Source organism: Maniola jurtina, chromosome 21 (genome assembly GCF_905333055.1).
Source record: "Maniola jurtina chromosome 21, ilManJurt1.1, whole genome shotgun sequence".
NCBI lineage: Eukaryota > Metazoa > Arthropoda > Insecta > Lepidoptera > Nymphalidae > Maniola > Maniola jurtina.
The window spans coordinates 2,097,153-3,152,672 of record NC_060049.1 but is presented as its reverse complement, the minus strand read 5'-3'; the positions used below and the strand labels follow the sequence as shown (position 1 = coordinate 3,152,672).

The 1,055,520-nt window shown below is 37.7% G+C and overlaps 34 protein-coding genes, 11 long non-coding RNA genes and 2 other non-coding genes across 77 annotated transcripts; 25 read left to right on the top strand and 22 right to left on the bottom strand.

Annotated features, from left to right (window-relative positions):
* Nucleotides 1-28,810: 28,810 nt before the first annotated feature.
* Nucleotides 28,811-158,187, top strand: LOC123876185 (ras association domain-containing protein 10). 3 transcript variants are annotated; one of them, XM_045922358.1, is made up of 7 exons: nucleotides 108,498-108,567; nucleotides 109,753-109,775; nucleotides 128,522-128,585; nucleotides 153,916-154,056; nucleotides 154,892-155,016; nucleotides 155,477-155,691; nucleotides 156,376-158,187. In XM_045922358.1, the coding sequence occupies exons 4-7, from the start codon at nucleotides 153,921-153,923 to the stop codon at nucleotides 157,169-157,171; spliced, it is 1,272 nt and encodes a 423-aa protein (XP_045778314.1). In that variant the 5' UTR covers nucleotides 108,498-108,567; nucleotides 109,753-109,775; nucleotides 128,522-128,585; nucleotides 153,916-153,920; the 3' UTR covers nucleotides 157,172-158,187. The 3 variants fall into 3 exon arrangements, with proteins under 3 accessions (XP_045778313.1, XP_045778314.1, XP_045778312.1); XM_045922357.1 differs by lacking the exons at nucleotides 108,498-108,567; nucleotides 109,753-109,775 and adding an exon at nucleotides 28,811-30,029; XM_045922356.1 differs by lacking the exons at nucleotides 108,498-108,567; nucleotides 109,753-109,775; nucleotides 128,522-128,585 and having other exon boundaries at nucleotides 153,875-154,056.
* LOC123876203 lies at nucleotides 46,462-50,803 on the bottom strand. Its single transcript, XR_006798284.1, has 3 exons — nucleotides 50,718-50,803; nucleotides 46,647-46,654; nucleotides 46,462-46,472 (listed from the first exon to the last, which is right to left on the bottom strand). It is a non-coding gene; the product is annotated as an uncharacterized LOC123876203 (long non-coding RNA).
* Nucleotides 158,188-159,301: 1,114 nt separating the features above from the next.
* LOC123876190 (proteasome subunit alpha type-1) lies at nucleotides 159,302-171,381 on the bottom strand. Its single transcript, XM_045922370.1, has 6 exons — nucleotides 171,250-171,381; nucleotides 169,439-169,689; nucleotides 168,461-168,620; nucleotides 167,243-167,452; nucleotides 166,617-166,793; nucleotides 159,302-160,057 (listed from the first exon to the last, which is right to left on the bottom strand). Exons 1-6 carry the CDS (start codon nucleotides 171,250-171,252, stop codon nucleotides 160,037-160,039), a joined length of 822 nt encoding a protein of 273 aa, XP_045778326.1. The 5' UTR covers nucleotides 171,253-171,381; the 3' UTR covers nucleotides 159,302-160,036.
* Nucleotides 161,076-161,147, top strand: Trnaw-cca. The gene has a single exon. It is a non-coding gene; the product is annotated as a tRNA-Trp (tRNA).
* On the top strand, nucleotides 162,697-165,203 carry LOC123876183 (alpha-N-acetylglucosaminidase). The gene has a single exon (XM_045922353.1). The coding sequence runs from the start codon at nucleotides 162,783-162,785 to the stop codon at nucleotides 165,144-165,146; it is 2,364 nt and encodes a 787-aa protein (XP_045778309.1). The 5' UTR covers nucleotides 162,697-162,782; the 3' UTR covers nucleotides 165,147-165,203.
* Nucleotides 171,382-185,830: 14,449 nt separating the features above from the next.
* On the top strand, nucleotides 185,831-206,263 carry LOC123876192 (FMRFamide-related peptides-like). The gene is made up of 3 exons (XM_045922372.1): nucleotides 185,831-185,895; nucleotides 203,794-203,939; nucleotides 204,754-206,263. The coding sequence occupies exons 2-3, from the start codon at nucleotides 203,809-203,811 to the stop codon at nucleotides 205,178-205,180; spliced, it is 558 nt and encodes a 185-aa protein (XP_045778328.1). The 5' UTR covers nucleotides 185,831-185,895; nucleotides 203,794-203,808; the 3' UTR covers nucleotides 205,181-206,263.
* Nucleotides 206,264-222,688: 16,425 nt separating this feature from the next.
* LOC123876085 (transient receptor potential protein) lies at nucleotides 222,689-275,029 on the top strand. Of its 2 annotated transcripts, XM_045922225.1 has the most exons (22): nucleotides 222,689-222,793; nucleotides 233,852-233,998; nucleotides 234,505-234,521; nucleotides 237,184-237,328; nucleotides 245,718-245,813; nucleotides 246,244-246,386; nucleotides 246,734-246,935; nucleotides 247,431-247,604; nucleotides 249,653-249,751; nucleotides 250,254-250,389; nucleotides 252,113-252,265; nucleotides 257,718-257,863; nucleotides 258,409-258,649; nucleotides 259,002-259,125; nucleotides 265,117-265,312; nucleotides 266,218-266,382; nucleotides 267,223-267,445; nucleotides 268,540-268,705; nucleotides 269,148-269,296; nucleotides 270,184-270,363; nucleotides 273,057-273,146; nucleotides 273,302-275,029. In XM_045922225.1, the coding sequence occupies exons 2-22, from the start codon at nucleotides 233,858-233,860 to the stop codon at nucleotides 273,769-273,771; spliced, it is 3,456 nt and encodes a 1,151-aa protein (XP_045778181.1). In that variant the 5' UTR covers nucleotides 222,689-222,793; nucleotides 233,852-233,857; the 3' UTR covers nucleotides 273,772-275,029. The 2 variants fall into 2 exon arrangements, with proteins under 2 accessions (XP_045778181.1, XP_045778179.1); XM_045922223.1 differs by lacking the exon at nucleotides 234,505-234,521 and having other exon boundaries at nucleotides 233,852-234,015.
* Nucleotides 237,642-245,761, bottom strand: LOC123876086. The gene is made up of 3 exons (XR_006798253.1): nucleotides 245,716-245,761; nucleotides 242,133-242,134; nucleotides 237,642-237,694 (listed from the first exon to the last, which is right to left on the bottom strand). It is a non-coding gene; the product is annotated as an uncharacterized LOC123876086 (long non-coding RNA).
* Nucleotides 275,030-275,762: 733 nt separating the features above from the next.
* On the bottom strand, nucleotides 275,763-302,879 carry LOC123876309 (transient-receptor-potential-like protein). Of its 2 annotated transcripts, XM_045922530.1 has the most exons (24): nucleotides 302,792-302,879; nucleotides 300,484-300,605; nucleotides 298,722-298,965; nucleotides 297,600-297,742; nucleotides 292,628-292,808; nucleotides 291,708-291,899; nucleotides 291,076-291,310; nucleotides 290,468-290,620; nucleotides 289,479-289,734; nucleotides 289,078-289,211; nucleotides 288,141-288,264; nucleotides 284,654-284,849; nucleotides 283,781-283,942; nucleotides 282,618-282,737; nucleotides 282,165-282,267; nucleotides 280,645-280,843; nucleotides 279,820-279,926; nucleotides 279,315-279,458; nucleotides 279,065-279,165; nucleotides 278,912-278,987; nucleotides 278,673-278,767; nucleotides 278,076-278,201; nucleotides 277,474-277,566; nucleotides 275,763-277,038 (listed from the first exon to the last, which is right to left on the bottom strand). In XM_045922530.1, the coding sequence occupies exons 1-24, from the start codon at nucleotides 302,816-302,818 to the stop codon at nucleotides 276,892-276,894; spliced, it is 3,480 nt and encodes a 1,159-aa protein (XP_045778486.1). In that variant the 5' UTR covers nucleotides 302,819-302,879; the 3' UTR covers nucleotides 275,763-276,891. The 2 variants fall into 2 exon arrangements, with proteins under 2 accessions (XP_045778486.1, XP_045778485.1); XM_045922529.1 differs by lacking the exon at nucleotides 282,165-282,267 and having other exon boundaries at nucleotides 282,515-282,737.
* LOC123876311 (tektin-1) lies at nucleotides 285,409-287,377 on the bottom strand. Its single transcript, XM_045922534.1, has one exon. It carries the CDS (start codon nucleotides 286,884-286,886, stop codon nucleotides 285,600-285,602), a length of 1,287 nt encoding a protein of 428 aa, XP_045778490.1. The 5' UTR covers nucleotides 286,887-287,377; the 3' UTR covers nucleotides 285,409-285,599.
* On the top strand, nucleotides 288,510-315,086 carry LOC123876318. Its single transcript, XR_006798319.1, has 3 exons — nucleotides 288,510-288,639; nucleotides 314,074-314,087; nucleotides 315,074-315,086. It is a non-coding gene; the product is annotated as an uncharacterized LOC123876318 (long non-coding RNA).
* On the bottom strand, nucleotides 312,738-324,212 carry LOC123876316 (probable protein phosphatase 2C T23F11.1). 2 transcript variants are annotated; one of them, XM_045922541.1, is made up of 8 exons: nucleotides 324,069-324,212; nucleotides 322,415-322,608; nucleotides 321,531-321,628; nucleotides 321,046-321,195; nucleotides 319,977-320,157; nucleotides 318,844-318,935; nucleotides 317,572-317,745; nucleotides 312,738-314,385 (listed from the first exon to the last, which is right to left on the bottom strand). In XM_045922541.1, the coding sequence occupies exons 1-8, from the start codon at nucleotides 324,092-324,094 to the stop codon at nucleotides 314,290-314,292; spliced, it is 1,011 nt and encodes a 336-aa protein (XP_045778497.1). In that variant the 5' UTR covers nucleotides 324,095-324,212; the 3' UTR covers nucleotides 312,738-314,289. The 2 variants fall into 2 exon arrangements, with proteins under 2 accessions (XP_045778497.1, XP_045778496.1); XM_045922540.1 differs by lacking the exons at nucleotides 312,738-314,385; nucleotides 317,572-317,745 and adding an exon at nucleotides 317,771-317,902.
* Nucleotides 324,213-328,013: 3,801 nt separating this feature from the next.
* On the top strand, nucleotides 328,014-344,080 carry LOC123876313 (tryptophan 2,3-dioxygenase). Its single transcript, XM_045922535.1, has 10 exons — nucleotides 328,014-328,176; nucleotides 334,091-334,260; nucleotides 334,937-335,070; nucleotides 337,610-337,732; nucleotides 338,575-338,666; nucleotides 339,515-339,659; nucleotides 340,529-340,650; nucleotides 341,346-341,473; nucleotides 342,170-342,263; nucleotides 343,223-344,080. Exons 1-10 carry the CDS (start codon nucleotides 328,160-328,162, stop codon nucleotides 343,458-343,460), a joined length of 1,263 nt encoding a protein of 420 aa, XP_045778491.1. The 5' UTR covers nucleotides 328,014-328,159; the 3' UTR covers nucleotides 343,461-344,080.
* Nucleotides 344,081-344,879: 799 nt separating this feature from the next.
* Nucleotides 344,880-354,788, bottom strand: LOC123876315 (galactose mutarotase-like). 2 transcript variants are annotated; one of them, XM_045922538.1, is made up of 6 exons: nucleotides 354,690-354,788; nucleotides 353,718-353,867; nucleotides 353,093-353,308; nucleotides 351,979-352,241; nucleotides 345,804-345,969; nucleotides 344,880-345,256 (listed from the first exon to the last, which is right to left on the bottom strand). In XM_045922538.1, the coding sequence occupies exons 2-6, from the start codon at nucleotides 353,844-353,846 to the stop codon at nucleotides 344,942-344,944; spliced, it is 1,089 nt and encodes a 362-aa protein (XP_045778494.1). In that variant the 5' UTR covers nucleotides 353,847-353,867; nucleotides 354,690-354,788; the 3' UTR covers nucleotides 344,880-344,941. The 2 variants fall into 2 exon arrangements, with proteins under 2 accessions (XP_045778494.1, XP_045778495.1); XM_045922539.1 differs by having other exon boundaries at nucleotides 353,718-353,851; nucleotides 354,693-354,779.
* A 3,971-nt stretch (nucleotides 354,789-358,759) lies between these two features.
* LOC123876314 (cathepsin O-like) lies at nucleotides 358,760-369,640 on the bottom strand. Of its 2 annotated transcripts, XM_045922537.1 has the most exons (7): nucleotides 369,370-369,640; nucleotides 368,329-368,675; nucleotides 362,063-362,195; nucleotides 360,959-361,152; nucleotides 360,443-360,562; nucleotides 359,825-359,897; nucleotides 358,760-359,448 (listed from the first exon to the last, which is right to left on the bottom strand). In XM_045922537.1, the coding sequence occupies exons 1-7, from the start codon at nucleotides 369,559-369,561 to the stop codon at nucleotides 359,332-359,334; spliced, it is 1,176 nt and encodes a 391-aa protein (XP_045778493.1). In that variant the 5' UTR covers nucleotides 369,562-369,640; the 3' UTR covers nucleotides 358,760-359,331. The 2 variants fall into 2 exon arrangements, with proteins under 2 accessions (XP_045778493.1, XP_045778492.1); XM_045922536.1 differs by having other exon boundaries at nucleotides 358,760-359,897.
* Nucleotides 369,641-370,565: 925 nt separating this feature from the next.
* Nucleotides 370,566-383,381, bottom strand: LOC123876310 (ecto-NOX disulfide-thiol exchanger 2-like). 3 transcript variants are annotated; one of them, XM_045922532.1, is made up of 12 exons: nucleotides 382,845-383,381; nucleotides 381,723-381,971; nucleotides 380,189-380,221; nucleotides 379,547-379,789; nucleotides 378,376-378,650; nucleotides 377,753-377,896; nucleotides 376,324-376,507; nucleotides 373,970-374,076; nucleotides 371,467-371,571; nucleotides 371,164-371,298; nucleotides 370,661-371,031; nucleotides 370,566-370,612 (listed from the first exon to the last, which is right to left on the bottom strand). In XM_045922532.1, the coding sequence occupies exons 1-11, from the start codon at nucleotides 383,158-383,160 to the stop codon at nucleotides 370,666-370,668; spliced, it is 2,157 nt and encodes a 718-aa protein (XP_045778488.1). In that variant the 5' UTR covers nucleotides 383,161-383,381; the 3' UTR covers nucleotides 370,566-370,612; nucleotides 370,661-370,665. The 3 variants fall into 3 exon arrangements, with proteins under 3 accessions (XP_045778488.1, XP_045778487.1, XP_045778489.1); XM_045922531.1 differs by lacking the exon at nucleotides 370,566-370,612 and having other exon boundaries at nucleotides 370,637-371,031; XM_045922533.1 differs by lacking the exons at nucleotides 370,566-370,612; nucleotides 380,189-380,221 and having other exon boundaries at nucleotides 370,637-371,031; nucleotides 382,845-383,380.
* Nucleotides 383,382-383,810: 429 nt separating this feature from the next.
* Nucleotides 383,811-388,556, top strand: LOC123876307 (RNA-binding protein 41-like). Of its 2 annotated transcripts, none has more exons than XM_045922528.1 (6): nucleotides 383,811-383,995; nucleotides 384,100-384,375; nucleotides 384,940-385,286; nucleotides 385,654-385,877; nucleotides 386,779-386,926; nucleotides 387,290-388,556. In XM_045922528.1, exons 1-6 carry the CDS (start codon nucleotides 383,991-383,993, stop codon nucleotides 387,406-387,408), a joined length of 1,119 nt encoding a protein of 372 aa, XP_045778484.1. In that variant the 5' UTR covers nucleotides 383,811-383,990; the 3' UTR covers nucleotides 387,409-388,556. The 2 variants fall into 2 exon arrangements, with proteins under 2 accessions (XP_045778484.1, XP_045778482.1); XM_045922526.1 differs by having other exon boundaries at nucleotides 384,940-385,295; nucleotides 385,660-385,877.
* Nucleotides 388,557-390,204: 1,648 nt separating this feature from the next.
* On the bottom strand, nucleotides 390,205-405,200 carry LOC123876306 (SWI/SNF-related matrix-associated actin-dependent regulator of chromatin subfamily E member 1). Of its 3 annotated transcripts, none has more exons than XM_045922524.1 (15): nucleotides 405,060-405,200; nucleotides 404,718-404,788; nucleotides 402,845-402,889; nucleotides 400,099-400,343; nucleotides 399,377-399,580; nucleotides 398,487-398,562; nucleotides 396,296-396,400; nucleotides 395,537-395,670; nucleotides 394,530-394,670; nucleotides 393,881-394,000; nucleotides 393,182-393,362; nucleotides 392,784-392,906; nucleotides 391,878-391,949; nucleotides 390,952-391,068; nucleotides 390,205-390,300 (listed from the first exon to the last, which is right to left on the bottom strand). In XM_045922524.1, the coding sequence occupies exons 2-15, from the start codon at nucleotides 404,782-404,784 to the stop codon at nucleotides 390,266-390,268; spliced, it is 1,665 nt and encodes a 554-aa protein (XP_045778480.1). In that variant the 5' UTR covers nucleotides 404,785-404,788; nucleotides 405,060-405,200; the 3' UTR covers nucleotides 390,205-390,265. The 3 variants fall into 3 exon arrangements, with proteins under 3 accessions (XP_045778480.1, XP_045778479.1, XP_045778481.1); XM_045922523.1 differs by lacking the exon at nucleotides 398,487-398,562 and adding an exon at nucleotides 397,110-397,191; XM_045922525.1 differs by lacking the exons at nucleotides 398,487-398,562; nucleotides 402,845-402,889 and adding an exon at nucleotides 397,110-397,191 and having other exon boundaries at nucleotides 400,099-400,226.
* Nucleotides 405,201-413,692: 8,492 nt separating this feature from the next.
* Nucleotides 413,693-414,647, top strand: LOC123876308. The gene is made up of 2 exons (XR_006798317.1): nucleotides 413,693-413,850; nucleotides 414,514-414,647. It is a non-coding gene; the product is annotated as an uncharacterized LOC123876308 (long non-coding RNA).
* Nucleotides 414,648-473,612: 58,965 nt separating this feature from the next.
* Nucleotides 473,613-496,713, top strand: LOC123876089. The gene is made up of 3 exons (XR_006798254.1): nucleotides 473,613-473,701; nucleotides 488,301-488,307; nucleotides 496,703-496,713. It is a non-coding gene; the product is annotated as an uncharacterized LOC123876089 (long non-coding RNA).
* A 22,136-nt stretch (nucleotides 496,714-518,849) lies between these two features.
* On the bottom strand, nucleotides 518,850-519,558 carry LOC123876499. Its single transcript, XM_045922797.1, has one exon. The coding sequence runs from the start codon at nucleotides 519,473-519,475 to the stop codon at nucleotides 519,188-519,190; it is 288 nt and encodes a 95-aa protein (XP_045778753.1). The 5' UTR covers nucleotides 519,476-519,558; the 3' UTR covers nucleotides 518,850-519,187.
* Nucleotides 519,559-529,362: 9,804 nt separating this feature from the next.
* LOC123876452 lies at nucleotides 529,363-541,687 on the top strand. The gene is made up of 3 exons (XR_006798361.1): nucleotides 529,363-529,372; nucleotides 534,537-534,543; nucleotides 541,608-541,687. It is a non-coding gene; the product is annotated as an uncharacterized LOC123876452 (long non-coding RNA).
* On the top strand, nucleotides 530,636-533,862 carry LOC123876453. The gene is made up of 3 exons (XR_006798362.1): nucleotides 530,636-530,697; nucleotides 531,155-531,156; nucleotides 533,852-533,862. It is a non-coding gene; the product is annotated as an uncharacterized LOC123876453 (long non-coding RNA).
* LOC123876451 (cilia- and flagella-associated protein 97-like) lies at nucleotides 538,043-542,029 on the bottom strand. Of its 3 annotated transcripts, XM_045922717.1 has the most exons (7): nucleotides 541,640-541,747; nucleotides 541,553-541,579; nucleotides 540,936-541,140; nucleotides 540,387-540,529; nucleotides 539,725-539,973; nucleotides 538,854-539,079; nucleotides 538,043-538,181 (listed from the first exon to the last, which is right to left on the bottom strand). In XM_045922717.1, exons 3-7 carry the CDS (start codon nucleotides 541,095-541,097, stop codon nucleotides 538,125-538,127), a joined length of 837 nt encoding a protein of 278 aa, XP_045778673.1. In that variant the 5' UTR covers nucleotides 541,098-541,140; nucleotides 541,553-541,579; nucleotides 541,640-541,747; the 3' UTR covers nucleotides 538,043-538,124. The 3 variants fall into 3 exon arrangements, with proteins under 3 accessions (XP_045778673.1, XP_045778672.1, XP_045778674.1); XM_045922716.1 differs by lacking the exons at nucleotides 541,553-541,579; nucleotides 541,640-541,747 and adding an exon at nucleotides 541,782-542,029; XM_045922718.1 differs by lacking the exon at nucleotides 541,553-541,579 and having other exon boundaries at nucleotides 541,631-541,755.
* Nucleotides 542,030-542,263: 234 nt separating this feature from the next.
* On the top strand, nucleotides 542,264-568,056 carry LOC123876448 (UHRF1-binding protein 1-like). 2 transcript variants are annotated; one of them, XM_045922706.1, is made up of 29 exons: nucleotides 542,264-542,450; nucleotides 544,156-544,357; nucleotides 546,358-546,468; nucleotides 547,226-547,303; nucleotides 547,772-547,876; nucleotides 548,545-548,671; nucleotides 549,073-549,233; nucleotides 549,727-549,877; nucleotides 550,561-550,687; nucleotides 551,795-551,900; nucleotides 552,423-552,537; nucleotides 553,129-553,220; nucleotides 553,612-553,747; nucleotides 554,376-554,551; nucleotides 555,013-555,127; nucleotides 555,536-555,670; nucleotides 556,092-556,261; nucleotides 556,640-556,815; nucleotides 557,058-557,194; nucleotides 557,604-557,744; nucleotides 558,164-558,335; nucleotides 558,445-558,559; nucleotides 559,197-559,331; nucleotides 561,517-561,528; nucleotides 564,480-564,614; nucleotides 565,006-565,149; nucleotides 565,459-565,760; nucleotides 566,263-566,374; nucleotides 566,999-568,056. In XM_045922706.1, exons 1-29 carry the CDS (start codon nucleotides 542,407-542,409, stop codon nucleotides 567,032-567,034), a joined length of 3,768 nt encoding a protein of 1,255 aa, XP_045778662.1. In that variant the 5' UTR covers nucleotides 542,264-542,406; the 3' UTR covers nucleotides 567,035-568,056. The 2 variants fall into 2 exon arrangements, with proteins under 2 accessions (XP_045778662.1, XP_045778663.1); XM_045922707.1 differs by lacking the exon at nucleotides 561,517-561,528.
* A 10,170-nt stretch (nucleotides 568,057-578,226) lies between these two features.
* LOC123876449 (protein kinase C and casein kinase substrate in neurons protein 1) lies at nucleotides 578,227-685,293 on the top strand. Of its 7 annotated transcripts, none has more exons than XM_045922711.1 (11): nucleotides 578,227-578,560; nucleotides 598,364-598,439; nucleotides 628,209-628,453; nucleotides 635,815-635,963; nucleotides 650,046-650,234; nucleotides 667,858-668,084; nucleotides 668,529-668,649; nucleotides 675,430-675,531; nucleotides 677,796-677,947; nucleotides 679,298-679,506; nucleotides 680,368-685,293. In XM_045922711.1, the coding sequence occupies exons 3-11, from the start codon at nucleotides 628,237-628,239 to the stop codon at nucleotides 680,478-680,480; spliced, it is 1,479 nt and encodes a 492-aa protein (XP_045778667.1). In that variant the 5' UTR covers nucleotides 578,227-578,560; nucleotides 598,364-598,439; nucleotides 628,209-628,236; the 3' UTR covers nucleotides 680,481-685,293. The 7 variants fall into 7 exon arrangements, with proteins under 7 accessions (XP_045778667.1, XP_045778668.1, XP_045778669.1 ...); XM_045922712.1 differs by lacking the exons at nucleotides 578,227-578,560; nucleotides 598,364-598,439 and adding exons at nucleotides 614,110-614,115; nucleotides 615,274-615,276; XM_045922709.1 differs by lacking the exons at nucleotides 578,227-578,560; nucleotides 598,364-598,439 and adding an exon at nucleotides 624,101-624,255 and having other exon boundaries at nucleotides 680,368-680,511; nucleotides 680,566-685,293.
* A 5,548-nt stretch (nucleotides 685,294-690,841) lies between these two features.
* Nucleotides 690,842-759,626, bottom strand: LOC123876509 (myotubularin-related protein 5). 2 transcript variants are annotated; one of them, XM_045922815.1, is made up of 40 exons: nucleotides 759,149-759,626; nucleotides 753,178-753,263; nucleotides 752,718-752,873; nucleotides 731,673-731,789; nucleotides 731,072-731,291; nucleotides 730,413-730,654; nucleotides 729,495-729,745; nucleotides 728,814-729,005; nucleotides 728,284-728,392; nucleotides 727,701-727,852; nucleotides 727,144-727,255; nucleotides 726,402-726,586; nucleotides 713,429-713,564; nucleotides 712,848-712,969; nucleotides 712,493-712,590; nucleotides 711,639-711,804; nucleotides 710,325-710,430; nucleotides 709,628-709,762; nucleotides 708,674-708,851; nucleotides 707,972-708,111; nucleotides 706,126-706,283; nucleotides 705,578-705,732; nucleotides 704,774-704,960; nucleotides 703,424-703,555; nucleotides 702,619-702,727; nucleotides 702,122-702,273; nucleotides 701,157-701,305; nucleotides 700,284-700,494; nucleotides 699,479-699,614; nucleotides 698,096-698,278; nucleotides 697,443-697,613; nucleotides 695,916-696,071; nucleotides 695,048-695,193; nucleotides 694,472-694,619; nucleotides 693,922-694,122; nucleotides 693,134-693,263; nucleotides 692,697-692,823; nucleotides 692,076-692,155; nucleotides 691,498-691,580; nucleotides 690,842-691,365 (listed from the first exon to the last, which is right to left on the bottom strand). In XM_045922815.1, exons 1-40 carry the CDS (start codon nucleotides 759,201-759,203, stop codon nucleotides 691,273-691,275), a joined length of 5,865 nt encoding a protein of 1,954 aa, XP_045778771.1. In that variant the 5' UTR covers nucleotides 759,204-759,626; the 3' UTR covers nucleotides 690,842-691,272. The 2 variants fall into 2 exon arrangements, with proteins under 2 accessions (XP_045778771.1, XP_045778772.1); XM_045922816.1 differs by having other exon boundaries at nucleotides 727,701-727,837.
* On the top strand, nucleotides 714,521-717,659 carry LOC123876511. Its single transcript, XM_045922818.1, has 4 exons — nucleotides 714,521-714,604; nucleotides 715,029-715,187; nucleotides 716,172-716,333; nucleotides 717,455-717,659. The coding sequence occupies exons 1-4, from the start codon at nucleotides 714,533-714,535 to the stop codon at nucleotides 717,629-717,631; spliced, it is 570 nt and encodes a 189-aa protein (XP_045778774.1). The 5' UTR covers nucleotides 714,521-714,532; the 3' UTR covers nucleotides 717,632-717,659.
* On the top strand, nucleotides 718,932-722,286 carry LOC123876513. The gene is made up of 4 exons (XM_045922820.1): nucleotides 718,932-719,129; nucleotides 720,046-720,204; nucleotides 720,816-720,974; nucleotides 721,670-722,286. The coding sequence occupies exons 1-4, from the start codon at nucleotides 719,061-719,063 to the stop codon at nucleotides 721,832-721,834; spliced, it is 552 nt and encodes a 183-aa protein (XP_045778776.1). The 5' UTR covers nucleotides 718,932-719,060; the 3' UTR covers nucleotides 721,835-722,286.
* On the top strand, nucleotides 723,698-725,872 carry LOC123876512. The gene is made up of 4 exons (XM_045922819.1): nucleotides 723,698-723,845; nucleotides 723,938-724,096; nucleotides 724,979-725,137; nucleotides 725,644-725,872. The coding sequence occupies exons 1-4, from the start codon at nucleotides 723,771-723,773 to the stop codon at nucleotides 725,803-725,805; spliced, it is 555 nt and encodes a 184-aa protein (XP_045778775.1). The 5' UTR covers nucleotides 723,698-723,770; the 3' UTR covers nucleotides 725,806-725,872.
* Nucleotides 759,627-761,508: 1,882 nt separating the features above from the next.
* On the top strand, nucleotides 761,509-765,748 carry LOC123876510 (putative Ras-related protein Rab-33). Its single transcript, XM_045922817.1, has 6 exons — nucleotides 761,509-761,948; nucleotides 762,615-762,734; nucleotides 763,471-763,620; nucleotides 764,421-764,534; nucleotides 765,245-765,320; nucleotides 765,595-765,748. The coding sequence occupies exons 1-6, from the start codon at nucleotides 761,751-761,753 to the stop codon at nucleotides 765,600-765,602; spliced, it is 666 nt and encodes a 221-aa protein (XP_045778773.1). The 5' UTR covers nucleotides 761,509-761,750; the 3' UTR covers nucleotides 765,603-765,748.
* A 4,043-nt stretch (nucleotides 765,749-769,791) lies between these two features.
* Nucleotides 769,792-769,863, top strand: Trnaw-cca. Its single transcript has one exon. It is a non-coding gene; the product is annotated as a tRNA-Trp (tRNA).
* A 5,650-nt stretch (nucleotides 769,864-775,513) lies between these two features.
* On the bottom strand, nucleotides 775,514-820,748 carry LOC123876464 (E3 ubiquitin-protein ligase UBR1). 4 transcript variants are annotated; one of them, XM_045922739.1, is made up of 37 exons: nucleotides 820,441-820,748; nucleotides 819,687-819,877; nucleotides 819,180-819,320; nucleotides 818,940-819,059; nucleotides 818,428-818,688; nucleotides 817,863-818,054; nucleotides 815,568-815,730; nucleotides 810,087-810,133; nucleotides 809,988-810,052; nucleotides 803,890-804,038; nucleotides 803,241-803,405; nucleotides 802,154-802,308; nucleotides 801,515-801,657; nucleotides 796,771-796,867; nucleotides 795,997-796,139; nucleotides 795,357-795,449; nucleotides 794,511-794,761; nucleotides 794,011-794,189; nucleotides 793,232-793,429; nucleotides 792,662-792,848; nucleotides 791,851-792,036; nucleotides 791,232-791,380; nucleotides 790,702-790,867; nucleotides 790,229-790,343; nucleotides 789,544-789,755; nucleotides 788,635-788,801; nucleotides 787,231-787,406; nucleotides 786,454-786,545; nucleotides 785,955-786,082; nucleotides 784,798-784,914; nucleotides 784,120-784,346; nucleotides 783,643-783,835; nucleotides 782,670-782,909; nucleotides 779,410-780,226; nucleotides 778,444-778,625; nucleotides 777,333-777,515; nucleotides 775,514-776,535 (listed from the first exon to the last, which is right to left on the bottom strand). In XM_045922739.1, the coding sequence occupies exons 1-37, from the start codon at nucleotides 820,670-820,672 to the stop codon at nucleotides 776,389-776,391; spliced, it is 6,669 nt and encodes a 2,222-aa protein (XP_045778695.1). In that variant the 5' UTR covers nucleotides 820,673-820,748; the 3' UTR covers nucleotides 775,514-776,388. The 4 variants fall into 4 exon arrangements, with proteins under 4 accessions (XP_045778695.1, XP_045778693.1, XP_045778694.1 ...); XM_045922737.1 differs by lacking the exons at nucleotides 815,568-815,730; nucleotides 817,863-818,054; nucleotides 818,428-818,688; ... (2 more) ...; nucleotides 819,687-819,877; nucleotides 820,441-820,748 and adding an exon at nucleotides 814,733-815,041 and having other exon boundaries at nucleotides 792,662-792,839; nucleotides 809,988-810,102; XM_045922736.1 differs by lacking the exons at nucleotides 815,568-815,730; nucleotides 817,863-818,054; nucleotides 818,428-818,688; ... (2 more) ...; nucleotides 819,687-819,877; nucleotides 820,441-820,748 and adding an exon at nucleotides 814,733-815,040 and having other exon boundaries at nucleotides 775,515-776,535; nucleotides 809,988-810,102.
* Nucleotides 791,822-803,766, top strand: LOC123876466. Its single transcript, XR_006798366.1, has 3 exons — nucleotides 791,822-791,833; nucleotides 801,076-801,080; nucleotides 803,643-803,766. It is a non-coding gene; the product is annotated as an uncharacterized LOC123876466 (long non-coding RNA).
* A 269-nt stretch (nucleotides 820,749-821,017) lies between the features above and the next one.
* On the top strand, nucleotides 821,018-831,117 carry LOC123876465 (RNA-binding protein 28). Its single transcript, XM_045922740.1, has 11 exons — nucleotides 821,018-821,532; nucleotides 821,690-821,818; nucleotides 822,119-822,388; nucleotides 822,894-823,058; nucleotides 823,484-823,676; nucleotides 824,215-824,392; nucleotides 825,184-825,346; nucleotides 825,645-825,750; nucleotides 829,698-829,862; nucleotides 830,135-830,234; nucleotides 830,510-831,117. Exons 1-11 carry the CDS (start codon nucleotides 821,265-821,267, stop codon nucleotides 831,083-831,085), a joined length of 2,313 nt encoding a protein of 770 aa, XP_045778696.1. The 5' UTR covers nucleotides 821,018-821,264; the 3' UTR covers nucleotides 831,086-831,117.
* A 1,089-nt stretch (nucleotides 831,118-832,206) lies between these two features.
* LOC123876353 lies at nucleotides 832,207-864,891 on the bottom strand. Its single transcript, XM_045922581.1, has 9 exons — nucleotides 864,715-864,891; nucleotides 838,947-839,020; nucleotides 837,126-837,265; nucleotides 836,557-836,722; nucleotides 835,548-835,672; nucleotides 834,598-834,735; nucleotides 834,086-834,263; nucleotides 832,856-833,060; nucleotides 832,207-832,486 (listed from the first exon to the last, which is right to left on the bottom strand). Exons 2-8 carry the CDS (start codon nucleotides 839,007-839,009, stop codon nucleotides 832,875-832,877), a joined length of 996 nt encoding a protein of 331 aa, XP_045778537.1. The 5' UTR covers nucleotides 839,010-839,020; nucleotides 864,715-864,891; the 3' UTR covers nucleotides 832,207-832,486; nucleotides 832,856-832,874.
* A 3,621-nt stretch (nucleotides 864,892-868,512) lies between these two features.
* On the bottom strand, nucleotides 868,513-887,646 carry LOC123876334. Of its 2 annotated transcripts, XM_045922560.1 has the most exons (8): nucleotides 887,293-887,646; nucleotides 886,481-886,564; nucleotides 881,963-882,102; nucleotides 879,814-879,979; nucleotides 878,649-878,779; nucleotides 878,018-878,155; nucleotides 875,978-876,155; nucleotides 868,513-868,760 (listed from the first exon to the last, which is right to left on the bottom strand). In XM_045922560.1, exons 2-8 carry the CDS (start codon nucleotides 886,541-886,543, stop codon nucleotides 868,620-868,622), a joined length of 957 nt encoding a protein of 318 aa, XP_045778516.1. In that variant the 5' UTR covers nucleotides 886,544-886,564; nucleotides 887,293-887,646; the 3' UTR covers nucleotides 868,513-868,619. The 2 variants fall into 2 exon arrangements, with proteins under 2 accessions (XP_045778516.1, XP_045778515.1); XM_045922559.1 differs by lacking the exons at nucleotides 875,978-876,155; nucleotides 878,018-878,155; nucleotides 878,649-878,779; ... (2 more) ...; nucleotides 886,481-886,564; nucleotides 887,293-887,646 and adding an exon at nucleotides 871,874-873,998.
* Nucleotides 887,647-888,335: 689 nt separating this feature from the next.
* Nucleotides 888,336-906,145, top strand: LOC123876339 (probable ATP-dependent RNA helicase Dbp45A). Its single transcript, XM_045922567.1, has 9 exons — nucleotides 888,336-888,512; nucleotides 888,737-888,930; nucleotides 889,588-889,799; nucleotides 891,748-891,883; nucleotides 899,422-899,591; nucleotides 900,484-900,711; nucleotides 901,279-901,406; nucleotides 901,814-901,967; nucleotides 905,806-906,145. The coding sequence occupies exons 1-9, from the start codon at nucleotides 888,437-888,439 to the stop codon at nucleotides 906,125-906,127; spliced, it is 1,620 nt and encodes a 539-aa protein (XP_045778523.1). The 5' UTR covers nucleotides 888,336-888,436; the 3' UTR covers nucleotides 906,128-906,145.
* Nucleotides 896,421-912,672, bottom strand: LOC123876368. The gene is made up of 3 exons (XR_006798329.1): nucleotides 912,659-912,672; nucleotides 911,700-911,703; nucleotides 896,421-896,618 (listed from the first exon to the last, which is right to left on the bottom strand). It is a non-coding gene; the product is annotated as an uncharacterized LOC123876368 (long non-coding RNA).
* Nucleotides 912,673-912,992: 320 nt separating this feature from the next.
* LOC123876358 (toll-interacting protein-like) lies at nucleotides 912,993-921,586 on the bottom strand. Its single transcript, XM_045922589.1, has 9 exons — nucleotides 921,372-921,586; nucleotides 920,687-920,800; nucleotides 919,443-919,518; nucleotides 918,622-918,733; nucleotides 916,676-916,790; nucleotides 916,320-916,406; nucleotides 914,967-915,146; nucleotides 914,019-914,160; nucleotides 912,993-913,485 (listed from the first exon to the last, which is right to left on the bottom strand). The coding sequence occupies exons 1-8, from the start codon at nucleotides 921,417-921,419 to the stop codon at nucleotides 914,050-914,052; spliced, it is 843 nt and encodes a 280-aa protein (XP_045778545.1). The 5' UTR covers nucleotides 921,420-921,586; the 3' UTR covers nucleotides 912,993-913,485; nucleotides 914,019-914,049.
* A 1,380-nt stretch (nucleotides 921,587-922,966) lies between these two features.
* Nucleotides 922,967-1,011,167, top strand: LOC123876332 (myotubularin-related protein 6). 4 transcript variants are annotated; one of them, XM_045922558.1, is made up of 20 exons: nucleotides 933,390-934,055; nucleotides 994,654-994,770; nucleotides 995,476-995,638; nucleotides 996,227-996,384; nucleotides 997,076-997,248; nucleotides 997,992-998,079; nucleotides 998,578-998,710; nucleotides 999,505-999,580; nucleotides 999,793-999,949; nucleotides 1,000,449-1,000,592; nucleotides 1,001,400-1,001,506; nucleotides 1,002,188-1,002,316; nucleotides 1,003,132-1,003,258; nucleotides 1,004,120-1,004,259; nucleotides 1,004,755-1,004,872; nucleotides 1,005,523-1,005,657; nucleotides 1,006,139-1,006,283; nucleotides 1,009,727-1,009,876; nucleotides 1,010,181-1,010,420; nucleotides 1,010,949-1,011,167. In XM_045922558.1, exons 1-20 carry the CDS (start codon nucleotides 933,939-933,941, stop codon nucleotides 1,011,140-1,011,142), a joined length of 2,811 nt encoding a protein of 936 aa, XP_045778514.1. In that variant the 5' UTR covers nucleotides 933,390-933,938; the 3' UTR covers nucleotides 1,011,143-1,011,167. The 4 variants fall into 4 exon arrangements, 1 of the variants encoding a protein (XP_045778514.1); XR_006798325.1 differs by lacking the exons at nucleotides 933,390-934,055; nucleotides 1,009,727-1,009,876; nucleotides 1,010,181-1,010,420; nucleotides 1,010,949-1,011,167 and adding exons at nucleotides 922,967-923,246; nucleotides 1,006,748-1,006,867; nucleotides 1,007,085-1,007,429 and having other exon boundaries at nucleotides 1,006,139-1,006,277; XR_006798324.1 differs by lacking the exons at nucleotides 1,009,727-1,009,876; nucleotides 1,010,181-1,010,420; nucleotides 1,010,949-1,011,167 and adding exons at nucleotides 1,006,748-1,006,867; nucleotides 1,007,085-1,007,429 and having other exon boundaries at nucleotides 933,410-934,055; nucleotides 1,006,139-1,006,277.
* On the bottom strand, nucleotides 939,119-940,628 carry LOC123876350 (MFS-type transporter clz9-like). The gene has a single exon (XM_045922578.1). The coding sequence runs from the start codon at nucleotides 940,550-940,552 to the stop codon at nucleotides 939,416-939,418; it is 1,137 nt and encodes a 378-aa protein (XP_045778534.1). The 5' UTR covers nucleotides 940,553-940,628; the 3' UTR covers nucleotides 939,119-939,415.
* Nucleotides 989,308-993,622, bottom strand: LOC123876329. The gene is made up of 2 exons (XM_045922555.1): nucleotides 991,338-993,622; nucleotides 989,308-989,671 (listed from the first exon to the last, which is right to left on the bottom strand). The coding sequence occupies exons 1-2, from the start codon at nucleotides 993,517-993,519 to the stop codon at nucleotides 989,427-989,429; spliced, it is 2,427 nt and encodes an 808-aa protein (XP_045778511.1). The 5' UTR covers nucleotides 993,520-993,622; the 3' UTR covers nucleotides 989,308-989,426.
* Nucleotides 1,011,168-1,025,817: 14,650 nt separating the features above from the next.
* LOC123876375 lies at nucleotides 1,025,818-1,036,242 on the top strand. The gene is made up of 4 exons (XR_006798335.1): nucleotides 1,025,818-1,025,828; nucleotides 1,027,085-1,027,088; nucleotides 1,032,795-1,032,806; nucleotides 1,036,040-1,036,242. It is a non-coding gene; the product is annotated as an uncharacterized LOC123876375 (long non-coding RNA).
* Nucleotides 1,032,162-1,052,655, bottom strand: LOC123876383. Its single transcript, XR_006798343.1, has 3 exons — nucleotides 1,052,598-1,052,655; nucleotides 1,047,113-1,047,118; nucleotides 1,032,162-1,032,172 (listed from the first exon to the last, which is right to left on the bottom strand). It is a non-coding gene; the product is annotated as an uncharacterized LOC123876383 (long non-coding RNA).
* Nucleotides 1,036,256-1,039,574, bottom strand: LOC123876359. The gene is made up of 7 exons (XM_045922590.1): nucleotides 1,039,384-1,039,574; nucleotides 1,038,934-1,039,017; nucleotides 1,038,709-1,038,861; nucleotides 1,038,367-1,038,509; nucleotides 1,038,051-1,038,128; nucleotides 1,037,908-1,037,980; nucleotides 1,036,256-1,037,553 (listed from the first exon to the last, which is right to left on the bottom strand). The coding sequence occupies exons 1-7, from the start codon at nucleotides 1,039,509-1,039,511 to the stop codon at nucleotides 1,037,454-1,037,456; spliced, it is 759 nt and encodes a 252-aa protein (XP_045778546.1). The 5' UTR covers nucleotides 1,039,512-1,039,574; the 3' UTR covers nucleotides 1,036,256-1,037,453.
* On the top strand, nucleotides 1,052,655-1,055,252 carry LOC123876365. Of its 2 annotated transcripts, XM_045922598.1 has the most exons (6): nucleotides 1,052,655-1,053,151; nucleotides 1,053,239-1,053,437; nucleotides 1,053,534-1,053,696; nucleotides 1,053,790-1,053,894; nucleotides 1,054,355-1,054,414; nucleotides 1,054,914-1,055,252. In XM_045922598.1, the coding sequence occupies exons 3-6, from the start codon at nucleotides 1,053,640-1,053,642 to the stop codon at nucleotides 1,054,956-1,054,958; spliced, it is 267 nt and encodes an 88-aa protein (XP_045778554.1). In that variant the 5' UTR covers nucleotides 1,052,655-1,053,151; nucleotides 1,053,239-1,053,437; nucleotides 1,053,534-1,053,639; the 3' UTR covers nucleotides 1,054,959-1,055,252. The 2 variants fall into 2 exon arrangements, with proteins under 2 accessions (XP_045778554.1, XP_045778553.1); XM_045922597.1 differs by lacking the exon at nucleotides 1,053,534-1,053,696.
* The last annotated feature ends 268 nt before the right edge of the window (nucleotides 1,055,253-1,055,520 follow it).

Here is a 1,055,520-nt window from a genome sequence, read left to right as displayed (position 1 = left end):
AGCAGGCGTGGGACTGCGCGCGGTTGCGCGAGTATCCGCACGAATGCACAATTGATTTTAGATATTATTTCAATGAGGACAATGTCGATAATATTTTCACTGTGAAAAATGCTCTGTGCTGCGCACCGCCATATGTGCGCCGGCCCTAAATCGGATGCTCAAGACCGGGCAAAGTGGCTAGCATAATAGAAAGCGGACCGCACCTAGGGTCAGAATACATAATTAGGCGGGAAAACCAGAGGTGGTAAGACAGAGATCTATAGAGCGCACTTTGACTTTGCTCAGACTTAAGGCACTGTTGAAACGAGACAGCGTTATACCGCTGGCATATATCTGTCTCGTTTTAACTGAAACTATACAGTAAAGTAATCTATAACTGAAAACTGAAACTTAAGTCTAAGTAAAGTCAAAGTGCGCCTATAGATTTCATGCTTAGTCAAAGAGGAAGACATAATCCTCGATTGTGATGGAATGGTTAGCTGAATAGTTTTCAAACTTATTATATTAGTTCAAACTAATTAGATTAGAGTCAATGATTAGAGTAGATTTATTCAAAAAACGTCAAATCATGATGCTATGATATGCAAAAAATTCAAAAATTGGTACTTATTAACTTAGACAAAGTCACTGGATTTCTGTGGACAAAGTATAAGTTTGTATAAGAAAAAGTGCCTGATACGAGCTAGTGATAAAAATAGGTCAAATTTTAATTTATCTTAAAAATACAGCATGCCTGAAACTGATTTTCGTAATTTTTAACCCCCGTCCCAAAAAGAGGGGTATTATAAGTTTGACGTGTGTATCTGTGTATCTGTCTGTGGCATCGTAGCTCCTAAAGTAATGAACCGATGTTAATTTAGGTTTTTTGTTTGAAAGGTGGCTTGATCGAGAATGTTCTTAGCTATAATCCAAGAAAATCGGTTCAGCCGTTTGAAAGTTATCAGCTCTTTTCTAGTTACTGTAACCTGCTCTTTTCGGGGGTGTTAAAATTTTTTAATTTACACTTGTTACAACTAATGCTATATGCATTAAATCATTAGCTCGCTGCTAATTTGGTATTACTATACAAAGACTGGAGGAGATCCATTGAAGCAGACCTTAAGAGTGACACTCTCGTGGAACCATGTCTAGGCAGCAACCAAAGATAGGGAGACATGGAAAACAACTGCTGCATCCCTAAGTTCCACGAAGGAATGAAAGGCCTCCATCATCACCAATTAATATCAAACTAACAGCGAGTTTATTTTGTTCTGCAATCAGCTCCCTATCTAACAGAAGCCCTCACACAAAACGCGCGTGATGTCAAGGTCTCCTTCAAGCACTGAGGACTTTTTACATAGGTTCCTATCCTACCTAATAGCTCGTTCACACAGGTTGCGTAAGGGTAGACGTAGCGCGTACCATTGCGTTGTAATGTATGGAACTGTATGAAACATGGCACACCGCTTGCGTAAAGCGTGGACGTATGCGTAACCCGGTGTGTTAGGGGTTTACGCGCGTCACTACGCACCTGTCACGTGTACGTGCTTGGTGCGAATCGGCCTTAACGCCATCTGTAAGCTCTTCATATGTACACAGTCGAAAACTCATTTCGTTTATAATGGAGCAATGAAAATTAATGAACGTACTTTACATAGAGCTGGCGTTTCTTTAAGGTGAATTCAGAGCAGTGGTTTTACTTAGCTAGTCTTTAGCCTAAGGCTGCGTTCACAATGACTATTCGAGATTTTTTAATAAGTGATTTCCACTATCCCGGGCACGCATCTTTAATTTTTCGGAGCTAGTAAGTATATCCTACGAGTATAAAAGGGTTCCTTTTTTCAAAAGTCTCCTCGATAGCTCAACGGTTGACGAGCGGTCTGAATTCCGAAAGGTCGGGCGGTGCAAACCCCACCCGTTGCACTATTGTCGTACCCACGCTTAGCATAAGCTTTACGCTTAGTTGGAGGGGAAAGGGGAATGTTAGTCATACTAAAATGGCTAACATTCTTTTAAAAAAAACTAAAAAATACATCCATATTTGAGTAATATACTTATGTAAATAAATATCAATCCAGTTCAACTGTATTTCCGTTGCCTATTTTTCAACAATATCTTCTAGGATGCCAGGTTGTACAAGTGTAAATTAAAAATTTATAACACCCCCGACAAGTGAAGGTTACAGTAACTAGAAAAGAGCTGATAACTTTCAAACGGCTGAACCGATTTTCTTGATAGCTAAGAACACTCTCGATCAAGCCACCTTTTAATCAAACAAAACTAAATTAAAATCGGTTCATTAGTTTAGGAGCTACGATGCCACAGACAGATACACACGTCAAACTTATAACACCCCTCTTTTTGGGTCGGAGGTTACAAAGTAGCCGACGTGTGTGTCCAGGCCTTTACACAATTTCTAATGCAGTAGCGGCGCGCTGCTCACGCGAAGGGTCAATCTCACAATCGCTGCTGTGTAATCTAAGCGAATACCGCTTACATTACACCCCCGCGCGGCCTACAGCCTTTACAACCCGACCGTAGAATAAGGGTGCGACTTTTCTAACTTTAGGATATACCAGCTATTACTAACGTATTTAGTCGATGTAAGGCCGACTAGTTTTGAACCCATCCGGAATGAAAATATCTCACGCAGTTCAAAGTGCGAGTCAGACTCGCGCACTGTGGGTTCCGTACTCGGGTATTTTTTCCAACATTATGCACGATAAATCAAAAAGTATAATACATAAAAATAAATAAAAATCTTTTTTCTTACAAGAATATTAGCCATGCTAACCATGACCCCCCTTTCCCCTCAAAGCTTGTGCCAGGAGTGGGTACGATAATAATGCAACGGATGGGGTTTGAACCGCTGACCTTTCGGAAGTCAGTCCGCTCCTCAACCGTTGAGCTATCGAGGCTCTAAATTCTCTCATTCATTGTGCAGCGCGAGCGTATTACCTATATTATGATTTATTAGTGAGCAAGTTTAATTTTTTTTTACAATGTGTAAGAAGCTTCTATCAGTTGTGCAACGAACTACGCGGTTTTTAGGATTTCGTACCTCAAAAGAAAAAACGGAACCCTTATATGATCGCTTTGTTGTCTGTCTGTTTCTCTGTCTGTCTGGCTGATGAAGTTGCGGGCATCATCTAATTAGTACAGAAATAGTACTTCGTCCATTCGTCTATGTCCGTTTCATCCTGGAAACGGACATAGACTACTTTTTATACCGGAAAAAAAGTTTACACAGGTTCTTTAAAACCATAAAATCATGAGAACGGACAAAAATATCTTTATTTATTATACCTATCCGTGCCGCAACCAATTGGATGTAACCAATTAGAAATATTCAGCGTGTCAAACAATTTACTTAGTAAATTAAAAACTCTGAGCGCTGTTGCACCCTTATTAATCGTATGTGTTTTAGCAATAAACTGGCTGTAGTTTAGTAGCAACACGCACAGGATATGCTTAAATATAACCTTAATACAGCTCAGATTATACCGAATAGCGGCTAGTTTTTAATTTTCATTCACGCCCAAAGATATTTAATTCTAAATTAGAATGGACATTATTTTTTATCTATAGAATAGAGGTAGAGTTAGCAATTAAAGAGGTAGAGTAAGCATTTAAAAAAATTTAAGCCTCAATAGCTCAACGGTTATAGGAGCGGACAGAAAACCGAAAGGTTGGAGGTTCAAACCCCACCCGTTGCACTATTGTCGTACCCAATCCTAGCACAAGCTTAACGCTTAGTTGGAGTGAAGGGGAATGTTAGTCATGATTAAAATGCCTAATATTCTTTAAAAAAAATAAAAAAATTAGCATACTTAGTTAAGGTAGGGTTACATACTCTAACACTAACCCCAAAAAAAACTCAAACATTTATTCTTAAAGTAGGTACCCATTTAACTGTAAATTTTTAAGCAGTGGTGACAATTTTTTGCGTCAACTTAAAACTAAACCTACGAGGGTTCTAAACGCGCCTCTGAGAAGAAGCCTAAACTGGCAACTACCTCACCTCTGATTTGCAGCCACTATTCTACTTATTAGTTAGAATGAACAATTACAACATAAATTCAAAAACATTCCAACAATTGAGATTGTGTCGACGAAACTTTAATACTAAATCTAGTTGAATCTAGAATAACAGATGATTCTAGATGAAAAATTATCATGCCAAAAGTCCTCTTTAACTTGCACTATAGCACAGAACGCTTATTAAGTAGTAGTTCCTTTCAGGTACAGAAGGATCACTTCGCAAAGGTTTTCAAATTAGTAGCGATTTTGTCACAGTGCATTTCAGCTTGCACGGCGTTGCACTTGCGATTCCCTTTCCATCGCGTAAACTCTTATCTCTAATAAACGTTTCTCTTTTTACCACCTAAACTCTTATGTCTTGTATCTCTCTCTTTCATCACACTAATCACACTAATATTGTAAAGGAGAAAGTTTGTATGTGTGTGTGTGTGTGTGTGTGTGTGTGTGTGTGTGTGTGTGTATGTTTGTTACTCCTTCACGCAAAAACTACTGGACGGATTGGGCTGAAATTTTAAATAGAGATAGATTATACCCTGGATTAGCACATAGGCTACTTTTTATCCCGGAAAATCAAAGAGTTCCCACGGGAATTTAAAAAAACCTACATCCACGCGAACGAAGTCGCGGGCATCAGCTAGTAAGAGATAAGAGATACGAGTGCCGTAGAAGGCCGTGGTGGAAGGAGTGTGTTGCACCTAGGTATAATTCTTTGATCTCGTGTCTCAGACAGGTGAGCCCGACCTGGATTAAATAATTTTGTCACATTGTCCTGTCTGTTACTAATAATTTAGCGTTTAATATCTTCGTTCACGTCTTCAGGAAGACGGGGTGAAAGTAATTGAAGTAATCTCGGTGAAAATCTACGTAAAAGGGGGTGAAAATCTTTGGTGAATTAATTCAATTTTAATGGAAGGAATAACGACCCACAGAAATGAATATTACAACATCTAGAGAGAGGTGGAGCGCAAAAGCCGTAGCATCATCCCCTTACATCTGAAAACTGTATCATGACAATATTTTGTCATGATACCTAACAATCCTATTTAAAGGCCTTCATGCCGTGGTCAAACAAGAAAAACCGTTTTAATAAAAACCGTTTCGTAACTACAAAATAATTACAATTTACCAATCCAGTGAATAAATTAAGATTAAGTATTATGCAAATTGAATAACGGTCTATCTACCACTCATTATGATAATAATAATTGGGGGGTTATAGTTAACTGATTATGCCGAATTTTACAATGTATGATAACTATTTTCTTTAAAGATACTATAATAAGTGCGTTGGGCAAAGAAATAGAAATAGAAAAGTTACTTAAAGTGCTTTTTTCATGAGAATCTGTTACTGTTTCGGAATGTCATCCTTGTCGAGAAGAACCAGACAACGGGTTTGCACAGTAATCAATCAGCTAAGAGTTAAAAAAAAATATTTTGATATTCTAGAATTTTTATTCGTCTACCTGTACCGAAAGAGCTTAGAACGTGGATTGTTCAAAGTTATTGCCCCAGCGGCAGTTTAAAAATACTTCCACGATAAAATTCTTTTCAAACCTTTCGCGTTAAAAATTTTACTACTTTCTCTATATTGCGGCGCAATTTTTCAAGGGGTGGAAAGGGGGTGGATAAGAAAATTCCTCAAAAGCCGGCAACGACGCCTTCGCGGTTCCTTTAAAGTCATTTTAGGTATCTATTTGACGTAGGTAGTAATATGTTTTATGCGAATTCTATGACTCTCCCACCGGGTTCGGAAAGCAAATTCTATCAAGAAGAGCAGGAAAAAAACTCAACAGGTACTTAGATACTCAAACTATAGCTCAAACTACTGGATAGATCGGGCTATTTGGCATGCAGATAGCTATTATGACGTAGACGTCCACTGAAAGGATTTTTGAAAACTCAACCCCTAAAAGGGTAAAATAGGGTTTGAAATTTGTGTAGTCCACGCGGACGAAATCGCAGTTATAAGCTAGTAATTACTTAACTATACTAACTTATACTCATGATACTTATACTATACTTACTTACTGTCTTATTCTTATACTATACTTACTTATTGACTTATACTTATGATAGCAGGAGCCGAAGCGGAGCACAGCCGTAAATATATTTCCTGAGCCACGAGCAAGTTCTAAAGCCAGGTTCTGGCCTGATTTATTCGAAACCTACTTTTGACCACCTACAATTTATTATACTTTGTGTATTTATCATTAATCATTGTTATAAGCGTGAATATTAGCCAATAGCGTCAGAATGTCAACCAAAAAAAGTATTGCGATTAGCGTATTGTTTGCATCAATATTTCGTAATACAGTTGGATGGTCTAAAGTTGTCTTCAAACTACGGAAATATTAATATATAAATATCGCTCACCCTACTTTTAAATGTCTCTGTTCACACTTAAAAGTAGGGTGAGCGATATTTATATATTATATTATATTATATTCCGTAGTTTGAAATCAACTTCACTCTAAAATGTGTGGTGTGGTGTTTGTTTGCACTGCAAACTGCAAACTACATCACATCACATCACACTTCACACTAATATTATAAAGGTGAAAGTTTGTATGTGTGTGTGTGTGTGTGTGTGTGTATGTTTGTTACTCCTTCACGCAAAAACTACTGGACGGATTTGGCTGAAATTTGGAATGGAGATAGATAATGTCCTGGATTAGCACATAGGCTACTTTTTATCCCGGAAAATCAAAGAGTTCCCACGGGATTTCAAAAAACCTAAATCCACGCGGGCGAAGTCGCGGGCATCGGCTAGTGACTAGATATATGATAGAGGTCCTACCAATTAGTACTTTCATGTAGTTCTTAAATTGAGCTTATGACTGTAAATATAATAGTCTACGAAATCTTGATTTTGATCTTGATTTTATTTAAAAAACCTATACAGTCATATGCCACTCTCATCTCTACTGACAATTTCGTCAATTTATAAAAGCTGAAGTTTCTCTGCGTATTATCCCCAACACAGGAAGGAACGTATCGCGACTGTGAAGTTTGGATCATGCTGGCTTTGGCAAATAACAGGTAGGTAAGAAACGTGTAAAAAATCTTACGTCAAAATGTAAAGTCTAATTTTTATATAATTTCCTCGGAACAGTATCGTGGCAACCCTCTGACAGACACCCTTAAAGTTTAACAAAAAGTTAAAGGTTAAGGGTATCTGGTAGTGAATTCTAGCCCTCGCGGGCTCTTATCCCATCACACTAAGATGCAAAAGGGTTTATCTGGAGCTGTATTTGGTAGATGCTTTTGACGATTCGAAAGAACTTGTAAAAGTCTAATTGAATAAAAACATTTTGAATTTGAATTTGAATTTGAATTTGAATCTGTATTTGTATGCAAAATCGCTACCTCTTATGCCTCCTGGTACAAATTTAAGTTGATAGCGTGTGTGGCCGCGATTTGGTACTTTTGTTTTACACCACGTTTAAGATGGAAAAGGGATTAGCTGGAGCTGCGTTTGTATGCAAAATCGCTACCTCTTATGCCTCGTGGCACAAGTCTGCGTGACTGCCTACCGTCACGCGCCGCTTGGGCCGGAAATGTCCGGGCGGGGGGTGGGGGGTGCAGTACCCACTATTGGTATTATGGAAATGCTGCATTACTGACCGACAGCCTGGCGGCCGGCGTTTACAACCTGGTAGACTTTACGGCCCTTATAAAATTTTTAACAATGCTAAATCGGTACACACGTTCCAGTTAAAATTTTACAGAACAGAATCCAGTTACTGCCCGTATATGCGAAGTTGTATTGATTTATTTGTTTGTTGATTTGTCCTTCAATCACGCCGCAACGGAGCAAAGGATTGACCTGATTTTTTACATGGATATAGTTGAAGATCTTGAGAGTGACATAGGCTATCTTTTATCCCAGAAAATCAGAGTTCCCACAAGTTTTTTGAAAATATAGGTACGCGGACTGATTCGCGGGCATCAACTCGTTTCCATCATCGCAGAATTTTTTTTTGGCAACGCATTGGTTCCTTATATTATGTCTTTGATGTTCTGGCACAGGCTTTTTTTTCTTAGTCAGATACAAGTTAGCCCTTGACTGCAATCTCACCTGGTGGTAAGTGACGATACTGTCTAAAATGGAAGCGGGATATTATTGAAGTAAGACCCGTGGCCTAACTGCGACAGATTATTAAGTAAGCTACGTTGACCCAAGTCGGTATTTGGCAAGTAACCGATTATGGACCTATCGTTTTATTATCCCATCATCATCACAAAAATCTGATAATAATCTTCAAACGTATCGTAAACGTTCAAAAGTTGAAATCGTATTTTAGGAGAGTCGTAATGATGTGGAAGGTTTTGGGGAAAGTTTAGGGGATTTATGACATCAATGTGGTTTACAGTAAAGGTGGAACGAAAGTGAGAATAATGGAAAATATCTAACGTTTTCCCCATAACCGACAATGGCCCAGTGTCACAATGCAGGCAGGTATGTCATTTAACTCATGCGTGGACGGGCTCTGAATACCGACCGCGCGACGCCTGTCGACTGTCGAGGTATGCCCCGAGTGACAGCGTAGTAGCTGAATGTTCTAATTTTGCCCCATAACTGACAATGGCCCAGTGTCACAATGCAGGCTGGTATGTCATTTAACTCATGCGTAGACGGGCTCTGAATACCGACCGCGCGACGCCTGTTGAGGTATGCCCCGAGTGATAGCGTAGTAGCTGAATGTTCTACGTTTCCCCCATAACCGACAAATGGCCCAGTGTCACAATGCAGGCAGGTATGTCATTTGACTCATACGTGGACGGGCCCATCGGACACGGCTGACAGCCGGGACTTATTTGTATCTGGCTGGATAGTACACGTGCACACTATCGGACGTACATTTGTTCACCTAGGTCCCTAAAACGTTTTTTATTTATTCAGATACAAGTTACCCCTTGACTGCAATTTCACCTGGTAGTAAGTGATAATGCAGTCTGATAGAAGCGGACTAACTTGGAAGGGACATGACAGTTTCATTAAACTCATACTCCTTTAGTTTCTATACGGATTCGTACCGGAACGCTAAATCGTTTGACGGCACAGCTTTGCCGGTAGGGTGGTAACTAGCCACGGCCGAAGCTAATCAGACCAAAACCGACCTAAGTCCAGCAGTGGACGTCTATCGATTTACGACGATAATGATGATATGACGATAATGGTGAACGACACATTCCTACACGTTTCTCTAATCATATTTCCGCTAGCACTCCGGGCACACTTACTCATGTATTCTATACATATAATAAGATTGTAGAAAAGTGGTGTCTGTACAACGGAAATATATAAAAAAAAAGTAGCAGGGGTTGTTATTATATCGATGCCGAACCCGAAATTGTAATTAATTTTTTTTTGTCTGTTTGTCTATTTGTCTGTGTGTTTGTGCATGCTAATATCAGAAACGACTTATTCGATTTAGATACGGTTTTCACTAATATATTGTAGTAAGCTTCACTTAACATTTAGTGTTTATTTCATGTCAATCGGTTCATAAATAAAAAAGTTATGTCAATTTAAAGAATCACGCTGCCCAAAAAGTCACTATTCCACGCGAACGAAGTCGCGGGCACAGCTAGTTTAGTAATAAGAAGCGGCGAACGCCACTAATTCTTATGCCAGACATTATACATAGCGCATGGTGATAGAGTTTTATCGGCGATTTCTTCTATTGTATGCATATAACATATTTAACATTGCCGCTTGTGAGAATTTTGTTTAATATCGCTTAGTTCACTAGGTGTCAAGTGTAGCTTTGGTTTGCAAAAACTATATGTTTAGTGTTTCAATGGCGCCGATGTTGTTGTCTTTCTCTAAACTAAAATTAAATCTTGTTGCTGTCTCCCTACATTACATTCAGAATATCTGCATCCTCCTCTTTTTAACATTGGTTAAACACCGGCCAAGTGCGAGTCGGACTCGCATACTAAGGGTTTCGTACCACATCATACATAGTTAACCTAATACTTTTATGTAGAGCATTGCAAGTTAATAACGGACAGCGCCACCTATATGTGATTTAGTAAATTAAATTTTTTGTGAATATATATTTTTTTTTTGTGATATAACCACAAATTCTCAGTTATCGGAGTTCTTCCTTAACTTGTGCTATAAGACCTACCTGCCTGCCAAATTTTATGATTCTAGGTCAACGGGAAGTACTCTATAGGTTTTCTTGACAGACACGACAGACAGACAACAAAATGATTCTATAAGGGTTCCGTTTTTCCTTTTGAGGTACGGTCCCCTAACTACAAAGATGTATAAAAATTACACCTATTACTTGTCTATGGTCCGAAGGGTCGAAGGAAATAGAGTATGAATAATTTTTCTTTGTTCTCAAAGCAGATTTAACTATTGTTGTTAGATAAGTGGATATGTACATGTATTGTTTTCTAAAACCGAATGTTGGCACATACCTACATGGCTTTGGAAATTCGTGTCAATCCTATGGTTCCTATGGAGTATAGTGTTACACCATGATATTTACCTTCTTCTTTAATTAGTGCCACACCAGCACAACACACTTCACTAATACACACTACTCAGGAATACAAAGTAAATGCTAAGTATACTGACTGTCTGACCGTTCTGTCAACGCACAGTTCAAACTACTGGATGGATCGGGCAGAAATTTGGCATGCAGATAGCTGTTATGACGTAGGTTCATACGCTGAGAAAGGATTTTTGGAAATTCCACCCCTTAGGAGGTAAAATAGGGGTTTGAAATTAGTGTAATCCACGCCAACTAAGTCGCGGGCTTAAGCTAGTCCATACTATAATATTTAAATACGAAAGTATGTCTGTCTGTCTGCTACCTTTTCACGACCCAACAGTTTAAGCGATTTTGACTTAATTTTGTACAGAGTTAGCTTATATCCCGGGGATGGACATAGGCTACTTTTTATCCCGGAAAATCAAAGAGTTCCCACGGGATTCCCAAAAACCCATCCGCTTAACCGATTTGTATGAAATTTGGTACCGAGGTAGCTTGCGTCCCTGTAATTGACATAGGCAACTTTTCATCCCGGAAAATCAAACAGTCCCCACGGAATCTTTAAAAACCTAAATCCACGCGGACGAAGTCGCGGGCATCCTCTAATTTTAAATAAAAGTATGGAGTATGGACCCATACTATTGTGATATCAACTAGAAAAGATTAATAACAAGGAAAAGCCAAAGTTTAATATTCTAATACAACTTCTTTTAGTACGTTTTGCCTGTAGCGCTCTTTGAACCGCCTGGCACAATAATGGTTCCAGTGTACGGAATTGTTCCCCGTGATTTGGCGAAATTATACAAAGATACGATACAGGGGCGCGTTGCAAATGCTTTTACATTTATAACTAGTGTATTCATATCATTGTTGGTGTTTAATTTATGATTATTGATGATAAGTTTTGGAATATTGGCTATTATTTTGATTAATTATTATGCTTTATAAGCAAAGTCAAATTAATTGTTGGACTCGCACTTAAAGGGTACCATAGTACAAGAAATAACACCTTTTAATTTTTCTAAGATATTATAGCAATAGGTACATATTCTTTGTGAAATCTCTACCGATTATGATTCACGAGATGCATCTGATAAACAGATGGACGGACGGAAGCTTAGATATGGTCCCGGAACCCTAAAAAACCGGCCAAGTGCTAGTCAGACTCGCGTACCGAGGGTTCCCTACTCGGGTATTGTTTCCTTTATTTTGCACGATAAATCAAAAATTATTATGCATAAAAATAAATAAAAGTCTGTGTTAGAATGTACAGGTGAATCCCTAAAAAAATCCCTTTCATATGATACACCACCCATATCCCTTTCATATGACCCACTTAGTATAGTTATCTTACTTTGAAAACTGAAAATAGTATCATTTGTTCATGAACACATTTTTTTTTAAATGTATCCACAAATTCACGGTTTTCGTGACTCTAGGTCAATGGGAAGTATCCTATAGGTTTATTGGACAGTTACGACAGACAGGCAGACAGAAAAAGTGGTTCTATAAGAGTTCCGTTCTTCCTATTGAGGTACGGAACCCTAAAAAGGAGAATTAAATCTAAAATGTTGGCCATACAGTTTCCATCGCGCGTTTTGTGTGTTTCAGGCTTTATGGTCTATTCCCAACCCTAGCAAGTGCAGACACGGGTGGATGCGGACAGCTGCGCGCGCACCTGTTACTGCGCGTGCGCAACCGTGTCCTGACGGGGGGTTAGCAGAATGGGAATACTTCATAGATGTATAGGTGGTCGAAATTACCCCACGGATGATAAAAAGTGACAGCTGAGCGAGATATCTACTCTTTAATGGACAAAGATAAAACGTTTAATAACAACAGTCATAGGTACGTAGGTAACTTAGGCTGAGGTCTATAGTCTTTGCTCAGACTTAAGACACTGTTAAAACGAGACATCGATAGGTATACCTCTGGCAGAAATTGCTGGCATTTCAATTTTTGTTTTTAATGATATAACCACAAACTCACGGTTTTCGGATTTATTCCTTTACTTGTGCTATAAGACGTACTAGCTGCCTTTCATGATTCTAGGTCAACGGAAAGTACCTACCATATAGGTTTTCTTAACAGACACGACGACGCGACGGACGGACGGACGGACGGACCGACAGACAGACAGACAGACAACAAAGTGATCCTATAAGGGTTCCGTTTTTCCTTTTGAGGTACGAAACCTTAAAAATTTACTTTAATATGGAAGTGGTATGTAGTAGAGCCGTTAAGCCGAAATAACAACTGAAATCATTACATGCTCTGTCGGTCCGTCTGTCCCCATCGGACCATGACTGCTGAGTGCTGCGGATGTTAGGATCTATGGCTTTATCAGATTCCTATCAGTTTTATGTTTTATTTAAACCATTATTCATTTTCTTTCTTTATACAAAAAATAAAAGTATTTCATTCAAGCTTCGCCCTCTTGTACAAGTCTTATGGAACTGTAGATTGAAAATCATCAATCATCATCATCATCATCAAACCATCGCCGGCTCACTACTGAGCACGGGTCTCCTCTCAGAATGAGAAGGGTTGGGCTATAATAGTGTACCACGCATGCTAAATGTGGATTGCCAGACTTCACGCACCTTTGAGAACATTATGGAGAACTCTGAGTCATGCAGGTTTCCTTCTGATGTTTTCCTTCACCGTCAAAGTAAGTGATACTTAATTGCTTGAAGTGATGATTTCAAAATATGGAATTACTAAGTGATGCCCGTAATTTCACCCACGTGGGTTTCTGAAAAATCTCGAACTATTTAATTTCCTGGGTTAAAAGTAGCATAATAATATGTCCGGCCGAAGGATGTAAGATAACTCTGTACCAAATTCCATCAAAATCGGTTAAGCTGTTGGCCGTGAAAAGCTAGCAGACAGCAGACCCACTTTCGCATTTATAATATTAGTAATAGTATGGATAGACACTGATTTGATGAGCTAATTCGTGCAAAGCAGGGTACCTTAGTTAGTATAACGTTAATATAATAAGTATAACGTTAGTTACACTTATTATATATACTTAAGACTATAGTGCGTTTCATCGAATAGTACCTATGGCGTTATGTTGGCTCCCCTGTCTGTTGGGTGGTCATTGGCACCATATTGGCATGAGAAGACGCAGATTTTGTCTATTTTCATTTGATTTTCATTTCATTCATTCAGGAAAATCAAATGAAAATAGACAAAATCTGCGTCTTCTTATGCAAATATGGTGCCAATGACTTGGACAGACAGGGGAGCCAACATAACGCCACAGGTACTATTCGATGAAACGCACTATAACTAAGGTACCCTACCTTAGTTAGTCTTAAGTAATAACGTTTACCTTAACTAGGTAATAAAGATTTATTGAGACGTTAAGCGTTAATATGAAGTTAACACATAAGCTATCCGTGCTAATGTAGTTTTAAATGCGCTTTCAAGATTATACGTCTATGAGGAAAATTGATAATGATGGTGTTCTACTGAGGAAAGCAGAAAGCTGACTTCTTTTTACTCAATTTTCACTTCGTTTATAAAAAATATCTGTTGAGATACTTTTCTACTTATCTTGTAATTCAATTCGTGTCCGATTTCTATAAAAAATAGGTTTATGTTTTAGTATACTTCGCAATCCATACTAATACCTACTTCATTATAAACTAGCTGATGCCCGCGACTTCGTTCGCGTGGATGTAGGTTTTTTGAATTCCCGTGGGAACTCTTTGATTTTCCGGGATAAAAAGTAGCCTATGTGCTAATCCAGGGTATAATCTATCTCCATTCTAAATTTCAGCCCAATCCGTCCAGTAGTTTTAGCGTGAAGGAGTAACAAACATACACACACATACACACACACACACACACACACACACACACACACACACACACACACACACACACACACACACACACACACACACACACACACACACACACACACACACACACACACACACACACACACACACACATACAAAGTTTCGCCTTTATAATCCCGTGGGAACTCTTTGATTTTCCGGGATAAAAAGTAGCCTATGTGCTAATCCAGAGTATAATCTATCTCCATTCTAAATTTCAGCCCAATCCGTCCAGTAGTTTTAGCGTGAAGGAGTAACAAACATACACACACACACACATACAAACTTTCTCCTTAATAATATTAGTGTGATGCAAAAGTTTGTCTTTCTGTCCGTCTGCTAACTTTTTTCAGTCCAGATTTCATATTTTTCCTTTCATTCAATTTATCAAGTTTCGTAGAGAGATTTCATCCTTATAATTGATCCTAACGATCGATGCAATAAAAGGACAAGTTGTAATTTTTACAGATTTTAGTCGGTTCGATTCCCGGGTGTGGCAAGCGAATTTTCGAAAATCTTTGAATGCAGTTTTCTTTCTATACAAAAATTAAGGAATGTTTTCTTTGAGTAAAATTTTCTATCTACAGTATCAAGAGTAGGTACTTTCCCTTCAGGTGGCATTACAAAATTCCACCCTGTAGGTATAGCTTAAGAGGGCTCTCTCCGTCACTCGCTTCATACAAACGTAGTTCCGATTTCATTTGAATATTAAGCAACCAAATTCCATGAAATTTTGCAGACATATTCTAGAAACTAATATCTATGTCTGTGGTTTTCCAGATTTCTGTTAAAATATTCGGTTTCAAAGTTATGCGGTCTTAAAAATTTACATACAAATCTTTGAGGCCCTGTAATTTTAAAACTACACATTTTTAGAAAAATCTAAAACACCACAAACACCGATATTAGTTTCTAGAATATGTCTGCAAAATTTCATGGACTTTGGTTGTTTAATATTCAAATGAAATTGGAACTACGATTGTATGAAGCGAGTGACGGAGAGAGCCCTGTTAACTACCCGTCATTATGGTAAAAATGAGTTATGGCTACATTTTCGTGAATTTTAATATAAATGACCAGTAGGCAAGATTATCTAAGCACAAAATCGCTCGCGTGGGCTTTTATTTAGGCTTTTCAAGAAAATATTTTTATCGCGTGCCGCAAAAGAGCCTAATAGCCGTAGTTATTGTACTTCTTATTTGGCTTAATAAGCTTTGAGTTAGTAATAGGTAGGTATACTTAATTGAATAGTTCTTACTACATTTTTTGATATTAAATTGAAATTACAATCAGGCAAAGGAAATTGAAATGAAATGTAAACAGATTGACTTGATTAAAATTATGCAAGTTTGACAAAACAAAATTCCAATCAAGGCAGAGATGGGTAAACTTCAAGCTAGGTAAGGTTTACTTACACAGGTCTGATAAGCTCACATTTACCTAGAGAGAACGCTTTTAAAAATTTAGTAATAAAATAAGTAAACTCGCAATATTTAACAAAACGCTTTCGAAATTTCAGAAAAAAAAATCGGCCAAGTGAGAGTCAGACTTACGCACCGAGGGTTCCGTACTTGGGAATTTTTATTTCATTAAACTTTGTATAAAGGAAACTCTAATAATGTAACATTTTGTAACCTAGTAATAATAAAAGATTACGAAAAAAAAAAACAATTGTAAGCCACATTTAAGTTTATTCGAAAAGTCTATCAAAACACCCGGCCCAACTTTTTATAGCCTGACGATCTTTAATTTTTTTTTTATTATACTTATATATTTTTTATTAAATAATTTACACTCAACGCGAGTACTGATTAGCATTTATTTTATTCACACGAATTACATAATCTATGATTAAGGCTATCCTTGCCAACGATCCCCCGTCGATTTCCTACGTATGATATTATTGTTCTTATCTCTATCTGCCCTGGTTCGTGCATTCTCGGTTCCTAGATCGGTACATTTGTGATAACCAAATTTCAAATTGCTGTGATTGGCTGAATTTACCATGTTCTTGCTGCGACAGTGAGTTTAAGCCACTAGCGGAACAATGTTAGCCGGTCAGAAATGATTGCAATTAGTCAACCTGTTTGACGTCCGTGTTCTGTTTTCGATTACAAAAAAGAAAAAATTGTTGTTGCAATCACCAATTTTAGCAAATAGTGAAAGAGAGTCGGCCAATCAGAGGTCACAACTACCGTCACACTTTCTGTCACACTATGGCAGTAGGAATACCGAGTAATGAAAACAATTTTTCATTCTGTCTAGGTCGAAGTAGGGTTGCCACCTGGCTCTTTTTGATTTACAGGCTACCACCATCAAAAATACGGGGTTTAGATTTGAAGAAATTTGAAAATTTGAAGTATTTGAAGAATATATATATAGGCGGTGTTTCTCTCTGAAATGCATGGAAAGCCTATTTAGATATTTCAGTTTATTTACAAGTTTTGTATTTTTTCTCTGTATGTTGCCGTATCTTGATTGGTGAACTGTGTTTGCAATGTGGTTTTAAATAAAAGATTTATTTATTTAAATAGCTTTTAAAAACTCTTAGTGTTGTAAAGCAAAATGTTATACATTTCATGCATACAATCTTCTCATTTCAACTTAAAATTACATTTAATTTGTAATTCCACCTTCACAGTATCAATACTATGGCCGTAGCCAGGAATCGATTGCGGGAGAGGTTTTATTAGGGCCGCAACTGAATCCTGTCATTAGGAAAAAAACATTCGCTCAACTTTATGGGCTAATTACCTGGTTAGTGGAATTTCGCCTTTCAATTTGACAGTGAGATAAAATACAACAATAAAAAAGCGCGAGCGCAGTGAGCGTAAGTGTTTTTGGTTCAATACAGAAAAAATTAAAATGAAAGGGAAACGAGTGTAGCCATAGCAAGATTTTATTTTTAAAGCTTCCTATCCATACTAATATTACGAATACGACAGTATATCTATTTGCCTATCTATTTGTTAACCTTTCACGGCCCATCTTCTTTACCAAAATTTTGGTACTTACTATTCAGAGGTAACTTGCATCCCAGACATTTTTTTAGGCGGCTTTTTAGCCCGGAAAATCCCCCACGGACTTTTTAAAAATCTAAATTCATTCAAACGAAATTGCGGGGTTTACACCAAGTAATAGAAATTCAAAGCGCGAGTGAAGTGAGCGCGAAATGTTTGATATATTTCCAAAAAAAAATTGGTAAGCAAATGTAAGAAATAGTGTAAGTATTATTTTAGGCTTAGGTTTTTGACGGCTTCCCAGGCGCAGTCGCCATTTCGAAATTTCTGGTCTGGTGGGAGGCTTCGGTCATGGCTAGTTATATGGTTAGTATGGCCCTAACGGCCAAGAAATTAGACTGCATCATCACTTACCACTAGAAAAGATTAAAGTCACGGGCTAACTTGTATAAAAAAAGGCTTACATCCTCAAACCAAGCCCCGCCGCCTTGGCTACGACCATGATCAATATCGAGTGGGTTTCGGCTACGCATTGCCGCAAAAGGAAAATATTCTTTCTACTGGACATAACGTCAGTGTTTGATTTCGCCAGCCAGCTCCTGCTGAATTTGTAAAAAACCGGCCAAGTGCGAGTCAGACCCACGCACCGAGGGTTCCGTATTCGGGTATTTTTTCCGCCATTTTACTCGAGAAATCAAAAACTGTTATGCATTAAAAAAATATGCATAAAAATAAATAAAAATCTGTTTTAGAATGAACAGGTAAAGCCCTTTCATATGATAACCCACTTGATATATATAGTTATCTTACTTTGAAAATTGAAAATACTAATATTTGTTCATGAACACATGACAGACGGATAGAAGGACAGATGGACAGACGGACAGACGGAAAGACTGATAGACTGACAGACAACGAAGTGATCCTATAAGAGTTCTTTTTTGCTTTTGAGTTACGGAACCCTAAAAATATTTAGTTTTATTTGCCCCGTATTTTATTTTCATAATTACCGGTTTCTCTATCCTGACATACGGGGTAACCAGTAAAATACGGGGCCTCTGGCAACCCTATTCGGAAAACACTGTCACATTCAAGTTAATGTCAAATATTTTGTTTTCAATTACAGAAAGCTGCATCAATCATTATTACAATATTTTCTTTGTTGTGATTGGCTGAATTTTTGAGTTTCAGCCAATAAACAGACTGTTTGCCAATTAAACGTCATAACAATATAAATGCCAGAAAGTTTAACCAAATAAAACAAACTTAATGAGAACCTAGTGAGAATGCAAACGGCACACAATTTATAATACATATTATGTTAGTCGTATATAATAGATATTATAGTAGTCGTTCACTTTGGTAATAGTCAGATTGTCATCAGTAAAATTGATATTGGTCGATGTATCGTAAATTATTGTTTCGGTGACAAATATTTTTATTATCTATTTATCTTTGAACAGAATGGAATAGAATGAAATGGAATGGAATACAATGATAAATTTTTATTCCTGTAAACTTTTAGGTAAACTTCAAAGTGTTTTTGGATGGTCAGAAAAATTTACCACTGGTTCGGAATGCCGTTCCTACGTTTTCTAGGGTTTCGTACCTCAAAATGAAAAACGGAACTCTTATAGGATCACTTTGTTGTCTATCTCTCTGTCTGTCGTGTGTGTCAAGAAAACCTCTAGGGTACTTCCCGTTGACTCAAAACCATGAAATTTGGCAGGTAACCTAACTGCGTAATTTTGGGTAGTTTTTTTAATCGATAAAGAAAGTTTGCGACATTGTTCAATAAAAAATTTGGATTCCAACTCCTCAATCCTGATGTTGCAGGGGACCTGACTACTAAAGCTAATGGGATTTAAAAAGTGTCGATTATTAATTGATATTGAAGGTATCTATACCAAGTAAACACTTTGTCGTTGACCTCAACCCTGATGCTGTAAGAAATTGCATTCCTAAATCCTGGTGATCCCTCGGGATTTGAAAAGGATAATCCGTTTAAATATTCTTACGTGATACAGAAACAAGTTGCATCCCGGGGACGGGCTATTACGGAGAGGCAACTTTTGTTCTGGGAAATGAAAGGATCGGGATTTTTAAAAACCTAAATCCACGCGAGCGAAGCTGCGGGCATTAGCTAGTTGTAAATATATTTAGAAGCTACTATAAGATAATAGATAAGGTACTTATTTCCTTATATTTTTATTGTATGGCAGCGCGCGGTTTTAAATTATAAATTGCACGTCCTGTCCTTTTCTGTAATACATTTTTTTCTCAATATCTACCGCTTTATCTCATAGCAAGAGTCCGTAAGACATAATACAGTGAAAATAGGCAAAATATACAATTTTTGCAGTTTCCACGTCAGTACCTGTCGAATTTTTCTAACAGTGTAAGCAGCAGAGCTGAGTTTACCATCAAGTGTTGATATGTGGGTGTTCCATAGAAGCTTTGCATCTAACATTATACCGAGAAACACGGGGTTCTCCTTTATTTTCAACATATGATTATTTATCAATGAATTTATGTCATTTAAGGTCCTGGTATTGGGCAGTGTGAATTCAACACACTTAGATTTCTTTGCATTTGGAAGTAAATTGTTAGCAATAAATCAGAGAGTGACCTGTGATATGGCATTACATATAGTATACATTGTCAAAAATTATAATATTAAAGCTGTGCGTATTGCGTGAGGAATAGGTTGCAAGAGAGTTGCAACTTGCAGGGTTTGATGCATGCGCTATTGCCAGCAAACATGAGACATATTTTTATCTACAGGCAACGTCTACGCATAACGGTAGGTAACGCATACGTCTAACGCAAGTTAAAATGTACCAGTGTATTTAGTTAGACCTATCGACAAGTTTGGAGTTGGGTGCAGTCTAAATGTGGCCCGTGTGTTTAGACTGTCAGTTTCTGTCAGTTTCACGTGTCGTCCCCCGCACTTCACCACCCCGCTTGCACAAATCGAGACAGCACGAAATTTTCAAGATTTCTGGGTGTAATTTCTGGTTTTCGTAGTTCCCACATAATTATAACAATATAAAATATATAATGATAATTTTTTTACTACATAATATTCATTAAATTTTCTAGGTCTGTGGTTTTTCCAAATTTCATTAAATTGCTTCGTTGTCTAGAAAAACGAGCACAAAGTTGGGCCTTTTTTTAAAGAAAAATACAAATCTTTGAGCCCCTGTAATTTTAAAACTACATATTTTTAGAAAAATCTAAAACACCACAGACACAGATATTAGTTTCTAGACTATGTCTGCAAAATTTCATGGACTTTGGTTGCTTAATATTCAAATGAAATGGGAACTACGATTGTATGGAGTAAGTGACGGAGAGAGCTCTGTTAAGCGACAATACTTTTATAATTAATGACCTTACATTACTATTCATCAGATGTGAACAGAAGTCTATCATATTTAAATATGTTATCTGCATCTATACATTTTGCATGTACCATTATCTATTAACCATATAAACGATTTTCAACCTTAAACATAACAAAATAGTCTTTAAAATTGGTTGATTTTGGAAAATATTAGTCAGTTTTTCACACTTCTGAACAAGTTTGTGATTAATAGACCGTCACCAGTTATAAAGTGGTCAAAAAGAGGTTTTATGCGTAATGCTGTAGTTAGTATTAATTAGCAACTAAATAAAAAGTGATATTTGAGAAGAGTAATTTACGTCCCCACAAACTGATTGGGACATAAATTTTAATCGTCTGGGATCAAGTTTTGATGTTTTTCTATTTATGAAGAATAGGTAAGATCTTTGAGCGATCCGTCTAGGAGTAGACATCGCACTAAAGCTAATCCTAGTGAATAATGCTTGACTATTAATAAGGCTTCTGGATAGAGCTGAGATAGCTGGAGTATTGAAGGCAGCGCCGTGGAGAACATGTATGTAGTGTAAGTATGTTTATTATTTGTTGCACAGAAGGACAGGTTCCAAAAAAAAAACTTAAAAAAAGAACCTAAGTTATTATTAAAAGTCAGTCAAAATATAATTGTAAACTATGTGTTTGTTTGTGATACTGCTATCGAGTAAATGCATTTTCTTTCTTTCTTTCTTTCTTGCGATCTAAGATTTAAGCTAGAGAAAGAGATAGAAGAAATCATTTTTTTTACATACAAATAGTATCGGAAACTAGTTCAGAGGAAGAAAATAATTATATGTATAACGATCTCATTCGATTATGGTCGGAACATCGGATGTTTCACAGAGATACCACACTATACAGGAAGTAGTTTTAGTTGAATTTGATTTTATTTATAACTAGTTGACCCGCCCGACTTCGCACGGAGAGTCTACTATACTGATCGCGATTGATTTGCTGTTACCCGTTGAGGAGTTGCGTCCTCTATTTCCGAAACTGTTCATCAAATCTTCACCAAACTTACATTACACTAATTTAATAGTACAAACTTTGTAAAGAAAAAATAATTGTGGAAATCGGTTCAAATTTGGCGGAGTTATGGAGTAAAATCGATAAAAAATTTGATCTCATATCCTGAAGAATTCTTAATTATTTTCGAGATGAAAACTACCCTATTTGACGATTCAAAAGCACTTGTAAAAGTTTATTTGAATAAAAATCTATTCTATTCTATTCTATTCTATATGTTAATCCGAAGTATCAGCTACCTCTGTACCAAATTTCATTTAAATCCGTTCAGTAGTTTTTGCGTGATGACGATGATTATGACCCAGTGGTCTGCCACTTTGGCAGAAGGGAACATAGCTTCTCTTTGTAAGAGGAGGGTTGGCGTTAAATCTGGACAAGTAGAAATATATTTACTAAGATAAAATTCGGAAGCGTAAAATAATTTATTTTTCACACTTGAGTGATAAAATATTTTTTAAGTATTTCAGGTGTGCGTTAAACCAATAATAATAAAGTAGGTATAATATTAAAATAAATAAGGAGAAAAAAACGCATTCCGCAGAAGAGATAAAAATACCATCAATCTTTTTCAATCTTGTTTGTTTTTGTGGTTAAATTATGCAGGATAATAAATTTGGCTAAGGTGCATAACAATAAAATCAAAACAAGTAAATAAAGTAAAATTAAGTGCTACAAGTATAAGTATACTAGAATGTTGACTTTGTTATTACACTAGCTGATGCCCGCGACTTCATTCCCATGGAAATAGATTTATAAAAATATACCGGGATTTTCCGATATAAAAAGTAGCCTATGTATTAATCCAGGGTGTGATCTATCCCTATTCCAGATTTCAGCCAAATCTGTCCAGTAGTTTTTGCGTGAAAGAGTAACAAACATCCATACATCCATATTCCATACATACAAACTTTCGCGAATTTACTCATAGAACGTGTCTACAGTCTACACCACACGCCTGAACGTGTCTACAACATTTCATTGACTTCGATTGATTCAATATAACACAGATATGTAATTTATTACAAGTATGCATTATCTCTGGTTCAAATCAGAACTAAACTACGTTTGTTTGGAGCACGCTACGAATAAACTCCTCTTGATTATAATACAGACCATATAAAATTTCTAACTAGTGTAGTTAATCAAAAAACCTCGCGCACCGAGGGTTCCGTCCTCGGGTATTTTTTCCGACATTTTGCACGATAAATCAAAAGCTATTATGCATAAAAATAAATAAAAATCTGTTTTAGAATGTACAGGTAGGTAGGTACGTGGTATAGTTATCTTACTTTGTAAGTTGAAAATACTAATTATTTATTTTTTCATGAACACATTTTAATTTTTTTGTGACGTAACCACAAGTTTTCATAATTTGTGACTTGTGCTACAACACCTAACTACCTGCCACATTTCATGATTCTAGGTCAACGTGAAGTATCCTATAGGTTTTCTTGACTGACACGATAGTCGGTCAGACAGACAGACAACAAAGTGATCCTACAAGGGTTCCTTTTTGAGGTACGGACCCCTAAAAACCGCATAGTTTGAGCAACTCTACTAAGAAAATCGGAAGTTGCTATGCGAGTCATCTTTCGAAATATAATTACTTTAACGAGTGGTAGATTTACTATCAACAGATTATATACAGGCCATTTAAAACAACTTGTTTACTAAACGTGTAATCAATAAAAACAGTTTTAATTACGACTCAATAATAACGAAACTATATCATTATGGTAATTATCATAATCACAATAAAGTCGACTGCCTAATTCCGGTAGCTCATTTAAGTATAAATATTTTTATATTTACTTATGGCCCAAGATCCCAGTGTCGCCAGACGTTACTTACTTTCTGAGAAACTAAATGTGTGGGATAGAGTAGTGTGTGTACCTTTTACCCGACTATGGCAAAGCCAAAAGGAAGGGTTATGATTTTAACAGTCTATGTAGGTTTGTATTTATGTGTGCTTCGCCGTAGCGCGTAAACTACAGAATCGATTTTGATGAATGAGGTGTCAATCGATTCGTTACTATGGTCCGGGTGACAAAGGTTACATTTTATAAGAAAAAATTGACCTGACGGATATTACACCGGAAAAATTGGGAGTCTCCAAAAATTTTTTTTCTATTGTATCGAATGGGATATCAAATGAAAAAAGAAAACAAAAAGCTGAGTTCATAAATATAAATATAGTAAAATGTACAAATATTACTTTCTCACATTTCTTAAAGACAGACTGTTGATTTTTTTCTTGTATGTTTTACAAAATATTGTTAATAATTAATATTCGATGCTGTCAGATACTTTTCGTCGGCGGTAATTTCCGCCAGACGCTTTACAGCTCGGAAAAAATACCATAGTTAATCTTACTTATAGTCTGAGTTGTAATTTTTATATTATGATACCTACTCAGGTATACTAATACTATATCAGGTAATATACATAAAAATTTGAACTCCGATATTAAAAAAAGTGAGTAATGTTTTTACGCATCTTAAGCAACTGGTATGTTTAGATTGACCCGAGGTACAAACTAGCAAATAGTAAACACTAACATTTCGTTCCTCAGAAAATAAGTAACGTCTGGTGGTAGTGGGTTCTTGGGCCATTTTTATACTTACTTATATCTAAGCTTTGAATCCGGTTTGACTTGACTATTAACCCGTGACTTTGAAGCGTTGTAGAAGTTTGTACTCATTTGCATAGATAAAACAAAAATCTTTTGTCATCTCGTTATTATGGTTGGGTTGCATAATGTCTCGCAGATACGATTAGGTACCATCAGGTAAAAAGAGCTCTGCTATTTTAGAACAAAAGTTTGTTGGCTAAATTAATTATTTAATATTTTTCCCTTTCTAACACGCAGCGATGTGAGTTTCCTCGCTCGTGCGCTCTTTAGCTCGGGTCGATGACCGCTCACGCGTGAAATTTACAAGGCATTAGAGGTCCCTCTGGTGCTGCAAATGTTCATGGGCGGCGGTAATCACTTAACATCAGGTGACTCGCCTGCTCTTTCGCTCGCTATTTTAATTAAAAAAACTTGGTATGTTTTTGACTTTTGATTAGTAATTTTTCACAGGCTACTTTAATTAAGATAGCAAATGCTAAACATGAAAAGGCTGTTCACGTAATTTTTCCCGTGCTATCTGTGAAATTTGCCATCACATCACACTAATATTATAAAGGCGAAAGTTTGTGTGTATGTGTGTATGTTTGTTACTCTTTCACCCAAAAACTACTAGACGGATTTGGCTAAAATTTAGAACGGTGATAGATTATATCCAGGTATAACATATAGGCTACTTTTTATCCTGGAAAATTAAAGAGTTCCTACAGGATTTTAAAAAGACCTATATCCACGCGAACGAATTCGCGGGCATCAGCTAGTTTCTAATAGACGCGTAGGCAGCCGTAATGTACCATAATAACAGGCGTCTAAACATCTGAGGTTAACGCACTGTTTGGGCCGTGTTACGTGAACGTAGGTATATAGATTATATCCAGGATTAACGTATAAGCCACTTTTTATCCTGGAAAATTAAAGAGTTCCTACAGGATTTGAAGAAAACCTATATCCACGCGAACGAATTTGCGGGCGTCAGCAAGTTTCTAATAGAAGCGTAGGCAGCCGTAATGTACCATAATAATAGGCGTCTAAACATCTGAGGTGAACGCACTGTTTGGGCCGTGTTACGTGAACGTAGGTATATCACGGATGACTCACACATCACGGAATACCTCTATTCCCACTAGGCACCTATTAAATTTTAACTATCCTTTGTTCTGTTCACGTATCTTTTTGTTTCTAGGAGAGTAATTTTTATTCCGATCTTCTTCTAAGTAGTAATATGTCATAGATATGTAATGTCACTAAACTAATAACTGCTTGTACAATTAATGCTTGTACAATACAATACGGAATTGTTTCAGAAATTAATGTTAGAAATATGCTTAAAGTTTTTTTTTTCATTCATTATAGGCATGCACTTGACCACAATCACACCTGATGGAAAGTGATTATGTGGTCTTAGATGGGACGCGTTTACCTAGAAGGTGCCTATTCACTCTTGTTTTAGAGATAAGTAGGTACCCGGATTGTAATTGGTAGGAAACGAAACACAGATCGCGGAAGAGTATTCCAAACCTTAGCCATGCGTATGGGATAAGGATGGAAACTCGCCAGACGTCTTGCGGTTCGGTGGTAAAATGGTGAAGGGGGCACAAGATTATTGAAAAGTTACTGTGCATAGAAAAAACCGGCTAAGTGTGAGTCAGACTCGCGCACCGAGGGTTCCGTACTCGGGTATTTTTCCGGCATTTTTCACGACAAATCAAAAACTATTATGCTTAATAATACATAAAAATCTGTTTTAGAATGTGCAGGTAAAGCCCTTTCATATGATACCCCACTTGGTAAACTATCTTACTTGATGTAACCACAAATTCACGGTTTTCGGTTTTTTTCCTTGTGCTGTTGGTTTGTCCTTCAATCATGGTGCACGATTAACGAGCAGGGATCGATGTAATTTTTTTTTTATTGATATAGTTAAGGACCTGGATAGTGACATAGGCTACTTTTATCCTGGAAAATAAATGAGTTCCCACGGGAATTTTAATAACTTAGAACCACGTGGACTAAATCGTAGGCATCAGCTGTTTTCATTTAATTAAAAAGGTACTTCCTAGAACCCTATAGGTAAGTTATTATACATGCAATTTTGTTGACAGTGTGAAACTTGGTATTAGAGCTATTATTTGATAACTTTTTACTGCGATCTAAATTAAAATCTAAACTGCAATAGGTACTTAAAGCCAAGCTTTTAAGCTAAGTTTTTAAAGCTAAGCTAAGCTTAAAGCTAAGCTAAGTTTTTATTAGTTTTCCTTACATTTCTTACGTTTTCAGGTAATTTAAATCCCATTTTCTAAAAGGAAATGAAGTCAATATTCTTGGTCAATAGTTGCGCCGGCATACTACTGAGACCTCCATGCAGAAGGGTTTTTAAGGCATAGTAGGTACATAGGCTGGAAAAGTGCAGATTGCCAGACTTTACATAGGTACCTTTTAAAAACATTATGAATAACTCTTGTGGCATGGCATGTAGGTTTCCTCAGACTCTTTTAGTCATGACAAAATAATGAGTTTGAAGTGAGTTACTCACAAATTAGTCGATACTCTGACTAATTTCTTAAACAGTACGCTTTCAAGTAAAGATTTTTACATAAACCTGTGGAGATGATACTGCCATTGGCGCTATTAGAATGCCATAAGCCTACTTTGTCGTATTAGTTTACAAATTGCGAAAAACCAAATTAAATTTGAATTTCGCGGGCAGACCCGTGCCCTGCACCTTATTACAACTATTATTTAAAATGACATTTAAATAAAAAATAGGTTAAGATTCGTTTTCTAACTAGGGATTAAGTTACAAAAAAGTCTAATTAAGAGTCATAACAAGTTTTTTTACTATGATAACTGGATAATAAGCCTTGCATACTAAAAATTATGAACGGTACAACATCCTTTTATAGACGATCTATTTACTTCTACATAGAAAATGTTCAAACTAAAATGGTATTTATCGCTATTGAATTAAGCATGAAAGTCTCGTGTATTTATTAACGCTTTTTCATGTAGTTAATGCCGTAGGTTGTTTATATGTATGCAATGAAGGAAGTGCGTTTAAAACAGGAAATTAGAGTATACGGTACGTGGGATTTTCGGATAATGATTTTAATGTGGATAAAGACGTGTCCATTAAGAGGGGTCTCTCCGTCACACGCTCCATACAAACGTAGTTCCAATTTCATTTGAATATTAAACAACCAAAGTCCATGAAATTTTGTAGACATATTTTAGAAACTAATATCTATGTTTGTGGTTTTCCAGATTTCTGTTAAAATATTCAATTTCAAAGTTACGCGGTCTTAAAAATTTACATACAAATCTTTAAGCCCCTGTAATTTTAAAACTACATATTTTTAGAAAAATCTAAAACACCACAGGCACAGATATTAGTTTCTAGAATATGTCTGCATTTCAAGGACTTTGGTTGCTTAGTATTCAAATGAAATTGGAACTACGATTGTATGGAGTAAGCGACGGAGAGAGCCCTGTTAATGATATGATTAGGAATCACTTGTACTACTGGCGGATGCCCATGACAGTAGCTGTGCGATCAGGTGTCGCTTTTTGCATAAAGTAACTGAAATGTGAGACAAAACATGCATACAGTAGGGTTCCGTATCGTATTTATGCTAGTAAAACCTGCTATCAATCATAAACAATTTACTACTTCTACAGTCATTATATTATGACATCTTACCGTAAAGAAAAAGAAGAATTAACACTTTAACTCTTTACCTATTGTCAGAGTGAACTAGAGTGAGGAAACTCTCGGTTTGATTCTGAATCGACGATATGTCAAATATTAGGCTATGGTGACGTAAAATCATTAACAAGTGTAAATAAAAAATTATTAGCACTCCTGAAAAGTGAAGGTTTTCAGTAACTAGGAAAGAGCTGATAACTTTCAAACGGCTGAACCGATTTTCTGGGATTATAGCTAAGAACACTCTCAATCAAGCCAGCTTTCAAATAAAAAACTAAATTAAAATCGGTTCATTAGTTTAGGAGCTACGATGCCACAGACAGATACACAGATACACACGTCAAACTTATAACACCCCTATTTTTGGATCGGGGGTTAAAAAATAGGGCTGCCTGGCTCAATAATGTACTAGACGCGATTTGTCGCTTGCCACTGACATCGGATCCTCAACGTTTCGAACTGTGCTAATTTGTACATTAGAAAGAAATTAATCCAACTATGAAAGCTTTTTCAAGTTTTAAAATTAATTTCGGAAATGGCTTCTTTATTTACAAATTCTGTCATGGTACCAAAAGTCACAATATTTGGGAAAAAAGCTTTTCCTGTTCAAACTTTATAGCTCTATCATGGTAATGCCATAATATTTGGGAAAGTTTAGGCTTTTTCAAGTTTAAGCTAGCTATAGCTCTATCATGGCTCTATCATTGTAGTGTCATAATAATTTGGCAAAGTTTTGACTTTTATGTTCAAACTATTATCATGGTTTAATCATACTTGGAAAAGTTTTTTTTTTAATGTTTGAACTCTATAGCTATATAATGATAAATGATATTATTTGGAAATTTTTTGGCTGTTCATGGCCAAACTCTATCATGATAGGCATATTTGGGAAAATTTTGGCGTTTTTATGTACAAACTCTAAAAGTTATATCCATGATAGAGTTTATATTTTGGTAATGGCTTTTTTATGTTTCAATGTAAGGAGAGCTTTATTTAAACAACTTAAAAGTTTTGTCCCCGTGTATGTCAATTAGCTTACGTTACGCCATATCGCTTATTGTTTGAAGTTAAACTTCAAACATAAGCTGTCGACACCATAGCTGCTACTATGGGTTAAGTCATTAACACACTCTACACTTTTGGCAGTAGCTTTTGACTTATCTATGTTACATATTATCTGCTATATAGGGTAAGTAACGCAGTTAATATGGTGTTTGTGTAGAGTTCAGAAATCCTATGTGGCATTGAGTTTGCTTTGATAATAATTATAATTTTATGGTTTCGAAAGCATTTTTAGATTTGCCATTACACAGTTTAAAACATAGTGTAAAAATGCATTTATTAACTTCAGGCTTTTTATTATACAATTATTGATGAATCAATTCAAAAGTTGCGTGAAAGCAACCGGCTGAGCTTTCAGTTGCCCACAAGATGGTATAATGTATTGTTAGATATTGTAGTTTTATATGATTTGAAAAGAGCAACTGCCGAGTTTCTTGCCAGCTCTTCTCAATGGAATCTGCATTCAGAACTGGTGAAAGAGTCACAGAAGTAGCATAAGCGATACTAGTGACACGTGAAGTAGATAAATTTTGAATTGATTGGAATATTTTTGACAGACCACGGCCCGAATATGCTCTTGGTACTCTTGGTACTTTCAAAATACCTAGGATTAAAAGCATCAAGTGTGTCAAAGCCTTAATAGCTATTGTTTTTTACTATGACAGGTGCGTAGTGCGCTCGCGCCAGTCGCTTTTAAAGTTGCGCGTGAGTCGGTCGTGCGTTCGTTTTTCAAGTGAAAATTAAGTACGTGAATCGGGAAATTGTGTCTGTGCATTTACACTGTGTCTATGGTTGTCTGTGGTTTGTGCTAGGATTTTGTGCGGGATTTTTTTTCTAACAGTTTTCCTATTGGATTATTTTTGGTAAGTTTATTTTGTTTTGTTTGGTGCTAGGAATTAGGATTGGCGATCATAATCTTCGTTGGTTTGGTTGTTTATTTCAAGGCCAAGGCTTTTTCATAACAAAGTAAAATTCTAAGGCTATGTTGGTGTAATTGTTCATGTTCACGTTATATTCAGAGGTATGTGTGTATGTAGTAATTTTCTATTGTTGAAATATGTAAGCAGTTTTTTTTGTTTGTGCCTGCCTACTTATGAGATATTTTAGAAGATTTGTCTTATTAGAATCACGTTAGAAAAGCAAATATACTATAGATTATATTTTTTAGCTAATACGTGAATATGTTTTATACGTAAATATTAAATATGTAAGTGTTTAGGATTTCCATAAAGTTTGTTAATGTTACCATTATTTATGTTGAATATTAATTTTTCAACCAAATGATTAATTGAAAATTTAATGATTTTAAGGTTTTAAAATTATACGGTCACCAAGATTTACCTATATCATACCAATCTTTGAGACGGAATAATTTTGAAAATACACATTTTTACGGAAATCTGAAAACTACAGACTACTATTTCTACAGATATTTCTATCTAAAACGCGTCTAGAAAATTTAATTGAATTATAATATTAGATATCTTATAATAAAACTATAACTGGACGATTTCTGGTCATTAAATATATTTTGAAAATTTTATTCGGAGGAAACATTTTTTTTGGCTTTTTTGTCTGTATGTGTGCGCATCACGCGAAAACTACCGAACGGATATGAATGTTTGGTACAGTAGTAGCTCAAACTCAGGGTTAACACATAGGGTAGTTTTTATCCCGAAAAAAATTAGGGATTCTTCGGGATACTGGATCAAGTTTTTTATTTACTCTATAACTCCGTCAAATCTGAACTGATTTAAATCATTCTTTCTATATTAGAAAGTGTGTATTATCAGGTAAATTTTGTTAGGAGTAAGAACCATGTTTTTGAAAATACAAAACGTTTAATTATAGCGAACAATCGCGTCAAAATCTAAGTCAATTCCTTAACAGGGCTCTCTCCGTCACTCGTTTCATACAATCGTAGTTTCAATTTTATACAACCGTGTCTGTGGTGTTTTAGATTTTTCTAAAAATATGTAGTTTTAAAATTACAGGGGCTCAAAGATTTATTTGTATGTAAATTTTTAAGACCGCTTAACTTTGAAATCGAATATTTTATCAGAAATCTGGAAAACCACAGACATAGATATTAGTTTCTAGAATATGTCTGGAAAATTTCATGGACTTTGGTTGCCTAATATTCAAATGAAATTGGAACTACGTTTGTATGAAACGAGTGACGGAGAGAGCCCTCTTAAAACATGAGTAGGTATTTTATAGTTTACGTATTTTGAAATTTGTAAAAAGGTGTAAAATAAACTGTTCAAATAAATTGTTTAAACGTTGTTTTGACACGCGATACATAAATTGCCTATTATTTTGTATAATAATTAAAAGACAATAACTTTGATGGAGTGAAAGTGATATAATAACGGACATTACGCTAACTCCGTAATAGGTATTATAATTTGATGATAGATATAGTGACTGACATAAATATCTGCGCTCTATGAAATGCCATGGGCTTGCGTAGAGCGGTGTAGAGTCTAGACAAGACTTTAGTTCTATAATTTTCCTTCAAAAAAACCGGCCAAGTGCGAGTCAGACTCGCACACCGAGAGTTCCGTACTCGGGTAATTTTCCGACATTTTGCGCGATAAATCAAAAACTATTATGTGTAAAAATAAATAAAAATCTGATTTAGAATGAACATGTAAATCCCTTTCATACGATACATCGTCATGGTAGATCACCTACCTACGTCTATGTCAAGAATTTAAAAACAATTGATTGCAAAGTTATATAAAGTAACTTAAGGTTAGCTCATTTTTTATAGTAATAAACTGAAGTAAAATTGTACCTGTATTCCCTTATTGTTACAGAAATACCAAACATCCACTTAAATCGTAATACCTATTAACAGGGCTCTCTCCGTCACTTACTCCATACAATCGTAGTTCCAATTTTATTTGAATATTCAACCTAAGTCAAAGCAAAAAACTAAACTAAAAGTCTAATAGTGCTAGTACCAGGTACTATGGTCAGCGGCCATATACGAGTATAATTTACACGACATACACCCACGACAGTTTGTCTTAAGACAGTCTTGTCGTGAGTCTGTCCCTCATAATAAATAGTGGTTACTTTACAAGTTACAAGAAACGCCGGAGGCATAACGACAGGTTTACTCACTATAGATAGCTAATCAGTGTCTAAGGAAAAACTTATATCTTCTGGATTCGAACTCGCACTTCCTGTCTTCAGTGTATATGCAGCCTTATCTGTATAAATATTATGCATATAAGTAGGTTGGTTATAATATACAGTGTTACATTTTATGATACTTTGTGATGTTAGTAGGAAAACGTTAAACGTGATAGGTGTCTTGCTGTTCTAATATGTAACTTTAATGGTCCATTAGTAAAAATAGCTTATGAATATTTCTTACTAACCCCCGACCCAAAAAGAGGGGTGTTATAAGTTTGACGTGTGTATCTATCTGTCTGTGGCATCGTAGCTCCTAAACTAATGAACCGATTTTAATTTAGTTTTTTGTTTGTTTGAAAGGTGGGTGATCGAGAGTGTTCTTAGCTATAATCCAAGAAAATCGGTTCAGCCGTTTGAAAGTTATTAGCTCTTTTCTAGTTACTTTAACCTTCACTTTTCGGGGGTGTTATAAATTTTTAAATTTATTTGGATATGTTGTTAAGTCCTTAGAGGGATACATATGATTTTTATTGATTGTTGAATATTATAACGTTTCATTGTATCCTAATGAATTCATAAAGGCCGAAAAAAATCACATCACACTAATATTATAAAGGCGAAAGTTTGTATGTGTGTGTGTGTGTATGTTTGTTACTCCTTCACGCAAAAAACTACTGGACGGATTTGGCTGAAATTCAGAATGGAGATAGATAATATCCTGGATTAGCACATAGGGTACTTTTTATCCCGGAAAACCAAAGAGTTCCCACGGGATTTTGAAAAACCTAAATCCACGCGGACGAAGTCGCGGGCGTCAGCTAGTATAAAATAAATTTAATCTCTATTTATTTCAGTGCGTAAAAAGCTTATTACGAAAAAATAAAGGAGGGTCCACCCTACCATCATTACCAATGTAAATGTACCTACCATTCTACTTGCCTAGCAAAACAATTAGTAGTAGGAATACATTCTTAAGAGGGCTCTCTCCGTCACTCGTTTCATACAATCGTAGTTCCAATTTCATTTGAATATTAAGCAACCAAAGTCCATGAAATGCAGATATATTCTAGAAACTAATGTCTATGTCTGTGGTTTTCCAGATTTCTGTTAAAATATTCGGTTTCAAAGTTACGCGGTCTTAAAAATTTTCATACAAATCTTTGAGCCCCTGTAATTTTAAAACTACATATTTTTAGCAAAATCTAAAACACCACAGACACAGATATTATTTTCTAGAATATGTCTGCAAAATTTCCTGGACTTTGGTTGCTTAATATTCAAATGAAATTGGAACTACGATTGTATGAAACGAGTGACGGAGAGAGCCCTGTTAAAGTACGTGCAATTTCCTAAAGGTGCCAATTAATTATGCATTATTTCTTTGTATCATTGATGAATATTTCTCGTTAATGCTGATTGCTTTATACATTTGTAGAGGCATATAAACTACCTAGCATTAATGCCATTGTGTATTTTTTATTCGAGGAGTTTTACATATTCACATTGCTTTTTTATTCGTTCTTCACCTCTCCTTCAATCTTCAAAACCAACCAACATTATATTAATTTACCTAAGCGGTACACCTTACGGGATGATGACCATTGGGTCTAGAAAATTGAAATCTTTCACGTAGACTCCAGCTACAAATGTAAATTAAAAATTTATAACACCTCCGACAAGTGAAGGTTACAGTAACTAGAAAAGAGCTGATAACTTCCAAACGGCTGAACCGATTTTCTTGGATTATAGCTAAGGACACTCGATCAAGCCACCTTTCAAACAAACAAAAAACTAAATTAAAATCGGTTCATTAGTTTAGGAGCTGCGATGCCACAGACAGATATACAGATACACACGTCAAACTTATAACACCCCTCTTTTTGAGTCGGGGGTTAAAAAGGAGATTTTTGTAAAACCTCAATTCAGATGGACGAAGTCAGGAGAAGTTTTAAAATCCCGTTTAAACTCTATGATTTTCTGGGAAAACAAATAGCTTATATCTATCCCCGGGATGCAAGTTATCCCAGTACCCGTCAAAATCGTTTAAACGGATGGGCCGTAAAACTAGCAAACAGACAGACACACTTTCGCATTTATATTATTAGTAGTGAGTATGGATATGGATTTAATTGGATCCAATTAAGTTTACAACAATACAAAATGAGAAAACACAACATAGTTTACGAGTGACAATAAATTAAACTTATTTACGATCCTAATCCGGTGGACTTTCCTCAATGGTTTTATTTTGTGTCATTGATGATCTCAAAGTCATGTACTTGAGTTGTTGGTATTTAAAAAACCGGCCAAGTGCGAGTCAGAACCGCTCACGACGAGTTCCGTACCATCGTAGGTAAAGAAATAACATTTTCTTTTTGTTTAATTTTCATGGCCTCCATTTTGATGTTTGTATTATTTGTTGTTATAGCGGCAAATGAAATACTAATTCTGTGAAAATTGAACCTCACCTCACTGGTTCACGAGATACAGCCCGCTGACAAACAGACGGACAGACAGACAGCGGAGGCTTAGTAACAGGGTCCAGAGGGCACTCTTTAAGTACGGAACCTTAAAAACATCGGACAAGTGCGAGTCGAACTCGCGTGGAGAGGGTACCGTACGTTGAACATGTAAATTTATGCGTACAACATTGAGAGATTGTATCATATTATTATTTTAAGACCATAGACTTATAAGTTTATCTGTAATTGATGAGTAAAGGAAGTATTTTTTTTATTTAATTTTAGGCTTAGTAGTTTCGTAGATAACGGGAGGTGGAGTGGGAAGTGGTCAATTTTTAGCTGTAAAACCAAAATTGTGTCATTTTCAAAAAAATAATCTGAGGTAAATTGAATTTTTAGACGAAGGGCAAATCTTTCGATATTTACCTACATCGAAATTTTTGTCCTTTTTGTATAAAGAAACAAGCAATTGGCGAACGAGAACGCATCTTGAATAACTTTACTTGAATCGTGATTTTTGGGATATTATAGTGACATTTGGGCAAAAACTCAGTAAATAAAACATTTTATATGGTATTAAGGAATTTATAACTTAAGCCATGTTGCATTCAAATATTGACATTTCAAACTTTTATGCTGCTATGCATTTTTATATTTGACGACACGATATTGGCACGACATTAACCAACTCTTTGTGTTTACGGGGCAGCAAAAGGTCTCTGGAAATCTGTACATACACACTCAACATTTGCAAAATGCAACGGCTGTGATACGACAATATGTACCTAATACTAAGGTAACTATGACTTCTAGAAGCCGGAAAATCACGCAACGCTACCGTCATAATTTTTTTCACAAGCTTGGGATATAATAAATAAAGATTGTTATAAACCCAAAGTCAGTTCTTGAAAATAGCAGTGCCCTGCTTTACTGGGATCGGTCGGTTATCACTGACAGGTATATTGTAGCCAATAGACCTGATATAGTGCTAGTTGACCGATCAGCGCGTCGAGCAATGATTGTTGATGTCACTATTCCACATGATGATAATCTAGTGAAAGCAGAAAAGGAAAAGGTATCGAAATACTTGGACCTGGCCCACGAGATTACCGCCATGTGTTGACTCAGCGATTATTGTACCGATAGTTGTATCAGTCCACGGTCTTATTGCGAACAGTTTCGACCAACATCTTAAGAAACTGACGCTTAACTGTTGGATCTAGGGTAAGATACAGAAGGCAGTGGTTCTTGAGACGGCACGCATTGTGAGGAGGTTCCTCACTCTGGAGCCCTGACCACTGGCGGCTTGGGTCCAACCCACCCCGCTGCTAGTGGGAGCCATTTTATCATATTTTTATTCAATGTTTTTTTTTTCCGGTACTTTAGTTTTTTGTTGTTTATGTTATTTTATTTCTCTTTTGTTTCTGTTATTTATTGATTTTGTTGTTGATGTTATTTTATTTTTTGTTCTTTCTGTGTTTATGTTATTTTTTCTGTTGTTTTTGTTATTTTATTGTTTGTTGTTTAAAAATAGGATAAAATGTGAATAATAAATAAATGAGAGAACAAAAATATTGGGTATGGAGTAAGTGCCGCTTTCTCCCTGTAAATACTCAAATATTTCTGACTTTATTTTTAGTAAGTATATCGTTTAGAAGTTAATGTATGTAGCTATGTAGTAATCGACATCGTATCGGTATCCGATCGTAAGCGCCTGATTATAAACATTTTATTGAAATTACATAAGTTGTTTTGTGTGAATCCATTGTGAGTCCTTTTGCATGTTCTTTTTCGGCATAATATTACAATCCAGAGTCAATTTCTCGAGATAAAAATCAAAATAAGCAACAAACTTGCAAATCGATTACTTCAACGTGACTTTAATATATGGATCTATACATAATTTGAACAAGAATATGGGCATTTTTAATATAATATTATGTAAATCATATTTAATCACACTAATAATATTATAAAGGAGAAAGTTTGTATGTGTGTGTGTGTGTGTGTGTGTGTGTGTGTGTGTGTGTGTGTGTGTGTTTGTTACTCCTTCACGCAAAAACTACTGGACGCATTGGGCTGAAATTTAGAATGGAGATAGATTATACCCTGGATTAGCACATAGGCTACTTTTTATCCCGGAAAATCAAAGAGTTCCCACGGGAATTTTAAAAAACCTACATCCACGCGAACGAAGTCGCAGGTATCAGCTAGTATTAAATAAGATTTAGATTTATGTATATATGAGTTTTAATTTCCAGATCATTTTATGTGTCATCAAGGTTGCCATTTAATCACACTTGCTCTTAAATTCGTGCATTTCATGGAAAATCAGAATTCAAAGGCAGGGAAGCCTTTTATATTTTTTTTAGTTAAAAGATCTAAGCGTAAAAAAGACAGTTCACAGGACTATGTAGAGATTAGTATCACATCACATTAATATTATAAAGGCGAAAGTCTGTGGGTATGTGTGTATGTGTATGTTTGTTATTCCTTTAGGCAAAAGCCAGAGGACGGATTAGGCTGAAATTCGGAACGGAGATAGGTAATACCCTGGATTTGCTAATCCTTACCTTAACCCCGGAAACTCATAAGAGTTCCCACGGGATTTCTAAAAAACTAAATCTACGTGGACGAAGTCGTGGGCGTCAGGTATTGGATCAATATAGATAAATTCCAAAATTGTTCCTAAAGAAAGTGGTGTATGCCAAATCTACTACATATGGGACTGTGAAGTGTTCAACGTTGTATAAAACATGTTGTTTCTACAGCACTCGTTTGTCATTATTATGTAGCCAACGTTAGTTCTCAGATTTAGGAGAATGGTTTGAATTATTTGCCCGAAGTGGTGCTTTGGTTTCACAGAAATAATATTATGCTTGCTAACTCTACATTAAGCTTAAGGGTAAATAAAAGTTCACAACTGTACATACAAAATTATTATATATAAATATAGAGCCTCGATAACTCAACGGTTGAGGCGCGGACTGAATTCCGAAAGGTCGGCAGTTCAAACCCCACTATTGTCGTACCCACTCCTGGCACAAGCTTTACGCTTAGTTGGAGGGGGAAGGGGAGTATTAGTCGTGATTAGCAGGGCTAATATTCTTTATTTAAAAAAATATCCAAGATTTTAGGATAATCGGCGTAGTAATTAGAACTGTTAAAAATTCATTTAATAATGTTTAGTCACCGAAAAATCAACTGAAGGAAAGGTTTCGTGAAGGAAATCTGCCAAATCGATTGCACACAGTAAAATTTTTTGACGATTGAACTAAGCTGTGCTGCCAAGCGATTTAGCGTTCCGGTACAATGCTGTGTAGAAACCAAAGGGGTATGAGTTTAATAAAAACTGCCAAGCCCCTTCCAGGTTATCCCGCTTCCATCTTAGACTGCATCATCACTTACCACCAGATGAGATTGCTGTATCTGAAAAAGTGCAAATTAAAAATTTATAACACCCCCGACAAGTGAAGGTTACAGTAACTAGAAAAGAGCTGATAACTTTCAAATGGCTGAAACGATTTCCTTGAATTAAAGCTAAGAGCACTCTCGATCAAGCCACCTTGCAAAAAAAAACTAAATTAAAATCGGTTCATTAGTTTAGGAGCTACAATGCCACAGACAGATGCACAGATACACACATCAAACTTATAACACCCCTCTTTTTGACTCGGGGGTAAATAAAATAGAAATACCTATACTAATAAAGCAGGTACAATAGATGACTGAACAACAAAATAAAAACGACATCAAAATCACCTTTTTCAATGTGTACTAAAAGTTATATTTTACTAGCCCCTCTCCTTAATTCTCTGCCTTTTACGAGTATATAAATATGTGTAATGTATTTAGATATATTCCCAGATTTATTAGAACTTATGTAGGAGTACTAAATAGTCGAAAATTATACCGTAGGCGAAAATTAGTCGGCGTAAAACATTATAGGTTATCTACGGGTATAATTGACACCGTGCCTAGCGTTAATCCTACGCGAGCAGCAACGCGTTGATGTCTTTTGAAGGGAGATACGATCTACTAAATCTTACTATCTTGATGACTTGTCCTGGGTTTGCGTGGTCCTAAGTTATAATAAGCATATATAACTATCGTCAAGAATTACTCTGTACATTTGTAAAAGGTCGAATAAAATACGTTCGGTACTTTTTACCCAAAATAAAATACCGGCCAAGTGCGAGTCAGACTCTCGCACCGAGGGTTCCGTACTCGGGTAATTTTTCCGACATTTGCACGATTAATCAAAAACTATTATACTTGAAAATAAATAAAAATCTGTTTTAGAATGTACAGGTAAATCCCTTTCATATGATACCCCACTTGGTATAGTTATCTTACTTTGAAAATACAACATACATACATTTTAATTTTTTTTTAATGATGTAACTACAAATTCGAGGTTTTCAGATTTTTTCCTGTACTTGTGCTATAAGACCTACCTATCTGCCAAATTTCATGATTCTAGGTCAACGGGAAGTACCCTGTAGGTTTTCATGACAGACACGACGGACGGACGGACGGACAGACAGACAGACAACAAAATGATGCTATAAGGGTTCCGTACCTCAACCCTTATAGGATCACTTTGTTGTCGGTCGGTCTGTCCGTCCGTCCGTGCGTCCGTCGTGTCTGTCAAGAAAACCTATGGGGTACCTACTTCCCGTTGTAAAAAGTTGTTCTAAAAAGGAGTCTAATGTTTTCAGGGTTCATGTAGGTGTAGTATTTTATTCCACATTATTAATAAAACATTTTTCCAAAAATTTCCAAAAATCTATTTCAAGAACAATTTTTTCAAACCCGAAGTGATGGATAAAAATATTTTTCATTGATTCGCCACGGGGCTAGTTGATTGCGAATTTGAACAATTGCAATAGCTTACTTATTTCACTGTAAATTATCTTGCTGTCACACTTATCTTGACTTTGATGAAAAATATAAAAATGATTACCTATAACAAGTGTAAATTAAAAATTTATAACACCCCCGACAAGTGAAGGTTACAGTAACTAGAAAAGACCTGATAACTTTCAAACGGCTGAACCGATTTTCTTGGACTATTCCGCGCCTACGATCCAAAGTATCTGAGTTTTCCAAAACACCATTTTCAAATAAATATAATTATGTATCAAGGCAACGTCCATCTTGACAGCTTGACATTTGTCAATTGACATAATATTAAGAACCTAACAATTATCTAACCTTCTTTTCTACAAGAAAACTAGAAAGAGCTGATAACTCTTAAACGGCTGAACCAATTTTTTTGTATTATAGCTAAGAACACTCTCGATCAAGCCACCTTCCAAACAAAAAAAAGTAAATTAAAATCGGTTCATTCGTTTAGGCGCTACGATGCCACAGACAGATACACAGATACACAGATACACAGATACACAGATACACAGATACACAGATACACAGATACACAGATACACAGACACACAGATACACACGTTAAACTTATAACACCCCTCTTTTTGGGTCGGGGGTTAAAAACAATGCTTGTTTATTTAACAAGATTAAAATAGTTTAGAAAATAGCGCAACTGAATAGTTAGTTTTAATTTGCACTTACTTAATAGAATAGAATAGAATAAAAATAAACTTTTACAAATGCTTTTGAATCGTCAAAATAATTTACCACTGGTACCAAGAAGAACCAGCAAGAAACTCGGCGGTTGCTCTTTTCAACTGTTCAATTTACAATAATATGCCATACTATACAAGTAATTGCAACCCCGCGCCTAAAAGGAACTTTTATAGATCTTTTCTTATAGCTTAGAGTGTCATGACTTGGTCGGTTTAAAACTACGAGTACTTACTCGCGAAATAACAAACGGTTACTTGAAATAACTATTCGTTGAACTTGAAATGTAGGTACGTGAATTCGACGCCACGAAAATAAAATTTTCGGTGAGACGCGAGTTTATTTGAGGTATCTAACCTAAGGTTCATAGTATCAAAGTGTAAGCGGGAGCGGTAGCGATTTTATGACAAACTAACTTAACCCGACTTTATTCGAATAGAATTATTTGTAAAAAGTAAAAGTAAATCTATAATATTCCTTACTAGAGAATGCCCGTGACTTCGTTCGTCCGCCTGGATTTAGGTTTTTAAAGATCCCTTGGGAATTGTTTGAAAAGTTGCCTATGTCAATAACAGGGACGCAAGCTACCTCGGTACCAAATTTCATACAAATCGGTTAAGTGGATGGGTTTTAGGAATCCCTTGGGAACTCTTTGATTTTCCGGGATAAAAAGTAGCCTATGTCCGTCCCCGGAATATAAGCTAACCTTGTACCAAACGTCAGAATCGGTTAAGCTGTTGGGCCGTGAAAAGGTACTCGCTTTCGCTTATACACTGTGTGCCATTTCTAAGCCACAAGTGTGAGTTATTCATAGCCGGTCGTGCTCAGTGGGAGTCGTGGTAGGCGCGTGCTCAGAATGGTAAGTGCTTGTCATTCAACGACGCAACGTGCTCTACGAAGCAAGCGGTCGCGTGCTTGCGACTGAGTTTATAATTTAAGCTATAAATCAGCACAATAGGCGTCAATCCTATATACAAAGGTGTTAAGATCTGAGACTAGCTCCTTTTCTTCACTATAATCTTTGAGGAGTTGACTGTTACGGTCATATAAATAAATTAATCAAACTTCCTATCAAAAGTTAACAGTGTTTCATAATAATAACTATGAAAACTGTATTTTTATATTAGGTAGGTATATTTACATTAAAACCCATTGGTCAGACGACATTACCAAGCTGGCGTGAAAGACTTAGAGGGGGCTCGCCCAGCACCGAGAGGAATGGCGTGCACGTGAGGAGGCCTATGTCCAACAATGGATTAACAAAGGCTAAGAAAGAAGAAGAAGATGTACATTAAAAAACTAAAGAGCCAGAAGTAAATAGTCATATATTTTAAATTTTCTTAGTTATACTGAATTTTCACCTATTTAAAACCTAACCAAAATTTTCTGTATCAAAATGTTTTTTTGTATTTGAATATTATTTAATAATTATTATCTATTTCATTTTGTCAAAGTTTAATTTATAAAAAAATTGTAATTAAATTAGTACCATGTCACACTCATCGATCGTACCTATTATAGCCGTAAAAAAACTCAAGTACAGTTAAGAGGGGTCTCTCTGCCACTCGTTCTATACAAACGTAGTTCGTCTCTCATTGGAATACTAACCAATCATACTCAATGGAATTTTGTAGAAACGTTTCGGGAACTAATATGTGGTTTTCCAGATTTCCGTTAAAATATTCGGTTTCAAAGTTACGCGGTCATAAAAATTCACATACAAATCTTTGAGCCCCTGTAATTTTAAACTACATATTTTTAGAAAACTCTAATACACCACAGGCCAGATATTAGTTTTTAGAATATGTCTGGAAAATTTCATAGACTTTGGTTGCTTGATATTTAAATGAAATTGGGACTACGATTGTATGGAGTAAGTGACGGAGAGAGCCCTGTTAACCTACTTTTGTAAAGCCATTTTTACTTATACCTTTTACCCTTTGTGACTAAGTTTATCAGGTATTCTAGTTAACAAAGAAATGTGGGAATGAAATAGTAAAGGGCGATAGGACAACGCACTAACATATTTAAATGGCTGTGCGGTTTTGTATTGACTTATAAGGTAGCAGCTGACCTCTGTAGACCTGTACGCAGGTGCTAGTTCTAGCAAAAAACCCGACAAGTGCGAGTCGAACTCGCGGGAGAGGGTTCCGTTCAATGAAAATGTAACTTTGTACAATATTATTCATGTTATTATAACATTTTCCATGTTATTATAAAACTATAAACTTTTGAAGCTTTTTGTGTAATTTACGAATAAAGAACTATTTTTTGAAATTTGAGGCTCAGTATTTATCTATTTTTTTTAATAATTTTTAAGACTCTTTATTTTCAAATTATAAGAAAAAACATAAATGAGACTCTCACAATAAGTCTTTTCATTTGATTTAATGGTAGGCACAGTGTGCAAATTTTTTTATAAATTTTCTAATTTGGCCCCAAAAGTGATACCAGTAGATTCAAAGCAAATTTTCTGTGACAGACGGTCAAACAGACAGACACACAAGTGATCCTATAAGTCTTCATTTTTTTTATTTAGACTTACGGAACCCTAAAAACATAAGTATCAAATACACTTGTCTAGTTTACTAGTTGTGTACTCATATCAGTTATTATTTGTTCGAAAAAAGTTGCTGTTGAATCAACCGTAAGTTTTTGAGTAAACACTTGTCTGTTCTACTCGTTGAAACAGATCGTATACAAGTGTAAATTAAAAATTTATAACACCCCCCACAAGTGAAGGTGACAGTAACTAGAAAAGAGCTGATAACTTTCAAACGGCTGAACCTATTTTCTTGGATTATAGCTAAGGACACTTTCGATCAAGCCACCTTTCAAACAAAAAGAACTAAATTGAAATCGGTGTATTAGTTTAGGAGCTACGATGCCACAGACAGATACATAGATCCACAGATACACATGTCAAACTTATAACACTCCTCTTTTTGGGTCGAGGGTTAATAATGATGTATATAGATGTACTTACATCATCAATTTTCGTGGACTTATAGAAAGAGAGCCAGTGCGTCCCAAACCCTCGTTATTGCATAAAAGCTGAAAGCTTCGCTGCGTATAACGATCAGCGATAGATATATAACACTCTAAACTAACTTACATAAACATTTTAGAGTATTCGCATCCTCTTCTTACTAATGTAATGTGTAAAGGACAGACACAGTTTTACAGTCTTTTTAATTTAGAGCTCCTGACTTTAGCTGCCAGTCACGAGCTTATTGTTTAAAGTAGCGTGCACTATTTAGAGTCGTTAAATGTTCATGTGCTGTCCTTTTTCAGCAATATTAAAAAGAAAAAGATGCAGATACTCTAAATTTAGTTGAGAGAACGACAACGGATTCAGCGCCAATACTAAGTATAATATTTATAACTTAAAATTTAAAAAACCTCTATAAAAAACTAGAAAAGAGCTGATAACTTTCAAACGGCTGAACCGATTTTCTTCGATTATAGAGAACACTCTCGATCAAGCCACCTTTCAAACAAAAAACCTAATTTAAAATCGGTCCATTCGTTTAGGAGCTAAGATGCCACATACAATTACACAGATACACACGTCAAACTTATAACACGCCTCTTTTTTGGGTCGGGGGTTAAAAATTAAATTAAATTTAGTCAGTCGACGAAGGAGTCCTTGTTGAGATACCTAGTTAATAAAATTCCCACAGTCACCATTGAGTCTAATTTTACTGGCCGGTAGTAGACACAAAGTTTCAAAATACATTATTCATCTGGACTACTTTTCTCTTATAAATAAATATTTGCTTCTAATAAAAACAGAGCCGCTTGTTTTCAAAGACATCTGGCAGTATAATTGGTTGTTACTTCTTACAAAGTAGATTTATTTTTTGTAGGTAACTATGGAATAAGCTTACCTATTTACATTACATACCTATTACTTTGTAACGTATGTAACGAACTAACGTATTACTATTTTATATAGGTAGGCACACTTATTCCACCAATACTAATACTCGTATAACTAGTACTAGCACCAATACTTATATATATCCTTATAATATATACATATATATGCTTTATACAAGTAACTAGAATCTAGATGCATAACTAGATTCGCGTACGTTTCGGTTCTTTAAAAATCCCTTGAGAACTCTGATTTTCCTGAATAAGAAGTATTAAAAAGGAAAAGTGTAAAATTTTCTTCTGTTATATAAATTACTTGATGAGGCCCGCCACTTCATCCGCCGTAGATTTAGGATTTTACAATCCTGTGGAGTTTCTTTGCTTTTCCAAGATAAAAAGTAGCCTGTGCCCTGCCCCGGGATGCAATCTATGTCTGTACTAAAGTTCGTCAAAATCGGTTAAACATTATGGCTTTAAGAAACCTATTTGATTTTCCGGGAGAAAAACTAGTCTATATCCGTCCCAGAGATGTGAGCTAACTCAAATTTTATCAAAATCTGTTAAAATGTTGGACTGTGAAAAGCTAACACGCAGACAGACATACATACATACATAGACATACATACAAACTTCCGCATTTGTAATATTAAGTATGGATTATTTATTATGGCTCATTCAAGAGTAAACAAGCGTCAGAGTTAGATCAATAATTTAAATCACACTAATATTATAAAGGCGAAAGTTTGTATGTGTGTGTGTGTGTGTGTGTGTATGTTTGTTACTCCTTCACGCAAAAACTACTGGACGGATTGGGCTGAAATTAAGAATGGAGATAGATTATACCCTGGATTAGCACATAGGCTACTTTTATCCCGGAAAATCAAAGAGTTCCCACGGGAATTTTAAAAACCTACATCCACGCGAACGAAGTCGCGGGCATCGGCTAGTAACATCTAAAGTCCATATTGTCAATTAGTTGATAAGATCGGATCAAGCCAGCTTAGCTGCAGTGGACTTTCACCTCGGCAAACAATCGTGATGCCTCTGAATCATCCCGCCCACTCTGGACTGTGTTGTTATGTGTTATACATCCGTGGATGACACGGACGGATTATACAGTCCACAAACGATTAATTACGTCACATTTTTACGGTTTTTGACAGCCCTTTTGAATGAATGAATGAATATACTTCTAACTTTTATTGTACACCACAAAATTAGTACAGAAATCACATACAAAGCACAACAAAATATAGGTAGGTACAATTTGGCGGCCTTATCGCTACTTTGCGATCTCTTCCAGGCAACCAAGCCTATTATTGTCATTACACTCTTACAACTCTTAGAAATAAATTAAATCAGTGGCACAATTTATGAAACGTTTTATAGGTATGCGTTTTTAAACGTTTTATAGGTATGCGTTTTTAGAAATTAAATATCACTTGCATTGACGTTGAATGTTAATCTGCTTATCCGCTGTTGACTGCTAATCCGCACTGGGTCGGCCGACTATGGAGCAATGAGACGGCTATGATGATGATCCCCAGAAAAACATACTGATAGTGTCAGGAACTACATAAGAATGAAATTTTCCATGTTAGTCATGCCAAAATAGTTAACTTAATTCTACGCTTATTGTTAAGGGACATTCTTAATTAATCACTTTTAACAGAGGTACTAAGTACTCGTAATGGACATGAAAATCATAAAATTTTACGCTTGTAATCGTTATTTACAAGTGTCTTATACACATTTTATGGATATTCAAGTTTATGGCACAGGAAATGCTGAGTGTGTCATGAACTACAATGGACATATACTAGGTACGCTGGAAGGTGTGTTCCATACCAAATGGCAATTTTTATGCCGATTCGAAGCGAGCGTCCTTCGTCTTCATGTTGACATGTCGCAGTGGCGGTTCCAAATATTAAATACTAGCGACCCGCCCCGGCTTCGCACGGGTGGACACTACCACGAAAAATCCTATCTATTTTCCGGGATAAAATATAGCCTATACGGATTCGGAAGAATCCCTTTAAGTAATGGTAAAATAAATTTTGAAATCGGTCCAGTAGTTTTTGAGCCTATTCAATACAAACATACAAAAATACAAAGGTTTCCTCTTTATAATATTAGTTAAATGCTACAAATGTACCTACTGCAAATATTCATGGGCGGTGGTAATCACTTAACATGAGGTGATCCGCCGCTCATTTGCTCGCTATTTTATATTTTTTAAATGTTAACACTATGTTGACAGATAGATAGAAGTCTTTATTGCACACAAAAACATGTAAACGAACAACACAGAACACAACACAACACAGAAGGAAGAAAACAGAAAAAACAATTGTGTGCAAAGGCGGCCTTATTGCTTATAGCAACCTCTACCAGGCAACCTTTGCTGAAAGGAGAAGCTAGTCATCGCTAACTGGTGAGACAGATGTCTCATCAGTCATGTAACATTTACTTCCCAGTATGCTCACATGACACTGCTGCTGACAGCGCCAAAATGTCTAATACCAAGCTGCTTTAAAACAGGTTGGCAATCGTAGGTCCAGCGTACTTGTCCGTGTACTAGTTAGTTGAGGTCAGTGGTGTCATGATATAAAAGTTGATTGGCATCCAATGACTACATAGTAGGTTATAGGTACATTATTCATGATTATTAAGTGGTCCATGAATCAAATAATAAAGTTTAAGAGCAGCGTGTAATCAAAGAGGTTGAAATTTCACCGACACCCGAAGCTATATGGATCGACCTGGTGAGCTTACATCATAAGAGAAAGAGGTTTGTTACCCGTACGACTGTTTTTTTAAATCATTTTTTTTTAATACTTACTAAAATTTTAAAAGGGTTTTTTCATAAATTGTACACATCACCCTCATATGAGCCAAATCCTTAACGATTTAGGTATACCCCATTACAGTTCGTATCTCCTTAGATAAAGGGTTGGCCAGAGCACAACAAAAAATGATTTCGCCTTATTTAACTAAGAAGTGTTTAAAATATCACCGTTCCTACTTGAAGATATTAATGAATATGATAATTCAATCGGCCACTTTGTTCATTTAGATTTACAAATTACTTAAACGCGTGTGGGCGGTTTATCTTAGTTTTGCACTAGATAATTAATTTTAAGGCTATGTTAATTAATATACCTAGTCATAAGGTAGTATGTTACAATAGTTATTCAAAATGCAATTCAAACAAAAACTGGTTTTATCTTAGTTTTTTTTTTAAGTTTTTTTTTATTCAGATACAGGTTAGCCCTGGACTGCAATCTCACCCGGTGGTAAGTGATGATGGAGTTTCTAATGGAAGCGGGCCAATCTGGAAGGGATATGGCAGCCTCCCATCAGCCCACCACCACGGCTTTGCCGGTAGGGTGATAACTAACCACGGCCAAAGCATTCCACCAGACCAGACCAGAAATTTAGAAATTGTAACATTCTCTACCTCTACCGGGAATCGAACCCGGGACCTCCCACTAATAAGATTACAGCGCTTACCACTGCGCCAGGGGAGGACGTCAAACCTTGCCTACCTTGCCTTAGCTTAGGAATAATGTACTGAAACCTAAGCTGCCAAGATTGTATGGCCAAATCAATCACGGCGACTTTAATTTAAATAAAAAAAACTAGCGTATGAATTTGTCTTAACTTTTCATAACTCAAAATTTAAAAAACCCCGACACAAAAACCTCTATAAGAAAACTAGAAAAGAGCTGATAACTTTCAAACGGCTGAACCGATTTTCTTCGATTATAGCTTAGATTGATCTCAATCAAGCCACCTTTCAAACATAAAAACTAAATTTTTTTTTTATTGAAAATATTACAATAAAACTTAAAGCTAGCCTTATCTAATTACTATTACAAATCATGCCCGCGTGGAATGGTGCCAAGAATACTGGCTGCATATCCGCGTTGGACAGCCAGGCTGATCCATTGCGCAAAAAATGAGCCAGCCCTTCTGTCACCCGATGAGGCTATTAAACGCGGTAAAACTAAATTAAAATCGTTTCATTTGTTTAGGAGCTACGATGCTACAGACAGATACACACGTCAAACTTATAACACCTATCTTTTTGGGTCGGGGGTTAAAAATACAATTGCATGAGCAGTTGTATTTTTCTGTTATATTAATCTGGTATTAAGTTGTTGTATTAATCTGGAGTTTTATAATATCTTCGGTTAACAAATAATATGTGAGATCGAGTGTGTAACAAACCAGATATCGTGTGTTAACAATAAATATCACGGCTGATATTCGGAATACCCACAGTCGCTCGCAGCGATCGTGAGATGGCCTGAAGGACCCGCGCCGTGTGTTTATGACCTTAGCTCGTAACGTTACTTGTAATTAAGAGTTTAAGCTAAAGAAAGTTTCGTGAAATATACGTTACTAGATGATACCCGCGACTCCGTCCGCGTGGTATTAGGTTTTTAAAAATCCTGTTTTTTAACCCCCGACCCAAAAAAGAGGGGTGTTATAAGTTTGACGTGTATATCTGTGTACCTGTCTGTGTATTTGTGTATCTGTCTGTGGCATCGTAGCTCCTAAACTGATGAACCGATTTTAATTTAGTTTTTTTTTTGTTTGAAAGGTGGCTTGATCAAGAGTGTTTTTAGCTATAATCCAAGAAAATCGGCTCAGCCGTTTGAAAGTTATCGGCTCTTTTATAGTTATTACGGTGACCTTCACTTGTCGGGGGTGTTATAAATTTTTAATTTACACTTGTTCTAAATTTTGTCTGTCTATTAGCTTTTAACGACCCATTAGTTTAACCGATTTAGATGAAATATATAGAACAACACATCCCGGGGATGGAATAGGCCACTTTTTATCCCGGCAAATCAAAGAGATCCCACGGGATTCTTAAAGGCCCATCCGTTTAACCGATTTATATGAAATTCGGTACAGAGGCAGCTTGCTTTCCGGAAACTTACATAGACAACTTTTTATTCCGGTAAATCATAGAGTTCCTATGGGAATTCTAATACTAAAATCCACGTGGATAAAGTAGCGGTCATTATCTATGGGTATATATTATTTCCTACACACATCAAACAAAATTTTCTCAAGAGCTGCTGACCTGATTTTTTCCGAAAAGTCCTCGAGAATAAATCTCGTCTAGTCCATTCATCTCAACGTTACGACATAGTCGGCATACTATGTCCGTACGGCCCACATAAGTCTACATTGACTCTCAATGTATGTTGAGGCCTCAATTACTTCACAATTCTGGAAAAACCTACTATAATTACTATTTCAAGTATTAAGGCGAATGACAGTAACTAGTAAGTACTCGTATAGTTGGCGGTTCAAGACTAATAAATACTTAGGCTGAGATCTATAGAACGTACTTTGACTTAGCTCAGACTTAAGACACAGTTTAAGCGAGACAGCGGTATACGACTGGCATAAATCTGTCTCGTTTGAACTGAAACTTAAGTCTAAGCAAAGTCAAAGTGCGCTCTATAGATTTCAACCTTAGTGAACTAGAGTGGGAAAACTCGGGTTTGATCCTGAATGGACATCTGTCAAATCATTAGGCTAGGGGTTACTTGAAATCAAAGAGACCTAGTCGTTTTATAGCCTATCTAGCGTCAAATGAAATAAGTAACCATGGATACATGATGATGGATGAATGATGGATGGAGTACAAAGTAGTAATTCTTGTACATTTAGGTAACATCTTACATTTTTTGGTTTAAGTGTAAGCGGGCTCTTAACAAAGTAGTTCTAAAATTGAAATGTAATCCGTTACTATTATAGAACGCTAAACCATAACTTTCGGAAGAGGACAAGGCGGCTTCAACGCAGTTTATAACTTTTTCAGCTGTCATCTAAATATAAGTATGTATTTAAAAGGAAAAGCTGACTGATACATATTCGCCTTAATAGAGTAAGTAATGTTTACTTAATATTTAATGAGCGAAGAATTTATGGTTTGCGTATATTTTTATTCATTTGCTTTCCATATAAGATTAATTTTATTCAGTAAATAATAATTATCGATTCGCATGTTATTTATTTTCCAATTTTATATGGTTTCTAACCAACTACATCTAATTTTATTTTTAAGTAAAGAATATTTTAGTAAAAGTAAAGCTGTTAATAATAATTTGAAAATGGCTCAAATGTTTTGTGAAAAATCTGAAATCTTTATAGAGTTCCGTACATAATTATTATGAACATCATATTATTTGGGTGTAAGAAATATTAATTACTAGAGGAAACCCGCGACTTCGTTCGCGTGGATCTAGATTTTTATAGATACTGTGGGAACTGTTTGTTTTTCTGGGATAAAAAGTTGCCTATTTCAATTACAGGGACGCAATATACCAATTTTCATACAAATCGGTTAAGTGGATGGGACTTTAGGAATCCAGTGGGAAATTTTCCGTGATAAAAAGTCGCCTATGTCCGTCCCCGGGATATAAGCTAGCCCTGTACCAAATTGCGTCAGAATAGGTTACAGTGTTGGGCCGTGAAAAGGTAGGTAGCATACAGACAGACAGATAGACAGACGGACGGACATTGTGTAGGTCAGTTGTAGGTATTGAGATGTATCTCAACAAACATCATTACTTTTCAGGGTTCCGTATCCGAAGGGTACTCACGGAACCCTATTACTAAGCCTTCGTTTTCAGGTAGACGTGTTCAAATCTGACTTGAACTTGACCAGTTTTAAGTAATTTTTATCCGATCTTTATAAAATTAGAAAAAGAGTTTCTTATTCAGAACCATTGTTATGGAAACAATTAAAAATAAGGGTCAAAAATACATTGACCTGTGAGTCATGCATTCATAAGTCATAACACGCACTGTATAATTTTATGTATAAAAAGTTAGGCCTTATTCCATTCTGTATAGAGTTCAAATTCAAAATATGTAATAAAAGAAACAGTATTGCATGTGCTTTATAGTTTTTAGGAATAATAAATCTTAGGATTAAGAAATAAAGTTCACATTCATTTGTAATTCAATTTTCATTGCCATCAACTCATATTGGACTTAAATGTTTTAAGAGTTCTTAATAGCTAAGAAATAAAGGTGATATTGCAATGATAAATAGAACTAAGGCTTATGACACAAACGTGTGAAAATACGTTTTCCATTCGAATAGTAAACTGTTATTGTTGGTCGCCCAATTAACAAGGATTTTGATGGTGTTTTGAATAATGGGTGTGGCCTATATAACAAGAAGTTGTGCGTGTTACTACAGATTTAGAGAAAATAAGGATTTTCAAAATGTCGTAGGCACGATTAGATTGTTACTTAAAGGATTTTTATGGCCATAAAGTAGCAATTACCACTAAAATGTAGTTGATAATTACATACTTACAGAACATAACTGTGTAAATACTTTATATCAGTACATTTAAAATCACAAAGTCCAACTTGACTACAAGAATGTACAAGTGTGTGTATCTGTATCTGTGTGTTTGTGTATCTGTCTGTGGCATGGTAGCTCCTAAACTATTGAACCGATTTTAATTTAGTTTTTTTTGTTTGAAAGGTGGCTTGATCGAGAGTGTTTTTTAGCTATAATTGAAGAAAAGCGGTTCAGCCGTTTGAAAGTTATCAGCTCTTTTCTAGTTATTGTAACCTTCACTTGTCGGGGGTGTTATAAATTTTTAATTTATACTTGTTGTTAGTACCGCATATGATTAACAATGTCATTTATGTACATGTAAACTCAAGCTACCCGTGCGAAGCCGGGGCGGGGCGCTAGTAACTACATAAAGAAGGAAGTATTTAAGTTACAAAACTATGTCGTTACATTAAACCAAACGGATCTTTATCCGACAATTGACAATTCTATAGAGTCAGTGAGATGTTAATATTATTATTTTTAGAGAAGCAAACGTCAATGGGGTGGTCTTTACATACAAAAACTAGATGTCGCCACATATCTGTATCAATTTTTCGAATTAAATGTCGAATACTTTTTGATAACATAGGGATATGATATAAGTCCTCTAATAGAGTAGTACAGAAAATATAGTTTCGTTTGTGATTAGTTGGTGACTGCAACGGTGTGTTGATACAGTGATATATCAGAATGACATACTTATTTACAGATTATTCTAGCTTATACTTAAACTAAGAAATATTATACTCTTTAAGTGGGGGTAACAGTTCAAGTGACATGGTCAGTTATTCAGGAAATAGTATGAAAAATGCGAAATTGACAATAACAATTGATTTTAAATCGTAAAACGTAATATAACATTTAGTCATCTTATGGTCACGTAGTAGAATTTTCCCCCATAGTGCCTCAAAATGGGTAACGCCCACTTAGTTTTTGTCTTTGTTATTTGTATGGGATTATGTAACAGAGAGAGTCCTATATTAACTTATCCCCGTGGATAGAGTATAACAAAACATAGAGGCTTCTAGTAAGTCTACATCTCCCTGGTCAGTGATATCTGGAATATTGATCTGTTACCTAGATTTAGCCATTCGAATGGGTTCGCAGTCACGAATCATATTTACATAAACAGACAGACGTGCACATAATTCGTATCAATCGATCATACCGTGAGCAGATTCTGTTAGGTATGCGATTATGGTCAAAGCAATGTGTTTTCACTATAATAATACGGCTGGGCACACATTGGTGGCTTTAGTAGCCGTAGAAAGCGAGTATTGTGAGGATGCGTTTAAAAAAAAAATAGCGAGTCAATGAGCTTCCGGGTCACTTGGTTTTAAGTGATTACCGCCGCTCATGAACATTTGCAACACCTGAGGAACCGCCAATGCTTTGCCAGCCTTTCAGGAATTTGTTGGTCGGCCCCTTAAATAACCCCATAATTTTGCTTCGGCGCGTCCATATATAGTTATAGAGCAAAAATCCTACTGCTGCCAGACTTTCATTATTTTCTGAGAAAATATTCATTATTTTCTGAGAAAATATTCATTATTTTCTGAGAAAATATTCATTATTTTCTGAGAAAATATTCATTATTTTCTGTCTTTCTGTCCGCTACTTTTTCACGGCCCCACAGTTTAACCGATTTAGATAAAAGATCCAGAAATTGACATAGGCAACATTTTATCCCAGAAAAGCAAAGAGTTCCCACGGGATTAAAAAAAACCTAAATCCACGTGGACGAAGTCGCGGGCATCATCTAGTAAAGAATATTTAAAACGATATTACCCATTTGTCATGGTCAGGCTAAGGTGTATGAATCTCCTACTCATAGCTACTTAAGTGGTACTCATGTACTCTTCAACGCACTAGCGGATAACATGTCGTCATCGTATGAAGGAAGTTGTTTTTTTTAAACTTAAGTGCTTATGAGTGTTAGCGTGGGCCATTAGATAGGCGCCACAGAACTCAAAATAAGATATTAGAAATGGTATCCCCGATCTGCTGTTATGCCGAGACAGCGTGTTAGTGTTGTGCTCAGTTAATAACACCCCTCTTTTTGGGTCGGGGGTTAAAAAAAGAGCATCGCGAACATAAAATTATCAATATCATCATAGACTGAGATCATCGATCAGGATCATTTGGAAATATTCAAACAATAAAATTTAAATCGACCTCAAAATATTTATATAATGTTCTTAAAATATTCAAATACATAAAGCACTCCATAAACTTTTATGTTGAGCCGTAAATATTGACCAATTGACTAACAATAAAATAATAGTTTCGACATATTAAGTATTAGGTAACTCAAAACTTTAAAAATCTATAAAGTTAAATGTTTTGTTTTTTGTAATAAAAAGATGCAAAAAAACCCGGCCAAGTGCGAGTCAGACTCGCGCACCGAGGGTTCCCAACACGGGTATTTTTTTTTCGTCATTTTGCACGATAAATCAAAAACTATTATGCATAAAAAATATAAATCTGTTGTAAAATGTACCTTGTAATTATTTTTTGTAATTCACCGTTTTCGGATTTTTTCCTTTACTTGTGCGATAAGACATACCTACCTGCCAAACATGATTCTAGGTCAACGGGAAGTACCCTATAGGTTTTCTTGACAGACACGACAGACGGACAGACAGCAACGTGATCCTATAAATGTTCTGTTTTTCCTTTGAGGTACGGTACCCTAAAAAAAATATTTTAATGCCTTTTCCTTTTTTAAAAACTTTGTTTTACTTTATCAAACTTGTTAACTATTAAAATAGTAAAGCTTTTTTTGAAGATTTTATTTCAATGAAAAAATAGGTTTTAACATTTGTGAACGTATTGTAATTGTAACGATTGTAACGGGCATGGTCCCCAAGTAGTATCGCTTTTTATTTACTAACTAGCGACCCGCCCCGGCTTCGCACGGATGGACACTACCACGAAAAATCCTATCTATTTTCCGGGATAAAATATAGCCTATACGGATTCGGAAGAATCCCTCTAAGTAATGGCAAAAGAAATTTTGAAATCGGTCCAGTAGTTTTTGAGCCTATTCAATACAAACATACAAAAATACAAAAATACAAAGGTTTCCTCTTTATAATATTAGTATAGACAATAATTCAATTTCAGAAGAGAAACTGTGTACATAAAACATGTATTCGAATCAATATAACATGGAAAGCTGACAAATTGATTGAATACCCTCTTTCACCTAACCAGTTAACATATGCCTATTCATTGATAGGTTTACGACTCTATTACCATAACAAATATAGAAAATACAATGGCTATTTACATCTACCATACTGGAGTTTCTCCGCGACTTTTCGTATCTAAAGACATAATAGAAATATTTTTATTCATTCACAAAGTAATCTAAATTATTTATCTAGTAGCTACCTACTCGTACCTCGGTGTTTATTCGTCAGCGAATCATGCATGACATGATTCCTAATTTATTCTGCAGAATATTTAAACACAAGTGTAAATTAAAAATTTATAACACCCCCGACAAGTGAAGATTACAGTAACAAGAAAAATGCTGATAACTTTCAAACGGCTGAACCGATTTTCTTGGATGATAGCTAAGAACACTCTCGATCAAGTCACCTTTCAAACAAAAAAAAAATTGGTTGTCTGTAAAGTCGGTTTACTGACGATAGTTGAACGTGACAACAAAGGCCGATTGTGCTTCTTTGTCGCTCGTTCCGCGCTCTCGCTTGCACTTCAAGCCTTACATGGAACGCCTCAGAGTGAGGTAACGCCGCATGAGTCATGTTTTTTCGTGCGTGCAGCCGGCTCTATCGAATTATAAGACGTTGTCACGTCAAAAACTAAATTAAAATCGGTTTGTTCATTTAGGCGCTACGATTCCACAGACAGATACACAGATACACACATCAAACTTATAACATCCCTCTTTTTGGGTCGGGGGTTAAATATGACTTCATAGTTTGACGTAAGATTTTGTATAACTCCGTTACCTACCTGTTATCTCCCAAAGCCAAAATGATCTTAATCTGAATAGTCGCTGATTGTTCCTCCTTGTTTTGGGGACAATACGCTTAGTAACTCAGCTTTCATAAAATAAAGAAGGTCTGGACCTCGCGGGCTCTTAGTCCAGTACAAAAAGTGGCAGTAAAATTAAAAATCACAAACGCAACATAAATGTCAAACAGACAGCTGGAGGTATAAAAATTAAAATCGTAAATAAATCATTGAATAATGAATTTAATTTAGCTTTTTATTACCTGGACAGATAAAACACATCCAAGAGTTTTATAAGTATTCAATTTTGATGGAGTAGGTATTTTATTATTTATTTTTTAAATATTATCTTATATCACGCACTAGGGATGCAGGAGTGTATCAGAGCTATAGCTGGAAAAGAGTAGCCAACTGTGAATTGGGCTCACACACGAAGGGTTCCGTACCGTCCTAAAATATTCAGGTTCAATGTCCTTAGTATATACGTACATACGAAAACTACCCAATTTTATAGCTACAAGTGTAAATTAAAAATTTATAACACCCCCGACGAGTGAAGGTTACAGTAACTAGAATAGAGCTGATAACTTTCAAACGGTTGAACCAATTTTCTTGGATTATAGCTGAGAACACTCTCGATCAAGCCTCCTTTCAAACAAAAAAAAAACTAAATTAAAATCGGTTCATTAGTTTAGGAGCTACGATGCCACAGATACACACGGCAAACTTATAACACCCCTCTTTTTGGGTCGGGGATAAAAACTGTAATAATTATAGTTTCTGAGAATCCATTAACTGTAAGCGAGTGGACGTCACAGTTAAAATAACTTTCCACGCACTTAACTGTTATGGTTTAATGAATTACACAAGTAAAGTATAGTGACAACTTAAAAGTTAAGTACTCCAAAGTAGCTGTATCTTTCTTTTATTGTTATCTTTCCTTAAAATAACTTTAAGAACTTAATGCACACTCCTTAATATATGTATATACGTAATTTCGAAAAATTCTGTGCGACTTGGTACTATCCAACACTAGCTTCTCCTTTCAGCAGAGGTTGCCTGGTAGAGATTGCTCTAGGCAATAAGGCCGCCTTTGCCACAATTGTTTTTTCTGTTTTCTTCCTTCTGTGTTGTTCGTTTACATGTTTTTGTGTGCAATAAAGACTATCTATCTATCTATGTCTACAGTGAATAAACATGTGCATGACTTGTGTTGAAATTTGTGTAGTCTACGCGAAAAAGTAGCGGGCATAAACGGGCATATTATGTATTCCATCGATAAAACTTAACCGATTTTGACGAAAGGAACAGAGAAAGCTTATTGTATAGAATCAGGCGTTACTTTGCGGAAGTCCATGATATACAAAGAATCAAAAGCTTAATTTGCTATAATCCGCTAAAAAAACTTTCCGCTTTTTAGCGGATTATTTTAGCAAATTAAGCTTCTGATCCTTTGTACAGAGATAGCTTACATTCAGGAAAATACATAATATGCTACTTTTTGTGCCTGGATAAATCAAAGTGATTCTTAAAAAAACTTAAATCCACGTGGACGTATTTGGTACAGATATACTCGTAGCTTGGAGACGGGCATAGGCTAAACACACATCAAAAAATTTTAAACCGGCAGGTTTCGAACCTACGCTACGTCTCCCCTGTGCATCGTCGCCTCGTGAAATGAACCGTGGCCTAGCTGGTCGTTAACGCTCCGGGCATGATACCCAGGGGAGATGCAGACGTTAAAACCCTGCCGGCTCCGAAAAATTTTGAAATTTTAAGAAATTTTCTTGGTAGGTAAAAACACTATCATACAATTATGAATCTACCTTGTGCCCTGTACTTTTATAAAACCATTAAAAAATATTGACAAATCCAGCTCTTGTTAGGGTTCCGTACCTCAAAAGGAAAAACGGAACCCTTATAGGATCACTTTGTTGTCTGTCTGTGCGTCCGTCCGTCTGTCGTGTCTCTCAAAAAAAACCTCTAGGGTACTTCCCGTTGACCTAGAATCATGAAAATTTTCAGGTAGGTACAGGAATAAATCCGAAAACCGTGAGTTTGTGGTTACATTAAAAAAAATGTTTCAATTTTCAAAGTAAGATAACTATACCAAGTGGGGTATCATCTAAAAGGGCTTTACCTGTATATTCTAAAATAGATTTTTATTTATTTTTATGCATAACAGTTTTCGATTTATCGTGCAAATTCGGAAAAATTACCCGAGTAGGTACGGAACCCTCGGAGCGCGAGTCAGACTCGCACTTGGCCGGTTTTATATCATTACCATCCTTACAATGTTGCCTGTAATATACCTGTAATAACGCGTTGAACGCATCTGTGCTGTGTCAAAGGTACCAGTTTTTGTGGTATCTCCGTTACCTAGACGACCTTGCGGTAAACGTCCTATACAATTACATGGTCATTTTTTAGGTGCACTTTATTGGTCATCAGCTTTTTGCATGCGGTTTCGCTTGTTTGGTATATAAACTGGAAAATACGCTGGAATGGACATAGACAAGTTCCAGTGCACTGGAAGGGATGTGCGGTGTGCTAAAGGTACAAAATGACAGCTACTTTTTGTGTTAATTAAAACTGCCCTACCGAGCATACCGGTAATTAAAATTGAGAGTTTTGCATCGAAAATTATTAAATAAAATAACAGAATATTGGTGCTCACATAACTAATTGTTAGGTCATTGTGTATTAGGTGTTTATATTGTGTACATATAGTATTATTACTAAGCGTGCTTTAAACCCAGATCATGCTATGCGACCCTCTAGGGTTATAATAGGAGTAAAATGCAGTGATTGAGGAAATAAGTTACAATTGTAAAATATTGTGATCCTAAATATGGATGCCTATTAAAATAAATAATAAATGGTCTTCGTGATAGGTACAGATGACAGATGTTTTGCGTTTCAAGTACGCTCACATGAGCTATGAGCACCAAAATGGCGAAACTGATTTTCGCTATTTTGGTGCTCATTTTGCTTTAAAAACAGGTTAGCAATCGCAGGTCCAGCGTTCTTGTAGAGGTCAGTGGGAAAATACGATTAAATAAATCTATAATATCATCGATGTAGGTAGCATTAGCAACGCATGATTTCGGATTTTGGGATTCCGTAATAAAACAAGGAACCCTTATACTTAGTTTTGAAAAATAACTACCGTTTATGGATCCACCACCATAATACCAAACCAATACCACCATATAACCAAATTAATAATTTTAGGCTTATTTCGTGTTTTAACAGCATAATAATCTATATACTAATAAATAAAATTGGAGTGTCTGTCTGTAATTTCGAAATAACTACCTCATATTAAGCTCATATGGTTATTTGAACGATACCAACACTGAATCACACGTTTTAAAAATTTTTGTCTGTCTGTCTGTCTGTGTCTGTCTGTCTGTCTGTCTGTTTGAAAAGGCTAATCTTCGGAACGGCTGGACCGATTTTGACGGGGTTTTCACAGACAAGTAGAGAATTGACCAGGGAGTAACATAGGCTACTTTTTTGACCGACTTTCAAAATGGGAGTTGTGTTTTTCTACCTATGTACACCGAAATCTCTGAGATTTCTGAACCGATTTGCGTCATTTCTTTTTTAATCGATAGAGGAACTTCGCGACATTGTTTCATAAAAAATTTGGAGTCCAACTCCTCAATCCTGATGCTGCAGGGGATCTGACCAATCCACGCGGGCGAAGCTGCGGGCATCAGCTAGTAAGATAAAAAGTGAATTTGAATTGTATATTATATTATTTACTTTGTTTATTCTGGTTAGTCAGATTATTCTACAAAATTTCTTCTAATTGTAGTTCTTACCGTAGGCCTTTAGTAGCCCTTGGTTGAATGAAAAATGATACATTCTAGCAGAAATTCCTACCAGACGATATCTTAGGTAAAGGCATGTAGGGTATCTTGTACCTGTTAAGAGTTATAACTTAGCATATTATTACACAAATTGAAATAAATGTAAACATACCCTTATCTTATAAAATAAAATTAATATTGAACCTGGAAAGTGTCGTTTACAAAATTACTGTCGTATTGGAATCCTAATGCAATGAAATAGCTTTTAATATTGCACAGTCTAGGCAATATAGTAGAACCTAGGCAATGGACGTGTTGCGTGGCCCATACAATTAGGTATGCTAATGCGATATTGATTTTACTAAATGTTCTAGAAATTCTAGCATCAAGTTGTAGTGGTTACGCCCGAATGAGAATAGAATTCCATAAACAGTTAAACATTTAATATAACAACTTGTTACAGGAATTTACAGGAAATTCAGTTGTGAAGCCGGATCCAAATTAAAATCTTTGAATCCCAAAAGATTTGATGAAATGTTTTGGAGCTGTAGGACATAATAAAGTCGTATAATATGCTAAAAGAAGATTTTACGAGACGTGTCACCGCGTTTAATAGCCTCATCGGGTGACAGAAGGGCTGGCTCATTTTTTGCGCAACGGATCAGCCTGGCTGTCCAACGCGGAAATGCAGCCAGTATTCTTGGCATCATTCCACGCGGGCATGATTTGTATAGTAATTAGATAAGGCTAGCTTTAAGTTTTATTGTAATATTTTCATTTAAAAAAAACCGATAATAAAAAAAAAGAAGATAGAACTTAACGAATTGATTTATGAAAAACTAGATGAAGCCCGCAACTTCGTCCGCGTAGATTTAGGTTTTTTAAAATCCCGTAAAAAATAATTGATTTTCTTGTATAAAAAGTAGCATAGGTAAGTAAAACTCCTATTCACTCTAGTTTTAAATTAGTAGGCACAGATGGAAAAAGAAAATCAAGTGTAAATTAAAAATTTATAACGCCCCCGACAAGTGAAGGTTACCGTAACTAGAAAAGAGCTGATAACTTTCAAACGGCTGAACCGATTTTCTTGGATTATAGCTATAGAACGCTCTCGATCAAGCCACCTTTCAAACAAAAAAAAAAAAAACTAATTTAAAATCGGTTCATTAGTTTAGGAGCTACGATGCCACAGACAGATACACAGATACACCGATACACAGATACACACGTCAAACTTATAACACCCCTCTTTTTTGGGTCGGAGTTAAAAAGGAAAAGCTGACTGACTGATCTATCAACGCACAGCTCAAACTATTGGACGGATCGGGCTGGGCATGCAGATAGCTATTATGACGTAGACATTCACTGAGAAAGGATTTTTGAAAATTCAACCCCTAAGGGGGTAACATAGGGGTTTCAAATTTGGGTTATCCACGCGGACGAAGTCGCGGGAATAAGCTAGTAATTTCATATAGTTACCGATGCTTTTATTAGTTCCGTTATCAACTTCAAAAGGTTATACTTTCCTGTTATTATTACTCAATAAGAAGTCCAATTGAAAACATCATACAAGTTTACCATCGTAACCAATGAGTGTGGCCATTCGATATCAATATTTACTGTAATGTTCTGCAATTGCGCGCGCATGGAGGTCCGACCGTCAGACTGGGCGATAAGGAAGCTGGCTCCTGTTTAATAAGGAGTCAAGTGTGAACCGCTACTTGAATTTAAGGTCTATTCCATGTAAAATTCAGATGATGTCAAATCTCCCCAGGGCAAAACGACTTATTCCGATTATTATCCACCCTAAAACAGTCACGCGTCACTCTAGGGAACGTATGTTTCCGGGTACCTGTTGTAGATATTTATACTATTTTCATCGTCATCCCAACCCATCGCCAACCCACTACTGAAAACGGCGCTCCTTTCAACAGCCACCCTAGGAAACATGTATCCTTTTGACCTCACGTTTTCGAGTACAGTGGGCCTGCGGTAATCGGACATATCCGTTTTGCAGGGCAGTGTCGAACTATCAAAATCGGATTAAAGAGTACTGCCTAGTACCCCTATAAGCCGAATTTTTTACAAAAGAGTACCTTGTAATCCGACAAATTACAGATCCAATGACAAGATTCTATTATGTTTAAATACAAACTCTGAAGTATAAATCCTACTTCATTATATATGTCAAATTTAGTAAATTCAATAATAATATACTTGTTGGATTACAGGGGATGACGGATTACCGGGGATCCACTATATGCACATTAGAGTGGTTGTTGAAAACAGAGCCGTTTTCAGTAGTGGGCCGGCGATGGGTTGGGATGACGATGATAATAATCATGTTATAGTAAATATACATACTTTTGTATGGAAATATACTAGGATGTTTTTCTGAGGATCTCTAAATAATTTCCTATAATTTTAATACAGTCTGTAGTGTCAGTAAACAGGGGCCTTTAAGAGGGGTGTCCTCCTCTTAAGTAAGTAATTTTATATTTACCGTAATTTTATTACGATTTCCTGCGGTCAAACTATTATAATTACGAGTATGATACTGTTAAGTATAACTGGCAATAGTAATTTAATGGCTATTTGCTATCAAGAGGCAAAATAACAGTCTTCAAGTAAATTATACCTACCTACTCAGTAACCATGGTCTGTTTAAGTCATAAATGTTTGAAAGTTTTCACACACACACACACACACACACTGATAGTTTTTTTCTGATTTTCTCCTTCCAAAAAAAGAACTTATCACCAAGATTATTCCCCCCCACACATTTTGTGAAAAATTCAATTAACTCTCTAGGTACCTGTTATGGTTTACGAGATAGGTACAGCTCGCTGAAAGACAGACGGACGCCTAAGGTCCTGTTGGCACGCTTCGGGTACGGAACCCTAAAACGGCATATCGCATCATGCACATTGTGCCATACTAATTAACCCCCGATCCAAAAAGAGGGCTGTTATAAATTTGACGTGTGTATCTGTGTATCTGTCTGTGGCATCGTAGCTCCTAAACTAATGAACCGATTTTAATTTAGTTTTTTTGTTTGAAAGGTGGCTTGATCGAGAGTGTTCTTAGCTATAATTCAAGAAAATCGGTTCAGCCGTTTGAAAGTTATCAGCTCTTTTCTAGTTACTGTAACCTACACTTGTCGGGGGTGTTATAAATTTTTGATTTACACTTGTTTATCTGTTTTGGTGGATTAGGTATAGCGAATTAATAAGCTTGTGGTTCCTTGTATAATAAAATTATGGTCCATGGACTTCCGCAAAGTAACGCTTGTTTGTATCCAATATTAGCATACAATATGTTAGTATGAATAAAAAATATGTGTAAATGATACCTAGTTATTACCTACTCTCCTCAAAGTAATATAATTTTAAATATATTAAGTATTTTATACTAGCTGATGCCCGCAACTTCGTTCCCGTGGATATAGGTTTTTAAAAATCCCGTGGGAACTCATTGATTTTCCGTGATAAAAATTAGCCTATGTGTTAATCCAGGATACCTTCCATTCCCAGCCAAATCCATCTAGTAGTTTTTGCGTGAAAGAGCAACAAACATCCATCCATCCATACATACAAATTTTCGCGTTTATAACATTAAGTAGGATTACAATATTTCTAGTATTCCACAGAAAACTGTTGAAATCAATATCGAAACACATTCAATGTAAACTTAGCGAGACCACACAATGATACCTACTGCGTTATCCAATTTACGTACATATCCAACGAGTAGGTATTAACAGGGCTCTCTCCGTCACTCGTTTCATACAATCGTAGTTCCAATTTCATTTGAATATTAAGCAACCAAAGTCCATGAAATTTTGCAGACATATTCTAGAAACTAATATCTGTGTCTGTGGTGTTTTAGATTTTTTTTAAAATATGTAGTTTTAAAATTACAGGGGCTCAAAGATTTGTATGAAAATTTTTAAGACCGCGTAACTTTGAAACCGAGTATTTTAACAGAAATCTGGAAAACCACAGACACAGATATTAGTTTCTAGAATAAGTCTGCAAAATTTTGGTTGACTTTGGTTGCTTAATATTTAAATGAAATTGGAACTACGATTGTATGAAACGAGTGACGGAGAGAGCCCTCTTAAGTTTACATAAATATACAATTGAATTTACGGGGCAATTTGCCAGCTTTATAAATATTTAGCATAATTTTGTATGAGACTTGCAGATTTGAGTCATGCGAGGAATATGATCAAAATGCAACACCAAACTTTTCGTTAGAAACCCAAACAATATATCTCTAAAGCTGCATTTACACCAATAGGTATGCTTTGGGTGTTCAGTGAAACTTTTTTTTTTAAAATTATATAGATTAGCTGCAATCAGACCTGCTAGCAAGTGATGATGCAGCCTAAGATGGAGCGCGCTTGCCTAGAAGTTGCTTATTCACTCTTGACTTGAAGGTACCCATATTATAGGTGGAAGGGAAAACTGACGCCGGAAGGGCGTTCCATATCCTAGCGGTTCGAATTAGGAAAGAGGAAGCAAATCGTTTCGTACGTGTTCGAGGAATTTCGACTATGTACGGATGCAGACCTTGACGATGCCTGGCAGTACGATGGTAGAAAGGTGAAGGAGGAACCAGGTCAAAGAGTTCTTGTACACACTCTCCGAAATATATACTGTACGTCTTACTTAAATATTCTCCATGCAAATTCGCATTCTTCTTCTCAGGGTGGTCTGTGTCTCAGACTTTAGGTATACCTATTGACCAAAAGTTATGATTTATCATTACCTAATGCCTCAGCCCAAACCGTCCAGTAGTTTGAGCTGTGCGTCAAATCAGTACTTATTAAAGATTTTTTAAATATTTTCTTTATTCAGATACAAAGTTAGCCCTTGACTGCAATCACACCTGGTGGTTAGAATGATGCAGTCCAAGATGGAAGTGGGTTAACCTGGAAGGGGTATGGAAGTTCTCATTAAACTCATACTCCTTTGGTACATGGCATCGTACTGGAACGCTAAATAGCTTGGTGGCACGACTTTGCCGCTTGGATTGTAACTTTTCCACTTCACTTACTCACTACAGACTTCACTCCACTTCCACTCCACAGTAACACTTCATCATCATCAACCGATAGATGCCCACTGCATGCCGGACATAGGTGTCTTATAGGGGCTTCCACACGTTCAAGAAGCCGCTTGATTAAGGCGGCGCAAAACCGTGGCGTGTGGAAGTCTTTCAGTTGACAATGATGATGATGATAATTTTTTTTTTAAAGAACATTAGCCATGCTAATCATAACTAATACTCCCCTTTCCCCTCCAATTAAGCGTAAAGCTTGTGCCAGGAGTGGGTACGACAATAGTGCAACGGGTGGGATTTGAAACGCCGACCTTTCGGAATTCAGTCCGCTCCTCAACCGTTGAGCTATCGAGGCTTTTAATGATGATGATCATTATTTTAAATCTGTTTTACGCTGCCGTTGGGTAACGTCTATGATGTTAATGAAATATAGCTACTAACAAGTGTAAACTAAAAATTTATAACACCCCCGACAAGTGAAGGTTACAGTAACTAGAAAAAAGCTGATAACTTTCAAACGGCTGAACCAATTTTCTTGGATGATAGCTAAGAACACTCTCGATCAAGCCACCTTTCAAACAAAAAAAAAACTAAATTAAAATCGGTTCATTTGTTTAGGCGCTACGATGCCACAGACAGATACACAGATACACACGTCAAACTTATAACACCCGTCTTTTTGTGTCGGGGGTTAAAAACAATTCGACATATTTAATAATATGGTATATATTATAATATTAGATAACATCGCGTGCGGATAACTACCCGCCTATTGTTTTATTCGTTAACAAGATCATAAAAGTACAGAAATGGTAACAATAACTAAATCCGTTAATAACGAATCTTGGCGCACACGATCACCGATCATTGATTCACAGAAGGACAGTCAAATTAAAATCAATCAATTAATCCATACTTTTAATATTATAAATGCAAAAGTGTGCCTGTTTGTTTGTCTGTCTGCTAGCTTTTCAGGGCCTAACAGTTAAGCCGATTTTGATGAAAGGTACATAATTAGTTTACATCCCGGGAACGAACATAGGCTACTTTTTATCCCGGAAAATCAAAGAGTTCCTACGGGATTCTTAAAGGCTCATCCGTTTAACCGATTTATATCGAGGTAGCTTGCGTCCCAAAAGTTGACATAGGCAATTTTTTAATCTCGGAAAAGCAGAATTCCCATGGAATCTTTATAAAACCTGTATCCACGTGGACGAAGTCTCGGGCTTCCACTCGTTAGTTAATTAAGTAAAGTGGTATGAAGTATGTACCCGTTATCTACATTATAATATGGGCTGATGAGGGCTGAAGCTAGTGATGATGATGATGATGAAGTTTCAGAAAATAATTAAATGTTTAGAAGGTTTAGAACTTTAAGAAGTTAAAATTGGTTGTACTGAATTTTTGACTTTAACTCAAGAAACTTTAGGTCCATTTTACTCTGACGTTTTGATGTTTCGATCTCGAATTCTATTCGTTGGGTCATTTGTTAAATCTCGTACTAAGTCCTCCGATCGTACACGATATGCACATTTTTACCGTACATAAAATCGATAGGTCACGCCAGCGCGGCGGCTGTGAGGGTAATAATTGTCGAAAATTAACGATTCGTTCCTTATAGAATCGAATCGGTAATTTAACGGAGGTCCAACGGTTACACGGAACTCTTTCGATTTAGATTTTTATCAGAGACCGAAATGATTGGTCGCTTGGTCTTAGCGCTTGTGGCGTGGAGACTGGAAAACCGGTCAAGTGCGAGTCGGGCCTCGCTGTTTTAGGGTTCCGTATATAATTATTATGAACGTCATATTTTGGGTGTATGAAATATTAATTTCCGAGCTAGAACATTGCAATAAACCGTGAAAGAAAAACCCAAAAATCAACGTTCTACACCAGATATAAAAATTGCAGGTTTGTAACTCATTTAGTCTACGAGCTAGAGACCTGTGACACGTGGACAGACACACAGACGGACAGACAGACAGTAGAGTGACATTAATAGGGCTCTGTTTTTACCCTTTGGGGATGGAACCCTAAAAAGGTACGAACCTTATTATTACCCACGATATATTACATCCTAACTATGAATAAGAGTGAATTTCTGGCATATTACTCTTAGTGAAAAGTTAACTAGCTCTTAGATACTGAAGTTATCTGGAATCATATTTTGCTATCTACCCTCATTTACTTTTTATGCAAGGATGCAAGAAGGTTGAAGATATAAATAAAAGTGAGTAATTGATGCAATTAAACAGTATGATTATGGTATCAAACGTCTACTTAGCTGAGTTTCAGCCTGTTATCTATAATAGATCTTAAGAGCTAGGCTTACTGAGATAAATCTAGACTGTATAATATCCACCTTTATGATACTCGTGTAATTTTTACATCCGTTATTAGTTCAAACAACTTTATTTTTAACCCCCGACCCAAAAAGAGGGGTGTTATAAGTTTGACGTGTGTATCTGTGTATCTGTCTATGACATCGTAGCTCCTAAACGAATGAACCGATTTTAATTCAGTTTTTTTGTTTGAAAGGTGATCGAGAGTGTTCTTAGCTATAATCCAAGAAAATCGGTCGGAAAAAGTTATCAACTCTTTTCTAGTAACTGTAACCTTCACTTGTCGGGGGTGTTATAAATTTTTAATTTACGCTTGTTAGCTTGATGGAAAGTTGGCGCCACTAAAAAATGGTCAGGTCCGTTTCAGCACATGCAAAAGGTAGGATTCCGTAGTCATAAATAATACACACGCTACATTTGCTTAGACAATTTATTAAAGTTTAAGGGTGTCTGGCAGGGGGTTGCCACGACACCAAGTGTCTGGCAAGGCATGATTTGATTTCTAATACTATTCTGAAGAAAATGTAAAAAAATTACACCTTATGCCTGTTATCTGCCAAAGCCACCATGATCCAAACTTCATAGTCGCGGATCGTTCTTTGTTGGGGACAATACGCAGATAAACTTTCAGCTTTTATAAAATAACGATGGTCTGGCCATCGCTGACTCTTAGCGCATTTAGTTTATTTTGTGTTAATTTGTTGAATTATGGCGATAATTGTTCAAGATCGACTGAGAGATTTCATCGAGAAATATGATTCTTTTGGAATTATGACAAAATAACCACACTGACACACCGTGATTAGTGTCTACATTTCACCCGTGCAAAGCCGGGGCGGGTCGCTAGCTATAAATAAATATTTAACGTGTCAACCAATACTAATCCGTTTTTACAAATTAATTTTATGTTTAACAGCTGCTCTCCCTATAACCGTTAGGGAGTGATAAAATGCTAAACATGGCGGACAGGTACGCTTCACGCACCGGCGCGCGCGCACGACGCGTGACGTCACTTCCGCCCCGCCCGCTTCCGGCGACGCGGACGCCATTGTGGAAAGGGAGAGTGCACATTATGTCAATTAATTAATTAACTATGAATTGATGTGACATTTGCAATGGACCGAATGGACGGTTTTGTTAAGTGGCCTTAAATATCACCTGAGGACACATCGCTGACTCATTACTGAGCACGGCTATCCTCTCAGAATGGGAAGAGTTTAATAGTTAATTAGGTAATTCAAAAGTAGACAACCATGTGCGATAGTACGGAACCCTTCTTGTGCGAGTCCGACTAGCACTTAACCAGTTTTTACCCGACTGCGGCAAAGCCAAAAGGAAAGGTTATGATTTTAGCAGTCTATGTATGTAGGTATGTGAGTATCTGTATGTGGGTATGTATGACGATGGCAGTCGGGTTTTAGTTTTCAACTTTATCTTGTTACATATTTAAGCACAAATTGAAAATGTTTATGATTCATAATTATATAGGTATGTAATTATAATTTGTATTAGTATAGGTATTTGTCCACAGCACACATGATATTAACTTTAACCCGAAATTACAACGACACCGATTCACTTAAACTGTAAGATAAAAACTGTGTGTAAAAAAATAAAAAAATAAACAATTCAACACACTTAAAAGGGTATTGTTCTCTTAAAATTCGTCGTTAGAATCTGAAGGCCGGTCGTATATGTAAAAAAACTGAATTGTACAACGTAATATGAGGCCTTTAAAATAACCAGCTACTTGTTTTTAAAAGAGATTTTATTCTTTAGAGGGATTTTTTTTTAAAGAATATTAGCCATGTTAAATGACTAATATTCCCCTTTCCTCTCCAACTAAGCGTCAGGCTTGTGCTAGGAGTAGGTACGACAATTATAGTGCAACGGGCGGGGTTTGAACCGTCGACCTTTCGGTTTTCAGAGTCTCCTTTGAGTCTTGAGCAAAAAAGTAGCTAATGTCCGTACCCCGGATGCAAGCTATCTCTTTGCCCGTCAAAAACGGTTTATCATAGGCTGTAAAAAGCTAGAAGACAGACAGACAGACATACTTTCGCATTTGTAATATTAGTATGGAGTATAGATTCTGTGGTAGGTACTAAACAATACAAACACATAAACACTAGATCTAGCTCTCTCTGACCTAAAGCCTAGAGGTTTATAATTGTTCACAGTTCGCGCCTAGGTACCGCAATAGCCCAAGGACTACGGACAATACTGAAATTATAGCCACGAGATGACTGTTAAGAAGATCTTATCTTGCTCTCAATAGGAATTAGAAACAGTTTAAATCGCCGTTATAAAGTTAAATTAGTATGCCTACTTATATATTAGTAGTATATATTGCTGATACTACATGATGCCCGTAACTTTGTCCTTATGGATTTACGTTTCAAACAATCTAGGTCAACGGGAAGTACCTTATAGGTTTCTTGACAGACACGACGGACGGACGGACAGACAGACAACAAAGTGATCCAATAAGGGTTCCGTTTTTCCTTTTGAGGTACGGAACCCCAAAAATCACCCTAAACTAAGATAAGGTTACATTTTCTCACATCTACTAATTATAAAAGTTCAAGTGCTTTGAATGGACAGTAGATCTATACCTGTGCAGAATATTATAGGTACCTACTTAATAGGTACTCTGCTTCAGGAAGGAATATGTTTCAAAAAATAAATGATTCTAATGCATAACAAATAGGGATCATTTTCCCTACAATAGTTTTCAAAGGTGTAATGATTTTCGCCTGATGTACTCGTACATTCAAGTACAATAGGTTTCTTTGAATCGTCTCTGTGGTTATTCAAATTAGTTTTCACTTCAGTGACCCGCTGGCTGAGGCAGGGGAAATAATGGCCATTAGGAACGCATGAAAAATCTATTTTATTTTTACTGACCACATAAAAGAATGATCCGCAACGAAGTATGATGAAGATGGCAATCGGGACACCCCGTGCACCCGCACACCCGTTTCTCGATAGCGCAGATGACGTGCGGGTGTGCGGGTTGTCCTCCCGCCTTAAACTCCGATTGCCATCTCAAGCTGTCGCGTACTATAGGTCCGTCTGAGAAGCTGCACAATATAATATTTTGAGATCTCAAAAGTACAATTTACTGCCTAGTCATAGATAGTTCCTAACTGAGTTGAGGAAATATGCAGAAAAACTTTCAGCTTACATAATATAACGAAGGACTGGCCCACACGGGCTCCTGCTCTATCAGACAATAGCCTCGAGAACTCGCAAGCATTTTTTCACATCGAAATCATCATTGTGGTTCTCTTACGGTTTTACAAGAAACAATTTTTACCGCAAAAGTGATTACGCGAAGGAAACGCCAGATGGCATGCAACAAATCTCATGGCCCCTGAAGCCATAATGTTCCCAATCAACCCATCCACTGAGCAGAACAGAGAGACATCCGGAGAACACCATCATTCTTATTACAACGGAATAAAAACTACAATCGCATATCAAAACACTCCTTTAATTTGAATATAACCTGTAGCACAGCCTGTAGTAACAATGTTGCTAGTCCTTATTACAAAGCTGTTAAAAACGACAATTATTATATAACAAAACACTTACGCCATTTTAAATTTGAATAGATATGTACAACTTTTACTGACAACGTACTTAAGACCTTAACACAATGCAATAAAATCCATAATTACACAACAAAACAGATACGTACAACATTTTACTATAACCTGATCATTTGCATAACTCTTATCACAAGGTAATAAAGTTTATATTAGACACAAACAGGTGAAAAAATTGTAAGTTTTATATCCTTACAATGATAATAATTATTGTGCTTCAAATTGTTCATAGAGCATATCAAAAAGGGAACGAAGAAGAGTAAAGACCTTACATCAAAGAGTATAATAATAGTACTACTTTACATTTTTTTATTCACATACAAGTTAGCCCTTGACTGCAATCTCACCTGGTGGCAAGCGATGATGCAGTCTAAGATATGGATGCGGGCTAACCTAAAAGCTACCTATGACAGTTTTTTATTAAGTCCAAAGTCCATACCTCTTTGGTTTCTACACGGCATCGTACCGGAACGCTAAATCGCTTGGCGGTAGGGTGGTAACACAGTAACTAGCCACGGCCGAAGCCTCCTACCAGACCAGGCCAGGAATTTAGAAATTATAAAATTCCAAGCCCCTGCCGGGAATCGCACCTGCGACCTCCCCTTAATAAGACCACGGCGCTAACCACTGAGTTACACAAGTGTAAATTAAAAATTTATAACACCCCCGACAAGTGAAGGTTACAGTAACTAGAAAAGAACTGATAACTTTCAAACGGCTGAACCGATTTTCTTGGATTACAGCTAAGAACACTCTCGATCAAGCCACCTTTCAAACAAAAAAACTAAATTAAAATCGGTTCATTAGTTTAGGCGCTACGGTGCCACAGACAGATACACAGATACACAGATACACACGTCAAACTTATAACACCCCTCTTTTTGGGTCGGGGGTTAAAAACAATCCGCCGATAAGCAATTTAAAAGAACTGGTCCAGTGCGCATCGGATTTTCACACGAAGGGATCCGCACCATCGTACCTACACGATAGAACACTATGTACCTACTTTTTATTTTCTTTAACTTGCATGGCCACTTTTTTGAAATTCACCATCTAGGTTTTTTATTATTTGTTGTTATAGCGGTAACAGAAACACACATTACATACACACTGAAAATTTCAATTCTCTGCCTATTACGGTTCACGAGATACAGTGCGCTAATAGACAGACAGACGTACGGATGGCCAGCGGATGCTCAGTAAATCCCTTTGGCACCCTACGGAACCTTAAAAAAGAAGTTATCATAACCAAACCCATAAGCGTAATAGACGATTACCAAGTCACACACTATACTTATCGTAGTTCACGGCGAGGTCATTGAACTCGGGCGGTGTTAACGATCCGTGAACAGAGTGTTAAGTGCCATCCAGGTTGCTTTTGGAAATCCCTGTCATGGGAACATGATGGTGGTTTGACATGCGAAATATTTGATATTAATTTCAATGCTTTATAAAAACCGGTCAAGTGCGAGTCGGATTATTTTAGGGTTCTGTACTTATATAATTATAACATAATATTTTGGGTGTACGAAATATTTCATTTCACTTTATCATTTTCATTATATCATTTTACACTTGTGAATATAAGTGATTTGTCTATCGTTTTCTTCCATAGACATATTTTAAGGAATTCGTTTGTCTTGCAAGTAGGTATATACTTGTATGCATACGAATTTCTAAGTATGAATAGGAGAAGTACTTTGTATATAATTGCGTGGGAACGTTTGTTGGTAAGTAAACTTCAATTCGAATAATAAGCGTGCAAAATTCCTTACGGTCCCAATGAATCTAGCGTGAATAAATGTTTTATCTTTATTACTAATTAAAATACTCACTGCATAGCGCATAGAAATCTGAATAATTTCTATGGGATAAGGGTGGTTGACCACTGGAGTGGATCGGAGTGGAGACGTGTTCAGTTGACCGATCAGAGCGTATGTTTTAACACGTTTTTATTAACTCGCTTTCTTGTCGGTTTGTTTGTTTTTCTGTATGGCACAAATATTGCAATGAATTTTAAAATGACTTTCTGATGAACTAGGGAAGCTTGTAAGCATAAGTTTTAATGTCACTATGTACATATCTTGTTATATTACTTTCACTACGATGGACGAATGGCATTCTTGCGAAAAAGTTGTATTGAATTTTGGTTAATTACGCTGGTTAAGCAACGTTGACCCAAGTCGGTAACTGGATGGGTGATTGACTTTGGATTGCAGGTTATCTGTTCATGTGTCTGCGATTTACTTCTTACTTACTTATCGTTAAAAATACAAACTACAATAATATCATTTTTTACTATTATTTATTTTTACTATAAATGTATATTCGATGTACCTACTACGGCAAGCAATAACAATAATAATTAAATTTATCTGCCTATGGATATTACAATAAAAAGTCACTTTTACTATTTAAAATCATCATGTTTCTCGCCAAGAACTATAATATTAAAAACTAGCTCATGCCCGCGACTTCGTTCGCGAGCATTTAGGTTTTTTAAAAACCCCAAGGGAACTCTTTGATTTCCCGGTATAAAAAGTTCTCTATATCAATTTCCGGAATTCAAGCTACCTCTGTACCAAATCCATACTAATAGTATAAATGCGAAAGTGTGTCTGTCTGTCTGTCTGCTACCTTTTCACGGCCCAACAGTTTAATCGATTCTGACGAAAGGTACATACATAGTTAGCTTATATCCCGGGGACGGACATATGCTACTTTTTATCCCGGAAAATCAAAGAGTTCCTACGGGATTCCTAAAGACCCATCCGCTCAACCGATTTGTATGAAAGGTACTGAGGTAGCTTGCGTCCATGTTATTGACATAGACAACTTTTAATCTCGGAAAACCAAACAGTTCCCACGAGATCTACAAAAACCTACATCCACGCGGACGAAGTCGCGGGCATCCTCTAGTTCCATATAAATTGGTTAAACGGATGGGCCTTTAAGAATCCCGTGGGAACTCTTTGGTTTTTCGGAATAAAAAGTAGCCTTCTCGTATGTCCGTCCCCAGGATGTAAGCTAACTCTGTACCTTTCATCAAAATCGATTAAACTGTTAGGCCGTGAAAAGCTAGCAAACAGACAGACTTTTGCATTTATAATATTAGTATGGAGTCAATAGTACGATGCCGTCTGTTCCATTATAATAATTGTTACGATAATTCCATTTATACGTTACGATACGACTACTAGCTCGAAGTTAATCCTTATTAGGCAGTAATTATATTTTCCGAGTTGGCAAATTTTTGGGAAAATTTAAACTTATATATCACTACCGATATTATAAATGTGTATGTTTGCGTGTGTGGTGGTTTGTACTTAGGTATTATGAGCAAAACAGAGCAACACGACGCGACGGCTCGGCCTGATTTTTGCATAGATATAGTGACATAAGCTAGCTTTTATATAAATCAAAGAGTTCCCCCGGGACTTTGAAAACCTCAATCCACGCGGACGAAGTCGCGCGCATCAGCTAGTAATAAAATACTTAACTATTTACAAAAAAAAATCTTTCTGAACTGATCATTCACAGGTAGTGCTTTCTTGGAGAATCACTACTGCCTCTCTGAATTGCCAGATTTAGCCGTTCGGCTTAAAAAGCACCAGCTCTTAGATCAACGACTGGATCAATTTCTGCATCGTTTCATAAATTAATACTTACAATTTAATAAATTAATATACGATATTTTTGTGATAGGTTATTTTACGTAAATTGTGTATTTCACACAACCACACTTACTCACAACCTTCAACGGGAAGCTGGAAGAAATCTCTGTTTAGAGATAAGCATTCCCAATATAAGCTTAATCACACTAATATTATAAAGGCAAAAGTTTGTGTGTGTTTGTGTGTGTATGTGTGTGTGTGTGTGTGTGTGTGTGTGTGTGTGTGTGTGTGTGTGTGTATGTTTGTTACTCCTTCACGCAAAAACCACTGGACGGATTTGGCTGAAATTCAGAATGGAGCTAGATAATATCCGGGATTAGCACATAGGCTACTTTTTATCCCGAAAAATCAAAGAGTTCCCACGGTATTTCGAAAAACCTAAATCCACGCGGACGAAGTCGCGGGCGTCAGCTAGTTTACTCGTATTATAACTTTGGCACTACAGTTTTGGTACATGAAATATATCTATACATTATTAAAAAAATGTCTATAATGTATATATATATATTGTATATATGTATATATTTATTAGTTGTGGATAAAAACCGATCGCATGTAAATATCGTAGGGCTAATAAAAGACTCGCGTAGCCACCAGCAAGGTCGTACGAAAATAATTAATAATTAACATAATTACCGCTTAATACCCCCCGAGCCGAGTGGACTGGTTAATGATGGCCAATCCATATCTCACTGAAAATTAAGAGGAACCAATAAGCGAAGAATTTAATTGGCACCTGCTAATAAAATAAAACAAAAAATAAAACCTCTTACGTATAAAACGATAACCAGAGGCATATTCGCCAAGAATAATCTCTAAAACTAAAGATTTAACAAGTGTAAATTAAAAATACATAACACCCCCGAGAAGTGAAGGTTACAGTAACTAGAAAAGAGCTGATAACTTTCAAACGGCTGAACCGATTTTCTTGGATTATAGCCAAGAACACTCTCGATCAAACCACCTTTCAAACAAAAAAACTAAATCAAAATCGGTTCATTAGTTTAGGAGCTACGATGCCACAGACAGATACACAGATACACACGTCAAACTTAAAACAGCCCTCTTTTTGGGTCGGGGGTAAAAAAAATCATCAATAGCATCATCATCAATCAATTGGTGGCTCACTTCTGCGCACGCGACTCCTCTCAGAATAAGAAGAGCTTAGGCTATAGTCCACCACGCTGGCCCAGTATGGATTGGTATTGACTTTTATTTTTACATCTGGAGGTGCTGGGGGGGGGGGGGGGGGGGTGTGCGCACATAGGCGCCAAGAGGCTCCCTCGGGCTTTTTGGTTATAGTTTTAGTTATAGAATTAGTTGTTAAGCTAGAAATAAGTACCTATTAACATAGTTTTAAGTGATTTGTCATACTAACACAATTATGGGTCTAATGGCCTGAAAGAAAAGTTAATTTATTTATTTTATTTATTCAGATACAAGTTAGCCCTTGACTGCAATCTCACCTGGTCTGATCTGACTAGTCACTAGAATGGAATTTGACCATCTAATCAGCAAACAAAAGTCTGTAGGTATGTTCCTAGTGAGTCTAAAAGGGAAGGTGAGAAATAGTTTTAGACTAAGGTTAAAAATAATCAGTGATTTAAAATTTTAAATTATCCATACGGCAGAAGAAGTCGCGAATATCATCTAGAATCTTATTAGTCATAGGCATGGTTTATTATAACAAAGTACAACTAATATAATATTAGTGTGCCATAACAACATGCCATGTTTGTGTCAATTAGTGTTGTTATGGATATCCATATCCGTAACCGAAACTATCGGATATTCGAAATAAAAAAATATCCGTAACCGTAACTGAATCCGTAATAAAAGTTTTGGATAGTTTCGGATAGGGCGGAGTCTAACTAAATACTACACTCGTACGAATTAACTGTGCACTCCGCTGGAATGCGACACCTTCATCAGTAGGATCAGCTCGTACTGTGGATGAATACGTTAACCTTGGCAGTCAGGAGTAGTCGATACTATTAACCATGTATGCGGTGTTCAATGTTGTACTAAGGGTACAGTTCACATTTTACAGTTCCTTAAAAAATTAATATCCGTAACCGAAACTATCGGATAATCCGAAATAATTTAATATCCATAACCGTAACCGAAACCGATATTATTTTTTACCAATATCCATATCCATATCCGGATCCGAAATTATATATCCATAACATCCCTAGTGTCAATAATCACGCAGTTATAATATATTACTAACTAGGTAACTACCTATGAGTCTGACTAATAAGGCAAAAAATAACAACATCAAAGTTCAATAGTACGCTAGAGAAAACCAGTTGTCCTTTTAAGTGGGAATCAAAATAGATATTACACAAAAACTCCAAACATCCAGACCGCTTTATTCTTGACCTCAAAAAATAAGGGCTTTTCCACATTTACGTCAAGACAGTCGCATAAAGTTCTTTAAATCCTGGACCTTTGTTTCACTATGGATGTCGCCTTCTTTTTCACTTCACTCGACTTCATAGACTTGACTTCAATCTTACTCGTACATGTTGGTAAGTGATGATGCGGTCTAAGATGGAAGTGGGCTAACCTGGAATGGGTATGGCAGTTTTCATTAAACCCACACCCCTTTGGTTTCTAGTCGGCATCATACCCGGAACGCTAAATCGCATGGCGGCACGGTTTTGCCGGTAGGATGGTAATTAGCCATTGCCGAAGTCTTCCACCAGACAATCTCGCTCATTCTCAAAATATTCGCTTCATTCCACTGGGCTTAGTATTAGTCCTTAGAGGTAGAATTCAAGCTATGAAACACTGCAGCCATTGATCTAATTACTTTAGAAGACAGGTCTCGAACAAAATGACATCGAATCGACTCAGCGCGCTATCTGCGCTGGCTCTTACAAATTCTTCCGAAGTCATAAAATTGTCTCGAGTGTGTACACAGCCTTATAATCGTTAATAGTAACGTAAGTAAGGCGCTAGACACATAAAAAAACTGGCCCTTAACATAAGGAGTAAGTGAACCCGTTACATGTATGTTTTTTAATTTGAACTTGTGGTCCAGTTTTGAACCACTTTTGAACAAGTTTGAAACGTAGCTTTCATGGGAATTAGGAGTTACAACTTGTTTATGATTTTTATTGTATCTACATACTATGTTTATTTAATAAATTCTATTTACTTGAACTTCATTTTTCATTTATACTTAAAAAAACTTGAATAATGCACTTAAGTAGGTACTTACTACATTTAAAAAAAAAAGTGAGGTACTGTTTCTAAAAATCCTGACACAGGTCCTCCATTTTTAACCGAAAGCTGAAATACTAATTTTCATGGATATAATATTATTTAAAAAATGAAGGAATTTCAAACACACTTTCAACCCCTATTGAAACTCACTTACGGGTAGAATTTCCTAAAATGTGGAACTTGTATTTCTTCATTTTTAACCCCCGACCCAAAAAGAGGGGTGTTATAAGTTTGACGCGTGTATCTGTGTATCTGTCTGCGGCATCGTAGCTCCTAAACTAATGAACCGATTTTAATTTAGTTTTTTTTTGTTTGAAAGGTGGCTTGATCGAGAGTGTTCTTAGCTATAATCCAAGAAAATCGGTTCAGCCGTTTGAAAGTTATTAGCTCTTTTCTAGTTACTGTAACCTTCACTTGTCGGGGGTGTTATAAATTCTTAATTTACACTTGTATTATAACATTTTCAATAAAAAACAAAAAATATTCTGACTTCGCAAAACTACGATGATCTAATTCGGGGACATAGGCACTCTAGGCAGTAAGCACCGTTTTTTCACGCGTTATCGCAAGTAATAATTTCACCGTGGGATTCTAGTTTGGTAGACGTCCGGTAAAAGTGACAACGAAAGTAAAAACTGTTCGTCATGACATGGAATAAATTCACACGAAATCTGTTGCGGGACTAAGTATTTTTTTATTTTGGAATAGCCGATGCCCGCGACTTGGCCCGCGTGGATTTAGGTTTTTAAAGATCCCGTGGGAACTGTTTGATTTTCCGGGATAAAAAGTAGCCTATGTGCTAATCCAGGATATTATCTATCTTCATTCCAAATTTCAGCCAAATCCGTTCAGTAGTTTTTGCGTGAAGAAGTAACAAACACACACACACACACACACACACACATACAAACTTTCGCCTTTATAATTAGTGTGATTGCATTAATTTGGATTTAAATAAAGCTTATATTTGTGGTACGAGATGCATTTAATAATTCAAAAGTAGTTGTGAAAGTTCCTATGGTTTTATTGGTCAATTTTCAATTTAGTTTTTGTTTTACTTTTTGACATTACTGAACATATTTAAACTTCAAACAGGAATTATATGTACTGAACATCTATATTTTTTTTTAAATCATAAAGTGCTGACGGCAGTGCTTCACTAACTTTACAATCTAGCCTAGCTAGAGATAATAAGCAATATTATATTAACCTAAACTTATAAAAGTACTTATATCTTAGAAACGAACTATTAACTTAATTTAGTTTATAGTTATTTCATTGAAAGTCACTTTGTTCTTGTGTTCTTTAAAATAAATGAAATATGTACTGAACTTAATAATATTCCAACTTTTAACAGGAATTATAGTGACTTATACACTTATAGACTTATCACGACTCTACCAATTGGCACTGCATCAAAAGCAATATGTGCTGTCATCACGCATCGCACAGACGCATCGCTACGCCTACGTGTATGGCCAGGCCTTTAACAGGGCTCCCTCCGTCACTCGTTTCCACTCGTTTCATACAATCGTAGTTCCAATTTCATTTGAATATTAAGCAACCAAAGTCCATGAAATTTTGCAGACATATTCTAGAAACTAATATCTGTGTCTGTGGTGTTTTAGATTTTTCTAAAAATATGTAGTTTTAAAATTACAGGAGCTCAAAGATTTGTATGAAATTTTCAAGACTGCGTAACTTTGAAACCGAATATTTTAACAGAAATCTGGAAAACCACAGACATAGATATTAGTTTCTAGAATATGTCTGCAAAATTTCATGGACTTAGGTTGCTTAATATTCAAATGAAATCGGAACTACGATTGTATGAAACGAGTGGAAACGAGTGACGGAGAGAGCCCTCTTAATCGTATAAATAATGTACGATTGTGACGCCTAATTAGCAAGGTGCGCACGCGCCGACAGAGCCCCCTACCATGAGAAAATCTAGCAAATCATAGATCAATAATTATGACTATAGAACACTATACATGCTTGAGCCATAACATCAGTGTGACATGCTGCATATAGTTTCTTATATCACAAACTAGCGACACACCGCGGCTTTGCACGAGTGCAATTTACTAATGAGGAGTATGAGAAGTGTCACTGGATTTTCCAAAAAAAATCTTGAATACAAACCTTAGCTTTAAAATTACGAACACAGTAAAAAAATTTGGTCAAATCGCTTGAGCCGTTCTCAAATAATGATAAATTACTTTTTGTTCCTTCTTTCTTCAAATGATGATCTATCATAGATAAGGCAATTGATTTTTATTTATATAGACGAATTGATCTTCATTTTAGACTGAACATGCGTTAGACGTTCTGCCGTGTTTTCATCGCGCATCGCTACGTCTACGCCCAGGCCTTTAATCGTATGATTGTGAGTGTGACGCCTAATTAGCAGACCGCGCACGCGCAGACGTCTGTCCGACGATCTGTCATCAGCCCTTACCATGAGAGAATTAACAGGGCTCTCTCCGTCACTCGTTTCCACTCGTTTCATACAATCGTAGTTCCAATTTCATTTGAATACTAAGCAACCAAAGTCCATGAAATTTTGCAGACATATTCTAGAAACTAATATCTGTGTCTGTGGTGTTTTAGATTTTTCTAAAAATATGTAGTTTTAAAATTACAGGGGCTCCAAGATTTGTATGAAAATTTATACGACCGCGTAACTTTGAAACCGAATATTTTAACAGAAATCTGGAAAACCACAGACATAGATATTAGTTTCTAGATTATGTCTGCAAAATTTCATGGACATAGGTTGCTTAATATTCAAATGAAATTGGAACTACGATTGTATGAAACGAGTGACGGAGAGAGCCCTCTTAACGATTTAGCATAATCGCAATGGCCTATCCCCAATAAGGCATAGATAATGATAAGAACTCTATACGCGGCGGGTAGTTTGATGTTCTTAGACTTCTTTTTACCTAAGGCCCCAAAGGAAAGTAGTTTTAACCCGTATGTATCTATGTCCGTTTAATAGGGTTCCTTATACCTGACCCAAGAACCTTTCGTCTAGTTCGTCTCTCCATCTGTCTGTCTGTCTGTCACAGCCATTTTAAAAATAAACTATAGGATCTATAAAGTTGAAAATCACAGTTATAGAAACCTATTACTCATTACTCATTTAAATTTGGAAAAAAACAGGTTTCTTTTAACACTGGTTTGGAATGCACTTCCTACCGAGAAGAATCAGCGAGAAATTCAGTGGTTTCTATTCTCTAATATTCAATTTACAAAGAAATACATTTTAACGGGCTTTTAAGAATCCTCCGACGAAGTTGCGAGAACCGAGTAGGTATTGTCTTATGGATTCGTGTATGAATTTCATTACCAAAAATAATTAAAGTTAGTACGGTAGTTAAAAAAGGAATGTAAAGTAAGTGGGCGCCAAGTATATCGGTCTACGTAATTTATCGCAAAAACTCGGCTGGGTTTAATCCTGTTGTTTTAATTAAGGTAAAATCGTTATAGTGCAAGTTTTTTCACGAAACCTACTCGTCCATAATAGGTCGGAGACTTATGAAAGTTTAAGCAAAGGACGTCTGTCGGGGGGACTTAATTATAGTTTTAAGATGTGTTATATTATTATTATCTCTTTTATTTATCGATTACAAGTTAGGCCTTGACTGCCTTTCATACTTGACACTCTCATCTTATCAGGTGAGATCTCACCTGATGGTGAGTGATGATGCGATCGGGGTGCCGGGGTGTCCCCCGCCTCATACCCCCGATTTCCTCCTCGACCTGGCGTACCATAGGTACATTTTAACCGGCGTAACAAAACGGTTAATTATTTATTGTCAAGCATGAACACCACTGGCCTTGCGATACGAATTCGGCAAACACAATGCACAAATTACGGTAGGTAAATACGTACCAGTATACAATCGGACGGACGGACGGTGGGAATAAGGCCTCATTTGTCATAGACAACACAATGGCCATTCAGCCCGCTGCCATATGAATATTCAATACCTACATCGCATTGCTTGTTTGGCTTTAGATTGTGTATGTAGGTACCTTAATCGCTCTCTCTGGTCTCTGGTCATGCTGGATTGAAACTTTTTTGTAGCAAGAAAAACAGGCCAAGTGCGAGTCAGACTCGCGCACCGAGCGTTCCGTACTCGAATATTTTTTCGACATTTTGCACGATAAATCAAAAACTATTATGCATAAAAATAAATAAGACTCTGTTTTTAACCCCCGACCCAAAAAGAGGGGTGTTATAAGTTTGACGTGTGTATCTGTGTGTCTGTGTATCTGTGTATCTGTGTATCTGTCTGTGGCATCGTAGCGCCTAAACGAATGAACCGATTTTAATTTACTTTTTTTTGTTTGAAAGGTGGCTTGATCGAGAGTGTTCTTAGCCTATAATCCAAAAAAATTGGTTCAGCCGTTTAAAAGTTATCAGCTATTTTCTAGTTTTCTTGTAGAAAAGAAGGTTAGATAGTTAGGTTCATAATATTCAAGTGTCAATTGACAAATGTCAAGCTGTCAAGATGGACGTTGCCTAGATATACATAATTATTTATTTGAAAATGATTTGTCGGGGGTGTTGAAATTTTTTAATTTACACTTGTAGAATGTACAGGTAGAGCCCTTTCATATTATACCCCACTTGATATAGTTATCTTAATTCGAAAATCGATACTAATTATTTATTCATGAACACATTTTAATTTTTTATTGTAATGTAACCATTAATTCACGGTTTTCGGATTATTCTTTTACTTGTGCTATAAGAGCTACCTACCTGCCAAATTCCATGATTCTAGGTCAACGGGAAGTACCCTAAAAGTTTTCTTGATAGACATAACAGACTGACACACAGACAGAACACAAAGTGATCCTATAAGGGTTCCGTTGTTCCTTTTGATGTACGGAACCCTAAAAGCCTGAAATATATACCATCAAAAATATAAAAATCAAGCATTTGTGGAAAATTCTAAACTGGTTCAACAGTCGATATTAGGTAGGTAACCTTTCGCGTGATCATTGAAAAAAATCACTATCGATGAAGTTTTTTTACGTTTTTATCGTTTAACATGAACGTAACTTAACCAGAGATTTTTATTTTTTCCCTTTCATAAAAGCAGCTGTCTGCTACCGATCGATGAGTACCGTTATATTTAACAAAGGGTTAACTTTTGTGACTTTTTTGATTGAAAAAATAAAGGCGATTTAGGTCTCTTACACACAGTTTGCGTCTTTTTATAAGCTTTTTACTACTTTGACTTTAATTGGAACTATCCGATTAACTTGAAATTTTGGAGACTCGTGCTCGTGTGGTTTGGATGACAATACTTACATCTAACATGTTAAATTTCACTGCATCGCACTGGTTTGACATGTCCTTTCCCACCGCGAAAAACCAGCAAGAAACTCAGCGGATGCTCTCTTCAAAAATTATATTTACAATGATATTGTATTTTCTCAAGCCTAGGTGATAAAGCTCTACCAGTAAAGAGTAAATACAAGTTCGTGAACTTTAACCGACCAAATATACAGGCGTTGTCTAGTAAAAAATAAAGAAAATAGCTACAAAAAATATTTTATCACATCTCTCGCCCAACCTAGAAATGTTCGAAAACGTGCTGAATTCTCCCACGCTTCGCCCTCTTTGACATTGTAGTGTGAAATGGTCTAATTGTGGTGACAAATACTCTTACTACTAATATATCTACTAAATGGTTGCGATTTCTAAGGGACTGACTAGGAGTATTCGCTTGTAATGTCAGATACGAACATGCTTCGTTACATCAGTTAAGTGGGCTCTCTCCGTCACTCGTTTCATACAAACGTAGTTCAAATTTCATTTAAATACTAAGCAACCAAAATCCATGAAATTTTGCAGACATATTCTAGAAACTAATATCTATTTCTGTGGTTTTCCAGATTTCTGTTAAAATATTCGGTTTCAAAGTTACGCGGTCTTAAAAATTTACATACAAATCTTTGAGCCCCTGTAATTTTAAAACTACATATTTTTAGAAAAATCTAAAACACCACAGACACAGAAATTAGTTTCTAGAATATGTCTGCAAAATTTCATGGACTTTGGTTGCTTAATATTCAAATGAAATTGAAACTACGATTGAATGAAACGAGTGACGGAGAGAGCCCTGTTAACAGATGCCTATGAGATGAATCATGTGACTTTAAAAAGTCGTGGGCATTGTTTGTACATCTATACCTATAAATAAATCTTTAAATGGCTGTCTGAGATTTCGAAACTTTTTTTTACTAGATGAGGCCTGCGACTTCGATCGCGTGGATTTAGGTTTTTCAAAATCCCAAAGGAACTCTTTGATTTTCCGGGATAAAAAGTAGCCTATGTGTTACTCCGGGGTATAATCTATCTACACTCAGAATTTCAGCCAAATCCGTCCAGTAGTTTTTGCGTGAAGGAGTAACAAACATACACACATGCAAACATACATACACACAAACTTTCGCCTTTATATTATTGGTGTGATTAGGTTTAGAAACTTTAGATGATGTCTTGGATGAGGATTTTCAAGTGCGGATTGGCAGACTTCGTACACCTAGAATATAATGAAAAAAAAAAAAAAAATGCCCCTCAGGCAGTCAGGTTTCGTCAATATTAGATTTAGATTAGCCGATGCCTGCGACTTCGCCCACGTGGATTTAGGTTTTTTGAAATCCCGTGGGAACTCTTTGATTTTCCGGGATAAAAAGTAGCCTATGTGCTAATCCAGAGTATAATCTATCTCCATTCTAAATTTCAGCCCAATCCGTCCAGTAGTTTTTGCGTGAAGGAGTAACAAACATACACACACACACACACACACACACACACACACACACACACACACATACAAACTTTCGCCTTTATAATATTAGTGTGATTATTCATTAATTACAAAATTGTATGTACAATGATGGGTCTTTTAATTATAAAAGTCAAATTACAATCGGCCAGCAGTGGCGCGCAATTTTTCACTATTATAGTTATTTAAATACAAGGAAAAATTAAAAAGTAAATTATTTATATCAAAGAAAATACATTCATGTGGTCTTTCGCCATCAAAGAAAAGCTAGAGAATGCCCGAGATTGATCCTTGAACCCCAGACTAAGAGGCCGACGTTTTAACCACTGGGCTATTCAGGCTTACTTTTAAGAATCATGATATCTTCTTGTAAATATAAATTATATCAATAACCGTAACAAAAATAGAAACTATAATACCAAATAACCAATCACTCAATAATTTGAATTACTTCACGCTCCACATTATATAAATGTAACAACTGTGTTATTTTATAGTATTTTGTAGTGTTACATCACGGTGTAAAGAAAGTTACGATTTGATAGAAATTCGCTCACATAACACCTTGCCTACTTCGAAAATTACTCACTTCAATTAAAACTGTAATGGCATGCCTATCTATTCAACTTCTCATGAATTGTTGGTTTTTGTGATTAGCTGATGCCCGCAGCTTCGTCCACGTGGATTAAAGTTTTGAAAAATCCCGTGGGCACTCAGCTTTTGTAGGATGAAAAGTTGTCTATGTCAATTTCCGGGACACAAGCTATCTCTGTACCCGTATAAATTGGTTAAACAGATGAGGTTATAAGAATCCTATAGAAGAAAATTTGGAAACACGAATAATTATTTATTACAAGCTGATGCCCACGAATTCGTTCACATGGATTTTTTTTTAGTATAGGTTCTTTTAAATCCCGTAGGAACTCTTTAATTTTCCGGGATAAAAAGTAGCCTATGTGTTAATCCAGGGTATAATCTATCTTCATTCTAAATTTCAGCCAAATCCGTGCGGTAGTTTTTGCGTAAAAGAGTAACAAACATACACACATACACACAAACTTTCGCCTTTATAGTATTACGTGTGAAGTGTGATTTAATAAGCGTTAGATTACAACTTTGAATTAGTTTTAAATTAATTAAATGGTAGGTAATTTGACACCTATTGTGTTTATTTTACTATAAATTATTCACACCCTACTTAGTTTTGAGATAACTGTTGTTTACTAAGCATTGTAAATCAGAGTCTATAATTATTTTATCTAGAATGGCACTGTTAATTGTAATTACAGTTAAATGTTTAATTGTTTAATTTTATACAGCTTTAATCGATTTGTTTTATCGATCAGATATCTGGGCCATGGCTACATCATTCACTGTTATTGTTTTTCATTTTATTGTTTTGATGATAATTTTCATAGTGCGTTTTATTAATTAATATTATAACTCAACAGCAGGCGAACCGTGGCATTGCGGTCAGGGCGTTCGGGCGTGAACCCAGAAAACACAGGTTCGAATCCTGCTGGTCCCGCAATTTTTGACATGTATTTAAAAATTGTTTAAAAAAAAAGAATATTAGCCTTGCTAATCATGACTAATACTCCCCTTTCCCCTCCAATTAAGAGTAAAGCTTGTGCCAGGAGTGGGTACGACAATAGTGCAACGGGTGGGGTTTGAACCGTCGACCTTTCGGAATTCAGTCCGCTCTTCAACCATTGAGCTATCGAGGCTCTAGAAATATCACTCGTTTTCACGGTGAAGGAAACCATAGTGAGGAAACCTGTAAGTATATCTGAGAGTACTTGATTACGTTCACAAAGGTGTGTGAAGTCTGCCAATCCGCACTTAGCCAGTGTGGCAGACTATGCCAACTCTTCCAAACTGAAAGAACACCTGTGCTCAGTAGTGAGCCAGCGACGGGTTGATGATGATGACGATGGTATACCTACAATACGGGTCAGTATAACGCTCATGTTCAGTATAACGCTCATGTTCAGTATAACGCTCATGTTCAGTATAACGCTCATGTTCAGTATAACGCTCATGTTCGGTATAACGCTCATGTTCAGTATAACGCTCATGTTCGGTATAACGCTCATGTTCAGTATAACGCTCATGTTCAGTATAACGCTCATGTTCGGTATAACGCTCATGTTCAGTATAACGCTCATGTTCAGTATAACGCTCATGTTCGGTATAACGCTCATGTTCAGTATAACGCTCATGTTCAGTATAACGCTCATGTTCGGTATAACGCTCATGTTCGGTATAACGCTCATGTTCGGTATAACGCTCATGTTCGGTATAACGCTCATGTTCGGTATAACGCTCATGTTCAATATAACGCTCATGTTCGGTATAACGCTCATGTTCAGTATAACGCTCATGTTCGGTATAACGCTCATGTTCGGTATAACGCTCATGTTCGGTATAACGCTCATGTTCGGTATAACGCTCATGTTCGGTATAACGCTCATGTTCGGTATAACGCTCATGTTCGGTATAACGCTCATGTTCAGTATAACGCTCATGTTCGGTATAACGCTCATGTTCAGTATAACGCTCATGTTCAGTATAATGCTCATGTTCAGTATAACGCTGTTACGTTATGCGTTATGTATTTATTTCCAAGCCTTTAGTACTAGTGCTGATTGTTTGTATAAAGGTTGTCGCCTCGGATATCGATCGAGCGACCCTTGGCATTTTGATAACAAACCCCTTAAATTTTAAGTGAAACACTTATTTTGTATTGATGACTCTAAATACAACTGTAATTATTGTGGGTTGAAGTGTGAAATCTGAAACGTTAACACTAAATTAGACAAATTAACGTAAACAAAAACGTAAACAAGGGTAAATTAAAAATTTATAACACCCCCTACAAGTAGTTACAGTAACTAGAAAAGAGCTGATAACTTTCAAACGGCTGAACCGATTTTCTTGGATTATAGCTAAGAATACTCTCGATCAAGCCACCTTTCAAACAAAAAACTAAATTAAAATCGGTTCATTAGTTTAGGAGCTACGATGCCACAGACAGATATACAGATACACAGACACACAGATACACAGATACACATGTCAAACTTATAACACCCCTCTTCAGTGTACATTCTAAAACAGATTTTTATTTATTTTTATCCATAATAGTTTTTGATATATCTAACGTGCGAAATGTCGGAAAAATTCCCATGTACGGAGCCCTCGTTGCGTGAGTCTGACTCGCACTTGGCTGGTTTTTAATTATAGTTATCGATGCAAAAAACCACATCAATCTGTTGTGGCGTGATTACAAGACAAATCATCTAAAAAAAAAACAAAATGTTTTTATTCAATTAAACTTTTACAAGTGCTTTTGAATCGTCAAAATAATCTACCACTGGTTCGGAATGCCGTTCCTACCGAGAACAACCAGCAAGAAACTCGGCGATTGCTCTTTTCAAGTACATATTCAATTTACAATAATATGCCATACTGTATACAAGCAATTGCAGCGCCGTGGATCATACAAAAACATTGATAATATTAGTATGGGGGCTTTAGTAAATTGCATTTTATTCACAACTAGCCGATGTCCGAGACTTCGCCTGCGTGGATTTAGGTTTTTCGGAATCCCGTGGGAACTCTTGATTTTCCGGGATAAAAAGTAGCCTATGTGCTAATCCAGGATATTATCTATCTTCATTCCAAATTTCAGCCAAATCCGTCCAGTAGTTTTTGCGTGAAGGAGTAACAAACATACACACACACACATACAAACTTTCGTCTTTATAATATTAGTGTGATACGCTGTAAGGTTGTCTTACACCATGCTTACACCATAGCGTCATTGTACCGCAACAGTATTGTATCGTCACACGCGCCGCTGCCTCCGTGTCGGCGCATCTTGCGCATCTCCGCTCTTTCTACATACGGCCACTAAAGTTGATTTAATAATATTCTTGTATGTAAAAACTATATGATCCAGCGGCGGCGAGGATTTGGGTTTTTAAAAATGCCATAAAAACTCTGAATTTAGACTGCATTTCAACCTAGAAATGCAGCCTAAATCGGACTCTTAGATGCAAGCTATCTGTACCAAATAGACTAAACTAGACGTTCAACGGAGGTTATCGTTGCGTCGAAATAGGTGGCCAAAAAAGCGAGATTGCCAGCTCAGATATACCTAAAATGAAAGATAGATGCTGCTCGATTCCAAATTTTTCAAGAATGAACTTGTTGATCTGAAGTTCATGCAAAAACACTCACAACATTCTTTTCCAAAACTAAATACAGAACAGAAAATCACACAATACTTAATCAAGTACATACTTAGCATCCTACAAAAAGGTTCACGCCGCAAAAACGTATGAATAAATACAGCGAGTCTTGTTACGAGAGAACGACAATCTTAGCCCACTAAAACTAAGTGTAGTTTGAAGTACATACAACATTCGATATGCACCGCTAACACTCAAGAAATACATAACACCAACACCACATAAATCTTCTAGAGCAATTTACACACAAGCTTAACTCCGAATATGTATACTCCACAATGCACAAGTGCAAAATTTTTGCTTACTTGGCGATTGGAGTCTACATCCCCTGAGGATGTTCCGGTGTCGGAGCATAATTCACTTTACAATGATACCTATAACTTATAAGTAAGTTTCATTGAGTCTTAGCAGCTCAGCGTTGGTCAGACCCGTGTGTGCGTAGTTTCGCAAAGTTGTCACGCAGAATCGTCAAGTGGGGCGGCGGTGTTTCCGCCCATTGTAACGCGTAAAGAAAGTAAAATTGCACTTACACTACGTAATAGGTACTTGTACATCCCGTGTGGAGTTGGCTGCTCTCCCATCGGGCGCGTCCCCGGTTGGCGGATAGGGGATCTCCCTCACCAGACTTGTCTGGCGGGTACTGGGGAAATAAAATACTCAGCGCGGACCAAAAGCAAGCACAACAAATCCAGGCAGCGTCTGTACTCGGAGCGAGCGGCTGTCTGGTCAGCGTCTGTCCCACATTGGGCGGCTGTTTTTCCGGAAGATGTTAGTAGGAGAGAGAAGGAAGGGAGATAATTGAACATGCAAGCACAACAAAAAAAGATACTACCCCAGGCGGGTTCCGGCGCTGATACTAGTGCCGGGGAATCCCGCCCCCTGACGGTCTCAGCCGACAGGGGCTGCCCCTCGTATTCTGGGGAGGGCAACGTTTTGCTTAAGTGGGATAAACCATTTGCAAGGTCTGGCCTGCTACAACGCACGCCACCTAAAACAACAACGACACAGGCACGGACATGGACTGATACAGAACAAACGGAAACGGAGGACGGAATGTCTACAGGAGATGAAGGGGCACAACGCAGGCGACCACCCTATGTAAGCCCCCTGACATTTTTCTCACCCATGGCAAGCACGCCAAAGAATAGAGATGGGAAAAGAAAAAAGTCACCAAAGAGTAATAAGGAGACAGAAAGTCTAGAGGAGAAGGAAGACCGACTTTTGGGTGAACTACTCGGTAACATAGTAGCTGTAAACTCACTTGTGGATAGACAAGGGCCATACAAGAATACAGCCAATGAGATAAAGACGAAACTGCGAGAATTGCAAAAGCTGTGTGGACGGGTCATGGATATCAGAAGAATGAGAGTAGAAGAAAAAGGCGAAGAGACGGAGAACACCCCAAAAAGGGCAAAGAGACTTGCAGTTGTGGTAGAAGATAAAGGTACAAATACATCAACCGGAGGCGAGATGGATGGATTAGAATGGGATGATGATTTGGGTACGGAAACTGATTGGAAGGAAGTACAATCGAAAGGTAAACGACGACGTCAAAAAGAGAGAAAGAGGAACAAAGGAATAGGAAGATACCCTGTGGAGACCAATCGGGTGCAGGACAAGGAAATAGAGAAGAAGACCGAGAAAGATGTACCGACAAAGACAGGAAGGAATCGGGAAGAAGAAAAGACCCCAAATCAGACAGCTAAGAAGAAAGGAAAAAATAAGCTGAGGAAAAAGCCAACTGGTAGAAAACAGTTCGCAAAGCCCGAAGCACTGCTAGTTGAGGTAAAAGATCGTGACTATGCCAGCGTACTTAAAGAGGTAAAGTCGGGACTAGCAAGTGAAGAAGTAGTATTCTCAAAAGTAAGAAAGACCAGAAAGGGCGATATACTCCTTGAGCTAGAGAAAGGCCAAGATGGAAGCGCCTTGCAAATCAAAGAGAAAGTAGGGGAACTGTGCCCAAATTTAACGCTTAGAGCGTTAAAGGAGTCTGCCGACGTTATAATTAAGGGACTGGATGTCACAGTGGAAAAAGAAGAAGTGGAAGAGTCACTAAAACAAAAGGTGAAGGAGTTCCACATTAAGAGTTTTTGGGAGAACCGATACGGTAGTAAGACAGCCCTAGTCGAGCTCCCGAAGGAGGAAGCTCAAAAACTTGCAGAACAGAAAAAGATAAAGATAGGTTGGATGAGGGTCCCAATCAGGCTCTCAGTAGAAAGGAAAAGATGCTACAGGTGTCTTGAATACGGGCATATTTCAATGGGGTGCCCAGGCCAGGACCGAAGCAGAAAGTGTTACAACTGTGGCAACGAGGGACATAAGGCCATAGACTGTGAGAGGGAAACAGCATGCGCTATCTGTCTGGATAAAGGCCAGAGTAACACAAGACATCGAATGGGCTCTAAAAGTTGCCCGTCTTGGAAAGAAAAGGTGCCTGGCGGAAAGATCAAAGAGCCAAAAAACGGGGTCTAGGAGCAGGAAATGGTGCAATAGGCTCGCAGATAAAGGTCCTGCAAATAAACCTGGACAGAACGCGAGCTGCCCATGACCTGCTCGAAGTGACGGCAAAAGAATATAACATAGACGTAGCTATCGTGGCGGAGCCAAACAGAAAAATAGCGCAAGCCCGAGAGTGGGTAACTGACCGGAGAGGTGATGCAACTATAGTGGTGTACAATAAACAGACCCAAGTAAAGGAAGTGGCTCGGGGAGATGGTTTCATTGCAGTAAAACTCTCAGGGCTCACTTTATATAGTTGCTACTTCTCACCAAATTCAAACTTGGAGGAATTTGAGCATGATTTAAATGAGCTATTCGAAAGTATTGTGTCACAACGTGGTGATATTCTAGTAGCCGGAGATTTTAACGCGGCGTCAAGAGTCTGGTCAAGCAAGGCTGAAAATGCTAGAGGACGCCATATTATGGAAATGCTTGCTAGCGTAGATATGGTAACGGTAAACGTGGGGGTTGCCCCGACATTTCAACGAGGTGCAAAGAATTCCACGCCAGACATAACATTTGCTAGTTCAGGCCTGGCGCAGAGAATAACCGAATGGCAGGTCCTAGACGAGGATAGCCTTAGTGGTCATCGATACATAAAATTCCACATATCCCGGGATGAATGGAAACCGCCAAAGCAGCAGCGGGTAGGATGGAGACTGGATAAGTTAGACCAGAAAATACTGGAGACCGTCTTGAAGGAAAAGGAGATCAGCACACCTGAGGAGCTAGTGATGGCAACCACAAAAGCTTGTGATAGAGCAATGCCAAAAAAGGGGCTACCTAGGAAAACACCTGTTTACTGGTGGAATGCAGCGATAAAGCAAAAGAGAGATCAATGCACAAGACGCCGCAGAATATACACCCGTGAAAGACGGAAAAAGGGTAAGGAAGATTCAAAGGAGGATGAGACTAACGCAGAAAGTATTCAACAAATGAAAGAAGAGTATAAGGCAGCGAAAATAGCTCTCCAACTTGCCATTACCAAGTCAAAGGCCGAGAAGTGGAAAGTGCTCTGCGACGAGGTAGACCAGGATACCTGGGGACTAGGGTACAGAATCGTCACGAAAAAACTGCGACAAACCCCACCTCACTTGGACACGGACCTCATTAAATCTGTGGTCAGAGTCTTATTCCCATCTCACGCAAACTTCGGCCGGATTATGGCAGATGCCTCCGAAATGGCGGAATTAACAGAAGAAGAGATAAGAAAGGCAGCAGAAGGGCTTAAGCCAAAAAAGGCCCCAGGACCTGATCTTTTGTGTCCAGAGATCGTTAAATTAGCTGTGCAGATGATACCCGAGAAAATCAAAAGTGTGATGCAAATGTCCTTTGCCTCAGGAACATTTCCGGCAGCCTGGAAGATAGCGAGTCTGGTCTTACTTAGGAAGGCCAAAAAACCAGCAGATGACCCAACAGGATACAGACCAGTCTGCCTGCTCGCCTGTTATGGCAAACTGATGGAAAGACTGCTTCTCAACAGGATTGAAAAACTACTGCCAGACCACGGCGGCCTCTCCGACCATCAATATGGCTTTAGACAGGGTCGGTCCACGCTCATGGCTGTAAGGAGAGTAACGGAAACCGCCATGAAGGCAAGGCAAGGCACAAAGAAAACCAGAAAGCTATGTGCGCTGATCTGCCTTGACGTGAGAAACGCTTTCAATTCAGCTTCGTGGAGGGAGATCCTTTTAGAGATACGGATGAGAGGTTTCCCAGGCTACATTCAAAACCTGCTTAGTAGCTACCTGGAGAACCGATACATTGAAGTGAAGGATAGTAAGGGTTTGGAGGAGAGGATCCAAGTTAGTAGCGGAGTTCCACAAGGATCCATACTTGGCCCAACACTGTGGAACATTCTATATGATGGCGTTTTCCAAATAACGCAGGAAGAAGGCACAGAACTGGTGGGGTTCGCTGATGATTTGGCTCTGTTAGTCGTGGCCAAAACTGAAGCTACCCTCATGACACGGGCAAACACAGCACTTGACCGAATAAACACCTGGATGAAAGGAAGGCAGCTCTCCCTAGCGCCGGAAAAAACTGAAGCGATAGTGTTTAGTGGAAGGCGAAGGCTAAATCCCATTAATTTTTTGATCCAAGGTGCTAGAGTGACACCAAAAGAGCACATTAAATATTTGGGAATATGGCTGGATAAGAGTCTTAGCTACAAAAAACATATAGAAGAGGTAGCTAATAAAGCCCAGAAGCTGACAGAGGCACTATATAGACTTATGCCTACAAAAGGAGGGCCTAGAGCGAGCAAAAGGAGGGTGTTGGCATCTGTGGCCCACTCCATAATTCTCTACGGGGCACCAATATTCAGGGAAGCTATGAAGGTGGAACTGTACAAGAAGAAATTGGAAGGTGTCCAAAGACGACTGGCTATGGGTATTTGTGGAGCATATCGAACAGTCTCCACTGAAGCCGTGCTGGTGATAGCTGGGCTTATCCCTATAGCGAAACTGGTAAGCGAACGCGCTAAGCTGTTCGATAGCAAGGAGCAAACACTTATAGAAGTGCGAGAGGACACCTTGAAGGAGTGGGCAAACGAATGGTCGGGAGCAGGAAAAGGGAGCTGGACCAGAGAACTCATCACCGACTTGAAAAAATGGCACACTAGGAAGCATGGGGAAGTAGACCGCTGGCTGACACAAGCGCTCAGCGGTCACGGGGTGTTTAACACCTACCTCTTCGCAATTGGGAAAGCACCGAGCGAAGGCTGCTACTTTTGCGGAGAGGAAGACACCCCGAGACACGCAATATTCGAATGCCCAGGTAGTGCCGACCTAAGGGCAAAAGCGCTTCGATCGACCGACGCGGAGGACGTGAATGCCGGAAATCTTATGGCGCGCATGCTGTCGAACGAAGACGCCTGGCTTAGATATAGCCAAATGCTGAGGGCTACCATGATGCGAAGGGAGGAGAAAGAAAAAGAAGAAAAGAAGAAGATAGAGATCTAGGAGGTCAGCATGATGTAATGCCACGCAGTTCCGTGCTCACCTTGGCAGACATGGGGAGGTTATTTTAGTCCGTGCAAGTCGGACACACCCTGCCAGCAGGCAGATGTCCGTAGGGATTTTTTCCTCCCCCGAAGAAAAAAAAAAAAAAAAAAAAGGTACTTGTACATCCTACGTGCACAAACTGTAGATCAAGGTACCGGGTTTAAGTCCCGGATTAGGTCAAAAAACTAATCTTTTTCATCATCATCAGCCTGTGGATGTCCACTGTTGGACATAGGCCTTCCCTAAAGAGCACTGCCACATCCGGTCCTCAGCCTTCCTCATCCAGCCACTTTCCGCCAGCCGCTTTAATCGGTCAATCGTGCTGGAGGGCGTTCCACACTACGCTTGCTTATACGCGGTCTCCACTCCAGGACTCTCCGGCTCCAACGGCCATCGACTCTACGACTGGCATGGCTTGTCCACTTCAGCTTGCTAATAGATTGGGCTATGTTTTTTTACATTGCCCAAAAAGAAAGTGTAAGAATTCAAGGTTGATGTATGTGAGTTTCCACTCCAACTTCCACTCCGTCTATGTGCGCTGCCCCTTATAGTCTAATTCAACCGCCTAAGCATTCAATCAGTATTGAATTACATAGACACGAATTGTAACCGATTGTAACCGTGGATTAGTTCTGGATTATATTTCCAGCAATTTATTTGATTGTAACTTAATGCATTAGGCACCTATTTATATAGTAACTAATGTTTAGGGTTACTGCTACTAAAAAAGGTGGCGACAATTTAGTTATTAAGATTTCGGTCTCTTCTTCGAAGGGTTTGATTCCGGGCACGCCCTCTTGCCGGAAAATTAAAAAAGCGGAGCTCAAAGATTTGTATGTGAATTTTTAAGACCGCGTAACTTTGAAACTACATATTTTTAGAAAAATCTAAAACACTACAGGCACAGATATTAGTTTCTAGAATATGTCTACAAAATTTCATGGACTTTGGTTGCTTAATATTCAAATGAAATTGGAACTACGATTGTATGGAATAAGTGACGGAGAGAGCCCTGTTAACGGTGAAGAAATGTACCTAATTATGTTACTTGGATCATGATCAACTGTTTCCATTTTTTGTAAATTTTTGGGCTGCAGCCAGTTCTCTGTGCCTTTTAAATAAAATAAAATAAAAATTTGATATTCATACCGAATAAACTTTTAGTATTCGCAAAATAAATGGAAGCGTCAAGAAGGTGAAAAACTTATAATAAATAATAGAAACTAGGTGGGTATTATCTACTATACAATATTTCATTAAACCAAAATCAATAAGAATCTGTGTTATAAGTATAGGATACCTAACCGTAAAAGTAATACAAAGTAATTTAGAATTTCAAGGAAACTAAACATTGCGTTTTATTACTATGTGAAAATGTATTAGGAAACGTATTAGCATACATTGCGTTGCGTCATAAAGATTGAAAACATGACAGCACTGAGGGTGCTTCCACGCTCATCTGAATCGGAAACGCTTTAATTCATTTTTCTATATGTAAAGCAGGAATACGCTTGAGTCTTGCTTGTGGTTTCATTATTTTATGAGGTTCTGTTAAGAATATAATATGTTTTTTTTATTAATAATCGCAAATAATAATGAATACGATATGCTATGACAAAAACTCGATATTCTAATTCATTAGTGTGAAAAATTTTGTGTCGATTTTTATAGTCTAAATATATAAAAAGAAAAGTTCTTTTATTCGTACTTTACTCATGGACTGGGTGATCAAGGCCCAGTGCAAACCCTTGGACCTAGAAAGCTGAAAATTTTCCTAGAAATATCTAGGAAAAACAATAGTTTTCATAATGTAGACATAAAAAGGACGGATCTTTTGAATTCTCGCGGGAGCAAAACCGTGAAAACTATCACTAGTCAAGGGACTTTATACTTATAAAAGCATGGCTTTCCTCCAATTAATTCTGTGCCAAGCACGGAATAAAGACGCAGATAGCCTGGTAAAAGTTGCACCTACGTATAAGTGTAGATGCACCCTGAAGATTTATGAATACTTTGTTGTTCATACTTGTTTACAATTTTCTATTTCGCTTTGAAAACTTTACAGCTATTATTATCATTACAGAATTAATATTATTTAGCTATGCAGTAGAATACCTAATGTTTTCTAAAGACTTTTTATATTAGGTACATCGTCAATTAAATAATGAAACTAGATGTCGCCACATCAACAAGAGCAACAAACAACAATAATACCATAATTTCGATCAATTTGAACAATTGCGATTCATAATAATTCAATTCAATTCAATTCATTTATTTAACGGATAACAAGATCCATTTTTGTGTTAGTAACAATAAAAACTTAAAAACTATGTTAGTACTTAAACACTAAGTAATAATATAATCACACCTCACACCTCTCATGCTAGTATATAAACAGAGAGCCAATGAGCGCCAGACCTTCGTTATTTTATAAAAGCTGAAATTCATAACTTAAATTAACCTTTAAACTTTAGAGGTCCTCTGGCAGAGGGTTTCCACGACACATATGATGTATTTCTAATACTATTCCTGAAAAAACATAAAAAAATAAGAATTTATATTTTGACGTAAGAGTTTTTACACCTTTGTTACCTGTTATCTCCCAAAGCCACGAACGATCCAAACTTCATAGTCGCTGATCGCTCCTCCTTGTTTTGGGGACACTACGCAGAGAAACTTTCAGCTTTTATAAAATAACGAAGGTCTGACACTCGCTGGCTCTTAGTCCATAGCCCTCATGATATCAATCAGTCGTTTGCAGTTATCAATAAACTGATTGACCTCACCTATTATATATAAGTAAAATAATATATATATAAGTAAAATAATAGAATAACATTGTTATTTCGTCGAATTCTTAGGTTATTATTTATATAAGTGTAAATGTAGTATAAGTGTACTTATTAAGTGTTTATATTAAATTTAATTTATTAATATTAAATAATAACTAAGCGTGCCTAAAAAACCATAGTCATGTTGTGCGACCATATAGGATTACAATAAGGTCAAAATGTATCAATTTAAGAATTAAGTTAAAGTAATTATTGTAATCTGTTTTGGTTGACAATAAATAAATAAATATTGATATTCTGAAATCATTTTAATGGACTTCAGTTATTTAAAATACAATTTGCATAGTTAGGTAAATAGACATCGATATTTCAAGTATTTTAATAAACAAATTATCTTCATCGATAAATGCAAATAACTATTATTATTTGAGGTATGTATTATCTTACAATCGTGACTTAAAGCGGATTGACTACTTCATGCGAAGCGTAGCTAACAATATATCTGGGTAATATTATGAAAGTTTGCATGTTTGTTAATTACTCCTTCACGCCACAATGACAGAATCGATTTGACGAATCTGCATAGATAGCTTATATCCTGGCTACTTTTTATTCCCAAGAATCTGAAAATTCCTACGGGACTTCTAATAACCTAAATCCACGCAGCCGAAGTCGCTGACATCATATACTTAACTTTTTTTATTTAATTGGTTTCTTGCTTTATTCTTCTCAGTAGGAAGGACACTACGATAAATTCATTGACTATAAGAGTAAAGAAATTATGCTTACAAACTATGCCGACGTACTAAAACCTCTGTACGGGAGCTGTGGCTGTGTGCTCGACCGTAGCAATAGGGAAATTTCCCAACCGAGCGGTGTTGAGCTCGGTGGCGCCAGCTGGGCCAACGGTTGTGCGTCGAAACTCCTATATATAGTGCAATCTGGTAAACGCTCTGTCATTGCGATTGAAAGTTGCGTGTTCTATTTTGAGTTTTTCAATTAGGCTACTCGTGCTGCCATCTAGTGTTTCGAGCGTTGTTGATTTATTGAGTTTTAGAAGCGACATCTTCTTGCGAATGTGGCAACCGCTACACCTCTGTAAATTCATACGTACAGTTGTGTCAATTTCAAAAATCTATTGCCTGTATATTAACATACTAAATATAATATGAAAAAGTGTAATATCAACTGTATGATTGTATACATTTTAGATTTTTTATACATATTATATCCGCGCAGACAAAGTCGCAGGCATCGTCTAGTCTGTAAATAATAATTACCATTAAGAACAGTGTTTAAGTACCACATCCGATTTTTATCGCTTAGCATAACAAGTGGTGCATTATCTTTATAGATGTTTTAGTTTTTGCCCGCAAGTAATTTATGGTGAACTTTATCGATATAAATCCTCGGGAACCAAGTTTTGCAACGGTTACGTTAACTGGCGATGGATTTTAATCCAACTATGTTTATATAAGATGCCAATTAAAATCTTACTAGGCCAATAAAGCATTGATATTTGACGACTAAATATATTTCAAGTTTATTTCACTATCAATTTTACTATTACAAGTTTAACCATGAACATTTCAATTTATAAGATTTATAAATTGTAAGTCTTATCTATCGTACCTACCTATACCTCTCGTACCTATCTTACACGTAAGTAAGTAATATCTTTAACGGTGAAGGAAAATATCGTGAGGAAATCTGCATAACTGAGAGTAATGTTCACAAAGGTGTGTGAAGTCTGCCAGCGTGGTGGACTTTGGCCGAACCTTTCTCATACTAAGAGGAGACTCGAGCTAGCGAAGAATTGATCATGATGATGATGTTGAAAAAGTTTTGATTTTCAAGTCTTTTTTTTTGATCCCGTAGGAACTGTTTGATTTTCTGGGATTATAAGTTGCCTAATTCGATTACAGGGATGCAAGCTACTTTGGTACCTTTCATACAAATTGGTTAAGTGGATGGGTCTTTAGGAATCCCGCGGGAACTCTTTGATTTTCCGGGATAAAAAGTAGCCTATGTCCGTCCCCGGGATATAAGATAACCCTGTACCAAATGTCAGAATCGGTTACACTGTTGGGCCGTGAAAAGGTAGCAGACAGACAGACAGACACACACACACTTTCGCATTTGTAATATTAGTATGGATTATTAGGATTATGATTAGGATGAAGGAAGGCACACGCTGGCTCCCTCTCTATACTGTTTATACCAACGTTCTTGTACAGAGTCGGGGGCGACTACGAGTTTCAATACAATCAGGTACAGTAGGCACACTAATAAGTAATAACTTAACACCTTTATGACAAATTCATTAACGGACAGACAGTCCCAATGAATACATTTATAAATTTCACGCCAGCAAATTATGTTGGGCAAATATGAATTACGAATCCGTAATTATTTATTTACTAATAGCTTATGCCCGCGACTTCGTCCACGTGGCCTACACAATTTTCAAACCCCTATTTTACCCCCTTAGTGGCTTTATTTGAATGTTAACCCTAAAAACGTGGGACGACCTCCTGCCCGCTGGACCGATGACCTGAAGAAGGTGACGGGGAGCGGGTGCATGAGGAAGGCGGAGGACGGTGTTTGGTGGCGCGCTCTTGGAAAGGCCTATGTCCAGCCGTGGACGCATACAGGCTGATGGATGGATGGATGAACGCTAAAAACAAATTGAGAAAATTAGGTTTTTAATGAAAACTGCGTGAAACAGCCTTCAATTTATTCATTCATTCAAAGTTTTTAGTAGGTAGAGATATGCCACTGAGATCGTCCAGAGATGACGATTAGAATAGAATAGAAATAGGTATTTTTTTCTTTTAAATCTCCTCGTCTTTTTCTTCCTTTCGTTCTTCTGAATCGTCAAATGCATCTACCACTTATTTGAAAGTCTTTCTTACCGAGAAGAACCAGCACAAGTGTAAATTAAAAATTTATAACACCCCCGACAAGTGAAGGTTACAGTAACTAGAAAAGAGCTGATAACTTTCAAACGGCTGAACTGATTTTCTTGGATTATAGCTAAGAACACTTTCGATTAAGCCACTTTTCCAACACAAAAAAAACTAAATTAAATCGGTTCATTAGTTTAGGAGCTACAGACAGATACACAGATACACACGTCAAACTTATAACACCCCTCTTTTTGGGTCGTGGGCTAAAAATATTCGTCAGTTGCTCTTTTCATAGATTTGATTTACAAAGTAAATTGCAATCCAGCGCATTGTTGGAGCGAGCTGCAAGCCAGATCTGCGCTCTTTTATCATTTGCATAATATCTAACGTTCTTTAATAAATAATTTTGCCACTGTATAATACCTAGTCTTATTTAAAACACTATAGATAAGGCAATTTAAAGCACATTTATTAACCCAGATCCGGCGTATAAAGACCTTAACAAACGAGACAGATCATTATGCAAACTGTGAGTAGCTCCACTAGTTATTGCTCGCGATTTTGTTTGAAATAGCAAGTCGCAATTTAAAAAAAAACATGACTAGCCTGCCAAAAACGAAGAAAAAAAAACACATTTGAAAATAGCGCAATACAGCCGCCAGATACAATGTTTTCCAAAAAATTTATGACCAGCTCCACTCGGGATGGATGTAAGGATTCTAACAATATACTTACTTGCCCTATAAATCCAAATCTGTTAAGGGATTAAAAAGTTGTGGTTGAATAAATAAATAAAGTCCCATTCATACCTATACCAGGGATATTATTGAGCTCCATAACCGTTTAAGAGCGATTACGCACTGATCCGATCCAAATCCGTGAAAATAATGTCTCTCCGTCATCCGTGACAATATCTCGGATGTGCCTCGGATTTAAATCGGACGAATGACGTACATATATCAAAGATGTCCACTCAATAGCTTGGGTATAGATCAGAGATCGGATTAGTGCGGCAATATCCGAGTTCGTTCCGAGTTTTTTATAATATCCGTATTTTCACGAACTCAGATCGCATGGGTGCGTAATCGCTGTTACGGATAATTTTTTTATTAACCCACCGACCCAAAAAGAGGGGTGTTATAAGTGTGACGCGTGTATCTGTGTATCTGTCTGTGGCATGGTAGCTCCTAAACTGATGAACCGATTTTAATTTAGTTTTTTTTTGTTTGAAAGGTGGCTTGATTGAGAGTTCTTAGCTATAATAGCATCAGGTGGCAGGGCCTCACACCAAAGTCTGTAAATAATGTTCTGTTCAGATAATAAAGATTTTGTTATTATTATAATCCAAGAAAATCGCTTCAGCCGTTTGAAAGTTATCAGCTCTTTTCTAGTTACTGTAACCTTCACTTGTCGGCAGTGTTATTAATTTATAATATACACTTGTTTAACTATTTTTATTTCACTTTTACAATTCCTTAAATACTTTAATATCCGTAACCGAAACCATCCGAAATAATTTAAACCGTTAATTAACAAACAAAAGTAGGTAGGTGCATGATCAGCAATGGACATACAAAAAACACTCTCGTATTCATATTAAGTCCAACAAGGATATAGGTTTATTGAAATCGAAAACCTGCCTTTTATCACCTCGTTTGTAATTGAGTGGTGCAAATTAATTTCGACAGCTTACATTTGTATTAAACTCTCGTTAATGTTTAGTTATGTTATTCTAAGTTCTAATGCAAGACTTTATTCATAAACCGTATTGTAACAAATAGATTAGATAAAACTAATATCCTATATCTTTAATTTTAATATACATAAAAAGGCAAAACTGACTGACTGACTGATCTAACATTACACAGCTCAAACTCGGGCTGAAATTTGGTATGTAGATTGATGTAGATATAGGGGTTGAAAATCCTACCCCTAAGGAGTAAAATAGGGGTTTGAAATTTGTGTGGTCCACGGAGTCGCAGGCATAAGCTAGTATTATGTAAAAGGCGATCATCCATCTTAGCCACATCTCACCATCATCATTATCATCATCCGATAGACATCCATTGCAGGACATAAGTAGGTCGTTTATAGAGACTGCCACACGTCACGATCCTGCGCCGCCTGAATGCAGCGGCTCCCTGTAATTTATTTGATGTCGTTCGTCTACCTAATGATGGTCTTCCAACGCTGGGCTTTCCTGTGTGAGGTCTCTAGTATAGCACCTTGGGACCCCAGTGTCTATCGGTATTTACCCGACTGCGGCAAAGCCAAAAGGGAGGGTTATGATTTTAGCAGTCTATGTAGGTATGTATGTACAGTACAACCAAATTAATAATGCGCATAGAAATGTTCGTCACTGTTCGGCAACGGTCGTATGATACACATGATATTGACTCCTATTTGTTTATAACAAGGTGCAAAATGCAAGTGCATTGTTTAGGGCTCTTACGATTCAATGATTCGGGTGTTTCTGGGAATACGACGAATTTTGCACCTTGTTATAAACAAATAGGAGTCAATATCATGTGTATCATACGACGGTTGCCGAACAGTGACGAAGATTTCTATGCGCATTATTAATTTGGTTGTACTGTATGTATGTATGAGTGTATGTTTGTATCCAGATTCTGTGTGTTCCACCGTAGTGCCTAAACTACTAGGCCGATTTTGATGAATGAAGTGTCAATCGATTCGTCGTAAAAGTCCGGGTGACATAGACTACACTTTATACGAAAAAAATTAACCTATCGGATGTTACATGAAAAAAGTGGGGGTATCCAAATATTTTTTTTGCTATTGTATCGAGTGGGGTGTCAAATGAAAGAGGAAAAAATTCTGAGTTCATAAATATAAATGTACTAATACATTAAAATATACCAAGCGACAGAAAAACAATTTTACCATAATTTCAGCGTTTAGTAAGACGATCGCAATCGGGTTTTAGTTTTCAACTTTATCTTGTTCAAACTATGTGCCCTACCCATTGTCACATCAGCTTCGCAACCCGTTGAGCTATGTCGGTTACTCTGGTTCCCCTACAGATCTCCTCATTTCTGATATGCTCATGTAGAGAAACTCCAAGCATACCTCTTTCCATCGCCCGCTGAGTGACAGAGCTTTCTTATCAGGCCCGTAGTTAGGTTCTAATGAATAGTGTCACATAAAAATATTCAGCTAAGTAACCGAACGACCTTGTTCTGTGAATTCAGATGTACATTAAAATTCATTAAACTTCATTAACATAAAGTTAGAAAAGTTAGACATAAACACTATAAACTAGATATGAGATAGTAGTACCTAGTAAAACACTTGCTATAAAAGGTAAGATCTTTTTAAGGAGTTGTCATTCAAATATTCATGAGTCCAAATTCGTATTAGGCTCAAACTTGTTAAACCGCCTAAGGTCCAAATAAGAGTGGACTCGAAAAACCTTATCTGTTGCTAAAAACTTTTAAGAAATCGGACGTCTATCGGTTGATAAGATGATAATGATAAAGTTTTATCTCCACTCCACTCATCTCCGCTTCGGTGGAAACTCCCAGTCTTGCCAATTATACTGAAGAGGGGTCTCTCCGTCACTCGCTCCATACAAACGTAGTTCCAATTTTATTTGAATATTCAAAGCCCATGAAATTTTGCAGACATATTCTAGAAACTAATATTTATGCCTGTGGTTTTCCAGATTTCTGTTAAAATATCCGGTTTCAAAGTTACGCGGTCTTAAAAATTCGCATACAAATCTTTGAGCTCCTGTAATTTTGAAACTACTTATTATTTTTAGAAAAATCTAAAACACCACAGGCACAGATATTATTAGTTTCTAGAATATGTCTGCAAAATTTCAAGGACTTTGGTTGCTTAATATTCAAATGAAATTGGAACTACGATTGTATGGAGTAAGTGACGGAGAGAGTCCTGTTAAACAGTTTTATTTACTTCAACACTAATTAACTTATCGGATAAGAACTTCACCGTCTAGATTTTGCGTGTTTCTGCTAGGATTTCTGATCTGAGCAGTAATTTATTTGCATAATAATTATAGATTTATCTCGCCATTAGCATTTCAAGTACTAATTTTTATTGCTAAATAATGTAAATAAGGGAAGTAATTTGATAAGGAATAAATTGGGTAATTAAGATCTAAGTAAGTATCTCTTCATGGCCTATAATACCTAGATACCTGTGGAAGATAAGTACATCTTCTTCAAAGCGTACTTTTTCTGACTAAATGTCTGAACAAGTGTAAATCAAAAATTTATAACACCCCCGACAAGTGAAGGTAACAGTAATTAGAAAAGAGCTGATAACTTTCAAACGGCTGAACCGATTTTCTTGGATTATAGCTAAGAACACTCTCGATCAAGCCACCTTTCAAACGAAAAAACTAAATTAAAATCGGTTCATTAGTTTAGGAGCAACGATGCCACAGTCAGATACACAGATACACACGTCAAACTTATAACGCACCTCTTTTTGGGTCGGGGGTTAAAAATCACTAAGATGAAGGGTTTGTTTATTCTAAACTCTTAAAAACAACTATGATGTAGGTAAGTGTTATACTTAGGTAGGTAGCCTAGATGCAGGACCTAAGTTTATATTGTGTAAGGATTTAATTGGAATATTTTATTATTAGGAGCATTGCAAGCATTTACATATTGAATATGTAAATTGAATATGTACTTGAAAAGAGCAACCGCCGAGTTTCTTGTTGGTTCTTCTCGGTAGGAACGGCATTCCGAACCAGTGGTAGATTATTTTGACGATTAAAAAGCACTTGTAAAAGTTTAATTGAATAAAAACATTTTAAATTTTAATTGCACATTCTATGAACTAAACAAAAAGAATGTAAGACCTCTTTTACTGAGCAATTTTAAATACCTACTTACTAAATATTTATTGAACATAACATTTCAATTTCAACAAGTAAAAATATCCGTTAAGTACTTCTTAAAATAACCATGCTATAGGTTTTATAAAAATAATGAAATTCGTTGAATTCTTTATTTTAAGTTTCGTAGATATACAGAATTCAAAATCTGTTTTAATAGAAATGGTAAGTAACTGCTCTTCTTTGATATTTTAATTTTAGAAACAAATCGTACTAATAACTTATATAATGAATGTGATAGTGTGTTTGTTTGTCCTTCAATTACGCCATAACGGAGCAACGGAACTACGTGTTTTTGCATAGATAATAAATATAGAGCTAATAAATATAGAGAATAATAAAGATATAGCTAAAGAAGAAATAGTTACCAACGTGACAATTTTTTAGCATCCAATGCAATGTAAATTAAACTATCACGCAATGTAAAATTCTCTTTTTTACACTGATGCTTCAATAGGTATGCTTTAATTATTATTATTGATGATGATATTATTAAGCTAGATGCTTAGTCATCTGTGCGGTGACAAGTCTCGGTCCTATACTACTTCTATTCTATTTTTGAATTCTATGGTTTTCATGTCACAAGCAAAGGTAGCGCCGACACATAAATTAACAATTTGTATTAATCGACAGTTTAGTGTGTTCATTCCCCTATTTTATAACTTGGATAAAGTTTTTTCATCTCAGTGTGTTCCTAATGTATCGATTTGTAATCAGTGAAGTAGATACGTGATATGGGTTTTAAAAGGATCATGTTTCATACCTAAATAGCTTTTTCAAGCGTTACAATTTCTCAAAATGCTCTCGGTTTGAGTAGGTACGTTAAGAGGGCTCTCTCCGTCACTCGTTTCATACAATCGTAGTTCCAATTTCATTTGAATATTAAGCAACCAAAGTCCATGAAATTTTGCAGACATATTCTAGAAACTAATATCTATGTCTGTGGTTTTCCAGATTTCTGTTAAAATATTCGGTTTCAAAGTTACGCGGTCTTAAAAATTTTCATACAAATCTCTGAGCTCCTGTAATTTTAAAACTACATATTTTTAGAAAAATCTGAAACACCATAGACACAGATATTAGTTTCTAGAATATGTCTGCAAAATTTCATGGACTTTGGTAGCTTAATATTCAAATGAAATTGGAACTACGATTGTATGAAACGAGTGACGGAGAGAGCCCTGTTAACATTATGTCAGTCAGTCAGTTTCTCGTTTTATATTGAAGTTACTTACTTATTTTCTATATGATGCTTTGACGCGTGGATTTAGGTTTTTAATATCTCGTAAAAAATCTTCATTATACACATAATATAAGCTATCTCCATTTGAAATTCTAACCTTATCGTGTATCGTGAAGGTGTAACAAATATCCAGACTTTAACATAGATTTTTATTAAAAAAATTGTAGAACATTATTTTTTAAAATAAAATAAATATAAAATTTATAAAAAAAATAATGTTCTACAATTTTTTTAAGCTCACCTGGTGGTAAGTGATGATGCAGTCTAAGATGGAAGCGGACTAACCTGGAAGGGGCTGGCAGTTTTTATTAAACCCGCACCCTTTGGTTCCTCCACGGCATCATACCGGAACGCTAAATCGCTTGGCAGCACGACTTTGGTAACTAGCCACGACCGAAGCCTCCCACCAGACCAGACCAGTGATTTGGAAATTATAAAATGCCAAACCCTGCCGGGAACAGAACCCGGGACCTCCCACTAATAAGACCACAGCGCTTACCTCTGCGCCAGGGAGGTTATAAAAATTATATTATTCACGACTACAGATAATGTTAGAATCACACTATCACACTAATATTATAAAGGCGAAAGTTTGTATGTGTGTGTGTGTGTGTGTGTGTGTGTGTGTGTGTGTGTGTGTGTGTGTGTGTGTGTGTGTGTGTGTGTGTGTGTGTGTGTGTGTGTGTGTGTGTGTGTGTGTGTGTGTGTGTGTGTGTGTGTGTATGTTTGTTACTCCTTCACGCAAAAACTACTGGACGGATTTGGTTGAAATTTGGAATGGAGATAGATAATATCCTGGATTAGCACATAGGCTACTTTTTATCCCGGAAAACCAAAGAGTTCCCACGGGATTTCAAAAAACCTAAATCCACGCGGGCGAAGTCGCGGGCATCATCTAGTGTTAGAATAATCTATTTTATGTACAAAATAGGTTCATAGTAGAAAACAGAGAACAGAAATCGTGATTCGCAACTTTGTCACTGCAATTTGAACGGTAAAAGGCGCAGTGCGACAATCGCATAAGTATATCACTATAATAATATATACTATGTGGGTCTATAGGTCTGTGTGTAAGTGGAGTGGCTCATAATAAAATGTTTAACACGAAATATTGCTGGTTTAAAGCCGATTCACACCAAGCACGTACACGTGACAAGCGCGTATTGATGCGCGTGAATCCGTAGACATAACTGCACGCATTACGTCTACGCGAACGTTTACGCCACGCAAGCGGTGTGCCACGTCTTATAACAGTTCCATATATTACAACGCAATGGTACGCGTTACGTCTTCGTTTATGCAACGCATACGCGGCCTGTGTGGCCGGCGCTTTACGCGTCTACGGCCGTGTGTTTTTTTTCTCCAATATAAGTTAGTCCTTGATTGCGATCTCACTGAGTGACTATGCAGACTACGATGCAAGCGGGGTAACTTAGAAGAGGTATGGTAGTTTCATTAAACCCATACCCCTGATTGGTTAATGTTTATAGCTCGTTCACACAGGCTTCGTAAGCGTTGCGTAAGCGTAGACGTAGCGCGTGCCATTGCGTTGTAATGTATGGAACTGTATGAGACATGGCACACCGCTTGCATAAAGTGTCGACGTATCCTACGCGCGTCACTACGCACGTGTCACGTATACGCAATTTGTGTGAATCGGCCTTTTGGTTGCAATCTACGTCTAACCGGTGTTGGTTTTAGAAGCCACCATGATCCAAACTTCATAGACACTGATTGTTCCTCCCGCTCCTGTAGGGGACAATGCGCAGAGAAACTTTCAGCTTTTATAAAATAACGAAGGTTTGGCACGCGCTGGCTCGTAGACCATTATCTATTCAAAGAATTTCGCTCAAAAACAGCGCTTCCAAACGACACCAGTAAAATATCGATTGGAATCGCACTTGAAAAGTGATCAAGCCCAAATCTACTCAACCATTCTGTATGGTGCATAATAAATACTAATTCGCATTTGGAATTACCACCACCCCCATCATGGCTGTACGCATTCCGTTCTAGATTTAAAAGCCTATTACGACGAACACTACCTTTTTAGGATCTACTCCTATAGATAATTCAGATAACAGCCAAACATCCATTGCTGGAGTATGGGTTTAATGAAAACTGCCATGCCCCTTCCAGGTTAGCCCGCTTCCATCTTAGACTGTATCATCACTTACCACCAGGTGAGATTATAGTCAAGGGCTAACTTTGCGTCGTTGAAAAAGTAGCCTATAGTTACTCCTTGTTACGCCTCTACTTATCTGTGAAAGATCCTGTAAATTCTTAAAGAGATTTTCATTTATTTTTATGCATAATAGTTTTTGAATTCGTGCAAAATGTCGAAAAATTACCGAGTACGGAACTCTCGGTGCGCGAGTCTGACTCACACTTGACTGCTTTTTTAAGGTTACCACACAAGTACACTATCGATTAGGATCGTTCTTGAAAAGCGATCAGGACGAAATCCAATCAATCATTCTGTGTGGTGCATAATTAATAGTTCGCCTTTGGAATCACCACCACCCCACGGCAATTTGTCTACCGCCACGAATAGGCGGCCTTATCAGTGTATCATGGAAATAGGGGTACGAAATAATCAATATTTTGCTACCCCACCCTGCAACGCATGCGTGGTGGTACCAGTTTCGTGGTGGTGGTATTATGACGTGGGATCGTGGACACCATTTTGGAAAACCACGCTCCATTCTAACGCAAAAGGTTGAAGAAGTAGCACCATTTAAGATGGTCACCATACAGCCTGATAGGACATGGGATTTCCACCCACCATGTAAGTTACCACCTTGAACTGGTTTAGATAATTTATCGAAAATTCTAGATGGTCCTTGTTTTCAAATAAGGTTAGGTTTCACTAGCTATTACATTTGATAGAGCATAGAATAGTAGCCACTGTGTTTCACTAATTTTTAAAACGCTTAAAAAGTGCTAGATAATTCTATAATGTAAAAACATAATGTAAGGTTTATAACTATTACGCTAATCATCTTTAAAAGAATTCTCAACTATCAAAATTAGTGTTAAATTAAGGTTGGGTTTCATTAGCCAAGCTCTTTTGCAATTTTAAAAATACCTACTTATTTTAAAATAAGGTTAGGTTTAACTAGCAATATCTTCCAATATTAAAATAAATCGTGCGTGCTAGAGTGTTAAAAATGTAGTACATTTCGTAGTCGGTATCTCAGTAATGCTGTAATTAGGACCATGTTCCTATGTGAATTAAGAATGTGGTTTACGCGTAAAAGCTCTATATTTGGAACGGTTTCTTTTTTAACTAAAACTTTTTCATTACATTTTCGCAATACATAATTGTACTAAAAATCTATCGAATCTATAGCGTTCGAGATATTTGTAGCAGACCAAGTTGATTAATAAAATAAAAATTCCATTATTACTTGAAATAATATTATAACTTAATCTAAAATATCTGTACTGAGTTTTTTTGGATTGACGGCGCGTAATTTAAAGATACCTACTAGCACAGATGCTAGACTTCATTTCACATCTCCAATTTAATATGTTATTATGCGGGTTATAAGTGCTTTAATTTGGCGAGAATAAAAACATTTCTTTAATCATTTATTTCAACGGAGCAATAGTTTGACTTGATTATTGCATGAATATAGTCAAAGATCTGAGTAACACAGGTAACTTTTTATACTGGACAATTAAAGACATCCCGCGGGTTTTCGAAAAAACTAAATTAAGTAACTAAAACAATAAAACAAGTTTCTGTAACTTTTTATTGCATGAAAGGCTTGGTTGCCTATAACTGCTCGAAATTCCATTTGGCTTTAATATTTTTTGAATATGAAAGATGGCTATGAAAGATAGATAGAAGGTACAGATTCAATAAGTATTCGATATATAAATAAACTTTTGAGAACGGACCAATAAATTCTATGAAAACTTGTTTAATTACTTAGTTTCTTTACTAATTATTTATGTAATTTTGCAGAAACAGCACAACTGAGGGGACTGGTAAGACACGTTTCAAGATTTTGAGCACAAACGCTTATTTTACATACAATGCTGTAAATAATTAAAGTAAATACATAGTTAAGTGTAAAAGTATACCGTGGACGTGTACCAACATTTCTATGTACACAAGTATTGAATAAACATGCTTCGCAAACACACATTATTTGTTTAATGCCTCACCTATCCATATTATGTTAGGCTGCAATCCCATTAGCGCGATCGTCTTGCACACATAGTTAAGGTGCGTTTCCACTAGCCTCAATAAATCAACGGTTTAATGAGCGTACTGAATTCTGAAAGGTCGGTCGGTTCAAACTCCACCCGTTGCACTATTGTCTTACCTACGTCTAGCATTAACTTTATGCTTACTTTGAGGGAATATTAGTCATGATTAACGTGCTATTATTCTTTAAAAAGAAAAAACTAAAACGGAACTGAAAGGAGACGTGTTCAATCGGATTAATGTTAGATGACGTGATAATTGTATTAAGAGTTACGACATGTCTCAGTTATCTGATTGGTTGAAAATATATGCCTCCGCTCATCTCCGCTTTTTTTTCTGTGGAAACACAGTAAGAGTTGAAACAATTTTCATTGGGTGTTTTGGTCTCCGGTGGCTTGTCTCTTCTTAAACTAGGGACTTGACATTATTTCAAATGACAGAGAAGGATATTTCCTTAAAAACTTCTTCTTCTTACTTCCAGTTATAAATTTAATACAGAATATTTTTAACTATTTAGCTTGTTAAAGTGACATTTGTTAAGCACTTGGTTCAAATAGTTTACTATATACACTATACGCACCTAGTGTGTAACTAGGGGTCGCTAACTCGTGCAATTTAATTAACTTCCGCCCCACCTTTGTTTTGGCTCTGCCTTTGCCCAACGGGATCATAACGAGTGGTGCGCAATTAATTAAAATTCTATTTACGACACGAGTCACCTAAATAGTAAAAACGTGTTAAAAATAGGAATTAATATTCTTTAATTTTACTAAGATGAATGCTTTTTAGGACAAAAAATTTATTTTTGTGTATTATCTCAACTTATCACCGCCCCACTTACAAGTCTGGGTCTCCTCTCCGAAAAAGAAAGGCTTAGCATATTATGATTCCCCACGCTGCTGGTGAAATGGAATGGCTGATTTCACATGGGTACCTATACCTGTGAAAACATTATAAAAATTCACAGACATGAAGTTTCCTCACGATGTTTCCCTTCACCAGTAAGCATATTGTGATATTTATGACTTAAGTAATTCATTATTTACTTATTTTTATAATATACTTATTTAGGACTAAATCCAAAACAAGAATAAGGTTCGATATAGGTACTTAATATTAAGGCCCACTTGCGCTAGGTAACTTAAACTGATTTTGTTATTTTTTAATGCAGTTTCTTTTTAACAACCGCATTACTAAGTAAGTAAATCAACTTAACTGTCTTTGTGCAAGAGGACTTTAGTGAAAAATAACCAATATTCTTTGCTCTAATATTAATTGTCAAATGTCAACTAGATTCCGAAAAATAAGCATAAATCTTATTAAAGGAACCGTACCTTAATGCGCAAAGCTATCCCTGTTCTTTTGCTGTAAGATGATATTATATGCATACGAGTAAAGTGATGCTTTAATAATAATATTTCGGTAGTTTTTCGTTAGCAAAGCTCCCTATTAGTAAACAGTAATCATTATAATCCATCCATACTATCCATACTAATATTATAAATGCGAAAGTGTGTCTATCTGTCTGTCTGCTACGTTTTCACGGCCCAACCGCTGAACCGATTGTATTGAAATTTGGTACAGACATGGGCTACATCCCGTGGAAGGACATAGGCTACTTTTTATCCCGGAAAATCAAAGAGTTCCTGCGGGATTTAAAAAACCGAAATCCAGGCGGGCGAAGCCGCGGGCATCCTCTAGTATTATTATATAAAGACTAACAATTAAGTTTTGTTTATACCGTAGAAAAATTTAAGTCAATAGGCGGCTTTATATTAACCCCCGACCCAAAAAGAGGGGTGTTATAAGCTTGACGTGTGTATCTGTGCATCTGTCTGTGGCGTCGTAGCTCCTAAACGAATGAACCGATGTTAATTTAGTTTTTTTTTTTGTTTGAAAGGTGACTTGATCGAGAGTGTTCTTAGGCTATAATCCAAGAAAATCGGTTCAGCCGATGAAAGCTATCAGCTCTTTTCTAGTTTTCTTATAGAGGTTTTTGTGTCAGGGGTTTTGAATTTTGAGTTATCATATAAATAATTAGCCTTCTATGAAAGCATTTTAAAAGTAAGCGTTCAAGAACCTTCTACACATTGACTCGACACTCAGCTAGTGTATTCAAGTATTTACTACCTCAAAAAACATGATTACAGGAACTTATTAAAGTGAACAATATTTTTATTTTTACCCACTAATATTAATTAGGTATATAAATAATAACATTTTTGTAATTAAAATAAGCTCATATTTAATTCAGTTAAATTATAATTACTTACCATTTAAGTATACCTATCACTCGTAATTAATGCAAGACATTGTTATTAGCTTTTTATTTACTCGTGCATGATTATGACGTCATAACGATAAACATGTAAAATTTTACATCTTTATCGTTATGACGTCATAACATATTTCACGTATAATATACGTGAAATATTTGATGTCTGTTACATTTCCTACATCATCTATATTTACATAATATTATGAAATATTATAGTGTTTTTTTTTGTATTAATAAAATATTACAATAAAACTTAAAAATAGCCTTATCTAATTACATTAACATTTAACTACGAATATAATATCTTCATCCGCATGAATTCAGGTCTTTAAAAATCCAATGATATCTTTTTGATTTTCCTGAAAAAAAAAAAAGTAGTCTGTATCCATTTCCAGGATTTTATCTATCTGTACCAAATGGATGATGCCCGCGATTTAATCCACTTGAATTCAGGGTTTTGTAAATCCCGGGGCAAATCTTTTTTTCCGGGATAAAAGTAGTCGTCCCCGGGATGCAAGCTCTGTAATTTTCATCAAAACTTTTAACAGATGGGACGTGAAAACCTAGCAAATAGATACAGAGACACGAAGACGGACTGACTGGCAGACAGACGGACAGACAGGCAGACACGCTTTCGCATTTATAATATCACTAAGATTTAAAATTTTAGTTAGATTAGGTTTATGGTATATGTATTTCTACCCAGCACCTATACCATTCCCCTTGATGCATTGGATTTGGTGGATATAGTCGTAATTGGCACTGGAAGACTCAATGACGCCCAAGTGCTGGTTAATTCTAAATAAGGTTGTTTTTATTTCCTCCTTACCATAAGCATCATAGTTCCCCCTAACAATTTTTTACTAAAGAACCGCGAGGTATCGTAAAGATCTGCGCTCCAATAGCGGGTGTTATCAGAACGCTAGCAAAAAAGAAGATAATATGATATGATACTACAAAAAAACTCAAAAAGTTCGCGATTGCAAAGAAAATATGATGCTAGAGGTCAACGAACGTTGCGTAGATGGATGGGTCGGGATACATTGCGGGTTTGAAAAATACTAAATAACTAGAAGTACAAGTACCTACCTATAAGACAAATGTAAAAGTAAAAGGCTACATTTTTGCTAGTTTTCTAATTACATACAGTATAATCGAATTGCTACTTAATAGTACCTAAGTTATATATTTTCCTTAAACCTATTCAGTCTTCAAGATGTTATCTATGATTTTATCGACGCTATCAGGTTTCTTGACTTTGATCTCCACAGATGTCCATTGATAAAATATTAAATTATACAAATCGATCTATAAACTAAATCAAATACAGCTTAATATTCCTAAAAAGTGAAATAGCGATGTTTATTTTTGATATTACCCATAAATTATAGATTATGTTTCTAAAACGGTATTAAATAGTGCCAATTTATGTGATAATGGGTCGAAAATGGGTATCTAGTGATATTTTTATACCGCATCATCAAGCTATCGCTCGCCCTCAAAGGCCCACACAACATACTTCTTAGAATGAAGAGTTTAGGGCAAAGTCCACCACGCTGGCAAGTATGGGCAGACTTTACACACATTTGAGATCACTATGGAGAACTTTCAGGCATGCATGTTTTTTTTTCACCGTTAAAGCAAGTGATCACACTAATATTACGAGTATAAAGGAGAAAGTTTGTATGTGTGTGTGTGTGTATGTTTGTTACTCCTTCACGTAAAAACTACTGGACGGATTTGGCTGAAATTTAGAATGGAGATAGATTATACCCTGGATTAGCACATAGGCTACTTTTTATCCCGGAAAATCAAAGAGTTCCCACGGGAATTTCAAAAAACCTACATCCACGTGAACGAAGTCGCGGGCATCAGCTAGTATTAAATAATACAGTAAGTTATGTAGGTACGTTTTAAGCTTAATTGCTTAAAACGTATCTACATAACTCATTCTAGACATACAAATTATGGTTTAAATTTTATTCAATCTTCTAAAACCATGAACAATGGTGGAATTAACCATCAACAATTAATTAGGCAAATCTACAACCTTGTTGCTTGGCAACTAAACTTATCGGTCGGTCATCTTGATTTTTGCATAATAAATTGTAATATATGCAAATTATCACCTTTTACGAGAGTCCACGTGCGCGAATCATAATAAATCAGTGTCATGTAAGCTACTTTATTAACCCCCGACCAAAAAGAGGGGTGTTATATGTTTGACGTGTGTATCTGTGTATCTGTGTATCTGTCTGTGGCATTGTAACTCCTAAACTAATGAACCGATTTTAATTTAGTTTTTTTTGTTCGAAAGGTAGCTTGATCGAGAGTGTTCTTAGCTATAATTCAAGAAAATCGGTTCAGCCGTTTGAAAGTTATCAGCTCTTTTCTAGTTACTGTAACCTTCACTTGTCGGGGGTGTTATAAATTTTTAATTTACACTTGTACTGACGGCTAAAAGTAGGTATGAAGTATATGAATTTTCTTCCAGTAAAAGTTTTTAATACCTACTGCCTACTGATGCTTGTTTTAGGGTTTCATCACAAAATCAAAATATTTTTTACTAGCTGACGCCCGCGACTTCGCTCGCGTGGATTTAGGTTTTTCGAAATCCCGTGGGAACTCTTTGATTTTCCGGGATAAAAAGTAGCATATGTGCTAATCCAGGATATTATCTATCTCCATTCTGAATTTCAGCTAAATTCGTGGTCTTGCGTGAAGCAGTGGTGGCGTGGTGTCCGTGTGGTTATTTTGTCATTATTTCAAAAGAATAAGACAGCATTTTTGATGAAAGCTCCCAGTTGGCTTGATTTCTTCCGACATCTAAAACGATTATCGTTATATTTCAACTTTCTATCTATTCATGAAAACCGCATCAAAATCCGTTGCGTAACGATCCAAAAAGAGGGGTGTTATAACTTTGACGTGTGTATCTGTGTATCTGTCTGTGGCATCGTAGCTTCTAAACGAATGAACCGATTTTAATTTAGTTTTTTTTTGTTTGAAAGGTGGCTTGATCGAGAGTGTTCCTAGCTATAATCCAAGAAAATCGGTTCAGCCGTTTGAAAGTTATCAGCTCTTTTCTAGTTACTGTAACCTTCAGTTGTCGGGGGTGTTATAAATTTTTAATTTATACTTGTATACTATGTACTCGTAGAGATGTCTTCCCGGCCGAATTTCGACCATGGCGGCCAACCTCCATAAAGATTAGCGAACTGCACGGGATATTATTTATTATTATATATGCGGCGGGAAGAAAGTCATATCACTAGAAGAATGTTAAATAGGTATACATGTGGGAAAAAAAGAAAAGAGGACGACCAAAGAAAAGATAGATGGATTGCGTGAAAGAGGATATGCGTATAAAAGGGATAGATGATACGTTGACGGATGACAGAAGGGAATGGAAGAAGAAGACATGTTGCGCCGACTCCACGTAGCGTGGGATACGGTCAGGTAGAAGTGCACAAATGTATATTTTTTTAAAAGAATATTAGCCATGTCAATGATGACTAACATTCCCCTTTCCCCTCCAACTAAGCTTAAAGCTTGTGCTAGGAGTGGGTACGACAGTAGTGCAACAGGTGGGGTTTGAACCGCCGACCTTTCGGAATTCAGTCCGCTCCTCAACCGCTATCGAGGCTCTAAGGTAATGGCATGGCACTAAGGTATGCGCAAACAGTTAAGGTATACTCTCTATTCCCTCACCCTCATAGCCCGTTGGGACGAAAATCTGACACGACAGGAGAGAGCTTTCAGCTCACATACTTGGAGCTCAATTTTTGATACTGTATGCGGTGTAGCCCGAAAGTTTTCTGATAGACAAATTCTTAAAATATGCGGCCGTCTTATATTAACGGCCATTTTGTTACGGTTAACGAGCTCTCGATCTAATACCCGTGACAACTACGGTGTTAATAACTACTGTGTTCGTGGGCAATTAATTACTTCATAATTTACATCTTACATCTTACGCTTAGTGGTCACCATCGTACAATATTTTTTATATATTCGGTTACAAGTTCGCCCTTGACTGGGATCTCACTTGATAGTAAGCGATAAAGCAGTCTAAAATGATAGCGGGGTAACTTGGCAGGGGTATGGCAGTTTTACCCCATAGCGGGTTCTAGACGGCATCGTACCGGAATGCTAAAGGTGCCCACGCACTCGAACTGAACTGCAGCTGAACTGCGCGTCGCAGCAGCGCCTCGCACGATATTCTCTCCAGCCGCGACGCGCGTACCGCGTAGCGCGTCACTGCCGCGCGTCGCAGCTGGAGAGAATATCGGCACCTTAAATCGTTTGGCGGCACGTTTATATTTTTAGGTACCTTAAAAATAAAAATAAAATACCTATTGCAGAAATCCTTATAAATTAGACCTAGACCTTAATATCATTGCTTTTTTAAACATAATTGTCACCAAGAGTAAATATCAAGCAATAAAAGCAATAAATCAATAAAATAAAAAAAATACATCGAATAAATCATACCTGTGTATTTGTAATCATGCCTACTAAGTATACCTATGTAGTATGTACCTACTACAGACCTCAAAACAAAGTTGTTATAATTAGTTACAAATGGCGACAGCGATAAATCGTTCAGATCGTACCGATAACAGTTAACAAATTAAAACACCTCCGTAGATCATTGGTAACATCGACCATGACACACATGCATTAAGTATAAATAATTACTGAGTACAAGCGCCGTCACAATTACCTAATAAGGAAAACTATAATTATTTTTTTACACAAGTAGGTACAAAAAGTAAAACCCTAGAAAGGAGATCGCAAACAAAGTTAAACTTTAAATTGCTACGGGTATAGAGTGGAGTTGTGAGGAGTGCCTACTAAACGTGACTCGCAGGTCGTCGTTCATTGTCCCTGATGATGACGCGGACGAGGACTCGGATTCTGGGCACACCCTGCATTCAAAATCCGTCATCGACACACGAAAGCTGGTCCAGGATATCAGTCGAGAACTCAAAAAAACATTCCGTGAAGAAATTTCTCAATTGGAGACATCCTTAGAGTTTCTACATGATCAGCTCAATAATATGGAACAATCGATGAAAGCTCAAGATACTAAAATTAAAACCCTCGAGAACAAAAATCAAGACTTAGTTAACAAAAACAAACACCTGGAGCTTCGCGTTGCGGTTCTGGAACAAGGCGCGAGGCAGAACGAGCAAAATGCGCTGTCAGCATCACTTGAAATCGCCGGTTTGCCTGACTTTCCTCCCGTGGAACTCGACAACGTAATCACCGCGGTAGCATCTAAATTAAACGTAGACAAGGGCGTAATACAGTCGACCAAATGTTTGTCTAGTGGCAAGGATAAACCATGCACCATCCTACTAGAACTCAAGACAAAAAATGCTCGAAACGAATGGATTACAGCTAGTAAGGAAAAAAGTATCTCTGTCGCGCAGGTGCTGCCTAATGTTGTTAAAGAAAAGGCTGACGATCGTGTGTTTGTGAGAGAAGCGTTAACAAAACACGTTAAAACCCTACTTTTTAATGCTAAACTAAAACTGCGCAACTCTTTTCAATTTGTATGGTGCAAAGACGGGAAGGTTTGTGCTAGGAAAAGTAACAATAGTAAAATCTTTTATATTCGTTGTCTTCAAGACATTGATCTAGTCTTAAGGGAAACTGCAATTTAATTTTTAAGCGTACCTACCCAACGTCTCTTATTATAACTATATATACCTATATATACTTATATTATTTATATTTTGTCGATAAATTATGTCTAAAGTTAATGAAATTTTTGATTGTAAATCTATTAATTATTTTTTTCGAAATATACCCAGCCATAGTAAACTCAACTTTACATGCCTACATATCAATATAAGATCCCTTATTAAAAATTTTACAAAACTGTTGCAAGTAATCCACAGCTGTAGTTTTCCATTGGATGTTATAATAGTCACGGAAGCTGGAATTTCTGACAATATCGTTCACTTATATAATATAACTGGCTATAACATGTACCCAAGACTGCGAATAAATAAGAAAGGGGGCGGTATTATTGTTTATACCAACAACTCAATAAAATTCACACCCGTCCTGTATAAAAGTAACACATTTGAAAACCTTACAGGGATTCTTAAACTCCAAGGTCATGAAGACACAGTCCTGTGTGCAGTTTATAGGCCACCGTGTACAAACAAAATTATATTTGTAAAGGAATTAAGTAAGTATGTCTCACATTTCGATCACAAAAGCAATATTCTTCTTATCGGCGACACCAATTTCGACCTAAAAAACATATCATCATACACAGATTCATATCTGGACACACTGAGCGAGGCCGGTTTAATGTGCGGAATCACGACATACACTAGAATAGAACCGAGACTTAATCGAGTAACAAAATCATGTATAGACCACATTTTTGCGCGATTCCCCACATCACAACCGTACTCCGCTGCGCTGGACATCGTACTGGCGGACCATCGCGCTATTGTGTTCGCGTGCGCAAGCGACGCCGTGCCTACTCCTAGCAATGTACAGGTTGTTTCGAAAACGTACGTTGACCACGAGGTTTTATTTAATGAACTAAATAAAGTTGACTGGGCGCAAACTAATACAATGAATTGTCCTAATGAAATTCTTAAATTTATTACTGATTCTCATGCGAAAGCTTGTGTCACGGCTAGTAAAAATTGCACCCATAAACAACGGAAACAACAATTAAGGGCTCCGTGGATCGACTGTAACGTAATAAATCTTTGTGATAGAAGGGATAAACTGTTCAGCTTGTGGAAAAAGAATCCTAATGATGACAAACTAAGGTTAGACTATATTAAATCGCGTAATAAAGCTAACAAAGTACTAGATGACCGGCGGAATTCATATTACCTTAAACGTATAAATACCAGCTTTAACAACTCTAAAAATATCTATAAAATAATAAATGAGATGATGGGTCGTGTATCGTTATCTATAGATGATTCAATTTTAAAAGCCTTCGAAGCACAAGGGTTGTCCTGTAAGGCCATTGCTGACGGCTTTGCAAGCGAATTCGACATGGCTGTCAAGTCTATAATTCCAACCTGCACCAACAAGCTTCTGGATCCTTATTTATATAGAAAGTCCCTAAACTCCTCCATGTTGTTTCAGAAAGCGACAAGCACTAAAATTTCTAAGATTATTAAAAACTTAAATGTAAACAAAGCACCAGGGGCGGACGGCATCAAGGTCAGCCATATGAAAACGGTTAGTGACAAGATTTCTTTGGCCATAGCAATTCTTATTAACAGCAGTGTCAAAAGCGGCTTTTACCCAGACAGTCTAAAAAAAGGATGTGTGCGACCAGTTTTTAAAAAAGGGAAACGCAACGACTTTTCTAATTATCGACCGATCACGCTACTGTCGTCGGTAGATAAAATTGTGGAAAAATTTATCTGCGAACAAATTCACGCGTTTTATAAGAATAATGAAGTCATTTACCACAATCAATATGGGTTTCAGCAGGGAAAGGGAACAATAAATCTTCTTTCAAAATTCAGTGACCAAGTAAATGAACACCTTAACCAAAAAAAGCACGTCCTTGCACTGTTTATTGATTTTTCACGCGCTTTCGACACTCTGAACCATAATCTTCTGCAAAGTAAATTAGAAACATGCGGCGTTCGAGGTCCATTGCTCGCTTGGTGCGCAGATTATCTCCGTAATCGTACATTCAATGTACGGATTGGTAACGCCTACAGCGACACCCGTGTGGCTAGTGAAGGCACGGCACAGGGCTCCGTCCTCGGCCCGTTGCACTTTTTGTCGTATGTAAATGACATGAGAAACTGTATCCAGCATTGTTCATGCTACCAATTCGCGGATGATACTTGCATCCTTTTCGCTGACCGGGATCCTGATAAGATCTGTGATGCATTGCAGACGGACTTCAACACCCTGACCATGTGGTGTCACGATGCGGGTTTAGTTCTTAATGTAAAAAAAACCAAATTGATTCACATCAGATCAGCCTATCTAAAATATCTCCCCTTTAAAAAAATTATAGCTCACGATCATGTCTGTCTACACAGTGATAATCTGAACTGTTGTAATTGCCCTTCGATTGAGCTAGTCGACCGATATACCTATCTCGGTCTCACCATTGACTGTAAATTCAACTGGGGTTTGCACATAGATTATGTATGTAACAAACTAAGGCAATTTCTCGCTAATATAATTATTTTGAATCGACGGATTCCATTTAAAACCAAATTAATGCTATATAACTCGTTTGCTCTAACCTACGTGCAATATGGTCTCAGTAGCTACGGTCGAACTTATAAAACTTACCTCAATAATATATATAAGTTACAGTTAAGAATTTTAAAAACTATTGTCTCTAGTTCCATTAAATCGAAATACGACGGCAATGAACTAGGGCTATTTAAACACTGTAAAACATTACCCGTTCAGGAACAGTTTAAATGCTCATTGTTAAAGGAGGAGTTCTTCAACGAGAAGATACTCCGAAAAATAGAACATCCTGTACAGACGCGAGTGATGACGGCTAACCGCCTGCACACTACGCGCGCTAACAATACTTACGGCGAGCGAACCACCGCGTACTTGGTTCCGCGATTCATAAATGAACTACCTCCAACGCTGATTAAAAAAATAGATATTAAAAACATTAAGTATAAATTAAAAGAATATTTCTTAGCAAAGCTAGATGGCTGAGTCTTTTATGTCTATTAGATTATATTATAATTATTTATATTAGTGCTAATCCTATTGACCTAATAAACCTTAAATTTAATAAACCTACCCACGATACAATGTGTTACATACTTACATGATTCTTCGCGTTATATACCTACTGTAGATTATTTCTTCAATTAGTTAATAGGTACCTACCTTCGTTGCAGCTAGGCACCGAGGACAAACCTCTGTGGTTTTTTCGGTGTGTTTAGTTTAAGCTTTTATTTGAATGTATTTTGTTTTGATAATAAATAAATAAAAAAATAAAAAAAAATACTTACAAGTGTAAATTAAAAATTTATAACACCCCCGACAAGTGAAGGTTACAGTAACTAGAAAAGAGCTGATAACTTCCAAACGACTGAACCGATTTTCTTGGATTATAACTAAGAACACTCTCGATCAAGCCACCTTTCAAAGAAAAAAAAACTAAATTAAAATCGGTTCATTAGTTTAGGAGCTACGATGCCACAGACAGATACACAGAGACACAGATACCTACACACGTCAAACTTATAACACCCTCTTTTTGGGTTAGGGGTTAAAAAAGAGGTCATTTATAGTGCGCTTCAAAATTCAAACTAACGTAGGCTCTCATTTCAATCAAACTCAAAGAAATTTGGTAAATATGTTCAAAAAATAATAATATCTGTCTGTGATTTGCCTGATTTCCGTTAAAATAGGTAGGTACTTTGTTTTTAATACACGTGGGCTCATTGCTCAAGGGTTTATATAAATTATATGTACCTACTGCTATTTCATTTTTATTTAAATGCATATAAGCTTATCAAACTATTAAATAAATCATTTGGCTACATTATAATTAAGATGCATAATAATTAATCATATAAGCGTGATTAGTATTAACACATATTTTGGAATCGGAATAACTCTAGTACAAAAGACATCAACGAGTAGGTACCTACAACATAAAAATTACGATCCATTAGTTTTCGTTTTGTTACTTAGTATTTTGATTATTTATCAATTTATCAATGCCGTATAAACTTACTTATCTGTTACTAGAGGAAGCCCGCGACTTCGTCCGCCTGGTTTTAAGTTTTTGAAGATCCCGTGGGAACTGTTTGATTTTCCGGGATAAATAATAGATATGTACGCCCCGGGGATATAAGCTAACCCTGTACCTTTCGTCAGAATCGGTTAACCTGCTGGGCCGTGAAAAGGTAGCAAACAGACAGACAGAAACACTTTCGCATTTATAATGTTAGTATGGATTACTTCGTAATTAGAATATGTGACCTCTTACTTAATATCGTCGAGATTTTGAGCTTTTGAAGAAAATTCGTGTGTTTCGTAGGTTCTAGGTACCTATATTTCGTTTGTTTTTTATACGATTTTTAGAAATTATATCAGTTCACGCTGGTGAACGCAGACGCACCGAAGTTAGTCTTTAATCCATATCCATACTAATATTATAAATGCGTCTGTCTGCTAGGTTTTCACGGCCCAACTGTTTAACCGATTTTGATGAAATTTCGTACATCGAGGTACGAGGTAATTCGTACGAGGTTGTTTACATCCCGGGGAAGGACATCGGCTACTTTTTATCCCGGAAAATCAAGGAGCTCCCACGGGATTTAAAAAAAAAAACAAATCAACGTGGGCAAAGTCGCGGGCATCATCTCGTGAATCTATACGTTTACTGATAGATCTTTGCGCAATCGATATCAATCGACAACATAATCGTTAAAATCGAGTCGCGTGCCGACATCGATTTGACCGGCAATCGCCATATTGCCGTAATCAAGGCTAATTAGTTTAAATACGGCAAAAAATACTGCGTATCGCGGCGGCATAGCTAGCTGAACGTTGCTGGAGGCGATGTTTACTACGTATCTAGTAGGCTCTACACCTACAGAATAAAGTACAGTCAGCAACAAAATGTTATCAACTGATGGATTCCCACAGTTGGACACAGCGCTTTTGCAGTGTTATTAGAATTCCGTACCTCAAAAGGAAAAAAGAAAGTTCCTTTTTTCCTTTTGAGGTACGGAATTCTAAATTGTCTGTCTGTCTGACTGTCGTCTGTGTCAAGAAACCTATAGGGTACTTCCCGTTGACCTAGAATCATGAAATTTGGCAGGTAGATAGGTCTTATAGCACAAGTACAGGAATAAATCTGAAAACCGCGAATTTGTGGTTACATCATTAAAAAAAATGTGTTTCAATTTTCAAAGTAAGATAACTATACCAAGTGGGGGATCATATCAAAGAACTTTAGGTAAACATTCTAAAACAGACTTTTATGTATTTTTATGTATGATAGTTTTTGATTTATCGTGCAAAATGTTGGAAAAAATACTCGAGTACTGAACCCTCAGTGCGCGAGTCTGACTTGCACTTGGCCGGTTTTTTGATTTATCGTGCAAAATGTGGAAAAAATACCCGAGTACGGAATCCTCGGTGCGCGAGTCTGACTCGCACTTGGCACATTAAAAAAACTTTTTCCTTTTATATATTTAGAAGATCTATCTTACTAAATTTTTTGTAGTCGGTACCGACAGTTTAAACTAGTATTTAGGTTACGTTATGTCCTAACCAAATGCTTTTCTGACGATACCATAACAGACACCACTCATTCAAATTTATATCCCAAAGTATCCATTAAGATATCTGTTTGAGGTAAATATTGCCATTTGCCGCTTTTATGTGGCGAAATTAATATTTTCTTACCTTTTTTGCGTAACAAAATTATAAGTGCCAGTTACATCTTTAATTTTGTACGCAACTTTTATGTGACCAATGGTACCTGTCTTTAAACTTACTGTTCAGGAAAATCTTCTACCTGTCTCTGCATAATATATCTCTATTCTCTACCTAAAGATACTCTTTAAAACAAAGTCGCTTCTTCAAAGTCTGTCCGTCTGTACGCTTAGATCTTTTAAACTACGCGACGGTTATTAATGGAGTTTTCATCAATAGAGAATGATTTAAGAGAAAGGTTTAGATGTACGTTAGTTTAATATTGTTTGGTGTTAGTTTGTTGAAATATGACGATAGTTATTGGTCAAGATGTCGGAACTGAAGAAATTAAGCCGACGCGACAAAAAGAGGGGTGTTATAAGTTTGACGTGTGTATCTGTGTATCTGTCTGTGGCATCGTAGCTCCAATTATTATAATATTAATTTAGTTTCTTTTTTGTTTGAAAGGTGGCTTGATCGAGAGTGTTCTTAGCTATAATCCAAGAAAATCGGTTCAGCCGTTTGAAAGTTATCAGCTCTTTTCTAGTTACTGTAACTTTCACTTGTCGGGGGTGTTATAAATTAATTTACACTTGTTACTACCTATAATATAACTACATAATCATATCATATACCTACCCATAAAGATATCCCAGCTACTGTTAGTTGACCGTCGCGTTCTCTAGAACGATTGTTACGTTATTATAAGGTGCGGGTCCTCTTCGTTTGCTCGGAATGGCCGAGCGGGGGATACGGCCCTCGAGGGATGGCCTCCTTACCCGGGTGAGACGCAGCACAACTTTGTGCCCTGGTGATATTTTTAAGCCGCAATTTCAACGGCTAGGGCCTACCAATCTTGGCTTATAGCTCTAGGGGACATTTTTTTCTCTCTCGTCTGGTTTTACAAAGATTAGCCAATGTGAAGTTTGTAGTTATTTGTCACAAGTTAGGGAAACTAAACAATTATGGACCCCGTCTGTGCCGGCGCTCGCCGACACACGCACGGCACCCCCTTGGAACGCTTTCCAGTCAGTTTTAACAAAAAAAAACACTCCAAAAAGGCAGTGCACGCACCAACACAGACGAAGGCCTAGGGGACTTGTTATATGTCCGTTTGTTCTCCACGCTGAGGGCGTGACCATCGCGTTCTCTACAATGCTAGTTTCGTTATTAATTTGTATAAATAATAAAGTTTCCTTTGCCCTTACCAGGTGGCGCTGTAAACTATAACGTTTCAGTAGAATTCGCTTGGTTCTGATGTACAAAAGGACCCTTTATTAGTATATTACTTTTGTGCCTAGATTTTGCACATGTTTGTGCGTTGTTCCTCTTTTTTATATATACATAAAATTTTTGAAAACCTCGCAAGAGGTATAGTATAGTAGCAAAAGTTTAGTCAACAAAAGTCACAGTATCTTTCTCGGAGAAATGCATTAGGGGTGCGTTTGCCCGGCGCATTAAGAGGGGTCTCTCCGTCACTCGCTCCATACAAACGTAGTTCCAATTTCATTTGAATATTAAGCAACCAAAGTCCATGAAATTTTGCAGACATATTCTAGAAACTAATATCTATGCCTGTGGTTTTCCAGATTTCTGTTAAAATATTCGATTTTAACGTTACGCGGTCTTAAAAATTTGCATACAAATCTTTGAGCCCCTGTAATTTTAAAACTACATATTTTTAGAAAAATCTAAAACACCACAGGCACAGATAAAGATATGACTTTCTGGAGTTAGGTTTTTCACTCCTATGCATGATAATTTATTACTGTTAGTTCTATCTTATATTGTCAGTACTGGGCAGTATAAGATTTTACTTCTCACCAACAAAATAAAACAAAAATACAGTGATTAGACTTTATTTACCAACTATTTTCTTTTTAATCAATATAATTCTTATATTATATTTACATAGATTCTTAACAACGTTCGACATTCGATAGTCGAAACAAAATTACGTGAAATGGACCTAAAGATTCTTGATTTCAAGTCAAAAACTCAGTTCCATTGAATTTAATTTCGCAACGATTCCGCTTGGAGCGCTGGCTGTAAAGGTGTGCACAAACTTGATCATGAAAACAAAGCAGTTAAAGGCTATAATGTAACTTAAAAGGCTATAATGTGTTGGTGAGAAATAAAATCGTGTACTGAGGATACAGTTCGCGGTAGCATGGTCGTAATATATGTAGATGTGTGTAGGCCTACGTCTTTCAGCGACAAGTTACTTGTTTACCTGTCAACGGTAGTTAATGTTTATATTCCACCTTTAGTTTTTTTTTTCCTTAGTTTGTTGGTATCGTACAAGGAATAAAAAGTATTCGCAGTTAACTGGTTTGTACTAAGACAAAATACTCTTTGTACGATAGAAAAAGTATTCGCAGTTAACTGGTTGCGTAGCGCTGGTTTCATTGGCGGCCGAAGCGATAAATGGTAACGTAGCACTGGTTTCGTAGACGGCCGAAGTGATAAATGGTAACGTAGCACTGGTTTCGTAGACGGCGGAAGCGATAGATGGTTACGTAGCACTGGTTTCGTAGACGGCCGAAGTGATAAATGGTAACGTAGCACTGGTTTCGTAGACGGCCGAAGTGATAAATGGTAACGTAGCACTGGTTTCGTAGACGGCCGAAGTGATAAATGGTAACGTAGCACTGGTTTCGTAGACGGCGGAAGCGATAGATGGTTACGTAGCACTGGTTTCGTAGACGGCCGAAGTGATAAATGGTAACGTAGCACTGGTTTCGTAGACGGCCGAAGTGATAAATGGTAACGTAGCACTGGTTTCGTAGACGGCCGAAGTGATAAATGGTAACGTAGCACTGGTTTCGTAGACGGCGGAAGCGATAGATGGTTACGTAGCACTGGTTTCGTAGACGGCCGAAGTGATAAATGGTAACGTAGCACTGGTTTCGTAGACGGCCGAAGTGATAAATGGTAACGTAGCACTGGTTTCGTAGACGGCCGAAGTGATAAATGGTAACGTAGCACTGGTTTCGTAGACGGCCGAAGTGATAAATGGTAACGTAGCACTGGTTTCGTAGACGGCGGAAGCGATAGATGGTTACGTAGCACTGGTTTCGTAGACGGCGGAAGCGATAGATGGTTACGTAGCACTGGTTTCGTAGACGGCCGAAGTGATAAATGGTAACGTAGCACTGGTTTCGTAGACGGCCGAAGTGATAAATGGTAACGTAGCACTGGTTTCGTAGACGGCGGAAGCGATAGATGGTTACGTAGCACTGGTTTCGTAGACGGCCGAAGTGATAAATGGTAACGTAGCACTGGTTTCGTAGACGGCCGAAGTGATAAATGGTAACGTAGCACTGGTTTCGTAGACGGCCGAAGTGATAAATGGTAACGTAGCACTGGTTTCGTAGACGGCGGAAGCGATAGATGGTTACGTAGCAATGGTTTCGTAGGCGGCTGAAGCGATAAATGGTCACGTAGCACTGGTTTCGTAGGCGGCCGAAGCGTATGGAGAACTCTCAGGCATGCAGGTTTCCTCAAGATGTTTTCCTTCACCGTTGAAGTATATAATATTTAACTGTTTCAAACGCCCGGATTCGAACCTCCTACTAAACTACAAGGTTATATTACCGCTCAATGTAGGTAGGTATATTCAGGTAGGTATACTTACCTGAATATTATAGTACATGACCATCATAAAAGTAAGTTATTGAATAACCCTCATTTTTTAGGGCTCCGTAGGATAAATAAAATAAATAAATATGTAAAAGTTTATTAGCTAAGCAAAATCACAATAAGGAATAAAAATACAATAGGTGTTAAAACTACAAAATATAGGATCCTACTCAACCCGTTGCACTATTGTCGCACCTACTCCTAATACAGCTTTGCGCTTAGTTGGAGGGGTGGGGGGCTTTTAAAAAAACTTAATGGAAGTTGAAAACATATCGGCTATGCATAATCTTCTGCAGACATAATATGCGAAAGTGGAGGCGTCATCCAAGCGTACTGATGTTGCACCGCTGCTGCTGACAAAACCGCGCCGCCAAACTATTTATCGTACCGGTACGATACTGGGTAGAAACCAAAGTAGTATTGGTTTAATGAAAACTACCCTACCCCTTCCGGGTTAGCCCGCTTCCATCTTAGACTGCATCATCACTTACCACCAGGTGAGTTTGGAGTTAAAGGCTAACTTGTATCAGATTTTTTTTTAAACAACTAAAAGGAATAGGGCCTTGTTTCTAAAATTACATAGCAAATCAATATTAACGAACTAAGTATTAGAGCTAGAAAATGTCAAGAGTTGCTACAATGTCCGTTCACCTGTCTTGAAAGAAGAAATATCTATTGCGACGGCCAATTATTCCTTATGTCAAAGATTCTAATATATCGCCCGGTATTTATATATATTTAATGAGACCGGAATGCATAATGTACTTATTATCTAACAAACGACTCGGCTGGGCATTGACAGAGTTCACTATTATTCCTATGAGAGCCGTTTCAAGCTCTCCCACCCGACCCTAAAAGAGGGGTGTTATAAGTTTGACGTGTGTATCTGTGTATCTGTCTGTGGCATCGTAGCTCCTAAACTAATGAGCCGCTTTTAATTTAGTTTTTTCTTTGCTTGAAAGGTGGCTTAATCGAGAGTGTTCTTAGCTATAATCCAAGAAAATCGGTTCAGCCGTTTGAAAGTTATCAGCTCTTTTCTAGTTACTGTAACCTTCACTTGTTGGGGGTGTTATAAATTTTTAATTTACACTTGTTATTTAGGTTGCTAGACTTATATTTACAATTTACATTGTACCTACTGAAACTCTCAATGCCTAAAAAATTTTTCTTTGTTCACAGTTCTTTTCTCGACGAGTAAACCGATGGAAATGTCAACTTGACGGACCTAGGATTATAAAGAAAGGTCAGTGTTTTATATTGTTTATAGGACGCAAGTAATATTGATTCGAGTAATCCTCATAGCTTCAATAGCTCGATAGCCTCGATAGATATAATCAAGCCTCGATAGCTGAACGGTTGAGGAGCGGACTGAATTCCGAAAGGTCGGAGTCAAACCCTACCCGTTACACTATTGTCGTACCCACTCCTGGCACAAGCTTTACGCTTAATTGGAGGGGAAAGGGGAGTATTAGTCAGATAAGCATGGCTAAAGTATTCTTTAAAAAAAAATATCAAACTCTTAAAAATGTAGAGAGGCCATGTGTATTCTCGAGACATCAAGATTTACCTACCTATTATCCCGGAAAATCAAAGATTTCTCATGAGATTTTTTAAACACTTAAATCCACGCGATCAAAGTTATGGGCATCATCTAGATTCTAGTGCATAGATAGATGTCTCAAGTTTATTCTAGCTCAAAGATTTGTTTAAAAATCATTGGTGTTATAAAAATGTTTCTTCAGTTAATTACAACCACAGATAAGGTTCTGCACTTTAATCAAATTCGACTGCCAATTATTATACAAGATAATATTATATGTGATGATTATGTTAATTAAATTTAAATCCTTTTTAAAACTAAAGCTACGTGGGTTCTAAACGCGCCCATGTCTGAGAAGATAGTCTGATATTCGCAAAACTAGTCCACCGCGATTCAGTCCACGCTCGCTAGAGAACTGCAAGAGTCCATCTTGCGGCTTTTGCGGTCAAGTGCGTGTCCTTAAAAACTAACTACCGTGGAAACATGATATGTATAAAAGGGGATGAATGAAGAATGCCAATTAAGCGAATAGTTGGAACAATTATCCGCTAATTATATAATTTTGCGGTGGTCTCTTACAAATTGCATGCGGTACTCTCGCTTTGAGCAAAACCTGATGCTTTATACTTAAGTTTGTACATGTTATGTATTTATTTTTAACTTATTTACTTTTATGCTAATAAAAGTAAACAAATGTTCGTTATGTTGCTGTACATTGTTAAGTAGGTATAAAGAAATGGTAAAATACGCACCGTGTTTGTTATCAAAAATGAAAACTTAATAATTACCTAAAATATCCGTGAAAACTTGGTCAGCGAGGATTTAGGTTTTCGAAAATCCCGTAGAAAATGCGTAGAAACTTTTTGTTTTTCCGGGACAAAAAGTAGCCTATGTCCATCCCCGAAGTTATTTCTGTAACTACTGAATAGATAGAACCCAGATAGACAGACAGTAAGACAGAAGATACACAGACAGAAAGACAAACAGACAAACTTTCGCATAACTTTTAGTATGGATATAGATTAAGAAATTTTTTAATATTTCAATTTTGATGTAGGTTTTTGAAGATCCCGTGGGAACTGTTTGGTTTTCCGGGATAAGAAGTTGTACCTATATGTTAATAACATGGACGCAAGCTACCTCGGTACCAAATTTCATATAAATTGGTTGAGCGGATGGATCTTTCGGAATACCGTGAGAACTCTTTGATTTTCCGGAATAAAAAGCCTATGTCCGTCCCCGGGATATAAGCTAACACGGTACACTCGGAAAAATAATTCGCTTGGCAGAGCATACTAATGCGCGCGTATGTATAACACACAAAGATACGACCCGATGCTATCCGATAATAGATACACTCACACTTACTACACTCACTCACACTTCTAGATAACCTTACCAGTCGTATAGGGTTGCAAATTTCACATTCGTCAACATAGTTCTGATGGCCGAGTGGTAATAGTGTTGAAGTTCTTAAATATGGCGTGAGTTCTAATCCTAGTGGGGGATTGCTTTTTTATTTTTGCAATTATTTATTTTGTCTTCTTTATACAGTCAAAATTATCATACTTTCAAACAATATAATTATAAGCAAGAAAAAACAAAAATAATAACACTTTTCTATTTTAGAAGTTATTTATTTGTCTTTTGTGCAGTTCATAAATTATTATAATAAGCAAGAAATAAATAAGACGCTTGTCAAAAAATTAACACATCAAGTTAACAGAAGGTATACAAAAGAGGAAAAAAAACTGACATACTTTATCTACTCCTATTACTCCTATAGTAATTTAAAACCAATATCGATGTGAAGTATGCTAAAAGTCGGTCAAGTATGAACGTAATGTTTTATTTACGTTTTGGGTTACTTTTAGGTTTGTGAGATGAATCAACATGTTAATTACTTAGTTAGAAATCAAAATCAATTATAACTTCTAACTGCAATAACAATAACATCACTCACAAATAGAATTAAATTAATAAATAATAAATAAATAAATAAATCTTTATTATCTTAGCAGAACATTATTTACAGACTTTGGTGTGAGGCCCTGCCTCCTGATGAAGTGAAAACTGTGTTTCAGGAGGCAGTGTCTTCCCATAAATAGTGTGTTAATTACCTATACTTTATTTAATAATGTATAAAGGTAGGCCACCCTCGTAAGCTATTACTTTTTGTAATCGACTCGTCATGTTAGTAACCATATTCCAGCAAGTCTATGCTGCCCCACAGAGACTCCCAGGTTGAAGTTACCACTTTATTCAAAGTATAATATATCGTTTACCTGTTGTTCTATTATTATAGTATTTTACGTCCATCCTTGTCCGACTCAAAAGATTTTTCATTTTTAATAATAACAACATAATTACATCAGTCAAAGTTTATATATTTCATTGCAAAATGAAAGTCTATGGTCCTGGTGCAAACCATTCGTAATATTTTCTTCGTAATGTATTCCGGCCGCACGCAAATGCTTCCGCACAGTTTGTAGAACTACATTGTGCTTGGTCGCTGTCAACCAAATTTTTAAAAAGGAATCCACGCTATGCATTGCAACGATTTCTTGGTGGTGATGTGACTCCATCTTATAAGCTGATGGTTTGGGCCCAGGTCAACAATTGTCTACATGCCCCGTTTCTCCGTAGTGACAGACCCACAAGCGCACGGTATTCATCTGTAAATGATTATATCCTGGATTAATACATAGGTTACTTTTTATCCCGGAAAATTAATGAGTTCCACGGGATTTTTAATAACCTATATACACGGGAATGAAGTCGCGGGCATCAACTAGTATTTAGTATATTGGTTACATTGTTATATTATAATGCGTCTGATTAAAAGTATTAAATGGACTAAAAACATTACGCTAACATTTAGAAAATACTAAATGCACATAAGTAAAACCATAAACATAATTTCAATACGAGTAGGTTATATTTGTTTACTTACCGATATCATCGATTTCGGTTATCGAAATATTCCGCTCAAATAACAATCTCTGCTTTTTAAACAAAGATAAATAAATGTTCCATGGTGGTGAGAAGTTCAGTAGTTATTCAGTGTGAAAAATAACACAATACACCATAAATGAATTCACTACTAGGATCTATTAATCCGCGTGCTCAAGTTCTATTTGACAATAATTTATAAAATAGGTAGGGTAGATTTAAAAAATGGGACATCAACTTGATATTGCCATTCTGTAATCTATAGGTATACCTACACCGCATAATTTATCGTTTTGTGGGTTCGAAACATTTCAGTGATGAATAGACCTTAACTGTCTTGTTTTAAAGCTTAAATTCGTCCACATATCTACAGCCAGCACTGCAAGTGAAAACTGCTAATTAAAGTCGTGAATTTTAGACGTTATCTCAAGGTGGTTTAAGGCCATTTTACTCTGACATAATTGTGCTTCGACGATCGGATTCTATCAGCGTGGGTAAGCGGCAATACTACCTAGTGCCTGCTGTGGGGAAATCAGCGAAATATGTAATTTGTAATTATTGCAAGTAGGTATGGTGAAAAGAGACCGACAATTCATTAAAGAGAGATAGGTGTAAAATAATAAGTAAACGAGTTATGCACACACATAATGCTTCGTTGTGTTGCCTGCTTACCGATTTGTTTTGCTTTGTGTACCGTCAGAAGCGGTTAAACTGTTGGGCCGTGAAAAAGTAGCAGACAGACAGACAGACACACTTTCGTATTTATAATATTAGTATTGATTAGTATGGATTTGAAAGGAGCAATAGCGAGATCCGTGCTAGTTTTTCTCGGTGGGAAGTTTATTCCAAGCCAGTTAGTGATAGATTCTTTTGACGATTAAAAATCATCTGTGAAAGTTAATTTGAATAAAAATCTTTCGTTTTCTATTTCTCTTTCTACTAAAAATAGGTAAAAGGGATAATAAGGGATAAATAATCTTAAATGGTAAATATTTTATAGTAGGTACAAATAGATCGTACGATCAATTACATACAGTTTTAAATAAGTTACCAGAGATAAGGTTAATTGTATTCCAATTAACGATTAAGTGTTGCAAGAGAACATCACTTCGAATCCGAACAAAAACCGAACATTCTTGATACCTTAACCTACAATCTATAAAATAAACATCAATTACCATGAAAAACTCTTTAGTTTATGACAAGCTATTTTAAAACTTATAACAGGGGTATAAGATACAAATTAGAGTAATATACACGACGTGTGCAGTTTGTACGTTGCAACATCCTAGAAAGGATTTGCGTTCCAGGCGACCTGGTGTTTTCATATTAACTGGATTCTCAAATGGGGGAAAAAATTATATTGAGGTCACTAAAATGTATTTAGGTATAGTTTCACGTTGCCAGTAAGTTTTTCGGTCATAATTTTTTTTATGTTTTATTTTTATTATTCAAAATTACAATAATACTGATTTTACAGACAATTTCACATTGTTGTACTTACGCACCGAGCAACCTACCAATCGTCACCGTTAATATCAAAATAAGTTAGTTAGTTTTTGTAAGTTCCTTATATCACACACTAATACATACATGCATAATATTTTGAGTACTTAAAATGGAAAAAGCTTACGATAGTTTAAACATAAAATACATAGGTACATACATATTATAATAATATAACTCAAAATTTCAAAAACTTCCGACACAGAAACTTCTAAAATTAAATTAAAATCGGTTCATTCGTTTAGGAGCTACGATGCCACAGATACAGATACACAGATACACACGTCAAACTTATAACACCCCTCTTTTTGGGTCGGGGGTTAAAAATGAAGCAATTAGAGCTACTAAGTCGTCTATGACAAGTCAGAATACTATTTTACTAAGAATTTTCATATACTGAATAATATACTTCTTATACCGAATACACTTTCACATACTTTTAAATTTTTTCGTGATTCCCATGATCCACAACAACGCGACTTATGTCATTGTAGACAAAGCCGTTTTTTTAAAGAATATTAGCCATGCTAATCATGACTAATACTCCCCTTTCCTCTCCAATTAAGCGTAAAGCTTGTGCCAGGAGTGGGTACGACAATAGTGCTACGGGTGGGGTTTGAACCGCCGACCTGTCGGAATTCAGTTCGCTCCTCAACCTCAACCATTGAGTTATCGAGGCTCTAAAGGTATTTGAATACATACTGTTAATTTTGTTTGTGTCTGTGATTTCCATAGTACAGTGCCCATTTACCTTTAGTTGCTTAGAAAGCACATAATCCCTAAAAACTAGAAATCCTAGGATAGACTTTAGAACCCCCGAAGCCAACGCTATCACTTTAAGTTATATTTATCCGTGGTTCTAGTTAAAGTACTTAGTATTTTATTCACGTCCATTAAGTATGAAAGCTACCTCGCACGTGAAGTAATTATGAGTAGGTAGATTGTTCCCCAATTACCCGTAACTCCACCCTGTTATAGGATAACTATCGCCTTGACCTTTCAATCGAAACCGCTACATGTACCACCTTACTGTCGGAATCTAGAACAGTTGTTGTATTGAAATAATGACTTTTTCAATATTTATGCTCTAAAAGTGGCTCTTATTTCATCGTTGTTAAAACTTTAAATGGACTGTTGTATACTCCAGCCTTCAAAAATTGTAGTTTTCCTTGTAACCATTCCTTGTAACGCAATTTTTAGGGGCACTTTGTACAATTTTCAGGGGCACTATACCTACACAATTTTTAGGGCCACTCTACTCCACAATTCCTATCTAGTAAAGGACAACTATCACCTCGACTTTTCAATTGAAATCGCTATATTACGTGGTACCAACTTACTGTCGGTAATAATTGTTGCAATGAAATCATGACCTTTTCAAATCCTTTGTTCAAAAAATAGCATACTCGAGCCTCAAAAATTGTAGTTCCCTATGTAGGGGCACTTTACACAATCTTTAGGGGCACTGTACACAATTCTTAGGGGTATTCACCACAGTTTTTAGGGGCAATTATCACAGTTGTTAGGGGCACTCAATACAAGCTAATAGGGACTCGATACATTTTGTAGAACCTATCTAAAAAATATTTTGTGAGGCACTCTACACAACATTTAAGCGGCATTCTACATCATTTTCTGGGACATTTCTCTGAATTTAACGACTAAATCTATTTCGAAATTAACATGTGAGTGCTATAGTCTTTTTGCAGTTATTAAAACACCCCATATTCACCCTAACATGTTAATATACAGACGGTTTCAGCAGAAATTTCGTGGAAAACGAATCGATAGCCGCCACACGCGACCTGCAATGCCGTATACGCTATCAGAAAAAACTAAATAATACAAAACAGCCAGACAACATTACGGTACCTAATACTGGGTAGTCACGAAACGCTGATAAAAACTACACAGCCTGGATTTACATGAGATTATTTTTATTATCCACTAGCTCATGCCCGCGACTTCGTTCTTCTCTTTTTGATCGTAGCTGCGTAGTGAAGAGCTGCATCTCTTTCTTTTCAATATTGCTAAAAAAGGACGGAAAATAATTTTTAAATTTAAAGACTAAATAGTGCACTGTAAAAATTTAAACAATAGGCTAACAACTGGCACTTAAAGTCACGAGGTTTGAGAGTGCTTAATTAAGTGTTCTGTCTTTTTCTTATTACATTGGCAAGAAAAAGATGCGAATACTTTAAAACTTAGTTGCGATCAGTATCAGTAGGTACAGTCAAGACCGTAAGTCGTTTAGCACCTTAATCATTACATTCGCGTGGCACGGTTATGCACATGAGTTAGGTGTGTGTGACGTGTCTATAGAAAAACGTCATAAGTGCGACAGGTTTTTGATGCAACAGTTTCGCGGAATCGCTACTCGAATTCTGAGGCGGACCGTACCTTTGAGTTTTGATGCAGGGTTTATGCACCTTTTGACATCTACAAATGTGCTTCAAAGAATGCAGCCCGTTACCATGGTTGCTTAAGCTTAATTTCTTAACATAATTAAGTATGTCATAGTAACTTTCCCAGAGTTATAATGACTGGGGTGATTAGGATCGCTTTATTTAATTAATATGGAGGGGTGATGGTTGTGGGAAAAATAAACGGTTTGTGGTCACATTATTAGGCATAATATGTATTACAGAGCCTCTATAGCTCAACGGTTGAGGAGCGGACTGAATTCCGAAAGGTCGGCGGTTCAAACCCTACCCGTTGCATTATTGTCATACCCACTCCTGGCACAAGCTTTACGCTTAATTGGAGGGGAAAGGGAAGTATTACTATTAGTCACGATTATCATGGCTAGTATTCTGTCTTAAAAAAAAAAAACACAATCAGAAAAGTTCTCATTTTTTGAAGAGAAAGCTTTTGCAAGGAGATAATGAAAAGGTAATTTCTCTCGTTGAAAATAAAATTTCTCAGATAATCAATAAAAAAACTAAAAAAATGTAAACTATTAGGAATATAAAGTCCGGACTCTGCTGTCTTATCAACGCTTAGTTCAAACCTTTGGACCTAAAAAGCTGAGATTTTTGCACAATAATTCCCTTTGTAATATAGATAAGGAATCAGGCCGGATTTGTCAAAATTCCCATGGAATAGGTAATAAACAGGATTTATATTTTTCCCGAGCCAAGTCGCGGGCAGTCTCTGGTACACTATAAATAAACGTGATTTTAAAAAGTCTTTTAAATTAACCTGCACACAAAATCGCGGCCATTGTTTAATTTGTGAAATAAAAAAATATACAAACTCTTTTCATACAAAAAAGCTACTAAAACGCGGATCGCGTGCTAAAAATCACGGAAATCATATTATACATAAAAGTGTCCACCTTCCCGGTTGGATAGGTTAACACCCCTTTCCCCCTAGGTGTGTTGGGTGACCCATATCTGGCCCATTTGACCCCGGAAACTGTTTGGGTCATTCTATACTTGTCACTCTATGATCGAAGTTTTTTAAAGTAAGGTACTCGTATAAAGTGTATTTCGACTTATTTTTAACTGGCTTAGGCCCGTGACTTCATCCGTTTACACAAATTTCAAACCCCTATTTACCCCCTTAGGGCTTGAATTTTCAAAAATCCTTTCTTAACGGATGTCTTGGTCATAATAGTTATCTGCCTGCCAAATTTCAGCCAGATCCGTCCAGTAGTTTGAGTTGTGAGTTGATGAATTAGTCAGTCAGTCAGTCAACTTTTCCTTTTATATTACATTTAGATAATAATTTATGCGTTTCTAATTGGATTTTTCCAGGATGCATTCTTATATTTAAATTCTTAAATTTTCGGGGTTACTTAATTTTTATTAAAAGCGTCCACCTTCCCTGTCGGATAGATCCTTTGGGTGTGTCGGGTGATCCATATTATCTGACCCTATTTGATCCCCGGAAACTATTTGGGCCATTCTATACTTGTCGCACTATGGTCCAACGTTTTTAGGGTTCCGTAGTAAACAAGAATCCCTTATAGTTTCACCATATCCAATCTGTCTGTCCGTCCATCCGCGGCTTACTTCAGAGACTATTAGTACTATAGAAAGTTACAATTTTGCGTGGGCGTATACATATCTATTAATTATATCTATTATTGCGTGGTTAATAGATATATATGTATGTGATGTAGATATGTACAGAGATAACTAGCATCCCCGAAATTGACATAGTTTTACGTAAAACTGTGGTATCATGTATTAGACTTGTTCTATAGTTGCGATAGGTTAACATTCCCTACGTCCTTTACGTTGAAGGCAGCGTGTCAGGTGACATCCGAACTGGGCCATTTGATCCCTCGCCACCCTTTGTTATATCACAACACCGGAAATTATTTAGGTCAGTCTATTTTTGCCTGGCTTTGATCGAAAGCTTAGATACTCTTTATAACATACGCTTTTAGATTTGATATGTAGGTAAATATCTATTAGAAGGGCTCTTTCATTCAAAAATCATGTTTTTTAAAGCTGTCAAAATTAGTAAAATTGTAGGTGTAAGTAACAAGGTGAAGTTAAACAGTACTACAAGTGTAAATTAAACACCCCCGACAAGTGAAGGTTACAGTTACTAGAAAAGAGCTGATAACTTTCAAACGGCTGAACCGATTTTCTTGGTTTATAGCTAAGAACAGTCTCGATCAAGCCACCTTTCAAACAAAAAGAAACTAAATTAAAATCGGTTCATTAGTTTAGGAGCTACGATGTCACAGACAGATACACAGATACACACGTCAAACTTATAACACCCCTCTTTTTGGGTCGGGGGTTAAAAACCCGGCTACTAAGCACTACCCGCGAACTTCCGATAGATAGCGATAGATATAGTAAAATTGTGTTTCTGTCTCTCAGTATATTTTAACATTGTACTGTATTTATTTGTTTATGAACTCAGAATTTTTCCTCTTTCATTTGGTATCCCACTCGATACAATAGCAATAAGAAATTTTTGGAGACCCTCACTTTTTTGGATATAACATCCGTGAAGTCAATTTTTTCGTATAATATGTAACCTATGTCACCCGGACCATAATAAAAAATCGATTGACACCTCATTCATCAAAATCGATTCAGTAGTTTAGACGTTACAGTGGAACACTCATAAATACATACATACATACATACATAGTCTGCTAAAATCATAACCCTTCCTTCTAGCGTTGCAGTAGTCGGTGCCGTGGTAATAGCATGGCAGTTGGCACCCTTTGAGTAAGTATGGACCCTTAAAAAAGCTAGCTAAAACTCTACTGTCCAAACTTATCCAAACATGTCTGTCATGGACATTGGACATGCATTAACGGATTACTTTAACAAAACAGTTGTCATAGCAACCGAGGCAACAACACAATTACCAACACTCTAGTATCATTGAAATATTATATACTTAATGATTTATAGCAATAAGGTTGTTTTTACATGTCAGTTGTTTGGTTTAGCTGTGTCATGATTATAAGAATTTCAAAATGTGAGTCCATTAGGAAAACATGTCGATAATCACTATTTTCAATGACATTGTTGGTATTAGAATGTCACTGTCGATGTTTACATGAATAATTAATTATTCCAGTTTTTATAAGTTTGTGTATAAAAAATTGCTGCATTAGTTACAATGTTTATCTAAGTATACCGACCTATATTATTTACTAGCTGTGCCCGCGACTTCGTTCGCGTGGAATAGCTCTCAGCGCGCTTTATATAGCCACGGACGCTCAGGCGCGAAGCGTGTAGTACGTACTCTGTACGTTAAAATGTTCGCCGTGATTCTTTAAATTGACATAACTTTTTTATTTATGAACCGATTGACATGAAATAAACACTAAATGTTAAGTGAAGCTTACTACAATATATTAGTGAAAACCGTATCTAAATCGAATAAGCCGTTTCTGATATTAGCGTGCACAAACACACAGACAAACAGACAAACAGACAAAAAAAAATTAATTACAATTTCGGGTTCGGCATCGATATAATAACAACCCCTGCTACTTTTTTTTTATATATTTCTATTGTACAGACACCACTTTTCTACAATTTTATTATATGTATGTATAGATTTAAGTTGTTAAGTAAACTGTAATAATGTAAAAAATAAAATATGAAATGTTTAATTTAAATAGTTAGATGATTAAAATATTATATTGTTGAAATAGATTAAACTTAATACCTAGTTATAAGAAGGTTATAAGTAGGTATTTTTACGTTTCGTAGAGTGAGAATTTTAAAGTTCCGAATCGTTGGTGAAATGAAATGAAGTCTCTTCAATTAGAGTTTGTGCCTGTCTGCTTGAATGAGAAAAAAATTGTCCTATGTTTCTTAATATGCAGATATCTCAGACCAAAAACAATAATAGATGAAGCTATCATAAAAACCTCGCGAGTAAAAATTAGTTTATAGCAATTCTGTGGAAAGCATTCGTCAGATATATTTGAAATCGGCTAATACAAGTAGGTACGTCCTTAATTGTCTCTTTTTCTATATTCAGATACAAGTTAGCCTTTGTCTGCAATCTCACCTGGTGGTAAGTGATGATGCAGTCTAAGATGGAAGCGGGCTAACCTGGAAGGGTTATGGCGGTTTTCATTAAACCCATACTCCTTTGATTTCTATACGGCATCGTACTGGAACGCGTAATCTTTCGGCGACACGGCGGTGGTAACTAGCCAAGGCCGAAGCCTTCTATCAGACCATCATTAATCTGGGAATCAGGTTGTAAAAAACAGTTAAAGCTGTAACGGAAGTTTGCGGTTAACCATTTTGTGTACCTACCTAATGACTGCAAAAAATATAAACGCTAAATTATGACCGCTAATTTTTTTTTTTTCGCCAGTGTGAAAGACTGGACTTTTACGGGCATTATGCGTTGCGGTGATTTTTTGCCGGTGATTCTAGAGCAATCTTTTGTTATTTTTAGCCTTTTCTGAGGTTAAAAAAGATTTCAAGCTTTTTAGAGACTACCAATTTGCACTTGACTAACAACTTTAACACAGTTTTAACTAGTTCGTCAAACAGGCGCACAATGTCATTTATGTTTTTATACTTATTATTGTTATTTAAGATGCTATTTTTGTTGAGCCCAATAAATTTATCCTTTTTTTTTTGTAGAAAACTTTATTGCACACACAAACATTAGAAGAAACTATACTAGATGGTGCAAAGGCGGCCTTATTGATACAGGCAACCTACTGGTTCGAAGAAGAAGAAATGGAGAAGAATCTAGAAGAGAATAAAGGCCGCTATGGGTCTTGGCACTGGGAGAATTCACAGGAGTTAAACAATTACCCGTGAATTTCCTGATGCCTTAGCCCACTGTGGCCTCCATCTACACAGAAAAAGAATAAGAAGAAATAATTTAACGACAAAGAATAATGAAGAATCGGGAGATGAAGATTAATTTTTGAAGAAAATCGAACGCATTTGTTATTTTTACTTGTTTTGCATTTCGAACACAATTTCATGGATGATTCCATGCATAGACAAGGAGGGGGGGGGGGGGGGGGAGGTTTGGAAGTCCAAACCCTCCACCCCCATTTTTATAATGTTTACATAATACACTAAGTATACGTACTTACTACTTTTTTGGAAATCCCTTGAGGACTCTTTAATTTTAACGTGCATTTTTAACCACTATCGACTTGTTCCATAATAATAGTTATTCACGGGAACACTATCAAGTTAATTTTTTTTTTAATGTATTAGACTGCGGAGTAAATAAACCTTTTTTTTTTTAAACAAAGAATATTAGCTATGGTAAATGACTAATATTCCCCTTTCCTCTCCAACTAAGCGTCAGGCTTGTGCTAGGAGTAGGTACGACAATAGTGCAACGGGCGGGGTTTGAACCGTCGACCTTTCGGTTTTCAGTCCACTCCTTTACCGGTTGAGCTATTGAGGCTCTTATTACCATTTACATACATATTTACTTAATTATAAGGAATTCCACGCCCATGAGTATCATTCACGTAAGCTCCATAATAGACGAAAGCTTCCCGGCTCATTGTTTTATCTTAAATGCTGGAAGAAGATTATTCCCAACAAGGGCGGTACAAGTTTAGGGAGAAGTGCGGATGTCTATAGAACAGTAACAAGTTTCAAGATTCAAGATTTTCTATTTGCATAAACAATGAGATGTTATTACATATTGTGCAGTAGAAATATTTTACCTTACATTATCAGGCATGCAAAATTAGTACAAAGTACAATTCATTAAAATTCAAAAATTCATCTATTGTGTAGAAGCACTTTTTTAAATTTAAAGCTTTAGTTTCTGAATAAATAAAATAGTCGCGATAAAGACGGATGAATAATCGAGCAGACCATTATGGGTAGTAGTCCTACAGAATCCAAAAAATAATAATAATTAATAATATTGAAAGCTTTAGTTTTTAAATAAAAAAACCCAAGCATAAACCAAACATAATTCAAATATGTTCCAAACATAACCTAAACAACCCAAACATAGCCCAAACATAACCCAAACATAGCCCAAACATAACCCAAACAACCCAAACGTAGCAATATCTTACAGCACTTTATACACTTAGCTTTATGCATTTCAGCGAGAAACTACTTGTTTACATTTTAAGTCACATAAGGAATAAGTGTAAATTAAAAATTTATAACACCCCCGACAAGTGAAGGTTACAGTAACTAGAAAAGAGCTGATAACTTTCAAACGGCTGAACCGATTTTCTTGAATTATGGCTAAGAACACTCTCGATCAAGCCACCTTTCAAACAAAAAAAAACTAAATTAAAATCGGTTCATTAGTTTCGGAGCTACGATGCCACAGACAGATACACAGATACACCGATACACAGATACACACGTCAAACTTATAACACCCCTCTTTCTGGGTCGGGGGTTAAAAATAGTTGATAATATCACTGCACAATTAGTTATTCGCTAATCGCTTATAACTTAAAACTATAAGCTATTAACATGACAGTTATCCGTAGTTACAAACAATCGACCTCTGTAATCCATTTGTAATGTGCGATGATATTACAATACCGTTTTCGTCTTATAAAGGCATTCATTGTACTTTCTTTATGTAATGGAGCTTAACAGGGCTTTCTCCGTCACTTAGTCCATACAATCGTAGTCCCAATTTCATTTGAATATCAATCAACCAAAGTACATGAAACGTCGCGTAACTTTGAAACCGAATATTTTAACGGAAATCTGGAAAACCACAGGCTTAGATATTAGTTCCCGGAGCGTTTCTACCAATTTCCATTGAGTATGATTGGTTAGTATTCCAATGAGAGACGAACTACGTTTGTATGGGGCGAGTGACGGAGAGACCCCTCTTAATAAGATTATTACCATATACATAGCTGCATTGCGACTCCCCGTCTTACAGTTCTACCTGAAAGAGCTTTAGTGATAAGGTCTGCTTTTGTTAGGGTTCCGTACCTCAAAAGGAAAAACAGAACCCTTATGGGATCACTTTATTGTCTGTCTGTCAGTCTGTCTGTCCGTCCGTCCGTCGGTCGTTTCTGTTAAGAAAACCTATAGGGTACTTCCCGTTGACCTAGAATGAAAGGCAGGTAGGTAGGTCTTATAGTACAAGTAAAGGAATTAATCCGAAAACCGTGAATTTGTGGTTACATCACAGAAAAAAATGTGTTTCAATTTTCAAAGTAAGATAACTATACCAAGTGGGGTATCATAATATGAAACAACTTTACCTGTATATTCTAAAACTTTAATTATTTTTATGCATTATAGTTTTTGATTTATAGAGCAAAATGTAGGAAAAATACTCGAGTACGGAACCCTCAGTGCGCGAGTCTGACTCCCACTTGGCCGGTTTTTTTTAAGTGTATATTCTTACTCTTTGTACTATTGTTAACAATAAAAAGGGTGACAACAGGACCTATTATTATTAAGCCTCCGCTGTCCATCCGTACCAAATACAAACCGATGGTTAAAAGTGCATCACTTACCATCAGGAGAGATCATAGTCAAATACACCTGTCACCTTAACAAAAACAATTGCAACGATCAATGCATGACTTTCAAACAAACAAAATGTCATTAACCCTTTGAATACATAAGTTTTTGTCATCGAGTGTGTATGGGAGTCAAGAACAATGGATGGCACTGTAAAAACGGTACTTTACACTTGATGATAAGTGACGAACAACACGTTTCTAAATTGTAATATAATTCGTAGTTTGAATGTGAAATTGTTTCTTGTGCCAGAAATGTAATCGTGATTATGATTCGTTCACATAGAAATATTTAAATATTTAAGTACTCTTTTCTTAGATAACAGAACCATAGGTATTTTTAGTTATAGGTAATATGTATCCAAGGGATAGGCTTTAGGCTTTCAATAGGTAGGTATGTATGAACAAAAACCAGAAAACAATAATCCATCTAAGTACTTGCTAGCATTGCTATCCATACTAAGTACTAACATTACAAATGCCAAAGTCTATCTGTCTGTCACCTTTTCGGAGGCCATCTGTTTAACCGATTTTGACGTTTTTTTTTCAAAGAATATTAGCCATGATGCTAATCATGACTAATACTCCCCTTTCCAAATAAAGCTTGTGCCAAGAGTGGGTACGACAATAGTGCAACGGGTGGGTTTGAACCGCCGACCTTTCGGAATACAGGCCGCTCCACAACCGTTGAGCTATCGAGGTTACGTTTGGTACATAGATATAGCTTGCATGAAGGATATTACTTTCTACTAAAATCGAACTTACTCTTACTAAAATCGAAGTGCTTTCACAAGATATTTAAAAACCTAAAGCCACGCGGACGAAGTCGCGGTTATCATCTAGTATCTGCATGAAGCTAAGTTTAAGTTATTATCAAGACTCCACTCCGTAGGTATGCGTTGAACTTTACGCTCCAAAAGAGTAACTCAACATTTTTCAACTTCAACTTGTTAATTAAATAACCCCATTCACTATTTTTTAGGACGAAGTGAAGGTTAAGTATCGATAAAAAATATCGATAACACACTAAAATTGATTGCTTCATACAAACGATAATTTTAGGTTCTCGTCTCGGATGGAATCGATCGTTCTCGGAAAACAATTAAGCTGGTAATTTGGCCCGTGCCATAACAATATGCACAAAAATGTATAATTTGATCGACACCAATTTATTTCTTGGAATTTATACCTAACCACCTAGTTCCCATTTAAACACGAATTTTATAGTCCAGAACGCTGACAGGAAAAAAAAAGATTCCGACGAATTGAGAACCTCCTCCTTTTTTCAAAGTCGGTTAAAAAGACATATCAACGTGTTTATAAATAAACTATTTTTTTTATACAATGCCTTGAGGATTAAAATCTTTAAAATTGGAAGTAGGTTAGTTAGTAGCTTTGTGTTGTGTTGAAACAAACAAAATGATCTAAAGTTTAAAATGGTTCAGTTTTTTATTCGGGATATTTTTTTTTTTAAATAATATTAGCCATGTTAAATGATTAATATTCCCCTTTCCTCTCCAACTAAGCGTCAGGCTTGTGCTAGGAGTAGGTACGACAATGATGCAACGGGCGGGGTTTGAACCGTCGACCTTTCGGTTTTCAGTCCACTCCTTTACCGGTTGAGCTATTGAGGCTTTTTGACACCAATGTTATAATCTTTATTTATATGTTTAGGTACATTATTCTCATAATTTTAATATGTTCTTATGAAGTATCGGGCAAAATTGGTGTTAATATATAACAATTAAGTAAGTACTTCAATACATTTCTGTTGTTAAAATAAAATAAAATCCTCGAGCGTCTTACTAGAAAAGTGGTATTTCTTTTGACGTACGTATAAGTATTGTATTTACTAATAGCCGGATGTGAGCTGGCAAATGTATAAAGATTAAAAAACTATACAAGTGGTAAAAAAGTATGTAACCTTTGTTTACAAACTATTTTATTTCGTGCGAGTAACACATAGCTTCCCTCTTTGGCGAGCTAAATTTCCTTACTTTAACCTATTACAGATTTGGCAAATCTATTTAACGTTACATAAGTTATAGATTTCTTCATAGCGGTCCGTATAGAGTATCATATGAAAGGGCTTTACCTGTACATTCTAAAACAGATTTTAATTTATTTTATAAATGTCGGAAATAATACCTAACCCTCAGTGCGCGAGTCTGACTCGCACTTGGCCGGTTTTTTTAATGATCATGATCATGTTATGTATGACATGCTACAAATTAAAAGAAAATGTGTCAAAATAAATAGGTAAATATCTCAGTGTCAAGTAGATAGACTTGAAGTATTATTAAAGCCTCAATAGCTCAACGGTTATAGGAGCGGACTGAAATCTGAAAGGTTAGCGGTTCAAACCCCACCCGTTGCTCTATTGTCGTACCCACTCCTAGCACAAGCTTTACGCTTAGTTGGCGGGGAAAGGGGAATGTTAGTCATGATTCAAATGGCTAATATTCTTTTATAAAAAATAAAAAAAGTTGGTTTTGACTAATATTTCAAACGTCAATCTTAACTAATTAATTCACAGTTGTGTGGGTAGAAGTAGGTTCGTTTTGGTCAAGAAGGTTAAATTCGTACCTCTAAGTATTGATTATATTTGTATCTAAATTAATTGAGGTTCCTTTGTATAGCCTACGGGACTTATCCATATTAGGTACCTAATACGCGACTTATAAATCAGTTTTAGGAGACGTTTGATACGCCTTTTATCTTATTATGTCTGATACGCTATTCTACTTACCTACTGGAGATTTTTTGAACTTATTACCAGTATTTCGTTACAATTTTTTCCTTTTATCTTTCCGTTTTTGTTGATATAAAACTTTAACTGTTTGTTACTTAAGGTACGGCCATATTCATCATCATCATCGTCTCTATCATAACTTATCTTCCGTCCTCTACAGTCACTCTGCCCTAAGTACAGGTTTCCTCTCGGAATGAGAAGGGCTTAGGTTATAGTCCATCTCGCTGGCCAAGCGCGGATTCAGACATTATGGAGTACCTACTTTTAGGCATGCACTTGACATAAGATACATGAAATTTTAGGTTTCCTCACGATGTTTTCCTTCACCAATAAAGGAAGTGATATTGAAATAAAGTAGATAAGTTTGCAAAAATACTTTATTTCTAATCTTGACAACACATTATTACCTACGATAACAATGTGTTATTTTCTCACATGTTGATAATGAATTTTTTTAGAGGGAAGCAAGGTAGTTTTACATAATTATAGAAACTGCAAGTTATATTGGGAGCGACTGCAAAGGGTGCGAAAGGATACTACAATTCCTTATCCTAATTTTATTGCTAAAAATTTACAACTTGTGAACTAATTTGTGAACTTTTACATAAAATTATCCTAATTGCTCCGCCTGGCAGGGTCACCAGCAAAGGTTGGGACAAGGCGTCAGAAATAAGCAAATGAGCCGAGAATTGGTTAAGGCCTGCTTTATTCATAGGAACACATTAGAATACGTCATGTATGTGTGCTTATAGATTATTATATAGATATTACTTGTAAGGTTAGTGTTATATAGATATTACTTGTATGGTTAGGTGGTCACACTGTACACGTCGATTTGTGGCGGAGGCTTCTATAGCTAATTGTGATGTTTCCGTAGTCAGTAGGTACTCGGTGCCAGCGAATTATGTCGCATCAGGTGTCAGTTTTTGCGGCGACTACTGTGGAAACGCTAAGCAGGCACGTCTAACATTGCGGCCTGACTATGCCTGCATAGCATGCAGGTAAAAAATAATAATAATATGACCAGGAGAAACTCGGCTTCCTCGTAGTTGATTTGGACAAAATCATTTCCTTGTTATTCATTAGGCGCTTGTTCGATAGTATATTGTTGTTCATTTTGTGTAGCAGTGAGTCACGGGTAATTTCGCACGTCCTTGCGTGCTGGCAGTCGGCGAGTCGGCTCGTTGCCTATAATTAGGCTCCGAGCAAGGGCTACTGATAATTCACCTGTTAGGATATATGCTAGTGAAGCGACAGTGCGTTATATCGATGTTTTTTAATATGGTACACCTAAGTACGTCGTAGAACCGATAGCCGATGGGGCTGACGTGTTCTGGAGTGGAGACCGCGTACCGGTAAGCGTAGTGTGGGACGACCTCCAGCCCGCTGGACCGACGACCTGAAGAAGGTGGCGGGAAGCGGGTGGCGGGGAGCGGGTGGATGAGGAAGGCGGAGGAAAGTCCTATGTGCTGCAGTGGACGCATACAGGCTCATGGAATGGAACACCTAAGTAATTGATATGAAATTCAAAGACCTAAAAACTAACATTCTCAGGCACATTACCTACTAGCCTATACTTTTAAAGTATAGGCTCTAATGATCTTTATGGCATTCAGATCGTCGAACCAAAAGATCGCAAAATTATCGATATATTCTACTAGCCCAACACTATAGCTACCGTATAGCAATCTCCGTTGCATGAACACTTCATAATAGGCCCAATTGGACAGCTACCAATTTGTATCCTAACTACAGTATTCCATAGAATATGTATACCTAGTGTTATTGCGTATTGTACCTAAATTTTAGATATAAACTGCTTTGTTGGTAGAAAATACTTTAAAATATTCTGACTTTGTGGCGTTTTGATGGCCAAACCAAAAAATCGCAAAATTATCGATTTACTTTACTGCCCCAACACTATAGCTACCGTATAGCAATCTCCGTTGCATGAACACTTCATAATAGGTCCAACTGGACAGCCACCAATTTGTATCCTAACTATAGTGCGCCACACACCTGGTCTGATTGTAGCTACGCCAGTTTTTAATTTTACTTTTTAATTTTTGTATGGATTTTCTTAAGTGGTTTTACATTGTTTCAAGCTTGGATACCTAGTTTGCCTCTGACTTTGTATCTTAAATAATGATTATTGTCTTAGATTATACTCTATAATTATTTATTGTACAACAAATATATTATATTGCTAATTGCGATGCCTTGGCAGGGCCTCATGTATACTTAGCTTTGAGTGGTTACCATCAATTGACTAATATGTACAATGTACGTGACAGAAAATAAATAAATGAAATGGAATGAAATGACATGCATGGGGTCTATGATGATGATGCATGGGAAATATGAAAAATAGTTCTTAGAATTAATAATCTTAGATAGCAATCTAGTATGCTATCGGTATAGATGGTTACTCAGGCAAACAAAAAGACTTATATTGAGTTCTTCTACTTAGTTCTTCCCGAAGGGTGCCAACTAGGCCTTATTACTAAGCCTCCACTGTAAGTGCGAGCTATATACCTACTTATTTCGTGAACCGTAATAGAGAGAGAGTTGAAATTTCCACAGAATGTCGCTATAGCAACAAACAATTAAAAAAAATCTAAACGGCCGGCATGTAAATTTTATGTACAAATCAAAAAGTGACGACAAATTATTAACAAGTGTGAATCAAAAATTTATAACACCCCCGACAAGTGAAGGTTACAGTAACTAGAAAAGAGCTGATAACTTTCAAACCGCTAAACTGATTTTGTTGAATTATAGCTAAGAACACTCTCGATCAAGCCACCTTTCAAACAAAAAAAACTAAATTAAAATCGGTTCATTAGTTTAAGAGCTACGGTGCCACAGACAGATACACAGATACACACGTCAAACTTATAACACCCCTCTTTTTAGGTCGGGGGTTAAAAAGTGTTACTTCTCTACGATGGTAGGGATTAGGGAAGCCTTCGTGTCCGACTCACACTTGACCGTTTTTTTTCATGTACCTACCTATTATGACACTTTGTACTGCGGTTTCTGGTTCGAAATAATTTAGCCGATGTAAATAAATGTATGGAGAGAACAGCATGACTATAATGAGATAATTGATCGTTAATTCTAACCCCTCACTTCCAAATTCCAAATTTTTCCAAAATTCCATTTGAGCAAATCCGGAGCGGATCAGCTAGTACTTAATATGTATGTAACGTTTTCCCTGGCGCAGTGGTAAGCGCTGTGGTCTTATTAGTGCGAGGTCCCGGGTTCGATTCCCGGCAGGGGTTTGGAATTTTATAATTTCTGGTCTGGTCTGGTGGGAGGCTTCGGCCGTTGCTACTCACCACCCTACTGGCAAAGCCGTACCGTCAAGCGATTTAGCGTTCTGGTACGATACCGTGTAGAAACCAAAGTAGTAAGGTTTTAATCGTAGACTGCATCATCACTTCCCACCAGGTGAGATTGCAGACAAGGGCTAACTTGTATCTGAATAAAAAAGACTTAATAAGTACCTACGTTCCTAACAGTATCTAAATAAGTGAGTACCTTACACATATTTCAAAGTATTCTCACAGGATGCAATACCTATTTAGTTACGTGGCCACCGTGGAACGTTTATCTGCACCATTTAGCGGTAAACGAGGCAAATTAGAAAACACCATGTCTCTACAACCTCGTCCTTAGTATGAGATCTACAAAGTACCAACTCGATGCCCGACTCGATAGATCGCCGAGCCCGAAAAATTATTGGTGATCAATCACTAACTTAGGCGAAAATGCTTAGGGTGAAATCTACAGAGCGCATTTTGACTTTGCTTAGACCACGCTTAGACTTAAGACAGAGTTAAAACGTGACAGAGTATATCTCTCACATAAATCTGTCTCATTTTAACTCAGTCTTAAGTCCGAGCAAAGTCAAAGTGCACTCTATAAATCTCAGCCTTAGTCTACAACACCGTTGCAATGTTGCCTGCCTATCGCTTTTCTATGGGATATATTTTGAAGAGTGTGCTCAGGAACTCCACAATCTTGTTCCTCCTTCACCGTGCCCGTAGAACAGCGAGAAATCTTGAGGCATTTTTTTTTTGCGGCACAAAGCGTTTATGCTGTTTCTGATATAAACCGCTAAGGTCTGGAACACATCTGGAACGCCCTTTCGGCGTCCGTGTTTCCTGTCACGTAGGCATAACTTAGGTAGTATAACCTTCAACGCAAGAGTGAATAGACATCTTCTAAACAAGCGCGCTCTAACTAAAGGCTCGATGACACTGGGCTAATTTACGAGCTGCTAGTCGGCGAGTTTAAAAGCTAGCGAGTGAGCGAGTAAGCGAGTGTCGATGACACACAAAACATTCCACTCGCTCAGTAGCCAACTAGCTAGCGTGTTGACATTTTAGCTTTAACTGCCAAAACGCAGATGCTCGCAACTAGTTTACTAGCAGTGATGATGACACGTGGCTAGTTAACTAGCTTACAGGCCAACACGCCAGCGAATGGCGAGTAAATTAGCCCGGCTTTCTATTTTTCAAGCAGCGTTTTTACAATCTGACAATCAAAAGCAGATTGTGAAAAAGCTCGATGACACGTGGCGAGTTTACAAGTTACAAGGCAGCGAGTTCGCTAGCAGCTTGTAAACTCGCCCCGTGTCATCGAGGCTTAAGACATCATTGCTTTCTTTAAAATGATTGTCGTCAAGCACAAGCCTATCATGCTATAAAAAAAAAAGATTTTATATATTACGCGTTGATAGAGTTCGAGCGTCGAACTACCAGCATTAGATAAAATAAAATATACCTTAACTGCATTGTTTTAAAGTTCAAGTTCATCTATAAATTAGGTACAGCAAGCGCTCCAAGCGGAAACGTAGTTAAATTAAAATCAGTAGTAAGTATTTTATTGACGCTATTATGTTTCGGTCTCGAGATCTATCATCGTTGGCGTAAAATCTTATACTAAGCACACTGTATTTCATTTAAATGTATTTTATAAATTAATAGGTACGTTCAACAGAGTTTGTATTTCCTTGGGATTTCCAGTTTTCATGTTGGAAGCAAGTTGTTAGTTGATACCTACCTAGCATATTAGCTTACGGCCACTGCATTATTATAACAAGTGAAAACCTGTCATTATGTGATTTATAGAAAGGAGTTATGACCCTTATAGGATACTGAGTAGCGAGGGCGTTATTGCTAATTTGAAAGCATTTTCATTTGGCGTAACTAATTACAATTATTTATTTTTCCCTGTGATTTTCAAAGGCTGATTCGAAAGTGATTTTTCAATGTTCGCACTTACAATCGTTTGCTACATTGATTTAACTAGGAATAGGTACTACCTACCTAATTATTTGATCATAATTTTATTATCGCGCTGATATTGTACGGAAAGTGAATTTTCGCACTTATGGTAAGTTGCCTCTCTCCTGTCCGGGTCGGTTGGTACTTGGTTCGCGTCAAGAGAAATTTGGGAATTCATAATTTCTAATTTGTCTTTGATCTGGTCTGATCCTACCGGCAAAGCAATGTCGCCACGCGATTTAGCCTTCCGGTACGATAGTCGATGCTGCGATGAAACCAATAAGAGGTCTACTCCAGAGGAATACTCCAATGGGCCTTACCTTATCTACACCAATTTGCATCTAGACACTTCTGTGAAAACTATAAAAAAACTGTTTAGACAGCAGCTACCTACCTGCCTACTAAACTTTTCTTTCCCTAAATTGCTTAGAAAACTCTTGCAATCCAAACTTCCACGTAAACCTAAAAACCAGGCTAAACTAAAATTGCACTAACTAAACTACCGAACTCGGGGCGTGCCTCAAATGTCAGAAGGGTGAACGGGGGGTGTAAAGGTCCCCCCAGGGGGTGCAGAGGGTGACGGAAATGCCTAATGGCGCCGAGTCACGAATCCAGCACTCAAATTACTTAGGCGCCTATGTTAATGGCTGGCGGCGGATTTATAACAAACGGTTTATTTTACTCGCCTTATCGCTCCACTGTGATAAAAGGGTGGAGTTTTCTTTGTAGTCGTCAAGTCGATATTAATCGATGGGCCTATATAGAAATTTTTAAGCATCTACCAAACCTGTGCGATCAAATCGACTGCGACCTATGATTTTTCGATATCTCTAGTTTTTATTTTTATTTTGTTTGTCTAATTATTTTTAAAATATGTGTAAAAAACAAAATATATTCTGACATTAAGCACTACCTAACAGACAAGCATATTTTGAGTTGTTAATAATAATTGATATGTTTTTTATGGTTTTTATAATGTTGACATTTTTTGATCTTGTTTCGATTTTGTTTTGATGTTTTTTGATTTTAGTCTTGACTTTATTTGTATTTAATTTAATTGAATTTAAGATAATATTCAAACACCAGTTATAGTGGTAAAATGTATAAGGCTCATCAGACATTATTCCAACATATTGTACCTACATTTTATTGAATAAATCATTGAATTTGAATTGAATTTGAAGCGGGAACGTCAGCCGCGCGGCGGTCACCTCTCCAAGGACATAGGCTACTTTTGGTTATAGAAATCAAAGAGTTGGACCACACAAAATTCCAAAAATAAACTACATGTATGTATGCCATGTAGTTATGTATGTTTAGCCTTCAATTTCTAAGAAACTAGATAGGTAGGTATAGTGCGCGACAAGTTGAGATGGCAACCAGGGTGGGGACCGGACGGCGTGGGTGAGCGTGGGTGACGTGTGGGTGTGCGGGACGTCCCCCCGCCTCATACTCCGATTGTCATCTCGCTTGTCGCATACTATCTGAAAGGGACTGTACTCTGTATACTGCGTGACAGGTTGAGATGGCAATCGGGGTGGGGACGCCCCGCACACCCGCACGGCGCACAGTCTCCGCACTTACCTGGTGCAGGATAGCGCGGGTGTGCGGGGCGTCCCCCCGCCTCATACCCCGATTGCTATCTCGACCTGTCGCGTACTATACATGGTTCTTAGTTATAGCTGCATTATTTAGAAAGTTCCCAGCTTTATCGTATGGTAATCGCCACCCCGTGCCAGGCTCAGCCCCTACTTATGCAACTTATGTTGTTACGCGGTTGCCATGGTAATATTTGCGGGTAGTTACAAACATTACTGGGTAGAAATAGTGATTTAGGTATAGGAAATTGATTTTTAGGTTCTACGTTTTAGAAATGGATAGGTATTACGTAATACCTACATAATAGCTACACCTGAGTACTGAGTTGTATTCTCGTTTGAGTCTGTTCTTTATTTATTATTCAAGTCTTCTTAAGACTGACATAGCGATGTCAAAAGAAATAAAGCCGAAGCAAGTTCCAATACGGGCCTCTAGCTCACCGGGATGTTAGTTTAAAATCGATTTCAAAAGTATCGAACAGACAAACAAACAAACTGACAAGAGAACGAGTTAAGAGACTGCAACTCAGCCGTGCTCTACTCTGTAAGGGCCGGCGCACATAATGGCGGAGCGCAGCGCAGAGCATTTTTCACAGTCAAAATATTATCGACATTGTCCTCATTGAAATAATATTATCTAAAATCAATTGTGCATCCGTGCGGATACTCGCGCGTCCGCGCGCAGTGCCTCGCGTGCTCGCGCATTCTCTGGTAGAAATTCGCATGTGTCACGCGATTAGAAAACTTCGCGGACATGCTCTGCGCTGCGCTCCGCGATATGTGCGCCGGCCCTAAGTGTGCAATGCGTCTTATATCTAGACTCTAAAGCTGCGTCGTGTTTGACGAATAAAATTACTGTGACTAATATCGGCATGTGGAAGATTATATTTTCGGTTAAGATGTTGATGAATTTAAAGTTTTTAAACACAGACTAGGAACAAGTTATAAGTCTACTGGTATCTTAAAACTTGCCTTTCCATGATTCCAGGTGTCATGGAAGCGTCATCGTCAGACTACAGCGACGAGGAGGTGGGCGTGATAGCGCGAGGCCAGAAGCTGTGGGTCCGCGGTGTTCGACCTCACACTACCTGCGCTGACATCGTACGAGCTCTGCAGGACGCTCCAGAAGGTAAAGGTCTATCCTATTGCAGCATCCACAGAAGTAAAAATTTTCGTGTTGCGTGGTGAAGGTTTATCGAGTCTACTCAACTCTAGTCCTTGTTTTCTACCAAGTATAACTTAAAAAACCGGCCAAGCGCGAGTCAGACTCGCGCACTGAGGGTTCCGTACTCGGGTATTTTTTCCAACATTTTGCACGATAAATCAAAAACTATTAACTATGCATATAAAAATAAATAAAAATCTGTTTTAGAATGTACAAGTGCCCTTTCATATGATACCCCACTTGGTATAGTTACCTTACTTTGAAAATTGAAACACTTTTTTTTTTTTTAAATGATGTAACCACAAATTCACGGTTTTCAGGTTTATTCCTGTATTTGTGCTATAAGACATACCTACTTGCCAAATTTCATGATTCTAGGACAACGGGAAGTACCCTGTAGGTTTCTTGACAGACACGACGGACATACAGACAGACAGACAACAAAGTGATCCTATAAGGGTTCCGTTATCTCTTTTAAGGGTACGAAACCCTAAAAAAAAATTCAATTTTCAAAATAAGATAAGTATACCAAGTGGGGTATCATATGAAAGGGCTTTACCTGTATATTCTAAAACCGATAATTTATTTTTATGCACATTAGTTTTTAATTTATGATTTTGAAAATGTTGGAAAAAATACCCGAGTACGGAACCCTCGGTGCGCGAGTCTGACTCGCACTTGGTCGGTTTTTAGTAGTTGATAGGCATCATTTTCTTTCACTATGACTACGAGTACCTACCTATTTGTTATTACTTACCTATATTTACCAACTTAAGGCATTTTAAAAATGTTCTTCCAGCCGGTGAAGCCAGCGACCCCGGTGAATGGGTGCTGGCAGAGAGGTGGCGAGGAGTGGAACGACCACTACCCCCCGACGCGCCGGTCTTGCACGTTCTAGCTGCTTGGGGAGACGCTAGGCACGAGGTATGACTAGATGTGCAACATTTTATGCAACACATTATCTCTAACTGGAGGATGCCCGTGACTTCGTCCGCGTGGATTTAGGTTTTAGGAATCCCGTGGGAAATCTTTGATTTTCCGGGATAAAAAGTAGCCTATGTCCGTCCCCGGGATATAAGCTAACCCTGTACCAAATTTCGTCAGAATCGGTTAAACTGTTGGGCCGTGAAAAGGTAGCAGACAGACAGACAGACACACTTTCGCATTTATATCATTAGTCTGGATATTCACAAAAATTATACCTAACTCAAGTCTATATGGAGAATAAATACCAATCTTTATTTGAAGTTCAGGATTCCTTGGTTGTCCCAATAAAGTCAGCATAATCACTAAGTAGCCATACACAAGTAGAATTCGGCTGACCAATTTCGCCAATCTGGTCCGTAACTTCCTTTATTTTCTAAGTTTTTTTCTATATGTACAGGTCCGATTGTCTCTTCGCCGACTATCCAGCGGCGGAGAAGACGATTCAGGTCGAGACAGCGATGGGGGCAGCCGAGCAAGATCGAGAAGAAGAAGAAAGGGAGTCAGAGTAGCCACCCCGCCTCCTAGGTCCAAGAGTGAGGACCCTGCAGCCAGACTGGTCTCTGTTATACAGCATCAGACCAGAACTATACACCAACAGCTTGACAAACTTAGGTAACTATCCCAAACATAATATCATACTGTAAGCTATTGATGCTGTCAATAGAAAAAAGATAAAAATTGCGCAGCGAAGCACTTATCCCTTTAAGAAATTTTTACCAGCAACCTTTTGGCATTAGGAGAGGTTGCAAAGCAAGCAATAGGTACAAAAAAATATTTCTAAATCGGTCCAGGGGTCTTATTTATTTATTTATTTACTATAGTACCGCCCACAGAGTTACACATTTAGATTAAATACATGTTGTTCCTTAAATTCTAGGGCTCTTATGCAACTCCACTTACGGGCAGTCACAGCATGCATTAACATAAGCATAAGCCGTACAGTAAAATATAAAATATAATATAATAGCTAACCTAAGGACTATGAAAAAATACCTAAGTTATAAATAAAAGAATATAATTTTAGAAGGTAATGTCCTTGTCCAAAAATTCCTTATATGTACTACATATGGGTCTTCGAGTAATCAGGGAACATACATAAAAAATATTTAAAAAAAAAGATTCCGACGAATTGAGAACCTCCTCCTTTTTTGGACGTCGGTTAAAAATATCATTAAAAAGAAATCACTCGATATTTGATGAAAAAAATCGCTTTTATTAATTCACCTATGTTGATCTCTTACCTATTTCATGGCTTAAAAAGCTTCTCAATCGTTTAACAATAAAATTTGTCTTCAGGGATCAGGAAAAACTAATCGACCAGCTAGAAGACCAGACGCACAAGAGTAGAATGGAAAAACATGGAACAAACTATCTCCTCGAATCCTATCTTCGGGACTTGGGAAGAAGTAGCGAACTGAACGACAGCCAAGCGGGAAACAGCGACAGCGGAGTCGGAGTAGGTAGTGGTACCCCACCACGACGGCACACGAAACATAAATCCAGAAGAGAAAGACATCTTATGAGAGAACACTACTTCACTAAAGAATTAACAGACATCTGCCAAGTTAACTCGGAAAGACTGATGCAAACTTCAAACGACACAGATTCTGATGCGTCAGCTGATGAACTATCCAAAATTAGAGAAGAAATTGAGCTATTAGAAAAACTAGCGATCATCAACAAAAGATTACACAGAGAAGAAGAATTAGTTGTCAGACTAACTGCCAAAGTAAAAAGGTACACCGACGAAAACAAAGCGAATAGTTGCGAAAACGTCTCCCAAGTGTCCATGCTCATAGACAAAATAGAAGAAGAGTTAGGAAACACAGCGAAAGAGATGCAAGAAAACGCAACCGAATTAGAAACTGCTGACAGAGAAATAGAATTTAGAATGAAGTTATTGGACGAATTAACCTTAGAAATAGAGAAAGAGGAGTTACAGAACACGATTTTAGAAAGGCAATTGAATGAAGCGTCCAGTCGACAGCCGATAATACTTCAAGAAAGCTACATACCTGTTCTAGACCAAACGAATAACCAACCAGTTTTTAGTTACAGCGGGAACGGGTATGTTTTAGATACCCTTGTATGACATAAGTTACAATTTGAACCCTGAATTTGTCCCAAAGATTGCTTGAAATTACCATAGTTAGCTTCCAATGAATGTATGATTGAGTGATGTCCTTCCAAAATGAAATGGTCCCAAAATTTACTATAGCGTATTTTTAAGTGAGACGGGTATCGATTTGGACGTACTAATACTAAAAAATGATGATAAATCAGTTTTACGTACAATCTCTAATTTGACAGATCTGAAAGTAACGCTATCCTTTTCCGAAGAAAACATTGGGAAAGGGATAGCACTATTTTTAGACCAGTTAATAGCATTATGTATTCAGATAAGTGAATATCATGTGAGTAAAGGTCCTGTAGGGAAACATCGCAAGGAAACTTGTATGAAAGTTCTTCATATGTAGGTGTGAAGTCTGCCAATCCGCACTTGCCCAGCGTACTGGACTATGGCCTAACCCTTTCTCTGAGAGGAGACAGTGATGAATATAGCCTTTATTTTTAAACTTTCATTAGTTTATCCAAATCGATACCACTATCAAATGGTGCTAAGTTGTGTAATATTAATTAATTAGATACAATAATGTATGCAATTTGTTAATAGATTTAGTTATTAGAAAAGATATTTATATATCATATCAGATACCAAAAAATGTACAACAAAAACCACCAATCACAACATGTATATAAATTAGTTAGCACTAGTCAAATTGATGATCTTTATTATATTATACTTCATGACAATAAATAAATATAATTGTTAATTTAAAATATAACGCGATTCATTATTGAAATTAAAGAAAAAAAAACGTATTTTATTCTTAAGAGAAGTGTCCCTAGCGCATTCCCCAGCTTTTTTCATACACAAGTAACTTTGTTCCCATTTGAATTCAACCAATCATTCAAATTATGTAGACACGTTTTAAATTATCTAAACTATATTAGGTAGTCTATTAAAAACGAATCATTTTTGGAATTTTTTCACACAAACGTCAAAAAATAGCCCCTAAGGCCTCATTCGCACGAGAGCTTTTATAACGACCGTTAAAAAAGCGTTCAAATTCACACGTCAACGCTTTTTTAACGCGAATTTTAATTTTCAGCGCAACGCCGGGTTTTAACGTAAAGCTTTTTTAACAGGGCTCTCTCCGTCACTCGTTTCATACAATCGTAGTTCCAATTTCATTTGAATATTAAGCAACCAAAGTCCATGAAATTTTGCAGACATATTCTAGAAACTAATATCTGTGTCTGTGGTGTTTTAGATTTTTCTCAAAAATATGTAGTTTTAAAATTACAGGGGCTCAAAGATTTGTATGAAATTTTTTAAGACCGCGTAACTTTGAAACCGAATATTTTAACAGAAATCTGGAAAACCACAGACATAGACATTAGTTTCTAAAATATGTCTGCAAAATTTCATGGACTTTGGTTGCTTAGTATTCAAATGAAATTGTATGAAACGAGTGACGGAGAGAGCCCTCTTAACGCGCGTGCGGGCTTAGCTCCAATTGCATGACAGGCGGTTAAAGTTAGTTAGGGTTGAACTTTGACTGTCAATAAAAGAAAAATAGGTGCACTTTGGTTGCACAAGTCAGGTTTTGTCAACATTGGGCCAACTTTTCAAAAAAAAATGAGAACTTTAATAATAGTAAAGGTATGAATTCGTGCAACCATGGTTTTTTATTATCGTTCAAAGTAACGGCATAAACGCAGCATCATTTTCACCGCCTATCTTGTAACTGACCTTAGGTATTCAGATTAAACTTGAACGATTTTGAAACTGTAACTGCCTAATTTGCAACTGGCCCTTAATATTTAAGATTCCCTTATAGCTCGTTCACACAAGCTGCGTAAGTGTAGACGTAGCGCGTACCATTGCGTTGTTATGTATCGAACTGTATGAAACATGGCACATCGCTTGCGTAAAGCGGCGACGTATGCGTAACCCGGTGTGTTTGGGGTTTACGCGCGTCACTATGCACGTGTCACGTGTACGAAATTAGTGTGAATCGGTCTAACAATTAATGAGTTTTCCGTATCAGCAATGTCATCTCATTAGAATAATAAGAAATGTATAAAATTGTTATTTCTAATATTTTTTGATTATTATTACTGTATTAGGTGTACATAAGAAATAAATATACAACGATTTTAAATACATGAAGTGTTTTATTTGATAATTGATAAAGATATAGAGTAGAGAGTGAGAACAAAAAATATGATAATATTAATACCTTTTATTAAATATGCCTTGGCCAGTGCTTAGAATGGGTTCATTGCTATTTTTGTATCAACAACTAGCGACCCGCCCCGGCTTCATGCTGGTAGCTTGAGAATAAATATTCCACTATACATTGTTTTGGTGTAACTCAAAATGATTAATAGCTCGTTCACACAGGCTGCGTAAGCGTAGACGTAGCGCGTGCCATTGCGTTGTAATGTATGGAACTGTATGAAACATGTAGTCATTGGATCTAGGATGTAGTCTCTAAAACTACTCCAATTTCAAAAATTCTTTCACTCGTTGATAGCTACGTTATCTTTGAGTAATATAAATTATATAGGTACAGTCAGCATTAAAACTAGCTATGCCGGGTGCCAGTACAAGAGACTATGGGCGGATGCAAACCTAGCTTTGTTGCTGACTGTACCTTTCGCGGATAATATCGCAGGCAAAAGTTAGTCATTTACATAGCAAAGTTTACCAACCTAAACACTGGCCAAGGCACACCTTTAAGAAGATAAGAAAAGGAGGGTAGATTGAGATACGCAAAACGTACACACACGCTGTCAACACACACATCGGTCTGTGTCGTCCGTGTCTTCGGTTGTTCTTCTGTGTTCTTGTGTGCTCTCTGTACGTTTTCCTGCAAGCGATCTGTGTCTACTCTGTGTCCATCGCAACCTGCAACGAGAATAAAATAGAATTGTGAAATATTGAACTTAATTTTTTTTTATTCAGATACAAGTTAGCCCTTGACTGCAACCTCACCTGGTGGTAAGTGATGACGCAGTCTAAGGTTGAAGCAGGCTAACTTGGAAGGTTGATATGGCAATTGAGGTATGAGGCAGGGGGACTCCGCGCACACCCGCAGCGGGTTAGCACGGGGGCTGTGCACGTGTGCGGGGCATCCCCACCCCGGTTGCCATCTCTACCTGTCGCGGACTATGCTTGGTAGGATATGTGGTTATCACACTATCACACTTCACACTAATATTATAAAGGCGAAAGTTTGTGTGTGTGTGGGTGTGTGTGTGTATGTTTGTTACTCCTTCACGCAAAAACTACTGGACGGATTGGGCTGTTTAGAATGGAGATACATTATACCCTGGATTAGCACATAGGCTACTTTTTATCCCGGAAAATCAAAGAGTTCCCACGGGATTTTTGAAAAACCTACATCCACGCGAACGAAGTCGCGGGCATCAGCTAGTAAATAATAATCTTTAACAGGGCTCTCTCCGTCACTCGTTTCATACAATCGTAGTTCCAATTTCATTTGAATATTAAGCAACCAAAGTCCATGAAATTTTGCAGACATATTCTAGAAACTAATATCTATGTCTGTGGTTTTCCAGATTTCTGTTAAAATATTCGGTTTCAAAGTTACGCGGTCGTATAAATTTTCATACAAATCTTTGAGCCCTGTAATTTTAAAACTACATATTTTTAGAAAAATCTAAAACACCACAGACACAGATATTAGTTTTTAGAATATGTCTGCAAAATTTCATGGACTTTGGTTGCTTAATATTCAAATGAAATTGGAACTACGATTGTATGAAACGAGTGACGGAGAGAGCCCTTTTAAGACCAATGTAAATAATATGCATGTACCATATTCTAGCAAATCGAATATCAATGTCAACAAGTTATAGCGCGAACTTTTAGACTGGTGAACATTTTCGGCACGCCATACATCGACTCCGTGGCGCAACGGTAGCGCGTCTGACTCCAGATCAGAAGGTTGCGTGTTCAAATCACGTCGGGGTCAAAAGTTTTTTCTTTTTTTTTTTGACAAAAAATAATTCAGTATCAATTATTTTATTTTAGGTGGCACATAGTGACAAAATCATCCGATTAAAAATACATATTCGAATATTAATTAGGTATTAAAAAAAATTAAACAAGGGCGTCATCATAATATAGCAAAAATATAAACAAATAGTAATATAAAATAGAGTCGGTCTGTTTGAAAGCTCTAATCTCAAAAATCGGTCAAGTGTCGGACTCGCACACTAAACACTTCATGACCATCGTAAGTACAGCAAATAACTTTTTTTTTTAGTATACATGGCGGCCATTTTGAAACTTTTATTATATACTGTTATAGCGGCAATAGAACTACGTATTCTGTGAAAATTTCAACTCTCTACTTATTACAGTTCACGAGATACATTCCGCTTCCAGACGGACTGACACGGGCAGCGGAGGTTTAGTAATAGAGTCGGAGATCCGGGTACAGAACCCTAAAAACATTCCTGCGATACATTTATGCATTACTAGCCGATGCCCGCGACTTCACCCGCGTGGATTTAGGTTTTTCGAAATCCCGTAGGAACTCCTTGATTTTCCGGGATAAAAAGTAGCCTATGTGCTAATCCAGGATATTATCTATCGCCATTCCAAATTTCAGCCAAATCCGTCAAGTAGTTTTTGCGTGAAGGAGTAACAAACATACACACACAAACTTTCGCCTTTATAATATTAGTGTGATAGTGTGAAGTGTGATTAAAAATAATATCCTTGTCAAGTTACTGAATTGGTAACAATGATTAGTATTTACATCGTAAAAACTAGGTAACCTGATAAATAGTGATGACTAAGTCAATAAAATGCAAGCTTAGTACCTACATCACAATACTCTACTTAGCTCGTTCTCGGTATAAATTCAATACACTGCACTTAGCACTAGCATTAAATAGGGCTGCCAATAAGAATTGAACAGAATTAGAAATATATACTATACTATATATACGGACGAAGTCGCGGGCATCCTCTAGTATAATATATATACTATATATATTATACTATATATATTATACTATATATATGTAGTATATATATACTATATATACTAGAGGACCTCTAGTATATATACTATATATACTAGAGGATGCCCGCGACTTTGTCCGCGTGGATTTAGGTTTTTAAAGATCCCGTGGGAACTGTTTTATTTTCCGGGATAAAAAGTTGTCAATTACAGGGACTCAAGCTACCTCGGTACCAAATTTCATACAAATCGGTTAAGCGGATGGGTATTTGGGAATCCCGTGGAAACTCTTTGATTTTCCGGGATAAAAAATAGCCTATGACCTTCCCCGGGATATAAGCTAACCCTGTACCAAATTTCGTCTGAATCGGTTAAACTGTTGGCAAGGTGCGCTTCTTTGTTCGTTTTTCTTTCAGTCACGCCGCAACGCGCAAAACGGATCAAAACAGATCGACGTGACTTTTTTGCATAGATATAGTTAAATATACATGAATATATAAGTAAATATGAAAGTGGCAACCCTAATTAACTATCTTTTATCGAGAGGTCAACGGTCAACATGATATTGTGAAGAATCCAAGTCTCATTGGTACGTTAACTAGCAAAGGGATATAACATTTACGTATACCATTTACGATGAAGATATTGATCATCGCTTTGTTGCTATACAATGTATTTGCTAGCACGATATCACTTAACCTCGAGTATTTGGATCCGGTTAAACTACAAACGAAGACATCACCTACAATTCAGGAAAATGCCGCTTCTAATATTATCAGCAAGTACATAAACTCAGTGAAAGTCGTTATCAACCCGGTAATGTTTCACGACAACAAAGATGTGTTCTCCCTACGCACTGTCGACGGGACTTTACAAATACGAGCGAGCAGCGGAGTCGCAGCGGTGTGGGGTTTTAACTACTACCTCAAGAAATATTGCAAGAGCCAAATCGCCTGGCAAGTTCAAAGGGTTAGTATCCCAGACCCGTTGCCCGAAGTGGACGAAACTGTGATAGCTAACGACAGGTTTCGATACTACCAAAACGTTTGCACGGCGTCTTATAGTTTCGTTTGGTGGAACGAACGTAAATGGACGGAACATGTCGAATGGATGGCTTTAAATGGCATTAATTTAGCCTTAGCTCCAGTTGCTCAAGAAGCCGCATGGGAGAAAATTTACACCCGCTTAGGAATGACGAAAGATGAAATCAACGACCACTTTACTGGCCCAGCGTTCCTCGCTTGGTTACGAATGGGTAACTTCCACGGTTGGGGAGGACCTCTGCACAAAGCGTGGCACGATCAGCAAAAGAAGAACCAGGATGCAGTCGTCGATTTGATGTTCCAACTCGGTATGGTACCAATATTCCCCGCGTTCAATGGTCACGTACCTAAAGCATTCGAGAGAATCTTCCCGAACACAACTTTTCACCAAGTCGAAACGTGGAATAGATTTAATAGCGACTACTGTTGCAACTTATTCGCCGATCCTAAAGAGCCGTTATTCAAAACGATTGGAACAATGTTCATGAGAGAGATCACAAGCGAAACTGGTACCAGTCACATCTATACAGCTGATCCATTCAATGAGATTAAAGTCCAAGCGTGGTCGACATCCTTGGTGCAGGAGACTGCGAAATCAATATATTCCACTTTAACAGAAGTCGACCACAACGCTGTGTGGCTTATACAAAACTGGATGTTCGTTCACAATCCTCTCCTGTGGCCACTTAACAGAGTTCAGACGTTCATTACATCCGTACCCAACGGACGCATGTTAGTATTAGATTTACAATCTGAACAATGGCCCCAATATGATTTGTATGAAATGTATTACGGGCAACCCTTTATTTGGTGCATGCTGCATAATTTTGGCGGCACGTTAGGTATGTTTGGAAGCATGCAAACTATAAACAAGGACGTGTACGAGGTACGAACGAAGGTGAACAGTACGATGATCGGTACAGGTCTAACGCCTGAGGGAATCAATCAAAACTATGTAGTTTACGATTTAATGTTGGAATCTGCGTGGCGTCGTCGCCCCGTTGAGGATTTAAACGCATGGGTGAGCGATTACGCAGAAAGACGGTATGGTTGCAACGCTACAGCTCGCGCTTGGAGGTATCTACTGAAAAGTGTGTACAATTTCGAAGGTCTAAACAGAATAAGGGGCAAATACGTCGTAACACGTAGACCGAGTTTCAAAATACGTCCTTGGGCTTGGTACAATGGCAGTGACCTTTTCAAAGCGTTGAGAACTCTCGTATTTGTCGAGGACAACGAATGTGATTCTCCTGGTTTCCAGCACGATCTGGTAGACGTGACGAGGCAAGCGTTGCAATACAGAGCCGAGCAATTGTACATGAACTTATTAAGCGATCGTTCATCAAACAGTTTGATATTCAACTTTTCTATAAACCGTTTCCTGGATGTAATGAGGGATATGGAGAATATATTGGGAACGAACAACGATTTTACGATAAATTACTGGCTGGACAATATAAGAAAAATGCTGGGGTCGCGCTCGGAAGAATCGTACTTGTACGAAATGAATGCACGCAACCAGATAACGCTGTGGGGACCGAATGGAGAAATTACAGATTACGCGTGCAAGCAATGGGCGGAAGTTTTCCATTACTACTACATACCAAGATGGTCGATGTTCCTTAATTTGGCTTTGGACGCGAAAAACAGGAACGAAACGTTCGACGAGAAGAATGCCCAACGCGTTGTGAGATCTTCCGTCGAGGAAAGGTTCCAGACGTTGGAAATTAATAAACTGCCCCGAAACGACACAAGAACTTTGGCGATCCTACTATACGAGAAATGGGCATACGTATCGGGTTTGGAAGATTTACCCGAAAGGATTATAAGACGTAAATCTGTATCTACTACAACGACTTCAGCAGATATTGATTTTTACTATACAGACACAGATAATGAAGATGATGAAGATTCCACTCCATCGGTTGTATCTTTGCTTTATACAACAACAACTTAAATTGTATCCATTTACTTAATAATATGATTATTCTTTAATTAAACCCATTTCAGAATTGCTAACATTATTTTATTGACTAGAATATAAACAAACTTTTGTATAGATAGTAAAGGTATTGTATGCGACAGGTTGAGATGGCAATCGGGGTATGAGGCGGGGGGAGCTCACCCGCAAGCCCCGCAGCGGGTTAGCGCGGGGCTATGCGGATATGCATGACGTCCTCACCCTGGTCCCTGGTTGCCATCTCACATTAGTCATCATCATCTTCTTTAAACCTTATTCCTATTGGTTACCTGAGGTTGGGAGTCCCTTTCGTCCCCTACGTCCTGGGCCGGGCCGGCGTCCCCCGTGGTACTGGTCCCGCCTCCGCGTCTCTCTTCACCCTCAACCAGAGCGAGGTAGCGGTTTAACTCTGCTTATTTACACATTATTCTATGGTTACCTGAGGTTGGGCTGAGGTTGTCCCTTTAGTCCCCCGCGTCAGCAGCCGGGCCGGCGTCCCCCGTGGTACTGGTCCCGCCTCCGCGTCTCTCTTCACCCTCAACCAGAGCGAGGTAGCGGTTTAACTCTGCTTATTTACACATTATTCTATGGTTACCTGAGGTTGGGCTGAGGTTGTCCCTTTAGTCCCCCGCGTCAGCAGCCGGGCCGGCGTCCCCCGTGGTACTGGTCCCGCCTCCGCGTCTCTCTTCACCCTCAACCAGAGCGAGGTAGCGGTTTAACTCTGCTTATTTACACATTATTCTATGGTTACCTGAGGTTGGGCTGAGGTTGTCCCTTTAGTCCCCCGCGTCAGCAGCCGGGCCGGCGTCCCCCGTGGTACTGGTCCCGCCTCCGCGTCTCTCTTCACCCTCAACCAGAGCGAGGTAGCGGTTTAACTCTGCTTATTTACACATTATTCTATGGTTACCTGAGGTTGGGCTGAGGTTGTCCCTTTAGTCCCCCGCGTCAGCAGCCGGGCCGGCGTCCCCCGTGGTACTGGTCCCGCCTCCGCGTCTCTCTTCACCCTCAACCAGAGCGAGGTAGCGGTTTAACTCTGCTTATTTACACATTATTCTATGGTTACCTGAGGTTGGGCTGAGGTTGTCCCTTTAGTCCCCCGCGTCAGCAGCCGGGCCGGCGTCCCCCGTGGTACTGGTCCCGCCTCCGCGTCTCTCTTCACACTCAACCAGAGCAAGGTGACGGGTTAACAGTGTTTACAATCATTACTCTATGGTTACCTGAGGTTGGGGGTCTCTTTCATCCCCCGCGTCAGGGGCCGGGGCGGCATCCCCAGTGGCACTAGCGCCACCCCCGCGTCTCTCTTCACCCTCAACCAGAGCGAGATGTCGGGTTAACTCTACTTACAATCATTACTCTATGATTGCCGGCATCCCCTGTGGCACTAGCGCCACCCCCGCGTCTCTCTTCACCCTCAACCAGAGCGAGGTGACGGGTTAACTCTACTTACAATCATTACTCTATGGTTACCTGAGGTTGGGGGTCTCTTTCGTCCCCCGCGTCAGGGGCCGGGCCGGCATCCCCCGTGGCACTAGCGCCACCCCCGCGTCTCTCTTCACCCTCAACCAGAGCGAGGTAACGGGTTAACTCTGCTTCTTCACATATACGCAATGGCGTTTTTGGACCGACGATTGAGATTGAAACATTCTGTAATAGAAATACACACGATTTTTTTCTAATTTATACTGTGTAGACTAGGATTGGTACTGTTTTAAAATAAGTGTTTTAAACATGTTTTTTGTTAAAGAAAACAGTTTTAAACTGTTTTGGTTGACAATAGATCTCTGATGAAGGAGGTACGAGATGGAGACTAAGTTTTTTGTTAATTTAACTTATTTCAAATAGTCAGCCTATTTCTTTCTTTCTTCTCTCTGGACTGGTTTCCGCACTTAAACGTGTCCGTCTGTTGTATGTGCGTTGCCCCTCCCCGCCGAAGTCTTCACTCCAGCCATCCAAGCTCTTTCCGCTCCAGAAGCCGAGTAGACCGCCCAGGTTGCCGAGGGCATCATAGAGTGAGGTTAGGGATCCCAAATGGCCTTTTCGTTGTTTTGCAACTACTGGCCGTACTATTATGAGAGCAAATAAATGTTCCTAACCTTAGTATTCAGATCAACTTCATTAGGCAACGTATCTCTCAGCGCTCTCAGCCCGTGCGCCACCAGATCGTTCAACTCGCAATCCGCAAAGATGGTCAAATGTTTCTCTAAGTACGTGCGGGCGGATTGGGAGCGAGCGCCGATCGCCATCGCTCGGCAGTCAAAGAAGTTAGCTGAAGGGCACGTTTGGTAGATGTGGGGGCCTTGGTCCTGAAATATTGTGGTTTTTTTTTATTAATTCGTTTTTAGGTTCTGTACCTCAAAGGGAAAAACCGGTCAAGTGCGAATCGGGCCTCGCTTTTTAGGGTTCCGTACATAGTTATTATGAACATCATATTTTGGGTGTATGAAATATTATTTGTTTTCCAAGCTAGAATCACATCAGACTAATATTATAAAGGCGAAAGTTTGTATGTGTGTGTGTGTGTGTGTATGTTTGTTACTCCTTCACGCAAAAACCACTGGACGGATTTGGCTGAAATTCGGAATGGAGATAGATAATATCCTGGATTAGCACATAGGCTAATTTTTATCCCGGAAAATCAAAGAGTTCCCACAGGATTTCGAAAAACCTAAATCCACACAGACGAAGTCGCGGGCGTCAGCTAGTATCACAATAAACCATGAAAGAAAACCCCAACATTATTCGTTTGTTTTGCTCAGAGCTTACAAGCTATTTATTAAATTGTTGTTTTCAATATAATATGTTGTTTGAATACAGTATATGGTACATAATATATTGAAGTTATATTCCTAACTAGTTTAGTTTTTGAGATAGCCCCTGCCACAAAAATTATCTAAAACTGACAACTTCCATGGTCCCCATTTTCTGTTTTTTTTTTTTTTTTTAATATAACAAATAATAAAAATATATTCTCATACTCTACACATTCAGCTCTAAATAAGGATATCCCACATGCTAGGGTAAGGAAAAGAACATTTTTTCTGGTTCCCTTTTCAAGTATGGGAGCAAAATAATTTAGTTGAATTTCTAAATCAACATTTGGTTTGGGACAACGTTCTACACCAAATACCAAAATTTCAGGTCTGTAACTCATTTAGTCTACGAGCTAGAGACCTGTGACATATGGACAGACGGACAGACAGACAAACAACAGAATGATACTAATAGGGCTCGGTTTTTACCTTTTGGGTACAGAACCCAAAAAGTGCCTAAAATGCTATAACTGTAAAATGAGAAAAAATAGTTAAACTCACATCATACCCAGCTACCAACAGGCCAACGCCCAATGGTCGCTTATCATACCTCTGCGTGCATATCTGCATCTTATTGCCAACCATGCCGATAAGCCGACCCACTGGCATAGGAGCATCGTGAGCATATCGGTAGTTCAGACATTCAGTGCGCATGTAACGGCTGGAAAAACAGAAAAACTTTTTTAATCAAGTTAGTGTCAGTGTAGTACAGCCTCGTACATATTTTTTACCCGAATGCGGCAAAGACAAAAGGAAGGGTTATAATTTTAGCAGTCTAAGTATGTATGTTTGTATCCAGATTGTGTGTTCCACCGTAGTGCCTAAACTACTGGGCCGATTTTGATGAATGAGGTGTCAATTGAATCGTCATTAAGGTATGCGGTTACATAGGCCACATTTTATATGAAAAAAATTACCTAATATGCTACATCAAAAAAGTGGGGGTCACCGATGATGATGATGATGGTAATGAATATTTTAGCGTTTATTAGAACAATCAGTTTTAGTTTTCAACTTTATCTTGTTTAATTTTTGTTTCAAACTAGACAACTTATCTTGAACTACGAGAACTACAGATTATAAAATGGCATAAAGTGAATACGTCAAAATATTGAGACAGGAAATGTCGCCTGTGAGCCATGTTCAGCAGTGGACCATTAGTTTTTTTTTTTTTTTTTTCATATCTCTTCCATCTGCAATCAGTCAGTGGACTATGAACAGATTTGAGGACCAAATGCATTTGGTGGACCATTAGTTGACAATGATAATGATGATACATAGAAATTATTTATCACATAGGTAATTTACTTATATCCACATTGCAAGAGTTTTATTAATGGAAAAAAATATACTTTTTAAACTTGCCAAAGCATACTTTTATAGCTGTACAAAGCCTAGTCTTACTGGATATACTTTAAATACAATATGATAACTGTCAATTTTTTATGTTTGCTTACTAAAATCCAAGCCAATAAGTACCTCAACATCCGAGCATCAGCTGTCAATCCAGATATAGAGATGCTAATATGCTCATCAATAGGTATAATCTTCTTCTGGTACGCAGACAGCTCACTTACAGCTCTTTTCAGGGCTATTAGCACAGCAAACTGCTTGTTTTTCAAGCCAACAGTCGCTGAGCCGAGTTTGACAGCTTCCATGGCATATTCCACTTGGTGGAGACGACCCTGGGGACTCCATACTGTGACGTCACTGTCATATTGATTACGGAACTGAAAGTGACAAATGAAATTTTGTTTTAATGAAGTTTTTATAGCAAGATAATTCTGACTTTATCTTAGCACATGGTAGGTCTACTACTGATGACAGCTCTCCTTTCAGAATGAGAAGGATTTAGGGGACTTTGTCTGTGTTGACGTTTGCTGATGCGCGTGCTTTGCCTTTTTAGGAGTGGTTTTTTTTTTGTTATAAGTGGCCGGGTTTTGTGTTTTACTGGTGTTTTTGGTGGTGGAACTGACTGGGAAGCGCTCTAAAGGGGTGCCGCGCGTGTGTCGGTGAGCGCCGGCACAGACGAAGTCCATACTTATATAGTTTCCCTAATTTGTAAATAACTACAAACTTAACATAAGTTTGTAGTTAAACTAAGTTAAGTTAGGCTAATCTTTGTAAAGTCAGACGAGAGAAATAAAAGGATTTAGGCCATAGCTATTCACCTTGCTGGCTAACTGCATATTGGCAGACTCCACATACTTCTGAGAACATTGTGGAGAACTGTTATAAGTGTTTTTACTGACTAAACCTACTCATTTTTGCCAAAAATGTCATCCAAACAGGTAGGGTTGTAACTTGTAACTCACATTGATAGTCATCAAAGCACTCAATGTGTCTCAGAGACTGGTAAGTACAGATAGAGCTATTTCATTAAATCTATACATATAATAAAATTGTAGAAAAGTGGTGTCTGTACAATGGAAATATATAAAAAAAATTAGCAGGGGTTGTTATTATATCGATGCTGAACCCGAAATTGTAATTAATTATTTTTTTGTCTGTTTGTGCACGCTAATATCAGAAACGGCTTATTCAATTTAGATACGGTTTTCACTAATATATTGTAGTAAGCTTCACTTAACATTTAGTGTTTATTTCATGTCAATCGATTCATAAATAAAAAAGTTATGTCAATTTAAAGAATCACGGCGAACATTTTTAACGTACATGCTGCCCGAAAAGTCACTATTCCACGCGAACGAAGTCGCGAGCACAGCTAGTTAGGTATATAAGTGAAAAGTGCAAGGACTTTGTCTGTGTTGGTGTTAGGTGGTGGGCGTGCTCTGCCTTTTTGGAGTGTTTTTTTTTTTTTTGTTAAAACTGACTGGAAAGCGCTCTAAGGGGGTGCCGTGCGTATGTCAACGAGCGCGCGCCGGCACAGACGGGGCCCATACTTGTATAGTTTAACTAACTTGTTACAAATAACTACAAACTTGACATTGGCTAATCTTTGTAAAGCCAGATGAGAGAAAAAAAAAAATAAAGAAAGGTGCAAGTACTTCTAAAATGATTTAGTATTGGTTGTTTTTAACTAATAAGCAATTTGGAGGTTATATACAAAATAAACAATGTATACTGACTAAAGTGTAAAGTAATGATTCTATTTTAAAAAAATATAATTATATATATTTTCTTATCAATTCACAAGAAACATAGCCGAATATCAAGTTGTTTTTCTCAAAATATTAATATTTATGTGATGCATAAAGTGACAATGCATATTTTGACATTAAGTTGAAAACAATAAGAAATCCAAGTTTCTATGTAATAAATTAACTTACCATGGTTATTTTAGGATTCAAATAAGTAATTAATACTTATAATATTTTGTAAAATTGTCCAAATTTCAACAAACGCTAAATGCAAAACCCGCAAAACGATGACTCTTTAAAATGTCAACTTGACAGTTGACACTTGACAGTGCTTACCTATTTGACAGCTGACACGACCAAATGACACTCAATTGCAGACTAAAAATCTTCACTAAGGGTAAGACTACACAAAATCCGGATCGACTCTGGTGACCGGATAGTGTTCTGGCCATCGAGCGGATTCTGTACCACCAATGTTCAATACCTACTTGAAAAACAATAATATTTCTCTCTTCGTTTTGTTTGTTTGTCTAATTGCAGCCAAGCGCTGGTTTATAAAAACAGACAGACAGACAACAAAGTGATCCTATAAGGGTTCCGTTTTTCCTTTTGAGGTACGGAACCCTAAAAAGAAGATAAGTAACTACTTAGCTAATTAGGTATAGCGAGTAGCCCAAAATAATGTAGTACTTTTACTTTAATATTATAAACGCGAAAGTGTGTCTGTCTGTCTGCTAACTTTTTACGGCCCATATTCTGCTTAGTAACCTTCACAACAAGTGAAGATTACAGTGACAAGAAAAGAGCTGAAACTTTCAAACGGCTGAACCGATTTTTTTGGATTATAGCTAAGAACACTCTCGATCAAATCACTTTTCAAACAAAAAAAAATTAAATTAAAATCGATTCATTAGTTTAGGAGGTACGATGCCACAGACAGATACACAGATACACACGTCAAACTTATAACACCCCTCTTTTGGGTCGGGGGATAAAAATAGCTTACATCTCGAAAACAAATAAGAGGCTACTTTTTCTCTCGGAAGGTAAATCAAAGAGGTCTCAAGGGATTTTTAAATAATCGAAACATACACAGACAAAGCCGCGGACATTACCTAGATTTAAATAATTATAAAAACTTACCCGTACCTACCCAATTGTACTAACACAATTCAACTGTACCCTGTACTGTACTGTTTCAATTTTACAAAAGTTTAAAAAATCGATTAAAATTATTCTCTTGGCAAAAGCATATTATACAATCCAAGATTATAGGTAAAAATGATAAAAAAGCATGGATTTGACTCGCTCCAGCAATGCGCGGGGCTGCAATTGCAGTATGGAATATTATTGTAAATTGAACAATTGAAAAGAGCAACCGCCGAGTTTCTTGCTGGTTCGTCTCGGTAGAAACGGCATTCCGAACCAGTGGTAAATTGACGATTCAAAAGCACTTGTAAAAGTCTAGTTGAATAAAAAATCTATTCTATTCTATTGTAATGAATCTGGACCATTCCTAACAATGGCATGCCTTATGTATGACGACCTGATCCCAACAGGATCCTGAAAGATGGTATTGTTACGTGATTCCGTATTGTTAGAGACTATTCTAGTGGTATGCAAGTCACGCAATCGTCTAGGTAGGTTGTGTTTGTACAGGTATAAATACCTCTGCAACTTGCAGGTATTATTAGATGTGTTACATTGATTGTATATTCTACTAGCCGATGCCCGCGACTTCGCCCGCGTGGATTTAGGTTTTTCGAAATCCCGTGGGAACTCTTTGATTTTCCGGGATAAAAAGTAGCCTATGTGCTAATCCAGGATATAATCTATTGCCATTCTAAATTTCAGCCCAATCCGTCCAGTAGTTTATGCGTGAGAGGGTAACAAACATACACACACACACACACACACACATACAAACTTTCGCTTTTATAATATTAGTGTGATAGTGTGCGACAGGTCGAGATGGCAATCGGGGTGAGGGCGCCCCGCACACCTCTGCCGTCATAAGATGAAAGGCCGTAATTCACATTTTTGTCAAAATTATGTTAATTATAGGTTTGTTATCAGCAAAGAATTCTCTAACTTTTGATCTAGTACACAAGGCTCAAAGTCGTTTGTATCAAAAGATACTTAATATAGTTAAAAGGCCGTAATTTAGGTATTGAGACCTAGATTTTTAGTATGAAAGGCCATTTTAAAATAAGCCTTTTTTCATGTATTTATTTGCATACTTAAAAAGGCGCAATTTTAAAATTAGGCCTTTTTACATTTACTGCACAGCCTCCGCACCTACCAGTTGCGGGATAGCTCGTGACGTACGGGTGTGCGGGGCGTCCCACGCCTCGTACCCCGATTGCCATCTCGAGCTATCGCGTGCTATACCTACTTGTACTAGATGCTGGCTATTTGTGGTTACCCTACTCTACTTTTTTCTTCAATTCAATTCAATTCAATAATCTTTATTGCGAATTTGGGTTAGTTTACAGATCTTAAAACTATTATTGTTAGGTGCTGCCAAAAGGTGCTTCTTCCCTACTCTACATCGATTACCTCACTCGTCTAGACATCCTCCCTGGCGCAGTGGCAAACGCTGTGGTCTTATTAGTGGGAGGTCCCGAGTTCGATTCCCGGCAGAGGTTTGGGATTTTATAATTTCTGGTCTGATCTGGTCTGGTGGGAGGCTTCGGCCGTGGCTAGTTACCACCCTATCGGCCTTGCTGCCAGGCGATTTAGCGTTCCGGTACGATGCCGGATGGTCCAAAAGGAGTATGGGTTTAATGAAAAACTGCCATACCCTATCCAAGATTCAAGCTCTGGATGCCCCAAAACGTTTGTTAAAATTGTTGCAGGACAAAAATAACAAAAAAATTATATCAAACACTGAAGCAACAACTATGTAACTAGTTACTTATTGTGTTTTAATTGAAAACAAACAAAATTAATGAAGTTTCAATATTAATTAATATCTAACCATATTGTACTTTACTAGGATTTTAATTCTGAAATGAAAACGTTGGTAGGTATTTGTCATGTCGTCCTCATTATCAACCGATCGCCGGCTCACTACTGAGTACGAGTTTCGTCTCAGAAAGAAAAGGGGTTGCTGAAAGTCCACCACGCTGGCCAGTAGCGAATTGGCAGACTTCACAAACCTTTGAGAACATCAAGGAGAATTAATCTCATAATGGCACTCAGAGGTTTCCTTCGCATTTCCACCCACAAAACCTCTCATTCTCAAATAGATATATATATACCTATCTACCAACCTAATTGTTCAATTTTGTCCGTTGGCAATAGATTAACCATGATAAATCTATGAAATTGTAATGAAACGAGCTGGTTGACCTACAAACATAGCCACAAATTAGTTCACATATTAGTCCCATGTTTTACCTACCGAAAATATTTATGTAAGTATTCTATTTAAGTTATGTAAATACTTATATGAGTAATAGAATATTGTATGAATCCATTTTGGTATCTTCTAGTCTAGAAATGTTAGTATATTCAGCACTATCTTTCACTGGTGTCGTAAAACCCTGTACATAATAACGTGAAATATTAATATACTTATAAACTTGTTGTAATGTAAGTCCAGAAGAATTTGGCCCCAGTCCAGGAACGTAGTTTGACATGAATGAAACTCCCACGCCTTTGAATCAGCATAAAACCTTTCACATTAACCAGCAAGAAACGCAACGATCAGTATCACATCGGCAATAATTGATTAATCTTCTTATAATATATTTTGGTCTGTCTGTTTGTTCCCTAAACGTTCGCGCATTGTTCTTCCGTTTGAGCTGAACCTTTGTACAGTTGTTGTTGGCACATTTTACCATCAACGGGCAATAAGTGGCGCGCGAGACACATTGCAACGTATGCATACCGGGCATTAGCTAGTAGGTAAATAATAATTAATACCGTTCAATATCACGGTTTTTTACTCAGATACAGGCTAGCCCTTGACTGTAATCTCATCTGGTGGTAAGTGATGGTAGTCTAAAATGGAAGCGGGCTAACCTGGAAGGGGTATGGCAGTTTTTATACTCCTTTGGTTTCTACACGACATCTACGTGGCTGCACGGCTGAGCCGGTAGGATGGTAACTAGCCACGGCCGACGCCTCCCACCAGGTAAAAACTTCATGAAAACTATGTACCTAAGTAATTAGTTGGGATCATAATCGTATTCGTAGGTCGTAGGTAGGAAAGTAATTTTATTGTGTGATTATAAAAAATGTAGAGCGCACTGCGCTCTCCAAAAGTAGTTAAATATCCACCCGTGGACGCATACAGGCTATTTATTGGATAGATGACTAGATGCACTGAAAAAAGTATATGTAATAAAATAAAATAAATTTTATTATAGTAGATAATTACATTTAATTTAATAATTACTATACCTACTCCTAGATATACTAAATATAATTAAGAACATTAAAATGAATTTAATTAAACTATACTTTTCGTAATTTTACCAGCGAAAATTAATTCTTTTTTAAACTATCAAACTTCACAGAGAGCTAACTTTTACAACCCGTGTAAAGTTTATCAAAGCGTCAACCTCAAACCGGAGAACTTTAATAACATGAAAATAATTATTATAACTGGACTTTATTTGAAATAGCCTTCGCCAAAAGAAGCTCTTTTGAATCGTAAATGCATAGTTGATGCAATTGGCCAACGAATAGATAAATTTAAATTTAAAAACCCCCGGCACAAAAACCTCTATAAGAAAACTAGAAAAGAGTTGATAATTTTCAAACGGCTGAACCGATTTTCTTCAATTATAGCTAAGAACACTCTCGATCAAGCCACCTTTCAAACAAAAAACCTAAATTAAAATCAGTCCATTAGTTTAGGAGCTACGATGCCACAGACAGATACACACGTCAAACTTATATAACACCCCTCTCTTTGGGTCGGGGGTTAAAAAAGCGCAACATTTTATGTTTGTCTGAAAAGGCTTTATACCTATATACCGATTTTTCATATAGATGTATGGACCACCAATCAAAAGGAGTGCGTCACTTCGTCACTTCAAGAAATACTCTAAAGTATTAGATTTTAAGAAAAATATGCACCTTCAATAGATACCTATAAATGTGTTTCGATGATAAACAATAGTACGGAACCCTCGGTGCGCGAGTCTGACCACTTGGCCAGTTTTTCTATTAGTCTATTAAACATTTTTAAATCCTTCCGGCATCAGTTTTACCCTCCACCTCCTTACCTTACCTTAAGTAAAGATTAAAATAATAGGCGCTTTTTAGACAAGCACGCTCCGCTCAATCTTTTATGCTGCATCATCACTTGCCACCAGATATGACTGCGCTAGTCTATAAAAAAAAACTGCGACTTTTCATGTTTTCATGCCAACATTTTACTTATCCTGGGTCCGTATACGGTGAACTTTTGCTTCTTTTTCTTGACCTATTTTAATTTCTGGAACGCATTTATATTAATTTTACAGAATCCACTTAGGGACACGTAGCTAAATGTTTTATATTGTTATGTTAAAAGTTTTAAGCTACAGTTTTTTGAGTAGGTAGTACTAAATATTATTTTAAGTATTAGGTACACTTAAAGAATTAATTGTTTTCATTTCGTTTTTGGTAATTTATTTTGTACTTTTCTTTCCACAATGCATGCCAAGTAAGTTCAGAAGTTAAGAACACATAATTTAAAGCTCTCTTTTTGTTAATGTTTCACCTAAAATTATTTAAAAAAAAGTGCCAGCAAGTAGCAACGGGACCCTATCACTAAGCCTCCGCTGTCCATCCGTCCGTCTGTTCGTCCGTCATTCTGTCCGTCTGTCCGTCTGTCCGTCCGTCTGTCCGTCCATCCGTTCGTCTGTTGACTGTTGGGCCGTCCGTCCGTCAGCGAGCTGTACTCATGGACCGTAATAGGTAGAGAGTTGAAGATCAAATTCAAAATATTTTTATTCAATTAGACTTTTACAAGTTCTTTTGAATCGTCAAAAGCATCTACCACTGGTTCGGAATGCCTTTCCTACCGAGCAGAACCAGCAAGAAACTCGGCGGTTGCTCTTTTCAAAGATTTCAAGGTAGGTAGGTACCTACCTACACCGAATCTTCAGTTTTTCCTCAATTGTAACCAATTTATTTTGGACTCAATAAAATTGACGTAACAATTCAATTTTCAAAATTTCAATTAAGGTACCTACCGTACCTACACTAACTTTGCTTGTACCTTAGCAAGTAATAACCCTTGTAACTACTAACTTGGACGGTAATAGTTCGTCATTCTACCTAACTAAGAGCACCTATAGCTATTAATAGTAGGTCAAACTGAAACAACGCAAACTTGAAGAACTTATTAGTATCTCCTGACTCCTCATTTTGATTTCTTTATCAGTAGATTAACTCTTCGGCCTAGAAAAGATTGAACACGTTTAAGTTTAAAGAAGGAAGAGAAAATTATCTTTTAGATAAATCTCTGCTAAGTATTATAAATTTAATCTACAAGGATAGGTACCTAAAAAGACTGACTGACTGACATAGGTATTAACGTAAATACAGCACAAATTGCTGTCTAGAAACTTGAGATATAATGTGTGTATCTACTTACTTCTAGGTTTCCTTTATATCGTAGACCCCCACTAAGAAAATATTTTCAAAAATTTCAACCGAAAGGTTGCAGCTGGTTATAATACTATTAATATTATGAAGGCCAAAGTGTGCTTGTTTGTTGGTTTGTCCTTCAATTACGGCGCAACGGAGCAACGGATCGACGTGATTTTTTGGCATGGATTTACTCCTAGTTAAAGACTTGAAGTTTAAAAACCTAAATATACTCGGACGAATTAGTGGGTATTATCCAGTCTATACTCTATACTAGTATTATAAAGAAGTTGTAAGTTATTTGTAGGAAGTAATCTCTACAACTACTGAACCGATTTTGAAAATTCTTTCACCAGCAGAAAAGTACAATTCCCTGGATATATTTTATTTTCAAAGAAATTAGAGATCCCTGCCAAAATTGTCATAAGCTACCCGTGCGCAGCTGGGGCGGGTCGCTTGTCTATTCTAAAATTGTATTAGTTTTCTATTATTTAAGTTTTAACATGCTATGCGTTATAGACAGACAGACAAAGATGAGGCCCCTGATTCGATTACAGGACCAGGCCAAAAATACGCAGAGACAGTAATTTTTGACAAGAAATTTTTAGACAGTGAGAGCGCCTCGGGCCTCCGGGACTAAGTAAAGCCGTCAGTACTGTACCTGATCTCACTCCGGTCGTGTCGGATTGCCGTACCACCCAAGCAAGACCTTCACGTATGGTGCATCTGTGTTTGCGCACAAACTTGTGCACTATATTATTATCTCTTGAGTTGACTACTCTTCGTTGAGATTGGGTACTGTCACCAAAATTCGTGCGGAGGAGCATAACCTTTTAACATTTTAGTAGTATAAGCTAACAATAGAAGCCTTTCCTATCTAATCTCATCCATCTGGAACTGATTCTCTACCCTCTTGTCTTTACCTACAGACTACACAGATAAAAAACATGATGGCGATTGCTTAGAATCTTTTGTAACAAAACCCTTTAGCCTATTTATGTAAATCTGCTTATTAACTTCGATGAGAATTTTGATTAGATATACCTTCATTCCAAACATCAAACGAATCGCTAGTATACAAGTGCCAAAACAAATCCATACAATAGATCTATTTCCAACAGTGGAAGTCCATCAACAGACCTCCAAGTGGAACTGTGGTTTTATTACTGGAAGATCCCGGGATCGATTCTTGGCAGGGGAAATTCGGAATTTATCATTTCTAAATTTTCTGTGGTTTACTCTGGTTGAAGGCTTTGGCCGTGCATTACATGTTATATGCCCTCCTCACGATGTTTCAAGAATACATGCAAGTAGGTATATAATTCCATGCCATTCCATCAGCTTGTATGCGCCCACTGCTGGACATGGGACTCTCTAAGAGCGCGCCACCTAACCTGGTCCTCCACCTTCCTCATCCACCCGCTCCCCGCCACCTTATCCAGGTCATCAGTCCAGTGGGCAGGAGGTCGTCCCACACTGCGCTTACTAGTACGCGGTCTCCACTTAAAACACGTCTGCCCCATCGGCCGTCGGTTCTGCGACAGACATGACCTGCCCATTGCCACTTCAGCTTGCTAATCCTTTGAGCTATGTCGGTCGCTTTTGTTCTTCTACGAATTTCCTCGTTCTGGTACGTATAATACATAGAAATAACTATATTATCTATACTAATAAATAAAATTGGAGTGTCTGTCTGTAATTTCGAAATAACTACCTCATATTAAGCTCATATGGTTATTTGAACGATACCAACACTGAATCACACGTTTTTAAAATTTTTGTCTGTCTGTCTGTCACCGTTCATGTACACCGAAATCTCCGAGATTTCTGAACCGATTTGCGTCATTTCTTTTTTAAACGTAGAGGAACTTCGCGACATTGTTTCATAAGAAATTTGGAGTCTAACTCCTCAATCCTGATGCTGCAGGGGATCTGACCAATCCACGCGGGCGAAGCTGCGGGCATCAGCTAGTATTAAAATAATACTAATCATAAAGCCGTCAGCTAACCATAGCGGGCACAGAAAGCAATTTCCTTATTATAATATCTATAGTAGGTACGATACCTATGCAAATCTGAATGCATATGCAATGACAAAGGCATAATGCCGTCTATTAAAATGTCCCTTGAAACAACGTCACGACTGCCGAAGGCTGATTCACATTATTCTAATGACTAGAAACAGAAATATAAAGAGATTTTATTCAAAGAAACTTTACAATCGCTTTCGAATTGCTAAAAATACTAAAAAACCTCGACTTTTTCAAAACAATACTGGTAGGAAAAATAGAGGTACGCTCTAGATTCTCGACCCGCATAAAAATTGTTTATATTTTATCATGTCATGTTTTTATTGCTTACAACTATTAACATATAGTGAGATGTAAATCAAAAATCAAACGGGGGCCAACTCTGCCAGCGCTGGTAAGCAAGTGAGCTGTCACCAGAGACTGTCTCAATAAAAACCTGCCTTTAATCTTGAAAGCCTAGTGGCGTTTTAGTTTTACGATGAAAGTTCTAGTGCGATTATACGATTTTTATCTAGACCAGGGCCAGTGGAGATAGAATAAAAAAAATAATGAATATCACAATCATTTAATCAAAATAGGTACTATTGTACACCTTTTGTTTGTCCGATTTTTTAGATTTGAAAGATCGCTTGATTGCTCGAGCACTTTTTACCCGACTACGATAAAGCCAAAAGGAAGGGTTATGATTTTAGCAATCTATAATATATAATAATATTTATTTATTTAAGATAAAATATTTACAGTTTGCGAATTTCTTGCTGGTTCTTCTCCAGTGAACCAACAACCAAAGTAAGTGGAACCAGTGGTAAATTATTTTGACGATTCAAAAGCACTTGTAAAATTTTATTTGAATAACAAAATATTCTTTTCTATTCTATTCTATTCAATAATTCAAGTGTAAGTCGAAATTATGTATATAAGTATGTATATATGTATATTTGTATTTTATGTATGTTTCACCCTAGCGTCTAAACTACGGAGCCGATTTTCATGAATGAGGATGAGCATAACAGTTACGAAAGTAACAGGAACGGAAATAAATGTTTTGAAAAAAAAAACTCTTTCATGTACTTAGCCTGTAATGTTTTCCTTTATATTTTTTCTGTTAGTTGAAGTCTTTTACTGCAAGTTAATTTCCTAACTTCCCCTTATTTTTGTCAAAGCATAAAGCTGTGGATAACTTAATTATACAAAACTGAGTAAAAGCACTTCCCGAGTAAAAACGACTTTCCTAATCAACCCGCTCTGGGTTTTTAAAAGAAAATTTAAAATTTAGCAAATGCAATATAAGGGGTTGCTGGAAATACATTCCACTTCCAAAAATACATCGAAAGTAAAGGTTTCTGTGATTTCGAAAAGTTTTTTACTTCTATTTGTAAAGGATGTGTTCATCCTGTACAAAAGCGCTTCCTTTGCGCTGCTGAAGGAGTACCCTCGCTGTGACATATTTGCTGACAAATGGGCTGACCTCATAGGATCCTGCACTTTTGCGAGAATTTGTAGTTTACATATAAGATTATTGAAACAAATTTATTTTTAAATGTGTAATTTAATTAGTGTAATTAGACTGAAATGTCCGTTCTAATTAAATAATTAAATAAATAAATGATCCTTGGTGCATATTCAAAACAAGAGCGCCTACGATTTGAGATGAAATACGTGTTAAAAGAATTGTACTATAGCCTTTTTTAACCCCCAGCCCCGACCCAAAAAGTGGGGTGTTATTAGTTTGACGTGTGTATCTGTGTATCTGTTATGGCATCGTAGCTCTTAAACTAATGAACCGATTTTAATTTAATTTTTTTGTTTGAAAGGTGGCTTGATCGGGAGTGTTCTTAGCTATAATCCAAGAAAATCGATTCAGCCGTTTGAAAGTTATCAGCTCTTTTCTAGTCACTGTAACCTTCACTTGTCGGGGGTGTTATAAATTTTTAATTTACACTTGTTTATTATTAAGTTCTAGATAAATAAAAGGAGTAAACGATTAACTGACTGACATAAATTAATATAAAGCTTCAAACTGTTGGGTCAAGAAACTTGTGTTGTAGATTCTCTTTGCAATGCAGAAAGGAGCTTGACAAATTCCGACGGAATAAAAAAATAATTAAATCCATTTGGACGAAGTCACGGAAAATGCTTAAGTACCTTTATCACTATCCATATTATAAATGCGGAAGTGTTTGTTTGTTGGTTTGTTGATTTGTCCTTCAATCGCGTCGCAACGGATCAACGGATCGACGTAATTTTTTGCATGGGTATGGGTACTTTTTACCAATGTTCCTATGGGATTTTTAAAAACAAAAATCTACGCGAACCAAGTCGCGGGCATCCTGAGGTGCTACGAAGCTACGATGCGTAGACTCGTAGATATTCGTAGAGAGGTACTACAGCTGGCTACGGTGAACACAAAATACACATTTTACTGAAGAAAATTTCTCTTAAGCACACCATGTACTTCGAATCATCGCTAAATCAACTATCATTTTGTATGATTTTTTTTTACAGAAGAATATCTTTATTTAATCCAATAATTAATAATAAATAATTTGTATGATTTACTTTTTCCAGAGAGAGATTAGAGCGTTAAATGCAGGTTAAATGAAACATCCGTAAAATCTTGTAGTTACGAGTATTTGCACATTGAAATGACGTGACTTGCTAGAGCTAGCTTCTAAAGATTGTTTTGGTAATAAACCACTGTACGATAGTTATGACAATTTCTAATGCTCAACAAGTGTAAATTAAAAATTTATAACACCCCCGACGATCCAAAGTATTTGTGTTTTCCAAAACATCATTTTGAAATAAATAATTATGTATCTAGGCAACGTCCATCTTGACAGCTTGACATTTGTCTATTGACATAATATTATGAACCTAACGGTTATCTAACCTTCTTTTCTACAAGAAAACTAGAAAAGAGCTGATAACTCTTAAACGGCTGAACCAATTTTTTTAGATTATAGCTAAGAACACTCTCGATCAAGCCACCTTTCAAACAAAAAAAACTAAATTAAAATCGGTTCATTCGTTTAGGCGCTACGATGCCACAGACAGATACACAGATACACAGACACACAGATACACAGATACACACGTCAAACTTATAACACCCCTCTTTTTGGGTCGGGGGTTAAAAAATACATCGTAAACGATATTTCGCGATATCTCTGCCTAAAGGTCAAGTGAAGTATGGAAGACATCCACCTACTCACACTTAATGAATATAGTAGTTTATTTTTCTTCTATTTTAATATAAATAAATTGAATATTATACGAATAAACTTTGTATCTGCTAAACTAATAAACTGAAACTTATTGAAGGGTTTCAAGAAACGATGAGATTGACATAGTTTGTAGATATTCTCAGTATTTCTATGAATAACTACTTAATTAGACGAATATTTAACGCTAGTAATAAGCTTGTACTAGACAAGCTTATTATTTTTAAGAGTTCCGTGCCTCAAAAGGAAAAACGGAACCCTTATACGATCACTTTGTTGCCTGTATGTCTGTCTGTCCGTCGTGTCTGTCAAGAAACCTATTGGTTACTTCCCGTTGACCTAGAATCATGAAAGGTAGGTAGGTAGGTCTTATAGCACAAGTACAGGAATCATTAAAAAAAAAAAATTAAAATGTGTTTCAATTTTCAAAATAAGATAATTATACCAAGTGGGGTATAATATGAAAGGGCTTTACCTGTATATCCTAAAACAGATTTTTGTTTATTTTGGTGTGTAACAGTTTTTGATTTATCGTGCAAAATGTTAGAAAAATACCTGAGTACGGAACCCTCAGTGCGCGAGTCTGATTCGCACTTGGCCGGTTTTTTTTCTAAATAGTATAATGCGTATATTATATACCGCCGAGTTTTCTTGCTGGTTCTTCTCGGTAGGTAAGTCATTCCGAACAATGCGGAGTGGTAGATGCATTTGACGATTCAAAAGTACTTTTCAAAGTCCCGTTGTGATAATGATCCGGGCAATTGTGTCGAAATGTCGACAAATAAAACCAACAAAATAATCGTGGAATGTACCCGTTATTATACATTAGAATATGTCGTAAAATACGCTTTAAATCTATTAAGAACTAGAGGATGCCCGCGACTTCGTCCGCGTGGATCTAGATTTTTATAGATCCCGTGGGAACTCTTTGATTTCCGGGATAAAAAGTAGCCTATGTCTGTCCCCGGGATATAAGCTAACCCTGTACCAAATTTCGTCAGAATCGGTAACACTGTTGGGCCGTGAAAAGGTAGCAGACAGGCAGACAGACAGACAAACAGACAGACAGACAGACAGACTGACAGACAGACACACTTTCGCATTTATAATATTATTATGGAGTATAGATTAAGTTTAAAAATTGTAAAAGCTTATTTGGATAAAAAATATTTATTATATAACTAAGCGTGCCTTAAAAACCATGGTCATGTTGTGCGACCATATAAGATTACAATAAGGTCAAAATGTAGTAATTTAAGAATTAGGTTAAAATCTATTGTAATCTGTTTTGGATGTCAATAAATAAATAAATAAATAAATTCTATGTTCTATTCTATAAATTCATTTAATGTTAGTTTGGTAACTATTTAACATGTGTGATATGGCTCACTGGGTCTGGTTATATGAGATTTTGCATGTAGGCTTTCTCTATAACCCACAACTAAGAATAGATTTTCAGAAATTTCATCCGAGTGAAGACTTAGCCGGGTAGATAGTAAAGCCAAAATACATGCCTATGTTTTTTATCATCATCAACATGCTAAAGCCATCACCGGCCATAATCATCAGCCAGAATTTCCTAAATCGGTTCAGTAGTACCAGAGATTACTTCCTACAAACAAACTTACTTTTGGAAACCTCTTTTTAATATTAGTATAGACAAATAATAATGTGAAAATATGTATATTATTGATTTTCACTGATAATATTTAAATAGAGCTAATGAATTAAATTTGAAACTGTGGTTTTTAATGAATGATTTAACCGCATATCCAATTTTATGAAGCACAATAACACTTTATTTATAAATGGTTTGTTTATATTAGAGTGATCGTTTCATTATGGGTTGTGTCCTTGCAGGCCGCACATTATAATACCTACTACATACAAAGCTGATGCCTAGCAACTTCATTTGCATGGATTTTTGAAAAATCCCGTGGAAACTCTTTGATTTTCCAGGATAAACACACACGCACACACGCACACACACTCACACACACGCACACACACACACATGCACACACACACACACAGACACACACACACACACACACACACACACTAATTGGCGATATTTAACTTTAAATGAAAATTAGAATAATTTCGCTGTAGATTTTCATGTAATAAATAAAATAAGATAAAAAATAAAAATAAAAAAGTATGTCATTTTTCAGATCTTTTAATACATTATACCCATGCAAAAAATCACGTCGTTCCATTCCTCCGTTATGACATGACTGAAGAACAAACCAACAAACCAAGAAACAAACACACTTTCACATATTATATAATAAAGGGGTAGTGATTGTTGTCTCAATTAGTCGTAACAATATGGTTTTTTTAACTACACACTAAACTACATACTCTGTGAAAATTGTAACTCTCTGCCTATTGTGGTTCATGAGATACAACCCGCTGACAGATCGACAGATGGATAGATGGACAGGCAGCGGAGGCTTATAGTACTAGGGTCCTGTTGGCACCTATAAATTGGTACCTTAGACACACTTAAACTAAAACAGCTTACATAATGTATTTGTATTAAAATCGTTAAAGTCGTTAAAGAAATAGAACTTTTTGCGAAAAATTATAAGACTAATAAAACTGTTAGTGTTCATTATGTGGCCACTGATTCGTAGGTGAAATGTCAGGAGTTGCCTATTAAAACGTTTCTACTGTAGTCATAAATAAATGAAGCCTTATTTATTGTGACCTAACGAACAGTTATTATTCCGAGCTCCAATGCTCAATTAAAACAAATATATAACTCGAAACTACAGTTTCAACGCAAATTACAGTTTGTTACACAAAACTAGCACTATCCCCCTATTTTTCACCATAAATCGTGGAGATCATATACTGTAACGGTACACCGACCCACGCTGCATGACGTCACACCATGGAGACCACATAAAAGCCTCCGTTCTCCGTTGAAGCCTTCAAAAACGTAGTGTGCTTTGACCGTTAAGGACTGCGCAAGTGCCAAACGGGTACGTACGAATGAAACTTTTTTAAATTATGATTGATAACGGAATAAAAGCTTAATTATTTATAAAGTTTAAAAAAAATTAAAATAAATAATTGAAAATATTACAATTAATATCCGTGATTTACAAAAACTTTTTTATGAATTGTGAATTGTTATAAAGTTAAAGCGCAGGTAAGCAGTTTTATTTAAATTAGGTAAAAGTGGAAAAAACGTTGCTATGAATTACAATTTTATTGAGGTACCAACTTCAATAACTTAACGTAAATAATAACGGTATTAACTATTAAAGCTACAAATAAGTGTTAATTTTGGAGAAATTGAAAAGTTTAAAATTATATTTTATTATTTTCTATTTTATTCTTAAGTAGATGTTACCGCGATTTCATCCGAGTCGATTGAGGTTTTAAAAATCTATGAGAACCCTTAGATTTTCCGGGATAAATATTTCAAAACAGTAAACTTATTTACTTTAGAATATCAATTTTACGTGTTTATGTTATGTGTTAGAAAAATATTTTATTTGAAACATTTTTTTATTCAATAAACATAGTTTTATATTCAATAAACATTTCCTTCAGTAAAAAAGTTTGTAGCAATTAATTTAACTTTTATTGATAAGTATATAATTAAGTTTATAAACACTTCCTAGCGCAGTGGTATCTAACCGCTGTAGTCTTATTGATGGGAGGTCCAGGGTTCAATTTCCGGCAGTGGTTTGGAATTTTATAATTTCTAAGCCTGGTTTAATGGGAGGCTTCGGTCATGGCTAGTTACTACTCTACTGGCAAAGCCTACCGCCAAGCGATTTAGCGTTCCGGTACGATGCCGTGTACAACAAAAATATGGCTTTAATAAAAACTGCCATACCCTTTCCAGGTTAGCCCGCTTCCATCCTAGATTGCACCATCACTTACCACCAGGTGAGATTGCAGTCAAGAGCTAAAAAAAGGCTTTCCGTATCAGCTGTCTTTAGCTTTTTTGTTCCTATATCCGCTCATAACTAATCAACGCCTCAACCGATTTTGATAAATAATACAGCATTAGATTTATCTTAATAGCGCGAGTGTCATAGCTGAAAGACATGCAGTGAAAACCACAGTCGGTGTTTTGAAAAAAAAAAAACAATGATTTATTACTTACCGGATTAATTTTCATAAGTTTATTGACCTTCAGATATATGACTAATATGATAATATAATATCTAGAACAACGCTGGCGTCAAAACAACTACCTACGAACCCAATTTTGTTTTCATATATATAACCACCTAAATATCCTGGCAATAAGCCAATTGTGAAAATCATATAAGTCTGTTTTCAACATACCTACTGAGTACCTAAATTAAGTAACTAAGTATAATTAATTTCTGTACATCGATTTTAATTAAACAAAACAAATGTTAATTGAATCATATTTGTGTAGCTATTTCTAACAACTTTGTTTACGTAATTTTTAGCCTACAGTGAAAGAATTTTTCAGATTCGTATCATTAGTTTCGTAGATTACCCGCCAAATCCAAACTAACAAACTTATCACCTCATTATTAGTATAGATATAAGTGATCGTGTTACATTTTCTGTATTGCTAAAATCTTACAAATAAAATTACTATAGGTAGGTGCCCTTATTAGTTAGTTGAAATAAAAAAATGGTCTATTGAAATCCATCAATATTTAAGTTATAACATTTAAGCACAAGATTTTGAATTTCAACGAACTACCTACCGGCAAAGCCGTACCTCCAAGCAATTATGCGTTCCAGTACGACGCTGTGTAGAAACCAAAGGGGAGTGGGTTTAATAAAAATAATTAAATTGGATTTTTAATTCAATATTTGTTTTTGGGTCAACGTTCTACATACACCAAATAACTTTGATAACAGTTTGTAACTCATTTCGTTTAAGAGCTAGAGACCTGTGACACGCGGACAGACAGACGGACGGACAGACAGACAGCAGAGTGGCATTAATAGGGTTCCGTTTTAACCCTTTGGGTACAGAACCCTAAAAATTGCCATAGCCTTTCCAAGATAGCCCGCTTCCATCTTAGACTGCATCATCACTTGCCACCAGGTGAGATTGCAGTCAAGGGCTTGTACTTGTATCTGAATTTAAAAAGAAACTGTTCCTATACCCTATTTAACCGTTTCCCTAAGAATAGTTTTAATTCAAGCCTCTCGAAAATAATTATGCAAATCGAACTACTCTGGGGAAAAGCCTTTAATTAAGTAAAGCGTACGGCCGGTACAATAGAAATAAAAATACCGAAATAGGTACCTATTTTTAACGAAACATTGCTTTAAAAAGTCGGTAGGAACTAGAAAGTGCTTAAGTCAATGAATTTTTTTTAATTCCATTGCGCTAACAGTCATCAGCCAGAAATGCAGCCAGTATTTTTGGCATCATTCTACTCGGGCATGATTTGCATAGTAAATCTGCCCACCGATTGTGTAAGAAAAAGGTATACATCGCAATCGTTATCGACAGTGAATTTGATTTGGTTGATTAGCTTTTTTCACAGTCATTCAAGGGGCAGAAATTGTTAGCGATTACGATAATCATGAATGCGTTTTTCTTACACAATTGAGGGGCATATTAGGCTAGTAGACTAGCTATAAGTTTTGTCACATGTTCAAATTCATTATCTTCATCATTATCAAGCTACGTCCACAGTTGGTCCTAGGTCTCTTATAGGCTACATCCATACGCGGTCTTGCGCCGCCGCGCCGCCTGAATCCAGCGGCTCCCTGCGACTCGTTTGATATCGTCAGTCCACCTAATATGGATGTTCAAACTAACCTGATTTTTTTAATAGTAATTAAATAATATTTTTAACCGATAATCCGTACTGTCTGTCCGTCTATTACCTTTTTTACCGATATGGAGAAGGACATATAATATTATTATGCTAATTATAAACTATTTATCCCGGAAAATCAAAGAATTCCCACGGCATTAATTTTAAAGAACCATTCGTTTAATCGATTGTGACATGATAAATACTGAGATAGCATGCATCTCGGGCATAGACTACTTACCTTGTTACACATATTGTCAGGGTATTGTTAAAAATTGATCAGAATTTTTTAAATTAAAGTTAAGGAATGATAGGAGAATATTAATTTATTTATTGAAGGTAGTTTAATTAAGTTGATATTGAATCAATATATTTAACGATGAATATTATCATATTCTGGGTAAAGTTTCACAATTATTACAAATTATTATCACTGCAATTTATACGTAGAAAGGTTTCTACGGAAAATTGCAGTGATAATTTTATACGGTAGCGCAAAACTAATGTAGTACTAAGCAAATTACGTTGTAATCTGCATTTTGAGTGAGTCAGTAAAATTCAAAGGTAAAAGTCTGTTTACATATTAAGTTTTCCTATCACATTTTATCATAATGATATATTAGTAGGTAAATATGATATTTTGGAGTTAAAAACGATTTAGTAATATTAAATACTTCAATGATGAAAAGTGTTTGAATGGATTAAATTTCACATTAATTAGAGATGACAGCTACTAGTATGAATAGAGGACATAACATTTACCTTTTCTTCTTTGTCTCAGACTTAACGGGTTAATCCCATTATTTGAGGTCGACTCTCCTTGTTCTAAGGAGCTACCTATAGTATGATCTATTTTATGCTGTCAAAGGAAGTTTGGAAGGTGGTTTCTTTAATGAGCTCAGTCTAGTGTAAGATTTTTGAGAATAAAAACTGTCTATTGGATTTTTATCGTTAGTCTTTTTTGTCCTAAATGCTTTAAACTATTTTTTTCTCTCTCGTCTGGCTTTACAAAGATTAGCCAATGTCAAGTTTGTAGTTATTTGTAACAAGTTAGGGAAACTATACAAGTATGGACCCCGTCTGTGCCGGCGCTCGCCGACACACGCACGGCACCCCCTTAGTGCGCTTTCCAGTCAGTTTTAACAAAAAAAAAACACTCCAAAAAGGCAGAGCACGCCCGCCAGCTAACACCAATACAGACGAAGTCCTTTAAACTATAACTATTAGTAGTTAATTTCTCTTCAGGTATTTCTTCGAATTTTTTCGAATGTCTAGCCTACGCCTGCAACTTCGTCCGCGTGGACTACACAAATACAAACCCCTATTTTACCCCCTTAGGGGTTAAATTTTCAAAAATCTTTCCTTAGCAGATGTCTAACTCATAATAGCTATCAGCATACCAAATTTCAGCTGGATCGGTCCAGTAGTTTGAGTTGTGCGTTGAAAGATCAGTTACTCCCCTGTGCTTTTATATATTTAGGTTTTACTGGGTTTATAATAATATAATAAATCTTATAAAATATAAACTGGCTGACTACTCAAACTGACCTTATGAATTGAACAAACTAAGTTTTGACCTTTTGAAGGTACCAAGAAATTATTCTATTGTCCACTAACATGAAACCAAAAAGCTCTTATGTTTTACGAGAAATTAATAATTAATTAGCAGAACCCAACGCCTTTTGTATTAAACACAAGTTAATTATAATCGTAGGCTAAGAAAAGGGCATTTCGATTAATTATCTCAATTATCTCCTTACAATATTTCAACAATAAGAAAACTTTCGTGAATTATTCTCCACTACAGTATATAAACCGTGATAGCTTAGTGGTTGTGACGTCCGCCTCTTACTTAGGAGGTCGGTGGTTCGATCCCGGGCACCTCTAACGCACCTCTAATTTTTCGGATTTATCTTTTGTATCGGAAAAAATCTACATTGTAAAAAAATATTTCTGGAGATTTCCTCTAAAAAGCCCTAGAAAGTGAGGAAAAAAAATTAGTTACGTAAATCTTTACTTTATTTTATTAATTTATAATTTCTAAATTTCTGGTCTGGTCTGGCAGGAGGCTTCGGCCGTGGCTAGTTACCACCCTGCCGACAAAGCCGTGTCGCCAAGCGATTATGCGTTCTGGAACGATGCCGTGTAGAAACCAAAGGGGCATGTGTTTAATAAAAACTACCATACCCCTCAGGTTAGCCCACTGCCATCTTAGACTGCATCATCATTCATCACTTACCACCAGGTGAGATTGCAGTCAAGGGCTAACTTGTATCTGTATTTAAAAAAAAGTTTGGTAGAACAGTAGATATACAGACAGACAACGAAGTGATCCTGTAAGGGTTCCTTTTCTCCTTTTGAGATACGGAAGTCTAAATATCCTATTTTTCAATAGGCATACCTAGCACAACTTTAAAGATTAATCGAGTGAAATGAATGGAGCTTCGTTTAAGCTTATTTAAGTGATAGGTATATAAATGTTTGATGTCGTAAACAGTATTAAAGGGGCAGCAACTTTGCAAGTTTTAGACAGTGTTTTGTCAAATTTTATTAACTTTTCTGGAATCTAAATATACTCCAAGGTTCTTGACTCTTGACACCACCTACCAAAACCAACCAGTTCAAATCAAATCAATCAAAAGTGGATTGAACCTTCCGTTCAATCAACTTTTTGACGACTATTTCTGGCGTATTGTTGCCAAATACTTATGTGGGAGCATTTCCTGGTCCAAAAAATAATATTTTCTTTTTTAGCTCATATTATAATTATTATGAAATAGCCCCCTCATTCTGTTTAAATTTAGTCTATCTCAGAAATGATCAATGATTTCCGGCCTATTTCCTCATTAATTCATCAATGAAGAACTAAACACATCCAGTTATTTCAAAATGAAATTTATGCAAAGTGGGTAGGTATAGCTTCCTACACAATGCGTTTAGAATGTTTTTAGTTGAATTTAATAACGGTAATGGTGATAATTTTGTTCAGCAACACGTCATAGAGAGAGAGCCAGCGCGTGCCAGACCTTCGTTATTTTATAAAGCTGCAAGTTCCCTGCGTATTGTCCCCAACACCGGGAGGAACTAATCAAATCATAATCATAATCCAACCTTCATAGTCGCTGAACGTTCTTTCCTGTGTTAAAGAAAATACGCAGAGAAACTTTCAGCTTTTATGAAAGAACAAAGGTCTGCCACCTGTTGGCTCTTAGGTCGAAATCTATAGAGTGCACTTTGACTTTGCTTAGACTTAAGTTTCAGTTAAAACGAGACAGATTTATGCCAGCGGTATAACACTATCTCGTTTTAACAGAGTCTTAAGTCTGAGCAAAGTCAAAGTGCGCTCTATAGATCTCAGCCTTAGTCTATCATGGTTTGTGAAGGTATTTCTATTCATCATGATCAACCCATTTCCGCCCCACTACTGAGTATGGATCTCTTCTCAGAATGAGAAGGGTTTAGGCCATAGTCCACCACGCTGGCCCAATGCGGATTGGCAGACTTCACACACCTTTGAGAACATGGAGAACTCTCAGGCATGCAGGTTTCCTCACGATGTTTTCCTTCACCGTTAAAGCAAGTGATATTTAATTGCTTAAAACGCACATAACTGAAAAGTTAGTGGTGCGTGCCCGGGATCGAACCCCCGACCTCCGATTAGTAGGCGGACGTACTAACCACTAGGCTATCACAGCTTATTTGGCTATTTCTATTAGGTTCTAGTAATGGAATGCTGAAGAAGGTGTTTACAAAACACCTCTGTCTGCTTCTAACTCAGATCTATTATGATAAGTCGATTCCCATGTGGTCGTACACACTCCAGTTGCAATCACACATTCGGTAACCTCTTACGTCAGATCTAAGCTCAATTGAAACTAACCGCAGTGAATTGAAACCACTACACAGTACAGGTTCCTACTCTGAAAATCTTCAATCCAAATTGCTCTTCATTGTTTGAACTCTACGAGGTCTGACTAGCGATTAGGATAAAGGATTTTGATCTCATTTTTGACGTGACAACGTCTTATAATTCGATAGAGCCGGCTGCACGCACGAAAAAACATGACTCATGCGGCGTTACCTCGCTCTGAGGCGTTCCATGTAAGCGAGAGCGCGGAACGAGCGACAAAGAAATACAATCGGTCTTTTTTGTCACGTTCAACTATCGTCAGTAAACCGACTTTACAGACAACCAATTTTTTTGATAAATTTGATAAGAGTCAAAGTAGAGGCAATCCTAGAGCGAATAATAATTAATTATACTTATTTAATTCTTCGTCCGCGTGGCGCGCTATACAAATTTCAACTCCGTATTTTTACCTCCTTAGGGATTGAATTTTCAAAAATCCTTTCGTAGCGCATGTCTACGTTACTCTTCTTCTTCCAGCCCTTATCCCATGCTACGTGGGGTCGGCACAACATGTCTTCCTCTTCCACTCTCTTCTGTCATCCATCAACTTATCATCTACCCCTTTTATACGCATATCCTCTTTCACGCAATCCATCCACCTTTTCTTTGGTCGTCCTCTTCTCTTTTCTCCATCTACATGCATATTTAACATTCTTCTAGTGATATGACTCTCTTCCCTCCGCATTACATGCCCATACCATGCCAGCCTATTACTCCTCATTTTTTCTACCACTGGTGCTACTTTTAAACTTCCCCTTATATATTCATTCCTTATCATATCCATTCTTGTCACACCACACATCCATCTCAACATTCGCATTTCGGTCGCATGTACTCGTCTTTCATCCTTCCCTTTTACCGCCCAACATTCTGAACCATACAATGTGACAGGTCTAACGACAGTTTTGTAAATTTTCCCCTTAAGTTTAAGGGGCATTTTCGGGTCGCATATAACACCTGAGACCTGTCGCCATTTCATCCATCCCGCATTCATTCTATTGTTCACGTCTCGATCAATGCTACCGTCACTTTGGAAGAGCGAACCGAGGTACCGGAAATTGGAGCAGACAGGTAGAGTTACGCCATCCAAAGAGATATCAGAGAAACTGGAGGGGCCACCGAAGTCACAGAACAGATGTTCTGTCTTCGTTCGGCTGATCCTCAGGCCAACACTCTCCAATTTCTCTTGCCATCTACGCAGTCTGCTCTGGACGTCGGCCGCATCTTCTCCGACAAGCGCAATGTCGTCGGCAAACAGCATGCACCAGGGCGCTTGTTCCTGTATGTTTGACGTCAGAGCATCCATTACCAGGACAAACAAATAAGGACTTAAAGCCGATCCCTGATGCAAGCCTACTTCCACATTGACCTTGTCCGTAACGCCAGCTTCTGATTTGACCCTTGTACTCGCTCGTCTATACATCGCTTTCACAAGCCTCACATACTTCTCAGGCAATCTCTTCACTTTCATAGCCCACCACAAAACTTCGCGAGGAACTCTGTCATATGCCTTTTCAAGGTCGATAAATACCATGTGCAGGTTTCTATGTGCATTCTTGTATTTCTCGCAGAGTTGACGGAGTGCGAATATTGCATCTGTGGTACCTCGACCTGGCATAAACCCGAACTGGTTTTGGGTAACCTCAGTCTCCTCTCTCATTCTTCTTTCTATCACTTTTTCCCAAATCTTCATACTATGTGACATGAGCTTTATTCCTCGGTAGCTGTTACAGTCTTGTACATCACCCTTGTTTTTGTAAATGGGCACCAGCAAACTGTTGCACCACTCTTCTGGGATCTCCTCCTCGTGTAACATCTTATTGAAGAACAAAGCCAGCCAGCTCCATCCATCTCCTTTTAGACACTTCCATACCTCAGCTGGTATACTATCTGGCCCTGTCGCTCTACCATTTTTCATACTTAATACTGCCATTCTTACTTCATCTATACTCACCTGTTTCACCACACCCAAGTTAGTTGGTACATTAGCTAGCTCTCCACTCCACTCATTCTCTTCATTCATTAACTTCCTGAAATATTCTCTCCAACGGTCTTTTATGTCATCGTCATTCGTTAAAACTTTCTTTTCGTTATCTTTTATGCATTTAATGTGGGAAATATCCCTTTCATTCTTTTCTCTTGCTCTTGCTAGTCGGTATAGGTCTTTTTGGCCTTGGGGGCTTTCAAGAGACCTATACAATTTTTCTTGTGTCTTTCCCCTTGCGATAGCGACAGCTCTTTTAGCTTTCTTTTTACACTCCATATATAGTTCCTTTTTATTCTGCTTCACAATCACGTCACTATCACTCACACCTTTCCACTTTTTAAAGGCATCCTTTTTTTCTTTCAGAACTTTTTGTACGTCCTCACTCCACCACCACGTGTCTTTATCTATCTGTCTTTTATTTTTCGTCTCACCAAAAACATCCCTTGCAACTCTCCTCATACATGAAGCCATTTCATTCCAGCACTCATTCACTGATTTCTTTTGAAAATCACCATCCATCTCGATCATTTTATCTACCACTTGTCTCTGAAACTCTTTCGCACATTCCTCTTTTTCTATCATGTACCATTTTATTTTAGGGAGAGTTTTAGGCTTGGGCTTAGCGGTTTTAAACTTTACGTTTATTTCCACTAGCAAAAGTCTGTGTTGGGATGCCAATGGTTCACCCGGTATGACTTTACAGTCTTTTACTGCGTTAATATTTTTCCTACTAATTAGGAAATAATCTATTTGTGATCTGTGTTTGCCACTTTGATAGGTAATTAAATGCTGGTCTCGTTTCTCAAAAAATGTATTTACTATGGCCATGTCAAAGGCAGATGCCGATTGCAGTAATGTTTCTCCCTCCCGGTTACGAGTCCCAAAACTCCAGCTCCCATGCACTCTTTCAAAACTTTCATTCGATTTTCCTACGTGACTGTTAAAATCACCTCCTATATATATTTCTTCGCTTTTGGGGACACCCATCATAACAGCATCAAAATCCTTCCAAAACTTCTCTTTCATATCATCATCACATCCTACCTGCGGCGCATACACACTCATTATGTTTGCAACTACGCTTTGTATAACTAGCTTAACAACTACGTTACAATAGCTAAAATTTCAGCCCGATCCGTCCAGTAGTTTGAGCAGTGCGTTGATAGATCTGTCAGTCAGTCAGCTTTTCCTTTTATATATTTAGATTAACATAACATTTTGGCTAATAATACAAGTGTAAATGCCACAGACAGATACACACGTCAAACTTATAACACCCCTCTTTTTGGGTGGGGGTTAAAAACGGTTAAATGAGGAATTATCACTTGATCCCATCGCGGCTCTAAATCAGGATTTAAATGACTTCATACAACTGAATACATTTTGCTATCACAAAGGATGTCACAAACCATTGTACCCCACCGGATGCTTCCGATGTCTGTCAGAAATAGCTATTTCTAATGTTATTCTAGACATGACGTGACCTGTTGCTTGCGGTGCTACACGCTTTGTTATAATAAAGCACAATAGGTACTTAAGAGGGCTCTCTCCGTCACTCGTTTCATACAATCGTAGTTCCAATTTCATTTGAGTATCAAGCAACCAAAGTCCATGAAATTTTGCAGACATATTCTAGAAACTAATATCTATGTCTGTGGTTTTCCAGATTTCTGTTAAAATATTCGGTTTCAAAGTTACGCGGTCTTAAAAATTTTCATACAAATCCTTGAGCCATATCCTTGATACATATTTTTAGAAAAATCTAAAACACCACAGACACAGATATTAGTTTCTAGAATATGTCTGCAAAATTTCATGGACTTTGGTTGCTTAATATTCAAATGAAATTGGAACTACGATTGTATGAAACGAGTGGAAACTCGTTTCCACTCGTTTCATACAACTCCGTCACTCGTCTCTCCGTCACTCGTGACGGAGAGAGCCCTGTTAAGCGTCTATAGACACGCCAACAAGGCAACTAAGTAGTTCTAACCAAGATATCTCTCTAGTCTATACATGACTTGGTGCTTGCGGTGCTCTTCGCTTTGTTAGTGGTTATAGTATAGTATAGTATAGTAAAGTAAGTTGTTAAGCGTCTGTAGATAAGCCAACAAACTGACTTATAACCTATGTATCTCTTTAGTGTAGACGTGAACTTTGGACCTCAATAGCTCAACGGTTATAGGAGCGGACTGAAATCCGAAAGGTTGGCGGTTCAAACCCCACCCTTTGCACTATTGTCGTACCCACTCCTAGCACAAGCTTAAGGCTTAGTTGAAGGGGAAAGGGGAATGTTAGTCATGATTAAAATGACCAATATTCTAAAAAAAAAAAGAAAGAAAAGAACTATTGCTTGCGGTGCTATACGCTATGTTAGTGGTTATAATAAAGCATAGTAGGTTGTAAAGTATCTATACACATGCCAATAAGATGCCAATAAGTCAACTTGTAACTTACACTGGAATTCATAGTCAAGATAGCTTCTTTAGGGGCCAATTAGATGACATCCATACTAATATTATAAATGCGAAAGTGTGTCTGTCTATCTGTCTGTCTGTTTGTCTGCTACCTTTTCACGGCCCAATAGTATAACCGATTCTGACGAAAGGTACAGGATTAGCTTATATCCCGGGGACGGACATAGGCTACTTTTTATCTCGGAAAATCAAAGAATTCCCGCGGGATTCCTAAAGATTTTTATGAAGTTTGGTACCGACGTAGCTTGCGTCCCTGTAATCGAAATAGGCAACTTTTTATGTCGGAAAATCAAACAGTTCCCACGGGATCTATAAAAAAAAGTCGCGGGCATCATATTATTCTATGTTATGCAATGCATTAAGACGACAAAAAAAAATGCAAAAAAAACGAAAAATGTTTTGATCTATTTCACACCGCTTCGCTGCCTTCTCCATATCGTGCGATTAGTCGAACATGTCAACTTCAAAGTCGGCATGTATATAAAAGTTTTAATGTTGTCATCCGATGCGTTATCCGGCCCCGCATCTAGTGTTGTTATTTGCTAGTTGACATGCTTACGTATTTACTTACTGAAGTGATAGTTATTTTAACGATTCTTTAAAATAACTTTGACGTAGGCAACGTACTAATACGTTTCAACATCTATACATTGCCAACCCACTATAATAATAAGAAGGATCTACGATCCACCACGCTGGTCAAGTTTGGATTGGCAGATTTCACACATTATTAAGAACTTTATGAAGGATTCTTAGGCACGCAGGTTTCCTCAAGATATTTCCTTCACGATTAGAGCAATTAATATTTAATTGCTAAAACGTACGTAAATCCAAAAAAGTTAGAGGTGCAACAATAATTTAGTTAAAAATAAAATATTAAGTAGGTACCTTCTTTATAATAAAATCAATACTTACAAGTGTAAATTAAAAATTCATAACACCCCCGACGAGTGAAGGTTACAGTAACTTGAAAAGAGCTGATAACTTTCAAACGGCTGAACCGATTTTCTTGGATTACAGCTAAGAACACTCTCGATCAAGCCACCTTTCAAACAAAAAAACTAAATTAAAATTGGTTCATTAGTTTAGGAGCTACGATGCCACAGAAAGATACACAGATACACACGTCAAACTTATGACACCCCTCTTTTTGGGTCGGGGGTTAAAAAGAACGAAATCAGCATTTCCCTATAAAAAGGTCTGATTTTTTTAAATCGAAATTCATTTCGCTCAATGAGCAAGCTCACCCTTCTCTGAATACATTGCAATTAAGCCCATGTTAAGAACACATCAAAGTGTAGGTATTATTTCGTAAATCCAAGCTTTATAGGAGTATTTTGCTGACGATGAATGTTTTTGTATTCATAAATGCTTATGACCCAAAAATAGGGGTGTTATAAGTTTGACGTGTGTGTCTGTGAATCTGTGTATCTTTGTATCTGTCTGTGGCATCGTAGCTCCTAAACTAATGAACCGATTTTAATTTCGTTTTTTGTTTGAAAGGTGGTTTGATCGAGTGTGTTCTTAGCTATAATCCAAGAAAATCGGTTCAGCCGTTTGAAAGTTATCAGCTCTTTTCTAGTTACTGTAACCTTCACTTGTCGGGGGTGTTATAAATTTTTAATTTACACCTGTTACCATTGATTTTGGAAGCGCCAAGGTGTTCTCTGGTTTTTACAGTAACGTATTAGGAACTGTGTCATCTAAATTTCATGTCAGCTAAATTTTACGTTTATCTGGAACACGCTACGAATAAGTCTCTTAAAAACCAGCCGAGTTATACAATACTTACTTAGTTGTAGTCTATGTGCTGTTACATTATAGACGACAATTAGGTCATACGATACAATAATATCCTGTTGTATGCACTTATTCCGTTTCCGTTAGTTTTCATCGTAAAATCATAGCCTTTAAGCCGTAAAGTTTTTATAGTTCCTAGTTGACTCGTCAGATAAAGTTTTCTGGTTTATGAATATGAAAACTAGTGCATTAATTTATTTTATTTTATTTTTTATTTTTATTTTTTATTTTTGTTTTCGGATCAACAAACGGTAGCACGCAGTGCTTGGAAAAAAACAGTAGTAATATAAATACAGTAATACTATGCCTGATTAATTAATATTCAAATGAGAATCAAACTACGTTTGTATGGAGCTAGTAACGGATAGACCACCGTTAATGTACAATCATAATATAATGCAAACATGGGAGCATCGAAGTGGCTTTGTGATTTCTAACTGCTCCGGGAAATTACGGAGATCATTTTGTGGGAATACAGACTACAGTAATAATATTTTGTTTCTATTTCTAAAATAAAATTCCATTATTATTTTACTTAGAATTTTATCATTTTTGTATGATATCAGACTTTCTCCGTCTCTAATTTCTATTTTTTCTAAAAAATGGGCTACATAATAATATTATTATAACTTGTTGGTACCTAAGTAGAGTTTTAGTGATTCCAAGTGTAAAACTAATATTATTATCCAGTAGGTATTAACATTTGTATTACATTATCACTATTGTCGTACCCACCCCTAGCACAAGCTTTACGCTTAGTTGGAGGGGAAAGGGGAGTATTAGTCATGATTAGCATAGCTAATATTCTTTAAAAAAAAATGTGTTCTTTATTGAGTTCTACATAAGTACCTCTAACTTTTCGGAGCTATGTGTGATTTAAGCAATTAAATATCACATGCCTTATCGATGAAGAGAAACATCGTGAAGAAACCCGTATGATGTTCTCTTTACCTAATATTCTTAAAGGTGTGTGAAATCTGCCAATCCGCACTTGGCCAGCGTGGCAGACTATGGCCTAGACCCTTCTCATTCTTAGAAGAGACCCATGCTCAGTAGTGAAACGGCGATGGGTCGATCATGATAATGATGAAATAACTGTGACACATCTTAGACCAACGGACAGGCAAACAGACGGACGGGACGAAATTATATGGGTTCCTTAAGTGTTTTACTACGAGACGTTTAACTACTAGGTTATGACAGCTACAAGTGTAAATTAAAAATTTATAACACCGCCGACAAGTGAAGGTTACAGTAACTAGAAAAGAGCTGATAACTTTCAAACGGCTGAACCGATTTACTTTGATTATAGCTAAGAACACTCGATCAAGCCACCTTTCAAACAAAAGAAACTAAATTAAAATCGGTTCATTAGTTTAGGAGCTACGATGACACAGACAGATACACAGATACACACGTCAAACTTATAACATCCCTTTTTTGGGTCGGGGGTTAAAAAAGGCTACATTGAATCTCATTTATATGCTGAAAGTTAACGGAATATATAGATCGTCGTCGCGTCGGCTCCACAGTGTCTGTGGTGGCGACCTTCTGTTGTTGAAGTTTATAGTTAGAGAGAACATTTTGGTTAGTTAAGCAATATGGAAGGTAATTCAATTGTTGTTCGAATAGTTTTTATTGTTATCTACTCGTACATGCTCGGGTCACATTAAAGTTAACGCCAATGCCCAACAACGCCATAATTATCTTTTTTTTTAGGGTTCCGTACATCAAAAGGAAAAACGGAACCCTTATAGGATCACTTTGTTGTCTGTCTGTCTGTTCGTCCGTCCATCCGTCGTGTCTGTCAAGAAAACCTATAGGGTACTTCCCCTTAACCTAGAATCATGTTTGACAGGTAGATAGGTCTTATATAGCACAAGTAAAGGAATAAATCCGAAAATCGTGAATTTGTGGTTACATCATTTAAAAAAAATTAAAATGTGTTTCAATTTTCAAAGTAAGATAACTATACCAAGTGGGGTATCATATGAAAGGGCTTTACCTGCATATTCTTAAACAGATTTTTACTGACAAACAAATATGCAACATATTTTTTTATCAATTTAATTTTGCTGTATTTACATTAAATGGGACATCTAATTTCGATTGGTTTTGGTCTAGCGATCAACCTAGTCAAAACCTACCATTTTAGGACAATTTTTATTTATGGAACTCGCCGAGGAAAAAACTTAGCGGTTCTACAATCTGCTAACTAGTGTAACAAGTGTAAATTAAAAATTTATAACACCCACGACAAATGAAGGTTAAAGTAACTAGAAAAGAGCGGATAACTTTTAAACAGCTGAACCGATTTTCTTGGATTATAGCTAAGAACTCTCTCGATCAAGCCACCTTTCAAACAAAAAAACTAAATTAAAATCGGTTCGTTAGTTTAGGAGCTACGATGCCACAGGCAGATACACAGATACACACGTCAAACGTCGGGGCTTAAAAACGTATCAAGTGTCCGAATCCAATCAAAAAAGTTATCTGGGTACCCGAGTAAAAGCTAACGACAAAGTTTAATCCGTCATTATCGATGTCTATTGTACAAACTTGCCGACTACTAAACGAAGTTGCTCTTATTTTGTAAACCGTTTAAAGTCATTTTAGAACTTGACCGTCCGTCGGCGCCAAAGCGGCTGCCGAGATGACCTTTTCACTACTGACCTTTACAATATTCAGGAAACGTTTTGGTTAGCTCAGTTTTATGAAACTTAACATAGGGGCATTTCACGTCAAGCGGACAGCCAAAAAAAAGTGAGGTCGTGGATTTTGTTTATACTCTGGTCAGTTATACTTCTAGTAGACGTGGATATATACACACAATGTTTTTTTCGTATGATGCTTTATTGCTGAGTTATGAGCTTTTAAAAATTTACTAAGAATGAAGTCCGTTATTTTTGGATGCTTATTATTTATAACAATTCATTTGTAAAAAAAAGTAAAAAGCATTGTTTATTATAGTTAAAAAGTTGAAATTTTTATTTTTTTTATCGAATTCTAAATTTAAATTTTTTAACGTATAGTAAACCGGAAGTGAACATTTCAAATCGATATTTGAGTAACTTGGCCAAAATAAAAATAATTTTTTTTTACCGTGAATTAAAGCTTACATGTACTTATTCTTCACCAAAAAAAATTGTAACGTGGAGTCTAATAGTTTAGGACTTAGAGTGGTTTTATTAATTGAGATTGAAACAGTATTAATTAAAATGGAGTGTTTTATTTTGTAACTAGCTGATGCCCGCGACTTCGTCCGCGTGGATTTAGATTTTTAAAAATCCCGTGGGAACTCTGACTTGCCATGATAAAAAGTAGCCTATGTTACTCTGCGTCCTTTCAAGTATCTTTATGCTAAAAATCAAGTTGATTGGTTGCTTAGTCAGGGCGAACAAATCTTGTGGGAACTTTTGATTTCCCAGGACAAAAGTGGTCTATCCGTAATAGCCCATCCCCGGGATACAACGTGTTTCTCTACCACGTAAAAACATTTAAACGGATGATCCTTTAAAAATCCCGAGGGATCACCAGGATTTAGGAATGCAATTCCTTACAGCATCAGGGTTGAGGAGTTGGGTCCTCGAGGTCAAAGCCAAAGTGTTTACCTGTTATAGATACCTTCCATATCAATTTATAACCGACAGTTTCCAAATCCCACCAGCTTTAGTGATGGGGCCCCTGCAGCATCTGGATTGAGGAGTTGAAATCCAAATTTTTTATGGAACAATGTCGCAAAGTTCCTTTATCGATTAAAAAAAATTACGCAAATCGGTTCAGAAATCTCGGAGATATCAATGTACATAGGTAGAAAAACACAACTCCTCCATTGTTGAAAGTCGGTTAAAAAGTAGCCTATGTTACTCCCTGGCCAATCCTCTACTTGTCTGTGAAAATCCCGTCAGAATGGGTTCAGCCGTTCCGAAGATTAGCCCGTTCAAACAGACAGACGATCAAACAGACAAAAATTTTAAAAACGTGTGATTCAGTTATGGTATCGTTTAAATAACCATATGAGCTTAATATGTGGTAGTTATTTCGAAATTACAGACAGACACTCCAATTTTATTTATTAGTAGGTATAGATTACATTTTATTTAAAAAATCTTTTATTTTTGTATATTTCATGTTAGAATGAATGAATAAATTATTCATAGCGTAGTATTTTAGCATGTTAGTGCATAAACCCGACTGCTTAGAAAGTGCTCATAGTTATATCTATGTATTCTATATGCTCTAAGTCCTAAACTATTAGACTCCACGTTACAATTTTTTTTGGTGAAAAATAAGTACATGTAAGCTTTAATTCACGGTAAAAAAAAATTATTTTTATTTTGGCCAAGTTACTCAAATATCGATTTGAAATGTTCACTTCCGGTTTACTATACGTTAAAAAATTTAAATTAAGAATTCGATAAAAAAAATAAAAATTTCAACTTTTTAAGTATAATAAACAATGCTTTTTAATTTTTTTCACAAATGAATTGTTACAAATAATAAGCATCCAAAAATAACGGACTTCATTCTTAGTAAATTTTTAAAAGCTCATAACTCAGCAATAATGCATCATAGGAAAAAAACATTGTGTGTATATATCCACGTCTACTAGAAGTATAACTGACCAGAGTATAAACAAAATCCACGACCTCACTTTTTTTTGGCTGTCCGCTTGACGTGAAATGCCCTGTGTCATCTTACATAGACTTGTAAAATCGCAAACTCTGTAATATACAACCTGTTAAGTTAAACATAGTACCTACTGCGTTTATATGTAAACAAATAAATAAAATAATAAATAAACAAAAATATTTTACTTTCTACGCTTTAGCCCTATTAATACTAATTTGTACAGCAGTCTTGCTTTTTCGGATACCGGGAAGGCGAGAATGCTGTTCGAACACATAATTTAAATGAATTTTCTCTTCCAGGATCTTCTAGCAGTCATGAGGAACAACAGAAGCCTGATTGCGGTGGTCTTCCTCTGCGTCGTCGCAAGTGTTATACCCAACCCGGTCAGGCGTTCCCCAGACCTTGAAGCGAGACGTAGAAGTTCCATAGACAGAAGTATGATAAGGTACATATCATGTGGATAAAAGCTGCCTTGTTAGTCTAGAACTTTCATCATCATCATCAGCCGATAGATGTCCAAAGCTGGACATAGGTCTCTTGTAGGACAAGCCGCCTCAATCCAGCGGCTCCCTGCGTCTCAGTTGATGTCGTTTGTCCACCTAGTAGTGAGTCTTCCGACGCTGCGCTTTCCGATGCAAGGCAACCATTCTAGGGCCTTAGTTGGGACCTATCTATCTCGGGTCTATCGGTTTTTCAAACTATATGCCCTGCCTATTGCCCATCGATGTATACTATTGCCACTTCTTGTTAAGTCATGTTGGTTACGCTGGTTCTCCCACGGATCTCCTTATTTCTGACTAGAGGATGACGGCTTAGCCCGCGTGGATTTCGGTTTTTTGAATCCCATAGGAACTCGTCAATTTTCCGGGATAAAAAGTAGCTGTATCCTTCCCCGGGATGTATCTCAAGTCTGTTCCAAACATTAAAATCGGTTCAATGTTTGGGCCGTGAAAACGTAGCAGACAGACAGACAGACAGACACACTTTTGCATTTATAATATTAGTAAGGAGGATTTGATCACGTAAAGAAACTCCAAGCACAGCTCTCTCCATCGCCCACTGAGTAACTCTGAGCTTTCTTATGAGACCCATTAGCTCGTGATCATGTCTCGGATCCATGGATGGATTTGAGTAGATTTCATTTTGATACACGGACAGAGAAAGTCGCACCATAAGGGTTCCATTATTACCAATTTTGATACCGAACCCTAAAAACATGTTTTTACAGAATTAAATAGCATCCTTTCAATCGTCCTTAGGTTCGGAAGATCTTATCCACCAGAGCCATCTGCAGCTGACCTTCGAGAGGTAATCCAACGCCCAACACGCAAAGGCAACAGCTTCCTCCGCTTTGGAAGATCCCAACCCATGGCTTTCACTACCGACGATCTCATCTCCCTTCTACGAAGCTACGAAGATGAGTATGACAACCCAACTTCAAAAAGAGTGTCAAATTTTGTGAGATTAGGCAGGGATCCTAAATTCATCAGACTTGGAAGATCCACGGAAGAAGATAAGCTTGGATATGAACAGAGTTCCGATTTAGTACTGAGTGGTTATCCCCAAAGAAAACATAGAGCAAGAGATCACTTCATAAGACTCGGTAGAGATAGCGAGGAATTAAATAGTGAAGAAGAAGTTTCAGAAGAGAGGAAGAAAAGGTCGACTGATTGTCATGATTGCTAAGTCTTAGTATCCGATTGAAAGCATATGTTGAAAATGGTTTTAGTGCCAAGATTTTAGTGCCATATTTATTAAATTAGATACAAGTTAGTTTAGTTCTTGTAGCATTTTAAAGAACTGTTCCTGTTTATTTCTTTTCGTAGGTTTAATTATTTATTCTGCATTTTAATACGGTGGTAGTGTTGATATGTTATAAGCAGACTTGCTGTTATTTTAAATATGTAAAAAAAAAGTTTTAAATATGTTTTCCATGCATATTCTGTTTTTAAAAAACAGTTTTTATCCAATCCTGGCAATCCTGGTTATAAAAGATACAAGTAGGCCTATGTAAACTTTTTTTTAATTTCTGGGAAATTTCGGTATCGATATGCATGAGTTGTTTGTTTGTATGATTGGTGAAGCGATATTACTTTAATTTGATCTCATATTAAGAGGAGTTTTTCCGGAGTGCGCTCCATACAAACTTAGTTTGGTTCTCATTTAAATTTTAAATCAAATTAAATTGAATTTTGTAGTCATGTTCTAGATACTAATTATATCTGCGTAGGTGTGTGTTTTGCCAGATTTATTAAAAAATGTGTAAGTAATTTTAAAGTTACAAGAAAAGGTTTCAAACTAAACTACTTTTGTATGGATAGTGCTGGGGAGCGCGCTAGGGAAACTTCTCTTAAGGGACAATTTATGCTACGCCGTGCATGATCCGAGCCGTGCCACGGCTGGTAAACTGTTCATATTTGTGCTCCGACGGGGCACTGTATAGTTGTGAATTAGTCTAAACAAAACTATACTTGACTGAAGACAAAGACTATGCCCCGTCTAAGTAAAGGCTCATGCACGTTCTAACATAAATCCACTTTAAGGTTGTTGTTTTTTTAAATATAATTTTATTTATAATCGTTCTTATCAATCTCAATTAATTTTGATGCTGTTTTAATTTGTTAACTAGGTTTAATTTTTAATTTTAATCTCAAAAATTGTTAATTCTTTTTTCTTTCTGATGAATAGAGCTGCATTCCAAAGAGTATAATAATAATTAATTAAATTTAAATAATGTTGTATCCATAAATGTTTATATTATATACGATAAAATATTATGTAATAATATTATAAGACGTTTTTAAATAAATTTTTAATTAATAAAAAGTTGATGTTTCTTGATATCTATTTAAAAATAGAATTAAAGCAAAATACGCTTCAATATTTAATATTGTATCACTTTTTCCTATATATTTTAATATGTTCAAAATATATAACATTTTTAACTGAAAAAATCGGAGAGTAAGACTTGAATTAAATTCTGGAATAAAAAAATTATAAATAGATCAATTTTTCGAAAACTTGATGATTAATTACATCAAATTGCTTATCATCGTCAATTAATTTGTCAATCTCGTTGAATTTTTGAAAACATTTTATAAAAAAAAAACAAAGTTAGAAACTAAATCGTTTACTTACATAAAATATTACAGATTTTCGAGTACGGAAGTTTAAATCATCAATGTATTCATTAATTTTTATGGTAGTATTTTTACTTTTTACCTATATTTACTTCAAGAAATATCTAAATTAATATATTTTTTAATGTATTTAAAAATTATTTATCAATGTATCCGATTTTGTAAGGCTGGGCTGTGAAATCGAATACATACAATTACATTATACACAATATTTTACGTAAGTACAACTGATTATCATCATCATTTTGTAGGGACTTCCACACGCCATCCATGGTCTTGCGGCGCCTAAATTCAGCGGCTCCCTGCGACTCGTTTGATTCCATCTGACCACCTAGTAGGAGGTCATTCCTACGCTTTCCGGTGTGACGTCAGCATTTTAGGACCTTGGGGTCCAAATGTCCATCGGTTTTTGTAACTATATAGCTGCAACAGTAAAAGTAGATTTAAGTAAAATACCTATTTAAATAACCAGTGTTAAAAATCGATGTCATATTATATTGAAATAATAAATTGTTATAAAAATGGTGTAAAAATATATATTTTCCCGGTTGATTTTTTTCTGGAAATAAACTCGTGTTACATCAATATTTTAAACTGTTTTATTAATTGTTGTTTTCTAAACCATATCCACTGAGCACTCGATTTCCATTGTAGGTTCGAATCCTACCTTTTTCTTGGGATGTTTTTCTCCTTTTCAAAATATTCTTTATATAAATACTATCTATAAATATTATAAAGAGGCGAAATTGGTAAGTCTGTTTGTAGGAAGTAACCCCTGGAACTACTGAACCGATTTTAAAAATTCTGTCACCCGTAGAAAATTTAGAAATTCTAAATTTGCCCTACCGGGAGTCAAACCAGGGACCTCCCACTAATAAGACCACAGCGCTTACCACTGCGCCAGGGAGGCCGTCAAGTAGGAGAAGGTAGAGTATAGCTTTGGTGGAAATCGACACATAGTTTCGTATAGCTTTTATATCACTTACCGCTTACCTCGTACATTTCTAGTAACAAGATAAAGTTGAAAACTAAAAACCGACTGCGATCGTCTCAATAGACGCTGAAATATTATAGTAAAATTGTTTTTCTGTCGCTTGGTATATTTTAATGTTTTAGTACATTTTATTAACCCCCGACCCAAAAAGAGGGGTGTTATAAGTTTGACGTGTGTATCTGTGTATCTGTCTGTGGCATCGTAGCTCCTAAACTAATGAACCGATTTTAATTTAGTCTTGTTTTGTTTGAAAGGTGGCTTAATCGGGAGTGTTCTTAGCTATACTCCAAGAAAATCGGTTCAGCCGTTTGAAAGTTATCAGCTCTTTTCTAGTTACTATAACCTTCACTTGTCGGGGGTGTTATAAATTTTTAATTTACACTTGTATTAATATGAACTCAGAATTATCTCTTCTTTCATTTGAAATCCCACTCGATACAACAGCAAAAAATTTTGGGAGACACCCACTTTTTTTGATGTACATCTGTTAGGTCAATTTTTTCGTATAAAATGTAGCCTTTGTCACCCGGACCTTTACCCGGTCACATCTCTCACCAAAATCGGCCCAGTAGTTTAGGCGCTACGGTGGAACACACAGAATCTAGATACAAACATACATACTTACACACATAAATACATACATAGGTACATACATAGGTACATACATACATAGACTGCTAAAATCATAACCCTTTTGGCTTTGCCGCAGTCGGGTAAAAAGGCAGCCTTAGAAAGCACATTGCTCAACCATAGAATATTTATTGGTACCAACTTAGCCCCTAATTCTTCCGCAAGGGGCGTAAATTAATATCTAATTGCCGAGTAAGTTGACGCTTATGGCGGAAAGCGGCTTGAAGTGACCAATTAATTAGTCTTTGTGAATCTGTAAGCGCTTCCCTAGAAGCAACGTTAGATCTTGTTGGCGGTTATATTGGTATTTATGGCTATGATAACCCATTTTTGCTCTTAAGTAGTAGATCATTTTTTATTATATGGTTTTAAGGCTTAAGAGGAGTTTATTCGTAGTGCGTTCTACACATACATACTTAGGCTCTTCTTTGAATACTAACCAATCAAACTCAATAAAATTATACAGGGTGTAACCAGAACGCTAACAAAAACTTGGCATTATTATTATTCCAATGCCAATAAACATTTGCCTTATCTTTTAGTTTTAGTGATTTATTATTTTTCAAACCCGCATTGTAGGTATATAGTGTGCGAAACTCGGGCAATGCCCCACCTATGACGCGGCATTGACTTCGAGTAACCTATTTACGGAACGGTTGAACTGTAGCGTCAGTCGGATGTTTTATTTGTAACTAGCCGATGCCCGCGACTTCGCCCGCGTGGATTCAGGTTTTTCGAATTCCCGTGGGAACTCTCTGATTTTCCGGGATAAAAAGTAGCCTATGTGCTATTCCAGGATATTATCTATCTCCATTCCAAATTTCAGCCAAATCCGTCCAGTAGTTTTTGCGTGAAGGAGTAACAAACATACACACACACACACACACACACACACACACACACAGACACACACACACATACAAACTTTCGCCTTTATAATATTAGTGTGATATATAGTGAACTTAAAAAAAATTTTATTCGTAGTTTTTTTTACCAAACCTGTCGCTTACCAATGGTAAGCGACAGGTCGAGGTGGCAATTGGGGTATGACACGCACACCCGCACGTCACCTGCGCTGTCCCGCACTGGATTAGCGCGTTGGCTGTGCGGGGAGTCCCCACCCCGATTTCGCGACCTGTCGCGAACTATAAACACATTCTAAGAACTTATGTATAATATATCTGTGGTTTGCCAGATCTCCGTGAAAACAATTCGTTTTAAATTACATGGGCTCAAGGATTTACAATCAATAGAAAACTTAAACTGACCCCTAAACTAGCAAAGTCAGTACATATCTTTAAGTAAACATAATAATTCAGTAACGTATAGAGTTTTCATATAATTACTTTACGGATATTTTTAAGTTTTTTTTTTTTATTCACTATAGGTAAGCGCTTGACCACAATCACACCTGATGGAAAGTGATGATGTGGTCTAAGATGGGACGCTACCTTTATATAAAAAGAACGTAACAAGTTAAAAATATTACATGCTGAATTTTGTGACTAAATTGTGTGTGTGTTCGTGATACAAATAAAACAAAGCAGTTTGTAGACGGAAAATGAAGAAAATACACATTTTATCAAGTTAACTTATGATCTTAGCCAGTCTGTGTAGGATTACAGATATTTATCTAGTGGGATGTCGCCGCGTCATCTTTTACTTCACTGCAGCTTTATGCTGAGTTATGAACTTCTATTTATTTTCTTTATTTGCTTAGTCAGTGTATACACATGCTTAACTCTACGGTAATATGTAATTATATCCCATATACTTACAGTCCAGTCCACCTTTGTTACTTCAAATAATTATTTTGCAGAAATATTACAAGTGTACTTAAATTAAAAATTTATAACACCCCCGACAAGTGAAGGTTACAGTAACTAGAAAAGAGCTGATAACTTTCAAACGGCTGAACCGATTTTCTTGGATTATAGCTAAGAACACTCTCGATCAAGCTACCTCTCAAACAAAAAAAACTAAATTAAAATCGGTTCATTACTTTAGAAGCTACGATGCCACAGACAGATACACAGATATACACGTCAAACTTATAACACCCCTCTTTTTGGGTCGGGGGTTAAAAACGCATGAAAGTAGAAGCGATAGCGCTCTTCAGAAGTGAACCAAATAACCTAGTTTTAAACCTTTACTTTAGGTATATATTTGACATACCTACTACTTTTTCACATATTATGTATTATAATTGATTAGTCTATTTTAATTGTTTTGAAAAATATTGTACTCATTTTTAATGATGTCAAAAATTTTACTATATACAATCGGCGAAGCTATACAGTGTTGCATTAGCAAAATAAACACACTTGCCATGCACTCTCAATAGATCCTACCTACGAGCATTGTTAGTTTTTTTTTCTCTCTCGTCTGGCTTTACAAAGATTAGCCAATGTCAAGTTTGTAGTTATTTGTAACAAGTTAGGGAAACCATACAAGTATGGATCCCGTCTGTGCCGGCGCCTGCCGATACACGCACGGCACCCCCCTAGAGCGCTTACCAGTCAGTTTTAACAAAAAAAACACTCCAAAAAGGCAGAGCACGCCCGCCAGCTAACACCAACACATACGAAGTCCGCATTGTTAGTTGCATAATAAACCTGATTTCTCAGATAATAATTATGTTTTATGTTTACCGCTGACTGAAATTAGTTTGCTACGTCGCGGTCGGTTTGCTACGAATTCGTAGCTAACTAATTCAGGTATTTCGTAGAACCCTTTACAGATCCAACTCCTTTATTATTATTCGCACTTCTAGCCTTCGAAATTCAATCTACAATCCAGTTTTGACTTGCTTTATATACACACAAATACTACTACACAAGTTTCAACCCCCTATTTTACCCCCCCCAGAGGTTGAATACCTATCTGCATGCATTTCAGCCCGATCCAAATATAATAATTCTTACTAGGTAACTATAGTGCTTAGATTTTTTTGCTCACAACTAACATTTGGTTCCAAAGTTACAAAGAAAACGCCAGCAATGCTTGCGTTCAGAAATAGGTGTTGTTAATAATATACAAACATCTAAATAATTTATAACATTTAAAATATGATTTTTAGTAAAAAAAAATATGGGTATAAATAGATAATAATAAATAAATAATGTATTGAAATATGATAAAACATGTAACGCTTCGTTACGTTATATTTTGCATCGTCATGTTAATTGTAAATTGAATACTTTTTTATTTTAATTACAAGAAACGCCGAGTTTCTTGCTGGTTCTTCTCGGTAGGAACGGCATTCCGAACCAGTGGTAGATTATTTTGTCGATTCAAAAGCTCTTGTAAAAGTTTAATTGAATAAAAATATTTTGAATTTGAATTTGAATTTTCTACATTATTATTATAAGTTTTTTTGATCGGTATTCCTATTTTTACCCTCAGATTTCAACACTAGTCTCTCAAATAGCGTCAGAATTATACCTTATTTACGTATTCAATTCATACACAGGTCATTTTCCATTTAAGTGGGCACTCGTATTTAGTTATCATGTTTTGATACGTCAGCATTTCATTCAGTCGATCAATCTCTCCAACCCACTATTTGTCACACTACGGGTCAATTCACAGAATCCGATTGATGGCTCTTTCATACCGTAAGGGTCCTTTTAGACGTGCCACAACCACACCATGGCAGCAAAGTCGTCACGTCGTCTATGAAAACGCGTAATTAAATGGTCATCAGCAAACTCATATCCCTTACTAGCCAATGCCCGCGACTTCGCCCGCGTGGATTTAGGTGTTTCGAAATCCCGTGGGAACTCTTTGATTTTCTGGGATAAAAAGTAGCCTATGTACTAATCCAGGATATTATCTATCTTCATTCCAAATTTCAGCCAAATCCGCTTAGTAGTTTTTGCGTGAAGGAGTAACAAACATACACACACACACATACACACAAACTTTCGCCTTTGTAATATTATATAGTGCGATGTGTCTAGTTAGCCCGCTTCCAATTACGCTAGGACCCATGGAGCGTACTTTGACTTATTTTTTTAGTGTTAAAATCAGTCCTTAACCTGAGCAAAGTCAAAGCTTTATACTGTACTAGCTGATACCCGCGACTTCGTTCGCGTGGATGTAGGTTTTTTAAAATTCCCGTGGGAACTCTTTGATTTCCGGGATAAAAAGTAGCCTATGTGCTAATCCAGGGTATAATCTATCTCCATTCCAAATTTCAGCCCAATCCGTCCAGTAGTTTTTGCGAGAAGGAGTAACAAACATACACACACACACACACACACACACACACACACACACACACACACACATACAAACTTTCTCCTTTATAATATTAGTGTGATTATCAAAACATACATCCAGGTAAGATATTAAAGTTAAGCTCTATTAGTACAGAAAAGTATAGTAAAAGTATCTATACTAATATGGAAAAGTTTTATTTTCAGTATGAGATTCTACATCTCAGCAAGATTGATTCCCTTGTCGCAATACAATAACGTCAGAGTAAAATTCACCTAAAAGTCCTTGATTTAAAATCAAATATTCAGGAAGTACCACCGATTTTAATTTCGCAAAGTTTTCACGTGGAGTGCTTGTTATAAATGTAGTCGGAATTGAAATTTAAAACAAGGTGGTAACGTTCTATTTCTTTAAGTTCTATGTCTGGTGGGAGGCTTCGGCCGTGGCTAGTTACCACTATACAGGCAAAGCCATGCCCCCAAGTGATTTAGCGTTGTACGATGCCGTGTAGAAACCAAAGGGGTATGGGTTTAGTAAAAACTGCCATACCCCTTCCAGGTTTGCCCGCTGCCATTTTAGACTGTATCATCACTTACCAACAGGTGAGATTGAAGTCAAAGACTAACTTGTATCTGAATAAAAAAAATCATCTTAACACTGAAAATGTTTCGACGCTCGAATTCTATCAGCGTTGGTGAGATGTAAAGTCTACTGGTGACATTTCTGTCAATGTGATAGGTATGATTCTGATGTGGTCTGTATGAATAGACACTTAGAAATATAAACCTTTTGTACTCGTAACGTAAATAACACCTACATTGTGGGCGGTAGCATGTTGTGTTGCAACTATTCCCGTACATAAATAGGACGTGGGTTCAATTCAATAACAATTAAAACAAATTTTGTTCTACCTTCAATGATAGTAGGTCTAGGTACGTAACTGTTTTTCGTCAGTTGCAGAATGCGATTTATTGTGATATATTTTAATTTAATAAATATTTTAATAATAAATATTTTAATTTTTAGGGTTCCGTAACCGAAGGATGCCAACGGGACTCTGTAACTAAGCCTCCACTTCTGTGCGACCGTCATCATCTGTCTGCCTGTGAGCGGAAATTCAAAATGACCGCTTTGAAAATTGAAAAAATTAAAAAGTATTATTTCTTGTACGGAACCTTTCGTGATTGAGTCCGGCTCACACTTGACCGATTTTTTTGTTAATACAGTCATGACGCCGTCTAGTCTGAAACGTGCTCTAATAAAGATCTTACCCATTAGTCAAAATATATCGATATGGATGTAAATAAATGGAGTGATTCATGACTAATGAATTGGTCTATTTTGTATGAAAACGATAAATTAGTGAAGCAATATGAATTGTATATAGATACCTCCTACTCATTGAGCGTAGACTGAAACTTTTGCTTGCTTGACCTACTTGCAAAGGTCTTTTAATGTATCTACTATACTCTGCCCATGGAGAGAATTTAGTATAGGGCTCTCTCTGTTATATAATCCCATACAAATGACAAAGACAAAAAGCTCAGTAGGCGTTGACCATTTTGAGACACCAACCAATCACAAGTGGCTGGATGAGGAAGGCTGAGGACCGGGTATGGTAGCACTCTATAGGGAAGGCCTTTGTCCAACAGTGGACGTCCACAGGCTGATGATGGTGATGATGATGATGAACCAATCACAAACAAAATTACGTTTTCGAATCTTTCCGAATCAATCGAATGTTTTGTTGAAAACGTATTGTCTCTAAATAGAATGGTATAGAAAACATAAGTTCGTTTGTGATTGGTTGGCCACTCAAAATAGTTAACGCCCACTGAGTTTTTGTCTCTACCATTTGTATGGGATGGCGTAACAGAGAGAGCTCTATATTAACTTCTCTCCGTGGATAGAGTAATGCCGTCGACTAACCGCTGAAATTGATTGTCAATCTATCTGTAATCAGTGATATTGAAACTATTGATCTATCCGGATTGGTAATAACAAAAAATAACCCTTGCCACGACAAAAGGCATATTTGATAACTTGTAATCAGCGAACCGAAAGTAATGCCTTTATATTCCCTAATATCGGGTTAAAAACATAATACAATACCAATAACCAAGATAATATCCGAAAACCGTAATATTACATTCTCGCTTCGCTAAACTTTGAATGTTAGGACCGAATTACAAGATGGAAATATATTTCACTAGAAACTAAAATAGTAAAAGTAGCTTGTTACACTAAAAATATACATAGTTTAAGTAGGTTGTTTATTAAATAATATGGGTTTAGAATAATATGAATTAGATGCTATCGAGTATTCTAATCGAAGATTAGGATAAAATAAAAACATTTAACATGTGTAAATTAAGTAACGACAAGCGAAGGTTACAGTAACTATAAAAGAGCTGATAACTTTCAAACGGCTGAACTGATTTCCTTGAATTATAGCTAGGAACACTCCCGATTAAGCCACCTTTCACACAAAAAAAAACTAGATTAAAATCGGTTCAATAGTTTAGGAGCTATTGAATTGGAATAAATTAGAATTGGCTAATAAACTGAATCGGTTCAGCCGTTTGAAAGTCATCAGCTATTTTCTAGTTACTGTAACCTTTATTTGTCAGGGGTGTTATAAATTTTTAATTTACACTTGCTCCAACACGGATGAAACCGCAGGCAAAATCTAGTATGGCATCAATTTTATGAAATTCAAAACTTTTACCTACTTACAATAAATACAATGTGTGCTCGATATCACCCCTTCTCAACTCGACTGGCACGCGTGTTCTTTGCACAAACAAAACCAAATGTTATTCCAATTTGCCAAGCTCCGATATCAAGGCGGACGGTCACGTTTGAAAATATTGTGCTTGGATCTCGTATATGGTTTCAAAATTTATCGATATCCATCAATGAAAAAAATTCAGCGTAACTTGTTTTGTTACGCAAACCTATGCGGATCACATATTTTTAACCCCCAACCCAAAAAGAGGGGTAAACTAATGAACCGATTTTAATTTAGTTTTTTTTTTGTTTGAAAGGGGGCTTGATCAAGAGTGTTCTTAGCTATAATACAAGAAAATCGGTTCAGCCGTTTAAAAGTTATCAACTCTTTTCTAGTTACTGTAACCTTCACTTGTCGGGGGTGTTATAAATTTTTAATTTACACTTGTTTAGGCAAAAATGTTATGAGAAGGATAGATTTATTTACTGCTGTCTAATCAAAATGAGACAGCAATTAAATAATGCATGTTGATTGCGAATCAAATTAATCACATCACAAATAAATAATTAATCACAAAATTAAAATTTTCATGAACAAATAATCAGTATTTTCAATTTTCAAAGTAAGAATACTAAGTATACCAAGTGGGGTATCATATGAAAGGGTTTTACCTGTACATTCTAAAACCGGTTTATTTTTATTTTTGTGCATAATGATTTTTGATTTATCGTGCAAAATATCGGAAAAAATACCCGAATACGGAACCCTCAGTGTGCGAGTCTGACTCGCACTTGGCCGGATTTTTTTTATAATTCCAAGACGTGTTAGTGTTCATTAACAAATCGGGGGGGGGGGGTGTTGAATATGAAGAAGATAGCCACTGCTTGTATGTTTCAAAGTAGTTTTTCCTCCAGTAAAGTACGGAACCCTTGGTGCACGAGTCTAACTCTCACTTGCCTAGTTTTTCTTAAATAAGTAGGTCTACTAAAGTCCACGGCGCAAAAAAACCTTTTAACAAAGTTAAGGGGTATTGTATAACAGGTTCATCGTATTACCAACATCATTGCAGTTATTTACTTAAGCCGTAAGGTAAGCTAATTAGAAGTGCAATGTCTCTCAAAGTGTAGGAGATTATCTCTTTTTAACCCCCAACCCAAAAAGAGGGGTGTTATAAGTTTCACGTGTGTATCTGTGTATCTGTCTGTGGCATCGTAGCTCCTAAACTAATGAACCGATTTTAATTTAGTTTTTTTTGTTTGTTTGAAAGGTGGCTTGATCGAGAGTGTTCCTAGCTATAATCCAAGAAAATCGGTTCAGCCGTTTGAAAGTTATCAGCTCTTCTCTAGTTATTACTGTAACCTTCACTTATGGGAGGTGTTATAAATTTTTAATTTACACTTGTTCTCTGTGTAGTAATCCTCATTACTGACGGTCATGACTCCTTCCTTAACACAAACACTCACTTATCTAACAGCATCTTTTTTTATCTCTTACTAGCTTTTTCCTACCACTTTGTTCGCGTGAACTATACAAATTTCAATCCCCTATTTTAACCCCTTAGGAGCTGAATTTTCAAAAATCCTCTCTTAGCGGATGTCTACGTCATAACAGCTATCTGCATGCCAAATTTCAGCCCGATGCGTCCAGTAGTTTGAGCTGTGCGTTGATGGATCAGTCAGTCAGTCAGTCAGCTTTTCTTTATATATATAAACAAACTAGCAATGAACTATTAACTTGGGACCGGAGACATAACTTTGGGGAGCTTTTAACATACTGAATTTTTAACAACACATTTTTACATACGAGTATCAACTTGTGAACTATATTTTAAAACTTTATCTATCTAACAACTATAACAACTAAACTTTACGAGAAACTTGACGCGTCCCGTACAACTAACAAAATCAATGTACTAGCTATAACGCAGGTAAATGGATCACCGAGTTTTAAGACCAAGGGTTTACTGCGAATTTCACTTGAAATCAACATAAATTTAAAAAGATTGAAGTCCATCGATCGGCTTGTCAATCCAGTGGATTGTGATTACTAGTGCGTACTTATATTTCAAACTTATCATTCGTGTTGAACAACAAATTGAGTATTATTAAAAACTGAAAAAAACTTTTAGAACCACTGTGCAATATCATTCTCATATAAACCATCCCATACTATGTCCACGATAATTACTCCAAAAACAACACTCTCACTATCTGCACTACAATTATAAAGAATTTATAAAAAGTTATAGTGAGTTTGTTAGTTTGGATGTAGGAGATAATCTCCAAAACTACTAGACAGAGAACCCGCGAGGGCAGACTTTCGTTATTTTATAAAAGCTGAAAGTTTCTCTGCGTATTGTCCCCAACACAGGGAGGACAGATCAATGACTAAGAAGTTTGGATCAAGGTGGCTTTGGGAGATAACAGGCAGGTAACAATAAGGTAAAAAAATCTTGAGTCAAAGTGTTAAGTGTAATTTTTTAAATATTTTTATATAATTTTTTTTATAAAATATAATTTTATATAATTTTTTTTTTTTATTATTTTTTAATATATAATCACATCATGCATTGCTAGATTGTCATGCGCTGCCAGACGCCCAAAGTTTAATAAATTGCTTAAGTTTAAGGGTGCCTGGCAGGAGGTTGCCAAACTGGATAAGCGAGAAACCGGTGAGGCAGCCAGTGATTGGATGGGTGATGAAACATTGAACACCAAACACCCAACACATCCACACCCTCTGCTCCTGGGGCTATGCCCTATGGGTGAGACTACTGCGCCCTCTGCTCGCGACACTCAGAGGGGCGCACGGACAACACCCTCTCCCTGCCAGGTCAATTAGCCATGGCTAACAATATCCCATGAAAGGAAACTGTTAATTATGTTACCAGGGTAATATGTGCTGCTGTTACCCGCAACACACAGGCACACGGGGAGGTTACCTGGCTGGTACCCCAACGTAAATCCAACAAGAACTCTTTGACCTGGTTCCTCCTTCACCTTTCTACCATCGTACTACCAAGCATCGTCAAGGTCTGCATCCGTACATAGTCGAAATTCCTCGAACACGTACGAAACGATTTGCTTCCTCTTTCCTAATTCAAACCGCTAGGATATGGAAGACCCTTCCGGCATCAGTTTTCCCTCCCACTTATAAATATACCTTCAAGTCAAGAGTGAATAGGCAACTTCTAGGCAAGCGCGCTCCATCTTAGGCTGCATCATCACTTGCTGGCGGTCTGATTGCAGCCAAGCGCTAGTCTATACAATTAAAAAAAAAAAAACACCTACGCCAAGTCACGGGAAAGACAAAAGTTGTTCAAAACGCTCCTAATAATGTAAGAGTGTATTTCTTGCAGTCCCACGTAGTTTGGTTTGAAGTTTGTATTACTGCGCAGTTGTCGCAATAACAAATATAAGTAGTTAAATAATAAATCAGTCTAAAACTAGAAAGCATTGTTCCATCACATAGTGGTTTACGTTGTTTTATTTTACTTTGAACCTATAACCTTTCCCTTAGAAATAAACACATAATTCGAAGCCCAGTGGACGAAAATAACGCTTATTCTGTTTACACAAGCAAAGAGTGGTTCTAAAGCAGCCACTGCAGGGTATATTTTTTTAAATTCAGATACAAGTTAGCCCTCGACTGCAATTTTTACCTAGTGGAAATGAGGAGTATTCTGCTGAAAGAGAGAGAAAGAGACAAAAACTGCTAGGAAAACAACACCATGTACTTATAGTGAAAAATAAAGCCTGCCATTAAAAAACTCGTAGCACCTTCGTAGCACATTCGTAGCATATCTGTAGCACCTTAATAGCTACGCTGGAGCTACCAAAAATCAGTTGGTAATTAATGATTATACAACAGACAGCACAAAAAGGTATCGCTTTTATTAAGTTATTTGGTTAGTTGGTTAATTAATACAAGCCGCGATTAACCTACATACATTTGTACTGATGCCTTGAAATTTTACTATACAAGGTGAGGAGATAATGTCTGTTACATCCCGGGAAGCTGAGATTAGGACCGATGTGTAGATGTGCCAAAAAAACCGGCCAAGTGCGAGTTAGACTCGAGCACCAAGGGTCCCGTAAAATGTCGCAAAAAATACCCAAGTATTTTTTCGATATTTTGCACGATAGATCAAAAACTATTTAATGCATTAAAAAAACTGTTTTAGACTGTACATGTAAAGCTCTTTCGTATAATACCCCGTTTGATAAAGTAATCTTACTTTGAAAATTGAAAATACTATTATTAGTTCATGAACAAATTTTGATATTTTTTGTGATGTGACCACAAATTCAGGTTTTCGAATTATTTCCTTTACTTGTGCTATAAGACCTACCTACCTGCCGAATTTCATGATTCTAGATCAGCGGGAAGTACTCTATAGGCTTTCATGACAAACACGACAGACACGACAGACGGACAGAAAAAATCCTATAAGGGTTCCTTTTTTTATTTCTGAGGTACGAAATCCTAAAAATAATGACTCTCGTAGCATGATACCCGTGGGACATTAAGTAATAGTATGAGGACTTAAAGAGTGAGAATGGTATTAAAAAACTTAAAAATTTAATCAAAACTCCAATGTAACAACCCTGCAAACAGCTGATCGTGGATAAAACTGGTAAAAAACTCGAAGATCCATTCGAACGTTTTTAAAGTAGCAGAAACAACAGAAGAATATAATTATGGCACTATCTATGTACTGATGTATAACAACGTATAGTATAGTAAACAAGTGTAAATTAAAAATTTATAACACCCCCGACAAGTGAAGGTAACAGTAACTAGAAAAGAGCTGATAACTTTCAAACGGTTAAACCGATTTTCTTGGATATAGCTAAGAACACCCTCGATCAAGCCACCTTTCAAACAAAAAAAAATTAAAATCGGTTCATTAGGTTAGGAGCTACGATGCCATAGACAGATACACAGATACACACGTCAAACTTAAAACATCCCTCTTTTTGGGTCGGGGGTTAAAAACGATGTTTTTCATTCAAATAAACTTTAACAAATAGTACTTTTGAATCGTCAAATGCGTATACCTGCCATTAGTTCGAAACACCTTTCCTACTGAGAAATACCAGTAAGACACTCAACGGTTGCCGTTTTCAAAGATTCAATCCGTACTATATAATATTATAAATGCGAAAGTGTGTCGGTCCGTCTGTCTGTCTGCTACCTTTTCACGGCCCAACAGTTTAACCGATTCTGACGAAATTTGGTACACGGTTAGCTTATATCCCGGGGACGGACATAGGCTACTTTTTGTCTCGAAAACTCAAAGAGTTCCTACGGGATTCCCAAAATCTCAACCGCTTAAGCGATTTTTATGAAATTTGGTACCGAGGTAGCTTACGTCCCTGACATAGGCAACTTTTTATCCCAGAAAATCAAACAGTTCCCACGGGATCTTTAAAAACCTAAATCCACGCGGACGAAGTCGCGGGCATCTTTTAGTTTGCAATATATCAACGGTAGTATAAGTTATAAATGCGGACAAGGCCGCCTGCAAAGACCCATTGAACTTGAACCAAACTAGTTCCTAATCCAATATACTGCAGACCGCGGCTCGACTAATCATGCTTACTGATTTATTTCAATGTTGCTTTTCAATTTGTTGCCAGGCAAAAGTATTCTCCTAAATTATCTAGTTTTTAAGAACTTTGTAGTTGTGCATCCTTTTAAATAAATCAATTCAACGTTTATCTTCAATATTCAAAGCATCTATACCGCATATGCGCACTTTTTTACTATTGTTAGGGTTCCCTACCTCAAAAGGAAAAACGGAACCCTTATAAGATCACTTTGTCTGTCTGTCTGTCTGTCCGACTGTTCGTCTGTCGTTTGCGTCATAAAATAGGGTACTTCCCGTTGACCTAGAATCATGAAATTTGGCAGGTAGGTAGATCTTATAGCACAAATAAAGGGAAAAAATCTGAAAACCGTCCATTTGTAGTAACGTCATAAAAAAATTGAAATGTTTTCATGAACAAAATTAAACAATTAGTACTTTCAATTTTCAAAATTAGATATCTATACCAAATGGAGTATCATATAAGAAGGCTTTACCTGTACATTCTAAAACAGATTTTTATATATTTTTATGTATAATAGTTTTTGATTTATTGGGCAAAATGTCGGAAAAAATACCTGAGTGCGGAACCCTCGGTGTGCGAGTCCGATTCGCACTTGGGCAGCTTTTCTTATCTAAACGTGCCCGTCCACTTAAACTTTTTTAAAAGAAATTTAAACATAACTTCACATTTTCGAGGCATATTTGGAATCATTTCAATCCACAAATAAAATTAACTAATATTTTATGTAGGCATCAAAATATATATTACGAAATAAAGAGAAATGGCCAATTTCGATAAAATTTTCACGGAACAGTGTTTATTTATCTGGACAAGGTACCGATAGTTGGAAATAAAACATATCGACATAGTAAAAAGCGGTGGACTTACATTAATAGCATTAGCGTGGCTTGCGCATTAGTGACGTGAAATATTTATATCGATAAAAATATTTAACTTCACGCAAATTAATATATTTACTTGTACAATGTACATACAAACATTTAATTTCCAAAATCAAAAATGAGAATTTTGTCAATTATCATTTTTGTTTCTAGGACCTTAAACTAAAGACTTGTACCTATCTCTGGAAAATTTAATGATCTTCTGACAATCCTATCCTTAAACTAGAGACTACTTCAATTAAAACAGCAGAATTTTAAAAAGTCTTATAGAAGTATTTCATGTAATCTGGGGAGACGAAAGAATGTAGAGTGTACAAAAGGTCCAGAGTTTGTTCCAATGTACTTATGAGCATTTCTTAATAGACAAAGAAGATTCCTAGACATCAGATGGCCATAAAAGCTGCAAAGCAACTTTTTGAAATTATCTTTTAATTTTTGATAATGTTATTTGCAGTTATTAAGACTAGGAATATTAAAAATTGGAAGAGAGACTTCCACAGCGTTGGGGTATCTGATACCTCAGAATTTAGATGCTCGCAATAGAGGTTCGTGTCTGACGGGCCTGACGTTTCAACACAAGCTGTGTGGCCTATTACACTGCGGTGCAAGACGATATTACCTACACTATGTACCTATATACACCTCGAATAAACATTTTTCTATTAATTTATTCTATTCTAAAAATTAAGTATATAGGAGAAAGATATAGAGCCAAAGGAAAAATTTGTAGCACTTATTTTTCCTTCACTTATTATCTCATTTTTGATACACAAAATAAACTTAAACTGATTTTCCATTTTATTCTATTCAAAATAAAAATTACGTACATAAAGAAAAAATGAAAAAATTGTACCTAGTACTTATTTTTTAGTCTCATTTTTGATACAAATGAGATATCGATATGTTAAAATCCACATCACTAGAGCGAACCCACTTTGAAAATTCGATTAACGTATCACTTAGCATATTGTCCAGTGTCCCGTAGGACAAGTCGCGGTGCGCCGGTTTTGCTCGCATTTTGTGATATCAGTGAACTATACGCCAAATATACGAGAGTGTACCTAACATGCATGAGGATTAGTGATAGGTAAGTTAGTTTTATATCATAAGTTAGTGTTAACTTTATAAGTCAAGATCTTAGTTGTATATTTTCAGTTAGTTTTTGGAGTTATTTGAGTTTTAAAAAGATTAAATATCACTTGATTTAATGGTAAAGGAAAACATCGCGAGGAAACCTGTATGTCCGAGATTTCTCCTTATTGTTCTCAAAGATGTGTGAAGTCTGCCAATCTGCACTGAGCACGCGTGGCAGAACATTATTCTGAAAGGAGATCCGTACTTAGTAGTGACCCAGCGATGCGTTGATCCTGATGATGATGATGATTCCCTATGGTTCACGGAATGGGTAAGGCAATTATGCCTTACCCACTCCGTGAACCATAGAGAAACTATAGATTTCACACACATACTCTACAATAACATCAATAAAAGTATGATGGCAAAATATTTTAGACTCGTCTAGAATTGACTTATGGTTTTTAACCCCCGACCCAAAAAGAGGGGTGTTATAAGTTTGACGTGTGTATCTGCGTATCTGTCTGTGGCATCGTAGCTCCTTAACGGATGAACCGATTTTAATTTAGTTTTATTGTTTGAAAGGTGGCTTGATCGAGAGTGTTCTTAGCTATAATTGAAGAAATCGGTTGAGCCGTTTGAAAATTATCAGCTCTTTTCTAGTTTTCTTATAGAGGTTTTTGTGTCAGGGGTTTTTTAAATTTTGAGTTATTGAGGCTGATGTTATGACATAATAAGGTATAAGGTATATCTTCAGTAGGTATTTATTTCGATGTACCAGAATGTTTTCACCATAGTTGTCGTAATTGATCCAACCGGAAATCGAACTGGGGATGCTCTTCACTTCACACCAGTCAAAATTGTTAGAAAATGTATAGTCAGGCACAATAACAATAGTAGAATACAGCCGTAGGGAATTGTTTAGGTTCGACGCATACCAACAGAGTGGAGAGGAGGCGAGGCACAGCATCTCTTTTGTTTATTACTTAAATTGAACCTTATTTTGTTTGATATTTTATTTGAAATCGTATACTACGGAAACAAAACATAAAGTAGCGCGCATATGCGCATAGGGATGCGCCACGCGCCAAAGTAAAAGTCAAAATCTGTTATAACAACATTGAAACAATAAGCTACCAAACAAGAAAAAAAGGACAACATTGAAAGGACTACGATTATTAAGTTGCAAAAGTCGCTAAGTAGTGTAATAACCAGTGTTAAGTCTTTGCACTACAAATAGCCGGGATTTATATTTTGGTTGGTTTTAACCAAAATGACAATATAAATGACGTCGCTTCAAACGACTTTGACTGTAAAGCTTAGTTGAGTTATTACCAGATAAGTTAAATGTAAAAAACCTTTTTTAAAGTCAAACTTTTTTGATTATACCTACTAAAATGGATTGAAACTTTTCATCAAAAATTATATAGAACATCATCTTACCATATGACATTGTAGAGAGTTTCATTGCTCACCTCCCCCTTTCATCATTAAACATTAAATAAGACCGTAATTGCTACTACAAACCACATAATTTGTGCAAAATTTCTACTCAATCAAAGAATTGGAAGAAGCCGAAAAATCAATTTTGACGAGGAATGGCAACAAATCTTCTACAAATAAACTAACCTGATAAAAAGCTTGTAAAAAAACATCGCGCCTCAGCTCCACTCTACGCGACAGGTGTGTGTTGCTCCTAAATACAGTATTACACCTAAATAATTAACAAATTAACAAAAAACGGGTCGATCGGAATTCGGATCATGGACGGTTTATCGCAGTTGGTGAGTAAGCGGTTCAGGTTAATCCATTGTACGCCAGACATTTATTATGACCCTAGATGCCCAATCTCTACTAATCTATACTTATAATAAATAAAATTGGAATGTCTGTCTGTAATTCTGAAATAAGTATCTCACGTTATTTGAACTGTACGATGACTAAATCACTTGTTTAAAAATTTTTTGGCTGTCTGTCTGTTTGAATGGGCTAATCTTCCGAACGGCTGAGCCTATTTTGACGGGAATTTCACAGACAAGTAGAAGATTAACTAAGGAGTAACATAGGTTACTATTTTTAACCGATTTTCAAACAGGAGGAGTTGTGTTTTTCTACTTATACACACCGAAATCTCCGAGGTTTTTGAACCGATTTGCGTAATTTTTTATTCGATATTAAACTTTGCGACCTTGTCCCATAAAAAATTTGGATTTCGACTCCTCAATCCTGATTATGCAGGGGGACCTGATCATCAAAACTAATGGGACTTAGAAACTGTCAGTTATAATTTGATATCGGAGGTGCCTACCAAGTAAAGACTTTATCGTATAACTCGAGGACCCAGCTCCTGAATCCTGATGCTGTAAGGAATTCCCAAATTAGTCGCGGATGAATTCAAGGGTATCAGCTAGTAACATGTATCTATACTACTACTTTTTTTAATAAATAAAATTGGAGTGTCTGTCTGTAATTTCAAAATAACTACCACATATTAAGGTCATATGGTTATTTGAACGATACCATGACTAAATCACAAGTTTTTAAAATTTTTGTCTGTCTGTCTGTCTGTTTGAAAAGGCTAATCTTCGGAACAGCTGAACCGATTTTAACGGGATTTTCACATACAAGTAGAGGATTGACCTGGGTGTAACATAGGCTACTTTTTTAACCGACTTTCCAAAAGGGAGTTGTGTTTTTCTACCTATGTACACCGAAGTCTCCGAAATTTCTGAACCGATTTGCGTCATTTCTTTTTTAATCGATAGAGGAACTTTGCGACATTGTTTCATACAAAATTTGGATTCCAACTCCTCAATCCTGATGCTGCAGGGGATCTGACCAATCCACGCGGGCGAAGCTGCGGGCATCAGCTAGTATTATTATATATTTTTACCCAGCTGCATGAGTCAAATCATCAAATTAATCGTGGTATGCACCCGTTAACTACAATATACCGTCCTCTAAACTCCAAACCAATGCAAAAATGTTGTTCTCGACGTTGAATCTGTTTTGTTGTGGATAAAAACGTGAAAGTAGGTACCGGCGCTCACCTTGAGGGGCAATCCCATTACGTGGCGAGTAAATAGCTTACAGAAATCGTATGACATATAGCCAAGTTCTCGTAAATCTCTGACATACATATTCATACAAACACAAGATCTGCTTTTTCTATGATTCTTCAACGATTACGCCGTTCGTCGAAAAATTCAATCATCATACCAACTTGCTCAGGCACTGCGCCGCTGGGGCGCGCTCTCCACATCCTTCCCTTCCTAGCCGGAAAAATAAATATTTTTGCTGCTAGAGTGAGCTTATTAATATACCAAGATGGGTTATTTGTTATAAGTACATAATACATATTATTCTAAAGTTTGTAATAATTGTTTGGTAGGTATAAGATAGATTAGAGTACACTATCGCATTAGGACTACCTGTAAGGGCAGTGCACATTATGGTACAAGTGTAAATTAAAAATTTATAACACCCCCAACGTGTGACGTTTTCCCCCCAAGTGAAGGTTACAGTAACTAGAAAAGAGCTGATAACTTTCAAACGGCTGAACCGTTTTTCTTGGATTATAGCTAAGAACACTCTCGATGAAGCCACCTTTCAAACAAAAACAAACTAAATTAAAATCGATTCATTAGTTTAGGAGCTACGATGCCGCAGACAGATATACAGATACTACACAGATACACACGTCAAACTTATGATACCCCTCTTTTTGGGTCGGGGGTTAAAAATAAATAAATAAACAAATCATTTTTTCTCAACCCATCGCCGGCCCACGAGCCTCCTCTCAGAAGGAATAGCATAAACATGTATTTAAACTAGACCAGCGAGACTAATTGCCCGCGACTTCATCCGCGTGGGTTTTATTTTTTTTAAAATCTCCAGGGAACTCTGATTTTCCGGGACAAAAGTAGCCTGTGTGCGTCCCAGGGATGCAAGCTATCTCTGTAGATACCATATTTTGTCAAAATCTTTTAAACGGATGTGCACTGAAAAGGCCGTGAAAAGCTAACAGACAGCACTTTATTACTAGTTATGCATTTAGTTTAACATCAAATCTATGTTTCCATGCCAAATTAGTTTTCCTCACATATCCGGCGGTAACCGCTGTTTAAATTATGAGACAAGTGTAAATTAAAAATTTATAACACCCTCGACAAGTGAAGGTTACAGTAATAACTAGAAAAGAGCTGATAACTTTCAAACGGCTGAACCGATTTTCCTGGATTATAGCTAAGAACACTCTCGATTAAGCCACCTTTCAAACAAAAAAAACTAAATTAAAATCGGTTCATTAGTTTAGGCGCTACGGTGCCACAGACAGATACACAGATACACAGCTACACAGACATACAGATACACAGATACACACGTCAAACTTATAGCACCCCTCTTTTTGGGTCGGGGGTTAAAAAGTGATAGAGTATAGGCATATAGATGACATATAGACATGACCTCCTCAAATCAGCAGAGCGGGGCTATTACAGGTAGCCGTGAATGAAATAGTTGCTATATCAATCGCTATTGTTGTAATTGGTTGAATAATTCTAACTGTGCATTTACACTCAAATTAAGTGCGTGCGTGCACACGCGCGTTTGTGTGTGTGTGTGTGTGTTTGTGTGTGACGACGCATAAAGAATCAAGATATGTCATTCCGAACAAAATTAGTACTTATTTTGCCTTATTTGCAGAGTAGTTACGATTTTTGTAGCAAAGATTAAAATGAAATGAATGATTAATTAATTTTTGGAGCATCGCTTTTTAAACGTGAAATGTTGAAAGTCATTCCGTCTCGAATAATATGGCGATGGCCGCTTTGATCCGGACGCGTCGACGAGAGCTTGCTTACATTGTAAAAACAACGAGTCTCGTTCGATATAAGGTTACAGTCGAAATTACAGCGGGTAACTCAGAAAGCAGTCTCTCTTTTTCTTTTTGTTCCTGTTATTTTAACCCCCGACCCAAAAAGAGAGGTGTTATAAGTTTGACGTGTGTATCTGTGTATCTGTCTGTGGCATCGTAACTCCTAAACAAATGAATGTTTTTTTTTTGTTTGAAAGGTGGCTTAATCGAGAGTGTTCTTAGCTATAATCCAAGAAAATCGGTTCAGCCGATTAAAAGTTATCAGTTCTTTTCTAGTTACTGTAACCGTCACTTGTCGGGGGTGTTATGAATTTTTATTTTACTCTTGTTTACTTCCTGCTCCTGGTTTTTAAGCAGTTGTTCTAGGCAGACTACAATTTAAGGCTTTTCGAGGAAAAGCTTTTATTGGCTTCCACAAGTAGTTAATGATAAACAAATAAAGACTGATACACATTCCCTTCTAGGATAGTAGTTAGTATTGGCAAATATTATTGCAACAACACAGAATTTAACTATGGAAATCAACAAAAAAATAGAACAGAAGCATTGTGCTGGGTGCAAAGGCGGCTTTATCACTAAGAAGATAGCGCGGGCGTATGAATCTAGTAGTACTCAATACATTTTTCGAGAATTGGAAGATACCTCCGTACCAATTTGTACATATATTTATACAGCCAGCGCTCCAAGCGGAAACGTTGCGAAATTAAAATCAATGGTACTGAATTTTTATCTTTATAGCAATGACCTTTAGGTACAATTTACTTTGACATTATTGTGAGTACTGAGTAAATATTGAGATGATGGGATCTGGGCTGTCAAGCTAAATCGCTTCATCTTATGAACCCGCTATCACTGTGGCTTTAGTTGTAAACTGCTCACGCCAATAGAAAATTTATGACCCGAGTTTTACTGTATCTTTTACGATAAATTACAACTGTAAGTACTCTCGATTAAAATATAGGGGCATACTTCTGAATAGATAAGTACTTCACAATGAAATGGACATAATATACACCTACAAGTACGCTGGAAAAGGTGTGCCATAAAAATGACTTTTTGTTGTATAGAAATGCGTTATTTTTATGCTTATCGAAGCGGCTTATAAAATTGGTCAAGTGCGAGTCAGACTCGCACATGAAGAGTTCCGTATGATCGTACAAGAAATAACAATATTTTTTTTAATTTACAGGGTGGTCATTTTGAAATGTTAAGGTATTATTTGTTAACCCCCGACCCATAGAGAGGGGTGTTATAAGTTTGACGTGTGTATCTGTGTATCTGTCTGTGGCATCGTAGCTCCTGAACTAATGAACCGGTTTTAATTTAGTTTTTTTTTTTGTTTGAAAGCTGGTGGCTTGATCCGAGAGTGTTCTTAACTATAATCCAAGAAAATCGGTTCAGCCGTTTGAAAGTTATCAGCTCTTTTCTAGTTACTGTACCTTCACTTTTCGGGGGTGTTATAATTTTTTAATTTACACTTGTTGTTATAGCGGCAATAGAAATACACATTCTATGACAATTTCAGCTCTTACTATTACGGTTCACGAGATACAGCCGGCTGACAGGCAAACGCATGGATGGACGGACGGATGGACGGACGGACAGCGTAGTCTTAGACTGGGATCCCGTTGGCACCCTTCGAAAGTGACTATGGCAGCCATAATGGCAGCGCTGTGGCACAGAAGCCATGAAATTGACGTAAAAAGCAATTTAGAATTGCAATCTTTCCAAAATAGATCACCAATCCGTCACTACACTGCACTAAAATTAGTTGTGCGCGGGAGTCGAATCGCGCCGGTTCGACAGTTCATCATTAATTTATCGATCAAAATATCGAACAGCTATAAAATCGCTGAAGTGTCTTTTACTCGATTACGTGTTTGTTTATAAACGTCATCGCCGAAATTAATAACTTTGTTTATTATCAGTATTTTATGATATCACTAGATTTGTTTAGTGAAATGGTCTAATTGAGTTGTCATTTTTGACCATGTCCCTGAGGGATATGATTATTCCATTCCGTCGCTTCTATGGAATGAAAATAACGTTGTGTACCATGATATTAGGACCCTGATTTATTAGTCGTATCTAGTTGAATTGTAAACAATCAGAGTAATTAATATCTTTGATCTCCAGTCATCATCAAAAGTATAAATTCTAGTAGAAGATTAGAGTCTTCCTACATTATTTCTGTTTACCTGGGATTACCTTTTTCCCATGACTTCGTTCGCGTAATTTATAGCCTACTAGGAGATGCCCGCGGCTTCGCCCGCGTGGATTTCGATTTTTTTAAATCCCGTAGGAACTCTTTGATTTTCCGGGATAAAAAGTAGCCTATGTCCTTCCCTAGGATGTATACCAAGTCTGTACCAAATTTCACTAAAATCGGTTCAGCGGTTGGGCCGTGAAAACGTAGTAGACAGACAGAGAGACAGACACAATTTCGCATTTATAATATTAGTATGGAAGTATGGATAGCACTCAAAGATAATGTAACTGTCTATCAGAGAAAGAGTTTTCAGAATCGGATCAGTAGTGCTGGAGATTACTCCCTACATCCAAACTTACAAACCTTACTTCTTTGTAATATTAATGTAGGTTACTGTGTAGACCTACCCTAAATACTTCACCAATAGCAGAGTGAACTGTGCCGATAGTAAAAGTGTTCTTTGAACTTTGAAGGCACCGTGACCTTAACCGTGACACACCAAGTGCCAAGTGTACACACCTTTGTAAAAATGTGTACCCTAACTGTCTTAAGGACCCATATTGAAAATTTTTGGAAGCTCATAATTTGAAAGCCATAATACTGTAACTTTCTATCTATCAATCAATCTGTCTGTTTGCGTCCACTGCTGGACATAGGCCTTCCCGAGAGCGCGCAACCACACACGATCCTCCGCCTTCCTCATCCACCCACTTCCCGCTATCCTCTTGAAGTCCTCATTCCAGCGGGTTGGAGGTCGTCCCACACTGCGCTTGCTGATACGCGGTCTCCACTCCAGAACATGTCTGCCACAGCGACCGTCAGTTCTGCGGCAGACGTGGCCTGCCCACTGCCACTTCAGCTGGCTAATTCTTTTAGCTATTTTCGTCACTCTGGTTCTCCTACGGATTTCCTCATTACGGATTTTGTCTCTCAGAGAGATCCCCAATATAACCCGCTCCATAGCACGCTGAGCGACTTTCAACTTGTGGACAAGGCCAACTGTCAGTGTCCACTTACCTAACTGTAACTTTAACATTACATTTGGATATTATTTACTTTTTGGGTCTTTAATAGAAAGTCCTAAAGTAGAAAACGAATGAATACAATTTTTCTATAGAAAAGAAATTTAAAAACCTGCTCCAAATATTACTTAGAATTTTAGCGGAAACATTATTTTCTTTATTGTGGGTAGTTACTATTTACAAAATATCATTATTTCGTTTATTTTTTGATAACACAGTTTATTTTTAAAAACGATATAATTAATTTGATTCTTTGATTGCCGTTGCTTCTAACTAAATTCTTTTGAGGATTCAAAAGCACTTGTGATTATGAAAGTTTTTTTCAAGAAAAATATATTTTAACTTGCTTTAATGCCATTTGTTTCTCAGTAGCGAACAAATCTTGTTTTTACATTTCTGATATAAATCTAATTATTTTACGAAAACTATAATACAGTTTGAGAAAACACTACTGTATGATATTTGAAGAAAAATAATTTTGAAAGTTTAAAAATAATCTAAAAGAAGCATTCTCAAGCATAAAGTTTGTAACTTAGTTAAATTAACATGTTGTACAAATCATATTATTATGTACTTAAATTATTATATTATACTGTAAAATAATTATATTTAGATGTATAGTAAGGGAAGTTTTGTTCTTTTTGGAAAATTAACCATTTTAAAACCTAAATCAGTTTGGTTATGGCCCCTTAACTTGACGAAATTGAAAGGTAAAGACACTTACCTACCTCCGGGCACACTTACATACTGAAACCGAAGTAGCCTTTTAGATAACAACCGAAACTCACGTTAAAGTGCTTTGTGAAAGATGTTTTCAATCGAACTTGCATGTGCGATAGATTAAAATACCTAATGTGTTGAGAATTTGTGAATATTTTGAAGCATAAAGATGAAGAAACAGAAAAGAAATAAACGACCACGGATCCGATTTGACCCAGAAAATGCGGTAATTTATTTTTTATTTTTTTACCCCCGACCCAAAAACAGGGGTGTTATAAGTTTGACGTGTGTGTCAAACTTATAACACCCCTCACTGACACTGTGGCACTGTGACACTGTGTGTGACACTGTGGCATCGTAGATCCGATTTCAATTTAGTTTTTTTTTTTGTTTGAAGGGTGGCATGATCCGAAAGTGTTCTTAGCTATAATCCAAGAAAATCGGTTCAGCCGTTTGAAAGTTATCAACTAACGTGCTTAAGCCCTTGATTTGATTGCGATCTCATAATTATAATAGAGAGAGAGCCAGTGCGTGCCAGACCTTCGCTATTTTATAAAAGCTGAAAGATTCTCTGAGTATTGTTCCCAGCACAGGGAGGAACGATCAACTACAAATTTTGGATCATGGTGGCTCATTAATTTTATAGTATCACTAAATTCTATAAACCAGAAGTGATAATGAGTGGATATGCACACGCCTTTGTTTAATATACCTACGGAATCCAGTGGATGATATCACATTATCACAGTATCGCATAATATTATAAAGGGGAAAGTTTGTGAGTGCGTGTGTGTGTGTGTGTGTGTGTATGTGTATAATTGTTACTCCTTCACGCAAAAACTACTAGACGGATTTGGCTGAAATTTGGAATAGAGATAGATAATATCCTGGATTAGCACATAAGCTACTTTTTATTCCGGAAAATCAAAGACTTCGGACGGGATTTCGAAAAACGTAAAACCACGTGGGTGAAGTCGCAGGCATCGGCTAGTCTTATAATATACCTAGGGGCTAGGACCTAGGTGTATACTGTATATGCTTCTTACTATCAAATCAATTAATCTCATCATAAAAAGACGGTTCACGCGTGCTGACATGAAAGCAGCTATTTTATTTTACGAGAGCAAGAGATATGCGCGCGTACGTGCCGTGAGAACAAATCCGACAAATCTGAACTTATCATCACGTTAGATAGTAATCCGATCTGATTTATGGGTTCTTCTTGGCTCATCTTGTGTCAAGGGCATGTAGACTTGTTGGTTCGTCTAAGGATTTTTTTTTTTGACTTCAAAAAGGAAAAATACTTAGGGGTCTTCTTCGACGTAATAAAACTATTTAAATAGGTACATGGGCAAAATTCTAAATAACCTATTGAAATACTCGTAAGTTATTTATTTGCAAATCATCCTGTATCATGTAAATGAGCCACGCTTTACATAAATTATATTATATACAACACATGTATTTTTGTTAGAAAAACTATAAATAAAACAATCCACACAGATTTTCATTTTCACATTTTCAAAAATTAAAACTAAAACTCGTCGAGCCAGTTACCTTGTCCTACCCAAAACCAGAACAAATTATGGCAGAAAAACCCTTACCTATGAAGGAGCTAAACTTTACAATAAAATACCGGCACAGATAAAAAATGTACACTCATTCAATGCATTTAAAACTGAATTAGCTGCTCACATTATGAGTAATTCAAGTTACTTCGATAAATGCATTGAATGAGTACTATTTATTTATGCAATAAAATGGCGAATAGTGTATACTTAGAGTTAAGTTCTCATGTGAATGACTTTTCTTTGTCTTTATGAGAATAAATATCTTTAAATCTAAACTTAAATTATAATAAATAATCTATGGTGCTTCAGTTTAACCGCACTCAGTTGGTTAATATGACCACGCATTTTGTATGCGATTTAATGAAGGACGTTCTGTAATTATAATAACTGTTTTAATGTCCTTTGTGCTTTTTAAGAAATTAAATATCACTTGCTTTAACGGTGAAGGAAACCTGCATGCCTGACATTTCCCCATAATGTTCTCAAATGTGTGTGAAATCTACCAATCTGCACTTGGTCAGCGTGGTGGATTGTGGCCTAATCCCATACAATTCTGAGAGAAAATCCATGCTTAGTAATGAGCTAGCGATGGGATGCTTCATCATCAGTTACAACCAATTGAAGTTGTACTCATGTGAGCTGAATTTATTGACGTTAAAATATATCTTTCCAGAACAAAATGAACAGCGGGTCGAGAGAAGAGCTCCTGGGTAGCACCCAGGAGGCAATCCGCAACAGCCAAAACGACCTGCGCAGCTTCGCTGAGAGACCGCTCACCAAGGAGGAGAAGTCATACCTCCTAAATGCTGACAGGGGAGACTATGCCACTGTTCAGAGGTAAGCTTTATTACAAACTGAAGGTTTAGAGAGGAACTCTTGAGCTGTACCTAAGAAGCGATGCTCAGCAGCCAAAACAACCTGCGCAGCTTTGCTGAGAGACCACTCACCAAGGAAGAGAAGTAATTCCTCCTTAATAAGCCTAACAGAAGAGAGAAGAGACCATGCAATTCAGAGGTGAGGCTTACTACAAACTGAAGGTTTAGAGAGGAATTCATTAGCAGTACCTAAGAGGCGATGCTACGCAGCCAAAACAACCTGCGTAGCTTCATCGATAGAACGCTTACCAAGGAGGAGAGTCATACCTCCTAAACGACAGGGGATACTGAGCTACTGTTCAAAGGTGAGACTTATCACAAACTGCAGGTATATCACAGTACCTAGAAGATAATGCGCAACAGCCAACATGATCTCCTCCTTAACGAGAGACCGCTCATTAAAGAGGAGAAGTAATTCCACCTTAATAACCCTAACAGAAGAGACAAGGATTATGCTACTGTTCAGAGATGAGTCTTACTAACAGCGGGTAAAGAAAGGAGCTTGGCAGTAAGCAACTCCTAACATAATATGTGCAGATTTGCCGAAACACCACTCACCAATAAATAGTAATACCTTCTAAATGTTGAGAAGAGAGACCATGCCATTGTTCAGAGTTAAGTTTAAAAGTTGTTAGTTGTTTGTCGCATGTTGTTGATCTCAGGTAAAGCAACTTTTATTAACTTAATATCCTACCTATGGAAAGAAATTAAATGAAATCCCAACTTTTAATTTCAATAATCAGATAAAAGTAAAATTAGATTTGTTCGAAATAAGCAAAACTAATCTATCCCAGAAACCTTTTATATCAATCCGTCGGTTGACAAGTTCTATAATTCGGCGGTTGTTGTCGCTAAGTCGGGAATCAGTACAAGAGCGAATAATCCAGTTTACCTACCTGTACTTTATTTGTCTCGTGTCATTGTTTTGAGGTTTTTTTTTTCTATTTTATAATACGTACAAGGTATTCGATGTGTCTTACATAGAATACCTTGTACCTACTATATATTCCATTCGTAAATCGCGGTTCAACGACATATTTTAATGTATATAGGTATACCATTGATATATACTTGTAGACCTTACAATGCCTAATTGCTTGGTGGCTGGCTTTTCCTGCATGTTTATCAGTGGGAGGGCGGGCGGTGCATGTCGCATGCTGCATGTTGCACCATACAAATCGTATTACAGCAAATTAAGCTTTCGGTTCCTTGTATGTCATGAACTTCCGCAAAATTACTACTTCTATACTACATCCATAGAGAAAGAAGACAAGCGGCAAAATCTATAGTTTGATTAGGTTAGATTAGACGGCCGGACACTTAGGTTCTATTAGGTAAAATAACCTTAATATCACACTAATATTATAAAGGCGAAAGTTTGTGTGTGTGTGTGTGTGTGTGTGTGTGTGTGTGTGTGTGTGTGTGTGTGTGTGTATGTTTGTTACTCCTTCACGCAAAAACCACTGGACGGATTTGGCTGAAATTTGGAATGGAGATAGATAATATCCTGGATTAGCACATAGGCTACTTTTTATCCCGGAAAATCAAAGAGTTCCCACGGGATTTCGAAAAAACTAAATCCACGCGGGCGAAGTCGCGGGCATCGGCTAGTAAATAATAATCTATAACGATAATAGCCCAGTGAACTGCAGAGTACCTTCAAAACGCAACTTTTCATTTATGAAAACTTAAATATACGCTTTTACGAATGTGTCGTCCACGCCTCAAAATAAAACAGAATAATAATAACTAAACCCACTAGTATGGGATTAAAAAACTATTTTCAACTTTAAAACATAGCTCTGAATAGGCCTTTGAATGGCATTTTCATTACTCATGAAGCCTTTGTGCTAAAAAAATGGTAAATGCATGTTTTGTTACTTAATGCAATAGGTATCTACCACCTACCAGTATTATTACTATAATATAACGTATACAAAAGTTAGACTTTTCTGTAAATATGTATGTATGTTGAACAGAATGTTCAAAGCTGAAAGTATAGTACTTACCTTACTTCTTTGATGTACAAGTACATAATGTTTTAATCATAGATAGAGGACCAATAGAGTATGACTTACCTACTCTCTCCTTAAACATCCTATCCTTTACATGTGTTTTTGTGTGCAATAAAGTGTTTTTATCTATCTATCTATCTCTTTTATTCCATAGTAAAGAAGCACTAAGCAGCCCGGCTAGCATGGGCAGTAGATAAAAATTACATCCCCCGATTATATCCACTGATGTCATAGAAATCAGTGGATATAATCGGGGATATAATTTTTATCTACTGCGCATGCTAGCCGGGCAGGTACATATGTAAAAATATTATACAGACAGATAGACAATAAAGTTATCCTATTAGGGTTCCCCTTTTCTCTGGAGATACGGAATCGTAAAAAATCACTTATGAAATAACTAGGTAGCTTATGCCCGCAACTTAGCCCGCGTGGACCATACAATTTTCAAAACCCTATTTTACCCCTCTAGGGATAGAATTTCTAAAAAGTTCTTTCTTAGCAGATATCTACGTCATAATAGTCTGCATGCCAAATTTCATCCCAATCCATTCTGTGGTTTAAGCTGTGCGTTGATGGATCAGTCAGTCAGTCAGTCAGTCAGCTTTTTATTTTATATAATACTAGCTGATGCCCGCAGCTTCGCCCGCGTGGATTGGTCAGATCCCCTGCAGCATCAGGATTGAGGAGTTGGACTCCAAATTTTTTATGTACATAGGTAGAAAAACACAACTCCCTTTTTGAAAGTCGGTTAAAAAAGTAGCCTATGTTACTCCCTGGTCAATTCTCGACTTGTCTGTGAAAATCCCGTCAAAATCGGTTCAGCAGTTCCCAAGATTAGCCTTTTCAAACAGACAGACAGACAGACAGACAAAAATTTTAAAAACGTGTGATTCAGTTATAGTATCGTTCAAATAACCATATGACCTTAATATGCGGTAGTTATTTCGAAATTACAGACAGACACTCCAATTTTATTTATTAGGTATAGATTTAGATAATCCTCAACTAGCATTCAACTATTGAACAGTAGTACCACGAGATTTGGCGCGCACTTGAACAATTTTTTTATTATTAAATTAAATACTGAACTAAAACATTTTTTTATCAATTAGGTTAATACAGACGTATGGCGACAAACCGGACGTGCTCGACATAAACTGCGTGGACCCCCTGAACAGATCGGCACTCATCGCTGCAATCGAGAACGAGAATATCGAGCTGATCAAGCTATTCCTCAACTCCGGGATCAAAGTCAAGGTATGAAAGGCTGAAAGCTTCATATTAGTTAGAGGGAATATGTAACTCATAGATTTGCACGTTGCACAAAAGGGGTTAAGGTCACCCGACATAAACTGCGTAGACCTCTTAAACAGATCGGCTCTCATCGCTATCATTGAGAACGAGAATATCGAGTTCATCAAGCTATTTCTCAACTCCGAGATCAAAGTTGAGGTATGAAAGTAGAGGGAATGGGTAAGTTCACAGATTTCCACGTTGCACATAAGAGGTTAAGGTCACTTGACATAAACTGCTGGACCCTCTGAATAGATCGGCGTTCATAGCTACCACTGAAAATTAGAATATCGAGCTGATCAAGCTATTCCTCAACTCCGAGATCAAAGTCTGAAAGTATGAAAGACTGAAAGCTCCATATTAGTTAGAGGGAATATGTAACTCACAGATTTGCACGTTGCACCAAAGAGGTTAAAAGGTCACTAAATTGCTGGACCCCCTAAATAGATCGGTGCTCATCGTTGCATTCCTATCGAATATCCATATCCATACTATCCATACTAATATTATAGATGCGAAAGTGTGCCAGTCTGTCTGTCTGCTACCTTTTCACGGCCCAATAGTTTAACCGATTCTGACGGTTTCTGACTGAATTTGGTACAGAGTTAGCTTATATCTCGGGTACAGACATAGGCCACTTTTTATCTCGGAAAATCAATCACGGGATCTCCAAAAACTAGACTTGCAACGAATAGTATATTCGGCCGTATACCGAATACCGAATATTCGGCGAGGCCCCTGACCGAATAGCCGAATATTAGGCAAAAGTATTCGGCCGGATTTTAGCGCCAAAAACTTGTACAGACGTGATTGCGCGATTGTTTCGCGCTCCTTTGTTTTGTTCTAATGTACTCATCGCTCTGAAGTTGGGATGGTCTACGAGAAAAAAAGAAGTAAACTACTTCCTAAAAATGCAGAAAAGTTAGTCTTTCTGCACCATAACCTTCCCCTTCTAAATTTTGATTATGAAAATAATTCAAATGCATAGAAAAATTCTTAACTTGTTTAATACAGAAAATGATTAAATTATGTACCTGTTTTATGTACCAATGACTACTTAATAAATGATTATAAAAGAAATGAGAACCTTACCCTTCTAAATTTTGATTACCACAATAATTCAAATACATAGAATCCTCCATTTTTCCAATTCAGAAGATGATTATGTACCTGTGTTATGCACCAATGACTTAAATGATTATAACAGAAATGAAAATATGAATTTATACGATCGATTTTAATTTTTCACTAGCCGATGCCCGCGACTTCGCCCGCGTGGATTTTGGTTTTTCGAAATCCCGTGGGAACTCTTTGATTTTCCGGGATAAAAAGTAGCCTATGTGCTAATCCAGGATATTATCTATCTCCATTCCAAATTTCAGCCAAATCCGTCTAGTAGTTTTTGCGTGAAGGAGTAACAAACATACACACACACACACACACACACACACACACACACACATACAAACTTTCGCCTTTATAATATTAGTGTGATTTTACCAATTATTTCTCTACGACAAAATATATTATTTAAGTATTCGGTATTCGGCCGAATAATATGTAGATATTCGGTATTCGGCCGAATATAATAAAAGCAGCCGAATATGCCGAATACCGAATAGTAACCGAATATTCGTTGCAAGTCTACCAAAAACCCATCCGCTTAACCGATTCGTATGAAAGGTACTGAGGTAGCTTGCGTCCATGTTATTGACATAGACAATTTTTTATCCCGGAAAACCAAACAGTTCCCACGGGATATTCAAAAACCTACATCCACGCGGACGAAATCGCGGGCATCTTCTAGTTATTTATAAATTGGACCAACTATGTAGCTATCAGTTTGTCTAAGTCTGCGAGGTTGGTAAAGAATTTTCATAAAACTATAAACTATGATTCCCGAACAAAAGAAAAAAGTACCAACATTTTACCAAAAACATATCGCGATCCTCGGGGAAATCACTACTACAATAGTTTGCATCGATACCCCCCGTACTCGTATATTTTCATAACCGCCGTCTTAAGAATCCCTTGCAAATCTCAAAAGACAATAAATATGATTTTCGTTTGATAAAAATGGGTATTCCATTTGCGTAAAGAGTTTGGCTTTTTCGCTTTTATATTTTGCTCTACCGACAAATATGTTGGTACCTTATATTCCTTACAACTACGTACCTCTTCAAATAATTGAGATAAACGTCTTAGAACCCAAATTATTTTGCCGCACCAATCCATTTTTTAACCCCCGACCCAAGAAGAGGGTTGTTATATTATCTAAGTTTCACGTGTGTACCTATCTGTGTATCAGTCTGTGGCATCGTAGCTCCTAAACTAATGAACCGATTTTAATTTAGTTTTTTTGTTTGAAAGATGGCTTGATCGAGAGTGTTCTTAGCTATAATCCAAGAAAATCGGTTCAGCCGTTTGAAAGTTATCAACTCTTTTCTAGTTATTGTAACCTTCACTTGACGGGGGTGTTATAAATTTTTAATTTACACTTGTTCTTATGCTAAGTAGATGATGTCCGCGTGGATTTAGGTTTTTATAAATCCGGTGTAACTCTTTGATTTCTGGGATAAATAGTAGCCTATATCTTTCCACGGGATACAAACTATCTCTCGATCCGTCAAAATCCAGATTCATTTGGAATAAGCTTGTATAGTTTTCCGTAAGAAAATTATCTTCTATTCTATGAATATAAACTGAGTTAATAAGTTTTCCGTTAAAGAAAGAATCTTGTTGCAACTTGCAATCACCAATCAATATTACTTAATTCACTTAGCAAGTGCATGTTTGGCATTTCCTATGGGGACAACATACAAAAGAGTCCAAAGTAAGTAGGTAACTACCTACTTAATCAATATTTTTGACGTGCACGTCATTTAAGGGTACACTTCTTACGCGCTTCTCCATGCAAACGTATTACGCCTATTAACAGGGCTCTCACCGTCACTCGTTTCATAAAATCGTAGTTCCAATTTCATTTAAATATTAAGCAACCAAAGTCCATGAAATGCAGACATATTCTAGAAACTAATATCTGTGTCTGTGGTGTTTTAGATTTTTCTAAAAATATGTAGTTTTAAAATTACAGGGGCTCAAAGATTTGTATGAAAATTTTTAAGACCGCGTAACTTTGAAACCGAATATTTTAACAGAAATCTGGAAAACCACAGACATATTAGTTTCTAGAATATGTCTGCATTTCATGGACTTTGGTTGCTTAATATTCAAATGAAAGAACTATGATTGTATGAAACGAGTGACGGAGAGAGCCCTCTTAATATATTCTTTGTTGTTCTAGATCTATAATTAAGCTATATATCGATTTAGCTCTACATTATCTATGCTTTAAAGCGATTAATATAGTTAAATTTATTGACCTTTGAAAAATCTCTATTTTAGGGCAAATTACAAGGCAAATTCGTGCGTCGATTTAGCTCTACATTATCTATGCCTTAAAGCAATTAATATAGTTAAATTGATTGGCCCTCGAAAAGTCTCTATTTTAGGGCAAATCACGAGGCAAATTGGTGCGTAAATAAACTATATACAAAACTAGAAAATTGAAAAATTAACAACTTCATGTCACGCTTTACTTTATAATAATTTCAAATGTCTTTAGTTTATGTAAAAAAAATGATTTCTTTTGCCGAAAATAGGCGGATTTTTTCCGACTTAAGTCGCAATTGCTATCATCATTAGTATATACAGCTCCGATGGCCAACGATCTCAGTGAGTTAGGACACGTTAGAGTCATGATAACTTTGACATAAAAATAAAAGTATGGAAATTTTTATAATTTTAATTCGTCACTATACTTCAGCATTGTATGTATCAGATCAAAGTAGCATGGGTACGTGTCGTCTTTATATACTAACTACCAAACAACCTGTATATGTAGGTACTTTACATGTGACCTGTACGCCCGCCCAGGAAATCTCAATCTTACCTACTCGTTAAAAATATTTAATAAATTCCTGATTCTGGAACAACTTCCTCAGTATATTGTAACAAAAAATATTTAAAAATCCAAGGTAGAAAATATCCCCACGATATAAATAACCCAATGTCCTAATTCTCAGCTTTAGCTTTGATATAGTAAACACGAGTGCCGCTCGAGGCATCGATGTATAATAATTTGATAGTGAACACTAAATTAGGGAAGTTTCACATAAACAGTGAATGACATTCACGAAATCTATCCATACGAATAAATAAATAAATACGAGTGTGTCTGTCTGCTAGCTTTTCACGGCCTAACAGTTTAACCGATTTTGATGGTCCGTGAGGATTTTTGGAAATTCCACCCCTAAAGAGGTTATATGGGATAAAAAAAATTATGGAACAGGGAATGAAAATTTGTATGAAAGACCGTCATTTTTCAAGTCAAATGAAAATTGGTATTTAAGCGTTCGGACAAAAATGACAAAGTATTGACAAATTTTTTTGGAAATTGTACCCCGCCCCTTCTTACTGATTTTAAAAATCATCTACTGCTATGCGAAAGTACATTTGATTTTTGTCCCAACGGAGCGACTCAACATAATTTTTGCACGAATATTAGTTAAATACTTGAAGTACCATGGGCTAATTTTTATCCCGAAAGACCAAAGAATTTCCATGAAATTTTCAAAGCAAATTGTGAGGTCTATTTATGCAAACATGTGAAAATTAAAAATTTATAACACCCCCGATAAGTGAAGGTTACAATAATAACTAGAAAAGAGCTGATAACTTTCAAACGGCTGAACACTCTCGATCAAACCACTTTTCAAACAAAAAAAACTAAATTAAAATCGGTTCATTCGTTTAGGAACTAGTTCCGATGCCACAGACAGATACACAGATACACACGTCAAACTTATAACACCCCTCTTTTCGGATCGGGGGTTAAAAATCAAGTGTTGCGGCATGATTTGAAGACAAACCAACAATAAATACACTTCCGTATTATTAATATAGGTAGTTAGCTTTTTTTTAAATTCCATGTTATATGAAAAGTTCTTCAGCAGGTGTATGCTGCAAATACAAGTAAAAGGTTTTATTAGGGCCTGAAGCTGGGTTTAATTAGGTTATATCTAGTAGCAGCTTCTCACTGAATTCCCTTAGTGCATAAACTGTAAAATATATATGTGCATTTAATATCACAAACATTTCCCGTGAATATAAATATTTGACGATTCAAAAGCACTTGTAAAAGTTTAGATGAATAAATATATATTCTAAATTCTAAATATAATATAATATATTCTAAATAAATATAATATTCTAAATAGAATAGAATAGAATAGATTCTAGATTAGAATAGATTATATTCTATTCTATTCTATTCTAAACTAGCGACCCGCCCCGGCTTCGCACGGGTGGACATTTATTTTTTTCTATTTTCCGGGATAAAATATAGCCTATACGGATTCGTAAGAATCCCTCTAAGTATTGGTAAAAGAAATTTTGAAATCGGTCCAGTAGTTTTTGAGCCTATTCAATACAAACATACAAAAATACAAAGGTTTCCTCTTTATAATATTAGTATAGATAGAATTTAAAAATATACTTCGGTATAAAATTAATATGGTTTGGAATACTTTTCCTGCCAAGAACCAGCAAGAAACTCGGTGGCTGCTCTTTTCAAAGATTTGATATAGTTAGGGCTTTCCTGAGGCGGAGCGTAGGAGTCGCAAGCTTATTACGGTTTCTAGTTTACGTATTACCAATCACAATCACTATCATCACTACCATTACACCCACGACATAGGATTACCTAGTGTAGGCACCATCGGTCAAGGAAAAATTTGACAAAGTTTTTAAAAAAAAAAAGATTATTACCCATGCTAATCATGACTAATATTCCCCTTTCCCCTCCATATGGCCTCAATAGCCCAACCGGTAAAGGAGACGACTGAAAACCGAAAGGTCGACGGTTCGAACCCCGCCCGTTGCACTATTGTCGTACCTACTCCTAGCACAAGCCTGACGCTTAGTTGGAGAGGAAAGGGGAATATTAGTCATTTAACATGGCTAATATTCTTTTTAAAAAAAAAACCTTTCGGAATTCAGTCCGCTCCTCAACCGTTGAGCTATCAGGCTTTGAGGAAAGTTGTTTCTTGGTTATTAAATATTATTTCATTTTCATTTTTATCATGGTTAATCACCAATTTGTAACTGAGAATACGCATTGTGATAGAATGTTATGTATTTTTTCTTGGCTGGATACAAAACTGCGATGCTCATAGCCCACCGACTGATCACATGATAGGGCACAAAAAAAAAGTAGGAATTGCAAGGATCCGAAGCATATCAATTTTGAAGAACGGTTATACAAGATTGAAACCCGCGTTATTGCAACATAAATCCTTCGTTCGTACAACTTCTATCAATTTATTCAAATTTCCCTGAAGCCGTCGCGAAATTGATGCAAAGAGAGTTATCTGTGTGATGAATTCATCACCGTAAACTATTATTTGTTCCTGAAAGTTTCTAAGGTAAGTTGAGTAATTAAACTCGGGCACTTACGCCGGAATTCATAGTCATAGGGGGTTTAGGGGACCATTCATAGTACGACATGTATTGTGTGATATTCAACTTTAATGCGTTGCATAAAGGTTGAATATGGCACATATCATCTAAATGTAAATCTAAATATAGTACAAGTGTAAATTAAAAATTTATAACACCCCCGACGAGTGAAGCTTACAGTAACTAGAAAAGACCGAAAAGACCGATAACTTTCAAACGGCTGAAGCGGCTGAACTGATTTTCTTGGACTATTCCGCGCCTACTATCTGAGTTTCTGAGTTTTCCAAAACATCATTTTGAAATAAATAATTATGTATTTAGGCAACGTCCATCTTGACAGCTTGACATTTGTCAATTGACATCATATTATGAACCTAACGGTTATCTAATCTTCTTTTCTACAAGAAAACTAGAAAAGAGCTGATAACTCTTAAACGGCTGAACCAATTTTTTTGGATTATAGCTAAGAACACTCTCGATCAAGCCACCTTTCAAACAAAAAAAAACTAAATTAAAATCGGTTCATTCGTTTAGGCGCTACGATGCCACAGACAGATACACAGATACACAGATACACAGACACACAGATACACAGATACACACGTCAAACTTATAACACCCCTCTTTTTGGGTCGGGGGTTAAAAATATCATCTTTAGAGCCTCGATAGCTCAACGGTTGAGGAGCGAACTGAATTCCGAAGGTCGCCGGTTCAAATTCCACCCGTTGCATATAAAACGAAGTCGCATTCCGCCGTCTGTCCCTCTGTACGCTTAGATCTTTTAAACCACGCAAGTTTTTTATCCCGGAAATTTAAAGAGAATCCCACGGGATTAAAAAACCTAAATCCACGCGGTCAAAGTCGCGAGTATCATCTAGTAATATTAATAAACTAGCTGATGCCCGCAGCTTCACCCGCGTGGATTGGTCAGATCCCCTGCAGCATCAGGATTGAGGAGTTGGACTCCAAATTTTTTATGAAACAATGTCGCAATGTTCCTCTATCGATTAAAAAAGAAATCACGCAAATCAGTTCAGAAATCTCGGAGGTTTCGGTGTACATAGGTAGAAAAACACAACTCCCTTTTTGAAAGTCGGTTAAAAAAGTAGCCTATGTTACTCCCTGGTCAATTCTCTACTTGTCTGTGAAAATCCCGTCAAAATTGGTTCAGCCGTTCCCAAGATTAGCCTTTTCAAACAGACAGACAGACAGACAGACAAAAATTTTAAAAACGTGTGATTCAGTTATGGTATCGTTCAAATAACCATATGACCTTAATATGCGGTAGTTATTTCGAAATTACAGACAGACACTCCAATTTTATTTATTAGTATAGATTATAAATTAGTATGGATGAGTCTGCACCTCAAAAATAGCTTTTGGTAATTAATTTTGCGCATCCATGGGGAGCCACTTAATAAAGCGTTTTAATTTAAGGGTTGCTGTTAAAATTAATTTATGAGAAGTTTTATTACACTTCATTAATTTTATGTATCCTCATAATTTTGGTCATTAAATTTACCATCCAGGTTTAAATTGGTTATTTCATTTAAATCGATGGTTTATGTACCTACCTACTAATTAGTTTTTCTTAAAATAAAATTTCTGCCGAATTGAGAACCTCCGCCGAAGTCAAACTCCCGGTTCCGAAACCGACATTAACTGTTGTTTATTTCATAGGCCTCTTGTCTTGTCTTATTTTGGCAGCAGCTATTAGGTTTCTTGCCGGTTCTGATCAATAGAAACTGAATTGCGAATCGCGGTGGTAGAGTCAATAGTATGTAGGTAGGTACTTAGTTATATTGATAGGTCTGACGCTGCAACATGTTCACAGGATGCATTGCTGCACGCCATCAAGGAAGAGTACGTGGAGGCGGTGGAACTGCTTCTGCAGTGGGAAGAGGAGCACCATGTCCCCGGCGAGCCTTATGTAAGACATCTTTTCTGGTGTAAAGACAACCAAGATAAGAACGAGACAATACCAAGAAAAGACCAGGGCATGCCCAAGACAAGACCAAGACAAGACAAAAACAAGACCAAGACAAGACTAAGACAAGACTGAGTCAAGACTAAGACAAGATCAAGTCAAGAATAAGGCAAGACCTGGACACGATCAAGATAATACCAAACAAGACCTTGACATAACCAAAACAACACCAAGACAAGATTATGACACAACCAAGAAAAGAAAAAGACAAGACCAAGAGTCTTGTCTTGGTCGTGCTATCGTCGGCTTATGTCGTCACCAAAATAAGTCCAAGTTATGAACTAATTTTTTTAAGTTTCAATTCTTTCGAAAAATGTTTGTTTTTGCTATTGCGTGTTTCATTGTCCAGCTATAGTGATTTCTTCTCCACCAGAGCTGGGAGTGCATAGACCAATCAGCGGCGACCTTCACAGCAGACATCACGCCCCTAATCTTAGCGGCGCACGTGAACCACTACGAAATCCTCAAACTGCTGCTGGATCGCGGCGCCACCCTGCCAGTGCCCCACGACGTCAAGTAGGTACATACACTGTACCATTTTATCACCATCATAATCACAGATATTAGCAAGACTACAGACTATTAGCAAGCTGAAGTAGCTGTGGGCAGGCCATGCCTGTCGTAGAGGCGATGGTCGTTGGAGCCGGAAAGTCCTTGAGTGGAGGCAAGCGTAGTGTGGGACGCCCTCCAGCACGATGGAACGACGATATAAAGCGGCTGGCGGGAAGTGGCTGGATAAGGAAGGCTCAGGACCGGGTGTGGTGGCGCTCTATAGGGAAGGCTTATGTCCAACAGTGGACTTCCACAGGCTGGTGATGATGATGATCTTCTTCTTACATCTTACATATTTGTTCTACCTCCAGGTGCGGCTGCGATGAATGTGTGAAGTCATCAACCGAGGACTCCCTCCGTCACTCCCAGGCTCGTATCAACGCGTACCGTGCCTTAAGCTCTCCCTCCCTCATCGCCCTATCATCAGCCGATCCGTTACTTACTGCGTTTGAACTGTCCTGGGAATTGGGCAGACTCAGTCGAATGGAAACGGAATTTAGAACGGAATACAAGGTAATCATAACTTAACATAACAAGTGTAAATTAAAAATTTATAACACCCCTGACAAGTGAAGGTTACATACAGTAACAAGAAAAGAGCTGATAACTTTCAAACGGCTGAACCGATTTTCTTCAATTATAACTAAGAACACTCTCCGATCAAGCCACTTTTCAAACAAAAAAAAAACTAAATTAAAATCGGTTCATTCGTTTAGGAGCTACAATGCACAGTTACACACGTCAAACTTATAACACCCCTCTTTTTGGATCGGGGGTTAAAAATAAACCCGACTGCGCAAAACCTAATTAAAATTCTGTTCTAAGAAGTGTCACAGGTGGGGGCATGTTTTTCAATCTGTAGTTTTATAAGTAGGTACATATACTAAGCACGACAACTTATAAATCCCTTGCCGTGTCATCTCGCCCCATCAATGTGCGTTGACCCTAATTTTTTCATGTGTTATTGACCTTGAAATCTGTTTGATAAATGTCATTCTATTTTACCAGAGCTTAAGACAGCAAGTCCAAGAGTTCGCCACTGCACTTTTGGACCACACGAGAACTTCGCAAGAACTGGAGATTATGCTGAACTACAACCCTTGGGACTTTGACAGCTGGGAGCCTGGAGAGAGACAGACTTTGGGAAGGTTAAAGTTGGCAATCAAGTATAAGCAGAAAATGGTATGAAGTTGTTTTATTCCATCACAAAATTAGCTATAGTCTGCGATCTCTTTTTTTATTGTTCAGATACTATGCTATTCAGATAATATTTCATTGAAAAATACATCTTATCGAACGTTAACTTACCGAATCATGTTCTGAAATACCCGGCCGATCAGAAATTTCGAAATTAAATTACAAACCCTGCCGAGCATCGAACCGGAACCCCCCACTAATAAGACCACAGCGCTAACCACTGCGCCAGAGAGGCAGTAAAGATCTTGTAGTGATGATGCGGTCTAAGATGGATGTGAGCTTACTTGGAAGGGGTCATCATTATAATCATTTAGACAGCTATTAAGCAAGAATCTCCTTTCAAAATGAGAAGTTTTAGACCATAATCTACAACGTTGTCCAAGTGTGGATTAGCAGACTTCACACGTCCTTTGAGATCATTATTTAGAACTCTCAGGCAAGGCACGCAAGTTTCCTCAGGATGTTTTCCTTCATCGTTTAGAGCTAGTGATATTTAACTGATTAATACACACCATAACCTTTTTCTATGCACATGCAAACTGTGGAATTAATTCCCATCGGCGGTGTTCCCACTAGATTACAACATAGGGTCATTAAAGTGGCGGACCAACAAATTCCTGAACCCCCGGCAACGCATTGGCGGTTCCTCTGGTGCTGCTGGTTCATGGGCGGCGGTAATCACTTAACATCAAGTGACCCGTCTGCTCACTTGCTCACTAATTTTTAATTTTAAAAACCCTGAAAATTAGAGGTACGTGCCCGGTATCAAAGGATGGACTCCAACAAACAGGAGACCGATGGCTAGAAAGGGGTATGGCAGTTTAGTTAACTCCGAAACCCTGGTTGGTATATAGGTATAGGTAGGTATAGCTACGTGGCATCGATAGTACCGGAGCCCTAAATCGCTTGGCAGCACATCTTTGTTGAAATGGTGGTAGCTAGCCTCAGCCGAAGCCGCTTACTCGTTGGAAACTATAATTATAATATGCGACCTACAACTTAGACCACTGAGAAAAATTCGTGAAGTTTTCTATGCACAATTTTAAAAGCAAAGATACATTTTGTTAATGCATCCAGCCTTGAATGGTACATTCTCATAATTTTCATTTTTCCTTAGTGCTTTCCCGGCATCAACGATGTAAGCTGAACGTTAAGAGAATATAAGTACTTCAGAAAACTACTATACTTTTTTATTTACCTTTAAGTTTTCACTAGGTGATGCTCGACATGCTTTGCAATTTTCATTTGTTGCCGGCCCACTACTGAGTCTCCGTTCAAAATGAAAAGAGCTTATGTCACAGTCCACCATGTTGGCCAAGTGCGGATTGGCAGACTTTATACCTTGAAAACTCATGTACCAAATGTGCAGGTTTCCTCACGATATTTTCCTTTACCGTCAAACCAAATGATTTTTAATCCTAATGAATAAGGCATCCTTCCTTCTATTTAGGAGATGCAGGGTTCTATCCCAGGCATGCACTTCATCTTTTAGGAGATACTTATGTGCTTTGAAATTCTTCTTTCATTTTGTTTTTAACCCCCGCCCCAAAAGAGGGGTGTTATAAGTTTGACGTGTGTATCTGTGTATCTGTCTGTGGCATCGTAAATAAACCGATTTTAATTTCGTTTTTTTTTGTTTGAAAGGTGGCTTGACCGAGAGTGTTCTTAGCTATAATCCAAGAAAATCGGTTCAGGCGTTTGAAAGTTATCAGCTCTTTTCTAGTTACAGTAACCTTCACTTGTCGGGGGTGTTATAAATTTTATATTTACACTTGTTTGTAATTTATTTGAACGATTCGCGCGTCATAAATAATACGTTGATGTCACTTTAATGACCCCGTGACTTTACAATGTCACTAAAACCAGACCGATAAATTGTAAGAAATGAAGTCAATTGACAATCTACCGTTTCATTATAATATCACTAGTGAGATTGAAATATCACGACTTTGACAATATAACTGCGATATATACAAACCGTAGCTAGAAGGCACAGACAAACATTATTTTTTATATTTTTTATTTTGTTTCAGTTTGTAGCGCATCCGAATGTACAACAGTTATTAGGATCAATTTGGTATGAAGGGTTACCAGGATTCAAGAGAAAAAACATCGTTGGACAGTGTGTACAGGTAAAAAAATTACTAGCTTCAATTTTATCCTAGTAAAAAGATGCCTGCAGTTTTCTTTGCAATATTTTCTGGTTTTAATTATGTTTCTAAACCACCTCATGGACTAAGAGCCCGTGAGGGCTAGACCCTCGTTATTTTATAAAAGCTGAAAGTTTCTCTGCGAACAGGTCAAGTGTCAGTTGGACTCGCGCATAAGGGTTGCCTAACTACCATCGTACATACCTTGTATTTTTTAATTTGCATGGTGGCCATTTTGTAAGTCGCCATTTTAGTTTTCATTATTTGATTTATTATTTATTGTTATAGCTGTGAAAATTTCAACTTTTTACCTAAGGGTTCATGAGATACCCCTCGAGATAGACGGGCGGACATCTTAGGCTTTGTAATTAGGGTCCTGTTGGCAATCTTGGGTAGAGAACTCTAAGCATTAGGTAGAAATTTATTTCACAGGGTTCCCTGTAGTTTGTTTATTTTTTCCACGTTTTTTTTTGTTTTGTTCCAGGTCGCGAAACTAGGTGCTATGTTCCCCATATACTGCAGCATATACATGCTGGCCCCGGAGTCGGAATACGGTCAATACATGAAGAAGCCATTCGTCAAATTCATCTGCCACAGTTCCTCTTATATGATGTTTTTAAGTATGTTAATAGTCTTTTATTACTTCACTAGATCATGCCCGCGACTTTGAAAATGGAATTGGTCTATAAGAAACCCGTGGGAATTGTTTGATTTTCCGGGATAAAAAGTAGCCGTCCGTCCCCGGCATGTAAGCTAACTCTATACCAAATTTCATCAAAATCGGTTAAACTGTTGGACCGTGAAATGCAGGCAGATAGACAGACAGCCACACTTTCGCATTTATAATTCTAAAAGTATTATCTGTTGTCTAGGTAATTGGTTAAGTTAAAATAGTTGAGTGAAAACTCATAATATGAAGAAAAAAATATTTCATAGCCTACCTAATAAAAAAAATTGTATATACAATAGCAGGACCTACACAGTATCTACCTATATAAATTTTGGTCCTTTAAATAGTCCATTAAAGATGTGACGTTTCCTAATCCTAACCATTCCTGCGCACGCGCCGCGCGGCAGAGGTGCCCTCCTGCTTCAAGCGGCTGCACGGGACAACTCGTCTAAGACGCAGTGGTGGCGGGTAACATTGTCCGTCAGTATTGTGTCATGCTTTGAATTATTTATTTAAAAAAAATGTAACGCCTTCACAACGTTACAAAGAAAAATTTTGAAAAAGAACTCCGAATACATAATAGTACCTGCCACAGTTTTACGATGTATCGTAATATTGTGATAGTACAGTGGAAAGAGCTAGAAAATATTAATGACTAGCCGATGCCCGCGACTTCGCCCGCGTGGATTTAGGTTTTTCGAAATCCCGTGGGAACCCTTTGATTTTCCGGGATAAAAAGTAGCCTATGTGCTAATCCAGAATATTATCTATCTCCATTCCAAGATTATAGTGTGAAGTGTGATTGTTTAGATAAAGCCCATGCGGATTTAGTTTTTTTAATCCCGTGAGGATACTTTGATTTTTTCGAGATAAAAAGTAGCTCAGGTCACTCTCCAAGTTTTTTACAATACCCATGCAAAGAATCACGTCAATCTTATGACGAATAACCATTGGGGCCAGTATTATATTATTAATATTATTAGAGAGCTTTTAACAAAATCTTTCTTTAATGGTGACTGATACCAAAATTACCTTCAAAAGAAAATAAAAATGGACCAGACATCGAGTTATTGTTTTGCGGAACCGAACAGCTCGTAACTTTTGTTGAATCACCGATATATCTTTACAATCAAGTCGATTTCTCAATTTTTACACATTTCTGCGGGAACCACTTTATTACGATGATAAAGCACGTTTGTTTCCGTAGCACTAACTTGTGTATTTCCAAAAGAACTTAAAAAAATATCAGCTTGACCTGAATTTTACGCGGGCGAAGACGAAAGCAAAAGGCTTTCTTCTTTATAGACAAGAATACTTTTTATATCTCTTTTGGTTTTCCGAATTTTCCACTATACATTGCCACTTTGTATCTATGTAAAAAAACATATCGATCTCTTGCTCCGTTGCGGCGTGATTGAAGGTTAAACCAACAAACAAACACACTTACACATGTATAATAAACAAAGCTGAAGCTCGCAATTTCCTCCGTGTGATTTTTTTTGCCATAGTAGCATGCATCTTGCCTGAGTAACCGGAGTCTCCTCCGATTTTCATTTTACAAATTTCAACCGTACGCTAAAACAAATAAGACTGAGTTTAAATTGTTATCAAAAAGACTCCACTTGGACTATCCTTCGGCCCTTTGATGTATTAAATATGTTTTTTATCAACAGTGCTACTGTCTTTGGCGTCCCAAAGAGCGGAATATCTAGTCCTGGAATGGTCTGGCATATCCTGGCTTCAGGAGCTGGTGGAGTTCTGGAAGAGCCGAGAGAGAGGCGCGTTGCCAGGGATAATCGAGTTTGGCGTTATACTCTTCGTAGCAAGTAAATTTGAGTTTTTTGGCATGTATAGTCCATACAAAATGACTTCTCACGCGCTATTTTAACTCTATGGATCAACTGTCATGTCAAAAATAAAATTCACCTTTGTAATAGGGACTAAAATCGTCCTTTCGACATGATTTTTGACACAACGTGCATTACGCATACGCATTAAATACATTTTTTAAAAGAGTATGAATACATGAAACAAATTTAAAAAATTAAATTAAGTAAATTAAAATTGATACATAATATCATACCGGACTCATTTGGTCTTGTGACCTAGACCGGAATTTACATTACGAAGTTAGTGATACGAAATTAGTTTCACGACATTAATTTCACTATCAATTGCACGTGTAAACGTCTAATTTCGTAATACATGCATCACGAAATTAGACGTTGACACGTGCAATTGATAGTTTCATGACGGTCGCGAGCTGCGATCGTAAGGTACAGTGCAGTCCGTGTTCCGTAATTTTAATTCAAGTAATGTAATCAAAAGTTAAGTTTTGCAAGTTTACTATGTATAGTTTTGTAACTGAACTGTTACTTGTTTAAATGGTGGTATTTTCACCCAGATCCATCGCGTAAGTGCTAGTTAATATACAAAAACATTAACTCACTCAGTCGTGAATTCAAGTTGAATTGCAGTTAACAATAAGCAACAGCTGATTGAGTGCGCGCAGCGGTCATTGACCTCCCGACAGCGGCCGTCTCAACAATCGCTTCAAGCGCTGCATAAAGCCAGTCGTCGTTAGACGCCGAATAATTTTTTTTTTTTTTTCGGCTAATTTGATTACGCTCAAAATGGATTGTGCAGCTTGTTGCAAGCTTATAGTTCCCGAAGAAGCGTTTCTACAATGCATGATTAACACTTGTAAGAAATCATACCACGAACTCTGTACAGGTATTTTAGAATTGGCCTCTGTGACTGCTGATACATGGACCTGTCCCGAATGTGCATGTATGGCGAAGAGAGGCGGTGATAACAGCCTGACGCCCGCAGGCTCCAGTAGACAGCGCTGTTCTGCCGCTAACAATATTACCTACAGGAAAAAGGCGACTGTTCTAGCTTCTAACGCGGACGAGCAAGAAATACAAAATACTGAAGACCTTCGTCTAGAAATTAAACAACTGCGCGAAGAGATTTTTGGCTTAAAAAACCAACTTAGTCAGGCCATGACTCTGCTGACATCATACCACGCAAAGTGCGATAGTTACTTTTCGCGCCTTGATACTGTCACGGCAGTTATCGACAGTTGCGATCAGTCGAAAATGTACAACATAGCAAGCAGCAAAGACGAACAGAGTCAACCTGTGATAGGTGAGACTGTCAATATACAGAACGTGGCTTCGCAACCCGCCGTGCTACCCTCGCCAATCGATAATCTCGTGCCGAATCCGCGCGAACTTCGAAGCTATCGGCAAGCCGCTGGGCAGCGCCACTCGCGACCCTCTGGGTCTATAACTGGGTCGTCGATGTTAAACAGTGTACCACAGCCACCGGCTTCTACAACCCAGGAGGAGGGGTCTGAATCTTTAGGACAATGGGTAGAAGTCCGCAGGAAAAAGCCCCGAAAGCCTAGCATGATTTGTGGCACCGCGAGCTCATCTGCGACATTCTTAAAAGCAGTAGAACCCCGGAAATACCTGCACCTCTGGAACATGGAGTCGGGTGCAGAAGATATATTGAAATACCTACAGCAACTTTGTTCTGCGAATACCTGCACCGTGGAAGAGTTAGTACCTAAAGGTAATTACAAGTCATTTAAAATCGGAGTTCCAGTGGCTGATTACGATAAATGCCTTTCGGAAGATGTCTGGCCGATCAATGCAAGGATCAAGACCTGGATTAATTTTCGTAAATCCTCAGGTAACTCGGGCAACCCGGAGGCCAGGCGTCAGCCCTTTCGCAACCCAAACGAACAGCTGCATGGATAATTCAAAAAGCCATTCTGCTTTTAACATCTTGTACCAAAATGTTCGTGGCCTTAAAACAAAAACAAAAACTTGGACCATGAATCTTTTGTCGCAAGCATGTGACATGGTAGCTGTTACGGAGTCATTTCTCGATAATACCGTTGAAGATGCAGAAATAGCCAGTGGCAGCTGGAGTGTATTGCGCCGCGACAGAGGCTCGCCGTGCGGTGGCGTCCTGATCGTAGCTCGTTCCGGTATACTTATGCAACGACGACGTGAGTTGGAAACCGACAACGGTGAAGATCTATGGATTTCTTGTAACATACAGGGTCGGTCTATGTTTATATGTGTGGTCTACATAAAACCCAGTGCCTCCGACGAAGACTACATGAACTTGTTCTGCAAAATAGAAAGCTTTATTCTTGAATTAAAAGGACTAGTGGTAATCTTGGGAGATTTAAACTTAAACAGTGCGTCCTCAAACATAATTCGTTATTACTCATATTTTGTATCACTCTGTGGTTTGTCCGAAAGAAATAACATTGTAAACTCTCACGGGAGTATTCTAGATGTAGTACTTGTCCAGGAGCGTGTTGAAGCGATAGTCTCTGATACGGAGGGAATGGTTCGGCCTGATTTATATCATCCTCCTCTTAACATCAGAATTAATACTCGTGCAGCCAAGCACTCTGAACGATTGGAGCCTAGCAACATAAACTCCTCTAGAGACTGGAATTTTCGAAAATGTGACCACGACCAACTCGTAACGCTAATGTCTTCAGTTTCTTGGGAAGATCTTTTAGCCACAATGGATGTACAGTCAGCCACAACTTGTTTCTATAATATCATGTATGATGTTTTTGACTCATGTATCCCTAAAAAGAGTAGGAAAAAAGTAGGGTTAAACGCTATCCAGTTTGGTTTACAAGCGATATAATACGAGAAACAGAATTGAAATTAAAATTGCATACTAAATGGATTAAGACTAAATGTGTTGAGACTTATATTAGGTTTTCAGAAATTAGGTCCAATTTGAAGGCTCGTATTCCAAAAGCGTTTGACGATTATATTAGGAGGGCCGAAAGTAACATTAAAACCAATCCTGTATATTTCTGGGACTTCATCAGTAGCCTTCGGTCTAAAGGGGGATTTGAACCTAACGTTACATATAATGGTAGTATGCACACAGGAGTAGATGCGGCTGAAGCCTTTGCGAATTTCTTTGCAAACGTGTTTCTGTCTGAGGTGCCAAAGTTGAGTGTAGTTGAGGCATGTCTTAATGACGGTAAGCTAAATAGTACTGTCTGCCATATCCAAAAGTTTACAGTAACCGACATAAAATATGGCATTGATAAACTGAAGCTAAATTGCTCAACTGGACCAGATAACTTACCAGCAGATGTTTTGAAAATGTGTCGAAAATATCTTTGTCTCCCTCTTTGTCATATACTTAATTTGATCTTAAAAACAGGACAATATCCTTCTCAATGGAAGCTGACCCGAGTTACACCAATACCTAAAAAAACCGGTACGACGTCCGTCCAGGAATTTCGTCCTATAGCTATTCTCTCAACGCCGGCCAAGGTATTCGAAAGAATCGTGCATAGAATGATAAGCCGGCAAATTGGTAATTTACTTCGTGACGAACAGCATGGTTTTAGGGCCAAGAAGTCTGTCAACTCCAACCTATTAACAGCTGCTGAGTACATATCGTCCTGCTTAGATAGAGGGCATCAAGCAGATGCCCTTTATTTTGATTACCGTAAAGCTTTTGATAGGGTAAATAACGATATTCTTCTTAGCAAACTCAGTGCTAATGGTTTATCTCCTCAGCTTCTACACGTGATTTCTGACTATCTCCGTGATCGTCAGCAATTCGTTTGCTATGGCATATATGAGTCTAAACCTTATCATACGCGATCCGGTGTAAGCCAAGGCTCTATTTTAGGACCCCTATTCTTCCTAATTATGATAAACGATCTTCCAGAATGTATAAAATATGCAAAATGTCTATTATATGCTGATGACCTAAAACTTATATTAGAAATAACTTCTGCCGAAGATTGCCTCAAGTTGCAACGCGATCTAACAGCTGTTTGTAACTGGAGTAAAACGAACAAAATGGAATTCAACCGTGACAAATGTTCAGTCATGACTTTTGGTAAAGTTCGGTATCCCTTGATACATGAATATAAAATGGATGGAATTCCCATTCCCAGAGTACAAAATGTGAAAGACTTAGGCGTAACTTTTGATACCAAATTAACCTTCCGAGACCATATCAATACAGTGGCAGCTGACTCATTTCGAAGATTAGGATTTGTATTGCGTAACTCTCGGGAGTTCCATAGCCCTTTAGTAATAAGGTTACTATATTATGCCTTAGTCCGAAGCAAACTCGAAACAAGTACCTGTGTCTGGCATCCGTACGAGAAAAAATACGGACTTATGTTAGAAAAAGTGCAAAAGGCCTTCCTAAGATACTTGTATAAGCGTTGCTATGGATATTACCCCTTCCTATATCCAACCAAATTTCTTTTAGGTTGCTTGGGTTTTAACTCCTTGGAGGTCAGACGGACTAGCGACCAACTAAAAATCATGTGCCGAATTTTGCGAGGGGATGTCGACGCTCCAGACCTTCATGACCAACTCTGTCGTATACGAGTACCTAAATTAAATAATAATCTTCGTCCACGAAAGAATAAACTTTTCGTGGTACCAGTTCATCGTACTGTTGCTCGATCTATGGCACCGATACCGCGTTCATTGGCTTCCTTCAACGCGCTCTCGGATATAAATGATCAATGGGATCCATTCAATGACGGGTGGACATCGTTGGTTCAGGAGTTACTGAGGTACGCGGAGAGCATTGAATGAACAGGATCATTCAGTGCTCTCAGCGTACATACATTCAAAATTTAAAATCTTTTATTGTAACATATTTTGTTCTAGCTTTACCTTTTATTTTATTTTTTCTCTTTTTGTATTTGTGTAATAATCATCTAGTTCGTGTAAGTGGCACTGCCGTTCAATTAGATGTAAAATAAAATAAATAAATAAATAAATAAATAGTGAAATTAATGTCGTGAAACTTTTCGTGCCTCTTATTTCGTAATGTAAATTCCGCTTAATATGTACAAGGTGTTAGATCGGAGTGTGAGGCGGGAAGACGTACTGCACTCCCGCATGTCACCCGCGCTATCCCTCACCGGGTAAGAGCGGGGGCTACGCAGGTGTGCGGGGCGTCGCCACTCCGATTGCCATCTCGACCTGTCGCGTGCTGTACTCCTAACTAGAAACTATCTTGAAGTACTACTATACTATAGACTAGTGGCGTGCAGATCATAGAAGCATAAAAGCACTGCTAACCCTAGGTGTAATAGCTCAGTGCTGATTTTCAATATGAGTTGCTATTTACTTCACACAGTAAGTTCCTACCTTTTGATTGCCTACCCTGTCTCCAAATCCTGTGCACGCTACTGCTATAGACTCATACTGAACTATCACAACTTAAAATGCATTAACTTTCCAGGTTTAGTCTGGGGTGAAATAAGATCCCTATGGGAAAACGGTATCCTGGAGTATGCGAGTGACTTGTGGAACATAGTGGACTTTATCACCAACGTGTTTTTCATAGGCTGGATAAGTTTGCGGTTCTCTTCCTGGTATATCGTGCAGGTAATATTATACTACTCTCTAGACTGGAAATAAAGCAATTGTCAGCCGAGTAATATTACAAGAATGAGGCGAAGCCGAATCCTTTTAAATACACTCCCGTAAAAAAATTTAAAAGGACCAGGTGGCAGCCGAGTCCTTCTAAACTAAACGAGGTCGTTAATTGCTATTTCGGCCCAGACTTTTATAGTTCTTTAATTAAGACAAGACTGACAAACAGACAGACACACTTTCGCATTTATAATATTAGTATGGATTTAGTATAGAGTAAGTAGCTTAGGTCCCAAAAATTGGTATAGACAACTTTTCATCCCGGAAAAGCGAAGAGTTCCCATGGGATTTTCAAAAACCCTAAAATCCACGCGGAAAAAATCGCAGCCATCATCTAGTACTTACTTAATTCTTCTCTTTTATCACACAATTGAAATATTGTATTTGCATTGTGTTAGAGATCCACGCGATTGATCCCGAACCGCCAACGTCTTGGCCACTAATTAGGCTATCACCACTGGATCTAGCATTAATTACCAATTATTTTTTCTGTGCAGAGGGACTTCCACAGCGGCAAGGATCCATGGTACCCACGGGAACGCTGGGACTCATTCGACCCGATGTTGCTCTCGGAAGGCGCCTTCGCAGCCGGCATGATCTTCTCCTTCCTCAAGCTGGTGCACATATTCTCCATCAACCCCTACTTGGGGCCGCTGCAGGTGTCCTTGGGCAGAATGATCATCGATATCATCAAGTTCTTCTTCGTTTACATGTTGGTGCTTTTTGCCTTTGCATGCGGTAAGTTTTTCATTTCATAACACTGCCATACCTTCTAGGTGAGGTTGACAACCTCCCTGAAGTTGTGATAATGAAAAGAATATAAATTTAACCGGCTGAGTTTTTGTGTGGGCTCTTGTCCTGGGTGCGTTTGGAACTTCGTTGCTTTAGTTTTAAGTTTACGTAATTAATTATATTATCACCATTAATGTCATTTTACAAATCTAACAATTCTGACCTTTACCATTGGCCTTTACCATTTATCTTCGCCTTGTGCCTCGAAGAGCTTTAGACCCTACGATTCTGGGTTTAATTTCAAAGTTTATGAACCCCTGAAATTATAAGTCCTTTCAAATTATGGTTTGTTCTCAAGGTCTCAACCAGTTGCTGTGGTATTATGCTGAGTTAGAGAAGAATAAATGCTACCATCTTCCGAGTGGTGCACCAGATTTCGACAACCAAGAGCGAGCATGCAGTATATGGAGACGCTACGCAAAGTAAGCTAAAATTATTTATGCTTTTAGTTTCTGGTTAAAAGCGGTGAGGTGGTGATACCACCTCACCGCACATACATCTTTACGCAAGATGGCGCACCGAAGTAAACATTGATCGAGAGCGGATTTTTCAAAAAAAAGTAAAATATTATAATTTATATAAAAAAATACGCGGAAACTATTCATATTACTATAAATCAACAGTGTGAGTGTTATCTAAAGAAACTAATAAGTGATTATTGAGATATCACTAAAAAAGTGACGTAAATTTTGACGGTGAAAAACGAATACATAATACATAATTTCTTGACGGAAGTGATTTAAAAACATTAAATTCATATCGCTTGTGATAATATATGTAAATGATATACGACATATTACCTGTTAAAGTTATAAAGTGTGGAAATAAAATAACATATTATAAAGTGACCGTTAGATGTCAATAAAGCTATACAAGCTATACATCTACAAGAGATGGCGCTATTGTACTATTGATCATAATAGTTTCGTCAGTACTGAAGTAAATAAATCGTACTCAGATCGAAATTTTCTCGTAAAAGAAGTGACCTGCATTGAATATTGAAATATCGCCAGTAAATTTTAATATAAGATACATAATATTATTATCCCTGATACATATACTAGTGCTAACTGGTGTGAACACGAAGTAGTTCAGGAATTCTGCAAGAGATGGCAATGCCGTACCTTTGATCTGAATGACTTTTTGTTTTTGTTTGTTTTGAATATATTTTGTAATTTTATTCTGTTCAACCATGGATGAGATAAATAACGTTACTATGAGACCAAAAAAACTTTTTAAGTCACGATCATGTGAATCTTTAGACAGCGAAACTACTAATACATCTTACTGTTCACTCCTGTCTGATTATGGACATAAAAGTCTGGATCTATCGACTATGGAATCAAACAAAATACAAGAAATGACGGAAAAAGTTATTAACTTATCATCATTGCTAGAAAGTACGCAAACTGAACTAGAAACTGTAATTTTGGAAAACGGGGACTTAAAAAAACAAATTTCTGACTTATGTCTACAAGTAAACTGCCTAAAATCATTATGTAAGAGTCCAATTTCCCCGCAACTAAAAACTCCTCTTAGCGGTAAGAAGCATAAGAAGGTGAAATCTTGTACTCAGCACTCATCAAATAAAAAATCTAGCTTTATGGAGAGGGAAGCACAAGCAGAGAGTTACCAATCTAATGCATGTGAGAATATACAGTTGCAAAACCCGTTAGAAACCCCAAATATTAACAAAATTGAGCCAACTATTCAACAGGAGAACTATAATGTACCCTCCAAAAAAACTGCATATATTGTGGGTGGCAGTCAATGCATAGGTATGTCGGAGGCACTCAGGAAAATTAGAGTGAATAACACCTATGAACAAATTCAAATCAATTCATTTATCAAGCCAGGTGCGAGCACTGAAGAAATCATAAAAACATTGAATCTTTTTCCAGTTACACAGGAGGATAAAATAATCTTATGTGTCGGGCAACATGATTCTAACCCTATAAAAATAATGACGGAGTTGTCTGCTTTTCTCAAATCTGCTCAATTTAAGTGTCCTATTATAATTCTAAGTGTATATAGTAATATTTATTTAAACGAGTGGAAATTGAATAACATGTTGAAAATAGTATGTAGAAATTCTGACAAAAATTGTTATTTTGTGGATTACAACGAACAGTTTCAGAATAATGTATATCAATTATGTAAAAAAGTCAGTTCTGTTCTTGATCAGATCTACTATGACTCAAAATACTTAAGTTTCATGAAACAATCCCCACATACGATTAAACAAAAAAAAATTAATGGCAATAATAACTATGAAACGCAGTCAAAACGGGAGTTAGGCCCTAAAATTGGCACAATACCATATTACTTCCCCATAGTTAAAAAAAATACTGTGAGCAATGATGCCAAAATAAATAAACCTAAAATTCAACACAAACATATTTTTTCCACTCCTTCAAGTTCAAAGCTCACTGCAGGTAATGGTAAAAATTTTTTTCGAGACTAAAAAAAACAAATACTTTAGAGTTTTTCATCAAAATATTGCAAGTATTTGTAGCAAAAAAAATGCTCTAGAAGTTGCGATTACTCAATTACGGGAAGATAGTAAACAACCTGATATAATTTGTTTGAGCGAAACTTTTGTTGAGGTAGGAAGCGAATTAAACATAAGTATAAGTGAATACAACCTAGCGTCTATATATTGTAGAGCAAAAAAACAAAAACGTGGCGGTGTCTGCATTTTGACAAAAAAAGGCATACATTTTAAGCCATTAAACATATTGAAAGATTATGTTTCGGATGGAATTTTTGAATGTTGCGGTATCGATCTCCCTAGCTATAACGTGACTATTATTTGTTTGTACAGAACACCTAACTCTAATGTCTTCTCATTCTTAGACATTCTAGATAATGCCTTGCATACTTTAGTAACAAAAATTAAGAACAAGAAAATAATTCTTACAGGTGACCTGAACATAAATATCTTAAATAATAATAAGGATACGAGTCGCTTACTCGACATAACAAAAAATTATAATCTAACAGTCCACATAGACAAACCTACGCGAAAAAATACATGTATCGATAACATAATAAGCAATTTACCTAATGCCTTTGGTGAACTATTACATTTAGGGCTATCTGATCACGACACAGCACAGATGCTTACTGTACCAGTAAATAATAAAGAAAACTCTATAAAACATTACTTTTTATATAAAAGGGATTACAGTAAGGACAACATTGAAAAATTCCGCAAATATTTGCAAAGCATATCCTTTTCAGAAGTATATAGCAACGATAACTTTAACGCGGGTTTTGATGACTTCTATAGTATGTTTACATTACTATATTATTTATGTTTCCCAGTGATGCGAATAAAAATATCAAATGAATCATCTGGTCCAAAATGGATAACCAAAGGACTTAAAATTAGCTGCAAAACAAAAAGGATATTACAGAACAAATATTACAAAAATAAAACCAAGACTACTAGGGACGGTTACTCACATTACTCACAAATGTTAAGACGATGTTTTAGATTGGCTGAAAAAAATAATAACTATAAACATATAACAAATGCTAAAAATAAGTGTAAAGCATCATGGGACATCATTGCAGAGTGTGCCAATAAAAATATAACCAAAGATCACATCAAAGAAATAACTATTAACGGGCAAAATATAACTAATCCACGCGACATGGCTCAAATCTTCAATACTTACTATATAAACCTTACGAACAAGGAAAATCCGAAATGTAACAATACCAACAAAAAAAGTATACTCAGCACCATATTTCTAAAGCCTTATGCGGTGAAAGAAGTTGAACAAATCATAGCGTCACTAAACAATACTAATGCCGTAGGGCCAGATGACATAAAAACAAAAATACTGAAATATTGCAAAAAAGAACTAGCACCAATACTTACACACCTAATAAATCAATCATTTTATCAAGGGACTTTTCCAAATTTGTTAAAACTATCTATTGTTAAACCACTGTATAAAAAAGGTGATAGAGACCAAATATGCAACTATCGCCCCATAGCACTGGTGTCAGTTATGTCTAAAATATTTGAAAAAGCCATGTACAAACGCGTAACAGAGTTTGCAAATAAATTAGAAATTTTTAGAACAGAACAATACGGCTTTCAATCTAAAAAATCGACAACTCAAGCATGCTTTAACTTAGTTGACCAAATAATTAAAAATATAGACGCAAAGAAACTTACAGTTGCCATTTTTATTGACATGACTAAGGCTTTCGATTTCGTCTCACACAAAATCCTATTACACAAACTTGATAATTTTGGAATAAGAGGGCCAGCATTAAAATGGATTGAATCATTCTTAACAGACAGGAAACAATGTGTTGAAATTGAAAATATAAATGAAAATAATGAATTAGTTAATATTAAATCGACTTTCGAAACTAATAAATACGGAGTACCACAAGGTACGGTACTAGGGCCTTTACTCTTCCTGTTTTATATTAACGATTTACCTGACATTACCAATCATAATATGACACTTTTCGCTGACGATATATCTATAATTTTGACATGCAATAATAATGACATTTGTACATTTGAATCTGACATTAACAATACTATAAAATTAATAATAGAATGGTTAGAAAGCAATAATTTACATATCAATATTAATAAAACAAACTTCATTCAATTTAGGAATTATAATAAAAAACGTGCTAATCTTAATATTAACTACAAAGGGGAAAAGATCAATGAAGTAGAAGAATGTAAATTTCTAGGTATACAAATTGACCAACATTGCTCTTGGAAAAGCCATGTCAGTAACATATGTAATAGATTAAACAGATTCGTGTATGTACTACGCAGATTAAGTCTTACAGCTAGTATTCAAACAGCTCTTACAGCGTACCATGGATATGTTTCTTCTGTACTCCGCTATGGACTTGTTATTTGGGGAAATTCACCAAACGTTAATAAGGTATTCATTGTCCAAAAAAAATGCCTTAGAGCAATTCTAAGCATGGCACCCTACGATTCATGCAAGCCGGTATTTTTAAAGCTCAAAGTATTGCCGCTGCCATGCTTGTACATTTTAGAAATTTCAAAATTTGTCAAATTGAACAAACATATTTTCAAGACCATGTGCGAAACAACTCAAACTCGATCTTTAAGATATCCTAATAAACTAATTCTTACAAGAGCACCAAAGACAATATTATTTAACAAAAACTGCTACGCCATGGCAGTTAAAATCTTTAATAAATTACCATCACACATAAAATCACTTCCAATAAAACAATTTACGCAAAAGTTGAAGAAATGGCTGCAAGGAAAAAATTTCTATTCTTTAGAAGAATATTTCCAGCATGATAAAAAACAATTTTGATCTGATTGACATCTTTACAACATTTTATTTGTTAATGAGTTCATAACATTGATCCATGTTCATGACTGACTTTTTCATTTTTTTTCATCAGACATTTTAATTATTTGACACTATCTTCATTATATGTTTACTTATTTGTTTTAATTGTAATATCTGATCTGATTTGTTTTATTTTTTTGTTAAAATCTAGATCAATTTGTATCCAAATGTATCTAATAATAAATTAATGCATGTCATATAAACTGCATGAAATAATGAAATAATGATTATATTCTTCACTTCATTTATAAATTATCATTCAAAATATTTGTACGCCGCTACGGCTAATGTGTTTGAACTATGTAATAATTACCAACATCTTGTAACACACATTATGCAAATAAAGGATTATTATTATTATTATTATTATTATTATTATTATTATTATACCCTAGGGGCCTAGTGGTTGGCCAGGAGGCCCTCCGACTAGGAAGTTGAGGGGTCCAGGCTTCACTGCCGGGCATGCACCTATAACTTTTTGGAGTTATAATGTGCGTTTCAGCAATTAAATATCACTTGCTTTAGCGGTAAATGCTAAAACATCGTGAGGAAACTTGGATGCCTGAGAATTCTCAATAATCTTCTCTAAGATGTGTGAGTCGGTTAATCCGCACTTGGCTAATGTTGTAGACTATACAACCTTACCCTAACTACCTTCTAACCCTTCTCGTGGACTTCGTCTGTATTGGTGTTAGCTGGCGGGCGTGCTCTACCTTTTTGGAGTGTTTTTTTTTTTTGTTAAAACTGACTGAAAAGCGCTCTAAGGGGGTGCCGTGCGTATGTCGGCATAGACGGGGTCCATATTTGTATAGTTTAACTAACTTGTTACAAATAACTACAAACTTGACATTGGCTAATCTTTGTAAAGCCAGACGAGAGAGAAAAAAAAACCCTTCTCGTTCCGAGAGGACACCAGTGTTCAATAGTAAGCCGATGATGCGTTGATGATGATGATTCTGGTAAGCTGAAATAGTAAGAACATAAATAAGAAACAAATTGCCACTACCTGGAATAATCAATTTTTCTTTTCCACAGTTTATTCGAAACATCTCAGTCTCTCTTCTGGGCGTCCTTCGGCCTCGTTGATCTGACTTGCTTCGAGCTGCAAGGCATCAAGAGCTTCACCAGATTCTGGGCGCTGTTGACCTTCGGATCGTATTCCGTGATCAATATCATTGTGCTCCTAAACATGCTTATCGCTATGATGTCCAATTCCTATCAAATTATTTCGGTAAGTAGCAATGGAGATCACACTAATATTATAAAAAGAAAGTTTATATGTGTGTCTATGTTTGTTACTCTTTCACGCAAAAACTACTGAATGGATTTGGCTAATCTTTGGAATGGAGATAGATAATATCCTGAATTAGCACATAGGCTACTTTTATCCCGGAAAATGAAAGAGTTCCCACGGGATTTCAAAAAACCTAAATCCACGCGGACGAAGTCGCGGCCATCTGCTAGTAAAATATAATTTTAGAACCTAAAATAACATGTCCTTTATATCTTTACGACGAAATTTATGATTTAGTCTATATTTATGTATCGACTGAATGTAATAAACTTGATAAAACTGAAAAAAATTGTCTGTAAACTACAGTCCCAAATAAGTTGATAAACTGATGTAATTAATATAATCAAGATCATCTTGGTAATGTCAGCCATTTTATTCGAACTTCGATGCAACTCAAAAGACAAACTTTCAGAAGCCTTCTCGGAGAAATCCGTAAGTGACGCGATTTTCACGAAGTCTTAGGTTGAAATTAAAGATCGAAGACTTAAGACACTGTTAAAACGAGACAGATATAGCTAGCGGTATAGCGCTGTCTCGCTGTCTGAGCAAAGGCAAAGTGCGCTTTATAGATTTCAGCCTTAGAATTATTGCTGGAGTTAGGTTTTTCACTCGTATCATGCTCATGATTTTACTGTCAACTCGCGACAACAAGGCCAATGGACCCGCGTTTACGCCTCGCCGCGTATGCGCCTCTTATGCATTTCAACTAGAAGCTTACCTTTTAAGCGAGTTTACATTTTGTTCAAGATAAGGAATAACGGACTAAGCATATTATTATCAAGTTATATATCTGCTACTTGAAATATTCCAGGAATCATTGCAATATCATTTTTATCTTGCAGGAAAGATCAGACATGGAATGGAAATTTGCCCGCAGTAATCTCTGGATGTCGTATTTCGAAGATGGTGACACCGTTCCTCCACCCTTCAACATCGTTCCTACTCCCAAACAGATCAACGGCATCATAGCACGCGTATTCAACAATAAATCGAGGGGTTCCATTATTGTAATTACTTATTATCCCATTACTATCATCTGAAATTCGTAAAATTAGACTATTTTTAAAGAAAAACTTCATAATATTTTTAAAAATGTATACCTAAATATTTTTCTTTCGTGTGCAATTTTACAAAAGAAATCATAACGTTACTAGTAAAGCTTTAAACGATGATTTCAAGGTCTATCAAAATTCTACGGACACTTACGAACCGATATTGCTTGACTGCAATCATATCTGCTGGCAAGTGATGATACAGCCTAGGATGGAGCTTGCTTTCCTAAAAGATGCCTATTCACTTCAAGGTACCCATATGAAAAATGGAGGGGAAACTTGAAGCCGAAGGGATGTTCCATATCCTAGCGGTTCGAATTAGAAACGAGGAAGCAAATCGCTTCATACATGTCCGTGGAATTTCGACTACCTACGTACGGGAACAGAGTACAGACCATGTATAAAACGTATAAAATTCATAATCCATACTTCTATACTTTATAATTATAAATGCGAAAGTATGTCTGTCTGTCTGTCTGCTACCTTTTCACGGTCCAACAGTTAAACCGATTTTGATGAAATTTGGTACAGAGTTAGCTTTAGCTGACATCCCAAGGAAGGACATAGGCTACTTTTTATGCCGGAAAATCAAGGAGTTCCCACGGGATTCTTAAAAGCCCATCTGTTTAACCGATTTATGTGAAATTTGGTACAGAGGTAGCTTGCATTCCGGAAATTGACATTAGCAACTTTTTATCCTGAAAAATCAAAGAGTTCCCACAGGATTAAAAAAAAAAAAGTAAATCAGACGAAGTCGCGGGCATCATTTTGTATATATATTTATTAATCCTTTAGAACAAGTCACGTGAGAAGGCAAGGACAAACCATGAAGCAGTAATGCGGATACTTGTCCGAAGATATGTGACAGCTGAACAAAGAGCCAGAGATGAGGTTGGAGTCTCCGAAGACGATGTCATGGAGATAAGACAAGACATATCAACACTGCGATTCGAACTTATTGATATACTGAGTTCTAATGGAATGAAGACACCTAGGATTAATCTTCAGGATACCACAAGTAATTTCATTTTGGTTTTTTAGGCTTCCGTACCTCAAAATGAAAAAACGGAACCCTTATAGGATCACTTTGTTATCTGTCTGTCCGTCCGTCCGTCGTGTCTGTCAAGAAAACCGATAGGGTGCTTCCCGATGACCTAGAATCGTGAAAATTGGCAGGTAGGTAGGCCTTAGAGCACAAGTAAAGGAATAAATGCGAAAACCGTAAATTTATGGTTATATCATTAAAAAAAAATGTTTTTCAATTTTCAAAGTAAGATAACTATACTAAGAGGGATATCATGTTATGAAAGGGCTAGTTTTTGATTTATCGTACAAAAGGTCAAAAAAAAATACCCGGGTACGGAACCCTCGGTGCGCGAGTCTAACTCGCACTTGGCCGGTTTTCTATTCGAACCTACGGAACCCTAAAAATGGAGAAGGTTCTTCATTTTTTATTCTTCGCAATGAAATATCGAAGATGCTCTTAATCCACGGGATTCTATTATTATGTTTGTGATTGAACAAAATTCGTCAAAACACCAATTTGTACGGCAAACTATTTTAAATATCGTTTCAGTCCTGTTAATTTTCTTCTCTAGTGAGCAATTAATTGTTCATGCAAAAATTACATTCAATGCTCTGATTTGATATCTCATATTTTTGTGATATGATTGGTAAAAGCATAGAAACGAATATACTATAATATTTTTATTAAAGTAAACTTTTACAAGTACTTTTGAACCATCAATTGTATCCATCACTGTTTCGGAATGCCTTGCCTACCGAACAGCAAGAAACTCGGCAGATGCTCTTTGTGAAGATTCGATTTACAATAATATTATGTCATGTAGGTGATCTAGATATAAAAGTAAACGCAGTCCCATACCTATTTTAATTACACCAACACACATGTGTGACAGATATTAATCGGTCCTACTAAAAATTTACTATTTTAACATAAAATAAAATCGGCCAAGTGCAAATCAGACTTGCACACGAAGGGTTCCGTACCGTCACAAAGAAACTGACAATCTTTATTTTTTTAATTTTTATGGCGGCCATTTGAGAAACGGCGGAGAAATAAAACTTTACTTACGAGACCTTTTCTTACAGTTGCTGGCAAAAAGGGTAAAGTGATGGAGAGAAGAATTCTGAAGGACTTCCAAATCGGTATCGTTGAAGGTATTATCAAGGACGTCATATCCAAAGACAGTAAACCCAAGGATGTATTCAGTCAGATCGCTAAAGCCATTGGCGGAAGAGGAAGTGAAAGTGAAAAGTAAGTAACTGAATCTAAGAACTTTTGCTGCAGGAAATTTTGTTTTTCTGTTATAGAAAACTGATTTTTAAAATGGAGAAGGACCTTTATTTTGAATTTTTAATGAAATATCTAAAGTTGCTGATAATTATGAAAACGATAATCTGAAGTACTTCAGAGTTGAAACGATCCAACAGCAAAGCAGTAAATTGAATATTCTTGTAATTTTACTGCATGAGACGTTAGAACTTCACTGACGCTATGTCCGTTATAGACTTGGAAGCTATCTAACCGATATGCCCAAAATCGGTTTCATTAGAAAGGCAATAATGCGAAGATGATTTTTTTACATACTTTAGTATACAGTATAGTATATAGCATTTAGTATACAGTTTAGTATACAAATTTAGTATACTATTTACACACAAATTAGGATTTAATAGTATCTCCTTATTGTCTATAGGAAAAAAGATTGGAACGCCCAAGTGCGCAGGAGTACAATCCGCCGTGACCCCATTGGTTCAACGACAGAGGCAAAGCACAGGCAATCCCTTCGCGCTCACATTCTGGACAATGTTGCTGGTCGCACCATCGATCCACAGAAACTATTACGTAAGTTTTTTTGTGTATCACATCACACTAATATTTTAAAGGCGAAAGTTTGTATGTGTGTGTGTGTGTGTGTGTGTGTGTGTGTGTGTGTGTGTGTGTGTGTTTGTGTGTGTGTGTATGTTTGTTACTCCTTCACGCAAAAACTACTGAACGGATTTGGCTGAAATTCGGAATGGAGATAGATAATATCCTGGATTAGCACATAGGCTACTTTTTATCCCGAAAAACCTAAGAGTTCCCACGGGATTTCGAAAAACCCAAATCCACGCGGACGAAGTAGCATATCATAAAATACATACTAGCATAGTACTTTACTAATATTACGATTTAACCTACGAATTTTAATAAGTAATGTTATATTAATTTAAACTTATTTACATTAGCTTTTATCTAAGAATCGGTCCATACCTATTGACTTATAGTTTGCAGTTAAGTTCCAGTTTTTATTAAAAGACACTTTGTTCTTGTGTCTTAGAACTATACTACCCTTGCTCAAAATGACTAGTTTTAATTCTTCGTACCAGATCTGCATTGTTAAAGAGCTGGATTGCTTCAACGTTTACAATGATAATGGAGCCTATGTTTCTGGAATTCAGCTTGTTTTCTGTTAATGTGTCTAAAATGTCCATTTGAAGAGTACGATGAATAATTATTATTATTGCACATCTTCGTTTCAGAAGGTTCAATGGAATTGATGTTATTGATAATAATAATCAAACTGCTTACCTTATTGTTTTGATAGCCATTTTTTTTTGTCTAGAATACTCCCCGAACTTGCCTTTTTTTGTTTAGAATAAAACCCGAACTTGTCTTTTTTTGTTTAGAATAAAACCCGAACTTGTCTTTTTTTGTTTAGAATAAAACCCGAACTTGTCTTTTTTGTTTAGAATACAACCCGAACCTGTCTGCGGTTACTCCAACAACAAGGGTGGCTTACGCCAAGTTCATGAGGAGCAAGATAAAATCTGATTTCACAACACAGGATGAACCAGCAGAAAATGTAGTTGTGGAACCCCCAGCGGTGCCTGCCTTCATGAAGGATGCTATAATGGCTAAGGCACTTAAAAGTAAGACGCCTCAAAACATAGATCTTCTTTTAATTTTACTTCTTTATTTCTAGTAACCATTCAACGGCAGAGATCGCTCCAAGCGATAAGGCCGCCAAATTGTACTGCTTACTATTTTTGGTGTGTAATGTTTTATTTACACCTAAAAACATAGATCTTCTTTTAATTTTACTTCTTTATTTCTAATAACCATTCAACGGCAGAGATCGCTTCAAGCGATAAGGCCACCAAATTGTACTGCTTACTATTTTTGCTGTGTAATGTTTTATTTTTAAGTTTCTTTTTATATGATGGTGTTATACAATAAAATATATTTTTCAATTTTAACGGCTCAACCGATTTTGATGAACGTCATTAGATTCGTCTTGATGACGCGACCATAGACTTACGATTTTTTCGCTACGTACATTCGTAAGTCTATGGACGCGACTGTCACTGGGTAGGTACATAAAATTGGCGGATTTTGTGCAATGTAATGTGAAAAATATACAGTGCAAACCGCACTTGGAGATTATTTGAAAACTTTTTTTACTTGTTTAATCAGGTGTACACTGATTTCCATAACGCTTATTTTTTTTATAACTTTTGATTTTATGATTTCTCAACGTTGCTCCATGACGATAATGTTTAAGCAGGTATTGTACGTACGCTGAAAGAATATCAAAACGGCAACAATTATCACACTAATATTATAAAGGCGAAAGTTTGTTTGTGTATGTGTGTGTGTATGTTTGTTACTCCTTCATGCAAAAACCACTGGACGGATTTGGCTGAAATTCAGAATGGAGATAGATAATATCCTGGATTAACACATAGGCTACTTTTTATCCCGGAAAATCAAAGAGTTCCCACGGGATTTCAAAAAACCTAAATTCACACGGGCAAAGTCGCGGGCATCGGCTAGTCATTAATACCGCCTTAGTTAGAAACCAGCAGGTATTTATTCGATACATACATTATTCCCATACAAATATTTTATGCATATCTAGGATAGAATAGAATAGATTTTTATTCAACTAAACTTGTACAAGTGCTTTTGAATCGTCAAATAATTTACCACTGGTTCGGAATGCCGTTCCTACCGAGAAGAACCAGCAAGAAACTCGGCTAGGTGGAGCATTATCCATTTCAATTAAGTTGCAAATAGCAAATACACTTTTCCTATGCTTGCAAGAGTAGTTTCAATTTACTGAGAAAATACTGCATATTTACATAAATTTAGAACTTCGACATTCCTTCATTTTGATAATATTTAAATATATTTTCTATTTTTAACCCCCGACCCAAAAAAAGGGGTGTTACAAGTTTGAAGTGTGTATCTGTGTATCTGTCTGTGGCATCGTAGCTCCTAAACTAACGAACCGATTTTAATTTAGTTTTTTTTTGTTTGAAAGGTGGCTTGATCGAAAGTGTTCTAAGAACATTTTCGAAGGCGCGGAATAATCCAAGAAAATCGGTTCAGCCGTTTGAAAGTTATCAGCTCTTTTCAAGTGACTGTAACCTTCACTTGTCGGGGGTGTTATAAATTTTTAATTTACAATTTTCTTTCCTTTCACTGCCTCGTAATTGGTCTCGCAGTAAATATTCCGAATGCAGATGAGAGGTTTTAGAGATTCGATTCCCTTCTTTATACTTATGTAATCTTATTCCTCATTGCTGAAGGTCGTGATTCCTTTCCATTAATCAAAGTGGCAAGAGTTCTCTTAGGATAATAATAATAATCAATATCCAAATCCTTCCGCATATCTGCTCTTGCCAAAAAATAGGTATTAGGTGATTTGTTAAGAAAATTCTCGATGCTAGTCAGGGGTTAGAAAGTTGGCGGTGTATTTTATCCCTGTGTCTTATGTCCCAACGTACAACGGCATTCACAATGCCGTTTGGCGTTAGACGATTTTAAAACCGATTCAATTGACATTAGACATTAACCGTTCAAGTGTGGCCACTCAGTTGAACGCTTTGATTATCGCGATAATTATGGCGTTATTGGGTATTGACGTTAACTTTAATCTAACCGCAATATTAGAGCACGTAAAATCCGCGTCGGTTCTGCTCCTGATCTCTCTCCGGTTGTATCGGATTGCTGTTCCATCGGACTATGAGAGTAAGGGAATAGAAAGCGCACTTGTGTTTGTGCATATAGTATCTCCCGCAATGTGGCCGGCAAATTAAACTACTTTTAATTTTTTATGTTTATTTCATTGGTTGTATGCGTTTCTCTTCAGGTGTTCCGTGTTGTTATTTCATTCATTCATCACAAAGTTACTAGATCGTTAGCGTAGCAACCTTCAGCGGAATCCATAATAATATTGCTACTTACTGACTTAAATTGGATTGAGCGAACATATTATTACTTGTGCAGCCGAGTTCAGTAATAAAAGACGCGCATTTATGACAAGTTTCCCTAACGCGCTGCCCAGCGCACTCCATAGAAGATTAACATATAAAACTTTGAGCCTATGTAACTTTGAAACTACACATTTTTATAGAAATATGGCAAATCACAGACATATAGATATTTCTACAAAACGTCATTGAATTTCAATTGGATGTATTCAAATGAAAACATAATTACATTTGTATGGAGTGCGCTACAAATGAACTCCTCTCACGCGTATCATACCAACTTTGAATACGAGGTTATATGAAAATGCGCATAATCTGAAAACGCTAAAATTTTGCAATACTTTCAGTTCGTGCGAGAACACCAATACCGGAGAAACAAGAAGAAGAAGGTGGACAAGCAAAAGAAATCAAAGTAGAAGCAGACATTGAAAACAAAGGTTTAAAAAGACTTAATAAACTAAGCCCAAAAGCTGTATATTTTTTAATAGTTTAAATCTAGTTTATCTAGAATTCATGTATCTTTTATGTTTTATAGAAATTATTAAAAATAATCTACTAAATTTTTAAGTAATGTATATTTATTTTATTTCAGGTAAAGGTTCTGACGAAGACACTAAAAAAACTAAACCTGTAAAACCAGAAAAATCTGATTCCAAGACACCAGGTCCAGGACCAGCCGACAAATCAGAGCCGAAAGCCGAAACAAAAGACCACGTCATTCAAATAGATGAACCTGAATCACCATCAAAGAGTTTATACATGACTAAAGAAGAAGACGAAAACTTGCAAAAGCCAATGTCACCCACACCAAGCGGAACACCTTCAGAGCAAATTTTATCAGCCGCGACCTTAGAAAGTGATCAACAAAAGGCAAAGTCTGAAACCCCATCTGTAACAATCACAGTTCCTGAAGATGAACCAGAAAAACCAAAACCTCCCAAGGAACCTAAATCCAAACCTTCTTCCAGTGCGCCTCCTCCTGCTCCACCACCTAAACCGGGCATAGTTACTGATAAAGGAAAATCAAAGGTTACCGGTAAAATTGTTTCAGGATGGCTCTAAGTAAGAAATTGTTGGAAAAGTTATTAGAAACAAGTATTTTAAGATAGTTTCGAATTAAATTAGTGCCTTAATGACATTTTTATAGGGACGACCATGCCATGTTAAATAATATCTTGATTCAAACACATTTTCGTAGGTATCATATCATTATTGTCATTAATAGCAACACACACTAGAAGTACTCGTAAGACTTGAACATTCTATTGGTGTACGGACTTTCTTTCAATAATATCATAAAATTTTTCATTATTTAATTTCTACATGAAATTCAGATACTTGTAGGACATTTCTTTCGCGAAACCGATTTTTTATGAATTTCGAGAAGCTTTCATTGCTTTGATTAACTACTAATATTTGTTTAACAACTCATAATCCAAATGACCAAATGTTAACGTATTAGTGAGATAATAATAATTATTATATTTATAGCAATAATTAATTAGGATAATTACAATTGTTTGGAAGAAAGTTAGTATAAGTCTATAAGCTTTTGATATAATAGTTTAGTTTTTGAGTAAAGAACGTTTGCCGGATGAATTGCAATGAACTTGTAATGTTTATTAATAAGTAGGATTACTTTTGTTAGTTAATCAATAGTAATTTACCAAGATGCTCGCAGAAATATATTGGTTGGTTGTTCCATCCTGCGATTTTTTATTGATGTTTGCACTTGAATTGAGTTACTAGGTCTCATTTAGGTATTTTGTGTAGTAATCATGCAGTCTAATATAGATCGTGCATTTCATATTATTATTTCGGTTATATAATTCTTGCATTTAGTATTATTTACATTAAAGTGATATTCAATCGTCATTAGTTTTATTTTATGTTTAAATGATGAAAAATAGGATGGGTTGTTATTTTCATAATAAATAGAGACATATCCTCTGAGAACATTTATATGATACAATCCGTAGCATATATCAGGAATTATATTCTAGTTATCAAAAACAGCTGATAATTTGTTTGTTTATCTTAAAATAGTAGTCGCCAGAGGCCATCTATGTCAATAACATAAATGTTAAACAAAATCGGTCCTAAATGTGAGCCTTGGTGCACGCTGACTACCTACGCTAGAGTTGTTAGACTAAAATATGTATAGTGACCGATCTGATCTGATTTAATAATTTTATCATAATGTTATATTTCTATAAACTAGATCTATTGAGTTATATTAATTTTAGTGATTATATTTTCATTGTTTGAAAAGTTTAAAATGATTTATTTATGTTAAAATTAAATAAATTTATGTTATAAGTTCTTTGGTTTTATTTTCACCCGACTAAAGCAAAAGCAAAAACATTGTTTGTGTTTACGTGTGCTCCATTGTAGCGCCTAAACTACTGAGCCGATTTTGATCAACGAGGTGTCAATTGATTCGTTATTTCAGTCCAGGTGTCATAGGCTACATTTCACATGAACTAAATTAATATGACGAATGTTACTTCTAAAAAAGTGGTGGTTTCTGAATTTATTCATAGGTAGTGATAATAATCACTTAACATCAGGTAACCCGCTGTGTCATTTGCTCGCCGTTTATATTCAAAAAAATCAGTCAAGTGCGAGTTGGACTCACACACGAAGGGTTTTGTACCATCGTTTAAGAAATTTTATACCAGCCATTTTGAAATTTTTATTATTTGTTGTTCTAGTGGTCCTTTAGTGTTCAGTGGTATGTGCCCTTACCCATCGCAGTCAGTAGCCAGTATAATATTGTAGTCTTTGGTCAGTAGTTTGTAGGTAGTTCGGTGCTTTTAACCCTAAAAGTATTCGGAATAAATTTCTAAAAAGATGGATAACGTCGGTAGGGTCGTAGTGTAGGTAGATAAAAAAAAGAAGTTCGTTTGATCATCTATTATTATTGTTTCGTCGCCAACCACCGCCAACTATACTCTATCCACGGAAGTAAGTATTAAGGGTTCTCACTGTTACGTAAGCCCATACAAATTAGGTATAGGGACGTATTTCGGAATTTCAATAAATAACACATATTTCCAATCGAAGTTATTTATTTGTAATTCAAAATAATATTTATTATAAATCAAATATCCAATGAAAATAATATTAGCCACAGGTAAATAGACAAAATAACAAGTAAAGTAGTAATAATAAACAAAGCTACAATTAATAAATCATTAAGAAATACAAGGCAGTTTACAACTAACAAATATAGATATAATATATTAAAATTAATAATAACATCACTATAATTCAAATTTATAATGTTTACAAATTATTATTGGTAATTACAATAACAACAATAATTAATTATAAATACATATTATATATCTTATATCAAAGTAAGTATTTAGTTTATAGTGGAATCTTCAACATTTCGTTGTAACATAAAACCGAGAAATCTGTCAAATATACGATACTACTTCTGTCGCATTAGTTCAATATGTGATTCCAAATCATTTCTTATTCTAAACCTATGGTTATACTCCTGACACTTAGGTATCGCTTTATATCTGAATGTACCTACTAATAAGTATTAGAAATAATAATATCTTAAAACTGTATGGTCCCTTATTACACAAGTATAAGAATATTGTATCAAAGTCTTATAAATAAATATATTTATTTAACACTGAGGTAATGGACGGACTGACAAGGATATCCTTACATTTTATAATTATCTAATATTTCAGTTAAAAATATAAGATCTACTATAAATACTAGCTTCAATAAATACCTTAGATCTAGTTACAAAAATAATTACAAGTTAAAGATTACATAAAAATATTTTCATTGAAGATAAATAATAAATAATTTTAGATATTGCGTTAACAGTGTTGTAGTTAGATAAAAATAATAATCTTAATAAAAACAGAAATCTATATTCCAACTATATTAGAATAACCATAATTATCAAGCTGTAATGAATGTATTATCGGTAAACTTCGATAATTGTAGTTAAAAAAAAAATGTTTAGTAAATTCCGAAAATTTCGCTGTTACGAAAGAAATTGCATACTAGTAGAAATTACTAGAAGTTTCACGCAATAAATATGTATCTAAAAACAACAATTTTGCTTATTTTTTGTATCTCTAACATAAGGGCAATGAAACTTGTTTGGTTGACGAACTAAACTAAAAATGGCCTCAAACTAAATTAATATTAGAGCCAACCCGTCTTAGGCTGTCGTTTTATTGTCCTGACGTCTTGAATGCTCTGCCCGTTAGTCGGATCTATGGAAGGTGGTTGAATCAATTGTTCTGTGCTTAGTGAAGATACTAGATGGGATGGCGTGGAATTTGCATTCGTCTGAAATCAAAGAAAAGTCATTTTATATAGTTACTAATACTAGAGTGAGGGAACTCTCGGTTTGATCCTGAATTGTTACTTTTTACTTATTTATTGTTTATTGTTACTTAATGTCCTTTTACGGAACCCTAAAAAGGCTATTTTAGGGCTACCTTAGTCAAAAGTACTAACATTTGATGCCTATCAGTGACATCAAAGCCCCTAAGTTTAATTAGAAGTTCCCTTAACTCGCGTGAATATTTAAAAATCATATAATTACTGACAAATAACAACGTTGCTATGTAACTTATTGACTAATTGATTTAATGTTTGCCATAAATACCTAGATTTGCGGACGAAATTGATAGAATCAATAAAATTGATTCGATTATAGAATCAATAAAACGATTCGATTATTATTTTTGGCCTAAAATTCTTAAAAAAAGAAGTTAGTACCTGATCTAGAACAGTACTGGCGGAGGGTGACCTCGATCTTGGCATCTTAGCTGGCGTCCTGTTGGGCGGACATGGTTGCATATCCGTTGGTGGCTGCATAATTACATAACTAAATTATATAAGACAGATAAACTGACTTTACATGCAATAATATTAGAATATATGCAAGCTTTCGCTAAGCAAAGATTTTTGTAAAAGGTTACGAGTTGGAAATTATTCCACACTGCACCTGTTTCTAACACACATACCTACACAATACACGCATATTATACTATCGAATTTTGCGACATAACATGTAATTTAATTAAAAAACATATTTAGGTATAACTAGACGAAGATCCTAGGAAAGTAATTAAAATATAATATTATTAATGATACAAGACTGAAGTTTGAAATGATCCTGGTGATGATGATAATGATAGGATGATGAGTTTAAGCTATAGAGAAAAAAATCAGAGGAGAAAATGCCCGAAAATAAAACAATTGTAGAAGAAGAAAAACATAACACGAACGTACCTATATACGTATATTCTTATACGCAAAAACACAACAGAATATTATATTATAGAGTAGAGATAATCAAGAGTTGTTAATTATGTTACCTTATTTTTGGAATATGGTGGTGGTGGAGGCAAGGCGTCTTCTGAAGGTTTGATGTCAGGAGCCACAGGCCTCGCTACTGCTATCGTGTCTGCCGACTTTTCACCTTGGGGCTTCGATTCAGTAACCTAATTTAAAATATATAAGTAATAAGTTTAAGTTAAGATTTAAGTCTTTTATTTAATTTAAGTTAACGAAGCCTCGATAGCTCAACGGTTGAGAAGCGGACTGAATTTCAAAAGGTCGGCGGTTCAAATCCCACTCGTTGCACTATTGTCGTACCCACTCCTGGCACAAAGTTTACTCTTAATTGGAGGGGAAAGGGGAGCATTAGTCATGATTAGCATGGCTAATATTCTAGTAAAAAAAAAAACTACAACAATTTTCAAAGACAGTCGTAGCTTATAGGGGCATTCGAGAATGGTAGGATGGCCAAAGTAGTTAGGGATTTTCAGGTATTTCTGGGCGCCATCGGTTTCTGTGAAGTTCCAATCTGGGAGTTATTTACTGCTTCACTAATTCCAAAAATTAACTAAGCATCCTCCAAAACATCAGAATAAAAATCACATCCAAAAAATTATGTTAGAAAAGGAACTTACGTTGTTATCCCCTGGAATAGGTGCCGGGGCTTTCTTTTTTACGACCTTTGGTGGTGTAATGCCTTGAACACGATTTGATTTCAATGGGCTTGGTTCTAAAAATTTAAATAAATAAATAAATTTTATTTCGACCAACCAAAGGGATCATAATATGAGAGTTAGTCCCAGAAAATGAGGAAGCTATTATATCTGATCCCAAGTATATGTGAATACAAAGATGAGTCTAAGATTTTAGTTACCTGGTTGCATTTTATCGATACCACAAGGACTTGCAGGTCTTAGATTTGATGGACTTTGAGGCCGAGATATTGTATCCTATAAAAAGAAAACAATCATAGAAAAACGTTTCGTAAATATCCAAAACTGAGCGCATAATAGAATATTTCACTCACTTTTGGTGGTAACGGAGATACCGGTCGAAGGTTAGCTAATACAGCATTGGTGCTATTCCCACTTGGTGATACTAATTTGATTATGGGCAAACCACTGGATCCTAAAAATAAAATTTTTATTCATAACAGTTTTTGATTTATTGTGAAAAATGTCGAATAAAATACCCGAGTATGGAACCCTCGGTGCCTGAGTCCGACTCGCACTTGGCCGATTTTTATTTCAATAAGCATAGGGAAAAACGGATTATACCTGCTCCAACATTAACTGGTGTCCTCGGCATACTAGCACTTGAATAGTGGTTATCCTTGATTTCTGAGGAAATATCCTTGATCAGTTCCAGGATAGATTGTCCGTGCGATTCTGGCATGTCTGTCGGAGTTGTTGATCGTGATTCTAAGCAAAAAAACTGTTTTACTTAACTATATTTGTTTTCTTTTTCTTCTTCAACAGTGCTACCTTAAACTAAAGACAGGAAATCATGACTCATCTACCTCAATATATTTTTTAACCGAACAAAAACGTATAACCCTTTAACTTTTTGTTATTTTTCTTTTGGCTTTGCCGCTTGTAAGTACATTTGAGTTTGAGTTTACAATGAGTTTGATTGAGTTAAGGACTTGCAAGGATTTTTATTACTATGATACATTTTGAATTATTTCGTGGGAGGAATCAACAATGAAAAAATTGTTATCACTAAAATATCCATTACTAAACGCATAGATAAACGAAACTGTGTGATTGAGACTAAACCTACCAGGAATGGGTGTTCGTAGGACCAATCGTTTAGCTTCGTCAATAGCGCGTTGCAGATTCTGCTGGTTCTTAAACGACTGTCGAGACCGACAACGGCCGATTTGAGACCTGAACAAAATATAGACCATAAATTTTGATGAGGATGTGAAACGACAGTCAGCCCGCTGGACGGACGACCCTAAGAAGAGATAGTGAAAAGGCGAATTTAAGAAAGGCGGAGGATCATATTGAATTCTGAACCAGAAAGTTCTGTGTCCAGCAGTTAATGCAGTTGGGCTAGTGGTGATAATGGAGAAATATTGATTACTAGCGACCACCTGCAGCTTTGCTCTTGTAGAAATTTCAAAAAATCCGCCCTTATTATAGAGCAAAATTTAATATTTAGAGGTGGGTTTTGACTGGGCGTTGATAAGTCAGTTAGGAATTTTCTTTTGACTTATAAATTTATTGATTTCAAACCGTTGAATCTGAAATATGTGTATAGTTCAGTACGTCCATTCGAAATTCAAAATTCAAAATATTTTTATTCAATTAGACTTTTACAAGTTCTTTTGAATCGTCAAAAGCATCTACCACTGGTTCGGAATGCCTTAAAAAATATCTAAGTTACTCTCAAGTCTCAAGACGCACCTAAAAAATACTTGTTACTGCCTCGATAAAAGATGGCGACCTCAAAACAGCTGATCTGTTTAGCGGCAATTTTAGGCGGGAGTGAATGAATGTAACTGCAGTCCGAAAAAAGATCTAAGTTACTCTCAAGTAACAATCTCAAGACGCGCCTAAAAATTTTTTTGTTCAATAAAAATATGAATGCCTAAAAACTTACGATATTCCTGTAGCAGCTAATGTCTGATCCCACTTGGATCCCTTAGCGGCCGCGGCAGCCATCCTGGCAATTCTCCTGAACCTAGACAGACTGTCCTCGTGTACTGGTCTACCATCTTCCTCCACAGTCGATACTGGCGCTACGTGGAAGTCCTTCATCAATCGACGCTCCCAAACCTTCATGCGTTTGGCGAGTACCGCTAAAAATGCAAAAACAATCTAGGTACTTGGTAATGATGATTTTTCTTCGTTATTAGGGTTCCGTACCTCAAAAGAAAAACGGAACCCGTATAGGATCACTTTGTTGTCTGTCTGTCTGTCTATATGTCTGTCTGTCCGTCGTGTCTGTCAAGAAACCTATAGGGTACTTCCCGTTGACCTAGATCATGAAATTTGCTAGGTAGGTAGGCTTTAAGTAGGCACAAGTACAGGAACAAATCTGAAAACCGCGAATTTGTGGTTACATCATTTAAAAAAAATTAAAATGTGTTTCAATTTTCAAAATAAAATAACTATACCAAGTGGGGTATATGAAAGGGTGTAACCTGTACATCCTAAAACAGATTTTTATTTATTTTTCATGTATTTTTTGATTTATCGTGCAAAATGTCAGAAAAAATACCCGAGTCGGTTTTTTTTTTAAAGGAAAAGAACCCATGACTAATATTCCCCTTCCCTTCTGACTTAAGCGTTAAGCTTTAGTGTAACGGATGGGATAGAAACTTCTTGACCGTTAAGTTATTGAAGCTAAGTTATTAACCTATCTTTTAAGTTCACGAACGCATCTAGAAGTTTCTGGGGGCTTAAGTTCCCAGAGCCAAGTAATTGAACACATTGATACTTTTCCTGGATGCCTGGTTTTCTAGGTTCGCATTCTACCAATCAATGTAAATACACTCGAACGCTTGACTGGAATGGGCAGCGCTACATTATTCAATGGTGCAAGGTCATTGCCGGTTGGATTTCTCTCCTAATTTAAGGAATCACAACCGAAGATGCTCTTCACATTGTTTCGGTAGTAAATCCAGCTAGTCAAATGTAAACCCATAATGCTGGTCTTAAAAATAACTCCACACCTTCCTAAATCCTACCCATCCTATAATAATCGTTTAATGTAGGAGTATCTAAAAGCAAAACCGTTTATTGAAATAGATACTATCGGAAGGTCTACCTACTCATTATAATATTATTATCGCCTAAATATAAACCACCTTTGATCCTCAAAATATTAGACTGAGCCTAGCGGTAAGTGCTGTGGCCTTAAACAGTCCGGAGTTCAATACGCAGGTACATCATTTTGGGAATTTATGATATCTAAGCTGGGTTTAGTTGTGGGTCTATCTACTGCCATTCCCTATAACTGAAAAACTGCTGTTAAACTAGCTAGTTAGCTGAAAAACTTTACTGTAATTTACCATGAGTGAAGTATTTGGTCGTCACCAATCCGTCGGTTCTACCAGAACTAGTCACCAAAGGATTATTTTCTTCTTAGGTCTTATACCAGAAAAAGAGCTAACTTACCCTTCTCCTTCCTATCAGTGAAGGACACGTCCATGCCGTTCCTCTCGAACACTTCAAGCAGTTCGTATCTCAACGCTGATACATCTCCCTTTAGCTCGTTGATGTCATCTTCTGTGTCTAGATTATCATCTACCTTTCTGTGGCTAAGCCCAAAAGTTGACATCCCCATTTCAAGTCTTCCAATCCATCTTAGGACTGCATCATAACTTACCATACAGGTGAGACGGCAATCAAGCACTAACTTGTCACTAAATAAAAAATCCTTTGGTCGTCACCAACCTGTCAGAAATACTTACCGAAGGATTATTTTCTTCTTAAGAGCTCTTATACCAGAAAAAGAGCTAACTTACCCTTCTCCTTCCTATCAGTGAAGGACACGTCCATGCCGTTCCTCTCAAATACTTCAAGCAGTTCGTATCTCAACGCTGATACATCTCCCTTTAGCTCGTTGATGTCATCTTCTGTGACTGGATCGTCATCCATTTTCCTGTGCATTGCGGAGACGTAACGCCATACCAGAGCACGCATAACTGCAGTGTACCGCACATCGTCTCTTTCTTTCTGTTCCTGCTCCTAAATGAAATATTGTTCTATTAGTTACTAGCTTATGCCAGGAACCCCTATTTTACTCCCTTAGGTTGAATTTTCCAAAATCCTATCTTAGTGGATGTTTACGTCCTAAACGCTGTCTGCATGCCAAATGTTTTCCTTTTATATGTTTAGATTACTTAATAGCTTTTAGATGAATTACTGAAAGTACTGTCCCACTTATCGGGCTTACAAAAACACTTGGTCACAATTATGACGAAATTTCTGTTAGGTAATAATTTTGCAGTAGTCAGTTATTTTGTGGAGGAGGCGTCGACCTTTCATACTACCATTTCATCAAACGTAAACAACAAGCTCAACGCATACCTACTTACGCTGAGCCTGAAACTCATTCAGTTGTATTTCTCTGTGCAATTCTGTTTCAGAAATCGGGATCGACAACCCTTAACTACTGGTAAACAATAATGTATATCGATTACGACTGACAAATCACAATCTCTCCGAAAGCTTTATTATTTTAATCAATGCCGTCGCGCCCCGCGGCGCTACTCATTTGATACTGTTTTACTGAATACCTACACATACAACCACAGATGTATGTAAAATAAAGGAAAACCTATAAAATCTACAGCTACGAGTACCTACATAATGCAAAAGAAAGAAAGGTAAAATAATAAGAAATTCCGTTATAGCGAAGGTCTTGATTTTTTTTGCAGCTATCTACCGCTAGGTAGGTACCTCTTTTTTTTATACACAGGAAATGCCTAACGCATACCCTTCCGTCAGGGGAAATGGAGAGGTTATGTGGGGCTTGCACCTTTGTTTGTTCCTCAACGGACTGGCGGTTGCGCGGGTCTCACTAAGGTAGTATTCACTGCACTTCCGCCAGGTCTTGACCCGCCGCCAAGCGGACGGGTCCCATCGCTAGGCTGGCTGCTACCAGATCCGTCTTTACGACATTCGATTTTTTTTATGTAGCAAATACACACCACCACCCTATTAAAAATTCTAAAATTGCTGAAAATTTGCTATTTTAAAAAATAAAAATAGCAAAAGTAAGAACCAACCTTGAAAGTCTCCACTTGTTCTTTCTTCCTCATGCCCAGCATCTTCATGATGTTTTTGGGAGTCGGCAAGATGTTGAACGGAGGAGGAAGAGTGGCGCTGTCCTCGAAGTAGCTCATCCAGAGGCGGGTGCGAGCGAACTTCCATTCGACATCCGAATGTTGCTAAGTGAAAAAAATTGTGTAAAAAAATTACGCTAGCTTTTTCCTCTTTTTTGTCTAACTCATTAGGAGGCTCCAGAAATGCGTGTAGCATTTTTTTAAATTCATACAAGTTAGCCTTCACACTAATATTAATATTATAAAGGCGAAAGTTTGTATGTTTGTGTGTGTGTGTGTGTGTGTGTGTGTGTATGTTTGTTACTCCTTCACGCAAAAACTACTGGACGGATTTGGCTTAAATTTGGAATGGAGATAGATAATATCCTAGATTAGCACAAAGGCTACTTTTTATCCCGGAAAATCAAAGAGTTCCCACGGGATTTCAAAAAACCTAAATCCACGCGGGCGAAGTCGCGGGCATCGGCTAGTTGACTATAATGTCACCTGGTGGTGATGCCAGTCGAAGATGGAAGCGGGCTAACTTGGAAGGAGTATGGTAGTTTTTATTAAAACTTGGTTTCTACAAGGCATCGGCATTGTACCGGAACGTTAAATCGCTTGGCGGCAGTGCTTTACCGGTAGGGTGGTAACTAGCCACGGCCGAATCCTCCTACCTCCTCCCAGACCAGACCAGAAATTTAGGAATTAAGTATAAAATTCCAAACCCCTGCCGGGAATCGAACCCGGGAACTTCCACTAATAAGACCACAGCGCTTACCACTGCACCAGGGAGGTCGTCAACAAAGATCAAATTAATAGCTCCTGTATATTTACCTCGATCATAGCATAAGAGTTGGACATCATAGCAATGAGGAGGTTCAGCAGCACGATCACGTTGATCACAGAGTATGACCCGAACATGAGGAGGCCCCAGAAACGCGTGTAGCTCTTGATGCCGGCCAGCTCAAAGTTCTCTAGACCGACCATGCCGAAGGACGCCCAGAAGAGTGATTGCGAAGCTTCGAATACGCTACATAGAAAGTTTTCAATAAACAAACACATTTTGTCAGAAAATACAAATAAATAACACTTGACCGAAGATCGTGGCTCAAGAATTTAAGCCAATGGTCCGGGTACTCGATCTCTTCTCCGCGTAGCAGCGCCCAAAATGCAGATAGCCCTAATGGTTGCCAACCTCCGGTGGGAGATGGCACTTCAAGAAGAAGAAGACAAAGAAATAAATGAGAAATTATAAATAATCCTGTTTTGATAACAATTTAAATGTTGATTATATCTATTCATAGTTGATACTGAAACTATCCAGTGAAAAAAAAGTGATCGTATCTGGACGTCGGTTTCAGAAAAGTTACCCGATTTAGATGAACATTGCTACCAATAGAATCTGAGAGGTTTTTGGCAAAAATTACTGAAAACTTTAAATGAAATATTAATAATTAGAAATTAAAACAGATCAAAAAAATCAGTTTAGTGTAAAACGTTCAGAATATGACTAGCAAAAAGGTACATAGCTATAAATGATTTTTTACAAAATGAATTTATGATGATTTGAACATAAAAATGAATGTCTAGTAAAAATTAATAATTAAGGACACACAGTATTGCTTTTCAATTTTGTTTATTATGATAATACTCATGTATAAATTGTGTGAATTGCTCTAACTTAGATACAAATCCTATATCAAAATGTAGCACAAACAGTTATACTCTATTGCAAATAACGCTACAAGCATCCAAAACCACACGGAACTCTTGTCAAAAATTAGTAAGCATGGTAATCCATAGTAGCACGCAGCGTCATACAATCAACTTCATCTATTTTCAAAGTATTCATCTTCACATTAATATCTTCTTCCAATTGGATTTGGGTTTGAAGAAGATAGCGTAATGACGAATTCGCTTCATGGAGCATTTGTTGAAGTTGCTCAGTACTGTGACGTAGCATCTCACATTCATAATACAAGGCCTGGCCGGGCGGGTCTTTGACTAATTCCGCGCCAACTCTTTGAGCTCTTCTTCCTAGCCTTGTATGAGCTAAACCAACATATCCTTCCTTAGCAGACAAAGCTTTTTGTAATTCCAATATATTATTCTGCATATCTGCAATCTTTTGAGTTGTCTCCCGATGCATATCTTCAAGCTTCGCTTTAGCCCTCTTTGTATCTTCAATACGTTCATTGAATTCATGATTGCATTTATTAAACGCACTCCATAAATCATCAATAACTTGTTTCAGTAGAGTGTCGATAAAAATCTTTATTGGACGAGAACTCGTCACTTCTCTAGCAGCTGATTGGATGTTTTTAGCCGAATACGCGTTATACTCTTCAGCGGATATATTGGCTGGATCAAGGCTGGTGTAACCTTCGTAAACGGAGAGACATAAATCGGTCGGTTTCATTGATAGAGAACCTTTGTCCACATCGATTGCTGCTTGTTTGTATTGTAAATCGCGATCGAGAAGATAGCGGGTGGAACGTAGACGTCGCATTTGTTCGTTCAACTGTTCCAAAGCTCGTTTAAGTAGGCTTTGCCCTCCAAGAATAGTTGTTATTTCTTGCTGAAGAGCATGCTCAACTTCGTCCACTACTAAATCGATGCCGATACGGCCATCGCGAAGCATTAAGCATTTTCTGCATATCGTCAACGCATTAGTTTGTAGCGATGAAAGGCAATCTTGTAAGCGAGTTTTATAAACGCTGAGAGCTTCTAGCTCGAGGCATATTTCTTTCCTCTGTAGCTGTAACTCTTTTTTGTTGAACTCTATATCGCCAATTCGCTCTTCTAGCCGTCGATCGGATGTTGCTTTCATGATGGAAGCTCGTTCGGCAGTTTCTTCGCGGATTCTTTCACATTCTCCTAAAACTCTATCGGCTAACTGTTGTTGGTCCTCGGTGTTTCTGCAGCGTTGGTCGTTGCTCATCTTCCATTCTGCTAGAGTAAACTTAGCAGATCTAGGTGGCATGCATACTATTGCTTGTTCGGATAGCCTTGTCGTTGCAACAGGCGCCCCTATTACATTTCGCACACCGAATTGAGCTTCACACATTTTGATTATAAATTAAAAATTACTCACAAAATTTTACGAAAGTATTTCAAAAGTAAAGAAAGCGTCAAGCTGACAATACGAACGGAGCTTTGAGAATGACAAACAATGACGAAACTTATTAGTGTCATGGAAACGGCGCGTGGCGTACAAAAAGTTCGATCAAACAATTAAATTCTTATGGTTTCCACCTGTCCACTCTTTCGCATGTAGGTATATAGGTAAGCAAGGTACTTAGCAGATAAACTCAATACTAAAATGTATGCTTATTTTCTTAATTTTTAAATAGATTTCTAAATACGATGATGAATGTTTTCATAAAAACACAAGATGCAGCGTACAAGCCTTTTTGAACTTCTTTAATTTTAACTTTATTAACTTTTAAGTAGATTGTTTTATAACATCGCCCGGAATTTAATTAAATAAGTAGGTAGGGAGATCGCTTTTGTCGAAAAATGTTACAACTGATAGATTCTTGCTATAAATAATTGAGATGACTGTATAATGGTAATCAATGATATTATTTATATTTTATAATATAAAAATATATTTATAATATAATTATATTTTATAATATATAAAAATAAGGAGATATGGCTAAAATGAAAACTTTAGTGCTGCCGTATTAGGTCATATTCGTGCGTACTGTATTAAAAGGTATAGCTGTCTATTCATCATCCACGTAATATGAATTGCCATGTATGATTAAAACATATCTATGGATGTAAATATGAATGTAACAATGGTAACAATTTACACAGTTAAATAGCTTGATTGCCATAGTTGTAGTAAAATTAGAACAATTAATTTAGTAAGTAATTAACTCTAAGTAATTAACGCTAAGATTTTTCGGGACAAAAGATAGCCTATGTCTATTCCCGGGATACAAAAGCATCTGACGATGCTAGAGGTCAACGAACGTTCCATAAATAGGTAACTCGAAGTCAATGGCGCATCGTAGGTGGGGCACTGATCCAAGTTTTCCACACTATACAATGCGGGTTTGAAAAATACTAAATCACTAAAACTACAAGATAAGGCAAATGGTTACTGGCGTTGGATTGTGTTAAGGTAGCATAAGTTTTTGCTAACTTTTGGTTACACCTTGTCATATTAAGTAAGTATGGATAGGTAGCAAAGGAAGTAAATATACAATACAACACAATCTTTCCTAGCATACTTTCCGAAAATCTAGCTGCATGACTGTCTACTATAAAGATCTAAATATTTAGACCTTTATCCTCAAAACGAACTCACTTCCCAAAGCTACGCCACTTCATGCAGGAATCGCCCGCATTGTCCCAGTCAGGCAAACCACCCGGCAGTACATAACACTTGCTTTTTTCCAAGTCGGCAAAGTACCAAAGCAATTGGTTCAGACCTTAACGTTTATAAAAAGCTGTGATAGCCCGGCGGTTAAGATGTTGGCCTCTTATTCAGGAGTCTGGGGTTCGACCCGGGCAGGCACCTCTGACTTTCTTTTATTTTTATTCAGATACAAGTTAGCCCTTGACTGCAATCTCACCTGGTGGTAAGTGGTCTTGTGTTGTAGTAATAAAATGATGTGATGTTTCGTATAGCGATAGTTTATGGGGCTAGAATTCATTGTTAAAGAGAATAATTTTAAAAAATAGAATTTAGAGTAATTTCTGCGCGAAAATATGTTTATGTTAAGAAATTGAAAATATTTGTCGTTTATCGTCTTGTGACGTCATTCATCGCCTTCCGTACAGTGTGACGTTAATTATTTAATTAGGTACCTATATTACAAATTTCGAAAAATCTACATTTTTGTTAAGATTGTTCTGTTTGATGATGAATTCGAACCCCATAAACATGAATATACAAAACATCACACCATTTTATTACTACAGTCCAAAACCATATTGCTTTAACGGTGAAGGAAAACATCGTGAGGAAACCTGCATGCCTGAGAGTGTCATCGAAGGTATGTGAAGTCTACCAATCCGTAGACCAGCGTGGTATACTCCCGTAGTCAGTACTCAGTAGTGAGCCAGCGTCCTTTTCTAGCAATATTAAATAGAAAAAGATGCAGATATTCTAAATTTAGTTTAGAGAAAGACAACAAAATCGCCTGCCAACAAAAATGTGTTTAATGCGAAAGGATCATGACCCTCAGCAATATAGGTAAGTACTTACATATAGAGACGTAACGTAGAGATAATAGACTTACCACAAGCAAAAGCGAAGAGCACTAAACTGTAGATGAAGAAGAACTTGACGATGTCTATGACCATTCGGCCGAGAGATATCTGCAGCGGGCCCAGATGAGGGTTGATTGAGAACAGATGCACCAGCTTCAGGGCACTGTAGAACGGACATCAAATTAAGTAGAAAATACTACACCCTATCTATGGATAGAAGTTGGTATAGGGCTCCCTTTGAGCTGTGCATTGATAAACAAAAAAATATTCAATTACACTTTTACAAGTACTTTTGAACAGTCAAAATGAATCTACCACTGGTTCGGAATGCCTTTCCTACCGAGAAGAATCAGCGAGAAACTAGATAGATCAGTCAGGCAGTCAGTCAGTCAGTAATCTTTTCCTTTTATATATTTAGATATAAACTTGCCTAAATATATTAGCCGCTGCAAACAATCCTTCTGCTATCAGCTGAGGATCGAAGGCATCCCAGTTCTCCCTGGGGATGAACCTGGTCTGCGGGTTCTTGGATATTTCCGCCGCTTGCTGGATGTAGGCCGCGAACCTCAGGAAGGCGACCATGACGTAGAGGAAGTTGCGAGTGAAGTCGATAAAGTTCCACATGTTTCGAAGGTAGGAGCGGATGCCTTGGACGTATATTTCTTGTGTTTCTTCCCAAATAAAGCCTGGTATGAGGGTGGGAAATCTTATCATTAACATTAAGTTCGTGGCTGTGAAATCTTTAGAAAAACTCATTTTTTTAATGAACTTGTAGTAAAATTCAATCAATTTTTGAAAGTATGTTTTAATTTAGGGCCTCGATAGCTCAACGGTTGAGGAGCGTACTGAATTCCGAAAGGTAGGCGGTTCAAACCCCACCCGTTGCACTATTGTCGTACCCACTCCTGGCTCAAGCTTTACGCTTAATTGGAGAGGATTGGGGAGTATTAGTCATGATTGGCATGGCTAATAATCTTTTTTTTTAATTAATGGAAGTATTGGTCTTTATTGTAGATACACTTTGTCTTCGCTCTCTTCACATCCCACATTCTTTTTTTCAGCTCCTCGCATCCAATCGAAGCCAGATACCTACCGAACCATCAACCCACTTTGTTTGGGGGCGCACTGATTTCGTTTTTCATACGTTGAGGTTAGAAAACCTTTCGACTCAACGTCAATCTTTTTCAGCTCATATGACCAGCTTATGTCCTTAGCTTAGCTTTGAGTACCTACAATGACGTTTACTTTAGTTTTTTAGCAAATTACACCCAATAGTAATTGTGTAAATGTACCATGACAGATTATCCAGTCTGTCTTTCCAGATCGTAAAGATTACAGAAATCCGCAAAACAAAAGGAAGAAAAGCGGCAGCAGAGAACAGAGAACAGAGATAGAGTTCCAAAAGGAGAAAGAACTTACCTAGAACATAAAAAGCAACGACCATCTCTAAATAGGTCGGTCCATTGCCTCTTTGCTTCTTAAGTTCCAATTGTAATTGCTTTACCATATTCTCAGTTCCGAATAATTGTATCACCTCCACTTCTGCTCTTAAAGACACCAGGATCAGAATAACTACAAAATAAACATATATTGTAGTAAATCAGCTACAAGTAATGGAAATAATTACGAAGTTCTTACTAGCAATCCATCTATTACGAACGGTTGACTCAGTCAACGGCCGACCGTTAAAAATTTAGAATCTGTAATCCATACTAATATTATAATAGCGAAAGTCTGTATGTCTGTCTAGCCAAGCTTTCATGGCCCAACAGTTAAACCGATTCTGATGAAATTTGGTGGAGAGTTAGTTTATAACCCGGGGACGGACAAAGGCTACTTTTCATCCCGGAAAATGAAAGAGTTCCCACGGGATTCATAAAGACCCATCCGCTTAACCGATTTGTATGAAATTTGGTACCGACATAGCTTGCGTCCCAGTACATAGGCAACTTTTAATCCCGGAAAACCAAACGGTTCCCACGGGATCTTAAAACCCTCAAGTGTTTTTATTAAAAAAAAATACTTACACAAAAAGAACAAATAACTCGACGCGTGTATCAGAAACTTCATAAACGGTTTCCTCATCAGCCTGCCAGTGGCACAGTTCGGAGCGATCATGTACATTGTGCAGTAAAACGGGAACATCATGGCGACTCGCAGTATTATCATGAACTTCTCCATGGGACTCTTTCTACGGAACCCTGGGACGCCTTCGTACCAGATTGCGGCCAGCAATTGTTGGATGTTGGGATGGGCGACGAACTAAAGGTTAAAAAAACCAGTCAAGTGCGAATTGGGTTCCCTTCGGTACCATAATACAAGATATTTTAATATTTTCATGTGCAACACAGCAAATATTGACAACAGCGCCATCTATATGTGATTTAATAAATGAGGTAATTTTTTCGTGAAAAAAATTAAAATGATTTTTTTGTGTGATGTAAACACAAATCTACGGTTTTTGGAGTTTTCCTTGTGCTATACGACCTACCTATCACCCAAATTTCATGATTATAGGTCAACGGGAAGTACCCTATAGGTTTTCTTGATAGACGGACACGACACACGGACAGACAGACGGCAAGACAGACAGACAACAAAGTGATCCTATAAGACAATACCACAACACCAGGTATCTGCTTGTTATAGAAATATTTGCCTTTTTCTGCTTGAAGTCGATGGCCAGTTCCAATCTGGCTAGCTTCATAGGGTCGCCGTCTTCAAAGGGCGGCGCCTCGGGGTCGTGGTTCAGTATGATGGCCAGCTCATGCGAGCCTCGGGTCTGGTCCAGCAGGTCGACTGCGAACTTCTGCACTCGACGCCGAAGCTCAAGGTACTCGTTTTTACTTTCCTAAAATAAAAAACTGTTCACTACCAAGTGGCGTTTTCCGAATCGGGGTTCCTGCTGAAAACCAGCGCTGTATGTTTTTAACCCCCGACCCAAAAAGAAGGATGTTATAAGTTGGACATGTGTATCTGTGTATCTATCTGTGGCATCGTAGCTGCTAAACTAATGAACCAATTTTAATTTAGTTTTTTTTTTGTTTGAAAGGTGGCTTAATCGAGAGTGTTTTAGCTATAATCCAAGAAAATCGGTTCAGCCATTTGAAAGTTATCAGCTCTTTTCTAGTTACTGTAACCTTCACTCGTCGGGGGTGTTATAAATTTTTAATTTACACTTGTGTTTATGTGTGTTCTTCGATTATTATTTGAAGACGTCTGGACCAATTTGGTTTTTTTAAAGGGTATACTTTGCAGGTAGTCCCATATAAATTTGGTGAAGACCTGATGAATATCTTCGGAGATGGAGAACAGAACTCCTCAATAGATAAGAGAAAATTGCTCGTGATCAATGTAATAGCTTAGTAACCAGTACGTTTTTAACTAGGCATAGCATATTCTAATACAGTGGGGCCACTAAAAATTGTAAAATAAAAATTTCAAAAAACCGACTTCAATAACTACAAACATTTAAAAGTAAAAAATATTTTTTATTTTTACAGCGCTCACCACTGCGCCAGGGAGGTCGTCAAACTCTATTCCCTCACTCTCATAGCTAGATAGAAGGAATTAACGTACCTGTTCAGCAAAAGCCAATGTCCTAAGCTCCCAAGACAGCTGGAAGGCGGTAAGGATGGGATCAGTGGCTGATAGTGCGATGAGTGATGGTGATGACAACGCCCTATACGCGTTCAGTCGAGCCATTGAGTATCTGAGGGAATCTTCCGTTGAAAGCCGCACACAAGTGTCGCAGCCACACCTGGGAACAACAGCGTAGGTTGACAAGGAACGAAAGAAGGAATAAAGCATTATTCATTATTAATAACGTCATTATCATTATTAATCATTATTAATGCATTATTCTTATTTATTAATCATTACTACCTACTCGTACGAAACGTTTTTGCTCAACATGTCTGATACTAACCGCTAAAGTGTGCAATGCCTCTCCGGCTTCCGTGTTTCCTGCCAAGTGATGATTCTTTTATGTGATTTTGTGAATTAAATTTATCGTGAACACATTTCAATTATTTTTTTGTATGATATAACCACAAATTCACGGTTTTCGGATTTATTCCTTTACTTGTGCTATAAGACCTACCTACCTGCCTTTCATGATCCTAGGTCAAAGGGAAGTACCCTATAGGTTTTATTGACAGACACAACAGACGGACAGACAGACAGACAATAAAGTGATCGTGATAAGGGTTCCGTTTTACCTTTTGAGGTACGGAACCCCAAGAATAGTAAAAAATTCAAACCTGCGTGATCAAAGCGACTACGAAACGGGAACGACGGCCGCGCGGCGGTCACCTCCCACGATATTAATTAATGGCACCTTGCACACCTTCACGATAGCCCAGTGGTTAAGCCGTTCGCCACCTAATGGGGAGGTTGGGAGTTCGGTCCCGGGCACGCACATGTAACCTTTAGAAGCTATGCGTGTTTTAAACAGTTAAATATAACTTGCTTTAACTGTGAAAGAAAACATCGCGAGGAAACCTGCATCATGCATGCCTGAGAGTTGTCCATAATATCTTCCAGTGTTAAGTCCGGAATACACTTTGCCGGCGTGATAGTCTATGCCTAAACCTTTTCATTCTGAGAGTAGACCTGTTCTCAGTAGTGAGCCGGTAATGGGTTGATCATGATAAAGTGTAAAGCTTGTGCTACGAAAGCTACGACAATAGGGTCGCGTTCACACCATAACCTTTCGAATTTAGACCCCAATTTCACGATGTCTCGAATTCTATGGCCAATTAGGTAAGTGAATTAAATAAAATTGATTACCTTAAGTTTGTAGCCATGACCTTTCAATAGAAGCCATAGAAGTACTACTACCTACCTACTACCTAACTAGTATTGGCTATTGAGGTAGGTATGCCTACTCTACCTTATAAAACTCGAAATACGCAAAGGTCAATAATTATAATATTGTCATGGACCTATAAATACATTATTGTACTAGCTGTGGCCGCGACTTCGTTCGCGTGGAATAGCTCTCAGCGCGCTTTGTATAGACACGGACGCTCAGGCGCGAGGCGTGTAGTACGTACTCTGTACGTTAAAAATGTTCGCCGTGATTCTTTAAATTGATATAACTTTTTTATTTATGAACCGATTGACATGAAATAAACACTAAATATTAAGTGAAGCTTACTACAATATATTAGTGAAAACCGTATCTAAATCAAATTAGCCGTTTCTGATATTAGCGTGCACAAACACACAGACAAAAAAATATTAATTACAACTTTGGTTCGGCATCGATATAATAACAACCCCTGCTACTTTTTTTTATATATTTCCATTGTACAGACACCACTTTTCTACAATTTTATTATATGTATAGATTACAAAGGAGAAGGCGAATTCGTAGGATTGTGTGTCACATCGCGTAGCGACTGCGTAGATATTGTTACAAGGTTGCAATTTTTCACACCTAGTACTGAATTAATTTGGCAACATTTTCCAAAACTAAAAAAATGCGAATACTTATTATACAGGGTGTTTGGTAATAAGTATATAAAGACGACACGCACCCATACTACTTTGATCTGATAAATACAATGCTGAAGTATAATGACGAAATAAAATTATAAAAATTTCCATACAAAATTTTAAATATCAACTTCAATCAAGAAAATGTTATCTATACAATATCAACTCTTGCTGGCAAACTAAGCTCTGCTGCTTACGCGGTTAGAAAGATTCGACAATTAACTGACGTGGAGACCGCAAAGATAGTATATTTTGCTTATTTTCATAGTATTATGTCTTATGGAATCTTAATATGGGGTAGAGCGGCAGATATTGGGAGAATTTTTGTACTACAAAAAAGGGCAATACGCGCAATTTATAACTTAAAACCACGCGATTCACTTCGAGAAAAATTTAAGGAAATAGGTATCCTTACCGTAGCCTCTCAATATATTTACAACAACATAATTTTTGTAAGACAAAATATTCTTAGTTACAAGAAGGTTGGTGATCTACACAACAGGCTGACTAGACACCGTAACAGGCTTGCGACTCCTACGCTCCGTCTCAGGAAGGTCCAAAAGTCATTTGTGGGAATGGGTATAATCTTCTATAACAAAATTCCTCAGTCAATTTTGGACTTGCCTTTACACAGGTTCAAAAAATCTATTAAAAATATGCTCTTGAGAAAAGCATATTATACTATCGAAGATTATGTAAATGATAAAAAAGCGTGGATTTGAACTTCGATTCGCTCCAGCAATGCGCAGGACTTCAATTGCTTTTATACATGGCATAATATTGTATATCAAATCTTTGAAAAGAGCAACCGCCGAGTTTCTTGCTGGTTCTTCTCGGTAGGAAAGGCATTCCGAACCAGTGGTAGATGCTTTTGACGATTCGAAAGAACTTGTAAAAGTCTAATTGAATAAAAACATTTTGAATTTTGAATTTTTTGAATTTTTAAAAAAATTATGTCAAAGTTTTCATGACCCTAACGTGCCCTAACTCACTGAGATCGTTGGCCATCTTTAGATAGGCCGAGGTCAACGATCTCAGTGAGTTAGGGCACATTAGGGCCATGAAAACTGGGTCATAAAAAAAATTGTATGGAAATTTTTGTAATTTTAATTCGTCATTTTACTTCAGCATTGTATTTATCAGATCAAAGTAGCATGGGTACGTGTCATCATTATATACTAACTAGCTGATGCCCGCGACTTCGTTCGCGTGGATGTAGGTTTTTTAAAATTCCCGTGGGAACTCTTTGATTTTCCGGGATAAAAAGTAGCCTATGCGCTAATCCAGGGTATAATCTATCTTCATTCTCAATTTCAGCCCAATCTGTCCAGTAGTTTTTGCGTGAAGGAGTAACAAACATACACACACACACACACACACACACAAACACACACACACACACACATACAAACTTTCGCCTTTATAATATTAGTGTGATTACCAAACATCCTGTATAGTACGCGACAGGTCGAGATGGCAATCGGAGCCGGGACACCCACAATGCCCCTGCGGTAACCCGGTTGTTCGGGGCGTCCCCTCACCTTATACCTCGATTTCCCTCTCGACCTGTCGCGTAGTTACTATAATCTACATCGTACAATGCCACCATCTTTTCAGCTAGGTGACTCGCTAAATCAGTGTCTAGAGGTTGGTGTGTTCTACATTGCTGCTTCACTGGGTGATATTAAAATATCATTTCGTAGAAAACCTTCAATGGATTAAAAAATGAGCTCGGTGGCTGTCATCTGATCTGGTGGTTGACACTGCGAATCAACCCGCTGGTGACAGCGTCGCTAGTGTAGAATTTGGTAGTGTTATTCAAGAAATTCGCCAAGAAAAAATGGAATAAATAGTCTTTCAACATAGCGAAGATTCAATATACATAGCTTAACAGAGGTCTCCCCGTCACTTGCTCCATACAATCGTAGTTCCAATTTCATTTGAATATTAAGCAACCAAAGTCCATGAAATGCAGACATATTCTAGAAACTAATATCTGTGCCTGTGGTGTTTTAGATTTTTTTTAAATATGTAGTTTTAAAATTTCATGGACTTTGGTTGCTTAATATTCAAATGAAATTGGAACTACGTTTGTATGGACCGAGTGACGGAGAGACCCCTCTTGTGCCCGCGACTTCATCCGCGTGGATTTTGAAATGGCGGCTGAAGCGGCTCCAGACACAATTTAACCATTTTGCCCACCAGCGGGGTGATTCACTAACTTAGTGTGTGGAATAGGTAAACCCACCCGGGCGAACCCGGGGGCTAGTCAACTAGTATTTTAATTAAAAACACTGAATATCATCTTGTAAAATGTCTCATAATTATTATAAAAAATTAAACTTGGTCTTGTGATTATTTTGATCAACTTTTAAGCGCTAAGTTTAGAAAGGCTAAGTAACTACCGAGTTTCTTTAAAGGTATCAATTTCAAAACTTTATCTTTTGAGCAAAAATAAATTCCCAGAAAGCCTATGGTGTCCTATTAGGTGTCACGTCAAAAGGTCACCGACCTTGAACTTGTACAATGGGTGATAATATCGGTCTACATATTTTGGCGTCTTGTTAAAAGGAATCCGACCTTGTACCTGCGCAGTGGGTGATTTATCGATGGATGGCTACTGGCTAGTAGTGCGTTATGAGCAGAAGAGTGAGCTCACACACAGGTCGTGGTCGCGTACCTATCATTGTTTCATTTCTTCACATCAATTCATCATTTAGTCATACATCGATAACTCACCCACTACGCAGGTACAAGGTCAGAGGCCTTTTAAGAATACGCCCAAATATGTTTATGTAGATCTACTTGGGTAGGTATGTATCATGCTTGATTGCTTGCAAACACTTTTCATATAATTAACCTAGACGATTGGTAATAATAATTCGGGATCTTGTACCTACTATTATTTATCAAAAAAAAATCAAAGAAACTCATTAAATTCATTTCAATAACTTATTTTTTAAGTTGTTTTATTTTCTCCGAAACTTTAACAATGAAACTTATAGCTAACTTAAGCTTATTCAAAAATTTGGGGCCTCGCGATAAATACCTAACATCATGTGGATCGGGCAGGGTGGCCCCGCGGTCGAGCAGGATCTTGATGATTTCGTAGTTGTTCTTGTGCGCTGCCAGCATCAGGGGGGTGACGTCAGGGGAGAAGGTCGCCGTGTCCAATTCCACTTTCTGCCAGCTCTATGTAAACAAGTGTAAATAAAAATTTATAACATCCCCGACAAGTGAAGGTTACAGTAACTAGAAAAGAGCTGATAACTTTCAAACGGCTGAACCGATTTGGATTACAGCTAAGAACACTCGATCAAGCCACCTTTCAAACAAAAAAACTAAATTAAAATCGGTTCATTACTTTAGGAGCTACGATGCCACAGACAGATGCACACGTCAAACTTATAATACCTCTCTTTTTGGGTCGGGGGTTAAAAATCAATCAATTTTAAGTGTCGATCGACAGTCCAACCACTTTATCAATAATAATAGAGTCGCAAGAATTACTTATCAAAGTTATTTATAATAATTATTACGAAATTACTAAACTTTGCCGCAACTTCGTCTACGAGAGATACCTTCCTACGAGTACTTAACAGGGCTCTCTCCGTCACTCGTTTCATACAATCGTAGTTCCAATTTCATTTGAATATTAAGCAACCAAAGTCCATGAAATTTTGCAGACATATTCTAGAAACTAATATCTGTGTCTTTGGTGTTTTAGATTTTTCTAAAAATATGTAGTTTTAAAATTACAGGGGCTCAAAGATTTGTACGTAAATTTTTAAGACCGCGTAACTTTGAAACCAAATATTTTAACAGAAATCTGGAAAACCACAGACATAGATATTAGTTTCTAGAATATGTCTGCAAAATTTCATGGACTTTGGTAGCTTAATATTCAAATGAAATTGGAACTACGTTTGTATGAAACGAGTGACGGAGAGAACCCTCTTAATTCAAAGTCAAGCTGTATGTTTAATTAGGTTTCTAATAAAGCCAAAGGAGTAAGTATTTAGTCCATTTACTTTCAAATTGCTAAAGTTTTGTGTCAGGTGGTCCAAAGAGCAATAAATAGATCGCAAAACTATAATAATTTATATTTCCTTTTCATCTTGGAAAATCAAAGAGTTCCCACGGGATTTTTAAAAACCGAAAAACTTCTTACATGCAGTCCGGGATCCTTATGTATCAACTCCTCATGTTCCAGCAGAAGTTCCACAGCTTCCACGAATTCAGCATTGATGGCCTGCAGGAGGGCATCCTTGGTCTGCACCCCCATCACCACGAGCAGTTCCAGCATCTCCATGTTCTCTCCATCGATCGCCAGGGTCAGGGCTCCACGGCCGAGGGCATCCACGCAGTTTATGTCTATACCCTGGTCCTTTAGGCGTATGGCTTTTTGGAGAATCCTGAGAATTTAATTAAATCACTACCCATCACTCCCCATATTGTAAATTGCGAAAGTGCTGGTTGGTTTGTCCTTCAATCACGCCGCAACGGAGCAACCGATCAGCCTGTTTTTTTTAACCGACTTCCAAAAAACACAAAAACACTTGACAATTTCACCAACGATATACGAAAAATATTACAGTCCCTGTATAATTTAAAATGGCTCAATGGAGGCCATTCTTCGATTTAATGTCGATAAATAGTACAGATAATACCAGGATTAGGATTTGTAGGGCAATATTTTATCAATTTCAACTAATTCTGCGCTCATATAATAGGACAATAAATAATTTTGTCGTTTGAAATGCATACAGTGACCAAAATCCTATTACTCCTATTTGCTACTGTTCGAGCAATAATTAGTTCGTGTGATTGTGATATAGGACAAAACAAATAGCAGCTACCTGCAATTATTGATTTAATTACGATTGCATTGAAAAACCATACACCAATGGTAAATAAACTAGAATAACTTTCTATGACTTTGACTTTGTAATAATGGGACTGGCTATCAAATTGAGTTAAAGATAGGTATCAATTAACAAGGAACCTTTTTTTATATCTTTAAAATCGATAAAGGGTGAGTCGGACTAATCAAAATTTCGAAATGGCTGCCATGAAAATTAAAAAAATTAAAGTGTTATTACATGTACGACGGTACGAAACATTTCGTGTGCGATTTCGACTCACACTTGGGAGATTTTTTATAACTATAATTTTATTGTATAATGGTACCTACTACCTACTCTATACAAAAGCTCTATTAAACTGTGATAGCCTAGCCCGCCTCATAATTGGAGGTCGGGGGTTCGATCCCCGGCACGCATCTCTAACTTTTAAGTAAGCACTTTCTTTAACAGTGAAGGAAAACCTCGTGAGGAAACCTGCATGCCTGGGAAATCTCCCTAATGTTCTCAAGGTGTGTGAAGTCTGTCAATCCGCACTTGGCCAGCTACGCTATGGCCAAAAGTCCTTCTTACTCTGAAAGGAGACCCGTGCTCTGTGATGAGCCGGCGCGGATCGGTTGATCATGATGACTCTACTCTACAGGGTGTAACCAGAACGCTAGCAAAAACTTAGCGTTATTATTATTATTATTTTGCGTTTTTGACTTTTGACTTTGACCTTTTGACTACCTAAACACAATCCAATATAAATTGACTTATGTTGTAGTTTTTGTTATTTAGAATTTTTCAAATCCGCAATGTATAGCGTGCAAAATTCGAGTCAATGCTCCACCTACGACGCGGCATTAACTCCGAGTGGCCTACTTACGTAACGTTCGTTGACCTCTAGGGTCAGTCAGACGTTTCATTTGTAATATATTGTGAATTTTTTAAAAATATAGGACTTTTCATTTATCTTTTTCGCGTATTTTTTTTTGTTGTAAGTATCTTATCAGTTATCAGTAGTTATAAGTTCGTTTTTGCTAGCGTTCGGATTACAGCCTATTTATTATAGGTAGGTACGTAACTTACTTTCTGACATTTGCCATGTCCCCTCTCTCCACGGCGAGCAGATATTTCTTCTCTTCCAGTGTGAGAGCTTTTGGCAAGGTCGGCAGCTTCATGGACTGCCGACCTACCATCCCAGGGTCGCCCTAAATATAGATAATATTTGTAGAGGTTAAACCAAACTGCAATACAAGATCATCCACAACAGTCATACTAGTACCAAACAGTTTCAATCCAACACTGAAGTGATTATTCCTTGTTTCTAATTTTCGTTAAAGTCGTTTTTAGGGTTCTGTACCTCAAAAGGTAAAACGGAACCCGTACAGGATCGCTTTTGTCTGTCTGTCCGTCTGTCGTGTGACGTGGCTTTTAAGAAAACGTATAGGGTACTTCCCGTTGACTGAATCATGAAATTTGGCAAGTAGGTAGGTCTAATAGCACAAGCGGCCCGTTCACACATGGGAGTCCGTTTTACTGGTACGTTTTTAACGGATGCGTCATAAATTTATGCTGTGTTCACACATAGGAACCGTATAACGTTCAACGGATCCGTCATTACTGGATGCGATGTGTGAACAGAAAACTCGCAGTATACCGACGCTATTCTACAAGGATGGATCTATCCGTTAAAATTCTACGTATCCGTATATTTCCCTTCCGTTCGTCCAGTATTCGATGACAAAACGGAATGTAATTTTTTTACGGAACGATATTTTTTACTGTATACAGAATACTGTGCCATGTGTGAAGTCGCTCATACAACTACATACGCCATCAACGAAAAAAAAACGTACACGATAAAACGGAACAGTAAAACGGAGACATGTGTGAACCGGCCGTAAAGGAAAAAATCCGAAAACAGATTTTTATTTATTTTTATGCATAATAGTTTTTGATTTATCGTGCAAAACCTTAGGGGTGGCTGTTTCAAAATCAATGGTGCAAAATGTTGGAAAAAATACCCAAGTACGGAATGGAAGGCTGAAAAAGACAATGCGCCAAGGCAATAACATTATATTTGAGCTTTTGTTGTAAACACAGTAAACAAAGTCGTACTTTGTCATCATAAGTAACCTTCAAAGCCTATGTCAACATAAATCGAATAAAAATCATGATTACGGTTAGGTTCAGTACGCGTAAAATCACGTGCAAATTCACGTGAATACACTTCGTAGTCATAGCCAATTATGTAAACATCCTTACAACAACGTTTAGGTTTGAAGGCTTCTAAAGACGATATACAATTAAAGAAATCTGATGCTGAGTCGGAGACCTAGGTCACACATGACTCTTTATTTAGTATAATATATTAATGCAGATCCTTTTTAAGGACCTGTCATCCCGTCTTGTGGAGTCCACGGGTGACCGGAGGTCTGACAGTTAGGACCTTGGTCAGCATATTAGTCTGGCCATTCAACCGTTTTTGTATTAGATATACCCACCCCTGATACAAAAACTAGTGCCCGTGTAAATGGTAACAAACAATTTATGAATTTTTATAATCACAATACCGTCGCCATTGCACCATGGGTTTTTGAAACCATATTTTAGCGGTATATCGTATACCTACTTGTTTCATAAACAAGAAGTCGTTTAGTTCTATTTCGGATTAGTTAAAAGGGTCTTTTGAAAATTTAGTTAGATGCAGGGAAATTCTGTTGGAAGATTACGATCACAGCTAATTTGGACCCTCCCGTATAGATTTAACTTTGCGATAAGAAATCATATAAAAGGTTAATTATTATCAAACCAAAATAAAGGCCTTTTCAAAATGGTCTTTTGAATCGTTAAATCTGATACTGACTGCAATCATGAAGGGTTAACGTGGATGACAGAGTTGTGATTATAATGGTTGTAATTGAATGAATTTATAGCATTTTGACGGCCTGTCTGGCGCAGTGGTAAACACTGTGGGAGATCCCGGGTTCGATTCCAGGCACGGGATTAGAATTTTAAATTTCTGAATCTCTGGTCTGGTGGGAGGCTTCGGCCGTGGCTAGTTATCACCCTACCGGCAAAGACGTGACACCAAGCGATTTAGCATTCCGGTGCAATGCCGTACCGTGTATAAACCAAAGGTTTAATAAAAACTGTCATTCCTATTTTATCCCGCTTCCATCTTAGACTGCATCGTCACTTACCACCAGGTGAAACTGCAGTCAAGGGCTAACCTGTATCTGAATAATAATAAAAACTGTAAATGTGGACTTCCATAACGCCGGAATCTCGTAACTCCCTGCGACTCATTTGATGTCATCTGCCCACCTATAATGGGGATCTATTTAAGTATGACAGGTATGACAAAAGTAATTTTGTTATGATGAGTACTTACGCCCTCCAAATCCTTTTTATCTCCCATCTTGGTATTTTTAGCAGGTTGTGGTTGGTGGTTAAAATGGAGAGCTATGCGTCCCCACAAGCGAACTCTGTAAGCAAAATTAGATATCAGATTCCTGATACGATCAAAAGAACTCTTACGCCCATATTCCTGCGTTCATGAGTCGGCAGGGATTAATCGGGATGATGGCAAGAGACCTGATAGATTGATGCTGGTTCCCTGGGAACGGGGACGGGCCCTTATATAGGATGCAACGTGCGTTGACACATTGGCCCCGTGTCATATCAGGGAGACAGCATCAAGACCAGGAGACGAAGCAAAAATGGATGAAACTGGTAAGCGGCGCAAATACGCATGCCTCTCTTATCGAGAGTTATTTTCTCATTTCACCTCAAGAGATGCATGTTAGTTGTGACAACGCATATCAATCGATTGCAATTATTAAGCAACGTTGACTCAAATCAGAAACTGGATGGATGACCGATTTTTGAGATCCAAATGTCACCTTTTTTTTCCTCCGTGCCTCGCATTTAAATCGGTGTGTTCTCTTGAGCACTACGTAGGTATAATAGCATTGGAGATAGACGGACAGACAGACAAAGCGGTTAAACTCATAACACCTCTTTTTTGAGTCAGGGGTTAAAAGAAAGTGTGTAAGTGTGTTATTTTTTTAACCGACTTCAAAAAAGGAGGAGGTTTTCAATTTAAATGTATTTTTTTTGTATGTTTGTTACGCGAGTACTCTGTCAATTATGAACCGATTTCGATGATTCTTTTCTATAATTATTATATTTTTTGGAGTCGGTGCCAATGAGGTGCCAATGTGGAAGCCCAAAAAAGGTATTATGAAGAATAATCGGTTCGCGTAGCTTATAATTGTCACCGGCTCCAAAAAATATAATTATAGAACTACATTAACTCTTGTATTACATAATATATTTGGTAACTAATTAAATTGTTTTTTAACCCCCGACCAAAAAAGAGGGGTGTTATAAGTTTGACGTGTGTATCTGTGTATCTGTGTATCTGTCTGTGGCATCGTAGCTCCTAAACTAATGAACCGATTTTAATTTAGTTTTTTTTGTTTGAAAGGTGGCTTGATCGAGAGTATTCTTAGCTATAATCCAAAAAAATCGGTTCAGCCGTTTGAAAGTTATCAGCTCTTTTCTAGTTATTACTGTAACCTTCACTTGTCGGGGGTGTTATAAATTTTTAATTTAGACTTGTTAATTTAGTATCTGTGGTTACTGGTAGTCGGTTTCAATTTTTTTTTAAATTTTTTTTTTTTTGTGTTCCACAGCTAATAATATGACCTCCGCATATAATTAGGTTATTCACATTGGTAATTCTCGCAAAAAACACAATGTAAGCATTTCTAGTGATCAACAACAATTCAATTAACAGTGTTGTAGGTGACATTTTACCCGTGCGAATAGGATTAACTGAAAATATTGTTATTGCTTTGGCTTCCGTACTACGACTCTTGTTTTATGTGATCAAAAATAAACGGAAGTGAATAGAATAGAAATATTTTTATTCAAATAAACTTTTACAAGAACTTTTCAATCGTCAAATGCATGACCACTGGTTCTGTATGATTTTCCTAGCGAGAAGAACCGGCGATTATAAATTATCCGGCGAATGTGGTGTCCATTAATTTTAGAGCCACGCAGAGTCAATGTAGAGTAGGTTCACGTGGCTATAATAATCCATACTTAATATTATAAATGCGAAAGTGTGTCTGTCTGTCTGTCTGCCTGCTACCTTTTCACGGCCCAACAGTTCAACCGATTCTGATGAAATTTGGTACAGAGTTAGGTTATATCCCGGTGACGGACATAGGTTACAAGATCCCGGAAAATCAAAGAGTTCCTACGGGATTCCTAAAGACCTATCCGCTCAACCGATTTGTATGAAAGGTACCGAGGTAGCTTGCGTCCCTGTAGTTGAAATAGGCAACTTTTTATCCCGGAAAATCAAACAGTTCCCACGGGATCTTGAAAAACCTACATCCATGCGGGCGAAGTCGCGGGCAACCTCCAGTCTAGTTAATTATAATTGTTAGGTACTACCGGCTCCAAAAAATGTTAATATAGAACTACATAACTCTTATATACCTACATAATAAATTACATTAAATATTTTTTATTTTTTAGTGTTTGTGGTAATTGAAGTCGGTTTTGATTTTATTCTTTGATTTTATTTTTTAATATTCTGGTATTATGCCAAATTACAACTTTCTAGTAACCTGTTGACGGACGTACGGACCGACAGACAGACGGACATGACTACAAGGGTTCTTGTACTGCGGAACCCAAAAAATTTAGGTTCAGTAGTGTGAGCTGTGAGCAAGAAATATTTTTAATTTTCGAATTAAAATGGTTCGCCATGCTTATAAATTTAGTATCTACATTTGGCGTTGAAATGTCCAAGCACAATTATTTTGTACTTAGCATGTTTGTTTTCTAAACAAAGACATTCCTAAACCATCGATTACTCGTATAATTGGATTGTCCTTAAGCAGCCGAAAGGCCGAAATGGATACCTATTCAAAATAGTTTGGGAGCCCGGACACTGAAATTTCTGTCCCATAGAAACAAAATGACACAGTTTGACGAGGTTTGTCTTGACGGAAGTATTTTGAATTAAATTAACTACTTTTAATCATAAAAAAATGTTTTACCGCTATCGCATGAAAATGTCCAGTAGAGCATGAGCATTTGATTGAAAATTGTATGCTTTTTCAGAAAAAACCGGCCAAGTGTGAGTCAGATTCGCGTACTGAGGGTTTCGTACTCAGGTATTTTTTCCAACATTTTGCACGATAAATCAAAAACTATCATGCATAAAAATAAATGTATACGTAAAGCCCTTTCATATGATACCCCACTTGGTATAGTTATCTTACTTTGAAAATTGAAACACATTTTAATTTTTTTTAAACGATGTAACCACTAACTCGCGGTTTTCAGATTTATTCCTGTACCTACTTGTGCTATAAGACCTACCTACCTTCCAAATTTCGTGATTCTAGGTCAACGGGAAGTACCCTATAGGTTTCTTGACAGACACGACGGGCAGACAGGCAGACAACAAAGTGATCCTGTAAGGGTTCCGTTTTTCCTTTTGAGGTACGGAACCCTAAAAATGTTTTACCGCCATCGCATGAAAATGTCCAGTAGAGCATTTCACTGAAAATTCATTGTATGCTTTTTCAGAAAAACATACCCTAGTACCTTTCACAATCTTTACTCAGCAAATCAGCGCTGCATGCTGACTCTATTATGTACAAGGCATATATGATATAGTTTACAGGTTTATGCTGAATTGGGTACTTTTGTTGGGTTTACATCACACTTGATGCCACGGCGGGCGTCGTGTTGCTGTTATTTTCCCTTTTTAGCTCATTGTATAGGTGGCGGAGGCGCCAAGATATAGGTACGAGGTAAGATGGCAAGGTAAGACGATGTGTGGCTTGTGACTAACAGTTTTTTCTTGCTTTCTTTTTCTTTGTCGTAAATATCTGTCATGCCCAGGTTATCTGTGGTCATGCCTATTTGAAGGAAGCGACAAGTACAATAAAGTTTTGCCGTGGTAGAGTAGAAATGTTAAGGCCGCTAATTGTGCCTATTTTTATTCTATTTTTATGTTTTGTTTTTCTGTTTTGGTGTTTAATAAAACATTTCTTTTACCACAGAACACTAATTAATAAGAGCAACTTGTATCACGTCACTGGCTCCTCGTCTATAATGGGCGTAGGTAGGGATAATGAACATAATTATAATAAACGACAACAGAGCTTTTGGCACGTAAATTATCCCATGAATTCATGTTTTAATGAATGATTGCAAGAATAAAGCATATATTCACATGAATTATTGGTTGATGCCCGTGACTTAATCCGCGTGGATTTAGATTTTTCGAAATCCCGTGGGAACTCTTTGATTTTTCTTTGACCCATCTCCATTCCAAACAGCCAAATCCGTCCCGTAGTTTTGCGTCAAGGAGTAACAAACATACACATACACACAAACTTTCGCCTTTATAATATTAGTGTCATTAGTGTCACGTATCTGATGCTCGCGACTACGTCCACGTGAATTTGGTTTATAAAAATCCCGTGGGGTTAAAAGTATTCCGGGGTAAAAAGTACAGCCTTTGTCATTGGCCGGGTCTTTAACTATACCCATGCCAAAAATCACTTTGATCCGTTGCTCCGTTGCGATATGATTGCAGGACAAACCATGTATGTGTGTATGTTTGTTACTCTTTCACGCAAAAACTTCTGAACGGATTTAGCTGAATTTTGGAATGGATATAGATTATACCCTGGATTAACACATAGGCTACTTTTTATCGCGGAAAATCAAAGAGTTCCTACGGGATTTTAAAACCTTAATCCGCGCGGACGTAAGTTAGTAAGAAAATAAAATAAAGCTAGCTACTCACAGGTCGCTACGGCTGACGCGCAACACTCCTGCAGCTAGTTCCTCCACCCTCACTTATATACCTTCTCCTATAATCCAATTAGGTAAGCCTACACGATGTACTGTTGTGGTTTTACACAGGTTTTCACGTTTTGTGACGTTGTTCAAAGCCTAGCGAGAACGTGATGCTGGGTTTCACGTGCTTCCTCATTTCTGAAGATCCTCATTCATTTCATTCGGACTCCTCATTGCTGAAGATCGTGATCCTAGCGACTTCCATTTTTTTATCGATGGGGGAAACCCGATCTCCTTGAGGAGAGATTTTTTTAATTAGGTGGACAATCAACAGGTTACTTAAATAAAATACATATAGGTAATGAAATAGTTAAGTAGATATTATTACTGTATTATTAGATCCACTGTGATTGCCAGGCAAATAAACTAATTTATTATTTCTTGAACACTTTTTTATTTGTTCCTTTACTTGTGCTATAAAACCTACCTACCAGCCAAATTTCATGATTGTAGGTCAACGGGAAGTGCGCTATAGGTTTGACAGATACGATAAACAGACAGACAGACAACAAAGTGATCGAATAAGGGTTGCTTTTTTCCTTTTGAGCTACGGAAACCTAAAAATGCAACTTTCAGCGCCATAAAGAATTTGTAAATTTGTAAAGCCTCCTGCAATAAAAGGGGTCATTTCAGACTTTTAAAAAAGGTTTTATTGAGTGTTTTATGTTTGCATCCAAAATTTGCCGACGCTGGAGTGTTCTAACCGCATTTTTACGAGATACTTTAATTTTTAACGGTTTATTGATACTTTGGTAATAAAGACGTATTGTATGTTAGGTAGGTAGGTACTGATCCTATAAGGGTTCCGTTTTTCCTTTTAAGGTACGGAACCCTAAAAATTCAATAGCCCGACCCGGGAATTGAACCCAAGACCTCATCTCCAGTCGAACATGCAACCACTAGACCAACGAGGCAGTTAAATATCTAAGCTAAATACCTACAAGGCAAGTGATTTCCTACTTGATTACGCATTTTATAGGCAAGTGCGTTCCAACCTAGACCTCATCATTGCTTTTTATCAAACATGATTTTCGTCTTAGGGCCAGGGCACATATGGCGAAGCGCAGCGCAGAGCATTTTTCACAGTCAAAATACTATCGACATTATCCTCATTGAAATAATATCTAAAATCAATTGTGGATCCGAGCGGTACTCGCGCATCCGCGCGCAGTCTCGCGCGTGCTCGCGCATTATCTGATACAAATTCACGCGATTAGAAAACTTCGCGGGCATGCTCTGCGCTGCGCTCCGCCATAATATGTGCAAGCCTATCTTGCAATAAATAAAGTAGGTATTAACCATGGCTGTATGACGCTATTTTCAAATACTGAACTTGTAACTTTTTAGTTCGTTTTTGGTAGGGCAGTCATGATGTTTTTTGATTTTATTATCACTTGTTCCTTTTTTCCAGCAGTAGTGTAGTAAGCTAAAGAGGACTAGGATGTTATATAACTCAAAATTAAAAAAAACCCCGACACAAAAAAAACTCTATAAGAAAACTAGAAAAGAGCTGATAACTTTCAAACGGCTGAACCGATTTTCTTCGATTATAGCTAAGAACACTCTCGATCAAACAAAAAAAAACTATGTTAAAATCGGTTCATTCGTTTAGGAGCTACGTTGCCACAGACAGATACACAGATACACACGTCAAACTTATAACACCTCTCTTTTTGGGTCGGGGGTTAAAAATGAAACAGCGCACATAAAAAATGTAAAACTTTATTCCAACACAGTCAATAACACAAGGTACTGTACACGCCCCTACTCCACTAAACTCTGACTAGTGCCTTAGATATGTCACGAAATTACACACCACGTCTACTACAAGCGTAAAATCAGACTAGCGACTTTTTGTCTCGCAACATTTTATCGTGTCTCAATCACAACTGTCCAAAGAATTTTTAAGAACTAATAGGTACTTAACAGGGCCCTCTCCGTCACTTACTTCATACAATCGTAGTCCCAATTTCATTTGAATATTAAGCAACCAAAGTCCATGAAACTATGCAGACATATTCTAGAAACTAATATCTGTGCCTGTGGTGTTTTAGATTTTTCTAAAAATATGTAGTTTTAAAATTACAGGGGCTCAAAGATTTGTATGTGAATTTTTAAGACCGCGTAACTTTAAAACCGAATATTTTAACGGAAATCTGGAAAACCACAGGCAAAGTTCCCGGAATATTTCTACAAAATTCCGTTGAGTATGATTGGTTAGTATTCAAATGAGAGACGAACTACGTTTGTGTGGAGCGAGTAACGGAGAGACCCCTCTTAATAAGAATTATCATAAGGTAGATCCATGCAACTGTTATAATTGGATGAATGTGACTAGCTGATACTCTTTCGCTATTGGCTAAAATGTAATGTTATACTTGCTGCAACTTTGTATTTTAGCCTATAGCGAGAGAGTATCAACTAAAGGTGTAATAATTATACGATGTGATAGTACACCTGACAAACTACGGAGCTATTTATTACTCTTTTTTTAGGGTTCCGTATCCAAAGGGTAAAACCGTTGCCTTATTAATGTCACTGCTGTCTGCCAGTCTGTCCGCGTGTCACAGCTCTCTAGCTCGAAGACTAAATGAGTTACACAGCTAAAATTTTGGCATTTGGTGTAGAATGTTGACCCAAAACCAAATATTAAGTTTGAAATTCAAATATTTATCATTCACCATAAAGATTTTATATATTTATGTAGACCTAACAAGTCTATATTTTTTATCACGCGACATGCCCCTAGTGTGATCTTACACTTTACAATAATTATTTGCAAAATACCTTTAATATGTTCCTAGTGGCTCTAACGATGCGTCCACACTATGTGATATAACATTTTTATACATGTTGTATAACAAAGTTACACTATGCGGACGTGTCAAGGTACGTCCAGACCACATTACATCTTTGTACAGTATGTCTCGTGGTTTATATCATTTTTGTTAGAATGGACATAAGTTATAAAACAATGTTAAACAATATGGACGTGTTATATAACAATAAAAAGTTTTATAACAAGTTACATAAATTGAACGCACCTTTACTGAAATCATTCATAATGATTTTCCACTTCTCTCGCGGCCTCTTGATGTTTTAATTATTACTTTTTATCTTCTTTAATACTAATTTTTTATACTTGTTCGATCCTTTTACATTTAGCCTAACAATTATTATAATCTGTGATAACCCTACGCACACATTAACCTTTTTATTTTAATTCTTAACCTACAATATTTTATAATGAAATCCATTTTCTATCTCTTTCATACGTAGGTAGATCGGACGTAATGGAAAAATAAAGCATTTTTTGCATACACAGTTTTGAAGGCTACAGCTTGCCACGATTTTTACAAATGGCTACAGACCTGGCCGTTTTTATAAACCCCTATTCAAATAGAAATTATGATCTAAACAAGGAATATTACTACTGTCTGGATTGTTTTAAAGAACAAGTGTAAATTAAAAATTTATAACACCTCCGACGATCCAAAGTATTTGAGTTTTCCAAAACATCATTTTCAAATAAATAATAATTATCCTTCATCCAAGATAATTATGTATTTAGGCAACGTCCATCTTGACAGCTTGACATGTGTCTATTGACATAATATTATGAACCTAACGGTTATCTAACCTTCTTTTCTACAAGAAAATTAGAAAAGAGCTGATAACTCTTAAACGGCTGAACCAATTTTTTTAGATTATAGCTAAGAACACTCTCGATCAAGCCACCTTTCAAACAAAAAAAACTAAATTAAAATCGGTTCATTCGTTTAGGCGCTACGATGCCACAGACAGATACACAGATACACAGATACACACGTCAAACTTATAACACCCCTCTTTTTGGGTCGGGGGTTAAAAATGAACTTTAATTTCATTGTGTAATGTCCAATGCTTCACAAGTACATAACGCAATGAAAAAAAAGTTCAGTATGCTTCGAAGCCTTTTAGAAAAGTCGCATCGTAGCTTCGCTTGGACTTTACCTCAATATGCTCTGAGCCTCTGGCATTCTTATTTGACTAAGTCGCAACCCACACCTACTGAGTGGAGCGGAACCAAGGCGCAGTGTCTGTTTAGACTTTAGATCATTTTAAACTCAGCTTTGTTATCTTTATCATATGGTGGTAATTGATTTAACTAAACAAAACACGGGGGAATCTTTTCCAAATTGTCTAAAGTTTATTTGCACCTCCGCTTTACTCCACTCGGTAGGTAGACATTGCACTTAAGGTTTTGTTCCTTTGTGCACTATATAAAACTAAGTTTCTTTTCTTATATAAAAAGCTAACGTACAAACACACTACGTTACATTTTCTACAGAATTCCAAATATGAAAGCTACTAAAATCGTTGTATTTGAGGTAATTTCGGAGTTAATTTTGTAGAACATTGCACTAAAGAAAATTTGACACATTTGAAATTAGGGAATGAATGGGAAGAAATACTATCTATCTTTTGCGTATGCAGAAATGGCGATTCAATCAGAATTACTTATACTAGCTGATGCCCGCGACTTCGTCCGCGTGGATTTACAATAGTTTTTAAAATATCCAGCTGGAAAAAACTTTTCTCCACGTCTTTAACTACTCGTATACATCCATACAAAAAATCAGTCGATCAGATGCTCTGTTGCGACGTGATTGAAGGGCAAACCAACGAGAAATAATCGAAAAGATCCCCTGGTATGTTTAGAAAGCGTGAATCCACGCGGACAAAGTCAAGGACATCGTCTAGTGTGATTAAAAATGCAAGTCTTTTTATTGGTTTTACTGATATCCATAATCCACCAATACTTAAGTATAAAAAAATAATTTTTAAACCAATTCACTAAATCATTCTACACTTTAGCAACGTAAGTAAATAAAATTTTGAATAAAATAATATAAAAATAACATAATACTTAATATTAATTACCTATATAACTAGCATAATATAACATGATTTATTATTTAACAGCTAAGAGAAAAAATAATTAGGAAAATACTAAAATAAGTATTGCCAATTACTCTTAAAAGTCAACAATTAGTAATTACCTAAACAAGACATGAAGAAATCTAGCAATTTTGAGGGCGCCTTCTTTGCCGCAAAACGCCGCGCGGATGCAGCACTGCGGACGTGCTGCTTTGTAAATCTTAACAGGGCTCTCTCCGTCACTCGTTTCATACAATCGTAGTTCCAATTTCATTTGAATATTAAGCAACCAAAGTCCATGAAATTTTGCAGACATATTCTAGAAACTAATATCTGTGTCTGTGGTGTTTTAGATTTTTCTAAAAATATGTAGTTTTAAAATTACAGGGGCTCAAAGATTTGTATGTAAATTTTTAGGACCGCGTAACTTTGAAACCGAATATTTTAACAGAAATCTGGAAAACCACAGACATAGATATTAGTTTCTAGAATATGTCTGCAAAATTTCATGGACTTTGGTTGCTTAATATTCAAATGAAATTGGAACTACGATTGTATGAAACGAGTGACGGAGAGAGCCCTCTTAATCTAATGCTTTAAGGCATTTAAATAACTAACAGCCAAACAAATATACTTACCAACCTTATTACCTTACCATATTATTATGCCCACAATATTTTATACGAGCTTAAACGCCAATTCACACCAATTGCGTACACGTGACACGTGCGTAGTGACGCGCGTAAACCCCTAACACACCGGGTTACACATACGCGCTACGTACGCTTACGCAGTCTGTGTTAACGAGCTATAAGGATAGGGACAAATCTAGCGAAATTCCGAGAGCATGTATCTTTTTATTAGCACATAAGTTAAACAGTACCCGACAGGAAATACTGTACATCGACCTTTAGAAAGAGATAGCGGTTTCGTAGAGCGTTGTCTCTGTCGTTGAGACCGACAAAACGTCACAGGTATGACAGAGACAACTCTCTACGAAGCCGAAATTCCTTTCTAAAGTTCGATGTACAATATTTCCTGCCGGCTACTGCACCTAATAACTGGCGCACTTTTTACCACAAACTGACAATGAAATCATGAGAGTGAAAAATCTAACTCGTATTTTCACAGTCAAATTTCGTTACATTTGTCCCTAATCTACAATAATAGACCAATGTCCTTTATTATTATTAGTAAAAATAAATGTTTAAAAAAATGCGTAATTAATAATTACCTTTGCTAAGAATATTGCACACATTGTCATTGTAATTTTTTCCGGCAATTTGCCGGCTACACAATTGCGTATAGAGATCTCAAATTTCTTGAAATTATACTACAGCGAAGTATACGTACCGATATACAAACTACCGTCATTTTGAAAACGACATATTTTTGGATATTATACAGCTGTCATAGTCAAAGATTTATATCGTTAGATTCACCCTCGCCTATATTCACATATGAGCGAAATGTGGACATATGTCTATACTCCATAATCATCAGTAGGGAGACGTGTCCCACCGGTCCCTAACAAGGTGACCCCCTGGTAGGTATGGTGGAATTTTTCTCCACCTATCCCTATTATCTAGTTATAATGGCGGAGAACATCGACCGCACAAAAATACGGGGGAACCCTCGAAAAAAATAGAACTAACGTTCCAAGACGCATTAACGCACACAGCAGATTTTAATACGCCTTGAGAGCTCGAGTTTGTTCGCTTCTAGTGAACAAATGATCGCATACCGTGTGCGTTGAGTCTGTGACAAGTTCTCAGCGGACATTTTATCTACGCTTCGAGGATTTTTGTCCTTCGCGTACAAAAGTCCTGTAGTGTAATTATATTATACAAGAAGTTATTCATAAAATAGTTGTCGGTCAACCAGCCTCGTTTCAATACATGGTGGCAGCGGTGGGATCGTCTGCACATGCCATTAGTAAGGAAAGAAAGAGTCCACACACTCGTAACATACATATTTTTTCAGTGCCATGGCATATCTATCGATTTAAATCTTTGGTCATAGTATTTGTTTATTATATCTATACAATATTTACAGAATCTCTTGCGGTATCTACTTCAAATCTTCCTCTTCTTCTTCCACGTAGAGTAAGTCCTCCATTTTGGTCATAAACTTGTTGTTCAACATCTGCTCTTCTGGCAGCGGTTTCTGGAATATTACATATATAAAAAAAAATTAAAAAAAAACACGACACGTAGTGTAACGGCACTTCGGATCGAGAATTCTGGGAATCGAATCGGATGCAGTGCGTAAAGATCCTTACTTTGCGGAAGTTCTGATACACAAGGAACAACACTCTTAATCTGCTATAATCCGCCAAAACAGACATATGATAGACACACACAAATATGTTACGTACAACGTGCATCATTAGGTATGCAGGACCCGCTCTCCCACTACTGAACATGCAAGAAAAGTAAGCAATACTACACAAAATATCTTCTACATCTTCCCAGAAGATGTTGACTATACAATGAACAATGAAGCTACTATACCGGCCATAGACGTAGTGTATATCATCCGTGGAACTGGCTATAGTGAGCTGTCAAACGCCATAATTTTAATTGTACGAGCTTCCAGGTATCACACATCTTTTAAATTATTCACAAAACAATGGTATATTATATCGATCTAAACAATTCTTAGCAAATATAACAAATAGTGTTGATTTTAATTATACATTGGCCGGACCTCTTGTGGCGCCCTGTGAGATCAGTTTTGCCTGTAGATTCTCATTGAATTAAGCGATTATGCATTGTAGAGTCAATACAATAAAATTAAAAACCCCTATTAGTTACATGAAAAGAACTTACCTGATGTATTAATTTATCGAAAGACATTATTTTTTATAAGATAAACACATGCTAAAATACTAAAGCCAAGCGTAAATAAATAAGTTTAAAAGGAAAAACTTTTGATTAGATTAAAAGAACTGTATTCTTTAAAACAGGATGTTTATTTGCAAAAAATATGTGATAACAAGAAAACAAAAGTGTAATGAAAAACATAATAATATTTCAATCTTGCGTTTTTATATGTAAAAGCAACAAGCAGGTCGATTGCGGAAAAACTACTTCAATTATTATTGTTGTGATTGGCTGAATTTATGATATTCTTATTGTCACAATGTATTGTAGCCAATAGTGAACGAGCGTCAACCAATCAGAAGTGATTGCAATCGTAACATTATAGCTGCCATTTTACCGTAATCGAGTCACTGGCTATAGAATATTAAAAAACTAAACAAACATTTAACAGACATGCACACAAAAAAAGTTAAAACCATATCACAGATATCTGTAACATTAAACTGAGATTATTGTTACTATTTTTTATCTACTTTGTAAATAAAATACCATAATATGTATACTGTATAATTTGAAATATATAACCAGGAGTAATTTAATGTAAAATTGTTAGCATGACAATTTATATAAAATTACTCCTTAGGAAATCAAAACAACCAAGAGTGATTTTATGTAAAATAATTGTCATGGTTTTGGTAATTCTTGATTTACAATTATTTATAACTCTTTATTAAATTCTAAATAACACAAAATTTCTGTATCCTGCTTTTGAGAACATTGATTTAAGGCCGATTCACACCAATTGCGTACACGTGACGCGTGCGTAGTGACGCGCGTAAACCCCTAACACACCGGGTTACGCATACATCCACGCTTTACGCAAGCGGTGTGCCATGTTTCATACAGTTCCATACATTACAACGCAATGGTGCGCGCTACGTCTACCTATGCTTACACAACGCTTACGCAGCCTGTGTGAACGAGCTATTAATTGTATTTTATATATCTTTAGTTTAGAGATTACAACGGATTTACAGGATTTCTAACGTGTACCAACTACCAACAGAATTAAAATTTCATTTTTTTTTAATCACAACTTGTAAATATATTAACATGCACTAAACTAAACTGACGAAAATAAATGATTTATGCTACAAAATGATTTTAAAAATGTATTTTTTTTTTTTAATTTTCCCTAAAGCTTGAAATAGAAGAAAGTCATTGTCAAGAGAAGCGTTTGGTAGGTATCGTCCAACACTTGTTAGCACGCGATGTATCCAGACATTTGAAGGGCGACTGAAAAGATAAAGTTTAAAACTAATTTCCGACTACTCCACTTAAACAAGTGTAAATTAAAAATTTATGACACCCCCGAAATGTGAAGGTTACAGTAACTAGAAAAGTGCTGATAACTTTCAAACGGCTGAACCGATTTTCTTGGATTATAGCTAAGAACACTCTCGATCAAGCCACCTTTCAAACAAAAAAAACTAAATTAAAATCGCTTCATTAGTTTAGGAGCTACGATGCCACAAACAGATACACAGATACACACGTCAAACTTATAACATCTCTCTTTTTGGGTTGGGGGTTAAAAAACGGGCTGAATTAAGAACCACCTCCTTTTTGGAAGTCCGTTAAAAACGTCACCACAAATAAACGGAAACGGGCTGAATTAAGAACCACCTCCTTTTTGGAAGTCGGTTAAAAACGTCACCACAAATAATCGGTTTAAACTTGAAATTATAATTATTATAAATGCGAAAATGTGTTTGTTTGTTGGTTTAAGTTCTAATCATGCCGCAACGGGGCAACGGATCGACGTGGTTTTTACATGGATATATTCGTAGTTAAATACCTGAAGTGACATACGCTATCTTTTATTCCGGAAAGTCAAAGAAAATTTTAATTAAAAACCTAAATCCACCCGGATAAAGTCGCCAACATCGTCTAGTTTTTAATATGTATTTCATGCACAAACAAATACATGCAATTATTAACAATATGCAAAAACATGCAACCAAGACCTTTTTAACATGCAAAAATATAGATAATACGTAGATAGGGCATTGACGATTTTCGTCGCAATATAATCGGCTTTTTGATAAATAAAATACTTTTCCCAATGGGTTTAAAAAAAAGTTTCACTATCATGAACAAACCAAACGAACCAATCTGTTTTCAAGCAATGATAATCACAGTGGTAGGAGATTAGTGATGGGTGATTCATTCTTATTCGATATTGGTCGATGACAATCGAATAACAATCGAACAATCGAAATTTTTCGATTGTTTCGATAATTGTAAGCAATTACGCAGTTGATTAAGATTTTCAATTTATTCGTTCTGACCAATGAGCTCCACGAATAAATCGACAATCGATGGTTAAATTGAATTCGATAGTTGATACAATCGATTGTCGTTTTATCGCACTTCGCTAGTAAGGAGTGGCTCCGGGTTCGATTCCGATAACAGCAATTTGTGAATTTGTAATACCAAATTGTTTTGTAAAAGAATGTCAACTTACCACCATATCAACCCTTGGGAAGGGAGACAGGCAAATGATCAAAACTGTCATATTGTCACATCCGAGGCCCCCTGTGGCACAATTAGGGGCCAGGCAGAGTTGCATCAAGGCCTCGCACACGGCCGCCGGCTCCCAGCCGCTCAGTAACCGAACTCGACAGAACGATAGGACCTCCTAAAAAATCAGACAAGTAATGATCAAAACTGTCATATTGTCACATCAGGCCCTCCGTGGAACAATTAGGGGCCAGGCAGAGTTGCATCAAGGCCTCGCACACGGCCGCAGGCTCCCAGCCGCTTAGTAACCGCACTCGACAGAAAGATAGGACCTCCTAAACAATCAGACAAGTAATGAACGAAACTCATATTGTCACATCCCAGGCCCCCCGTGCCACAATTAGGGGCCAGGCAGAGTTGCATCAAGGCCTCGCATACGGCCGCCGGCTCCCAGCCGCTCAGTAACCGAACTCGACAGAACGATAGGACCTCCTAAAAAATCAGACAAGTAATGATCAAAACTGTCATATTGTCACATCAGGCCCTCCGTGGAACAATTAGGGGCCAGGCAGAGTTGCATCAAAGCCTCGCACACGGCCGCAGGCTCCCAACCGCTTAGTAACCGCACTCGACAGAAAGATAGGACCTCCTAAACAATCAGACAAGTAATGAACGAAACTCATATTGTCACATCCCAGGCCCCCCGTGGCACAATTAGGGGCCAGGCAGAGTTGCATCAAGGCCTCGCACACGGCCGCCGGCTCCCAGCCGCTCAGTAACCGAACTCGACAGAACGATAGGACCTCCTAAAAAATCAGACAAGTAATGATCGAAACTGTGTGGGTTTCGGCTTTTAAAGATCCCATGGGAACTATTTGATTTTCCGGGATAAAAAGTTGCCTATGTATGCAGGTACGCAAGCTACATCGGTTCCAAATTTCATGCAAATCGGTTAAGCGGACGGGTATTTAGGAATCCCGTGGAAACTCTTTGATTTTCCGCGATAAAAAGTAGCCTTTGTCCATTCCCGGGATATAAGCTAACTCTGTATCAAATTTCGTCAAAATCGGTTAAACTGATGTGCCGTAAAAAGGTAGCAGAGAGACAGACAGACAGACACACATTCGCATTTATAATATGAGAATGGAGTATGGATAATAGTTTTTGATTTATCGTGCAAAATGTTGGAAAAAATATCTGAGTATGGAACCCTCAGTGCGCGAGTCTGACTCGCACTTGGCCGGCTTTTTATATTGAAATGTTTATAAGTTCATACCTCATTGGACAACACCTCCCAGATTCCATCGCAGGCGATAACTATGAACTCCCAGTCTTCGTTCAGCTGTCGAACCTGGACATCTGGGTACGCTGAAACAATAAATTTGATTTTCAAGCCGTTAGATCAAACTTGTCGGTCAGAAACTTTCTGTCTCACTCTGCGAACCTCAGAAGCGTATGTCCGATCCGGCAACATTCTGATGCCTGATGCCTGATAACCACGGTGCGTGATTGTGCAGATTACCACAAACGGCCGACGACTACTAACAGTCGAACTTTTTGTTGGCGAAACTTCAAAGTCTCGATCACCGCCGTAAGGTCGCCGGCTTATCGGTGTTTTATAGGATATATTTCGGAGAGTGTGCACAGGAACTTTTCGATCTTGTCCCCCCTTCACCATTTTACCACCGAACCGCAAGACGTCGGGCGAGTTTCCATCCTTATGTCGTTGACATTCCATCTACACGCACGAAACGTTTTGCGTCTTCATTCCTCATACGCATGGCTAAGGTTTGGAATACTCTTCCGCGATCTGTGTTTCCTACCAATTACAATCCGGGTATCTTTAAAACAAGAGTGAATAGGCACCTTCTAGGTAAACGCGTCCCATCTTAGACCACATCATCACTTTCCATCAGGTGTGATTGTGGTCAAGCGCTTACCTATAGTGAAAAAAAAAAAAAAAAAAAAAAAAGTCACGCACAGCGCATAAGACTCAGACGTCGACGACGACGTGCCTGCGCTACCACCTGCGTATCCGTCCAGTAGTTTTGAGCTGTGCATTGACAAGTAGATCAGTTAGTCATTTAGCCAGTCAATCATCTTTCCCTTTATATTTTTAAACTAGCTGATGCCCGCGACTTCCTTCGCGTAGATGTAGTCTTTTAAAAATCCCGTGGAAACTTTTTGATTTTCCGGGATAAAAAGTAGCCTATGTGCTAATCCAGAGTATAATCTATTTCCATTCTATATTTCAGCCCAATCCGTCCAGTAGTTTTTGCGTGAAGGAGTAACAAACACACACACACACACATACAAACTTTCGCCTTTATAATATTAGTGTGATTAAGAAGTTAATCCAACAGTTAAGGTAACTATGACGAAGAAATTGCGACCTAAAAATAAAGTTACCTGTAACGATCTGGTCCCTCGGCGACAGTCTATAGTTCCGCTTGAAGATATAGTCGCCCAGAGCGCGCGAGAGAGCCAAGTTACCATTCACCCTGTTGAGCTGCACCCAGCCGCCGCCCGCTGTGATCCTGCGCAGCTCCTCTTCGTTGTTTGGCTTGTGATCGTACGATAGGACTTCCACCTAAACAGTACAAGTGTAAATTGAAAGTTTATAACACCCCCGACAAGTGGTTACAGTAACCTGCTAGTAGCTGTAGAGCTGATAACTTTTAAACGGTTGAACCGATTTTCTTGGATTATAGCTAAGAACACTCTCGATCAAGCCACCTTTCAAACAAAAAAAACTAAATTAAAATCGGTTCATTCGTTTAGGAGCACAGACAGACACACAGATACACACGTCAAACTTGTAACACCCCTCTTTTTGGGTTAATAATATACACATTGGGCCTCGAATTTCTCTATATTGTAAATCCCTAACATAAAGACAAATTTTCAAGTGAAGCTGGGGCAAGTCAGCTAGTCAAAAAGTCACAAGGTACAGCAGAGCAGGTAACATCATCATCATCATCATCGTTATCAACCGATAGACATCCATTGCTGGACTTAGGTCTCTGTAAGGACTTCCACTTGCCACGGTCATCTGAATCCACCAGCTCCCTGTGACTCTTTGGATGTCGTCGGTCTACCTCTGGGGGGGGTCTTGCAATGCTGCGCTTTCCCGTTGCGAGGTCACCATTCTAGCGCATCATGATCAATCAATCAGCCTGTTTGCGTCCACGGCTGGACACACGATCCTCTGCCTTCCCTCCCAGTTAGCTCGTTTCCATCTTAGACTGCATCATCAGTTACCACCAGGCAAGATTCAAGGCCTAACTTGAATTAAAAAAAAAAGAAAGAAGCTATGGCACGTGAGTCGCCAACGTTGGCGCAACAGAGCGCGTTATCCTTTATCAACAACACTAGAGTGATGTCTATCCTTCTCTAGCATCTCGTCAATTGTCTATGGCCACATTAACATATTATCCTGTTCTAATTGTCTATGGCCCAGTCATATATAAGTACTTACCGTGCCCCTGACGCTGGCTATGGCGCGCGAGTCGCCAACGTTGGCGCAATAGAGCGTATTATCCTTTATCATCACCACTACAGCAGTGCTGCCCGCTACCTTCTCTTGCATGTCCTCCTCTAGCATCGCTTGGTCCAAGTCTAGGAAACCCTAAAAAGGGAAGTTTATTGAAATCCATTTTCTAAAACAGTTGATACAGATATTTGAAATGTGTACTTGCTTAATGGAGTCAAAGCAGCATTTTAGATAGTTGAAACCCAGTTTTCCCACATCAGATGTTTTGTAGGTCCGACAAATCGGATTGAATGAATGAACTGATCATCATTCTTTCCATGTTTGATGTTACCATCATGGAAAGCTGCCTTTCAAATTGTTCAATTTTCATTTTAATAAAGCTAATGCAAGGATAGTGGCCTTGGTTTAGTTAAGTGTGACCACAAGGGCTACATCAAGCTGGTAAATAACGAAGAATCTGTCAATTTTACCTGTTTTAATGCTTCTTCAATATTACCAAGATGATACTCTGGCCTGGCAGTGATGAATTTGTGTAGATGTTTCCCGGCATATTCTGCTATATTTGCACCTAAAATAGAAAAAAAAATTTATGTGCATATTTTTATACACGAAATATGAAAAATGAAATACTTTTCATATCAAAACTAACATTATACAAGTTATTATACAACATAATATATTTTATTTTTAATATTTCGTAATTGTTAGACAACCAGCTAGTAAATACAGTAAATAAAAGCTTCACTCATTCGCTACCCTGTGGTAATTTCAATAAATCCAGCCATATTCCTTATCTACCTAACAATAGGACTCTTAGTGCAAAATTTCAGCTTTCTAGGTCCAAGGATTTTGGCTGGGAATAAGTCAGTCAGTGAGTCAGAAGAGTTTTTGTTTTGTAATGTATTCTGAGATGAGTGAATTTAATTTTGTAGGATTCTTTTTGTCCACATAATTTTAGAATAAATGACATAGCTCGACAGGTTGTGAAGGTGAAGTGGCAATGCGCAGAGCACATAGTATGAAAAAGCACAAAATGTTGGGGTCCCGAGGTGTTAGCTAGCTCTTAGCTTTAGTTTTAAGTTAACGTAATTGATTATCACTACTACATCATTGGACGACAATCAGAAAGTGTACAATAGTACCCAATTTGAATAAATGACTTTGACTTTGATTTAGAATGGCAACCTGGAATTATAAAGCACCAATAGGTGGTCAGATGACATCAAACTCGCAGGCAGCCACTAGATTCATGTGGCACAAGACTGCGGTGTATGGAAGTCCCTACAAGAGACCTATGTCCATCAGTAAACGTTTCTTAGTTGATAATAATAATGCTGATATAATTTCTTCTTACCTCCATGTCCATCATAAACCGCAAAGAAAGCTGTGCCAGGGTCGTCAGGCAGGGATAGTATCTGTGTGTGGGAGTCGTCCATGGACACACGCCAGCCCTGCATGCACGACGACCCCACCAGATAGCGCGAGTCTTGGCATGTGGACGACTGCTTCTCCGTCACCGGCTCTGAGAGGGTCTGCCCCATTACTCTACTGTAAAAAAAAATGTAATATGAAGTAAAACCACAGAATACTTAAAAATTATTTCAATGATGAATTTTTACTCCAATTATAAACTGGTTCGCCAACACTGGCCGGAAAGTGTCTGATGGTAACTTAGTAATAAAAATGGGACAATATAACAAGGAAATAATCTATTTTAATATGGTGAATCTACAGAGTAATAAATATATTATAATAATATTAATAATCTGATATTGATTAATTAATTATTGATTAATTATGATATTAAATGACTTCGAAACTACTTGAAAAAAGTATAGAATATATTATATTTTTTAACTGAAATATTAAAGAGTGTGGCATCACTTGAATATTAATTAACTGAATTTTATTAGACAAAGGAGTATTTTCATCAATTATTTAATTTAGGACAGATACCTATTACAAGTTGAAGTGTAATGAGATTGATTAGATAACATTACCAAAATATTTTACTGGCGATTCTAAATATCACATTACAGAAGAATACATTTTGATACTCACGTGAGGAGAAAAGTATTTAACTTTATAAGACGGCTTTCTATTGAACACAACACCGATTTAACCCGTCATTCATGACTAATATCTGATGTCACAACAAAGTGCTTTAGATACAAATTAACATGTAATAATTCTACGAAAAATAAGTAACTCTGTGTCCATTTATCACCTGGAGCACTGGTCTATTTGCTAATATTAGCATTGTGTTTTTTAAACACATTAATATTTGCGATAATACGACAAAACAAAATACAAACTTATCTATTTGAAAACATGCGATACGCAATCGCTATTTGTTCGAAACGTATCGAATCTTGGCTGTACTTACTAGATATAGTCTGTGAGTAAATTAATTGTTTCCTTGGCGTATTTCGTGATTTATTTTAGCACAAAACCGAAAAATATTCACAAAGTGCGTCAGTACATAAATATTAACTTGATCAACTTGTAAAACAAACGTCAATGTCAAAAAAGCTGTCAAACACAAATGATCATAGGCAAAATATTTGTTTTATGCTCTGGCTACACGCTCCGTCTTGCCTGCGCAGTTAAAACTGCACAGGCAGAATCGAGAACTGTGCAGTCCAATTTTTAGCAGCTTTTGGAACTGCACGGGAACTGCATTTTGCAGTCCACACGCACGTACTTAACTGCGCAAACTGGCTTGTGCAGATAAGCTCTCAGGTAAAACGGAGCGTGTAGCCAGAGCATAACAGATATGCAAAGATTTTCAAAAGTATATTTTAGCGCGGCAATTTTAAAAAATCCATCGCATTATTCCGAAAGAAAAGCCCTACCGTGTATTAATTAATGAGAAGGGGGTCAGGCTCTCAGCTATGAGAAAAAGGATGCAGAAAAAACCCATGAAAAAAATATTACAAAATTATTAACGTTGCTAGAAATATGAGTTTGATGAATTTACAAAGAAATAAAATAATACAAGGTTAAACCTTATTATTCTTGAAGAAGCAAGCATGGCGAAATCATACAATCAACGATTTTACTAAAAATTACACAAAGCGCGCTAAAAATATAAATAAAATTGATAATATTATTTCAAATCATCTGGTAAGTACAGGAATTTCAAAAGTGATGTCAATTGGATGTCAACAATATGTTATTCAATTTGTCAGGAATGCCAGTATCTACAGCATTCCTCATTGTACCTATTTAGATAACCTTTTCCCACCTTTTTTTTTCTCTCGTCTGGCTTTACAAAGATTAGCCTATGTCAAGTTTGTAGTTATATTTTACAAGTTAGGGAAACTATATAAGTATGGACTTCGTCTGTGCCGGTGCTCGCAGACATACGCGCGGCGCCCCCTTAGAGCGCTTCCCAGTCAGTTCCAGCCATCGATGTATAGCACAAAAAAACACCAATGAAACACAAAAACCGGCCACTTTTAACAAAAAAAAATACTCCAAAAAGGCACAACACGCACGCCAGCAAACGCTAACCCAGACGAAGTCTCTTTTCCCGCCTTTTCCTTGTAAAATAATTAAACAAGGATGATACATAGATTACATAGACATAGTATAATATAAGGATGATAGCTCTGCGTAGGTACCTACTGGTACCTATAGTTTTTTTTACCTTCGTTTTTTTATACCTACTAATCACCTAAAATATTATTTTTAGGGTTCTGTACCCGAAGGTTACCAACGGAACCATATTATTAAGCCTCCGCTGTCCGTCCGTCTCAGTCTGTCTGTCGGCGGATTGTATCTCGTAAACCGTAATAGATAGAGACCATAGATCGGGCATAAATATTAGTTTCTAGAATATGTCTGCAAAATTTCATGGATTTTGGTTGCTTAATATTCAAATGAAATTGGAACTACATTTGTATGGAGCGAGTGACGGAGAGACCCCTCTAATGAAACGTCATTGATCGCACAAGTGATCGCATGGCAAAATATTATTATGGGGCGCCAGCCAGGTAACCTCCCAGTGTGCCTGGATGCTGCTGGTCCCTTTTGGATGCGTCCGAGGGGAAGAGCAGTGTTCGGGCCGGTGCGCCCCGGTAACATGGCTAATAATTTCTCTTCGGAGATATTGTTGGCTATGGCTAATGACCTGGCAGGGGGGGAGGTTTCTCCGCGTGTCCCTCTGACTAGCAGAGGGCACAGTGGATGAAGCGGAGGATGGGACGCGGGCGACGTGCGCGTCCCAAGGTCGGGGGACGCACTTCGTTGGTGCGTCCCGGAGGTGCGTCGATGGGGACCGAGCAGGTCCCCGGTGGAGGGTCTGCCTAAGCAGACGTCGCTGGCTGGGTCGCGGTTGTTTGCTTCGGCCGTTCCCGTGACCCAGTCGCCAGGCGACGCGCAGTAGCGCCGCTGGGGTTTAGTGGGTATTCCGGTCGCCTCTCGGCCGGCGAGTCCCACATACCCTCCCTCCGGGGGGGATGCGTAAATGCATTCCCCAGCGTCAACAAAAAAAAAAAAAAAAAAAAAAAAAAAAAAAAAAATGGCAAAATATTATTATGCTTATTCGAAAATGATTTCAATCACATCGATATGGCGTCAGATTCAAGGCTAAATTAATTGACTATTAATAACATTTAATAATAACTGTTTGTTTACGCTAAGTACCTACTTAGGTACCTAACTAAAATTTTCCGATTCGCATAGATGCTTCGATGGTTATTAGGTATTCTTTTTTAAGGATCCGTACTCAAAGGGTAAAAATGGAGCTCTATTAATGTTACTCTACTATCTGTCTGTCCGTCTGTCTGTCCGCGTGTCACTGCAGGTCTCCAGTTCGTAGACCAAATGAATTACAGATTTTGGTATTTGGTGTAGAACGTTGACCCAAAACCAAATATTGAATTAGAAATTCAATTTAATTATTTTTCAGGGGGGCTTCCATTCATGAGAAAGGAGCCGGAAAAATTGTCACCTTAGCATGTGGGGTATCATTGTTTCTAGAGCTCATTGAGTAGGGTAGGTACGAATATATTTTTTGGGTTTTTCTTTCACGGTTTGTTGTGATATCTAGCTCGGACATGAAATTTTTCTTGCATCCAAAATATTAGTACCTATATTGTTCATAATAATTATGTACGGAAACCTAAAAGAGAGAGGCCCTATTCGCACTTGATTGGTTTATGTATGTTTGTGTGGAGCATGGACGAATTTTCGAAACGGCTAAACCTATTTCGACAGGACTTTTGTAGACCGGTAGAGGAGTGATCTACTTATTACTCTTTTTATTCGATGTTAGCAAACGGGTTCAGAACTTCATGTCCTACGACATTAAAAAAACATATGTCCACGTGGTGAAACAAGCACAAAAATATGGCATTCAATTACAAATACTATTTCAAAACTTATTTAGGTAAGTACCTACTAAGTACATAATTAGTTGCGTACATAATGAATCAATATACCTACCTACATACTTGTTTTGATACGTAGATTAAATTACATTCATCCATAACAGTAGTTTGTGAGAGTGGGTCTCACATGGCAAGAAATGGCTGACGAAATCCACGAAACCGATGGAGTGTGCCGTCGTAAATTACAGTTTAGCTATCGTACAGAGGGACAATGAGTGTAACATTGACGCAATGGCGCAAGCGAACGAGAGGCATTGAGGGTTGAGGCCCTCTAACTCGCTTTTTTATGGGAGTGTGCTACATGCTAGAGTAAAATAAAATTATAATTACGAAATACTTCTGCAATAATCGTCGTTTTTGGGATTCCATATTTTCAAAGAAACAAAGGGGCCCTTATAGGATCCCTTCGTTGTCTGTCTGTCGTATGTCACCCATCATATCAAGGGAATCAAAACTTATAGAGTACTTCCAGTTGACCTAGAATCTTCTTGTATGGTCGCGTTGTAGTGATAGTACAGAGCTCTTGATGTGAGATTCCAAATCGCGTTTATCATAGGAAAAATAAAATGATTATGGTTTTGAATCTGGGTAAACCCAGCTTCGATTCTAAACTTGTGAAGACGCAAATATGCACTAACTAGTTACTGTGTTCTGTTGTGATGTAACGTAGCGTGACAGAAGGCGATAAAAGTCATTAAAATTTTGATGAAGACAATCAGTTTTAACCGTATGTCATCACACTAATATTATAAAGGAGAAAGTTTGTATGTGTGTGTGTGTGTGTATGTATGTTTGTTACTCCTTTACGCAAAAACTACTGACGGATTGAGCTGAAATTTAGAATGGAGATAGATTATACCCTGGATTAGCACATAGGCTACTTTTTGTCCCGGAAAATCAAAGAGTTCCCACCGGAATTTAAAAAAAACCCACATCCACGCGAACGAAGTCGCGGGCATCAGCTAGTCTACCATAAACTGTTATCACACTTCACACTTTTACAAAGGCGAAAGTTATTGTGTTTGTTACTCCTTCACGCAAAACTACTTGACGGATTTGGTGAAATTTGGAATAAAAATATATAATATCCTGGATTAGCACATAGGCTATTTTTTATCCCTGAAAATCAAAGAGTTCCCTCGGGATATTGAAAAACCTAGATCCACGTAGACGAAGTCGCGGGCATCAGCTAGTTTAAAATACTTGACTCTACTTTACTCTGTATGTACTGGTCCTAACCAGCTCGTCCCAAAAGCTCTGTTTCATATTACAGAACGCTCTAAGGCCCTTAAAAATATTAGATTTAAAAAAAACGCTTTTTTTTTTCTTTTTTTTTTTAAAAAAAGATTATTAGCCATGCTAATCATGACTAATATTCCCCTTTCCCCTCCAACTAAGCGCAAAGCTGTGTTAGGAGTAGGTACGACAATAGTGCAACGGGTGGGGTTTGAACCGCCGACCTATCGGAATTCAGTCCGCTCCTCAACCGTTGAGCTATTGAGGCTCTGTATGATTGTTAGACTTCGGTACCGTGGAATGTGACGAATCGCGCGGGTAAATCATTTTAGTGTTAAGAAAATACGCGGCAAGTGTGTGCGCGTCTTGTGAGTTACCGCGTGTGGATTTTTGAATTTGGAATTTTATTGACTTAACTTTGGAATTTTTAGTAGGAGGTTTCAAAGGATTTATTTTTATTAAAAAAAATGGCCTGCCCTATGCGGTGAGTTCAATTTTTATTTATGGTTTGTTTATTTTAAGCGTAAGTATTTAGCTACCTAAATACTTATACTTAGTAAAAAAATATGCAGAACAAAATAAAAGTTTTTTTAACGGACTGCAAAAAAAGGATTTTTCATTTTTTCACATTTTTAGGGTTCCGCACCTCAAAACGAAAAACGGAACCCTTATAGGATCACTTTGTTGTCTGTCTGTCTGTCTGTCAAGAAACCTATAGAGTACTGTACTTCCCGTTGTCCTAGAATCATGAAATTTGGCAGGTAGGTAGTACAAAGGCAGGAATAAATCTGAAAACCGCGAATTTGTGGTTACATCATTTAAAAAAAAATTATAATGTGTTTCAATTTTCAAAGTAAGATTATACCAAGTGGGGTATCATATGAAAGGGCTGTACCTGTACATTCTAAAACAGATTTTTATTTATTTTTATGCATAATAGTTTTTGATTTATCGTGCAAAATGTTGGAAAAAATACCCGAGTACGGAACCCTCAGTGCGCGAGTCTGACTCGCACTTGGCCGGTTTTTTTTTCATCATAGAACTTTTAGGTACGACGGCCTCAATGAATAGCAAAATAAGTACCTACCTAAGCCAACAATATTTTTAAACGTACCTATCCCATAAATCCACAATCAAGGATCTACCTAAATATTTTTTCCCTACTTTTCGATAGGCAGGTAGACAGGTTAAAATTTTACCTGCTAGAGCCTTATTATTTAGAGGTTTTTATTTGTACCAGAAAGTTGTGTTAATAAAAATAAAAATAAAGAAAAAGTGGACAGGGAAGCACTTAATATCTCTATAAGAGATCTCTACCAGTGAATAATCCATGCATCCATTCCTTCGTGAACGTAACCCTGAATCACTACTTTGATCTATACTAAAATTATAATAAGGTAAAGATTGTAAGTTTGTTTGTAGAAGGTAATCTCTGGAACTACTAAACCGATTTTGAAAATTCTTTCACCAAGGTATATTTTATTTTAAACACCCGTACACTGTGAAAAGCTGGGGCGAGTCGCTAGTGATGAATATATGTAGGTACTATTATATGATTAAATTATATATATTTAAAAACCAACTACCTTTTTAAATTTATTTCATTGAAAATATAACAATTACCTACTTATAACAATGATACATGAAGCCAAAAACTAAACTTAACTTTGGCTTAACTTAAGTATACTTAAAAAAGCTGTGATATTCTCGTGATTAGGACGACCGCCTCCTAATCGGAGGTCGGGGATTCGATCCTAGGCCCGCACCTCGAACACTTCGGAGCTAAGCGGAATTGCGACGGAGCGAATTGTACGTGCAATTGATAATGAAATTAATGTCGTGAAACTAATTTCGTAAAAATTACGCTTTATATGTGTTTTAAGTTATTAAAAATCATTTGCTTTAACGGTGAAGGAAATCATCGCGAGGAAACCTGCTGCATGCCTGAGAGTTCTCCATAATGATCTTACAGGTGTGTGAAATCTGCCAAACCGTACCTATTTGGCTAGCGTAGTAGATTATGGCCAAAACCCTTCCCAGTTCCCATTATGAGAGGACACCCGTGCTCAGTAGTGAGCCGGTCATGGGTTGATCATGATGATGATACTTACAATAATAAAGAGCCTCAATAGCTCAACCGGTAAAAGGAGTGGACTGAAAACCGAAAGGTCGACGGTTCAAACCCCGCCCGTTGCACTATTGTCGTACCTACTCCTAGCACAAGCCTGACGCTTAGTTGGAGAGGAAAGGGGAATATTAGTCATTTAACATGGCTAATATTCTTTTTTCAAAAAAAAATCATGCCCAAGTGGAATGATGCCAAGAATACTGATTAAAAGATTAGCTGCACTTCCGCGCAGAACAGTCAGGCTGATCCATTGCAACATTATACCTATAGTAGGCGACAGGTCGACATGGCAATCGGGTTGGGGACATCACACACCCGTACAGCTCCCGATAATCCGTGCGGGTTAGCGTGGGTAACGTGCGGGTGTACAAGGCGTCCCCCCGCCTCATACCCCGTTTGCCATGTCGACCTGTCGTGAACTGTACCTATGAAAAGTACTATCACGTATCAAGTTGAAAGCAGGTTCTACTGAAATAGCCGGAAGACAGGCAAGATTGATTGATTAGAAAGCGACTAATTTAATTACTTAGGTAAGTAAGTACCGATCCGCCCACAGAGAAAAAGCAGGTCTTATGTAGGTACCTAGTAATTCAATAGATTACTATCTACGAGTACTTTAGCAACCTCCACAAAGTATCTATATACTATACTAATAAATAAAATTGGAGTGTCTGTCTGTAATTTCGAAATAACTACCACATATTAAGGTCATATGGTTATTTGAACGATACCATAACTGAATCACACGTTTTTGAAATTATTGTCTGTCTGTCTGTCTGTCTGTCTGTTTGAAAAGGCTAATCTTGGGAACGGCTGAACCGATTTTGACGGGACTTTCACAGGCAAGTAGAGGATTGACCAGGGCGTAAAATAGGCTACTTTTTTAACCGACTTTTAAAAAGGGAGTTGTGTTTTTCTACCTATGTACACCGAAATCTCCGAGATTTCTGAACCGATTTGCGTCATTTCTTTTTTAATCGATAGAGGAACTTTGCGACATTGTTTCATAAAAAATTTGGAGTCCAACTCCTCAATCCTGATGCTGCAGGGGATCTGACCAATCCACGCGAGCGAAGCTGCGGGCATCAGCTAGTACTTAAATATAATGAACAATAACTTGATACTTAATAATAACACTACTCCGATCAGATGTAGGTGTGGATTACTTACCTGTGGTAACTTACCACTGGTAAGTTAAGTCAATAAGTAGCTGTGCCTAAGTGTGCATTACTAAGTCTATTAACATTTAATAGGTAAGTAGGATACTTAGGTAGAGATATTTGAATTTAATTTTTCGACACTAAAAGCTTAACCACTTAAAAGAGAAAAATTCAAAAATCTAAGTTTTTAGACCAAACTTCAGTTTTATACCTATACTTACTTACTGAAAAATATTATACGTAAATAGGTAAGTACCTACCTAACCAAGGTAGGTACAAGGTATATTGATTTCAAATTTTTCAATCCACGTATTACTTACGAAGTTATATATTGACTAATAATAATAAAACGTTATGCAAGCGCATCCAAAAAGGTTTTAGACACTACTTTGCGCATCTCTAAATCACAGTTAATACATAATAGCGAAAGAGCCATCGAATGCCAGTCCTTTGTATTGGCGTCACTCAGAAAAGCAGGTATTATTTAAATATTTTTATCGAATTATTGGAATGTCCTCTCAAACCAACACAAAAAACATCAGGTTCAATGTGTAGAGGTTATCCGAGAGTTTTAATCTAAACAAACTAATGCCAAAATAAATAATTTAATTAGAGCGTGATTGCTATCACAACATCTAATTATTCAGTTCACAATCCAAATACCGAAAATATGCGATATCGCTCCGAATCTCGAAAGGAGACTGAACTAAAACCTTCGAAACACCCGTATTTATGCAAGTTCAATCTTGTTGGCCTCCTAGCAACAGATTGTATGACATCGAATGAGCCAAATATCGATTTTATCAAACTACCTGCATTAGATAAATTAATAATTTTATATCATTGTTGACAATTCAAATCAATTTTTAAAAGTAACCTTACAGTTCGGCCGTCCTGAATTTAACACGTCCTCGTGTTTCTAATCAATCTTGTCATGTCAGTCGCGGGCTTCCCTGCCCTAAGTCAAATCCAAATCATGGGCTATCCTGCCCTCCGTCAAATCATTAAAACCTATCCATGAACTGCCGAACTATCAGTTTTAATATCAAATCAATAATACATCCAAACGACTAACCTCTCATTCGATGTACACGAAATCTGAATTACTTACTGCAAGTTACTTTTCACTTCACAAAAGATTAAATTCTTTAAAAAAACTAAAAAATTTAATCACCAAATCAAACTCAATAAAAATTTTAATCAAATGTGGGTTGTTTACAAAAAGGTACCAAAGCGAAATTAAGGCAAGGTGAGACACGTCCCGCTTCTGAATTATTGGCGTCACTCAGAAAAGCAGGTATTATTTAAATATTTTTATCAAATTATTGGAATGTCCTCTCAAACCAACACAAAAAACATCAGGTTCAATGTGTAGAGGTTATCCGAGAGTTTTAATCTAAACAAACTAATGCCAAAATAAATAATTTAATTAGAGCGTGATTGCTATCACAACATCTAATTATTCAGTTCACAATCCAAATACCGAAAATATGCGATATCGCTCCGAATCTCGAAAGGAGACTGAACTAAAACCTTCGAAACACCCGTATTTATGCAAGTTCAATCTTGTTGGCCTCCTAGCAACAGATTGTATGACATCGAATGAGCCAAATATCGATTTTATCAAACTACCTGCATTAGATAAATTAATAATTTTATATCATTGTTGACAATTCAAATCAATTTTTAAAAGTAACCTTACATTTGTTATTATATAAAAGCTGTTTCTCTGCGTACCTACTCAGCACAGGGAACAACGATCAGCGAAGTGAAGTTTGGATGATGGTGGCTTTGGGAGATAACAGGATTAACAAAGATGTTTCAGGGTGTCTGGCAGAGGGTTGGCACGACACTAGATGTATGGCAATGCATGAAGTGATTTCTAACACTATTCCACACAAAATATAAAAAATTACGTTTTATAATTTCATGAAGATTTATTACACCTTTTTCCCCTGTTATGATTCAAACTTCATTGTCGCTGATTCCTCCCTGTGTTGGGTACAATTCACAACACGCAGAGTTTTCAGCTTTTATAAAATAACGAAGGTCTAGCACGCGCTGGCTCTTAGTCCATAACGTAAATTAGGCGATAATAATTGGGCAGACGATGTACCTTTCTTTATCAAACTTGTCTGAGCCGGTGTAAAAACCAGTTATAGAGTGTTATCATTGTAAGTACCTAACATTTTTAGTAATAGGTAAGTATCAACCCGGTTCCATAAGACAAGATAAATAAGAAAAAAAACTGGCCAAGTGCGAGTGAGACTCGCGCACTGAGGGTTCCGTACTCGGGTATTTTTTCCAACATTTTACACAATAAATCAAAAACTATCATAGTTACATAAAAATCTGTTTTAGAATGTATATGTAAAGCCCTTTCATATGATACCCCGCCACTTGGTATAGTTATCTCACTTTGAAAATTGAAACATATTTTAATTTTTTTAAACGATGTAACCACAAATTCGCGGTTTTCAGACTTATTCCTGTACTTGTGCTATAAGACCTACCTACCTGCCGAATTTCATGATTCTAGGTCAACGGGAAGTACCCTATAGGTTTCTTGACAGACACGACGGACAGACAGACAGACAGATAGACAACAAAGTGATCCTATAAGGGTTCCGTTTTTCCTTTTCAGGTACGGAACCCTAAAATAAGCGATCTGTTGAACTTTCATCGTTCTGACCATTGACTTCGTCCGGGTGAATTAAGGTTTTCTTAGAATCCCTAGTTTGCTTATAATGCCATATTTGCCATAAAAAAAATAAAAAAGATCTGTCCAGTAGTTTGAGCTGTGTTTGATAGTTAATTCCATAGACTTACGATTTCTAAACCTATGGTTAATTCAATGAAATAATATTTAGACAAGCTGATGCCCGCGACTTCATCCGCGTGGATTTGGTTTTTAAAATCCCATGGAAACTCTTTGATTTTCCGGGTTAAAACGTAGCCTACTTATGTCATTCTCCACGTATTTGACTATATCCATGCTACGAACCACGTTGCCCCGTTGCGACGTGATTGAAGAACAAACGAACAAACACTTTCGCATCTATAATATGGGTACCTACTACCTAGTGATTATTATTAATGTGATTTTACAGGTCGGTGACAGATGACCCAGCTCAGGATGGCGATCACCTGGGCAACGAGGCGGGAATGCTCTACGGAGAATACCTGATGCTGGACAAATTGCTCAGCGCTCAGAGGATGCTCAGCGCTGAGTCTTCCAAGCCAGTCCACGATGAGCATCTGTTCATAGTGACACATCAAGGTGGGTTACATTTTTAGGGTACCGTACCTCAAAAGAAACAATGAAATCCTTATAGGATCACTTTGTTGTCTGTCGTGTCTGTCAAGAATAGCTATAAGTATATAGGGTACGTAGGTACTTCCCGTTGACCTAGAATCATGAAAGGCAGGTAGGTAGGCCTTGTAGCAAGTACAAGTACCGAAAAGGGAAAAATCTGAAAACCCTGAATTTGTGGTTACAATATCACAAAATAAAGTGTTAATGAACAAAAATAAACAATTAGTATTTTAAATTTTCAAAGTGCGATAACTATACCAAATACAATAACTATAAAAAAAGACTAACCTGAACATTCTAAAACAGATTTTTATTTATTTTTTGCTTAATAGTTTTTGATTTACTGTGTAAAATGTCGGAAAAAATACCCGAATAGGTACGTACGGAATCCTCGGTGCGCGAGTCTGACTCGCACTTAGCTGGGTTTTTCTATACGTACCTACTTTTCTAGCATGCATAGGAATTTTTGAGCTAAGAAAAAATAGAATTACATAGTTTTTAATAATTATTCACATGTCCATAGGGATGTTATAAAAATACCTATAGATTCTTTAAATCCATCTATAATAGGTAGGTACATAATATAGATCCTTTCTCAAGTCGAAAAATGACTTATATGAATAAATCGCCATTGTTTCAGCATACGAGCTCTGGTTCAAACAGATAATCTTCGAGGTGGACTCCGTGCGGTGTTTGCTGGACGTGGAAGGACTGGACGAGAGCCACACCATGGAGATTCTGAAGAGGCTCAACAGAATCGTGCTTATTCTTAAGGTAAAGAGAACATTTTTTTAAATCGATAGATTACTAAATGATGCCCGCGACTTCGTCCGCGTGGATTTAGGTTTTTATAATATCCCGTGGGAACTCTTTTCGTTTCCGGAATAAAACGTTGCCTTTGTCTTTAAGAATCCCGTGGAAACTCTTTGCTTTGCTGAGATAAAAAGTAGCCTACCTTATGTCCATACCCGGGATTCATTTGTTGGAACGATTTCATCAAAGTCGGTTAAACTGTTGGGCCGTGAAAAGCTAGCAGACAGACAGACAGACACACTTTCGCATTTATAATCGTAAGTACGGATAACGCTGGGCTGAGAACAGACCTGCTGGTAAGTGATGAAACAGGTTTTAAGTTGGAGCGCGCTTATCTATAAGTACATATAATAAAATTGTAGAAAAGTGGTGTCTGTACAATGGAAATATATAAAAAAAAGTAGCAGGGGTTGTTATTATATCGATGCCGAACCCGAAATTGTAATCAATTTTTTTTTGTCTGTTTGTCTGTTTGTCTGTGTGTTTGTGCACGCTAATATCAGAAACGGCTTATTCGATTTAGATACGGTTTTCACTAATATATTTAAGTAAGCTTCACTTAACATTTAGTGTTTATTTCATGTCAATCGGTTCATAAATAAAAAAGTTATGTCAATTTAAAGAATCACGCTGCCCGAAAAGTCACTATTCCACGCGAACGAAGTCGCGGGCACAGCTAGTCTAGAATATGCCTATTGACTTAGGTACCTAACTACGTACCTTGAAGGTACCTATGCAATGTAATATTTAAAAGTGGAGGAGAAAACTGATGTCATATCCTAGCGCTTCGAAGTAGAAACGAAGAGACAACGTGTAAATGAGGATACTTGAAGCGGTGGTAGAGTGGTTGAGGCGTCCGCCTACTCTTCTCTCTGGGCATGCAGCCGCAGGCTTCCTTACAATATTTCCCTTAATACTCCTATTAACAATATTACGTTAAACATAATGATATTTTGACTAAACGCGCATAACTCCGAAAAGTTGGAGGTTCCCCGGATCGAAAGCTGGAGTCAATCTCATCTCCCTCTCATTTATATAGGAGACCGAGGATATCGCCGCTTTTTTAAGGTCTAACTGTAAACTGTCTCATCCTAATTGTGAAAAAAAAAACTTACCTTGAAAAAACCTTGGATTGCTTTCATCAAATCGAGTTGAGCGCCAATTCAAACTTTACACATAAAATAATACCTAAAAGTGATTGAACAAATTAATTATTTATCATATTTAAGCGCACGTATCACATTGTTTTGATATTAAATTACGCATAGGCCCGATAAAGTGATAAATTAACTTCTAAGAGCCCTGACATTCGACCCGGGCGCGTTCCATCACTTTTATCGAAAATACTAGTGACGTAGGTATGCTGACTGACTGCTCTCATGTTTTGATGCTATGATAATATGACATGACAAAAACATATTACATAGTGTGGCTTAATAGGTTTTCACAAGGACAAGCAATTAGCAAGGGTACGGAGTAAACAACAAGGTAGAGTGTTTATGAATTAGCTATATAGGTAGGTAGGTACGTACGTAAGTTGTTACTAAGAACTCAGCAGAAATCTTTTTACGTTTGCCTAAATCAGAGTGGACTATGTACCATCATAATATTATTGACTCATTTCGGAGTAAACTGCCATAATATAACGTTCATTTATTTTAATGTCAGCATTTTAAGTTTACATTACCTAGCTAGACACAACATTCTACCAATTCACTTTCTATACACTAGGTATATTACTATACTATTAAACTATAATATACGTTTATTATATTATATTAATATTATAAATGCGAAAGTATGTCTGTCTGTCTGTCTGCTACCTTTTCACGGCCCAACCGTTTAACCGATTCTAACGTTTGGTACAGGGTTAGCTTATATCCCAGGGACGACGGACATAGGCTACTTTTTATCCTGGAAAATCAAAGAGGGGAACTCTTCTCAACTCACGGGATTCCTAAAAACCCAGCCGCTTAACCGATTTGTATGAAATTTGGTACCGAAGCAGCTTGCGTCCTTGTAATTGACATAGGCAAATTTTTATCCCGGAAAATCAAACAGTTACCACGGGATCTTTAAAACCTAAATCCACGCGGACGACGTCACTGGCATCCTCTAGTAATCTATATACATATAATAAAATTGTAGAAAAGCCGATGCCGAACCCGAAATTGTAATTTTTTTTTGTCTGTTTGTCTGTTTGTTTGTGCACGCTAATATCAGAAACGGCTTATTCGATTTAGATACGGTTTTCACTAATATATTGTAGTAAGCTTCACTTAACATTTAGTGTTTATTTCTTGTCAATCGGTTCATAAATAAAAAAGTTATGTCAATTTAAAGAATCACGGCAGAATCAGAAAAAATATGCTGCCCGAAAAGTCACTATTCCACGCGAACGAAGTCGTGGGCACAGCTAGTAATAAATAAAATCCATCACCACTCTTATAAAGTTAGAGGGTACCCTTAAACAGTTAATATTTTAGTTTTTCCAATCCAGCTTCTAGTAGACCAAGTGATGATCCTTGAAACCATGACACCACTGGACTTCATGGACTTCAGGCACTACCTCCGCCCCGCTTCCGGATTCCAGAGCTTACAGTTCCGGCTTTTGGAAAACAAGGTAGAATGCCTTTTTTTTCAACTTAAATATTACAACTAGCCTTATCTAATTAATGTACTGTACGGGAGCGGTGTCTGTGTGCTCGACCGTACCAATAGGGAAATTTCCCAACCGAGCGGTGTTGTGCTCGGTAGCGCCAGCTGGGCCGACGGTAGTGCGTCGAAACTCCTATATATAGTGCAATCTGGTAAACGCTCTGTCAATGCGATTGGAAGTTGCGTGTTTCTCCTTGTATTCCAATCAAGCTACCCGTGCTGCCATCTAGGCGTAAGTCGTGAGTTATTAGGCTGGGGTTCGTGTTTCGAGCGTTGTTGATTGATTGAGTTTAGAAGCGACATCTTCTTGCGAATGTGGCAACCGCTACAGTACATATCATGCCTATACGTGGAATGGTGCCAAGAATACTGGCTGCATTTCCGCGCTGGACAGCCAGGTTGATCCGTTGCCCAAAAAATGAGCCAGCCCTTTTGTCACGCGGGTAGAATTGAATTTCATTAGATAGGTGTACATATTCATATTATAATTCATAGTTGCAACTTGCTATCATGATCAACCCATCGTCAGCTCACTACAGACCACGGGTCTCCTCTCAGAATGAGAAAGATTTTGGCCATGATCTACCACGCTGGCCAAATACGGATTGGCAGACTTCACACACCTATGAGAACATTATGGAGAACTCTCAGGCATGCAGGTTTCCTCGCGATGTTTTCCTTCACCGTTAAAGAAGTGACATAAAGCGAGATCATCATCATCATCATCATTTTATCGAGATTGCATTTATCTGCTCCAAATTTTATCAGAAGCTTTGATTTGACCACTTAAATTAATAATCTTTTCAGTTGGGCCTGAAGCAAGCGTTACGGGTAAAATACAACCAGAACTACCAAACTGTATTTGGAGACGATCCAGAAGCTATGGACTCTCTACATAAGTAAGTTTTTTTTTATTCACTATAGGCAAGCGCTTGACCATAATCACACCTGATGGAAAGTGATGATGTGGTCTAAGATGAGACGCGTTTACCTAGAAGGTGCCTATTACTCTTGTTTTAAAGATACCCGAATTGTAATTGGTAAGTTATACCTAGCTACTGCAGCAAAATAGGCATTAAGCGCGCAAAAGTCCAATCTGAAGTTGCCACATTATAGTGTTCGCAGGCCAGCTAAATATCAAACACACAAGCTTGCGAGATATGTTTTTACCCGACTGCGACAAAGCCAAAAGGAAGGGTAATGATTTTAGCAGTCTGTGTATGTTTGTATCCAGATTCTGTGTGTTTCACCGTAGTGCCTAAACTACTGGGCCGATTTGGATGAATGAGGTGTCAATTGATTCGTTGTAAGGGTCCGGGTGACATAGGTTATATTTTATACGAAAAAAATTGAATTTATTAAGACAATCGCAGTTGGGTTTTACATTGTTTAACTTTATTTGTACAATGTGCACTTACATCATATTGATATTAAATTATTTGTATTACGCGCACCTAAAGTGCTCATAGCAAAAGCTTAAATAATTTCAGATCTTTTTTCGGAGAAAAGTAATGTTCGCGCCACTTCGATCCGTAGGTATTTAAAAAAATAGCCGCCAAACAGTGCAGCCGCTATCTTTACCGAGATGTTTCAAATTAACAAGTACATACAATAGGTAGGTTAAAAGCTCAATTTTTTACTACCTACATGATATCATAGAAAACCTTTTGCGTACACATTTGCAAAAATGGAATTCCGAGCGCGTTTAGTTTCTTCAACCACGCACTGTATTTTTTTTAAATTTCAGATCCGAAGAGGAGCCTGCCCTCTTAGCCTTGATAGAGCGGTGGTTGGAGCGCACGCCGGGACTAATAACCCACGGGTTTGACTTCTGGGGCAAATTCCAGGCAGCGGTTGACAAAATGATCACAGAAGCCATTGATGAAGCTATGGTAAGATTTATGTAAATGTCTGTCAGCTGAACTCATGTGTTAGTCGGAATATGCTCGACTAGTTTCGAACCTATCCTACACACCTAAAATTTTTTTTTATGCAGATACAAGGATACAAGTTAGCCTTTGACCGCATTCTGGTGGCAAGTGATGATGCAGTCTAAAATGGAAGCGAGCTAACCTAAAAGGGGTATGCTAGTTACCCCGCCATACCCCGCTAAATCGCTTGGCGGCACGGCTTTGCTAATAGGGTGACTAGCCACGGCCGAAGCCTCCCACCAGACCAGATCAGAGATTTAGAAATTACAAAATCCCAAACCCCTGCCGGGAATCGAACCCGGGACCTCCCACTAATAAGACCAGCGCTTACCACTGCGCCAGGGAGGTTGCCACTTTTTAACCCCCGACCCAAAAAGAGGGGTGTTATTAACCCCCGACCCAAAAAGAGGGGTGTTATAAGTTTGACGTGTGTGTCTGTGTATCTGTGTATCTGTGTATCTGTCTGTGGCGTCGTAGCGCCTAAACGAATGAACCGATTTTAATTTAGTTTTTTTTGTTTGAAAGGTGGCTTGATCGAGAGTGTTCTTAGCTATAATCTAAAAAAATTGGTTCAGCCGTTTAAGAGTTATCAGCTCTTTTCTAGTTTTCTTGTAGAAAAGAAGGTTAGATAACCGTTAGGTTCATAATATTATGTCAATTGACAAATGTCAAGCTGTCAAGATGGACGTTGCCTAAATACATATAATTATTTCATCGATGTATATTTGAAAATGATGTTTTGGAAAACTCAAATACTTTGGATCGTCGGGGGTGTTATAAATTTTTAATTTACACTTGTACTTTAACAAGTCTTACTTCAATACTTCCAGCTGGAACCAAACGAGACGGTGCGTCGTCATCGCTTGCAGGACGCAGAGAATCGTCGGGAGACGTACCGCTCCATCTTCGACCCCGCTGTGCACGACGCCCTACGCTCCCGGGGAGAGAGACGGTAAGGACGAGTGTGGGTGCCTATCAGAATGACCTTTTCGCTGAAAGACAATTCACGTTGGATGACATGAAAGCAAAGAACCTAGTAAGCCGAAAACCAAGATGGCGGATTCCAAAATGGCTGCCATGAAAATAGAATAAAAATTATGTGTTGTTTCTTGTAAATGTGATGGTACAGAACCTTTCGCGTGCGAGTCTGACACGCACTTAACCAGATTTTTAGAAACAAGCGGGCGGGTCACCTGATGTTAAGTGATTCCTGATTACCGCCGCCCATAAACATTTGCAGCACCAGAGGTACCACCGATGCGTTGCCGGTCTTTCAGGGATTTGTTGGTCCGCCCTTGAATAACCTCAATAATCTAGTAGGAACACCGCCTATGGGAGTTGATTCCACAGTTTGTATGTGTGTGGAAAAAAAAGTCTGGCACAACGGGCACTCAGGTGGTGAGAGTGAAATTGCTTGCGGTGGCGTACGGTGCGGTTGTAGAAAAAGGAGGGTGGAATGAGATCAATCAGCTCTTCAGAGCACTTGGCACTCCCCATTATAAAGGCGATAAAACAAGCAAAGAGAGCTAACGTCGCTGCGGTGCTCGAGGCTTTTTAACGAGCCAGTTCGTTTGGGATCGTCCAAGAGTCGAACAGCCCGCCTTCCGATCCGATCAAATGTCTGAAAATCGATTTAATCTGTTCTAGATTGTCGCACCGAGCGCTGCAAGGTGCGATCATGATCACGTTCTACCGCGACGAGCCGCGCTTCTCCCAGCCGCATCAGCTGCTCACGCTGCTCATGGACATGGACAGTCTCATCACCAAGTGGCGCTGTGAGTATACCATCACACCTCAGCAGGTCAATTTTTTTTTTAATTTATAGACTAGCGCATGGCTGCAATCAGAACTGCTGGCAAGTGATGATGCAGCCTAAGATGGAGCATGCCTGCCTAGAAGATGCCTATTCACTCTTGACTTATATTAAAATTGGAGCAGAAAACTGATGTCAGCAGGGCGTTCCATATCCTAGCGGTTCGAATTAGAAATGAGTTACATAGGTGTAACGATTCCCCAAAAATTTGAGACTGCGTTTATATTGCACAAAGAGAATGATAGTTAATTTTGCCCATCAGAAGTTTTGGCAACTTTATTTAATTTTATTTTGTATTCATTATAGAATTGCGCTTGCGCTTGACCACAATCACACCTAATGGAAAGTGATGATGTGGCCTTAGATGGGATGCGTTTACCTAGAAGATGCCTATTCACTCTTGTTTTAAAGATAAAGATAAGATTTAAGGATTGTGATTAGTAGGCAACTCAGATCGCGGAAGAGTAGGTATTCCAAACCTTAGCCATGCGCATGAGGAACGATGACGCAAAACGTTTCGTGCGTGTAGATGGGATGTCGAGGACATAAAAATGGAATTTTAATTCGTCAAGGCATAAGGCTGTTTAAAATCTATGTAAATGTCAAATTCATAAATTAAATCTACCCACAAAATACATATTCTCCATGTGTTTCACAGATAATCACGTGATAATGGTTCAACGTATGATTGGCTCACAGCAACTCGGTACAGGCGGTTCTTCCGGGTATCAGTATCTTCGTTCGACTCTTAGGTAAGCACTCATTTAAGTATTTACCACTGTGGGTAGTTTCGATAACTGCAAAGTGTCGCTACTAGATGGCATTAACAGTTGCTTCAGTACTGAGTGAAAATATTACATAACTAGCTGATGCCCGCAGCTTCGCCCGCGTGGATTTAGGTTTCTAAAAATCCCTTGGGAAATTTGGATTTCCCAAGACAAAAGTAGCCTATCCGTAATAGCCAGTCCCTGGAATGCAACGTGTTTCTGTACCACGTAATGAGTGGTATGCAATTCCGTACAGCATCAAGGTTGAGAAGTTAGGTCCTCGAGGTCTACGACAAAGTCTTTATTTGGTATAGCTGATAATATCTATTATCTCAAATTTCGGCACAGGCAGCAAGTGAACCTTGGCCTAGCGGTCGGGGCATTTAGTGCGAACCCAGAAGACGTAGGTCCGAATCTTGCCAGTTCCGCAATTTTCGATATGTTTTTTAAAAAACCGGCCAAGTGCGAGTCAGACTCGCGCACCGAGGGTACTCGGGTATTTTTCCGATATTTAGCATGATAAAAACTATTATGCTTAAAAATAAATAAAAATCGGTTTTAGAATGTAGCCTGTAGGTACAAGTAAAATCCTTTCATAATGATACCCCACTTGGTAGTTATCTTACTTTGAAAATTAAAACACATATATGAATATTTTTTTTCTGTGATATAACTACAAATTCACGGTTTTCGTATTTATTCCTTTACGTACTTGTGCTATAAGAGCTACCTACCTGCCAAATTTTATAATTCTAGTTCAACGGGAAGTACCCTATAGGTTTTCTTGACAGACACGGACGGACGGACGGACGGACGGACGGACTAACAGACAGACAGACAACAAAGTGATCCTATAAGGGTTCCGTTTTTCCTTTTGAGGATGACGGAACCCTAAAAATTTGTAAATAGACCTCGGAATGTAACTAAGAACATTTTTTTTACAGTGATCGCTACAAAGTCTTCCTAGACCTGTTCAACTTGTCGACATTCCTTCTGCCGCGATCCCTCATCCCGCCCCTCGACGACGGGATAAAGAAGGACCTGAACCTCACATGGGGAGATCACATCAGGGAGAACGGTCACGGCGCGGACGGAAATAGGGAAAAACAGCAAAATGGGGAAAACCATCAGAATGGATTGGAAGCGTTTTCCGAGCTGTCTTTGAATGATGAAACTTTATAACAATAGTTACCTACCCACTAGTTAGGTACCTACTGTATACAGGATGTTATACAATATATTATATTGCACTACACGCTGTATACAGTAATATACTACATATACTGGAACAATAGATTATTTGACGTGATAATTTCATAAAACAATAAACTGATTGGTCTAGTAAAGTGGAGACGTCTTCAAAGACGTCTCCACTTTACTCATCATCAATGGAAACGAATTCTTAGGCCGCCCGACCTATACATAATATACATACTTGCTCAGTTCGGCTTTTCCTAGGAAGGAAGGTCACACACTGAATCAATTGAACTCGGCGAAAAGGCGAACGCTAAGACCCAAATAACACTCGATTTTAGCCTCGAGGCTTTGTCGGTCGGGTGAGCCGAATGAGAGTTCAACATTGTATATCAGGTGGATTTCGTTGTTCAATAAAAGTTGTGGAATCGAATGAGTATAATAGCAACCCGTCATTTGTAGATATTTCATTTCTCCTTTCTGCAAGTATTTCCGCAAATATTATTTTAATAAACACGATTTTTTATTCGAGTTCAATTTAAATGTAACAATTAGGTTAAAAAAACGAAATTGTAACTGACAATAAATAAAACTGCCTTAAAACATGATATTCAATTTTTATTGTTAAATATATAAAACCGTTACAAAATTAAGTCTTTGAATTTGTAATACACTTTACTATAATTATTATCATTATCATTATTAATATTATAATATCATTATTAATATTATTATCATTGTATAGTTAGGGACTATCAGTACCTAGGTAAATATTCGAAAATACGCTTTGTATCGTTTGAGCAAGAATATCATTTAATCTTAATAATTACCCTAGATATTAGATACTTAATTTCCCATTATAGAAATAGTCCATTATCAAAATATAATATATACATACAAGTAACATTTAGGGCTATTTGGTAACTTTTTGTTGATTTGCTGCGAGTGCAAGTGGTTTGCTATAAGGACAGCTGAGTTTTTGCACTTCTGAGTTCTGACACTTAATAATTATACTTATCACACACGTAATAATTATACTTATCTAGTTACTAAAAAACCCGCCAAGTGCGAGTCAGACTCGCGCACTGAAGGTTCCGTACTCAGGTATTTTTTCCAATAATTTACACGATAAATCAAAAACTATTATACTTAAAAATAAATAAAAATCTGTTTTAGGATGTACAGGTAAAGCCCTTTCATGATACCCCACTTGGTATAGTTATTTTATTTTGAAAATTGAAACACATTTTAATTTTTTTTTAAATGATGTAACCACAAATTCGCAGTTTTCAGATTTATTCCTGTACTTGTGCTATAAGACCTACTTACCTACCAAATTTCATTATTCTAGGTCAACGGAAAGTACCCTATAGACACGATGGACAGACAGGCAGACAGACAACAAAGTGATCCTATAAGGGTTCTATTTTTCCTTTTGAGGTACGGAACCCTAAAAATATTCTTTCTGTTTACGAAATAACAACTTCAGGTCCAACATCGTTGCTAACACCAAAATGATAGTTGACCCTGTGCCTATAAACGTCTCCAGGTTTCAGGATAGCGCTGGGGAACCCTGGATGATGCACAGCGTCTGGGTAGTTCTGCGTTTCCAGACAGAAGGCTCCATGACGTCTGTAGCCAACCCCCCCTTTTCCTACCAGGGCTGGTTCGTATGGGGAAGGGAGGAAGTTGCTTGTGTATAATTGTACGCCGGGTTGGTCACTGTACAGTTCGAGGTATCTTCCAGAAGCTGGGTGGGTCACTCGAGACACAAAGGTCAGCGCCTGCAAATATAGAAGCAAGCGTTACTTTGCAGAAGTCCATGACGACACAAAGAATTAAAAGCTTGATTTGCTAAAAAAATAGCGGATTATAGCAAATTAAGCTTTTGATTCTTTGTATATCATGAAACTCTGTCACTTTTATCTCTCATAGTCTCCCGTTTGCATTACACGTCATGAAAGTTGAAAAAGTAAGTGGTTAGTGGTTATTGCACTTTTCTAACCTGTACAGGTTAAAGTGTGCGTTTGAAGTAATTAAATATCACTTGCTTTAACGGTGAAGGAAAACATCATGAGGAAACCTGCATGCCTGAGTGTTCTTCATGTTTTCACAGGTTTGTGAAGTCTGCCATATGCGTAGATTATAGCCTAAACCCTTCCCATTCTGAAAGGAGACTTGTAGTCAGTATGCCGGCGAGTGTTTGATTATGATGATGTATGGAATGGATTGCCATTTGCGGAAGAAAGTTCACAAATCACCATTGATGGGGATTGTCAAAGGGGATTAGTGGAATAACCCCTGTGTTTGACAAAAGAAAAAGTCCTTTACCTTCTTCTCATAAGTTGTCACACAGAAGTTGTCGTCAAATAGCTCGGAATCTGAGGTTCTCTTCATTGCGTCCCCAAGTCGTGCTGGTACGCGCAGGTCGTATGCCGTTCCTCCCACTTTGATGAAGCGGCCCGTGGGTATCGATTCAGGAGTTGTTTCTGTTATTCTGTAATAGGTATTAGGAATAGGTAATAACATGAAAATAAGTATAGATTTATCTAATTTCAATTAATCAATCAATCAATCAGCCTGTTTGCGTCCACTGCTGGACATAGGCCTTCAAAGGAGCGCGCCAGGAATGATCTCCATTTTATCTCATTTGCTTAGGAAATTTGCTGAAGGAAAACTTCATGACCAAACCTGCAGAAGAAAAAAATTCCGAAAAGATACAGCTTACACCAGCCGTCTTTTCCTCTACAACTAGATAATCTCTTATAGAATAAGATACACTATTTTATTCCGTACACTAGATGGTGCCTGCGACTTCGTCCGCGTTGACCAATGTATATACCCAAATTTGCAATAAATTGATTGATTGATTAATTTAGGTTTTTCGAAATCCCGTGGGAACTCTTTGATTTTCCGGGATAAAAAGTAGCCTATGTGCTATTCCTGGATATTATCTATCTCCATTCCTAATTTCAGCCAAATCCATCCAGTAGTTTTTGCATGAAAGAGTAACGAACATACACACACACACATATACACACAAACTTTCGCCTTTATAATATTAGTGTGAAGTGTGAGAGTATATGATGTGATTCTAGCACCGCCGGTTCAAAATGCGTTCTTAGCCTCATATTTAGCTTAGTTAGGAGTACGTCGAATAAAGAGCCTAGGGCAGGAAATATCATACTTGAACGCCGTCTTCAACAAGGTTTAATGCTCAAAATAGTAAAGCTATACTTAAATCAATCAATCAGCCTGTTCGCGTCCACAGCTGGACTTCCCAAGAGCGCGCCACCACACACGATCCTCCGCCTTCCTCATCCACCCACTTCCCGCCCACCCACACCCACTTTAATATGTTTTTATGTATTTATTTATATATTTATGTATTTATTTATTCTAATATTATATATAAACTAGCCGATGCCCGCGACTTCGCCCGCGTGGATTTAGGTTTTTTGAAATCCCGTGGGAACTCTTTGATTTTCCGGGATAAAAAGTAGCCTATGTGCTAATCCAGGATATTATCTATCTCCATTCCAAATTTCAGCCAAATCCGTCCAGTAGTTTTTGCGTGAAGGAGTAACAAACATACACACACACACACACACACACACACACACACACACACACACACACACACACACACACACACACACACACACACACACACACACACAAACTTTCGCCTTTATAATATTAGTGTAATGTATACTTGCACCACCTACCTCTAATATCTATAGCTATATCTGTGAACAGGACAATATAAATACAAATTGTACAATGGCAACCCAGTGTCTATGGTCTAGTCTATGGTTAAGTCTGTCAAGATGTCCGACCTTGTTATATAATAGTTGTGTGAGGCTACAAGTAATGTTTCTAATAGTCGACAATGTTAGCTCCGTACCTAATTAAACAGTTCAAGCTTCCAGCAGACTTTCATTTGTCCTAACAGGTTATGTGGCCCAGCAGGCTCATAATTCTGTTTTAGGTGAAGATCGGAGCTAATAATATTGCGTGACGATGTTACACTAGAGTTAGTGTTGACGGCGAAAAACGGCGGTGTGTTTTGTCGAAAGTGGCGTCTGAAGGAGGTCGTGCGGAGAATAGTACGACATCAGGCACACACGAGGGTTTCGACGAGTGAGCGCGTTGGAGTTTCGCAAAATGGATGTTCACACAATGGCGATGGCGTCGACTTCAAACGTTATAAAACTAGAAGGCCAGAAAAATTGGAATGTGTGGAAATTCCAAGTGGCGGTTACCCTGAGAGGGGCGGATGTGTTCCTTGTAGTGAATGGAACGGAAAAGTCTGATGAAAAAAATATGACAGAGTGGGCGAAGAAGGACGTCAAGGCCCAAACGATAATAGTTTCTAGGCTGAGCGAGGCGGCCATGGTTCATGTCTTAACGTGTGAGACGGCGGCAGAAATGTGGCAAAAATTACATAGTGTTTTTGAAGCAAAATCAGCAACAAGTACCATGATGTTGCAACAACGTTTTCTTCAATGCAAGTTTGAAGATGGAGAGCTGTCAGTGTTCTTAGCTAAAGTTCAAGAGATGGCTTGTCAATTAAAACAGGCAGGTGAAGAGGTGTCAGAGAAATTTTTAATGACTAAAGTTTTATTGTCATTACCTGCCACATATAGTCACTTTATCTCTGCGTGGGAGTCAGTTGAAACTTCTAAGCAAAAGTATGATGATTTGGTGGCACGCCTGCTTGTAGAAGAGGAAAGATTGAAAGCCAGAGACAAAGATAAAGAAGAGAATAACATGGCATTGTTTGCGAAGAAGCGAGGTGGATTTGTCAAAAAGTGCTACAAATGTGGGAATCCAAAGCATTTTGCTAAAGATTGTAAGAGTGAGAAGGAAAATCGCAAATGTTTCCTGTGCGGGTCACTAAATCATCTGAAAGTTAACTGTCCTAAGCGTGAAAATACAGAAAAACACAGTGGAAATTCATCGAAGAAAGGAAACTCAGGAAATGCGTTCACGGTGGCTATGACAACAGAGTTGGAGAGTGAGTTTCTGAATTACATAGACAATAGAGCATACAATCAATGCTGGGTGATTGACAGTGGTGCGAGCAGCCATATGACAGGAGATCGTTCACTGTTTACAAACTATAATTCAGTGTCTATGCCAAATCAATTTGTTGTTGTTGGAGATGGAAGGTGTTTGCCTATTGTTGGGGTTGGTGATGTAAAACTAAATGTGTATAATGGAGAAATGTATGTTGAGTCAACATTGAACAGTGTACTGCATGTTCCGGACATTAAAATTAATCTATTTTCTATACCAAGTGCGACTAAAAGAGGTTATACTGTCACAATGTTGAACGAACAGTGTTTATTTTACAAAGACAAGTTACTGTGTGCTTTAGGAAGTCGTGAGGGAAATTATTATGTACTGAAAGTGTCAAACTATGTTTACGAAGGTGCTGCAGCTGTTGCTTCATTAACCGAGTGGCATGAGAGGCTGTGTCACCAGAGTATGGAGTATGTAAAACAAGTACTCAATAATAATAGCATTACATATACAGGAGAAAGTTTTAAATGTGAGTCATGCTTAGAAGGTAAGATGCATAGATTACCTTTTCCTAGAAGGGAGCAGCATACCAAAGAATGCTTAGAGTTGGTCCATGCCGATGTGTGTGGCCCAATGGAGGTAGATAGCATAGGAGGCTCTAGATATTTCTTATTGATAAAGGATGATTATTCGAATTACCGTGTAGTATATTTTCTGAAGAAGAAAAGTGATGTATTTGTTCAGATGAAACTTTTTGTTACATGGGCAGAAAGACAGACAGGGCTCAAAGTCAAAGTGATCCGAACGGACAATGGAGGCGAGTTTATTAATAGGGATATGCAAAAGTTCTTAGAAGAGAGAGGTATACAACATCAGACAACTGTGGCCCACACTCCTCAACAAAATGGTAAAGCGGAGAGAGATATGAGAACAATTGTAGAAGCTGCCAGGTCTATGCTCAAAAGTAGGAGCTTGCCAAAGGATCTATGGGCAGAAGCAGTGAACACCACAGTATACGTATTGAATAGAACGTCAAAGAGTAGAGTAGAAGGACAGACACCCTATGAGACATTTTGTAAGCGTGATTTTGACATTCAGAGCTTATGTGGAGTATTTGGTGATCATGTGTACGTCCACATTCCTAAGGCAAACAGACGAAAGTTGGATGTAAAGGGAGAGAAAGCTATTTTTGTTGGTTATGATGATAGCAAAGGTTATAGGGTATATTATGAAGACAAAAAGGAAGTGCATACTAAGAGGGATGTAGTATTTATTAATCAAGAAAGGCAAAAAGAACAAATACAGACTAAAGAAAAAATAGTTTTACTTGACGTTCCTGTAGAGAATAGTTATGAGGACTCTTCCTCATTAACTAATGAAAGTGAAGAAGAATTCTGTGATCCTCATCTAGGAGAGAATCAAGGAGAAGGAGAACCGGATGTGACACCTGATATAATACCTGAAATAACTCAAGAAGAGAGACTTGAAAATATAGAAACAGAAGAAAATCCAATACAAGAAAGTAGACTGCGAAGAAGGGTAGAAAAGCCAAAGTATTTAGACGATTATCATTTGTATATTGCTGAACCCAGAAATTACAAAGAAGCCATTATGTCAGCGGAGGCTGAAAATTGGAAAACGGCTATGAGAAAAGAGCTTGCACAGCTAAAAGAAAATAATACATGGACAGAAGTAGATCAGATACCAGAAGGAAAGGAAGTGATAAGCTCGAAATGGGTTTTAAAGAAAAAGGCAGATTGCTATAAGGCTAGATTAGTGGCCAGAGGCTTTCAACAAGAATGTGATGAGAACTTGTATGCCCCTGTGGCAAAGTTAAATACATTTAGGATTTTTGTGTCTGTAGCTACTAAGCTAAATTTAGAAATTAATCAAATGGATGTTTGTGGAGCTTTTTTAAATGCAAAACTTGACGAGGAATTGTATTTAATTCTACCAGAGGGAACTGATACTAAATATGTAAAACTTAATAAGTCAATTTATGGTTTAAAAAGGTCTCCTAAGTATTGGAATGAAACATTCAACAATGTAATGATATCTTTAGGGTATAAACGATGTGATAAGGATTTTTGTTTGTATTCAAAATGTGAAGGGGAACAAAAAAACATTTTTGCTATTATATGTGGATGATATTTTGTACTTTGGAAGTAATGAGGAATCTTTGTGTGAACTAAGAGATGTATTGTGTAAAACCTTTAAGATGAAAGTTATGGGAGGAATTGGTAAATTTTTAGGGATAGATGTAAAACAGGATATTAAAAAGGGAACCACTATTATTTCACAGAAAGATTATTTAATAAAACTGTTGTCTCAGTATAACATGTTGGATTGTAAAACATTGCAGTTACCTATTGATAAAAATTATAATTTTCATATTTTAAAGCGAGAAGGGTCAGAGAGTGTTGAAGTCGAGAATAAATGTAGAAGGTTAGTGGGAAGCCTGATGTATGCAGCCATGGGCACACGGCCAGATATTTGTGCAGTGGTTAATATTTTAAGCCGCTATCAAAGCTGTGCATCAGAGCTTTTATATAAATTATTATTAAATGTTTTAAGATATGTGAGAGGGACTATAGACTTGTGTTTGACATATAATAGAGACTGTAATAATGATGTTGTAAGCTATGTTGATAGTGACTGGGGTGGTTGTAATGATTGTAAATCAACATCGGGGTGTATTTTTAAAGTATTTGGTTGTTCAGTAATTTGGTTTTCAAAAAAACAGCAGACTGTAGCATTGTCCTCAACAGAAGCAGAGTATATTGCTCTATGTTTAGCAACTAGTGAGGCTTGTTGGCTAAAACATATTATGATGACATTTGGGTTTGATGTGAACATAACTGTTTATGAAGACAATCAGTCCACTATCAAAATGGCACAGATGGCAACTGGTAATTCTAGAGTTAAACATTTGGAAATAAAGCAAGCATTTGTTAAAGAAAAGCTTGAGAATAAAATAATTGAGTTAAGATATATAAATACAAGTGAACAGCTTGCTGACATACTTACAAAAGCGTTAGGGGGTATAGCATTTAAGAGATTAAGGGGAAAATTGTTTTGATATTGAGGGGAGATGTGAACAGGACAATATAAATACAAATTGTACAATGGCAACCCAGTGTCTATGGTCTAGTCTATGGTTAAGTCTGTCAAGATGTCCGACCTTGTTATATAATAGTTGTGTGAGGCTACAAGTAATGTTTCTAATAGTCGACAATGTTAGCTCCGTACCTAATTAAACAGTTCAAGCTTCCAGCAGACTTTCATTTGTCCTAACAATATCCATTGGACCATTTTGGTTGCCTGGAAGAGACGGCTAGGTAGTGATAAGGCCGCCAAATTGTACCTATATTTTGTTGAGCTTTGTATGTGTCTTTCTGTACTAATTTTGTGGTGTACAATAAAAGTATATTCATTCATTCATTCATTTCCGCTATCTTCTTAAGCTATACCTACTTACTTATCAGCATTTATCATTATCACATGATTGTAGACTTCTATCGCGCCAGTTTCATGTCCCGCCAGGTTGAAATACGAATGGTTGGTCAAATTCACAACGGTCTTCTTTGTGGTGGTGGATATGAACTCAACACACAGCGTGTCATCGTCTTTGACCTCATAGATGACGCTGGTCACCAGGTCACCAGGGTAGCCTTCCTCGCAGTCTTTGGACAGGTAGCTGAGGATGACCTTGCTTCCATCGACAGTAGAACTCCAGTTAACCTAAGAACAATAATAAGTATACTTTGGCAAATCTATTATATTAACCCCCGACCCAAAAAGAGGGGTGTTATAAGTTTGACGTATGTATCTGTGTATCTGCCTGTGGCATCGTAGCTCCTAAACTAATGAACTGATTTTAATTTAGTTTTTTTTTTTTTGTTTGAAAGGTGGCTTGATCGAGAATGTTCTTAGCTATAATCCAAGAAAATCGGTTCAGCCGTTTGAAAGTTATCAGCTTTCTAGTTACTGTAACCTTCACTTGTCGGGGGTGTTATAAACTTTTAATACACTTGTTTTAAAGAATCATAATATTGAGGGTAGATGACAGGTGTACTGCTAAAACTCAATAATTCTCTATTGGATCTGGTGGAACTTATTGGGTTTTAGCAATATTTCCTAGATATATCTTCGTCATTAAACCAGAAATGAATTTCTCCATAGAAGAGTAGTAGTAGCGCGTAGCTTGGAGAGCAGCTGATTTGAGATTAAGACACCAAACGAAATATCCATTAGTTGAAACACGAAGAAAATTCCCTGCTTCTATGTTTGAGTAGCCTTTCCCTATTATTTTTATTTCTACGAATAGGTATACTTATAAACGACCCCTTTGAAGGATTACCACGGGTATGGAAAGTCCTTTCTACATATAGAAAAAACGGTTGTGGTCGGAATCGGAGACTCATTCCTAACCTTATCAAAGCCACTATACCGTTTCCGAATGTTCATGGCCAGCTGGTAGGTCTCGTTGGAAGCGGCCGTCTAAGTGGAAGCCACCAATCCGGTTCACTCAATACGTCATCCATGATATGGCAGCTCCTGGAGTTATGAGTCCACGTTACATCACAGCTCACCTTATCAAAGCCAACGATGCCGCCATGCAAGTGGTCCTTTCCAATGTTCTTGGCGAGCTGGTAGGTGACGCCATCTATGTGGAAGCTGGCGCCACCGATCCTGTTCGCGCACCGACCTACAGTGGAGCCCAAGTGGGGGTCATTGCGCTTTATATAGCTGTCTAGATCGTCGAAACCAAGTACTACGTCGCTTAAAGTGCCGCTTTTGTCTGGTACCTGAAAATGGAAAACTATGTATTTTTGACGATCTGCTTAACACAGTGGCGCCCCCTTGACTGCGATATCACCTGGTGGTAAGTGATAATGTTATCTATGAGAGTAACGGTCTTACTTGCAAGGGGATAGCAGTTATTTTATCTTAGTTCTAGTTATTAAATCACACATACCCCTGATTGGTTTCTACGTATGGTATGGCTTCGCCGGGTGGTGTCTAGCCACGGCCATTCCCTCCCACCAGACCAGACCAGAAACGAATTAGAAATTATGAATTCATTTGCCCCTGCTGGAAATCGAACCCCGGATCTATACATCCCTGGATCTAGTACATAGATCGATAAATCACCCACTGCCCAGGTTCAATTCAAGATCATAGGTCTTTGAACGTGACACCAATTGTCCAAATTACCTTAATTGACTGCACGATAGCGCCATAGGATATGACGGAGACGGCAAATCCACTGTCAGTCTCCCATGTGAATTTCTTCACTGTTTCACCGTTAAACGTGCCAAATTGTTCATCGTACACGGTTACCATGTTGCCTTACAAATGACAGACCTGGAATAATTAAGCATAAAAATTGGTCAAGTGCGAGTCAGATTCGCACACGAAGGGTTCCGTACCGTCGTACAAGAACAGTTTTTAATTTTTTTTTAATTTCATGGCGGCTATTTTTAACCCCCGACCCAAAAAGAGGGGTGTTATAAGTTTGACGTGTGTATCTGTGTATCTGGCATTGTAGATCCTAAACTAATGAACCGATTTTAATTTGGTTTTTTTTGTTTGAAAGGTGGCTTGATCGAGAGTGTTATTAGCTATAATCCAAGAAAATCGGTTCAGCCGTTTAAAAGTTATCATCTCTTTTCTAGTTACTGTAACCTTCACTTCTCAGGGGTGTTATAAATTTTCAATTTACACTTGTTAAATTTTTATTAAGTACTTATAGATTTGTTGTTAGGTACAACTAACTGTAATAGAAATAGATTTATTATGTGTAGATTTCAACTCTCTACCTATTACGGTTGAAGAGATAATATGTCCCACCTACAACCTGTTTACATGAACTTATGAGTTTTTCTCAACAATAATTGTGTGTTTAAATAAATAAGTACTATAAATTACGACAACCACAGATAAAATCGAGCATTTAAAAAAAAAACAAACTTATGCAATTTAAAGTCTAGATAGATACTGAAATGCCGGCTATTAAAATCTGAAACTAATACTAGTTAACTAGGTACACAATAAGAATGATTATAATCACGTATTATTAATAAATCCACATTTACACACACAAAAATTATGAAAACTTACAAAATAAGAAAAATCTAGGTAAGATAATAAGAAGGTAAGGTACCTAATCTACTAAAGACCACTTACAATAATTTTAATCAAGAGTCAAGACAGCCGATTCGTTCTTTGCCTTGAAGTGGACTGAATTGTTATCTTGACGAATTGTTTAGTTACAGACTGAGTAAAGTTAGGTACAGAACAATATTGTCATTCGATTCAGGAATTTGATACGCCTACGTAGTTGTGGCGTACATAACACTACGTAGTAGGTACTTACCTACCTAAATATCATGAATATGAATGCATGGTAGCTAACTTCTACATACCTATGCATATAATTGTTCGATGCAATACTTATCTGAAACAATTTTCTCGATTCAGGAAACCTGGGCATTCAGCTTAGTAATTTTAAGTAATAGGTACCTTTTTTTTTATACACAGGAAATGCCTAACCCTTCCGTCAGGGGAAACGGAGGGGTTATGTGGGGCTTGCATCCACTAAAACCTGTGTTTGTTCCTCAACGGACTGGCGGTTGCGCGGGTATCACTAAGGTAGTATTCACCGCACTCCCGCCAGGTCTTGACCCGCCGCCAAGCGGACGGGTCCCATCGCTAGGCTGGCTGCTACCAGCTCCGTCTCAGAAGCGCACCCGGAACACGGCGCGCTACCTCCTGACCTGGTTATGTATCGGCTGACGAACGCCCCTTACGCCCGTCAACCGCAGGTCGGCAACTCATGGAGGCCGGAGGTCATCATTTGCCCTTCGGCGCCCGCTGCGTCTCCTGCGAGAGGGATCCACCATCGAAATTTCCCTCTCACGTTCCGCCGCCTCCTTTGCAAAGTAATAGGTACCTACTATAGTTAGATGATGTCCGCGATTTTGATTTAAAAAAATGGGAATTTTGATATTTCGGGATAAACTCTCCGGGCAAGCTATACCTACTTATCTCGGTACATCATCAAAATCGGTTATACAGATACCAAGTACCTACCTATTCCGCGAAAAGGAAAACAGACAGACAAACACAATGTCGCATTTATAATACCTATTAGTATGGATTAAGATGTACCCAGACCTACTATAATGAACCTAGGTTAAAATATCAATTTTTTTTTAAATACCATAGTACTTACATAGCTTCAAATCGTGGTATCGTAGATAAATTATTATGTCCTTTTGGATACCTTCTTTTACTTAGTAATTTTAACAACCTAGGTACAAACTACTTTTGTACAAAGTTACTAATTTTCCCAGGCCGTAATTTATCTTTTCGAGCGTTTTCTATCAAAGTATATTTTATCTTTTCAAGTGTGGTAAAACTGCCCGCAACCCGGCTGATTATGTACCTATATTTTATTAAATAGGTAAGTACTCCTCATCTATCTTATCAAGTGAACCACAATAAATGTTTATTATTGAAGAAAATAATTATGTAATGGTTAGGCAAATATGCAATGGAACATACATTTTTGGACCTTTCTGTTTCCAGAACTTGTTCATGAGCTAAGACCACGTTATTTTATAAGACCTCCCTTTAGTTGCCGAATTAGTATCTAAGTACGAAAGGTGGGTTCAAACAATGTTGAATATTCTGCTATTTTGCTGCAATTTTGAATATTATTCGTCCTACCTGCATTTTTACTGAGCAAAGCCAAAGTGCGCTCTATGTGAATCTCGGCCTAAGACCTCGTATTCTATTGGTACCAACTTAAGAGACCTTATTTCACTAGGTCATTAATATTTTTTCTATATTTAAGTAGGTACTTAACTAAAAAGATTCAGTAAGAAGTTTTATCTTAACTGCGCTATCATACATACCATGTATGTACCTTATCACAATATAATGGTATATATATGTATATTGTATATACAAATTATATAATATATATTATTATTCCATTAGGTGATATCGCAATAAGACAAACTTCTTGCCAAATATATTATACAAATCAAACAATCGAATAGTATTTCAATAAAATGTTTATTTGAGTAAAAAAATGTACACTTCTTATCTTTAAATTTTTCTGCTTATTAATTCTCATCAAAAATATGGAATCGAGATTTCTAAAGCACAAAACATACCATGGCACTTTACAAGTAGAGTATTTCGAGAACAAAGAAACCTTGTACTATCTATGATAATTATTAATTATAACCTATAGGAAATCTATAAATATACTTACATAATAATATATATTTATATATAATTATTATTGCTTTATTATTCACCAATATAATGTGAAATTAACTTAATTAATCATTAAATTTAAAAAAAAATGATAAACTTTTACTTTTTTAGTAGTTGTTCAATTTATCCTCTTCAGGAAAGGCAAAGGTCGTAGACCATACAGCCTGGTAAGTCGTAGGTGATTTTTCTTGTGTTGTTTACTTTTTTATACCTATGTACTTTTCTAGCTGGCACCGTGCACAGGTGCACAGCTTTTCTGAGATGTTAAGTTAAATAAATTCAATCATATAAAATAGGTATATAATCTACTCAATCTCTAAATAAAAAAAGAAAATAACAAAAATATTATCATCATCAAAACATAACACTTATTTTAATGACAATAATCTGATTTAACTTTAAATACAATTTAAAATACTGGTTGTTTACAACCACAAACTTTTTAGTAGATAAGTAGTTAGGTAGATAATGGGCAAGATTTTTTGTACAAAAAATATTATATTTCAATGTTTTGCCACATCTTATCCCACACTTACTTAATAATCTTAAAATTACCTAATTATTTATTGCTTAGTAAATTCGAGGCACTTATTCAAAAAATAATTACGTATTGTAAAAGTGTTTGACCAGCCCCACGTTGGGCGCCAATTTGTAGAGGAGGTTAGGCAGGCGATGAAGAAAACACGAGGTCGAACTAGACGGAAACTATATATTGGTTCACCACTTAGTTTAGGTACAATCTTATAGTCTGACACTTCGTAGGCTTCCAGAACGCCCTGTTCCAGCAGATGTGGATGCAGAGTTCGCGCCACCTATGAAGGTTGGTAGGTTTCCGGAACGCCCCGTCCCAGCAGATGTGGATGCAGGGGTTCGTGCCACCTATGTCGTTGGTACTACTGAAACTAGCGTTTAACTCTGTCCCAGCAGATGTGGATGCAGAGTTCGTAACTCGTTTGAGTACCGAGCGAAGGAATCCAGAACTGACTCGGAATTCATTAGGAATTGATAGGAATGCTTTTGAATTGATTGGAATTATTTTACAAACATATGCTAGCCGATATATACAACTGACCCGCAGTTCACGGTAACGCGAAGTAACAGGTAACTAGCGCCATCTAGTTATCGGGTCGAGTACTGAAATCGGTGTTACAGTATTTATTAACGAGTAACAGTTAATTAGTTATTTATCAATCAATTTTAGCTGCAGTATAGCAAAATTTTTTGTATTTCAAAAATAGCGTAGAATACTAATAATTAGTATTCTATTTTTCTTATTAATTATTAATTACAAACATTTAAAATTTGAATGTAAAATTTCAAAAATTTTCGTCAACCAACAAATTAATCATATTTTTTCTTGATCTACTTGTATATATATTTTTTTTTGTTTGAAGGACGGAAATATTTCAGGAACAATATCTTTTGGTGAATTACGAATTTGTTTGTACAGTGCCCATAAATCGTTCACTAGAGACACTGAAATTGACTTATCAAAGTACACTAGAAGACCACATGACAGCAATTTTTGTGCCGATTTCAGATTCAGCACGTAACGGGAATTAAAATTAACACTTTGTATCAAAGTGATCTTCGCTGTTGCCAGATGGTCTTTATCAGTCTCATCGCTAACATTTAGTTCCGAGTACGCTCACTGCTGCTATCAGGGCCAAAATGGCGAAAATCAATTTGCTTCAAAAACAGGTCGGAAATCGCAGGTCCAGCGCACTTATATCAGAAAAGGTCAGTGACGAGCTACGCATAGCACGACTTCAAAATGCTCACCACACATAGACTGTAAAGACTCAACCGCAAAAAAGATTTAAGGGTACTCTACACGGGAGAACAACAATGGCAGCACTGTCAAGTTGCCATCTTAATCTAAAGTTGCCTTAAAACTATTACTTCTACTTGGTCCATTTAGAGAGCATTAGATCGACATAAATATATTTTAATAAAGGGCTTCTTTAACTGCTTGGAATGTTAAACTTAGCTTCGTAGGCAGGGTTGGACAAAAACAGTTTAAATCTTAATGTGAAGCAATAAGGTCTGTATTTCATTGGTGTAAATTCGGTTTTAGTCCGAGCTATGTTGCGTTTTTCTACGCAAGCGAATTTTGCCGTTTTGACGTTTTGAAGACGTCATTTGACGTCATATTGAAGCCGCCAGGCCAAAGTTCTTGCCTCAAGAGTTCTTTGCGATGTATATAATATACATATTCCTTGTTCATAACTGACGCGCGTTTCAGTGACGTCATTTGACGCCATATGACAGCCACAATATGACGGCCGCTATATGACGGCATCTATAGAAAACTAGAGCCTAAAGTTTAATATACGCGCGACCACAGATGTTGCTGCCAACACTCAGGTGTATGTAGGGCCAAAGCTATTGTCCCAAGAGTTCTTCACGATATAGTGCAGCACTTGCGCTGTGTTATACTGTATGATGAATACCTTGTTTAAACCGACGCGCGTTTTAGTGACGTCATTTGACACAATATGACGGCCGCTATATGACGGCATCTATAGGAAACTAGAGCCTAAGGTTTAATATCCACAGAGGCGACTTCATTGGCGAGCCCACAGGTGTTGCTGCCGACAGCCAGGTGTATGTAACCTCCGAGGCCAAAGCTCTGGCCCCAAGAGTTCTTCGCGATGTAGTGCAGCACTTTTGCCTTTGTGTATAAATATATCTTGTTTAAATAGATGTTTTAGTGACGTCATTTGACGGTATATGACGGCCGCTGTACCACGGTATTTATAGGGAACTCGAGTCTAAGGTTTTAGATCTATGGTTTACGCAGCTATCGGATCCAACCGCGATTTATGGGCAAATACGTAAGCTTCAAGAGATTTCGATGACGTCATTTGACGCCATATTTAAGCCGCTATACGACGGTATCTAGAAAGTGGCGTCTAAGGTTTGATATCCACAGAGGCGACCTCATTGGCGAGACCACAGGTGTTGCTGCCGACAGCTAGGTGTATGTAACCTCCGAGGCCAAAGCTCTTGCCCCAAGAGTTCTTCGCGATGTAGTGCGGCACTTCCGCTGTTAAGTCGTAACCTATCAGCTGTACCGCGTGGTTGAGGTCTTTGGTACTGCCGCTGTAAAAAAAAGTATACTGTATATAATGGGTAAAAAATGAGTTTTCATGCGCCATTTTAAGTTTTGTGTGTCAAATATCATGTCAAAAGTACGATTTTAAAACTTATTTTAAAGGTGAACCGTACTTATGACATGACAGACATGTCATTAAGAGATTAAGTCCTACAGAAATTATTATTTTTTTTTTTATATAAAAGAATATTAGCCATGTTAAATGACTAATATTCCCCTTTCCTCTCCAACTAAGCGTCAGGCTTGTGCTAGGAGTAGGTACGACAATAGTGCAACGGGCGGGGTTTGAACCGTCGACCTTTCGGTTTTCAGTCCACTCCTTTACCGGTTGAGCTATTGAGGCTTATTAGCGAGGCTATATATAAATTAGCTCATTAAGTGGTTAAGTTATTTAAAGACGCACTCATTAAGTGGTTAACTGGTTAAATAATAGCTCATAAAGCGATTAGCTCATCAAGTGGTTAGGTTACTAAAAGATTCACTCATTAAGTGGTTAGGGTATATGAAAATCCAAATTACAAAAGCACCTTACCTGCAATAATACTGTATAACGCCGCCTAGGTAATTCTGCCATGTCAGAGCATTCACAGCGACAGTCACAGGCCCGTGGGTAGCTATGGTCTCTATGATCTTGTCTTCAGAGTCCACCAGACTGAAAAACAAAACATATTTACGTAAAATACTGCTCTCCAGACTTCCAGACGGACGGAGATTAGTAACGGACGGACGGAGACGGAGAGAGTACCAGTCAGGGAGAAAATAGACCTTATTAATCACTAGCTGATACCCGCGACTTCGTTCGCGTGGATGTAGGTTTTTTAAAATTCCCGTGGGAACTCTTTGATTTTCCGGAATAAAAAGTAGCCTATGTGCTAATCCAGGGTATAATCTATCTCCATTCTAAATTTCAGCCCAATCTGTCCAGTAGTTTTTGCGTGAAGGAGTAACAAACATACACACACACACATACACACACACACACATACAAACTTTCTCCTTTATAATATTAGTGTGATTAGTGTGATGTTTTAAAGTTTAAAATACTTACTCATCGCAAGTGAACTTCTTAACACGCACGCCGGTCGCGTTGGTCTTCTTCTGACACACGCCGTTGGTCAGTCGGAGAGGGTACTCGGTGTCCACTTGGACGGCTGTATCCGTTAGCAGTAGCCAATCCAGTAGCAGACAGATGTCGCCACCCGAGCATCCCACGTTACCCAATCCTGCGCAGTCTATCGCCTCCTGGAATATTTTTTTTGGAAATTCAGAAACGTCGTCCCGTTGGAACCCTAAAAAGTACCTTTAAGTAGATTAAAAACCGGCCAAGTGCGAGTCAGACTCGCGCACCGTGGGTTCCGTACCCGGGTATTTTTCCGACATTTTGCACGATAAATCAAAAACTGTTATAAATAAAAATCTGTATTAGAATGTACAAGTAAAGCCCTTTCATATGATACCCCACTTGGTATACACACACCCCCCACACAACGGGACGGACGGACAGACAGACAGACAGACAGACAACAAAGTGATCTTATAAGGGTTCCATTTTTCCTTTTGAGGAACGGAACCCTAAACATATTTCGATATAAATAAATTCGATATCAAGTTTGCTTTTTCAACATTCAAAAAGTATTTTTAATTACGTAGACATGCATTAAAAGGTCATTCGAAGGATTCGCGCAAAACAACGGGTCCATTTAAATTCAGGAAAAAAAACTCGCGAAACCTGTCTTCAAGTACAATGTACAGGTTTTTTTGCAAGACCGTGGCACGATCCGAAAACTATTTTTAAAATTATCAGGCCTTATGCAATAATTATATCAGGCAATGAAATGATTCTATATATATAATATATATATGAATATTTTATAAGTATGTATATGATATGATATATAGGATAACTTCATTGTCTGTCTGTCAGTCTTAATTACATTCAAATTAAAGACTCCATTATAATTATGAAAAAACTATTAGCTTACATTTGATATTTCACACAGTTTATAAATTCATATTATGAGTACAACTTAATCGATCCAATAGATTCAGAACAAATTGGCAGTGATAGACGGACAGACAGACACACGAGTAATCCTATGTGTTCCGTTTTTATTCGGCAGTACGGACCCCTAAGAATTATCTTTGGTCGTACCTGCACGCTAAGACTGCTGAGTTTGCCAGTGTTGATGGCCGCCATGGCCTCCATGACTCCTATGGTGCTGAATGCCCAGCAAGCGCCGCAAAGCCCCTGGTCCCGCACTGGACCTATCACGCCTTTTTCTCTCCTTGAAACATACAAAAAAACCAGCGAATCAGACACACACACACACACACAAAGGGTGCCGTACCATCGTGCAAGAAATACCACTCTTTAATTTTTTTTAATTTCATACCAGCTATTTATATATTTTTACTAAGTACCAGGGACAGGGTAATTTTCTGGGATAGTAAGTAGCCTATGTGTTAATTCAGGGCATAATCTGTCTCTATTCTAAATTTTAGCCAAATCCGTCGAGTAGTTTTTGCGTGAAAGAGTAACAAACACACACACACGCACGCACGCACGCACGCACGCACGCACGCACGCACGCACGCACGCACACACACACACACACATGCACACAAACTTTCGCTTTTATAATATTATAGTGAGACAGTGTGATTTATTGTTATAGCGGCAACAGAAATACACTGCGAAAATTTCAACTCTAGGTACCTATTACGGTTTAAGAGATACAGTCCGCTTACAAACAGACGGACGGACAACGGAGGCTTAGGATTAGGGTCCCGTTAGCACCCTTCGAATACGGAACCCTAATAAAAAGGGATGTGTGGCCTGCAACAGCGCATGTCATTCGATTGCACTGGCTAAGTAACATGATCTTGAATAGTAGGTTACATATGCAGTCTCCATGCTAGGTACCGTATACTGTTTAAGATCATGTTGCTACACCCGAGCTGGGTATCCATAGCCTGCCTTGTATAATGTTGATTTAAATATTATACTAGTTGATACCCGAGACTTCGTCTGCGTGGATATAGATTTTTTAATCCCTCTTTCCTCTTTCTCTCTTTTCTGGGATAAAAAGTAGCCTATATGTTAAGTCAGGGTATGAGCTATCTTTAATCCCATCACATATTATATGTTATCACTGGCAACACAATCTTACAACATCCAATATCCATACTAATATTATAAATGCAAAAGTGTGTCTGTCTGTCTGTCTGCTAGCTTTTCACGGTCCAGCCGTAACCAATTTTGATGAGGTATAGAATTAGCTTACATCCCGGGGAAGGACATATGCTACTTTTTATCCCTCAAAATCAAGGAGTTCCCACGGGATTCTTAAAAGCCCATCCGTATAACCGATTGATATGAAAGGTACAGAGGTAGCTTGCATCCCGGAAACTGCCATAGACAACTTCATATCCCGGTAAAACAAAGAGTTCCTACGGGATTTTAAAAAAAACCTAAATCCACGCAGACGAAGTCGCGGGCATCGTCTAGGTATTTATAATTACGATAGAACTTCACAGGTAAATTCGTTTAGTAGGTACCTACTAAACGAATAGTTCACTTTAGACTTCAGTTTAGAGTTTAGTTTAGTCACGAGGGTATAGTAATATCTATTACTAGACATTCGAAAAACCCATAGATGTTGAGGTCCCAAGGTACCAAAAAGGCGATCTCACTCCGGAGAGCGCAGCATTGGCAGACCCCTCCTAATAGCTAGACGGTCGAGTCAAAGCGAACGAGGATTAGATGTAAATTACATTATATTGTTGCACACTGTCTGCGACATACAGTACATTGTGTAATGGTCCTTGTTATCTATATCTGTCTAATATTAATAAATTAAATTGAAGCGTCTGCCTGTAATTTCGAAATAACTACCTCATTTTAAGCTCATATGGTTATTTGAACGGTACCATAACTGAATCACACGTTTTTAAAATTTTTGTCTATCTCTCTGTTTGAACGGGCTAATCTTGGGAACGGCTGAACCGATTTTGACTTGATTTTCACTGACAAGTAGAGGATTGACCAGGAAGTAACATAGGCAACTTTTTTAACCTACTTTAAAAAAGGGACTTTACTTTACACTGAAATCTCCGAGATTTCTGAACCGATTTGCTTATTTTTTTTTAATCAATAGAGGAACTTGGCGACATTGTTTCATAAAAAATTTGGATTCCACCTCCTCAATCCTGATGCTACAAGGGACCTAACCACCAAAACTGAACTGATCCCGGGGACGGGCTATTACGAATAGGCTAGTTTTGTCCTGGGAATCAAAAGTTCCCACGGGATTTTTAAAAACCTAAATCCACGCGGGCGAAACTGCGGGCATGAGCTAGTATAATATATAGTAGTATACAAGAAGAATAATATAGCAAGAAGCCGCTGGAGCGGCGCAAGACCGTGGCGCATAGAATTCCTTACAAGATACCTATGTCCATCAAAAAGCTTGAATTTGACCCGGAGCTCGCTCCACGTAGGTAGGTAGGTACTTGTAAAAGTTTAATTGACTAAAAATATTTTGAATTTTGGATAGACATATCGGTTGACGTGACGATGTGGATGAATTTGCGTACTTTTTTTACATACAATTTAAAGGATAAAAGAGCAATAATGATTGAACCACAACACAATAGGTAAGTTCATTGTTTATTACTGAAACTTGAGATAAAAATTCTCAACATATAGGTACATATACTTAATACCTATAGGTACGAGTTATACAAAACAGAATCTCTTTGACCAGTTCACAGCTGATAATTTTACAATGACTCTTTGATACATGCAAGAAATATTTCATTTGTAATTATACTAACAACCCATCCTAGCTTCACACGGGCATCACTCATCTAGACCAGCGATATTTGGAACAAACCATAGTATTAAAAAACAGATAGACCTCAACACCTTAAGTTTTCTATTTAACCCCGGCCCAAAAAGAGGGGTTTATAAAGGAGATCATTATTTTTGGGCCTTTTCTGAAAGTGCCGGCCAACGAAAAAAAATGGTACGGATCGTTAGAACTAGCCATTTGGAGTAATAGTTAATATGGCAGAAAAGTTGTAGGATTGCTCTGAACCAAGTTATACAAGGTCGAAGATTCGTCATTTTCATACATTTTATTGATTTCTAAAAGTGCTGGGAAACATAAAATAATGTTAGATATTGCTAGAACTAATGATTTGAAGCAATTGTCATTATGACCCGAAGGCTGTGGGACCATTATATGTCGTGTTATACAAGTTATACAAAAAATTAATATACTTTGTATAATTGATTGTAACCGATTTTATGATTTTGTTACTGTTCTGATTGTTTTATACGAATTTGAATACACGCACAATTATTTTGACTCCCACGAAGTTCTGGATCAGCTGCAATGTAGACAAAATTCGTTTATACATACCTGGATTGTATGCGGCCTTGTAATACTAGGTGATCTCATCCAGCCATCTCCCAAACTTCTGCCACTGGGATATCTCCGGCGAGCTCTGTGATGAATGCACCATTTGGTTATAAGTACTGTTCACCATAGTAACTATGGGCTTGCTTCAGTCGATAGCTGCCCAAAGCAACCTGCGTCGATTCTTCTGTGAATCTAGGAAAGTCATTGAACGGAGGATGTCGGCTTCCATAGCCTGGAAATGAACTCTTCTTCTATTATAATTATTGTGTGTGATAACAAGTTCTGCTAAACTGTTTTGCGCATTGACCAGTTCATGGATTTTGTCAAGGAAATCACGTATGTAGTACACGTTATTGTCTATCAGAACATGATAGCTGTTTAGCGATGTTACCGCGATCCTGAAATAATCGATCACGTTACTTAATGCCCGGTCACTGTGATCAATCCTGAGCAAACGAAAATCTCTTTTAAAGCAATTGTTCATCACTTCCACCATCCAGCGGAAAATGGTAACAAGCTTAGATTTATTGGTTTGGTCAGTAATTAGCTGGGTTTCATTTAAATGTTTTGTTTCTAGCATTTGTGTCACATAACCGCATGCCTCAAGAAAGAAAGGCTATCTATTAAGGGCATGTACAGACAGATACAGGCATGTATATATATCTTCAGAAAAGCACTAATTACTTTTTAGTGAAAATCATACCCTAACCACAAGTTCCGAAACCACTAAAAGCCTTTATATTTGTTGCGATGGAACAATAATCTACACGCTGCAGCAACTTACAATGCGTAGATTTTAAATGATATAGAAGATTTTTACTGGATTTTTATCTTAGTCCATGGTTTTAGAGATACCATAAACTATCTTGATCTCTTACTTTCTTGAGGTGTGCGGTTATGTGGCACAAATGCCAGTAACAAAACATCAGTAAAAACCCAGCTAACTACTGACGAAGCCAATAAATCTAGACTTTTTACCATTTGCTGCTGGATAATGTAAATGATTAACGACCGCTTTGGAAGAGATTTTTGTTTACTCAGGGTTATTCAGGATTTGTAACCGGACATTAAGTAACATGATCGATTATTTCAGGATTTTGTCAGCATTGCTGAACGGCTATCATGTTCTGATAGACAACAACGTGCATGCACGTGATTTTCTTGACGTAATCCTTGAACGGCCAGTGAGCAAAACAGTTCAGCAGAACTTGTTATCACAAACAATATGTAATTATAATAGAAGGAGAGCTCATTTCCAGGCTATGGAAGCCAACATCCTCCGTTCAATGACTTTCCTAGATTCACAGAAGAATCGACGCAGGTTGCTTTGGGCAGCTATCGACTGAAGCAAGCTCGTAGTTACTATGGTGAACATTACTTATAACCAAATGGTGCATTCATCACAGAGCTCGCCGGAGATATCCCAGTGGCAGAAGTTTGGGAGATGGCTGGATGAGATCACCTAGTATTACAAGGCCGCATACAATCCAGGTATGTATAAACGAATTTTGTCTACATTGCAGCTGATCCAGCACTTCGTGGGAGTCAAAATAATTGTGCGTGTATTCAAATTCGTATAAAACAATCAGAACAGTAACAAAATCATAAAATCGGTTACAATTAATTATACAAAGTATATTAATTTTTTGTATAACTTGTATAACACGACATATAATGGTCCCACAGCCTTCGGGTCATAATGACAATTGCTCCAAATCATTAGTTCTAGCAATATCTAACATTATTTTATGTTTCCCAGCACTTTTAGAAATCAATAAAATGTATGAAAATGACGAATCTTCGACCTTGTATAACTTGGTTCAGAGCAATCCTACAACTTTTCTGCCATAGTAACTATTACTCCAAATGGCTAGTTCTAACGATCCGTACCATTTTTTTTCGTTGGCCGGCACTTTCAGAAAAGGCCCAAAAATGTATGGAGCTAGAGTGATCTCCTTTGACGTGTGCATCTGTGTATCTGTCTGTGGCATTGTAGCTCCTAAACTAATGAACCGATTTTAATTTAGTTTTTTTTTTGTTTGGTGGCTTGATCGAGAGTGTTCTTAGCTATAATTCAAGAAAATCGGTTCAGCCGTTTGAAAGTCTAAAAGTTAGTTAAAGCTCTTTTCTAGTTACTGTAACCTTCACTAACTTGTCGGGGGTGTTCTAAACTTGTTTGTAACCTGTCATTTCTGTTTTGTGGTGCAATAAAGTATATTCATACATGGATATACCTGCTTTTTTACTGTGCATTACCTATACCTATGTATATGTAGGTAATTCATGCTCTATGAACAAGATTCATTAATGATATCATTAATGTTAGATTAAAATGCTATCAAGAGATTTCCAGTTGTAATATTAGCCACAGACATGTAAAAAATGTGTTGGGTCTTTGTGTGTGTGTGTAAATGTGTGTTTTAAACGATTATACATCACTTGGGTTAGCAGTGAAGGAAAACATCGTGAAGAAACTCGCATGTCTGAGAATTCTCCATAATATTCTCAAAGGTGTATGAAGTCTGGCAATCTGCACCAGCGTGGTGGACTATAGTCCAACCACACCCTTATCTTTAGTACCTGTTCCAATGTACCATTCAGGTTGAGCATTCCATTGACATGAGTCAATTGAGGAAGCATTAGATTTACCTAGTTATTACGTAAACTCAAATAAATAAATATCAGGAGTAAACAAGATAAAGTTAAACAGCACTACTACCCGCGAACGGCCGGTAAGCACCACTATATCCCACTATACAATAGCAAAAAAAAATATGTAAAAGATGTAACATCCACTATGTTGATTTTTTTCATATAAAATGTGGCCTATGTCACCCAGATCATAACAAATTGATTGAGACTTCATTCATCAAAATCAGCTCAGTAGCTTAAGTGCTACAATGAACCACACGTACATACACAGATAGACTGCAAAAATCATAACCATTCCTTTTGACTTTACCGTAGTCAGATAATAAACAGAGTAACTCACCAATCAACCTTCAAAGGTAGAGCTGCTCTCCTCTTCCTACTGAGAATTATGTAGATATTGTGATGAGAATTTTTAACTTCCACATCAGTGTCATCTTTTTCTTCATCATCTTCACCACTGTCCAATATTGACTTATGACCATTCTTCTTCCCATCAACATTTAACCCGCTCCCCTTACTCCAACTTTTGGCTACACGTAAACGATGATGAGGTTTTTCGTCTGATAGGTGTATGTCTATGAATTCTGTTTGGGACATGTCGGAGAGTTTTGTGAGGCCATATCTGGCACGGTGTGCTTGCGGACCCCTGGCTAGGCTGTTCAGTCTGTCTATTTCATTTACCGAGGCCTACATGAAACAAAAAGTTTTATGAAATTCAATTTGACAGTAATGTAGGACATAGCTTGCATACTTAGTACAATTAATGCAACTTTGCAATGCCCTGATGGGGCTTCATGTAATCTAACTTCATATTATCGTTATGTAAGCAGGTTCATTAATGCAAATAAATGAATTTCACTGTGGTAACCTGTCTTTGAATTTGAAATAAAATTACATGCAAATATTGTAAGTTAAATAATATATACTTAGAATAAAAAATATATACTTAGTAAGTATATAATGGGAACTGTAATTTACAAAATACATAAATACGTCTACATTTTATGAAATGTATAAAGATCAAGGCGCAACAGAATAAATTGTGTAAGTAAATAAGTACTTAGGTATTATATGTACCTAGAATCAACTTGTTTGGAGCTTACAGAGCTTAAAACTTTAAGGAAACCTAATTGCACAATCATTTATCCTCTAAAAATAGAGAAACATGTTTAAGTACTTCATATTATTAAGTATGAATAAATTACGCAACTTTAAGCTGTAAGCACATACAAAGTTCCATGAAGTTAATGACCCTCACTTAATTAAAAGAAAAATAATTATCTCGATTTCTTAAACAATTTATTTTGACGACTAAGTCGAACCAGTGAGTTAAAATGTGATTTACACCAATTTTATAACCACTAAGGTTTAATTTACTTACCACAAAATGTTCTAATCTCGTTTCATATTCTACGGGATTATTTTTATAAGATTTGTTGAACTTTTCGATGTATTCATCGAACATAGGCCGCAATTCCTCCTTAGTCCTGGTCCCAGGGTATGTGAGGGGAATAGCCACGAATAATAAACACACTAAAGCTAAAATTAAAATCCAATTCCACCACTTGTTCATTTTAAAAGATTTTCAAAAGTTTTCCCCAACAAAAAACACGTCTTGTACCATCGCACCAATTCGGAAACTTTTTTGACAGTGACAGCAGAAAATTGACACTGACACAATAACCAATGACATTTTGACACCAGCTGTGAATCGTTCTGAAACAGAAATCATTGATAGATTTCGACAGTTTTTTTTTAAACATGAGTTCTCACTTCTCGTCGTTCGTCAGGAGGTCCAGGATTCAGGATCAGGTCACGAAGACTAGAAACGCCGTACAAGGCATCCGCGAGGTTTTGAATTGCATTCAAGCCTGTTGTGTATAGTTCGATAGGTGACATCTAGAATGAGCAAAGTAACCACCCAATTTTTCTACTTTCATGACGCGTTTCTTTGCACATGTTATCCCCTACTTCTACATATCAATGAGGAAGTAATGGTCTCTGGTACTACATGTACACAACTCAAATAGAAAGGTACCAAGGAAAGTAAAATGCCCCACATGGTACGTACGCTGTGTATGAGACGTATCACGTAACGTTTTCAGTTACGCATAGAAAACCGAATATGTATGCTAAGCTGATTCATTGATCCATAGTCCTCTGCATGAAGAAGCATTCGGAAACAGCGCCAACCAGCTGTTAGCCGGATTTCAAAAAATATGAACTTGCCAGTGGCGTCGATTCTGATGTCTTGGTCTAGACTTTAGACTAATATCTACATCTTTTTCTTTTTAATATTGATAAAAAGGGACGGAAAATGAATTTTAAACCAACTTAAAATTTTAGTGGGTCTCCCAAGGATGTAGGAAGTAATAATTCTTCCAGATATTTTGTAATCATTCATCCATGATTTAAACAAAAAAAAAACAATGCTCAAGACTGCTGACTAAAGTCACGAGGTTTGAGTTTTAAATTGAAATAAGTTTCAAAAATTGAACATTTTTCAAGCTGTTAAATTAAGTTTATTAGGAATTTTGGAAAATAAAACTTTTATTACCTTATTAACTATTTATTTTATTCCAATAACATCATAATTATACACACAGACATTATAACTAAATTTCTCAAGTTATTTTTCTCTCTTCATCATGTCAAACATAACAAACTACTTGGCAAGTTACTTTTCTCTCTTAATTATATCAAACGTCACAAAGTACCATCTATGCTCAATGCACGCCCCAACACCAGTCGTTTCACAGTTGAAGATGTCTCCATACTTCTGCAAAGTCGACAGTACGGTCGCTTGAGTCACATTTGGAGTCATAGACCTAACATATGACACCAAGTAATCTAAGGATGCTCCTAATGGGTGAACCATGAGGAAAGATGTGAGGATCGATATAAGTTTGGCTTCGGTTGGTGGCACTGATGGTCCAGATATCATGACTTTATCATCATCTGGGGTTGGTGGTGGTGGTAATGGTTTAGCGCTTGATGGTGGTAGAGGAGGCTCTATCTTTTGTTGCGGCAATGGTGGGAATACCTGTAATAAAAGAGACGGATAAGTTACACGCCCGGCTCGAAGGACCAGAACTTAGAACCGGCTCGAAGGACCAAAAGAACTTAGAAAAACTGTTCATTTTCGAAAATGGTCAAAGTAGGGTGTGGTGTTTACCGATTTTTGTTGCAACGCTTGTTGAGCGATGAAATGCGCCTTGAACTTCTCGAACTTTCTCTCCGCTTCGTCTTTGGCGAGATATGCTTCGTTCTTGTATCCTTCCAACTCATATGTTAGGTTCTCGTTTTCTTTCTGTAATGATAATAGTTTTATATTATGCTTCAGCTTAACTAAATCATCTTGTTTTTATTGACGTAAGGCTAACACGTTAGTCCCTTTTATAAAGGGGTATTAGAATTAGAGTGAATATTTTTTCCATACATAAATAAAAGATTTAAAAAAATGTGTTAAGATATTTGCCTTCAATTCTTCATATTTCTCCAGAGATACCGAATTCTTGTTTGGTTTTTCAACCTCCTCTTCATCGAAAATGGCATTAAATTCTTCTCTTATATTATCCACCTCCTGAAATAAAATGTTACTGTAGTACTACTGGCTAGAAAAAAACATTTTGAATCAGGACTTCTCTAGGAAACTACAACTTTGAATTTGTGCCAATTTGTATCTTAAGAACCTCAGTTTTCGCAGTATATTATGAAGACCTAGTGTTTCTTCGTAAATTTTACCAAACTTAAGTTTGCGGGTAGACCCACAATTTGTCTCATACAGGAAGAGATCAAATTGTTTATATATATAGGACACTTGAAACTACAGTAACCCAAACAAATTGTAACAATCTATTAAAATGTATGTAAAATCCGACTAGCAAAATTATTTAAAAACAAGTTCGCACCAAACTTTATGACCGGTGGAATTAAGGCAAAAACATATACATAATACTCTTGAAACACAACGTTACGCTCTTTTAGACAACGGGTATTTTTAGCATATAGAAAGATCAATGATTTGACTTAACACGACCCACGGTACAAAAGTATGTATCCACCTTTAGTTGGTCGTCGCTGAGTTTTCATACACGATGATTTCCAAAGAACGAAGAATTCTTCGATACGCCTGTTTCTGCATTCACGTACCATACTCAACTTTTAACTTCAGAGCGGCCAAAAAGTTTGGTAATAACAGTAAAATACCGAACGCAACAGAAATTTGCATCCTCAAAATGGCAAACAGCTCAAAGGCTCGCAAAACATGTGGCTATTCCGTTTGCTGCATAAACACTCCACGAAGCACTCTAAAATCTTCTGAATCAGATTATATGAGGCCCGAAGTACTGAAGACTATGTGAAGCGAAGGCTGGACTGCGCGATGCGAAGGCTTGCATAATGTCTTCTTGCATCCCACCATTGTTGAGGACACAAATTAAACCATTGGCAATAATCTATTGAGCGTATCATCACGTATATTTTTACTAACTTTCTGAATTTATGGTACTCTTGCTAAAAGTATCTTTGAGCCAATAATGTAACATTAGTCAGCAAAGTGGATTTACGTTTTCATTGATTACAATTTTAAGAATTTGCGAACGGAAACCATTTTAACAGATTGTTGTACTCCTTACCTTTACAATGACCAATTCTGTTACATATCTGTTGCATCAGCACTCAGGAGCAAATAATATCTTATATCATGCAATAATACTCACACTTCACATGTAGCCACATTGAATCTCACCAATGAAGACCTCCTTATTTGAAGACCTATTTGTACTTACTGGATACCTGTTTGTTTCTATTTAGGCAATATTATTAGGATAGTATTGAAGTCTTTATTAAATAAAAAAATCGGCAGTATGAATAGTGCAATTTCATTGATTATCCTGTATCGAAACTTGAAGGTTTCAGTTGTTCGTGGTTGATTGATGATAAAGCATCGGATTCTTCGATGCTAGCGTTGCAACTCGAAGGTGAACGTTGTTCTTGGTCGAGGAATGCCACCGCACCTGCCTTGATGTTTGTTCTCTTGGGGACTCCATACTGCATTACCGAAGCTAAACATACCCTAGCTGGACCGAGAGATTCATCAAACGAAACTGCACTATTAATACTGCAGATTTTAATATGCTTGAAATATAGCTTGTGCTGATTTAGGGATTAAAATCTATGCCGGAGAAGTATAAATCCAATATGCTGCAGGGGCCGCGAAGATTTTCTTCTCGCGTTTTCTTCAAAGGATTCCGTTTGCATCTTCTAACACTCCATACTCCGATTTGCTGTTTCTATCATCTCTTTTCGACGCGAAGTTGTTGACACATTGCATTGCAATATAGTTTAGAGTGTTACGTACCTTAATGATCGGTCTTTTGTCATTTAGTTGCAACGGATGCCCCAAATTGTAGTCCCGTTTCGCCGGATGTTTCAAATCACGATCATTGGCGGCTTAAATTGAAGCTATTTTTATTCTAATGTACTTACCACTTCGGTGTTCGGCTAAATATACTTCGTTGTATTAAAAATACGTAACCCAGCAAACCCAATACCGAATGTAATTAGTGATTATTTTTGAAAATAACAAAAATTGTTACTTTCAATAATAAATTTTTGCCCCAGCGACAATGATGTTACCTTCTGATATCAAATAATTGCTTACTTCAAAACAAATCCTTATAGGATATAAATCCTTATCCTTAAGAGAAAATATCTTTAAAATCCAATTTTATTCAAACGCTTTTACGATCGGTTTCACGAATTTTTTTAAATGCCGTTTTGTGGACTTTACACCTTAATTTTACTATATAGCAAAGTTCGTTAGGCGCGACATAAATCCACATTTTTTCGAGTGGTGTGGCCGCCAAACAGAACAGCTGTTTGATTCCGCCATCTTTTATCTAGATATTTCAAAATACCACGTAGATTAAAAGCTATAAAAGGTAGGTAACATCATTGTATGCCCATGTATACGGTACCTCGGTCATTTTGAGCCACATCTCGATGTTCCGGCGTTGCTGCTTGGTGAAGTGGTCGGAGACCCGCTGATGTTTCGCGGCGGACAAAATTTTCGCTACCTGCTCGACTGTTGTGGAGGAAAAACTCGATTGTTAGCAGCGTACTTTGAAGACGCTGTTAAAGAAACTTCTACCACGGGGCCACGGCTTTCTTCAATATTCAGCAGCTTATGCGGTTTACAACCAAAACTAAACGTATAGAAAAACGCACTATTACTGGTCCTGATATATAATTGCATCGTCCAAAGCTGTGGCCCAGCGGTTGAGATCGAAATGGTTCATAAGTATGCCAAAGAGAAAGCATTAAAAAAAATCATTAATAGATTTATCAACTTTATACAGTTCACGCCAAATATCTTGAATAACGAGGCAATTCGTTTGCGAATGGCGGGTGCACCTGATTGGTTTATATTATATTATATATTTTTTTACTACTACGTACGTACTTAAATCAGGTACGTAAATAAACCAGGATACTCCCGTTGACCTAAAATCATGAAACTTGGCAGGTAGCAATGTCTTACCAAGGGAAAAATCCGAAAACTGAATTTGAACATCACAAAAAAAAAGTGTTAGTTTTTGTACGATGGTAGGAATTATTCGCACTTGACTTCCCTGCAGACCAGGCGTGTACCGAAACTGTAACCAGGCCTAATTTTAAGTCATTTACCACCCTTAGCAAAGTCATATCAGCTTTTTTTTTTTTTTTATTCACTATAGGCAAGCGCTTGACCACAATCACACCTGATGGAAAGTGATGATGTGGTCTAAGATGGGACGCGCTTACCTAGAAGGTGCCTATTCACTCTTGTTTTAAAGATACCCGGATTGTAATTGGAAGGAAACACAGATCGCGGGAGAGTATTCCAAACCTTAGCCATGCGTATGAGGAATGAAAACGCAAAACGTTTCGTGCGTGTAGATGGAATGTCGACGACATAAGGATGGAAACTCGCCCGACGTCTTGCGGTTCGGTGGTAAAATGGTGAAGGGGGGACAAGATCGAAAAGTTCCTGTGCACACACAGCTTCATAGTATCCACACCTGATCTTTTCGACAAACACGATCGACCGACTGCATTTCTCTCGAGTTTGGACGCTGATGATGATTTGATGATCGGTGCACGGTGTATCTGTAATATGTCCATACTTACCGGTCACGAATCACGATCATCGTCATCAATAGACTCCACTGCTGGGCATAGGTCTCTTGAACACACGCGGTAATAGCGAATCAACGATTACCCCGGTTGCTAACATTGTTACCATGGTATCTCGTTTCTGTCAGACCGGCCGTGTCATAATTATTGCGTTGAGACTACCGGCCAGCCAACTTGCAGCCAGTCTACATGACTGGGAACAGATCAGGTGTGGACATACTCTTGGTGCTGAGGTTGATTTTCTGAAGAAAGTTTGTAGTATGATAAAATTCGTTCAAAGTAATAATAGGAAAGTCAATGACTTTTATCTTTCAATATTTGTCACTTAAAAAATTACTATTTCCATATACCTACTTAAAACATGGCATTCCTATTCTTATTTTGAATTGCATTCTTAGTATTGCAGCTGAATTCCGATATGGTCTGTTGTTTGAAGCATCCACCCTGCCGTGGGCGTCACACAGGGCATCCAAGCTAACTCCAGAAGGCCAAGCTCTGCTAACGTCATCTGCATTACTTCAGCGCGCCTTATGCGACCGACTCATGCTGCTGACACGTCAATCGCATTGGAGTGCTGCCGTGAAGTGTAGTATTTGTGTTAGCCACCTAAAGCTAGGGCCACACCTAACGTCATGAACGCAGAATGTGGGACACGATGCAGGATCCACGACGGAATCTATACGTGCAGGTATAGGTAGTCACGTAGGTGTACATCGAGGCGACCACTGCGCGGCTGACGTTCCCGCCTCGTAGTCACATAGGTCGCGCAGGTTTGGATGATGCTTTAATCCAGCTTTATCTTCTGCTTGCATTCCATTGAAAATGGTATACTTAAAAAGAATTAGGGAGGAGGCGCGCTTGAATTAGCTGCAGGTTATAAAAAGAGTCACAGCGTCTCGGCTCTGCCAGTGTGTGTTGTGCCTAAGATGCTAAAAGGAAACTAAGAAATGGAAAAACTCCAAGGCTGCTGTTCTTCAATCAATTGTTGCTATCACGGCGGGCAACCAATACGTTGACAGATGTAGAAGTAGAGACATTGTGTATGAAGCAAGTCTGAGTCCGGCTTAATTTTGGTTCATCTCTTCATCCTTCTGCATATTCGGCGTGCCTTAGATCAAAAGTATAGCTTCACTTACAAAATTACATCTAAACTTACATTGAGTCACGACATGTGCAAACTTGTCTCTGATAGAGCTCTTCATGTTCTGGAAATCTTCGTCAAGTTGCATCTTCTCATTGAACAGTCTCCGTATCTGGTTGTTGCTGGCTTGGATCAGTGAGTAGAATTGGTTGGCGAATTTCTTGTTGCATTCGCCACGCTCCAACCAACCTGCTAGAGTCTGGAAATAAATTAAACAATTTAATCCTGCAAGTAATCCTACCGTGCTCAGTAGTATGCCGGCGATGGGTTAGTCATCATGATGATGAATTTAATTTTCGAGGTAAAACCACAGAATGTTTGCTAGTAACATTCTAGGAATAGAAGACAATGATGTTTAAATACATATAATAAAATTGTAGAAAAGTGGTGTCTGTACAATGGAAATATATTAAAATAAAGTAGCAGGGGTTGTTATTATATCGATACCGAACCCGAAATTGTAATTAATATTTTTTTTGTCTGTTTGTGTGTGTTTGTGCACGCTAATATCAGAAACGGCTTATTCGATTTAGATACGGTTTTCACTAATATATTATAGTAAGCTTCACTTAACATTTAGTGTTTATTTCATGTCAATCGGTTCATAAATAAAAAAGTTATGTCAATTTAAAGAATCACGGCGAACATTTTTAACGTACACAGTACGTACTACACGCCTCGCGCCTGATGCTGCCTGAAAAGTCACTATTCCACGCGAACGAAGTCGCGGGCACAGCTAGTGTTTAAATAAATAGCAACTCTAATGCAATTCAGCTTGCATAGCGCAGCTGCCTAAAGTTCACACCTAAGTAAGACCTCTTTTTGTCGTGTAAACACGTTACTTCGTTCTCACGCGATTTGAAAACTCTTTTTTAGACAAACTTAAAGTGGTCGCCAAATAGAACAGCTATTTTGAGGCTGCCATTAATTTACTACAACTTATTTCAAAAAATATACATTAGAAACTAGCGAGCCGCTCTGGGTTTGCACAGATCAATGTTGTTTAAAAGATATTAGCGTACAGAAGGGCAGATGGCGGGAAGCGACTGTTTTACTGTTTATATGTATAGACTAGCTGTGCCCGCGACTTCGTTCGCGTGGAATAGTGACTTTTCGGACAGCATATACTCTGTACGTTAAAAATGTTCGCCGTGATTCTTTACATTGACATAACTTTTTTATTTATGAACCGATTGGCATGAAATAAACACTAAATGTTAAGTGAAGCTTACTACAATATATTAGTGAAACCCGTATCTAAATCGAATAAGCCGTTTCTGATATTAGCATGCACAAACACACAGACAAACAGACAAAAAAAAAATTAATTCCAATTTCGGGTTCGGCATCGATATAATAACAACCCCTGCTACTTTTTTTATATATTTCCACTGTACAGACACCACTTTTCTACAATTTTATTATATGTATAGATAATACTTACAGGCGCAGCCTCAGCGAAGTCAGTTTCACTCTTGATTTTCTCAGCGATGACCGTTAAGTTGTTTGGTGTGAAAGGTTCTATACGGGGCGGGGTGGGCTCCCGCTTGCGTTGCGATTTCTCATACTCGCTTTGATCGTCACGGTTCTGAAATATAGGGTGTAATTAACACTAGCGAAAACTTAGCACTTTTATTATACTACCTAAACACAAGCCAACCATCATCATCAACTGATAGGCGTCCACTGTTGGACATAGGTCTCTTGTAGGGACTTCCACACGCCACGGTCTTGCGCCGCCTGAATCCAGCGGCTCTCTGTGACTCGCCTGATGTAGTCCGTTTACCTATTGGGGGCTCTTCTTACACTGCCCTATCCAATGCGAGGTCACCATTCTATCTATCTATCGTCTATCTATCGTTGTCTATCGGTTTCTCGAACTATGTGGCCCTGCCCATTGCCACTTTAGTTTTGCCTATGACGAGGCATTGGCTCCGCGGCACTTATCTACGCAACGTTCGTTGACCTCTAGCGGCAGTCGGATGTATTATTTGAAATACATTGCGAACTTTTAAAAATACACATTTTTTTTATTTTTTTTTACTTAGTTACTATAAAAAAACTCACCAAAGCATAGTCAATGAACATAGTGGAAGCCTCATTCTCTGCTTGGTCATGAAACTTGAATCTGTACCCAGATAGAACGAACGAACTGTCCACACTTTCCATACGTTCAAAACGAATGTAATACACTCCGTTCTTGGGTGATTTGATGTCTTGAATGTTGCCATAGCGTTGGAACATTTCACTGAGAGCATCTGATGTTATGTTGGGTGGCAGGCCACCGACGAATATTGTGCGACAACCTTTTGGACGGTCACGCCTTTGAGGTGTCTGAGTACCTGAGGACAAGAACAATAAAAAAAATTGGAAATTGGTCCAAAGAACGATAAATAAGTTTGGGAATTGGTCCAGAAATTTCTGAGTGCATAGTTATTTTTTACCTGATTGGGGCAAAGCCAAAAAGAAGGGTTATGATTTTAGCAGTCTATGTATGTATGCATGTATGTATGTATGAGTGTATGTTGTATCCAGATTCTGTCTGTTCCACCGTCGCGCCTAAACTACTGGGCCAATTTAGATGAATGAGGTGTCAATCGATTCGTCGTAAAGGTCTGGATGACATAGGCTACATTTTATACGAAAAAAAATGACCTAACGGATATTACATGAAAAAAAGTCGGGGTCTACAAAAAAATTTTTTTTTTGCTATGGCGGTAAAAGCGGTAAAAGTTTTCTTTAACTTTGCTTTACAGCTTGTATAGTTTATTTAAAAAAAAAACCAGTCAAGGGCGAGTCGGAGTCACATACGGGTTCCATACCATTGTAATAATTACTTTGAAATTTTTAATATTTGTTGTCATAGCGACAATATAAAAACACTGTAATAGGTAGAGGGTTGAAAGCTCGGAGCGCTTTCAACTCTCTATGTATTACGATTCATGAAATATAGGCCACTAGCTGATACCCGCGACTTCGTTCGCGTGGGTGTAGGTTTTTTAAAATTCCCATGGGAACTCTTTGATTTTCCGGGATAAAAAGTAGCCTATGTGCTAATCCAGGGTATAATCTATCTCCATTCTAAATTTGAGAAAAATCTATCACACACACACACACACACACACACACACACACACACACACACACACATACAAACATACAAACTTTCTCCTTTATAATATTAGTGTGATAGTGTGATTGATAAACAAACAGTATGGATTGTAGAATCAAGATTTACCTGGTATAGGTGGCAGCAAAGCCCCACAGTTCATGAACACAGGTTGGTTAGGCATCAACGGCTGCATCATGCCCTGATTCATCATCATCATATTCTGGTCCATCATATTGGTCATCATGTTGGGCATCATGTTCATGTTGGACATCATCATCTGTTGCCCCCCATCCATGTTGGTGGCGGGCATCATGTTATTCAACATCATGTTGCTATTCATCATATTGGTACCGGGGTATTGCATCATGCCTAGAACAAGGAAATTGCTTTGTAAATACTTTTGGTCCTAGAAATTCTAACAAGATTAACATATTTTAACCGATTTCCAAAAAGGAGGTGGTTATTACTCAGCCCATTTTTTTTCATGTGTAATGTATTTTACTGGATTTTTGTTGATAATGTGTACAAAACACAGATTTTTTCAAGGACTCTGCACCAATCTGCAATTATTTTTTTTGTATATTATGTTGTATGTACTTTAACCTCCTCTCTCTGCACCATATTCCTTGTTGAGGGTTGTGACTCCTTCCTATTAATCACAAGAGTAGTTTTCTTGAGATAGTAATATGAAGGGTAGTTGAATGCTTAAGGAGTACATATAAATATCAAATGACACATTCGGATTTATTAAATAAGTATGCAACTAACCTTGGTAAGAATCCCCATTCTCTGGCCATTCAGCTAAATTGGAAACAGAAATATGTGCTCACTAAACTTTATTGCATATCTCGCAGCACATAATATCTTTAATACTAATTGCCAGTTAAAAATCCTACGCCCTTTACTTTCCCAAGATTAAAAGTATCCATAAGTAGTGAATGCAAACACTGATTCAATACAAAATGTCTAAAGTCTAAACTAAATTGAAAGGTGCTATCCCTTTCCACAGGGAGCATTATGAAAGGGATAGCAATACATGTAGACCTGTCATTTTATATTAGTCTAGCTAAGCATTGAGCAGAATAAAATAATCATCATACAACCATAATCTCAGTACCTATCACCATCAAATCAGTAATTAAAAAGAGAACAGAATACTTGCACACTTATAAAAGAGTACAGATTGCTAAGTTCAGTGTGAACACTGCAAACTACACCAAAATCAATTGGACACAATATTTTCTCAAAAAGATTCCAACTCACAATCAAGTAAACATTTAGATAATACTAGCAGCCCGCCCCGGCTTCGCACGGGTGCAAGTCAAAGTTATAATTTATCGTAAAACTAATGGAAAAGTGGTTATAATGGCTAAAATATAAATGTTTGGTTTATACTATCGCGGACTTTTTTGTAGGCATTATTGAGTTCTACAACTTTTCTATAGAAGTCAACCATACATCTCTAACCATTTAGGCAGCGTTCGCGAGAATCGTTAACGTACGGCAGTTTTTTCGACGCCTTACTACACAATTTTCACTACCACGAAAAATCCTATCTATTTTCCGGGATAAAATATAGCCTATACGGATTCGGAAGAATCCCTCTAAGTAATGGTAAAAGAAATTTTGAAATCGGTCCAGTAGTTTTTGAGCCTATTCAATACAAACATACAAAAATACAAAGGTTTCCTCTTTATAATATTAGTATAGAAGAACAAATTGATAACTTCTGGTTGATTGGTGTACTCCAAACCAGACACCTGACAGCATGCCTTCTATTGCTAGTCGCATATGACACAAGTGTAAATTAAAAATTTATAACACCCCCGACAAGTGAAGGTTACAGTAACTAAAAAACAGCTGATAACTTTCAAACGGCTGAACCGATTTTCTTGGATTATAGTTAAGAACACTCTAAATCAAGCCACCTTTAAACAAAAAAAAATTGGTTGTCTGTAAAGTCGGTTTACTGACGATAGTTGAACGTGACAACAAAGGCCGATTGTGCTTCTTTGTCTCTCGTTCCGCGCTCTCGCTTGCACTTCAAGCTTTATATGAAACGCCTCAGAGCGAGCTAACGCCGCATGAGTCATGTTTTTTCGTGCGTGCAGCCGGCTCTATCGAATTATAAGACGTTGTCACATCAAAAAAACTAAATTAAAATCTGTTCATTAGTTTAGGAGCTACGATGCCACAGACAGATACACACGTCAAACTTATAACAACCCTCTTTTTGGGTTGGGGGTTAAAAATATTTGCTATTTGCATGCAACACTATCAACTAAATATTTGAAGGGTGTACCTGACATCATTCCCATATTCATGGTCGGATTCATACTCGCCATCGGCATCACCTGCCCTTGAGCTGACATGGTCGGCATAGATGGGATGGGCAGTAAGCCTTTCTCACTTGGACTGCTGTCCCATTTGGACTTACGCTCAGTCCTGACCCTGTCATTCCTGTTTTTGTCATTTCGGTCGTGTCTGTCACTGAACCTGCTAGGTCGCTCGTGACGCTCTCGTGACCTTGAGCGGTGGCTGCGTCCACGATCTAGAAAATAAAGAGCAATACATTAGTAAGAACTTTTTCATTTCTAAAAAGTTTTCAAAAATTCAACTGCAGTTTGCACTGCATCATCGGAGTGATTCACTTACTAACTTAGTGTTCAATGCCACTGAGCTCATTTGACCTTTATTTTCAATCAATTGAAGGTTTTCTATGAAACATCATTTGACTCGGTGAAGCAGCAATGTAGAACCAAGCAATGTCAAATAAGCTTGGTGGCCTTCATTCATTGTTGAACACTAATTTAGCGAAGCAGCATGTAGGTTATAAGTCAAAATAACAGAACTTTTTTTCAATAGAACTAAGATGTATTTTTTCCCAAAAAATTATTGCAACTGTCACTCAGGATGATGTAAGGGTTCTAATGATACCCCATACGTACAATTCTGTTCAAACAGTTATGGTGGAATAAAGAAACTCACATACAAACATACATAAGCCCTGAAAACATTACACTCCTTTTTTGGATGATCGTGCAATAATTGTATTTTGCTGGAATACAATCTATAGAAAGCACCTAAGTACTAGTTGCTTGTCAAACTTTTCTGATACTTCCAAGGTGAAATATAGTATAAATAAAATACTTAAGTTGTTTGCCCAGATGGAAGGAAACCAAAGAAAATGTGAATGTGAAAGAGGATTATGCATGGAAAAAGGATGGATACTGGATAATGAGATGACATATTCAAATTCAAAATATTTTCATTCAATTAGAGTTTAGACTTTTACAAGTACTTTTGAATCGTCAAGAGTATCTACTACAGGCATCTAACACCATCATACGACGGGAGTGAGTGGAAGAAGACATGTTGTGCCGACCCCACAGCATGGGATAAGGGCAAGTTGTATTGTGCATACCTGTTACATTTTTTCCTTGGTCCTTATCGCGGTTATCCCGACGATTATTATTATAGTTAGCTCTCTCTCGGGAACGCCGCCGTTGATTCTGCGAGCTCGTTACGTCACTCGCTTGGTTATCCTGAGACTCCTCGTTGGTAATGGTGAGGTCCTGTGTTTCCACATGCATGACATCGGGGATCATGGGCCCGATCAGAGGTAAAGGTACAGGCGGTGGTGGATTCATTGGCGGGGCGTTCATGTTATCCATCATCATACCCATCATTGGATTCATTTGCATCCCCATGGTGTACGCATCGTTGCCCCAGCTATTCATTTTTACAAGTTTTTAGCCACAACCACGTCACAAGTCAACAATATGCCATATGGCTGGCAGTGCAGATGCCAACTACCAAGGCAAACAAGCCAAAGCCCTATATACTCTATGAATATACCTATGCTTCAGCTTTTTGTTTTCAACATAAGGAATATTTCATATTTGAATCAATGTATGTATTCCTAGATGATTCGATGTTGATTTTATCCCTTTCAGCAATGTACACAGACCACGAATGGCAATATATTCCTAGGCTTCACACAGTTAATTTTTTTTTCTCTCGTCTGGACTCTGGCTTTACACAAAGGGCGTTTGTGCACTCATTTGTGATTTGACGGATCTGTCAAAATACGAAATTACGCTTCGAATCGCATTTTCACGAATCACGGAAACGAACCGAATACAGATCTGAATGAGTGCACAAACTCTGTAAAATTCACGGGAGTTCACTCGGACTAGAATCCAGAGATGTCAAACCAGTTAATAAAAAAAATCACTCAGACGAAGAATCAAGATAGGCTTGACATCAAAATAATAATACCTTGTTAGCGCAAGCTAAGTATATGAAAAGCTCTGAAGAGTGATAAAGACAAAAACACATTTTTGTTCCATTTGAAGGAAAAATTGTACTGCCCGAGGTCAGAACTCAGAGGTGGTCCATGATCTGAGTGCTGAAAAAAAGACAAAAACTGACAAAAACAGAGGCTTTCTTTTCTTCTGTTTTACCATTTTTCAAAAAAATAAGTGATTAAATGGCTATTTGTACTGATATTCAGTATCCATTGTGAATACTTACTTACTTGTTGCTGTAGATTGCAAAAACCTTTAATATGTGGTGTGTAGTTCATACATAATTTATTTAATAAGACAAGGATTTGTGATGTTTTCAGTTGCACCAATTGTTTTCAATTTTTATTTCATGTCAATTCCTGTTTCTAGTTCTGAAATGCCCAAGGAGTTTCAGAAGACAACAGAAGTATTACCGTTTACGAATTATGGATTGTCCACAGTCGAGGAATTCCGGAAAGTTGAAACTGATATACAGCATTTAGAATATTTAAAGAAGATTGGTCTATCCAATGAAGAGATAAAATTGTACCAAGAAAACGAGGCAGGTCTCTTAGAACAGCGTAATAAGATCGAGTCAAGTATATTGAAGACAAAGCTGAAGGCCTTGTATAATAAGATTAATGATTCACAAAATGTAGCCGGAAGGTAAGTAAATGGGTCTATGGTTCAACCTACAGTACCTTTTGGGTATCAAAAATAACTACAGTTACTATAAAAAACTATAACTATAGTATAATTACAGTATAAGTACAGTTACAGAATCCTGTCGTGCTATTTTTTCCTTCCAACCAATGCATGTGTTGTGTGCATTTATTTAATTCCTTAAAAACACACATTGATTTGAAAGTAAGAAGTGTGTTCTGGAATCAAACCCCAGACCACCTAAATAGGAGACTGATGTCTTTCTTAACCACTAAGCTTTTATACCCTACTAGCCGATGCCCGCGACTTCGCCCGCGTGGATTTAGGTTTTTCAAAATCCTGTGGGAACTCTTTGATTTTCCAGGATAAAAAGTAGCCTATGTGCTAATCCAGGATATTATCTATCCATTCCAAATTTCAGCCAAATCTGTCCAGTAGTTTTTGTGTGAAGGAGTAACAAACAACACACAAACTGTTGCCTTTATAATATTAGTGTGATTAATGTGATATTAGTGTGATAGTGTGAAGTGTGATCTTATATTATTAAAATATCCTAAAACTTTCTAGCTCCAAATCTTCCATTGACACACCAAGCACATCCACCGCTCAACAAAATGAAACAATCAGTAGAATACACAAACCATCAAAATTCTACGCTCCGGGGCATCCTATGAACGAACTCAAAGAAATAGAAGAAGATCTATTTGGTCACTTAAAGAATGACAACATTATACCAATAACCAAAAGACGGAAAATACTAAGACGGCTTGAACGTAAAAAAGAGAAGTTAATGTTGCAACAAAAGGATCCAGGTATTGACCCTATAGCAGGACCGTCTCAAGTTAAACCAGGCAGTCTATGGGATGTTAAGGAATTGCCAGAGAAAGTTCGACCTTCACAATCTAGTAATGATAATACTATAGGTAAGGATTGTTAATATCTCTATCTCTCTTGTTAATATATTTTAATATCTCTGAATAAGTGGATGATGCCGTCCGCGTGGACTTTCCCATTGGAACTTTAATGTTCCAGAATAAAAAGTAGCCATTGGAGTTGTTTCTGATATCTATCACTAAACTAAAAGAGTATCTGCATTTTTTCTTTTTAATATTGCTAAAAAAGGATGGCACATATTTAGTCAAAATTAGTTACTTAATTAAAATTATTATTTGTATTATTATTGAAGCTTTATTACACCGAAAAATAGAAATTTTCAAGCAGATAAAGAAATTATTTCATATTTATTTTTTACACTTAGGACCTAAAAAGGTATGATTTTATTTCTAGGGCCTAAGAAACGGACAATGTACACAATAAAGGATGACAAAATAGTCAGGTTAGAACCTGTACAGCATCAGGAAGAAGCCCAGGAGTTTAGAGCGGTGGATATTGTGATGCCAGTCAACGCTGCAGAAGAGCAGCTTCTCGAGGGTACCAAGATGAGCTTGGATGATATCAAGAAAATTGACAGGTTTAAAGACTATGAACCTGGGATACCTTCCAAAGTAAGCTTTTTTCTCTCTCTCTACGTCTTCTACCTTCAGATGCGTCCTTGGACTATAAACAGATTTAGGGACTTGAACATTTAAGAACCCCAAATCCAAAGTCAGTCATTTATTCAAATTGGGTACTATTGTACACTTAATGATTGTCAAACCATGATGTAGTGGTGATAATGAATTATATTAACTCCAAACTAAAGCTACAAGGGTTCGAAACGCGCCTAAGTCATAGCTAAGGTATTAGTAATTACTTTTTATATCAGTAACTTCCCTTTTAAAAGCAGTTATAGTAGCCTAATGGTTGAGCCGGTGAATCTATTCAGGTAGTTCTGGGGTTTAAACCAAGCATGCGCCTCTAATTTTTCGAAGTATATTAGTTTTAGGCAATTAGTCAATATCACTTGCTTTAACAGTGAAGGAAAACATCGTGAGAAAACCTGCATGCTGATTTATTTATTTATTTATTTATTTTACATCTAATTGAACGGCACTTACACGAACTAGATGATTAATTATTATACAAATACAAAAAGAAAAGAAAAAAAAAGGTGAAGATAGAACAAAATATGATACAATAAAAGATTTTAAATTTTGAATGTATGTACGCTGAGAGCACTGAATGATCCTGTTCATTCAATGCTCCCCGCGTACCTCAGTAACTCCTGAACCAACGATGCCCACCCGTCATTGAGTGGATCCCATTGATCATTTATATCCTTGTAATGCTATGCATGCATGCTATGGCCTAAACCCAATCATTCTGAGTGGGCTGGGATGATGAGATATAAGGCACCTAGTAAGATACTGAGGGTAAATTTCTTGCGGTGGCGTGCGGTGCGGTTGTAGAAAAAGGAGAGTGGAGTGAGGTCAAACAGCTCTTCAGATCTAAAATTTGTTGTTGCAGGTCCTATTCCTCAAGAACATATCTCCGTCAGTACCTCAAGAGCAGCTGTCACTGCTGTTCAACCAGTTCCATTTGGAGAACGGCGGCCCGGTCGAGCTGCGGCTCATGGCCGGCCGCATGCGAGGACAGGCCTTTGTCACCTTCCTAAGTAAATTGCTATACTTATTTTGATGAAACTTTTTTCTTACATAATATATGTATGCATGTTTTTACTATAGTGGAGTCAGTGAAGCCATATAACAAGACAATTACAATCCCGGTATCTTTAAAACAAGAGTGAATAGGCACCTTCTAGGTAAACGCGTCCCATCTTAGATCACATCATCACTTTCCATCAGGTGTAATTGTGGTCAAGCGCTTGCCTATAGTGAATAAAAAAAAAGTCATTTACTCCACTATCATAAAATGCTAGTCAATTTTGTGGATTACCTATATATTTCTCAAGAACACCTATCAATACCTCAATTTTTTTTTAAATAGATAACAATGGTTTTTTTTTTCATTATTACAGGCGAAGATCTCGCCATACAAGCATTAGAAGAGGTTAATGGTACTATCATGGGAGGGCGACCCATCATCGCGCAGTTTGGCAGAAACAGCAACCGCATACAAATGGAAGAGAATAGATAGAAAAAAAAACATCACTTTTTTTTTTAAATAAATTTTTATTTCTAAGTCCAACGCATCAGACCTTCATATACTTTGACATACAGGATGTACCTAATTGGTTATTGAAATCAAAACACTAAGGTTAAATTCTATAGATCGGTCTTTGACTTTGCTCAAACTTAGGACTGTTAAAACGAGACAGCGTTATATCGCTGGCATATATCGGTCTCGTTTTATCAAACTTAAGACTGTTAAAACGAGACAGCGTTATATCGCTGGCATATATCCGTCTCGTTTTATCAAACTTAAGACTTAAAACGAGACAGCGTTATATCGCTGGCATAAATCGGTCTCGTTTTATCAAACTTAAGACTTAAAACGAGACAGCGTTATATCGCTGGCATAAATCGGTCTCGTTTTATCAAACTTAAGACTTAAAACGAGACAGCGTTATATCGCTGGCATAAATCGGTCTCGTTTTAACTGAAACTTAAGTCTAAGCAAAGTCAGTGCGCTCTGATTTCAACCTCAAAGAAGTAGCGCTGCAGTCGTTCTTCCAAAGTAAAATCAAGCTTAGTTTGAGTTGTAAAGGAGGATTCACAACTGCGCACGCGCACGAACCGTGCACACTACGCGTATTGAATACCTATGGACGCATCACTCTATGCACACGTTTATGACGCGAATGCGTATTATATCATGTTTGTTCTAACTCCCAAAAACTCACGCCGTGATTTCTGGAACATGCACGACATTATGCTCTTATGTTGCGAGGTGTGTGCAAGAATCGTGCGCGTGCGCAGGTGTGGAACGAACTTTATCAAGCGCTTCTGGTCCACTTCACTCTACAGCTGTGCGTTGCACCTTAGTGTATTCATAAGTAAATACATATTTTTATTTATTAATTAAGTAAACTAATATATTCTAATTAGATAATAATCTAGATGTCCTGTAAATAAACTATGTGATTAACAAAACCGTGTTTTTTATTTACGAATTTTTATGGTAAAAGTAGGACTTTTAATTAATACATGCAAGTGTATAAGGAGCTGGCCATTTACGTTTAAAACAAAAAATATAGAAGGTGCGTCCAGATTATATAACATGTTACATAACTTAGGTGATCGCCGCCAACGTCCGACAATCGGTTACCGATTTTTTTTGCCGGCGAAAATAAAACTACAGATTGCAATATTGAAACGCAGACGTCCTACAAAAAGTCAACTAAAAACAAAGAAAATAAAAGTCGGCGAAATTATCGGCCCTACTATTATAAATATTTCAGAGTCTGACGTTGGCTGAGCACATTAATTATAACATTCTTGAAATAACAGGTCCACCTGACTAAAACAAGAAACATAGTAGAATTTGAATAAGAAGTTATTTTGTATGCTACTCTATGGCATATTATAGTTACTGTACCCATAAACATAACATCTGGTGTACAATCTATACAAATAAATGAACATAACGAAATGAAATGTTATGAAACAATGTTTTATAACACACAATGTTATTAATAATTCGTCGCTTAGTTTACGTAATTAATTATCACCACTGTATCATTTTACAAATCTGACCATCAAAAGGAGTACAATAGTAGCTACTTTGAACAAATAAATGATTTTGAGTGTTTTATTGAGTTTTTTTTTAATTAGTCTGCACGCACCATTAGAATCAAATGAACTGGAATATACATGCAAAATATTTTATAAGACACCATTGATACATGATAAGTCATTGATTTTTACAGCTTACTACAAAATTTTGGTAAAAATACGTCATTTATCACCACCAAAACTGCAATAATTAGGTATATACACCTTAATTACCGATTTTTCCCAAGCTTATATACTTTCCATCTTTCGGAATCACTATATCACTAAATACTATACAGTCCTTCCTCTATATCTTTATTGAAATAACAGTATTCCGTTTTATTAATAAAAATCGGCTAAGTGCGAGTCGGACTCGTACACAAAAGGTTCCGTACAAGTAATAACACTAATTTTCATGACCATTTTCAAATTTTTATTGGAGGCAATAGAAATACATACACATTTTGTGAAAATTTCAACTCTACCTATTCGGTTCATGAGATAAAGCCCGCTGACAGACAGATGGAAATCGCGGCGGAAACTTAGTAATAGCGCCCCATTGGCACCCTTCGGGTGTGAAAACCTAAAAATTTCAAAATGGCCGCCATGTGAATTAAAAAAAAATAAGTGTTATTTCTTGTACGATGGTGTAGTGTGACCTAACCAACAAGTAATATCTATATTTTTTATTTATTTTTGAAAGAATATTAGCCATGTTAAATGACTAATATTCCCCTTTCCTCTCCAACTAAGCGTCAGGCTTGTGCTAGGAGTAGGTACGACAATAGTGCAACGGGCGGGCTTTGAACCGTCGACCTTTCGGTTTTCAGTCCACTCCTTTACCAGTTGAGCTATTGAAGCTCTAAATATGATAGCCTATAAGCACTTGTATATGTATCTCAATGTACATATACATACACGTATATCAAATCTTTGAAAAGAGCAATCGCCGAGTTTCTTGCTGGTTCTTCTCTGTAGAAAAGGCATTCCGAACCAGTGGTAGAAGCTTTTGACGATTCAAAAGTACTTGTAAAAGTCTAATAGAATAAAAATAATTTGAATTTGAATGTGTTCCTACGAATAAAGCAATCCTAAACCAAGTCTGCGGATGTTTGCTCATTTCTGACACTTTGTCCCAAGCTTAGAATGGTACGGAACCCTTTGCGTGCGTGTCTTGCACTTGGCCGGTTGATTAATAAGACTGAAGCCATAATGTGAGTTCACTGCGCGTCCTTAGAGGCTGACTTCCTGCGGCGCTTGACGACGCGCTTGGGTGACAATCATTCCGACTCCTTCTTAGCTGGTGGTTCCTCTTCTGAAAAGTGAAACATGATGAATGAATATACTTTTAGTACACCACAAAATTAGTACAGAAAAAACTCACACAAAGCTCAACAATATAAATGATATTTTTTTTAATCCCATAGGAAGTTAGAGATTGTTTTATTTTATTTTATAGATAGATACTATGTATGTATAATCAGCAAATAAATAATTTAAATTACTAGTGCTTGGCTGCAATCAGACCTGCCGGGCGATTCAGAACACTCGATTTGGTAAGTTACCGTTCGATAAGACGTACTCTTCATTGAAAAATACGTCTTATCGAACGATAACTTACCGAATCGAGTGTTCTGAATCGAACGGCTGGTGGTGGCAAGTGATGATGTAGCCTAAGATGGAGCGTGCTTGCCTAGAAGATGCCTATTCACTCTTAAAGGTACCCATGTTGTAATTGGAGGGGAAAAATAATGCTGGAAGGGCGTTCCAAATCCTAGCAGTTCAAATTAGGAACGACGAGGCTGTTAGCTATCCAAGGAATGCTCTGGAAGCCGTACTTACACTCACACACATCGTGTGCGGACAGGTCGATGTACCGGTAGTAGTAATAGGTAACTAAATCAGTTGGCTGGCAGACACCAGAGGGTCAGTTATTAACAAATAAGAGAATGATATGGCTACTCACGCTTGAACTCATGGTGTGGCTGGTTATAGTGCTCAGGCGGGTAGTAGTGCGGGTAGGCGGGGAATCCGCCCGCGTAGCCGGGGTAGTAGCGGCCGTAGGGCGCCGCCCCGTAGCCTCCTGAAACAAAGTACATTCTAAGTTATCATTTTAGTGGTAACATTTCCATGATGAAAAGTATTTGTATGTGTTAATTCAGAGTATAAGCTATCTCCATTCCAAACTTCATCCAAATTGGTTCAGACATTGCTGCGTGAAGGAGTAACAAACATCCCAGGTTTCATATTTATTTTATTAGATTGGATATATAATTGGAAAGATATTTGGAATAGGATATTTTTTACCCCCGACCCAAAAAGAGGGGTGTTATAAGTTTGACGTGTACCTGTGTTTCTGTGTATCTGTGTATCTGTCTGTGGCATCGTAGCGCCTAAACGAATGAACCGATTTTAATTTAGTTTCTTTTTGTTTGAAAGGTGGCTTGATCGAGAGTGTTCTTACTTCTTAGCTATCATCCAAGAAAATCGGTTCAGCCGTTTGAAAGTTATCAGCTTTTTTCTAGTTACTGTAACCTTCACTTGTCGGGGGTGTTATAAATTTTTAATTTACACTTGTGTACTTAACTAGCTGTGCATGGTTGACGTTGTTTGCATGAATTTGGTTTTTTTTAAAGTAGCCTATATCACTCTTCAGGTCTTAACCATGACAAAAAGTAACGTCGATCTGTTGCTCTGATGCGGCGTTATTGAAGGACAAACCAACAAACAATCACATTTTCGCATTTATATTATAGGCAGTGACAGAGAGCAATTCTCTCAATATTCAATGCGAATCAAATGCACTCTTTGACTAAAAGAAAAGCAAAATAAGTGATGTTTGAAAATATTGAAGCCTACATTAATAAAGGGGTCGCCGTAATAGGTGATTACCTGGCGGCGGCGGGCCTCCGTGCGGTGGCGCGGGGTGCGCCGGTGCGTTGGGGTTCGGAGGCATCATCATTGCTGCAACAAATCATTTTATCAATTAACTAGTTGACTAGAATAAATCTAAAATTTAGTTCTGCTCATAATCAGAACAAGTTCAAAGTTTTCATAAAACGTAAATTGATTGAAAAATCCTATTACAATGAGAAGGATTATTTAAATGATGAGAAAGCTTGGGAATGAGTTGCCAAACAACTTTGATGGTTCGAATAAGATAAGTGATTTTGTAAAGTGGTGATTAAAAAAAAAAATTGCTGACTGAGTTTGTTGTGGGCTCTTCTCAGACTTGCGCGCGTTTGGAACTCTCGTAGCTTTAGTTTTAAGTTTACTAATTAATTATCACCACTATATAGTCTTTAAAATCTAACAATTTTGACTATTAAAAGGTAAATGATTTTGATTTTTTAACCCCCAACCCAAAAAGAGGGGTGTTATAAGTTTGACGTGTGTATCTGTGTATCTGTGTGTCTGTGTATCTGTGTATCTGTGTATCTGTGTATCTATGTATCTGTGTATCTGTCTGTGGCATCGTAGCGCCTAAACGAATGAACCGATTTTAATTTACTTTTTTTTGTTTGAAAGGTGGCTTGATCGAGAGTGTTCTTAGCTATAATCCAAAAAAATTGGTTCAGCCGTTTAAAAGTTATCAGCTATTTTCTAGTTTTCTTGTAGAAAAGAAGGTTAGATAACCCTTAGGTTCATAATATTCAAGTGTCAATTGACAAATATCAAGCTGTCAAGATGGCCGTTGCCTAGATATACATAATTATTTATTTGAAAATGATTTGTCGGGGGTGTTGAAAATTTTTAATTTACACTTGTTTATTTTGAATCAGTGGCAATGTCACTTACGTGGATGTGGCGGCGACGTGATCTGTGGCTGCGGCGGCGGCGGCGCGGCGGCGACGGGTGGCGGCGCCTCTTTGGCCTCTACCTTCATTTCCACCGGCTTGTCTTCCTTGCGCTCAGGGGGGCCTGGTTTACGTTAATTATAATTCAGTCAAAGTTATAAGAGCAAGATCCCAGGATTCCCAGATGTTAGATTAAGTTAGATGTTACAAACAGCACATCGTCATAATAATCCCATCGTCGGCTCACTACTGATCACTACTATCCTCTCAGAATGAGAAGGGCCTGCCAATTGGCCAAGTGCGAATTGGCAAACTACACACCTTTGAGAACATTATGGAGAACTCTCATACAGCCTTACCCTTACCTTCGTATTCGGAGGCATGCAGCCTTAACCTTACCTTCGTTTTCCTGTGCAATGGCTTCCGGAGCAGGCTCCTTGGTGTCTGTGTCAGGCTTGTTCAGCTCGGTGGTGACATTGCTGTCAGGTTTCACTTCCGTGGTGGACACTTTGTCCACTTGTGTGGGCGCGTTGGGCCCCGACTCCGTTGACTTGATAGCGTTCTGGTCTTGGTCCATTGGCTACAGAGATAGTAAGGGGTTTTAATTTTTATGACTCCCTTTTCTAGTGTTCCCATTAGATTACAACGTGGGGTTATTGAAGGGGCTGACCAACAAATTTCTGAAAGGCCGGCAACTCACCGGCGCAACCTCTGGTGCTGCAAATGTTCATGGGCAGCGGTGATCACTTAACATCAGGTGACCCGTCTGCTCGGTATTTTGTCATAAAAAAAATATTTTTGTCACGAAACCGTGTGAAAGAAAGAATAGTGAGTTAGTTGATTGACTGATCAACGAAATAAGGGAGGCCACCCACGGCGACTTTTTGCAAGCGGTTCAATCATGCGCGTCTGCATCGCTACTTTTGGCGGTTAGTCGCATTTGCAACGCGACTGTATCGTCTTTTTAACTGACTTCTTGCGACTGTTTTGCTATTGAATCGCTGTAAAAGCCGCCGTGGGTGACCCCAAGATGTCAACTGTTATAGAAATGGGTCATTTATCGCGCACGGGTAGTAAATATGGTGAAGTGAAGCTAACCTCGTGTGGTCTGTTCTGCGGTTGCTGCACAGCGGTGGGGTTGACGCCACGTCGCAGCTGCTCCAACGCTCGCTCCACCATGCGACTGAATGTGTCGTCGTCTACTGCTGGTTTGCAGTGCTATAAGAAGGAACTTTTTAACAGAATTTTCCTTAGCAGCGTTAAAAAACAAAAAATGGAACGTCAAGGTGTACTCTCACAGGATTTTTGATGTGCTGATTACAAAAATTGTAATTATTTTTAAATCCGAGATGGCGCACTCACATTTTTGAATACAACCTTTCTGGCGCAGTGGTGAGCGTTGTGGTCTTTTAAGCGGGAGTCCCGGGTTCGATTCCCGGCAGGGGCAATTTGGTAATCTATATTTTCTAAAATGTCTCTAGTCTGGTAGTCTGGTCTGGTGGGAGCCTTTGGCCGTGGCTAGTTATCAAATTACCGGCAAAACCGTGCCGCTAAGCGATTTAGCATTCCGATAAATCGCTTGGTACCGTGTAGAAAACGATCAGGGATACGGGCATAATAAAACTGTCATATCCCTTTCAAGCCCGCTTCCATCTTAGACTGCATCATCACTTACCATCAAATGAGTCAAGGACTAACTTGTATCAGAATAAAATATAGTATAGAACTTTCTCCCTTCTTCCGTTACCTTCTTCAACTCCTCCTGGAACGCTTCGCTACTCTCGATGAACTTGCGCTTTTTCGCTTCGAACTTCTCTTCGATCTGCTGCAACTCGTCTTCTAGTTTTTTCTGATGCATTGTCAGTGACTGTACTTGTTTTTTCAAAATCTGGAAACGTTTGTATGGTTGTAATGGTTTTCATGTTTCACACTCAGTGAATCTAGTTGTAGAGATCTTTTTAATGCAAATTTAGCTCTGAATATTATTTATTTGGCGAATCCATACAATTTTTCAATAAGATATTAGTATGAATACAGAGGGTTGTCAACAGAACTAGTGGTTGGGGGAAAATAATAAAATATACAAAGAGAGGTTGGAGACAACTAGGTTGATTAGTACAGTACTATACAGTGCGTAATCACTAGAACGCTAACAAAAACTTAGCATTATTACTACCTAAGCACAATCGAACGCTAATAACCATATTTTGCCTTATACATGAACTTTTAGTGATATAGTATTTTTCAAATCCGCATTCTTCTTCTTCTTCTCTCTGGGCTGGTTTCCGCACTTAAACGTTTGTGCGTGTGTTGCCCCTCCCCGCCGAAGTCTTCACTCCAGCCATCCAAGCTCGCTCCAGAAGCCAAGTAGACCGCCCAGGTTGCCGAGGAAAATCCGCATTGTACAGCGTGGAAAACTAGAGTTCACTGCCCCAACTACGATACGGCATTAACTCTGAGTGGCTTATTTACGCTATGGTTGTTGACCTTTGGCGTCAGTCAGATGTTTTCTTTGCAATATTACGTCACTCACTATAATCATTAATCACAAACTTTAAAAATACATGTTTTTTTGGTAATTTATCAATATCATCAATACTATCACCTGTCTTCGTTTGTACTAGATAGCATTCTAATCATACCCTGTATACATAGGGAAAGATTGGAGGCGACTTGGTAGATTAGTAATTTGACGAAATGTTGGCTATAAAACAATATTACAAGAGGATGAGGCTGCCATAAAGTATCGTGTACCTGCATCCGAGCAGTGGTCACAACGGAGCGGACGTCGGGAACCACTGTGTCGGAGAATATCTCGTTGATGAGGCGGTGGTTCCGTAGGTATCGCGCGTAGGCCACGTGCTTCACTGATAGGCCCTCGTCCTGATCTGGAACCAACGTAACCACAGTTTAGCAACATACAGTTGGGTTTAACCCAGATGCCATGGACCACTACGAAAAATATTTAAATGATAAGAAAGCTTGGGAATACGTTGCCAAACAGCTTTGATAGTTCTAATAAGTAAAGTGGTGATAACAGAAAAAAGAATATTCGGCTGAGTTCGTTGTGGGCTCTTCTCAGACTTGGGCGCGTTTGGAACCCTCGTAACTTTAGGTTTAAGTTAACGTAATTAATTATTTATCACCACTACATCATTATTTGACAATCAGAAAGTGTACAATAGTAGCCAATTTGAATAAACTAACTAGAAGACTTTGACTTTGAAATTAATACATAACTCAAAAAAAGTAATTCAAGACTCTACTTAGTATTGAAGTATCAGTTATTAATTAATCGATTGGTTTGTTCTTCTTTTGAATATTTTTTGGTCTACTTTGTATAGAAATATCAGTTATTAATTAATCGACTGGTTCACAAGATTGGAGTTTTTTGAAATTTATAGAGTGCAACTGGACACCGAGAGGAAGAGTGGCTGGAGAGGAGGAGAGGTTGGTGGATATTTTACAGAGACAGTGGTAGGTAAAAGGAGTGTATGAGTTGTAAGGATGTACCTTCTTCATCTTCAGCAGGCTGTATGTCAATTCTTCTATCTTGCTGCTGTTGATCCTTCTGTGAAGCACCCTTCTTGCTTGAGCTCTCTTCTTCTAAATTACCAACTGTTCATAAAGAGTTGTATGTTTTATTACGATTATTCACTATCCAGATTTTACAAGCGAAATTACGCTGTTTGTATTATGTACAGAGTATAAATATTTTTATAGACGAACTAAGTTGTGCCCGGAACACTATGACACTATCTATACTAATATTATAAATGCGAAAATGTGTCTGTCTGTCTGTCTGCTACCTTTTCACGGCCCAACACTTTAAACGATTCTGACGAAATTTGGTACAGGGATAGCTTATATTCCGGGGACGGACATAGGCTACTTTTTCTCCCAGAAAATCAAAGAGTTCCCACGGGATTCATAAAGACTCATCCGCTTTACCAATTTGTATGTTTGATACCGAGGTAGCTTGCATCCCTGTAATTGACATATGCAACTTTTATCCCGGAAAATCAACCAGTTCCCACGGGATCTTTAAAAACCTAAATCCACGCGGACGAAGTCGCGGGCATCTTCTGGTTATAAATAGTTACATTACCTAAGAAGAAAAGAAGAAAATAGAGATTTGGGTCAGCATAAAATAATGCCACGCAATTCCGTGCTCACCTTGGCAGACACGGGGAGGTTATTTTAGTCCGTGTAAATCAGACACATCCTGCCAGCAGGCATCCATAGAGATTTTTCCTCCCCCGAAGAAAAAAAAGTTACATTACCTAAATACAAGCCAAATCACATGCAAACAGCGCCATACCCTTACCAACGGCCTTGTTCTTCGCGGCGATGTACGCGAGGTACGCCGGAGAGTTGTGGTACGTCTTCAGACTCTTTTCGTACTCCGACTATTGTGACCCGAGCGTGTGAGTATATGAGGTCGAGGTGACAGTGCATGTGGGGAGAAAATTAGCGGGTTTAGATGTGCGTGGATTTGTTAGTCACAGTACTTTGTGGGTACGATATGATTTCATTGATACTGGCGGGAATTATCACAATTTGGGCGTACCAAAACTTAAATACTTCTGGCTCCAGGGAAGACCAGCGCTGTGCCTGCGTTTCCGACGCAGGCGCAGCGAATTCTGTGTACGCAGAGCCCACTTTGACATCGCTCAGACTTAAGACACTGTTAAAACGAGACAGCGTTATACCGCTGGTATAAATCTGTCCCGTTTTAACTGAAACTTAAGTCTAAGCAAAGTCAAAGTGGGCTCTATAGATTTCAACCTAAGTCAGGCGTCGATTAATTTGACATAAAAATACTTTTTAAAGTGTTTAAGTTTTGGTTACGACCGACCGATATTAGGACCAATATATTTCATGGACCAAAAAAAAAACTGATAATGAAAGGTGGTTTAATGGAAACCATTTACACTTTTTACTGTGCGTGGTTCTTAAATGTGGCTGGATTATTAAATCCTTGTTTTTTCTAAGACATCGTGTGGGTTACATTTAATGAAATAGTACGATATCGAATCGCATTATTTTAGGGACGATTTTTACAATCGCCAAAAAATTCTGACAGATTAATAAAAATACTGTCAAATTAGTCCCCAATTAATATTTTGGCGCGGCGATTGAAAAATTGGCCCCTAATATATCGGCGAGATTGTATTGAAACTGCTTGAGGTACGATATTTGACAAGCAATAAACCAAAATCATAAGTCACTTTTAGTGTTCCGTACGTCCGAATGAAATATGGAACCCTTATAGGATCACTCATATGTCTGTATGTTTGTCCGTCTGTCACCCGTCCGTCTGAAATAATACGGCTATTATGTTGCACACAATCTCTAAACTAAAATTACAAGTCTAAATGCAGGGTGTAAACAGAACATTGCCTTATCTTGTAGCTTTTGTGTACTGCAGAATTTAAACCACAATATTCAAAGGTTTTACTTTTAAAGATTTAGTTCATAGAAATTGATGAAAAATGATCAGAATGTGATGATCGCATATAACTTTTTGACGGCGTAAAAGCAGCCAAAACTTGTACTTATGATGCTTTTTGCTTTTAAAGTCTCGCCGATATGTATGAAAGAACAATGTACCAACACCTAATCCCACATTAAGAACAAGCTTGTGATGTGAATGCGGTGGTTACAGGTACGACTCTCGAGTCGAGCACAGGGTCAAAGGTACCTCTGTTTTTGTGCGCCAGCCATTGCAAATATGCGGGCGACGATTGGTATGTTTTCAACTGTTCTGTGTACTGCGCCTAGGCCCAAAATTATAATGATTACAATAACGTATCACCCTGGCGCAGAGCTGAGCGCTATCCATACTAATATTATAAATGCGAAAGTGTGTCTGTCTGTCTGTCTGCTAGCTTTTCACGGCTCAACAGTTTAACCGATTTTGATAAAATTTGGCACAGAGTTAGCTTACATCCCGGGGAAGGACATAGGCAACTTTTATCCCGGAAAATCAAAGAGGATTAAAACGGGATTAAAAACAAATAAATCCACGCGGACGAAGTCGCGGTCATCATCCAGTGGTCTTATAAACGGGAGGTCCCGGGTTCCATTCCATAGGGGCAATGTGGGAATTTATATTTAAATTTTTCTGGCTATTATAAATGCGAAAGTGTGTTTGTTTGTTGGTTTAATGGTTTTCCTTCCAACAACCGTGAACCATCTCTACCATTTTGGTTGCCTGGAAGAGATCGATAGGTAGCGATAAGGCCGCCAAATTGTATCTACCTGGCTATATTATGTTTTGCTTTGTATGTGTCTTTTCTTTACCTATTAATTTAGTGGTGTACAATAAAAGTATATTCATTAATTCATTCATCCATACTAATATTATAATTGCGAGTGTGTCTGTCTGTCTGTCTGTCTGCTACGTTTTCATTGCTCATCCACTTAACCGATTTGTATGAAAGGTACCGAAGTATCTTGCGTCCCTGTAATCGAAATAGGCAACTTTTTATCCCGGAAAATCAAACAGTTCCCACGGGATCTATAAAAATGTAAATCCACGCGGACGAAGTCGCGGGCATCCTCTAGTCTCTATATAAAGAAAAAAATTACCTTCTCGGCCTCGTATTCGTCGACAAAGGCGTACTTTTCAGTTTGAGGTAGATCCCTCCACATTCCCCCTATGATGCGACCGATCTCCCACAACTTGAGGTCAGGGTTCGCGGCTTTCACGGTGTCCCACACTCGGCGCGAGTACCTCATGTATGGCATCAGGGGCTTTTCTGGAGGCTTCGGGGGCTTGGGCAGGCCGGCACCCTTTAATTAATTTAAAAAACCCTCATTTTATTTTTCGACATCACTTTAATTGTTTACCTGTTCTGTCCTAACATCATTGCATATTTATCATCGGAGAAATTTTTCAACCTATTTATCGCAGATTTTGGTCAATCTAGTAGTTACCAATTTTAATTTTTTCCACAATAGCGGATTAATTAATTAATATGTGGCATCAAAATAGTTTTCTGTGAGTTTTCAATCAACATGAATTCTATTAGACAAAATCTTCTAAAATGGCATGTTTACGAGTATAAGCTATCTTTGTACTGGTTGCATTTAGTCACCGATATAACTTTAATTAAGTTCCCCTTCCCTCTGTCACCCTTTTGAAAACCCTGGGAAATAAGACTCCCTTGGCTCTGCCTGCCACCCTTCTAAAAAATTGGGATGCAGACCCTGTTCTCTCTCCCACAATATCCGAAAAATTGAAAGGCCTGGTATATCTGCCAACCTGCTCGAAAAACTGTTCAAGCTACTACGAAATAAGATACACGTACCCCACCAGCGCCCTTCCCGATCTTCTGCGGTTGGAATCCAGGGTGCGAGTGTAATGTGGAGACGAAGGGGCTCGTCTTGTCATCCTTATTGGCTTGCGTGGCAGCCCCCGCCGTGCGCCGCGCGCTCTCTGCACCGAAACGCTGTTGTTGCCAGCCGTACCCACCCGGCGGGCCCATGCCCGGCCCGCCCTGGTATTGGGGGTGGTACTGGTATTGGTTATGGTGGGGCGGTGCATTCATACCGCCTTCAAGCCAAGCAGCGCGGCAATACAATGAAAGAAAAAACAAAAAGCGTAAGGGAGGGCGGGGGAGGCGGACAGGGCAAAATAAAGTAAATGCACTAAGGCCGGGCGCATACAAACAATTACGACAATCAACTATTCAAACGTGTTAATTCAAGTCTTATTAAATTGTATTCAAACATGTTCAGTTAATTCATTAATCAATTATTTATTAGGTAAGTGTAAATTCAAGAGACAACTATTCAAATGCGTTTAATTTATCAATTGACCATTCAAATTTATCCAGTTAATTAATCGTGGAATGATTAATTATTATATTCTATTATAATTAGTTAAATGATAATTAATACAGCGATCAAATACATAATATTTGATTGTAATTTATTCCAGTTTTTACCAATCAAATAAAATGTTTTAAAACTGTTCGGTTAATACATCAATCGACTATTCAAATGTGTTCAGTGAAATAATATGTTTAGTTAAGTCAACAATCAAACATTCAAACGATAATTTCTATGCAACAAAAAATGGTAATGAACAAGTGATAATAAAATGACAGTTTATAAAATTTTACCAATAAACAAAAAGAGCTTTAGTTTTTTAGTGCTTTCAAATGCAGAAAAGTGCACTATGACTATGGATTGTGCTAAATATTAAATTCAGATGAAATGATGACAGATTAATATGAGATAATAGATGATACATGAATTTGGATGGCATGAATGAAATCTCAATTGAAATATGTTAAAAATAGATTTAGATTTAAAAAGAAACGGTCAAGTGCGAGTTCCATACCACCATACAAGATATAACACATTTGTGTGCAACTAATTATTTGCATGAACACTTTTTAATTTGTTTTTTTGTGATATAAACATAAAATTATGGTTTTCGGTTTTTCTTATTTACTTGTGCTAAGACCTACCTGCCAAATTTCATGAATCTAGGTCAACGGGAAGTACCCTATAGGTTTTGATTCACTTTCCTTGACAGACAGACACACAGACAGACAACGAAGTGATCCTATAAGGGTTCCTTTTTTCCTTTTGAGGTACGGAACCCCAAAAATGATGAATATTGCTATTTATTTTTGATTAGCCCAGTTACTAAACAAAAAATGATAGTATAACCTACTCATATGATTAAAACTCTAGTAATTGTATTTACAAGTTTTGTGAAAAAGTTAAAGTAAGAAATAGAAAGAATATTAACAATGGATTTTATTTTTAATCACTTGTAAATAAGAGTATGAATTCACTTGAAAATATGAGTATGAGTTTTGAATTCAAATTGTGTGTATGCACGATGGTAGTGGCAGATGCTGAAATTAGTTTCAATAGCACTAGCAGTTTAGTAGGCTTCTAACAGATAACAGATGTGATTGCGAGATGGATTTATTAAGGTGTTTTTATTTATTCACTGGAAGCTTTCCACGCGCTATATAAAACTGAGCTTTTCAGGGCACTGTCACATGCAAGAAATTAGGTTATTAACTGATTTAAGCATAAGTGTGAAGTTTCTGCATAGGATTAAAGTACTTAATTAATACTTAATTAGACTATTAGAAATAAATAATTAAACTTGGGTAGCCACTATGTTCACAAACCATATTAGAGTATGTTGCACTCCTCTATTGTAATGTTAATCACTTTAAAAAAGGAAGGACCTTAGTAGGTACGAGCTGTCACATGACGTTGACGTTGATATATTTTGGGTATTGAAACACTATAACGTTAAGGTAAAATGTACCATAAATTAATTGGTTGAATGTCGTATATTCAGTACCTACTAAAAGTACTCGTATACGCATTCGAACCTTACAACAAGGCAGTTTATGGCCCTTTTCCTTTCCGTTATAATGTTACGACTTTCGATGTTCGAAATCTATGAACGTTATTGCGATATGCAAACTTGTACTAAGCCTATGAATTTCTCCTACGCTGATATCGGTCGCGTCTTTCTTACGTACTGTCACAATGGTACTGATTCTCTTGGCAACTAAATTTTAGAGTATCTCCTACCTCTTCTTACTAATGTAAAATGAAAAAGACAGACATAGTTTGACAGTTTTAAATTTAATTTAGAGTTGTCAAACCTTGTGACTTTAGCTGCCAGTCGCGAGCTATATGTTTGTAGCGTGCACTAAAATTTAGAATCTTTAAATGTAAAATTAATGTTCTGTCCTTTTTTAGCAATACTAAAAGGAGGAGGATGCAGATACTCTAAATTTAGTTTAAAGAAAGACAACAGAATCGATGCCAATGTCTATTATTAAGACGACCTGATGGTTTGCGAACCAAGTGGATACCCTCTGCTTTACAAAAAAAGTATGCAAATCAGTTTTAGTAAAACAGAAAAAAAAATCTGTGACAGGTTGATTTCGAGCGTAGCACAGTCCTACATAGTGGGCGGAGACCTTTAAACCCCAAAACCTAAATCGAAAAAGGTGTGAAATTTTGAAAAAAATAATAATATGTAAGTAAATAAATCACATTGGTGTTTACCTCTCATCGTACCGAAACTCATTGGGGGGCCCGCAATCATGTAGTCTGTTTCAAAATAACAAAACATGAAACAAATCCAACTTATAAGAAACAATGTAAGTCTAATGCATAAAAGAATAAAAAGAGAAAAATTAAACAAAATGAAAGATTAAATAAAAAGTTCTGTCTGAGATGCAAAAATGTACGGAGTAGTTAAAAGCGGAGAGTATATGCGCTTCATGCTTGTCTGTATGGCATGATTTTATAGAAATTTCCAGTTATAGAAACAACTCTTTTTTTAATTTACTAATACCTGCATTTTCATGGACTGCCCCCACAGTCCACATTTTTTTTCTTACCATAAAGCTCCATTATATCATTGCTTTATTGCTACTACCATCTAGCCTATGGGCTAATAAGTAATATTATTCTAGCTTAAACTTCTACTTTCCACGTGGACACAAGTTTTTAAGATTCAGCTGAAAATTCTCAAATTCCTTTTACAATGAGTCTAGATAGAGAACCATACCATATAATGTGCATTAATATGTGCTGTATGTACGTAGTTATAATAAGTAGTAAGTACAGAGCAACCTCAATGGGTCCTTAGATGTGAACGGCGACCTCACATCGGAAACGCAGCATTGGAAGACCCCCCCGCCCCCCTCTCCCTCCACCAGGGCGCAATATCGTGGCGTGTGGGCGTATAAGAGACCTATGCCCAGCTGTGGGCATCTATCGGTTGACAATGATGATGATGATTGATGTTCTATTAATAAGAATGTTTCAGAAAAAACTTGTTGGCTCTTGCATAGGTATTTGTTCTAGGAAATTTCTATAAAATCATGGCATCCGACAGAGCGGTTAGATACCAGCATCAACCGAGTACATAAACCGCTAAGCTCGCAACGGCCAGGTCTTGTACTTGCGCATGTTAGGTATGTTAGTATCTAACAACATTCTAAACAATCATTAGACCAGGGTGTCCACTCTATGACCAAATAAATTCATCTGATTTTATACATTCTCTTCCAAAACAAACGTATCTTATAGTTTCAAAATAAACTTGAAAAAGAAATTATATATTACTAGATGATGCCCGCAACTTCACCCCTGTGGATTAGGGATTTTAAAAATCCTATGGGAACTCTTTGATTTTCTGGGATAAAATGTCCTTCCCGGGATGGAAGCTAACTCTGTATCTAATTTCGTCAAAATCAGTTCAACGAATGAGCTGTGAAAAGCTAGCAGACAGACAGACAGACATACTTTCGCATTTATAATATTAGTATAGATTTATTTATTTACAATTTTGACTAAATTACATACAGAGATAGTTTGCATCACAGAGATGTAAATAGGCTACTTTTTAAGGTAAAAAGAGGTTTTAAAAACCTAAGCTCACATAAAGTTGTCCCCACAATGCAAAGGCTTTTTCTCTTACAAATAATAGATATGCTAATTGTAACTTCACATCAAAATACATTCATTGAACTCTAGGTTTTGGTTAATTTTTTTTTACTGTGCAAAATTGACCATTATATAAAAAAATAGCAATTATTTAGAAGAATTTCCAATTATTTAGAAGAAAAGAAAAAGACAGCTAAAAGATGAAGTAAATTAGATCTAAATCTGTAACTCGTAGTAAAACAATAATAATATAATATCTAGTCTTTCAACAAAAAAAAAACACTATTAATCAATACCTTTAGAAATCTCTCTAATTTCCTAAAAAGTGGACACCCTGACATAACTCAAAAATTAATTTACAGGCATTCCTAGTGCCTTAGAAATTAAATCTAGTGAGTCTATATGGGTTTATAAAATCTATCACAATTTTATATAGGGCTTTGCTAAATATTGGATATATTGAGGAGTATGGAAGTATACAAACGCGGATTGCTCTGCGGGCTCGGCATGGACATTGATGTGTTTTGTTTGTAGCTGTTTGGTGTAGCCATGATGCTGAAAATAAAATATAATGAACAATATCAATAAAGTTTACTGTAACAAACTTCACAAAGTAGTTTGGAGATTGGAGAATTCATTATATGGGCCTTGCGTAAGCTATTAAGCAACAAATTGTACATAAATGGTTTATACACTCATTTTATATTATTTTCCATATTAAGTATTTATGGGTAGTGCAAAAAACAGAATTTATTTATAATTTACAGGTGCAGGTACAGGTTAGGATGTATTCAATCATTCTTTGTCAAACAAACAAGTTGTTTACCTGATAATATTAAATAAATGTAGTGTTTAGCTAAATGTTCTTTCTCCTTATGTACAAATTATTGAATTTAATCTGTAAATTCCGTTGAAAATCGTCTAAACATAGCGTCGCTTGCAGACGCCATTTATTCGGCCATTTTGATTTTTGACAGTGACAAGTGACAGTGCCAAATTGTTTTTTTTTTCTCTCGTCTGGCTTTACACAGATTAGACAATGTCAAGTTTGTAGTTATTTATTTTTTTCTCTCTCGTCTGGCTTTACAAAGATTAGTCAATGTCAAGTTTGTAGTTATTTGTAACAAGTTAGGGAAACTATACAAGTATGGACCCCGTCTGTGCCGGCGGTCGCCGACACACGCACGGCACCCCCTTAGAGCGCTTTCCAGTTAGTTTTAACAAAAAAAAACACTCCTAAAAGGCAGAGCACGCCCGCCAACTAACACCAACACAGACGGAGTCCTTGTAGTTATTTACAAGTTAGGGAAATAGTTAAGTATGGACTTCGTGCGTGCTGGCACTCGCCGACACACACGCAATACCCCTCTAGAGCGTTTCCCTGTCAGTTCTACCACCAAAAAACACCAGTGAAACACAAAAACCATCTACTTTTTAACAAAAAAAAAAACCCTCCAAAAAAGCACCGTACGCGCGCCAGCAAACACCAACACAGACGAAGTCCCAAATTGATTTTAATACTTTTAACTGGGTTCTCGGCTCTGGGTTTTAGGTATTTCGCCATAAAGAATATTTCTCTAAATTGATGCAATGGTACATAAAGATGGCGCACCATGGATGTATTGTACGAAGTAATGTATTAATTTGTTAATTTGTTCTACTGGTTTTTGTTTGATTTTTGAGCACACACAAAAACAGGTGTGTAAATAAACGGACTTCAGCTGGTTCAGATTTTTTTTTAAATCCATGAATTAGGTATTTACAGGGTATTTATGCCTATCTTAAACACAGAAATCCAAATACTCCATCATAATTAGATGGTCTTATCAGATTACTCCAAAATGCTGCTGGCGCTGTAGAGTAGATAGATTGGGTGCATATTGGGTGAATGAAAGTTTGAATCTTTAAATGATGAATGAAATCTCAAGATCCCATAGCAAACAGTGCAGTTAAAATTGGCAGACATTTTAAGGAAGTTAAATAGCCGTGTATTATTATATTACAGCCGCATATAATTAGCCCACAAAAAAACTTGATGACCGACCGCGCTGTGATTGCCAGTAGGTTTAATAATATCAGTTCGAGTGCTATGAGGCAAAAGATTCAATTACCCTGCGACTTTAAAAAATGATACTAACTACCCACAACTTTATTTTTAAAGAATACCATTTTTTACATATCGAGGCATGAAAACAAAAAAATTAACGAGCGACAATAATATGAGCCGATTTTGAAAATTCTTTCACCACTAGAAAGCCACATTATTCTTGAGTAACAGGCTATATTTTATTTTCAAAAAAATTAGAGATCCCTACGAAAATTTTAATAAGCTACCCGTGCGAACCCGGGGCGGGTGGCTAGTTCAAAATAATTTCGAAATTAATTGGCATGTAGGATGCATGTAGGTTCCTCATTATGTTTTCTGTTCCAGTTGAACCAAGTGATATTTAAGTACTTAAAACGCACATAACTCCTAAAAACTAGAGGTAGGTAGTAGGTACCTACCCGTAATTCGGAATGAACCGAAAAGTCAAGAGCCCTAGAACAAAAGGCCGAGGGATTAATCATTAACCACTGAGATATCACGGCTTCACTAATACTTTCATCCGCTATCTCCTTTGTGGTAAACGGATCACAGCATCAGATGAAAAAAAACCGACCAAGTGCGAGTCAGACTCGGGCACCGAGGGTTCCGTACCCGGGTACTTTTTCGACATTTTGCACGATAAATCAAAAACTTATGCATAAAAATAAAAATAAATCTGTTGTAGAGTGTACAGGTAAAGCCATTTCTTATGATACCCCACTTGGTATAGTTTTCTTACTTTGAAAATTGAAACTACTAATTTTTTTTGTGATGTAACCACAAATTCACGGTTTTCGGATTTTTTCCTTTATTTGTGCTATAAGACTTACTTACCTGCTAAACATGATTCTAAGTTAACGGGAAGTACCCTACAGGTTTTTTTGACAGACACGACAGACGGACAGACAGATAGTCAACAAAGTGATCCTATAAGGAGTCCGTTTTTCCTTTTGAAGTACGGGACCCTAAAAAGATTATGCTATGAACAACGAGAACACTCAATATGAGTTTAAAATGTGGTCGAAATTACTATAACAATGGGAGAACAATAAAGGTTGGCAGCTCAGCTATTCTTGGCTGGCCTAGCGTACAGTAGCTGTGTGACCGAGTGGCATTTGACACGGTTCAATAAAACGGGTCCATGCAGTTAGGTCATTCGCACTGCCACTAAAATAATTGTGTGTAGCTGTATACGAGTCTATTGTTTGAAAAGTCGTACAATGTAGGCGAATTACTAGAATGTGATAGGCTGTAGGTTTTTGAATTGATTTTCTTTAATTAGGCTTCCGTACCTGAAAAGGAAAAACGGAATCCTTATAGGATCACTTTGTTGTCTGTCTGTCTGTCCGTCCGTCCGTCCGTCCGTCGTGTCTGTCAAGAAAACCTATAGGGTACTTCCCGTTGACCTAGAATCATGTTTGGCTGATAGGTAGGTCTTATAGCACAAGTAAAGGAATAAATCCGAAAACCGCGAATTTGTGGTTACATCACAAAAAAAAAAGTGTTTTAATTTTCAAAGTTAGATAACTATACCAAGTGGGGTATCATAATATATGAAAGAGCTTTATCTGTATATTATAAAATAGATTTATTTTTATTTTTACGTAGAATACTTTTTGATTTATCGTGCCAACTGTCGGCAAAAATACCCGAGTACGGAACCCTCGGTGCGCGAGTTTGACTCGCACTTGGCCGGTTTTTTTTATAATTTTTCTGGAATTGATTTTATCTCATAGTCTAGTCATAGTGGGACGCGACGACCGTGGCTAGATATGCTACCGGCAAAGCCATGTCACCAAGCTATTTTGCCTCCGGTACGATGCCACCTCATTCCACCCTTCTTTTTCTAGACCTAAACTAGACCTAGACTAAACCGCACCGCAAGCAATTTCACCCTCACCACTTGGGTGCCTGGTTGAAAGAACTTTCAAAATCGGTTCAGTAGTTCCAGAGATTACTTCCACAAACTTACAAACTTTGCCTCTTTATAATATTTATATAGATATGTACTAATTAGCTAATAGCTATAAACTCCTGAATTCCAGATATATCCAACCAATCCATAGCGTTCCAGTTTCGTCCGCTTACTGATTGCTGCTGGTTGTCAGTCTTAATTGGTGCTAATTCTGATGGAAGGTCCCTTACCAGTTAGTTTTGTCATTTCTGCGTCTTAAATTACCTAAGATTATACTGCACCTAATTCAGTTTGACGGCTTCCCCATAGACCTACCATTCCGTTTTTCCCTCTCCATGCCGTCCTTTAACTAAAAAGCCGTTAAATGCAAAAATATTATTATTTATTTTTTATTTATTCAGATACAAGTTAGCCCTTGACTGCAATCTCACTTGGTGGTAAGTGTCAAGTGATGATGCAGTCTAAGATGGAACCGGGCTAACCTAGAAGGGGCATGGCAGTTTTTATTAAACCCATACTCCTTTGGTTTCTATACGGCATCGTACCAGCTTTTTTGGGTAAACGCACATATTATTATCTCTGGAAAGTTAGAGGTGCGTGTCCGGGATCGAACCTCCGACCTTCCGACTAGAAGGCCAACGTCTTAACAATCACCGCTTGTGTTCTTACTGTATATCTTCTACTTAGCAGGCTAGTCTCTGCTAAGATTGCCAGCCATGGCCGAAATTCGGTCAAGAGAACATTATTATTTATAGTGTGTGTGTATTTTGAATAAATGATTTTGACTTTGACTTTGAGACTAAGGAACTTGTTAGGAGCGTCAAGGTTACCTATTAGCGCATCAATGTACCTATTGATGATTTACGGATAAGATCAAACCGACATGTCATATTAACATAGAATTAGGTCATAATTCTTCCACGCTTCCGATCAGATTGCGATTGGTAGCAAGGCGTATTTACCATTATCTACTCAGTAGTATTGCGCCGTAAGATCTAGGTAGGTAGGTACCTACTGTGATCAATTTGTGACCTTAAACTTAACATGCGCCTTACCTATGATTATAATCATAATATCAATATGTACACTAGACGAGTCGTATATCTATTGATTAACATCTATTAAGATAAGGTGTTAGTACATACGTATGTATGCCTACCAGGCTTTCAGGTTTTTCGAGATTTTCCGAATTGTTTCTTCGCCTACCCTCCCGTTTATTAACCCCCGTCCCAAAAAGAGGAGTGTTATAAGTTTGACGTGTGTATCTGTGTATAGCTGTCTGTGGCATCGTAGCTCCTAAACTAATGACCCGTTATTAAATTGTTTTTTTTTTTTGTTTGAAAGGTGGCTTGATCGAGTGTTCTTAGCAATAATCCAAGAAAATCGGTTCAGCCGTTTGAAAGATATCAGCTCTTTTCTAGTTATTACTGTAAGTTTCACTTGTCGGGGGTGTTAAAATACACTTGGTATTTTCAGTTTTGAATACTGCCCAATCTGGCCCTTAGAGATTAAGGTACAGTTTACTTAATTATTGTTAAATAAGGACAAAATATTTAAGTGTTAAGTAATATACCATTTTTCAAGTTGTAGTGATGAGACCGAAACATCTCAGGAAATCAGACCTCAAATAAATTCCCAATAATCCTTGCCGGAAAACCAATCCGGGACTACAAATCCGTTTTACGTTTGGTAATGGTCTCCTCTCAGAATGAGAAGGATTTGGCCATAGGATGCGCGGGACTTCAATTACTTTTATACATGGCATACTATTGTATAGGTATCAAATCTATGAACAGAGCAACCGCCGAGTTTCTTGCTGATTCTTCCCGGTAGGAAAGGCATTCCGAACCAGTGGTAGATGCTCTTGACGATTCAAAAGTACTTGTAAAAGTCTAATTGAATAAAAATATATTTTGAATTTGAATTGAAAGCCACGCTGGCTGGCCCATAGCGATTTGGCAAACTTCACACCTCTTTGAGAGTATAATGGAGAACTCTCAGGCATACAGGTTTCCTCACGATATTTTCTTTTCGCTATAATATGGTTACCTACCTAATCATATTCTTATACCTACCTATTAACTCGAGGTTTAGGAATAAGAATGTCCTGAGTGATATAAATTGATATCATCACTTGTGTCAGATATGAAAACAATCACGTTACGAGCCGTGATAGATCATCACGCCTATATCATAAACGACGAATGATTCGTCACGTGGTGCATCACGTTTATGATACGTGGAGTATTTTTAATGATATGGTTTCATGTTCACAAGGTTACGCATACAATATATCTACTCTCACTGATTTCATTTATTTATTCATAAATATGTACATAATACATCGGTAATGCCCATAAGCACCTTCAGCATTGAAGATTAAAAATCGGTCAAGTGCGAGTCGGATTCGCACACGAAGGGTTCCACTTCCGTAGCATCGTATCTTCGTTCTATCATTGTTATCTTACATCGTACACTTAATTTTTTTTTAATTTTCATGGCAGCCAGTTCAAAATTTTTACGAGTTTTTATTATAGCGGCACATTATGAGGAAATTTGAGCTCTCTACCTATTACAGTTCATGAGATTCATGCTGATAGACAGACGGAGTCTTATTAAGACTCCGTCCTGTTGGCACCGGGTACGGAACCCTAAAAACTTGTCTATTGTTTGTCTGTGTTATATCTTGGTAAGTACTGCATAACATTCCTTCATTTCATAGGTAGATTTATGAAAAAAGGTAAAGGTATGCCGTGTGCGAATATCAGGTTAAAAATAAAATAAATTCGTAGTGGTACAATTATTATTTCTTTGTCAACAGAGAATCGAGATCTTCGTTCTGAAATGAAACCCGTACTCTGTAGTGGACCGGCGAGTGAGATCATCTCCTTAACTCCCTCCCCGACCATGCCTATACAGCCTTGCTGTTGACCTCCACATGTAAAAATTGTAATGATTATGAAAATACCTATTCATCATCATCATCATGTTCAACCCATTTCCGCCCCACTACTGAGTACGGGTCTCCTCTCAGAATGAGAAGGGTTTAGGCCATAGTCTGCCACGCTGGCCCAATGCGGATTGGCAGACTTCACACGCCTTTGAGAACATGAAGAACTCTCAGGCATGCAGGTTTCCTCACGATTTTTTCCTTCACTGTTAAAGCAAGTGATATTTAATTGCTTAAAACGCACATAGGTAACTGAAAAGTTAGTGGTGCGTGCCCGGGATCCCGGGATCGAACCCCCGACCTCCGATTAGGAGGCGGACGTTCTAACCACTAGGCTATCACAGCTTACCTTACATACCTACCTAGCTTACATACCTATCACTATCATACATTTCATACGTATTCATCTGATATTATAATATTTGTATTGTCTACTGACTCACAGTATATAATTTATATTAGGCGCTAAATCTGGCTTTATTATTTGATTGTTTCAAGTAATTTTCTTCAGTACATGTCACTAAAGCTAAGTACCATTAATTATTCAGTGAATCACTTCAAGTTGAGCGCAGACTTGCCTTTTCTGGAGCACTAGTACAGTACAACCAAATTAATAATGCGCATAGAAATCTTCGTCATTGTTCGGCAACGGTCGTATGATACACATGATATTGACTCCTATTTGTTTATAACAAGGTGCAAAATGCAAGTGCATTGTTTAGGGCTCTTACGATTCAATGATTCGGGTGTTTCTGGGAATACGACGAATTTTGCACCTTGTTATAAACAAATAGGAGTCAATATCATGTGTATCATACGACCGTTGCCGAACAGTGACGAAGATTTCTATGCGCATTATTAATTTGGTTGTACTGTACGGAGTCGTCGATAGTTTATTATGTTTGGAATAGTTTGGGTTAATTCCATACTAAAAGACACTGGCGGACCATGGCGGGATGAGGAAGTCCTTCCCAGGTATCGGGTTCGCAAGGTCTTCAAAGGGCCCTTGAAAAGTCTTTTAGTGGTCCCAAAAATATTCAGTAATTAAAAGCTAGTTCAGAGTTCGAGTACCCGTAAAAATAGAAGTGGTGCACGTTATACTTAAATAATTTATTTGATCATAGAATTTAAAAAGATTTCGTGCTCGCTTCGCTTGCGCATATATGTAATTATTCCCAAGTATTTGGGATTCTTTTTGAATTCAATTCAATTCACTAAGCATAGTGAAGGGAAATTTGCACACAATTAAAAAAGAACACGAAACATTTATCAACACATTTTTTTAGGAACACACTACTTTTCGACTAAGTGTTTACTATCTGCGTCTGAATGTAAGTCTGAATGTATGTAAAATCTATAAAGTGCACTCTGACTTTGAGACTTAACACAGACTTAAAAGAGACAGAGGTATATCTCTCAGATAAATCTGTCTCGTTTTAACTCAATCTTAAGTCTGAGCAAAATCAAAGTGCGCTCTGTATATCTCAGCCTAAGTCACATCTGTCGCATGTCTGTGTCTTACGTGTCCTGTTTTTGAAGTACACTACTTTTAGATTAGCTGGCACTTTTCAATCGGCGCCTGATGTAAGCCTACATCTAAGACACTTCTGTCGCATGTCTGTACAAGTCTTACGTGTCCTATTTTTCAGGGACTCTAGTTTTACGACTAGATGATGCCATCTGCGACTGGAGTATGTGACGTCATTCGTTTTGTAATGAATGAAATATATCTTTTCTCACAATATTTTGTGAACATAAAATTTTATGAGTAAAGATAAATTAAAAGCGATGATAACCTAGTGGTTTAGACTTCGCCTATACTTCGGGGTTCGATCCAGAACACGCACCTCTTAATATAGATACGTGTGTTTTAACCAAGTTAGCCCTTGACTGCAATCTCACCTGGTGGTAAGTGATGATGCAATCTAAGATGGAAGCGGGCTATTATGGCAGTTTTCATTTGACCCATACTCCTTTGGTTTCTATGCGGCATCGTACCGGAACGCTAAATCACTAGGCGGCATGGATTTTGCCAGTAGGGTGGTAACTGGCGACGGCCGAAGCCTCCCACCAGCCCAGATCACAAATTTAGAAATTATAAAATTCTAAACCCCTGCTGATATGCATCTACACTCTGAAAATTCTTAATTCTATATCGAAACAAGTTACTAGGACTATTTAGGAATTGTCCTGGACTTCGTCTGTGTTGGTGTTAGCTGGCGGGCATGCTCTGCCTTATTGGAGTGTTTTTTTTGTTAAAACTGACTGGAAAGCGCTCTAAGGGGGTGCCGTGCGTATGTCGGCGAGCGCCGGCACAGACGGGGTCCATACTAGCACAGTACAAACAGAACAGTAGTTTAACTTCATACAAAGTGGCCGCTGCCGGTTTGAATGTATGCGTGAGCAGCGGGCGCCGTGTACGCACGGAAGTTTCACGCACACATTCGCATAGTCTCAAGTGGCTCAAGCGGCCGGCAGTACGGGCCGCGCCGCCATGCTAATCGCGCAATTGCGTATTACGTTGCACGCTCGCTCTTTTTTGTTTTGTTAGTAACAATTATGACTTCAAAAAAAGCCAAAATTTATTGTGGTGTCTTCGGGTGTCTCAATAACGACTCCAACAAACCGGACTTATCATTCTTCAATATACCTACTGAACAAGACACGTAAGTACCTAAACATTTTTGTAATAAAATTATGTGTCGGTAGGTACCCATGTGTGCTAGCCCAGGATCCGTGTCTGGATGTACTAGGTACCTATTAATATATTTAATATTTTATATTTAGATAGAACAAAATTAGAATAATATCAATTTTTACAGAAAAAAATTTTTACTTACTTATTTAAGTTATGGAGTAGGGGAGACCGGGGTTAGTTGACCAAGTTTTCATTTGAATAAGCCTAACTTTTTAATTTTTCACCTAAATCGGCCAAGTACGAGTGGGACTCGCGCACCGAGGGTTCCGTACATATGTAAATACTTATACTTCAGGGGTGTTATGTGAGATGTTTTGTACGTAATACGTATGTAATTCGCCCTACTACTTAGACTACGCTGTCCGTCTGTCTGTCTGTCTGTCACCAAGCAGTATCTAATGAACCATGATAGTTAGACAATTAAAATTTTCACAAGTGATGTTTTTCTGTTGGGTTTACTCTTTGTGTAAGCTCTAACCCCCTGATTATTAAACGTAGATTAGAGTGTCATTTCATTCCGTCTAGTCTACGTTTATTAATAAGGGGGCATATTAATAGGTTAGATTTTCTAAAATACGTGTTTTATAACTTAATATTTCTTTTATTTGGCTTATTCATTTAATTGTTTCAGGCGCTTACAATGGCTACGATCAATCGATCGCGAAGATTTGTCCGATAAGCCAACACGTCGCATACTCGTGTGTGAAGTATTCAAAGCTGAAGATAGAATTTTTAAAATTTGTCTTTTCTTTTTAAAACGTCTTTTATTTACACCCCATTTATGAATTGGTAAAACATTTCATTATTATTATTACGAAATTAAAAACCTAGTGCTGTCATACATAATACGCAAATAATATTTAATTAAAAATAAAAGTGACAACCCTAGGCGTCAACGCAGGAGTAGGTAATTAACTCGCCGATCGGCGTTAGTTAGCCTACTATTCTGTTTGTACTGTGATACTAGTATAGTTTAACTAACTTGTTACAAATAACTACAAACTTGACATTGGCTAATCTTTGTAAAGCCAGACAAGAGAGAGAGAGAAAAAAAAAAGGAATTGTCCTACCACTTACCTAGGTTGATACAATAGTTAATTTTCTTTGTAACCTATTAGTCCTATCACGAAATAAATGCGAAACGCACTTGGCCGTTCCGCCGTGTTTACTACGACATAAATTAAATCGTAAATGTTATGCTTAATCTAAAAATAATCGGCTCATAGCGTAACAACACAACAACACATGCATTGGTCAGTTTGTCGGCTAGTCGGTTTTCTAACGCTACAGCGAACGCCTGTGTCCGAAAACAACATGCTAGTGAAATTCACGAGCACTTCGCCAACACTATCAATGTCCTACCAAGACGTTGATATGCTGAGGTACAAAGAGAACAACTTCGCAACACAATACGTGTTACCGAAAAGAATAAAAAGAAACCTGCCACCCTTACCAGAAGATGCAGATGCCAGCTGCACAGAGCTAAGAAAATCCAAGCTTTTGCACAGGAAACGTCGTAATCGACGGCTAAGGTTACCAGTGCTATACGAAAACGATGAATGTTGATTAAAAAGTGTTTTATTACGGTGAAAATCATCCCCCGTTTTTTTAAACGGATTTTAAGCAAGCCTTTTTGGAGCTGAAATTCAAGATTAAAGCTACAAAGGTCATGAAAAGTTAGAAGATGCGTTTATGAGTGTGTTTAGAATAGATGTGTTAGGGTAAGATTTAGTATAATATGTTTAATTTAATCTCAATAGCGCTTGACCAGCCAACTGAAAATTTAAAGGTCATATATTTTCAAACTATTTTGGTAGTCGCTCTTTACTTAAGATTCCTTAGTATGAGAGGGAAGGGGAATAGGGAATACCTACTCAGTTATATTTGAAATTTCAATAGCTCGGTACAAAAGCAAAAGGTTAAAAGTTCAAACCTCTCCTGTTAGACTATTTTAGCACTCACTCCTAGCACAAGCTGAACGAGAAGTGAGAGAAGAATAAATATATCTCATGTAAATATGTCTCTTAGATAGTATATAAAATAAAATGCCTAATTTACATATTTTTTAAATATTCGGACCAGACTTTCTTTTTAACTTCAACTGTTTGCGGAGGCATGAAAATTAGATAACCCTATTTGAAGAATAGTACATTTTCGTATGTTTCCTATACAAAAGTTGTCTATCCGTAAGAAATATTTGTTAAAATTATATTGAATGAAAAATAGGCACTTTACAAGTTAGTTTAAACTTACTAGTTTTTATTTATTGTTAAGATAAGTTCTTGGTTAAATACCCAGAAGCAAGATTGATGGGACGAAGTTTACTTAGTTTTATTTTTATTAGTTTGTATAGCGAATATCGATATTGTTGTTTGTTTGTAAGTAACACTTAATTTATTAGAGTATTATATTGCTGTATAGGCATTTCGTTATGTACCTACTAGTCAATAGTGATGCGTTTATAGCACTTTTAGCTGTACTACCTACTATTAGATTTTAAGCTAATAAGTATGTAAGTGCTTTAATTTAATAAGGAAATAACTTTGGTTTAGTTTTTTGCTTTAGGTGTACTAGAGTAGTTTTAGTAGTACATAATTAATACTATTTCTATATTGCCCACCTATTTTTATTAAGAGTTTATAATACTTATACCATTTTCAAGGTAAATGAAATATTTTATACTAGCTAATGCCCGCGACTTCGTCCGCGTGGATTTACATCTTTCAAAATCCCGCGGGAACTCTTTGATTTTCCGGGTTAAAAAGTAGCTTTTAATCCAGGGTATAATCTATCTCCATTCCCAGCCAAATCCGTCCGGTAGTTTTTGCGTGATTGAGTAACAATCATACAAACATCCAAACATCCACACTTTCACATTTATAATATTAGTACGATTCATATTGTTATATAAATATAATGCATATTGTATGCAGCCTATCAACTGCATTGCTGGCGATTGTCCAAAATATTGCAACAATAAATCATTATACATACTATTGATATACCTACCTACCAATTACAATCCGGGTATCTTTAAAACAAGAGTGAATAGGCACCTTCTAGGTAAACGCGTCCCATCTTAGACCACATCATCACTTTCCATCAGGTGTGATTGTGGTCAAGCGCTTGCCTATAGTGAATAAAAAAAAACTTATCTAAATTGATAATATAGGTACTTATCTATTTTAATTCATAATCAATTATTAACCTCGGAACCGATAACAAAATCCTGTAAATACTTACTATGTACTTAAATGGGTAAATTGTCTCTGCTTTTTGAACAATATTTATACTTGTACGTGTTTATCAAAAAATTATCCAGTTTCGTTTTCCTAAATGATAACATTTTGTCGTATTTATTTATCGCAATGACGCCTTGATTAATCGCATTTTTATCAGTTTCTATAAAAATTCGGCTTTAAAATTAGGTACCTACGTAGTACGTACTACGATAATGGTAAAATAAGGAGGTACAGAACTTAAAATTGATGCGCAATTGTACCCTAAATTACGGCTAACCAAAACTTAGTTGTATGTTTTATTATTTATTTACAACAGTAACGTTATTTCAAATAACATAGTTATTGTAATTAGTCTATAAGTAATTATTTATTATTGTAAATGAGTTGCGTTGTAAATATTTGTTTCTAATTTAAGTGGTTGTTTCGCTCACTGTGATAAGTGGTAGTTAGTTACTATGTGAAAATTATACTTACATGTTTAGATACTAAATATGTGAAAATTATACATGTTTTTTTAATAAAGAAGCTAAATAAACTATCTTTTTTATTTTATCTCTATTTTCTTCCATCTTAGCTAGTAAATCTACATACATTTGTCTGTCTGTCTGTCTGCTAGCTTTTCATTGCCCTAGGTACAAACATGGTACAAACTACAAAGTGAGCTTACATCCCGGGGTCGGACATAGACTACTTTTAATCCTGGAAAACCAAGAAGTTCCCATGGGATTCCTAACAACATGGGAGACCTAACAACATGTTTTTAACCCCCGACCCAAAAAGAGGGGTGTTATAAGTTTGACGTATGTATCTGTATGTCTGTGTATCTGTGTATCTGTCTGTGGCACCGTAGCGCCTAAACTAATGAACCGATTTTAATTTAGTTTTTTTCGTTTGAAAGGTGGCTTGATCGAAAGTGTTCTTAGCTATAATCCAAGAAAATCGGTTCAGCCGTTTGAAAGTTAGCAGCTCTTTTCTAGTTTCTGAAACCTTCACTTGTCGGGGGTGTTATAAATTTTTAATTTACACTTGTGATGTTTGTTGTTCAATGCATCCAAACCATGATATAGTATAAGTACCTAATACCTAGACCTAGCTATGTACGTTATCTTGGCAGGATGTTATTGATGAGTTGATAGGTAGGTACTTTATATTGCAGTTTGCATTTTGCAGTGGAAAATACCAATACATACTTATTTATATTTTAATCTTTTACTGTATTATTATGAATCTGGATGATTTTTATCGGATCGGAAAAAATGACCGATTAATCATTTCTTTAATACAGACCTAAATCATGTAAATCAGTAGCTAGACTTGTTTAAATATTAAAGTTCAAAGTAAGTAACATAACCATTAGTATCCCTTACTTTTTTTTTCTTCTAGCCTTATCTAATATGTACGCGCAACACACGCGCGACACACGAACAACACATGCGCCATACACGCACCACGCATGACCACGCACACGCACTGCACACGTTCAATTCATGCGCCACATACACGTTACACATGAACTACACACGCGCCACACGCGCTCCAATGATGTGTCCCATCCGCGCAACACACTTACCACACCCGCGCAACTAACGCGCCACACACGCGCAACTCACGCGCCACACAAGCCACACCCGTAACGATTCAAAAGAATTGAATATAATTTTAAATTTTTCTTTTTGATTTCACATGAACTAAGTAACAGTTTTAAAATACTTATCTTACTTCCAATAGGTAATTAATTTTATTGTTTTCCAAACATCAACAAAATAGTACCTAATAATAATATCTAAGTCTTTAAAACGGAAAATTAAGTATTTTGCTATTATCAGCCTTTCGCCGAATCCACTCATTCGTACTAATCATTAACAAACAAACATGTGCAAAATAGATATGACCCAGTTTTATGCCCGCCAGTGTTCCGAGGAACATAAACAAAGAATAAAATTACCTACACCGTTGATATAGACATAGACAAACAAGATTAACAGGGCCATAGATAAAATGTAATTATGTAACTCCAAAAAGTCACCCAATTTTCAACATTAGATGCATTAGTAGGTACAGCCTTTACATGATATTATTCCTACATTACTGACTACAACATTGAAGCATAATAAGGAACTAATTAATTTTTAAACACATCAAAAATTGCAGAATCGGCAAGATTCGAACCTGCATTTTGTCAACGATTATCAGTACTTTCTGCAAATTTTCATTATGACTATAATTGCATTTTCTAATTTATGAATGTGGTGACCACATAATAATTTTGTAGCTAGGTCGTAGGAAACTTGCTGTGAAAGTTCTTCAGACCTCAATAATTATTATTATTACTAGCCTTTGCTAGTAATAATAATAATTATTGAGGCGCATTTATTTTTCCGAGATAGTTTTCATTACTTGGCTGTATCTTTGTTATTGTACATCAATGGATGCCGCCCACAAATTAGTCTGTTCGGCGAAAATTGCGTAAACTCACCCATTTTCCCAGTGTTTTGGACTCACCTGGGTAATTTGGATTGATGGTTACAATGAAATCGCTTTAGAGCTTCATCATCATCTATATAAGACTCCACAGCTGTGGATTTCTGTGTCCACAGCATAATAGGTCTCTTGTAGAGATTTCCACAACGAATTTTGCCCATGCGACTTATAAAATTGGTAGAAGTACTGTACCTTGGTTAATCCAAATATAAAAATGAGTCCACCTTTTTAATCGTAGATACATAAAGATAAAGGTATTGGCAGGTGCCCATGCCTAACAATTCTGATAAATATCCTGATTGTTATCCATTCCGAGAAGAATTTGACATTCGTCGGCGTCGCTAAATGCTAAACCGGCGCCAATCTGTTGATAAACTGATATCTGATAACAGTTTATCAATAACCAGTAACCACCGATTCTATTTTAAATACTTTATGACGCTAAATCGTAACAAAGGATAATGATAACAGACATATTTATTAGTATTGTATATAAAACATTTCCTTCCTTTTCCTTAACCTTCAAATTCTAGATATTGTTAGGAAAATGATACGCAAAGGAAAATATAATACTAAGTTATGCTTTCAGTTTAACCGGACGGTGGCAAAAATTACTCTTGAAAAGCTGAAATTTTAAACGGTTGCCTAAATAAAACCTGAAAAGGATTTCCACGCAAAGGGGGCAAATTCTGGTCCTATAATTGTGCCTTCATTATACAAGCTCCTCTCTCTCCGTCGCTCGCTTCATACAAACGTAGTTCGTCTCTCATTGGAATACTAACCAATCATAGTCAATGGAATTTTGTAGAAACGTTCCAGGAACTAATATCTATGCCTGTGGTTTTCCGGATTTCCGTTAAAATATTCGGTTTTAAAGTTACGCGGTCTTAAAAATTCACATACAAATCTTTGACCCCCTGTAATTTTAAAACTACATATTTTTAGAAAAATCTAAAACACCACAGGCACATAAATTAGTTTTTAGAATATGTCTGCAAAATTTCATGGACTTTGATAACTTAATATTCAAATGAAATTGGGACTACGATTGTATGGAGTAAGTGACGGAGAGAGCCATGTTAAAGCACGTTAAAATCCACGCCAAAATCTAGAGCTTGGATACATTATAATAGGTACCAGGCAATAAATTTTCACGTTCCATCGTCGTTGACATTCCATCTACACGCACGAAACGTTTTGCGTCTTCATTCCTCATACGCATGGCTAAGGTTTGGAATACTCTTCCGCGATCTGTGTTTCCTACCAATTACAATCCGGGTATCTTTAAAACAAGAGTGAATAGGCACCTTCTAGGTAAACGCGTCCCACCTTAGACCACATCATCACTTTCCATCAGGTGTGATTGTGGTCAAGCGCTTACCTATAGTGAATAAAAAAAAAAATTTGAATCGATAACTTCGGTACCTTTGTCTTATACTTAAATGCTTTTACTTAGATACAGGAGTTAGGACTATTAGATCATCATCATCAAAATAAATATAGATTAATTATATTATTTCAACACACACAACATCGTGAATAAGCCAGTTGACTCATAAATTAAAACAGGTTATCAATTATTTATTTTATTATGATAAGATCGTTTATATATCTGTTTACGATGATATAAATAATTTAGAGTTATTAAGCGCGTGCCATAATCGAAACTGAAATAAAAAGCTATATATAATGTTATGTTACATGCGTCATAGGTATATCATCATCATTATCATCTACAAGCTGACGCCCGCGACTTCGTCCGCGTGGATTTAGGTTTTTCGAAATCCCGTGGGAACTCTATGGTTTTCCGGGATAAAAAGTAGCCTATGTGCTAATCCAGGGTATTATCTATCTCCATTCCGAATTTCAGCCAAATCCGTCCAGTAGTTTTTGCGTGAAGGAGTAACAAACATACACACACACACACACACACATACAAACTTTCGCCTTTATAATATTAGTGTGATTTTAACGAACTATCGTGAGATCGTGAGCGACGCGCAGCGAGCTGAGTCCCTGTAAAAAAGTACCGATGGGTTCGAAACTAGTCGGGCTTACGTCGACTAAGTACGTGATCATAGCCGTAAGAATTATAATCATAGATATATTTTCAAGATCAACGCCCTGATCGATCCATTCAGTAGTCCGAGGCGCTGGGACCGGGCCGCTAGTGGCTGCAGCGGAGGTCTGGCTGGCGACCCTGGAAGAGCGACCGCATGCTGTGGCGGAAGCTGTCGTGCCTACATGCAGAGTGCACGAGGCCAGGGGAGTGCATCTTTCAGGACGAGCCCACTGGGCGTCGCGCAGGGGAGGCACCGACGCACGTTCGTAAGAGTTCCCGGAGCCTCTTAATATGCGCTGAGGATGGCCATCGAGGTTGTTTTAGTGGGTAGAAATCCCACATAACCCGATCTCTCCTCAAAGATGTCGGGTATCTTATGAAGATTTCCCCCCGTCAACAAAAAAATTGGTTGTCTGTAAAGTCGGTTTACTGACGATAGTTGAACGTGACAACAAAGGCCGATTGTGCTTCTTTGTCGCTCGTTCCGCGCTCTCGCTTGCACTTCAAGCCTTACATGGAACGCCTCAGAGCGAGGTAACGCCGCATGAGTCATGTTTTTTCGTGCGTGCAGCCGGCTCTATCGAATTATAAGACGTTGTCACGTCAAAAAAAAGATCATGTCAAAAAAAAGATATATTTTCAAAAATCCTTTCTTAGCAGACATCTACGTCATAACATCAATCTTACATGCCTTTCAGCCCGATCCGTTCAGTAATTTAAGTTGTGCGTTGATCAGTCAGCCAGTCAGTTTTCCTTTTATAGATATTTATAGAATCTATAGATAGAAGAAAATGATGTATCCCTTTTCGAAACTCTATCGAATAATCCTAGTATCATGTAAGTATGTGGTATTGAAACACGCTTACTTTGATAAAGTAACTAGAATGATAGTCTCGTGTTTGGAAACATGGCATGAGTGAGTTTCCAAAACACGGTTTAGCTTAGCCACATGTACACGTGGAGTTAGGGATACGAGGCTGAAAACGTGACTGGAGTTTAAACAATGGACAATATGTATTCATATACTTACAAAAGTAAACTGTATAAGTATTTCAGAATGAATAACTACCAACCACTACTAGGTACTTATAACTTTATTTTTTCCAACATTTTGCACGATAAATTAAAAACTATTTACTATACATAAAAATAAATAAAAATCTGTTTTAGGATGTACAGGTAAATCCCTCTCATATAATATGATACGCCACTTGGTAAAGTTATCTTATTTTGAAAATTGAAACACATTTTAATTTTTTTTTAATGACGTAACCACAAATTCGCAGTTTTCAGATTTATTCCTGTACTTGTGCTATAAGACCTACCTACCTACCAAATTTCATGGTTTTAGGTCAACGGGAAGTACCCTATAGGTTTCTTGACAGACACGACGGACAGACAGACAGACAGGCAACAAAGTGATCCTATAAGGGTTCCATTTTTCCTTTTGAGGTACGGAACCCTAAAAAGGAGGAGGTTCTCAATTCGTCGGAATCTTTTTTTTAATCGATTTGAATTTTTAGAATAAGGATGATGATACTAGTCAAAATCAATTAAATCGGCCACTTAACTATATCCATGCAAAAAAGCACGTCCATCCGTTATTCCGTTGCAACGTGATTGAAGGACAAACCATAAACAATGCAGCTTTAAAACCATACCTACCACGGACGTTCACTCTGACCAGACTGCCATCCATGTAAGTACCTATTTGGATTTTTCACCATCGTCAACATGATCAACCCATTGTCGGCCCACTACTTAGCAAGAGTCTCCTCTCAGAATGAGAAGGGTAGGCCTTGTCTGCTACTTACACTGACCTATGCCATAAAAAAGACTAGACTCAATTCAATCTGTTTGTGTTAGCCCTCAAAAGTGATACAATGCTATTTTATAGAATTGTCTGCTATGCAATTTAAAAGCGCCATTTAACACTAATAACACCCTAATTATAAAATTCAAGGTTTCGAAGTAAACAGTGACTATAAAATCACGTTCTAGGTAAGTGCAGCTAATTACGATCGACATCGCTTTACGCATGGATTCACGAACAACGCAAGTTTAATAGGGCTCTCTCCGTCACTTACTCCATACAATCGTAATTTTCCAGACATATTCTAGAAACTAATATCTGTGCCTGTGGTGTTTTAGATTTTTCTAAAAATATGTAGTTTTAAAATTACAGGGGCTCAAAGATTTGTATGTGAATTTTTAAGACCGCGTAACTTTGAAACCGAATATTTTAACAGAAATCTGGAAAACCACAGGCATAGATATTAGTTTCTAGAATATGTCTGCAAAATTTCATGGACTTTGGTTGCTTAAATATTCAAATGAAATTGGAACTACGATTGTATGGAGCGAGTGACGGAGAGACCCCTCTTAATAGGTAGGTGCTTAGGTAAATAATATTATTACGTCGCACATTTCCGACGTCTGCTATAACGTCATACAATACATAACCAGTTTGCATGGTCTTCAAGCATTGAGGTGATACGTAGGTTATTATAAGTATATTGACTTATCGCTCGTCAACTTTGGCAAAAAGTTAGGACAGTTCTTTGCTGAACGCATATTGCCTTCTGTCAATCTATGTATGTGATGTAAGTAGGTAAGTAACTAAGTGCGGAAATCCATGATACAGGAACACTGGAACAACAAGCTTAATCCAGTGCGGATTGGCAGACTTTACACACCTTTGAGAACAAAAGGTACTATCATACCTATTATGGAGAACTGCGCTGTAGTCGTATTAGTGGGAGGTCCCGGCAGGGGTTTGGAATTTTATAATTTCGTAATTTCTGGTCTGGTCTGGTGGGAGGCTTCGGCCGTGGCTAGCTACCACTCTACCGGCAAAGCCGTGCCGCCAAGCGATGTAGCGTTTCGGTACAAATTAGTATGAGCTTAATGAAAACTGCCATACCCCTTCCAAGCTAGCCCGCTTCCATCTTAGACCGCATTATCACTTAATACAAGGTCTGGCTTTCAGTCCAGAATCCATATCCACCTATCTAAAAGTAGGTACATAGTTACGAGAAAGTAGGTATAGTACGCGACAGGTCGAGATGGCAATCGAGGTATGAAAGGTACAGTAAGTAGATATAAAACATTTTCCTTTGCATTATTCTGCATTGTAGAGAAAACATGATGAAAATGAGCTCAAAGCAAGAATAATGAAACCGGCCGGAAAGCTAGGCACCCAAGCATTTTCCTTTGACGTGGAAACATGCATTATGCATAGATATTAGGTATGCGAGTCAGAAACAAACACCTTTGTCGCTTCAATCCACCTTCAATTCTTGTCGTTTATGTTTTCTCTCGCTGAAACATCCCATGCTTTAAACATGACTTAGCCCTTAGTCGGTACAACTTACCCATAAGTAAAAGCTGACGATTTTCTCTTATGTAGGTATTAAGAAAATGTACCTATATTCGTCAAGTAATTGCTGCCCGTACCTCAGAATACATAATAGGACAGGTACCTAGTTAGGACAGGTTCAGATTTTGATTTGGATAAACTACATGACCGTAGAAAAATTTAACTTGAAACTTATTGAAAAGTTTAAAAATACATTAGAAAATTCTACACTTTGTTTGAGATTTTATTACAGGTTTATTATTGTGATAAATGGTTATCATTTACCATCACACGAGATCGTGTTCCACATACAATAGCAAATTACTCAGCAAGCAAAGCATACATTGTAAAGAGTACACTGTTTCTAAGCAAACAAGTTATATTAGGAACGTTTTTATTACGAGAGGTAAGTAAACTGTGTCTTTATGGCCGATTGACATTGTTTTAGTACAGCGATCCATTCCAGTGTTGTTTATTTAGCCACTGAAAATTATTTAGTGTTATGATTGTCTTGTTTTTAACCCCCGACCCAAAAAGAGGGGTGTTATAAGTTTGACGTGTGTATCTGTGTATCTGTGTGTCTGTGTATCTGTGTATCTGTGTATCTGTCTGTGGCATCGTAGCGCCTAAACGAATGAACCGATTTTAATTTACTTTTTTTTGTTTGAAAGGTGGCTTGATCGAGAGTGTTCTTAGCTATAATCCAAAAAAATTGGTTCAGCCGGTTAAAAGTTATCAGCTATTTTCTAGTTTTCTTGTAGAAAAGAAGGTTAGATAACCGTTAGGTTCATAATATTCAAGTGTCAATTGACAAATGTCAAGCTGTCAAGATGGACGTTGCCTAGATATACATAATTATTTATTTGAAAATGATTTGTCGGGGGTGTTGAAAATTTTTAATTTACACTTGTGTTTTATTATCCTTCGGAGCTATATAATTTTTCCAAATTTATTATGTACTAATATTATGCGATCGGTTTATTATATTGTTTTACCTGCAGGAGTTGTGTGTGCCCGTAAGTGGTGTGTCACACTGAATAAGACTATACTATTGTATTTTAAGTGTTTTGTGAACATGCTGTGGGCGTACCTTAAAATAATAAATAAATAAATAAATTATTGCAGTTCAGTAGCTTGTAGCAGTCGAAGGTTACGTAATTCTTTATCGCCATCATCATTATATTCAAATCTAATATCTACAAATTCAACAATTGACTATCAAAGTGTGTACCATTGTACCCAATTTGAATAGATAAATGATTTAACTTTGACTTTGACTATAGTAAACCTTTTGAGCTAGCCAATCCAGGAACTGGATTGACAAATAGGTACCTACTAACGACCAAAATTAATGCTCAATCTATCTTTAGCTTGTCGATAAGTAACTCAGCAACGCTGTTATTTGTAAAAAGACTTTTGACGAATAACAACATTGCTAAGTAACTTATCGACAGATTACAGATAGATTGATTTTGATATTGGCCGTTATTCAGCTGATCCAATCTCATAGATGCGCAATCCAGTGTTATTCCAGCATTTTGCACAGTCCATAAGTTTACTTTCCTTACAGTATGCACCCAGTGGACTCGCAGGGTAGCTGAGTAAAAAATGTGTTTAGGAAGAGAGGGCTTTTAAAAATTAAAAAACACAACTTGGTTGTTAATTCAAATATATTTAATTCAAAGAGAGAGCTACACTATGCTCTTTGGAAAGGTATGAACTTATTTTATGGCAGGTCGTAATGGTAAATAAGCATTGAACTATTACAACTAGGGTAGGCAGTACTTTTATACCTCTATGAGATGCACGCCACTGCTCTTTGGGAGCTGCGCTTAGCGCCATCTAAGGCCCTGCGCCCGTGTGCGCTACACACCATACGTGCATGGTAAAGCTGGGATTGGATCACCTGCCTGGAGGTGAAAGGAAGTCTCCTGCAGCTATTGTAGCTAGACGTTGTCATCCACTATACCCACCAATCCAGTTCCGTCGAGTGAAGCTCTAGCTACTGTAACAATATAAACCGGTCATAACTTAATCAAATAAGTTTTATTTAGATCACTATAATTTATGCTAAGTACCTAGTTTAAATATCTAAAAATAAATGTCCGTAAATAAGTCCTTAAGCGTGTATATCACGTAACGAACAAGTTTTTATCTCCTGTACGTAAATAGTAACAAGTTTTTTATCAAATGGCCTTATTCCAATAAGTTTCGTATGCCGTGGTTGCTCCGTAAATATAAGAACCTATTGTAAGGCATTTTTGGGTACTAGTTTTTGAAGTTTTAGGGTTACCAAACCATGATTTAAATAAACAAAATCGTAAATTCAAATTGGTGTTATATAAAAATGTAAGATGAGTGGTCCCTGGACATGGAAACTAAATTAACTGCCTAACAAGTGAAAATTAAAATTTATAACACCCCCGACAAGTGAAGGTTACAGTAATAACTAGAAAAGAGCTGATAACTTTCAACCACTTTTCAAACAAAAAAAAAATTAATAAAATCGGTTCATTAGTTTAGGAGCTACGATGCCACAGACAGATACACAGATACACACGTCAAACTTATAAAACCCCCGAGGGTTTAAAAGACCATATAGTTAAATGCTGAGTACTTAACAGACTGACAGACAGACTGAATTTAGGACATATTGCTAGTTTAGTTAGCTATTTAGTTGCTATAACATATTATTATGTGATGCCATTGTAACATTTTTACCTACCTATCTATCTATCTATATATCTATTCATTTTTATTATAAGTGGAGCTAATTTTTGATGACGTAGACCTTATAATTTAACACGATATTTACATATTTAATTAGCGTACCTATATATTTTTATAATGCTTATTTACGTCAACTGCAAAATATATGTAATTGTGTTGGCGTGTCGAATATCGAGTCGCAACAATTTACATACGTCGAGACTCGCGAATTATATCTTATAACTAGTTATATGTATGTAGTGGTAATTATTATTATGAACGTCTTTAATTAAGGCAAGACCTATTTGACTAATCGCAAAAATGCTGTATTTTGAAGTAAATTGTTTATTTTTCTAAAGCATTAACAGCTATTAAATACATGCAATTAAAAACTTCAGTTTGTGAAGATTATAAGGGCCTCTTTTAATTTAGTATACATTATCCCAATAAAAAAAAAAAACAAGTTGAAAACATTGCTGTTCGCAACTTGTTCTGTAAAAATTTTCTTTAACATCTTGATACTTTGAAGCCAACCTCCAGAAAATGATATGTTTAGGTTTAGCAATCAATTCGAACTGTTAGTTTTATACTAAATGTTTTTCATTTCTTAAATAATCTAAAACTAACCAAAAAACTTCCTGTGCTATTTATTTTCTTGCAGGCGCTGTATGGAATTCAGTGTCCACTGGACTGTCATGGCGGAAGGACTGTGCGCGTCATTTCGTCGCAAAATATTATTTAAAATGAATTTAAGCTTATTATTTTTGAATGAAAGTTGTGTTTATAATCGTTGAAAAATAAAATAGGGATTTTTTCATTTCTAAATGAAGCCTGCTTATATACTAAAATTTATTCTAAAGTTACGGTTTTACCAGGTAAATACTCGGAGGTTGTCATAGATTATGATGACAGATAGTAAGTGTTCTAAATAGGTATTATACCTATGTTTTTTAGGAGATAGCGCGCCTCGTTTCGGGCGCCGTGTTCCGAAATGGATTTCGTAGTAGTGCAAGTTTGGTGCAAGCCCCACATGACGGAGGGGTATGCGTCAGGCATTTCCTGTGTACAAAAAAAGACCTATATTTCGGATCCATTTTTCATCACTGACATCATGCACTATTCAAAGACGGGTCTTCAAGCATTGAGGAATTTTGGACGAGAGACATCTCGAAGGTTCCCGAAGGCTGCCTAACTGAGTTAGATTTGTCGGCTAGCTAGCTTTTTTTGAAATTGGACCTACTTAGCTGGATTGTGTGTTAGAGATTTCTTATGAGACATAAGATTTATATGTACATAATATAACCATCATAAGAAAGCTCAGATTCATGCTGCGGGCAATGGGGAGAGCCTAAAAGTTGGAACGCCATTTCGGCGGCCGTGTTTCCTGCCATATATACCTTAGATACCTGCAAGCCAAGAGTGAATAGGCATCTTCTAGGTAAGCGTGCTCCAACTTGGACCTCATCATTGCTTTCTTTAAAGCATGATTGTCGTCAAGCGCAAGCGCAAACATTCAGGCGGCGCAAACCCGTAGCATGTGGAAGACCCTATTAAAGACCTATGTTCACTGTGGACGTCTGTCGGTTGATGTTGATGATTATGTCTTTAGTGCAAGTAGTTCAGTAGTTTCAGAGTTTATCGAAAACAAACAAACAAACCTTTCCTCTTCATAATATATGTACTTAGTAGCGCAAACTTGGAAAAAATCTCGTGGAAACTCTTTGATTTTCCGAGATAAATGTCATTTTACCTGGCAGCCCTACTCAATTTTATCACTGATAATAATAACTAATTAGATAGATAATAGAACCCACCGCATTATTATCCCAAGAAAACCTACCATTAGATGTAGGAATAATGAAAAGAGGTCACAACCCTCAGCAATAAAGAATACGATGCGGAGAGAGATGTCACTCTCAAGGTCTTTAAATGTATCCATGCAAAAAACCACGTCGACTGGTTGCTCCGTTGCAGCGTGATTGAATATTAAACCAACAAACACACTTTCGCATTTGAAATATGGCCAGTGATTATAAGAAACAGTTTAAATCTCTCTCTGCTCTCCGAGAGACGTTAGGCAAAGTGAACACGAATTATGACACTTCTGTGTTCTTATACAAGCTTAGGTCTCTCAATTTTGTCAATTAATGTCAAATTTCTTTCTCAGATCAAAACCTAGTAAGTGGTTTAAATTCAAGAGAAGTTTAGGAACATACCTTTGAGAACATGGAAAACTTGCAGGTACAGGTTTCCTCACGATGTTTTCCTTCGCCGTTAAAGCAAGTGATATTAAATTGCTTAAAACGCACATAACTGAAAAGTTAGTAGTGCGTGATTCCAGGATCGAACCCCCGACCTTCGATTAGGAGGCGGATGTTCTAACCACTAGGCTATGATAGTTTTTAAATTAAAGGGGTTTAAATATTTTAGTGTGAAGACTGGCCTACACATTTATTCATTACATGTGCATCATTTTCTTTTTTATGGTTCCGTACCTCAAAATGAAAAACGGAGCTCTTAAAGGATCACTTTGTTGTCTGTCCATTTGTCCGTCCGTCCGTCAAGAAAACCTATACAGTACTTCCCGTTGATCTAGAATCACGAAATTTGTTCTCGGATTTATTCCTTTACTTGGGCTATGAGAGTTGAGACCTATCTACCTGCCCATAATTCTAGGTTAACGGGAAATACCCTATCGGTTTTCTTGACAGACACGACAGACGGACAGACGGACAGAAAGACAGACAACAAAGTGATCCTATAAGGGTCCCGTGTTTCCTTTTGAGATATGGAACCCTAAAAACATTATGTAAGTATGCAAAGTATTTCCCTTGCAAACCATATTTAACAGTTGACATGTAGAGGTCATTGACTTTTCCTATCTTACTTTTAAGTTTTAATGCATTATTAAGTATTTACTGTTTTGACATGGTATTTAGATAATGGGTGATATTTATTTTATTTAATCTAATTCCTTTGAAAAACTTAGTAAGGCGCATTAATCTATAAAAAACCTAGCCAGTTCATAGACTTACTATGTTTTAAAATGGTCAAAGCGACTTACTAGCTTTTAATTTTACTTTAATGTGGGTGTCCTTACAATACAACGGGACATACTATGAAAGTTAGGCTTATGACATAAAACGATTTTCGGAAAAATGACATTTACTTTGTTTTGATATGGGGCGGTCGATATAATTAGGTACTAGGGTAAAGGCTCGAGTAAATGAACAGATTGGACGTTTTTACATGTATTAAGAGCTGGAATAAAAAACCGGCTGATATACCTATTTTAAATATTTTCTTACAAATTCTTACACTTTTTTCAATTTCAATTCCAAAACTGTGTTCCGTTCAAACCGTTCAAAAGTGCGTGTGCGTCCATGTGTGTGTGTGTGAGTGTGTGTGAGTATTTGCTTGTCTGTATGTTTGTACGAGTGTTTGTGAGTGTGGTATTGCGTTGTATAACCACATGAGTAGCGAACAGAGTCAAAGCTTCATACAAGCGCGCTACGATAGGTACAACACTACTACAAGCTTGAGGCGCGTGTGTGCGTGAGCACAGGCGCTACGTCGCGTACGGAGAGAAATCGGTTTATACCGGCTCGGCCTGTGCTCAAGCTCAGGGGCTGCAGTACACGTCGCGCGTCGTGATTTCATTTAATTTAATGTTAATGATAATAATTTAAATAGTGTTTAAAATCTATTTTCTTGAACTGTCATAGATTTTGTTCAAAATCAATATCTGAGGATCCCTAGGATCACAAAATAGGAAATTGTTACCAAAATTTAAAAAAGTCGACGCCATTTTGAAATTCTTTGTTAATTGACCGATTTCGTTCAAAATCGATATTTAGAGCTCCCTGGGATCACAAAAAAGGAAACTGTTACCAAAATTTAAAAAAGTCGACGCCATTTTGAAATTCTTTGTTAATTGACCGATTTCGTTCAAAATCGATATTTAGAGCTCCCTGGGATCACAAAAAAGGAAACTGTTACCAAAATTAAAAAAAGTCGACGCCATATTGAAATTCTTTGTTAATTGACCGATTTCGTTCAAAAACGATATTTAGAGCTCCCTGGGATCACAAAATAAGAAACTTTTACCAAAATTTAAAAAAGTCGACGCCATTTTGAAATTCTTTGTTAATTGACCGATTTCGTTCAATATCGATATTTAGAGCTCCCTGGGATCACAAAAAAGGAAACTGTTACCAAAATTAAAAAAAGTCGACGCCATTTTGAAATTCTTTGTTAATTGACCGATTTCGTTCAAAATCGATATTAAGAGCTCCCTGGGATCACAAAATAAGAAACTTTTACCAAAATTTAAAAAGTCGACGCCATTTTGAAATTCTTTGTTAATTGACCGATTTCGTTCAATATCGATATGGCAATTTATCCTTTTGTTAAATAAAATAAGTTATAATAATTAATACCACGCATTTTATTTGATTTTTGATATTTAAATAATTTAAGAGTGTATACCTACTGTGTACAGACACACAAAATATAAAAATTATATATAGAACGATTCTCATATACCTTATTTTAGGTCAATGTCAGGGTAGTCCTTATTCGTTCATGTACTGGATCTTTTACCCTCCTACGTCAAAATACTAAAAGTCCGCGTAAATTTCGCAGATTGAAATGTCTGCTTGATTAATTGTCAATAGAGGGTCATGACACGTCAAAATTGCTAGTTTGAAGGAGAAATCGTCTATGTCATTCGCATTGGCTTTCCTCTTAAATTAAATTATTATTATGAACAAGGTGTGTCAAAGAGGGTGTCCCAGATTTTCAGTTCCCTTTATGTCCTCTTTGACTTACTTCATCTTGGAAGAGATTTTCAGTATACTTGAAGGATGAAAGGCGACATTTGAAAGCAGAACAGTTGGTGGTATAATTTTTGTATCTGCAGGTTAATCCATACTAATATTATAAATGCGAAAGTGTGTCTGTTTGTCTGTCTGTCTGTCCGTCTGTCTATCTATCTGTCTATCTTTCTGTCTGTTTGCTACCTTTTCACGGCCCAACAGTGTAACCGATTCTGACGAAATTAGGTACAGGGTTAGCTTATATCCCGGGGACGGTCATAGGCTACTTTTTATACCGGAAAATCAAACAGTTCCCACGGGATCTATAAAAATCTAAATCCACGCGGACGAAGTCGCGGGCTTCCTTTAGTCTTTCATAAATTAACGTTTGAAAATAAATATGAAACGTTTAGATTTTAGAATATATTTTTTACAGGATAGTGCGTTTTAGCACAAGAGGTTGTAGCAAATTATAAGGAGACGCTTGATCAAAACTGCATGTTTGTAAAATGGTTGAGTTGGTAACTTTTTTTTTAAATTTATATTATGCCGCTTGGCTTCAATCAAACCTGCTTCCAAGTCATGATGCAGCCTGAGATGGGGTGTGCTTATCTAGAAGATACCTACTCAAGCTTGATTACCGCATAAATAAATGTAGTCTAACCAAAGAACCAGTAGCAAACTTATTAGGTAACAATGTTTTTTTTTTTAAAGAATATTAGTCATTTTAATCATGACTAACATTCCCCTTTTCCCTCCGACTAAGCGTAAAGCTTGTGCCAGGAGTGGTACGACAATAGTGCAACGGGTGGGGTTTGAACCGCCGACCTTTCGGTTTTTAGTCCGCTCCTATAACCGTTGAGCTATTGAGGCTTTTCGAATAAATGCTTTCCGAACCGGTGTTGTGGTGGATAGTCTTGACTTTTGTCTGTTCATAAGAGCCACAACTTGGTCTACACGGAATAAATATTTTTAAATGGTAAAGTGTTGACCGAAATTAATCAACCCATCCGTAATCTGTTGACGAGTTACTATGGAACGTTAGTTATTTTTTTATATATTATGGATACGCTGATTTCGGCCGCTAATTAGTTAGCCATACTGTAGTAAGTAGTTAGTTTCAACATTAAAATATTTTAGATTAACCTGCAGTATCTAGCACATACAAAAATTATACCACCAGCTGTTCTGCTTTCAAATGTCGCCTTTCATCCTTCAAGTACACTGAAAATCTCTTCAAAGATGAAGTAAGTAAGTCAAAGAGGACATAAAGGGAACTGGAAATCTGGGACACCCTCTGTGACACACCTTGTTGACACATTTCAGGTGTACAAAAGCAAGGGCTGCACAGCCTGCAAAATACGATGACTTTAGAAATTAAAAACTTACTTTTAGAATCTTCCATTTGGAAAGTATCTTTGTTTTTAATAAAAGTCAAAGTACTAATGCTTAAAAAGCTGAAAATAGTTAGTGCTATACGGAATAAAATTCACAGATGTATGATTACTTTATGATAGGTATAAAACTTTCTTAAATAATAGGCAAGTGGAAAGGATTAAATATTTTTTTAATTAGTTTTTAAAAACAAAAACCAATTTACCTCTAAGCAATTAAACACTTTATTTAGGGGATTTATGTTATTAAAAATTCCGTGGGAAATCTTTGATTTTCCGAGATAAAAAAAGTAGCCTACGTTTCTTTCCAAATCTTTAACTATACCCACCCAAAAAATTCCTGAAAGACGGCAACGCATCGGGGGTATCTCTGGTGCTGCAAATGTTCATGGGCGGCGGTAATCACTTAACATCAGGTGACCCGCCTGCTCGTTTGTTCGCAATTTTATTATAAAAAAAAACTTGCCAAGTGCGAGTCAGACTCGCGCAACGAGGGTTCCGTGCTCGGGTATTTTTTCCGACATTTTGCACGATAAATCAAAAACTAGAATTCACAAAAATAAATAAAAATCTGTTTTAGAATATACAGGTAAAGCCGTTTCATATAATACCCGTAGGTACAGTTATCTTACTTTGAAAATTTAAACACATTTTACTTGTTTTTTTAATGACGGACGGACGGACAGACAGACAGACAGACACAACAAAGTGATCCTATAAGGGTTCCGTTTTACCTTTTGAGGTACGGAACCCTAAAAATCCCAAAAAATCACGAACCCCGTTGCGTGATTAAAATACAAACTAACTAACAAACACACTGTCGCATTCATATTGTGGGTAGCGATTGTATGAATATCTTGTACAATATTGTATAAATAGGTTCGCAGAAGCCGTAACGGGAATGACGCGTCATTTTCAGGAACGAGTCGGGAATCATCACAACCGGTTATTACAGGATTCAGCGACTTCCGCGGATCCCTCGTGTGTCACATTAGTACATCATGTAGAGATCGTTGACTACACTGTACTGGTTATTAAGTCATCGTCGCATGAGTGGCGCTTTTCTTATAATGTGTACTTTTTAAATTTACTTTTTATAAGTAAACAATATTACCATTACCATTATCACTTACTAGCACTTTAAAAATATTTTGAAAAACATTGGTTTTCAGGGTCAAAAAAACACTGAAATGTAGGTATGATTTTCTTTATCCCACCAAAACTCAATGCCTGAACAGATTTGGATGTATGAGGTATCGTATCATCCTTCTACATTACGAGTAGCTATAATAATTAACACCAGACCTTATGATGCAAACATAAGTTTTTGAAAACTTATGTTTGCATCATAAGGTCTGTGTCCAGTTTTTGAAAACTTTTTTAAATTACTTGTTATAAATAGACAGTTACTATTACCATTACCACTTACTAGCACTTTAAAAATGTTTTGAAAACAAGTTGAAAACATGATCTCAGATTACACATCACTAGTCATATTATAAATGCGAAAGTGTAGGTACTGTATTTATGTTTCTTGGTTGGTCCTTCAATCACGCCGCAACGGAGCAACGGATCGAGGACATTTTTTTGCATAGCTAAAGTTAAAAACTTGGAGAGTGACAGGCTACTTTTTATACCGGAAAATCAAACAGTTATTACTGAATTCTTAAAAAACCTAAATCCACGCGGACGTCGCATGTAACATCAGATACCTTATCTGCGGATTGAAATTAATATGGCGCTCTCTCCACCTAATCCCATAAAAAACAGAGGGCTTTACTCCGCGGATAAGTTGGTATAGCGCTGTCTCTGTTACGTACCCATACAAATGATAGAGCCAAACAGAGAGAGCGCTATACGAAACTTCATTCCGCGTATAAGTTAGTATAGCGCTGTCTCTGTTACGTACCCATACAAATGATAGAGCCAAATAAAGAGAGCTATATTTACTTCATTCCGCGGATAGTAAGCTAATTTTAAAGTGTGCGAAAACGCTGCTAGTCTGAAACACCATTACACCACATTCTGTCACGGGGAGTTGACATGATGGGCTACGATGTTACATAAAACATTATAGTCACTCGGGAACAATTTGCAAACCAATTAGCGTACACATATGTGATAAGTGATAGCCAAGTGGTATAACACGTCGGCCTACTATTTGGAGTGTTCAGAGTTCCATCCCGAGCACCTGTTTCAAAGTTTTCAGAGTCATGTGCGTTTGAGAGTTCCGTACCAACCGTGCCAACGAGCTCTATTGCAAAGCCTCACTGCCCGTCCGTTTGTCCGTCTGTTTATGTCTCATGAACTGTAATAGGTAGAGAGTTGGAAATGTTCACAGAATGTGTATTTATATGGCCGCTATCACAACAAGTAACGAAAATTTAAAAATGGCGTCATGCAAATTAAAAAAAATAGACTAGTAGTGTTATATTTTGTGCTCTAGTACTAATATCTGTTCTGTGTGTACGGAATCCTTCGTGTGTGAGTGTGATTCGCACTTGACCGGTCTGCAATTTTTTCCCTCAATACGGATTAGATAGGTATTCGTATTCAAGAACTTCAGCAGAAATCTCCATGGAATTCTTAGAATCATGAAACAGCACGAATACTTTCGTAATTCATTGCCTGGTATTAATGTTTAACCTCGGGTTCGAATCAATTCCATCTCATGCCATGGTAATTTATTATTCCCCATTGATATCTGATGCAAGAGGTGGCGATATGATTGCGCGATCGTTAATCAATGCTATGCAGAATTTTCCATGGAACGACCTTAGTCATCATCTCAGTACAAAATCTCTTTGTAGTAGATATTCATCATATTCATCATCATCATCATTGTCAACCGATAAACGTCCACTGCTGGACATAGGTCTCTTGTATGGACTTCCACACGCCACGGTCTTGCGCCGCCTGAATCCAGCGGCTCCGTGCAACTCGTTTGATCTAGTCTGTCCACCCAGTGAGTGGCCTTTCCGGTACAAGGCTGCCATTCTAGCACCTTGGGGCCCCAACTTTTATCAATTCTTCTCGGACTAATGTGCCTTGTCCATTGCTTCGCAATCTGTTTAGCTTCTGTGGTTCTCCTTATATAAAAGCAAAAGCTGACTGATTGAATGACTGATCTATCAACGCACAACTCAAATAATAATAATAAATTGGACGGATTGGGCTGGGCATGTAGCTTATGACGTAGACATTCGCTAAGAAAGGATTTTTGAAAATTCACCCTGTAAGGGGGTAAAATAGGGGTTTGAAATTTCCACGTGGACAAATACGCGGGCGTAGGCTAGTAATAAAAAAATAAAAAACCGGCCAAGTGCGAGTCAGACTCACACGGTGCAAAAAACCGAGGGTTCCGTACTCGGGTATTTATTCCGACATTTTGCACGATATATCAAAAACTATTATGCATAAAAATAAATAAAAATCTTTTTTAGAATGTACAGGTAAAGCCCTATCATATGACATCCCATTTGGTATAGTTATCTTACTTTGAAAATTGAAACATATTTCAATTTTTTTTTAAATGATGTAACTACAAATTCACGGTTTTCAGACTTATTCCTTTACTTGTGCTATAAGAGTTACAGATAGACAGACAGACGACAAAGTGATCCTACAATGGTTCCGTTTTTCCTTTTGAGCCATGGAACCCTAATAAGATAGTCACGCAATATTGAACATTTCATCAATAAGATAGCACGTAATTCCCATAAATCGTTGAAATTTTAGAACACTATAAATTACATAGTTATCTATGACCCAATTTGTTAGTGGGTCAAACCTTGACCTGCCGTGTCGGTTACCATAGACACTAGATGAACAACAGCGCTTTGTTTATGGAATTAGGTATGTAAAAGGCTTGATACTAGTATTCATTATCATCATCATCATCATAGTCATTCCATTGCCGGCGCACTACAGAGCATCTTCTATCAGAATGAGAAGGGGTTGAAATGAAATGATTCTTTATTGTGCCATAGTCTATATCGCGCTGGTGCGGATTGGCAGACTTCACACACCTTTGAGAACATTGTGGAGAACTCTCAGGCATGCAGATTTCCTCACGACGCGACGTTTTCCTTTACTGACAAAAACGAACTTTTATTGGGTTTTTCTTTCACAGTTTATCGCAATGATAAAACTCGGAAAAGAATTAATATTTCATACACCCAAAATATGATGTTTATAATCATGTACGGAACCCTAAAAGAGCGAAGCCCGACTCGCACTTGACCGGTTTTTGTTAACACCAGACGATCTTTTCTAATGATTTTAATTTGAGTAGATATCTTTTCTATTTCTATACTTTTCAGGTCCATTTGTAAAGCTTTCAATCCAATGCACTTCTGTCTACAAGCAAAACGAATTGAATACGTGTTGCAGTTTGCACTCAACTGTAGTGTATACCCTTCCTACAGGAGGGTGAATCGATTGAATACACGTTTACACTCCCGTGCGATTGTTACTATTGAATCGGAATCGAAATAAACTCAGTCTGCAAAGCATAGATGCAAAGCTTTGTGCTATTATGTATCTAATCTACGTATGACCTTTTACCCGACTACGGCAAAGCCGAGAGGAAAGGTTATGATTTTAGCAGTCTATTATTAAATTCAGATACAAGTTAGCCCTTGACTGCAATCTCACCTGGTGGTAAGTGATGATACGGTCTAAGGTGGAAGCGGGCTAACCTGAAAGGTGTATGACCCATGCCCCTTTGGTTTCTACACTGCATTTGAAAGCTAAATCGCTTGGCGGCACGGCTTTGCCGGTAGGGTGGTAACTAGCCACGGCCGAAGCCTCCCACCAGCCCAGATCAGAAATTTAGAAATTACCGTGCCGGGAATCGAACCTGGGACCTCCCACCTGTGCCAGGGAGGCCGTAAAACCACTAGCAGAGCGGGAACTCTCTATCTCTGTTTCAGTCTAGTAAGTTTGTATATTGATCTAGCCATAACTCATTAGTGTTCTGGCTAGACATCATTAGTTATCTAGTTTTAGACTGTCGCCAGACATAACGAGTTTTTGGCTTCACAGACAAGTTACATTAAAAGTCTGTTCTTATAAAGTTTCTTCGATTAAGTATCTTGGTTCTTATTTTTATATAGGTTAACTCTGTCATAATACTAATTTAATTATCTTTACAATTATGTAAATGGAAGTGAGGCATTGGTAATAATAATTAAGTATTTAAGTATCAGATTTAAATAGTTAATTCGCAACTAAAGTTTTGAGCAAAGTTAGTCGATCCCGATTGCCGTATCACAAGTTCGCAATTGCGCCGAAAACGCAGTTGCAGTTCATTGAACAGAGACATCGCAGGGGAGGTTAGGGAGGGCGCTCGAGAGGAAAACCGGGGGAAATGCATCAGAACCCTCTCAGCGCGTCTGAGTAATTGAGAGGGATGTAAAAAAGGGTTGGAACTGTTTATAATAATAAATTTAATTAATTTTTAATTAATTAAAAAAGCAAAATTAATAAATATAATAATAAATCTGATTCTGTAGAAGACAACGAAACACATTGCTGTTTTCTACTTTCCCATGTTATTAAATTTTTTTTTTTTTTCGTTTAGTTTTTTGTTGTTTATGTTATTTTATTTTTTGTTGTTTCTGTTATTTTTTCTGTTTCTGTTATTTTTTCTATGTTTCTGTTATTTTTTCTGTTTCTGTTATTTCTTCTGTTGTTTCTGTTATTTTTTCTGTTGTTTCTGTTATTTTTTCTGTGTTTATGTTATTTTTTCTGTTGTTTTTGTTATTTAATTGTTTGTTGTTTAAAAATAAGATAAAATGAGAAAAATAAATAAATGAGAGTAAAATTTAATAAATTTTATTGAGCAAAACATAAACACATAAACACACAAATTTAAACACTGTTGAACAATGTACTAAGACTAGATTATTATACAATTTGGTACTTAACAAATTTTTGATGACAAAGTAAGATAATTAGTAATTAGTAACATAACTTTGTTTTTGAGTGTTGCAAGATCAAGGACTGGCTATCCTAGCTAGATTTTTTACATCTGATTGTTATGATTTTGGACCAGTAGTCGAGTAGTTTTCACAAGTCTCCTTAATCTTTGCAGAAAATTACGGCGATACTCTATTGTGGTGTGATTGACAGATAAACCAAAAAAAAAAAAAAACAAATTTATATTAGGTAAGTATAGATAGATATTTAGGTATACTTAGGTTTAATGATACTTATAGGCTAGATAATAGTTCTATGATTCGCTCTATTCTAAGATTTTAAAAAAATGAAAAAATCTTTATTTTTCTCTTTACATTGCCTTAAAAGTAAAAAACGGTAGCTAACAACTGCTTTAGTTAGAAACTGTGTTACAGAGTCATATAACTCAGCATTATCAGTCTTCATAATGGAAATATACTAACTGAAAAGGAAATTTATAAAAATAGCAAAAGCGTAGTATTGTATCCATTCAAGAGAGTGCCCGAGACAGGGTTCCAGAAAATAACCAGCGACCTGCGTCATAAGCCCAGTTTACGTAACACTTTAGGGACGAAAAGCCCTACAAAACGTCCTTTCAGTCCAAACAGATTCTATGGGGTGGTTTTTACGTCATAATACAAATAATAGTTATGTAATAGAAGAGGCGTAAGTAACTATAGCTAGTAGACTGATTTATGTTTTTCCTTTTTCGATACGCTTTTCGAACAATGATTTCTATCTAAATGTACAGACCTACGAGTAGATACTAGTTTCGCAGGTGAAATAAGTGTTACCTATCTCTGTATCTTTCATCAAAGTAATCAAAGGTTACTTAAGTTCTTTTTTTAGCGTTCCGTGCCTCAAAAGGAATAACAGAACCCTTATAGGATCATTTTAATTGTCTATCTGTCTGTATATCTGTCTGTCCGTCTGTCGTGTCTGTCAAGAAAACCTATAGGGTACTTCCCGTTGACCTAGAATCATGTTTGGCAGGTAGGTAGGTCTTAAACCTCAAGTAAAGAAAAAAATTCGAAAACCGTGAATTTGTGGTAGGGTACTTCCCGTTGTCTGTAAGTTTTCTTGACGGACACGACACATAGACAGACAGACAGACAATAAAGTAATCCTATCAGGGTTCCTGTTTTCCTTTTGAGGTACGGAAGCCTGTTAAAATAAAGCAAAGTAGGTATATATGTATCTTACAATACGTACCTCAAATAAATAATGAGTCTCGCAATAAATCGTCTTTTGAAGTCTGGAATCAAAGCTCGTTCATCAATCAATGGTGAGGTAAATCCTCATTAGCTTAGGGGAATGAACTGATAGTTGTCCAAGGATACGTTTAAGCAGATGTGCGCACTTTTCGGTGTTTTCGTTACCCCTACTTTCGGTTAGTTTGAAAAAATGCGAGCCAAAATTAAAATTTAAAAGTGGGTTCCCAACGAGTCACACCCAATCGTGTACCTAATCGTGCAAGCGAAGGTTTCTTTAATAATTATTATTATTAATCCCAGACACAAGAAACAAAAAACGTTGCCATCGTGTGAATTGTGTACATACGGTCACTTTTCACCGTAATAGTAAAAAATAAAAGATGTAAGAAATAGTTATTTTACGCCACTTTTCCGGAAGAAAGTTCCGAAGTTATTCTTTGCCCGTAGGTACTTATTCGCAATAAAGAAATTTGAATTTGAATTTGTTGTATGGTGTATTGTTAGAATTCTTACGCATTGTCGTGACTCGTGACGAGTGACACTAACTATAATTTTTGACGTGACAACGTCTTATAATTCGATAGAGCCGGCTGCACGCACGAAAAAACATGACTCATGCGGCGTTACCTCGCTCTGAGGCGTTCCATGCAAGGCTTGAAGTGCAAGCGAGAGCGCGGAACGAGCGACAAAGAAGCACAATCGGCCTTTGTTGTCACGTTCAACTATCGTCAGTAAACCGACTTTACAGACAACCAATTTTTTTTTTTTTGAGAAAAATTCGAAATGGCAGAGCAGTCATGTTTCTTTAATAAATACTTGTTTTCCAATTTTTCTAGGGCCATTCTGTCACCGCCAACTCGAAACGATATCGAATCGAAATCCAATGGTAATTGATTAGTGCAAATAAAACGCTCCCGGCCGCTTACGTCAAAGTCGTTATTTCTGTGCGTGTAATGTAACCCAGTTAGTGGGACCGACCGGGTTACGGCTGTTGGTCCTACGTAATACCACCCTCGGAATGAGAACAGTTATACAGGTAGTAAAACAGACAACATAAAACTTACTTTGATAATAAGCGAAATCTTGTAGCGCCGTTAAACTATTAGGTATTATAGGAATTCATCTACCGTGTGTTTGTTCTAAATTTGTATACGTCCATTTCAAACCCAATGGTAATTGATTAGTGCAAATAAAACGCTCCCGGCCGCTTACGTCAAAGTCGTTATTTCTGTGCGTGTAATGTAACCCAGTTAGTGGGACCGACCGGGTTACGGCTGTTCCTACGTAATACCACCCTCGGAATGAGAACAGTTATACAGGTAGTAAAAAAGATAATATAAAACTTACTTTGATAATAAGAGAAATCTTGTAGCGCCGTTAAAGTATTAGGTATTATAGGAATTTATCTACCGTGTGTTTGTTCTAAATTTGTATACGTCCATTTTGTCACCGCCAACTCGAAACGATCGAAATCCAATGGTAATTGATTAGTGCAAATAAAACGCTCCCGGCCGCTTACGTCAAAGTCGTTATTTCTGTGCGTGTAATGTAACCCAGTTAGTGGGACCGACCGGGTTACGGCTGTTCCTACGTAATACCACCCTCGGAATGAGAACAGTTATACAGGTAGTAAAAAAGATAATATAAAACTTACTTTGATAATAAGAGAAATCTTGTAGCGCCGTTAGTAGTGTTGAATTGGGGATTCTGTATCAAAATTGGTGGGGATTTTGGATCACTCTCGCTACGCTCGCTCGCTTCGCTCGCCGTGATCCAAAATCGCCACCAATTTTGATACAGAATTCCCCAATTCTAAACTACTGTCCTCAACAACACATTAAATAAATGGAGTGTAGCTAAATCCAAGCAAAAATTAATCAACTATCCGTATTTTGAACAAACTATTCACATGGTTTAAGAACGAAATATTCATTCTATTTGCACGAGCAAATATGTTGATAAAACTAGATAGGTACTAAGAAACCTTGAATTTTAAAATTACTCTTCAAATGTAATATTTTTACAACATGAAAAACAACTATTTGGCTATAACAACCTACACCAAATATTGTGTTTTCAATACGAGTATAATCAGTAAATTAAATAAAAGAAGCAGGTATATGGAAATTAAACAAGCATATTTAATCATCTAAAACTTTATTATTCATACACCACTTTTTTAAACAAGTTACATTTTTCAGCGCACAGATGGTCGGATGATAAACACAACTATATATGTCAGAATGTGAATTATACAACTCATACAATGTTAATAAACGAGGACATCCTTTATCTTCTAAATTATGTACGTTAGGATTACTTAATATATCTTTTAACCATAACTGCTTTTCAAGGCCTTTACAATAAATAACATTATTTTTTAAAATATCTATTAGATGGTATTTATAGGTCTCGTAAGGCACGATTCCCTCGCTCCATAATATTTTTCTATTCTTTTCAATCCATTTAACTTGTTTCTTTTCTGTGTCTGTTAGCCATTCATAGGGATATGGTGGTTTTATTAACAAAACTTGAACTCGATCACTATACACTATAGCAATCTCTTTAGGCAGAAAGTAATTTTGATCATTTTTAAAACCTTGAACGTCCACAATAATTTTCATGATAGTTTTCGAACAATGTTACTCAGCGGCCTATACTCCACAAGACGATCGTTTATGATTAAACAGTAAGCGCTGGTATTGCTTGGAATTTCCTGAGACGTTTCTATTTCCAGACGAACATCAACTGGACCAGTTTTTAAATTTTCATTTTGTCTGGAACAATCTATGACAAATAAAGGCGCTATTTCTTTAAATGTATGAAGATCAAGCAGTGGATCAATAGGAAGGTTGTAAAACGACTGACGAAACTTGGTGTACATGTCGTATAATATACTGTATTTATTTTCCTCAAACTTGAGATTTAAAGCATCATACGGATAATAGTGGGAATTCAGGAATAATGTGACATTGGTTAATGTACAATGATCGAATATTGTGCTGTCTCTGTTTTTAACATTTTTTCTATTAGTTTGCAAACCAAATATAACATATCGAGGTTTTTCTAATTGAGAAGCAGTCTTTAACGCCCATGAATGTTTGGTAGTTTTTGGCAATAATGGATATTCATACAAATCCCAATTTCTAAATGCTATTTGTACGGGATTATCTTTTTCTAATTTCCTTAAAAGTATTAATCTTTGCTGATCTGATACTTTAATATGTGGTACTCGCCATTGGATTCTCTGTATATCAATGTCTACAATATCATCGCTACCCATGACAACACTATTTATGTTAGTACTACCTCTGTTAAGTATGAGTTCATGTTTACAGTTTATTATTATTTTATTGTAGTCTTCAGCAAAACCTAAAATCTTATTTAAGGGTATCAAAGCATTAAAATTTCCATTTTGATTTTTAAATCCGTCTATATTCCAACCCCAAGCAGCAGCCGCTTTACTGTCACCGCTATTCATTGAAATGAAAGATTTTATGGTTGTAGTTATTCCAGCATTTCTAATACGATCGATTTCAACACCATTCATTTCGTATCGGATATCTTGAAAAAGAAATGCAATTGCATTATTACTGAAGTCAACACTTTTCTTTTGAACTTTGCCAGCTTGATCTTTATGAGTCACCGAAACTTTTCCTTCAATGTAAATGGAACTGGCTGATGGTAACACGTAAATATCTTGCTGGTGAATAGGTATCCGAATTTCATCATTTTCATTGAAACTGTTATTGTATGGATTATATGTATGAACCTCATAACTCTCGATAGAGTTATCGAATTCAGGTAATTCGTTGATCTGAAGGAGGCTCATACTTTGAAGCCGAGGGCTTTAAGAAATTGTTTATTACTCTGATGAATTTTTTTATATACTCTAACACGTCTTCTTTGTTTTACACTTTCCTTGGTAATAACTTTCTTAATAGTTGGGTTATACTCTTTATAATAATTACTTTTGTTAAATACGATCATTTTGACTTTTTCAAATGAAGACACAAAACAATAGTTTCGCCCTTAAAATTTATATTATTGCCTTCCAAATCCAAAATTTTTATTGTTATTGATGAAATTATCTTTCTTTTGACCGGAAAATATATCACATTACTTGGAGATTCTATAAATCTATGACCTGGAGGAATGTTTGGCACAAACTCATAAATAATATGTGAAGGAGAACCGTTAGTGTACGAACTCTGTACAAGATCACATTCGATCCTTATGACAGACAGTGGTAGAATGTTAACGGATTCTGTAGATTCATGCCATTTATTTGCTTTTAGTTTTTCGTTAGAAAAACCTAGCATAGGTCCAATACTATTTTCTGAATTAAAGTTTATAGTTTCAGTACAGTACAAAGAGCATGTCATTGTATTGATGTTAGATTTTATTTGTAATTCACAATTTTCAACTCTTTCTTTTAGGTATTCATACAAATCTTGTAAATCGTAAGCACCTGGTTGAATAAGAATTCTTTTTTTCTCTTCTCCATATTCAAACACATTATTATTATAGTCTACATTTGGAATTGAATTAAATGCAGAAAAATATACTAAGCCACACTCATATTCGTCTTCCAAAATAAGAGGAGGGGCGTAAAATGATTCTAGAATAGATTTTTCACCCACGATCGTGAGTGTAATAGACATGATGGTTAAATGAGCTTACATATTTTTGTATCATCTATTTATTTTCAATTTTTATTCCAAAAATTAATAAGAAATTTGATACATAGATGGCCACAGTTATAAGAATTAGATCCTTGATAATTGTCATAATTATAATTAATATTCGCTCCCACATATTTTACAAATTCTTTAGGCGGTTTCAAATTACCATAACTATCAAAGTATTCAATGTAATTATTTATTTTTGCATAGGCTACCCAATGAGTTCCAGGATTTTGAGAGCTATCTAAGTTGATGATACCACACTCTTTTTTAAAAGGATATTTTGGAAGTTCATTTCTCATAAATACACCTCTGAAATAAGGAATATTTTTTGAAATTTTTAGAATATCCAAGTTACTTAGAGCACGATTAGGTAGCCGCCGAATCAGTTTTTTTCCTTTGCTGTGTATATTCCCAAACCATTACCATAGGGCTTTATAAATAATCCTTTTCCGATACACAATGTTTCCATCTTCTCGTTATGTCTCTTTAGTTCTTGAAATTTTTTTTTCATTAAATTAATAGCATTGACTGCTTTCACTATACTAGCAGTACCACCCGCTAAGCTGCCCGCGGCAGACAATCCTGCAAATATGGGGACTAGTGGCAAAACCCCACCTGTCTTTGGTATGGGTATTATACGCGGTACATTAACTGAAGATGTCGCTGCTAATTCCTTAGCAGCAGCAAGAGCTAATTCGATTGCAGCTTTTTTGCATTTAGGTTTCAATTTATGGATATGTTTTTTCGCGCGAGATACAATATCCTTAAAGCTTTTCTTAAAACCAGCACCAGAATTACTTGTTTTCAAATTGTTAGATTTTCTTCTCAAAGTCATTTTACGCTTGGATGGTTGTTTCTCCATTTTTAATAAAAGAGAACTCTGCTCAGTATCGTAGATAATAAGAGACTGAAAGTTGTTAACATAAAATGTGTTTATAAAAGATTTAGTTTATCTATCCAACTGTTTTCACTAGGCGGCAGACCTAACCATTTGACATATAATTTATTTCCTTTTGTTTTTAAAACCTTTTCAATAAGATATATATCAGGATGTTTTGTTTTTTGTAATTCTTCAGTATAGAATGATCCTAAAATAGGTCGCTGTCTTGCATCTTTTAGAAGGTAAGTAATTGGATGAGTGTTTTGAACTTGAGCTATATTAAAAATTTCAGTTGACCAGTTGGGAGTATATCCTTTGTCAAAAGTTCCTTTGTATTTGCTTATTCTTACATAATCTCCAATTTTGAATTTTGAACGTTTCTGCGATGGTGCTGATAATTGTAGTAGTCTGTATCTTTTTAGTATATTTTGTTTATTCTTTTCATTAACTTTATCTGGAGCTGTACCAATTGTTCTGTGAAATGTGGAGTTATATTTTTTCATGATGTGCTCGAGGGTTCCATCATTCCATTTGTAATTCCCTTGCAAGCTAAATTGCTTGTACATTTTAGTTTTCAACGTTCTTATAAATCTTTCTACTATTGACGCCTTTTTAGTGGAATAAGTGGAATAATGATTTATACCGTATTTTTGTAATAATTTTTTGAAACAACTATTATAAAATTCTGTTCCTAAATCAGTTTGTAGATTTTTGGGAACACGACCTTTTTCTAGTAACTTACTAAATGCTTCAGTCACAGTTTCTTTATTTTTAAGTTTAAGCGGATATGCCCATGCATACTTTGAAAAAGCATCGATGACTGTTAAAATATATTTATATTGTGAATTATCTTTTGAGAATGATTGCATATCAACTAAATCGGCCTGCCATACATCATCAATGTCTTTAAGTATAACATGTCTTCGAGGAAAATTTTTCCTAACATTTTTATGTATTTCATTTACTACACTATCTTTGCTCATTTTTTGAATTTACGACTTACACCTTCTATATTCCTTTTTAGACTATTTATTTCTGATTTTAACTGCAACAATGTTTCCTCTACTGTTTTTAATCGTATATAGAGCCCATCTAAGAATTTGTCAACATATAGTTTAGTAGCACAGTCGTTTGGGTCAATGGGTGTACCAACATGTTTGATGATTTTATGTTGAGCATCAAAGATATTTTCTAAGGCAGAGCTATCCATTTTCAGTTTCTTGTGTACATGATGACCAAACTTGTTGACATTCATGTTCAACAGTGTTTATAGAACTAAGCAAAAATGTAACCAGGTTTTATTTTTATATACTTATTTTATTATACCAGCTTCTTTAAGTTCTTCAATTATTGATATAATCTCATTGTCATGACTAGTGTTGCCAGCATCTTTTGAAGCAATTAAAATTTTCAATCTATCTACTAACTCATTCGGATCATCCCAGTATATGAAATCTGTATTTTTTTTCAAAGTTTTAAGAGTTGGCATAAAACCACCTTGTTTTTTTTCTTTTAATTCACTATCAGTAAAGAGAGGTTTCACAATTTTAGTATATTTTGTCCCTTTATCGCCTTTAATCTGATTCGTAGGGTTATAATCTCTCCTATGTGCACTAGTATTGCATAAAATATCTTTATATACTAATTTATCTTGATCAGATACAATCTTTACATCTGGTTTACTCTGAAATAATAATTCTGCCAAACCTGGGGTTACTTCATAGGATCTATTTCCTATTTTAGCCATCATATTTTTGCTATGAGCATCACCATCTGAAAATGTTACTTTTGTATTTCCAATCATTAAATTACTATTTTCATTACGTACACCAAAAGGTACATTCAAATTATAGATTTCATTGCTTTTTTCAGGCGTTGGAGATGGAGTATAGAATTCTTCGATTTCTTCAAAATTTTGGGTAGAAGTTATTGGTTTTGGTGTTACATAATTTTTATCATCATTTTCTATGTTTTTAATTTTATCAGAAGTTGAAGGTGAACATGTATCTGGTAAATCATGGTGACTATTGTTTTTATTTTCTTTTTTTTGCAATACTATGGATTCTAATGGATCCGTTATGGATTTAAAAAGTTTGCGCCTTTTTAGTTCTAAATCATCTTCTTCTTCACGCATTTGTTTTGCTTTCTTTTTGATGGTTTCAATTGATTTAATTAATTGTTTCTTTACAACGGCTTCCATTTTTAAATTAAATATGGGTAGGTATTCTTACCAGTGCTCTCATTTGACTGACTAAATTTGTGTCTCGTATGTGGTATATAATTGTAAAATTGTTAGTCGAATTTCACGAATATGTCAAATGTTTTTCTGTACCGACCGTTATTTAGTTCGCAATCTTTGTTGATTGATAAAAACATAAACGGATCTTTCCAAATACTTGCACACAATTGTTTAAAGACATGCCAGCTCATATCAGAATTAACATGTTCCTTATATATATGTTTTAAGTTTATATCATCTTGCTTGAAAATAATTAAAAAGTTAACATTGTCACGTATTAATTGCTTAGGAATTTTTGAATATGTTTGGGTCAAGTAAAAGCAATCAATTTGTTTGTGTCTGCCCATCGAAAAATAATTTCGAATATTAACTTGATTTTCACAAGTCACGTCGTCAAAAATGAAAATAGAATTTCTTAAGGCTTCAGTTGGCGAAATAACTTCTTCACTATTTTTGAACATAATAAATTTAACATCTGGAGTATTTTGAAAAACTTTTTGTAGGAAACAATATTTAGATTGAAAAGTGGACTTTGAGTAAATATAAACATTTTGGAATTTAAGTCCATTTTCGTGCAATAATAAGTTTATCATAATATTTGTTTTCCCACAGTTGGAGGGTCCGCAAATTATGCATCGAATTATGTTTGGTAGAAGTTTACTATGTCGGCTAAAGCATAGTGGTGGTGTTTCAACATCTATATAATTTATTTTTAATGATTCAGCCTGTTTTATCAACTTCATATTACTGATTGATGATAATTTTAAAAATGCAACTTATTAAATAACTTCATATTATTGCTAGTTGATTTAAATTTTAAGGTATTGCTTGTAGGTATCACATTCGTGTTTCACTTCGCACTTGTCTAGCGCACTATTATTTGTCGATGATTATATTAAAATGTAGGTATACATTTTAATTTAAACCTTGTGATAATAGTATGAAATTGAAATTCGTAAGAACTTAATACTAAACAGGTTCTAACATGTCGCTAGAGATTGCATAATGCGGACGAATGTCATACAAGTATATACAATTGTTTTGAAAACTTGACTCCATAGATTTGTTACTAAACAATTTTCATTCCCAGATCTTCTCACGCAAGGAACTCACTCGCTTCTGGTTAGTGAAAAAAATTACTTATATAATATTTTGACTGTATTCTTTTCTATTTTAGAATTTGTTTATTGATATTTTTATAAATGTTGTTTTATTGTTATATTTATAAAATTTTGTATTTTGTTACAGCATCATGTCGGACTTTTATTTCACGGATGACGAAAGAAACACAAGTATGAATAATCCATTTTATGGAGCTCAAGACTTGGATGCTATTTTAGAAAGAGAAGAAGAGAATAGATTGAAAGCTTTACGTGAGCAAAAAAATAATGAAACACTTGAAAATAACACCAGTTTGAAAACCATAAAAAAGAAAAATAAATTGTCTTTAAAAAAGAAGCTTCCAAAAATAGATCATGTGATTTCACCAGCTCCAGATTCATCTTTTGTTATACGGAAAAATAAAGCAAAGGGAAGCCACATTATAAAAATTGAAATACTTGAAATTGATAGTAAAGAACAGGAGAACAGTGCAAAGACTAATTTGAGTGTACAGTACATAGTGAGTGATAATTATGACAATATGATGGATGCTACAGAAGATTTAATTAATAGGATTATACAAAAGCTAAGTGTGCCTGAATAGTTAAATTTAATATTATTTTATTGTTATTTTGCGATTGTAAAAATAAAAAGCATAAATGAGTTCTAATTAAAGTATAAAGTATATTTTATATTTTCATATCATGCAAGTAAGTTGTAGTCCGAATATTTTCCATTAAGTAGTAAGTTTTTATAATACGTTAATCTTATGTTAAGTACTAAGTTTATGAAGTAATGTAAATAATTGGTTGAATTAATAAAGGGAATATAAAATATGTTGTGATTTTATTTGAAATAAAACACTGTGGTAAACTTAATCAAATTTATTAAATGCTAAATTACCATTAAAACTAATATTAAAATTAGACACATAAAAATTTGTAAAATACATAGGTACTTAGCATAATATTTTTACTAAAGAATCGTGCTGTAATGCCCCCAAGGCAAAGTTTTAAAATCATTTTCCATTATTTGCCTTTTATTATCATCACTATTTAATACTAATTTATTAATTTTCTGAGTAAAAACCTGATGATTTTTTGATCGTATGACAAACATATCATCTCTTATATTTTCATTGCAAAATAAGGCTTTCTTATATTTCTCAAAGTTTAATTTTTTTGTCACAGGCTTCGTGATACCCTTTGCTTTACTGATAGTTTTTTTCTCAGAAAGTAAACAATATAATTTTGCGCGTAAACCAACAAATTTAGAAATGATTTCTCCTCCCATTTCGTCTTTAAAATATCCAGGTATTTTCATATTAGCTTTCGGCATATTAAAAATATTATCATCTTCAAAATTGCTAGTATCAAAATAATGAATGTTATCTTTCATATCTTCATAAAAATCATCAGTTTTTACAAGATATAGTAAACTATCAGTATCCGTATAACATAACTGAACATTATTTCCATAGATTCTTTTTATGACCGAATAATGAAAATGATACAAATGCGTTTTCGACAGTTCAAGAATCGTGAATCCAATATATATTGGTCGATCTAAGACAATTTTTGTTTTTTTCAATTGAATAGCTACTAAGTTTTCAGAAAAAATTGATAAACTGTGAAAATGTGGTGCACTAATATATTTTTCCGCTCCATTCAATTTATTAGTATTATTTGTAGTATCTCTCCAAACGTTTACTAGTTTTACGTCAACCTGCTTCCTTTTGTTTTCTATCGTTTTTCCAAAAATAGAATTATTCTGCTTTTTAAAAAAGTCTTTCTCAAAATCAGACTTGGCATTTTGTCTGAGACTTGTGTTTAAAAAAATATAAGGCTCTAAAAAGTTGTCCTGATAAAAAGATAGCACTCTGTATATTTTTAAAAGCAATAAACCATTCTTTAAGCATTCTTGCAAGTGCATATAATGAATAACAAAACGATGTTTATTATATAAATTTGCCACCAATTTTTTGCTTTGATTTTGAGCAGGAGAATATTTTTCCGCAGCAAATGGTAGGTCTGAATGAGCATCATGAATATTATCCGGATAACATAAATCTACCTCGAGAATATATCCACACTGACTTTTTTTAGAAATGTTCCTTACATCAAAATTTTTAATTTCATTTTCATTTAAAAATTTAAAGTCACGCATTGGCATTTTTTGCATCATAGCAAAACCGTAAAGGTTGACACAGTCTAAATAAATTAAGTACGTACTTGACTCATTTTTATTGTAGGATGGTAAATATTTATTGTTTGCTTCAGCATATCTCAATGAACACTGGGCTAAACCACCTCGAATACCTTTTTCTAACATCTGATACATATCCACATCAGAAATCAAATCAAGCTCAACTTTAGTATATAACAACATTGCGTCCCAACTTAAAGATGGAGATGATACATAATAGCAGGGGTCTAAATTATAATAGTCTAAACTCATATTTCTGAACTTTTCAAAAACGTCGCATAGTAATAAGACATCGCATTGTAAGTATAAATCTGTATACTCTCCTAAGTTTTTTATACCAAAAGTTTTCCATATTTTTAAAGCGTGTTCGTAATCCTCAATGGAAATATTTTCACCTGTGAGTTTATTAAAAAAAATCGAATGTTTTGGTAACTTTGTTTCATTATATTTCTCCCATGCATCCATATAATCATAACAATAGACACCCTTTTTACAGGCCAAATTTAATAAGTGTTCATCCTTAATAAATACACGCATATGCTGAAAATCATTCGGATGAAGACTCTTTGCCAGTTTATCCAAACCCGAACTCAAAAAATTAAATGAATCGATAAACTTCAGTTGAGCAGCATTTGTTTTATCAATAGGTAAAAATTTTGTGAATGATATATATTTTTCTTTAGATTTTGGTATCAAGCTCGTTTTTCCGGTAATTTCTGATAATTCTTTAATAAATAAGTGGCAATCATAACCACTCAAGTTATGAAAAATGATCGGTATAAACGTACATTTTTTTGCATTTATGTTACAAGTGTTGTGAGCAGGGCCTCGGTATTTACCTGTAAAATGGTCATGATCCTTTACTATTATATCATATTTTTTAAACATTGTTTTACAGATGCAGCAAATTTTTGCTTCATTATATGAAGTCAACTCTTCGGTAGTAAGAGGAAACATTGGATTATTTGTATTTAAAATACCGTGCAATCTTTTTACATCTCGCGTAATGCTTTCAACAAATTTTTTACCACAGTTTGGTCCGCGATAGCTTACAAAGTCATTAAGCTCAGGTTTAGAATGGCAACATATGTAATAAGCGAAACAAGATGGTTCATGTGTTTGTATATCTTCAGTATAAAGAGATTTATTTTCGTTTGAATATTTACAAAGCAAGCTCTCAAAATCGCCATATATCACGATAGGAATTCTTTGAGTTCTCTCATAGTTTGAAAAATGCAACTTACTACCATCTTCTGGAAGTACAGTTTGTCTTTTAGCACAATCGTGATTGTGTAGTTTTTGTTCATTTGCGAAATATAAAAAACATTCATCACATAAAAATATTTTAGACTTGTGTTTTGTTAATTGCCTTCGCACAAGTCGGCCAAAGTCTTTAATCAAACAGTAATGGGCTTTGTCATTTTTAGTAATATATAATAAATTAACATGGGTAAGTTTTCGAGCTAAAGTCACATACAAAGGACCTGTAACTGTATTATTGGCTTCTAACCCATAAACATTTACACTAATAGTTGGATTGTTCTTCTCAAAGGTTTTAATATCTTCAATTCCCGGAGGAAATGTCATATTTCTTATGTCAAAAAGCAATGAATAATGAGGATATGATGAAACTCTATTGGAATTAAGTTTTGTAGGATACATTTTAGCAGCAATGCACCATAAAAAGCAACAATCATCGAAATTATGAATATTTAGACATGATTTTGTATTTCTTATATGTGATGGTAATGCCAAATATGATCCACCTTTCAGAGGATTATATTTATTAATATTTATCTCCAAATGACTGATAGAATCAATTGTCCAACCAGATTCTGACTGTTCGAATTCTGCGCATTTGCAAGTTAACTTTTGAGCACATTGTAATAAAAAATTATCAATATCAGTACTTTGGACTATAATACCATATTTAGTACTGAAAGATTTAATAGACTTTTCAAAATTTTTTGGTAAAATATACGAAACAAATAACTCGAAATTTACTTTAATGGCAGTGTGTTTCTTTAGAGATATATTTATGATCTCGCGTGTGGTTTTAAATATTTGTGAAAAAAAACTCTCTGGAACTAAAGTTGTAGAGGTCGGATTTACTTTGTAACTGATTATTCTGTTTCTAAAAGCCGTTTTTATAATTTGCACATTCTCATATCTAGATTGAAATAAACTATTAGATTTATGAGTATTTGTTCTGTTATGTGACGATATAGATGTTTTAACATAAAGGTTACACTCTTTGCAGAAAAACATTTTCAATTTCATAGAATTGCTTATCTTGTTTATCTATTTAGTATCTAGTTTCTCAGTTCTGGTTTTAATATTCTGCGTATAAAAAATCGGTAAGGAAATACAGCTAAATAATAAATCAAGCTATTGGCTAATAAACAGTAAACAGTTATTAATAGAATGGAAGTAATGCGATGTTTCGATATCAACATTCAAACATGTCAAGTATCTAGTTTGTATGGTTCTAGTTTCTCAGTTCTAGATTTTAAATTTTGGATAGTTATGAGATGACTGTATTAAAATAAAGTAATCTAGTTATTTTCAGACAATGTGCAGACTTAGTAAGAGTATAAGGGCTGTAAGTATCACGTTATTAATATCCCAACTTCAAATCTTTCGATATGAACATTTAGACATTTTTATTTAATTTTATATGGTTCTAGTTTCATATGGTTCTAGTTTTTATGTTTCTAGTTTCATATGGTCTAGGCTTTGTATGGTCTAGGCTTTGTATGATCTAGGCTTTGTATGGTCTAGGCTTTGTATGGTTTAGGCTTTGTAATTTCTGTAAAAAAAACACGTTAATTTAATTTTATATGGTTCTAGTTTCATATGGTTCTAGTTTTTATATTTCTAGTTTCATATGGTCTAGGCTTTGTATGGTCTAGGTTTTGTATGGTCTAGGCTTTGTATGATCTAGGCTTTGTATGGTCTAGGCTTTGTATGGTTTAGGCTTTGTAATTTCTGTAAAAAAAACACGTTAAAAAATATTTACAGGCACAAACATAAAGATAGTAATTTAATTGTCATACTTATTATATACAATATGTTGCAGATGAAATATTTTTTGAATTTATTTATGAAAATAATTTCTAAGATTTACAAAATTTAATTTACAAAATTTATCTTAGAAATTATTTTCATTTGCAGGGTATAAAATGGGCTGAATATTTTTTAGTTCAGCCTTACTATCATCAATTAATTTGGTGAGGGACTTCCATACCACCGAATTTAAATCAGTTGCAAGTTTTAGTGTGCAGATGGCATGCTTCCAACGCTCATTGTTCGCGAGTTTCTCCACTTCTTCAGAGTTGTAGACGCGCAGCTCGAAGTAGTAGCTGCCTTTCTTCGATGGGTCTGATTGGGATGTATACCCCGACGCAACGCGCCGACTGAGAAAACTTCTCAATTTCGCAGCGCGCACTGGCTTGCTAGTAGATTCATCCTGAAATTGAAAAATATTCAATTTAGTATCATCTGCGATAATTTCAACTCTCTACCTATTATGGTTCATGAGATAAAGCCCGCTGACAGACAGACGTCCGGGCGGACAGCGGTAGCTTAGTAATAGGATCCCACTGGTACCCTTCGGATATGATCCCTAACAAAATAATAACTTTAACAAACTATATTCATAAATTTATATACAGACCAATTGCCTAACAACATTCTTATTGGGAAGTCTTTTAAAAGCTTTAATCCAATAAAATATAAATAAGACAACTCACCTCAGATTCGGTAATAAACCTCCTCCGCTTAACAGATGGACTCGTAGGTGTATTTGGAGACGTTTCGGGTTCAGATTCCGATCCGCTCGATTCGAACGGATTCTTCGGAGCAGAAGAAGTCACCTCCTTTTTCTTGATCGTCTTCTTCCGCTTCACCTCACGTTTCTTCTTAAGAGACTTCGATGTTGATGGGGGCTGCACCAAAGCGATGGGGTCTTCGTCTTCGTCAAATGGATTGATGAAAGATGAAGAGGCCCTGAAAAACAATTTAAGTAACTATCAACATGAAAACTCCAAATAAAAATTCAATAGGTACCTAGTTGCTTAATTCAAAAATAAACATATAAAATAAAAATACTTACATACTTTATTTCGACTGTTGTTGTCGTCGTATCCAAAACTCGGAAAGAAAGGAATGGTGACGCTTAGGATCGACCTATTTATACGCTCGAATTCTAAAACCTCTTTCATAATAAACGAAATGGATTGAAATAAATTAGATTTAAACATTTGCGCATGTAACTTTAAACACTAAATCATCACAACATAAAACTTATATTTGCGAAAGTAATCAGACTAGATTTATACATTCGTATGAACACTGTCTTACGTATAAATTATTGCCGCATCAGCTATAGGTGTTCGATTTTGAAGCATGGAAGACGCTGTTGTTTATAGTTACGCAGTGAATTGAGATCTAACCGTAAAAGGAATGGTATGCGTCGGACTCGCGATAGTTAAAATGTTAAAAGGTTATACATTTTACTACTTTCCATAGGTAGGTATAAAATTTGTGAAAGGTCTAATAATATTTGCTCCTATTTGATGCTTCAATCTTCTTCCTTGCGAATTTGATTTAAAACTTGAGTGGAAATCCTTTAATTTTCGACGTCAAAAAATATCCTGGATCCGTCTCCAAGATGTGAATTGTCTGTGTATCAAATTTCGGCAAGATTCAGCCGTTAGTCTTTAGTTTAGACAGACGCCTTTTTGCATCACTAATCATACTTATTATAAATGCTAAAGTGTGTCTGTTTGTTTGTTTATTGGTTCGTCCTTCAATCACGTCGCAACGGAGCAACGAATCGACATGATTTTTCGTGGGTATAGTAAAAGAACTGGAGAGATATAGACAACTTTTTATCTCGGAAAATCATAGAGTTCCCGCAGGATTTAAAAACCTAAATCCATGCAGATGAAGTCGTGGGGGCATCAGTGAATTTATTATATTAGTACGCATTGTACGTATTTTTTTCGTCCATTAATCTCTATTTATCAAAGTATTTATAACAATCGAAATATATTTAAATAGCGGGAAATGTGTCTAAATTCATCATTAAAGAATTAATTTTCGATAAATAATAATGTATGATAAGCTTGCACACCTTACTAGAAATCTGCTATAATATATTTTTACTAATAAATCTTTATCCAAAATTCATTGTTTGTAGATCAGAATGGAGTTAATATATCCTAAATATCCTCGCTATGCAACTCAAATCGCAAGATTGCGAAGTTTTGATACCTGGCCTCAAGATTTAAATCAAAAACCTCAAGAAATGGCTGATGCTGGTTTTTTTTATACAGGAGATAGTGATCGCGTGATTTGTTACTTTTGTGATGGCAGGCTCAAAGACTGGGGCATCGAAGATCATCCATGGTCGGAGCACGCACGCTGGTTTCCGTCCTGTCCCTATGTTTTACTTGTGAAGGGTGAAACATACCTACAAAGTGATAGCAAAGATGTTTGTGGTGCATCAAAAGTATCTGAACAATTTGTAAATAACAATATAATAAGTTCTTTTGCAGACAGAAACATATTATGTGTTGAAAATATTAAAGAAACACTTTGCTGCAAAATTTGTCTTGTAGAAGAAGTAGCTGCGTGTTATATACCATGTGGTCATGCTATAACGTGTACTAAATGTGCTTTATCGTTGGATAAAATGTTATGTCCGATATGTGGAAAAGCAATCGTTAATGTAATACGAATATATTTCTGATGAGCTATAAACATTTAAAGAGTCTACCTTTATCCAACCTATTATAAGTATGCGCAAGCCTCGAATCAATCGATCGAAATTCATACTAATGAATACAGCAATGCCGGATCAAGCAGAAACACGATCAATATACAAAAATAATTTGAGCGCAACAAATCAAATGGTTAACTATGCGAGAGCAAACTTTTAGACGTAAAATTATCATGCATATGGGCTCGTTCGCATTTCTTATGAATGCCGCAGTCTCGTCGAACTCATCGTATTATATCATCCACTGTGCGGTGCGGGCGTATGATATAGGATCCGCAATAACTAGTCATTGAGGATTTTGTCTCACTGTTGATAGTGATTAATTGTTGCTTGGATTTAGGAATACTCCATTTATTTAATGTGTTGTTGTGGACAGTAGCCTACATTGGGGATCCTGTATCAAAATTCATGGGGATTTTGTATCACGGTGAGCGTAGCGAACGAGCGTTAGCGAGAGTGATCCAAAATCCCCATGGATTTTGATACAGGATCCCCAATTCAACACTACTGCCGTTAAAGTATTAGGTATTATAGGAATTTATCTACCGTGTGTTTGTTCTAAATTTGTATACGTCCATTTTGTCACCGCCAACTCGAAACGATCGAAATCCAATGGTAATTGATTAGTGCAAATAAAACGCTCCCGGACGCTTACGTCAAAGTCGTTATTTCTGTGCGTGTAATGTAACCCAGTTAGTGGGACCGACCGGGTTACGGCTGTTCCTACGTAATACCACCCCCGGAATGAGAACAGTTATACAGGTAGTAAAAAAGACAATATAAAACTTACTTTGATAATAAGAGAAATCTTGTAGCGCCGTTAAACTATTAGGTATTATAGGAATTCATCTACCGTGTGTTTGTTCTAAATTTGTATACGTCCATTTCAAACCCAATGGTAATTGATTAGTGCAAATAAGATGCTCCCGGCCGCTTACGTCAAAGTCGTTATTTCTGTGCGTGTAATGTAACCCAGTTAGTGGGACCGACCGGGTTACGGCTGTTCCTACGTAATACCACCCTCGGTATGAGAACAGTTATACAGGTAGTACAAGTGTAAATTAAAAATTTATAACACCCCCGACAAGTGAAGGTTACAGTAACTACAAAAGAGCTGATAACTTTCAAACGGCTGAACCGATTTTCTTGGATTATAGCTAAGAACACTCTCGATCAAGCCACCTTTCAAACAAAAAAAACTAAATCAAAATCGGTTCATTAGTTTAGGCGCTACGGTGCCACAGACAGATACACAGATACACAGATACACAGACACACAGACACACAGATACACAGATACACACATCAAACTTACTTTGACAAGATAAAGTTAAACAGCACTAAAGACCCGACTACCTACTACCCGCGAACTGCCCATAGATAGCGATAGATATAGTAAAATTGTTTTTATGTCACTCGGTGTATTGCTGATTCTCTAACTCAGTGTTCAACAGTGAATGATAGCACCGAGCTCATATGACATTGGTTCGTTCTACATTGCTGCTTCACTGAGTGATATTAAAAGGATTTTTCGTAGAAAACCATCATTTCAAAACAACTCGTTCTCAGTAGTGGGCCGGTGATGATCATGATGATGAAAATAAAGGTGATAACTGATATGAGGTATAAGTACTACTTTATTAATCAAGTAGAATAGAACAAATCCAAATATAGACACAATAATATAATAGTCGCCCACCCCGAAGACTGGCGAAATGGCAGCAATCCAAAACTAGCACAAATCCTCAATCCTTGCAAACAATGCTAGCCCAGAATAGCCATCGTACGCCAGAGAGTTGTCATTTGTTACCTACTATAATAGCGATGCTTCAAAAATACGGGTCAATCGCGCTTTTCACACGACTACGGCAAAGCCAAAAGGAATGATGAATTTAGCAGTCTATGTATGTATGTATATGTATGTACGTATGTATATAGGTTTGTATTTGTGTGTTCCACCGTAGCGCCTAATTTACAGGGCCGATTTTGATGCATGAGGTGTCAAATGGATTCGTGGGTGATATAGGCTACATTTTATACGAAAAAAAAACAACCTGACGCATATTACACCCAAAAAAGTGGGGGTCTCCATTTTTTAACCCCCGACCCAAAAAGAGGGGTGTTATAAGTTTGACGTGTGTATCTGTGTATCTGTGTGTCTGTGTATCTGTGTATCTGTGTATCTGTCTGTGGCACTGTAGCGCCTAAACTAATGAACCGATTTTAATTTAGTTTTTTTTGTTTGAAAGGTCGCTTGATCGAGAGTGTTCTTAGCTATAATCCAAGAAAATCGGTTCAGCCGTTTGAAAGTTATCAGCTCTTTTCTAGTTACTGTAACCTTCACTTGTCGGGGGTGTTATTAATTTACACTTGTTTCTATTGTATCGAGTGGGATATTAAATAAAAGAGGAAAACAATTCTGAGTTCATGAATATAAATATAGTACAATGTTAAATGTTAGCCTCAATAGCTCAACGGTTATAGGAGTGGACTGAATTCCGAAAGGTCGGCGGTTCAAACCCCAGCCGTTGCACTATTGTCGTACCCACTCCTAGCACAAGCTTTACGCTTAGTTGGAGGGGAAAGGGGAATGTTAGTCATGATTAAGATGGCTAATATTCTTTTTTTTTTTTTTAAATACACCGAGCGATAGAAAAACAATTGTACTACCTCTATCGCTGTCTATCGGCAATTCACGGTTTTATGCTGTTTAACTTTATCTTGTGTCTTGTCCTGTCCGTAGAGTGTTTACACCCAAGTGTTTGTAACCATAATGTGTGCGCATTATTGACGCCCCATAAAATGAGGTTGGTGCTTCTAGTAGTATGATAACTCTATGTAGTGAGCCGATAAGGAACCGCAGAGTCACTGTGTAACAATGGCGTCTGCCTGTCTGTTTGTCCTCGGAGCATATGCAAATATTTTCATTGTGCTACTGAAATAGACTAGAATAGGAAAACGCGGTCTATTTAAGGAAAATCTATTTACTGTCGCTTGGTAAATGATAAAGGCAAAGATAATAGAAATTAGTCTATGCTGCTAACCGTGAACTGATAAAAAATTGAGGAGGTTATGGATATAAGAACTTTTAAAAGGTTAATTTATGTATCTATATAGTACGCGACAGGTTGAGTTGGCAATCGGCGTATGAGGCGGGGATGTAACCCGCACTCAGTGAGCCACTCACCCGCAGTGGGTTAGCGCGGGAGCTGTGCGGATGTGCCGGAAAAACAGACAGTCTACGGGAATATTCAAAAATCTAAATCTACGCGGACGAAGTCGCGGGTGTAATCTAGTTATGAATACCTAATAATAGTTTATTAACCCCCGACCCAAAAAGAGAGGTGTTATAAGTTTGACGTGTGTATGTGTGTATCTGTGTATCTTTGTATCTGTGTATCTGTGTATCTGTCTGTGGCATCATAGCGCCTAAACGAGTGAACCGATTTTAATTTAGTTTTTTTTGTTTGAAAGGTGGCTTGGTCGAGAGTGTTCTTAGCTATAATCCAAGAAAATAGGTTCAGCCGTTTGAAAGTTATCAGTTATTCTAGTTACTGCAACCTTCACTTGTCGGGGGTGTTATAAATTTTTAATTTACACTTGTAGGTATTAGGAATCTCCCAATACAAATCAGATAAGATATAGAAGAATTAATATATAATATATATTACGTACCTATATCTTGAATTGACGTAAGCGAAATGGTACACAGTACGTCTATACTCTATACGTATATATAACATTTGGATTTTATTTACAACCATACTTACCTAATAGATAACCGTTAGACTTTTATAGCAGGAAATTTACTATTATTGTTTTATGGATGCATCAATGTCAGGAAACCAGTGCCTAAGAAAAATAGTCTCAGTTTATTTTGCGAATTTAGGAGGAGGAATTGCAGTTTTGTTTTATACTTACTCTAAGGAAAACAAAAAACTTACTTGAATAAATACATATAACCCTAGAATAACCAAAACCTGGCTATTTCAAAATCAATGAATATAACAGTAGGCAATCGTTGATTATAATAATTATTATTAGTAACTAGAGGATGCCCGCGGCCTTCGTCCGCGTGGATTTAGGTTTTTGAAGATCCCGTGGGCATTGTTTAGTTTTCCGGGATAAAAAGTTGTCTATACTCGTATCAATAAAATGGACGCAAGCTACGAGTACCTCGGTACCAAACATACAAATCGGTTGAGTGGATGGGTCTTTACGAATCCCGTGGGAACTCCTTGATTTTCCGGGATAAAAAGTAGCCTATGTCTGTCCCCGGGATATTAACTAAATCTGTACCTTTCGTCAGAAACGGTTAAACTGTTTGGCCGTGAAAAGGTAGCAGACAGACAGACAGACACACTTTTGCATTTATAATATTAGTATGGATTACATATTACTTAGGTATAGAAGTAAAATTAAAAGACCACACAGTAACCCTGATCAAGCTTTTTTTAAATAACATTTTTCCTTCCTAGCATTTTTCACAATATATTTTCCACTTTCTTCAGTCTATAGCCTACACGTGCCCGGTCAAGTTCATTTAATTAAGGTTGAACTTTCGACCGTAGAACTATAGTTTAGCCTAGAATATTGTGGAAAATGTTAAAGTGATCGGTGGAAAATTGAATATCGTTAAAGCGTAAGGCAATATGACTATAACTAGGGTTGCCATTTGCACAGTCTTAAACTAGGATAGGTGTGAAACCCGGACGAATCGGTTTATGCTTTTTTACCTCATAAAAATATAGATTATTGTTACTTATTTACTCTTTATTATAAAAATGAATCCCTATTTTCCTTGGTCACGCCATAGCTTGAGAACGATAGGACCAAATTGGATAATTCTTTTTTTTGTTGTTTGCAACTATTAGGACAAGGTTTATAGGAACGAAAGTTGGAAAATCCACGGGAAAAGGCAGTTCCCGCGGCACGCGGACGAAGTCGCGGGCAACAGCTAGCAAAACATCTTAAACGTTGATAACAGTAACATCTTAAAATCAAACAGTCTTTTTCTCTCATCATTCAAGAAATAATAAAAACAGAGCTTGTCTTGATATTTGTCAATCAACTAGCTCTACTACTAGTTTTTACAATCCCGTGGGAACTCTTTGATTTTCCAGGATAAAAAGTTGCCAATGTCACTCTCCAGGTTTTAACTATATCCATGCAAAAAATTATGCTAATCCGTCGCTCCGTTGTGGCATGATCGAAGGACAAACAATCAAATAAACACACTTTCGCATTTATAATATTAAAATATAAAAATATATTATATCCGACAGCCTTCAAAATGGATTTCATACATGAAATAAATTTTTAAAAGCTGAATTTCATGCAAAACACGGTCTCCACAAGTGTAAATTAAAAATTTATAACACCCCCAATAAGTGAAGGTTACAGTAACTAGAAAAGAGCTGATAACTTTCAAACGGCTGAACCGATTTTTTTGGATTATAGCTAATAACACTCGATCAAACCACCTTTCAAACAAAAAAAACTAAATTAAAGTCGGTTCATTACTTTGGGAACTACGATGCCACAGACTTATAACACCCCTCTTTTTATGTCGGGGGTTAAAAATAGGACAAATTCGGGGAAACCCGAACGGATTGCAACCCTAACTATAACAAAGCGGTTCAATTACTCAGTAAATGAGTCTACCGTCTCTAGGGGGTCTCTAAAGAGCGAATGGCGTGGAATATCGTGGAAATTCCAAGTAGCTACCTACTTTAGTAGAGAATGGAAAATGTTACGTAATCTGTGTGGTACCTAACTTGTATGTTGTGTGGTTGTGTTTTCATGAATGAAGCTGATGTTTATTACTTAGTAAGGTAGGCACATGAATGAACACATGAAACGGTTTGGATGAAATTCTGAACCCTGAATTTATTATTATTTTTAGACTTGCAACGAATAGTATATTCGGCAGTATACCGAATACCGAATATTCGGCGAGGCCCCTGACCGAATAGCCGAATATTAGGCAAAAGTATTCGGCTGGATTTTTTTTTTAAATTGGATTAAATTATGTACCTGTTTTATGTACTAATGACTACTTAATAAATGATTATAAAAGAAATGAGAACCTTACCCTTCTAAATTTTGATTACCACAATAATTCAAATACATAGAATCCTCCATTTTTCCAATTCAGAAGATGATTATGTACCTGTGTTTAATCAATGACTACTTAAATGATTATAACAGAAATGAATATATATACGTAATCAATCGATTTTAATTTTTCATTTTACCAATTATTTCTCTATGACAAAATATATTATTCAAGTATTCGGTATTCGGCCGAATATAATAAAAGCAGCCGAATAGGCCGAATACCGAATAGTAACCGAATATTCGTTGCAAGTCTAATTATTTTTATTAAAATTAGAGGCCCCACGAGATTTTTAAAAATATAAATCCACGCGGGCCAAGGTACGGGCATCATTGACTAAGTATACAAAAGGAAAACTGACTGACTGAAATATCAACGTAAATACTCAAGCCATTATTGTCTAGGTTTTCAGGTCACTCAGATTTTCAAAAATTACAATTAGAAAATTAATGTAAAAGATGCCTTTTCTACCCTTGTATAACAAAGGCACCAAAAATTATAAATGCGTCATTCGTCATAATATTTCCATTTTCCACGTATCCATTCCACAATAATTTATTAAGGTGGGAACGTATTGTCGGGCCCAATTCACGGCAAAACAACACTATTAGTGCGAACAGCGGTATTTCACGGCCTTGTTGTGAATTCCTAGTAACGTATGAATGAATGGATGGTAATTAATTAGTGTTTGCTCCACCCTTATGTAGGTACGCCATTGGGATAGCGCTTTTCAATGAATTTTCAAGTACCTATTGAAATTAAAAAGAAGAAACAGAGGAGAAAATTCAAAAACATGTAAGACCTATTTTTGTTAATTCAATAGAATAGAATGGAATGGAATTGAATCGGATCGGATCGGTGCGATGCGATGCGATCCAGTGCAATGCGATGCGATACGATGCGATGCGGTGCGATCCAGTAAGATGCGATCCAGTGCAATGCGATGCGATACGATGCGATGCGGTGCGATGCGATGCAACGCTTGTGCGTGCGTGCGTGATGCGGCGTGTTTTAAGAAATTATATAATTTGCTTTAACGGTGAAGGCAAACATCATGAGGAAACCTGCATGCCTGAGAGTTCTCCATAATGCATATTCTCAAAGAAGTGCGAGGTCTGCCAATTCACACTTGGCACAGCGACTATGGCCTAAGGTCCTTAGACCTTAAAGGCCTAAACCCTTGTCATTCTAAGCCTGACCTGTACCCAGCTGTTATAGTAAGCTATCTATGGAATGATGATGATGAAGTATTCTTCCAAGGTACGGAACCTCAGTGTGCTCATGCCTCATGTTATGATACATTGTTTATATTACTGTACGCGTCATGTGCATTGTTTGTCAAACAGACCGCACCTGCTTTGTTTGCAGGAGTCGTCGCCCGACCATTCAGGTCTCGCTTACAGGCGATGCTATTTGTACTTTGATCCATGGACTGTCAACAGTGCATGGATCAGGATGCCTGGATGACAGACAGACAAAAAAGTGTTCCTAAAAGGATTCTGTTTTTCCTTTTGAGGTACGCAACCCTAAAAATGATGGCAGATCTGTCTGGCAGACATTTAGCCTCGTCCACAAATCAAAAGTCGCTCAGCGCGCTATGGAGCGAGCTATGTTGGGTATCACTCTTAGGGATAAAATCTAGAACGAGAAAATTTGCAGAAGATCAATTTAGCGACCGACCGACCAAGGATTAGCAAACTGAAGTGGCAATGGGCAGGTCATGTCTGTCATAGAACCGACGGCCGATGGGGAAGACATGCTCTGGAGTAAGGACCTCGTATTCGTAAGCGCAGGGTAGGACGACCTCCATTCCGCTGGACCGATGACCCGAAGAAGGCGGAGGGCCGTCTTTGGTGGCGCACTCTTGAAAAGGTCTATAACCAGCAGTGGACGCATACAGGCTGATGGATTGGACAGGATCTCTCTGGGAAATGGGAATTTTGCTCTGATCGACTTTTAGACCACGACAGGCCGGCCGCGGCGTCCTTAAAATTCCTAATTTTGTGACATGATTGATTGACTTCAAAACGCGACTAACTCTCTACTAATAACTTTACATCCATCAAACTAGCTCTGGATATAAAAAGTTATAAAAACCTCACCTTGACACAGATTGATAATTTAGTTTCATGGTGACGCTCTATAATTCATGTGATTGCCACATGAAAATGTGCGGTGTGGAAAATATGACATACTGTCTTCATATATCATGTGAATTTTGAAGTTTTCCCTTGGAACTGATACCTATTAGTGCCACAGTCTAGCTATCATACAGTTCTGGAACGGCGATTTTAATTTTTTTTATAATTTAATAGCACTCGAATCTCCAGGTTCATTCTTTGTATGTACACGTCAATTATTAGTTCAATGGTACACGTACATATAGTGTTTGCTATCATTATAAAACATTCGTAGTTTCCTTAGAACCCTATAATGACAAATTTCACACTACCAGTGCATTGTTTTTTAAAGCGTTAAAACTTCATACATTTCAAAACACATTTAATTTAAAAAATGATCGAAAACCCTGAGCTAAAAACTATTGATCTTATTATGGTTAATTATTCTGACGATTCAAAAGCATTTGTAGAAGTTTAAAAATTATTCTATTGAATTACTTACTTAGGTACTTAAGGCATGCTTTGCTCGGCATTTTGGAGTTCAAATCTATGTTTGCAATAGTAAAACTAAAGGTGCCCACGCACTTGAACTGAACTGTAGCTGAACTACGCGTCGCGTCAGCGCCCCGCACGATGTTCTCGTGGCTGGAGAGAATATCGTGCGGGGCGCTGACGCGACGCGCAGTTCAGTTGCAGTTCAGTTCGAGTGCGTGGACACCTGGAATTTAACAATAAGTACCCTATACAATCTGTTCCAATCACCAAATCTGTTCAAACATTTCGACACCTTAAGACTCTCGGTAGTGCAAAGTACCCAGCTTTATATCTAGCACCAACTATCCTTATCTCTGCTCCTATCTAAACCTACATATGTTAATTATAACTGCCTATCTACTGTACATTTGCTAAACTGTGCTACTGTAATAAAAGTTTCAGTGCGCGTCCTTGGAAAATTAATTGTATGTTATTACACGTGCCTCAATGTAGAGACAAATGTAACGAACGCAGTTAAATATTTAATTTTAATACAATACAATGAATTTTAACAACACCTAATTTTAAAGGACCTTGATAAAACCAGACTATACTGGCAATCAATGCGTAGGTAATACTCTATTTTTCATTTCCATTTTAGCGTTTATTACAAAGACTAGCCGATCCCCGCGACTTCGCCCGCGTGGATTTAGGTTTTTCGAAATCCCGTGGAAACTCTTGGATTTTCCGGGATAAAAAGTAGCCTATGTGCTAATCCAGGATATTATCTATCTCCATTCCAAATTTCAGCCAAATCCGTCCAGTGGTTTTTGCGTGAAGGAGTAACAAACATACACACACACACACGCGCACACACACACACACACACACACACACACACACACACACACACACGCACACACACACACACACACACACACACACACACACACACACACACATACAAACTTTCGCCTTTATAATATTAGTGTGATAGTGTGATTTTCCTTAATTTTGCAGATATCTGGAACTCTTGGAAGTAATCACGTGTCCCTGAAAGAAATCCAAACAAAACTTTTTAAAATCTAAATATTTTTTTCTCAGTACTCGTAAACATTGAGCAACTCGTCTAGGAGTTGACTTGGTACTCTCGTGAGATATACGTACATACATAATCGTATAGCTCTGGGAAAATGCATGCACTTTCAGAACAAAATAATAAACCTACCTTCCTACATACTATACATATTTGCACGCCATTACATGGCAAATGTAGTGATACTAAAATTAATTGTAAAATCTATGCAAATCAGCATTTAAGCAAATAAATAAATGAAAGAATGATACATTCGTAACGTCTATTACAAATGATCACAGGTACGCCGCACCTTGAGATGGAATTTTTACGGAGTCATTTGTGTTGCTATTTTATCAGAATCGAATGGACAAGCAGGTACTGAAGCGGAAGCAGTTTACCAGCAGTCGAGACTGTTCAAAGGCTTATCAATAAGACAACTATCTCTTGGAGGGACTTGTAGTTTCCAGCATATTACATTTATTATTTACTAGATGATACCCGCAGCTTCGCCCGCGTTGATTGGTTCCCTGCAGCATCAGGATTGAGGAGTTGGAATCCAAATTTTTTATGGAAAATGTCGCAAAGTTCCTCTATCAATACCTCTATCGAAAAAAAATTGCGCAAACGATTTAGAAATCTTTGAGGTATCGGTGTACATAGGTAGGACAACACTACTCCTCCATTTTTTTAAAGTCGGTTAAAAAAGTAGCTTACGTTACTCCTTGGTTTATTGATTCTGCAGTTCAGTACTTTTGGAAAAGTTTTATAACTTCTCCAAAAGATGCGGCTAAATAAGGTAATAAAGATGTTGATTTAGCGTCTGTGTAGTCATTTTATACATTTTGGCCGAATGGTCCGGTTCTCTGGCAGAGGGCTACGTTGCCTAAAGCGTTTCCCCTTAGGAAGTAGGGGCCATTGCTTTTTGCCCGTAAATAAGGCGTAATACAGATGACTAATGATCTAAAGCGGGGTGTACTGAGTTCATATATTTTTTTACTAACAATTTACACTTTGGCCGCTCGCCAAACGACTCGCTTCTGCGAATGATCTGCATTTGAAGATAGTATTATATCTGTGTATTTTGTATAAATATAGTTTTAGAGTTTGTAAACAAACATGTTTCTATGTACTTGAAGATACAAAGTATGGACTCTTAAGCAGATAAAATATGATCTCTATTATTTGTCATTAGTTATTATGAAATTGTTATATTATTTTTGTCTATTTGTATGCAGTTGGTAGCTGGTGCTCGTATAGGTAACGCTAATAATACCATCTACAAGTGTAAATTAAAAAATTATAACACCCCCAACAAGTGAAGTTACAGTAACTAGAAAATAACTATAACTTTCAAACGGCTGAACCGATTTTCTTGGATTATACTTACTTATCTAAGAACACTCTCGATGAAGCCACCTTTCAAACAAAAAAAAAAACTAAATTAAAATCGGTTAATTAGCTTAGAAGCTACGATGCCACAGACAGATACACAGATACACACGTCAAACTTAAGTATAACACTCCTCTTTTTGGGTCGAGGGTTTCTATCAACACACAGTTCAAACAAACTACTGGAGGATCGGGCTGAAACTCACTGAAAGGCATGCATTTTGATATTATGATGTAGAAAGAATATTTGAAAATGGAACAAATAATGGTTTGAAAGTGTAGTCCACGAAGTCGCGGGCATAAACTAGTTCATAATAATCTAATGCTTTCCCAATGCGTATAGTAGGAGCAGTTATGGTCTTTTTTATTCACCTCACCGTGATCTCACCTGGTGGTAAGTGATGATGCAGTCTAAGATTAGCCTCTGGTTATGTACGATTTCGTCTCTACGTAAATGCGTTCGTCCAACAATAACAATACGTTTGTTTAAAACAAATGGGCTCGACTAAACGGTCGGTAGCCTTGCCCTAAATGTATAAATTTTAGATCAAAGAATACCCCACTTTACTCTGATTGTCATACAGAAATAGAAATAATGCCATTGTTGAATAAGTACTTTTAACTTTAAGTGTTCTTATCTAATATAAGAGCTCATGGACTACTTATTTAAAGTACCTATTTATCTCTAACAAATTCGGAATCCTCATTTGTCTGTATACGAAAGTATCATTTAAATATTATTCAATATAAAAGTAGGTACAGGCACAGCCAGATTTTTTTTTCAGGCAAAGCGGGACGTTGAAACCTTTGAGTAAATACATATAGGTACATACTGAGACTGCTAAAATCATAACCCTTCCTTTTGGCTTTGCCGTAGTCGGGTAAAAAAGCATGTTGAAAAACCGGCCAAGTGCGAGTCAGACTCGTGCACCGTGGTTTCCGTACTACAGTCGTATTTTTTCGACATTTCGCACGATATTCCCTTAACTGTGCTATAAGACCTACCTACCCGCTGAAATTCATGATCAGACAGACAGACAGACAACGAAGTGATCATCCACAAGGGTAAAAAACAGCAAGTGTGAGTTAGACTCGCTCACGAAGGGAGTACCATCATACAAGATAAATGGCTATCTACATTTATATAATTTAGAAAATTCTTTTTTTCGTCAAATACTTATCCTTTTATTTGTATTTCAAATAGGTTTACATACCAATCGTAAAAGGTAGACACCTATTCGTAACTAAACATAGTCAGTGAGATCAATGGATACCTAGTACTCGGGTAGTGACTGTCTGGAACGGGTCCAAATATAATAAGTTCTTCAACGGAGTCAATCAACACTTCGTAAAAAAAAAATTTCAAAAGAAAAATAAAACCGACTTCAAAAACCAAAAACACTAAAAAGTAGAAAATAATTTTTGTTTAGCTACACATGTAATGTACCTAGGTATGAAGTCGAGCGAGCATATTAAAACAAAATTAGAAATCCAAGAGTGAAGCTCGCCCGACTTCATACCTAGGTACATTACATGTGTAGCTAAACAAAAATTATTTTCTACTTTTTAGTGTTTTTGGTTTTTGAAGTCGGTTTTATTTTTCTTTTGAAAATTTTTTATTTCACAATTTTTAGTGGCCCCACTGTACTATAATATGCTATGCCCAGTTAAAACCCTACTGTTTTACTAAGCTATTACACTGATCGCGAGAAATTTGCTCTTATTCATTGAGGAGTTCTGTTCTCCATCTCCGAAGATATTCATCAGATCTTCACCAAATTTATATGGGACCACCTGCACAGTATACCCTTTCAAACAAAAAAAAAATTTCCAAATCGGTCCAGGGGTCTTTGAGTAATCGGGGAACATACATAAAAAAAAAAAAAAAAAGATCCCGACGAATTGAGAACCTCCTCCTTTTTTGGAAGTCGGTTAATAAGGAAAACACATTTCCTTGTAACTGTATCATTTATGGGATGGCTCTGCCAAGTAGCAGCTTGATGCATTGGATTCGGTGGGTCATCGAGCTAGAAGACTGGCGACAGTGCGATGGTCGATTCTAAGCTTCAAAGTTTGGAACATCGGCGCAACGCATCGGCGGTTAATCTAGTGCTGCAAATGTTCATGAGCGGTGGTAATCACATAACATCAGGTGGTCTGTTCGTTTATTCGCTATTTTTACCCGACTGCGGCAAAGTCAAAAGGAAGGGTTATGATTTTAGCAGTCATATGTATTGTGTATGTATGTATGTATGTGTGTATGTATGTTTGTATCCAATTTCGGTGTGTTCCACCCTAGTGCCTAAACTACTGGGCCGATTTTGATGAATGAGGTGACAATTGATTCGTCGTAAAGGTCTGAGTGACATAGGCTATGTTTTATACGAAAAAAATTCACCTAACGGATGAATCACCTTACATCAAAAAAGTGGAGGTATCCAAAAAATTGTTTTTGCTATTGTATCGAGTGGGGTGTCAAATGAAAGAGGAGAAAATCCTGAACTCACAAATATAACATTTAGTACAAGAACATTAAAATATACTAAGCGAAAGAAAAACAATTTTACTCTAATATTTCAGTGTTTATTAAGACGATCGCAGTCGGGTTTTAGTTTTCAACTTTTTCTTGTATTTTATTATTTAAAAAAAAAAACAATAAAATAAGAAAAACATCATGAAGTTGCCTATATCCCATTAAAGTCGTATTAGATGCCAAACATTCCCAAGTTGTGAAAGACATAATGAATGATTACTCCATTGGACATTCTTGGCACTTTACATGGACGATCTGATGACAATAAGTGACAACAATCATCTTATTGGATTGATCTCCAGAATGTAATATTTATATACCTATGTACCATTTAGATGCACCGCGACTTCATCCACGTAGATTTAGGTTTTTCATAAAACCCTCGGAAACTCTTTGATTTTCCGGGACAAAAAGTAGGCAATGTCCGTTCGCCATATTATGTAAACTAACTTTGCACAACTAAACAACCTTACGTCACAACATTTCAAGCAGCGATCCCCTTCCCGCCCCAAATAATCCCGTTTCTCAAGAAGCGACCCGATTGCATTGAAATAATAAATTTTGAGATAAAGATTTATTTATACTGGATCCAGGAACAGATTTGCGTCACTGATTCTATATCGGACTGAGGTCACGCGGCCGCCGCGCTGTCTCTGTGAAACAGGCTTTATTTATAACATGGTTTTTTAACCCCCGACACAAAAAGAGGGGTGTTACAAGCTTGACGTGTGTATCTGTGTATCTGTCTGTGGCATCGTAGCTCCTAAACTAATGACCCGATTTTAATTTTTTTGTTTGAAAGGTGGCTTGATCGAGAGTGTTCTTAGCTATAATCCAAGAAAATCGGTTCAGCCGTTTGAAAGTTATCAGCTCTTTTCTAGTTACTGTAACCTTCACTTGTCGGGGGTGTTATAAATTTTTAATTAACACTTGTTATAATGACATCTCATTTATCCATGTGCGACCCTGTAGTTGCCGTATAAATAAAAGCGGCTCTCCTCATTTCCGATTTGATCACGTAGCGAAACTCAGAGCATAGCTTTCTCCATCGCCGGCTGTGTGACTCTGACCTTTCTTATGAAGCCCATAGTTAGCTTTCCAAGTCTGGGATCCATATTATGTCTTCTGGCAACGCGCACTGTTCCAAAACTTGTCTTTAAATACTAAGGGACCTTGGACAAGAAGACATCTCGAAGCTTCCCTATAATATTGGTCAGATTAAAGTATAAACCCTGACCTATAAGACCTGCTTTGAGGCCACTAATCTCCTGATCTGGAGCCCATGTGTCTGTACTTTGTAAAGATACAGCCAAAAATAATAAGTAGGTATCCACTCTTCCCACTAAACAACCTCACCTCACAACATTTCAAGCAGCGATCCCCTTCCCGCCCCAAATAATCCCGTTTCTCAAGAAGCGACCCGATTGCATTGAAATAATAAATTTTGAGATAAAGATTTATTTTTACTGGATCCAGGAACAGATTTGCGTCACTGGTTCTATATCGGACTGAGGTCACGCGGCCGCCGCGCTGTCTCTGTGAAACAGGCTTTATTTATAACATGGTCTTTTAACCCCCGATCCAAAAAGAGGGGTGTTATAAATTTGACGTATGTATCTGTGTATCTGTCTGTGGCATCGTAGCTCCTAAACTAATGACCCGATTTTAATTTTTTTGTTTGAAAGGTGGCTTGATCGAGAGTGTTCTTAGCTATAATCCAAGAAAATCGGTTCAGCCGTTTGAAAGTTATCAGCTCTTACTAGTTACTGTAACCTTCACTTGTCGGGGGTGTTATAAATTTTTAATTTGCACTTGTTATAATGACATCTCATTTACTGATGTGCGACCCTGTAGTTGCCGTATAGATAAAAACGGCTCTCCTCATTTCCGATTTGATCACGTAGCGAAACTCAGAGCATAGCTTTCTCCATCGCCGGCTGTGTGACTCTGACCTTTCTTATGAAGCCCATAGTTAGCGTCCCAAATATCGGATCCATATTATCTCTCTGGCAACGCGCACTGTTCCAAAACTTGTCTTTAAATACTAAGGAACCTTGGACAAGAAGACATCTCGAAGCTTCCCTATAATATTGGTCAGATTAAAGTATAAACCCTGACCTATAAGACCTGCTTTGAGGCCACTAATCTCCTGATCCGGAGCCCATGTGTCTGTTTGTAAAGACACAGCTAAAAATAATAAGTAGGTATCCACTCTTCCCACTAAACAACCTCACCTCACAACATTTCAAGCAGCGATCCCCTTCCCGCCCCAAATAATCCCGTTTCTCAAGAAGCGACCCGATTGCATTGAAATAATAAATTTTGAGATTTAAAAATTTATTTTTACTGGATCCAGGAACAGATTTGCGTCACTGATTTTTATATTGGACTAAGGCCACGCGGCCGCCGCGCTGTCTCTGTGAAACAGGCTTTATTTATAACATGGTTTTTATTATGACATCTCATTTATCGATGTCCAGACCCTGTAGTTGCTGTGTAGACAAATCCATTTTCTGTTCACACTTTGGCGCATCGCTCTCAAGTTTCATAGCGAGACTTTGACAAAGGTAGGATGGTAGGACCATCCTACCTTTGTCAAAGTCGGACCGCGCACCACATCCCTGATAAAAGTGATGAATTGATGATGCCTTAAAATCTTACTATGGTCTATTTAAAATGACAAGTGTAAATTAAAAATTTATAACACCCCCGACAATTAATGAAAGTTACAGTAGCTAGAAAAGAGCTGATAACTTTCAAACGACTAAACCGATTTTCTTGGATTATAGCTACCTAACTCTCGATCAAGCCACCTTTCAAACAAAAAAAAAACTAAATTAAAATCGGTTCATTAGTTTAGGAGCTACGATGCCACAGACAGATACATAGATACACAGGTATACAGATACATAGATGCACACGTCAAACTTATAACAGCCCTCTTTTTGGGTCGGGGGTTAAAAACAGCAAGCAAAGAAGTCAAATATCGTATCTTATACGCACTGCTAGACTATTTAAAACTCTACGCTGACGAAGTCGCAGGCATTTGCTATATTTTGCTATATTTGGATATTTGTTACTCCTTCACAACATAATGATTGAACCAATTTGGCTAAACGGAGTGGAGATAACTGAAGGTCTAAATTAACAGATAGACTACTTTTTATCCGGGGAAATCAAAGAGTTCCCACGATATTTTTATAAACCTATATCTATCTACATGGACGAAGTTGCGGGCAACATCTGATTTCGAATATTTTTTAACGATTCAAGAACCAATCGATGCTGTGCGAGTGCAATACGAGTAAAGCCGTAAGCCTACTTCTCGTGGATATTACTAATACTTAAATTTAGCAGTTAATTTTTTTTTTATTCACTATAGGTGAGCGCATGACCACAATCACACCTGATGGAAAGTGATGATGTGGTCTAAGATGGGACGCGTTTACCTAGAAGGTGCCTATTCACTCTTGTTTTAAAGATACCCGGATTGTAATTGGTAGGAAACACAGATCGCGGAAGAGTATTCCAAACCTTAGCCATGCGTATGGGGAATGAAGACGCAGAATAAATAGTTAAATTTAACCATACGGTAATGCGTATTTTAAACTACCATGTCACACGTCGCGTCAAGTATCGGTAATGTTGACACGCAGGGCTCCGTTTGATCTTCTTTGATCGGACGCTAACGAATTAAGTGTTAACGATCGATGTAGTATGTCCACGTGGAAAATTTATTTGCATCATCTGTGGTCAAAGAAAATTGTAAACAAACATTTCGATTTAAAGGCTCAATAGCAAAAAAAACATAGTTAACGGGGTGCCCGGCAAAACCGACCGTGGCTTTTGTGGCACTGAATGTAACAAAAATGCTCTGTACCTTTTTAGTAAATATAAATATGGTTATATTTAAGTATTTTTAACATTTGTGAAAATCTGTATTATTTCTTTCTGAATAAAAATATGTATATTTAAAAAAAATATATGGTTCAATTGTCAAAAAAGTTTAAGAGGAGCGAGCGGTCTGAATTTAGAAAGGATTCAGGCCCATTACAGACTAAACGGAAGAGTAATTTATTATTCTTCGTCGTAATACTTTTGGCAGAGCTGGTGACGTTTTTGAGGTCAGATGTTATACGCCTTACGAGCATTCGCCACTTCTCCCTGCTAGCTGATAGCCTGGTACACTCGTGCTGAAATGAAATTCTTTCATCAGTTCATTTTTCCACCACATAGACGACTTTCCTGTCCTATGGTGGCCTCAATTTTGCCATGCACGATAAGGCGTTCTGTTCTTTGGAAGGTTGATATATTCACAATATTCCAACGGTCCTCAATCAAGAAGCTTTTTCTTCAGGGGATAAATAGATATTCAAAACACATAGATCCTGCCCGCGACTTTTTTTTTCAGTCATTATAGCCACGCGCTTGACCACAATCACACAAAAAGTGATGATGTGGTCTAAGATGGAACTTTGACTATTTGATCCTCGAAGACGAAAACTAGCCTGTGTCCCAAATTTTGTCAAAATCGGTGAAACGGATGGACCGGACCGTATGTCCATCACATACAGTACTTTATACTGTTGTTCCTGAAAAACAAAGAGTTACCACGGGATTGAAACAAAACTTATATGCAGGTGGACAAAGTCACGGGCAATGTCCTGTACTTATATTTTTTAAACTTGTATTTTTATAAATTCGCCTGGATTACAAAAATTAATTGGTCTTGGCAAGACACCCCAGCCGTGTTGGCGTTGCTGTTACAAGCACCCGGAAAAATGATAAACGTTCACAAGTCGCGTGTATTTCCGAAAAAACATTAATAACAATCATAAATTAATTTAATTTATTACATTATTTTACAGCTTTGATGATTAGCATATTATTTTTATCAGATGTTTACTTTAAAACAGAGGAGTGAAAAAGTTAATAGACCGTAGCACAGCCCGTAGTCGGTGGCTTTCAAGTTTCAAAGTAATAATTTCTAGGTATTAATAAAAGAGAAGACTAAATAATCTTTTTTTCTACTATCAATGAACTGTAGTTGGAATCTAATTTTAAAATACCAAAGCTGACCTGTCAAAAAACGAACTAAAAAGTAAAACTTTCACGTTTAAAAATGGCGATATGGCAGCCATATTGAACTTTTTTTTTTTAAATTATCACTCGAGATGATGTAAGGATTCTAACGATATACCATACATCGAGACTTCGTCTGTGTTGGTGTTAGCTGGCGGGCGTGCTCTGCCTTTTTGAAGTGTTTTTTTTTTTGTTAAAACTGACTGGAAAGCGCTCTAAAGGGGTGCTGTGCGTATGTCGGCGAGCGCCGGCACAGACGGGGTCCATACTTGTATATTTTAACTAACTTGTTACAAATAACTACAAACTTGACATCGGCTAATCTTTGTAAAGCCAGACGAAAGAGAAAAAAAAACTTTGTTAGTGTAATTTTTTTTATATTTTAAAAGATATGCATTGTATTAATAATTATAACATTATCTATTCTGCGTCTAGTCGATATTAATTTTTAGGGTTCCGTACCTTAAAATGAAAAACGGAACCCTTACTACCCACTTTGTTATTTGTCTGTCTATCTGTCCGTCTGTCGTGTCTGTCAAGAAAACTATAGGGTAGGTATTCCCGTTGACCTAGAATCATGAAATTTGGCAGGTAGATAGCTCTTATAGCACAAGCAAAGGGAAAAAATCTGAAAACCGTGAATTTGTGGTTACATCACAAAAGAGAGAAAGAGAGACCATACATCGAAATCTGTTCAGGCGTTTAAAAGTTAAGTATGGTGGAATAAAAAACTCTCGTACAATTACATGAACCCTGAAAACATTAAACTCTTTTTTTTGGGCAGTCGGGCTAATATTGCGAATTGCTGAAATCTTGGAACGACATGAGCACTTGCACGCACGCCACACCCATCGATTTAAAAATAGAACACCTACCAAAACAGCAGATGACTTCAAAATATTGACGAAGTGATGAATAGTTATTATTTTATGAGTAGGTGGCGTTTGGCTAATGAATACATAATTATGGCGCCAGTTTTACACTTTTTGCTGTAGACACCGTCTACACAACATCCGTGATGTACTTTCAAGCAACATGAGTGCCTCATAATAAATATTGAAACCGTAAAAGAATCAAATCTAGCATCTTCCTTTTTTGGAAATCGGTTATTAAGACCAGGGAAATAAACTAGAAAAGGGATAGAATTAGATTCGTATTTTAAGAAATATTCAATAAGTAGAGCAAAAAACCAATCTTAAAAAATGAGTAGACGACGGCGTAGCGTGGCGTAATATTTAGTCTACATTCTACACTACACAGTTGTTGGACTGCAAGCTAACTCTAAACTTGTAGTTAAATGTTGCAGTTGACATATTAACTGCACTGAAACTTCCACCGTCCGTGTGCTGTCGGGCAGTTAACTGCTCTAAAACCTTCAATTTTCACTTAGCTTGCAATCCAAACAAGTGTAAATTAAAAATTTATAACACCCCTGACAAGTGGAGGTTACAGTAACTAGAAAAGAGCTGATAACTTTCAAACGGCTGAACCAATTTTCTTGGATTATAGCTAAGAACACTCTCGATCAAGCCACCTTTTAAATTAAAAAAAAAACTAAATTAAAATCAGTTCATTAGTTTAGGAGCTACGATGCCACAGTCACACAGATACACGCGTCAAACCTATAACGCCCCTCTTTTTCGGTCGGGGGGTTAATAAAAATCGTCTGTATAGATCCTAAAATGAAACGTTCAGGCTGGTTGTACAGTGACGCTTACCGTCCGCGCGGGTGGTAAGCGCGGTGGCCGAATTGCCGTCAGCGCGGGCCATCCGCGCGACTATGTAGCGATCCAAGAGACGCAAAGCTCGTGGCCCGCGACGCTTACCAACCGCGCTGGCGAAAGCGTCACTGTAAAACCACAGTTACTCGGTTGTTTTGCGTTTCAGTGAATCCATAAGTCGGAATACATTACGGTACACCGTTACGAAATGAGTTTACATAACAACGGGACCCGTTTACTTGAAATTTGAAATACAGTCATGTAACGGATTCGCTCCGATTCTGATGAATCAAAGATGTATCTAAAATCTAAATATATCTACCGCTACGTTCTGATTTTAGACTTGCATTGAGGACTCTTATCAGTGGATACAAAACAGGCCTTGAATCATTGAATTTTGAATGGAAATAGAATGCTTCGTACTAGAAATTGAAGTTTTTATTTATAGAACACTAGGTACTTACTACTTAGTAGCATAAACATCTGCAAACACATGAAAAGTTTTTGTTATAAATGTGCAATCAGACATATATTAATTTTTTTTAGGTATGTGGTTTAAATATATGGACACATAGAGATACTTTGTCACCGAAAAAAAAAATCCATGGATTTTTAAAACTTTTATATTTTAAATTTAAAAAAAAAACCCTACGCTTATGAATTCGCGAGCAAAATTGAGTTTACTAAAATTGTGAAGTAATTTGAACTGTATATTTTCTAGAGTGATAGCCTAGTGCTGCGGCTTTTTATTCGGGGGTCCAGCCTTCGACCCCGGGTACACACTTCTAACTTTTCGGAGGTGTAAGTCCGCGACAGGTGGAGATGGTAATCGGACGCACGTCACCCGCGCTCGCCCTTGGCGCGGGGGCTATGCGGATGTGCGGGGCGTCCCCCGTCCCCCCCGATTGCCATCTCGGCCTTGTCGCGTACTATAGGTAAGTATGTGCGTTTCAAGCAATTAAATATCACTTACTGTAACAGTGAACGAGAACAGCGTGAGTAAACCCGCTTGCCTGAGAGTTCTCCATAAAGATCACAAAGTCATGAGAGTCATGCATGAAGTCTGCCAATCCGCACTTAGACAGCACGGTGTACTTTGGTACTGTTTACTGTTGTACAAACCCTTCTCATTCCGAAAGAAAACCCGTTCTCAGTAGTTAGCTGGCGACAGGTTAATGACGATGACGATGACGAGTAATGACGTTGTTTTGTGTTGGTGTTGGACTTACGTGTTGATAACATTATCAAAACTCTTAAACCAGGAAATAACTACCGACTAACGCAATCGATTACGCAAACGGTTTATCGATTCGTTTTCGATTTTTACGCTAGGTAGGTAATTGATTTGACATCGATCGAGTTGCATACACGTGTTCGACTGTTCGTGAGTCATACGGCTTAGAATGCAGGTCGCACGTTCGATTCTCGATATAGCATTTATGCGTTACTAAACTTTGGTGGTTAAAAATAAACGCAAGAATTTGACTGGTGATTCGAATAGTTCTATACTTACCTACACTAATGATTGAATTATTGTGGTATAGACCTGCGTTTGCGCATAGACTTCAAACACAGGTGCACTCTCTATTGCCTTACTCTCATAGTACAAAGGGACGGTAATCCGACACGACCGGAGTGAGATCAGGTGCAGGACTCACGGCTTTACTTGCTCTCCGAGACACAGGGGTGAAACATCGACAATTTCTTAACTTCGGGCTAGTAATGAGAATTTTTTGATAGAAAACTCTCAAGCATGCACCTACTGACCAGGAAATATACGCCTATGGTGAAAACCGAATCAAAATTCTTACATTTATCTGAGAATCTGTCAGAATGTCAGAATGAAATGTGTTTAAGTCACACTTGTCAAAGTTTGGCAGAATTCAAACGTCTTACATTACGAAGAATTCGGGTGCCTGGTGCACTTCGACCGCCCGTTGTGCCAGATTCTTTTGCCACGCACCTGCAAACTATAGAAGCAACTCCCAAAGGATTACAACATGGGATTATTCAAGGGGCGGACCAACAAATTCCTGAAAGGCCGGCAACGCATTGGCGGTTCCTCTGGTGCTACAAATGTTCATTGGCGGACATCAGATGACCCCTGCTCGTGTGCCCGCTTTATTTAAAAAAAACTTTCATCCATTCGAGTGGTTAGAGTAAAGGCCTTGACTGTTCAATAATACCTATTCAAAGTTTACGATTTGCCACGTGTATCGGGTTTGATAACATAGTATTTATGGGCGTAGCAACAACCAACAATGCTATATTTAACTACCTGTGGCAAGATTAACTTTTGTTTTGGAAATAAACCTACGTAGGTAGTAACTTCAGCCTTACTACCACTTACCGTACCGTACCGTACTTTAGTATTTCATACAAACATTTTTATAGCCAACTACGAATAGCTGACGCCCGCGATTTCGTCAGCGTGGATTTAGGTCTCCAAAAATCCCGTGAGAATTCTTTGGTATTCCGGGATAAAAAGTAGCATATGTCACTCTCCAGGTCTTTTAATATACTCATGCAAAAAATCACGTCGATCCAAGGTCGATCCGTGTCTCCGATGCAACGTGATTGAAGGACAAACCAACAAAACAATTATTCCAAGATGGCTTACGCTTGACGACAATAATGATGAAAAATTAATTATAATTATTTTATTAAGTAAGGTAGGTAATTGCTTAGGTGGGAGCACGCTTGCCTAGAAGATACTTTAGTCCCAAAAAATGTTTCTCAATCAATTGGCTCTAGAAATTTGTCCCAAAAAGGAAAACTATTCTATATACTATCTAAGGTCACAGAATATATTACTATAATACAATGACTTATTGCTATAATAGCATGACATTAGCTACTATGTAGTTGCTAGTATGTACTACCATATAGATATCCTATGTACTTATTATTATTAGGCAACAAATTGTTTAAAAATAAAACAAAATCCAGCACTCCCAACTAAACCAATTAATTTGTTACAATAAACTAATTACAAACTTTAGTAAGGTCACTATAGAACTATTCAAATTAAATCATAGAATACATATTGCGACAGGTCGAGATGGCAATAGGGGTATGAGGCGGGGGGCGCCCCGCACACCCGCGCTATCCCTCACCGGGTTAGCGCGGAAGTGTGCGGGTGTGCTGGGCGTCCTGATTGCCACCTCGACCTGTCGCGTACTATGGTTATTTTCCACTGTAGGTAGGCATCGGTTGGCGCATATCGAATCACAAATAATAAATACGTACATGGCAACTAGTTACGCCTGTTTTTAATAAGCATGCAGATTCAATGACCTTTTAACTTTGTAGTAGCCTATATGTCGCAGCGGCATATACAGCGTGTATAACTATAACGCTAGCAAAAAGTTAGCGTTATTATTATACTACCTAAACACAGAAGAATTTTACTGTAAGCATATCAAATCTTTTAAAAGAGCAACCGCCGAGTTTCTTTCTGGTTCTTCTCGGTAGGAAAGGCATTCCGAACCAGTGGTAGATGCTCTTGACGATTCAAAAGTTGTAAAAGTCTGATTGAATAAAAATATTTTAAATTTGAATTTTGAATTCAATTCAATGCCAACAACCTTAATAAATAAATTGCCTTATTACCCGACTGCGGCAAAGCCAGAAGGAAGGTGATGATTTTTGCAGTCTATGTATGTATCTAAGTATGTATGTATGTTTGTATCCAGATTCTGTGTGTTCCACCGTAGTGCCTAAACTACTGGGCCGATTTAGATGAATGAGGTGTCAATTGATTCGTTGTAAAGGTCTGCGTGACATAGGCTATATTTTATACGAAAAAAATTGTCCTAACGGATCTTACATCAAAAAAAGTGGAGGTTTTCTGTGGTATCTTTTCAGTAATCTGTTTATCATCTGTCTTCATTTTTGCTAGCGTTCTGGTTGCACCCTGTATACACAGACACACGCCCTCGTTGTAATCTGTATTAATTATAATTTAATGAAACATCATTGTAATCTTTATTTCTTTTATTATTCTGGCGCCTCTGTTGGCTATAATTTCTAGGGTTCCATGCACGGTGAATGCCAAGGGGACCCTAAGTGCTATTACCTATTACTAAGCCTGCGCTATGATAGCCTAGTGGTTAGAACGTCCGCCTCCTAATCGGAGGTCGGAAGTTCGATCCCGGGCACGCACCACTAACTTTTCAGTTATGTGCGTTTTAAGCAATTAAATATCACTTGCTTTAACTGTGAAGGAAAACATCGTGAGGAAACCTGCATGCCTGAGAGTTCTCCATGTTCTCAAAGATGTGTGAAGTCTGCCAATCCGCATTGGGCCAGCGTGGCAGACTATGGCCTAAACCCTTCTCATTCTGAGAGGAGACCCATACTCAATAGTGGGGCGAAATTGGGTTGATCAGAGGAAGCCTGCGCTATCCCGCGTCCTTGTATGTCTGTCAGCGTGCTGTACGCTGTATTGTATCTCGTGAACTATAATATGTAGAGAGTTGAAATTTTCACAGAATGTGTATTTCTTTTGCCGTTATAACAACAAATAATAAAAATCTCATAATGGCGGTTATTTCTCGTATAGCACGGAACCCTTCGTATGCATGTCCGCTCACACTTGAGTTTGACCGATTTTTTGGCGAATGTGAGTAGTCTTTGAGCGATCATCTGAGAAATACCTAGCTTGCCTAGGCAACCTACCTATTAAGTAACTATCTTTTTACAAAACCAAATGAAATGAGTCGTGATTAGTAAAAAGAACAGATAGACACTTCCGCTTTCTAATATGAGTGAGTACCTACCCATGGTTATGGATTTCATCTCACCCGACTTTTTTTATTTTAAAGCTTTGAAAACATGATTTTGTTATGGCTGAGCTTGTTTCCAAAATTGATAACTTTGATAAATTGTAGAGATGGGCCGAGAACTCGTTTATTACTCGGTACTCGGCATACTCATCAATTTTTTAGCTAATCGTAGTTTGGCCGAATAACTCGGTCCAAATGCCGAGTATTCGGTCGTCAGATACCTACCTAAAGATAGTAAAATACAAAGCTCACGGCCTTCCTTTTGATTGGAGCCGGTTGGCACAAGTAAAACCGAGTAAAACTCGGTAGGTACTCGGTGACTTTGTACTCGGTACATTTCTAGTAAATTGCAAACTTGGTTAGTAAAATTTTACTGCCTAGGTAGGTTGTTAATTACAAACCAAAAAAATATGTTTTTTTCATGGGAGACTTAAAAGGCCCTGATAAAAATGCCTAAAATAAAATAAAAATAAATAAAAATGAATCTGCGGCAAGAAAAACCGTACAAAACTGATTTTCATAAAAAAGATGATAATGAACTGAACAAAGCAACCGTAACGAAGCACGTGGCACGTCACGTGTAACAATTACCAAGTAATTTTTTTACAATTACGCATCAAAGTTGGCAGACGACCCATTAAATGCCAATCCATCGTAGCAACCAAGCAACTAACTAAAGAAAAATCTACTCCACCTAAAGTTCCAATTCGCTTGACAAAAATATTCTAACAATATAGTATTTAGCTACCTGGTCAAACTAAAATAACCTCTCAGGCATTTAAGTTTAAAGTTAAAATTTCAATGAACTAGTGTTCTAGGAATATGTTATACAATACACAGTACATAATAGTATTTTTACCGTAGTCACGAGGTCGAAATCATCAACAGATGACCAGAAATATCGATAATATCTACAAATATGAAATATAGCATGAGTGTAGTCGATTGCCAAAGGTCCCGCCCTCTATTGCCAAACTTTGATGCAATCAATACCATAATCCTTCCGACTCACGATTGGCATGATACTCATTTACCACAATCAAATCCAATCCATCAGCCTGTATGCGTCCACTTTCGGAAATATGCTTTGTCAAAAGCGCGCTACCAAACACTGCCTTCCTCATCCAGAGACGCTAGGCGTGGGCGAAGTGGGCCCTCGCGCTAAGAAAATTAAAATTCAACACCTCTTTAAATAACTCAAAATTTAAAAAACCCCCGACACAAAAACCTCTGATAACTTTCAAACGGATGAACCGATTTTCTTCGATTATAGCTAAGAATACTCTCGATCAAGCCACCTTTCTAACAAAAAAAAAACTAAATTAAAATCGCTTTATTCGTTTAGGAGCTACGATGCCACAGACAGATACACACCCCTCTTTTGAGTCGGGGGTTAAAAAATAGAAAATGAAAATACCCTACGAATAACTCACCTTAATAATATTATGATCGATTTTAATCAAGAAGCAAAACAATGTTTTTTTAATAAGGTTGACTTGCAACCTTGATATTTAGTGCAAATGTGGTTATTTATTTATAACCTTCTATATAAGTACTTAAGTACCTAAATAAATAGGATAAAAATAATTTACGGTAAACCGGCCATGTGCCTCGTCGCGTCAGTCCTATTTTGTAAACAATCGGTCTCGTCAGGTGGGTTTCTAGTTTATAACTGTTAGTTGTTTTTTTGGGTAAGTAACGGGTAATGTATAGTTTTTGTTCAATAATATAATTATGCCCATGAAAAAAACCATTGATATAATCTTCCTAACGAATGAAAAACCGCTCAAGTCCGAGTCGGACTCGCATATGAAGGGTTCCGTATTTACAATCTTTAAGGGCTTTATCTGTACATTCTAAAACAGATTTTTATTTATTTTATGTTTTTGATTTATTGTCCAAAATGTCGAAAAAAATACCCGAGTACGGAACCCTCAGTGCGCGAGTCTGACTCGCACTTGGCCGGTTTTTTAAAGCTAAAGCAAGTTTTATTTAATTGCTTAAAATGTATATGACTTGGATAATTCAGGCTTTAGAGCGGTCGATAGTAGATACCTAGGACTTGGTGCAATAAATGAATTGACATTTTAGTATTCGAAAGTTGATCTGCATACAAAAAGAATCAATTATTCGTGGCGAGTAATAAAGTTTTTTTATTTGTTAAAGTCTTGTTAAATAAATAATAATTATTAATTACTGTTTATTTTATTCTAAAAATAAAACTATATTATACCTACCATACCTTTTTTACTTTTATGAGCTATAACTTATGAGTTATGACGGAACATTTTCTTATCGGAAAATATTTATTATTTATAGATAACCATGCATAATGCATCCAGTGTTATTGCAATTCCTTGTGGCCGGTTCACATTAATACAGTAGCATGTAGGATTTCAACTGAAATAGGAAAATACAAAAATCCTGGCACAGCGGCAGGCGCTGTTGTCCATATTATGTGCCCCGGATTTGTTTTCTGTGGCGCAATTTGGTTTATTTTTCTCATTGAGGTATTACTACTACGTATTTTTAACCCCCGACCCAAAAAGAGGGGTGTTATAAGTTTGACGTGTGTATCTGTGTATCTGTGTGTCTGTGTATCTGTGTATCTGTGTATCTGTGTATCTGTCTGTGGCATCGTAGCGCCTAAACGAATGAACCGATTTTAATTTAGTATTTTTTGTTTGAAAGGTGGCTTGATCGAGAGTGTTCTTAGCTATAATCTAAAAAAATTGGTTCAGCCGTTTAAGAGTTATCAGCTCTTTTCTAGTTTTCTTGTAGAAAAGAAGGTTAGATAACCGTTAGGTTCATAATATTATGTCAATAGACAAATGTCAAGCTGTCAAGATGGACGTTGCCTAAATACATAATTATTTATTTGAAAATGATGTTTTGGAAAACTCAAATACTTTGGATCGTCGGGGGTGTTATAAATTTTTAATTTACACTTGTCTCTAGTGTGGTATGGTGAGGCGCTTTGGAGTTTGGACGTCGTCGCTAGTACCACCCTATTTGATTTATGGTGGACATATAGACGGATTTGGCATAGAGCTATTATATAATTAGAACCTCGGAGGCACCTAAGTCAGCTTATTGACTCGTCATTGGGTTCAGGGAAAGTTGTTAGGATGATAAATGGATCACAAAGATACGGACATCTTTAGACTAGTTTTACAGTAGTAAATAGGAATACAAGTGTAAATTAAACCCCCGACAAGTGAAGATTACAGTAACTAGAAAAGAGCTAATAACTTTCAAACGGCTGAACCGATTTTCTTGGATTATAGCTACGAGTAAGAACGAGTAAATTAAAATCGGTTTATTAATTTAGGAGCTACGATGCCACAGACAGATACACAGATACACACGTCAAACTTATAACACTACTCTTTTTGGGTCGGGGTTTAAAAAGAATTCAAGGTGGACAGTCGAAACTTGTAACAGTCGCTTCAAAGTTATTGATTTACTCTTAAAGTCGATTTAACCATTTCAGTCAGCGATGGAAAGGCCTTACTGGATCTAGTGACTAGATTAATATAAACGGGCTGTTATAGCAGATTTTCCACCGTACATAAAAGGCGGCCTCATTACTAACAAGAATAACTAGACTACCTTCCTAACTCGGAATGGAATATCATGCCGAATGGCCGAAGGACGATGAGTCATTGACGCGACAATAGACGGATCGACTTTTCCAAAGATAATATTTTTCCGATCGACAGTTGGAATCAATCTGTCTAACTTTTTTCATCATCATGATTAACCCATAGCCCGCTCACGATTAGAACGGCTCAAAAAGAGAAAAGCTTAGGCCATATAATCCGCCAGGCTGGGCAAGTGCGGATTGGAAGACTTCAGACACCTTTGAAAAGATTAGAAAGAAAGAATTCTTTCTTTCTAATGTTGTTAGGAAAGAAAGAAAACGCATTTATTTGTTGTTGGTGTCACAGATACAAACAAAGCACAAATGTACATTTTCATCTGTGGCACCACCCCAAAACATAACTTACCTACCTAGTCATATACAGGGTGTTTGGTAATTAGTATATAATGACGACACGTACCCATGCCACTTTGATCTGATAAATACAATGCTGAAGTAAAATGACGAAATAATTTTTTTTTTATGACCAAGTTTTCATGGCCCTAATGTACCCTAACTCGCTGAGATCGTTGGCCTCGGCCTATCTAAAGATGGCCCATAATTATTTTTTTATAATTTTGTATGGAAATTTTTATAATTTTATTTCGTCATTATACTTCAGCATTGTGTTTATCAGATCAAAGTAGCATGGGTAGGTACGTGTCGTCATTATAAAATAATTACCAAACATTCTGTATAAAAAATATAAAAAAAAACTTTTGAATTCAACCATGAAAGTTTTTTCGGGCCTATTCCATTTAAATTCAGAAAGGGAATAAGGTTATGTAACATCAAATACCAACTTATTACCAAAGATATACCTATTAACTCCTCGACAAAGGAAATTGCTTAGCAAGCGTTCCTGTACGAACGAAGCCTTTGAGAAGCTGAAGTCTTTAAAACAAATTGGTTTAAGTGAGTCTTTACAAGTGCTAAACCCCTTTTGTAAAATTGCATACTAGTGATGATATTTATTTATCGATATTTTAGTAAGTAGTTTTTAACCGCCGACCAAAAAGAGGGGTGTTATAAGTTTGACATGTGTATCTGTGTATCTGTCTGTGGCATCGTAGCTCCTAAACTAATGAACCGATTTTAATTTAGTTTTTTTTTGTTTGAAAGGTGGTTTGATCGAGAGTGTTCTAAGCTATAATCCAAGAAAATGTCAAAAAAATACTCGAGTACGGAACCCTCAGTGCGCGAGTCCGACTCGCACTTGGCCGTTTTTTTTTTAAACTGAGAGTTTTCCATACCGTTCTCAAAAAATTGTGTGAAGTCTGCCACTTCGTACTAGGCCAGCGTGGCAGACTATGGCCTAACCCCTACCATTCTGAGAGGAGATCTGTGCTCAGTAGTTGGTTGGCGATGGGTAGTGATCATGTAGTGATGATGATGAAGCAAGGGGCAGGTTAGTTATTTTCCAGAAGAAACAGCTCTCAGTTTTGAATACAAGATAAGCTCGATTCCGATTGACATCACAATCCCACCAGTTCAGTCATTGTGTTGGAAAATACACTTTTTTTCTGCGATTGCGTAAATTCCCCGCGGATTCTAATTGTTTTTTGTTTGACAATGGAAATGGGGCAATATAATGTAGGTAGGTATGTTATCAGCTGCGGCAGACATTTTAAGTGGGTAGGTAAGATAAAATGACTTTGATTACAGATAAAAAGTAAGTAGGTAAAGTAGTTTTTAACCGCGAACCAAAAAGAGGGGTGTTATAAGTCTGACGTGTGTATCTGTGTATCTGTAAATCTGTCTGTGGCATCCGCGGGATTTTTAAGGAATAGGTTCCTTAACCACGTGGATGTGTGTAGTCGCCGGCTAGTACGGAACCCTACAATACAGGGTATATCTTTTTTTTTCCTCTCTCGTCTGGCTTTACAAAGATTAGCCAATGTCAAGTTTGTAGTTATTTGTTACAAGTTAGTTAAACTATACAAGTATGGCCCCGTCTGTGCCGGCGCTCGCCGACATACGCACGGCACCTTCCTTAGAGCGCTTTCCAGTCAGTTTTAACAAAAAAAAAAACACTCCAAAAAGGTAGAGCACGGCCGCCAGCTAACACCAACACAGACGAAGTCAGGGTATATCTACTAGATGAGGATCTTGTAGATATACCCTGTTATTAGGGTTCCGTACTCGAAGGGTGCCCACGGAACCCTATTCTATTGCTAAGCCTGCGTCTGCGCGTCCTAAATCCACGCGGATGAAGTTGCAACTTCGTCCGCGTGGATTTAGGATTCATCTAACTAGTGTTCACATGTGAACTGCCCCAGTGATTTCATAATGGATGAATCATCTTATTAGTCAGATCTTTTTCCACACATATTTTACAACGATGTTATCTAATGTTTAATTTGTTAGGTATGAATATGTATGAATCAAATCATCATAAAACATGGTGTTGTTATGGATATCTACTCATGTGGTTGTATCTTGTATGATACATTAAATGTACAGTGTCCGTCTACAAGTGTTTGATATAGGTAACTACGCCACGTCGAAGGGTAACATTTAGGATTTTGAGAGATGCAGGACTTTATTTTCAGGCTGATCGTCGGCGCTGACAGCTTTTGATATTATGTTGTGTGGTTTGGATCATCAGCGTGAGAAGAAAACCAGCTCATACATTTTGCCGATCCATTAACGTCACGTATAAAACGAATTTGTGGTTCCTAGTTGGTTCGTATACTTTGGCGGGCGATGGGAAGTGGTTGGGAACAGGAAGGTTATGGTTGCTTGCTCTCGAAAAGGTATATGTCCATCAATAAAATAGGTTGCTGTTCATTGTCACCCTACTAGCACCTAGCACGTGGGTTAGCGAGCTATTTATAGCGCATCCTATTTTTGTGATAATGGGTTGAGCGGTGAATAACACTCCATTGTACGGACGTCACAGCCAGACCCTCCTCCCTCATCCAGTAGCATGGCTCGGAGTACCGGAACGTAAAATCGCTTGGCGGCTCGGCTTTGCCGGTAGCATGGTAACTACTAACTATCCACGGCCGATGTCTTCCACCAGACCAGACCAGAGATTAAGAAATTATGAAATTCTAATCCCCGGCCAGAAATCGAACCCGGGACCTCCCACTAATAAGACCACAGCTCTTACCACTGCACCAGGCAGGTCGTCGTTAATCATGTTGATGATGATCATCAATTCATATTCATACTTCCATACTAATATTATAAATGTGTGTCTGTCTGTCTGTCTGCTACCTTTTCACGGCCCAACAGTTTAACCGATTCTGACGAAATTTGACACAGAGCTAGCTTATATCCCGGGGACGGACATAGGCTACTTTTTATGCCGGAAAATCAAAGAGTTCCCACGGGATTCCTAAAGACCCATCCGCCCAACCGATTTGTATGAAATTTGGTACCGAGGTAGCTTGCGTCCATGTTATCGACATAGACAACTTTTATCCCCGAAAACCTACATCCACGCGGACGAAGTCGCGGGCATCCTCTAGTTTAATATATATTATTGATAGCAATATTATATCAGAGTGAACTATGGCAGTATGACAGGGAATTCTGCAAAATACCTAGCGCTTCAATCACCTAATTAAACAACATCCTCATTATTGTTTTAATCTGTATGTGTAACAAACAACAATGGAAACATTATGGCGGATATGGAAACCAGGGGGAAATAATGGCGGAGCGTTTCCTCAATAACATCTCGTACTAATTGTATCTAATATCTATTATGAATCTCAATAAATGTAATAAATACAAAATAAGTACAAAAAAAATTAGGGGATCCTGAGGTACAGGTTTTGCAAACTTAATTCAGGACTCCCGGCACAATTTGTAATAACTCAAAATTTAAAAAACCCCCGACACATTAAAAACCTCTATAAGAAAACTAGAAAAGAACTGATAACTTTCAAACGGCTGAACCGATTTTCTTCGATTATAGCTAAGAACACTCTCGATCAAGCCAAGCCACCTTCAAACAAAATAAAACGAAATTAAAATCGGTTCATTCGTTTAGGAGCTACGATGCCACAGACAGATACACACGTCAAACTTATAACACCCCTCTGTTTGGGTCGGGGGTTAAAAAGACCAATTTTAAAAACAAATAAGTCATTTAATTATAATATGGTATACATAATAAATAATAGCAGTAAAAGCCTAATGATTATGACGTCATCGGTAGGTTCGGAGAGTCGATCCCGGAGAGTCGTTCGGAGAGTCGGGTTCGATCCCGGGCAGGCACTTCTAACTTTTGCGAGTTATGTTCGTTTTAACCAATTAAATATCACTTGCTTCAACTGTGAAGAAAAACATCTTCTTCTCAAAGGAATGTGAAATTTGCCAATCCGCACTTGACCAGCATAACGAACTATTGCCTAAACCTTTCTTATTACGAGAGAGCCGGCTATGGGATGACTAGAAATAATTTAACGTTTTGGCATGACGTTGCGTCAAAGCCGATATTATTATTATTATTTTATTAAGTAAGGGATTACAATTGAATAAGCAGTCAAGCGCAGACCCTGCAATAATAAAAAAACTTTAAATTACCTACCTAATAGAATGGGTAAACAATTAGATATACCTAGGTAATTACATTTTTTTTGTCTGCCATTGAACGATTGGTTGATTTAAATTAAAAAAATAACCCGTTCGACAAAGCCTATTATCAGATAGGATCACTTCGTTATCTATCTGTATGTCTGTCAAGACCAGTCTAAGGAATCAAAACCTATCGGGTACTTCCCGTTGACCTAGAATAGAAGAAAGGCAGATAGCAATTTCTTAAGGCCTAACTACATTTCAACTTGCGTGGTGGTATACGTCATATTGTAAGCTGAAGAAATAATGCATGTAATAGATAGATGAGTAGACACATGCACAAACGAGAGAATACAAGAGAGTTACAGCAAGTACTTACATTCCAGAGATTTGTGCATGCACTATTGATTGTGAGGCATGCATACAGGCATAGATACGTCTGGGTAGTTAGCGCATGCGTCTAACGCAAGTTGAAAGTGCATCAGTGTGGTTAGACCTTAAGAGTGAATTAAAAAATATGCCGTCTTTTGCGTTTTACAAAAAAGAAACTGATAAAGTCTAGTGACGTCAGCATTGTGTAACATTCGACTATTGATATGTTATCATAATAACACGGCTACTTATCGATATCTTGACTAAATTGATAAACCGTGGCGTGAGTTGATTGTTATGAGTTGAAACTTTGTAAATGGAGATCATTCTATCATCACACTAATATTATAAAGGCGAAAGTTTGTATGTGTGTGTGTGTGTGTGTGTATGTTTGTTACTCCTTCACGCAAAAACTACTGGACGGATTTGGCTGAAATTCGGAATGGAGATAGATAATATCCTGGATTAGCACATAGGCTACTTTTTATCCCGGAAAACTAAAGAGTTCCCACGGGATTTCGAAAAACCTAAATCCACGCGGACGAAGTCGCGGGCGTCAGCTAGTATTTTCATATTTTGACCGATAGCTCGGGTGGTATCGCTTACGTCAAAAAGCCTACCTTTGTAAAAAACTGGCCAAGTGCGAATCAGACTCGCGCACCGAGGGTTCCGTACTCTGGTATTTTTCCGACATTTTGCACGATAAATCAAATACATAAAAATGCGTAAAAATAAAAATCTGTTTAGACTATGTGAAAACGTAGGTAAAACCCTTTCTTATTATGATACCCCACTTGATACCTATAGTTATCTTACTTTGATAATTGAAAAAACTAATTATTATTTATAAGTTTTTTTTTGTGATGTAACCACAAAATCATAATTCATAGACCTACCTAAGTATATCTAGAGTTATACCTAATCTTCACATTTTTTTGTCCAGTTTTGGGAATATGGTAGAAATATAGCTGCAGGGGTCCACCGGCACCAGCTAAATTTTGAAAGTGGTCTATGAGAAATAAAAGTCTGGCAACCTTTGGTCTAAACGTTTGAAACATCGCGACGGTTAGTCAGTTTATCCTTTTAAATACGTATGGATAAACTCATTATACATGTAAATTGTATCAGTGCTGAATATCACATTGTTTACAGCTTATGAAAATCACAATATTGTAACAAACACTCATAATGCGTTGACGGTGAAGACTCCATTTCACTTGTTAAACAGGCATTTGTATTTTTATGAAGCGACAATCTTGATGCTTTGCCACCGTGACAACAGAGTGACCTGGATCATAGGGATTTATAATTGAACATTCGTTTTGATTAAGGCCATTTGATTCTCATTATGCAGCATTTTTTAGAATCCAAACAAACCAACAATAAATACAAGTGTAAATTAAAAATTTATAACACCCCCGACAAGAGCTGATAACTTTCAAACGGCTGAACCGATTTTCTTCGATTATAGTAAGAACACTCTCGATCAAGCCACCTTTCAAATAATAAAAAAAAACTAAATTAAAATCGGTTTATTAGTTTAGGAGTTACGATGCCACAGACAAATACACAGATACACACGTCAAACTTATAACACCCCTCTTTTTGGGTCGGGGGTTGAAATCCGGTCAAGGGCGAGTGGGACTCTCATACGAAAGGTTTCGTACCATTATACAAGAAATACCATTTCTTGTATTGTTTTGTGATATAACCACGAATTGACATTTTTCGGATTTTTCCCTTTACTTGTGCTTGGATAAGATTTAGCTATCTGCCCATGTTTGTAGATCAACAGGAAGTAACCTGGTAGAGTTGCCTGGTAGAGATTGCTCCAAGCAATAAGGCCGCCTTTGCACACAATTGTTTTTTCTGTTTTCTTCTTTTTGTGTTGTGTTACTTTACATGTGTTTTTGTGTGCAATAAAGTGTTCTATCTATCTATCTAAACGTATAGTTTTGATTCCCTTGACGGGATTTCACAGACACGACCGACAGACAAGAAAATGGATCCTATAAGGGTTCCTTTTTCACTAGACATATGGAACTCTAAAAACATGTGTGCAGTTCATACGGCGGCGGTAGTAGTCAAAACTTAAAAAAAAACTAAATATCACACTTAGATAGCTTTGCAAAGTTTTTTTAAGTTAAAATATTTAGTTAGTCGTCACCGTTTACGAAGTCTCTTGGGATCCCCCATCTCCAACATTTTTTATAGTGAATCATTATGAATCATTATTTTCCAAACAAATTAACAACTGCGTTAGCCTTCTCTGAACAATCAAAGCCACAAGTGTAAATTAAAAATTTATAACACCCCCGACAAGTGAAGGTTACAATAACTAGAAAAGAGCTGATAACTTTCAAACGGCTGAACCGATTTTCTTCGATTATAGTAAGAACACTCTCGATCAAGCCACCTTTCAAATAATAAAAAAAAAATTAAATTAAAATCGGTTTATTAGTTTAGGAGTTACGATGCCACAGACAAATACACAGATACACACGTCAAACTTATAAAACCCCTCTTTTTGGGTCGGGGGTTAGCATTTTCGATGAAAACTCTCAGTCAGCTTGATTTCTTCCGACATTTTGAACAATTATTATCGTCATATTTCTACAAATAATACACAAAATTATACGTGCGTCTAGATATAAACCGTCCTCTTGAATCTCTATTGGTGAAAACTGCATCAAAATCCGTTGCGTAGTTTAAAAGATCTAAGCTTACAGAAGGACGGACGCCGCCGGTAAGCGATTTTGTTTTATACTACCTATGTAGAGATGTAGAGATGCTATAGCATTTGAGTAATGAAAGTACATCATTTTTGAGTAATTAATCGACTTCGTTTTTCTTTGTACTCTCTACCTGAGGCATGTAATTTCTTGCTTGTTTTTCTTCTTACGAGTATTATGTACATGAATAACAACGCGCAATGTACATCACACATTGCAACACTGAGGGGGTGCAAACATCGCAAAAGCTGCAACCTTTTTAAGTACTAAAAATGCACACTAGAGTCAGAAGCATAGGGCGTACCATAAAAATATGTAAGTAGAGGTCACGTAAGCTATGACATTTGTTTTTTATTTTTTATTAATTCGTTAACTAGTTATGCCACCAGACGAAACTGACTTGCTCATGCAATTATTTATTCTTGCCCTAAAAGTACCTTACTTACATATACAACATCTGAATTTCATGCCACTTAACAGATATACCTACATTAGTACTTCTTATATGTGACATGAAACTCGGATGCCGGAATGCATTTCAATTTTTCAAAGCTGAGCGGTTTGTAACAGAAACGCTGAAAAAAAAAACATTTTATGCTAGTAGATTTGATGACGAATGTCGACCACAAAAGGATTTTCAGTAGGTATTGAAAAATGCGTCACGCCTGCCTCTTGCGATTCTCGCGGCTTTGGCGGCTCTTGCGGATCATTTAATGGTATGCGACTACCTTAATGCACTACTGAACGGTTCTTCGAAATATTCAGAAACGTTAACCTGAATTCGGACGCAAACTGCAAAGAATGCTTGTTTGCGTTTTACAGTTAACTTATCGGAAAATGTTAATGTTAATTGCTTAAGATAATATTATTGTAGTTGATTGTTGTTAAAACGATAAAATAAGTTTACCTACTTTTTATATGTCAAAGAGGTCAACAGAATAGGTTAATAAATTTAATCGCACAAAACAATGCGCACAACTGTGAAAAACAGTAGGTAACTGACAATCCATATCCATACTAATATTATAAATGCGAAAGTGTGTCTGTCTGTCTGTCTGTCTGCTACCTTTTCACGGCCCAACAGTGTAACCGATTCTGACAACATTTGGTACAGGGCTAGCTGATAATATCCCGGGGACGGACATAGGCTACTTTTTTATCGCGGAAAATCAAAGAGTTCTCGCGGGATACCTAAAGATACATCCACTTAACCGATTTGTATGAAATTGGGTACCAAAGTAGCTTGCGTCCCTGTAATCGAAATAGGCAACATTTTATCCCGGAAAATCAAACAGTTCCTACGGGATCTATAAAATTCAAATCCACGCGGACGAAGTCGCGGGCATCCTCTAGTTAATAATAATTTCTCGGTATCATCATTTCATCACTCATCCTTATCAAACGATCTAGACATAGGTCTCCTGTAGGGGCTTCCACACGCCACTTTGCTTAGCGTTTGTGGACTATGAGAAAGCCTTCGATTCGGTGCAAACTTGGGCTGTAGGTAGTTATTAAGTTCGCTACAACTTGAGTATTGATGCGATTGGCTGGCGAACGGCGGGTGCATGCGATTGGTTGATCAGTCGGCGCGAGTGCACGCGATTGGTTGATACGTCGGCTTTCGCTTCCCGGATTCGCCAACTTTCTCCAACTACGCTGCTTCAGGTCCAAGCTGTTTCCCGGGCTCTACAGAAATGCCGCGCCGCGCCGGGACGACTACCTGTTGGTATATTCAAGTGCTGGTACTTGTACGAAAACGCCATCATTTACAAGGCGGATGACAAAGGTCGTAAACAGTCCTAGAGCTAACCTTGAAAAATATACAAATATAGATAAGTAAGTAGGAATAGGTACCATTTGTAGGTTTTGTTGCAAGCGTGCATTGTTTGAATGCAGTCAAAATAAAGTAAACTGTTCAGACGTTAACCAGGTGTTCCGGCAAGGTCGGTTGTGTGTTACATAAATAATGTTATTTAATACCGCTCGACTTACATTTGCATGTCTGGTTATCTTGTTATGTAGGTACCCACCTAACCTACCTACTGAGTAGGTAAGTAAGTGGTTTACGGCATGTGATATACCTAACAATTTACAATGCCTGGAAGAGCCTCCATATTATTATCTAGACTCATGTGCTCCTAGACCCTGCGTGCGCAGTGCGCACCATACCAGCACCTCGAGATAGCACTAAAATACGTGTAATCCCGTTGGCCCCGCTAACCGTGTCCCCGTTAACGGGGACAGCGGGATTGTCTTGTCCCGTGGTCCCCGTTCTCTATTCCCGTTCAACGGGGACTGCGGGCTTTACCTTCTTGCCAATGAGCCATTGAGGTATTCAACAAAATATGACTGGACGTAAACAGCTCCATTTTTCTGTTTTCGTCACCATATTTCGAAATTTCTTTTCTTTATTTCGCAATTACGGTAATTGCCGGAGTTGGAAGGACACTGTAGTGTAATTATTACTATAATGTACTTGAGGGTATTTTGATAATAAATTAGTTGTTGGTCGCCCAGCCTTGTTTCATTACATGGTGACAGCGTGCGAGAGTGAAAAAGGATAAAATAAAGGATAATTATGATGTTATATTGAAATAATAAGTCATAATAGTATTAATAGTAAAGTGATAAATAAAAAATAGTAAGAATGGAGCACGCTCGACCGCCACCCGAGCTTAACATTGAAGGAAGTCCGGCCGCACGGGCCGATGCATGGTCAAAATGGTGGAAGCAATTTGAAATATTCCTCAAAGCATCAGGGATAATAAAGGAAACTCAGGATGTGCAGGCCAGCTTGATGGTAAACCTCATCGGGCCAGACGGTTACGAAATTTATTCTACATTCACGTACAGTAAGGGTGAAAGTGCAGACGACCTGAAATGTTTAAAAAGTAAATTTGATGACTTTTTTGGAACCAAAAAGGCTAACGTGACGATGTTAAGATTTAAATTTTTTACAAGAAATCAAAGCGAAGGTGAGCCTATAGGTAAATATGTAACCGCCCTCAGATTACTAAGCCAAGATTGCAAATTCGAGCAGCTCACGGATGATTTAATAAAAGATCGGATCGTATGCGGTATATCTAATAATGTCGTGAGAGATCGCCTGTTGAGGACGGATGATCTAAATCTGGCGAAGGCGGTGCAAATTTGCGAGGCTGATGAGGCATCCAGACATGAAAGCCGTCAAATACAGGAGGCAAGTACGAGCATACAGGTGGATGGAGTGGCCGGTCGGAGCGCTCGCGAGGCTGGACGAGGCAGGGATCGAGGCGACGGGTCGGGGCCGAGGCGCGCGCGCGGCTCCTGGCGCGACGGGGCGCGCGGCGAGGAGCGCCGGCTGGCGCGGCCCGTGCGCCGGGAGTGCCGTGCGTGTGATCGATGCGGCCAGGATTTTTGTGACGGGCAGCGTTGCCCAGCTATTCAAGCTATTTGTTTTACGTGTAAATCCCGGGGCCATTTTGCCCGGAGGTGTAAATCAGTGGGAAAACGGGTTCACAAAATAAGTGAGTGTAGTAAATCGGACAAATCGGACAGATCCGATGATGAGTTAATTTATGTGAATGTGATCGGTGAGGGCAAGCCGAAGGAATGGACTACGTTTTTGGACTTTATTGGTAAGCGATTAGAATTCAAATTAGATACAGGATCGATGATAAATATTCTGTCAAAATTCGATTATGAGGAATTAGGCCTTTATGTTAAAAATTTAAGTCCCTACAGTGGCCGTGTGCATTCTTACACGGGTAATATTGTGCCGATAATAGGACAGTGTTATGTATTAGTTAAGTATAAGCAAGTAGAATATAACCTAAAGTTTGTAGTGTGTAACATGAAATGTCAAAATATTTTAGGACTAAGTGCTTGTGTGAAGCTAGGCTTGATACAACGGGTAGATGCATTAGATATTGATAAGGATTATACGGATTTATTTAAGGGCATAGGGAAATTACCGGGAGTACACAGATTAACTATAGATGAAACGGCGCAACCGAGCATATGCCCAGCTCGTAAGGTCCCACTAGGGCTTAAGGATAAACTTTATAGTGAGTTGCAGCGTATGGAGGAATTGGAGGTGATTCGTAAAGTACAGCGTCCAACTGAATGGGTTAATGCGATTGTGATAACAGCGAAAAAGAACGGAGATATACGTGTATGCTTAGACCCGCGACCGTTAAATCGTGCTATTAAGCGTGCGCATTTTACTCTGCCGACGGTGACTGATCTAGCGACGCGACTTCGCGGGGCGCGGTTCTTTAGCGTACTCGATGCTCGCTGTGGGTTTTGGATGCTGCAGCTGGACGAGGTTAGCGCCGACCTGTGTACCTTCAGCACACCATTCGGCAGATACCAGTTCCTGCGGTTACCGTACGGAATAAGCTGTGCGCCAGAATTATTTCATTCGAGGGTGCGACAACATCTGGAGGACCTGGAAGGAGTCGATTCCTTTATCGATGATATAGTAGTCTGGGGTAGAACTCGCGAAGAGCATGATGTACGTTTAAAACGATTACTTGAGAGGGCACGGGATATAGGTATGAGATTTAATAAGGATAAGTGTAAATTCGGAGTTAAAGAAATAACGTACTTGGGCCATATTTTCGATGAACGCGGTATGAGACCGGACGTTAATAAAGTTAAAGCTATTTTGGAAATGCCTGAGCCTAAGGATAGAAAATCGTTGGAGCGGTTTCTAGGTATGATTAATTATTTATCGAAGTTCGTTCCTAATTACTCGCAGTCCGTAGCTGTCCTTAGGCATCTTTTAAAGAAAAACGCGGAATGGGTCTGGGATTCGGTGCACTCGGAGGCGGTGAAGTTATTAAAAAACAAAATCGCAACGGCTCCGGTACTAGCGTTGTATTCCGGCGAGCTGCCGGTGGTGCTGTCGGTGGACGCGAGCTCGGAGGCGCTGGGCGCGGTGCTGCTGCAGGGGGGCCGCCCGGTCGAGTTCGCCTCGCTCACGCTCACCGACACGCAGCGACGGTACGCGCAAATAGAAAAAGAAATGTTAGCCATCGTCTTTGCGTGTGAACGTTTTCATCAATATATATTTGGAAGATGCGATGTTACGGTACAGAGTGATCATAAACCACTCGAAGCTATTCTTGCAAAACCGCTTTCCTCGGTTCCCGCGAGGCTACAACGCATGTTGTTAAGGATTCAAAGATATGATTTTAAGGTCACCTATACTCCGGGAAAGTATATGTATATAGCGGACACGTTATCTCGTGCGCCGTTATCGGACTGTATGTATGAAAAATTTAATGAAAGTTTAGAGGCTCATACTTGTTTTATGATTAATAATTTACAGTTCAGCAATCAAAAGTTGATGCTGATAAAAAAACATATAGAAAAGGATAAAGAATGCCAAGAAATACTTAAGTATATAGTAGAAGGATGGCCTAGAAATAAATACGACGTAAAAGGGGATCTTAGAGTTTTTTGGCCTTATAGGGAAAGTTTTCAATATGTAGATGGTTTAATATTAAAGGATTATTTGTTGTATATTCCAGCAGCCTTACGAGGAGATATGTTACAGAGAATCCACGAGGGGCATCTTGGTATTGACCGGTGCAAGCGGCGCGCGCGTCAAGTAATGTTCTGGGTAGGCATGTCGCGCGACATCGAACGCGCGGTGCGCGAGTGTGCGACGTGCGAACGGTATGCGCCGGCGCCGCGCCGCGAGCCGATGTTGCCGCACGATATTCCGGATGTACCCTGGTTCAAACTGGGCTCGGATATATTTGAGTATAGAAAGAAGTACTTCCTCATTTTAGTGGATTATTTTTCGAACTTTGTTGAAGTTACCGAGTTAAATTCTATAAATAGTAAGTCTATAATAAAGGCTATGAAAGAACAATTCGCGCGACATGGAATTCCAAACGAATTACTGACAGATAATTTTTCGGCGTATGTATCTAGTGATTTTCAGGCCTTCCTTCGTGCGTGGGACATCAAACATGTCACATCTTCTCCCTTATATGCACAGAGCAATGGCAAAAGCGAACGGAGTGTCCGTACGGTGAAAAATTTACTAAAGAAATGTTGCGACTCAGGCGAAGATTATTATATAGGGTTGTTAAATTTGAGAACCACGCCACGCGAAAATATCGATTCGCCCGCGCAAATTCTGATGGGTAGGAGATTAAATACGCGGTTGCCGACATATCACAAACTTTTTGATGAAACGGTTGATCGTAAAAGAAACTACAGCGCTATATTGAAGCATCAACAAAAACAAAAAGTATACTATGATAGGTCAGCGAAAACCCTTCCACCGCTTCACACGAATGATAAGGTTGTGATAGTAGACGGCAAGGAACGCAAGCTCGCAAAAGTGGTTCAGCAGACTGCGGAACCTAGGTCTTATGTTGTAGAGGATCAAACCAGGCGTAAATATCGGCGCAATAGGCGACACCTGGTAAATAGACAGGGCGAACAGGCGTCCGAGGGAAGGCACAATGAATGCGAGACACGTGCAACGGAAAATAGTACAAATGCAGGTGAGTCCGGTACGGTTACAGATGCAGATCCCATGAGTGCGGGCTCAGCCGGAGCACCGTCGAAAGACGCTGTTCCACCGCAGGATTTTGCCTTGCCTCGTCGCACGAGAAGGGCTTGCCGTTTATATGATAAAAATAATTCAGAATAGTGTTGTTGCGTAGGTTGTTAGTGTACACCATTCTTATTTTATCTTATTTTATTTTACTCAATGATGAATTTTAGAAATGAATTATTTTAATTTAGTATAAGTACTACTAATAACGTTATTTTGTGTTGTGCATTTTTACTTTATATTGGATATGTAATAGAATGGTTTTATACAGTAACAGATTTTGTAATATGATGAGATGAATAGAGATATTAAAGGATATTAATTTTTATGCATGTCTCACACACACATCAATTGCTTTTCAGTATAGAAAAAGAAAGATGTAGTGTAATTATTACTATAATGTACTTGAGGGTATTTTGATAATAAATTAGTTGTTGGTCGCCCAGCCTTGTTTCATTACAGACACCATGTTTTCTTTGCGAAACACGTTGCCATATCGAGTTGGCTGTTCATGGCTAGGGCTACCAACTCTAAAATCTATAAAATAAGACAAGGAACTCAAAAATCCCGGATTTTATAGCATACTAACTTATGCCCGCGACTTCGTCCGCGTGGATTTAGGTTTTTCAAATTCCCGTGGGAATTCTTTGATTTTCCGGGATAAAAAGTAATGCGAATCCAGGATATTATCTAATCTCTATTCCAAATTTCAGCCAAATCCGTCTAGTGGTTGTATGAAGGAGTAACAAACATACACACACACACACACACACACAAACTTTCGTATATTTAATATTAGTGTGAAAACTCGGAAATAATATTACTGTGTGCCAATTAAAAAGGCGGCTTTTTGATATATTGCTAAAATTGTGCTTAACACTAGTCTTGAAAAGTATCTTACTCATTTTTGTAAAGCAAAAATGTTTTATCAAAATGCCAAAAAGCCACCTATTTAGTTAACACGGCAGAATATGTGTCTATTCTTTTTTACCTTTCAAATTAAAAAATCATTTTGTTATTGAATTACCAACGCGTATGAGGAATAGCGTGTGAAAATTTGAAACCCGGACATTAAGTGGAATTTACATTACGAAATTAGTGGAACGACATTAATTTCACTATCGATAATTGCACTTGTAAACGTCTAAAGTCTTACGAAATTAGATGCTGTAACAACCCAACCTAATATTATAAGTTCCTAAGAGATGCCAATAGATGGCGCTAGTTGTATACTGTGTCGCGTTAGAGTTCAATAGTATGCTCAAGTATAAGTATCTGCCTTATAACATTGATGAGCAGGATTCTGAAGATTCCGAAAGCCACCTGTACTCGGTACTGTCAGCTTTGAAGGCGCTTTGGCCCACGGCCGAACACCCTCGAACTACATATCGCAGCACACATTGGTTACGGGCGACTTGCTAGCATCGTGCCACGCGCGATCTTCTTGTCGTTCCACTCGTGTCAAACTCAACCTCTGTCCTCTGTACTCCACTTGTACTCGTCAATAAACACTATCTGTACACCTCGGAGTTTTAGTACCGTCCCAACTTCGCCCCTACACTACAAGTGGCGCCCAACATGGGGCATCCGCAACACTACAAGTGGCGCCCAACGTGGGGCATCCGCAACACTACAAGTGGAGCCCAACGGCAAGTATCCGCTACACTACAAGTGGCGCCCAACGGCAAGAATCCGCAACGCTGGACGGCAAAAAAAAGACGACTCTGAAAAACACCAACGCAAGCAGCTATGCCATTAGTGCAGTCCTACTGCAGGGGGAGGGCGAAGATGAGCGCCCTGTTGAATACGCAAGCCAGCAGCTGTTGTCACCCGCAGAAAAGAACTACAATACCACAGAGAAAGAAGCCAATAGGAGTCCACCACTCTTCAGCTCTTATGCCATGCCATAAACCAGAAAATACTGGAGACATACCTCAGCCAGTACAACCAATACGAAGAAGAGGACGAACTCGGAAGCAAGAGACACCTGCAGCTCCTAGAGGATGGGGTCGACCGAAAAGAGCATCTTGATCCTGTCCCATTCGCCGGGACGTCTTCAGGGACAGAGGGGGAGGATGTAACAACCCAACCTAATATTATAAGTTCCTAAGAGATGCCAATAGATGGCGCTAGTTGTATACTGTGTCGCGTTAGAGTTCAATAGTATGCTCAAGTATAAGTATCTGCCTTATAACATTGATGAGCAGGATTCTGAAATTTCCGAAAGCCAGCTGTACTCGGTACGATTAGCTTTGAAGGCGCTTTGGCCCACGGCCGAACACCCTCGAACTACATACCGCAGCATACACATTGGTTACGGGCGACTTGCTAGCATCGTGCCACGCGCGATCTTCTTGTCGTTCCTTTCGAGTCAACTCAACCTCTGTCCTCTGTACTCGTCAATAAACACTATCTGTACACCTCGGAGTTTTAGTACCGTCCCAAGTTCGCCCCTACACTACAATGCATGTTAAATTGCATTGCATGCTGAAATTAGACGTTTACACGTGCAATTAATGATAATGAAATTGATGTGGTGAAACGGGTGAAACTAATGTCGTGCTACTAATTTCGTAATATTCCGTTTGGTAAATATAAATTCGTTCCGTAAATTACTCGTAATATGTACGTTTCGTAAACTAGGGTAAATCCGGGGAAACCCAAACGAATGGCAACCCTGTTGTTGGCAGACCGCGAAACTTATGATTCACTCATTGTTTACAAAAATCCCTACAAGGTGGATTTGTTATGGTTATGACATTTTGTTATTCATGTTTGAATTCCACCTAAGTAAAGTTATTTATATCGCCGATTAGTTAAACGTTGTTTTTCTGCTAGTTTAACTGCGTACTTAGGCCATTTATGTCTATTTTTGATAACCTAAAATGTAAACAAGTCTTAGAATAAACATATTGTATGACTTGCTATTTACCCTGTCTCATAATCTGATCCTTTAAATTCTTAGAGGGCTTAAAATAGGAAAATATAAGTAGATACATAAAATTGACATAATAATATCGGTATTATGTACTAGACTATGTATGTTTGATCAAATACGGATACACAAACCGACAATCAATCAGTCAGGTCGAGGCCGTCTATCTTTTCTATCTAATATCCTTATAGGCTTATAGTGTAACAGCATTATCAAAAATTCTGTTATCAAGTTATCAAGGATCTATTAAATAGGGAGCTAAATTGCTCCTTACCCAATTTATTTTTAGACACATTTTACTTGTAATTTACTATTTATCTTCCGACGTAATTCCCGCACCAAGAACAATCAGCAATTAGTTCCTTAAACTTTTTTCCTTGGTTTTTTTTTCCTTGGTTTTGTGTTAAGGTGCGATTCGGCTAGCGCGTATAGACTTAACTAAATGCATTTTAGGCCCAGCAAAAGCATACATGCGGTTGCCAAACAGCTAGTGACAATGGTTACAGCATTAAAATAAAATTAGTAGGTAATCAGCTACTCAGTTTAACTGTTGTGCAAACTGCAAGTGAGCCTTTTATGATAAAAAAAAAACATCAGCTACAAACTAATTAGGCAAATAATTAAAAATAAATCTACAAATAAGTGAGTTCTAGAAATCACAAAGCTCAAACATTCATGCTTCACACTTATGTTATAAAGCCGAAAGTTTGTGTGTATGCATGTGTGTGTGTGTATGTTTGTTACTCCTTCACGCAAAAACTATTAGACGGATTTGGCTGGGAATGGAGATAGATAATATCCTGGATTAGCACATAGGCTACTTTTTATCCAGGAAAATCAAAGAGTTCTCACGGGAATTCGAAAAACCAAAATCCACGCGGGCGAAGTCGCGTGCATCGGCTAGTTAAAAAATGAAGACAAAACTAGGTAGGTACGCTTGTTTGTATGAATTGTAAGTATGACATGCATGCGCTCATGGTAAGACCGTAGGGTGTGGTAGTCCCTACAAGAAACGTATATGTCCAACCGTGGACTTTATCGGTTGATAATAATGATGATGATGAAACCAGGGTGGTTCAGTACCTGAGTTTAAATAATAGATAGCTAAATAGTATGTACTTTTATGTAACTTGTATCTGAATATTGGAACTTGCCTTTACATAGGTAATAGGTATTTAATCCGTAGTGACTGTGACCTTCGAAGTTCTTAGAAGTCATTCAGATCGTTGACTAGCGTTACTTAGGTACCTTCCTACCTACGTTAATAATTACAAAGCCATTATGTAAACCCCGTCACCCGATTATTGGGTTTTGCAATTGTAATTTGTCAACCTTTGAGTGAATACAATTGTTTTGTAACTTGTAACGCCCGGAAAACCCTGATAGTGATAAGATACAGCGTTAACTCTATTAATGAGTTGACGCGGATAAGGTGGTTTTTAGGGTTCCGTACCTCAAAAGGAAAAACGGAACCCTTATAGGATCACTTTGTTGTCTGTCTGTGTCTGCTATCTGTCAAGAAACCTATAGGGTACTTCCCGTTGACCTAGAATCATGAAATTTGGCAGGTAGGTAGGTCGTACATTCTCAAACAGATTTTTATTCATTTTTATGTATAATAGTATTTGATTTATCGTGCAAAATGTTGAAAAAAATACCCGAGTACGGAACCCTCAGCGCGCGAGTCTGACTCGCACTTGGCTGGTTTTCTTATCATTGAATCAGTTTTAGCTGCCTACGTCTTTTATTTAATTAGATATAGGGCTGTGAAGCGTTCTTTATTATTATTCTAATCCAGTATCCAATCCAGTCCTTCAGCCTTGTGTTGTGTCTATTGCTGGACAGAGGTCTTTTTTTGAGAGGTGGATGAGAAAAGGAGGAAGCTCCTTTTCTCATCCACCCGCTTCCCACACTATGCTTCGGTACACGGTTTTCACTCCCCGCCTCCCCGCAAGTCTGGCTCTAACGTTGCGTCCGTCGCGTCGGTTCTGCAACAGACATGACCCACTTCAGCTTAATGATCCTTTCAGCTATGAAATTATGCATTTATTTCACGTAGCATTGAGTAGTATGTGCCACTTATATTAGGTCAAGAGTCAAGACTCAACCACCGCGCGGTTTGGAAAGCAGCTTCTAATGAGAAGAGCCAGGAAGAAACTCAGCAGTTGCTCTTTTATTTTAAATGTTACAATATGCAATACAACAACGTAACTATTACACTACCTTATAGGCTGCTGAAAGCCTGAAAGCAAAGCCTCTCGTTTCCATGCAACCTTGCCATTTAGAAATTCATCAATTTATACCCAATAACCGCGACTTGCTAGGACAAATCTAAGTAAGTACTCTTTCGGAATCTATACGTAGATAGTACTAAACTTAGGTTATAGTTAGGTTATCTATACTTAGGTTAGGTACTAATAAATAAAATTAAAGTGTCTCTTTGTAATTTCGAAATAACTACCTCATATCAAGCTCATAAATTCTTATTTGAACTGTACTAGTAACTAAATCACACGTTTTTAAAATTTTTGTCTGTCACGAGAATCAAAAGGTAAAAAAGGAACTACAAAAATTAGAAAAAAGTCTCAAAAAAGGTACCATAGACCTATTTATTTTACTAAGCCCATGTTAGGTAGAAACAATGACAAAAGGTCACTATCTCAGTAGCTACAGTCGGTCTTATCTCATATCATATCTCAATTCACGAAAGGCGAACCGCGCCACGCGCCAGTAGGAAACCAGTGCGATGACCTAGAAACCAATACAATCACATACTCATTAAGTACCTACGTTGATATCGCGTATAAGGGCAAGGAGTTTACTAGATGCGCAATACGAACCAATCATTTGTAGATAAGGAATTTAATATTTTACTTGTACTTACGACTATAAGTAGGCTCGGCGTCGCAAATGACGACTTGTTATTTAAAAAAAACCGGTCAAGCGCAAGTCGGACTCGCATAGGAAGGGTTCCGCACTATAAGATAATTATACCTAACATTACTTACTTGTTAATCTTTTTAGCAGCCATTTTGAAAGTTTTTTTTTTATTTTTTTTAATGAAAATATTACAATAAAACTTAAAGCTAGCCTTATCTAATTACTATACAAATCATGCCCGCGTGGAATAGTGCCAAGAATACTGGCTGCATTTCCGCGTTGGACAGCCAGGCTGATCCGTTGCGCAAAAAATGAGCCAGCCCTTCTGTCACCCGATGAGGCTATTAAACGCGGTGAAATGTCTTGTAATTTTTTTTTTTATTATTTGTTGTTATAGTGGCAATGGAAAACACGCTGTGAAAATTTCTGTTCTCTACCGTCCACACTTCACCAGACCCGTTGGCACCCTACGGGAACAGACCTCTAATAGTTGGTGTGGTTGGTAGTTATTTATAAGCAAGAGAGTAGAAGTATTAAAAAAAAGTCCTGTCTCATTCGATATCTGTCTCATCAACGTCTAGCTCTAATCCTTGTACCTAGAAAGCAAATTCTTTTAATACTTACATATCTATGTTTTAAACTACACAAGAGAAAAGGCCGGATGTTTCAAAATTTCCACGGGAGTGAAAATAGTAATTGTTAGAAATACACCTAATATTATAAAAGTAGGCATACTGAAATAACAAAGGGTCATTGAATCAATGCGCATTCGTGATTAGTGTCAAAGGGAGGTGATTCACCTTAAGCGCGTACGAAAATATTGCCCGTTTCTAGAACTTGCTGGCTCGAGCCGGGTTCGTTATGATTGTAAAATTATTCCATTGGATTATTGTACGAAGTTTTCACTTGATTTCAAATCAGTAGGTGTTTTTAACCCCCGACCCAAAATGAGGGGTGTTATGAGTTTGACGTGTGTATATGTGTATCTGTCTGTGGCACCGTAGCTCCTAAAGTAATGAACCACTTTTAATTTAGTTTTTTTTTGTTTGAAAGGTGGCTTGATCGAGAGTGTTCTTAGCTATAATCCAAGAAAATCGGTTCAGCCGTTTGAAAGTTATCAGCTCTTTTCTAGTTTTCTTATAGAGGTTTTTGTGTCGGGGGATTTTTAAATTTTAAGTTATTGAAAATAAAGATATTTTATTATTATTTTTTTTTATTTTTTACACATTAACTTCCTAAGTAGTTACAAGTTATATTATTAGGTACATTTCAAATGCACTTTGCATGTGTGGCTGTGTACATTGTGTGTGTGCAAAATACGCATGTACACACATGCGCAAACGAAAAGCTAGCACTTCTCACGCAGATACATACATTTGTATGGATTAAAAAAAAATGGCTGTGACATAACAGACGGACTGAACGAAACGAAACTACATACATATTATAAGGAATCCATGTTTTGCTACGGAACCCTAAAAATAGCGTGCCAACGACATAAATGCACACGTGTTTTTGTATCGGCAGCTAATTAAGTGTTACCAAACCCAATTAGTTCGTACGTTTCTATCTAATAGGTAATTTGTTATGCAGAAGGGGTGATATAACTTATTAGCACACTAATTAATTATTATTAACTGAATTCCTCACGTGCGCTCGCAGGCCACACGTGGCCAACTCACGGGTCCAAATGGGCAGCTCATGTTAGTGACCTAATGTTTACTTGCCCTGTAAGTGTAAACGTGTACCTACCCTCGTGTTATCAGTTATCACGTGCAGTCTCGTACACGTCGTGTCCAATCAATTGCAGGGCGCTTCCTTGTTCCTGCATAACCAAAAATAATAAGAACTAGCTGATGCCCGCGACTTCGTTCGCGTGGATGTAGGTTTTTTAATAATCCCGTGCGAACTCATTGGTATTCCGGGATAAAAAGTAGCATATGTCACTCTCCGTCTTTAAATATAGGTATTCATGCAAAAATAACGGCGATCCGTGTCTCCAATGCGACGTGATTGAAGGACAAACTAATAAATCAACAAACAAACAATTATTCCAAGATGGCTTACGCGTGGATGTAGGTTTTTTAATAATCCCGTGGGAACTCTTTGATTTTCCGGGATACAAAGTAGCTTATGTGCTAATCCAGGGTATAATCGATCTCCATTCTAAATTTCAGCCCAATCCGTTCAGTTGTTTTTGCGTGGAGTAACAAACATACACACACACACACAAACTTTCGCCTTTATAATATTAGTGTGATTAGCCGCTCAGTCTTCGCACGGGTGGTCTTAAATTATTGTACACCTAGCCATCGAAATATACTTTAAAAAAACCGGTCAAGTGCAAGTCGGGTATCGCTCTTTTAGGGTTCCGTAGATAATTAGGAACATCATATTTTGGGTGTATTAAATATTTCTTTTCCGAGCGAGAACGTCGCAGTAAACCATGAAAGAAAAATCCAAAAAATGATCATCTGTTTAGGTCACAGGTTACGAACTATTTTATAAATTGTTGTTTTCAGTATTTGTTGTTTTAATACGGTATATGGTACGTAACATACCAACATTTCATATTCCTAACATTCCTAACTAGTTTAATTTTGAGATATTGCCCCCATTTCCTTATTTTTTAAGATAAAAAAAATCGTACTCCACTCAATGAATGAGCTTTAAACAATAATATCTCACATGCTAGTGTAAGAAAAAAATAATTTTCGGCTCCTTTTTCATGTACATATGGGATTTCTCATTCAATATTTGGTTTAGGGTCAATTTTCTACACCAAATATCACAATTTCAGGTTTGCAACTCACTTAGTCTACAAGCTACAGACCTGTGACACGTGGACAGACAGACAGACACCATAGTGACATTAATAGGGCTCCGTTTTTACCCTTTGGGTGCGGAACCCTAATAGGGCGCTCAGAAACGAATCGGGCCGTGAAAAGGTAGCTGACAGACAGACACAATTTAACATAACTATTTCATAATATTAGTATGGATTATTATTTATTAGAACCAATGAGGGAAACCGTATCGCGCGAGATACACGAGGAAATTTACAGATAAAATGCCATTTAAAAAGCATTTGACATTTAACTCCTACGCAGCAATAAACTATCGTCCCACTTATTAAACGCGAATAAAACGCGAAATGGCGCGCAGACAGACTGGCACCAAGTCTAGGAGTTATATAATGCCTAGTCCGACCTAAATCCACGTTCGGTATTGACGATCGAGATCCTTACTCCATATCACATAACACGCTGTAAATTTATAATAATTTGCAGCGTGTTACTAATTTTTTTGGCAATGTTATTAACAAAAAACCTTTTTCACCCATTTTCAACCCTTTCCGTGCACCCCACAACGCTGCAAAATCACACGGTAAGTTATCTTACCTTCTTTAAAAACCCCCTAAACTTTTATCAAGTTACTAATTACTTTAGGGTTTTGGCTTTAATGACTGGCCTACAGGCACGCAAGGGAGGGCAACGGCAGATAGAAGGTACGAGTAGCGTAGGCGTGTACAATTTGTGATACTTATAGTTATTTTAAGCCAGCGCTGGCCCAAGAAATATTAGCTGTTAACCAGCACATAACTCCGAAAAGTTAGAGATGCGTGCCCGGGATAGAACCCCTGACCCCCCGATTTTTTTTCTCATTATTATTATTTTATTAGTCATTTTAATCATGACTAACATTCCCCTTTCCCCTCCAACTAAGCGTAAACCTTGTGCCAGGAGTGGGTACGACAATAGTGCAACGGGTGGGGTTTGAACCGCCGACCTTTCGGTTTTCAGTCCGCTCCTATAACCGTTGAGCTATTGAGGCTTAATAATATGAATATGAGGCCAAAGTATTAAATCACTAGGCTATCAGGGCTCTATGGACGGGCTGGCCCTGACTTTAGCGTAGGCGACTAGCACCCGAATCTGGAACTTATATAATATAATATAATATAATATAATATAATATAATCCGATCTAAATCTGGATTCGATATTGAGATCCGAGGTCCATATTATCCAACGTCTTTGGCCTTATTAAATTCCGACCAAAAATAGCACGTGTTTGTTTACATAGGAGGCTATTGTCTATATTTGTGATAGATTCCCATAGATTTAGTAGGTCATGCAGTATTTTTTTAATTTTAATTAGTTCTTTCTACTTACGTATTATTATCGCTACAATGACCCAAATTGCAGTTTTCCATTTGCTGAAAAAACCGGCTAAGTGCGAGTCAGACTGGCGCACCGAGGGTTCTATACTGGGGTATTTTTTCCGACATTTTGCACGATAAATCAAAAACTATTATGCATAAAAATGAATAACAATCAGTTTCAGACAGATAGACAGACAGAACGACAGACATACATAGGCAATAAAGAGATCCTATAAAGGTTCCTTTTTTTCCTTTTAAGGTACGGAACCCTAAAAATCGGCTAACCCCCAAGCTATATCTCAGTAACAGTATATGACGTGTGTATCTGTGTATCTGTCTGTGGCATCGTAGCTCCTAAACTAATAAACCGATTTTAATTTAGTTTTTTTTTGTTTGAAAAGTGGCTTGTTAGCTTCGAGAGTGTTCTTAGCTATAATCCAAGAAAATCGGTTCAGCCGTTTGAAAGTTATCAGCTCTTTTCTAGTTACTGTAACCTTCACTTGTCGGGGGTGTTATAAATTTTTAATTTACACTCGTCCAGGACAAAAAGTAGCCTGTGTCCGTCCCCGTGATGTAACCTCTGTACTAAATTTTTTATCAAAATTGGTCAAATTGTTGGGCCGTGAAAAGCTAGCAGACAGACACACTCACATTAATAATATTAAAAATCTGTTTCAGACAGACGGACAGACAGACTGACAAACAAACAGACAGAATGACAGACATACAGTTTCATAGTATGGCTCAGTAGCTCATATCCTTTCTCGGGATACGAACCCACGACCAGCTGTTATTTCTTAGGTAAGTAAGTATGATCTTATGTAGATCTAGTCGTAAGAAAAACAAGACAATCGATTGGCATTCATACGACATTGTGTGTTTGTTTAGATCACGCATAGGTAAGTAAGACCATGTGCATAATATGACGTCGTTATTCGTTTCAATGATACCTTGAGTTTATATTTTTCTAGAGCTCTGGATTTTTCTAGAAACTTTATCCATTTAAAGCTCTAGACAATAGGATTATCTAAATGCAGTATAAACTCTTTATAACGATACTGGAGAGACTGTGCATTTTCTGACGTTATTGTGAGTTATCGTTAAATGGAGAGAATAAAAATCGGTATTTGAAAAAGAAAAAGTTTATTTCAGTGTTAGTAATTTACATTATAATATACTTGGCAACCGCCGAGTTTCTTGCTGGTTCTTCTCGGTAGGAACGGCATTCCGAACCAGTGCCACTGGTAGATTATTGTAACGATTCAAAGGCACTTGTAAAAAGTTTAATTGAATAAAAATCTATTCTATTCTATTGAAAAAACTTATTTGAACGCTATTATTACTATTTTATTATTATTATAGTAATAAAATACTTATTTTTGCCTTTACAATTTTGAACAAATACCTAGAGCTATTTATGCACTATTCTGGTACTGGTTTTTCTTTATTATTTTTTACGGGTCAAGAATAAAATGTTATGTAGTTATACATATATCAATATCAAACTGTGATATCAAGAATAAATTATACAGATAGGAAGATAAAGTTGAATATATGGGTACAATACACTTAGCTAATTAGCTTTTCTGTTTTTTTAAATAATATATTTTCGAACCTTATAAACTTGCTCCTTATAAAACATAACGGGACCAGGATCATGGGAACAAAACATGATAAAATGACAATAATAATATTAACATTAATAACATTCCACCATAATGATCCATATGCCGCATCTAGCCTCCAAGGACTGCGTATTCCCACAGAAAAACCTGTCTAGCCGTTCCTGTAGCCATTCAATAGGCATATTTTATTCATAGGTTGAAACTTTGTTAGGGACTTCGTCTGTGTTGGTGTTAGCTGGCGGGCGTGCTCTGCCTTTTTGGAGTGTTTTTTTTCGTTAAAACTGACTGGAAAGCGCTCTAAGGGGGTGCCGTGCGTATGTCGGCGAGCGCCGGCACAGACGGGGTCCATACTTGTATAGTTTAACTAACTTGTTACAAATAATTACAAACTTGACATTGGCTAATCTTTGTAAAGCCAGACGAAAGATAAAAAAAAAAAACTTTGTTAGTGTAATTTTTTTTATATTTTAAAAGATATGCATGGTATTAATAATTATAACATTTTCTATTCTGCGTCTAGTCGATATTAATTTTTAGGGTTCCGTACCTTAAAATGAAAAACGGAACCCTTACTACCCACTTTGTTATTTGTCTGTCTATCTGTCCGTCTGTTGTGTCTGTCAAGAAAACCTATAGGGTAGGTATTCCCATTGACCTAGAATCATGAAATTTGGCAGGTAGAGCTCTTATAGCACAAGCAAAGGGAAAAAATCTGAAAACCGTGAATTTGTGGTTACATCACAAAAAAATATGTTTTCAATACTTTGGTAATATTAGGTATATTTTTATAGGTAGTTAATAAAATAAATAATAAGTAGTAAAACCTAACGGTGGGAAAGTTTTTGTTTTGCTAAAAAATGATTATCGCTACCAACTCTGGCAAAAACCATAGCTTTTCATGAGTTCTTTTGAAAGCCGCAAGGAAACCTTGAAGGTTTTGTTTATAAACATAGGATTAGCTGTTGTTTATAGATTATCACGCGCTCCTCAAGTAAACAGTTTAAGGAAATACCCACTAGGTATGTACCTATGTTAATTTAATTCTGGATCAAGTTTTATTTATCCATACTAATATTATAAATGCGAAAGTGTGTCTGTCTGTCTGCTACGTTTTCACGGCCCAACCGCTGAACCAATTTTAATGAAATTTGGTACAGACTTGGGATTCATCCCGGGGAAGGACATAGGCTACTTTTTATCCCGGAAATCAAAGAGTTCCTATAAAAATAAAACAAAATACACGCGGGCGAAGCCGCGGGCCTCCTCTAGTGAGAAAATAAGATAAGGTGTATACCTGCTGTTTATATTCAGTTTGTTTGTATTTTTATTGCACATGTATAGTGAAAATAATGAATAAGATATAGATATAGGCTACATATCATAAAAAAAGACATATACCTACACCGATGCAAAAAGCATGTAAACACTGTCTCATCACTAAAAGTGATCTCTCACATATTATCATCTCATCGTTTACAAGTCAACTTTCAAGTCAAATCGTCAAAGACAAAGATCATTCACTCTTGAAATCACATTTTAACCCCCGACCCAAAAAAGGGATGTTATAAGTTTGACGTGTGTATCTGTGTATCTGTCTGTGGCATCATAGCTCCTAAACTAATGAACCGATTTTAATTTAGTTTTTTTTTTGTTTGAAAGGTGGCTTGTTCGAGTGTTCTTAGCTATAATCCAAGAAAATCGGTTCAGCCGTTTGAAAGTTATCAGCTCTTTTCTAGTTACTGTAACCTTCACTTGTCGGGAATGTTATAAATTAATTTACACTTGTCAATTTATACTGTCAATACTACTTAGATAAGTCTTTTTCATTGAAGCGAGGTGATAATTATTTTCGCGAACTTAAAATTGCGAAAGTAACGTGAGCAGATAGATGCCTATTCACTCTTGCTCAACTTTTTCTTTTGCGAAGATTAAAATTTCCAATTCAGCACTAGAGCACAGAATTAGAAATTTTACAAGACTTATTTGACAACAGTCAGTGTAACTTTCTCCACAATGTTCTTTTTCATAGTTTGATGTACCATCTTAGAAACTTCTTGTATTGCTCAAAGATTGCTCATTGATATCCCTAATCTTTCCTATGGTTTCATTTATTTAAAGATATAATTGCCTAAATCATTTTTATTTGGAAAAAACCTTACTTACTCCTTGCTCTAAAATCTAGATCTCAAATCTAGGAACCCACCGCATTATTATTCTACTGTACACCTACTATTATATTGTGAGTAAAGGCAAAAGGGTCTAAAGTCAAAACCTACATCATTGAAAATTATGACGCAGAAAAAGAGATTATTTTTTAATTTCTGGGTTGCTCTGTAATACGCATTCATTATCGAACTGTATGCGAAAGGATTTGGGAACCTATTATTATCCTAAGCGATTAACAGGGCTCTCTCCGTAACTTACTCCATACAATCGTAGTCCCAATTTCATTTGAATTACAATTACAGGGGCAGTAGTTTTAAAATTACAGGGGCTCAAAGATTTGTATGTGAATTTTTAAGACCGCGTAACTTTGAAACCGAATATTTTAACGGAAATCTGGAAAACCACACAGGCATAGATCAGGGCGCACGGCAGTGCCCCCGCCAAGACGAGCCAAACGACGACTGGGGCGCTACGTACCTTTTTCTCGAAGTGTTTCGCCGTATTTTATAGATCAGGGCGCACGGCAGTGCCCCCGCCAAGACGAGCCAAACGACGACCGGGGCGCTACGTACCTTTTTCTCGAAGTGTTTCGCCGTATTTTCGAATATTAGCTGTTCCCGGAACGTTTCTACAAAATTCCATTGAGTACGATTGGTTAGTATTCAATGAGAGACGAACTACGTTTGTATGGTGCGAGTGACGGAGAGACCCCCCTCTCAAAAGTCAAAACCTTCCGCATTAAGGAATACAGCGCAAAGAGGTTATTTTTCAATTTCTGGGTTACTTTGGCATGTAGATTCAGATAAGCGAACTGATAAGAAATACAGCACTGCAGTAACAACGGTCCCACGCTAGCTTGTGAATCATTTCAATGTTTGGTTAGAAGCATCATTTGTATTATTCAACTCCACAACCACAACAAATAAGTACGCACGACAAACAATGATTTCAGCAAGTCATCCGTTAATAAAAATGTACCTATAAAATTGAGCTTACTTGAGGGGTGCATAACGAGAATAAAGCTACATTGCCATACGATCGCAATCAACTCTGACTGTTTCAGGCTTCCACAATTGGCTAAAATACATATCTATGGCTAAAATGCACTGCTAGATTCCTCCTAACCTTCATCAATGGCTTCCGAATCTCCAAAGAAATAAATGAACCACTATAAGATCACTTCGTTGTCTGTCTGTCTGTCTTTTGAAACCCGTCAAGGGAATCAAAACCTACAGGGTACTTCCTGTTAACCTAGAATCATGAAATTCGGCAGGCAGCATTGTCAAGGTTATTGTCAGCACAAGTAAAAGAAAAAATCCGAAATCATTACGAATACATCCGAATTACATAATAAAAAAGTGTTAATTCTTAAACGATGGTTCGGTCGTGTGCGAGTCCCACTTGCAACTTGACCAGTTTTTTTTTTAATATAGGAATCTTAGTTAAAATGAGTGAGTGATGCAATATAGCCCGGTTTTCAGCATTATCCTTTCAGTTGCAATAAAATAACAACTTCGTGGGTATATAACCCTAGGTATATAATACATATATAGGCCTACAGTACGATTAGTTCAAACACTTGGCTCGCGGTTGCATCATAATGGCACGATGATTTCATCCGGCTCCCATCTGACTACTAAACATGCACCGGAATTAGGACGCATTGGCGATGCGTGTCCTTACTTTGTCTCTGTTTATTTATAGCGATACAGAACGTAATAACAACATTGAATTAAGGCTATCGAAGTTCAATCCGGATTCCGATTCGTCAGGTCTCAAGTCTAAAACAAAGTGCGTAGTTTGATGCGATGAAAGACAATAATAATTAATTTTCTACTTTGAAGCGTAGTCTGTCTGTACATTTTTTTATAGATATTTCTGACTTCTCAATGTCGATAGAGTCTGCTTTCCGAATGTGTGCACTGCAGTGGTTGAGTCGCAGCCATAGGTAGGTACCCTTAGGAGATACTAGAAATTGTTCTACATCAAATACCTACCTAGGATTGATTAACGTGATTCTAATTCTTAATCCTTCTCAAGCTCTCTATTTGTTTCTTCTGTAAAGGATTCCTCATAAAAGAAATATCTAAAGAGCTGTATTAGGTGACATATCTATTTTATTTTTATAAAAGTTGGAGCAGTGATTCGATTAAAGTGACTAACTACTTAGATTTTTCAGGTGCAAAATTTTTTTTTTTACTAGTGACCTACCTAGTAGTTTTGATGTGAAGATTCACATACATCATCATTATTTCACCGCATTTAATTGTCTTCTCCTTATGTATTTAAAAGGGGTTGGCTTTGGTTTGGTTTTGCGCAAAGAATCAGCCAGGCTGTTCAGTTTCTTGAAATTATTTCACGCGGGTATGTTTAGTAAGTAAGTATCTACAGCACCTATTTTCAATTAGGTAGGTTAGGTTAGTTAAACATTTCGTTGCAACAATTTCATAATAAGTAGGTATAGAGAAGAATGTTCAAAAGGAGGTCAATAGGATTACGGCACTAGGTCAACAGTTTTGTCCACTCAGATAATAACTATAGTTAGTGCATGCTATTTACACGTAATGCTAATTTTGCAAGTGGCATAGCAACTTGTTTGAAAGATGTAAATTGCATTTAAAATTGCACGTGTTGCATATTTGCACAATTATGTTTCAGATATGCAACGATATCGAATTTTGGAAAAATTTTAGACATTTGAGTATTTGTCTCGAATTCAACTTGATAAGAAAGTACCTACTTGCCTTGATTTTGATTGATAAAATGAAAAAGAAACAAATTAATAACTTAAAATTTAAAAAAACCCCTACACAAAAACCTCTTAAAGAAAACTAGAAAAGAGCTGATAACTTTCAAACGGCTGAACCGATTTTCTTCGATTATAGCTAAGAACACTCTCGATCAAGTCACCTTTCAAACCAAAAATACTGAATTAAAATCGGTCCATACGTTTAGGAGCTACGATGCCACTCACAGATACACAGATACACACGTCAAACTTATAACACCCCTGACTCTTATTGGGTCGGAGGTTAAAAAGGTCCAGTGACCTACTTTGATGTAAAAACACCCCATACTGAGTTAAAGAAATTATGAGGAGATGCTCTGTGAAACCCAAAAGTTTGTAAGGTCCCTTTGATTGACCTTACCATTGATCTTGCAAAGATTTTCCAGCAGATTTTTTTTCTTAATGATTTACAGAAGTACAAGAACTCAAATTTGCAAATGCTGAAGACCTTTATGAATGGAATGTAAAGTTAAGATTGCACGTAAGGTGACATACCTAAATAGTAAACAAAATAATCTCGAGGATAATTTCTTACATTGGCGTCTGGCGACAAGTATTCAGGCCAAGAGCAAAGGTGGCAAAGGTAAGAACTTAGGTAGGTGCCTATCTACAAGTTATTCACTCACTGTCAGCCTATAATTACTTTATTACTCGGTATTATTACGGTGTAAAGGTTAAATTTTAATGGTTTTCATAAAGTTATTTTATTAGCTTGGAATTAGGTTAATATTGATGTTACGAAGCCAATGTCAACCAACAATCATACTGTCATTAAATTAATAATTACCAGTTTCTTTTCATTAACTTTTTTTAATTGCTTAATGTCTAACTGACCTTAACTGAATATTGTTAAGTATATATTTTTCTACTTTACACCAAATTCTTAACTGCTTTATCCTCACGTTATTCAGAATTTAGAAAAAAACATTCAAATTCATGTCAGTTTTTTTTATTTAATTACTATTATTTTACTTTTTTAGTTTTAATTTAAGTACATTTAAGTTTATTTTTTATTAAAAAAAACTCATATGTTGATGTCAATAAAATGTTGTAGAAAAAAAAAAACAGAATTTATCAAATACTTACGCTCTACTTAGATGTCGGGTTTCATGAAATTGGAAAGAAAATACAGAAGTTCATTACAAAAACACTACATTTATTATCATGATGGCCTTACAATTTATCTTTACACCTACATACATAAAAACAACGGTAGCAAAACGCTTTGGTATTACAAGTTACAACATTGGTTTCACTCCACAGTTTATAATTTTGACATTTATCTTGTAACCGCACAGAAACACTACCACAGGCTGGTAACTCCCAAACTGTCCATGGTTCCGTCACATGGCATTCACTTTTTTGCAGTAAAGTGGCGTAGGGTTCACTGGGCGAACCTCTCGCGGACCGTGAAAACAGGACCAGCTGCTTCTCAGCGTCTAAACTCCATTCCCAGTTGTTTCCTCCAAACGCTCAAGGCTCTTCATCTTCTGACAGAGACGGTAGAGCAAGTTGTCGGCGCATCTTCTCCCTTCGCTGCGGAGAAACGGATTTCTGCCTCCTCAGCAGTCCTTCAGTGTGCAGGATGTAGGATCTTTCCGTTTCCGTTTCAAACGTCTCGGAATCATCTTCGACGAGGGCTGGTAAAGCGCTCAATTTCTGTCGCCTTTCCGCCGCACAATCGACTTGTCTTCCGCGGCACTTCTGGAGCGCGGGGTAAACGTCCACGCACAGCGCAGAGTGTGATAGTTTCACGACCATGATTGATAAGGTTTTTTTTAAGTTAGGGTTACGTGTGCTCTCAACGATTGCTGAATGCAGAGTGCGGGTTGGAGGTGTGCGCTACGTATTTATAGCCTCAGGGGAGGACTGCACGTGTGTGAGTTTTGGCGTCACGGACTGTATCCACTATCCACTATCCACGGAGTTGCCGCGGCCTGCGATTGTTCACGGTAAACAACAATGTTATCGTGGAACCGTTTTGATGTCACAATTAAGATCGTGTACGTTGTAGATACGCAGGTGGGCGAGTAAACTGGAACTGAAACAATGGTAAGGTATTAGGCACAACAAACAGACGTGGAAATTCGTGACGTCCAACGCTAATTTCTTTTTCACGGTTTCGATTTCACAATAATGTAGTTATACCAATTGATGTTTTGTGACCCTCCGTCATAAAGCCTTAAATATCTGCTTCCTTGAAGGCTGTACCAGATATTTACCTTACCGGGGACACAATAATATATTGCCAGGGTTTACTTTATTAACCGACTTCGAAAAAAGGAGGAGGCTCTCAATTCGTTGGAATCTTTTTTTTTATCCATTTACAAGATATTATTAGATACGGTTACGACTGCTGTTTAAGGACTAGCTCATTAAGTTGAAATGATGTAGTTTAAAATGTATTTCCACTGCTAATAGATATTAGATGCTATTGATAATAACTGCTACAGCCGGGGTCTCTAAGGCACTAACACCAAAGGAAAGATAAACAGCAAAATACAGACACTAAATGGCAAGTTCAGGTTGATATCATAATCAATGTAGAAAACATAGACAGAATATTACGTAAAACTTTTTTTTAGGACTTCGTCTGTGTTGGTGTTAGCTGGCGGGCGTGCTCTGCCTTTTTGGAGTGTTTTTTTTGTTAAAACTGACTGGAAAGCGCTCTAAGGGGGTGCCGTGCGCATGTCGGCGAGCGCCGGCACAGACGGGGTCCATACTTGTATAGTTTAACTAACTTGTTACAAATAACCTGTGCAAATAAAATAACTACAAACTTGACATTGAGTAATCTTTGTAAAGCCAGACGAGAGAGAAAAAAAACTTTTTTTTAACTAAATTGAGTTAAATTATGGTAACTACATTAATAACGGACAACAAATAATTAATCAATGAAGTTACAAATACATAATATTATGTATTATTTACATGCTAATGCAATAGACACACAAGTTCATTAAACATATTGATTTTATTGTTCAATGCTATTTGTTATTGAACTCTTTATCATTGTGGTGAAAACTGTAAACAGGCATTCATGGACGATCATATAATTACGTACAATTTCAATGTCTAACATAAATAATAATTAACTGAATAAATAAGGAAAATAAATGTGGACAAAAATATTATTGTGTATTTTTGGAACATCATTGTAGTGTGAAGTGATATTATTTTATAGGTACTCGGAAACTAGCTTTTTTGTGGGATTCTAGGTCATGTAACTAATGCTCTGTTTTTCTAGACCCAGCAGGGATTGGAGCCTTACTTTGATATGCCATTTCAGCAGGTTATACCTATCTATTTAATTAAGATTTCAGCTTTCGCGCCATGCGATTCTCGGCCGTCCGCTGCCACTACGAATAAAGTTTTTTTTTTGGATTGAGTAGGTAGGTAGGTGTATGCTGCGTAGGCCGCTACAGCGTCACCGGATGGTGGTGAGTGCGAAGCTTTGCCTGGGGGTGAGCCCTAGAGCTCGAGGGGCAACGTCCTCCTAAGCCCTAAGGGCGTCTCCTGTGAGGCTCGGACCACGGCTTAGTATGACGTTGGGACAAGGGGTAGTTGAAGCGAGCACCCCCGAGGCGGTGGCGTGAATCCACGTCCGGGTGACGTTGGAAATCGGGGACTTCGTCTTCGCCGGCGAAGACGCTGTGACAGGGTTGAGTTTGTGTATTGTCCTACAAAATAGGTTGCGTTGTCGGTCATGATTTGATCGTCGGGGACGTGCTTAGGGTGTTTTTTATCGCGGGGGAGGGAAAATTTATGTAGTTACCTACCTTTTTGTCCCATTGGAGGTGGAGACTGCTGGGGCGAGGATACGAATGGGCTTTGTGCGCGATATCGCATGTCGTCTAAGGGAAAAGAGTTGCGATCCACGCTCTAGGCCCTACATGGTCCAAAGGCTATCTAGTGCTATTCAGCGTGGCTAATGCTGCCAGGGTTGGACTTTTCGGAAAAATCATAATTATCTATTGTATTTAGATTAACAACTTATGTATCAGATGCTAGTTAAGTACTGATCACAGTATATGAGATAAGACAGGAAACATTATTACATTTAAATGCCAATATAAGATCTCTGAGATACCTACCATAGCAAAATAAAAAATTATGGAAGAAGTTCAGAAGATTCGTCAGACATATAATATGGACACCATAAGTCTGATGAATGCCGTTGGCAAGGATATTAACCTTTTTCCTCCATGCTTGTAAAATTTAGATTAGATTATTATTAGACCTCGTCAAATGCCGGAAAATACCATGGGAATTCTCTTATGGCGAGGAGGAAAACGGGTGAAATAAATTAATGGTAAGTGCTTAACTAAGATCATCAATATTTAGATTCCGATGAATGGTGCAACAGGAAAATTTTATTGCGACAACTGTCAACTACTTGCCTTACTAAGTAGTTTTTATTACAAGGTAGGCTAACGCTTGACGACAATCAAGCCTTTTGGAAAGCAATGATCCCAGTCTGTTGTGGTTCTGGGAGGTCGCTGTAGAGTAAACTCGCGCTGGAGTATGAACAAGTATGGGCAAGCCTGGTCCTTATCATCACCAGCCTGTGGACGTCCACTGTTGGACATAGGCCTTCTATAAAGAGCGCTACCACATCCGGTCCTCAGCCTTCCTCATCCAGTCACTTCCCGCCAAGCGCTTCATATCGTCGGTCCATCGTGCTGGAGAGTGTCCCACGATACGTTTGCTTATACGCAGTTTCCACTCAAGGACTTTCCGGCTCCAACGGCCATCGCCTCTACGACAGGCATGGCCTGCCAACTGCCACTTCAGCTTACTAGTAGTTTGGGCTATATCTTGATTTTCTTGCGGATCTCCTCATTTCGGATCTTATCCGTCAGGGAAACTTCTAACATAGCCCTCTCCATAGCTCGCTGAGCAACTTTGAATTTTTGGACAAGGCCATTTGTCAGGGTCCACGTTTCAGGGGAAAGTACTCAGTGTCAAGTAATTAATTAAGAACCAAAAACAATATTTTACGATCTAAAAGACTTTCAAAGAGGATCAAAAATATTCGTCGTTGTATTCAAGAACTCCGAAGAGACGTGGTCTGTGATTACTACGAACAGACATTTCGGACTTTTTAAAAAGAAAGCTAAAATCTGCAATAAATAATCATTTTAAAATCGATTTAAAAAATGTTTTTCCAATACCATCGAATGAAAACTTATCATAAGGTGTAGGTAGGTATGTTGCATAATGAGCAGTCGACTTTAAGGTGTCCTGAGTCACGTATGCTAATGTCCCGTGAGGTGATTTGACCTGATAACAGTTTCTGAAGATAGGCACGTATTTAGACAGCCGACTGGAGTCTACTAATCTAAAACTTTACTGAAATTAAGCCCTAAGTTCATGATTTCTATCATTGAATACAAACTTGAACACATAACTCCGAAAAATTAGAGATGCGTACCCGGGATCGAACCTCCGACCTTCCGAAAGGAGGCGGACGTCTTAAACACTAGGCTATTAACCCTTTTTTTCTAGACTATACCTAGTAATCCTATCCGCTCCTATAATCGCCAATTATATCTTAATAAAGTAACCATCTGTAGGTAGGTACACAGCTGCAGTCTGGATGCGAATCAAAATATACATATAAGTCAAATCCACACATGCAGAGATAATAACAAAACAACCAATATTATCCACAGTATCGGAAACTCCAGAAAGACCGATCCGCGAGCCGGGCGGTAGGTACTTAGTGGGCAATAAAGAGTGTGAATGATTGAGGGGTGTTTTACTTTCCTCGCCTCGGCCCGATTTGGGTTTGATTGCTTAACAGGACTCTCTCCGTCACTTACTCCATACAATCGTAGTTCCAATTTCATTTGAATATTAAGCAACCAAAGTCCATGAAATTTTGCAGACGTATTCTAAAAACTAATATTTATTCCCTGTGGTTTTTCCAGATTTCTGTTAAAATATTCGGTTTCAAAATTACAAATCTTTGAGCTCCTGTAATTTTAAAACTACATATTTTTAGAAAAATTTAAAACACCACAGGCACAGATATTAGTTTCTAGAATATGTCTGCGTTTCATGGACTTTGGTTGCTTAATATTCAAATGAAATTGGAACTACGTCTGTATGGAGCGAGTGACGGAGAGACCCCGCTTAACTGAGAGATTGGTCTGACGTCGTCGGCGGCGGGCGGCCCGTGACCCAATTCGGAAAAGTTTGATTTTCCGAAATGTTAAAGGACATGGCGTGATTTACGTTCAACTAATATTATCAGACATTTATTTTTTTCTGTAAACTTTTGGAAACTTTTGGCTGGAGCTTTTTTTGTACCTTTTGAGTAGGTGTATGACGAAGCGGCCTTGTGGTCAAGACCTTGGCATCCTTCTTTCTTCTCTCTGAAGAGACCCGTGCTCTGTAGTATGCCGGCGATGGGTTGAGGTTAAAGAATACTACTTATTTATACTAGCTTTTTCTCGTCGTGTCTATGTTGATATAGGTGGAAATTCTTTAATTTTCTGGAACAAAAAGCGTCCTTTTTTCCATCCCCAGGATGCAAGCTATCTCGGTGCCAATGTTTGACAATAACAGTTAAGGGAATAAGCTGTGTAAAGATAACAGACAGACAGACATATTTACGTAAGTATAGATTAATAATATTTTTTATTAATAAGTAAAGGCTTTTTTTGATGATTTTTACTTAGATAGGTAGGTTACTTCATACGAATAATATAATTTCCATTTCATTTACTTACCTACTTACTAACGAAATGATACAATATTCAGTGTAAATTAAACCAGCGAAAAACTAGTAAATTACTTGGAACCTTGAAAGTAGGTATTTCCCAGAGGTGCCGACCATTCAATCAATTTAAAAGTGCACTATAAAAACCATATAAAAACACATTGGGCAGGCTTTTATAAAGTAGATAAAGTAACTACTTAAATGATAATGGATGGGTAAATTAAGTACTTACTGAGACAGCAAAAAAAAGTAATGTTTTGCAATATACCCAGTTAGTTAGGTACTCGTAGGTAGGTACCTAATCTAGATTCATCTGTTGTAATAAAATCTTTACTTCCTAAAAGCAACAGAATAATTTTTTTTACCCGTTGTATTTTTAGTAGAGTTTCAAACACGGATGTGTAATGTACCTAAGAGATTATCTAGCAGCCCATGATTCTAGGTCGACGGCAAGTACCCTATAGGTTTTATTGACAGACAACAAAGTGATCCTATAAGAGTTACGTTTTTCCTTTTGAATTACGGAACCCTAAAAATCAATGAAATCATAATTTAAAGTAAACTCTACAATCAATTATTCCACTTTCAATTATGTAAATGTTTTAAACTGTTTTTAACCCCCGACCCAAAAAGAGGGGTGTTATAAGTTTGACGTGTGTATCTGTGTATCTGTGTGTCTGTGTATCTGTGTATCTGTCTGTGGCACCGTAGCGCCTAAACTAACGAACCGATTTTAATTTAGTTTTTTTTGTTTGAAAGGTGGCTTGATCGAGAGTGTTCTTAGCTATAATCCAAGAAAATCGGTTCAGCCGTTTGAAAGTTATTAGCTCTTTTCTAGTTACTGTAACGTTCACTTGTCGGGGGTGTTATAAATTTTTAATTTACACTTGTTATAATTTTCTTGTTTCGATGACCGATCCAATCCGTCCTAGTATTTTTTACAAACATCTACTTCGTTATTATGAGAACTCTGCCGTGCGACAGTTCTCAAATCAAATCAACATCTCTATTGTGTTATCTCAAAGGTCGGAAGAAGCCTAGAAAGATACAAAGGTATGTAAACCTAACGTAATAATCTTATAACATAATAATCTTCCTTCCTAAAAAATTCGTGTGACAAAAGTTTGTTTTGTTTGCAAAACTTACTAAAAGTTATCTTCAAAAGTGTTTCCGTCTTTTCTCGGTTAAACCAGAGTTAACTGTAGTTAAACCACAGAGTAAGAAATGATTCATAAATCTGTGAGTTAAACCGTAGACACCACACTATTCTTTTTGGAGAAAGACAGACTATCAGAAACGGACATAGGAATTTTTAGGGTTCCGTACCTCAAAAGGAAAAACGGAACCCTTATAGGATCACTTTGTTGTCTGTCTGTCTGTCAAGAAACCTATAGGGTACTTTCCGTTATCCTAGAATCATGAAATTTGGCAGGTAGATAGGTCTTATAGCACCAAAGCACACATAAATCTGAAAACCGCGAATTTGTGGTTACATCATTAAAAAAAAAAAATGTGTTTCAATTTTCAAAGTAAGATAACTATACCAAGTGGGGTATCATCATATAAAAGGGTTTTAACATTCTGAAACAGATTTTTATTTATTTTTATGTATAGTCTTTGATTTATCGTGCAAAATGTCGGAAAAATTACCTGAGTACGGAATCCTCGATGCGCGAGTCTGACTCGCACTTGGCCGATTTTTATCTGTAGGGACTGATACTGGAATTTTCGAAAATCTCACATTGACACGCATGAAGTCACGGTCGAAATCTAGTAAGATGTAAGTATACTTTGTGAAAATAATACTTATGGTTATAATGCATGTTGTCTGAGAGTTCTTCATAATGTTTTCAAAGGTGTATGAAGTCTGTCCATCCGCACTTGGCCACGTGGTGGAAATGGCCTAAACTTTTCTCACTCAGACAAGTGTACCTAAATTAGAAATTTATAACACCCCCGACAAGTGAAGGTAACTAGAAAAGAGCTGATACTTTCAATCGGCTGAATCGATTTTCTTGGATTATAGCTAAGAACACTCTCGATCAAGCCACCTTTCAAACAAAAAAAACTAAAATAAAATCGGTTCATTAGTTTGGGAGGTACGATGCCACAGACAGATACACAGATACACACGTCAAACTTATAACACCCCTCTTTTTGGGTCGGGGGTTAAAAATACCCCGGGCTCAGACATAGTTGGCCGTAGGTGGAGTGAAATTATGATGATGATGGTTATAATCCAGTAAAACCTACTTATTTATTCATAAAATATATTTTATATTAGGTTTTCCCTCGTATTTTACCTTTGAAACATTATAATGGTCGTAAATAACTCGAGCTTCAACCTAATTTCAAAGATTTTCACCGACGGAAAACGTATTTGGGATTTTCAGGCGATAAAAAATATACTTACGGCGAATTTTACGCACTCATGATCTGAATGTAAACTCTACGGAATAGATAAATCCATGATAAAACGGACAACGATCCTAAGGCTGGGCGCACATTGATTGCTATCCTCTGTACCTCTTTAGCAACTATAACCGAATACACATATATTCGATCCGCTTTGATACGGAATGCCCATTCAACATCTGTTTTCCCCTCCAATTATGTCCTTGATGTGAGTACCTTCATGTCAAGCGTGAATATGCATCTTCTAGGTAAGCGCGCTCCATCTTAGGCTGCCTTGAGCTTTTTTATTTACGCTACAACATAATACACAGGCGATACTTACCTAACCAATGTGCACCCAGCCTAAATCAAATACCTTTTACCTCTAAATAAAATAAAATTAATGTTTGAATCTACCGTGAAATTGCGTCAGTCAACCGTAGCTGATTTACTTGGAAAATCGTATTTCCAAGGAAACTGTTTGCCGTAGGCAGTAGCCACCTATAGATACTTACCTTGGCTTCCACCCAAGACGATGGCTAATGAAAACAGAAACAAACCACACCTTCTGATGGGGGATTCCACGCCTCGTCGATTCAATGGAATGGTCCCATCGTCATCGGGAATCGGAACGAAATCCACCCACGGCTTCAAACATTTATGTTCCGGTTTCTTATAAATAACTAGCTGACGCCCGCGACTTCGTCCGCGTGGATTTAGGTTTTTCGAAATCCCGTAGAAACTCTTTGATTTTCCGGTAAAATTTTCCGATAAAAAGTAGCCTATGTGCTAATCCAGGATATTATCTATCTCCATTCCAAATTTCAGCCAAATCCATTCAGTAGTTATAGCGTGAACGAGTAACAAACATACACACACACACACATACACACAAACTTTCGCCTTTATAATATTAGTTTGATCTTTCCGATTTCTTTTTTAATTTCAATAAAAAATTGATACCGTTTAAGTGTGGTGGATAATAATTATGTTGTTAGCACTTTCAGATTTCCTGTTTCTTCCTGTAATTTCTGTAGGCGTCTTCAATGGAAGAACGAATGAGTATGTATGTATCGTATAGATTAATTATTGTATCGAGATTTATTCTTTCGGTACCTAATCGTACCCAGTGCAGCGCTTGCAACTATGTTAAGGAAGATGCGTCAAAAGCTCAGCCAGCTCAGCGCACAAAACCTAAATTCAGCTAATACGTAGCTACTTATATCTATTAGGGCCGGCGCACATATGGCGGAGCGCAGCGCAGAGCGATTTCACAGTCAAAGTATTATCGACATTGTGCTCATTGAAATAATATCTAAAATAGATTGTGCATCCGTGCGGATACTCGCGCATCCGCGCGCAGTCCCGCGCGTGCTCGCGCATTCTCTGGTAGGCGTAATGTGTCACGCGATTAGAAAACTTCGCGGGCATGCTCTCCGCCGCGCTCCGCCATATGTGCGGCGGCCCTAAGTTTGTAAAGTCCTGCATAAATTTTTGAAAAGGTTGGTCACCATACTTTCACAAAGCATTACAGAGTAGATACTTAGTAACGTATAGGTGCAGAGTTGCAGACGGACAAACCGTACTTCCTGCATCCTTTGTTAGTGTGAATAAATAACAAATAACATTTGTTTATACTCATACCTACCTGCGGTTAAAGACCGTAGTCCGGACACCGTGCGTCGGCAAATAAAATAAATAAATAATATTTAAATTTCAGAAAATATTAAAACCATACCATACCATTATAGTAAAGTTCCAACGCAACGCAGTTGCAAAAAATGGTATAATGTCATGGTGGTATCGAATGGACGGTAATGGTTGCAACGTGACACGGCAATGGCTCGACAGGACATCACTGAACGCGCGCGTACGAGTGTACGATTACATGTAACTTTATTGTAATACGAAACTGCATGAAGCATTCTGTACTCAACTACACGTAACAACAATGAAGAGCGGCTTCTGCGCGAGTTTTAATGCCTTTTTAAGAGTTTCTTGTAGAGTTGGCGTCAGATAAAAAAACTCTAGACGAGGTATATGTATGTGGCTATTGTTATTCCGTACATCGTGTGAAGCGAAATGTTGACTACCGAACTAATAGCGCAGAAAAACACCGCTGTTATGCCTCACTTCGTACCACTAAATAGATCGATAAAATATAGTGCACAGGTTCATTGTTCAGAGTTCTTTTTACTTAACGTCAGCTGTACTAAGTGCAACTTCTAATTCTTCTTCTGTGTTGCACACATACCCGTCGCGCGTTGTGTGTCTGAAACGTATAACGTAATAATATGTTTTGTAAGTTTGTATTTGAACCTCTGTTTGGGTTTCCCTCATGTTTCAGTACAAGACAGGTTACTGGCGTTTATAACCAAAACAAATAAACTTTGCTGAGCGCATATACTGTTTGCTTCAATGTAAATTATTGGTAAGCTATAACGATTTTAATGCGTAATTTTAGGGAAACAGTAAACTAGTGTTATGTCTTTGTTTGTAGAACCAAAAGCTTTTAGTTGGTATCTTCTTAGAAATTTGTAGATAACAACTTTATTTACAACGGGGAGTGAATACCTACAACCTTATTCTTCTGCTTTTTCCTCCTTCCTCAATATATCTTAATCAGTGAACCAAAGTGACACCTTCAACTTTCTACTTTACTATCGTACGCAAGACATCGTCAAGGTCTGCAGTTTGCTGCCGTACATAGTCAAAATTCCACGGATACGTAGGTAAAGTCTGTTTGCTTACTTACGGTCGCCTTGGCTTCGCGCGCGCCGCTCGGCACGTGCCGTGGCGCCACCACGACTTCAAAAGAAACCGCGTGGGGTGTACACCCACAGGGGAATTTGGCATCTACCTACGTAATTATACGGTCGTGTTGTACGGAAACCACAAAGTTACGTTGATAACAGATGTCTCATCATCACCGTTTCTGGAGTATTTGTATCCCGAGGGCGTCCAATAAAGACAGCGCTGGTTTGAAAGTCGTGAACGCAGACCAGAGAGCCACTATACTAAAGTAAAGTGGATGCACAAGGCCGAGCAAAGTGGGCAGCAAAATGTAGAAAAGCGGGCCCTACCTAGGTGGAAAAAAATTTAAGTCGAAGAAGAACGGAAAACTTAAAGTAATAATATTATTATCCACTAGAGGATGCCCGCGGTTGCGCTCACGTGAATTTCTGTTTTTTAAAATCCCGTAGTAACTCTTTGATTATCCGGGATATAAAGTAGCCTATGTCCTTCCTCGGGGTGTATCCCATGTCTGTACCTTTCATTAAAATCGGTTCAGTGGTTGGACCGTGAAAACGTAGCAGACAGACAGACAGACACACTTTCGCATTTATAATATTAAGTATGGATTGTGTTTATTGTATTAGATTTGGTCAATTCACGGTAGCATTATCTGAGTTTCAATAAACGATAATAATTCTCAGTAAGATAAAGATCGTTCTAAGTAGATAGGTATAAGGTTGACAAATATAGCTTAGAATTTCTATTGTATTTTCATTATTTTCTTGATAATATCTAAAAACCTAATAAAAATATACAAGTAAAACATAGTACCTAAGTCCTAAATATCTAAGTAAGCATCAGTAAATTGATGAACTGTACCTAATCCAAATAATTGAGGGCTTGAACACACCCGCTGTTGGGGCTATTGTCGTACTTTCTTTCTCTCCACCTCTACAACAATTCTTTTACAACCCAATTATTTCCACACCACACTCCAAGATCCACTTCATCAAACTCAAAGTTTTACACAAGGGGAAACCAATAACAAAGGCCCTACAATCATCATTAAAGTCCTTCGCCGCGCCGAGTACGTGTTTGTTCGGGCTAATCTCAGAAATTACTATAAGTAGGTACGAATTTTCATACCGTTTTCGCCAATAGAAAGATGGATCATCTAAGAAAGTAAGGCAAAAAGGAAGAAAGATTATAATTTATAACCATATTACGAAAAAAACTAAATTAAAATCGGTTCACTCGTTTAGGCGCTACGATGCCACAGACAGATACACAGATACACACGTAAAACTTATAACACCCCTCTTTATGGGTCGGGGGTTAAAAATAAGCTACCGTACGATGACAGGTAATTGTGAATCAATATCGTCCCATCAGATCTTCTATGACCTTCATCCATTGCGTACAGTACGCTGCAAAAAAAGTGGAATAGTTATATTCCCGTACGAAGCTGGGGCGGATCGCTAGTTATGAATGGTTGGTTACTGATAAGTGATGACTTGGAACTCAATTAATAACACACATTACACGTCGAGTAGTTTATTATGTTCGAAAATAAGAGCGTCGAGTGGTCGTTATCAGTTCTCGATAACAGTGACAAAACAGAATAATTATTGACTCCTGACGATCTCTTGTGCTCAGTAGTATATATTCTGTTTGCGGCCTTGTTTGTGTAGCTTCGATAATCTTTTTAGTTTCCGTACCTCAAAAGGAAAAACGGAACCCTTATAGGATCACTTATGTTGTCTGTCTGTCCGTCCGTCGTGTCTGTCAAGAAATCTATAGGGTACTTCCCGTTGATCTAGATTTTAGAATCATGAAATTTGGGAGGTAGATAGGTCTTAAAGCACAAGTAAAGGACTAAATCTGAAAATCGTGAATTTGTGGTAAGATAGAAAGTAGGATAATATACCAAGTGGGGTATCATAATATGAAAGGGCTTGAACTGTACATTCTAAAACAGATTTTTATATATTTTTATGCATAGTTTAATAGTTTTTGATTTATCTTGCAAAATGATGGAAAAAATATCCGAGTACGGAACCCTCGGTATGCGAGTCTGACTCGCACTTGACCGGTTTTTTTAAACTTTCCGCTCCAACTAAGCGCAAAAGCTTCTGCTAAGAGTGGGTACGACAGTACTAGACTCAGTAAACAGAATCGGTTGAGCGGATACAAGCTAACATAAGAACGGATATACATACCTATAGGTCAAACACACAACCCTTCTTTGGACTTCGCCGCAGTCGGGTAAAAACTAAAATAAACTAAGCGTGCTTCCTGCCTATTTGCGACGGTCAAGCGCTACATTTTCATTGAATAAAGTTAACAAATACCTACATAATATGAATGGAAACAATAATGTAAAGTGGTCATTTATCACAGCTCCCGATAACACGGCGTAAACAAAATAATTATTATTTGCTATCGCTCAAAGTAATCCGAGTGACCACGCGACGGAAAACTTTCAGTTTTATGGAAGTATAGATAGTGGAAAGAGACGTCATAGCAATAATAATTGTAAATTAAAAATTTATAAGACCCCCGACAAGTGAAGGTTACGGTAACTAGAAAAGAGCTGATATAACTTTCAGACGGCTGAACCGACTTTCTTGGATTGTAGCTAAGAACACTCGATCAAACCACCTTTCAAACAAGAAAAAATCTAAATTAAAATCGGTTCATTAGTTTACGAGCTATGATACCACAGACACACAGATACACAGATAAACACGTCAAACTTTCAAACTTAATATGACACCCCTCTTTTTGGGTCGGGGGTTAAAAAGTAAGTGAAAAGATTATTTGGCAGATTTACTTTTTATAGCTACGTACCCAAAGGGTGCCAACTGCCAACGCGCAACGGGACCTTTACTAAGGGTCTACGCACATTGGAGGACGGGACGGCAGAAGATTTTGAATGTAGGTATGTATTGAATTTAATATTACCAATGGAAATAGATCGTAACAGACAGAGCGACAGACTTTCGAATTTATCTATGCTATCTAGGTAGGTATATCTATACTTCTATACTAATATTATAAAGAAGTATTGTTTGTAAGTTTGTTTGTAAAGTAATCTCTAGAACTACTAAACCGATTTTGAAAATTCTTTCACCAAGACCGCGTACCGGTAAGCTAAGTGTGGGACGACCTCCAGCCCGCTGGTGCGATGACCTGAAGAAGGTGGCGGGGAGCGGAGGACCGTGTTTGGTGGCTTGCTCTTGAAAAGACATATAGCCAGCAGTGGAAACATACAGGCTGATGGAATGGAATGGAAACACACCATTTTTTATAATATATAAAGTTATACCAACCAGTTCCGACTAAGTACAGTCTGCCTGTGCGTCTGTTACACGCACGTACGTCTGCAAGTTGCTAATAGGAAGTTACATTGACGCAAGTAAACTTTCGTATAAACCTCGTTCCGAGAACAGTAGCACTTTCGGCACAAGATCTTTCGGTTAATTTCATCTGTTACTTCACGCACCGCAGCCCGAGAGCTGGTGGAAAACTTGGAGGATGCTTTTGATGAAAGCTTCAACTCTACCCTACAGTCCACAACCTAGAATAAATAACAGAATTCCATATCCCATACAAATATTTCTATCAGGGTTGGAAAAAACTGTTTTTTTTTTTTTAAGGTTTAAACATCCAGTTTAAAACAAATCCAACAAACAAATAGCAAAACAAATGTTTACAATTTTTTTTTACTGTTACAAATATTTTTTTTGAGGAACAGAGATAGCTCCCGTCCTAAAGACGAAAATAGTTTCCGTGCAATTTTTACACAACCAAGAAGTCGTGCGGTATAGTGCCTATATAAAATGCCTAAAAATATCAATGCCGCTGGGTCTAGAAACTTGAGATTTTGCTTATATGTATTACTTACTCTATTTAATGTAGATATGCATTAAAGCAATTGAGAAATTACACGGGACATTTAAAACATAGGTATATCCACGCGGACGAGGCCGCGGGAATCTGCTAGTATTATTAATACCTAACTTGTTTTTAAGTCTTCTGAAATTTCGCACAATCTCCTTGACAATTATACTCGATCATGAGGTAATAAAACTCGAACATCGCGTAGTAACTGAAAATACCTTCTGACGCAGGTAGGGCGCCTACGTCACCGCTGAAACTTTACAGCTTGCGGAATCTGTGTTAACTGATATGATAACTGATAATAATGACGTTATCACATAAAATAATGCTTGAATGACAAAATCTACATATATGTAAGGTTTAGCGAATGATACGAGTTATGTGTTAAAATGAAAGACTTATATTTTTATTTTATTTGTACCTACCAGAAAGCTGCACCAATGAAGAGACAAGTGTAAATTAAAAATTTATAACACCCCCAACAAGTGAAGGTTACGATAACTAGAAAAGAGCGGATAACTTTCAAACGGTTGAACCGATTTTCTTGGATTATAGCTAAGAACACTCTCGATCAAGCCACCTTTCAAACAAAAAAAACTAAATTAAAATCGGTTGATTAGTTTAGGAGTTACGATGCCACAGATAGACAGATACACAGATACACTCGTCAAACTTATAACACCCCTCTTTATGGGTCGGGGGTTAAAAAGAAAGAAAAGGTTTAGGCAACACCCTAAAAACCTTCCCTTCTGCACAGAAATCATAATCTACTAGCTGATGCCCGCGACTTCGTCTGCGTGGATTTCGATTTTGAAAAATCCTGTGGGAACTCTTTGATTTTCATTCATAGCATATATTAAAATTTATCAGATTCTAACCTCAGTAACAGCTCTAATACGTGTATGTATACCTAACCGCCGAGTTTCTTGCTGGTTCTTCTCGGTAGAAACGGCATTCCGAACCAGTGGTAGATTTTTTTGTCGATTCAAAAGCACTTACGTAAAAGTTTAATTGAATAAAAACATTTTGAATTTGAATAACTATGTACCTACTTAATACAAGTAACTACGTGTTAATCCTATCAAAAGAGGTGTATCATAACTATAAAAGCAAGGATATTAAAAGTATGCCTTTCATCGCCCGACGGCCTATCAAAAGATAATAAACACTTGCTGGAAGCATTAAAAACGGTTTTTAATGATGGTAGAGCTACGTAAATCGTAAGAATGATTTATTATGATAATTTTAGTTACGGTCCACAGGTAAGCTCGTGCGTATTGACGAATGACGATGTTTTTTTTATTACCTATCATGTTAATGGAAAGCTACTGGCATGGATTATACGTTTTCAGTTTGATTGTATTATTTATGAATAATTTGATCAGTGTTTAACAAGATTGCGATATTAATTAATGGTCTTACGATTACAAAACGGCTGTAAAATTGACGCGTGGATAATGGGGGGGGGGGGGGGGGGGGGAGGATACTCTATTATAGTACCTACTCATATCGGGGAGGGATTGAGGAAGCCCTACCTTATCTTATGATCCAGGAAGCCTGGATGTGGAATGGTATTTACTTGGTTTCTGAAGCGACTTTGGATGGCTGGAATGAGGACTTTTACTGGTTTATGTGCAGAAACCTGCCCAGAAAGAAGAATGAAAGAAAGGAAACAATACTATCTGTCTGTCTGTCCGTCCGTCGTGTCTGCCAAGAAAACCTATAGGGTACTTCCCGTTGATCTAGAATCATGAAATTTGGCAGGTAAGTATTTTAGTTAAGTAAATGCTCATCTGAAGGAAGCGCCGCGCCGGGATAACTAACTGTTAGATAGGTAGGTATAACGGGATGTGTGGTACAGTTTTTTTTTTAAAGAATATTAGCCATGCTAATCATGAATAATACTGTCCTTTCTCCTCCAAAGCTTGTGCCAGGAGTGGGTAACAACAGTGCAACGGGTGGGGTTTGAACCGCCGACCTTTATTCAGTCCGCTCCTCAACCGTTGAGCTATCGAGGCTCTAATTTTAACAATAGGAAACGTTTTTCATACTTTCTTTCTTTCTAATACAATACTAACCAAAGTCATACAAACCCCAATATCACTTTTGCGCGTTTATTTACTAAAATTTTATCGTAGTGATTAAAGTTATCAAGCGTTGATGAATTATTAGGAAATTCCTTAGAGTACTTACCCAATTATTTATTACTAGAGGATGCCCGCGACTTCGTCCGCGTGGATTTAGGTTTTTAAAGATCCCGTGGGAACTGTTTGATATTCCGGGATAAAAAGTTGCCTATGTCAATAACGGGGACGCAAGCTACCTCGGTACCAAATTTCATACAAATCGATCAAGCGGATGAGTATTTAGGAATCCCGCGGGAACTGTTTGTTTTTTCGGGATAAAAAGTAGCCTATTGTCCGTCCCCGGGATATAAGCTAACCCTGTACCAAATTGCGTCAGAATCGGTTAAACTGTTGGGCCGTGAGAAGGTAGCAGACAGACAGACAGCCAGACACTTATAGGCATTTATAATATTAGTATGGATTATTTATCTTTCTACGTATCTTATTCACAAAATACTTATTAGTTGAACTCTACCTACATTATGCGTAGTTTTTAAATGGCAGTTGCTGAAAAAGTGCTAGAGTTCGATAAGAATATTCAGCCTAATATTTTTGTTACAGCTCCATCTAAAAGACAACGTTCAAACTGAAAGTGCAATTAACGGAAAAGAAAAGCCTTTGGAAGTTGCTGAAAAAGTGTTAGGAACCTACTTAGAGTTCAATAGAAAATATTTTCATCGCCATATTTTACTTTCAGCTCTATGGAAACTACAAGTACAACCATCAACTAACGGAAAAGCCTTTTATTTGGAAGTTGCTAAATTAACAAAACATTCAGCATACAAACTTAGTACAATAATTATAAATAATAATATTTATATGTTAACCTTGGATTATATAGTTTATCGACATATTAGTGGTTTTTAACTTATTAACTACGCACATTTTATCATATTTTCAATAAATTACGAAGTTAATATTAAGAGGCGAGCCGATGTTTACCACGTACATACAATACGTTTAAAATACAACAATAAATTAATAATAATCAGGCCCTGACTTTTGAACCCATTATGCATTTGCCACACACATCTGTTTTTGAACGTCTCCTTATCCTTTATTAGTGTGCTTCATGAATAAACATGTTGTTTCTTTAAAATAATATTGTAAGTATTAAACAGCTGTATCAGACAAGTGTAAATTAAAAATTTATAACACCCCCGACAAGTGAAGGTTACAGTAACTAGAAAAGAGCTGATAACTTTCAAACGGCTGAACCGATTTTCTTGGATTATAGCTAAGAACACTCTCGATCAATCCACCTTTTTAAACAAAAAAAAACTAAATTAAAATCGGTTTATTAGTTTAGGAGCTACGATGCCACAGACAGATACACACGTCAAACTTATAACAACCCTCTTTTTGGGTTGGGGGGGGAGGGCTAAAAACGGCTAGGCCATTGTCTTCAATATATAGCCAGGCTGCAACCTATAGAGTGTAGACTGCTACGCATAGGTTTCTTGCAAGGATGTCTACGGTCTTGCATCGCCTAGCCTGAATCCAGCGGCTTCCTGAAACTTGTTGTAGTTTGTCTACCTAGTGGAAGGATCTGCCAATGCTGCGTTTTCCAGTGATAAGTCGCCATTCCAAAACCTTATAGGTAGGTACTTATCGAAAAACCGGTTAAGTGCGAGTCGCGCACCAAGCGTTCCGTTCTCGGGTATTTTTTCGACATTTTGCACGATAAATCAAAAACTGCTATGCATAATTTTAATTTTTTTTTCTGTGATGTAACCACTATTTCACGGTTTTCGGATTTATTCCTTTACTTGTGCTATAAGACCTACCTACCTGCCGAATTTCATGATTCTAAGTCAACGGGAAGTACCTACCCTATATGTTTTCTTGACAAACACGACGGACGGACGGACGGACAGACAGATAACAAAGTGTTCCGTTCCGTATAAGGGTTTCGTTTTTCCTTTTGAAGTACCGAACCCTAAAAATTAGCCTATGCCTACGACTTCATCTGCATGGACTACGCGAATTTCAAACCCCTATTTTAACTCCTTAGGGGTTGAATTTTAAAAATCCTTTCTTAGCGGATGTCTTTAAATACTTAAAGCTATACCTAATTCGTCCAGTAGTTTGAGCTGTGCGTTGATAGATCAGTCAATCAGCTTTTCCTTCTGTATTGGTAGCAGCGCCTGATATTTTATTACAACAACAAGTATATTATAAAAGTTGTTGTCCATCTAGATACTATTATTATAAATGCGAAAGTGTGCTACCTGTCTGCTACCTTTTCACGACCCAACAGACGAAATTTGATACAGGGTTAGCTTATATCCCGGGGACGGTCATAGGCTAGGTACTTTTTATCCCGGAAAATCAAACAGTTCCCATAGGATCTATAAAAATCTAAATCCACGCGGCCGAAGTCGCGGGCATCCTCTAGTGAATTATATTTTCTTAATTTTCGCTTGATAAATGAAAGGCGTGTTAGTAATATAAGTTTAATAGCGATATAAAATATGTGTAACAAGTAGGAACATGCGCCCGCGCAGCGGACGCGGCTCGTGTATCAACGGCGGATGCTGCACGCGGACGACTTGGCGCGTTGGATCTTCTTCAAAAGGATCTGCAACAAGTGAACTGTTCTAGAAATTGGACTGATACAAGGAGCTCTTATTTCTCCTTTAAAATATATAATATATGTATATTAATAACCTCACCAAATAAGGATGATGACTATGTCATGAATGACAATGAATTTCTAAGAAATAAATTATTTCTTAGACATTTTTTAAAGTTTTTATCGATTTAACTAAAAAGTACATCAAATTACGTCAAATGTTTATAACGTACACCTGTGTATTTCATACAAGCTCCCTTACTTAGCGAGCGTTTTGACGTTTCATAAAAAGTCGCTGATTTGACTAGTAGCCATCATCCCTATTATCATGGTCTATCTTCCTCTGCAGGTTTCGCCTCTGCTCGGCGGCAGGTGGTAGGGGCTTCTTTGGCGGTCATCACGGGGCGGTAGTATGGAAGACTTGCGTTTATTTCGCGCGCTTAGGATTTTATTCAACAGTATGTGATTGTGCCTCTCTATCCCCGTAACCTATCGTTTGTGAATGGTATGTTCCTTTACTAATTTCTCCTTTGACCTTGGCTTCATGGCACATTTTAAACGTACCATAAAAAAAACCTTTGTTTCAACTATTAACTGTTCAAGAAATTGGGAAATAGGAGTGTTGCAGGGAGGTCTCATTTCTCCTCTAAAATACCTAATATATATGATTAAACTCACCAGATTATCATGGTCTATCTTCCTCTGTAGGTTTCGCCTTTGCACAGCGGCGGGTGGTAGGGGCTTCTTCGGTCGGTCATCACGGGGCGGCGGTATGGAAGACTTACGTTTGTTTCGCGCGCTTAGGATTTTATTCAACAGTATGTGATTGTGCCTCTCTATCTCTCGTAATCTATCGTTTGGGAATGACATGTTTATACGGCGAGTTTTTGGCACTGATACTGACCTGGAATATAATTTTATTACGTAAAAGATATTTGCTTTTTATTTACATATGCAAACAAAACCTAATCTAATTACAGATTACTGCACAAATGATACCCAGAATACTGGCTGCACTCCTGAGCTTAACAGCCAGGTTGATCATTTGGGCAAAAAATGAGCCAGCTGTTCTGTAATGCTCAAAATCCGTGCCTCGGAGAGCATGTAAAGCCGTCGGTCCTGCGCCAGATCTCTCTCCGGTCGTGTCGGATTTCCACCCCATCAGACGATGAGAGTGAGGGAATAGAGAGTGCACCAGTGTTTGCGCACTATAATATCTCCCGCACAGGTGGCTAAGCCACTCTATTGGCCGCCGTGGCCGAAAGCCGGTCGGGAGGACATTATTATTATTATAATAACGCGTAAATCCTACTACATAATATTATAAATGCAAAAGTGTGATTGTTTGTTAGTATGTCCGTTAATCAGACCGCAACAGAGCAATAGATCAATGTTTTCGCATTGATATAGTAAAGGACCTGAAAAGTGAAATAGAAGCTACTTTTCTGGAATTTAAAAAAAAAAACTAAATCGAGGAAGGACGCGGACGAAGTTTCGGGCATCATCTAGTACCACATAAAAATAATAAATGTACCTATTGAATCCTTACCCATAATCCGTAGATCTGCCAGAAACTGACCCTGGTTTTTGACTAGCACACTGCGACATGCAAGACTGGCTCTTTGACAGTTTGACAGAGGATTTTGACAGTGTCTTATTGACCTGTGTTTTACTGTTACCGTTGCTCACAATGGCTTGGCTCTTAGGCTTTTCTAACTCAATGTCACTGAGATCTGCTTCCTCGAATTCATCTGAATAGTGGACGTCGTCTTCATCATTGTTTTGTGATCTTTGTGACCTGTAATAGTTATTTGTTAATTTTTAAATTTTATTAGAAAGAAAAAAGATATTATGTAAGTAAGCTAACCACAGACCACAGTCACGTTCGAATTTAAACTCATACTTTGCACGATAGCGAGCAAAATGACCACTTTCCACACAGATTTCAAAGGGCAAAAGAATCCTTTATGAGCGATTGAGATGAAAATTATGACTTGAATTTCTTAAAAACAAACAAAAAAAACTAAAATAAAATCGGTTCATTAGTTTAGGAGCTACGATGCCACAGACAGATACACAGATATACAGATACTCAGGTCAAACTTATAACACCCCTCTTTTTGGGTTGGAGGTTAAAAAGAGGTGTGGCGTATGGAAGTCCCTACGAGAGACCTATGTCCCTTAGTGGATGTCTGTCAAAGTAGAAGTTACCTGTCATGCTCGTCATCTGACTCTGGTTCCTCGTACACACAAGTCTCAATGCATATATTGGGCGGTCGTTTCACCGCGTCCACGATGCAGCCCATCTCCGAAAACTCTTTCGTGATTTCATCTATCTCATTGTTGTTTTCCTCCTGGAAAAAACCGGTCAAGAGCGAATTGAATTGAATTGAATCAGACTTGCACACGAAGGGTTCCGTACCGTCTCGTACAAGAAATGACTTTTTTTAATGTGATATAACCACAAATTGACAGATTTCGGATTTTACCCTTTACTTGTTATATAAGACATTGCTATCTACCAAATCTCATGGCATGATTCTAAGTCAGCAGGAAGTACCCTATAGGTTTTGATTTCCTTGACGGGTCTAAACAGACATGACAGATAGACAAACAACGAAATGATACTATAAGGGTACCTTTTTTTCTTTTTGAGATACAGAACCCTAAAAATTAAAATATGAGATCTAGGATCTAGGTAGGCAAACTATTTACTTAAGGTACAATAAAGGAGGGTACATGGAAACAAAAAATACATACATAAGGGTTGCCTTGAGAACATTCTTGTTTTCTGTATGTGTTGTTGTTCTCTTCCTGGTAAAACTGTTTAAGTTTATATTTCATTCCATTACTGTCGCCAGATAAGTAATTTGTGTCTATATACTCTGTTAATTTGGCTACTTTGCTCTCAGTTAGTGACATTGTGTGAAGCGTGCTTGTAGAAATAAAATATGAGGCTCTGCAGCTAAAAATACAAAAATAAGATACATTATGCTACATAATAAATTTAAATTAATGTGCTTATTATATGCAATGAGAAATATAAAGGTAAGTACTTATAATCAATTAATTATTATTATTAAATGTTAGAGATGAATTCCAAATAAATGCAGAGGATAACTCTACTGCCCTATTAACTGTGCAAGATACTTATAATGATTTAGGTATGTAAATATAAGTATAAGAAGAATCTAATTAATACCTAGGTAGGAACTATCAAGACTGATATAAATACATGGACCTATAAATATTGTATAAATAACTATTTATTTTGCAAAATAGTACCTATTAGAACTTAAAACTTGATCTCTTAGTAAAATTCATAAATTAAATGAAATTAAACTGGAATAAAGCAAAAATAACAATATTATACTGACTACTAGCCCAGAGGCTACGAAAAATTTGTATATTTATTACTTTAAACTAGGGTAGGTAGGTACCTAATCTATTATTACCTCACGGCAAATTATTTGCGCAATTATACAAAAGAACTACTAATAAGCACAAATACAAAACTAGGAGATACAAATTACAAACGAAATTATCGAAAAATACGTAAATAAACTCGATATGTCTGTCAAAATAATTTTGTTTTAAGAATCTTACAAGATGTACGCCTCCTTCATAAGCAGCCAGATTAAAAATTTCACTCTCTACTTATATTTATACAACACTATTTCTTATATTGTGCAACGATACAAATAATTTATGAAAAATCAATAAAACTAGCAATATTCAATAACAACAAGACAACAACGGAACCAAACCAAACAAATATCCCGCCATTCACGAATCACTACACACTTCATTCACCAAGTGACACTTCATTCAAAATTACGTTTCGTTGAACGCATAGTAGATCAAATGAAAATTAAATAAACTTAATTTTTTATCTCATTTATGAATAAAACAAAGAGTGGTAAATAATATTTCACCAAATTTAAAAGTTTTTAATAAAATTCATTTGTTTATATTGAAGATTACGTGTTTTATTGTTTAAAATGATAACAAAGGCCGTCCAATGAATGAACAGCTGATTATATTGACAGCCAATTGACAGAATCGTCCTCTTGACGTTTTGACGTTTATTCCATATTCTCATTCGCCAACTCATTCATAAAATGTTGAAGAAAGAAAATTAAGTCTTGAATGGGCTAAGAAAATTCATGTGTGAAATAATGATTTTTCGTTAAAATTCACGAGTTTATTAGATGCAAGACGAATCTTCAAGATGGTGACTATAATTAAGAATCAGCTATTGAAACATCTCTCGAGGTAAGTCGATAAATACTTGTTGTCTTAGGTGTTAGTGGTTTATTATTTTTACAAGTGTTATAATTTAATAAAATAACAATGTTTAGGTATACAATTTGTTTCCGTCTAGGTTGTTGCTGTAACCTTGATAGACTCTTGTGATTTATAATGAATCAATTTTTTGTGCTCCAATGTAAATCTCAAATTGTTTTCTTACAAAAACCTGAAACATAATCATTGCAGAAAAATACGTCTAAAACAACACTATGTACGTAGAACACAACGTAGAATATTGTCCTAATCATTTCTCAATTATTTAAATAAGCAATGGCTCTTTTATTTTAGGATTACGTTTTTTTATTTATAACAAAAATATAATTTATTCAATTATATCTCCCTGCATTCCTTTCAAAGTAGGCCACAAAGCTTGATAACAGAGTGGGTTCTGCTATGCTTTGCCTCCTACAAGCTTCAAAATAAATTACACATTTCTTAAATTTCAATGTTTTATGATGTAGATAGTAGACTGGTACTAAATAGATTTCAGCCTAGTATTCAACCAGAGCTACATGCTGAATCTCGCTTTATCCATATCCATACTATACATATTAATCCATACTTCCATACTAATATTATCAATACAAAAGTGTGTCTGTCTGTCTATCTGTCTGTCTGCTACCTTTTCACGGCCCAAAAGTTTAATTCTGATTTTCTGAAATTCAGAAATTCTGACGAAATTTAGTACAGAGTTAGCTTATATAGCGGGGACGGACATAGGCTACTTTTTATCCCGGAAAATCAAAGACTTCTCACAGGATTTTCAAAAACCTAAATCCTCACGGATGAAGTCGCGGGCATCCTCTAGTTCAAAATAAAAATTAGGTGCAATGGAGATTTAAAATTAATAGTGTAAAAATATTAAACAGGTATTTAGCCAGTTTTTACTTAAAATTTGAACATATTATCATCATTATCTTAACCCTTCTTCAATCCACATACCGTAGGTTTCCTCTCAGAATGATAAGGTTTTAGCCCATAGTTCACCCCGCTGTCTAAGTGCAGATTGGTAGACTCCAAACACCTTTGAAAACATGGAGAATTCTCAGGCATGCAGATTTTTCCTCATCATGTTTTCCTTCACTATTAAAGTAATTGGTATTTAATTCCTTTAAATGCACATAACTGAATGTTACACATGTATTTCCAGCATCAAACTGCAGACTCCCTGAATAGGTGTCTGAACTCTTAACCACTAGGCTATCGCAGCTTTTTAACATAATTTATCAAAATACAAAGAATCCAAGTGGTACAACATGCAGCATGTGACATGCACCACCCACCCTCTCGCTGCTAAGAATGCAGGAAAAGCCAACAAATTATGCAATTGTGCATTAAGGTCTACATCTCCTGAGTATGCCCTGGTGTCAGATCGAAACGTGCATCGAGCGTGTTCTGGTGGCTTTCTGTAGTGTTGTGTGGTGGTACTTGAGGCTTGCTTGGTGGCTGGCTTTTCCTCCATGCTTGGCAGTGGAAGGGCGGGTGGTGCATGTTACATGCTGCATGTTGTACCATACAGACTTTTTCAGCCAGTACTTTTTAGCAGATTATAGCAAATTAAGCTTTTAATTCTTTGTTTATCATGGACTTCCACAAAGTAACGCATACTTCTATACATTATATGTAACAATAATAGTAATTTACCAAAATTCATTTATTAATTTTTCAGGTACACCAAGAACCTGTCACCAGAACAGATCTCTCTTTCGGCTCTCAGAGGATCCGGTGAGCTCCAGGACCTGACCCTGGACGAGGATCTATTAACGGAACTCCTGGAACTGCCAGGATGGGTGCGCCTGACCTCAGCCAGGTGTAATAGAGCCTCATTCAGGATCCAATGGACCAAATTGAAGACAGTTCCTATTGTATTGGTGAGAAAGAGAATAAGTTGTTTAATTTCTTAACTAGGATTTAAGTTTGACATAGGACTCTTGTAGGGACTTTGCCTCGCCACGAGCTTGCACTGCCTGAATCCAGCAGCTCCTTGCGACTCATTTGATGTCCATCTCGTCTGTCCATCTAGTGGGGGTCTTCCAAACTGTAAATTTTCTGAAAATCCTGTCATATTGCTCTCAGTAGCTCTAAGCCTAAGAGACTGTAGATCAAGAGAAATGTGGATCCAGCTAGCAAATTTTGCACGCCATTTTATGATAGACTAGCCGATGCCCGCGACTTCGCCCGCGTGGATTAAGATTTTTCGAAATCCCGTGGGAACTCTTTTATTTTCCGGGACAAAAAGTAGCCTATGTGCTAATCCAGGATATTATCTATCTTCGTTCCAAATTTCAGCCAAATCCGTCCAGTAGTTTTTGCGTGAAGGAGTAACAAACATACACACACACACACTCACACACACACACACACACGCTCACACACACACACACACACACATACAAACTTTCTCCTTTATAATATTAGTGTGATGTTTCACTCTTCAGAGGAGGAGCCACCAGCTAACACACACACACACACACACACACACACACACACACACACACACACACACACACACACACGCACACACACACGCACACACACACGCACACACATACAAACTTTCGCCTTTATAATATTAGTCTGATTGTGATATGTACCTACTTAATAATTTATGTAACATCGTTTTTGTACTTACAATCTTACAATAAATTAATATGAATGAACGACTAAAAAAATAAGTTTACAAATACAAAGTACATAGTAAAATCAGACTCATTTATGTTTTAGTTTGTTGAATCATGCTCTTGATAAGAAAAGTTCCATGTTATTCATCAAATTCCATGTTGTTATTTCATTCCGAGAAGAGACCTGTGCTCAGTAGTGGGCCAGCGAGAGGTTGATCATGATGATGACTTAATAGAAAGAGAAAGAATTCAATTCAATTCAATTTTCTTTACTGCCAATCTGAATTGTTGATGCTGGTAACCTGTAAATCAAGAAGTGGCAGGTGGCAACCCTAATGCGTATGTAGTTTCGGGCCGAATAAAAAAACAATTTAAATTAATTGATACTATGTGTACAATTTTCAATCTATAAATATCATGTGCAGACTTAAAACATCCGTTTGTGTACTTTGTATACAATAATGAGATACTCGTACATAATAATATGTAGTTAGTAGTTACTCGTAGGTGCGTTATCGATTTAAAAATTGCATGCGCGTGTTAAATCGTGTTCGTGCACTTAATGTAATCTATTGTTTGCATAGTATGTATGTTACAAGGTGGGTTTAAGGTCGGTGTAAACTTAGACGCCATGTAAATATTCGCTGTGCGTCGTATCCCTAATTGTTGAGGGTCGTGACCCATTCCACTAATCAATTGTAATGGTAGGAGTTTTCTTGGGATAATAATGCGGTGGCTTCGGAAGACGAGATTTTCGACTCTTAAGTTTTACAGCTATTAGGTGATGTCAATGGTAATAACCGGGACCGACGGCTTAATGTACTCTTCGAGCACGAGGAAACGACAAAGCTAAATCCATATCTCCAAAGTCAGTCACGCATCGAGTTACCGACTTCAGTCAACGTTGCTTAACAATCGCAATCGTTTTGTAATCAATCAATCAATCAATCAATCAATCAATCAATCAATCAATCAAATTACATGTATGTAATTACATGTATCATCATTATCAACATATTGCTGGTTCATTTCTGAGCATCGACCTTCTCTCAATATGTTTTTGGCTTCAATTTACCACATTGTCCAAGTGTGGATTAATGGAACACTTCACACGCCTTTGAGAACATTATGGAGAATGTTCAGCTCAGGCATGCAGATTTCCTCACGATGTTTTCCTTGCTCATGTCTCTAAAAATCGCAATCCGCATTTAGAAAAGACGATTATCACCAAAAAAATTTATTTGTTCCAGAATCTAGACGAAGTGAGCATAGCACTGGAAGTATGCGAGGAGCCACGCACTATGCACGCGAGCGCGGCGGCAGCTATGCCTATACCGGGCAAATATAGCTACATACATAAGGTAAATCCTCACCTTATACATAACGAGAAATCCATACTAATATTATAACAGCGAATGTGGGTCTATCTGTTTTCTACCTTTTAAGGCCTCATTTAGACGAGAGCTTTTATAACGAGACGTTATAACATATATGTTTTCCTAAGTATCTGATCACACGTAAAAAAGCGTTCACGTGTGATCAGATACTTGGGAATATATTTGTTCTACTTGGACGCTTTTTTAATGGACGTTAAAAAAGCTCTCGTTTAAATGAGGCCTAACTGCCCATCCCTCGGACCGAATTTGGTACATATTATGTTGATGGATAACAGGAGAGATTGGAAGAAGACATGTGTTGCTGACCCCATGTAATGTGGGAAAAGGTGAGGAAGAAAAGTTGATAGCTTGCATCCTGGTAAAGGATATAGGCTACTCTTTGTCCCGGAAAATCAAAGAGTTCTCAAGGCACTTCATAGAAATGTTTTTCATACAAAATTTCTTTATTGTTTTTAATTACTGTAAAGTTTAGTCCTTTGTTATATTAGGTAAAGTAGTTTGTTCATATTGTGTCACCCTAATTTTATTGCTAAGCTATGGATAGTGTACTTCTTTATATATTTGCCAATATTGTTTGGTAGATATAAGTTATAGTTTTAATACATTATATGTAATTGTTTACTGTCCCAGATTTAAAAATAAAAAATAAAAAAAATGATCCCACGTCGACGAAGTTGCCGGCATCATCTATTTGGTTCAGTATTTCATCTATTTGTTGCAGGTAATAGACGGAATCTCGGTAGCTGTGAATCAAGTGCAAATAGACTTCAAATGTGATGCGTTCACCAGTAGTGTTCAGGTAAATATATCTTTTATATACATACAAGTAATTTTCATACTTATATTATAGGTATCCATTAAGCCGGTTGCGTCAAAATATTGTCCATGGACCGTTCACTATAACTTGACCCCTAACGTTATATTGTCGTCATTGCAAATCACACAATAATAACCCTAAATTCAAAGGAATAAAGCAAAAAAAGCAATGGTGCCAACATGACAGCAGATGACAAGTCATAGCGAACGGATTGTATGCCGCGACGAATTATCAAAATTAGTTGAGCCGTTGAGTGTTTACGAGAAGACATAGGAACGGACAAACATACAGGTGAAAAACAACCCTCCTTTGTAATAGTAAATTGTTCTAACAAAATTACAGAACTTTTGAAAATTACGAGAGCGTAGCGAGCTTAAAATCTTTTTTGTCAAGTTTATTTACTTTTCCATAATATGTCGTTTTGATGTGACCTTTCAAATTGACCTTTAGATCTCGAGGGTGACCGTGGAGTCGCGTACGCCTGAAGGTCGGAAAGGTGACTTAAGACTGACTAGAATCAAATCTCCCGACACTGGACAACTACTTATATTTAAGGTAAGATAGGAATTACAGTAAAAAAGTATCTAATCTAAATTATTCTCGCTTGACTGAAATGTATGCAGGAAGAACTCATATGAAGAAAAGACGTCTAATTATTTTCTTAGGAGTTCTTCCTCAAGTCAAAGCCAAATAATTTATTCAAAATAGGTAACATTGTACATTTTTTGATTGATAAAAAAATGTCTAGAATTAATACAATTGTATTGTTTAGGACTTGGCTAAGTCATATTTGTTAAAGTGTACTGATTCTTTCACAATTATTGAACACGAGATGATTCCCGCGACATCGTACGCGTGGATGTAAATTTTTTAAAACCCCGTGGGAACTCTGTGATTTTCTGGGATAAAAAGTTGCCTATGTCAATTTCCGGGACGCAGGCTACCTCTGAACCAAATTTCATACGAATCGGTTTAACGGATGAACCTTTAGGAATTCCGTGGAAACTCTTTGATTTTTTGGGATAAAAATATATAGCCTATGTCCATGTCCAAGATGTTAGCTAACTCTGTACCGAATTTCATAAAAATCGGTTAAACTGTTGGCCTTGAAAAGCTAGCAGACAGACAGACACACTTTCGCATTTATAATATTACCATGGAGGTTAGAATGTATGAGGAAACTTGGTAACCACAGCATCTTAATTTTCCTGTATCATTTTTAGGAATTGGAATGGCAAAGTGCGCGTATAGAAGCAAAGGCCCTCGGCGCGGCAGCTGCTAACCTTCCTCCTTTGAGGCTGCTATTGGGCAATACACATTGCCGGATTGTTATTAAGAAACGTCTTTCAGGTTTGTTTAAATGTTTATTCTAGTTATTTTTTTCTTATTCATTATAGTTCGAACGAATTATCAGACTAATTCACGGGCATAAGCTAATCCATACTTCATACTAATATTGTAAAAGCGAAAGTGTGTCTGTCTGTCTGTCTATCTGTCTGTCTGTCTGCTACCTTTTCACGGCCCAACACTGTAACCGATTCTGACGAAAGGTACAGGTTAGGTTATATAGGTTAGGACGCGGGATTCCTAAAGACCCATCCACTTAACCGATTTGTATGAAATTTGGTACCGAATTAGCTTGCGTCCCTGTAATCAAAATAGACAACTTTTTATCCCGGAAAATCAGTTTCCATCTAAATCCACGCGGACGAAGTCGCGGGTATCCTCTAGTCTCAAATATTTTTCTACAGATTGTGCGGTCCTGGGTTCGAGGTTAGTTCTTCGTCCGGAGCCGCTAGCGTGGGCGCTGACAGATGGGCAGCTGCGGGCGGCTTTGGCATGCGCGGCGGCGTTGGCTGGTCCGGTGCAGAAGGCCACGCAAATGGCCACTAGGACTAAGGCAGCTCATAAGGTCAGTTTGTTGAAAGGCTGAGAAGAGAAACTGTTGAGTTAAGGATTTTCCTAAATGCAAATCGAGATTGTAGGGCCATTTTCTATTGCTGCCACTTTTTTGCAACCATATTAGGCTCTCGCCAAAAAGTGACAGCATTACAAAAAATACCAAATCAGTTTAACGGGTCCTTGTGCATTAATTTTAGAGATTTAGGCTGAATTTATATTGAAATGGAATGGAATGGAAGCGATTTTCCGTAACCAAACTGTACATCGTAGGTATAATGAGTTTGTTAACTGTGTGAACGCGAGAGAAAATTCCGAGTGTTTTTCCGCTAGACATGTCCCTGGCTTGATATGTAATGCAATACAAATAAAAACAACAATGAAACTGATTGATTTCAACCATTAAAATTCGAAATTAAATCATGCAACGCTGCATGATTTAACTTCGAATTTTAATGGTTAAATAAGTTAAGGTTTAAATAGCAATCCTTTAATTCTTTCTACAGATAGAAGAACCTCGCGAGCAGATCCAAAGCAGGCAGAACTCTGGCGACAAAGATATCCTAGCACGAATGTTCGCGAAACACGACGTTCGGGAAACCTCGTATCATCTGCTCGCGCCCAGGATAGACTTGCATCTATGCGATGATCCGGGACGTAAGTACCATTCACGGGAGAAGTTAGTATAAGGCTCTCTCTGTTACGTAATCACATACAAATAACAAAGACAAAACACTCAGTGGGCGTCAACCATCTTGAGTGATCAATAAAGTTTGGGTTTTTGATGAAGCGAGAGAGCCCTAACATTTGGTAGCAGAGTGTTTATATAGATATTTTAATGTGAAATGTTGTAAGGGGTTTTCCTACCCGAAGGATGCCAACTGGACCCTGTTACTATGCCTCCACTGTCCATTCGTCCGTCTGTCTGTCTGTGTGCTATATCTCGAAAATTTCAACAGAGGTTTCAATTTCAGTAGAGTTGAAATTTTCACATATTATGTATTTTTATAACAATAAAAATTTCAAAATGGCCGCCATAAAAAGTAAAAAAAAAATTAAAACATGTCATTTCTTGTACGAAGGTACAGAACTCTTCCCGAACCCGGCTCGCCTTTTTAAAAACCGACCGACCGATTTTAATTATAAATATTTTATCAGTGTTTACTAGGCTTGCTGGGTTTATGGCGGAGCGAGAGATAAGTTTTTTTTTTTCAATCACCTTGTTACATACATACATATTATATAGTATTTCATATTAGGTGCCCTACCATAATTTGGTAGCAGAGTGTGGTTATAGATATTTTACAGTGAGAGTGTATGACAGTTTTTCTTTGTTCCAGTGGGTAGATCAGAAATGCCTCAACTAGCAAACGGTGGTGCGTTACAAGTAACTCTAGTCAGTATGCAAGCAGACCTCTTCCCCTACCACAAGGCTTCCAATGACCGACGACATTGGAGAGGATACAGGTGGGTATTTTTAACCCCCGACCCAAAAAGAGGGGTGTTATAAGTTTGACGTGTGTATCTGTGTATTTGTCTGTGGCATCGTAGCTCCTAAACTAATGAACCGATTTTAATTTAGTTTTTTTTGTTTGGAAGGTGGCTTGATCGAGAGTGTTCTTAGCTATATTCCAAGCAAATCGGTTCAGCCGTTGGAGAGTTATCAGCTCTTTTCTAGTTACTGTAACCTTCACTTGTCGGGGGTGTTATAAATTTTTAATTTACACTTGTTACAAATCACTGTTTACGTATTAACTAGTGGACCCGCCCCGTCTTTGCATGGCGAGTCTACCTAGTCCATAGACAAAATATGGGTTACTAGAGGATTCCCGCGACTTCGTCCGCGTGGATTTAGATTTTTAAACATCCTGCGGGAACTGTTTTATTTTCCGGGATAAAAAGTTGCCTATGTCAATTACAGGGACGCAAGCTACCTCGGTACACATACAAATCGGTTAAGCGGATGGGTCATTAGCAATCCTGTGGGAACTCTTTGATTTTCCGGGATAAAAAGTAGCCTGTGTCCGTCCCCGGGATATAAGCTAACCCTGTACCAAAATTCGTCAGAATCGGTTTAACTGCTGGGCCGTGAAAAGGTAGTATACAGATAAACACACTTTCGCATTTAAAATCTTCTTATAAAGATTTCTCGTAAAATGTTTTGAATACAATGAAACCCGTATTGAATTCCTCTGAGAAATTTAGGTACGTTTTTTTTACCGGAATCAAACCTGTTACTAATAGGGAAGAAATGGTTATGTATTGTATGCTTATATACTATGTATTATGGCTATGAGTCTACTTTTTACTAAGCTATTATACTGATCGCTATTGAATTGCTGTTACCTGTTGAGGAGTTCTATCCTCGATTTTGAACTATTCATCAAATCTTCATCAAAATTACACAGTTCCAATCTGACAGTAAACAAATTGTTTTGAGGTCTATATCGATAATAATGTTGATTGTTTGCGATCCGTTGATACCTTGATGTACATTACATTTCCAGACAAAAATACTTCAATACTTTCTGCGTAAAAGTATTTGTATACATTTTTCGTGATTTTTTATTGCAGGGAAGCGGCCACACCACATAGTCAGTGGTTATCACAAGCCATGTCTTCCTTCTGCACCACTTTGTTGGAAACTTTAGATCCCAGACCTTTAACACCCAGTGCTAAGGTAGTATTTTCAAGCTATACAATGTGTACACTTTGCGAAATACGCTGTGTAAATAGTCAAGTCACACTTTTTTTTTTTTTTTCATTCAGATACAAGTCAGCCTTTGACCGCAATCTCACTTGATGGTAAGTGGTGATGCAGTCTAAGATGGAAGCGGGCTGGAAGGCGTATGGAAGATTCCATTAAACGTATACCCTTTTGGTTTCTACACGGCATCGTACTGGAACGCTGAATCGCTTGGCGACACGGCTTTGTCGAATGTACACACTTGAAAACTTAAATAGTTACTAAATGATGCCCGCAACTTCGGCTGCGTAAGAACTTTATGCTTTTCTGGGATAAAAAGTTGCCTACGTCAAGTTTCGGGATGTAAGCTAACTCTGTACCAAATTATATCAAAATCGGTTTAACTGTTGGGGCGGGAAAAGCTAGCAGACAGACAGACAGACATACTTTCGCATTTATGATATTAGTATGGACATAGTTCCTGTATTTATGTTACCTCAATTTTTCACTTTATAGACTAGTTACAGCGAGAGGGTAGATGAACCGGTGCCCAACGGCGTAAACCACCGGGCCGCTGCGCAAGCGCCGACCAATGCTCCGTCCAATGCTAACACTACTATCACATCACAAGGTAATACCCATACATACATCGTCATCATCTCATTCCACGGCCGACTCACCACTAAGAACTAAAGATGGTGAATTAATTCAAAATGGCTGCCATGAAAATTAAAAAGTGTTATTCTTAGGGTTCGGTACGTTAAAAGGAAAAACGGAACCCTTATAGGATGACTTTGTTGTTTGTCTGTTTATCTGTCCGTCTGTTCGTCTGTCCATCTGTCCCTCGGTCATGTCTGTCAAGAAACCCTATAGGGTACTTCCCGTCGACCTAGAACCATGAAATTTGGCAAGTAGGTAGGTCTTATAGCACAAGTAAAGGGAAAAATCGGAAAATCGTGAATTTGTGGGTATATCTAAACACAAAAAAATTAAAATGTGTTGACAAAAAAAATAATTCACTACATCACATATAGATGGCACAGACTGTAATTAACTTGCAGAGTTCTACATAAAAGTGTTAGGTTATACCTTATACGATGGTACAGTGGATTATTTATTGGAGTTCATATACTGCATTCTACATAAAAGTGTTAGATATATCTTGTACGATGGTTTATTTATCGGAGTTCATATCCTGCAAGTTCATTATCCTTTATTGCAGCATCTCCCACTAGAACGCGAATATTGCAGCAACTGGGAAAACTAATGACCACCTGCCTCATACTCAGGATAGATGACTTCACCGTCTATAAGGTAACTTTTTGTTATGTAAATAGCTGACCAGCCCCAACTTTGCTTATTTAAATTGCATGATAGGCTTGCGCGTGACGACAATCATGTTTTTTTTGGTGTGGTGAAATTACTTACGGTGGCGTGCGGTGCGGTTGTAGAAGAAGGAAGGTAGAAAGAGGTCAAACAGCTCTTCAGAGGACACCTTATTATAAAGGCGATGATATAAAGGACAGCTCAAACTACTGAACAAATCAGGCTGAATCATGCATATAGCTATTATGACGTATGCATCCGCTTAGAAAGAGTTTTTGAAATTTCAATCCCTAAGGGGGTAAATTAGCTGTTTGAAATTCGTGTAATCTATGCGGACGAAGTCGCGGGCATAAGCTAGTCTAGTATATTTTTTAACCAGGTGTCAACAGGATCGAAGTCCAGGGAAGCGCCCAGGCCGTTGGTGAGCGCTGAAAAGGCGACGTTACCTGGAGACGCAGGGCTGCTACATGCAGAGCTAACTTTTTTCTATTACCCTGGGGATGTCTGCTTTCCAGGTTAGTACTAATTATAAGTATTTTTGGTTTGCCTATGCTGTAAATTAGCCATCGAATACTGTGATTAATCGAGCTGCAGTTTTTTTTTGTCAAAGTTCTAATGTTATTTAACTTGATACCAAATAGTTAAAAAATCCCATTCCTGAGTGGTGAATATTCCAGGGTTTCGATTTCGTTTGAGACGCTGTAATTTCACATTAAAATATCGATAACAGCGCTCCAAAGACAGCACTTGATACGGCCATGCTGATCGTTATATAATACCACTAGATAAGGCCCGCGACTTCGTCCGCATGTAATTCGCGTGGTTATTCTATTTTCCGGGATAAAAGTAGTCTGTCACTCTCCAAGTCTTTAAGTATATCCATGCATAAATTACTTTGATCCTTGTTCCATCGCGAAGTGAATGAAGGATAATCCAACAAAAGAACACACTTTTGTATTTATAATAAAATATTGTAATTGTTACTAAACAATACGTGCACTTGAGCCCAGTGCGTGTATCGGTGGACGTGCCCAGGCTACTGTGGCCAGCCGCATTCCTGCCTCACAGCCAGTTGGTCTCGCGGCCGTAGATAAAGTATTTACGGCCATACTGATGTATATAATATGCGATTGTTACTTCCAGTGCCGGCGCCCAAGCTGTACGTACAACTGAGTCCAGTGCGCGTATCGGTGGATGTGCCCAGCATACTGTGGCTAGCGGCGTTTTTGCCGCACGTGGGCGCCGCAGCCGTAGACAACGCACCAAAGGACGATACTTCTGCCTATATTGACATACGGACTGAAGCCATCATGCCTAAGGTGGGTCTTTCTATGCTATGACTAGCTGATGCCCGCGACTTTGTCCATAGTTTTATTGTTACTCTCTGATTTTCCGGAATAAAAAGTAGTTTTTTGTCACTCTCCAGGTCTTTAACTACATATAACTATGTAAAAATCACGTTGATTGTTGCTGCGTTGCGGCGCGATTGAAATAAAAAACATTTTAGCATTTGTAATAAAACTCCCTCAAAATGTTTGTTGAAGTGCCCATACCCCTTTTCGCGCTACTAATTGTCGAACAAAACTGCTAAAACCGCTGAAGATACTCGTCATTTTGAGGTAATGTTTCATTAAGGGAGGAAAAACAATTTTTTAAATGGGATATTTCAATTTTGTAATTATAAATTTTACTCATTATTCAACAGATATACATTAAAACCAATAAAACCTATTGATACTTAGTACATTTTTATAAAATGTAGTGAAATTATTGGTCTCAGATAGTTCTAGAAGCGGGGCCAGAACATGTATCGCAACAGCGCGACCGACCCAAGGAGCTCCACATTTGTACCGCCAGAGCCATGTTCACCAATGTACGGGAGTCGCCACGGGCTAGTGAGTATATGGCTCAGATCCACGAATACTCGAACATATAAAATTTTTGAGACCTTTCGCTTGATTTTGAGGTATTTTTGGCATTGCGTCCACAAAAAATATATACAAGTGTAAATTAAAAATTTATAACACCCCCGACAAGTGAAGGTTACAGTAACTAGAAAATAGCTGATAACTTACAAACGGCTGAACCGATTTTCTTGGATTATAGCTAAGAACACTCTCGATCGAGCCACCTTTCAAACAAAAAAAACTAAATTAAAATCCGTTCATTAGTTTAGGCGCTACAGTGCCACAGACATACACGCGTCAAACTTATAAGACCCCTCTTTTTGGGTCGGGGGTTAAAAATACTGTATTCAATACCTAACTATCCGCTCTTGCGCAACTTACCTCTTATTTTGTCAGACACAGCAGGCAGCAGAGCCGATTTAGCGTCCATAATATCTTCCATGCGAAGATCCGCACCTCCCAGGGGTCAGTTCCCGTGCTCCAGTGAAGATTTGGACCCGATTCACGAGCAGTTCCTATTGCATGCTGACAGTAAGTTTTTTTTTAATAAAAATAGCAAGCAAACGAGCAGGTTGATCACCTAATGCTAAGTGATTACCACTGCCCATGAACATTTGCAGCACCAGAGGAACCACCAATGCGTTGCGTTGACATTATGTACAATTAGAGCCTCGATAGTTTAACGGTTGAGGAGCCGACTGAATTCCGAAAGTTCGGCGGTTCAAACCCCACCCGTTGCACTATTGTCGTACCTACTCCTAGCACAAAAAGGAAAGTATTAGTCATGATTAGCATGGCTAATATTCTTTTAGAAAAAAAACATGATGTGCTGTAATAATTGGATAATGGACTTAAATATAGATTGAAATGAAATTGTAGACTTCTTGGGCCAAATAGATTAAATATAAATAATTGATTTTGGGTGCACATTTTGGTTTTGTATATTTTCTAGATCTGGATGACATAGAGCGAGGAACAGCGATAAGTCATGAGATGCTGTGGCGGGAAAACAGATCAGTTTGGTGCGCGCGGGTTGAGCCATTGTGGGCAGATTTCTGTGGAGCTCGCGCCACTAACTATAAACCATCTCCTTTATTGGATGCTACGCCGTTAACTGCTTGGGTAAGTCAGCCATCTTATTTAAACCGGCTTTTTTCCGCAACTTAGATTTTTATCGCAGAGGAATTTCACAAAATTCCTTATGTTTCTATTTGGGGTCTAAGTTTTACAGAGAACTTAAATGAAAATCTCAAGTAGGTATCAACTAACTAACATGTACGTTCATATTTGTAATTAGGCCAGTGTCTCCTTTTATGTATAACGAATAAGTATTTTTAACGAATAAGTATAAGGACTATGTTTAGGTGTAGGTTAGGACAGCAAGAAAAAGTACGATTCCGAAGCCGTAAATAAAGAGCCTTGATTCGCGTTTTCATACCTTCATAAATTTTCTTAACCTGGATTTTGTTTTGATTTGAAATTATTTGAAATTATTTTTAGGTATGTTTTGAGGAAGGATTCTCCCGGATATGGGTGATAGGTCGAACTTGCGGCCTAAGCGGTATCCAACTAAACCACTATCAACTGCTCTTTTTACTACGTCAAATGGAACGCATCAGCGAGTTGACCGCGTGGCTTGCGCATCAAGCCAGTAGAATGCCTGAAGATGACCAGGGGTAAGACAACAAATTTAAACAATAGTCTCGCGACTGGCAGCTAAAGTCACGAGGTTTGACAGCTCTAAATAAAAATTAAAACTGTGAAACTGTGTCTGTCCTTTTCATATTACATTAGTAAGAAGAGGATGTGAACATTCTAAAATTTAATAGTAAAATCAGTATCATTGGAAGAAGAAAAAGATACCTCCACATTCCATAACCATATACCGACTTATCGAAGTTTTGATGTCTTGTTTCAGGTCAATAGTAGTGGGTCTAGTAGTACCAGCAGTGGAAGTCACTCTGGTATTGCCTTCCAGCTGTCCCGGACAGGAGTCTTCCAGAGATCTGGACAGCGTGCCACTCGATTCCTCCAGCCTTAATGACTTGAGATTAGGTAAATATATTCATGACATTACAGTTTTTAGGACAGACAGACACTTTACAGGACTTACTACGGACCGGTTTGCGCTTTTTTTTTAATTTATAGAATAGCGCATGGCTATTTTTTTTATTCCTTATAGGCAAGCACTTGACCACAATCAGCCAAATTGAAAGTGATGATGTGGCCTAAGATGGGACGCGTTTACCTAGAAGATGAACTGTTGTTTTAAGGATTAGTTATTTAAGTAATTACAGTAGTCAAGCATAATTAATAATTAATAATTTGGAGTTATAGGCGGTTTCTTGACCTTTGTGCCTTCCACCTGAGCTGACCTGACCTTTCTGGTCCTGGTCAGGATAGTCAGGATAGTGAGGAATGATCCATCACCATCGTCAGTAAAATTTACTTCTAATCTCTCTAGGTTCAGAAGCAACAATGGCACCGTCTATGTTAGACAGAGATAGCGGGGTGTTGGCGACTCAAGCCTCCATAGAAGTTTGCACAGCTCAGCCATTGGGAGCTGAGGAGATCCCTCCTGCTAGTCCCGGACTGAGTTTTGGAGGTAGGTGGAAGTCATATTTCAAATCAAATTAAAATATTTTTATTCTATTAAACTTTTACAAGTTTTTAATTTATAGACTAGCGCTTGGCTGCAATCAGACCTACTAGCAAGTGATGATGCAGCCTTGCATAGAAGATGCCTATTCACTCTTGACTTAAGGGTACCCATATTAAAAGTGGGGGGAAAACCCGATGCCGGTAGGAAGAAGAGAAGTATTTTTGAATCGTCAAATGCAACTACCTCTGGTTCGGAATGACTTTCCTACCGAAAAGAACCAGCAATAAACTCGGCGGTTGCTCTTTTGAAAGATTTGATATACAATATTATGCTACGTATAAAAGTAATTGCAGTCCCGCATTGCTTGAGTGGCAAAGATTATGACTGTACCAAAGTTTGATATCGATAATTTTTTTCCCTAGGGTTTTCGACAATGCGTCGAGGTTTCACATCCCTAGTGACGTCAATAGACAGCGCGTTAACCAGGGACGACGCTCGCAGCGACGCCGCGTCTACGGCCAGCTCCGACAGCGACCGCTACGTCGTAGTGGGACTCGCGGCCGAGTCGCCTGACGACGCGGACGTCGCGTTCAGGTGAGACTACTGCACATCCCTAGTGACGTCAATAGATAGCGCGTTATCGAGCTGATGACGCCCATAGGCTGATGATGATGATGATAGTCAAATACCGTATTATTCACAGAGAATTCGAGCACGGACGTCTATCAAGCGGCGTGGAAGTCGCTGCAGAAGTGGTAGAGCGATCGTCCTCACCCAGTGACCATTCGATTACTAGCTCTTGCAAGCGACGAGACGTGGTATGTCAATTACCTATTCTTTGATTTGATAATAGGTCCTAGGGTCTGAAATATTCCTGGGGTCAAAGATATGTTCCAGGCCCAGGTCATTTTTGTGACGGGGGCTATCTCATAAACAAAACTAGTTAGGAATATGAAATTTCGATAGGTAGACTGTATTTAAACAACAAATACTGAAAACAACGATTTATAAAATAGTTTTTAAGCTTTGCCCAAACGAACGTTTTTTTGAGTGTTCTTTCCCGGTTTATTTCGATGTTCTAGCTCGGAAAAGAAATAAGTATTTCATACACTCAAAATACGATGTTCATACTTCATAATAATTTATGGAACCCTAAAATAGCGTGGCCCGACTCGAACTTGACCGGTTTTTAACCTCCGATCCAAAAAGAGAGGTGTTATAAGTTTGATGTGTGTATCTGTGTATCTGTCTGTGGCATCATAGCTCCTAAACTATAATGAACCGATTTTAATTTAGTTTTTTTGTTTGAAAGGTGGCTTGATCGAGAGTGTTCTTAGCTATAATCCAAGAAAATCGGTTCAGCCGTTTGAAAGTTATCAGCTCTTTTCTAGTTACTGTAACCTTCACTTGTCGGGGGTGTTATAAATTTTTAATTTACACTTGTCAAATTTCAAGATTTCAACGTGCACATGGCGCCTCAACAACATCTACATAGTCCAACAGAGTGCGAACACCAAATCCTGCATGAGGATAGTAGCAGACGACCTGAAGAGTGACGAGTGCTCCGCCATACCCTGGGACGAGTTCCAGGTAAGAGGGGGCCTATTGCTTATAATATATGGATTTTAATTTTGTTTTCTTAAGACGCTCGTACATTATTGTGTTGTGACGTGTTGAGACGTAACGGTATGTTCCTCTGGTGCTGCAAATGTTCATGGGCGGCGGTAATCACTTAACATCAGTTGACCCGCCTGCTCGTTTGCTCGATATTTTTATTAAAAAAAAAAGATGTTCATGGACGTCTGTAATCACTTAATGGTGCTAAATAATTAAATGGTCTTGACCATTATGTTACTATCCTTTTATATGAGGTTTGTAAAAAGGATATCATTAGAGTGAACTGTAAAAGATTACTTTAGAAATTGTGCGAGAAACTTAATTAACACTTAATAATGTTTATAATGTGATAAAATATGAATAGCGAGCATTCATATTTTATTTGAATGACAGGGCGTTTGATAGATCTACGGGTCAACTTGCTAGAGCAATAGATATGCACATCTTCATAAAACGTTGTTGCGTCACAACACACAACAACACAGTAATGTGTCAGCAGCTTTAGTCTTTATTGGTTTATCTCTAACACAGAACACTTACCATGTCTAACGTTCTAGTTGAATTACCTATTAAAAAAATTACACAATTTTTGAATTGAAATAAATAACTTTATTGAGACTTATAATATATTGTATATTATTCTACAAAGTCTTCTATTTATATGTTTTTTTTTAATTTTTAATCACTAAAATTTGACATTATTCTGTATATACCTTTTTCCAAAGTTTTGCGAGTAGATCTTGACCACTATAATATATGATCATATTTTTCCGTAGTATCTCGTTAATAAACATCAAACCTAAATACATTTTTCATTCTTATACAGTGTGTATCTTAAATCTCAATATCCAGTTTTTTTTTGTTCAATTTTGTTCAGTCTTCAAAAGAAATCTGCCTGTTCCTTAAATAAGACTTCTGAGGTCGAGATCTATAGAGCACACTTTGACTTTGTCCAGACTTGCTTTACTTAAAACGAGACAGACTTATGTCATTGATATAGCACTGTCTCTTTTTTACAGTGTCTTAAGTCTGAGCAAATTCAACGTGCGCTCTGTAGACTTAGGGCTGCTGGAAGAAATCTCTCCAGTAGCTATCAATTGTCTTTTGTGCACAACGTCTTCTTATTTATGTTTTACTTTTAAGTTATTGGTACATGAATAAATAAAACAAGAGCTGTTCCCAACAGGTCTCATCTGTTCTGAAATCACTACCCATATTTTAAATGCGAAAGTATATTTGTTCGTTTGTCTTTCAATCATGTTGCAACGGAACAACAGATTGACATGATTTTTCGCATGGTTGTAGTTAAAGACCTGGAGAAACTTTTTATCCCGGAAAAGCAAAGAGTTCCCATAGGATTTTTAAGAAACTAAATCCACACAAACAAAGTCGCGAGCATCAACTAGTGTCCCATAAAGTATCTTCAATCTCTCCACAAATCCCTATTTCGTGATTTAATGAAAAATTTAATATCAGGTACACACTGTATAAGCACCACCTACATTGGCATACCTAACATCTTTTCTCTGAACATACATATCCCAAAAAAAAATTTCCTCTGAACATTTTTCTTCTATCGTCTTACATACCTTCAAAGGCAAGATTCATTCAAGTTGTTTTGGCATGTCTAACTTCACCTTTTTCCAAATCTATTTTACTATCCATTTTTAGGATAAGCCTTTACCATACCTAAAAACCTTATCTGTAAATTGTTATTTTTTTCTATTGTCGTGTAACCTTTGGTTGCGATGAGACAATAGTAACTGCAGGTCGATTCGCCAAATCAGTGTCTAACACTGAATGAGAGCCACCGAACTCATTTGACATTGGTTGGTCCTGCATTGCTGGTTCATTGAGTGATATTAAAAAATATATTCGTAGAAAACCGTCAATGGATTAAAAATAAATGTCAATGGTTTTACGTTAAAAACTAAATTATTTATATAGTGTAAAATGGTAAAGGTTTAGATTGCATGATCACCGTGTCACCCCACGACCCCATCGTATTTCGTGAAACGCCCCCCATAATTCGAAATCGCTGTTTTTTCTGTAAAAGATGTAATTCAAAATTGGAATGCATCCTTTTTCTAAACTATGTTGTCTATGTGTGTTTTTTTTCTCTATGGCAACTCCCGCCCGCTCGGCTATCGTGCGAAAGATCCGACTCAAGGTATTTGCAATGGTTTGAAGATGGATATAGTGTTTAATGACACCGTAGTGGTACCACTTTGTTGAGCCCAATTAGTTTGTAGAGGTTTTGTGTCGTAGCCAAGGGGGTTTGTCTGTGTAACGAGTGAATGAGACGGAAGATATTGCCGTCTCCCTTTCAACACGATTCGCTTTTAACTTTTATTTAGATTTGTAACACCCCATTTAAATGCTAATAGTAAGCCATATCCTACTAAAAATTTATAGAGCGTTGCACATTCGATTTCGCATTATTATAGAAAAAAATATTATGTAACATCGGCTATAAAATATCGTCTGTTTATCATTAAACTACAAGGTCTATTTTCGCTTACAAGACCTACAGTAACCGCGAGGAAAGGTCGTTAATCGAACTATAGAAAGAGATTTCGGCTTCGTAGAGCGTCATCTCTGTCACTCATACCTATGTGTACTTTTGTAGGTCTCAACGACAGAGACAACATTCTACTGAATATAGTTAGTTCTCTTTCTAAAGTTCAATGTGCAATCTTTCGTGCCGGGTATTGTACATACATTTTATAAAAGTATGAGCTTTAGTGAAATTTTGAGTTTGAAGTTGATGTCAAAAATGGGAAAAGCAATTTTATGGTCGACTTTACACACTTATTTGTAATCATTATGTAGTCTTTTTTTTATCACATTCCATAACACGAAGTTAAATGAAGAATACTTCACAAATTGGTATTGGAAATGGGCATGGCTTACTATTAGTATATGGACAGGGGGAGTAAGATATTAGATTTTATTAAGACAAAATTTCAGCATTACATGGCACGGCAATATGTTCCCACAAGCTTTTATTTTTTCCTGATTGATAAATAATAATAATTGGAGAGTTATTGTTGTTTTTGTATCGCATGATTTCTCCAACATTTATTACGTCATCCAACCAACAATGTTTTTTACATAATTAAGTTACCTGGCTAGTTACCCACCTTACCGGCAAGCCGTCCCACCAAGCGATTTAGCGTTCCGGTACGATGCCGCATACAAACCGACAGGGGTACAGGTTTAATCTTGCATACCGTTGTATCTTGCACATCTTGCATAGCATTGTGAAAGGGATAGACCTCAATTTGAGGTTTAGTTTAGAGATTGTGTGAAGCTAAATTAGCACCATCAAACAAAAGGGTAAAACTAGTCACATTTTTAAGCTATTGCATAGCTTTTATCGCGGGCTTTGAGCGCGGCGACCGAATCGAGAAATTCCGTAACGAAAATAAACCTAACACCCCCCCACTCCGACCCGCACACGGTGCGGCGTTGAAACCCGTGCATCGTGTAACGTCGTTTCAGTTCGGCAGACTTCGGCACGGTGTTTGTGTGCGTGCGACTAGACTTATGCGTGTAGACTAGCTGCTAACTGCTCATAACTGATTCTATTGCATAAGTTGATAAAAAAATTGGTTGTCTGTAAAGTCGGTTTACTGACGATAGTTGAACGTGACAACAAAGGCCGATTGTGCTTCTTTGTCGCTCGTTCCGCGCTCTCGCTTGCACTTCAAGCCTTACATGGAACGCCGCATGAGTCATGTTTTTACGTGCGTGCAGCCGGCTCTATCGAATTATAAGACGTTGTCACGTCAAAATGCTATGCAATAGCTTTACCGCGGCAGTCGCCGAGTGCCACACATATTTTTTTTACGGCCCTGGATACTAGTCACATATTTAGATGTACCATTATAGATTAGAAAAAAGTTTTTTACCCAGAATATACCTACTGGTTAATAACAAATAACTTGCATGTTTGTGTTTTTGATGCTTTATATTTTTGGCTATCCAATTATTGCATGAGCTATCATTTCCATCTTATTTAGTTTCAATTGGTATTGTGGCTAATTCTGTTGTACCTAATGTAAATGTATTGCTATCTCTTTTATAATGCTCTCTCCGCAAGGTTAAGGTTGAAATCTATAGAGCTCACTTTGACTTTGTTTAGACTTAAGTTTCATTTAAAACGAGACAGATTCATGCCAGAGTGGTATGACGCTGTCTCGTTTTAATACTGTCTTAAGTCGGAGCAAAGTCAAAGTGCGATGTATAGATCGCAGCCTTAGAGCTGCCAGTTTAGTTAATTTAGAGATTAGAACTGATCCTGATCTGTGTCTTTCTCCAAACTAAATTTCGAGTATTACCATCTTTTTCTTACCAATGTAATAAGAAAAAGATAGACAAACCTAATTTGAAATTGTCAAACTTCTTGACTTTAGGTGCCCTTAAACATAGTGCTACAGTTTGTAGAGTAGCACTAAAAGGAGTATTTAATTTTTAATTAATTTTTCGCCCTTTTTTAGTAATATTAAAAAGAAAAAGATGCAGATACTCTAAAGAATGAGAAAGACACCAGAATCGACGCCAGTAGAATTGGTCACATTGCAGCAATTTGCTAATCACAACTATCGTGCTACGCCTTATCAACGCTGTTTATATCCCATTTTCAATATTGACATTAAACGCAAACTCTAGTGAGTGAGTTTTTACACAAATGTTACATTCAATACTTGATAAGTAACGGAATGTATCGTTATCATTTTACAGTACTACCATTTTTATACGTCGCATCGGTAAAATTCGAAAAGCGCAACCTAACGCGGAATAAAACCGATCGTACACCAATGAAATAGCGACCTTATTGCTTGACGTTAAGATTTCAAACACAAAACAACAGAGACTCGTGCTATCTCGCTCATAATTCGCGTGTACAAAAAATGGTTTGTAAGTACCCATAGCGAAAGGACACGCGCTATGATTGGCCGAGATATTTTCGCGTCATTCAAAAATAATATTTCTGCGCAGGTATATCGACGTCACTTATAAAACTGGTAGTATTGTACGCTTTTTGCATGCACGTTTATTTTGAACACACATTAATGTATAGAAACTAATTTTTCCATGAATACATTTTCCCCGCAGAATAAGTTCTCAATGCGCGCGCGCGCTTGGTCCGAGCCAACGAATGATGAAGAAGATATCTTGAAGCCGCGAGAACCGCCGCGTGTCGCAGCTAGGCTTTTGCGGACTGAGCTACCAAGATTATTGAACGAAAAGGTGGGATATATTACATGGATCGATAACATAAATCATGGAATTTGGGTTACGGTAAAATTAGTATTTTTACTTCTTAAGATTTCCATGCTCCGACTTAGAAACTTAGTTTCTCGATACAAAGTCGGAAAGGAGGTGTATCTAATGACCTCATATCGCGTGCTTAAAGCTCCAAATACCACTTTTTGTGAGAAGACGCTTTTTTTTCGGGTTCCGTACCTCAAAAGGTGTATGTGTGTATAAGCTTAAAAAGAAGAGTGAATAGGCACCTTCTAGGCAGGCGCGCTCCACCTTAGGATCACCTGCTGTTTGGTGTGATTGCAGTCAAAGCAAGTATATTTAACAAAAAAAAAAAAAATTAGCGCCATTTTGAAAAAGTTCCTTTTTCATTCAGGGGGAACCCACAGGCTTGGCGCCTTACGAAGAACTCCTAGAAGCCCATATCCGAGAGTTGAGCATCGCTCTCAACATGAGTACAGCGCTTGCTCTGTCCGAGTTCATAGAGGATGAGGTTCTTTTACCGCCTATGCCGCTTGAGGTAAGTTGTCCTAATACGGAATTAGCCTAAGTCAAAAAGAAATTAGTTCTCAGTGATTATTAAATGGAGGGTCTTCCAGAATACGTAAAATCCACGTCCTTTGTTGGCTTTAAGTATAATAACCATTTTAGATTGCTTATAATTTATCTATGCGCTTGCGCATTGTACATTCTGAGTTGAAACTTTGCACAGTAATTAATATTATTGTCGATACTAAGGTCAAGGTCTCTGAAATTCTCTCCATCAGCATATAGGTGGCGAGCGAGCCAAATTGCAAAAAAACTTTGCAAGACAATTTTCGTATTTCAGGTACTAATAGAAAACGTAAAGCTTCATCTAGTCGAAGATCGTCAAACCAGGTCGATTTCATCACCAGCTCCCCAACCATTGGACCTGGACCTCACAACCCTCAGGCTCACCAGGGACACCTCCGGAATTATCCACTTGGGCCCTCCTCCAGTCAGCTCCAGAACTGTGTCTCCGAGCAGTCCAGTTCCTCAGTTGCAGGAGGCTATGGGGGAAATACAGAGGTTGAATGAGGAAAACGAGGAATTGAAGAAGAGACTGGCAACACTTAGTCGAATAGCGGAGGACAATCGGGAGTTGAGAGCGTAAGTCACTACTCATATTATAAATGGGAAAATTAAAGAGTTCCCAAGGGATTTATCGTCATAATTCAGGCTATTTATACCAAATCTTATTATTGTATTTATTTTATTTTAAATGTTCATTGCACACAAAAGAATATGTGAAAAACAAAAACTATGAAGAGAACTTTACAGCATCCAGAAGTAGTCTTATCCTATTACATGTACATTGTACATAATATATCTCTCCCATATAACCTTTGGAGAAAGAAGAAGATACTGTAAACGTGATAATGTGACCAAGAGTGAATAGGCATTTTCTAGGTAAATGTGGGACGCACTGGGATGGGACATCTTAGGCCACATCACCACTTTCCATCAGGTGTGTTTGTGGTCAAGCGCTTGCCTATAATGAATCAATAAAATGAATGGATAATGAATGATGATGATCTTAATAAATCATGCCCCTAAATCTCGAAAATCATTCAATGATTTATACAGTTAGGTACTATTGGCTATGTTGCAGGAAAGTGGAAGAGGCAGCGGTTTTAAGGCAGTGCGCACACGCGGCGCAGCAGGAAGCAGCGAACTTGTTGGCGGACAAGCACGACCTCATAGAAACCGTGCGGTTACTGCAGGTGCGTTTGTATAGTAGCGTAGCGTGCGTACAATAGTATTTTTCTGTCACTTGCTCGGAAATTAGTTCGTTATTTAAAAACCGGCCAAGCGCGAATCGGACTCGCACATGGAGGGCTCCATACCATTGTACAAGAATTTAGTTGCAACATGGCCGGCAGGTATGAGCCTCGGTAAGTCATAGCGCGAGTTAAGATAGCACTGCCGTTCAATTAGATGTAAAATAAAAATAAATAAATAAATAGCATAACTATCATTTCAGGCCGCGTACTAAAGTCGGTGTTATAACTTTTTATTTTATATTTATTTTCATAGCTGCCATTTTGGAATTTTTATTATTTGCTGCTATGGCGGCAATAGAAATACACATTCTGTGAAAATTTCGCCTCCCTAACTATTATGGTTCACGAGATATAGCCCGCTGACTCAAACGGACGGACATCGAAAGCTTACTAATAAGGACCCGTTGAGCATCCTTCGGGTGCGGAACCCTAAAATACAAAACCTTAATCAGCTTAATTAGTAATTTATTCTAATTCCATTCTATTTTATTGTAATTTATTCTAAATACATTGTAATTTATTCTAATTCTAGATATTTAATTTATTTTTTGTTTAATGTTTCAGGAACAAATATCAAACACGTGTCGCGGCAAGAGATAGCGCTCCCGCGGCGCGGCGCAGCGCTGCCTCGACTGTACCGCGTGTTGCGGCGACCACAAACTGTAGTGTGCGTACACCCTTACCACGCGCCCACCATTTAGCGATGACCTCTAGTTACATGCGTGTAGCTACCGTACCAGAGGTCTATTTATATTGGACTTTGATTGGATCATTTAGATGTTAAATTAATGTTTTGACCAATGTTAATTGACTTATAGTGACCCATATGGCTTCCATGAAAGATATCTACTTAAATTATAACTGGCAGTATATTATAGTACTTGGGAGAAAGCCAAAAGCGTCCCACGGCCACAAACCGTAGTGCGCATACGCCCTTACCACGCGCCCTCCATTTAACGATGACCTCTAGTTACATACCTGTAGCTACCGTACCAGAGGTCTATTTGTATTGGACATTGATTGGATCATATGGATGTTAAATTAATGTTTTGACCAATGTTAATTGACGTATAGTGACCCATATATTATGGCTTCCATGAGTTATTATAGTATTTGGGAGAAAATCAAAATCGTACCACTAACACTAACGAATGTGTGTACACCCCAATAACGTGCCACCACTTAACACTGACCTATAGTTACATATAATAGCTATTGTGCCAGAGGTCTATTTATATTGGACCTTATTGTTTTGACCAATGTTAACAATTGGACTTCAAGTGACTTAAATGAATGTTTTGACTAATATTAATTATTGACAAATATAGACGTAGTTACCTACCCACAACGGCTTCCATGTGAGATATCTACTTAGAATGGGCGAATATTTTGAAAAAAATAGACTATCACTTAGCGACTACAAACGGTAGTGTGCGTACACCCTACTACTTACCGACAAAGTACTGAAGAATTATAAGACAGATATGGTTATTTGGTCTCATAACCCCACTAGAAGGTATGTGGATTGGTAAAAAAGAAAAGATTCCATGGAATCAGGGTGTCTGAGAAAGCTATCTTAGCAAAAATTAAAGAAAAACAACCTGGTCAGAAAAAATTGCCATCATGTGCCATCAGAGACATTGTGCAAAGCTAAGGATTTGGCAGCTAGATATAAACCCCCCTTGAAGGTAAATCGAATCAACAAAATAAAAGGATAAGATATTAAAAGCTTGGTCATTCAGAAAGGAACGGAAAAATGTCCACCCCTTTCCGTTTTAGAGCACCAGATGAGCCGCCATCTTGAATTGAGATAGAGACTGTGTAAGAGAAAAAGAGATGGCACTAACGTTCGGTTGCCAAAACATCTGCCATTTCTTGTGTCAGGGCCTTTAATATAGGATTTAAATCTTGGCTACCTCCTTAGGCTCAAAAGGGCTAGAACCTAGAGTCATATACCAGTTGAAAAAAAATTACTACCTAAGTTGTACTTGTATCGGATTAATTTTAAAAAAGATACATACAATTGTTTTTTTTTTTATATAAATTGAAATATTGTCTTATTTAATGCTCTTACGATTTCATTTCTAAAATTTTGGTTTGCTTCCACAATTATTTTGAGTTTATTCCTTAAAATCGATTTAAAAGACTTCGAATATTAATTTGTACTTACGATTGCATTTATTGTAACAAAATAATTTTATTATTTTTTATCACAAATTATTTGCATAAGTTGGTAATCTTAATTTGTGATTTAAGTAAAAGAAGAATTTAGCTTAAAAACAAGCCTAGTTGGAAATAATTTACCTGTTCACAGATGGCTTACGAATGTATGGCACTGCCACTAGGCAATGCCCTTTAGATTCAGAAACTCATGAAATTCAGTAGCAAATTAACGTCCATTTTCTATGTTCAACCATTTCGTAATTTGTCGATAGTCGAAATAGGTAACTTACCTACTCCACAACGTTATTTTTTTTTTTTCAAAAATTATGTGGACTATATACTATCTCTATGTATAAACATTACAAAACAGCTGTCGATCGGAAATTTAAAAAAATCTTTATGTGCAACTGTGTTGCCATTGTAATTTACAAAAAAAACTACCAAAAAAGATATGACATCTTAAAACTAAAATAGGCTGTGTCGTAAAAATAATATTATTATAATTTAGAGTTTGTATTTATTTTTATAAAAAAACAAATGATATTTACACTTTTTATTTTATCATACAGGATATTAAGTTTTTAATCTACTAAATATCCATAAAATTCTCATATTCCAATATAAAAATTTTGTGAATAAGATCATAAAAATTCTACAATTGGTTTACGCCTACTTGTTTGGCATTTCAGTTATATTTTCATATACAATTTAGTCTCATGCATAGTAAAAATAAAATCGATTTTTTCAAAGTGCCAATGCCTTGGATTTCTGTTAGTAATAAAAATATAATGTACTATGTAATTGACGCATATATTGTATAATCATTGGTTTTATCGCATATTGTAGCGGTTTTAACATGGAATAAACATCATGAAATTTTTAGAAACGTTTTTGTAATTAACTATGATAATAATAATTATTATTATAATTATTGTATATGTGCCACCTATTGAATGTTCCATCCTACATGTGAAATGTGAATGTTCGTCTTTTCATCTATGTTTTTTTATAAATTGTGAGTACTTGCCACAATTAGAGCTTTGAACATGCCAGTCGAAATGTATTTTTTTTTAATTTAAAGCACCTACCGTCATTTATAAAGGCAATTTTTAATTGCTAATGACACCAATAATTAGGACTTTTGATAATATCGACTGATAATCACTGCCCATTCCATTTTATTAATGTAGTTAAGAAACATCAAATTCTTATTGAGTGTATTGAAGATTTGTCGTGTTTTTATACATGGATGGCTAACGTATCTAAATGTGGCAACGTCCTTTTTTCAAACGAAACTACGAGTATGTATTTGACGTTAAAAAATAATGAAATTGTGCCTGTATTTAACATGAATTTTCGCTTCATCGTCATTGTGTATTTTATGTGAGTATTGTTCGTAGGTGGTTAAGAAACGAGTAGGTATTCAAGTGAAGAAAAATTTTACGCTCCATTAAAGTAGGTCTTAAAAAAATATCAGTGTATCTTATTTATTCGTATATATCATAGGATACTTTTCTCTGTGTATAAGTACGTTTACAAATATAAATTATGATGTAGGTATGAAGGCCGAAAACAGTGAGATTGTTTTGCATCAAAAATTAACATATCCTACATACATAATTATTATTATGCTTCGCAGCTTCTTTCTTTGCGATTTGGTTTACATATTGTAGAACGCGTCCCACGCATCAGCCTAGCACGGATTTTTAGATCTTTTTTGACTTTGAAATTGGCAACACTGCCTACCCGCATCCAATCCCCCACTATCGCCCTCCCACCACAGCTCGGACCACTTCACGACCGGCTTGTCATTACGTGTTTCCGTGCCGAAGCCTACGCACGTCACAGAAACCCGCACGAAATATTATTAAAATCATCGTTCTGAACATGGGGAAGAAGAGGAAAAATGAGGACCCAGAGGAAAGAATTAGGAGAAAAATAAGGAGGCTAAATGAAAAACGCCAGTGAAAACGAGAACACAAATCGTAAGTAAAATCCATTTTATTAAAATTAAACCAATACAAAAATATAATTTTAAAGAAGACTTCGTTCTTTCAAATATTCATAATAAATACCTGGATTGTATACATCAAGCTTACCACAATGATGCGTATTTGCCAAATTCTGGGCTCTTACCGTCAAACAAAAATAAATAGCGAATAGCTATATTGTGGGCTATTTCAATTTTATTTTAACCAGTGGTAGATGCTTTTGACGATTCAAAAGAATCTTTTTAAAGTCTAATTGAATAGAAATATTTGAGTTTTAATTTAAATTTGAATTTTCATTCTTTCAAATATTCATGATGAATAGCTGGAGTTTATCCATCAAGCTTACCACATTGATGCGTAATTGCCAAATTCTGGGCTCTTACCGTCAAAACAAAAATAAATAGCGAATAGCTAAATTGTGGGCTATTTCAATTTTATTTTAACCAGTGGTAGATGCTTTTGGCGATTTAAAAGAACTTTTAAAAGTCTAATTGACTAGAAATATTTGGAGTTTTAATTTAAAGAATTTTTATTCTTTCAAATATTCATGATAAATAGCTGCAGTTTATTTGATGGATAATTATCACATTGATGCGTAATTGCCAAATTCTAGGCTCTTACCGTCAAAACAAAAATAAATAGCGAATAGCTAAATTGTGGGCTATTTCAATTTTATTCTTTCAAATATTCATGTTGAATACAGGGATCTTATCCATCAAGTTTACCACAGTGATGCGTATTTGCCAAATTCCTGGGTTGTTACCGTCACGATGCGTATTTGCCAAATTCTGGGCTCTTACCATCAAAACAAAAATAAATAGCGAATAGCTAAATTGTGGGCTATTTCAATTTTATTTTCATTCTTTCAAATATTCATGATGAATACAGGGATTTTATCCATCAAGCTTACCACAGTAATGAGTATTTGCCAAATTCCTGGGCTCTTACCGTCACGATGCGTATTTGCCAAATTCTGGGCTCTTACCATCAAAACAAAAATAAATAATTGCGAATAGCTAAATTGTGGGCTATTTCAATTTTATTTTAACCAGTGGTAGATGCTTTCGACGATTCAAAAGAACTTGTAAAAGTCTAATTGAATAAAAATGTTTTGAATTTGATTTAAATTTGAATATTCATTCTTTCAAATATTCATGATGAATACCTGGATTTTATCCATCAAGCTTACCACATTGATGCGTAATTGCCAAATTCTGGGCTCTTACCGTCAAAACAAAAATAAAATAGCGAATAGCTAAATTGAGGGCTATTTCAATTTTGTTTTCATTCATTCAAATATTCATGATGAATATAGCGACGATGCTTCTCTACTTCACGTGCTGGTTGCACGTGAAGTAGAAGTCAAACCCGGTTACTGAAATTATGTCACTCGAAAATTGATAACATTTTACCTCCAATTTTGAACTGAGAGGCTAAAAGCAGTCCTAACGGAACCCTTTGTAAAATGTAATTATGTAATTGCACAAACAACTCGGTAACACCGTAACTGCCTTAACTCCAGCACTAGAAATCATAATATACGAAGGTTTAAACCAAGAGCAATAGCGAACGACGCCTGCCGAATCTTATGTGATATGCACCACAATGAAGCAGGAAAAAATTCGTGGTGTCTTCTATAGACACTCTTGAAAACTCAAATACTAACAAGTATATATTCGGCGATAATGTGTCGGAAAAATCAAACAAGATATAGGGAAGAGTCGGCTAGTTCCGCGCCAGTACCAGCAGCAGAGCAGCCGGCCCCTCCGCGCCGCGGCACCCGAGCACTCGCCGCCGCCGTCGCCGCCGCGCCGCAGGCGCTCACAGCCGCCGCTAGTGCTACACGAGGTATCGTACGCATGACGTTTACGTCCTTTCACACATGAATGATCATGTATTTATTACAAGTGATCTAATTGTTTTATAATGGATCGAAGGCTACATTCCTTTTATAAGCACGCCTATCCAAAATAGCAATCCCAGTGATTGTTGCCCAAAATCACCTCACAAGTCTTTAGATTTTCAAAAACCATCAAACAAATTACTCGAAATAGGAGCGATTCGTAAATGACGAATCACAACTCTCAGTTCTAGATAAGAACTATTATAGTATATTTTAGTATTTAAACCTTATAAACCTATTTAGGTTTATTAAAAGTAGTAATTTTAAAATAGAAATATTTACGTTTTAAATGTCGTGAGCATTCTGACATGATACTTAAAACTTCTTGATGATAAGAAAATTAAAATTGATTATTATTATTATTTTTTGAAAAGATATTCACACAATCGAAACGCAAACTTCGTGATTTTGCTAGATTGTTTGAACCGTTAATTTCAGCTTATCCTGGAGTCCAATATTCGTGGGTTATTGTACGAAAATGTTCAAACGTCACAAGTATCATTGCTTACTAAATAACCCGAGTTACGAACAAAAACATTCACCGCCTTAGCAATTTGAAATAGTTAAATTTGAGTTTGAGGATTTGAGAAAGTTAAATAGTATCAACAGTGCATTTTCACCTTTAATTAATTGATAATTAAACATTCGGACGCATGCTTAACTGGAGTGCTTTTTATTATAATAATGTATAGTGTAGCTACAGTGTAGCGTCCGGTCGTAAGAAGAAAGACTCTTGTTTACATATAAACGAGTTAGAACTAAAGGCAGTTTTCCTAGCTTTGAAGGTATTTGCAAATGATCTTTGTAACGTAGACAATCCTTTTAAGGATTGATAGTACAACAGTTATTTTCTACGTAAATTGTACGGGGGAAGCGCGCAGTACCCGTAATTCTTATGTATTTACATCTTTATTATTAATTAAAGATAATACCTAAGCTAATATTTTGTCGAGAAAATCTTTCCAGGACACCGAATGGGAATTAACCAGGAATTAACTGACTATGCTTTTAAAACGTTGACTCAAGTGTTTGACAGTTTTGAAATAGATTTGTTCGCTAGTCGTTGCAATGCAAAATGTGAGACTTACATCACATAGAAAATCAATCCTGATGCATGTACTGTTGATTCCTCTACGGTGTCCTAAAAACATTTGTACTATTATGCGTTTCCACCATTGATTTTAATTTTAAAAATGATAAGAAAAATAATAACTTAAAACCTATAAAAATAATAACTAGCCATCGCAAGCCTAGTTTCCTTTGTTTACAAGATCGGTCTGCTCACCATGTACCTATGTATACTTTCATCCTAACGTTAATCTTTTGACCTTTCAGAAAACCTCATAATCTTCACAAAACAGTCCACTTAGTCACCGTGAAATTATGCGACAAAAATATCTGAAAATGTCGGTACCAGCAATAATTGTTGATCTTGTGGTTAATTCACATTCTGACCATTACGTACAGACAATGCGATACACGTATTAGGTCCTAGATAGAATATCGTAAACAAAATGATTATCATTATAGTCACAAAAATGTTATTGTGATTTTAAATTTTCTTACAAAAATATTTGATAAGAGAACAAAAAATGGAACTGTAAATTTGTACTTATCTGCCTTGTTATTGGATTTTCCTAATATGTTAGATGACTATCAAATTAGGAAGTTTATGAAGGGAGTTGCAGGTCAAGCCCAACTCAACCAAAGTATAATATAACATGGGATACTGACACTGTTCCTAGTTACTTATCTGAACAATGGCCACATGAGAACCTCAACTTGGGAAATCTTTCAAAAAAGACCCTTACTTTGTTGGCTTTAATGACTGCTTACTCATAGAGTGCTTACTTTTTCACTGATAAAAATAAGCAACGTCAATAGGCTGAACTAGACTACTATTAAAATTTCAGATTTGATAACGACCTCTTGACCTAATTCATCTCAATTCTCAACCCTTTTTTGAAATTACCTTTCTTTAGTGAAAATTTTAGTATATATTCAGATACATGTTTAAAGTAGTATATTAATAAAACAAATTCTATTCGTGAAACTAATAATGATTATTTGTTTATATTAGTTACAAAGGGCCTTACAAAAAGTTATCATCCCAATGATTGAGTCATTGGATAACAATTCATAAAAGTGTTATTGATATGACAAAATTTAGTGCTCACATAACACGCCATGCATCCACATCTGGAGCCAGCAGAGCAGGTGTCAACAATGATAACACTGCTGATTACAGCCAGTTATCGGCTACTTTCGCTAAATTTTATAAAAGAGAGATAAAGATACTTAGTTAACGATAACTTTTGTTGATTTATTAAATTTATTATTATTTATTATATTTAACATGCCGATTTATTATGTAGATAGTAGGTATATGTATAAGATCACAAATGTATTGTATAAGTATATACCTACTCAATTAAAAAAGTTGATTCAACAAGCTATAATATACCATAATCTATTATGTTTTTAATGTAAATTTTTATTTGTAATATTCACAAATACTTACCTAATCTATTTATTTTCCAAATAGGTTACTCATTTTATATTTGTTAGCTCTGAACATCTACAATATGTAAACCAAATCGCAAAGAAAGAAGCTGCGAAGCATAATTAAAAATCAAACGAACTTACCAAGTGAAGTTCGATTGTAATTATGCGAGCAGCTTCTTTCGACGCGATTTATACACACCCTCCCTAATTTTATTATTTTCATAAAGTACACAAAAGTACACCCTACCCTAATTTATATATATACATACATATATATAAACAAATATAAAATGTATCTATCTATAACTATCAACTAAAATGACAAGCCGGTCGTGAAGTGGTCCGAGCTGTGGTGGGAGGGCGATAGTGGGGGATTGGATGCGGGTAGGCAGTGTTGCCAATTTCAAAGTCAAAAAAGATCTAAAAATCCGTGCTAGGCTGATGCGTGGGACGCGTTCTACAATATGTAAACCAAATCGCGTCGAAAGAAGCTGCTCGCATAATTACAATCGAACTTCACTTGGTAAGTTCGTTTGATTTTTAATTATCCACTTGAATATTTTGTCAAATAAAGAAGGCATCTTGATTAAAAACTTATCTCACAAGAAATCAAGCTATTTATACACAGCAATAAAAATGTTGTTTTCGTACTTTGGACCTATCTCGTATTTTAATATGTTACAATTATGTATAGAACTATCAATTTTTTACTCTTATAATAATGTATTTAATATTGATAGCGCCACTTATTTGTATATTTAAGATCTATGTAATAAATTCAATGCGTGCTATTTTTTAGAAATCTTCTTTTAACTATCATTACCTCATACTTTTATTTTACAATCAGAAGAAAATTATTCGAAAAACTTGTCTTCTGAAATATAGATTTTTATCATGTTGAGTATTTATAACATCTTCATTTTAAAGTTCTAGATACATTCAATTCACTTATTATTATAAAAGTTATCATTTACGAGTATTAGAAAAGAAAATAAAATGTATTTTTATATTAAACAAAAACTTGATATTCAGTCATACTCTCAATATCATCAATACTTTTACAATCTCATAACGATCGGCTTTTTATGTCGTGCTGTATAACCTGTCGTGTATTGTATAATATAAACATGCCTACTCTGAAAGTGTTAAACGATATTATAAATAAGAAAATGGTTGTTACAATCTGTTTAGTTATAAAAAGGAATTGTTAAAATTAAATTTAATATTCTATATAACTGTTTTTTATTTATCTCTATTTAATATAGCTACAAAATATACCTACCACATGTTTTTTTTTTCAATTCTTTATATTGTTGATATGAAAATATTTTGAAAACATAAGCTTAATGCGCATAGAAATTCTTGATCTACAAAAAGAAAGATCATTTTTAGCGTTCCGCGTCTCCAGAGAAAAACGGAATCCATAAAGGATCACTTCGTTATCTGTGTTTGTCATGGGAGTCAAAACCTATAGGGTACTTCTCGTTAAGGTGGAAGCGACGGGCCTGCCCGAGAAATTCAAATTTAATTTGGTTTTTCGCATTTTTTAAACTAATACGACAACGTAAGCTTATAGCATTTTTAATTGCGACAATGGCAGTTGAATCCTTACAGGTTTATATGAAAATCTTTACTTGAAAGGGTCCAGTTTAAGAAATTAGCTCTAGTAACGACTAATGTGTCAGAATTAGTCGATACTGGATAATACTAATAATAATCATGAAAGTTGACAGGTAGCAATGACTTATAGCACATGTTATAGATAAAGGGAAAAATCTGAAAACCGGTTAACCGTGAGGTAACATCACAAAAAATTAAAGTGTTATTTCTTGTACGACAGTACGGAGGCCTTCGTGCGCAAATTTGACTCACATTTGACTATGTGCTTGACAGGTATTTCCGAAATCAAAACAAACTTACCTACTTGAGTTACTTGACACTTTGTTAACTTCCAAAGTAGTAGAAAAGATTTAACTGTGGCAACACTAGCCTTGATAGTTTCTCTAAGCAGTGTTTCTTGCATTAAAAATTAAGATGCACCAATGACAAAATTTTAGTTTGATTTTCTTAAACAGAAAATAATAATGGCATATTTTTATAACAAGATAAAATCTTAGTTATTGAGTAATTTTCATTTTTAACCCCCGACCGAAAAAGAGGGGTGTTATAAGTTTGACGTGTGTATTTGTGTATCTGTCTGTGGCATCGTAGCTCCTAAACGAATGAACTGATTTTAATTTAGTTTTTTTTGTTTGAAAGGTGGCTTGATCGAGAGTGTTCTTATCTATAATCCAAGAAAATCGGTTCAGCCGTTTGAAAGTATTTACTTTTTAGAGTTCTGTGTCGGGGTTTTTAAATTTTGAATTAATAAGTATAGAATGTACTGGCTATACTCACGTATACCTATGTTTTTTTTATTCTCTATAATCTATATGCAAGCGCTTGACCACAATCACACCTGATGGAAAGTGATGATGTGGTCTAAGATGGTACGCGTTTACCTAGAAGGTGCCTATTCACTCTTGTTTTAAAGATACCCGGATTGTAATTGGTAGGAAACACAGATCCTACGATACCTATTTAGTCAACGTAAGCCCGACCTAGTTTCAAACACATCCGGGGTCCTTTTTCCCCTGACCCTGGATGGGTTCGAAAGTAGTTAGTCGAGTTATTATATTAATATAGCACAATCGATTATACCTATTCCTGGGTATCTACCTAGTTTAGTTAGCACAGTAGCCTTTAGTTATATTAGCACTTGTGTTGAACTTTGCACAGTACCAAAATGTTATATTGATCAACGACTCTCAGGCTGAGATCTACAGTGACTGGCGAGACTCGTCTACACGTGTCCGCAACGCTGGCGCGGGGGTCGAAGGGTATGCGGGCGGAGTTCACTGGCTAGAAAAATAGACGGTCGCTCTATTCTCGCCAGCGTTGGCAGCCAGCGCTGGCTTGGCTTGAAAAACTGTTTACACAAGGCCAATACCAAGCCAGCACTGGCTGCCAGTCTTATTGGCAGCCAGTGTTGGCTCCGTGTAAACTATGCTTTACTCAGTCTTAAGACGCTGTTAAAACGGGACAGCGCTATACCACTGGCCTAGATCTGTCTCGTTTTAACTGAAACTTAAGTTTTTAAGCAAAGTCAAAGTGCGCTCTATAAATTTCAACCTAAGATCAGAGAAGTGAGGTAAATAGAAACATTAACACGTAAACACGCACTCGTGGATGTTGAGAAATAACGTGACCGTTGTCAAACTCAAACGCTTTAGTGGCAACATTCATAGTTATGGCCGTCAGTCAGTTGGAGTGGTTGGAATGGAGGCAAGTGATTGTTGCCGAATTTGTGTGTTGAAAATTTCAAGTTTCATTTAAAATCGTGATATTGTGTGAATTGGATAAAATTTAAAACAATTTGTGTGAGTCAGTGAATCGTATAGTGACTAAATTTTTCGTGAATTTGCCCAAAGAATGTTGGTTGTGTCCTCAAAGTAATAGGATCGGAGTGATCGTTTATATTATTGGATTACGGTTTCCAGTTTATACAGCTAATAGAGTGGCCAGGTGAGCTTTATAATTAGAATGTGATGTTGATAAATATTTGGTGCAAATGTAGGCAGAGGTGCCACGACAACGGACGCGTGATGTCTTTCTGTGCCGGGAGATAACGGGCAGAACAGATCGCAGATTGCGTAGATTCTGATAAGATTCCATGTCTTATACAGGCTTTTATGATAATAAAACTGTTATATAATAACTCCCACCTCTATTTCCCAAAAAAACTATGCGTTTTTGGTATGAAGTGTAAGTGTAGACTCAAACTTTTATGCTCTATTTACTATTGAAAGTTAAATTTTTATTGAGATAATTTAAAAGTGAGCGGCGCTGCGTTAGTCATTAAGAACAGCTCACTCTCTTTGCAGTAACCAATGGAATAATATCACAATATTCAGGTACTGCCTACAAATGGCAGGACTGAGCAATCTGTAGTCCTTTGTCCTAAATGTACTCTCAAACAGGGTCTACAATAGTCAATGCATTATTTAAATGATGGCTGTTATAATATGTCAATACTCTACCACTGGTTATGAAAGCAGATTCTACTAGAAAAGTGGATGAGAAACTCGTCAGATGCTCTTCAAAAGGCAAGGCCAAGACTTATTCGAACTTGTAGTTCATCACTCAGCCACCAAAAAGATGGAATTGATCTAAAGTTGGGGTTGTTCTTCTTAGGTATCTTTCCCACAGTGTGGTCATTGTTTCAGGTAAATATCATACCTAGGAAACGGTGTCAATATGATCACGAAATTTTCAATAAAGCCTTACATGAGGTAAAAATAAAAAAATTGACCATAACAGGAGCAGCAAAAATATATGGCATTCCATCTATGACAATGAGAGATACATTAAACAAAACATACTAATCCTGGAGTCATAGGTAGTCCGAAAAAACTTAAATTATTCAAATCTGAAGAAGAAATTATGATTGTAAAATGGATATTAGACATGTCAGATCTCAGGTTTTCAGTAACAAGATCTTTGGTCATAGACTCGATTCCAAAATTAGCTAAAAATATAGAGAGATTTTAAGTTCAAAAATGACAAGCCTGGATTTCTTGGACGCCATCCTGAAGTTTCTGATCGAATTATTAAGAAGGAGTCCTCTTGCAGGGCTCTTTTAATAACATAACAACAGAAATTGCTTTGCCAAAATTAGACAGTGTCTGATGATTAACAATTTGCTAGACGTCATAAAGGATGGTAGAAGAGTATTTCAACTGTGATGAAATATGTAGGTTTTTCTCTATCACCCCAAGGAAAAGAAGTGTTTGTTAGAAAGGGCTCACTACAAGAGTACAGCCACACAGCAAATAATGAAAAAGAGTGTTTTACTAACTATATCAGCCGATGGCACTATACCTCCACCCTTAGTCCTGTTCCCATATAAATATTTTATTCCATTTTAATAAATATGCCAGATCACTGGGCAAGGAACTACAATGAAACTGATTGGATGACTAGGGACACTTTCTAATACATAAAAAATATTTTCTATCCATATCTGGCAAAATCGTTAAATCCATTGCCAGTCATCCTTTTTATGGATGCTCATTTTTCTCAATTAATTAGTATTAGCGTTGAGTCAATTATGTAGGAACAATGGTATTATACTGGCCGCTATTCACACCCCTCGACTACAACCTGAAGATGTTTTAATAAACCAACCCTTAAAAGATTGTTTTTTTTAAAAGATTAATTATTACTAGCCATGCTAATCATGACTAATATTCCCCTTTGCCCTCCAACTAAGCGCAAAGCTGTGACAGGAGTGGGTACGACAATAGTGCAAAGGGTGGGGTTTGAACCGCCAACCTTTCGGAAATCAGTTTGCTCCTCAACCGTTGAGCTTATTGGTTACACAATGTTTCCGAATGGCGTCGGAAAACGGCAAAAACTGCAAAGGGCTAATTTCCCAATTGTTCTTCAGAAATCTTTGGAGACAATTAATTCTATGTCAACAATTAATTCTTCATCTGTTATTAAAGAGGCTTTTCAAACGGGAGAACTTTATCCGTTCAATGAAAATGACAACATTGGTGGACCAAGTTTGTCCTACGGAAACGCCTAAAAATACCACGGGAACGCCTAAAGAAGCTAAAGATTCCATACCATTGCCAAATGCAGTTTTATTACGGGAGATTGAAGTTCGTTTACCTCGAGATGTTCTTGGACAGTTAAAAAACGTAAATTCCGAAGTTTTTTTTTTTTCTCTTCCTATCTCTTCCATCTGCGATCAGTCCTTGACTTGACTATAAACAGATTTGAGGACCATACATTTTTAACAGTTTAGGCTTTGCACATCCAGCAATGTACATCCCTTCAAGATGAAGTATTACTATATGCTGGCTAATCTTGTCCTCTTAAGGCGGAACGTGCTGTAACTGGCATCCAGAAGTTGGACTGCTAGGCTATTTTTATGACCCTCAAGTCTCTGTTTGTAGGCCTCAAGTGATCTGTCTATTTCCTCCTTTACTGTGGGGAATTCTGTGTATGCATGCACTTCACTGTTTTTTGTGAACCATGGAGCGTTGCATAAGACCTTTAAAACTTCAAAAATTCCGAATATGATATAAAAGTTTTTAATGTCGGGTTGTACAAATTCTGGAAAAGTTTACAGACTGAATAAATTATTTTGTTTGCAAGACACACGGCAATAACGCTGGAAATACATGATCAAGTTTGGAGTGGACTATAAACTTGATGGCGGTGTATGGCTATATGAGTGTGTATGATGGCATAATTCACGGTGTTTGGCTATCAGTTGACTGGACGCGCCGCTTCAAGTCCGCTGCAAACTTGACAGTAAACTTGATCGTGTATAGCCAGCGTACGACTAGTATAGTATAATAATACATAGTTAAGTAAGAAAGTAACTACTTTTATTGAATAAAAGTTTCAATTACCTAGGAGCATATCATTTTTTGTTTTATTAACCCCCGACCCAAAAAGAGGGGTGTTATAAGTTTGACGTGTGTATCTGTGTATCTGTGTGTCTGTGTATCTGTGTATCTGTGTATCTGTCTGTGGCATCGTAGCGCCTAAACGAATAAACCGATTTTAATTTACTTTTTTTTGTTTGAAAGGTGGCTTGATCGAGAGTGTTCTTAGCTATAATCCAAAAAAATTGGTTCAGCCGTTTAAAAGTTTCAGCTATTTTCTAGTTTTCTTGTAGAAAAAAAGGTTAGATAACCCTTAGGTTCATAATATTCAAGTGTCAATTGACAAAATAATGTCAAGCTGTCAAGATGGACGTTGCCTAGATATACATTATACATAATTATTTATTTGAAAATGATTTGTCGGGGGTGTTGAAAATTTTTAATTTACACTTGTTTTAACTTTATAACATCACTGTGTTCTTAAGTAACGTATAGTTTATTCGTCTTTCAATTAGCCTTAAATGGTATTGCGACGTAGTTTCAATACCAGAATCCAGTTTTTGAATACCTATCCGTATAACTAATGAGAAAATAATCGATTAGGTCATATGGAGTACCTATGGCGTAAGAAGTCTTATCGTTTCCGCCGTGACCATGTACATATACATATAGACTTGTGGATTAAATACATACTTATATGTACTTAATACTTACATCTTTTCATTTTATTTATTTACTAGCTGATGTCCGCGACTTCGTTCCCGTGGATGTTTTTAAAAATCCCGTGGGAACTTATTGATTTTCCGAAATAAAAGTAACCTATGTGTTAATCCAGGGTATAATCTATGCCGGAAAATCATAGAGTTCCCACGGCATTCTTAAAAAACCCTTAACCCACGCGGACGAAGTCGTGGGTATCACCTAGTAATAATATTTAAATACTTATTAAAGGAAAAAACTTAAAACATAGTGACATAAACAGTTTTATAGACAAAAAAATAGCTCTTAAAATGTTTTATAACGTCAAGCAAAGTGCACCTTGCGAGGTATGATTAATGATCGGGATTAGAGGTTGAAGAGATGAGATAACTACATGCTAACAGCGCTCGTAAAGTGTGACGTGTTTACCTACTGGTTACATATTAAACTATGACCACTTCATAATTAGCAATCTCTCAATACCTAGCACCTACCTAGGCACAATATTATTGAGATTTTTTTAATTGGATGGGAAATAACTGACGAGAATTTCTAAAAATAAAATTCAACAGTACTTATTTTATTAACCCCCGACCCAAAAAGAGGGGTGTTATAAGTTTGACGTGTGTATCTGTGCATCTGTCTGTGGCATTGTAGCTCCTAAACGAATGGACCGATTTTAATTTAGTTTTTTTGTTTGAAAGGTGGCTTGATCAATAGTGTTCTTAGCTAGGTATAAATAATCGAAGAAAATCGGCTCAGCCGTTTGAAAGTTATCAGCTCTTTTCTAGTTTTCTTATAGAGGTTTTTGTGTCGGGGGTTTATTTAAATTTTCAGTTATAAATTCAAGTAAAGTGCGATGCGAGGTATGATTAATGATCGGGATTAGAGATTGAAGAGATGAGATAACTGCATGCTAACAGCGCTCGTAAAATGTGACGTGTTTACCTACTGGTTACATACATGTCAAAGAGTTCCCAAGGGAGTTATAAAAACTTAAATCCACGCGGACGAAGTTGCTGGCATCATCTAGTAAGTCTATGAAATAAGTCTATGAAATAAGTTTATGAAATAAGTCTATGAAATAAGACAAAATCCTCCTAAGATTTATATTTAAAATACCTGTTAAACAAGTAGGTAGGCATGCTAGTTAGGTTTAATAAAAATTCTTCAACAACCTTGGCATGAGTTTACCGTGACATCACACACATGTGGCTTAGTTCAAGGTCTTGTTTAACATGTGCTTTAATTAGTTTACTATACATCGACTGAACTTAACTCTTTTTTTTTTTTAATAAAAATAGCGAGCAAACGAGCTGGCGGGTCACTTGATGTTAAGTGATTACCGCCGTCAGTGAATACTTGCAGCACCAAACGCGAATTCAGGATGGTCCGCCCCTTGAATAACCCCATGTTGTATAGAGATATTCTTGTATAAGAGCAGGCGGTTATTTTGCGGAAGTCAATAAACTAGGAACCTAAAGCTTAATTTGCTATAATCCGCAGATTCGCTATGGTGCGTATTGCTTTCTTTGTGGCTGGTTTTTCCTGCATGCATCGGAACTCGTTGATTTTCCGGGATAAAAAGTAGCCTAAGTGTTAAATCCAGGGTATAATCTATCTCTATTCAAAATTTTAGCCGAATTCCTCGAGTAGTTTTTGCGCGAAAGAGTACCAAACAAACACACATACTTTCGCCTTTATAATATTACTAGATGATGCCCGCGACTCCGTCTACGTGGATTTAGGTTTTTTAAATGCCATGGGAACTTTGCTTTGCTTTTCTTTGCTTTTCCGGGATAAATAGTTTCCGGAGTCAATTTCCGGGGCGTAAGTTACCTCTGTACCAAAATTACAATCGGTTCAACGGTTGAGCCGTGAAAACACAGCGACAGACAGACAGATGGGCAAACACTTTCGCATTTATAATATTAGTATAGATAGTGTGACTACATCCATGGATTTCAAGTCACCCTTAGCCTAATATTAGATAGATGTCGATTCAGGATGAAATCGCGAGCTCCCTCACTCCAGTTCACTCTATTGGTATTTCTCAATAATTAGAGGCCGCATATATGCAGCAATAGATAGCCAGACAGATAAGCAATATCATTTTATCCGCTAAGCCTCGGTCAAGGCGGCAAACAATGGCATGCCCTAGATAGCGGGGCATTATGGTATTTGGGAATTGGTCACATTATCCGTGCAAGGTCGCGCTGCGCCCTTTCCACTAGCGCAGATTGGATTATGGCTGCTATTCACTTAGGTATCTATTAAATGCTTAGTAATTTTTTTCAAATCCCAGTGGGCATTTGCCTGCATTTTGATTCTTGAAATATTGTTTCGGGGAGATAACGTCTCTAACACAGCCCCCATACGTTTACAAAATTAGTAAATTTTTAACCCCCGACCCAAAAAGAGGGGTGTTATAAGTTTGACGTGTGTATCTGTGTATCTGACTGTGGCATCGTAGCTCCTAAACGAATGGACCGATTTTAATCTAGTTTTTTTTGTTTGAATGGTGGCTTGCTCGAGAGTGTTCTTAGCTATAATCGAAGAAAATCGGTTGAACCGTTTGAAACTTATCAGCTCTTTTCTAGTTTTCTTATAGAGGTTTTTGTGTTGGGGGTTTTTTAAATTTCAAGTTATGGATTCAGTACACCTTAATCTAGGCTCGTACGTTTTATTTTTTTAGTATTTTTGTTTGTAAGCATAGTTCTCCATTATATCTACAATATTTCTAAAAATTTGACTACATTTACGGGGAGAAAAACGTTATCGCTTTTTGTATGAAAATTTACGACTAGACGATCGTTTTAAGGCACAGAGTATTGCTTCCAAGGATTGCTTGGTATTATAAACTACTGAGAGTTCTCCATAACCTTCTCAAAGGTGTGTGAAGTCTGATATAAATTCGTCGATTACGATTACGAAATAACCGGTTAGAAATCTCAAAAGCGACTGGAGTTGCACTAATTAAGTCTTGCGAAATGGTAAATTAGAGAATGCAAGGATAAGGCGCGATGACCGTGCCGATTGTACCGGAAACCAGTAGAATAATGCATTCCCGTTCAAAAACATCGTAAATTGTGGAAGCACGCGCCGCTGCGGCTCTTGCAATCCGAACTATTTCCGGAAGCGCTTAGAAATTGGACCGAATGCCTCGCCGTCCGGTCGTGCGGCCGTAAACCCGTATTCCGTAATGATTTCCGGAAACCTATAGATACGGATTTCTTGCCTTGATGGCTCATGCAAAGGCTATAGCAGCTGTTTTATTACAATTATTTTTGTTTTTTTTTTTTTGATGGCCACAGATACGTAACACATCTGAGTTTACTAGCTTGAAAAAGATCTGTAATCTTTGAATAGCTTGTTGATATACGGAAAATGGGAGATTGATTCCATTGATTATGTTTTTTTGGGCTTGAGTTATCAAATTAAATTGTAATTAATTTTTTATTGAATTTGTATGTTAATTCACTTGAATTTGTATGCTTTTTCTTAAATTGAACTCGGTTTGAAAAGATTCGATTGAACTCCATTCCAAATGGAATTCAATGGTTTTATAGAGATCATTCAGAATTCAGAAATATTTTCATTCAGATTAGCATTTTATTGCTCGAGTTCCCAAATCCTGGAAGATCTCTAACGTACAACCTGTGCCGAAAAAAGGCAGTCGTGCTGACCCGGCGAATTATAGACCTATTGCCATCACCTCCATACTCTGCAAGAGCATGGAGCGCATAATAAATACGAAGCTCCTGGCATACCTGGAGATCAACGACCTTCTCTCAGACCGTCAATATGGGTTTCGCCAGAAGCGGTCTGCCGGAGATCTACTAGCGTATGCCACCCATGTCTGGGGTGAGGCCATAGAGAAGCATGGAGAGGCACTAGCTGTCTCTCTTGATATTTCTAAGGCTTTCGACCGGGTCTGGCGTGACAGCCTTCTTAGCAAACTTCCGGCATACGGTCTTCCTTCGAGCTTGTGCGACTGGATATCTGACTTCCTGAACGAAAGATCCTTCCGAGTAGTTATTGATGGCTGCTCGTCTGAACTCATGGTCACTAATGCCGGTGTTCCTCAGGGGTCTGTTCTCTCCGCTACTCTCTTTCTGCTGCATATAAACGATCTGCTACGACCCGGAATCGTTGGGTACGCGGACGACAGCACAGTAATGGAGAGATACATATCCAGTCCACGCGCTAGTAGTTCTGAGATCAATGAACTCAGGGAGGCAATGGTACTGCGGCTAAACTCTACCCTGAAATACGTTTCAGATTGGGGCGATGCCAATTTGGTAGAGTTTAACGCTACCAAAACGCAGGCGTGTCTACTTACAGCAAAACGGAGTCCTTTTACCTTGACTCCCACTTTCCGGAATATATCTATTAACATCACTGACCACATTGATCTCCTAGGTCTCGACGTCTCGGCTAACATCAACTTCGGAAGATCCATCGAAGCCAAAGCTAAGACCGCCGCAAAAAAACTAGGCATTCTTAACAAGGTCAAGCAGTACTTCACGCCGCACAGTGGGGCAGATCCAGGAATTAGGCGGCCAATATTATTTTCTCCCATATATGTGTTGTAAATAGGTTAAATTATATTTTTTAGTATTTTGGGAACTTATTTTTTAAAACTAACTGATGCCCGCGACCCCGCTTGCGTATATTTTGGTTTTAAATCCTGTTTGTCGAAATTCTGATTTAAATCATATGGAAACCATGGATTTTCTGAGATAAAAAGTAACCTATGTGCTAACCCAGGGCATAATCTATATTCATTCGAAATTTCAGCCAAATCGGTTCAGTAGTTTTACCGCGAAGGAGAAACAAACGTTTTTTGACGCGAAAAACAAATAATTCCATAAAGTGCCAAAACAGATTTTATTTCTATATAAAACATAGTAAAAAACTAAAAACACTAAAACTATAATAGTAAATTAAAATCGTGATTATGATAAATTAAGAAAATATAAAAACAAAAACTAAGAAAATAAAGATGCAATGGTAAAATACAAAAATAAACATAGTGTGATTCAGATCAATCGCAAGTGTCTTCACCAGAGCTAGAGCTCAATTCATCCTTGTCAAGATGGTCCGGTTCAGATTCCTCATGAGGACATTCTGCTGTGTTGAGTTCAGCGGAAATAAGCATTTCCAACGCTTCTTTGCTATGAGGCACATTTTTTCTTTTAGGTTTTGGCTTTATGCTCGATATTAATGGATCCGAACTTAGCAACAACCTATTAAGGCCGTCATAATTGCATTGCTCCCTTGAGCATTTCCTTGCGAAATTTTACCGATACTGGCGAAAATGTTTGTTTCGTGCCTCTGCTGCTTCTTCGGATAGTAATCCAATAGGCAGAAGTGCATGATCCATTACAGTTGCACCATGTATTAAGATTTTATGCATTGTTGGAGACATAGGGTGCCAGGGATACAACTCAATATAAAGTTTTGTGGTCTGTTTCTATAGTGCTACGCATTTTGAGTGTTTGTCTGCGTTTACTTCTCTCACTTGAATCTTCAAACGACTTTGATGGTCTACCAGAAGAAAGCTTTTTAGGTCTCGGTATTTCGTATGTTCCTTTTAACCATTCATCATTCTTTTGAATGAAAGTATGAGCCTTTTTATGTGACTCAATCCATTTTTTCTTAAATTGTGACTTTAGACGTGAGAAATTATGTTTAGTTTCCTTATTTTGTTCATCACAATATTCATCTTGTGATAGAATATATCTCTCAAGATAAATCAATTTTGCATCAAAATCGGGCAAGTCTTGTTATTGCATTTTAGTAAAAAGAAATCCACGTGTTACGGTGCGAGTGCCTAAAGTGCCTTCCTATCCTGGAAGCAAATAAAAACCGGTTTAAACCGAAAAAAAGACATTTGTGAAATACGGCGATTTTCCGCTATGTACTTCATAGCCTTCAAAATATGGATTCCGCGGGAGTCCGCAGCTAATCTCGATGTATTCAATTAGGGATAATAGTCAGTTCTTATTTACAATGAATAAAACCGATGGGCCTCGGTGGGAAGTTAAAGTAAAACCTTTTTGAGTATCTAAAAGATGATTTTTCGACCGCAACAGAAGCATCCGTCCAGTAGTTTTTGCGTGAAGAAGTAACAAACACACACACACACACACACACACACACACACACACACACACACACACACACACACACACACACACACACACACACACACACACACACACACACACACACACACACACACACACATACAAACTTTCGCCTTTATAATATTATTTAAGTATGTATTAATATAAAATAATATTATATGTATACGGGTGTTCGATGTGTATTCAGCACAAATAACAACATTATTGCACAAACTGTTGTTTTTCAATTCGCAAAAACAGTTCCCTTTTACACCGATATCCGACGTTAAACGATAATTAGCTACATTTTAAATGCATTAAAATTTTCAACTGTTGAAAAACATTTGCCCGGTAGCGTATAATTTCGTTTAGTTATCATTATTTTCAGTGTTTCGAAATATAAACGTCCGTGCAGCGACCTTCGGACTTCATGCTTATCCGTTGATCGTAATCGAAACGGATTCCAAAAATTATAAATATAAACCGGTCAAAAGCGAGTCGAATTCGCACACGGAGGGTTTCGTACCATTCTACAAGAAATAACCCTTTTTAATTTTCATGGTGGCCATGTTGAAATTTTTATAACATATTTGTTACTAGAGGATGCCCGCGACTTCGTCCGCGTGGATGTAGGTTTTTGAAGATCCCGTGGGACTGTTTGGTTTTCCGGGATATAAAGTTGTCTATATCAATAACATGGACGCAAGCTACCTCGGTACCTTTCATACAAATCGGTTGAGCGGATGGGTCTTTAGGAATCCCGTGGGAACTCGCTGATTTTCCGGGATAAAAAGTAGCCTATGTCCGTCCCCGGGATATGAGCTAACTCTGTACCTTTCGTCAGAATCGGTTAAACTGTTGGGCCGTGAAAAGGTAGCAGACAAACAGACAGACACACTTTCGCATTTATAATATTAGTATGGATTATAGTGGCAATAGAAATACATAATCTGTGAAAATTTCAACTCCATACCTATTATGGTTCATAAGATATAGCCCGTTGACGCTGACGGATGTACAGACGGACGGATAGCGGAGGCTTAGTATTAGGGTCCCGTTTGCGCCTTTTGAGTACGGACCCCTAAAAGATGTACCTACAAAGATTTCTGCACATCGAAAACACTTGAAGAAACCATTTGAAGTTGTTATTCCTTTGAGAATTTCCAGAGATATACATATTTAAGCAAGCTTGAAATTGCCTGCTCAACTGCTGCTACTGTAAGAATTTCTCGACTATTTCTATTTCATTTACTACCCGACTACGGCAAAGCCAAAAGGAAGGGTTATGATTTTAACAGTCGATGTATGTATGTATGTAATTTGGATCCAGATTCTGTGTGTTCCACCGTAGCGCCTAAACTACTGGCCCGATTTTGATGACCTTGAATCATGTTTGGCAGGTAGGTAGGTCTTATTATAGGGAAAAATCCAAAAACCGTGAATTTGTGGTTACATCACAAAAAAAAATCGTTGTACGGAACCCTTCGTATGCAAGTCCGACTCGCAATCATCCGGTTTTTAATTATAGCCAGACTCATTCAGAATGACGATGTTAGGATTCTAACGATACCCCATACATCCAAATCTGGATTCAAATTCAGGAATTTAGAAGTTATGGTGGAATAAAGCAACTCACATAGTACTTATACGAACCCTGAAAACATTACACTCCTTTTTGTACAGTCGTGTAAAAAGAAACATTCATAACATGACAGTTGTTTGTCGTTTTGAAACTTGATATTTTTAAGATCCCCATATTGAATGTCGGATCGAATTATATTACTGCACACAACGCATTAAATATAATCTTATGTTACACCATTGTCCACGGGTGTTCTGTTTCAATGAGCAGAATGTTATAATATTAAGTAATACACTATTATCATTAACCAGCCTTGATTTTATTGATATACTGAATTATATCAAAACAGTTTAGAAATTAGAACAAATTAAGACTTGATTCGGAGTTATGTGCGTTTAGGTACATTAATTTAGTAATTAAATATCACTTGCTTTAACGGTGAAGGAAAATATCGTGAGGAAACCTGCAATGATATGTCTAAATATATTGCTATGTCTTTCATTATCCTCTCTGTGGAAAAGGATATCACTAGATTTAAACCTGTCAATTTAGTTGATAGATTGTTGAACAGAATTAAGTACTTTGCCACTTTTGAGTAATTTGCTTTGAAATCATAGAACCCTCAATATTGTAGCAACACCAAAATAGAACAGTCAGCAACAAAACTAGGTTTGCCCCCGCTCATAATCGCTTCAAGTACTGGCGGGACAAACCTAGCTTTGTTGCTGCCTGTACCTTACTAACAAGTAAGGACGACTATGCAAAACTTCTATCACTCTACATCTCAAACCTAATACCTTGTAGCAACTTAGTACAGCATTCTTGTCTACTCGAATGCCGGGAAACCAAGAATGCAGTTCAATACTCCAATAGTTATCTGAGGCATTCAATCTGCTTGAAATGTTTCAGTTTAAAACTATTCGGCTTTATACAAAACTTAAACAATTTAACCAAATCGTAAGCACTAAAAACTGCCTTGCTTTTTCACAAGAGGTTTTCACTTCAATTTCATTAAGTTTGGTTACTATTCAAATGAAAACCGAACTAAATGCATTTGTATGGAAGGGCCGGGGAGCGCGCTAAAGTTACTTTTTTACTCTGAAAAATCTTTACTTCAAATGCTTTAAGGATAGACTGCACGAAACTGTAGGATTAGATGACATACTACTGTATTATATGGAATTATATCCACAACGTTGTAAGTTGAAGAGACCCTCAACACAAGGGATTTCCTTACTCAAGTGAAGCAATCTATATTGTCAAACCCAAGGTAGTTCAAAGAGGTACTTTAAAACTCTCGAGATTTTCACAAAGCTTTCTAATACATTTTTATGCCAAAATGTCCTAAAATCGCGAAAACTTGATGAATTTGTCGATTTTGACGGGGATAAAGATTTTCAAGCGATGATCTGAACTCAATGGTTTAACGTCTCACTCGACCTGTACCTACTTCTAGCATAAGACTAGTTGGGTAATGGGACTACTAGTTATGAATAGAATGTTCAAAATGGAGACAGGAAGACCATAGTGGAATGTACCACTATCTAATATTATAAGTGCGGAAGTGTGTAACATATTTATTGGTTTGTCCTTTTAATATCGACGTGATTTTTGCATGGATATAGTCAAAGACCTAGAGAACGACGTAGGTTACTTACAGTGGCGTGCAGCTCATAGAGGTATAAAAGTACTGCCTACCCTAGTTGTGATAAATCAACACTTATTTTCCATTATAACCTGCCAGAAAATAAGTTCATACCTTAATGCCTACCCTAGCTTTAAACCCTGTGCACGCCACTGGTTACTTATACACAATATATCAAACTGGGATCAAATTGCATTTGGTAATTATTAGGTAAATAGATATACATACATATATGTACATGTGAAATTGATTACAAAAAGATCTTCTCAAGGATGCTCAAGGTCTTTTCGATTATAAATCATAACGAAATATGACATTACATCTTCCATATAAATTCATACCTGTTACCTCAGATATGGTGTACAATCCAGTCGAGCTGGGGATAAAGGAAAGTGGACTTTTGCGGATGGTAATAGATCTTAAAACCGGTTGTGCTAATCCCATGCGTGGGTTGAGGTATTTTAATGGTCAGCGGCCAGTCCCAGCAAACTTGTTGTATGCAGACAACTATGTTAGAGCAAGATCCCGGGGCCGCCAGACGTTACTTATTTTCTGGGCAGCAAAATGTGTGGGATAGAGTAGTGTTAGTGTGTATTATTAACGTACGCATATCTGCTAACTTATGTAATTTATTATACTACTTATACTTACTATTACATATTACAAACATTTTTGGTCTGGTCTGGTGGGAGGCTTCGGCCGTGGCTAGTTACCGGCAAAGCTGTGCGTTCCGGCACGATGCCGTATAGAAACCAAAGAGGTGGGCGTTTTATAAAAACTGCCATACCCCTTCCATGTTATCCCGCTTCCATCTTAGACTGCATCATCACTTACGTCGCGGTGAGATTGCAGTCAAGGGCTAAGTTGTATCTGAGAAAAAAATATCGTTTCTCAGTAAGTAACGTCTGGTGACACAGGGATCTTGGGCCATGTATTTTGGTATTAGAACGTCGCGATCAAGTGAAAGAGTGAATTAGACTGTATTTCCGGTACTTCAAGCCTACTTGCGCGGTGATTAATATTAACCTTGTGTTCGGGGTTCTATGAATATGGAATAGGTTTTCTTTTCCTATATAATTACTAAGTATTGGTATAGTATGTTTGGTTATAACGGAACTTTTGGAAGTAACGCTTGTTAGCATAGAATTAACTACTTAAGGCTTATTTATACTAGCCTATGCTCGCGACTTCGTCCGCGTGGACTATACAAATTTAATTATTACTATTAACAGGTTACTAAGATTATAAGAGTTACTCAAAATTGTCAAAACAAGCTTGAATAATTACATGAGATGATCGTGTAACCACGTGGCGCGATATCCAAAAAAACCTATGTCCAGCTGTGAACGCATACAGGATGATGGATGGATGGGTACCTTCAAGTCAAGAGTGAATAGGCCTCTTCTAGGCAAGCGCGCTCCACCTTAAGCTGCATTATCACTTACCACCAAGTATCATTGCAGACAAGCGCCAATTAAAAAAAATGCTAGTTTACTAAACCATCGCACTGTCTTCATCACTAATCACCATCCTCGTTTTATTGAAGTCGGTTTAATATTTCATTGAATGCTTAAAATAGGTAAGAAAGTTACTCAAAAATGATTATACAATGTTTATATTCTGTGTACATGTCGGAAGTTGGGTGCTGTTAGTTAAATATTAGCATTGATCGAACGACCAAGTTTGCTGAGGTCTCCCGAAGTTTGTGGAGCCATTTGGGGAGATTGTTTCTTATCCACTAAGGGTAAGCGCGCACTGTGAAATTTCATCGTGCGATTTTGCCGCAGAATTGGCTGAAGGGCTTAGGAACTTCACATCGTGTCGTAAAATATGGCCTAGGTGCAGCATTCTTCACTTTTTTAGAATCCCAATAACTTATATGATCGTAATCGCCGGCTCACTACTGAGCATGGGTTTCCTCTCATACTGATAATTTATATGTATGTATATATATCGGCTTATAAAATGAAATATGTTAACAGCATTGTTATTATTTACATCAAACGCACGTCGAACATCAAAGTCTACTTTCGCAATCGAAGGCAGGAATGGAATTTCATTAGAATGTAACGTTAAGCTTAGTGCTCAATATCCATAATGACTAGACTAGAATGTCTCGATACTAAAATTACTTCCACTGTGAAACATAACACTGAACTATTTAGTAGCGTGCCTAGAATCTAGATAGACCATTTACGCACTAGGTACAGCGTCGCACATTATACTATATATTATAATATATTTAAGAAGGTATATATAAGAAGGTATATGTAAGAAGGCACTAGTCAGTCGGATTTTTAGTCGGTCTCCTCTAAAGCGACATTAGAAGCGAAAAAAAAACGTAGAAATAAGAATCTTCCAAGCAGAGACTTATAGAGAGAGAGCCAGCTCATGCCAGACTTCGTTATTTTATAAAAGAATCTCCCAAAGCCACAATGATCCAAACTTCATAGTCGCTGATCGTTCCTCCCTGTTTTGGGGACAATACGCAAAGGAGCTTTCAGCTTTTATAAAATAACGAAGGTCTGGCACTGGGTGGGTGGTCTGGGAAGGTCTACTGGAAGTACCCTAGGTTTTCTTGACAGACACGACGGACGGACGGACAGACAGACAGACAACAAAGAGATCCTATAAAGGTTCCGTTTTTCCTTTTGAGGTACGGAACCCTAAAAACTAATAAACTACTTAATTATAATTACGCGTTTGCGATTTTCTAGTCATTTATTTGTAACAACTTATTTATTACAATAGTGTTGTATTCTAATATTTTTAGTTTGTTTTTCGTTTATAGTTTCTTGTTTCGTCTTGGTTTTTTCTTGTTTTGTATGCTATAAAGTCTCTATCTGTCTCTATCTATCTAAATTCTATTGATGTAGTTTACGTATGTTAATACTAACTGACTGTTAATTCTAATCATGCAGAACTATTGTACGTTCTGGTCACGCGCTATATCACAGCGGTCTAGGGTCATACTCGCTGGGGAGACGGGAACGGTGCCCGATGAATCGACACATTGTCCTTTTGTCCGGCGTACCTACCGCGTTATTGAATAACATGTATAGTACTTGCCCTGTTTGTTATACAAGGTTGCTGCTGATATTGAGGATTTTATTACTAAGTGGTGGTAGCGGGGAGAGCCTAGTGGTAAGGACGTCTGCCTCCTGTTCGGGAGGTCGGAATTAGACCTCTAACTTTTCGAAGTAACGTCCGTTTTTAACCCCCGACCCAATAAGAGGGGTGTTATAAGTTTGACGTGTGTATCTGTCTGTGGCATCGTAGCTCCTAAACTAATGAACCGATTTTAATTTAGTTTTTTTTGTTTGAAAGGTGGCTTGATCGAGAGAGTTGTTACTTGTTCTAGTTACTGTAACCTTCACTTGTCGGGGGTGTTATAAATTTTTAATTTACACTTGTAAATGTTGTATAGAAGCAGGCGTTGCTTCCACGATACACAAGGAACGAAAAGCTTAATTTGCTATAATCCGCTAAACCAGACAAATCGGTATGGTGCAACATGCAGCATGCGATTTGCACCGGCCGCCCTCCCACTGCTAAACATGCAGGAAAATCAATTAATATACTACCCAGGAGCAGTATACATATCTACTACATACAATATAATTTATAACCTTGGAGGTTTCCAAGAAACACTCAAAGCACATTTAACTCCGACAGCGGAACTTTCAAGGGGATTCCTTTGCGATTTATATTATGATTTGGATTTATACGTTGCAGACAACAGTTTCTTTGACTTTTTGAGGATTTTGAATGACCCGCAACTGGTTTTCTTAATGGTGTATGACCCCTTCCTCGCTATTCATAAGGGTGTCACTCTATATTACTAAAGTAGAGCGGAACTAGCTTAACATATAATCCAACAAGTATAAGAGTGAGGGAATGTGTAGAGATCAGAACATCTGTTCACAGTGTGTAGTTAACCTAACTGTTTTGCGAGATCGCGTGTCCTCGAGCAATGGCCATTACTAACGACGGATGCCGCTCCACAGATATTAGGGTTGACAATAAGATTCTGATCTATGGATTTATCTTGTAACTAGCCAATGCCCGCAGCTTCGCCCGCGTAGATTGGTCAGATCCCCGGCAGCATAAGGATTGAGGAGTTGGAATCCAATTTTTTATGGAACAATGTCGCAAAGTTCCTTTATCGATTAAAAAAAAATACGCAAATCTGTTCAGAAATCTCGGAGATATCAGTGTACATAGGTAGAAAAACACAACTCCTCCATTTTTATAAGTCGGTTAAAAAAGTAACCTATGTTAACTCCTTGTTTAATACTTTTTTTTTCTTCCACATGCATATTTTAACATGCTCCTAGCGATATGACATGGTGGGTATCATATATTTTTTCAAAAGCGTTGAGCAGTTAAGCTGGAATTCACTTACCTACCTAGAAACTTAATCTAAAAAAAAATTACAAATTCCATCTTAGACTGCATCCGTATGCAGTCTAAGATGGAATTTGTAATATTTTTTTTTATGAAGAGAGCCGACGACGGCCTTATTGGGCTTTGTATGTCTACTTTAACTCAATTTTGTCAAACTGTTTTCGTAGCTCCAATTCCATCATATTTAAATGTGAAAGTGTGCCCGTTTATTTTTTCACCTCTAAACCGATTATGGAGCAACTTGACACAGGGATTGCATGCATCCTGAAGACGGACATTAGATAATTTTTATCTTGGAAAATTAAAAAGCTCCCAGGAGAATTTAAACAATTTATACCCACGCGGATTAATTCGAATTTACTGTTTAGCTTAAACTAGCTGACGCCCGCGCGTGGATTTACGTTTTTCGAAATCTCGTGGGAACTCTTTGATTTTCCGGGATAAAAAGTAGCCTATGTGCTAATCCAGGATATTATCTATCTCCATTCCGAATTTCAGCCAAATCCGTCCAGTGGTTTTTGCGTGAAGGAGTAACAAACACACACACACACACACATACATATTATGTACACACAAACTTTCGCCTATATAATATATTAGTGTGATAAGTACATTATATGAAGATGTAGATTATCTTGTAGAGACCCTAACATCCGCTATTAGGTACGTGCAAAGTGCCGCATAACCGCCGGACCATCATTCCACTGTCGCCGCGATCATTAGTCATTCTTGCGTTTGAGGTATTTTGGACAATGCCTCATTTATGCAGAGAAAACCATTTTGGACACTCGCGAAATTATATTATCTAACTTAGTTATAGTTAATTGTTGACCTCTCTGGCTCAATGGTGAACGCTGTCGTCTTACGCGGGAAGTAGCCGGGTTTTATCTTCAGCAGAGGCAATTTTTAACCCCCGACCCAAAAAGAGGGGTGTTATAAGTTTGACGTGTGTATCTGTCTGTGGCATCGTAGCCCCTAAACTAATGAACCGATTTTAATTTAGTTTTTTTTTTTGTTTGAAAGGTGGCTTGATCGAAAGTGTTCTTGGCTATATAATCCAAGAAAATCGGTTCAGCCGTTTGAAAGTTATCAGCTCTTTTCTAGTTACTGTAACCTTCACTTGTCGGGGGTGTTATAAATTTTTAATTCACACTCGTTAAATTTAGAATTCTAAATTGGCTTCAATAGCAATACATAAAGCATTTTAATAGCAAATCGTTTTTTTTTTTCGTATAAAATGTAGCCTATGTCACCCGGACCATAACAACAAATCAATTGACACCTAATTCAACAAAATCGGCCCAGTAGTTTAGGCGCTACGGTGGAACTCACAAAATCTGATACAAACATACATACATAGACTGCTAAAATCATAGCGTTTCGTTTTGGTTTTGCCGTAGTTGGATAAAAATACGACTGACAGAATTTTGTGCAAATGACATTTTCCAAACCCGTCCCCAAACACGGAGATTAATCCAAATGAAATGTCCGTTTCTTTTTCCCCCTAATCACTTAAACCGGTGTACTTAATCAAGGTCAGCTTCATTCGAAAATGAGTCTTCTAACCATGGTTTAGATGCGGTTTTTCTGTAATGAAACATAGATACTTAGCTCCACAGATGAGGGTTGTCCAAGGTCGTTCATTGTGGAGATCCGGTAGGTCGCCCTGCACGGGTTGAATGGATATAGCTAGGTACAATAAATCATTTGTTATGCAACCTCTTGTCTCGTATAAATGCGGGGATTTTTTTATTCGATCATAGTTTGCGATTCACAGCCATATCGTCTTAGTAGTGGTGGAAATGCATCATCATCTATGCTTCTATATTAATATTATAAAAAGATTTGTACTTTGTAAGTTTGTTTGTAGGAAGTTATCTCTGGATCTAGAACTGTACCGAATATGAATGCTCAAAATTCAAATGCTCTTGACTTTTCAATAAGGTGTAAAATAGACCTATTTCAAATAAATATTATTTGATTCTAGTTAACATCCCCACTCGTGTACATACTAAAAAAGTCTTAATTCTGAATAAACTCGCTCACTCTCTCTCACACACACGCACACACACAAATACACACACACACACACACACACACTCACTCATGTTGTGAATCACCTACTGCTACTACTTTATTGAAAAGCTACTGTTATAATTTATAATTACTTATAAGAAAACTGTAATCCTGTATTGTAATCCCATTTGGCCTTATTTTTATATGAAGTCTAAAATGTAAAATTGTATTAGCTGTAACGCTGTTGATTACAAAGAATAAAATAAAATGCGAAAATAAACATTGATGTAAAAAAGTTACTCTACAGTTCATACCAAACAAGTAGCTGTATACTCAACAACTTCGATACAATGTAATCAGACAATATTTGTTACTACTTGTAGTTCAAGTAGTTGTTAGATTGTTGCTCGGTGAAGTAGTAACTAATGCCTTACTCTTTTGTTGCAGATTAAAGTGTAAAGTGCATCGATGAGACGCCGCTAGTGCCGGCAGGAGAGCGGCTGCCGCCGTGGTTTACTTACTTGTAAGTTGTGATTAAAATTTGTTAACTTTATGCTAGGTTATGGGTCCAGCTGGAACGATGACCTGAAGAAGGTGGCGGGGAGCGGGTGGATGAGGAAGGCGGAGGACCGTGTTTGGTGGCGCGCTCTTGGAAAGGCCTATGTCCAGCAGTGGACGCTTACAGGCTGATGGATGGATGGATGGATGGGTCCAGTGAATAAGTGATTGGATTGCTGAGTTCATTTGGAAATACCAAGTTACTACTTAACTATAGACAGTATTGAAATAAATTATTGGAAAGCTGTTCTCAACATAGACCATCATCATTATCAACCAGTGGAAGTCCACTGCTGGACATAGGTCTCCTGTAGGGACTTCTACGGGCCACGATCTTGCGGCGCCTGAACCCAGCGGCTCCATGCGACTTCTTTGGTGTGCAGTCCACCTAGTGAGGAGTCTTCCAACGCTGCGCTTTCTGGTGCGACATTCCAGCATTTGGGACTTTACTTGAACGTCTAAATTCAAATTCAAATTCAAAATATTTTTATTCAATTAGACTTTTACAAGTTCTTTTGAACTGCCTTTCCTACCGAGAAGAACCAGCAAGAAACTCGGCGGCTTAACGCGAACTATGTGCTTTGGCCACGTCAGCTTCGCAACCCGTTGAGCTGTATTGGTTACTCTGATTCTCCTATCCTCATTTCTGATTTGTTCACGTAGAGAAACTCTCTCCATCGCCCGCAGAGTGACTGAGCTTTCTTATGAGGCCCATAGTTAGCGACTGGTCTCGAATCCTCACCATCAAGGCGATAGAATTGACTCAAAACTTCTGTTTGGATTGAATGCAAACAACTTTAAGTTATTCATTGCGCTGTAAGCAGTGATAAATTATTCCATTCTCACAGTGTACCTAACGCAATAGGTATCGTTTGGTTAGGTAACAGTAACACAATTAAGCTGTAACTGTCGACTATGGTGTACCTACCGGTTGAGTATATTTCAGCAACGCAAATCGCGATCGCAATCGCGGGTGAACATTCAATAGAGTGCCTATCGTCAGTGAAGTGAACCGACAAGTGAAGGTTACAGTAACTAGAAAAGAGCTGATAACTTTAAAACGGCTGAACCGATTTTCTTGGATTATAGCTAAGAACACTCGATCAAACCACCTTTCAAACAAAAAAAAAAACTAAATTAAAATCGGTTCATTAGTTTAGGAGCTACGATGCCACAGACAGATACACAGATACACACGCCAAACTTATAACACGCCTCTTTTTGGGTCGGTTAGAATTTCACTGACGCTATAAGTATAGGTTCATTAATCGATACTTATATAAATATTCAATAGTCTGGAGTCTACTTTGGAATGCGTTTATTCATATTTTTTAGGGTTTCGTACCTCGAAAGGAAAAAAGGAATCCTTATCGAATCACGTCGTTGTCTGTCTATTGAGAATCAAAACTTTTCACTCTCTAACCATACTAACTTAGGAAAATAAAGAAAAAATACAAAGTTTTTTAATTTTTTTTTATGTATTTATTTAAGAAATGAAATGTTTATTTATTTGCTGAATATGGGTGGCTTACAAAGGTCTTATAATCTACTAAGCAGGTTTTCAGGTACATACATTAGAGAAGTACCGTACATAAGTAGTATCGTACAGTATAGATCGTTGAGGTAGATGATCCGCCATTATCTTCGAAAGTGTTTTTGTCGCAGATTTTTATAATAAAAGCGGTGGCCTCAAAAGCAAAGAAAGCGTTACTAAATCTATACATATAATAAATAAATACCTATTTTATTCTAGAAATCGCCATCATAACTCATCATTAAACTACGGAACGGAATATTTCTAATATTATATTATTAATAGTGCCAATTCGATCATAATCGTAGTTGCTAAAACCACTACTAAAAACAAAATTAAATTGAAGATATGATTGAGCTCTAACCTTATATTTAGATATCATAGTACGCTTACTTTAATGTAATTTTCTAGAATTTGCTTTGTTTAGAACCCTTCAAACTTGAAATTTTTTTGAGTTTTTTTTTATAAATCCTTGAAAAACTCTTTGATTTTATGGGATAAAAATATGTGTTCATCTCCGGGATTTACCCCTCTCTCAGTATCTTTCGTCAGAATTGGTTAAGCTGATGGGCCGTGGCCCGTGAGACACTTCGCACTAATTTTATATTACCTAGTAGGTATAATATAAATATACAATATAAATTATTCTGATAAAATGTGGCACTAAGGTTGAAATATATAGAGCGCATTCTAACTTTGCTTAGACTTAAGTTTCAGTTAAAACGAGACAGATTTATGCCAGCGGTATAACGCTGTCTCATTTTAACAGTGTCTTAAGTCTGAGCAAAGTCAAAGTGCTCTCTATAGATCTCAGCCTAAGATACTTTGCTTCCTGAAGAAGAGACAACGGCACCCACAAAATGCTTGAGCTAATCTTTACACCATTTCAAACGCCCACGATAAAGTTTATATTATAGTTAACTAGTTAGTAACATACTCTAACGAATAAAGCTGTTAATGGGTAATAAAAGTCAAAACTACACGATAGCATCATGAAAGATGTCCCCGTATTTCCTTTCTCGGGCAATTTGTCACCAAGCCGTTACATAATTTGTTAGATTAGAGTAGTCCGGTTAACGATCCGTCAGCGTCTCGTGAATTGGCCGGCCACGACAGAAAATAGCCTTACGATTATCTAATAAACGGGGGTCGTTGCTCTAGAGTTCAGAGGATGTCTTTATAGGTGTATGTGAGGGTATTGTGCGAATTATTTGCAAGCTGAAATACCAGTGGGCAAGCCATATCTGGCGCTGAACCGCTGGTTCGTTGCGGCAGAGTGCAGACGCGATCTGAACCGGTCATGGTACGGGATTGGGCATACCGGTGTTTGACTAGTCAAATCAGTATCTTTTTATCAAACGTCAAAACACGCGCTTAGTATGCAAGCTTCTATGAAATACTGGCATATGACGTCACAATACAAATACCGTAATGTGGACTCAACGCCGAACTACGAGTACATCCGGGTAAGGCCTAAGGTCCAGCTGTGGACTTATAGTAGTTAGGACATAATAGTCCAGACATAGGCTGATGGTGGGTGGATTAGGACGTTGGCTTGCGATAATGGTGCCTTTCAGTTCACAATATAATCTCGTTTAGATAAATGACTCTTGCTTCGACACTATGTATAAAGCGCAATTCAGCTCGCATAGCGCTGCGGCATTAAAATTAGCAAACACCTCTCTTTCTATGGTGTAAACTCTTGTCTCTTATCTCTCTCTCTCTTCTCGCCTCTCTTCTATTTCTCCCTCCCCCCCCCCCCCCCTCCCCCCTCTCATGAGTAAAAACTATTAAGAATTTCACGGGAGCCGTTGAACGAGCGCGCTGGCCGTAGGAATTCATTAGTATAGGTGGAATCTTCTAGTGACAGGAATATTTCTTGAGTCATGTGACTAAGTGAGCCCAACCTATAGATAGATAGATAGATAGAACTCTTTATTGCACACAAAAACACATATAAGGATAACAACACAGTAAGAAGAAAACAGAAAAAAACAATTGTGTGCAAAGGCGGCCTTATTGCTTGGAGCAATCTCTACCAGGCAACCTTTGCTGAAAGGAGAATTTCTAGGAAGGAGGTTGGATAGTACCAAGTCGCAAGGATTTTTTTACAAAGATTTATATATATACTAATAAACATAAAAAAGTAATTATATATATATATATAATATATAAATATATATGTATATGCTATATATGACAATATAGTTACTTGCATATAATATAAAAGGGATACATATAATATAAAAAATAATAATATAATAAATAAAAACAATATTTAAACTATTATGGCATAGATAAGTAGAATTCTTTCAAACGATTTTTAAAAATGGGCAGGGATTTCGAACTTCGAATATTCTTGGGGAGGTCATTCCACAGTTGTACTGCATGTACCGTAAAGGACCTCCCGTAGAATTTTGTGTAATTTCTTGGGGTTTGGAGCTTGTTATCCGAGCAAGAGCGCAACTTCATGTGGCCTATATTACTATTATGATTTAAACATGCATCCAGTCGTCGCGCATTGAGATTTCAGTCCGTTCTTTGATCTATCGACGCTATTATGTAGGGCAGGGCAGGACCGCTATTGCATAGAGCTGAATGTCTCCTCGTCTCGAATGGATGGAGACGCATAAGAGCCGGATGTTTGGTGTTTAGGTTGGGTTTATGTATTGTACCAATTCCAGTTAGACGGGTGACTGTGTACTTTCTTACCTGTTTTTAAGTTTTAAAACAAGTGTAAATTAAAAATTTATAACACCCCCGACAAGTGAAGGTTACAGTAACTAGAAAAGAGCTGATAACTTTCAAACGGCTGAACCGATTTTCTTGAATTATAGCTAAGAACACTCTCGATCAAGCCACCTTTCAACCAAAAAAAAACTAAATTAAAATCGGTTCATTCGTTTAGGAGCTACTATGCCACAGACAGATACACAGATACACACGTCAAGCTTATTACACCCCTCTTTTTGGGTCGGGGGTTAATTACTTCAAGATAAAGGGTATGGACTCTTATCTCATACATTAACATAACCTTTAACTGTGTTCATTGTAACTGTCGTTTATAGGTACTTATTAATTAAATTGCCTAATACATTAGATATCAATTATAAAACTATTAAAGATAACCTAAAAGATGATTTCTAGTACATTTTATGGAATGGGCCACACGATTACACAATATTTCTAAAGTTGTTGTCATAGTCACGAATCACGACTGATAGACGTCCACTGCTGAACATACTAGGTCTCTTCTAGGGACTTCCACACGTCGCGGTTTTGCTCCGCCTGGATCCAAGAGCTCTCTGCATATTTCTTATCATTCGGCAACTAGATTTAATATCCACAGATTCTAAAGAAAATGAAAGATTCTATTTGTATAATATGTTTTATGTTCCACGTAAATGGAAACCCCATATAAAGGACCCCAGGGCCCTATGCTTAGAACAATGCTACATCGAATATTCTATTGGGACCTAGTTAGCAATAAAGTTTAGGTGCAATTGTCTTCCATATACGAAGTGCGATGGTCAGAATGATTACCGCGTTCGCGTCTTTGCATATTCATGAACTATGTGTATTAATATCAATGACGCTGTTAGGACTAGTTATGACAGAATCTAACGCTATTATAAAAAAGTGATATAAGCCTAATGGTTCAGACGTCGGCCTTCCTTTTAGGGGTTCGATCCCGGGCATGCACCTCTAGCTTTTCAGAGCTATCACTTGGTTTAACGGTGAAGGAAAACATCGTAAGGAAACATACATACCTGAGATTCGCCTTAGTGTTCTCAAAGGTGTGTGAAGTCTTCCAATCCACATTGGGCCAGCCTGGCAGACTATACCCTAAGATCTTCTCATTCTGAAAGGAGACACGTGCTCAGCAGTGGGTCAGCAAGGAGTTAATCATAGTGGTATTATGATAAGCGATCTGGCCTTACCACTACCAGAATGAACTACCCAGTACCATAATAATTCTGTATTAGGAACTATACCAAGTGTGCTGTCAAGCAATACTGTATGAATCAATCAGCTTGTTGCATCCACTGTTGGACATAGGCCTTCCCATGAGCGCGCAACTACACACGGCTCTTCGTCATCTTCATCCACCCACTTCCCGCTACCTTCTTAAGGTACCTACTATAGTTATATTCGATTAAATTAAAGCTGCATAACCAAAACTATCTGCAGTGATTTAACTTCTAAATTATTATTAGTCACACAACTAACTGGCAGTCGGTCACGCAACAGTTTCCGATGTTTAAAGTGTAAAGCTTTCAATCATATAGGTCTATTCGTCAATAACAGTTACTACCAAAAGTTATTATTCAGTTATTGTCATTTCTTCATTAATCACAATCTCTATAATCATGGCATCAGAAGAGATAGATACTCAACACTCAGTCATGATTGGTTGCTTCGTGAGGTAGATTCTACAAGATTCTCAACCACGCCCTTACTACTACTACCAAGTAGGGCCACTACGTTACGGAGGACCTTAGGGATCATGTTGACATTGAAAGAGAGAGAAGGGCATTGGCAGTAAGATGCCATATGTTGGCCCGCAGGTTTGTCCGATGTAGTAAAGAGGCAAAAATAACGCTGTTTAAAGCATATTGCCAAAATTTCTACTCGGGAGGCCTGTGGGTCAACTACTCAAAGAAAGCCATAGACACCCTAAGGGTGCAGTATAACAACGGGTTCAGGATGCTGTTGGGCTTGCCGCGGTTTTGTTCAGCGTCAGGTATGTTCGCAGAGGAGCGGACTGATGACTTCTTTGCCATAATGCGGAAGAAGTCATCATCACTGCTGACAAGACTGCGCTCAGGCACCAACCGCATCCTGAACATGTTTGCAGATAAGTTGGACTCACCAATACTTGAACACATGATTCAAGTGTTGGTGAGGCAACAATAATTGTAAATTGTTTCGTTCCACTACAACATTATATTACTAACATTAGTTTTTAAGCATCAATATTGTCTACTAACAAAGCGAGTCCTGGTTGCTCTTAATAAAGATTTATTATTATTATTATTATTATTATTATTATTAGTTGAAAAAACAAAAATTCGAATTACACATAGCTACCTTCCAAGAAGAATAGCATACCCTCAAAACAAGGCATTCGGTCTCGCAACGGTTTTCGATGTTTAGACGTCATTAAAAAGCGTTCGAAGCTTTCAATCATAGGTCTATTCAACTATTATTAGTACAGAAGGTTATTGTCATTTCTTCATTAGTCACAACCGCTATAATCACGGCATGACGAGCCATACACACTTGCAGTCACGATCAAATACTTCGTGAGTTAGATTCCACATTATTTTGTTGTACGGAACGGTTTTATTGAGATTACATACGGTATGCTAATGGGACGTTCGGATTGTTGTGTCTCAATGCTTAGATATCGTAGTTTGAGACGTGCGTAGATTTGCATACTCATCGGGAATAGTTTAGAATGGACCCTTCTAACGAACATTGTCGATAATTGCGACACCTTGAGCTTCGATACAACGGTTTAAAATAATGTTAACTGGCGCAGAGTCAGCCACAATGTACTTACATTGAGAGAATGTCTCGTATATTGAGAGGTATAAAAGAGAACCTGCATTTGAACTTCTAAATTGCATTTGGGATGCAGTTCTATTGCCGTTGGCACACTTAATAGTGCACGGGACTGCAATTGCTTGCATAGTATGGCATATTATTGTAAATTGAACACTAGAAAAGAGCAAGCGCCGAGTTTCTTGCTGGTTATTCTCGGTAGAAACCAGTGGTAAATTATATTGATGATTCAAAAGCACTTGTAAAGGTTTACTTGAATAAAAATATATTCTATTATATTCTAACTGAATCGCAACTGCGACCAATTGCACATCCAGTTCTAGTTTGGGCACACACTGTGATCCTGACTGCGCCAGTCATTAGAAAGTTGTGATGCAGTTGTGTTAACTGCACCCTAAACGCATCCAAACTGCAATTTGGTAGAACAGCTTGCAGTCCAAACGCACACTGTCTATCAGTATAATGACCAAGAAACTTTAATTTTCTTAATATAATCAGAAGAATCCAGTTAGTGCAATTCTCTATGTTACATTCTTTCATAAATCTTAATGAGTAATAGAGGCCTTTGCCTCTATGCAGTCACATCTTGGATTGGAAAAAGACTTTTAAGTTTATACTAAAACGGTACCTCGAACCACGACGTTCTAAATAACATTATGGAGAATAAACGAAACATAAAAATTCATAAACATCCCTCTTTATAGCCACGGCGCGGCTACGTAAACAGCATTATTTATAATGCATCTCTCGGGGAACGATTTATGTGGACGGGGGGGGATAGTGAGAGACTCCTTCGGGAAGAATAAACATAACTAGACCACCATTTTATACTAGTTCTAGTTTTATACCCCGTCCACACACTGCCCGTGTGGCATGGAAAGGAGCGAGGAACGGAGGCAGAGACGTAGTGTGGACGCGTTACTCGCATGTTCCTCGTTCACGCCCATCGCTCCCTATTTTATCGGCAAGTATGCAATAGCGCACAGTTTCGACGTCCATCGCGTTGCAAGGGCAAGCGACCTAGTCGGTGTCGCGATTAATTGTGCGAGTAGAGCAGTATGTAGACGGGGGGTTACAATTTGAAAACAGAGGACCTATAAGTACACTTGTTGTAGGTACACAATGGCTCCGTCATTATTCAGAAAATGATGTCCATTACTATCAAATCCAAGATGGTTGACTTACATTTGTTCAAAAAAATCTGAAGTTTAACTTTCTTCGTGTCTTGGAGTCTTCGTCTCGTGTCTCGTCGGTTCTAAAATTTTGAGGATCGCGGCTCCTTCGAGATATCACTTCCTTCGCTATGTTGTGTCATTCCTACCTATTACCATATTCATAACTACTTATTAACCCCCGACCCAAAAAGAGGGGTGTTATAAGTTTGACGTGTGTATCTGTGTGTCTGTGTATCTGTGTGTCTGTGTATCTGTGTATCTGTCTGTGGCATCGTAGCGCCTAAACGAATGAACCGATTTTAATTTAGTTTTTTTTGTTTGAAAGGTGGCTTGATCGAGAGTGTTCTTAGCTATAATCTAAAAAAATTGGTTCAGCCGTTTAAGAGTTATCAGCTCTTTTCTAGTTTTCTTGTAGAAAAGAAGGTTAGATAACCGTTAGGTGCATAATATTATATCAATAGACAAATGTCAAGCTGTCAAGATGGACGTTGTCTAAATACATAATTATTTATTTGAAAATGATGTTTTGGAAAACTCAAATACTTTGGATCGTCGGGGGTGTTATAAATTTTTAATTTACACTTGTATCGTGTACATTTTGAGAAAGAACTCCCCTTATTTGCTCTATTTGTCAACTGACATGACAAAAATTAAACGGACTTCAAAAACCACAAACACTAAAAAGTAAAAAATAATTTTTGTTTAGCTACACGTGTAATGTGCCTAGGTATGAAGTCGAGCGAGCATATTAGAACAAAATTAGAAATCCAAGGGTGAAGCTTTTTCTTTAGAATTTTTTTTATTTCACAATTTTTACTGTGTATAATATGCTGTACCCTGTTAAAACCCTACTGTTTACTAAGCTATTACACTGATCGCGAGCAATTTGCTCTTATCCATTGAGGAGTTCTGTTCTCCATCTCCGAAGATATTCATCAGATCTTCACTAAATTTATATGGGACCACCTGCAAAGTATACCCTTTCAGACAAAAAAAAATTCCAAATCGGTCCAGGCGTCTTAGAGTAATCGGGTAACATACATTTCCGACGAATTGAAAACCTCCTCCTTTTTTCGAAATCGGTTAAAAATTTCATTGTGTTTGATTGGTTAGTATTCAAATGAAAGCTAAACGTTTGTTGGGAAGATACTACGAATAAACCTCTCTCAACGTCTTCGCCTAAGTGTGTTCGTGTGAAAAACAGCTGATAGTGGCAGGTTATTTTCGTCCGCATGTCGTCAGATGTGGGTTTTCGCTTTTACGATCTTTTGTGAGTACGTATTCTTGACGTGGCGGATTTAAATAGATCAAGAAAATTACTGTGTGCTACTTTCTTATGGAGAACGGAGAATGTCCTATATTTTATATCTCGTGTTTTTGTTGTTTTTAAATCTTTGTTTTTAACCCCTGACCCAAAAAGAGGGGTGTTCTAAGTTTGACGTGTGTATCTGTGTATCTGTCTGTGGCATCGTAGCTCCTAAACTAATGAACCGATTTTAATTTAGTTTTTTTTTTTTTTGTTTGGAAGGTGGCTTGATCGGGAGTGTTCTTAGCTATAATCCAAGAAAATCGGTTCAGCCGTTTGAAAGTTATCAGCTCTTTTCTAGTTACTGTAACCTTCACTCGTCGGGGGTGTTATAAATTTTTAATTTACACTTGTTTTGACGATTAAGTTAAAGTTTACTTGAATAAAAATATATTCTACTCTTTGAAATTTGTGTAGGTACCTAGGCCACGCGGACAAAATTGCGGGCATAAGCTAGTCAATTAATAAAGAGTGCAACCGTAAATTTTGGCATAATTTTATAATCTGTTATTGAATGTACTCGCGCAAATTGCCGCCGCAACATATTAAGCGTCGTAATTTTCCGCACCGGCAGTCATAATCGTTACGAGTTACGATATCGTGAATTAATTGCATGTGAAGTGAAAGTGACGTAATCAAGTGTTCACTGCGCTAGCGCTGCCCCACGCTCGCGGTCTGGGTTATTAAGGGGCAAGCGACGGGTCTGCCCGCGAAATTCAAATTTGGTTTTTCGCAATTTGTAAACTAATATGACAAAGTAGGCTTATGGCATTCTAATTGCGCCAAATGGCAGTATCATCTCCACAAATTAGCTATGGTATCGACTAATTTGTGAGTAGCTCACGTCAAACTCATTATTTTGACTAATTTCTTGAACACTTTCAAGTAAAGATCTTTACGTAAACCTGTGAAGATGAAACTGCCACTGACGGAATTGGAATACCATAAGCCAACCAGTTTTTCTGAAATTTGGTAACGAGATAGCTTACATCGTTTTATACAAGGGACTTCATTTACACTATTCGAACTAAGTTAGTATGTACTTAACTAGTTATGTAGGTAATGTCAGGTTGTATATGTTATATTGACAAAAATCCGGCCATGGAATCCTATTATCGTCACGGAAGAACTGCGAAATCATATTAGAGATGTCGGTACTTATGTTATCGATTTTTTTATGATGAGTGGTTAAGTGCCGATTTCACCAACGTCGAGTGACGTTTAATCGAGGAATAAATTGGGCCTAATGACAGTTTTTGTACTGAAAACCTGCCAGAAATCTTTACTCTCGGATAAGGCTTATTTTAGGTTGGTGATATCGACCCTAAATAATAATATTATCTGTTGAATAAGATGATTATCACCGCCAAATTATGCTATAGAAATTATGTTGAAGATACTTATGTGAGTCTGAACATATTTAAAAAATCACGCAACAATTTCTCGTTGAAAAAGTCTGTATTATTTAAGCTGATTTCTATTTAAACAGCCAATTAGCCAATTTCCTGCTTTATCAACACATACATAGGTAATTACAGTAATTAATCATTATAAACCAGGTCCTATAATAATTAAATTGTTTCATAATTATTTAAAAATAACAATATCACATTACATTAACTCATGCGATAGGCATATTTATTACAATTTATTAGATGCTGCTTGTGACTTATTCTACGTGGATTTAGATTTTTTTTTTAAATCCCGTGGGAGCTCTTTGGTTTTCCGGAAAACCGTAGCCTATGTCCGTCCCCGACATGTAAGCTATCTCTGGACCAATTTTTGTCTTAATCAGTTTAACGGATGAGGCGTGAAAAGCTAGCAGACATACAAACAAAAACACATTTTCGAATTTATAATATATGGAAGTGTCCCTATTTCCCTGATCTATTTAGAATGGAAATCTATCGTGCCAGATAACAGAGCTAATACTAATTGTCATCTAAAGTCCTTCACATGACCTTGTTTATCGATTAAATACTATCGATAAATGACATTCACCCATCACTAGCCAGCCTATCCCAAATCAAGCTAAGCTGAGCGTACCGTTACATAGCACGCCCACCGCTTCCAAGGTATTTTGTCCACTATACATTTATTATAACTTGTACTACATTTTAGTCTTTAATCCTTTTATGATAGAGGTTATATTCCGACGTTATATTTTATCGATACTGCAGTCGCGGTCGTGGATATTTAATTTTATGTTGGAGATAGACTGGACAAATGTAAAGTCGTGTGAAAGAGCCATTTGGCTACTATATCCTTTAGAAAGTACCTACCTTTATAATATCTCACTGTTAATGTTGCGTTAGAAATTTTCCTCTTCTTTCAATTTTGTCTTATCTGCAGCCTGTATTGGTAGCCAGTGTAGATTTCTTTTTAAATCCAGTCGAACCACTCTCCAGCTCCTTAACCATGTATTTCTATGCAAAAAATCACATCACTATGTTTGGGCGAATCAAGGACAAGAACTATATTTTTTTTTTATTCAGATATAAGTTAGCCCTTGACTGTAATCTCTCCTGGTGGTAGGTGATGTTGCAGTCTAAGATGGAAGATGCTAACCTGGGAAGGGTATGGGAGTTTTATTAAGCCCATACTCCTTTGATTTGTACATGTTCATATTAGGAACAGGGATAATCATCACGTGGAATATGGTTTTGATTCGAAGATCGTGTTTCCTAATAAGCCATTAAGAGGATATACGCAATAGCCGCTCTATCGCTTTGACACATCTCCATGGTGTCACGTAATAACAAGTGTTATTATATGGCGATTACATGTGGATTCATTGTTGATGTGTGCTCAGGTGGGGTTTTTCAATGCCAGTATAATATTATGTTTATGTACAACGTATATTATACAATTTTATAATAACTGTTAAAGTTGACAAGTCCGTGGACTTGAAAGTCGTGTAACAATGGCTGATTTAGGAATTTTATTATACGTACAGATTGCAGAACCCTACCAATAAGTACTTCTCAGGCAAACAGGTTCCCTCACGATGTTTTCCTTCACCGTTAAAACAAGTAATATTTTAATGCTTAAAACGCATATACTTCCGAAAAGTTCCCTCCGAATGGGAGGCCAAGTACGGTCTTAGCCACCTAGGTCCTAGACCATCACCGCGTGAGAGTTCTCCATAATAATAAATTCTCAAAGGTGTGTGAAGTCAACCAACCCGATGGTCACCATGGTGGACTATATGCCATAATCTTTTCGCATTCTGAGAGGAGACCCGTCCTCAGTAGTGAACCGGAGACGGGTTGATGATGATGATGATGGTTTTAGCTTCGAGACTGTATATAACATAATTTTAAAGTTAAAGAAAGCGGTTTGATAATAAAGCGGAATCTCAGTTGTATGGAAAGACTTTGTATTTTCACACAGTGTGTGTATTAACTGAGATAAAAAATAAGCCGTTAAAAAGAAATGGGGTCGCGAGTTGCTTAATCAAACAACCCTTTGGTCTAATTTTAATTTGCACAACCATTGTGAGTGTTCTTGTATAAACGAATACATTGTACCTATAGGTATAAAAGAAGAAACATAATATGATAAACTAGCTGATGCCCGCGACTTCGTCCGCGTGGAATTAGTATTTTAAAAATCCCGTGGGAACTCTTTAATTTTCTTCTTTAATATGTGTTAATCCAGGGTATAATCTATCTCCATTCCAAATTTCAACCAAATCCGTTCAGCCATTTTTGCGTGATTGAGTAACAAACCTCCACACTTTCACATTTATAATATTAGTAGGATTAGGATTACGTTTATGATGGATTACGTTTATGATAATCCCAACGTCCCGGGAAAGACATCGGGCTACGTAATTTAATTTATATAAAATTATGGACACAATTTATTATTGTCTGAAATAAAATATTTTTATTTATTTATTTATTATTTATTTTATTTATGTAGGATTTTCATTTATTAAAACCCTCTCAGTGGCCAGTGGCCACCTATAACGCTATAATTAAGTAGGCAAGTAGTTAAAAATTAAGTAGGCCAACCTGTGGCTCTAATAATTGTGTCCAGAGTCGAGACTCGGCCACGGGTTTAATATACCTTCCCTTGTAAAGTATATAATTGTTATAATATACATGACATAGGTACGATAATAATAATGTACGAGTAATATTGGTGCCCATTGGCAGCGTGGTAGACTATGGCCAAATCCCTTCTCATCTCACTCTTAGAGGAGACCCGTGCTCCGTAGTGAGCCGGCGATGGGTTGGTCATGATGATGATGAGACTGAAGCTCGGATTCAATACTCAATCAATCTCTAACTGTTGATAAGCAACATTGTTATTTTGTCAAAATGCATTCACAAACAACTACGTTGCTAAACAACTTATCGACAGATTAGAGATAGATTGAGTATTGAAACCAGACGTAAGTAAAGATACCCTATAACTACCTAACCTTTGTATAAAATTATTCGAAAGTAGCACAAAAGAAGCTGCAGCTTCATAGCCGACCTTATGGGTCAAGTTTCAACCATTGAAAGTTTAAATTATTAATGGCTTTTTGAAATTACTTTGAGAATTAATTGAACTTCTTTCATAAGTAAGGATTCCATGGGATTTGATATCACGGGACATGCTTCTTTGCGGCCATTTACGAAATACGATTAAACAATCAATCAATCATTTATTTGCTGCAAATGTAGGTTTACAAAGATGTTAAGATTCAATAACTTATCGGAGTAAGTATACCAATTTGAAAATATTTAAACCTAGCAAATGAAAATAATATTGAAATATGTCTGCTTTATCTAGCAGTTATCCTAGCGTTTTGCAAAATTAGAAAAAAGGTAGTAAATCTATCCGTACATGTCTGGAATTTCGTTAACTTTCGGATTCGCGTACAGACTTTGGCTCACTCATCAGTGAGTACACGATTAAGAAGAACTTTCCTAATTTCGTTTGTTTATGGTGGCACTACATACATATAAATGTTTTGTAGTCAAAATAATAATGCGTTAATGAGACAAAAGCGATTGTTGAACGCGCGTGAAAAATTAAATAGCCTTTTTGAAATCCCTTAAATCTTTGGACGTTTAACAATGACAGCCAACTATTGTTCAACTCGGAATGATAGGTATTTGTTGTTCTCGACGCGCATTGCAAGTTATACAATACGTCGTTTGACATTAATTAATGAATTATTAATAGTTATCTCGGCAAGAAATATGTACACAAAATCTAAAACCTTAAACGTTTGTCAATATTTCTGTAGGTACGTGATAATATGGACTAAAGCCTTCTCTTAAATATTCTTAGGCGTAACACACACCTGCAGAGAGGAGCTTAGGCGGGCACAGCGTATTCCTTGATACCAACTCAAGTTATTGTTAATCTCCTTGATGTTTTATTTTTAGTATATGTCAGAGCAATGTAAGTAGGTACTTAATAAAGTCGAGTTTAAATTGTTAGAAGATGTTGTGTGTTCTAAGAAAGTGGCAGGGAGCGGGGTGGTTAAGGAAGGCGGAGGACCGTGTTTGATGGCGCGCTCTTAGAAAGGCCTATGTCCAGTAATGGACGTAAACAAGCTGATGGAATGGAATTTTTTTATCGGAAAGATTCAGCTCCTATCCACTCCGTTTGTAGGTTTGCGTCGACCCTTATAATTCTCTAGTCATTGAACCTACTTCGAAATATGTACCGAGCGAGACTTGAGATGGCTCAGTACGCTCGAGACGGCTAAGCCCGAATCTATGTTAGCAGCGTTTCTGCTTACTATGTGTTTATTTTTCTACTAGCATAATAATCATAATAGGTACACTAAATTCACAGTTCCTAATTTCCTACTGTGAGGTTGTGGCTAGATTCAATGAGCTCACACTTGGCTGGTTTCAGTAGGTACTAGTAACTAACGACGTACAATGTAGATATGACAGTCGATTTGTTAGTGATCTAGCGGGGAAGGTAATCCCATTAGACGGTAATTCTTTTAGCGTTCACTCGTTGTTACGGGCCTTGGTAATGGTGATGGTTTAAGATACATGCGATAGCGAATCATTCTATTGTCATTGGGGTGATTTATTTAGTTTGTTACTAGATCATTGCGAATTGATCACTGCTTAAAATTTTTATGAGTTTTGCACTCGCTATTGTTAGCGTAAATGAGTAAAGCCTGCATGTCTTCCAAATTCCAAATTTAACAGAATACAGGTAGGAAAATATTTATAAAAGCATGAAAAATTGCCGTTCTCTACGTGTGCTACGTAGAGAAGAGAGTTTTTCAGTTCCTTTCCAGATTGTTGAATTTTGAGAAACCAGTCTTCTTTGTTCTGAACAATCTTTAGCCATTATTAACTTCCCTTGAAGTCAAGGGTGATTAATTAGCTGGAATGCAGAAATCATAAGTCTGACAGCAATGACAGCAAAGATTAAATAACAAAAAAAAAAACAGTCAGTGACCAGGGTCAACACTGACGTAAAGACTGACTGAGGTTTCATGCAAACAACAAAGATTTTTGGCGCAATTCGAAAACAGCACTTACCCATTGGTACTGTTTAATATATTTGGTATTAGCTGAATGCATTGGGAGAAAGTGTATTGGATCATTAATGCCAGCTTCTACCAAACGTCTTATAACTTGAACCACACCGTCACATGCTAACAAACAATAGGCGTAGCGTAGCGAACGGCGCGATCGGCGCACGCGTTACTATTCACCACATATTACTGTGTGGTAACTGCTGGTCGCCATTGCGCAGCATCACAGTTGCGTAATGTTCGATTTACAAATGTTAAGATTATGGAATTCTATACTACAAGAATTTCGGTTTCAGCGTCCATCGGCACCGGCCCTACGACAATTATTTCCCGCTCACTGTCATTTCAGCTTGCTAAAGTAGTCACAGTTGAGACCCCAGTAAGCATTAGGTGCCCTCCCGTACGATGGGCCGACGATATAAAGAGGGTGGCGGCATCGTCCCTTTCTACATGGTAAATAAAATCAATTTCTGCGTATTCGTGTTTCCTGCCCTCTGTCACTTCAGTTTGCTAATATGCACTAAAGAGTGGAGACCGCAAGTAAGCGTGGGGTGCCTTTTAACACGATGGACCGACGATATAAAGAGGGTGGCGGAATTTAGTTGTCTGATGAAGAGGGCTTAGTGGAGTCGTGTGGAAGTCCCTATAAGAGATCTATGCCGAGCTGTGACGAAATAAAATTTATTAAGGTTCTATAAACATTAGCTTGTTAAATTGATTAGCAGCAAGCAGGTATACATTAAGCTCACTTAATAACTGTCCTAGAATTAGTCTATTTCCATAACTATGTCATTATAATCGGTGTAATAACTATTGTAATAGCGCAGTTTAGATTGCTTGGAATCAATTATATCCCGTAGCTAGATTACAGTACCTGTATTATGTAAAATATAGTCGTTTAATACTTCTATGACTCGTCGTAGTTCTCGTCAGAATATGTATAAGAGTTCCGTAGTAACTCATCTTCATCTCAACTTATCGCCGGCCCACTACTGAGAGCGTAAAAGCAAAGAAAAATAGGCGTTTCATAGGCTACCTAGCGTCAAATGTGCAAACATTCGACGCCAGTGACGTCGAAGCCTCCACTTTTTGTTACAAGTTCCCTAACTTTCGCGAAGTGTGCTATAACTAGACAGGAAATATCGTGTTTTGAGAAAATATCTGTTTATATTCCAAGATCAAACCACCAAGCTTAGATTAAGGTAGTGGTTACGTAAACAATGGATGCGATCATACCGCCGCGACGTCGGCGTCTCCCATGACCTTGTCTAACCGCAGATGAGTATTAGGGCTGCCACAAATACTATTGCAAATAAATCGGTTTAGAAGCCTTGAACACAGATTTGTGAATCGTCATCATGAATCTTCATACTTTTATTGTACAACACAAAATTAGAAAAAAAAACACATACAAAGCAAAACAAAAATATAGGCACGTACATCATCATCATGATCTTTGATCAACCTATCACCGGCTCACTACTGAGTACTGACGGGTCTATTCTCAGAATGAGAAGCGCTTCGGCTGTAGTATGCCACGCCGGGCCCAATGCAAATTGGCAGGTTGAACACACCTTTGAGAACATTATGGAGAACTCTCAGGCATGCAAGTTTCTTATGTTTTCCTTCAACGTTAAAGTAATCATATTTAAATGCTTAAAACGCACATATTATCTCCGAAAAGTTTTAGGTGCGTACCCGTTAGTGATCCAACCCCATACCCCACGAATAAAAGATGGATGGGTTATTTTTTTTTAACTTTCTCATCCACCCGCTTCCTGCGGAGTTCCATCTTCTCGGAGTCATCCAGCTGGTTAGATATTTTCCTATTGGTTGATAGAATTTAATTAAACTTGAATCTTGTTGATTGACAACCCTAACTAAACGTTTGCCGTTTCCATGAGTTAAATCTTAGTTTAGAAATAAGTAGTTAGGTACATGTACTAAGTTTTATCTCCGACACGAATTTCAGAAAGTTAGTTTGTAGTTTGCAATTTAATTCAGCGTTCCTATTTGTTAGGTACTTATTAGGCACAAACAATGTCGTTGAGTAATTAGTGGTTTGGATATTATTCGTATAGGTTGAAAATACATATTAAGCTTATTTGACCGAGCGAAGCGAGCTCTCTGAGTCTACATGAGTGAAATTGCACTTCGCGTCCGTCCGTCTGTCAGATTAAATAATTAAATGACTCGATATTGACTGAAAATCAAAACATCAGTTCAGTGGTGTACTTAATGCACTTTGTAAGTCTTTATTTCCGAGTAAAACCTAACTGTCGAGCGCGACCGCACACAATACGCGCCCCGTCACGGTCGCGAGCCTGATAATAATTGTTCAACTCCCATCTTAGCAGACGCAGCCTCTATGCTTGTTCACCTACAGACACTGATAAATAGCTTAGTACATCCATCACACTTCACACTATGTGTGTATGTGTGTGTGTGTGTGTGTGTATGTTTGTTACTCTTTTAAGCAAAAACTACTTAACGGATTTGGCTGAAATTTGGAATGTAGATAGATAATATCCAGGATTAGCACAAAGGCTACATTTTATCCCGGAAAATCAAAGAGTTTATAGAGATATAGAGGTATTTCGAAAAACCTAAATCCACGCGGACGAAGTCGCGTTCATCTTCTAGTTCATAATATGACCCACCTTTAGGTCGAGAGTGAATAGACATCTTCTAGGCAACCGCAGTCTATCTTAGGCTGCATCATCACTTGCCAGCAGGTCTGATTGCAGCCAAACGCTAGACTATAAATTCAAAAACATGTTTGGTCTTTTTCTTCTTCTGATTTTGCTTTATGGCTTTTAGTAGTACCTACCACACCAGCACTATGCATTTCGCTAATGTTAGGTAGAATGGAAGAGTCAAAGCGTTAGGCCATGAGTCCGATGATTGTTTATTAGTTCAATAGTGTACTTAATGCACTTTGTAAGTCATTATCTCGGAGTAAAGCCTATCTGTTGACGTATGGACGGCCGCACACAATACGCGCTCCGTCACGGTCGCGAGCGCGATGATTGTTCGGCTCCCATCTTGGCAGACGCGGCCTCTATGCTAGTTCACCTACACTGATAAATAACCTAAGTACATCCATTCATAATTATTATAACTGCCGTAGTAATTATAACTACCGTGACCAAAAGTTAACGTCGCAAAACACATATTATTTCATCTTACTTACAGATACGTACATTTTTTCAAGCATTTTGAATCAATACTCTGTTGCTGATTGCTCACATGAAATTGAAACATCTATAAGTATAACTGCCGTTACCAAAAGTTATTTTTTGAGTGTGAATAATGTCATAATCATAACTCATAAGACAAAGAATATAAGCTCGATTTAATTAATTATAATCAAAATATTAAGTTACCTACTCAAAATGTTGCCAGCAGTTGGTGATATCTTTTGAAAGATATTATGCTTTAACAAACTGATGATAAGATCACTGATTTCATCATAATACCAAAACAGATTTTTATAGTAAGCCAGTATGAATGTCACGCTACTACCAAATGAGATCACTCCACCGAATTAACACTGCGATGTTATACAGTTACAAAGAATTCTTATTTCCTATGACCATTCAACTGTATATTTCTTTTAATATAGTTATGCGTTTCCTAAAACTGAAACGATAGTTCTCGATATGGCGTATCAAACGCTGCACGCGAGCTAATTGTTAAGAGGAGTTCATTCGTAGCGCACTCCAAGCAAACGTAGTTTTATTCTCATTTGAATAATAACCAAGTACCAAACGTGTGCGAATTGTTAAGACAAGTTTATCTATAACGTGCTCCCAATAAATGTAGTATGGTTCTCATTTGCATATTTATCAATTAAATTCAATGAAATTTTGTAGACACTAAAAACTGATATCTAGGTATGTCTGTGGTTTCTGTAAAATTGTGCAAACTGTATAAATGTGTAGTTCTAAACGTACAATTCTTTGAGTCCGTGTTACTTTGAAACTCCCATTTTTACGGTTTAGTAAACCATAGGCAGGTAAACATGCATGAAAACTGTGGAATCAACTCCTATCGGCGGTGTTCACGCTAGATTACAACATGGGGTTATTCAAGGGGCGGACCAACAAATTCCTGAAAGGCCGGCAACGCTTCGGCACGGCGCGATTCCTCTGGTACTGCATGTTCATGGGCGGCCGGTATAATCACTTATCATCAGGTGACCCACCTGCTCATTTGCTCGCTATTTTTATTCAAAAAAAATTGTATCTGTACTCGTTGTCTCGTGTACATACAAAATTTCATTGAGTTCGATTGAATTTAAATGAGAACCAAAACTACGTTCTTGCGAGCCTACTACGAATAAACTCCCCTTAACAGCTATTGTAATGAATAATGATTCATCGCTCCATAGTTGGAAGATCGCTTGCATGTGAATTTTTCCATTCGAGATCGCCTAATTTCCGTCAACTTTCCGTACAAAATAGAGTCGAAAACCGAATGTAACGAATTCAGTCGAATTTCAAAGTTTTTTCGGTCTTCCTTACAGTATTGTGTCGTGCGCTGGCCAAGGATCGCGTAAAAGTTTTAGCATAACGTATTTATTAAGTAAAGTTTTTTTGTCACCAGTTACACGTTATTGCGACCTTGAATTATGGACTAATTAGTCGATCAGTGAACGGAATATGTAATTATTTGTCTCGTATTATAATTTCTTGAAAGTAACAGTGTTATGTGTTGTAATGTAGTCGAGTTTTGCAATCCATTCGTGTTAGAGGACGGGAAAGAGTTGTTTTAATGTCGTGATCTAATAATAATTTGCGTGTAGGTATATTTATGTGGGTTATTAAACCGCGTCGACATGTCGTGTTTATTTATATGTATTTCCGAAAGTTGTGTGTGAGGTTTTGAGAAGTTTAGAAAAATGTTAATACTGTCTTAAATTTTGTCGAGAAGTTACTTATTTAGGTATCTATTTTTAGGATTTTTTAATTAATAATATGATACAAGTGAGAAAATTACAAAATCTTGTTCATTAAAAAGAGTCACTGTGCATTTAGTTCGTTTTAGGTCATCTTAAATCAATTTCAAAGTTTCCCATTAATATTTTTAAATTATGTATGTACCGTACCTACTTTGTTGGCTGGGGATTTTTTTTTAAACTAAATATTACTTAATAATTTGCAGTATTCCCTTAAAATATATAAAATGAATAGCTGACTGACTAATCTATCAATGCACAGCTACTGGACGGATCGGGCTGAGGCATGCAGGCTATTCTGAGGTAGACATCAGCTAAGAAAGGATTTTTCAAAATTCAATCCCTAAAGGGGTAAAACAGGGGTCTGAAATTTGTGTAGTCCACGCGGACGATGTCGCGAGCATAAGTTAGTATTATATAAAGTTAGTTAAGAAAAGTAGAGTAACATACAATAAAATCAAATCAAATGAATGTGTACAAAATAATATAAAACAGGTACAAATATAGACATGATACGTTTATACATTTTTTGTTCGTCTATGATGTTTTTGTACCTAACAGCGCGCAGCGAAGATAAAATAGAATCCACGTTTATTGTCAATTCCGGTTTCCGAGATTCAAGTCCAAGGAAAATGATACTGAGGTCTGAGAGTTGAGACAAGTCCGACCGGTTCTTAGAAGCTTAGCTTAGAAGGGAGCGGGCGCTTGCGCGGTCTATGACTGTCTAATGGGTGACTACAGAATGTTTTTACTTTTATTGGTACAACTTTTAAATCATAAACATCGTATGACAACTTGTTACATTTCGGGAAAGCAAGTAGGGATGTAGAAAGAAGTATGTACTTATCCGCCTAACGTCGGACTTAGACTATTATAGAGTCACGCTAATTAGGTCGATTCACGTGAATATACATCGTTTCACTGAGACGGCAAGTGAGGTAGAGCGCGTGTTGCCGAAGGGTGGCAGTTGCACCTAACCCAGGCGCGGACCCTCTAAAAAGGTTGTGATCACAGCCACCCGAAAATCAGCCAAGTGCAAGTGCAAGGATATCAAATAAAAGAGGAAAATTCTGAGTTCATAATTATATAAATAAAGTATAATGTTAATGTTCAAATACGGACTTCGTCTGTGTTGGTGTTGGCGCGCGTGCTCTGCCTTTTTGGAGTGTTTTTTTTTGTTCAAAGTGGCGGTTTTGTGTTTTACTGGTGTTTTTGGTGGTGGAACTGACTGGGAAGCGCTCTAAAGGGGTGCCGCGCGTGTGTCGGTGAGCGCCGGCACAGACGAAGTCCATACTTATATGTATAGTTTCCCTAACTTGTAAATAACTACAAACTTGACATTGGCTAATCTTTGTAAAGCCAGACGAGAGAGAAAAAATGTGCACCGAGCGCCAGAAAAACAATTTTATATTATACTAGCTGACGCCCGCGACTTCGTCCGCGTGGATTTAGGTTTTTCGAAATCCCGTGAGAACTCTTTGGTTTTCCGGGATAAAAAGTAGCCTATGTGCTAATCCAGGATATTATCTATCTCCATTCTGAATTTCAGCCAAATCCGTCCAGTAGTTTTTGCGTGAAGGAGTAACAAACATACACACACACGCACACACACACACACACACACACACACACACACACACACACACACACACACACACACACACACACACACACACACACACACACATACAAACTTTCGCCTTTATAATATTAGTGTGATCTATCGGCAGATCGCGGATAGTTTTCAGGTTTTAGCACTGTTTAACTTTATCTTGTTATCAAGAAGACTAGTATATTCCTATCTACTCTATACTTCTACGAGTAAATAGTGACTAAGCATAATAAGGACTTACATTTTACTTACTACTAGCTGTGCCCGCGACTTCGTTCGCGTGGAATGGCTCTCAGTGCGCTTTATATAGCCACGGACGCTCAGGCGCGAGGCGTGTAGTACGTACTCTGTACGTTAAAAATGTTCGCCGTGATTCTTTAAATTGACATAACTTTTTTATTTATGAACCAATTGACATGAAATAAACACTAAATGTTAAGTGAAGCTTACTACAATATATTAGTGAAAACCGTATCTAAATCGAATAAGCCGTTTCTGATATTAGCGTGCACAAACACACATAAATTACAATTTCGGGTTCGGCATCGATATAATAACAACCCCTGCTACTTTTTTTTATATATTTCCATTGTACAGACACCACTTTTCTACAATTTTATTATATGTATAGATGTAGTGATAATAATCATAATGATTGAGGCATCCAATAGGATTTAAAAATATTCCTTCTCACTACCGTATCAGGTAAGTACTTTGTGGATCTTATAAAACTGTTTGCGTCCAATTAGAATTGATTTACAACTAACATCGTGCTCTGCTATCTAACGCAGTTAAAATGATGTATGCTTGTACACATTACGTAATTGTTAATCGCGTATAGCTAACGCTTGCTCATATTGTGAGGACTATTTAAAAACGTAGATAACAATTGTCAAAAGCTTTTGGAAGGTTGTATAACTTTTAGAAAATATGTAAGTTTATACCCCGCGACAGGTTGAGATGGCCATCGGGGTATGAGACGGGGGGACGCCCCGCACACCCGCACATCACCCGCGTTCGCCCCCATTGTCAAAGATAATGATTGATTCATTGACGGTTGATTTTAACAAAAATACTGTAGACGCCATTTCCAAGGACCATGTGATGTAACCACAAATTCACGGTTTTCGGATTTTTGCTTTTACTTGTGCTATAAGACCTACCTACCTGCTAAATTTCATGATTCTAGGTCAACGGGAAGTATCCTACAGGTTTTCTAGACAGACACGACAGACGGACAAACAGACAACAAAGTGATCCTATAAGGGTTCCGTTTTTCTTTTGAGGTACGGAACCCTAAAAATGAAATGCTCAGGTTTATCAACACCTTTAGATTCGCACTACATCCATCTCGAGTTTAAATAGTATTGTTAGTTGTTGCTTGTTAGCTAATAATGTAAGTACTTGTAAGTTGATATGGTTGTAAATAATTGTAATGCTACGGCGCGGGTGCCTCCGTCGCGCCGCGTGACTCATGCGCGCTCTTCATTATCTGTGTCGCATCTTAATTAGATTACTTGATTGTATACTCAGGCTGAGATCTATAGAGCGCACTTTGACTTTGCTCAGACTTAAGAGGGGTCTCTCCGTCACTCGCTCCATACAAACGTAGTTCCAATTTCATTAGAATATTAAGTAACTAAAGTCCATGAAATTTTGCAGACATATGCTAGAAACTAATATCTATGCCTGTGGTTTTCCAGATTTCCGTTAAAATATTCGGTTTCAAAGTTACGCGGTCTTAAAAAAAATCTTTGAGCCCCTGTAATAAACTGTTGGGCCGTGAAAAGGTAGCAGCCAGACAGACAGACACACTTTCGCATTTATAATATTAGTATGGATGTGACGGAGGTTCGATCCCGGGCACTTACCTCTTAAGTTTTCGGAATTATTTTTGGAATTATGTGCAATATATGGAATAGATTTCATAGTTCAACGCGCACTACATCTATCTCGAGTTTGAATAGTTATTTACCACTTGTTAGTTGTTACTTGTTATCTGTAATTATCTGTGTCGCATCTTAATTAGATTACTTGCATTGCGTACTCGATAATGGAGTGCTGTAAATGATCTACGTGCAAATATTTCGAATGCGCCTGCGTATAGAGTGATCACGAGACGTGAATCTTAAAGGGGCTTTATAAATAGTTCTCAAGGAATACAGAATGGGAAGAGAATTGTTAAATGAACGAGGTCTATCTAGGTTTAAGGGTACGCTTCTCACGTTACGGGCACGGTTCTCCATACAAACGTATTACGTATATTATTCTATTATTTGTAGATCAAGATCCATAACTAAGCCAGATACCGATTTATCTCTCTATTATCTATGCCCTAAAACAATAAATGTAGTGAAATTGTATTTATTTTGATAGTTATGACCGTTGTAACATCTCTATTTTACGTCAAATGAGGTAACTTCGCGCGTAAATAAACCATCTAAGAAACTACAAAATTGCAAAGTTATTGACTTTATGGAAAACTTTACTTTACAATTACTTCAAATGTCTTTAGTTTGTTTGAAAACGTTTGTTAGTTTGCAAATAAATTAACGTGACACCATTAATAAATTAAAACGTTGATTCGGGTTGTTCACACATCACGCATCTTCATTCACTCTTGAATATGTTCCGCTCGTAATGTTGATTGCAATAGTATGCTCTCACGTTCGTCTTGGAGCGACCATGGAGAGCACTCTTAAAGTATAAATATAATTCCCTAAAAAACACATTAAAATTATGGTTGTCATGGTGAAATTTTCAGCTGAATTTAAGACAGTTTTAATATTGTTACTAGTTAATTTAAGACAGTTTTTGTTAGTTATCTGTTAGGTAGGTAGGATACACTTCCTACTAAAATTTTAATGAAGTTTAACGACGCCACGCTTCCGAACGAAGTCATTACTAAATTACTACGTACGTAACGTAGTATCGAAATAGTAAACAGCTGTTTCGGTTCAGTGTTGTGGTGAAAGTGCAAATCCTAGAGCCATAAAAGTGAAGTGAAGTGAAAAGTCGATTGAAAGTGAGTTAAGTGAGGTATGGCGAAAGTGAAAAAAGGTCGTAAGGCTCGGAGATGTAAAGGGAAGATGCATCATCTGTTGGAATACCTAGGGTAAGATCTTATACTAGGGTTTAGTAGTTCATAATTGGGTGCTAATCCATTTGTACACAATCTTTAAACTAAGTCAACTTGACAGCACTAGTGTACCAACTGACAATCAGTGATAGATTAGTGTTTAACACATCGGGGGAATACATTACTCCAAAACACAGGGAGGAACGGTCTGCGACTATGAAGTTTGGATCGTGGTGGCTTTGGGAGATCACAGATAACAATGGTATAAAATCTTACGTCAAAGTATACTAAAGTGTAATTTTTTCTCCTGTGTTGGGGACAATACCCAGAGAAACTTACAGCTTTTATATAATAACGAAGGTCTGGCCCTTGCGGACTCTTAGTCCAATATCTACCTTTAGGTAAAACGTTTTCTTTTTTAACGTTCCTACCCAGAGATATTTCAGTAATTATGTACTTAGGTAATTACCTACTCCTATGCCAAAGATCACAAGACACAGTAGATCGTTAAATAGTAGTAAACAGTAATTATGTACACGTTTAAGTAGGTACCTATAAATTATAATCGCTTCACTTCGACTCCAAGGTGTGTTTACGTCATTCGCAGATTCACACATTACATCATGTACCTATACAATACGTACTTACATGCCTATATTTAGCTGTAGATAATGTGATTCAATGGAATGGAATTTTTTAATCACTCTGTTATGAGCAAAGTAGTAGGTTGTACCTCAAGTGGTATTATCATATCAATAGATAGGTATCACACTTAATATTATAAAGGCGAAAGTTTGTATGAGTGTGTGTGTGTGTGTGTGTGTGTATATGTTTGTTACTCCTTCACGCAAAAACTATCGGACGGATTTGGCTGAAATTCGGAATGGAGATAGATAATATCCTGGATTAGCACATAGGCTACTTTTTATCCCGGAAAACCAAAGAGTTCCCACGGAATTTCGAAAAACCTAAATCCACGCGGACGAAGTCTCGGGCGTCAGCTAGTTAAGTATAATTTATTTTCATAACACGTGCATAGATATAGATTGTAGATATACAGGGTATATACGGAAGCAGGCGATGACCGCTCAACCGTAGCAATGGGAAGTTCTACCTCCAGACTGATAAATAATCTTAGAAAGGAAGAGCTAACTGACTCACTGACTGATCTATCAACACACAGCTCAAACTACTGAACGGATGTTGCTATCTCTATCATAATGCTAATCGCGGAAAAGGATAGCGCGGGATTTATATCTGTGAAATTAGTTTAGTAGAACAGAATTAGCTACATTAGCTTAGTTATCAACAAAAATGTAGGTATATGATGATATCAAAAATATTTTATACGAGTACATTATCTGCATTAGCAACACATTGCCCATAAAGTTTCTACAGCCTTGAAATGTCATAGATATGACTCTATCTCGAAATATGAAGTCTATTCTAAAAATTTATTACCTAAAAAAAAAAATACGCTAACCATAGTCTCTATTTATTATACAAAGCAGTTTGTCAATAGATCGTGTCGGATAAAAACTTCATTCATCGAAAGATCAAGGTCGCTGCATTGTAAAAGAGTGTCTCAAACTGTTTGCATTGACTGTACCCACCTACTGTTTTTATACCTATTTCCGATCTATTTATTCAAAGCATATAGCTTTAAAGTGTTCTTGACTGTGTCACATTTATAACAATAATAAGCAAATAACTCTACTTATAAGCCCTGATTCTACAAACCCTACATCTTGGTAAAAAAAAGTATGGCTTGGCCGTTTATTCGCGTCGCTTACGTCTTTCTCGAGAAGGTTTTTGCGATTTTAATGTTAAAACTATAGACTCGTGAGTGATTCCCATTATAAGTGTAGATTGTTACGGCTATATTCACGTATTTATTCGACGTAAGCCCGACTAGTTTCAAACCCACCCGGGGTCCTTTTTCATAGGGACTCAGCTCGCTGCGCGTCGCGGTTGAGACTTTCTGTGATTTGTTTATCTCTTAAACAAACTAAGGACAAGTGTAAATTAAAAATTTATAACACTGAAAAGAGCTGATAACTTTCAAACGGCTGAACCGATTTTCTTGGATTATAGCTAAGAACACTCTCGATCAAGCCACCTTTCAAATAAAAGAAAAACTAAATTGAAACCGGTTCATTAGTTTAGGAGCTGCGATGCCACAGGCAGATACACAGATACACACGTCAAACTTATAACACCCCTCTTTTTGGGTCGAGGGTTAAAAAAGCAACTAAGGATACGCGTTCTTGTAAGTCATAACGCAATACGAATAGACCTTTGCTTGTGCCTTTATAAATTGCAAAATAATTACTATCATTACACGATACAACCCACGCCCGACTGGAAATGAGCTTACCTCACATCTTACACATTTCGTATTAAATCATACAGTAATATCATAAGCAGTAGTTATTCAGAATCGTACGATAAATGCTGCTTAATTTTGAAATTGCGTGACTTTTGATTGGTTTATTACGTTCCCAATTGCATCTCGCTGAAACCTAGTCTGATACATACACAGGTATTAGTTTCTAGAATATGTCTGCAAAATTTCATGGACTTTGGTTGCTTAATATTCAAATAAAATTGGAACTACGATTGTATGAAACGAGTGACGGAGAGAGCCCTGTTAATCATCAAGTTTATTTTTCACTGAATTTCTTGTATAGAAACAACTTGGTTAGAGTTGAATACAGAATCTAACCTTAATCAATCATTTGAGAGATCATTATTTAATTTCTAGGTACTTAAATGGTCTTTCCTTACCTTTCTTAATTGCTAGAAACTTCAAAGTAGGCCGGCTCTTAATTAATAAAGTTATTGAACGAAATTTTAAAATATTTAACTGATGCCAGATTGTTGAAACATAATTCGTAGTTAATTTCGACGTTTTCTTAATTAGCATTAGTTTTTCGCTCACAATCCAACACCATGCATAGACCATGTCTTGGCCATGCGTCGTACCCTTCTTTCAAATAAATGTGGAAAATTTCATGCACGGTAAGAAATACGATATAAAGCTCATATTTCCATGCCTTACTATGAGTCAAGTCAATCGGCGTCGAGTTTGTGCTAATGTGTGAGGACCTTTAGATGTAATTTTATCGGACGCAAAAATAAGCTAGTGGGCAATTGTTTTAATAGCTACCATATTTAAATTGTTCATTATGAATTTACTGTTAGGTTTAACGAAGCAGTGTTCTGTATTCTAAATCACCAATTTTGTGGCGAAAGCGTAAAGGCGTATTTTATTACCGTAATTAGTTTACAAATTGAATCACTTAACCCATTTTTATAATCTAACCCAAATTTTGTAAAAGACGTGTTTCTTTTTTTCTAATATGTCTAGTCTTAGCTTAATTAGAACCTAGAAATTAAGGCTGAAAAAAACATGAGTATTCCAGGAGTTAATGCGAATATTCAAAGAGTTTTTATGGAATTTTAGACAGTTTTTAGATACGAATAAAACAGCGCAGCAGCTTGCTGCTATTTCGTACTGAGGCAAGATTGTTATTAATTGTTCCACGTAGAATTGTTCAATTTAACATCATCATAATGATCAACCCATCGCCGGCTCACTACAGAGCACGGGCCTTCTCTCAGTATGAGAATTGATTTAGCAAAATTGAAATAATAAATAATAAAATAATTTTTTTTTTTTTTTAATTTCAGACAGTAATAAATTGTGTCCATAATTTTATACAAATTAAATTACGTAAATTAAAAGTAATATTAAAATGTAATAATTACAATTACATGCCCCTTCTACAGAGTTTCCTTGAATGTTATCATGATCATTATCATCATCATCATCTTGTGGACATAGGCCTTCCCTAAAAAGCGCCACCACACCCGGTCCTCAGCATTCCTCATCCAGCCACTTCCCGCCAACCTCTTTATATCGTCGGTTCCTTGAATGTACTCAATGTTTATTACTTAGTTCTTATCGATGTTTCTATTGTCAACAGAGGGGCGGTGTGTGAGTGTCGCACCGCCATGTCGCATCACAGCGACGAGCAGGCGTTGCTGACAGTGACGTCAGACTCGTTCTGGGAGCCCGGCAACTACAAGCGCACCACCCGCCGCATTGACGACGGCCACCGGCTGTGCAGTGAACTACAAGCCCTAGTGCAAGAAAGGGCTGACATAGAAAAAACATATGCCAAAAGCCTCAGAGGCTGGGCGAAGAAATGGAACGACCTTATAGAGAAAGGTAAGCTTGAACATCTGTTAAAACTATTTTCCCTGTATAAAACTTCAAAGTGTGCGCCGTTATCATTAATAACCTTGCAAGGTACACCGGCAAAAGCGCTCAATAAGTGGATATAGTACACAATAATTTCCAAACAGGTTAGGCAGCAAATCTACCATTAATGTCTCTAGTTACTACTAGTACTTATAAACTGCTTCTTCAAGTCTTGGTACAAAATTGGGGCAGAATAAAGCTGGGTGATAAAAATCACGGCCCTCATAACTTTAATTATCGTTTTTAGTTAAAAGGGCTTCGGTTTTGGTATCATTAGATTTGAAAACGATATGTATTATGTATCTGAAAATGCTTTCTACTGTAATAATTACTTCAAAGGCAGCCACAAATACCTTTTCATCTGAACAGTCAATCACTAATAACTATTAAGTGATTGACTGGTCAGGTGAAAAGGTATTTAGCTTACACGTGTTAATATTCAGTCTAATAGCACTAATAATCCAAGTGACCATTAATAATGCTACTTATTGAAGAGTGTAACATCCTGAATTTATAAACAAGCCGTGATGCCTTGAAAGGAATCGGTATTGCAATACCTTTGATATCTGTTTTGGTGACGGATATCCATTCATGTAGTTTATTGATGGATCTACCTTGCAGCCTAAACATAACATGTGACGTCGCGTCACACAAAACATGCTCGAACAGTGTGCGATTATAAAGTTGTAATATGTACTACATATAAAGCATGTTAGACTGCAAAGCGACACCCGCAACTGCAGATCGAAGCAACGCGTAGAGCTGTAAGAGCTCAGCATATACGAATAGCACAGAATACTTAATAGTACCTTCAAGTACAGAAGGATCACTCCGAAAATTAAATAGCGACCCTTGTTACGACGCAATAAAGCGCTATAGAGATCGCACAGCGCTGTGGCCTACAATTTAATAAATACCTTTCTATCTCGTAAACTCCTGTCTTATCTCTCTCTCTCTCTCTCTCTCTCTCTCTCAATCAAATGAAATCAGCGAAAAATCTAACTCCAGAAGACTTAAAATGCCGCGTTAAATAAATCGCGTTGCTTACGCGTTTCTCCAAGAAGGTTTCTGCGATTTGTTTGTCTTTTAAGTGAACTAAGGAAACCAGACGAGACATTTCTCGAGTGACCTTAGTTAGTGAGCCGGCTGGCTGAGTTCTACGTGTGCCTCATAGTGTCTACGAAGTATGAACGCTTTCATACAGTTCCTTGTACTCGCACTAAATGTAGCAGCCGTGTTGGATACATGGCCGTCACACGATCTGTTTGTCCAAGCCTTTAGGGCGGATATCCATTCATGTTGTTTATTGATGGGCCCGCCTTTCATGTCAGCATTCATTACCAAAGAATGCCGAAGAATTGAGGACTTGGCCATAATGTTGACAGCACAAGCCTTACGCTCGCATCGAGTATAATGTAGTGCGGGAGACGACCGCTCAAGGTACTGAATTAATAAAACAGTTGTATGAAACTGACTTTATGAAATGGTAGGTAGTTTTTTTTAAAATATGAATATCATAATTTCGGACTATGTTAAGAAGTGGCGTGCAGTTCATTATAGGCGACAATGCTTTCAGTTACTATTTACCTGTCCTAATTATGCATAAGTCATGCCGATTTTTAACCACCGACCCAAAAAGAGGGGTGTTATAAGTTTGACGTGTGTATCTGTGTATCTGTCTGTGGCATCGTAGCTCCAAACGAATGAACCGATTTTAATTTAGTTTTTTTGTTGTTTGAAAGGTGGTTTGATCGAGAGTGTTCTTAGCTATAATCGAAGAAAATCGGTTCAGCCGTTTGAAAATTAACAGCTCTTTTTAACCGACTTCGAAAAAGGAGGAGACTCATATCGCTGACTATAGGTACATAGTAACTCACACACTGTAGGTATATAAAGTCGATAAGAAGTTACTTTGCAGTTTCGACCACTGCCTACACTGCATCTAAATGCAGTCCAACTGCAATTTTTCAGTTACGGTCGGCTTGCAGTTCAAACCCAGTCCGTTTCTCTTGACACTAAGCGCTTTTAAAAAACTGGATTTTATATCATATCCACTTTTCCTTACATTATTTGACGAAATGGCATTTTTGTCACGAATCAGAAATTTAAAAAAATATTCGCAGAATTGCGAGATGTTTTAGCTCGTGCGTTTTTAGTTAGGTACTTTCTCTGCGTCTCTTTTGTAAACTGCATCCCATTAAGAGGGCTCTCTCCGTCACTCGCTCCATACAAACGTAGTTCCAATTTCATTTGAATATTAAGCAACCAAAGTCCATGAAATTTTGCAGACATATTCTAGAAACTAATATCTATGCCTGTGATTATCCAGATTTCTGTTAAAATATTCGGTTTCAAAGTCTTAAAAATTTACATACAAATCTTTGAGCCCCTATAATTTTAAAACTACATATTTTTAGAAAAATCTAAAACACCACAGGCACAGATATTAGTTTCTAGAATATGTCTGCAAAGTTTCATGGACTTTGGTTGGTTAATATTCAAATGAAATTGGAACTACGATTGTATGGAGTAAGTGACGGAGAGAGCCCTGTTAATTTTCAAAAGTAGTCTGCTTTTTTCGCGTCAGTATAATATAATTAACTCTGGTGTACTCATTATAACAATATGTCATCATGTTTTATGATCGTCACAAGCCTATTATTTTTTATTACCCATACTTTTATTATTTCTTCATAAGGTATTAAGCCACTGGCCGCTATCAATTTTCTTAGAAAGGTTGCTTTACTTCTAGAATATATGTTTGAATGAAAAACAAGTGTAAATTAAAAATTTATAACACCCCCGACAAGTGAAGGTTACAGTAACTAGAAAAGAGCTGATAATTTTTAAACGGCTTAACCGATTTTCTTGGATTTTAGCTAAGAACACTCTCCATCAAGCCACCTTTCAAACAAAAAAAAAAACTAAATTAAAATCGGTTCATTACTTTAGGAGCTACAATGCCACAGACAGATACAAAGATACACGTCAAACTTATAACACCCCTCTTTGTGGGTCGGGGGTTAATAAACGCCGTGGCTAGTTTCATTAGTTTACGAGCTACGATGCCACAGACAGATACACAAATACACAGTTACACACGTCAAACATATAACACCCCTCTTTTTGGGTCGGGGCTTAATAATTAACGCCGTTTATTCAATTGCGGACCACAGGATCCACGGTTCGAATCCGGGGTTTTCTATCATTGAAATTCTCAGTAACAGATAAATAATTAATTGATATCGATGCAGCTGAGAAAAGTTAGTCCTCTCTGCTCTTCTCCGTTGTCTCTGCGCCTATTCTCTCTCCGATTGTATTACCTTGCCGTCCCATTGGACTATGAGAGTGAGGGAATAAAGATTTGTCTAGTAGTTGATGTCTACTATCGATCGATTGAAGATTTGAAGATGATGATGATTGTGAAGTATATTTAAGTATATTTTCAAAACTATAGTGGTTTTTGAAATCACACAGCTGGTTTAATTAATTTTACATTAAATACGTGACAATCACTAGTTCTTTTAGATGTTTCGCACTATCTCGTGATTCCTTATCTAATTGTGTTTAAAGGTAATATTTAATATACGAAGATAATTTTATCTTAACTACAGAACAACCAAATTAATAATGCGCATAGAAATCTTCGTCACTGTTCGGCAACGGTCGTATGATACACATGATATTGACTCCTATTTGTTTATCACAAGGTGCAAAATTCGTCGTATTCCCAGAAACACCCGAATCATTGAATCGTAAGAGCCCTAAACAATGCACTTGCATTTTGCACCTTGTTATAAACAAATAGGAGTCAATATCATGTGTATCATACGACCGTTGCCGAACAATGACGAAGATTTCTATGCGCATTATTAATTTGGTTGTACTGTACGCCATCTTAACATACCTACTTACTTGAAGTGTAGGCAGGTATCCGATGTTAGATAGGAGTCGAAGGATTTCTCTCATTAATTTTTAGTTTTTACTAGACTAGAATCTAGTTGCCTGAGAGGCAGTTCAAGTTACGTTACGGTTACCGTTAAATTTTGACCACCGATAAAAAACAAAGTGCGTTACACTAGTCGGTACTCATAACCCTCTAACCTCCATGATTAAGGTTAAACGTATTTCGGTGCAAAGTCAGCAAACCCCAACTTGTGCGATCCATTTCGCTTTTATTGACCGTCATAGTTTAACGACAACGATACTAACTGTAACATGACTTTAATCACCTGTCATGCAACTGGGCTTAAGAAAGTCACGTTATTTCACCAAAATGCTGCTAATGAAATACGTAATTGCTAGTTTTACCTAATTTAAATTCTGCTGCATATATCTTATTTTCCTCGGTAATTTTTCACAGAAGCTTGCGTAAATGATTGTGTCTCGAATTATACTTTAAAAACGAAATGGAAAGTTATTTGGGAACGTTAAGCCTGTGTACACACTTGCATCAATCAAAGCGTTTTAATCGCGCGTTAAAATTGACCAAAAGTCCTGACATAATAGGTATTTGCTCGCGGAAGAATGGAAGACCGTAAAAGCTAAATAACTTGGGTGCTAAGCCAGCCTTTTAGCTAGACTTCGAACCTTTTTAGGGGTCCGTAGGGTTACGGAATCACTTTTTTGTCTGTCTGTCTGTCAGTCATTATAGTCTCCTAATTTTTTTCCTAAATATACAAACTAGAGTTTCTTCAGCGTTATTCCCATCTGTGTGTCCTTGGCTCTAAGTGTATCGGAAATTTAGCACGCGTAGTGAATTCAATACGATTTCAGATCGGGTCGCGTCGCCGACGACGTGCCGAAAGTGCGTTAACATGCATTATTGTGTTTGTAAAATCGAAAGTTATTTATGGTATTGATTGCGCAGGTACTTGTTATGTGCCTACTGTGACTCCGATGGACGCACGTACGAGATAATGTATTTTATTAGAGTTCCGTACCTCAAAAGGAAAAATGGAACCCTCATAGGATCACTTGGTTGTCTGTCTGTCTGTCCATCTGTCGGATCTGTCAAGAGAACCTAAAGGGTACTTGCTGTTGACCTACTACAATTATGAAATTTGGTAGGTAGGTAAATCTTATAGTTAAGTAAAGGATAAAAATCTGAAAGCCGTGAATTTGTGGTTAAATCACAAATAAAATATATAAATGTGTTCACAAATAATTAGTATTTTCAATTTCCAAAGTAAGATAACTATACCAAGTGGGGTGTCATATGAAAGAGTTTTACCTGTATATTCTAAAACTGATTTTTATTTATTTTTATATGCATAATAGTTTTTGATTTATCGTGCAAAATGACAGAAAAAATATCCGAGTACGGAACCCTCGGTACGCGAGTCTGACTGCCACTTGGCCAGTTATTTGTGCATTTAAAGCGATTACAAAATACGAATTATTACTAGCCGTTTCAATACGGTAGTTATAATACGCCTGTATATATTCTATCTCAATTATACCGTGAATAATTTGATAGTGATTAGTAGTTTCTTCAAACATTTATCCATTTAACATTTTTTTGTTTGGTCGTCGTCTGATGGATCGTAGTCAGTCTATAAGTTTTAATCATACTATACACTTGGAAACGTTTTTTAATTTACTTTACTCTTGCAACTCTATGGACACTAATGCCTATAACAATTTGTTCTACAAAATCATACTCAAAGCAGAAATCAAACCGAAATAAAATTTTCAAATATACAATGTGTCGCTTGGTAAGGAATAATCCTTAACAAAGCTATCAGGTCATAAACACCTGTACCTACCATTGAATTTTGGGTTCTTCAAGTTGTGAAGAAATAGACTTCTCTAGCGTTCTCTAGCTTCTTTTAGCGTTGGTCTTCTTTTAGCTTTGAAGTTTGACTTGTTTCCCTCCGAGAAGGCATGGCGTGGAGGTCTCCCTTCACGATGCTACGCCAGTCCTCTTGGAGGTCATTCAAATAGCCAGTGGGTATGGCAGCTGCTTCCTTCATCTGGTTTAGTCATGATCATGATTTTCTCTATGCTGTTCGCATTTTTCCTATCAATATGACCAAAGTAGACGATACCGCCGCGTCCCGAAGAAACTTACTTATGAAATCGTCGAACTTAAGGTACCATGTTTTAATAGTTAGTAAATAGTAAATACCACGACCAGTAATGTAGAAGAGATATTACGTCCATAAGAATCACTTGCAGCACCTTGCGTCAATATACGAACAGGTAAGGGGAAAGTTATGAAACCCGCCGCACCGGCCGCGGGGACTGCGACCAGTTTTTACGACTGATTGTCGAGATGAATAATTATATAATAACCGAGGACACGATGCTTACGAGATGCGAGGCGTGGGCATGTGTGTGCAACTGTGTTGTTTGTTGTTGATGGTTTTTTAGGGTTCCGTACCTCAAAAGTAAAAACGGAACCCTTATCTTTGTTGTCTGTCTGTCTGTCTGTCCGTCCGTCCGTCGTATCTGTCAAAAAAACCTATAAGGTACTTCCCGTAGACCTAGAATCATGAAATTTGGCAGGTTGGTATGTCTTGTAGCACGTATAAAGGAATAAATCCGTAAATCATAATATGCATACCTGTGAGTATTGCTCTAGGTATACACAAATAAATAAGTTGACATTCACATGGAAAGCGGACCGGCTATTTCAATGGGATTCAATTAAAAATACTGTTTTTTTTTTCGGTTTAAATGTCTGTTGATTGGAATAACTTAAACTTTTCAGATAGACCAGCTATGGCAAGATGTCAAAAAAAAAATCGGCTGGCAAAAAGAGTGAAAAGGTCGACGTTTTAATTAACATCAATTAATATCATAGTGATGTAGGTATAAACCCTATGCCCACATTTAAATAAAGTTAAATTAATTTCGGTGCTGCCACTATGATTAAGGCACACTAATAGTTGAAATTAACGTGCCTTAATCATAATTTATTCACAGAATTTAGCGAGTGCCAAATAATCTTCGACACAATACCATTTAAACAGTTTATGAATAGATTAATTACTTGAAGCTATTTACTATAGATTAGTACCATGGAGATTTAGTTGGTATACGCCTACAAAATTGTGCATTTGATAAATTAAGGTGTTATAGGTGATAGTTCAGCTGCTATTGCTCTTCGGTAAATAAACAAAGATTATCTAAACTGTTTTGGAAATAATTTTTCTTCAATAACTTTCAACGGATTAAAAGTAAATGTCAAATGAACTCGGTGGCTATCATTTTAGTGTTGAACACTCGTTAGCGGATCACCCCGCAGTACACTCTCAGCATGGATCTTTCACCACGTTTTCGATCATTAATCCTCAACATAACCTTGATTTCTTTTTTCCTAGGACCAGAATATGGCACAATGGAGGCAGCGTGGAAAGGCGGCATGGTGGAAGCAGAACGACTATCAGATTTACACTTAAGCGTACGAGATCGTCTCGTTAACGACGTAATCGCTCAGATCAAAAACTGGCAGAAGGATACCTATCATAAGGTCAGTAAATACTTATTTTAATTAATTTTGAGTTACTTTATCGATAAAACGATGAAATTTTTGCGTAACTTCGTGTTAGTCAACATTATAGATAACTAATTATATGGGACCTAGTTCTACCTTGTGCAACACCAAAAAATTGTTAAATTATTTAGTCTTTGAACTCTTTAAAACCTGTTAGAATTTTAATTTTTGTAGCAAAACTATTGTAGTGTTGTAGAAAGTTACAGCTATACTTTTTTACAAATACTCGTATGTGTAAAACATGTTCATGTCATAATACTTATAAACAAGATAAGACACGCAGTAATAATACGTAAGCAATCCTTATTCTGATTGCGATTAACATAATTACAAAGTAAACTTGTGGATAATCGTTATAATGAAATACTTGATCTTTTCTGTTTACACGACTGCCGCGTAATTGCCCGACGCATTCGCACACTCGCTCATAGCCCAGCGACAAGACTCGCTTCTCGATGCTCGCCAACTCGTTTCTAGTTTTTAGCTCAACTCGTTTTTCATTAATCATCTGTCGAACCACTGCCGTTTGATTTGTTATCAAGGTCCTTGCCTCTGCTGGTGTGCCTTGGTTCAAGATTGTAATTGCCCTAATACTTATGAAAGCATAATTGCTTTAATAAATACGATATACTTGGTGTTTCTGGTACTTGTAGTTAGGTACTTAATATCGTAAAGTTCAAACAAATTTACAGTGACACTATTGAAAGCCATAGTCTGTTTGCTCCTTGTATCTCCCTTTTGAACGTAAAATCCGTAAAGCAGCAGCTAAAAGGCCGAAATATCCGTCCATGGCTTGTGCAAACATGTCTTTGTGGGGTTAATCCGGCGTGTAGCGTCTAGCGTCTATGGCTAATGGCTATACGGCTTGTGATAACCATAAAGGATATTAACATAACCACTAGCTAGCGGAGATATTTACTTATTTCCTTTGACACTCCAGTCGTTCCATAGTAATAAATAAATTCTTAATAAACCATATAAAATACTATAAACTCAAACTTAAAAAAAAACTCATACCAATTCGGCTAGGCGCATCAACACAAATCAAATGGACAAATCTATAAGTACCTAGTTACTTAGATAATTATAACTTTTATTTAGTATACTAAACATACTATTATATTATGAACTCTAAGAAGAAGCTACGCATTAAGTGCAACAGACTTTGGTAACCCAAAATCCATAAGTTTACCAGAATGAGTAACTAAGGAGTAAACTCGCTCAAGAAAAGTTGGTAAAATTAATGGGCATAATATGGAAATTATGCATTTTTTCTGTAAACAATCAATATTAGAAGTAAAAAGTAAATTGACAAATTGACAAACGCGAAAGTTTACTGAAGTTATGTAACCGACTATTTGCAATAATCACAATAATAAATAAAGGCTAAAAGTAAAAGTAGAAAAAAAAAGCAAAGCTAAGCTTTCGCGTAAACAAACACCAACTGAGTTGAATGTAAAATTGAATAGAAAACCGCTTTCCGGTGTCACTTTCAATTGTTAATTTATTGTAATGAGTCGAATTAATACCTGGTGCAGAGTTGAATGCAACATAGGGAGGTATGTAAATAACGGTCGACGTGTGGTCAATCTTGATTCATAATTTTTAGGGTTCCGTAACTCAAAAGAAAAAACGGAACCCTTAAAGAATCACTTAGTTGTCTGTCTGTTCGACTGTCCGTCTGTCGTGTCTGTCAAAAAAACTTATAGGGTATTTCTTGTTGAACTAGAATTGTGAAATTTGGCAGGTAGGTAGGCATTATAGCACAAGTAAAGGATTCAATCCGAAAACCGTGAATTTGTGGTTATACAAAAAAAAATTAAAATGTGTTCACGAATTTAATTCACTAAATCACATTTATAGATGGCGCAGACCGTTATTAATTTGCAGAGTTCTAGATAAAGGTGTTAGGTATATCTTGTACGATGGTATGGAACCCTTCGTGTACGAGTCCGACTCGCACGTAACCGTTTTTTTTTTAAATTCAGATACAAGTTAGCCCTTGACTGTAATCTCACCTGGTGGTAAGTGATGATTCAGTCATAAGATGAAAGCAGGCTGACCTGGAAGGGGTATGGCAGTTTACATTAAACCCATACCTGTGCCCATACTCCGTTAGTTTCTACACGGCATTTGCTTTGCTGGTAGGGTGGTTGAAACCACTATCTGTCTTCAATATACATCACATTATTAGGCCATATATACGCAGTTTGAAACGAAATTAATTAATTATTTTATAATATTTTCAAAGAAATGCTTAGCTTAAATTCGAACATCAAAACCATAAGGTGAAAATCTTAAAATGTGAAAATATAGGTCACCGTAACGATTCTGCCAAGGAAGTGTCAGTCAGTCAGTTTGTCACGAGTCACGACTGACCTCACTCGTGCCTCCACATACACAGGATGTAATGTCCCTTACCCTTATGTAGACTATGTAATTAGGTATGCTCTCTTTCGCTTGATGGTTCGATTTTATGGCTAACTGGCCGTTGTCGAAGTCTCTTCTAGGCCAATAATTAAGACGGCATTTTTCTTCAAATTTTGCTGCGTAGGGGTACTTAAAGCTTTAACATGCAGTCCATTCCATCGGCTTGTATGCGTCCACTATTGGACATAACCCTTTCAAAGAGCCGAGGTCGAGAGCTTTCGAGGTCATCGGTCCAGAGGGCTAGAGGTAATCCCACACTGCGCTCACTGGTACGCGGTCTCCACTCCAGAACACGTCTGCCCCATCGGCCGTCGGTTCTGCGACAGACATGACCTGCCCATTGCCACTTCAGCTTGCTAATCCTTTGAGCTATGTCGCACGTTGCACGTGTAAACGTCTAATTTCATAATGCATGTATTACGAAATTAGACGTTCACACGTGCAATTGGTAATGAAATTAATGTCGCGAAACTAATTTCGTGCCACTAATTTCGTAATGTACCTATATTTCGCAAGAGAGGTCTCTCCGTCACTTGCTCCATACAAACGTAGTTCCAATTTCATTTGAATATTAAGCAAGTCAATATTAAGTCAATATTAAGTCTATGAAATTTTGCAGACATATTCTAGAAACTAATACCTATGGTGGTTTTCCAGATTTCTGTTAAAATATTCGGTTTCTAAGTTACGCGGTCTTAAAAATTCACATGCAAATCTTTGAGCCCCTGTAATTTTAAAACTACACATTTTTATAAAAATCTAAAACACCACAGGCACAAATATTAGTTTCTAGAATATGTCAGCAAAATTTCATGGACTTCCGTTGCTTAATATTCAAATGAAATTGGAACTACGATTGTATGGAGTAAGTAACGGAGAGAGCCCTGTTAAAGGAAACACGTTCAACTGAGCTTTGAAATTCTGCTATTCAAGCGGCGGACGAACAAATTCCTCAAAAGCTGTGGCAACGCATGAGCGCTTCCTCTTAAAATAATATGACCCACTTGCACATTTGCTTGCTATATAAATAAACACTAGCCTATTTAAATGAAATCCTCCCTCATTTAAGGCAACAGGAAGTCCCCTGAATAAGTCAGAGGTCGTCAAAACAATGGAGCATATCGATGAACCGTATATAATTGTATCACCTGTATCACGCTAGTATCAAAGTTGACTCACGACCGAAGACTATTGTTACTTAGCGAAACAATCGGCTCTTACACACAGACAACTTACCGATTAGGTATAGCAAGTCTATCTACACAGCATAGATGTTGAGTATACATTACATAATAGTTTGAGTTTATGTGACCACGAATACAATATTTGCCTAAAATAAATTATTTCTCAGTGATTTTATTAATGAGAGTCTTCAAAAATACGTAAAATACACGTCCTTTGTAAGTTTTAACTGTACAACCATTTTAAATTATCGAAGAAACTAAAAAAGAACGTCAAATCATTGTGACATCACATGCCAGTATTTCATAGAAGCTCGCATACCGAGCCAGTATTTTGACGTTTAATAAAAAGATACCGATTTGACTAGTTGTCAAACATAAAGCCTGTTTATTCCGCCTCTAATATATTAGTAATCATAATATAATCATTATGCACAAAGGCATGCAATGATGCATAAGTGTAAACAGAATGTCCATATAATTATAACGGTATAATGATTAAATTAATCACAATCGCGATCATTACTCCACTAACCTATCACGAACGATTCACTAGCGTAAACAAATCACACGAAATCAACGTGTGATACGATCACAATTTTTATGATCACATAATAATCACAACGCAACACGCCGCATTCCAAGTTGCGACCGACTCGCCGCCAATCATAATAATCACATGAGTCAATTGCAAAGGTCATCGAATGATCACTTAGGATGTTTACACACGATAGAATTAAATTGTAATAAATTCGAATTTAAGTTTATTAATCACAATCACAGTTTGGAAAACAAAATAAATAATCATAACGTAGAATGGTGTAAGAAATCGCATTCGTCACCGATAAAATAATGGCAGACGTCATTCGCAAGGTCATTACTTGGTCATTCAATACTAATCATCAGAAAATGAGTAACAAGAAATACGTACATATTATTATACTATATTATATTACGTTTCGTATTCTTGGAATTCTCGTGTGTATCGGCATTTGTTACAATCGATTAGATCGTACTAAATTCAGACGTTCCAGAAAGCTGTGTAACTAACGATCGAATGTTGTTTATTAGTTTTTCCCGTTCAAATTCAAATTTTGTACGAAACTTAGGCATTACAAGTGTAAATTAATATTATAACGTTTCGCACAAGGTTTCGCATATAAGTTTTGAAGGAAATTTTCAATATTCTTTAATCTATGGTTTGTGAAAGAGAGAGACGTCATCACTCATTAAAGCGAGATAGAAAATTTAAATCGCGCGTGTGAGAGGGACACCATCATACGTCGAAGCGAGATAGTTGATAACTTTTTTTTTTAATTTTTAGTTGATAACTAAAAACTTTTTGGATGCTACATTACGCCCCATGAGCTTTTCATACAACATTATTGCCCGGCTAATTCACAGGAATGTAATGACTTAGGTTACCTTTAGAATAACAGGTCAGTAATAAGGCATTCTGGAGCGAATGGTGTGAAAAAATTTATAACACCCCCGACAAGTGAAGGTTACAGTAACTAGAGAAGAGCTGATAACTTTCAAACGGCTGACCCGATTTTCTTGTAATAAGTATAGCTAAGAACACTCTCGATCAAGCCACCTTTCAAACAAAAAAAACTAAATCAAAATCGGTTCATTACTTTCCCTACATCAAATCGGATGTAGGGAATCTTATTTCCTATTCATTCTCGCTTTCTAAACACATATTACTATAATCGACGTTTGACCTTTCGTTTTGACTCATGATTTATAAGATTCAAGTGAAGTTGTTTGTTAAACAAGAATGTGGTATGTTACATAATTACTGATTACATATTTTACACATACATACACAACTATAGGTGAACATTTGATTTAATTATTTCTTTTTGTCTCGGGTCACTTGTTGTGATAACTAATTAATTAGTTATTTAATCATGTTTTCTTTGAACTTATTAACAGAATTGTGATGTTGAGAAAATAAATACTCGAGTCTATGTTTTCACTTATAAAAAACGTACAGTAATAACTCGTACCTACTTAATTTGGTTAATTCTTTATTTTTTGTATTTTAAATATCGTTTATAAAATCTAATAGTATTGAATTTGATATTTTTAACCCCCGACCCAAAAAGAGGGGTGTTATAAGTTTGACGTGTGTATCTGTGTATCTGTGTATCTGTCTATGGCATCGTAGCGCCTAAACGAATGAACCGATTTTAATTTAGTTTTTTTTGTTTGAAAGGTGGCTTGATCGAGAGTGTTCTTAGCTATAATCTAAAAAAATTGGTTCAGCCGTTTAAGAGATATCAGCTCTTTTCTAGTTTTCTTGTAGAAAAGAAGGTTAGATAACCGTTAGGTTCATAATATTATGTCAATAGACAAATGTCAAGCTGTCAAGATGGACGTTGCCTAATTATTATTTATTTGAAAATGATGTTTTGGAAAACTCAAATACTTTGGATCGTCGGGGATGTTATAAATTTTTAATTTACACTTGTTAGGGCAAGTATTTACCTAAATTAATTTAAAATAATAATTATTTATTTTTATACACAATGAATACGAGTAAGTTAACTTTTTTTCTCTTTCATAAAAGCCAGGAAATATGATTTGTTTTCATTGAACAAAGTGCTTTCTTGTCTCACCCTCACTCTTTCACCCCAAATAGAAAGTATTAAAATAAAGACATGGAGCCGCTGAATCTAAATAAATTAAGTAAAAGCATTTTCGTTGCGGGTACACATCTTATCTTAAATTCTAAGTATAGCAGATATGAGATGTTTCGCAAAAGGTACGGCTGTAAATCGGTTTTATCGCCTCCTATAGCGAGGCCACTCGTCTTTGATAACGTAAGAAAAGTTATCTTTTATTTTATCTTAGAAAGGAATTTCTGTTACAAATGCATAGATAGTAGATACGAACATGCCTTCAAATAAGCTTCAAATTCAATTTTAAATTCACATCAGTTATTTAATTTAGCCTAACTTAAGTAAATAATAAACCTAAATTATTTAGGTCTTCTTTAGGTATTTATGAATTTAAGGTTACACCTTAACTACTAACCTAATTCGAAAATAAATTGAAATTGAAATGAGAAAAAATTGAAACCCACATTTTTTCGTCTCCATCTATTAGAACTTGACTTGATAACCATATAAGCCAATTTGATGAACAAAGAACTCCCTAGAGTGGAGTTTTTCACAATTCTCGTCACGTGCTGACGGGCTGCCAACGTTTTTGCTAAGTGTGAAAATACTGCGACCTCGGCCGGTGGGCGGTGACCTTTGCGATAATAACAACTCGCCCACGTCTTCCACTTTGGGGCTTCACCTTTGTGCTGCCGATTTTTCGATCAAAACACGTTTTTTTGTAAAGGGTAAGTTTTGGAGAAATATGGATGAAATTAATTTTTGCTCTGCCGTTCGAACATTCGCAATGTTATTTCGCAGGTTATTAACCCCCGACCCAAAAAGAGGGGTGTTATAAGTTTGACGTGTGTATCTGTGTATCTGTGTCTGTGTATCTGTCTGTGGCATCGTAGCGCCTAAACGAATGAACCGATTTTAATTTAGTTTTTTTTGTTTGAAAGGTGGCTTGATCGAAAGTGTTCTTAGCTATAATCCAAAAAAATTGGTTCAGCCGTTTAAAAGTTATCAGCTATTTTCCTTGGCTATTTTCTAGTTTTCTTATAGAAAAGAAGGTTAGATAACCCTTAGGTTCATAATATTCAAGTGTCAATTGACAAATGTCAAGCTGTCAAGATGGACGTTGCCTAGATATACATAATTATTTATTTGAAAATGATTTGTCGGGGGTGTTGAAAATTTTTAATTTACACTTGTTTTCTAAATTATTGTCCAATAACTCTACTTCCCACAAACAATCCTGGTACCTACGGATTTCGTTAAAGTTAGTAGAGCAAATTAAAAGAAAAAAAACAATAACGTTGATCTAAAAACACGACGCAAGACCTATAAGCAAAATGGAACGGGTAAATTTACTCAGGTAAATACTTACATACGTTCAACCTCGCGTAGAATACAATGTTTACAAAAGAGCAATATAAATAGTTGGCGTTGATACCAAGCTCGCATTTTTGTGCGTATTCGCTTAGTATGCGGAAAACATGTGCCTACTATGACTACAGATTATAAATTATTGTATCAAAGAGCTGAAGTTTTCTTAACTCTAAGTAGACAAAAAAGCGGTCACTGCGCAGGTACAAGGTCAAAATTCTTTTACCGGGTGCCATGTATAGTTTTACACCGAATAAAATTATAGTAAATATTACTACTTACTAAACACAGATTTAACAGATTAGTACTATTTTTAAACCCCGACCCAAAAAGAGGGGTGTTATAAGTTTGACGTGTCTATCTGTGTATCTGCGTATCTGTCTGTGGCATCGTAGCTCCTGACCTAAACTAATGAACCGATTTTAATTAGTTTTTTTGTTTGAAAGGTGGCTTGATCGAGAGTGTTCTTAACTGTAATCGGTTCCGCCGTTTGATAGTTATCAGCTCTTTTCTGGTTACTTATTAGTTCCCTTCTCTTGACGGGGGTGTTATAAATTTTTAATTTACACTTGTGTTTTAGTTACGTACAGATTAAACAAAGTTTTGAAGTCATATAGAGCATTATGTAGTTGTCTTTGATAAGAGCACTCATTTTTGTGCGTAATTCGCCCGCGATAAGGCCTCAAATATGCGGAAAGCGTGAACAGATTATGAATTGAGCAAACAGCGAAACTGAAGCGTAGTTGCTTACTTTGAGAATTAAAGGATTAACTGCTAGTATGTCATCGCCATAGAGTTTCAGAGTTTATAATGAATGTTCGGGCATGAAGTCGAGCAAAACTCGTTCTACTAACTTGGCTTTATCTGTGATATTAAAATTCAAAACCCAAAGTTTTTAAATTGTCCCGTAATTGTACTGTTAATCATATTTTTTCTAAAGAACTTGGCCGATTTTTTTCACAATTATGTTTTTGGTGGGATTTTTCTATGCGCTGAAAGACGATAAATTATCACTGGCATAAATACGCGTGAAGTCTGCGAATCTGCACTTGGCCAGCGTGGTAGACTACGGCCAAACCCTTCTCATTCTGCGAGGAGACCCGTGCTTGGTAGTGAGCCGGAATCATAATGTATTTCTAAAGATCGCAAATTCCTCTGCGGCTCAGTCCACTCTGGCAACAAAAGAGATTGCTTTTGACAGTTTTCGTATTGATGGGCGCATTCTGATCCTCAACACAATCGCGCAACAATATTTTTTAATAAAATGATTGATGGTCCCGTGAGGTTACCGATTTATCCTTTACAAAAGAAAAATGGAACGGAATGTTTAGAAAAAAAACCGGCCAAGTGCGAGTCAGACTCGCGCATTGAGGGTTCCGTACTCGGGTATTTTTTCCAACATTTTGTACGATAAATCAAAAACTATTATGCATAAAAAGAAATAAAAATCTGTCTTAGAATGTACAGGTAAAGCCCTTTCATATGATACCCCACTTGGTATAGTTATCTTATTTTGAAAATTGAAACACATTTTAAATTTTTTTTAGTGATGTTACCAAAAATTCGCGGTTTTCAGATTTATTCCTGTATAATATTTGCTATAAGACCTACCTACCTGCCAAACATGATTCTAGGACAACGGGAAGTACCCTACAGGTTTCTTGACAGACAGACAGACAGACAGGCAGACAGACAACAAAGTGATCCTGTAAGGGTTCCGTTTTTCCTTTTGAGGTACGGAACCCTAAAAAAAACACCAATGACAAAAAGTAGCCATGTCCTTACCTGGGACACAAGCTATTTCTGTACCATGTTTTGTCAAAAACGGTTAAACAGATGGACTGTGAAAAGCTAGCAGACAGACATACTCTAGCATTTATAGTATGGATATGGGTACTTATTTACTCTGCCCCATTGCCCTTTCCGTCACTTCCTTTTTATCGGATTTGCCATCGTTGTTTCGCTAACGGGTTTGTCGTGTAGCAATATTTTTTCCTGCAACTCGTTCGTTTGGAGGAAGTATAGAATGAATACGTCATATCTATCAATTCCCGTAAAGAGGATGAGGGTATGGCGTTTCATTGAGCGGAAGGTAATGCGACGCCTTTACCTACCTAGATATTTCCAAATAGGATTGTGGCCAGTTCGCATTGTTAACTAGTCGCTACAACCAGTAAATCCCTAACAGCTCTTGACTGGAATGCATTGTCTACTCAATTCTTCTTTCTCTAGTCCCTGTATCATGTCGTACCTACCTAGATATTTCCAAACAGGATAGCTTAGTAGAAGGTTGCCTTGTAGAGATTGCTTCAAGCAATAAGGCCGCCTTTGCACACAATTGTTTTTTCTGTTTTCTTCTTTCTGTGTTGTGTTCCTTTACATGTGTTTTTGTGTGCAATAAAGTGTTCTATCTATCTATCTATCTATCTTAGTCTACATTATTCTAGTCTTAGAAAAGTAGCCTGTCAACCCAGCATTTATTGGAGTGAGTCAGAACGTTTGTTCATATTTTCATAATATAGCAGAATATTAATCTTCATTAAGAAAAAATAATAAGCAAAAAGCAGTCTTTAGAAATTGTTGAAGTATTGTTATAAATGGTTGATCACGTTATAGCCAGAGCTAAGCGGTACCACCTACCGCATCAATATTCACGATGTTATCTCATCCCACGTGACTGCTGCCGTGGCATCCACTGCAGGTGGAATTTAAGGTTGCCAACCCGATGTTTTTTTTTGTTCACTATTATAATAATTCTAGACTAGTTTTTTTTACTAGAGTGCATCCTAAAATGATGTATAATGTATAATTCCTAAAAGCCCAACAAAAAGTTTGATTACAAACATTGATACTGGCTCATGTTATGCAAAACAAGTTTTTTTTCACAGCTTAAAATTGTCACCGAATGGTTTATTAATACTATTCATATCTAGATATTTAATTTAATCCTAACTGATATTCATCATGATTCTATGAAAATCATCAATTTATACTGTTAATCTTTTACAGCAGTGGCAGTGCTGAAAAAAGGGTTCTCTCATATTCTTTTCTACTTTTTATTCTTTATATTCTTCTTCTATTATTCATTACTAGTTGATGCCCGTGAATCATACGCGTGGCTTTAGGATTTTAAAAATCCCGTGGGAACTATTTGATTTTCCGACAAAAATAGCCTATATCACTCTCAAGTCTCAAGGTTTCTCCGCGCATATCCATTAAAAGATCACGCCAATCCGTTGCTCCGTTTTCGGCGTGATTGCATTAACAAACAGACACACTTTCGCGTTAATTATACAACATATTGAGCGACAAGTAAGTGACAACCCTAAGTTTTACTTTAGCGCATGTCGTGCAGTAAATATTAGTGAATATGGGAGGATACAACCTTGTCACACTTGAATAGAATAGAATATAAATATGCAGCAAGCCTGCGAACAGCTATCTTATAATGTTCTAGTTATATGCCTAATCTGATGTCATGATATAATAGATTCTTTTGTAATGCACCCATTTTATTACTACGCCGTTTCCTCTGATTTCTTTCAACTTATGTTAAACTAACTGACCCACCCCGCTTCGCTCGCGTGGATTTTTTGCAAATCTGTGCCGTGGTAGAATTTCCATAAATCACAAACTGTGTATTTCTTGTACTTCTTCAATTTTAACGCGCAACGCAAATTTTTAATTATGAAAACTTGAAAAGTGTTTGTTATCCAAACTTTAATTCCATAGGTATTTAACCCTCTTAGGGGTGGAATTTTGAGATCTTTTCTTAGTACCTGATATAAAATTGAAAGGTACATAGTGTTATATTATCATGTACGGGACCCTTCGTTTACGAGTCCGACACGCACTTGACCTGTGTTTTATTTCGCTATTAAAACATGCTAATAGAGCTATTCACTGCTACGAGTATGAATCCTACGATCAGTAAACTTATCGATCTAGACTCTCTTCAAAGTCTAGACTCTAGACTATCCCAAATATAGAACTAAGCTGTTTGGTCGCAAATAAAAGGAGGGATATCTGCTACGTGTACGTGACTATTCAAGAAGTATAGCTTAACAGGGCTCTCTCCGTCACTCGTTTCATACAATCGTAGTTCCAATTTCATTTGAATATTAAGCAACCAAAGTCCATGAAATTTTGCAGACATATTCTAGAAACTAATATCTGTGTCTGTGGTGTTTTAGATTTTTCTAAAAATATGGAGTTTTAAAATTACAGGGGCTCAAAGATTTGTTTGAAAATTTTGAAGACCGCGTTATTTTGAAACCGAATATTTTAACAGAAATCTGGAAAACCACAGACATAGATATTATTTTCTAGAATATGTCTGCAAAATTTCATGGACGTTGGTTGCTTAATATTCAAATGAAATTGGAACTACGATTGTATGAAACGAGTGACGGAGAGAGCCCTCTTAAGGCTCTTTTACACATACATAAACATGTCTGAGTAGGTATTAAGTACATAAACAGTGTTTGGGCTCCCTTTAGTCCCAGTACTTTTAGTACGTAAAGAGATTTGACGCCAGTCCAAAAAATATAAAATAGAAAGTTTATTTTAAAATGAATCCCAAAATAATGCATTCAATACCGTGTCCGACCTCCGAAGTTTGTATGCAAAATAATTCCAAGAAAACGTACAGATTATAATTATTATGAAGGTGAAAATAGTGCTAAAATATTACACTAAACACAGCACTTGTTTATGTAAAATGTAGCCCTTATTTTAACAGTGATAAGGTCTATAATTAAAGGTGAACTAGGTTTTAACTGTTAATGTTAGACTCTGGGCGGGCGTGATGTTGAATACATTACAATAAATTTGACTACAATCGCTGTATGAACTAAATGTAAATGTAAAATAGTTGATGTGTTTATGTGCCTAGGTATACAAACGATGGTACATGTTTACAGAAATTATGTTAGCTATAAATCTTCTAGCGGTATGGATGTTTCACTACTGACATTCGACGACCTGCATGACGCACTGTGGCAGAGTTAATTAGAATGAGGGAACTCTTCGTTTGATCCTACGGCTCGTTTGCGGTAGAATGACAGCTACAATGTCGCGATCGCAATCACCTCTGATTGGTTGACGCTCGCTCACTATTGGTTACAATGCATTGTTGCAACAAAAACACCATAAATTCAGCCAATCACAACGATTGCCAGGTCTCAAGTTAGTTTCTCTTTCAATGTCACGATCGCAATCACGTCTTATTGGTTGACGCTCGCTCACTATTGGTCACAATGCATTGTTGCAACAAGAATACCATAAGTTCAGCCAATCACAACGATTGCCAAGTCTCAAGTTAGTTTCTCTTTCAATCTATTTGTACACTACTAACTTTTGCGTGCGACTTTGTCCGCGGTGCATAATTATGTAATTTATTGCCTATAACACTCGGGGATAGTGTAATTATCTATCAGTAAAAGAATTTTCAGAATCAGTTCATAATAAAATTTATAGTACCAAAGATTTACCACCCTCTAAATCCAAACTTAAATTTTTACCTCTTTATAATATAAGAGTGTAGGTAATTATTTAGATAGATATAGGTAGACTAATAGTGTGGTCAGGTGACCTAAAAACTGATAAGTAGCATATCAAATCTGGGTTAGAACAAGAAGGCACGTTTAGATACCTAGAAAATATAAGGTTGAAGAACTGAAGGCCTTGACTAAATAAACTAGGTCGGTAATCAATAAAACACCCAATCACTACAAAAATATGTACAAATGTAATATTCAAGTGAATGCCCTCAAATGATTTTCTTCGATCTAGGCCGATATTGGATTACGATTTCATATTTTTCACTGACTTATCTATACAAGTAAATAAAATGCAGTGACAGCCTAGTGGTCAAAACGTCGGTAATCGGTCAGCGTGGTGGACTAACCCTTTCATCCTGAGATGAGACCCGTGCTCAGTAGTGCGCTGGATATGGATTGAGACTTGAGCTGATAATGATAAGGGATGACCCCCTCTGACTATTGGTTGAAATGCATCATTGCAGCAATCGTCCCATATATCCATCTAATTACAATAATTGCGGTATTTACAAGTTCTTTTGATATTACCAACAGCTAGCCCGTTGAAAAAACTCCTCAGGCCCAAAATGTTGAATTCTTATAATGTTGAATACCACTTTTGCGAAATAAACGTCAAGATTAAATTGTATGGACTTTCAATCATTTAAATCTCTTTCAAGATAATGTAATTTCCATGCAATTTAATCTAGATTCTTAAAATCTATTTGGCTTAAGTTACCAATAAATCGATTTGCATAGGATGCAAATGGATATATTGGTAGGTCTCATGCTATGTGATTTATAATATAAGATTTCGTACCTAAAAATGTGTTTAACAGTAGTCCAATATTCAATTGAATAAATCAATCCAGAAAATCGAAATCTAACGTACTATTTTCTGGTTGTCCACAGTCAATGATCCAATTAAAAGAGCGCAAGGAAATGGATGAAGCATTCAAGAAAGCGCAGAAGCCCTGGGCCAAGTTCCTGCAGAAGGTGGAGAGGACGAGGCTGGAGTACCACACGGCGTGCAAGCAGGAGCGGACCGCGCAAAACCAGGAACGAAACGCTAGCGGGGATAGCTCTTTAAGTCCAGACCAGGTTAGTTAGTCCCTTTTATATTCTAGTAGCTTTATTAGGTGAGTAAAATGACGAATTAACAATACAGCAACTATAAAATAATAAACTAGATGTCGCTGTTCAGTGTTCAGTTACGGTTGAGAAGTTTTCACCTGCGATCTTATAAGACTGATTAACCGTTCAAGAAGTTGGTTTTCTGTTCGGTCCTTAAATTGAAACTTCTCAGATTAAAAATCTTTATCTTGATCATCGGAAGGTTTGCAACAATTACGAATAACTGAACTAATCAGTAGTTTCCACTCCTAAATAGCAATGGATACTCCCTATTTATAATCATTTATTTTGCCAGAACATGGGCAATAATAATAATATTTATGCAACATAATATTATGATTTACTAGGTCTTAGGAATCCTCCTCCTCGATATTCGGATTCCGGACCAACCCAAACAAAATGTCTTACTTCATTCTAGATTTCTTGAAAAGATCCTTACGAAGTCCATATTTTGTAACTCCTTTACCAACGGCTCCCTTTCACGTCATTCCCTTATTTCTTCCCATTGGAAAACTAATTAATCTCAAACCTTACAATCAGTTTTAATATCTAGCAGTCTCAGCTGTGATGATAAACACCAGTATTTCATAAGAACCATAAATGTTTAATGCGAAAGTGGTTTAAATGACGTGGCTCCTCACAATCTGGGGCGCTCGATTCCGCATGAAGCAGGTTGGCAGAAGGCACACAGACGTATTCATTTATGATTCACTGACACCTATCCGTGTCATCAACTAGGTATTCCTAATCGATAAAATTTTCTACTACATCAACTTGTTAATTTCTACAAATTTCAAACCCCCTCTAAGAGGTTGAATTTTCAAAAATACTTTCTTAGCGTAAGGCTGCGTCATGATAGCTACCTGCATGCCATGTTTCAGGTCGATCTATCCTACTGGATGGATCGACCTGAAACATGGCTTGAGCTGTGCGTTGACAGATCAGTCAGTCAGCTTTTCCTTTTTAACCCCCAACCCAAAAGGAGGGGTGTTATAAGTTTGACGTGTGTATCTGTGTGTTTGTGTATCTGTCTGTGGCATCGCAGCTCCTAAACTAATGAACCGATTTTAATTTAGTTTTTTTTGTTTGAAAGGTGGCTTGATCGAGAGTGTTCTTAGCTATAATCCAAGAAAATCGGTTCAGCCGTTTGAAAGTTATCAGCTCTTTTCTAGTTACTGTAACCTAAACTTGTCGGGTGTGTTATAAATTTTTAATTTGCGGTGCTTTGTAAACCCTTTTCTGTACAGTTTTTTTTTAATGAATACTTTTTGATTATAAACACTTGCCTTACACCCAAAGTATCTTAACTTAACTCCATATGTATTTTGGCGTTAGATATACGAGTTAGTTCGGTCTATCGCATGGCCGGCGCCGAGTGCCGACAGTCGAGAGAATTTAACGAAGTGCTCTGTTCACACTCAGCTCTCCCTAATTTAGATTCATGTATCTGTTTATATCCACTACCACAGAATACTAATTATATTACTACTGAGAGGTGTTAGCCTAAAATATATCACTTGCTTTAACGATGAAGGAAAACGTCGTGAGGAAACCTGCATGCCTGAGAGTTCTCCATAATGTTCTCAAAGGTACGTGAAGTCTGCCAATCGCACTTGGCCTGCGTGGTGGACTATGGCCAAAATCCTTCTCATTCTGAGAGGAGACCCGCGTTCAGTAGTGGGCCGGGCGGCGATGATTTATCATGTGCACATTGACAAGTGCATAGATAGTGTTTATTTAGTGATAAGAAAATGGATAATGCAATTGCCATTTTTATACTGGTTATCAAAAAACCACACCTTGATAATAATCATGTTTTCTTATTCATAAATTCTCTAAATGCGATAAAAAAGGAGAGAGAGTTCTCATATCCATAACTCGATTATTGAGGATTGAATTTGCGCCTGATAGCTAAGTCCTTGTTCAATATCCGTATTAATTATCAAATTACGAAGAAGAAGTTTTCCCTTCCACCTATAATATGGGTACCTTCAAGTCAAGAGTGAATAGGCAACTTCTAGGCAAGCGCGCTCCATCTTAAGCTGCATCATCACTTGCTAGCAGGTCTGATTGCAGCCAAGCGCTAGTCTATATAATTTAAAAAAAAAATTACATATAGTGAAGTATATAGACTCAATATTTACATAGGAAAGTGTTGAACTCGTCGAAATAGCTGTAGGCGTAGTGACGTACCCGCCAGAAGTGCTTTATTTTCGGGACTCATCCAGATTGGCGTGTATGTGTAGCCGAAATAGGACACGAAAACGGATACGGGTTAAGCCGATTTTGTAATAGATTGTCAGTGCTTGATCGGATTTATTGAAAACTATCTGATGCCCGCGACTTCGTTTGCCGTGGATATAGGTTTTTTTAAATCCCGTCGGAACTCTTTGATATTCCGGGATAAAAAGTAGCCTATGTGTTAATCCAGGGTATAATCTATTTCCGTTCTAAATTCCAGCCAAATCCGTCTAGTAGTTTTTTCTTGAAAGAGTAGGTAACAAACATTCACACATACAAACAATTTATACTTATACTTATAAATCATAGAGTTTACGCGGGATTTTTAAAAAACGTTGTTCCACGCGGGCGAAGTCGCGTGCATCAGCTCGTATCCTATCAAATACCGATTACCCGGCAACCTTATGGCGGTAATCGGACTTTGTAGTTATTATCATGGACTTTAGGATGGGTTGTCATGGTTTTTAGCAAAGTAACTCCTATTTCTATCCGACATCATTGCATCCTTAAGTTTATATCTAAGAAACAATTCTAATACCTAATGAGCCATAAAGAAATACAATAACCATTTAAAAGCAGTAACAGTCACGCCATAATCGTCTCTGCGCCCCTGACCCCCATGGAGCGCCGTTCCGTAGGCATTACGGTTGAAGTTTCCATAATTAAATACCACTTAGCATTAAGTTAATTGCTTTGGATGATCTTTTTGACGAGCACGCAAATATGCACCTTATTTACATGATAGTTTTATGAAGCCAATAGCGTGATATCCTTGACATCTCTTCTCTTAATTATATAACACTTGTATAACAATTATTAACATCAGTAGATTTATTATTGGACCATTACCTCAAGTACCTAAACTTTAAGGGCGAGTCCGCGCTGCCTTTCCTTTCCTTTAGAAATTTTCTTTCCTTTCCTTTAGTTTACTTTTACGCAATCCTAGAGCCTCGATAGCTCAACGGTTGAGGAACGGACTGAATTCCGAAAGGTCGGCGGTTCAAACCCCACCCATTGCACTACTGTCGTCCCCACTCCTGGCACAAGCTTTACGCTTAATTGGAGGGGAAAGGGGAGTGTTAGTCATGATTAGCATGGCTAATATTCTTTTTTTTTAAAAATCAACGCAGTTCATTCTAGAACCGTGCTCTCTGAAGATCCCTGCAGTGCAAGAGACTTTCGTCCAGCTCAGGATGTTTGAGTTGAGAAGACAGACACTGCTGCCAACATAGCGCTTTCCAGTATGAGGTCGCCATTCCTGCACTTTGAGATAGAAGACTCAGAATTGCCTAACCAGGATTCGAACTTCTTGACTAGGTCATCGTCTTGTCTTCTCCACCCCAGGTCCCTAATAGAAACGTATCATCATCAACAACCGATAGGCGTCCACTGCTGGACATAGGTCTCTTGTAGGGACTTTAACACCCCACCGTCTTGCATGCCCATTGGCTTCCTGCGACTCGCCCTCAATGTAGTCCGTCTACCTAGTGGGAGGGTCTTCCGACGCTGCGTTTTCCGGTGCGAGGTCGATATTCCAGCATCTTGGGACCCCAACGTCAATCAATTTTTCGAACGAATATGTGCCCTGCCCATTGCCACTTATAACTACCTACCTAATAACATCAGACTGGCAAGAACTCTTAACTCGCGAACTTGGAATTCAGTTTGAACGAGTGAAATCGACTTTGAAGCGTGGGCGAACGATCTAACTTCACTTAACTTAATTACTTGCGAGGCAAGTTTTCTGATGATATACCCGTATACAGGGAGTTGAGGATGTAAGAGTTTCGAACGGATTATGTTTCTTTCTTGTAATTTTATATTTTCAGTGGATGATGCCCGTGATTTTGTCTTTGTAGAATTAGTTTTTTATTTTCCGGGATAAAATGTAGTTGTCCCTCCTCAGGTCTTTAACTAATCTAAACTAACTCCATGCAAAATATCACGCCTATCCGTTGCTTCTTGCGGCGTGATTGAAGGACAAACCAACAAAGAACAAATTGCATCTATCAATGGGTAGGGATTTAGATTCATTACGTGTAGTCCACACGTTGCAGACAATATTATATCCGATCAGCTGAATGGTGGATTCTCATGAGTCGACTCCCTTTTAATTTGTGTACCTTCATATCAAGAGTGAATAGGCATCTTCTAGGCAAGCGCGCTCCATCTTAGGCTGCATCAACACTTGCCAGCAGGTCTGATTGCAGCCAAGCGCTAGTCTGTAAATTAAAAAAAAAAGTCATAGGTGCATACTTTCACGAGTAAGTATTAAGTACGGATTGGGAGAAGCTGATCTGGTGTCTCAAATTGGGATATACAAAGTGGTTTATGGTATCACACACCGTGAGAACCCATAAACGTGACGATACGATGAAAATCTGATGGGAAATACCAGATTCGTACCACCAGTAGTAATATCGAGTGCGTGACACTTCCAATGAGTTACGTGGCCCCCTTTTAACTGAGTTTTCCCACCGTCCGTCGACTTTATTATACTACTTCTAATCTGTCTTGTATGATGACTCTGTGTTTATAGCTTAACTAGCTTATGCACGTGACTTCGTCCGCGTGGACTACATACTTTTCAAACCTCTATTTTACCGTTTAGAAGCTGAATTTTCAACTCCTAAGTCCTTCTTAGCAGTTGTCTACGTCATAATAGCTTTCTGAACAATAACGTCCGTCCGTCCGTCTGTCTGTCTGTCTGTCTGTCTGTCTGTCTGTCTGTCTGTCTGTCTGTCTGTCTGTCTGTCAGCGGGTTGTATATCGTGAACCGTAAGAGCTAGAAAGTTGAGATTTTTACAGGATAGGTATGTATTTCTATAGCGGCTATAACAACAAATAATAAAGATTTAAAATAGCCGCCATGATAAAAAAATAAAGTGTTATTTCTTGTCGGTACGGAACCCTTCGAATGCGGGTCCGACTCGCACCCGACCGATTTTTATATGTATTTATGTATTAATTTATGTATTGACGTACAATGTATTGTGAATTGTGTGTTGTATATGTGTTGAATTGTTGATGTATGATTATTTCAAAATGTATTGACAAAGATAAAGCAAAAGTAGGTATGTAAGTATCAATAATTACTTAGGAAGGTTTAAAGAGGTGTTCACTGGTGGCAGGAGTCATCGGCGTCGAATACTACGTGATCAAACGTGTGGGAATGTCTTTACGAGCGTTGAGGTGGCCAACGAGTTTCATACTAAAACGGGACATGAGGACTTATTGAATATTTGAATTAAATAACATCAGGTAGCAAAGGCATTGGCTAAATTGTCGAGATAAAAGAAAACGCAGTTATTAGGTACTCCTGCTTTATCGGATTGAATGTGAAGAACAACATAGGTATTCAAAAGTAGCTAGGTATTACTTACTAATTGTCGAGGTATGTCAGTAAGAGTAAGAGCCTGAGAGTTGATCAAAGTACTTTCTTATCGTTTTGTAAGCACTATTAACTTCTTTCAAAATTTACACAACAAGGTATACATTCACTGGTTAGTTATTAAGTTCCTATATACAGCTTCCGTATAGTTACATGTACCTACGAGTCCTACGACTGCCTTGAAACAGCTAAAAATTTGTAATAGCATAAAATCATTTATTTACCCATAACTGATCATGTGTATCCTATCAGTCAATGATAGATCCCAAAAATGTGAGCCCAATTACGATTCTTATGTTAACACAAAAATCTAAGTGCATTTTATGATATTCACTTCTTCAAAGTAAAACGGTTCTTTATTCAAATGTCAAGTTTAATGTCGCAAATCGCTATAAATATAGTTTGGATTGCTTAGATTGGTATATAAAGAAAAACATTGAATTAAATGTATAGAACAGGTATTGCGAACAAAAATCGCATTATTGTCAAGCACTGGTCGTCAAGGTATGAGAAAATGCTACTTGTATTAATAAATTCTTGTTTGTAGTAGCCATTCCTGTAAAGGTCCCAGAAAGCATTGGTTTGAAAAAGTTATAAGAAATATCAGAATACTAAACATGTTTATCCTTCCTAAGTAAAAATCATGGAGTCGCCAGTAAAGCATGTGTGCACGCATATAATTGCCTAATTACAAGTGTGCCACACAATAGCAACTGGGGTGACGGGGTCGCCCGTCTCGTTCGTTTCCACGCTAACAGATAAGGACAGCCGCGGAAGCCTTACGTAACGTTGATTGGACTTCGAATTGCGTGCTGAAGTGTGATTTGTATCTTATTATGGTTTACTTTCTCGAGCTGACAAAGTAGGTGTTTTTGTTTGTGTGTTTTGTCATAAGATAATTTATTATCTACTCTTAATATTTTGCTCCTTTCTCATAGCAGTGATGCTGCAGTCAGCAATTGCAAACAAGTGAAGACTCGATTATAGTAATTATATCTTAGAAAATAATGCCCAGTTATATTTATATCCCTAAAATCAGCCCTGGGGCATGATTCGCTAACTCTGATACTGAATGATAGGCTACCGAGTGGTTCAACATTGCTGCTTCATTGAGTGATATCAAAATAATCCTTTGTTAGTCTGTCTATTACCTTTCCAAGGCTCATTCGTTTAACCGATTTAAAGAAAATTGGTAGCTTGCACCACGAAGACAATTTTTATTTCCGAGAAAATCGAAGAGTTCCCACAGGCTTTTTTAAAAACCCAAAACCACGCGGACAAAGTTGCGGACATCTAATAGATCAACAATTCACCCACTGTGCAGGTTTTACGAAGATAAATGATAACATTGATAACCTAGGACAGATAGTTATTTACCCCCGACCCAAAAAGAGGGGTGTTATAAGTTTAACGTGTGTATCTGTCTGTGGCATCGTAGCTCCAAAACTATGAACCGATTTAAATTTAGTTTTTTTTTTGTTTGAAAGGTGGCTTGGTCGAGATTGTTCTTAGCTATAATCCAAGAAAATCGGTTCAGCCGTTTGAAAGTTATCAGCTCTTTTCTAGTTACTGTAACCTTCACTTGTCGGGTGTGTTATAATTTTTTTACACTGGTGGTAGTCATCAATGTTTTGATCAAGTATCTAAATACTCCGACACAGTCATACAATGTTCACGGTGCTTGCACGTACTTTACGCAATGGATACCTTAGCTATCTCTCAAGAATACGAACCAGTAGGTATTGGTAATACTGGCCGTGCCGAATTCCTGAACGATCGGCCCCGGTGCGATGGATTGTTGCGCGTAACTCTTGACCAATGTGTGCACCACGCACGTGCTGCACTAATTACGTGTTATCAGTTATATCATTATTACACGTAATATAACGCCCTGCAATATAACAATGCATTCAGGATGCTGATGATGAGGCTGTCCAGCCTCCCAGTTGTGTAAGAAAAACGTAATTTCATCCTTATCGCAATAGTGATTAGAAGAGAAGAGAGGGAAAAAGAAGAAAAGAGGAAGACCGAGATTTGGGAGGTCAGCACGAAGTAATGCCACGCAGTTCCGTGCTCATCTTGGACGACATGGGGAGGTTATTTTAGTCCGTGCAAGTCGGGCACACCCTGCCAGCCGGCAGAAGCCCGTAGGGATTTTTTCCTCCCCCGAAGAAAAAAAAATCCTTATCGCAATCGATATTATTATAATTTACAAACTAACTAACTACTACTAACAGTAACACTTTTGTAAATTCAGTATAATTATGTAGGTATGGTTCAGGATAGGACGCCAGCATATAAAGCTACGTAGTTTAAGCTGGAGCCAACAAAAAAAAATTGTTTAAAATACAAATAAAAAACTATTTGTTTCTTCATTTATTTTATTATAAGTTACAGTATTATATATTATAATATATAATATTATATATTATATAATATTAAGTTACAGTTTCATAAGGGTTCTTCGAGCTCGAAACCAAAACTTCACCTCATTTCTGATTTGATCACGTAAATAAACTCCAAGCATATCAATCTCCATCGCCCGTTGAGTTACTCTGTAGCGCTTTCTTGAGGCCTAGTTTTAGCGACCAAAATATCTCTAGATAAAATAGGCAATTAGTACAAATACCTAGGTTTAAATTCAAATCCGGAACGAAAACGTTCATAATTTGGAGTGGGCTTGCAGTTTTATTTATTTCTACTTTTACCAGTGAGCGTCTGCAAACAAAATAATCATGAAAATAATTCACATAGCTCTTTGATAGAGCCGTCAAGTCCGACACGATTGCGTTTATCTGACTGCGATGGCTGATCAGTTTTATCTAAGACAGCCTGTCATGCTCATAAGTCATATATTATTAACTTTGCTCGCGACGCGTACATTTTTTCCAATCCCACAGGAATCCTGTTTTCCCGGGAAGAAAAGTAGTTATTATGATTTTTTTTTATACAGTTGATTTAAAAGGTAAAGTAGCTTAAGACATTCTTTTTTAACCCCCGACCCAAAAAGAGGGGTGTTATAAGTTTGACGTGTGTATCTGTGTATCTGTCTGTGGCATCGTAGCTCCTAAACTAATGAACCGATTTTAATTTAGTATTTTTGTCTGAAAGGTGGCTTGATAGAGAGTGTTCTTAGCTATAATTCAAGAAAGTCGGTTCAGCCGTTTGAAAGTTATCAGCTCTTTTCTAGTTACTGTAACCTTCACTTGTCGGGGGTGTTATAAATTTTTAATTTACACTTGTTTTAGCCCTAATTCCACGTGGACGAAGTCGCTGACTTCACCTATTTGATACAGAAAGCTTGCATCTCAAAGACGGATACCTATCTTCTTTTACGTTACGGTGGTCGAGGTCAGTACTGACGCGTCTCCATGGCTCTTCGATGGCTGCATTCCTTGTGCACTCATGTAAGAGGACGTCCGTCACAGCTCTCACTTGATCTGGCCATCTCATGGGCGATCTACCACGTGCTCTGGTGCCCTCTAATTTTCCACGAACTACTAGACGTTCGAACTCGGAGTAGAAATGACGTAGGATGGATATAAGCTACTTTCTATCCCGGGAATGCAGAGTTACCACGGCTATTTACCTACATCCAAGCCGACGAAATAGCTGGTCATCATCTAAGGTTAAATGAATAGGCCAATATATTGGTTTTTTTGTGATTTCCCTGGATACAGTAGAGTGCATTCTCCTTCATACCTATCCTAAATACCATCAAGTTGAGAATAGGAATATCTTAATTCTCTACACACAACATTCTTGGCTTAGCCAAGAGGCCGTACACCGCAGCACGCTCTGACGTGCTCGGGTGCTCGACAGGGCGGGCGTGATAACAGATAAGACACGTATTCACATAGGCGGCGGTGGTAAGGTGGTGCCTATGCTGTTGTAAACAAATCTCTAAACTTACCCCTCTAGCACACCGACGGAGGTATTTGCAAGGCATTGACGTTTCCTCCCGCATGCAAAAATGCGTCGGTGTGCTAAAGGTATAGATTAAATTGGTATGTCTAAGATTAGTGCTGCATAGGTAAAAAAAACATAGTACTACCACGATTTCATCATGATCAATCCATCGCCGGCCAATTTCCTAATTACTGGCCAACTTCTCTCAGACTTAGAAGGGTTTGGCCCACTTTGGCCATAGTCCATCACGCTGGCCAAGTGTAGATTGACAGACTTCACACACCGTTGAGCATACTATGGAGAACTCTCTGACATGTTGGTTCCCTCACGATGTTTTCCTTCACCGTTAAAACAAGTGATATTTAAATTCTTAAAATGCACATCACTCCGAAATGTTAGACATGTTAGCCCAGTGGTTAATACGTCGGCTTCCTCCTATTCACGAGGTTGGCGGTTCGATCCCGGGAACCTAAACCTACTTATTTATTTATATTTATTACTTTTTATATTTTGGTAGCACCCAACCGCTTGCTTGATATTTGGGTCGAGAGCGCTGAGCGTTATTATTGTTGTTGAGAGAAGCATTTCAACCAAACTGGGGCAACGAATGCTCTAGGTATTCAGATCTTCTAAATTTCGATTGCGGTTGGAAAAATTTGGAAATTTTTCAATGTTTAATGCCTAAGGTATGAGAGGAGTTTATGGCCGGCACTAAAACATTACGCATAATTTATTATATGCATATTTTTTCAGTACTATAAATTACACTTATGAAACATGAATAAACCTAAATTTTTAAAAATCTAGTCCATATTTTTGTAGTAGGTATCTTTATAGGTATAATTTGATACAAAGAAATGTTTCTTTCTCGTAGGTACCATTTTGCATTATATTTTATCACTGCGCTTACATTTCGTAGCGTCATCGCGGTGAAAAATTGTGTTTATGGCCACCGAGAAAGCCGTAAAAGGTGACATTTTTAGGTTACCAACGAAAAATGTGTGTTCTTAATGTTTGGACTTGAGTACTAACCGTAATAAGGGTAATAAGAATAAGTCACCGTCATCATGATCAATCCATCGCCGGCCCACTACAGAGCACGGGGTCTCCTTTCAGAGTGAGAGGAGTTTTTGACCATAGTCATAGACGCTGGCCAAGTGTGGATTGGCAGACTTCACACACCTTTGACAACATTATGGAAAACTAGTTGTCTAGATCTCTCCGTTATAGTAAACCGACATACTCGTAGCTCGCCGCATTGCGAAGCTGAAGTGGCAACGGGCAGAGCATATAGTTCGAAATCCGACAAACGTTAGGGTTCCAAGGTATTTTCTTTTTTTTTTTTTTAATTCAGATACAATTTTTTTGGACTATTGCCCCTTAGGATAAGCAATACTGCACTGACAATTAGGATTTTGTATTTTTTATTATTATTATTTAGATAAAAGTTAGCCTTTGCCTGCAATCTCACCAGGTGGTATTTCAGGTCATTATGCGCCTAATTGCGGTGAAATTAGAGCCACTTTAAGAGCAAGTGTGTTGAAGAAGTTATTGACTTTCTTCTTTTCTTGGCTTTCCCAGTGCCAAATCAGCACAATTCACTTCACCTATCTCGAGTAGGTATTGCATAATGAACACGTGTACATAAATGACAACAGACGGTCGACTCGTGCTGGCAAGTGTCAGGAGGTTGACCTAGAAATGTTAACAGGGCTCTCTCCGTCACTTACTCCATACAATCGTAGTTCCAATTTTATTTGAATAATAAGCTACCAAAGTCCATGAAATTTTGCACACATATTCTAGAAACTAATATCTGTGGCTGTGGTGTTTTAGATTTTTTTTTAAATATGTAGTTTTAAAATTTCAGGGGCTCAAAGATTTGTATGTGAATTTTTAAGACCGCGTAACTTTGAAACCGAATATTTTAACGGAAATCTGGAAAACCACAGGCCATATTTGTTCCCGGAACGTTTCTACAAAATTACATTAATTCCAATGAGAGACAAACTACGTTTGTATGGAGCAAGTGACGGAGAGACCCCTCTTAAGAGGAAATTGAATGTCAGCTATGGGGCGGCGCCAGTCTTCCATTGCCATTGTGTTTACTCGGCTAGGTAGGGAAAAATTCTGCTTTTAGCAGGTTTCGTCTATGGCGGAAATCGCGGATAGTGTGGTCCGGCTGCTATGTGCTTCCACTGGTTTCAACCAAAAACACCAAACTTTTACCTAACTTGAGGTTTTTTATTATTCTTCTTAATTATTACATATTTTTTATTATTTTCTAGTTATTATAGGTTGCATTTGTAGTTAGTTACATTTGAAATCAAAATACAGCGTTTCGTTGTACGTTTACAAATGTTTGATTTGATTTTAATTTTAATTTATTTCAATATATTTTTAATTAAAATTGTCAGATTGTGTATTAAAAATATGATATAGAGACAAGCGTGCTCTAAGTATATTGGCTGCATCATCTTATTTTATCTGCAAGCGTAATAAAAAGAATGTGAAAAAAAATGTTTTATTTTAATTTTATTTTTATAAAATCGCAAAAAATAATCATAAAATTCTTTTTAAAAGGAACTATAATATTTTCTTGGTAAGTAAGCGATGTACGTAGGTGTCTCTACTCACTACACCGCAGCATAGCCTACGTGACGTCCCCTAGGCTCCTTTGAAGCCTCATCCATCATAGTCGAGTCAGCCGCGACTTGCCTCAGGCTACTACGTACTTAGTAACAACTGTCTGCGAACACAGTTTAGTGAGCATACAGTTTGGGAACTGCCGAGAACTCAGATGAGTGCCGGCGACGCAGTTGATTTTACAACATCATCATTTTGCACCATCGGGAGAGCCATTTATGGCTTTCTTTCCAACCGTATGGCCAATGCGATCTGCAAGTGTCGGCCAATGTGTAAACGCTGTTTGCAAACTTTATTTTTATTTTTATTTTATTTTATTATTATTACACCAACAACTTCCATACAAATATAGACAAAAAAAAAATTACAAAATAACTTCAGTATGGTTGTCAATTACAGGTGTATACTTTATAATAACACTAATCTAACACTAACCTAAAGTACAAATTCTTAATATTATATATGTATATATTTTTGAAACATGGACAACTTTGCCGAGCCAAGACCCTTTAATGTTTTTTTTTTCTCTTCATATCTCTGCCATCTGCGCTCAGTCCTTGGACTATGAACAGATTTGAGGACCGTAAATGTTTTCACAGTTGAGGCTTTGCACATCCAGCGATGTGACATCCCTTCAAGATGAACTATATGCTGGCCAATCTTGTCCTCTTAAGGCGGAACGTACTGTAACTGGCATCCAGAAGTTGGCCTGCTAGGCTGTTTTATGACCCTCAAGTCTCTGTTTGTAGGCCTCAAGTGAGGTCTATTTCCTCCTTTACTGTGGGGATTTCTGTGTATGCATGCACTTTACTGTTTTTAGTGAACTTTAATGTTTCTATAAAAATTAAAAACACATAAAAGCTGACCGCAAGTGGCTCTTTATACGTTCTTCAAATGAATTGGCGGGAGCGTTCGGCCAATATGTACCTACTAGGCTCTTCAGAGTGCAAATCAATCGCTTGTAAGAAATCTGCCATATGTTGACAGAGGAGTCAATGTAGCCATGGCATTCCTCGCAAAATCTCGACTTAGTACCTACTTTAAATAAATGGTTTGAGTTTGGCGATCTGACTTTCTGCATTGCACTTGCCAAGCTGTGTGTCAAATAAACACCAAAACAAACTCATATTTTTTATGAAACATGTTTGTACATTTATTGTTCTAAAATGTTATGAACAATAAGTAAACAACTGTTGTTACTATGTTTTATGTTTTGTTCCCTTTGTTTTCTCGTCAGACTCAAAAGATTTATATTAAACGAAAACTGTCAGCCCTTCAGGGCGTATCAGGGTTTATTGAAAACACTTTGTTTGATACAAAAGGGTGGAAATGAACGATCCGCTTCTTTGACAAACTCTCATTGTTTAGATACAAAATTGATGTGGTACACAAATTTTGTGTATTAGGGCCATCTTCACGGATGAGAGAATCGCGGCGATAGTTTCGCAGTGTGACAAGATTCTATACAAATTATCACCGTGATTCTCTCGCCCATGGAGATGACGCCTAAGGCTGCGTGTCCACTGAAGCAGAGTGAAGTAAGACGTGTTAAGCAGACCAATCAGCAGGCATTTGATGTAAACCTGTGCCGGTTCAACGTCGGGACAACTCAGTCGCATACGATATCCGGGAACCAGAGACGCCTCATACCTGACTTGGACGGTACCGCTCGGTTTTTTAGTGGGTATGCAGCTGTAGTATGCTGTAGTATATATAGCCAGTGAGTCCCACATACCCGCTTTAGTGCGGGATACATAAGGCATCATTCGCACGAGAGCTTTTTTAACGTCCGTTAAAAAGCGATCAAAATACATAGAACAAATGCATTAGCAAGTATCTGTTCACACGTCAACGCTTTTTTAACGCGCACTGTTGTATTGTCAGCGCAACGCCGGGTTTTAACGCAACGCTTTTGAACGCTCGTGCGAATTAGGGCTTACTGCATTTTACCAGCGGGAAAAAGGCATATACCTAGCCCTAGGTTGACAGCTAGCTACTCGACATTTACTCTAAATGAATTATATTTTATTATTTATGTTTAACGCTTTCAACAGAGAATTTTGCTGGTAAGAAATCTAAATACGTATTTATACCTATAATTGTAATTGTTTCGTACTTAAATTGCTCGTAAGAATATGGTGTGTATTGTGCTAGAAATGCTAGTAAAAAAACAGTAAGTAGAACTTGGTATAACTAGAATCGTTCAACTCAACAAACTTTGGAAACTTTTACTTGCAAGTTGTAATGTAGCTAAATGTTAAGTTAAAATGTTTTTAAGTTAGTCTGTTAAGTAGGCGACTACTAATTACTACGAAACGCGAATAAAATAAATGCAATTATTTATTTGCGATTTATTAATCCTAACTTGCGTGGAATTATCCGCGATAAATGGATTGGATATGAGGCACATTAATTTTATTTTTAGTTTCGGATTTCTCCTTTATTAATTGTGCTATAAGACCTACCTAGCTGCCAAATTTCATGATTCTGGGTCAACGCGAAATATCCTTTAGGTTTCTTGACACACAGACAGACAGATAGACAGAGATCAACTAAGTGATCCTATAAGGTTCCTTTTGAAGTACCGAACCCTAAAATCTAAAAGAAATAAAGATATTTTTATATATCTAGTTTTTCTAAGAGATATTGGAGTTTTACGAGCCGTGGGCAATGAATTGAAGCCTCGGGGAAATCTGCTATGTACGGAGTTTAATCTCTGAATATTTAACTTAACGACTTCCACAACTATGTCTAATGGAATCTTTTGAATATTCAAATCTTTTATTGCGTACTTAAATAACACTTACCATAGGTATAATAATAAATATTTTTTTAAGAATTATTTTTCTTGATTTACGGTTATAATAGATTAAACGTCTCACGCCAAAATTTTCCATACCTATGTAAATGTGTGTAATGATGTATGTATCGTATGTATGTAACCCATCGCTGGCTCACTACCGAGAACGGATCTCTCTGACAATGGAGATAGGTTTGACTATAGTCCACCACGCTGGTAAAGTGTGGGTTAGCAGACTACACACATCTTTGAGAATATTATGGAGAACTCTCAGAACAGACACGCAGGTTTCCTCACGATGTTTTCTGTTGCCATTAAAGCAAGTGATATTTAACTGCTTAAAACGGACATAACTCGGAAAAGATAGGGGTGGGTGTAGCGGGCACTGACGAGTCAGCATATTGAGGCTACATCGTGCGAGGCGTGGCACGACTCGCCAGTTGCCCTGACCACTGTATCTGATTGTAGTTTCCCAAATCGTAATTTGTATTATGCTGAATTATACATATATGTATTTATTAGTATTCACTTTCTTTGATTTCTTCCTACCCTGGTAGAGAACACGACGCCATCTAGCCCCTAGTACGGTTGGCAAACTTGACGTCTATAGAACACCACCACCCGTACAGTGGGTGCCCGGGGATCGAACCTCCGACCTCCCGAATAGGCGGTGGAGATCTTAACCACTAAGCTATCACGCGGCCCTATGTATACGTTTTGAAAACTTTGAAGACCGAGGATCTGCAAATTATGAATTTACTTATATTGTACTAAGTCATTGTGAAGACTTTGCAAAGTTTAATCTAGTTTAATGTCTTTGAGAGTTTGTTATTAAACTTCGGGTTCCAACTGCTCAATCCAGTTGCTGCGGGGGTAGGGAATAGGGATCTATCGATTTTGAATTGATATTACTGTTAAAGTAACATTGTGTCACTTACCAGTTTTTAACCCCCGACCCAAAATGAGGGGTGTTATAAGTTTGACGTGTGTAGTATCTGTGTATCTCTCTGTGGCATCGTAGCTCTTAAACTAATGAATCGATTTTAATTTAGTTTTTTTTGTTTGAAAGGTGGCTTGATCGAGAGTGTTCTTAGCTATAATCCAAGAAAATCGGTTCAGCCGTTTGAAAGTTATCAGCTCTTTTCTAGTTACTGTAACCTTCACTCGTCGGGGGTGTTATAATTTTTTATTTTATTATTGATTTTTTAATTATTATTTTTTAATTTACACATGTTATGATATGTTTATGAATCCCTAGGGGCTTTTACTCCTCTAACTAAGTCACATAAGTTAATAAGTCATACTAAATCCATCATATTACTTCCAAAATCAAAACGAAGAGGAGGCGGGCGTACCTATAAAACGAGTTTAGCGTAAAACTGAATTAGCTCTCAGCCAGCCACCGAGCGAGCACTGTCACCCCTCGTCTGGGCCCTAATTGCTTTATTTCCTAACCAGATACCTGCCTAGTACATCAAGTACCAACTTAATAAGTGAATTTCAAGCTTTTTGCTCCTGGGAATGTACCTACACTTCGTATTTTATGAGTAGGTACTTATGCCCGCGATTTCGTTTGCGTGGATTTAGTTTTGATTTAATCCCTTGGGTACTCTTTGATTTTCCGAGATAAAAAGAAGCTTATTTATTTAACATCTATAATGCTTAATACAAGGAATAAAATACAAGATAGACTTAACACAAAGGGCGACCTTATCACTATAGTGATCTCTTAATAGTGAGCTTAATGCCATTTTCCAGGTTTTTTACTATATCCGCCATATCATAAATCATGCCAATCCAATGCCCCGTGAAACCAATAAACAAAGACGCTTTTGCATTTGTAATTTGGGTAGTGAATAGTGATGGTCAAAATTCCGTGCTGCTATTAATTTTAAGCAATTCCTTTTAATAGTTATGCTAGATACTCGTATATGTAGAGTATACTTGTACGATACCTATGTAATAAGATAATTTAATTATCCTTCTCTTGATAATACATAATTTACTTACCTTCAATTACCTATTCACAAACACATTGTAACAGAATATTCCCCACGGTTTGGTTTGAAAATTGTTTATTTTTTAACACCCTTACTATCTGTAGTTTTGCTAGAATGAATTGCAATGTTCGAGCAGTTTATCTCTGGCTTTCCAACCCACACCCAATCGTGTGACAGTGTGACTCTTCGGGATAAAAATTTGGATGAGTTCTTCCTCACTGTGACACGATTGAGTGTGACTCGTTGGGAACCCACCCTTCTCGTATCTGACAGCTTGTTAACCAGGATTTCGTTGGATTGTGCTGTCAGACGACAGCATAAATACAGCATGATTTTCGCTAAGGCGCAGTCTCCACGGGCGAGAGAATCGCGACGATAGTCTCGCCGTGCCAACAAATTCGATACGAATCTTATAATCTCCACACGGCGATACTATCGCTGACGATTCCTCTCGAGTCTCGTTGTGATTCCTTTGCCCGTGGAGATGGCGTCTAAGATAAATCAACGAACGCCATTGCTGTTATTGTTTTGCTCAGTCACGAAACCAACTTCCACTAACAATCCAACCCTATTAATAAACATGCTTCTTATCTTTGCAAACAGATAAAGAAAATGGCGGAACGAGTATCGAAATGCCGTGAAGACGTCGCCAAGAGCCGCGACAAGTACCAGGCAGCTTTAGCAGAAATTACGTCATATAACCCTCGTTACATTGAGGACATGACGGGGGTGTTCGATCGTTGCCAACAGATGGAGGCACAGAGGCTGACGTTCTTCAAGGACGTGCTGTTCAGCTTCCACAAGTGTCTCGACATTAGCAAGGAACCCACGTGAGTAACTCCATCCCTTATATACTACCACTTGTACCACAGGGGAGAGCAGAGTCTTCTAGCCTGCAGCCGATCGGGGGTGCGGACTTCGAGGACGCTAGAAGAAGCCTACCTATTCACTCATGTTTTAAAGATACCTGGATTGTAATTGGTAGGAAATTGATCGCGGAAGAGTATTCCAAACCTTTGCTTATGGGGAATGATGCTGCAAAACGTTTTGTGTAGATGAAATGTTGACGACATAAGGATGTAAACTCGCCCGAACGTCCTGCGGTTCGGCGGTAAAAAGGTGAAGGAGGGACAAGATCGAAAAGGAACTTTTGCAAGAGCACACTCTCTGAAACTTTTTTGGCTTTTAATGACAGTAAAGATAAGATAGAACGATATAAAATATTATGTACTGTTCGAAAATATCATTAAAGCTTTCTTGTTGAACAATTCCAGATTACCACAAATATACGAAGAATTCCACCACACGATAAACAACGCCGACCACCAGAAGGACCTGAAGTGGTGGGCCAACAACCACGGCGTCAACATGGCCATGGCGTGGCCGCAGTTCGAGGTAACCCCGCCACCCACCAGCCGCATACAGCCTGCTTCCCCGACCGTAGCTTAGCGATCATACAGTTCGGAAACTGCGACAGACAGGCCAATCTGCTTATAGTCTGTCGTATGTATGCTGTACCCAGGAATATATTCATGTAATCTTATGGATAGAGCACTCCTATATATTTGATGCAAATACATACGCATAGCGATAAGTAAGTATTTGTTTCAAGTAGGTATTAGGAACACTCGATTTACCTTCACATAGCATTCATACGACATCGAAGGCGACTGAATCATCTTCGATGTTGATTGTCAGACTACGAATGGTTTGCGAAAGTGACGCACCTGAACTAGATGTCAGTGTTGGAAGAATTTTTAGAAATTTTTAGAAGAAACAGTTTTTTTTGTTGACAGCATGTGACAGACTCTCGCTGTTTTTCCGCGCAAAAAATAAGCATTTTCCGAACTGTATGATTGCTACACAATGTTCCCATACCCCCATACTTACCAAAGCAATGCATATGCCTATATATGCGATTATAGTGTTATGTATGCAGTTATTAACTGAATGCTTTCTTGATCCTAGATATCTAGATAGGTCTAGACAATATTAGGAGTACTAGTGGCATGCGAACTACATTACTTGGACGCATACATCTTTTTCTCTCTTTATTTTCCCTTTCTTTTCTTATTGGCTGAAATTTTATTTTCATACGAGTAGTACAGGAAGCTGCTTTAAAGCTTTTAACAGACGATCCAACTTGGTTGGTGCCACCGATCGTACCGACGGAGATCATAATACAATTGGTTGCGAAATTGTAAGCCCGACAAATGATTGACCGAGTTTTTACCTGACTAACTGTATAAAAAGGAGGTTAATGTCTGTATATGTATCTATGTTTAGTCAAGAAATGTGACATTTGCTTCAAACTGTTGGATTAAATGCAGTTGTTAATTGCCACATTTACCATCCAAACAAAATAAGCCTTCTATGAACAATGTTCAAGAAATTGGTACATTTCTACCGACCCATCTCCTTCGTGCCTTCTGCAAGCTACTTGACACTAGCGAAGTGCATTGTGCTGGTTTGGCACTACAAAAAGTCAACAAAACAAGAAAATAAGGAAATTAAATGATTGATTAACGTCAATTAATCTCATTGTTTACCTGAAAATCTTCAATCAACTGGTCTATTAAGCCTGCAAAACTATCATATTATGGTCTTCGTAAGTTATTACTACCTACCAAACTAAATTAGCTCGTCTGTTAAATGCGTAAAGAATCGAAATTCTAACACTACAAGTAGATTCAGTAAAAGAGCTTCTAATGAGTAGCCTTTAGCGTATTCTCGAGTCGTACAACGCTAATTTCAATATTGACAGAGCATTGTTTGATATAACAGCGATTGCTGAACATTTGATCAAATATTTGGTAATACGTAGGCATTACGCAACGTTAGCTTTCTTCAGAATAAAATAATACAGTTAATCTACTTGATAACACATCAAGTTATTAAAGTTAGTAAAAGAAATAATGAATAAATAAATAATAATTGTTTATTAAAAGTTATCGTGTAAGTTATATCTAAGACGAAATATGAAAATAGTAACTATTATACTGTTACATTAAAATAGAATAAGAAATAGCGTTAAATTGATAAAAAGGCAGAAGAAAGTAAACACGAAACGAGTAAAATCATTTTAAAATGCCTATAACAGCTTAAAAAATGTCTAAACGCTACTTTTTCAGTGATATACATGTAAAATATTTTTGCTTTACATGATAAAATGCCTAATATATCAGATAATATACTTACTTACCTTTCAAATATTGATTGTGTGCTGTATTTAGCTTATTTAGCTAAAAAAGGCGAACAAAAAAGGCAGTCTCAAATTGAAAAGAAAAATGCTAGAACCTTCTCTAAAAATGCAGTGCAGAGCTATATTAACTTTGGCGAAGAAAGTGCGCATATTAAGTGTAGCCAGGATTAACAGCGGTCGCCTTAAATTGCTAATAAAGGATCCCTAGGGATCAAACTGTCATCCCTAAGCCACGAAATGAACAGTCGTCTGTTCATTTATATTCTAAAACCTGTAAAGCAAATAAAATGTAAAGGAATTTAAATTGATAAACATAGGGGACCTATAAATTTTTTTGTAGTACTTACAGAGAGGAAAGGAATAACTAAGTAGTTGGTAAAAAAATGGACCAAAATGCGCTTTCCTAGGGGATATTTTGGCATCCCTTGAACCTTCATAGGGCGACTGCAATAAATTGTTTACCAATTTATACAATATTAGTTTTAATATTCGCCTATAAAATAGGATAAAAAAATATTTACTATAAACCAGGGACGATCGAATGGGTTACATACAATAATTTTATGACGCAAATATATAAAAAACCTCCTGCTATCAATAATAAAGATATATACTGTAGAAGATTCGCTACATGGACGAAGTCGCAGGATTAAACTAATCCTTTTATAATGGAACACAGGTGCTTCTCTGGGTATTATATTGTCTTCCATGGACCGAGTAATAAAATAGGGGATGCCAGAGCGATGGAAAACTCAAGTTTAATATCGTAGGAAGGAAAAGTTTTGCCTTTTAAAAGTTCACAACGCAATATTTTGTAAAGAGTTCCAAGTTTAAATGGGGTCATATTATGTATGAGCTCAGGCTGCCCTAATTATTTTCATATATTATTAAAAGAAGATAAAATACGAAAAAAAGAGTGGCCTTTTAAAAGTTTTCTCAACACATGCTTTGAGAGTTTCACTTTTGAGGGATGCTGATAGCTAGGAATATCAATGTTACTCATTAAATGACCGTACGCGATACGTTAGACAATCCTGTTCGACTTGTATCAATCGCGAGATCGAACCCCATTTTACATGAGTCGTGCTCCATAATAATATAGTTTCCTACATTCTAAATAGTAACCTTCCTTCTTTTTAAAATTATGAATATAGTTCTATTCTGAGCCAGTATTACTTTGTGGATTTTTGTTTTCTTGTATTTTGGACTGTGAAATATCACAAAACTACGATTCAAACGGCTTCAAAAATCATTTCCATCACAAAGTGTATAAATACAGTGAGGTATATTATCAAAAGGACGAACCGCCTGAGACCACGGAGCCAAAACGTTTCAAATACCTTCCCGCCGGCGCGACCGCGATGCTAGCGCGCGTGGTCGCCACTCGGCCACCGCCTCTCAACCTCGGCGCCTTGTGGTCGCGCGCCCAGAGGAGGCTGCGCCGCGCTCTGCCCTTCTGTTTCGGAGATGAGAGGGAGCACAGAGTGGCGCCGTCGGACACGTCTAGCGTGTACAACAACGGCGTTTACAACGTCGCGTTCATGGTACGCCACGGTGTTGGGACGGTTGCCAGAGCTGGAAACTGTCACGTTATCACTCTTTGATGTGTTAGACCCAGTATGCACTAAAGCGGAGTGGAGAGGAGCGCAGTGGATCGGAGCGGAGTGGAGCGGAGACGTTTACAACAGACCAACCATATTATCGTCAGATGACTTGAAAATATTGTAACGTCATCTATCAATAATCTGATTGATCTGCTAAACAATAAACATATCTCCGCCCATTTCTGTTTTGGCAGATACCGAGTCTTAAGTTCGAGTTAATCTTTTTACGTGAAAATTGCTCATTAAGAGTGCTTATCCATTGAACCGAAGCGGAGCGGAGACGTGTGTTTTCGACCAATGAGGATGTTAAATGTCAATAAAATCTAATTGGTTGAAAACACACGTTTTCGCACCGCTCCACTTCAGTGGAAACGCACCCTAAAGGTACCTGTCCACTGAAGCGAGGTATAGTGGAAGTGTGTTTAGAAGACCAGTCAAACTATTGATAAATGACGTGTTAATTTCATTTCGTCATCTTTGTATCTGATTGGTCTGCTCAACACGTCTACACTCCACTCCACTTCAGTCAGAACATGCATTCAGATAGTGAAAAGTGTCAATATTACGAACAGAAATATCGTATCTTCAGTAAATAATATATCCAAACTCTTTATTTTCAATGCAAACTCTTTATTTTCAATCAATATTGACATATCACTAACACTACTGAGCGAATCTCATGGAAAAAGCTGTACTCGACGCTTCACAGGTGTCCAGATGGATTCAGTATCCCACAACTCATTTGAGAAAATATATCACTTTTAATAGGAAAAATGCACTATTGATTTGGTTTATCCGATCCAAACCTAGTTCTAGCGAGCTAAAATTCATTCAGCGCTAAAGTACGCTTTTAATATCCGAAAAAGTACAGTTCAAAGCAGCTCTGAAAATCGCCTAATATTAGTCCTTTCACAATTGATTCACAAATGGCCGTCAATTTTCACATTTGAATATCCTAGTTTCACCAGCTTTTTTCACACCAATTTTTGGTATATTTTTCACTTGCCAGTTGTTCCACTTTTTGCATTGTCGGTGAATTTAGTATCGCCATTTTCATCCCAAAAAACTAAGGATCACCCTTGGTTTCCACCCATTTTCACGATGTTTTCGTCGGCCAACTGGTCTAGAAATGTAATTTTAGCACAAAATATGGATTGGGCACATATGCAATATTCATTAGGCTACCTGGATGCAGAGTGGCTTTGCAAACATGGCGCACATACAGAAGTTTCAGTATTTTATACTGAACAAGAAATGTTGAAATGTCACTCTTTTATCACTTATTACTAATTGATTATAGTTGATTGATGAACACCAAAAACAAAAACATTACTAAAATAAGTTAAAGAGTAAAAAGAAGAAAACCACTTCTTATCTTAGAAACAAAACATTCAAAGTTAACAGAATGAAGAAAAATTACAAAACCACCAAAAAATATACAAATTCCAAACAAAACACTGCCAATTCTTGCTACACTCATGCTCATGGCTACAAATACAAAAATCAACATCAGAAAGTTTCACTTGTAATAAAAATACTATATTTTTGTCAAATTAGGTAGTAAAAGATTAGGTACATTTTGTTTTAAATACGTTCTGGCGAATATGAATATACGTATTCGTTGCATCACCAAATTTTTCTAAGAAAAAATACATACAATTATTAAAATTATTAAAGCCTTTTAATTGAAAAAGCATTTAATAGTTATTTTAAGTAAAATCATAATATCTTTTTATTTGCTAGTAAAACTTATTTCTTAGGTAAAGCTTCCTATCTTCCTATATTCCTATAGATCTTAATACAGACTGACGCTTTATACTCGTTCTAACTTGGCCTCTGTAATACTTTAACTCTTCTACATACGATTTCAACATACCATGCGAGATTCTACATTCATCCCATAGCAAGCATGGTCACCGCAAATATTTCCCTTATTTGATATTGTTTTACACGTGAGTGCGCAGAGCTTGAGACCTTAGACTGGGCGTTAGCACGCAGGCAACAAGACGCACACAAGCGTATGCTACGACGCACCAAAATTACTTAATCTATCTAGTTAGGACGCAGCAAAATTACTCCCTACTGTAAAGCAGAGATTCATAAAGCGTACTATTAATTTGCTCAGACTTGAGTTAAAACGAGACAAAGTTATGTTTCAGACAAAATTTGTCTAAATAAATCCGCACTGGGCCAGCATGGCAGACTACGGCCTGAACCCTAACTAGTCTTCGAGCAGACCCGTGCTCAGTAGTGGGATGGCGAAGGGTTGATCATGATGATGAACGTTGAAAATAATTTTGTTTCATAACAATAATAGCTTGACTATGCTTCAAAATGGCACAAAATATTTGCCTCAAGTTTATGTGTAAATTTTGAGCAAACAAATGTGAAGTTATATTGTATGAATTGCCTTTTCGTGAAACAACTGTACACAACATCAACCAGGTTAGTTTTCAAGTCAACAAAAGTATTGACTTTAAAACTAAATCCGGCTTTAGTCTACAGCGTTGCCTGCGTGCGGACACAGTCTCATTAATTAATTAAAACACTAGCTTTGAATGGAAGTGTTACAATTCTTTTTATTAATTAATTTCATTTTTTTTAATTTCGCCTACACGCGCGGATGAGTTGGGATATGAACTTTAAGGTTAAATATTGCTTCTTCAAAATCCTTGATCTTTTCTTTCCTTGGTTCCTTGATCCTAAGGCCATGTTTCTGCTGTATATCGACGGGATTCCCATATGCACCTCGTCCATTGTAGATATTTGTACGACTGTTTTAGTCGTAGACTTTTCCTTAGCCTTAGACTTTTCCCGATTTTTACTCTTATTTTGTTTCATGAGCCTTTACCTCAATCTATTGGCTGTTCCTTGGTCCTGTTCCTATATTTGATTTCTGATCCAAAGCCCTTCGTTGGTCCTTAAATCCTTTGACTTTTATACTTCCTTGGGTTTCTTTAAATGATTCTTGACCCTCGATAAATTAAATTATTTGTCCATGGCTATTTCTTTTTCTATTTTTAATCTCAGATCGTTGGCCTTTTCTTGGTTCTTAGACTTTCCTCGATCTTACTTCCTTTGGTGTTCCTTTTTTCTTTGGCCTTACATTAATTGCCTTCCTTATCTTTAGTGTGTTCTGTATCCTCATTCCTTCCTCTGTTTCTTTGATTGTATTACCTTTTCCTTTGGCTTTATATCCTCAACTTTTGCCTTTTCTGAATCCTTGCTCCTTTCTTTTTCTTGATACTGTTATTAAAGACAGTTGGTAACAATAAAAACGTTTACCACATTTTTAATTGGTAATTTAACATCGTATCCCAACTCGTCCGCTGTTCCCCCGGCCGCTTGTGACCGCGTGTGTCGACCCAGGAATACACGGAGGAGTTCCGGGACATCGCGAAGGGCAAGTCCAAGGAGAGCCTGCCCACCGGGCCCATCACGCTGCTCAACCAGCGCCCCGTCAGCGAAGACGTACGTCTCTCACGCTGGCTTTCCTCTCGCGCTGATCGTCGGTGCTGACAACCAGCGCACAGCGCGTCAGCTTCGAGCTGTCATTGTAGGAAATGCATAAAATCGTACGGTCGAGTAGAATGCATACATTTTGAGAAAGGACTCGCCACATTTTGTGTTTCAACTGTTTCAACTTGTATCAACTGTTCACACACTGTTTCAACTGTCCATGTCATGTCAAAAGATAAGGTAGATTTAGATTAAGGACTAAAATAGTACTTGTGACATGACAGTGGATACATAGAGCAAACCTTTCTCAAATGGTATTGGTAACAATGTGTTGTTGCAACAAGAATACTATAAATTCAGCCAATCACAACGATTGCGATTGTAATAATGATTGATGCAGTTTACCCGCAATCGAGCAGCACGAACGCTTCATAGTAAATGCATAAAGCGCGTATAACAGCTCAGTGCTGACGAGTGTCAGCGGTCGCCGGTTAGGTATATCAGGAAGACCGACGATCAGCGTGAGAAGAAAACTAGCCTCACTCCCGCGTTGGTATTTTGTAGACTGAACGGATATGCCATTTTACATACACCTTTTATATATCGTGAAAAATTCAACTACGAGATAAGTGCTGAGGTGACAGTATAAGTAATAAATATATACTACTAAGGCGCCATCTCCACGGACGAGAGAAACGCGGCGATAATCTCGCTGTGTGACTAAATTCGATATGAAATCTATGAGCCATCCACAGGGCGATAGTTTGTATCGAATCTTGTCACATGGCAAGTTTATCGCCGAGATTCTCTCGTCCGTGAAGATGGTGCCTAAGACTTGAAACGCATAGGCGTTCATATGACTGGCATGTCAAATAGCCGCTTCAATGCATACGGCTGCGTATATTTATGCGCGCGCACATACAGCAATTCGCCGTACAATTTTGTTTAATAAATCAAGACGGCTATTCGACCGCCGGTTATTATTAACGAGTTCCGACCCTTAAACAGGCCTTGTTTACTAGATTAAAAATATATTGATCGCGTTAAAAAAATTCAAATGGCGTATAAGTTTACCTACAAAAGTCTGACGTTGTGAATCTCACTCAATACAATGTGACAATTTTCTGTGAAGAGTAAAGACTGGTTTGATGGACTTATTATGCCTACTTACGGTAAACAACAAAAAAACATTTATTTAAAAACAAAAAAAATCCTAAACCCTTCTCATTCATCATCCAAAAGTCAAAATCATTTATTTCAAATAGGTACTATTGTACACCTTTTGTTTTTCCGATTTGTTAGACTAAGTTCTGAGAGGAGACCCGTACTCAGTAGTGGGCCGGTGACAAGTTGATCATAATGATGGTGCCTTATTAGTGACACCATTTCAAGATCCTCCATTCAATCATTATAATTGTTATTTCTAGGTATGCATAATCAGTCACAGTAACGATTCGCATATTATTGTTTGTAAATTATTGAGTGAGATCATACAGGTTCCTAAAATAGATTACTTTTAGCATTTGCTCAGAATACAAATTATAAAACCAGTACCTACAAGATTGATCGTTTTAATTTGTCCTCTGCGCAAATTTCAAGGTAAAGCAAGTTTTTGAGGGGCTAAACACATTTTTAAGTAATTATACCTACGATATACGATAAGGTTGTATAATTTTAATTTATAAGTTGTAAGACAGAATTATGTTTGTTATGTTCGTTTTAGAAGTGTGGTTAGGCCCAGCGATGGGATTCAAATGAGAATGAAGAGTTTAAAATAATGACAGACCAAGATTAGCATTATATTGCTTTTTATATTTATTTTAAAGAAATGTTGCATGAAATTCTTTATAGAACTTTCTAGATTGAAATAACTGGTGTATGGGTCATTCTCATTTCGATCTTTTTTTTTATTATTAGTTTAAAAAAGTGCTTATTATCTTTTTTTTTACTTTTTTTTCATATCGTTCGATGTTGCATGATGGATGTCGCTTTACCGATATACATATTTGCACGTTTTTTGATATTTTTCTATTTATTATATGATTAACAATTATTATTAATTATGTAAGAAGTATTTTATTATTACTATTAATTTTTGGAAAAAATATTTAAGACAAATTGTTCTATTAAAATACTTTAATTAAGTAGTAATTAAAAAACTTACGTATCAAAAAAGAATGATTATTATTATTTACTATATATTTTGTGCATAAAATATTTCATAGTACCGTTCGAAGGAGCGAGAAAATAAAATAACATAACTGTCTATGGTACAGGAACTCCCGCCAATCACAGCAAATAACAAATCAGGGAAGACGGCCAACAACCACGCGGAACCACAGACGAACAACACGACCATAATGCATAACAACACGAGCGCGAATAACACCATAGACAAGAAAACGATCAGTGCACCCATCGCTGTCACGTGAGTACTTATTTATTATGAGCACGATGTGTTTTTTTTAAATTCAGATACAAGTTAGCCCTTGATTACAATTTCACCTGGTGGTATGTGATGATGCAGTCTAAGAAGGAAGCGGGCTCAGCCGGAAAGGGTATGGCTGGCCACGGCCGAAGCCTCCCACCAAATCAGTTGAGGTATTACTTCCAATATCTACTTGAAGCAAATACCTGCTATCCCGCTTTGACTGCTGAGCGGGAGCGAGAGATCGGACCCCCACTACGATCATATAGGTTCATGATGGCTGCATTAGGTTGATTATATTCTCTAATAGAATATAAGTACCTAACAGCAAAGCATAAAGAGCCTCGATAACTCAACGGTTGAGGAGCGGACTGAATTCCGAAAGGTCGACGGTTCAAACCCCACCAGTTGCACTATTATCGTACCTACTCCTGTCACAAGCTTTACGCTTAATTCAAGGAGAAAGGGGAGTAGCAGTCATGATTAGCATGGCTAATATTCTTTTAAATAAAAAAAGCATATTTTGGCACCAATCAATTTAATTGCTGTAAAATAGAAACATATGTACTTACAAAATTGATTTTATCTACTTATTCCAATCCCCATCAAAATATCCCAGTATAAAAAACAACTGCTAAAATGTCCTTAGACACCTTTTCCTAACTTCCCTTTTCCATCCTGTAGCATAGAGCGTTTGGAAATATACGCGTGCGGATCGGGCGCGGGCGCGCCGCCGCGTCCAATGACGTTCACGCTGCGCGACCGCGCGTTCTCGCGTTACACGATCTGCGATATGAACGACGTGTTCAATCTGTTAGTTTCTTCTTATGTAGTCTGTAGTTACATGTAGATTATAGACTAGACTCTAGAGAGCGGATGTAAACATATGTGGATGGATTTGTCGTGGGCACGCTGTTTCCTATGACGTTTATATGCATAGAGATTTTCGCCTGATATAACTAACCAAGTCAGAAAAGCTATTTTGGTCTTTCTTTCTTTGTTCGTCTTTGACTGCAATTTCACCTGGTGGTAATGTAATGATGGGACTACGTCTGTGTTAGTGTTTGCTGGCGCGCGTGCGGTGCCCTTTTGGAGTGTTTTCTTGTTAAAAGTGGTCGGTTTTTGTGTTTTACTGGTGTTTTTTGGTAGTGGAACTGACTGGGAAGCGCTCTAAAGGGGCGCCGCGCGTATGTCGAATTGCGAACAGCGAATTCGACCAATCAAGGAGTAGACTTTGCTGTCAATTACGATTACGCTGAATACATGTTTCTTACACAACTCAATTACAAAAAATGTTAGCCAAGTCACGATGTATCAAAAAATGTTAAAGATTCTTATTTTAATTTCCAGAAATGGGACAGCATCGGCCCCTAAATCAGCAAAAACCTCCCCAGCGAAAGACAGCATGACTGGCAGCGGTAAAGACAACCCCTTCGAGGAAGAGGAGTGGGATGAGGAGTCCGGTGGAGCCCTAACGGATACCGGGGAGCCCGGCGTGCCGGTACGCGCGCTATACGACTATACTGGCGCGGAGAGTGATGAGCTTAGCTTTCGACAAGGTACGTTCCTTCTTCAGCTTAGTATACTCACAGTATTTAGTCAAGGTTTCTTTCTTCTAAGAGGTCAAGGAGTCTGAGTTTCGATAAGATACGTTCCTTCATTGCGAATCAGTGGAGGAGACTTGACAGCATGACTAGCAGTAAAGACAGTCCCTTCGAGGTGGAGGAATGGGATGAGGAGTCCGGGGGAGCCCGGCGTGCCGGTACGCGCGCTATACGACTATACTGGTGCAGAGAGTGATGAGCTTAGCTTTCGACAAGGTACGGTCCTTCTTCAGCGTAGACCATAGTACCCTCGATATTTAGTTAAAGTTAGGAGTGAGGCCAGCTCGACAGACACCCCGGGAAGCCCGGTGTACGGTACACGCGTTCTACCACTATACATCATATATCATATATATCATATACTATACAAGTTATACTCGAGCAAGATATTGTGTAGTTTGTGTGCAGACTGCTTGGAACAAACACTACGCGGTGAATTTTTTTTAGTTTTAGAGCCGTGGATAAGTGATATTCATTTCGACCATTTATACTGACCCTAGTCTTAGTTGAGAAACTAAACGAAGAAACCAGTATTAGAACCCTGCCGCTTTTCTTAGAACTGCGCGGATATCACGTGGCGCTCAGCTACTAATTTTTCTCACAAATTCGAGTTTATGTCAAGATTTTTATTTAACCCAAAATAAGTTTAGTCGATAGTTCTGCTGAAAACCGCTACAATTTCACCATGTATAAAGACTAGAAAACAGAAAATATAAGTTTGTTTCTTGCTTTTTTTTCATAAGTTTTTTACTAGTACAACTACGATATCCCACTTCACACACGCACGAATGTGACCAGTTGATTTCCTTGTTCCAGGCGACCTATTCGAGAAACTAGAGGATGAGGACGAGCAAGGCTGGTGCAAAGGGCGTAAAGACGGCCGCGTTGGACTATATCCCGCTAACTACGTGGAGCCTGTGGGCCACTAGCGCAGTCCTACACACTAGCGCAGATCTACACATTGACGCAACCGCACACTCTAGTGCAGTTTTACACTTGCGCAACTCCACACACTAGCGAAGCATTACTTGCGCAACCCCACACACTAGTACAGCCCCACACACTAGCGCAAAATTACACTACACACCAGTCACTGCGTAGCACCTGATAACATGTGGACTAACTCGCGGCGAGTGAATTCATACGTGCATTAGCGAGATACTAGGCGTCCAAAGGCATTGCGCGAAATTATAATAGTAAGAAAGTATAGTAAAGCTCGTGTAGTATGTCAGACTCTCCACACGCGCGTATATCGGGCTTCTTTCGCGCGAGTCGAAATACTTGAGTACTGGAGTCTAGTACTGGAGTTTGTACTAGAGTCGTGAGTTGCGTCCAGTTTATGCGCGATCTTCACAGCAAGTTCACATATCAAGGAGAAACAGAGTGGCATGAATGCTCGCGCGTTGCTCGCTCCCTTTGGACGCAACCTACGTGTGAATCGATTCGCGACCAATTCGCCTCTCTTGAACAAGGTCTTAGTAGCACGCGGCAAGAGTTAGCTACTGTCCCTAGCGAGTGGGTGTTGACTGTTGAATGACCACTGTGTATCATGTGAACTATTGAGCCAATGTTACTGATGAACTGTGTCTGCACTTTAACAGACGACAAAGAATCGTCTGACGCAAATTTTTGCTTTAGCCCAGAATCGAACGGCTTGCCGTGTTTTTTCTAAAATGTTTCGAAGTCATTTAAACTTTTGACTCCAATGAATAAGGTACAGATTTGTATGGAACAAGTTGCACGCTTTCTTTATCATTTTCGTTCACATATACATTGAAAAGTGGACGTACAGTTAAGTTTAACATTCAAACATTTTAGACAAGCCACTTCGCTGCATTTCTGCCTGTCTTGAGCCTTATTTGTATCAGTAGCATTGGTCCAATTCTATCTTATGTTATTCCAAAGTGACTTGAAACTTAACGCTGAAGAATAGAATGTATATTAAATTGAGAAAAATGTGTATTTTTAATTTTTACGTCAAATTATTATGTGAAGTCACACAAGTCATATTTTAAGTACATTTATTAATTACAACAGGAATTTTTGAATTTTGAAAAATTGTATTTATAAATAAAATTCCCGCTTGACACTTTTAGTTGTACATTAATTATTTAAGCCATTATTTAATTGCCATCTCGATAAATTTTAAAATAGTTTTTAAATATGAAAAAAATTAATGTAAAAAAAACTGTTCTTTATGTAAAAAAAAGTTTTACGAAATATTACATTACAGAGTAGTTGAATATTTATTCACTGAGATGGTAAACTGGTATACAATATAAATCTCTCGCAGACTACAGACTAAACGGTCGAACGACAAATTTGTCGTATCGGGATGAATTAGCGCTCATTTATTGGTGGAAATCCACTTTTCTAATTTCTTTTGCCCGATTTTAAATCGTATTTTAATGACTTGGATAATTTCTTTCGATGAATATAATCTCTAGAACTTTCATGGTCTTACCACAAAAACTTCAACATGGTTTAAATTAACGTTATCTAACGTATGGTTTAAATTAACGTTAACTTAACTTAAAGTGCGTTTTTATGGGCTTAACGGGTTCAAAGTTTGTTTAAACAGCTTCTGCAGTTTTAGCGGTTTTTTTGCTTTGTTTATCAAACTCAAAAATCGTCCTGAAAGTCTTTAAAAGTCGACCGATGAGTCTGTAGTGTATAGGAGTCTTACAATTTAAAAAAATCTTTAGAATTTTTACGCTTCAGACTTATGTTTTAAAATGGGTTTATCTGTATACAATATGAAAGTAGGTGTTAAATTAGTTTAAAAAAAATAGTACAGTTTTTAAAATGTCGCGATGCGGAGCTACGTCGTGTCGGTCGTAAGCTTTAAACGGTCTTATGAATATATTCGAGTTCATTCTTCATTAGAATTCTTTAGGGCTACTATTGTTCAAGGCATATTGTGAGAGCGTATTGACGCGTCTGTTCTAAAATATTCAAAGTAAATTGAACTTTATCTCGAGGTCGTAATGTACAAATTTCTGTGAAGCAAAATAGAAATGAGGCGCTGACTGAGTGTACACTGTATTTTGTTCACAAAAATGTGTGAGTACGTCCAGATAATTTCACTTGAAACCTTTAGAAAAGTGTGCCTTGAACTTGTATAAGTTTTGCAAACGTCATCTTGGAGAGTCCCAAGTACGCGTGAAATGAATGCATCGGTGACGTCTTTAAGACTTTTTAAGGAGTGTTGATATCATAGATAGAATATGTTACGAGTGATGAGTTTGTAAAGAGAGCCCAACGTAAATCTTTGTCAGTTTTCCGGCGGTTACTTTCAGAACTACATTTTCTCTAAGAATAAAGTTTTAAGATAGCAAAACGTTTGCAAAACTAAGTAGCCCATTATCCCCCGATTGTGTAAGAAAAACGAATTCATCGTATTTGTAATCGGTAGCAAATTCTGCTCCTTGATTGGCTGTGTAATAATGTAAACAGTGAATTCAACCAATCAAAGGGCAGAATTTACTGTCGATTACGATTACGATAGATACGTTTTCCGTACACAATCGGAGGCCAGGTTTCGATCATCGCAGCTCACGAGGTTTTTGACGCTTTTTAAATCTCCTGACGTACATGAGTTTCGCGGCCCAACTTTTTACACTTTTTTAGAAATCGATAAGTGGTTTGGCACTCCGTGGGGATTGGGTATTTTTGGAGAATATTTGTACAATGTGGAAACCAAAAAATTGACTTCTAGTGACGTTTACTGACTTAGGTTATAATTTGCGCAACGACCGACTTAGTGTTGACGTGACGGACGGAACCACAAAAGTTCGACACTACACAACACCCATGAAAATTCAACACTACACACCACCTACAAAAATTTGACACTACACAACACAAAAGGCTCCTACATACTCTGAGAAATTATTTATAAAGATAAGAGATGTCATTCATTAGGTTAACACGTCCTACAATATATTTTTATCTGAAACATCTCTACAAGCAAGTTTCATCTTATAACAAGACAAGATGATAAGACTCGAAATAAAGATCATTCGACCCTAGATTCATAATAGTGCGAGTAAAGAAATGTAAGCAGACGACTGCAATTTGTTATGCTTTCTGGGGGATAACAGCTAACTTTAGGCGATGAAAAGCAATTTTACGACTTATTTCGTTTATCCACCCTAATACAGCCACCGTAGGGTTTATGCTCGTAAACGTTCATACACCTACCCCAGACTAAAAAATAATATTCAAATTTATTTAGCGGGGGTGGATAAATGGACAAATTATTCCAAGTATACACACTAAGGCAGCTGTTTTAGGGTGGATAAACGGAATAAACCAATTAATTTTTACGGGGCGTATTAAAAATGTCTTATATTCCATTTCGAAAATCATCGGTATACTGTAGTAATCGTAACTTTTATGATATTTTGTGGTTTTGTCCTTCACCATGGTAGGTACAGCGTGGATAGTGGAATAATTACTACCTTTAAAACCTAGCTAAGCCAAAAACAGAACGCCGGGAACCGAACACAACCGCCACAAAACAAATCACTTCTCATCACGCTCTACCAACAATGTCGGATCTAGAAATTCATACAGACCCCGGCAGGAAATATTCCACATCAAACTTTAGAAAGAGATAACGGTTTCGTACAGTGTTGTCTCTGTCGTTGACACCGACGAAACGTCATATATGTATTAGTGACAGAGACGACGCTCTATGAAGGAAAAATCTCTTTCTAAAGTTCGATGTGTGATTATGTACTACCGGTACATGTACAATAAAAATGTTATCCTAAAGTATTAGGGTTATGGAATTTGCAATTAGTGTAACAATTGTAATTTCAAATTACATATCTTTTTAGGATAGCGTTTTTATAGTACTTTTTAATGTAAGTTACGGATTGGCTGATCTGGCATTGTTGATAGGGCGCGGCGATTTGTGATATGTCGATATAGTTGGTTGTAAGATTTCGAGCGTTTGAATGTACATACACGGTTATATATTCGTCGTGCATATAGTATATTTATTTCCCATTGTATATAATGTATAATTATATCGCTGTAATGTGACCGATGGGCGACGCGAACATTAAAATGGCCTAATATCACCATTCCTCTTTATATGATGAAAGGTGCTTGGTTTTAAAAGCCTTCATTTCTCCTATGCTTTCGGTCGCGCGTATTACAAGACGTATTTCCACTGCTACTGCAAAATATACACATATATTGTGTTGTGGGGTGTTGTGTGCCATTTTATATGAAGACGCTAGTCTATTGTTGCGTTCTGATGAGTCTAGCTCGAGGCGCGCTCGAAATTGTTGGTCCCTGCGCCAGACTACTTTGCAACACACGACAACACAGGTAGTCTGTCTGCACCTTTATGTCGTACGCGCGACCGACACTAGTGTTAAGAGGAATTCAGCTCTAATCTTTGAAAGGTTGGCGTCGTCCCATCGTCTTAGGTTAAATAATAACGATTAATATATTATAAAGATATTTTACCTTTTTTTTCATTTTGTACCTCGTTTTGAACTTTGAACATTGTTGTATCGTAATAGTACGGATTCGGTAGGAGGCTGATATGTTTATCTTTGACTCGTGGATGTAGATTAGTCGTAGCGCTACTTTTGTTTTGTTATGGGTTTCGAGAGACCTCTGTGAAATTCTTTGTATTATATTATTATTATCATCAGAGGGTGGTTGCGGACCACATATGTTAATATATTATTAATATTGGTAAAATAAAATTGTTACATATGATTCTATTGTGTTTTATTTAAATCTAATGCATCCAGTAATGTAAAATCAAGTTGGAAACTTTATCTCAGAATCATTTAGGAATGTGCAAGGGCATGCAATTTTTATACGTCCTTAATTACCTAATGAATGTTTGTTAAAAAGAAGCTCCTCAGAGAATTTTCCATCTGTCTTGTCATGATTTTAGACTTATTTCGTGGTTACTTTTTCACTGTAGACCAAGTGTAATTTGTAAGATGATATAGTGGTGATAATTAATTACGAAACTTTAAACTAAAACTACGAGGATTCCAAACGCACCCAAGTCTGAGAAGAGCCCACGACAAACTCAGTCGGGTTCTTTTGAAAGAAAAATTGCTTGGTTAAAACAGCAAAAGGCTTTGGGTTATTTTTAGGCGAATAAAAAAGAAAAAGTCCATTTAAAAATCTCTTTATTTCGATTGTACGCAGTGCACTGTCGCCAGCCCGGCGGGGTACAAGCGTAACTAATCAATATAATAATTGTATAATATAAAACTTATCAAGCTGTAGGTACATGTGATCGCTATAAAGTGGTATCATACCGCGCCGGGCTTTCATATTACATAGTTTACAGGAGCTCTGGGTTTAAGCGAAGCTATAATATACTAATTACATGTTACAATTTATAGCCGGCCGTGGAAAGTTTTGAGAAGTTAAGGCCGGCGCACATATTATGGCGGAGCGCAGCGCAGAGCATTTTTCACAGTCAAAATATTATCGACATTGTCCTCATTGAAATAATATCTAAAATCTATTGTGCATCCGTGCGGATACTCGCGCATCCGCGCGCAGTCCCGCGCGTGCTCGCGCATTCTCTGGTAGAAATTCGCGTAATGTGTCACGCGATTAGAAAACTTCGCGGGCATGCTCTGCGCTGCACTCCGCCATATTATGTGCGCCGGCCCTTATAGTAAGTAGTACGCGCAAAACAAATAATTCATTCTGCACAGAGGAGTATAAACTTCAGCAGCTTACAATCGCAATTGTTATTGGCTAAGTTTATGGTATTCTTGTTGCAACAATGCATTGTAGCCAATAGGGAGCGAGCGTCAACCAATTAGAAGTAATTGCAATCGTGACATTGTAGCTGTCATTCTACCGCAATCGAGCCGCAGATTGGACTACTTGTTTTACGATCACTGTACTTTACATTGTAATTCTACCAACAAAACTTGAAAAGTGTAGGTTTCCATAATTAAGGAAAATGGATATATTATGTACTGTATTGCAAGCTTTCTTCCGTATATACCGTCTAAAATAACATCTCCAATAACTCTTAGGCCGAGATCTACAAAGCGCACTTTGGCTTTACTCAGGTTTAAGATACTGTTAAAACGAGACAGCGTTATACCGCTGGCATATATCTGTCTCGTTTCATCTGAAACTTAGTCTAAGAGCTAACTCAAAGTACGCTCTGTAGATCTCAAGCTTAGACCATTACAATACTCAAGCTCATCTTTTAGAACTATATTGTGATATTAAGCCTTGTTTCACAGATATTTGACAATATGTAAGATAAACCTAATTTTGACTTGAAATCGTCAATAGTCGATCATTTTCGTATCTACATCAATTTTTGTACGAAGTCCTGAGCAATGTGTTGTGTATGCAGTCTGTGCATTTGGCACTGGAACTAATTTCCAATATATTAGTACAGTTTGAAAATCATACAGTTAGGCAACAATTGTAGGATATGCCCTCAAGGTACGCCACAATTTTTAGAATTCCGTAACTCAAAAAGAAAAAAAAATACTTATAGGATATCTTTGTTGTTTGTGTGTATGTCTTTGTGTCAAGGTCCTTATTGCTAAAGAACGCATTAAAGTATCAAGTTGAAGTTAATATCAAATACTAAGACCTGCAGCCCCTTAAAGCTCAGATCAAGCTAGCATAGAAGCCTTGGCCTAAGCAAGATTTTACAGCACAACTAAAGGAAAAATCCGATAATCGTTAATTTGTAGTTGTATTTTGTACAACAATCAGCTAGGTATTGTTTCGGTCAAAACTGTTGGCTAACTGTACGATAACTAACTGTGGTATCAGTGCTTATTCGGATATCATTGGTTGATAAATATAGAAATTATAACATAAATATTTATTGCAATGCATCGTAAGTAAATTCATCTTTTTCTTTAAACGACATTTTTCATGATATTCAACTGTCAAGTTACTATAACTATTTATTTTTTCTATTTGCTTATGGCAAAAATATTTTTGTCTATATTCGTTTGTTAAGCCTAAAAAATTGTAAAATGTCGTATAAAGAAAACAATATTTTCTTTTCAAAATAATTCTGGGCGCGCATAGTTACATATGTAATAAGATGTAACATAATGTGACGCAATTAAATGCAAAATAAAAATATATTTACAAAAGGCCTAAAATTAAAAATTATCGCTGCAAATGCACGATATAAGTGTTTCTGAAATGCAAAACCAAAATTAATTTGCTTAGAAATGCCGAAACGTAAATATTTAAATTATTATATCGGTAGTTGGTAGCCTGTTTTTAGTATTAAGAATAAAGGTAAGTTCCTTGGTGCATAATATAAACGTAACGTAACATTGCATCGAACAAACCCATTGCTTACCACTTTTATAAGTCGCATCGCACGACGCCGACTGGACACCAAGGAAATACAGACCTTAGTACTTGACCTTAAGATTCCAAACACAAGAACAACAACGACTCATGCTATCTCGCTCATAACTTGCTATAATTAGTTTTGAGATATTTTCGCGCCATTCAAAAATAAGATTTCTGCGCAGGTACATCGGCGTAACTTTAGTGAGTTTATGCGTTACGTTCATATACTTCATACACACCAAAGAAGCTCTCTTGAAACAATTGTAATCATATAAACGGATCATTATGTTTGCACTTTTCTAATTTCATCGATTATACACGAGACATCGCAGCATACAGTGATATGTTAACATAAAAGACAATATACATTTTACATATTAACTATTAAGTATAGATATTTACAAAACGACTAATGAGTATAGGTAATTATATAATTATAACAAGTGGCGTAGTATCGCCATAACGGAAGAGTTTCTCACCAATTTCTCTAAAAAAAAACGATAAAATTATTCTTGGTTACTTGGTTACAACAGCGAATTACAGTAAAAAAATATTTAAGAAAATTATAATTTAGAAGTTTCCCGTCCATTTTTGTTTCATTTTTTAACTCACATATGTAGAACAACACTTGACTGCAATCTCACCTGATGGTAAGTGAGATGCCGTCTAAGATGAAAGCAGCCAGGGGTCTCGAATCCCGCCAAAATTTAGTACAACCGAATCATCAGTACTTTCCAAATACTAATTTACTGTAGAAAGTTTATAGAACGTTTTTAATTTTTATGAATATAATGGAGGTATCATGGTACTAAAATAAATTGCACCTCTTATTAAAGGCTGACGCACATATGGCGGAGCGCAGCGCAGAGCATTTTTTCACAGTCAAAATATTATCGACATTATCCTGATTGAAATAATATCTAAAATCAATTGTGGATCCGTGCGGATATTCGCGCATCCGCGCGCAGTCCCGCGCGTGCTTGTGCATTCTCTGGTAGGAATTCGCATAATGTGTCACGCGATTAGAAAGCTTCGCGAGCATGCTCTGCGCTGCGCTCCGCCATATGTGCGCTGGCCCTTACGTTTAGAGAGGACATGTAATTTAAAAAATAGAAATTCTCTACTTATAACACAGTTATAACGAATTACGAATTATATAAAATTATATATTAAAACGGAAATATTTATTTATAATATAATAGAACAGAAGTTTTTACACAACAATAGTTAATTAATTAACCAATTAAATAAAATATGTACAAATAACCAATGTAACGATACAATATGTTTATCTATTTGTAGAGGTCTAACTACTAAGATTCATAGTTTAAGAGCCTAATAGGTAAACTGTCGGAGGTGATTGATAAAAGCGTTTAAGATCTTGCCATGAACAATTTAAACAAGGACTAAACGAACCCCGTATGAGTTCGAAACTAGTCGGGCTTACATCGACTGAATACGTGAGTATAGCCGTTACAACCTTTACTTATAATGGGAATCACTCACTATAGTTAAAACATTAAAGAACTAAAGGCGTGTTTATATTAAACCTAACAGACCCATGCAGAAACTTTCAAAACCTCAATTCAGTCGGTTTCGTTTCGTCATAGGCAATGTACGAGCACAAGCGACAACTGTAACATACAATTTTCTATGATAAATCGAGGCGGTTAGACCAGCCGGTCATTTAACCGCTAATACACGCCTAAAACTTGTTTTTTTGGTACTTATGTTAAATAAATAATCTCTTTAGCTGACAGCTAATTAAAGTAATCAGACTGTATTATTAATATTAGCTGACCGCACACATAAGTTTTAGATGCATGCGTTATGCTCACAACATAATGAATTGGGCTACAAGTTACAACCTGTATTACAACTCACAATAAGTTTTACAAAAATATGTTTTTATACAGAAAACGTCTGATTTTAATAAGATCAATATTAATTATTAAGATATAGATAGATTTTAAGAGGTTTTTATCACCAATTAGTTCACTTTAAAATTTATAGTTTTTATTTGCATCCGTATGTGATACTTTTTACTTTTGTCAATTACCTCCCACAATTTACCGTGAGCTCTTGTAGTACTTATATTAATAGTTGAGTCATGTATGCGTACTTCAGCGCACGAATACGAGATTTAAGCAAAATAACCCTTATTCGAAGTCCTTATACATAGTCACGACATTTAATTTTAATATGAAATCGGCGTATCCCGTTTACACACCCTAAAACAGGCACCCTAGGAACCCTAAGCTAGGGTGTATACTCGAAATTCGAAAACGTGTGTTTACCCCAGGCGGCTACGTATATTATTTTTTAGTCCGGGATGGAAAATCAGAATATATATTTCTGAGTATGCACCCTAGCTGTTTTAGGGTGGATTAATAGAATAAGCCGTAGAATCGCATTCGGTAATATTACGCCACAATATGTCAATTGTAATAATCAACCAATGGTTCGAAAAGTTGATTCTATTCAAAAGAAACTTGTAGGTATGTAGTTACTAAAAATACAAAACATTTTCAATAGTTTACGAGAATTCGATTAAAAGTAATCGATACTGTGATTAATGGTTCATAGAATCGATGAAATCGTTTGAAACATTTAAAAGAAATCGATATTGACACAAATCGGATATGGAAACTGATTAATATCCTATCCTAATTTAAGTTTGATCAACAAAGGCCAAGCATATTCATCTTTTAGCATAACGACAAACAGTTGCAATTACTAAGCCGTAAGCCTAACTTACTTGTATTTTAGGGACGGATAAACGGAAAAAAACTTCGAAAAATTGTTTAATGTTTTAAATACTTGAATGAAATCATGAAGTAACCAAATGGGATATTTTGCAAACTTAGTGCTTTGTCCTTTCCTCTTTTCTGCTGTAAGGACTTATTTGAATAATTTATATTAAGTAATTATATTAGGTAATATCAAATGGTTTGATTTTTGGTCATAAAAGATCATTGTTAAAGATTCTTGTAATATACTTTCTACTATATTTTATATCGGGAGTTTTCTTAAAAACTTTAACCTGTTTATTTCATATCCCTTTTTGTCCTCGCTCTGATATGTCAAGATATATAATAATATCATGTAACACGTCCATTTTAAAAAAAAAAGTCAGGACTTTTAAATATTCTCTCGAATCGAAACAAATTCAAACAAATAAAATTTTAATTTCTTTATTTATATTAACTTTCGTTTAAAATTGACAAATAAAAACATAAATACATAATACGTAAAGCTTGTGACATATTTCCTTTAATTACACCTCCAATTACAATAACTAGGTATTAATATCGATTGAGTCTAGTTTATATCGCACGACACGATAAGTCGCGTCGTATGTCGTGTCGTATCTGTTCACTGTAAGCAAGCTTGTAGCTTCTCGATCCATTCTTGAGCTGCGTTTGCGTCGCTCGCACAGAAATTGTACGTCCGTCTGCTCGTTCGTAACTATAATGTAATGAAAAAAATCACAATTAGTGAAAATATGGTTATAAATACAGGAGACATACACTTTTTTATCGTCCGCAAAACATTAACTATTGCGCATCGCAAGTTATTAGATAAGTAATTGATACTCACATCAAAGAAGGATCGGTCGTCGCACTTCTTCGGCGGGCCGGGCGCGGGCGTCGCCTGAGACACCGTCAGTACCTCCGCTAAATCTGGACAACAATATCACATTATACCCATAGCTCTCTCTACAACCAAGAAACAAAACCATCCAAGAGCGAATCAGACTCGCGCACCGACGGTTCCGTACTACAGTCGTATTTTTTCGACACTTTGCACGATAAATCAAATTAAAAATAAATGGAAATCTATTTTTTAATATACAGGTAAAGCCCTTTCATATGATACCCCACTTGGTATAGTCATCTTACTTCAAAAGTTTTTATGAACGCATTTTATTTATTTTTGTCACATAACCACAATTTCCTTTACTTGTGCCATAAGACCTACCTACCTGCCAAATTTCATGATTCTAGGTCAACGATGACAGACACGACGGACGGACATACAAACGAAGTGATCCTATAAGGGTTCCCTTTTTCCTTTCAAGGTACGGAACTCTAAAAACAGAAAATATATAGACTGATGAACACATAACCCCTCAGTTACATTGCGCAGTCGTGTAATAAAAACATGTGTCGTCTTACCAATAAATCCTTTACAATGCGAGTCTTCCATAGCGTCGTAGTATCGCAGCTGATGCTTTATAGAGTCAAGCACGAACCATCTGCAAACAATTTTCTTATAAACTACTGGTCTAATAACGAAGCGTTAATCAAATTTTAGGTGGCAACGCCGTGCGAGCTAAATTGCACTTTATTGCATCGTCACAAAAGTCTTTATTTATTTAAACGTTTTTGCGCAGTGACCCTTCTGTACTTGGAAGGTAACTTATGGTTTAACTTTTCATGTGTTTTATTAATCCCTGACCCAAAAAGAGGGGTGCTATAAGTTTGACGTGTATATCTGTGTTTCTGTCTGTGGCATCGTAGCTCTTAAACGAATGAACCGATTTTAATTTAGTTTTTTTGTTTGAAAGGTGGCTTGATCGAGTGTTCTTAGCTATAATCCAAGATTGTTTCTGCCGTTTGAAAGTTATCAGTTCTTTTGCAGTTATTACTGTAACCTTCACTTGTTGGGGGTGTTACAAATTTTTAATTTACACTTGTGTGGCTAGCCGTAAATTCAATTTTAAAAAAAAAGCCTTTTATGTTTGTGAATGGGTATGTGCATGGATGTATGTTGGGTGTTTGAATGTGTTGTGTCACCTTTGTTTCCAGCCTTTGAGCAACGCCCCACGTTTGTACAGGTGGCCCTCGTGCGTGCGGTTTTCGGCCACGTTGGACGAAAACTGCTCGTAGTATTGTTGGGAAGACGATTGAAGCGTTGCTACTCCTGTTTGAGATAAAGTTTTTATGTATACGACATCACATAAAGTTCGCGATAGGTCGGACATATAATTTTCTTTTGAAAAATAAGCGTAATTCCAAACGTCGATAAGAATATTCCCTTTGCCGAATCTTGCATCTCAAGCAAAATTCATTCACCCGGCCTCTCTTAGGGTGAGGTGCGGTTAGAGAAAAAGGGGTGACACGCACAGATAACGTTATTTACTTCATCTGTGGAAACGGTACTATTTTAAGGTCTTAGCGAGTTGTCGCTGCCATGAACGGGGCTCTTAAAAGCCTTAAACCGCGTCACTCACCTGACGACACAGCTCTATCTCTGTCGCGGTCGGCGGGCGGCGGCGCCTTGTACCGCGTGCACGGCAGAGCCAGCGCGTCCGCGCAGCGCTCGTGGCACGCCGCGCCGCAGTCCACGCAGCGCACACCCGTCTGAGGACACAGTCTCATTTATTGGAGGAATACTTCTTTATACTTGAAAGTAGCTACTTGGATCTTTTTTAGACGGAAGTAACGCGAATATTACCTGGAAAGGACGCCCCAGGAAAAAAAAGAAAGAGCAAGAGGGAAAAGGATATGAAATAAAAAATTTGTAAGGAGTCAAAATCGGGGCCCAGCTATACGCAGGTGCGAGGGGTTTCCACTGCACATCGATACCAATAATTGTATAAGACATTTTGCTGCTTCGTACCCGAGAACATACAAAAGCAAGTACCAGGCGTCCTCCTGTGATTCAGCATATAGATAGACTTTATTGCACACAAAGCAGGAAAAAACCAAGACAAAACGAGGAACTTAAAACAATTATATGCCTTATTGCTTAAAGCAATCTCAACCAGACAAACTTTGGTGAAAGGACTAGTCTCTCCTTGGATAGTAATATAGTGTACTAATAGTAATAGTTGTATATTAGGTGGATCTATAATAATCTTTTCTACTTCTTCTTCTTGCTGGTTTGGCGGCTATGCAGGGCGCTGCAAACCTTGTATCACGTTGACCGTTGCCGTTCTACGGTGTTTGCCACTGTTTTACAGTTCTCGTCCAATACTAATTACCGCCAGGAAAAACAGCAGCTATCTTTTCTACTTACTTCTAGTGGTCCCCACAGCAGGTCTGCGCAGTGGTCGCACCGCGCAGGCGCGGCGGCGGGCGCGGGAGCCCATCTATGCGCGGGCGCAGGCGGCGGCGGCGCGGCGGCGAGGCGCGCGCGCGCCAATACTTCCAGCGTGCCGCGTCTGTGCGCCGCCGCAGTCGCGCGACGCACTACGCCGCTGCACATCGATGCATTGCGCTACGATAACAAAATAAAGATCATCATCATCATCAGCCTGTGGACGTCTCTGTAAACTCTCTCGAAGTCTCTGTGTCGGAAAACTCTGTAGTAATAAATTGTAACCAATCAAAAAAAAAGCCAAAACTAAGCTAAAGGGGTATTTATCGAGCCACCTAGAACTATCTTAAGTCGAAATCTATAGACCGCGCTTTGACTTAAGTTTCAGTTAAAACGAGACAGATTTATGCCAGCGGTATAGCACTCTCTCGTTTTAACAGTGTTTCAAGTCTGAGCAAAGTCAAAGTGCGTTCTATAAATCTCAGCCTCAAACACCACCACCAACCAAACCAAACTAAATGTATCCTACCTGTAGCTCCAAAGTGTTGGGCAGTTCCAGTTGGTCCCATCGCACCCTCCACTTCTGGGGCAAATGTCCTAGTTCCAACTCTAGTTGTCTTAACCTCTCCAGTAAGCCGGTGAACGCGTCCGGCATACATCGCGATATGCTATCGTACCTGCATAATGACAATACTATTTAACATAAGCACAAAAAATAAGTTGTATAGTGTACCTATACGCAGCAAGCAAACATTTGGGAAGAAGAAAAAAGAGAGGAAAAAGAGGTAGGTTTAGAAAATCGTAAACGCATTTCCCAGGGTAAAAAAAGATTTAGAAAATCCCGTGGGAACTCTTTATTTTCCGGGATAAAAAGTAGCCTTATCCGTAAACGCAAGCAAGCTATCTCTGTACCAAAATGATGCCCGTTACTTTATCCATGTGATATTAGGGTTTAAAAAGTTCCGTGGGAAAAAGTAGCATGTCCTTCGTCGAGATGCAAGTTATCCAGTACCGTTAAAATCAGTTTAAATAAATATTTGACAGATATCGATTCGTGATCAAACCGAGAGTTTCCTCACTGTGGTATAGTGTAAGAGTTAGTTACCCCGCCACGACGAGCCGCCGCTGCGTAGGCTGGTTGCGCTCGTCGAGCCACAGGTCCGGTTCGAAGGGCACGCCGTGCGCCAGCTCCTCGCTCACATAGTACTCCCAAATTTCCAGACTGCTCACCGCGCTCACTGGACGCAGGACCTGATATTGAAACCACTTTATGAATGACTAGCTGATACCCGCGACTTCGTTCGCGTGGATGTAGGTTTTTTTAAATCCCGTGGGAACTTATTGACTTTCCGGGATAAAATAACACATATGTGTTAATCCAGGGTATAATGTATCTCCATTCCGAATTTCAGTAAAATCCGTTCAGTATTAGTTTTTGCGTGAAAGAGTAACAAACATACACAAAAATTGTCGCTATTATAGTATTAGTGTGATAAAATGGTCACTTAAACGGAGAAACCTGACTGCGATTATAAGACCTATTCACTGATGCCCCACTTGCCATAATCCATCTACTAACATAACTATACTGGCGTCTAGTGGGCGCTACATTGTTTTCTTATACTTTTAACCGACTTCCAAAAAGCTGTGGTTCTGAATTCAGCCCGTTTTTTTAATATGATTAATAGCGCTCGGAAGATTAAGACAAATCCATTCATGTAAGAATCACAAAAATCGGTCCACGCGTTCAGTTTCTAGAGTGCCACAAAGGAACAAAAATGAAACATATCATAGACTGACAAACACACATAACCCCTCCTTTGCGTTGCGGAGTCGGGCAAACGCCTTAAAAGCCTTAAAGCTATTTAGCGATAAGCCTTTTTGTCCTTACATTTAAAGTTTTCTTTTTTTGAACCTGTCATTTGTGTTTTGTGGTGCAAGAAAGTATATACATACACACATAGAACACTCACCGGGTTATCTAAGTCAGGCGTATACAGCAGGTTGTAGAAGAGCGGCGACCGCTGGTGCAACCGCTCCACGTATTCAAACAGTCCGAGAAACGCCCGCCCGTCCTCCCCCTCGCCGCCCGCGCCTGACCCACCCCCGGAACCACCAGTCTCCACTCCCTGCCAACCCATATAAAAATTAAAATATTAATTTATAAAATAATGTGAAAGTGTATCTGTCTGTTGAGGTACATGTGGCCTAGTTGTGATAACGCATATCAATCGATTGCGTTCGTTAAGTAACCTTGATCTAAGTCGGTAACTGTGTGGGACGTCTCATGTTCCAGCAGCCGCACTGTCTACTGTTACGACTAGGCATAGGCCCGATAACCAAACACGAGGCAGCGGCCATCCCTACGAAGCAAGAGCCCTTCTGCTCGCCACCGAAGTCGCGAACAGGCATAAAAGACAACGAGATACGAGAGCAACGATACCCCCGATCGTAATGACCTCCCATAAAAAACGTTGTTTAGTGCTATAGCACTGAAGAAGGCGTGCGCGGCGGCGGGCTGCGGGAGCGGGGGGCCTCGCGGTGCGGCGCCGGCGCACGGCACGATTGCATTCGCGGTGCGACCGCCTCCAAATTACCAGCGCTTATAGTGTTATACAGTTTATTATGATTTTATTATTAAAACATTTATACAACCATCAAAAGTGTTATCAATACAGTCCAATTCAAAGTGCAGTGCAACACATTACTATACAGACGTCCTATACGTCCTTAACGACCTTGACGGTAAAATCATGACCGACAATGCACCCTTATCTTGCAGGGCATAGGCACTGTAGGGGTCAGTAAGGCCTACGCAGCATACTCAATCCGAAACTAAAGAAATAGTCAACAAACAGTCAGCTAGATACTTCTGTCAAAGCTTTTACACAGGATCCTTGTGGACCAGCTATACGCAGGCATCGCTGAACGCTCTACGGGTAAAATATAATAACAGCTTCAGAATATTGAGCTTTCCGCACTATTAGTACATACATGAGGAATATTTTTTGTATGTTGTATAGAAGTGTTATCGCACATGTTTGCCGCGCTTTTGAACGGAAGTCACGTGACATCTGTTGGTAATGTTTTTAGGAACGCAACCGTGGCGCCACCTCTGAAAACTATCTTGAAAATGGCCTGCGAGAGTTCTGGTGACTTTGGTTCGGTCGATCTTAGTGTGCGGACGTGTTTTATCAATCTGTTATTATTGCGCTAACTTAGTTTTGTTGAGTCTCAAGCCTTAATCATGCAAATAAGGGTTATATTTATTCATTCTTATATTTTTATTGAGGTTCACTTCTGGTATTCTTATAGAAGCAGGCGTTACTTTGCGGAAGTCCATGATATTTTTTTATTTTTTTTATTTTATTCCTTTATTTGTAAACAACAGCGGTACAATTATTATAATTTTACATTTTAAACTATATAAAAATAAGGCCAAATGCCTTTTATATGAGGAATGTTCGCGTTGACAAAATTTGGAAACACTAATCGCTTACCAGTCTCGAAGCATCCACTCTGCGATCGTCCGCGGGCGCCAAGCCGAACTCCGCGCGTTGCGCTTCGCTGTCGAACAGAAACGTGCGGAACCGACACGACACACTGTGGTACGCCACGAATCGGAGGTAGTAGTCGTTGAATTCAAACGCCAGGGGGAACTGCTTTTGGAGCTGGAATACAAAGGAAAATCTATACAAGTCCATACTAATATTATAAATGCGAAAGTGTGTCTGTCTGTTTGCTATCTTTTCACGGCCAGTTTAACCGATTTTGATGAAATTGGGTACAAAGCTAGCTTACGTCCTGAGGAAGGAGCTAGGCTACTTTTTGTTCCAGAAAATCTAGCTAACGAATAAGCTAGCTAGCTCAACGCTAGCAAAAACGAAGACAGGTGATAATACTGATGCTTAATGATGAGATACCATAGAAAAAACTACAATTTTTTTTAATGCGGTATTTTATAAAAGTTTACAATATATTGCAAATAAAACATCGGAAGTCAACGATCGTTCCGCAAATAGGTTATTGGCATAGGATTGTGTTAAGGTAGTATAATAATAACGCTAAGTTATTGCTAAGTTTTTGGTTACACCCTGTGTAAGTCATATAATAAGCATTTGACAAAAACTATGGTCCGGAGTCCTGAACTTACCTGATGTACCGCGTCAAGGAACATGAGAAACGTTGGTGTGAACCCTTGCTGCGGCGTCGCAGCCAGGTTAGATCTCTGCTGAAACTTGTGTCCCAAAGCCAGCCATTCCTTTTCCACCATTATCCGGAAACCTTCTAGCGTCCTGTAGTATGGATCTAGGCAGATTTGCGCTAATGAGGATATCTGCAAAAATATAATAGTCAAATAACTTATATTTTGATATTGAAGAAATACTCTAAGGTTATCCCCAGAAATATAGTAGTTTCCGCTATTTTCAATACATCAATTCATTATTTTTCATTAAATTAATATGACTTGTGTTCTTGGTATTTGGGCAGTGCGAATTCAACACACTTAGTATTTTTTGCTTTTAAAAGTAAATTATTTACAGTAAACCAGTGAGTTACCTGAGATGGCACTACTCACATCGTCAAAACTGTCCTCATTTTTATCGAGTTTAAAAATCAAAAACGTATCGTCAGCAAATCGCACTTTCGCACGTGCAATATCATAAAATGGTTAATCGTTTATGTATACCAAGAACATGAAAGGGCCTAGAATAGAGCCTTGAGGAACACCCATTAGTGAGGCTGATCCGGGTGACTTCACATCGTTCACATATACTGTTTGAATATACATAATATTATATTATTTACTAGACTTGCAACGAATATTCGGTTACTATTCGGTATTCGGCCTATTCGGCCGAATACCGAATACTTAAATAATATATTTTGTCGTAGAGAAATAATTGGTAAAATGAAAAATTAAAATCGATTGATTACGTATATATTCATATTTTCATTTCTGTTATAATCATTTAGGTAGTCATTGGTGCATAACACAAGTACATAATCATCTTCTGAATTGGAAAAATGGAGGATTCTATGTATTTGAATTATTGTGGTAATCAAAATTTAGAAGGGTAAGGTTCTCATTTCTTTTATAATCATTTATTAAGTAGTCATTGGTACATAAAACAGGTACATAATTTAATCATTTTCTGTATTAAACAAGTTAAGAATTTTTCTATGCATTTGAATTATTTTCATAATCAAAATTTAGAAGGGGAAGGTTATGGTGCAGAAAGACTAACTTTTCTGCATTTTTAGGAAGTAGTTTACTTCTTTTTTTCTCGTAGACCATCCCAACTTCAGAGCGATGAGTACATTAGAACAAAACAAAGGAGCGCGAAACAATCACGTCTGTACAAGTTTTTGGCGCTAAAATCCAGCCGAATACTTTTGCCTAATATTCGGCTATTCGGTCAGGGGCCTCGCCGAATATTCGGTATTCGGTATACTGCCGAATATACTATTCGTTGCAAGTCTATTATTTACATTTCCTTAGATATTGTTATTCATAGACATAGATAGATTTTACCTGTGCTGTGACATCCCAGCCGTCTTCAAGTGATAATAGTACGGAGGAGCCCTGCACATCCAGTAGATCCACCACAGCACCAGACAGCTGAAACAACTGACGCAGTTGCCACAGCCAGCCTGACTCTTCCACTAGTCTGCAAAGAATAATATCCATTAAGTTATTTCCTGAGAACTAAATAAAAACATTTCAAACAGGATTGAAGGTTATCAGTTTTCAAAGTTCCTTCCTGTATCATGTTTTGTAGTAAAAACAGTTTCTAAGGGCCTGTTCATATGGACCTAATGGGGTATAAGCTTGGCTTTATGTACCTACTCTGACATACACTAAGCTAACCCGTCTCCACTCTGGGCTATTTTCGGCTCCAATGGCCATCGCCCCTATAAAAAGCATGGTCTGCGCATTGCCACTTCAGCTTTTTAATACTTTGAGGTATTTCGGCGACTTTGGATCTACAGTGGATCTCTCCTTATTTCAGATCTTATGCTTTTGGAATCTTTTAACAAAGTCCTCTGGATAGAACACGGAGCAACTGTGTTAGGACTCTGCAGACTATGCCAGGAGTCTGTTGAGACTCTGATGTACATAGTCTGCTACTGCCTCGTTTTAATGCATAAACGTAGTATCCACCTAGGGAGACCTACCATCCACCTTTCCACCTTCAGAGTTCCCGGAGTCTCTTAATATTTGCTAAAGATGATCCCCGAAAGGATTTTAGTGGGATAAACACAGAAAAATCTCTCTCCAAAGAGCTGGGTATCTTGAATCTCCTTGGCAACAAAAAACGCTATAATATGACGCCAACCTAAAGAACCCAGGTTCATCTGGGGTCTGCGGCGCGGACGGTGCGGCGGCGCGCAGCAGCTTCTTGAAGGCGTGTTTGGTGTGGCGCGCGTCCGGGTACTCCACGGGCACGGGTTCGATTCCCGCCAGCGCCACGTGCGCGCCCTTCTCCGACAGCACGTAGAGCGCCGCGCGCCGGTTTGTGTTGCCGTTGCCGCCGCCGTCGCCGGACACTGGGGGGAAAACATCATTATCAAGGGCTTCCGAGACCATTAAGCGACTTCATGTCAAGCACGAAGTTTAGTCTTGCTTGCTCAAGCAGCTTGAGTCAGCAAACGGCGCTTTTCTCATATCTCGAATACTATCTGAACGTCACGTCAAGCAAAAAAATATAATATTAAAATATTATTCAAAAAACCGACTTCCAAAACAGCTACAAAGTTTAAAAAAATATTTGTTTCTACACGTTGGAGTTGGTTCCAGAATTTTTTTATGTGACCACCACGGAAATTTCTACTGCTGATTTAAAAAAAAACCGTCCAAGTGCGAGTCAGACTCGCGCACCGAGGGTTCCGTACTCGGGTATTTTTTCCGACATAAATCAAAAACTATTATGCTTAAAAATAAATAAAAATCCTTTTTAGAATGTACAGGTAAAGCCCTTTCATATGAAACCCCACTTGGTATAGTTATCTTACTTTGAAAATTGAAACACATTTTAATTTTTTTTTAATGAATTAACCACAAATTCGTGGTTTTCGGATTTATTCCTTTACTTGTGCTATAAGACCTATCTACCTGCCAAACAGACAGACCGACAGACAGTAAAGTGATCCTATAAGGGTTCCGTTTTTCCTTTTGAGGTACAAAACCCTAAAACTGAGGAAATGCTTACCAGAGTCAAGATCCGCGGTGGATAGTCGCTGTCGAGGTACATACAGGTCAAGGTGGGATGGTTGTCTTCGATCCTTCAGTGATCCCCATCGGCCAAAATGTCGCGCCGCACTCGTACCGCCTTTGCCACCGCTGCCGCGACCTAGCACCCTGCCAAAGCATATTGTCAATGTACCCTTCTCCTTGGAACACACAGACTTGACAAACAAAATTTTGGATTTATTTATGCCAGGAATTTTTCATCTACTTCGTTCTTACTTCATTAATGCGTTTCTTAGAAATCAGAAAACGGTCATGTTTTGGCCACATAATCTCGATAGGCATGCAATATCTAATTCAGCTACGGAACCCTAAAAAGGATAAAAAAGCATCGCTGATCTCTGTGATAGGCATCTGTTTTTTGGGTATCTGTTAATTAAACGTATTTCTTATGGATTTGCTTCTGAAAAATTACATAATAATCAATTTTTTCAGATCGTTTTTGTCCTATAAATCCCTGAAAACCTATCTTTTTCTGCTATCTTTTTAGGAGGCTTTGATATTTCAAAACTAAGTGATTCATCTATTGCCTCTGTTTGAACTTAATACTTAATGATTCTACTAGACTTTGTTACAGTTCATTTCACAGTCAGTTATTATTGTGGACAAATTCCAATCTATACAAAAAATTAGTAGGTTTAGTAGGTGAACATAAATGAAGGGATGACAAAACAATTCTTCTGGCGTACCTACTCCATTTATAAAAACAAACCTTTTAGTCCCCTGCTACCAAATACATTGCGTAAGGGCAACTCCTTACCCTTCACCAGAACTTTTTGATGTAAAAACCCAGTTAAAATATTTTTTTCAAATTCCATTACAGATTAGACCTGTAGTTGTAGTTGTTGCAAAGTCGGGTTTCAATAGTTTTTGCTTTGACAACAATTCTGCTACAATAAAGACAATGATATATAATCTATCACTTACCCAAGAGTGCCAGCCGCTTTGCTCAGTAGAGGCGTGTGGTTGTGGGGCTGTTCCTCGCAGCACAGCAGAAGGGAGTCCAGGCTGAGGCTTGAGTCCTCTAGCTCACCTCGCGAGGCAGGCGTTAACGCCACCAGGGTTGCTAGGTACCTTTCCTAGAAAACGACAGTGCTTACTGTACAAATGACCTAACCATATAAGCATAAAGCCTATAAGCACATATAATGTATCTCAATATGTTCCTTTGAGTAAAGTCAGTCCTAAACCAACTCAATTTCAATCTGAATATCAAGCAATTTATTGCAATTCCATAAATACATTCCTTAGATATAACATTGGTAGAAATTGATGATGCAGTTAGAGCAGGCTAACTTGGAAGGGGTATGGCAGTTTTACCCATAGCCCTTATCAGTTTATAAGGATACCATTGTCTCCAGACCTGTCAATTAAATTTTGTTAGAGATCTTACAGCCGAATTTCAGAACAGCACTTTGACTTACTTGTTCTAAACTCGAGGTAGTCTCGGTACCGCTTTGAGCAGGCCCGGGGGTCTGGTGGCTGGAGGACTTCAGCATGCCCATGACGCCCTTGTGATGTGACGCGGCTGATCTAGACAATATCAATCGTTTACGTCACCCCACTTACTCCAACCCAACAACAACATTCAAAGTTACGTTTAACGCCAGAGATATGGACTCTACTGCATTGGTAAGTGATTCTAAAACAGTCCGAAAAACAAGGCAATAAAATAAATGTGTGCCCTTATTTCCAATTGGATGCTACAACATGCCTATCAAAATTCCCCGTAAATACGAGTATCGCTCCAACGTCTGCAAGTTAATAACGGACAACGTGATCTTGATGTGTTTTAGTGAAATAATTATTTGATTTTGGACACTCAATTTCTTGTGAAATAACCACAAAACGGTTTTTGGATTGTTTCCTGTACTTGTGCTATTAGATACTATCTGCCAAACATGATTCTAGGTCAACAGGAACTATCCTATAGGTTTTGATTTCTCCGGATTGACGTCAGACAAGCAGACAACGAAGTTCTTTTTTACCCGACTACGGCAAAGCCGAAAGGAAGGGTTACGATTTTAGCAGTTTATGTATGTATGTATGTATGTTTGTATCCAGATTCTGCGTGTTCCACCGTAGCGCCTAAACTACTGGGCCGATTTTGATGAATGAGGTGTCAATCGATTCGTTGTAAAGGCCCGGGTGACATAGGCTATATTTTATTCCTCAAAAGGATTCTTTTTTCCTTTTGAGGTACGGAAGCCTTAAAAGAATGGATCTTACCTGGCAAGTAACGCTCCAGTTCTGGGATGTCGCCACGTGAGCACGGGCACTCGACTCTGTCGGTAACACCGCGAAGTTCGTCGCAGCGACTCGTCCGATATGCTCTCCGGGACCGCCACTACCGACGGGTAACTACATAGAAAATGTCAAAGATGACTGACTGACTGACTGACTGATCTATCAACGCACAGCTCAAATTATAAGAATTCGAAACAGCACAGCTGAAATTTGACTAAGTCAAATTTGGCAGTCCAAGATGGAAGCGGGCTAAATTGAAGGGGTATGGTAGTTTTCATTAAACCCATACTCCTTTGAATTCTACATGGCATCGTACCGGAACGCTACATCGCTTGGCGGCACGGCTTTGCCGGTAGGGTGGCAACGAGTCATGGCCGAAGCCTCCCACCAGACCAGAAATTTAAACATTAAAAAATTAAATTAAAAAAATTATAAAGCCCCTGCCGGGAATCGAACCCGAGACCTCCCTCTAATAAAATCTACTACACTTACCACTGCGCCAGGGAGGCCATCATAACTCCGATGTGTTTAGGCTCGTTGGATTAGCCTTGACATGGATAATAATTACTTTATTTTAGGGATAGAAAAGTGATTTATTTGACCGCAATTTGAATATATAAATCTTTTTTAAAAAAAAACCTTGTGACTTGGTACTATCCAACCTCCTTCCTAGAACTTCTCCTTTCAGCAAAGGTTGCCTGGTAGAGATTGCTCCAAGCAATAAGGCCGCCTTTGCACACAATTGTTTTTTTCTGTTTTCTTCTTACTGTGTTGTTATCCTTTACATGTGTTTTTGTGTGCAATAAAGAGTTTCTATCTATCTATCTATCTATTTCCATATACTACTCGGTCAAGCTAAGTTTGCACCTGGCGTCGATTACGTCACACTGACGCTTAGATACGGTATGCGACACGACCACCGCGGGGAGGTGAGTGGGAAAGTGGGAGACGCACCGCATTCCAGCGAAGTGCAAACTTAGCGCGCCCAAGTTAATAGTGTTTGATCTCTTATTATTTTTTTTTTTTTATTTATTTATTTCATTGCTGTCATGTACTAATAACTATATAACTTAAAGCTAAAGTATAGTTGCATGACGCCCTGTCAGGGCATCGCAATATACAATACATTACATTTATTATACAAAATCATTAAATTATTATCTATGACAATTATTATTATAATCATTATAAATTAAGATTAATTTTAATGTTACATTATTATTAGAATTATTAAATTAGTAACGCTAAATACATTAAATAAATAATTTCTATTTGTAGATATGTCATATAGAGAGTAGTAAGTATGTCAATTAAAACTAAGTTCTTACTTACCTTCGACATAGGCTGTAGAGCGCATTAGCGTGCGCGAGGCGGAAGGGCGGCGCCGCGAGTCCAACGCGCGCCCAGTCGCGCGCGTACACGCGTTCGCGGACGCGCTCCAACGAACGCGAGTCTGTCTCCACGCCTTCCGATACACCGCCCACCGGCCCGCAGCCGCCTCCGAGTTCTAACTCTTCCACTGTTAAATAAATCTCATTTTTAAACGACTCCAAAGGAATTTCATTTTTATGCGTCTTCAAACAAGCCTCATTTTTAAAGGACCTCAAACAAGTCTTATTTTGATACGACTCCAAACAAGTCTCATTTTTAAACAACTCCAGTCTCATTTCTAAACGACTCCAAACAAGTCCCATTCTTAAACAACTCCAGTCTCTAAACGACTCCAAAAAAATGTTATCTTTAAACGTCTTCGAACCAAGAAAGACAATTTAAGGCGAATTATGACAAAACTATACATGTCAATCTTACTGCCAAACCACATGCGTCAATTTGATTTTTACGGCCTATTTATTTTGTGTACGTATTGAGATCCAAGCTTATTGTTTGGAAATCAATATGCTTGTATTCAGTAGTGGCCATTTATCGGTAAACGACATTCTTCCGTATAGATTACAATAATTATTTAGTAACATTAAACGTTATGTTGTTTTTCTTATGTAAATTCTATCTGTGAAAACTTGATATAAGCTTTAATTTTTTTCTGTTCTTATCTATTTACTTTTTCCTGTAAGCTGTAAGTAATTTTCCTTGTAAAGGCCTTAGTCTTCATCATTTTGAAAATGAATTCAAACTTACAGGATAACGTATCTGCGGACAGTGAGGACATGAGCGGTGGTGACGTCAGAGACCTGGCGTCCGCAGACGGCAGCACGTATTTCTGTCGTTTGGAAGGCTTGGGCTTGAGGCCCGCGCGCCGAGCCGTCTTCAGCAGCGTCTTTTTGGCGAAGCCTCTATGAAACAAAAAGTTTTTGGAGTGTAGAATTTATGTTTCTTATCCATAATAATATGATTAATGCGAAAGAGTGTCTGGCTGTCAGTTACTTCCTATCGAAATCGGTACAGAGGGAGAGCTTGCATACCAGAGCCAGACATAAGTTATTTTAAATCCCGGAAATTTAGAGTGCCCACCAGATAATTGGAAACCTAAATCTACGCATAGATAGCGGAGATAGCTCGCATCCCGAGCATAGACATGGGTTACTTTTTAACCCGGATAATTGGAGTTCCGAGGGGATTCTTCATCATCTAGTATTTAATTACAGGACATCAGGAGTAAAAAGTGGCTGGTGCCTCAGCCGCGCCACCGCCTGCCTCGTCTGCTGCCTGCCAAGAACCATACGTACTTGAGCGTGTGATGTTTGGGCTGAGCCAGGTCGGCCGGAGGCGCTGCTCGAGGGGCTAGAGCAAAGTGTAACAACGGGTGCGGCGGGTGCCTCAGCCGGGCCACGGCTTTGCGGAACGCCTCCGCTTGCTCGCTGCTCACTTCTTCATCTAGTGCTACCTGCCAAACAATAATCATATTTTTTTAACTCTAAATTTTTTATAGAACTTTTGTCCGACACGGACACGCTAGCCTATCTATCTAAAAATCTATTTAATGGAATTTAAGAGATATAACTGATGAGAAATTACTACTTTAGCAGATATATTTCAATAATCGATTTAAAACAGGTTGACGGTAGCAATTTCTTAAACTAGACCCTTTCAAGTAAAGATTTTTACATACACTTGTGAGGATGATACTGCCATTGGCGCAATTAAAGTGGCATAAGCCTACTTTGTCGTATTAGTTTACAAATTGCGAAAAACCAAATTAAATTTGAATTTCGCGGGCAGACCCGTCGCATCCACTTTAATAAGTGCCGACGTTATAAAAGGAACCTACTGTCAAAATTTCAAGTTTCTAACCCAAAACCGTTTAGGCTATAATATGTTAATAGATCAGTCAGTCAGTCAGACCGCTTGCCAACTAAAATACAAAGTTACTAATAGATGGCGCTGTAGTATTTTACAGTGCGATCAATCAGCATGAAACGTCTGCGCTATAAATACAGAGTTCACCGGTAATATAACGATGACGTTTAAAGAGAAGATCCAACAAATATTAATAATTTTTGGAATTGGAACCCTTTCTGGTATCAATAATAATAATGTATTATAAGTTTATGAATAGCAAATAATGCATAACAAAATTAATAAATAACAAGCGACAGAAAAACAATTTTAGTTTAATATTTAAGCGTTTATTAATTATAGAGGCAATAGAAGCAATGAGTCGTACTAGGTATCAAGCCACCTTTCAAACAAAAAAAACTAAATTAAAATCGGTTCATTCGTTTAGGCGCTACGATGCCACAGACAGATACACAGATACACAGACACACAGATACACAGATACACACGTCAAACTTATAACACCCCTCTTTTTGGGTCGGGGGTTAAAAATACTAAGTGCCGCCTAGTTTCCAGTTCTATACAAATACTCGGTCCAAATACCTGTTCCGAGTCATTGGATCCAAATACTTGTTCCAAGTCATTGCGTACCACCCATAGTATAGTCTGCCTAGTATCAATTGATAGTGAAGTCTCGATTCTCGAGTATTTACAGACAAAGATGGAAAGACTGCGGAATAGTGTAGTTAAAAAAGGACAGAATATATTTTTGTGCGCCACGGCACCCGCGGTTCACTCGAAACTAACGAGTTTGAACCATATTTCAATGCGTTTAAAACTAATGCGGCGGGCACTTGTGTTTGCCTAAATCATTCGGTGTCAGTCATTTGAATTGGAACCATATTTTCATTCAAATATAGTTTTAATTTAAATGGCAAGTTTCCGCGGGTGCGGTGCGTCGACCCGCCGCGCTGTTGCGTATATCATCTAGTATTTAGTATCATCGAATATTTTAAAAGTTGGAACAGGTGCAACCTAGTATCATCATCATAAAATTTAAACTCTCTACCTACTACGGTTCACAAGCTACTTACTGTACGACAAGGAACTTTTGACACTTGAATGACATTGACAGGGGGCGTAGTTGTAGAACAAAGGCTGCCAGCAAATAAAATCTCCTCAATTTGAGAGAATATGTTGAAAATGTCAATGTTGAAAACCGATTAAGTTTTATCTAACTTTAGTCTAGTTTAAGTTAGTCTGTAAATTAAAAAGAAACTATAACGAAATCCATGCCTTGATAAGCTGGAAGGTGGCGGCTCGCAGCTGCAGCCCGTCGTGCAGCGCGTGCTCGAGATGCGCGTGCGCGGCTCGCACGCCCTTCTCGCGCGTCAACGCACTCAGAGGAAAACTGCGCACCACTGTCGCTTCGCACGCTGCAAACAAATTAATACAAAACATAGTACCTAAAACATTCTGAGAGGAGACCCGTTCTCAGTAGTGGGCCGGCATGGGTTGATAATGATGATGATACGTTAATATTTTTAATCCATTCATAAAGGAGGTCATGTCAAAACATACAAAAATAAGGAAGTTAAGTCTCACAATGAATAAGAGTAATGGAACACCATGTGAATATATCAAAATCATAGGACGGGAAAAGTGGTTTTAGCTTAGTAGTCAAGACGACGGTCTCCCAGTCGGGAGGTTTGGAACTCCGTCCCACGCACCTCTAAATTTTCGGAGCTAATTCTTCTTAAGCAATTAAATATCTCTTGCTTTAACGGTGAAGAAAAACGTCGCGAGGAATTCAAAGCTGTGTGAAGTATGCCAATCCACACTTGGCCAGCGCGGTAGACTATCGCCAAACCCTTCACATTCTGAGAGGAAGCCCGTACTCAGTAGTGAACCAACGATGGGTTGATCATGATAATGATGATAGGAGGTCAAATGGGATAAGCGAGAGATTCTCCTAACAATAGGTAACCCAACACGTACCATAGGGATCCAAAGGTACGCCCTTGAAGAGAAGCCTGTAGTTTGTAAGGAATAAAGCTCCCTCGGCTGGTAAAAGCTGTGGTAGCGCAGAGCCGCGGCCGTCGGCCAGCAGCAACGCCCGCAGCGCTGTTCCAGCGCCGGTCTCGCCGCTGACCAGCGCTGGCCACGCTATCCTGGGCTGCACATAAATACAAGGAAAACAAAATTACTTTTAAGATATAGCTCTTTTTTAACCCCCGACCCAAAAAGAGGGGTGTTATAAGTTTGACGTGTGTATCTGTCTGTGGCATCGTAGCTCCTAAACGAATGAACCGATTTTCATTTAGTTTTTTGTTTGTTTGAATGGTGGCTTGATTGAGAGTGTTCTTAGCTATAATCCAAGAAAATCGGTTCAGCCGTTTGAAAGTTATCAGCTCTTTTCTTGTTACTGTAATAATCTTGTCGGGGGTGTTATAAATTACACTTGTTATAAGCTTACCATTAACCTCAGGCGTGTTTTATTTTTATCATACTAATTTCAAGCGTATTTCAGAGATACTAAACCTCACGGTTATCGTAACGGTAAGCCTCGTTTTCTTCACCCTATAGGCTTTGATTCCCTTGGCGTTCCCTTCCTCTTATCAGACAGGCAGACAAACAACAAAGAAAAAGCCTTAAAAAAGAACCCTTAAAGGATAAAGGTTCATTTTTCTCATGAGAATATGGAACCCTAAAAATTTGCTCTTCCAAACAAATTTTTTATAGATTGGTCTAAAATTGCTATTACCTTTCGGTTTCCCATACAAAAATTTCGTTTTCTGACTGAAAGAAGAGGAAACAAAAAATAAAAAGAACCTATTATAGTCCTATTTTTAGGTTTTAAGTTTAGTTCATAATTTGGTACACCCAAATAGTCATTATATCGCCAACTTTTTTTTAGTTTACCAATAGAGTTTTCGCAAATCTTGAATATACCTTTTGAACGGGTGGCAATCGTCTGCTTTCTCGTGCCACAGCATCCAGCGTCTCCAGATGCATATGCACCACTCCGGGGATCATCTGGTGCAGGCATCTCACGTGCTCCGCAGTCACGCCGCCTTCCGTACATACCTGGGTACAGATGGACAAAATCACTACCTATATTATAAATGCGAAAATGTATTTGTTTGTTAGTTTGTCCCTCAATAACGCTGCAACGGTTCACCGGATTGACGTGATTTTTTGCATAGGTAGAGTTGAAGACCTAGAAAGTGGCATAGGCTAGAAGTGCCAAAGAAGGCGAGCTTCTTTCGCATAATGGTGGACATGAGTTCTCTCTCTGTCTACATGACATTCACTTCAATTTCAATTTCATTTATCTGCAGATACAAGTACATAAACGTCAAATACATCATAAAATATTGGTCAGCTGTACCAATTCAAGTTGGTATGCAAATACATTATTTTGCCTTAAAAATAATACTTTAAAACGAAATAAGTAGATAAGAACAGACCTGTCTTGCACTGCTTGAAATAGTGTAAACAATAATTTATATAAGAATGAGATAATGAATAATAAAATCAAATGTCAAAATCTATAAATACAATATAAAAATTTAAAAATGTCTTACTAAAATTAAGCACCTAGGTTTTCGAAAACAAGTAGGTACAAGTAAATCAAACGAGCAGATACCTTGTCAACGAATCTTGAGACCATTTTGATAACATTATTGCCCGCTTCTCCCGGGTCCGCCTCTTCGAAACCCGATTCAGCGTCCGCACTATCCGATTCCGCGACGCTAAAACAAAATTAATTAAAATTCTTAGTTCGCTTAAAAAATACATTTTCATCAAAAACTCGCCTTTGCTCGGATGGAATTGCTGCAAAACATTTTTGGTGGGGTCTCCACTATAGAAAAAAACCTACATGCCAAAAATTTCGTATCGATTCATTTATTTATTGGCACGAGGTAAATATTTGTTGGCAGTATGGTCTTTCCTTATTCGCCTAGTATAGGAAGATAGAGAGGAAATGCTACCTGTGTTACTATTGCTTCGTAGTGCTAGTAGCTAGTGCCTGTAATGTGTATGTGATTCTATCCTTTTCCAACTAGAATGGTGAGAAAGAGAGGAAATGATACCTGTTAGTAATACTGTTGCTAGCGCGATCGTAATCTATCCTGCGCACGTCCCGCGCTCTCGAGCAAAGACTACAATATTATACTGGGTATAGACAGGCAACTCGGGTTCTGTCGGGTTCTATGGGCGGTCCTTTCGAGTGAGCGCCATCTAGTGTTTGTCTAGGCAAAACTTTGCCATATCGTATATATAGCTACCTATAGGTACAGCTATAGAATGTAGTACCTACTCAAATAAAATTGTACTTAGCTGCCCGGCTAGCATGCGCAGTAGATAAAAATTATATCCACTGATGTCATAGAAATCAGTGGATATAATTTTTATCTACTGCCCATGCTAGCCGGGCAGGACAGGACAGGACATACTGGACCTACTTACACAAACCATACCTAAGATATATTGCAAAAGTTTAATACGAGCGACTTGAAACTCATACGCAGCCATTTGCAATAAAGTAATGCCATAGTAAAAACTTAAATATGACCATTTTTACATAGGGCATCAGTAAAGAACAATAAATTACTCTATATCATTACAGCCAAAAATGAGTTTAGGGTACATTTATTTAACAGGACATATTTTTTGTGTGTTTTTTCTATCATTCAATGATAAATTAATTAATAAAGATAATTTTTAACTTGTACAAATTCCCATCTTGTAATTGTATATTTTAGTCTAGTAACACTGCGTAATCCGTCATATTTTTGTAGCCTATCCTTTTCATAGATGGCGCTGCTAAAAGTCTTAGACTCCCATAGCTTTAAGTTGCCATAGCATGCTCTCGAGCGAGAGTAAGGGCTAGTGCCTGTGATGTGTGTGTGATTCTATCCTTTCCAACTAGAATGGTGAAAAAGAGAGGAAATGATACCTGTTAGTAATACTGTTGCTGGCTCGATCGTCATCTCCCCCGCGCACGTCCGCCCTCCGCCCCGCGCCTTCTAGTGGTAGTAAAAGGTACACCATACGGTTCGCGTAATGTATGGCTTGGCTGTATAGCGTTGACTCTTCACTTGCTATTAATTCACGTTGCTTTTCTAAAGAAAGAAAAAAACGACTAAATAATTATTGTAACATCAGCGATATAAAAAGTCTTGCAATATAATCTACTATATCATGATCAACCCATTTCCGCCCCACTACTGAGTACGGGTCTTCTATCAAAATGAGAAGAGTTTAGGCCATAGTCTGCCACGCTGGCCCAGTGCGGATTGGCAGACAATCTACTATGTGCTAATTGCCAATTTGATTTTACACTAGCTGTAACAAGTGAAGTTCAAGTAAACTCGAGTTTATATCCTGATAAAATTTGGAACAGTACTTAAACCGGACTATATCCCTTTGAACTGTGAAATTTTCGACACAATTAACACAGAAATTTTACGTAGTGCCCAATAATAGCTCGTTCACACAAGCTGCGTAAGCGTTGAGTATGCGTAGACGTAGCGCGTACCGTTGCGTTGTAATGTATGGAACTGTATGAAACATGGCACACCGGTAGCGTAAAGCGTGGACGTTAGAGGTTTACGCGCGTCACTACGCACGTGTCACGTGTACGCAATTGGTGTGAATCGGCCTTAGATTAACAAAATGTTAATCTATAATCTCTCAATGGAGTTGCTAGGATCCTCTGAGCTCAAGAGATACAAAACCGTAAAATTGTTAACTTCTGTAAAACATACAAGGTATTTGACAGTAATTTACTTTTTGAGGTGTAAAATATACCTTGAGGTAGTGTTGGCCACAGCCGCATCTGTTCGGCTGCTATCTCCAAGGCGCTGGGCTCTTGAGCCTTTAGTAATGATATGTATTCGTCATCCTCCCTGAAAAAAAAAACCAAAACAGTTTTAAATCAAAGATAATAATATTGTAGCCTTGCTATATATAAATGTTTGATTCAAAATCAATGGGGGAAAACGATTTAAATCAATAAAAGTGTTTCATAATACAAAAATGATTTCAACTTTTTCGTGATTCCCATGACCCACGTGCTGAGAAACGTTTGAAATTACTTAGAACATAGTTTTTAAACTATAATAGAGATTAATTAGGATTTATGGCTGTCGTAATTTTTGCCTACCTGGGGCTAGGCATTCGGTGGTGGTGCGTCGGGCTGGGGATGTACAGCGCCTTGATGTCTCGCTGCACGTCCTGGTAGAAGGCCGCCTCCCAGAACTGCTGCGACGTCCACACTTGGTGCTCCTGAGGACATAAAAATTACCGACTCAAGGACCCTATAAAAATGATGTAATATGAAAATTCTTTTTCGGAAAGACCGCTCCATCATTGTACAAGAAATACCACTTTTTATCCATTGCGGCCATTTTGAATTTTTTATTATTTGTTGTTATAGCGGCAACAGCAATTCACATTCAATGATCAACTCTCAACTACCGGTTTATGTGAGACAGCCCGCTAACAGACAGACGAATCGGTTTTCGGATTTTTTCCTTTACTTGTGCTATAAGACCTACCTACCTGCCAAATTTCGTGATTCTCGGTCAACGGGAAGTACTCTATAGGTTTTCTTGACAGACACGACAGACGGACAGACAGACAGACAGACAGATGGGCAGGTAGATAACAAAGTGATCCTATAAGGTTTCCATTTTTCCTTTTGAGGTACGGAACCTTAAGAAGTAGCAATGATCCAAGCGATACCTGTATACACATGTAAGCGTACTGGATGACGCCAGTGCAGAGCTTACGACAGTACGCCGTGGCCAGCGGGAGGATCGCCGCTGCTATCGAGTGCTCGTCCAGCGCAGTGGCCGATTGCAACGCACAGTTCAGTAGTCTGCGAACAAACGATAATAGTACCAAATCGGATGGACATAAAGCTTAAACTTACATGCTCATTTGTTAAGCCGCAAGAAAATCCAATTCAGTTCGTACAACACTGCGATCTTAAATCTATCTCTAACGGCCGTATTCACAATCATTACTACGAGGTCTCACAGTGCGCTCGAACGCATAGTGTAGGTTCCACCAATCAGATCATTGTAAGTTGACGCGATACAGTCATCTGATTGGTGGAACCTACACTGTGCGTTCGAGAGCACTATGAGACCTCATAGTAACGTTTGTGAATACGAGTGTTATTCTCTTTCTATCGCCTAAACTCTTCTATATTATCTATCTATACTAATATTATAAACTAGTTCGTGGCCGCAACTTAATCCGCCTGGATTTAGTTTTCAAAAAATCCCGTGGGAACTCTTTACTCTGGGATAAGAGTAGCCTTTGCCTTTCTCCAGGTTTATATACGTGCAAAAAATCACGTCGATCTGTTGCTTCATCCTAAACATTGAGCTACAAGTATTATTATCAATAAAGTAAGAAAGACCTTTTGGATATTACCCTAACTCATTAAGCTAGAATCAAAAAGATACGACTTTCCGGATTTCAGCCCCTAAGTCGTTGAGCTATTATTTATCAAATAGATACAACCTTTCGGATTTCAGCCGCTAAATAATTGAGCATTATCAATAAGTACGACCTTTCGGATTTCAGCCCCATAAACCATTGTGCTATTAAATTATTATTTATCATGTGAGTACTCATATAAACATCATGAAAATAATTAATTTTTACACTAGCTCCTAACTAGGCAATTCAATCATATCATTCATCTTACTTGCAACTATAAAAGAAAATGATAAAATCAATATGTTCGTGTAACATGACATCCCTTAGTTGCGAATGTTATTTATTTGAAAAATATGAAAAAAAAACTATTTCAAAGTCTGTTGAAACATTGCGACGATGTTGAAAATAATACTGTGGGTTTTATCGAGTGTTTTCGTTACGGTGTTTTCACTCGGTGGTTTGAATGCGGTAAGTCGAGAAAGCGGTACTGGTATAGGCTACTGCCGTCCTAAAAGCTTAGTGAAGTTTTCAACATTTTGTTGATAATGGTAATGATTTAGTTGATTGAAAAACCAAAAGAGGAAAAAACAAATGAATTAAGATTTTCAAAACACAAAAGCATGAGTAAATAGCTGCATTTAGGTAAATTTGAAACTTGAATTCCTAACCAAAGAGGAGATATTTGAGATCAAAGTTTAGTTCGACAAAACGCCAATTTGATATGTAAGGACCTAAAGTAATATTAGTAAACGATTCATACAAGCAATCTTTATCGCTCTAGTGAACAGTATTTATAAACGACCGAGAAGGAGAGGGCTGTTCTGCTTGGCGGCCATTTTAAATAATATACATTATACGTACTCCCAAGTTACACAAGTTTTACTGTCGACAGGGTGATGGAATATGGTCCCTCATCGACTTATCGAAATGCGCGCAGGAGTTGGACACCGTAGCCATAAAGGTGGACATTGAGAGAAGCAGGATAAACCGGACTCACGACGGCATCTCTGCCAAGCTCGGTATAGAGTTGCTCATTGACGATTCTTTTGGGGTAAGATTCAGAACTCTGCATTATGCAGTAACTCTCATTGCTGACGGTCGTGGCTCCTTCCATTAGGGATACCATTATCCACTTATCTCAATAGGACACCAGTGGTGGCGCAACTAGGTCGCGCTACCAACAAAACGGGCCAAGTGCGAGTCAGACTCACACACCGAGGGTTGCGTACTCGGGTAATTTTTCCGGCATTTTGCATGATAAATCAAAAACATGCATAAAAATTAATAAAAATCTGTTTTAGAATATACAGGTAAAGCCCTTTCATATGATACCCCACTTGGTATAGTTATCTTACTTTGAAAATTGAAACACAATATAATTTTTTTAAATGATGTAACCACAAATTGACGGTTTTCGGATTTATTCCTTTACTTGTGCTATATACCTACCTACCTTCACATCATTATTCTAGGCCAACGGAAAGTACCCTATAGGTTATCTTGACAGACACTTCGAACGGGCGGACGGTCGGACGGACAGACAGACAGACAGATAGACAGACAGACAGACAGACAGACAGACAGACAGACAGATAGACAGACAGACAGACAACAAAGTGATCCTATAAGAGTTCCGTTTTTCCTTTTGAGGTACGGAACCCTAAAAATGTTAGTAAGAACGACTTCCCTGGCGCAGTGGTGGTCTTATTAATGGGAGGCTGAAAGTCTTCGGCTAGTATACAAATATGTAGTTCCATAAGACTTTCATCGGCGTGACAAGAAACATATTTTTAACCTTTTTTTTATTCATAGACTAGCGCTTGGCTGCAATGAGTCCTGCTGTCAAGTTATGATGCAGTCTGAGATGAGCGCGCTTGTTTAGAAGATGCCTATCCAGTATTCACTCTTATCATATCATATTAAAAGGAAGACTGATGCGGGGAAAGGTGTTCCATATCCTAGAGGTTCTAGAAACGAGGAGGCAAATCGCTTCTTAAGTGTCCGTTTTTAATAATTTTTTTAATACTTTTTCTAGATCCTTATAGAAGTCTGCAAGTATATGGACGGCGGATGTAAGCAGTACCAGGTCATATCAGATGACAGCATTATTAATTTAATAGACAAATACGCGAAACAGAATGTTATCAGAGCATTTGAGTTGGCCAAAATCGATCCGCCAGAGTTTCCGGTTCATGAAGTAAGTAAGAAGTTTACTAGGTAACATTTATCAATCAATCGATTTGGGTTATATACAACTGGTATTAGTAATCCATACTAATATTATAAATGCGAAAGTGTGTCTGTCTGTCTGTCTGCTACCTTTTCACGGCCCAACAGTTTAACCGACTCTGACGAAATTTGGTACAGAGTTAGCTTATATCCCGGGGACGGACATAGGCTACTATTTATCCCGGAAAATCAAACAGTTCCCGAGGGATTCCTAAAAACCCGTCCGCTTAACCGATTTGTATGATATTTGGTACCGAGGTAGCTTGCGTTCCTGTAATTGACATTGGCAACTTTTTATTCCAGAAAATCAAACAGTTCCCACGGGATCTTAAAAAACTTAAAGCCACGCAGACGAAGTCGCGGGCAACCTCTAGTTTCAAAATAATAAGACAGCATTTTCGCTGAAATTTCTCAGTCTGATTGATTTCATTCAACAGCTTGAACAATTATCGTCGTACTAGAAGATGCCTGTAGCTTCGCCCGCGTAGATTTCGTTTTTTTTTTAAATCCTGTAGGAACTGTTTGATTTTCCGAGATTAAAGGTAGCCTATGTCCTTTTCCGGGATGTACCCCAAATCTGTATCAAATTTCATTAAAACTGATTCAGTGGTTGGGCCGCGAAAACGTAGCAGATAGACAGACAGACACACTTTCGCATTTATAATATTAGTATGGATTAAACCAAGTTAACAATACTTATAAGCCGTCTTCTTGGAACAATATATCTATTGATGAAAACCGCATGAAAATCCGTTGCGTAGTTTAAAAGATCTAAGCGTTCAAAGGGACAGACCAGGCAAACCCAAAAAGAGAGGTGTTATAAGTTTGACGTGTGTATCTGTCTGTGGCATCGTAGCTCCTAAACTAATGAACCGATTTTAATTAAGTTCTTTTTTTGTTTGAAAGGTGGCTTGATCGAGAGTGTTCTTAGCTATAATCCAAGAAAATCGGTTCAGCCGTTTGAAAGTTATCAGCTCTTTTCTAGTTACTGTAACGTTCACTTGTCGGGGGTGTTATAAATTTTTAATTTACACTTGTACTGTGTAGATTGTAGAAACAAATAGATAGAGAATACATCGATGGTTTCAGGGTAATTACGAAATAATAGACTTTATAATGGACTACTGCGAGCTGCCAACAAACTCTGCGTACGGCAAGTTCGAGGCTGAAGTGTTCCTGGTGAACAAGGAATCAGAAAAGGTGGCGTGCATAAAAGTGGTCATCGAATTCAATGAATTGGAAGATGACGAGGATTTGTGTGTATAAGCGTTATTAAACCAAGTCTGTAATATAAGTTTGTGTTTATTTTCCCTTTCCCCTCCACCCTTTACGGCCCCCTCATTGGTATTATCACGATAGTGTTAGATGGTTAGAACCAATAGATAGTTATAGAAATGACCTTATAATTGACGCAGTCAACAACAAGCGTGTGTGGGGTGTCATACTGACAGAATCTGTCTAAAACAGATAACTTGGTTCTGCTGAATATGTGTGGACTGCTGTGAAATGCCAAAGAACTGTGAATTCATAAAGGAGTCCATCCGTTTATATGTCTCTCTGTCAGCGGTCTGTATTTCATGAACCTTAATAGGTACAGAGTTGAAATTTTCACAGTTTGTATTTCTATTGATGTGGACGCTATAACAAAAGACAATAAAAAATACAAAATAATGCGAACAAACAATACATGGTGCATTTTTGACAGTTTACCAGCCAAAATCAAAAGTCCCAACTGTGAGTGCAGTATTGCTCATTCATGCCTAAGGGGCAATAGTCCAAAAATTTTATAGTAATTGATTTTTATCTCGGTGTTTTTTACGATCATCGTTATGGTGAGTAGTATTCAACTACTGCTATTTAAAATTTTCTGTAAGTATCGATACTGTAAGTAAGCATGGCAATGGATGATAACTCAAAATTTAAAAAACCCCCGACCTAGAAAAGACCTGATAACTTTCAAACGGCTGAACCGATTTTCTGCTATTATAGCTAAGAACACTTGATCAAGTCACATGTCAAATCAAAAAAAACTAAATTAAAATCGGTTCATTCGTTTAGGAGCTACGATGCTACAGCCAGATACACAGATACACAGATACACACATCAAACTTATAACAACCCTCTTTTTGGGTCAGGGGTTAAAAATCCCCGATCGGGGACCGGGGGGTTATAATCTATTCGTATTGGAGTTCCACAGATACGCATCTACAGACCAACTAGCTGTTGACCGCGACTTCTTCCGCGTGGATTTAGATTTTGAAAAAATCCGTGGAAGCTTTTTGATTTTTCGGGATAAAAAGTAGCCTATGTCACTCTCCAGGTCTTTCCAAGTTATCCATGCAAGGGCAAACCAACAAACAAACAGACGTTCGCATTTGTGATATGCAAAGTGATTATCTTCCTCATTTAAAAACTGACCTGTATAGTATCCAATTTATTGATATATACCTAATAATGATATTATTGTCTTATGTCATGCAATCACAACTATTTCATGTCGTGCAGATTTTTTTATATCAATATGATTTAACATTAAATTCCATTCCAACATCAATTTGTAAGAGTAACTAGAAAGATAAAATCGTTATTGTCACTTTACATGTTCAAAACCTTCGTCCAACTATATTTATTATTATTTATAACGGTGAACATGTGGAAAATTCTTATTTGAAATTCTGTTACAATTGATTCGCTATGTGGGAACTCATATTATTTATTTTTGCACACTTCCTCATAATTTCGGAAGGTGGTTGGAAAATGCAAGTAAGTTCTAATCCTTTTTATTCCCATACAAGTTAGTCGTTAAGCAAGCGTAGTGTGGGACGCCCTCCAGCACGATGGACCGACGATATAATGCGGCTGGCGGGAAGTGGCTGGATGAGGAAGGCTGAGGACCGGGTGTGGTGGCGCTCTATAGGGAAGGCCTATGTCCAACAGTGGGCGTCCACAGGCTGATGATGATGAAGTTAGTCCTTGACTGCGATTTCACCTGTGGTAAGCAATGATGCGGTCTTGGAAGGGGTATGGAAGTTTAAGTTAAGTATAAACCCATATTCCTGATCAGTTTCTACGCGGCTTGGTACCGAAACGCCAATTTAATACGCATTTATGCTATAAAACGCACTTTGTATGGACTAGGTGCCTAATGAAATCAGATATTCTTTAATCAAATTAAAATTAAAATAAGAGTAGTATTTTTTTTATATCCCCAGCCATTTGTTGAACTAAATACCAATAAGAAGGCAAGAAACATACTAAGAAACAACAAAAAGGATACCAGGTCACCCCCTAGCTATCCTAATATGATAGATGTCGATTCAGGATCAAAAGCGAGAGTTTCCTAACTAGTACACTCTGTTAGAGTTTCAGCGTTCGTGACATGAACTGACACTTTATCTTTTTAACCCCCGACCCAAAAAGAGGGGTGTTTTAAGTTTGACGTGTATATCTGTGTATCTGTATCTGTCTATATCTGCGGCATCGTAGCTCCGAAAGTAATGAACCGATTTTAACTTAGTTTTTTTTTTTGTTTGAAAGGTGGCTTGATCGAGAGTGTTCTTAGCTATAATTCAAGAAAATCGGTTCAGCCGTTTGAAAGTTATCAGCTCTTTTCTAGTTACTGTAACCTTCACTTGTCGGGGGTGTTATAAATTTTTAATTTACACTTGTTATTTGACAGGGTGACGGCGTATATTCAGTGATCGACGTAGACAAGTGTGATACAGAAATAGAGGACGCAATCATGACGTTCGAAGTGGAGAAACATTATATAAATCACACTCATGAAGTGTTCAACGCCAAAATAAGCGCCACGATGGACATCGACAACACTTTCGGGGTTGGTAAAACTGTAAAATAAGGCACGATACCTAGTAATTATTAAGACTTTGGCTGCAATGTTTTGCAACAACGGCACGCACTTGGGAATCTGCATACCCGAGAGTTCTCCATAACGTTTTCAAAGGTGTGCGAAGTCAGTAAAAGCGTTTTAAGAGAGTCCTTTGAGAGTTCTCTATAATTACGCTCGACCAGCACGATGGACCATGGCCAACAGTCTTCTCATTCTCAGAGATCAGTTCTCAGTACTGCACCGGCGATAGGTCAAGGTGCTGATGAAGATAGGAAACCCACACCTATAGAACGCTAGCAAAAACAAAGGTAATAGAAGCTATGTAATAACTGATAAGATATCATAAAAAAGGCAAAAAATAAATTAAAAACCTGTATTTTAAAACTTCGCAATGTATTGCAACTATGTAAAACATCTGACTGACGCTAGGTCAACGAACGTTGCGTAGATAGATCCGCGCGACCCTGAGTTTTAGCTATACATTGCGGGTTTGAAACATACAAAATCACTGAAACTACAAGTATAAGGCAAATTGGTATTGGATCGTGTTTTGTAACGCTAAATATTTACTATTATATGTTTTTCCTAATACTATCCAGCTCGTCATAGAAGTGTGCAAACTGGTGGACGGCGGTTGCAAGCATTACTTCAGCATCATTGACAATATGGAGAATTTGCTGAACAAGTACGCGAAGAAGAATTTGGAGGAGGCACTCAGATGTGCCGGCCTCGACCAAAAGAATTTACCTATTCCTAAAGTAAGTCTGAACGTTCTTCACATGCTCCGCGCGTTCGGTTTAAAAACATTACACAAACTGTGAAGGTTGGTTAGTAGCGTGCTTATTGGTTAACAATCTCGTAACTAAAGTAACAGAGCTATCCAATTCGCGCTGTTCTCTGTTAGACAGATAGCAAACAAACCAGAAAAAAAAACCGTTCAAGCGCAAGTCGGGTATGTGGGGTATCTACATGCTAGGGTAAGAAAAAAAAAATCGGCTCCTTTTGCATGAGTGGGCTTCTTTCTCAAGGGGGCTTCCTCTTGAAAAAAAATTTATTTGAATTTCTAGTAATTTTTTTTTTTTTGGTCAACGTTCTACACCAAATATCAAAATTTCAGCTATTTGTAACTCATTTACTCTACGAGCTGGAGACATGTGACACGCGGACATACTACAGACAGTCGGCCAGATAGATGGACAGATAGGCAGCAGAGGGACAACAGGGCTCCGTTTTTACCCTTTGCGTATGGAGCCCTAAAAACTAAAAACGGAGTTTTTCTCGTATTCTTTTCTAGATTATTTTGATACTTCTAAAACTGATGGTATTTCCAATTATTTTTCGAACTCTTCTGGCTTGAACTGATCTAAAAATGTTATTAATCACTGGCATTAAGCATAAAGGATGGACATTCTTTCTGTTCTGCAATTCTTTTAACTCTATTTGTCAATTTCAGGGCAACTATGAAGTGAAAGATTTAGTTATGGACTACTGTCATATGCCCACGAGTGATCAATATTACGGGTCATACGAAGCGGAGATATACTTCATGAAAGACGACAAGCGCGTCGGTTGTCTGAAGACGGCGGCCGAGTTTAAGGAGGACGACACCTGTTTTTGAAATTTTCTAATAATAATAAAGTTTTTTTTAGTTAAATAGTTAGGTAAAGTTAGTTTTAGTGCGAATGATAATAAGCAACCAAGCAAGCTTTTTTAAGCAAGCGTAGTGTGGGACGCCCTCCAGCACGATGTACCGACGATATTAAGCGGCTGGCGGGAAGTGGCTGGATGAGAAAGGCTGAGGACCGGGTGTGGTGGTGCTCTTTAGGGAAGGCCTATGTCCAACAGTGGACGTCCACAGGCTGATGATGATGATGAGCTATAGATGTTCAATTTCATGTTCAAGTTCCGTTTGGCTATATTTCTATAAGTTCTCACATACACATTGCTATAGTGTGCGTGGCGCTCAGTTTCGCACGCGACGTGGTTTAAGATACGCACACAAATACGTCAACGCTTATTGGTACACTCACTACTACAACCAAGGCTGAGTGGTCATCGTGAAATAGAACATCACACCACCTACACACGCCTCATGTTTAGATTGAATTACTTGCACATTAACCATTAAATAAAATTGATGGAGTTTCGTTTTATGATTTTTGCAGACTCCATTTTTAGGTTTCGTTAAAAGTCTGAATAGGAAGTGTCACAAAAAATACGGTTTGCAAGAAAAAATGTAGTGTGCATTTCTAACATTAAAAAAAAGCTGTAGTTTTAGTAGTTAGTTTTAAGTAGCTCAGAAACATGGCACGATTTTAATAGTCTAAGTTTTTAATAAAATAAAATAATAAGGAAATATTTTGTGTTTGAAATATGTTAACCTGCTTGCATATGAATATCTTAATAGGTGGCTTTAATAAACTTGTGGGCTTATATGCTAACAAACTGTGAATTCATAAAGGGGTCTGGCAAGGAAGGCTGCGTCCACTCTCCCTTTTCAATATTCATATAAACGACCTTATGATTGATGCAGTCAGCAGCATGCGTGTGGATTGTCATGTTAACGGAGTCTGTCTAAACAACATCAATAAAGCAAATGATGCGGGTCTAATAAACGCATAAAAATGTCTGGACTACTGTGAGCTGCCAACGAACTGTGAATCCATAAAGGGGTCTGGCAAGGGAGGCTGCTCCCACTCACACCTTTCAATATTCATATAAACGGCCTTATGATTGATGCAGTCAGCAGCATTCGAGTGGGTTGTGACATTAACGGAGTCTATCCAAACAACATCGATAAAGCAAAAAAAAGCACTGACAAAGTCTATATGCTGATATGGAATTTATTCAAGATACTTTCTAAGAAAAATCGATTCAAATACAACAAGAAAATTGGTAATCTACATAATAGGCACACTAAAAACCGTAATAAACTAGCGACTCCTATGCTCCACGTCAAAAAAGTTCAGCGGCTCCCTGAGACTCGTTGATGTCGTCTGCCTACTGAGTCTTCCAACGCTGTACTTTCCGGTACAAGGTCGCCATTTTATTCGTGGGGGTCCCAACATCTATCGGTTTTTCGAACTATGTGACCTGCCCATTACCACTTCATACTTCACAACCCGTTGAGTTAGCTATGTCAGTTGTTCTGGTTCTCATAAGGATCTTCTCATTTTTGATTTGATCACGTAGAGAAACTGCAAGCATAGCTCTACTTCGGCCGCCAAGTGACTCTGACCTTTCTTAGAGGCACATAGTCAGTGACTATAATTTCATATCCATATTTTATTTTTTCGTATAAATTGTAATTATTTATATCATGCAATCGTAACTATTTCGTGTCGTGCAGATTTTTTTAAAATATTTCACATATCATCATGCCATTGAATAGAATCGAAAGTCAGCGTCCATTTGTTCGTTTATAAGCAAGATAAAATCATTATTGTCAGTTGACATGTTAAAAACGCTTGTTCAAAACATTATTTACTATCATTATTTATAAAGGTGAACGTGTGGAAAATTCTTGTTTGAAATTCTGTTACTATAGATTCACAATGTGGGAATTTATATTATATATTTTTCCACACTTCCTTATAACGGTGTTGTCACAAGGTGGTTTTAATACGCAAGTAAGTTCTAATCTAAAATGAACTCATTTGTTTGGAACGCCTTATCTAGCGTACTTGTATATGTCCATATCTGTGTATCTAATATTTGGCAGGGTGAGGGCGTATATACAACGATCAGCGTAGACGAGTGTGGATCGGAAATAGAGGACCCCATCATGACGTTCGAAGTGGAAAAGCATAAAATAAATCACACTCATGAAGTGTTCAACGCCAAAATAGGCGCCACGATGGACATCGACGACAGTTTTGGGGTTGGTAAAACAGTAAAATAAGGCGTGATAACCTAGTGGTTTAAGCCTTCGGCCCCCTGTTTGTTGGTCTGGGGTTCGATCCTGAATCCATTTCTAACTTTTCAGGCAGTTAAATTTCACTTCAGGGAAGTAAAAAAACCTGCATGATTTTCTCAAAGGTGGCGACCCGTGTTCAGTAGTGAGCCTTTGAAGATGGTAGTAAACCCTCGCCTACGGCTTAAAACTTTCACCTACCTTTAGATAACGCTCTACGAATCCCAAGCTGCCAGTTATGTCTTTCTAAACTTCAATATGTAATCGTTCCTGCCGCGTACTGTACATTATAATACACACAGGTGTCTGATAATATACGTATGCCAGCTGAGTTTAGGACCGATGTGTAGATGTACCAAAAAATATATAAAGAACCTCGTGGGCGACATGAGGACTTAAAAAAAATTCTAATGTGAAAACCCTGCAAACAGCTGATCGCAGAAATGAACCCGTAAAACTTGTGAGCTCGAAGGACAGTTTGAAAGTTTGTTCAGTAGCAGAAACCAAAAAAAGAATATATTATGGCACTAACTACTTGGTACCACATACCTGATTTGTCATGTTATATGATTTATCTATATAATCTCAGAAAGAAGTCTAAGGTTGAAATCTATAGAGCACACTTTGACTTTGTTTAGACTTAAGTTACAGTTAAAACGAGACAGATTTATGCCAGCGGTATAACGCTATCTCGTTTTAACAGTGCAAGTCTGAGCAAAGTCAAAGTGCGCTCTATACATCTCAGCCTAACAGTCATATCAAAAATACGGTTTTAACACCTAGAGCAAATGTGGCGAGCGTTTTCTCAGATTGTAAGTCTAATATAGTGTTTTTCCCAATACAATTCAGTTATTCATAGAAGTGTGCAAGCTGGTGGACGGAGGTTGTAAGCATTACGCTACCATCGTCGAAGGTATGGAGAAGTTATTGAAGAAGCACGCGAAGAATAATCTGGAGAACGCCTTCAGGTGTGCCGGCCTCGACCAAAAGGAATTCCCTATTCCTAAAGTAAGTCTGAACGCTCTTCACTTGCTTTTCGCATGCGACATCTAAAAGCCAATAGATATTCTGCGAAGATTGTTTATGTCTGCGGCCACGGATACGTTTTTAAAGTTAGTTCGTTCATGAAGTTTTGTTAAAATTGACAACTAGGCTTAAGGGAACAACAGTATAAAACAAAGTCGCTTCCCGCAGTTTATCCATCTGTACGCTTATTTTTTTTAATTTACGCAACGGATTTTAAAGCTGTATTCATCAATAGATAGAGCGATGCAAGATGAAGTTTTATATGTACAGTTTAATATTGTTTTATTTAAATTTTTCAAACATGATGATAATTTTTCAAGAAGTCTTTCAATTTCAATTTCAAGCTGACTTAGAGCTTTTATCGAAAATGCTGTGTTATTCTCTTGAAATATAACAAAACCACCATATTAACTCCACATTAGTATCTACTTTGCACCCGTGTGAAGCCGGGGCGGGTCGCTAGTTCAAATATTTTTTTTCGATTTCAGGGCAACCACGAAGTGAAAGACTTCATCATGGACTACTGTGAGCTGCCCACATATGCCCCCTTCGGGACATTCGAAGCTGAGGCGTACGTTATTAAGGACGAGCGGCGCGTCGGCTGTATCAAGGCGGTGCTAGAGTTCAAGGAAGATGACCTGTGCTCTTGAAGCGTTTTAAGGAAGTTTCTAGACGTCTACGAAGGTTGTTTAATAAAAAAAATTATTTAGCCATAAATGAAGCTATTCTGTTAAAAATTGCAGTCATACACCTAATTCTGACCAACAGCTACTGGCCAAAGCTAGTCGCGGCCGGCTAAAACTATAGCACCCAGCAGAAAAGATTGCACATCGAATTTCAGAAAGAGATAACAGTTCCATAGAGCGTTGTCTCTGTCGTCAATTAAAGTATCGACTATTCTCACAAATTAGTCGATACTTTAATTAATTTCTTAAACTGGACCTTTTCAAGTAAAGATTTTTATATAAATCTGTGAGGATGATACTGCCACTGTCGAAATCAGAATGCCATAAGCCTACGATGTCGTATTAGTTTACAAATTGCGAAAAACCAAATTAAATTTGAATTTCGCGGGCAAGCCGGTCTCATGCCCCTTAAGACCGAAAAAATTTCACAGGTATGACTGACAGAGACAACGCTACATGAAGCCGAAATCTGTTTGTAAAGTTCGTTTAGCAATCTTTTCTAATGATTACAGGTGCAAACGCAATTCAGTGTAAAATAACATCATACACAGTGTACTAACCTGACAACCAGCTCGAACTGGTGGTGTTGCAGCAGATGCTTGTTGGTGGGCAGGCGCGCGGCCAGGTCACGTACGAGCGCGCTGCGCGCAGACGGCGCACGCATCGCACGCAGCACGCCCGGGAACGACTTGCGCGCATCCGCGTACCGACACTCGAATATCGCGGCGATACATGACCGAAGAACCTGTAATTACATTGACAGGGTCTTGAACACACCACTTTTTAGGGTTCCGTAGCATAAAATGAAAACGTACCTTATAGGATGACTATCAATATAGTGATCCTATAAGGGTTACGTTTTCCTTCGTCTGCCATGTCTGTCTGTCTGCTGGCAGGTAGGTAGGTTTTATAGCACAAAGGAAAAAATCCGAAAATTGTGAATTTGTGGTGACATCACAAAAAAAGCCGGCGAAGTGCGAGTCAGACTCTTTTAAATTTGAAACACATTTTTTTTTGTGATGTAACTACAAATTTACGATTCTGCTAATCTGCACTGGGCCAGCATGCAGACCATTCTGTACTTCCTCAATCTAGGACGCTTTAACGGAGAAGGACAACATCGTGAATAAACCCGCATGCCTGAGTTCTCAATAAAGCTGTGTGAAGTCTGCCAATCCGCATATGGCCATTATTATGGTCGAGAAGGGTATGGCCAGATTATGGCCATACCCTTCTCGATCTGAGAGGAGAGCCTCGTAGTGGGCAAGCGATGAGTTAATGATGATGATGATGTAGGCTTACTTCAAGTCGCCTGGCAGAGTTGGTGAGGATCAACTGAGTATGCTCAACAGCCCCCGTGGGTGGCACGCCCGGTGGGATGATCCTTGGCGCTGGCAACCGTATTGCTGACAGTCTGAAAAACAATGCTTGCATAAAGAACTTAACTGAAAGAAAACACTAAAATCTATAGGTATACTAAAATAAATATTCATTTAATAACAATTGAACAATCGAAAAAAGTCGATTGTTTTCGGTGATTCAATTGTTACTTAGAATGAATTGAAAATCGAATGCAATTGCGCAATTGATTTAAATTTTCGATTTATGTTCCAGACCGTGCAATTGCGCAATTGATGCGGACATCGTAGACATAACAATGAATAAATCGAATTTATTAATCGATTGTCGATTTTCATTCGATTGTTTTTGTGAAGACGAATATAAATCGACAATCGATTCATTCGATTGTTTTTTCGCAATAATCGCTCACTTGTCTTATATGAAGGCAGATGTTATTTTAAATGTATAAACCCAGCATAAATGAGTCAGGTCTGTTGTACACTCGCCACTTTACTCACTTTGGGTTATTAGCGTTCCTGGCGGTGACCTCCTCGATGACGTCATGCACTCTTGCCGCGTCGAGGGTGGGGAGCGGGGGCTGGTGGATGCGCGCCGAGGCGCCCTCCGGCGGCCGCAGCACGCGCTGAGAGTACGCCTGCGCAGACACCCCCTGTTATACACTTGGCATATTCAATAGCAGTTTCGTAGCATATACTCATAAAAAACATAGTGTCAAAGGACACCCAATACAAGCGAAAGTGTACTCTGTCTTGCTCACTCATAAGGCCAATTTTTAGGGTTCCGTACCTCAAAAGGGAAATCGGAACCCTTATAGAATCACTTCGTTGTCTGTCTGTCCGTCTGTTGTGTCTGTCAAGAAAACCTCTAAGGTACTTTTAAATGACTAAAAATCATGAAATTTGTCAGGTCTTATGGTACAAGTTTTATATTCGTACCAAAAAATAACAATAAGTAGAAAAGTAACATATCCCCAAGTTTCGATTAGTAATTTTCTTCAGTTTCAATCTCAATAATCTTTCTGATGAAGTTGCCTTCAAACATATATTTTTTTAAGATACATTTAATGAAAATGAAACTGACCTGTGGATTGGGATTCTCATTGAGGTGTAGCTGCATCGCCAACTCCTGTAAATGCTGCAGCTCTAGTTCTGGATTCAGTGACTCTAACCTCTGCTGTTCAGGTAGATTTCTGTAACATACAATATTCAACACATTACTTAAGAGGATACTCTAGTAGTAAATACAAAAAGCAATAACGTTTTTCTCCCCGTAATGTAATGTAGTCCAATTTTCATAATTTTTAGAAATGTTACAGATATAATGAAGAATGTTCAAAATTCAATTTTTTTTTTTTTCAAAATATTTTAATTCAATGAATCGTCAAGAGCATCTACCACTGGTTCATAAGCCTTTCCTATCGAGAAGAACCAGCAAGGAACTCGGCGGTTGCTCTTTTCAGTCCAGTCAATCAATACGAAGAAGGCAAGTAATATAAGTTCGTATCTTGTGTGGCTCGAGGAAGTACAGAACAGTACAGTGACGATTTTTCTCTAACTACATCCCGACAGAGCCCGAAGGTCCGCAAAAAACCAATACAAATCACGTCTTACTGTACTAATTCGTCCCATATGTCCGTCGGTCGCCAGGGCGGGCCTCTTTCTGCGACGACTCCGTTAAAAAACATGGAGTCCAGTAACCTCACGGCGAAGGGACACTGGGAAAGCCCCCTCGCACCAAGGAACCCAGCTTTGTGGAATGTTAGCACCGGCGCAGGGTGTATCCGGATTATCGTTAAACAGTGCCTGGAAAGAAGAGAAAAAAATTATTGGTGCCTTTTAATTGACGCCCTTATAGCAAGTCGAGTTGAAAGTTAAGTAGGTTTCTTGCGCCATACTCATATTTAACTGGATGAATAAATTAGATTAAACTAGATTTCCCCCACATGGATTAAGGTTTTATAAATCTTTTAAGATTTCTCTGATTTTTCGGTATAGAAAGTAGTTTATGGCCGTCTCCAGGGTGCAAGGTATCTCTGTGCCAAACAACTGTGAAAAGCTATCAGACAGACAAACTTTCGCATTCATAATATTAGTATGGATTTAAGTATTTTATTTTACTAGGAATTGTTTTTGAGTATACCCACAATGTTCTCATAATTCCCTAAGCCTTCGTGTCTTAAGTCCGCCGTTTGTGTAGCTTTTAAAGGTTGCGCAAAGAGAAAGATAGTTAAATCGATAGATCCTCCACTGTGTCAGTTAAAATTCTTTTTACATGAGACTAACTGAACTAACCTGTATCCCTGTAACAGTTTCGCCAGAGTCCTCATGAAAACCGCCCGTATCTCCTTGTCGAGCATGTGAGGCGGCGACGAGGCCGGCGGCGGCGGCGCGAAGGCCGAGTCCGCGGACTTGAGTTCTGGTTGTAAGACTAGTGCTAGGGCTTCTTGCAAGGAGGACAGGAGCCTCCCTTCCGGCCGGGGGATGTTTACCCCGGCTGGTATGTGGAGGGAGCCCACATCTAGGTCTGCTACTATGACATCTAGCTGTAAAAGAAATACGACTCATAAAATAAAGATCGTTCAGAGTGGACCAGATATTAATGCAGAGAGCCGTCAATTACCAAGCCAGCCTCTTGGGTTTTAGAATCAGTGATCAATAGTAATGCATCATTCTACAGATTTGACATTCTATAGAAATTAGATAGAATTGGTTACTCAACAAAGCTTCAAAATACAAATATAAAATTTGTTCACCAGTTAGGAAACTACTTTTAAACCCAATGTTCTCCAATTATAGAATAGAATAGAATAAAATTTATTCGTTGAAACCGACACATAAACATAGTATTACAAATAAAGACGCTTATACAAAACTAAAAATAAAAAATAAAAATAAAAAAATATAAACCCTAAAATATAAAATTTAAAATATAAAACTTAAAAACTAACTTAACTTAAACAGTATATTATGTATGTATTATGTGTCGTGCCAACGAAAGGGCCCGAACTCAGCTTGATGTTGTGGATACACAATGTACCCACAACGTAGTGTAAACACGTAGTGTAGTGTAAATTAGAAACATCAGAATCAGAAACAACGTCAAATAGGCCAATACTTCGGCCAAGCCTGTCTCCAACAGTGTCACCCATGGGAGTATCTTAAGGCCAACAAGGGAGCGACAGGAAACGTTAAAAAAACTACGCTACTCACCAATTCGGAAACCTCTTCTTTCAAACTGGAATGTACTCCGATGAGAAACGGCGTCGGCGTGGCCAACACTTCAGCCAACCCCGCCGGTAATAAGGGTATGTACACATGGGCGTAGCGGAAGGGGAACATGAGGGCGGCCAGGGCTCGGCACGCGGCGGATAGTCGCGCGGCCGCCAACGACACAAGTAGAACCTTGTGTTCGCTCATCACCGCGCACCATAGCGTCACCGAGTTGTGTATACCTGAAAAGTAACAAACAATTGGTCAAATAACTTATACCCACGAATAAGCCGTTCGGTCACGGTGAATTTAGGCCCAGTATCCATCTACTCGTAAGTGGAGAGGAGAGGGATGTATTCAGTTGACCAATCAGATTCATAATAGACGACGCAAAAAAAAATTATCACGTTATCTTTTAAAAATCTGATCACATGTCTATACACATCTCCTCTCCTTTCCGCTTAGGTGGATACCGGGTGGATAAATTTGGCACAGATTTAGCTTACATCCCGGGAACGGACATAGGTTACTTTTTATCCCAGAAAATCGAAGAGTTCCCACAGGATTTAAAAAAAATCTAAATCCACGCGGATGGAGTCGCGGGTATTATGTAGTTTTAAATCAAATCAAATCAAATTTCTTTATAGATAAATCCTCACCTAATAGCCTCAACAGCATATGAACGGCAGTGTGTGTGACCGGCATAGGCGGCGCGGCGGGGGGCTGCAACGCTTGCCGGTCCCCGGCGCCGATACTGAAGCGCACCTGAGGCCCGCCCGCCGGCGGCACCAGCACGCAGCCCAGCAGGTTGCCCACCAGCGTCTCCAGCGGGACGCCGAGGTTCTCAACCCACACCGTGTAGATTATGCCGAGGCAATTCTGTTAATGAAATGTTACATATTTTAATAGCAATTTATTGAGGGTTTAGGATTCCGTACCTCAAAAAGAAAAACTAAACCCTTATAGGATCACTTTGTTCTATTTTGGATAGAATCAGGCGTTACTTTGCGGAAGTTCATGTTTAGCAAGAAACAGTTAAAAATTATTTTGCTATAATCCGCCAACTGTTGGCGGATTATAGCAAAATAATTTTTAACTGTTTCACTTTGTTCTATCTATCTATCTGTATGTCTGTCTGTATATTTGTCCGTCTGTTATGTCTGTCTGCATGTTCCACCGTACAGATTTTTCTGTTTCGTCTGATAGCAAATTAATCTTTTAGTTTCTTGTAGGGCGAACTAATCTAGAGATGGCACTTACCCGGAATGTATCGATGTAGTCTTGTCTTGATACGATAACGAGACACTTTGGCGCATACATTATACTGTGGTGGGTGATGTTGGCCACTGGCCGACTGCCGTCTAGAGACTCTTCGTCCTGAAAACAAAGAAAAAACACTTTTGAGTACTTACCACAGTTATTTTTCACTTTTGGGATTTTTCAGCGTTAGCTTATCGCCACGCCAATGACTATATCAGGCATGCAGATAGCTATTATGAAGTAGACATCCGCTAAGAAAGGATTTTTGAAAATTCAACCCCCAAGATGGTAAAATAGGGGTTTGAACGTTGTGTACTTAGTACGCACCGGAGCATTTGCATTTAGGCATTGTAAGGTCTACATCTCCTAAGGATGCTCCGGTATCGGAGCGAAAATTGCGTCGAGTGGTTTTGGGATCTGTGTGGTGCTGCGTGGTACCATATAGATTTGTCTGGTTCCCTTATATATTTTGGTTCCTTGTATGACCCGCGATTAAGGTTTTTTTTAATTCTGTAGGAACTCTTTGATTTTCTCAGCTTCACTGTCATGCTAAAATTGTTTCAATCGTGCCGCCTTTGTGCACGGGGTTCGACCTAAAATAAATCCACCTATACTCAGTCAAAATATGCGGAGAATTCAAAAGTTAATATCGAGTAATGGCAGGTACTAGCACAGGCAGCAAAGGCTCGGCTGGCAGCAATATTGGAATAATTTCCGTACGCAGCCGGCGTCGCTCCTTTTAGGCAGCCCTCTATTGTGTCGCATTGAAAAGTTTCAAATTGCCGACCAGGTTATTTGAATTTTCCACATAATTTCGCTTTATTGATCCTTTGCAGGAAGCTTCAGAAATAGCGCAAGGTATATGGAGTGAAATACTGTTTCTGGTTTGCGAGATGTTGAAGTGCTGTTGACACTTGACATCCATCAGTATTCCTCCTAAGTAGCAATAAAAATTGGGCAAGTGCGAGTCGGACTCGCACACGACAGGTTCCGTACCATCGCATCGCACACATTTTTTTTTAAATTATCGTGGCTATTTTGATTTTTTTATTATTTGTTGCATAATAATAGCGACAATAGAAATACACATTCTGTGACAACTCTCTACCTATTACGAGATATTATAGCCCGCTGACAAACAGACGGACGGACAGACAGCGGAGGCTTAGCAATAGGGTTTCGTTGGGACTTGGCATCTTTCAGCTACGATACCCTAAAAATGGTGAATCAAATAAACAGTAACCATACAGTTATATGGTACGAGTATAGCACGTTTGACCATCTGCATAAAAACAATGACCGGCCGACCGCGTCGCGCACCAAAGATGACGTAGTACATTGCGATCTAACTAGATATGGTGATAATTTACATACTGTGCGCCCGTGAATACCATAGCAGATGCGCACCACATTGCTTAAACATATTTGCCCGCGATATTGACCAATTGGATTGTTCAATTACGAAAAAGAGGTTAGCCGCTAGAGGCTAGGAGGGAAATCATGACTAATACTCCCCTTTCCCCTCCAATTAATCCTCCTGGCAAAATTATTATTAATTGTGCCAGGAGTAGGTACGACAATAGTGCAACGGGTGGGGTTTGAACCGCCGACCTTTCCGAATTCAGTCTGCTCCTCAACCATTGAGCTATCGAAGCTCTATACCATCATGGAATACGCAATGTCCCAGTGACAAAGATTCCGGTACAAAATGATTGCCTAAGTCCGGTGAAACTCCCATCGAAATCTATTCAGCCATCGAAGATTAGCATGGACAGATAAACAGACAAAAATAAAACTTGGATCCCCACGCAAATAATAATCAAAGAAAAAAAAGGGGGTTTTTACAATTAGGGATAGAAACTTTAAACTTTATTTGTTTGTAGCAATATGGATCTATAGATAAAGACATAGGAAATTAGGATAGGAAGGGTCCTCCCTTCTAGTAAAGCCGTGAGAGAAAGTGTAATGAGAAAAAGTACTTTAACAAATAGATAAGGAAAGGATTTAAAAAAATTACGCAATTCTTTTTACATTTGAAAGTTAGTATGTACTTGTAATTCAAGAGAGCACTTTTTGATTCGCGACCCTTTAATTAACTTGGAAATGAAGGGCTTATTCAAATCAGCCGGAACGCCTGGCTAGACCCAATGAAGCGAGTTAGCCGTCTAGACTGATATTATAAATCATTGCATTTCAAATTCAGAGCATTTCCATATTTTTTAAATTTCTCTTGCTTTAAATCTAAATATAAAAGGTAAAGCTGACTGACTGATCTATCCACGCACAGCTCAAACTACTGGACGGATCTGGCTATTTGGCATGCAGATACTTAGGCTATTACGACGAAGAAATCTGCTAAGAAAGGAGTTTTGAAAGTTCAACTTGAGAGTATGACAACAGGGATTTGAAATTTGTGTTTTTAAAAAGTATCTTTTAAAAAATACATTATACATATCATGAGTAATATAAATCTCTTTCCTTGTATCCCTCCACTATAACCACTAGGCTCCTACAATGTTACGAGTAGTTCCAACCCGTATAAAAAAGGCATACAGGGTTCATTTCCACGTTTTTTCTTTGCACCTTATAGGTTCAATTCAATGCTAAACAAACTCCACGCGTGCTCTTACTGAAACGAGCTCCGTTTGAGACGCTCCCACGGGACGGGCTGCAAAGCCCTAGATTGCCAGTGACACGTGACGACGTTGATACTAAACCCAAGATACACACTTCCCTAAAAAGGTACCGATTACCGAACTTGGTTCAATTCAATGCAAAAATAAAAACACAACGCGAACCCTCACTGAAACGAGCTCTGTTTGAAGACGCTCCGACAGGACTACAAAGCCTTGGATTACCAGTGAGACGTGACGACGTTGACACCAAACCCAAGATACACACTTCCCTTAAAAGGTACCGAACTTTGCACCTCAAGGTACAATTCAATGCTAAACAAACACGACGCGTGCTCTTACTGAACCGGGCTCTGTTTGAGACGCTCCCACGGGACGGGAGCAAAGCCCTGGGTTGCCAGTGAGACGTGACGACGTTGATACTAAACCCAAGATACACACTTCCTTAAAAGGATGAGTAAGGGTAATTGAATTTCTAATTCAATATTCGATTTTGGGTCAACATTCTACACCAAATACCAAAATTTCAGGTTTGTAACTCATTTCGTCTACGAGCTAGAGACCCGTGACACGCGGACATACAGACAGCAGAGTTACATTAACAGGGCTCCGTTTTACCCTTTGGGTACGGAACGCTAAAATGTTGAGCGAATACCTACAGTACGCGACAGGTTGAGATGGTATCCGAGGTCCCCACCTCGCACACCCGCTAACCCGCTGCGAGTGAAAGCGGGTGACGTGCGGGTGTGCAGGGCGTCCCCCCGCCGTACACCCCGATTGCCATCTTAACCCGTCGCGTACTATATCAACGATTACGTACTTTACTCGTCCCTAGGGCTTGATTGCACACTAGACCTCTAATTACAGCAAACAATAGTTCTCACGGGGTGTACGTAATAAGCATTACAATGTCAATGCACGCGCACACAACGTTCAAGTTTATTACTTACAAGTGTAAATTAAAAATTTAAAAGACCCCCGACAAGTGAAGGTTACAGTAACTAGAAAAGAGCTGATAACTTTCAAACGGCTGAACCGATTTTCTAGGATTATAGCTAAGAACACTCTCGATCAAGCCACCTTTCAAACAAAAAAAACTAAATTAAAATCGGTTCATTAGTTTAGGCGCTACGGTGCCACAGACAGATACACAGATACACAGACACACAGATACACAGATACACACGTCAAACTTATAACACCCCTCTTTTTGGGTCGGGGGTTAAAAATACTGTCTTCATCTTGGTAGAGAACTCTCATATTCAACTCCTGATTTAATTTGATTTTTCCACGTGATATATTTTTTAATTCATTATAGGCAAGCGCTTGATCACAATCACACTTGATGGAAAGTGATGATGTGGCCTAAGATGGGACGCGTTTACCTAGAAGATGCCTATTCACTCTCGTTTTAAAGATACCCCGATACCGTTATGGTCGCAAGGTAGTTAAAAACAATCTAAGTGAAAAAAGTGAAAAAAAATCTCCGTAACACAAGGATGTTACGCCTAGGCTAAGGCGCTAAGGGCGTTGAGGGCGTTAGGGCTGCCCAGGGCGGCAGAAGTGCCAGCTTCTAGTATCAGAGGTCAAGAAATTATATGAATTACGGATACAGCGAAGTACGAAAGAACTTAAGTACTCGTAGGGACCTTTGCTTGTGTTGCGCGCATTATAATAAGTAATAACATAGCAGCTCAATCTATTAACAAGGTATTGTTAAAACACTATAAGTTTAAAAAAAAACGCTCAAATTATCCACCGCTAATGAATAATGCAAAAAATAATCTTTATCCAATTAAAATATTGTACGCCCAACACCAACTATGCTCTTAAATACCCATACACGCAATTAACAACCCTATTTCTTACCTGATAATAACGATTATCGAGTGAATTATTTTAGTATAATGATAGGTATCAATGCGGGCGGCTGTATGCGGCTGGAGGCCTATTTCTATATACCATTACGAATTCTTTAACGGTTCATTAACCTGCGTGTGTAAACATCCTGTACACTGCAACCTAACTGGGTATTTGCACATTTAGATCTGTACTTACTCTGTGGTGGTGGAAGTAACAACTTCAATACCTGATTACCGAGATTAGGTTCAAGAGATTATTTCCCAAAAAAAAAAAACAGTCAAGTATGAGTAGGAATCTTGGTGGATAGTTTTTGATGTCGGCAGAATACACAATTTTACATAATACAAAAAAAACGCTTGAAATAAGATAGTACATATAAAAATTGATCAAAATGTCGGAAGAAATCAAGCCGACAGAGCTTTCCTCGAAAATGCTGTCTTATTTTTTTGTAATATAACAAAATAACCACACTGACATACTGATTCAGATACAAGTTAACCCTTGACTGCAATCGCACCTGGTGGTAAGTGATGATGCAGTCTAAGATGGAAACGGGCTAACCTGGAAGGGGTATGGCAGTTTTTATTAAACCCATACTCCTTTTGGTTTCTACACGGCATCGTACCGGAGTCCGGTACGCTAAATCGCTTGGCGGCATGATTCTGCCTGTAGGGTGGTGACTAGCCACGGCCGAAGCCTCCCACCAGACAAACACTAGCTATTTTGAAATATTTCATTTTATTCACAGATGCTCGTGGCAGTATCGCTATCGACACAGAACACAAATCTGTTTTATCGATACTACTATGCTACTCAATCAAACCACAATGGCGGTACATTAGCAATTCAGCACGCATGACTTCAATGTTCAATGCATGGACGCTTATTCTTATGAGACCTACTCTATCACACTCTAGTTGCTTCCCTTATATCAATTCATTTCTATGACCTTGACAAAGAGCTACTATCAAAATATACACCCACTCACGAAAAGCCAGAGTGCTTTGCTATTTATGTTTTTTTTTTATAGTTTGGATTTGGGTTTTCTCTTATTTTCCATTCTTTTTTTTTTCCGGGACAAAAAGTCCTTCCATGGGATGCAAGCTGTTTTTGTAACCAATTTCGTCTAAAACGGTTAAACAGATGGACCGCGAAAAGTTAGCAGATAGACAGACACACTATCGCATTTATACTAATAATACGTTTTGGTATCTTTTACTATAATTATAAAGTGCCATATCACTACTAGTAATTACGTATGGGGCCTTGTACAGAACGGTGCACCTGCAGTATTACTTAAAATTCATTTCACAATCTGTCAACCGGTCATTACAAATAAGATAGAAATAAACTTGCGTAGTAGTTATTGAAGCTCAAGAAATAAGTAGAATACCTAACTTTTAAAGTACCACCGACGGTATAGGTACCTTAAAAAAATTTTGCTTGCAAGGAGTATTTAAATCAAGGACAGAATTTGATAACATACCTATTTCCAATTGAAAAATTTAAAACCCCCGACACAAAACCTCTAATAACTTATCGTTTTTCTTGGATGATAGCTAAGAACACATTCGATCAAGCCACCTTTCCAACAAAAAACTAAATTAAAATCGGTTCATTAGTTTAGGAGGTACGATGCCACACACAGATACACACGTCAAACTTGTAACACCCCTCTTTTTGGGTCGGTGGTTAAAAAAGATATTTATTTAATCTGCTAAAACCAAATTGAATGAAAAATAATTCGGATTCGCCGCCAACAAAATAATCCAATTTCAAAGTTACTCGGATTTTTTCTTCATTTCACAAGGCAATTGCGAAAATTGACACGGAATATGAAAATCGAGCGGAATCACCAACGGAAGGCAATCAAGACGCAAATTGAATGTCAAAATTCCATCTAGAAAGCACTCGTAACGTATCACATTTTCTCACACTGGCGAAGCCGAAGAAACGTAGATATTTCTAGAATATTCAGGTTTATTATACGAGTATCAAACCATAATCAACCTTAGATATTGTAAATGTAAACAGCAGTAATTCTCGATAGGTAGGTATATAAATGAACTTTAGTGTTTTTAAATGAGAAACTAGCTGATGCCCGCGACTTCGTCCGCGTGGATTTAGCAGCCTATGCCCTATGCCTGGGACTTATGCAAAGATTTTTTTCCGTTTTATGCAATAATACATTTAAAAATTTCAGCGGATTTTATGTCCCAAAGTATTTCATTTAATCGGAATGTAGTAGGTATGTAGTCCATCAAATCAAGTGTCGAAGGAAAGTGGTATAATCAGTTATAGGTCGCAACTGGTTCGCAACACGCCGACATACGCACTTAATACTTATTGCAGTTTTGAAAGCATTGCCCCTTGCAAAACAAGTTTCCTCTACCATGATACATGTAGTTCTGATTGATGTTTGATACTTGGTTTAATCTTTTCTTATCAATAAAACCAGTCAAGAGCGAGTCGGACAAGCACACGAAAAGTTCCGTATTTTTTAGAGTTCCGTACGTCAAAAGGAAAATCGGGACCCTTATGGGATTGGATCACTTTGTGTTCTGTCTGTCTGTCCGTCTGTCGTGTCTGTAAAGAAAACCTGCAAAATGTCGGAAAAAATACCCGAGTACGGCACCCGCGGTGCGCGAGTTTGGCTCGCACTTGGTCGGTTTATTTGTGATGTAACCACAAGTTCACGTTTGGCGAATTTGTCATTTTACTTGTGCTATAAGACACCTGTCTTTCATGGTTCTAACTCGGATAGTATCAACGGTAAGTATCCTATAGGTTGTGATCTCCTTAACGGGTCTTGACAGACAGACAAACAAAGACGACACCAATATGGATAGTTTAGAACTAGTTTGATTAAACCAAGATATTTTTAAATATATCAACTCCGGGAAAGAATAGATAAAAACGGACAAAGGTAAAGCCACATGGATGCGCTTATAGGCCTTTATAGGCCAGTAAAATCCACATCCGTAACGATTTCTAAAAATATACGGTGTTTGATGTGGATAGGATGTGCTGTGCTGTTTTTGATAGAGCCAATAAAATTAATAGTCCGAAGCTATGTGAACAAAACCGGCTTCATTTACTTTACCACGGGAAACAATAAGCACCGTCATCATGAATACATTACCGATTCACTACTGAGCACAGTCTAGCACGCTTCGTACAGATTGGCAGACTTCACACACCCTTGAGAACATTATGAAGTACCTACTTTCAGGCAAGCAAGTTTCCTAGCGATGTTTTTCTTTACCGTTCAATTAATACATAACAAGTGTAAATTAAAAATTTATAACACCCCCGACAAGTGAAGGTTACAGTAACAAGAAAAGAGCTGATAACTTTCAAACGCTGAACCGATTTTCTTGGATTATAGCTAATAACACTCTCGATCAAGCCAATGCCACAGACAGATACACACGTCAAACTTATAACACCCCTCGTTTTGGGTCGGGGGTTAATTACTTAAAAGTTATAACCGACATAACTCCAAAAAGTTAGAAGTGCGTGCCCGGAATTGAACCCCGACCTCCCGACGTCCTAACCACTATGTAGGGCCCCAGTTGACGGCTTCCAGGCTAGACTCTAGAGTCACTTATTAGGATGCATAGATACATAAGCTATTTTAGTCGACTTTTCTGCGCAACTGTACCGCTTAGCCTGGCCGTAAAAGCTGCAATGTTTCCGTTCGCGACTACTTCCGCTTCTGTTTACGACTGTACTCGAAAGCCGTTTTATCTTTACGAGAATCCTCGAAATTGAAGTTAGACCGCGTTAAAGGACCTCCATTATCTAAAACAATATAAAAAAAAGCTTTCACTGTAAATCAGACCCATATTACAATATAAATGCGAAAGTGTGTTTGTTTGTTGGTTTATTGGTTAATACGTTTGTCCTTCAATCATTTCGCAACGGATCGACGTGATTTTTAGGGTTCCGTACCTCAAAAGGAAAAAGGAACCCTTATAGGATCACTTTGTTGTCTGTCTGTCTTGGTTGGCATTCGCGCGATGATCTCGTAATCGCGTTGCATTAGGTCAATGCCTTAGACGTCCTCCCGGTGCTCGAGTACATAATAATTGGGGTACTCAAGGTTATAAGGGGTAAAGCAATGCTGTGAGTGTTAGGTTTTGCGTACATACGCTAAACTCTTAGGAGTTTACTTAGGGGTTAGTAACTGTAAACGCAAAACGCAGCAACGCTGTCAGGTTTTGCGTACATAGTAACAAAACCTAACAGCTTTGCTATTTATATCGATCAAACAGTCTTGTGGGCATATAAAAATCGTAGCACAAAAAACATATTTTGTCTAGCAACCCGGCAACATTTATCACATTATTATAAGTGAAAGTCTATTTCGAACTCGATCTGTTCAAACGCTGAACTAACTAAAAATAGCTGGTTAAAAAACGTTACAAAGTACTTCGTGTACATCGGCACAACGGCTAACATCTTACGAGCGTCGAATAAATGGGCCTCGTTGAGATCATATCAATTAAATCTACGTTCAAATATCTAAGTGAACGGCCCACTACAGCTTAACTATGATGAATAAGGTATTTTTATTAATTGGACAAGGGTATGTATGGCTGGGCCATCGCTTTCGATCAAAATTGATGATTTTACAAATGTTCGAACTCCCTGAAACTCATCAGGAGTTGGTTTGGACTGCCTGACGCAGTGGTGAGCGCTGTGGTCTTAATAGTGGGTATGGCAGTTTTTTTATAAACTGATGCCCCTTTGGTTTCAACAAGGCATAGTACCGGAACGCTAAATCGCTTGGCAGCGTGGGTTTGGCACGGCGAGGCTTCGACGAACATAGATTGGTTTGTGATTGGTTGGTCACTCAAAAGGATTGACTCCCACTGACTTTTTAACCCCCGACCCAAAAAGAGGGGTGTTATAAGTTTGACGTGTGTATCTGTGTATCTGTCTGTGCCATCGTAGCTCCTAAACTAATGAAGCGATTTTAATTTAGTTTTTTTTTGTTTGAAAGGTGGCTTGATCGAGAGTGTTCTTAGCTATAATTCAAGAAATTCGGTTCAGCCGTTTGAAAGTTATCAGCTCTTTTCTAGTTACTGTAACCTTCACTTGTCGGGGGTGTTATAAATTTTTAGTTTACACTTGTTTGTCTTTGTCATTTGTATGGGATTACGTAACAGAGAGAGCCCTATATCAACTTTCCTCCAGTCTCCGTGGATAGTATAACAACGAAACTTTACTACAAGGACACGTAGGAACGGAGAGCAGTGTGCCTAGTCGGAGTTTTTTAACCTACTCGATCGCGTAAAAGTTAACTACGTTTTGTATGGAATTGAAACACCGCCATCTAGTGACAAGTAGGGGAAACATAATTTGTGAGTGCGAGTTTTTTACGTCCTCGGGACCGACTACTGTTTACCGACTCGCATGCGAAAGTGACAACGTGAGCGCACGTGATTGGTTGATTCAAGAACTATGAGAGTGCGAGTATCAAATTTCGACAATTCGCGAAGTAAATCGAGTAAACACGACGCTAACGCGATAGTTAAGTTGTCGCATAGATTTTTACAGTGAAAGTGGAGGGAGGAGATAATTTTAAAGACATTTATTTGCATTTTTCAAGTTTAATTTAAAGGACTACGATTTAAAAATTATGGCAGGGCGGTATTTTAGTCAAAACTATTTTTAATTTACTTTTCTAGGCTCTAAAAGAATATGTGTTCATAAACATAATCAGTTTTCTAAATCACATATAGATGGCGCTGTTGTCATTAACTTACAGTCTTCCACGTAAAATTATTAAAATATCTTGTACGATGCTACGAAACCCTTAGAGTGCGAGTCCAACTCACACTTGACTCATTTTTAATACATAATGATGACGTACATACTATACCTACCTACAAAGACGATGATTTCAAAACATAAACATAGACAGTAGATATAACCAGTTAAATTTTGATAGACAGCTGCTTCCATACAATCACTTCATAGAAATTTCATTCTAAATTTGGTTGGTTTATATCACGACGCCAACATTACGAAAATAATAAACGCCATTCACGGTGAGTACACGCGTATGGGCTGGTTAGCTTCGGTGGTATCTCACACTCGCTGACTCGCGATTCTCGATGCGTTTGAAGTTAGCTCGGTTAACGCAGTAGTGAAGTCATTCGAATAATTTTGTGGATCTCCCACTCGGCACACAGAAGCATAACACCCATGTTTCTCACGTCATTTGATATTCATCGATTTATCCTGTGCCCACCCTTCTGAATTTCCCTACATTGGTGCCCCTGTGGGGACATTTTAAGCCGCTACGTCTGGTAACTGACAAAAATAAAAATGTTCATACGAATAAAATGTGTTTTATTCCACAGGGGATGGATATAGAATTGATGAATTAAAATAAAATTGATTAATTGATTAAATTAATCTCCTTCTTTACTATACAAAGTGGAATGAATGGCAATTGGCAACAAGTGTTCGACGCTCCTTGCAATACGTATCGTACCTATTAGTTACATTTTATTCCTTACTTTAAAACCATCCCTTGTCTTCTGATTTTTCTTTTCTCATTACTGAAGGTCTGCAGTTGGTTGTTTAAACATCTCCTTGTCCATGGCTAGGCGGAATAGTTCTCCGACTGTTAGTCCAGCCATGACTCCTTCTTTCCACAACTCTTTTTCCAGCTTTTTTACCCATCATAATTGTCTGCAGCAGGCGGTACCTATGTTGTCGTAAAATATGACCCAGGTACGAGATCTTATGTTGCTTGATGGTTTTAACTAACTCGGTCTTCCTCTGAATTCGGGCTAGAACCTCAGCGTAAGACAGCTTAGCCGTCCAGCTTATGTGGAGCATCCTGCGATACGTACACATCACAAAGGCTTCGATCTTTTTTCTCAAGTCCCCACTAGGGTCTATGCCTCACAACCATATACAAGGGTAAATTAAAAATTTATAACACCCCCGACAAGTGAAGCTTATAATAACTAGAAAAGAGCTGATAACTTTCAAACGGCTGAACCGATTTTCTTGGATTATAGCTAAGAATAATCTCGATCAAGCCACCAAACAAAAAAACTAAATTAAAATCGGTTCATTAGTTTAGGAGCTACGATGCAGCAGACAGATACACACGTCAAACTTATAACGCCCCTCTTTTTGGGTCGGGGGTTAAAAAATACGGGCCAAATGTAGCATTGGGGATTCCTATTAATAGTACAATAGATAAATAACTTCAACGATATATATCCAATATATTGCGCATTGTAGAACTAGAAAAACCCCACAACATTATCAAAGGTCTCGTATTTCACTGCATCCTGCGGTCTACATAACGAGGGGGTCATGTTACTAAACAAATAGGCAGAAATAACTTTTTCATACGGATTTCTCTCTACTGCACTAAAAAGATAATAGCAAGATCCCAGGAGATCTTTCCTTTTACGGTTCCGTACCTCAAAAGGAAAAAGGAACCCTTATAGGTTGTTTGTTGTCTCACTTTGTTGTCTGTCTGTACTCGTATATCAAGAAACCTAGAGGGTACTTTCCGTTGACCTAGAATCATGAAATTTGGCAAATAGGTAGATATTATAGCACAAGTGAAGGGAAAAATCCGAAAACCGTGAATTTGCGGGTACAACACACAAAAAAATTAAAATGTGTTCATGAGTCATGACCAAATAATTAATGTTTTCAATTTTCAAAGATTTCTATATCAAGTGGGGTATCGTATTATGAAAGGGTCTGTATATTCTAAAATACTTTTTTTTAATGCATAATAGTTTTTGATTTATCGTGCAAAAGGACTACGGAACCCTCGCCTCGGGTCGCGAGTCTAACTCGCACCACTAAAACTGTGCTCGCATTTGGCCGTTTTTTTTTTTAACATCAATCTAGTTAGTAACTCCATGATCTATTTATGAGCACACGAACAAACAGACTTCCGCTAACAAACTATACATAGGCCCACATTTTTTATGAACGACGCGACGTCCATCTAAACTAAACCGATGCGAGGTCATAAAACTCGTATATTATTCAAATCCATATTTAGATTCAAAATAAAAGGCGGAGGCGTGAAATACTTCTACGCCTGTACAAATATTAGAATAGACAAGTGTAAATTAAAAATTTATAACACCCCCGACGATCCAAAGTATTTGAGTTTTTCAAAACATCATTTTCAAATAAATAATTATGTATTTAGGCAACGTCCATCTTGACAGCTTGACATTTGTCTATTGACATAATATTATGAACCTAACGGTTATCTAACCTTCTTTTCTACAACAAAACTAGAAAAGAGCTGATAACTCTTAAACGGCTCAACCAATTTTTTTAGATTATAGCTAAGAACACTCTCGATCAAGCCACCTTTCAAACAAAAAAAACTAAATTAAAATCGGTTCATTCGTTTAGGCGCTACGATGCCACAGACAGATACACAGATACACAGATACACAGACACACAGATACACAGATACACACGTCAAACTTATAACACCCCTCTTTTTGGGTCGGGGGTTAATTATAACACCCCTCTTTTTGGGTCGGGGGTTAAAAAATGAGATTTTAGAACTTTCTGTACAGTCAGCAACAATGCTAGGTTTGCACCCGTCCATAGTCGCTTGCACTTTGGTGCTCACTGTACCTATAGCTCTATCAAAAGTCATCATCACCATCATCATGATCAACCCATTGCCGGCTCACTACTGAGAACGGTTCTCCTCTCCGAATGAAAAGGATTTGGCCATAGTCCATCACGCTGATCAGGTGCGGGTTGGCAGATTTCAAACACCTTTGGGAATATTATGACGAACTCTTACAAAGTTTACCTTTACCATTAAAACAGGTGATATTTAATTTCTTAAAACGCACATAACTACGAAAAGTTAGAGGTGCGTGTCCGGGATCGAATCCCCGACCTCCCGAATAGGAGGCGGACGTTTTAACCACTAAGTCAAAAAAACCTCAAATTCAGATTTATTCCTATACTTGTGCCATAAGACCTACCCACCTGCCAAATTTCATGATTCTAGGTCAACGGGAAGTACCCTATAGGTTTCTTGATAGACAGACAGACAACCAAGTGATCCTATAAGGGTTCAGTTTTTCCTTTTGAGGTACGGGACCCTAAAAAGCTCGAAAAACTCACAGTCCCATTCCATTATTATCAAATCCAATAGAACTGACTTATCAGTACATAGAAATAGTTGTGCAGTGTAGAGATATACCGGCAGCGAGCCTATAAGGGCATGCCCCGCGTGCCGTGACTGTGTCTCATGAATAGGGAACTGGGAACCATTAGGGAGGTCTACCGACGATCGAGATTGTATGCAGATTTGCTAACTTGAAACTTTGATGTTTAGAACAAATTTTTGAAGGAAAACTACTTAACCGCGGTTTGAATAAGCAACTCAGATCTCTTTCGTATTTCAAATGGCCGCCAAACAGAACAGCTGTTTTATTATGCTTAGCAACTTACTGTTAACTTTAAGATGAAGCTAAACTAAAGCAACTCCATTATCAATTCCAATAGACCTGACTTATCAGTACACAGAAATAGTCGTGCAGTGTAGAGATATACCGGCAGCGAGCCGATAAGGGCATGCCCCGCGTGCCGTGACTGTGTCTCATGAATAGGGAACGGGGAACCATTAGGGAGGTCTACCGACGATCGAGATTGTATACAGATTTTCTAACGGCCCTTGTAACTTGGATGTTTAGAACCGATTTTTGAAGAAAGACTTCTTTACGCGCGATTTGAAAGTAACTCAGATCTTATTCATACGACTGACGATATTTTTAGGAGTTTAATTTCAGGATTCCTATGTATGTGAGTTTTTTTCATTCCCTTGAATGCATGAAGAGATCTGAATGTACGGGGTATAATTTTGTTGAAAAATATTTCAATATGGTGGCTATATTTAAATGTAATTTTTTTTTAATTTATAGTTTACTAGGGGATGCCCGCGGCTTCGCCCGCGTGGATTTCGATTTTTTTAAATCTCCTAAGAACTCTTTGATTTTCTGGGTTAAAAAGTAGCCTATGTCCTTCCTCGGGATGTATCCCAAGTCTGTACCAAACATTAAAATCGGTTCAGCGGTTGGGCCGTGAAAACGTAGCAGACAGACAGACAGACACATTTTCACATTTATATTAGTAATATGGATAGTATGGTTTTTTTGACAGGGCAGTCGTATTTTTTTTAATACGGCTTGTCTCTTATTTAAAATGGCCACCAAACAGAACAGCTGTTTAAGATGAATCAAACTTATAGTTACCTAATACACATTTTGTTTCGACGGTAAATCGCATAGAATCCCCCTGAAAGTTAAAATCATGCACCTGTTGGTTTGAGTGGTCCCTTCCGCTCCATCGTTGCATGCATGGCATGTCATGCATAAAAATTTTCGACGTTAAGCTACGATATTTAAACTTTATATTTCATGCCATGGGGTTAGTAACTTGAATAATGCATGATTTATTGCAGTTCTATAGGAAAAGATTTACAGAAATTCTACTACAGCGAAACCGATGCAAGTAGCTAGTTTAATATGACGTCCATATTAAACTAGCTACCCGCCCGATTTCGCTTTTACATGTCCATACGAAGGCAGAATACTCGGATGACACGGTTTTTAACCCCTGACCCAAAAAGAGGGGTGTTATAAGTTTGACGTGTGTATCTGTCATCGTAGCTCCTAAACTAATGAACCGATTTTAATTTAGTTTTTTTGTTTGAAAGGTGGCTTGATTGAGAGTGTTCTTAGATATAATTCAAGAAAATCGGTTCAGCCGTTTGAAAGTCATCAGCTATTTTTTAGTTACTGTAACCTTCACTTGTCGGGGGTGTTATAAATTTTTAATTTACACTTGTTAATGAAACTAATACACAGGTCTCTGAAATGACGATGAACTTTTAAAGTTATTGTGTCATCACTAGGGCTTGAGCTCAGGAATTCCGATTTTGGTAAAATTCCAGAGCTTCGAAAGATTACATGAGCTTTTGTAAAACCGGAGCTATCGTGAACATAACCGGAGTTTCAATTTTAATATTTTTAGAAAAAAAGTGATCTTTTTCAGCGGTTTCATATACAGTATAGACTATAGAGTCTTCATAAATTGTACATATCAAATAGAGTAAAAATCATTTAATTTTAACCATGGAAAACATAATTTTAAAAAATCAAAAGGAAAATTCTTATAACGAATTTATTTTACAAAGCCTTTTATTTTTCTAACTGATTGTGTATATCATGCTCAACAGACTTGAACGTTCAACTTAAAGCGCAAAAAATATCAAATCAAACCCATTATTTATTCACATTCAATATTTTCAATGAACGAAACTCCTGAACTTTGAACTAATGCAGCGCTGAGCATCAAAACCTGACTCCGAAGCTGTAAAATAGTCCGATTTTCAAGCCCTAGTCGTCATGTTAAGCAGTTTATTAAGAAACTAGAGGATGCCCGCGACTTCGTTTGCGTGGATTTAGTTTTTTAAAGATCCCGTGGGAACTGCTTGATTTTTCGGGATAAAATGCCTATGTCAATTACAGGGACGCGAGCTACCTCGGTACCTTTCATATAAATCGGTTAAGTGGACGAGTTTTTAGGAATCCCGTGGGAACTCTTTAATTTTCCGGGATTAAAGTAGCCTATGTAAAAGTAGCCCCAGGATATAAGCTAACCGTGTACCAAATTTCGTCAAAATCAGTTAAACTGTTGAGCCGTGAAAAGTTAGCAGGCAGACAGACAGTCAGACAGACAGACGGACAGACAGACACACTTTCGCATTTATAATATTAGTATGGATTAGCAGTGTTATTATAAATGGCGAGACTAGTAGCACGTTATTCAGGGGCAACGTGCAAAAAGTCACCTACGAGTGGTTCTGTTCCCACAGCGCGGCGTGCTTCGCGAAAAAAACGTCAACAATTTTATTGTTACGAGTACGAGCTCGAAATAAAGCGCGCTATGATGTCACATTGTTTGCAATGTTCCGCCGCGAGATTGTGCCGAGTTCAACGAGATTTTAATTGTAAAACAGCAATCTATACTAATAAATAAAATTGGAGTGTCTGTCTGTAATTTCGAAATAACTACCTCATATTAAGCTCATATGGTTATTTGAACGATACCATAACTGAATCACACGTTTTAAAAATTTTTGTCTGTCTGTCTGTCTGTCTGTCTGTTTGAAAAGGCTAATCTTTGGAACGGCTGAACCGATTTTGACGGGACTTTCAGGCAAGTAGAGGATTGACCAGGGCGTAAAATAGGCTACTTTTTTAACCGACTTTCAAAAAGGGAGTTGTGTTTTTCTACCTATGTACACCGAAATCTCCGAGATTTCTGAACCGATTTGCGTCATTTCTTTTTTAATCGATAGAGGAACTTTGCGACATTGTTTCATAAAAAATTTGGAGTCCAACTCCTCAATCCTGATGCTGCAGGGGATCTGACCAATCCACGCGGGCGAAGCTGCGGGCATCAGCTAGTTGGGAATATTTCCATAAGCCCCCATTTCACATTGGCCGATAAGGCGCTTGCTCACGCATCACTACTGATTCCCGTGGGAACTCTTTGATTTATTGGGATAAACAGCAAACTAAACTCTCAGGTTATTAACCACATAATATTTTATTATTACATCGATGCAAAAATCGCGTCGATCCGTTGCTCCGTTGCGGCATTTTATCAAATAACAGTTTATCAGGTGTTATGTAATAAAATAGGTAGGTATTCCAAACAATGCTTTTGTATTACGGCTTTCAGTAGAATAAAAGAAGTGTTACAAAAGTAGCAATGGATCGCAACGCTGCCTATTGCCTACTCGACACTTCCCGCGTCGCTTCAAAAGGTTTTGTGTCATGCTCTATCTTTGTCAAGGACGTTCTGTGACATACTTAGCCATTAGCTTTTTTTTTATTACATAAACTGGGATGGCCGAATGGTTAGGACGTCCACCGCCTAATCGGAGGTCGGGGGTTCGATCCCGGGCACCTCTAAATTACGGAATTATGTGTGTTATATATATGTAATTAAATATCATTTGCTTTAACGGTGAAGAAAAACATCGTGAGGAAACCTGCACGCCTCTGAGAGTTCTCCATAATGTTCTCAAAGATGTGTCAAGTCTGTCAATCCACACTTGGCCAGCGTGGTAGACTATGGCCAAAACCCTTCTCACTCTGAGAAGGGTTTTCTGAGACCCGTGCTCTATAGTGAGCCGGCGATGTGTTGATCGTGATTATTATGTTTAGAACTTTTAAATGTATGCGTGTTTAACGTTCATCGTAAGATGCTGCTTAGAAACCACCAAGTGTACAGTACAGTACAGTAAACCATAAGTGATCTCAACTCATCACCGGCTCACTACTAAGCACGGGTCTCCTCTCAGAATGAGAAGGGTTTAGGCCAATGTTTTCCACGCTGGCAGTCTTCACATACCTTTGAAAGATTGCGGGTCTCCTCACGATATCTCCTATCCTTCACTGTTAAAGCAAGTGATAGGTAGTTACTTAATTGCTTAAGAGGGCTTTCTCCTTCACTCGTTTCCACTCGTTTCGTACAATCGTAGTTCCAATTTCATTTGAATATTAAGCAACCTAAGTCCATGAAATTTTGCAGACATATTCTAGAAACTAATATCTATGTCTGTGGTTTTCCAGATTTCTGTTAAAATATTCGGTTTCAAAGTTACGCGGTCTTAAAATTTTCATACAAATCTTGGAGCCCCTGTAATTTTAAAACTGCATATTTTTAGAAAAATCTAAAACACTACAGACACAGATATTAGTTTCTAGAATATGTCTGCAAAATTTCATGGACTTTGCTTGCTTAGTATTCAAATGAAATTGGAACTACGATTGTATGAAACGAGTAACGGAGAGAGCCCTGTTAAAACGCATGCATATACAAGACAGATTTATAAAGTACGTACATCCTCAGTTTGATTGCTAGTTAGTCGTAGTAAATATTTATAAAAGGTTTATTTCTAGAAATCGCAGTTTAGTGATAACATTGTTGTATTATGCCGGTGCCGTTACATTTTTGATATGCTTTGCTATCAAGAATCACTATGGAATTACTATTCATTTAAACTAGTCTTATTAGTATAGGTTGTTACGTCTATACTCGCGTACCTACTTAGTCGGTGTAAGGCCGACTAGTTTCGAACCCATTTTTTTTCATATTTATTATTTTTCAGTATTTTTTTCGATTCTTTTTTCATAGGGGCTCGGCTCGCTTCCTGTTTATAATAATGAGTGTAGCCCTAACAACCTAACTTATAATTGAAATCACTCATAATAGTTTAAACGTTAAAATAATCTAATCTTATAATTGGTTTTAATTAGACGTTTGATAAAAAGTCGCTGATTTGACAAGTAGTCATCATCCCTATTTTTAACCCCCGACCCAAAAAGAGGGGTGTTATAAGTTTGACGTGTGTATCTGTGTATCTGTGTATCTGTCTGTGGCACCGTAGCGCCTAAACTAATGAACCGATTTTAATTTAGTTTTTTTTGTTTGAAAGGTGGCTTGATCGAGAGTGTTCTTATATATAATCCAAGAAAATCGGTTCAGCCGTTTGAAAGTTATCGGCTCTTTTCTAGTTATTGTAACCTTCACTTGTCGGGGGTGTTATAAATTTTTAATTTACACTTGTATTTAATTAATTACCCGTTGCTATTTAAATTGCAACATCCTTAACGAAAACTTATATTAATATTAGCCGATGACCGCGACCTCTCCCGCGTGGATTTAGGTTTTTCGAAATCCCGTGGGAACTCTTTGATTTTCCGGGATAAAAAGTAGCCTCTGTGTTAATCCGGGGTATAATCTATCTCCATTCCAAATTTCATCCAAATCCGTTCAGCTGTTTTTGCGTGATTGAGTAACAAAATCCAAACATCCACACTCACATTTATAATATTTAGGATATCCCTATTGTACAAGTGACGAAAGACTTGGTTTATCTATGTTATGTAAGGTCTATAGATACGCTTGGCAAAATATCTTAAGATTGAACATCCTGCTCAGCAAAATCTATCCGTTACATTATTGCAATGTTCTCATAGCATACCACATCCGGCCACTTCTGCTGAATGTACTACGAGTATGTACTGACCTTTAGCGTTCCACTCTGATAGATCGACTCAATTTAACCGTAAAATTGATACCTTATAGTTATTATAATAGACAAGGTTAGTGGATTTTATTACCAATGTCTTATTTGATTTTCTTTGTTAATATATCTTAATATATCTGTGTATCTATCTGTGGCATCGTAGCTCCTAAACTAATGAACCGATTTTAATTTAGTTTTTTTTTTTTTTTGTTTGAAAGGTGGCTTGATCGAGAATGTTCTTAGCTATAATCGAAGAAAATCGATTCAGCCGTTTGGAAGTTATCAGCTCTTTTCTAGTTTTCTTATAGAGGTTTTAGTGTCGGAGGTTGAGTTATTAGAATGTGTTTATGAGGGGTTCATTCTCTCTAAACAAACGTTGTTTAGTTTTCATTTGAATATTAAATATAGGTATAGACTAGATAGATAGGCTTTAAATTATCACAGTTCCTGTACTTAGAACCGAAAGAGATTAGGCCTCTCCGGAAGCTTTGTCTAGGTTACAATTGATTACTATTTTATCAGTTCGACCGATACTGAAATCAGTGTCAACCTAATTCCGAAATTATAACATCGCTAGTAACAATGATGCGTCATTTCATTGTAGTGTTATCTATTAAACAACGGAAGCTTATCAAAACCGACACAATTCAATTGGCGCCCTTCGTATGATGACCGATGGCCCTGACAAGTGTCAGGTCGAATAAACGGGGTTCCGTACCCAAAAGGTAAAAACGGAGACCTAATAATGTCCTGCTTTCTGTTTGTCTGTCTGTCCGCGTGTCATAGATCTCTAGCTCCTAGACAAGTGGTATTTTAAATAAAGAAAGTGAGAATGAGAGGTAAAAGATGATGATAGACGCTGATGATACATATATGAAATAAGTAATATCATTAAAATATGTTCATTGACTCAATTAAAATCCAATTATAAAATAAGTTGGATGCGGGTTGATATGACTCCCAAAGGACATCTACAGAATGCCCCTCTGTTGTCCACTAAGGACAAAAGTCACACTCATCATCGTATGCGTTATGCGATGCAGTTCTTATAGATCCATTTTTTTGTCTTCTACGGACAATAGTAGCCTAGTGGTCAGGGGTTTAACTTAGGCACGCACCTCTAACTTTTCGGAGTTATGCGTGTCAAGTATTTTGCATTACTAAACTTTGTACCTTAGGAAGGACTATTATTTTAATCCGTGTCTATAGTACTGTAATTAATTAATCTGTCTATAATGTATCGTTCTCGCTCACACAACAAAGGTATCTCTCTCTCTCTCTCTCTGTGCTTGAACAAGGATTAAAATGAACGTGCGTGCCTAACAATTTGAAGGAATTAAATATCAAACGCCCATTTTTGCGGTTGGCAGAACTGGTGGAAGAAGTAATCAGCGGTAATGCAGTCATACCTCGTCTGCGGGTTTGGTGGGCGTGATGGCGACGGTCTCGTTGAAGCAGAGACAGGCGCAGTAGTGGCGGTTGGCGTCCACGTCCGTCAACACCGACACGTAGAAGCGCGGCTCTGACCGCTCCGTCGACAGCGCCCATCCTTGCGGTTGGCAGAACTGATAAAAGAATATCGTTAAGGTTAACTTCAATGCCCAACAACGCCATAATTATCGAACGCGTTAATCGGAGTGGCCACACTTGAACGGTTAACGTCTAATGCCGATTGAACTGGGATTAAAATCGTCTAACGCCAAATGGCATTGTGAATGTCGTTGTCCGTCAATCGTGGCATCATCTACGATTAACGGGAAACGCCCTTGAACATCGCGCTGTTGGCCGTTAATCTGGCCGGGAAATAGTAACGAATTAAAGCACAACTTATCTGATTGCAGATGTAAATGGGGAGGGAAACAATCTTACCCATTCAATACCGTCGTGAAAGGGTGTGTCCTCCCAGTTAATCTCAGGGAATCGTTGAAGGATAACGCCGTTGCTCAGTCCGCCTCCTGAAACAATAGGAACATATTTTGAATCTACCAGACCGCTAAGAGAAGTCGTTTGGGAGATCAGATCAACCTAAAAGACACTCTGCTGAAAACGGACAAAGGAGAAGAAGAACTTACTCATTTTGGTTTAGTTACTTACTAAAATTATTAACTTGTAACTAAAAAATTAACTGAATCAAAGTATCTAAGCTGCCTGTTTTCAATATAAACTCCATTCCGAACGAGGTAGAGTCACTAAACAAAGTACAGAAGATTTTTTTAAGAGAGTTTATTTTTATTTTTATAACGTTTATCTCCCCTATAATGTAGTCTAATTTCATACTTATATATTTCTAATTTTCATAATTTTTAACCGACTACAAAAAAAGGATGAGGTTCTCTATTCGACTTTTTTTTTGTTGATTGTTACGCGATTACTCCGCCAAATATGAACCGATTTTGATAATTGTTTTTTTGTTTGGTAGGTCACCTCAGTTTTTGTGGAATATATCTGAATCGGCATATATACCTACTATGACAATGAATAGGTGTGTCGTGTCTGTGACAGAGGTGACCGTGTTCCCGGGCGCGGCGCGACCTTGACCCGCCACGAAAGCAAAAGCTCCCAAACTTTCCACACCTAGCGACCTGTGCTTACTGCTTACCTAATACCTACTTTACCAAACTAGCTGCTTACTAAGTAATTAGACAGATTACGGCCTAAGTGTTAACAGTTGTTTTTATTAGATATCACCTAGACTATAATGAAAACAACAAATAGACTTTACTTTAAATACGAGTACATAATTTACTTTTATGAAATCTCAAATCTGCCCTTTATGCAGTTTTCCTCTACTTTTAATATAAAGACCTTCAAGTCAAGCGTGAATAGGCATCTTCTAAGGCAAGCGCACTCCATCTTAGGCTGCATCACCACTTACCACCACATGAGATTGCTAGTCAAGGGCTAATTCGAATCTGAATTTACGAGTAAAAAACCTAAATCCAGAAGGTCTAAAGCGCCGGGCAAATCGGGTCGCTTACGCGTTTCTCTTTTTCTGCGATCTTTTAAGTCAGCTAAGGAAAATAAAGTATAACACAAGTGTAAATTAAAAATTTATAACACCCCCGACGATCCAAAGTATTTGAGTTTTCCAAAACATCATTTTCAAATAAATAATTATGTATTTAGGCAACGTCCATCTTGACAGCTTGACATTTGTCTATTGACATAATATTATGAACCTAACGGTTATCTAACCTTCTTTTCTACAAGAAAACTAGAAAAGAGCTGATAACTCTTAAACGGCTGAACCAATTTTTTTTAGATTATAGCTAAGAACACTCTCGATCAAGCCACCTTTCAAACAAAAAAAACTAAATTAAAATCGGTTCATTCGTTTAGGCGCTACGATGCCACAGACAGATACACAGATACACAGATACACAGATACACAGACACACAGATACACAGATACACAGATACACACGTCAAACTTATAATACCCCTCTTTTTGGGTCGGGGGTAAAAATGTAGTTTGCTATACTAATATCTTCTAACAAAGCAAGGCTAACCAGTGAACTATCGAAATTCGTGTTTGAGGCCACGCGACAGGTTACTTTGGTGCACTTCTAATTCAAATCTCAGAATTGCTTGTTTATTTACAAGCCTGGATAGTAATTAAGTAAGCAATGGCACTTACTTTAACGTTGAAGAAAAACCTCGCGAGAAATCCGCATATAATTCCCTGAATTCTCCATAATGTTCTCAAAGGTTTGTGGAGCCATTCCGCACTTGGCTAGGATAATGGACTATGACCTTAACTCCTCCCATTTAAGAGGAGACCCATCCTCAGTAGTGGGCCGGCGACGGATTGAAATTATGATGAGGATACTAGCCATCGAATTGAGACTATATTTAAAAAAAACTGTTATGTTGATGTCAATAAAATATTTTATTGACATCAACATAAGAGTTTTTTTTAACCCCTGACCCAAAAAGAGGGGTATTATAAGTTTAACGTATCTGTGTATCTGTCTGTGGCATCGTAGCTCCTAAACGAGTGAACCGATTTTAATAAGTTTTTTTGTTTGAAAGGTGGCTTGATCGAGAGCGTTCTTAGCTATAATCGAAGAAAATCGGTTCAGCCGTTTGAAAGTTATCAGCAGTGTTTTTTTAAATTTTGAGTTATAATTATATAACCCTAACTATAAATTAAAAACTGTGTTGGTTTGACCTTCTGCGCCGCAACGGATCGGCATGATTTTTCGCATGGATACAGTTAAAGACCTCTGGAGAGTGATACGCTACTTTTTATGCCGGAAAATTGAAGAGTTCCCACGGGATTTTAAAATCTAAATCCATTAAATCTTTGAAAAAAATTAACGAGTGTAGTCAGGATTCTGGTAGTATTTCCCGCCCGACCTTTGAGTTCAATCGCGTTCACAGTTTGATTACAAACATTGCTGATTCATAACTTGTTGCCACTAACGTTGATTTTTACGATTACCGAGAACAAGAGAAATTGTATGAATTATTCTCGATTGATTTCTTAATCGACAGTAGTAGTCAAGTACATGTTAGTTCAGTGATGTGTGACCAGGTCTTTAATTCGATAATATATCAAATAGAGGCGAATAGCGATCATCGACAACGATCAACGTGATACAGGGTCTGCAAGAGCCCTGCAGAGCCGCCAATCCCGAGAAGAAATCGCGGTATGCCTCAGGCTGAAGCAGCCTCTACGACCACGGGTAGAAAAGCATCTAAGAAGCAGCTGCTATACCTAGCGGCGATCAGTATTGAACGGGCATTGACGCCTTAATGTAGAAGCAACATTACCATAACTGTTGTGAACTGTGTGACAATAGATATATCGACCGTGGTCAAAGTAATATTATAAGAACTGCAAGAGCCCTGCACAGCCGTCTACTTCGAGAAGAATACATTGCACGCTCCAGATTGAAGCAACCTCTACAACCACGGGTATACAACGAGCTGTCTTGAACACCTTCACTTTCACACCTTCACTCCTTCCTACCAAATAATCGCAAGTTATGAACGTTTTGTGTAAGAATTCAAAGCTATTGTTAAGCCTAATGTCCCTATTCTCCTAAGTTTTACGAACAATGCACATAAAATATGCAAGATCAATGACGTAACGTAAAGAATTACGAACGTGATGTCATTTACTTAAAAATATAAATGATCGAGAGATTTCAGGCTGTTGGAAACAAATGCTGGTGCTTCTAATTATAGCAACATGTAGGTAGATAGAGGGAAACTTTAAACACAAGTGTAAATTAAAAATTTATAACACCCCCGACAAGTGAAGGTTACAGTAACTAGAAAAGAGCTGATAACTTTCAAACGGCTGAACCAATTTTCTTGGATTATAGCTAAGAACATTCTCGATCAAGTCACCTTTCAAACAAAAAAAAATTTAAATCGGTTCATTAGTTTAGGAGCTACGATGCCACAAACAGATACACAAATACACACGTCAAACTTATAAGACCCCTCCTTTGGGTCGGGGGTTAAAAATGTCGAGGTGTTGGCTAAAAGCAGACGTTACTTTGCGCAAGTCCATGACATGAACAAGAAGCCAGAAATATGCATTGTAAGGTCTACATCTCCTGAGGATGCTCTGGTGTCGGGGCGAAACGTGCGTCGAGTGGTTTAGGGATATGTGTGGTGCTGCTTAGAGGTGCGTATTGCTTTCTTGGTGGCTGGCTTTTCCTGCATATTTAGTAGTAGAAGGGCGGGCGGTGCATGTTACACCATACAGATTTGCCTGTTTCAGGAGATTATAAGCTTTTGGTTCCTTGTATAAAACATCGAGGCTTTGATGTCACTAGCATCAAATGTTACCTTTTGGCACTGGTAGCCTAATATACAGCTACTTCTTTTTGATTTGGCATGTCACCCATGGCCTAAAATTTGACATATCGTCAATTCAGGACCAAACCAAGAGTTCGCTCACTCTTATTCAATCTGGTCTGGTCTCTACCTTATCAAAGTTTGACTAGGAGAATATACACACAGGTATCATTGATTGATACCTTGGTCCTTGATAAATAAATATTTAATAAAGAGAGACCTTCAGTAGCTCAAAGGAGTGGCTAAGTATTTCAAAAATTAAGAGAATGAACAAAAATCCAAACAGTTGTAGGTTCCACTATGAAACTTCAGCAATAACTTAAGTAAGTAGTCTATACTAAGTATTAAGTAAGATCTTACCAAAGTATCTAAGTTAAGTAATATACTTCTCTAAATGGTATGATACAAAGTTGCTTCCGGACCTCTGTCCTTATGTTTGCTTAAATCTTTTAAACTACACAACAGATTTTAATGGAATTTTCATCAATAGATATAGTAATTCATGAGGAATGTTTATATGCATAGTTTAATATTGTTTTGTGTTAATTTAATGAAATTTGACAGTGAATGTTCCAGATGCCGGAAAAATCAAGGCAAGTGTGAGCTCTCATCAAAAACGCTATGTTATCCTTTAGAAATATTGCAAAATAAATTTTGTGAAGCTGGAGTGAGTTGCTAGAATACTTAAATAAATATCACAATATGCTTAGAGAACTATTCCACCAATTCATTTTCCACAAACAATAACCACTTCCCAGAACTAAATGAATATGAAACATGGCTCAGGAATAGTTAACATTAAACGTAACACAGTGATTCAAGGCTGGATGAATTAGGAACCAATTTAGAAGCACTGCATTGTTCAATGCTCATACAATAGTTACTTTAAATGTACCCACATGTAAATTAATTGAACTCTAGATTTATAATTTATATGATAGAGGTCAGTTGAGGGGTTATCAAACAAAATGGTCTAAAGTATACTAAAATTTTGCATTACAAGAGGAGCATATAAATTAATGAAAGCTGATGAAACTTTACGTAATTGTATAGTTTTAAATAAATAAATAAGTACTTAAGTATATAATATAAGAGAATGCAGGTGACATAAAGTTAGAATATCACAGTTTGAGAGCCTTATGCATTCTACCAATAAATTAATGGTGTATGAATATTTGATATTTTGTGTAAGTAGTGTTAATCAAAATTTTAAATTTTAAATATTGTTTGGTTCAAAATTACAAAATTTTGATAAAAAGCACAGTTTTAGGCTGTTTTGCGGGTTCAAGTTTAAATTCAGTGATGGAAATAATGATTTTTGAACACTTTAATAATAAAGCCTTGATTTTTGTATCAATTGTCACTGTACCTTACAAGCCATCTTAGTGAAACAGTATACCTATTACCTATTGTGGTTTTACAAGATGTATAATATAGAGAAAACTAGTAATTTTATACACAATAAAGTATAAATAGCTGTTAGAGATTCTGTAAACCTTAATAAAATCTAAATATATAAAAGGAAAATCATTGATAGATCACCACACACAGTCATTCATTCATCAAGTTCAATTTTTATCTAATAGTACATTATATTATGAAACTTATAATCAATGACATTTATACTTATCACATCTTGTTATTAGCAAAACTAGTTAACTTACCCTGGTTTTGCTTGAATGGAGAATCTGCAAATTCTTCCTCAGTTGAGATCATGTTATACCTAGCCTACCTAGGAAACCTACATGCAGTATTTAAGCTATACATTACTATGTCAGTCAGTCAGTCAATATAAGCTTCTACATGAAGATAAGATGAAGTCTCAATAGTTAAGTCTAGATAGTGGAAATGACTTCAGACAATTTGTAGATCCTCTTGTATTGAATACATATCACAATAGTGCATAAAATTTTTATTTGTTTTTATATAAAACAGTGATAACACATTGATAAAGTCTGTCTTTCATACTTACCTACAAAAACTGTATAAAGTAATTTACATGTTTACAAAAGATGCACCCACTTACTTTCTTTCTCGTGGTCGAAGCCCACTATGACGAAGTAGTCCACGAGCCGGGACATCGCAATCCTACGGGAGCATCCAAATAACACCACAAAAACACACAGTATTTGAATCGCACAGAACTAAACACATTTTTCAAATTAATTTCACATCTTAACCCGCCACTTTCGCTACCAAACACGTACACAAGACGTAGCAAACCATGAACTTCAGATAAATATAAACAACGCACGCATTTATCGAGAGGTGAATAATTCCTCACAAATTAGAACTACAGCAATTACGATAGCCCAATAAAATAGGTTATAAACTCGCAATATTTAACGTTCCGCCACATAACAACGATTGTTCGGTAAACGCGCGAGATTTATAATCCAAAAGATATTAAATGTATAACAAACTTTGCAAGAAATTGCAAAATTTTCGATAATTAACGGCACAAATTACGGGAACCCTTCTCGTCACCCGACATTTCCAAAAAACTGGTGCCATAGACAATATAACATCTAGATTAGTAATACCAGACTGAAGCTTAAATGTTCTACCATAAAATACAATAATTTATTAAATATAAATCAAAAAATGGTTTCACTGAATGCATTTGATGTTTTAGTTATCATCGGATCTGAATGCTTTGGTAGTTGCAGTTTATTATATTATACCACAATCTAGACAAAATTTTAATTTATCGGTTTAGTACCTACTTTACAGCTTCTTCCTAATCATCCAAAGTAGATTTTTTCTTGATTCTCATTCATTCTCCTAATTAATTTTATTAACGAAGGAATCTGCCAATAACTGAAAAAGAGGAGGGAGGAGGGTATGGGTCTTAACATGGATTAGTAGCCTTCACACTAGGTACTTTGAGAACATCAAGTAGATCTCTCAAGCATAGAGTACCATGCACATTATATTTTCCTCGTCATGCTTTCCTTCATCATTACAGCAAATGAATTTAATTGCTTAAAATGCACATATCTGGTTCTGAAGGTAAAGGTGCGTACCCGGGAACATCGAATATCCCCCTTCATAATAAAGCAGTTGTATTAATTTATTCATCTAGTCAACTAGGCAAATAACCTAGTTGTCTAGATGATAAATTTAACCTGTATGCATAAGCCAGGTATTATTATATTTGGTCAAGTTCGCGTTTGGGGCATGAATTAAGCTCAGGTGGCAGGCGGCAGATGATCTAAGAGTTTAAGTTGCTTGACCAAGTATACGGAAAACTTTGGCGAAGCTTAAAAGACAGGCTCGTTCTTGGGCCACGGCCTCCAGCACATTTTATTGAAAGTAAAAAGGTAGAAGAAATGAGGAAAGAACCATCCCAATAGTGTGAAACAAAGCTCCTTGAGGCTAAATGTTATAACGTGTGCTAATAGAGAAACAAATCGAAACGAAGTAGCATTAATCATCCTGTCTCAATCAAACAGTATACAAGTATACACACTCAGATTATGTTGTGTAAGTGAAATCTAATAATTGTCACCACGTGTTACTTAATATTATAATAGCACCTTTGTTTGAAACGATTTTGTTAAAAAAGCTCTGATAAATATCTTGTAGTAGGTATTTTCTACTTCCATGAGTGAACCTTTGTTTTTTCAACTTTGCTAAAAAATGTTATAAAAGATCGCTAATTTTAACATTTTAATGATCTATACACAAATAACAAAATTCTTACTAATTAGTAGAAATTTTGACACTGACAACCCTAATTAGTGAAAACCATAGAGTAAACGCGATGTCAAATGTCAATCTAAAATCTTCTGTCAATGCCAGACTAGTGTTGCCAATTTAACGACTTTGTCGTTAGATCAACGACTTTAGCGACTTTTTTCTCACTTTTAGCGACAGAAATATTTAGCGACTTTTAAATTCTTTCTAGAATTTTTTTACCCATGAAATGATCACGGCCTTACAGATAACTTGTACCTTCAAGAAGTCAATAATAATTAGAGCTTAGGACCAAAGTTGAAGTCTATTAAGTATTGTATAGATGGAATAAAGTCAGTTATTATGAGTTGAGGTTATCCTTTTACTATATTTTGACAATATGAAATGCAATAAAGTTTTACATATTTTATTAAAAATATTTGATTTTATAGAAAAAAAAATGAAAGAATCGTCATTTATTTTGTACTAGATGATACTCACTACTTCGTCCGCGTGAGTATAGGTTTGTTTTAATCCCGTGGGAACTTTTAAATTTTTAGGGATAAAAAGTACCCTATGTAAAAGTACCCTAGGTATTAAGTTGGGGTAGTTACCTATTAGGTATCGCCAAATCCATTTAGTAGTTTTACGTGAAAGAGTAACAAACATGCACACGCACAAACTTTTTCCTTTATAATATTGGTGTTATTGATTTTCTTCAGCGACTTCTAGCGACTTTTAACTTTTTCTACATCTAGCGACTTTTCGAAGGCATAGCCAGGCATAGCGACAAAGGGTTTTAAAGAGTTGGCAACATTGTGTCAGTCTGACATCACTTAACTTATCTTCACCTTTCAAACGAGAATCAAGCTAAAATCATAATATTGATATTTTTAATTTTACTGTTTGATGTGTGTTTTTAACCATTTTTATACGATAAAATCAAAACAATGTCTGATCCCAGTGAACCAGTTCCCGGTTTGAAGCAGAGAAAAGTGTTTAAAATCATAGTTTTGGGCGATTCCGGGGTCGGCAAAACTTGCCTCACTTATCGCTTCTGCGAGGGGCAATTTCTTGATAAATCCGAGGCTACTATTGGAGTGGACTTTAGGGAAAGGACCGTACGCATACGCAATGAAGATATAAAGGTACCTATAAGTTTGAAACCTTACTAAGTATAGTCTGTTGTACTCCCAAAGTAATCTGCATACATTTAGAGGCGGTGCAATTTGTTAGTTAGCAATAGGTACATATACAAGGATAAACTGGCTGACTGATTATACAGATACTTTTGTTCCATCCATCTAGTGCATTAGTTCCCAAAGTGGTCTAGGTGGACCCCCAGGGGTCCAGGGAGACTCTTTGGGGGTACATTGGCGTGCCGAAAAAATTGAGGTCCACAATTCGTAATCGGGGGTCCATGAAAATTTATCTGCTTTTGATAATGAAGGACTATATTGGTTTGACTTCACCTATCAATGTATGTAGATAATATTTTAAGCTCAGTGACTGTTGTAAAAACTTGCATACTTTTATAACTTTACTTTTTTGAGATCTACCCACTAAATTAATTAATTAACTAATCAATCCTCACTTTTTTTCTCAAAAACTATTAATTTGTGGTTGGAACTCGGCCCCAATGCAAATTTCTATACTTAGATCTAATCTTTACATTTTTTGTCGAATTTTGTGAATATGGTAGAAATGTAGCTGCAGGGGGTCCACTGGAATCAGCTAAATTTTGAAAGGGGTTGTGAACCTTTAATCTAGTGTTTAGTAAATTGATGTTATTAATTTTGCTACTATATTTTCAGTTACAACTGTGGGACACGGCCGGCCAGGAGAGGTTCCGCAAGTCAATGGTGCAGCATTACTACAGGAATGTGCACGCAGTGGTTATTGTATATGATGTCACCAAACCAGAGACATTCCATGTAGGACAATTATAACTTCCTACTAATATCATAAATATGAAAGTTTGTATGTATGGATGAATGGATATTTGTTACTCTTTCTCACAAAAACTACTGGACGGATTTGGCTAAAATGGAGATAGATTATACCCTAGATTAACACATAGGCTACTTTTTATCACGGAATATCAATGAATTCCCACAGGAATTTTAAAAATCTATATCCACAGGAACAAAGTCGCGGGCATCAGCTAGTTTTAAAATAGTCATTGGCGTCAATCCTGATGTTTTTCTGTAAATTCAGAGTATCTTTTAATATTGCTAAAACAGATGAAAAATGAATTTGAAATTTAAGTTTCTGTACAACAGCATTAGCCACTTATACCTTGAATGAGTTGCATTAAAAAAAATTGTGTGTGTAACCTTTGCAATAATTATATAATATATTTTTAAATAGGTTTTAAATCCAATGTGGTCATATTTGAAAAGTTATCATAATTCAAGTATTAAGTAAAAACAGAGCTTTTAATCTATGGCATTCTTGATACTTACAACACCTTGATAAAAATGGCAGCCTCAAAAAGGCTGTTCTGTTTGACAGCCATTTTATAAAATATATGATAGACAAATCTTATTTCAAACAGATGGAACGCAAAATTATTTCTGTCTGAAAAGTCTTGAGTTACTCTCAAGTTAAAAATTCTCAAGTTACTCTAAGGTAGTTCTTCTTTAAAAATTTGATTTATTCATTTCCCAGTCAATAGCCAGCTGGATGCAAGAGGTGGAGTCCCACGGGCTGATGAAAGCCCCAAGAGTCCTAGTCGGCAATAAGTGCGACTGTGGCACACCAGAGTCTCGTCTGGCCACCACATACGCGCAGCGCTTAGCTGACAAGTATGGCATGCCGGTGAGTGAACTATATTTGAATATTTATATCACACTCAAGAATTCGCCCATGTCAGAGATGGGTATATGAGAAATGGCAGGAAATACATGGAGAAGAAAAGCCAAAGAAAGACATATATGGAGAATCCTGGAGGAAGCCTATGCCCATGGGCAAACTGAATGAAGAGGAAAAGAAAAACAGAACACCAGTGTCACAAAAAATTTATATATTTATTTGTTTAAATAATTGCACAAAACATTAATGTAATTTAAATCAATGTAATTATTCAGTGAATAAATGTTTATTATATATCATACACATATCACAACCGTCAGAAGTTTTCCAGATAGGACATACTAGTACATAGGTATGTTTCTAATGTTTGCAAAATGAGTGCTACAGAAAGATTTTGATTGACAATTAACGGCCCATTCGTTTAATCGATATTGAAGACAGGGATGGCATGCAGTCTGTCCGACCGTCCGTCCATCCATCCATCCATCCGTGGGTCGTGCTTGTCAAGAAAACCTTTAGGGTACTTCCCAATAACCTGGAGTCACGAAATTTTGTAGGTAGGTGGTAGATAGGTAGAACAAGACTAAACAAATATATCCAAAAACAAAGACTTTGTGGTTACGATACAAAAAAAAACTAAAATGTGTTCACAAAAAAAATAATTTACTAAATCACATATAGATGGTGCTGTTCTTAAAAGCTTGCTGGGTTGCACATAAAAGTCTCTTGTAAGATGGTACGGAACCCTTCGTATGCGTGTCCGACTCGCACTTGGCCGGTTTTTTAATCACTAACGTTTGTTGTAGCTTTTCGAAACATCAGCGCTGCTGGACTCGGAGTGTGACAACGTGGAGTCTATATTCATGACGCTGGCACACAAGCTATACTCCAAACAGCCCCTACGAGTTATCAGTGTAGAGGTAAATATCATTCCAACCATTGGGCATTCTAGTTTTTTTTTTTTTTTCTTTAAATCTGGCTTTACTCTGATTAGCCAATGTCAAGTTTGTGATATTTTCAAGTTATTGAATTTATACAAGTAAGGACTCCGTCTGCGCCGGCGCCCGCCGACATACGCGCGGCGCCCCTTTAGAGCGCTTCCCAGTCAGTTCCACCACCAAAAAACACCAACTAACACAAAAACCAGCCACTCTTAACAAAAAAAAAACACTCCAAACAAGCACAGCACGCGCGCCAGCAAACGCCATCGCAGACGAAGTCCGGCATTCTAGTTTGTTTTTTAGGCTTCCATATGTCAAAATGAATCAAAAAAACGATCTATAGAGTCAATTGTGTCTGTTTATCAGTCCATCTGTCACAGCCGATTTGCTCCGAATCTACTGGACCAATTAATAGCTCGTAATAGCACACAGGCTGCGTAAGCGTAGACGTAGCGCATACCATTGCGTTGTTATGTATGGAACTTTATGAAACATGGCACACCGCTTGCGTAAAGCGTGGACGTATGCGTAACCCGGTGTGTTAGGGATTTACGCGCGTCACTACGTACGTGTCACGTGTACGCAACTGGTGTGAATCGGCCTTAAGTTGGAATTTGGTACACATCAATTTTTGTAACCCACGCACTTTTTTTTGTAAGGGCTTTTTTAGTCTATTTGTCAAATTGCAGGGCGAACGCGGGCCCAGACTCGTGACTCTGCCGCGACAGAAGAGAAGCACCAACACAAGCAACGACAGCTGCCTTTGTAGCTAGACTTTTTTTTTTCTTTAAATCTGGCTTTACTCTGATTAGCCAATGTCAAGTTTGTGATATTTTCAAGTTATTGAATTTATACAAGTATGGACTCCGTCTGCGCCGGCGCCCGCCGACATACGCGCGGCGCCCCTTTAGAGCGCTTCCCAGTCAGTTCCACCACCAAAAAACACCAACTAACACAAAAACCAGCCACTCTTAACAAAAAAAAACACTCCAAACAAGCACAGCACGCGCGCCAGCAAACGCCATCACAGACGAAGTCCGTAGCTAGACTTAGCCATTCTATGTAAACTATTGTATTTGTAAGAATAAAGGCTAATGCAGGCAACTGATTTTTTAACCGACTTCAAAAAAAAAAAGGAGGTTCTCAATTCGACTGTACGTTGTTTTTCTTTTTTTGTATGTTTGTTACGCGATTACTCCGCCAAATATGAATCGATTTTGATAATTCTTTTTTGGGGCCACCAAAAATTGGAAAATAAAAAAAAATCAAAAAAATTAAAAACTGACTTCAAAAAGCAAAACACTAAAATTTTTTTTTTTTATTACTGAATATATTATGTATACAAGAGGTAATGTTACGATAAGATTTTTTGGAGTTTTTTTTTAAAGGTTTATGCTTATTGAAGTCAGTGTTTATTTTTTTTGATTTTTTTTTAATATCTTGCAACATACGTCTGTAGATGGTGAGGTGCACTTTTTAACGCCCAGTTGTTTGTATTACGTCGCGCATGCAAAATCCGCTATGTGATTTTTTAAGATTTTTAATGTCATTTTGTTCAGTTTTAAAAGACGCGTGTGCAGAAACCTGTTCTTTAGCAAGTGTGTTAGCTCAAGAGATAACATTTTTAGATATAGACTACAATCAACATAATATATGACTTTAAGCTAAAAGTAAAGCAATATTTTTCAACAACCAAGTTTTCTGTAAACTAATGATTTTCCACATAGCGGAATTTGCAAGCCCAGTGATTAATGTAGATGTTCATATGTAAATCTTATAATATTTTATTACATAATACAGGGTGTTTGGTAATTAGTATATAATGACGACACGTACCCATGCTACTTTGATCTGATAAATACAATGCTGAAGTAAAATGACGAAATAAAATTATAAAAATTTCCATACAATTTTTTTTTTTAAACTAACCGTGCCCTAACTCACTGAGATCGTTGGCTTTGGCCTATCTAAAGATGGCCAGCGATCTCAGTGAGTTAGGGCACGTTAGGGTCATGAAATCTTTGACATATTTTTTTTTAAATTTTGTATGGAAATTTTTATAATTTTATTTCGTCATTTTACTTCAGTATTGTGTTAATCAGATCAAAGTAGCATGGGTACGTGTCGTCATAATATACTAATTACCAAACACCCTGTATATATATTCCTCTCAGTTAAAATGTTTGTGAAAATTATGTTAGGTCAACAATTCATTCTATATTTTTTTTAGTTAATGTTCTTTTACTAATGATATATTCTATTGGGACTTCGTCCGCGTGGGTGGATAGTTTAAATTTATTCCGTAGCACTGTACCTGCTTTTAGAAGTCCCATCAAAATTAGTTAAGCCATTTTGACAATTCGCCCAGACACTAAAATCGGTGTTTGTGTTATAATAACTTGTAAATAACCATATGAGCTTAAAAAATCGACATAAATTTAATTCATTCATAAATATTATTAAAAAAAATCTATGAATTAAATTTATTTAACTACTTATTTGTATTGAGTTTTGGCACAAATATGCAAAACCAGTACTTCTATATGATAATAATTTAATAATTTAAAATATTCGGTATTGTATTGTGCCAAATTGTAATTTTTATGTAGTCTCCTATTGTTTCATAGATGCAAGCTAGAATAGAATAGATGTTAAGTGTAAGAGTACAATGTAAACAGGGTTGTCGTATCAAACAAACATACATACAAACAGACAGACATACAATACTCAGGGTTGTCTCAAGTCGAAACTTGACTGTGGAATCTTAAAATACATTTTTTAGGGTTCCATACCTTGAGGAAAAAACCCTGATAAGATCACTTGTGACTTTAATCAAAATAGTGGTAGAGTTATATTATTAGATAATTTATTAAACTAACATACAAGAACTGATGACAACTGGCAACTATTATGATAATGTAACAATTATTTATTTTTATTCATTACGTACAAATATTTTATTTATATTGATCTCTGTATTAAGGTAAGTGCATATTACGGCGACTTCAACGCATTGCAAAAATTAGGGCCCCATCATTCACATAATACCAGAACTGTGACCTAATATATTGTATTGCTACAAGAATAATATCAGTATTGAGTGTACTACAGTGTAAAGGTGCAAACAAATCACTGTGTTGTGATGTGTCGTGACTCGTGACGCGATAAAGGATAATCGGAGTCATACATTTGACATGAAGATGTATATACTAGTTTAGTCTAGTACGTCGATGGTTGCAACACGCCACAACACAGTGATGTGTCTGCAGCTTAATGAATACGGTGAGCAATCCACTCCATATTACAGTACTACTTTACGTGACTATCGGCTTCATATTCGATCCAGTTTACTAGATCCAGTGACTGGAATTGTGTAAGGTGTGAACCAGTCAATGGTACTGATTCTGTTGATAACTAAATTTTAGAGTGTTCGCATCCCCTTCTTACTAATGCAATATGAAGAGGACAGACACAGTTCGACAGACAGAGTCTTCAAATGTAAAATTCATGTTCTGTCCCTTTTCAACAATATTAAAGGAGGAGGACGTAGATACTCTAAATTTAGTTTAGAGATAGACAACAGAATCTGTACCATTAACCAACTATATTTTTGTTGCTATGCAGTCCGTATAAATAAGCGCAACTAAATCGTGATTAGGGTCAACCAGAACTCGTAATGTAAGAATTGAGGTGCAATATACCTACTGTTGAGTTGTGATGTATTGTGAGGCGACAGAACGCGATCGGTTTCATACATTTTCTATGAAAACGTGACGCTTTGTCGTGTTTCGCTCAAGGCGGCTCCTATCGATCGTCGTGCCAGTTAGCATTGCAACACATCACAACACACCAGTGTGTTTGCACCTTTACAAAGAGGATTTATTTTGTAATCCATAGGTTAAGGAAATGTAACGTGTAGACATAAGCGAAATAAAGAGAGAATGATATTTTCCAAAAAAATGTTATTTAATCATCCCTTTGCCCTCGTCACATTATCACACTAATATTATAAAGGCGAAAGTTTGTGTGTGTGTGTGTGTATATATTTGTTACTCCTTCACGCAAAAACCACTGGACGGATTTGGCTGAAACTCAGAATGAAGATAGATAATGTCCTGCATCAGCACATAGGCTACTTTTTAACCCGGAAAATCAAAGAGTTCCCACGGGATTTCGAAAAACCTAAATCCACGCGGGCGTCAGCTAGTAAATAATACATTTTGTTTAAAATGCACATGACTTCGAAAAGTTAGCGGTGTGTGTCCGGGATCGAACCCCAGACCCTCCGAATAGGAGGCAGGATAATGTTCTCAAAGGTGTGTGAAGCCTATAATCCACACTTGGCTAGCGTGGTGGATTATAGCCAAACCCTACTTATTCTAAGAGAACCGTACTTAGTAGTGAGTCGGTGATGGGTCGATGATGATGACTAATTGACTATAACATTTTTTCCATTCCAATGCGTCCAGTGCTGGACATAGGGCCTTACAAAGAGAGCGCCATGATCCTCCGCCTTCCCCCTCCAACCGCTCTCCACCACCTTCTTAAGGTCATCGGTCCAGCGGGCTGGAGGTCATCCCACACTGCGCTTACTTTGCTAAGTATGTAGAAATTGAAGAAAATGTGTCAGACTGACGGACGTACTACTCTTTGTCCCGGAAAATCAAGCGTTCCAACTATTTTTGGGGTTCTGTACTTCAAAAGGAAAAACGGAACCCTAATAGGATCACTTTGTTGTCTGTCGTCTGTCAAGAAAACCTATAGGGTACTTCCCGTTGACCTAGAATCATGAAATTTGGCAGGGAGGTTGGTCTTATAGGACAAGTAAAGTAATAAATCCGAAAACCGTGAATTTGTGGTTACATCACAGAAAAAAATGTGTTTCGATTTTCAAAGTAAGATAGGAATATACCAAGTGGGGTATCATATGAAAGAGCTTTACCTGTATATTTTAAAACAGGTTTTTATGCATAATAGTTTTTGATTTATCGTGCAGAATGTCGGAAAAATACCCGAGTACGGAACCCTCAGAGCGCGAGTCTGACTCGCATTTGGGCGGTTTTTTTAAGCTTAAAATTATTTAAGTTAGTCGTGGTCATCATTTAGTGTTCATAAATCTATGCTCTATGCACACTCGCGTACCTAGGCAGTAAACTTTTTCTTTGTCAAGGTTATTCTTATCAATATAAAATTAGCACTTTATCAGCTATGTACAATATTCGCTGACAACCGCATCGACTCCGTGGCGCAACGGTAGCGCGTCTGACTCCAGATCAGAAGGTTGCGTGTTCAAATCACGTCGGGGTCAACACTTCATTTTATTTTACTTCAAAATTGCATTTTATTTTTTACATATACTACCTAGGCACTAGGCAGGTAGATGTATAAGTTTTGTCTACAACTTCATGGATTTGGGTTTAATAGAATCCCATGGGAAATGTTTTACCGTGATAAAAAGTATCCCGTCTTTCTCTTGGTACTTAGTATCGTTTATATTGTCAAAATTTTGTAGCAATCGGTTAGTAGGGGTAAAAATTCCTTGATCCTTGAGGTGTGGGTGGTGAAACACTCGATGAAGTGAATTTTTACTTAAGTACATACTCTGTTTTGCCCATTCATATCCAGGGCGTTTTACTTTTCCCTTTCTGCCATAAAGGTCCTGTGCCTCTACCATAAACGTCCGTGAGAAGTAATCCTAGCGCCCCCTAGCGATTAGATTCGAGCCTTCGCAGAGAACTCGACAATTACTCGAAAGTCTTGTCTTGTCCGCGGAATACATTTTGTCCCTCATTTTTTACTACGGTGTTTTGCGTTATGCAGTTCTTAATTATCCATTTTTGTCCTTAGTCTGCGCAGGCCGTAAGGGCCAGGGCACATATGGCGGAGCGCAGCGCAGAGCATTTTTTCACAGTTGAAATATTATCGACATTGTCCTCATTGAAATAAGTAATATCTAAAATCAATTGCGCATCCGCGCATACTCGCGCATCCGCGCGCAGTCCCGCGCGTGCTCGCGCATTCTCTGGTACAAATTTGCGTAATGTGTCACGCGATTAGAAAACTTCGCGGGCATGCTCTGCCCTGCGCTCCGCCATATGTGCCCCGGCCCTAAGGGTTCATTACGAATCGCGGCGGCTTAGGTATATTTTTACACTGACCTCTATCTTCTAAAAAGGATACAAAAAGAAACACGTAAAAATTTCATGAAAATCTTTATTTCAGAAAAAGTTATTTTAAAACCCCACAAGTAACACGGGGTCGTATCGTGCGCAAGCAAAAAATATACATTCAAGGCATAAATGGCAAGTTCAAAGAAAAATACGACTTATTTTATAGACGATAAGATTTTAATTGGTGTTATTTTTTGTACAACCTTTTAGGGACGATACTATAATGGCTAGCGCACATTACCACGAGCCACACTGCAAAACTGCAACTTATATCGACTACATTCTAGTTTAGTCGATTTAAAATGTAAAGAAGTATTTTTCGTAAGAGTTAAATACTACAATTTAAGTTGATTTAAGTTTTAGTGCGACCGAATTAACTCTATTGTACTTGAAAACAACGATTGACTCAACCCATATCAACTATAGACCGAAAAACAACGTGTCACTAACGACTTGTTTTTTCGCAAATTTTGAAATGCGGCTCGCCGTAATGTACGCGAGCATTTTAATTTTAAAATCTATTCTATTACTAGGTACATTAGAAATCACACAAAAATTTTGATTGTTAAACAAAACTATGTTCTTTATTGCACAAACAATAACAATATAAATGAGATGACAATAATTATTTACAATTATTTAACATCGACTACAGTAAAAAGATATTTTTTTACCATTTTAGTTTGATATCACCAAAGCCTGAGTGTGTTTGTTTCATGAAGAATACCCATAAAGTGTGTGATTTAAAATATAACAACTAATCTTCATCTATAGTGCACGCAAAGTATAATTATGTATAATGGTGCTGGCCCAAAGAGCCAAGTTTCTTCAAGTTGACAAGTCGGTGCGGGTAAAATATACATACATACATACATATACATACTATCTTATGAGCTCTCACATAAAGAAACAGATAAGCAGCTGGACTGAAGCCCTTATGGTGCATGAGACTTGTCTGCCCACGAAATTCAAATTTAATTTGGTTTTTCGCAATTTGTAAACTAATACGACAAAGTAGGCTTATGGCACTTCAATTGCGACAATGGCAGTATTATCCTCACAGGTTTATATAAAAATCTTTACTTGAAAGGGTTCGGTTTAAGAAATTAGTTAAAGTATCAACTAATTTGTGAGTAACTCATGTCAAACTGATTATTTTGAATAATTTCTTAAACTGAACACTTTCAAGTAAAGATTGACGTGGGAAGATGATACTGCCATTGTCAGAATTAGAATGCCATAAGCCTGCCTACTTTGTCGTATTAATTTACATATTGCGAAAAACCAAATTAAATTTGAATTTCGCGGGCAGACCCGTCTCATGCACCTTGAGAAGATAGCGTGGAATGGGTGGATGAGGAAGGCGGAGGATCGTGTGTGGTGGCGCGCTCTCGGGAAGGCCTATGTCCAGCCGTGGACGCAAACAGGCTGATAGATTGGTTGAAGGCTATTTTACTCGAACTAACCTGTCAGTACTGGAAACCTGAATCTTTATGCAAGCATCATAATTCGAAAAAAAATCCCTGCGATTGCTAAAAAATGAACTGCCGTGTAAAAATTATTATTACTTAATCAAATTTCGTAAAGTCCATCTTGTTAACCGTTAAAGTATTTCAAATTCAGTTTGATTTTTATAATAAAAGTATTTTTCAGGCATCTCTTTCTACCATAGTCGATTAGAAGAGCAAGGCTGCGAAATAACATTTTTAGGTACACTGTAACTTTTATAATACCTACATCGAAACGACTACAATTTCTTAAGGGGCATTCGACGGGCTATAGAAATTAGCTGTAGTATCGACTAATTCTGACACATTAGTCGATACAAGAGCTAATTTCTTAAACTGGACCCTTTCAAGTAAAGATTTTTATATAAACCTGTGAGGATGATACTGCCATTGTCGCAATTGAAAATGCCATAAGCCTACGTTATCGTATTAGTTTAAAAAATGCGAAAACCAAATTAAATTTGAATTTCGCGGGCAGGCCCGTCTCATGCCTCTTAAGTAAGGTAAGTTTGTAGTCTATGACCTGCGCAGACCACCTTGTTGCAACTTCAGATTGGACTACCTGTTGCGCACACGGTTGTAGTTAACTTCAATTTGTGCGTAAATTTTAATAATTTCGTACAACTCGTAAAACTATCCGATATTCTGAAATTACTTAAATACAAGGCATACTATTGGCACTCATAATCGAATATTTGGAAAGAGCAACCATTAAGTTTCTTGCTAGTTCTTTTAACTTTATTTTCGCGTACGTCCAATTTAATTCGGATCGGATTAATATTATTAATTTGGACTGTGAGGCAATTAATGCCAATTTAAGATTAAGGCCCACTTGCACAAGGACACAATAACTAAAATAACTTTATAGTGCATACTTATAGTCATAATTGGAAGTGAGCCTCAATTTTAGTCTTCAACTTGGAAAAAAAATTTATGCCAAAAATGTACGAAATTATACCACAGCCTTGAAAAACTCTAGCGGTCTACTCGTCACACTACGTATGGATTACATTTCTAAAGCTATTTTATTATCTGTGCAACAACTATTAAGCCTTCAACACACACAACGCGCGCTGACACATGTCCAATATTGTTCCTAGAAGTTGTGATACAAGACTGTATGAAGGCGTACACACTGCGAAGCGCGCGTTCATAATAGTAACATCTCTAACTCACTATCCATATGATAAATGCAAAAAAGTGTGTTTGCTTGTTGGTTTGTCCTTCAACCACGTCGAAACGGTGCAACGAATTAGCGTGATTTTTAGCATGGGTACAGTTAAAGATACGGATAACTTTTTGGACACACTTTCCAAAGTATATCCTACCTAGAATACCGATAGCCAGGAAACATTACACCAATCTTCCAAACTCAAAAGTTTAGAATTGACCAGTGCTTCGTCATCAATGAGTCTTGTAGTACTTTCTTGAGCGGCCAAGAGATTTACCTCATGATTTAAACGAGGGATCAGTTTGTTTCTGCCTTTATACAGTACCTTGTATTACAACGTGTAATACACGCGTACGCGCGCGTTCAGTGTGACGTCCTGCAGTACAGTTGCCGTCTCGCGTTGTATTTGTTTCAGACTTTATTATCATTACCATAAGAAAGATAGCCGTCGTAATTATCGTTGAAAATCTTAGGTACAATTAAAATTTAGTTTTACGCTACTTTGTTTTTTTTTTCTGAAAAAATAAATAGCTAACCGCCGAATATTGAAACACAATCAAATTGTTTGACAATCAATAAATTTAGCCTCGATAGCTCAACGGTTGAGGAGGGGACTGAATTCCGAAAGGTCGGCGGTTCAAACCCCACCCGTTGCACTATTGTCGTACCTACTCCTGGCACAAGCTTTACGCTTAATTGGAGTATTAGTCATAATTAGCATGGCTAATATTCATTAAAGAAAATCGCAATACGATGTGGCTAATTATGTTGTAAACAATCTCTTAATTAAAATGGCGGGTCTATATGTATTGCTATTCTTTTCACAATGCTCTCAGTGGAAAAGATTTAGATTTGTTAATATAGTTGAGATTATGTAAAACAGAATTAACCAGAGTACAATGATACCCGTTTAAAAATTAGTTGGATGTTGTAATGTGAAAAGTGCCCACACAGACTTGACCGCTTTTTAACCCCCAACCCAAAACGAGGGGTGTTATAAGTTTGACGTGTGTATCTGTCTGTGGCACCGTAGCTCCTTAACTAATGAACCGATTTTAATTTAGTTTTTTTTTTGTTTGTAAGGTGGCTTGATCGAGAGTGATCTTAGCTATAATCCAAGAAAATCAGTTCAGCCGTTTGAAAGTTATCAGCTCTTTTCTAGTTACTGTAACCTTCACTAGTCGGAGGTGTTATAAATTTTTAATTTACACTTGTTTAAATGTTTCACTATTCGGGTGTTAGTCTTCCTCCACTAACATGTCAACGAGATTTAAATTTCTTCGTCTAAGTCATAATATTAGAAACAATTCAACTCATACCATTAATTAGTATTTAAAACGCCATGTCTAAAGGAAGATCCACACCTGAGAGCTGAGCGGCTCATGTCGCAGGTGTGAATCCTATATGTACGGTCGGCCTCAGAATTCGAGTAGCAATCCCGCGAAACTATTGCATCAAAAACCTGTCGCGCTTATGACCTTTATAAACACGCCACGCAAATCTAACGCATGTGCATAACCGTACCACGCGAATATGATCATGGAGGTGCTAAACGACTTACGGCCTTTCACTGTACATCAAATTTTACTTGCACAAAACAATTTGATAGTTTAACTTTTGACTTGAATAAGTCAGATTTAAATTATATATTAATACATATTATTAACAAAATTTTCAAGCGTTCACTTAAACGCCACTAAAATCTAAGAATAGGTGTTTTATTTTAATTAATTATTTAAATTTTAACCATAACGTACTTTCTAAACATAATATGAACCTCTAACACGAGTTTTTACATATCAAAAACTTCGGTCGTCAGTTTCGACATTATAAGTTCAGGGTAAAATGAACCTTACGCTCCTTATATTAAAGTCATATATTAGTACCGATGTTATAGGTACAGCGTATAACTGAGGCTCTTACGGTATAGTTGACGAATCACTGAGCTCTCGCGTGACGTCATTACACCCCTCCCGCACCGCAGGAACCTACTCAGTTAAACGTTATGCTTATAAAGCGGAATTTACATTACGAAATTAGTGGCACGAAATTAGCTTTACGACATTAATTTCCTTATCAATTGCACGTGTAAACGTCTAATTTCGTGAAAAGTCAAAAATGTAAAAAATTAAACGTTTACACATGCAACTGATAGTGAAATTAATGTCGTGAATAATATCGTAATGTAAATTCCGCTTAATTTCAGATCGTTTTCGATAATGTATGAAGTAAATCCACATCCAATTTCGATAATTATAAAAACTCGTCCTAGAGGTATCTAGTGATCACAATAGCTAAATACGTATGTACGTTAACTTTGTACGTCCGTTAACGTTAACGTATTAACGCACGATCAGAACACGTTCTCATCGTGTTATATTTCGCGCAAGAAACCCCCGATTTTCTTTAACAACCGGACTTCTGCAAAAACACTTCGAAATACGAACTTTAAAAAACCGTTATAGTAAAACGTTTACGTACGCGCACCTTTTAGTATTGCGTATTCAAAGGGTTCCAACAATATAAATAGTAATAACTAAGCCGCAGATGTCCGTCCGTCAGTCTGTCAGCGCCCAGCTGGCTGTACCTCATTAACTGTAACAGGTACATAGTTAAAATTTCTTTTTCTCTTTATTGTTACAACTTTCTGGTACAAAAAAATAAAATCCCACATATGTATGTAATTTTATTACCGCTATAACAACATATAATACAAATTTTAAAATATCCGCCGTGTAAATTAGTGTTAACGTTAAATTTGTACGTATGCGTACGATCACGAAGTGTTAAGTATAGCAATTATCGCCTTTCGTACGTATTGCAAAACAAAAAAAACGCATTAACACTTCAAAATACTTTACTAACACTTGCTTTTTTAATTTGCACGTACGATATACGTTAACGTAACCTAGTTCGCACGTACTGGAGTGTTTAAGTCCGACTAATCATCGGGTATTGCGCGTCTGCAGGAACAAGCCCAGTGCTCACATGTTCTGCCACGTGGTGGTGACCAGCATGTTGGTGTCCAGTCCTCGCGCTATCCGCTCGTATATGCCATGGCTGAGCCAGATCATGCGTAGCGTTTCATAGCGCTCCGGGCACAGGTGGAGTGGGTTACCGCGCCGTAGACCCTGAAATTTTATTTCAAAAGGTTTTTATTCTATTCTATATCAAATTGTAAATTAAATCGGTTTCAAGAAAGGGAACAAGTCAGATTTTTTATTAATAATTTTAATGGATTAAAATATGTGGATAGAAACTTAATGGATAGAATTTAATGGATAAAAACAGAATACGTCCGTCGCACCCGCGCCCGCACCACAACGCAGCGCGCAACTACCGCCCCCACCAGCTACATACCACCGCCGCATCTGTGCTGCTGATGAATACAATTTTCCATCGTGTTTAGCTGATCCTTAAAGGCATCAGACACCCTAACTCCTAAGTGGTTCAGCTTTATACACCCCCGATTTTAACGACCAACCCCCTCCCACTTTAAGCACAACCTCAACGTCCCCAACGATCAAATCATAACCTACAACGCACCTTATCTTACACACACACTAACCTCATTATAGCGTTTTAATCAGTGAATAGGTTACCGATTTCTAGCGTCATCCGGACTTGGACTAACCTTGTCCAACCAAACCACTCTTCCCAACGAGCCGTGGTCCGAGCCTCACAGGAGGCGCTCTTAGGAGGATGTTGCCCCTCGATTACTTCTTTGAGCCCTAGGGCTCATCCCCATACAGAGTTTCGCAATCGGTGCCCCGTTCGGTGACGCTATAGCGGCCAGAAGGGTTTACGCAGCATATTCAATCCGAATTCCAGGTTAGCCCGCTTCCATCTTAGACTGCATCATTACTTATCGCAAGGTGAGATTGCAGTTAAGGGCTAACTTGTATCTGGATTATAAAAAACTATATACCTGATCCGTCTCGCCATACGTGTCGAGATAGGGCGCGGGCAGCAACGCGCCCCGGGACGGCGCGGCCATCAGTAGCAGCTCGCACTCGCGCACGCGCAGGAACACGCCCGAGCCCGCGCCGCAGCGCAGCGCGTGCGCCACCACCGCGCCCACCAGCTCCATGCCGCCGCCGCCGCGTCCGTACTGTTGACACACGCAACCACCATTAGGCAAACAGCTATTTGAATAATATCACATTACTGTGTCTAGGCTGGAAATAAGGCAACAGAAGCCTTGGACTTGCTACGTGAGGTTATAGACTAAACTAGGTCGTTAATTGAACACTTGTGCCAAGTACCAAATTTCTATAGCGCCTGAGCCTAGCCTTAAAAGCGAATCTCATGTGCTACTATGCTCTCCTGCTACTTTAGTCTTGTAAGCGACAGTTGGTATCAGTCTCCAAACCTTGAACTTTGCACAGTGGGAGATATACCACATATTTGATGTCTCATTAAAAGTCTACCAACTTTGTACCTGCGCAGCAAGCAAATTATTATTAGGAGACAGGATAGCTGTAGATAGCCCGCCTTATTTCGTCAGACGATAGCAGTCAGGTAGTTGGGTATCTGTGTTGCTATACTCTCCTGGAACTTCATTTCACGTAAACAATTTAAAAAAAACATTCCTTTTGACTCTTGACATGACTCTTTTCCCTTCCAACTAAAGGTAAAGCTTGTGCTAGGAGTGGATACGACAATAGTTGTGTTTTACTAGTGTTTTTGGTGGTGGAACTGAATGAGAAGCGCTCTAAATGGGTGCCGCGCGTGTGTCGGCGAGCGCCGGCACAGACGAAGTCTATACTTGCATAGTAGTAGTTTAAAACAAGAGTGAAACAAGAGTGAATAGGCACCTTCTAGGTAAACGCGTCCCATCTTGGACCACATCATCACTTTCCATCAGGTGTGATTGTGGTCAAGCGCTTGCCTATAGTGAATAAAAAAAAAAAAAAAAAAGTTTCCCTAACTTGTAAATAACTACAAACTTGACATTGGCTAATCTTTGTAAAGCCAGACGAGAGAGAAAAAAAAACGCAGGTAAGACTGAGCGTGTAACCGGGGCATTATATACTAACCTTGCGCACTTCGCTCTGACAGCAGTAGCTCTGCGAGCACAGGATCTGCCCGCACACCAGACACATGGTCGGGTTCTTGGTATCCTCACGCTCGGAGTTGGGGCACGAAAACTCCGACACCACGTTCATCAGCTCCGAGAAGTCTTCCGGCAGCGTTATTAATCGGGGCGGTTCACTGGGTTCTGAAGAAGTGGAAATAAATTTTATTTAGTGTAAATTAAAAAAATTTAACACCCCCGACAAGTGAAGGTTACAGTAACTAGAAAAGAGCTTTCAAAAGGCTGAACCAATTTTCTTGGATTATAGCTAAGAACACTCTCGATCAAGCCACCTTTCAAACAAAAAAAACTTAATTAAAATCGGTTCATTAGTTTAGCAGCTACGATGCCACAGACAGATACACAGATATACACGTCAAACTTATCATCCCTCTATTTGGGTCGGGGGTTAAAAAAATACTGTCGAAATGAAACTTCTTTACGTAAGCGCTAGGAAAGGCACTGTATATCACCAAACATTCGCAGCACTGCACTGGGGTGTTTATAAGAATGATCAATATACTCGCCTGCTTTACAAAGGCGTTCAGTTAAATTAAAGAAATGGATATGGGTATCATACGATATGAGAGGCATTTTCGGGGTACTGATTACAAAAATGAAGTCCTTTTTTCAAATTAAAGACGACCAATGAATTTGTTCCTATGAAGAGATTGATATGGTAGGTAATTCAAAGATTATTCGGGTGTTAATTTCGATATTTTATCGAGTGCTGTTTAAGAATATAACGTCAATTTTCAAATCCAAGATGACAGTATTTTTTGTTTTAAATAGTCGATATGGGGAACATATATTTAAAACATATTGCAACATGTTCATAAGCGTTTTATGAATATACATTAAATAAAGAAATTTCACTTCTTCCGCATGTACGCAACGAATATATGCCAGCATGCCGATTTCAACTCACCCAGAACAATCTTCGGTGAAATCTCGCTCGACCGAAAATCTGTCAACTCAGACCACGCGAACACCTTCTTTTTGGCCAGCAAGTTGTCTATTAAATCTCTAAACGTATGCGGCATGTCCAAATACGCACACATCGTTTCCCACGTATCACCGTTAACCAACGTAAGCTCTGTCGACGGTTGGATATCGCTTAAGAAGTGGAAGAATAAACAACAACATCTCAAGAAATTGAGACACTGTTTCTTTACACATTCCCAAGCTGCATTTGGATTCAAGTTGCCAATTTCAAGGTTTCCTTTGCGTAAGTCCTTCATCAACGATAAAAGGTTTTCTAAGTCAGGATTAACTTGGGTTACCCCTTCCATATCTTCAACAGTACATGAGGCAACATCAGTTACTATTAACGCTCTAGATAAAGTAGCTCTGAAAGCTTCTAAAGTTAGCTGTCTCGCTAAATGTGTTGATCGCGCAGGTCCTGAAGTCTTGCAGAATATTGAGGGTACTGTAAGTACTAGGGCAACTAAAGTTCCAAAGGTTTCATGAGTCAAAGGAGATGTTTTTCCTAATGTACAGAGCGCACTTAAAGCATGGTGTGAAACGTGTTTGGGCGTCGGCCATACTGCGGGTATGACTGCCGCTAGTCTTATCAAGGCTTGTAAGGCATCTCTGTGCCTTGACGGTAAATCGCCGAGTAAAGGTCTCTTTTCTGCGAGTAAGACAGCGTTTGTACTGAGTATCGTGTAGGAAGTCGCGCGGCACAGCGTGGCAACTGATACCATGCCTCCTGATGCCGTTATATAACAAATTCCGGGAAGCATCTGCAAGAGAAATCAAAGATGTAATTTACATGTTAATATTAGCGTTATTCGTGTGTAATTTAGATGTAAATAGGTAGGTTATTGTAACTGTAATACAGTGGACCCCCGGTAATCCGGCCCCTGTCTAATCCGGCACCCCTTGTAATCCGACAAGTCCATTTTATTATTGAACTAGCTGATGCCCGCGACTTCGTTCGCGTGGATGTAAGTTTTTTAAAAATCCCGTGGGACCACTTTAATTTTCCGGGATAAAAAGTAGCCTATGTGCTAATCCAGGCTATTATCCATCTCCAATCTTAATTTCAGCCCAATCCGTTTAGTAGTTTTTTTGCGTGAAGGAGTAACCAACATACACACACATACATATACACATACACACAAACTTTCCCCTGTGATGTGATATGATTTACTTTTGATATACATAGTGAAGTACCTATGACTTGTATTTCAGAGTAGGTATGTATAACATATAGAATCTTATCGTTGGATCTTTAATTTGTCGGATTACAAGGTACTCTTTTGTAAAAAACGCCGGACTTTAGGAGTTCTTACGCAGTACTCTATAATCCGACAAATTCGATAGTCCGACACTGTCCTGCAAAACGTTTGTCGGATTACCGGGGGTCCACTGTACTAAAAATAAAAAAAATTCTAATTACCAATGTTATACTTTATAACACCCTGACGGGACTTCATGTTGTAACATTATATATTTTTATGATGTGAGACGCGAAGAAAGAATAACAGAATAAGATCCGATTAGTTTCTCGGTAAGTCTGAAGATATTGACTAAAATATATCACTAACTTCATAAAATGTGGGTATTTTTCCAAAGTTTTAAACTATTAGGACCACGACTGACAACCTCCCCGGTGCAGTGATGAGTGCCGTGGTCTTATAAGTGGCAGGCCCTGAGTTTGATTCCAGCTGGGCAATTAGGTAATTAATAACTTCTATATTGTCGGGTCTAATTTGGGTGGCTTCGGTCGGAGCTAGTTACCACTCTACCGGCAAAGTCGTGCTGCCAAACAATTTAGCGTTCCAGTACGATGCCATGCCATGTAGAAACCGATCGGGCTATAAGTTTAATGAAACTGTCCAACCTCTTCCAAATTAACCCGCTTCCATCTTAGATCTGTAAATAATCTACTTTTAAATGCAAAAAAAACTAAGTGTATTGAATTCGCACTGCCCAATACCAAGAACACAAGTAACATTAATTTAATGATAAATAATGATATTTTGAAAATAGAAGAGACTACTACATTTTTGGGGATAACCTTAGATGCGAAGCTGCAATGGGGCACCCATATATCAACTCTTGCTGGCAAACTAAGCTCTGCTGCTTACGCGGTTAGAAAGATTCGACAATTAACTGACGTGGAGACCGCAAAGATAGTATATTTTGCTTATTTTCATAGTATTATGTCTTATGGAATCTTAATATGGGGTAGAGCGGCAGATATTGGGAGAATTTTTGTATTACAAAAAAGGGCAATACGCGCAATTTATAACTTAAAACCACGCGATTCACTTCGAGAAAAATTTAAGGAAATAGGTATCCTTACCGTAGCCTCTCAATATATTTACAACAACATAATTTTTGTAAGACAAAATATTCTTAGTTACAAGAAGGTTGGCGATCTACACAACAGGCTGACTAGACACCGTAACAGGCTTGCGACTCCTACACTCCGTCTCAGGAAGGTCCAAAAGTCATTTGTGGGAATGGGTATAATCTTCTATAACAAAATTCCTCAGTCAATTTTGGACTTGCCTTTACACAGGTTCAAAAAATCTATTAAAAATATGCTCTTGAGAAAAGCATATTATACTATCGAAGATTATGTAAATGATAAAAAAGCGTGGATTTGAACTTCGATTCGCTCCAGCAATGCGCAGGACTTCAATTGCTTTTATACATGGCATAATATTGTATATCAAATCTTTGAAAAGAGCAACCGCCGAGTTTCTTGCTGGTTCTTCTCGGTAGGAAAGGCATTCCGAACCAGTGGTAGATGCTTTTGACGATTCGAAAGAACTTGTAAAAGTCTAATTGAATAAAAACATTTTGAATTTGAATTTGAATTTGAATTTGAGACCGTATCACCATCTTCCACCAGGTGAGATCGCAGTCAAGGGCTAACTTGTATCAGAGTAAAAAAAGGGGATAAAATTAAAACCTTAATACTAAGTTTCCACGTTTAGTATTCCCAAATTTTGATCAAAAAATCTCGATAAAAAGTACTAACTAACCTTTGGCAAAAATCTTCAGTAAGTGCTTTCGTAGTGTTTATTGTACACGTATACTTCAGCTTCGTCCGCGGACTCAGCCTTAGAGACATGCTCGTACAGAGCATGTCTTAGAATGCATCATCACTTACCACCAGGTGAGATTGTAGTCAAGGGCTAACTTGTATCTGAATTTTAAACAAGTACTAACCTTGGCAAAGTCCTCAATAAGTGTTTTCATAGTATCGTTGTACTGGGGCAGCGCATTATCAAAGTGTGCAAGGAACTCAGCGGACAATAGATTCTCTGCATGAGTGGACACGTAGTCTTCAGTTTCGTCCGCGGACTCGTCCTCCATGTCCGACGACATGGCTCCCACGGAGCGAGCTCGTGCCGTACAGAGCATGTCTTCGCAGTATTCCGTGCAGAGGTGGATCGATTCTGAGCACACCTGGAAAATATTAAGATTGGGTCAGATTTATAGGGAACTAGCAGACGCCCGCGACTCGTCCGCGTGGATTTAGGTTTTTCAAAATCCCGTAGGAACTCTTTGATTTTCCGGGATAAAACGTAGCCTATGCGTTAATCCAGGGTATAATCTATCTCCATTCTGAATTTCAGCCAAATCCGTTCAGTATTTGTTGCGTGAAAGAGTAACAAACATTCACACAAACTTTCGCCTTTATAATATTAGTGTGATAGTGTGACGTGAACCGTCTTTATCAACATAATCGATATGATGGGTTTGAAATTATTCGGGGTGCTGATTACGACAATTATACCCACTTTCAAATTAATAGGGCTTCGTTTTTACCCTTTGGTTACGGAACCCTAAAAATCGTGTTATCCACCGTTTTGAATTTGCAAGTGGATGCCGGCTAACGACGACTGTGTATGTTTGGAATATGTATAATGTATATGTATGTAAATAAGGTCCTGAGGTCTGCAGGGTTAGTATACGTATTTTTGCTAAAGGCCGGGAATGGGCCGGCTCGGAAACCAGCGATAGACAGATGTTGCACAGCGTCTCACAGGTAATGTAATTAGAATTACGTATGTTCGGGCGTGCATAGACACGTACGTGCATACATTTGCGTGAACGTTTGTGTGTGTACACGTGCGTGCGGGTGAGTCTGTGTGCATGTGTGTATGCGTGCGGGTGTACATGCGGGTGCACGTCTTACCTGGTGTTTGAGCTGTATGATGAGATCTGCGGAGTCAGTGTAGGTGGTCTCGCTGAGGGGAGGCGGGGGGTGGGCCGGGATGGCCGGCGCGGGCAGGAGGGGCAGCGCGGTGTTGCACAGCCTCTCACATAACGGGCACAGGTATTCCTTCTTTTCCACGTCGAAGGCCGTTGGTTGACGAATTCTGTACGGTCTGCAAATAAACACAACTTTTTTTTTCAAATAAATTGTAATTTTTAAAAATCAGCGCCATTTTGAAATTTATATTTTTTTTAAATGAAGTAATCAAAAAAAGGAATTGTTGTCACAGTTTTAAATAGTCGAGGCCATTTTGAAATATTTGTTATTGGATGTTCGCAATGGACACATCCATTGCAAACATTTTTTTGTTCGTTCAATATTCTAGACCACTTTCCATCAGGTCTGATTGTGGTCAAGCGCTTGTCTATAATGGATTAAAAAAAGACACACACTCACCTCAGCTTCTCCTTGTCCATAACGCCATCGACGTACTTCCTCCAGCACTTGGCGTGCAGCGCGTGCCCGCAGCACGACACGTGCGGCTGCGCGCCCAGGCCGGCCGGCAACCAGGCGCTGCGCCACGTCTCCGCGCCGCCCGCGCCCACTCCGAGGCGGTTTAGCACGGTGGAACATTGTGCGAACGCTACTAGGACCATCGGCTCTGCCATCGCTTCTACTCGAGCCTGAGAGGTAATTTTTAAATTCATTATGCTTGAAAACTTTTTTAGCTATCCCACTTCTGATGTCAAGAGATATGCAGGGCGTAAAGGGGTGTAAAGGACATGTTGACACAAGCTGAAACAGGGATTCAGATATGATCCTGAGTTTCTAGCGCTGGAATTTTTCATTGTTTTTTTTTGAGTGCGAATTATGAGCAAGATAGCACGAGTCTGTGTTATTTTTATGTTTAAAATCTTGCCATCAAGCAATAACGTCTTAATTTCAATGGCCCAACCAACCTATCCATCCCAACGTCATCCTACTAAGCGATCATCAGAACCTCACAGGAGGCGCCCTTAACACACAGAATCTGGATACAAACATACATACATACATAGACTGCTAAAATCACAACCCTTCTTTTTGGCTTTGCCGCAGTCGGGTATAAAAAAACGTGGTTAGCTAATAAATCACCTGTTCCTGACACATGATGCAGACTCGCGGCGCCTCGCTCACGCCGCCGCCCCACACGCCCAGCGCGGCGCCGCGGTACAATGGCGTCAAATCCTGCTTTTCCTCTTCTTCTGTCACCTATTATAGATCAAAATCTGATGTCAAACACCATTAAAGATTTGTTTAAGAGCCTCGATAGCTCAAGGGTTGAGGAGCGGACTGAATTCCGAAAGGTCGGCGGTTCAAGCTTTACGCTTAATTAGAGGGGAAAGGGGAGCATTCGGGGGGATTAGGGGATAAGCACTATAGTACGCGGCAGGTCGAGATGGCAATCAGGCCGCACAGCTCCCGCGCTAACCCGGTGCGGGATAGGGCAGGTGATGTTCAGGTGTGCGTGGGCGTCCCTCCGCCTCATACGCCGACTTGTCGCGTACTATAAGCTTAGCCTTTGTAACCAACAGTCGACTTGAATGCCGTACTTTCAACAAAAAAAAACCCAACAAATTCATCACTTCGTTTATCCAAGAAATGCTAGCTCACGAAAACGCTAACCGCCATTTTGTTTAGTTTCATTATCTGTCATGACGTCACACAGATTGGTAAACAGCGGCACTTTTTTAGCGAAATATGTTACAACTACAATCCATATGACGTCATACTCGGAATTCGTCAGGGCGGCTACAGTTTCGCCCCTTTTGAATATTTGTAGGACAGATAGAGAAAGTGAAATCTATACCTATAATAAAATTGTAGAAAAGTGGTGTCTGTACAATGGAAATATATAAAAAAAAGTAGCAGGGGTTGTTATTATATCGATGCCGAACCCGAAATTGTAATTAATTTTTTTTTGTCTGTTTGTCTGTGTGTTTGTGCACGCTAATATCAGAAACGGCTTATTCGATTTAGATACGGTTTTCACTAATATATTGTAGTAAGCTTCACTTAACATTTAGTGTTTATTTCACGTCAATCGGTTCATAAATAAAAAAGTTAGTCAATTTAAAGAATCACGGCGAACATTTTTAACGTACAGAGTACGTACTACACGCCTCGCGCCTGAGCGTCCGTGGCTATATAAAGCGCGCTGAGAGCCGCGCCGCTGCCATAAGGATTCAGTTATCTATTCCACGCGAACGAAGTCGCGGGCACAGCTAGTCTTTCATACGGCATCAGCTCACCTCCGAATTGGTTTCCTGGAAGAGCGTGGTGTTGTTGGCAATGAACTTATTCATTTGGTTCTTCATCTGGGCCATTACTTTGGCACGCCTTTCCGCCGCTAATTTGGCTCGACGCGCCTTTTCCGCCTCTAAAAAAAATTATGCGTGTGACCTTTATACGCGGTTGAAGTAAGACTAAAAGCGCATGCAATTCATCAGAGAAAAACGGAACCCTTGTAGGATTACTTCATTGTGTGTCTGACTTTTGCGTCTGTGAAGACTCAAGACCTGTCAAGGAAATCAAAACCTTTCTTCAAAATCAAAACCCTAGGGTATTTCCCGTTAATCTTAAAATTTGGCAGGTAGCAATGTTTTATAGATAGCACAGGTAAATGGAAAAAAGGAAATCGAGAATTTGCGGTTGCATCACAAAAAAAAACCAGAGTCTCACACGAAGGAACCCTTCGACTCCAACTCGTCCGGTATTTTCTAGATTATTTTGATACATTTAAAAACTTACCGGCTGTCTCGTCCACGGGTGGTTTTTCTTCCTGGTCGGTGTCCATGTTTTCACCGTCTCCTAAATGTTCATCGCCTTGACCCAACAACGATCTGCAAAGAAAAATGTCATGTAAAATTATTAGTCACAACTCAAACTACGGAAATATAATATAATATATAAATATCACTCACCCTGCTTTTAAATGTCACTGTTCACACTTAGATGTAATATTATTACATCTAACACTGTGAACAGTGACATTTAAATGTAAGGTGAGCGATATTTATATATAATATTATATTCCGTAGTTTGAAATCAACTTTACACAGTATATTAGTATGTACTTTTCTTTTGAAGGTATCAATTTGACAGACATAGTACGAGGGTCTCGGAGATCGGCAATACCAATCTAGTCTATCAATTTAACATTGATTGATGGATTGAAAAAGTTTTAAAATTCCTTGGAAATATTCTTGTACAGTTAGTTGTATTTGTTTTAGTATGCATGTTATTTTCTAATTCTTGTACAGTTAGTGGCTTTAGGGTTCACAAACCCACGCTTTTTGTGAAGCGTGGGTGGCAGATGTGGCCGGTTTTTGTGTTCTGCTGGTGTTTATTGCTGGTGGAACTGACTGGGAAGCGCTCTAAAGGGGTGCCGCGTGTATGTCGGCGGGCGCCAGCACAGACGAAGTCCATACTTATACATATAGTTTCCCTAACTTGTGAATAACTACAAGCTTGACATTGGCTAATCAGTGTAAAGCCAGACAAGAGAGAAAAAAAAAAACCCCTTACCGCATCTTATTCAACAGCCATTTGGCAAGGGCGCGGTGCGCGTCCACCCGAGGGCTGACAGAGAGTCGCTGCAATAAGGTCAGCAGTCCACTACGAGCTGCGCTCTCGGCGAAGGCCAGAAACTCGTAGTGGCCACTCTCTTCGTCGCGAAGAGCGTAGCCAATTAGGTGGAGTGCCTGAACAAAAGTAAACCAGTTACAGTACTACCACTTTTATAAGTCGGCAAAATTCGTTTGCGCAGAAAAGCGCAACCTAACGCAGACTTATCCCCAATGTACACCAATGAAGCAGACCTTATTGCTTGACGTTAAGATTTTAAACACAAGAACAACAGAGACTCGTGCTATCTCGCTCATAATAATTAGCGCTTACAAAGTGTGGCGCGTAGGCAACAACCAATAGCGGACGTAAGTACGCTATAATTGGCCGAGAATATTTTCGCGCCACACAAAATTAAGATTTCTGCGCAGGTATATCGGCGTTAGTCATAAAAGAAGGACGTATAAATACAAAAATCTGGCGATGAGGAGTGCCCGACAGAAGCGAAGCTTCTATGCACTTTTCGGTAAAGTAATTAACTTTGACTGGACTGGATTGGATTGGCCCAATCCAGTTAAGTTCAATCGATCCAGTCCGGTCTGGTTTAATCAGTTATTCAGTCAACCCTAGTAAGGTATGAAGACTAAAATAAGAAGTAACTGAAATATTTTCTCATTTTACTTCCTTGGCGGAGTCCAAATGTTCAAAAAGCTCCATTTCAAAAATTTACCATTTTTATGTTATTATTAAAGTAATGTAAAAAAACCGTTAAAAGTTTCGATTGACGTTCAAAATTTCATCAGCAAACAATACAACAATAAAATTATTCTCTCAGAGTATTCTTTTCTTTTTAACCCCCGACCCAAAAAGAGGGGTGTTATAAGTTTGACGTGTGTATCTGTGTATCTGTCTGTGGCATCGTAGCGCCTAAACGAATGAACCGATTTTAATTTAGTTTTTTTTGTTTGAAAGGTGGCTTGATCGAGAGTGTTCTTAGCTATAATTAAAAAAAATTGGTTCAGCCGTTTAAAAGTTATCAGCTCTTTTCTAGTTTTCTTGTAGAAAAGAAGGTTAGATAACCGTTAGGTCCATAATATTATGTCAATTGACAAATGTCAAGCTGTCAAGATGGACGTTGCCTATATACATAATTATTTATGTGAAAATGATGTTTTGGAAAACTCGGATACATAGAGATAAAATTATTATGCTCGGATACTTTGGATCGTAGGCGCGGAATAGTCCAAGAAAATCGGTTCAGCCGTTTGAAAGTTATCAGGTCTTTTCTCGTTACTGTAACCTTCACTTGTCGGGGGTGTTATAAATTTTTTATTTACACTTGTTAGTTTTGATTTTTTTACTTACTTTGTGTACTTGCGGTTCTGAAAACGATCTCGCCCGCAAGTCCAGTGCCCTCTCAAGAACGCACCGCAGTACGTGTAAGGCCGCGTCACACTGCAGCAGGTTGGCGAGCAGTCGGAAAGGGGCCGCTAGCTTCGGCAGCGGCGGCGGCGGACAGCATTCTGGGAGACCTGCAGATAGGGGAATTTGTGGTGATCATAATCAACCGATAAACGTCCACAGCTGGACATAGTCTAGTCATAGAGGCTTTCGTACGCCACGGTCTTGCGCCGCCTGAATTCAGCGGCTCCCTGCGACTCGTTTAATTTCGTCTGTCCACCCAGTGGGGGTCTTTCGACGCGGCGCTTTCCGTTGCAAGGTCGTCATTCTAAGACGTCCTTTTTTTTGTTTTTTTTTGTTGACGGGGGGGGGGGGGGGGGGGAATCTTCACAAGATACCCGACCTCTTTGAGGAGAGATCGGGTTATGTGGGATTTCTGAGACATAGAGAGATTCTAATCATATCTCTGACCATCGCCAAATTTTTTGGAATTGTAAGGAACTATAAGCCTAATTTTAAAGCATTGTGGAGCCTACATCTCCTGAGAATGCTCCAGTGTCGGAGTGAAATGTGCATTAAGTGTGTTCTGGAAAATCTGTGTGGTGTTGTGTTTGTTGATTGCTTGCTTTTCCTGCTTCTTTAATAATAGGAGGGCAGGTGGTGCATATCACACACTGCACTTTGTGCTATACAGATTTGCAGATTTATTATTTTGGCAAATCGCCGACTGACACCAACTTACCAGCAATCTCTCTGTTTTCCTTAATTATCTGTCTAGAATATTCTAGAATGTTCTCCTTAAGCATGATGACAAAAGTGTTCTTAACTGTATATGTCATTGTACCTACAAAAATATCATCCCAAATGACTTACCAGCAGTTTTCCTCCTGTTCCTCTGTTCCTCCTCGCTTCTAGAAAGTTCCTCCCTCGTGTAGTGGTAGAAGAAAGTGTCATATTCATCAAAGAGATGGGGTTTCAGCTTGTATACACCGCGATTGTTCCCACTGGAGGGTTTGACAAAGTCTGCTACCTCGTGAATTACTGCTTCCAGGCCAGTTTCGTGAAGTTGGTCTTCCGGAAGGGACCTGAACGAACATTTGGACATTATGCTTTTTACAAAACTAACTTATGCCCGCGACTTCGTCCGCCTGGAGTAGACAAACTTCTAACCCCTATTTACCCCCTTAAAGATTAAATTTTCTTTTCTTTTTCTTAGTACATCCAAGGAAGGATTTTTGTAAAACTACTTCATAATAGCTATCAGGATGTCAAGTTTCAGCCCAATGTGTCCAGTCCTTTGAACTGTGCGTTGATAGATCAGTCAGCTTTTCTTTTTACATATTTTGATATTTTACCACAAGGAGAGGACATTTATTGGAATGCCCCCTAAACCAACTTTTCAAAACTCTCCAAATCTGATTATGGCCGGAGATTATCGCAGATGGACTTATTGGAAACGAAAAAAAATGTACTTACAAGAATAAAATAAACAATTAATATAATTTATTCAAAATTAACGTTGCTAAGCCATAACTTAAAAAACGTTAGGAAAACTCACCTGTTGAGTTCAGAATGCGGCATCGGTTTGACACAGAGCATCTGTATGATCTCCTTCTTAGTGCGTTCTTCGTTACACACCTCGCCCACGCCTGGCACGTAGCGGGATCCCACCACTAGAAACATCCAACAAAATGTTATATTTTATAACAAACAAGATGATAATAACCACTTCGTCCGCGTGGATTCAGGTTTTTAAATCCCCTGTGAGAACTCTGATATTCCGGGATAAAAAGTTGACTATATCAGGTTCCAGGACGCAAGCTCCTTGATTTATTTCATATAAAATAAATCGGTTAAATGGATGATCCTTTAAGAATCCCTTGGGGAACTCTTTGATTTTCCAGGCCAAAATGTCAGTTCCCAGGTAAGCTAACTCTGAACCCATCAAAATAGGTGTTAAAATCATCTCCACTCCATTCCTTGGGTATGTCCAACCTAATTTTGTTAGTTACAGAAAATATCAACTCCAACCTGTAATAAGAAGCCGCAAAAACTCTTCAACCATGCTAATGGTGTGCCTCAGGGTGTCGTCTTCAATCGACTTCTGTTCAAAGTCAGCTGCTGCCCACTCCAACAAATTGAATTTATTCAGTACATGGATTATGAACTCGTTGCTTTCAATGAGGGAAGCGCCAATCTGGAAAAGAAAAACGGGTCAAGGGTCACGAAGGGTTCCATACCAAAGTACTTGTGCTACAAGACAATGCTACCTGCCAAATTTAATGCTTCTAGGTCAACGGGAAGTATTTTCTTTATAGTAAATATACTTTCTTTATAATAAGTATTATTATTACCGTCAAGAAACCTTAAATAAGACATTTCAACCATATTTAATGTGAAAATGGACATTTCGTATTCCTATTTTAAAAAAACCACAAAAACAACAGCCATATCAAATTGTTTGAATAGGTGATAGGGTGAGGGGGGGGGGGGGGGGGGGTTGAATCACAGGTTGAAGCACAGCAATTTTTGGAACACGGAATGCCAGCATGCTGGGTTACCTGCAGCATAACAACGTCCCGATCGAACATCTCAGTGCGGCACTTGACGTTGTGGTAGAAATAGAGCTGGTTCAGCAGCGCGAACCCGTTGCGCCGCCACATGCCTGCGTGCACTTGCGCTATCATCGCCATGGTGCGTAGGACCGGCTCTGGAGAAAGAAATCACATCGATAGAAATCATATCTACCAGTGTGCGTCGAGCTTTTTAATGTCAAATGTCGATCCCGGTATACCCAATTTCAACAAATAACTTCTGAATGGTGTACTACACGGGTCTGCCCGCGAAATCCAAATTTAATTTGGTTTTTCGCAATTTGTAAACTAATACGACAAAGTAGGCTTATGGCATTCTTATTGCGCCAATGGTAGTATCATCTCTACGGTTTATATAAATAATCTTTACTTGAAAGTGTCCACTTTAAGAAAGAAAGGTAAAGAAAGGCATTTGTTAAATTTAAGTCCGCATTGTTATTGCGATCTGAATTGTACTTTATTGCATCGTAACAAGAGTCGCTATTTCTTTAAACGTCTTTGCTGAGTGATCCATCTGTACCTACCTGAAAATAGGTAAAGTATTCTGTGATCTTAGTTTGTGGCATGTGGTTAGTTTAGTAGTTACCTATAAGTTCTTCGGGCGTGGGTTTCGGGCGGTCCTGCCGTTCGAACTCCCTGCTGTGGTAGGACAGGCCGTGGCGATGCAGCTGCAAGTGTAAGCCGGCAATAAACCTGGACAGCGGCCGGTGCACCGACACGGGTTCCGTGGACACGTCGTAGGGGATCACCGATGCGCTTTGGTTGCCTAACTCTGCAAACAAATATACGTCACTCAGAACTTATATATCGTCTAAGATAGTATAAACATTCACTGGGACGAGTCCTATGGGCGCAAAGAGAGCACCGATGTGTTCGTAAGAGACCTTTAGTCTTCCAGACGTTACAGCAATCAGCGATAATTCTTATGGCATCTCTGAACATAGCTGAGTTTTGATGCTCAGAACGCAACTCCAGAATCAGTGGGAGGTAATCCCCTGCAGTCCGCACGCACGATTACTATGCAGTATGCGTATGCGCACGTTCAAGCTCGTTGATAGGCCGTTGAACTTGCCGCGTTGTTCAGAACGGCCATAAAGATTACAGAAGTGTTATTACAGGTGAAAAATACTGAAGGATTTGGCTGAAATTCGGAATGGAAATAGATTATACCCTGGATTAACACATAGATTACTTTTTATTCCGGAAAATCAACAAATTACGGGATTTAAATTTACGGGTCTAGCAAGTCCACCTTGATTCTTTGTTTAAGGTTTTTTATTATATAACGTTCACAGTTACACTCCTGTGTATATGAGGGTCTGCGTGCGTGTGTATATGTGCGTGTGTGTATGTGTGCGTGTGTGTCTAGGTGTGCGTGTGTGTGTGAGTGGTCTCACCTCTCAGCTCGCTAGCGTGCCTGCCGCAAGTGTCGGCGTGTCGCCGCAGCGCCATGCGGTACGCCGAGGCGCAGAGCGCGCGCTCGGAGCTGCTCCACTCCAACGCCAGGGTAATACTCTGAGCTAATTTCACGTGCAGGTTGAACGCGGACTCCCACTCCGGCTCGTATTCCATGTGCTGACCCACCTGAGAAGGCGTCATAGCAGTAAAATCAGTATCCAACCCAAAGCTGTGCCAGGGAAGTCTCCGATGATCTGACACGCATAGCAGGTTTCGTGAAAATGCAAAATAGCCATTTGTATATCGTGGCGTTTCTAATGCCCATGGTGCAAATAAAACACACTTTTTGACATTCAAGTGGATATATTCAAGTGGTGCAAAATGTCGGCACAAATACCCGAGCACGGGACCCTCGGTGCGCGAGGCTGACTCGCACTTGGCAGATTTATTCATAAAAAATATTTGCATTCATCCTCATAAGATTCAGGCAATCAGTAAAGAAAACCTAAAAATTCGCAGATTTTTTTGACATTATAAACACACTGATAAAAAATAATTTAGGTTATCACCTGTCGGACAACAGAATCCATTCCCTGCATCATGACGAGTAGGTTCAGCATCAGAGACAGTCCGTGAAGGAAGCCCTTCCTCAGATCGTCGTCGAAGGTAGTTGGCACGGAGCCTAATAGGTATTTCACATCGTAAAGCACGAACTGTGCACGCTTGAACGCCATCGATACGTGGTTACGGTCGAATTCCAGACGACCCTGTGAAAAATAATAATCATTGTTGAAATATAATCATTGTCAAAGGATGCTTGGACAGAGAATTGGGTAGTATTGTATTGACGTCCTCTCTATACAGCGTGTAACGAGAACGCTAGCACACACGAAAACGAAAGTGATAATACTAATGATTACTGATAAGATACCATAAAAAATTAGGAAAAAAATCTGTATTTTCTAAAAGTTTACAATATATTGCAAATACAACATCTGACTGACGCTAGAGGTCAACGAACGTTCCGTAAATAGGCCAAACTGCGTCGTGCTTCGCGATGAGGTGATGGGCCAGCGTGGGCGTCGTGTACAGCTGCACCGATAGCGATGAGATCGAGAACGAGTGGTCGTGGTCGTCGCGGATAAAGTCCTTCAGCATCGACTCACCTCGGAGTTGCAGCGTCGATTGCATTCGCTGACGAAGGTGTTCATGACCACAAACAGTGCGTCGTGCTTCGCGATGAGGTGATGGGCCAGCGTGAGCGTCGTGTACAGCTGCACCGATAGCAATGAGATCGAGAACGAGTGGTCGTGGTCGTCGCGGATAAAGTCCTTCAGCATCGACTCACCTCGGAGTTGCAGCGTCGATTGCATTCGCTGACGAAGGTGTTCATGACCACAAACAGTGCGTCGTGCTTTGCGATGAGGTGATGGGCCAGCGTGGGCGTTGTGTACAGCTGCACCGATAGCGATGAGATCGAGAACGAGTGGTCGTGGTCGTCGCGGATAAAGTCCTTGAGAATCGATCCTGGATCAATAAATCTATAATTACAACGTTATCAACGTCTTATAATTAAAACATTTTATTTATAATCTATCAAAAATGATAACCTTTATGACGAGAAACGAGGTTGATGGAAAGCTATGAATAGGTATTTAATACTGTTACACAATTTCAATTAACTGGCGAATCTAATGCTATCCTTTTCCGCGGGGAGCATTATGAAAAAATCTACACGGACGAAGTCGCGGGTATCATCTAGTTTATTTATTTATTTATTTATTTACTATAGTACCGCCCACAGAGTTACACATTTAGATTAAATACATGTTCACAACATATCCTCACCATAATTCTTCGTAAACAATATCGCCATAGTCCTCTTAGTAGATGAATCCATCAGGGTTGTGGCTATCAACAGACGATGCCACGCCGTCCGCGCAGCTTTCCACATGTGACAGTCGTTCTGCATCACCCCTGCGGCCACACCGCCGGTGGTGCCCGGCAACGCCCACCCAGCTAAGCCAGACTCCTCGCCCAAAGCCACTTGACTGACGGCTAAGCGCAGGCTTTGCTCTTGGCTTACGAAGTTTTGGAGCCTAGAAGGAGATAAATGGCACAGGTTATAAACATTCTTCATATTCTGACTAAACTACCAGCGGTTCCGACTAAGTGAGATTCTTCGCCTAAGGGTGGTTACGCACTCATTCGATCTGAGTCCGTGAAAATACGTTCCGAAGCAGTCATAGTATTTGTATGGTAGCTTACGCACTAGATCTGACTTCCGTCATCAAATATCTCTCCGTCATCCGTGACAATATCTCGGATTCTCCTCGGATTTTAATCGGATATATGTCAAAGATGTCCACTGAATAGCTTGAATTAGGATCAGAGATCAGATTAGTGCGTAAGGCAATATCTTAAATCGGTCCGAGTTTTTCATACCCGTATTTTCACGGATTCAGTTATGGAGACGAAAAGCACTAAGGAGGGTAGACCGTTTCAATATGTTTGATAGGATAACATAAAGAACTCGCCTAGCACCTCGTCCTTTTAAAATCACTACATAAGTCTCGGCTTCGCCTCGTCCTTTCAATATTACTCAGCCGTAAATTTCTTTATTTTCGGTCTGGCCAGTGATATTCTATTACTTTTAACTTGTTCAGTACCATGTAAAACAGCGTGTGAACTTACCAATTGAGCAGCTTCATAGCGTAGAGCTGGTGAGCTACCACGTGCGCGTGCATCACTAGCACCTTGAGCGCCGGCCCGTGCCGCGATGTGAACCTGCAACCAAGCACCAGCGGCTGAGTACTAATATCTGGCGTTGAGATCTATAAAGCGTACTTTGTCTATGCTCAGACATCAGCCTAAGATTGTGAAAGAAAAAACGTATTCATCGTAAAGGGCTTTCGAGGTCAAACGGCTTGACGTCAAGCACGTATTTTTTTTGCTTGATGCGCCCGTCAAACATGAAAGCATGCTTTTGTCTGGTGGGAGACTTCGGCCGTGGCTAGTTACCATCCTACCGGCAAAGCCTTGCCGCCAAGCGATTTAGCGTTCCGGTACGATGCCGTGTAGAAACCAAAAGAGTATGAGTTTAACGATAACTGCCACACCCCTTCTAAGTTAGCCCGCTTCTATCTTAGACTGCATCATCACTTACCATCAGATGAGATTGCAGTCAAAGGCTAACTTGTATCTGATTTAAAAAAAAACAAAAATCTACGTGCTTGACCGTCTCGGAAGCCCTTAATCGCCAGCAAACTCTGCTTCTTGATTGGTTGAATTCGCTATTCACATTTTTTTTCAGCCAATCAGAGGCGGTACTCACATCTCGATGTCAGTCTTGAGCTTGTCGCAGAGCTGGAAGGAGTTGCACTTGACGATGGCGCGGCCCTCGCGGTCGATGAGGCTCACGAGCTCCACGGAGTCACGCTTGCTGCACTTTATCACCCTCATCAGGGTTGTTATCACCTGCCAATCGAAACCAATATTAGTGCTAGGATTTAAGCTTAAGAAGTAAGAACAAGTTCGTGAAATTTCATGACAATATCTGAATATCGTGACGGGTACCTTTAAAACAAGAGTGAATAGACACCTTCTAGGTGAACGCGTCCCATCTTAGACCACATCATCACTTTCCATCAGGTGTGATTGTGGTCAAGCGCTTACTTATAGTGAATAAAAAAAAAGGTGCATGAGACGTGTCATAGCACCTTATAATATCGATCATTTTTTTTTAATTCAGATACAAGTTAGCCGTTAGCCGAAGTGGGATAGCTATTTGAATAGGTGTTTACTTTCACACACACAACAGACGGAAACGTTTAAGTGCGGAAACCAGCCCGGAAAGAAGAAGAGGTGTTTGCTTAAAGTAGATATTGGAAGCGCTCTATTCATAGGTATATTTAGTAGACGAAATTGATATGCCACAATTCCCGCTGTGCCCATAAACGGGGATAGAGAGCGGGGGCAACCGGATTGATTTTCAATAATTTTATTCAATTCCCGCTGTCCCCGTTGGCGTGTAGTCCCGTTGTACCCGACAACGGGACTACACGCCACTGGGTAGTGTTAATTTTTTTTGTCATGCCACATTGTATACCTGCTCGAAAGTATGAGTTTCATCATTGTACAGTACGGTGCAGTAACAGTCAGGTTGGTCTAGTATCTGTAGTAAATCTCTTTCAGCGTCTTTTAATCTGAAACAAATTATACATTTATTAGGACGGACATCATCTGTCTTTTCCAGAATACAGACCCAGAAAAACTTCCAATCTTTGTGGCGCGGGATCTACAGAAACTGCCCCCGCTAACGTTTGATCACGTAGATGTAACTAGACTGTTAAAAGATCTATTAATCTTAAAGGCTGACGTGAAAAATATTAAGGAAACATATGTAATGAAGGAAGATTTTATGAAGTCGGTGAGAGGTGAACATTCGAAAATAGACCTTAGAGACTGCAGTCCTAGAGGCGATTATGTAAATACTAAGAGAGGTGCATGTCTATCAGAAAGTTGCTATGTCGATAGCGGGCCGATCGGCTTACCGCCAATTGTTATAAAATCATCTGTTAATGAGTCAGCCGGCGAGCAAGCAATGACCGTTGGCGATTTCTTAAACGTAAGCAACAGTACTAGTGCTATCTCTGTCTCACCACTGAAAGTTACAAAGGAGAAACAAGTCGCGAGCATCGAGTTTGCACCGAACAATAATAATCAGCTGACAGCGGGGTCAATGAACGGAGAGTGCATAGCAAATACGCAAGGCCAAGGTCAGCAATCTATTCCGCTCCAACATAGTGCGAACACGGCTATGCATCCTTATTGCACGCCGCGCGCGTGTAACTTGCGGCCTACCGCGGTTTCGAACAAACCGGTCGGGCTAGATAACAATAGAGTGCAGTCAGTAACGCAAGCGCATCAAGATGTCCCGCTCATACACAGGATGCACTCCGATAGTAGCGATCTTGTTTTAGATAGACACGTGGAGAGGCCCACTGCGGTTTCGACCGTAACATTTGCCGATATCTTAAAGTCGAGCGAAAAACCTAAAGAAGAGGAATGGATTAAGGTAACTTATAAAAGTAAAATTAAAAACAAGTTTATAGGAAATAAGGGTAAGGGTTCTACCGTGTCAAATGGGAGTTTTAAGGCTGCGGAAGTCAAAATACCTTTTTACATATATAACGTTGACAAGGGCGCTTCAATAAGTGATATTAAAAGGCATATTTATGAAAAGACGAATGTCTCAGTAGAACTCACCAAAATAAAAATGAAACAGGATAAACAGTATGAAGCCTACAAATTTGATATTCCTCACCACAAGCTATCAGTATTTATGGATGAAAACATGTGGCCAGAGGGTATAGCATTTAGGCGGTACATATATTTCAAAGGCAGGAGGGCAGACTCAGCTCAGGCAAATAGAACAGAGGCCAAAGAAACTTCTATTAATGGATAAAAATTTAAATTTAAAATTGATTACTTTTAATTGCAAGGGCCTTAAGAGATCTAGTGAATGTGTGAAGTCACTTTGTCAATCGGCAGATATAATAGCCCTTCAAGAAACCTGGCTTATGCCTTATGAGATACCTTTACTCGGGGAAATACATAACGATTTCATGTACACTGGTAAATCATCTATAAATCTCTCCACTGGGATACTGAGAGGCAGGCCGTTTTGGAGGCGTGGCGGTATTGTGGCGGAAAAGTGTGTTTACCTCAGTGTCTATAGTGCCGTGTCATAGTGATCGCATTACGGCGATAAAGGGCGTAACTGCCAATCGCGAGTTGTTGTTTGTTAATGTGTACATGCCTACGGATTCAGCTGAAAATATTATTGAATTTAATGATTGTTTAAGTGAAATTGTAGCTATAATTGATACCTGTGGCATTGAGTCGGTATATATGTTGGGCGATTTTAATGCGCATCTTGGCGAACTCTTCGGTAAGGAACTTTTAAATTTTTGTACCGACCAGAAATGGATATGCGCCGATATTGCTAAGCTCGGGCGAGACAGTGACACATACACATTTATAAGTGACGCACATGGATGTCGTCGCTGGCTCGACCACTGTGTGGCCACGGAGGCAGCGTGGCTCTCGATCAGTGAGGCCAAGGTGCGCTACGATGTATATTGGTCTGATCATTTTCCCCTAGAGATCAATTGTAATCTTTATGCTACAAGAATTAAATCAAGGAATTATGATGTACGAACACAAAACAAAGACAAAATAAGATGGGGAGACAGAACTCAGACCAATATATATCAACAAGTATGTAACAGCTTTTTGAGAAACATTGACTTTCCTCCGGAACTAAGTGCATGTTGTGACGATATATGTACGGATGGAAGTCATAGGCTTGTGATTGATGAGTTGTACCGAAAAGTTGTCCGCGCACTGCAGGAGGCAGCGATCGCGAGCAACCAGCCGGGACGAGTTGGGAGGCGTAGACGTGTGGTTGGATGGAATAAGTACGTCAAGGACGCACACAGGGAGGCTCGTGAAAAATTTGAGACGTGGAAAATACATGGCATGCTCTTGTATGGTAAAGAATTTCAAGACATGAAATCTAGCAAGAAGAATTTTAAAAATAAACTTAAATTTTGTCAGAGAAATAAAGAGCAATTGCAGATGGATGTATTAGCAGAGCAGCATAGACAGAAAAAATTCCATAAATTTTGGAAGGAAACAAACAAATTAAACCCTAGAGCGAGCCTCCCTGTTAGCGTCGATGGGGAAACGGATGCAAAACGTGTAGCTAACATATTTAAGGAGCATTTTAGAGTCCAATCACCATTAACTCGGAATCAGTATGCGCAGAGAGTTGATTTGCCTGCGTCGGGCTCTTCTCTATCATTTAGCGCTAAAGAGGTAGAGAGTATTATAAAGAGCTTGGCGAGGGGAAAGGCTCCGGGACATGATGAACTGAGTGTAGAGCACCTGTTGAATGCGGGTTCTCATGTTTACCGGATCCTTGCTATGTTTTATACGTTTTGCATCCGACACTCATACCTTCCTGCAGACCTAATGGAGAGTGTAGTTGTGCCTGTAGTTAAAAATAAAACGGGTGATATTGCCGACAAATGTAACTACAGGCCAATTACATTAGCTACAATATTGGGAAAGGTGTTTGATGGTCTGCTTGACCGCCAGCTCAGTGGATATATAAAATTAAATGATGCACAGTTCGGCTTTAGAAGCAACGTATCCACGGAAAGTGCTATACTGGCGCTCAAGCAGACTGTTAAATACTATACTGACAGGAAGACACCTGTCTATGCCGCTTTTCTCGATCTTTCTAAGGCATTTGACCTTGTTTGTTACGAACAGCTGTGGACAAAGCTGAGGGACCTTAAAGTGCCACCAGAATTGGTTAATATATTAAGGTTTTGGTATAGCTCACAAACGAACAGGGTCAAATGGGCTGGTGCTTTTTCGGATCCATATCACCTTGAATGCGGAGTTCGACAGGGTGGACTAACATCTCCCTCCCTGTTTAACGTCTACATTGATCAGCTGATTGATGGACTCCGCCGAACCGGGATCGGCTGCTCTATTGATGGCACTATGGTGAATAACTTGAGTTATGCAGACGATATGGTTCTGCTGAGTCCATCAATTAGCGCACTGAGAAAGTTACTCAAGACGTGCGAGTCGTATGCTGAGTCACATGGACTCATGTATAATGTAAAAAAGAGTGAGCTATTAGTTTTTAAGAGCAAAGGTAACTCGCCGGATGATATCCCTCCTGTGACTCTTAACGGAGTTCCTCTTAAAAGAGTCGCAGAGTTTAAATATCTAGGGCATATTGTTACGGAAGACATGTCTGATATAAAAGATATAGAAAGGGAGCGCAGGGCATTGGCAGTCCGATGCAATATGGTAGCTCGCAGGTTTGCACGTTGCGACAAACAAGTAAAAATAACTCTCTTTAAGGCATATTGCCAAACTTTCTACACGTGCAGCCTGTGGGTGTCATATACGCAGAGGACCTACAATGACCTGCGCGTCCAATATAATAATGGATTCAGGGTGCTGATGGGGCTGCCGAGATTCTGCAGTGCGTCACTGATGTTTGCTGAGGCTCGTACCGATGATTTTTATGCAATTATGAGAAAAAGAGCAGCATCGGTGATGAGCAGAATCCGCGGTAGTTCCAACGACATTCTGAAGACATTGTCTGAAAAACTAGATAATCCATTTATGAGACACTGGATTGGTTTGCACATGCACTCTTAGTGTCTCATGGGTGGATATCTAGTCAAATAAAATTATATTATAATAAATAAACAAACTTACTTACTAACATAGGCATAAGCAGTTATTTGTATTACTAACAAAATGGATGTAATATCTGGAATAAAGATGATTATTATATTATTATATATTATATTATTAGAAGTTGATGTAATCACACTATCACACTAATATTATAAAGCCGAAAGTTTGTGTGTATGTGTGTGTGTATGTATGTTACTCCTTCACGCAAAAACTACTAGACATATTTGGCTGAAATTTGGAATAGAGATAGATAATATCCTGAGTTAGCAGATCCCACGGGATTTTGAAAACCTAAATCCACGTGGACAAAGTCGCGGGCATCATCTAGTGGTTGTATAATAAAGGTTATTAAAACACAAGTGTTAGTTTAAAAACCGTGCTGAGGTTTTTCATATTTTCACAGCATAAAGCTTGTTTTTTTCTGCTAATTTTTGTGCTAAGAGTAGTATCACACTACTCTTAACACAAGCTTTAAGTTTAGTTGGAGGGGAATGTGGAATATTTGTCATATTAGCATGGCTAATATTCTTTTTAAAATAAGAGAAAAAAAGTGTACATACATTAAGTCATTTGGCAGCCCAGGCGCATGGTCAAGCGTGAGCAGTCGGAAGCAGTAGGAGAGGCACACAGATGCTACTATCTTCATCCGCTCTGTCACTTCTGGGCTGATGCTGGCCTGCGCTTGCTCTTCGTTGTCTGGACCCTTAAAAAAAGAATTGGTTTCTTAAATACATTCAATAAGTAAGATCAACCGCGTCCCTTAGCGGTGTACGATTTTTTAAAATTCAGATACAAGTTAGCCCTTGACCATAATTATTTCACCTGATGGTAAGTGATGATGCAGTCTAAGATGCGAATCTAATCAAAAAATCAAATCAATCAAGAGAGAAGCTGGCTAACCTGGAAGGCGTATGGCAGTTTTTTCGATAATTTGTTTCCGCTTTTAGACAGCTCATCAGTTCTCCAAACCGATCAGCTAAATTTGAGGTGAAGGTATTTCAAGGTAGAAATGTTTTATGACGTCACATCTGTTATAATTACTTCCGCCACATTATAATACATTACGTAGGCTACTTTTGGTCCCGGAAAAACAAAGAGTTCCCGCGAGATTTCGAAAAACCTAAATCCACGCGGACGAAATCGCGGGCATTAGCTAGTAGTACATTACCCGTCTTGTACTTGCGCAGAGAGCGACTTACAGCATGCAGCTCGCAGAAGGGATCCCGCTTCCAGGCCTCAGTGTCGCCACAGTCGCAGCAGCCGCCGCCGCCAGACTGCCCCATTTTGTATTTGTGGTGTCTATGCGCGGAGACTTTGAAACATTCCACGCATAGCACGCATGTGTTGTCCATTCCTAGAATATGAAAAGGCACATGTAAAGTGGGCGATGGTCTAGTTCGTGGACTCCTAGGCTTTCTTTAATGTTTGAACTATGGTGAGTGATTTCCATTTTTTTTTTTAAAGAATATTAGCCATGTTAAATGACTAATATTCCCCTTTCCTCTCCAACTAAGCGTCAGGCTTGTGCTAGGAGTAGGTACGACAATAGTGCAACGGGCGGGGTTTGAACCGTCGACCTTTCGGTTTTCAGTCCACTCCTTTACCGGTTGAGCTATTGAGGCTCTAATTAATATAAGCTCTAAATAATTTTAAGTATAGAATGTACCGGCTATACTCACGTTTTTACGGCTATACTACGTCACCTTTTTCATATGGACTCGGCTTGCTTCGCTCAACCGCGACGCACAGCGAGCCGAGTCCCGAGTCTGATTTTCTAAAAAGATTATTATGTAGGACCAAACTAAAAACTAGCTGAAAGCCTTGGTCCTAACGTAGCATTCTTTTTCAGAAACAAAATAAAAAAATAAAAAATAAAAAAGCCTTATATTTATCCTTAATAAATTTCTAAACAAAGAATTGGTTGACAAAAAAATAATTTTCATTTTAATATTAAGGACCTCTCATTGAGTAAAGGCCTCCTCCAGATTTCTCCAGGTCTTCCTGTCTAGGGCCTTTTTTTTCCAGTTTATGCCTCCAGTTTCTTTGATTTCGTTTTCCCAGCTTTCGACAGGTCTACCTCTCTTTCGTTTCCCAACTGGGCCACGCCATTCAGTCACAGTCTTTGTCCATCTTTTATCTGTGAGTCGAATAACATTACCAGCCCATTTCCATTTTCAGAAACATCAGTTTCAAAAATTACCATGTTTTGTGATGATAACTCAAAAATTACTTTTGCAGCTAACCGCGTTTTAGAATCAAGACGGCAGGCTCATGAGGAAGACTCACCACATTCTCTGCAGCTATAAGCGGGCTCTCCCTGCTTGAACACCTTCCCACATAACGTGGAGCGTCGCGGCGGTGGTGGCTGACAACTCTCCGCGGAACCCCATACGAACTGCTCTAGTGGCTGGATCAGTAGCTTAGCTGCCGACTCTTCGTCAAATGACCAGTCTGAAAAATATGAATTTGAAAATTTCAAGTAATTTGTAAGGTTTTGACTGCCACAAAACCGATAGACAGACTGAAGAGAATATTGAGAAGACGGGTTGTAGAGAGGAAATCGCGTATCATTAAGCGCAGTGTAGGATGACCTTCGACCTCTGGACTGATGAGCTTAAAAAAATGGCAGGTTTTTTTAAACATTCCATTATAAGTTGGCGCTTGACTGCGATCTCACCTGATGGTAAGTGATGATGCAGTCTAAGATGATAGCAGGCTAACTCGGAAGGGGTGTGGCGATTTTTATTACACCCATACCCCTCATTGGTTTCTACACGGCATTGTACCGGAACGTTAGATCGTGTGGCGGCCCGGCTTTTTTTGTGGTGGTTACTAGCCAAGGCCGTAGCCTCCCAGCAGACCAGAGACAATTTAGAAATTGTACGCGTCGGTGATGAGAACCTCTTCTAGGATCTGATGGTGATGATGAGCTTACCTAGGCAAGTCCTGTTGGGTTGTGGCGAGTATATCCTCGGCACAGTGACCCGCCAGTGGTCCTGAAAGTGTGCCGGCGAGAGCACCCCCTCCGCCAACTTGGTGCGCCATAGCTCCACCACGGCGTCCGCCCGCGCCGGTAATGAGAACCTGTTCATATTAACCAATTGAATGAATGAATCACACTAATATTATAAAGGAGAAAGTTTGTATGTGTGTGTGTGTGTGTGTCAGTGTGTATGTTTGTTACTCCTTCACGCAAAAACTACTGGACGGATTGGGCTGAAATTTAAAATAGAGATAGATTATTTTTTATTATTAGGAGATAGGCTATTTTTTATCCCGGAAAATCAAAGAGTTCCCACGGGAATTTTAAAAAACCTACATCCACGCGAACGAAGTCGCGGGCATCAGCTAGTGAATGAATACACTTGAATTGTAAACCGCAAAAATTAGAAAGATAGATAAACAATTGGTACAGGTTGAGTAGAGAGTAACAATTTGATCGCAATAGTCAACCAAAGAAAAAACAAATTGAACATTTTAAACTTTTTTGTACTAAAACATTACTTTGCGGAAGTCCACGGTATGCAATGAACCAAAAGCTTAATTTGCTGTAATCCGTTGAAATAAGATAAATCTTCGAAATTGTGCATTTTAAGGTCTAAATCTCTTGAGGACGCTCCAGTGTCGGAGCGAAACATGCGTCGAGTGTGTTTTTAACCCCCGACCCAAAAAGAGGGGTGTTATAAGTTTGACGTGTGTATCTGTGTATCTGTCTGTGGCATCGTAGCGCCTAAACGAATGAACCGATTTTAATTTAGTTTTTTTTGTTTGAAAGGTGGCTTGATCGGGAGTGTTCTTAGCTATAATCCAAGAAAATCGGTTCAGCCGTTTGAAAGTTATCAGCTATTTTCTAGTTTTTACGGTAACCTTTACTTGTCGGGGGTATTAATTTTTAATTTACTCTTGTTAGTGACTTGTGTGGTGATGCGTGGTGGTACGTATTGCTTGCTTGATGACTGGCTTTTTCTGCACGATCAGCAGTGGGAGGGCGGGTGCTATGCTACTCTATACAGATTTGTCCGTTTCAGCGGAAAATAGCAAATTAATATTTTGACTCATTGTATTTAACTTTTTTGCTATTTACAAGATTAGAGAGTTAGGTGAAAGGGTCTACCTTTCCCACTCACCTTTTTGGGAGGACCTTTATTCTATTCGTCATTCTGATTTAAAATACATTGCAAGAGGGATACTATAACTAAGTATGATATTTTCTTAATCTACTATGTATGTACACCACTCTAAAATACATCATCCAGACCCTTCGTCTTTCTTTTACCATCTAGTTCTTATTAGCACTGCACTATATTTTCTTGTTTTTTTACCAAATGATATTCACTCATTTATATGTATAATATTTTGTTTGGCTTACATCATCAAATTAATCAAACTCTTACAGAACTTTTCTAGCTTTTCTATATTTAGTATTTCACCTAGTTTTGTCATTATTTATAGACATTGCTTTGTAAAAATCATCTAATTTCTATTTCTGAGGGGCACATTCGCGTATATAAATTTTTAATCTTCGAAATCATGCACGGGCGATGATTTCACACCGTGGCAAACAATAAACTGACTCTTGGGTTGGCATGACGCCACTCAATGTGAAGAGGCTAAAATCACACAAATTATGTATAAATCAAAACAAAACAAGATGAAGTTAAACAGCACTAAAACCCTACTACTACCGGCGCACTGCCTATAGATAGTGATAGATTAGGTACTAAAATTGTTTTTCTGTCGCTCGGTGTCTTTCAACATTGTAATATATATTTATACTAGCCGATGCCCGCGACATCGCCTGCGTGGATTTAGGTTTTTTGAAATATCGTGGGAACTCTTTGATTTTCCGGGATAAAAACTAGCCTATGTGCTAATCCAGGATATTATCTATCTCCATTCCAAATTTCAGCCAAATCCGTCTAGTAGTTTTTGCGTGAAGGAGTAACAAACATACACACATACACACAAACTTTCACCTTTATAATATTATAGTGTGAAGTGTGGTAGTGTGATTTATGAGCACAGAATTATTTCCGCTTTCATTTAATTTTGATGTCCCACTCGATACAATACCAAAAATACCAAAAATTATTGGAGACTCACTTTTTTGGATGTAACATCCGTCAGGACGATTTTTTTTTTGTATAAAATGCAGCCTATGTCACCCGGAGTATAATAACAAATCTATTGACATTTCATTTATCAAAATCGGCTCAGTAGCTTAGGCGCTACGGTGGAACACACATAATTACAAACCTACAAGTAGGTATCTGATACTTGCGCTAGCTTTATTTCTAAGTAGGTACAAAACATAAGTATCGGTAATCAGACGTCATCGATTGGACAAGAAATTGGCATAACGCTAATTTACGTCACAAAATAATTGTTTTCGAGCAATTTATAGACCGTTGATAGACAAGTGTGAAAACTAATAAACAAATACATTCATCACGGATCCATGTTATCTGATTATTCTATTTGGTTTATTGACCAATTGAAACTAGGTCTCCTAGATCTCAGACTCAGTGTAGGTACGCAATTACTCGGATACATCAGTACCTACTGTCATCTATTCTGTGACTTGGGTAGGTATTGGTATTGGGTCAGTATGTTGATCTGTCAGAGCCCTCTTGTAAGTAAAAGGGAGGCTTGGGCCGTAGCTAGTTACCAGTCTACCGGCAAAGCCGTGCCGCCAAGCGATTAAGCGTTCCGGTACGATATCGTGTAGAAACCAAAAAGGTATGGGTCTAATAAAAACTGTCATACCCCTTCCAGGTAAGCCCGATTCTAACTTAGACTGCATCATCACTTACCACCACCTGAGATTGCAGTCAAGAGCTAACTTGTATAAATAAAAAGTACAGTCACTGCTTATTTTAAGCAAAAAGTACATGACAAAGAAAGGTCAATGAATGAAAAAAATTTTTTATGGACAATCAGAATCAGTATATACTATGCTTATGTATGCTTTTATCTCAGTCGCATACGATACCCGGGATCCTGAGACGCCTATCTATATACCTGATGCGGACAGTACCGCTTGGTTTTCAATAGGTATGCTGTAACAGTGCCAGTGAGTCCCACATACCCGCTACAGCGCGGGATGCGTAACTGCATTTTTACCAGCGGAAAAAAGTACTGCTTTTAGTAAGGGTCATTTCATTTGATAGAATTTTACCTCCTTTACATCCCATTTATTGGAAACTTGAAGACTACTGACTGATCTGTCAACGTACAGCGATTATACGATTATACGTCTATGAGCACAGCTCAAACTACTGGACGGATCGGGCTGTTTGGCATGCAGATAGCTATTATGGTGTACACATCTGCCAAGAAAAGATTTTTGAAAATTCAACCCTTCAGGGGGTAAATTAGTGCGTAGTCCACGCGGATGAAGGCGCGGGCATAAGCTAGTCCTGTATAAAAGGAGAAAGTACCGATGGTCTTCTCAATTTATTTTTGAGTGGATTTATAAATCTTTCTATCTTAAAAACCTATTTATGAACCTAAAAATATACGATATTTAAATCGTAACCGACATTAGCCTCATTACGCTCGATCGGGATCGGTCTAGATGTCGTGCAATAAAAATGCAATACCGATTTTTTCAGGGTCCCGTATCTCAAGAGAAAAAGAGGAACCCTTGTAGGATTACATCGTTGTGTTGAGTCCGTCAAGACCCGTCAAGGGAATCAAAACCCACAGGACCCCTTGACCTAAAATTATGAAACTTGTTAGGCCTAATAGCATAAGGAAACGGAAAAAATTTATAATTAATTATTTCTTGTAGATACGGTGGAATGGCGGAACCCTTCGTGTGCGAGTCCGACTCGCACTTGACTGTATTATTTTAGAAACAGGTCATCACAAATGAATTTTTATTCAACAGCCTCGATTCAGGAATAGAGCCTCATGGGCGAAGATTCTTCTAAAAAACTATTGATTAATTATAACACTTATCTAAATAATACATAGAGTTCAAAATATAAGGTAAAAATTGTGTAAACTTTTCTTCTATTTTGGTTACACGGTCAATGACATAAAGATGACGATGTACACGGAACTGACGAGGCATTTTAAATCCTATAGCAAGGGGATAGAGTGTATTTTTGCTTTTTATAGATATGAGATATTTGTTTTAGAAATACACACAGTAAACAGTAGAGCAATAATTGCATGAAATCTCCAAATGCAGTATAATGAACTGTAAGACAAAAGATAGTAGTAGGTAGGTACAATTTGGCGGCCTTAGGGCCGGCGCACATATTTTCCACAGTCAAAATATTATTGACATTGTCCTCATTGAAATAATATCTAAAATCAATTATGCACCCGTGTGGATACTCGCGCATCTGCGCGCAGTCCCGCGCGTGCTTAATAATAAAATAATTAATAATAATTAAACTAAATAAATATAGATAGAATTAACACATAGGCTACTTTTAATTCCGGAAACTTAAAGAGTTCCTACGGGATTTTTAAAAAACCTTTATCCACGTGAACGACGTCGCGGGCATCGGCTAGTGCCTCATAATTTAGCATCAGGTCACATCACAGACAATCCCAAATCAGTCATCGACAAAAAATCGTGTGCGACCACAATAACTACGTACTAAAAACAATAAAAAAATACGCACTCAAAACGTCCAACCTAAAAAACGACCACAAAAATGAGGACTTGCTCTCTTTTCTTAATGACAACATTCAAACCAACTGAAATTGTACTTTATGTTAGACACAGTAAGGAGCAATTTCCCTCAAGGTCGAGCACGGAACTGGCAACCTCCCAAAATGCGAGGGCTACCTGCGCCGTAGAAGACCTTGTAGGCGACACTGAACCCAATTTCGCGACCTCGTGTAATAGTAAAGAGTACAACACACGAAAAAGTGTGCTTAGGATTTATATTTCGAGTAGTAGTAGATCTTCAAATGTTTACCTAATGTGCGAAAATAATTGTAGCATTCTTTCTTCACACTTTCCGTAAAGTCTTATTTGTTTAATCCTGCGCCTACAATTCTAACTATCTTGGACAGACTGACTTTGTTTAGTTTCCTTAGTTTACTTAAAAGGTAAACAAGTAGCTTCTTGCTGAAATACGTAAGAAGCGTATATGTGGCTCATACAATACCATCTATTATTATGTATATAAATAACACTATTGCACAACTCTATCCCACACATTTCGGTTCTCAGAAAATAAGTAAGGTCTGGTGCTGGGATCTTGCTTTAGTATGGCACCACTTCCATGCCTCCACGTCAGACGCGTACGGCGGATCCATCACTATCATTAATCCATACTAATATTATAAATGCGAAAGTGTGTCTGTCTGTCTGTCTGTTACCTTTTCACGGCCCAACAGTTTAACCGATTTTGACGAAATTTGGTACAGGGTTAGCTTATATCCCGGGGACGGACATAGGCTATCTTTTTATCCCGGAAAATCAAGGAGTTCCCACGGGATTCCCAAAAACCCATCCGCTTAACCGATTTGTAGGAAATTTGGTACCGAAGTAGCTTGCGTCAATGTAATTGACATAGGCAACTTTTTATCCCGGAAAATCAGACAGTTCCCACGGGATTTTTGAAAACCTAAATCCACGCGGACGAAGTCGCGGGCATCCTCTAGTTCATTCAAAATAAAATAAAGTTAAACGGCACTAAAACTTGACGACTACCAGCGAACTGCCGATAGATAGCGATAGATATAGTAAAATTGTTTTTCTGTCGCTCTGTCATGTATTTTAACATTGTACTATTTAATTTTTTCCTCTTTCATTTGATAACCCACTCGATGTAATAAAAAAAAATTGTAGAGACCTCCACATTTTTTGATGTAATATACAGTCAGGTCAACTTTTTTTTTTTTTAAATCGGCTCAGTAATTTAGGCGCTACGGCAGAACACACAGTATCTGATACAAACACACTACATACATAAATATGTACGTGTACATAGACTGCTAAAATCATAATCCTTTTTTTTTGGGTTGGCTGTAGTTGGATAAAAATGTAAAGAAAATTTGTCATGCCTAGCGGGTATCATGTCGGCGGCGGGGTCCACCTCCATGGCGTCGTCCCCCACCTCCACCTCTAGCTGCATCAGCGGTGGAGAGCTCATCTCCGGTCACCTCGCTCCGGGGCACACTGGAACAAACAAGGGCAATCTTAGGGCCAACGCTTACTGAGTCAGTATGCGCTGGCCCTAAGAATTCCACTCCGTCAGTATTACTGGAGTGGAATAGTGTTTATTTTTAGTGTATATTGGAATTGTATTAGGGGAATTAGACGAGTTTTTTGATAACTTATTAAAGTCAGCTCAGTGTTTCACTATACAATACATACATCCATACTAATATCCACACATCCATACTAATATTATTATAAATGCGAATATGTCTAGCGGGTGTATTATATAAGTGCATAGTCAGTCTGTCTATCTGCTAGCTTTTCATGGCGCAACAGAACCGATTTTGATGTTTGGTACAGATCACAGAATCAAATAGCTTATATTCCGGGTCTGAGAAGAGCCCTCTTTGATTTTCCGGGATAAAAAGTAGACTATGTCCATTGGATAGGCTACTTTTATCCCCGGAAAGCAAAGGGTTCCCACAGGTTTTTAAAAACCTGAATCCACGCGGACGAAGTCGCGGGCATCATCTAGTATAATTATATGGATAGAAATTTCCTGGTCGCTGCTCCTGATCGCAAACTTGATAGTGTATAGCCCGCGTTAGGCTAAGCTCCGTGTTCTAGATTTTTAACAAGTGTAAATTAAAAATTTATAACACCCCCGACAAGTGAAGGTTACAGTAACTAGAAAAGAGCTGATAACTTTCAAACGGATGAACCGATTTTGTTGAATTATAGCTAAGAACACTCTCGACCAAGCCACCTTTTAAACAAAAAAAAAACTAAATTAAAATCGGTTCATTAGTTTAGGAGCTACGATGCCACAGACAGATACACAGATACACAGATACACACGTCAAACTTATAACACCCCTCTTTTTGGGTCGGGGGTTAAAAACCTATATCTACGGAAACAAAGTCGCGGGCATCATCTACGTATTTGGTACAGAGAGAGCTTGCATCCTAGAGACAGTATAACTAGGCTACTATTATTCCGAAAAATTAAAGAGTTACTATGGGATTTTTGCTAGCTAGTAATTCATAGTTTTCATCACACTAATATTATAAAGGATAAAGGCGAAAGTTTGTATGTGTGTGTGTGTGTGTGTGTGTGTGTGTGTGTGTGTGTGTGTGTGTGTGTGTGTGTGTGTGTGTGTGTGTGTGTGTGTGTGTGTGTGTGTGTGTGTGTGTGTGTGTGTGTGTGTGTGTGTGTGTGTGTGTGTTGTTACTCCTTCATGCAAAAACTACTGGACGGATTTGGCTGAAATTCGGAATGGAGATAGATAATATGTTGGATTAGCACATAGGCTACTTTTTATCCCGGAAAACCAAAGAGTTCTCACGGGATTTCGAAAAACCTAAATCCACGCGGACGAAGTCGCGGGCGTCAGCTAGTGCATACTATATATACGAGCGTAGTCGAGACTCGAGATGGAATGCGTAAGACTAGTTACGTCCCCCGGAAGTGGGCATCGTTTATGGAGTTCCAATATGTTCCGGTGTCGACGGCGGACCAACAAGGAAACCTAGCGCGGGTGACCTCGCCTTTTATGTGCTATTCAATTCCGATTTTAACTATAGTGACTTATGTAGTTATGTAGACGTTTTTGTCTGCGGCTATGTCTGAGTAAATGACGTCAATGGAATTCATGTGGGTCCTGTATTGGTATAGTTTTGGAGAATTTATTTAAAAGGAAGAGAATCCGTACATAGTCCATAAAAATATTATTAACTAGAGGATGCCCGCGGCTACGCCTGCGTGGATTTCGGTTTTTATAAAATCCCATAGGAAGTCTTTGATTTTCCGGGATTTCCGGGATTTAGCCTATGTCCTTCCCCGGGATGTATCCCATGTCTGTACCAAATTTCATGAAAATCGGTTCAGCGGTTGGGCCGTGAAAACGTAGCAGACAGACAGACAGACAGACAGACAGACACACTTTCGCATTTATAATATTAGTATGGATTCGAAAGTGTGTCTGTCTGTCTGTCTGTTAGATGTTCGCGGCCCATCCTTTTTCATGATTTTATGAAATTTGGCATAGCTAATGCCAAATTGTGCCAAAAGATAAGCTTGCATCCTAGTGGCAGATACAGATTACTTCCTGTCCCAGAAAATCAAATAGGATTTGTAAAAACCTAAATCCACGTGGACAATATTCGCGGACGTACCATCTAGGTATTTGGTATGGAGAGAGCTTGCATCCTGGAAACAGATATAGGTACTTAGCCTAGGTACTATTCAAAATATTTTTATTCAATTAGACTTTTACAAGATCTTTTGAATCGTCAAAAGCATCTACCACTGGTTATTCCGGAAAAACAAAGGGTTCTATGGGATTTTTGAAAAACCTTAATCTATGTGGTGGAAGTTGAGGGCATCATCTAGTAATATTATAATTTATTAATATTTTGTATTCATTCAATTGCTCGTTGCCTGGTTATGCGAAAGACGCCGCTTTCATTTGATTGATTTAAAACTTCGTACAACCTTCTCCCATATCATATCATATCACCTCTCATGACACTATCAACCTTCCGATTATACATCGTTGTCAACCTATAGTCCTCCAAGCTGGACATAGGTCTCTTGTAGGGATTACCACATCGCGCTTTGTCTGCCCAGGCCTTTACAACCCACGCGTGACGCGACGTCTCACCTATATCTATTCAAGTTAGTGTTTATATTTAGTTAGTTATGCATAGCTTAAATGACTCACTATTGTGAACGCACGACATAGTACTTTATATTTACACATGGGTTATGTCATGACGTGAGTGCATGCAAAAACGTTCACACGCGATTAAATGTCGTCTTATCTACTATAATATATACAGTAGATAAATATGTGAGTTAAAAAGCTTTTATAGCCTTTCTTTTAAGGCAAAATAACTATAACTCCTTCTATTTGATTGGATTCAAAGGGGGGCTGTTCAACTTGTGGATGATCTCAAACTAACCAGCTTGTTGGAAAGCCTAGAGGACTACGAGACTTAAGCTCTCTTTGCGTGTTCTATCGTCTTTTTAATAGAAAGTGCTCTGCAGAGTTATTTGACCTCATTCCACCCTCCGTTTTCTACAACCGCACCGCACGCCACCACAAACAATTTCACCCTCATCACATGGGTGCCTGGAGCACTTTGACAGCCCATTGTGCCAGATCCTTTTTTCCATGCACACGCAAGCTGTGGAATCAACTCCCTTCTGCGGTGTTCCCGTTAGATTACAACATGGGGTTATTCAAGGGGCAGACCAACAAATTCCTGAAAGGCCGGCAACACATTGGCAGATCCTCTGGTACTGCAAATGTTCATGGGCCTTCTTGATGCCCGCCACCCGGTCCTTCTCCTTTCTCATGCTCCCTCTTACCATTAAATAGTAAAATTATATTTTTCTGAATTTTATGATCATTGAAATATTTCTATTTTATTTTGACCGAATATTGAAGCAACTCTGTGCATAAATAAACCATGAAAGAACATCAAAATTGCAAAACTAGACGTTAAGGCTTTGCTTAGTAATAATAATTTCAAAGAATCTAAGTAATAGTGTCTAACAATACTGAATAGTTTCAAAACAATACTAAAAGTTGGTTTGTGTTTTTAAAACATTGATCATCTCACTTTTGAAGATGTCCCCCCCTGTAAATGTTGGTTGGATTGTTGTTGTTGTTGACGCTCAACTTGGAGCGACCATGGAGAACTCTCTTAAGTTTCAGTTTCAACTTTACATTCAAGTAATTACATAAAATTCTAATCCTTAGCAGATCTATTATATCTAGCAGAGCAAGGTATTTAATAAAAATCATAAGACTATTAAGTACTTACTTAAAATAAATTAACATTACTACAAAACTTGTAGTAAAACCAGTTTCTAGCAATATTTTGATAATAATAATTAGACAGTAGACTTCATCTATATTAAATACCTAGTTACTAGAAAAACAAAACTAATACATAAATTATTATTATTAAAAATGTACACTTCAAATCATAATCTGTTTTTATTAAAGAATTATACATAATAGAATTACATAACACATTACACATGATAAAAATTAAAATGCATTTGTGTTACATGTGCAACCATTAGAATATTTGCAAAACAACGAGTGGTCGATGTGCACTAGGCACCCTGGTGGCAAGGGTGAAATGCTTGGTGAGATTTTAATAAAATTTGATATGATAATATAATAACAAATAGTAAGTAATCATATGTCTGCAATACTTGTCAATAAAACATATTACAGGTTATATTATTATGAAAACTTCCAGACACACTGAATCAAAACAAAATAAGTTTAGAGTTGTTAAGTAGGTATTAATTTAGATTTACAGTTCATTGACCATTTGTAGCAGCTCAGTGCTCTTGCGTATACAAAACTTATAAGACGTTTGAAGTTCGTTAACGTCGAAATACAAACAATATGCTTTAGAGACTAGAAAGCTCAAGTATAATAGGCAAGAACTACAAACCAGGGATTGCTCTAAAAATCCAGATTTAACTGGTAATCAGGGTATGATTTAAGGTTGATATATTAGCTAAGTATTGTTTCCACGATAAGTTTCAACGCTTGAGTTTATTACAGCTACGTATCATTAAACTGCGACGAAATTATCGCAACAAAAGAAAATCCATCCTCACCGAACAAAACTGTTAAATCATCCAACTTCCAATCTTTGTGCTCGAACGTGTGTTCCACCAATCGTTTGATATACACTTTTATCAGCACTCAATGTTTTTAATATCATTAGTTCTTAACAATGTGAACATCACAATCCACAATTTTTCACATCTGCTAGATTTCTCTGGCACAAATCCACTGAAATTTTAAGATTTTGACATTTCATCGCAGCGTGAAAATTGCTCAAAAATATCTTGTGGAAAGTATATTATGCATCTGTGTCATAATAATTGGAATCTTGATTGGAATTCAGAAGAACAATGTAATACACAAAGATAATCAAAATTCTATGCAAAAATTAATGTAATTAGTGAGTAGCTCCTTATTTGTTTTAAAGAATATTTTTATTTACCTATCCAACTAGGTACAATTTTCTTATCGGTTTTTCGATAATTTACCGATCTTTGGACATGCCTATATTATTTTTTAACTGGCTCATAGCTCTGGACTCTAGCCTTTTTGCTACATTATTTTTATTCAATATTAAATACAGCATTTCTTTTAGATTAGAATAAATCTTATTACAATCCTATTAGAATCTTTTTACGCTGTAAACACCACTTTTTGTTTACAGTGTAAATAGATTCTATGCGTATATACTTACGCAGTCCTCACCCACTTATCTTAAGGAAACGCAATTTAAGAAGCTTACTTGTATCTACAATTTACTTTATTAAGTATTTAAATAAATATTTTACACATTAAAAAAAAATTAATTTATTTACACAGTAACAAATAATATATCTACTCTATTTCAAAGACTTTGATTTAAATAAAACAACGCTTAGGGAGCTGAAAACCCTAAGGGAGGATATTTCTCTAATATTTGTGCCATTCCTGAAGGGTAAAACGCCATAAACTTGAATCTTTCTCCCATTTTCTTTGGGTTCACGAGCATATCATATGCAGCCTTAATTTTTTCTTTGTCATTCTCCGTCTTGGCGTTGTCCACTAACATCTGAAACAATTTAAAATGCAATTTGAATTATGAGATATTTGAGTTGACTCGATTGAATGCAGGATGTGTTCAAAATAAAACCGGCCAAGTGCGAGTCAGATTCGCGCACTGAGGGTTCCGTACTCAGGTATTTTTTCCAATATTTTGCACGATAAATCAAAAACTATCATACATAAAAATAAATAAAAACCTGTTTTAGGATGTGCAGGTAAAAGCCTTTCATATGGTACCCCACTTGGTATAGGTAGTTATCTTATTTTGAAAATTGAAACACATTTTAATTCTTTTTAATGATATAACCACAAATTCGCGGTTTTCAGATTTATTCCTGTACTTGTGCTATAAGACCTACCTATCTACCAAATTTCATGATTCTAGGTCAACGGGAAGTACCCTATAGGTTTCTTGACAGACACGACGGACAGACAGACAGACAACAAAGTGATCCTATAAGAGTTCCGTTATTCCTTTTGAGGTACGGAACCCTAATAAGAATGACGTCATCAGTATGCATGCACCAAACGAATTGAAAATGTCTAACGCAGAATCAACAAACGCCAATGAAACATTCATTCCTAACTTAAAAACTCTAATGGTGTATTAGAATAGAAACGTTCTTATTCAGATATAAGCTTTTACAAGTTTATAACTCTTTTGGATCATCCAACAACCGCAATTTCCAATGAAAGAGGGATTGGATTATTGGCGTCACTCAGAAAAGCAGGTATTATTTAATTATTTTTATGGAATTATTGGAATGTCCTCTCATTTACCAACACAAAAAACACAAGTTTAATGTGTAAGGTTATCCGAGAGTTTTAATCTAAACAAACTAATGCCAAAATAAATAATTTAATTAGAGCGTGATTGCTATCACAACATCTAATTATTCAGTTCACAATCCAAATACCGAAAATATGCGATATCGCTCCGAATCTCAGAAGGAGACTGAACTAAAACCTTCGAAACACCCGTATTTATGCAAGTTCAATCTTGTTGGCCTCCTAGTAACAGATTGTATGACATCGAATGAGCCAAATATCGATTTTATCAAACTACCTGCATTAGATAAATTAATAATTTTATATTATTTTTGACAACTCAAATCAATTTTTAAAAATAACCTTACAGTTCGGCCGTCCTGAATTTAACACGTCCTCGTATTTCTAATCAATCTTGTCATGTCAGTCGCGGGCTTCCTTGCCCTAAGTCAAATCCAAATCATGGGCTATCCTGCCCTCCGTCAAATCATTAAAACCTACCCTTGAACTGCCGAACTCTCAGTTTTAATATCAAGTCAACAATAAATCCAAACGACTAACTTCTCATTCGATGTATACAAAATCTGAACCACTTATTGCAAATTACTTTCCACTTCACAAAAGACTAAATTCTTTAAAAAAAACTTAAAATTTTAATCACCAAAACCACCGAACTCATTAAAAAAATTTATCAAATGTGGGTTGTTTTGAAAAAGATACCAAAGCGAAATGAAGGCAACGTGAGACACGTCCCGCTTCTGAATTATTGGCGTCACTCAGAAAAGCAGGTATTATTTAATTATTTTTATGGAATTATTGGAATGTCCTCTCATTTACCAACACAAAAAACACAAGTTTAATGTGTAAGGTTATCCGAGAGTTTTAATCTAAACAAACTAATGCCAAAATAAATAATTTAATTAGAGCGTGATTGCTATCACAACATCTAATTATTCAGTTCACAATCCAAATACCGAAAATATGCGATATCGCTCCGAATCTCAGAAGGAGACTGAACTAAAACCTTCGAAACACCCGTATTTATGCAAGTTCAATCTTGTTGGCCTCCTAGTAACAGATTGTATGACATCGAATGAGCCAAATATCGATTTTATCAAACTACCTGCATTAGATAAATTAATAATTTTATATTATTTTTGACAACTCAAATCAATTTTTAAAAATAACCTTACAGGATGTTAAACACCAAATATCAAATGGTATACTAGTAATCAACGCCAACCAAGGTTTCGTTGGCACTCATTGGATACTCGAAGTCAATCCTGAAACCCAGTATAAGTACAAATTGATGTCCAACATTGGATGTCCAACGCTATTGGTATACGTTGGACCATTGGGTTATAATCTTACCTGCAGTCGAGCATCTGCTCGTAATCGTGCTAAGAAGTCCATCTGGTTGACCGGTCCAACGACCAGCGCATAGTTCTCCTCTCCAGGCGTCATGGACGCAGCTATTCTCAACTGACTGAAGTCTACATCTGCCGTCAGATCTGATATACCAGGATTCTCTAGTGGATCCACGATTTTATGCTTGTGAAAAGCCTAGAATTTTAAAATATAGTACGTCAAAACCTAGATTGTAAATTGTGGGGTAAAATAATATGATTTCTTATATCTAAATGAATAGAAAAGCTGTATTCTTTCTCACTCATATGCAAGACAATACGCGCTGCCCTATCAATAGTCTATTATAATCAAAACCGATTATTATTTTCAAAAAGAATTGATTTAAATTATCAAATCGATTGTTTTCTCTCTTGCATTCAGTCGCACCCACACATATAGCAAACAATGCTATTAGTTGCTTTTTGAAAAGAATGATAAAATTGAAAAATTACGCTATTTTTAAATTAATGGAAAATACTCATTAACATTGATTAAATAGCGCGAACATGTTAGTTAGTCAAAGTATTACCCTAAAGGTATCCCCCTTTTCTCCAGAATGTCCATAATCAGCAATCAACGCCAAACCACCAAACTGATCAACCCTGTTTGCAAGTTGTCTGGCGATGCCAAGGCTTCTTGGACTTATTTCAAGCTCTGTCCTATCCCCAGCATCTAAAGGAGGCCTCACAAGGACCCTGGTGGATTGGGTTTCATTTGCTGATATTCGATAGCGTAGTTTGTCACTCTCGTCAAGGTCTATAAGGATTTCACGCCAACCTTCTTCAGTTTTCTGTAAAAATTAACTGTTGAAAATTCTATGAATACATAAAAAAAAAAAAAAAAATTAGCAATTTTCACATGAAACCATTCACGACTGTGCCCAAGAGCTTCAACGTTGGCTTCTATTGACTCTGTTGGCCTGATATAGACAGGATAGTTGAAAAAGTTCAATCACCAAAAACCACCACAAGTGGTTATTTATTCCAACAATAATCCAAAAATATGATTTTATTAGTCAGTTGAGATTAAAATTCAACTTACTTGAAATTTATGAATGGGTAAAACATCAAAGAATTCATGTGCAATGTACCAAGAAAAGTTGTTAGGCACTTTCTTCAGATCATTGTACCAGTACACTTTAATACCACTCACTGTTTCTCCCTGAAATAAGCAAATACTATTAATAAACATGACCTGAAAAATCCTGTACACAAAAGCAATTATGGCTACAGGAAAGCAGAAATCTGATCTCCTGGAGCCTCTATTAGTTATTCTCTTTACCTCACGGTTATGTGGACTCTCTATATCAGTTTCACTATGTGATACACACAGTCTGTTAGCTTGTACCAATTGCATTGCAGATGAGATTTCTACGAGGTGCAGGCTCAGGTCCGCCCCTTTATAACCGTAACGGTTCAGTACCTAGAATATTTTCACTATTGTAAGTTAATTTTCCACAAAAATATAAAAGGGTTTGGTGTGCCAGCTAGACTGTGCTACCCTCTTTCTGGTGCAGTCAGTTAAACATTTAAATTAAACTTGAGTTGGGGGGAGATTTCCTCAAATAAAACATTGTACTAGAATAATTGATAGGGATGGGTTTAAAGTTCCACAGTACAATGATTTTTCAAGTTGAGAAGCAAAGAATATAGCCACTTGCAATGCAGCTTGCAGTGTTATCAATGTGCACTCATAACACATGCACATAAAAATGTGTGCTTTTGAATAAAAATTTTGAAAAATACTGATACTAGAATTAACTAAGTATAATTGCTGATACATAATTACCCTCAAGATATCAATCATAAGTGTGCCTTTCCCTGGGCCCAATTCAACAATCTGCAAAGGTTTGCCCGGACACATCTTCTGTGTTTCAGCATAAAACCAAACTGCTAACATTTCACCAAACAATTGGCTTATTTCTGGTGAAGTTATGAAATCTCCTATTTCACCTATTGTATCTTTTTTCTCATAGTAACCTTAAAATAAAACCATACAAATATTGCAAACATTGCAATAATTTTATTTGAAACTTTTTGGGCTCTGGCAAGTATATTCTCAGGTACAGAAGGAAACGTTTAAGTGCGGAAACCAGCCCAGAGAGAAGAAAGAAAAGAAGGTACAGATACCTACTACCAAGGAATCCCTAAAGTAAATTACCAAAGTTTACTTGCCAGGTTTACACTTGACTCGCCAGGGCTCAAGAAGATTCTTTTTGATGCCTTATTTGCATGAATGCATGCATGCATATAATTTCTTTTTTATACTTTCCGGATCAAGACTAAACTTAATTTTTTGTGGTTTGAATTAATCTATTGACACTATTTTGAACAAAATTACATCAATGTAGTTTTTAGTAGAAAGTCGTAAACTATATAAAACACACAGTTAATCTCTCACAATGCTTTAGACCCTTGCTGCCAGGAGGAAGTTGCAAAAAACATGAATCCTTTGTATGCAAATGCTTATTTTTTGCTCAAAGTGTGACCAATATTTAGGTCCTAATCCAATATCAATTAACAAATCTAATAACAATAGTAACCTTCAGTGGGATTAGTAATTACTATGTGCATGTATTCAGCTACAGTAAGAGGTCCGTTTAAACGTAGTTTTTCTTTAATTATCGTCATAATACTCGGCGCATCGGCTAGGTTAGGCATTTTTAACGTCTTCGGATCGGGACGCTTTACGACCTTGTATCCTTTATTCCTTTTACACATACTATTTATAAGCACAGGCCTGCTTAAGATACGAAATAAATTTCGAGTATTCATGTTAAAATTGAAGAATTTAACAATCTTGTTTTTCAAGAAATATTTTGATTTTTGAGGCTTTTTGCTTTTACCAATGTCAATGTCAAATTTGACAATCAGCTGACTGTATAGGCATGTCCATGCAATGTTAGCTTGTATTTACCGATTGAATATCGGTTTTGTTAAATACTACTAATAAATAATAATCATCAATGAATGAACAGTCCATATTTATTTAAATTGAATTCTGCAGAAGATTAATTTACATTAAAATTAATTCTTCATTCCTTGATTCATTGAAATTCCCAGGATTTTCGAACGTTACTGTCAGTGTCTATTGGTGTCGATGACATTGACATTTTTGAATCGATTTTGTTTACAATTTGCTTTTGCGCTGCAAGTGATTGCAAACAGAATTACGAGTGTAATTTCTCGTATTAATTACTTTAAATTGTGATAAATATGTAGCTTTGCTTGAAACGTGTTCATTAATTAACCTTACATTTATTTAAATGAAGTTATAAAATAATTAAAAACAAATAATACACGTGTTTGTGAAGTTGGGTTATCTTAGTTGAATAACACAAATTATCACCGGTGATTATCACTTAAAATGAGTGATGAAGAGAGCATGGACACTGAATCCAACACAAAATTTAAAGACGGCGTTAATAAGAACGCTAGGTTGATTGTAAAAAACGTATCTTTTAAAGCCACGGAAGAAAGTTTAAAGGAGCATTTTTCTCAGTATGGCAAAGTTGAGGAGATTAAGCTATTAAAGAAACCAGATGGCAAGCTTGTAGGTTCCGCTTTTGTGCATTACACACATGTTCCTATGGCCAAAAAGGCATTGTTTGGGACAAATAAGAAACCATTTTTAGGTAAGATCCATTTTGACTCTCTGCTTCATAATATGGAGAAACAGTAATAAATAAATGATGCAAAGTTAGGGGTTGAACTTTGAAATGACAACCTTTTCAACAGATACCTTATCTAACATGCCCTCCTTAATAATAATAATTTGTATATTTTTTCCAGGTCGCCCTATATTTGTTTCTTGGGCAGTGCCAAAACACAAATATGTTGAGGAAGAGAGCAAAAAAGGACAAAAGCAAAGATATTTTAATTATGATGCATCAAATGAAGAATCCAAACCTGAAATTAAAAGTAACTCCATTATTTTATTTCTATATTTTTGAAAGATGTGCAAAATAATACTTGGCATCAATTAAAACAACAACATAGTATAAAATTGATTTATAATTTTTTATTTATTGAGTACTTACTGAAAATTAGAAATTACAAAATTAATGTGTAATACATTATACTTCACTGTCACAAATTATTTTGATATAAAATAGAAGGATAGCAAAAGTATTGCTATCCTTTTCTTGTATGTTCTGTATAGAAAATAACAGCATTATAATATTATTTAAATTAATATTCATTTAACTAATTTTTATTCAGGTGAAGATGAAACTGAGATCAAAAAGGAAATAAAAGATGACAAAAATCTTATTAGATTAAACAGGAAAGCCCGTCTCATAATCCGTAACATATCCTTCAAAGCTACTGAGGATACACTGAAACAGCATTTTGAACCATATGGATCAGTACTGGAGGTCAGTTTGCTGAAGAAACCTGATGGGAAGATGGTTGGCTGTGGGTTCGTGCTTTTCAAGAATGTGCAGATGGCAAAAGAGGCGCTGGCTAATACTAATATGAAGCCATTCTTAGGTGAGTAATAGCTGACGCCTGAGACTTCGTTCCCGTGGATATAGGTTTTTAAAAATCCTGTGGGATCTCATTAATTTTCGGGGATAAAAAGTAGCTTGTTTGTTATTCCAGGGATAATCTATCTTCATTCCAAATTTCAGCCAAATTTGTCCAGTAGTTTTTGTGTGAAAGAGTAACAAAGATCCATCCATCCATACATACATACAAACTTCCGCGTCTATAATAGAAGTAGTATTTATTTTACCACAGTATTGAAAGTGGTATAGTAATATTTATGCACATCAGTAGTTTAATAGGAGACCAACTTGTGCACATTTTCTCGGAGAGCTTATGCTTTTATTTTTCTGCAACTTTTGATTTATGAGTTAAAATTTTGACAAAAAGATTAATTCAATTAGTTTAAAGGTTAATTGTAGTGTTATAGTTATCACACTAAATAGTTTTCTTTTTTCTTTTCTTTCAAAAATACCTACAATGAAAATAAAAACCTTAACCTTATTTTTAGGTAGACCAATATCAGTGGATTGGGCAGTGCCCAAGAACCAGTACATGCGACATGTGGTCAACCAACAGACAGAGATGGAAGATAAAATCAAGAAAGAGGAGTCTGACAGTGACGATGACACCCCCATCAACATATCCACTGATGATGTCAAGGATAAGATTAAAAGTAAGTTAAAAGTAAATCTATTGACATTTCTAGGATTTTGTATATTTTATAGCACTGCACCTGATCATGAAATTTAATTTTTCCTTTACTTGTACTAAAAGACCTACCTACCAAATTTTAATATAAAATTTCATGATTCTAGGTCAACAGGAAGTACCCTATTAGGTTTTCTTGATAGACACGACAGACGGACAGACAGACAGATAGACAGACAACAAAGTGATCCTATAAGGGTTCTGTTTTTCTATTTGAGTTATGGAACCCTAAAAATGAGTAATGAGCTATTTTAACGTGAGTAAGTAGTGCTTTTATGCCTCTATGACCTGCATGCCACTTACGAGAAGTGTCCTCTTATGCTTGAACTCACGAATACATGTATTTTTTTACACGCTTTTATCAACCCGCTTTCTTGTTTTTGTTATTAGGTGAATCTGAAGAGAGTGATGAAGGAAGTGATTCAGATGAAGAAAAGGTTAAATCTGAAGACGAAAATGATGATAGCGAGGGTGATGACAGTGATGCTGAGGATGATGAAGATGAAGAGTCTGGGGATGATGATGAAAATGATGGTGACGATGATGATAAGAGTGTTACGAGTACACAACCCGATTTTCAACGGTAGTTATATTTATTTAAAAAATAAGTGAATAGATAAAATCATGTATTTTTAGCTAACTGAAGAACAATTAATGTTAAGTTTTATAAAATGAAGTTTTACTTGTTTCTAATTCGAACTGCTAGGATATGGAATAGCCTGCCAACATTAGTTTACTCCTCCATTTTTAATATCTTACCTTACCTTTAAGTCAAAAGTAAATAGGCAGTAATTTAAGCTGTATCATCACTCGCCAGCAGTTTTAATTGCAACCAAGCGCTAAGCTATAAATAAATAAAAAATGCACAAAACCGTAGTGTCTGGTAAACAACTTCGACTTGAACTAGTAGGGGGAAAAAGTTGGCGAATCCGGGAAGCAATAGTCGATGTATCAACCAATCGCGTGCACTCGCGCCGACTGATCAACCAATCGCATGCATCCGCCCTTCGCCAGCCAATCGCGTCAATGCTCAAGTTGTTTGCCAGGCAATGTAAATGGTCTCGTTTGAATACGGTTAATTTTATTGATATGCGAAATATTAATGTAGACTATTTTTTCAGGACAAAGTTAAATGACGCAGAAGACGGTTGCACAGTGTTCCTAACAAACATACCATTCAGTGTTGACAACTCTCAGCTGAGTGCGTTTGCGGAGCGCACCGGCCCCGTCAAATACGCCCTCATATGTGTTGACAAAATGACAGAGCACTCTAAAGGAACAGGATTTGTTAAGTTTGTGGTGAGTACGCCCGCCGACTCCTTGCCACGCCATCACACGCCACGCCATTACACCCCACCGCATGCCACGCCACGCCACCTCACCTCACGCCGCCATACGCTACGTCACTTGTATTGTGACAAACATACAGTTCAGTGTATACAACGCTCAGTTGAGTGTTGTGGCCCCATCAAATATGCGCTTATACGTGTTGACAAACTGACCGAGCACTCTAAACGAGATAGATTGTTTTTTTTTGTGGTGAATACGTCACCTCACCACATCTCACACACGCAACGCCACCACACCGCCCCATACACCTAGGCGTCTACACCACACGCCACGCCACCATACCCCACTATAAACTATGCACGGCACGCCATCACACGCCACGCCACTCAACACGCCATTTGTGTATTGAGACCAACTTTCCTTTCATTATGTACAACTCCTAGTTCAGTGCTTTCACTTCTTGCACCATCCAGTGCTCTAGTCTTTAGGCCGCCTTTGCACCTTTCTGTGTAGTTTCTTCTGTATCTTGCATTGGTTTTCTGTATTTAAGTGTTTTTTTTAAATTATATAGACTAGCGCTTGGCTGCAATCAGACCCACTAGCAAGTGATGATGCAGCCTAAGATGGAGCGCGCATGCCTAGAAGTTGCCTATTCACTCTTGACTTGAAGGTACCCATATTATAGGTGGAAGGGAAAACTGATGCTGAAAGGGTGTTCCATATCCTAGTATTTCGGATTAGAAAAGAGGAAGCAAATCAAAATGTGTGCAATAAATAAATTAGTCTTCTCTATTCTACAGAATAAAGACGACGCAGAGAGTTTTCTAGCTCTCCCAGCAGACCAGTTGCGACTTGACGGGCAAGTGCTGCAAGTCAAACCCGCACTGAAGAGAGAAAACCTGCAGAAGGGAGACAAAAAACAACCCAAGGACAATAGAAATCTGTACCTTGTTAAAGAAGGAGGTTAGTTTTTTTTTATTCACCATAGGTACATGCTTAATCACAATCACAACTGATAGAAAATGATGCAGCCTAATTTCTTACTGTATAAATAAAAAAACGTCTCTCTGAATTGACAAAGTAAAAGCTTATTTTGAAATTGGTTCTTTATTAACCTCTATTCTAAATTGACAAAATTGTTTGTTTATATACAAATATACAGAATGTACGGAGGCAAACTTAATTCCTAGAGGAATTCTCTTCCAATTAATCTCAGGCAATTGTTCGCGTGCTATCTTATCAATAATATTAACATTTGCAGTGATCGTGGCGGGAACGAAAGCGGCGGTCGGTGTATCAGCATCGGACATGTCAAAACGATTGACACTAGAACGCAGCAAGACGCAGATGCTCAAGAACTTGAACAGGTAACATATAGCCATTGTATTACACAGATGATTTACACTAGAGATGGACGCTATTCATATCCTGCCAAGGAAACGGGAAAAGTGAAAAAATAGTGTTGGTGCACCTGCAGGAACTCTTATACTATATGTATTTTACTAGTAGATGATGCTAAATGATGATGACCCGCAATTTCGTGGATTTTTAAAAAGTCCCGTGGAAACTCCTTGATTATTTGGAATGAAAAGTATCCTATGTGTTAATCTAGCGTATAATCTACGTCTATTCCAAATTTCAGCCAAATCAGTACAGTAATTTATACGGAAATTGGGACGTGTATAGCTTTCATCCCGTTGATGGACCCCGGGATGCAAGCTATCCGTGTACCCAAATTCCGTCACCGGTAACCGTTAAACGGATAGACTGAAAAGCTGGCAGACATACAGACACACTTTCGCATTTATAAACTGTAAAAGTGTGGATTTATTACTGTCTATGTTAAAGAAATGTTTTTAAATAATAAATAATAATAAATAATAAATAGGCTTTATTGCTTACTTATTGCTAGTGACAAACATACATATGTTATAATTAAATTAAATCTATAAAAATAAAAAAAAAAACTAACAATAGCAATAGGCCGCAAACTCAGCATGGCCGAGCATTGATGACAATGCTCAGCGCTGGTTTTCAGTTTGCTCCAAAAAATATTGATTAATAAAATAAAAACGCACCGCGCCCGTTGCGTTCCCTGCTTATTGATCAATATTAAAATGAATACAGTACAACCCAAAAAGAACCTTAAAAACCGTACAGTAGAAAGAAAAATGAAAAGGAGAAAAAAGCACACACATACACATAACAAGCAAAAAAAAAAAAATGAAAATAAAAACTAAACAAGATAAGATCTAAACAAGATGTCCCTTCCCAGCTAGGCCTAACGAATAATATTATTAATAACTTAAATAGTAGTATTATAGACAACAATAATAATAGTATGGTTCCAATTAATCAAGTATCTATGTATTATATAACTAAAATTATTTACATTATGCACTAGTCAGATATATGTATATAAATAAGACTAGGATAGAAAATTTAGCATATCTAGCCTTAATTTCATTATTAAGACGTGTAAATAAATAAGTTAGGTGTAAATAAATTTAGCTGCCTCGATCTGGTCATTTAAATAAAAATTCCTTAATTTATTTTTTATTGTGATCTCGCTAGTAGGATAATTCCATTCCCGAAGCGGAGGCGGGAGATCGTTCCAAACCTTAGCTGCAGCAAAACGGAAACAGCCCCTGAATCCTGCCTTTTTATGAGTGGGTATAGCCAGCTTCTTTTTTTGCTGAAATCGAGTCGTGCCTCTGTCAACTCGCCAGTGTAGTCTGTCATATAAGTACGGCGGTCGCTTGTTAAATATTACTCTGTGAATCAACATTGCAATGTGTAAGTTCCTACGTGACTTCATACTAAGGATTTTATGGCTATTGATAACAGGTGTAATATGGCCTCTCCTTGGAACATCAAAGCAGAATCTAATGCATGCATTCTGTATGCGTTGAACGGCCTTTTCAGTCTTTTTGAGCAGTCTAGGTCCGTATATAGTATCACAATAATTAAAAGCTGACAAAATAAGAGATTCCACGAGTATCCGCCGGACTCCGACCGTCAAAAAACGCCTTACACCGTATAGTACTTTTAGCTTGTAGAAAGCGTTCCTTATCTTAGTGTTAAGATGTTCAATGAATCTTAGGTCTTCATCCATATATAGCCCTAAGTTTCTTGCGATAGCCACATTATCAATAGGCTCGCCTTTTATAGCTATATTTGGTTTTCTCCCTTTTATGATAGCTCTCTGATGCTTACTTCCCAACACCATAAAATTCGTCTTTTTGGCGTTAAGAACTAGTCTATTTTCCTCCGACCATTTAGAAATATAATCCAAGTCCTTATTTATTAATTCTGCCGCTTCTGCTGTGCGTTCCGGGTTAAAATGGTAGTAAATTTGAGTGTCATCAGCATATAGGTGGGCATGGCAGTGTCGTATATTCTGGATAATATCGGCAGTATAAATTATAAATAGTAAAGGGCTAAGGCTCGACCCTTGTGGAGTACCCCGTGGAACAGTGTTTACCTGAGATAACAACGGTACTTTCACGTCTTCGTCAACTACCACATACTGTTTCCTGCAACGGAGGAACGAGCTAAACCAAGTACATGCATTCGAATCGACACCATAATATCGCAACTTGGCTAACATAAGTTCAACATCTATACAATCAAATGCTCTAGAGAAATCTAGCAGTATTAGTATGGTACCCTCCCCTCTGTCAGATGCAGACAGTATGTCGTCTGTGACTGATGCTAAAGCCGTTGCCGTCCCGTGGCCCTTTCTAAACCCTGATTGTACCGCTGGAAGCAAGTTATTTGTTTCTAGATACCTAGAGAGTTGGCTACATACCAGTTTTTCAATGATCTTTGACATAACTGGTAGTATACTAATTGGTCTTAGATCTTTGTAGTCTGAAACAGTTGCAGATTTTGGGAGCGGTACAACCTTGGCTAGTTTCCACCGATCAGGAAAAACATTTTTGGAAATAGAGGTATTTAGTATGTAAGTGATTATTGGCAGAGTCCGCGGTAAAGTTAATTTGAGCATGCTAACCGAGATGTCATCATGACCTGCCGAATTAGTTGTTATGCCTTTAATTATCTTAAGAACTTCCTTTTGCGAGCATACCTGTAAAGAGAACACATTGTCCGTACACCTATTTTCTGTAAATTTCTTTACTATCTCTGGTGGGACTGTAGTGCCACCAGGTAATGTTAAAAAGTGATCATTTATTCTATTAGGAATTTTTAAGTGTTCTGGTATATGAGATGGGGTTTTATGACCAAACGGGGAGATCTTTTTAAAGTGATACCACATTTTATTCGGCTTTTTTAAATTATTATTGACATAAAACGTGAAATAGGCAGTTTGCTCCCTTTTAATGCTCGCGTTTGTGTAATTTCTAAGGTTTCTATAATATGACCAGTTCGATTCCTCATTGTATTTGTGCGCTTTTTTTAATGCGTCATCTCTCAAATTCATCATAATTTTAATAACGTCTGTTATCCAAGGGTGAGGCTTCTCCTTAGTTTTAATGCACACTACAGGTGCATGTTTGTCAAAAAGCTCTAATATGTGATTGTTAAACTGTTCGACCATTGCATTTACATCATCCAAACACATTATATCATCCCACGGTATGGCGTTAAGGTCTTTCTCAAAAAGTTCCACGTTAATTTTATTTAAGCACCTCCTCCTCACGTACTGTGCCTGTACCTTTGGTTTTTTTATATTAAATTCTGCAGTCACGAGGGCATGATCACTCAGGCAAGTATTATGAATAACCTTTACATTTTTACAGCGTGTTGGAGCATCTGTTATAATTAGATCTATAAGCGATGAAGTCGTTTCAGTAACTCTTGTTGGCTCTTGGACTAGTTGAGAGTAATTTTGTTGTTCCAGGAAACTCAAGAACTCTTGGGCATTTTTGCTGTCTTTATCTTTCAGGTTTACATTGAAATCCATCAGCAGACACTGAAAACTGTAGGCAGATAAGGCACTCAGTGTCTCGCTAAGCTCTTCTATGGATTTATTTACAAACTGATATTCAGGTCTATAGGCGGTTCCAACAGCTATATGACTTCCTTTTATTCTTACTTCTATCCACAACTGTTCAAGTTCTGTCTGTGGCTGCTGAATCACCCGTACCTTAATTCCTTTTCTTATGTAAAAACCAACTCCGCCTCCTCTTTTCCCAGTCGTTCTAGGAACATGCTTAAATGTGTACCCCGGGATATGGAATGCATCCGTATTTTCTCCGCATCGTAACCAAGTTTCATTTAGTGCTAAGATATCAGGCTCATATTTCAGGCTCATATTTTTCTATTTCAAGGATTAATTTTGATTCAACAGATTCGTATCCCGCTACCGGATCGTGGTGTCCAACTTGCCGCCGAACTACGACGACAATGCGTTGCGACGCATCTGCGTGCGCGCGGTGGGCTCGCGCGCTGTCATCACGGAGGCTAGAGTCATGCGCGACCTGAGAGCGCCGTTGGGCAGAGATGGGAAACACCCGTAAGTCGAATTTTTAGACAAAACCATGATAATCAATCCTAGTGGCATTATATGAAAGCCCTTAAAGCAAACTTTCTGCTTTTGTAAAATAACGCGCTGTCTCTCTCTATTACTATAGACGTCTAAAGTTCCCACGAATTCTAAGGTTTGAATCTGGTTGATCGGGTCTAATCATTACTGGAAAATCACCTGGAAGTGTCTTCTGAACAGCATTCAACAGACGACCTTATTGTGTAATAACTGAGTATGAATATATAGTATGTATCTCGCAGGTCAAAGGGCTACGGGTTCGTGATGTTCACTCGCCACGAAGATGCGCTCGCGTGTCTACGCAAGCTGAACAACAATCCCGACATTTTTGACAAAAACAACGTAAGTATCTATTCGGTTACTAAGCTAGAAGCAATTTGAGACAATCACACACGCACCCATGCACGCACTCACGCACACTCACAAACAACTGTGAGGTACATGGGTTTATAGCATTTAAATTCATAAATCTTTCATCTTACACGATTAGGTACCAGAAGCTTTCAAGATTTGTCTATTTTTAGCAGATAAAGCAAATTAATCTTATAGTCCCTTGTACTTCCGCAAAGGAACACCAGCTTCTATCCCACATTTAATCATATTTTTTTCTGTTCCAGAGACCCATAGTATCATTCTCGATAGAGGATAGAACAGCGTTAAACGCAAGAAAGAAAAGGTTAGAGAAGTCAATAGCAAACAATCCACTAGCGAAACAAGACAAAGAACAAGAGAACACACGTAAAAACAGAAAGAGAAAGCACAATTCTGCACCTGATGAAAGTTACATGAAAAAGGGAAGATTCGACAAGGAAAAGCAAGATAGCAAGAATGACAAACAAGATAACAACAAGAATTGGAGGGAATTTAGAAAGAACAATAAATTTAATAAGAATAATAATCAAAACGGTCCAAATAATGTGGGACAGTTCGTTAGAAAACCTGTCGATGATTTAGAATATGCAGGATTAACGGCAAAAGAGGGTAGTCAACACAAAATGAGAAGTAACCATAAACTAAAGACCCAAGCGGACATCCATAAACAAAATGTCAAACAAGAGAAGAAGACTAGCAAGAGAACGCAGAGGCTAAAGATGGCCGCCCGCGAGAGAATTAAACAACCGAAACAGAAGATTAATAAGAATAAAATCGGTAAACGTAATAAGAAAAGGAGGTTCAATAATGAATTAATGTAAATTATTGTAATTTTGTAAAATAAATATGTATTGTTGAAGTTCGCCCACTTTTTTTTTAAGTTCCTTTAAATTGTTAGACAGAAAGAAATAGACTAACCAGTGAAACTAGGTAAATATATTTTTTAAAACTACCCAATTAGGTACTGTTTATACAAAAAGGGACAAATACAAAGACTATTTATTATATAAAGAAGGTTCAATAATAATTCAGGAGTAAAAAATAAAGTAAGAATTTATTAAAGAAAAATATTTATTAAAAAGATTCCATCAAAAATTTAATTTTTTTAACTACCATTTAGAAATAATATCACTTTTTTCCACAAAAAAATATATTTAACAATTACACCACTTACAACTAGCAAAAAATATTTACAAATAACAGTAGATATTCAAAATATAAAAGTAAAACTTATATAATAAGTTATAACTAAGTAGGTGAATTGTAAATAAATACTGCTGTTTAATAATATAAGTAACATCCGAAATTAAAAAAAATCTGCCAAGTGCAAATCGGACGACTTGTCACGAAGCATTCTATACCATCGTATAAGAAATAACACCTTTTAAAGGCGGCCATATTGAAATTTTTATTATTTGTTGTTATAGCGGCAATAGAAATACATATTCTGTAAAAATTACAACTCTTTCTCAACCTGGAATGGAAATATAACAACATTTTGTTAAAAATTTATCGCTCTTGTTACGGTTCACGAGATATAGCCTGCTGATAGACAGACGGACGGACAGCGAAGGCTTAGTCATAGGATCCCACACCCCTTCAGTTGGCACCCTAACACAGCCCAAACATACCATGGTAGGCATACCTACTTCTATTTAGTAAATTTTGACGAATATGTTGAAACTTATAAAGCTAAGGTTACGGAGGCTATTAAAAGCGAGTGTATAAAATACGGTATTTGCCTATGTCAGAAATAAATTATTTCTCAGTGATTATTAAATAGTCTTCCAAAACACCTAAAATCCACGTCCTTTGTTAGTTTTAAGTGTATTAACCATTTTCAACTTAAAAAATCAAATCATTGAGACATCACATGCCAGTTTTTCACAGTTGTATGTGTGTTGCTAAGTAAAAAAATCTAAATTTCACAGTTTTTTTTTAATATTACAGTCATTCCATGTACATAACTTCACAATATATTCTCATAATAATTAATACAGTATACGTAAATGTGTCTGTGTGTGTGTTATATTTAGCACTAGGTAAGTATAGTATTGGAGCAGGTAAACATGATAAGCAGGTTGCAAAACCCTGGCCTATCAATGGTTTTTATGAATCTTTTTCGAAGTTCAAACAGGAACAGCTTTCCTAATTTCTCTTTATAAAATACCTACAACTTCTAGGAGTCGCTAGTCGTGTTGAACAAATTTTGACGCGTGTTTTTAACCCCCGACCCAAAAAGAGGGGTGTTATAGGTTTGACGTGTGTATCTGTGTATCTGTGTATCTGTCTGTGGCATCGTAGCGCCTAAACGAATGAACCGATTTGAATTTACTTTTTTTTGTTTGAAAGGTGGCTTGATCGAGAGTGTTCTTAGCTATAATCCAAAACAATTGGTTCAGCCGTTTAAAAGTTATCAGCTATTTTCTAGTTTTCTTGTTGAAAAGAAGGTTAGATAACCCTTAGGTTCATAATATTCAAGTGTCAATTGACAAATGTCAAGCTGTCAAGATGGACGTTGCCTACATATACATAATTATTTATTTGAAAATGATTCGTCGGGGGTGTTGAAAATTTTTAATTTACACTTGTGTATATTAGAAGCTTAAATTAGTTTACAGCAGATTTAGCAGAACGCTCCAATGTCTCGCAGCGCGCATCGAGAGGGGTGTCTAATTCGGGGCGCAGCGCAGACACGTAGGCCCTGCAATGCGCGCGTACGAGTTGCTCGTACTCTTGCGGGTGTTTGAGGTAGTGTTGAACGTGCGGCGAGCGGGGCCAGCACTGCCATGTACACTGGAATTCAAGATAACATATTAGGTATCTTATCTTACCTGTCAGATAAGTAACAAATAACAATTTATGTTATAAATTCGACAGTATGATTCTGTCCGGTTTCGAAGCGAAGGTTTTGGGATGGAAAAAATAGAATCGAATGAATGCGGCATTTCAATATTTGAAATGATATGACCATTATTGCTCGACCGAGCCCCTGGGCCCTAAGCTGAAAATTAAAAGAGATAAAAATACATAGGTAGGTACTGTCATGTAGGTACATATACTTATCAATATTGACATAGTTACCTACCTGAATTTTATATATACACGCCCTGGTATGTAGTAATAAATTGACTATATTAGGTATAAGTATGTATTGAAAAAAAGATAAAACACTAGTAGATATTACGTATTACGTTACGGTCTTGCCTCCTGCGAATTACCGCAAATCTTCTTGGGCTCTGGCGAGTCAAGTGACAACCCTGGGCTTTGTGAGTCAAGTGACAACCCTGCACAGTGCAGTACACATTGCCAAGCAGATCTAAGATTTATTGGCTAAAATCGGGAATGTAGTTTTGTCACGTGACTCGCCAGAGCCCAAGAAGATTTGCGATGATTGTATTTATGTGCCTACCTACAGAAAAAAAATTTATTAGGTTTTGGGTATACTAGACAAAACTTAACTAAGTCACAATTTTCTACTTGTGTGAATTTTGTGTCCTAGTCGCGGAGTCCGGGGTTTAATCCCTTGCACGTATCTGTAACTTTTTTGAGTTATGTGCAATTAAACACCTATTGCTTTAACGGTGAAGGAAAAATCGTGAGTAAACCTGCATGCCTGCGAGTTCTCCATAGTGTTTTCAAAGGTGTGTGAAGTCTGCCAATCCGCACTTGGCCAGCATGGTAGACCATGGCCATTTCGAGTGGAGACCCGTGCTCAGTAGTGAGCTGACGATGGGTTGACATGACATAATATGTTCAGAAGTTTAAATAAGAAGATATTTAATTTTAACAGCAAATATTCTGAACTGAACATTTGATACCTTGATGCCCATCTGTATCCACAAGTCGCACGCCCGTCGTATCCTGCGCTCGTTGCCGACGGGGTCGGTGCTGGACAGCAGGAACAAGGCCGGCGCGCGGCACGGCGACGCGTAGTACGTCTCACACGCTTTCTCGTAGTGGACCGTACCCACGTTGTACAATGCTTTGAGGTACGCACTGTTGAACACTTTTATTGTATAAAGCCATCATCTTAATTGGCGTTTAAACTATAAAATATTGCGAGTGATATTTATTGTTAATATGAATTACTTACGGTTAGTCGGAGTATGCCCAACTAAACAACCCAACCCCTCCCCCACCTCCGCCCCATCTCACAGCGTGACTTGTGTGTCGCAGGGCAGCCCACGTCGCATTGCGAGCAGAGGCCCTTTGAAATGTATTCCGTACAGGTTTGAAACTAGTCGAGCATACTCCGATATTTAGTTATTTTAATCATATGTGTTTTTTTTTATTTAACTGAAGTTTTAAAAATAGTTATTTTTTAACTTACAGAATAATACTTTTCGTAATCTTCTGACCAATTTTGCTGTTAGGGAACAAGGCTAGTGGCACGCCCACTGACACCTCGGTGATGTCGGCGACTGAGTCCCACACCTGGGCCTCCACGCGGTCTAATACTGGTTGGTACCTATGGAATTAATACCTATGTGTAGGTACAAAATACAATTAATTTTGTAACATCATTAAGAGAGTCTCGCTTTCTACTCTTTTATAAAAAATAAAAAAGTGGCAAATCTTTTTGGGCTCTAGTGAGTCAAGTGACAATTTAGTGATTTTAAGGCTTTCTGGCAGTGAACTTTACAGTAGCTACTTTACTGTAACTTCACTGCCCAATTTGGTCATGTGTCTCACCAGAGCCCAAAAAGATTTTTATTGATTGTACATGACCGGTGCAACTCTTTGAAATCGGAAATGTGCAGGCGTGATGCAGGGTAATGCTAGGTTTTTACGTATACTCTAGCGTCGTGCACTTGTTTCGATTCCAACTTTTGAAACCGGAGTTAAGGGCTGTGGAGCTTAGATGTGATAGCGTAATATCGATCGTCACACAGGTATGAGTGATAGAGACGACGCTCTACGAAGCCGAAATCCTTTCTAAAGTTCGATCTTATCATACCGTGTACTGTAATGCTGACCCAAGGCAGAAATGGATAGGTTACCTACTTTAGAGGGTTGAATTTAGCCTTAAAGTTTTCTCCATCTCATAGGACTTTAAGTCATCGGCACTTACATGTTATTCTCAGTAACATCTGATAATAAATAATAGTTGAAAATAAAAAGTAAGAGTCCAAATCGTACCCTTTAGTCAAGATATGTGCAGATGGATCTGGGAAAGCACTGCATTACTATCCCTAGCAAGTTTCTACGATTATTATTAGAAGGGGATACGACCCTCAGTAATAAATAAGACGCATAAAGCTGAATAATATTATAACTTACTTTTCTTTATCAGTCATTGCGTGAACCATGGCTTCCGACCACACGTAGCCGCCCACTGAGAATCCATGCACCATGTAAGGAATATCGTTGGCATACATCAACTGTAGCAAGTTTCGTGCGATAACCTGAAAAATACATCTATGAAGTAAGTACGCATCTATGGAAAATAAAAAAGCAAGTAGTTAAATGGCAGATCCCAAGCAAAGTTTCACATCAACAATTAATTGAACTAAATTTTATCTCCATTTCTCGGGAGTCGGGACCCTTTGGTGTTTAATAGCTAGTCCCTCGAGCATTGAAGACCTTGAATAATAAGTAGTTACACTCAAGAAATTGGATCATTACTTTCAGTACGAAATCAATAAACATAAACCTAAGTTGAATTCTTCAAATATAGATATAGATACGAGCCAAAACAAATATGACTTATAAAAATATAAATATAGATATTTAGATACTAATTCAATAGGAGACCTTTTTGTGCGAGTATAGTTTAAAAAGTAGATAGGAAGGTCAGACTCTTTGAACGTGGGGAAATGTTTAGACCAACGTGCCTACCTATTAAAAATATAATATTAACATAATGGATCCGGTTTAATACTTTTGGACCTAGACACAAATTCTACCTACTCAACTTGTTTGGCGTAGATTCAGACGCATTGTATAAGTTCATAAGTTGCATTACGATGTTTATACATAAATCCTAGCAACGGGTGCTTATTCAATACCGAACTTATCTAGGCATAATACGCGACAGGTTGAGATGGCAATTGGGGGTAGGCGGGGGACGCTCCGCACACCCGCATAGCATCCGCGCTTATCCACAGTGGGTTATGCGGGTGCGCGGGGCGATGGCAACCCACCCCGGTTGCCATCTAAACCTGTCGCGAACAGGTACATGCTAATCTCAAGTTTCAAGAGCCAACGTCGCCATCTGTTAAAGCTGGAAGTTGATATACCAGTTTATGCCTCTTGTAATGTCAAGGCTAAAGGTTGTACGGGTACCTACCTTTGCACCCTTCCTGGGCCACAGTAGCTGCCACGGTTCGCAAGTCACCCTCAGCACGTCGAATCCTTCTTGAAGGTAAATGTTAGCGTACTTCATCATTTGCTTATTGGTCGCCAATAACCAGCTCAGCATTATGCACAGTGGTTTGTTGTTTGGTTTGCTTAACCTGCACACAGAGACAATATTTCTTTTTGTTTATTATCAAAGCAAACTAACTCGCATGTTACTCATTTCCATTGCCTAGCTATTTATTGAAAGCACCAGAAGAACCGCCATTGCGCTGTCAGTTTTTATGAAAATTGATCATCCCATTGAATAGGTAGAATAGGAGTGAACCGACAAATTCCTGAAACGCCGGCAACGCATTGGCGGTTCCTCTGGTGCTACAAATGTTCATGAGCGGCAGTAATCACTTAACACCAGGTGGGTCACCTGCTCGTTTGCTCGCTATTGTTATTTAAAAAACATAAACTGGATTTACGATAACCATAGCAGCACCACTTTACTTGGGATTACAGGGTTAGATGTCATAGAACTCCTCTTTTGAAATTAACTTTCTTTATACTTACTTCATAGTTTTGAGATCTGTGTGAATTTTCGTGTCGTCATTGGAAATGTAGAGAAGATTCTTGTTGATACGTTGCGTATGCACATTGCGTGTCCACAGCAGCCTTGGCAGTGTGCGTGATAGAGATGTCCGTGTGTTGCTCTGGATAAAAATATACTGGTCAAGATCAAGCAGAACACGCATAGGTAAGATATGGTAGTCATGTTAGTAAAGAAGTGAGAGAGGAACTTAGAAAATTTCTTCCACTCGGTTTGTTAATTGATCTTACACCATCAAAGTAGGCACAGATTCATACCTAACTACGCAAATCACACAATAATAAGTATAACCCTAAGTTCTAAGTAATAAGGAAACAAAGCAATGGTGCCAACATATTACTCACACGTCAAGTTATGATGAATGGACATTTAGGTACGACATAGGTACTATATATTGGGTACTATTCGATTTGGTTATCAGAAGTCAGTGGTGTCTCTGATTTCGGTGTGGGCACTACAAAGTTTAGTCATGTGATTCGCCAGAGCCCAAAAAGATTTGTAAAGATTTCAGTTTTTCAAATCGATACCTAGTACCTTACTACCTAGCTATATCTATGCTAAACTTCTAATCACCTTTGGCTCTACCAGTACCTACTTAATAATACAAACAAGATAAAGTTGAAAACTAAAACCCGACTGCGATCGTCTTAATAAACGCTCAAATATTATGATAAAATTATTTTTCTGTCACTTGGTATTTTTCAATGTCGTAGTTAGTACATATTTATGAACTCAGAATTTCCTCCTTTTTCATTTGACACCCCACTCGATACAATAGCAAAAAAAAAATTTGGAGACCCCACTTTTTTTCATGTAACATCCGTTAAGTCAATTTTTTTCGTATAAAATGTAGCCTATGTCACCCGGACCTTTACGACGAATCGATTGACACCTTATTTATCAAAATCGGCCCAGTAGTTTAGGCACTACGGTGGAACACACACAATCTGGATACAAACATACACACATACTTACATACATAGACTGCTAAAATCATAACCCTTCCTTTTGGCTTTGTCGCAGTCGGGTAAAAAATACAGCCAAATTCGCAAGTAATACCTGGAGTATTATACTACCTATGTACAATATAAATAAATAAATAAATGTACATATTTGTACTTATAAAAAACTGAATAATATTCTGCTATTTTTAGGGTTCCGTACCTCAAAAGGAAAAACGGAACCTTTATAGGATCACTTTGCTGTCTGTCTGTCTGTCCATCGTGTCTGTCAAGAAACCTATAGGGTACTTCCCGTTGACCTAGTATCAATTTGGCAGGTAGGTAGGTCTTATAGCACAAGTATAGGAATAAATCTGAAAACCCCGAATTTTTGGTTACATCATTAAAAAAAAAATGTGTTTTAATTTTCAAACTAAGATAACTATACCAAGTTGGGTACCTATCATATGAAAGGGCTTTACCTGTACATTCTAAAACAGATTTTATTTATTTTTATGTATAATAATTTTTGATTTATCGTGCAAAATGTTGGAAAAAATACCCGAGTATGGAACCCTCAACTGCGCGAGTCTGATTCGCACTTGGCCGGTTTTTTATTCTTTCAAGGTTGGGACGGGCTTCAATAGAACTACCTGCATGCTGGGTTTATATTCTAAGCCTGCATGCAATTTACACAAAAAATGTGTTACCTAGTTAATTAAATAATGAGTAGGCAATTTTGCAGTAGATAACTATAAATAATGCTCGCGATTTCGTCCGCGTGGATTTAGGTTTTCAATGGATAAACCGATAAACGTGAAATTCAGTAGGTATGTCACTTACAGCAATTAATAATGTCTTGCAGCACGTGGTGGTATATAAACAAGCTATTGGTATGGTGGCCATGATTGATCAATCTGTAAAAGACAAAGTTACAAGCTGTTAGTATTTTTATCGCAAAAAAGAATATTAGCCATGCTAATCATGACTAATACTCCCCTTTCCCCTCCAATCAAGCGTAAAGCTTGTGCCAGCCCGGCTAGCTTGGGCAGTAGATAAAAATTATATCCCCCGATTATACCTATCCACTGATGTCATAGAAATCAGTGGATATAATCGGGGATATAATTTTTATCTACTGCCCATGCTAGCCGGGCTGGAGTGGGTACGACAATAGTGCAACGGGTGGGGTTTGAACCGCCGACCTTTCGGAATTCAGTCCGCTCCTCAACCGTTGAGCTATCAATTGCAATTGGAACTCAAGACTTAAAAAATATAGGTACAACTCCTGTGCAACTATTAAGAGTTAAAAAATATAGGTACTTCTACTATATCTAGATAGGTAGGTACAGCTGATGAATCGAACATCCTGGTTTGAGATTTCTTGTACGATGGCGATGACGACATGTGTCATATTCAACCTTTATGCATTGACTATGAATTCCAATGTAGATGATGAACTCGGCGCGCGCTGGTACAGACTATGTACAGAACCCTTCGTGTGCAAGTCCAACGCGCACTTGACCGGTTTTTTCTCGCTAGAATCAGCGTTAAGTTATGTAATCTTAGAAGTAAGATTGAAGTCAATAAGATGTAATTTTTTTAATTGCCGTTTCGATTCGACTTCGAATCGCATCTTATGGATGATCACACTAATATTATAAAGGAGAAAGTTTGTATGTGTGTGTGTGTGTAAGTTTGTTACTCCTTCACGCAAAAACTACTAGACGGATTGGGCTGAAACTTAGAATGGAGATAGATTATACCCTGAATTAGCACATAGGCTACTTTTTATCCCGGAAAACCAAAGAGTTCCCACGGGAATTTTAAAAAACCTACATCCACGCGAACGAAGTCGCGGGCATCAGCTAGTGTCATGATAAATTCAACATGGCAGTTATGACGCTTTTTCCTATCGCATATTTGATTACCTAGGTAAACGTTTTTAAACGAAATTAGTGAATATTCAACAAAAAAAAAACATTAAATTCTGATTAACCTTTGAACTTCGGTTTTAGATTAGTACCTACTATACCTAACTTTTGATTATGAATAATATCTGCGCGCGCCTGGGTTACGGGAAGACCGAAGCAATCAACCGCGACCCAGCCACCGACATCCGACGAGGCGGATCCTCCACTCACTCGCGAGGTCTCCTAACTGCACGTCTGAGGGGCACCAATGAAGTCAGTACTAGGCCCTACCTTGTGGAATATCCTTAATTTTCAAAGTAAGATAACTATACCAAGTGGGGTATCACATGAAAGAGCTTTACCTGTACATTCTAAAACAGATTTTTATTTATTTTTGTGTATAGTTTTTAACTTATCGTTAAATGTCGGAAAAAATACCCGAGTACGGAACCCTCAGTGCGCGATGTCTAACTCGCAGTTGGCCGGTTTTCGGATTTATTCCTTTACTTGTGCTATATAAGACACCTACCTGCCAAATTTCATGATCCTAGATCAACGGGAAGTACCCTATAGGTTTTCTTGACAGACGCGACGGACGGACGGACAGACAGACAGACAACAAAGTGACCCTATAAGGGTTCCGTTTTACCTTTTGAGGTACGGAACCCTAAAAACAAGCCGTTATCTTCAAAAGGAGGAAAAATGCTCATCTGCATATATTTTGACTGTGGAGGAACGGTAACTAGTCCCATCATCCAGTGTTACGTATTCAGGAGTCAAGCTGGACTGGGGGCTAAACTTCGGTCCGCATATAAAATCTGTCTGCTAGGACCGCAGGGGCCTTCTATTATTGTAAATTGAACAATTGAAAAGAGCAACCGCCGAGTTTCTTGCTGGTTCTTCTCGGTAGGAACGGCATTCCGAACCAGTGGTAAATTATTTGACGATTCAAAAGCACTTGTAAAAGTTTATTTGAATAAAATTCTATTCTATTCTATTCTATTCTTATGCAAGCACCAATGCAGTACGCCTCCCGATCCGGGGACTGAACGGGTGACAGCAGACCGACCGCCCGGAGCCCCGACAGGGCACCAGGCGGCGATCCCATCCACGTCACCTGCGTCCCGTCCTTCGCCTTCCCTCTGCTAGTCAGAGGGCCACGCGGACAAACCTCCTCGTCCATTAGCCATAACCAACAATATCCCTCACGAGAAATTGTTAACCATGTTACCGGGGCGCACCGGTCCGTATACCTACTGCTCTTTTCCTCGGATGACTCCAAGGGTGAGATCTATAGAGCGCGCTCTGCCTTTGCTTAGACTTAAGACAGAGTTAAAACGAGACAGAGCTAGATCTCTCACATAAATCTGTCTCGTTTTAACTCAATCTTAAGTCAGAGCAAAATCAAAGTGCGCTTTTCAGCCCAAAAGGGACCAGCAGCACCCGGGTCCCGGGCACACTGGGTACACTGGTTACCTGGCTTGCACCCCAGGTTATAACATAATCCTGTACGATGATACGCAACCCTTCGTTTGCGAATCTGACTCGAACTTGACCGGTTTTTTGTTTCAAGGGCTATGCTGGAATTTTATATATATTTTTAGATCTTATTATATGCCTAGGCAGGTACCTACTTATTCCAGCTACTTCTTACCTACTAATATTTACGTTTTTTCTATTTTAATTTATGTGTGACTAATTAAATATTTTTTGTGCCTTTCATTTTATTATTTTTAAACATAAACTACGCCTCCTACCTACATATAATTATATAAAATACCTACCTACATTATAATATATATTACTTACCTAAAAATTATTATAACCTTGAGAAGTGCAATCAAGTAGCTACCTAAATCCAATAGTTGTGTAAAAAAGGTACTTAGCCATTCAGCCTAACCACAACCCACCCACAACACAGTTTTTACTTTTTAGTAAAAAAAAACACAAGCCAAGTGCGAGTCAGACTCGCGCACCGAGGGTTCCGTACTCGGATATTTTTTCCATTTTGCTCGATAAGTCAAAATCTATTAGGCATATAAATAAACTAGTGTTTTGCTCGGTGCGCGAGCTGCTAAAGCAGCTCGCGTGACGTGGTAAGGTTAACTTTTTATTATATAAAACCAAATTGATTTATTAAGATACATAATTCACCCCGAAATTCACCATAAAAAGACACCCATATCGATTTTTTTTCTTAAAAAATGCATGTCCGCCATCTTGGATTTCAAAATAAATGTCGTTATCAAAATGAGCACCCTGGAAAACTCTGAAAACGACATCCATATCATTTTTTGTAAAAACGGGGTAGTTGAGGTTAATAAAGTAGGGTGCGTGGGTGCGCGGACCACTAAAGTGGTCCGCGAGCATGCAGAGTTTGTTCCACCGAGTAGACCTTCGGACCCTGATCATCTTTTGCCAAGAAACCACTCTTCCATCTTTTATAGCCTCCGAGATAGACACCGACGAAATTTGTACGGCGGCCATCTTGTTTTTCCAAAATTTTCCACTTTTTCTATTAATCGTTTACTACTTTCTTCAAAGACTGCGAGTTTCAACGAAATCGGTTGGAAAACAAAAGAGTTGCAAAAATCATATAGGCCGCCATCTTGTTTTTCTGAAATGTCATAATTTTCCCCTACTCATATCGCGCATCCGAACATATCTTCCATACATCAATGTATCGTTTTCCGTCTCTTTCTAGGAGAATGAGACATTCAATATTCGCCATACATTTTCTATGGGGAAAAAAAATCCGCCATTTTGAATTTTTTTTCTACTCATCGAGTAGACCTTCGGACCCTGATCATCTCTTGCCAAGAAACCTCACTTCTATCTTTTATACCCTCCGAGCTGGACACCGGCGAAATTTGTATGGCAGCCATCTTTTCTTCGCCATTTTGAATTTTTTTTCAGCTTTTTGGCAATTGGATGACGTCATGAATGACATTTGCTCGAGCACCCCCCACCTATCTTCAATACCTTAAGCGGGCCCTCCACCCGTCTCCGAAACCCTCAATCATCAGCTCTCTCCATAATTTTGGCTTACTAAGTTTTTGTTTTCTATACGACCCCATCAGTGAAAAAAAAATTTTTCATACAAAATTTTACAGGAGTTTCTTAGTTGAAAATCTCGAAAATCTCCCCAAAAGTGGCAACACCGGTTACATATCTCCATACTGCCAGCCGAGATACACAATCGATTCATACATATTGACTTTCCAAAATGTTGCCAACTGCCTCAAAAACGTGATCAAAATTTCGAAAAATGAAAAAAAATACAAAATGGCCGCCAACTCGTTTCACAGAAAGATTTTACACGGTTTCATAATTTTCCTATAAACTACAGGATATACCGCGCCCGATGACGTTTCAATCTTTCCTCTCGCTCGCACCCACACGAAAGGGGATACCGTGAAAAAGACCGTGTCGAAAATCACTTTTACTTTGATAAATTCCAGTGTTGCCAGTCTCCGGTGACAAAAATACCCAAATGTCATTTGTACGAGCAAAACACGTAATCACTCATACTCGGATTTTGCAAAAAGTGCGTATTTCGATTTTTTACAATTTCCCGAAAAATCTTGAAATTTCCCTAAAAATGGGGTAATTTTTTTCCTCCAATCTATACCTCGAGCCTATACGTACAATCGCTTCATGGAAACCAAAACGGTCCGATGTTGCCAACTTTGAGATATTTAACTTTCAAAATTGCGTTTTTTCGTACCTCTAACATAATGGCCACCACGACAGCCGCCATCTTGAATTTTTAAAAACCACTCCCATTTTGTCAAAATAGAGGATAATCGTCGGGGAAACCAAAAAAAAATATTATCCTCGATTACCCCGTCTCGGATCTGTGGCGCCGCGGTTCGGGGTCGAAAAATCAAAATTTTCAAAACGCTGCGGCTCGGCCGCCATCTTGTTTTTCCAATTTTTTCTACATTTTCTATTAACCGTTTACTACTTTCTTTAAAGATTGCAAAACTCAACGAAATCGGTTGGAAAACAACGGAGCTGCAAAAATCACCTCGGCCGCCATCTTGTTTTTCTGAAATGTCATAATTTTTCCCCAGAGGGTTCCCGAAACCGAACACAATTCCCCTACATCATTATATCATTTTCCGTCTCTTTCTAGGAGAACAATTATGTCAATGAGTGAGTCAGTGAGTGAGTGGTAATCGAGCTATATATAGTATATAATAATAACTAGTGTTTTGCTCGCTGCGCGAGCTGCTAAAGCAGCTCACGTGACGTGGTTAGGTTTATGAGTTGTATTGAACCGATTTTTTTTATTAAGATACACAAATTACCCCGAAAACCCCATAAAACGACACCTATATCAATTTTTTTCTTATAAAGTGCACGCCCGCCATCTTTGATTTCAAAATAAATGTCGTTATCAAAATCAGCGCTCTGGAAAACTCTGAAAACGACATCCATATTATTTTTTGTAGATTAGGATTATAATTTAGTAGGGTGCGTGGGTGCGCGGACCACTAAAGTGGTCCGCGAGCATGCAGAGTTTGTTCCACCGAGTAGACCTTCGGACCCTGATCATCTTTTGCCAAGAAACCACTCTTCCATCTTTTATAGCCTCCGAGATAGACATCGACGAAATTTATACGGCGGCCATCTTGTTTTTCCAAAATTTTCCACTTTTCCTATTAATCGTTTACTACATTCTTCAAAGATTGCGAGTTTCAACGAAATCGGTTGGAAAACAAAAGAGTTGCAAAAATCACGTCGGCCGCCATCTTGTTTTTCTGAAATATCATAATTTTTCCCTACTCATATCGTGCACCCGAACATATCTCCCGAACATCATCGTATCGTTTATTATTTCTTTCTAGGAGAATAAAACATAAAATATTCGCCATACAAAATGTATGGGAAAATAAATTCCGCCATTTTGAATTGTTTTTCTATTCATCGAGTAGACCTTTGGATCCTGATCCTCTTTTGTTAAGAAACCACACCTCCATCTTTTATACCCTCCGAGCTGGACGCCGGCGAAATTTGTATGGCGGCCATCTTTTCTTCGCCATTTTGAATTTTTTTTCAGCTTTTTGGCAATTGGATGATGTCATGAATGACATTTGGTCGAGCACCCCCCACCTATCTTCAATACCTTGAGCGGACCCTTCACCCGTCTCCGACATCCTCGATCATCAGCTATTTCCAAATTTTTCCTCGATTTTTTTTTTGTTTTCTATACGAAACCATCAGTGAAAAAAAAAAATTTCATACAAAATTTTACAGGAGGAGTTTTTGGGGAAAATCTCTAAAATCTCCCCAAATGTGGCAACACTGTTTACATATTTAGATACTGCCGGTTGAGTCACACAATCGATTGATACATGTCGACTTTCCAAAATGTTGCCAACTGCCTCAAAAACGTGATCAAAATTTCGGAAAATTTGAAGAAAATACAAAATGGCCACCAACTCTTTTTGCAGAAGCAAATTAGATAATTTTACAACTTTCCTATTAACTACAGGATATACCGCTCCCGATGACGTTTCAATCTCTCCTCTCGCTCGCACCCACGCGAAATGATCGTCCCTGAAAAAAGACAATGTCGAAAATCACTTTTTTTTTGATAAATTCCAGTGTTGCCAGTCTCCGGCGACAAAAATACCCAAATGTCATTTGTACGAGCAAAACACATAATCGCTCATACTCGGATTTTGCGAAAAGTCCGTATTTCGATTTTTTACATTTTCGCAAAAATCTTGAAATTTCCCGAAAAATGGGGTAATTTTTCCCCACCAATCTATACCTCAATTTCATACGTACAATCGCTTGATAGAAGCCGGATCGCTCCGATGTTGCCAACTTTGAGATATTTAACTTTTAAAATTGGGATTTTTGGTACCTCTAACTTAACGGCCGCCATGACAGCCGCCATCTTGAATTTTTAAAAACCACTCTCGTTCTGTCAAAATACAGGATAATCGTGGGCGAAACCAGAAAAAATAATTATCCTCGATTACCCCGTTTCAGATCTGTGGCGCCGCGGTTCAGGGTCGAAAAATGAAAATTTTGAAAACTCTCCAGCTCGGCCGCCATTTTGTTTTTCCAATTTTTTCTACCTTTTCTATTAACCGTTTACTACTTTCCTAAATAGTTGCGAGTTTAAACAAGATCGGTTGAAAAACAAAAGAGCTGCAAAAATCACGTCAGCCGCCATCTTGTTTTTCCGAAATGTCATAATTTTTCCCCAGTCATCTCCCTCACCCGAACACATCTCCCCTACATCACTATATCATTTTCCGTCTCTTTCTAGGAGAACAATTGTATCAATGAGTCAGTGAGTCAGTGAGTGGTAATCGAGCTATATATAGTATAACTAGTGTTTTGCTCGGTGCGCGAGCTGCTAAAGCAGCTCGCGTGACGTGGTTAGGTTGATAAGTATTAAAACGAATTTATTTATTAAGATTCAAAATTCACCCCAAAAACACCATAAAACGACACCCATATCGATTTTTTTCTTAAAAAATGCATGACCGCCATCTTGGATTTCAAAATAAATGTCGTTATCAAAATCAGCACCCTGGGAAACTCTGAAAACGACATCCATATCATTTTTTATAAAAACGGGGTAGTTGAGGTTAATAAAGTAGGGTGCGTGGGTGCGCGGACCACTAAAGTGGTCCGCGAGTATGCAGAGTTTGTTCCATTGAGTAGACCTTCGGACCCTGATCATCTTTTGCCAAGAAACTACTCTTCCATCTTTTATAGCCTCCGAGATAGACACCGACGAAATTTGTACGGCGGCCATCTTGTTTTTTCAAAATTTTCCACGTTTTCTGTTAATCGTTTACTACATTCTTCAAAGATTGTGAGTTTCAACGAAATCGGTTGGAAAACAAAAGAGTTGCAAAAATCACGTCGGTCGCCATCTTGTTTTTCTGAAATGTCATAATTTTTCCCTACTCGCCTCCCCCACCCGAACACATCTCCCCTACATTATCGTATCGTTTTCCGTCTCTTTTTAGGAGAATGAGACATTCAATATTCGCCATACAAAATGTATGGGAAAAAAAAATCCGCCATTTTGAATTTTTTTTCTATTCATCGAGTAGACCTTCGGATCCTGATCACCTTTTGCCAAGAAACCGCACTTCCATCTTTTATACCCTCCGAGCTGGACACCGGCGAAATTTGTATGGCGGCCATCTTTTCTTCGCCATTTTGAATTTTTTTTCAGCTTTTTGGCAATTGGATGACGTCATGAATGACATTTGCTCGAGCACCCCCCACCTATCTTCAATACCTTAAGCGGGCCCTTCACCCGTCTCCGATATCCTCAATCATCAGCTCTCTCCATAATTTTCGCTTACTAAGTTTTTGTTTTCTATCTGACACCATCAGTGAAAAAAAAAATTTTCATACAAAATTTTACAGGAGTTTTCTAGTTGAAAATCTCGAAAATCTCCCCAAAAGTGGCAACACCGGTTGCATATCTCCATACTGCCAGCCGAGATACACAATCGATTCATACATATTGACTTTCCAAAATGTTGCCAACTGCCTCAAAAACGTGATCAAAATTTCGAAAAATGAAAAAAAATACAAAATGGCCGCCAACTCGTTTCACAGAAAGATTTTATACGGTTTCATAATTTTCCTATAAACTACAGGATATACCGCTCCCGACGACGTTTCAATCTCTCCTCTCGCTCGCACCCACGCGAAAGGGGATACCGTGAAAAAGACCGTGTCGAAAATCACTTTTTCTTTGATAAATTCCAGTGTTGCCAGTCTTCGGCGACAAAAATACCCAAATGTCACTTGTACAAGCAAAACACGTAATCGCTCATACTCGAATTTTGCAAAAAGTCCGTATTTCGATTTTTTACAATTTCCCGAAAATCTTGAAATTTCCCCAAAAAATGGGGTAATTTTTTTCCTCCAATCTATACCTCGAGCCTATACGTACAATCGCTTCATAGAAGCCGAATCACTCCGATGTTGCCAACTTTGGGATATTTAACTTTTAAAATTGCGTTTTTTCGTCCCTCCAACATAACGGCCGCCATGACAGCCGCCATCTTGAATTTTTAAAAACCACTCCCATTCTGTCAAAATACAGGATAATCGTGGGCGAAACCAGAAAAAATAATTATCCTCGATTACCCCGTTTCGGATCTGTGGCGCCGCGGTTCGGGGTTCGAAAAATCAAAATTTTCAAAACGCTGCGGCTCGGCCGCCATCTTGTTTTTCCAATTTTTTCTACATTTTCTATTAACCGTTTACTACTTTCTTTAAAGATTGCAAAACTCAACGAAATCCGTTGGAAAACAACGGAGCTGCAAAAATCACCTCGGCCGCCATCTTGTTTTTCCGAAATGTCATAATTTTTCCCCAGAGGGTTCCCGAAACCGAACACAATTCCCCTACATCACTATATCATTTTCCGTCTCTTTCTAGGAGAACAATTATGTCAATGAGTCAGTCAGTGAGTGAGTGGTAATCGAGCTATATATAGTATAACTAGTGTTTCGCTCGGTGCGCGAGCTGCTAAAGCAGCTCGCGTGACGTGGCAATGTTATTTTTTTATTGAGATAGACAATCCACCCCGAAAAACCCATGAAACGACACCCATGTCAATTTTTTCTTAAAAAGTGCATGTTCGCCATCTTGAATTTCAAAATAAATGTTGTTACCAAAATCAGCACCCCGGAAAGCTCTGAAAACTACATCCATATCATTTTTTGTAAAAACGGGGTAGTTGAGGTTAATAAAGTAGGGTGCGTGGGTGCGCGGACCACTAAAGTGGTCCGCGAGCATGCAGAGTTTGTTCCACCGAGTAGACCTTCGGACCCTGATCATCTTTTGCCAAGAAACCACTCTTCCATCTTTTATATTCTCCGAGATAGACATCGACGAAATTTATACGGCGGCCATCTTGTTTTTCCAAAATTTTCCACTTTTTCTATTAATCATTTACTACATTCTTCAAAGATTGCGAGTTTCAACGAAATCGGTTGGAAAACAAAAGAGTTATAAAAATCATATAGGCCGCCATCTTGTTTTTCTGAAATGTCATAATTTTCCCCTACTCATATCGCGCATCCGAACATATCTTCCATACATCAATGTATCGTTTTCCGTCTCTTTCTAGGAGAATGAGACATTCATAATCGCCATACAAAATGTATGGAAAAATAAATTCCGCCATTTTGAATTTTTTTTCTATTCATCGAGTAGACCTTTGGATCCTGATCATCTCTTGCCAAGAAACCTCACTTCCATCTTTTATACCCTCCGAGCTTGACACCAGCGAAATTTGTATGGCGGCCATCTTTTTTTCGCCATTTCGAATTTTTTTTCAGCTTTTTGGCAATTGGATGACGTCATGAATGACATTTACTCGAGCACCCCCCACCTATCTGCAATACCTTAAGCGGGCCCTTCACCCGTCTCCGACATCCTCAATCATCAGCTCTCTCCATAATTTTGGCTTACTAACTTTTTGTTTTCTATACGACACCATCAGTGAAAAAAAAATTTTTCATACAAAATTTTACAGGAGTTTCTTAGTTGAAAATCTCGAAAATCTCCCCAAAAGTGGCAACACCGGTTGCACATCTCGATACTGCCAGCCGAGATACACAATCGATTCATACATATTGACTTTCCAAAATGTTGCCAACTGCCTCAAAAACGTGATCAAAATTTCGAAAAATTCAAAAAATTACAAAATGGCCGCCAACTCGTTTTGCAAAAATAAATTACATCGTTGTACAACTTTTCCAATAACTACAGGATATACCGCTCCCGATGACGTTTCAATCTCTCCTCTCGCTCGCACCCACGCGAAACGATCGCCCCTGAAAAAAGACCACGTCGAAAATCAATTTTTCTTTGATAAATTCCAGTGTTGCCAGTCTTCGGCGACAAAAATACCCAAATGTCATTTGTACGAGCAAAACACATAATCGCTCATACTCAGATTTTTCAAAAAGCCCGTATTTCGATTTTTTACAATTTCCCGAAAATCTTGAAATTTCCCCAAAAAATGGGGTAATTTTTTTCCTCCAATCTATACCTCGAGCCTATACGTACAATCGCTTCATAGAAGCCGAATCGCTCCGATGTTGCCAACTTTGAGATATTCAACTTTTAAAATTGCGTTTTTTCGTACCTCTAACATAACGGCCGCCACAACAGCCGCCCGCGCCATCTTGAATTTTTGAAAACCACTCCCGTTTTGTCAAAATACAGGATAATCGTGGGCGAAACAAGAAAAAATAATTATCATCAATTACCCAGTTTCGGATCTGTGGCGCCGCGGTTCGGGGTCGAAAAATCAAAATTTTTAAAACGCTACGGCTCGGCCGCCATCTTGTTTTTCCAATTTTTTCTACTTTTTCTGTTAACCGTTTACTACATTCTTTAATAGTTGCGAGTTTGAACGGAGTCCCTTAAAAAACAAAGGACCTGCAAAAATCACGTCGGCCGCCATCTTGTTTTTCCGAAATGTCATAATTTTTCCCCAGTCGACTCCCCCATCCGAACACAACTCCCCTACATCATTATATCGTTTTCCGTCTCTTTCTAGGAGAACAATTATGTCAATGAGTCAGTGAGTGAGTGGTAATCGAGCTATATATAGTATAATAACTAGTGTTTTGCTCGGTGCGCGAGCTGCTAAAGCAGCTCGCGTGACGTGGTTATGTTAATTTTTTTGTATTAAACCGAATTTATTTATTGAGATAGACAATCCACCCCGAAAAACCCATGAAACGACTCCCATGTAAATTTTTTCTTAAAAAGTGCATGTCCACCACCTTGGATCTAAAAATGAATGTCATTATCAAAATCAGCACCCTGGAAAACCCTGAAAACGATATCCATATTATTTTTTGTAAATTAGGATAATAATTTAGTAGGGTGCGTGGGTGCGCGGACCACTAAAGTGGTCCGCGAGCATGCAGAGTTTGTTTCACCGAGTAGACCTTCGGACCCTGATCATCTTTTGCCAAGAAACCACTCGTCCATCTTTTATAGCCTCCGAGATAGACACCGACGAAATTTGTACGGCGGCCATCTTGTTTTTCCAAAATTTTCCACTTTTTCTATTAATCGCTTGCTACATTCTTTAAAGATTGCGAGTTTCAACGAAATCGGTTGGAAAACAAAAGAGTTGCAAAAATCACGTCGGACGCCATCTTGTTTTTCTGAAATGTCATAATTATTCCCTACTCGCCTCCCCCACCCGAACACATCTCCCCTACATTATCGTATCGTTTTCCGTCTCTTTCTAGGAGAATGAGACATTCAATATTCGCCATACAAAATGTATGGGAAAATAAATTCCGCCATTTTAAATTTTTTTTCTATTCATCGAGTAGACCTTTGGATCCTGATCCTCATTTGCCAAGAAACCGCACCTCCATCTTTTATACCCTCCGAGCTGGACGCCGGCGAAATTTGTATGGCGGCCATCTTTTCTTCGCCATTTTGAATTTTTTTTCAGCTTTTTGGCAATTGGATGATGTCATGAATGACATTTGGTCGAGCACCCCCCACCTATCTTCAATACCTTGAGCGGACCCTTCACCCGTCTCCGACATCCTCGATCATCAGCTATTTCCAAATTTTTCCTCGATTTTTTTTTTGTTTTCTATACGAAACCATCAGTGAAAAAAAAAATTCATACAAAATTTTACAGGAGGAGTTTTTGGGGAAAATCTCGAAAATCTCCCCAAATGTGGCAACACTGTTTACATATTTCGATACTGCTGGTCGAGTCACACAATCGATTGATACATGTCGACTTTCCAAAATGTTGCCAACTGCCTCAAAAACGTGATCAAAATTTCGGAAAATTTAAGGAAAATACAAAATGGCCACCAACTCTTTTTGCAGAAGCAAATTAGATAATTTTACAACTTTCCCATTAACTAAAGGATATACCGCTCCCGATACCGTTTCAATCTCTCATCTCGCTCGCACCCACGCGAACCTATCGTCCCTGAAAAAAGACCATGTCGAAAATCACTTTTTCTTTGATGAATTCCAGTGTTGCCAGTCTCCGGCGACAAAAATACCCAAATGTCATTTGTACAAGCAAAACACATAATTGCTCATACTCGGATTTTGCACAAAGTCCTTATTTCGATTTTTTACAATTTCCCGAAAATCTTGAAATTTCCCTAAAAATGGGGTAACTTTTTCCCACCGATCTATACCTCGAGTCTATACGTACAACCGCTTCATAGAAACCAAAACGGTCCGACGTCGTCGACTGGGAGAAATTTTAATTTTAAAATTGCGATTTTTCGTACCTCTAACTTAACGGCCGCCATGACAGCCGCCATCTTGAATTTTTAAAAACCACTCCTGTTTTGTCAAAATACAGGATGATCGTGGGCGAAACACGAAAAAATAATTATCCTCGACTTCTCCGTCTTGGATCAGTGGCGCCGCGGTTAGGGATCGAAAAATGAAAATTTTGAAAACTCTCCAGCTCGGCCGCCATCTTGTTTTTTCAATTTTTTCGACATTTCCCATTAATCGTTTACTATTTTCTTCAAAGATTGCAAAATTCAACGAAATCGGTTGGAAAACAACGGAGCTGCAAAAATCACGTCGGCCGCCATCTTGTTTTTCCGAAAAGTCATAATTTTTCCCCAGAGGGTTCCCGAATCCAAACACATCTTCCCTACATCACTATATCATTTTCCTTCTCTTTCTAGGAGAACAATTATGTCAATGAGTGAGTCAGTGAGTGGTAATCGAGCTATATATAGTATAACTAGTATTTCGCTCGGTGCGCGAGCTGCTAAAGCAGCTCGCGTGACGTGGTTAGGTTAACTTTATTACATTAAACCAAATTTATTTATTAAGACACACAATTCACCCCGAAAACCCCATGATACGACACCCATACCATTTTTTTCTTAAAAAGTGCATGTCCACCATCTTGGATTTCAAAATAAATGTCGTTATCAAAATCAGCACCCTAGAGAACCCTGAAAACGACATCCAAATAGTTTTTTGTAAAAATGGGGTAGTTGAGGTTAATAAAGTAGGGTGCGTGGGTGCGCGGACCACTAAAGTGGTCCGCGAGCATGCAGAGTTTGTTCCACCGAGTAGACCTTCGGTCCCTGATCATCTTTTGCCAAGAAACCACTCTTCCATCTTTTATAGCCTCCGAGATAGACACCGACGAAATTTGTACGGCGGCCATCTTGTTTTTCCAAAATTTTCCACTTTTTCTATTAAGCGTTTACTATATTCTTCAAGGGTTGCGAGTTTCAACGACATCGGTTGGAAAACAAAAGAGTTGTAAAAATCATATAGGCCGCCATCTTGTTTTTCTGAAATGTCATAATTTTCCCCTACTCATATTGCGCATCCGAACATATCTCCCATACATCAATGTATCGTTATCCGTCTCTTTCTAGGAGAATGAGACATTCATAATCGCCATACAAAATGTATGGAAAAATAAATTCCGCCATATTGAATTTTTTTTCTATTCATCGAGTAGACCTTCGGATCCTGATTCTCTTTTGCCAAGAAACCACACCTCCATCTTTTATACCCTCCGAGCTTGACACCGGCGAAATTTGTATGGCGGCCATCTTTTCTTCGCCATTTTGAATTTTTTTTCAGCTTTTTGGCAATTGGATGACGTCATGAATGACATTTGCTCGAGCACCCCCCACCTATCTTCAATACCTTAAGCGGGCCCTTCACCCGTCTCCGATATCCTCAATCATCAGCTCTCTCCATAATTTTGGCTTACTAACTTTTTGTTTTCTATACGACACCATCAGTGAAAAAAAAAATTTCATACAAAATTTTACAGGAGTTTCTTAGTTGAAAATCTCGAAAATCTCCCCAAAAGTGGCAACACCGGTTGTATATCTCCACACTGCCAGCAGAGATACACAATCGATTCATACATGTTAACTTTCCAAAATGTTGCCAACTGCCTCAAAAACGCGATCAAAATTTCGAAAAATTAAAAAAAATACAAAATGGCCGCCAACTCGTTTCACAGAAAGATTTTACACGGTTTCATAATTTTCCTATAAACTACAGGATATACCGCTCCCGATGACGTTTCAATCTCTCATCTCGCTCGCACCCAGGCGAACCGATCGCCCCTAAAAAAGACCATGTCGAAAATCACTTTTGCTTTGATAAATTCTAGTGTTGCCAGTCGCCGGCGACAAAAGTACCTAAATATCATTTGCACGAGCAAAACACGTAATCGCTCATACTCGGATTTTGCTAAAAGTGCGTATTTCGATTTTTTACAATTTCCCGAAAATCTTGAAATTTCCCTAAAAATGGGGTAATTTTTTTCCTCCAATCTATACCTCGAGCCTATACGTACAATCGCTTCATAAAAACCGAATCGCTCCGATGTTGCCAACTTTGAGATATTTAACATTTAAAATTGCGTTTTTTCGTACCTCGAACAAAACGGCCGCCATGACAGCCGCCATCTTGAATTTTTAAAAACCACTCCCGTTCTGTCAAAATACAGGATAATCGTGGGCGAAACCAAAAAAAATAATTATCCTCGATTACCCCGTCTCGGATCTGTGGCGCCGCGGTTCGGGGTCGAAAAATCAAAAATTTTAAAACGCTACGGCTCGGCCGCCATTTTGTTTTTCCAATTTTTTCCACATTTTCTTTTAGTCATTTACTACTTTCTTCAAAGTTTGCAAAATTCAACGAAATCGGTTGGAAAACAACGGAGCTGCAAAAATCTCGTCGGCCGCCATCTTGTTTTTCCGAAAAGTCATAATTTTTCCCCAGAGGGTTCCCGAAACCGAACACAACTCCCCTACATTATTATATCATTTTCCGTCTCCTTCTAGGAGAACAATTATGTCAATGAGTCAGTGAGTCAGTCAGTGGTAATTGAGCTATATATAGTATAATAACTAGTGTTTCGCTCGGTGCGCGAGCTGCTAAAGCAGCTCGCGTGACGTGGCAATGTTATTTTTTTATTGAGATAGACAATCCACCCCGAAAAACCCATGAAACGACACCCATGTCAATTTTTTCTTAAAAAGTGCATGTTCGCCATCTTGAATTTCAAAATAAATGTTGTTACCAAAATCAGCACCCCGGAAAGCTCTGAAAACTACATCCATATCATTTTTTGTAAAAACGGGGTAGTTGAGGTTAATAAAGTAGGGTGCGTGGGTGCGCGGACCACTAAAGTGGTCCGCGAGCATGCAGAGTTTGTTCCACCGAGTAGTCCTTCGGACCCTGATCATCTTTTGCCAAGAAACCACTCTTCCATCTTTTATAGCCTCCGAGATAGACATCGACGAAATTTATACGGCGGCCATCTTGTTTTTCCAAAATTTTCCACTTTCTCTATTAATCATTTACAACATTCTTCAAAGATTGCGAGTTTCAACGAAATCGGTTGGAAAACAAAAGAGTTGTAAAAATCATATAGGCCGCCATCTTGTTTTTCTGAAATGTCATAATTTTCCCCTACTCATATCGCGCATCCAAACATATCTTCCATACATCAATGTATCGTTTTCCGTCTCTTTCTAGGAGAATGAGACATTCATAATCGCCATACAAAATGTATGGAAAAATAAATTCCGCCATTTTGAATTTTTTTTCTATTCATCGAGTAGACCTTCGGATCCTGATCATCTCTTGCCAAGAAACCTCACTTCCATCTTTTATACCCTCCGAGCTTGACACCAGCGAAATTTGTATGGCGGCCATCTTTTTTTCGCCATTTCGAATTTTTTTTCAGCTTTTTGGCAATTGGATGACGTCATGAATGACATTTGCTCGAGCACCCCCCACCTATCTGCAATACCTTAAGCGGGCCCTTCACCCGTCTCAGATATCCTCAATCATCAGCTCTCTCCATAATTTTGGCTTACTAACTTTTTGTTTTCTATACGACACCATCAGTGAAAAAAAAAAATTTCATACAAAATTTTACAGGAGTTTCTTAGTTGAAAATCTCGAAAATCTCCCCAAAAGTGGCAACACCGGTTGCACATCTCGATACTGCCAGCCGAGATACACAATCGATTCATACATATTGACTTTCCAAAATGTTGCCAACTGCCTCAAAAACGTGATCAAAATTTCGAAAAATTCAAAAAATTACAAAATGGCCGCCAACTCGTTTTGCAAAAATAAATTACATCGTTGTACAACTTTTCCAATAACTACAGGATATACCGCTCCCGATGACGTTTCAATCTCTCCTCTCGCTCGCACCCACGCGAAACGATCGCCCCTGAAAAAAGACCACGTCGAAAATCAATTTTTCTTTGATAAATTCCAGTGTTGCCAGTCTTCGGCGACAAAAATACCCAAATGTCATTTGTACGAGCAAAACACATAATCGCTCATACTCAGATTTTTCAAAAAGCCCGTATTTCGATTTTTTACAATTTCCCGAAAATCTTGAAATTTCCCCAAAAAATGGGGTAATTTTTTTCCTCCAATCTATACCTCGAGCCTATACGTACAATCGCTTCATAGAAGCCGAATCGCTCCGATGTTGCCAACTTTGAGATATTCAACTTTTAAAATTGCGTTTTTTCGTACCTCTAACATAACGGCCGCCACGACAGCCGCCATCTTGAATTTTTGAAAACCACTCCCGTTTTGTCAAAATACAGGATAATCGTGGGCGAAACAAGAAAAAATAATTATCATCAATTACCCAGTTTCGGATCTGTGGCGCCGCGGTTCGGGGTCGAAAAATCAAAATTTTTAAAACGCTACGGCTCGGCCGCCATCTTGTTTTTCCAATTTTTTCTACTTTTTCTGTTAATCGTTTACTACTTTCTTTAAAGTTTGCAAAATTCAACAAAATCGGTTGGAAAACAACGGAGCTGCAAAAATCACGTCGGCCGCCATCTTGTTTTTCTGAAATGTCATAATTTTTCCCCAGAGGGTTCCCGAAACCGAACACAACTCCCCTACATCACTATATCATTTTCCTTCTCTTTCTAGGAGAACAATTATGTCAATGAGTCAGTGAGTGAGTGAGTGGTAATCGAGCTATATATAGTATAAAATAATGTTTAGCTTTATTGTATTAAACCGAATCGAGTTATTAAGATGCAAAATTCACCGCGAAAACACCATAAAACGACACCCATATCGATTTTTTTCTTAAAAAAGACATGTCCGCCATCTTGGATTTCAAAATAAATGTCGTTATCAAAATCAGCCCCTGGAAAACTCTGAAAACGACATCCATATCATTTTTTGTAAAAACGGGGTAGTTGAGGGTAATAAAGTAGGGTGCGTGGGTGCGCGGACCACTAAAGTGGTCCGCGAGCATGCAGAGTTTGTTCCACCGAGTAGACCTTCGGACCCTGATCATCTTTTGCCAAGAAACCATTCTTCCATCTTTTATAGCCTCCGAGATAGACACCGACGAAATTTGTACGGCGGCCATCTTGTTTTTCCAAAATTTTCCACTTTTTCTATTAATCGTTTACTACATTCTTCAAAGATTGCGAGTTTCAACGAAATCGGTTGGAAAACAAAAGAGTTGCAAAAATCACGTCGGTCGCCATCTTGTTTTTCTGAAATGTCATAATTTTTCCCTTCTCATATCGCGCTTCAAAACATATCTCCCCTACATTATCGTATCGTTTTCCGTCTCTTTCTAGGAGAATGAGACATTCAATATTCGCCATACAAAATGTATGGGAAAATAAATTCCGCCATTTTGAATTTTTTTTCTATTCATCGAGTAGACCTTCGGACCCTGATCATCTCTTGCCAAGAAACCACACTTCCATCTTTTATACCCTCCGAGCTGGACACCGGTGAAATTTGTATGGCGGCCATCTTTTTTTCGCCATTTTGAATTTTTTTTCAGCTTTTTGGCAATTGGATGACGTCATGAATGACATTTGCTCGAGCACCCCCCACCTATCTTCAATACCTTAAGCGGGCCCTCCACCCGTCTCCGAAACCCTCAATCATCAGCTCTCTCCATAATTTTGGCTTACTAAGTTTTTGTTTTCTATCTGACAACATCAGTGAAAAAAAAAATTTTCATACAAAATTTTACAGGAGTTTCTTAGTTGAAAATCTCGAAAATCTCCCCAAAAGTGGCAACACCGGTTGCATATCTTCATACTGCCAGCCGAGATACACAATCGATTCATACATTCTGACTTTCCAAAATGTTGCCAACTGCCTCAAAAACGTGATCAAAATTTCGAAAAGTAAAGAAAAATACAAAATGGCCGCCAACTCGTTTCACAGAAAGATTTGACACGGTTTCATAATTTTCCTATTAACTACAGGATATACCGCTTCCGATGACGTTTCAATCTTTCCTCTCGCTCGCACCCACGCGAAAGGGGATACCGTGAAAAAGACCGTGTCGAAAATCACTTTTACTTTGATAAATTCCAGTGTTGCCAGTCTCCGGCGACAAAAATACCCAAATGTCATTTGTACGAGCAAAACACGTAATCGCTCATACTCGGATTTTGCTAAAAGTGCGTATTTCGATTTTTTACAATTTCCCGAAAATCTTGAAATTTCCCTAAAAATGGGGTAATTTTTTCCCACCGATCTATACCTCGAGAGTTTACGTACAACCGCTTCATAGAAGCCGAATCGCTCCGATGTTGCCAACTTTGAGATATTTAACTTTTAAAATTGCGTTTTTTCGTACCTCGAATAAAACGGCCGCCATGACAGCCGCCATCTTGAATTTTTAAAAACCACTCCCGTTCAGTCAAAATACAGGATAATCGTGGGCGAAACCAGAAAAAATAATTATCCTCGACTACCCCGTCTTGGATCTGTGGCGCCGCGGTTCGGGATCGAAAAATCAAAATTTTGAAAACGCTACGGTTCGGCCGCCATCTTGTTTTTCCAATTTTTTCTACATTTCCCATTAATGGTTTACTACTTTCTTTAAAGATTGTAAAATTCGATGAAATCGGTTGGAAAACAACGGAGCTGCAAAAATCACGTCGGCCGCCATCTTGTTTTTCCGAAATGTCATAATTTTTCCCCAGAGGACTCCCGAATCCGACCACATCTCCCCTACATCATTATATAATTTTCCGTCTCTTTCTAGGAGAACAATTATGTCAATGAGTCAGTCAGTGAGTGAGTGGTAATCGAGCTATATATAGTATAATAACTAGTGTTTTGCTCGGTGCGCGAGCTGCTAAAGCAGCTCACGTGACGTGGTTATGTTAAATTTATTATATTTAACCAAATTTATTTATTAAAGATACACAATTCACCACAAAAACCCACAAAACGACACCCATATCAATTTTTTTCTTAAAAAGTGCATGTCCGCCATCTTGGATTTCAAAATAAATGTCGTTATCAAAATCAGCACGCCGGAAAACTCTGAAAACGACATCCATATCATATTTTGTAAAAACGGGGTAGTTGAGGTTAATAAAGTAGGGTGCGTGGGTGCGCGGACCACTAAAGTGGTCCGCGAGCATGCAGAGTTTGTTCCACCGAGTAGACCTTCGGATCCTGATCATCTTTTGTCGAGAAACCAGTCTTCCATCTTTTATACCCTCCGAGATAGACACCGACGAAGTTTGTGTGGCGGCCATCTTGTTTTTCCAAATTTTTCCACTATTTCCATTAATCGTTTACTACTTTCTTCCAAGATTGCGAGTTTCAACGAAATCGGTCGAAAAACAATAGAGTTGCAAAAATCATATAGGCCGCCATCTTGTTTTTCTGAAATATCATAATTTTCCCCTACTCATATCGCGCATCCGAACATATCTCCCATACATCAATGTATCGTTTTCTGTCTCTTTCTAGGAGAATGAGGCATTCAATATTCGCCATACAAAATGTATGGAAAAAAAAATTCCGCCATTTTGGATTTTTTTTCTATTCATCGAGTAGACCTTGGGATCCTGATCATCTCTTGCCAAGAAACCTCACTTCTATCTTTTATACCCTCCGAGCTGGACACCAGCGAAATTTGTATGGCGGCCATCTTTTCTTCGCCATTTTGAATTTTTTTTCAGCTTTTTGGCAATTGGATGATGTCATGAATGACATTTGGTCGAGCACCCCACACCTATCTTCAATACCTTGAGCGGACCCTTCACCCGTCTCCGACATCCTCGATCATCAGCTATTTCCAAATTTTTCCTCGATTTTTTTTAAATTTTCTATACGAAACCATCAGTGGAAAAAAAATTTTCATACAAAATTTTACAGGAGGAGTTTTTGGGGAAAATTTCGAAAAACTCCCCAAATGTGGCAACACCATTTACATATTTCGATACTGCTGGTTGAGTCACACAATCGATTGATACATGTCGACTTTCCAAAATGTTGCCAACTGCTTCAAAAACGTGGTCAAAATTTCGAAAAATTAAAAAAAATACAAAATGGCCGCCAACTCGTTTCACAGAAAGATTTTACACTGTTTCATAATTTTCCTATTAACTACAGGATATACCGCTCCCGATAACGTTTCAATCTCTTATCTCGCTCGCACCCACGCGAAAGGGGATACCGTGAAAAAGACCGTGTCGAAAATCACTTTTTCTTTGATAAATTCCAGTGTTGCCAGTCTCCGGCGACAAAAATACCGAAATGTCATTTGTATGATCAAAACACATAATCGCTCATACTCGGATTTTGCGAAAAGTCCGTATTTCGATTTTTTTCAATTTCCCGAAAATCTTGAAATTTCCCCAAAAAATGGGGTAATTTTTTTCCTCCAATCTATACCTCGAGCCTATACGTACAATCGCTTCATAGAAGCCGAATCGCTCCGATGTTGTCAACCTTGGGATATTTAACTTTAAAAATTGCGTTTTTTCGTACCTCTAACATAATGGCCGCCACGACAGCCGCCATCTTGAATTTTTAAAAACTACCCCCATTCTGTCAAAATTAAGGATAATCGTGGGCGAAACCAGAAAAAAATTATAAGTTTCAATTTCCCGTTTCGGATCTGTGGCGCCGCGGTTCGGGGTCGAAAAATGAAAATTTTGAAAACGCTCCGGCTCGGCCGCCATCTTGTTTTTCCAATTTTTTCCCCATTTTCTGTTAACCGTTTACTACTTTCTTCAAAGTTTGCAAAACTCAACGAAATCGGTTGGAATACAAAAGAGCTGCAAAAATCACGTCGGCCGCCATCTTGTTTTTCCGAAATGTCATAATTTTTCCCCAGAGGGTTCCCGAAACCAAACACAACTCCCCCACATCATTATATCATTTTCCGTCTCTTTCTAGGAGAACAATTATGTCAATGAGTCAGTGAGTCAGTGAGTGGTAATCGAGCTATATATAGTATAAACTAGTGTTTCGCTCGGTGCGCGAGCTGCTAAAGCAGCTCGCGTGACGTGGTTCGGTTGAATTTATTTATTAAGATGCACAATTCACCCCGAAAAACCCGTAAAACGACACCCATATCGATTTTTTCTTAAAAAATGCATGTCTGCCATCTTGGATTTCAAAATAAATGTCGTTATCAAAATCAGCACCCTGGAAAACTCTGAAAACGACATCCATATCATTTTTTGTAAAAACGGGGTAGTTGAGGTTAATAAAGTAGGGTGCGTGGGTGCGCGGACCACTAAAGTGGTCCGCGAGCATGCAGAGTTTTTTTTTCACCGAGTAGACCTTCGGACCCTGATCATCTTTTGCCAAGAAACCACTCTTCCATCTTTTATAGCCTCCGAGATAGACAACGACGAAATTTGTACGGCGGCCATCTTGTTTATCCAAAATTTTCCACTTTTTTTATTAATCGTTTACTACTTTTTTCAAAGGTTGCGAGTTTCAACGAAATCGGTTGGAAAACAAAAGAGTTGCAAAAATCACGTCGGTCGCCATCTTGTTTTTCTGAAATGTCATAATTTTTCCCTGCTCGCCTCCCCCACCCGAACATATCTCCCCTGCATTATCGTATCGTTTTCTGTCTCTTTCTAGGAGAATGAGACATTCAATATTCGCCATACAAAATGTATGGGAAAATAAATTCCGCCATTTTGAATTTTTTTTCTATTCATCGAGTAGACCTTTGGATCCTGATCCTCTTTTGCCACGAAACCGCACCTCCATCTTTTATACCCTCCGAGCTGGACGCCGGCGAAATTTGTATGGCGGCCATCTTTTCTTCGCCATTTTGAATTTTTTTTCAGCTTTTTGGCAATTGGATGATGTCATGAATGACATTTGGTCGAGCACCCCCCACCTATCTTCAATACCTTGAGCGGACCCTTCACCCGTCTCCGACATCCTCGATCATTAGCTATTTCCAAATTTTTCCTCGATTTTTTTTTTGTTTTCTATACGAAACCATCAGTGAAAAAAAAAAATTTCATACAAAATTTTACAGGAGGAGTTTTTGGGGAAAATCTCGAAAATCTCCCCAAATGTGGCAACACTGTTTACATATTTCGATACTGCTGGTTGAGTCACACAATCGATTGATACATGTCGACTTTCCAAAATGTTGCCAACTGCCTCAAAAACGTGATCAAAATTTCGGAAAATTTAAGGAAAATACAAAATGGCCACCAACTCTTTTTGCAGAAGCATATTAGATAATTTTACAACTTTCCCATTAACTACAGGATATACCGCTCCCGATAACGTTTCAATCTCTCATCTCGCTCGCACCCATGCGAACCTATCGTCCCTGAAAAAAGACCATGTCGAAAATCACTTTTTCTTTGATGAATTCCAGTGTTGCCAGTCTCCGGCGACAAAAATACCCAAATGTCATTTGTACCAGCAAAACACATAATTGCTCATACTCGGATTTTGCACAAAGTCCTTATTTCGATTTTTTACAATTTCCCGAAAATCTTGAAATTTCCCTAAAAATGGGGTAACTTTTTCCCACCGATATATACCTCGAGTCTATACGTACAACCGCTTCATAGAAGCCAAACCGCTCCGATGTTGCCAACTTTGAGATATTCGAATTTTAAAATTGCGTTTTTTCGTACCTCGAACAAAACGGCCGCCATGACAGCCGCCATCTTGAATTTTTAAAAACCACTCCCTTTCTGTCAAAATACAGGATAATCGTGGGCGAAATAGGAAAAAATAATTATCCTCGACTACCCCGTCTTGGATCTGTGGCGCCGCGGTTAGGGGTCGAAAATTCAAAATTTTGAAAACGCTACGGCTCGGCCGCCATCTTGTTTTTCCAATTTTTTATACATTTTCTGTTAACCGTTTACTACATTCTTCAATAGTTGCGAGTTAGAACGGAGTCCCTTAAAAAACAACGGAGCTGCAAAAATCACGGCGGCCGCCATCTTGTTTTTCTGAAATGTCATAATTTTTCCCCAGAGGGTTCCCGAATCCAAACACATCTCCCCTACATCACTATATCATTTTCCTTCTCTTTCTAGGAGAACAATTATGTCAATGAGTGAGTCAGTGAGTGGTAATCGAGCTATATATAGTATAATATATAATATAATAATATAACTAGCGTATTAGGAAAACAATACCTACCGAAGAGTTGTTTCTAAGACAGGTTTTATTACTTAACTGTTATTTAATATGGAAACATAACTTTTGAACTTGTGATTAGATGTTGCTTAGAAAGAAATAGGTAAGTAATTGGGTAGTAACAGTCCAATTAAAATATTTTTTCGTACATCATTAATTAATATGATTGTAGACAAACATTTAGCCTTAAATTCAATGCTTTTTACAAGAATCATAAAATAATTAAAAAACTGTTTTAGAATGTACCTACAGGTATTTAGCCATTTCATATGATACCCCACATGGTATAGTTATCTTGCTCTGAAAATTGAAAATATCTACTTATTAGGTTACTTTTTTTTTATTAAAGAAAATATTACAATAAAACTTAAAGCTAGCCTTATCCTATTACTATACAAATCATGCCCGCGTGGAATGGTGCCAAGAATACTGGCTGCATTGCCGCGTTGGACAGCCAGGCTGATCCGTTGCGCAAAAAAATGAGCCAGCACTTCTCTGTCACCCGATGAGGCTATTAAACGCGGTGAAATGTCTCGTAAAAAAAACTTAGTTATTAGGTACCCATTTCTTCATGAACTCATTTTTATTATTTTTCCCTAGACAGTGCTACCTGCCAAACATGATTCTAGCTGGCCACACGCTCTTCGTAATGGTTGATTTATGTTCGATAGATAACTACTTGGTAGAGAATCACACAAAAAATATTTTTTGTGCGAAAAAGGTCAATATGCCATGTAAAATTTTATAGAAATTCTCTTCGACTCCCAGCGAATGTAAATAATGCACTACCATTTCAAAGTTCAGATGTATTTTTGTTGTAGGTAGGTATCTATTTTTCTTCTTTTACAACGTCTCCTGCCAAGGGTCACTGGTAGAGATTTCGTATAGAGATAAGTGCTTGCCTGGCCTCTTTTTACCCGACTGCGGCAAAGCCAAAAGGAAGGGTTATGATTTTAGTTATTAATAGCTAGTCAGTGGCGTAAAGTACATATAACTATGCCGTTTGTTATGCTTATTAATTTTTTTATACAAATAATTTTAAAAAAGATGCAATTAAAATACAAGTAAGGACCTATTTAATTCTGTCCAAAATTTTTCCTTTTAAAAATCCTGGTAACGGTCGCAGTAGTTAAAAAAATCACAATAATTATAATTCCTTCAATCTTGAAAGGTTCTAAAATTATGGAAGATAAAAATAGTTAAGTAATTATTAAATTACTCACCGCTTAAAATATGACTGATTAATTAAAAATGTATTTTTAAAAACACTTCTAACAAACAGCTTTTAATTTATTAAACAAAGACTCAAACACTCCATATCCGATTCGCGTTTGCAGACGATAAAAAAATCCAAAATATAAAATTGCATAAAATTACGATAGCCCGCTCACGCAGCGCAGTCGTGTGTTTCGCACTGAAGTACTGTCTACTGATGAATGTCGTACAGTAAAAAAAACCGGCCAAGTGCGAGTCAGACTCGCGCACCGAGGGTTCCGTACTCGGGTATTTCTTCCGACAGTTTGGACGATAAATCAAAAACTATTATGCATAAAAATAAATAAAAATCTGTTTTAGAATGTACAGGTAAAGCCCTTTCATATGATACCTCACTTGGTATAGTATCTTACTTTGAAAGTTGAAACACATTTTTATTTTTTTTTCCTTTGACGGAACCACAAATTATGTTATTATATTACCACGAATGGAATAAACCACATTTATTAAACCATGTTTATTTCATTACTTGTGCTATTTAAGACCTACCTACCTGCCAAATTTCATGATTCTGGGTCAACAGGAAGTACTCTAAGGGTTTTTTTGACAGATACGACAGACAGACAGACAGACATACAGATAGATAGCCAACAAAGTGATCCTATGAGGATTCCGTTTTTTCTTTTGAGCTACGGAACCCTAAAAACCAGCCAAGTACGTCGCAAGAATTCCTTCCGTTATATCCATGATTCCGTAATTTGTGAAGAAACGTATATATCTTGAAATAGCAATCCTTATCTTTATAACAAGACTAGATGATGCCCGCAGCTTCACCCGCGTGGATTGTTCAGATCCCCTGCAGCATCAGGATTGAGGAGTTGGAATCCAAATTTTTTATGGAACTCATAACTTTTTTATCGATAGGGGTATCGATAAAAAAATATATATACGCAAATCGGTTCAGAAATCTCGGAGATATCAGTGAATAGGTAGAAAAACAAAATTCTTCGATTTTTAAAGTGTACGGAATCCTAAAAACTCAAGAGACACTGACATAATACCTATTATATGTAAATGCAGATCGTTGCTGGGCCATTATAACTGTACCTGGTTTTCCGTCTCCAGAACCACTTTTTATCAACTTGAAACCGAAATAATTATTCACATTGACTAGACAAGTATAAGCATGAACATCAAAGCTATTAATAAACTTAATACCTAGTGCTGACTCAGCTGAGATGGCGCGATAATTAACCTAGGGAAAGTTTATGAAAGTACAATAGCTTTATGATGAAAGTAGGTACGCTTAAAATGACTTCACACGCGCCATTTTACCTACGGATCGACTGTCATGTCAAAAAACCGGCCAAGTGCGAGTCAGACTCGCGCACCGAGAGAGGTAAACCTCTTTCATATGATACCCCACTTAGTATAGGTAATTATCTTAATTTGAAAATTGTAACACTTTTTAACTTTTTTTCTTGTGATGTAATCACAAATTCACGGTGCTATGACCTACTTATCTGACAATTTCACGATTCTAGGTCAACGGGAAGTACCTACGCTATAGGTTTTCTTGGCAGACGTGACAGACGGACAGACAAGGGAAAGGAAGGGGAAGTGATCTATAAGGGTTCCGTTTTCCTTTTAAGGTACGGACCCCAAAAAATACGGTTCTACTTTAAAATAAGGACCAAAATTGTACTTTTGACATCATACTTGACACATGAAGTTAAAATGGTGCGTGAGAACTCATTTCTTACGCATTATACTTATATTTTAAATACTTACTTTTATACGTACTTCATTGTCCGTCTATCTTACCTTCAGTCCCATGGAGCAGTAAAAAAGCTTAAAGGTATGGTAAATATAAGAACTGGCTATTCAATAAAAACAACTAAGTATTTTCAAAGTATCTTTATTTTATAAAAACTTTAAACTAAGTATAATTGTTTTTTTTAAATCTTATACCAACCTTAATCTTATAATTCAGTCCATGCTTGAAAGTGCATAATAAAATCTTATTTTAAATTGGACGTAGTTACCCACAAAGAGTTAGTTTAAAAATATATTTAACTTAAAGTTCATTGCTTTAAAGACTGTAGCTCGATTCCGTAAAACCTGCATCAATCATTATTACAATCGCAATTGTTGTAATTGGCTAAATTTATTAATTACTAGAGAATGTCCGCAGTTCCGCCCGCGTGGATATCGGTTTTTTATCCCGTAGGAACGCTTTGATTTCGCGGGATAAAAAGTAGCCTGTCCTTCCCCCGGATGTATCCCAAGTCTGTACCGAATTTCATTAAAATCGGTTCAGGGGTTAGGCCGTGAAAACGTATCAGACAGACAGACACACTTTCGCATTTATAATATTAAGTATGGATTTGCGAAATTAGACTTTACACATGCAATTTGATACTGAAATTAATGTCGTACCACTAACGTCGTAATGTAAATTCCGCTTAAGGCCTAGGCCCTTAATCCCTAGCCTAGATTTTTTGTCCTCTGCGGTCAAAACTCCCTCGTCTCCGTAGGCCCTAAAGTTGAATATCAAAACAACTGTATAAATTAGATCTTCGTGTAACAACGTCCAATTATTATTACAGTTACTGATAAAATAAAACTCTTTTAACATCTATTTGGTCTGATATTTAAAACATGTTAACAATTTTTATAACGCTCAACGTTTTTTGAGCTTGAAACACACACAACGCGCGACGAAATTGTAACTATACAAAAATCGGTCAAGTGCGAGTCTCATACGAAAGGTTCCATAGGTATAAAAGATTATGTTATAGCGGCAATACGTATAGAAATACGCACTCTGTGAAAATTTCAACTCTCTACCTATTATGGTTCTTGAGATACAAACAGCCTGCTAATAGACAGACAGATGGTTTGACAGCGGAAGGGCATTTAATCCTATGAAGTATGAACTACGGCCTTCGCTAACCACAATGTCGCAACATCAGGTTGTTTTTATTTTGCGATACTTCACGAACAATGTCTAGAAGTATATTAAGCCACGTTGGGCACATTTTCGTCGCGCGCTCTGTTTGTTTCAGCCTTTAATTTTTATACAGTAATGAAAACTTTCATAACAACAAAAACATGAAATTGCGTAAGATAAATAAAAATAAAACTTTATAATAAGAAACTTAATTCATCCTGTTATACTATAATATTAATTTTTAATTAAATTAATTTACTATACTTTAGTTTTCCTAAGCTGACTTAACAATAAGTGTAAATTAAAAATTTATAACACCCCCGACAAGTGAAGGTTACAGTAACTAGAAAAGAGCTGATAACTTTCAAACGGCTGAACCGATTTTCACACACAGATACACACGTCAAACTTGTAACTCCCCTCTTTTTGGGTCGGGGATTAAAAATAGATTTTAACTCGAAATGCCTTAAAAACTAATGTATGATCAGTTTTTTATTAAACAACAATCAATAATAATAGAATAGAATTTTAGTCTACGCTACAAGTTTTAACATGGGCTCGCGATTGGCAGCTAAAGTCACGAGGTTTGACAGCTCTAAGGGATATATCTATAGAGAGCACTTTGACTTTGCTTAAACTTAAGTTTCAGTTAAAACGAGACAGATTTATGCCAGTGGTATAACGCTGTCTCGTTTTAACAGTGCCTTAAGTCTGAGCAAATTCAAAGTGCACTCTATAGATGCCTGAATGAAATTTAAAACTGTCAAACTGTGTCTGTCCTTTTCATATTACATTAGTAAGAAGAGGATGCGAATCAATACAGAATCAGGATTGGTCAATTTTTGTTGATGCATATTGCACACATTTAGTTTGGTATCGGTTTTCCAAACACAAATTAACGGTTACGCTTCACTTTCATCTATATTTATCTTAAGCACTATGTCCTATACTAGTGGTGCGCTAGGCGTGCGCGCGCGACTTCTCCTGCTGCGCAAGTACAACGTGGTCGCGGATGTGCGCGCGCACGAGCGCCACGTACTCGTCGCGGTGCTTTGTGAAGTGTTGGACGTGCGGGGAGCGGTCCCAGCATTGCCACGTACACTGAGGAAAAAGAAATTGGATATTAAAGACCTTTTTTTTACTACCCGACTGCGGCAAAGCCAAAAGGAAGGGTTATGATTTTAGCAGTCTATGTATGTATGTATGTATGTAAGTATGTATGTGTGTATGTATGTATATTTGTATCCAGATTCTGTGTGTTTCCACCGCAGTGCCTAACCTACTGGGCCGATTTTGATAAATAAGGTATCAATTGATTCGTTGTAAAGGTCCGGGAGCATCGATGTATATGGATTAGCCTTTCCCATACAATTCCTTCCCCAAAAATACGCTTGAATCTTACGTCATCGTCATTGACAAAGTCAATAGACTTTTGCAAATTCTATTGACATTTTTAGCGCGTTTTTTATCTTCGAAGGGCCCATCCATATACATCGATGTCCGGGAGACATAGGCTATATTTTATACGAAAAAATTGACCTAACGGATGTTACATCAAAAAAAGTGGAGGTCTCAAAAAATTTTTTTTTGCAATTGTATTGAGTGGGATCTGATGTAGTGGAGTGTTGCAGCGTGATGGTGTGGTCTCACCTTGATGCCCATCTTGACCCAAGACTCGTAAACGTTCCTGTTGCTCCTCTCCGCTCCAACTGGGTCGCTGCTCGACAGAAGGAACAACGCGGGTGCTCGGCAGAGGTTCGTGTGAAATAGTTGAGAGGATCTGATGTAGTGGAGTGTTGCAGCGTGATGATGTGGTCTCACCTTGATGCCCATCTTGACCCAAGACTCGTAAACGTTCCTGTTGCTCCTCTCCGCTCCAACTGGGTCGCTGCTCGACAGAAGGAACAACGCGGGTGCTCGGCAGAGTTTCGTGTGAAATAGTTGAGAGGATCTGATGTAGTGGAGTGTTGCAGCGTGATGATGTGGTCTCACCTTGATGCCCATCTTGACCCAAGACTCGTAAACGTTCCTGTTGCTCCTCTCCGCTCCAACTGGGTCGCTGCTCGACAGAAGGAACAACGCGGGTGCTCGGCAGAGGTTCGTGTGAAATAGTTGAGAGGATCTGATGTAGTGGAGTGTTGCAGCGTGATGATGTGGTCTCACCTTGATGCCCATCTTGACCCAAGACTCGTAAACGTTCCTGTTGCTCCTCTCCGCTCCAACTGGGTCGCTGCTCGACAGAAGGAACAACGCGGGTGCTCGGCAGAGTTTCGTGTGAAATAGTTGAGAGGATCTGATGTAGTGGAGTGTTGCAGCGTGATGATGTGGTCTCACCTTGATGCCCATCTTGACCCAAGACTCGTAAACGTTCCTGTTGCTCCTCTCCGCTCCAACTGGGTCGCTGCTCGACAGAAGGAACAACGCGGGTGCTCGGCAGAGTTTCGTGTGAAATAGTTGAGAGGATCTGATGTAGTGGAGTGTTGCAGCGTGATGATGTGGTCTCACCTTGATGCCCATCTTGACCCAAGACTCGTAAACGTTCCTGTTGCTCCTCTCCGCTCCAACTGGGTCGCTGCTCGACAGAAGGAACAACGCGGGTGCTCGGCAGAGGTTCGTGTGGAACAGTTGAGAGGATCTGATGTAGTGGAGTGTTGCAGCGTGATGATGTGGTCTCACCTTGATGCCCATCTTGCCCAAGACTCGTAAACGTTCCTGTTGCTCTTCTCCGCTCCAACTGGGTCGCTGCTCGACAGAAGGAACAACGCGGGTGCTCGGCAGAGGTTCGTGTGAAATAGTTGAGAGGATCTGATGTAGTGGAGTGTTGCAGCGTGATGATGTGGTCTCACCTTGATGCCCATCTTGACCCAAGACTCGTAAACGTTCCTGTTGCTCCTCTCCGCTCCAACTGGGTCGCTGCTCGACAGAAGGAACAACGCGGGTGCTCGGCAGAGGTTCGTGTGAAATAGTTGAGAGGATCTGATGTAGTGGAGTGTTGCAGCGTGATGATGTGGTCTCACCTTGATGCCCATCTTGACCCAAGACTCGTAAACGTTCCTGTTGCTCCTCTCCGCTCCAACTGGGTCGCTGCTCGACAGAAGGAACAACGCGGGTGCTCGGCAGAGGTTCGTGTGAAATAGTTGAGAGGATCTGATGTAGTGGAGTGTTGCAGCGTGATGATGTGGTCTCACCTTGATGCCCATCTTGACCCAAGACTCGTAAACGTTCCTGTTGCTCCTCTCCGCTCCAACTGGGTCGCTGCTCGACAGAAGGAACAACGCGGGTGCTCGGCAGAGTTTCGTGTGAAATAGTTGAGAGGATCTGATGTAGTGGAGTGTTGCAGCGTGATGATGTGGTCTCACCTTGATGCCCATCTTGACCCAAGACTCGTAAACGTTCCTGTTGCTCCTCTCCGCTCCAACTGGGTCGCTGCTCGACAGAAGGAACAACGCGGGTGCTCGGCAGAGGTTCGTGTGGAACAGTTGAGAGGATCTGATGTAGTGGAGTGTTGCAGCGTGATGATGTGGTCTCATCTTGATGCCCATCTTGACCCAAGACTCGTAAACGTTCCTGTTGCTCCTCTCCGCTCCAACTGGGTCGCTGCTCGACAGAAGGAACAACGCGGGTGCTCGGCAGAGGTTCGTGTGAAATAGTTGAGAGGATCTGATGTAGTGGAGTGTTGCAGCGTGATGATGTGGTCTCACCTTGATGCCCATCTTGACCCAAGACTCGTAAACGTTCCTGTTGCTCCTCTCCGCTCCAACTGGGTCGCTGCTCGACAGAAGGAACAACGCGGGTGCTCGGCAGAGTTTCGTGTGAAATAGTTGAGAGGATCTGATGTAGTGGAGTGTTGCAGCGTGATGATGTGGTCTCACCTTGATGCCCATCTTGACCCAAGACTCGTAAACGTTCCTGTTGCTCCTCTCCGCTCCAACTGGGTCGCTGCTCGACAGAAGGAACAACGCGGGTGCTCGGCAGAGGTTCGTGTGGAATAGTTGAGAGGATCTGATGTAGTGGAGTGTTGCAGCGTGATGATGTGGTCTCACCTTGATGCCCATCTTGACCCAAGACTCGTAAACGTTCCTGTTGCTCCTCTCCGCTCCAACTGGGTCGCTGCTCGACAGAAGGAACAACGCGGGTGCTCGGCAGAGGTTCGTGTGAAATAGTTGAGAGGATCTGATGTAGTGGAGTGTTGCAGCGTGATGATGTGGTCTCACCTTGATGCCCATCTTGACCCAAGACTCGTAAACGTTCCTGTTGCTCCTCTCCGCTCCAACTGGGTCGCTGCTCGACAGAAGGAACAACGCGGGTGCTCGGCAGAGTTTCGTGTGAAATAGTTGAGAGGATCTGATGTAGTGGAGTGTTGCAGCGTGATGATGTGGTCTCACCTTGATGCCCATCTTGACCCAAGACTCGTAAACGTTCCTGTTGCTCCTCTCCGCTCCAACTGGGTCGCTGCTCGACAGAAGGAACAACGCGGGTGCTCGGCAGAGTTTCGTGTGAAATAGTTGAGAGGATCTGATGTAGTGGAGTGTTGCAGCGTGATGATGTGGTCTCACCTTGATGCCCATCTTGACCCAAGACTCGTAAACGTTCCTGTTGCTCCTCTCCGCTCCAACTGGGTCGCTGCTCGACAGAAGGAACAACGCGGGTGCTCGGCAGAGTTTCGTGTGAAATAGTTGAGAGGATCTGATGTAGTGGAGTGTTGCAGCGTGATGATGTGGTCTCACCTTGATGCCCATCTTGACCCAAGACTCGTAAACGTTCCTGTTGCTCCTCTCCGCTCCAACTGGGTCGCTGCTCGACAGAAGGAACAACGCGGGTGCTCGGCAGAGGTTCGTGTGGAACAGTTGAGAGGATCTGATGTAGTGGAGTGTTGCAGCGTGATGATGTGGTCTCACCTTGATGCCCATCTTGACCCAAGACTCGTAAACGTTCCTGTTGCTCCTCTCCGCTCCAACTGGGTCGCTGCTCGACAGAAGGAACAACGCGGGTGCTCGGCAGAGGTTCGTGTGAAATAGTTGAGAGGATCTGATGTAGTGGAGTGTTGCAGCGTGATGATGTGGTCTCACCTTGATGCCCATCTTGACCCAAGACTCGTAAACGTTCCTGTTGCTCCTCTCCGCTCCAACTGGGTCGCTGCTCGACAGAAGGAACAACGCGGGTGCTCGGCAGAGTTTCGTGTGAAATAGTTGAGAGGATCTGATGTAGTGGAGTGTTGCAGCGTGATGATGTGGTCTCACCTTGATGCCCATCTTGACCCAAGACTCGTAAACGTTCCTGTTGCTCCTCTCCGCTCCAACTGGGTCGCTGCTCGACAGAAGGAACAACGCGGGTGCTCGGCAGAGGTTCGTGTGGAACAGTTGAGAGGATCTGATGTAGTGGAGTGTTGCAGCGTGATGATGTGGTCTCACCTTGATGCCCATCTTGACCCAAGACTCGTAAACGTTCCTGTTGCTCCTCTCCGCTCCAACTGGGTCGCTGCTCGACAGAAGGAACAACGCGGGTGCTCGGCAGAGGTTCGTGTGAAATAGTTGAGAGGATCTGATGTAGTGGAGTGTTGCAGCGTGATGATGTGGTCTCACCTTGATGCCCATCTTGACCCAAGACTCGTAAACGTTCCTGTTGCTCCTCTCCGCTCCAACTGGGTCGCTGCTCGACAGAAGGAACAACGCGGGTGCTCGGCAGAGTTTCGTGTGAAATAGTTGAGAGGATCTGATGTAGTGGAGTGTTGCAGCGTGATGATGTGGTCTCACCTTGATGCCCATCTTGACCCAAGACTCGTAAACGTTCCTGTTGCTCCTCTCCGCTCCAACTGGGTCGCTGCTCGACAGAAGGAACAACGCGGGTGCTCGGCAGAGGTTCGTGTGGAACAGTTGAGAGGATCTGATGTAGTGGAGTGTTGCAGCGTGATGATGTGGTCTCACCTTGATGCCCATCTTGACCCAAGACTCGTAAACGTTCCTGTTGCTCCTCTCCGCTCCAACTGGGTCGCTGCTCGACAGAAGGAACAACGCGGGTGCTCGGCAGAGGTTCGTGTGAAATAGTTGAGAGGATCTGATGTAGTGGAGTGTTGCAGCGTGATGATGTGGTCTCACCTTGATGCCCATCTTGACCCAAGACTCGTAAACGTTCCTGTTGCTCCTCTCCGCTCCAACTGGGTCGCTGCTCGACAGAAGGAACAACGCGGGTGCTCGGCAGAGGTTCGTGTGGAACAGTTGAGAGGATCTGATGTAGTGGAGTGTTGCAGCGTGATGATGCGGTCTCACCTTGATGCCCATCTTGACCCAAGACTCGTAAACGTTCCTGTTGCTCCTCTCCGCTCCAACTGGGTCGCTGCTCGACAGATGGAACAACGCGGGTGCTCGGCAGAGGTTCGTGTGAAATAGTTGAGAGGATCTGATGTAGTGGAGTGTTGCAGCGTGATGATGTGGTCTCACCTTGATGCCCATCTTGACCCAAGACTCGTAAACGTTCCTGTTGCTCCTCTCCGCTCCAACTGGGTCGCTGCTCGACAGAAGGAACAACGCGGGTGCTCGGCAGAGGTTCGTGTGGAACAGTTGAGAGGATCTGATGTAGTGGAGTGTTGCAGCGTGATGATGCGGTCTCACCTTGATGCCCATCTTGACCCAAGACTCGTAAACGTTCCTGTTGCTCCTCTCCGCCCCAACTGGGTCGCTGCTCGACAGAAGGAACAACGCGGGTGCTCGGCAGAGGTTCGTGTGGAACAGTTGAGAGGATCTGATGTAGTGGAGTGTTGCAGCGTGATGATGCGGTCTCACCTTGATGCCCATCTTGACCCAAGACTCGTAAACGTTCCTGTTGCTCCTCTCCGCTCCAACTGGGTCGCTGCTCGACAGAAGGAACAACGCGGGTGCTCGGCAGAGGTTCGTGTGGAACAGTTGAGAGGATCTGATGTAGTGGAGTGTTGCAGCGTGATGATGTGGTCTCACCTTGATGCCCATCTTGACCCAAGACTCGTAAACGTTCCTGTTGCTCCTCTCCGCTCCAACTGGGTCGCTGCTCGACAGAAGGAACAACGCGGGTGCTCGGCAGAGGTTCGTGTGGAACAGTTGAGAGGATCTGATGTAGTGGAGTGTTGCAGCGTGATGATGCGGTCTCACCTTGATGCCCATCTTGACCCAAGACTCGTAAACGTTCCTGTTGCTCCTCTCCGCCCCAACTGGGTCGCTGCTCGACAGAAGGAACAACGCGGGTGCTCGGCAGAGGTTCGTGTGGAACAGTTGAGAGGATCTGATGTAGTGGAGTGTTGCAGCGTGATGATGCGGTCTCACCTTGATGCCCATCTTGACCCAAGACTCGTAAACGTTCCTGTTGCTCCTCTCCGCTCCAACTGGGTCGCTGCTCGACAGAAGGAACAACGCGGGTGCTCGGCAGAGGTTCGTGTGGAACAGTTGAGAGGATCTGATGTAGTGGAGTGTTGCAGCGTGATGATGTGGTCTCACCTTGATGCCCATCTTGACCCAAGACTCGTAAACGTTCCTGTTGCTCCTCTCCGCTCCAACTGGGTCGCTGCTCGACAGAAGGAACAACGCGGGTGCTCGGCAGAGGTTCGTGTGAAATAGTTGAGAGGATCTGATGTAGTGGAGTGTTGCAGCGTGATGATGTGGTCTCACCTTGATGCCCATCTTGACCCAAGACTCGTAAACGTTCCTGTTGCTCCTCTCCGCTCCAACTGGGTCGCTGCTCGACAGAAGGAACAACGCGGGTGCTCGGCAGAGGTTCGTGTGGAACAGTTGAGAGGATCTGATGTAGTGGAGTGTTGCAGCGTGATGATGCGGTCTCACCTTGATGCCCATCTTGACCCAAGACTCGTAAACGTTCCTGTTGCTCCTCTCCGCTCCAACTGGGTCGCTGCTCGACAGAAGGAACAACGCGGGTGCTCGGCAGAGGTTCGTGTGAAATAGTTGAGAGGATCTGATGTAGTGGAGTGTTGCAGCGTGATGATGTGGTCTCACCTTGATGCCCATCTTGACCCAAGACTCGTAAACGTTCCTGTTGCTCCTCTCCGCTCCAACTGGGTCGCTGCTCGACAGAAGGAACAACGCGGGTGCTCGGCAGAGGTTCGTGTGGAACAGTTGAGAGGATCTGATGTAGTGGAGTGTTGCAGCGTGATGATGCGGTCTCACCTTGATGCCCATCTTGACCCAAGACTCGTAAACGTTCCTGTTGCTCCTCTCCGCTCCAACTGGGTCGCTGCTCGACAGAAGGAACAACGCGGGTGCTCGGCAGAGGTTCGTGTGAAATAGTTGAGAGGATCTGATGTAGTGGAGTGTTGCAGCGTGATGATGTGGTCTCACCTTGATGCCCATCTTGACCCAAGACTCGTAAACGTTCCTGTTGCTCCTCTCCGCTCCAACTGGGTCGCTGCTCGACAGAAGGAACAACGCGGGTGCTCGGCAGAGGTTCGTGTGGAACAGTTGAGACGATCTGATGTAATGGACTGTCGCAGCGTCGTGGAACGTCTTCAAGTGGTAGCTGGAAAGAGAAAATGGTGGTTAAATTGGGGCTTATCGAAAACTAACCACCACACTTTACTATTAGTAACAGCTACCATAAGTAAATTACAACACAATCTAATCACACTAATATTATAAAGGCGAAAGTTTGTATGTGTGTGTGTATGTTTGTTACTCCTTCGCGCAAAAACTACTGGACGGATTTGGCTGAAATTTGGAGTGAAGATAGATAATATCCTGGATTAGCTCATAGGCTATTTTTTATCCCGGAAAATCAAAGAGTTCCCTCGGGATTTCGAAAAACCTTAATCCACGCGGGCGAAGTCGCGGGCATCGGCTAGTCTCACAATATTTGCTACCATAGCGTGCGCTTCACTAAACTTCCGAGTACAAACGAGACAAGTGATTATTTTGATTACAGCTTATCAATGGAACTAATGATTCACAGGTCACTTTATAAACACGTGTTCGATAAGTAAATGAGGATTTAGATGGTTTTGAAGAGCCAGAAACTTAGCAGTTATTGTTTTCAAAATGCATGGAAAAAAGGGTTATCACTGGTTTTACCCAACACAAATATCCATAAGCCGTACCTACCCAATATTTGGGATCTGTAAAAGTGGAAATGCTTAAAAAGTTTGTTATAAGCATTCTACTTTTGTTTGCCTGTTGATTTTGTTTTCTCCTACATTTATTATTTCGACAATGATCACACTAATATTATAAAGGCGAAAGTTTGTATGTGTGTATGTGTGTGTGTGTGTGTGTGTGTGTGTGTGTGTGTGTGTGTGTGTGTGTGTGTGTGTGTGTGTGTGTGTGTGTGTGTGTGTGTGTGTGTGTGTGTGTGTGTGTGTGTGTGTGTGTGTGTGTGTGTGTGTGTGTATGTTTGTTACTCCTTCACGAAAAAACTACTGGACAGATTTGGCTGAAATTTGGAATGGAGATAGATAATATCCAGGATTAGCACATAGGCTACTTTTTATCCCGGAAAATCAAAGAATTCCCACGGGATTTCAAAAACTAAATCCACGCGGACGAAGTCGCGGGCATCATCTAGTATTTAATAAAGTATTCTATTAATTTAATACAAACTTACGCCAAATTTGATGGGGTTTCTTTAGAATTTATAGCCTATTTTATATTTTATTTGAATATGTTAACTTCATTTATGGGAACTATTTTATCTCTGGTAACATTAAGGAACGTCTAATTCCACTAATTCAAAAATTTTACTTTAGGTGTTTTGCCTTGGTGAGATAGCCTGTTACCATCCTACTAAAGAAAGAATATTATTTTCTTCGACTTACTACGTCCTGAATGACCTAAAGATGTCCGATATATTACATCATAAGTGCTTTAAATGATCAATCATTATAAATGTCATAATCGTCTTATCATCCGATAAGCTAACTGTTAGATAAAATCAGTCTGTGTAGACAGTTACGAAATTTTCTGCCTCGGTAACGTGTACCTGGTCTTTATCAGAGTTCCGTATCTGTACGATGCCAACAGAACCCTTTTACTAAGCCTCCGCTGTCCGTCCGTTTGTCTGTCAGCGGGTTGTATTTCATGACAGTAACAGATAGACAGTTGAAATTTTCATAGAATGTGTATAACAATTTTTGAAATGTTCGCTTGAATTGCAAATAAAACACCTGACTCACGCTAGAGGTCTACGAACCTTGCGTAGGTAGGTGCCACATGTTTTGAGAGTTTTCTGCATGATCTTGTTCTTCGGGAACACGGCGGCGGGAACTTGGGCCGCCGCCGTGTTCCCGTACATGCCCCCTCATACAAACGTGGTATAGTCTTCTTCTTCTTCTTCTCTCTGGGCTGGTTTCCGCACTTAAACGTTTCCGACGTGGTATAGTAAGCACTTACTCCATATAAGCCTTGAGAGTTTTCTGCATGATCTTGTTCTTCGGGAACACGGCGGCCGGCACTCCGATGGAAATCTCCGTGATGTCGGCCGCGGAGTCCCACACTTGCGCCGCCACGCGGTCGATTACTGATTTATATCTGGAAGACAAGGGGAAAAAGTCTTTTATAAACTTCAAGATATTATAATGATCTTGTTTTAAAAGACCAGACTATTCAGATCATAGTGGTGATAACTAACAGCCATAGATGATGATGATGATGATGAAGAGAAGAAGCGGTGACGACTTACGACTTAGTGGTTAAGACTTCGGCCTATTCGGGAGGTCGGAGGTTCAATCCCGGGCCTGCAGTTCTAACTTTTCAGAGTTATGTGCGTTTTAAGCAATTAAATATCACTTGATTTAACGGTGAAGGAAACTATCGTGAGAAACACCATGAGCATGCCTGCGGGTTCTCCATAATGTTGTCAACGGTGTGTGAAGTCTACCAATCCGCACTTGGCTAGCGTGGTATGGCCAGATCCGTCTTATTCTGAGAGGAGACTCGAAGATTGGCTGACTTCAGACACAGCGGCCGAGAGCATTATGGGTAACGCAGAAAAGCGTTCAGTAAGTATACAGTAAACACTTACAACTGCTTGTTGTCCATAACCTGCGCGCACACCTCGCCCCAGACGTACCCGCCCACGGAGAACCCGTGCAGCACTGTGGGCTGGTCGTTCTCGTTCGCCGTCATGAACTTGATCAGGTCTGCCGCTACCAGCTGTAAGCAATAAATGTTGGATTTTTCTCTCTTCTTCATACACATTACTAGCAGGGAGTAGGGACGCTTAGACGCCATCTCCACGGGCGCCACGCCATCTGCCACCAAACTCGGAACAAACTCTATGGGCCTATCTCCACAGGGCGATACTATCGCGACGATACGAGCGACGTGTCACTCTGGACGAGTATATAGTCGTAGACTCGGACAATATCGTCGAGTGCAACTTAGCCATCATACTGCGGCAAAGTTGAACTCAGAATTGAGGATATGAGTCTATTCAAAATTCAAAATTTAAAATATTTTTATTCAATTAGACTTTTACAAGTTTTTTACTTTTGAATCGTCAAGAGCATCTACCACTGGTTGGAATGCCATTCCTACCGAGAAGAACCAGCAAGAAACTCGAAATCTCGCGGCGATACCACACTTTACACCACAGTTGAGAGGTCCATCGAGGGTATTGGAACATAATATATGTAATCTCATTACATCAAGAAAAACTTAAGACAAAAATAATGTTCTATTTTTGTAGGATGTTTTTCTGTCATTCGATATTCGAGAATCGATGTTTTTGTTCCACATGATTGTCGTAAAAAGTATGTCTTCTTGTAAACATTAAATTATAATTATTAATATAATAAAGATTGAGTTTGTGGGCGGAACAAGATTTTATTATTACCATTTGGTTATGGCTCCTCTGCATGCAAAACTGGAAGCCCTGAAACTCAATCTAAAGTGAAAAGTTCAGTAGTATCGGGTCAAATTTTTTGTTTGTATGACGATGGAAGAAAGACATCAGTCTGATTCTGGTTTGTGCGGCCACATCGAGAAGTTGAAAGGCACAGAAAACTTTGCCAATTGGAAATTTAAGGTAAAGAAAAAGATTGAGTTTGTGGGCGGAACAAGATTTTATTATTACCATTTGAGGGTGTATAGTTGCGGATCATGACAACACGCTGGCGGCGCTATAAAATAGCTGTTATTTGGTGTTACAACAAAAGGTTAGGTATTTCATGATATGTATAGCCTACCTGAGTTCCCTTCAGCGGCCACATGAGCTGCCACGGCGTACACGACACGGAGATGACGTCGAAGCCCTGTTCCAAGTACAGATTCGCGTACTTCATCACGTGCTTCTGTCTCGCCAGTAACCAGTTTATCATCACGCACGTCGGTCGGTTCAGCTGTTTGTCTAACCTGTGAAAGAAGCGGACACTTAACAAAAAAATGTGAAAATAAGCTTACGTGCAAAGAATAGTACATCACTGCATAAGACCGGGAAGCAAGCGGTTTCTGGTCGAGTGTCAGTTAGCACGTCTATAATACGACGCCAGATAAAGCACAAGTAAAGGAAAAATTTTAAAACCATAAATTTGGTGGTTACATCACAAAAAAAAAGTGTTCATGAAGAAATGATTAGTATTTTCAATTTTCAAAGTAAAATAACTGTGGCAAATGGGGTATCATACGAAAGGGCTTTACCTGTACGATCTAAAACAGATTTTTATGCACAATAGTTTTTGATTTATCGTTTAAAATGTCGAAAAAATAACCTGAGTACTGAACCCTCGGTGCACGAGTCTGACTCGCACTTGGCCAGATTTTTAGGGTTCCGTATCTCAAAAGGAAAAACGGAACCCTTATAGGATCACTTTGTTGTCTGTCTATCTGTCCATCCATCCGTCCGTCCGTTCGTCGTGTCTGTCAAGAAAACCTATAGGGTACTTCCCGTTGACCTAGAATCATGAAATTTGGCAGGTAGGTAGGTAGGTCTTATAGCACAAGTAACAGGAATGTCATAACGACCGTAATCATAGATATGCGTTGTTACAACTAGGCTACACGTCCCTACTCTTTACCCGTGGAAGTCCCTACAAGAGACCTATGCCCAGCAGTGGGACGTCTATCGGTTGACAACGACGATGATCGTAATTTTATTCCAGTCGTGGTATAAGTATTGCATTATTTGCAAGCCGCCAATATGCGTCGGAATATCTAGCACGCAACTGAATCCAATAATAGCTTTGCCCTTGACTTAACTACTGCGGCATAAGTACCAGTTCTAACCGGCCGGCGTTCGTGTTATTGTTTACGTTTTTCTCAACATCTATGACCAGCCTGACCAACGTTTTTTTATTTTTATTCTGATATAAGTTAGCCCTTGACTGCAAGCTCACCTGATGATAAGTGGTGTCATACACACACACGCACACGCATGCACGCACGCACGCTCACACACACACACACACACACACACACAAACACACACACACACAAACACACATAAACACAAGAACAAACAAAAGTACGGTTCAGGTTTAAAATAAGCACTAAAATCGTACATTTGACATAACAGTTGGCACATAAATTTAAAATGGCGAGTGAGTTCAGAGTTACCTTACATCTTGGGGAAGGACATTTATTCCGGAAAATCAAAGAGTTGCGGACGAAGTCGCAGGCATCATCTAGTATGTGTTATAAGTTGTCCATTGGTAGCAATTAAATTATATGAGCAGTAAATTAGAAAAGTTTAATGTATTAGATGTAAGTGGGGCATGCATATCTAGAGAGTTGATGCGTATAGTTTCGTAATTATTGCTATGTAGGTCGGTTTTAACAATAGGGCATGTAAATAACTCGTATGTAAAAGTGTTCACATATTTAAAGTAAAGAATGGGCATTTTAGATAATAATATAGAATATACCTAGATAGCTATGAAGAATCTCTCAAAGCAAATCAACATTTTTACTAGGAAGATAAAATTATATTATTTTAGTCATGCGCGTGGAATGGTGCCAAGCATACACACACCACTAAACTAACATGCATTACCGTGTTGAACCTATTTTTCAAGTGGTCAAGAGCATGCCAGAATGCGCAGTAAGGTATTGTATTTACTTTAGGGGATTCTTCGGGTTCTCAGCTTTCTATACCGAAATGGTAAAAATTTGTTTGTGAGGTAAGTCTTATACCTACCTACCTCGTAAATTCATGATTCTAGGTCACCGGGAAGTACCCTATAGGTTTTCTTGACAGACAGACTACAAAGTGATCCTATAAGGGTTCAGTTTTTTCAGCTTTATGAATTGTATACCTAAAGATCGAATATGGCACATGTCGTTTGATTGTGGGTCCCTTAAAGAAGCCTATGTCTTCATTATGGATAATTTTGAACTTACTTCATTGTCTTTGGATCCGTGGTGAGCTTGACCTTCTCATTGGAGATGTACTGGATGTTCTTGGTGATGTCTTGGCTGTGCGCGCCGCGGTCCCAGGCTAACGCTACGGGCGCACACGATAGTAAGGGACGGAGCCGCATCTGGTGAAGATCAAAAAGAAGATTGACTTTCTAGAGGAAGGTTCTCTGTTTTTAGGGTTCCGTACCTCAAAAGGAAAAACGGAACCCTTATAGGATCACTTTGTTGTCTGTCGTGTATGTCAAGAAAATCTATAGCGTACTTCCCGTTGACCTAGAATGATGTTTGGCAGGTAGGTAGCTCAGGGAATAAATACGAAAACCGTGAATTTGTGGTTACATTACAGAAAAAAAAAATTAAAATGTGTTTCAATTTTCAAAGTAAGATAACTATACCAAGTGGGGTAGGTATCATATGAAAGGGCTTTTCCTGTACATTCTAAAACAGACTTATTTATTTTTAAGTATAATAGTTTTTGATTTATCATGCAAAATGTCGAAAAAATACCCGAGCACGGAACCCTCAGTGCGCGAGTCTGACTCGCTTTTGGCCGATTTTTATTTATTTATTCAAATACAAGTTAGCCCTTGATTGCAATCTCACTTGGTGGTAAGTGATGATGGTGTCTAAGAAGGAACCGGGCTAACCTAGAAGCCGTATGGCAGTTTTCATGAAACCCATACTCCTTTGGTTTCTACATCGTACCGGAACGATAAATCGCTTGGCGTCACGGCTTTGCCGGTAGGTTGGTAACTAGCCACGGCCGAAACCAGTTTATTTGACCAAAAATATATTATCCTATTCTATTCTAAATGGTAGTTTCCTGATTCAATTCCTGGGTGAATTAACAATAATTAATTTATGCCACCGAAGAGTTTTGAATGGAATTTCAGTCAAAACAAATTTTTACCAACCTCTATGTACCTACTTATAGTCAAAAGTAGGTACTTTTGACTACTTTTTTAATCAGTTAGAAGTAGTGTTGAAATTATAGATAATAGATAAGGTATGTATCACGTGTTATCTTGTATCTTCTAACAAAGGCACGCACGTGTAGTTGAGTCATTAGCATTAGCTGACATTGAACCTTAGACCCTTGTTCAAAAACTTATTAAATTCAAATTCAAAGAGCTTTACCTGTCTATTCTAAAACAGATTTTTATTTATTTTTATGCACAATAGTTTTTGATTTATCGTGCAAAATGTCGGAAAAATTACCCGAGTACGAAACCCTCAGTGCGCGAGTCTGACTCGCACTTGGCCGTTTTTGCATGGATATAGGTCAAAGACCGGAGAGTGACATAGGCTCCTTTTTATATCCCGGAATCCAGATTTGCTGCAAACGCACAAGCGGACGAGATTGTAGACGAAAGAAGTAGACAACAAGTGTAAATTAAATAACACCCCCGACAAGTGAAGGTTACAGTAACTAGAAGAGCTGATAACTTTCAAACCGCTGAACCGATTTTGTTGAATTAACACTCTCAATCAAGCCACCTTTCAAACAAAAAAACTAAATTAAAATCGGTTCATTAGTTTAGGAGCTACGATGCCACAGACAGATACACAGATACACACGTTAAACTTATAACACCCCTCTTTTTGAGTCGGGGGTTAAAAATAAACGAGAATGATAAGGTACTATCAATTTATAGTATCAAATCTATATGAGCCGGCTAAATAGCTTCAACACGACACAAGTGTGTGGCTGGCCACGTGCGTTTCATTTGATACAGAAGCGGCTGTTGCCAATTGTACATAATAAACTGCATTTAGTACTTATGTCGTTCGTAGGCGACGATATCCACTTTAAACATTAGTAATTGTACCTACTACCCCTATACCTTTATGGTATAACTAGCTGATACCCGCGACTTCGTTCGCGTGGATATAGGTTTCTTGAAATTCCCGTGGGAACTCTTTGATTTTCCGGGATAAAAAGTAGCCTATATGCTAATCCAGGGTATAATCTATCTCCATTCTAAATTTCAGCCCAATCCGTCCAATAGTTTTTGCGTGAAAGAGTAACAAACATACACACACACACACACACATACAAACTTTCTCCTTTATAATATTAGTGTGAAGCAGGTATCGTCAGCAACTTCACAGTTGGACATATGAGGTGATACTATAAGGAATTGCGTTCCTAAATCGTGGTGATCCCACGGGATTTTTAAAGAATCATCCGTTTAAAGGGGTTTTTTTACAAAATTTGGTAAGTACAGACGACAGTTGTCCTGGGAAATCAAAAGTTCTAACGGGATTTTTAAAACTTAAGTCCACGCGGGCGAAGCTGCGGGCATAGTGTAGTGCATAGTAAAATATGACGATAATGCATACTAATATACTATAAATGTTAGCTGGCAAACCGATAGACACTTTCGGTCTATCGGTTTGCTAGCTTTTTACAGTGGCGTGCGCTTCATAGAAGCATAAAGGCGTTGCTTACCCAATTTGAAATAACTCAAGGCGCATTTTCATCACAACTTAGTAATTAAGTAACCCAACAAACACCCTTATTGTTTAAAACAGATTTTCTCAAAATTTGGTGCAGAGATAGCTCGCGTCCCAAGGATGGACATATATTATAGTTACTTTTTGTCCCAGAAAATCAAAGAGTTCCCACAGGATTCCTAAAAACCTAAATCCACATTCCATACGGATGAAGTCGCGAACATCATCTAGACTTCGATAATATTATCTCTTAAATTATATATTAAATTATATATTATACGCAGAGATAATTTATTATAAGTTATATAGGTATGTAATCCATATCGTGGAACGCAACATGCATTATTATGGACTAAGACCCAGCGAGTGCCAGACCTTCGTTATTTTATAAAAGCTGAAAGTTTATCTGCGTATTGTCCCTAACACAGGGAGGAACGATCAGCGACTACGAAGTTTGGATTATGGTGGATTTTGGGATATAACAGGCAGCAATGGTTTAAAAATCTTGCGTCAAAGTATAAAGTGTAATCCATTACTTAATATTATAAATGCGAAAGTGTGTCTGTCTGTCTGTCTGCTACCTTTTCACGACCCAATAGTTTAACCGATTCTGACGAAATTTGGTACAGGATCAACTTATATCCCGGGGACGGACATAGGCTACTTTTTATCCCAGAAAATCAAAGATCCTAAAGACCCATCCGCCTCACCGATTTGTATGAAATTTAGTACCGCGGTAGCTTACGTCCCTATAATTGACAAAGGTAACTTTTTATCCCGGAAAATCAAACAGTTCCCACGGGATCTTTAAAAACCTAAACGCGGACGAAGTCGCGGGCATCCTCTAGTTTTTTTTAAATATTTTGTTCGGAATAGTATTAGAAATCATGTCATGCATTGCTAGACACTAAGTATCGTGGCAACCCCCTGCTAGACACCCTTAAACTTTTGAATTTTAAGGACCTCTGGCAGGGGGAAGCCACGACAGTATCTGGCAATGCATGACGTGATTTTTAGTATTATTATTAAGAAAATACTATGATTAGACTTTATACTATGACATAAGATTTTTTACTTCGTTGTTATGTTACCTGAGATCTCCCAAAGTCACGATGATCCAAACTTCATGTTGGATCATTCCTCCCTGTATTGGGGACGATATGTAGAGAAACTTTCAGCTTTTATGAAATATCGAAGGTCTGGCACTCGCTGGCTCTCTCTCTCTCTCTATTAAGCAATGCATTTAATGTTTCTATGGTACATGTTGGTATGTAAGTACAGTTTATCAGTACAATTACTGTCTATTGGAAGTCGAAGGCCATGTTTGATGCCACAGTCAGATATACTGTATATACATAGTTTCTTTTTAATATATTGTCTATGATCTATTCCATTGCTGAGAGTCATGATCTCTTTATATTTATCACAGCTGTAGCTGTTTTCTTGGGAGAATAATACAGAATAGAAGCTTATTCAGTCAATCGATAGTCTAATTTCAATTCTGGTAGAGTTTAAGTTAGGTGACCGCGTCGCTCAACCGAAAATACCTGAGTACGGAACCCTCGGTGCGCGAGTCTGACTCGCACTTGGCCGGTTTTTTAGTTTAATTTTTATTTCATATTTTTTAAACTTTTCAACTAAAAAGGTTTGTCTTTAGACATTACGCACTACCATTGCAAGTGTTTCGCCTTATTAGAATTTGTCCTAATACGAATTTGGCTGGATACTAATATGTATTGGTAGGATGGTTGGTAATAACCAGTCTAATAAGAAAACTAGAAAAGAGCTGATATTAATTATTTTGAAATGGCTGAACGGATTTTCTTGGATTATAGCTAAGAACACTCTCGATCAAGCCACCATTCAAACAAAAAAAAAAAAAAAACTAAATCAAAATCGGTTCATTTGTTTAGGAGCTACACAAGCAGATACACAAACAGATACACACGTTAAACTTATAACACCCCTCTTTTTGGGTCGGGGGTTAAAAAGGGACTTCTACACCTTAGTGGATGATCAATTTTGGTATTAAGCAATACTAACATTCCTACTGCTCCCTTTTCCACTGTTGATAGTAGCTGCCACCACAGTCTTGAATAGGCTCATTTTGATGACACTTGATCAAATCTGAAACAAACAAATCATTCTGAAACATTGCAATCCTACTTATCCTTCTAATATAATAAACTAGCGACCTGCCCCGGCTCCGTACGGGAGATTCACTACAAATTCGTAGGTATTTTTTGGCAATAAAATTAAGCCTATGTCACTCAGGAATAATTTTCAAACTTGTTTCAGTAGTTTCAGAGATTACTTCCTACAAACAAACATACAAACTTTACCTCTTTATAATATTATAGTAGTTTACAGATTGTGAAAGAGTGTTTTTCCTCCCTCAATTGCCTGCGTTTCAGAAATTTTTACTTTTGTATGCCTAACTAACTACCTCACTGAATTCAATGTGCACAAAACAAACAGGATACTTTTATCACAGTAAATTAAAGCATTCTTACAAGACTTCAATATTCAAGACTTCAAGAAGTCAACATCAAATTGAATACATTGTTTATAATGTGTAGGACGTTTGGACGTAGCAACGCAAGCAACTCAATACACTGTAATTTTCCTATTGGTGCCAAACTTGCATTCATTCGAAATAGCCAACTAACATGCGAGACTCATTTAGCCTGTTTCTAAATCCGGAAATATATAAGTATGTTCCTGTTACGTAAAAAGATACCTTACGGTTTTATAATACTAATATTTTAACGACTACCATACCTGTAGTCTGTAAATACGCGTCGTATCTACGCAATAGAAGTAGTAGACGAATGAATTGAAGTTGAACAACTTACCTCCGATGTTACGATGAAAATGTTGATTTCTTCGGATGAAAGAATTTAGAATAATTGGTGAGAGCAGATGCTTTTAGAATCGCATGTTCACTTTAACTTAACTTTTCATAAATTAATGATTTTCTATTGACACTTATTAAAGTACTGTTTACAGTAGAAATAAAATTGTTAAAGTTTCTGCACTTGATGAAGAAGTTTTTCGAAACTTTAAATATGTAAATTAAAACATTAATTATTTATTTTTTAATTACATTAATTATCAACAATCCAAATCCAACCGCAACACAATCCACAATCACAGTTCACACCACTGCCACAGCTGCTTGCTGCAATTTGTGAATGACTGATCGATTCAGTGTTGCCAACTCTTCAAAACCGTTTGTCGCTATGACGCCTGTGAAAAGTCGCTTGATATCGCCAGATATAGAAAAAGTTAAAAGTTGCTAGAAGTCACTGAAATCAGAGCAGAAACTCAATATAAAGTAAATGACTAGAAAATTCGCTAAATGTTTTAGTCATTAAAAGTGGAAAAAAGTAACTTATGCCTTCAAAATGTCGTCAAATCTAGCGACTAAGTCGCTAAATTGGCAACACTTTCTATGGCTGAATATAACAAATAATTAGTTACATAAGTTTTATCTGTGGTTCCCATACAAGAATACAGGAGATTAACTAGTAGTTAGTTAGATTGTTCGTGGGACTTTTAAGGACACTTTAAAAGTCGCCAGAAAAGTCACTAAAAGTGAAAAGAGAAGTCACTGGCATCTCCAAAATGTCGCTAGATCTAGCGACGAAGTCGTTAAATTGGCAACACTGAATTGATTTTGACTGACGATTGATTGATTTAGGATTGGATTGCGGAAAATCTGCATCAATCATTATTACAATCGCAATGGTTGTGATTGGCTAAATTTATGGTATTCCTGTTGCAACAATGCATTGTAGCCAATAGTAAGCGAGTATCAACCAATCAGAAGTGATTGCGATCATGACATTGTAGCTGTCATATACATATACTATGTGTCATCCAAGCGAAATGTGAAATGTCAAAACAACGTGGCCGTGGCCATAATTGTATTTTGTTTCTGTTTTTCTTTTTACAAATGAAGAAACTTATAATCTAGGTGATGAAATTAATACAAAAATGAATGAAATCGACGGAAAGGAATTCGCTGAACTAGGCGTTAAGCAATGGCTTGTTAAACAATTGTTTACATTGGGTAATTATGATTATTTAATGCTGATAAAATATAGGTTAACTTTAAATGTTTACTATTAATATATCTAAGATTTTAGGGATATACCTGCAATATCCCCACAATAACTGTACTGAACTCAGAAGACCCCAGTCCAGAAGTACATTAAGATGTGTTCTTTAGATTTTTAATGATTTTATTATAAATGTTCTTTCTTAACTTACTGAGTACTTATATATTTTTTTCAGGCATAAGAACACCAACACCTATCCAAAAAGGTTGCATATCACAAATACTAGGAGGGTATGATTGCATAGGAGCCGCCAAAACAGGGTCTGGGAAGACCTTTGCCTTTGCCTTGCCAATATTGCAACATTTGGCTGAAGACCCCTATGGTATATTTGCCTTGGTGCTCACACCTACACATGAGTTGGCTTATCAGGTAATTTGAAAAATGATATCTGTGAGTAGAGTAAATTTAGTCTGACAAAAAAAACTATACTAATTTCTCTCAATGGATAAAGTATAGTAAAAACTAGATGATGCCCGCAGCTTCGCCTGTGTGGATTGGTCAGATTCCCTGCAGCATCAGGATTGAGGAGTTAGAATCCAATTTATTTATGTAACAATGTCGCAAAGTTCCCTTATTGATTAAAAAACAATACGCAAATTGGTTCAGAAATATCAAAATCAGAGATATCAGTGTACATACCTACGTACACTGATATCTCTGAGATTTTTGAACCGACTTGCGTATTTTTTTTTCAATAATTAAGGGAACTTTGCAAACATAACTCCTCCATTTTTCAAAGTCGGTTAAAAAAGTAGCCTATGTTACTCCTTGGTTAATCCTCTACTTGCCTGTGAAAGTCCCGTCAAAATAGATTTAGCCATTCCGAAGATTAGCTTGTTCAAAGGCATGACACTTTTATTTACGGAAACGTTTAAGTGCTGTTTAAGTTAAGTTTAAGTTAACCAGCCCAGAGAGAAGAAAGAAAGAAAGAAAGAAGACACTTTTATTTACTCGTATAGATATATCACTCATTACTCCACACACATCCCTCAAATAGAACACCTATAAATCTACCAATTTTTTCAGATAGCTGATCAATTCCAAATACTAGGACAGCAGTTGAAACTAAGAGTATGCATAGTCACAGGTGGCACAGACCAGCTGGAAGAATCACTCAAGTTATCCAAGAGGCCTCACATAGTGGTAGCTATGCCTGGTCGATTAGCTGATCATATCACTGGATGTGATACATTTAGTTTGAAGAAAATCAAATATTTGGTCTTGGATGAAGCTGATAGGTAAGTACAATAGAGGATTGAAAGGGCTAGAATCTAGAGCTGTATGTATAATGCTTTTATCACACTTCACACTAATATTATAAAAGCGAAAGTTTGTGTGTGTGTGTGTATGTTTGTTACTTCTTCATACAAAAACTACTGGACTGATTGGGCTGAAATTTGGAATGGAGATAAATTGTACCCCGGATTAGCACATAGTCTGCTTTTTATCCCGGAAAATCAAAGAGTTTCCACAGGATTTTTAAAAAACCTTCATCCACGCGAACGAAGTCGCGGGCATCAGCTAGTAATGCATAAATTTTGAGAAAAAACTTGCCATATTTGCTCTAGTGTCAACTGTCATGTCAAAAGTACAATTTAGGGCTGATTTTTCAATCGTCAAATAACTTTTATCCCTATATGTTTTCTTGACAGACATGACAGATGGACAGACAGACATACAACAAAGTGATCCTATGAGGGTTCCGTTTTTCTTTTTGAGGTATGGAACCCTAAAACCTCTTTGTTCCTCAGATAAAAGTTATTTGATGGTTGAAAAAAGTGGGAGTCATACTCGCACACTGAGGTACACTGAGGGTTTCATACTCTGGTATTTTTCCAACATTTAGCATGATAAATCAAAAACTATTATGCATAAAAATAAATAAAAATCTGTTTTAGAATGTACAGGTAAAGCCCTTTCATATGATACCCCACTTGGTATAGTTAACTTAATTTGAAAATTGAAACACATTTTAAATGTTTTTTGCCAAATTTAAGCCATCCATTCAGTAGTTTTTTGAGATGTGTTTTGATAGATCACTCAGTCAGTCAATCAGTCAGCAGCTTTAACTTTTATTTACTTAGATTATGAATATTATAAATGTGAAAGTGTGTGTCTCTTACAATTTCATCAGCATCTGTCGATTTTACACAGATAATAATTTGCCTACTATTTATTAGATGATATCTACAACTATGTCCGGACTTCGTCTGTGATGACGTTTGCTGGCGCGCATGCTGTGCTTGTTTGGAGTGTTTTTTTTGTTAAGAGTGGCTGGTTTTTGTGTTAGTTGGTGTTTTTTGGTGGTGGAACTGACTGGGAAGCGCTCTAAAGGGGCGCCGCGCGTATGTCGGCGGGCGCCGGCGCAGACGGAGTCCATACTTGTATAAATTCAATAACTTGAAAATATCACAAACTTGACATTGGCTAATCAGAGTAAAGCCAGATTTAAAGAAAAAAAAAAAACTATGTCCACATGGATTTAGGTTTCAACAAGTGTAAATTAAAAATTTATAACACCCCGACAAGTGAAGGTTACAGCAACTAGAAAAGAGCTGATAACTTTCAACGGCTGAACCGATTTTCTTGGATTATAGCTAAGAAAACTCTCGATCAAGCCCCCTTTCAAACTAAAAAACTAAATTAAAATCGGTTCGTTAGTTTAGGAGCTACGATGCCACAGACAGATACACACGTCAAACTTATAACACCCCTCTTTTTGGGTCGGGGGTTAAAAAATCCTGTAGGAACTCTTTTGTTTCTTAGAATAAAAAGTACCAACTCAGAGTTGGAGAAGAGAGTATGGATATAGTTGGGGCTCAAGAATTAACTATATTCCTGCATTTTTTGCATGCATATACAATCGACCGACGTTCAATGACGACAATCCATTGCTCGGTTGTTTTTTTTTTTAAATTATATAGACTAGCGCTTGGCTGCAATCAGACCTGCTAGCAAGTGATGATGCAGCCTAAGATGGAGCGCGCTTGCCTAGAAGTTGCTTATTCACTCTTGACTTGAAGGTACCCATATTATAGGTGGAAGGGAAAACCGACGCCGGAAGGGCGTTCCATATCCTAGCGGTTCGAATCAGGAAAGAGGAAGCAAATCGTTTTGTGTGATTGTAGGACAAACCACCAAATACTTTTGCATGTATGTTATAGTAATGATTTAAAAAACTTGTAGGCTCTTCAGTGAATCATTTCAAGACGACCTGGAGACAATATTTGAGGCTCTGCCACAGAAAAAACAGAACCTTCTATTTTCTGCCACCATCACTGATGACGTCAGAGAATCTAAACTTCTGCAGCTGAATAAAGACGTAAGTTTCCATTCATTATTCATCATCAAGATCAACCCATCGCCGGCCCACTACTGAACTCGGCCCTTCTCTCAAAATGAGAAGGGTTTAAGCCATAGTCTGTCTGCCACGCTGACTCAGTGCAGATTGCAGACTTTACACACTTTTGAGAACAGTATGGAGAACTCTCAGGTATACAAGTTTTATCACGATATTTTCCTTCACCACTAAACAAGTGATATTAAATAATAATAACCATGAAACTTCTGTGGTTATGCATTGTGTGCTACCTGTTATTGAATTGTTTCTGTATATTAATATTAAAATTTAAAAACAACAAAAAAAAATCCTAAAGAAACGCACACAATTCCGAAATATTAGAGGTGCGTGCCCGGGACAGAACCCCCGACCTCCCAAATAGAAGGCGACGTCTTAACCACTAGGCTATCACTGCTTATAGATAAGATTATGATATGAGTATGCAAATACGCCAGTGTTATTGCTTTTTAGGGTTCCATACCTCAAAAGAAAAAACGGAATCCTTATACGATCACTTTGTTGTCTGTATGTCTGTCTGACGTGTCTGTCAAGAAAACTTATGGGGTACTTCCCGTTGACCTTGGATCATGCAAGGCAGGTAGGTAGGTCTTATAGCACAAGTAAACGGAAAAATACGAAAACCTAAACTAAAATGTGTTCACAAAAAAACTAACTTACTAAATCACATGTAGATGGCGCAGATCATCATTAACTTGCAGTGCTCTGTACATAAAACAGTTAGGTAGGTATATTTTATATGATTTTACGGAACCATTTGAGTGCGTGTGATTTTTTAAGTCAAATTCAAAGTAATTTCCCCAGCTAGAACTTCCCACTTATAATTCCCAAAGAGTGCTCACTACGGCACAGTTCACGACAGTAAACTTGCAACAAAACGTCTAGGCTTCACTTGCACTGGCAGGCGTCAAATGTTACCTACATTTGACGCTAGGTAGGCTATGGAACGACTAGGTTTCTTTGATTTCACGTCCTAGCTTAATTTTTGATAAATGTCGATTCAGAATCAAAACCGATTTCCACACAGTCAAAAACGCGCGAGCCACGGCTTTCATCAAAACATGGAGTACCAGGCGGGCATATACGCATAAGAGATATCCAATAGTGTTGGGGTGTGGGGGTGGTTACATACTCCTTCACCCTAAAATCAATAACCATTCAACCTGCCACTGTCATAGATTAGCAATTATACAGTAGGGCCAATTTATACCTATATCTATAAAAAAACCGCACTCAGGGTTCCGTACTCGGGTAATTTTTCAGACATTTTGCACGATAAATAAAAACTATTATGCATAAAAATAAATAAAAGTTTATTCCTTTACTTGTGCTATAAGACCTACCCACCTACCAAATTTCATGATTCTAGGTCAACGGGAAGTACCCTATAGGTTTTTAGGAACTATTTTAGGGATGAAATTAAAACTGCGAATCTCGCATCGTCCAAAACTTGGGATTTTCTCGACGCTATGAAAAAATATTGGACGTGATTTATATCCCAAAATGGTTCATTCAGGCAGCAATTGCTTCGCGCAAGAATTCGCCTCGCATAGAACTGCTACTAATTCGCATCGCCTCACATAGTTTTGAGTAAGATTAAAGTATTGCAAATACTCATGGGGCCGCAAACTTGTCTGAGATACATACTGAACCACAAAAAGTAGTTTTTGAATTCGTGAGTATTTTCAAATAACTCCCGCTGCGTGGGAAAATTCCCACGTTTTTGGTGATAACACAAAAACTACTGTTTTAGAAATGAAACTGCAACATATATTTTGTCATCACGTCATCCAATTCGAAGCATTAAATGAATGATTGATTGATTGATTGAAGTCCGAACACCCAGGACAGTCTATATTCCCTATTCCCTAAGCTCTCCCTAACTATCTGTTTGGTTGCTAAATTGTGTTGCTCTCGCGATACTGCGATACATATTATAATGTAAGCTACACAGTCACACCATCGAAAATATTGCCTTCAAGGTTTGATCATGCAAAGTTCATAATTCATAAAATTCATTCAAGTTCATAAATATAACTCTAAATTAATAAACCCCTGTCAAAAACCTCTATAAGAAAAGTAGAAAAGAGCTGATAACTTTCAAACGGCTGAACCGATTTCCTTCGATTATACAACTTTTTGCCACCTTTCAAACAAAAAAAACTAAATTAAAATCGGTTCATTCGTTTAGGAGCTACGATGCCACAGACATACACAGATACACACGTCTTTATAACACCCCTCTTTTGGGTCGGGGATTAATAAATATAGAACAATGTTAAAATACACCGAGCGACAGAAAATCAATTATTTTAGTTATCTTCGGCAGTTCGCGAGGGGGTTTTTTAGTGCTGTTAAAAAAATGCCGAGTCACGTTTACGTCATAACATTGGCGACTAGGCGATCATAGACACATGAGAGGTCACCAGACTGGACTGCATACATACAGTGTTCAAATAGCTCACTAGGCACTCGCACTAAATAAACTCTACCTCCAGACACACCCCTTAATCGATGCCATACGTTCGAAATCCAAAACAATTGATACCAGGGAAGAATGAATATGATGAAGTTGCTAGAGCTTTGATTGTAAGGATGCCTGTGATGATCATTTATGGCCTGGCGGGAGCACAGTGGTAGGAGGCTTCGGCCGTGGCTCGTTACCACCCTGCCGGCAAAGCTCTGCAGCCAAGCCATTTAGCATTTCGGTGCGATGCCGTGTAGAAAACGATTGTGGCTATGAAACTCTTGCAAGTTAGCCTGCTTCCATCTTAGACCGCATCATCACTTACCATCAGGTGAGATTGCAGTCAAGAGCTAATTTAAGTATCAGAATAAAAAAGATGCAAGGCCCTAAGGATATCTAGGAAGGATATGGTCTTGTCTTAATCTTACCACGCATCTGTGTAATTTGCACCTTATCAGGTTCAGCCTTTAAAGACTGGCCGATAATATGAAGTTGACTTCGTCTGTGGTGGTGTAAGCTGGCGCGCGTGCGGTGCTTTTTTGGAGTGTTTTTTTGTGAGAAGTGGCCGGTTTTTGTGTTCTGCTGGTGTTTATTGGTGGTGGAACTGACTGGGAAGCGCTCTAAAAGGGCGCTGCGTGTATGTCGGCGGGCGCCGGCACGGACGATGTCCATACTTCTACATATAGTTTCCATAACTTGTAAATAACTACAAACTTGACATTGGCTAATCAGTGTAAAGCCAGACGAGAGAGAAAAAAATAATAATATATGAAGTCGGGTAAAAAATGAAGCACCCTACGTGACCCTACATTGCGCATTTGCTCTGTGTTTCCAAATTCAAAACATCAAGCATTAGGCGATCATAAATGGCTTTTGAGTTAAAACTACGCCAACCAATCCTCCGTTGCGCTTGCTCTGCAAAACCAACTAGGTTACCCTGTTAATTCCAAATTCAAAACATGAACTACTAAGCTGTCATAAGTTGTGTGGAGTAAAAGCTACATGTACCCCAAGCAAACCCTCGCTCCACAGTCTGCGATATTGCTCTGAACAAATTAGACTACAGGCCCATGTTTAAAAATGGGTGGGTCATATGAACCACCAGGTGACGTATACAGGACGATATAAGAGCATAAAATAATAAGTTTCAGCACTATGCCGTCACTTGTAAGCTGTCCAACAGAGTGCTGGTGAGAATTGAAAAGTGTAGGTAGAGTGAGTACATTTTGGTCATATATTTTTGTACGGCATTTTTACCATCGATAGATCCATGAAAAATAATAAGAAAGCGCGCAGTGCCGTAAAAAAATGGTGCGCCACAAAGTCAGTAAATGTTTTGATTTTCTGACAATTTCCGGGGTAAATTTGGTCATTTAATTCTGTACGGCACTAGTTTCATACTGTTTCAATACAGCCTCTAATCCATTATTCCGCAACGCCGTACAAAAATCATGCGACAAGGGGAATAAATTGAGGGTAGCAACCCCCTCTCTTTCCGTGGTCCGGGGGGTGATTTGAGAAAGTACGGCTTTGGTTCCAAAACATTATCTAGCACTCAAATGTACTATTAAAAATAATGCCGTAAAAAAATTAGTGTTCATTTGAATGTGTATCAATAATTATCTTAATTTCATGGTATACTTAACTTTTAAAGCTGTAAAATCATTTGACTCTGTACGGCAACTTTTTTTTTAACATGATAGTGTAAAATACTATTGTTATATAGTATTGCCGTTCAAAAGAAACTGTTCTAAACAAATTATAGATAAATACAAAAACTGAAATTTTTCAAATTATTGCAAAAGTTTAAATATTCATAGATTAATAAAATATAGCAATTTTCTACGCTTTTCCCTTGTTTTAAATAGTATTAAGATAAATAAATTAGGAAAAAATTATGCCGTACATTTTAATGCAGACCATATCTTTTAGGCTGATGAAAATGACGCTACCATTTTAAGGGTAGTACTTTATGGCCATCTGATACTGTACGGCATTAACATATTTTTGAAGAGAACAATTGATAATATGATATAGTTCTTACAATTCACGAAGGCGAGTGAACTTTACTTGTGGTTACATCGTATACATGGGCATTGCGTAAGTGTGCGTGCATGTTGGACCAATCAGTCGCGAGCAAGCGCTCGCAAACGCACACATTTAGTGTACCTTACTTATACCGATACGACTTAAACACAAGCATAAGCCACTCGCCTTCGTGAATTGTAAGAACTGTAAAATCACTATGCCGTCTAACTGAAGTGAACGGGTGTGTATATAATATCCACATCCCCTACAAATCTTTGGACCAACGAAAATGTACGGCATGTAAAAAAATATTATCTATGCATAAAACATTTTCAAAATAAATTAATTTTATGTTGTTTCAAATCACCCCCCGGACCACGGAAAGAGAGGGGGTTGCTACCCTCAATTTTTTCCCCTTGTCGCATGATTTTTGTACGGCGTTGCGGAATAATGGATTAGAGGCTGTATTGAAACAGTATGAAACTAGTGTCGTACAGAATTAAATGACCAAATTTACCCCGGAAATTTTCAGAAAATCAAAACATTTACTGACTTTGTGGCGCACCATTTTTTTACGGCACTGCGCGCTTTCTTATTATTTTTCATGGATCTATCGATGGTAAAAATGCCGTACAAAAATATATGACCAAAATGTACTCACTCTACCTACACTTTTCAATTCTCACCAGCACTCTGTTGGACAGCTTACAAGTGACGGCATAGTGCTGAAACTTATTATTTTATGCTCTTATATCGTCCTGTATACGTCACCTGGTGGTTCATATGACCCACCCATTTTTAAACATGGGCCTGTAGTCTAAATCGCGTTGCCGTGTCATACCAAATTCAAAACATGAATTATTAGGCGATCATACATTGAAAGGAGTTAAAGCTACTGTTTATATCTACAGGGTCTAGACAGACAGACTGCAGGCTGACTGCAAAATTGCAGTTGAGATGCACTGCTCGTGGATTGCGCAGTAGGTCGGCAGTTGCAAAGCAATCAGAGTTCATGACAGTTAGGGAACTTCTTATGTTAACTCAAAACTAAAACTACGAGGGTACCAAACGCGCCCTGGTCTGAGAAGAAGCCTACAACAGACTCAGCCGGGTTATTTATCTTATTATGACTATTTCAACAATGTCACTTAAAATTATAGGAACTATCAAAGCTGTTAAGGCAGGCACACAAGGAGGCAGGATTTCCATCTCTGCCCCAAAAAGTTGTGAAATTGCTCTTTGGTCCTGTGTTCATACTGAATTCAAAACATGAAGTATCAGGCAATCATACATTACAAGGAGTGAATATGCTACGCGATACATTCCCCCTCATCCCCCATTCCAAAAGATGCGAAATTGCTCTGAACAAACCACGATACCGTGTTCATTCCAAATTCAAAACATGAAGGATCAGGCAATCATATATTACAAGGAGACAGTATACCACACCATAGCCCACCTCATCCCTCACCCCAAAGTTGCAAAATTGCTCTGACAAAACCACGATACTGTATTCATACTAAATTCAAAACACGAAGTATCAGGCAATCATACATTACAAGGAGTCAATAATACATATATCTACTACAACCATATCCATCACACTAATATTATAAAGGCGAAAGTTTGTATGTGTGTGTGTGTGTGTGTGTGTGTGTGTGTGTGTGTGTGTCGTGTGTGTGTGTGTGTGTGTATGTTTGTTACTCCTTCACGCAAAAACCACTAGACGGATTTGGCTGAAATTCAGAATGTAGATAGATAATATCCTGGATTAGCACATAGGCTACTTTTTATCCCGGAAAATCAAAGAGTTCCCACGGGATTTCGAAAAACCTAAATCCACGCGGACGAAGGACGGACGGATCCACGGACACCCCATTCCAAAGTTGCAATTGCTCGGAACAAAACCACGATACCGTGTTCATACCAAACTCAAAACACGAAGTACCAGGCGATCATACATTATAAGGAGCTTATAGATATCATCCCACACCCCAATCCAAAGGTCATCCCTCACCCCACAAAGTTGCGCAGTGATATTATGTGCGCGCACTTTCAAGTCACGCCATATTTAAAAGTTTGCTTTATATGGGTGGGTTGCGTTACAATAGGGTGCATTTTATGTTGAACTACTAAAATAGATCTTATTTATTAAGAAATAAGATGCATAATAGAGTATGATGATTTTCCATTTCGCTTCGGGCTTTCCCGGTCCCGGTTATTATTCTCCAATACGAAATTTAATTTAATTTACTCAATAACTGATGATGCACGCAGCTTCGCCCAGGTGGATTGGTCAGGTCCCATGCAGCATCAGGAATTGAGATATTCGCAAAGTTGCTCTATCGGTAAAAAAAAAAAACGCAAATCGGTTCAGAAATCTCGGAGATATCGGTGTACCTACATAAGTGAAAGGTCCCGTGCTCGATGCCCGGCAAGAGTAATTTGGGAATAAGTCGTTTCTAAACTGTCTCTTTTCAGGTCTGGTAGGAGGCTTCGGCCGTGGCTAGTTATCACCCTCCGGTCAAGGCCGTGCTGACAAGCAATTTAGCGTTCCGGTACGATGTCGCTTAGAAACCGATCAGGGATCAATGAAACTACAACAACCCTTCCAAGTTAGCCCGCTTCCATCTTAGACTGCATCACTTACCACCAGATGAAATAGCAGTCAAGGGTGGTATATCAGAATAAAAAAACCGGCCAAGTGCGAATCAGACTCGCGCACCGAGGGTTCCGTACTATTTTTTCGGCTATTTTTCCTACATTTTGCACGATAAATCAAAAACTGTTATGCATAAAAATAAATGAAAATCTATATGATATCTTACTTTGAAAACTGAAAATACTAATTATTTATTTATTCATGAACGCAGTTTAATTTTTTTTTTGTGTTTTCTTGACAGACACGATAGACGGACAAACAGACAACAAAGTGATCCTATAAGGGTTCCGTTTTCCTTTTGAGGTGCGGAACCCCACAAGAAGATTAACTTAATTTTTTTTTCAGAAGCTTATAACCTGGTCAGAAAGCGACCCGCAGTTGACAGTGACAACGCTGGACCAGCGGTATGTGGTGTGCCCCGCGTACGCAAGAGACGTATACTTAGTACAAACCCTTAGGAAGTACAGGGAAACCAAACCTAGTTCGCATGTCATCGTCTTCACTGATACTAAGAAGTGAGTATAATAATCATCATCATGATCAACCCACCGTCATCTCACTACGGAGGACAGGTTTCCTCTCAGAATGTGAAGGATTTTTGGCCATAGTTGGCCAACTGCTGATTAGCACATTTCACATGCCTTGAGAACATTGTGGAGAACTCTCAGGCATGTTGGTTTCCACGCGATGTTTTCCTTCACGGTTATGTTAGAAATCAGTATGGTATCTTTAAAATAATTTAACGGATTTTGAATTTTAAAAAACTTGGTTTTCTGAATAAATCGAAAAATAAACAAGTAGGCACTTAATAATGTGGGGAAAACTCTCCATCTGTGTCCCTATCCAAGTGCAATGGTTTGATAAAGACAAGACCAAGAAAAACCCAAGACAAGACCAAGACAGGACCAAGACACGACTAAGACAACACCAAGACACGACCACGACAAGATTAAGACAAGACCAAGACACGACTAAGACAACACCAAGACAAGACCACTACAAGATTAAGACAAGACACGACTAAGACAACGACAAGATCAAAACACGACCAAGACAACACCAAGACACGACTAAGACAACGACAAGATCAAGACACGACTAAGACAACACCAAGACACGACCACGACAAGATTAAGACAAGACCAAGACACGACTAAGACAAGACCAAGACAGGATCAAGACACGACTAAGACAATACCAAGACACGACCAAGACAAGACCAAGACAAGACTGAAACGAAAAGTGTTTTGACGTTTGATAAAAAGTCGCTAATTTGACTAGTAGTCATCATCCCCATAATGTCATTCACTGGACATAGGTCACGATCTTGCGCCGCCTGAATTTAACGGATTCCTGGGACTCGTTTGATGTTGCAAGTATTACAATAAACCAACTTTATTGTTCCAGAGAATGCCAAGTCCTCTCAATGATGCTGAACGCGATCGGCATGGACAACGTATGTCTGCACGGGTTCATGCGACAGCGCGAGCGCGTGTCTGCGCTGTCACAGTTCCGCAGCAACCTCAAGTGCACGCTCATCGCCACCAACGTCGCCGCGCGCGGGCTCGACATCCCCTCCGTGGACCTGGTGGTCAACCACAAGCTGCCTTTGGAGCCGAGGGAATACATACACAGGTATGTTCTCCTGGTACTATTTCCGACACCGCAGCCATTCTCAATGGCTCCCCGCGCCATTTTGCGCGCCCACGGATTGACGCTTTTTTTTTGCAAAGACATAGTTGAAAACCTAATAAGTAATAAATGCAACTTTTTCACCCGAAAAAAATATATTAAAGCATACTATTTTTCAGGCATTTGTCATTCAATAACGCCACAACAGAGCTATGAATTGACGTCATTTTTTGCATAGACATAGTCGAGGAAAAAAGTAATATAGACTACTTTTCCTTTAAAAAAAATAACAAATACTTAGTTCCCGCAGGATAGCATGCTATAACACAAGATAAAATAACTTAGGCATTGCACCAAAAAATATTGTAACAAACCTCAATTGTTATTAAAACCTTGAGTCACGCGGGCGAAGCCGCGGGTAATAGCTAGTATAATATAAAAGGACGGATACAATTTTGACTCTTACGTTGCTTAACGTATTCGCCGAAGCACGGAGGAGACGGAAAGGTCAAAGTGGGTCACCCATCAAAATATATTTTTTTTGAAATTATATTTTTGTTTTGTTCCCAGGGTAGGACGCACAGCGCGAGCGGGCAGAAGTGGTATGGCAGTATCTCTGATAACTCCGTTCGATATATTACGGCTCGGCGAAATCGAGGAACAGATCAAAACTAAACTCAGCGAGTACAAAATCGATGGTTAGTCCATTTCACACTTATAGTAGGTATAGTATGGCACCCCGGATATTCCACACTTAGTGAACTGATTTTATTACCTATTACTACTAGCGGAATACCGATCTGTCCATACACATTTGTGTTCTAAAGACAAGACAAGACAAGATCAAGATAAGACCGTGGTAAGACTCGACTTGACTAGGCATAGACATGACCAAGACAAGACAAAGAAACGAACAAGACAACACTAAGACATGACCAAGACAAGACTAAGACATGACCCAGACAAAATTAAGATAATACCACTTTAGTCGTGTAGGCTACTTTTTGTCGCGAAAAATTAAAGATTTCCCAATCTAATCTAAGTCCACGCGGATGAGGTCGCGGGCATCAGCTAGTAGACTATATCTAAAGAACAAAGTTTCCAGATGATGAGGCAGTGAAAGTGTTCACGACGGTGAGCGTGACGCGCCGCGAGCAGGAGGCGCAGCTGGACAACGAGGAGTTCGAGCAGAGGAAGAGGAACTACAAGATCAAGCGGTGGATCATGGCGGGCGTCGACCCGGACGCTATGGAGGCTGGGTAAGATGAGGCAGTGAAAGTGTTCACGACGGTGAGCGTGACGCGCCGCGAGCAGGAGGCGCAGCTGGACAACGAGGAGTTCGAGCAGAGGAAGAGGAACTACAAGATCAAGCGGTGGATCATGGCGGGCGTCGACCCGGACGCTATGGAGGCTGGGTAAGATGAGGCAGTGAAAGTGTTCACGACGGTGAGCGTGACGCGCCGCGAGCAGGAGGCGCAGCTGGACAACGAGGAGTTCGAGCAGAGGAAGAGGAACTACAAGATCAAGCGGTGGATCATGGCGGGCGTCGACCCGGACGCTATGGAGGCTGGGTAAGATGAGGCAGTGAAAGTGTTCACGACGGTGAGCGTGACGCGCCGCGAGCAGGAGGCGCAGCTGGACAACGAGGAGTTCGAGCAGAGGAAGAGGAACTACAAGATCAAGCGGTGGATCATGGCGGGCGTCGACCCGGACGCTATGGAGGCTGGGTAAGATGAGGCAGTGAAAGTGTTCACGACGGTGAGCGTGACGCGCCGCGAGCAGGAGGCGCAGCTGGACAACGAGGAGTTCGAGCAGAGGAAGAGGAACTACAAGATCAAGCGGTGGATCATGGCGGGCGTCGACCCGGACGCTATGGAGGCTGGGTAAGATGAGGCAGTGAAAGTGTTCACGACGGTGAGCGTGACGCGCCGCGAGCAGGAGGCGCAGCTGGACAACGAGGAGTTCGAGCAGAGGAAGAGGAACTACAAGATCAAGCGGTGGATCATGGCGGGCGTCGACCCGGACGCTATGGAGGCTGGGTAAGATGAGGCAGTGAAAGTGTTCACGACGGTGAGCGTGACGCGCCGCGAGCAGGAGGCGCAGCTGGACAACGAGGAGTTCGAGCAGAGGAAGAGGAACTACAAGATCAAGCGGTGGATCATGGCGGGCGTCGACCCGGACGCTATGGAGGCTGGGTAAGATGAGGCAGTGAAAGTGTTCACGACGGTGAGCGTGACGCGCCGCGAGCAGGAGGCGCAGCTGGACAACGAGGAGTTCGAGCAGAGGAAGAGGAACTACAAGATCAAGCGGTGGATCATGGCGGGCGTCGACCCGGACGCTATGGAGGCTGGGTAAGATGAGGCAGTGAAAGTGTTCACGACGGTGAGCGTGACGCGCCGCGAGCAGGAGGCGCAGCTGGACAACGAGGAGTTCGAGCAGAGGAAGAGGAACTACAAGCTCAAGCGGTGGATCATGGCGGGCGTCGACCCGGACGCTATGGAGGCTGGGTAAGATGAGGCAGTGAAAGTGTTCACGACGGTGAGCGTGACGCGCCGCGAGCAGGAGGCGCAGCTGGACAACGAGGAGTTCGAGCAGAGGAAGAGGAACTACAAGATCAAGCGGTGGATCATGGCGGGCGTCGACCCGGACGCTATGGAGGCTGGGTAAGATGAGGCAGTGAAAGTGTTCACGACGGTGAGCGTGACGCGCCGCGAGCAGGAGGCGCAGCTGGACAACGAGGAGTTCGAGCAGAGGAAGAGGAACTACAAGATCAAGCGGTGGATCATGGCGGGCGTCGACCCGGACGCTATGGAGGCTGGGTAAGATGAGGCAGTGAAAGTGTTCACGACGGTGAGCGTGACGCGCCGCGAGCAGGAGGCGCAGCTGGACAACGAGGAGTTCGAGCAGAGGAAGAGGAACTACAAGATCAAGCGGTGGATCATGGCGGGCGTCGACCCGGACGCTATGGAGGCTGGGTAAGATGAGGCAGTGAAAGTGTTCACGACGGTGAGCGTGACGCGCCGCGAGCAGGAGGCGCAGCTGGACAACGAGGAGTTCGAGCAGAGGAAGAGGAACTACAAGATCAAGCGGTGGATCATGGCGGGCGTCGACCCGGACGCTATGGAGGCTGGGTAAGATGAGGCAGTGAAAGTGTTCACGACGGTGAGCGTGACGCGCCGCGAGCAGGAGGCGCAGCTGGACAACGAGGAGTTCGAGCAGAGGAAGAGGAACTACAAGATCAAGCGGTGGATCATGGCGGGCGTCGACCCGGACGCTATGGAGGCTGGGTAAGATGAGGCAGTGAAAGTGTTCACGACGGTGAGCGTGACGCGCCGCGAGCAGGAGGCGCAGCTGGACAACGAGGAGTTCGAGCAGAGGAAGAGGAACTACAAGATCAAGCGGTGGATCATGGCGGGCGTCGACCCGGACGCTATGGAGGCTGGGTAAGATGAGGCAGTGAAAGTGTTCACGACGGTGAGCGTGACGCGCCGCGAGCAGGAGGCGCAGCTGGACAACGAGGAGTTCGAGCAGAGGAAGAGGAACTACAAGATCAAGCGGTGGATCATGGCGGGCGTCGACCCGGACGCTATGGAGGCTGGGTAAGATGAGGCAGTGAAAGTGTTCACGACGGTGAGCGTGACGCGCCGCGAGCAGGAGGCGCAGCTGGACAACGAGGAGTTCGAGCAGAGGAAGAGGAACTACAAGATCAAGCGGTGGATCATGGCGGGCGTCGACCCGGACGCTATGGAGGCTGGGTAAGATGAGGCAGTGAAAGTGTTCACGACGGTGAGCGTGACGCGCCGCGAGCAGGAGGCGCAGCTGGACAACGAGGAGTTCGAGCAGAGGAAGAGGAACTACAAGATCAAGCGGTGGATCATGGCGGGCGTCGACCCGGACGCTATGGAGGCTGGGTAAGATGAGGCAGTGAAAGTGTTCACGACGGTGAGCGTGACGCGCCGCGAGCAGGAGGCGCAGCTGGACAACGAGGAGTTCGAGCAGAGGAAGAGGAACTACAAGATCAAGCGGTGGATCATGGCGGGCGTCGACCCGGACGCTATGGAGGCTGGGTAAGATGAGGCAGTGAAAGTGTTCACGACGGTGAGCGTGACGCGCCGCGAGCAGGAGGCGCAGCTGGACAACGAGGAGTTCGAGCAGAGGAAGAGGAACTACAAGATCAAGCGGTGGATCATGGCGGGCGTCGACCCGGACGCTATGGAGGCTGGGTAAGATGAGGCAGTGAAAGTGTTCACGACGGTGAGCGTGACGCGCCGCGAGCAGGAGGCGCAGCTGGACAACGAGGAGTTCGAGCAGAGGAAGAGGAACTACAAGATCAAGCGGTGGATCATGGCGGGCGTCGACCCGGACGCTATGGAGGCTGGGTAAGATGAGGCAGTGAAAGTGTTCACGACGGTGAGCGTGACGCGCCGCGAGCAGGAGGCGCAGCTGGACAACGAGGAGTTCGAGCAGAGGAAGAGGAACTATAAGATATATTTATGTATATTAAAAGTGGAGGGGAAAACTGAGTATCGGGGAAACCCCTTTTCGGCCACCCAAGACATTTGAAAGATTAATACCCATATTCACAATCTTTACTATGAGGTCTCTAGTGCGCTCGAACGCACATTGTCGGTTCCACCAATCAGATTACTGTGTTACGTCAATTTACAATGATCTTATTGGTAGAACCTACACTATGCGTTCGAGCGCCGACCGAGCAAGACCTCATAGTAATGATTGTGAATACGGCTATAAGGCTGTCTGCCAGGGATTGCCACGATATCAAGTGACTGACAGTGCATTCTATTCCGAAGAAAATATATAAAAAATACACTTTATACCTGCCTTTGCTACCTGTAATCTGCAAAGCCACAATCCAAACTTCAGAACGGCTGATCGTTCCTCAATGTTGTTGATGAACAATACGCAGAGAAACTTTCAGCTTTTATAAAATAACAAAGATCTGGCGCTCACGGGCTTTTAGCCCATAATGCCTTATTTTGTGGTTTAACGACGTTGAGACATCAAAATCGTCATATTATTAACGTATGAATTGTGGTACCTACCCATTACTTACATCACAATATTACTTTGTTACAGTTTGGAAGAAATGCGTCGAAAACGCATCAAAGCGGCTAAAAAGGCTAAATTAGCGAAAATAAAACAAATCCAAGCACAAATAAAAAAAGACGAAGCGGGACAGGATGACCCAAATCACACACAACAGACAGAGATAGAAGATATCGATGCCACGATAAAGAAAAGCATGAAAAAAGTTAATAAAACCCTTATGAAAAAGGATGATAGATTCAAGAATGTTATTGGGAAGATAAGCAAGATTAAGAGGAAAGCGGAGAATGTGAAACAGAAGAGCGTAGAAGATAGAGGAATTAAAAAGAAAAAGAAACCTGTTGTTGATTAATAAATTATGTTAAATTATTCCATTTTGTTTTTCTTTTTGACGATAAAACACTAACCCCTACTGTACGTTTACCAGCTACAGCTAAGCCTCCCACTAGATTGTACCAGATCAAAAAAAAACCGGCCAAGTGCGAGTCAGACTCGCGCACTGAGGGTTCCGTACTCCGGTATTTTTCCAACATTTTGCACGATAAATCAAAAACTATTATATTTATTCCTTTACTTGTGCTATAAGACGTACCTACCTGCCTTTTATGATTCAAGGTCAACGGGAAGTACCCTATAGGTTTTCTTGACAGACACCACGGACGGAAGGACGGACAGACAGACAGACAGACAAACAACAAAGTGATCCTATAAGGGTTCCATTTTTCCTTTTGAGGTACCGAACCCTAAAAACGATTTAAAGGGCACAGACAGTATTTTTCTGCCTTTCGCGGCGAGCTATGTATTCAGAGACATCGATGATAATTTTATGGAACGTTCGCTGGAAAGATCTGCATTGGCCGACACTCGCTCACAATTGGCTACAAATTACAATGCATTGTCGCAACAAGAACACTATTAACTCAGCCAATCACAACGATTGCGATTGGTGCAGGTTTTCCAGAATCGAGCTAGTTCTGTTGACAGATTTATAATGCGTACAAAATGAGAACTCACTCGTCACTTAGGCCTCATTCGCACGAGAGCTTTTTTAACGTCCGTTAAAAAAGCGTTCAAATAGAACAAATGCATTTCCAAGTATCTGTTCACACGTCAACGTTTTTTTAACGCGCACTTTGTATTTTCAGCGCAACGCCGGGTTAAACGCAACACTTTTAAGGGTTCCGTACCTCAAGAGGAAAAACGGAACCCTTATAGGATCACTTCGTTGTCTGTCTGTCCGTCTGTCAAGAAACCTATAGGGTACTTCCCGTTGACCTAGAATCATGTTTGGCAGGTAGGTAGGTCTTATAGCACAAATACAGGAGTAAATCTGAAAAGCGCGAATTTGTGGTTACATCATTTTAAAAAAATAAAAACGTGTTTCAATTTTCAATACGTAAGATAACTATAGCAAGTGGGGTATCATATGAAAGGGCTTTACCTGTACATTCTAAAACAGATTTTTATTTACAATAGTTTTTGATTTATCGTGCTGGAAATATACCCGAGTACGGAACCCTCAGTGCGCGAGTCTCACTCGCACTTGGCCGGTTTTTTAACGCTCGTGCGAATTAGGGCTTAAACTTTGTGTCAACTGTCATGCCAAAAGGACGATTTTAGTCCTTATTTTAAAGGTGAACCCATTGATTTTAGAAGCGCCGAGGGTGAATCGTACTTTTGACATGACAGTTGACACAGAGTTAAAATGGCGTGTGAGTTCTCATTTTGTACGGACTATACTGGGAATTGTATTTTTCTGGTAGTAATATGGATGACGGTACATTCAAAATGAAACCACATTCGTACGATAAACAATAATTTATTTTTACATTGTATAATAATAATTACAAATAAATACAACAATTATAATAATTACAATTAATTGATATTAAAAATAAGCAAACCGTTGATGGCAAATGATTTGGCACAAATTAGCCGCGAAGCTTTTACAACATTTAGGTTTACATGATTTTTTTTATAAATAATTTCTGATCTTATCTCTTAATAAGTTAAAGGAGATCATTCTAGCTCCATACATTTTTGGGCCTTTTCTGAAAGTGCCGGCCAACGAAAAAAAATGGCACGGATCGTTAGAACTAGCCATTTGGAGTAATAGTTAATATGGCAGAAAAGTTGTAGGATTGTTCTGAACCAAGTTATACAAGGTCGAAGGTTCGTCATTTTCATACATTTTATGGATTTCTAAAAGTGCTGGGAAACATAAAATAATGTTAGATATTGCCAGAACTAATGATTTGAAGCAATTATCATTATGACCCAAAGGCTGTGGGGCCATTATATGTCGTGTTATACAGGTTATACAAAAAATTAATATACTTTGTATAATTAATTGCAACCGATTTTATGATTGTGTTACTGTTCTGATTGTTTTATACGAATTTGAATACACGTATAATTATTTTGACTCCCACGAAGTGCTGGATCAGCTGCAATGTGGACAAAATTCGTTTATACATACCTGGATTGTATGCGGCCTTGTAATACTAGGTGATCTCATCCAGCCATCTGCCAAACTTCTGCCACTGGGAATTGAAGTATCTCCGGCGAGCTCTGTGATGAATGCACCATTTGGTTATAAGTACTGTTCACCATAGTAACTACGGGTTTGCTTCAGTCGATAGCTGCCCAAAGCAACCTGCGTCAATTCTTCTGTGAATCTAGGAAAGGCATTGAACGGAGGATGTCGGCTTCCATAGCCTGGAAATGAGCTCTTCTTTTATTATAATTACATATTGTTTGTGATAACAAGTTCTGCTGAACTGTTTTGCTCATTGACCGTTCATGGATTACGTCAAGAAAATCACGTGCATGCACGTTGTTGTCTATCAGAACATGATAACCTTTCAGCAATGCTGACAAAATCCTGAAATAATCGATGATGTTACTTAATGTCCGGTTACAAATCCTGAATAACCCTGAGTAAACAAAAATATCTTCCAAAGCGGTCGTTAATCATTTACATTATCCAGCAGTAAATGGTAAAAAGTCTAGATTAATTGGCTTGGTCAGTAGTTAGCTGGGTTTTATACTGATGTTTTATTACTGGCATTTGTGCCACATAACCGCACACCTCAAGAAAGAAAGATTACCTCAAGATTGTTTATGGTATCTCTAAAACCATGAACTAAGATAAAAATCCAGTAAAAATCTTCTATAATATCATTTAAGGTATCATTTAAAATCTGGGCATTGGAAGTTGCTGCAGCGTGTAGATTATTGTTCCATCGCAACAAATAAAAAGGCTTTTAGTGGTTTCGGTACTTGTGGTTAGGGTATGATTTTCACTGAAAAAAGTAAATAGTGCTTTTCTGAAGATATATGTACATGCCTGTATCTGTCTTTACATGCCCTTTATAGATAGCCTTTCTTTCTTGAGGCATGCGGTTATGTGACACAAATGCTAGAAACAAAACATTTAAATGAAACCCAGCTAATTACTGACCAAACCAATAAATCTAAGCTTGTTACCATTTGCCGCTGGATGGTGGAAGTGATGAACAATTGCTTTAAAAGAGATTTTCGTTGCTCAGGATTGATCAGAGTGACCGGGCATTAAGTAACGTGATCGATTATATCAGGATCGCGGTAACATCGCTAAACAGCTATCATGTTCTGATAGACAATAACGTGTACTACAGACGTGATTTCCTTGACAAAATCCATGAACTGGTCAATGCGCAAAACAGTTAAGCAGAACTTGTTATCACAAACAATATGTAATTATAATAGAAGAAGAGCTCATTTCCAGGCTATGGAAGCCGACATCCTCCGTTCAATGCCTTTCCTAGATTCACAGAAGAATTGACGCAGGTTGCTTTGGGCAGCTATCGACTGAAGCAAACCCGTAGTTACTATGGTGAACAGTACTTATAACCAAATGGTGCATTCATCACAGAGCTCGCCGGAGATACTTCAATTCCCAGTGGCAGAAGTTTGGCAGATGGCTGGATGAGATCACCTAGTATTACAAGGCCGCATACAATCCAGGTATGTATAAACGAATTTTATCCACATTGCAGCTGATCCAGCACTTCGTGGGAGTCAAAATAATTGTACGTGTGTTCAAATTCGTATAAAACAATCAGAACAGTAACAAAATCATAAAATCGGTTGCAATTAATTATACAAAGTATATTAATTTTTGTATAACTTGTATAACACGACATATAATGGCTCCACAGCCTTCGGGTCATAATGATAATTGCTTCAAATCATTAGTTCTAGCAATATCTAACATTATTTTATGTTTCCCAGCACTTTTAGAAATCAATAAAATGTATGAAAATGACGAATCTTCGACCTTGTATAACTTGGTTCAGAACAATCCTACAACTTTTCTGCCATATTAACTATTACTCCAAATGGCTAGTTCTAACGATCCGTACCATTTTTTTTCGTTGGCCGGCACTTTCAGAAAAGGCCCAAAAATAATGATCTCCTTTTGTAATGCTGTCACTTTATACCCGACTGCGGCAAAGCCAAAAGGAAGGGTTATGATTTTAGCAGTCTATGTATCATGTATGTATGTATGTGTGTATGTTTGTATCCAGATTCTGGTGTTTCACCGTAGCGCCTAAACTACTGGGCCGATTTTGATAAATGAGGTGTCAATCGATTCGTCGTAAAGGTCCGGGTGACATAGGCTACATTTAATACGAAAAAATTGACCAAACGGATATTACATGAAAAAAGTGGGGGAGACCAAAATATTTTTTTTTGCTATTGTATCGTGGGGTGTCAAATGAAAGAGGAGAAAATTCTGAGTTCATAAATATAAACGTACTACAACATTAAAATATACCAAGAGACAGAAAAACAATTTTACTATAATATTTCAGCGTTTATTAAGACGATCGCAGTCGGGTTTTAGTTTTCAACTTTTTAGCATCAGATTTTTGTATAAAGAAAAAATTAATTATGTCGATTATTTGAAAAAGTCAAATAAATTATCCTATACAAATGCGTACAGTTGCGTACATCTTAATAGATTAAAATATTTTAATACACAAATGCAATAAAAAATACATTAAAATTAAAAACAATTATATACTATATTTCATATAAAATATACAAAAATGTCTAATTTGTATAAGTCTGAATACAACTGAATATACATATTTTAATTTATAATATGAATACTTTTTTTTTTTAATTTTCTGAAATCGTTTTAGAGAAAATATTTTTTGAACCAATGTTTTTTGAGTTTTGTAAAATTTTGGGGCGAATTTGAGAATTAGAAGATATGTAATACTATAATTTTTTTTCAGTTTGTCAGCTACAGTGCAACTTAGATATTTTAATTATGCTAATAGATTTATTTTTATTGAAGCCGATTTTTTAATCGCGAAATAATTTTTAAGTAGAGAAGGAATTGATGTTTTGACAGTTTTTGTAATCTGCAGTTTTATATATGGAAAGTGATTAACTCAAAAAAAAGTTTAGGAGTTATCGCTAAAAAATATGGAAATTAATAAACTGATTTTTCTAAAAGCTTGCCATGGTGCAAACCAAAAACGTTTATCCTACGTACTTTTTAACAAACATTAGTTTTTGAAAACACTGATTTTTCTAAAAGTTTGCTACATAGCAAACAAAAAACCATTGTCCTACGTAGTATTCTTATTAGAAACATTAGTTTTTGAAAATTCCTTCGTTTTTCGCGACAACTTATAAACAATTTTTTGCTGTCAACGGATTTCTAGATGAGTCGACAATATTGGAAATCTGTCAAAATGTTCATTGGTTAATTTTTATTTGGCGATTAAAAACTAAACCATAAGACCCTCATTATCAGACCATTACACTCTTAATTATATACGGTTGATACACGAAAGTCTATACTAATAATCATTGTATAGCAAGTGAATAGTTATACACCGATCTATCCTGACCGACCGACCGACCTATCTGTCATCATTAATTTATTATTCGAAAGAAAAAGACAAAGCATTGTTTGCTAAACAACCGCTAACCAACTTTATTAGTAAGGCCAGTGAAATGATGACTTTAGTGTATAATAATCCAGGTGTAACTAATTTGTAATTCTTTATTAAATACGGAACCCTAAAAAGGGCCATAATTTTATATGTATTAAAGTGCTTGAATAAATTAAAATATTGATTTAAATATACTAAATAGTACCTTTTCTTATACAATAATTATATTATTTATAGTTTTTTTACATAATTTAATTTGAAGTAAGTAGATGGTAGAATGCGCAATTATACACCTCGTGTTCAGATTGGTGACAGATAAAAAATATATGGTGTAAACAGAACGCTAGCAAAAAAGAAAACGGGTATGTTATTGAAAAGTTATTGATGATTACTGATAAGGTACCAGGACTTCGTCTGTGTTGGTGTTAGCTGGCGGGCGTGCTCTGCCTTTTTTGGAATGTTTTTTTTTTGTTAAAACTGACTGGCAGACGCTCTAAGGGGGTGCCGTGCGTGTGTCGGCAGACGCCGGCACAGACGGGGTCCATACTTGTCTAGTTTCCCTAACTAGTTACAAATAACTACAAACTTGACATTGGCTAATCTTTGTAAAGCCAGCCGAGAGAGCAAAAAAAAGCTACCACAAAAAAAAAACCTGTTTTTTTAAATTCCGTATTTTTTAAAGTTCACAATAATATAATGCAACTAAAACATCTGACTGACGCTAAAGGTCAACGAACGTTACTTTAATAGGCCAATCAGGGTCAATGTAGCGTCGTAGGTTGGGCATTGACCCAAGTTTTCCACGCTATACATTGCGGGTTTATAAAATACTATATAACTAAAAATAAAAAACAAGGCAAATGGTTAGTGGCATTGGATTGTGCTCAGGTAGTATAATAACTCTTTTTTGCTAGTGTTCTGGTTACACCTAATATTTAGTTTACTTAGTTGAAATAGTAAAACAAAAAAAAAAAAACTTGGGATCCAATGGCACTCAAATCGCGCGAAAATACTAGTTTTTATTTCATTTTCGTGTAATTTAATTAGTCCCAATTATGTTTTAAGTAGATAATAAGGCATAATAAGTTTAATATTTACTAACCTACAATGCAAGTAGCATTATGTCTCTCAAATAATAAAAAAATCACAGCTCCATACATAAAATCAGAACAGCCACAGCATTATAAAAATAGTAGGCGCCCTTAATTTTTTTTAGTCTTTACTTAAATAAAATCCAAAAAGTGATTGATTTGAAACAACTAAATCTGAAAGTATGATTAAATTTTATTGTTCAAGTTGTTGAAATAAAGTACGTTTTCGGTCACTAGATGGAGTTGTGAATTCAGCAAAGAACCAAATCTCATAGCTTGAACCATGTTAACATAGAATGGTTTATAAAATTATCGATATATTGGTTAACAAATTACAGCTATACACAATTACTTTTAATTATCGAAATTAAAATCAATCTATCCGTAATTTGTCTATAAGACACATAAAATCGAAATAGTATGTAGTTTTAAATGTAAAATTCATGTTCCGTCCTTTTTTAGCAGTATTAAACGGAGGAGGATGCAGATACTCTAAATTCAACAACAGAATCAGCGCCAATATCTATTGGCCATTATTAATTTTAAAAAATTTAAAGGCCATCAATTTAGAGATTGTGTATAACCAAATACGAGTAAATACATTATGACGGTGATATTAGGCGTCAATATGGCCGGTACATAGGACCTTGATTATAATGACTCGCTACTTAAGTGATGAACACTGAGTGATAGCCACCACGCTCATTCGACATTTATTTTTAATCCATTGAAGGTTTCCTACGAAAAATTATTTTGATGTCTCTCAGTGAAGCAGCAATGTAGAACTAATCAATGTCAAATGAGTTTGATAGCTATCATTTAGGCTGAAATCTATAGAGGGACTTTGTGCTTAGACATAAGTTTCAGTTAAAACGAGACAGATTTATGCAAGCCATATAATGCTGGCCATATAATGGTGTTCTGGAGTGGAGACCGCGTACCGGTAAGCGCAGTGTGGGACGACCTCCTGCCCGCTGGACCGATGACCTGAAGAAGGTGGCGGAGAGCGGGTGGATGAGGAAGGCGGAGGACCGTGTTTGGTGGCGCGCTCTTGGAAAGGCCTATGTCCAGCAGTGGACGCATACAGGCTGATGGATGATATAATGCTGTCTCGTTTTAACAGTGTCAGTCAAAGTGCGCTCTATAGATCTCAGCCTTAGTGTTGATCACTGAGTCAGAGAATCAACCCTCTTCAAGGGGTATATGTAGAAGCAATCAAGTGGTGTCTATTCAGACATCTGCAGCAGAGAGTTGATGGTGGCATCCTTGTTGCCGCGGTTGGCTTCCAGAACGGATTTTATCACCTCTTTGTCGATGCTGGGGAACATCTCTTCGATCTAAAAGCAGAAGTTCTCAATTTACTAAGATGGCACATAACAAGATTTAAATCTTTCACGTCCAATAACATAAGGGAACAAATTGATACGAACGGCATAATATACGATATTATTGTAAATACAATTTTTGAAGAGAGTAACCGCCGAGTTTCTTGCTGTTTCTTATTAGTAGGATGTTAGTCATGCCTCCTGGTACGATAGTATTACAAGATGTAAATCTTTCATGTCCGAATAACATAAGGGAACAAATCTAAACAAATTCGATATTAACAGGGCTCTCTCCGTCACTCGTTTCATACAATCGTAGTTCCAATTTCATTTGAATATTAAGCAACCAAAGTCCATGAAATTTTGCAGACATATTCTAGAAACCAATATCTGTGTCTGTGGTGTTTTAGATTTTTCTAAAAATATGTAGTTTTAAAATTACAGGGGTTCAAAGATTTGTATGTAAATTTTAAAGACCGCGTAACTTTGAAACCGAATATTTTAACAGAAATCTGGAAAACCACAGACATAGATATTAGTTTCTAGAATATGTCTGCAAAATTTCATGGACTTTGGTTGCTTAATATTCAAATGAAATTGGAACTACGATTGTATGAAACGAGTGACGGAGAGAGCCCTCTTAATGTAAATCGATTTTTTTAAAAGAGCAACCGCCGAGTTTCTTGCTTGATATAACAGAGTGCCTGGTAGTTTAGAGCTGGAAAGTTTTCTAAGGCGCTGGAATTTTTCCATTGGCAGTTCCAGATCCAAATGGACCTGGAAACTTCCTGCTGGACCTCCAAATATCCTTATGTTACCTGTTGCAGCTGCTCTGCGGTGACTGGCTGCACGGGCGTCTGCTGCTGTTGCGGCACCTGCGGTTGCGGGTAGGGTTGCTGCATGGGCGCGGGGTATACGGGCATGGTTGCGTAGCCGCCTATGCCCACATTGGGGACAACCAGCATTGGTGGGAACGTGGCCATCGCTGCTGGTCCCACCTGGTCAAACAAACAAATGCATTATGGGTTTGACCATCAATTTTAGTTTAGTTTTATTTTCAAAATGGTCTAGGAACAAATTGTAAGAAAAACCGGTAAAGTGCAAGTCGGACATTCTTTTTTTCTCTCGTCTGGCTTTACAAAGATTAGCCAATGTCAAGTTTGTAGTTATTTACAAGTTAGGGAAACTATACAAGTATGGACTTCGTCTGTGCCGGCGATCGCCGACACACGCGCAGCACCCATTTAGAGCGCTTCTCAGTCAGTTCCACCACCAAAAACACCAGTAAAACACAAATCCCGGCCACTTTTGACAAAAAAAACACTCCAAAAAGACAGAGCACGCGCGCCAGCAAACACCAACACAGACGAAGTCGAGTCGGACATTGTAGAATATAATTAACACTTATCAACTTTTTAATTTGCATTTCAGCCATTTTGAAATTCACCGTCTTGGTTTTTTATTATTGGTTGTTACAATAGAAAACTGAAAATTTGAACTCTGAACTTATTATAATTTATAAGATACAAGCCCGCTGACAGACAGACGGAAGGACAGCAAAGGCTCAGTAATAGGTTTTCATTAGCACACTTCGGGTACGTAACCCTAAAAAGAGGCACGGATCAAACCGTTCTAAGGGTGAGATCTATGTAGTCATGTGACTGCTCAAACTTAAGAGGGCTCTCTCCGTCACTCGTTTCATACAATCGTAGTTCCAATTTCATTTGAATATTAAGCAACCAAAGTCCATGAAATTTTGCAGACATATTCTAGAAACTAATATCTGTGTCTGTGGTGTTTTAGATTTTTCTAAAAATATGTAATTTTAAAATTACAGGGGCTCAAAGATTTGTATGAAATTTTTTAAGACCGCGTAACTTTGAAACCGAATATTTTAACAGAAATCTGGAAAACCACAGACACAGATATTAGTTTCTAGAATATGTCTGCAAAATTTCATGGACTTTGGTTGCTTAATATTCAAATGAAATTGGAACTATGAGTGTATGAAACGAGTGACGGAGAGAGCCCTGTTAAGACTGACTTAAAACGAGATAGATTTATATGTCTACATAAATCTGTCTCGTTTTAACTTTGATTTAATTCTGAGCAACGTCAAAGTGTGCTCTACAGATCTCAGCCCAAGTCTGTGTTGAATTGAAATAACTTACCGAATAACTCAGAACAAGGTTAATCATGCCTTCGACGCCGTCCCCCTGTTTACCGTTCAACGGGTACCAGTCTTCGTGCGTCTCTCCCTGGAAAAATAAATACTTCTATAGGTACCTTTAATTTAAATACTGATAAATGATAAGGTTTAAACTATCGTGAGTGATATCAAAATATATAAAAAGAAATGGTCTATAGGTCTAAGATCTAAAGATCTATCAAAGCACAGCTCAACCTACTGGACAGATCAGGCAGAAAGTCATGCAGATAGCTAATATAACATAGACATCCTAGAAGGATTTTTGAAAATTCAACCCCAAAGGGATAGATAGTTTTTTTTTTTTCGAAATGGACTTACATTCAACACAGCCTGTGGTATAGTTATATGCGTCCACGCGATGAGTTCATCCATAGTAAAGGAGCACTCGTCGAAAATCTCCAGGTAGATTGAGTTCACACCGGGAGGCAGCAAGCTGTAAGAAAGAATCAGCATCAGTAACCCTTCACTACTAAGCACAGGTATCCTCTCAGAATGGTCCACCTTGCTGGCCAAAAGTAGATTTGCAGACTTCACATAAGTATCTTTGAAATTACTATGGAGAATTCTCAGGCTGAGATCTATAGAGCATCACATTATCACACTAATATTATAAAGGAGAAAGTTTGTATGTGTGTGTGTGTGTGTATGTTTGTTACTCCTTCACGCAAAAACTACTGGACGGATTGGGCTGTGGAATGGAGATAGATTATACCCTGGATTAGCACATAGGCTACTTTTCATCCCAGAAAATCAAAGAGTTCCCACGAGAATTTTAAAACCTACATCCACGCGAACAAAGTCGCGGGTATCAGCTAGTACTTTAATATTTCTTAGACTTAAGTTTCGGTTAAAACGGGATAGATTTATGTCGGCGATATAACGTTTTAAGTCAAAGTACGCTCTATACATCTCGGTCTCAGGCATGTAGGTTTCCCTACATTAGGAAAGGCAGAGATCAAGTGTTATCAGTGACGCGCGGACGAAGTCGCGGGCATCAGCTAGTAAAAGGGATAACTATAGAAATTATGTAGTTGATCACTGACTGTGCAGTGTGCACACTGCACCAGAACTTTCTCTCTACTAGTTTGTCATAGCGACAAGATAAGCGAAAAACTCGCTTAGCGACACTCTTGGCGGTCAAGACACCATCGCAGTTTGCGTAGTGATTAATTAATGTATGTCGTGCGATTACTAGCCCGTCGCACTCTCACACTCGTTCATAGCCCAGCGGCAAAACTATCTCACCTACACATTCATTCTACGTTCATCGCCAACTCATTCCTAATTTATAGCTCAGCTCGTTTTTCGCTAATCGTCGGTAATCGGACAACTGCCTAAGTATTTAAGTGTCCCAGTATTACGTCACATATAACCTAATTAGTGTTACTAATTCAATTGTCCATATTTTGCGGAAAATGTTAGTATTTTATACTTTTTTAGGTAACAGACCTAAATAGCAACGTTTTCCTTTCGTGACAAGGTATGCAGAGTCGTTTAACATATTTTTGCACATATTTTAATAAGAGTAGTTTTGTTGACTATACTGAATCATGAAGGACAAAAATTTGTAGTGGGCTAATACATTATACTATGTAGGCAGTTTGCTGCCATGCCATTCCATTTATGGAAGAAACGCTTTATAGAAGCAGGGGTTATTTTGCGGAAGCCCATGATAAACAAGGATCCAAAAGTTTAATTTGCTATAATCCGCCAAACCAACGAAATCTGTATGGTACGCAGCACCACACAAATTCCAACACCACTCGACGCGCATTTCGCCCCGACACCGGAGCATCCTCAGGAGATGTAGACGTAGGTGTGGTGCTGCGTACCATACAGATTTTGTAGGTTTGGCGGATTATAGCAAATTAAGCTTTTGGTTCCTTGTTTATTACATTGCAATAGATAATGACCAAAGTCTTCGAACAATAGGTGTTGCCAGTGATGATATATTTATCCGAGACATGGTCGCTAACTATGAGCCTCATAAGAAAGCTAAGAGTTCACTTAGCAGGCAATGGAGAAAGCTATGATTGGAGGGAACTCTACATGGTCTAATCAAAAATGAGGAGATCCGTAGCAAAACCAGAGTAACCCAACCCATTATCCCAAACTTTTAATATGGGAACCTAGTGTACCTACCTTTAAGTCAAGAGTGAATAAGCATCTTCTAGGCAAGCGCGCTCCATCTTAGGCTGCATCATCACCTGCTACTAGGTCTGATTGCAGCCAAGCGCTAGTCTATAAATTAAAAAAAAACTTACCAATGTATAACCTTGTTCCATCGAGGCGTCTTCCCACCGCTGGGATCCGTGTGGGTCTCGTATATGCAGTGTCCCACTCGCAGGCGAACGTATGGGTCCATGCGGGTTAGACCTAGAGTACAAAAATACGAACTTTTAGCAAAATATGTGCACAAGATGTCATTTATGGTCTTTTTCGAGCTGGCCCTTATCTAATCCATACTAATATTATAAATGCGAAAGTGTGTCTGTCTGTCTGTCTGTCTGCTACGTTTTCACGGCCCAACCGCTGAACCGATTTGAATGAAATTTGGTACAGACATGGGATCCCGGAAAATCAAAGAGCTCCCACAGGATTTAAAAAAACCGAAATCCAAGCGGGCGAAGCCGCGGGCATCCTCTAGTTACTGTATAAATCATGCCTGTGTCATATCAAGACAGTTTTTTATGTCATTAATATTAATGCTAATATTATGATCCAATCACAAACTTTGGAGTCTCAAATAAATATTTGCAGTATTATTTTAAAGGGAATCGTTATTCCATTACAGTATACAATGTCAATGTACTCACAGTCATGATAGTATAATAGTATCTCATATTATCCATACTAATATTATAAATGCGAAAGTGTGTCTGTCTGTCTGTCTGCTAACTTTTCACGGCCCAACAGTGTAACCAATTCTGATGAAATTTGGTACAGGGTTAGCTTGTATCCCGGGGATGGACATACTAATAATTTATCCCGGAAAATCAAACAGTTCCCACTGGATCCATAAAAATCTAAATCCACACGGACGAAGTCGCGGGCATCCTCTAGTAATGAATAAAAAAATACATACCATAATTTTTGACGAGCTTAGCCTGTGCGATCGTGACGCTTAGCCTGGCTGTTAGTGGCGGGCCGGCTGTCGGCATCTACACAAACGATTTACATTAAGTATGCATGAAAAAGTTGAAAATGGTGGCCTCAACAATTTAGTTTCATTTAAAAATATTTTTATTTTTCACTAGATGATGCCCGTGACTTCGTCCGCGTGGATCTAATGTTTAAAAACCGGCCAAGTGCGAGTTGGACTCGCGCAACGAGGGTTCCGAACTCGGGCATTTTTTTTACCTTTTTCACGATAAATCAACAACTATTATTCATAACAATAAATAGAAATCTGTTTTAGAATATACAGGTAAAGCCCTTTCATACAATATCGCACTTGGTATAGTGTTGGTAAAGTCTTATTTTGAAAATTAAAAATACTAAGTATATTTGTTCATGAACACATTTTAATTTTTTTTTGTGATGTATCCACAATTAACAGGTTTTGGATCTTTTCCTTTACTTGAGCTACAAGATCTTCCTACCTGCCAAATTTCATGATCCTAGGTCAACGGAAACTACCCTATAGATTTTCTCGACAGACACAACAGACGGACAGACAGACAGACTACAAACTGATCTTATTATGGGTTCCGTTTTTCCTTTTGAGGCATGGAACCCTAAAAACGCAAAAGTGTGTGTGTGTACATATGTTTGTTACCCTTTCACGCAAAAACTACTAGACAGATTTAACTGAAAGGGATGGATTGTACTTTGGATTAACATAGGCTACTTTTTATCTCATAAAAATCCGCGGGAACCATGTTCGCGCAAGCTAAGTATTTTTCATTCATTTCAAATTCCACATTTGGTAGGTTCAAAAACGATCAATAAAAGCGAAAAATCATGTTTCCATCAATACAATTATTTTATTAATGTATACAGTATACACCTATTGAAAAGTTATAAAAAACTCATTAATATTGATAAATACAGTATCTTGACTCTTGATTTTAATGATATTTTTATTTCCTATCTGACCCTTGCCATTAATATGTTCATATATTAGCATATATTAATGGATGGCCAGTTATCAATAACTTTATCAATTTCACCAATAGATAAAAGATAATGTTGTACTTTATGTACATTGGTTTCATGTTTTCTCTATAGAGATTATGGAATGAGGCAGTGGAAATCACTTAACGTCAGGTGATCTGCCTGCTTGTTTGCTCGCTATTTTAATTTTTTTTAAATTCTAGTAATAATTACCGTAGCACCACACAACTGCTGCTGAAGAGCTAGGGCTGCTTGGTAATCTGCATCAAGTGTGTCTGGCGTGCCATCTGCTCTGAGGAACCCTGACGGCAAAGGCCCCAGCAACACCTACGTATCAAAAGTTTTCTTCATATTCAATCAAAACCAGTAGGGAAAGTATTAGAAATATACACTTAGCTGACTTATATCTAGACTTTATTAGATCTGGAGGTGGCCTAGAAGATTTTTCGGGATAAAGTAGCTTGCTAATGGAGGAAAAATATCGAAATCGTCGTCGACCCGTTGCTCTAATGCATATAATGTGATTGAAGAATAAACCAACAAACTTTCAAACAAACAGGTATGGGTAGTGAGCAATATAAAACTCAAGAATTTTAAAATTACTTAAGTGTTTGAAACTGCAATATTTAAAGGTGCTTCATTATGATTAGGGTTTCTAGAAATCTTTTTCCAGAATGTAGTAGAAAACAGTCCTGTAATAAATTATGAAAACATGATATTTTTAGAGCAAATCCCTTTGTTAAAAACAAATAATTGGTTCAAAAACCGAGACACCTGCCTCATATTGATTATCAATAACGCGAAGATAAGAGAAGCGCAATAACATGAATCATTTCGATGAAGTGGAAATCATGGAAACATTTTGTTTTTGTTGTGCAAATCTCTTTTCTCTACTCACCCTGCGACGTCGCTCCTCGTTCCTATCGTTCGGCAAAGTTGAGGTCATTGTTGTAATTGCCCTCAGAATGTAAAACAGTGTTAAATATCAGCAGAACAGTACAAAACACCACAGCAAAATATTGTTTCCTTGAAATTCACTTGAAATCGACTGCGAAACACTGCGTGCTGCGAAATACAGTACTCAGTGGAAATAAAATAAATGAATGTGAAATTTTCATTTTTCAGAAAAATGTTACTGTCATTGTCTGTCAATTTGACAATGACACATGACAATGACAACGGAAAAAAAGAAAAACTTTTTTTTTTTCTCTCCAGTCTGGCTTTACAAAGATTAACCAATGTCAAGTTTTCAAGTTATTTGTAACAAGTTAGTTAATCTATACAACTATGGACTCCGTCTGTGCCGGCGCTCGCCGACATATGCACAGCACCCCCTTAGAGTGCTTTCCAGTCAGTTTTAACAAAAAAAAAAAAAACTCCAAAAAGGCAGAGCACGCCCGCCAGCTAACACCAACACAGACGAAGTCCAAAAGGAAATCTAGTCATAGAGATAGTATACAGATAGAAACGGGTAACTTTGATATCAAAGAATTCAAAGATATATACCTTCAGATAGCAACTTGCTTAGCCACTATAATATTAGTCCCTCTCGCTTCATTGTAATTCTTTGTTCTATGGTTTATTATAGGCGCTACATACCTTCAGTTTTAACTCTGCGATTTAACTGTACAGTCCAACTGTACAGATAAATCGTAAGTCCATACAGCCTACACACCTTCAAGCAAAAACGCGCGACCTTTCAGTTTTTATCAATATGGCCTCCAGGGACGACGCTTTAGCGATCGTAGGGCTAATGTGTGTGTTAAATGAAAATAGAAGAAAACGAAAAAAATAGAAGAAAAAAATAGAAGAAAACGAGAAAACGAATAAAAACGACAAAATACGTATTTACTTCACGCTCGCCGCGACAAAACTGACGAAACTGCACAGTTTTCGACTACACACTCTCAGTTATCACTGTACAGTTCTATCTGTACAGATTTATCTATTGATATTTTGATTAGATCTCAGTTAAACTGTACAGTTCAACTGTACGTTCCACACACCTAACGATTTATCTGTACAGTTTGACTGTACAGTTAAATCGCACAGTTAAAACTGAAGGTATGTAGCGCCCATTATGGTGGCCATATACGTTACGAGAAATCGTTACGATCAGACTGTACAGTTCGAACGGTACCAATAAATCGCTACATGTATGTATGTACAACTGTACAGTTTTATAACATACATGTAGCGATTTATCGGTACCGTTCGAACTGTACAGTCTGATCGTAACGATTTCTCGTAACGTATATGGCCACCTTTAGGATGCCATTTGATGAACACTTTATCTTATTTGAAATAAGTGATTGATTTTTTATTTTTTTTTGTCATTTTTTCAATCGAGATGATCGAGTCGTTGCGGTCGACTCATAATGTTTGACTTGTCTACAATGTTACCCGTAACAACTAAAGGCTTCGAGATGTTTCAATTGGTTTGGTTTGGCAGCCCCCTTGGCACAGACCACGAATCCTTGGCAAGGATGGCAACCCAACGAGACGCCGTTAAAAAAAGCACAAAAAAAGATCAACTAACTTTTTGATAAATTAATTTATCGGTTAATTTTGCACATTATTAAGAATCAGTGCATTGAATTCTTATTTCAAGCCGCTAAACACAAGCAATAGGTATTGCAAGAGACTTTTTTGTGTAAAGTTTGGAACTGTAGTTTAATCAAAGTTTTCGTAATGCATATGCTCGGTTGAGGTTAGTTGGTTACTTTATTGATTGTCATCATTTCCAGCAATGGATATCATCAAAACTCCTAAGGTAAGTGCCCTTTAGTACCTTATCATTACTTTGTTAGGCATAGGATTAAATAAAGCTATTCAAAACCAGGCATAAGTGACATTTTTATCAGCCGTTTTTATTATTCTTCGGGACCACTTGTAGGTAGGTACATAATCTAAGCGGGTACTACTACCTACTTATCTGGTTCTGCAGTGTAATGTTAGGTTTTATGCTATTGTGTACACTATGTGCTTTGTCATTTATTCGTTAACAAAATAAAACTATGCCTGAGCTGCAATTACACTGGTTTTTATTATGTACCTACAATCAAGACTACCTTTTTCTTCAACTGTTATGAATAACCTCTTTATCCTCCTCGCAGCGCTTTAATAAATCTGATAGGGATAACCGTGCTAACTATTCCAGTAACTTGGATTTCCAAAGTGCTCACAATTGAGTCATAATATTAAAAATGCCATTCTCCATTTTACTAACATTTGAAAACAACTTTTTTCAATTATTATTAAGGCAAAATACTAAACATTTAGCAGAATATACTTCATATCTACATTTATCACTGGTTTGAAGCAGCTTGAATAGAGGTACAGTGGAAATACTTCTTTATATTTTAGTAAAAATCAAAAGGAGAAAGGTACACACTTTTAATGGAGGAATGTTGCCCACTTTTGGAAACTGCCGGGTTTGAAATAACTGTTGGAGACTGCCCGTTTTGACACAGTTGACACCATCTTGAAACCAAGCAACCTAGTTAACTAATATCTAGGAATATTAAAGAAATGCATAAAATAGTACGTATAGTGCCTACTTATCAAAATTATAAATGTCAAAGTTTGTTTGTTACTTCAAGCAGCAAAAGAGCAGTGGACTGACATGATTTGTAACATAGTTATGAGCTGAAAAGTGACATTGGCTACTCTTTAACCCGGAAATCGCATGGTTCCTGCAGTAAAGATTGAAAGTGTAATCTGTTATTAGTTATTTATTACCTTTTCATGCTAAAATAGCTAAATGATTTTGATGAAGACGTGTTAACGTATTCTGTGATATAACAAGTATTCTAAGACCTTATCTTGGAATACTTGCTATATCATAGGATAATTTTTATCCCGACAGAGTTACCAATTTTATGAATATATAAATATTATATTTATAAAGTTTGTTAGTTTGTCCTTTTTTTTCAAGCAGCAACTTGTGTTTATAACATATGTGGGGAAGTATGCATTTAAAACACACAGATGAAGCCACAGAGCTAGGTATTTTATATTGAAACAACAAGACTAATTTGGTACCTTTAATAACAAAGAAAAATTAAACTTGGCAAACAAGATCAATGCACTTTTGACTTAAATAAAATACTTTAAAATTTAGTCTGTAGCAATTTTGTTTGATATGAATTCGGTTGCCCTCTGCGTCTTTTTATTTTTTTTTGGTTTGCAGTATTTTGAAATAAATACATATTGACTCTTTGTTGGGTTTTTTATAAAATATCTTGTGAAAATACTTGATGTCCCCCATAGATAATGATCAGCATTTAAAAGCATTTGTATTGTGTTGACAGACTGGACGCTCTGGTAAACCCTTGGAAGAAGTCCTACAAAATAACAAAATCTGATAAAACATACAAAATGAAATAGTTATATTTCAAATACCAAAAAGTGCAACTCAATAATAAGTTGAGTGAAAAGTGAAAAGTAAGGAAGAATTATGATGCCTTATACTTATACTTTATCTTTTACTATTTATACTATATTTACTATACCGTAGAGTTCCCTAACTTCGTCTGCTTTTGACCGTTTTTTCAAATTTTCCGCCAATCGGATGTAAAAAAATCTGTTATGTCTGACAAACATCGTCCAATGGTAATAGTTCTTTTTATGTGTGTATGAAAGTGTACCTACTGTTAATACTTTAGGCAAGCTAATGACCGTTAAAGAAATAGACGAAGTTAAGGTGAAATTCCAAACTTCATCTATGCATAGGAAATTTATTTTAAACATAATGCCAATTTTATCAAAAAAATATAAATAAGATAAAATTATTCAAAAGTCCAAATACACTATCTTAATGCCTTTTAATTTTATATATTTTATACTTTTATTTAGGTAGACGAGAAGTTAGGGCGTACTTTGTCCAAAATCGTTCTTAAATTCAGGGGTGGCACAAAGGTATCGTAAATAAAAATGAAATATGATGAATGAATTAAACACTTTAATCGTAGTACTTAATAAAAAAAAACTTATTCTTATAGATACCAATTCAACTTTGGTAACACAATTTTTGATGCCACAAAGGTATCTTAAGTAAAAAAAAAAATGTTAAAATGTAATACATATTAAATTATAGTACCTAATCAAAATAACCAAAACAATAGTTATTTGTTCAACAAGATAGCAAAATTCATTTTTGCTGCGAGTGCCTAGTTTGAACCCCGAGCGGGCGAAGGGTTCTATAATAGAATCACGAGCGTAGCGAGTGATTCTAAGGAGTGTAGCGAATCTTCTTCTAAAGAAGTGAATAGTGAATCTTCTTCTAAAGAAGTCTTAGGTCCAATAATGTCAGTGGACAGCCATAATCTGCTGCAGCAACAAGAGCTTTAATGAGCTGATTTTCTTCTTGTGTAGTCAATCTTGTGGGGCATCCAACAGCCTTTTCGTGTTTTTTCTTCAACTTATCTAGCAAAGTACTTCTTGGTATACCAAAACGTTTCTGAGCTTCGTAAGAAGACATTTGTCTTTTTCTTAGGCATTCTAATGCTAAATCCAACATGTCTTGGCTGTGAGCAACTGTATATGATCGTTTTTTCTTTTTTACGAATTCTCGATTCATGTCTAGAGTTTTTGGATTACCTGTAAATAAAATTAAAATAATCGACTATTGCAAATATAAATTTATAGTGGTATATTTTGTTATTGTTAATTTTCTTCAAATATAAAAAGTGAGTTCATTTCTAGCACTTTTAGTTGGCGCATGTCTGTTAATAAAAGTTTTTTCTTATAAAATTTCTAGGTTTTGCCCGCGGCTTCGCTCGCGTGAATTTTGGTTTATCATAAATCCCGCGGAAACCGTGGATTTCAGGATAAAATATACTCCTTCAGGAGTTCTCCTACATCACAAGTCTCAACTGTTTATCCTATTTCGCTGAAAGAAATGGAAATAAATTAAACCCTGACTTAATACACAGGCTACTTTTTATCGTGAAAAAGCCATGGTTCATGCGGAATCAATTAAAAAAAAAAACATTCACGCAGGCAGCGCCACAGGAAAAACCTAGTAACTTTATATTTAAAGAAACCTTTTATTATCAAATATTAATTTAAAACACCTTAAATGAGCCAGAAATCAACTCTTTTATCAGCTTACTTTACATTTTGTTATGTAGGAAATACATAGTTATTTATACAATATATCTACGTTTTGGTAATTATTCAGATACATAACAGTTTTAAATAGGTAAAGAGGGTATAGAGTAAGAAAAAATACAGACCAGGTACTTTTTCATATAAGTATAGTACAAAAAAAAAAAAAGTTCTTATTCTAATTTTGACGACCCTAAGGGCAGACGAAGTTTGAACAACATCACATTACAGATTGTATCCTAACATTGTCTGCCCTAATATTTCTGTAGTTAACGAACATATCTGAATGATTTTTTTAATTTTGGTAATGGATTATATGAGTAAACTGTAGTAAAGATTTAAAGAACTTACCTCCAAGCAGTATTGAGTAATGACACAAATTTTCGGGGTCGGTAAAAAAGAAGCGTGTGCGTGATCCGAAGTTACTCACGATTGTGACAAAATGGCCACCAATATTTTGACAAATGACATTGCAATGTTGCCATGATTAAATATGTATACTTCCCAAATCACTACAATTAGTGTTTCCATAAAAGGAAAAAAATATTGAATTTTTAAATTTTAGCCGATGTTAGGTATATAAGTTGAAGTTAGGAGACTCTACGGTACTTTATCTGTCTATCAGCAGTTCGCGGGTAGTAGTTGGGTTTTAGTGTTGTTTACTTTTATCTTGTAAGGAATGTGAATGTGACAGACATGGCTGTAAATCAGGAAATCAAAAAGCAATTAGATAATCTTTGTGTTTTCCTTCTATTGGTATCTTCATACGAGCCAACTCAATCTCCAACTTAGATTGGCTGCAGACTATGTCGCTTTTTTCGTGTTGTAATCGTGAATCCTGATCAGAATGAGCATTGTCCTGTCTATTTATGACATGCCAGGTGAACTGGGTGGTAATATTTATTAAAAAACGTAAGTAGCTAGCACACGGTAATGTTTAATCAAGAACAAAAAAAATAGTAAGTACAGCTAAATTACCGCGGCTAAGCTGTTCGATAGGCACACAAATATTATAGGGTCGTGGTGTTCGTTGAATTCTGCTGTTTTCCTACGGTATTTACTCCCCTCGTGGTGATGGAAGGCGTGGAGCGTCAGCGGATGTTATCAGAGGTTATTCGACGGTGCTGAGGCGATGACGGTGTTGTTACGAACGTCTCTTCTCAAATCTGGACGCAGCTGTTAAATCCAAAGGTTGCTCCCTTTTAGGGGAGCATTGTGTTGGATTTGACGAGCAGAGTCACCTCAGCATCCTCAATAGTTCTAACAATGTCTTGGAGCTGCTGTGCTAATGTGGTGACATTTTCTATGTATGAACTCATCGAACTAAAGTCAACAAACTCAATCCGATGTAACTTTCTTCAATAATAACACTCGTTGATATAAGCCCTTATCTTCAAACACTTCAGAAAGCTTTTCCCAAGCTGCAGCATTGACATATTGATACAATTCCTTTTTGATAGATAAAGATTCGTGCGAGTGCACGTGCTGGACGTACGTACCATGTCATTGTCCCGTCCTTCAACGGCATTCCATAGTCCTTCCAAAATCAAAACATTCTTGATGCAGAATTTCCATGTATGGAAAAAGTTTTGTTGCTACAAAGTTATCCGAACAGCGGGCGCGACGACAACTCCCGAACAGGGCCGCCAGCGTCCGCCAAAGCGTCGCCACAAATGCCGCAAAGAAACGAAGTTGGGCGAGCGTGCATAACTTCCGAAATCAGTTTCGGTTTTGGCAAAGTTTTCGGCCAAGTTTGGCTGAAACCGAAACTGCCGCCGAAACTCTGCCGAAACCGAAACCGAACTTTCGGTCGGACACTAATGGTTACCAATAAAGCTATCTATCAAACATTACGCTTGATTAGATGTGTGCTACCTAGTCCTACACACCCAGGCACTTTAACGCGGGATAGAAATATGTGGGAGAAAACATCACTGTTACAATCAGAAAATAGCGCTTCAAACGCGATTAACAGAGAAACTTCTGAGAAAACAATATTTAACAGACTAGAATTATTTCACTTATGTGAAACAAATCAAAAACCCCGTATTTTGATAATTGGTGATCAGCAACTATGTAATTTGTCAAGTGAAATGCATGAGAGTAGACAGAATTCATGGAATAATATTTATTCAATTTATGGCTCAATAAAACCTTATGCTGATTCATCACAAATTTTACTAGACTGCGAAAACTACGGCAAAGACTATTCTGAGGAAGATATTGTAATTATAGGCATTGGGGCCAATGACACCAACCCCTATAAATTATATTCTACACTTAGCAATGCTTTGTTTACCCTGAAAAATACTAGAGTTTTTGTAGTGAATGTATATGAGAATCAATACCTAAACTGTGGTTTGTTGAACAAAAATATTGAATTACTAGTAAAAAATTATCGCAATTGTACATTCATACAACCCAGTTATAACTGCCGTTCTACGAATAGTAGACAAAGTTGGGTAAAATATCTTTGTCAAAAATTAAATATTGAAATAGATTATATAACGTATAAAGAAAAATTCATAAATAATATTAAAAAACACATAAACAAAAATATAAAGTCAAAAAATATATATATAAAGGGAACTATTCCATACTACTTTGAGGCTCAGAAACAGAAAATTATATTACAAAATATTCATACAGAAAGTAGTGCTAAAAAAGGAATTAAAGAGAAAAAGGGTACTATTCCCTATTATTTTAAACGAAATATTTCAAAAAAAACAATTACAGAATCACACGAGGCACACAATTCTAAGCCCTTGTTTTTTCGTTAATACATACTATAATTTAACAATTTTTCATCAAAACATTGCAGGCATATTAAATAAAATTGAATTCTTTGAACTTACCTTACAAAATTTTAATAGCAATACTCATATAGACAATATTGATATTATTTGCCTGACGGAGACCTTTATTAAGAGGGGATCTGAGCTTAACCTGATAATTAAAAACTATAATGTTGCTGCCCAGTTCACTCGAGTGAATCAGAGGCGTGGAGGCACCTGTATCATCTTGAAAAAAGGGCTAGACTTCATCCCCCTTACAAACCTCTATAAAAAAGTTGAACCAATTGAACACCATTTTGAATATTGTGGTGTGTCAATAGAATCATTGAATTTAATCGTCTTATGCATTTATCGAACACCGGCATCGAATATAAGTATCTTTTTTGAGAAGTTGGAAATGCTATTATGCAAGCTAAAGGTTATTAAAAGTAAAAAGAAAGTGGTTCTATGCGGAGATTGGAATGTAAATATCCTGGCTAAAAATAAAGTATCCGAACAATTGTTATCACTACTAACTAGCTATAATTTAATAAATCATATTACCAAACCCACTAGAAAGTTGTCGGGCATAGATCTTATAGTCAGTAACATTAGAGACGCAAAATCAGAGTTACATTATCTCGCTTTGTCTGACCACGAAACTGCGCAAACAATTACATTCCCAACTCTCACTAGCGCCATAAATCTCAAAAATGAAAGAGTCTTCATAGAACGGAGAGATTTTTCAGCTAATAATAAAAGGAAATTTATGGAATGTATCTCTGCATTATCATTTAGTGACGTACTAACAGAGACTTGTACTAATACAGCTTTTGAGAAGTTTCATAATGACGTAATTCTTTTCTACAATTTATGTTTCCCAATCATAGTAGTGAAATTATTAAATAAACAAATTAAAAATAAATGGATTTCTAAAGGATTGAAAAAATCGTGTTTAGTTAAAAGGAAATTATACTTGAGTTATAGACTTTCAGCAGCTAATAAACGCTTAAATAAACTTAAATATTACAGATATTCAAAAATATTGAAATCTTGTATAGCCAAATCTCAAAGCATTTCTAATACTAAGTACATAGAAAAGTCCAAAAACAAATGCAAAGCATCCTGGGATGTTATTAATTCAAATTTACACGCCAAAAATATGAGTAATGAAATAAAGGAACTAAAAACAACTGGAAATGTAACCTTGACTGATTCTCTACATATCGCTGAAGAGTTTAACAAATATTTTATTAGTATAAGCAACTCTAACTCAGATGCTCAAAATGAAATAAGACCTTCAATGAACAAGGTAACAAATATCTGCCATTCTTTGTTCCTCACTCCAGTCATCCCGCAGGATGTGTATAAAGCTATAATCCAGCTGAAAGATACTAACTCTACGGGATATGACGGGCTTAATACTAAAATAATTAAAACTTGCGCAAAACTTTTAGCACCACCTCTAAGCCATATAATTAATTTGTCCTTTACAGAAGGTGTATTTCCCAATAATTTAAAAAAGTCCATAGTTAAGCCCTTACATAAAAAGAATAATAAGGATGACTTAAATAACTACCGCCCAATAACGCTTATCCCTATTTTGTCAAAAGTGTTTGAGAAAATTATGTTTGATAAGATCTATAAATTTATAATAACAAATAGTATTTTAAAAGAGGAACAATACGGTTTTCGAAAACAAAGTAGTACTACTCTTGCTTGCTTTGCCTTAACGAAGTATGTATTAGAAAGTCTTAACACTGGCCATAACGTTGTGTCAATTTTTCTTGATATGACCAAGGCTTTTGACCTAATAAGTCACAAAATACTAATTAATAAACTAGAAAGCTATGGAATACGAGGCCAAGCACTAAAATGGATATCTAGTTACCTTTTCGAGCGTGAACAATGTGTAGAAGTCTCTAAACCTACTGGGAAAATTATGAACTCATACCGTTCATCATTTAAAACCCAAAATCCATATGGAGTACCTCAGGGGAGCGTACTTGGTCCTTTACTGTTCCTCTTGTACATAAATGACCTCCCCAATACAATCTCACATAAATGTTTTCTATACGCAGATGATACAACAATTGTAGTTAAAACAAAGGACAAACAAACTCTTGAAAAACAAACAAATGAAGCATTTAAATCTGTTGTACAGTGGCTAAATGAAAACAATCTTAGCATTAATATGAAAAAAACCCACTATGTACAGTTTCAAACACTTAACTCTCATCCAGCAGATATAACAGTAATGTATGAATCGTATAACATTGATAAATCTGATACATCCTTATTTCTTGGACTGACTTTAGATAAGTTTTTCAATTGGAAAGTTCATATTGAAGAATTATGTAAGAAAATTGACAGATTCGTGTATGTCTTGAAAAAGCTTTCGCAAGTCAGTAATAAACGAACTGCCCTACTAGCATACCATGGGTATGTATCGTCGATTTTGCGATACGGTATTTTACTATGGGGAAATTCTGTAGACGCTACAAAAGCATTTATCAAACAGAAAGCTTGTGTTCGATCAATATGTCGAGCTGAAACTTTGGACAGCTGCAAACCATTGTTTAGGGAGAATAAAATTCTACCGTTACCATGTCTTTATATATACGAAGCACTGCTATTTGTAAAGAAAAACCCTAATCTATTTCCCACATTAAAAGAAAAATATCCTAATAAGAGAGGCAGGCCATATCCACAATTTAAACTCTGGGCTCCACCACAAAGGTTGGCTGTCTTTTCACACAATTCGCCATGCATGGCTGTTGCCTTGTATAACAGACTTCCAGACTGTAAAAAAAATTTGCCGCTTTTAAAATTCAAGCGAGAAATTTTTGACATGCTCAATCAGAAAAATTATTATAGTATAAAAGAATATATTAACGACAATGACATACTAAAAATAACTAGTTAACCCCACTATTTTAATGTATCTATAATATTGGATAATTTGACTGCGTAATTTAAAATTGAGATTAAGTTTTAGTTTTAAGTTTTCGATTGATTGTAAATGTTAATTTTAACTTCAACTTAAATATTTGCACACTGTCGGTGACAGTCGATTGTGTAGGGACTATACTGATTCATTGTAAACTTGTTATGTACCCACAATCTGGTAAATAAAATATTTATTTATTTATTTATTTATTTAGTGTGCTTCATTTCATCAATCACGTTTGTTTGTTTTATTGCCTTAGTAACCTTTTCCTTCCGAGGAATTAATTTGTTTCACAACTTTTTCAAAACCGGGACATCTCTCTTAATGTACACCCCTCGACTCGCAAATCCGAATTCCAACTCATGTTTTAACAATTTCTTCTTCAAACAAATTTCCACTCATGATTAATCCAACAAATTGAACAAATTCTACAGTGCCACAGAGCACAGCTACGGGCTTATGTTTTAAGTCCGTGATTGCAGGTGATTGAGTTGAGATGAAACATATAAAAGTTAAATTGAAATGTTTCTTCATGCTTGACATGCAGGTGAGCGCCAGGTGCAGTTTCGTTGGAGGCGATGAGGAACAGGCACCCTCCCAGGGTTCCTGTTTTATCTTGCCAGAAACTCTTGGAGATGATATTTCATCAGAAAGGTTGAACTGTACCAACATTGTTCCTTGGACTGGTCAGTTTCCTCTAATTTGTGAAAGTCTTCCTTTAAATATTTTGAATCCGTCTTTGTCAAATGAGTTTACCAAGATATCAGTGCCCTGTCGAATTATAATTCAACATCATTTGGCCATCTCAAAGCAAGGCAAAGGTAAACCTTTGTCTTGCTTTGAGATGACCAAATGTAACTTCATGAAGTCTGATAGAGTGACGACCGAAATTCTGAAGTATGTGGAATAGGGGCACTAGGGCAAATAAAAAAGATCCATAAGTGTCGTAGTGCAACTACATGCGATTCGCGCCGATGTTCAAGATTTATCATCATAAACTGGGTTGGTACTGTGTCGTCGGACGATTTGTTGGCACATCCATAGATCCTATACGAGAAATTGCCGCCCTCTTTCCGCGCGCATGCTCTGTGATTTGACCTCTGACATTCAAAAGTAGATTCTATGTCACAGGTGTAAAGCTGATTTTAGATTTTAACGGCGATAGCACATTTTCTGCACCCAATATTTTGAGGATAACATCACGAGAGTTGTCAAATGTCAATTTTGGTTTAGTGCTTCTTGTGACGTCGTAGATGGAAGACGTCTGCCCGTTCTGACGCGTAAGATGAATTTTTAAATTCGAAAAATGCATTGACATAAATTATTATGATGAGTGGCAAACGCATTTTCCTGCGTGAAGTTATTGCGTAATAAATTACGTGATATGTAATATGACAAATGCATAAAAACATAATAACACTATCTAAAATCCAAAGAAAACTATGAACTACCTAAGTCCCTTCCTTTTAAACAAAAGCTGAATTAACGCTGGTTTGTTTAAAAAACTGTGTTCACGAAGTTTACAAAAATAAACTTTGTAACCAAATGGCTGTAACACGTTCGCGTTGAATTGTTTACAAAAAATAAAGTTAAAATAAAAACATTTTTAAAAAGTGTGTAAAAACATAAAATGGCTTTTAGTCTGACTCCGTCGCACATGTTCGGCGAACTTGGTCGCCTAGCAAGTTGGTTTAAAGGCGATTGCATCACGTCTGAAGAGTTCAGCGGCCTTGCAGTCACTGAAAAGGTACAGCACTTGATATATTTAAATATAATCGTATGTAATTTTTTCTTTTTACTCAAGTACGACCTACTCATTTATATCTAAAATACCGATTTAGTCTTACTGCTTTGGTCTAGTTTGGGACCACATTAGTTGCCCAGAGATTTAGCGTTCTGGTACGATGATACTCAGAAACCGATTAGTGGTATGGGTTTTACGCGCGCTATCAACATCGTCACCTTTCCAGCAGGTAAGGTTACAGGCTGCTTTGTCTTTGTAAAAACTGGATTCTCTATGAAAGTCTGGTGAGAGGTTCAACCGTGGCTAGTTACCACTTACCACCATTTGAGGGCTTTAGCGTATCGATGACTCAAAATCCAACTTTGTGATTGAAATCTTCTCTTGTAATCTTGAAAATCTACGAGTATAAATCATCTTGAAAATCTAACTCTTGAACAGATTTAATAGGCTATTGCAATTAAAACCGGCTCCCGGCTGAGATCCGTAAAGGCGATAAAGTCTAAGAAATACCTGAGTTAGATGAGACGAAATCAGTTTGAAACTGAGCATTGTTGGATTTAAATTACCTTCCACTTCAGTAAATATTATGTCTAAAAAGTTAATAATATTAATAAGTTAATCTAATCTAATAAGTTAATAGAGATTAAGGGTGGAAACATACTAGTTATAATTCGCGATATTACCTGAAGCTTATTTTTTTGCACTAACAACCTACACCAGTGTTTGTCTAGGTCTTATTTATAGCACAATTCCAAGTTCAAAGCAGGGTTTCTCGAAATATTGATACTGCTTTAGATTTTTTTTTAAATCTTTATTTTTTGCCGGGGCTTTATCACATGTTGATTTTATCGTCCCCAGGAACAAATCAAGTTATACTATATTAAAATTAATCAATAATATTGGATAGAATCAGGCGTTACTTTGCGGAAGTTCATGTTTAGCAAGAAACAGTTAAAAATTATTTTGCTATAATCCGCCAACAGGATAAATCTGTATGGTCAAACATGCAGTTACAAGCTAAGCACCGCTTACCTCCCCAACCAAGCAATAAAGCCAAGTTCCCAAGCAAGCACTGCCACCACCATTCACATGCAACACCACACTTTCGAGATTTCGACTTTACAATGCTGTATTGGACAATACAGCATTGTAAAGTCGAAATCTCCTGAGGATGCTCCGGTGTCGGGGCGAAACGTGCGTCGAGAGTAGTGGAAAAGTCTTGTGTGGTGTTGCATGTGAATGGTGGTGGCAGTGCTTGCTTGGGAACTTGGCTTTATTGCTTGGTTGGGGAGGTAAGCGGTGCTTAGCTTGTAACTGCATGTTTGACCATACAGATTTATCCTGTTGGCGGATTATAGCAAAATAATTTTTAACTGTTTCTTGTTAATCAATAATTATTGAGTAAGTTTACTTATAAAACGATAGTCTTCGGTTTCGGATATGTTGATATTGTTTCAGTGCGTTCTTTCGTAGGTTTGATGCCACTTGCGGGGACTTCGTAGCCCAGGAAACTTCTCCACGTTGAGTGTTACGCCATGCTTGTGAAGGCGTTCTAAGACTTGATGAAGTAGCTTTTGTCGCTGAATGAGGTCTTCATCTTCAGAAAATAGTAGAATGTCATCGACGAAACAAAAGCAGTTTTCTATGCCACGGAGGACTTGATGCATAAACCGTTGAAAAGTCTGACTTGCATTGCGAAGACCGAATGTCCTGAAAATGAAAATAACCCAATAATGTTTTAAAAAAAGTGTGTGGTTTTTGCTGATTAGACAGAATTATCTTCATTTGGTTAGTATTCCTATTTCTCTCCAAAGATTTCAATTACATATTATCTTCAAATTTCATCTTTCCTTTGGTGCAATTCTGAATGAATCACTTATGTTACTTAATTTTAGTTAAGTAAACAAAAAATTGAATAATTTCAAATGTGCAACTTCAATCGAACTTGAAGCAGTCGCGACCATTTCTGTGTTGGGTAAAAAGGGAAACCGTGTCTCTGAATTTTGAACATAATCCCGCATCGAATTATAAACTTTAAGGGTGTTTTCTCACGAGCCCACTGCACGGCACGTTTTGCGGTTACGACACACGACACACTGCACAAGACGTTCTTAGGTTTTCCCGCAAATGACGATTCAGCAACCACACGGCAGTTGTTGTCATAGAGTAAATAAAGTAAAATATTATGGCTAGTTACGTATTCGGCAACCAGAAGGATGTTTGAAGGAAACGAAGATGGGTTTGAACTAAATTTATTCTAAGATTCTTACATTTTTACCTAACCTAACGTCTGCATCAATGTTCGATACAGATTCTTACATTATCCCATTAGAGGTCAAATGAAAAGTACAAATATTTTTTTGGAACCACCTTTATTTATGTATTAATACAGAACAAAGAAACATAAAATCAAAAAAAAAAAATATGAAAATATAGTTTTCAGCAAGTTACAGGGGTGTACACCAATGAGTACACTGACCGTTTAAGTATGAAAATTTTCAAAACATGCTTTTTCGACACAAAGTGTTTTTAGGAACTTCTTCAGTCAGTTCCACGCGAACATCTTCGTCTAAACTCCAATACATAATACATTGGTTCTCGAGATAGCTTGTGGTATCCAGATAATATCAAGACCCCAAAAACTTTTTCAAATCACAGGAATCTAGCTGGAAATCATGTCTGTTGTTTTGATTTGAATAAAGTACACTATTCGATATAATAAATATCAACAATATCTTCATCAAAGAGTTATTCAAATATTTGCACGGGGTTTAGGCCCCTTAGTTCTTCACGAATGGCATTTGTCTTATCACAGACTTCGGAAGTACGCTGAGAAGTTGAGGTGTATGAAGGAGGACATTTGTGCTAGGTTGGTTTTCGACTCCAGCGGTTCATCGTCACTGTCATCGCTAGTACTATCTTCGTTACCACCATCCGCACGATTCGTAAATATCTCAATAGTACCAGGCACGTCGTGCGGTATGAACGACGACACCATATCCGCATCGGCCCCTTCTTCTTCATCAGTCAACGCACTTGGATCAGGTGGTATGATAGCCATATCAAACTCATCATCGTCGCTATCACGCAAAATGGCGTCAACAGCCTCTTCAAGTCCTTTGAAGTTGTTTTGAGCCAAAAATATTTGTTGTTTGTTCATTGTTAGGAATCTGAAGAAAAAAATATTTTACTTATGGATGTTGTCAGTGTACACAATCGAGTACAGACAGATTTATATGGCTATAGTTTTATTGTAATTATAGCTATTTGATTAGAATGTTCTTTAAAACCTACGTTGACAAGTATGGTAATTGAATGTGAAAACCAATTATTACACAGTAATTATTAAAATATTTCCAAAATGATTCACTTACCTGCATAGTACTCCCGTGACACGACTTCGACTGAGATTTTTATTCAAAAACAAACACACTACTCACATAATATTTATCTGAGCTTTGAACACTATTGTTATGAAATAAAATATCAAGAACAATACCGTCAATTGTTTGAAATATAAAAACCACTCTTCATGATATGGCTGTACACAATTCAGTACAGTGACTTCTAATGGGTTATGAGGACCTAAACCCAATCTAACCTAACCTAACTAGAAACTGCGTCGAGGTGTGACGACAGAATGCCTCCTTCACATCTCTCACCTAGTTTTTATACCTTAACTAGTTGGCTTCACGACCGCAAGCTCATCATGTGTCCTGAATTTAATAGTCGACAACTTCTTGCAATCCTGCTTTACTTGAAGAGAAGGAAAGGATTGGATTCATCCACTTCTAAGAGAAAGATACATATGTTGATGCAGGGTTTTACATACTTCTATAATAAGCTATGGGAGCATGAAGATAAATTCTTCAACAAATTTCGTATGTCCGTTTACAACTACATTCAACTATATGCTGCATCACTTGATCAATTATCAAAATAATAAGCAACAACACACAGCCTAAAATCAACATCCGGTTCGAAGGGCCAAATATGACGTGGCTGTTGATTTTAAGCTTTGCGTTGATTGCTCTTCATTCCATGCTTTAATTATTTTACTTTCACTTAATTTTTGAAATTTGTTGTTTTTGGTCTTCCTTTCAACGTTTTTTTATTTGACTTGAGATTTGAATAAACAAGGTTCATAATAACTAAAATTAAGATGTATACGCTTGTGTTTAATCGAGTGTAATCGAATCGACACGTGTTGGAGTTAATCGATTTACTCGCTTCGTTGGCCATCGAAATCATCTCGAGAAAAGTCCTTTTCATAAATACCTATCTTATCCGAAGAAGAGATCCGTGCTCAGTAGCGGACTTCAATAGTGTGATGATAATGATGAAGAAGAAAAAACTAAAAATAATAAAAATTAAAACGAAGTAATCTTGGCGAAAGGTTTAACAAAAGAAAATTGTCCAAAATCTCAATATCCGATGTTCCCAAAATTTTGCAACGAAAAACCAAATAATATACCAAACAGCTGAAAATATGGTAAGGGTAAAAGAGGGTAATGGGGGTCACTTAAGCGAGAACTCAAATAAAATTTTAATTAAAAAGAAAGTATTTATTATAACTGCGTATAAACATAATTTGCTTATTAAACTATCATTAGAAATCAATTTCAGTTACTTTGGCAGTCAACTTTGGAAATTATAAGAGTTTAAAAAAAAAACAGATTTGACTCCCATTACACCAACGTAGGGGTAATGGTGATCACTCTGCGGGCAATTGGAGTCAAATAAAATCTAGCATACGTCGCAAACATAACCTTCAGCTGACTCCCATCCAGTGCACTCCGCGTGAGCCCATAGTCCACACGAGGTACACCTGTACCACATCTCGTTGTTTCTTCCGAATTCGTCGCATACTAGGCATCTGTTTCCAGCATCTTCTGCGTCATCATCCTCATCGTCCTGGCATAAGTCGTCAGTGCCAACATCTGATACAGAAGTTTCGTTCTGTTCTTGTAATACTTGGCGCTTTGCCTTTTCAGGACCCTTCTTCTGTACTTTAGTCTTTTTTCCTTGTCCTTTACCTTTCCATGTTTTCTCTTTTTCTTTACCTCCTTTTTTCTTCATTTTATTAATTTCCTTTTCTAACAGATTTTCTTTTTGTGACGTTGAAGTTAAAATTGTAGCGTGTTGCTTCTTTCGGCCCTGTCTTGTTTTAATAACAGATGCTTTCTCGGGCATTTTTATTAAATCATGCAATACACTAGATTGATTAGGCGTGCCAGGAACTTGTGGTACAACATCTGATTCAGAATCAAGTGGGACTTCTTGGTTAGACATCATAAGATCTAGTGAAACAATTTGTGTTGACGTGCTCGGAACTGGCGAGTCTTCTTTTGATGTACTGGGAATCACACAGGCAGCTGCGAGAGATTCATTGCAGCGATTACAACGGTCTCAGATTGGAGAGTTTCTGCAGCGAGAAAATCTTCTTCTGTGAATACCTCCGGATTTAGTGGAAATATTCCAGTTGATCTAAACCCCGATTCTCCTTTACTAATAGAAGCAACATTATTAAATGCTTTCCTCGCCAAGGACGCTACGTCGTAAGGGGTTATCTTTTTTGCTAGATGGCTTTTCAAAAACAAGTCACATTCTTTTTTGTATGCCATTTTGAGTGGGCCAAAAAAAGAAACGTCAAGAGGCTGCATTCTATGAGACGTGTGTGGTGGCAGAGACAACATATGAATGTGATTAGACTTGCAATATTTGTAGATGGAAAGAGAAATGTGACTAGCATGGTTGTCTAGTATTAAAAGGATGGGTTCATCTGCAGACGGTTTAGCGTGCTGTTTAAAATGCGCCAACCATTCAAGAAAGAGATGCTTGTTGATCCATCCGTTGTCTGAACATTTGTAAAGCGCGCCTGCTGGACCATCCTTCTCAAGTAGTGGAGTCATCCTTTTTCTAGGGAAGATAAACATAGGTGGAATGTACCCCCCAGCACTGCTCATAGCACACAACAAGGTGATGTTTTTTCCTCTCTCCCAACTGGTAATAGATCCTACTCTTTTCTGTCCTTTTGCAGCTAAAATTTTTCCCGGTGTTTGAACCGTTGAAATACCGGTTTCATCGCAATTATAAATATTTTTTTGGACGAATTTGTGTTTTTCCATCAGCTGCCCAAGTAGCTCAAAGAACAGACTTACCTCTGTTTTATTAAAGGCCGTGATTCTATTTATGCTGGTCGCTTCCGGTATTCTAATAGAAATGTTATTTCTAGCCATAAAAGCATGCAACCAATCGCGTCCAGCCATTTTTGAAGCTTGATTAAAATTATGCTTCACATTTAATTTTTCAGCATATTCGAAAGCGACTGTTCTGATTTGATTAGCAGTACAACCATAGAAAATATTTGCCATTTTCTTCACCAAGTTCGCTAGCTCGGCTTCTTGCTCACGACTAAAGACAGTGAATCGTCCTAGATGTGGTGCTAAGGTAGAACCTTTTTTTATCCTCTTCTGAAGGCTTGAAAAAGGGATTCCCATTACTTTAGCAGCATTTCTTATAGAAGAACCGCCATCAATGAGCCGTATAGATTTATTTAGGCTACCAGAAGACCAGGAAGCCTTTTCAGTTGTCCTGACGCGTACTTTCGGCATCTAGAAATAAATAATAAAAACATGATTCAACAGCAACGCACAGTTGCGGGCAATAGTAATCACTTGTGGGTAATGGGAGTCACCTGACTCTCATTACCCACAACTACACTAATGAGTAAAAAATAAAAATAAAAAAAAACTTTAATACACTGATATAATCTGAACTGCACATCACAATTTGAAACGTCTAACTAAGTAAGTGTAAATGTCATAACCGCATACTGCAAGATATTTGGTACTTACCTTCTAATTTGCATTTACGAAAAATTACATCAGCGGAGCGCAAAAACAAAACACGGTCGTTTCTCAGTGGCGCGTGAGCGGACTGACACGAGCCGTTCGTGGCTGCGCGGAGGCCCGAAGCGGGGGCTGAGGACGCTATTTACGCGTCGGTCTCATGTTGTGTTTCGTGGTGGTGTGGGTGACTCCCATTGCCCGCTGACTCCCATTACCCTACTCTCCCCTAAACAATAAAACAAAACTATTAAAACGAAATATCCAACTTAAAAACCAAAACTTGCTTGAAGTTACTTATCACAAAAATATTTATTTTTACTTTTTATTTATTTATTTTTTCAAAACCTACATCTAGCTTTACAGTATACCCAATTCGCTAGTGTAGATCATAGTGTAGAACATACACACTTACATCTTAAAAAATAACCTTATATCTAATATACCATACAAATTAAATATCTATTTGTGAACCTTATCTTCAATATTATAAATTATTATCCTAACATTAAATAACCTAATCTAACATTCAAAAATAAACACCTATAAACCTAATCTAAAAGCCAAAATTAATACTTACAAACCTAATGTATCTATTTATTTCTATCATAACAGATAGACCACATTGCAACCCTTGTGAGTTCACTCCGAGTACAACAAAACAGGTCGATCCGCTCCGCCACGACGTTATGTTCGGAGTACGTCGAATTTTTGTAGTGGCTGGGACTCTCTTTTGGCGTTCTTTTAAGGCTGCCTCTATACATGTATATTTTGCTTTTGAGCATTCCAACAATTTTCCTTTGACGGATGCTTGCAAATGAATTTTACCAATAAGATAAAATTGTTATTCTTTGGCAGGTACCACCAAACATCATTTACCAATCCTTTTTAAATTCGTTTACGTTACAGTGGCCCCACGTTGGGCGCCACTGTAACGTTTTGGACCTGCCCCCCGATTGTGTAAGAAAAAACGTATTCATGGTTATTGTCAAGAAATTCTGCCCTTTGATTGGCTGTGAAAGAGGTAAACAGCGAATGAACCAATCAAAGGGCAGAATTTCTTGACGATCGGGAGGCTGGTTGGTACTTACATTCCAAGTTGTGCGTTGCTGGGACCAAACGTTAGCAGATTTTGCTCTGTGCTGCCTAGGGGTGTTTGTATTAGTCAAATAAAGAACAACGGGTTACATAGTTAGTTGACGACTACTTATTTAGAACTTGATTTTTACAGGTACCTCTCAAGCATGAAATGTTATATCATTTCAATTATTCCTACAAAACATGTCTCGTACTTAGCTCAACGGGAACTTGAGAAACTCAAGGCTTTTCCTTAAAATCTTTCCGTAGTACTTAAATTTTGTGACTGGCATTAAAATATCTTCGCTCTCATATAGCTCATTTCGAATGCCGTCCACGTTATCTTGAGCCCTCTGGATCGTCGATCGTGACTAATACACTCCGAATCGTGTCTAATATTCTTAGCGAAATATTCGGCACGACTGTTGACTGAACTAAGGATAAAAGAAACTATATCATTCCCTTCTTCGTCTAGACTTTTTGTTTTGTCTTAATATGTCTTCACAAGGCGCTATATTGTTGACGTCGTTTCGGCTATCAACAACAATGCATCCCCACCCCTCCCTGATGGTTGCCTGAAAAATAACCTGCTATTAATGTGGTTACTTGTTTTGTGTTAGTGCTTCCATCGACCAATAAATGATGATGAATTAATTACATTTCCAAACAAGTAGTAATTAAAAAACATGACCGCTTTGCTACGTTGCATGTTTTTGAAAAAAATTACAGACTGTGTCACTCGGGAGGATGTAAGAATTCTAACGGTACCCCATACATCATAATCTGTTTAGTCATTTAGAAGTTATGGTTGAGCAAAGAAACTTGCATAATACAGTACGTTTTTTTGGAGTCGTGTAAAAAACGCGCATTGCGTTGCAAAATGCGTTATAAAACTGGTACGATGGTTTTTTTTTGTAACATGTCATTAGTGTTTCGTGGTGCAATAAACTACATACATACATAAATAGAATGTTGGAAATTTTTTGTCCGCTAACTATCTTGTTTTGAAATACTTATTGCTAATTTTATCAACTTTTAGTTGATAAAATTAGTAGTAGTAGTATTAGTAGTAGTTTTAGTTGATAAAATTAGTAGTAGCTCATTTATGGCTCTCCCGCCCTTTGAAATCCGATGAACGTGATTCTCAGCCGATGCCCGGTTCGCATATTTCCGTCATAGACACGGCGCTTTATTTCACCCCGGGGAGCGGGATTATAGACATTTTTATGAAAGCCGACCCATTTTTATGGCCATATCAGGATGTTGCGAATTGCAATTCATTTGGAGAATTTATTTTCGATCTGTTTTTTTCTATAAGCTTGGATCATCCATCCAGGGTCGTCGATACGCTCAGTGGTCTTTTGCAAATCTTCCATAATTTTTGAAAGGAAGATTGCAGGTGCGGGCAGCATCTCGTAGCTACTGTTGGTCATTGCTGTTGCTTGTCCGAAATGCCCTTGTAAATTGGGTTCGGGTACGCTAAGAATGTGCTTAACCCCAGTTGCGTCTCGGAAGTCGCCAAGCCCTTCCAAGTATTCTGCCGCTACTGATGCGATTTTCAGTCCACTGTAGCCTCTGACAAAATGTATCAAGCGCTCTTAGTCCATCGATGCTGTTCCATGGCGCTGTGCAAGTAGGGCCACCTTATACCAATAGATTATCATGTGGTAATAAGAGTGGAGAGACGCGGGTATAGCCTTCGAATAGGCTTTATCTACGTCGGAAATCGCCTTATATTCTAAATCGATGAGGTTGACAAACCCCGCAGCGTCAGTTTAAGCAGGTTAAGCACATTCTTAGCTTTTATGCACACCTTAGGATTAGTTGGATTTAGTAATCTGTATCCTTTGGTCTCATCACAATATCCTACAAAAATATATTTATCACACTTAGCATCAAATTTCTTTCTCTTGTCAGCTAATGCATAGGCTAAACAGCCAAAAGTTCAAAGGTGAGTCATATTTACCTTTTTTTTTGACCGTTTGTGCTCAGGGACAGTGTCCCTCACCGCCTTGGTGGGCGATCTGTTCTTCAGGTACACAGCACACAGGTTCTGGGCGGAGGCTGTATCACAGCCTCCGCCCAGAACCGCTGGTCGAGACCGGCATCGAGAAGCATGCATCGTGCTTTCTCTACGATGGTGCGGTTGGCTCGCTCTGCAACACCATTCTGCTGCGGCGAGTGAGGCACTGTGGTCTGGTGGCGAATTCCACACTTCTTTAGGAACTCCTGAAAGTTGTTATTAATATATTCTCCACCATTATCGCTGCGAAGAACCTTAACCTTCTTCCCTGTCTGACTTTCAACTAGGGCTTTATATTCTCTAAATTTATCAAAAACCTCATCCTTTGATTTAAGAAAATATACATAGGTCTTTGTACTGTAGTCATCTATGAATGGGAGGAAATATTTACTTCCACTAAAAGATGCTTGAGGCATCGGACCACATAGGTATGTATGAACTAACCCTAACTGTTCCCTAGCCCTACTAAGTGACTTCTTGGGAAACGGCAGCCTGGTTTGCTTTCCCTTTACACGGAGCTGTCTACTTTATATTTATATTTGGCAGATTTTTTTTTGTCCATTGAGGCCTTAATCTCATCTGTTAGCCATGGAGCTGGCAGGTGTTTCATTTTAACTGGTCTAATAGGAGCATGTGTATCATAGAGTTGCGTCACCAAGGCGTTAAATATTTCAACTTTATGATCAATGGAATCAGCATTATAGATACCATTCCAGTCTAAACATTGAGCATCATCGCAAATATCAATCCTTCCAAAGTTACGCTGCAGAAGTATTCTTGGTTTTGCTTTAGGAGGCAATTCTGTTTAAGGCAGATTGAACTTGATTTTTTTTTTGAGTATTTGGGAGCAGAATCTATGATCGAAGTTGGGAGCACAGACAATAGAACATTATTACCCTAGGCGTAGGCACAGACAATTCAATACCACAGACAAACCACCTATTTGCCTAGATGCTTCGTTTACACTTCCAACACGACTGATGCGCCGCCGTTGCTGGTCTGATATCTGTACTTGTGTGTGTGTGTGTAGGCGTAGTGGGGCGTATTGTCAACTTGGGCGTATTGTAGCATTTTACCCTACCTACTATTTGTGAAATTTTCCTTTCACAGTTCTTAAATGTTTTAAAATTAACCATATACAAAACGTTTAATTTTTGTCAAAGGATCACCATCAACAGTGAAAACCATTTTGTTTGGTGGTGAAATCCTCATCCCTTTTCAAGGGGAGATCATGAACGACCCGCATATGCCCGACTCTCATGCGACGGATGACATGCGAGCCCACATCATGCTCTCTTATGTGATCCACCGACTCCTGCGGCATTGCTTCTTCGCTGGAGGACTTAGCAGTAAGTCCCCACCAATCGTCCGGGACCAATTTAGAGTCCCTACTACACAGCGTATGAGGCCAACCAGAAACACAAAGGCGCATCCCCGACTCGAGGTCTGTTTCCCTATCGGACCACTCCCCGTGTCTATCGCCCGAAAGCCCTTCTCAAGGGGATAGGCGGCGATCTGGACAACCCATCTACGCCTACTACGAACGGCTGCCCCTCACGCGAAAGATGGCATGTGAGCTCACATCATCCCTTCTCATGAGTTCCTTCTGCTACATTACTTCTTGGCCGAAAGACTCAGCGGTAAAACTCCAACCGCCTGGGACCCCAGTTTAGTCCTTTCTACACTAGTACAGAGGTGCACCAGGAACTCAAAGTTGCGTCTTCCGACTCAAGAACTGTTTCCCTATCGCGCTACAATGTTTACGTGGTTTGCCTGGCTTGATTTTTTGTGGGTTATGTATCAATTTGTCGTCGTTTTCGACGATTTATCATCTCTTCATCAGAATCTGATATCGATAAGAATATTTTTTCTCTTTATTTCAAAGCTTAGTCACTAGTGTCTATGTCGCTTCGTTAGTAACGATCGTCAAAACCTGACTAATTTTAAAATATTTTTTAACTAACTATTGTAATAACTTAGCTTGATCCCATCGCACGCAAATAACGAGAGAAAAGTAATACTATCAAGAATACTTACGCTACACACCATCTGAGGCGCACCAGGAACACAAAGGTGTATTTCCCGACTCGAGGACTGTTTTCCTATCAGACGACGGACTCCCCGTGTCTGTAGTCCGGAAGCCCTTCCAAAAGGGGTAAGCGACGATCATAGACGAGCCACCTACAGCTGCTACGCCCGACTCTCCTGTGACGGAGGATATGCTAGCCCACATCATTGCACACATGCGCTGTGCTGACTCCTCCTTCTGCGACATTGCTTCTTCGGCATATGACTCGGCTGTGAAAGCCTTCCATGCCTTAATGTCTCTAGTGAGTGTCTCTCTATGTAATCTGGTACCAAGAAGAATCTTTGGTATGTCAAAACTTGGTAGTAGCGCGCGTCTCGCGTTGCGGTTTGCTATTTAGTCAACTGTACGTTCCAGCGCATCGCATGTGATATAGCACCAATTTGCTTAACTGCTGTCTGTTGCCTCTTTCATCAGTTAAAATGATACACCAAACGAAGTTATCGGATAACTCTTCGTCCATCGCGTTGGTACATTGTTATTTTCGTCAGTCGGGATTGATCAGATGAATTGAACCATCATACTCAAGGATACTCGTCGTAAGAACGTCTTCGAATTCCGAAAGCCTTTATGTCAGACATACAGAAAACATCTTCCACTAGAATATCATATATTATTAACCATTATTCCTGCACGTTGCTAGTTGCTACCTGCACATCACCCGTAAACTGTTGTTTACGATACGAGCTTTGGCATAGTGTTCCAGTGTTGTTCCATGGATCAAAAATGGAAAGAATTAATTTATTGTAAATCGTCGCGTTTTTTATTGTCATGGCTCAGCTACATTGTTTTTCTTTTTTTCTTTTAATTTTATTCTTTATCTCTGAAATCTTGAGACCAAGACGGCGTTAATTGGATTGCTTTGAAAACATTGTTATCAAAGAGGGTTTTGTTCTTATAGATTTCGAAATTTAATTCGCATTCAAGCAAATTTTCAAGCGAATAAATGTAATCTGAGTAAGGAGTTTCGGCTCCAAGGAAACTTAAAAAATAATACGGGTAGTCGGGTAAGGGTAAAACTAAAAGGCTTCATGCTAAGTAATTCAGAAATTCTCCTACACTTCACTAATTTGAAAGGAAGTACTTGTATCAATCTTTTCACGTTTTGTCCCATGCGGGAAAGGTTCAAAGAGTGCCTGCCATCCCTTAAACTTCAAAGGATAGCAACCTAAATAAAACTGACAGGGTCTAAATTAGACTTCATAAATAATTTACATAATTCATTATTGGATTTGCCTACCCGAATCAACGTCAGAATAACTAATGTGAGGATAGCTCTAAAATATACGGACTCTATTGGAATAAAATAATATTTGCTTTGTGTTAAAAGTTGTAGAACTATATGAATATCGTATAACGTCGAGACAATCTCGACGTGATACTTACGTTTTGTGTTTATATGATTTATAACCACAAATCGCTACTATGCTCCGGCAAGCTAAACTATGGATTGAACGGTGTTGTCTCAACCATTACATGGTAGGTACGCTTCTTTTTTATTCCTATCGGAATTGTAACATATCCAGGTCCTAGGCCTTACAGGAAACTAGGTGCGTTGTTTGGACCTAGACATGCTAACAGAATCAGCTCCGTACAGCCAGGGTTTTATGTGGAAAAGGATAATTAATAAATTAAAACCTCGAGTACCTTAGAAATAGTTATTTAATTCTTACACTTGTTTAGAAACAGTTGTACAATATATGGTTAACTCGACTAGCTACAGAAACATGAGAGATGAATTGTACAATCTCAAGACGCTGTCCGATTACAACGCACCTCAATTATAATCTTAGGTTACTCGTCATATGGTAAGTTACAATTTTAAGAGCATAATAAGTCACAATCTAGTGTAAACCATCAATTAAGATAAATCTAACCAAAATAAAAATAGTTGAATTTAGTACAATAAGAAAAAAAAAATATGTTGGAAAGAATCCACCTTGTAAATCCTGAAGGTTAGGAAAACACCCGTTCCGGAAAATCAAGCTTCGCTCCAGACGCGCGGCTCATGCTGACGGTGGCCGTGCGTCATGCGGACAAGCATGGTTAAAGATGCAAGAGATTCCTATGGATTTGCTGGCGGTACCCGCATCCTCATCCAAACGTGAAGCGAGCAAAACGCGTGTTAATCTCAAATTCCAACGTTAATTTATAACTCAATCATGGTCTTTAAAATTTATAGGTTGTTAGAAGATCATGATGATGATTTTCTTATCATGAGTTTAAGTTTTCAATGTAAGTTTTTAACGTATGTTTTTAATGTATGTTTTAAATGCCCATGTCGCCTTCATCTGTAATGATGAACGACCCCACCCGCCGCGTGGCAGAATCTTTATCCTAAAACATTTTTAGCAAAACTCCCAGCCTAAAACTATCACGTTAATCTTTTACGACAAATTACAATTTTTACGCCATGTTTCCACCAAGACGATCAAAAGGAAAAAGGGAGCTGTCAAACCAAATTCTTTTTTTTTTTTTTCTTCCTGGCCCCAGATTCATAACCACCTGTCAGTTTCCAAAATAACTCCATAACCACTAATCCATGTAGAATTTTTACAAATGTATTTTTTAAATCCTTTTTATAAAGAAAAGGCAAATATTTAAACAAAACATAAATTCGTTGTTACATATAAATTCTTTCATGTTGGCTGTTACAAGCAATATCACAAGATGCCGAACTAGTTCCACCCGCTACGCACAGATGTCGCTAGTTGTAAGGAGATCAGTGATTTGAAGTTATTTATTTTTCTTTTTAATATTTATATACAATACCACACGTTACAGAATTTCCTTGCTCTTTATCTTCCATATGGCTGGTATGGATTAATCTAATTCTATGAATTGTGTAATAAATTCTCTGGAATAGTTGCTCAAGTCAATAATCATTATAATTTATTGAAAAAATCAACGAAGCGTAAATTAGCCTGTCCTGCGTCAAGTGGAAGCCATTCTCAAATTTTTTACCAAGTCTTAATTTTAGTTTAATATTTAAAAAAAAAAATATCACACATTCCTATAATACTTGACATGTTGTAAAATGGTTTGGCATGAAGTTTTACAGCCGGCCGCCTGCCTGACGCTAACCCTCCTTAGGAATGCTTTTGTTGGTGGGATGTCGAACCGCCACCATTCCCTTCGGTTTATCCCTTAGTCGCCTTTTACGACATCCACGGGAAGACATGGAGCGGTCACATTCTTAAGCCGGAACCGCACGGAAAAGAGAGTGGAAGAGGAAGACATGTTGAGCCAACCCCACGTAGCATGGCATAAGGTCTGAAAAAAGATTAAAAAAAATTATCAGCATGTAAAATAAATCAGAATAACTTTATATGGAGACATACCCGTATGTAGCTAAGAATATAAGAGCTGTTGAGCTCGACGCTGATCTGGGATGCGATGAGAGCTTTAGTCTCGAAGCCTTTCTGTACACATAACTGTCGTTATAATATTTATAGAAAAGACCTACTTTTCTAGCTCTATGAATGTGTATGTATTAAAAAAGCTATTGAACGTTTTCAATAAAGTGTTTCCTTAGGTCGTGTGAAATATTTCCCTCTCTCCAATTTTTACATTTCTTGTCGTATTTTAATTAAACGCAGAGCTCTTTCAAAACAAGTCCAGAGAGAGAGAGAGAGAGAGAGAAAGAGAAAGCACAATACATTCCTGACAGATTATTAAGATAGATAAAAAAAGTTTAGTGATGTGAAAATACTAAACACTAAAGCTTTATCTACTTACAAGTGGTAATAATAATCGGTATTGTTTGCACGGTAAACTTCTCGGAAATGTGAATACGAGCAAATATTTTGTTAGGCCTTATTACTGCGCCCTGTATGTTCATATAGGGTGCGGCTTCTTGAGCCAAAATAGACCAATCGTTTGGAGACCACTGACATAAGTCTGTTTGAAGGAAGAAGAAATACTTCCATCAACAAAGAGATTTAAAATGAATTGTTTGCACCCAATTTTCCTCGAGACAGTTATCTTTTATGAAACTCTGTGTTAGCTCACGATTCGGAGTTTCGTTTGTTTTTTCATTATTGTATCAAAGTAACTGTTGTGATCACTTATTTGTTTTATTGAAACTGTGATAATAATCCGACTAGAGCGCGAGTGATTCATTTAAACGCCGCGCGTATGCGTATTGCAGCATGTGGAGCAGTCGGTGACGTAGGAGTCCTACGGTAGGACCGACGACGAGGTCTCTCGGCACAAGCGCGCGATGGTAAAGTCGCGCCGCGGCTGACCGAGGTGGCAGGTTGTCTCCAGCACGACGCCATCGCGCTCGAAGAGATTGTGGAGCTCGGCGAAGTTGGGTGCGGCGCCGCTCTCTAGCGCCGCGAACGTCAGGAACTAGTGCAACTCCGTTTGGCTTGTTTACTCGCTATTTTTTGTTTAAAAAAAACTATGGTATAATTTTATGCCGTGCGTAGGCATATTGCAGCTTGTCGAGCAGTCGGTGGCGTAAACTCCGTCTCCGTCCGGCGAATCGCGATAGCCCTGAAGTTAGACTAAAGGTGTTTGTGCACTCGTTCGTATTCGTTTCCGTAAGAATACGATTCAAAGTGGCTGCTACCTACAGAATCATTCCGATCCTTATTCTTCGCTTCATCAATTTTCTATTTGGTCATTTGTTTTTAGTTTTTCTTTAAGCTGGGTTGAGGAGTCCTGTGATTCACAGCTAATACCTACCTTTTGATTTTTGGCCTTCCGTATTCTTTCAACGTCAGGGTTGGTCATGTGGATATAGATTCAAAGCTCCACTAATTTTTAAGTACGTCGTCACACGTGTACGTACGCACATCGTATGGTGAGTCACATGAGAACTCACACTGGTGAAAAATTGTTTCTAGTAAGTTATGCAAGCCTAAAATCGCAAGTGGTTTAGTAATGGACAGCACAGGAATCCAATCCCGTGATAAACTGCATTTTTTCTTTTTTTTCATCTCCTTACTAGATGCTTGAACTGGTTCTGCTGCTTGTTTTTGAGCTAAATCTTCGCAAAGTCTCTGAAATTCAGTTTCCGCAAACCCGTTTACATCTTGTGCGTAGTAAAAAGGATTTGTTAGATTTTCGTTGGGTAAGATAGGAGTCGACATAATTCTGAAACAAAAAGAAAAATAATTAATAAATAAAGGTAAAAAAATACATGCTTTATTAAAAGTTAGCAAATTGTTATAAAATAATTATAATAACTTACCAAGTAAAATACTCGATATTTATTATGATAAAATGGCCTTTATGAATTATTATGAGCGCGGCTACTGTTTTCTTCGAATGAAGCTTTAATAAATAATAATTAATCTAATACTGTCTTGCGATCTAAAACGATGTAATTTGAGCAAAGCGTAAAAACATAATGCTTTAGTGACACAGCATCACATTCCAAGTTTTTCCCGAGAGCTGTAACAGGAATAAACATGCATCGATAGTAAAATCTAATATAATCTTGTATTCTCAAATGGGTAATTTGAGCAAAGTGAAAACAAATCTTTAGTGACACAGCAACGCATTCCGAGTTTACACGTGTATGGTGTCATTTCTTTAAATTGGTTATTAACATTATGTTACATTTTAGTTATAAAATTATATAGAATATAATGTGAAGAGTTTATAACAGGATTTTATCTTTTTTGACAGAAAACACAATGAAGTTGATCAAACAACCAGTAACATTGGAAATTAACAATTTAAATATAGAAGCGTCATCAATCCAAAAAAGGACTGGATAGCACATGAGGATCCACACTGGTGAAAATTTTTTTCTTGTAAGTTATGCGGTTATAAATACGCACATCGTATAGTGAGATACATGAGAACTCACACTGGTGAAAAGTTGTTTCTAGTTAGTTATGCGTACGCACATCGTATAGTGAGACACATGAGAACTCACACTGGTGAAAAATTGTTTCAAGTAAGTTATGCGGTTATAAATACGCACATCGTATAGTGAGACACATGAGAACTCACACTGGTGAAAAGTTGTTTCTCGTTAGTTATGCAGTTATAAATACGCACATCGTATGGTAAGACACATGAGAACTCATACTGGTGAAAAATTGTTTCAAGTAAATTATGCGGTTATAAATACGCACATCGTATAGTGAGACACATGAGAACTCACACTGGTGAAAAGTTGTTTCTCGTTAGTTATGCAGTTATAAATACGCACATCGTATGGTAAGACACATGAGAACTCATACTGGTGAAAAACTGTTTCTAATTAGTTATGCGGTTATAAATACGTACATTGTATAGTGAGACACATGAGAACTCACACTGGTGAAAAATTGTTTCTAGTAAGTTATGCGGTTAGAAATACGCACATCGTATAGTGAGACACATGAGAACTCACACTGGTGAAAAATTGTTTCTAGTAAGTTATGCGGTTATAAATACGCACATCGTATAGTGAGACACATGAGAACTCACACTGGTGAAAAGTTGTTTCTCGTTAGTTATGCAGTTATAAATACGCACATCGTATGGTGAGACACATGAGAACTCACACTGGTGAAAAGTTGTTTCTCGTTAGTTATGCAGTTATAAATACGCACATCGTATGGTGAGACACATGAGAACTCATACTGGTGAAAAATAGTTTCTTTCAAGTTATGCGGTTATAAATACGCACATCGTATAGTGAGACATATGAGAACTCTAACTGGTGAGAAATAGTTTCTTGCAAGTTATGCGGTTGTAATTATTACACACATCGTATTGTGAGACAGATGAGAACTCACACTGGTGAAAAATTGTTTCTAGTAAGTTATGCGGTTAGCGGTTATTTTCGACTTAACGACGTTAAAGGCAGCGACATTACTCCCACTATACCTGTTTTAGTGTCTTCGAGTTGCTTCTCGTTATGGACCATGATAAAGCGGTCACCTTCTCGCTCCCGCAGGAATATTTTACCTCGTGAGCACCAGCAATAACTGTAGTCGTGTGTCCTTGCGAAGTTTCTGCATTGAAAAAACAGCTTGCTAGTCTTCAAAGTGAGATGCTCTGTAATACTAAAAATCCGTCTGATTTTTCACTCTCATTTATTTATTTTTCACATTTTACCCTATTTTTAAACAACAAACAATAAAATAACAAAAACAACAGAAAAAATAACAGAAACACAGAAAGAACAAAAAATAAAATAACAGCAACAACAAAATCAATAAATAACAGAAACAAAAGAGAAATAAAATAACAGAAAACTAAAGTAACGGAAAAAAAAAAATTCTTTATTATTAAATTTCGTCTGATTCTTTAATTTTAAATTCGATATTTATTAAAATTGCGCAATTGAAAGGATATCCCCAAAAGTGCCATTTTAAGTGAAAATGCCCATCTACACCACCCGTAGCCACCCGCACGGATGGTGCCAAGCTCAGCGGTTCAACGTGGCCGTGGAACTGTATACGTGTCCCGGTTGCCGCCACGCTTCAAGGGCGGCGGCACGGGGGACAGCGCGCGCGGCTGCAGGGCTGGCGCATGGGACAACCTCCAAGGGACGTGCAGCCGATAACTCGGTACGCTCTCCAGCGCCACGTCGCCGCGCTGGTAATCCGTTAATTCGCCACGGCTTGGCGTTGCACCGAATTCGAGCGCCGAAAAACTAGGCTAGTAATGTGCCTTCGACATCTGCAGGGCATAAGATTCGCTATTAGTCCTGGGAAAATTGACATCATCATATGAAAATATAATACCATTACCGACCCATGTTGAACCGATACACGTTGCTGGTAGCGATAGCACGTATGGCGTGATCCTTGTCATGTTTTAACAACCGACAAAAATAAACTGTACTATATGTAACAAATAGTAATTACTAGCCGATGCCCGCGACTTCGCCTGCGTGGATTTAGGTTTCAAAATCCCGTGGGAACTCTTTGATTTTCCGGGATAAAAAGTAGCCTATGTGCTAATCCAGGATATTATCTATCTCCATTCCAAATTTCAGCCAAATCCGTCCAGTAGTTACACACACACACACACACACATACTCACATACAAACTTTCGCCTTTATAATATTAGTGTGATTCCAAGTGCAAGCCCGCGGTGCTTGACGGCGTGGGCGGCGGCGACCAGCTCGCGAGCCAGGCTGCGTCCTGAAGGCCTGTCCAGCGTCACCTGCAGCGAGTCGTCCTGTGCCGACAAAATGTGTCCTCATTCCAAAAATCGAAATGGGTTGAATTTATGGATACAGAATTAATAATTCGCTACTGGAATCGCCGGAGGAGTTCAGGCTACTAAATAAATTATGAATAAATAAAAGGATTTCAGCAGGAAGAGCAGGAAATCTCATTCACAGATGGAAATGACCATGTTCTAGTTGAAGTTGTCGATATAGGTTCATTTATATCCTCAAGCTGTGCGACAGGCACATCTCTGCTGAAGACTTGTGCTGCAAGGTTTACTTACATCTTGTCGTATGAATTTTGTTTCTCATGCTTGTCTGACAATTTGGTGGGCAACCCAGACTGGCCACCGTTCCTATTGTTTCCTCCAGCTGCAGTAGTTCGGTTGTTCAACTTTTTAGTGGCAGTTGATCAAGTGGTATAAAGCACCGAACTAGAGTCAAATATGTGACGAAAAAAGGATCTTTTCTATTAAAGAATTTAAAAAGAGCTATAATTTTACAGTCAGTGTTCCATCTCCGGCCTTTGGATTTTCTTTTATTATTTTGCAACTGCCCTTGGAGTAGTAATACAAAAGCGGATGATATCTTACTATTCAATATTTTATTGATCGAATCATTTTGGCTTAAAACCTTTAAAAATTCTTCATTTTTTAAATGTTTTTTGCAGCGTGTTATTTTTATATTTGGTATTTCATTTTTTCAAACATTTTTTATCACATTCCATTCCACACACCGGTTGCTTTGTTTTTGATGGACCTGCGATAGGCTCAAGCACATTGCTTTGCACAGAATAGGTTGTGATGCTGTGATCTTCATTTTTCTTCCATTCTTCAATTGGTGTATTGTTTAAAATTTCATTGCTTTGCACCAGAATAGGTTGTGATGATGTGATCTTCATTTTCTTCCATTCTTCAATTGGTGTATTGTTTAAAATTTCATTGCTTTGCACCAGAATAGGTTGTGATGATGTGATCTTCATTTTCTTCCATTCTTCAATTGGTGTATTGTTTAAAATTTCACTGCTTTGCACCAGAATAGGTTGTGATGATGTGATCTTGTCACATTCTTCGCTTGGTGTATTGTCTAAAATTTCACATAAAGGTTGTTATAAGAAATGTAATTAAAAGTGTAAAAAGAGATCATTCGTCAGTTCGTTTCTACTACTTCACAGGTTACTACTATAGGTATGTGGCCTGACAAGAAAGCAGTTCAATTCAGTGTTGCCATAGTGAGAAAAGAAGAACAATTTTTATCACGTTAATTATTATTAATTCTTTGATGTTATAAAACCTAGCAAAAAGTATTTTGCATTTTGCAAATATGTACAAAATATGTCCTAAAAGGTATTTCAAATACATATAATATGAAATGATTTTCTAAAAAAGTATTTAAATACAAAATGGAAATAGGTATTTTGTATTTAGCATTTCAAATACTGTTATTTTTAAAATGTCATATTTCTGCTTACGGATAACCCACAATAATCATTTTTTTTCCTTTACTTTTTACGAGAAATAATGGCTTATTTACTAAGCGATTTTATGCAATACAGCATTAATCCTTATCCAATTAAATAAATATACTTAAATACATTGTACATGTAATATAGATCAATCTGGCCCTTTACAGCATGTAATTTAAAAGGATATATTCGAGGATATATTAGAGATTTAAAATGCAGGGACATAGCGGATCTGTAGTACATTTATTTCTACAGTGTTTCTTGTTTTATGTGGGCCTTATTGTAATTTTATTCTGAAATTATTTCAGGTTGAAGTACTAGTGCCAGTAAATATTTTTGACAAACGTAACCAGTATCTCCTAAAAGTATGCCATCAATAACTCCTTGCTCCATCTTCCTTTTAAAGACAGAACTTTGGAAAATTCATTTGTCATGTACAGATCCAGGCCGATCAGCGACAGTGTCATATATTAGTTGGACAGGCCCGCATACAATCTGTACATTTATAGAAAAAAAAAAAAAAATTCGGTTCCTGAATACTTCTGCATAAGAACCACCAGGATTTTGAATTGGTATGTGTGTTCCAGTAATGGCACCGATAATACCAGGAAAGCCTCCTATGCTATGAAATTGTTCCTTGATCATCTACAGATGAGTAATAAAGGATGATTAGTTAGTTAAAATTAATTAAAAATTACAGTTCTTCGCACGATGATTCTTCCGATCTTTCATTATTGTCTGTGACACTAATTATAAATTCCGGAGTCGTGTTCGTGCTCGTGTCATCAATTATTCCATCGAGTCGCATCACGTTGTCTTCTTCTTTTATGATGAGCTCGATGCATTTTCTCCACGAGACCGTGCTAATTTTTGTAATCCCGTCGGCGATTTATTGCTGTAGCTCAGCCATTTTAAAGTTTTATTATTTTTGCCTACGTAAGATTTAAGCTGAGCCCATATCAATGCGATCGGATTCAGTTCGCTGTAATAGCCGTGGCTTCCATTTCGTCGATACCTTTTATTTTTGAAATTAGCTTTGTTGAATTTGGATAATAACAATGCTTTGAATAAAGGATGATTAGTTAGTTAAAATTAATTAAAAATTACAGTTCTTCGCACGATGATTCTTCCGATCTTTCACTATTGTCTGTGACACTAATTATAAATTCCGGAGTCGTGTCCGTGCTCGTGTCATCAATTATTCCATCGAGTCGCATCATGTTGTCTTCTTCTTTTTTGATGAGCTCGATGCATTTTCTCCACGAGACCGCGCTAATTTTTGTAATCCCATCGGCGATTTATTGGTTTAAGCTCAGCGATTTTAAAAGTTTTTTTTATTTTTACCTACGTAAGATTTAAGCTGAGCCCATATCAATTCGATCGAATTCAGTTCGCAGTGAGCAGTGGCTTACTTTTCGTCGATACCTTTTATTTTTGAAATTATCTTTGTTGAATTTGGATAGTAACAATGCTTTTGTCTCATTTTCATGATATACGAATCTTTTGTTTTGAAGCCACGTTGTTGCGTAGTTTTTAAAGTAATTTATCCTCCAGATGATTGCAATTGATTGAACCTGGATAATTAAACAGGTTCTAGGCGATCTTTTGGGTAAACATATTTGTTTAGAGGATAAATTCCTATAAACAAAGATGTTTACCCAAAACGAATTTTTTATTGCTTCGTTAAAAATTAAACGAATAACTACTTCGTGAAAAATTAAACGTATTTTTTATTACTTCGCTAGAAAGGCCTTCTTGTCATACCTCACACAAAAGATTGCAAAACTCTTATTTGGTAAGAAATCTTTGATTAAGCCTTTGCCTTTCGATAAGACGCTCGTTCCATTTATATTTAATCGGTCCGAAACAACTGCGATCCATAGGTTGCAGTACATCTTATTTCATTGGTGTGTTACAAATAAAACATGGATGCTCTTGGATTTGATTTTATTAATTCCATTCACACGACACAGACAGACATTTTATCCAGACAGCGATAGGTGACAAGTGACAAGTATGTGACAAGTGACAGATGACATTAGGATATTACACAGACTAATATCACAGACTAATACAATACCGTAACATCTCCCTTTTTTTTTTTTTTTTTTAACACTAGGTACTAACTGTTAACAATTTTATTATTATGACAACGACAGATTTTTTATATTTTATAAACACAAGTATATACTTAGTACAAGTACAACATTATTTTTTATAACACCACAAGAAAATCACTTATGACTATCCAGGCTGCATGGTTTACAACCTTTGCCTTTCTCGATACATTGACAGACTACTACTAAAATTGACATTTGTTTTTTGAACCTTTACCTTTCCTGAAAAATAATTTAAATACTAACATTTTGTTTACATCTTTAATAATTGAAATACTAACAAACTTACTAACAAATAACAATTTCATTTTGTTTACATCTTTATAGGTATACTGACTGTGTTGTGTGCTGTGGAAAATGATATTATGTGTGTACTGACTGTTTAATGATAAACTGACGGTTTCTTCTAAACTGTCCTAGTTCACTATTTATTAGATAACTTCTAGGTTCAGGACCTATCTGGATAATAACTCCAGGAACCCATTTTTTGTGTTCAGGTTTGTGTTTAAATAAGATTTTATCACCTACATGTAATGGTTTAAGCATTTTTGTATGTTTATTATAATAAAATTTTGTGTATGACTTTTGTTTTTCATTTAATTTCTTTATTTTATTCATATCACAAAGCTTAGGTAGCAAGTTTTCTTTTCCAGTAGGAACTACTGTACGCAGTTGTCTAGACATACACAGCTCTGCTGGTGAATATTGACTTTGTTTAGGGGTATTTCTGTACAAGAGTAATGCTAAATACATATCAGATTTGTCAGTTTTACACTTAATTAACATATTTTTTATAGTTCCAATAGTCCTTTCAACTAAACCATTTGATCTACTTAAGTATGGACTAGAAGTTATGTGTTCTATGTCCCATTCTTGAGTGAATAACTTAAACTCTTTGCTATTAAACGGGGGGCCATTGTCTGTTATTGCAATCCTGCAAATTCCATGACGGGCCAATATTGACTTTAAATGTGTAATTACTTGGCTAGCTGAATAGCCTGATGTTAACTTGGCAAGTTCTATATACTTTGAATAATAGTCAACTACCATTAAGTATTTAGTTCGTTCAAATTCAAAAATATCTATACCAATTTTGTACCATGGTATGTTTTCATACTCATGTTGCATAATTGGTTCTTTACTATTATTTCGACGGTAAGATAGACAAATGTTACATTGACCTATATATTTTTCTATATCATTTTGCATATTTGGCCAAAAGACTGTAGTTTTTGCTAGACGGATTGAGCTGTTTATACCTTGATGGGCAGAATGAATTAGTTTTAATATATACTCTCTCATTGACTCTGGGATTATAATGCAGTTAGATTTGAAGACAACGTTATCAATGACATATATTTGATCTTTGAGACTATAATAAGATTTGACTGATTGACTAACTGAACGCTTATGTTCAGGCCATCCGTTGTGACAATATTGCATTATTTGACTTAATGTTTGATCTTGGACTGTAGACTCTTGAATTTCTTTTAATTTCTCTGGACTGACTGACAAATTAGACATTATTATATTGACATGTAAATCTATATCTTGATCAACTTCTGACAAACAAGTTTCACTTAATGCTGCTCTAGACAAAGTATCTGCAATATATAAGTAACGACCAGGCTTGTATACAACAGTTAAATCATACGGCTGCAATCTAAGCATGATTCTTTGCAATCTTGGGGGAATGTCATATAGAGCTTTTTTGAAAAGAGTTATGAGAGGTTTGTGGTCTGTCTCCACTGTTATGTTATGACCATATATGTATTGGTGGTACTTAGTACAACCAAAGAGGACAGCTAGTAGTTCTTTCTCTATCTGCGAGTAGGACTGTTGTATTTTACTTAGAGAAGCAGATGCATATGCAATGGGTTGCTTGTCATGGGATAACACTGCACCCATGGCATCCTTCGATGCGTCTACAGATAAAATTATTTCCTTTTTAGGGTCATAGTATGTTAAGACAGGTGTTGAACAAATAACTTTTTTAATATTATTAAATTGAGACTCATGGTGCTCTGACCAATACCATTCAGTATTTTTTGATAAAAGTGCTCGCAAATGACTTATTTGCTGTGACAAATTTTTAATAAATGGACTAAGATAATTGACCATACCTAGGAATCTTTGAAGATCTGTTATATTTTTAGGACTTGGCATGTTACAAATAGCTTTTACTCTAGACTTATCAACTTGTACACCTTCTTCACTAAATATATGACCTAAATATTTGACTTCTTTTTGACAAAACACAGACTTTTCTTTGTTAAATTTTACATTAATTTGACGTGCTCTTTCTAAGACTTTTTGTAACCGTTGATTATGTTCTTCTACAGTTCTACCATAAATAAGAAAATCATCCATCATAATTTTAACACCTTCAATATCACCAAATCTTTTTATCATTTCTCTATGAAATATTTCTGGAGCTGCATTAATACCAAAGGGTAACCTAGTGAATCTATATCGTCCAAAAGGTGTAATAAATGTACAGAGCTTAGAAGAAGCTTCTGACAACTTGAGCATCCAATAGCCTTTATTGGCATCTAATGTTGAAAAATACTGAGCTCCAGCAAGACTAGATTTAATTTCATCTAAGGTTGGAAATTGGAAATGTGATCTTAAAATTGACTGATTTAGCTTTCTAGGATCAATACACAGACGTAATTTACCATTCTTTTTTGACGTTAAGACTAGAGCGCTTACCCATTCAGTAGGCTCTTCAACTCGTTGTATGACTCCACTTTTTTCCATAGATTCTAGCTCTTGTTTTAGTGGTTGATGAAGACGGAATGGAACCCTTCTGCATGCCTCTATAGATGGAGTTGCATTAGGCTTCAAGGTTAGTTCGCATTGAAAATCTGTTAGACAACCTAAACCTTCAAACAAGTCCTTATTTGTATCAACTATATCTTGACATGTTAAATTCTGGAAAGAAACACTATTAATTTTTCTTACTAAATTTAAAGTTTTACAGGTATCCCTACCTATAATATTTTGACTTTTCATGTCGACAATATGAAAGTTAACTGTATATGACTTATTTTTATGAATCACTGACAAATTGCATTGACCTACCAGAGGGATAATTTCTCCACTGTATGTAGAAAGTGTGTTCTTACTTTTGTGTATGTTGGAAAGTGGCAGATTTAATGAGTTGTATGTGTGAATGGATAGAATATTTGTGTCTGCTCCAGTGTCTAATAAAAAATTTACCTGTATTTGGTTTATACATAGATCAATATTCCAAGGTTTTGACAAATTAGACTTATCATCCTGTATACAGTAGACCGAACCAACATAAAACAAAGATTCATTATTTACAGACTGATTTTCACAATTGACTACTTTTACTTGATGTGAGCGGCAAAACTGAGCGAAATGATTGGACTTATTACACTTTCTGCACTTGACACCTTGAGCTGGGCACTTGAATCTATGTACCTGACCGCACCGACCACATGATGTATTCCTCTGACTTGATGTTGATGGTGTGCGTTGACGTCTTTGCTGTGACTGGTGTCTGGACCTGTTTCTATGGGAAGAGTCTCTGCGACTTGGTGATCTTGACACGCGTCCTATGAAATGTAATGATGCGTCTTCCAATGCTTTTGCTTGTTGTTTAGTAGACTCACAGCGCTTGGCTATGTTTATTGCCTCCTCTAGGGTGTTCGGTTTTTCAATTAGAATCCTTTCTTTATAGTAAGTGTTGTTGCAGTTCCAGCTAAATATGTCTCTAAGCAAGCTTTCACGTATGTCACCAAATTCACAAGTGTGACTTAAATTTTTTAGATCCGTGACATAGGTGTCTATAGATTCATTTGGTAGTTGTTTCCTGCTAAATAATTTATGCCTTTCTATCGTGACGTTTATTTTCGGAGTGAAATACTGTGTAAATTTGTTACAGAGATCGCCAAAACTAACTTTTTCGATATCTAGGTCAAATGAGTAAAAAATTTCCAGACAATCTGATCCGATGAATTGCAAGAGAATGGCTGTTTTACGTGCATCTTCGGCTTCATCTAAATTATTTGCCTTTAAATAGACTTTCAGTCGTGTGAGCCATTTTTTCCATAGCAATGGGACGTTGTTACCTTCAACGATGAACGGCGGCAGGGTCATGCCTACTGGCAATGGCGTCATGGCGTGGCTGGTTGACGACTCGCTGTGACCTAGTGGTCTTCTAGGCTTTGTGTTCACAAAATCTTCGTCCTGCATTGTTTTTCTTTATTGTGATCCCTGTTCTGGCACCATATTTCATTGGTGTGTTACAAATAAAACATGGATGCTCTTGGATTTGATTTTATTAATTCCATTCACACGACACAGACAGACATTTTATCCAGACAGCGATAGGTGACAAGTGACAAGTATGTGACAAGTGACAGATGACATTAGGATATTACACAGACTAATATCACAGACTAATACAATACCGTAACACATCTGTGGTATGAGCGGGTAGTTTAAGTAAAGAAATGTCTTCCTGAATTGCTAATAACTCCTTTAATGCGTGTGGAATCCGTTGAGAAACTCGTCTCATCGACGTTCCATATTTCTCCAGGCTTAATATTTTAAAGATTCTAATGTTTTTTCTATAATATCATAAAAATTATAGATTAGATTGATCGCTTTTTAGCTAGGCGACGTGATTTTTCAAGTTGCTCTAACTTTTTCCGTGTCTTTCGTGTCAAAAAAGAAATTAATTCTAGTATCGATTAATTTGTGAGAATAGTCGATACTAGAATTAATTTCTTAAACTGGACCCTTTCAAGTAAAGATTTTTATATAAACCTGTGAGGATGATACTGCCATTGTCGCAATTAAAATACCATAAGCCTACGTTGTCGTATTAGTTTACAAATTGCGAAAAATCAAATTAAATTTGAATTTCGCGGGCAGGCCCATCGCTCCAACTTTAATGGACTTAGTAGAGAATTCATCGCTAATCCCTCTTTTCGATGATAGGACCGATCATTTAATTAAAATAATTTTGCTTCATTACATATTTGAGTCATTTCTATCAACTATGATATTATATTTCATCAGTATGTACCTGTTTTGTTTCTAATGATTTCTTCAAAATATCTAAAGTTTCGCTAACGGGGTATATTATCTCTTCCACTTTAAAATAACCTGGAGTATTGATGGGAATAGGAGTTTTAATTGTATCTACGATATCCTCCTTATAATACCAAAATTTGTCTTGTTTATCAGGCCATTTAAATGTGGTGGGTGAAGAAAGTACCATGGTACTAACTTCTTTGCCATTGCCTCGAATGTTTTTGACAACACCGGGGAAATATTCACCTTCATATTTTATAATAATATGTGCTCCTATTCCGACGTCATCAGACTGTTTCTGAAGAACGACAGATATCAAAGGAGTATCTTTGGAATCAGATACAATTCTTGCTTGAATTCGTTTCCTAAAGCGTTTTCTAGCTTTAGGTGTATCTTCCTCTTCAGAGCTAGACTTCACTGTTGCTCTCATTTTACTCCGCTACTGGCTTGGCTTGATTCTGCTCATTAATGTTATTTTCTTTGTTCTTGCTCTTTTCTGCACGCACAAGTTTTCGTTTTTTTCTTTTCTTCTTTTTCAAATCAATATTTATTCCACATCGGTGGTGTTATAGCATCTGGAAATCTTTGTTTCCGAGTTTTATTTTTTCCACCACCTTTTTGAGTGGCGAGTCTGTCGGCCATATCACAGCTGATGCAAATGCAGAATTTATAGATATTTCACGCTTTCCGCTAACCTTAGGTTTTGTTTGGTGTATTTCTTTAGATGAGACATTAGTTTGTGGATTCTGACTCATGGCCAGTTTCTTCATTGGAAGTAACAGCCAAAGTAATGGCTTAAAGTAAAAATAACGGTCTTTGTTTCTTCACAGTTTAATCTGTTACCTTTACTATTGTTTTTACCTTTAACTTTTACTGCTCAATAGGCTGCTGTAAAAGCTAAAGTACTTGTCATTTATCAAAATTTTTAGGTTATATTTGCTTTATCAGCAGTATTTCTGGACGAATTAAATTCTTTAGCGAGCACCTCCCAAGTTTCCTCTTTTTGTTTAGTTAGTACTCCATTTGTTTTCTTGTTTAATAGTATGTTTTTATACTTATTAATTAATTTCTATAATTTTCGATTTCTATACTAGTGAAATTCGAAGTTCCTTCACTGTAAATAATAAAACAATGATATTAATTTAAATAAGACACTCTAAAGCCTTTACGCAACTAATATAATTATGAGATCTTGTGCAACAAGTCATTTATCCAAGAAGAATGTAAGTATTCTATGTCTTATTTGCATCTAGTTTGTGAAACCATTGTACATCAGATGCTAACATTGCTTCCACACAAAACTGACATTTTATAGGCTTTATGAGATAATGCGCTACACAGCCTGCTATATACCCTACAATATACTTTGATAAGTCATATAATTCAGGCAATGCAGAAGACAATAATTTTGAAATACTGCCACCATTTTCCTCAATAGGCGCTGTTGCAACTTCCTCAAATAGCTGGTCATCACCTTTGAACCTTTGTGTGTGTGCAGAGAAATAAATTGCTTTTGTTGCCGATGAACAATTTAATATGCCTATGTTTTCCAGAGGCATACAATTGCCGCTATCAGAGGCTTTGAGAGGGCTCTCTCCGTCACTCGTTTCATACAAACGTAGTTCCAATTTCATTTGAATATTAAGCAACCAAAGTCCATGAAATTTTGCAGACATTTTAGAAACTAATATCTATTGTGTTAGAAATTATTTAAATTTTGGTTGAAGGTATTCCATTTGACTAGAATTAAAAATATATGAAACTAAAGTAATGATTCAATTTGACTAAATTGTTATATTTGTTTAAAATGACATGAAACCCGAAAAGTAGTAAAAGTAAAGTTTATTAGAAATTGTTTAAACTTTTGTTAAAGGTATTTCATTTGACTAGAATTAAAAATGTATGAAACCAAAGTAATGATTCAATTTGATTAAATTGTTGTATTTGCTTAAAATGAGATGAAACCGGAAATGTAGTCAAGTAAAGTTAGATTTTATTTGCCTTACAATTCTAAAGTGTTAGGATACGGATATGTTATGAAACAGTTCAGTTTTGAGCGGAAAGAATATAAACTTAATGTGTAATTAAATCAATTTTATTAGAAGCCTAAAAGTATAAATAGATCTGGCATTTTGCCTTCGCGCGCCATTGTGTATTTAACAGGGCTCTCTCCGTCACTCGTTTGATACAATCGCAGTTCCAATTTCATTTGAGTATTAAGCAACCAAAGTCCATGAAATTTTGCAGACATATTCTAGAAACTAATATCTGTGTCTGTGGTGTTTTAGATTTTTCTAAAAATATGTAGTTTTAAAATTACAGGGGCTCAAAGATTTGTATGAAAATTTTTAAGACCGCGTAACTTTGAAACCGAACATTTTAACAAAAATCTGGAAAACCACATTCTTTCTGGTTAATCTTTAGTTCTTGCTTAGCCTTCCACAGTAAAGTCTTGTTGGTTTTCGTCATTGCTTCACTGATGTAAACTATATCCTTATTATTTTTCTCGGAGGGGCAAAGGTCCACTACCATAGTTTTGATGCTTTTAGCAGCCGTAATCCATTGTTCTTGAGTACTTTCGTCTTGTAATTCCACTCTAATGTTCGGCGGTTGTTCTTTCTTCCCTTGGAGTCTTCGTGAGCTTTTTATACCTCCAGTGGGTAGTTGGAGTTTCAGGGCCACCTTTTCCAATATTTTACTATCCGCTTCTATGCTCTGGTATGGTACATTTGCAATCTCCACTGAATTTGTAAGCTTTTCTTGCTCGAATTCTTGTAACCGTTGCTCGAGGGCTCCGACACGAGTTTCTAGGTTATTATTTTTATTGGTTAGCTCCACATTTTTCCTTTCGAGTACTTTAATGGTTTGTTTAAATGCGTCCATACACTCCACGACTTCGTCTAGCTTTCCAATATGAAACTGCAATGCCTCATTAAGTTCACGCATTTCGCTTTCGGAACTTCTGATTGTTCATCACTACTATAGACATCCATATTCGTTTATATCGATCTTAGGTACATTTGATCCCACCAAAAACATTTCATGTAAAAAGGTAGGCCAAGACTCACAAGTTCATAATGTTTTCACTGTTAAAAAGTTATGAGATCTCTAATAGAGCCAAGCCCCTAGCTGAGCTTAGATTTGTACTGGCCATGGGACCTATCCGAAGTCCAAAATAATATAGCTCTTAAATGTTCTTGACTGTATCAAATTTATAACAATAAATAACAAATCACTCTACTTACAAGCTCTGATTCTACAAACCCTACATCTTGGTAAAAAAAGGACGGCTTGGCCGTTTAATGTTCGTAAAACTATTACATGACATAACATATTTTAAGGCCTTAAGGAATAGTTTGTTCGACAATTACTAATTTGTATTGTACTTTGTGATGGTCGCAGAAGCAATTCCGGGCTTAGATGTCATTTCAGATAAAAAATCCACGAACTGTAAACGGCCAAGCCGTACTTTTTTTACCAAGACATAGGGTTTGTAGAATCAGAGCTTGTAAGTAGAGTGATTTGTTATTTATTGTTATAAATTTGATACAGTCAAGAACATTTAAGAGCTATATTATTTTGGACTTCGGATAGGTCCCATGGCCAGTACAAATCTAAGCTCAGCTAGGGGCTTGGCTCTATTAGAGATCTCATAACTTTTTAACAGTGAAAACATTATGAACTTGTGAGTCTTGGCCTACCTTTTTACATGAAATGTTTTTGGTGGGATTTCATTTCTTTTTGGCAGGTGCCCTAGATTTTTTTGGATCTATTTTTTGTAGGTACAACATTTTCATGGCCCACTCTCTATCGTTACCTCTTTTTTTAAAAGCTTTTATTCAACTTGCAATGTACTCGTATGTAAATATGTTTGTTCGGGTAAAATCTTGCAACTCAATTTTGAAGCAGATATACCAAATTTCAGTCTTTTAGGACTTCAGGAAACACAGATACTTGGTACGTTTGATAAATCTGCCACGGACATCTTATCCTGAAAACTTTAGAATTCGAGCAACAGATTTTACAGATATGCATCTCATATACGAGGGGATGAAGGGGGACCCGATTTCTTAATTTATCTGTTCATAATTGTTGAAATCCCTACTTAATGTCAAATTTCAGTCTTCTAGAACTTCAGAAAGTACCCTAGAATTTGTGACTAGAGGTTTTGAATGTCGATAAATCTGAAACTATAAAAGCTAGACAATAAAAAAGTTTAAATAAAGCTAGACAATGAAAAAGTTTAATAAATCGGCCAAGGACATCTTATCCTGAAAATATCAGCATTCTAGCGACAGAATTTACAGATTTGCTTTTCTCATAAGAGGCGTAGAGGGGGGAAATTTCGAAAGTCTTAATTTTCCTGTAGTTAGTATGCAATTTATAGTCTACATACCAAATTTCAGTCTTCTAGGATTTCGGGAAGTGCCCTAGAATTACAGACTAGAAGTTTGACTGTCAATAAATCTGAAACTATAAAAGCTAGACAATTGATACTCAGTGCGTTTAATAAATCTGCCAAGGACATCTTATCCTGAAAATATCAGCATTCTAGCGACAGAATTTACAGATTTGCTTTTCTCATAAGAGGCGTAGAGGGGGGGAATTTCCAAAGTCTTAATTTTCCTGTAGTTTGTATGCAATTTCTAGTCTACATACCAAATTTCAGTCTTCTAGGACTTCGGGAAGTACCTTAGAGGTTTTGAGTAGAGGTTTTGATGATCATCAGTGAGGGACGAAATCGGCGTATTTTAGGTATCAATAAATCTGTAACCATAAAAGCTAGATATTTGATATTTGGTATATTTGGTAAATTTGCTGAGGACACCTTATACTGAAAATTTCAGCTTTCTAGCGTCATCCAGACCGAAGTTATGACGGGTCGAAAATACGGCGAAACACTTCGAGAAAAAGGTACGTAGCGCCCCGGCCGCCGCGTTTGGCTCGTCTTGGCGGGGGCACTGCCGTGCCCCCTGATCTGCTATGGAATTTTTCGCTTAAAATGTCCTAAAATTTGCGATTGCGATTTTTCCACGTTTTACTTCACCTGAGAAGCACCGATATTTTTAACTGCTGTGTTTATCGCTCCATTTGATTGCACACAAAGTAGCCTGGAAAAACTTAGGACACACTCTATAGGTTCTGTATCTGCCGATACATCCCTTTGGTTGTCAGGTTGAAAATGGGAAATACATTTTTCTTCTTAAAAATTAAAAATTTACAACACCCCCGACAAGTGAAGGTTACAGTAACTAGAAAAGAGCTGATAACTTTCAAACGGCTGAACCGATTTTCTTTGATTATAGCTAAGAACACTCTCGATCAAGCCACCTTTCAAACAAAAAAAACTAAACTAAATTCGGTTCATTAGTTTAGGAGCTACGATGCCACAGACAGATACACAGATACACACGTCAAACTTATAACATCCCTCTTTTTAGGTCGGGGGTTAAAAATGATGTACTTATTCAATACCAAAGTTTTTGATAAAGAGATTTATTTGTTCCATTCTTATTTTGTGAGCTATATGTATTTGACACAATGCGGGTCTTTTTGGTATTTTCAAAGTTTTGGGTTATCAATGTGCAGAATAATAAATAATTTGAAATTAATTTATAATGTTTTATTGTCTTTGACTCCAGACAGTTGAATAATAAATAAGTTTATAGACTTGAATTACAAAGTCCTTTGTTAACTTAAGGCAAATTATCGTGGGCGTAGAGACAATATCAAAGTTGGAGGTCGTAAGTCGACCCTCAAAGGATTCCTTACGAGCTACAAGATAACTTAGTTATTATCTTTCAACTTAAAGTTAGGTCGCAAAGTAAGTTTAATATTTAAAAACAATATTTGTAACTTTATTTTTATTTTATTTCAAGTGTAAATTAAAAATTTATAACACCCCCGACAAGTGAAGGTTACAGTAACTAGAAAAGAGCTGGTAACTTTCAGACAGCTGAACCGATTTTCTTAGATTATAGCTAAGAACACCGAGAGTGTTCTTAGCTATAATCTAAGAACAAGCCAGCCACCTTTCAAACAAAAAAAAACTAAATTAAAATCGGTTCATTAGTTTAGGAGCTACGATGCCACATACAGATACATAGACACACGTCAAACTTATAACACCCCTCTTTTTGGGTCGGGGGTTAGTAAAAAAAGCCGACATAGATACATACATACAGGTCAAACACATAAGGTGACCCGGGGCTATTGTACCTAAAAAATATATCAAGAAACTTTGAATTATCCTTCTTATGTCACTCTAAATCATTTACAAGAAAAATATTTATGTATCCATAACTGACTTCTATCGAATATTCATTTTTACTTAGATATATTAGCAAGCAACAAACAGGTCCTTTAGAAATTTGACTTTTATTATAAAATCCGGTAATAGTTACATTAGCCCCGTAGACGGTGCTAATGTAATGTAGTTACATTAGCCCCGTAGACGGTGCTAATGTAATGTAGTTACATTAGCCCCGTAGACGGGGCAAATGTAACTGGCGTCTATAATTATTTATTTTGTAGATATATAAATGCATACATAAAAGAATATGTACTTCAAAGCCAAATAACAAACGGATTTGAAGCCTATAACAACTGAGGAAGGTTTATTTTAGTTCAAAAATACTTTTTAGAAAAGAACGGGGCTATTGTAACTCTTTACCGTGAAGATAGGGCTTGGATTTACCTAATAATGGTATCGATAAATGGAAAATGTTGTAAAGTAAAAAATACGTACTATAATTTTTTGTTTTTTATTAAAAAATGAACTTCGTAAGTAGGCACTTTTAAGTTTTCTACCCATTAAACTTATTAATAGTTTTTATCTTACATTAGACTTTTTCGTTGACAAGTTGTTCCTCTTAAGGAAACCTTGGCACCAATCATCCCCAGGAATATCATGTTTAAATGGGGTGACAATACCATTTCTTTGTATATACTCAGCAATTAAAGTTTTAATTTCCTTCCTTGTCAATGGATGGCCGGCTTTTCCATGGCATGTAGTAAAACAGCAAGGTGTTTCTATTGTTGCCTGGAGAACACCGCAGGTTTTCCAGGTGTTGGCTGCTTTTGACCACGAGTACCAGTTACATGAGCTACTATAGTAGATCTAGGAACACCAAACATTTCTGACGCTCTATAACTATTCATTCTTTGGGTTTTTACAGCCTCTACAGCTTCTAATAAATTTTCTTCACAATATTCTTTCATCCGCTTTTTCTTGTATTTACGGACCATCTAAAAATAAAAAAGACATTACTACACTATAATATATCTACTTCGTTTTCAATGCACATTCTTGCTTTGCATATTGGTGCAAGGTTTATCAATCTAGCAAACCCTATTAAATCCACATTAATATTATAAATCCGAAAGTTTATTTGTTTGTTCCCTCTTCACGGTCAAAGGGCTGAGCCTATTTGGATGAAAATCGGCATAGTGATACTATAAGGGACGGAGAAGGACGCGGATGAAATCGCGGGGCGCAGCTAGTCATCTAATAATATAAGTATATCGATTAAGACGATTTTTTTTGTCAATTTATATTAATTACTTTATCGACACAAAATATGGTGTTGACATCACTAGTAATTGTATTCTCATACTAATATTACTGGGGCTATTGTGTCTATTTTTTATAGTTGCATTTACCCCGTGTCTCAATTTGAGTGAGGCTAATGTAACTGTATAAATAACTCTAGAAAACTACATCGCAGCAAGAAACTTATAAGCAAATAACGATGAATAGTTTAATATATTTGTACTTACTGTAAGGTTTTGATGAAAAAGACCGTAGAAACAATTATTTTTTTATACAACACGAGAGCTGTTTACTAACAACCACAGCAAAAAATGGCCGACTACAAACTTGACGTCGTCGGTAAAACAGCAGGCATGATACTAATGCCCTCTCTGCATGACATTAGTAAGCTTTAAATCCTTTACACTTTGACAGGTGTCTCTTTTCATAAAACATTATGACAAGGAAGATAAACGATTAAGCTACAATAACCCCATAGTTACAATGCCCCGGGGCACCTTAACCCTTTGGGCTTTGCCGCAATCGGGTAAAAAAGCAAACCGAGAGTTTCCTCACTCCATACTCTATCCACGGAAAGAAGTTAGTATAAGCGCTCTCCCTGTTTCGTAATCCCATACAAATGATAGAGCTAAAAATCTCAGTGGGCGTTAACCAATTTGAGTCACCAACCAATCACAAACGAAATTTTGTTTGCAAATTGAATTTCGATTGTTTGTTGAAAACATTTTGGAATTGAACTTCGAAATTTTATAAAAAATAGCGAGCAAACGAGCAGGCGACCTGATGTTAAGTGATTACCGCCGCCCGTGAACTTTTGCAGCACCAGGGGAACCGCCGATGCGTTGCCGGCCTTTCAGGAATCTGTTGGTCCGCCCCTTGAATTACCCCATGGATAGCGTAGAGTCCACTCTGGCACTGTTCGAAGACTTAGGTTTTCAATTACATTCCACTAATTACACGTTTGCTTTGTTTGTTTCAGGTACGTTCCAGTTTCAAAGGAAAGGTCAATAGGTTTCATCGATCATTATCAATAGGGTCTGTACATACAGGCGAATGAAAAGCTTTTACACATATTGAAAAGTTTTACTATTGGTTTTTAGTTCAAACCAAAACAAGTAGTCAGGGGTGGCCTTGTTTTAAATAAATGTTTTAAACATGTTCTTTTATAATATAAAATAAAACAATTTTTGAACAAAAAATAATTAAAATGACTTCAGCGTCCCCGAAGTGTGCCAACGGGACCCTATTACTTTGCCGTATTGTCCGTCCGTCTGTCTGTCAGTTTGTCAGTGGGCTGTATCTCATGAGCGTAATAGGTAGAGTTGTAATTTTCACAGAATGTGTAGGAATTTCTATTGCCGCTGTAACAATAACTAATAAGATTTTTAAAATGGTCGCCATATAAATTAAAAAGCTCGGCTCTACCTGTCAATTAGGTAGGGTTCATGAGATACCGCATGCTGTCAGACAAACCGGAAGAACAGCGAAGGCGTCATAGGGTACCGTGGACACCTTTCGGGTACGGAACCCTATAATGCTTATTTTACATACAAAACAATGCTGGAGCGTAATTGCTCTCTCGTAATTAACTGAAAAACTTAATTCCATTGTTACTGCACTCAACAATCTGTGTATTTAAATATAGCATCAAACAAAACACATTTTCCCAACACACTGAATATTGAACCTTGTTTCCTAGTAATACGTCATAATTTAAAATGGGGCGAGTTTTCAGTTTATTACGTAGTATTTTCAGAATCCGGCCCGACCCGAATACAACTGTAAGGCTGAACGCACTTTGAATGCGTTTTCGTGCGAACAAGTACGAGCACGCACGAACAAACCTAACGTTACAAGTGCAAGCCTCGCCTTCAATCTAGCGTTGTAGAAACAGACCTACCCCTTCCAGGTTAGCCCGCTACCAGCTTAGACTGCATCTTCACTTACTACCAGATGAGATCGCAGTCAAAGGCTAACTTGTATATGAATTAAAAAAGTATACATTTTCAGTTTATTACGTAGTATTTTCAGTTTATTATGTAGTATTTTCAGTTTATTACGTAGTATTTTCAGTTTATTACGTAGTATTTTCAGTATCTGCCTCGACCTGAATACAACCATAAGGCTAAGCGCACTTGGATGCGTTTACGTGCGAATACGTACGAACAACCCTAAGCTTTCAAGTACTTACAAGCCCTTCCAGCATCAGTTTTCCCGTCCATTTTTAATAGGGGTGTCTTCATGAGACCTCAAGAGTCAAAAGAGTTGTTCGTGCGTGTTCGTACGTTTTCGCACGTATCAAATTCGTAGAAAACGCATCCAAAGTGCGGCCTGAGGCTCTTTTAGCCCTGCGTCCGTGGCTCGATTTCTGTAGAATGACAGCTACAATGTCACAATCGCAATCACCTTTGATGACGCTCGCTCACTATTGGCTACAATGCATTGTTGCAACAAGAATACCATAAATTCCGCCAATCACAACGCTTGCGATTGTAATAATGATTGATTCAGATTCTACGGAATCGAACTGCATGAATTCGAATCCGAGAACGACCTCCCTTGAGTGCGGTTACGCTCTGCATCTGATCCGAACCGGTGAAAATACGTTGCGAAATAGGCATACAACTATTTGTATTGTAGTTTGTGCACTAGAACCGACTTCCGTCATCCGATTTATTTCCGTAAAGTGTGAAAACGCTGTCGCATTACCTCGGAATCAAATCGGATACAGTATCCGCACTAATCCTAATATCCATACCATATCCTAAGCTCTGCGTAGGAGTGAGGTAGATATGCCAAAGATGTTCCCTGAATAGCTTGGATTTGGATCAGATATCAGTGCGTAAACAATATCCGATTTCGATCCGAGTTTTTGTATCTGTATTTTCACGGATTCGGATCGGATGCAGTGCGTAACCGCTCTAAGACATCATGGCTTTTTGGAACGACTGGAGATAAACTTTTAATTGGGCCGTTAGGTATAAGCTTACAAAGACAGTTTAAAGTTGCAGCTAACTTTCTACTGAGCTTAATGTGAACTTACTCCTAACTTTCAGTGTCTAATTCCTATGCTATGATTATTATATAACAAATATTACTAATGCATTTAAATTGCAAAGACCATCAGTAACTTTTACCATAAACAACTAAAATTTTACAGTTTTCAAATTGAATTTTATATTTATTTAATATTAAAATAGACTGACAAGTGTTCAATCTTTATTATAATTTAAAATCAACATAAGGTTCAGAAAAATAATTGTGTTAGGTACTCCAATATTCTATAGTTGTTTTAAAAGCATCTCAATAAATAACTTTTACAAAACAACTTAAAGCTTTCTAAATATTAAAGAGTCTTGTACACACTGGCCCCATTCGCTAGGCCAACTCTTGACGAACTTGTCATATTTAGAGTAATTGCCGTTTGAAACCAGAACTGACCGGCTAGCCGACTTTTACGGGTTTTCATATCAGCATCAAAGGATCTTAGTGCAATTCGTAAACTGCGTCTGCATATTGGCTGGTATTCGCTGATAGTATTGGGCATATGGATATCATTGTTTACTGTGTGAGGTGTTGGGGTTATCACCTCTATTGAGAGTCTGTCTGTCGGGGGTGTGGTACCGGGATTTAGCAATAATACTTCTTCGAACCTTTTGACCACAGTTTATTCACTAAGCACGTGTTCGCCCGACGGCCGGTTGGTAGGGACTGGCTACCCAGTACGCGGCCTGACGTAGCTACCGCGTAATGCTTAGTCAGCCCCTACAACTGGAGCCATGACAAGAGTGTCTTAACATTTCTCATGGCTAGTTCAAGTCACATAGTACATTGAATATAGGTTCAACTTTACTAACACGTTCGGTGAACGCTGGAAAGGCAGTTTGCGAATTGCGCTAAGATAGTTTCATATATTGTGTACTTGTGATCGCCCATGCTCCGCTTCCGTGGGAATTTCGAAAAAAAACGGTCTTATTCCTTGTCTACATTGTAAAAGGATTCTCTGTGCACAGCTTTTTGGGTTCAAGGGTTTGGGCTGGGCGTTGATAAATCATTCAGCGAATTAGACAGGACTTTTTTATGTGTTTTAAAGAACATTAAAACCAAACCTATACAAGTCAACGGACCAGCGCCGAAGATGTACGCCCTGTACACGTGAAGTGGCACATACTCTTTCGCCGAATGTATTCGCCGAACGAGTTGGGCTAACGTATACAAGGAGCATTAAATTCGGCCCCATGTGGCGAGCGAAAACTGATCCCATTACGACGGAGCCTGGGTACCTACCGTGTAAATAAATTGAATTCCCAAACATCCCATTTCATCCATTCTGTTAATATTATTCCGTTTATTTTGCCGATGTGGATGGAGTGAAATACTCCGTCAATTTCGTTGAATGTAAGTAATTTGGATGGATGGATGAATCCGGCGCTCTCTAAATACTGAATTCGCGGAAATAATTTATGTTGAATGTAGAACGTGTTTGCCGTTTGGGATCTCTGCTGGATAAATAATTAATTTACTGGGTTTTAGGGCTTTTAAGGCTGTATTTCAGAGAGACGAGTGATTTAGTTAAGCGATGAACCAGGATAAAGCTAATTTTTCCAATTATGTGTGCTTTGTCCTTTTGAGAATGTGTCCTTATGATAATTCTTCTGAAAATCTGTCCTTATGAAAATTTGCGGCGCTTGCACCGTGTCTATGCGCACGGAGTTGCGGCGACTCTACTTATTATGGTTCAAGAGATATAGCCCGCTGACAGATAAACGGACGGACAGCGGAGTCTTAGTAAAAGGGTCACGTTGGCACTCTTCGAGTACGGAACCCTAACTAAATAACCTTTTTATTACTATAAAAAAAATTGCCAAGTGCGAGTCGGATCACACACGAAGGGTTCCGTACCAACGCACAAGAAATAAAACTTTTTCATTTTTTTAAATTTTAAAGCAGCCCTTTTATTATTTCTTTTTATAGCGGCAATAGAAATGCCCATTAAGTGAAAATTTCAACTTCCTACCTATTACGGTTCACGAGATACAACCCGCTGACAGACAGACGGATAGCGGATGCTTTGTAATAGGGTCCCAGTACTGAACCCTAAAAAGACAATCTTTACAAATTATAAAAATTACTGCATTTTTCGTGTAATATTTAACTGAACACGGCTTGTGCAAATGCTAAAGTTCATGAATGTACAAAATCTCGGAGGAATGCTTAACATACTGCCAAAAGTATGAATGTTTGGAATATTAACGTAATAATTTTGTTCGTGCAAAAAAGCGGTTTCCTAAAAGCATGCACGGACTTTTCATTACAATATTCGAATACTACATGATGCCCGTGACTTCGCCCGCCTGGACTTTTTTTTAATCCCGTGGGAACTCTTTGATTTTCTATATTTCTTAAAGGATAATGCTTAAGTTTCATAAAAAATCGCCAATAATGTAGGTACGATAGGGCGGGCGGATAGGTAATTTGTTGGTAGGTAACTCTCTTAATCTGGTATGGTTTTAGATTAAATCATATTTAGGTTTTTAGGGTTCCGTACCTCAAAAGGAAAAACGGAACCCTTACAGGATCACTTTCTGTCTATCTGTCAGTCTTTCTGTCCGTCCGTCCGTCCGTCCGTCCGTCATGAAATTTGGCAGGTAGGTAGGTCTAATAGCAGTTATGTATAATAGTTTTTTATTTAGTCGTGCGAAATATTGAAAAAAATACCCGAGTACGGAACCCTCGGTGCGCGAGTCCGACTCGCACTTGGCTGTTTTTTTAATGTAGTGTGTAACGATGGGACTGGCTGGGGATGGGGTAAGATAGTTCATGTATAAAAGCCCCTAAAAATAAGATTAAAAAAAAATTGCATACTTACCAAACTTAAATGTAATAAATCTGTTTTGGATTTCTTTGAATTCATTTTTTTTACAATTTTCAAAAGAAATAGAAATTCTTGATTTACAAATAACAAAGTTTAAGTTTGTGTACAAGTTTTTGAAAATCACAGGCGAAAGTAAAATAATCTGTATATGTAAACACGTTGAACAAATTGTACACATTTCTTGGCTTATAATAAAAGCTTTTCCAAAAACCATGCGCGTCCTTTGTGTAACAAATAAATAAGGCTCTGCCTGTATAAGTAGCTTCAACAATTCTTTTTGAACTTTGTGAATTCCATTTACTTACAAAAAATACCTACCCACAAAATACTTGGAAAAAATGATATATTTTCCTTTCATCTTGTCCTTAATACTGTATATACCGCAGTATGGAAATCATACAGTTTGGAAACTTTTGGGAGGTCACAAAGGATCGTGCAGTAGTTCCACGGCCAGAAATAATATCGCAGATCGCATTATGAGTTCGTTTATTTTGTATAATAAACTACACATAATTATCGTCACTAAAGTTATTACACAAACTTCAATATTAAACAAATTAATTAATATTTTAAATAAAAGATTCACACAGTGTATGTCAATAATGGAAGGTTGGGCAGAGAGAGAGGTCAAGCCATAGAGTAAATAGATATGTCATCAGTTTCGTTCTATGCATACCTACATAAATATTATATTTCTAACAGAAACAGCCATTAATTGCGTTGCAAGTTATATCGATGCAATGTTTTTTCTCGTGAGTTGTGCTTTTCACAGTCATCATCATCATGATCAACGCTTCACTGGCTCACTACTTGAGTTTCCTCTCAGAAGAGTTAAGACCTTAGGCGGCCACGCTGGCCTAGTGCGAATTGGCAGACTTCACAGTTCAAACACCTTTGAAATCATTATGTATAACCGCTAGGCATGCAGGTTTCCTTAAAAGTTTTCCTTCACCGCTAAAGCAAGTGATATTTATTCGCTTAAAACGCAGGTAACTCCCGATAAGTTAGAGGTGCGTGCCCGGGTTTGAACCCCCGACCTCCTAATACAAGGCCGACGTCTCATCCACTAGGCTGTCACCACACTGTGGTTTAACGCAGACCCAAACCAAAAGCTAAAGTTAAAAAGAGCCCTTATTTCATCCCTATCTGCCGTTGTGGTGAATCTAATCGAACTACATGCATTCAGACAGTTGATGAGCAGAACACGATCAACATACTGATGAGAAAGTAAAATGCTGTGATTTGGTCCCCAGTTGCTGTAAGAACTGGTGTGAACCATCATCGCCTCAATACCACCCTGTATGTTAATATTCGTGCTCTGTGGAAGATGTTGAACAGAAGCTCCAAATGTCCTCATACTATCGTCGATACGCGTTTGGGCATTAACTAGAAAAGTTTTGAATGTATTTTCTAAACCATTTAAGAAATTTGTAAATTGTTGCTGTAAAGCAACAGGAAGTTGTTGTTGCTGCTGTTCTTCAGTCATCTTTAGTCTTATAATTTCTTGTTTTGCTTTCGCCAAGCACTTTTCGATTCTGATGCGTGCGTTCTTCTCTCTCCGATATTCCTCAATTGGTACAGTAACACCAGATAGAGATAATTGTTTTGTTTTATCAACAATAGAATCACCAGACGAAGGTGATCCTATAGCGCTTAACGAAGGTGAATCGGAAGATGAACTAGTCTGTTTATATAAAACCTCTACTGCTGGGAAAACTTGAGATGCCGCTGTTAAAGTTACTTGTGATGTGGACGGTAATTGAAGTTCTGATTGTTGACTCAATTTAACCTGTTCCGGAACTGTTTCTTTCACTGGAGTAGAAGAAGGTCTCCTTCTGGCGGATCTGCTTCTGGATCTTGATGCTCTGGTCTCGATTCTAGTTCTACCTCTCGATGACTCAATTGTGCTCGCGCCATTGCCATTGCCTGGATTTGCCTGGATTGGCAAGATAATCATCATGCCAATCCAGGCGCATTGGCATGATGATTATCTTGCCAATCCTTTAAAGAGTATAGCAGAAAGGCAAAATTGTTTGGTAAATAAAGAAAAGCCATATAAATAAAGTGGTGAATAAACAAGAAAGACGAAAGCGCTAAAGGCAAGAATCGGATTTCTCATTAATTATGATATAAACTGTTGCTCAAATTTTCGGGTAGGTATTTGTTTACATCTCTATGGTAACATTGCCCCGGGCTACGTCGGTAAGTACTCGATAACCTTTGGAAATGTTTCAAACTTGTAAACGAATATACATATTTAAACATCGACTAGGATAATATACGGTTTACTTGCCTCAACGGTGAAAGAAAACTTCGTGAGGGAACCTTTGAGGAAAGTTAAGAGGCGAGTCCCTGGCATCAAACCCCCGATTATCCGATTAGATAGAGTAGAATGTTGTCCAGTTATCTAACTCACCATCAAATTCGAATAATGTTAACTTTGGAAGCGATGGTTTCGTCAATTCACTTTTTATCGACATACCACGGGTTTCTTATCTTGGTATTTACGTGCAAGCAAATTGCAACTCTTATATAAACTTTTAAAAGCATCTAATTGCGATGTAGTTAACTTAATACCGGGCTTTAATTGCTTATCAATTTCCAAAATTTCCATAATCGTATTTTCAAATTTCGTTCGAACTGAGCCAGAAAGCTTTGCATATTATTCGAATCATCTTTAATAGTTTTCGAATAAACATATAGTTTTTGTGCTTTCGTGAATAGGTAATCTCGTTTAAAATGCGATGTTTTCAATTTTAATTCAAGTTTCTCTGTTAGTGTTGGTTCGGCCATTTTGGAAATTAACCAGCACACTATACTACGTACGCAAAAGAATCTTTTATGGTTGCAACTAGTATAACAATTACGAATTATTGATTTATCTAGTGAAATATACGTAAAATACATATAAATATTAATATTTTAGCATATAAATAAGTATATTTACGTAAATTTCTGTTGGAAGCATTAAAAATATTTTCAGCGACAATATTTTGACTAAGTCTATTAAATAAATCTGTCTAAATAGTTTTCGTTTTTCATGTCTTTTAATATAGGTATCTTTCAGAGATTTTTTTTTATTTTTTTGTCGTGTAACTTTTTGATTTAGTATTTTAATTTTTTAGTATTTTAATATTAATATTTTAGAATATAAATAAGTATTTTTACGTAAATTACACTTACGTACGTAAATTTCTGTTGGAAGCATTAAAAATATTTGCAGCGTCAGTATTTTGATTAAGTCTATTAAATAAATCTGTGCCTAAATAGTTTTCGTTTTTCATGTCCTTTAATATATCGTTCAGAGATTTGTTTTTATTTTTTTGTCATCTAACTTTTTGATTTAGTATTTTATTTTTTTCTTTGACTTTTTCCGTTAAATAACGTTTTCTAGGTGAATCCAATAGTGACGGTTTTTCAAAATTGGATGCTACAGGGTATTGGTAGACTAATACTCGGCGATAGTTAAAATGAAAAATAAACATATTATAATAATAAAAATAACTGATATAGTCGTCTCTAGTTGCTCGCAAGACTGATAGACAATCCGCTTACTTGTGGTAAAAGTAAGGCTGTACTTTAAGAAGCGAAGTCTTCCGGTGGTAACGGGTATTGTACGAGTATATTAGCAGGTCCAGTGATCGGTGGTGGCTAAAAGAAAAGAATATTACATTAAACTCATCGCTCAGAAATGAATTTTTACGACACACTCATTGCAATTCCAAAGGGTATACAAACGTAAACATATTAGTTGGCGACGGTTGGGGACGGCGGCGTACTTTTAATTACACGTTTTAATTTTGCAATCTAGCCAAGAGGTTTGCCCTTTTTCTTGTCACCACTCCTGAGCCAGTAGGCTTAATAGGTGTGGGACCACCAGTTTTGGCATTTTCAGGAGAACCTTCTTTATCATCAGTTTATACAAGATTATTATTAGTATTGGATGTTTGTGCTTTGACATTGTTATATTCTTATATTTAGGAAACAATTAAAAACACTTAAAATGTGATCAAAAAACCATAGATAACACTTGATAACATTAATATTTTTTAGCAATGACATTGACACACAGACACTCAGATTTAAAATGAAAGCCTCAATTGATTCCTTAGATGTGTCATTAAAATTACAATTCAAAATTAGTTTTTTAACCTCAGTGAGAAAATGATCAAAACTTTCCACCTCTTTCTGTTTTCTATCAAAAAATCTAAATCTCTCAATTACTTCATTTGTTCGGGGCATGTTCGGGGCCTCACATATTTTTATCTTGGTTTCTTATCCTGGTATTTACGTGCAAGCAAATTGCAACTCTTATATAAACTTTTAAAAGCATCTAATTGCGATGTAGTTAACTTAATACCGGGCTTTAATTGCTTATCAATTTCCAAAATTTCCATAATCGTATTTTCAAATTTCGTTCGAACTGAGCCAGAAAGCTTTGCATATTATTCGAATCATCTTTAATAGTTTTCGAATAATCATATAGTTTTTGTGCTTTCGTGAATAGGTAATCTCGTTTAAAATGCGATGTTTTCAATTTTAATTCAAGTTTCTCTGTTAGTGTTGGTTCGGCCATTTTGGAAATTAACCAGCACTATACTACGTACGCAAAAGAATCTTTTATGGTTGCAACTAGTATAATAACTACGAATTATTGATTTATCTAGTGAAATATACGTAAAATACATATAAATATTAATATTTTAGCATATAAATAAGTATATAATACGTAAATTACACTTACGTACGTAAATTTCTGTTGGAAGCATTGAAAATATTTGCAGCGTCAGTATTTTGATTAAGTCTATTAAATAAATCTGTGTCTAAATAGTTTTCGTTTTTCACGTCCTTTAATATATCTTTCAGAGATTTGTTTTTATTTTTTTGTCGTCTAACTTTTTCATTAAGTATTTTAATTTTTTCTTAATTTTTTTGATTAGCATTTGTTTCTCTTTGACTTTTCCGTTAAATAACGTTTTCTAGGTGAATCCAATAATGACGGTTATTCAAAATTGGATGCTACAGGTAGACCAATATTTGGGGACGGCTAAATAGTAATAAATAATAATTGATATAGTCTCGTCCATAGTTGCTCACGAGACCGATACTTGTGCTAAAAGTAAGGCTGTACTTTGAGAAGCGGAGTCTTCCGTTGGTAACGGGCATTGTATATTAGCAGGTCCAGTGGATCGGTGGTGGCTAAAAGAAAAGAATATTACATTAAACTCATCGCTCAGAAATGCATTTTTACGACACACTCATCGCAATTCCAAAGTGTACCTATACAAACGCAAGTAATCGTAGTTGGCGACGGTTGGGGACGGCGGCGTACTTTTAATTACACGTTTTAATTTTGCAATCTAGCCAAGAGGTTTGCCCTTTTTCTTGTCACCACTCCTGAGCCAGTAGGCTTTATAGGTGTGGGACCACCAGTTTTGGCATTTTGAGGAGAACCTTCTTTATCATCAGTTGATACAAGATTATTATTAGTATTGGATGTTTGTGCTTTGACATTGTCGCCATCGGTACTCCTATGGCTGAGCTGTGCGCGCTATGAGGTGACGACAGGTGCGACGACACACACGGCCGGCGTCGCGTCGTCTCGCAAGAAATAGGAACGCGGCTAACTATGAATAAATCTTTATTTTATTTTTATTTTATTTTATTCGACTAACCTACAACTTTTATACATAAAATATTTAAAAAATATAATTGTTTATAGCTAAAAAGATACATAGTATAAACGTTAATAAAAGGCTAGTACAAAAGATTTAAATACAATGATATTTTAAAAGGTTAGTAGGTAGTAAAGTGGGATAAGATGCAATAATGAATATCAATATTAAATTAACACGTTACCTAAAATAAACCTATGAACTAATAATCGTTCATATATGTAGGTTCATTTGCCGTATTCGAATGAAAATGCGACTATTATGCGACCATTTTTGACTATTCACATTAGCTACACCTTGTAACAAAAGAGTTGTAACTTCATCAATTTTAAAACTTTTGTTATTTGCTGCCACGAGCCCTTCACTTGAGCCCAAACAAGCTCAATTGGGTTGAGCTCACGGTGATACGTTGGTAACCGTATGACGCGACGATTTGTGGACTTTAGCCATCTTGACTCAGCAATCTCGTCTTTCAAAACCATCTTTGTTTTGTTTAACTAGATACAAAAGTTGCAACTTCAATCGTCATATGCAATATTTTTTGAGCGTAGCTATTCAATGATGTCTTGTTTGCGAGATGAAGTTGTAGGTGCTTTGTCAAGTTTTCGGGAAATTTTCGAGAGGATCTTGATTTCTTGGGAGCAGGCTTGTTTTTTTATAATTTTTGTGCAAAAAAGACCACATCTCTTTGTAAACACGAATGCTATGGATAAAATTTTTTATAGAGGGGACTTTAAACGGTACTACCATCTCTTTTTTTATTTCAAATCCCATTGACCTTAAAATTGGTAATACCTGCTCCTGTAATTTAAAATGGGGGGGGAGCCGTTTTTTAGGCAGCACCTAAACTTTTTGCTTTCTTCTTTATAACTGTGCCCATTGAAGGAGTCAAACAGCTGGTCAATTAAGAGTAGCAGATCCGCAGTGTCGCTACATTCTTTGGGAAGGATTTCATATCCTGTGAACAGAAAGTCTGATATTAATTTATTAATTTTATTACTTCTCTATAGTACCAGTGGAATCCACGTAGCTTTAGTTTTAATTTTACGTAATTAATTATTACCATTAGTCTTTAAATTCAACAATTTACAATAAAAGGGTGTAAATTCGTACCAACTTTGAACAAATGACTGACTTTATCGTGGTATATACGTACCCATTACACACGTTATATTTTTTCAGACAACTGTTTATGTTTTACTGAATGGTGGTTTTTAACCCCCGACCCAAAAAGAGGGGTGTTATAAGTTTGACGTGTGTATCTGTGTATCTGTCTGTGGCATCGTAGCTCCTAAACTATTGAACCGATTTTAACTTAGTTTTTTTTGTTTGAAAGGTGGCTTGATCGAGAGTGTTCTTAGCTATAATCCAAGAAAATCGGTTCAGCCGTTTAAAAGTTATCAGCTCTTTTCTAGTTACTGTAACCTTCACTTGTCGGGGGTGTTATAAATTTTTACACTTATTATGAATAGGCGTTTGACTGAATGTGCATGCAGCTATGGCGTTTGTGTGAAACGTACTTTATGTTGATTACGTCGACCACTAACAACGTAGTCAAAATTTTCGGTACTCCTCTGTTAAAAAAAACAGACTATGGTGTACTTACTCTTTTTGGTACTGAAATTAAAAAAACTATACTTCTGTAGTATAAAAATCCTTTTCATCGAAGTGTACAGTACACTGTTAACGGCGCTGATTTTGGTTGGAGTCCCAATCGGATTCACTTTATTTATATTAATAGTTTGTATCTACTGCGGTAGGGTTGATAAGGACCTAATACTAAACACTATTTTTGAGTTTTTTTAACCATCTCGGAAAATCAAATAGTTTTCACGTTTATAACAACCTATAATGGCATGGGTTTCTCGCCCTTTACGGATGGTTTATAGACTTGGTAAAGAGCGGGCATCCGTGCCGCATTGGACGCGTTTCCATCACGCGGCATGTCTGTCCAGACCCTTAGAGGGTGGAAGGATCGATAGGTAGACAATATTTCATAATTAACGCCACTCGCCAACTCTACGTAGGGTTGCCAGATGTGTTGAAAAAAAAAACCGGACCAGTTTTTAATTTTAATATTATTAACATAAAATTAACTTACCTAAAAAGGTAACTTTCTATCTTAACTAAATTTACATTGAATAAGAAAAAAAAACGATCAAAAGAGAAGAGAAAATCATTATTTCCAATAACAGTAGGTAAATCTACTTAAACTTTTTTAATATATTTTGTATTAGATGCCACTGCTTTCAATAAAGATGTATCGTCTGAGATGGCATCTTTGAATTCAGTGCAACTAGCAGATATATTAAAGAAAACGCACAATTCACTCTTCACAGTATTAACGGCGAGACGATTTCTTTCGTCTGTCCATACATTTCCCATGACGCTAAAGATTCGTTCCACAAAAGCATTAGATATGGGAATACTACACACATACTGCACTATTTTCAATAAATTAGGCGCTGCTTCGTTGGTAAAAAACTTGCACCACATATTAATAGAGTTTCCTTCAAGTGAAGAGAAAACACTTTGAAGTGCAGCCAGTTCTTCATAAATGTTTTCAGGGGGATTTTGCTGCTTCCATGGAGACAATGACCATAACTCAATCAATTGATCCAGCGTAGGAAATCTTCCGCATTCGAGATCTAAACAACTAAATGCCTTATAATTGTTATTTTCAAAAGAATACCACTGTTCTATATATGCTAGTGCTCTTTGGTAAACTATTAGAGCGTTTTTAGTAAATTCTCTTGATTGATTTTCTGAAAGATAGCCTTGTCTTAATGCCATATGAACTTTCATTCCGAAATGTTTGTCACTTATTTTCTTTGCAATACTGTCCCGGAATTTCACCATTATATTGTGCAAATGAAATGCTGCTGTGGTACGTTTTTCTAACAAAAGTAAAATTTCTTGAAAAGAAGCCATAAAATTATGAGTGAAATATAAATATAATTCATTGTAAGTAGGAGTGGTTTCACTTGCAATTTCGTCTACTTGATCAGACAAGATAGCCCAAAGAGCCCTAGGACAATTATCAGAACCTTGTTCTAAGAAGTACCTTTTCAATGGTCCCCACGACAAAAGCATCCTATCAAGAGCTTTAAACAAACTAAGCCATCTTGTAGGAACATGTCGTATAACTTCTCTGTATTCGCTCTCAAAGAAATCAAAGCACGCCTTCAACTCTTCTCGTTTCTTCGCGGAACAAGAAAACTCTGCAAATACTTTCATCACTATATTTTCGACATCAACAGGCATTACTTTCAAAGCGTTTTTTGCGCAGTTGTGAAATATGTGGTCATTACAGTGAGCAGCTATAATTTCATTATTTTCTTCAGATTTTAGCTTTTGAAAAACGGAATTATTAACTCCAAAATTTACAGAGGCATTATCTGCTCCATATGCTGTTACTCTACTCCACGACAGTTGTGAATTATTCATGACTTGACATAATTGTTCCTTAATAGATCTTGAATCTTCGAATGAGTCTTCATAAAAGTCCAAAATTTTATGACAAATACCGTTTCTTGGTGAGAAATATTGAATCGCAACTGGAAAGAACTTTCTGTTTCCTTTATTAGAAGCATCGGTAGCAATGGAAAACGGAACTTCATTCTTTAAATCCTCCTGCACAAGTTCCATCGAATATGGATATAAAACTTGGTTTGCGATAGCAGTACATTTAGTGCGTCCTCCTGTCATTTGCTTTACGATATCTGAATCTATAATTTTTTTTTTTTAAACTTTAAATGAGCAATCTTGAGCAAGATACGAAATATGGTGCTTGATACCATGATAAACTTCAGTCAATTCGGCAATACTAACTTTTTCACTTTGTGCGCTGCCTTTTCGTGTAAAGAAAGAACTCATTCGCTGAGACATGGCTGCAGCACTTTCTGAATCTTTGTGCTTCTTTGACGCAGCGTGATGCGTTAATGCTTTCAAGCCATCATAAGCCACCGTGAACTTATTTTTACACAATTTGCAGTAGCCTTTTGTGTTGTCTTCGTCACATTTATTTAACCACGAAAATCGAGATTCCCAGTCAACATTATAGTGGCAAACCCTTCTTACTTTTTTAGGTGGAGTTTCTTTACTTGTTGATGCTTCCTCGTCTTCCATTTTGATTGACAAAGCCACACACAAACAAGATAACGATGAAACACAGCACAGGAAACAAAATATAATAACAATAATAACACGCTGCAAGCGTCGCTAAAAATACTTTAGGGCGCGACTACTCTCACTTGTAACTATTAAGCGACTGAAGTGAAACAAGTGCGTGGGAGCGGGTCGGGGGTGGCGGGCGGCGCGTCGAACGAAGCGTTCGAGAGTGGTTTAAGCGCCAGGTGAATGAACTACTCGTAATTTTTACTAAAACCGGACAATCTTTTGTCCGATATTTGTTATTTGTTTTGTCCGATGTTTGTTAGATGTTGTTGTGTTGTGATGGTTGTTTTGTGTGATATGAAAACCAGATAGAGAGTCTAACCAACAACATACCTAAACGTTCTTAGAAGTTGAACACATTTTTAGGATTCCCCAACAAAAATACAGAATCCTACTAATAATCTAAACGCGAAAGTTTGTATGTATGGATGTATGGATTTTTGTTACTCTTTCACGCAAAACCCACTGGACGGATTGACTGACGGAGATAGATTGGGTATACCCTGGATTAATTCATAGGCTACTCTTTATCCCGGAAATCAATGAGTTCCCACGGGATTTTTCAAAACCTATATCTACGGGAACGAAGTCGCAAACATCAGCTAGTATCTACTAGTTCCAAGTGCTTCCAGGCATAGAATATAGACATCTCTACATAGTAGGTTTAAAATAAAGTCGCTACCCGCTGCCTGTATGTACGCTACTACGCAACGGATTTTAAAACGGTTTTCACTAATAGATAGAGTGAGTGGTTCAAGATAAGGTTTATACTTATTTATAGTTTAATATTGATTTAAATATGACGATAGTTGTTCAAAATGCCCCGTGTGAAGTTGGGGCGGGTCGCTAGTTATGACCGCGTATAGTGCCATCACTCGTTTTTTCAGCCTTATTAAGAAATGCTTGACCTCAAAACGTCGCGTTGTTTACTGGTGCAATCTGTCAGCGTATAGGGCTCAAAACACATTGCGGCGGAGTCGAATCTACGCGATTTTACTCTCTTTATTTTCTTAAATTGAATACTTTCAAGTAAATATTTTTTTGTAATCCTGTGAAGATGATACGGCCATTGTCGGAATTAGAATACCATAAGCGTACTTTGTCGTATTTATTTACGAATTGCGAAAGACCAAATTAAATTTAAATGTCGCAGGCATCGGGTATGCCTGCGACATGAACCTTAAGTCACTCTATCTATTTGTCTAAGCAAAGTCAAAGTACGTTCTAACTATCTCGGTCTTAGCATCAGTCTAAATACATATATAACGCTAATAATATCTTTACGCTCACTTACTGTTAACAATAACTTTAAAACACAATAGTTTCAGTTTATTGGCGAAGTAAAGTTCAGTTTCTTTGCAACATGTCACAAAACACGCGTCGTTTCACTTCGTCTCTGCTACAATGTGCCTTGAGCCTAAGTTAGTAAGTACACTTTTATTTAATCATGTTTCGAATGAAGATAGATGTCGGTACGGGCAACAAAGGAAGGTAACTATTCTTAATTTATTAGAGAACTCCATTTAATACTTTATGAACTAGTGACCTTCCTCGGCTGCGCGCGGGGGAGGAACTATTCCACTATACATTGTTTTCATGTAACTGGAACTACTATTTACACAGCGGCGTATGCCATGGAAGCTCTCAGATAGGACGTTTTTAACCGACTTCAAAAAAAGGAGGAGGTTCTCAATTCGTAGGATTTTTTTTTAATATTTGTTATGTATGGTCCCCGATTACTACAAGACCCCTAGACAGATTTGGGAATTTTTTTTTCGTTTGAAAGGATTTCCTGTGCAGGTGGTCCCTTAAAAATTTGGTGAAGATCTGATGAATATCTTCGGAGATGGAGAACAGAACTCCTCAATGGATAACAGCAAATTGCTCGCGATCAGTGTAAAAGCTTAGTAAACAGTAGGGTTTTAACTGGGCATAGCATATTTATAGTACAGTGGGGTCACCAAAAATTGTGGAATAAAAAATTTTCTAAAATCAAGCTGACTTCAAAAACCACAAGCACTAAAAAGTAAAGAATATTTTTTGTTTCTACACGTGTAATCTGTGTATGAAGTCGGGCGAGCTTCACACTTGGATTTCTAGTTTCTTTTATTATGCTCGCGGTACAGAAAAGATAGTATTCATGAAAAAAAGCTTAATAGATATTATGTTATATCATATAATATACAAGTATTTATATATTAAAATAGGCTTACAAAAACATACATAAGTATTATTTTTTATGATAGTGGCAATAGAAATACGCATTATGAATTACGGCCCGTTCCACATGGGAGTCCGTTTTACTGGTACGTTTTTAACGGATGCGTCATAAATTTATGCTGTGTTCACACATAGGCACCGTATAACGTTCAACGGATCCGTCATTACTGGATGCGATGTGTGAACAGAAAACTCGCAGTATACCGACGCTATTCTACAAGGATGGATCTATCCGTTAAAATTCTACGTATCCGTATATTTCCCTTCCGTTCGTCCAGTATTCGATGACAAAACGGAATGTAATTTTTTTACGGAACGATATTTTTTACTGTATACAGAATACTGTGCCATGTGTGAAGTCGCTCATACAACTACATACGCTATCAACGAAAAAAAAACGTACACGATAAAACGGAACAGTAAAACGGAGACATGTGTGAACCGGCCGTTACCTGTATCTATTACGGTTCACAAGATACTGACAGCGCAGGCCCTATCTATACTAATAAATAAAATTGGAGTGTCTGTCTGTAATTTCGAAATAACTACCGCATATTAAGGTCATATGGTTATTTGAACGATACTATAACTGAATCACACGTTTTTCAAATTTTTGTCTGTCTGTCTGTCTGTCTGTCTGTCTGTCTGTCTGTCTGTCTGTCTGTCTGTTTGTTTGTTTGAAAAGGCTACTCTTGGGAACGGTTGAACCGATTTTGATGGGATTTTCACAGACAAGTAGAGAATTGACCAGGGAGTAACATAGGCTACTTTTTTAACCGACTTTCAAAAAGGGAGTTGTGTTTTTCTACCTATGTACACCGAAATCTCCGAGATTTCTGAACCGATTTGCGTCATTTCTTTTTTAATCGATAGAGGAATTTTGCGACATTGTTTCATAAAAAATTTGGAGTCCAACTCCTCAATCCTGATGCTGCAGGGGATCTGACCAATCCACGCGGGTGAAGCTGCGGGCATCAGCTAGTTACTAAATAAGGTCCCGTTGAAATCCTAAAAAGGCGCTGCGCCTCCACTCTACTACACACTTTGTACCTATGCAATTATTATTTTTTATTTCTTAAGTTCTTAGTAGTTTTGTTTATATTCTTCTTATCATGTTTAGTGTCTTTATTCACTTCTCCAACAACGCGTTGTATCGGTAGCATCAACTGGTCAGCGAGAGCTAGCAACTGCGAGCGGCGAGAGTGTAACGCGTCCATACAACGGTTGAGGCAGACCTCCAATGCATCGGCTGCCTTGACCAAAGCTGCACATGTCTTGGTCGCTTCGGCTGCTGCATATTTACCACCTGAAAGAAAAACCGGTCCAGAAACACTTATTTTTTTTTTGAGATACGTAATGACTAATTCACGGTTTCGAATTTTTCCCTTTACTTATACTATATGATAATTTTTTTTTTGTTTTTTCCTCTCGTCTGGCTTTACACTGATTAGCCAATGTCAAGTTTGTAGTTATTTACAAGTAAGGGAAACTATATGTATAAGTATGGACCTCGTCTGTGCCGGCGCCCGCCGACATACGCGCGGCGCCCCTTTAGAGCGCTTCCCAGTCAGTTCCACCACCAATAAACACCAGCAGAACACAAAAACCGGCCAATTCTCACAAAAAACACTCCAAAAAGTCACAACACGCGCGCCAGCAATCGCCATCACAGACGAAGTCTATATGATAATTATTAGATAGGTACTATAGTACGCGACAGGTCGACATGGCAATCGGAGTGAGGACGCCCCGCGTACGCGCACAGCCCCCGCAGTAATCCGGTGTGGAGTAGCGCGGGTGATATGCGGGTGTGCGGGGCGTCCCCTCGCTTCATACCCCGATTACCATCTCGACCCGTCGCGAACTATACCTACCCAATTTCATGATTCTAGGTCAACGGGAAGGACCCTATAAGTATAGGCTATGATTCCCTTGACGAATCTTGACAGACATGACATACAGACAGCAATGTGATCCTACAAAGTTTCCATTTTCTTTTGAGGTACCTACAGAACCCTAAAAATATTTTTTTTGTATTAAGACCAAACATTTGACTTTGCTCCAGCTTTGCTCATACTTTACTTAGGGTTAAAATGAAGCAGGTTTATGTCAAAAACATAAATCTGCCTTGTTGTAACCCTGTCTTAGGCTGAGATCTATTGAGCACACTTAAATTTTAGTTAAAACGAGACAGATTTATGCCAGCGGTATAACGCTGTCTCGTTTTAACAGTGTCTTAAGTCTGAACAAAGTTAAAGTGCGCTCTATAGATCTGTCTTAGGTTTCAGCAAAGTCAAAGAACGCCTTTATGTCTGCATCTTCAATTACATTCAGAATTTATTGCAGTTGTTATAAGACTATATTTTAAAAATATGCTACCCGACAGGTAATATCGCACATCGAACTTTAGAAAGAGATTACGGTTTCGTAGAGCGTTGTCTCTGTCGTAAAGACCGAAAAAACGTCACATATTATGTGTGACTCTTACTCATACCGTATGAGTGACAAAGATAACGCTCTACGAAGCCGAAATCTCTAAACTTCGATGTGCAATAATTCCTGCTAAATACTGTACCTACTACAACAAAATCTTTAGAAAGAGATAACGGTATCGTAGAGCGTTGTCTCTGTCGTTGGGAACGAAAAAAGTTATATATGTGTGACTCATACTCATACCGTATGAGTGACAAAGATGACGCTCTACGAAGCCGAAATCTCTAAGCTTCGATGTGCAATAATTCCTGCTAAATACTGTACCTACTACAACAAAATCTTTAGATAGAGATTACGGTTTTGTAGAGCGTTGTCTCTGTCGTTGGGACCGAAAAAAGTCATATATCCGTGACTCATACTCATACCGTATGAATGACAAAGATGACGCTCTACGAAGCCAAAATCTCTAAGCTTCGATGTGCAATATTTCCCGCTGGGTACGGTACCTACTACAACAAAATATAGGGGCCTATAAGTACCTTCAATAAAAACCTTTAGCTGCGACATAAATCGAAAGTTCGAGATCCTTGCCACCTGAATTTCATGTTGAATATTCTTTTTATATCCCTCTATAGCTAAATCTAAAGATTCTTCAAACTGCTGTCTATGCTTCAGTAAACGTGGTGCGTAACTTAACAGCTTCAATCTCTTTACTTCTGGATCAGGATTGTGTGATAGAAGATTATCTATATCTGTTTGGATATTGTTAATCCATTTGCAGAAGGGATATAATTCTGGTGCATCCAATGCTAGGAATGAGGATGCCTGCAACGGAAGACTATCAATGCGATCGTACAAAGCATCCAAGTGGGAATTAAGACGTTGCTCATGGTGTTGAAGCTCAGCCAAACGCGCTGCCTTAGCAGCCTTCATTCGTTCAGCTCTTATTCCATGGGACATCAGTTTTAGAGAATACCGCATGTTCAGTTGCAAGGCTCTCTCGTCCACCCATTTCCGTGCTTGACGAGTCAATTCCTCTGTTATTGAAGGTAAATTGTACTCGAATGAATCTAAAAAACCATTCTTCCAATTATTCAAAGCCACTTCCTGAAGCTCAGTTTGAAGAATAGCTCGCGGTAACGGAGCGCGTAAAGTGAAAGCTTTCGCTATAGGAGATCCGATGCAAACTCCACTAGTTGTACTTCCACATTTCTCTATAATCGTTTTGGGGTGGTTTTCCAAAAAAACACCGCACTCGGCTTGCAAAACGTTAGCCATGATTATAGGTAAATTCATGTATTCCTCAAGCTTAGCAATTTCACTTTCGCTATGTTGGGTGATCATATCTGCGATTTTTGTCAGTAAATTCGTAACTACTTCGAAGTTACACTGCAATTTGTCAACATCGGGCGCACAACGCAGTTGCTCCAATGCGATGTTAAAACTTACTTCGTTGGCGAGTTCCATTATATCGTGGTTTATTTGCATATCTTCAACCGCAGCAACGGTCAGCTTTTGAACTAATGCCGAACGCAGTATATGATCATCCCATAAATGGCTGGCATCAAACAATGTCATATAGGTATCACGTAGACACTTACCTAATGTAAATAAACTTTGTCGCATATGCTGTACATCATCACGAGCCATTTCTTGTAAATCCTTATAAATCGATCCTTTAACCTGTACTTTACTATCTGATATACGTTTAAGAGCACTGTTTATCATACTCTCTAATTCCAAAGTTACTGTTCCTGAATTACTTCTGTCAACTTTTAGAAACCCAATATCTTTGTGTAAGTCGTCTAATTGACTTGAAAACCCTGAGAATATTTTAAGAATAGCATTACGATACGCTTCAATTAGTTGAGACACACAGACTTTAAATTCTTCTATATCAACTAAGACTCCGTGTGAATCTCCTGCTTCGTCAACTTTATTGCTTGCACTATCAGCAACATCGGAACTCTTATGAAAAGATTGACCTTTCCGCGTCCATGGTAGAGCACTCTGACCTCTAGTAATTTTAGATTGCTTAAGACATAACTGATTTAAAACCGAGCGCGCATGTACTATACTTTCATCAAGCTGCACTCTTAACTGTGCCTCTAATTCAATATAAGCCCGAGAATTACTAAGTAACTGTGCGTTAATTTCGTAGATCCTATCATCAAAGTCGTGTAGCAAATCTTTAGGAGTTTTATGACCAACAGCAATCAAACGTTGAAAATGAGATTTCAAAACGCTTCTTATGCCGTCAGCACGTTCTCTCTCTAATCCTAAAGCTTCTTGTTTAAAATTCGTTAAATTTTGTAACCTGTCTGTAAATAATTTACTGATTTCTTTAAGTGCCTTATTCCTAGCATCCATAGTAAGAACTCCTTCATCTGGTTTAGATTTTTCTACGACACAATCTATATCGTTTTGATTTTGTTTAATATGAGCTAGTAGAATTTCAGATATAGTTCTAACTTTTGCATCAATATCTTTATTGACTCTTGCTGCATCTTGCGTTAGGTCTTGTAAAATCTTTTCGTGGTTTTGTTCGCGGTCTTTAAGATAGTTTGTAAGAGTAGGGCCACAATGGCGAGGTACCCATTGGTCGGGAAGTGCTGATACTGCTGCCATATCATCAGAACACCCCGCTACTGCCACTAAAGGTTCTTTCATTGTATCCTTGCAAAAACATGCTTCTATAATTCTTTCATTTTTCCGACTCATAGTTCTTTTAAGTTTCTTCTATGCAAAAGTCTACAAATTTCCAAAAATATATTAACTGGAAAATAAACTATCGGAAAGTTATTTAAAAATTATTTGTATAAAAATAAACATGTCAAAATAAAATAAAAATCCAAAACGTCAGCAATGCTTCTAAAACTAAAAAATACTGTAAACAAATAGGCTGTATTTATTTAGCGATCTCAATAGAGGTTTAAATCCTAAGGCGCTTAAGTGGCGACCTCGCACTGTAAAATCACAACATTGGAAAACTAACACTTGTAAAAGTCTACTTGAATAAAAAATCTATTCTAAACCTTCCCCACTAGGTAGAAAGAAAATCTCCAGCGAGTAGGTGGGCTAGCAAGCGGCAGAACTCTGTTTTTAACCCCTGACCCAAAAAGAGGGGTGTTATAAAGACGTGTGTATCTGTGTATCTGTCTGTGGCATCGTAGCTCCTAAACTAATGAACCGATTTTAATTTAGCTTTTTTTTGTTGTTTGAAAGGTGGCTCGATCGAGAGTGTTTTTAGCTATAATCCAAGAAAATCGGTTTAGCCGGTTGAAAATTATCAGCTCTTTTCTAGTTACTGTAACCTTTACATGTCGGGGGTGTTATAAATTTTTAATTTACACTTGTCGAGCGTAGTTCTACGGCAGGAAACAAACAAACAAACATTAGAAACGAACGTTAGAAATTATATATAATCGGCAGCTTTTGCTTCGTAGAGCGTCATCTCTCTCACTCGTACCTATGTCGGTCTCAACGACAGAGACAACGCTCTACGACACTGAAAATTCCGATTATCTCTTTCTTAAGTTCGATGTGTAATCTTTCTTGTTGGGTACTCTTGAACCATCATAGTATTACGGTCTTATGCCGCTTGACTAGCTCAGCTACTCGCTTACATACCTGCGTCCACCTGGTGGTGAATGTGGGTTTTTTTATTCCATAATAACTTCTTAATGCCTGAACAGATTTGAATGTATGGGATATCCTTAGAATCCTTCCAACGCTGCGCTTCATAGTGCGTTGTCGCCACTAAAGTATCTTGGAACCCCAATGTCTACTTGACATGGGTTGTTCGAGCTAGTTCTATCAAAGTAATATTAAACATTTTCTTTTTTATTGTTTCAGCTGGAGAATGTCCAGATGCTGGATAAGTACAACCTCCGGAACCCGTCGAAAGGCACGCTGTACTTCGCCACCACACACCTCATCTTCGTCGACCATGAAATGAGGAAGGAGACATGGGTAAGTTTTTTTTAAATTCATTATAGGCACACGCTTGACCACAATCACAACCACAATGGAAAGTGATGGTGTGGCCTTAAAATGGGACCCTTAAAATTTACCTAGAAGATGCCTATTCACTATTGTTTTAAATCGAACATGAAATGAGGAAGGAGACATGGGTAAGTTTTTATTTATTCATTACTAGCCGACGCCCGCGACTTCGCCCGCGTGGATTTAGGTTTTTCGAAATCCCGTGCGAACTCTTTGATTTTCCGGGATAAAAAGTAGCCTATGTGCTAATCCAGGATATTATCTATCTCCATTCCAAATTTTGCGTGAAAGAGTAACAAACATACACACATATACACAAACTTTCGCCTTTATAATATTAGTGTGAATAGGCACACGCTTGACCACAATCACAACCACAATGGAAAGTGATGGTGTGGACTTAAAATGGGACCCGATTACCTAAAAGATGCCTATTCACTCTTGTTTTAGAGATACCCGGTTTGTAATAGGCGATACGCGTTCGCAACGAATGACTTCCTAATGCTTTACTGATCAAAACATCCATACTGCAATGAAAAAGTAATTTTCAAAATTGGCAATCTAGGACTGGTCTTGAAAGATTTTGAGTGGCATCAGCCCCCTACCATTTACTGTGTGTCTATATAAGTTTTCGATCCGTTTTACAATGAATTCAAACATTTCTCCTTACAGATTCTCCTGATGCACATATCCTCCGTGGAAAGGTTGCCCATCACGACAACAGGCTCTCCTCTGCTAGTCCGCACGAAAACTTTCCAGTCGGTGTTCTTCGTGATCCCGCGCGAGAGAGACTGCCATGAAATGCACCAGACCCTGCTAAGACTGAGCCAACCAGGTAAGTTTCTCCAGACCCAGGGCACAGTATAAGGAGACACAGTTTAGATAATTACATCCATACTTCCATACTATACAATATTATAAATGCGAAAGTCTGTCTGTCTGTTTGTCGTCTGTTACGTTTCACGGTCCAACCGCTGAACTGATTTTAATGAAATTTGGTACAGTCTTAGGATACATTCCGAGGAAGGACATAGGTTACTTTTTATTCCAGAAAATTAACAGTTTCCGCCGAGTAGCATGCTTATAATACATGATAAAATAACTTTAGCATTGCGCCAAAAAAGATTGTCCCTGTATTGTAATAGCTAGTTAAATATAAGGTACTAGAGGATTGCCCACGGCTCCGCCCGCGTGGATTTCGGTTTTTTTTAATCCCATAGGAACTCTTTGATTTTCAGGGACAAAAGCCTAGCCTATGTCCTTCCCCGGGATGTTTCCCAAGTCTGTACCAAATTTCATTAAAATCGGTTCAGCGGTTGGGCCGTGAAAACGTAGCAGACAGACAGACAGACAGACACACTTTCGCATTTATAATATAAAGTGTGGATTAGAAATTAATTTGGACATACTGTTTCTATTACAGTTCACCTGGACGAGCTATACTGCTTCCACTACAAGTCCACCCCGGATGATCTGCCCAAGTCAGCTGGGTGGAACTTCTTCGATATCCAGACTGAGTACCAGAGGATGAACGTGCCAAATGACCAGTGGGTCCTGTGCACCTCCAATAGGGATTATGAGGTTAAATTCTTTATTTTTTTACTAAGAATTACTAGCTGATGCCCGCTACTTCGTCCTCGTGAATTTAGGCTCAATTTAGATAGAAGTAAGATACTTTTATCTCCACCACGTAAAATACAAATTTCTTGCCCAAATAAAAAATTAGCGGAATTTCTTTCTCGGTAGAAATTGGTGCTTTACATTTATGGAGATAGAAGTCAATATGTTATGTAATGTTTTAGAAATTCAATGTAAATTGAGTCTTAAAATTCCGTGGGAACCCTTTTTTTTTTTCCTCTCGTCTGGCTTTTACAATGATTAGCCAATGTCAAGTTTGTAGTTATTTGTAACAAGTTAGCTAAACTATACAAGTATGGACCCCGTCTGTGCCGGCGCTCGCCGACATACGCACGGCAACCCCTTAGAGCGCTTTCCAGTCAGTTTTAACAAAAAAAACACTCCAAAAAGTCACAACACGCGCGCCAGCAACCGCCACCACAGACGAAGTCGGGAACCCTTTGATTTTCCGGGATAAAATGTAGATTACCTATATAACTCTCCAAGCTTGGTGTCGCAAATTAAAAAAAAACAAAAACCTTCTATGTATTGTCTATGTCCATCCCAAATATTTGCCATCCTAAGCTTCAATGGGTAAAAAAATGGAGAGGCACATACATTAATTAATTGTCAACGATTCTCTTCTTATTTTCAGCTTTGTGATACGTACCCAAGTGAGATCTACGTGCCAGCGCGCGCATCCACGGCTGTTCTTCTAGGCAGCGCGAGCTTCAGATCACGCGGCCGTCTGCCAGTACTGGCTTACTTACATCACAACAAGGCCGCCATAGCACGGTGTAGCCAGCCACTCAGCGGATTTTCCGCCAGGTAATGTCATTGCAACTCTTTGAGCTATGTCGGCCTCTTCTTAGAGACAGCTCATCATCATCATTAACAACCGATAGACGTCCACTGCTGGGCATAGGTCTCTTATAGACTACTTATAGGTTACCGCGCCGGCTGAATCCAGCGGTTCCCTGCGACTCATTTGATGTCGTCTGTCCACCTGTGGGGGGATTTTCCAACGCTGTGTTTTCCGGTGCGAGGTCGCCATTCTAGCACCTTGGGACCCCAACTTCTATCCGTTTTTCGGTGCCCTGCCCATTGCCACTTCAGTATTGCTTACTCTAGTTCTCCCACGAACCTCCTAATTTCTGACTTGATCACGTAGAGAAACTCCAAGTATAACCCTCTCCATCGCCCGCTGAGTGACTCTGAGTTTTCTTGTGAGCCCATAGTTAGCGACCATGTTTCGGATCTATATTTCATCACGGGCAACTCGTATTGTTCGAAGACTTTGGTCTTCAAGCACTGAGAAATTTTAGACAAGACAGAGCTACTCATTAATATTATGTTTGAAATGAAAGGAATGGAAATGAATTTATTTAAGTTATGTAGGTCAGCAAGAAACACAGAAGTTGCTCTTTTTTGAGGAGAATTCTCAGAAATGAGGAGTTTCGTAGACCAGTGCCGCCACCGTCATTGTGGCAACTTTTTTATTTACGTAAGTAGGTTTAAGGATCTTTTACAAGGTTTTCTTGAATTTTTTACTTATACCTTTAATTTTTCAGATGTATGGAAGACGAACAAATGTTGGACCTGATCCGGCGAGCGAATCCAAATTGCGGCTACATGTACGTTGTTGATACAAGACCGAGGGTAAGAATTATCTAAATATATAAGAGGAAAAACTAACTGACTGACTGTCTGACAAGTCGACAAGACTTAAGGGTGTTAAGAACCTACGTAATTATCTATAAGAGATATATAATTGATAAAATAAATTAAAAAAAAAATACCGATGCTGAGCTCAAGCTACTGAACGGATCGGGATGTTTCCCATGCAGCTATTACGACCTAGACATCCGCTAAGAAAGAATTTTTAAAAATTCTACCCCTAAGGGGGTAAAATCCCTATTTTACCCCCTTAGGGGTTGAATTTTCAAAAAATCTGTCTTCAACCCCCTGTTTGAAATTTGTCTTATCCAGGCGGCCGAGGTCTCGAGCATAAAAGCTACTTATCATTAATCAATATTCTCTTTGAATCACTCGGATGAATACGTCTATACCTAAAGGCGAAAACAAATTATTGGAGGCGGCTTACGGACACGTTCCATGGTTTATTTTCTCCCTAATCAAAAGGCATTTTTATTTTAGATTAACGCCATGGTGAATCGCGCGGCGGGGAAAGGCTACGAGAACGAAGCTTTCTATGAGAACATAAAGTTCCAGTTCATGGGCATCGGGAACATACACGTGATGCGCAAGAGTCTGCAGAAACTTGTCGAAAGTGAGACAAACATTTGTCTGAATAATTTTCATATCAAAAATTACGAAACCGGCAAGAATCGAACCTGCGTCTTCTGGTTTCGCGCCCGTCGCTCTAACCACTAAGCTACGGCATCGCTTACTGCCAGTAACGAAATTTGCTTTATGTATTTTCACTCAGTACTAAACATAGACTTACGAGTTTTTCGCTACGCTCAAGCGACTGTTAGGACTGATCTAGGAGCCAAACATTTGTCGTTTTACCACTAAATCCATTTTTTCCACGCACTTGCAAACTGTGGAATCGACTCCCTTCTGCAGTGTTCCGATAAGATTACAACATTCAAGGGGCAGACCAACAAATTCCTGAAAGGCCGACACCGCATTGGCGGTTCCTCTGGTACTGCAATAGTTCATGGGCGGCAGTAATCACTTAACATTAGGTGACCCGCCTGCTCGTTTGCTCGTTATTTTTATTTAAAAAAACCTTAAGTTTAAACACGTGAGTCGTAAATTGATATATCAGTCATTCAGTTTCTTTTTCAGGGTTCTGTCGGTACCCTAAAAGTGCCAACGGAACCCTATTACTAAGCTTCCGCTGTCCGTCCTCTGTCTGTCAGCGAGCTGTGTCTCATGAATCGTAATAGGAAGATAGTTGAAATTTTCACAACCATAAATTATAAAAAACAAAATGGTCGCCATGTCAATAAAAAAATATAATAAAAGAACATAATTTATATTGTTGGAACTCTTCAGGTGTGAGTCCAACTCACACTTGACCGGGTTTTATAGATATGATTTTGTTTTTATTTTCAGCATGTGAACAAAACTCACCGACTATGTCCTCGTTTCTGAGTGGCTTGGAATCATCGGGATGGCTGAAACATATAAAGTAAGTCAAAAACGTTATCACCTGAAACAATATTTCAAGAATTAAATGTAGGCAAATGCCTACTGGACTTACATTAACCCGCCGGTCATAAAACCCATCTCGAATGGAATGGCTTGTTTTATGCCCTTGTTGTACAATCTAGTATTACCGAATTATTTTTTATCATTTAATTTTACTTTAATCGTTCGTAAAACGCACTTATTTTTCTAAAGATCGATACTTGATACGTCATGGTGGATAGCGACGGCCATAGAGAGCGGCGTGAGTGTGTGCGTGCACTGCAGCGACGGCTGGGACCGCACCGCGCAAGTGTGCTCGCTCGCGGCGATCTGTCTCGAGCCTCACTACAGGACCATTAACGGCTACCAGGTAAATATGTTCTAACGACTAAACATATTCGTAGACTAACCATAGGCGTATTATTATAGTACAGATATTATATATATTCTAATAAAACGGCTAACCATATTCGTAGACTAACCATAGGCGTATTATTATAGTATAGATGTTTTATTTCTATGGCTAGAGACGGATGTATGCAACTGTTAACCTTGGAATCTCAAAGAAAACGACATTTTAGAAAGCCTAAATCCATACGGCTAATCGTATGGATTTAGGTTTTCTAAAATCTCGTTTGCGGGCATCTTCTTATTAATAACTTTTCGTTTAAGTATATATCATGACAACATAGCGAAATCATATTTTATCATTTTTATTTTCAAATGTATTTAAAAACGTTGTATAACCGCGCGTCTTTTATTTTATCGGACGCTCGCAAAAATTACACCTCCAATTACAAATTTGTGCCTCAACTATAAGTTTCTACTTTGCGCGCTTGTAACATAATTAACGATTTTTTGCATTTCAGGCTCTAATCGAGAAAGACTGGCTGTCGTTCGGCCACAAGTTCACGGCGCGCTGCGGGCACGTGGCGTGCGACAGTCGCGAGCGCTCGCCCGTCTTCACGCAGCTGCTCGACTGCACGTGGCAACTGCTCAGGCAGGCGCCGGAGGTGTGTACGCGCCTTTGTTACTGTGCCTGCAACTTCTGCATGGATTTAGCCCTAATTAGCCCTAATTCGCACGAGCGTTAAAAAACGTTGCGTTTAAACCCGGCGTTGCACTGAAAATACAAAGCGTATAAAATAAAACAAATACGCGTAAAAAAAGCGTTGATGTGTGAACAGATACTTGGGAATACATTTGTTCTATTTGAACGGCCTCATTCACACGAGAGCTTTTTTAACGTCCGTTAAAAAAAGCTCTCGTACGAATGATGCCTTAGGTTTTTTGAAAACCCTGTAGGAACTCTGATTTCCAGGAATCAAAAGTTGCCTATGCCAGTTACCGGGATGCAACCTCTACTAATGCTACCTCTGTACCCAATTTCATATTAATCAGTTAAATGGATGGGCCTTTAAATCCCATAGGAACTCTATGATTATTTGGGATAAAAAGTGGCCTGTGTCTATACCCGGGATGTAAGCTAACTCTGTACTTCATCAAAATCAGTTGATCTGTTGGGCCGTAAAAAGCTAACAGACAAACAGACAGACACACTTTCGCATTTCTAATATCAGTATGGAGTATGGATGGATATAAACTTAAATCCATCTTCACAATGAGAAAGACTGGACGTTCGGCCAAAAGTTTCTAAGTCAAGAGTGACAGTGCCTATTGAGGTATCTTCCAGGCAGGCGCGCTCCATCCTAGGCTGCATCATCACTTGCCAGCAGGTCTGATTGTGGCCAAGCGCTAGTCTATAAATTAAAAAAAAGTGTAAGGGCTGATCCAAAAATAATGAAACTTTGTTTTTGCAGGCCTTCCAGTTCAACGAGAGGTTTCTGCTAACGCTACATGATCACGCGCACGCGTGCCAGTACGGAACCTTCATTGGCAACTGCGAGAAAGACAGGAGGGACCTTAGGTAATATCTTTTTTTTTACTCAGATACATGTTAGCCCTTGACTGCAATCTCACCTGGTGGTAAGTGATGTGATGATGCAGTCTAAGAAGGAATCGAGCTATCCTGGAAGGGGTATGGCAGTTTTTAAAGCCGTACCCCTTTGGTTTCTACGCGGCAGTTTTATTGGTTTCTGTACGGCATCGTGCCGGAACGCTTAATCTCTTGGTGGCACGGTTTTGTCCGTAGGGTGGTATAGTTACCACCCTACGGACAAAACCATGCTACGTACCGTACCGTACGGACAACTAGCCACGGCTAGTGTCGATGCCTTCCACCAGACTACACCAGAAATTTGGAAATTATAAAATTCCAAACCCCTGCTGGAAATCGAACCCGGGACCTCCCATTAATAAGACCATAGCATTACCACTGCACTACTTCCATATATCAATAGCTCAGCCGTTGACGAGGGGACTGAATTCCGAAAGGTCGCCGGTTCAAACTCCACCCGTTGCACTATTGTCGTACCCACTCCTGGCACGAGCTTTACGCTTTATTGGAGGGGAAAGGGGAGTATTAGTCATGATTAGCATCGCTAATATTCTTTTTTTTTATTATAGTCAATTGTATGGAATTTGTTGGTGTTTTAAATAATTAAAAAAACCGATTTGAATAATTTTATAATATCTAATATGTGATCAGGTTATCGGAACGAACGTTTTCGCTGTGGGGCTACATGGCGAGTCACCTCAATGAGTATAAAAATCCTCTCTACAACCCCAAGGCACACCCGGACGTGCTCAAACCAGACCTCAGTCCTCAGAGTATCAGGTAATTTTTTTTTCTCTCTCGTCTGGCTTTACAAAGATTAGCCAATGTCAAGTTTGTAGTTATTTGTAACAAGTTAGTTAAACTATACAAGTATGGACCCCGTCTGTGCCGGCGCTCGCCGACATACGCACGGCACCCCCTTAGAGAGCTTTCCAGTCAGTTTTAACAAAAAAACACTCCAAAAAAGCAGAGCACGCCCGCCAGCTAACACCAACACAGACGAAATCCTCAGGTAAGTTACTATCTATGTCTCCTCTCATATTCAAATTTAAATTCAAAATACATTTTTTCAAATTCAAAATATTTTTATTCAATTCGACTTTTACAAGTACTTTTGAATGGTCAAGAGCATCTACCCCTAGACTACATAGTTGGAAGGGCTTTGACTATAGTCATATAGTACATATATGTATATATTTGGATTGGAAGACTTCACACACCTTTGAGAACATTATGGAGAATTCTCAGGCATGCAGGTTTTCTCACGATATTCTTCACTGTTAAAGCAAGTGATATTTAATTATTATCTATCCGCATGCCAAATTTCAGCCCGCTCTGTCCGGTAGTTCAAGCTGTGGGTTGATAAATCAGTTAGTTAGTCGCCTTTTCCTTTTTTTTTCTTTTTTTTTTTTGGTGGGGTTTAGTCTAAGATGACTATGTCACCCTCGTAGGTTCTACAATTATAATGCATACATAAAACAACCTTTTCCTTTCATACATTTTAAATATGACCAATAGAACTCCAAACAAACACATAACCCTCCTTTGGATTTCGCCGCAGTCGAGTAAAAAGCTTGGTAATTAATTTTGTTCAGGTTTTGGCGTGGGATGTACTGCCGGCACGAGAGCGGCGTCCACCCGAGGGAGTCGCTCGCTGACATCCTGCCGGCTGCCGTGGAACATTCTGGCGCTCTGACTCACCATATCGACTACCTCGCTAAGGTACTTACCCTTTTTTAGGGTTCCGTACCTCAAAAGGAAAAACGGAACCCTTAAAGGATCACTTCGTTGTCTGTCTGTCTGTCTGTCCGTCGTGTCTGTCAAAAAACCTATAGGATACTTCCCGTTGACCTAGAATCATGAAATTGAGCAGGTAGGTAGGTCTTATAGCACAAATACGGGAATAAATCTGAAAAGCGCGAATTTGATTTTTTTTAAAAAGAATATTAGCCATGCTAATCATGACTATTACTCCCCTTTCCTCTGCAATTAAGCGTAAAGCTTGTGCCAGGAGTGGGTACGACAATAGTGCAACGGGTGGGGTTTGAACCGCTTACCTTGCGGATTACAGTCCGTTCCTCAACCGTTGAGCTTTTTAAATACAGGGTGTAACCAACGCGCTAGCAAAAGCGAAAACAGGTGATAGTGATAAGATACCAAAAAAAAAAACTACAAAACAGAAATTAAAAATAAATCCTGTATTTTTTAAAAGTTCACAATATATTTCAAATAAATTATAATATGTTCACACGTCAACGCTTTTTAACGTGTGAACAGATACTTGGGAAAACATGTTTGGTTATATTTGGACGCTTTTATAACGTCAACGCTTTTTTACGTGTAAACAGATACTTGGAAATACATTTGATTTATTTGGCCGCTTTTTTAACGGACGTTACAAAAGCTCACATGTAAATGAGGCCTAAAGGTTACTTCATAGGCAATTAATTCTCTTTACAAAATTGTACGTATTACGCCTATTATTCTATTCTTTGTTGTTCTAGATCTAAAATTAAGCCAATCATCAATTATCTCTTCATTATTATCGAGCAATAAATTAATTGTGTAATGTTTTCCTTCCAGAGAATTTCAACTTTCAAAAGTCTTCTAATCGGACGCAAAGCGGACAAAAGCCTGGAGTCCACAGTAGTCAACTACCAGAACGGAAGTGAGGACACCGTGGACATAGACACCAAAGTTGAGGCTCTTCAGATTGATAACAAGTATGTACTTAATAACTTAACTAAATACTGGACAAGTGAACTAAATAATGCATTTGATTTGAATATTTCTTGCACATTAATTCAAAATTCAAAATTCAAAATATTTTTATTTAATTAAACTTTTACAAGTGCTTTTGAATCGTCAAAATAATCTACCATTGGTTCGGAATGCCGTTCCTGCCGAGAAGAACCAGCAAGAAACTCGGCGGTTGCTCTTTTCAAGTATTCAATTTACAATAATATGAATGATTGTTACAATACAAGTCTTAATAAGCGTATATCAAAAGACCCACCCTCCTTTTTCTAAAACCGCACCGCACGCCACTTGGGTGCCTGGTGCACTTGGACCGCCCGTTGTGCATGATCCTTTTTAGGGTTCCGTAGTTTTTGATTTATCGCGCAAAATGTCGGAAAACATACCCGAGTACGGAACCCTCGGTGCGCGAGTCTGCATCGTACTTGGCCGGTTTTGTTGATACAAATGTATATTTTCAGATTACTGTACGAGTCCGGTGGTAGTCTCTCGGAGCTGGAATGCGCCAATCACGACCACCCACTGAAGGACGTGGGAGCCGCACCGCCAAAAGGAAACAAAATACCACTTATTACTGAGGTAATATTTTTATATCCCACCGCTGCCACCATGTAGTGAAACAAGCATGGCTAATTCAGTGGTTTATTGATTACCCACATATTAACTTATATCTTATTCTACCTCCTACATACACCACCGAAATTGTGTAATTTTCCACGGCCGCCGAGTTTTGCACGCTACTCTTACTTGAAAAACATTAAGGCCTCATTTACACGAGAGCTTTTTTAAGGTCTGTTAAAAAGCGTTCAAATAGTTGAACAAATGTATTTCCAAGTATCTGTTCACACGTAAAAAAGCGTTGACGTGTGAAATGATACTTGGGAATACATTTGTTCTATTTGGACGCTTTTTAACGGACATTAAAAAAAGCTCTCGTGTAAATGAAGCCTAAATCACTGAGGGCCGATTTCCAATCATGAAATAACTTTTATCAGAGTGGCACGATTTGGCAATATCCTATACAATAACTGTCAATACCTCAAAATTTCTCAGATAAAAGTTATTAGATGTGAAAAATCGGGCCTAAATCTACAAGTATAAGGCAAATATGGTTATTGGCGATGGATTGTGTTTAGGTAGTATGATAAACGCGCTAAGTTTTTGCTAGCGTTCTAACTACATCTTGTATGTATGTATGTATGGATGGTATAATTCCGTGCGTTCCACAGAAAGTGGACGCGGCGATACCGGCGACTCTGGCCGAGCTAGAAGCGGAGATCAACACGGTAGCTCTCGACTGGAAGAGCATCAAGAATGTCACCGAGTGTAGCTGCTCCACGCCGCTCGACCACTTCAGCAGAAAGGTGTGTGACTTACACTTGACTAAGTAACTTCTACCTAAGACACTAGATGGCGCTGTACTGAGTTACATCGCGCTAACCAAGTTTTGTCCTCAAGTTTTTTTACCTAAGTACTAAGGTTGAAATCTATAAAACGCTCTTTGACTTTGTTCAGACTTAAGACATTGTTAAAACGAGACAGCGTTATATCACTGGCATAAATCTGTCTCATTTTAACTTAAACTTAAGTCTAAGCTAAGTCAAAGTAAGCTCTATAGATTTAAGTCTTAGGTTGAAATCTAGCGAGCGAAAATTGTTTACACCTGATAGTAACATGTTTTCTGGCAAAATAAATGATTTATGACACACTCTGATCTCATGAGCTAGAGGCATAGTCTTCGCGGCTGATTTGCTGCGTAAGTGATTTCACCTAGCTCTTCGTTGGAATATGTTCCAGGCTCCTCCCGGAGGAAAGTTTTGAACTTTATCTTGTTTAACATTCCAGCACCACTGCTGGGGCTGCGGGCGCTGCGTGTGCACGCGCTGCGTGTGTGCGCGCGCGCCGCTGCCCGCGCTGGCCGCGCCGCGCGCCGTGCCGCTGTGTGCCTCTTGCGCGCCCAGCACACCCACCTCTCCTCCACCGAGTAAGCGTCTTTCTCGTCTTCTATCTCTCTTTCTTCACACATCAGACCCCGATTGTGTAAGAAAAACGTATCCATGGTTATATAACCATGAATACGATTTTCTCTCGCGCTCTGTCTCTTTTTCTCGCGCTTTCTTGGCTCACTTTCTCTATCTCTTTCTATCGCGCTTTTTTGCCCACACTCTTTTTCTATGTTGCTAAAGAGAACAGCTTTTTTGAGGCTGCCATTTTCTATTATACCATGGTAATAAAGTTGTACTCCAGAAAAATAAGTAGTTCCTGTATTGGTATTACAGAATTATATTTGTTCAAGTATGTTTATTATTTTAAGTAATTTATTAATGTTTATGTAGTAAACTGAACAAATGTAACATATCTGATGCTATTTAAAATCGGTTTGGGTATTGACATTGACTTTACTTTTCCACTTTGCGCACTTACAACGTAATCAAATTTTTTTTTCTCTTTCAGATTTGGTGACTCCTGCAACCTAAGAAAATGATACATAATATATTCCTCTATATAAGTACCTAGGTTACCTAATGAACAATTTAATTTTGTAAATATATCATTATTCATTATCATCTAGAATCCATACTAATATTATAAATGCGAAAGTGTGTCTGTCTGTCTGTCTGCTACGTTTTCACGGCCCAACCGCTGAACCGATTTTGATGAAATTTGGTACAGACATAGGCTACATCCCGGGGAAGGACATAGGCTACTTTTTATCCCGGAAAATCAAAGAGTTCCTGCGGGATTTAAAAAAACCGAAATCCAGGCGGGCGAAGCCGCGGGCATCCTCTTGTATCATAATAAATTGAATGTATGGATTTTATATCAAAGTAGTTGATGCCTGCTACTTCGTCCGCGTGGATTTAGGTTTTTAAAAAACTTTTTGAACTCTTTGATCTATGTATCTATGTAACTTTTATCTATGTTGGTCTTTATCTATACTTCTTTCTATATCTTTATCTATATCGTCTTTGCAACGTGATTGAAGGACAAACAAACACTTTTGCATTTATAATATGGGTAGGTAACTATTGATTTTGTGGACACACCATTAACAGGGTTCTCTCCGTCACTTACTCCATACAATCGTAGTTCCAATTTCATTTGAATATTAAGCAACCAAAGTCCATGAAATTTTGCAGACATATTCTAGAAACTAATATCTGTGCCTGTGGTGTTTTAGATTTTTCTAAAAATATGGGGTTTCAAAATTACAGGGGCTCAAAGATTTGTATGTGATTTTTTAAGACCGCGTAACTTTGAAACCGAATATTTTAACGGAAATCTGGAAAACCACAGGCATAGACATTAGTTTCTAGAATATGTCTGCAAAATTTAATGCACTTTGGTTGCTTCATATTCAAATGAAATTGGAACTACGTTTGTATGGAGCGAGTGACGGAGAGACCCCTATAAAGGCACAGTTAATGTGATTATGCATTCCGATTAGCATTTTGTATTTGAGTGATTTAGTTTTTTTTAAGCGGAATTTACATGAAGTACGAAATTAGTGGCACTAGTTTCACGGCATTAATTTCACTATCAATAGTTGCAGATGTAAACGTCTAATTTTATATTGCATGCATTACGAAAGTAGACGTTACATGTGCAATTTAGTAATGTAAATTCCGCTTAAATGTTTTTATCATTGTATAAAAAAAGATTGTACAAAAATATAGTATTAACATATAAATAAATTTAAAGAAATATATTACAAAATAAATGTAAAAGGAATATTTATTTGTTTCATTTAAATCTCTTTTATCAAATCAAATCATTTTTATTCAAGTAAACTTTTACAAGTGCTTTCGAATCGTCAAAATAATCTACCACTGGTTCGGAATGCTGTTCCTACCGAGAAGAACCAGCAAGAAACTCGGCGGTTGCTCTTTTCAAATGTACAATTTACAATAATATGCCATACTGTATACAAGCAATTGCAGCGCCGTGTATTGCTGGAGCGAGTCAAATCCAAGCTTTTTTGTCATTTACATAATCTTCGATTGTATAATAAGCTTTTTTCAGGAGCATACTTTTAATAGATTTTTTAAACTTGTGTAAAGGCAAGTCTAAAATGGATTGTGGAATTTTATTATAAAATATTACACTCATTCCCACAAACGACTTTCCCACTTTCCTGAGGCGGAGCGTAGGATATGCGAGCCTATTACGGTTTCTAGTTTGCCGGTCGTGGAAATCACCGATTTTTTTGTAACTATGAATGTTTTGTCGTACAAAAATTATATTAGCGTAAATATATTGAGAAGCTACTGTAAGAATACCTATTTCCTTAAGTTTCTCTCGTAGGGAATCGCGCGGTTATAATTATAGATTGCGCGTATTGCCCTTTTTTGTAATACGAAATTTTTTCCAATATCTGCCGCTTTGCCCCATAGTAAGATTCCGTAAGACATAATACTGTGAAAATAGGCAAAATATACAATTTTTGCAGTTTCCACATCAGTTATCTGTCGAATCTTTCTAACAGCGTAAGCAGCAGAGCTGCTTACGCTTAGAGCAGCTTATATGCTATCAAGACTCCAAAAATAGTGGTGATATCCAAGAGCCTTGTGGTTAATATGTCGGCCTTCTAAGTGGGAGATCTGGGGTTCGATCCCGGGACATGCAACTCTAACTTTTCGGAGTTATGTGTGTTATAAGCAATTCAATATCACTTGCTTTAACGGTGGCGACCAGTTTGAAATATTTATTATTTGTTGCCATAGATACCATTCTGTGAAAATTTCAACTCTACCTATTCTGGTTCACGAGATATAGCCCGCTGACTGACAGATGGATGGATGGACGGAGGCTTAGTAATAGAGTCTGGTTACATCCTTCGGGTATGGAACCCTAATAAACCAATTAAGTCCTTCTTTAAATAAAAAATAATGAGCAGGCGGGTCACCTGATGTTAAGTGGTTACCGCCGCCCATCAACATTTGCAGCACTATAGGAACCGCCAATGCGTTGCCAGCCTTTCAGGAATTTGTTAGTCCGCCCCTTGAATAACCCCATGTTGTAATCTAGATGGAACACTGCTTCTGCAGTGTTCCATCTAGATTACATGGATTCCACAGTTGGACATGGATGGAGTTGATTCCACAGTTTGCATTTGCGTGGAAAAAAGGATATGGCACAACGGGCGATCCTAGTGCACCAAGCAATGAAACTTTCCTAATTTAGTTAAGGGGCTCCCATTAAAATTTAATTTGCACAGTAATAAAAAATAACAAGGTAGGTATGTACTGCAAAAACCTCAATGTCAAACTAGCAATAACAGAGTTGGCAAATCGACTCATTCTTGAAGGTGTTTTCCCCCCAAAATATTTATATTTCAGGATTCGTGAATATAAAGTCATTTTTGATATCAGCTATAACAGATTTCAGGAATGTTATTGCAAAATTTTTTGTTGCTTACGATTTTCTATGTAGCTAAAAGTGATGATCAAGTAATAAATGACAGCAATAAAATGATGGGTCTAAATACTGTACATGATACAAAGGGTAAAGTTGTTGAAATTGACAAAGACACCATAATTACTCGACATATAAATAATTTGAAGATTTCCAAACGCAGGAACAGTAAGTTGCCATCCATACTAATATTATAAATGCGAAAGTGTGTCTGTCTATCTGCTACGCTTTCACGGCTCAAACGCTGAACCGATTTTAATGTGTACAGACTTAGGATACCTACATTCCGGGGAAGGACATAGGCTATTTATTATCCCGGAAAAACAAACAGTTATAGTTTTTGCTTTATCATTCAAAATGTTGGCAAAATACCCGAGTACGGAACCCACGGTGCGTGAGTCTGACTCGCACTTAGCTAGTTTTTCTATACTTTTGTCGGCAGGCTGACTGCCATTTTTTTTTTGATTGTCAGCCCTAAAATCAGATCAGGAAAGCCCAGACTGGTCATACAGCGCATTCCCTGAAGAAGTAAAGAAACACGCAGACGACTTCAAACGCAACATGTCTGAGTGTCTCAAAGAAGTTCAAGCGAGCGACAAAAGAACAGTCAAACGCTTGTCGCCCAACAAGGAGTCGCCGGTACACGGCGAGTGCCTCATCGCGTGCGTGTTGAAACGGAACGGCGTTATTCAACACGGGAAAGTGCGAAAAGGTGAGAGTAATGGGTTAAGGTGCAAGACACGGGTCTGCCCGCGAAATTCAATTTTAATTTGGTTTTTCGCAATTTGTAAACTAATACGACAAAGTAGGCTTATGGCATTTTAATTGCGCCAATGGCAGTATCATCCTCATAGGTTTATATAAAAATCTTTACTTGAAAGGGTCCAGTTTAAGAAATTTACTGACTAATTTGTGAGTTATAGTCATAGACCTACGATTTTTCGCTAACATTTATGGTTATAGTCGATACTAGAGCTAATTTCTTAAACTGGACCCTTTCAAGTATACCTACAATCAAAGAGAATACCTACAATATCGCTATCACACTTCGTCTAAGAAAATTAGAGCGAGAAATTAGACTACAGTGGTTTCCGACCTCTCGCTCTTACTCGGCAGACAAAGAGGGATAGCGACAAAAAAAAGTAAGAAATACCGAATGCTCTATCCATAGCTGTTTATATACAGAATCATGGCTCTTGAATGGTGTTAAAATGAAAAAAATATGTTTTTTTTTTTACAGAAAATTTGCTATCATTAGTAAGAAAGTTCTATGCAAAGGACGAGAAATTGATTAAGAAGTTGGAAAAGAATTTGGATCGCTGCATCGAAACCAGTGTTCGAAGCAAAGACGATTGTGCGATTGCCGCACGCCTCAACGAATGTACAAACGATCTTATGGCGAATAATAAACATAAAATTACTGTAAAATATTGATAAATAACTATGTAGTTAATAATAAAGATACCTACGTGTAATACAAAAGTAGAAATTGGTACCCTAATTGGCATGAATCACACTAATCTTTATTCTAAGCACACTAATAGTCGAAAAAGTGTGTGTGTGTTTGTTACTCTTTAACGCAAAAACTATCGGACGGATTTGACTGAATTGTAGCATGGAGATAGAGTATACCCTGGATTAACACATAGGCTACTTAGGAAAATAAAAGAGTTCCCGCGGGATTTTGAAAAACGTAAATCCATGCGGACGAAGTCGCGGGCATCACCTAGTAAACTCTAAAGTAGGTATAGATAGTGCGTTTCATCGAATAGTACCTATGGCGTTATTATGTCATTATATCATGGACGTATTATTATAATCTCTTTGACTTGGACAGACAGGGGAGCCAACATAACGGCATAGGTACTATTCGATGAAACGCACTATACTCTGTGGTGAATGTCGATGCTCGCTGTATGTGTTTGCCGCAAGCGTCTGGCGGCACCTAAGTTTGTTGCTCTATGGTTATTTAAATGTGCTTTGGGTTGGTAGCACTGATAGTATCGTGCATATCCGGCACAGTGTTGCCAGACGGTAGGTAACATTTGAAACTTGTTTTTAGTGCCCAAGGAGTGATAAGATAACCTATATGAAGGGATAATGGATAAAACCTTAAAAAGTAAAACACGTCATCCAGACCTAGACAATGAAAAAACTTTAGATGCAAAATGAAATATCGAATATATTTTTGGAATGTATGAAAGGAGAGCGACTCTATTTAAAAAAATAATTTATACGGGTGATTATTATATTTTCCTTTTTATTCTATTATTGCCATGTTATTTCCACTGAGCCGTCGTCGTGTCGCGTCGATTCAGTGTTGACGATACGTTTACAATGTTACCCGTGACTACTGTACTGCAACTTAGAGTGGCAACTTCCGTCTCATCTATCCGCGTATCCGCCCATTATCGGCCATCTTTTATGTTCCATTTTCATCAATCAAAATATCAGTGGCGTGAGGCGTCAGGCGTTCGTGGTCTGTGGTCAGGCGTGTTCGTGAAGTGATTTTTCTCCTCGCCTTAAGGCATTAATTTTCGTGTTTTACCAGTTTTTCATACATAAAGAAGTGCCTATCATTGAAGTTTTAGGTTTATCGTTCGTCAAAATGTTAAACTGCAGAGTTCAAGCGTTGCACCACCTAAAAACCTCGCCTTGGAACTCTGAGGCACCAAGTGCCAAAGGTCATGGTGGACTGGCGGCTAGTCCTTGATACTTGAGTGGCAAGACACCATTAAAGTATCTGATAAGTTTTTATTCAAAGCTCGGATGCTCTCTTGCTACTCAAGAGTTCCAGAAATTGGAGTACACCGTTAAGTCATGTGCACCCAAAATGTGACGCACTGAAAAGAGCGGTAATCCGCCATATTGTTTTGCAATAGTAGCAAGTCCTTGATTAGTGTAGTATTACTGTAGTATATAGTACAGTAAAGTAGTAAGTAGTGTTGTATTGTATCCTTCATCCTTGAGTATTGTTCTTGACACATTTTGGTTTTAATTCCACTGAAAGTTGAGGGTTCTTCAGTGAGGGTCCCTAGGGTCGAATGGTTCGTTTATCTTGGTCTGATTTGGACTTGGTTAATCGTTCTTGGTCTTCTCTAATACAAAGAGATGTTTCCAAGGTAGGTTCCTAAGCTGCTACTGAACTGAACCTCCTTTAAGATGATTATATTCATGACTATGAAGTCAATCATTGTCCTAATATTGTCTTCTTTATTAGAGTTTAAGGGGCATATTTCTGTTGTTTGATTTGGCTAAATCAAACTCTCTGCATAATTTTACTTTTCAATGCAGTTTCCTACAAAAATAAAGTTTATTTCAAGCATCAAAGACTCCGGTAAATAGAAGATTATGGTCAATAAAATCAACTAAATAGTGAACCACTATTGCATTGTTCTCCACTAGAAAAACCTTGCAGAAGCGGTTCACATAACCATAGTCATAGTTATACTCCTGTCATGCCTGTAGTGTTCATAAGCTTTGAGTTTTAAAAAAATAGTAATATTTGAAGAGGTTTGTAATTTCTTAAAACCTTGGTTGAAAGCAAAGTAAAGGTCATGGTGGGGACGCTAAGTCCTTGAGTGGTAACACAGCATAAACTGGCTCTTAAATGTTATTTCTCAATGCTCAGATGCTCTTTCTATTCAAGATCTCCAGAAATTGGTGCACACATAATGTGAAGCAATTATGTGTGCACTGACAGTGAACTAAAAAAGCAGCTGTCAGTGGTTGCAAATGGGAACTAGTTTTGTATCATTGCTTGTGAATCACGACTGTCAAAAACAACATGGATCACGACTTGTGATCCATGTCGTTTTCAAGTAGGGACTTATTCATGCTACTTTGGAGAAAAATAGCAGAAATAAGACCCTACTTTCGTCGCACTCTAATAAGTCGGAATGGAGTCCCTACACAGTTCTATTCTAATTTGTTGGTGCTGGTCCTCCCGAATTTGGTAATATTGGCTCATTGACACTTTCATCACACAGCCAGGACCGTCTTTGCACTTAAACCTATGCAGGTACTCCATGAAAACTTGGATCAAAAGGGGTGTGAGTGTGATTTTCTTAAGTATTTGGTGAGGTTTTTTTCTCTGACGGGAGGAAGGTCTTGGTCACGCCCTCTCTGTAACGCTCAGACCGTTTTACAACAGTGTCCTCTCTTATAGATCTCTTTATATGTATATGAGATTGAACTATCATGAGCCGGCCTGGTCTTGAGTTTTGTGACAGCCTTCAATACAGGTTGACTGTTGTGTAGCTATGACTGCAGTTGATTTGTTTAATTTTCATTCTTGGTCTAAGTCTAATACCAAAAGACAGACAAACACAAGGTTATTATTGACCTTCCGAAGCTGGTAGCTTCAGGAAACACTGAAAGATTTTTGTCGACGCAAACCATGACTATGCAGTCAATCATTCTTCTTTCCATTGATTTGGCAAAATCAAATGCAACTTACCTATTTGTGTTCCTTGGATTTTTCTTTCAGTATTTTCCATCCTCAATCAATGACTTTATCATCCTTAATTTGAGGGAATAGCTTAAAGAAGGTTGAAGATACGAACTTGGTTGTTTGTTGTGATTCAATTACTCTGGTGAGACGAACACAAGAGAGAGAGAGAAGAGAACAGAAGAGAAGATGCAAATTGCAACAGGAGTAATAAAAACCTTACAAAAAATAATGTATTGTTGAAGAGTTTGTACATAGCAATGGTGACGTCCTGTCACTAGGCAAGTGCGGGAGATAAATTAAAACTCTTTCTCAGTTTCTACATGCCGTGGATGCCCGACCGTTCGGCTCCGCGGATTGAGATTTTCTGCTCCCTCACGTCCCGCATTCACGGAGTACATTTATTCATGATTCTACATTATACATCACAGCAATGTTTTTAAATCTTGGTTGTTGTTGAAATTTCTTTATTAATATTTAACATAAAATATATACCTACACAGTTTTGTCCCACTGGCCTAGGATAAACACTAAGATATAAATATGAAATAGTTTCGCAGTCTAAAACGCCCCTTTCAAACTTGCCAACCTCAATCTTATTTATTCCATTTACACCATAAAAAATACACAACAAAAGATGAAAAACTAATTAAATCTTGGTAAAAAGCACGAAAAAGTAATGGTGGTGGGACGCTGTCTTTGAGTAGTAAGACAGCATAAGCTGTGTGTCTGAAATGTTATTTTTCACTGCTCAGATGCTCTGTTATTATTCAAGAGAAGCAATTTTATGTATGGGCTGACCAGTGAACTGGAAGTGTTTTTTTGCAGCCATTGCAAAGCTTAATTTGTTTTTGTGGCTCGAGATCAGTGGTTGTTGTTCCACAGTTGTGGATTCCTCAATGCAGGTTGAGTGTGTTCTCTATTTGTTTGATTTTCATTCTTGGTCCTAGAGTTAAGGGAGCTGCCCTGAAGCCGGATGTAATGAAAGTCTTCTTATTGCGATGGGAATTGATTTATTATTCGATTTACAATAATTTAATTACTTTATATAAAATTGATTCGCGGTTAATTACTATTGCGAGGGTGAAAGCGAGTGAGAGCACGATAAAATATGGTTGGAGCTTCTACGCGACGCGGTTGTAGACGTAGTAGATGGAGAGTAACTTGGAATTGGTCACGTAAGCCGTAAGCCATGAGTTTCTGGAGGGTCCCGCACGCCACATCGAATTACACAACTTCGAACACGTTAGATCGATAGCTTATGTTATCGACATTACACATGATATGCTTTTTTTGGTTTTGATTTTTCTACTATATTTTTGAGCCGTCTAAGAACAAATTTATCGATTTTTCCAGAAACTTTACTAATCTGCTCATTCCACGCGGTGATATGAATGAGTTCGTAATAGGGGATGGTTATAGTTGGAACCACGTTGCTTGCAACAATGCTTGATGGAGAACGTTCGTTCGCCCATTTTATTTCAAATTGATATTTTTTTCGAAATTCCTAGAGAGTTGCTGGTTTGCTGTCTAAGCCCACTGTAAAATAATTTAAAATTAATTTATCATAGCTAGCTATTTCTAAGCTGGCTCGACTGATTTTGTTTTATTTTGTCGGAAGCCAGGAGTTCATCTCTCAAGTTACCCATATGGTCGGTATATTCGACCATGGAATTGCTTTGTCTAGTTTGTTGTGCTGAGGTCAAAATTTCATCGATACTACGCTTTTTTCCAAATCGATTTTTGAGTTCGGATAAAAGTTTTGTAATGGTTTTAAAATTCCTAGTTGATGCTAAGGTTGCTGGTTTGTGGCGTCTGATTCGCGGGATTCTGAAAGCGTATGGTCTAGCAAAGAGATCTTTTGATCTGGTGAGACTAGTTTTTCAGCCTTTGTACATGCTCTTATAAAATTATCGAAGGTTTTGGAGTGTTCCGTTTTAGTAATTTACCCTTAAAAGTAATGAGGTCGTTAAAATTGGCTCTAAATGTATTTGTGGCTTTTCTTGTTTGTCAGTCGCCATTTTGTTTTCACTACTACGCACTCGAGATCTTAGTAACAGGGTGGAAAATAGGGATTGCTACCCGATTAGTGCTAAAAATAATATGCAAGACTTACATTAACAGGAACATAGTCTACGTACCCGTTGTCCTCCCTTGTTTGTACGAGTATGTACTAACTTGCGGGCTGGTGTTCTCGAATGCCTCGATGTCGCTCTGATGCGCTCTGCGAGACATGATCGCTCAGTGACTGCGAGTTTCAGCTGCTTTTCTTCCCACCTGGTTTTGTATACCTTACCTTTAGCGGATGTCTGTCCAACCACTAGAAGATTTCTAGATCCGCTTCGACTGCCCCAAATTTTATGCGTACAGAGTTTGTGAAGGTTTTTAAAAAATAGTTTATTATAAAGAAAAGCTTTTATTCTTTTCAGTGCTAAAAACAATACCTTATTTAAAACGAGAGAACTTAAATGAATGTGGGATATGAGCATATAATGGGCGTTGGTTCGGCGTATTTATGCTGCGCGTCTCCGCTACGAAGTAGAGAGAGAAAGTTACAAAGACGTTATTGTTTTTAATTAAGTAGTTTACTTTTTTTAATAATTTTATTAATTGAAATTTGTCCTTAGGGGTCATCTTTACATAGTTCGTAGTAGTAATGACACAATGAGCTCTTTGTATTACATTGTAGTAAATACATAATAGGTCATTGATAAAACTCTTATCAGTATGGGGAAAATAAGGGATCTTAGGCTTAGGACTTGTATCTAACAACGGCTAACATACGATTTTATTTTTTTATATTACCCATTGGTACAAATAAAATTGATAGTGTGTATTGGAGTTCCTCTAAAAAGTCTGACTCTTTTAGTATGCAGTCAAATGATTCTGATTATCATTAAGATTATCAGAACCACGCAATTCCTGTACCTATTAAGTGCATGTGATAGATACACATGAAATATCATGAAATAGATACACAAATTCCATATGTAAATGACAATGTAACTAAACAAGTACACGAATTGGATACACAAGTAACATATGCAAACCAAAACGAAAGTAGAGATTCTATTTATAATGCCAACACTCAAATTGTAGAAAGTTCAGATTCCCTTAACATTCGTGAAACGCAAACGCAATTGCCCGCTCAAGATTATTTGCCAGAATACAAGAGCAAGAAAACCTGCAAATTAATTTTAGTACAGATAATTGTGAAAAATATTTACAATGCTGTAACGCAAATGCCATTTGATGAGAAACCTGTATCACCAAAAGATAGTATACACAATGCAGAAACGCAAGTAGTGTTGAGTATAAAACCTGTGACGTCAAGATTGAACGAGAATGTGAATATTAAACCTACATAGTTATGTTTTCGATGACATAACACTGTTTAAGGAAATCGATAATGAACCATCGCAAAGTGATTTTGAATCTCAACAATTGCTTTCACCTAAATCAAATATTGAAAACCAAATAGAAATTGATGAAATTACAAAATCCCAAGACATTAAGTTCTTTCCACGAAAACGAGCTAATAGGATTAAATCGGACAGTTCCACTGATTGTGAAGATTAAATCTCCCACGTTCCTTAACTACTACGTGGCCCACGGCCACGCCCACGTCCATCTGCGGTGGATGTCTACCATAAATATTTTTTTTTACAAGAGTTGCACATCTTATGCTCTCTCGTTTTTTACAAACATCGCCAAATGATGAAGAGGTGAGCAGTTTTTTCTTCCTGTCCATCCACTCAGCGCTATTCATCTGCAAAGCTGTAGACCTTTAAAGCTCCTTTCTTTCAACTTCTATTTCTTTAAGAAGGTCGCTTCTACATCCTATCCTCAAACACATCTGGTTTCATACCAGGTTGTTGTCAATTTTCTGAACCAAAAAATGTGGGGTGCAGTTCTTTTTGGATGATAGAATGATAGAATGATGAATTAGTAGTTTATATGATATAGTTCCTTTTACAGCTTGATTGATTTCGACACAGAAACCGTAGGCGTGTCTCTTAGCCTTTTCTATTTATTAATATTGACTTTACAACGATTTTGTTCCAACTTTGAGATAATATGGTTGGAATCTGTTCCAGTATATTTTTTTTTGTGGGTAGGGTTTCTGCGTTGTAACGATCCCGCTGCACAACGAGGGCTGGCTCTTCCAACATCGATGATCGGTATAAGAACGGCGAAGCCAATAATTTATTCTTTTACCCCCTACGTATTTGGCGACCAGTGCGTTAAAGCTTTCTACTAAATTACTAGGAGCGTTATGTATTAAACTCAGCGAATGATATGGTAGTTTTTTACTTAAATTTTCAATTCCTTGCAACAATATGGATACAATTAGTTGAGGCATCAGAACAATACGCTCAGTACGACGTTTTTCAATCATGCAAAACTATCGTGTAGAAAAGAAAGAACAATTATCGTGGTTGCACAAATACGTGATTCACCAAAGCGTTACATTAATTTGTAAGATGGTTTTTGCATTCAATTTTATCGACAATTATAACACCGTATGATTGAGAATCTGATTTTTTAATCAGTATTATGTATGCTTTTTAACCATGATCCATCAACGAACGCTTAAAACTCTCAACTAATATGGTTGATTGCATCATGGTAGATGGACCTGAACAATTCTTGGAGCACTCGCGCTCCGGACGTTTATCGTTACACAGCTCGTGCTTAAATACATAACAGTACTTATTTTTCACTCCGAGACACAAAGCCGCTGAGCACAATAACTGCAGTAACTCCTGGCAGTGCCGAGTTTTTGCCATATGAGCTCTAGCACCCATCTGTGATCCGTTGCCACGGTAATCATTAGTTTCCCATTATTATCCACATTACCAACAGCTACTACATCATTCTTCTTGCTTGACTGCTTTAGTTATGATTTCAGTACTTTCAGCAAGACCAGGATTTTTAGCAGGTGAGGACAGGAAGAGTGAGTAAACGCCTGAGACGTGCTTTCAGAAATCCAAAGCAGCACTCAATGCAGTTCCGTAGCGTGATGTGTAAGTCTCTTCTCGAGGCAAAGCATCCAATATAGGTGTCCTCAACTGGGGCATCTGTGGATAGCCAGAATCACCTGAAAACAATTATTTATTGATACAAAATATAATCTCTCTTTGTAGGTACGTCATAAAGTTACTACTCGTTTTTTAAAAAATGGCACGGTGATATGTACTTAGCTGCCTTTGCGCCGAACTTCTCGTGATACCAACACAGAAGCTGGCTGTCGGCGCGGGAGCGGCTGCGCGACTTGTTTGCGCCGCGGCCGCGTCCGCGCGGTCTCGAAGGGTGCCGCCCGGTGGTGCGGTGACCACTCACCGCTTCCAGAGCTTCGAATCTCGCCGCTAATTCGTCTATTTTCTTATTCACTTCGTTTAACACGAAAGAAGAAGACGCGGCGGCGACCTGCGTATTATGCGCGGGCGAAGCCTCACGGACCTGGTCGGCCAAGAGGGCCACCTGGTCTAACGGTAAGCTATCCTGCATTGCAATGATACTTTGCAGCAGGTTAGGCAACCGGCTCGACCACAAGGTGCGTAGGAATTCGTCGGAATATCCGGCGCCCGCCAAACTCCGTATGTGCCGCAAAAACTGACTAGGTTTGCGGTCACCCAGCTCTTCGCTCATTAACAGCTGTTTGAGCCGTTCACCGCGCGACGCAGATAAATAATCGTTCGATGACCTGAGTTTTTAAAATTTCGTATTTATTTTCCGAGGGAGGAGGGCTCACAATAACATCCTCGACCTCGGCCGCGTATTTGTGTTCGAGCACTGAGATCACGTGATAAAACTTGGTATTGTCCACGGTGATGTTAGCTAACCCTTCTTTGATTTCATATCTCCTAGGCTTATAAAATTACAAAATTATAAGTTTACATATATTTTTTTTTAAATTTCTACAAGTTTTCTCATCTTCTTGATTTTAATTTTGTCAGTGATGCCAAGAGGTGTCCATTGGCCCGAGTTCTTTCACTACCCGGTTCAAATTTTCGAAAATCTTTTGATGAATTTCAGTAAGCGTTGGTGACGTGGCTATTATTTCACATAATAACTATTGCCATCTGGGGCCTTACTACCACCATTTAAAGTAGTAATATTTCGTACCATGACATCCTTAAAGCAAGCTCATCTTCATCAAATCATCCTTGTTTGCGTCATTTGCGTCATTTCTTTTTTAATCGATAGAGGAACTTTGCGACATTGTTTCATAAAAAAGTTGGAGTCCAACTCCTCAATCCTGATGCTGCAAGGGATCTGACCAATCCACGCGGGCGAAGCTGCGGGCATCAGCTAGTTCTATTATAAAGTTAAGAGCTAAGGAAGTGGTATTGTCTTCCGGCAAGTGCGTTTCTCCTCGGCAACATTAAGAATATCTTTGGTTTTGCGTCTTATTAAAATATTAACATTTACTTTATTTATTAACGTTAACAATAGAAAACAAGAGGGCAGGAAAGGACTATTATTTGTATTCTAAAGCAATACGTCTGTTCTTTTTTACGAAATGAGCTAAAACGTTGTTATAAAAATTGCTTTGACTTTTGATTTTTATCAACAAATGCTTTTCTATTGACATAATGGCTAAATCCGATAATCTTTCTTCTTTTTGGATATTTCTTACGTACGCTTGAATACGTTTTAGAGCGGAAAATGATCGTTCAGCGGATGCTACAGTTATAGGGAGAGTCAAAAACATACTACTTAAAGTGAGCACTTGTAGAAATGCATCACACAATGACGTATTTTTTAAATGCAAATATAGTTCATAAGTGTCGTGTTTATTTAATGACGCAGATGTGTGTATAAGACTTTAAGTTCATTTTTTAGTGCCGTGAAATCGAAAATTCTCGGGAATAAAGTCAACAAACATGATATTTTGTCATCGGGAAACGACTGGCTGTACTGCGCGTATTTTGTTTTATTTATTAAATCGAGGAAAGATAGTTGAGAGAATGATCTATATCTTTGATTCTGTGATTTAATGTTGTTAATAATTTCCATAAAAAGGCGCTTGTAATCAGTTTTGAGGTCTATGTCAGAGTTCAGTCTGCGACGTCGTCGAGGTGGTTCACAGATCAGAAGAATACTATCGTAGATGGAATCGAATTTTTCTTTAAATTGTTGAGAAATCCAACTTTCGAAAGATTCTACTTCGCGTTTTGTAACTTTTATGTCAACTTGCTTGCTTTGTAGCAAGGAAAAGAGGATGTCGGTTTTTTTCAAAAATTTGAGAGAAAACATGCAATAGGAAACAAAATTGCATGTCCTCCAGTTTATGTACAAGACAGTCTGCCATCGAGAGAGATTCTCTGTCCCAAGACTCTGGCGAGTCTAAGATGGAGTTTAATGTTTGAATGTTGTTTTTATGTTTACTCGCCGCTCGTATAATATTATCACGTTACTAACTAATTGGGTAGGTAATTGCATACACACTAATTGTGATTGATTTTATAAAATCAAATAGTGAAATAGCGACTAAATGAAGTTAAAAACTATCGCAGACTATCGCATAGTCTTGCTCTGACTAATAAAGCAATAAACACAATAATATTATTACAACAAATATTTAGTTCAGTCTCCAAGTTTATGATTGGGTCAATTTTAGCATAATAAATATAGACATAAAATTATCTTGATTTGACACGGCCATACTGGCAAGTAGGTACTTCGCTCCCGAAGTACATAGGGAAAGAAGCATAAATATGTAGGTGTAAGAGAACTAGCTCCAATAAAACTCGCGCCATTGTTATTGTTCATCACAGTTTATTATCAATCTTTAACCATCTTTAATATTACTTTTATCCAAATAAACCTTTACAAGTACTTTTGAATCGTCAAATGAATCTACCACTGGTTCGGAACGCCTTTCCTACCGAGAAGAACCAGCAAGAAACTCAGCGGTTGCTCTTTTCAAAGATTCGATTTACAATATTTTAATCAAAATTACATTTAACTGACAAACTAAAACGAACAGATCCAAACAAGTTGAGAAATTCTACATTTTAACTAGGTAAAGTTAGAATTAACTGTCAAACTAAACCGAACAAATTAAACAAGTAGAAAAATTCAACGCGTTATCACTTCGACTGTCGGTCGTCAGCTGAATGCCGCTCCGCTGCACCGCTTCGCTTTTAAATACCATCGTGGCGTGGATCGGAATTATTTTTCTGCGATGATTCTCTGATCAATTGTCAATTTTTGTAATTGAGTGTTTAGATGTAATCCAAATGTATTATCCTGATCCGCAGTATTAGGGTTGTCTTCGGTCAATAGCTTTTTAGCAACAATTATCAACTCTTTTTGTTTTCATGCTTGTTCGTTTTTTCTGCTTATTCAGCCTGGTCTCCACAAGATGCTGCATTTGCCTAAAAAAAAAGTAGTTTAGGGTCACTGAAAAATTACATTTTTGTAGGTTTAATAACAAGTAAACTTATTTTACCTCAAGTAGTTGTCTGTTTCCTCTTTGGACAAAACGTGACGATATTTATTTGTTTCAGTTACCACCATTTTTCACTGAGGAGTGGAAGCAAATTGGAGAAGAATTCCAAAATAAATGGCAATATCCAAACTGCGTGATGCAATGGACGGGAAGCATATTCGTATAAATAAACTTAACTCAAGATTACATTAATTTGGTATTAATTCACAATGAGGAAAAGAAAACGTCACCGCATGGCGACCAAAGTCGAGAGAGAGTTAAAAAAAAAGCAAATTTCACAATAATCATGTCTATGGCAAGAATGCGTTCAAAATGTGGATTCATTTTTCAACAATAGTTACTTTTGCTTTTCTGCTTGGTAATGATATGGTGTTGAAGGTTGGTAGGCAGAACGAGCAGCTAAAGGTTTATGATACATGGCATGTTGAGCTTGAAGGACTTTCATTAATTCAATTCTTGTTTGAAATCTTTACTCTGGAGTATGACTCCTTTTGTATGACAAACAGAATAATTTGTCTCCATCTGACTCCATTCGGTTTGATGTCTTGTGATGGTACGTCGTGATCGTCTATATTAGTGGTTTGTAATTAGGTATAATGAGGAAATGTAATAAGTGATAAAATCAGCTGAATCTTAGAGACACCTAGCTATTTTAGTCATGTGTTATTTAAATGTGTGGACAAGTAATTTGGCGGTACATTACGTTGGGTGAACACGTAGACTTCTCGACCAGCTAACAGGTTCTACGCGAATTAAATCATGAAAAGTTAATTTGATAGTTCAACTCCTCAGAACTAAATACAAGGAGGAGGAAAAATTTGAGATTTTTAATGTAGGAACCTTCTTAAAAACCTTATAAAATTGAATTATTTTTCTTCTAACAACGCCCTCTGTAAAACTGTCAAATTCAATTTTTTCTTTCGGATTTGTTTAAATTTTTTTGGTGATTTAAAATTTACATTACTTTGTTCATCTTTCAGTTCATTTCCTTCTTTTATTATTTTACATATTGTGGTAGTCACCGAAAGTCCTGTAGCTTTAGCAACAAGTTTGTTTAGGTTTACGTCTTCAAGATACTCTGTAGGATTATGATCTTTTTTTCTGGCTTTAAAAAAGGAATTTTATGTATGCTATTTGTTTAGCTTGCTTGTTAATTTTGTTCGCAAAACTGGAAGAGCGATTCATCTTGAGATTTATCTTGGCAGTCGTATACCTTGTGCGTTAATGTCCAAGCGTCCGTAACAAAAATACCTACCGCGCGCTGCGAGCACAGCCAGCGCACTGCCGCACTTGACGTAAGCTCTCTGCTCCGCGCACCCCTTTCACCCATCCGCTAACATCGCCCCCCGCTCCCTTCTTACCGCGCAGGCGATACGCGAGTTAAACGGTCGGCCATAGAATGATCTCCTTTGTACCCAGCCGAATATTTAATATGGATGAAAGTGGAGTGAATACTGTACCAAAGAAAATACCAAACGTGATATCGGTGAAAGGAAAAAAGCTGGTGGGAAAAATAGTTACTGCTGAAAGAGGCCAAACGATAATGTAACTAGTTGTAAGAATTATGTTAATACAATAAATAAAAAGAAAAATATTTACAATGCTGTAACGCAAATGCCATTTGATGAGAAACCTGTATCACCAAAAGATAGTATACACAATGCAGAAACGCAAGTATTGTTGAGTATAAAACCTGTGACGTCAAGATTGAACGAGAATGTGAATATTAAACCTACATAGTTATGTTTTCGATGACATAACACTGTTTAAGGAAATCGATAATGAACCATCGCAAAGTGATTTTGAATCTCAACAATTGCTTTCACCTAAATCAAATATTGAAAACCAAATAGAAATTGATGAAATTACAAAATCCCAAGACATTAAGTTCTTTCCACGAAAACGAGCTAATAGGATTAAATCGGACAGTTCCACTGATTGTGAAGATTAAATCTCCCACGTTCCTTAACTACTACGTGGCCCACGACCACGCCCACGTCCATCTGCGGTGGATGTCTACCATAAATATTTTTTTTACAAGAGTTGCACATCTTATGCTCTCTCGTTTTTTACAAACATCGCCAAATGATGAAGAGGTGAGCAGTTTTTTCTTCCTGTCCATCCACTCAGCGCTATTCATCTGCAAAGCTGTAGACCTTTAAAGCTCCTTTCTTTTAACTTCTATTTCTTTAAGAAGGTCGCTTCTGCATCCTATCCTCAAACACATCTGGTTTCATACCAGGTTGTTGTCAATTTTCTGAACCAAAAAATGTGGGGTGCAGTTCTTTTTGGATGATGGAATGATAGAATGATGAATTAGTAGTTTATATGATATAGTTCCTTTTACAGCTTGATTGATTTCGACACAGAAACCGTAGGCGTGTCTCTTAGCCTTTTCTATTTATTAATATTGACTTTACAACGATTTTGTTCCAACTTTGAGATAATATGGTTGGAATCTGTTCCAGTATATTTTTTTTTTGTGGGTAGGGTTTCTGAATTGTAACACTCCCGCTGCACAACGAGGGCTGGCTCTTCCAACATCGATGATCGGTATAAGAACGGCGAAGCCAATAATTTATTCTTTTACCCCCTACGTATTTGGCCACCAGTGCGTTAAAGCTTTCTACTAAATTACTAGGAGCGTTATGTATTAAACTCAGCGAATGATATGGTACTTTTTTACTTAAATTTTCAATTCCTTGCAACAATATGGATGCAATTAGTTGAGGCATCAGAACAATACGCTCAGTACGACGTTTTTCAATCATGCAAAAGTATCGTGTAGAAAAGAAAGAACAATTATCGTGGGTGCACAAATACGTGATTCACCAAAGCGTTACATTAATTTGTAAGATGGTTTTTGCATTCAATTTTTCGACAATTATAACACCGTATGATTGAGAATCTAATTTTTTTATAAGTATTATGTATGCTTTTTAACCATGATCCATCAACGAACGCTTAAAACTCTCAACTAATATGGTTGATTGCATCATGGTAGATGGACCTGAATAATTCTTGGAGCACACGCGCTCCGGACGTTTATCGTTACTAACAGCTCGTGCTTAAATACATAACAGTACTTATTTTTCACTCTGAGACACAAAGCCGCTGAACACAATAACTGCAGTAACTCCTGGCAGCGCCGAGTTTTTGCCATATGAGCTCTAGCACCTATCTGTGATCCGTTGCCACAGTAATCATTAGTTTCCCATTATTATCCACATTACCAACAGCTACTACATCATTCTTCTTGCTTGGCTGCTTTAGTTATGATTTCAGTACTTTCAGCAAGACCAGGATTTTTAGCAGGTGAGGACAGGAAGAGTGAGTAAACGCCTGAGACGTGCTTTCAGAAATTCAAAGCAGCACTCAATGCAGTTCCGTGGTGTGATGTGTAAGCCTCTTCTGGAGGCAAAGCATCCAATAATCAACTGGGGCATCTGTGGATAGCCAGAATCACCTGAAAACAATTATTGATACAAAATATAATCTCTCTTTATAGGTACGTCATATAGTATTACTACAGGACTTAAAGTTGCTTTAATTTGGAGACGCACGCAGACTTTATTGGACTTGAACTGCGTTGAGGCGGCGATTTCGCAGAACAGAAGTTGGATATCGGACGTCGGCATTCGTACAATGGACTGGTCTGCTTGAAGCCCGGACTTGAATCCGATAGAACACTTATGGGATGAGCTGAAACGTCGGGTTCGAGCCCGGATACCTGCTCCAACAAGGCTTCCAGAGCTGCGAATCGCAATTAAAGAGGAGCGGAATGCAATCCTCTAGATTTCATCGTCAGGCTCGTGAGGTGGATGAATACGAGGGTGCTGGCAGTTATCCGAGCAAGGGGAAGGAATACTGAATACTGACCAAAAACTTTTTTTTAATTTTATCTTTGTTTCTGGCTTTAATTTTTGTTTTCGTTTCATGATTACTAACGATTAACATGGCTGGAAAACGACTCTTCTTTTTAAAATCCTTAAAAAACACTTATTTAATTGATTAATCCCAATGAATTTCCGTTCATTTTAATCATCATGAAATGCACTTTCTGCAGGTATAATTTTGATAGTTGTAAGTTTTATACTTTTTGAAAAAATCGAATCAGACTGCCAAGGTAGCGGGTGGCCCGGTTTATTTGCTGTCCAGTGTATGAATGTTCACTTTCATTGGGTTTAACTATTGATATATGGGTGCAATCAATGCACCCTATGACTCCTGGTAAATTATATCTTCTTTGAAACCTACAAAAAAATCACATCCAAAGTCAAAATTGGTATGTCTTAAATAAAAATATAAACTCTCATCACTTGCTCAGTGTAATCATGATTTCCACTTACCCTTCTTTGATTTCATATCTCCCGTTAGGCTTATAAAATTATAAGTTTACATATTTTTTTCTTTAAACGACAAGTTTTCTCATCTTCTTGATTTTAATTTTGTCAGTGATGCCAAGAGGTGTCCATTGGCCCGAGTTCTTTCATTGCCCGGTTCTCGAAAATCTTTTGATGAATTTCAGTAAGCGTTGGTGACGTGGCTATTATTTCACAGTTTAGTAATAAAAAAGATAAAAGATTAGAAAATTGTCTTAGGTAGGTTTTCTTTACTCTCCATCTGAACATTATAAGAAATGACATCCTTTTCTATTCAAATATGAATGTTCACTTTCATTGGGTTTAACTATTGATATATGGGTGCAATCAATGCACCCTATGACTCCTGGTAAATTATATCTTCTTTGAAACCTACAAAAAAATCACATCCAAAGTCAAAATTGGTATGTCTTAAATAAAAATATAAACTCTCATCACTTGCTCAGTGTAATCATGATTTCCACTTACCCTTCTTTGATTTCATATCTCCCGTTAGGCTTATAAAATTATAAGTTTACATATTTTTTTCTTTAAACGACAAGTTTTCTCATCTTCTTGATTTTAATTTTGTCAGTGATGCCAAGAGGTGTCCATTGGCCCGAGTTCTTTCATTGCCCGGTTCTCGAAAATCTTTTGATGAATTTCAGTAAGCGTTGGTGACGTGGCTATTATTTCACAGTTTAGTAATAAAAAAGATAAAAGATTAGAAAATTGTCTTAGGTAGGTTTTCTTTACTCTCCATCTGAACATTATAAGAAATGACATCCTTTTCTATTCAAATATGAATGTTCACTTTCATTGGACACTTTCACTTAGGAAAGAACGTTCAGATTTATTAAATAAGCTCAATACATATTGTTCCTCACTGCAAGAGATGAGAGTTCAATATGAAACTGACGTTCGGAGTCTTAATGAGGAGATTCTAAAACTGGAAAACTCCTTGAAAACAGTTACTTCCCAGTACGAGCTGTCACAGAAACAGGTCGGTGAGCATATACTGGCCGCTGATGAGCTGTTAGCCTTAAGTAATTATAATATAGATCGTCTTGACTCTCTGATTAATAGATGTGAGTGCTCAAATAAGGTTCCGGACGAAATGCCAGTGGACAGTCAGTGTATAGGACAACAAAAAGGCTGTGAAAACAATGGTTCCTCGTTACATTGCCCTCAGCGGAAAACATTTGTTGTTTCAGATGGATTGGGAAAAGACTTTGGTCATTTAATAAGTAATAAATTACATCAAACAGTGATCAACATATGTAACCCAGGGGCACCATATGAATATATAATTGAAAATTTAAAAGGCTGCTGTTTAGATAAATATAGTACAGTTGTCTTGTTGATAGGTGACAGCATGCAAATAACAAAAAAACAAATTTTGAGAAGTTTTGCATACCTATTGGACCTACAAGAAAATACGGGTTGTAAATTCATATTGTGCACTTTTCCTTACTCTTGCACTTTAACCCCAGCACAAAATAGGTATGTCTATAAACTCAACATGCTTATTAATAATTTAAGTTTTGGCCATAGGGATTATATTCACATAATAGACACGAATAATTTTATAAAAAAATTTTCACTGACAAAGGATACAATGTACTTGCCCCTTAGTTATAAGAAACAAATAGCTACCTTGGTAGCTTGTAATATACAAGACACAGCTATTTTTAGCTTGAGTTCTTTTGAAAACGGTACATGTTGTACTAATAATATAGACCTAATTAGTAATACTACTAATTCCAGTTTTTTTACGTTGGATACAAACTATTATAATAGTTTGGATACAAATAGTTGCATGGACACTACTGTAAACAGTAATAAGATTTTAAACTAAGTAGTGCGACAACAGATAAGCTATGTAAAATCAATCTTGTACACCAAAATATTCAGGGCTTATCTGGCAAGGAACATGAGATAGAACTATTTATTAAAAAATTTGATATTGACATCTTATGCCTCACTGAGCATTGGCTCAATAGTTATCAATTAATAGTAAATTTAAAACATTATCAATTGTCAAGTGCGTTCTCTAGAAAGAAAGCTATACGCGGAGGGTCTTTAATATTAACCCGCAACAATATCAATTATAAAGAACGGAAAGACATTGTTAATCTTTCATTGGAACGCACTATTGAGCTGTCCTGTGTTGAGCTGGAGCGCTATATTGTCGTGTGCGTGTACCGACCCCCCTCAGGTGACTTTGTTCTGTTTGAGGACGTTATGGAAGAGGCCTTGAGGCGGATATGTAGGTCATCAAAAAAGATATTAGTTTGTGGAGACTTCAATATTGATATTTTGCTTCACACTTCTTTTACTGACAGATTACTCAATTTATTTAAAAGCTTTAATTTACAGAAAATTTTCAATGAACCAACACGGATAACTGCAAATTCAGCCACTTGTATAGATAACATTTTCTGTGACTGTAAGATTGTCGCAAAATCGATCATGACGAATCTAAGATCCGATCACTGTGGACAAATGATATCTGTTCCCAGTGATAATCAAGACATAACAAAGTTAATAAAGTATAGGCCAGTAACCACTAAAAAGGTAAAGCAGTTCAAACTAAAGGTTTTAACTGCTTTACCTAAACTTGACTTTACTCAGGGTGGTCCGGATGAACACTATAATGCTTTTTTTGATCTCATAAACTCTCAATTTAATTCTACCTTTAAAATTGTAGAAAAAAAACTGTTTAAAAATCTTAAATTTAGTGACTGGGCTACTGTTGGCATCTATAAAAGTAGAAATAAGTTGTTCGACTTGTATGCAGAAAAACAATATAACTACACTCCCACATTTGTTGAATATGTAAAAAATTATTCAAAATTATTCAAAAAGGTTTGCATACAAGCAAAGTCACTCTGCATAAAGCAAAAAATTATTAATTCTGATAATAAAATTAAAGCAGCTTGGGATATCATCACGGATGAAACTGGGAAACAAAAAGTGCATAACAATAAATTGGAGCTAAAAATTAATAACCGTATTATTGACTCCAATATTGAAATTGCAAATACATTTGAGAATTTTTTCCAGAACATTCCAGTCATCACTACTAGTTCCCTTAGCTCTTCACCAACAGAAGCCTATGATCTTCTCAGGGCCAATGTCACTGAATGCGGTGTGTTGTTTAGGTTTGAATACGTTACTCCATATGACATTGTTAAAGTGTTCAAATCTTTACAAAGCAAAAAAACCGGAGATCTGTGGGGAATATCAGTAAAAATAATTAACAATATTATTGATATTATTGCGCCATATCTAGCCTTAATTTTTAATGAGTCTGTGGATACAGGCGCTTTTCCAGATCTCATGAAATGTAGTAAATTGATACCTCTTTTTAAATCGGGTAGCAAAAGTGACCCAAACAATTACAGGCCAATTTCAATTTTGCCAACACTGAGCAAGATATTTGAGAAAATCATGCTCAACCAACTGCTTCAGCATTTCAATTTAAATAAGCTACTCCATTCTGAACAGTATGGCTTCACTAAAGGTCGATCAACAACCGACGCGGCCGCAATGCTGTTAAAGCATATATTCAATGCGTGGGAGGGGTCACAGAATGCCATTGGTATTTTCTGTGATTTATCCAAGGCATTTGATTGCGTTGAGCACGAGACTCTTTTAGTTAAATTGAGCCACTATGGAATCAAAGACACTGCGCTTGGTCTCATTGCGTCCTATCTTAGTGATCGTATTCAAACAGTATGTGTGAATGATGTGAAGTCATCCGGATCAGCCTCACTAATGGGTGTTCCTCAAGGCTCTATTCTAGGTCCTTTCATGTTCTTAGTATACATAAACGATTTACCATATGTAGTCCAAAATATTTGCGATATCGTACTATTTGCTGACGATACGTCTTTGATTTTTAAAGTCGATAGAAATAAGGACAATTTTGACGATATAAATGGTGCCATATCTCAGGTAACTCACTGGTTTACTGTAAATAATCTACTTTTAAATGCAAAAAAAACTAAGTGTATTGAATTCGCACTGCCCAATACCAAGAACACAAGTAACATTAATTTAATGATAAATAATGATATTTTGAAAATAGAAGAGACTACTACATTTTTGGGGATAACCTTAGATGCGAAGCTGCAATGGGGCACCCATATATCAACTCTTGCTGGCAAACTAAGCTCTGCTGCTTACGCGGTTAGAAAGATTCGACAATTAACTGACGTGGAGACCGCAAAGATAGTATATTTTGCTTATTTTCATAGTATTATGTCTTATGGAATCTTAATATGGGGTAGAGCGGCAGATATTGGGAGAATTTTTGTATTACAAAAAAGGGCAATACGAGCAATTTATAACTTAAAACCACGCGATTCACTTCGAGAAAAATTTAAGGAAATAGGTATCCTTACCGTAGCCTCTCAATATATTTACAACAACATAATTTTTGTAAGACAAAATATTCTTAGTTACAAGAAGGTTGGCGATCTACACAACAGGCTGACTAGACACCGTAACAGGCTTGCGACTCCTACGCTCCGTCTCAGGAAGGTCCAAAAGTCATTTGTGGGAATGGGTATAATCTTCTATAACAAAATTCCTCAGTCAATTTTGGACTTGCCTTTACACAGGTTCAAAAAATCTATTAAAAATATGCTCTTGAGAAAAGCATATTATACTATCGAAGATTATGTAAATGATAAAAAAGCGTGGATTTGAACTTCGATTCGCTCCAGCAATGCGCAGGACTTCAATTGCTTTTATACATGGCATAATATTGTATATCAAATCTTTGAAAAGAGCAACCGCCGAGTTTCTTGCTGGTTCTTCTCGGTAGGAAAGGCATTCCGAACCAGTGGTAGATGCTTTTGACGATTCGAAAGAACTTGTAAAAGTCTAATTGAATAAAAACATTTTGAATTTGAATTTGAATTTGAATTGGGTTTAACTATTGATATATGGGTGCAATCAATGCACCCTATGACTCCTGGTAAATTATATCTTCTTTGAAACCTACAAAAAAATCACATCCAAAGTCAAAATTGGTATGTCTTAAATAAAAATATAAACTTTCATCACTTGCTCAGTGTAATCATGATTTCCACTTACCCTTCTTTGATTTCATATCTCCCGTTAGGCTTATAAAATTACAAAATTATAAGTTTACATATTTTTTTTAAATTTCTACAAGTTTTCTCATCTTCTTGATTTTCATTTTGTCAGTGATGCCAAGAGGTGTCATTACAGAGAAGAGATTACAATTAAAATTAGTTCAAACAAAAGATTCTTACCTTACGTGTATTTTCACTACCAAACAAATGCGTTAGCAAAATTTTTCTCACATTAAAATCACGAAAACGTTAACTACTTTGCGATGTGCATTCACCGTCCGCCATACTGAACTTCGATACTAGCGACACCTATGACGCTCTCCAAAAACGTCACGGGTTTACCTTTTATTATTAATATATTATAATATTATTTCATTTTTGTATATTTTTTTTTTTGGATTTTCACCCTAATAAAGAAACTACTTATTATTATTATTATTTACCGCAAATTATTTAAAGAATACCGCTGGTGTGTCATCTTATCTGAGTATGTCATCTTAAGCACAATTCCCCTATTGTCTTTTTTTTTTCACTTTATTTAAAAAGGTACACTATACATATCTCACATTTACTACACACTTACTATTATACACACTGATATGTATATCGATAGCAAGTGTATTGGTGGTGAGCATTGAAGTCACCCAGAAATACCATTTGAGCGGTCGGATATCAACGTTTGAACGGTATCAGCCGTCTCACTGAGATAGATAGATAGGTCTTTATTGCACACAAAAACATGTAAACGAATAACACAGATCGAAGAAAACAGAAAAAAACAATTGTGTGCAAAGGCGGCCTTATTGCTTAGAGCAATCTCTACCAGGCAACCCTATTTCCCAACCCTACTCGATTGTTTGAGTACGCTGAGGTACTCAAATAATCGAGTTGTTTCCTGGTCACCGTTATGTGAGATGCAGGCATACACGGTCTGCTCTACACCCGTATCTAATAGCACCACATGGTCGAGAAATTGGGTACCTCGCAGTTGCGGAGACGCCGGTAGCAGACGGTCATACATACTCCAGCGCGAGGCTTAAGTTGTGCTCCAGTGAATATCCGGGGAATTGTAGATACGCTGCAGTCGCTGGTTTTTTGATTTGCGTCTCCCAAAGGAAAAGTAAATGCGGCTTGTCAGTCTCAAGGTGGCGGTGGAAGGTACAGACATTGGGAGTGCTATCCTCGGATATTAGAGACGTGCACTTTAAGTGAGAGGATGTGCATCCGCTGTTTAAACTTTCTACTTTTCTTTTTGCCATAATTATTGGTGAGGGAGTGAATAGGAAGGAAAATGGCAGTTGCACGAGGCGCTACGCTCTTAGGTTGAAATTTATAAAGCGGATCCGGATATCTTTGTTATTTATTTATATGTATATTCGTATTCTACCACGAGACAGTGATAACCTATACGTACAACAACCCACAAAAAAATTAGGGACCTAGATTAGAAAAAGTTCTGAATCGGAGATATTCGTAACTTCGACATTAATTACAACGCTTGTTAATTTTGTTGTTTGGGAAAACTGGATGCAAGACTATTGAATTTTACTAGCAATAATTCAATGAGTTCTTTAATGGAATAATTTTTTTTTAATTTCAGAATTTAAGCATGTTTTTAGAGCCTTTAATTGGTCACAAAGATTAAGTGAGATGTCTTTACTGTATTTAGCAGACAGTTTTCCGGAAGCGTTTAATATCTCTTCGCTTGAAGAAGATAGGAGTTTCTCCGGTTGTAATATTTCGAATATACTACTCAGGTTGCAAAGGCTCTGAAATCTTTCTTTAGTTTGAGAAATTAATATATCTAAACAGCAATAGTATACATTGACTTTGAAATAGGATTCCGGGTCGGAAATTCTCTCATCTTGTGATAACTCATCAAAAAAAAGCTTCGTTATCTTTCGCCTACTGTCTTTAAAAACAGTTGTTACCCCCCACTTTTTTGCTAAATCTTTGGATTCATTTAGCAATTTAGTATTAAATGAATTCTGATTTCTTAATTGGCACACTCTATTTAAAAGATTACTTAATAAAATACTAGATTTCTGTAAGTCATTATTATCATGCTGTAGAGCTTTAGAAACAGGATTAATAATTTCAAATAGTGAAGAAAAAAATGTAACGAGCACTAAGAAATCAAAACTCTCTAAAATATTAATTATACTTTTACATTCTTCACGTTCATCTTTTTTATTTAATTTAGTTGGTACAAAGTTTTCATGATTAGTAAAAAATTTTTCTTTACTGCTAATAAAGCGTCGTTCCTAGAAGACCATCTGGTAGGACATACCTTTTTAAGGGTAATCAAATATTTTTCAGATGAATCGTCACTTAGCATAGCCCAGCGTTTTATACTATTGCCAAAAAAGTATATATTTTTTCTAAATTATCGAAAAAAGTCGATACTTCACGAACATGTCTCGCAGCATCGTTCAAAACCAAGTTTAAAGCGTGCGCAGCACAATGAACATAATCGGCATTTGGAGCATGCTCTTTTATTAGGGTTTGTAATCCTCCATACACACCCGACATAACATTTGCTCCATCGTATCCCTGTCCTCTACATTTAGTCAAATCAATTCCATATTCTTTAGTCAAATTTAAAATGACAGTTTTCAGACCTGCAGCACTGCAATCGGTTACTGCTATGAATCCTAAAAAGGACTCACAGATTTTTATTTCTTTAGGCACATTATCATCATTTTCTGTAACCGAGATATATCGAAAAACTACAGATAGTTGGTCAATTTTTGACAAGTCTTGTGTTGTTTCCAGAATTATTGTCAGAAATGGAGCTTTTTTAATTTCTGAGATAATACTGTTCCTAACGTTAGTACCAAGCAAACTAATAATTTCGTTTTGAATCGTAGGGCTTAAATAATTTATTTCACCTTTCGGTTTTAGAAAAAGTTCTTTTAAAGTTGCATCATAGTTAGATAGCAGACGTGAAATTGCCATAAAATTGCCAGAATCAGAATCATGCCCCCTCAAAGGTAGATTACAAGATACTAAAGTAATTATAACATTAATTATACGATGCAGTACATCTCTCCAGAATGTAATTTTACTATCGATTTCACTTTTCAATAGAGTATCGATGGTATTTCCTTGCAACCAATTATTATAAGAGAGTGAGGCACTAATATGCTGCTGTGACTTTTCATGGTCAAGAATAGTTTGTGTGAAATTGCTTCTAACCGAAACACCGTTAACCCAAGCAGAGGAGTACGATTTGTTTTGACGATCTGCTAATAACCAACAGAAGTGACAGTACGGTTTGTTTAAAACGTTAGAATAACATAACCATGGTCTTATAATTTTTATGCCTGCCTGATTGAAATATGAATAATAATAAGCTGAAAAAGGTCGGTTATTTTCTGAAACTTTTGGAAATGGTCCTTGGTTTAAATGGACCCAATTTAAAAATTATTTTTCGTTCGCATTCAGTTAAATTGTCACCAAAATTTCCTCTATCTGATGAAATTATATTACAATCTGCATTATCTGCAGATATATCAGAATCGTTGACTTGGGGTTCCTCGATTTCTGGATGGACATCCGATAAAGTATGTGCTTGGCTTTCTTCTATTTCCGGATGGATATGTGACGAAGAACATGCTTCAGAAGAATCTAAAAATTAACGAGTAATTGTTAAAAAATAAATACGAATGCTTTGATACTAAACTAAAAAGAGTTATATATAAATAAATAACGTTACTAAGGGTCACAGTTAGAGAGTGTTCAGTTCAGACGCACACAGATTCTACGCGGATTGTGCTCGTACCTATTAGTAAGATACAAAATCACCTGCAGCCCGTCCGTGCATTACTATACACCTGCGTGCTATTTAAACGCAGCGCGTAGTGTAGTGGCCATACAAAACGAGAACCCGAAAGCGAGTCTGCACATCTGAAGTTCTCAACACGCAATTAACGATACGATACGGACTAGTAATATTTAGGCTCGCAGGAGGTGGATGGAAGAAAACTAGTCGGCGATAATATCCTTATAATAATTATATTCAAATTTACATTTAAATGAAAAGACTAAAAACTAGTGCTTATCTCTAAGCATGAGAATATTCTAACTTAATATTACGATTCCCACATCGCGCGGGTTCTGGTATTACGCCGCGTCAGCTATACGGGTCGTATTCGTACATGGGAATGGGAATGCATGTTGCGCTGGCTCACTATGTATCAGCCGCTGGCTTCGCCTGCGTAACACCTCCCCCATCAGATCGGCGCTTATGGAACACCTTGGCTGTGAATTGCGCCGGGAGGTCATCGGATGAAGAACTCTGAATTTCGGCTGTGCTTCTTATCTGCAATGTCTTCGTGCGCTGTATTTTATGATAAACTATGACGATTACGCCGCTCATCTGCACGAAGCGGCGATCGCGGCGATCATAAATCACCGAGCAATGCCCTTACTCTATTGATGCCTGCCGGCCCGATGCCACCGCGCGGCTCGGTTTTCATAAAAGCGTTCATTGTGACTCAACTTGATAATGTGAGACTGTTAAGTGTTATTTTTTACGTTTACTAGGAATGAAGCTGTAGAATGCAGTCTTTTGTTTTTCAAAATGCGACTCTGGTGTAGTATTACGATGCGATAAGTATGGAGATACCGCATTTCGGAGGGCCACTTGTATTTAAAAATTAATCCTTGTATTTTAAAGCGGTGACCTAGGGTGTTTAATTTCAAATTACGTTAATTAGATATTAGGCAATAAGGAAATAAATTAAAATATACACTTGTCTATACAAAAATATTTATTTACCGCACTTTGATTCTGTACAATAATCTGGCGCCGCCAGGCGTAATTGGTTTTAAACTTAGAGAGTCTAAGATTTACAAATACCAGTTCTAGATCTAATTTTTAAGTGATACAATACAACTAGTCTAATATTCTTACAAAGTTAACAAAAATCTTGGCAATAGCATCCACCAATAACTAGAAATATGAAAATTAGTGCAACAGTTCCCATTTACACAATGAAATCATTTTCGCTTATCTGATTTTTTTGTTCTACATGCTATACAATACAACATCAAAAATTACTATACAATATAGTAAATTTAATGCCCTTTCCAAAAACGTGGCACACTTGTACATTGTAACGTACAAAAACTTAAGACCAACAATAAACAAAAATCTATCACCAGATGTTGGGCGTAAAGGGTAGGTACACACTGAGTGCGTGATCCGGAAATTACTCTACTGTTCGTAGTCACAATTACAGCTGGGCCGGTGACTTCTATGTTTAGATGATTCTTCAAAGGATTTTAAAATAATTCTACAAAGGATTTTAAAAAAAATCTTATATCCGGAATCGTGAATTTTTTTAAAAAATTTTTTTTTTTACACACACCACCACCATTTTTTTTTTACCACAGGGTTAACAGGCGCCTCCAATGCCGGAATTATCCCTGTGGACGGTGTGAAGAGTAACTTTCTTTTCCTGTCAATAACAAAAAAGTAAACATGTATTTTGTTTCTCTAAAAAGTGTGACTCGTCCGACTGTGTCGATCATGAAATCTTGCTCTCCAAGTTAAAACATTAAGTTTATTGAAATATTAGTGGCAGAAAAGTATCCAAAAAGAAAATATTAACGGTACAGATTCTTCTGGCGCTTTTCCTTACTAATGGGTGTGCCCCAGGTCTCGATACCAATACCTCTTTTATTTTTAATTTATTTATATGATCTTTCTTACTAATATAAATACTAATATTAATATAATATATTATTAATTATTATATAATAACTATATTATTATTATAATAAATTATTGTTTAATGCAAGAAAACACTTACTTTGGTTGAGGCGGCGTTCCAGATTCTGGACGAGGTGGGTGAGGTTGAGGTGACTCTGGATCTTTCGGGATGCCTTAAAATAATAATAGTCATAAGTCTTACGACTTTTGTGTTAAACGAAGCCCAATAATTAACTTTCTTACCTAACAAATCCGGCTTTATGGGTGACATGGATGGAGGCTTGCCCTCAATAAATTCGTGATTGTCGGCCTCGGCCGTTTCTGGAAGAAAGTACAATGTAAAGTACTGCGTGAGTTAAAGCAAAATATAATTTCAGTCTATCCGTCATAGGCTCGGAAACAGTTATGAGGAAAGAAATTGTAACTGCCTTAGTCTTTTCTGAAATAAAGCCATGCCAGCCACAGCTTCCGTTTCTGGGTTTAAGAAGTCAATGATAATTTACTAATATGAATGATGAATGATATGATAATCTATAAAATAAAAAAGTTTAGAACAGACCATGATGAACACGTTCCCATGGTTGGGGAAGTTTGGCAGGTGGGGTAAGCGGCACGTCAGGTAACAGCGGGCAGGGCAACCATGGCTTTGTGTCCGCTATACCCTTGCCCTTCCCCTTCCCCTTCCCTTTTCCTTTTCCCTTCCTGAAAGAAAAACATTGTTCAAAAATAAAGCTTAGTTAGGCTATATTTAAATGTCACCGGAAAATAATACGAACCGTAAATTGATCAACTTTCTAGTTAGTATAAGCTATTAAAATCTGTTTATCATCTGACTAGGAAGTTAGTCAACTTACGGTTACGTATTATTTTCTGGTGACATAGACATATACAAAAGTCTTACTTTGACTCCGGAGCGTCGGGTAGCCTGAAGTGCCCCACTTCCTTCAGGTCCTTCATATTCGCCAACCTTGTCCGCTCCTCCAGGGACAACTTGGCGACTGCCTTTTTGTAGAGCGTGCGCCCTGCCCGCGCACGCTTAAGGTCATCCGCCAAGCTGAAAAAATATATAAAATCCGATAAAAATGCCGTGTGTTCAATATTTAAAGCATTTTTGTGTTGATTTTACCGTTTTGATGTCCCTGGCTCCGAGCTAGGTGGCAAACTTAGACCTGAAGTACTGGGCGTGGGCTCTGCACTCGCGGACTCCGAGCTGAACATAAAAGTTGCTCTATAAGAACCGCAAAAAAATCCAACAACCCTTTTGAGTTCAAAGGCATGCTAAAGAAACTTCAAAAGTTAACCCTTCTTCTCGTGCATTTCGTTCTAAAGTTAATTCAAAAAATCTAAAGTTAATTATTATTATTTTCAATAAATAAGCTTGAAACATGGAGTACAAAATTGAACTAGGAAACTATTACTAGCCGAGGCCTCGCCGAGAATGGAAATATCGTTTTTTTTTTAATATAAATAAGTTTTTAAGTAAATGCAAAGATTAAAAAATTATAAGGGTCAAAATTTCTCAAAATTGGACTCAAGGGGTCACAAAAAAAAACCAAAATATATAATTTGTACATACTTGTTGGGAAAGGTCAGCTTTCGGGCACTAGCTGGTTTCTTCTTGGGCATCATTTTGGGCGGCATTTCCAAGCTGTAAACCAGTCGCACCATCACCACAAAAACATACAAAACATGCAGGGTTGTCATGTCTATTCGTACGTTATTAGTGTTACTAGCTGATACTCGCGACTTCGTTCGCGTGGCTGTAGGTTTTTTAAAATTCCCGTGGGAACTTTTTGATTTTCTGGGATAAAAAGTAGCCTATGTGCTAATCCAGGGTATAATCTATCTCCATTCTAAATTTCAGCCCAATCCGTCCAGTAGTTTTAGCGTGAAGGAGTAACAAAGCTAAGTAAAGTAAGTAGCTTATAATTTATTTTATAAAAAAAATAAAAAAATAAAATAGCCTTATATTATAGTATATAATATAATATAATGTTACGTATAAAATGTGTCAACTACCGGGTGATATAACTCGGCCCGGATATACAGATCACGCGGTGTACCCCAAGCCTTATACCATGCCAAACGTTACTTACGAGAAGAGTCTCTTTGAAATTCGCAATCCTTGCTTAATTAACCTTATTTTGCTCATTTTATTTCTAATTCCGGTTGATTAATAGCTAATGTAACTTATTAATTTCGAATAATATAATATAGTACAGTAAAAAAACATTAAAACTGAAGTTATCATTCGATTTCACACTACCAAAACATTTGGACGAACATTTCGGTTTCCGAAAACAGTTAAATGTGTGTTCTATGGTGAAATCTTGTTAAAAACATATTAATTGTTTACTTACCTCGTTATTTAAACACAAAAATATAGAAATTAAATGAAACACACTAAAAAACACTAAAAACCGTTAAGAGCAGCTCCGGAGTGACGCTCGCCAGCGCTTAGAAGAATTGTCATTTTGAAACATTTTACTGGGTGGTGGAACTACTTGAAATTGCTGTCGGATTGGATTACGGTCATACTTAGCCTGTCCGCATACTTCACAGTCGTTGATAAATTTTGAAATATGCTCTCGCATTTTTGGCCAGTAAAATTTTCGAGATAAAGCAAGAAAGCATTCATTGATACCGCGGTGGTTTGTCTTGCCATCATGGTACTTATCTATAATTTGTTGCGTGCAGGTTGGTTACTTCAAAGGGTTCATAGTTAAGTGGCATATTACTAAAATACATTTGTACTGCTTCAGGACTGATAAAAGATTGATTCGCCCCGGTATCGATAAGAAATCTGAGAGGTGGATTACTAATCTGTACATAACCAAGTTGCCGCTGGACATAATAATTAACATCTATCTTGGTTTTTCGGATTCGCTGACTATCTGAAAATTTTCTTTCTTAGAACTGACTTCCTGTTTCTGATCAACTTCTTCTATTATTGGACTTGGTTCAACGTTCGAGGAGCTTTCCTCACAGTAATTATAGCATTCATCCGTAAATTGTTCGTAATTGTCATAGTATTGTATTGTCATTGTAAGATTTAAAAATCTACTCTTAGAACCCATAGTTCATCTGGTGAATTCAAGTTTATCTACTGGTGTTTTTCCTGATAGTTTCAAAAAAGCAGTCGTAATTCCAGTATATAAAAGTGGAGACAAAGAGTCAATTTCTAACTACAGACCTATATCGCTATTAAGTGTATTAAGTAAGATAGTGGAAAAAGTGGTGAACGCTAGACTAATAAAGTACCTTGAACAGAAAAATCTCCTTGGATCCAACCAATTCGGTTTTAGAGCCAATAGATCTACCTTGGACGCGGTACTAGAAGTGACTAATCATATTACAAAGTGCCTTGATAAGGGAAGGAAATGTATTGGTATTTTCCTTGACTTGCAAAAGGCCTTCGATACTGTGTCAATCCCTATCTTGCTTGACAGACTTTCCGACATGGGTATTAGGGGTATTACATTAGACTGGTTCAAGAGCTACCTTAGGGATAGACAACAATGCGTTAAAATTGGTAATGTTACCAGTGAATTTACTAACATTACATATGGTGTCCCCCAGGGGAGTGTTCTGGGCCCCACCTTATTTCTTAGTTATATAAATCCACTTTGTAATCTGTCCCCAAAATCTGGACGCATATTTTGTTTTGCCGATGATACTGTGGTTTTATTTGAAGGCAGTGATTGGAAAGAAGTGAAGTTGCTTGCTGAAGAAGGTCTTAAGCAAATCACGACATGGTTAGAGGACAACCTACTTACAATCAACACCGTGAAAACAAAGTATGTGTGTTTCAGTACATCAATTCGGAATAACCCAGACAAAGACTTTAAACTTCCTATTCACACTTATCCTTGTAATCGGAAAAGTGGGCTAGACGCTTGTTGTAGCTGTGACATTTTAACCAAAGAGACAACTGTTAAATATCTTGGAATTACATTAGATGAACATCTTAGCTGGTCAACTCATATCCATAACACTTCTAATAAAATCAAGAAACTCATCCCATTATTTTACACCCTGTATGTGCATAACAAGGAATAAAAATTGCCATGTGGCACTCATTTCGAATTTTTGCTTGTACCCCCCCTTGTTCGCCAGACATGACTGCAGAGTGCAGCCCCGTCGTAAGATTGACCCACTAATTTATCTTTACAGTTATATTCTTGGAGAATATTTAATAACATTGTTGCCAAAAAATCGGCACCCCGGCTACCGCTGACGTCAAAAAACCCCAAAAATCGCTCTTCTACCCCACACTCAGATAAATAACGTAATATAACAGTTAATTGTTCTCTGTGACTGACGTCTGGCGTTTCATCAATCATAGAGACAAACTTTGCACTCCGAATTTCTGATTTGATCTCGTCCCTAATAACTGAAGCAATACAATGAATTAAGTCATTTTGAATCTCACTCGAAAGACCTGAAAATATGGGATTTGTAGACGCAGAACACACCTCTAAATGTGTGTCCATAACAGTGTCATAATTATATTATCACGTTACTAACTAATTGGGTAGGTAAATGCATACACACTAATGTGATTGATTTTATAAAATCAAATAGTGTAATAGCGACTAAATGAAGTTAAAAACTATCGCAGACTATCGCATAGAGAGTCGACGCCAGGCGGTGATTTCTTGCTCTGACTAATAAAGCAATAAACACAATAATATTATTACAACAAATATTTAGTTCAGTCTCCAAGTTTATGATTGGGTCAATTTTAGCATAATAAATATAGACATAAAATTATCTTGATTTGACACGGCCATACTGACAAGTAGGTACTTCGCTCCCGAAGTACATAGGGAAAGAAGCATAAATATGTAGGTGTAAGAGAACTAGCTCCTATAAAACTCGCGCCATTGTTATTGTTCATCACAGTTTATTATCAATCTTTAACCATCTTTAATATTACTTTTATCCAAATAAACCTTTACAAGTACTTTTGAATCGTCAAATGAATCTACCACTGGTTCGGAACGCCTTTCCTACCGAGAAGAACCAGCAAGAAACTCAGTGGTTGCTCTTTTCAAAGATTCGATTTACAATATTTTAATCAAAATTACATTTAACTGACAAACTAAAACGAACAGATTCAAACAAGTTGAGAAATTCTACATTTTAACTAAAGTTAGAATTAACTGTCAAACTAAACCGAACAAATTAATCAAGTAGAAAAATTCAACGCGTTATCACTTTATGAAGAAATAGAAACCCTAAACTTGGAAATTACATCTGTGAAGTGTGTTATTGAAGACAAAGATAAGGCAATATCACTTTTGAAAAAAAAATGCATCTGACCCACGGACATCATCCACTTTAACTCCGGTGCATAAAAAATGCAATACAATGCCAATATCACAAAGATTAATACACCAAACGATTAAAACTTGAAGAATTTCACCATTACACTGCGTCAGTATATGCAAGAATCTGTATAAAGATGAAGTCTCAAAGTGAGGTGTGCGGGGTGCGCGGGGAGCATTGAAAGTAAACACGTCCTTAGTTCGAGCTTTATTCGTAGACTCTCAATTGAAATACATATTATTATTAATTAAGGGCTATACTACACTTAAGGCTATACTACACCACACCACCGGGGCAGGAGAAAAAAAAAATGTAAAGTAGATAATTTACATTTTTTTTTTTTTTTACTTACTTCCACTCACAGGTATGCACATGCCTATGATTGTCGAGAGTAGAATATTGTTGGTGTAAAAATGATTGGTTATATCCGCACTTTGATCAATTCCATGCTGGTTAACAACCACTTCTTTTTGCTCACAATTGCACTTGCTGCATTTAGTTCCCATTTTTAGTTCACAACACGAAGTACACGTCTTAAGTATTACTTATTACTTTAAATTGTAAACGCTCTGACTTGATGCGCGGAGGCACACAGGAATCCGCCTCCTCCATTGAGGTATTACTACTACGTATAGAGAAGTCAACGCGTTGCTCGATTTTGCGCCACGCTTTGCGGTACACTGTACCGCAACTAATCCAGTGAGTATCCAACACCCGTAGAGACTAGTCGAGTTTGACTCGCATAAATAACAACATCAAAATGCCTGGTTGTGTTCTTAAAGACTGCCGTAAACACTCCAGAACATCAAAAAAAAGTGATGGTTTAACATTTCATCGGTAAGTAGACATTTAAACGTTTAAAACTCTTTGATTTAAAGTTTTTCGATGTAACAATGCTCACTAGAATCGTGGTTCCGGGCGCCGCCATTTTGCAATACTAATCATAGAGTAATGAAAACAAAAGACGCAGATACGCAACATACATTTGTACCTATTTTGTGGTTCAGTTTGTCAATAGTATAAGTGTTATCTATTATTGTGTAGAATAGATGTAAAATAAGTAAATTGTGACTTTTACCTAAATAACCTAAATAATTATGAAGGTTTCTACGGCCGGGTCATGATAAAAGAGAAACTTGGATAAAATTTGTGCAAAATAATCGGAATGAAGAAACATGGCTTCCGACTCCTCATACATATATATGTTCGTTGCACTTTAAGGATGAGGATAAGCATTATACAAAAACAGGACGAGTTTATCTGAAGAAAACTGCTGTACCATGCGATAAAAACACCATACTAGTATTGGTAAGTGTGGTTTCTGTATAGTTTCTATTAAATTTTGTGTTTAGTGGGTATCTTATATTTCTTACTTTGTTAATGTTAGTATGTACGTACATACACTACTAGAATATACCACGTGACCGCGACATCACGATTAATGAATACTATTATGAATGGACTGTACAATATGTCCGTATATTGAGTGACATTTTGGGATATAAACAAACGCTAATAACTTTACTATTTATCAATATTATAAAGTGAGACTTTACATAAATGTAGGTATAATAACAAGACCTTCTCTAATAAGCCCTTTAAGTATTTGTACTAATAAAAAATTTGTATTTTTATCTCATAATATACACATATTATGAGATAAAAATATTGTTTATATTAATATTTTGACGGGAACATGTTCAAAAGCGATAGACAATACCTAATAGTTTATAATAAAACAGTTTTATTATATTCGCTGAAAAAATAAATATTATGTTTATTTAATTTTCAGCCTTCAAGATCTCATCAATCCAGTTTGGATTCAATATCTGAACCAGTAAGCGATTCAGAGTCAATTTTTGATACCCCTCGGAAAATAGTGCTCAAAAAAAAACTTTTCAAAGAAAGCACGGCGAAAAAGAAATTATTTGACAAAATAAAGAAGATACAGCGTCAAAACAGATATTTGAAGAAAAAAAATGAATCCTATAAAACGTTGGTTTCAACTTTAAAAGAAAAATTCGGTTTGGATCGGAATGCTGAAAATGATCTAATGAGTAAAGCTGAGGTTGTGGAGCTACAAAAATCTTTGATTAAACGAAGTAAGCAGAGTAAACATTCTATATTATACACCGCACCATTACGAAAATTTGCCTTGACCTTGCACTATTATTCTACAGCAGCTTACAAATATGTTAGAGACTTCTACAATAAAGCCCTCCCACATCCTAGAACAATCTGCAGATGGTATTCATCAGTTGACGCAGAACCGGGATTTACTGCCGAAGCGTTTCGAGTGCTAAAAGAAAAACGTCAAGTGAAAATCCTGTGGTGTGTTCGTTGGTATTCGATGAGATGGCGATTAGAAAGCAAAAGCTATTTAATCAAAAACGCAAACTTGGTATGGTTAATTTTGGAGTAGGCCCTGTGGAAGGTGAAGATGAGGATACAATAGCAACGCAGGCTTTAGTTTTCATGCTTGTGGCTTTAAATGAGAGTTGGAAACTGCCCTTAGGCTACTTTCTAATATCTGGAATAACAGCGCAAACAAAAGCCAACTTAATAAAAATTTGCTTAGAGAAGTGCCACGAGGTTGGTCTAACTGTCGCAAATCTCACATTTGATGGGTGTGCTGCTAATTTTAAAGCTGCTGAAATTCTAGGATGTCAGTTGTCTGATGTGAATAATTTGAAAACCTACTTCCTTCATCCAAGTACATCAGAAAAAATATGCATTTTCATTGATCCCTGCCATGTAATTAAATTAATTAGAAACTCTTTTGAACGAAAGAGATTATTGTATGATGGAAATGACCAGAAAATTAAATGACAGCTTCTTATTAATTTAAACAAACTCCAGCAAAATGAAGGCCTTCAGTTTGCTAATAAATTAACGCCCCGTCATATACATTTTCGTAACCAAATTATGAAAGTGAAACTCGCCACACAGCTTTTAAGAGGGCTCACTCCGTCACTCGTTTCCACTCGTTTCATACAATCGTAGTTCCAGTTTCATTTGAATATTAAGCAACCTAAGTCCATGAAATTTTGCAGACATATTCTAGAAACTAATATCTATGTCTGTGGTTTTCCAGATTTCTGTTAAAATATTTGGTTTCAAAGTTACGCGGTCTTAAAATTTTCATACAAATCTTGGAGCCCCTGTAATTTTAAAACTACATATTTTTAGAAAAATCTAAAACACCACAGACACAGATATTAGTTTCTAGAATATGTCTGCAAAATTTCATGGACTTTGGTTGCTTAATATTCAAATGAAATTGGAACTACGATTGTATGAAACGAGTGGAATCGAGTGACGGAGTGAGCCCTGTTAAGTATGAGTGTTGCTAAAGCACTAACTCTTTGTGAAGAAGAATTAAAATCTACACAATTTCAGGATTCCGCGGGCACAGCAAAATTTATTACTTTGATGAATAATTTCTTTGATACGATGAATTCTAGAAAGTTTCAATTTTACGGATATAAACGTCCTATAGATCATAAAAACAAATCTGAAATTTTTGCATTACTAGATGAAGTCAAGACATATATACTACAACTTGAATTTCATTCCAAATCAAAAAGAGTTATTAGAAGAAGGAATCAGATACCCAGAATAATAATACAGATAACTAAGAAAAATATTGTTGAGTCTTCAAATAAAACAGGATTTTTGGGTGCCGTCATATGTATTGAGTCGATGAAAACATTATATAACCACATAGTAGAAGAAAAAAAGTATCTAGACTACATATCTATGTATCGCATAAGTCAGGATCACTTAGAACTTCTTTTTGGATTAATAAGAAAGCACGGTGGCTACAATAATAACCCGAATGTACTACAGTTTAGAGCTGCATACAAAAAAATGTTAAGTCACCTTGAACTGCGGTCATCTTTCACAGGAAATTGCATTCCTTTAGATAATTTCAGCATTTTACATTATTCGTCTCAAAATGTCATCAATAGCACAACAAACTCTAATAGACACGATACTCTTAAATATGAAGTTTTGGAAAGTACAAGAGCTCTTGAAACTGATATAGAGGCTGAAAATAATTGTAATATTTTCGTAAATATGATGAAAATATAACGGAAGCTTCTAAAATAATAGTTGGTTACATTTCCGGATATGTAAGCACTCAGTTGACCAAAGAGTTGAAATGCGAGGAATGTATTGATACTTTGACCACGACACAGAAACTTCCGCATCATAAACTAATAAGTATAAAAGATATGGGTGGTTTATGCACTCCACTGAAGATGTTTATAAAATTTGTTTATCGACGGAGATGGTTATACGTCGTTTAATTCGGTGTAGTGGCGAGAATGGCCTGTCATCTAAATACGACTACAACTATATTACAACTAATGCATTGAAATGTTTCGTTGAGAAAGACGTATTCGTTTGTTTACTTGGTCATTCATTTGAACAACCTTCTACATTAAATCACAGAGTGCATTTAATACGTGCAATAATAAACAAATATACAACTGTTCGATTGCACCACGAGGCAAAGATAACAAATGATTGTACCAGCAAACGCCAAAAACTCACTAAACTTATATTGTTTAAAGGCAATTAAATAATAATTTGTGTTGATTTATTTTGAACTAGCTGATGCCCACGACTTCGTCTGTGTGGATCTAGACTTTTGACCCACTCCGGTTTCGCAAGGATGGGCTTACCTTACGTACCCTACGCCTTTACCTGTGCTTTTACCTAGTGTGTTTGCCAAATAGTTAAAAACCTACTTTTTACTAAGCTATTACACTGATCGAGAGCGATTTACATGTACCCGTTAAGGAGTTCCGCTCTTTGTCTCCAAACTATTCATCAGATCTTTATGAAATTCACAGGAAACTAACCTGATAGTATGCCCATTATAATAAAAAAAGAATTGTCAAAATCGGTTCAGATTTGACCGAGAAATAGAGTAAAATCGATAAACACTTTCATCCCCTTTCCCAAGGGAACTATGCTGAATTTCGGGATAAAAAGTATCCTTTGTCCTACCTCGGAGTATAAGCTCTAATGGTGCCAAGTTTCATTTGAATCCATTCAGTAGTTTCCGCGTGAAGCGTGGCCGTGATACAGACAGACAGACAAAAATGAAAAAATTACAGTTTTGGCTTCAGTATCGATTATAGAGTGCCCTCCAAAAAAAATTTTTCAAATATCTTCAATGTACAGAATTCGACCCGTTACAGTTTTATTATAAGTATAGATTTGTATAACAAATAAAGTGTATACATATTAAATTGCAACGAATTTTTATTTCACCTCGTTTATTTAATTAATGATAAGGCAGACTAGTATATTAGATCACAGAACATAAAAAACACTGTTTTTTATGTTCTGTGTATTAGATAGTAGTAGGTACAAAAGTTGTGTCACTTCTGCTTTGTAAAATCTATGGCAGCGACTTGTTGTTACACATCGTTGAACGAAACGCGGAAGCGCCATGAAATACCCGGCGCTTAAGCCGTTTTGGTCGCGAGAAAACTGTACTCTGTACGCTATAATTAAGCGCTGCATGTTTTATTAGTTTGGTTAGATGACATAACTATTGTTTTAGCGCTGCAGCGAACTTTAGTTCAAATTCTTACCAAAATGAAGCAAACTTTTGGTTCGGGGCGTCTGTTCTATACGCTAGTAATATAGTTCAATGGCCTCCTCAGCAGAATTCGCCCGTCATTCGACACCCAGCGACGGCCAGGCGCCGCGTTCGCTTAGGCAGGGTCGCCATGAGGTGTGCGGGGTGCGCGGGGAGTATTGAAAGTAAACACGTCCTTAGTTCGAGCTTTATTCGTAGACTCTCAATTGAAATACATATTATTATTAATTAAGGGCTATACTACACTTAAGGCTATACTACACCACAAAAGGCAATAACTGGAAATCAAAGTAAACTGAACTGCACGCCGAATAAAAGCAACTCCGTAAATAATCAAGGATTCATCCCCGACCGCACGCGACAGACGTCACAGCTAACTGAGATCAGAGATCATTACGAATAAACCTCGTATTATTATAATAGGCGATCAACAACTATGCAATTTATCGAGTGAAATGCATCAAAGTAGGCACTCCTCTTGGTATGATACTTATTCTATCTATGGTTCAATTAAACCTTTCGCAGACTCATCGCAAATACATATATTAATAACAGTTGCATACTTTTCTAGATTTCCAAAATGCCCTGAGATTAGAGCTGCATGGATTAGGGCCATAAAAAGGAAAAATTGGGAGCCAAAACAATATTCACGTTTATGCTCTAAGCATTTTGAAAAGTCGTGCTACATTTCTGGGTTGAAAGTAAACAGATTGAAATCCGATGCAGTCCCAACAATATTTGAAGGATATCCTAAATACTTTCATCCAGTAAGCACTGTAGCAATAAGTATGCCTACTATAATATACTAATAATAAGTAGTAAATTAATTTAGACTAGAATTACTTAGTACTTCTTAAAATATGTAGAAATAATACATATTTTAATACGTATTATTACGTATTTTAATAATAATGTAGTTTTATGGGGACAAAGTCCTGACGTGGGCGACCTATTTATATCGCAAAAAAAATGTATGCGAGTGCTAGTCAATATTAAGCAACGCGATAGCTGTAGGCCACACTTCATAGACAAAAAAATTCTTACACTACCTTGCATCTACATAATGGAGACAGCGTTATTTGTTCGGAAAAACATGCATCTATATAAAACAACAGAAATAAATACAAATCAAAGAGATACACGGAAAAAAAATAAACTAGTAATACCATATTATAACCTTAAAACTATAGCCCGAACCAGCCCTTACTATAATTCTGTAATAGTATTTAATAAACTACCAAGAATTATAACAGACGAATTTAAGCATACAATATTTAGAAGAAGGCTAAAGAAATGGCTAGTACAAAAATGTTTCTACAGCTTGAAAGAATTTTTGAACGAATAGACCTCAAATAACACGATATATAAAAAAATTATTGATACTTTTTTAAGATTGACTAATAATATAATTAATAGGACATAATTAGTTAGGAATTTCCATAACATTTTTTAATTTTTATATACGTGACATTTTATTTATATTTAATCACTTTGCAGCGCCCTGACGGGGCTTCATGTTGTAATATTATAATTTTTTTTTCTATTATGATGTAAAACATGAATGCAAATAAATAAAGAATATAGAATAATAACAATACATGACTGTATTATTATTATTGTATTTGTATTATTATATTATTGCATGCCGTAAGGTAGAATTTGGCAGAACACTAACAATTGTATATTAAGATCTGTAAACTAACCCAAATTCGCAATAAAGAAAATTGAATTGAATTTGAATTATTTGAAAAGTGTTTCATTTCACTCTTGTTTTTACTAAATAATACTCAATTGGTGAATGAGGCCTTTCAAAATGCAGTTTCGGTTAGCAATGTGGTTTCTGGAATCTGGCCAATAGATAGAGACATTTTTTCGGAGGAAGATTTCGCGGCAGCTTCTGTAACTGACATGATTCCTGCCCAAAATTTAGAAGAGATGTTGCCAACTACAGCAGTACCTTTCCAAAAAGATTCAATTCCATCACGCGCACAGAATTTGACAAACTTAGTAGCGTCCACCTCTTCTACACAGCCAACACAAGAAGTTTTGGAAAGTGCAGGAACGACTTCACCTTCGATATTCCATAATCTTTCTATATCAGAGCAAGACTCTTCTTTGCATAGCTTTGCAGTTACCACACCATTCAGTCAACCTGTACAAGATCTGCTGTTGACTGAGCATACATTGACATCATCCATCTCTGACTAGGAAACACAAGAAAACTTCTTAGAAATCTCCCAATCATGTTCAGCGACAAACACAACTGTGACCAGTTCAGCCACCACTGCATTTTCACCAACATGTGTAGCTTCAACCAGTAAAGAATTCATACCATTGTCGTCCATACAAGCTCTACCGAAAGCAACATCACAAAATCGACGACGAAAAGGCAAAAAGTCAATAATTGCTACTGATAGTCTCTTTAAATCTGAATTAGAAACTAAGAAAAAAGAAGAAGAGAAATTAGCTAAAAAGAAAATACGACTAGATTTAAAAGAAAGACTAAAAACTAAGAACCCTTTACCTTCAGTGCTGCGCACACATACCCCTATACTGGGGTAAGTGTGCGAGTATGGAACGGTCTTTGTTTTCTATAGTTTCTTAAAATATAAGCTACTGACAATACTATTGTTGTGTCTAAGTTGATTACAAATAAACAGTTTTACTAATTTAGTCATAGTCATAGTCATTTATTCTTGATAATATACATTAAACATCGATCCAATAATTCAAATTATTTTTATAATAAAATGTCACAATATCTTTTCTTATAAATATAGAATAAAATACAATAATAAATATTAATAATCAATTTTGTCTTCAATCTTTCTAAGTAAGAAACACAGTTTTGTTTCATTCTACAAATAATTTTGGAGTTTTTGAAGTGTCAAAGTATAAATGCGCACACTTGACCCACATGACTCTGCAATGTAGATGATTATTACAATTAAACAAAACAATATTAAATTATACGTATGAAATTGCCGATTTGTACTGAAAAATAAAAATTCGTTTTTTTTTTTAATTTGACATATTTATTTAATCAAAATAATTACTATTATTATCTATACATTGCTGCCATCTAATAGGAAGCTCATTTATGCCTTTGCGATAGAACTCTGGTGATCTAGATTCGACAAACTGTGTGAAAGCATTTTGCACTGCCTCCTGAGAAGAAAACTTTTTATCACGCAGAAAATTGTCCAAATCACGAAAAAAATGGTAGTCCGTTGGAGCAAGGTCTGGCGAATACGGAGGGTGACGAATGGTTTCTAATTGCAGTTCCTGTAGAGTTAAAACGGTTTCTCGTGCTGTATGAGGTCTCGCGTTATCATGGAGCAATAATGGTGAAGATCGATTCATAAGTCGGGGCTGTTTGACTGCTAGTTTCGCTATCATTGTTCGGAGTTCGGCGCAGTAGACATCTGCCGTTATTGCTTGACCAGATCGGAGAAAGCTATAGTGAATAACACCACGCTGAGACCACCAAACAGTTACCATTACCTTTTTATTGCTAAGCTTTGCTTTAGGACACTGTTGCGGCGTTAGACCTGGGGTCAGCCATTGCATTTTCCGCTTACGATTATCGTAAAGAATCCATTTTTCATCACATGTCACAATTCGATCCAATATTCCTTCATTTCTGTATCGATTCAACAAGGCAACGCAAGTTTCAACACGCGTTTCTTTCTGCAGATCAGTCAAATCATGAGGCACCCATTTTTCATATTTTTTTATTTTATTGATTTGACGCAAATGAGTCAATATTGTTGGTTAGGTAACGTTAAACCATGCCGCTAATTCCTGGGTAGTTTGGCTCGGATCGGCTTCCACAGTACATTCATACAGTGCGTTCATTAGCAGTCCCCTCTCCAAACGCAACATTAATATTGCGAGCTGCAAGGCTATTCACTAAAATACCATCTCGATATCGAAGCTCACTCAAGTGAGATAGCTCACTTCGAAAGCAATCTCACTTCACCTCAGATTGGTATTCTGTAAACATCTGCTACACACATGCGAAGTGAAGTGAGTTTGCAATGCGAACTCGAACGACTAGGGATGTGTTCTCTATGATTAGAGAAATCGGTAAAATAGTTAAATCCTTCTGTTTGAAAAATACGTACACATTTCTGATAAAACCTACGATTTATTGTTTTGTTACTAAGAAATGTACTCATAAAACAATAAATTTCATTTTTTAATGTATAAAATACCGAAATTACATATACGACGATAGACCTTTGCCGCAAAACGGCTGCGAATTAAAAAGTTAAAAGTTTGTTTACAATCCAAGTGACATTAGTGATCGAATTCAAATTGTGATTTGTTTACTCTAAGTTTTGAGTGATTTTTGAGCAATTTTTTGAGTATATAGTTTATAAAAAATGAAGTAAGTATTGTAATGCTGTTTAGTTACAAATTATATTGAAATTTAACATTGAGTGTCTAACAAGAACACCTTTCGTAATACATACAGCACCAGTGAAAGAGCATCACATCCTTCTCGGGCTCAAATTGAGTCTCTTTTGGAGTACCTTCAGAGAAACCCAAGCCTTGCAAAGGGTTTCTCTAAAGTGCCTAGTGCAAGGAACGCAACCAGAAGATCTTGGGAGGCACTGGCACTCCAACTTAACAGCCTGGGAGGATGTGTGAAAACATCAAAACAGTGGATCAAGGTTGTTCATTTTATTTATTTACCTACGTAGCAACTCATAATTAATTAGTTTTAAGTGCATACCTACCTAATAATATGCTTATTAAAATTGTTTTAGTATTGGGCAGATAAGAAGAGCGCTCTTCGTTATCGTGCTAGAAATAAGTGGTGGTGGGGCAGAGGTGGTGGAGCTAAATGAGTTGAAAGAAAAAATCTTAACTCTCATGGGCGGAGAAAGCTTCGCTACTGGTGATAGACATTTACAAATTAACCCATTTGAAGTATGTTCCATTTTATTACGTAGGTGATTCTAATGTGGTGAGCTTTAAACTGTATAATATACTTTAATTATTGGACAACTATAACAACTTCAGACAACTGCAAGCACAAGCCAAGCAGTGGAGCAAGCTCCTGGAGATCAAAGCATCTCATTGTTGGGATCCCAATTGCTGGAAATTGATGCTCTGCCTCAAACAGAAGTAAGTCAATGTACTTGTACCTGTTAACATGTACCTAAAAAGTATCGGAATTTGTTTAAAAAACTTGGTTGTGCTTAATGTGCTCTGATTCAGTTACATTAAGCTGTTGGTCCAGGTTATTAGCACTAGCATTTGATCTAAAGCTTTACCTCAATTGGGTGATACTAAACAAAAAGTATATAGTGTGACTAATTCTGTTGTAAGTACACAATCTCTAAAATTACAGGTTTAGACCTATCTACCTACCTGTATACTACCTATATTGCTATCTCTCTCATAATGCTCTCTGTGGTAAAGGATAGCATTAAATTTCAATTTGTTAATATAAAACGTCTACGTACAACAGAATAGCCACAATGTTGTATTTAACATCTGTCAGTGACAAATAAAAAAGGCAAATACTATAATATGCATTTATTTACATTTTATTTGTTATTCACATTATTTGAATTTGTTTTAGGACCATCACATTTACAGAAGCACTCCGAGCACACTGTCAGATTCAGCCATTTCTACTAGGGTAAGGCTAATTTGCTATTGATTTGTGTTAATATCTAATTTTTAACCCCCGACCAAAAAAGAGGGGTGTTATAAGTTTGACGTGTGTATCTGTGTATCTGTCTGTGGCATCGTAGCTCCTAAACTAAGTAACCGATTTTAATTTAGTTTTTTTTGTTTGAAAGGTGGCTTGATCGAGACGAGAGTGTTCTTAGCTATAATCCAAGAAAATTGGTTCAGCCGTTTGAAAGTTATCAGCTTTTTTCTAATTATTACTGTAACCTTCACTTGTCGAGGGTGTTATAAATTTTTAATTTACACTTGTATGAGATTGTTTCAATACAAGATGCCTATCCATACTTATAACAAAACTGTAACTGGATAGTTTCTGTACATTGAATATATTTTGAAAATTTTAATTTGAGGAAACATTATTATCTTATAAATCTGCCCGTACAAAGTAGCGAGCATCAGCTAGAAACTTATATAATACATATATTATATCTAAAAAAATATTTCAGGTTGTTCAAGGCACTCTGCCTGTAACTCCTTCTGCACACCCCTGAATGACAGAGAGATTGAGAGAACAGCGGGTTGAGGTGGGCCGCCCCAATTTGTTGCTGTTTGAAAGGATTGTCAACCATACGTACGAAAGGGATACGGCTAGGACAGAGCGATTTGGCAGTAGAAGAACAGCGGATTAAGGTGGACCGCCGCAATTCGTTGACATTGCAGGCGATCGGGGATGGGTTAAAGCTACTGGCGGAAGCTTTGAAAAAATAATTAATAGTAGTAGCTTTATTGGATCGTTTTTTGGATCATTGTTCTTTTTCATATACATAAACAATATTGTTTTAAATCTATCATCCCTTTTCACTTTTAAATCAAATCAAATGTTATTTATTTCATGTAAGACAACTAGTATCTCTTAGGCTACAGCCTACAGCCGTGGCTCTATTATCTTAAATTAAATTAGGTAAAATTGTAAATATGTAATTATTTAGATAATATTATAGTGTAGGTATAAGAATACAGGAAAAATTAGAATTATTTATTGCATGCATACTTCTATGTAGGTACTAAAAATTTAATTTATATACAATCTCAGTTAAGTAATTCTATAAGTAT

Bases quoted from the DNA above. Each gene is read 5' to 3' on its own strand.
- LOC123876448 (XM_045922706.1), top strand. From the start codon at position 542,407: ATGGTGACTATAATTAAGAATCAGCTATTGAAACATCTCTCGAG. The intron at 547,877-548,544 runs GTAAGATAGGAA...TATCATTTTTAG, and splicing joins GACAACTACTTATATTTAAG to GAATTGGAATGGCAAAGTGC. The intron at 555,128-555,535 runs GTGAGTATATGG...TTATTTTGTCAG, and splicing joins ACGGGAGTCGCCACGGGCTA to ACACAGCAGGCAGCAGAGCC.
- LOC123876309 (XM_045922529.1), bottom strand. From the start codon at position 302,818: ATGGGAGATAAAAAGGATTTGGAGGGC. The intron at 288,265-289,077 runs GTAAGTCTATTA...ATAAACGTTAAG, and splicing joins GCTCTTCGCTTTTGCTTGTG to GTCTGAACCAATTGCTTTGG. The intron at 279,459-279,819 runs GTAGGTTTAGTC...TTTTTTGCTTAG, and splicing joins CCTACGAACACCCATTCCTG to AATCACGATCAACAACTCCG.
- LOC123876085 (XM_045922225.1), top strand. From the start codon at position 233,858: ATGAACAGCGGGTCGAGAGAAGAGCTCCTGGGTAGCACCCAGGAGGCA. The intron at 245,814-246,243 runs GTAAGACATCTT...CTTCTCCACCAG, and splicing joins ATGTCCCCGGCGAGCCTTAT to AGCTGGGAGTGCATAGACCA. The intron at 267,446-268,539 runs GTAATTTCATTT...CTTTTCTTACAG, and splicing joins TAATCTTCAGGATACCACAA to TTGCTGGCAAAAAGGGTAAA.
- LOC123876310 (XM_045922532.1), bottom strand. From the start codon at position 383,160: ATGAATAGCTGGGGCAACGATGCGTACACCATGGGGATGCAAATGAAT. The intron at 380,222-381,722 runs GTACACCCTTCA...TTTCCAATTTAG, and splicing joins GAATATGGGAATGATGTCAG to CTGAATGGCCAGAGAATGGG. The intron at 379,790-380,188 runs GTTAGTTGCATA...TCCTTGTTCTAG, and splicing joins GAATGGGGATTCTTACCAAG to GCATGATGCAATACCCCGGT.
- LOC123876306 (XM_045922523.1), bottom strand. From the start codon at position 404,784: ATGGCTACACCAAACAGCTACAAACAAAACACATCAATGTCCATGCCG. The intron at 400,344-402,844 runs GTAAACACCAAT...CTTGGCTTGAAG, and splicing joins GAGTTTCGGTACGATGAGAG to GCGGTATGAATGCACCGCCC. The intron at 395,671-396,295 runs GTACATCCTTAC...CGTTGGTTCCAG, and splicing joins GCCTGCTGAAGATGAAGAAG to ATCAGGACGAGGGCCTATCA.
- LOC123876332 (XM_045922558.1), top strand. From the start codon at position 933,939: ATGGCTTTTAGTCTGACTCCGTCGCACATGTTCGGCGAACTTGGTCGC. The intron at 999,950-1,000,448 runs GTAAATATGTTC...TTTGCATTTCAG, and splicing joins GGACCATTAACGGCTACCAG to GCTCTAATCGAGAAAGACTG. The intron at 1,004,873-1,005,522 runs GTAATATTTTTA...TGCGTTCCACAG, and splicing joins AAATACCACTTATTACTGAG to AAAGTGGACGCGGCGATACC.
- LOC123876449 (XM_045922709.1), top strand. From the start codon at position 624,182: ATGGCGAAAGTGAAAAAAGGTCGTAAGGCTCGGAGATGTAAAGGGAAG. The intron at 650,235-667,857 runs GTTAGTTAGTCC...CTTTGCAAACAG, and splicing joins GCTCTTTAAGTCCAGACCAG to ATAAAGAAAATGGCGGAACG. The intron at 679,507-680,367 runs GTACGTTCCTTC...TCCTTGTTCCAG, and splicing joins TGAGCTTAGCTTTCGACAAG to GCGACCTATTCGAGAAACTA.
- LOC123876339 (XM_045922567.1), top strand. From the start codon at position 888,437: ATGAATGAAATCGACGGAAAGGAATTCGCTGAACTAGGCGTTAAGCAA. The intron at 888,931-889,587 runs GTAATTTGAAAA...CAATTTTTTCAG, and splicing joins CACATGAGTTGGCTTATCAG to ATAGCTGATCAATTCCAAAT. The intron at 899,592-900,483 runs GTGAGTATAATA...TTATTGTTCCAG, and splicing joins GTCTTCACTGATACTAAGAA to AGAATGCCAAGTCCTCTCAA.
- LOC123876192 (XM_045922372.1), top strand. From the start codon at position 203,809: ATGAGGAACAACAGAAGCCTGATTGCGGTGGTCTTCCTCTGCGTCGTC. The intron at 203,940-204,753 runs GTACATATCATG...AATCGTCCTTAG, and splicing joins ATAGACAGAAGTATGATAAG to GTTCGGAAGATCTTATCCAC.
- LOC123876185 (XM_045922356.1), top strand. From the start codon at position 153,906: ATGATTCCAGGTGTCATGGAAGCGTCATCGTCAGACTACAGCGACGAG. The intron at 154,057-154,891 runs GTAAAGGTCTAT...ATGTTCTTCCAG, and splicing joins TCTGCAGGACGCTCCAGAAG to CCGGTGAAGCCAGCGACCCC. The intron at 155,017-155,476 runs GTATGACTAGAT...CTATATGTACAG, and splicing joins GGGGAGACGCTAGGCACGAG to GTCCGATTGTCTCTTCGCCG.
- LOC123876315 (XM_045922538.1), bottom strand. From the start codon at position 353,846: ATGGTAACCGTGTACGATGAACAATTTGGCACGTTTAACGGTGAAACA. The intron at 353,309-353,717 runs GTAATTTGGACA...TTCCATTTTCAG, and splicing joins CTATCGTGCAGTCAATTAAG to GTACCAGACAAAAGCGGCAC. The intron at 345,970-351,978 runs GTAAGTAGGTAT...TACCTATTACAG, and splicing joins ATAATGATAAATGCTGATAA to AATAACAGAAACAACTCCTG.
- LOC123876316 (XM_045922541.1), bottom strand. From the start codon at position 324,094: ATGCTTGCTTCTTCAAGAATAATAAG. The intron at 318,936-319,976 runs GTAACTTTATTT...TTATTGTTTCAG, and splicing joins GAGGGACCAGATCGTTACAG to CGTACCCAGATGTCCAGGTT. The intron at 317,746-318,843 runs GTATGAACTTAT...CTGATTTTTTAG, and splicing joins GGGAGGTGTTGTCCAATGAG to GAGGTCCTATCGTTCTGTCG.
- LOC123876510 (XM_045922817.1), top strand. From the start codon at position 761,751: ATGTCTGATCCCAGTGAACCAGTTCCCGGTTTGAAGCAGAGAAAAGTG. The intron at 762,735-763,470 runs GTAGGACAATTA...TTCATTTCCCAG, and splicing joins CCAAACCAGAGACATTCCAT to TCAATAGCCAGCTGGATGCA. The intron at 764,535-765,244 runs GTAAATATCATT...GTCAAATTGCAG, and splicing joins TACGAGTTATCAGTGTAGAG to GGCGAACGCGGGCCCAGACT.
- LOC123876512 (XM_045922819.1), top strand. From the start codon at position 723,771: ATGTGGGAATTTATATTATATATTTTTCCACACTTCCTTATAACGGTG. The intron at 724,097-724,978 runs GTTGGTAAAACA...AATACAATTCAG, and splicing joins ACATCGACGACAGTTTTGGG to TTATTCATAGAAGTGTGCAA. The intron at 725,138-725,643 runs GTAAGTCTGAAC...TTTCGATTTCAG, and splicing joins AGGAATTCCCTATTCCTAAA to GGCAACCACGAAGTGAAAGA.
- LOC123876511 (XM_045922818.1), top strand. From the start codon at position 714,533: ATGTTGAAAATAATACTGTGGGTTTTATCGAGTGTTTTCGTTACGGTG. The intron at 714,605-715,028 runs GTAAGTCGAGAA...TACTGTCGACAG, and splicing joins CACTCGGTGGTTTGAATGCG to GGTGATGGAATATGGTCCCT. The intron at 716,334-717,454 runs GTAAGTAAGAAG...CGATGGTTTCAG, and splicing joins CAGAGTTTCCGGTTCATGAA to GGTAATTACGAAATAATAGA.
- LOC123876465 (XM_045922740.1), top strand. From the start codon at position 821,265: ATGAGTGATGAAGAGAGCATGGACACTGAATCCAACACAAAATTTAAA. The intron at 822,389-822,893 runs GTGAGTAATAGC...CCTTATTTTTAG, and splicing joins TAATATGAAGCCATTCTTAG to GTAGACCAATATCAGTGGAT. The intron at 823,059-823,483 runs GTAAGTTAAAAG...TTTTGTTATTAG, and splicing joins TGTCAAGGATAAGATTAAAA to GTGAATCTGAAGAGAGTGAT.
- LOC123876311 (XM_045922534.1), bottom strand. From the start codon at position 286,886: ATGTGTGAAGCTCAATTCGGTGTGCGAAATGTAATAGGGGCGCCTGTT.
- LOC123876365 (XM_045922597.1), top strand. The intron at 1,053,895-1,054,354 runs GTAAGTCAATGT...AATTTGTTTTAG, and splicing joins ATGCTCTGCCTCAAACAGAA to GACCATCACATTTACAGAAG. The intron at 1,054,415-1,054,913 runs GTAAGGCTAATT...AAAATATTTCAG, and splicing joins ATTCAGCCATTTCTACTAGG to GTTGTTCAAGGCACTCTGCC.
- LOC123876307 (XM_045922526.1), top strand. The intron at 385,296-385,659 runs GTAAGGATTGTT...TTTTATTTCTAG, and splicing joins TAGTAATGATAATACTATAG to GGCCTAAGAAACGGACAATG. The intron at 386,927-387,289 runs GTAAATTGCTAT...TCATTATTACAG, and splicing joins GGCCTTTGTCACCTTCCTAA to GCGAAGATCTCGCCATACAA.
- LOC123876464 (XM_045922739.1), bottom strand. From the start codon at position 820,672: ATGAATACTCGAAATTTATTTCGTATCTTAAGCAGGCCTGTGCTTATA. The intron at 819,321-819,686 runs GTAATTATGTAT...AAAATATTCTAG, and splicing joins TTATGATTGATATCTTGAGG to GTACTGAACCGTTACGGTTA. The intron at 796,868-801,514 runs GTATGTACACTT...AATTTGTTTCAG, and splicing joins GGGCTGCCAAATGACTTAAT to ATTAAAAGACGCTGAAAGAG.
- LOC123876513 (XM_045922820.1), top strand. From the start codon at position 719,061: ATGTGGGAACTCATATTATTTATTTTTGCACACTTCCTCATAATTTCG. The intron at 719,130-720,045 runs GTAAGTTCTAAT...GTTATTTGACAG, and splicing joins AAGGTGGTTGGAAAATGCAA to GGTGACGGCGTATATTCAGT. The intron at 720,205-720,815 runs GTTGGTAAAACT...AATACTATCCAG, and splicing joins ACATCGACAACACTTTCGGG to CTCGTCATAGAAGTGTGCAA.
- LOC123876350 (XM_045922578.1), bottom strand. From the start codon at position 940,552: ATGGGAATCCCTTTTTCAAGCCTTCAGAAGAGGATAAAAAAAGGTTCT.
- LOC123876334 (XM_045922559.1), bottom strand. From the start codon at position 873,937: ATGGGCATCAAGGTGAGACCGCATCATCACGCTGCAACACTCCACTAC. The intron at 868,761-871,873 runs GTGAGACCACAT...CTTTTTCCTCAG, and splicing joins GGGTCAAGATGGGCATCAAG to TGTACGTGGCAATGCTGGGA.
- LOC123876190 (XM_045922370.1), bottom strand. The intron at 166,794-167,242 runs GTTAGGAACATT...TTTCTATTACAG, and splicing joins AAGTTGATCTGAATACTAAG to AATGTTTCAATCTCAATCGT. The intron at 160,058-166,616 runs GTAACCATAGAG...TTCTCGTTGCAG, and splicing joins AAAGAGACCCCCAACCTCAG to GTTGCGATGGACACAGAGTA.
- LOC123876183 (XM_045922353.1), top strand. From the start codon at position 162,783: ATGAAGATATTGATCATCGCTTTGTTGCTATACAATGTATTTGCTAGC.
- LOC123876358 (XM_045922589.1), bottom strand. From the start codon at position 921,419: ATGACCTCAACTTTGCCGAACGATAGGAACGAGGAGCGACGTCGCAGG. The intron at 920,801-921,371 runs GTGAGTAGAGAA...TTTGATACGTAG, and splicing joins ACGAGGAGCGACGTCGCAGG to GTGTTGCTGGGGCCTTTGCC. The intron at 916,407-916,675 runs GTAAGTCCATTT...TTATTTTTCCAG, and splicing joins TACCACAGGCTGTGTTGAAT to GGAGAGACGCACGAAGACTG.
- LOC123876509 (XM_045922815.1), bottom strand. From the start codon at position 759,203: ATGTCCCGGCTCGTGGACTACTTCGTCATAGTGGGCTTCGACCACGAG. The intron at 753,264-759,148 runs GTAAGTGGGTGC...CTATTGTTTCAG, and splicing joins CTTCGACCACGAGAAAGAAA to GAGGCGGACTGAGCAACGGC. The intron at 697,614-698,095 runs GTAAGTTCAGGA...TTTGTATTCCAG, and splicing joins TCCTTGACGCGGTACATCAG to CTCCAAAAGCAGTTCCCCCT.
- LOC123876313 (XM_045922535.1), top strand. The intron at 337,733-338,574 runs GTAGAATGCCTT...TAATCTTTTCAG, and splicing joins TCCGGCTTTTGGAAAACAAG to TTGGGCCTGAAGCAAGCGTT. The intron at 340,651-341,345 runs GTAAGGACGAGT...AATCTGTTCTAG, and splicing joins CGCTCCCGGGGAGAGAGACG to ATTGTCGCACCGAGCGCTGC.
- LOC123876451 (XM_045922716.1), bottom strand. From the start codon at position 541,801: ATGAAGGAGGCGTACATCTT. The intron at 539,080-539,724 runs GTAAGGATTCAA...ATTATATTCCAG, and splicing joins GGCAGATCTACGGATTATGG to GTCAGTATCAGTGCCAAAAA. The intron at 538,182-538,853 runs GTGAGTTTAATC...CACTTGTTGCAG, and splicing joins AGATAGACCATGATAATCTG to ATCCTTTTGAAGAAGATCCA.
- LOC123876359 (XM_045922590.1), bottom strand. From the start codon at position 1,039,511: ATGACAACCCTGCATGTTTTGTATGTTTTTGTGGTGATGGTGCGACTG. The intron at 1,039,018-1,039,383 runs GTATGTACAAAT...TTTTATGTTCAG, and splicing joins AAGCTGACCTTTCCCAACAA to CTCGGAGTCCGCGAGTGCAG. The intron at 1,038,862-1,038,933 runs GTAAAATCAACA...ATATTTTTTCAG, and splicing joins GAGCCAGGGACATCAAAACG to CTTGGCGGATGACCTTAAGC.
- LOC123876499 (XM_045922797.1), bottom strand. From the start codon at position 519,475: ATGGTCGTGAAACTATCACACTCTGCGCTGTGCGTGGACGTTTACCCC.
- LOC123876353 (XM_045922581.1), bottom strand. From the start codon at position 839,009: ATGGCCACCATACCAATAGCTTGTTTATATACCACCACGTGCTGCAAG. The intron at 837,266-838,946 runs GTAAGTGACATA...ATTTTTATCCAG, and splicing joins GCAAGACATTATTAATTGCT to AGCAACACACGGACATCTCT. The intron at 836,723-837,125 runs GTAAGTATAAAG...CTCTGTGTGCAG, and splicing joins ACAGATCTCAAAACTATGAA to GTTAAGCAAACCAAACAACA.
- LOC123876329 (XM_045922555.1), bottom strand. From the start codon at position 993,519: ATGAGTCGGAAAAATGAAAGAATTATAGAAGCATGTTTTTGCAAGGAT. The intron at 989,672-991,337 runs GTACTTATAGGC...TTTTTCTTTCAG, and splicing joins GCTAAAGGTTTTTATTGAAG to GTGGTAAATATGCAGCAGCC.
- LOC123876314 (XM_045922536.1), bottom strand. From the start codon at position 369,561: ATGAACAAGTGGTGGAATTGGATTTTAATTTTAGCTTTAGTGTGTTTA. The intron at 362,196-368,328 runs GTGAGTTACTCT...GTATGTTTCAAG, and splicing joins CTACCTTTGAAGGTTGATTG to GAGAGAAAAAGGCGTGATAG. The intron at 360,563-360,958 runs GTAAGTATTTTA...TTTGTTTTTCAG, and splicing joins AAGAAGTTCACTTGCGATGA to TCTGGTGGACTCTGAAGACA.